The sequence below is a fragment of the Gopherus flavomarginatus genome, chromosome 6 (genome assembly GCF_025201925.1).
Source record: "Gopherus flavomarginatus isolate rGopFla2 chromosome 6, rGopFla2.mat.asm, whole genome shotgun sequence".
Classification (NCBI taxonomy): Eukaryota; Metazoa; Chordata; order Testudines; family Testudinidae; genus Gopherus; species Gopherus flavomarginatus.
In genome coordinates, this window is record NC_066622.1 from 96,886,291 (window position 1) to 98,039,723 (window position 1,153,433).

The following is a 1,153,433-nucleotide window of genomic DNA, read 5'->3' on the forward strand; positions in this document are numbered from 1 at the left end:
CTCCTAACACTGTCATCAATAATCCTACCCCTTCAGGAGTGCAGGTTAAAGTAGCCTCAAGCTTACAGAGTAAATCCCGGCCCATCAAAGGGATCGGACAAGCTGGGGAAAAAAGAAAACGGTGAGGAAAACATTTATCAGCATAAACAACATTCAAAGGCAAAGTGAGTTCCAGAGACTGTGGGTTGCCCTCCACCCCAGTCGCAGTTTTAACCTCAGAGGATAGCCAGGGAGAGGGGGCATGATTTAAAAGAGAGAAAGTAGCCCCAGTATCAATGAGGAAAGAGACAGGCAGTCCCTGGACTGAAAGGGTTAAACGAGGCTCCTTGCTGGGAGGGGAGAAAGTGAGAAAGGAGCCGGCTAAAGACATTAAGGAAATAAGACCATCACATTGTTTGCCTTCGCCCCCGGGGTACCGTCATTGAGGAGGCTGAGTTTGCTGCGGCTGCTGCTGTTTCCCGTAGTTGATCCAGGCCTGGGGAATGGGCTGAGCTGGTGGTGCAGGGGTGTATTCCTCACTTGTATAAGCATCTGCGGATGCAGCCAGACCCTCTGGGCGTCCCCAGGGGCATTCACGTTTAAAGTGACCGGGCTGTCCGCACTGAAAACAATTTCCTGATGGCTGGGGTCGCCAGGACCCTCTTCCCCGAGCACCCTGGAATCCCCTGCCACGGCCACGGCCTTTGCCTCGAACACCGCCGTGAAAAGCTAAAGCCATCAGCTTATATTCTTCCTTTTTCTCTTTCTTTTTACTACTTTCCCTTTCTTTCTCCCAGGCAAAATCAGCTACGTCCAACACTGAAGTGACTGACTCACCTCCCCAACCAGGGCGAAACTTTAAGAAGTAATCCCTTACAGGGGGCACCGACTGATTCACAAAAAATGAAATAAGAGTAGGGTGGTCTGCTTCTCTCTCAGGATCCATCTGAGTGAACATTCGGGCCCCCTCCAATAGCCTCGACCAGAACTTTCTGGGCGGCTCATCAGATTCCTGCCGAATCTGCATGAACTTAGCCTGATTAGGCGAGCGGCGAGCCATTTCCTTGAGTCTCTCTAACAATCGCTCTCGATCTGTTCGCAGCTGAGTCAGCCTTGGCTGAGTCCAGTCTAGGGGATTCCAGCCAGCGGCCAGATCCCGCCTATCCATCCAAGTACGATTAACTGCATTGCTATCTCCCCATGTCCTTTCTGCCATCCACAATCTACTACGTTCCTCTCCGGTCAAAACTCTACTTAACAACTGATCCACATCCGTATAAGTAGGATTATAACTTAAAAACAATCTTTCTAGAAGTTCTATGATCTTTCGGGGATTTTCCCCAAAAGACCCTGACAACTGTCCCCACTCTTTCAAGTCCCATTCTAGCCATCCTTTATATTCCACAATATTAGCATGTTGTAACCGTCCACCATTGCCCATATAAGGTTGATCGTGCACCTGTAAAGGCATCTCTCTAACTATACTTTTATTACTCGCAAGAGATTTGACGGGGACATCCTCTGGGCTATCCTCGGGGGGGGGGCATGCACCCTGCCGTACCTGCTTGGACATTAGCCTAGTAACCACTCCTCCCGAGGTTTGCCCCTCCATTTCCTCCTCATCCTTCTGCAGAAATTCCAATCTGGTATCCTGCAGATTCCCCTCTGCTACAAGGAGAGAGTCCCCCTGCGGAGGAATAGGGGCAGGTGCAGAGGGGACCAGCTGACGAGTCAAAACACGCCGTGGTCTACACCCTTCATCGAAATAACCTGGAGGGGGTTCACTCTCGGGAGAGTACCTGACTGCCATAATTTTTAAAGATTTCCACAGCTCTGCTGCTGTGTCCCAACAAAACCAGTAACATAACTGTCCCGGATGGTCTTTTTCGATCTGGCTCTTTACTCCTCTTAAGGCAGCCTGTTCGAAAGAGCCATACGAAGGCCACCTCATCTCCAGGTCGGCCAATACCGCGGTATACCCAGTCCAATTCCTTACACATAGTGTGTACAACTTCTTCCTAGACATTCCTGTCTGTACTGGGAGTTTCCCTTCGTTCCATAACTTATTTACAATCCCCAACGGACTCTCAAGAGGCACGCTAGTCCCTTGACCCATGGTGTCTGACAGGAGCCCTCCAACTGGCGTTTACCCTGCTGTCCAGTACACGACCCCTCAATATTGAATTGGCTGGGAGAAATCTCCTGTGGCGCCTTGCCAATTCATATATGAGTGGTCTGACCACTGGACAGAGGTACCGCACCAGAAGGAATCCCGGACAAGCCCCCAAATTGTTAGGTAATAAAGCAAGTCCTCACTCACCTCTCCAGCACCCGAGTTCGTGCGGAGTTGGTATGGGGCACACAATTCTGTCAGAGACCAGACACCAATGCGTTGATCAACGGGCTCACACTATCCTTAGCTCTAAAAGCTTTAGATTAAGTGTGGCCCCTTTTTTAGGGGTGAGCATCAATATTTATACACAGAAGTAAACAAAGTGATTAACAAAAGATAATGGTCATGCATAATCAATCAAGATTTTACAGGAAAAGCAAGTTTAACAAGTAAATGCATAGAGATAAAGGCTAATGGCTACTTGAGAAAGGGGGTGTCATGAGTAGTTTGCAGGTCAGTGCTTTGTTCGATAAAGGGTTCAGAAAGGATTATGCAGAGACGGCCAGTCTGGGTGTGTTTTGGCTCCCCAAAGTTCACCAAAAGTTTAGACCCAACAACAGCATAGCCACATTACCTCCCTTTTACCCCACCATGCTTTCTGAGAGTCATGTTGCACTGAATACCCTGTCAGTATCAACTGTGCCAAAACCAACCCAGTGGAACAATCCAGTCAGGTTTTATATGTGAGGTCAGGGCCTTGCCCTTAAATAAATCTTGGGCAACTGGAACTTTATTAACCAATGATCTTACATTTAATAGTGTGAGCCCAAAACTGGGATCTTCTCAGGTAACACCCAAACTCCTGAGTTTACTTTACAGGCCAAAACCCGTGGTTGTGAGATTATGCAGCTCAGTTCTGATGTTATGCTTATAAGAAGCACACGGGATCTTTTTTCAGGGGAAAAGACAATAAGCCACATTTACTGAAGATACAACAATTAGCATATGCATTAAATTACACCACACACGTACACACACTGTCCTGCCAGTCGATGTTTTAGTTACCAGTTCAGAGTCCAGATCAATCTAGTGGCCAGCTAGGTTGATCACAGGTAGGGAGGAGCTGGGTTCCATCGGTCATGACACGATGCTCCGGGGAAGTCTTGGCAGGATGAACCGAAAGTTTCATGGCAAGGCACCCTGTTTATATAGTGATTTTCCTTTATTGGGACCAATGAGTCTTGCACCATTGTGCTGTAATTAATTGTTGTTTGACAAGTGCTTGTTTTCTTAAATTGTCCTTCTCATCCTTTATCTTGTTCTTTTATTAAGTTCCGCAGGGAGTTATCCTGTGCTGGTTTTGATCATAGCTATTTTGTCCCCATTGATAGGTGCCTGTCTCATTTTTAGAGTTGTCAATCTGCCCTCCTCTGACATTTGAATTGTGGAGTGTTGCAGCTTTCTGGCACCCTTGCATCTGTTTTCAGTTCTTCCCTCATACAGCTGGTTCAGCGATGGCCTTCACACTTATCTCTAAACACAAATTCCTCATTCACACACAAAAGAGAATTAATTGACACAGAACATTTTGAACAGGAACATCAAATTGCAATGCAAACAAAACCAATCATGGCATTCTTTTAATGATTTTAAAATGCTAAACCTCCAACAAATTGTTGACCCTCAAAGGTCTGTTACTGCTCTGAAATCAGTCAAGACACAGATTCTGGCTGATGTGTCTCTACCTATTGGCCCATTCCTTTCTGTTATTAAAAAATGGTGGCTGCCAGGATATGATCAAATCATACAAAATACATTTAATACGTGCTACGTTATTATTTTTTATTCTAAATTATATAAAATACAGAAATAAAATCCTACTACTACACTGATTTGTGCCAAACTACTGACTTCCACCCACCTGTCTTCCGTGCCTGTTTCCAGAGGGACCAAGGAACGCAAGTGCTCACAACTCTTCCCCCCACTGGGCCTCCACCATTTTGGGATACAGTGCCCAAAGCTAGGTGCTAGCCTGAGGATCCCCAGGACAAGATGCAAAAGCCTTCCATACAAAATGCCCCACTCCTAATCAGGAAGGGGAGCAGTCCTGGCTGTGTGGGGTGCAGTGGGCCATTCTTGAGCTGCACCAGCATTGTGGCCCCTAGACCGGGCTGCCTTGCTGCTGCTAATAGTCTGCAATGACTGAGAACTGGGGATACTACAGAGAGGATTCAGGCTGCATTTTTTTTTTTTTTTTTTTTTTTTTTTTACTGTAGAGGCTGGAAAACTGTATCAAAAATACAATCTCTTGAGGCAGCCCTTTCTTCCAAGTGAGCTTCCCCTCAGCTGTGTATGTATAGTACTTCATCCAGCCTCATGCAGTCTGGTATAGTCCCATGACCCTTCTACAGCAAGATTCAAGTTCCTACAGTTTGACCTAGTCTAATATAACTTGTTACAGCCTGTATGCAACATGATATGAACTGGATCAGTATATTCAGCCCTGAGTGCTGGGAGTGAGGCTCACACCATTTCCAGTGAACCCTGCTGGTTGATTTAAGGGCTGGTACTGATGGTCTCCCAAAGGATTTCTCTCTGAAGTGTAGTAGAATCTTGTTTTGACTCCTTCTCTCCTCCCAGATGCCCCACAAAATTCACATTTTTCTTGATTCTGAATGTTTCTGTACTCTGACCCCTTCTCTCTTGATGTCACAAAGGTTCCAAGAGAGAAGTTAAAGCACACAGAATTTGCCTTATCTTTTTTCAGTCTTGCTCTTTTTATTTTTAATCCCTAAATCTGAAACCTCCTGGATTCTGGCCATTATTGTCCTTTTGACCATGTCACCACCTACTCTCTCTTGCTTCATTTTTTCCCATATAAAGTTCAGGAGTCCCTTCCTTATTTCCAAAACTGTTGCTAACACTGCCCATGCCTGAACCTTACTGTGGTTGAACCCTTTTGCAGAGCTTACCTGTGATAAGTGCTGTATGAATGCTTATCGATTAATAGAACGAGGTATGTATAATTGTGACTTCAACTCATCCTACAATACCTTTCTCTCTCTCTCTACATTCTGCCCAAGCATCTCCCCCAAGTACCTTCTTAGTTTCTTCTTTCCTCCTCCAGACCACGTGTTCCCTGTTGCGCTCCAGCTGTGACCATATAGCACTCTGCAATCTAATTTAACTGCACGAATTATGTTGTGTTGCACTGTCTGTGCAGGTCTTTTATACCTAAGCCCTCTGAGAGCAAGGACATTGTCTAGCACATTTTAGCTATGGCAAAGCATAGGTGCCTTATCTAGCACAACAAAAATACAGTAATAAAAGTGCCATCTTTGGGTACAAAGGGCTGGACAGGAACTTTCAGTCTGGCAACACTTCCCTGTTTCACTTCCTACTCTTAACTGCAGCAGCCCAGCCAGAAGTTGAAACTAGCAGAAGGATTAATCTCTAGCTGTCTGTAACTTCCTATTGCTGTGTGGTGAATGGCTGCTGTAGGGTAGCTGCTCAGAGCTGCTTCTCTCATCAATCCAGCAGCACCTTCACAAGGAAAGAACATCTGGCTTCTAATTTCTCCATGCAAACTCAGGTTTTTGCTACAGTGTAAGTCCAGAGGGTAGTACTGCACCTGTTGGGTTAGGACCTGATCTAAGGTCAACAGGAGCCTTTCACCATACAGTATATTTAGTGGTAGACTTACCTCAGTAGGGAACAACAATACATTAAAGTTTACATTTTAAAACAAACAGAAATACAAAATGATAAATATGTGCAAAGCAGCTGAATTAATGTGGCAGACACCTTAACTTTTGGAATGACTTCACTTTTAACTGCTTGATATTTCAACTTAATGTTGTATTAATGCTAATGTGTTGCATTTAGTTTCTTTGGTTTTTTGCTTAAAGAAACAAGTGGGAGAGTGGTAGGAAAATCAAAATGGGTGGCCGAGGAGATACCTGGAGCTTGTAAAATTCCTAAGCTAAATAATGGGCCCAGGCCTAGGGTGACCAGATAGCAACTGTGAAAAAATGGGATGGGGGCGGGGGGTAATAGGCGCCTATATAAGAAAAAGTCCCCCAAAAATGGGACTATCCCTATAAAAATGGGACATCTGGTCACCCTATCCAGATCAAAGAATTTACAAGATCCTCCACATTCCACGGTGTGGCTTTTAATTCCTTGATTCTAAGCATCTGCTGAAGGATTCACTGACTTTCCTTCTTCTGGGTTACAAAAAGCCCTTTTTAAATTGTGAATTAAGTGATTCCTGTTTGCATGCACCCATGTTTGGGGTGGAATTCAGTAGCTATTTATAAGTCTGTACAGAAGTTTAAGCCAGGAGAAGGAAAACTGTGTAGATGTGGAAATGTAGAAGGTATTCAGGGAAGAATGTAATTACCTAGTTTGGTCAGGACACCTATTATGAAGGGCATTGAAGGCGTTGAAGTACACCCTGCTGGCAGACATCCTGAGAGCCCAGGGCTACCAGGTCCAGATACACGCCCTGATCGTGGGAGCCCTGGGCTTGTGGGACCCCCACAACGAGCCGGTACTGAGAGCGTGCAAAGTTGGTCAATGCTATGCCCAGCTCACAAGACAGCTATACAGAGACATCTACACGGAGCACATCACGGGACACCGTCAATACAATGTTGAGTAATCAAGACCGCCAACTAGGGAAATAACCCACTTCCTTCCCTGACGAGTCAAGGAACACACCCCACCCATGTACTTATTCGTGACACTGATACTGACTTGGCATACCTGAGCCCACTTATCCACTGATACTTTAAAAATTCCCGCACCCCAATCTGGGTCTATGCTGATTATGTGATATGTATGTATCTCACGATCCTGATAACCAATATGTGTAATCCCTCATAACTCAAGCCTGACCCCAGATATACAGTACCTTCCCTCTTAACTTGTGTATATATAATTTTAAACATTAACTTTAATAAAATTTTATGAATACTGTATGCTCTTCTCTTTGTTTGGTGGCTGTGAAGGGGTTGATTACAAAGGGGTTAATTCCAACAGGAGCACACAGCCCATATAGGAAAGCAGACAAATACCTCTGATAGCCCCCTACTTAACAATACTTAAAAGACAATGTAGAGAACAATGGCTGTGAAGTGTCTCCCCCAACCCCCAGCATTGCATAAACCAGTTTGAGAACGTGATGTGATACAGGGAGATAAAGGAGTTTGGGAGTGGATATTAGGGGACATACTCCCTAGAGGAGATGGTCAGAGAGGGACATGGACTGTGGGCAAGCTGAATAAACCCCAAAAGGGGGAAGATCTAGATAGACCTGCCTAAGCTTTAGGTCAGACAGATGTGTTTAGACCAGGCTTGCCGATTAATCGTAGTTAACTCACACAATTAACTCAAAAAATTTAATTGTGATTAAAAAATTAATTGTGACTAATTGCGCTGTTAAACAACAGAATGCCAATTTAAATTTAATGATCTGGAGGATGGCATGTACTGCACCCTCAGCAAGTTTACAGATGACACTAAACTTGGAGGAGTGGTAGATACACTGGAGGGTAGGGATAGGATACAGAGAGACCTAGACAAATTAAAGGATTGGACCAAAAGAAATCTGATTAGGTTCAACAAGGACAAGTATAGAGTCCTGCACTTAGGAAGGAAGAATTCCATGCACTGCTACAGACTAGGGACCGAGTGGCTAGGCAGCAGTTCTGCAGAAAAGGACCAAAGGGTTACAGTGGAAAAGAAGCTGGATATGAGTTGACACTGTGCCCTTGTTGCCAAGAAGGATAATGGCATTTTGGGCTGTATAAGTAGGGGCATTGCCAGCAGATCGAGGAACATGACCATTCCTCTCTATTCGACATTGGTGAGACCACATCTGGAGTACTGTGTCCAGTTTTGGACCCCACACTACAAGAAGGATATGGAAAAATTGGGAAGAGTCCAGAGGAGGGCAACAAAAATGATTATGGGGCTGGAGCATATGACTTATGAGGAGAGGCTGAGGGAACTGCGATTGTTTAGTTTGCTGAAGAGAAGAATGAGGGCGGAATTTGATAGCTGCTTTCAACTACCTGAAAGGGGGTTCCAAAGAGGATAGATCTAGACTGTTCTTAGTGGTATCAGATGACGGAACAAGGAGTAATGGTCTCAAGTTGCAGTGGGGGAGGTTTAGGTTGGATATTAGCAAAAAACTTTTTCACTAGGAGGATGGTGAAGCACTGGAATGGGTTACCTAGGGAGGTGGTGGAATCTCCTTCCTTAGAAGTTTTTAAGGTCAGGCTTGACGAAGCTCTGGCTGGAATGATTTAGTTGGGGATTGGTCCTGCTTTGAGCAGGGAGTTGGACTAGATGACCTCCTGTGGTCCCTTCCAACCCTGATATTCTATGAAATATTTTTTCTATAATTTTCATATATATTGTATTCTGTGTTCTAATTGAAATCAAAGTGTATGTTTTGATTACAAATATTTGCACTGTGAAAATGAAAAATAGAATTTTTCAATTCACCTCATACAAGTATTGTAGTGCAATCTCTTTGTTGTAAAAGTACAATTTACAAATGTAGATTTTTTTCTGTTACATAACTGCTCTCAGAACCAAAACAATGTACAACTTCAGAGCCTACAAGTCCACTCAGTCTTATTTCTTGTTCAGTCAACAGCTAAGACAAACAAGTTTGTTTACATTTACAGGAGATAATGCTGCTCACTTCTTATTTACAATGTCACCAGAAAGTGAGAACAGGCATGTGATAAATGAAGGGAGAGGGGGATAGCTCCCTTTTAATAACAGCCAGCCAGGCAGTTATAAAGTCCTTCTTGGTGGCTCTCCTCTGCTTGCTTTACCTGTAAAGGGTTAAAAAGTCCCCCAGGTAAAGAAAAGGGAGTCAGCACCTGACCAAAAGAGCCAATGGGAAGGCTAGAACTTCTTAAAATGGGGAAAAAAACTTTCCCTTTGTGGCTGTTGTTGTTCTCTGGAGAAAGGGAACAGAGCAGGACAGGGCTGCAGTTATGCTATAAAAAGCTTTAAAACCAGCAATGAAAAAGCATCAAATCATACCTCAACCCTGCTTATCTGAAACCCCAAATATGCAAGTAATCAGGGAATGTCTAGAAAAATGCAATTAGGGTTATTCCTTTTATTTCTCATTGGCTTGTGGACTCCTCTGTGCTAACCCTAGGTACTTTTGTTTTGCTTGTAACCTTTAAGATGAACCCCCAAGAAAGCTATTTTGGGTGCTTAATTTTTGGAATTGCTCTTTTAAAATCTAGCAGAAGCCTAAGTTCCAGAATGGGGAATCAGCCTTGACAAGGCATTTTCATGGAACTTTTGTAGCCGGCATTGCAAGGTATTTATGTGCCAGATAGGCTAAACATTCGTATGCCCCTTCGTGCTTCGGCCACCATTCCAGAGGACATGCTTCCATGCTGATGACACTTATTAAAAAAAAATAATCATCAATTAAATTTGTGACTGAACTTCTCAGGGAGAATTGTATGTCCCCATCTCTGTTTTACCCGCATTCTGCCATATATTTCATGTTATAGCAGTCTTGGATGATGACCCAGCACAAAGTTGTTAATTTTAAGAATACTTTCACTGCAGATTTGACAAAATGCAAAGAAGGTACCAATGTGAGATTTCTAAAGCTAGCTACAGCACTCAACCCAAAGTTTAAGAGTCTGAATTGCCTTCCAAAATCTGATCATGATAGGGTGTGGAAAGTACTTTCAAAAGTCTTAAAAGAAAAGTCTTAAAAGAGAAACTACAGAACCTGAACCACCAAAAAAGACAATCAACCTTCTGCTGGTGACATCTGACTCATAATGAAAATGAACATGCGTCGGTCTGCACTGCTTTGGATTGTTATTGAGCAGAACCCATCATCAGCATGGACGCACGTTCCCTGGAATTGCGTTTGAAGCATGAATGGACATTGGAATCTTTAGCACATCTGGCACGTAAATATCTTGTGACGCCAGCTACAACAGTGCCATGCCAACGCCTGTTCTCACTTTCAGGTGACATTGTAAACAAGTATCAGAGGGGTATCCCTGTTCGTCTGTATCCACAGAAACAATGAGGAGTCTGGTGGCACCTTAAAGACTAACAGATTTGTTTGGGCATAAGCTTTGTGGGTAAAAAACCCACTTCTTCAGATGCATGGAGTGAAAATTACAGATTCAGGCATAAATATGTATTGACACATGAAGAGATGAGAGTTACCTTACAAGTGGAGAACCAATGTCAAAGGCCAATTTAGTCAGGATGGATATGGTCCACTCCCAATAATTAATGAGGAGGTGTCAATACCAAGAGAGGGAAAATTGCTTTTGTAGTGAGCCAGCCACTCCCAGTCTCTATTCAAGTCCAGATTGATCGTGTTACATCTGCAAATTAATTGTAGTTCAGCAGTTTCTCCTTGAAGTCTGTTTTTGAAGTTTTTTTGGTTGAAGTGTGGCTACTTTTAAATCTGTTATTGAGTGTCTAGCAAGACTGAAGTTCTTCTCCTACTGGCTTTTGTATGTTACCATTCCTGATGTCTGATTTGTGTCCATTTATCCTTTTACAGTGAGACTGTTTAGCCAATGTACATGGCAGAGGGGCATTGCTGGCACATGATGGCATATATCACATTGGTAGATGTGCAAGTGAAAGAGCCTCTGATGGTGTGACTAGTGTGGTTGGGTCCTGTGATGGTGTCACTGAATAGATATGGGGACAGAAAAGGCAATGGGGTTTGTTGCAGGGATTGGTTCCTGGGTTAGTGTTTGTGGTGTGGTGTGTAGCTGCTGGTGAGTATTTGCTTCAGGTTGGGGGGCTGTCTGTAAGTGAGGATTGGCCTGCCTCCCAAGGCTTGTGAGAGTGGGGGATCATTTTCCAGGATAGATTGTAGATCGTTGATGATGCACTGGAGATGTTTTAGCTGGGGGCTGTATGTGATGGCCAGTGGTGTTCTGTTTTTCCTTGATGGGCCTGTCCTATAATAGGTGATTTCTGGATACCCGTCTCGCTGTCAATCTGTTTCCTCACTTCCCCAGGTGGATATTGTAGTTTCAAAAAAGGCTTGATATAGATCTTGTAGGTGTTTGTCTGAGGGATTGGCCCAAATGCAATTGTATCTTAAGCCTTGGCTGTAATCTAGTAGGTCGTGTGATGTGTCCTGGATGGAAGCTGGAGGCATGTAGATAAGTATAGTGGTCAGTAGGTTTCCGGTATAGGGTGGTGTTTATGTGACTATCATTTATTTGCACTGTAGTGTCCAGGAAGTGGATCTCGTATGTGGATTGGTCCAGGCTGAGGTTGATGGTGGGGTGAAAATTGTTGAAATCCAAGTGGAATTCTTCAAGGGACTCCTTCCCGTGGGTCCATATGATGAAGATGTCATCAATGTAGCATAAGTAGAGGAGGGGCATTAGGGTGCAAGAGCTGAGGAAGCGTTGTTCTAAGTCAGCCATAAAAATGTTGGCATACTGTGGGGCCATGCAGGTACCCATAGCAGTGCTGCTGACGTGAAGGTATAGGTTGTCCCCAAATCTGAAATGGTTGTGGGTGAGGACAAAGTCACAAAGCTCAGCCATCAGGTGTGCCGTGGTACACCAGGGATACTGTTCCTGACAGCTTGTAGTCCATCCTTGTGTGGAATATTGGTGTAAAGGGCTTCTACATCTATGGTGGGCAGGATGGTGTTTTTGGGAAGATCACCAATGCATTGTAGCGTATCAGAGGGGTAGCAGTGTTAGTCTGGATCTGCAAAAGCAGCAAAGAGTCCTGTGGCACCTTGTAGACTAACAGACGTATTGGAGCATAAGCTTTCGTGGGTGAATACCCACTTCATCAGACACATGTGAATGCATTGTAGTTTTCTCAGGAAGTTGGTGGTATCCCGAAGATAGCTGGGAGTGCTGATAGCGTATGGTCTGAGGAGAGAGTCCAAATAGCCAGATAATCCTGATGTACGAGTGCCAATGCCTGAGATGATGGGGCGTTCAGGATTTCTAGGTTTATGGATCTTGGGTAGCAGATAGAATACCACTGATCGGGGATCTAGGGGTATGTCTGTGTAGATTTGTTCCTATGCTGCAGCAGGGAGTTTTTTGAGCAGATGGGGTAGTTTCTTTTGGTACCCTTCAGTGGGATCGGAGGATAGTGGCCTGTAGAATATGGTGTTGGAGAGTTGCCTGGCAGCCTCCTGTTCATAATCCGACCTGTTCATTATGACTACAGAACCTCCTTTGTCAGCCCTTTTGATTATAATATCAGAGTTGTTTCTGAGGCTGTGGGTGGTGTTGTGTTCTGTACAGCTGAGGTTATGGGGCAAGTGATGCTGCTTGTTCACAATTTCAGCCTGTGCATGTCTGCAGAAGCACCCTATGTAAAAGTCCAGTCTGTCATTTCGATCATTAGGAGGAGTCCATGCAGAATTCTTCTTTTTGTAGTGTTGGTAGGAGGGTTCCTGTAGGTCAGTGCTCTGTTCAGTGGCGTGTTGAAAATATTCCTTGGTTTGGAGATGGCGAAAGTAGGCTTCCAGATCACTGCAGAACTGTATCATGTGTGTGGGGGTGGTGGGGCAGAAGAAGAGTCCCCGAGATGTGGTTGGATAGATTAACAGTATTGTTGGGTGAGTTAAGGGTACCACGGTTGTATCCTCCTGTGGCACGTAGGAGTTTAGATAGTTTACTGTCCTTTTCCCTCTGTAGAGAAGTAAAGTGTGCATTGTAAATGGCTTGTCTTGTGTTGTAAAGTCCAGCCACATGAAAGTTTGCGTGGAAGATTGAGCTCTCAAAACTGGAGACTCTCATACAAAACCATTCTTGATCTTCTCCTGTTTGCTGTACAGGATGCTGATCAGGTGGTTCCTCGGTTTCTTTGGGAGTGTGTGGTACAGTCTCTCACCATACTCAGTGTAGTATGTCAATTGCAATGGATTTTTTTTTACCTTCAGTCCATTTGGTATGATGTCCATCTGTTTGCACTTGGAGAGGAAGATGATGTCTGTCTTTATCTGTGTGAGTTTTTCCATGAAGTTGATGGATTTCTCTTGGTATTGACACCTCCTCATCAATTATTGGGAGTGGACTTCTGTGACGCTGTACCCCATAATGCTTTATGGGAATATGACATCACTGGAATATGTTTTGTGCTGCCTGTGCCATGTAACATCTCTGTAAAGGTTATGGTTTACTATATCTATTCATCCTATTTGTACACATACATCATTTTGTACTTGAGGTTAAGAATATTGGCTGTATACTTGCTTGATATCTAAGTAAGCTTTGAGAGGCATTTGGTCAGCTTCTTTAGGAAGGTATTCGCAAGGTTAAGTACCCGATCAGGAAGCACTTGGGGAACAATGCATCTTGGAATGCTCCAATCCACATAAGAAGTCCTCCTGGAGACATACAAGATACCATGTGGAAATTGGCTTCTGCCTGTAAAGACTGTGAGTCATGCTGTCATAAACAGATTGTTAAGGGTTAATGTCTCTTTCACCTGTAAAGGGTTAACAAACAGTGACCTGTAACACCTGACCAGAGGACCGATCAGGAGACAAGATACTTTCAAATCTCGTGTGAAGGGAAGCCTTTGTTTTTTGGTTTTGTTCTCTCTGGGTCCTGGACGGGACTAGAGGTGCAACCAGGTTTCTGACAATCTTCCTGCTACAGTCTCTTATCTATTCAGAATTGTGAGTAAGAAAAAAGGCGGTTATAGTCTTTTAATTTGTTTTCTTATTTGCATATGTGTACTTGCTGGAAGTAGCTTAAATTGTGTTTCTGCTGGAGAAAGTTTCTTTCTATTGTTTATAAGTTGAAAGACCCTGTAACTTTTTACCATCTCAAGTGCAGAGATAAGCCTTTTACTGTTTTCTTTCTTTTTTTTTTTATTAAAGGTTTTGCTTTAAGACCTGCCTGATTTTTTTTCTCCAAGTTAAGGCTCAAAGGATCTGAGTCTGTGCCCACCAGGGAATTGGTGGGGAGAAGGGAAAGAGAGCAGGGAGGGAAAGGTAAATTTCCTCTTTGTGTTACATTCATGGAACTTGAATCTGTATTGCCCCTGGGAGAAGAGGGAAGAAAAACCTGCTCTCGGCTTTTATCTGTGTATCTCTCTCCAGGGAAGAAGGGAGGGGAAGTGGTGATTCAAGGATTTGAATCACAGTGGTCTCCTAGTGTAACCAGGGAGGAAGAAAGGAGGGGGGAAGGGAAATGGCTTATTCCCCTTTGTTGTGACACTCAAGGAATCTGGGTTTTGGGGTCCCCAGGGAAGGTTTTGGGGGGACCAGAGGGTATCAGGCCCTAGAAATTCCTGATTGGTGGCAGTGCTACAGAATCTAAGATGGTAATTAAGCTTAGAGGACTTTATGCTAGTACCCATATCCTGGACGCTAAGGTCCAGATTTGGGAATTATACTATGACACATGCATGGACATGTAACTTGCCCAGGTGACTCTAGAACTCCGTCTTGGAACTGGACTTTGCATAGGAGTGAGGAGGGGGTCTCCACCCACAAGAGACAGTCTATTTAAACCCCTGGGAGACCCCTCCATTTTGTCTTCATCTGGCTAAAGAGAGAGCCTCTCAACCCCTCCCCCAACCCCCTCCTCCGCCCCCCCGGATACTGAAAGAAACTGGAACAAAGGACAGAGACTTCAAGGTATGTGAGTGATTGCTGGACCCAGGCTAAAAGGAGATTAGTCTGTAAAAGGGAGCATTCTGGAACTGGTGAGATTATCTGTATTCAGTTTGATTAGACATAGATTTGCGCATTTTATTTTATTTTGCTTGGTGACTTACTTTGTTCTGTCTGTTACTACTTGGAACCACTTAAATCCTACTTTTTGTATTTAATAAAATCACTTTTTACTTATTGATTAACTCAGAGTATGTATTAATACCTGGGGGAGCAAACAACTGTGCATATCTCTCTATCAGTGTTATAGAGGGCGAACAATTTATGAGTTTACCCTGTATAAGCTTTATAGAGGGTAAAATGGATTTATCTGGGTTTAGACCTCATTAGGAGTTGGGCATCTCAGTGTTAAAGATAGGAACACTTCTGTTAGTTGCTTTCAGATAAATCTGCAGCTTTGGGGCAAGTAATTCAGACCCTGGGTCTATGTTGGAGCAGACGGGAGTGTCTGGCTCGGCAAGACAGGGTGCTGGGGCCCCGAGCTGGCAGGGAAGGCAGGGGTAGAAATAGTCTTGGCACATCAGGTGGCAGCTCCCAAGAGGGTTTCTGTGATCCAACCCGTCACAACTACATCTACCCTGACTAAATTGGCCTTCAACATTGGTTGTCCACTTATAAGGTAACTCCCTTCTCTTCATGTGCCAATATATATTTATGCCTGTATCTGTAATTTTCATTCTATGCATCTGAAGAAGTGGGCTTTTGCCCATGAAAGCTTATGCCCAAATACATCTGTTAGTCTTCAAGGTGCCACCAGACTCTTCATTGTAAACAAGAAGTGGGAAGTAGTATCTCCTGCAAATGTAAACAAACCTGTTTGTCTGAGCAATTGGCTGAACAAGAAGTAGGACTGAGTGGATTTGCAGGCTCAAAAATGTTACATTGTTATATTTTTGAATGCAGGTTTTTTTGTATATAATTCCACATATGTAAGTTCAACTTTCATAATAAAGAGATTGCACTACAGTACTTGTATTAGGTGAATTAAAGAAAAAATTTTTACAGTGCAAATACTTGTAATAAAAAATAAAGTGAGCAATGCATACTTCGTATTCTGTATTGTAATTGAAATCAATATTTGAAAAAGTAGAAAACATCCAAAAATATTTAAAAATGGTAATTGACTATTGTTTAATAGTGTGATACATTTTTTTTAATCGCGCTACAGCCCTAGTTTAGTCTGTTTGTATTGAACCCCCTTTTTCTTGTTGTGCATTATTCCTACTTGTAAGACCAAATAATATTTTGTTTGGCTGTTTTTCTGTCATTGGTCATAGCTCCCAAAGACCTGAAGGGCAGCCCAATCTAGTTGGGCCTGCTGAGTAATCATGCTTAATATGGTTAGTACACAGAGTACTCTGGGACACATACTGAAGAGGGGAGAACTAGGGTTGCCAGGCATCTGGTTTGGGATCCTGGTGGCTCTGGTCAGCACCAGCGACTGGGCTGATAAGTCCTGTTGGCGCTCCCTGCCTACTATGGCTCAGTGCAGCTCCTGGAAGTGACCAGCATGTTCCTGCAGCCCCTAGATGGCTGGGAACCATGGCCAATGAGAGCTGCAGAGGTGGCACTTGTGACAGAGCCACCTGGCTGTACCTCCACCTACGGGCCAGACATGCTGGCTGCTTCCAGGAGCAGCACAGAGCCAGGGCAGGCAGAGAGACTGCCTTACCCCCTGTAACCGTGCCTTTAGTGGGTCACACAACTGAGAATGAAATTCAGGACAAACTGCTGAGAAATAGGGCAGACACACCCCAAACTAGTGGTTATTCCTCCATAAGATATACCAAACAAGCAACAAAAATAAACTTCTGTCTCACCACACTGGCTAACAAGTCATAAAAACAGTTTCCTTAGGTATTCCAGTCCTTGTATTACCCCCAAAACCACTGGATTTAAAGGTGAGTGGTTCTTTACAACCAGTCTCATCAAATAAAAGGTTGTTCTGATCCCAAAGAACCAACTACACACCCAGGTCATAACTATATAACTTAGATCATGGGTAGGCAACCTATAGCACATGTGCCAAAGGCGGCACGCAAGCTGATTGTCAGTGGCACTCACACTGCTCGGGTCCTGACCACCGGTCTGGGGGGCTCTGCATTTTAATTTAATTTTAAATGAAGCTTCTTAAAACATTTTAAACCTTATTTACTTTACATACAACAATAGTTTAGTTATATATTATAGACTTATAGAAAGAGCCTTCTAAAAACATTAAAATGTATTACCGGCACACGAAACCTTAAATTAGAGTGAATAAACGAAGACTCGGCACACTGCTTCTGAAAGGTTGCCGACTGACTTAGATCTTACCCAAAAATCATGCTGATGCCAGTCCTTTAGTATCTAAAATCTAAAGGTTTAATTCATAAAAAGAAAGAAAGGTGAGAGACTGCACCCTCAACTAGAGCCCTCACCCCCTCCTGCATCCCAACCCCCTGTCCCAGGCCCGGTGAAAGTCAGTGAGGGTCGGGGAGAGAGTGACGGAGGGAGAGGGGCTGGGGTAAGTGGGGGTGGAAGTCTCAGAGAAGGGGTGGGGCAGGGGCAGGGTAAGGGTGTTCGGTTTTTTTTTTTTTTTAATATACATTCTATGGTAGGATAGGTTCAATATGTGTGATCAACACTAACTGTGTCTCTAATGAACCTTACAAATTGTCTCCTAGCTGTACACACTCACGTGTACGCTCTTGAAATAACTCCAGCAATAGAGTTTCTGTTCCGTTTTCATTTCTGCTTCTTTAAGGCTGCTGCAGGAAAATAAAGAAGTCACTGCACCACTTTTTCTTCTTTCACAATACACATTCCCCAAACCACAGCTGAGAAGAAAAATCTGAGAAGAAAAATCAGAAACTATGCAAGAACAGAAGGGCAAAGTCAGTGCCTCTTACACAATTTGCTTTTTCTCTGTGACCTTTCCAACTGTAGTCTTTTAACACAGAAAATATGAAGAACTGTATTTGTAAAGGTTAGGATAAATCAATCTGGATAAAATGTCCCTCGATGCCATCTGGGTCAGTGGGCAAAGCTAGAAGAACCAAGATATTTTTTCATATACTGACTGCATGTGCCCTCAGTTTGTCAAATACACAAATATCTTTTGATTCGGAAGATCTCCTCAGTGGAGTTGTGTGTGACCAGAGGCCTGCTCCAATTGTCGTTACCAACAGTGGAAGTTTTTCTATTTTCTTTAATGGGAGTTGGGCTGGCTGCCAGGAGCACAGTTCAGCAATACACAGTAAATAAGGATATTCTTTGTTGCTTTTCTGTTATGCTCCATTCCTCATATGGGGCAGAAGGGTGCCTAAAACATGGTGTCTACTTCAGTCATACAACTCATATAGTCCTAATGAGGCACATGGCTACTATCTTCAAGTCAAAGTCATAAACTATGAGTGCAGTTGTCTCTAGCATGTTATGTCCAAAGCCCTGCAGACAGGGAAGCAAGCACTGCAGGACCCAAATGTTGCAGCAAGGTCCTTAGGTTTGCAATACTCCAGTGCTGGAAGGCAGGCACTGGCTTTAGATAACCCAATACTTAAAAGACAATGCCATTAAAGCATTATGTCAGGCAATGCTGGGCCAACGTTCTTGCCTTGGGACAGGGGAGGTGGCCTGCAGGCAAGAAAACTGAAACAAATTTCTCACAGAAAGGAAACTCCCCATTTTTTCATTGTTCCAGTTTGAATCTGCACCCCCCAACCAAAATGGAATGGCTGGCTGTCCCCAACTCCCCAGGGGCAGCTGAAGCAGTCTCTTAGAACTGGGGGCAACCCAGCTCCAATTGGGCCTCCCAGGGTTTCCAGGACTGCCAGGCTTTCTGCTCCCTGGCAAGGAGCTTGGAAGCTCTGGTGTCCAATCCCTGACCTTGCTGTATAAAGAGTCTGGGTTATCCTAGCTAAAAGGTACCAATTCCATCCTTATTGTCATGCACAAGCACCTATTTGGGGCAACCCAGAATTGCAAATTGGGAACAAAGCTGTAATTTGGGAGAACTTGGTCCCTTTTCTAACAGCAAAGCAATGTTATGACCAGCCATCCTGAGCAGAGTAGCTGTACTTAACAACTAACACATTGCTAAGCTAACATATCAGTTTAGTCTGGATTCCCTAGGAATGCCAGAGGTCCCGGAACTATTGGTCACCTTAGAAATAGTTTATAAACTCTGCAGGCCTATGTCCATTATGTATACTTTGCTAATGAAGAAGAGTACCATTAGTTTGGAGTTCATCACTATCCCTAATAGAATCCCAGTGGCAGGGTATATTCTGTAATGTTAAAAAATCTCAGGATCTGCTTGATACACCAAAAGATTGTATTCAAAATGCATTGGATGCCACAGAGGTTGCACAAAAGCTAGGCTTTACCCTCTGAAGTTTGTTGGCCTTGCAACAAAGAAAAAGGTACCCTGATATGTATGCTATGAGACTGGCCAATGGTCAGGCAGTAGTGGAAATAGGTGGGCACAAGAATTAAAAGTGTTCAGCCTCAGCAGCCAAACATCAGCCAGAAATTATATTCTAGGTTATTTACCTCCTAAACTGAGGGCTTGTCTACATCAGAAAGTTGCAGCGCTGGTGAGGGAGTTACAGCGCTGCAACTTAGGAGGTGTACACATCTGCAGGGCACCACCAGCGCTGCAACTCCCTGTTTGCAGCGCTGGCCGTACTCCCGTTTTGTCTCGGGTGTAGAGGATCCAGCGCTGGTGATCCAGCGCTGGTAATCAAGTATAGTCACTTACCAGCGCTTTTCTTGACCTCCGTGGAATAAGCAGGTATCCCAGCATACCTGAGGAAGCCTCTGGTAATCAAGCTGGTCTCCTTCCCCGGTTTGCTCTCGCGTTCCCCGAACCCCGAGCAAGCAGGTCTCCTTCCCTGAGGTTTGCTGGGTGGTTCCGGGAAGGCGAGAGCAAACCGGGGAAGGAGACCAGCTTCGCCGCGGTTTGCTCTCGCGTTCCCCGAACCACCGTGCAAACCGCAGGGAAGGAGACCTGCTTGCTCGGGGGTTCGGCGAACGCGAGAGCAAACCGGGGAAGGAGACCAGCTTCGCCGCGGTTTGCTCTCGCGTTCCCCGAACAAGCAGGTCTCCTTCCCTGCGGTTTGCACGGTGGTTCGCGGAACGCGAGAGCAAACCGCGGCGAAGCTGGTCTCCTTCCCCGGTTTGCTCTCGCCTTCCCCAAAACCCCTTGAAGCCGCCCAACAGCGCTGCAGTGTGGCCACATCTAACACCACTTGCAGCGCTGGTTGCTGTAAGTGTGGCCACTCTGCAGCGCTGGCCCTATACAGCTGTACTAATACAGCTGTAACAACCAGCGCTGCAAAATTTTAGATGTAGACATGGCCTGAGTTTAACTCTGCGGCAAAGACTTTGGTTTTCGAGGGCTGCAATGATCACTAAGTGGTGGTGAGGGAAGCTTTTTTTTTTTTTGCAAAGATCACTAAGTGGTGGGCGGGGGAAGGGTTGGTTTACCCCTGGAATAGAGAAGTGGTATTCAGACCTGTCTGTTGAGTTAGCAGCCAACGAAAGACTAGCTTATTGCCTTAGAGAGCAATTAGGAGAAATTTAGTCCCCATTTCTAGATACACTTGGATACAAAATGTTGAGGTGGCTCAAGGAATACCAGACTTCTATTCCACCTAACCCCTCCTCCTCTCCCTATTGGTTATCCTCACCCTAAAATGTTATGGGTATGTAGTATTGTCTGGTCTTGCAGGTTTGACAAGTTGTAAAACTGTAATTTTATTAGAGATGTATACAAGCTGTAAATTTACTTTTTACTGTCTTTATGAACATTAATCACAAACACAAAATAAATAAAATGGAGTAGGGGGAGGGGAATCTATAAATGTCTGTAGAATCTGATGCATTTAAAACTGGTGAATTATTCCAAGGAACTTTCTGACTGCAATACAGTGTCAGGAGAACCAAATCAGGGAAGAATACACTTGCAGTCTGACGGTGCCCACTAAACAGGAGAGGCTAAGCCCAATAACATTTGTTTCTATGGAAAAGTGTTTCCCTAAATCGCTCATTAACCCACATCTGCAGATTTGGTAATGACGGGGGATCAAGACTCTGCTCACCTTATCTAATCAAGCATATGGAGAGAGAGCGCAAGCATTTGCCCCTGGACAATACAAAGTACAGACTGGGGGGAGATTTACAGAGTGGATTCAGTGCAAGAAACAGAGGTCAATGACGGAGGGTGCTCTGTTTTCCACTTTTTTGGTACCAATCTGAGTTGAAATACTGAGCCATTTTTATCTCGCTATAGTTGCATTAACAGTACCTTTGGCTTGATGCATCTAGATTATCAGATAGAAAAATGTGGTGTTTATTGCTATGATTGATATTTGTGATTCTTCAAGTTGCAACTTCTTGTGTTTATCTGTTTCTGTTTTAGGCCTTTATCATGCAAAAGGCTTTGTTGGGGTGGGAGCATGGTGTCTGTAGCTGGCAGTGTGACTCTCTACACTTCTCTGCCCCTGTATCAGGGATGGACAAATAGAGCTTTCAGGTTTCCTTTCTGATCATCTTTCCTGGTGGTTAATACTCAGTAAATATTAGGTATAAACTAATGGTGAATGATGAGTTTTCTCAGATCTGATTTTTATTTGTATTTATATAACTTAACCATAAATATTCTCTGCACACATTCACTTTTTGGGACAGTTTTTCCATCCTTTATCTCTTCAGAGAACATCTTTTAGGAAAGTTACTACAACTATTGAAAAGAAGATCTTAGGATAGTATTGTCTCATCTCATCAGCCATAACACTTGCATTGCTGGCATGAATCTATACTGAGTCAGTATCAAGTCTGATGGTTTTAATATAAGAAGGTACCAGGTACCTCTCTTGGGTCACTGTCAGACTAAATGAAAAAAGACCCCTTTGAATTCTGCCAGCTGAATACCAGCATTGGTTAAATTGTAAATCTACATACTAAGGACTTGGCTTGCAGGATGTATATGACTTTCCTGCTATTGCACGTTCCGTTGCTGTATTTTTGGACATTCTCATATGAAATGCAAACAGAAGGGTATTGAATTATAACCGTCTGGCTTCCTTATTTGTGGTGCAACCGAGCAACTTTCTTCCTGATTTTAACTTTGTGTTTGTACTGCAGAACTGAAAATTGAAAACCAACCTGATGGGGTGTTTCTGTGTTGCCAATTTAGGGGGAAAACCCCCCAATGTTTTGTGGTGCTACTTGTTTTTAAAATGGATTTCCTTGAAGGTGAAAGCAGATAGACTTATTTGAGCTCTATCCCAATTCCAGAAGAATTTGGGGGTTGAGTTCTCTGGCCTAAAAGGCCAGATTCAGTTGTGACAATCTTGGCTTCTGACAAATCTGTATTTTTAGACTTTCCTACAGAAATGCTGAGCTTGACTCCTCAGATCCTTGAGGCATAGATCATGGCAGTGTGTGTTCTGTCATGTGACACAGTGAAATAATTATCAGCGAGAAAATATGTTAAAGTTTGCGGTGAGTATCTAGACTCATCAGTTCTTCCATTTTACCCACATAGCTTTGCTTCATTCTGACTCATGTCAGAGTTTTGGTCATTAGAAATCAATTTATTCTCATAGGCTCCAGCGGACATTGTTATCTGGATCAAAGTCTTTGATTTACAATGTTTGAGTATGGTTGGATGGCGTGGCTTTGCTTTTCAGAGTAACTCCTGCTTACATCTTTGCTTAACCCTGACCTAATTGACTGCAGATTTCACAACAGTCTAGGAGCCAAAAAGGAATTTGTTTGACCTCCCACTCCTTCATTGGGACCTCTTATTTTTAAAATCTCAGCTCACATGATTAACTTGTCCTATCCCTGAAAACCAGCTCAGTTGTCTATACTTATTTGGTGTTTTTGCTCTTTTGTTTTAGGGATACAGGGGAGTTGTTTAGTATAGACATAGCCTTCAAAATAAAACCAAGAGACTGTACAGCAGCACAGCTGTACCGATGCAGGTGTGTTGCTATAAGGTCTCCCATGTAGGCACTCTACGCAGACGGGAGAGAGCTCTCCTGCGGGCATAATTAAACCACCCCCAATGAGTCACAGTAGCTATGTCGGCAGGAGAACCTCTCCTACTGACATAACACTGTGCCCACTACCACTTATGCTGGCAAAACTATGTCACTCAGGGTTCCCCCCCCCCCCCCCGAGCAGCATAAGTTCTACTAATAAAAGTGTTAGTACAGATGTAGGAATTAGGCTCTGTCAGGTCACCTGGTTTGGATTAGGGTGACCAGATAGCAAGTGTGAAAAATAGGGATGGGGGTGGGGGGTAATAGGCACCGATATAAGAGAGAGCCCCAAATACAGTATCTGGACTGTCCCTGTGAAATCAGGACATCTGGTCACCTTAGGTTTGGATCATCCTTTTCATAGCAGAATTTTTTACCCATGGGGAAGCAGAAAGCAAAGGTTTGTGCTGGGGTGGCAAATCAAATGGATGAAGGGAGAGCAGTGTTAGCTTCTGTCCTTTATACGGTCTTGGTAAAGACAATACTGATCGTAGCTTTTTCCAGCAGTGTTGCCAACTCTTTTTGATTTTTATTGTAAATCTTCCAATATTTGTCATGGTATTTTTTGGTAACGCCTCGGTACCTGGAGTCAGGTGAAAGTCTTTTGTAAATGTAACTTCATTCTCATTATTTTAAAAAGTGAGTTTCTAGCCTAAATTGTCAAGCTTTGAGACACTTGTGACAATGTAACCCCGAAAGACTCACACACCAGAAGGAAAATAAAAACCTAAAATATATTTTTAATTGAGGTAGGAGGCTGTGTCTGACTCTCAATTTTTGAAGGCTGGGGTTAGCAGTACTGATAGTGCAAAACAGTGCTGTGGCAGCTGATACATTGTCAAAAGCTGTAAATGAGGGCAGTGCCAGAGGAGGGCTGTAAGAAGTGACCGCAGCAGTAACAATAAAATAATAATAAAAACCTTGGATGTCTGATGCACTTTTACAAGAAGGAGGAGCAACAAAAGGGTGGAGAATATTGGGCTGGTGATTGTGGTTAATCCTCTGCTCTGTCACACAAAAATCCAAGATTCAGGCCATGTCTAGACTACCTGCCGTATCGGTGGGTTAAAATAGATTGCTCGGGGATCGATATATCGCGTCTCATCTAGACGCGATATATCGATCCCCGAGCGCGCTTATATCTATTCTGGAACTCCACCAACCCCAATGGAGTTGCGGAATCGACAGGGGGAGCTGCGGACATCGATCCCGCGCGGTCAGGATGGGTGAGTAATCCGATCTTTAGATATTTGACTTCAGCTACGTTAGTCACATAGCTGAAGTTGCGTATCTAAGATCGATTTCCCCCTGTAGTGTAGACCAGCCCTCAGTCTCTCATCCACTGGGTAGATAAAGCTGTGCAGATAAAGCAACTTGTTTTTAAAACTGATTTCATTCAAGGTGAAATGCATCATGGGACAAATCCCCTGGAGGTTGGGAGTGCCTCAGATAAATTGCTCAGCACTGATCCAGGAGCATTATTAATTAGCTCTGAAGAGAGACCCTTGCAGCCCTACTCATCCAAAGAATGACAACAAGGCCTTCAGGAAGAATGAAGTTCTCCTGCATAGAGAACTTTCCACTAGGTTTCCACCAAAACAAACACATGCCACAGAAAAGGCTTTTAATTTCTCTTTTCTTTTGTTTCCTGCTGCCTTTCAGCTATGAATTCCCGCCCAGCCCCCCCCCCCCCCCCCAAGATCAGAACAGTGTAGAGAAAGAAGTACATATTCCCCCCCTCCACAACTTGGTCAGATCATGCAGGCTTTACTCTCTTGAAATTCCCATGGGAATTAATAGGAAAGACTGCAGGACTGACTCTCTTTTTAATTTCATTTGTAAAACTTCTTTTTAAATACAAAAGACACATGTTCTGTTAGCCACAGTGTTCTCTGGGGTACATGTTAATACTCCATTAATATCTTTCTGGGGCAGTTACAAGCTCATTCAGTTTTGGCCCTGTGCCTCAAAACACAGCTGTGGTATACATTAAGGGCCCTTTAATGTACACCATGTTCTGAGATATTGATTAAGTAATACAGTACTTCTTGCTATTGTTATCTTGCTATTGAACCCTCAGCAAATAATGATGAAAGGCCAGGCCAAGCAGATATGTAACTAGCAGACAGCTCCTTTTGAAAGTGAAGGAGCCCTGCTACACTGCAAAAACAGCCATTTGAAAAAAATGACCTTTTAAAAAAAAATAGATTTTATATACAGTTTCAGCTGACATGATTGTGGTGCTTCTGTTCTTAGGGCCCATCTTGGTTACAAAAGACACTGAGATAGCTTAAACCAAGGGCTGGTCTATATTTAAAAGTTACATCAGCATAGCAACCTCTCTTAAGGATGTGAAAAAATCCACACCGCTGAAAGATGTAGCTAAACTGACCTGACCCCCCAGTGTAGACAGTGCTAGGTTGATGGAAGAATTCTTCTTTTGACCTAGGTACTGCTTCTCCGAGAGGTGAATTAACTCCAGTGATGAACACCTCATGTCACAAGAGGTAATGCCTACATTTAAAGGAACTGTGCCACTGTGGCATTTTAAGTGTAGACCTAGCCCAAATTACACCGTGTCTACAGAGATAATATGGCTGTAATAGAGGCATGTACTGAAAATCAGCTGTTTGTAGGAGCCTGGAATGCAGCAGTGCTGTTCCATTGTATGTTGGCCACTCCAGAAATTCAGGCTGAGCTTCAATCTAACAGTGTTGACCGCTTTAAAAGTTGCTTGCAATGAGGAAAATTAGGCCCGTGCCATCTTCTGCTTTTTAAATGATCTACTATGAAGGCCTGAAAGCTGTTGGGATTTAAGTTTATTTTTTCTGCTTGTATTTCACCGTAGGAATTTCAAGAATGATAAAGGGGAAGACTTGACAGAGGACTTGGATGACTAAGGGCTTGTCTCCCCTGGCAATTAACAGCACTGCAACTTTCTGGCTCAGAGGTGTGAAAAAACCACCCTCCTGAGCGCAGCGAGTTGCAGCGCTGTAAAGCATCAGTGTAAACAGTGCCGCAGTGCTGGGAGCTAGGCCCCTCGTTGAGGTGGGTTTTTTTAGAACGCTGGGAGAGCTCTTGCCCCGTGCTGCACCGCAACCACACAGGGCACGTTAAAGCACTGCCGCAGCAACGCTTTAGCGTTGCTAGTGTAGCCTAGCACTCAGTATGTACTGGGAGTTACCTTAACTCCTGACTGAAGAGATGGGAGTGCTGACTCCTTCAGGGAAAAGAATTTTTCTTCCAATTGTATGAACAAAACTAAGGATAATCAGTATTAATAAAAATCCCTTCCCTCAATTGCTCAGGCTTCACCTCTTTGGCACTGTGATGTCACAGTACCAGGGTCAGTGCAATCATTTAGGCTACCTAGGCAGTCGCCTAGGGCGCTGGAATTTGGGGGGCACCATTTTCTTCGGCAGCAACCACAGTGGCTGGATCTTCGGCCACCCCGGTTGCCGCCAGCATTTAGGCGGAGGGAGCTGGGCAGGGGAGCTCGGGGAGGGCTGCCTGCAGCAAGTAAGGGGGGGGCAGCACGCAGGGGAACTCTCCGCCCCAGCTCACCCCTGCCCCGCCTCCTCCCCGTGCACGCTGTGGCTGCTTCACTTCTCCCGCCTCCCAGGCTTGCAGCGCCAAGCAGCTTAGGTGCCACAAGCCTGGGAGGCGGGAGAAGTGAAGCAGCCAGGGCATGTTCGTGCGCAGAGCAGGGATGAGCTGGGGCGAGGGGGGCGCCTCAGGGCAGGGGTGCAGGGGGTGGGAGGATGCAAGGTGGAAGTTTCGCCTAGGGTGTGAAACATCCTTGCACCAGCCCTGACAGTACCACCACCTGTCCAGTCATCCATAAGATCTCCCAGGATAAACAAATCTAAACTTGTAATGAAAAAAATGCAGTTGTCTTTATAGATCACAAATAGGCAATGACAAGCAGAAACATTTTTTTTTTCCTTTGCAGATCATCTTTAAGGATTGGTTAAGAGCCACTTATTGAGGCTTGATCTCAAGACTTCTTTTCCTGGCAAACACAATCTGGTTGTTAAAATGCAGGATTCAAAAAAGGGAAAACTTTGTACTACATGCTCCTGAACCTGTCAAGGGTGTATTGGTTCCAGGCTATCTTCCTCTTGCTTATCCAGTAAATGTTTTGAGCTGGAATAGGATTCACCCAGCACTTTGCTTACACTATTATTACCCTCTAGGTAACATGTAAAACTCAACTATTCTGACATCAGTTGTCAAATCTGAGTCACTGGAGATGAAAATGTTGCTAGTTTGGCATCTTTGCTTTGATATTGTTAACTCATGTTTGAAAGTTCAGTACTAGAATGGTTCTGCATTAATGGTGACCTTTCCAGTTGTTAAATCTTTATTTCTTGTTTGTGCATAATGTTAATTGGGAAGCAGTGTGCTCCAGTGGACAGGGCACTTGGCCCGGAGCTGAGGCCTCCATTCTGTTACAGGCTCTCCCATTGACTAGATACATGAGAGTGGGTAAGCCCCTTCACCTTACCTCTGTTTCCCCACCTGTAAAAAGGGGAAATCATACTTTCCTTCTTAGAAAAAGCCTCAAATGCTTCTGAGGCATCAGCTTCTAGTTTTGCAGTTCTTTCATGCTCTTCCCCACTGGCTCAATGCGGTCACCACAGAACACTTAGTTGTTAGCATTAGAGAAGCCAGTCTCCATTGCATTAAGTGAAGGTGCTTTTTAAAGTGCTTACAGCATAGAGCTTGTTCAGGCAGCCTGCAAAATCTAAGGCTGCAAGGGTCCTTGGATGGGTTCCCAGGGTTTCCAAATTGCTGTGTCATGCATGCTGTATATGCAAATATATGAGATCACCAGGAGGAGTTTGAGGAGGCAGCAAAGACAATTTGTGTGCCCTAGGCAGCACATGAAGACTCAGCACAGAGCATACTCTCTTTATTTTCTCATGCCAGCTGGGATCTCTTGTATTGGACCTGTCAGTCTAGGTAGGAAATTATGTTAGAAGCTGTGCTGCTGAATTCATCCCATGAGAATGAGTCGTGTTCCAAACTGGGGACTCCCTTGACACTCATCCAGCAGCCTACAGCTGGAAAAGGAGCTTTGGATCAAAACAAGGGCTCTTCCTGTTTTGCTGCAAGGCTTTTGAGCCTGTGAGGTGTTGCACATGCACCTCCTCTCTAAAAACTAGTTGAGAGTGTTATTTTGCTGCTTATTTGGAAGAGGAAGTGTCCTGTGGACAGCATCCCACCATCTGAAAGTCTGTCCTCAAGTCAGAGAGATCAAAGCATGCCCTTACATTTGAGGGATGTGAAAGAGAGGCCAGGAGGGGGAGAACTCTTTGTGGCTCAAGAGGGTAACTGATGCTTCAGAACTGGGTTGCTGAACTTGTCCCTGCGAGGACAAGGCCTCAGGCTGTCCTTTGCTGTAGCAGTGACACAGGAAATCACTGTATGGCTAGTTTGATAAATTGGTAAGGGCTCATGTACCATACTTCAGTGATGGGTACAGAGTAATTATCTAGATATCTGCTCCAAAACCTGTGTGTGTTGAGTCAAACCATATAGTCACTTTCATGAAGCATCATCTGACCAATCAACATAATTAAAGAAACTAAAGCACAGTAGTTCCAAGTTGGAGAATATCTGAAGAACATACTTTTGATCGGTGTGTGTGTTGTTTGTAAGGCTGGCTGGATACATGTTTGTGATTTTAGGTAACAGATGAAGCAACTTATATCATGGAACCTGATGATTGTTAATATTCCTGTAAGGGTGATAAAGGGACATTGCTAGGCTTTGGAAGACAGTTCTGGTTTTATTTTATTTTAAAATAAATAAAAAATAAAGCAAGTCCAGAATAGCTGCAAGATAAAGAAGGACAACAGCACAGATCTCTCCTGCTGACTTTTTTTTTTTTTTAAAGGAATGCAGGAGGGGAAGAAATTTGCTCAGATTGACACAGTTCAAAGTCATCTTCACTATCATTAGTTATGTCCTTCTTATTGCTGACCTTGGACTATGAAACTGTGGAACAGCACTGGGTAGCTCTGTCCTGATGTACAATGGGGAACAAAATATTCTTAGATTCCAAAAGCAGCAAGTATAGTAAACACCACATAAGCTTACCATACTGTTGGCTTTGTACCATTTCTCAGGTTGCCTCCTAGAATATCCTGCTACTTCCTGTGTTCCAAGCACGGTCTTCCTTCAAATTCTTCCCCCAAACCTCTTTTTCTTCCCTGTTCTGTATTAGCTGGGGAAAATGGCTTTGTAACAAATTGCAAGTTCAAGGTATTTTAATCAGCAACATCTGTATACCACATTGTGTCCACACACATCAGCTGTCTGCCTTTTAGAAGCATTGGCTGCTAGAGGGCTGTAATGCCAAAGTTGAGGTCTTTTGTTTAGTCTGGCTAAACCCATGCAATCTGCAATGGTTTTGCCCCTTTGTAGACAAGAATTTACAAGTATGTGGTTGCACATGTTCAGTGAGATCTAACTAAAGCATCTAAAAGCTCCTGCTCTCAGCAACACCTATTGAATTCCTGGTGTCTGTTTCCAGCAATAGGTGAACACAATGGAAGATAATGTGCTTCTTCATTCTTAACAATTGTAAGAGGAGTTGTATGCGGACACAGCAAAATGTTTTTGTCAAAACCAGAGTTGCTTTGTGGACTTGCTATATCTTGCAAAGACAAGCAAGGCAGCCACCTATTTCTGCAACTGATATCCCTGCAAGGATTTCCTTGACTAGAATAGACACTAGCTGAAGAGAACTTTCACAATGCAAACATATGTAGTGTTGATTTTGTGAGTCTGCTTCAGGGTGGATTGATTTTAAATCAGCGAGTGGAAAGCCTCAATTTAAATTGATTTTGAATCAACTTTTCCATATTAATTTACCCTATTTTCTAAGTAAAGGTGCTTTCTCATTGGTTGATAAAATATTAAAACATGTTGATTAACAAATAGAGCCTTTATATTAGATTTTGTACCTATCTTTTTTATATGTAGGAGGTACACTATAACTATATACATTTATCTAAGCAATTATATAGCTTAATATTTTCAGATTCTTAATTGTACACTTTTAGAAAGTTAGAAAATGGTGAATGATATATTGCTTAAATAGATAACATTTTGCTCATTAATTACTGTCAATCTGCATTAGGATAGTAACTGGAATTTAATTACACACCACCATATAAAATATATTTTTGTTAAACAAAACAACCTTAAATGTTTTGGATACAAACTTCTTATCAAAACATGTTTCACATTTACAATTGTTTTATTAATCCCACAGTTCCTTTAACTGTAATTGTGAATTAAATTGATTATTTCAGGTCATCCTGGGAAAATGTTCAAATATGCCTAAGTGCAGGTGACTGGTGCTTAAGTTCTTACTCACCTTCGTCTCTTGAAAAGATACTCTCCTAAATTACTTAGGCTGATTTATTGTGCCATATTTATAAAGCTTGACCTCAAAAGTTAGAATCATGGGGAAAACATCTTTACATAGAAAAGCCAACTTTAACTCAAAGGTTTTGATAGAGGCTCATGGAGTCAGCATATTTTTTTTTTGTACTTAAATGTTAGAAGTATAAGAAGTTTGGACTTTAACATATTTTGGACTAAATTCAGATTTCATTTCAACAGAAAAATGTAACAATCAAAATAAGATTTAAATAAAAAATGTATTTTTATCCACCCAGGTCTGTACTGTATCCGGACAAATGAAACATAAATGGGAAATTTACCTTTCTGTTTGTCCCAAGGGTTAACTCTTGAAGTGTATTTTAAAATCACAACTTAAATAATATTGTTCACCATTTTTCTGCTTATCCTTGAATCAGGAATATCCAGCTAATAATCTAATGCAATGGTGACAAATATTATAATATTTTATTCATATGAAGGGCAAGTTCTTGAAAATAAGTTCTTGACTACCAGATATTCTTTTGAGTGTTCAACAGAGGTGCTCAACGACATAGTACATACATTTATCTCTGCTCATTAGCTGATAACAGTATATTATTGTAATATGGGCTGGGAGTTTCCATAAATGTGGTTCAGAACCAGAGGTAATTCATCTGAACAAACTGACATATCGTGAAATGATCCTTGTGTCTCCAAATACTATGGAGTTGGGGAGGAAGAGATGGAACAGTTTGGGAGAGTGCAGGATTTTTAGTTTGAGGACATTAGGCATACATGTGTGCTTGTGTTGCTTTTTACTTTATACCTTTAGTTTTAGTTTTGTATACTTAAAACTCACACTGCTTACTCTGAAATTTCAGAGCAAAACACAGCAAAATTCAGCTGATTTGAACAGGAAAATCCCTGCAGATTTTGCCAACATTTACAATTTGCATTGTTCTATAGTATGTGAGCTCAAAAGATAGGCTCTAGCAAAACAAAACCCTTCAAATACATCCATTTAATACTGTGAATCAAAATAAGACTAACCTAGCTCTCCTATTAATCTACAAACCTCCCCATGCAAAAGGCTTCCAAGAGGATCTAAGATGGTATCCATGATGATAAAATGTACATGGCTGATAGTCTAGACAGTAAAGTCTCCCAAGAAAATCAATGCCTTTGCTTCAGCTACCTGAAAGCTTAGCTAATCTTTCCTCCTTTTTAGATTTTTCCTTAGAAGACTCTAGTCCCCCCACTGGGTTCTGGGATTGGACAAAACCCCCAAATTACTCCCTCTCCTACTCAGATCACGAACCATCACCCTGATTCACCCCACACAAATGGATTCAATCAAATTCCCAAATTGTGTGGGAGCAAACTCTATCAAACCAAGTAACCTAGGAGTGGAAGAACTAGTCAAGCAGAACCACCACCCCTTGACCACTTCTAAAATGAATGCAGCAGTGCTTAGGACACCATCCTATGATCCCACTGCCCTTGCAGGTGGTTGTGGCTCTCAGCTGTCCCTAATCTATGTGAAGCCCCTGCATAAGTTGGTTAAATAGGCCAAGTTGTCAGCAATGTGCAGGTAATACACAGCTCTATATCTGATATAAAATATGTAAATAACACCATTTTCTAATTCTAACATACAGAAAAGATCAGTGCCTGGCTGAGGAGCATGTGGTTGAAATCGAACCCAGATAAGAAAGGATTGATACTTGTGGGGAAAGGGAAGCAGTTTGAAAAACTTGCCTCCTCCATAGCTACTCCTTCAGGCATCTACCTATTCATTGTAATTTCATAGCCTCAGGCTCCTGAATGTGGAGGCCTAAACCCACTCATGTCCACTTACACTGGGCCAGAAGACTTAGAGCTAGCAACAATGATCCACAGTTTTGACCTCCATGCCCAATAACTGCAACTCCCATATCTGAGAATGAAGCCAGACAGCCTGACGAAGCATCAGCTGGTACAGCACCTGCTTGCTTGCTCAGCAACACGAACTGCTGTAAACATGTTGACCTTCTGCCTTGCATAATGGCTTCCCCTGGAACTACAGTACTACCACCTTTAGTGATTATTTTGTATTGAAAGTAGTCTTTTTTTTCCTTCTTAACCCTCTCCCCCTCAATGTGTTTAAATCTCAGGTTAGTTTTGTTTTAAAAAGTTGCAGAGTAAAGGTTGAAAACATAGCTCAGGCTCAAGAATGAGAAGACACGTACAACCCATTTTTTTTAAACCTCTATTTTGAAGCCACTGTATTTGGGGATGGGGGTAAAAAAAAGAGGTCTGACATGATTTTGGATTCTGCTATGTTTTTCAAGGGTTCTGTTTAATATTCAGAGCCTCTACAAGGTTGTCTGCCTGCCTATACTCTTATGGCAGTTATATGCTACTAACACAGTGAAACTGATGACTAATAAGCTGAGATTTTTAAGGACAAGAGGGAAGCAGAACTTTCAAAGGAGCCAGCCCCTGAAAGAGGTAAGAATGAGCATGACCTCTGACTGTTCAGAACCAGAATTGATCTCTGATTTACTTTTCTCATAAGTAGCTCACTACTTGGTATTGTGCATATCTGGAACAAAACAATCTCTCTTCTTTGTTTCTTTCTTTCTTCATGGAGTGAAGAGAGAGGCTTATAGTTGTATATTTCTGAAGGAGGAACTTAGATACCAGCAAGGGTGGCCATATTAGTACACATTGAAACCTACAGTCAAGCATGATCAAGTCCAGTGACCCTGACAAAGAAGTCCTGATGGGTAGCAGTAGTCAAAGATAGAAAACTTCCTCTTCTTAACCTTGCAATTAAAACCAGGGCTGGTTTCTGTCAGTTGACTGGGCTTATGGGGCTGTTTAATTGCAGAGTAGATGATGTGACTCTGGGCTTTAGGGAGGGTCCCAGAGTTCAGGCTCAGCTTGAGCCCTGATGTTGACAATAATTAAATAGCCCCTTAGCCGAGTCAGCTGCAGGGCGAGGTGTGGGGTGCTAAGCGCAGCGCAGACATAGGCGGAGAGCCACGCTGGGGATGAACAGCATGTACTGGACCAAGGCCTGTTTTCCAGCTACTCCAGTCCTCCTTCAGGCCTGCTTCCCCGGGCAGGACGGCAGCCCCGGCTTGGCACAAGGGCCGTTGGGTGACGGCCCTGGGCGGCAGAGCAAGCCCGGGTCACGCGGCAGGGCGGCCCGCTCCCCTTAACGCTCCTGCGCGGCTCGCTCCAGCCGGCGGCCGTTGCTGGCTGTAGGGCTAGGCGGCAACGCGCCGCAACCAATCTCCTGCAGGCGCCCCCGGGCACGTCCCTGCACAGCGATAACGGGGCGGTGCGGACTGAGCCAACGCCCCTGCCCGCGGCTTCCCCATCACGTGGTGTCTGATCATCCCCCCCCACCCTTACAATCGCCCCACACCGCTCCCTCCTGCGCATGCGCCTTCTCCGCTAACCCACCCCGTCGCCCTTAGGGCAAGATGATTTAGCGTCAGAAGACCCGGAGGAAAGGAGCATGCGCAATGGTGAAAACGCTGCGGGGGGGGGGTCCGCTGTGGAATGATGAGCGCATGCGTACTGGTGGGCTGGAGGGGGTTTCCGCCCCACCCAGGGTGGGCAGAGCATGCGCAGTGATGGGGGCTCGGGCTGGCCTTATATAGGCTGCGATCAGCTGATCGGCTCCGCATTGCAGAGACGCAGATATGCAGCTGCTGGTTTTGCTGTGTCTGTTGGCTGCTGGTAAGCGGGGCAGGGCCGCGCGCTGCTCACGGGGCGGCAGCAGCTGTGGGTAGACTCCGGGCTGGGGCGAACCCGCGTCCCTTGGTGCCCGGGCTGGCCGGGTCTGTGGGGCTCGACCATGCGGGTGGAGGGAGCGGGGCGGTTGGATCTAGGGTGGAGGCTGGGCAGCGGCTCCAGCAGCGGGAGCTGCCCGGGGGCAGTGGGGCCGGTGTGTGTGTCTGTATGGGGGGCTGGGTAGAGCGCCCAGGCCCGGTGCCTGAAAGCGCTGGGCGGGGTCCTCTCCCCTCCGCTGAGGTGGGCATGGGAGTTAACCTTCCCGCCGCCGGGAGGGGGCTCGGAGGTGGGTGATCCAGGCCAAAGTCTGCGCTGTCTCTTGGCTGCCGTGTGTAGTCGGTGCTACACAGAGAGACTAGGTAAATACCGTGCTCAGAGCTTCGTCAGACTCAGCAAATACGGCCTGGGTCTTGACCGCGTAAACGCCAGAGATGGGCGCTAACTAATCAGACCTTCCGTGGAGTGAGAGCCGCGACTGGCACAGTCAGTATCACCCATCTAACTGTGTGAGTACTGGCCTGAGCTCAGCAGCTCCGGGGGCTAGATGTTGTGTTAAACGACTGATCGCAGCCCTCCCAGTCTGAAGAAAATCGTTATAACTCTTATAATATCTTTGCTCATGTTGTTTACAATCAACTCCTTATTTTGTATAGGTGGCCAGGGCAATAGGTTGGTATATTCTTACTAATTTTGATTTTTCAGATGTCAGTTGAATGCTAACAGTATTGACTCATAAAATAAATACACATTTATGATTTTCAGTAATTCCAGAATAAAACAAGCCTGCCAAATGATTATAACACCTTGAACTCCTTATGTCTAGCGAACACTAGAATCTTTAGCCTTGTATCTTAAATGTTCAAAGGATTTTTTTGTCTACAAAAAATCTTTGTATCAGGGCATATTCTTCGGAAGATAATACTGATTCTTGCTGTAAATGACACAGCATTGTAAAACACCGTTAGCTGCCAAAACCCTGAAGGAAAAGGAAAAAGCCTTCAAGAGAATGTTGTGGGTGGAGAGTCAGCAGAAAATAAATCTTGCCTGGAGCCTTACTATTACTTTACTAATGACACTGCAGTACTCATCATGATGCAATTTAGTTTGATATTCAGTGCTTCCATAGTGCTACTATGGGTTCAGTATTTTACTTAGTAAATAACTAAATGTTTTGTGCCTCTGCACAGTCTGTATTAATAAAACAAAATATTGGGGGAGTTAACAAACAAGGTGATAAATGAAGAAAGGAATACACAAAATATTTAAGGGGGTTTCTTGTGGTGTAGCGTTCATCACATGACTTTGTAAAGGACCTATCTTAAATCTATCCAAAAAACCTAACAGATCTTGAAAAATTAACTTGATACCTAATTCAAAAACAAATTCTCTTAATAGAGGAGCACTGTCTGGGGACAAAGTGCAGATGAGGAGAGGCCAACCTCCACACCAGTTACTGAAAAATGGGATTGTGCTAAGACTTATAGCAGGATACTGTATCTCATCAGGGATTCAATGCTACTGGCTGAAGGCAGATATACTTGAAGTTTGGAAATCCTACCAACTCTTCTTTTACTGTAAAGGCAAAGAATCCTTCTTTGTTCTTCCACTTGCCAACCCAGGTGCCTGCTAATGTCTGTGTCCATTACTCTGTTCCTCTTGTCAGCCTCTTTGCTGCAGATGGTGATGATGAGGTGTTTGTTTCTAGTCTGCCCTGTGGCTTAGTTTTTTTTCTCTCAGTGAATAGCTCTGATGCCTCTGTTTGCTACTGTTCATAGCCTTGCCAAGTGTTGGCAAAGGGCTTGTCTACATCACAAAGTTGCAGCGCTGGTGAGGGGGTTACAGCGCTGCAACTTAGGAGGTGTACACATCTGCAGGGCATCACCAGCGCTGCAACTCCCTGTTTGCAGCGCTGGCCGTACTCCCGTTTTGTCTCAGGTGTAGAGGATCCAGCGCTGGTGATCCAGCGCTGGTAATCAAGTGTAGACACTTACCAGCGCTTTTCTTGACCTCCGTGGAATAAGCAGGTATCCCAGCATACCTGAGGAAGCCTCTGGTAATCAAGCTGGTCTCCTTCCCCGGTTTGCTCTCGCGTTCCCCGAACCCCCCTTGAAGCCGCCCAACAGCGCTGCAGTGTGGCCACATCTAACACCACTTGCAGCGCTGGTTGCTGTAAGTGTGGCCACTCTGCAGCGCTGGCCCTATACAGCTGTACTAATACAGCTGTAACAACCAGCGCTGCAAAATTTTAGATGTAGACATGGCCAAAGTGTAGATCAGCCTCTCATACTTCAACTGGGGTGGGGGAGTGTGTGTGGGGCAGGGCTCTGCCTGGTTCTGCTGCCTCTGCCTGAAACAATTAAGCACAACAGAGGACTTCTGTTAGACTTGTTTGTTCTATAAATACTGTTGGTCTGTGCTTGCTCACATGAGTCTTGCTATGGTCACTATATTTCTTTATGGAAGAATCCTGCAGGTTCAAATCAGTTTCCTTACTGTTGAAAATGTTGCAGCATAGTTTGACTTCATGAGCTATTAAAGTCTAGCTTTGTCTGTCATGTCTCAAAGGAATTGTTTGGAAGCTCACTTTAATAATAGATTATTACAGTTGGACGGGACCTCAGGAGATCATCTAGTCCAACCTCCTGCTCAAAGCAGGACCAATCTCCAAATGGCCCCCTCATGTTCAAACCACTGAGTTATCCCTCCCCCCTCTGGTGGCTGATGAATGTAAGAACTTAAGGCTGTTATTTGTACCCATGCATTCACCACCTTAATTTTAAAGAAGAGACTGTAGAAATAAGCAGGTCTTAAAAATCCTGTTGGATATTACAAAGTAAGTATACTTCTCAGATACAGGTGCCTTTTAAAATATACTTGCTAAAACTGAGTGCCCCACTAATCATTTTGGTCTTTTGTTGTGTAGCTCTGACAGCTGCTGCTTTTCTTCCTCAATCCTTGAGCAATCCCTTTCTGCTCTGTTTTTTGGATGCGGTTGGCAGGTATAATTTGGTGGTATGCAGTAAATGGAGTATGAGGTGGACCTATAGCTGAAAAGAGTCAGAAGACCAAGGCCAAGTCTATATTGGTATAATTATGTCGCTCAGGACTGTGAAAAATGCACCCTCCTGAGCAATGTACAGTAACTCCTCACTTAACGTTGTAGTTATGTTCCTGAAAAATGCAACTTCAAGTGAAACAATGTTAAATGAATCCAATTTTCTCATAAGATTTAATGTAAATGCAGGGGCTAAGGTTCCAAGGAAATTTTTGGGGGCAGACAAAAGGCATTATATACTGTACAGTACTGTACTGTGGTGGGGAGGTGCCCCGGCTTACTCCTGGGGCTCAGGGTGCAGAGGGTTGCTCAGGGTGGGGGTGTGGGAGGAGGCAGGAGGTGCAGAGCACTTACTTGGTGCAGGGGATGTGCATGTGGCTCTGCGCAGTGCAGCACCTCCCCCATGGCTGCAGTTCTGAGAGCTGCCCCCCACCCGGCAGGGCCACCTGGAACGCAGGGGCTTTAGGGGCTGCAGGGCCCTGGTCTGCAGCTCTAATTCCCCTTTCAGAATGTGGCCCTGCAAGCACGGGCTGGAGGACTCAGGAGGAGCAGGGGCAGCCAGTGGTTGGAGAGAGGTGGTGCTTTCCCCGCTAGGGCATCTATGTGCACCCGTGTACTGGCCAGCAGACAAACATCCATCAAAATGCTGCCAAAAAGTGGCATCATCAAGAGGCAATGCTGCCCAAAAGCGGTATTACCAGGAGGCAACGCTGCCGAAATGCTGCTGATTTTTGGTGGCATTTCAGCAGCTATGCCTCTTGAGGTTGCCGCTTCTCGGCGGGATTTCGGCAGATGCTTGTCCACCGGCTATGGTCCTTGGTGACTAGTCATCCAGCGCCTGCCCCTTGGAAAAGGTTGGGGACCACTGTCTTCCCCCAGTGCTTCCCCCACTGCTTAGAGGGGGGAGGAGGTGGGGAAGAGGAACTTGTGCAATGCTCCCTTGTAAAGTCAGCCAAACGACTTATAAGGGAGTATTGCACAACTTTAAAAGAGCATGTTCCCTAATGTAGCAGCAATGTAACTTCGAAACAGTGTTAAGCGGGAGGATGCTAAGTGAGGAGTTACTGTAGTTATACCGACATAACCCCGGTGTAGTCAGCACTATGTTGAGGGAAAGCTTCTCCAGTTGACATGGGCCTGGTCTACGCTGAGGGGAAGCGGGGTCGGGGGGAGAGAACTGATTTTAAGTTACACAACTTCAGCTATGTGAATAACAGCTGAAATCAATGTATTTAGATCTACTCACAGCAGTGTCTTCATTGTGGTAAGTCAATGGCTGATGCTCTCCCATCAACTCCGCCTGTGCCTCTCACTCTGGTGGAGTACTAGAGTCGATGGGAGAGTGCTCAGCAGGCAATTTATTGCATCTAAACTAGATGCCATAAATCAACCGCTGCTGGATCAATTGCTGCCTGTCGATCCAGTGGGTAATGTAGACAAGCCCATAGGTACCATAGGGAGGTGGATTAACTATGTCTGCATAGTACTGTCTTTATTGAAGTCCTACAGTGCAGCTGACAAACCCTGAAGAACTGGGAATCTGGGTGAGGCTTTTATGTTGCTTTACCTATAAAAGACTTAACGAGATAAAATGGCAGGTAATGTGGCGTGAAGAAGCTTTAAGATGTCTAGACCAGATGTCAGCAAACTTTTTGGCCTGAGGGCCATATCTGGGTATGGTAATTGTATGGCAGGCCATGAATGTTCATGAAATTGGGATTGGGGTGCGGGAGGGGGCTTTGGGCTGGTGTGTGTGGGAGGGGAGGATGGCACTGGTTGGAGGTGCAGGCTCTGGGGTGGGGCTGGGGATGAGCGATTTGGGGTGTAGGAGGGTGCTCCAGGCTGGGGCTGAGGGGTATTCGAGGGGGATCAGGGCTGGGGCAGAGGGGATGGCTCCAGCTGGGGGTGCAGGTTCTGGGGTGGGGCTCAGGATGAGAGGTTTGGGGTGTTGGAAGGTGCTGTGGGCTGGGATTGAGGAGTTTGGAGAGCAAGAGGGGGAGCAGGGCTGGAGCAGGGGGCTGGGGCACAGGAGGGGCTCAGAGGTGCAGGTTCCAGGCAGTGCTTATCTCAAGCAGTTCCCTGAAGCAGCAGCATTTCCCCTCTCTGGCTCCTATGCGGAGGTGTGACCAGGCAGCTCTGCGCTGCCCTGCGTGCTTCCCTGTCTGCAGGTGCCACCCCTGCAGCTCCCAGATTGACCAGTGGGAGCACTTGGGGCTGAGGCAGTGTGTGGAGCCCCCTTGCTGCCCCTGCATGTAGGAGCTGCAGGGGGGTCATGCTGCTGCTTCTGGGAGCCATGGCATGCATGTGCAGAGTGGCCACAGACCCAGCTCGAACTTGGGGACCAGATTAAATCAGCTGGTGGGCTGGATGTGGCCTGCAGGCTGTAGTTTGCCTACCCCTGGTCTAGACATACTGTACTTCCTCTAGTTTTGTATATTACATGAAACTATATCAAATGGCACAAGTGAATTCATTTTTGGGAGGAAGGAAAGGGGCAATAGTTGAAGACAACATAATGGGTCTTGAGCATTCTTTCCAATGTAATAATTAGAACCCTACCAAATTCATGGTCCATTTTGGCTAATTTCATGGTCGTGATCATGATTTCAGCTGTCTAAATCTGAAATTTCACATGTTGTAATTGTAGGGGTCCTGACCCCAAAGGGGGCGGGGGAGACAAGGTTATTGTAGGTGGGGCACCTACACCTGAAACTTTTACAATGTAGGAGCCCTTGTAAAGAGAACATCTAAAAGTGGATGACATCAAAAATAAATGAATATATACAAATTAAAAGGATACTATAGATAACTTAAAGGTTAATCTCATTGGGTTTATCCAGCAAGTACTAAAAGCTGTATGATTGTAATGGACAGCACTTTCTCCTCACTTCTCTCCTGGCCTGGCCAGTTCTGGCAACAAACCAAGTGCTATCACAGTGAGGATTCATGTCTCCTGTCATGTGAAAGAGGCTATTATAAAATAGGAACTTGAATAGGGCAACTCTTTTCAGGGCTATAAACTTTAAATTTCTCCCTGCTATCATCCCCAATTAAATAAATCTTAAAAGGAGCAGAAATCTTACTGTTGTGGGTTTCCTTCTTGCATTTTATATACCAGTCAATTACAACACTAGACTTGCATAAAGGGAGAAAAATCCTGAAACTGGTAGCTGTAGAAACAGAAGAACAGTGGGGGAACTTGTAGCTCATAGACTCAGCTTTAGCATTTATATTAGTCAGCAGTAATGCAAGGAACCTACAGGCCTGTATCCTGTAAGACATTGCCTTCAGCAGTTTGCATAAGGCTTGAGGCCTATGAACATTGACACAGCTAAATGGTGTAATGGCCACTCCTGAGTTTTGGGGAATTGGGAATAGAATGTTTAAGTGGGAAGTTTGTCCATAATAACATCGGGCAACCAGTTACCAACATCAGCTTTTGGACATCTTAGGATGGGAACATCCTCAGATGTCTTGACTTTGGAAGAGTGCCATGGCAACAAATTGACATATGATGAATTCAAATTAATATACCAATCTAAAGGAGAAGGGCACCTCAACATTAATAGGGTGAGGAATAAAAATTAAGAAGAGGGGAGAAACCCCCTACTGAATAGGCATTAGACATAGTGATGTCAGCAAAACATATTATAAAAGTTGTATCCCAGCTTATGGGCAGGAGGGGAAGAGAGATGTAGACCTTGGGAGGTGCCAAGATGATGGCCACTAGTTATGAGGAAGGTAATAACCAACATTTCAGGTGGTTCTGTAAGGAGTGGTATGACCATATAGAATGTACAGAAATTCTGCAGATGGCTATTCTGTAGTTTAGAGTTGGGGAACGTGCGTTTGGCTAGATGAAGTAGTCATTGCTACCAACTAAAGCAGGGATCTCAAACTCAGTTTACCTTAGGGCCATTGCCAGTCCTCAGATCCTCCCAGTAGCCCAGGAAGGTGGTAAAGGAGGGAAGCAGAGGAAGGGTCTGGCGTCACACCTTACTCTGAGCCCTTAACCCCTGTCAATCCCTGCGGGTTCTTACCCTCTTCCCCCGTTGGTGGGGTACCTTCAGTCCTTAGATACTAGGGGAGGAAGTCTCCCTCGGCTGCTGGGGCAGGGTTTCCCTTACTTCAGTTCTCTGATCTTTCACGTCTCTCAGTACACCTCCACACTCCAGTCCTCTAGCCTTCCTCCTTCTCCCTGTCTGCCTGAAGCCGGGGGTTTTATTAGGTTCCTGAGAGGGCCTTAATTGACTGCAGGTGCTCCAATTAACTTGTAGCCACCCTCCCTAGTTTACAGGGAACCACACCTTAATTAGCCTTGGGCTTATATATTTACCCTCAAATACTCTACCACTGCTCCCTGGCTCTCCTGTATCTCAAACTTTATACAACTCTGTGCTTGCCAGAGAGTTTTTAGTGTTTCCTGGACACCTGGCAAGGCTTCAGTTTTGTCAGTATGTTGATGTTTGGCCTCAGTGACTGAGCAGTTGAAACCTTCAGGACTGCAGCAAGGTGTGCATCAGTTAGTTGTGTGGTATTTTGCCTTGGTTATATTCACTGGGGTGGGGGAGTGAAGCTGCCTCCATGGCTGACTCTGCCTGGCGACTAGTGATGGTATCTCTGTCCCTCTCCCTCCAGCCAATGGGAGCTGTGGAGGCGGTGTCTGCAGTAGGCAGAGCCACTGCAACCCCTGAGCTAAAGGCGGATTGCTGTGCTAGAGTGAGATTGGAAGAACTATAATAAACCAATGATCTGTGCCCACAAATAACTCATTTGGTTAGTCATCGTCCCTGTAGCCGCTATGGGTGACTGGTTCTTTAGTTCATATCTTCATTATTAATCTCGCCTTCCATCCTGTGCTTTCCTATATCTTTGTTCTTTACAGCTGAAAGGATACTGTTAGTCAGCTGACTGTCCACCTGCCTCTTCCCCACATGAGCATCTTATTCATATTTTAAAGCTTGTGGCTTCTCCTGATACCTAACTGAGGATTGTTTTTCTGCAGGAAAGTTGTGTGTGCCATGATTGACTTGACTGGCACTTGAGTATAGCCCCTCTTGTGTTACATTGCATTACTTTGCTGTTGCATTCAGGAGTGAAGAGCAGATACTAAACCAAGTTCACTTTTTTTTTAAAGCTACTGGTGGAAAGATGTGTGGAGATGCTTTATTGTGACCTAGAGGCTCAATTTGAGTGTTCAGACTATTGGTAAAAGCACTGCAGCAAACTCATAATCTGCGCAACTTCAGATAATGAGCTAAATGTATTTTTGGGTACTTTACCTACCAGTTTTTTACGATCAGATTTCCAAGTTTTGGGGATTTTCCAAGCAAATGGGAACTTGCTAAAAAGGAAGTAGTGCTGTCAAATGCATAGGATACACTGAAAACCATATTTTGTATTATTGTAAATCTTCTGTTTTTATTTGCACCGTAAAATTATTGGATGGTATTCCTTTAAAAATCTTATTCCAGCTGGGTCCTGCTCACTGTAAGAAGTACAAGACTTGCATCACGCTGTTAGTGTTCTCTGTACCAATCTGGTAACCTGAAAAAAGCATATTATTCCCACTCTTTCTAATCAAAAGATGCTCATTACTTGCATGCTTTGCTGCAAAATAGAGCAGTCCACACTGCTCCCATTTTATGAATCTCTGTCCAATATAGAGCCAAGGAGCAGAAATTTATATTAAAGGTATGCAGCTCAAAACTGATAACTATTAAAATGTGTGGTTAACAAATTTTTGTTTTGTCAAGAGTCTAGTGACCACAAACAACATAGGCACAAAAAGAATAGGACTGATGGTTAACCTTCTTGCAGAAAGAAGTTTGTGAAACAGCTCTGGTGGACTTCTTTCTAGATAAGAACTTAAGTACAACTCAAACACAATTATCCTGGTTTAACAAAAGGTGGCTTTTAAAACCAAACAAATCTGTTAAACCTGTGCAAACCCCTCTGACTTAGTTTTGGTTTAAAGCAGGCTCATTTCACTTTAGTTTAAAAAAAAAAATCTAATTGATATAAGCTAAACCATAGCAAGCCTGGTTTTAAATATAAAAGTCTGCACAGAAGTTTGCACTGACATAACACAACAGGTTTAATACTGCCCCTTATCGAGGACTCTTATTCACTGTATTGCCATCATCCCTGTCTAGTTAAACTGATCCACTACTGCATTTGTGCTTTTCAAAAAACTTCTGAATTCATTACTTCAAATGTTGTTTTAGTAGTATGGACTAGTAGACGGCCTTGTTCATCTCCTGGCTTCTGCCTGAACTGAGTTTTTCCTGCCATGAAAGGATTCCCAAATACAAGTTGTACTTCAGTTTCATAGGATATGGGGAGCCTTTTAGCAATGTCTGTGGCTGAGGCTTGGTAAATTCAATAATGGTTAGAGCTAACTAAAGTTTAGGGAATCGGGATTGTGAGGGGGGGAGGGAGGAGAGAGAGAGAGATGAATAAGAACGTAAGAATAGCCGTACTGGGTCAGACCAAAGGTCCATCTTCCGACAGTGGCCAATGCCAGGTGTCCCAGAGGAAATGAACAGAACAGGTAATCTTCGAGTGATCCATTCCCTGTTGCCCATTCCCAGCTTCTGGCAAACAGAGGGTAGGGACACCATTCCTATGCATCCTGGTTGTTAACCATTGATGGACCTATCCTCCATGAATTTATCTAGTAATAAACTTTATAATATCTCATTAAAATGTAATGCCATTAAACTAACATGCCATCTAATAGTTCCTGAAGCTACTCTAAAGGGTGCTAGTCTCCTTCATACTTCCCTCCTCATATTTTCCGCTCAAAACCTACATCCATCATAATGAAGAATTAGTAAAATATCTGTAACCAATATCACTTGTCTTGTCTTGCTCCCTAGCAGCAGTTGCTATGCTTTGTCTTGTGCTAAGACTCTGACTTCCTCAAAAAACATAGGAATAGCACAAGTAAAGAAGAGGGATGTCATAATTAACCATTCTGTTGCAATATATTCACATCAGGAGCTGATGCCTCTACCAAAGCAGCTGCCAAATCAAAGGTTTTGCTAAACAAATGGGAGAAAATCTACAGCGAGGCATTTCTATCATCCTATAAGCCACCTGAGATGGTCTCCCAAGGAAACTTACACCCAGTAGAAGTATACTGAAGTTTAAATGATTTTTTTTTTCAAGTCAGCCAGTAAAGTTCAATCAGAGTTTCATTAGACATGTGAATTAGACACGATATGCTAAACCTGACTCTCATAATAAATGAAGGAAGGAAGGTCAGACTATTCATAAAAACATTACAAGGAAAACTAATCAAGTCTGTGTCAAAGAAAAGGCTGTAGCTTTAGCAGAGGGTTGTATCTATTTGCTCCCATCTGGGCAAATTATACTTTTTCAATCTGGGGCCTGAGTTTTAAGAGCCCATTATGCCAATTTGACTAAAAGGCCAATAGAAATTCAACAGGTAGTATTCTGCGAACAAATATACACAGGGGCTTCAGCAACAGCAACTACAGAGCAAAGTGAGGACAGCTCCCCTAACTAATCAGTGGGCAGAAAAGAACATTCACCTTCTGATATCTCTTCTATAGAAGTCAGTAACTATCCACCAGTGACTCAGAGTAAAGTCCAACCAAAAGCTTAATCCACTCTTATTATTCCCAAATCTCAACAGTATGAATCTCGTGACCAGTGGAGCAAGCAGTTTCACAAGACTTTCTTAGTAAGTCTTCTGAATATCTTATTGGTCTTAAAGATTCTGATCCAAATGGTCTGCTCATAAGCAAGGGCTTGCATAGTGCTATGAACTGCTGCAGAATCATACTCCTGAATATAAGTTTTTGTTTTTCCAAAAACTTGTTTTTTAGATTTTACGGTTGTAAACATAATCTCCCAAACAGTCACTGGTGTAAAGTTATTTAAAATTGTTTTTGAGGCTGTAGACAGCCTCAAACTATAGTTGATAGGTGTGAACTGTTCCCCATTCTACTCAAGGGAATGTCCATTCTGAAACCTAATGTAAACATTGCTTTAAAAAAAAATCACAGTTGCGATAACTACAAATTTGTAACTATAATAGCTGACTGATTATATATTAGGTCATTGAGTAGCTGTTAGCTGGATTGGAAATTTAACTTAAAAAAACAAAAATCCAGCCCACTCCTGTCCTAGTCTCAAGGAGAAGGGAAAGAAGAGTGTCATCCCTTCCTCTTTGCCAAAACCTCAGATGGCCTCTGTGTAGCTATGAAGCCTTCTTGGCCCCAGCCCTGAATGGCTTCTGTACAGTTGTGTGTTTTCAGTGCAAACTGTGATGTGCAGAAAATCTGGAAGAATTAAAAAAAATGAAATCTGTACAAATAAAGGATGATATACAAATTTATTTTTTTTAAAGTTTTTTATTTAGTATAATCTGAAACTGCTACAAGTTTCTGGTCTTTCACCAGGTGCTGCAGAATTTGGGTTGAGATCACTTTGTAGTTCAGGCTGTAGCCAGGGCTATATGTCTCTAGAAGGAGGTGTATGTGAGCACATGCACATAGCTCTGGTCCCTCAAGATGAAAATCCTGCTTCTTCTGGGATTAGAGTTTTGTAATCCAGGGCACATAGGCTAAATGCTTGAATTGCTGTCTACTCTCAAACTGGATGGATTTGGAGAGAGTGGACTTGGTGTGATGTAATGTTGAGAATTGCCATTGCTCTCTACCAGTGTTTACAGCTGGCTTTTCAGTAAGTACCTTTTTAGTATTCTAATCTGTAGAGTAAAATTGATCAGGAAGACTGTCTCTCTGTGGTCTCTCGTAACTTGTCCCATGATGGGCCATTGGTAAAGGCAACAGTGCCATTACATCTGTAATACAGATGTTTAACAGATTCAGGTAAAAGATGTGAGCATTCTCTTTGTATTAGATAGCGGAAGCCCTGAAACCATTCTCAAAGAAGGTGTTGCAATGCAGCTCTACAGGTCTAGAGGTGCTGTAAAGTACATGAGATGGAAGTTAGATGTGGTGTGTGCAAATGACTTGTAGTAGGAGCCTTGGCAAATGTTGGGAAAGCTACAGTTCTCACAAGGGGGCACTGTCAATCCACCCAACCTTTTTGGGTTCATTGCCATCAGGATGCGTATTATGCCTTTAGCCTAGCCTGTCCCCTATCTTTCAGTGTCCTGTGAGGGGAAAACACATCGTGAGGAGATACCTCAACATGTTCTTGGATGTTACAGGTAGGGGTGTCCCTTTAAAATGAATAAGCAGTCCGAAATTCCAGATTCTTGATCAGCAGGCACTCTGCACTTTTGTAAATACTGGATTAATAATTCCTGATGAAGTCTCTCCAGTACTTCACCACTAACCTCTTAAGAGATCTTGCTCATGAATGAATAGCATGTTTAGCTAGCATTGTGTGCTGTGATGGTGGCTGGGGTTTTTTAACTGAAGAGAACCTTGAAGCTAAAGTATGGCTTTTCCTTAATCTGTTTCATTCTGTAAAGACTCTATGTAACTGAGCTAGCGCAAACAAGAGTGTTATGGAGAGGGTGCAGGAGAGAAGGTGGTAGTAACTAGGTGAAAAAGTATTGCAAAATATAATTTACACATCATACTGAAAGTAGCAGGCACAGTGACAGGTTTGAGTGTTAGCCGTGTTAGTCTGTATCAGCAAAAAACCAGGAGTAGTTGTGGCACCTTGCAGACTAACAAATTTATTTGAGCATAAGCTTTCGTGGGCTAAAACCCACTGCATTGGATGCATGGAGTGGAAAATACAGTAGGAAGATATATATACATGCACAGAGAACATGGGGAAAAATGGGTGTTTCCATACCAACTGTAAGGAGAGTAATTAAGGTGGACTGTTTAAAAAACAAAAAAAAAAAACACTTTGTGGTGATAATCAGGATGGCCCATTACCAACAGTTGACAAGCAGGCATGAGTAACAATGGGGGAGGAGGGGGAGCAGGAAGAATTAGCATGGCAGTTTTTACTTTGTATAGTGACCAATCCACTCCCGATCTTTATTCAAGCCTAATTTAATGATGTCTAGTTTGCAAATGAATTCCAGTTCCACAGTTTGTCCTTGGAGTCTGGTTTTGGCATTTGCGGGTGGGGTGGGTTGGATGGTGGTGGGGTCCCAGGGGACCTGTCAGAGGGCAGGGGTTTGGATGGGGTCGAGGCAGTCAGGGCACTGGGCGCAGGGGGGTTGGATAGGGGGTGGGATCCTGGGGGTTGGTTAGGGGCGGTGGTCCTGGAAGGGGGTGGTAAGGGGGGGTGGATGAGTCAGATTCTGAGGGGGGCAGTTGGGGTGGGGGGGGGCAGGCTGTTTTGGGGAAGCACAGCCTGCCCTACCAGCCCCTTCATCCAGTTTTACAACCCCAATGTGGCCCTTGGGCCAAAAAGTTTGCCCACCTCTGCCTTAGTATGAAACTAGCTTGTTTGCATTGGTGTCATGGTCTCCTTATGAGAAGACTATAGATCACACGGGTTAAGTACTGGGGCCGCTTCCCAAATAGTGATACTTCCCCTGACTGGTTCAGTGTTTGAAAGGATCGTTGCTATTCCATACCAGTTTTCCAAGTCTAATTTGCTTTGAGGAAAGGTGGGGGAGTAGGGGAAATAAAGCAGCCCAGTTGGAGCATTGTGATTCTTCAGAAACCCACACTTTAGAAAGCTCGTTAAAGAAGTGCTTAATTGATCTGATGGTGCATTAAATTTTCAGAAATATGTATGCATTAGAACTCAGCATGTTTGGAAGTATGGGTAGGGACTGGTAGTAAGTGGGAATGGGGGGTGATATGTGTATAAACGTGACTACAATTTGCGTAAGTTCCTACCCTAAAATGTAAGGGCATCAATGTCTTAGATCTATTTTAAAAAGCTAATTGAACTTCTCTAGAAGTTCACGTGGAGTAACTGTTTACTTAGGGTATGAGAGACCTTCAGATGTGCAATTTTGAAAATTTACTTCTTCAGCAGCTGTGGCAAGCCCCCTCTTGTGGGAGAGAGACTGCGTGAAGGGTCCTGAGATATGGTGTCAGAATTTGCGGACTGCGTCACAATGTGGAGCTGTGAAACACTGTCAGCAAACTGTCTGGAACAAGCCTTCTGTGGTGAGTGTAATTGAGACTTGTTCCACTCTACCATTCTGCTCATCTGTATTGTCATCTGCTGCTTTACTGTTCCTAAAGTTTGTTTCTGACTTGGAGAAGGAAGGTGCCATTTGAATCCCTCTCTTTTCTAGATGTTCAGGCCATCCAAAAGTTTTGCATCAAAGACCTGGCTACAATGTGTTAATTCAGATCTTAAAAAGAAATAGGATTTTCTTATGCAAGCTATGGAGGGAAAGGAAGAACACTCTGCTAACTTCTGCCTGTGTCAGTCCAATCACCATTTTGTAGGGTGGCAAGAGAGGGAAGAATAACCTAGAGACCATCCTGGACACAGATGGAATGAGCTATGTGAACTTATTCCTCTTATGCTTCCAGGAGTGAATCCTATAAACGTAATGCCTGGTGTCTAACATCCATTATGGCTGCAGAGATCTCACTGAGCCACACTAAATTTGAAGGTGTCACAATGGAAAAATAAATAAAATTGTAATTGTATATATGCCTGCAGTGCTTCCTAAAACTTACCATGTACTGCATTTTCTGTGGAAACTTATATTGTGGCAATGACCTTCATACCCATAATGGTATAATCAGTGTGCCTTCCAAATCTGTGTGCTTGAGAAAACCATATCAAAAATATACCAACATTTGTAATGCATAAATGTATCAGGAAATGCGTTGGATAGTACAAGACTGGCTAGTTCTACTAGGTCATCAGTTTCCACCTCCTACCCCCTTGTTTTACTCCTTTCGCTACAGACTGGACCAAAAATTGATTGAGTACCATGCCCCAAAGGCAATGTTTTAGCTTGATTTAAAAAATTGGTTGTGGGAAGATTTGGCTGTCTGACCCCCCACTCTTGCTAGTTTTGGACTACAGTTTTTGCGTCATTCTGATCTTATTTCTATTCTCCTTCCTCAATGCAAAATCATATGGTGGCATGCTTTCCACCTAATTCCTAAACAGAGCAGTCAAAAACCATCTCGGGAGCCTTAATGTCTTGAAGGGGAAGGTGGAACAGGAAAGTCCCCCTAAGATAGGCATATCAAAAGCAAATTTTTCACACAGTCATGTGTGAAAGAGAACATGTTGTATTTGTGATATTTCTTACTGCAGTAGATGTGCTATTGCTTTGCTTTCTTCCACCCACATATGTTTTTGTATCTGACATCTGTCTATCCTAGACACTGGAACTTGACATATTTGAAATGGCCTTGACTTTGGGATCGAACAGGAAGAGAATTGGCCTGTTTTTGGAAGAGAGGAAATAAAGCACAAAAGGCTAGAAAAATGCAATGCACAAGGAAAGCTTAGTATATTTACTAACTTTTAGGTCCCTCTGAAGTAACTTTTGTTTGTTTTCCTCAGAAAAGCATCCCATGTGACTTATGTAAAGAGGTTGTAACAGTGGCTGGGAATCTCTTGAAGGACAATAGCACAGAGGTAAGCTTAAAGGCACTATGTGACTTCATTGTAATAGTTGTGATTCCCCAGGGAGGGGGAGTGATCTCCAAATGGGGCTTAAGGCTTTTAAAAACTAGTGTTGAAAGAAGTATTAGTGAGGTATTAGTGCAGTGAATATCAACACTGGTGGCTCTGGGAAGATCTGGTACTGGAGAGCAAAGACCTGTATCATCACACCCCACCCTACTTCAGAGTTCAAGTGTTTCCAGATTGCGTATAGTCATTATCTGAGAATGAAGAACTGGCACTTCTCTGTGCGGCTGCATGCATGAACACAGCCAATAACCCTCCTCTCATCTCATAGGGTGAGATCCGTTCTTATATCGAGAAGATATGTGAGTTCCTTCCTGACCAAGGCCTGGTATCTGAATGCAAGGAGACCGTGGATGCTTACCTACCAGTTGTCATGGACCTGATCAAAGAAGAGTTAGTAAGTTGACTGACTGTAAATTTTTGAAAACCTTAAATTGAAAAATTATGCCATGTCTCTGAGTTTTGTTCCTTGTAGGGTAAGTGTGGGTGGGTTTAATCCTTTAAGCAGATATGAATGAGATTACTGACTCCCCTAATGTGCAGACCGTTAAGTCATTACAATGAAAGAAAACAAATCTAAGTAGTGGTGTATATCCAGATCATGTTTTTGTGAAACCTGGTTATCCAAAACTCCCTGTCCTTAAATTTTGTCCTCAATCTCTCATCACTTCACTGCTCCTGATAATATAAATGTTCCCGATGTCCTGAAATGTCTTTGATATAAATTGGGTTAATAAAATAGAAATTACAGCCAGAAAAGTTCTATTCACTTGCCTATACAATGTTGCATTATAAATCCAATGGAAATGTTTCCATTTCACGAAGTGCAGATTAGTTTCTTTGTAATCTCTAAACTGAATTCTAAAACCACTTTCTTGCAGTGAATCTTTGCTCAATTTTTGAGATTGAATATGGCATCAGACTAGTGCTTTGTTTTTTTTAATTTTTTCTCTTATATTCAGGATAATCCTGAAATACTGTGCAGTGCCCTCTGCTTGTGCCAATCCCTTCAGAAGCATCTTGCTGCAATGAAACTTCAGAAACAGCTCCAGTCCAACAAGATGCCTGAACTGGACTTCTCAGAACTGGCATCTCCCTTCATGGCTAATGTGCCTCTTCTCCTTTACCCTCAGGACAAGCCCAAGCAAGAGTCTCAGGTAAGGATGTAGCATGTCTCTGGGCACAGGAGAAGTGAATGTGTGTTCCATTCAAGTTTCACAGTGGCCTTTATAAAAGTTTATTGATTTGTGTTTTCAGGCAACTTTAGAAGTTTGGAAAGCCAACATGCATTTAACTAAGAGAATGTTACGCTACAAATAAATTGTTATATGAGAATGAAATTGCCATTTTGCTGGCTATGCAATATTTGTTGTGCTTTATCTTCTGCATTGTTATAGTCTAAGGTAATGATACTGCTTATCATTAGGATTGTCTGACACTTTCCATTATAAGATCCTGCCTTTTAGTTGCTTATAACTTTGCCAAACTTTAACTCTGGGATGAAACTCATCCAGGCCAGGTGTCAGCCTCTGGAAGAATTGTTCTCTTTGAAAACTTCAACAAAAAAAGTCCAGGTGTTTCAGAGAATGGGATGAGGGAAAATGTTTTCACCACTTTAAAAAAAAAACAAACAAACAAAAAACAAAACAAAAAAAAAAAAAACCTGAAAAACAAAGTTTTGTTTTTCTTTAAGTTTTAGTACCTCTCCAGGCTTTCAAGCAAAGGCTTAAAATTTGTCAGGGAAATGCTTTTTTGCTATTGCAGTAAAACAAAACAACAACAACAAAAACATATCTGGCCAAGTTATAAGATTTTTCAAAGGCTTAAGTTTGCAAGGCTCAATAGAAACTTGTTAGAGTTTAGCAACTACATTCGCTGAAGATTCTGTCTGTATTGAGCATGCTGCAGCCCAGGGCTGCAGGAGCTGAGGAGGACTTTCCCTGCAACTGCTTCTCCTAGTGGCACTAGACCTGAAAGCAAGGAGATTACTGAGACCCCCAAGAAAGAATCTCCCTGCTGATACCTTGTGGAAGAGAAAGTAACCTGAGTCCAATGCTGAGGCAACAAGAACTGCCTTACAGGGAAGGAGCAAGATGATGTGTTGTACAGGGAGTAGACTGGGAGCTGCAGAGGACAGACTGGAAGGGCCTGAGGCAGAATGGCCTGTGACTATCAGAACGTTCCCCTCCAGAGCCAGGAGTCTCAGTATTCCTGAGCTGTCAGCAAATAGCTATGATACCCGCTGACAATGTGTATACCTCATCTCCCCTCAAATGGCTGGGGCACACACGGTGAGGGCAACCGACTATTCCTGTCAGTTACTCCATGAGCTCAAGTGTATTAGAACTTATGATTTTATAAAGTACTCTTTAGAAGAAGTGTTAAAGTTTGTATCACAGAAGTGGTAATTGATACCAGCAACACAAGTCTGGCAGATGTTCCTGCATAACAAGTGTTAAGATAGTATTTTCGCCTTTTCTCCCTTTTCAGGGGGCTGGGGACGTGTGCAAAGACTGTGTTCAGCTAGTCTCTGATGTTCAGGAAGCTGTAAGGACCAACTCATCTTTTGTGACCTCCTTAATTGCTCATGCCAAGGAGGAGTGTGAACGCTTGGGACCTGCCGCAGCTGATGTGGTAACAAAATAACCTTCTGTTGATTGATTAAGGAAATTGTCCATAGTGGAGACATGAAATGACCTCTGTAAATGTTGGTTTTCAATGGGATTTATATTTGGTAGAAACAAGGTAGATAATGTTAGGTGCAGCTCTTGGATTTAATTTGCTGGCCCAGCACTTACAAACCATAAGCTTTCTGATCCAAGAAAGCTTTCTATTTCCTTCCTCTTCCCAAAATTAGCTCATCACTTTAAGGTGAGCGTCTTAATGTTTTTTGAAAAGCCTGGAGGATTGTGGCAAGTAATCTGAGAGCTAATAGCAATTACTGAGTGAGGTAGCGCTGCAATAGTTTTTAATATATTTTTCTTTCATTAAATAACAAAATGGGGTGATGGGGAACACATGATGTGCACAAGTCAAGACATTTTGTTTGACTGTGTCCAAAAGTGTCACGTTCAAGAAACTGTAAGTACACACATAACCGCATAGCATGTGGCAAAATACTACAGGGGGACAAATTAATTGTTGTGGGAAACATTGCTTTGAATTTTCCAAGATGTATATAACTTCACCGTGATGTGGCATTAACCGTTGCATGTATAGGTAAAATGGTTTTGTTTAGTGGTCTGTATTTCTCTCCCACAGTGCAAGGACTACATCTCCCAGTATTCAGACTTGGCTATTCAAATGATGATGCACATGGTAAGATCATGAGACCTCAAATCTCCTCTTGATATAACTTCTCTGTTTTGTGTAGCTTCCTCTAACTTATTCTGGAGAATGGTCATACTCTAAGCCTTCTAAAGGTCATCAGGACTCCTCCAGATTCATTTTGAAGTGTGTAAACTTCATAGCTGAGGTCTTGAGATCCTTAATCAAGTCATATTAGTATACTTGGCGACAAAAGTCTGAATTCATTCTTTAGCTGTTTCCCCTATGTATCTGTCACAGCCATTCTAAAGATACATAGACATCTTTGTTCTTGCAGACCTCGGAGTGCATGTAATAAATGGCTTTTAAATCTTCCATTGTGTATACTCTCTCGAACGTGGCTACTTTTTTCACCTCTGCCAAAAATGCTTCTTGCAGATACAGAGCTGGTCCGTCCCAGGGACCTGACTTGATAACGCAACTTGGTTGATGGAATGGATGTGTCACATCCCCACGGTAGTAAGCATTGTCAGAAGAGTGGGGTTTCAGATAGCTGAAGTTCTAATGTATCTGCGGTTGGGGTGTATGCAGTGGAGAATAAATTTGTTATTCCATTGATATGGGCATTGTGTACAAAAACACATAAATTTTGTTTGCAACCGCTTACAGAGCACTTTTTCGTCCAGGGATTGCAAAGCACTTTACAGAGACTGGTTAGCACTGTTATCTCTGTTTTAAAAATAGAGGAACTGAGATACTGGGATGTGTCCAAAGTGACACATTCACTGGCAAGATAGATCTGTGAATAGAGCCCATGACTGACTTGAACACTTGTTTTAAGCAATAGACATGCTATCTTGCTTTAAATAACCTTACTTAAATTGTGTTCAGCGTGTCTCAAAGGCTTGAACTTGACAGTATATTGTGAGGCTCTTGTTTTGGAATTTGTCAGTTATAAATGACTTTCAGGAGTTAAGGGCACACTTTAATTGGAATGAACATTTAAATTTTCTCTTGCGTAAAGTTGGCTTCAAATTTTCAGTTGTAACTATTGCATCATGTTCCAGTTTTGAAATACTGTCAAGAACACGTTTAAAATTCTGGTTTGCTCCGAGCAGTGTTCACATTTTATCTGGATGTAATCTTTCACAGGGTGCATCATCAATGTGAGAGTTTAAAAAATGTGCTACGAGCTATTCTGGGGTGAGCAATTAACTAAATGAAGGGTTGTCCTTGCACTGCCTACCTCAGGCATAGAGGTTGGGGCACTAGCAAGATTTTTTGTAAAAACCATATGCACAGCTCAACTGCTTGAGGTTTTTTCCTTTAATCAAACTGTTTTTCATTTCTTATTTTTCTTTCTCTGTCTCCAATCTCCTCTATCAACAGCAGGACCAGGTATGTGAGTAAGTTGCCTGTGGTGGTGCCTTACTTTTCAGCTACAGGGCTGTAGTTCACCTCCTTGCTAATTAGTTGTATATGTGGTGTGGCTGCCCTCAGCTTTGACAGATACAAGGGATGTTTGGGAGTGGAGTGAAAAAGAGAGGGGAGAGAGATCTCCAATGAATAGGTCATGGTTCCTGCTCCTGACATCAGCTCTTCATTATGATTTCAACCTAATGGTGGAACCACCAGTGGAGCGGATTGCTTTTCCTGGGTAGAGGTGAAGATGTAGGAAAATTTTGATACTGCCTCTAATCAGTTTCTGGCTTCATTCTTGAGTCCTTGAGCTCTAAGATGAAGTCAGTGCTGTGACTGGTTTTCTTCTAGGGTGACCTTTATAGGTCAGGGCAATAGTTGTAGACAGTCACAGTGTGTGAATTGGGAAGAAGATACAAGGGGCCTTCAAATTTCCACTCTTCCAGTGCCTCTTAGTTTCCTATTTAGGAAAGTCCTGGGGGAGACCTTGTGTCTGTCATGTTTCAATGAAAACATGTTGCATGTATGTGGTGCTGCTGTAGCATTAATACCTTGAAACGCTTATTATAGTGCATGAACTAGGGAACTCGACTAAAGGCAGTGCCTGGCTGACCTGAATCTGTGTAGTCTGAAGTGGTGCTCTCTGTCTGAGATATTGCTTCTACCTGTGCATGGAAGTCTTACAGGCGAGGGGCATGATAAATAAAACTGTGTGGCACTGAAGCAGTAAACCTCCATTGTCTGAAGTGGTTTCCCTTGTTAGAGGATGGAGATGGAAAAACACTTATCTCCCTTTCTATTACTATTTGATGGTCAGACTGTCCATGTAGTGGGGGAAGAGGGCAGTCTGAGTATGACCACATCTAATCTAGACTGCTTTTTCTGCTAGCCTCTGGTGCTGACAAGAATTTGCCAAAAACCTATCTGGAAACACAATCCTCTAACTTTGTACCCTATGCTGTTGTAAGTGCTATCTGTTTTCACTGTGGTGGCATGAGGGGTCCTATCTGAACAATTGTTCCCTGTTTCACATGTCTGGCATTAGTGTGTGTGATTGGTTTTTTTTTGTGTGTTTTTGTTTTTTTTAAGTTAGTACTACCAGTTTCAAAGGACTTAGGACTTCTAGTTACATCTGTGTGTGTCAAACAGGAAATCAGCTTCTAAAAACTTCCCCTTCTGAAGGGGGAAAATATTCTGGACATGTTTCTAACACACTTTTATGGCATCATAAAGTGCACTTACAGCTATGAGTGTTCTAGTACTGCAGGTCATAGGGTCCTGGCTTCTACTAAAATTTAGATAGCACTTCCTCCTGGCCTTTCCCTAATCCTGTATTAACCATACACAGGATGGAGCAAACCGTAGTAAACCTACCTTGGGAGAAGAGTGGGGCAGGAAGTGTCTTAGTTCAGAGAATAAACTAGTCTCTAAGAGTTTCAGCCCAGTTCATTATGGGACATCAGCCTAAGAGGCCCAGCCATCCTTCTTCCCCTCTCATCTCACTGCTTCCTCCCCAAACCCTTCACAAACTCTTCTTTCTGGATTGTAGGTTTGTGGGAAATGTCCATGAAGGGAGTGGGTGGGAGAGAATGCAGTCCCTTTTACACAGTAAGGTCTTCAGTTCTGGTGTCTATTTATAGTGCATTGCTTGTAGTGGGTAGAACTACAGATGCAGTAGCTCCAGTCTTGCTGACTCCTTTCTTCCCCCTCACCCCCCAGGTGGTCTGAAGACAAATGTCACAATCAGCTAAACTGTGTTCAGTCACTTGGTTACTGTCATGTAGGTGCGAGTTCTTAAGGGAGCACCATCACTTTGAAATTTAGTCAGTCTAAAGAAAAATACTATCCTTTTAGTGCTTTGTTGCTTTGTGAAGAATCAACACACATGGGATGTTGGTAAGAGTTGTAAAATGCACAAACATAAACAGAAGAAATAATTTTTTTCATCTAATCTTTGTTATAGCAATAGTAAGTGTCCACTATAATAGTAGTAGGGGAGTGACCTCTCTTTAAATTGTTGGTGTGCCCATTTGAACACCTTTGCTACCCTGTACTGCAGCAAGATTGGAGCAGATAGCTGTAATCCATTCACCATCATTGGGATTGCTGAGCTGAAATAGTTGCATTGTTGCAAAGAACTGTAGAGAATGGCTCTTGTACCGCAGGGCAGGGCTCAATACAAGAACCTACATTTGCAGATCATGTTTGCTGATGATCAAAAGCTTTTGCTTCTATTTGATTTGCTCCTTCCTCTGTATGATTTGATTAGTAACTTGAGTATCTGCAAGATTTATACTATAAAACCCAAAGCCTTGTGTACAAATAACTGGTTTCTTCCTAGCTTTTTTGGTTTTTTTGCATTTCTTGAAAAATTAGGAAAGTATGGGCTAAGTTACTGCTACTGTAGGGATAGTATATTATAATTGCATGAAAGTGATCTTGTTGGAAGCATCGCTTCATGCCAACACTTTATTTACAGAATTAATCACATAACATGGCATCTAATGAAAGTAACAGATGCTTTTACAGAAAATAGTTGATTTTATGGACGTCAGTCAGTCTTGAACTTCCCAGCATTTCTTGGATCTTGCACAGACTCCATAGAGTCCAGATAAAATGTGTTCTTCACTCAAACCTTCATAGATTAAAGGGGGAATAGCAGAATATCCTCTCTACTGTGATCTCATTGGCTACTGAAGAAGATGCATGTCTTTTAAGGGGTTGGTCATTTGCAAATACCTAAGAACTAGCCCTAAATCCCCACTAGTTTCAGATTAAAAATGACTAAACCTGATCAGTTTGTCTTGCCTATAACAGTAATGGCCAAAACTTTTTTGTTTCCTTCCAAAGTAGTTGAATTTGAGAACAATCTTGCACTTTTAGAGCTCCTAGTTGTATTACTGCTTTTTGAATTCTGGGCTATCTTTTCCCCCTTTTTATGAAGCCTGTGAGGTTAAATAGAATCTGTGTAGAATCTCTTAAATTCTGTCTTTAGCTGATGTGTGCGGATCCCTCTCTCTCCAGCAACCAAAGGATATCTGTGCCATGGTTGGATTCTGTCCTTCCATGAAATCTGTCCCCCTCCTGACTCTAGTGCCCGCAAAAGTGATGCATGAAGTGAAGATGGAACCTGTGGAGGAGGTAAGATGGGGCTTTCAACACCATCTGCTGTCCTTTTTTTGTGAAAGGACAAAGGCTACTTGAGCCGGATGATGAAGCAAAGCTATATAGATGTGTGCAGACTTTCAGACTTCCATTTCAGTGCACAGAATAATAGGTCTCCTAGCATATTAAGCTATTGACCATCACTGGTTGGAGTTTTAGTTTACAAAGCTGCTTCCTTTTGGAGAGTTGCATTTTGGGGCAGGCACAGAGCAAAGCTGTGAGGTACCATTTTAACCTTTTAGTCAATTATGAATTGTAGTACAGTACTAGGCTATGGCCAGGATGTCTTTCAATTGCTTATAGCTTGAATTTTGAACAGCATTTTTTTCAAGCATTATTAGAAGCACTAGGCCTTACTGAGGGCTAAGCCTTTGATAAAATTGAAGTTTAGCCTGTGTTTGGTGTTAGATGCTTTTTGATGTTTTTACCTTTTTAAAAAAGGCAGTATTCATACGTGTAACTCAATCAGCTCAATTTATATTTTGTTCAAACTTTCTGAAAATCAATTCCCTGTCACCTTTTGTCCAAAGTGAAGGATGAGAAACTTCAGCCCAAAAGAGAAGTCTTTTTTTCAGATAGTTACAACGCACTGGAAATGAGGACTTTGAAAAGAATGTCTTTGACAGTATTCTGTCTGGTACAGGAAACTGGAGGAGGCTTGTGGCTCAAATTGATTTGGTCCTGAAGATCCAAGTGAGCTCTGTAGCTTTTTAAAAATCAATGCAGATAATAGAAACAAAGTAATTGGATTGGGGAAAAATCACCTGGATCAGTGTTTCTCAGACTGTGGGTCAGGACCCCAGAGTGGGTTGGGACCCTATTGTAATGGGGTCACCTGAACTGGCTTAGACTTGCTGCCCGGGGTTGAAGCTGAAGCCCAAAGTCCTCAGCCCAGGGTGGCAGGGCTCAGGTTACAGCCCCTGTGCTTGGGGCTGTAGTGTGCTGCCTGCTGTTCCCTCCCCTCCTCTCCCTCTGCCCCCGCCTCCCTTGAGCAGTGGGGCTCAGGCTTTGTCGGCCCCCCTCCCCCTCAAGGGCAGCGGGGCTTGGACAGGCCCAGGCTTCTGTCTCTTCTCTTCCCCCCCCCCCCCCCCCCCCCCCCCGTTTGTGTAATTTTTGTTATCAGAAGGGAGTCTTGGTGCAATGAAGTTTGAGAACCCCTGGCCTAGATACACACATTCCCCTCCCTTTGCAGGTTTCAGTCCACTTCACAAACTTTTCATCCAGTATTAAACCGGGCAAGAAGTGACCTTTCTTTTGAAGACCCTTCTGGAACTTACAAATAGACTTTTTTTTTAAATTTCAGTTCACCTGTGGCTTTGTCCATACTGGCTCCATCATATGCAACTCACTTTCAGCAATTTATCAGTGGTAATTAGTGTTTACTTTGTCATCTCATGAAAATCTAATATAGGAAACAAGCTGTCATGCTGCACCTGAACAAATTTCACATTTGGTTGGTGATAGTCTTTTCTGGATCATTTTTAACTTTATAGATTATGGCATTAATATTTTAAATATTACCTTATGCTCAGATGCAGAAAAACCTGGTGCAAACTGAAACCTTCTCTATCTGCGATATATGTGAGACAATGGTGAAAGAGGTGACCAACCTGCTGGAGAACAACAGGACAGAGGTGTGGAGTTGGTGCAAAGGACAATTTTTATACTGTGATATTTTGAAATAGAACTTGTACTAAATACTTGCTGGAATGATGCGGCTCCTTGCTTGGAGCATGTACCACTGCTGTTATAGGGGTGGAGGGAGAGTTGGTATGTGGTAACTTGTGTTGCCCTAATAGTACATTCTGGGTTTCTCATGCTCCTGGAACAGTGAGATCTCTGTCCCTCTCCTCAGTGGGATCAAGGGCATAAATGGGTACTACTGGGATTGATTCCATGGGTTCTTCCTTCTCACCACATCTCCCACACTTTCATTCCAGGAGGAAATAGTGTTTGAAATGGAGAAGCTCTGCTCCGTGTTCCCTCAAAGTATCAAAGACCAGTGTAAGGACTTTGTGGAAATTTATGGCAAAGCTGTCATTGACATGTTGTTGGAGGCAACTAGTGCCGAAACTGTATGCATCATGCTGAAATGTTGCACAAGCCGCAAGCCTTCTCCTGAAGGTAAGCACTGGGTAACCACTACTGAGTATTTAAATATTGAGTGTGATCAGATTCCCCTGTAGGGACTCTCTTTTACTATACTTTTTACCTGGACCTTAATTGTTAGCCTCTTGGCTACTCTCCAGTCTAAGAACTGGACCAGCTTCAAGATAAGAGGTTTTCAATATAATCACTCTAACAAAAAATGCTAATAGTCAGTCTGTCTATTTTTGTTTAGTGAGAATTGCTTCAGAGCCGTTGCAGGCTGGTGACTTCTGTGACGTGTGCAAGATGGTTGTACATTACTTAGAGAAGCAACTGGAGAAGAATGCTACAGGAGCTGAAATTGAGGCTGCACTTGAAAAAGTCTGTCACTTCCTACCAAAATCTATCAGTGAGGAGGTAAAGTACCTTATGTGGGGAGGGTAAATAGACATAAATGTGATAACTTAGCCATTATGAGGCTAGAGGATCTGAGGGCTAAAATCTATGCTCTGTCACCTATCAGAGTGCTTTTTCTCTACTCTGATCCTTTTCCCTTTAATAGATTATCCTTTCTAAAACCCAGCTGGGACCAAATTCTTGTGCACTGTGCCTGGATATTAATGTCCAAGTCTTCACAGTGACTTTTTTTCTGTGCTTGAGATGGCTCACTGCCTCCATCTGTGGCAGGTGATATTTGAAATATTATGGAAGGGCTCATGTGCCACTGACTGCTTTGAAACTAGTCACAGTACAACTGAGACTCTGGAGTGTGTTTTTGGTTTTAAATTGCCCCAAATTGGCAGCCTGATCCCTGTTGGAATTTCTCTGATGCTTGGTATCAAAGGGTATAAGCTTTCTGGCAGATCAGATGGCAGCACCTGCCTCTGGATATGTGGCAGCCTGCTTTACAATCAGAAAAGAGAGCAGTACAAATTGGATAAAGGTATAAAACCAACTAACCTAGCAACACAGTAGAAAGGCAGAATTCACACGTTGACTTGTATGAAAATACTGCCAATTGTCATGCTAAAGCAATTAATGATGATCAGTCAATTGCAGTAAGTAGAATGGTTAGAGTGAAGGACTTTGTCCCTCCTCTGGAGGATAAAGGAGATGGGAGTTGTCTGCTGTCCCGTCTTGTTTAAAAAAACACCTCTTATATTGAGATGCAAGTTGCTGGATTGTTTCTCTGTTAGCTTTCTTGGGAAACTTGTAATGACTACAATTTGTGATGCCCCTTATCTGAGGTGGAGGAGTTGGAACAGATCACCTATTAGACTGCCTCAGCCTTTTGGTACAGTTTAGGGGATTAACAAAGTTGTGTCAGCAGTGTACTGGTCTCATGAGTTAGCAAAAGACAATGTGTTAGTACACAGTTTAAGATATCTGGTAAACTGTGATTGGATGGCTGAAGAGTGTTAATTGGATATAGTCTTTCATATAGACCCTGTAATGGATTTGGACTGGTAGCCTGTGACTAAAAGCAGTTAGAAGTTGGTGGTTGTCCAGTGACTCCTGTAAAGTGAGCTGGTAATCGGCTCATGTCACAATTGGCAACCTTGTTGGAATTCTCAGCAGAAATCCTGGACTTAGTGGTCATGGAGACTGATCATCTTCTCACCTTTGAAGATGGTATCGGTGCAGTGGAGCTTGCCCTGCTGCTACCTGTGTTCAACCTGTTGAGTTTCCATTTCAGATACTGGCATAATCTCATCAATCACACTAAAATTTGCTTTAAAAAGGTTGAGCAGACTTTTCTCTCCATAGTGCTGTGATTGTCCTTGGAATACTTTTGTGCGTACTCTTCCTCTCCTCCACCCTTCTCAGTTCTTTCGTGCTTGTGATTGTATTCTAAGCTACTGCTCTGAGGTTTAGCTTCAGTGGCAGATCCAATTTGGTGCTCCTTCCAGATAACAGACTGATGGTAAAACGTATTGCATCAGTGAACGCTGTTTGGAGGAGGGGAAGGTGTGTGTTGTAAATTTTTTCAGTAAATCCCTTCACATGTCACAATCTTAGACAACAAATGTTAGTGTAAAAAAAAAAAAGGTTGGGGAGGGGGAAGACTTTAAATTAGACCCCCAAAAAAGGCTTGTTAATAGAACGTAAGGACTGTGTTAAAATCACAATTAATAAACAAAAATCAAGCGCAAATCAATACACCAACATTGGTGTGTCGAAAATGAGGCCTGATTGGTGGACTGAATAACAAAAGGATGGGCTAGTCCTTAAACAAAAAGTTTTGGGGAAAAAATTGGCTACAGGTGCAAGCCTCACCATCCTGGTTGCCTCCCCCACCATCTCCTGGACCTCCAGCATTTGTTGTTCCAATCCTGAGAGGTTACTTGACCAGTCATAGTGAGGGACCAGATCACATTGCTGCCTCCACCAACTCTGGCTGAATCATGAACACCACCTGGGATGTGAAACTTTGGCTTTGTCTCAACTACACTGTTTTTTGTCAACAAAAGGCAGCTTTCATAGACAAAACAGTAGCAGTGTACACACTAAATGCCAGTGTAACTCCCCTGCTATGCCAACATGCTAAAACAACCTCAATGTCAGGCGTAGGGCTTGTGTCTGTATAGTTAAGGCAATGCAGTGTCTGTGTAGACACATGTTCCCTACACTGGCTGTTGGTTATCATTTTTGTCAATTTCACAGTGAGCGGTGAAACCTGATAAGAAGGCCGGGCAGCTAGAGTCCAGCAACCCTCTGCTCCCAGTGGGGAGTCCTGGGGTTGCTGGATCCTGCTCCTAGTGGGGAACGTTCATTGTTTTGTTAATTTTGTGGCTCTGGAGGGGCAGCCAAGCTCCTGGTAGGGAGCTGCCAGCAGAGCGGAGACCAGGCTCCCACGCTGCTCCTCTTAGGTCGGTGGAAGCACTCCTGGTGAGGACGCATGCCACTGTCCTATGGAGGGTAGAGTGCACATGGGCCGCTGCAGTAATGCAGTGACTGTAAATTGACCTAAATAGGTCCACTTGCCTGTGTAATGTAGACATATCCTTTGTCTCTTCTCACAGTCCCCACGTATCCTCTTCCTTCCCTGCCTTGTTTCTTCTGTTTCCTCTCTATCTCCTTTTTCCTTCTGTCCAATAAGTCTGGCTTTAGGCCTCTAAACAAAAAAGCTAAAATGCAGTGCCCCAAACAGCCTGATGCCAGTGTGAGTTTGACAGGTCTCAGGGTGACTGATAAGACTGTGCTATATGTGTGTGTCTTTCAGCAGTGAGGTTGAAAGTTAACATCAGAGAGACAAGCTGCATTTTCTATCTGTTGTTTTCTCTTCTCTTGATTCGTCTTAAAGGAAGTGGATTGGACTTCAGCAACAACAGCTCCAGCCAATCCTGAGTAATTTCTTCCCTTTTCCTCAAAAGGACAGTTATTGCCATCTTAGTACTGTCTGAATGACAGTTGAACAAGGAGAGATTTCCTTCTATAAACTCTCTCCAGCTGAAGGGAAAAGGAACAACCAGCAATGTTACAATAAAAGCCTTACTTAATACTTTTGCATTTCAAATGCTTTAACCATTTTTCCTTAACTTTTCTGTAACTTAAAAAGGAATTTACCATGGTACTAAACAGGCTAAAGCAGGGGTTCTCAAACTGGGAGTTGGGACCCCTCAGCATTGTGAAGTTCTTACATGAGGGGCGGTCCTGAGCTGTCAGCCTCGATCCCAAACCCCGCTTTGCCTCCAGCGTTTATAATGGTGTTTAAATATATTAAAAAGTGCTTTTAATTGATAAAGGGTGGTCGCACTCAGAGGCTTCCTGTGTGAAAGGGGTCACCAGTACAAACGTTTAAGAACCACTGAGCTAAATTCTCTCTATATATCAAACCCAGATCTTGTTTAACACAATTGAATGTTACAGTGACAGGGTCTTAACACCTTTAGCTCACATATTCCATCTAAATTAATACAAAATGTCTCAACCATCTACGTCTTGTTACAGTGTGTTCAGTTTGTGGACCAGTATGAGCCACTGCTTGTGACGCTCTTGACAGAGATCATGGACCCAACTTTTGTGTGCAGTGTAAGTAGTGCATGCAGCTAACAATTTCTGTGTAGAATAAGCTCTCCAAGGTAGGCACTGGGCTGGACCTTCCCGTGTGCGTGTAAATATATATATTACACACACGGAATGCCTGACATGCACAGACTCCGCTGTAATACACCTAATAAGTATACCATCAGTAGGGTGCATTGGGCCGTGCAAGACTGTAGTCTTCTGGTCTTAGGCAAGGATGAAGGAGAGCAAGGGGTTTCAGTATCTCCCGTTTGCATAAGTGAAATGATCAGATCTGTGTTTCCAAAATCTAAGTACAAGAATTTTACATTTAGTGAATAACTCACTCACTCATATGAAGTCTCCTGCTTCTGGTAGAATCTTGTGTATTAAGTGGAGACCAGAAAACAGCAAAGAAGCTGAAATTGTCTGTCTGAGACCTGGTGTCCTCTCAAGGGGCGTCTCAGAAGTCTGTTCATTCAGCTACAGACTGAATTGTCAGTAGCAGTCTAGCACTGCGGGTGTGGAAGTTCCCAGCACTGCCTCTGCTTTGGCTAAATGTTCCAGCCCCTGTTGGCAACAGTCACAGCTGTACAGGAGGGACTGAATCATGGGAGAGGAAGTGAGATCGCTGAATGTAAATGGAAAGACACAACTCACCTTTCTCTCCCCTCTTTCACTACACAGAAACTAGGAGTCTGTGTGTCGACTAAACAGCATCTCTTAGGGTCAGAAGAATGTGTTTGGGGCCCAGGCTACTGGTGTAAGAACATGGAGACCGCAGCTCAGTGCAATGTAAGTCATTAGGGATTTCCTATTCCATATCCACTCTGAGAGGGTTCTGGAAAATTAATACGCAGAAAGTTAAAGAGAAATACAGCCGCTTTTGTTAGAATCCCTACAAATACAATGTTCTGGTTTCTGTAACACATCCTTCAAATCCTAAATTCCAGTTTCAGAAAGTAAACAAGTGGGTCCCATTAGACCAGAGTGTCCTGGGTTTAATTATAGGCTCTTTCTTACCTGTTGTTGAATTACAGCAGAAATGTGTCTTATCACCTTCCTTTCCCACCCCCAACCCTTCATATGGTACAAAACGAGCCTTGTATTTAGCCATGTATTCTTTTAGCCAAGGAGGATTTAACATGACTCCTTAATGGATGGATTCAACTGGCAACAAAAACAGGTGGGAGGTATTGCTGTTCATTGGTAGGGATGTTTCCTTTGGTGGGGTGCAATATCTGGGCCCTGATGAGAAAATGACTGAAGAATCAGCAGCTGAAATCTAATTTTAGAGGCCTTTAATGTTTGAGTTCCTGTACCCCCAATCTTTCCTTGTGAAGCCCCCCACAATTAATTTGATTCAATACAAAACAGTCTTTGCCCCTGAAGTCCTGGGTGTTGTGGAGAGGCCCCGAGCTGTTCATGCAAGTTCATGGTGGGGGTGGTTTCATTTAAAGTTAGCAAGCTGTCTTCTGCACTTCTTCTACTACCCCTTTCTCTCTCCTAGGCTGTCGAGCACTGCAAACGTCACGTGTGGAACTAGAAGAAATCTTTAATTCTGAACATGTCTGCGCAGGGTTTTTGTTTTTGTTTTTTAAATTGTGGGGTAAGGTTGGTGGAAGATCTGAATCTCCCTCCACTCCTTGCCTTCTTAACTTCCCAACCCTGAAGCTCCTTTGTCATTCTTTTATAGTAGTGCTGTGGAAGGTTCTGATCTGCAATGTTGACTTAACAGAGGGTATTTCTGATCATACAGTTTAGTTGATTATATGCTAAAAGAATATGCATTACACTGTGGATTTTGACCAGTAGGGTGGAGTATTTACAGTTCTGGGAGGAGTGGCGTACAGTTAAAAGTAAAATGAAGACAAAACCTTGTCAGTTCTAAAAAGGATCAGGATAGTGTCTAAATTTTAAATGTGTTTTTTAGTCACTGGTTGGGAAGACCTCCATATGCTCTCAAGTGCTCTGCATAAACATCTGGCAAGAGTATTAAATTATACACTAATTGTAAATTTCCTTGTGTAATCTTCAGAGGGAACTGTTAAGGTAAATAAGTCCACAAATCCCTTGGGCTGGAATCTTCAAAGCTTTATAGTTATGTAAAGAATATGCACCTAGACAATGTTCAGTAATAAGTGTGTGTAAGGTCTTTGTGTGGGATGGAGCTGCGTTTGTATTGAGTGCATGGCCAAGGTTTAAAGATGTGATCCAGTGTAAACAGATCATTGATTTCTGTAGACTTAGGGCCTGATCCAAACAAGTTGTGGGAGTGGGATGGGCCACCTAAAAGGCTTTATGCAGTGAAAAGTTCAGAAATCCCAGAACATGCCTGGGCAGTGGGTTCTCCTTGGACCTGGCCAGTGCTTCAGAGACTGTCTGTGGGGAATTTCAAATATATCTCATGATCTGTTGTGGGAGGAAGTGAGGGTTAATGTGAGACAACAAAAGCAAAGCTGTGTGCTGTGAAAGTGAGCTCTAGCTAAAAATGTGTGAGGGAAGAAAGAGGAGGGATTGAGGTTAGGTCTCCACGCACACATGCCCTGTGGATGAGCAATGCTCATGTTTGCTTCCCTGGGTCCATGGTGAGGGCCTTGGTGTCTTAAGCTCTCCTCATCTGCTGCCCAGACAGAGGTGTCTGCTCACCTTATGAAGTCTGGAAATGGTAATGATCTGGGGCATTGTGGTGCCATCACTGTCAAGAGGGGGACTTGCTGGACTACTCGGGAGTGTGTGTGTCTGCCTCCTTTGTATATCCTCCAAGCTGCCTGATAGTGAAGTGCTGGACCCTATGTGAGTGAAAGAACCAATCTGCATGAGCTTGGAGCATCCTGGCCATTTCCTCTGGACCTCATTCTAGAGGCTCCAGTCCAGAGTGTTCCATGCCACAGGCAATAGGCGAACGTTTAAGGCATAGGTCATCCCACTCTCAATTGAAAGACTCTAAACTACTTTTTTGTTGTTGCTGCTTTTCACCAGCCGTATAGCACCCATATCTATGTACAAAATGGTCCCAGTAAGCTAAATCAGTGGATCTAGCACATTTTGCTAGAGGTAGTATATGAAAGAAGGATGAGAAAAGAGGGCAGTGATTAATCTAAAGGGCAGAAACAGAATGATAAGGTTTTATTTCAAAAGGGCACTGATCCTTGTTTTGAGGTTCACCCAGACAGCTGGCGTTGAGAGTGTGTTTTTCGGTGGTCCAGGACTCCAGAACAGCCACTAGGCTCCCTGGCTTTGCCCAGAGCTGCCACTCTCACTTTCATCCACCCCTCAATCTGACAGCATCACCAATGCACCAGGAGAAGCCCTGCAGGACATCCATTAATATACAAACGTGCTCTTGCCTGCAGAAGATGCGCTGAAAATAATAGGAGACACTTGTACTATAGATCTGTTTCTGGCAGCTCTGTTAGCCTGTGAGGGGGAAAAAAACTTTTGTATTAATGCTGAGCCTACGCAGCGGACCACATCCCTGCCTGGATTCGTGCAACACAGCCTGGATAATCTGATAGTATCATATTAGAGCAGTGGTTCTTTGTACACCAAAGAAATGGGGCCCTTTCTATAGCCTGAGCATTAGAATAATGGGAAAGACATTTCAAGAATGTCAGGGTACATTAAACCGTAGCAAAATGTGGTCATACATTCCTTTATTGGTAACGTTTCATGAGCAATTTTTCATATTCATTTCTTTAGAGCACATAACAAATCCACGGCATACATTCCCTTAGCATGCAGTAAGGAACAGGCAGGCACAGAACACCTCAGCCTTCTGTTTTTCTAGAGAATAGACAACTGTCATAAACCATTGGAAAAATCCCACATATATGGACATTGACTGGCTCCCCAAACACTTTGGCTTTGGACCACACAACTAATTACCAGATTTGAGTGCATAATTCTGAACAGAATTTGTCAAAAAGAGGCACCTAAAATAAATGTTAAATGTTTCTGGAGAAGAGAAGATGTACAGCTGAGCACACAACTCTCAAAGTAGGCATAACTAGAACTTTGAAAATTCCAATTTCAGCTTATTCAGACAGCTGCCAGTGAGAGTCTGCTTCTCTGTCAGGGCATTCTTTTGGGGTGGGAGTGTGAAGGGGGGGCAGTTCTAGCAGCACACTTCAGGAACAAGCAAACTAATGATTTGAATTAACTAAAAACCACTCAGTTGCAGCTTTCCTGCAGCTTTACTTTCTCTAGTTGTACATCCTAGTTGACTGAGATCAGTGACTTAACGTATTTTTGTTTGAATCTATATAGAACTCCGAAAGTTCTTGTTTATCAAAAAAATGCTGTAAAAATACTAAGCATTTGCAGTTTTTCTCCATGATTGTAGTTTTGTGCAGTGGCTACAGTGGCTTCTGTCTCATCTAGGGTTCCCCCCCTAGAATTGGGGGGAGAGACGTTTTCAGGAAACAGTGGGCTCTCCTTAACAGTAGCATCTCTGCCCTAGAATTATAAGAGGTGTGATACTGCAAACTTGCATCTTTTAAATTACATGGCATCCTTTTTATTGTGGCTGGGGGTAACATGCTAGTTTTCTACAGGTGACAAGGTTTTAATGGTCTTGCTTTTTTTTGGGAAGCAAATGATTAACGTAGTCACACTTGGCACAAGGTGAATTGGGAGCTCTTCTGTGTAGTGTTTCAATTCTGGTGTTAAGAACCTTTAGTTTCTGTTTCTCCTGGAGAATAGTAGCATTGTCTTACTCTAGACTGGAGGAGAAAAACATGCAGTTGCTTTCTGTAGAACATTGTCTTGATTTTTGCACTAAAGCTTCTGTAATTAACAATAAAGACTTCCTGAAAACCTGACATCTTTGTGCTTTTTTGCTTTTCTATAGTATAGTAGTTCCTGAAATCTTTTACTGGCTTTCATCTGTTGATGATCCAAACAATTGTGTATGATCATCTGCTGGAAGTTCCCAGGAGGGCCTGAATTTCAAGACCATATGCCTGTAAGGGTTAGATGTCTTGCTAGAGCTCCCTTTGCATGAAGGGAAGTATATGCTGTAGCTTCACATGCAAACTGCTGGAATATTGAACAGCATTGACACTTTTTGATGGGGTTTCTATCCTTGTCAGAAGAAGGATACATATCAACCTATTTGAGTGGTGTCATGGTTTAGAGATCCAAGTTTTCGTGTGACTTTATCTGGAACACAAGGCCTGTGTCCTGGTCAGAGGGATGCTCTTAGTCTCAAACGTTTGAACTGACTGGGTTTTCATAGGTGCTGGGGGGTGGGAATGTCTTTAGTCATCTGGGAAGTAGCACGTTGGCTGCCTCTAAGCATAACATTTCACCTCTAAGAATCTGCACCAACAACAAAAATAATATGGAGAGTGACCTATCGGTATGGGATGAGGCTGGGGAGGCTTGTGTGCTGCTGCATTCAGTATGAAATACCCAGTTGGTTTTAGCCACCGCTCCTCCACACCCCCACTGATTGCAGGACCCATGACAGGAGTAGGACGGTCTCCTTCCACCTGCAGCGAACAGGCCATTGTGCTGAACAGCATCATGGTTTTTCTTCAGCTCTCCTGGGGACGTGCTCAGTTCTCACTCCTTCCTCCTCAGCATAATTTTGGTAATTATTACAATGATGTGCAGAGGAATGGGTGTGGCGATGATCTTGTGGGTGTCAGCTCACTCCTTGCTGCCTGTCTCAGGTTGCTCAGTGTTGGAGAGGCACAGCAGAGAGTAAAGCCCTGGAGAAGCTTTAGCTCTGATTCCAGCCACTGAAGGATTTTTAACCCAGAAACAGCATGGACGGCATGTGGAAGGGCTGGGTGCTGCTAATCGCTCTCTACTTGGCTTCCTACCAAGGTAAGGTCAGGCTGATTTTTCTCTCCTCAAAAGAGAGCACCAAAAAACCTCCCCTCTCTTTGTATCTGCTATTGTCAGCTCTTAGAAAAAAGATGAGTGTTTGCTTTCTGGCCCCTTCCCCAGCCTTCCATATCATGCCCTGAGATACTGAGGATGTGCAGTATTCTATAGCTTCTATTTGTGGGTTAACCCTGGCCCAGCTAGGAAGTGAGCACAGCACATTTGCTCTGCATTCTATGGGAAGGATGTACTTGGTTTGTTCCCAGTGCAGCAGAGCAGGGAAAGTGGCACCTGAGTTCATAGCAGACTTTCCTTGTGGTCTAGATTGCTGCTCGATTTGTGTCTCATTCTGCAGAGATGCTGTGTACGTAGGAATGTTAGGAGATTCACTTCTGATTGATTCTGTGAGTGGGTAGAACATCATTCAGAGCTGTCTTTGCATTGATCCATGAACGATCTGCTCCTAGTTTTTATTTAAAAAAAAAATGCTGAACCATCAGCTCTGAAGCTTTTCTCCTGGTAAGGTTATGAATACTTGCATATAGGCTAATGCTGGTCATGCTGCCAAACTTCAGCGGCTGTTTGGGTGAGTTCTTAAGGTTACTATCTCATGTGGCATCTCCAGAACTTCACTGACTATAGAGAAGTCTCATAACCATGGCTTTGGATATTGGCTAGTAAAGTCATGGACTGAAAATTAAAGCTGTAACTTACCAGTAAATAGGCTTGGACTATGAGAGAACCCCAAATCCACCATACTCTTTGTAATACTAGGAAACTGATTGTGAGTTATGCTGATCTGAACATGTGATCCCTGTTGCAGCATTAGGAAGATGCAAAGAAACGCCAAATTCCCCAAGGGAATATCACATCCAGTCCCAAAGCTGGCAATCTGCCTTACTCTGTGTAGGCAGAAATACTGGTTTAAAATGGAGATGAAAATCCTTTCCCAGCCCACCTCCAACTTCCTTGGTCCTGCCTGTCAGATTGTCTGTTATCTGGGGTGTGCTGTTTGGGGGGGTGGCAATCTGCCAAAAAACTGACCTTTAGAGCAAGACAAATGCCAATAGCACCTCCTCTGGTCTGAGGAACAGGGAATAAAAATATCAAAAGTTGAGTCAGAAGCAGCTAGCAGGGAAATTCAGGAAAGTTTGTCAGCAGCTAGCGTGTCAGTGCCTGCAAAGCCAACCACCAGAGCTAGAGTGCTTTTCAGCCTCCTGTGCTAGTTTGGCCAGTGAGGTCATACACACCCTGCCGCCTTGCAACACAAATAAGCAGGATACTCTGAGTCAGGAAGTGAGTTAAGCTAAACCAAATTAAGGCCATTCTAATTCTGAATGAGAGGACATACACACATGTTTAATGCAGTTTAACTAAGCCACTTTAAAATCACTCCTTTTTAGTTAATTTGGATTAATTTTTTTGGTTGTCCATGTGTACAGTCCCATAAGTTTGCATAGGAAGCTGTTGCACAATAGCTATTGTGCTTAAGGAGTGAATTCAGTCTTGCTCTAGTGTGTGTGTGTGTGTGTGTGTGTGTGTGTGTGTGTGTGTTCGCATGCATAGACAAGCCTTAGCTGGCACCTTTACAAATGCAGGTAGATTACAAATGCAGGTAGATTAGGTTACCTGCATTTACAGCTCTTTCTGAGTGCCTACATAAAGAAGATTGGGGAGCTAGGCACTTGGTGCAGTGTAAATGCCAGACATGAAACTAAGGAAAGGGGGAGGTGTTTGATCCCCCTAGAACTCCTTGGGGATTTATCTGTGGTCTTGAGATCGCACCTCTATACACTGAGTAAATGCCATACTATGGGGTAGTGGTAGGTCAAACAAGGTATTGGGTATATCTTATGTTCGGGTACCTGGTGTCAGATCCTAAGCATCAGGTTTGTAACCCAAAGAAATCTCTGAGCTCACAGGTTTATTCAGTACTGTAGGGATTTGCACTGATCAGCCACTTAAGGTAATATAGATAAACCTCAAGTTCTCTGTAGCTTGAGATCTGAGAGCCTGATCAGCTGCACCCTCTCCCCTAGCTCTTGTAGTGGGGATTCAGGCTTAACTCTTGTTTAAAAAAATTTTTTTAAACAAATTAATGGAGATATCCTATCTCCTAGAACCGGAAGGGACCTTGAAAGGTCATTGAGTCCAGCCCCCTGCCTTCACTAGCAGGACCAAGTATTGATTTTGCCCCAGATCCTTAAGTGTCCCCCTCAAGGATTGAAATCACAACCCTGGGTTTAGCAGGCCAATGCTCAAACCACTGAGCGTTAAGTGAGAACCTAAATGTCCCATCTCTACCTCCCAACATCACCCTCATATGGGGCTATTTGGGGATCATTTTTACAACCTATAGTTGGGATAACAGGAAGCATGGCTCTGTGTGCATGGATTGAGTTGGGATGGTGGCTGTGTAGGGAGTTTATATAGATCCATCTGTGGGGTGTGTTCTGATTATCCATATTCATAGATTCTAAGGCCAGAAGGAACCGCTGAGATCACTAGTCTGACTTGTGTAACACAGGCCATAGGACTTTTCCCTCCTCCCCCAAATAATTCCTAGAGCAGATCTTTTTAATTCAAGCTTGAGTTAAACGCTTCCTGTGATGGAGAAACCAGCACAACCTGCAGTAAGTTGTTCCAAAGATTAATCACCCTCACTGTCAAAAATGTACACCTCTATTGGGTCTAGCTTCAACTTCCAGCCATTAGATTGTGTTATCTAGTATCCAATATTTGTTCCCAATCTAGTTATGTATAGATAGTAATTAAGCCACCCCTGGAATATCTCTTTGAGAAGCTAAATACATTGAGCTCCTTAGAATCTTCAGCCTTATAGACTCAGAACTGCATAAACCACACCACCACCTACACAAGATTGCATCATACATGCCCACAATGCTTTTGCAAGATGAAGAGATGCGTCCTTGCCTCAAGGAACCTAGTATTATTTAGTCAAAAACAATACCAAACACGGAAGATCAAAAGAGTAGTGTTGAGATCTCCTTAATCAAAACTGCTCTCAAAGCATAATTATATGGATTGATGTAACTGCAGTGGTGTTCCAGGCACCCATGGTGAGTGGAGGAAGCATATACTCAAGTCAGGTCTACACCACAGACTTCTGCCAGCATAGGCATGTGGGTCAGGGGTATGAAGGTGTGATCCCCAACCATCATAGCTGTGTTGGCAGAAGTTCCTAGTGTAGATGCAGCTATCCTAGCAAAACTGCACCTTTCCCAATGTAGCTTGCTCTGCTCGTGAGCTGAGGTTTTACTAGACCAGTACAAAGCATCGCTTTGCTGGTCTAGCTATGCCCACGCTAGGGACACTGTGCTGGTATAGACTACTGGCATTCCTATCCTGATGTAGACAGTGCCTTAATCATGTCTGAATGCTGCTCTGAGCTCCTGTCTTACTCAGGGAGCTGAATTTTGCCCTGTCTGCACTGATGAAAATAGTTTTGCCTTTTGTCATCCCTCTGAAATGCTTTTATTTTGGATCCCTTAGTTTGAGGGTGGTTGTAGGTTGTATTAGTCACCTCAAATCTTTCATAGCAAATACATTTTTTTGGAAAGGCCAGATCCTTGGCTGATTTTAAATTGACTTAGTGTTATTAATTTACTGACAAGAACATGCTGAATCACTGTTAGGACTGATGCAGGATTGTAAAACTGCTTTGGCTACCAAACACTAAGGGCTTGTCTAAGCAACTCTGGAAAGCTAAACTGCTTTAACTACTAATGTGGATGCAGTTATGCCTGCATCAGGAGTGGCGGGAAGCTCCCTAAAAGTGGGGGGTGTCAATGGCACCTGAACTGTGGCCCTGCTCTCACATCACGCTGCCTCTCCCCTACTCCAAGACCCCACTCTCTGCCCCCACCTCCTGTCATTCACCCTTACTGCTGGTAAAATGTTAGGCCATCCTCCCTCTCCCCTTCCTTCCCTCTGCCCCCTGATCCCATTCCGATGCCCCTGGCCAACATAAAGGTTCTAATACCAGTGTAGCTGTTCCCATATGAGAATAAGCTACACTAGCATGTGGACACAGTATGAAGATGACATTAGGACTTGTACCAATATAACTATTTTTGGTTTTAAAAAAAAATTACACCAATAAAACTATTTGTTACAGGGTAAGTCTTCCAAGTGCAGACTAGGCCTAAGTGTCCTAGGTGTAGGGGAAGGGGAGGAAAAAAGTACCAATGAACCCACAGATTGGTGGGCAGGCCATGTGTTGAGGGGCAATACAAATTTCTGGTGGCTGAGCATATTCTCCCTAATAATGTAGCTGATGGATCATGTAGCCTGACAAACTGGGCTATGCTCCGTTCTTGGTGCAAGACCAATTTGTCCATGTTGGCTAATACCAAGGAGGCAGGGTGCTGCTTAAGGTGTCCCACTTAAATGCACAGTAATATCAGAGTAGGGCTGTGCTCAATTTATTTTAACTAGGGTGAGGAGGCTTGGTTTGCTCACCAATCACATGATTAAATCAGTAATAGCACACACCCAGTTGCTATTAACTACAGTTTCCACTGGATAAAATAGGGTGACCAGATAGCAAGGATGAAAAGTCAGGGTGGGGATGGGGAGTAATAGGCACCTATATAAGACAAAATCCTGAATATCAGGACTGTCCCTATAAAATCTGGACATCTGGTCACCCTAGGATAAAATAAATTACCAACTTGTTCATGGTGCTTTGAGGAGACAGAGTGGTTAAGGTTTTGTTGGATAATGCTACAGTGATTTCCTACCTCAACAGGCAAGGAGATATCATGGGCCTGACTTTCATAATTACTGAGTACCTATAACTCCACTGGAAGTGAATGGCAGCTATGGAAGATTGGCAAATCTGAAAGTCAGTGCCCAGAAATCCGGGAATGACTAAGAGGGTCAGCTGTCTTCCTAAATCCTCCTTGGTATGTAGTGTTAAATACCAGGGGGAAATGTTGTGAGGACAATTAGGCAAAGGAACAAACTGCCAGTGAAGACTGAACTCTCCACTATTAGAGGAAAGTTAGACTTCTGCTAGGCACCATGTATTAGGCCTGGCTACGATAGGAACAGTGGATTAGATCTCCCCACAATACAGAGGGAGGAATGCAATGATAGGCTTGGTGTTCCTGGCAACCCAAATGATTCTGAGTGGGGGCATGGGGAAGGAATGACTTCAGAGGAGTTTGGACCAATGGCCTAGTTAGTACTTGCTACTTCCTCTTTTTGACTACGAACTATTGGCTTTATAACAAATCTATAGACAAGGCTTGGAAAATCCATTCAAGAGTGGGAACTTTCCCTGGTGAGTGCAGGCCCTGAACTGTGGAACTGACTCTTTTTTTTTTTTTTTTTTTTTTATTTTTTCTTTTCTTTTTTTTTAAAAGATGTATGTAGGCTTTATGGCTGCAAAAAGAACCTTTCCAATCGTACTTCAGCATTATTTGTACTGGGGCTGCTAAGTGGCAGGGCCTCCTTGTGCTATGCACCTAAATAATGGAAAAGTGGTTCCTGACCCTAAGAGCAGTATCTCTTGTTTGTGTGTAATAAAGTTACATGGAGAGACAACAGGGGGATATGATAAACAGGGAGCATAAGGGAGAGTCCAGTCTTCACTGGCAGTTTGTTCCTTTGCCTAATTGTCCTCACAACATTTCCCCCTGGTATTTAACACTACATGCCAAGGAGGATTTAGGGAGAGCATTATGAGTAGTCTTATAAGCAGTGGACTTGGCGCACTTAGTATAGCCTCAGTTACGCAGCTACCTTCCGTGGCTGCTGCGGGACCTAGTCATAGGGGAGAAAGTCCCAACAAATAGAGGCGAGGGGAGGGATAGAGCACTGGAGATTCCATTTTCACAGCCAGAAGGGGCAGAGTAGCAGAGACCTGTGAACTGTCAGGGGCTCTAGGTAAGGAAGTAAGAGTAAAGAGTGTGTGAGAGACAGATCAGTCCTCCTTTCTCGCAGCTTTGAAAAGGGAAATCAAATGCGTCAGTCACCAACAAAAGGCTGATATGCAAGATGTTAGCTCTTTAGCGGGTGTCAGGATCATCACCCAGGCAGGAGGGTGGATTAATTTGAATCAAAGCAGTTTAAATCAGCAAGCAGGAAACAGGGGTGGCTCTAGGCATTTTGCTGCCCCAAGCACAGCAGACAGGCTGCCTTCGGCGGCTTGCCCACGGAGGGTCCGCTGGTCCCACGGCTTCGGCAGACCTCCCGCAGCCTGGGAGGTCCACCAAAGCTGCGGGACCAGCGGACCCTCCGCAGGAAAGCCTTCAAAGGCAGCCAGCTTGCTGCCCTCAGGGCGACCGGCAGAGCGCCCCCAGTGGCTTGCCGCCCCAAGCACGCACTTGGCAGGAAACCTTGAGTAAAATCAGCAGTTTTAATTGTTTTGCATTCATACTTTCTCATTTTCCTAAAGAAAGGTTGATTCTTGTTGATTTGCCACTAAATATAATCTTTACACAAAATGTGGTGCTGCTTTTTGCTAACCACAAGGATACACCATACCTGTAAGCATTTACTTAAGCAATTATATAGTTTTACATAATTTTTAGTTCTCTATTATATGCGAAAATGGTGAAAGATACACTTATGTACTAGATTATTAATTTTTACTTGTGATTTCTGCCAAGCTCTATTTGGGTAGAAATTCAAATTCAGTTAAAATGCACAAAACCAGCATTTTAATTTAATTAAAACTATCTTAAATGTGCTGGATACATAAGAAAAAAGTTTATCAAATAAAAACGAGTCCTTGTGGCACCTTAGAGACTTGTGGCACCTTAGAGACTAACACATTTATTTGGGCATAAGCTTTCCTAGGCTAGCTTATGCCCAAATAAATTTGTTAGTCTCTAAGGTGCCACAAGGACTCCTCTTGTTTTTGCTGATACAGACTAACTTGGCTACCACTCTGAAACATGTTTATCAAATAGTTCACCAAAACAGGTTCAGCATTTAAAATTAACTTATTTACTAGACAAAAGGAATACTATCTGTAGTTAGTGAATTGAACTGATTATTTCTGGTCACTGTCCTTCAAGATTTTAGAATGAGCAGATCTCATTCTTTTACCTAACTTTTATTCCTAGACTGGAAGAGGAAAACCAAGCTTTGCTGCTTTTTTCAGCTCCCAGTTGGCATCTTACCATTGAATTAAGTAGTCGCTGAACTGAACTAGTTGAATACAATGAAATGAAGGAATTATTCTCTCTGCACCTACAGAAGAGGCTATTGCTGTCCAAAGCTTGGTTAGCACTTCAGCAAACTGATTCCAGGTGCTTAGCCAGTGACTTCCACCAGTTCAGTGGTCTGACTTGTTTGGCACCAAGTTTTAAAGCATGTTCTTCTCAGTATTAGTTTTTGCATTTAGGGGATTTTAACAGATTGTAATAAGTTTAGACTTTAACGTAGGTTGTCATTTTGAATTTAATTTTAAATATTTTTATTTTAAAAAAGTTTAATTTAAATAAATACCCATTTAAATAAAAAATCCACTTGTTTTTTAAATCATAGATTTTTATCCACCCTACCTGGCAGGAATCCCAGCACCTTCGTCCTTCCCAGCAGCTGGAATTGGGTTGAGGGGCAGGTTTCTCATCAGGGAATTTCTATGGCTTGCCATAGGCTAGCATGTGATAGCTTGTTGCCAGGACAAGGCTTTGAAACTAGAACAAAAGCATCTATTTTAGAATGAGACTTGTATAGCTTCCCAAATGTAAGGTGCAATACATCCTGGCCTGTAATGTAGCAACATGAACAATTGCTTCATTGAGATAGTGGGTGTACAGCACAAAATTCAAAGCCAAGGCTTCAAAAAGGGTATGACACCTACACAATTGAGAGGTAACCCCACTGAGACCAAGGTAAAAGATGAGGAAAAGACCCCACTAGTAATGCCCTGGTGCGAATCCCATCTCCACTACTTCCTCCATCTGCTGGAAGGTGAGGATACTGGCATTTCAGCAATGGTGCTGTCCTTATACCCAGACCAGATTCAATCTTTCATATCCGCCTCTGGCTGCTAGATATCTGATCGATGCAAGACTTCACACCGTCTATTGTAAGAGACAAGGGGCTCTTAGTTCAGCAGCTACTCTGATCAACTTTGCTTTAGGGTCCATATGAGGTTGTATTTTTTGTGTGTGGGGATTCTGTATTGCAAGTTCATATACTTTAAGAATCAGCCTAATGACACGTTACCACTGTTGAGCTTGTTGAAATTTCATCACACCTTCGCCACTCCCACCCATAATCAGTAAGAATTTGCATGATTTGGGTCAAACAAAATCAAAGCAGAAGAGTTCTAATACATGAAATGAACATATTGAAGGTTTGCAACATCAATCAATGATTCCTATTTAAATAGGAGTATATGAGGAGGGTGGTTTGGGGTATAGCATGGACCTCAATTTTCATTTGATAGTGATCACTATTTTTAATGTGAAATAATTCAACAAATCATAAATATATGTATTCAACAAAGTTATAGTTATAATTTTTAACCAAATACTTCATTTTGGAATCATTATAAATGATTGCTAATGTTTTTCCCCATTCAAAGTAAGTTGAGTGCCTTAATATATGAGTAATACGGGTTACTACTTGTCATTGCTATTTTCATCTGCAAATGCTAAAGCTGATTTTGTCACATCATTGCAAGACACCGCACCTCAGCATGCATACAATATGGTACATGGCAGTTTGGCACTCTTACATTCACAGCTCATAGATTTACAAGGTACATTGCTACTGTATCCCAGCCTGAGAGTCCAGGGGCAGCTAACAGTCCTGGTACAATGTTCCTGCGCTGCTCTGCAGCAGCGTGATGTCTGTTACAGCTCTCTCAGACTGAGGCTTTCATAAACACTAAAGATATTAGGCCATGTTCCAGATAATGGTGCAAGAGTAAGACGAATGTCAGTGTCATCTGATAATACTGCTACTCCTACTGGTTTCTCTTTTGCAACCATCACCATTTACTGTATAAGGATGTTGGCTTGATCATGCAAGGTGGCCATATTTTTGATCACTACATCTCACAGGTTTATTTCAGCTGGGGTGTTGTCTGTGTGTGTAAAGTGCTTTAGTGTGTGTTGATAGGGAAACTTCTTGCTTGAATGAGTGCTGTACAAATGATGTCAATCAACTGTTTCTTATTTTCGGTAACTGTCAAGACAACTTTATGTGGAGGCAGCTGTGTACATATCTTCAACTGATGCACTCTGCTTGCCATTGTAGCTCTGCTAGATATTGTGGCATTCTTTGTGCTAAAGTCTTTGTACTTGTCTAAAACAAGGAATACATCATGTGCTGCTAACTTGTGTTCAGCACAGACTCTGAAATTGGTCACAAAGTTCTTGATGATCATTTGTTAGCCTACGTGCTACACAAAGACAAGGGCGGCTCTAGACATTTCGCCGCCCCAAGCACGGCGTCATGCCGCGGGGGGCGCTCTGCTGGTCCCGCAGCTCCGGTCAACCTCCCACAGGCGTGCTTGCGGAGGGTCCACTGGTCCCATGGCTTCGGTGGCGCCGCGGGACCAGTGGACCCTCCACAGGCACACCTGTAGGAGGTCCACCGGAGCCACGGGACCAGCGGACCCTCCACAGGCATGCCTGCGGGAGATCCACCGGAGCCACGGGACCAGCGGACCCTCCACAGGCATGCCTGCGGGAGATCCACCAGAGCTGCAGGACCAGCGGAGCACCCCCCGAGGCATGCCACCCCAGGCACGCAATTGGTGTGCTGGGGGCTTGGAGCCACCCCTGCACAAAGAGGAACCATCCATGACTGTGCAGATGACTTTCTGTGAAGTATCTCTAGTTGATAACTCTGCAGCTGTTGCCTTGGCAATCCTCATGTCACCAGAGTCAGTGAACACTGTGGCTGGTACAGGAGCCAATGTGTGACCAAATATTTTTGATGTCAACTTATCAAACTACCAGTATTCTTGATGTCAACCAAAATATTCTTGATGTCAAGATGCAGTGCTGTAGGAAGATGAAGTCAGAGATGACAGAACACCATTGCTTGTTTGGTGGGATGGTGCTCTTTCCTTGTCCCTGTCTTTTGAGGTGCCTCTCTACTTTTCAGGATGATGTGTAAGTAGACACACTTTCTGTGACATTATATTGTGAGAGTGCTCTCTATCGGCATCAAGTCATGCTTGGAGTTGCTCACATATACTATCGCCAAAGTCCTTATGTTTGATGTTTGTCTTTATTTTCACTGCACTTTATTCTGGTTATCTTTATTCTCAGTCATGTTTTGTGGATCAGGCTGGCAGTGGAATATCCATTTGAAAAACCACTCTTCTATGTTTCTGAAAAAATCAATCACAAGATTTGAAAGATGAAAGTGCATCTCAGTACACTCTACCACATTTCTGTAAAAATATATCACAAAAACAGATTCAACATGCCCATATTATTCTAATCAAATTCTTGTCAAAGCCAAACCAAACACACATGCCGAATGAGGAGTAAACAAGTTGTAAACTGCAAGCAGGTAGTGATAGCTGGCGTGGAAAGTAACCAATGAGAAGCATAAAAAGAAAACAAAAGGTAAAAACACTGCTGCCTATGTATTTAGTTTATAATCTGTTACTGTCTATAATTATCCAATATTTGAAAATTAATTCTCATGAGTGAATATGTAAGAATTTGTCATAAGCATGCTATGAGAGTATAAGAAAAGTATCTTGTGTCTTGGTTTGGAAGAGGTGGAGGGGAAGACAAGAGAGGGGTACTAGCAGGGTATACTGCTAATACAGACCTAACATATATACTTCCTAGCTAATTATGTTCCCTAACAAAATATTAGCATGAAGATTTCATTAAAATATAATTGAAATTCAATGAAATTGGTTTCACCGTCATTTCACTTAAAATCTTAAGGGGGTTGGTAACTGGCACATATTTCAAAATATTCAGCAGTGACAAGGTGTCAAAAGGCAGTTTCTTGGAATTTATGGTCTTGACATTCAGAATCTACAAAGAAAATGTGTGAATGCTAAAACAAGATATTATTGAAAAGTTACATTTGGCCACTGGACTGTCTCTCTCTCTCTCTCTCTCTCTTCTCATTGCCACTCCCCACCTCTGAGAGCTGGAGGAGGTTTGTGCTACTCCCCAGCCTCCATATTCTTGGACCCTGCTCTGCCGGGAAGTTGCCCCAATGTCTCTGCTGTGTAGCTCAGAGCCTTCCTGTGGGCGCTAGATTGACAAGGATCATGTCAGTATCAGTTGCTAGCCATCTTTCAGCCTCTTGCAGAATATTAACTATAACTGGTCAAATTTTTTTGCACAAGATTTTTGTAGAAACCTGCCTTTTCCAATATACCTCTTTTTTTGTGCAAAAATTGTCAACACTATTGAAATATTTTTGGGGAATTCTTCTATCATTTTACTGCATTCATTCTCAACTTTTTGTTTACCAACAGGTGCATTTTCTTACCAAAAACTGAGTTTCCAAGTAAAATAGAAATTTTAATTAATTAAATCAATCTCAGAAAATGTCATGGAAAATGGGTCCATTCCATAGCCTGTGAAACAGAAACTTGATGTTTCTAAAACTTTTCAGAAAAGTTCTCCTGTACTTTGACTAGTTCTAACATTAACCAAATTTAAGTGAACAGTCTTGTGTCTTTAACAAACTGAATGGAAGTAACTGCCCCTTCCTGCAGACACTTCCTACTAAGTTTACTCAGGGTTGCCCCTGTGAGTAAGGAATTTCGAGGTCTAGGCCCTCTAACAGGTAGGAAGCACAACAATCAGTGCAGTGTTTACAGCACAAAGCCCTAAACCATTAGAAGTCATAAAACGTACATAGTATGGGTGAAATTATAGCCCCTTTGAAGTCAGTGGGAGTTTTGCCAGTAACCTCAGTGGAACCAGGATATTACCCTACATATCTTAAAAATAACTCACTCCCACAAAGGCAGACATGGATACTCCATTGAAGTGTAACAAAAGCATGATCTAAGGCCAGATTCTGGCTGCTACTTTACTAGTGCAAAGATGGCTGGAAAAGTGCCCTAGAAGGGCAGGTTGAAGATTCCCCTGATGTGAGGGAATCCCAGCTGCTATAAAGCCACCCCTCAGCTTCCTCCTGACCCCAACCCAAAGCCAAGGGGATGTGATGGTAGAGTGTAGTGCTCTGGTGATACTCAGCTGGCTTAAGGGCCTGTAGAGTTGTTCTAAATAACATTGAGGCCGAACTGGCCCTGGTGACCAAGAGAACACAAAGGTGGCTTAAATTGCCCTTTGCTCAAACCTCTTCCCCCAGCTGTGCCAAGAGAGGCTCTGACATGGCTAAAGGTCTGTCCCTCCATCTGTAAAATTAATAGACCCTTGGTACTAATGCAAAGCTAGTTGTATTATCTGTTGTGGAACTGTCAAATGGCACAGGTACTTCCAAACAAAATGCAAGAGGAGATCCAGAGGTTAGGGGTCTATGACAAGAGTGAGTGGGTGAGGTTCTGATGGCCTGTGACATGCAGGAGGTCAGATTAGATGATCATGGTGGTCCATTCTGGCCTTAAAGTCTGCGTCTATGACCACAGGACTAGACCTGGGTTATTGTTCCCATCCTAGCTAGAAACCTTGGCTGTTCTAGGCAAAATGAGCCCTACTAAGAATACAAAGTGGGCAGGTGACTGAGTGCATTTTAAAAACATGGACTGCTTAGGTAAGCTAGGGCAGACTTGTGATTAGGCTTTAAGGAGGACAAGCTGATCATGGGACAGACTGCAGCATTCAGCTTGTAGGACTGGCTGGGTTGAAAACAAATGGGCAACAATGATTAGATACTTTGCCCTTCGCTTGTATAACTGATGGAGAAAGAGATGAAATAGGGTGTCATCCTTGCAGATCAATATTTTTAACCAGACTGAACGGTGGTACGTACTACTACCTCTTCCAGAGTGAGACCTCAATTAAATTTAAAAAACAAACCATGGCTCCTCTTCTCCCCTCTCCTCCCTCCTGCTGTTTACTTTTTCTTTTCTTCCAGGTGTTCTGAAATCATTAACCTTTTCAAGTTCCTGTCTCTTTTTTCCCCCCAGCACCAGGGCCCTGGCAGAAGGCTCAGTTGATTACACTTAAATATGCCACTCATCGGAAAAGTGTGTGGGAGGTCTTCTGTGAGAAACCTGAATTGCTAATTCCAGCCTGGAGCCTTAATTCTACCACTGATGCTCCAGTATGAGCTATGATGCAATTCATTCTGATTTAAAATCTGCCAGACGTTGGAGAATAAAAGTAGTGAAGAAATAACTTCCAACATGGGTGTTAAAGTTAGGTGCTTACAGGCCTGGTAAGTGGCTTGGGTTTTCAAAGGGGCTCACTGACTACAAATCTGACTTTTATAGGTCTTGTGGGCATTCAGCACCTCTTAAAAATCAAGTCATAAATATAGATTCCTAAATATGGATTTAGGGCATCTCACTTTAGGCATCCGAAACCTGAACATTTTGGCTAGAATTTCTAGCTTGTGGTTTGTTAATATTATCAGAACTATTTTAATTGTACTTACAGTAGTGTCTTGAGGCTTCATCTCAGAACCCAGGTCTCATGGTGCTAGGCACTGTTAAAACTGATCCACAGCCAATTTCCACAATGCAGCATTTTGAACATAAACACTGGGAAGGTTTTTAATTGCTATTTGGAAATTTTTCTTTCCCCACTCCACTCTTGACTTTTTCCGTTTTGGGGTTTTGTCTTCTGGTTTGTTTTCGAGACACTGAATAATACATTAAGAGCAGGAGAGAGCTATTTCTAAGGAAACTTTTATATCTTCTTGTGTGTGTGTAAAAATTATAGGTGGCATGAATATTTGAACTGGACTGTTGATGTAAGTTTTGCAAATACATTCATATCTCCCAAAAATACCTCTTAGCTTTTACCGTTTTTAGTAGGTTTTAGACATTGAAATATACAGCTTGCAAATGTACCATAATTTGCCTAATATAAACACGCAATTGAAAAGCAAACAGTAAGTCCCAGAAATTGATTTAAAGCTGCAGCTCTAATGCTTCAGTAGGGGAGTGGATAGCTAAAATCTTGCAAAGACATAGAACTACTCCACCGAGGACTGGAGCAGATGATCTTTAAGAGACAGTTAGGCAATGCTCCTTTAGGAGCCATCCCACCTGATGTGCAACTAAGAGATGGCTGAGGAGTGTAGGGGGAGAGGGAATAATGATGAGGGCTCTTGGCATTGGCGGGGAGTTGGTACTACAAGGAACCGCACATAGCAGCCTTTCTTTACTCTTGCAGACTGGCCCTGGCTAGTCTTATTGGATTTGAAAACTGTTTTTCCAAATCCTTACAACTTTAAATAATGGTCAGAAATTTGTTTTTGAGGGTTTCTGTCACTTTGCAGCCCTCGGGCAATGACCGATAAATCCATATTTGTATGGAGCCTCTCTGTAACTAGATCAGTGGCTGACTCAAAAAGCTCAGGGCGTATGCTCCCATCTAGGACACTAAGGGAGTCTTGTTGCTAAACTGGTTTTGCTCCTGTAATAGCATGTCAGTATCAGTCAGAGCTCTGGGCTAACACATGTGTGTCTTGCTGAAGCCATTAATTGCAATCTGCACCATCCTGCCCTGGATAGATCCATCTGGGTTTAGTTCAGTGTTGTAACAGCTAATAGGTAGTCCCTGCCAGTCTGCCTACTCCTGTGCATGGTGTTGGATGATGGCTTTTAAAAAATGGTGCACCTGCTACTTACTTGGAAGATTATTTAATGGCCCTGGTGGTGGAGTGTAAAGTAATTGGGTGGACTATTTGAACTACACATACGGCAACCCTTGGGTGCATACCAGCTATTTTAAAGAGAACCAAATAAAATTAGAGCAAGGCTTGAAATTCCTATTGCATGTCCCAGGGCGGGTCTGCAATGCAAATATAGGTGCTCTTAAAATATTATTGCTCAGTAGAGTACCTAACTCAGTACATCTGTCCTCTCTCACCTTGTGTACAGAATTACTCTAGCAACCCTGCTGAGATTGTTTCTTCTGCTCTCTCCCACTCCATGTCACTGGTAGGTTTCTCTTTGAAATATCCAAAAAGCAAAACAGATTGAGAGGTGATGGATCGGAGAGACAAGTGGAGGACATGCATGAAAATCGCAAGACTAGAAGGGGAGCCATGGGGGGATCATGGAAGAGAAGAGGGACATTCAGGAGAGAGAAACAAATGGAAGAGGTTGCTGCTCTCTCAGTAAGAGACTGAGGGAGACTTATAGGAGTGAGCAAGAGATGAATTTACAGGCAGTGTCTGTAAATGAAACTCAGGTCCCAAAATGAATCAAACAGGCATTTCTGGCAAATTCCTGGCAACACTGGGGGGAGAGAGGAGGTGATGGCAGAATCTTAATGTCGCTTTACTGTGAAAAGTGACCATATAAAAACATGGCCATCTGACTCAACATATTTGCTATCAGCACACCTAATGCAGAGTGATCTGGACTTTTCTCCTCTTTGTGTGTCATCAACAGAATTATTTACTAAGTTCCAGTTACAGGGCCAACCTGTGCAAACCATATGCAGGCAATAGGTTTGCATACGTGTAACTGAGGGTATTACTTGGTCTGCAGACCTTTTAAGTAATGGTGATAGATAAAATGTGAGAGAGAAAAAGAACCCCGCTTGACCTTCAGAGCCAAGCATGAGTTGGCAAGACTGACAAACAGGGGGAATATATATATATAATATACAGACGCTGCACATATCTTATAAGAAAACTATTGGGAGAGACATGGAGGCCTACGGTACCATTCCTACAGCATTCATTACTTTCAGCATGCTTTAATATTAAGACCTATGGAAGGATATTGTCTTTATTTCACAGCATTTTTGTTTCCAATTCTTGATTGGTCTGAGCCTCGTCTTTCTGAAGGGCTTATGGGGATTGCATCAATAACAGGCAATTCCCCACTTGATACTGAAGTCTCAGGAGAGTAAATGTTTCCCAGGAACAGGCTGATTGCTCTACAGTCACAGAAGAATGTGTTGTGTGCACAGCACAGCTGATTCCCTGAGATCTTTGTGAACAAGCTCACTGGCTTGTGCAGCTTTGGATCGAGTTATAGCCAGTTCACTGCATCTGGTACACAACCGGCGATCTCCATAATGTCTTGGTGGGGAAATGAAGCTGTGAGTTGTATGCTGAGAGCCCCTAAAAGCAAAAGGTCACGGAGCAAATAACTCGTGAACAAAAAGAGCTTGTCACCCTGTGCACTGGCTTGGCCATCTTTTGCTGTTGTCACAATTACTAGGAACTCTACTGGAGCAATGGGAATGGCCCACGGGGGCTCCAGGGAAAAAGTTCATTTCACAGGAGTTTAAGATTTTTTTTCATATTTCAGTCATGAGAACAACATAAATCTTTTTCAAACTACACTGTAAACTGAAACCGCCTCTTGGCTTTGGCACCTTTAGTCAACTACTGCTTCATTAGACTTCACAGTAGTCTGGCATCACAATAGAGCCAGCTGGTGAGATTTGGTTGGGAATGTGACATGACCTTCTTAAAGGTCAGTTTACAGTCATTTGCTCAGTGCCATCTGCCTCTTGCTGTCAGACAGACAGAATTTAGCTCACAGCTATACTTACTATTTACTTACTTGTAATGCGGTAGCACCTAGGAGACCCAGCCAGGGACTGAGGCATCATTGTGTTAGGCAATGCACAAACACAGAGCAAAAAGATAGTTCCTGTCCCAACGAGCTTACCTACTAAGTACGAGACACAAGGCACTGAGTGGATACAGCCAGGCAGATGTGGGGAGCCAAAAGAAACAATGAGACATTACTGATCAGCATGATGGGCAGGGGTCTTGGCACATCAGCTGCCTTAACCACTGTCAAGTCTTTTGTAGAGATCGCAGCAAAGGAGACAGCCTGGACTCGCTCTGACCTGAATTCCTGACTCTCTTTTCCTGGCAAGGTGAAGACCTGGGTTCTGCAAAGAGTATTGGAGGCACTTTCCAAATGCTCTGTTACCTCTCTGCTCTGAGTTATCTTTTCAGTTAGTTGCTCGTGTTGCTGGTGCCAGTGGAATAACTAAGGAGGCAGGTTATATGTTGCAGGCCAGATTTATCCTTAATAGAAGCCCATCAGAGTCGGTAGAATGAAATCAGGGTTGAATTTGGCCTTATGAGGGTTATTTACATGACACACTCTTTCAAAATGGCATATGCAATCCCCCATCAGATCAGCACAAGTAGCAGTTAGCGGAAGCTTCAGCAGGCACTAAAAAGTGAGGCCCAGCCTTGGTTCTAGACTCTGCCAAGTCCATTCCAGAAGACCCAGGAAGCAGTACCAGTTTCACCGAGTCTTCTTCAGGTTAAGATGCGGGCTGGCTGTGTGCCCAGCCTTCACTCCAATTGCTACACAGCAGATTGGAAAACCAAGGTGGGGCAAATGACATAAACGTGTTCAGGCCTGTAATCTCTTTGCCAGCATTGCCATTGTGACAGGAAATGCTTACTATGGAGAATGAGTCACCAAAGAATGCCTCCTGTTGAGCAAAACACAGGATATGGAAAAGAGCCTGGAGGCCGTTACAGTTCCATGCAATAGCACATTGCAAGGGTCCTAACTAGGCTTGTGAGGTGACACCTTATTGAGGCTTTCAAGGTTCCTTCCCCACCTTGAACTGTACGGTACAGATGTAGGGACCTGCATGAGAACCTCTAAGCATAATTACCAGCTTAGATCTGGTTTTACTGCCACCACCCAAATCCTTTAAGAGTTATTTCAGAAACTCTGTCTACCTTCCCCCCAGACTATCTCCCTCCCAGTAGCCTTGAGAGACTTTTCCACCAAGTTTCTAGTGAACACAGATCCAAACCCCTGGATCTTAAAACAAGGAGAAATTAACCATTCTCTCTCCTTTCCCCCCACCAATTCCTGGTGAGTGCAGATCCAACCCCCTTGGATCTTTAAAACAAGGAAAAATCAATCCGGTTCTTAAAAAGAAGGTTTTTAATTAAAGAAAGGTAAAAATCATCTCTGTAAAATCAGGATGGAAAATAACTTTACAGGGTAATAAGATTCATAGAGCCCAGAGGAACTCCCTCTAACCTTAGGTTCAAAGTTACAGCAAACAGAGGTAAATCCTCTTAGCAAACAGGAGTTTACAAGTGGAGAAAACAAAGATAAAACTAACATACCTTGCCTGGCTGTTACTTACAAGCTCGAAATATGAGAGACTGGTTCAGAAAGATTTGGAGAGCCTGGATTGATGCCTAGACCCTCTTAGTCCCAAGAGCCAACAACCCCAAAACAAAGAGCACGAAACAAAAACCTTCCCCCCACCAAGATTTGAAAGAATCTTGTCCCCTTATTGGTCCTTTGGGTCAGCTGTCAGCCAGGTTACTTGAGCTTCTTAACCCTTTACAGGTAAAAGGATTTTGGTGTCTCTGGCCAGGAGGGATTTTACAGTATTGTACACAGGAGGGCTGTTCCCTTCCCTTTATAGTTATGACAGAGGCAAAGGACCTGCTGAATGTAGGGAGTAGAACAGAGGCTTTTCCTTCTGCTCTGAAGATCAATATGGTTTTCTTGTAGGCTATGTTAGCAAGGTAATGGTTTAAACTGGAAAGGTGATCTCTAGAGTATTGGATTTTAATAAATGAGAATAGATTCTGTGGAAAAAAGCAAAAATTACTGCAGGCATTAAAATTGTGGGATTGATTGATTTATTTTTCCTACTACTTGCCTCCTGACTTTCCACTGCCTGTGATACTTATGCACATTGGGTGGATTTAATTAAAGCTAGATGCAGGAAGTATGTTTTCTTCACATGGTACCTTTTTCTACGCTTGTTGGATTGTAAACTCTGAGGGCAGGGTCTTTGTCTCCTTCCCATTCTGTAGAGCACTGAGCACCCGTCAGCGCTTAACACAGTAACTACAAGGGGTGAAATTCTGGCCCCAGTGAAATCAATTCTTGGCCATTATGAAGTCAATGGCAAAATTCTCATTGACTTCAGTGGGGCCAGGACTTCATGCCATGTTTTAAATTTCTGTCTTATGTGAATGTTGGTGGGACACAGAAGAATCCCCTAGGGATGGTGCTTAACTGGCAGCAATTCTAATGGGGTGAACCAGTGACTACTGCCTATTATCTACATTAAACACCACCTGCTTCCCATAGTTCTCTGTACCCAGGACCTGGTTGTGTTGGCTTGTGATATCAATTTGTTTCCTCTTAGTTTTACTCTAAATCTTCCTTCTGTACTTAATTTTTTGTCTTTGTCTCAACTTGCATTTTTAACTTTCTGACTGGGCCTAAATGAATTGGGCTATTTCTAGGCAGCAGTTAACACTCCCTTTGGCTTTTAAAGTAGATTCAGCATCCAGTCTCTAAGATAGAAAGCTAACCGGCAAACAGCACTGGTACTTGGGCAGACAAACTAGTGAGGATGGAGTTGGTACAACTATGACACTTAAATCAGAAGTAACCAGCAGCACATTTTGGTGTGATATTCTAGCCCCATTGAAGTCACTGGGAGTTTTGCCCTTGACTTCAAAGGGGCCAGGATTTTTAACTTGGTTCTCCACAGTCCACTTAATCTTGCTTTAGACAGCAATGCCCTTTGAACAGATTATTCAGTGATGTGCAATGGAGTATCTAGTATGTTTGCCATGCCTGGATTGATCTGGGGAATGGGGACTCGTGCTACAGCCACTGTCACAGTAGGTCAAGAAGACTATCCATTAGATACCTACAAAATCTGATACCTAAGGATTTGGGTCATTATCCTGCACTCCTAAAATAAAAGACTAAAACAATAACTAAACTGTCATTCACTCTAGCCTGGAAGATTTATAGCTCATCATACCCTCCATTTTGGAATAAATTCACAATTCTGTCCCTCCCATTACATCTAATAAAAGCAGGGGTAGTAGTGTTGTTGTAATAATAATACTGAGCTCATCTAGAACTCACCTGTATGAATTACTGCTTGTGTCAGGGCTCAGTAATGTGTCAACAGATCTGACCACCTTCGCTTTCCACAAGGAAGTTGCGACGTGGACCAAACCCCAGTAATTGAGCTCTAGCATATATTTGGGTCAAGTGGAATTTTCTCCTTGACTTGTTGTCACTGTTGTGTTTAACATGGAATTTGCAATGTGCCAGTCCCACTCTGGCTTTAGCAAACCTTTTTGTATATTCTGGACTTACTTCTGTTCTTAGCCAACAGCCTAGGTTGAGTTATAATATTAAAACAGGTCCTAAGTGTTGAGAGAGCCAGGGAAAACAAGATGTGACTAAGAGGAGGATCAAGCTAACTGAGTAGTTTATTTGACAATTATTTATAATACCACCCCAGAAGAACCAAGAGGCAGGATGGGAGGAGTTTTCTGTCCTCCATCACCTCCTCTCCTTGGAGTATGGGAGAGTCTTAAATTTCTCAATTTCCTGTAACTTCTGATTTTCCATTTCCTGTTCTTTGTCTGAGGCAAGAGCCTTCTAGATCAAAGCTTATGCTACCGACTTAGTACAGCTGAACTGAGCACTTACATGGTTCTATGCACATGTTCCATACAAATAAAGTATATTAAAAGAACATTTTTAAGGTTGGAAAGGCAATTACTCAAGTTAGGAATTGCCAGACTTGTAGTTGCCTGCGTAACCTTAGTTCTGGCCCCTTCAGTAATGCATTATAAGAGAGTCTTCATGATCAGATAGTATTTTTATCTACAGGAGCCCTGCCTCATTTAGTGCTCAGAGAATGAGGTAGTTCAATATTTTCTTTTATCCTCATTCAATGAATGGCCCCATGTGTTACTTACTGGACACTATCCAGAGTATACACTGAATATGTAATTACTAATTTCTTCATGGGCTTTTCTGTGATGTTTGATCACCATTGTACAGGAATACTTCACAAACATTAATGAATTTATCTTCACAACACTCCTGCAAGCTAGGAGTTATGATTCTCACTTTACAGACTGGGACCTGAGGCACAGTGAGATTAAGGTACAAATTTGCAAAACTGGATGCAGTGACGTCTTCCTGTGTCAGCAGAAGTCTGAACCAAGAGCTCTGAGAAGGTGATCACCCTGAAGCTTAAAGATGCCTATTTAAATGAATTTTTTTTTACAGTTTCATTGCTCATCACTTATGTGAAACTTCCTGCTAATGTGCTTATCCGCAGTCCTGAACTGCTTCCCCCTGCAAAACTTGATTTCAAGTCACCCTGAGGGAGTGGAAGTCTTATCTGCAGGGCTGGGTCCAGGCACCAGCATAGGAAGGAGGTGCTTGGGGTGGCCAATTCAAAGGGGCGGCACGTCTGGGTCCTCGGCGGGAATTTACCGGCAGGTCCCTCATTCCCTCTCTTCCTCTTTGAGCTGCTGCTGAAATGCCACCGAAGAGGAAGAGAGGGAGGGCCCCCACCGGACTGCCGCAGAAGGAGTGGCGCGATTGAGCTGCTGCCTAAATGCCGCTGCTCGTTTTTGGCCAATTGGGGTGGCAGAAAAGCTGGAGCCAGCCCTGCTTGTCTGGTAGGGTTTGGTTGCTAATGGGCTTTGGATAAACCCTGAAGAGGTTAAAGAGCTGTTTCTGAAGGCAAGAGCTCAAGATTGTATCTTTTACAATGGCTGAGTTTCGCACACTGCTGTTCGGATGCTATCCACATGCAATGTGCACCCTTTGTCCTGAAATGACCTAGTCCGCATTGGTTTCATTCCCTCCTTACGAGAAAATGATTAATTGCACAGGAAAATACCAGGGAAACTTCCCTAAGTTTCTCTAGTAATAGTACTCTAGTTAGCTAGTTCAGTGCTGAAATGCATACCAGCCAGGAATGTTAGCCCTTCAATAATAGCGAAAAGTCATTTAATACTATTCCTTTTCAAGGCATCCTTTGTGTGAAGGAAGGCACTGGCAGGGAGTCCTGGGAGACTGAGATCTAATGGAGGAACTCTGGGGCTTAAGTTTCTGGAATTCTCTTTCTAAAGTTCACCCAATTTATCTCATTGATGACTCCAGATTCTTTTGGGCTGACTCTTACATGGTTTTTAGCATATTAGAACCAGGGGTTTCTTGTGTGCTGGAGGTATAATTGAATCCAGTAATTGGAGACGGAAACAAATCAGTGTTTGGGATTGGGGAGTTAATAGGACCTACAGAGCTACTTGGGGCAGCCTACATAGTATAGGCTGAATTGCCCTACACTTCCAACTCCTGTGGATAAAATGTAATACAGATGTCTTAGAATGGAGACATATGGGCAAGGCCTCCATATGGAACAGTGTGTGGTAACTCTTCTTCAAAGGTTGAATATCTGAATTGTGCAGTTTGAAAATGGACTCTCTCTCTCTCATTGGCAGCTGTGGCGAGCCCCCTCTCCTGGCAGAAAGAGTGCACAGAGGATCCTGAGAACTGGTGTCAGGATGTGCAGACGGCTTTGCGGTGTGGGGCTGTGGAGCACTGCCAGCAGACTGTTTGGAACAAGCTTCCTGTGGTGAGTGTGTAGTCTGAACAGGCTTGTTCTCTTCTGTCAGAGCCCTTGTGTTCTCACGTGCAGCTCTGTAAAGTTCAGGTCCTACTTACAGGAATGAGCTGCCATCTGAATTGCACTTTTCTGTAACTGTTTGTGTCCTCCAAAAATTTTGTATCACATCTTTCTTTGATACCAATAGGACTGCACAGTGTGAATTAACCAAAAGGAGAGAGGGACTGGCTGACTTCTCTCTTTCAGCCCCTTTGCTCTGCACAGTTCATACCCTTTCTACGACAGGCTGCCACCAATCTAACAGACAGCCCTATTTCTTTGATGTTTATAGGAATGAACATGTAACTCTTGCACCTGTTCGAAACAATGCATAATTCCAGAGGTCACATTAGGCCACTGTAAAACTTATGCTGGAGAATTTACAGGCCTTCCAATAAAAATAAAAAGCTTGTGAGTATGTACAGATGCCTATGCATTTTCCCAAGAGTTCCCATGTATGGAACTTTTCTGTAGAAACTGAAGATAATTGTTGGACTAGCCTAGATCTCTCTAACTACACAATTATCGCTGTGTGTACTGGAAAAATTGCAACTTGCTATGGCCAATAACATTTATTGGCTTCTGTGCATATAATGAGTGGGGGTCTGATTCTCAATTGCCCCATCCTTGCACTTGGGGCAGGAACAGGGTGGATTGGTAAGGCGTCTTTTAAGCTACCTGTATGTTCTCTATATTGTGGGGATGTTCAGGGCACTACTCAGTCTCTGGTGTAAGCTGGAATTAGTCTTGGGGCTGCTCTACGTTACACTCTGCTTCCCATGGCTCCTTTTCTCTGCCTCCCAAAGTTCAGATGAAAAGCAGTACACTCCAGTCATGCCCCTGGCCTGCACTGACATGCCCCCAAAGTTCCCCTATACTAGGGGCTGGGAGCAGGGCTGGCAAAAAGTCATTAGACCAGTTCTATGTCAGTGAGGACCCCCGTCTGTCAGTCTCATGGCTCCTTTAACGTCTCTTTCTGCCACTAGACTAATGTCGAGAGGCCTTGGTGTAAGTGGGAATTGGGCCCTGTGTACGTCAGCTGGTTAAAGAGAAGGGGAACACCATCTGGCTAAGCGTGGGACACAGGCAACAAGTGTAAAGGTCACTTTGAACTATAAAAACTGGTTTGCAAAGAGTGATGACCCTCCCACACCAGTTGTTCTCTTCCTTAGCCTGGTGTGGGGAAAATCTGCTTTTCTATAACCTTATGACTCATCCCAACCTTGTGCTTAATTCCCTCCTTCCTTTTTCTATGCTGAATATCACGTTGCACACCAGTCAGTCAGGCCAAGAGACAGTTTCTTTTCCACCTCCTTCCTAAATGGGAAATGCACTAAAACCCCCAAACTCTCCTATAGAAGCAGTTATCACTGGCTGGAGGCCTTACCTGGTCACTGCTAGGCTTGTTAACGGTTGATACCATTTTGGAGGGTTAGCGTGCTTCTTTTGAGTTGCACTTTTGTCCTGTGCTCTTTTTAAATAAAATGAGCATTTTTGATTCAGAGTTTCTCTGTGGGTTATTGCTTTTTTTTTTTTTTTTTTTGTATTAGTGCCAGAAGTGCAAGCTAGGTTGGTGTATAAAGTCTGCAGGCAGGATCCCTGTTCTGACAGTTTTCACAAGGCCCATCAGAGCTGGGCTCCCCCTTGCAGGTGTTAGCTAGTCCAGGGAAGTCATGCGGAGAGGAGTGGTGGTGGTGCAACACCTGGGTGGGGTTTGGCAGTGGTAGAAAGCTGGGGATATGGGGATGGCAGATGAGATGGGGAGTCTGTTATACATTCTGTAAAACTTAAGTGCTTGAAATTTTCTATATCTAAAATGTCTAGGAATTCAAAATGTTTAACAGGATAAGACTCCATCTTTCTGTCTCCTGCAGTCACCTAGGCCCACTCCATGCCACTTGTTTTCTGCCTCTGTTTCATGCTCCCTCTCCTAGCCCCTTCACCAGGTACCTTATATTTCCCCACTTTCAGTCTTCTGTCCCCTTTCCATGAAGCTCCTCTTCCCTGCCCATACCCCATCTGAGACCGAGAAGTATGGCTCCACGTGCCACCCCCTCTATCTCCAGTCCCCAATCTCCCCTTTCTGTGCCTTCACCTCTTTACCCTGCCCAATCTCCTGCCCCTTCTTATTCCTCTCCCCACAACCCACTTCTGCCAGCAGCAGGTCAGCGTGCTGTAAAGGGTTTATATTTATAAATGTTCCATATATAACATTCATCTGTGTATGGAGATAAAAACCAGTCTTGCCATTCCCCCAACTGGATCCCTACTCCAAAGACCCCACTAACAGGCAAAGTAAACATGAGTTTGGAGAGGGGAAGACAAAAAGGTGTTAAGAAAACTTTCTTGGATTAAATAACAGGAATTTTTGGAAGCATGGTAGCTTTAAAACTCCCTTTCTGCCCCCCTCTCCTCAAAAACCTACAAAACAAACCTTCCCAGAAAAATTCTATCCTGGGATGAGCTAGGGCATGTGAGATTTCAGGGGAATGTGTTTTTGGATATTTTTTTTTTAGAATTGGGAGAGCAGAGGTTGGAACTTGGGCTTATGTGAAGCTAGCTTCTTCCTTCGCTATATGATAGAGACAAGATATAACGCTGTCCTTGGGAGCCAAAAAATCTTACCACATTATAGGTGAAACTGTGTTATATCAAACTTGTTTTGATCCACCGGAGCGCATAGCTTTACCGTGTTGTATCCAAATTTGTGTTATATCAGGTCGTGTTATATTGACGTAGAGGTGCACCAACATGCAGGCCCCTCTCAAGTAACTCTTTTCTCTTTTCTATCCCCAGAAAACCATCCCTTGCCATATGTGTAAATTGATGGTATCAATGGTTGGGAAGATCTTGCAGGACAATAGCACAGATGTAAGTAGCCTGAAGAACCCAGCAACCTTTTTGGCTTTGGGCACTAGATGCCTTTACAACTATAGTGGTGACCCAAGGAGGGGCAAGGAAGGGGAAGAATATCATGAATGGCTTTTGTTACTCGAGTTTCACAGAGGGAGGGAAAAGGAAAGCAACTGTAAGATCTTCTGTCCGGTGTTTGATCAGGATGGTCACAAAATCTGAGAATGACTTGGAGGTTGGAAGTAGATTAACCTTATTATTACCTACCATGCTAGTCAGGAATTTCCATGCAGACGTTGGTCAAGAGTATCATGTACGTAAAGTCCCCTTTATGCTGTGCTGTCTCCGGCAGTGCAAATGGTTACACTGCAGAAGAAAGGTGCCTAAAAAGGGAATTGGTGTAAGGTGAGAATCATGGGATACAGGGATGGGGTTTGGGCCTCAGCAACTCTAGTAAAGGGGATCCCTTTCCCTGTATCTCCCGTGGGGAGATTTAGAAGTCCTGCTTACTTCTGATATGCCACTGACTTGCTGTAAAACACTGTCGTTTGAATGTTTTTGCATTCTTCCCTTACACCCTTGGAGCACTCATTTAGCTTTGGGTAGGATGGCGGGTTAGTGCAGTCTCTGAAGAAGCCACAAAGATCTGGTGTGTGATGTGGCAAGGGGATTTTGGAGCAGCTATGTGTCACTCTCTCCTCTTTGCCTTTGATGCAAGTACCATTCCATCTGGTCAGCAGACCATCCATGTAGTCGGGTTTTTTTAGCCTCCTTTCTTATCCCTAGTTGGAATTTGGGTGTCTATGAAACAGAGAGAACAGATAGTGGATCTTCTGGTTTGTATTTTATAAGCTAGAGAGCTTGCTTCATATGAAGCCTTTAAATCTATAGGAATTCCGTCTCACAGTGACAGGTCTTGCAAGAAATCTTCCTCTTACCACAGTGTAGTAGGTGCCAACACCAGCATCCTTTCATCCCCCAGAAGATCTGGGATTGTCTGTTTTTAAATTTGAGACTGGAGAAATAAACATATTTCATCCATCCATGCTCCAGAAAGTCTGTCTTCCCCCAGTGTGGAGCTTAAGAATTTGCCCAGATTTTCCATAGTCTCTCCTAAGAATGTGAAGATTGTACACATCTTTTTGCCATGGTGTATGTGAACACAGCCCATAACATTCCCTTCTTCTCTTGTCTCCTAGGAAAGGATCCGTGCTTTCTTGGATAAGTCATGCCAGTACCTTCCTTTCCAGGACTGGTCAATCAAGTGCAAGAAGATGGTGGACACTGGCATGATAATAATCGTAGAGCTGAGCAAACAAGTATTGGTAATTGGTTGTGGGAAAAACAATGGTACAGATTTATGATGTAAAACTACTAGGTTGACTTTCTGCATTTTTTGTCCCTTTTAGGACAATAATAATAAATAATATGGTAATAGGTTTCTGAAACAGCATATAAGCAGATTCCAGTCCAATACATTAATTTCTGTAATAAAAAACCAAAAACTTCAGATAGCTGATGAACAAATTTTTCACGTACCTGCCAAGATTTGAATTCAGGGTCCTATTTGACCTGCAGCAATTGCTGACACCATTAAAACCTAAATTACTTAAGGACTAGAGCCTTAAACGTGACCTCCAAAGGAAAATAAAACATAGGTTTGCTCCTTTTTTGGCTTCTTAAGATGTATAAAGAGGTTCTGAAAAGGTTTTTACAAAACAAAATAACTTCTGCTTGTTTTTAACACTAGAAATATCAGGAGTGTCAAGGCGTTCTTTGATTTTGCAGTCATGTTGGAGGTCTCAGGAATGTAGATGTAGAACTTTCTTGGACCTTAACTGGAGGGTAAAGGGGGGCGTTGAATTTTCCAAACTTCCTTCTCAAAGTACTTCTCAGTCATTTAAGATTTTTAACAATCTGAAGAAACTCCCCCTCTCAGTTTATCAGGTTTCATGTCCTCGGTACTTGTGGTCACTATGTTCTCCAGCTACCATGGAGACTTCCAGGGTAGACAACACCAGCATTTCTAATATTAAAAAACAAACTTCCCAGGCCTCTTCATACATCACAATGAAGAAAAAAGAGGCACAAATGCCTCCTTTCCCTCATTGCAAGTTCCCTTTATGTGTTAGAGAGGTCACTTACCATTAGAGCAGGTCACAAAGTTTGGTGATGAAAAATGACCTTCTGTAGGAAATGGACATTTGTGATTTCTTCGACATCTTTAGTTTTTTTCCTCCAGTGAAACAAAAATGTTCATTTACTTTAATTTCAATTAGAAAATTTTCTTTTTTTATTTTCCAGCCTGCCCCACCCCCAAAAGCCCCAGACAAAAACCCCTGAAACAAAAAAATTCAATTTTGTTCAGTTAAAAAAAAGCCACCAGAAAATTTAGTAAAATTTCAGATGACATTTTTTTGGTTCAAAAATTTTCATAGAAAATACTTGCTATATTTCTATCAGCCCACTGCAAGAGCAACACAGAGACCAGATGTCCTGACTCAAGTGAAAAGTCTTAAGTTAATTTTCCCTCTTTCTCCAGTGTTTATTTCTGCACAACAATTTGATGCCTGCATCAGCCTTTTCCCATTGTATGGTGTTTAAAAATTCATTTCCGTTCATCTTTAAAGCACTTAGCTTGGCTGGCTATATATCTTCTAGTTGTCACTTTTGATACAGAAGAAAGCCAGGGGGCTATATAGGACTGCCCCAGGACTACAAAGGAATAATGAAACAGGTTCTTCTTCGAGTGATTGCTCATATCCATTCCAGTTAGGTGTACGCGCCGCGCGTGCACATTCGTCGGAAAACTTTTACCCTAGCAACTCAGTGGGCCGGCAGGTCGCCCCCTAGAGTGGCGCCACCATGGCGCTCGATATATACCTCTGCCGGCCCACCCGCTCCTCAGTTCCTTCTTACCGCCCGTGTCGGTCGTTGGAACAGTGGAGCGCGGCTTAGCTGACCTCCACTTCCCTAGCTACTCGTATTTCTCGTATATAGTTACGCAGTTATAACCCTTTTATTTATATATTTGTATAGTTATACGTTTTCTTTGCTAACATGGTTAGTTTAGTTAGCGGGGTTCGGGAAGTAGCCCCTTCCATGAACCCGGTCCCGGAGCCCATGCGGGGCTCACCGGTTTTTTCGAATGGGCCGGCGTGCCAGAAGCCGCGGCCGAAGGGAGATCCACACGACTCCTGTTTCAAGTGCCTCAGGGAATCACACTTGACAGCTAAGTGCCCCATTTGCAAGGCTTTTAAGCCGAGAACAAAACGGTGTGGGATTTTCACTTACCCCTCCACCTGGGGCGCCGAGCGATGATCAAGCGGCGGGCAGTAGCGCCTCCTTGGCACCGGACCCCGCCGATACTACCAAGGCCTTTCGGCACCGGCCGTCGCCGGCACCGATATCGGCTCGGCACCGCTCCCTTCTTCCGAGGTCGAGAGAGCCTACGATTCCTGTTGGTGCCTGATGGCTCCCCGGCACGCGCCGTGGTTGAGACCCCCTGCTCCTGCTGCTTCCGCGCCATCTGCATCGCAGCCAGGGAGCTCGTCTAAGTTGGATTACCTGGCACCGACACCTGCAGAGGCACCGATGACGTCGACACCGTCGTTTCCAGTCCCCCAGGGCCACGGAATCCGGTGCCATGGCAGCTCCCCGGCACGCGCCGTGGTAGAGCTTACTGCTCCTGCTGCTTCCGTGCCACGGCACCGCAGCCAGAGAGCTCATCTAAGACGGATCACCCGGCACCGATGACGTCGGCACCGTCGATCCCGGTTCCACGAGGGCCGTGGAATCCGGTGCCTGACGGCTCCCCGGCACGCGCCGTGGTTGAGCTCCTGCTCCTGCTGCTTCCGTGCCAGCGGCACTGCAGCCAGTGAGCCCGTCTAGGTCGGATCGCCCGGCACCAACACCTGCTGAGGCATCGACGACGTCGGCACCGTCGATCCCGGTCCCGTAAGGGCCGTAGAATCCGGTGCCTGACGGCTCCCCGGCACGCGCCGTGGTTGAGCTACTGCTCCTGCTGCTTCCGTGCCAGCGGCACTGCAGCCAGTGAGCCCGTCTAGGTCGGATCGCCCGGCACCGACACCTGCTGAGGCATCGACGACGTCGGCACCGTCAATCCCGGTCCCGTAAGGGCCGTAGAATCCGGTGCCTGACGGCTCCCCGGCACGCGCCGTGGTTGAGCTACTGCTCCTGCTGCTTCCGTGCCAGCGGCACCGCAGCCAGAGAGCTCGTCTGAGTCAGATCGCCCGGCACCGACGCCCTGCTGCGGCACCGATGACGTCGGCACCCGCCGATCCCGGTCCTACGAGGGCCGTTAGGATCCGGTGCCTGACGGCTCCCCGGCACGCGCCGTGGTTGAGTTACTGCTCATGCTGCTTCCGTGCCAACGGCACCGCAGCCAGAGGGCTCCTCTGAGTCGGATCGCCCGGCACCGACGTCTGCTGCGGCACCGATGACGTCGGCAACCGTCGGTCCCGGTCCCACGAGGGGCCGTTAGGATCCAGGGCCTGAGGGCTCCCCTGCACGCGCCGTGGTTGAGAGCCCTGCTCCTGCTTCCGTGCAACCTGCATCGCAGCCAGAGGGCTAGTCTCGGTCGGATTGCCCAGCACCGACGCCTCTGAGGCACCGACAATGTCGGCACCGTCGATTCCGGTCCCACAAGGGCTATCGAATCCGGTGCCTGACGGCTCCCCGGCACGCGCCGTGGTTGAGCTTATTGCTCCTGCTGCTTCCGTGCCGACGGCACCGCAGCCAGCCAGCTTATCTAACTCGGATCGCCCGGCACCGAACCTCGGTACCGTCAACCCCGGTCCCACAAGGGCCGTCGAATCCGATGCCTGACAGCTCCCCACTATGCGCTGTGGTTGAGCCTGCTGTTCCCTCCACGCCGGAGACGTTACCGACGGCGAGGAATTTCATTGCCATGACAGAGTCGATGCTGCCTGATACAGTCTCTTCAGGTGACCGTCCTCTGTCAGCACAGCAGAGCGGCACCGTTCATGATTACGGTCCCGCAGGCACTCCAGGTTCTGTCGACACGCCCGGCACCATCGGCAGTCCCGATGCTGTTTCCTCATCGGTACTGGTCACACTCGCTGCACCGCCCGGTATTCCGTTCGCCGACCCGCTGTCGGCACCGTTCCGACTCCCGGCGCCGCGGCAGATACCTTGACTCCTGTAGTCTCTCCCCGAGCCTCGAGATCTCGGTTGACCTCCCGGCACCGTTCTGGTTGCGGGTCTGGATCTCGTTCCAGGTACCGGTACGCCTCCCGGTGCCGGTCCCCGGTGCCGAGTTGGGCAAGGTCCGAGTGAGTCAGAGACTCTGCCTGTGCCTTCTTTAGTACCTCCGTGGCAGTCCGCACATGCATCTGTGTCATTCCATATGCGCAGATTCTATGCTCAGGACCATGATCCTGACATGATGGCCAGCGGGCGCCCGCCCCAATGCCGAAAGAGGCTTGGCGCATGGGCTTGCTTGGCCGCCAGGGTACTCTGCAGAGGCCCTACAGTTCTAGGTAGCAAAGCAACAAGCCTTGCTTAGCTGCAATACTTATAGCACCGGGGTGAAGGAGTTTCCTTCAGACCTCCCGCCAGGAGTCCGCTGCCGTCTCGGAGGACAGAGGAAAGGAGGTTCCCGGAGCGTCCCTCCAGGCCTCATTGGACGCAGCAGACACTGCGGCCAGGACTCTGGCCTTGGGCGTCGCCATGAGGTGCATGGCTTCAGGTTTCAAACCTCCGACGGGAGCTGCAGTTTGCCATTCAGGATTTACCCTTTGTTGGTAAAGGCCTCGTCGTGGCAGGGACAGCCCCAGGCTGCGAAGCCTGGTGGTCAATGGGCTCCTAATGCGCTCTCTAAGCATGCATACGCCGGCGATTAAACGCAGGCCTTTCTGGCCCCAGCCGCCATACTCTGTGCCTAGCCAGAGGCAGAACTTTGGCTAATGGCAAGGCCAAGGTGGTCGCGGACGAACGTCAGGCCCCCTAAAGAGCCAAGATCAAGGTCCCTCGTAATTACCACTGGGACCGGAGACGAACCTTCCAAGGTGTACCTGGGGACAGTGTATCACCTTTAATTTGCTTCAGCCCTGTCCCCCTTCGGCGGGCGAAAGGGGCGAGGGGTTTTACTCCCGTTATGCCCTAGTCCCCCACGCGGGCACAGGTCAGACCTTCCTGGTCCTGCACGGACTCAACCGGTTTAGAATGAGGTTGAAGTTCTGCATGGTATCCCTGGGAACCATTATTCCATCCTTACCTCCTGGGGGCTACTATGCCGCCCTGGATATGAGGGACGCGTACTTTCGTGACGCCATCTTCCCTCCGCACAGGAGGTACCTCCGCTTTATAGCCAACGGTCACTCTCCTGGCTTACGGCCATAGTCGCCGCCTACCATCGATTCGCTTATCCGAGGAGACTCTGAGACACAAACCGCTCAGTGCGTGGACATCGTCACGGTCTTATTCACAGGCCAAGGCCTGATGGTTCCTATACAGCAATCCACTCTGGTTCCCACGCAGAGGTTGGGCTTCCAAGGGGCTATCCTGGTCTCCTACCCAGCTGGAGCCTGCTTATCACACCTGCGGTTTTAGGCGATGGCAACAATCATAGGAGGTCGAAGGGCTTTCCCAACGACCTCGACTTGTTCTTGTCTCAGTCTCCTGGGTCCATGGTTGCCCGCAAGTTTGTATCCAAACACGCCACGTTCCGCCTCCGTCCTCGCCAAGTCCGGCCCACCTCGGCGTACCGCCCGGACAGGGAGCCAATGGTCATGGTGGTCACCGTTCCCTCGAACACCATAGACTCCCTAGAGTGGTGGCTACCCTCCCTCCCTGATGTGGGCAGGGATGCGGTTTCATCCGCCCCAGCCCTCACTGCCCGGACGACGGACGCGTCATCTCTCCTGCTCGAGTGCTCATGGTCACCCCCGGGCTTAAGGCCTTTGGTCTTCTTGGGAGCTGGCATTCCACATCAATGCCCCAAAAATGAGAGTAGTCCGCCTGGCGTGCCAGGGGTTCCGGCGGCAGCTGCGAGGCCGTTGTATCTCGGTGTTTACGGCCAACACAACGGCCATGTGCTTCATGAGTATCCGGGGAGGGACATTGCCCCCCCCCCTTTTTTGTCAGGAGGCCATCCATTTCCGGGTCTTTTGCATGGCCCATTCGATGGAGCTGGCGACGTCCTTTCTCCCAGGCGTTCGGAACGTCTTAACGCTTTGCCTCAGCAAGTCTTTCTGGTCTTACGAGCGATCACTCTGCCCCATGTGAGGCGTTCGGCTTTCCGGAAGTTGAGATGTTTCCTCACACAGACCTGTTCGCTCACTGCGAGAGCAGGAAATGTCAGATATTCTGCTCCTTCCGAGGTCTCTCCGCAGGATCGATCTTGGACGCATTCCTGATGCCGTGGAGAGGCCAATTGCATTATGCCTTCCCACTGTTCCCACTGGTCCGCTAGGTCCTGCTCAAACTCCGCAGGGGCAGAGCGTGCATCGTCATGATCACTCCAGAGTGGTCCAGGCAGCACTGATTTACCATGTTGCTCGGCCTGTCAGTAACAGACCTAATTACCCTTCCACCCCACCCAGACCTCATCACTCAGGGCGACAACGGGCTTTGTCGCTCGGTCCTGCAGCTGGTTTACCTCACGGTGTGGCTGCTGCGTACCTGAGTCGGGGTGACGGGCAGCCTTCCACCTGGTCAACGGTCAGGGCCAGGTGGAAGTGTTTCTTCTACGGCTGCAATACGCTCGATCTTGCTCCTGTTGAGGTCTCGATCCCCTCTATTTGGCCTGCCTCTGGCCTTCAGCGGCAGGGCCTGACGGTATCATTGCTGAGGATACACTTAGCAGCCTCTCTACCTCCCAGCAGGCTAAGGTGGCCGTTCCCTGTTCTCACGATCTATGGGTTCGAGGTCCCTCAAGGGCTTGGAGCGCTCGCACCCTCGGGTGCACCGCCCAGCCCCGACCTGGGAGCTCAGCCTCGTTTTAACCAGACTTATGTCTCCCTCAGTCGAGCCGTTCACGACTGGCCCTCTGCTATGCCTGTCCTGCACGACAGCTTTCCTCGTAGCTGTTACGTCTCCTCCCTAAGGGGTTTCGGCCTTTCATGTTACCCACAGCTCAACGCAATGGGCATAACCATTGCACTCCTTGGGCATCTGTGGAGGGCTCGCATTTATATTGTGCTGACAGACCCATCTCCTAAGGTGCCCCGGCTCTGTCGCGGTAGCGGGCCAAAGGAAGGGCTTGCTTGTTTTCCTCTCAGAGGATCTCATCTTGGGTGATGGCGGACATCCCCACTTGTTATGATTTGGCTCATATTTCACCAAGCCACATCACCATGCATTCTACCAGGGCTCAGGCTTCGTCTGCCGCCTTGCTGGCTCGTGTACCTACCCACGAGATCTGTCGCGAAGCTCCATTGGTCCTCGGTCCATACCTTTGCTTCGCAGTATGCCCTGGTTCAACAGTCAAGAGAGGCTGTGGCCTCTGACTCGGCAGTTTTCATTCTGCCGCATTTCACTCCGACCCCACCGCCTACGTAAGGCTTGGGATTCACCTAACTGGAATGGATATGAGCAATCACTCGAAGAAGAAAAGACGGTTACTCACCTTTGTAACTGTTGTTCTTCGAGATGTGTTGCTCATATCCATTCCACACCCGCCCTCCTTCCCCACTGTCGGAGTAGCCGGCAAGAAGGAACTGAGGAGCGGGTGGGCCGGCAGAGGTATATATCGAGCGCCATGGTGGCGCCACTCTAGGGGGCGACCTGCCGGCCCACTGAGTTGCTAGGGTAAAAGTTTTCCGACGAATGTGCACGCGCGGCGCGTACACCTAACTGGAATGGATATGAGCAACACATCTCGAAGAACAACAGTTACAAAGGTGAGTAACCGTCTTTTCCGATGTATGCAAGTGTGTGGGGGGGATTGCTAGGAGAAAATAAACCTTTCCATTCTGTAAACAATTTCCTTGCTGGGTATCTTAGCAACTGTTGCTTTGTTCACTTAGATTTTTGCTGCTCTGACTAAGTAGCAGGGACGGGTGCTACTTTTTATTTGTATCTATCTCCTCCCCCACGGTGCCAGGCTTACTTTGATTAGGACTGTGGATGTCCATGGAGTGATGACTTGGCCTTCCTTTGTTCTTTTTAGTCCAACCCTGACGTAGTATGCCGTGCCATCACCTTGTGCAAATCCATGGAGACTCATGAGGATGCTCTGAAGATTCAGAAGCCACAGCAGTCCACTGAGAAACTTGTGATAGACTTCCCTGAAATGGTGTCTCCCTTCCTTGCTAACGTCCCTCTTCTCCTTTACCCTCAGGACAAAACCCAGCAAGAGACCTTGGTGAGGATGCAATATGGACAGATTAGCCTCCTCAGTTAATCAGCTGCACACAGAGGAAGCATGCTGTGTTCTGTTTCACTGTCACAATGCTTCTCAATAACACATACCAAACTGATTACACTTGGGAGCACAAATAGATGGCTTTAGAATGCAAGAGAGCAGGAAGCCCACTCAGGTTTCAAGTTGCCAATTGGACTTCAGAAACATACTGGGCCAGTTCCTGAGCTGCTGTATATTGGCATAGCCTCACTGAAGGCAGCGGAGCCGCACTTATTGACACTGGCTGAAATACTGTTCCAATTTTGGTTTAGAATGAACAGCAGCGCTTTGAATTAAAGGGATCTCTTCCCTTTCCTTTGCAGTGGCCAGTGGTAGAGTATGAGACTTTCCACAAACAGACTTTAAAATGCACATTAGTGGGTATTTAAAAATAAATAAAATCAACAGCTAAGGTGGTGTCAATAATAGAGAAAATTAGCAACATTGCTGGTCATACAATAATTTGGATTGTTTAAGTAATGTTCTTTTGGGCAGAGATTGTCATTTACTATATGTTTATGCAGGGCCTAGCACAATGGTTGGTTTCTACATGTTGCCACCATACCGATGTTAAACAGTAACAATGTACTGATTAGCAAGTAACAAGTGACAGTTTGATTAGCTATGGGATCATTCTTGGCTTATGCTAATATTTTTTTACTCTTCCTCCTACACTGCTAGAACTTGTACCCTGCTTTCTGTCTCTGACTCTCTTATTCCCTCCCAATGTATAATTACACAGTACCTTTTACTAGCTCTTTTGTGTTGCACATACTTCAGTTTTTTATGATTCTATTCACTCAAGTGTTATGCTCATTTGTGCTATCTAAAAATGATAGTCAGATACTAATTCTCAGTGCTCCCACTGGAATGAGGGGCAATATGCAGACAGCATGTGAAAGGTAAGATTCCACCCTATGCACAGAATGCTAGATGGAAGTCAGCAGTTTGTTAAAATCAGGAATGTCAGGGCTCAGCTGGCATGCCCTGTATGTGCCCAGGCAAGGCAACAGTGGAATTTAAATTGGATAGGAGGGAAGCCTGGGAGAAGAGTCTGTCTTACCTGAGTCTTCTGAGGGGGCTGTTTCTTGGAGAGAAACATGGGTTGAGCAAAGGAGTGGAAGGTAGGAATGCTGAGTTTTAGAGTATGTCTACACTGCCACGTTACAACGTGGCCGTGGCAGTGCTGTGATGTGGGCAGTGTAGTCACGCTTTCCAGTGTAGTCAGAGCTCTCCTGGTGATTTTAAAAAAAATAAAATAAAATAACCACCCCAAACGAGGGATGGTAGCTTTATTGCCGGGAGCATGGCTCCTGACGATAAAGCAGTGTCTATACTGGTGCTTTTCATTTGTCGCTCAGGGGCGTGTTTTTTCACACCCCAAATGACTAAAGTTTTAGTGCTGAAAGTGGCAGTGTAGACACAGCCTTAATGCTCTGACATGGCCTCTCTCTGTTTCCTGGACAAATGACTTAACCTCTCTGCCTTTCTTCACTTGTCAAATGGGATAATACCCACCTCCTTGTAGTGCTGTGAAGATTAGCTATGTTATAAAAAGCGTTGACAACAAAACTGCTGTGAATGCTTCCTCTGTTTGTAGTGAGGACATGGCCATGCACTAGAGGAGCTGCTGTGTGTTTTAATTTTTGGCTCTCTCCTTATCTTTCATCAGGAGGAAGGACATTTGTGTGGAGACTGTGTTCAGCTGGTTGCTGACATTCAGGAAAAAGCAAGAACCGGGCCTTTCTTCACTGAGTCCTTAGTTGCTACTGCCAAGCAACTGTGTGAACACTTGGGACCTAACATGGCTGATGGGGTAACAGAATTTTGATTTCACTAAGATAATGGAACTGACTCCAGTAGTGGCCAGGCTGGTACTGAACAGCTGTTTGCTTGATAGAGGCCATGAGTGCTCTGCTCTGGAGTCTTTCTTCAGTCTGCATCCATTCCCATCCTGCTCTTCCATGTGGACAGAATGTGCGTGGCTGGATTTGTCCTTAATGAAAATGCTGAACAATGTCCCTGATGAAACATCTCTAAGGCCTCTGTCCTCTCCTCCTTCAAATCCTTCCTCCACTCATATCTGCCGAGATCCTGACAAGAAGTTAACCAATTAACATTAGCTAGGTTGAGGTCAAAACTGGGGAGAGCTGAAAATGATAGTTTTAAAAAAACTGTGTATACACTGACTGTGTGTTATCCCTCTCCACCATCCTGCCTGCTTGCTTATGTTCATAGATTGGGGCTCTCTGGGGTAGAGGCTGTGCCTTCATGTGTAAGGACAGTGCCTTGCACAAGGTGCTACTGAAATACAAATAAATAATAATCCTGTTGAGAGTGATACCATGATACCATTTTATTTACTGAGCCAATTTATCAGACACAAGGCTTTGGGTTCTAAATGGTTAAGGCTGGGATCTTTAAAAGCATCTGAGGGAGCTAGTGCCCAACTTCTTTGGTCCTTGGTAAGAGATCAGTCAGTATTGGTGACTTGACTCCCATAGGCTCTGAAAGGTCTTGGATTCCTCTCCTTCTCCCTCCCCACTCCTAAAACATCGTCATTAGAATTATAGACTATCAGGGATGGAAGGGACCTCAGGAGGTCACCTAGTCCAAGCCCCTGCTCAAAACAGGGCCATTCCCCAGACAGGTTTTTACCCCACTTCCCTAAATGGCCCCCTCAAGGATTGAACAATGTTCAAACCACTGAGCTCTCCCTCTCTCCATTTCATTGCTCTCCATGGAAAGCATCCAAAATGCTGGATACATTTTAGAGGGGAGTGGCAATTAATTCCAGAGCCAGATGAGGTAACGCTAGGGATTCTTTCAGAAGCTAGGCCCAAAATTGCAACATTACATGCTGAAGTTGAGCACTTCATTTCTGATCCCTCCTCCTTGTCCCTCTGCCCTGTGACTGTGTCTCTTCCACACTGTGCACTTCTGATAAGGTTTGAAAGGTAACACATAGAATAATCCAAAATACTACTCAAATTCAAAATGTACATTGAGGTCATGCTAGCTTCTGTGGGAACCATTGCTTTGAATTTTCCCACACTGTGTAATCTCCTTCCTAATGTGACATTAACAGTTATGTGTGGCAAGAATGGTTTGTTGGTATTTACTGGGATGTCTGTCTCTCCCACAGTGCAAGAGCTATGTTTCTGAATACTCAGAGTTTGCCATCCAGTTTATGATGCACATGGTAAGCTGAATATTATGTTAAATACATCTTCTTTAGATCTTTTCTATTCTTGGTGCTGGTTCTTCATCAGAGCTTGTTCTGGAAAAAGTTACCTTATTACCTTTAAACCTTCAGAATGAACCTTGGGGAATCCTAAGGCAGTGTGAAAACTACATGGTTAATGTCCTATGGATACTTTTAGGCCATGCAGGAATGCTAGTGGATTTTGGAAAGAATAACAGCTGAAAGTTTTTTATTTAGCAGGCTTAAAAAAAAAAAAAAAAGTCTAGTTTTGCCACGGTCTCAATTCTAGGTAGCTCTGTCATTCTGGGTGCAGAAGGCACCCTCTTGTGTTGTCAGAGTTGCATCTAGTGTGGCTTTTAAATTTCCCCACTCTGTTGACTTCATCTCCTATGTTTTACACACTTTCAGCTCTCTAGGCCAAGGGTAGGCACCCTATGGCACGGGTGCTGAAGGCGGCACGCAAGCTGATTTTCAGTGGTACTCACACTGCCCGGGTCCTGGCCACCGGTCTGAGGGGCTCTGCATTTTAATTTAATTTTAAATGAAGCTTCTTAAACATTTAAAAAACCTTATTTACTTTACATACAACAATAGTTTAGTTAGATATTATAGACTTATAGAAATAGACCTTCTAAAAATGTTAAAATGTATTACTGGCATGCGAAACCTTAAATCAGAGTGAATTAAATGAAGATTTGGCACACCACTTCCGAAAGGTTGCCAACCCCTGCTCTAGGCAAACAGAGTTTCACACATGTACCTGAGTAAGTCCCTCCGAATAGAACAAATGATAAATGCAGCTGCTGTGGCACATCCCCAAAAATACTTCACAGCCTTGGAGGCTTTGAGGCAGCTGAAATCTGAATGTGGGTGATGTGGGTTGGATTGAAAGTTACGGAGAAAAGAAGAGAAACATGTCATGGCAGTGATGGTGAGGCCCTGCCATCAGCTGCGAGATGAAAATTGTTTTTCAAAGTAACACTTTGCACTTGCACAGCATTTTCATCCAAGATCTCAAAGCACTCTAGAAAGGTGGATAAGCATTATTATACCCATTGTAGAATTGGGGAAACTGAGGCATAGTGGGGTTGACTTGCCCAGTGTCACTTTGAGTCAGTGGGGAACAGAACCCTACTTTGACTTTCATTCCAGCTCTAACTGCTAGACAGCAATGCTGCCTTTAAAGTAAAGAATGAATGAATAAATAAATAAATAAATATATAATCCAGATTTTAAGTTTACTTGAACATAACCCTTTTCAAATTCAAAGGGATGTTATGAGGTAATTGGGATTTGTTTTTTCAGTGCCATTTGGGGATGCGGAGACATTATTTTATATAGTAAGAAGAACATTCAAATATTTACATATTTGGTCCAATTAAATGTGGATTGTAACTAGTACTTAGGGGTAATATTTTAAGGTGAGGAAAAGAACACACTGAAAATCTTGGGTTTGCCCTTGGCAGTGCTCAGCTTCTGTCCTGAGTTAGTCTGACTGAGGGATGTCCTGTTTTAATTGCATGAACATTGGCTGTTCGCATGCTGGGAGCTAGTCTGGAATGGACAATGAAACCATTGCTTTACGTTTCTAATAAAGATGACTGGGATACAGGTGGACTGGTGGGGAGAGGTGGCTTCCTTAGCAGGTTCATTTTATTTGTGGAATTTCTATATGGATTTTGACCACTTGATTTATTTCTTCTGCATTTTAATTGTTGTTTCATCTTTTCTTTCAACAACCCTGCTTCTTCACTAGCAGAACAATAACTTATGTGTTAAACTTCCCTGCAGTGGTGCATTTCTTTTCGCTTTTCATCTAAAAGATTCATAGAAATGTAGGGTTGGAAGGGACCTTGAGAGGTCATGAAGTACAGCCTCCTGTGCTGAGATAGGGCCAAATAAACTTAGACCATCCTTGACAGGGGTTTGTCCAACCTATTCTCAAACCCTCCAATGACAGGGATTCCACAACCTCCCTACTCCAGAGCTTAACTCCCTCTTATAGTTGGACAGTTTTTTTCTAATATCTAACCTAAATTGCTCTTGCTGCAAAATAAGCCCGTTACTACTTGTCCTACCTTCAGCAGACGAGGAGAACAATTGATCCCCATTCTGTTTGTAACACCCCTTAACATATCTGAAGACTTATCAGGTCCTCCTCTGTCATCTTTTCTCAAGACTAAACATGCCCAGTTTTTTAACCTTTCCTCACACGTCAGGTTTTCTAAACCTTTTTTCAGTTTTGTTGTTCTCCTCTGGACTCTCACCAACTTGTCCACAGATTTCCGAAAGTGTGGCGCCAAGAATAGGACGCAGTACTCCAGAGGAGGCCTCAGCAGTGCTGAGTAGAAGAGGACAGCTACCTACTGTGTCTTACATAGAACACTCCTGTTAATACACCCCAGAATGATATTAGCCTTTTTCGCAACTGCATCACATTGTTGACTCTCATTCAATTTATGATCCACTATAACCCTGGGATCCGCTCCAGCAGCACGACCACCTAGCCAGTTATTCCCCATTTTGTAGTTGTGCATTTGATTTTTCCTTCCTAAGTGTAGTTCAACTCTTGCTAATTAGTTGTAGGTGTGATGTGACTGCAGTCAGGTTTGACAGGTACAAGGGATGTTTGGAGGATTAGGGAGAGATCTCCTATGAGTAGGTCATGGTTCCTGCTCCTGGCACCTGCTCCCACTCCCAGCCCAGTTGTCAGTTAAGATTTCAGCCTAACGATGAGAAGGCAGCTGGGAAGCAGGTGTGAAGGCCTTCCTATGATAAAGGTGAGGACAGGGTAATCTCCCCGCTGGCTCCAATCAGTTCCTTGCTTTAACTCTGAAGTTAAGAAGGGCCCAGACTATAGCTGATTGAATTTTTCTGACTCTTTATTATTATTATTTTTTGGATGAAAAGCGCTGTTTTCCTGAAACGGAAATGTTTTGCTAAAACAGTTCCACTTTGACTTTTCAGTGAAAAATATTTGAAACGAAACAATTTTTTGTTTGGTTTGGAGTTGACATTTTTGTTTCACTTTTGTGTTTGAAAATGCTGACCAGCTCTCCTCTAGGGTAACTTTTATAGGTCAGAGCAATAATATGGGTAGCATGAGAGTCTGAATTGAGAATTAAAAATGGGGCCTTTCTGTTTCATAACTAGTAATTTCCTGGGAGCCCTTGTGCTTGTTCTGCTCTCACTTACAAAGAGGAAATGAAGAATAACTCCATGGAACTTAATGGGGTTACACTGGGGCAAAACCAGGGTGAGAGTAGCATTATGCATCCGGTGTCTGTCATGGTGCAGCATGGGATCATGTTGCAGGGACATGGTGCTGCTGCTGCAGAATTAATTCTTGAAATGCTTATCCCAGTGTGTGAACCAGGGAAAGACAGTGCTTAGCCATGTAGTCAGAAATTTGGCTACATCTTGGAGGTATTGCTTCTCTCTATGCTCAGTCTATGGAATCTGGGTAACTAGTCTATTATTTATCTGAGATTGCACAAGCTTCTCTATGACAAGGATGTCTTATACTTTGAGAAATAAGGTATTAATTGGGAGGATGCAGCAGGGATTGCACAGCTCTGCTGATGCACTGATGTGGGGTACTGAAAACAGACATTTTGCAAAGCTGCACATAGTATCTAAGAGCTAGCCTTAAATCCAGACTAGCTACAGATCCAGTGTCATCTTGAGGAAAGGAAATCTGATCAGATCGTTGGCCTGGTAACCTACCTTCAACCACCATTTCCTCCAAGAGTGTATAGAAACTACAGTTGCCAGGTGTATTGAAACCTTTATAAGACTGGTTTGGGTTGTCTCCTCCCTCTTTAGGGAATTCTTCATAGAGCCGATATAACCGCATAGAGCTTGTCCTTACTTGATTTGTGTGTCTCTCTCTCCAGCAACCAAAGGATATTTGTGGCAGAGTTCGATTCTGTCCTTCCCTGAAATCTGGCCCCCTCCAGTCTCTGGGACCAGCTAAAGTGATGCATATGTCCAATATGAAGGAGCCTATGGAGGTAAAATGAGTCTTTAGCGCCCTCTACTGTTTTGCTGAAGAAAGAGCAAGGCTTGCGTATTACCCACATGAACTGGAGCAGGGTTCTCAAGCTGGGGGGTCGTGAACCCTCAGGAGGCTGCGAGGTTATTATATGGGGGTCACAATCTGTCAGCCTCCTCCCCTAAACCCTGCTTTAACTCCAGCATTTGTAATAGTGTTAAATATAAAAAAGGTTTGCAGTGTGAAAGGGGTCACCAATACAAAAGGTTGAGAAGCACTAAACTGGAGGAAGGGTCGAAGTCAGGCAATAAATACAGACTTCTATGTGTACTGAATCTGGTATAAAGTACCAATCTCACTGTTCTGGGGTTAGATTGCAAAACAGATTCTCTTTGTAGAGGTGGTATGAAATGCAATACAGAACTAGGGCCTGATCAGGATTAGATCTGATCAAAACTTTCAAATTTTACAAATTTTGATCTTTGATTTGTTTTGCCAAAATGCTTTCACTTAACACCCCCCCCCCCCCACACACACACACACCTCCTTCCCCAGCTCTAGTCAGGACATCCCTTACAGTTGCTTCAAACATTATCTGTGATACACAATTCTACACCATCATCAGAGGAACTAGTCCCTAGTTAGCGCTAATCTCTTGTAAGGTTGAAATTTAGTCTGTCTGCAGTTGTCAGAACCCCAGAAGCACCATTTTTTAAATGTACAATGTTCACATGCACATAAGTCAGTCAGATCAGCTTATATTTTAGAATCATAGAAAAGTAGGACTGGCAGGAACCTTGAGAAGTCATCTGGCCCAGCCCCCTGCACTGAAGCAGGACCAAGTAGCCTAAAACATCCCTGACATCCCAATGACGGACATTCCAGAGCCTCCCTTGGAATTCTTTTCCAGTACTTAACTATCCTTATAGCTAGAAAGTTTTCCCTAATATCTAACCTAAATCTCCTTTGCTGCAGATTAAGACCATTACTACTTGTTCTACCCTCAGTGGACATGGAGAACAATTGATCACAGTCCTCTTTGTAACAGCCCTTAACATAATTAAAGACTGTTATCATGTCTCCTGAGCCTTCTCTTCTCTAGATTAAATGTACTCAGTTTTTTTAACCTTTCCTCATACACCAGGTTTTCTAAAGCTTTTATCATTTTTGTTGCTCTCCTCTGAACTCTCACCTATTTGTCCCCATCTTTCTTAAACTGTGGTGTCCAAAACTGGACACAGAACTCCCCCCGAGACCTCATTAGTGCTGAGCAGAGTGGGACAATTACCTCCCATGTCTTACAGATAACACTTCTGTTAACACACCCCAGTGTGCTATTAGCCTTTTTCACAACTGCATCACGTTGTTGAATCATATTCAGTTTGTGATCAACTATCATCCCCAGATCCATTTAAGCTGTATCGCCTACCCAGTTGTTCCCCATTTGTAGTGGTACATTTGATTTTTCCCCTCCTATGTGTGGTACACCGGACCACCGCTAGAATGCGGGTTTTGGATCCATGCACAGTCCCGCATTAACGCAGGAACTGCATTATAGTGGGGAACGCATTACTATGGATTCCAGTGATGATAATTAAATTTGGGATCTGTGCGCAGTCCCGCCCTATAACCAAATTCATGTTATATGGATTCACGTTCTAGCGAGGGTCCGCTGTACTTTACACTTGTCTGTTTTGAATTTCATCCTGTTGATGCAAGATCAATTCTCCAATTTATGTTTAGAGAGATTTCAGTGCAAAAGCAGTGTCTTTCAGATCACTGGGGAATACACCATATAGAATTTAATAGGGATGAAAGCAATAAGATTCGCTAGAAATGACTGTATCTCCCACCCCATATGATTGTTGTTTTACGTGAACATTCTGTTGTGCTGTAATAAGCAGGAAAACCTGGGACCAGAAAATAAAACTCCCCTGTGCGGGATGTGTGAGATTGCGGTAAAGGCAGCAGAAAGCCTGCTGAACAACAACATGACAGAGGTATGTGGCCTTTTGTTCAGTGATGCAGAGCTTGCATAGGCTATTTATGAGTGCAGCTCCCAGCTTGGAGCATGTCCTGCTGCTGCTAGGGGAGTGCAAATAGGATGACCAGTCAGCAAATGTGAAAAATCGGGACGAGATAAGAAAAAGACCCAAAAATCAGGACTGTCTCTATAAAATCGGGACATATGGTCACCCTAGGTGCAAGAAAGTTGGTATGTAGCCCTGGCAACAGCCCTAATTGTGCCCTGTATTCTCATTTCCATCGTTTAGGGGTTAGGGGGAGAGGGAATTCTGTGAATGGCTAAATGCTGCTTGCAAGCTCCTCCCAAGGCTTGGTGTGGGACAGGCCTTGGCTTAGACACTTTTTAGGATTAGTAGGTGAATCAACACAATAAAACGTTTGTCTGCAGCAGAGGGAAGGATAGCACATAAGATAGATCTCAATCTGCCCCCTACTCAGGTACTATAGAGGATAGATGGCATAGATTTATTTTCTCTTCTCCTGACACCTGCTGCTTTTGTTTTCCAGGAGCAAATAGTCCATGAAATGGAGAAGGTCTGCTACATGCTACCTCATGGTGTCTTAGGGCAGTGTAAGGACTTTGTGGATTCCTATGGCAAGGCTGTCATCGTCATGTTGTTGGAAGCAACTAATCCCGAAGTTGTATGCATCATGCTGAAATGCTGCCCCAAGAATAGCCCTTCACACACTGGTAAGCACTAGGTGACCAGTATCCTGTCCAAAGCATGCTTGTTTCCTTGTGAAGAGTCCAATCTATGGATATATATATGGCACTAGTGCAGTATTCATCTGAGGCCCCTTGCTGGGGTTGGAGGAAAGGAACCTTTCACTGGTTCCTAGGTCTGGGACTAGAGCACACTAAGCAGCTGAGAACTCTCACTAGAAAGCTGGATATCTAACATTCTAATATTCTGTGTGTCTGCTAGAGAGAAGTGCTCTGGAGCCGTTACCGGTAAATGCTGGCGAGTTCTGCAATGTGTGTCAGATTGTTGTAACTTATATTGACAACGAGCTGGAGGAGAACGAGACACAGGCTGAAATTGGGACTCTGCTTGTGAAGGGCTGTCATTTACTGCCAAAACCCTTGACAGACCAGGTAACTGCAAGTAGCTGCTGTGGGGATGGAAGATCTGATGTCCCCTACCCAGCTGGCTAAAACATACGTCTTGTGCCCCAGCGGCTCTCAACCTTTCCAGACAACTGTTCCCCTTTCAGGAGTCTGATTTGTCTTGCGTATCCTCTAGTTTCACCTCATTTAAAAACTACTTGCTTACAAAATCAGGCATAAAAATACAGAAGTGTCACGTCTGTTAGTCTATAAGGTGCCACAGGATTCTTTGCTGCTTTTACAGAACTATTACTGCAAAATTGCTCACTGTCTCATTTTTGCTATATAATTATGAAATAAATCAATTGGAATATAAATATTGTACTTACATTTCAGTGTATAGAATATAGGGCAGTATAAACAAGTCATTGTCTGTATGAAATTTTAGTTTGTACTGACTTTGCTAGTGCCTTTTAGGTAGCCTGTTGTAAAAGTAGGCAAATATCTAGATGAGTTGATGTACCCCCTGGAACACCTCTTCGTGCCACCAGGGGTATTTGTACCGCTGGTTGAGAACCACTGTTGTACCCCATCCATAATGCCTGTCACATATCTGCTGCTTCTCCCCTCCTCCTTGATGCTTTACACCTATATATATTAGATTATATTTTCTAAAATCCAACTGGGAACAAATTCACATGCTCCGAGGCTGGGCATTAATATCTGAGTGTTCGCAGTGGCTTCTGTGCTTGAAATGGCTGACTGTCTCCATCTCCAGCAGATGATGTTTGGAGAATCATGAAAAGGTTCATGGGCTGGTGACTCTGCTTTGAAACTGGCCAGTGCAGCTGAGACTCTGGAATGTGTATTAGTTCTTAGTCCCTGCTGGGATTTCTCTCCTCTTACTCAGCACCAAATAATATAGACTTTCTTTTTGTTCAAAATAAACTGCATGAGTACAGAGCAAGCTGATCTCTGGCAGTTCAGATGGCGGCGCCTGCCCCTGGATATGTGGCAGCCTGTCTCCCAATCAGAATCAGAGCGTAATACAAAATGGACAAATGTATAAAGCCACCTAGTCCAGCATCACAGCAGAACTGTTCTAGAGATAGACTTCTCATATGCTAACTCAGGTGTACGTCATCATGCCCCAGAAATGTATCATATACTGTCCTGTATTGGCATCGCACCATATCTGAGCTGTTCAGTCATTTGCAATAACAGTCAGAGAGATGTGTGGAGCAGTTTCAAACCCTTCTCTTGAGGGTTAAAGGAGTTGGTGCCTGTCCCATCCTGAGCTGTCAGCAGTCTAAAAATCCACCGTTATGTAGCAATTCGAGTTTGTGGATCCTTTGGCTGTCTGCTGTCTGGGTAAAAGCTGTCATGGCTGCAATCTTAGTGCCACACTGTTACCTCTGTGGGGGAAAAGTCATACCGGAACTACAGACTAGCTGCCTAAGAGCATTTGGCTGCCTCAATACTTTGGCACTGCTGCTGAGAGTAACTGACACATTCATAGCATGTGAGTGCAGGGCAGAGCCACTTTTTGGCCAGCTCCTGCATAAGATTGCAAGTCTTTGTGTTTCAGCATAAGGTCATAGGATTTTCCTCCCCTTCTCCTACCTGCCTCACTGCATACAGTGTGTGTGGTGGGGAAGGAGGGGAAGCAATAGCTTGTACATTTCCTGGGCAATTTTCCTGACCTGTAGTAATGCACTGCACATTTCTAAAGGACTGTACTACTCTCCCTAAGCACGTCTTCCTCAATCTCAATGGAAACGTGTTCATCTATAAAGCACAAGACAATCTGAGGTTCCCCTGTTTGAATCAGGGTACTTTGTCTTCATCTTGTGGTGGTCTAGCAGAGCATTCAGCGTCATATTATCTCTTCTTGTTATAGTGTGATGAGATTGTGCTGCAGTATGAACCAGAAGCCCTACGACTCCTGGTACAGATATTGGATCCTTCTTTTGTGTGCACTGTAAGTTGTTCCACTGACACATGTGATGGAGGAAGTATACTATCAGTTTAGCTGTCCAACTGCATGGTCTCATGAAAGGGTAGCTGTTCATAGACTATTGGTTTTTTTGCCAGGAAAGAAGAAATAGATTTACAATATTTACCTTTTGCAAAGATTAAACATGCAAATCAATATTCTCTTCCTTGCCTTGTGATTCAAATGCAGGAAATGTAACTGCCATGTAATGCAGTTTGGGGTGCGTGTCCCTGCTTCAAATGGGATCTTCAATATTAGATCCACAAATGTGTAGCCAGCTTAGAAGCTGAAATTGTCTAGAGTCTGAATTTCAGAGTCCTCTCAAGGGGCTTCTCACAAGTCTGTTCATTCAGCTATAGACCCAACTGTCTACAGCAGTCTAGCATAGTGGTGTTGGAAACTCCCAGCACTGCCTCTGCTTTGTCTACACACTCCAACTCCCACTGGAGATAGTCATTGCTGTGCAGGAGGCACAGAATCATGGGGGGAGGTCAGGTCAGGAAGAAGTGATATCACTGATGTCAATGGTAATCAGGAAAACATAACTGTACCTTTTGTTCTCTCTCTTCTTTCACTGAACAGAAAATAGGAGCTTGTGTAGCATCCAAAGAGGATCTCATGGGTGAAGATCCATGTGTGTGGGGCCCAAGCTACTGGTGTAAGAACATGGAGACTGCAACTCAATGCAATGTAAGTCACCAGAGATTCCTCCGGAGGAGAGAGTCTGAGATGCCATTAAATTAATGGGCAACAAACTAAAGTACTTCAAAAATATTGAACCTGATTCTCCTTTTACTTATGCTGGCCTAAATGAGGAGTTACTCCATTGAATGAAGTGGATTACCATCATTGTAATGTTGGTGTAAATGAGAGGAGAATCAGGCCACATTTGTGAGAAAGAACTACAAATGCCTGGCCTCTGGTTTTTGGGAAAGGGAGGTTTACCTGCAGGGGCAGCTCTAGCTTTTTTTCCGCCCCAAGCACGGCAGGCAGGCTGCCTTCGGGAGGCTTGCCTGCGGGAGGTCCGCCGGTCCCGCTGCTTTGGTGTACCCGCTGCCGAATTGCCACTGAAACCGTGGGACCGGTGGACCTCCCGCAGGCAAGCCACTGAAGGCTGCCTGACTGCCGCCCTCAGAGAGACCAGCAGGGCACCTCCCATGGCTTGCCGCCCCAGGCATGCGCTTGGAGTGCTGGTGCCTGGAGCTGCCACTGTTTGCCTGGTGGGAATAGAAGCTCGTCAGCTCTTGTTACCTCTCAGGTCCATTCAGAAGAAGTGTAACGTGGCCAGCGTAATTGTAAGTGTTCTAGCAGTGGCAAAGAATTAGATATTCTACTGGAGTGACCATCCTGTGCTGGCAGTGAGATTCACCTAATGGGACTCTTCTGTCTCTAAAACCTGAGGCTTCACTGTTAACAATTCACTGGTGCAATTTTGAACAGCTGACTCTGAACTGATAGGCTCAGAAGCTGTAACCAGCCCACTCGAATGCTTTTTAACCCCTTGGATGCCAGGAAACTAAGAGTATTTTGGAGAAATCCACAAATGCTAATGCAGAGGAGTTAGATTAGTTTTGACTATGAGACTAAAAATACATCCTAAAGGAATGAGATCAGCTGGGAAGAAGGTTGGTCACATCCATAGATGAAATAGAAGGAGCTAGATTAGCCCACGTCTGGCTTGGTCATTTCCTCTAAAACTTGAACTCTTACCTGTCTAAAGGACAGTCCATAATATAAAGCATTTTAATGACCTGTGACAATTGTCTGGCTCTGCCCAGAAAAAAGCAAGGGTGGAGGTTTTATGGAGAAGAAAGTTTTTTGCCCTGCCCCAACCAGGGTCGGGAGTACTGGGTGAGGTAGCATGACAAGTTAATGCTGCAGATCCACAAGCCTCTCTTCTTCACTGGCTAGGTAGAAAGTCTCACAGTTACTGAGTACTTGTATGGTCAAGTCTCTACTCTTTTCCCATGGTCCACTCTCATATTGGATGACTGTTTCAGTCACAGAATGGTTGCTGGTGCATACAGATACCTATATAATCTGCTAATTTAATATCAGTTTGCCCTTAAATCCTGAATGGTGCTGGTGCTCCAAGCTGTTTGTGCAAATTGACACCGGCTATGTTCTAATATGACAATACAGGCCTCTTTTTCACTCCCCTCTTCCTCTTTGTCCTAGGCTGTTGAGCACTGCAGACGTCATATATGGTATTAGAAGAAACCTTTCCAGCTGAAAATGTTTGCCATGGTTTTGATTAAGCATCCTGGATTTGTTTGGGTGGGGACGGGTGAGATGTCCAGGTCAGTTCAAGAACTGTCTCTCTCCTCTCCCTTCTGAAGGTCTTGTGCCTTCAGATTTGTTCGCAGTGCTGCTGCCATTTAGGGAACTCCTCTGCAATGCTGACTCAACAAAAGCCTTACAACTGTACCGTTCTTTGTGCATTTGGAGCAGAGGGGTTGTTGGGTGGGGAGTGGTGTAGCGTGGGGTTTGTTGTATTGTGAATTAACCGCCTTGTGTCTAATTGTAAAATAAATAAACCAGAATAGGCTAACTAAACTGAAATTCCATGGTTGGTTGGTTTTGACTTTCCTGCAGTGTTCTTGAGCACTCTGCCCTTACTTCGAGCAAGACAATAAAGGCTCAGATTTTTAAAGCAGTCTGAGAGATTTAGGGATTGCAAGTGAATGTGATCTGGGCCTCTCAATTCCTTGGGTTTATTTAAACATCCCACCCTAAATTTTACTGACTTGTAAGTGAAGAGTAGAACTGCCTTTTTGAAATGTTTCTTGTATAATCCAGAGAAGGAAGGCTTGGTGTTTGACTCCACTCGAAACTAGAAATAAGTTTTTTAAGAGCCAGATCCTCATCTGGTGTAAATTGGTATAGCTCAACTGAAGTCAGTGAACAATGCTGATTTTTACCAGTGGAGGATCTGGTCCTAAGTGCCTTGTCATCATAGCAAAGAAAAGGGCAATATAAAAGCACAGCTTGTGTGGTAAGAGCTGCAGAAGCTGTCTCAATGTGGACATGTTTGTGTTTTGTTGGGGGTGCTTTTGGGTAGACATCTTAGGAAACTAACTTGATTAAATTTAACTGTAATTCTTACCTTTCCATTACTTTCTCTGGTGGTACAGCCTCGATATTGAGGTTTTTTAAAGTTGAATGAGATACAAAACCATGATGTATAGCTTTTCTGTTGGAATTAGTACAGGATCCGAAAGTACTTCGTGTTCAAAAAGCATAGAAAGATACAAAGCAGCTGCAGTTTTTCACTCCGTGTGATGAAAGTTTGTAGTGGTTACCAAAGCATCTGTTTTTCCCTGTGCATCGGGGGGAGAACATCCAGCTCTCCTTAGCTGTCCTCATTATCTTTCCCCTAGCATTACTGGCTGCATGACATTTACCCTGATAGCGTAGCCTCATGTCTATTAAACTAGACCCCAGCCCCAATCCTGGTCTCACTGAAGTCAGTGAGGTTTTAAAATGTTCCTCCTTCTTGTGAGGAATGATTGGGCAAGGATGCTCCTTCAAGTCATTCAGATTCTATTATGGCAAGCTCAGTATAAATACCTATATAGAGCTTATTTGTGAGAGGAGCCATTTTAACTCAGCAGGCAGAACTCTTGATCTTCCCTTCTGCCTGGCTATAGATGTGAGGGGAAAACGTGCAGCTGCTTTCAACAGAACATAGTCTTAATGGTGCACGAAAGCTTCTGTAATTAAAAATAAAGACTTCCTGTAAACCTGACATCTTTGTGCTTTTTCCCTTTGTACATAGTAGTTCTTGAAGTTTGTCACTGGCTTTCATGTGTAGGTGATCCATCCATTATACACCCTTCTGCTGTAAGTCCTCATTATCATCTGAATTTAGATAAAGGTCAGATCATCCCATAAACTCCTAAAGGCTGAATGTGTTTGTTATACAGATGGCTTGAACATGAAGGGTGTATTTTCTGCTGCTTGGCAGCAAATCTGCATGGACATAGGGTAGCACTGACCCCAGGGTGTTGCTCCAAAAAGGGTAGACTGTTGAATACATACAGTTGGCCAACAATCCAGTAAAGAAACATTTCTAACTTGGTTAGAGATCAAAACTAACTTTAACTTAACATGGTACCAGTACTTTTGAGTCAGGCGTTGTTCTCAACTTTCTAGAAAAACTGGTTTCATACCAAAAGCTAACTTGACTAGAAGTGATGGCATCTTGGCAATTAGGAAACAAAAAACTCATAACTAATTGCTATCAATCTTTGCAGACAACTTTCCTAACCAAGAAACATCCATACATGGCACAGTGGAAAAATGTCCTCCTGGATAGACAAATTATCCCAGAGAAATTGGGTTTGATGTGGAAAAGAGGACCAATAACTGTTTCACTGGTGTCTCACAGCAGTCAAATTAAACATACAGTATATAAAGAGAGAGACTGAATGGGAATAAATATTGGAGAAACTGTGGTGAAAAAGGAGATTTTGTGCATATATGGTAGACATGTTCAGTCATTAGAAAACATTGGATGCAATTTGTAACCAAATACCATAAATTGTTGGATAGTTATTACCAAATGACCCTTTGGTAATCCTCCTAGGAGTTCCTTGAGGAAATTGTCACACAAAATGAAATAAAGAATTAGTTCCTCATCTGGTAGTAGCTTCTTGATGGAAAAAGGAAAAATAATCCAGCTGTAGAGGAATGGTTAAACATCTGGGAGGTTATTGCTATGGAAAATAATAGCAAAATGGACAAAGGACAAATAAATACATAAATATTTGGTTACCTTTCAGTCAATACTCAAAATAAATTCACCTGGTCATTTTTTTAAAATATTAACATTTGATTGACATGTCTGGTCTTTTAAATGTGTAATCAGAGATTTCACTCAATTTAATAAGATCACAAGAAGTGACACACAACAGGTGTTGTAATGATGCTAACTCTGTTAAAGGGTTACATCCTGTCAAATAGAGAGATCTAATGACTATATTCCTCTATAATGACTCTTTAAACCAGAGGTCTCAAACACAATTTACCTTAGGGTCAGTGCCAGTCCTCAAATCCTCCCAGTGGGCCAATAATGTCACTCATGGTGCCCAGAACCCACCCCCAAAACTCTATCCCACCCCAAACTCTGCCCCCCCACACCTAAGGCTCTGGGAGGGAGTTTGGATGGGGGAGGAGGTCTGGGGTGGATAATGGGGTGCAGGCTTTGAGAGAGAGTTTGGGATGGGAGGGGGTATGTGGGAAGGGGAGGGGTGAAGGTTCTGTGAGAGTTTGGGGGTGAGAGGGGATGTGTGGGAAGGGGGTGCAGGCTCTGGGAGGGAGTTTGGAGGCTATGGGAGTGTGGGGAGGGAGTGCAGGCTCTGGGAGGGAGTTTGGGGGCAGGAAGTGGTGTGTGTAAAGGGAGAGGGAGGTGCAGGCTCTGGGAGGGAGTTTGGGGTGGGTGGGGGTATGTGGGAAAGAGGAGGGGGTGCAGGCTCTGGGAGGGGGCCAAGGGGTGCGGTGCTTACCTGGGGATCCAAGGCAGGGCAGGCCGGGGGCCTCCATATGCTGCTGCCCCTAGGCACTGCTACTGCAGCTTCCTATTGGCTGCAGGGGCACTCGGGATTGGGGCAGCGCATGGAAGCACAGCCCCAGCCCAGGGCAGCAGGGAGGGGCTGACAGCCACTGGAGCGAGCATGCAGGAAGCTGCTCAGCTCCACTGCGCTGCCTGTCGTGGGTGGGGCCCCAGGTGACACGTAGGTTGGGGGAGCACCCAGAGGCTGCGGTGGAGCCAAGGTAGAAACCCGGCCCCAAAATCACTGAAGCCCCGCAAATCACATTGGGGAGGTTCTCGGGCTGCAGATGGCCCGCGGGCTGGTAGTTTGAGACCTCTGCTCTAAACAGAAACCAAGTGTTGTAATGACTCTTTTTTTCAATTCTGATATTTACTTGACAAGGATTTGTAACCCTGTTACTACTTCGTATTTAAATACATAATTAAACAAGCTAAATAGTAGCCCTAGCCTGTTTGCATGGAATTGCACTGTTCTACTCTAATATGGCAGCTTGGGATTGCCCTAAAAGAAGCCAGATACTCTGTGTTTTCCCATTGTACTGCCTGTATGCCTGAACCATATTTGCTTGGAACTTCTAGTCATAAGTGTGTAGGCGCTAGTGGACTCTCCCTCACCCTTGCCTCCTATAACAGGCACAGATGAGGTTGGCAGATGAAATTCAGTGTTGACAAGTGCAAAGTAATGCATATTGGAAAACATAATCCAGTCTATACATATAGGGTGACCAGACAGCAAGTGTGAAAAATCAGGACGGGGGTGAGGGGTAATAAGAGCCTATATAAGAAAAAGACCCAAAAATCAGGACTGTCCCTATAAAATTGGGACAGCTGGTCACCCTATATACATACCAAATGATGGGATCTAAATTAGCTGTTACCACTGAAGAAAAAAGATCTTGGAGTCATCATCGGGGCGGCTCCAGGCCCCAGCATGCCAAGCGCGTGCTTGGGGCGGCATGCCATGGGGCGGGGGGTGCTCTGCTGGGCGCCGGGAGGGCGGCAGGCAGGCAGGCAGCCTTCGGCGGCATGCCTGCGGAGGGTCCGCTGGTCCCCTGGCTCCGGTGGACTTCATACAGGCATGCCTATGGAGGGGGCCGCTGGTCCCGCAGCTTCGGTGGAGCTGCGGGACCAGTGGACCCTCCTCCGGCACGCCTGTGGGAGGTCCACCTGAGCCACAGGACTGGCAACCGGCAGAGCCCACCCCCCTCCCCCGCGGCATGCTTGGGGCAGCGAAATGTCTAGAGGCGTCCCTGGTCATCGTGAATAGTTTTCTGAAAAGTCAACAATCAGCCTGGGGCTGTTGTGAAGGCCATATGTATAAATGGTTTAAAAAAAAAAGAATTAAATACATTTATGGAGGATAGGTCCATCAATGGCTATTAGCCAAGATGGTCAAGGATGCAATCTGATTCTCTGGGGGTAGGCACGGCCAGTGCAAGGATGTTTCGAGCCCTAGGCGAAACTTCCACCTTGTGCCCTCTCCCCCACCACCCTGAGGCACTCCCCCCCTTGGGGCAGCTCCCCACCCTCCACCATGTGGCCCTCCCCCCGTACTCACCCCTGCCCCGCCTCCTCCCCAAGCACGCCGTGGCCACTTCACTTCTCCTGCCTCGCAGGCTTGCAGCACCAATCAGCTTAGGCGCCGCAAGCCTGGGAAGCGGGAGAAGTGAAGCGGCCCCGGCATGCTCAGGGAGGAGGTGGGGCAGGAGTGAGCTGGGGCGCGACTTTCCCCAGCGTGCTGCCCCCCTTCCCTTACTTGCTGCAGGAGGCCCTTCCAGCACCCGCCTGCCCAGCTCCCTCTGCCTAAATGCCAGCGGTGACCGGGGCAGCCAACAACCCGGCTGCTGCGGTCGCTGCCAAAGAAAATGGCACCCCCCCAAATGCCAGCGCCCTAGGCGACCGCCTAGGTTGCTTAAGTGGTTACACCGGCCTGGAGGTAGGGTATGTGTCCCCCTGCCTGCCAGAATTGCTGACTGCCAGAAGCTGGGAGTGGATAACAGGGAATGGATCACTCGATAATTGCCGTGGTCTGCTCATACCCTATGAGGCATCTAGCACTGGCCACTGTTAGAAGACAGAATATGGGGCTAGATGGCCCATTGATCTGCCCCAGTATGGCCATTCTCAGGTTTAAAGAAACAGTGCAATGAAGAGATGAGGCTCATAGCCACTGCTTTGAAGGCCTCTATTAGGCTTGGGGAGCAGAGACATGGTCTAAGACAATGACTATGCCCATGGGACAGTAAAGCCAACAGGCGAAAGCTTGAAACATGGAGGTGTTCCATGTCTCTTTTCGTGAGCATTATTTTAGAGAAAGAAATAGTCCTCTCAGCCTCATTTTTCTCCATTTTGGAGAATGAGGGTGCATATCACTGGTGAGGAGCATCTTGCCAGTGTCCCTAATGCTAGTGTTCAAGTCCCTGACACTGCAAGACTTTGCAACTTGAAAAGATCTTTTTTTTTTGTTTCATTTCAAGGAGCTTCTGTGGGCCTGTTTGTGATAGGGAAGGGGCTGTCCTGTCTGCCTCATTACAGTGAAAACCTGCTGTTGGCCATTTCCTCTTGCAGCCTTTAGTCTGCTGAAGCAGATTATTCCCCTTGAGTGGTGGCCTCGCTCCCACATAAGGGCGGAGGTCCCAACAGGTTTATAGTCCGGGCTGTTTTTCGATGGAGAATTGAGGTTTCTGATTAATTTAAATTTTTCACAAAAATATCTGCTTTCCACGGAACAATTAATTTTTTTGGCCAAAACCATGGCTACTGCAGTTCCTTGAGAGGTATGGTCAGTTATATAGTAGCCTCGTTTTCCTCTATGGGGTGGGGGGACCCTGGTTGGAGTAGTTCTCCCATAATGCATCGGGGCGAAGGGCTCCCTTGATGAACTGCATCCCCTCACCAACAGAGGCAATCATGTTTTGTCATAGGCGATGACGAGACATAGTCCAGCTAGGGAGCCCTGCCTCCAGAAGAGGCTAGGATCTTGGAAAGGTTGGTGTGGTGGTGCTCCAAATCAAACTAGTTTGCTTTTCAGCCTTAATATTTCTGAATTTGAATTTTTGCTGAAAATTGATCCTTTATGGGGAAGAGGGACTCTCCATTTTTTTTTTTGACGAGTTCTATTTATACTATAAATGACTTCAGGATCTTGGAGGCTGTAACAAGGGTCGGCTGTGGTTCACACATCCATCCACATGGCTGAATCCTTCACCTTGGCACCCATGCCAGAAATGTTTAATAACAGGCCATACCATATGCACCCATCATACATGTTACAAAGAAGCCTCATACATGTGTTTCCTGTGTATAGGGGAGTCAAGGGGTAAGAGAAGGAAGCTCTTTAACCAGAAGAGTGACTAGGCCTCCCAGAGCTCATCTTAAATATGTCATCTCTGGCTTTAGCCAGGACTACCCACTCAAATCACGCTTTATGGAACAATTTTATTCCAATGCTTAACATAGTATTTTCAGCTTCTCACACTCAGCCCTCTGAATAGCTTTTCCTCTCTGACATCCCCACCATCTCTTTTACTGTCTAATGCCCATCTCTGCTTTACCCATGAGGTGTCTGCAGTCTTCACACCCAGCCTTCAGGGGACCATAACTCATGTTTCAGTATTACAGTGTCCATTTTTAAAAGGTCTCTAATAAATATGTCTCAGCTCTACTGGAGGCATGTGCATGCTCATGTCATGCAGGAGGTGGTCAGTGCACCCCTAGAAGGTTGAATCACATTTGAGGATGGGACTATTGTCCTTGCTGACACGCCCAAAGGAGCTCAGCCAGCTGAAGTCCCTAACCTGGAGACAGAGAGATGTGGGTGTCAGGACTGTAAGAGCCTCATCAAGTAATGAGCAGTGCAGGCAACAAGTCTCTGTTTCTGCATTGTCTTCAGTAAAGGAGGAAATGGATGGTGTGGCAAATTCATAGGTTAGCCTTGGTTTACTTTGCTGGTCAAGTAGCAGAGGGTCAGTTGGGTTGCCTCAGAGCTTTGCGATGATCAGTAGCCTTGCTCTTGTGTGGGGAACACTGCTGAAGACATCACTGATGACTCTGGTTCTCTTCCCCAGATGCTGGTGAGGCTATTTATAATGCTGCACTCTGAGCCACTAGTACTAACAGTGAAAGCGCATGTGACCATTTGTGGAGCCTGCCACCACCCCCCCAGAAGGCAGGCTCCACATTATGGAGCGCTACAAAGAGCGGTGGCTCATCACCTCCCAAGGATGCAGAGAGTGAAGGATCAAACTCAGTTGCTCAAACTAATTGCTATTGGGAGTGATACTAAGGCTCGAGCAACACCTGAAGCAAACAAAGGTTCCGAGGCTAAATGTAATAAGAAAAGCCAAAGAGGAGTTTGAAGAATGGCTAGCCAAAAACTCAAAAGGTAATAACAAAATGTTTAGGTACATCAGAAGCAGGAACCTGCTAAACAACCAGTGGGGCCCCTGGACAATTGTGATACAAAAGGAGCACTTAAAGATGATGAAGTCATTATGGAGAAACTAAATGAATTCTTTGCTTCATTCTTCACGGCTGAGGATAGTAGGGAGATTCCCAAACCTGAGCCATCCTTTGTAGGTGACAAATCTGAGGAACTGTCACAGATTGAAGTGTCAATAAAGGAGGTTTTTGCAATTAATTGATAAATTTAACAGTAACAAGTCACCGGGACCAGATGGCATTGACCCAAGAGTTCTGAAAGAACTAAAATGTGAAACTATCAACTATGGTTTGTAACCTGTCCTTTAAATCAGCTTCTGTATCCAACGACTGGAAGATAGTTAATGTAACACCAATATTTAAAAAGGGCTCTAGCGGTGATCCCAGCAATTACAGACTAGTAAGTCTAACATCAGTACCAGGCAAATTAGTTGAAACAATAGTTAAGAATAAAATTATCAGACACATAGAAGAACATAAATTGTTGGGCAAAAGTCACCATGGTTTCTGTAAAGGAAAATCCTGTCTTACTAATCTATGAGAGTTGTTTGAAGGGAGTCAACAAACATGTGGACAAGGGGGATCCACTGGTCATAGTGTACTCAGATTTCCAGAAAGCCTTTGACAAGGTCCCTCACCAAAGGCTCTTACATAAATTAAGTTGTCATGGGGAACACCACTAGTTACCTCTCTCTCCATTCTGAAAATTTACCATGTATTCCTACCCTTTGTTCCCAGTCTTTTAACCAGTTCTCCATGAAAGGCACTTCCCTCTTACCCCAAGGGTCAGTCCTAGCCCCAATCCTATTCAACTTATTCATAAATGATCTGGAGAAAGAGGTAAACAGTGAGGTGGCCAAGTTTGCAGATGATACTAAACTGCTCAAGATAGTTAAGACCAAAGCAGACTGAGAAGAACTTAAAAAAGATCTCACAAAACTAATTAATTGGGCAACAAAATGGCAAATGAAATTTAATGTGGATAAATGTAAAGTAATGTGAAGTCGCCAGGTGTGTGAAACCTGCACAAAAAAGAATGGCCTCTACCTAGTGTCCTTGGGCAAGCAGCCCATACTCTAGGGGCATACATGAAGGTACTGACAAGGTCCACACAGGACACAAAAAAAGCCCAGTACTCTCCTGAGGGGAAATGCAGTCCCTGAGTGGTCACAAGGCTGGCTGGAAAATAGGACAATACCCTGAAGAGTGGGTGGCAAGGCCTCTACGTGTGTACATAGAGAGGAACCCCACTGTGAGGCAAGGAGGAACCCATGAGGCCAGACAGACAGACCTAGTGATAGCTACTTGTCCTACGTGGACAGGAAAGCAAGGCTGATGCCACCTCTGCAACCACGTCCTGAGATGAAGCAGCTAATTGTCCCCATGCTTGCAGACTCCCCAGTCCTTTTCTAAGGGTTTCACTGTGTTCCTGGCCTTACTTCACTTTATGCAGAGAAACAAAGCGCATGCTGTCCCCATGCTTCCCAGGGTGAAAGTTAGTGGACTCAGCCTCAGTCCCTTTAGGGATACCAACTCATCTCCTGCTTCCTGGCAGGAGGCGCTGTATTAGCAGAGAGGCTGGGAAGGAGCACTATATGGCAATGCAGAATCAGTGTAAAAGAAAGAGAGGTTGGGCAGCTGTCACCAATCCATGCCAATGGTCTGTAATATCTAATAGCTTTTTTGTAAGGGCCCCCACAAATGCTAATTCAGGAGCCTTTGGTTAAAAACGTAGCCTAAAAGGATGAGTACCCATGCAATGCAGGCAATTCCAGGGCTTGGGGTATTGTGTGAGGCAGCTTGGCAAGCTAATGCTGCAGATGCTTGAAGTCCACCTGCTCAGTGGCTAGCTAGAAAACTATGTCAGTTATTTAATACTTGATTATGCAAGTTTCTCTTTCATTCTATCAAGTGACAAAGTCAGCCACAAAATGGCTAATGCTGCATAAACTTGGACAGCATGTGACTGAGCCTACTGAAAATGGGGCTTTTTCTGGTAAAGGCCATCAACCTTTGATTGCCCATGTTTGGGTTTTCCATGCCACCCCCACAACTACACCCTTGGCCCTCCCACCCCTAGTTCCGGCACCGCTGTTGGGGGCTCTTACAGTGCGCTGGGCTCCAGCTATTAGTCCTGTCCAGGTTGGGCTAGGACTTCCTCTTCGCCTGTAGGGGCCAGGGCACATTCACCTCCAAGAATCTTCTTGTACAGTGACACCTCTCCCCCATGCCTGGGGAGTAATGCAGACAAGGAGCAGGGGTGTGGAGCTTCCTGTGGCCAGGGGGAGGTTCCCGAGGTGGTGATGACTTGGCCCCAGGAGCAGCTCCTGCAGGAGAAGTCATCCCGTTCCTCCCTGGCATCACAGGGTTGACAGATGGAGCCTGGTGCCTGGTAGGAGTCCTGGGTGGGGTGCCCCCAGCCCTGCCCCTCCCTGGCAGATTTCATGGGCCTGCCCTAACCCCTACATGAAACGAGGAAGTCTGGGTTCATGTGATTTGGCCATGTAAAGCACTGTCCTGAAGTAAGAGAGTCCAACAGCTCAAGACTGAAGGAAAAAGACAGAAAAGGTGGGGGGGGGGGAGGGAGAAGGGGGGGGTCTCATAAAGGAAGACATGTTAGCATGTGGTGTGATAGAGAATCTGGCACTGAACAGAGAGCACTTTGGAGGGAGAGGATTCACAGAGCAAATCCCAGCTGAGGGGATTAATGAAACAAAGATTAGTCAATAATCAATTACATAACTATGCTAATGTATAACATGATACTGTGGGGAGGCCAATTTATCATAATTGCACTTTTGTTAATCAGTCCAAAAGCCAACACGAATCAACCACAGGGCCTTCTTGGTGTCACTAAATGCCATCCATTAATCAGCTGGAGAAAGTACTGTTCCCTCCTAGCCTGCCATGGTGGTGCAATCTTTTGGCAGCACTCCCAATACCAACCAAAATGGAGACTTGGGGTTCAGGATCATAACTCAGACCAAGGTTCCTACATTTATGTGTCCCTCTGTTCCAATATAGTCTTGTGAAGCACCAGCTGATGCTCATTAAAGGCCTCATCCTACCCCATTGATGTCAATGAGAGCTTTGCTATTAACTTCAGTGAGCATGAGATTAGGGCACGAAATTAGACCAAGAGGTATCTCTGGATAATGGTATACTTTGGGCTGATTATCTGACATCCTGACTGCAATTGGCTCTCTCAGAAAGTCACAATGGATGCTATCTGACTTACTATAAAAGTCTCACTTCTACTTTCTCCTAGACTCTTAGCCTCTGGTCAAGTCACACGTGGAACTAGAAGAAAACCTTCTGACTGTGGATTTTATGAATATTCTGGCAATTTCAAGGTAGATTGCCTACATCAAAGAAGGGAATTATCTCTCCCCTGTCGTCTTCTCAAACATTCCTTTAGCTTAATTGCTGTTGCACTGTTGCTGCACTTGGAGGAGCTGGTCTGCAATGGCGACATAACAAAGCTCTTTTTGATTGGCAATTGAATTAAATGGTGGAGTCTGAGCATGAGCACGATATATCATTATGTAGGGGAAGTGGCAGTGAAATTGAAAAGGGCAAAATGTGGACTGTCTCCCTACTCACCTCTTCAATGTGAACAAACAGCCTGGCATCTCATATTTAAAAAAAGGTAATTAAAAAGTTCAAAACTAAGAGGACATTTAAATATTTTCCTTAGGATAACTGGTGATGGTAGAGTGCTTTGCCTTAAACTTGGCAAGATGCTTACACGACAAATACCTTAATTATTAATTGCTTCACATTATAACCAAGATGCAGAGAATCTAAAGACACAGCTAATTCAGAATTAGTTGCTATTGACTGTTGTCTTGTGTATTTGTTTTTCTGGAGAATGTAATTTTCATTTATACAATTTAGCCATATGCAAACTCTTTATTCAGGTTAAGGCACAGCTTTCCTTAGTTTGTTACTTTTTCTAGTGTCTTTGATATTTAGGTGATATTTACATTAGTTTTTATATTGATTGGGACAGAAAATAGTGATTGTGTTCAAAGCAACTGCAGTTTTTTTCTGCACATAATGCAGGATTGGGCAGAGACTGTATTGGCTGCCTCATGAGGGGTTTGCCTTTGCGGCATGGGGGCAAAGGTATAGAAAACATCCAGTTTTCCTTATCTGCCATCCAGTAACTTTAGTGTTGGTGTATGACATTTGTCTAGAAAGTAAATCTTATAGACTATAAGCTGAAACCTGGTGCCTTAAGTGAGTCAGTTTCGCAATTGCCTTCAAAGGGATCAGGCTTTGCTCTTCCCCGCCCCCCATGTCTTTTTTCATTATGATTGGACAGAATCATACTGAGGGGAGGTTTCAATTTTCCTGCCTTCTTGTTACAGTTTGTGCCAGGGATACCGCACCAGTGACACGGATACCACAGTGAGGTGCACCTGTGTAGATAAGGTGGATTCAGAACTTATTTGTGAGCTGGTGCACTTTCAAAAATCAGGGCCCTTAAAGATCAGCCTTTTCCACTAGCTGCTGCCCAGCTTTAGATATGGGGGCCAGGAAGTGGGGAGGGAGATGCAGTTGCTTTCTACAGTCTCTTGATTTTACAAAACAAAACTTCTCTACCAATAAAAACTTCCTGCAAGTGGGACAAGCTTTGTTCTTCCCTCCCCCCAAGTCATATGCAGTAGTAATCAAAGTTCTTTCTGGCTTGCATCTACTGTGATCACCATGTTCTTCTGCTAGATGTCCCCATTATGGCCTGACTTCAGCTAAAGCTGAATCTTACCGTGTCTCTTACAGATTAATGTGTTCAGAGATTTTGAAGGTCAGAAAGGACCATTATGATAATTGAGTCTGACCTCCTGCATAACATAGGCCATAGAAGTTCACCAGGTGATTCCCAACATCAAAGCCAATGCCATGCTACACCGCTGGCTCCAGTATGTACCATGTGCATGCTATTGCTCAGCAGCATGCCTGCAGGACGGTGGAATAACACTGACTTTTTCCAAGAGATTACATTCCTTTGCTAGAAGTCTGTTAGAAAGGTGCCTCTTTGGGTAGTATTTGTAGGGTTCTGTGGGGGTAGAGATTAAAGTATTCTTGCCACTTCACGTAGGGTTGCAGATAGGGCATTTAGACACTACAGAAATGTTGAGCAGAGGAACTGAGTGAGGCCACACACTTGTCTGTATTTAATTCACAACAAAAATTCAGTCACAGTAGTTCTTTGCTGATATATAGCAGTGTATACACAGATGAGTGAGCACTGAGAGCTATGTAAATCCAACACCTTCCCCAGTGAAGTGCCCCTTGGTAGTGAGAAAGAAACAAGAATGGACAGGTTAACCAAATCCATATTGTATTTCTGGTTCATTTAACAGACCATTCCCAAAACTCTCAACAAGTTACTATTAGAAACGGAACAAACAAACAAACAAAAAAAGTTACACACGAACACTCCACATTCAAAACCCAAGTTGATGTCAGTCTGTTTCTGGTTGACGTTGTATATGATTTGGTAAGCCAGCAAAATGGAGAAATGTCTTCGGTTTGTTTTCTCTTCCTGTAAAGGTGATGACACAGATTAATGCCAAACAGATTCAGACTCCCTTTATAGGCTTCCTGGAATGCCACATCAGCCCCAGAACCTTCTTCCCCCACCCTGGTGTGATGTGCTCCTGTCCCATACACAGCAGGAGGATGCACTGATGCAGCCATGGGTGACTTGAGGAAATATGCAAGTCTTGAGTCTTTGTACCCACTTGGTGCAGGTTTTTTGCAACCCTAAACATTAGCAGTTCATGTCTCTATTCCACAGGGCTTCTCTTCTTCTGTTTTGAAATTTTTAATCTTTCATATTTTTAAAAAAAATAAAAAAATATGAATTTAATGATCAAATGATGTGCGCTTCTAGTAAAGCACAGTCCTGAGAGCCCTCCACCAAGGTAAGGCTCCCCAAGGCTGTAGTATCAAAACAAAACAGCTGGCTATCTCTGTAGGATTAGTTTTTGGGGCTGTGATTAGGCCACTAGGTTCTCGTCTACCCTCTTGCCCCGTGTCTGTTTTTTCTTTTTGCAGTGACTATCTGCTTGGCCACGCTTTCTTGGAATGCTAGACGAGTGATGCCACTTCTAGTCATAACTCTGTGATCTCCAGTGGGCTCTCCACAATCACCTCCCTCATCTTGTGCATGGGGGTGGATTTGGCAGACTCAGTGCGAGTGTTGCGGTCATTATAGCCTCCACAGTCTGTGTTCAGTGTCTCCAGGGACCGACCCAGCACTTTTTGGTCATCCTCCGGCAGGCTGTTGATATCAGAAGTTAGCAGAGTGCCTGTGCTGCCATGCACCACATGGATACCATCTGGGCCTTTGAGCTCTACAGGTTGCTTGTGCCGGAACCGAAGGCTCCCCTGGCTCGGGCTCTGCTCCTCCTCTTCATCCAGGTCATTCTGGATCAGCTGCAAGAAGCCCAAGCACAAATCAACAACATGGGTTCCAATACCTGTGTCTCTTTCCCTCCCCTGCCTCCCTTAGCATAATTGCCGGGTTACCAGTTGCCCCCTTGAAGGCCCTAGACAGCTTTTCCTGAAGCAGGGGTCAGCATGAGGGCAGGTTCCACTAGTTATATTTGTAGGCAGCTTCACAGCAGTGTTTTCTTTGTTTCAACTTAAAGCTGAACTGGAATCTGAGGTAGATCCTACACGGTCTATGAGCATTAACACAAAATCTGTAACTATGAACTCCTCTGCTCCTCCTCAGTGGCACCCAGAGGCCTCAGCTGGGACCAGGCTAAGTTGTGCTAGAGGCTGTACAGAAATATAGACTGAGACAGTCCCTGCCCCCAAGGAGCTGCAATGTAAATTATGAAGTAATTATTTTTCATATTACAGTAAGATCATGGAATTGGTTTTTGAGCTGTGTTGGTCTTGGAGCAAAATACTGTGCAGTGGAGAGTGAAAATGGGGTGAGTTCAAGTGGGAGATTTCAACAGTAGATTTTCAGATACTTTTTTCTTCTAACTAGCCTGACAGAGACTCCACTAGTTTTAGAGTATCAGGGCTGGGGGCAGACAAGGGGAGCGAAGGCCAACGAAGGCAGGGGAGGCCAGGAGGAAAGAGCTTTTTGCACAATCCAGGATTGGGTTGAAGAGAGCTGAGGGGACTTTGGGAATGGAGGAGGCTTAAGTGGGAGGGGTGGGTTTGCCAGCATGACTGAGGATAAGCGAGTGGGATTCTGAGGGAACGTAAGTGAAGGGAAATGGTGCTGTGTGTGAATGAGGGTTCAGAGCTGTGGGGAAAGAGATTAAAGGGAGCTAGGAAAGTAAGAACTGGCTCTGAGCTGGGGGTCTGTGAGGAGGAAGAGGAGGAGGCTAACTCCTGTTGTCTCCCACCCTGCCCTGTACTGTAAGGTTTCTCAGATTTTCATTCTGAAAGGGAAAATGTGGTAGAAGACGGGCCTCTTTTTCTCTCACCTCTCCATCAACTCCCATCCCCTAAACCCTTCCCCATAACCATGTCTCAACTTTTCCACTCTGAAAATCTGCTTAACCTACAACGGTGGAGGGGATGGTGAAGAGATAGAAAAAAGATCTGGAGTGGGCTTTGCTACCTGCAGCCCCATCATTAAGCGGAGGCACTAGCTGCCACTGCCAGGATAGAGGACTCTGGAGATCTGTTGTTGGCGGCCCATACCTCGTTTGGGGTGACAGGCATGAGTGAGTGTGGCTAGCTGCCACTGGCCATGGTTTAGCTGTGAGCACAAAGGAGGAAGGATGGATATTTGACAATATTCTACAGAACAAACACCAGGGATGAGTTGAAGTCTGGCCTGAAGGCGGAAAAAGAGGAGCTGAATGAGAGAGGCGGCCAGCCTGGCAGATGGGAGCATAGGGGGCATAGGAAATGAAATGGCCATGCACTGGGAGGATAAACAAAAACCTGTGCTTTGGAGAGACAGTTTGAGATTTTGGCTGGGAGAGTGGGAGGAGATGTGAGATTGGACCCAGAGAGAGGCAGGCCCGGGAATCCTTCACAGAGACAGAGCTAGAAGCTGAGAAAGTGGAAGATGCTGCCACGATAGAAGGGGACACAATTCTGAGTCACACCAACATAAGTGGGGTCAAGAGGAGGAGAGTGACCAAATGAGATGCTGAATGAGCAGGCAGCAATGTCGGAGAATCAGGAGAACAGAGTGCTGCAGAAATGGAGAGGCTGATCAGCTAACTATTATTATTGGAATGATATATTCTAAAGGCTTGTTCCAAAGAGCAAATGGTCCAAGCAAACAGGATAAAGGGGGAACTGGTGAATGGTAGGATGTCACATTAACTGGGGGATGAAAAGAAGAGTCAGTGTGGACATTTAGAGAGTAAAGACAGACACTATCTTGTTGTCAGACCCATCCTGGGGGAGACATACTCTGCTGAGTGGCATGCCATCAACTCCACTGTATTCCAGCACCGTTCCATTCTGCACCCTGGTGATGAGATGGCCAGGAATGTGGCTATGGCTGGAATCTCTCTTTGTGCCAAGTCAGAATGTTTTTTTGAGTATGGCCTCCAGTAAAAGGTGGAGGGAGACCCCTACCCTGTGTCTGGTTAAACCGGCAGCCATGAGCTCACACAGCTTTAGGGGGCAAAAAGGTCACCCAGCAGAGTTTAGAGCAGGTCAAAGGCATGGAAACAGACACCCCATTCCAGAGGGCACAGCAAGCATTTCCTCTCATGTCCATGCACAAGCTTTCTACCTCGGTAACCGAGGACTGGTCCCCCTGACTGGTGGTGGCTTTATGCACCATCCTCTGGGCAAGCAGTTTTTTCAGCCGCATGTAATCGTCCAAGACCACCTTCAAGAGAGAGCCCTGGATGGAGGGGGCAACAGGAGAGATTATACAGGGGCTTCTCCCTGCCAGCCCCAAACTCAAACTATCTCGGTGAGGAATTCCAGGTGTGAACCTAACCCCATCCAAGAGGAACCAGGCAGGCACTTTCCCCTAAACAAAAAATGATCTCAAACAAAACTATGTGCTTTCACGCCAATCCAGTGCCATCACATTTTAAACATGGGATTTGCCATAGTGCATTTGCTACTGCTGTTCCAACAGTTAGATGCCAAGGCTGGTTTTCTGCTCAAAGATTGTGCTGTGTCTAGTTGGGTGAATTTCAGAGCTGTGTTCCTGTTAGGTTCCCAACAGGTTCACACAGCAAAGACTAGTCTGCACTGGCTTGTGTCAGGGAAACATTCTTCTCAGCTGTGGCAAATCTGGAGCTATTTGGAAACCTCACCTTCTCCTGCTCCTTTCATGAAGAAGGACGATGACTAAGATGGCATAGGACCAAAATGTGAACCCTATTGGACAAAAATGGAGGAAGCCAGCTTTACTCACCTTGATGGGCCCTTCCCGCATGATCTGACCTAGTTTGGCAATGTTGTCATATTCCTGGATGGCTGCTCGCAGGTAACGGTCGTCATCGGGTTTGGCAGCAGAGGGCTCTCTTCCAAATGTTCCCTACAACGGACGGGAGTTTCTGAAAACAAAACCTCAGCAAAAATGGGGCAGAACCATGGGTAGCGGATATCAAAGGCTGGGGGAGGCTGTGCCTCTCCAAATAGCCTTGTGTGGTCCACCCATGCTCTGCCCTCAGTCTCCCACCTGTTTCCCACTGGTGCTCTGCGGGGCTGCAGGCCGGCTCTTTCCCCCAGAGCCCTAGACTGTGGCCAGCGAGTCTGGGCGGCTGGAGCTGTGCTTGCGCTGCCCACCCGTCCTCCCTGAGCTCTGGGGCTGGGGTCCAGGCCGTGCACTCAGGGACCGGGGATGCTTGGGAGGCCTAGGGGTGTGTGCGCCCTCTGGGCTCTGGTGGGGGAAGAGGGGCGGGGACGGCAGGAGCTTGGGAAGAGGGGCGGGGCCTGGGGAAGAAAGGGCGGCCTGGGCTGGGGTAGCTCTATTAACTACAATGGAATTACTCCTGATTTTTACTGGAATAAGTGAGATGCTAACTCAGTCCATCTGAATCCTGACTGAACTGTCACTTCCCCCATCGAGGGTAAGAATAAGCTGGCAGTATCTCACGTGAGTCCTGGCTGGGCTGTTCCATAGGTCTGTGATTTCACTCAGGTTCTCAGGTAGGTCATCTTCATGCTCTGCCTGCGCTGCTAGCTCCATATTCCTGCAGAAAGGATCTAGCCACACAGGGTTAGCCCTACACAAACACACAAAGGGCTGAGGTGAATGAAGGGAGACAGTAAGACAGGGCCCGCTATAGCTGCTTCTCTGAAAATAACACCTTATTCTACTCTAGGGCTTTATGCATTGCAACCACTCATCCCAAAAACCAGACTCTGACAAGGTCATATCGCCTCCTTTCATCACAAACAAAATATGAATTTGCTTCAATCCTCCATGTGCCTTCAAGCTGTAGTTAAATTAAGAGGCATTTATGTACGATTAATTCTAAAAGCCTGGATTAGGCATTTAAACAACAACTTCAAGCAAAAACCACCTGGCTCAGACCCCTTTCTGTAAGAATCTATAGGGGATAAACTGTAGAACTGTAACATCTGCCTGCAGGTGATTTTCAAAGTTCTGTTGTGTCTGCAGTTCATCAGTAGGTGCCACTAGTCTGCACTGCTTTGGTGCTGATGGTGCTGGATTAATACGAAGGGTGACTTGCAAGAGAGGTCCAGGTCTAACTAATGTTATGGTGTTTCCTGATACTACCAGGCTGTGGAATCCTAGCTTTCAGTGGCAAGTGGCTACAGAGATGATTTGTGTTGGAAGTGCTAGCAGAACCCAGTGGTGGTGCTAAAACACTTGTTCTGCCCATGGAATATCAGAGATTCCTCCTGCTGTGTCACGTAGAGTGAACTGTGAAAAGCAAAAAAAAAGTATTGTGAACTCACCCATCAAAGGAATATTTATTTGTGTTTGGCATGTCCATGATGTCCATGAAGCCTCGGTTTCCTGTGGAAGGCAGCAGGTGTAGGTTAGACTGACATTTATATAAGCTAAGTAACAGACAACAGCATGGCACAAATCCACACTTCTATTTGGAGGGAGAGATAGGGAACGGACAGCCCAGCACCCTAGATCTTGAAAGAAACAACTGCAATGTCAATGGGGGAGATATTATGGGGCTGATAATGCAAAGCTCTGGCAACTAAAAAAAATTCTCCCAATGTCATATCTATGCATCTATTACCACTAACAAGGCAAACTCATTTCTAATTTATTGCCCACTAGCAGCCCAAAGTCTCTTTCAGCAGATTCCAGGGTTTCTCCTCACTGCCAATATCTATTTCACACTATTTTCCCCATATTTATTAGCCTGCATGTCTTCAAGAAGAATCTCATATTGTTATATCAACAAAAAAAAACCCTAAGGTCTCCCACCTGTTGAGCCGGCCACGATAGCTTTTAATTTCCTTTTGTGTCTGGGGGAAAAAATGAAAAAAAAAAATTAAGTTAATTGAAAGAAAGAGAGAAAAAGAAAGACTTAATGGAGAGATGTGTGAGGAACAATCATGTGAAATGGGACAGCGCTTGCAAATCTCTTCCCACATACAGTCATAGATCACTAGACAGCAAGGAGAAGACCTATGGTTTCAGAACGTTCTCAAAAACAATCTATTAGCTCAGGTGGTGCCGCCTTCTCTTGGCTAGAGCTCTAACATTTGTAGTCTCTTGGTATATTATTTCAGTCACTGAAGAATGATCCTTTATGTCAGGACTACTCAAAGGATTGTGATTCTTGGGCTCTTAAGTAATATTTTCAGCATATGTGAGCTAGGAGCCTGAATTCCATTGAAAGACTAGGTGCATTTAAAATTGCATCATTTCATCCTGCAGTATCCAGGATCTTAGATTAGCCATTCTGGTCTATCGTTCCCAGGTTGCATGGGTTACTCATGATGTTCTGTCATTTCAGGTTATTGTTGTCATTTATTCTGCTCTATAATATCCAAAGAGTTAGGTTTATTCATATACTTGCATTGTCCTGCAGTCCCAGGTGCTAAGGGTTACTCACACTGTTCTGTAGTACCAGTTCATGAGGATGAAGAGCATGGCAGCCAGGAAGAGGAGAATAGCCAAGATGATAATTGCCATCTAGAAAAGATAACAAGTTATTTGTAACAGATGTGAGCAATTTTAAACCTGCAGATGGAGAGCAAACAAGCAGGATAGTAATACAAGAGGAAATGTTTCCAAGTTTTAGGCAAGCCTGGGCCCACAGGAAGAAAGTACATATTGTAGAGAAGGGACAGTCCATCACCTGCTAGTGGATGCAGTAAAGCAACTTTGGCCTGGTCTACATGGGGGAGGAGGGGGAGGAATCGACCTAAATTATGCAACTTCAGCTACGTGAATAACATAGCTGAAGTCGATGTACTTAGACCTACTCACCGCGGTGTCTTCACTGCGGTGAGTCAACTGCTGCTGCTCCCCCACTGACTATGCCCGCGCTTCTCGTGACGGTGGAGTACAGGAGTTGACGGGAGAGCACTCGGGTGTCGATTTATCGCATCTAGACTAGACATGATAAATCGACTCCTGCTTGATCGATCACTGCCCGCCAATCCGGCGGATAGTGTAGACATACCCTTAGCCTCTAGGTTTAACGTGTCCTGCTGTCAACTCACCCCACTCCACTGGGTGACAGTAGATTCCTGGAGAAATAATTCCTTCTGCTACATGTCAGCAGCTGTAAATACCACTTTCCTATTTTAAAAAAAGGCAATTTGGAGGCAATCATGCAAGAGACACTTTCCTTTAGTGTCACCCAGTGGGTAGGCTGGACAGCCATGCCAAGTGATTGTCAGGGAAGTGAAAGGGTTGATGGCACAGGCAGGTAGGGAATCAAAGATACCCCTCTCCTTTACCTGCAGTGCTGAGAGGTCATCTGGGGCCCTGGCAGTAATGGCAGGCTGCACGTCCAACACGTTGTAATTCCTGAAGAGATTCCTCAGCTGCTCCTTATTCTCATCAATCATCTGGATCACTCTAGGAAGAAAGAAAAGAGAGCGGATGTTTGAATAGGGGCTCCTCTCATTTCATGACCACCAAAATACCTTTTAAAAGTTTAGCCCAGGAGATTCTGAACCCTCCTTCAGATAGCGCAGGGCACAATGGTATTGGGAGGCAGAAGTGCACGTTGCTTTGGGCAGTTTGGATGGTACCAGAAGAGACTTTGCAAATGACTTGATCAGCAAGTTCCTGGCTATGTAGCAAGCTAACCAGATTTCAAGGCTAGCAGATGTTTCTTTAAAATTCAGTATTGGAATGTGATAGCCACTTGTTCTGGTGCTGGCAACAAGCTTTGCTGGTGGAGCTAAGGCAGCAGTCATGAAGAACTGGGGCAAAGTGGGGTTTGTGCAGGTGTTATTTCATTGTCCTCACTGCTCTAGAGACGAGGACAGGATGCCTAAGTTGGAAACAATGCCTAATATGACTTCACCTTGTTTACACCGACCAGTCAGTCATGATCAGACTTGGGTCCATTAATGCATGTTTAAACACAGTAAGATTTCCTTGGGAGGACAAGCCTATCCACACAGAAAGATGCATTAGATCCAGTGTTACTGGCATCAACCTTTCAGTGCTTTGAAATGAAGTACACAGATATAAAACTTCCTTATCGATTCCAAAAGCTTGAATGCCCCTCCTCCTGCTTCCTTCCCTCTCCCATCTATGCATACAGAGAGACAGTAGCTTACCGCTCCACATCCAGAATCCTATTGGTTTCTCTATTCACCACGTGGATCAGCAACTCTGTCTGGGCAGAGTTCACACGGCCCTTTTTGTCCACATGGAACTAAGAGAGAGAAAACAGATGCTGATGATACAGCCACAGGGAACATGTCACCTTCAAGGGTAGCCACCCCAGGCTCTAGCACACCATAGGGCTTTGTGCGTACTATCAGGCCATGCCCATATCGGTTCTTTCATGGTACAGTTTGTTAGGAATTCAGAGAGGGCTGAAACCCCAGTTCAGAACACATCCCAGAAAAGATCTCACTAATAGGAGACTGTAAGCCAGGGCTTTCTTGCAATGCTCTATTAGTCTTTTTAAAGTTTTCATTTTGGGCCCATCTCTGCAATTTGCTCGCCTACTGCTTTGGCCATTCACCTCAGTCAGGAGGTCCTACACCATAACTCAGCAAACTAAGGCCACTTTGGGTTTGAAATAGATGGCTGAGGCCCTCTTCCTTTATTCAACTGTTATGCCTCCTTTCCTGCTCCACAAAGACACAAACTGCTGTCCCAGAAAGGGCTGCTATCCTTGCCCATGCATGCAGGGGCAGCACAGACATTTGGGTTGAGTAGGAAGCCAGGAGCTGTTCAGTTCTAATCCCAGATCTTCCACTGACTTCTTGTGTGAGCTTGGACTAGTCACAACCCCTTTCCATATCAGTTTGTCCATGTGTAAAATGGGGACGATATTACTTACTTCCCATACAGCCATGCTAGGAGACTGAATCAGTCTGTAAGGCACTTTGAAGATACCCATACTTTATATAACTGCTAAGAATTATTCATATAATAGACCAGCAGAGAAGGGTGGAGGTGGGGGTGGGGGGCTTGGTACCTCTCACATAAGCACTCTTCTCTTTCCAGAACAATGATAAGCTGATATTTTTGTTAGCTCTATCCTGCAGTGTTCCCACTGAGCTGATACACAAATGATCAAGTGTTTCCAGTCTGGCTATATCCCAACATGCTAACTTTCCATACAGAGACATTAGATGTCAAAAGTGCTGCAGAAGATTGGATCCCTCTCTGCTGCCACTAGAGTTCATGATGGTGGGTGGTGGAAGGAACAGGGCACACATTCTGCTCCTGTTTCACGGGAGACCAGTTAAAAATAAAATAAGGGGGGTTCTTGAACCATCAGTGATAGATCAATCACTTTGTGGCTGGATTTCTGTTGTAAGTCATAAAAATGGCCATACGGCGTCAGACCAATGGTCCATCTAGTCCAGTATCCTGTCTTTCGACAGTGACCGGATTCTTCAGAGTGAATGAACAGAACAGGGTAATTTCAAGTGATCCATCCTCTACATCTAGTCCCAGATTCTAAGCAGTGTGAGCCATGTTATGGCACATCAGGGTATGTGCATGGCCCAGGAGCTGTTATTACCTGCACGTCATCTGTGTTGACAATGGCTCCTGTGATGTTGGACAACAGACTGATGAACTCTTCCTCAAACTGCCGCACCTTGTCTGGGATCTCGTTGATGATGATTTTCACCCGCTGGTCATCACGCAAGATGTAGATTCCGACAATGGCAGTGTCATTATGCCCTGCTAGGTCTGAAGCCATGATGTCCACCACAAAATAGCCAGGGTTGTAGGCTGTGAAAAGGTCAAAGGTTCGCAGGATCCCATCCAAGTTACCTTTGGGGAGAGCCAATCAAGAATTATCCCAATAATTTTAGATGACCATCAGTAAATAAATAGACTCTTTGTGCTGCTTGGGCTGGATGGGGATTTATCCATAGCATATAACCTGGCCCATAACATCATCTCCGGTGTGAACATTATTCCTCTCCTTGTGCCTTGGAGGCTGTTGCCTCCTCACGCAAACCCATGCCTACTTCAAATGGCTCCCCAGCAAGGGACTGTTGAAGCCGTAGAAGAAGAAATGAGAAAAAGAAAAAGGTGCTCCCTATCTGTGTGGTGGACAGCTCTGCGTACCCACTCTGAGCCACAGAAACAGTGCATCAATTTCAGCAACTGCTGTGGGAGGATCACATGTGAAACAAAAGAAATCTGAGATGGGAGGTCTGGCTGTAAACATATGGCACCTTTAAACTTCCCCACTCGGACTAGCTAACTGTCATTTCGGTCCCTGCTTATGTGTGGGAGGGAGAGGAATGAGAACCTTTGGATCTCTGTGCTGTCTAGTGAGAACATCTCTGCTTGAGGCTCCTGTGGTGACAAATGGGTACTTACCAATACTGAAGATGCTGGCCACCTCCTCCGAGTCATTGGAGTGCTGCTTGATGTAACGGATCCCCAGGATGTTGTACAAGACCAGGCTATTGTTCCCCACATCAGAGTCCAGTGCCACTACCCTGATCAGCTCTGAACCCACCTTGGCATCCGTCGCAACCCCTTTTGGGGGTGAGGGACAGGAAAGGAAGAGAAGAAAATGGAGTAGTGTATGTAAATGAATCTTGGGCCACACCCCCCGGAGTAAGGAGGTACTGTAAGGAAGAGGTTCCTCTGAAAATGCCAATTGCCATCATGGCAAAGAGGGATCCCTCAACCCTTCCACCCTCCAAAATAACCTCTTGCCAAGAAGTTTCCTTATCAGTCCTATAGACAATATGCCCATTTGACCCCTGAACCTGTTCAGTTTTCCTGGCTTTGCCAGTAATCTTTCCCAAAGAGGGAAAGAAGCCAGGGCTATAATGGAGCTGCACAGACAGGCTCCTGTGTCAAACAGTCTTCATCAGCAAGTGAACCTCCCTGGGAAGCTTGCAGCTGACAGTATAATCGCCTGCTGCTGTCCAGGGCTTTGCTGGTAGATTGTAATTGGCTGTGCAGTATGGCAGGTTTCGGGAATGGAGCTTAGCTTGGTGGGTTAATCCAGGTCCCCTCCACTATCTCCTTGGAGAAGTTTGGATTTCTCCTCTTGTACAGTTTTCCTTCCAATAGTTCCCATCCCAAGCCACAGTAATCTCAGCCCTCACCAGCCCAGGATGCTCAGGACCTGATCTTGTATCCTTAAATGGCAGCCTCTGTTTTTACCCAGGGAAAACAGTCAACCAACCAGCTGGACATCTTCTCGTAACACCACCCCTTACCTGCTGTGTATTCTGACTTAGAGAATCGGGGAGGCTGATCATTAATATCATCCAGAAAGATCCGGACTTCCTGCAGAGTGGTATCTGTGCTGGGGTCCAAGGCCTGGATTCTGGCTGCCCTGTGACCTCTAGAAGGTGTCCAGTTCCTGTTACTGGAGGCTTTGACAATGATGGAATAATAGGGTTCTGTCTCTCGATCCAGGTCTCGTAGCACCTGCAGCTTCCCCTCCTGGCTTAACTTGAAATTGTTCTCCCTGTTACCAGCTAGGAAGGGTAAATGGAATGCAAGTCAGTCTTACCTGTGCCCTAAAACTTCCCTTTTGGATCTGGTACATAGATGAGGAGCACAGATGGGCACAGAAGTCCAGTTCAGACCATAAACCTGGCCTTTCCCCAGATTGCCCTCCCTTCCCACAGGATTACATTGGGTCCACTCCAGTCAGGCCTAGAAATGGTGTCCAGGTCTCCTTGTCCTCACAGGAAAACATTTCAAAATGTTTCTAGTTCCATACATTTACAGATCTTTTACAAACACCCAGTAAGATACATTCCCTTCCCAGCACAGCTCACTGAGTCTGCTTATGAATCCTGATTCTGGTTCTGCTAACACGAAGGAATCCTGAGGTCTAAAACATCACCAGTTCTTAGGAATTCATATGATATTTTAACACATGGCAGGATATAAATGGAACACTCTGGATCCATTTCTGTATCTCCTAGAATTAGCCCTACTGATGCCATGACAATGGCTCCTCGCGTTCTCCTTACCACGCTACCTCACATCCACTTCCCTCTTTGGATAGCCTCTTATGTATGAATAGTCCTCTGCATAAATACCTCTAAACCTGCTAGGAAAAGGCAGATGGGAGGGGTCAACAAGTCCCCCATGAGATGCACACATGAAAGCCACACAACTGATACCACAGCTCTCACCTGGGATGTTCCTGTGTGGCACGGAGGGTGCTAGGAAAGGTCTCACAAGCTGTGTGTCTGTGTGTGTGTTTGTGTCTACTCCATGAATATCAAGCCTATAAAGTGGACGTCTGTTTGTCTCTTTCTCCCACTCGACTTTCCCTGTCCCTTTCTTCTCCTTCTTCCCAGCTGAGCTGGCCTTTCAGTTTAATTGTTTCATTTTCTTTAATTCAACTCATGCGCTGAGTTTCTCATCTTATGAAAGAGGTTTAAAAACTATCCCCCAAGAAATGTGCTCACCAGAATAGGCTGTCACTGTGTGAAACATCACTGAGTTCACGTAAGGACTCACATCTCCCTGCCAAAGGTTTAAACAGCTGTCAACGTGCACACACATGCCAGTTGCCTTATTATGGCACCCTGCTACAAGCAACTTTCCTGACATCCCCTTTTTTCAGCTCCTAATTAACCCATGAAACAGCAGGATAGTGTTTCTCTGGCTTAGCGATGCAGCTTCATGCCATATGCCTGGTAAGATGTGTTGGGGTCCTTGGTATGGAGTGTCACATTGTCAGATGGAATGTGATACTGTGCCACTAGCAACCTGCTCTGTGTGACAGCTGCATTTTTCACAGGGTAAGGAGAGCAGGCACTGCCACTACTGCATTTACAGCAGCAATGTTGTGTTCGTGCCAGGGCAAAGCAATACCTTATGGATTTTATTTTAGGACCATGGATGCCCTCTGCCTCTGCAATAGCTAAAATAACAGTACAGCACCCCCAGGCAGGAAATGGCATCTGTGGGGCCCATCTGAAGAGATCTACGTAGAAACCTGGACACACATGCTGTAAGTTTCTAAAGGCAGTGAGTTGACATGATTGTCCATCCACCTCGATTTTAAGCCATTTTAAATCACCCTTGGAATAGCAGCAGAGTTGCAAGTTAAGATCAAGGAGTATCTTCAGGGCTGTGTGATGGTCCAAGGGCTAGAATTGCAGCTTTGCTCCCAGCCGAGATTGCGATGCAATGGCAGAGTTTAGGGGTCATAAGGCTGGAATAGCTAGGGGCTGGTGAAGGTCAGGATGTAGGTGCTGGGACAGAGAGGCGTTGATGAAGCTTGGACAGCAGCTGTCATTATGCCTGGCTCTAGGTATTGCGCTCTGTCCTGCACCTTCACCAACACTGAGGCCCGGTCTGCACTAGAAAATTAGGTCAGTTTGTCTATGTCGATCGGGGTGGACAAAATCCACACCCCTGAGCAGCCTTGTTAAACCGACCTAAGTCCCCGTGCAGGCAGTGCTAGGTCAACAGAACAATTCTTCCATTGACCTAGCTATTGCCTCTTGGGGAGATGGATTACCTGCGCCGATGGGAGAACCCCTTCTATCGGCATAAGTAGCATCTACACTGCAGTGGTGCAGCTGCGCCACAATAGCGTTTTAAGTGTAAATAAGCCCTTAACTGATCCAAAATTAAAGCAGCAGCACAACATAAACAACCCGCAGAGAACCTAAGAAGGGAAGCAACTCTACCTGCTATGAAGTAATAGACGATGGCATTGGAGCCCTCATCTGCATCCACAGCACCAGTGACATTCCCCACAATGGTACCAGGGCGGGAATGTTCAGGAACAGACAGAGCTTGATACTGAGGGCTACTTCTCTGCCAGCGTGGGCCCAGGGAGAAGAGAAGGAGTGTTACAGGGGAAGGCAGTAGAGTAGTAAGAATAAACAACGATCACAATGTTATAGAGCTCACTCTGACCTCATGGATTGGAGACTTTCTCTCTCTTTGCCTTAAAATGCTAATAATAGACAAATCAGAACAAACTTAATTCAAGTAGCACCAAAGGCTTCAGTTAATCCCTAGGGACCGCATTACTCATCACATATACTACACACTGCACCCCCCAGGCACCATAGGGAAGGCTCAGGATTGGCAGCTGGATTGAGATGAGAATTTTTGTTTTTGTGGCTAATGTTCATTTTCACTTAGCACATTAACTGTCTGCTGTCTCACTAACTTCAGTGTGTCCTACGTCTACACAGAGATCAAAAACCCATGGCTGCCCTGGACTTGGACTTGCGGGGCTTGGGCTCCGGGAGTGAAAACCACTGTGCAGATGCTCGGGCTTGGGATGGAGCCCAAGCTCTGGGATCCTTGGAGGTGGCGGGTCTTAGAGCTCGGGCTCCAGCCCAATCCTGAATGTCTCTACAACCCAAGCCCAAGTCAGCTGATTCAGGCCAGCCATGGTCTTTTATCCTTGTGTAGACATACTCGGATAGTGCCTTCACCTAGAACTGTCCACTGCAAGGGGACAAGATAGCTCTGCTTACAGGTGGTCTCAGGAAGATGGGCTCATTGTCATCAATGTCATCCAGTGCCACCTGGAGAGGCTGCATGGTCTCATATGCGGGTTGGCCTTGGTCACATGCCACGATGATCAGCTGCAGGAGAAACACACATACAACTTTGGAAACACGCTTGCCTTTTAAGACTGCAAAACACTAGCAAATGAGGGGGCCCTACTGCAAGCCAAAAAGTTAGTGTGATGCTGTATGATTGAATATGAACATTTATCATTGATATTATCACTGTTAGACAATTGCAACAACTCTTGTACAAAGTATGTCATGTAAGGTGTCAATGGAAAAGTTATGGTTCACAAAGTATGATTATCCTGTTTATATGCATGTATCATTTTTGTATCTGAAGTTATGAATATTGGCTATGTAGTGAAATCATACATGTGTGTTGCATTCCTGGGTAACACCCACCAGGTAAAATTTACATTAAGGCCAAAGAGTAATGTACTGATGGCCCATCAAAGACACTTGGCCCTCACAATGGCCACAGAAGAGCCTCATTCTGCCCAGATAGATCTTCCAGTGGATGCCTCAGCAAGAATATGGGCAATGGCTACACCCTGTGAGTCATCAAGCCCTATAAGGACATGTGATATGCTCAGGGGACCCTGGACTCCATCTTGAGACAATAAATTTCCAGGCACGTGGTAGAGGATATAAAAGATCCCTGAGATATCTCCATTTTGCCCCTTCCTGCCCTGATTCTGTGGACTATGGACTACAACTAAACTATGGACCATTTTGAACTACGGACTGAGGACCTTCCAATCTTCTGGAAATTACCAGGGAGACTTACAAGTTAGCAGTTTATTCCATCACTGCTACAAACCTGATGTAAGGACTTTGCAACTATTTGTATGTATATGATCTGTTAGCCATTATGAACTCTCTTGTTTTAAACCTTTAGTTTTAGTTATTAAAAGGATTAGCATTAGCGTGATTACAGACTAAGATCTGAGTTATATATTGATCTGTCTATGTGGCTGATCTCTTGGGATTAGAAGGACCCTCTATGTGATTAAACTGCTTTTCAGTAACCGTCATCATAGAGTCCAGTGTCTGGGTGGTGAGATGAGGGCCGGTGCCTAAGGAGACTGCAGCTTTGGCTTCTTGCTAACCAATGCGGTGAGAGAGAAATTCACTTTTGTTACTGGCTTGGTATAACCTATTGATAGAATAGCCACCACTTTGGGGTGAGTCTACCCTATTTCTCAGCACTTCGTCCTGAATTTGGCTCTCTCAGCTGTCACCCACTGAGGCACGGGGACAGTTAGGGACTGAGAAAAAGGTGAAGGCTGATAGAAGAGGTTTTTTCTGGGCTAGGTATAGCAAATGAAAGATAACAGTGACCCTATATCTTGGAGCAAACGGCATGGAATCGGAGAATGTATTAATATCATGTTTCCCTCAGCTGTCAGGCTGGTAAATCTTTTGATACATTTGATAAACTAGGGAGGTTTGTGCTCAGCAGCCTGGGGTGAGCTGTAGACCTAAAATTACCACAAGCTGAAAAATGTACAGCTCCAACATTTAAACCCCTCTCTAAAGGCCTGAATGCGGCATGCGTAACACCCTAAATGTAGCTGGATTGCCAGATGATTACTTCGGGGGGGAGTTGCAATGGCACACAGCAGCCCAAGGCCACAGTTGGACAGGGACAAGGGTTGGGATGAATACACCAAAGTGTCAGAGAAACAGTTCATCATCAGGACTTGCAGTTTCTAAGTTACTGCTTCCTGCTATTTTTATTATTTGAGAGGTGAGATTTTAATTGTGAAAGTGGGAAATGCACAGAGAGAGAGCCTAACACAGTGAGATCAGCCATTGTGCAGGACTCACCCATACCACTCAGGGGAAGGTTTCCATCCTGACCTGCTAACAACCCCAGCTATTGCAGTCCTGTGTCCACCCACAGATCTGCCAGTGTACCCCTGTCCTTTTCTGCTGCATGACCAGTCCTGAGCCTCCATACAACTCTCCCTCAATGATAATATGGTTCATTCCCTGTGATGCCAGGTCTGAGACAGAGAAGGACAAACTTGGTAACAGTTTTGTGATATGGACAAACAAGCATGTGGACTAAATCCATGTCCCAGCCACCACTCCTTTTCCCAGACTTACATTGTACACTGCTTGCTTCTCTCGGTCGAGCCTCCTTGTTGTCTGGATGAGTCCACTGCTGGAGTCGATGCTGAAGTACTCCCAGTCTTTATTCCCTGCTCCAGTTTTCAATAAATTGTACTGTACAGCTCCATTGAGACCCTCATCCTTGTCTGTGGCATAGACTTCATACACATTGGACCGGAGAGGTATTTCCTATTCACACACATGAGCAGAATATCAATCCATGTACAGGGGGAACACACGCCAATAAATCTCCCAACTCCCCTCTCTACAGACCATGACAAGAAGAGTGGCCTGCAAAGTACTTAATGGGGGCCCTGTCTGTTTCTGTGAACACCCCCAAACATTTCAACAGAGTCCCTGCTATGAACTGTAAGGTGATCCAGGACAAAATGCTGGCTTAAATCACACCAGTACAATTCATGCACACCTCCACTGTACATCTGCACTGCCGACAATATCCCTAGCTTTCTCGTCTGTTTGCAATGCTTCTATCTGGTGGCCAAGGCAGTTGTTACAGCTTCAGACATGCAGGAGTATACAGGACAGCTTCCAAAGGAGTCCGGGAACACCAACAAAGGCATCATTTTCTACACCTGAAAAACAGCCTCATTGTCTATCTGGGTTCTGTATGAGCTAAGCAGAGCTTCACGTAGACAATAAACTATTTAAAATGTCAGTGTTCCAGTCCCCAGATTGAAGACCTCATTTATAAATACACTTGGCACACTCTGATCAGTGGTTTCTTTATTTTGCTTGTCTCCTGAAGTTTCAGTTCCCTAAAGCTCCCCTGACAGTTCCCAGTAATTTGCTCTCCTTGAACCCTTCATGAGACCCTCTGGTAGGGACAGGTTCTACAGGGACAGGTTCTAGCAGGCTACAGTGAGATATCTGATCAAAGAGTCAGTCAAAACTAGGATCACAATAGCTAATGGATTGCTCCTTTGGAAATCTGGCTTGTTACATGACGTTGCTGTCTAAGTTAGTGGGGACACAGTTGCTTCTCCTGGTTTTGCATCTTCCAGTACAAGCCCCTCTGTTGACATCTTAATGACACAGTGCCAGTAATCACCAGTTCAGACATCTACACCACTGCACCATGTTAGCAGAGTTTACCTCTTTAATATGCAGGATGGTGCCATTGGGTGGCCGGACAAACACTGGCCGGTTATCATTAATGTCAATGACCTCCACCTGGATCATGGTGGTTCCCCACAGAGGTGGTCTGCCTTTGTCTGTTGCCACCACTGTCAGATTGAACCTCTCATAAGACTGTAGGTGTCTTTGGGATGTGATGAGCCCGGAGTCTTTATCAATCTTGAAGGCCTCTGGGGACAGAAGAGACAAATCTATCACTCTGGGCTCTCTGCAGGAGTATTATAAATTATTGTATGGTATAAACTAGGAACCGGGCTGGGAGAATGAAGTAGTTTAGCCAGTTAAGGGATTCTGGCAGACAGCTGAATACACCATAGTTCACTGGTTGAAAATCATTGGCTGCAACATCCTCAGTCATATCACCACACTAAATCTGAATCACTGTAGGCTTCAGGACCCTACAACCCTATCCCTGTTCCAGATACATATGCTCTGAAGTGCTGACATCCTAGTGGCATGTTGGCATTTCAGAGAATCCCTTAAAGCCGCAGAGAGGCTGTGGCTGATCTCACTGAAAGATTTAAAGCTCATAGGTGTTCTCCTGTTATTTTCAGTTCCTCCTCTATTCCACTTGCAGCCCTCTTGATACTGCGGCAAATTGGGGATGAACTCACAGGTTTCAGAAAAGTGGGGTTTTCCCTCCCTTTTCTATATACACATGCAGGCTCTGACCTTGTACCTACCACCCCCAAGTGATATTTAATACTCTGGAATCCTCTGTCAGCATCCACCTCAAAAAACAACCTGCCCTCCACCCTTTCCTGGTTTTTATTTATGTAAGAGGATGTACAGCGGGCCCACTCCAAGAGCAGGAACTCGGGAAACAGTTTACATTTGTGTAACTAGGAAGTCTGGGAAGGGGAAGCCTTGGGTGTGGTAGACAAGAGAGAATCGGAGCCTGAGCAGAAGTGGAAAGGTCTGCAGGGCTGCACTGCATGACCTCGAAGGGAACAGAATATTCTGTGGTGCAGCCATTGTGTGTGCATATGGCCCCAATGATAACTTATTAGCATGCGAAATGGGAAAAATGATTTGGTCGTTGTGTTCTCTTAGATCTCTCCAATTTTAATTCTGTGTTTCTGTATTTTCCATCTCTCTCTGGAAACATCCTTTGTGCCTCTCCCACCTCCTAAATGCCTAGTTTTGCTAGTGGGGCCACATACCCACTCCAGGACCCTCGATGCTGTAGGTCACCACTCCATTGTCACCCTCATCGAGGTCCGTGGCTGTCATAGTGATCACAGATGTCCCTGCTGGCTCATTTTCATACATGCTGGTGCTGAACTGTCGCTTGGCAAACTGGGGCCTGAAGTCATTGATGTCCAGAATCGTAATCAACACCTGAAGTGAAAGCAAACTGGTCATGTGGATAAAGGCACATAAAGGGGCAGAGAACCCACAGTGACCTTATCAGACAATAATATCTCCTCTTCCATAATACTTCTATCCTCCTTCTTGCTCTCTATTTAATTTTGTTACACAATATGCTGACTGACTCTAGCAATAACAATGGCCATTGCCATGTCTCCAAGCACCACTAGGAACAATGACTACAGCAGCCCACACCTGGCAGGAAGGGAAATAGTTGCTTCAACAGAAGCTGACTGCTAGTTACCAGACAGCCCAGTCCCCTCATCAGGGGCTTCTCCCCAAGCTGAGCAGCAGCCTCTCTACTCACACTAAGGAAAACTGTGCTTTAACCAGCTGAAACTGCTGCACATATGACTGATTTTCAGACAGATATGTGAGCAGGAGAGGCTAGAGGAGTTATCTCTAGATATTGTGGAAAGTGCTCTGGCACTGGCATGAAAGGGTAGAACTGAGAGCTCAGAGGGTATGTCTACACTATGGGATTATTCTGATTTTACAGAAACCGTTTTTTAAAAACAGATTGTATAAAGTTGAGTGCACACAGCCACACTAAGCACATTAATTCGGCGGTGTGCGTCCATCTACTGAGGCTAGCGTCAATTTCTGGAGCGTTGCACTGTGGGTAGCTATCCCATAGTTCCCGCAGTCTCCCCCACCCATTGGAATTCTGGGTTGAGATCCCAGTGCCTGATGGGGCAAAAAACATTGCCTCTGGTGGTTCTGGGTACAGCCTCATCCCTCCCTCCGTGAAAGCAGCGGCAGACAACCATTTCACCCCTTTTTTCCTGGGTGAACTGTGCAGATGCCATACCACGGCAAGCATGGACCCTGCTCAGCTCAAGACAGCAATCATAGATGTTGTAAACACCTTGCGCATTCTCATGCAGTCTATGCTTAACCAGGACCTGCAAACCAGGCGAGGAGGAGGCAGCTACGGCACAGCGGTGATGAGAGTAATGTGGACATGGACACAGAATTCTCTCAAACTGCGGGCCCCGGCGTGTTGGAGATCCTGCTGGTAATGGGGCAGGTTCTAGCCATGGAACGCCGATTTTGGGCCCGGGAAACAAGCACAGACTGCACAGTGTTGCAGGTGTGGGATGATTCGCAGTGGCTGCGAAACTTTCGCATGCATAAGGGCACTTTCATGGAACTTTGTGACTTGCTTTCCCCTGCCCTGAAATGCCAGAATACCAAGATGAAGGCAGCCCAGGGCCGGCTCCAGGCCCCAGCGCACCAAGCACGTGCTTGGGGCGGCATGCCGCGGGGGGCGCTCTGCCGGTTACCAGGAGGGCGGCAGGCGGCTCCGGTGGACCTCCTGCAGGCATCCCTGTGGAGGGTACGCCGGTCCCAAGGCTCTGGTGGACCTCCCGCAGGCGTCCCTGCGGAAGGTCCGCTGGTCCCGCGGCTCCAGTGGAGCATCCGCAGGCATGCCTGCGGGAGGTCCACCGGAGCTGTGGGACCTGTGGACCCTCCGCAGGGACGCCTGCGGGAGATACACTGGAGCCGCGGGACCGACGAGTGGCAGGGCGCGCCACCGTGCTTGGGGCAGCGAAATGGCTAGAGCCGACCCTGGAGCAGCCCTCACAGTTGAGAAGCAAGTGGCAATAGCCCTCTGGAAGCTTGCAACGCCAGACAGCTACCGGTCAGTCGGGAATCAATTTGGAGTGGGAAAATCTACTGTGACGATGCAAGTAGCCAAAGCAATCACTAAGCTGCTGCTACGACAGGTTGTGACTCTGGGAAAAGTGCAGGTCATAGTGGATGGCTTTGCTGCAATGGGATTCCCTAACTGTGGTGAGGAGATAGATGGAACCCATATCCCTATCTTGGCACCGGAGCACCAGGGCACCCAGTACATAAACCGAAAGGGGAACTTTTCCATGGTGCTGCAAGCACTGGTGGATCACAAGGGACGTTTCACCAACATCCACGTGGGATGGCCGGGAAAGGTTCATGACGCTCGCGTCTTCAGGAACACTATTCTGTTTAAACAGCTGCAGCAAGGGAATTACTTCCCAGACCAGAAAATAACAGTTGGGGATGTTCAAATGCCTGTAGTTATCCTGGGGGACCCAGTCTACCCCTTGATGCCATGGCTCATGAAGCCATACACAGGCAGCCTGGACAGGAGTCAGGAGTTGTTCAACTACAGGCTGAGCAAGTGCAGAATGGTGGCAGAATGTGCATTTGGCTGTTTAAAGGTGCGCTGGCGCACATTACTGACTCACTCAGACCTCAGCCAAACCAATGTCCCCATTGTTATTGCTGCTTGCTGTGTGCTCCACAATCTCTGTGAGAGTAAGGGGGAGACTTTTATGGTGGAGTGGGAGGCTGAGAGAAAACACCAGGCCGCTGATTACACGCAGTCAGACACCAGGGCGATTAGAAGAGCACACCAGGAAGCATGTGCATTAGAGAAGCTTTGAAAACCAGTTTAATCACTGGCCAGGGTACGGTGTGACTGCTGTGTTTGTTTCTCCTTGATGAAACCCCCACCCCTTGATTGACTCATTTCCTGTAAGCCACACACCCTCCCCCTTTGATCACAGCTTGCTTTCTAAGGAAATAAAGCCACTCTTGTTTAAAAATCGTGTATTCTTTATAGTTAATTATAAAAAGAGGGAGAAAACCGATAAGATAGTCCAGGTGGGATTTGGGGAGGAGGATAGGAGGGCAGGAAAAGGCCACTAAAAAAATTTCAAAATAATGACAGCCTTTTGGTTGGGCTGTCCACTGGGGTGGAATGGGCGGGTGCACGGAGCCTCCCCCCACGCGTTCTTAGTCGTCTGGTGGGTGGAGGCGGCTAAGGAACATGGTGAGCGGAGAGGGTGGTTATATAGGGGCTGCAGCAGCACTCTGTGATCCTGCTGCCATTCCTGAAGCTCCACCATACGCCGGAGCATGTCAGTTTGATCACGCAGCAGCCCCAGAGTTGCATCCCGCCACCGCTGATCTTCCTGCCGCCACCTGTCATCATCTTGAACATCTCTCCTCTCTTCACGTTCATCCCTCCTCTCCTCACGGTCACTGGCATCTTTCCTGTACTTTGATACCACATTCTTCCATTCATTCAAATAAGCTCTTTCATTGCAGGTCACTTCCATGATTTCTGAGAACATTTCGTCTCGCGTCTTTCTTTTCCACCGCCTTATCTGAGATAGCCTTCGGGAAGGAGGAAGGAGACTTGAAAAATTTGCAGCTGCAAGAGGGAGGGAAAAAAGGGAGAGAAGCATTTAAAAAGATACATTTTACAGAACAATGGTTATACTCTTTCACTGTGAACAACGCTATTCACCTTACATAGCACATGCTATTTCAGTACAAGGTCGCATTTTGCATCTTAATATTGAGTGCCTGTGGCTTTGGTGTTAGAGATCACACAGACGCAGGTCCGGGCAGCAAAATTCGGCTTGCATGAGGCCATGGTAAGCCATTGTCTTTCGGCTTCTGCAGCCTTCATATATCCAGCGCCCTCCTTTCCCAAATAGCAAGCAAAGCCCGTTGAGTGCTGCTTCTTTCCTGTTAACGTGCAGCACCAGGCCCCTCCCATCCAATTCTCTGGGATGATTGCTTTACCCTTCCCTCCACTGCGTGGCTGGTATCTTGGAAGATCGCTGTTAGCCCACCCCCCCACCACGTGGCTAGTATCATGGAAGATCGCTACTAGCCACTCCCCCACCTACCGCGTGGCTGGGAGCAGGGAAAATCCCTGTTAGCCAAAAGCAAAAAAGCTCAGCGCCAATAATCCCCTCCTCTTCCCCCTGCTTGGCTAACTGCAGGAAAGGATTTCTTTTAAGTCACAGGCAAACAGCCCAGTAGGAATGGTCATCTCTGTCCCCTTAATTAAATTCCTGAATTTCAATCAGATTACCATGAACGATATCACTCTCCTGAGGATAACATAGCGAGATAAAGAATGGATGTTGCTTGAATGCCAGCAAACACCGGGACCATACGCAGCTAGGCTTTGTCATGCAATGATACCAGATTACTTGCTAAATACATGGCGTGGTCAAGTGTCCTACCATGGAGGATGGAATAAGGCTGAGTTGCCCAGAAACCTTCTGCAAAGGCTTTTGGAGTACCTCCAGGAGAGCTTCATGGAGATGTCCCTGGAAGATTTCTGCTCCATCCCCAGACATGTTAACAGACTTTTCCAGTAACTGTACTGACCGCAAATGCATCGCAAGCCCTCAGGGCAAATTAATCATTAAAAAACGCTAGCTTTTAAACCATGTTTTACATTTACAAGGTACACTCACCAGAGGTCCCTTCCACAGCTTCATTGTCTGGGATAGTGGCTTGAGAGGGCTGGGAGCGTACTTCTGACAGGCTGAGAAAAAGCTCCTGGCCATTGCGTAGAACGGAGGGCTGTGGGCTCTCTGCAAGCTCGTCCTCCTCCTCCCTCTCCTCATCTTCCCCGTCCACAGAATCCTCAGGCACAGCTAAGATTACCCCCAACTCTGAATCCATGGACAGGGGTGGGGTACTGGTGGCAGAGCCCCCTAGAATTGCATGCAGCTCAGCGTAGAAGCGGCACGTCTGCGGCCCTGCCCCGGACCTTCTGTTTGCTTCTTTGGTTTTCTGGTAGGCTTGTCTGAGCTCCTTAACTTTCACATGGCACTGCACTGAGTCCCTGGTGTGGCCTTTCTCCATCATAGCCTTGGAAATTTTTTGAAATGCTTTTTCATTTCATCTTTTGGAACGGAGTTCTGTTAGCACGGAATCCTCTCCCAATATAGCGATCAGATCCAGTACCTCCCGTGCGGTCCATGCTGGAGCTCTTTTTTGATTCTCAGACTGCATAATTACCTGTGCTGGTGAGCTCTGCATGGTCACCTGTGCTGATTAGCTTGCCACACTGGGCAAACAGGAAATGAAATTCAAAAGTTCGTGGGGCTTTTCCTTTCTACCTGGCCAGTGCATCCGACTCCAGATTGCTGTCCAGAGCGGTCACAATGGTGCACTGTGGGATAGCTCCCGGAGGCCAATACCGTCGAATTGCGGCCACACTAACCCTAATCCGAAGTGGCAATACCAATGTGAGCGCTACTCCCCTCGCCGGGGAGGAGTACAGATATCGATATTAAGAGCCCTTTATAATGAAATAAAGGGCTTTGTTGTGTGGACAGGTGCAGGGTTAATTTGGTTTAACGCTGCTAAATTCAGTATAAACGCGTTGTGTAGACCAGGCCATAGCCACTAAGTTTCTTTTCCACCATGCCTGACTTCCAAGAAGCTGCAGCCTGTAGCATGGTCAGCAGTCCCTTCCATGATCCAAGGTCAGGACATAGAGAGAGTCTGTGCAATGACTCTAGGCAGCTCTGGCTGTATTCAGTTCTGGGAGCTAGAGATCCCGAGTGAACTACAGGGTCTGTCTGTGTCCAGTAGCCTCAAAAAAAAATCCTTTTTATATTCATTACAGCCGAGATCTGTATCTTACTATACTCACTACATAGCCCAGTGGGATCTGCACTCTGCAGGCTCCTATCTCTTGGCCACACTGTATCTTCTGGGGTTTAAAATAAAAACTGCGGTAAACTTGCAAAGTCATACTACTAGAGATTAGATGTGATATGATCACAGCTGCATCCATTTATCACAACTGCACTGCTGGGCTTGTCTGGACACTGGCATGTAACCACTTCAAATGCTACATTGTCCCCTTGCAGTATAACATACCAATGACTCTGCCCCAAGGTAACACCAAGAGATCCCATCTTGAACTGCTGGCACTTTCTTGTGGGTGCTTCCTCTTTTATACTGTTTTTTCCCCCCCTCGGGCTTCTGTGCTATTTCCCTCATTCACTTGCTCTCTGATTTTTCTTTTGCCACTTCCTTCTTGGACTCATATGCTCTCTCTCTCTCGCTCTCTCCCTTTCTCTCTCTCACACACATACACTTTGCTGCTCTCTTTTCCCATATTCTGTACTCTGCAAAGGCCTTTCTACAGTTCGAAGAATGCACACAAACCCATGGAGTTTTACACCTATGGCATAAAGATGCATCTTAAACCCATCCCAGTGTTGTGGCGTGGTACCTGCACAGAGTTCTCTCGACGGTTACTGGAAATGTCCCCAGGGTTGTCCCTTGCTACAGCAGTCAGCGTGTAGTGATCCTTCTTCTCTCGGTCCAGAGCTGACAGGACATAGATATCACCCTGCAATACACAGACCTTCAGAAAGCAAGTGGCTGTTTGCATGCCATTTCTGTGGTAAGTTGACTGCTGGTTAATACCAGGTGATTAGTTTAACAGAAATAGAAGAAGGACAGAAGGGAAGGGGAGAATTCCCTTCTTCAGGCTTGACTCCTTTTCCCTAAAAGGGGAGGGGGACTTTAAGAGTTCCTCCTCCCCCCAGTTTCCCAGGATATAATGAGATTTTGACCCCAGAGGGCATTCTGTCAGCAGCAGTCCCCTCCCATTTAAAGTGCTCCTGTCCCATATCCCTGTTGTTAGTGCAGTAAAGCTCCATTCTTCACCTCTTACCGTGTTGGGATTTATCCCAAACTTGCCCTCTCCATCTCCCAGGTTGTACTGGATGAGGGCAAAGCGCCCGGAGTCTGCATCAGTGGCCCTGACCCTCAGGATGACCGTACCCAGTGGGACATCCTCAAAGACTGGCTTCTGCAAGTGCAGAAAGAGGAGGAGGAGAGAGAGGACAGATGAGTGTAGGGTGACCAGATGTCCCAATTTTATAGGACAGTCCCTATTTTTGGGTCTTTTTCTTATATAGGCTCCTATTACCCCCCAGCCCCAGCCCAATTTTTCACATTTGCTGTCTGGTCACCCTAGGAGAGTGAGGGTTTGACCCACCCACACATCACTAAAAGCAGCAAAGCACTCAGAAAAATCAGTGTGTTTGGAGGATGAGTGAATGGCCTCTGCTCTTTTTATGCAGGGGAGGTACTGCTCTGGGGCTTGAGGGTGGGGTCTAAAACACTTTCTGAATTTTAACCATCCGATTCTGCAAATTTTAAGCTTTCATTTAAAATTTTAAGCTTTCATTTAAATGCTATGAACATTTCAACACTTCTGCATGGGAACAACCCCCCCAAAACTGAACTCAATTCAGCACCTATTAATCCTGAGTGCAGAGAAAGAGCCTGAAATAATGGCCCTGAGATAGGTGGGAAATAGAATACACACTTCACTAGGTGCTCACTCTGGAACCTACTGATGACAAGGTAAATATCAACATTATTCTCTACCTCACTGCTTACCATTTTAGCAGAAGCATCCAGTTAACATTCTGCCAATTGAATCTTAGCTAAACATTTAGGGCCTGATTGTCATTTGCACAAAGACCCCTGAAGAAGTGTCTAATCAGCAGCTTTGCCCTTGGTTTTATTAGTGTTTTGTTCTCCCTTGTGTATGGTTCTCATGGGATTCTAACTAGCAAGCACTGTGTAGTACACAATATTTTGACCTGCAAACATCCAGCCCGCCACAATGGCCAGGTACGTGCCCCTCCCACTCTGTCGGCCCCCAGCAACACATACACAGTCTGACTGTTAAATCCCATTCACCTGGTAAGACGTTTGGCTGAAGATGGGATTATTGTCATTGATATCCACTATCTGGAGATACACTGGGATCTCAGCTGATCTCCGAGGAGAACCATTGTCTGAGGCCCGGACAGTGAAGTTCAGCCATTGCACCTCTTCATAGTCCACCGTGCTATTTGCAATAACCTTCCCTAGAGAGAGCAGACTCTGAAATGAGAACGCCTCTGAGCCCTTTCACCGCTGGCCTGGCCATACAAGACAGGCCGATAACTGTCATCTCATTTCTATAATGTCCATTATGGAGGGAGGGAGAGGAGGTTCCCATAGTTCTACATATGCATGGATCATGAACACTCTCATAGGATGGGTTCCACTGCTTGAGACAATCACTTCCTCACCACCACTGGGATCAGGCTCAACAAGGCTGACCAAGACTTTCTGAACAGTGCCGCTGTGGGGGCCAGGGGTGGGGGAGAACAGGGAGAGTTGGTCTAAGAACATGCTAGCTGTTCAATGCTGGTGCTGACAGCTGTAAGGAGACAGCCTTGGTGATTAGTGTCATGCCTTCAGTGATCTCTTGGCATGTGAAATAAGGAACCATTCAATGTGAGTAAGGAGGGCTGTGATCTGGTCCTCTGTGAAATGGGCTGTGTCAGAATTGTACAAAGGTCACCAACAGATTAGTCCTCATCTCAGCATCTGCATTCATCCCCTCCCTGCTGTCCCCTTGATAAGATTTAGAGGGTCACAGGTGAGAAGAGGGACTCCTAAATTCCCCCACCTACCTGCTGAGTGGTCTTCAAGTCGGGCATAGCCTTCAGGTGAAAGGTTCAGCAACTCATAGGTGATCTGTCCATTGGCACCTTTGTCTGGGTCCACCGCAGACAAGGAAATCAGGGTGGTCCCCGGTGTGGCCCCTTCCACGATTCTCTCAGTGAAATAGGTGGCCCCAAAAGGACGGAATCGGGGAGTGTTGTCATTGACATCCAGCACGTTCACTGTCAGCTTAGCTGTGAGGGCAAGGGAGGCAGAGATGGGGGGTGAGAGTAGATGGATGGGGACCAGATGAAAAAGAGACAGGATGAAAGAGAAGCAAGTGGAGAATGGGAGAGAGAGAAAGAAAGGAGGGAAGGTAAGTAAGAGGTGTGTCAGATCCTCTGCTGATGGAATTGTGCAGCTCCACTAAAGTCAACGGAGCTCAGTTGATTTGAGGACCTGGCCAGAAAGTTTAAGTTTAATATTCATTCCTTCATGGACAGCTCTGGGCTTTTGCAGGAGCTGCTCTACCCATAGCCTGAAGCCCTTGCTTTGCCTGTTTTTGATGCCTAGCTCATTGCTGGGAAAAGGGAAGCGAAGTTCCACCAGCTGCTTCCAGAAATAAGATGGGCCTGACTTATTCAAAGACCCTACAGCAGACTTGAAAAATTCTAGTTATTCACATGCCCCAGGGCAAGTAATTTTCTCTGATAGGAAAGTAAAAGAGGAGTCGTTTTTCATCATCATGATCCTGGAAAAGGCACTTGGGCCTGGGCTGGTAAACTCTTGTAAGAATTTTGCAAGGCTGCCATCACTTATAGCTTTCTCAAAGAGCTGCTGTTAGATAGAACAATGGAGTCTTCCCAGGCCCACTGACAGCAATTGCAGGCCCCAGGGCAGAACAGTCAATGGGCCCCCCAGCATGCACAAGCCATGACCGCGCGGATGTGGTCCGCCTGATATTTGGGTGGTGCTGCACCTGTGCTGGCTGGTAGCCAGCGAGCTGCTGGCTACACTGCTTTTGCTCAGCTGGTAGAGTTGCCAACTGTCTAATTGTGAAAACCCAAAGACCCTACATGGCCCCTGCCCTGAGGCCACACCCCTGTTCTGCCCCTTCTCCAAGGCCCCGCCTCTGTTCACTCCATCCCTCTCCCTCTGTTCCTAGCTCTCCCCCACCCTCGTTCACTTTCACTAGGCTGGGGCAGGGGGTTGGGGTGTGGGAGAGGATGCAGGTTCAGGAAGGAAGTTTGGGTGTGGGAGGGGGTGAGGGGTCGAACTCTGGGAGGGAGTTTGGGTGCAGGGTATGGGCTCTGGGATGGGGGTTCAGATGCAAGAGGGGGTGCGGAGTGCAGGCTCTAGGCTGGGGTGCAGGAAGGGGTCAGGAGGTTGGCACTTACCTTGGGTGGCTCCCGAAAGCGACTGGCACGCCCCTCTAGTAGCAGCTCCTAGGTGGGGAGGCCAGAGGGTCTCCGCACGCCGCTGCCTGCAGGCATTTCCCCTGCAGGTCCCATTGGCCACAATTTCTGGTCAATGGGAGCCGCAGAGTCGGCGCTTGTAGCAGGTGTAGCATGCAGAGACCCCCCACCAGGGGCTGCAGGGACATGCTGTGCTGGCCGTTTCTGGGAGTGGTGCGGAGTGTGGGTGGGCAGGAAGCCTGCCTTAATGACACTGAGCTGCCAGCAGTGGCCAGGGGCCCCCGGGCCCTTTTAAATTGTCCAGGCCCCTGGGCAATTGACCCCTTTGCCGCTTCCCTGTTGGTGAGCCTGAGTCTTCCTACCCAAGAGGTAGTAGGTCATCAAGGCATCCAAGAACTCAGGACCAGTGACCTCAGGAATGGGTGTTACTAGGTGTGGTACATTTAAACAAAATTAAATACCAGTTCAGTCATACTCAAAATCTAAGAAAGCCATGGTTAGGCGGTGCTAGAATGGAGTGGGATATCCAGCCTGATCAATTATAAGCATGTATCTTACCAATAGCAGACCTCCCAGCAGCCTGTAGAAATAGAGATGCAATGAAGCATACCCTCGGATCACAATATACCCTCCTGGCTAACAGCACTTCGCTCATAGTCACAAAAAACCTATTGCTGTTACAGCACATGTGAGCTTTCTTTCGGCATGTGGCCTGCAATATAGCAGGGGGCTGTTTTGTTAGGGAAAAAAGTAGATTTCAAAAATAAACCCACGGGGATCAGCAGGAGAAATAATGCAGCTATAAAATGGAGGAAGCACCCTCTGCTATTCCAGGTTTTGGTCCCCCAAATCCTGCTCTCCATCAGATCATTTCCCTCATGCAGCATTTATTGCTTTTCTAGTTCTGGGTCTCTGCTTTGCCCTGACCTGCACACCCGCTTTTACTCTATTCCTGGGATCTCCCTTAGCAGAGGCTGCAATCATGCCAAACTGCAGCATGGTTTGATAATGTGGAAATACAGACATTGGGGGCCTTGCCTGAGAATCCATCATTTCCTTCTGGCATAACCACCAACAGGGTTTGAAGCCAGGTCCTTAGCCAAAAATGCCATAGCCTGAATTGATCTGTGGCCCAACCCGACTCTCACACTGGAACGTGAGCTGTCTGCAGCAGGAGTTCTCTTACCATTTGGCACGCTGACGGAACGGTCAAGAACATCACTGGCGTTATCATGGACAGAGATGGTGATTTCATACGTGGCCACAAGCTCTCTGTTTAGGGAGGACTTAACCTTCACAGCTCCTGCAAAGCAGAAAAGGAAAGAAAACAACCACTTACATAGATTGCAAACTCTAGCTGCCCTGCCTGATTCCTCTAGGCAGAGGGGCACAGAGCACCAACCCCAGGAAGACCTCTATTACCCCACAAGCCTCTCTGCACCTGTGTCGTGGCCTCCTGCCTTTCCCTATGTCATTTATAGATTAAAAGGAAAAAAGTCAACAGGCAAAAATCCAGCTCTTTGCTAAAAGCACATCCAAACCACCCTGTCTCAGGATGGTGCTAAGTAGACATCAGTCTGTTTTAGCAACTGGGTGCGTTTGTGCTGGGGTCAGGAAGTCAATTCTGAACTTTGGAGTCAGCTCTTCAGCTGGTGTCAATTGCGTAGCTCCACTGAAGCCAAAAGAGCAACAGTGCTTCACACTGATGGGGATCTAGCCCTTTATTTCACCCAAAGCCCTTGTCATGGCCGCGGGGGAGAGACGTGCAGGTCTCGTCTGCCTTTTTTATGAGTCAGCTTTCCACACCTGAGCTTGCACTACGTCAATCTTGTTGTTCCACAGCATAAGGCCCTGAGTCATGAAGAGACCGGAGGCGTGCGATCTGGGACTGTGGTCTCATCAGCAAGTGAGACGTCCCTTACACCCACCTCTCTATACACCAAAACATGGCAAGCAAGAGATCACTTACCCGAAAGGTTCCCCCCACCCACCAGCGAGCCGCTGCTGAGCGGGTGTCTGCGTTCAGTCTGCGAAGGCTAAACAACAGCCAGCTGCGTATGTCAGGGCTGCTCCCTCACAGCGTGAGGCAGCCAAGCACCCAGCCAGTGATGAGAGTGATCATGGGTATGACCGAGATGGAAGGGAGACAATGGATGAAGCGAACAGAGGACTGACTGAGATTGACACACAAACAGAGAGATCAAACCTGCCAGGCTGGGAGCCATAAAGAAAAGAAAAGGCTTAGTTAGTTAGTTCGTTAGTTGGCAGTGCAGTGCTGTCGAAGTGCAGCTGAGAGAGAGGAAAAGGAGAGTGAGAAAGACTTAAGAGAAAGGAAGAAAAAGACAGAGAAGGGTGGCAAGAGCAATGAAGGGCTAAAGAAAGACAAAGAGAGAGAAAGCATGACAGGGGGGGTGAGCGAGAGAGAGCAGACAGGGATGGGAAGAAGTAGAAGAGGGAAGAGAGAGGCTCAGCCATACAAACAGTTTCTCTTGCTCTTGTACCTGTTTTAAAATCCACAGCAAATGCTCCTTGCTGACCCAGCACTAGAGCATTGGTGTCATCCTTGGCCAGAATCTCAATGATGTAATACTCTAGCCGGGGGTTGAGATCTCTGTCTATTGCTGTGACCTCGGCGATGATGGTGCCAGGCGCTGCTGACTCAAGCACGCTGACCGTCTGGATCGGGTTGATGAACTCCGGCCGATAATCATTGACATCATCAACAAGGATGTTGACGGTGGCGGTGCCAGAGAGAGGAGGCATGCCTGAATCCACAGCCATCACTGTCAGCCTGTAGGTGTCCCTTTCTTCCCTATCTATGGTGATGTTGGCCACTTGGATTACTCCGGAGTTGGCGTTGATCAGGAACTTATCCTGAGCTCCACCCTCAATCCGGTAGCTCAACTGCTGGTTGAGGCCACTGTCTGCATCTGTAGCCATTACCTGAAGGACAGAAAAACCTGGGGGAGAGGAAACCCATACTCTGACATTTGAGACTTTTTCATTCCTCTAGGTCATTTTCAGCAAGTGAACCACCAGGCTGGAACAATCCAGTGGTTCATCTAGTCCACCATCCTCTCGCTGCGAGTGGCCAATGCTGGAGGCTGCAAATGAAGCTCTAGTACCTCTGAAACTAGACTAACTGTGTAACGCTTTACCACACAGGGAAATTTCCTCCTCCCTAAGCTATGCCCTAAGCATGGGGAGTGACAGCCCTTGCAAGCACACAGATAAAAACCAAGGGACAGCTGCAAGTAAAGCAAATAAAGGCACAGATAAAATCAAACTGGTGTCTGGCTTATTCATCAGGTTTCAGAGGAAAGTGCAGAGGGGAAATCATAGAAATCCCAGCTTGCTGGTGTAATACAAACAAGAAAAAACCCGGACAACTTTGTAAAGATGATTGGCAAATTCTCCTTATTGGGTCCGACCCATGACATTGAGAGAAAACTGAGGAACATACAGGTATGTAAAAAGAATAGGAGTACTTGTGGCACCTTGGAGGCTAACAAATTTATTTGAGCATAAGCTTTCTTGGGCTACTGCTCACTGTATCAGATGCACAGAATGGAACATACAGTGAGAAGATATATATACATACAGGAATGTGAAAAGGTGGCCACTTCCACCTTTTCACGTTCTCTGTATGTATAAATAACTTCTTACTGTATGTTCCATTCTATGCATCTGATGAAGTGGGCCGTAGCCCACAAAAGCTTATGCTCAAATAAATTTGTTAGCCTCCAAGGTGCCACAAGGACTCCTGTTCTTTTTGTGGATACAGACTAACACAGCTGCTACTCTGATACATGTATGTAAACATGTGACATGCAGTATCAGAACTATCTGTACAAATCCACATTAGTCAGATGGCAACAGGGACATCATGTTCTCGGTGTCACTGGAAGTATGGAGAAGTGCCCTGCTGTGCACAACCCCATTATGCCAGTGGCGACATCAGTGGTCTGGAGTGTGCAATCAGACTGTGCACCATGCAAACACATCACACCTACATTATGAAAAGAGGAAACATGCAACTCTGCGAAAAAAATGAAACTGAGCTTCACTCTGGGTAGGACAGCTCCTTGATGGAGTTGAAGTCTTGTCTCCCATGATTATTACTATGGACAGAGGAGACTTTCTCCCCTCACCTGTAAGCTGTTATGCTACTGGCAGGACACTGCAAACATAGTCCCCAAGTCCCCAAACTCCCTTTATGCAAAATCCCTTCACCCTCGCAGACTGAAACCCTGAATCCTCCCAGCCCTGATATCTTCTGTCCTTTTGATGTCCCCAAGGCTGGTTTCTCCATCCCAGTCCCCATCTCCATCTCTGTCCCATTTCCTTCCCACACAGTGGTATCAGTCTGACCTGGGGGGCTGTTTTCCTGCAGTTGCACTGTCACCACTGCTGGGTTAAATGATGGCCTGTTGTCATTATCATCCAGTATGGTCACAGTGAGCCTAGCAGTGCTGTTCAGCTTGCCAACATCCTCTGCCACCAGTGTGAGCTCAAGGCGTGGGTTCAGGAAGGCTTCCCTGTCAATCACTCTGCCAGGTTTTACCAAAATGACACCTGGAGGATAGTAAAAGTCAGCCAGAAAAAAACCAACCACCAAGAGGCAACTTCAAGAGAGGGTGCAGACTGGACTCAGGTGCAATCCAACAGCTTTCAAACTCTGGAAACATCTGTGCCTCGGAACTGGCAATGTTACCCAGTAGCTCTATATTTCAGACAGAGCCGGTTTTGCAGGGCACTTTATAACCAGGGTGTCTGTGGCTAGCTTACCTGTTCTGTTGTTGACAATGAAGAGATCCATTGGCATCCCCAGCAGCTGGTATCTCACCAGTGCATTGATGCCCTGATCACTGTCCAAAGCTAGAACTGGACCATTGAGCACTGTGATGGGAGTTCCTGGGTCAAACAAGAAGTGTTAGCAATTGGTGGGGAGCCCTTCATGGACACCTCCTCTCTCCCCCTCTTCCCCCACAGTGACTTGTGACTGATAGCAACAAATGAATGAGGCAGACAGAGTGAGGCGACATGAGACAGTGAAATAATGACTGTTGCAGCCTTGGCAGACTGACTCAAGAAGCCCGTAGGGAGAGGTCTAACACCCTGCTAAAAAACAAACAAACAAAGCCATCAGACCTTTCGAACCGACCACAGTGACTTCAAAGGTACTTCCCAGCATGCTTTGCAGCAGAGTCTTGCTTACTTGATTTGTCCCTGAACTCAGCCTAATATACATGTGTGTGTGTCAGGGCCGGCTCTAGGCACTAGCGCTCCAAGCATGTGCTTGGGGTGGCACTTTCCAAAGGGCAGCACTCCAGCTCCCTTTTTTTTTTTTTTTTTTTTGCTTGAGGCACAAAAAGCCGGGAGTCGGCCCCTGAGCAGAGGTGAGGTGCAGCAGTGGGTGGCATGGGGAGGGCCACAGGAAGTAACCCTGGGTGGGAGGTAGAGGAACTGCTCCCCGCCCCCAGCTCACCTCTGCTCCACTGCCGCCTGCTCCTCTCAGCGCACCACCGCTCCACTTCTACCTCCTCCCTCCCAGGCTTGCTGCACTAATCAGCTGTTTTGCAGCAAGGCTGGGAGGGATGGGGGAGAAGTGGAGCGGCAGTGGCGCACTGAGGGGATCAGGTGGAGCAGAGATGAGCTGTGGTAGTGGGGGGCGTGGGGAGGGCTGCAGGAAGTAACCCTGGAGGGGGCAGAGGAACCGCTCCCACCCCCAGCTCACCTCAGCCTCCTTCTGCAAGTGTGTCACCGCTCTGCTTCTCATGGGGGAAATGCGCTGCGCCCAGGGGAAGAGGCGGGGCTGAGGATTTGGGGAAGGGGTTGGAATGGGGTGAGGAAGAGGTAGAGTGGGGGCAGGGCTGGGGGGGGCACGGGACAATTTTTTTGCTTGGGGCAGCAAAAAACTTGGAGCCAGCCCTGCTGTGTGTGAGCATGTGTGGCAGGGACATGGATTGGGGCTTGTTGGAGTTTGCTAGCTATTTTGGATGCATATTAGTCTCAAAGAGTATTTTTGCAAGTGCACTGGTCAGCCCAGTTACCAGTGTACAAGAGCCTTTAAGGAGTTTATGCTCCAAGCCAAACTTGTGATCTCAGAGTGGGAGTTATTTTAAGGGGGAAAAGGGGGAATATTACTACCGACTGGGGGAGCTGAACAAAGTAGTTATCTGGTATAAACTACAGAAGCCAGACATTTTACTATACTCCCTCTGAAAGCAAACACTGTTCCAGCAGCGAGGGTTACAGAAGGCTGTTCCCTACACTAATGAAACATAAAGCTGCTCAACTGCCTAACCGTCTATTGTCATGCTTTGCTGAAATATGGCAGCATTTTGTTCTTGTTATGTCAGACTAAACGAGTTCTCGTTTAGTCTGAAATAACAAGAACAAAATGCTGCCATATTTCAGCAAAGCATGACAATAGACGGTTAGGTAGTTCAGCTGTACTAGAGCAATTAGCTTCAGTTAAGAACATGGCAGGCTTTGCACCACAGTCTGTGACTTCAGGACATGGAGTTCATCGGCTAGATAACAGAACAGCACATTTGCCTAATGCCACCTAGATGTATGATTTGTAAAGGGACTGTCTTGTTGTGGGACCAGAGTGTTACTTTGGTGGGAAAAATATCCACTTGCATAAAGTGACCCTGACAAAGCCCTGGCTGGGATGATTTAGTTGGTGTTGGTTCTGCTCTGAGCAGAGGGTTGGACTAGATGACCTCATGAGGTCTCTTCCATCCCTAATCTTCTGTGATTCTATGACCCAGCTTTCTCTCCATGTTTATCTTCATTGTCCTGTAACAACATCCTAGCCCACATCAATACTCCCTCTGGCTAATCTAAAACGTTTCTCTGCTCAGAGACATTGTCGGTGTTCAGTTAACAATGTTATATAGGACAGCTCATGAAGGAGGGACTTTTTTCCCTAATGGCTATCCCCTTCATCTAGCTGGAGGTAACTGGGATGGGTTGGGAATCAAAGAAAATTCCTGTAAGTTGAGAATCATGTATTAAAGGGAGTACAAACGCACCTGCTGGAGAGTTCTCCATCACCTCTGCCTCGTAAGAGCTCTGAGTGAAAAGTGGCTGTTTATCATTTTCATCTGCTATTGAAATCACCAGCAGGTCAAAATCCTAAGGGTGTATGAATAAAACAAAGAAGAAAAGGGGACAGTGACTGTGATACCTGTTCCTCAACTCACTTTCTGCATCAGTGTCTGACACGTACCACCTCATCCAATTCAGCACCATGGAGAACCTAAGCCATGTGCAATCATGGAACTGCATCACCAGAACATACCATAGGATCTGTAATGCCTTTACCCAGGTGCCTGGTCTTCATTCCCAATATCATATAGCAATATGAGGTCTGGGACGGCAGGGTAGGGGAATTACACATCCTATGGTATCATTCTGTAAATGCAGTTCCATGGCTGAACATGACCAGTCCAGATTCTGCATTACTATTATACCATGCCATTTGGAATGTAGGCTTAGCACCAGGGAATTTATGCTCTCACCATGAAAGGGTTTAAACCATACACACAGAGTCTGTGGATTTAAAGAAAATATTGTCTCCTATGTCCTATTTTATTTCAGGCAGTTCAAGAGTTAATAATGGGGAAAGCATGACCTCTCAGCAACCGCCTACACACACTCAACTCTGCAGGCAGCAAACGGATGCCATTCGCAATCCTATCATACCACTCCATTTGATCTGACTTCATTACTGCTGCCATACTGCAGTACTGCGTAACGTCGTCTGCAATGCAAAGACATAGCCTTGCTACCTTCAGACAGATACTCTTTTGTAACAATACATTCCTCCACTTAAACAATAAGAGCAGAATTATACATTGTGCCCTTTTAAGGTAGGCTGGGAGATTGTGAGGTCAATCAGGTGGAGGAATGTACTGCTTCCTGAGATGGCAGCAGGCCACTTGCATTTTCCACTCCTTCTATCTAGAAAGGAGAGGGGGCTGGCCCCCCAGAAGCCTCCACCTTAAAGATACCTTCTACAGGAGAACCTGGACACAAAGGCCATACCACGTCTGTTCTGTTATGATACAACGGTGGGTCCAGTAAACCATGTTACTCAGCCACAATTGCAATACCCCCGGTATATTACAGCACAGAATCCTGGAACTACAGAGCTACATGCCAGTTTATCATCTGCACCATGTTCCAGAATGGTGCCCAGGAATTCATAGCACAGAAATGCTGCATCATCTCTTCTAGTAATCTAGCACCTAGTTCTCTCTGGTACTGCCACTCTGCTGTATCTCACTGTATTTCAGAAAGGCCAGGTGAAGTGAGTTGTCGCAGGGACACCATTACTGAAGTAAAGGCTGGGTAAAGGTCTATTAAAAAAATTCTATGCTGCAAGAAAAAATGTTGGCCTGGTTTTCTGACCTAGGTGGGAAATCACAGAGAAATGCGTAGGCTTGGGCCATTTGCCTCTGGAATTCAGAAGTTAATTTGGAGGAGAAGGTTGTCATATAAGTGTTTTCAGTGAATAGTCCACCCATCCCCCAATAACATAAGAAGCCTTTGCCCCTGCTGCTTCAGTGGAGAACCGCAGCATTGTCCATAATTACCCGCCTGGCATTGCGCGTGTTCTCAGGATTGTCCTTCACTGTGACAGTCAGTCTGTACTCAGCCACCTGCTCCCTGTCCAAGGGACGGCTTACATAGACAATGCCAGTCTGGTGACAAGAAAGAAAGGAGAAAGATCAAATAGAGATGGGCCTCCCCATGCCAAACTGATGAGAAGAACCAGCTATGGGTGAGGAGCAGAGAACCTGGAGCTCCACAGGCTCAGTACATGGGCCACATTGAGTCTCTAAGTGACTTGCCACATCGTAAGGCCACAGCAGTCAGTGGGACTCTCTGGAGGAATTCTGGCTGACTCAGCTGAAATTCCACAAGAGGAGTGTACACCAGAGCTGGAGCTGTGTCACCTTTTGAAAAGACAAAATGCACGTTCCCCTTCATATCAGTCCAGCTGTGCTGGCCAGTGTGCACAGAGGTTTGGTGTACCATGGCTTCACCATTGCCCCTCTCAGGAGCAGAAATCTACTGCCAGCAGTGGTGCTAGACAATCACACTGTCCTGCACCCTCTAGTGTGACTGGAACAGCAGCAAGAGATGGGGAAAACTGCTCTTTTCTCTGTCTACTCCCTGTTGCACAAGACTAGCTGGAATCTGGCCCATTGTAAATAATGCATATGCAAAAGTGGAACTGTATGTATGTGAATAATAACAAGGCCAACATTTTCATGAAACACTCGACTTTTGGGTCCCAACAGAGCCTTATTTCCAGAGATACTGAACACTACCACTTGCACTGACTGAAGCTAGAATTGCGGGTGCTCGTTGCCTTGGGAAAACCATGCCTTAAGACCAACAACTGAGGTATCCTGAATGATGCACTGCTTGGAAAATTTGGCCCTAAATAGGGTTGCCAACATTGTATTTCAAAAATAAGGGATTTTCTTCTTAGCACCCCTGATCCACCCGTCCTCTTGATATTATTAATAATGAGCAGTATTCACCTGCATTCGCCAGGGGTATTTCTTGCTGCTTTTTGCAGCACTCAGCAACTCCCAAACTTTTTGTGCAGAGATGAAGAAATAAGGGACTGTTGGCAACCCTAGCCCTAAATGACCATGCCAGGTTTGAATTTTCACGCAGTAAGTTTCTCTGTGGTCAGGCCTGACCCTGATTGTATGTGTTGTTACTGTTAACGTGGTTGGTACATGCTTTTCTCTCCCCCCTTTGGGCATTTTCATACTGATGTTCTTTTGGGGAATTGTTCTGCAGGGAGGGCACGGTGTGGTCTAGAGTAGTGGTCCTCAATCAGGGGGATGTGTACCCCTGGGGCACGCAGAGGTCTTCCAGGGGGTACATCCACTCATCCAGATATTTGCCTAGTTTTACAACAGGCACATAAAAAGCACTAGCGAAGTCAGTACAAATGAAGGCCACGTCTACACTTACAAGCTCACAGCGGCACAACTATACTGACACCGGAGAGAGCTCTCCCGTCAAGATAATAAAACCGGCTCAACAAGCGGTGGTTGCTATGTCAGCTGGAGAGTGTCTCCCACTGATATAGCACTGCATACTAGTGCTTATAGCAGGGGTGTGTTTTTTCACACCCCTGAATGACAGAAGTTTTGCCAACCTAAGTGCTAGCGTAGACATGGCCTTACATTTCATACAGACAATGACCTGTTTATACTGTTCTATATACTATATCAGTGGTTCTCAAACCGTGATTTCGTTTTAATGGGGTCACCAGAGCCAGCTTTGGACTCGCTGGGGTCCAGGGCAGAAATCCATAGCCCGAGCCTTGCTGCACAGGACTGAAGCCAAAGTCTGAGTTTTTAAGCAAGGTGAAAATTGGGGTACACGAGGCAAATCAGACTCCTGAAAGGGGTACAGTAATCTGGAAAGGTTGAGAATCACTGGTCTAGAGCAACAGTCAGTTCCCTATTTTGGAAGGCATTATTATGTGCTATGCCCCTTAAATATTCTTGTTATAAATAATTAAGAGATGGAGGGCTGTGTCAGAGAGTTGTCTCTCTCCAGCCACAGCATGTGATGACTGGCATGCAGTGCACACTATGCCTGCAATCTGTAACTTGTTAATATTTAAAACATGCCAATTCTTGTGCAGTGCAAAGCAGGAAGCACCAGTTTGTTGTGCTCCAGTGCAAAACTGGTGCAGATAACGTGCACAGTCCCCTGCACTGAGTGGAAGTCAGCCTCAAGCCTTTGCTCACCAACTCCCTTACTTTCAAGATGTCAAGGTAAAAAAGAAACGGGTGAGAGTATAACCCACACACCTTCTGGGTGTGGTATTCTGTCCCATCTAGTGGCACCAACACTACTTAAAGAGCAATTAATGTGTCTACTCTACAACCTTAGCTAACAGCCAGTTGGCTTTTAGCTCATGTGGTAGAGGCTTATACACTAAGCTCCAGAGGCCCCAGGTTCAATCCCGACAACCGTGGTCTGTCAGAGTTACATGAGCATTTCTGAGGAGAAACTAGAGCAAGTGCCATCATAGGCATGCAAATGAGTTATTTAGCTATTCTCTCCCCACCTAGGCCTCTCAGCTGCTACTGGGAAGGAGTACCTTCCTTGATGTATGAGTAGTGTCACTCTCAGTAATGTAGGATCTGGGTCTCTTGCATACCCTTCTTGCTAATCACTTTTGCCTTGCACTCATACATGCAACATTCAAACCCCGTACTGTGCACAATCAAGTTCTGAATGAACTGCTGGTGTGTCATGTAGCTAACATGTAGGTCTGCATGATTTGGATTGTTACGTGGTTCTCTAGCCAATGCATGGCAGTATCTGCATGTAGAACATATCTGCATCTCTATTCTGTATGCAGTTATGTTTGCACGGCTGCGTGTAGGGCATATGTCACAGCATGTGAGAACACCTGTCATCGTATGTAGCGAATAAAGCTCTCAGCATACTGCATGTTTGTACCCATACACATAGTGTGGGAAGGCCTATACAGTCACATGAGTCGCTATGTGTAGAAGGAATGAGAACAGGATACTTACAGTGCCATTGATGTAAAAGGAGTTTTCTGCATTGCCGGCTGTTATGTTAAAGGTCAGGAGTCCGTTCCGCCCACTGTCAGCATCATGGGCAAGAATGCGGGTCACAAAGCTGGAGGTGGGGGTGTTTTCGCTGAGTGTGAGATTCATTGGCAGGTTGAGGAGCACAGGATCATTATCGTTAATGTCCAAAACGCACACTCCAACCATGACCTGAAATTTGGAGAAGAGGATTCTGAGTAGCAAGGCAAACACCAACTTCATTTCAATGTCTCCTCATGCTTAGAATTCCTGAATGGACTCTCACTCTTCTTCCATATCACATTCAAGCTTTGTGCTTCCTTCCATGTAGCCTCATATGCCAGGAATTTGCTACATGACCTGCCATGATCTCCTCCCTCACCTGCTTCAAGTCACTCCTTAACACACAAGGACAGTGAGAGAAAATGGAATACACAAATAAATAAAATAGAAATCACTCTCTAAATAAAAATCATGGAATTTACAAGGAATGTGCTAACTCCACCACTCAGTCATTGCAGTAGCATATCCCCTTAGCCCTTTCGCTAGCTGGATTGCAAGCTCTTTGGATCAGCGACTTTGCCTGCATACAGACGCTCCGTGACTTACGCAAGTGTTCTGTTCCGGAACGCTTTGCGTAAGTCGAATTTTGCATAAGTCGGGAACATACACCCGACAATTATGCAAAAAAAAACAAACCTAAAAAACAAAAAAAAAAACCCAAAACACCTTACGGAACTTATGGAACTTTTTCTGTAAGAGCGGATTTTCATAAGTCGGGTTTACGTAACCCGGGGAGCGTCTGTATTTATCTATTTTTGCCTAGTACATGGAGGGCATTCAATAAGTAATGATAAATCTGCTTCTCATCCATTTCAAAGCATCCATAACTCTGCCCCACCAACATCTCTTCTCTTATCTCTTTCAAAACTCTCCTATCCCAGACTCTGTCTAAGTTTCTCTCCTGATAGCTTCCTTCCTCTCCTTCACATACTCCTGGACTGTGGCTGAGGACCCTGGGATTTGGCCTAATGATAAATAATAGAAACAGCAGAGCACCAAAGGCTAAACCTAAATAGGAATAGAGTAATCAAGTGGTGAGCCTAGCTCTATAAATGTGACCTCCTGAGCCCCGCTTGGGACGGGCCATGTTTCCTATGATGTGGGAAGAGGGGTCTCCTGCAATGCAATAACCAGACTGATGCCATAATTATGAAGCTACAGGCATGCCCCGAATCACAAGCCTCAACAACCTCTAGTTCACTAACTAGTGGGCTTCCTGTGCTCAATTTCAGTATATGCCAGCACTTTTTTAGGTGACATAGGTTAGAGAAGGAAGAACCTCTTCAAGCTCCAATTTGAGGCCTAGTGGAGAAAAAGAAAGGGGTGGTGGTTGTCACCTGACAGGAAAAGAATGGAAAAGGTGAGGGGGCAAGGAGGGAGAGGAGAGAGGATCAGGGATTCCTTTTTCTTCTCTGTCCCCTCACTTTTCCCATTTGGTGTACAAAGCATGCTGGGAGTGAGACATGTCAGGGAGGCCGCACTATCCTAGACTCATGATCTGCCAACAGGACTCACTGTGGAGCTGAGAGGAGGTGTCCCCCTATCCTTGGCAGCAATGGTGAGATTATAGAATGCAATGTTTTCTCGATCTAGCTCGGCATCCTTCCGAACTCGCAGCTCCCCCTCCACCGGAGAGATCACAAATTCTCCTATAAGAGGGAGGGAGAAAAAGGAGGTCAAGATATTTTCCAAAGGAGGTTTGCTAGCACCAAGCAGTGAGGAATGAGGAACTCACATCAGGTTAAAAAGGCAAGACCTTGCATTGGCTTCTTAAGTGGGAGTGGGTAGGGCTCTGGGGCATGTTGCTCCCTTGATTGTCACCAGTGAATTTAGGCTCTGGCCATGAAAGTGTTTCAATAACACATGTAAAGTCGAGTTGGGTCTGTGGAATTAAAGAAAATATTGCCTCCCTTGTCCTATTTTATTTCAGTCAACTAAAATGTTAATAAAGAGGAGAGGGTCACTTCCCAGCAACCTCCTATCCACACTGAGCTCTGCAGGCAGCCAGCAGACACCATACTCTTTCCCCAAATGGTCACCTTGGGCAGTGGTTACTGCTGTGACTCCCCAGACAGTGAACCTGATTGTGGGAGTGGCTGGGCACTCTGATGTGCTAGGCACCCCCATCCAGGACTTGTGAATATACTGGGGTGAGCAAGAGGTGTAAATACCAGTCTGCTGAACCTTTCATGAATCAAAGCCATTTCTGTGACAATGGCTTAATTACTGTGTCCTTATGTATAGGACATTTCCAGAGAGATTTCCAGTGGCACAATCATCGCCTCTCAGGGCAAACGTACTGTACCCAGGTTATTTAGGAGACTCTGAAATGCGGGCCAGCTGGCACTTGGGCTGTCCATCCTTCCAGAAACCTGACTTAAGTAACCATGAAAATGATGGTGTAAATCTATTCCCTGATGTTTGTTAGTACATATCGCTGAGCACATAGTCTGCCTTGATTAGGAGTCTGTTCTGAGCAACGGCCCAGGACTGGGATACCAGGGGTTCTGTAGTTCTGGTGTGAGGTGTATTGGCAGAACTGTGTATATCTGTGGGAAGTCTGCACAAAGGCAGAACGCAACAGGCCTGGCCAGAGCCAGGGCTAAGACACATTTTCCATAAGATTTTTGAAATTCAGTCCCTCTAATGACAAATCAGAAACTCTCCTGTCCTTCTTTAACACCCTAGTGGCTGAATGACAAATGAGCCCAAAGACTGAGTGAAATGTTTCTTTCCTCCTTAGATGTGGAGGTATGTGATGTTGGTGCTAGAGACTGAGAGGTGGGGATCTCAGATTGTTGCTCTGCAAAGCACAGCCAGAACTCTTGCATGAGCTCCAGCAGCAAAGTGACTCTCAGACTACTAGAACTGTGTGTTGTACGATGTGGTGAATAGATCCTGCTGTGTGTGTGTACTTCAAAGTGTTATCTTTTTTTTTTCCTTTTAAAACAGCTTCCATGCGCTCCTCTGGGATTTTTCCAAAGCCCCTCCCTAGCTGGTGCCCCTCTTTTTGTTCCCTGGATAAACCCAAGCCCAAGTCCCCGATGAATAGGCAATAACAGGTTGAAATGGTTCCTCACAGAGCGGATGCTTCTCGTAACAGGATTTCCTGATGTAGAAACTCCAATTTCTCAGACAAACAAGTTGAGAAGATAGTTTTTGAAATGCTTCTTGAGCTTTCCTAAACCACTGCAGCATTTTCCACTCTCTCTCCAGCTCTCTGAAAGGTCTGTGTTTTAAAAAAAATTATATATAATGAAATTGCTAGTGTGCGGCTCTCTCTTTCCAGGGCAACAGGGCAATGGGGTCATCTGAACAAGGAGAGGAAAGAAATCATAGATGCTTTCGCCTATTCCACTTGGTCTGGTGTGGCTCTCAAGGAAAAGACATTCTTCTTTACACCCTCCCTCTGCCTGCAGCTGTCCACACAAAGCTGTGATCTGGACCTTCAGCCTGACTCCCTTTATTCAATGATCAGATTGTACAGCTGGACTTTCTATTGGTCTTATACATGGAGTTGGGCCTATATGTGAGCATATAGGTGCAGGTTCAGTGGACGAGAGAGTGTATATGCAGAGAGGTGTTTGTTAGCAAATAGCTGTGTATACACATGGAGCTGTGTGAGCGGACACAGGGATATACACACATGGGCGTGTGCACCAAGAAGTGTGTATATGCATTTCATTTACTTACAGGCATTTCTACAGCACTTATCACTGAAGTAGCTCAGCACTTCACACGTAATTATAATGTCCCCCTCACAACACCCCTGGGACGTAGGGAAATGTTATTCATTTATACACTGAGGAAAAGGACACTTGAAGCGACCTGCCTAAGGAAGTCTGAAGCAGAGCCAGGAATTGAATCCAGACAGTTTCTGAGTACCAGTCCTGCCCCTTACCCACAAGACCATCCTTCCTCATCAACCTGTATTTACCTGTTTGTGCATATGTGGGCAAGACGTAGTGCACAGACATGTGTGTTTGATGGATGTGGGAGCAATCCAAAGGAATCCTAGATATTAGCTTCTGCTTCTCCTCCCCATCCCAACTCACCAAGAGGGTCCCCTCCTATGATGCTGTACTCCACTTGTCCACTAGGCCCTGAGTCCCCATCATGGGCCAGGAAAGTCCACACCCTTGGGCCAGGCTGACCTTCTGTGATGTCAAAGGGTCCCTCATAGGCTCTTGGAAAAGTAGGCTGGTTGTCATTGATATCATTCAGGTTCACCAACACCTGCAGTTAAGACAAGAATGTATACAGTAACGGAGAAACCATGGAGAACAGTGGAAGCAGAGCCCACCTTTTTTCCTCAGTCCCAGCCTGTGGTATCTAATATCTTGGTTAGAAGGTGTGAAGCAGGCACCATGACAGAGGAGTAAGGGAACATTCTTTCCCAGATTGTTTTCTTAGACTAAAGTGATGGCATCTCCTTTGTCATCTCACGTTATTAAAAGGCCTCTGTATGTTTGTTTAAAACATTCCAGGGTGTCTAGGTCATATTCAATCTGAAGCATAAGCAAAATGCTTCCTGATTTGCTGTTTTCAGAACATACTGACTAAGGAGACAGCAAATTATCTTCCTCTTTCTGGTTTACTGAATTCTCCAAAATTCCGTAGAGTCACTAAGTTTAAAATTAACAGGCTGGTTTGACCCTGAGCATGCTGGTCATATTATGGCTGTGTTCTTAGCCAAATTAAATATAGTATGAGGAAAACAAAGTTTGTATGGGTAGGCAAAGAATCTGCGGAGCCCACAGATTTGCGATGTCCCTGAAGCTTTTGCTGTATTAGCAGAGTCCAAGTAAATCACTCCCCTGCTGTCTGATTGGCTCTGCAGCCTGACAGGCTGAGGGAAAAACAGCACCAGCCTCCTTCTGACATATTATTCTGGTACTTTAAAAACAGACACCACCACTCCATTCTAAATGCTGGAGCAAATTAAATAAAAAATCAGATGGTTTTAATGTTTTCTGCAGCACATACAGATACAAAGCTGGACAAACTGACTACCTGAGTTATATTGAAAAATGGATGGGCAATGTGGAATCCTAGGCCTTACACACGGACAGTAACAATATCAAAAACTCCTCTGACCACAGCAATCATCAGCTTGATGTGGAAGACCAGGTCCCCATATGAGTTTGCATGCTGCTGTCTTTTTAGTAGTCCGTTGCTTTACTTCTCCTTTATGTATCATACACTCAAGAGTTGTTTCTAGCATTGTGCAAACCTTAAAACCTCCGGAGTTTGGGTGCTTATCCAAAACAAACCGAAAGGTGAAGCATATCAAACTATATGAATCTCTTGGTGCTGTGTGTTTCTTTTTCCTGACTAGATGAGTTATTTTTATTATTCTTATTTACTAATGTTACAGCAGTGTCTACAGGCCTCAGCCAAGATCAGCCCCCATTGTGATAAGTGATATAGCAAGAGGGAGTTTCTGCCATGAGGAGCTTACAGACAAGGCTTGCAAAGGATTGCAGAAAGGAAGTATTATTATCCTTGTTTGTTTTTTTTTATTTTTTTTTTTTTTAACACAGATGGCCAACGCACAGAGAGATTAGGTGGCTTGTCTATGATCACACAGGGAGCCTGTAGGCAGGGCTGGTAGTTGAGCCCAGATTTCCCTAGTCTCAGCTCACTGCCATCACCACAAGCCTGCCCTTCTTCTTACAATCAGGTTTCTCGTGCAAAAGTTCAGGGTAACAAATTTGAGATTCACTTTCTACAAATATTTAGCAAAGAATACACTTAAAATTCACTGTTGGCACAAACCTTCTTGCCAGTAAATTATTCACCAGAATATTCACAAAAAATGAACGCTACAGGTGAGGGCACACAGCTGAAGACAAGAGATTTACAAACTGGAGAGGAATATTTATACGAAGTTGTTCACAGCAGATACTCAGCTCTTGTTAGATACAAAACCTAACGATGTTCTAGCACGTTAAAACAGTATTAGGGAAATGGAAGTCTGGGACGGGATGGCTGGGTTTTCCCATTGCTATTATTTATTACAGTGATTTATTACTTCTATTGTGGTAGCACTTAGGAGCCATAGTCATGGATCAGGACTGTGCTAGGCACTGTACAAAGACAAAGCAAAAAGATGGCCTCTGGCCGAAACAGCTTATAATTTAACTACCTATTGAAATATAAACAAACAGATATTCCAATTGCACATGGTGAAAACAGTGATGAGGCCAGTTTAAGAATTATGGCTGAAGGTTCGGGGAGATGTGATATCATTCTGGACACAGAGAGATGTTTCCATTTGACTCCTTGAGTTTTACGTTGCAAAAGAATGTTAGATGGACTATTCCAGTGTCCTCAAACTATGTGGCAGGCCTCCCAAGGGAGGAGTAAGAATGTGTTAAGGGAGGCATGAGCTCTGTGCTTTAAAATTTTTTATTGTTTTACAGAACTCTGGCTTCAGCCCCGGGTGGCTGGGGATTGTGCAGAAGGGCTGTGTATATCTGGGAGGCGGGGAACAAGGGGACAGCTGGAGCCCCACCACCCAAGCTTGGGCTTTCCTCTCCCCTCCCAACAATCCTTCACCTGGAGGTGGCGGGGCTCCAGCTGTCAGTCCTCGGGTGGCAGCAGCAGTGTAGAAGTAAGGGTGGCAATGGGGCACTAAGTCTGCTGTGACAAGCTGTCATAAACAGATAGTAGGAGTTAATAGAACAGAAGTACCTTATCTCTCTTTTGCCTGTAGAGGGTTAACAAGATCAGTGAGCCTGGCTGTCACCTGACCAGAGGACCAATCAGGGGACAGGATACATTCAAATCTTGAGGGAGGGAAGTTTGTGTGTGTGCTGTTAGTGTTTGGTTGTTGTTCACTCTGGGGGCTCAGAGGGACCAGACGTGCAACCAGGTTTCTCTCCAATCTCTCCGATACAGGCTCTTATAAGTTCAGACTAGTGAGTACTAGGTAGATAAAGCGAGTTAGGTTTATGGTTGTTTTCTTTATTTGCAAATGTGTATTTGGCTGAAAGGAGTTCAAATTGGTATTTTGCTGAAAAGATTTTAATTTGTACTTGTATACTTAGGCTGGGAGGGTATTCCCAGTGTCTATAGCTGAAAGACCCTGTACCTATTCCATTTTTTAAATTTACAAAGATAATTTTCACTGTTTTTTTCTCTGTTTAATTAAAAGCTTTTCTTGTTTAAGAACCTGATTTTTTTTTATTCTGGTGAGACCCCAGGGGACTGGGTCTGGATCCACCAGGGAATTGGTGGGGAGAAAGGAGGGAAGGGGGAGAGAGAGGTTATTTTCTCTCTGTGTTAGAATTACTTTCTCTCTCAGAGATAGTCTGGGAGGGGGAGAGAAAAGGAGGGGGAAAGGTGAATTTTCCTCTGTTTTAAGATTCAAGGAGTTTGAATCACAGTGATCTTCCAGGGTAACCCAGGGAGGGGAAGCCTGGGAGATGGTTTACTTTCCTTGTGTTAAGATCCAGAGGGTCTGGGTCTTGGGGGTCCCCGGGCAAGGTTTTTTTGGGGGACCAGAGTGTACCAGGCACTGGAATTCCTGGTTGGTGGCAGCGCTACAGGTTCTAAGCTGGTAATTGAGCTTAGAGGAATTCATGCTGGTACCCCATCTTTTGGATGCTAAGGTTCAGAGTGGGGAATTATACCATGACAAAAGCGATATTGACGAATATCAATTTAAACATCCCTACTCTTACTTCTGTGCTGCTGCAGCGCTGCCTTCAGAGCTGGGTGCCCAGCCTGCAACCGCTGCTCTCTAGTCTGCCTTCAGAGCTGGGTGGCAGCATATGTACTTCTGGGGGCGGGGTGTAAATGATTACAGACACAAAGAAGGGGGGCACAAACAAATAAGATCTATTCAATTCCAGTAAAGAAACAGTCTCACCATAAGTTGCCCCTTTAAACGCTCACCTTGACAACCATGTCCAGTTCTGGTCAATAGGGATATAGCACAAATGGAAATGATCCAGAGAAAGGCAACAAGCAGTTGGAGGCCTGGACAGACTTTCACGTGGAGAGATTAGAAGGAATGGGAATGGCAGGTTTAGAAAGGAGATGAATGAAAAGGTGACTCGATAGAGGTACATAAAGGAACAGATGATGTAGAAAAGCTCAGCCAGGCTCTGCTATTTCTCCTCCCCCAAAACAAGAATAAGAGGACACCCAAAGAAAAGAAAAGGGGCAATTTAAAAAGGATCAAAGGAAATAGTTTTTTTTCCTAAACACAATAATACACAAATGATCAGGTTAATTAGACATGTAAAAAACCACTTCCTTTCATCAAGGAAACACAGCAGCTGTTTAACAGGACACAACAATCCTGCACAACAGCTTAGATCAGGAAGTGATGGAGAATGAAGCTGTTAGTTGAAAAGTCAGGGGGAATTTTGATGGATATAACCAGGGGCTACAAAGTAATACGGGTGGAGGATAATATTAGAAAATGTTGGGTGTTCTGATGACGGGTCAGAAATGGCTCATGTCTCAGCCCATTTATTCAGTGTCAATCTGCTGCTCCCTTTGGGGGTAGGGGGGAATCATCACAATGAACTTGCCCCCTTCCTGTTCACGTCCATATTTTGCAACAACATTGTGGATAATAGCATGCAGCTGCCACATATTGTTGAGCAAGGACTACTAGACAAAATGACTTAATCACCCCAGATGTGTAGAACTATTTGCATTTCATAGAAGGGGGATATGAAACTTCTCAAAGGGGCACTACTGCACAGAATGTTGCAAGTCCCACCCCTCCAGCTTCCCCCAACACCCCTCTCTCTAATGGTTTAGAGTATTGTGGAACAGTGCTCCCATAGCAGCTACATACCGTTGTAGTGGTTGTGAGACGGCGTGACGGGATTGGACACTGGTCTGTGGCAGTGACAACCAAGGTGTAGCGTCCATGGCTGATCTCATAGTCCAGCTCCTTCACAGTGCAGATCTGCCCCTGAAAAGACGCACAAGAGTGGTGGTTGTCTAGTGTGAGGGAAACTAAGCAAACAAACCGGAGAAATAGGGTAACAGCATGAAGAGATGAAGTTACTAACTGTGGTGCTGTTAATGTGAAAGGTGCCCACGATATTCCCCTCTGCGATGGCGTATGCAACTGTGCCGTTGGGCCCTTCATCCCGATCCAGTGCCTTGATGGTAATGAGGGTGGCGTTGAGGGTGGCCGGGCCCTCATCCAGTGTGACTTCATACTGCTGTTGCTGGAACACTGGAGCATTATCATTCTCATCCAGGATAGTTACACGCACTGTGGTAGTGGCCTGTGGACAAAGAACTAACGCAGTGAGCGTCACGTGCTAAAAGAAATATATAAGTCCTAGCTGCAGATCAATGATCTGGCTAGAGTGGGGTTGGTGGTGCCATGATCACAGGGTGGAGAATTCTTCTAGAGATAATAATAGTACATGTGAATTATTGCCAACCAAAAACGATGCTTTTCATATCTGTTTTCATCTGAGGATCTCAAAGCACCTTACAAACAATAGATAAGCATTTAACAAATCAGTAAACTGAGGCCCACAGAGGCTAAGTGACGTGCCTGTTGTCGTACGGACCTTGCCTAGTTTTGTTTCTTCAACTGTTTTACTATTGTTGGTAGCAACACTGGGAGTTGTACTGGAGACTCGCTGCTGTCTAACCCTGCTCAGAACAGGCCTACAGGACACAGTGGTTAAAAAGGAGGCATTGTTCTGCACCAGAGCTTCTATTGTTGTTACCAGTGATGGCAGCAACAATAGATAGAAAAAAGAGGTCTAATGTTGGCACTGCCAGAGTGAATCAGGGGAAGAGCTGGAAATAGGATGATGGATTTCCAGTCATATGATTTAACCGCTAAACCACACTCGTCTGCTATTTAAGCAGAGTATTCTTAAGACTCTTCCAACTTTTAATAACAGTGCCCAAGTGTCTGGAAATTTTTATTGCACAGTCTTTGAAGTCAGCAAATCACTGTAAGTTCCCCCAGTCACATCTCAATGGTAGATAATAACTGAAGTGCACAAGGACTGTCAGGATAAGAACTGTAAATCCATCAAAGTCTTCTTAATTAGGCCCTTGCCTCTTTTAACAGGAGAAACATTTGACAAATGGCAAATGCACCGTAAGTCACACAGAGATGAATTTCTCTTCTCCCAGTGGCTGGAGATGGACAAGAACATTTCTCAGGCAGGACACTTGGCAGGGTGGCTGACTTCCCCCTATGTCTCAATGGAATGCTCCTATCCTCACTGGCCCTATCTCTGAGCAAGAGCAGAAGGCTGGAGAAACATTTTTATTCTGTCTTGTCACCTGCCACAGGAAATTTCACTCTGTAAGAAAGGCATGAAAGCAGAACGTGCCAATCTCACCCTGGCACAGGTTGATGATAGGGTGGGTGCAGTGACATTAGCACCCCAGCTGTGCATGGGACACAGGAAAGAGGGTAAATTAAAATGGGACAGTTGTGGGTCCCTCTGACCAGATTTTAGTTGCAAAAAACACTTGACTTTGTGCTAAAATCTCTCCCTAATCAGAAGCCTCTTGTCCCTCAGGGAATAGTTTTCACAACAGCTCTGCAAAAATGTTGCAACAAAACCTCAAACCACACAATAGTCAGGTGGTTTCCTCTTTCCATTACAGACTCAAAATATGGGGCAAGTGAGTTGAAGAGTTTCTCTACAGGGTCGTACACTTCATTGGTTATGCACACCGAGCTGGCAGGCAGCGGGAGGGGCAGGAACACAGTCTCTACCCAATAACCTGTTGCAGTTTTACAGGGCACTGCCACTAAACCTACATTTTATTGTTAAGATACCTCAACCTCTCCTTCTCGTCTCTTTGTTCTTTCATCAGGTTTATAAACAACTTCCCCTTGACGGTGCCTGTCTTGGGCTGCAGGCAGAGGAGCTCTGTGACTAAGGGCTTGTCTACACTTAGTGGAGGATCGATGCTGTGGCGATTGATGCATTGGCGATCGATTTAGCGGGTCTAGTGAAGACCCACTAAATTGACCACTAATCGCTCTCCCTTGGACTCCTGTTCTCCACCTGATCGAGAAGAGTAAGAGGAGTCGACCGCAGAGCATCTCCCATCGATGTCGCATAGTGTGGACCCCGTGGTAAATAGATCTAAGCTACATCAATTTGAGTTACGCTATTCACGTAACTCAAATTGTATAGCTTATATCGACTTTCCCCTGTAGTGTAGACAAAGCCTCAGCCAGTCATTACTCTCTTCCTCCAGTGACCCTAATGCTACACAAACACTAACCTTAACCACCAACCCTACTGCCTGCCTTGGTCACTTCTCCTCTTGATAGTGCCCATTTGGTGCTGTAGCCAGATAGGCACTGTTTAGATTAACCGAACCCGTTTTGACCAGGAATAGGTAAATGATCTTGCCTGAGCCAGCCATCATGTGGAGGAAGTCACAGTGCAAATCTCCAGCCAATATTGCTTCTGATCAGAAGCAGCCCCTGCTATTTCAGTCCTGACCCACTACATATCCCCAACTCTCTCAAAGCACCTTGGTCCTGACCTGCACTGTCATTTGCTGACTCATTTCAACCAAATGGGATCAAAGTATGCAAAGTAACTGGAAGGAGTGAGAGACAAGTAGCTCTGATGCTATAGTATTCCTCTGCCTGGAGCCACAAATGACACTGTGTGGAAAACAGACTTTTCTGCTCTTCCAGTTTTCTGACTTGTCACCAAAATCAAAGAGATTCTTCCCACTGATGCCTAGAGCATTCCCTGGCATTTTCGAGTTGACTCATCCCTGGTCTTTTAAAGTTACTGCATTACAGACAGACAGACAAAGGGAGAAATGCCAAGGAATTAAGTGTTATGCTCCACTTTGCTTGGCCAATTAGCTTCGCTAACCTTGTTTGATCCTTGGGCCCAGTTTCTAGGTAACTCCAGCTGATTAGTTTAGTCACAATTTTGACATGAAACAAGTGGAATTCATCAATTTTGGCTATATTTTACTTTGAGATTTTGAGCTTGTTTGAACCTGCAATTCAAAATGAAACTCAGACAACAGATGGGGAAGTTGCAAACTTAAGTGGATCAAAATCAAATGTTTTCTTGACACACTGTGAAGCAAAAGCAGTGAGTGCAAAACTTTCACTCAGACTGGGAACAAGGTGAAGGCCCTTTTTACTCTACAAAAATGGAAGGATAACTGAGTCAGGGGAAAAACAGCAGGGCCCCTCAGAGACATAACTTTATTTTACTCCAAATACTTAAACAGAAAGAGGACATTAGGTTTAAAAAAAAATAGTGAAAATGTGACTTGCGTATGCAATGATGTGCAAAAAAGGGAGTTGCCCCAATCTCCACCTTCTAGGATGACACGGGAACTGAAGCCACAGCCTGTAATAATATAGCTTTTATATGATGGATAAGTCAACACGTTGAATACAAAAATTCTAATAAAAAGTAAGGATTTAGGATGCTCTGTCCTTTGAAGCAGAGATTTGCTTTGCCTGTGTAAGGCTCTTCACAAGGGCACCTCATGATCAGTTTAAAGAAAAAACAAATAAACAAACATTCCAAACATACCAACCAACCCAGCAGATCAGGATCCCAGGCGGAGCCGGAAAGATGGTGCTTCCTGTTATAAGTATTTTTCTATCACTGGGGGATGGTATATAGAAATAATTATTTGCGGGGAGAATTAGGTTATAAAGTGCTGCGCACTGGCACGCAGTGACTGTTCAGCTACTGTTTTCGACAGCTAAAGAGAAATATTACAGAACACTTGGAGTGGGAAGTGAGAGAAAAGAAATTGAGCCCCTCTGAACCTCACATCTACAGTATATACAATCATAACTCAAGCTATCTACAGCGAAGGGAGGATACTGTATGTGGCTGGACAACTGTATGTGGCTGGATACTGTATGTGGCTGGAAAAGGGGATGTCCAGGGGGTGGGATTTTGTGGGGACTCTGTTCTGAGCAGCGGTGTGGTAAGTGGGCCAGGCCGGGGCCGGGGGCAGTTTGGATATGGGCCAGAGGGTCTTGGGGGCAGTCGGGATGGGGAATGGGGGTGTTGGATAGGGCGTGGGAGTCACAGGGGGCCTGTCAGGGGTAGGGGTGCAGCTAGGGGTTGGAGCAGTCAGGGGATGGAGATTTGGATAGTTGGTGGGGTCCTGGGGGTGATTAGAGGGTGGGGGGGGTCTCTGGAGGGGTTGGTCAAAGGATAAGGAGAAGAGGGGGTAGGATGGGTCAGGGGTTTGGGGAGGCTGTGGGGGGCAGGGGTGTGGAGAGGGGTCAGGGCAGTCAGGGGACAGGGAGCAGGGGGGATTGGATGGGTCAGGGGTTCTGGGGGTCCTGTCAGGGGGTGGGGAGCAGTTGGTTAGGTGTGGGAGTCTGTCTGGAGGCAGGGGTGTGGATAAGGGTCGGGACAGTCTCAGGACAGGTAGGGGGTAGGGTCCTAGGGAGGCAGTTACAGTGTGGGGGGTGTCTCAGGAGAGGGCAGTCAGGGGACAAGGGGGTGGGATCCTGGGGGGCAGCTAGGGGCAGGGTCCCAGGCAGGGGCAGCTCTAGGTATTTTGCCACCCCAAGCATGGCAGGTAGGCTGCCTTCGGAGGCTTGCCTGCGGGAGGTCCCCGGTCCCGCGGATTCAGCAGCATGCCTGCAGGAGGTCCGCAGAAACTGTGGGACCAGCGGACCCTCCGCAGGCATGCTGCCAAAGGCAACCTGCCTGCTGCCCTCGCGGCGACCAGCAGAGTGCCTCCCGTGGCTTGCCACCCCAGGCACGCACATGGCGTGCTGGTGCCTGGAGCCACCCCTGCTCCCAGGAAGGGGCGGTCAGGGGACAAGGAGCCGGGGGGGGGGGGTTGGGGGTTCTGAGGGCGGCAGTCAGGAGGCAGGAAGTGGGAGGGAGTGGATGGGGGCAGGGTGAGGGCAGGACTCCCTGGGTGCACACCCCAATGAAATGTGCTGCGCACGGCTATGAGTGGGACACTGTTACAAGTAGTGAGGTCGGAGGAGGAGGAAGGGGAGGTTGATTAGTCAAGGTTCATTTACTGTTGCATATATTTTCCCATTCCTGCTTGCCATCTCAAACTATGCACGAGTTAGGCCCATTCTCAGTAGGGTACAAGATTTCTCTCCCGGTAAAACACAAGGGACAGGATTCGTTATATGCCTCCCCACTAGTATCTTGGCACAGTTTCATTCCAAATGCATTTAGAAGCTTGCCTGGCATGGGGGAGGGTCTCTCCTTTACCACTCACCAGTTCAGCATGTCACACAGCCCAGTCATAGCTCCTAAACAGAGCAGGGTGACACCTGCATTATAACATCACCCACAATCACCACTATGGGCCTGCCTTCGGAGTAGTGCCATATGATGCATTACAGTGCAATGAGACAACATCAGTATTGCAGTACTGCACTCAGTCTTTGCCCAATGTCTCCTGCCAGCGCCTCCATTGACTTTCATAGTCCAGCTCTCCTGACCCACATTTCAAATTACTCTTTCCTTTTTCTGCCTTCTACCATCCTTTCCTCATGCGTTCTGAGATGCTCTTTCCGAAGAAGGCAAACCATTTTCTCTCATCTTCTGAAGGTTGGTTCTCTTGCAATCTGTACTGAGGTGGAATGGCCTCATTCCAGCGCACAGCAGGCTAACTCACCCTGTTGGGCTCAGCTAAACTTACCTCTTCCTCCTCAAAGGAAGTGCAGGGGTGTAGCAGGGTAGTCACCCGCTCCGGCCCTGAAGGGCTTGAAATCATTCCTGGGAGAGGGCTGAGGCTGCGAAAGGACTGCTGGTAGGAAAAGCAGAAACCTGGGCTGGTTGGGGAACCAGCCACAGATGCGGCCATGCCCCAATCAGGGCCCAGCTGGCCCTTATAAGAGGGCAGTGGGCCAGGAGTAAGGAGACACTTCCTCTCTAGCCTTTTGAGAGGGAGGAACCTGGCTGCTGAGCAGGGTACCTAGACTGGAGACAGGCTGGGGAAAAGCCAGAGGAGCTGGGGAGCTCCAACCTGGAAAACTCCCAGGCTGCAGGCCTTGCTAAAGGCCGAGAAGGTACTGGGGTTGCAGAGGGGCAGCCCAAGGGTAGGCAGAGGCAGCAGGTCCAAACCCCCCTTGCCAGTGATGAGTGGCATTTATCACTGCAGTTTGCTCTAGGGAATGGGGGCTAAGTGATGACTGGCAGTGGCCATAGACTGAGGCGAGGCGGGGATAGAAGGTGGGGGGTTCCTTGGGGAGGGGAGACCCAGATCTGTGAGGGTATGGCCAAGGGGCAGCACCCCGGCCTGAAAGGGGCACCAGGGTCCAGGAGGGACTCAGGCCCAGCGGCAAGTGGGACACTGGCCTGAAGAGGGGGCTCCAGAGGCTGGAAACGCTAATTCCCCGGATGACCAGCAGGAGGCGCCACAGGGGTGAATCCCGCTGTTACAAGGGGACAGTGCAGGAAGTATAAGAGCAGGGTCCTGCAGCTCCATTGGAGCCAGACCAGGTAAAGAGCCAGATGTCCTTCCAAGGGAATTGAACCTCCAGTGGAGCCCATGACTGGCTGTGGCGGGTGACGACTCCCCTGAGCCAGCCTGGAAGGAAGGCCAGCTGCTACCCCAGAAGACAGAGAGAAAGTGGAGAATGAACTACATGGTGCAAAGACGAGGAGCCAGGCTCCCACGGCTGCAAAGCAGCCCCACCAATGGTAGGAAGGATCCCAGGGAAACGAGGCAATGATTCAGCTATGTGGGTGTAAGGCAGCGACTCCATGCTTCCCTGTCTACCCTGTGATGGGATCACCCATCATTTCTAGGGCCCTGGGCTGGGACCTGGTGGAGCAGGGTGGGCCCGGGTCTCCCACCCCTGGCCCCACACTTGGGGCTGAATGAGCACTAACCCCTAGACTCTTAGGCCTGAGCCATTGACTGCTATTTGCTTAGCCCTTTCCCAGGAGGCCTTGGCCATTGACTGATTATTTGTGTAGCCTTCAGTTCCCAAGAGCTAGCAACAGTAACAGGCAGTCCAGCTCCAGCAGCTACAGCAGCTCCTCCAACAGCTGGGCAACCAACAGTAACAGCTGATTCGGGAATTGGGGTCCCAGCATCAGGGCCCACTCCAGGCACCAGCAAAGGAAGCAGGTGCTTGGGGCGGCCAACAGAAAGGGGCAGCAGTCAGTCAGTTGTTGAGGCGGCACATCCTGAAGCAATTAATCACATCCTACCGCCACAAGGAAGGGCATTGATTCTCTGCCTTCAGCTGGAGATCCTGAGCAAAGCGGTTATCTTAATGGAAAACTGTGTGGCCACTGAAAGCCCAGTTTGCCCTTGCTCTCAGAACCCAACCCACAGACTTTGTGGCCAAAAGAGGAACAACCCCCCCAAAAAAGGAGCTTCCCAAGCTGTTGGCCGAGATTGAGTGAGAGTCATACCAACAGGATCCCAGGTATTGGTGGTGGTCACCTGGAGCATCAAGGAGGGCCACAGGGTCCACTGATCTAGTGAGGGAAACCCAGATGTCTGGAAGCCCGACCTTCTTGACAAGTCCCAGAGACTGGCCTAAGCAATCAGAAATGGGCCAATATTTCACCTGCAGCTACCTTGGCCATCTCTGCCAACAGTGCACCGTGATGGACTGTGACTTCGGGCAAGTCTGGACCAGGTTGGCTCGTGCTTGGAAACAGTCCTCCAGCAAACTGATGAGCCCTGTGAAAATTGATGAGGTACGGGTCCCCATGCTCGTGGACTTGGGCTGCAGAGACTCGTCCGACAAGACCTCATCACCACCCCAAATCTGCAGTGGGAAGTCATCTGCTTACAAGGTATCTGCGGGGATGTGAAGCTGTACCCCAGTGCCGGGGCCACCATGACAGTCAACGGTGAGACCAGAACCACGACAGTTGTTCTGGCCTCAAGACTGGCCTACCTGGTCATCCTCGTCGGGGGCTGGACAGGATTTATGAAGATTCTTTGCACTGAGAACCTTGAGCCAGGCAAACTGAAGTCCACATTCAAGTGGGACCTTCTCAAAGAAACAGGAGAGACATCCAGTAATCCAAACACGGACATTGGGGGAGCCTGGGATGGTAAGCTTGACAGCCCTGACAAGAAGGCAGGCCCTGTTCACCAGTATGGGGAGCATCTACCAAACTCAAGCACTGACTTTGGCTGAGATCAGTGAGAAGACCTTATGCTGAGTTGGGAGTATGAGCAACTGGCCAGCATAAATGGGAGGGTCATGGAGCCCCAATGAGCAATGCAGTACCCTTAGACTGTACTAAAAGGGGACTGTCTATACCAAGTGGACCACGACCCGCAGATGCAAGAGGCCCAGACCCAGCTGGTAGTCCCCCGATGCCACAGGCAAACTGTCATGAGCTCACCCTAACGTCCCCGCTGCTGGGCATTTGGGCCACAAAAGGCTGTTGGCCCAAATTTTGGCCTGTTTTTTTTGGCCAGGAATCCATTGGGAAGTCAAAGACTTTTGCAGCTCCTGCCCACAGTGCCAGCTTGTCACTCCACAGGGAGCACCGAAAGCTCTGCTTCTCCCACTACCCATGGTGGGGTTTCCCTTTGAGACGCTCGCCATGGAGGTGGAGGGAATCCTCGAGAGGAGCATGGCCAGTTTCAGGTACATTCTGATGATCCTGGACTATGCTACCTGCTTCCCTGAAGCAATCCCACTCTGTAATACCACAGCCCGAACCATTGCTGTGGAGATATTCAAGGTCTTTGCTTGAGTGGGCCTTCCTTGAGAAATCTTGACAGATCAGGGGATGAACTTCACATGAAAGCTGCTTAAACAAGTCTGCAACCTGTTGGGCATTGAGATGACTTGGATGTCTGTTTATCACCCTCAGATGGACAGCTTAGTCGAATGTTCAAATGAACCCTCAAGGGCATGCTTTGGAGATTCTCCCCAAGAGAGCTCCACTACAGGGACCAGCTCATCCCCACTCTGCTACTTGCAATCCAGGGAGTTCCCCAATTTTGAACCAAGCACTCTTCATTTTAGCTGCTTTATGGGAGGCAGCCGTGGGGAATCCTGAACCTGGCAGGTGAGAACTGGGAGCAGGCACCTTCCCTGTTGCAAGGTCTCCTGCAGTATGTTCTCTGACTGTGGGACTGACTTGAGAAGGTGGGGGCCTTGGCATGCAAGAATCTCCACAATGCACAGAAGTCACAGGAGCAGGCTTACAACCAGGAAGCTTGGGGAAAGGGCCTTTGAGCCCAGAGATAGGGTTCTCCTGTTGCTCCTCTCTGAAAAGTCAAAACTGCTTTCCTGAGAGCAGGGGCCCTACAATGTTATCCTCCAAGTGGGGCCTGTTAACTACGAAATCTGGGAGCCAGACAAAAGAAAAACTACAGATTTATCATTTGAAACATTGATGTGATCAGGAGGGGTTGCTGATTGCCCAATATGGCCCTGAGCCAGAGTTGGGCCTACAGGCCCCAGTCCTGACAGACTTTGAGGAACTCCAAAATTGGTGACACCCTGATTCCCAAACAAAGGAAGCAAGTCAGGAGTCTATTAAAAGCATTCCCTAAGACTTTTATGGCTTGGCCAGGACAAACCACTCTCGACAGCATGTGATCCTGAGAATCCCGGGGGAGATCATCTGAGAGAACACTCAGCCCCTGCTGTGGTGAACGTGACAGATGGTGGAGAAAGAGGTCTGAACAATGGTAGAACTGAGGGTGACTGAGAAGTCCCAGAGTGAGTGGCGTAGCTCCAGTATTCTGGTCCCTCAGGTTCTGTAGAGACTTTAGAAGGGTCAATACCCTATCAAAGTTTGATGCATACCCGATGCCCCAAGTCAATGAATTGCTTGACTGGCTCAGGAAATCTTGCTAGGCCCTCACAAAAGGGTACTGGCACATTCCGCTGGATCCAGCCTCCAAGAAGATGACAGCCTTTGCCATCCCAGTGAGACTATACCAATTTACCAGGATGCCCTTCTGGCTCCATGGGGCTCCCTTCACCTTCCAGTAGTTTATGGACCACATTTTATGGCCCCATGGCACCTATGCCACCATCTACTTGGACAACGTGGTCATGTATAGCAGTAACTGGGAGGACCATCTCAACACGTGGCAGCCATCCATCAAGCCTTACACACAGCTGGACTCATGGTGAATCCCAGCAAATGCAAACTAGGCTGGGAGGAGGCCACCTATCTAGGATACATTCTAGAGCATGGTCAAGTCCACCCCTTGTGGATAAAGTCCAGGCCCTTCATACCTATCCACTGCTGCAACCAGAAAAGTTCCTGGGGTTGGCGGGCTATTACTGCCGCTTTGTTCCCAGCTTCTCATTGATCCTAGCCCCCTTGACAGAACGTCTGAAGGACAGCCCTGACAAGTTCGCTGGACAGAAGACTGTGCTCAAGCCTTCCAGGCACTTAAAGACCTCCTGTGACAACCCATGCTGTTCAGTACTGACTTCTCTCAAGAGTTTGTCCTTCAAACCAATGCCTAAGAAGTGTCTCTGGGAGCAATCCTCTCCTGAGAAGGGAAGGATAGCACTCCATGTTTTACATCAGTTGGAAGATGTTTCCACACCAGTGCAACTAATCAGTGATTGAAAAGGAGGCCCTCAATGTCAAGTGGGCTGCAGAAGCCCTGCAATAGAGCCCCCTTTCCTCTAATGACTGATCACTGCATACTGCAAAGGAGACCAAACCATGGTTAATGAGGTGGCCTCTGATCCTCTTACCATATGCTTTTTCAGTTCAACACTGAACTGGTAAAGGTACACAAACACGGATGGATTAAAGAGGGAGGGAGGGAGGGTGTGTGTGTGTGTCTCAGCGAAACCCTTGCAGGAAGCGTGGGGGCGGGGCCAGAAGTATGAAAGCAGGGCCCTGCAGTTATGTTGGAGCCAGACGTCCCTCTCAGGGAGCCAAACCGCCAGCACAGCCCATGATCAGCTGTGGCGAGTGATGACTCCCTGGAGCCAGCTGCTGCCCAGGAGACGGCGAGACCCAGACAGGAAGTGGAGAGTGAGCTGCTTGGTGCAGAGACAAGGAACAAGGTCCCTGATGCTGCGGAACAGGGCCACCAGATGACAGTAAGAAGTAACCCAGGGAAATGAGGCATTGACTCAGCTGTGGTGCTTGGAGACAAGGCAGGGACCCCACACTTCCGCACGAACCCTGTGATGAGATAATCTGTCACTTCCAGGGCCCTGGGGTGGGACTCAGTGAAGCAGGGTGGTCCTGGGTCTCCGTACCTCTGGCCCTCCACTCAGAGCTGGATGAGCGCTCATCCTAGGCCCATAGGCCTGAGACTTTGACTGCTTGAATACTCAACCCTTAAGCCCGAGGGACTGATCCACTGACTGTCTGCTCTGCATGTCCCCATCTCTCCTCTGTCCAGGGGACCTGAGCTACCACTTGCTCAGTGACTCAGCTGCAAGCCCGGGTGCTCGAAAGACTAACTCGACATGAGTATCAATTCTCCAGAGCTGCCAAAGGGGACCGTCCCTACCCTGAGACACAGGACCCCTACAGGATCCAATAGTATCTCCTGAGGGGGAAAAAACATGATTATGCTAGGAAAGGGTCACTTACCAGGCAAAATGGTGGACTCTGGATTCTGATCCAGAATGAGCCTGTAGCAAGGCAGCCTGGTTCCCAGCTGCCCTGGAGAGAGATGAGCCCCTCCGGACGCCAAAGTGGGCAGAGCCAGTGGAGCTTGCACCCGCCCACAGAGGTCAGGGCACAGGACAAGAAATACAAAAGCCCAACCCCAAAGCTCACTAGAGGCCTGGCCGCTGGAGAAGCCAGATGCCTGTGGCCTAGCTACGGGTGGGGAGACTCCTGCAGTCTGCGAGTGACCCGTGGACTGGCCAGACCAGCCGAGGCCTGATGCCGACCAGACCCCGGAGAAGCTGTTAAGCCTGCCTGTGGCAAGCTACCCAGAGGAGCTGCCAAGCCTGCCGCTTGCCAGGTACCCTGAGGAGCCCATGGTGCTTGATTCTGTGGAGGACACCGTCCAGATGCAGATACCTCTAGAGGGGGAGGTAGGAAGTGGCTGCAGCACATCCAGAGCCGATGTCAGTGTGTTGTGGTCAGGATCCTCACTGATGCAGTAGCAGGTCTTCTACTGCTGCTAGGGCCCTGGTCTGGGACACAGTGGAATGGGTGGGCCTGCGTCCCCACTGCCATCCAATGTGTGGGTGGAAGTCTCCCCCTCTCCCTGGTCCTTCGGAGCTAGGATCTGGGCCTCCTAAACCTATTTATTTGCTCAGCCCCTACTTGAGGGCCTGAGCCCAACTGTTTGCTGCCCTGCCAGCCTAATTCCCTAATTCACCGGACTGAAGTAGTGAGGCGGCCTGGTTCCCAGCCGCCCTGCAGGGGGATGAGCCCTGGCCGAACCCCTCTACAGAGCCCCTCACGCAACTTGTGCTTCAATCAACTCAGCTAGAAATTAGGTTCTTTAAAATGTACAGACTTCACTGAAACCTGGATAGTGTATCTGAGTTGTACTTTCTTGTGAGGAAAAGCATATTTTGAAGTGTCTAACTAGCTACCTCCAAATGTAACAAATCAGCCTCCTGCTACCCTCATCCACTTATTTTAAAACCAGTAACATATAAATGGAAAACAGAATGAAGTGCTGCATTTCACAGAGGCAGAGAGAGAGGGTGAGTGTGTGTGTGGCCACATAATCTCAGTGCATGTGTTTTGTGTGCCATGGAAGTAGACAAGCAGAATTTAGCAGTCCCACCCAGTCACAGTCCCCTGTTGATTTCAGGAAACCTGCACGGATTGGATCATTGTGTTGAGCAGCACAAAGTTTCTATTCTTCCTCTGACCTCCTGGGGGTGCTCTCAGCTCCTCTCTCAAATTACAGTATGCATTATCTCAGTGAAATTTCCTGTGCATGCAACTCTCTTGCTCCTTCTGTCTCAGGGTTGCTCAGAGTGTGCGTGTAAGACACAGGAGAGAAAAATCCTGGAGAAGGGCTAGCTCCAATTTCAGTGAGTGAAGATGGATGTTTACCACAGTCATGCAATGGACGGCGTGTGGAAGGGCTGGGTGCTGCTCATCGCTCTCTACCTGGCTTTCTACCAAGGTAAAGTCAGATTGGTTTTCCTCTCTCCAAAAAGGACAGGAAAGGAAAACCTAATTTTCTATCCACTGTCTGTATCGACCCTCTTTTTGTTTGATCAGAAGTCAAAGGAATTCCAGTGTAGGTAGATGTGTGTTATTTACTTTCTCATCTTCCTCCCTGTGTTAAGGTTCAAGGGAGATTTCTCAGACTCTTGAGGAAGGGGCTCTCTTCTGGCGATGGCTAAAGAGTGCTGTTTATGAGGGGGTAAGAAGCAGAGCTGTTGTGTTTGTTAAATTGTGCTTTCCTGCAACTATCGTCCTCCCTTTTCCTTCACTTCGAACTAATTTGTGCATCAGAACAAAGCCAAGTGATAAACAAAACAACAGCGCTGGTCCCATAAAGGGATATCGAGAATGTGCAGAGATGAAGGGCTAGATTATTTTCTATTTGCTGCTTAATCCCAGCTCTTTTGGAGATGTAAGCACAGCACATTTGTCCTGGGTTCTAGGTGAATAGAGTCTTTCATTATTAACAGAGTGGCAGATAGAGGCAGTTTGTTTGAGTTCAAAGAAGACCATCTTTGTAGTCTATAGAGATGCTCATCTTTGCTGTCATTACAGCGCATGTGTTTGTGTGCGAAGCTGTCACTTCTGCCTGCTTCTCTGGGCATACAGGACACCAACCAGAGTGGACTTTGCATTGATTTATTAACTGTTTGCTCCCCAGTTTTCAGAAACTGAGCCGTTGAGAGATCGCTGTTGGGCTCTGAAGTTTTCCCTACTCCAATAGTCGAGTATTTCCAAGTAAGTTGGATACCAGCCAAGCTGTCAGCCTTCAGCTGCTGCTTTGGTGCCCTCAGCTGGCCTCGAATCAGGGTCACTTATCTCATGCGTGATGTCTCACGGCCTTTGCTGAACACAGAGAAGAGTTTTGTAATTGGGGCTTTTGATGTCTGCAAGTAAAAGTTGCTCAGTGAAAATTAAAGACAGAACAGGTTAACAAATAAAGGGCTACAAGCTGAAAGTGGGGTTCTATAATGATGCCTGAAACTGCAGGGAAATGATTGTGTGGGACATGATGCTCTGATCCTAACACACACTCCCTGCTCTGTTGTTGCCAATGTGACCTAAGGAAAAATCCACCTTGACTCCAAATCTGGCAATCAGCTTAACACTGGACAGCCACAAATGTTTGTTTCATATAAAGAAGAAAAAAACCTCATGTTCTTTCCTCCCCCACCCTGCACACCTCATCACCCATTTACTGGTTACTGGCTGGCAGATTTACTGATGGCTGTGGTGTGTAAAAGGAGAAATCTGACACAAAATAGGTCTTTTTAGTCAGACAATAATTGGTAAGAACCCCTATGATTTGGGGTGATAACTTGTTGTTTCTGCATGCCACACACCAGAGCCTCCTTGCATCCCTCTCATTCCCCTCTGTAAACACTCTGTGCCTCCCTCTCATCCCCCTCTATTTCAAGGGCTCTCTACATTGCGACTCCTTCTCTTATGCTAGGGACTCTGTGCCCCCCAATTCTCCTCTCCCTGCCATACCAGGGTTCCCAATTTTCCTCCCTGTGCCAGGAACTCTGTGTGTATTATTTCCCCCGATACACACACACTCCTATTTCTTTTCTTTCTATCTGGGAAATAAGTCATTCAGAGAGTCAACATTTTTAAACTGTATTGAAAAGAAGGGAAGAGCTGAGATGGCATACTTTTATGCTGGAAGGTGTTAAAAGCTGCCATCAGCTGTTTCTTTGATCTACAGCAGGGATCGGCAACCTTTGGCATGTGGCCCACCACAGGGTAAGCCCCCTGGCTGGTTTGTTTACCTGCCACGCCCACAGGTTTGGCTGATTGTGGCTCCCACTGGCCACACTTCGCCGCTCCAGGCCAATGGAAACGGTGGAAAGGGGCAGCCAGCACACCCGTTAGCCCGCGCCGCTTCCTGCAGCCCCCACTGGCCTGCAGCAGCGAACCCACGGCCAGTGGGAGCCTTGATTGGCCGAACCTGCGGATGTGGTAGGTAAACAAACTGGCTCGGCCACCAGGGTGCTTACCCTGGCGAGCTACATGCCAAAGGTTGCCAATCCCTGATCTACAGACAAACTGAGAAATGACATTGAGTTGAGTGCAAGACTTTGCTTTGCTCAGCCAATAAAGGCAAAAATCCAGAAACTTCATGCAGCTGGCTGGAAATTGATCAGATACTGGCATACATCAGTAAATGCAAGAGTTGCCATACTTTTTAGCTCCAAACTATGCCAGTCAGACCAGTGGAGTGCTGGGATGTGGATAAGAGTGTAACATAGAACATGTAGTAGACTGGATTTCAGGAGTAGAGCTGGCAGGTGTCAGAAAGGGCAGGGACACAATCTCTAGCCTCGAGCCTATAACTATTATACATAAGCCCCTTCGTTTTCAGTTTAAACCGATTTTTACCAATAAAATCCCAGGTTTGACTGAAAACAAAGAGACCTAATTATACAGCATACTTCCACTAGGTTGTCTAAGCCCTAGCTCTTCCTCTCTACCTTGTTTTATCAATCTCAATGCTACTGCTCAGGCTCCTCTGCCTGCAGCACCTTGTTGTTTCATACTAACAACAAGGTGCTGCAGGCAGAGGCGTCTGAGCAGTAGCATTGTGAAATCAGAGGTAACTCAGTCAGTCATCACTGATTCCCTCCAGAAACCTTAACCCCAACGTTAAACCCTAACCCTGCTGCCTTCATGGTCATCTCTCCCCTTGGTGCCCATTTGGTGCTACATAGGGTTGTCAACTTTCTAATTGCACAAAACTGAACAGCCTTGCCCCTCCTCCTGCCCCACCTTTACCATGAGGCCCCACCCACACTCACTCCATCCCCCCTCCCTCCGTCGCTTGCTCCCCGCTACACACACTCACTTTTCACTGGGCTGGGGCAGGGGGGTGTGGTGTGGGAGGAGGTGAGGGCTCCAGTTGAGGGTGCGGGCTCCAGGGTAGGGCCAGAAATTAGGGGTTCAGGAGCGGGCTCCAGGCTAGGGCAAGGGGTTGAAGTATGGGAGGAGGTGCAGGCTCCAGCTGGGAGTGTAGGCTCTGGGGTGGGCTGGGGATGACAGGTTTGGGGTGCAGGAGGGGGCTCCAGGCTGGGGTCAAGGCGTTTACAGTATGGAAGGGGGCTCCGGGTAGGGACAGGGAGTTGGGGTGCAGGAGGAGGTGCAGGGTGTGGGAGGGAGTTTGAGTGTGAGAGGGCGTTCCGACCTGGGGCAGGGGGTTCAGGGTGCTGGCTCCAGCCGGGCAGCACTTACCTCAGGCGACTTCTGGTTAGTGGCACAGTGGGGCTAAGGCAGCTTCCCTGCACGGTATGCGTTGCCTGTGGCCCACCCCTGCAGCTCCCATTGGCTTTGGTTCCTGGCCAATGGGAACTGCGGAGCTGGCGCCAGGGGCAGCACACGGGAGCATCCCTGATCGCTCCTGCGCCTAGTGTCTGGATATGCTGGCTGCTTCTGGGGAGCTGTGCAGAGCCAGGGCAGGCAGGGAGCCGGCCTTAACCCTAACGTGCTGGCAACTGGACTTTAAACGGCCCGGTCAGCACTGCTGACCGGAGCAGCCAGGGTCTCTTTTCGACCAGGTGTTCCGGTCAAAAACTGGATACCCAGCAACCCTAGTGCTGCAGGCAGAGGAATTTCTATAGATGAAATAAAACTGTATTGACTGGGCAAAGATAAAAGAATTTGCCGGAGCCAGCCAGGAGTGGTGTGGAAATCTCCAGCCTCACTCCTACTCAGCCAATATTGCTCCTGATTTGAAGCAGCCGAATACTAGTTCAGTCTTCAGGCCCTGCACTCTCCAACACTCATGTCAAACCACTTCAGTCCTGGCCTGCAGTTTCATTTGCTGACTCATTTCAACCAAAGGGATTGAAGCATGCAAAGAACCTGGAAGGAGTGCTTAATGACAGACTGAGTTACCATTGAGGTCACAATGCAGCACCAAATGGGCACTGTGTGGAAATCAGACTTTTTCCACGTTCCAGTTTCCTCATTGTCACCAAAAATCAATGGAATTCTCCCCCACTGACACCTAGAATGTTCTCTGACATTTTGGAATTAATTGGACTTTGCCTTTAAAAGTTATCTCATTACAGGCAGACAAGCGCCACTGAGTTGAGTGTTAGACCTCACTTTGCTCAGCCAATAAACTGAGCAGTCTGTACAGTGCCCAGCAAGCTAGGGACTTGTTTCTGATTGGGGCCTCTGGGTGTTAATATAGCACCAGTAATAATGTAACCCTGGTGAAAGAGGGATGGTTGTCTGCCCTTGTGGAAATTGCCAATTGTACCTTCCTCTGGACACATTTATGTGGATATTTAAGCAATCAATGAAAGAAAGATTTTCAAACCTCAACAGAAATTAAAACTAGTCCTTGATTCCAACATAACACTTCTTACCTCTACCTCTAAGGCAGAGGTTCTCAACCTAATTACCGTTGTGGGCTGCATATACAGCTCTCCATGTGTTATGTGGGCCACATCCATACAATATATATAATACCTGTATGGCCCTGAGGATGTCACATGGGCTGCAGCTGTGTGCTGATTGGGCCCCAGGTTGAGAACCAAGGTAACTTTTCTGCTGTTCACTTTCTGGGCATGGCCTTTCAGAGCACAGACATCCTGTCTTGGGCTCAGGTTCTTGGGAGGCCCCTGCAAACATTGTTCTTTCAAAGGTGTGTTATGCCAACACTCAGGCCTCCTGCAATTCAGTATTAGTATCACCCTGCCAGGCATTCAGGCATTCTGCACAGAACAGATTAGTGGAAGGGCACGTTGCAGAACATTGGTTAGGACAGGAATGGACCTGGAGTGTCCACCACTCTGTGGGTGAGGATAGGTGGGACAGAGAGACTACCCAGCTGATGGTACCCTTTGGTACTAAAGGGGATGAAGATAGCACTATACAAGGGGCAAAGAATGGAAGGGAATCCAGGGTAGTGAAGCTCTGCTTATAGTGTCTTGTGTAGATTAAAATGCACTTTACTGTGGGCCTGATCCAAAGCTCACTGAAATCAAGGGGAGGGAGTCTTTGCAATGTCTTCAGTGGGTTTTGGATTAGGCTCTAAGTGAGGGATTCACTTATTTTAGCCATCTAGGATATTGGAGCTAAACATAAGGTCACATTTAAAGTAATATGCTAATTCAAGTTTATTATTATTAATCTTCGGTAGTGCTCATGATGGGCTGGATGCTTTTCAGACAGATGAGAAGAGACAGTCCCTGTCCTGAGGGGATGCCAGTCTAAGGGCTTGTTTGCAGAGCCCTGCAAATCTGCAGATATCTGTGGACCATATCTGCAGATTGCATGCGGATGCAAATTTTGTATCCATGCAGGGCTTTACTCGTTCATACAAACAGTGCACAGCAAGCTCAACTGTAAATCTATCCTGATCCAGCCTGCCACACAGTGAGTGAGTGCCCTTGTGGACTCTGCTGCTGCGCACTAAAACTTTCATAGTGCGCTTTATTCAACTTGTGTTTCAAAGTGGGATAGATTAAAGCGCACAACAGGACTTCCAGTGTGTGGGCAGCAGGATTCCCAAAGGTAGTCAGTGCACAGTATGCTAGAACAAGGCAGATTACACCCCAGCTTGCTGTGCCTTAATTTCATACAGACAAGCCATAAGAACAGACAGAGCTTTGAGGAAGGGCCAAGAAAGCCAGGGATGTAACCGTATGCTCCGGGTGTCCCTAAACCTCCAACTGCCAGAAGCTGGGACTGGACAACAAGGGACAGATCACTCGAAATTGGCCTGTTCCATTCCTTCTCTCTGAAGCATCTGGCACTGGCCACTGTCAGAGACAGAATACTAGGGTCAGTGGACCATTGGTCTGATCCAGCCTGGCCGTTCTTATGTTCTATGTTTTTGGCAGTTTAAAAATGTCCAAAAAATTTCAGGGTGGACAGAAAATGAAATGAATTGAAAAGTTTTAAAAATGTAATTCAGATGAAATGGAACATTGTGTTTGCCTGAAATGAAACATTTTGTTTCAGTTTAGAGCATTTTAAAATATCTGACATTTAAAAAAATAAAATTACTGGAAATTTTGAAAGAAAAGCTAGTTTCAAACCAAAAATTAAAAAAGGTTTGTTTCAAAATTTTCAAAACAAGACATTTAGATTTTTGGGGATTTTTTTAGGGTTTTTTACATGGATAATTTGGTAAAGCCAACATGAATTCACAAAACATTTTTGTATAACTGAATCTGCACTTTTTGCTGAAAAAATAGAGTTGGTCACAAAATTTTGCCCATCTCCTTTTCTGTCACAAAGTCAATTAGATTCCTTCTAGAGCTCATGCGATTTTCTTTGTGAAACCCCAAAAGAAGTAGCACTCATGATTTCTAAATATATCACACACTTGAACATGGTCACGTTTGCTATTGCTCATTAACCTTTCAGCAAGCCATGCCTAGGCAGCATTGTGAGTGAAGGTAACATTTCAGGTGGAAACAATGAGAAAGTTAGTGGTTTCACATATAGTTTCAGCAGAATTTCACTTTGAATTTTTTTCTTGGAACCCGAGACAAAGCAAAACTAAAAGACGAGGCCACCAGTGACACAGCCCACGGAAAATTCTATGCTAGGCCACAGAGAGCATCTTGTGGATTTGGTGTATTTCTGCTGATGAATTTACACAGGATTCTAAGTTTTGGTTGCAGGGTTTCTTCTGAAAGTGGATTGATGCAGTGAAGGAATGGATGGGTAAGGTTCTACGGAGTGCTAAGTGAGGTTCTATGGCCTGCAATGTGCAGGAGGTCAGACTAGGTGATCATGTTGGCCCCTTCTGGTCTTAAAGCCTATGAATCAATAGACATATTAAAAGAATAGATCTACAGTGACCATCTGCACTGTGAAAATGACTAATAGTTGACAATGGTGTCAACAATGGTTCTTCCCTGGCCCTTCCAAGCAATTTTGAAAACAGTTTAGCTGCTAGTGTAGATGGGTCAAACCTATCAACACAGTCTCACTTGCTGTAATGATTTGGTCCAATCTACACTGGCAGCTGATCTGTATTCAACACAACTGAGAGGAGGCCAGGAGAGGCACTGTCGAAACAAGATGCTTTTCCTAATGTAGATGCGTCCTAACAGAAGTCTGAACTCCCCACATTTATCTCACTGGGATGAAAACTCAGAAGTCCAGTGATAAATTAAGACAGTCTTGCGACATTCATGAAAATGTACAGCCTGGGAACAAAATGTACCTGCCTATCCTTACTGTCGTGATCAGAAGGCGCATAATAGTTTTCCTTCCCCCACTAACAGCAGAGAGAAAGCACCCCTCTTCTCCCTGGCTAGGCAAAGCACTGCTTCCTCGCAGTTCCTCCTCCTTGGCTGGTGGGCTAAGGGATCTCCATCCTCTTTTTAAAATCTCCTTCAACCACTGGTCATGGAGAAGATGATAATGAAAAAACTGATGATGTTTTACTCAATTGTTACAAAAATAAATAAATAAAATATTGTATTTACCCGCCCTGGGAAAGTGAGTGAGAATGTTGCTTAACTGATGCTGGGAGAGAAGGGAATAGCAAAGAACAAGGGGGATTGAAAAGGGAAAAGCTTTGGAAGATCTCTCAGAGGGCATAGAAATTCTCAGAGAAATGAAAGGAGGAGCTTTCATTTGTTTAAACAAAATTCTAGATGAAATAAAATTAATTTTATTTTAAGAAATTCAACAGTGATACAAAGTTAATTAAGTGACCTTAGGGTTTTCCTCTGCATTTTGCTTATTTCCTTAAAAACATCCTGCAAATTTAGACCTGAATGGTGAGGAGAAATCATGCCTTCCTTGATGTCCCCAGGATGCTTGCATCATTCTCTTTGCATTGGCTCACCACAGATTGCAGGAACACGGAACTAGATTACACAACTAATGACACAAAGCTGTGTGTTGGTTGGGGTGAGGCAAAACTATTCGGACCGAAATGCTGGAGGTGAAGTGGGATTTGGCTTGGCCTACTATGGTGCTAGTTATCTGCTAAGAGAAGGGCTCCCTGCGAGCGGACAAAAGCAAAGGTCATTTTGTGCCCTTACTTCTAAAACTAGGTCTGAGTAGAGGTTAGTGAAAGCCACAGATCCGCCCCTGCTATGTTTGTGTCAGATCTACCACCTGCACTGATTCCAGTGGAAAGTCCTGATTAGGATGGGGCAGCACAGCACTCTATCAGCTAGGCTTTCTGTGCCATCAAAACCTCCTGAAATCTCTGTGACGCCAATGCCATGTCAAGATATTATAACATGATTTGGTACCACATGATACTTTGATTAAGAAAAATTAGAACAATATAAAATTAACATGGCACACATTAGATGGATTAAAAACTGGCTAACTGATAGGTCTCAAAATGTAATTGCAAACAGAGAATTCACATCGACCAGATTTGTTTCCAGAGGGGTTTGCAGGATTGATTCTTGACCCTACCCTATTTAATATTTTTATCAATGACCTGGAAGAAAACATAAAACCATCACTGACAAAGTTTGCAGATGACACAAAAATTGGGAGAGTGGTAATGAAAAGGATAGGTCATTGACCCAGAGCAATCTGGATCGCTTGATAAACTGGGTGCAAGCCAACAATGTGTGTTTTAATATGACTAAATGTAAATGTATACATCTAGTAACAAAGAATGCAGGCCATACTTACAGGATAGGGATTCTATCCTGGAAGCAGTGACTCTGAAAATGATTTGTGTGGGGGAGAATCCGATGAACAAGAGATTCCAGTTTTATTTTGTTCCCCAAAGAACTAATGCAATTCTTGGATTCACAAAAAGGGGAAGGGGTAGAGAGGTTATTTTATCTCTAAATTTGACACTGGTGTAACTGCTGTGGGAATACTGTGTCCAGTTGTGGTGCCCACAGTTAAAGGGGAATGTTGATAAACTGGAGAGGGTTCAAAGAAGAGCCACAAGAATGATTAAATGATTAGAAGACATGCCTCATAGTGATGGACTCAAAAAGCTCAATCTATTTAGTGTAACAAAGAGAAGGTTAAGGGGTAACTTGATTACAGACTATAAGAATCTACATGAGGAATACTATTTAATAATGGGCTCTTCAGTCGAGCAGAAAAAGGTATAATAAGATCCAATGGCTGGAAGTTGAAGCTAGACAAATTCAGACTGGAAATAAGGCATACATTTTTAATGGTGAGAGTAATTATCTTTTGAAACAATTTACCAATGGTTATGGTGGATTCTACATCACTGACAATTTTTAAATCAAGATTGGATGTTTTTCTAAAATATATGTTCTAGGAATTATTTTGGAGAAGTTAAATGGCCTGTGTTATACAGGACATCAGACTAGATGATCAGAATAGTCTTTTCTGGCCTTGGAATCTATTAATCTACGTCAAGACAATTTAGTTCAGAAGGAGGATGTTTGATAAGTGGTAGGCCATGAAGGTGGGACTAGTTTCTATTTGTAGATTGTTTTATTTGTTCAGTCAACAGGAACTGATTGAAAACAGTAAAATGATTTATCAGAAAAAGTTGAAATTTCCAAATTATTTCCATGTTCTAAAATTAAAAATGGACCAACTTTCCATTTTGTGAAAATTGTCCATGATTTATTTTACTGACTTTTAATCAAAATCTTTACAGAATGCTTTGTTTACTAAAAACTGTGTTTTCTCACTGAAAACGGGGGGGTTGATAAACAAAAACATTTTAAAATTATTTTAATTTAAAAAATTGATTTAAAACATTGAGAAAATAGAACATTTTATAACAAACTCTGTCTTTTCTAAAATCAATTTTTCACAAAAAATTTTCAGTAAAAAACCTTTTTGTATGAAAAAATTTGAGCTGTCGCTCCTTTGGTGCCTTTTCATTGTCTAATCTGTTCAGTGTGATGGATATAACTGTGGATGTATATGTACTTTCAGGTGCTAGGCTGCGTCCTTTCTGTTTCCATGGGGCCTTTAACTCCAAATGAGGAGGGAAGGCAGGAGAAAAGTCAGGGCAATGAGATGGATGGAGGCAAGCAAAAATTGTTCCATCAGTCACTTAGGATTGTTTGAAATATTAAGGTACCAGATATACACTTATAGGGGGCTATAATAGAGACAAGGGGAGAGTGATTGGATGTTTGAATATATATGAATCTTTGATGCCACATGGAAGAGAGAATCATGATAAAAGACTGTTTATCTGTACAGTGTGGATGACATTTGTTAATCAGTTGAACTGTAAAGGGAATTACTCTCATTAGTGAGGCCATGCATCATTTTGGGGAAAGAACACCAATTACAATAGTGTTTCCTAAAGACTACGCCTTGTGTTACTGGTACAGAGAGAATGCAAAGAATACCAGTGCTACCAGCTGCCATTTTCCCCTCCCCTAGTCTTATCACACAATCCATTAGATAGCTTTAAAGAACTCCCCTTTGAGCTTAGAAAAGAGAAGGAAAATACATAAAGCCAAACACTGTGAGCGGCGGGTGAACCGCCCCTCGCCTTAGGAGAGGCTAGCCCCACAGCCCCACCCATTCTGCATGAGGCCCCACCCTCCGCGGCAGGAGCCCTGGGCTGGTCCAAGACCCAGGCCAGCCAGCCAGCTGATTCCAGCTGCACCAGCCGGCTGGCCCAAGCAGCCCCAGCCCCAGCCCTAGGCTGGCCGGCCAGAGCAGCAGCCCTAGCCTCTGGCCAGCCTGAGCAGCCCCAGCCCCAGTGGCCTGTGGCAGCAGCTGCAGCCAGGGAAGGCTCTGCCTTCCCTGGCCTATTATACTCACTACCCCATGGCAAACACTTCACATATATGGTAACCTCTGCCCTGCACGACTGCTGGCACGGGATCTCTTACCAAATATGTGGGCTGTGTTTATTTTCCACCACTGTAGATGGGTTCCATGAAATCCTGTGGGTGAAGCAAGAGCTGTTTTAAGATGCAGAGTAGGCAAAAGTATGTACTTTCTTTTCAGTATTTAAAAATATACAAACCAAAAAAACCCACCCACACACAAATACTATGTGGACTTCCCTAGTTCTCCTCATAGACAAGTGTCAGAAAGTGGGTAGGCAGATCCTAGCAGTGCAGTGACTGTATAGGCAAAAATAGCAAGTTAAACGTGCTCAACAATAGCTCAGACCTAGCCTTGGACTTTATAACTTTTCTTAATCAGTAAGGGAGCATTGGGCAGGGCACTGGGGCAAACATTCACTCCTTAAATTAAAATGCCACAAGATCTATAATAAGTGACAAAGATCTGTAACGTCCACCTAGACAGCAGCTACTGAAAGGTAGGTAGACGAGATGTTGCCTCATCTGCAAGATGGCACCTCAAACAGTGCAGCACCCCAGTAGTACTGTAATGCAATGTCCATATGAGATATAAGCCCAGCTGCTGGACTCAGCTTCCCAGTCCATAGGTGAGAGCTTCCCACACCAAAGATTGCACCTGTGATCACTGATTCATAGGAGAGAAGGACAGAAAATCCCTGCTAGAAAATCCCCATCCAGTCCATTCCACGTGCTGGCAATGCAGAGTGCTCTGTCACAGGGCTGACTCTTCTAGGTGGAGTGGCCATCCATTTCTCAGCCTCTAGGAACTGCTGTTCAGTGCAAACCCAATCGTGATATTATGGCTTTATCCACTGTGTGCAAAGAGAGAAAGCCATGGCATGAGTCCCTCTGATGTGGGGCCTCACAGTTTGATGGTCCAGCTTTAAAGGGGGAAAATTGGTGGGGATGAGCGGCACTCCTCTGATTTTCAGGGGACCTTATTAGGGAGGTAAGAAACACAAAGAATCCCATGGGATGCATGTCAAAGGTGTTGCAAGTGCAGTTTCCTCCAATAGACTTCTACTTAGTCCCTGGAGGCCCCTTTTGTACTGAGACCTTATGGAATCAGGATTAAGAACCACTCTTCGATATTTGCACAAAAATATCCAGAGTGCCCTAGGTACTGAGATCAGCACACAGAGACCCACCCAGAAATTTCACTGTATCAGAGCCCCTCTGACTTTATTTCCCTCACTCCCTGCATTGTCTGCTGAAATTTAGAAAAAATAATATGAGAATAAAAGTAAATAATACACTTAAATGATTCAGGTGCACCAGGAAGTTCAGAGTCCAACAATGTTCTAAATACAACAAGTAAAGGACAAAAACTGAAAGACTTTAAGGGTATTTTTCACTTCCATTTGTCCAAGATCAATTCTGCTATTTGAGCTGGAGGTCTGGTATTGGCTGAGAAAGTCACATGGCCCTGCATAGATTAACATTAGTTCTGCATTAGAAATTAAGTTCTTGTGAATGTAGGGACCTAGTCTAGAACGTAATTTTCAAATTCTATTTGAACAAGGTTTGTCTGTTTTTTGGGGGGCTAGGCAGTATGTAAACCAAGTGAACTTGAGCCTGTTTCAATCCTGAAAGACTTCTGTGGTACTTTGGAGCAATGTGTTTCATTGGCTCCTGCGAAGTACATCAAATGAAAAACCTCAAGTCAAATAAAGATGGAGCCAACAGAACAACAGGATGTAACTGCAGTGAGAGAACATTTTGTCCTCACAACACCATCGTAGCTGTAACAAATTAAACCCCAGAGACACCTCACCAAGTGGTCCCCCTTTATCAAAAGTTTCAAAAATACAATAAAGAAATTCTTTGTTCTCTCTCTCCAAAGAAATCCTTTTTTCTCTCTCTCCAGTTTTTGAAGGAGTCCCTGGGGATATAGTGTTTCTGGGACAGTGGGCTGGCTGGAGGCTCAGGCAGAACCTAGGTGGGCACAGTTCCAGTCTTCCTCCACATGTTTGCACGTGCACTGCAGTATTGACCTACAGTACCCAGCCTCGCCATGTCAGTCATGGTACCTCACAGATTTGCCAGTTTACCACTAGCTGACCTGTAGCACCCCAGGTATTTCAGTCCTGGGTCCCCACCCAACTTTGCTCATATACCTTAATTCTGACATTCATCACCTTGCAAGCTCCAAAAAGAGCTCTGCTAATATACCTCAGTTTGGAGCTACAAACATTCCTTGCTGTTCCTTTGCTGGGCCTCTACTGAGCACAATTTTCAGTAAACAATGATGAGGGATTTCCAAACTCTGCAGAGAACAACTTCCCCCATTACGGAATTTGAGTGTCAGACAGTGCCACCTCTGCCTTTAGAGAAAATGGAAAACACAAGCAGTCTTGCATAAACAGGGTGAGGTTAAAAAACAGTCTGATCCTGGGGTGGGGGTGAGGACATGAAAAAAAAAGAAATAGTAACAGTTTAACAGGCATTAACAGAGCCCTGACTGGGGGGAAGAAGGAACTGAATATAATGCCAATGAGGAGGATTTGTAATTGAATCATAGGTATTGTGAAATGTTCTCATTTGAGAACCATGTACTCCCCCTCCCATCATCCTTCCCTCACAAACACAGAGGCGGCTGATCCACTTTGATCTCTCACAGCAAATTTTACAGTACTAAGACATCATAGAACTGCATCCCACAGCCCTAGTTCCAGTAAGTGAGTGACCTGCATAACACTACTGCTACCACACAAATCAGAAAGAGGGCAAAAGCTCCGTGCTACATGACAGGAGTAAAAATAGTAACTTGTTATAGTTCAAGTACATTAAGCCTACTGCCTACTGAAAATAAGTCTTATTTTTAAGGTTAAGGTACACTTCCAACATTATTTACATAACATTACATATTTTTTACATATTTTTAATACTTTGGTGTCCACCAAACCTGTTGCCATTGAATGGGAGTTTTGCTAAATGGAAACAGGACTTAGCCCTAAGATCTAAGAGGTTTCTCCTCCTCTTGCTTACTGGGACCCTCTAAAAAATTTAAACTGGATTAATTTATGGCTCCTGTACATTACAACTGTCCAAATAAAGTGCTGTCTGTTCAACGTACAGTTTCTTTGAGTGCATCTGAACTCCAGAGTGGACAGGTCAGGTGTCACTATTGTGGTTTTTTAAAACATGTATTAAACATGTTGTATTATTACAAGATTTTTGACTCTGCTTGGGTGAAGGAGCAGCAAAATATTTAAGTATCTGACAGGTATTAATTGGATTTTCAGAAAGTCACTTGTCTATGAGAAAGAAACTCGCTGGTGTCTGCTGTCTTTGATTTACAGATCTAAATCCTGTGAAAGTAATTTGACATTTACTGATTTAAGATTTCTTATACAATTCTGCACCACAAGACATACTGCCTTTTTGTATATTATAGCATAAGTTTACCCTGTCCAATTCACTCTCTCTCTACCTCCCCACCCAAATGTATAAAGGAGACATACACACACACAGAGAAGTATCAGAGGGGTAGCCGTGTGAGAGAAGTGGATAAAACATTTTAACTTGCAAGCATTAATCTGGGAAAAAACTATCCTAAACAATCAGGCAGGTAATGGAGTAAATAGAGTAGAGATAGCCAGCATTGGAGATACCTTAAAGTTTTAGCTCCTCTTGGTGAAATCTGTCTTGTGAGGTTTTATTTTATTTTATTTTAAGAACATCTTTAATAGTTTGCTCCAAAGAGCAGTAGTAGCTGCATGGAATGAAGGAGGCTATAATGTGGAATAGTTTGGTCACTCATATGATTACAGCACAGTGAAATGACAAAAGATACACAATGAGACCTCAGGTCTAATTCTTAGGGGAAAGAGGATTTGCAAACATTGGTGATGTCCTGTATAGCGTGTTTGCCTAACCAAAGGCAATGTTTGCCCAATCTAATGTACTTAAACTAGTGGTTAGAGCACAGGACTGAAACAGGACTCCTGGATTCTAATCTCAAATCAGCTGCAATGACACACTGTGTAACCTTGTATGAATTGCTTAACTAACCTCTGTGTGTTTCAGTTTACTCATCTGTAAAATGGTTATAGTGCTTATCTACATCACAGGGCAGTTGCAGGTGTTTGTTTTGCAGGTGTTTGTTAAATTATATCTTCAAAGCAGCGCAAAGAGTTGTTATTCTCAAACACTTTGCCATTTATCTTACATTTTAATTGCCTAGAGTTTCTTTTCTCCATGTAGAACAGATAACAGCTTTCAAGATCACCACTCCTTATTCACTCTATGTCTGCCCAGAAGGACAGAATGTTACCTTGACATGCAAGATCTCTGGGCCACTCTCTGCTCGGCATGACTTACTTTACAAAATTTGGTACTTCAGCAGCAATGGAGACCAAAGCTGCTCTGAGAAGCAACATATCCGCAACGTAACCGAAAGGGATCTGCATCATGAGCCAGGGAAGCATCATGGGACACACAGCAATGTCACAGAAAGGTACTTCCATGGAGAACGAGCAAATCACCATGGGCTGGAGACCACCTCAGACCACCATGGGACATTTCATATCATCATGATGAATCTGACTCTGCAGGACAGTGGCAATTACTGCTGTTACGTGGTAGAGACTAAAAAGGAACATGACAGACACAATTACCAGCAAGTGGCTCATGGCTTCATGGAACTCCGCATACAGAAAGGTAGATGTAACTGGGAAACGTGCAGAATGTGTGTGGGAGAGGCCTTTACAAAGAAAAAATAACAGCTAAATTCCTGTGCAACTTCAACTCACACTGAAATCAGTAGAAAGACTCCCACTGACTTTAGTGGGAACTGCACTGGGCCCAAAGTCAATAGATGAAGATGGTGCTGTAGGTCAGAACTGAGGAGCACAGGCTCAGTTTATTTATCGTTCAGGACTGGATGGTCAGAGGGTGCTGTAATCAGAATCAAAGTGCATTTGCAATACTATGTGCGGGCCAAGCCTGGAAGAGCAACAGATGTCATAGGTCTGAGTTAAAGGAAAAAAAGATCATAACGTTTTAAAAAACATAAGCAGCTGGAAAACACTCCCCGCTGCCACCCCCAGCTTAGAAAAACAAAAATTACATAGTTACATTAATTTTCTTCAATCTCTTTCTGAAAAAAAGTTTACTTTCAGGCCCAAAATGACAGAGAAATATCAAACACTGGTTTTGGATGCAGAAGTTATATTTAGTCCTGGACCAATGACAGTTTGATTGTTCAATATCTTGCAAGCATCAAGAGCTAGAAATTAAAGCTGGATCTTACTGGACAGCTAGAAGGCCTAACATTCCAATGGTAGAAAACCACTATTTTTAGAATTGCAATAATTGATTTATCATTTCTTTTTGGAGTTAAGAAAAAATTAGTTAACGATTTGCTTTAATTACTGTGATTCCTGGCAACTAAGATAATTTGGGTTTATAAGCACTGTAGAAGTGAGAGTGGCGTAGCATCATAAAAGCAAGTCTCAAACTGTGGTTCATGGAATGCTATGCTGTAAGTATGCAGAGAACTGACTGGGCACGTGGTGCTCATTCTCTTTATCACTTGCTTAACTGCTTTTAGAGAAAACTAAATATCAATATTACTTTTCCATGCAAACAATTATTGTCATTGCCACAGGGATGTTACGCAATTGCAAACAGGCAGTTAAGAGATCTGGGTGGTCAAGAATGGGCGCAGGGATCCCAACTGAGAGGAAATCTGGCTGTCACTAGACAATCGCTCCATTAAGATGTGGGCCTCGCGGCAAAATCATTTGAGAATCCCTGGAACAATTATTTTAACTTGCACTTGTACACATTGTACACAATGTGGCAAATGAGACATTGGTAGCTTTACCACTAGCAATTTGTACTGTCATATCCCAAAAGTGTGTCAATAAATCCTATAGACCACATCTTCTCTCTGCACTGTAGGTGGATTAGATGGAAGGCAGATCAGAAATAGCAGCCATAACTAATTGTCATTGCCATTTTTAAACCCTAGCTGATTTTCTCTCTGTCAAAAAGAAAGACAATTGAAGCAAAGTTAAATGAAATTCCTTGTTTAAATTTTAAGTAGGATTTTCTATCTGACTTATTACTGGATGAGAACTGAATCCCGGGAGATTTAACCAATTCTTCTCTTTAATTCCACAGCTAGAGAAGCATTTCCAAACTGCACATTTCATCCTGGTGCCAGCAAAGACAAAGAAAGTAAGTGTTCTCTATAATGCCCTGCTTATTATCCTGTTTTATGTATTTTCCTAGGCACAGGTGTTCATTTTACACATTTGCATTTCAGACAAAACCTGGACAAAATAATCTAGCTGCAAGAAACAAACTCCAGTTAAATCCCTGGGAGGTTTAGTCCTTAGCTTCTACACAGTAATAGCCATTGGGACATTGTGTAATCTGCAGGACAGTTGTGTCCTAGGTTCCTGGAATCTCCTCAAGCCCAGACTCTCCATGCAGACTACAAATAACTGCCACTGAACTCAATGGAAATCACTCATAGCACGTACCGAGAGAATTAGGGTTATGAAACAAAGCATGCTGGGCCAAATTCTCTGCTGTGGTAACTAACTATGGTTCCATTGACTACACCAATCTACATTAGCTGAGCATTTGGCCCTGAGGCTTTATTGTGGTAGTATACAACTGCTGGCTTTCACGGCATGATTTTACACACAGTGCTAACTAACCCTCCAAAGCTATGTCCCAGCATGCACATAAAACCTGGGATAAATTATTTGGCGGCGGTCTTGCTGGTTGTTGCAAAGTCCTGGTGAAGAATTTGGAGAGGGGTCTTCCCAAAACAACAGATAGGACAGCAGTGCTTTCCCCCTTCTCTGTGTTCCTGTCAATATCCCATCATGTCCATTCTATCTCCTGGTCGGCATTCCCTAACCCCACACCTGAAGCCATATCCAGCCATTTATTTTTACACAGAACTCCCTCATTTATTTCATGGAGATTTCAGTCTGTGGATCAATGGCAGGATCAGGCCCCACATGGCTAGTTGAGTCTAATGTGAAAATGCTGTAGCTATCATACTTTGTGGCCCTCCAGCTATTTTCTGTTTTGCCCCTTCCTCCACATCAGTGTATTTTGGAGTGTTTTCTGGATGCTCACTTGTTCACGCATAGTGGTTAGTATTTCTGCAGCACCAGAGATGTGCATGGTGCTTTACAGAGAAATAAAATACAAAGGCCCTTTTCTGAGGAGCTTATGATACAAAAGAGCTGGAACCCGTCTTGGGAGTAACTCATTGTGGTTGACTGGCTGGACTGGTTTACCATCACCCAGTGATCTGTGATTGCTGGTCCAGGTCCCAAACTGCGCAAGCCGTGAAAGTAGGAAGTGAGCCATTAGAAAGAGGAATTCTGCAGCGCACTGTTCTGCGAACTGCCCTATGCAGGGCAACCACACAAAAGGCCTGGATGGAGTAAATACGAGAGTCCAGTTCAGGGAAACACAGAACAGAAGTCTGAGATTTAACTGCTACTGCCACAAGCAGAGAATTGAGCAGCGAATTATTTTAGAGAGCCAAAGTGTCAGAGAGAAACCTTTTCCTGTGTGATACCATGAAAACTCTGTTACTATCCTGAGACTGAGTCATCTCTCTTCTGTCACAGAAACTATTTTAATTTGAAAACATACGTATCTAAAGAGGAAATCCAAATCTCACATGAGTGATCAGACCAATACCTCACATTAGTAAATAACCTATTGTGCACCTAAGTGCCAATTTGAACCCTCAAATGTGGTGTCCTGAAAACGATGTCCACATTCAAAAATGAGGCCTCTGTATTAATACAGATGGCTTCCCCCTCGGGTACAAGTTACTTCTCCTTCCAGTTTTAGCCTCATGCCCTAGAACATTGCAGAACTGGTGCTTATGCTAAAGGACACCATCAGACTTTGCAGCAGTGTTTAACACTGGGCAAATTCCAATATCAAGCACCAAAAGGCTAATGGAAGCCAAGGGACTACTTGTTTGAATCTGACTTTAAATCCCACTGTAAGGTGGAATGCATTCAAGCACAGTCCAGCATCCTGCGGGGGGGCGGAAGCATGAAGTTGGATGCATAGAGCAGTTCCAAAGAAAACTTCACTTACCCCTTGTGCTTTTCAGCCTTTTTTTTTTTTTCATCCTGTCATGTCATTCTGAGGGTTGAACCACCGTGTGCTTTGCAATTACATCAGTTACAGGTCTGATGCCTTCACTTGTCATCCTTTAGATTGGGAGATAGCAAATCAAAGCCTCTGCTACTTGTCTCTAGTTGCTGTGGAAATGAATATGAAATATCCCATGGCACTTTCCAGAAGAGATGGGGAATAATCACCAATGTGCCCTAGCCAACATTCTCTCTCTCAACAGGGATCTAATGTCCTGTGGGTTTGAGCTGTTGCTGGGCACAAAATAGTTCATCTGTTTGTCCCTGCAGTCACTAAACTCCAGGTATCTAACTTTTTTTTTTTAAATATATCTTGAGACTGGAAGATGCTATGTAAAACTAAACTCTATTCTGCAGCACAGCCTCGGCCCCCACCCAGAATTCTTAAATCTGCAAGATGATGCTAATTCTGAACCAAATGCTATAGAAAGAAATCTGGGAAATCATTGTCCTACTGAAAATCTGTTTATATTGAGTTCAAAAGAATCATGCGCTAGTAATACATTTGGCTGCATATTGATTATATCGCCTATCAAAATCCTGTTCTGACCCATTTTAAAATAAACCTGACTTCTCAGGAAGAGGAGTCAGTCAGGGAAGGGTCCCCAGTGACAATATGAGATTCTTTTTTCATTTTTTTAAAGTGAATTAATTTGTAGCCCTCATGATTGTGGAGAAAGGTTTGAAAACATGACCTGTAAAGGCTCAAGAACCAGAATGCTAATAAAAATAACTTCATTTATTATTTTTAAACCACACTCATGATCTTTGAGCCTGACTCATGGTTTTTGAATGCCTGGAGTTGGCAGTACTAAATATATTCTGTGAATTTATAGTACTGCAAACGCCAGGCATTCAAAAACCATGAGTCAAGTCCAAAGATCATGAGCCAAATTCAGACCTAGAGAAAATAGAAAGAAATCTACTGATTTCAGTAAACTTTAACCCTTGCACAAGAGCTGAATATGGTCCATTTAGAATTAAATATATTCTGTACTCTAAATAAGGATAATTTAATCAGAAAGCTCAAAAATATACATCAACTTCATCAAAAATCTCCTTTCTGTCACATTGCCTGAAATCAGTTCTAAATTTGCCAGAACATTCATACCTCTATACTACTCAGGTACATTTAGCCCAGATCCTGATGTTCACTTGCTCAATATGTTCCTCTTTGTTATAAGATGTTCTCAGCAAGAATGGTCTGCACAGCTTGAAAATGCATTGCTTTCTACATCTTGGAATGCATTGCTTTCTGCAGCTAGCCTCCCACACCTTTGATCATTTGGAATATCACCATCAGCATGATCCTCCTCCCTTCTTCTGAATCTCTGGGCATTCTCAGAGAAGATGCATCAAATCTGTTCTCACTTTTCTGCAGGTCCAATGAATGCCACTGACTGATTCTGAATCATATGCAACTTGCTGGGTCACTAGCCAGTCCTGAAAGGAATCTTTTGCTGAATTAACTCCAAACCTACATCCCAATCTAATTACTTAATATTTTTGCACAGTCTCTGCCTATCAATTCTGCAGCTCATATATCTGTCCTGACTTACTCCCATTACATTTGCTGAACTTACAGTAAATTTCATTAAAAAATTACAAAGGCCGGAGATCAAATCTTTAGCTTCCAAAGAAAATCAAGAAAATTCCTTAGCTGGATCTGGGTTATAAAGTTCTTTCCAGTATACAATCAGTTTACTTATTACTGCCCATAACTGTAACTATTGCTAGTGGTCCTGTACCTCTTCTCCATATTAAAAATAGCACCAAGCTATATGACTGAAGAAATTTTTCCACCACAGTATGTTGAAATACAGCTGAATGATGATTTGGCTAGTGAAGACAAAGAGTGATTAATTTTTGTTAGCTGATTGGGGGTCTGATCCCACGCTCATTGAAGTTAATGAGAGTCTTTCCACAGTCTTTCAATGGACTTTGTATCAAGCATCTTATCACTTATTAAATAATTTTCTATTTGTATCTGTAGCACAGCTGGGACTGAACAAAAACTGTATATCTGAGCACCCCTAGAACTTGGAGAAGTTTGGTTTAGGAACCAAATTTCATGGCTTAGACCCAGCTCAATTCTATAGACAGAAGAAATAATGCCACTCGCTACTCCTCCAAAGCAATGTCAAGCCTTCTGTTATAAGTTTGATGGGTTACCCAGGTTTCGTAGGAGTAATGGTAGCATGCTTGCATGAGACTTCTGGGAGCATCAGTATCACAGAATGCTTCTGGGGTATCTTGAGAAAACCAGTACATTCTGGAGGATTTCACAGACAGGAAACGGTAAGTTAAATCTTATTTCAGTGCTAAATTCCCTCATTGGCCTGTTTAGTGGGTATTCAGTACAATGTTTTGCACACTGCTTTTTTTTCATTCTTGCTTTGCACTTTATGTATGATGGGAAGCCTGAACCCACAGAACCTTTTCCTTTTTGCTCTTGAATGCCTCAGCAGATGCGAGGTTCCTGAGAATTAGAACTACGGGTTTTTAATTGTTCATTCAGAAGAGAGCCTGACTTTAGGCCATGCAGTTTGAAATAGCTCTCGCTCGTTCACTTAGTTCACCTCTGGCTTCTTTGTTCTGTTTCAGACATCACAGCAGCTGCGCTGGCAACAGGAGCATGCATTGTGGGCATTCTCTGCTTGCCCCTCATCCTGATCCTCATCTACAAGCAGAGACAAGCAGTCAACACCAGGCGTATGTATCAAAATATTCCCATTCCCTCACTCCTTCCCTTCCTCACTTTTATTTCAATCTCTCACTGAAATGATTAGCATTAACTGATGTTGGGATAATGTCTTTGTGGGTTCTCCGTCTTAGTTGGCTATTGCTAGGACCTTTCATGAAGAGGACACGACACTCAGAAAGCCCTAATATCTGCACCAATGCAGGAATAAGTCAGCTCTGTCATTGAGCCTGTCAGGGGTTGAAGTGACGTTAGCCGAATGATCCCTGTCAATATTAAAGTGTGCTGTGTGGCTAAATGCCCTCCCTGCCCCCCCCAAGTGAAAATGTATCCCATTAGCCACCTGTGTGCATAAACAATCAGGCCCTCTGAAGCCATTTTCATATTGCCCGTAGGAGGCATTCAGGGTTAGAACAGGCAAAGGCTCATTACCAAGTCCACAGTGATGTACTAAGATGCGGACTGTGAGACACAATGACTTGGGCATCAGGAAGATAATTCTGGTCACCACATTATTAGCAATGGATGTCACTCATCCTAGACCCATATTTATCTCTGTTCCACACAAGCTTTTGTATTCTTACTGCTTCTTACTGTAATTATACATCAGAATGTAAGCAGAAGCAAGTTAAAAATGGTGGGAAACCAATAAATCCTGGGGGAGGGGAACACATCCTCACATCTCCCAGTGGTTGCATTTGTGCAAAAGAAATGCTAATTTGCAACTGTGGTTATGGAAAGCTACACATACTGTATGTTAAAGAACTACAGCTCATCAGTTTCAGCTTCCTCTTTTATAGCTCTGTGCTTTGGCCTTCATTATGTAACCCTGTTAAGCATCCTAAAGGCCAGCATTACACATCTGGGTTTTAGCAAGCTATCATATACGAGGAGGAGGCTGTCTAGCCTGGAGAAAACAAGCTAGTTTACATAAATCTCTTGGGGATTAGTGATGGGGTAGGGAACACAGATTGAGGGCAGGGCAGTTTAATAAAACTGTAAATATGCAACAGCATGTTTTAAAGTGCGCCTGGGCGTGGCAGGGTACTTTGATTACATGACACCAATTCTTGGTCACATCAGATCTCTTACACTGTTGCAGCAACATTTGCTGAAATATAATGTTAATTTTTTTAACTCCATAATTTGAGCTTCATTGTGTGACAGAAATAGCTTTTCTATTCTGCTTTTCTTCTACTCAAATGATTGAAAAAATTAGTTACTACTATAACTTTCTTTTAAAAAAAAACAAAACACTCCCTATATTCCACATTCTTATGGCAACAAAATCCCAGAGGAATGTCTCCTCCCTCCCACCCCCTCCAGTCCTAGGAGAACATGTAGCTCCAGGGAGGAGCTAGAACCCAGGCAGGGCCTTGCTCAGACTCTTCTAGGGCTATCACTCATTTTAATGAGCGAACAGAAAGAGACACCACCTTCTGTTGTGGTCTGGGCTTAAATTCAGCCCACAAGGCTGAAGCCCCGAGCCCTGAAAGCTGTGTGAGGGGGATGGGGACTTTGAGAAATAGCTTATGAGAGAATTTAAACCCTGGTTGTGGTGACATTTCATCAGTCCTTGGGAAACTGTATAGTCTCTCTGAGCCAGTGGGTAACTATGCAGCTCTGACTACAATAAAATAGAGAAGTGATTTGTGTTGCACAATCTGGTGAAATATAATTAGTGAAATATAGCAGCGAGTTTCAACATCGATTTCTAGCTGAAAGGAGGGGCCTGTGTTGGTGCTTCTGTACCACTATGTCAATAACCCTGGTGTAGCAGAGTGCTGGTGCAAAGGCACCTAATTAGCCCCTGCTCAGCCAGCCCCAATCAGGGGAAATAGATTGGGGCTGGGAAGAAGTCTGATGCCTGGCCTTTAGAACTGGCTGCACCTGTGGGCCTGAGGGTTCAAGGGCTATAAAGGTTGGCTGGCAGCCAGAAGAAGGGGGATGGCCAGGGGAAGGTCAGTCTCCAGGCTGAGGGCAGATTCTGTGTAGGAGAGGAGATTGTCAGGCCTGCAAGCTCTGTACATAGTACATCACTGGTGGTGGGAGAACTTGTGTAAATAAAGCCATGGGTGCTGCATAACTAGAAGCCTCTCTGAGCTTTATTGAGGCAGCCAGTGGGCCCCAGGAAGAGGGGTAGGCAGAGGACTTGTTACACCTGAGTACAGGAGTTACTGCGTGCCACATGGAATATTGCCCTGCGCACAACTTGAGGTTGTTTTAAAGTGAATGGAAAAGCAAAAAAGAACATTGAGTTAACAGAGACTGATTTGCTGAATGTTGCGGCTAACCAGGCTGTAGGGAGTGTTCGGTACAGAAGTAAGTTTTATGTATTTCAGTATCTTTTCTCCTGTTTCTGAAAGATCCTGATTCACTGGACATATGCCCCAAATATGCTTTGGTAGATCCTGATTCACTGGACATATGCCCCAAAATGTGACATCAACAAATACCAGAAGTCTGACTGAAATCAATGCCAGCCATGCTTGTTATGATGTCACAGAACAATGCATTCTGGAATATATTCATTGAATCAAGAAATATTATTAGGATTTGATAGGGGTGGGATGGAGAAGAAATGAATTTGAAAAGATTAGCTTAAATTTATTTCTTTGCTGAATGCTCTCCCACAACCCTGCTCCATTTGGGACTGAAATCTGAGTTTAACTTGGGTCAGCTTTTGCTTTGCAAGCCACCTTTAAGCAGAGGTCCAGGAGAAACAGTAGGCAGCAATGACAGAACAAACTGACTCGGGGAGGGGTCTTGTGATGAGTATAGCATAAATACTCCTCACAAAAGAAAGCAGTATGAATGCCCATCCACACAGGCCTATGGTTAGCCATGTAGCATACAAAGGCAGAATGCAATGGACATGCACGCATACTGCGGGCTAAAGAGGGGGCACACATTTCATAACTGGGCCATAGACAAGTGTTGCCACCTTTCCTGTATGCATATTGTCCACAGAACACAGTGCAATCTCTCAATTGCTCAACATTAGTCAACAGAATTCTCAGGGCCCGATAGCCCATTGCCCTTGTGTTGGTGCATAACAGGCAGAGGGCACCTGGAGCCTTCCCACTCCCACACTATGACAGTCACTGCCATTGGTGGGAATCAGAAGGACTGCTTCTTCTGTGTGCTCCCAGGGAGATGCAGCATCCCAAAGGGAGAACGGGAAGGCAGAAAGGAGGCAAGGCCAGGAATGTGCACTCACTGAACTGCGAAAACCAACTACTACCATCTTGAGGAAATTTGGGGCTGAAAGAATAGTAGCAAGTTAGAGGTTGTACAAAACAAATTAAATGCTCTGCCTCCCAAACAACATTTCAGTGTCTTACTCAGGGCAGGGGTAGGGGAATGTGAATCAACAACAGCAGCTTCCAAAGTCATGTCTGGAGGAACAGTTCAACAAGATAAATTCTCTAAAGTCCCTCTGTGCACCTGTGAGTCTAGAGTAGAAACATGCCTCTGCAACTGTCCTTTGAGGGACTGTGGCTCTGCACAGTCCTCCATGCATGGCAGTTTTACTCTAAATGGTAAAACTTAGCTCTTGTTCTCTAGTATGTTCAGTGAGAATTTGTTGTTCAAAATCCTTTTTGTTTTGAATTAACACATAAGGGCACAGATACTAGGGTGATAGGCCCTGTGGGATTATATCAGGGTGGGACTATTTACAGTCGGACAGACAATTTTTTTTCAATGGTCTAAAATCCACATGCATATCCAGATTGCTTTGAAATTTGCTATGCTTCATCAGGGTTTAGGGTAGAGTTAGTGTTCAAAGTTTGGGGTCATTTGGGCAAGGGGCTCCAGAAATACAGCTCTTCTTAAAAAAAAAAAAAAAAGGTACCAAGATTTACAGTTGTTACAGCTTGCACACACCTGGAGCTCAAAGTATGGCTCTGATCCTCCCAAAAAGATATCGCCTGTTCAGTTTTGATCTCAGTTAGTGTCCGGTGCCCACTGTCCTGCAATATTTTAAAAGTTATTCAAGGTAAAAGTTGGCTTGACAGTGTGGCTCAAATCAAGTTGAAGAGCCAGAGAAAGTCATTTGAGAATATGCAGCAGGTCTGGTGCTCTGTTGGTGGCTGAAGGTGATGTGCTGTGGCCACTGAACCTGAACTACATTCATGTACTGTGAGGCTGAGTCATGCCTTTGGCAGCATTCTGAGAATATTTTGTTTGGCCCCCAACTTTTCAGTTTGCTAAAAATGTCAAAAAAAATTCATTTTGGGTCAGCCTGAAACTATTTTTCAGTATGGTTGACAAATTAAAAAAAAAAATCACACAGCTCTATACACAGGTGACCCACAATCACACCCCTTCACTAGCACCACTTTCTTAAAAAACCCCAAACCAACAGCAACAAAAATTCACTGCCCAAACACTTAATTAATACAGACTTAAGTTTGACTGGCAATATCTCCTACCCTTGCAGAACGTCAAAGTTAAGGTGCATGCCACGGCTACCACACAACCTCAGTGCTGCCCTCCATTAGCTGGCAATGGTTCAGTAAGGGTGGTACCACAATAAATAGATAGAAGGAATGACTCAGGCAGCTCCTGCTAGTGAGTTTCATTGTGGGAATACTCAGAGAAGAGAGCACAGAGGGGTGTGTACACAGCCAAAGCCAAATGTTCTAAAATCCAAATGAATCATTTGGAATGATCAAGTTTTTTCCACTTCCACCACACTCTTACACAAAACACACTGAACATACATGACTACATGCCTATAGGCATGAAAACATTTGCACACAGACCTTCACACATGTGCAGCATATACGTCTGTACCCATACACAGCCAGTTCACACATGCAGTAACTATGCACATACTTGTATGCACAATACCTACTGGAGTTGTATGAACTTGTGCATATATACAAGTGTATTAACAAAGAGTTTTACTGGATGAGGCTCTCCGGAAACCTTTGTTAAAACTCCTTCCCCCCCCCCATTTAAAGGGAGGAGTGAGATGATTTCACTGTCTGTGAATGAATTCACCATCCCTGCCAGAGGTAACTAATTCCTGAGGCTTATAAAAGTACTTCTGAAGAGTCAGGATTTTGAAATTGGAATACATCAGACTGCACCAAGTATTTTTTTCGTTTTAAATCTCAGAGATTATATCCCCTTGATATCTCATTAGGCCGTTAGTCCCACCTTTATTACCTATATGTTGCTCAGGAGCAGATTACAAATATTTGTAGTATGTGCATTTAATATAAAGTGTGCTTGTCAAGAGGTGTTGCATTTTCAGTGTGGTCATGAGAAAGGATGTGTGTTTTTTTTTTAAATGGGAAAACAAACAGATTTCCCTGTCGTGCACCACTATTTTTCGCACGGCCATGCAACCAGGGGACATGAAGTTTACGACAGGCTAAGGACAAATATTTTAGGGTCCTCTTATTAAAATATTACCAGCATGTGTGCAGATAAATGCATGGCCAACCTTAGGGAAAATGGCACTCTGGAAGAATTTGTATTTTGGTGCTATTTCTTTGAGTTTGAGAACAGCAGTGTGGAGTGCAGGGAACGAGGATCAACTCCTGGCACTGGAGCCTGGCTGAGCTGCACAGGGCAGAGTTTCTGAGCCTGGGGGCTCCCCTGGCCATACCCCCCCAGACCACCTAACAGGAGGAGAGTAAATGCGCAGGCATGGGCAAGGGGACCAGTGTGTGGCCTGCTGGCTCCCCAGGGGCAAGCTCTGCTGCCTGCCCCTTCACGCCAGCCTGGCAACTGTGGGTGGCATTGGCTCCAGCCCCTGGCCTGCCCACACTCACCCCTGCTCTAGCAACCCAAGCCTGCCAGCTTGTGGCACTTGGAAGGCAGCCCCGTGGCCCTGTCACCCAACTGTAAAGTCGGCCCTAGGTAAATACATTGTATAACGCATCGTTTCTCAAACGGGGGTCGACAAGAGTACTCCAGGGTGTCTGTGGCCCCTGCTGAACAATTCCTCCCCCTCCCTCCCAGTGCCTCCTGCACACTGGGGAACAGCTGTTCAGTGGCGTGCAGGAGGTGCTGGGAGAGAGTGGGAGAAGCGGGGACAGGGTGTGCTCAGGGGAGGGGGTGGAAAGACGTGGGAAAGAGGAGGGGCAGAGGTGGAGTGGTGGCAGGAAGAGGTGGGGTTGGGCCTGGGGCTGAGCAGGGGACTTGAGGGTCTGCAAATAATTGTATATAAAAATGGGGGTCCTCGGGTTGCTAAAGTTTGAGAACTGCTGGTATAGAGCATGCACCCAGGCATAAGCGCCGACTCCATGGGTGCTCTGGGGCTGTAGCACCCACGGGAAAAAATTGGTGGGTGCAGCTCCCCGACCCCCCTGCCCCAGCTCATCTCCGCCTCCTCCCCTGAGTGCGCCGCGTGCCTGCTTTTTCCCCCGACTCCTAACGCTTGCGCCGCGAAACAGCTGTTTCACACAGCAAGAGCTGGGAGGGAAGAGGGGGAACGCAGCGTGCTCAGGGATGAGGCACGTCCAGGGCGGGGATTTGGGGAAGGGATCCAATAGGGGCAGGGAGGGGGGCAGAGTTGGGGTGGGGACTTTCAGGAAGAGGTTGTAATAGGAGCAGGGAAAGGGTGGTGTCGGGGTGGGGCCAGGGTGGGTGCGAGCACCCACCAGCACTGGGGAAAGTTGGCACCTGTGCACCCAGGTACAAACAAGCCTGCAGTAGCCCAGCTGCAACCTCGTTTCACAGAGTGCTAACTTCAGAAACGGAAGCTCCTCCTTCCCCTTCTATTAAGTTTCAATCCAGGATGGCCCCACTCTTCAGAACTAACAACACAGTAAGCCACAAACATAAGGGCCTCTCATTTCCTTTGAGTTCAAGAAGTGGCAGCTGAACACTGGAGACTAAGATCTGCAGATATCAATGAACAAAAAAAACAAAACAAAAAACAAACCCACGACTGTCGTATTGCAGAATATTCCTCCTCTTCTCCCCCTTCTAAGCTGGTTTTATATCCTGCGGAGTGAAGGGAGGAAGATCAGGACATGAGTTGCCTTCCTCAGAGGGGAAAAATCTGCAAGCCTGGGCAATGCTCCAAGCAGTTTGTTTATTTGTGCCTAAAGTGTGTGCAAGCCCCATTCTGCACACCTCCAACCCACTCTGTATGCAAAGATTCCCCCTTCGCCGCAGTGCAGAAAATCAGGATATTAAATTGGATCCCAGCAAATGTAATCTACCCTTTCATTCTTGGACCTGCATTTCAACCTGTCCCTTCCCATCACTCTCTTTATTCCAGACTTTCGTTGAGCAGGGTTTCCTTCTAGCCAGATTGATACTTAGCAAAGCATCATGTCTTTCTCAACAAGTGTGGCTCAAATTCTCTTACAAAGCTGGCACTAATCCCAAAGCCAGAAGGGGTCACACGATAGCAATGTGTACACTCCTCTATGCTAGGGCAGGGTAAGGGGGAGTGACAGACGTCTCAGGTCACTCCTGAACATAGATCTTCCCATCAATGGCACTGCTGCAGGGTCATGCTGTTGTGATGGCAGGTGAAAATACGGGCAACAGCTGCACTTTAAATTAACCCACTGGAGTTGGGATTCTTCAGAGATGGTGAAAACAATAGTTAACGCTGATGAATTTTGCATCATGGAATTAGAGCACAAAAAACTTTCAGGGTTAATACTAGGAAATCTGCCTGCCACAGTCCACTCCTACAAGCCTGCAAAACACTCACTGAATGGAAGATCAGGGCCTGGAATGGAATGGGCAGGATGGGGCCCAGGAGTCAGCCCACTTAAACTGAGAGAGGAGAATGGACCGACAGACTGGAGAAAGGGAAGGATAACAGCAATGAGAAATGAACAGGGAAGAGGCACAGAAAGCTAGACAAAAAGGAGACATAGCAAGAGAGAGAAAAGAGGAGGAGAAACTGAGAGAAATACTGATTGCTATTATGACAAGGCAGTATAGTTGTTACACTTGATGTATAATGAAATCCACTCCATTTTCATTGCACTAAGAAATTCCATTCATGAAATAATCTGCAGAACAACCAAACATCACTCCTGCTCTATATTTACTGCGGACATTTAACCACGTGTAAATGTCATGACAGTCAGGGGCGGCTCTATGTATTTTGCCGCCCCAAGCATGGCAGTCAGGCTGCTTTTGGCAGCATGCCTGCTGGAGGTCTGCTGGTAACGTGGATTTGGTGGCATGGCTACGGGAGGTCCACCTGTCCCATGCCTTCGGCATCCCCACCGCTGAAACCACGGGACCAGCAGACCTCCCGCAGGCAAGCTGCCGAAGGCTCCCTTACTGCCACCCTCACAGAGACCAGCAGGCCACCCCCTGTGGCTTGCCGCCCCAGGCACGCGCTTGGTGTGCTGATGCCTGGAGCCACCCCGATACCAGTTTACAACAAAGGAGCTCCTGTACTCACGGCTTTATGGAAACGAGACCTTTTGTTGGGGCTTTGTCGCAGGGATTGAAAACAATGTCAAAAAGCAACAGTACATTTGTGACAAAAACCTTCTGAGGGAGCGAATGCTGCTTCAGAAGGCAGCTGTGTGTCAGCAAAGTGAATGTACCCCTCAGTCCCAAGAGAGCTCTCTGCAGAGTTTGTACAGCTTGCCTTGCACACCTACCTGGCCACAATGCACAGAGCCTATACAGATGTGACATGCAAGGGGCACAGAGCGTGAATTCTCCCATAAAACTGGCACAGTCGGCCAAGCATCTGCTCTGTTGATGTTACTACGATCTGGAAACTAAACAGTCGTAATAGTCATGGTACTAGTCCTAATATTACTACTATTAATAGGGGTGGTGCTGAAATAACTGATGTTGAAGTCAACTTTATTAACACTAATACTGACATTACTAACATTGGGCCAATTCTGTAGTCCAAGCTCAGACAAATCTCCTGTTGATGCCATGAGCCTGTTGAGAGCATGGCCAAATTGTGAGGCTCCCTCACCAATAAGCCTTAATGGAAGAACAAATACTGTAAAATGCAATTGCCTTGGAAAGATGGCTCTAATTGGTGCAGTTGAGCACCAATGCTGCTGAATCAGAATTTTCTTTAATTTAGTTTTCCTAAGGAAATCAGCAGCTGTGCTGTGTTTGCACAGAGCATGAACTGCATACACCCACCCTAAGAAATCTGAGCACACTACAGAAATCAAATCCAAAACAAAATGCCAGAAAGCCCTCCAATGCTTAGAACGTCCATACAAGAATCATCATGGGTCACTCTCCTTATCTGGATGTTTTCCATTAGGATAACCTTGTTACACGGCCCAGAGAAAGTGCTGTGTTCAAAGGTTAACACCAAAGAAACTCAGCGGTTTATACCTGTCTGTGCCTGGATAGCAGAGTTCATGCCTTCTGAAAGGGGCACCAGCAAGCTTTGGAGGAAGGGTTCATGCATTATGAGCCTCTCTTCTCCTCTGGAGTCCTACGTTCAAAACATGATTGAGATCAGAAGCACAATGAGAGCTTGGAGATCTCAGGCTGCTCCATAGCAAGTATCTGTTGCTTTTACAAGTTGACAGGGTTCCTCCTCCTCATGACAATGCAGAGTCGAAATCCAAGAGAGCTCTGCAAGTCATACTCAAGGTCCATTAGTAAAGCTGTAGGAAGATGCAGGAGGAGCTGCAGGTCAGTGTTGTGTCAGTGGGATAAAAAGGCCTGTGCTATGGCTGCTTCCACTTTTATTCATCTTTAAAACATGTTAACGAAGAAGGCAATGAAAGAGGAAAGAGGAGACAGCTCCTGGCAAGCTCCAGAGCATTCAATTTGGTATCCATTTTCCAGATGAATTGGCAGTTTCCGTTCCCCTAGTCCAAACCACCAAATCACAGATTTATGAGAACAGAAAAAGCTGCACAGGAAAACAAAACACAAGCTAATCAGTGAAGAGGAAAGGAAAGGAACTTGAGGACTTAACCGCTTGTGTGCTGCGCTTTGGAGCACCTCATTTCTATTGTATTGCATTGCCTATTGCTTCAGTTTCAGCAATGCATTCTGGTCACCATGGCTAGGGCTGGAATAGGTCCCCACACTTAATCCCTTCACTGCTGATGGAATTTGCCCATGTCCCAGCCTTTTGTGTGTCACATAGAACTCTATATCTGACACCTTACATGAGGACCCTGGGCAACTGTCCCAGTTACAAAGCAGGAAGAGTGCTCACCTTTAGGGGGAAACTATGCAGAGGAATTTCTGAATTTGCAGCATTAATATTTTTGCCATGCAATTTACTGTAAATAGCAACAGTTGTTTTTTATTACTATAATAAAACTTTTTTTTGTCTTTTCGCAGGTGCTCATGAACTTGTAAGAATGGAAAGGTAAGGAAATCTTAAGTCTCCATTTTCCACTAGCCTGTTCATGCTCCCTTCCCTCCTTGTGACCCTGGAAGTGGCCTGCTTTTCCTCTCCTTCCTCTGATAATGACCTAAACTCTAGCTTGGCAGACTGCCAGAGACTCTGGGCTGTACTTACCTCCTTAGCACAGTGGTAGGGCTGATGGAGAATCTACATTTAGATAACTGCCCCACAGTCACAAACTTCTACTTCCTCTTCCCAAATGGAAACTACCTACTTCTTTTTTAACCCTGTCATGTGAGAGTCGGAGTCTCCCTGCACCGTGGAGGCTCCCAAATCCCCACTGCTAAGGCTGCAAGGTATCCATTCTATGCCTGTTGTTCCTACTGGCGTCAGATAAAATATACAGAGAAGGAGATGTCAAGGACATGTGTGAGGCCTCCAGGCTCCAGCACAGTACAGTGGCTTGGCTGCTGGACCAAACGGAAGGGAGAAAAGGAACAGCCATGGGAGTGGTAGGGGGAAAATGATGACAGAGGGGGAGCCGCAGAATGTGAACAGCATTAGCAGTAGTGCTGACTCTCACAATTTCATCACGTCTCTGGTGATTTTGGGTGTTGTTTTTTCTTTTTAACCAAGGCTGCCAACTGCTTGCTCAAAATGACCACCGTCTCCTATTGCTGAAGCCAGCAAGATGGCCACCATTTCCCTACAGTCTATCTGCATGTGGCAGCTAGGCTGCTGCTCATAACATTGGCTTCCACCTCCCACTGTTTCTTCCAGTGAGACTGAACTTAAGCCATGCCCACAGGCAAAACTGCTACCGCTCCGTAGTTAAGGGAGCTGGCCAGGACACAGGGAATATAAGGAGCGGAAGAGACCCTGTGAAAGGTGAATGGGGAAAGTGAGGAGGAGCAGGGCACTGGGGCAGCAGGAAGCAGATTTAGGGGATGCAAGAGGATGCGAGAAGCAGGAGGGAGGCCCTGGAGGTGCAGAGGATAGTGATGGGCATGGGAATGGAGGGGATAGACTCGCAGCTCCCTCAGTCTGGGGGCAGTGGTGGGGAAAGGGAGTCCCATCGAGCAGCCAGGGGAAGGCAATGTTGCCAAGTCTTGCGGACCGATCTGGAGTCACAGGATTTTGGCACCTGCAGGAGGAACTCTTTCAGTGACCCGAGAAGCCCCCCAAGTCCTGCAGATTTCAGGGCTGGGCATGTGAGCAGAGCTCTGCAAGAGCCTCAGGACAGGGGACATGGATCTGCTCCACCACTGGGACCTGCCTTCAGGTATGTCCTTATAGCAGAGTGAGGGACATGGGGCAATGGGAGGCAGGGAAGTGGTGCTGCTAGGATCCAGGCAGAGGAGAAACCTAGAGGCAGGGGAGGAGAGCAGCCAGGTGCTGCTGAGTCCCAGCTGGAGAAGTCCTGGAGCAGCAGGAGTCAGGGAAGCATTGCTGCTGGATAACCAATAGGAATTTGATAGCAGTTCCCCTGTCTTAGGGGTGAGGAGTGAGTGAGTGGAGTATACATCTGAGCAATGGGGATAGGTGTCCATTTGTGTTCATCAAAGGTTGACTTTTCAACCCTGAAATAATAACACACACACTGGCAGAGGAATAGAGACAAATTTAAAAAAAAATAATATAAAATATTATTTGATTTTTTTTTAAAAATCATGGTTTTGGGTGCTCTGACTCAAGATTTTTTCTCTCTTGTGTTTGGCAATACTGCATTAAGCTGTGGGAAGAAAGAATTACAAGGAACTGGGGTCACAGTGACTAATTAGAGGCATTGTTGACAATAGATATCAGTTGTGTCTTCCTCTTGATCTGTTACTAAGCCAGACTATATTCTTGACCTGCAAGAGGAGTAAATACAGTATCCACCCACTCTACCTTTTACTTTAATTCTTGCTTCCTGGCTTTTCATTTTGAACTCTGGTAGTCTGGGGACAGCATTCTCCACCCCCAATCTCCTACATGCAGAACTCTCCAACTACCCTTCATCTGGCCCTGTGCCAGATTTCCGACTTTTTCATTTTAAAAGTCTCATCAACTTAGCCAGACAGGCCTTGACTAAAAGGCTAAACATGTTGCCTGCCCTATTGAACTGTTTCAACAGTAACTGAAACTGGCAGGATAAATCAGAAACTGAAATAAGAATGCAAATTAACCTTGGTTTTGTTTATTGATACTGATGGAACCTCAAAGGACATCTGGCCACTTTGGCCTTAAAATAAACAACACATAGTGGAGGAAACGTCCGGAGGAAACATTTAAATGAAAATTTAACACTTATGTAACCCACATACCTCCTGGGCGTGGTGTTCTGTCCTATCTAGTAACACCAGAGCACTTAGAGAGAGATATAAAATGAGTCTGCTCTACAGCCTTGGCTAATAGTCAGTTGGTTTTTTGCTCATGCGGTAGGGGCTCATGCACTAAGCTCCAAAAGTCCCAGGTTCGATCCCACCCGCTGACAATGGGGTCTGTTGGTATTGCACTTATTTGGCCTGTAATCCTCTGTAGCTGTCTTGATTGCTAATAAGTGCTGAAATTCAGTCAGCTAATCAAAGCACAAGACACCCTAGGGAGCTATATGCTTTCTTTCTTTCTTCCAAAGGGATAGCATCGCATGTGGAAGGAACTGAAAAGCAGCTTAGGGTTGAGGTTGATAGTGGGGGTACTTTTAGCAATCACAAGCGTGATGAAAAGATATTCAAATTGGACCTGATGAAATGTGACATTCCATTTGGTCAGTAATGGCAAGGGAGGGTTAAAATTACTATTTTCCTCCTTTCCTGGTCTGCAAAAGAAAATTAATTTATTTACAAATTTCTCCCCATATTTCAGTGCTTTATTACACTGTATTTGTAGGGGCTGCCCTGCCCCTCTCTTTCAGGTCTTATAAACTGCCCTCATTTATAATACCAGTAATTGCAAGAACTGCTCAGCTGCATTTCCTGGTTGCTGATGGTGTTCAGGTAGCTTGTGTTAGCATTTTATATTGCCAGAAAGAGGCATCAGAGCCCTTATAAATATATTATACCTAATCTAGGGCCCACTAGAGCTTCATGACTGTGATTATGCTGCATACTATGATCATTTGGAACTTTTCGTTATCAGTGGAATTAGAATTCATATCCTCGTGCTCCAAAGACTCAGGCTCCCACAACTTGAGCTAAAGAAAAATCTCCTTTACCTGTTAGCAGTGTTGGGTCCATGACAAACATAAAACAGAGTTTCAATTCCAGCCAGTCAGGGTAGGGTATCTCAGGATGTACCTACACTGTAGCGCTGCCTACTAACTAGTGTGGCGTTGCAGGCACTCCCTGCCTCAGTTTCCCTTCTCTCAAGGACACAACTCCACACAGTCCAAAAAGGGGCAAGACAAAATTTTCTTGCTGGGGTTCTAGTTTAGTAAATACAAATCAACTTGAAATAAAGTCTTTCCCATTGGTCTCAGGGACATGCTCAGCCTTCCTCTTTAGGGCCTGTATCTCTGGAAGATCCTCTCTGTTAGGAGAGTTTCTTTCTCTATGAGCGCCAGCAAACAAGGGGCTAGCAACCCTGTGACATACCTTCCCCCAGCAAAGCCAACCTATACCAAAATGTGGGCTCAACAATGGCTAATGGTTGGTCATGTTCTCCAGCCAGGAGGGTGACCAGATATCCTGATTTTGGGGTCTTTTTCTTATATAGGCTCCTATTACCCTCCACCCCGTCCTGATTTTTTATGAGGCCCAGGTGCTCATTATTCAATTAAATTCCTAAATGGACTAGTTCCCTTTAAATTTGATTATCATGGTAACCTGGGCCCGGACTCCTCTTAAAGGTGCCAGTGACCCCATGACCCCATGACAAGGGTTATACCACTTCTCATTATAATGTTTTTATTGGGATTCTGCCTCCTTCAGAGTCATGGTTTTCCTCCAGCAAGATCCCACGCCTGTGCTTGTATCACATCACAGTTGTTTGCTGTACAAAACAATGGTGGCATTACACGGGAAAAAACAGGTGCTAGGAAGCAAGCCCTAGAAAAACGATAAAGGGAAAACACAAGAGAGACCCACCAGCTTATGTTTAAGTCAGATACATAGGAACTTCCATACTAAGAACAATAAATGCTACTGTTAGAATGGAAGAAAGTCTATAATTCTGGAGTTCTCCATAGGTGAGAGAGAAAGAGGGAAAGCGAGGACTGACACTGTATTTTCTCCTGCAGTAATGCTCAAGGCATTGAAAACCCAGGCTTTGAGGCCGTTCCATCCACAAATACAGAGTCCAGGCCCAAGCCGCAGATGACATACATGGCCAGCCGCCAGCAGTCAGAATCGGGCCGACACCTTCTCTCAGAACCAAACACTCCGCTGTCTCCTCCAGGCACAGGGGATTGTTTCTTCCCAACACTGGGTAAGTGTCCATTTTACAAAACTATTTCCTTGGTTAACCCAAGCTAAAGCTGTCATGACAGAGGCACCGGGCAGCCAGCCATTGAAGAAGGACATGAGAAAGGAGAAGAGGCAGAAAGGGAGGGGAGTGATCCCTTGTTAAATATTCAGTTTGAATCTAACTTCTCACTTAACACAAAATGTACCATCTTGTGACTTTGGGGAGAGGGAAAAACACTGCATCTCTGCTGTAGTGTCTCATTTTATACCTGCTCGGCCTAATTTTGGTCTCAGTTACACAAGCATAGACATGGAGTGAGTCCACTTAATCCAATGAAGTTATTCCAGATTTACGCTGATGTCAATGAAACCTGAATTTGGCCCACTGACCTTTACTCATAGTTATTTGGCGTCTCAAGAGAAATTGCTGATACAAACCAAAAATAATAAATCTTTGGCCTGGGGGTGGACAGGGAACTTCCCTTCGGGTTAGTTGTCCCGTTGCGGTGTTCTGCAGCGGGGGGTGGAGGGGGAAGAGTGTGTGTGTGTGTGTGGTGGTGGTGGTGGGGTCTCAAAGTTACTGCCCCACGAAAGAGGGTCCTTTCTGTAAGGAAAGGAAGGGAGAAAGAAAAAGAAAAAGAACAAGAAAAAGAAAAAAGGAGGGGAGGGATAGCTCAGTGGTTTGTGCATTGGCCTGCTAAACCCAGGGTTGTGAGTTCAATCCCTGAGGGGGCCATTTAGGGATCTGGGGCAAAAATCTGTCTGGGGATTGGCCCTGTTTTGAGCAGGGGGATGGACTAGATGACCTCCTGAGGTCCCCTCCAACCCTAATATTCTATGATCTCAACTTTTGGGGGAAAGAAACACAGCTGTGGCACAATTGGCTCTTTTTGTTCGTCCTGCAGCATGGGGTAATGGTGAGGTTTGCCCTTCATACAGGAATTTTTCTTTCATACAGAGAGTTCTCACCATCCAGTGAGTCTGTAGTGCTCGAGTTCCAGGTGTGGGCTAGCAATATTAAATTGGTGGACACAATTGTCAGTCCATTATCCCTGCCCCTAGAGTATCCTCATATTAATCTCCCAGAGCTGGCCTGACATTTCACTCCCAGTTATTACTAATACAGTAGATGCTGTTACAAGTAGGGAAAGCTAACAACTCAATACCAGCTAGAGAAAAAAATCCTGCCAGTTGCCCTAAGAAATGTTGCCTCCAGGAGATTTAAAATTGTGAGCTACAGAACAGTAGGGACGGATCCAAAGCCCAGTGAAGTCAATGGAAGTCTTTCCATTAACTCCAACAATGTGCTTTGAGTCAGGCCCTTAGTTCCCTTTCCCTGCCACCTTTGCACCTGGTGGCATTTGGCTGAATCATTCTGCTTAAGGTGCCTGCAAACGGCAATGTATACCTCCAGCAGCTCGGATCTTCTAGAGACTTGTCTATAGCGGGGAAGAATTTTCTGTTAAGGACATAAAACCACAGCTACAGAGGTGCCCAGTGAGCTCTACATCCAGAAATAATGTCCAAAAATTAACAGATTTGTCTCTCCTTTTCAGAGCCTGTTCCTGATTCTCCAAGTTCCATGAAAGTATAAAATTACTGAAGAAGAACAACTTTCACTGAATTTGTTGTCAGCAATACGGAAGCAGCTTTGGCTATTGCTGAAGCAAAGGCTTTACAGGCAAGGCCACTTCTGAGTGGAAAAAATGACGGATACTTTCTCTAGCATTCAATGCTTCCCCTGGCACCTCAAATTCATTGCTGCGCTCATCTTCCTTAGAAAGTTTCTCAAGAAAAAAAAACAAGAAAGAAAGAAAAAAGATCACCACAACTGTTGAAACTCTTGCTGGTTTTTCTTTACTGCACAAGGGAGCTTACAATTTAATTACCAAATACATTGCTAAACTCATTGCTGGTGTGCAGTTCCCCACACCATGCTTATTTACAACACTGGCACCTAGAGCAGGCATAAGATGACGACTTATTAAACTGGAGGGAGAGGCTGAACAAAAAAAGAAGCCTTACAAACTGAACTGGAGTGAGAAAACCACTCTCCACATTCCATATGCCCTGCCCCAGTGAAATTTGTGAAGAGGAAAACAAGTTCCTCTTCAATGGGTTTAGATTTTTGCTACCTATTTTCTTAGAGATGTATGTGTGTATATATATATTATTTTGTTGCCTGCACTGTTTGAGATCATTGCATAGAAACTGTATGGTGTGTTTATAACTTGTGTCCCTTTATGAAAAGATGTATGACGGGAAGATTTGTAAGAAAAATGATATCAGCTGCCAGCTACAATATCTAAAGACTAAGAAGTCAGTCAGAAATATAAGTCTGGCGTAAGTCATGGAGTTTGGCTCTGGATTCAAATCGAGATCCAGACTTCTCAAAAATCCATGAGAGTGTGGGGAATCACTGCTCTGATTCAGTCCTATTGTAGAGATGGACCTGAGCTGTGCAATTTGGACCTAGATTCAAATTCCAACTTGCCTGAAGTCCAAATGGGTTGGAATCTGGTTTTCCAGTCTGAGCCCATCTCTGTTAGAAATGTGGCAAACATCTCACAGAGAGTCTGAGTCTGAGTCAGAGAGACACCAGGCACACCAGTGTTTTAATTTATTAGCATAGTTTAATCTGTGTTATGTTCCTCTGTTTTCATAGCCATGTTAGAGAATCCACGCCCCCTGTTTGGGAACAACTTTTGAAATGCTTTATCCACATGCAATCATGGGAGAAAACAGTATCTTCTGCCATCACTCAGATACGTTCATCTGGGACTATCTGAGTGACCACAGCAAATATCCATAAGCAGAGCACCTCAGAAAGTCTGCAAGCATTTAGTATCTCAGAATTGTCTCCTATGGGATTGCCAGGAGAACTAACACACCCTGCTCAGTAATACACTCCAGTTAGAGGTGTGCCCATTAGAACCAACTTGAATTAAAGTAATGTGTGTTCAGCAAAGGTCTCATGGAGCGGGTCAGATGACTATTGGCAGGTCATAAAATGATTTTAAAATCTGCAGTCATGATGCAAAATCTCATGGATTTTCAGATTTGTTACTCTGAGTTCCTTTACATGGTTGAAAAAGGTACAATGTGGAAAGGCTAAGGAGATTTGAGAGAGAGAGAGAGAACACTATGAAAAAAAAAACAGTTTTTGTTCAAGGGTCACCTGCCCTGTTTGGTGTAGATGTACAATAGGAATACATGAGTCTCAATGAAACCATAACATATATAACCTTTCTGTAAATGACCCAGCTTTGTGAGAGTTTCAAGCAAGGTACAGACTGGTCATGGAAAGAATATACATTGCCAAGCATGAATGAAGCCCTGACGGCTGCATAGATAAGGGGCAGTCAGCGCTACCCGGGAACCAATCCTCTCCCATCATCTCGCTCATATTCCCTCAGATGGGATGAGCATGTCAGTTATTCTACCACACTTTAATTATGCCAGTTTGGAACTAAGCAACCGAAGAGTCACCATCAGTAGATTGAGGCAGCCCCTCAGCATGAACAAATCCTAGGTGAAGGGAGAGGGGTGGGCAGAAGGGAATGGAAAAACGTCTTATCCTACTGTGGGAATCACACAAACAATATTTTTTAATGTAGCCAAGAAGAGCTTTTGATGCTTTCATTCTGAGGCTAGTTTTTCAGCTGGTTCAGAACCCATCCATCTGTATTTAAGAGTCACTCCAGCTGGCAGCTTGGGTCTCAGCCTGCGAGCGGAATATTTCATTTTTGTACTTAAAAAAAATCATAGGCATTGATGAAAAATAATCAAGATTTTGATGCTTTAAAAAACAACCTCTCCTCCTCCAGCTGTAACATTTTTTTTTAAATGAACCCTTTCCAGGTGATGGATCTGTGATATGCACTACAGGCCCATGGCAAAGGCTGATGGGAGGTGAGAAGGGGCCCATCTGGTTCTTTGTAAAGTTTAGAAACTTCTTTAAACCATGGAGAAAAGACATGCAGCTTGGAACTGAGCTTCCCCCTATACCTCTAATACTATGAGGAAAGTTGAAAAGTAGAGTGGGAACCATCTGTTTAAAAGCATATTTTACATTTTGTTGCCAAGAGCAGCTTTCCTCAGTGTCCTCCAGTCCAGAGGAATGCCAGGGAGACTCCATCTCCCACCTAGACCCTATCTTCCCTGGCACCTAGAACCTATCCTTTCTGCCACCTAGCACAGAGAAGCAGGTAATAGGAGGGAAACTTCTTAGGAGTGTCTGTTTCCTGACACCCTCAGATGCCATCTATAGGCTGGGGTGAAGATGACCAGAGGGAAAACAGAGTTTCAGTATGATCATAATACATAACTTACACAAACCACCACCAAAATACAGAATACAAATAGTATTCCTGAAATGATTCGAAAATCAGCAACATGACTCCTACAGTATCTGATGTCATGCCCAAATGACTCCCATGTTAGAGTCGCACAGCCATGGCTTACCAGCAGACATTAAAAATAAAAAAATAAAAATCCAAAAAGTCATGTAGAGAAGAGAATATGCTCCTGGGTAGATTTCCAGCCTACTGACAAGTCTGGAAAAGTTTAGGCCTGAAAGCTACTTGTTGTGATGATTGTGTCATTATTGTGACTCATTGGTTGTCATGGTGTGTGGGCTGGCTCCAGGCCATTAGGAATCCAGCTATTGTGCCAGTTGTGTTTTCTCTCACCTTATGTTAGAAAAGCATCATGAGATGACCCTGACTACAACCCGGGTATAGCTGACTACCCTATCTATGCAGCCATCACAGCCCAGCAGTAATCAGAACAACCTGGGATGAGCAAAACGTCTCTTCAACACTCCAAACAGATAACAGGATAATATCTTGCGGCAGAAAATACTACTTAAGGGTTTGATTAATTTCAGAAAAAAATCTCAGATCATTTAAATAGACTGTAACTATAAAGCCTGTTACTAGGACATCATGGTACACCACAGCAAAAAGATGCTCCTGAACCACATTGTCTCTCTGTGCCTATCTGAGAAGCTGCAGCCTTTCAGAACGTCCGCAGTCCTTCTCTTTGTTAACAGGGTGCTACTTGATGGTACATGGCTAGGGGCAAAATCTGCTAATTCCTTTAGCGGTACTGTACCCCATGTAAAGATGTCCATTGAGGAAACCTGAAAATCTGTGTGAAAGCTGAAATCTTCTACTGATTAGCAAAATTCTCTGCATGATCATCACCAGTCTTGTGGATCCCACAGCATGGGGACATCAGCATGACAAGTGTATACGTATCTGATCTGGAGATCTATTTGCTTAATGGGTCCATTCCTGTGTCAGCTGTTAACTGCTTCCCTGCTGAGCAGTGCACTGGATAATTCTGAGAAACAAGACCTTGCATGGCTAGAGATTTAAAAAGGAAGCAAATGAGAAGCCATGGGAGTATGGACGCCTTGCACAAACCAGCTGCCACTCGTCCCAAAAGTTACAAAATAACCTCCTGGGTTGCAGAAGGTACCCAGCTGTGTGCTCCCACCCACTGACTTGCTCCCACTCAAATTTCAGTTCAAAAGATTTCACTAGCTATCTAAATTCCCAACTCGCCTCCTCGCCATCAAAAATAAAAATCAGGTAAAAACTCTCTGGGGGCATAAGTCCCTTTGGTTCATATGGCCACACAAGCTAGCCCTGTTTCTGTGATGTGACTTCATGCTCCATTTAATAAAGAGCTCAGGATGGGATTGAGAGGGCCAATTCCCACCTTCCCTGCGGTTCTGCTACTTATTCCAGAACAAGAGACTAGAAGAGCAGAGCATGTGGGACGCATGCAAAGGCATGATAATGTCTCTGCCTTCAAAAGGAAGACATGAGCCTGACGGGAAGAATGCATGACTAAAGAACTGTGTGTCAGATCTGGAATAGTGGCTCTCGATACTGCTTTTTAATTTTAATGTTATTCTTTATTTAAAAAAAAAAACTCAACCACCTTCTCTTCATGGCCAGCATAAAATGCTCACATTGTCTGTCTCCTGAGCCCACTGACAGCAGGGTGGCATGTTCTGAGATTGAAGGGGAATGAAGGGAGTAAAACTAAGAGGACGGTATAGGGGATAATCAACTGCTTCGGGCTATTTGTACATTCTGATTGCTGTGAAATGTTCTCCAGATGTGTATGCATTTGTTTATAAAAATACTGATTGATGATACAATAAAGTTTTATTGGAAATATTGTTCTCTTATGTAACAGAAAGGGATTCACAAACAATAGCTCAAAATCTAGCCAGCTGCAGGGAAGGAGGGGCCAATGACATCAAATATCAGGGGCTACGAAGAGGACGGCGAGGTTAATAACAGCGCTGTGATGATGCTATGTGAGCTGGGCAAGCAGAAGGAAGAATGGAGTGGGAACCAGGAAGAGACAAGCTCCAAGTTGCCAGGGTACAGTGGCCTGCATGGCAAAACCAAAGTTCTTTTGCTGGAATAGTTTTTCTTTATCATCTTATTCCAGAAATGACAAGTCTTTAGCCAAAACTGTACAAGATTGTCCCCCCTGTTCTGTATGGGGTTCTGTCACACACTTGTAGCCTGATGGAAAACTGTGTTGGGGTGCTACAAACCATGTTACAACTAGGACAGCAGACTAAGTGGAATAATCTCCTCTTAATGGAACCGCCCCTTTCCACACCGCACCACACCTGACATCTATCTTAACTTAAAAATCCACTGCCCTGATTCTGCACCAATCATGCTAAGTGTGTAAGGAGGAGGGCGGAAGAGAAGTGCTGCCATGCTTCCTTTATTCTGTTTCCTCTTTTGTCTTTGAACATGTTTTTGCATTGTGGTTTTCCTGTTTTCAGCCTGCTATGTCTTCTTTGTAGCCCTGACTGGTCTCCAGCCATTTTCCTTTCTGTAATCACTCAGACAAGGAGTGGAGACTTCAGAAAGATGGCACCGACAGTATCCCCTTCTCTCTGTTGCACAGGGACATGGCCTCAGGACTGACCTTATGGGTGGGCAACCGCCCAGGGTGCTGTGGTCAGGGGGATGCCATCCAAATGCCACAAGCCGGCAGGCCTGGGCTGCCAGAGGCGGGGTGAGTGCAGGTGAGCCCAGGGCTGGAGCCCCTGGCCAGCTGGGAAGGGGGCAAGTGATGCTACCTGGAACTGCCAGCCTGTCAGGGAGTCACAGGCAGCATGGTTCATACCTGCAGAGCAAGTGGGCCAGCCCCTGGATCCCCCCTTCCCATGGGCATGGGTGGTGGCTGCATACCCACTCTCCTCCTGCTAGGTGGTCAGGGGGCGTATGATCGGGGGAGCCCCAAGGCTCAAAAACTCCTCCCTGTGGAGCCTGACCAGGTTCTGGAGCCAGGGGCTGGTCCTTGTGCCCTGCACCCCATGTTGCTGTTCTCAAACTCAAAGAAAGGGCACCAAAATACAAGTTTGTCCAGAGCGCCCTTCCCCCCTAAGGCTGGCTCTACAATATCTCAGTGCTCCACTAAGGAAGACTTCAGCACAATGGCAACAGCAATGTGCTCTTCCTGTGACTGGCAAGGACACAGCCCATTTTAGCAGTAAGGGAGACTAATGAAAGTGGCAACAGCTATGAGCCCTTCCCACGACTGTTGCTAGGGCACAGGGACCCTGTACTTCTAGCAAAGGGCATTGCATTAAGATGGCACCAGCACTGTGCCCCTCCATCTGAGTGGCAATGGAGCATAGATACTAACACCTTACTTTTCCAATGTGGGAAATGACATCAAAGAAAGAGCTTCCCTGTTGTCCCGCATGTCTCCCTAACCCTCCCATGGCAGGGCTTGGTATTACCCCTACTCCCTTCTATGGCATGGTATCGGTTTCCCTTTCCCCTCTGCAATTCCCTCTTTCCCAGCTCCACTTTCTCCTGCTGTGGGTCCCTGCTCCCCCCAGTCTCTGTTTTCCTCTGCCCCAACTCCAGGTCCCTGATTCCATGTCCACCAACCCACCCACTCCCCATCCCCTGGTTCCTGCTCCCTCATCACCACCACTGCCCTACACCTCCACCATCACCTTCGTTCCCCATCCACCTACTTCCCCCTCTCTGAGTCCCTGCTTTCTCCTCTGCCCTCAGCTCCACTTCCCCCATACCAGGTTCCTGCTTCCACCAGCCCCAACTATCCCCTAACTCTCTCTAGTCCCCTCTGGATTCCTGCATCCTTTGCCCCAACCCCTTTGGCCTTGTTGATTCCTCCTAATCCCCATTCCGCCTGCTTCCCCCTCCAGATTCCTACTTCCCTCCCCACTCCACTCTGAGTAAGAAAGACACCACAGAAAATTAGCATCTACTGCACTTCTGAAGATATACAAGTGCAAAAAACAAACTTTCTGTAAAGAACTCTGCCAACAGTGGCTGAGCTGCACACGCAGATGGAGCGAATCAGGAGATACGGCATAAAGAAATGCACACGTACACTTTAACCATTGCTTGCACACATTCTACTTTCAGCCCATTAGCAGCATAAGCAATGAGCTGGGAAATCTGTGCAAACAAACACAGGCTGCTTCTCCACACAAATAAAAGGAGCAAGCAGATTTTCGAGAACATGAACGCAGACATTAAGTTATTAATACTAGCGCTAAAGCACTAGATGTGATTTGATATCAAAGGTTGCTTTCAGGGCAATTTTACAAAACTAAGTTGTTACTAGGCAATTTTAGGAAGTGGAAGCATGGAATAGGATAGAAGTTTGACTCACTGAGATCTGCACTCTGTGATTGTAAGGAAAATCCACCCAGAGAGGGGCAGCAGGGAGCTGCTTACACAGACCACCATCCCCATGGGAACAAACAATGTACTTGCAAATAGAAAGGGGGCAAATGAGAAATAAAGAAGGGGAAAAATTGGTTACCTGCAACAGCTCTAGCTATCCACTATGTCTTGCAGCGATGTTTACTATCCCAGTCCTAGGCCTCTACAGGTATGTCTACATTGCATTGTAAACCTGGGCTCAGACTCAGTTTTAGTCCAACCCCCCGACCATCTACACATAAATCATCTAACTCGGAGCCACAAGATACTTTACTTTGTTGCCTGAACATGTTTACTGTGTTCCAAGCCAAGATTCTAAACCAGATTTACTGGAGACTTACTGCAAGTTGGCTTCTGAAATTGAAGCTACCGAAATGAAAAGTGAAAGTAGTACAGCTCCACTCACTATTTTATCTCTGACTTGACTAGGAAAGGGTGTAGGGCAGGGGTGGGCAAACTTTTTGGCCCGAGGGCCACATCGGGGTTGTGAAACTGTATAGAGGGCCAGGTAGGGAAGGCTGTGCCTCCCTAAACAGCCTGCCCCCACCCGCATCCGTCCCCTCCCAATTCCTGCCCCCAGACTGCCCCCCTCAGAATCCCTGCCCCATCCAACCCCACCCCCCCATTCCTTGTCCTCTGACTGGCTCCTCCCAGGACCCCCTACCCCTAACCGCCCCAGGGAATCCACCCCCCGTTCCCTGTCCCCTGACTGCCCCAACCCCGATCCACACCTCTGCCCCCTGACAGGCCCCCCGGGACTCCCATGCCTATCCAACCACCCCCTACTCCTTGTCCCCTGACTGTCCTGACCCCTATCTATACCCCACCCCAACCACTCCCCAGGACCCCACCTCCTACCCAACCCCCCCACTCCCTGTCCCCTGACTGCCCCGACCCCTATCCACACCCCCACCCCCTGACAGACTCCCCCGCAGGACACCCACACCTATCCAAACCCCCCCACTCCCTGTCCCCTGACTGTCCCAACACCTATCCACACCCCCACCCCCTGACAGACTCCCCCCCAGGACACCCACACCTATCCAACCCCTCCGTTCCCTGTCCCTCTGCCCCTTATCCAACCCCCCTGCTCCCTACCCTCTTACCATGCTGCTCAGAGCAGCAGGAGCTTGCAGCCCCACTGCCTGGCAGGAGCGGCCGGCCAGAGCGCTGGCGGTGTGGCAAGCTGAGGCTGCAGGGGATGGGGGACAGCAAGGGACGGGCTGGGGGCTAGCCTCCTTGGCTGGGAGCTCAAGGGCTGGGCAGGAAGTCCTGTGGGCTGGATGTGGCCCGTGGGCCGTAGTTTCCCCACCTCTGGTATAGGGGTTGGGCAGAGAATGAAAACTCAAGCAGGCAGATCCTCAGCCTCACAAGAACTTTTTATTTCTATTTTTTAATGCTTTCAGAGAGGTTAAATTAAGGTCACTGCTGTCCCATGCCCTAGGGTCACTGGTCAAAATCATCATCCAATGCTAAACAAAGAGAGGGATGGCTGCTGCCACTATTCTCCTGGGGTGTGTCCTGGGAAGCCCTTACCGTGTGAAATAATTTGTTGTCTCACTTGTCCTTAGCACATCCCCATAGCAACACTGTTTCTGCCAGAACTGTTTTGTTACCTCCATGCACAGCATTCCTCATTATAAATGCTTGCACCAGTGCATTCTGGGACTCCTGAAGCATCTATCCCACAGGGCTCAACATAGTCACTGTGCTTTGGCATCCAGTGCTTTTGGCATCCTGTCCCCTTTGTGAAGAAAGTGCATATTCAGCTGAACTTAAGCTAACAACCTTCTTCCAGACATTGCAACTACTCGATACAACCCTCATTAGTGACTCAGATATTCTGATAATGGGTTTGATAGACAGACAGACTTGTCAAATGCCTGGGATCGACAGCTGGTGTAAATGCAAGTCACCGTGCAAGTGTTGTTGCAAACTCACAATGTTCACGCTTGTTGCAACATTTCCTCCAAAAGTAGAACAGGCTTCTGCACCTCCAAGAGTTTCACAAATACCTGCCAAAGATGATGTGAGAGAGCAGGAGATGGGGCCACAGAAAGAAAGAAGCAAGTCGGTTTTTCTCTGTGGGTTTGAAGGTGTGATCCTGAAGAATACTTGTTTACTAAAAACGTCTAAGTGAAGGACTTCAGTATAAACATCTAAAAACCAGAGTGGTCAGCCAGAGGAAGAGACACCATGTGACAGAGCCCACTCTTAAGGATCAGGTCCAGGGAAGGAAGGAAAGTGAAAATATTTATAGCAAAATAATATTTTTATTTCCCATTGACAAATATTGGTTTATCAATGTGTCTTACTATGTCCGTTTGATATTGTGGTCTAACAACCTGGGCTCATCTAACATTTCTTCCACAAGGGGGAAGTATCAGATACACACGCGCATACAAATATACAACTTGGCATGCACCACTCAAAAGCTCAGGAGCTGCAAATGGTAAAAGTGGATTTGGGATTTCAGATTTGTCACTGGTAGTATATTTTCTTGATTCCCACAACCTGGCGGCCTCTCTTTTGCTATAAACAAATGGAATTAGTTTTTCTTACAAGCCACCAGTGAGTCCTCTTATGTATGTGCTGGAAATGGACAGGTATGAGAATGACACGCAAACATTCTGCAACAATCTGGACACCGGAATGTAAAAATATGACTTGGCATGTAGAATAACCACAGCTGGTGTGTGTTAATCCTTTAGAGAGTGCCTCCTGGGTAGGAGTTATGGTAGCTTGGGTAACCTAAAGTATATTCATTTGCATCAGGATGATTATTATTCTGCGTGCATTTTAACCACTGTACAAGCACCTGGAGGTAGGGAAATACCCTGTATGTCTAAACTGAAATAAATAAAATAACACAGTTCTTAACTCTCTTCTGCTGTTGATTCTCACGTTGCTGTAAAAATGGGCCAGCAGCTGCAAACTGCTGTTGTTCCATTCTCACGGCGTATGGTGGCCTCCAGACTTGGAAACTTGCTTCCTACTACCAGGCAGAAATGAGACTGATGAACAAAATGGCATCAGGATAGTTCTGCTAATAGACCATGGCTGTCAGCTGCTGGGTTACTGATTCTGAGTTATGTGTTGCAGTCTGTGAGGCAGACAAACTATATGTTTTTTAAGACAGTCCAATGCCCACTCCTGTCCCTAGTGGTTCTGCACAGTGGAGACAAGCAAGACAAACAGCTCTGGGTAGATGGAGCCCTGCATGTCTGACAGGGCACAAAGAGTGCTTTTGGAGCAGGATGACCCCTGTAGTGGCCGGCACACTGGGGACTTCGCTTATATTTTTAGTACTCACAAGGAGGAGGTAAACAATTCAAGGCTTATTCTGGAACCATGCCAGAACAGATTTATAAAAGGTAAAAAGCAGCGACACCAGGGCATGCTGGGAGACTGAATGATGACGCTGCAGCTGTGTGCTGACAGTACTCAGTAGATTTGGTTTTGAAAGCTCCACATGAGGAGTAACGTACATGAAGACCTTGGACACGCACAGAGAACTGCTGCTCTGCCTGAGATGAGCTGAGCTGAAACTCCCCATTGCAAATATAGTGCAGAAAGCATGTACCTTTGTCAAGAGGTTCATCACTGTGCTTCTCCAGAAAGGACACCCAGAGGGCTTTTGGGGTCGCTGAGTCAGATGGCTCACTTGGCAGATCCTGAGCTTGAATACTAATGTCAACTCACTCCCCCCCCCCACACACACTCCACCCCTTCTCTAATAGTCACACATACATACAGGAAGCGAAAGGCTGTTGTGACTCAGGACTGCGTAGGAGGGAGACCTCATTTTCCTCCAGGCTTGAGTTCTAATATGCATATCACTACTAGTGAGGTGAATCTTTACTGGATGCTTTAATTCCCTGTATATTGACTGTGTAAATCACGGAAATGAAAATAACCACCATGAACTGGGTGCGCTGTGGGCTATTAGGGGTAGTTAGCTATTAGAGATGGAGGAACTATTTACACTTAAACTTGTATTTACCCACACGGATCAATATTCACAAAATAAGCTCCTGTTTTCAGCCCTGGATACAGATATGCACCCTCTTACCCATACAGTATCTCAGGAGTAATTTTGTGAACAAACAGCACTTCTCAATCAGTTCCAAGTGCATTTCCATACACAATCGTAAGAGCCCCTCCACCGGCACTTACTGAAAGGGATGGGTTGCCCTCATCTTCCACGGTGACAACCAGCCCGTAGAACCTCTGCTGCTCACGGTCTGGAGGGGACGGGCGGGTGGCGATTTCCCCAGTGACTCGATCCATGCGGAAGATGAGATCTTCATTCCCCTGGGTGATGTAGTAGGAAAGGACGCTGTTGAGCCCAACGTCCCTGTCGGTTGCTCGCACCTGAGCCACAGCGGTGCCTCCACCAACATTCTGGAGATCCATGGGTGGAAAGAGAACGGAAAGAAAGAAAAGTCAGCTTCTGGCATGGACTCATCTGAACAAAAAGGTTCACAGTGAAACAGTTCTCAGCAGTACCCTACAACACAGTGAATGGGGGAAGGCTCCTCCAGCATTTTCATTATAAATCTCCAGGTACCTAAGCTGTACAACTCTATGCTAGGTGAAAACTTGACAGAGAGTCGGCTTGAGGGAAATTGGACAATGTTCTCAATATTTTTACATGGCACCTACCAGGCCTGGAGATCAAAGCTCTCTGGGGAAGATAGAGCATGAATAGGTGAAGTACAGTTCTCCCTACACCACTCTGCCTATGTGCTTCACCCTAAACTTGCAAGGATTATCTCTAGGGCTGAAATATTAGTTCAGTTACCAGATCAATCCAGGAATGCTGTGGAGGCATGCCAGGTAAGGTGATAATTACTTTACTGCCGCTCGTGATTGTGGTTTTTCCAGTGTAGACACCATTATCTTAGGAAGAGAGACCACGACTACCAGCTCATTTCACACAGGCCTGAAGAGCTGTCAGATGGAAACCACGTTTTGCCACTATCTGTTCAGCTGAGCGTTAAACCACTGAGCTGGCAGGGAAAGGCTTAGTACGTTGTTACAAATCCTCACCTTTGTACGACTCTAACTAAAAAATAACTTTTAAAATGAAATTTCACATGGTGTCATTTCATAACTTGAGCCATTGCAAAACAAACCAGCCTGTAAGGACAGTGCCCAGGGGCCTGCCCACGCGCATCCCACTAATACACAGAATGGCTTCAGTTGGCTGGAATAGTGCTGAATGCATTTTGCTCTGGCCCATGCCTGCCCTGAAGCTAGGTGCAGCTGAACAGATGTTGAGCCTGTTGTCAGCAGGGGGTAACTCTTCTAGGGTAGCTCAAGCCAAACAAAAGGCAAAGCCAAGCAGCTGATTTCCCAGGGCCAGTGGCACAAATGATTTCAGATACAAATTCAATAGAGAAGAGTGTTCGGATAAACTATTACGTTTAATTCAAAGCTATAAATCATATACACCATGCAGAAATAACAAGGTGTCACAGGCTACACACACATTATTTGTATGTTATTTTTCATAATCACATTAGGATACCCCAGTTCAGGAAACAAGTTTCCTTTTTCCTGCTTGGTGGTGTTTTATTGCTTAAATTACCAAACTTTCAGAGACTGTTTCCCAATAGCAATTCATATTCTGGGGAGGCGGCAATTCTCTTTAATTACATGTGATTTTCTGGAAGTTTCATCAGCCCATTAGGTCATCCAGTTTTTCCTGGCAGTTGTATGATGCCACTTAATGAGCAGAACAATGGGTTCAAAACATCTTCCAAAGAATTTCGTTCCAAATGAAGTTGTCCACGTCTCTTGTTCAGAGGAATCAGGAATTGGTGTGCTATTTTCTGGAGGAAATTGTTTGAAAATATGGTCCCTCTTGGCAGATCAGCACGGATTTCAGCATACACCGGGACAAGAGTCTGAGAGTCCGATTCCAGGCTAGGGCCAAGCTCAGAATGACACCTGAGAGAGGTGAAGAGGGCTGTGGGCCACCTTTTGCCTCCTGGCTCCTATAGGTGGCATGGGACTGGACAAGCCCCTGTGGTAAGTTAGAGCCACCCCAGAGACTGCTCTATAATTTATGCTGCCCCAACGGCTCCCTGTGGAGCTGTCCATTAGCCAAGAACAAGAAGAGTGCATTGTGCTTGGGCCATGCCTCCTCTGATACGTACCTATGGTGAGGACTGCAAGAGAGATAGCAGAGCCATACAGCTGGCCCTATACTACTGAGGAGTCCTACTGATACTAACAATATTCCACAGTGAGACGATCCACTGGCTTTACAGCCCCTAGGCTGAATTCCCAGGAAATCACCATACAGCAGGTCCTGTGTGCAGGCATGTTTCATTTGGCAGGAAAACGGAGACTCTGTTATGTAAGGCAGCAGAACTGCTTACCTCATTAACACTAACATTGTATCCAAAGGGATTCCCAATGATTGGTGGGTTATCGTTGACATCCAGGATATTAACTCTGAGTGTGTGCTCTTTTCTCCGAGGTGGGACTCCGCTGTCAGATGCCTGGATCTGCAGTGAAGCATAATGGTTACATCTGGGCAGAAGCTGTTTTTTGGTCAAATCTCGTTGAAAAAAAAGACACCTATAGTGCCACAAAACCAAAAGATATTCCATAAATAGGCACTGCCCAATAGGTCAGATCCAAAATTTAAGTTTTCCATTAAAAGAAAAAGTTTTAACAAAATCTAAGAGCAATAAAAACAGCGTAACCAATTAAAAAGAAACTGAATTTTTAAAATTATATGATTTTAAGAACTTTTCTTCCATTGCACCAAACCTTTGCAGCTGTCTCTGTGTAGCATTAAAAAAAAAAAAGCACTGAAACACCATTTCCCCCCCTTTGATTCCCCTTTTACATGATGGTGCTCCTTAAAATACTTGGAGGACCACCTTGTAAGGCTATCAAATGTGTCTATATATTTTTGTTTGTAATGTACAGCCCTCTCTAGCTAGCTCCGGGCAGAGGAACCATGGCTATCACCTGGGGAAAGGATGAGAGAACAAACACGTGACAGATGTCATTTCTTAATGCACTGGAAGGCACTCAGATATTGTGATGATACGTGCATTATAAGAACCCATACAAACTAGAATAGAATGTTAAAATTGCTGCTGTGGTACAATTTTGCACCTCTACCTGGAGCACCAGCTGCTAAAATGCTGAGCTGTAAATAACTACATAATATTACAAACCAGCCAATTTTGTGACAATCAAAATATATGCTGTATCACCATCTATTTAGCAATGCACAGCATTGTGTGATTATGCTTACATACATACCCACACACACAGATGTGCAATACTTTGCATGAAATAAGCAGCACATATAGGGAAGCTATAGTATTTTTTGGCATGGAAAATTTTCCAATGATTAGTACAACCAGCCACAAAAGTACCTGCAGCATCACATGAATGACAGTCAGAAACTACAGTTTCAGGTAGTCAAACTTCATCCACTAAAGGCAACATTTGGACCATCTTGATGGGTAATGAGTTTCTGTATCTTGACTATTTGCCTTGCCCACTGAACGGTGGATATTGCAGAAAATGCAGCTAAGATGGTGGAAAACTCCAGGTTACCTTTAAGGTATAGTGATCCAGCAGCTCTCTATCCAATGGCCTTCCCACAAACACCTCTCCATAGGTATTGTTGGTGGTGCGTATCTCAAAGACGGAACCTATATTTCCTGATGTCAGAGAAAAGGCCACCTGCAAGAAGGAAATAAATAATGGGTAAGTGTGGGGAAGTGAGGGGCAGTGAGGTTAGGGAAGGGCGAAGAAAAAGGAGAGAGAAACAGTCATTACAAAGTGACAAATTCTTATGAAACCTGGCTCCTGCTTGCCCTTGTGCTGAAAATCCAACACAACAGTCTCTCTCAGAGTATTTCGTACATTGCTGCTGGTTTCAGGTGGAACCAGAAAGAATTCAGAAAATTAGCTCATAGAAACATTAACCAAATGTCTAGTGCCAATCCAGGTTCCAGTTCAGATGTTGTGAGTGTTCTCAATTTGAGAAAGTTTTTATTCTATGTGAATTGATTTGCTCATCTCTGCTCTGTTTGACCAGATGTTCCAGGTTTCTGCATAACTGAGGCTGTCACTGAGGCACACAGACACAGGACCAAATTGATATTATTAGATAATGATCATAATAAATACTATATTTATTAGCAGTTTCACCCAGTGTGTGCTACATGCTTTCCAAACACTAAAGAAAGATGGTCACTCCTTGGAAGACCTCAGTCGCAGGAAAGGAACTCTCTGACTTCAGTAGGCTTAGAATGTGGTAAATGTGAAGTAACATCTGAATTCAGCAGAGTTACTCTGGAAATACACTGCTAAGGATTAGGCCAGGGGTACGCAACCTCTGGCATGGGTGCCGAAGGCGGCATGCAAGCTGATTTTCAGCGGCACTCATACTGCCCGGGTCGTGGCCACTAGTCTGGGCAGCTCTGCATTTTAATTTAATTTTAAATGAAGCTTCTTAAACATTTTAAAAACCTTATTTAATTTATATACAACAATAGTTTAGTTATATATTATAGACTTATAGAAAGAGACCTTCTAAAAATGTTAAATGTATTACTGGTGCCTGAAACCTTAAATTAGAGTGAATAAATGAAGACTTGGCACAGCACTTCTGAAAGGTTGCCGACTCCTCGATTAGGCTGATTAATTTTGAGTAAGAAACTCACTGTAATCTCACAGCATCTAATTAACTCTTCCAGCAGATTAAGGAAGTAACAAAGTGGCCAGGGTTTCCTGTTTTAATCTGGACAGAAATCCCCTGCTGTCCATTTTGAGGGTAAAAAAATATATTCCACCCCCTCCCCTGATTTTCAGGCCCACTGTTGCACACGGCAGCTGTCACAGCATCTTGGCTCTGAAGGCAACGCTTAATATGTCCTTCCTCTGACACCCTTCACAGCCACCAAAGCAGCCCTTACTGTTAGTGTTTTTGGCACTATCCATCCCACACTAAAGAGCAGCCCCATTGCCAAAGATTATGGTGTTCGCATTCATAAGGATCAGAGTTCAGTACCCTGATCTTAGAGACCCAGAGCAGGGAGTAGCTGGAAAGGAGCTTGCTGAGGAGGTTCTAGAGAAATCTGGCTTGAGAAACACTAAGGGGGCCTTGTAGGATTGCCATAAAAAGGTTTTGCTCTTTGGGAATATGTGCAAGGTGTGCAGGAAGCAGACCTGCTGAGGTATAAATTAGGAACTCCATCTGCCTCCTTTCTTCATGAAGCTTGTTCCACTGTTGGGCCTGAGTCATTGTCAAAGCATGTATCTGAATTCAGGAGTTCCTATCTGTCAGTCATGTGCTCAGAGCAATAGCTCACAGCTTGAATGGAAATTTTCCCTCATAAATTGGAATAAGCAAAATCTGCCTCCTCCATCCTACTCGCTCACCCATCTTCCTTTCTGTAGGTCCCAGTATAGTTTGTAGCTGCATAAGCATTGGTACCTGCCCGTTGCTTCCTGCATCTGGGTCTCTGGCCAAGACTACAGCAATTCGTCTCCCAATGGCACTGTCCTCTGCTACGCTCACTGCAGAATCAGAGGTGATGTCAAACTGTGGGCTGTTGTCATTCTCATCCAGAACGGTGATTGTTACCTGTTGAACGTGAGTGCAGAGATTAACAAGAGGCTTTATCAGGAGCATGGCTCTTGATAATTTTCCTGAAGGCAAGCGTGCTAGATGGGATAGCCTTTCGGGTGAAACTGAGATATGTGTAGAGTATCTTAAAGATCATAAATTGGCATTCCAGTGTTGCCTTCCAATCCCATTGGATTAAATCTCACCAGGTGTGCTGACAATGTCAGAAGAAACACACAGGCCCTGCTGAGTGGCTGAGGATTCCTTTTTCACAATCTTTGGCATGCAGTTAGCGTTAAGTGCATTTGAGAGCTCCTGGAAGGGAGGGACAGATGCACTGACAGCAGGCCCTAAATCCTGCCTCACTTGGTGCTGCTGATGGATCTCAAGCTTGACTCAGTGAGTGGGCTGGTGCAGTTCAGAGACTCACCCGAGAAGGGATTAACAACTGTGATTGATAACATTACTGTTGTTTAATAACATAATATACAGAGATATACCTATCTCACAGAACTGGAAGGGACCTCGAAAGGTCATCAAGTCCAGTCCCCTGCCTTCACTAGCAGGACCAAGTCCTGTCCCTCACAGTTTTTTTTTGGTGTGTGTGTGTGTGTGTGCACCCCAGATCCCTAAATGGCCCCTTCAAGGATTGAACTCTCAACCCTGGGTTTAACAAGCCAATACTCAAACCACTGAGCTATTCCTCCCATTACGGATAAGGATGGGACCCATGATGCTCATTTTACTTTTTGAGTCCAAAGTTTCAAGTGTTGAAAAGCTCCTGTACTAACTCCTCCAAACTTATTGAAGATGTCTAATTCAAACAGGAATTAACTGAGGGAAGTCCTATGGCCTGTGCTATACTGGAGGTCAAATTAGATGATTATGCTGGTCCCTTCTGGCCTTATAACCTATAATGCATGAATCTTCTGCATATGCATGTAAGGTAGACAAGGGAGGGGTGAAGGCTGGCATGATAGGGGGAAGACCGTGTAGCACTTGAGGGGGTCCCCTCCACTGAGCGCTCTCAGTTTTAACTGGCTAATTAGAAATTGTATAGACCCATCCCAGCAAGGGATGCTCTGCTAGTGCAGGCCCAGGCCTTTGCTGTTAAACTCAAAAGAATTCATAGGCCTTGTCTACACACAAGCTTGCCCTGGTTTATTTTTATTTCATTTACACTGGGAAGGATTTGATATAGACTAAATCGACATAGGCCATTTATAAGCAGGTCTGAGTGTTCACACAGAAGTTTGCATCCATTTAACTAGACTGCTGCAACCTGGGCAAGTTTTGGGTGTGAACAAGCCCAGAGTTTCCTTCCTGGGATGATGGATACATTTCTTCCCAGTTAGAGAGGATGATACTCTGGTCCACACAAGATGGATCCACAACTCTATGGACAGATGGGTTCCATGCCTAAGCTGCAATCTGTGTACCATTCAGCTATGTCAGGTAAACAGCAATGCAGAGAGACAGAAGGGATGGATACAGAGAAACTTAATACACAAAGCTCCATAAATAAGATCAGTTGTGATTCAGCATTCATATTTATAAATGCAGCACTAAGACGCAACAGTAGTAGTAACATCAGCACATTGGCAGGAAAGAGAAGTGTTAGATACAGATGTTGCTCAGCAACTCAAATAGGAGACAAGTATCTACCTCTTCTGTGACTAGTCAGAGGAAACACTGTCATCATGTTCAAAATTAAAAACTTATACGCTACACATAATGGGAGAGAAAGAGAGGAAGAACATTTTTGTTCTTGAGGCTCTATTTATGGGTGCTAACAGTCCCCAGGTGCAGAGCTAGTCAATGTGATCACGTCCTGGAGGAAACCTGTGGGTTTTTTTGAGTTTGGGTGACTGTTATTGTTATAGCTAAAAAGGCAGGAGAGCGGAAAACCCTGTCGGCTCAAGAAGAAAATCTGCAGCTGCTGAAGCAAGCTCCCACTAGATAAGGGAGGGTATGTTTCTTGGAAGCTGGCTTACCTTCTTTCCAGACCCTTTAGTAAACTTAGCCCACCTTCCTTGTACACCTACTTGGATGGCCACAGAGGGGCCAGATGCTCAGCTGGTAGAAATCAGTAGTTCCTGGATTTCAATTCAGCTCTGCTGATTTATGCCAGCTGAGAATCTGGCCCCAGATGTGCTTTTTAAAATACTCCATGAAGACTGTGTTGCTCAGTACTCATGAGTTAGGAGACAGCAAAGTTGAGGCTGCAAGGGTGGCGGGGGGGAAAGAGTAAAGAGGGTTTGAAGAGCCTCTCCCACCCTGTGCACAGAGGCCAGGATTGATCATAGTCCTTGAATTCACAAAGCACAAGGACTGGGGAACCCTAGTATCAGCAGCAGCGCTAGAAACCTCACAGGAGTGGAGACGAAAGGCCAAGGCTCTAACTCCCCTTCACCTCAGCCTTGGCGGGTGGAGCTGAGCAGGGGCATTCGGGAGTACATGCTGAACCTGTTAAAGGATACGGTAGATGCTATTACTCTGGGTGGTGCCCAGTTCTCCTGCAGCTGCCCCCTATTCAGGACCAACACAAGTTTTGTACAGCTACCTATGCAGTGACTATCAGAGAGGAAGGCAGACAGGAGGAAGGAAGGGAGGCATTAAACTAGGAACAAACACTCTTACCTTCTGTTGGAGGGAAGCAGAATGGGAAAGAAAAAGAAAAAAATACAGTTAACAGATCTTTCCCATCCCTTTTAAAAACATGGCATGAGCTAAGTGCTTTAGAAAGGTGAGGGAAGGGGAGGTTGGTGGAACCAGAACAGTGCAGGCAGGTGCTGTGCAAACTTCCCCTCCATAGCTTTGCCAGTGCACTTTAATCCATGCCCAGAGCACCCAATTGCTTTTCCAGCTTGGAGCCTCTCCTGAGCAGGGACTGCCAGGCAGATTGCGCTGTGCAAGGTTCTTTTTGTTGAGCAGCTTTGTGATGTGGAGGCAGGACCCCCAAGGGGAAAGGCAAACACTTCTAACAAAATTCAGATTATTTTATCAGTGTGAACTCCCCCCCACTCAAACACTTTCTGCAAGCCAATCAACATTCTAGGGGCAATTCGCTTCACCCCACCCCTGGCTACTTGCTCCAAAACCTCAATCTTCGGACTACAGAATTAATCCAGAAATTACCACGAGAGAGTCTAGAGAGAAAAGAAGCTGACACCCTGACTGCTGGAGGCCAGTATCAATTGCCTGAGCAGACATCATTTTTAAAGCCAACAAATGTACTAAAATTCAAGCTATTGGAGTCCTTGAAAACACAGCATATGATCCTCAAATGATATTCAATGTCTGATTTAAAACAAAAAAAAGAAAATTAGGAGTTAAAATCTCTAGGTCAGATCCTCATAAATCAGCATAACTCCATTACCTTTACACCAAGGACCTGACCTGTAGATCCAATCCTTAGCTGACCTTTTGTGCAAGGCGTTGTAGGATATATGACCTACAAGTTGCCTGCAGATCATAAATCTTTGCAGCCCCAAGGACAGTGGGGGTATTCAGGAAGGAGTGTTAACTACACAGTTACACTATCAAATATTTTAGACCTCAAATTTTACCTACCTGAAAACTGTTTTAATCCGGTGAGTAATCTCCTCCAAACTCTAAATAGTTCCTTTTTTGAAAAGCCCAGCACTCTGTTATGTAGAAATTAAAACACCACACCCCATGTTTATGTACATGACCCTATACTACGGGGCTCTTGCACTCACTAATTTTCTGGAGGGCTTGGCAAGAGTCCAGTGCTTAGTTTAAGAGTGGGATCAAGACCATATGCCTAGAAACCAACCAAGAGACCTCATGGAGGTTATTCAAGGAAACTTCAGGTTAACAATCACCTCATCATGCAATCCATGAGTTAGCAGTTCAGGAGATAGCACTGCAGAGAGCTGCCAGGGAGAGAGAGAGAGGAAGGCATGTGCAAAGAGAAAAGGGATAAAAAAAGGGGGAAACTCTTGGAAGCGTGGTGAGCACCGTGATGGCATGGTGGAGACCCCAATTATGGCGGTGTGGTGGGCATGATGCTGCCATGGCAGAACCCCAAGTCTTAGCACTGTTAGAAGAGGGGCACAACCACAAAATGATTCATGTTTAGCAGAAAATGAACATCTGAAAGTACCTGGGTTGATGCAGACCAGGCACATTGCAGTGGGGATTCACCTGGCCCTTAGGGAAGGAGAGAGGTGAGATTGTGACTTGCAAAACTATTAGAACACTAGCTCCCTTAGGGAGCTGTAGTTGCAAGCCTCTGAGGAGGCCACTGTAGACTGTTCTCCCAGAAGGGCAGCTGCACCCTGGGGAGCTGGATAAAGATTAAGCGGGTCAGAAGTAAGAAACAAAAAGCAACCCTTCAAAAGGAGAGGTGAGTGATGGTTGTCTGGGGTACTCCTTCCCAAACAAGAGAAATAAAAGAATGTTCTCATCATGCGTCAGCTCTTGTTTGGCTTGTACCAAGTCTAGGATAAAGGACTACTGAGAAAACAGCTAAAATCCACTCACCACAGTAGAGTCAACCTTTGGTCCCCCATCATCTGCCACTACTGTTAAAGTGTAGAAATCTCCCTTCTCTCGATCCACCTGGCCTTTGACTGTGATGACACCCTACAGGGGACAAACAACCAAGATTGTGAATACCCATGTTGTGCTTACTGCTCAAGCACCTAAAGCCTCGGCCGGATTGGCCATTGTTAGCTACGTACAGTGATTCCATTGATCTTGAACAGGGACAGTGCCTGAGCATTGGTGTTGGGATCAAACTTGTAGGTGATCTGGTTCAGGTTGTCAATGGAGCGTGCCAGGACGCGCAGCACCTCTGAGCCTGTGGGGATGTTTTCTGTGATCACTGCCTCATAGGTGAGGTTTGAGAACTGCACAGCCTCATCCAGTTCATTCAACAGGCTGACGTAGACATTGCAGAAACCTTGGTTGTTGGGGGGTGCCTGGTCTGTGGCAGAGACATTAATCAGGTAACTGGTTTTTGTCTCATAGTCCAGGTAGTCAATGGTGGTGATGAGGCCAGTGCTCTCATCAATTTCAAACTTCCCCTCGGAGCCAGACAGGATTTTATAATTCACCAGACCTCCATTCCCTGGGAGAGGAATAAATGATCAGAGTTAGACTGGACTTCACAGAGAAGCAGACAAGACCACAGGACCCCTAACTTTGCCCAGCAGGTCGACTTGCTGAAAGCCTGAGGGGTGCCCCTAATCTATTTAAAATGGAAGAGGTTACAGATATTCTTATATCTAATATTGAGGTGAAGCCCGAGTCCCAGAATGTAATGTTCCATCTTAATTTGAGTTAGCTGAAGCACTTTAAGCCAAGACAGGTTAACCCCACACACAGCACAGCTAGTTTTATCATTTCTTTTACTATTTTAGTGATTTTTCCTCTAAGCTGCCCAAAGGTACTAATGAGATGGTATGACAGACCTCCTCCCTGCCCTGAGAAGGCTTGGGACAAAGCAATGATCAAATGTCCATTTATCAATGGACTGGCCTCTGCTGTCTGGAGTAAAAGAACCTCAAATCAGAGGAACTGGACAGGTCAGCTGCAGGCTTGAGCCTCCCTAAGCGCTCTCTGTTATTTCAGGCACTAATCTGCATCCTTTGCACTCCCATACCAAGAGTGGGCAAGGAGAGGCCAGAATTCACTCACACAACCAGAGACAGATGGTGTGATCCCACAAGAGGCTGGGGAGCAGTGGTGGCAGATTTTTGCAGCTCACCACAACCTCCTTACCTGTGTCTCGATCTGTTGCCCGGACAACTGTGACAGAAGTTCCAATCCCTGCAGTCTCTCGCAGCCCTAGACGGTTATACTGCCGTTGGGTAAACACAGGCACCTCATCGTTTACATCTTCCACATACACTATCACCTGGGGGAATCCCCAAAACAAACTATTAGTGTACTGCACACTGTCTGGAATTTGTCCTGAAGAAAACAATGAGAAAGAGGCTTCCCTGGCAGGAGGAGCTGCTCTCTTGCATTTCAAAGACTGGGAGCCTCTCCACAGACCAGTACTATTAGAACATAGATACTCCTCGCTTCAGTGGACACCACTGGGAGAAGTTACAAATACAAATCATGACATTCCCCCGTGAGTCCATCTCACGTAATTCCAATAAAAAGAAAAAATATACAGCTGGGAAGCTGATAACAGTAATAAAGTGATTGCCCAATTTTGTGGGTTTTTTTGCCAACTTGTCACCACATTTGTGAATTTTGTGAGTTTGCTTTATTTGCTGGGGAGATGGCACCACTAGTTCAAATCCTTAGCGTTTAGGCCAAAATATCCTTTTTCCACGAATGGTGTGCTGCAGACTGGCTATCTGCCAGCTTGTTCCTGGCCTCCTCTTCCACAGCTGAAAGGTGGTGTTTGTATATAGGCGTCAATCCTATAATTGCATCCACATAGGCAGATTCCTGCATCCATACAGAACTCTGCTGAAGTCAGTGGGTCTGCATGCTACAGAGGTTCACCTACATGGATCCGACTGCAGGATTGGGGCCTGGATCATGAAGTTCTTTGAGATTCTTCAAGAAGAAGAATGGAGTTGTACCTATAACAAATATTACTACTACTGACATTTATTTAAATATGTCACTGGCCACACACCTGTATTTTGAGACACATCACAAGTACAGCTGCCTTACAAAGCCACAATGTGAAAATAGCAAAAGGAAGCTAAGTAAGCAAGACTGTATATTCAAAAAGGAGGAGGGAAATTTCCATACCTGGACAAATATTGGGCAAATGTAACCCTACAGTTAACCAGTTTTTCAATATCATGTTGTTTGTACATGTATATTGTGTTCTGAAGTGATTATGTAGCTTCTTTTTTCTAATTTGTAACTAAATAAATTCAGCATAACCCATTTCTAATCCCTTGAAAAAAATTTCCTTTGCTGATGATTCTCTTGCCAATTTTCAGCCTAATTACATTATGAAATAGCACAGAAAAATATCCTCCACCCAAAAGCAGTACCCACAGAATTTCCATCAGTCAGTTCTACAGCACTTTGCTGATATTTCCATCTCTGCTGACTCTGCACTGCAATGCGTGGAAATTACCAACACTTGATGAAACCGCTCTAATATTTTGCACTAAAAAAAGTCTCTCAAAGTTTTGTCTGGTTTTACCATTACTCTCTTGTTACTCCAGGTCCAGTCATGAGTGCTTCATCACTTCTGCTGATCCCTCTCATTCACCCAGTGCCAACCTTACTCTGATGTAGCTCCTCATTGCTTCTGCTGCACCCCTCTACCTCAACCTCAGTGATGTCCTTACCCTAACAGAGCTCCTCATTGATCCTTGTTCACTGTTGTACGCTTCCACCTCCAGAACATGGGAGGAATTGTGCTCTCTGTCCAGGTGTCGTAAGCCCCTCATGACCAGCCCACTGCTGGGATTGATCCGAAAGTGGTTGTAATTGTTTCCTATCAGTAAACAAACAAAACACAACAAAGTACATATCAATCAGTTTTCCAAGTGGAACAAACATCATGGGATCCCCACACACAGCAAAGAAGAATTGAGGAAAAGTGACTCGGAGGTGATACTTGTGTTGTTAAGTATTGGAATGGGCATACATCCCCTTAGCGTTTGTTCATTGCCCTTCATTACCAAGCCTTATCCATACTAAGCACAACTCAGAACTACTTTTAAAGCTGGATTAACTAAGAGTTTAATTCCCATCCACACTACAGAGAAACCATACTAACTAAACCGTTCTCAACAAAACTGTGCTCAGGAGACTTCCTTTCCCTTTTGCAGGGCCCAATCAAGGCTCTAAAATGTGGTTGTGAAAAATTAAAAAAAAATAATGTTGTGTGGATGCACATCACATTAATTCCCTAAAGAGGTAGTAATGTGGAGTAGGCCGTAATGGGTCACTGTAAATGAAGGTTAATTACACTGGAATAGTGCTTTTTGAGACCTAACTACCACTAATTCATATATCTGGAAGTTTTACATCAACATGCAATTACTTATCCTTACTCCTTTGGATTTATATTTAAAACATATGTTGTTAGAATTTAAGTGCATTAACCACATTATTATGCTGTCACCCATCTCAGTGATATAGGTAACAATGTCTATCTGATAGCTATTGAAGGTATCAAAAACCAAAAAATTATGCAACCAGAGTTACCATAGCAGAACCCAAAATTGTCAGGGACTTATCTCTTCTGACCATAAGTATTACAATGAATGGGGGAGAGAATGATGAAATTTAATACATAGGGAAAGGGATGTTTCTGTTAGCTGTAGGGCCCGCCAAAGAAGGCCACAAGGTGATGAAATAGTTACATCATGCAAGTTTGCCAGTGTGCTTATCCGGCCAAAAGATGATAGCAAAACTGCAGTTAACCAAATTATATAGACACACAATTCCCTGTTGCAAAGAGGCACCTAGACTTACCCTTGACAATCCTGTACCACACTCTCCCATTAACACCTTCATCCGCATCTGTGGCTTTCACCTTTGAAAAGAAAAAAAGCCAGTAAAGGCCAGTGATTTTCAGATTGCACCAAAAGCTATCTCCTTCTCCTGCTCTTATGCAAGGCCAAAAGCAACAGTCCGCAGATACACAGGACTGTCTTGTTTCTCCAAATCCTCTGGGTCACAGGGGCACATCTTTAAATATCCCTATTTCCCAATGGGTTCAGAATCAGAGGTGCCTTTCCTATCTGGAAATCTCAGCTCAACTACGGTTTACGTGCATGGATAGAGCTTTCTGTTGCTCTGTACTGTGAGTGAGGAAGTGTTGCTCCTTGGTCTTCTCTGCCAATGGCAGAAAGTAAATATATGAAAGTCAATAAGGACAAATGCAAAGTACTCCACTTAGGAAGGAACAATCAGTTGCACACATACAAAATGGGAAATGACTGCCTAGGAAGGAGTACTGCGGAAAGGGATCTGGGGGTCCTAGTGGACCACAAGCTAAATGAGTCAACAGGGTAACACTGTTGCAAAAAAAGCAACCATTCTGGGATGTATTAGCAGGAGTGTGATGAGCAAGACACAAGAAGTAATTCTTCCTCTTTACTCCACACTGATTAGGCCTCAACTGGAGTATTGTGTCCAGTTCTGGGTGCCACATTTCAGGAAGGGTGTGGACAAACTGGAAAAAGTCCAGAGAAGAGCAAAAAAAACGATTAAAGGTCTAGAGAACATGACCTATGAGGAAAGATTTAAAAAATTGGGTTTGTTTAGTCTGGCAAAGAGAAAACAGAGGGGACATGATAAGTTTTCAAGTACATAAAAGGTTGTTACAAGGAGGAGGGAGAAAAAATGTTCTTCTTAACCTCTGAGGACAGGAAAAGAAGCAATGGACTAAATTGCAGCAAGGGAGGTTTAGGTTGAACATGAAGAAAATCTTCTTAACTGTCAGGGTGGTTAAGCAATGGAATAAATAGTATAGGGAAGCTGTAGAATCTTCATCCATTGGAGATTTTTAAGAGCAGGTTGGACAAACACCTGTCAGAGATGGTCTAGATAATACTTAGTCGTGCCATGAATGCAGGAGCCTGGACTAGATGACCTCTCGAGGTCCCTTCCAGTCCTATGATATACATAATTAGCCTAAGCTAATTGGGTACCCCAAGGTTCCAGATGACTGATGTTCATTAACACATTTGTCAATTATCTGGAAAAGGGGGAACATCTACAGATAACAAAATAATTTAGGTTAGGTAAGACTAGCGAAGATGCCAAAGAACTTCAGAGGGACCTGAAGCATGATGACAGACGAAATTTATCCTTGACACATGCAAGGAAATGCACACTGGAAGAAATAAGTTGAATTCCTCCAACACATTGTTCTAATGATTCAGGAAAAAGACCTGGGTGTCACTACAGACAGCTCAATGAAAACCTCTGCTCAATGTGCAGCAGCTGCTGTCAAGAAACAGACAGACCGTTAGGATACACATACACAATAGGATAGAAGATAACACTGCAAATGTTATAATGACATAATATATGTCTATGTATGTCATCACATGGAGTACTGTGTTCAGTTCTGGTCAACCTATCTCTAAAAAGATACAGCAGAAACAGAGCAGGTGCTCAGGTGGGTGACAAAAATGACTATCAGCATAGAATAACTTCCAGATAAAGAGAGACTGGGAATGCTTAGTTTAGATTGGGGATGAATAAGACAGGGAATGATGGAAGTATACAGTAGTGAATGGTATACAAAAGAGTAAATAGGAGCACTCACCTGACCTTTCCCATAATGCAAAATAAAGGTGACAGTCAATTAACTTAAATGGCAGACAATTTAAAACAGATAGAAAGAAATATTATTTATGTAATAGAGCCAATAACCTATGGACTCAAATCATAGAGCTATCATAAAAGCTTCATGTAGATGCTGAGACTATCCACAGTTACATTAGGTAGGATATAGTATATATATTATACTATATACAGGCAATATAACCCCTTACAATTTAGGGCAAAAACAAACCCTAGCTGAGGGGATTGTGAAGAAATGTCCTTTCTGGTTACTCCAGAATTGTCCATCATGGGTTTTTTTGCATCGTGCTTTGAAGCATCTGGTTCTGGCCAATATCAGAGACAAGTTACTGGATTGGATGTATCATGGGAGGATAATTCCTAAGTCCTAGATATACAGTGTTGAATGAAATGTTGCGAAACACTTGGGGAGACTTTACATAATGGGTCCACCTGGTGTTTCTATGGAACACTGCAGGGTTTCCCCTCCCACGAGCACTTTCCAGGAACCCACCCTCAAACATCCTTCTTGCTCCACCTCTGCTTGACCTTCAGAGCTGTTACTGCAAATCTGCCAACATCACATAGCAGCCTTTAAGCAGGATATTGAGGGGTGGAGGGCATGAGTGTCTAATGCTTCCTACATCAGATGAATCAATTTTTTCTAATTTCCTTTCAAGCAGAGAAACAAATGCCTCTCTTTTCCCAATATGCAGAAGAAAAAAAGTATAAATTGTGGCTATTGCTTTGCAGAATGACTGAGGTGAAAAAAAAGGCATGAATGCACAGGAATTTGGGGAATTTCTCAAACATTTTTCTTGGTCTGTTTTGCCATGTAGGTATAAAAGTTTCATTCTGTCAAGGCTGTATGTTTTGGCTGAAAATGTTACTGAATATCCTGGTTTAACAAAGCAGAAAGGGGATATGCAACAAAATCTCCAAAAATGGCATTACACAAAGGGTTTTATCTTGCCTTGTTGCAAAACAGATGTAAGGCCCAAATGATCAGAAGTAGCCACTGTTATGGGGTGCCGCAATTCATGGGTGTCCAGCTTCAGATGCCTTTGGGCTGGTTTTCAAAGCAGCCTCAATTCTAAATGACATTAATGGGAAACACAGGCTCTCAGAACCTCAAAGTCGGGTCCTAGGGCACCCAAAAAAGTGAAGACAGACCAAATTAGTGGCCGCTTTTGCAAATGTTGATGCCACAACCTCAAAATCGTCCAGCTTTCCTTCCTGTGTCACACTCAGACCCATGTCTCCTCCTCAGTGCCTGTCCAGTCCATATCCCCTGGACACTCACCTTATAGCTCAACTCAAAGCGCTCCCATTCCCTCTCCTCCATGCTGAGAAATACACTATTGTTAGAGACTTCTAACTGCAAGCACAAAGCTAGTTTTTCTGCTGGCAAAGGGCTGGCCAAAGCACTTCGCTGCCTTCTCAGCTACCCTGGCATGGTCTGATTTTCAAAAACAACTTTAGCTTGGTCTAGGCCAATTTTTACTTACCCATGAGCCCATTTTCTCTGAAAAGGGGACCTATTTCCAAGTGAAAAGTGTGTAAAATATAGCATATTTTGGGGTGACCTGAAACTATTTTTAAATTAGTAATGACATGGGGGAAAAGCTCACATTTCAAGCAGCTTTGACTTTCCTGCCAAGCAAACTATTTAACATGCCTGCGCCATCAGGCTTTGAGTCTGTGAGCTCATTTCTGGGACAGGATTGCATTGGCTCTCTGTTACCATGCCCGGATCTGACGAACCAGAGAAAAAGAGGGCAGTGTGAATCCGAGGTCTATTTCCGCTGGCTGATAATTCCTAAGCATGCCCAGAATGTCTAAGTGGAGGTCCCTCCTCAGAAAAGCTGAACGAAGGAGAGGAGTCAGAAGAGGGCAGCGGCGAGGAAAACCAGAGGAAAGGGAAGAAGAGAAAGATTCTTAGCAGAGTTTAAGGCCGCCTTGGGCCGCCATGCAGTGGGTGTGTGTAACGAGAAAAAGATTTCAGTTTTACAGTGAAGACAAAAAGGTGGGATTTTCAAAGCCCATAGAAATTAATAGGAATTGGGCATCCAGATCTCCTAGGCCAAGGTGAAAATCCCACCCAGAAAGATTTCCTCATCTACCTTCTGCACAGGATATGTTTTCACTGCTCATCCCATGTTATTTGATAAAGCAAGGGCAGGTATGCACTGTGGGGAGATGTGCAAAATGGGTCAGCAGGTAAAAAGAGAGAGCTTTGGCTCTAAAGTGATTGGCTTCCATCTGCATTCGTTAAGCTACTTGTTTTCAATACACTTGTTTGGCTGCACTGCGCAGCTTCTCCCTCTGCTGGAACTTCTGGTGAAGTCGCAATCAGGTGCTTGTGATGCCACTAAAACGACTGTGAAGCAACCAATCCAGCATTATGGACTTTAAGCAGAGGAATAAGAAGAATGGAAGGTGCACAGGGGGAAATATTTGATTAAACAAAGACAGTCAGATTCAAATATCCTTATTCATGTGGAGTAGTAATTTACTCCTCAAATAGTCACATTGATTTCAACAAAAGCTACTTGTGCAGTAAGTTACTACTCCTGGGGAATGAAGGTGGAACAATCTGGCTCAAATACATTTGATACTTCTCAAAATGTAGGAAAAGCACAAAACCAAAATCCACTTTCCTAATAAGAGAGATTTAAAAGTTTTCTATAGTACAAAAATCCTGCTTTAAAGCTGCTAAAAGCAATTTGCCCACAACTATTTGTGACTTTTTCTGCTTGTTTTCCACATTAGAAATTTAGATCTAGTTTTCCCTGTTCTCTCCTGAAAGATTCTGTTGCGGACTGGAGAAGCAGCAGGATTAGGACAACACAAGTAACAGCAGACAGAACTGAGCAGCGGAGAGGGGCAGGGCTATTTAGTTAGACTGCTTAAATGTTAAAACCCATTTCATTCAAAAGGGTGGAAACACTTGGGAGAAAAGCTCTCTTTTGAAAGATACAACGTTCCTTCTTTTGCAGTCAGTCCTGTGGTGAGCGCTCCAGAACGAACTGACATGACAAGATGAGATACTCCTGTTATTTCTAAAGGAGAAAGCAGGGAAAAGCCACCTTTAAAATAAAAAATCAGGGTTTCCTTGTCTATCAAAAAGAGTACACAAAGAATTTCCCTTTTGCAGGTTACCTTTAAAAGAGAGACCAATAGATACAGGACAGAAGAGTGAGGCTAAAAACAGGTAGTAAAAGGAGAGAGAGTTAAGCAGGAGAAAGAAAAAGCAAAGAAAGATTAAGGAATTATTTTGAGGAAAGGAAAATAGAAGAATGAAAGGAGTGGAAGAGTGTGTTTGAGAGAGAAGAAGAGTGCACAAAGGAATGAGGCCTGCTTCAACTCCTCCCCCTCCCCCAGCTGCTGATCCCAAATCGGCTCCCAGAGTAACCTAAAGGCTGGCATTCAGTCAATAGCAGCTAGCCATCAGACTGTACCATTCAAACTTTCTGCAGGGGAAGGTAAACGCTGATCAAAGAATTACAATTTAATCCAATATCCCTTCCCTAAAGAGACTACATCCAAACCTCAAACACATTCACAATCCTAACAAATGACCGAACGAGTTTGTTGATTCTAAAGTGCAGGAGCTCTGAAGGTTTGGCTGGTTCGTTTAAGTTGTTTTGGCTTTGTCTGTTCCTGCTATTCCCATCCTAGCTGCCATCTCTCCCCCCATCCTACCTTACCCCTCCTTCCCCTCCCCCAAGAAGTAAGGGACTGGAAGAAACAGAGAGCTATGGAAGGGCACGCAGCAAGAGGGAAAAGACAGGAGAAGGTAGACACCCCTGTGCATCTTGAGTATTAGTCAGAGAGGTACAAAGCCAGGGGACCGGCTGCAGCCTCATGGGATTGTCCTGAAAAGATAACATCAGCTGTAGGAGCACACAAGGGGGGAAATGATCAATCAATGATCTGCGCTAACTCTGAAGAGCTATCCTGCAGCCTGTGTTATGCAGCATTTCTTGACAGCTTCTACGGGAAAGGTCAGTGCTCTCAGGTCCTTCTAATCTGGACAGCCTATCCCCTCTTCCCACCTTTCAAGTTTGATTGTACAAAGATCTGGAGAAAAGCAAAAGGCTTTAAAGCCGCCAGGGCATGAGGGTGTGAGATGGTCTAGAATGCTGCTAAAATAAGGTGGTCAGTGTCAAAGCTGATCATTCACGATCACTGTCTCTATCTGTTTGCTGGGGTATCCCAACAATGGAGGAGGAAAACAGCTCTGTAAACGTATCACTTACTGATCTGCAGGTAGGGTTTTGGGGCAGTGGTCTGAGTCTGAGGAGATTAGTCAAAGGGAAACATATTTTAAGTGATTATTCTGCATTGATTAGGTACTAAGATACTGAGTTTTCTGAAACTTTGTGTTTATTAGTACAAAACTGAGCCACTGAATTTTACATCCTTCCCCAACAGGTGAAAGGTTTTTTTGGTTTTTTTGGACAGGTTTTTTTTTTTTTTTGCATATTAAGCAGAGCCGGGAACACTTTCCTAGCGTTCACCAATTTCAAGATACAATGAGAAGGAAAGAGAAAAGCCCCTTTTCATCAGCGCTGTATCACAAGTGCACAAGCCACTGAAAACGACTTTCTCTCAGCAAATTATCAGAAAAGGTGATGAGAACTTGTGATAACTACTGCAAAAATGCACAAACCCACTCCAGACCTGCTATTTGGTGAGATCGAGGAGAGGAACTTTTTGTTCCGTTTCTTATTATGTTCCAAAACTATGACTTTTTCACTTTTGTTGCGAACACTTTACAACCTTCATCTGTGTGCTATAATCACTTCATACTATATTTAATCAGATGGGGCAATGTTTTGCATGGTTACTGGCAGTAAGGTGACCAGATGTCCCGATTTTGGGGTCTTTTTCTTATATAGGCTCCTATTACCCGCTACCTCCATCCCGATTTTTTAAACTTTCTGTCTTGCAGATTGATTGTTCTTCAACAGGCCTTTTATTAATGAGGCTGGATTTCACTAGCTAATTGTGCTTGCGGTGGGAGCAATCACAGAATGGCAACTTTGATATGCAGGCAGGGCTTGGGGCAAACGAAGTGGCTAGCATGTTTAAAAATAGTGCTGGGAAAATGCTTTGTTAACATATTTACAGAATAACGTATCCAATTAATTTCATGAGATTTAATAAATAAATTAAATTCTAAATTATTTGCCACCTCTAGTTGTGTAGAATTGAATGTGGCTGAATTGAATCCCACTTTCATTTCAAATGGATACATGCCAATTTTATATATATCAGGCACAATTTGCTCAGCAGTAGTATAAAACTAATTTCAAATTGCTCGCTGCAGCACTGGCCTGAATCTGTCTGTTACCCAGAGCAGCCATTTCCCCTGCACTGAACAGTGAACTGATGAAGGCCTTTGACTTTGTGTGGTAGCAAAGTGTCCCGCTTAGTATGTGGTATTTCAGCATGTATGATTCTTTGCTGTGAGTAGTTGGGAAGAATGTTTGTTAAAAGTGGCAATGTATTTTGTATGAATGGTTACTTTAAAAAGTTCCTGCCAAAAATAAATAAATAAATAAGTATGTGGTATATGGGGGAGGTTCCCCTTTCTGCTCTGAAAGCCATTAACAAGGGAAGCCCTTCACTCTAGTGGGTACCACACAGCAGATCCCAGCACTAGTTCGGTTTGAGGTCCAGGCTCTGGCAACACCATCAGAGAGAGAGAGAGAGAAAGGCATGCAACTGGGGAAGGGATAAGAGAGTTGTCAGGTACAAGCAATTAGGGGTGGAAAGGATGAGATATGGAAAGGATCTGCAGAAAGAGAGCAGGAATTTTTCTTCTCAGACCTGAGAGTCTGCTTTAGTTTACCTGTGGATTAGGATGAGCATTCAGCAGGCTTTTGTGGGAGAAGGGAAATCAATACACTGTCTCAGGAAAACAACAGTGGACATTAAATTGGGAGTGGACATTAAAGTGGAGGAAAATGGACATAATGGCAATACAGACTGTGCACAAAGTTGTCTGATTTATCAGAGAGATTCCACTCTTCAGTTCAGAGCTCGGAGGCCAAATGCACTCAGTTACAGCAGTGTAAATTTGGAGTAGCTCCATTCAACTCATTGGAGTGGCAAGGACGCTGGTTGTAACCAAGAGCAGAATATGGCCTACGGCTGCTAGCACAAGTGACTTGTGTTTGCAAATCCCTTAGTGTATTCTCAGCCTGAGGTACTGGATATCAGCCGTGCAGCGCTCTATACTGTCAAGCGCAAGAATTCAAAGCTCTTGAAACAGGTCTCCACAAATGAAATTGGCTTAAAATCTAACACATTTTGGTTTCTTTTTCTTTGCTTTCTGGTTTTTGAACCTCTGTGCTGTACATGGGTTCATGTTTTCAAGCTTGGCTCTGCAACCGTGAAGACTAGGAATTTTTTTTTTGGAAAGCTGAGATTCTCATGTAATGACTTGAATCCAGGGACTGGGTCCTTAAGAAAAAGTACCAAATATTGCAAGATTTGCAACAGAATCACAACAGCTGGCAAAAATAATCTCTAGTAGTGTTCATGTGAGCCAGAATCCTGTGAATCATGCTGAGAATACCCGTCTGGAAATCAAAATGATTCCCAACTGACTCAGTGAGTGGAAGAAGGAAATGACTCAAAACCTCCCTCACTCCCCTGGATGGCTGGGAATGGAATTGCCACTGAGGCCATGTGAAAAGAGTGCTTTGGGTCACTCTCTGGTGAACACTGACAATAATCCTGGTGGTATCCCTAGGGGGCCCTCAGCCCCTTCTCCAATGGAGTTGTGGTAGCACTGCAGTGATGCCAGGGTGAGGGGTGTGAAGTCTGGAAAGTTTGCATTTTTTTTTAAACATGTAAAATCTTTCCACTGAAGGTAGGCAGCTGGAAACCTTCAGAAGTACATCTGAACTTTGTGAAGATGACTTCTGACCCTTCACTTTGCCACGTGTTAAATGAAATAATCTGATCTTGTGTAGGTAATTTGGTTCATGTGGTTTTCTTGAAGCTCTCCAGGTGAAGTTTGAGCTGCTTTGGCAACTACAGGAAATATGGTGGCTTTTCCCTACATGTATTGAGGGAAGTTTCTCCATCTAAAGAATTGTGAATAAACCTCTTTCATGAGAACCACCGCCAGAAGGTGCAGGAAGGGCAGAGTCTGAAACAAAAGCAAACTCATATATTACCAACCTGAAAAAAGGCTTCTACTGGTGGGGGAAAGGACCTTCTCAGAGCTGACATGACATTTAGTAACATAAATGGGCCTAAGAAGTGATCCAGGGGAATGAGATTCTGATACAGTGTCACAGGGGGACTGAATTATAGCTGTGTACATTGAATCTTAAGTCTAGTCACTCACCATAGGTTCTTCATCATACTAAATAGACACCGTCAGACACAAGTATTTTTAGGGACTGGTTGGTTAAGTCACTATTAATGGTGGAATATAATGTGATTGCTTAATGATTGACAGAGAGTGCATGTATGTAAAATGCTGTTGTCTTTTTATTATAATTAATAGATATCCCTTAAAGCTTTATAGACAATTTAAAAAATGGTGGGTTTTTATATTTTCATGTATTTAAAAATGTTATGATTGCATATTGTGCCATTCTAGTACCTAGAGTATTTGCATAGCAAACATTTTGCAGTAGTGATTTAATCTCTGTAGAAATATGCAGCAGAATATTTTTCTAACTCTCAGTGTTAGTGGGGTCAGGATACAGTGCAGTTCACCTGCAGAATGGATTTTCTATTGGATGTAGGGATTAAGCTAAAAGCAAGCATGACTTAGCACACTCACCTTTTCCTGCTTCTCTCACAGAAATAGAGAGTTAGACTGTGAGTTGTATAGCTCCTCTACAGCCATCTTGATAACTGTCCACCATGACTGTTGCAACAGCATAAGCCTCAAGCTTCTATAGAAACAGCCATTTAAATGTTAGCTTCGTATATAAATCATCAAGGATATATGTCGGAAATCTCCTATATCGTTCTGTGCACGTTGCTTGATTCAGTTTTCGTTTGGATAAATTCATTATATAGTTAAGTCCCTCCACTGATTTTTACACCTGGGAGTTGCCTCTTTAACAATGGCTACCAGCAATTCCACTGAAAACCACCAACTGCAGGCTAACTCTTATCTGTGCGTCAGATGTTGGCCTAGCTATGGTTGCTCTGGCAATGCAAAGCAACAATAATGCTGGCTTGTGAAGGATTCCACTAGCATGGGGGATTCCTGAGTGATACCGAGCTGTTGTAGCTGCTCTTCAGCAAACTCTTTTACTGGCCCTCAGTGTAGGGGGCATGGCCGGGGAAATATTTTTATAAGCTGGCTAAGGTGTAAAAATTTTGAAGGAAACTAAGTCATTAGCATGATATGAAAAACAGGGTTCTAAAGACAGAGAGAAAAAGATAGTCTTGTGGCTAAGGCATTGAATGGGATCAGGAGATCTAGGTACAATTCGTTGCTCTGCCACAGATTTCCAGTATGACCTTGGACAAGCCACAGACTCTCTCTGTCCCTCAGTTCCCCATCTGTAAAATGGGGATAACAATACTTCCTTTGTCTGTCTTGCTTATTATAGGCCGGGGGCAGCATTGCCTATTATTAAGTGTGCCAGGCATTTTGCATAAGTCCCTGTCCCTGTTTTCACTTACTTATAACTTTGTCAAACTTCAACCATTTCGGCTGACATTTTCCATGCTGGATGTCTGCCTCAGACTGAATTTGTTAGGAAAATTTCAGCCAAAATGGGTCAGCCATTTCTGGGAACGAGGCTATGGAAAAATACTTTGTTTTGCTCATGTTAAATTCTTGAGACCTTTTCTCTGAAAAGCTCTAGCTCCCCTTTGGAGCAAGGACTTGAAATTTCGCAAGAGATGGCCTTTCTGTCAGAGATTGTGCCTTTGCCATCCCCATGAAAATCTGCCTCAATTTGGCCATGTTATAAGCCTTTCAAAAAATATCACAGTAATATCTATGAAACCCATTGGCAAAAGGAGTCCCATCTCCGTCTTCTGCTCGTCCACATATAGGATGACAAAATACTATTGCTATCAATTACTTCAAGTCCATGTGGTTGATTCCATCCCTGATGACAATGCATGTGGGTGTCATTTTGATGCCACATGATGGAATTTCTGTTTTTTCAGTTTGCGTTTTTTTTTTTAAAAACAAGGCCATTATCCATAAAAACTACATTAAAATAACATTACTACGTTTGCAAAGTCTAGCATTCAAAACCAAGAAAATGCCAGAATTAAGGTTGCCTGTGCATGTGAGAGTCTTAAATGACATGATTACAAACTATTTTTTCCACAGCAACCCTGCCCCATTCAGTGCACAGGCTAGACAGTCCTCACTTGATGAACTGCTGATTCAAGATTTTGTTTTCTCCTCCTTGTTCACTATGTGGCCCCATGTATTATTTACTGTGTTGGGGCTTCTCGGGGCTACTGTAATAAATATAAACCAATTAATAATAATTTAAAAATGTTTACCAGCCCTTATATTTCTTGAAAATCCAAGCAGCTCAGTGATGAAAAGAAATACATCTGAATGTTAAAATGAGTGTTTGAGACTGAGTTCACATAGCTGCATGGTTGTACTAAATGCCTTTAGAATGGTCTTGGTAGCAACATTTTCTGGAGTTTCACTGAAAAAAATCCAATTTTTTTCCCCAGTCCCCCAGTTATAGTTGGTGAAAAATTCTGATAAATCAAAAATGTTTTAAAATGTTTTGATGGAAATGTTTCGACCAGCTCTAGTATTCCCTTCCTTACACTTCATTGCTGAGCTTTACATAATGAAGCACCACTGGAATAGCAGCACTAGAGATGTGACATGCTAATTACCCGGGGCAATGGGGGAGGGGTGCATTTTGCTCCACATACCAGTATGTGGCTATATATTTCTTTGAACAGATATTCCTGTTGGGGGCTCTGTTTTATATCTTGTATTTTAGTTCAGTGCACAGAAACTGCATTTAATAGATCTAAATCCCACAATAGGGTATTTTTTGTTGCTTGTCCCTGCTGGTGTATTGGAACAAATGGTTCCATAACCTCATGTCACAGGCTTGCATTTCTAGAGAGTCCAAACTCTGGACTGTCAGCCAGGGTAATTCAATTTCTTAAAAATAAAAAGCCAGGTGCTTGTTAGAAGATGTCCGAGTTACAAGTGGAATGCAAAGAGGTGCACTTTGCCCATATGATGATGGGCCTCATGGAAACTTCCCCTACCCTCACTTTTACTGGGGCCAGTGGAAGCTTCCTGCATCATGTTTTTAGGTTCATTTTAGTATTGGTGAAAGGTGCTGGGCTGGAAACCTGGCAAACTGAAGTCTTCTCTTTAACCAAGGAACACGTATAAGACATGAATCTCACACACTGGCCCACTGATGTGCCTCAGCCCAGTTCTGGAGGAACCATCCTCTAAGGATAAGAAGGTCATTCCATCTCTAATCCCAAGTAGTCGTTGTCCACCTTGCTGATGGTACCCACATCACAGCTAACTGACACCAGTCATGAGCGTGGTTTTGGTGATGTGCGCATCTCTGTGGACTGAGGCCATCAGTCAATTTTACAACAGCTAGGGAACAGCTTCTAGATGGTAGCCTCTTACAGCTGGTATGGGTACTTCCACCTTTTCATGTTCTCTGTATGTATAAATATCTTCTTACTGTATGTTCCATTCTGTGCATCCAATGAAGTGGGCTGTAGCCCACGAAAGCTTATGCTCAAATAAATTTATTAGTCTCTAAGGTGCCACAAGTACTCCTGTTCTTTTTGCTGATACAGACTAACATGGCTCTACTCTGAAACCTGACCATCTTATTTCTGTTAATCTTCTGCATTGCAGGAAAGATGAACACAGAGGATGTTGGGAATGAGACCTCTCCAACACCTAGTATCCTTGGATTTCTTGTAACCACCACCAAGTTGGTCCCACTAAGTCCTGTGCCCCCAGGGGAGAAGCCAGACCCTTTGCCTATTATCATTGCACTCATCTGCATCTTTGTCCTCCTGGCTACCTGTCTCATCTTCATCACTCTCTGCAAACCAGCAGCACTCGACCAGGCCTGCTATGGGCCACACGAGTGCATGCCCTACCACCCAGAGGATGCCAGTGAACCGCAGTTAAGGTTCTGGAAGCGACTGGGCTCCCTAAGGCGTTCTATAAACAGCTTCAGGCGGACCCAGCCTGTCTCCCAGTGCCATCGGACCTGCTCACGGATGCCACCAGCCACCCAGGATTGGGACTTCATGGAGTCCACTAAAATGTGACAGCTGTTTCTCCACTATTCTGCTGCAAAAACCAACTCACCTCATTGCACAAACACCCCATTCACTGCTGTCAATGAGATCTCAAATCGTCCAATACCACTCTGTGGAGCACAAAGTCAGGACAGAGACCTTGGGAGAGTAGAGTGGCAGCGATTCCCGTACCTACGGAAATCTCTAAAGGAGTCCCACAGCCCACAATGTGAGAGCATGAAGTTTGTAAAGACCGGCTGACGGAACCAGTTTACACCAATGTGGCACTGTTTCTTGGGGCCCTACAATCTGGAACTAACCAGCAATGAGTGACATAAGACCAGCAACATCTGCTAGGGAAACCATTTGACAGAAGGCGCCACTAATTCTAAAGCTCCTTGGAAAGTGTCTCCGTGGGGCTAAGGTTTCTATTTCTCCAAGTTTTGGTAGTTTGAAGTTTTCCTCCATCTCTTTTACTATAAAGACCAAGGGGTGCCCACACTGATATTAAAATAGCTGCCCTCTCTTCACAGACAAAAGCATTAGGGTATGTCTACACATAACCCACAACAGTGGCACTGCTGCACCTCTGCAGCTGCATTCCTATAGGAATTCAGTGAAGACACTACCTAGAACAACAAGAGGGACTCTCCCACTAGCGTAAGTACTATGCCTCCCAGAGTGGCAGTAGGTAGGTCGACGGGAGAATTCTCCCATTGACCCAGTGCTGTCTAGGGTCAGGGGGTACATTGGTTTAACTGTCACTCAGGGGTATGGATTTTTCACACCCCTGAGCAACATAGTTATACCAACCTAATTTCCTAGTGTAGACTAGGCCTTAGCCATTACAGTTCTTAGTTCATGGAGAATAGAAGCTTTCATAGGTTTTGCCAAAGTTAGATAAAAACCCCAAACGCACCTGTAGGACCATGTACTTCTTCATACGTAAAACAGCTCTCTACGTCAGGTGTGGCACCGTGGCTAAGTGGCTATGTTCAGTTCACTATATATACCCTGAGCCAGTATAGATGAAGGGAAGCAGACCCAGTGCAAGGCACTGTATTGAATTCGCAAGGAGGTGATGGGAGGAAGTGCCTTGCAGGTGTTGTGTTCAGACCAGATCTCCCTTCAAACATTCAGCAATGGCTGATTCAGGAGTGGCACTTGGGCTGCTACCATTTTAAAGTTTGTTCTCTGGGACAAACAGGTCATGGCCTGATGCTGAGCCACAGTGTCACATACCCCCACCCCCACCAATGCCACTCTGCAATGCTGTGATACATCACTGCCACCTTGGGTAACAACATAACATGCTGACATTGTGTCAGTCTGCATGTTTTCAAGGAAACAATAATGTGCCTCAATCCTCACTTGCAACATGTGTGCCATTTTAAAAAAAGGACATACAAGCTGGGCTCCAAAGGGTGCTGTTTGATCTCCCTTTGCGGTGGATGGCCCCTGGGCTTTGTGAGGGAGAAGACAAAGAGAGGAAAAAATTAGTGGGGACACTGGATCCCTCTCTAGATCACAGAGAATAGGGAGCTTATTAACCCCCTACTCCCCAAATACACCAAATTAAAACATTTTCTTGAGGGCTCACTTATTTGCACCATCTGCTTTAAGCACTAGCCTTTAATACTAGTAAGAAAAGTGAAATAAATGCTATTCTAAGCATTCCTGCTGGAGGCCTTGAGAATTTCTAACACTGGGGTCTGTGGGATCTTTTGTCTTTTAACCACTAACAATGCCCCTTTCTGGGAAATACTGAGAAATGGAGCTTGAGAATGGATTGAAGAGAATGTGAAATTGTGTTACTTCAGTTTTAATATGTGTTTTGAATATTGCAACTAAAATATTCAGGGTTCCTGTTTCCTGGTCTGAAAGGGACAGGTCCAAAAGACACCCACAGGAAGATTTCACAGATAGCTCAGAAGGTGCTGCTCAGAAGGTGCTGCTTGGCTTCTTTTGAAGAACATTGGGTAAGTCATGTAACATCTGTAACAAATGACTTGGGCAAGACAGCAACAATCTCACTGGCTAACAAACACTGCATCTAAGATGAGTGACCCAGAGTAAAGCTATTACAGAAGTATATTCTCTGAATTGACATGTATTCCTTTTAAGCAGATGTATTCCTTTACGTTTTTTTATTGTATTTTACATTTTCATGCCTTTATAAGCGTATTCTTTTAGCCGGTTTATTCTGGAACTGGGGCCTCATTATAATTCTGTAATGATTTGGAGTTTGTGCATGGAAAATGTCTTCTCTCAACTGGCCTATTCCTAAGCAGGTGTGTGCTAAATAAGCTCGACTGCATTCACTCTCTGTACATCATGTAAGGTCTACGTACTCATCTCAGTGATAAAATCCGTAGGTTGTTATACGTTTCTATATAATCATGGACTCTACAAATCTCTACTGAAAAAAACACTTCAATAAATAAGCAGCAGGATCAGATAAACATGCTTGTGAATGCATTAAAAGGGCCTTTGGAGGGTTTCAACCACAGGCAAGTTGGCTGGGCAAGGATGAGTCCCTCATTTCTGCTGCGAAGGACATATGACTGGCACTTTAATCTGCCTTCCTGTTTACAAAGAGGTTCTCTAAAAATAGTATCTTAGGGCCAGGTTTTCCATAAAACTCCACACCTAACTGCTCCCATTTAGATACTTAAATAAAGTGGCCATTTTTCAAGTGCCCAATGCCTAGCAATGGAGCAGTGCTCTTTCCAGCTAGCATCTTGAGAACAATGAGAACTGTTAGGTTCCCATTTAGCTCTAAGGGGTTCATGAGACACAATTTAAAACACAGGGAAATATTAAGGGAAAGGAAAATGCATCTTCCTTAACTTACTCAGCTATAAACATTTATTTTAAAGTAAACTCACAAAATTATTTGTTTCCTGGATTTGTTTATATCATCACTCTGACATTTAAACCCAGTTTAATGTATTTCATTTCCCTTTGTTTTGTTTCAGGGAAAACAAGCTTTCCTGGAAGGTCATTAAGGCCTGTTTTACAGGCAAATTCTCTGGGTTATCACCTTCTTTTCTTTCCAGACTTTCATGTGCATTTCATTTCAGGGAATATTCTAGAAAACATCATACTGTCTTCTGTAGGAAAGCCGTGATACCAGGTTCAGTTTTGTTTCTTAGTTATTATTGCGTTCCTCCACAATATGTTGTTATCCAAAAGACAGGCAATCAGAACAGTTTCTGCATAAACACAGGGCAATTGTCAAGCATGTATGTTCCTTCTGTTTAAAAACATCTTTTGATTTGCAAACATATTTTTGTTTCAAATTCATCAAAAGGGGAAGTTTGATTAGGAAAAACAAAATATAACACACTTTGAAAGTAAAGCATGATCAGTCTATGCTCATCCAGAGCAAATTCAGCAAATGAATTAAATCAAGGTTAAATTAAGAGATTGTGCAGACTACCTGACTTCCCATAGGGGGTCTGAACAGCATCACTACATTACCCCGAAGGAGAAAGTTAATGCTGTGGCTGCTCCTCCAGAAGGGAGAGGGCTGGTTACAAAGATGGGAGGAAAGTCTTTTGCAACCACCAAGCTTCCTTTGTGCTTCCAGAGTGGCACAAAAGAAGCCTGTAGTCTGGCCTACGTGGAAAACTGAGGATTCCCCTTGTGTGGATGAATGCTCAGCCCTGCAAAACTTGCACAGTGAGCTTTATACCACCTGCTCCTCACTTTCTGGTACAGAGGGTGTGGCTAGTGCAGCAAGGGCAGAGATGGAGAACAATGTACTTCAGCAATCCTGGGCCAGCAGAACAGTTCCCAGTCCCTGGAAGTTAGAGGCTGCTCTAACTTCACCAGGGCTGGTTTGTCCCCTAGCCAACCCTAAGATCAGGAGAGGTGGAAAGAAAATGCATTATGAGAGTGCTTCATGGGTCTTGAGTGCAGCATTATAATTCTTGGCCTTTGCCTGGAAGTGGGAGGTCAAAGAGGAGGGTGCAGGTGTATGTGAACACACACTCGAGAGAGGGACATTTCCACCCTTACCCATAAGAACCTGGGAGTTACAGGTGTCCAAGTACAGACTGCTCACCAGCCCCCATAACTAAGAGTGTTGTCATTATTCCTTCAAGGCAATCAGACATGCTTTGCAATCTCTTCCCTTTTTGTCCGTGGGGGGTAAAGGCTGGAGTCATCCATTTTTTACTGATAATATCTTTTAAAAGCTTGCTTCTGGATGTGGAGCTGAATTGACAGCCTGGAGAGCAGGGTCCCATATGAATTCAGAGATCAGGCACAACACGGGCAGCAACAGAGCCCGGTACTTCTTTCTACACTGCCCTGGCAATGTGACTGGACCCTGATCTAGAGGGATCAGCTCTAGGGTAAAAGAGCAACTTAGTCTCCAGGCCTGTTCAATCCTTGGATTCTCCACCTATGTATTTAGATGTATATGCACAGAATAAAAAGGGAACCTACTGTTATGCTTTGAGCACACTGGCATAATTTAAGAACTACCCATATCAGAAATAACACTGCAGCATAGCTAAGGCACAGCAAAGCCAGTCAGCATAACCCAGAACCAGGCACATAAAAAGCTAAAATTCAGACAACCAAGAGCACCATTTGTGGTGATTTTTTTTCCGGTAGGGTCATATGTCCACTAGGAACTACTCAGACAGAGCTTCTTTCACAAATGGCACCTTTGATAAGGGCCATCAGATGATAGTGAGTTTCAGTTACTACCAACCTGGATGGGATTCAACTCGTGACCAACAGGTGAAAGGCTCCACTATTTTTTCCCCAGCAAATCACTTTGCCAGCTCCTTCTCCCTCCACATGACAGGGACAAAGCCCTGTCACCTCACTGCCCCTTTTCCAGCACTAAGATGCATTCAAGGCATAAGAAGGCCTCACAGAACATACTGCAAAGACTCATTGGTGCCCACTCCAGAAAACATTTGGATTTGAAGTGAGGTTGGAAACCCTCAGAGACTGAGTGAATACATGCATTCATTCCCAGCTCATTCAGGCATTCAACTCTACTGATGGCTAGTTCCAAAGGGGAAACAAAAATAAAAATGAGACTCCAAACTCCTCCCTCTCTTTCTCTCTCTCTGAAGACTTCTATATCCTCTCAGCTTCTTAGCTCACTGGGAGGAGAGAAAAGACACTGCAGCCTCAGCCAGTGTCGCAATGAAAGCGGCTCTGTTCTGGGGTACTAGCTGCCTGCTATTGAGGCCTGTCTTCTTTCCCTCCTCACCATGGAAAATGTTACTTTACCCAAGCAGGCTGGAAACTTGCAGAGTGCAGCTCTGCTGCTGCTGTGTCCTTAGCCACATATACCAGCTGGGCGGGAAAGAGAAGAAAAGCCAAAGAAAGAGAAAGCAAGAGGCTTTCACAAGCAAGAGTTTTTTTCTCAAGAAGTGGGGCGAAGCAGTTTCCTGTTTTTTCTCTTCCCGGGTTCCCTCCCATTCCATGTCTCTGCCCAGCATCCAAAAAATGAATGACTTCACTTGCCCAGCTTCCTCTCGCCCAACCTCTTTCTGGTGTTTTTAGTCCACCAAAGGAGAGGAAGGACTGGCTAGTGAGAGCACAGTATGGAATAATCCTAGACTAGCAGGGAGATGGATCATAGCCAGAGGTGGAAAGACCTGTTAAGTTCTATACATCTGTGTCTTTCCAGTTAACAGTCTGAACGTCGCAAGAGGGAAAGGAGGTGAGATTCCCTTTCACATAGTAACACTCTTCCTTTGGAGCCTGGGGAACAGGAGGGATACATGCCTGAACTATGCTGCTGGAGTCTGGGATGTTCTCAGGTACACTGGCCTCATAACTGCTCTGGAGGAAGATAGGCCGATTGTCATTGACATCTAGTACAGTGATGTGCACGGTGGCTGTCCCAGTCCGCCTGTTCCCTGTGGGGCCATTGTCTGTGAAGAACAGAAAACACAAGGGGGTCCATCTCACAGACACGAAGCACATAGTTCTCTTGTCAGGTGTCGACTATTTGTTGAGGATTACATTTCTACAAGATGAAAAGCCCTTTCCTCTTCTTACGCCAAGAGGTGGGCTCCAATTCTGCCACACCTTCCACAGGGAAACAGACGATGGCATCATAAAAAAATGAACACACACCTATTTTCTACATGGAGTGACCAATTAATCACCCATTAAACAGAAACTGTGAAAAGTAAGAGGCCAACTCTCTTTTCTTCTTCACCTTCTCTGCAATTTCAAAATCCATGCAATTATTTTTCCTTTTTAAGGCAAATGTTCTTTTTTAATTAACCAAAAGAAAAAATAGGAAAACAGTATCAGATGCCCAACTCTGATGCAGCAGCATAAATCAATATGCATGACAATGCAGGAAACAAAAAGATGGCATGAAAATGAGTTTGGTTTCAAGACTCCAAGGGTTACCATGAGCAATGAGAAATAAGAATTTAACATGCTTTAAAAAACATACCTTAACACTTATCAGTTTTAAATACAGCATACTGGGGGCCAGGAGACAACATGGAAAGACGGACACCCTGATAACTGCCTGAGGATCAATGCTTATCCTTTGTTATTTCAGAAATGGTCACTAAATATCCAGCTGACTTGTATTATCAAGTGCCAATGTAACCCTACATGGGGTTCTTTGGAGACGGGAGGAGATAGAGGAGTTCCCTCTGCTTCTGTAGCTAGAAGAGGACCAAAATCCATACGAGGGAGATAATATTATCCACAGCTGCAAACACTGGGAACGGCTGGTCTCATATTGTTCCGCCCCCTCATCTGCTTTTCATGTGCATTCCAACAGTTTTGTGGTCTATAGAAAATTCCTACCTTGTGATTGATCTCCCCTTCCAAAAAATGCCAAGGTTCCTATAAACTAACACAGCACTGTAAGCCCTTGGTGATCCTGGCCAGAAAATAGTTGGCACTGAGTCCCTTTGATCATGCCAGCTGGCTCCACAGTGTCAACTGGCAGTAAGCGAACCAGGTTTTGGCCCGGCACTTCCAGATTGATTTTGTTGCACCATAACTTCATAGTGAATATTTTCATTACAGCAGGATACACAGTAACAAGAGATTGAACTGTTTCCTTACCTGAGGGAGGGCTTTTTTCCCCCCAGATCACAGTAGAGCAGTCCAGGAAAGCCCTGGACTGAATGAACACAAATAAGGAATCCCTCTGCCACCCAGTAAAGGCAGGTCCCTCCACACTGGGGCTGAGATATATTAACAGAAGTGGGATATGAATCATTACTATTAAAACACATCTACTGACATTGATTTACATGGTGCTGGCAGACAGTTCTCTCTCTCTCTCCAATACACCCCAAAGAAGACTTGTATATAACCTAAATTGTTTGCTTGAATAACAGAAACAAAAACTGAGGGAAATCCTTACCTATGGCCTCCAGAACTAGGGTATATGATGCCATAGTTTCTCTGTCGAGATTCACTACTGTTCTGACCACACCATCTCTGAAGCCAACACCGAACTTACCATCCTGATTTCCACCTGCAGAAAGGCAAATGAAAATGTTTCAAAGACAGAGCGAGAAAACAGACACAAGTTAAAAAGTGACTGGAAACCTAACCTAATATTATTGGGAAAACACCACAGTAAAACCAATGAGTGCTTTCTAGTTATGGCTCAAACTAATGGATGACAACATAATTATTACACTGTTTGGCTCTTGAAAGCTGTTGAGAAGACATGTTTTTAAAATCATTATTGCACAACATTGTCTTGTACCTGTTCTGCCAGATCACAAGAAGAAAGCTGTCTCCAGGATACTGGATAAGGTAACGCAACCAAATTATGTCAACTGTATGAAACATAGCACGTTTCCCACAACCCTCATGACTCCCCAATGTAATGCAATTAGTTCAATCCCTCACTACTCAGTGCAACACATTGCTACCTAAGTAACAAACCAAATGTCACAATGCTATGGATTAATCAGTGCCAAACCACCACAGCATGACCTGATCTGTGACTCAGTCAGATATACCAGAATAACTCCGTATCTGCACTCTTTGGAAGAGGATGGGAGTGTCTTATATGGTAAAGAATGAGCAGGCCAGTAACTGCTAAAGTAAATGGCTCCCTTTTCCCCATCCCTCCAACTGCTGGCCGAGGGCCTTTATTAGACAGGTTACAGCTCAGCACAGGTTATAGGGAATGCTGTGCTAAGTTAAAAAAGTCCAAATGGACACTTTCGGCTTCTGAAAATAAGTGGGTCATTTCATACAGTTTTCATAGTGTCCACGGGGAAACACATATGTATTTTTTTCTTGCTGGACCATAAGGGCTGTGGGACAAAACACAGTGCAGCTATAGTAAGAAGAGTGATCATAATGTGATGTTACTGGCAGGGCCGTCCTTAGGATTTATGGTGCCCTAGGCGGGATTATTAAACTGGTGCCCCTGTGCCTGTCTTGCTCTTAGCAACACAAACATAAGCTTACACTACTGGAAAACTTGCCACATGCATTACTAAAAAATTATGTTATTAAAACCAGTTTAATTAAGCACATTGTAATGCTGATGGACTAGCACTAAAGAAGTAGCACTATAGAAAAAATTCTGATTTGACAGAATGATGCAAATAATATAATTTTTTTAGTTTATCAACATTTTATTGGAAATTTCTATGCAGAGGTATTGAAACAAGGATTTGGTTTTAATTAAAACAAACTTCCTGGCTTTTTTGGCTGCAAAATCAGTAGTAATGTCATCGTATGACAAAGACAAAGTGAAAGAATAGCAAGACCAATCAAGTGTTCCTGACTCCTTGTAGAGCGGAGATTGTTTTTAATGAGCTTTAGTTTTGAGAAATTCCGTTCTCCTGATGCTCCTGTTACAGGAATTGTCAGTATAATATGAGTGGCAATGTACACATTAGGATATATGTCAACAAGTTTGCTAGTATGAGTAAACTGTACAACGTCCATCATCGATTTTGCATGTGGCAACACTGATGACAGTGTACTCAATTCTTCATACAGTTCAAGTCCATTTAAATCAAAATGATCGCTGTGCTTCAGGAGGCTCTCCAGATCGGGGTCCCCAACGCGATGCTCGTGGGTGCCATGGCACCCGCAGGGGCCTCTCAGTGCACCCACGTACTGGCTGGCGGACGAGCATCCGCCAAAATACCACCGAAATTCAGCGACGATGCCTCTGGATGACACCGGTTGTCACCGATAAGCATCATCATCCAGAGGCGTCGCTGGAATTTGAATTTCAGCAGCATTTCGGCGGATGCTCATCCACTGCCACAGTGGGGACCACTGCTCTAGGTTCTTGCACTTTGTCATTAGTTGCTCTTGTTTTCCTATTTCATTGAATTTAGTCCTGCTCAGCCCACTACCAACTGAATGAATGGAACCCCAGGCCGACAGCAGGTTGAGTGGCTCAGCCAGGGTTTCAGCCACTGGCCTGCTCAGCCCACTGCCAGCCTGGGGTTCCTTGGGGGTCCCCAGGCCAGCAGTGGGTGCTGAGTGGGGCTGGTGGCCAGGACCCGGGTGGCAATGGGGCAGTAGCCGGAACCCCAGAGCAGTGGCAGGCTGAGCTGCTCAGCCCACTGCCTCATGCCATCAAAAATCAGCTCGTGTGCCACCTTTGGCACATGTGCCGTAGGTTGCTGACCCCTGTTCTATACATTAATAAGGAGAGGAGCATATTACAGTTGTTGGAGGGCTCTATTTAGCAGTAACAGGGCTATAGGAAAGTCAGTCAACGTTTTTTGTTTCTCTGATGAAAACTGGCCCACTCCCTTCCCCATACCAAACTTGTGAAAAATAATTGTCAACAACTTAATTTTCTGATTTTGGCTAAGATATTGATTTAAAAAAATATTGAAATTGAATTCAGGATTGTTAGCAAGCATTTTTGGCAAACAAATTTGTTAAATGACAATCTAAATGGCAATGCAGTACTGCTTTCATGCTTGGCTCACCCCCCAGCCTGCTGGTCCAACAGCTGCAATAGAGATTTGGGGTCCTGCAGTTTTCCACCTAATCCACCTCTTGGGGTGCAGAGTGGCAGCAGCAGCCGCAAACCCTTAGGTCTGATCACATGCCAATAGACGCCACTGCCAGCCCAATGGTGAAGTTAGCACAGTATCTGATCTCAGGGACGGGGCACCCATGGAGCCACAGCAGCTCATCCTGCCCTGTGCAGCTCCCCCCGGATGAGATGGATCACTGCCAGCCTGGGGGAGATATGTGCTCCCCAGCTAGGGTGACCAGATCCAGATGTCCTGATTTTATAGGGCCAGTCCCGATATTTGGGGCTCTGTCTTATATAGGTACCAATTACCCGCACCTAGGGTGACCAGACAGCAAATGTGAAAAATCGGGATGGGGGTGCGGGTGAATAGGAGCCTATATAAGAAAAAGACCCACAAATCAGGACTGTCCCTATAAAATCAGGATATCTGGTGACCCTACAGGTGAGTTCCTTCCCCAACCCCTTCCCAGAGATCCCAGCAGCCAATCCCTTCCCTCAGACTGTGCTGCATTCGGCTCTCTAGGACCCAGCAGCTCTGCTCTTACATGCTCTACAGCTTCCCGTCTGTCCGGGCTCCCGGCAGAGCGGTGCCCCCAGACCTAGTGGTGCCCTAGGCGGCTGCCTGTTCTGCCTATGGCTAAGGATGGCCCTGGTTACTGGTTTCTCTGTGTTTCCCTCTTCATGTCCAAGCCACATGTGCTCACTTTGCAAGTCAAAGTACTGGAAGGGATTTTTTTTTTTAACTGCAGGTGCAGAAAACTCAGCTTGGGATGTGAAGAGCAAGTTTTGGGGTTTATTTTTGCCCTTTTTCTTCACTTTCAGTATTAGAGATTCTGCAACTAGAATTCAACTGACTATTTTGGTGATGGTGCACAAGGCAGATTAGAATCCAGTTTGCTCTCTCATCACTCTGTTGGCTCTGCAGTATTAACAGAAATAAAAGCATGTTTGTTTCAGTAATGGGAGCAGATTTGACCTGGAAGGAGGATATAGTATTTTGTATAAGAAGGTGCTATTTTTACTGACATGCTTCCAACCATAAATGCACTTCAAATGAATTGTGCCTTATGATTTAGTCACATATCTCATGGCTACAGTAAGCCAGTCCTTTTGCTTTTATGATGCTGAGAGGGAAGATGTGGCAGAAGGAGAACTGAAAAGAGTTCTGGTTCTGATTTCAATCAAAACCATATGAGTGAGAATCAGAACGTATAAGAAGAATGCAGAGAAGTAATGCAGGTACAGCACTTCTTTCCCGGCTAAAGGACGAGACTACTCAATAGCTAAAGCTAATATAAAGTTAAACAAATTTGGGGCATCATCATCATTTCTGTACAGAAGAGGGCGATAATGCACAACATTTGGAACCTCTGGAGAAAGCTTTTTGGAAGCATGAACAACAAACTTTTTGTCTTGTATATCAGAACGACACAGCAAACTCTTCAGAGAGCACCATCTCCAATAACACCTACAAACACCACAACAACACTGCCATCGAATAGACAAGCGCCACTTCTGCAAACCAAAACATCCTTCTCCATCTCTCCCATACAGAACACATCAGCATATTCACACTCCCTCTAGCTCCTCTGTCCCCATGCCATTGCCAGCATTCCCACTAGTCCATGGGGGTGGAGCCATCTTAATAAAAAGTAGTCTCAAATGTCTATTTCCCCATCCCTGGGTGTCACTGGAAGTTGTGGCAAGCCACAGCTCATACCTCCCCTCCAGAGGGTTTGGTCTACTCAGTGCCAGGAATAGTTGGAGTTATGACAGGAGTATTCCAGAAAAACGGGAGTGGAAAGGGACCTGAATCTAACAGCTATATCAACGGTGCCCTATGAGATAGCAGGCGGCACATTTTCATGTCATCTTCCATGCCTGCCTGAATACAGCTCCCTTGGCAATGCTTCACCTGACCTTGCAAAGGAGACCAACAATTCCTGCTTCAAGCCCTCATGCTCATGTTGTGCAGACACATACAGCTGATTACGCTTTCAGGTTGATGAAGCATAGATAATTCTTAGCCTCAAACAGTTTTTCAGTCATTTGCAAAGCATCATAGGAAAATGTAAGCAAATCAGCCTTGCAAAGCAACAGCAGGATGAAAAGCCCCTTTGGCTGTCTGATTTGCATATGTTTTACCCACAGTGCTTTGCATCATGACTCTGGAACAGGTCTAAGGATGGATTGATGTTCTCCACTGCATAGAGATTAATGGCACAGTCAAGATATATCAGAGATAAGAAGGCATAGGAATATTTGGTACCAGTGATGAAGTAACTGAGCTCAGCATTCAGACCCACATCAGCGTCAGTGCAGTTCAGACGGATCACTTTGAAGTCCCGGCGTATGTTCTCAGGTAGGGAGATGTTGTGGACAGCTGGGAAGAATGTGGGGTTCTCATCATTCACATCCAGAACTGTAACAGACAGCAGAGGGTCAAGTATGCCCCTTGCCTATGCATCCAGTCTAGTCTGCTGTTCTTAAAAGGCCACTGCCAACTACCAAGCTTTCAAACAGATCCCTTCACTAGTGACTGTTCTGAACTTTCAATTTTTACAATTCCTTTATTGTTATTTATTATTTGTACTGAAGGGTTGCCTAGAGGCACCACTCAGGATCAGAGCCCCATTATGTTAGGTGTTGTACAAACACAGAATGAAAATACCATTCCTGCCCTGAAAGGCATACAAGAGTTTACAGTACTAGTAGATACTCAATCAGCACAGGACAGGAGATGTTCTGAGGGACAGACATACAGAGACAGTTCCCATTGCTTCCCAGGGGAGGAGGGAAGAGAATCTGGAGCCTACAGGTAGATGGCCTAGCCATCTCCTGGTGCATGGCAGAGAGGGTGCTAGGGCTATAGGTGCAGACAAAGACCCTTCCACACACTAGACTGAAGGAATTCTGGGGTTATTTCTTTTCTCATTTCTTAATTATGTTTATCATAGTCTCTAGCGACCACAATGTAATTAAATTTAACATCCCTGTAGGGAGAAAAATGCCAAAGAAATCCACCACCATAGCATTTAACTTTGAAAAGGGGAGCCACACAAAAATGAGGCGGCTAGTTAAATGAAAATTAGAAGGAAGAGTCACAAGGGTGAAATGCCTGCAAGCTACATGCAGATTATTTAAAAACAAGCAAAAATACACCAAACTGTAAGAGGACCAAAAAATTAAAAACTGCCACCGTGGCTAAACAGGAGTGTGAAACAGGCAATTAGAGGTAAAAGGGCATCCTTTAAAAACTGGAAGTGAAGTACTGGTAAGGAAAATAGAAAGGAGCATAAACTCTGGCAAGTCAAGAGTAAAAGTGTAATAAGGCAGGCCAAGAAAGAATTTGAAGAGCAACTATCTAAGGACAACAACAACAACAAACAACAACAAACAGCAAGTTTTATTTTTAAATACATCAGCAGCAAGAAGGCTGCTGAACAGTCAGTGGGGCCACTGGATGCTCGAGGTGCTAAGAGAGCACTCAGAGAAGACAAGGTAGTTGAAGAGAAGCTAAACTAATTCTTTGCATTGGTCTTCATTGCAGAGGATATAGGGGAGATTCCCACAGGTGAGCCATTCTTTTTAGGTGACAAATCTGAGTAATTGTTCCATACTGAGGTGTCAACAGAGGTGCTTTTGGAATAAACTGATAAATTAAACAGTAATAAGTCACCAGGACCAGATGGTACTCACCCAAGAGTTTTCAAGGAACTCAGATATGAAATTGAAGAACTACTAAGTGTTGTATGTATCCTATCACTTACATCAGCCTCTGTATCAGATGAATGGAGGGTAGCTAATGTAACACTTATTTTTAAAAGAGGCTCCACAGGCGATCCTGGCAATTTCAGTCTGCTAAGCCTAACTTTAGTACCAGGCAAGTTGGTTGAAACTATAGTAAAGAACAGAATTATCAGATACACAGACAAACAGAATATCCTGGGGAAGAGTCAACACAGCATTTGTAAAGGGAAATCACGCCTCACCAATCTATTAGAATTCTTTGAAGGAGACCACAAGCACGTGGACAAGAGTTATCCAGTGGATATAGTGTACTTGGACTTTTAGAAAGCCTTTAACAGGGTCTTGCACCAAAGGCTTCTAAGGAAACAAAGCAGTTATGGGATAAGAGGGAAGGTCTTCTCATGGATCAGTAACTAGTTAAGAGATAGGAAACAAAGGATATGAATAAATGGGCAATTTTCACAATGGAGAGAAGTAAATAGCAGGGTTCCCAAGGATTTGTACTGGGATCATAGCTGTTCAACATATTCAAAAATGATCCGAAAAAAGAGGTGGAACAGTGAGGTGACAAAATTTGCAGATGATATAAAATAACTCGAGATTGTTAAGTCCAAAGCAGATTGTGGAAAGTTACAAAGGGATCTCACAAAACTGGGTCACTGGGAGACAAAACGGAAGATGAAATTTAACGGTGACAAGTGGAAAATAATGCACATTGGAAAACATAATCCCAACTATACATACAAAATAATGGGATCTAAATTAGCTGTTATCACTCAAGAAAGAGATCTTGCTGTCATAGTGGATGCTCCCTGCAAACATCCACTCAATGTGCGACAGTCAAAAAAGCTAAAAGAATGTTAGGAACTAGTAGGAAAGGTATAGATAATAAACATCATAATGCCACTATATAAATCCATGGTACATCCACACCGTAAAAACTGCACACAGTTCTGTTCGCCCTATCTCAAAAAGATATATTAGAATTGACGAAGGTACAAAGATGGGCAATGAAAATTACTAGGAGTAGGAACAACTTCCATGTGAGAAGAGATTAAAAATATTGGGACTGTTCATTTTAGAGAAGAGAAGTTTAAGGAGGGATATGATAGAGGTCTATAAAATCATAAATGGTGTGGAGACAGTGAACTGGAAAGTGTTATTTACCACCTCACATAATATAAGAACTAGGGGTCACCCAATGAAATTAATAGGCAGCACGTTTAAAACAAACAAAAGGAAGAAGTTCTTCACATAATGCACAGTCCACCTGTGGAACTCATTGCCATAGGATGTTGTGCAGGCCAAAAAAAAAACTGGGTTAAAAAAAGAATTAGATAAGTTCATGGAGCACATGTCCTGCAATGGCAATTAGCCAGGATGATCAGGGATGCAACCCCATGCTCCGGTTATGTCTAAACCTCCAACTGCCAGAAGCTGGAACTGGATGACAGGGGATGGATCAGTCAATAATTGCCGTTTTGCTCATTCCTGCTGAAGCACCTGGCACTGGCCACTGTCAGAGACAGGATATGGGGCTAGATGGACTGTTGGTCTGATCCAGTATGGCTGTTCTTAGGCTTATGTCTGGCTATTAAGTAAACTCACATGAATTAAAACACTAGGTTAATTAACAAAAGGTCAGCTCTGAGAACGCAAGCCCCAAGCAAAGCAGAAATTCATTCCCCTTCAGGCAAAGAGCCGGGTAAACAGACTGTCCTTGCTGCACACCCTGAAAGGAACAGAAATGCCAGGGTTGTCAGAGCAATGGAAGAAACAAATCCACAAATCTAGGTTCCCCCCACCCCCACTGACAGTGCCATGCCTTCATTGTCTCAGTGCTCATGTCTGGGCACTGCTAGCATGAGCACCCAGATGATCTCACTTATGAGGAAGATATACACCCAAACCATGTCCGGACAGCAGTAAGAGGATAGCCCGCTCCCGATGTATGGCAGTGGGGATTCTGGGACTAAGGGTATGGAAACAACCAGGTCTAGGAAAGAACGCCAAGTGTTGGCATGAGTGTAACGGCCTTGGGATACCCAGCCCTGCAGTCACCTCTGACTGTCAGGGTGCTGGTGGAGCTCTTGGACGGTACTCCCGCATCACTTGCTACCACCCTGAGGTAATACTCGGAGATCCTCTCCCTGTCCAGCACTGCTGTGGAGTTGATGAGCCCACTGCTGCTGTTGATGAGGAAGTCCATTCGGGGCATGCCCACCTGCATGTGGTAGGTCACCTGCCCATTCAGACCCTCATCCAGGTCTATGGCCACCACCTAGTGAGGATGGAGAGGAGAAGCAAGCAGGAGAAACAAACCAACATATTAGAGCCTTTAATGTGTTGCCTTGGTCAAAAAAAATAAAAATACATAAATTTCAGACCCAGAGAGTGAGAGATTCCATTTCCCACAGACTCCGAGTTAAACACAAAGGGTACTTTGACCGTCACATCTGCTAGTGGTTACAGTACATAGAACCCATGCTGTGACAACACAGGGCTGCATGTGAAATGTACTCCCCTTGAGCTAAAGTATCGGTGTCACATCTGTGGGGAGAGGTTTCAGGAGTGGGAGTTCTTCTACTTAGCTCTTACAGAGAGTGCTTGGCAAACATTACCTAACCCCTACACAGCTCCTGGATGGCCAGTACTGATGTTTCCTTTCTGCAGATGGGGACATGGAGATACAGAGACAGCAAGTGACCTGCCCCAAGCCACAGCATGAGTCAGTGACAGAGCCGGGACCTGAGCTGAGAGCACACATCTCTCTCACAGAGAAAGGGGCCAGCGAGAGACAGAGGTTGGGTGAGGAGAAAATAACCCCTTTATCACCATCACAATTGCATGTAAATTAACCTGAGCCAGTCTCCTGGCATTTGGTTAGGTCCCTAACATTGCCTGTCTTATGGCGTCTGGGGCTCAGAAATGAACTATCATTTACTGTATCCCCATTTTATACAATGCTGGCTGTTGACTCTGGCCATATTTATCTGGGGGAGGGTACTGACTTCACAGAAGGCTCTCACCAAAATGCAGCAATGCTAATCATACTTAACCCTTCCATAGCACTGGCACTTCCATAGCACTTTTACAAATGATGGTGGTTAATACAGGTTAACACGGCTATACCACCACTGCAAAATACAGGTTGAAACAGAAATGATGAAAGCAGCAGATTCACCTGGAAGATGGAAGAGCCTGCTGGAAGGCCTTCAGGGACCTCAGCAATGAAAGGCAGGTTCTGGAAGGTGGGATCATTGTCATTGAGATCCAGCAAATTCACAAAAACTGTGGCACTACCAGTAGCCCGTAAAGGTGGTCTCCCACCTGCAGAAAAGGCACAACTTTAATCGACAAGCAAGGCTAACAGCAGAAATCCTCCAGAATGAATGCCACTGACAGTTCTACAGGGTCACCTTTCTTTCAGAAGGAGAGTGATGTAGGATGATTCTCCCCTGGCTGGATCTAGCAGAGATACCACTAGGACTAGAATTGGCAGGCAACACACTTCAGATACTGGGACCTCAGGCTGGAAACTAATCATCAGAGCTAGTTAACAGTTTAAAATAATCCGCTGAGAACAGCAGACAAATGTGTATGTGGTTGCAGAACAAAACATATCTATGTTCTTATATGATCCCCATCATACAGCACAGCTGAAAAATGTGTGCTGGTGTAATTAACACTGGGCAGTAGTAATGTAAACGTGGAAGGAACAGGGTTAAGGCTTACATACAATCTTACTTTGTCATTGCCTGACTTTTGAGTACTTAGCTGTGCAACCAGAATGTTCATTTAACTAAATTTAACAAAACAAACAAACACAAACAGTCCTCATAGGATATTTTCAGAGAAAAAGATTTTTTTTAAAATCACTCAGCAGCCCATTTCCCCTAAATGAAAACATTATTTAGCTAGATATCACTGGAATGTCATGTCCCATGTATCCTACAAGTCTTGCAGGAGGGAGCCCCCTCTTCTGCAGACCTTAAGTGCTGTGACATGCCTGACTTCAGAGCAGTTCCCTGTGCCCCAAGGATCTTACAAGCCTCACAGAAGAGACACCAGCCTGGGGCTGCAGCCCTTGCGATATAGAACACAGAAGCAAGGTTTCCCTCTTGCAAATGACAGCAGCTCCCTTGAATGGCATGCAGCAGCAGAGGTCCCCTCCTGCTGACTTCCTGCAGTCTGCGGAAGAGGAGCTCCTCTCATATCCTTCTCATGGGTACGAGGAGGTTTATAAAAGCCCTGCCGCAAACACATACATAGAATGCTGGGTTGGGGCAAAGGCGTTTAAAATTTCCCTACCTTCTGCTTTGTAGGACCCAGTTAAATTAACCATGTGTGCAAACACCACAGCCTTCGCTAGCTGCACACTCAACACACTGAGTGAGCGAATCCTTTCGAAACATACTGTACATGCACAAGGTACCATCTGGTCAGAACTCAATGAAAGCAAACCCAGTTTTCACCACAGCGCTCAAAAGCACTTTTCCTCAGTAAGGGCTATTTCCAGGCCAAATTTCACCTCTCTCATCTAATTTTTCTGGGCTGTTAAACAAAATCACAAAAATTGTATTTATTTTTTTTTAAATAATTAGGTAAGTGTTTCCTCTCCCTCCCCATTCTTCTCCTCAGAAATGGCTCATCTATTTTGCTCAAAATAAAAAAACAAAAACAAAAAACCCTAAGCTGCTTTCAAGCAGAGAACAGACTTGGAAATTTTAGCTTGATACGTGAAAGTTTCAGAAAAGTACATGCAAGTGAAAACAGAAGGTTAGAAGCAAATGATTATTTAATCTTAGCCACAGTGATTGCTACCAGTCCTGCTATGTCAAAAACAATTACGCAACATGGTAATTTAAGGGAATTCTATCATGCCACTCCAGTAACTTACACTCTGCTTGATAATGGTAGAAAGAGAAAGAGAAAGAAACAGGATGCAAAAATAGATAGATCCTATTTTTGGAGCAACAAGAGAGACAAATGGCAAAGACAGACAGTAAGCAAAGAGAAGCAGCATGGAGCAGAATAACTGAGTTGGAGCTTACGGTCAGTGACGGAGATCATGATCTTCCTCATCAGTTCAGCTTCTTGGGGGTTTGGGTTCTCTCTATCTAACATGACCCCCGTGGTCCGGATCTTCCCTGTGGTGCTGTTGAGGCTGTAGAATTTATTCGGTGGCCTGATGCTGTACACAAGGGAGCCATTCTCAGCCAGGTCAGGGTCAACAGCAACCACCTGGAGAGACCAAGTGCAGATGTCAGTCTGCTAAATCAAGGAAACCCTGTTCAGTACAGTGTATCCAGGCAGCCAACTCTCGGATCTGAGATGAAAAACTGAAAAGGAAATTAAAGCAAACCAAAAAGAAATAAAAAATTAACTGCACTAAAGAGCTTGTGTTGCCCCATGGGAAACTTTGAAAATAACCCTCTTTAGGCATCACTCTCTTCTGTCATACATTTTCTGTTTTATTTTTCTCCCTCAGAGTTTTTAATTCCCAAGAACATTTACATAAAAATAAGAACTTTGTTACTTAGGACTTCACTGCTTCTGTTGCTTGTCACCCACCTGATTTAGTATTTTGTTGGTGATATTATTATTATTTTTCCAGCAACTAATTGTGATGTCAAATGCATGATGACTTTCAGTGGGGAATAAGCAGCAGGAACAGTGGCGTGCTGAAGAAATACAGATTTTGTTTCATACAAGACATCCATACAGATCAAAAATAATGGAAAAGAAATATGGAACCCCTATTTGGCACCTTCCATCACAGCATTTTACTGAGACTAATCAACGTACGCAATATCCCTGTGAAGTAGACAAGGATTATTTGCCCACCACTTAAGTGCAGCTTCTCTTTTGGGTGGAAGGTGGGTGCTGTAACAAAGCACAGCAAACCCATACATCAATTTAGGAGAGTTTGTAGAGAAGAACACGGCATCCAACTCAAACTGCAGGGAGAGTTCAGACAGACAAATTACCCACACAGCAATTTGATATAGACACTGGGGTTAATTTACAAAAAAGTTCCATCAGAGTTAATTGCCACATGGGAGCAGGGTCTTGGTCTTACAGCTCATCTGTGTTGGGATACAGAAGTTGGAGGATTTGCCAACTGGCAACAGTTGATCTTTAGGGGCTAGTCCTGAAACTTCTAAACCCTGAATCTTTCTGCTTAACTCCCCCCATTTTACACAGAAATCATAGCACAAATGGCAGATAACATTGGTATTGCCGTGGCATCTAGTCAATGGCAGAGATTTATTATTTCTACTGTGCCCCAAAACATACCAGGTGCTTTACAATGGTGCACCTAGCACAATAAGGCCCTGTTGGTGCCCCTGAGCACAACTGTAATGCACCAAAATACATACTTGAATAGTAATGAAGTGTACTGTAGCACTGTGCTATACTATACAATGTAGGTATTGTAAATTATGGAATGGATAATGGGTGGAATTATAGGCAGAGAGGAAACTGCAACATCATAGCTTTTACCAGTCCTCAAGCTCCATATAAACTGCCACACCCAAATAGATCAATAGTCAACAAGTCCAGTACCCTGTCCCCGAGGATCACCACTGATGGAAGCTTCATAGTAACAAAGAGCACAAGAATATTTTGAGATGGAAGGAAGCCCAGCCAGCTCCTGCTCAGTTAATGTCTGTCCATGTGATCTAAATGTCTGTTCTAATTCCTTCAGGCATGTACTTACAAGTGCAGAGATACAGCAGAAGAGCAAAGGGTTACAAACCAATATGCCATAGAAACCACCACCTCGGTTTGCCTTTATCAGTCACAATGCTTCATTTTAATTACTCAGGAATAAATTATATTTGCTCAGCAGGGAGGGATAGCTCAGTGGTTTGAGCATTGGCCTACTAAACCCAGGGTTGAGAGTTCAATCCTTGAGGGTGCCATTTAGGGAAGTGGGGATTGGTCCTGCTTTGAGCAGGGGGTTGGACTACATGATCTCCTGAGGTCCCTTCCAACCCTAATAATCTGTGATTAAACCCCTCCGCTTTCCCATATCCTGCTGCTGACAGATTCTTCCCAATAAAAACAGATGCAGAAGGAACCACAGCCACGTGTCCAAGTGAACTGTGCACTCAGAAAGCACAGCTTGCTTCCCCCATGGGGAGGGGGAAGCAGATAGCCAGCTACGGTAATGCAGAGTTAATTTCTGCAAGGTGGGCTTGGAATGGAATCCACTCCTGCTCCAAGATTAATGTTTCACTACAGGATTTTTTCCCCCGTCTTTCCTGTTTGATGATATTGTAGATTCTCTTCACTTTTCCCTCATTTATTTTCTGTTTCACGCCCGTCATTTTTCTCCCAGCATGATGGAAAATAATTCTCTCTCCTCCTCTCTTTTATTTTGCTGAAGAGATTTGAAAGACTTTAAATCAATGCCTTTCAAAGAGGTCCTTGAGGGAGGTCACAGGCGAGGCTAGGAAAGCAGAAGTTAGCCAAAAACATTGTTTTAAAGAAACACACACATGCATGCGCAGTGGAAAGACTGCAACATGCTTGGGGTTGGAAGCATGGCTGCAGTTCAAGGACTGTTCTCCAAATGGACTTTCATGCCTATATAATCATATCAGGGCCCAGATGTACAGTGGAAGACACAAAGTTCATGTCCCATGCTCCACATGGATCAGATTCTCGTCTCATGCTGTAGAGAGCCTGTGCTATCTGTAAGGAAACTGTAGTGATTGCTGTAGTCTCAACACGTTAAGCTCTGATCCTGCAAAGACTTAACTTTCTGAACTGGAACAATAGTCCTATTAGCTTCAATGAGATTACATACAGAACACAAAGCTAAGCACATGTATAAGTCTTGGCAAGATAAGGGCTTTAGATTGCTAAATGAATATTTACTAGAGGAAGCAAGTACGTGGGATAACTCCAGGCTAGATCCTCAGCTGGTGCAGATGGACAAATCCACAAAGAGCAGTGGAGCTACACTGATTTATCCCAGCTAAGGACCTACTCTTCAATTTTCTTTTTTTAAAATGAGAAGTATCTGCCAGGATGCTGAGATCTTCATAATTTTAAACAGTGCTGGGGTCCCTGAATGGGAGCTGCCATTTCACTGGTACTTTCCAGCAGGAAAGCCAATCAGCTGATACAGTCCCTTCTTCTGCAATTGGATCTGCTCATGCAGACCCTCTGACCCACATGGACTCCCACTGACCTCAAGGAGCTTGAGACAAAGCAACTGCTATTTAGTAGCTAGATGAGGGGAATGGCTGGGGACTTCTGTTCTAAGGTCATACTGATATTTATTAGAAAATGGTACAAAACATTATGGAGACATTTAAACCATTGTTAAATTAACAAGAAAATCCTTTAATAGACAGCAGAATTTGCCTTTAATCAGCCACAGAAGCCTCTAGTCTTGTTCCCGTATTCATCTGCTAAACAGCAGTGCAAATGTTCTCAGCAGATATGTAAGGTGGTGGCTGTTTCATTTATTATAGTTTATAACCATTTAAGCTTATTGGTGATTTATCCAACCAGATGATGTGGTTATTGCATTTTTTAAATCAAACTGCAGTTTTCCTTTCAACAAAGGCCTGTTAACTCCATGGCTTTAAGCACGAGGATTTCCTGCCTGTATCCCACTTTCTGGCCATGCAAACACCATTGGATTAAAGGAACAGACTTCTTAGAATAACTATTCTCTTCACTGTGCCAAACACAGTGAATGCGGCAAAAATGAATTTTGCACAGTGTGCCAATTCCTGCCTAGGAGAGTGCCACGGTTGGCATGATGGAGGGAACAGGAGATGGCAGGTCAGGATGGAGAGATACATATACAAAGGTGCTGCAGGACTCAGGGCTGGTATAAGAGGACTGAGGTACCTTGCCAGCACTGCGAGGCAGAAGCATGCACAGATCTTTGTCTCCAGTTAAAGGCATCAGCTCTTCAATATTACATATGCTAAAAGTCAGTCCAGACAGCACAAAGATTAAAACTAGTTTATTTGTGCTTCTGGATTCAGAGGGTGCATTCTGTTGGCTGTCATGGCACATACCGTTGTGACATCGGAGTCTGGGGGGGTCATTTCCACCAGATTAATGAAGTATGGATCATCCTTCCACATGGGATAGTTATCGTTAATGTCCAGCAAAGTGATGTTCACCTGCAAAATGATAAGTGTGAATATGGACTTTCCTATCCTGTAACCAGCATGGTATGACCCTAGAGTAGCTGCAAATCTACCTCAGTACTTCTGCTTATTCATGCCAGACAGGGTTGGGCTTACAACATCTGACCCTGGTCCCTTCACCTTTCCCTCTGAGCCAGTGTCACAAATGATGTCATTTTAGCAAGATGGATGTCCCTGTGGGTAGCTCCGAAACAATGAGTGTAATTAAAAGGATTTCTTCTTAAAGCCAATTCATTGTCTCTACCAGACGAGAAGGCGCTTCTCACCATGCACCGTTTCAGGAGCACTGTGCTGAGTGCTATGAGAGCCACTTTCCTCTCTATGGACACTGCTGTCTAGAGCCAAGTGAAACAGTCACCGCAAATACAGAAATTTGACCAATTCAGCCTTTTCTCCAATTTTTCATCATTTGAAATTATTCGCTGAATAGTCTCAGTCCATATGTTGGGTGACATGTTCCATATCTGAAATACAAAGAAAGTTGGCTCATTTTGTATGGATCTATAGGTTGAATGGTGCTGTTTCCTTTCCTTGACTGGACAAGCATAACACTTCAATTCAGGTTTAGAGTGAATCCTTGCGCTGATGAATTCAGAGTGAGTTTTCTATGAATATTCTTCTGCATTCCCTTGAAAATTGCTGTTTTTACAAACACTCCTATCAGTGAACTCACTGAGTAGGACAATGGTTTGGGCATTTTCCATACTGGGACCCCATGTTACAACAGAAGAACATTTCAGAATTCCTAATGCCTAGTCATAAAGGGAGGGTTCTTGTGATTGCTGAGTTAAGAACAACACACTAGCAGATTCATGGAAAATGGACGCTGAAGGCACAGGGAAAGGGAATTTGTTTGAACATTCAAACAAATATTTGCAGGACATTGTTTACACTCTTCCCCAAACTCTTTGTCTTGCCTGGGCTCTGGTCCACATACTCCCTGCTATGGCCCAGAACCAAACAAATCCTACTCACCTTACATGAACGGCCCCACTAAGTCAATGGCACTACTTCCATGAGTAAGGCTAGCAGGATGGAAACCTAAACTGGACCTCCAGATGTTGCAGTTTGAGGGAAGCCAAGGAGAGCTGCCTGATTTCCCACTGCAGGCAGTGCAAAGCAAGATAGCCAGTGTTGGTAGGGGCTGTAGCTGGGGTGCCACTGTTCATTACAACTGCCCTATTAGAGTTGTATTGTAGCAAAGTTAACCTTTCTCTATTTGAAAAAGTTTTGGCAGGGCTGAGAGCAGCTGCTACCCTCATAAACGCTAATCAGAGACACTACAAGATGCAGTCTGAGCAATTTCCTTGATCTCTCACTACCCTGGTAAATTATTTACAGAGTTTGAAATTCCCATTAATTTAGTGGCCTGGGGCTGCTGCTTATTGAACAGGGCATTTTACTGTATTTCTGAAAAGTTCTCTTCCCAGCAAGGCACCTGACTCGGGCATTGTGGCAGGATGTAGGGATCATAGGGAAAGAATGTTAGGAAAGGGAGGAAAAAGAAAAGAACATGATCAATAAGTGAAAGAAGCAAGAAGGGAATGAGCGAGAGATAGGCAAGGGGTAAGAGAACATGGATGGTGGGTGCAGAGCAGGGAGCAAAAGAGAAACAGAAAAAGGTACAGAATACAAAGCAGGAAGAGAATGGCACTCTGAAGCGTTAACTATTTTTTTTTCCAACGTAAGAAAAGAAGGTGGCCGGGGGTGGGTACACAGGGTCCAGATGGCTCATGAGATTGATGGTGGGATGCAGAGCCTTTCACACACTAGCTCTCCAGTTTAAATCCAGGCCAAGTCAAGAGTGATCAAAATAAAAAGTTTCAGAGGGGAAGAATAAAATAAAACGGGAGGAAGGGTGACAAGAACAGGCCCACCCAGCACTTCGGTTAGTGAAATTACATCTATACATTTATGTGCACATTCTGCTTCCAGCTTCACCTTGGGGCTGTATGGAAAGGTCCCACATCTCTGCTAATCTGTGAGGGAAGGAGGTGATAGCAGAATGTTGCTGCTGAGGAAACCTGAATCAAAGTGTAGTTTAGCTTTGGGAGGGTGACTAGGCTAATTAGCAGGCACACAGCAAAACACTGACAGGTAACCACTTCTATTGAATTTCAAGCCCTGGTTCACAGGGCACATTTTTTTTTAAAAAAAAGCAAATCCTCCTAAAATCTCCAGTACGTTTATCCTTAGTGTCAAATCCCACTCTTGTGGTCCTAACACACACCAGAAAGCAAGCATACATACATACGCTGACTGTAAACAAGCTGTTGACTGTAACAGTTTTAAGAGTTTTAACCAGCTCTTACAAGCTCTCTTTATCATCGTTCATGTGCAAGAGATGGCCTACTAAATGCAGAGTGGGACGTAGGAACCCTATCATGTCTGTCCCAGCATTCAGGGCTCAAATAGCTGTCCCTAGCTGCTGGTTGCTTCTACAATATCGTTTCAAAGCTCCAAGAGAGGCTAAGTCAAGATCAGGGTTTTAATATTACCAAGTATTCACCTAAAACAAACCAAAGCAAACCGTGCATGTGTCTATTTAGCTCAAAAGGAGACTAAGGATCAGATCATGCATTTCAGAGAGGTGCATATTCCTTCAGCCACACACAGGAGGAATACAGGTGCCATCCAGTGGTAGGTCAGGAGAATCTCAAGTTTGTGGTCTCCAGGGCTATCCCAGGCACCGTTTTCTATTTAAGGCACAGAAGAGGTTTGTTAGGTGAAGCTCAGATGTGTATTCCCAATGGATATCTCAGAGGATGTGCACATGGGGCCTGCTGATGGTGTGGGTGAATCTCAAGTACAGGTTCTCTAGGGTGGTTTCATAACATCTGAGAAAGAAAAGACCAAGCAGATCAACTACTCCATTACCTAGGGGCAGATGCAGGATTGTTCCCTACAGTACGTTCTCTCTCTTTCATGTCCTTTCCAGTCCCATTTTAAGGCCCCAAGGTTACACTGCTTCCCTTGGGATATTAATCCACAGCCAAACTATTCCCTTTCTCCCAGGTGCTGTTCTATTTCAAGACACTGGAGTGGCATGTCAGCTTATTCTGGGGTGTGCATGCATTCCCTGTGTGGATTTCTGGGGGTGTGTAAATAGGGTGACCAGACAGCAAGTGAGAAAAATCGGGATGAGGGTGAGGAGTAATAATAGGAGCCTATATGAGAAAGAGACCCCAAAATCGGGATAGTCCCTATAAAATCGAGACATCTAGTTACCCTATGTGTAAAGGTGGTACAGTAGCTGCTAGTTAGCTGGTGTGAATCCCAACATGTGCATTCTCTAGGGATATCACAGGCAATGTTTGCTCTTTAAAGGGCACTAGTGTGGTTTGTTAGAGAACGCCAGGCACGTATGCCCTATGGAGATCCCAGGAGCACTGGGTTTGGGGCTCTTCTTTCCTGTTCAAAAGGTGGTGCAGTGGCTGGTGAATCTTAGGTGCGTATTCCAGCTAAATGCAATAGTCAAACTTTAATCAGACACCAAATTCCCACCAAGTTTTCAGGTTCTCTAATTACAAATATTTTTAGGACGTATGTTAAAAGTAACTTTTTGTCATTCCAGAAACTGTTCTTTGCCTTTTAATGAATTTTTTAGGACACTGGTCCACTCCCATGAAGCCTCAAAGAGGACACAGCAGCAGACATACTAGCCACCGCAGACACAGCAGGACCGTAACTTGCCTGCCCCAGATTCAACAGGAAACATCAAGTTATCAAGGGGCCACTCCAACCCAGCAAAAGCGAGAACTACCTCAGAGAGTTCTCCCCTTTAGCAGTGCAAAGACACTTCCAGTGACTCACAAGCGGATGAATAGATTCAAGAAGGACTGTCATCTTTATATTAGTACCTGCTGCTCATTACATCTCTTGTACTATCAGAGCAAGGAGCAGCTTGGCTGAGACCAAAAGCATTTGAACTCACAGTGGCAATGCCTGTTTTCTGGTTGTGACCCACGCCACCATCCATGGCCCGGACAATGAGTATGTACTCTGATTTGGCCTCCCGGTCCAGCAAAGAGGTTGTGGTAATTTCACCTGCAGAAAGGGGAAATGGAAGAGAAAAGAGATATAGGATAATAGTGATTCCTGGGCACATGGCCAGATGGGATGAGGAGAGTGGCATGAGCATTTGGAAATACTAATGCACAAAGATGTACACAAGCCTGAATGTGTGTCTACAAAGAGAGAGATCATGAGAAGGGGTGAAAAATTCAGATTTGGAAACATGAACAATTTCTTCCACAAATGATCACATGCAGAGAGAGCCGAGAGACATGGACACTGAAAGAGAAGCAATGTCAATTCCATGATTCTGTTTAAAATAGACAACTTTAATTTTCTAGGGCAATCTTTGTAAATCCTCAGAAAGGTCCACTCTATCCCTTCCGCCGGCAATGCCAGGGTACTTAAGGGAACTGGTACCCTCCCAACCCCGATATGTTTAAGTATTCCTAGTAAAGGTCATGTTTTAAGTTTTGTGTGAGGGTATTAGAGTACACGGTCACATCAGTGACACTAGATGAGCCACCAGTCTATATTGGTAATTAGTTATTGGAGCTTGAGATTCCAGCCATGATCTAGGGACAATGTGTCATGGTGACACTAACGATCCTTTTGAAATAGCCGTGGTGAGGACCAGATCAGTGATGCGGTTGTGTAGCAGTGTGTTCTGTGATGAACACTTGTACAAACAGTTCTTCTCTGCAATGCACTTGTCAGTCTTTTCGCTGCGATTGCAGACTCAGGCTGCGCAAAGCTTGTGAATCAGCTTCAGCACAGTTTGGAAATAATCTGGATGAATTCAGGCTCTGCTTTGTTGCTCTCAAAGTTCAGATATATTAACCTAGATGACAGGTAATCTATGACATCACTGTAATGTTACCTGGCTTGAGCTCAGTGACTTCACAGCCTTTTGAGGACATCACTGTCTCTTAATGAACATGTAGAAAAATAACACAAGAATCTAACGTCTGATATTCCCAAGGTAACAGCAGCTCACAGGAAGGAGCCAAGCCTTAGTTTGATTTGGACAAAATTTTCCACACTGTGGCAGACCACAATGACATTATATCTATCAGCTCCTCAGTCATCTGTAATGGCCTTTCAATACCAAGTCACCTTCCAGCCCATCACCTCTTCTTCTCCCCCTACTCCATGTTCCAGTTGTTGAAAGGAGCTCAGCATGGAGGACTGTGCTCTACTATGGAAGAGCTTTTATGTGAGGGGCTGTCTGGGGTAGCAATAGAAGGAAGCAGGAGGAGAGGGAAAATTAATCTAGAGAGAAATTTAAAAAGTTAAAAGGTCTTCTTAAAATATATTTGCTTCCAAAGTTTTGTGGCATCAATTAATTCACAGGCTGAAAAAAGTAATCAGTAAAAAAAGTTTTAAATATGAATGTGTCGCAATGATGGATCACTCCTCCTGTCCACAAAATTGCATCTAATTAAGTGCACCTTTACAGAGCAGGTTCAGCTAATTTGAATCAGGAATGTCTCTAGAAAGTGCATACACCTCGAAAGCACTGAGCAAGCAGACACAGTTCTGCAGTATCTTACTTTTTCATCCTTTCTTTACATGCCCCTATGTACCAATGTATGCTACAATGTGCTGTGATTTGAGGTGAGGATGTGAGTGAAAGGAGTTCTTGGATCGCACTGGATACTCAGATTTTTCCAAGGAGCTTCCTCCCAGCATTGCTAGGTCAGCATCACCTTAGAACAATGTGGTGCGAGCTTCTTCATAATTGTGGCCAGTTATGTCATCTACACTAATCCCCAAGCAGCCCTGGGAAACAACTCCCTTTCCCTTCTCCTAGACTGAATAACAGAGTAGAATGTTGATTAAAGTTCCCCTTGGACCAGGCCCTTTGTTCTCTAGTCACTCTCTCACTTCCTTCTAGAAAATGACTGTGGATTTGGGCACCATATACTATAGTGGCAGGTTGGGTAATTGTGCCTGAAGTCCTGGGACCAGGTGCACTTTATACTCCCTTAAGCTGTGTTTCTCCTACAATAAACACAGTGGGGAACATGAGAGAGAAAGATCGTGGGGAGCGGGAGGAATGGAGGGAGGAAAATGACAAGAATATAAGGATGGAAGGAAGAAAGAAAGATGTGAGAGAGGCAGAAAAGGAGAGAATACGAAAGATGCTGGAAGGAGAAAGAGAGGTGGGGGGAAGAGAAAGATCACGTGGGCAGGCTCACCTGAACGAGCATTGATCCGGAAGTGAGAGGAACCTTCGAGGGAGTAGATAATTGACTCTTGACCATATTCTCTGGACCGGTCCAAATCAGTGGCATTTAAAAATAGCACTGTGGCTCCTTGGAAAATACCGGAAATGAGGACTCAGAGATGCATATTTGTTAGCAAACTGATGGACAAGGGCTAGGTCAGAAAGCACAGCACCCCCAAAATGCTTGACCCGGTGGTCACTCCAAACCAGGAAGCACGTTCATATCTATTCCTGGCCTGTTCTTTTAATAGATCTATCGTTTTCTACCCTGCTAACTGATCCATCCCTCCAAACTGACTGTTGTATTATCAGCAGCTCTAACACCCAATTCAAACTTGTCACTGCGCCTAGGAATCCCAAAGTGAGAGACAATCACTGGCAGCTCCTAAAGACAGTACACAGGCCCTCAGGGATTTTAAGTGCCATGTTAGTGGCATTTTAATGTTAATCCAGGGGAATGAGGTTGCATGAGCCAGCTCTGGTCGGATGTGTAATCACTACCACCACCAGCTCGGTCATGACCAGCAAGCAGTTCATGATGGGTTTGCTACTTACATGCCCCAGAAAAGCTGACAAGGATAAACTCTTTAACAAAAAGGTATTTAATGTTGAAGGGATTTAAGTGCCACAGTGAGTATCTTTGGTTGCATAGCTGGGAGGCTGTTGCTTTCACAAGCAGGGCCGTCCTTAGCCATAGGCAGAACAGGCAGCCGCCTAGGGCACCACTAGGTCTGGGGGCACCGCTCTGCCAGGAGCCCGAACAGACGGGAAGCAGTACAGCATGTAAGAGCAGGGCTGCTGAGTCCTAGAGAGCCGAATGCAGCACAGTCTGAGGGAAGGGATTGGCTGCTGGGATCTCTGGGAAGGGTTTGGGGAAGGAACTCACCTGTAGGGTCACCAGATGTCCTGATTTTATAGGGACAGTCCTGATTTTTGGGTCTTATTCTTATATAGGCTCTATTCACCCCCACCCCCGTCCCGATTTTTCACATTTGCTGTCTGGTCACCCTAGGTGCGGGTAATTGGTACCTATATAAGACAGAGCCCCAAATATCGAGACTGGCTCTATAAAATCAGGACATCTGGATCAGGTCACCCTAGCTGGGGAGCACATCTCTCCCCTCAGGCTGGCAGTGATCCATCTCATCCGGAGGGAGCTGCACAGGGCAGGATGAGCTGCTGTGGCTCCATGGGTGCCCCGTTCCTGAGATCAGATGCTGTGTTAACTTCACCACGGTCCGTTGGGCTGGCAGTGGTGCCTATTGGCATGTGATCAGACCTGAGGGTTTGCTGCTGCTGCTGCCACTCTGCACCCCAAGAGGTGGATTTTGGGGTCCTGCAGTTTTCCACCTATCTCCTCTATTGCAGCTGTTGGACCAGCAGGCTGGGGGGTGAGCCAAGCATGAAAGCAGTACTGCGTTGCCATTTAGATTGTCATTTAACAAATTTGTTTGCCAAAAATGCTTGCTAACAATCCTGAATTCAATTTCAATATTTTTTTTTTTAAATCAAGATCTTAGCCAAAATCAGAAAATTATGTTGTTGACAATTATTTGTCACAAGTTTGGTATGAGGAAGGGAGTGGGCCAGTTTTCATCAGAGAAACAAAAAACGTTGACTGACTTTCCTATAGCCCTGTTACTGCTAAATAGAGACCTCCAACAACTGTAATATGCTCCTCTCCTTACTAATGTATAGAACAGGGGTCAGCAACCTAAGGTACACGTGCCAAAGGTGGCACGCGAGCTGATTTTTGATGGCATGAGGCAGTGGGCTGAGCAGCTCAGCCTGCCACTGCTCTGGGGTTCTGGCTACTGCCCCATTGCCCACCCGGGGTCCGGGCCACCGGCCCCACTCAGCACCCACTGCTGACCTGGGGACCCCCAAGGAACCCCAGGCTGGCAGTGGGCTGAGCAGGACGGTGGCTGAGACCCCAGCTGAGCCACTCAACCTGCTGTCAGCTTGGGGTTCCATTCACTCAGTTAGTAGCAGGCTGAGCAGGACTAAATTCAATGAAATAGGAAAACAAGAGCAACTAATGACAAAGTGCAAGAACCTAGAGCAGTAGTCCCCACCGTGGCGGTGGATGAGCATCCGCCGAAATGCTGCTGAAATTCGGCGGCATTTCAGTGGTGACGTCTCTGGATGACGCTGCTTATCGGTGACAAGCGGTGTCATCCAGAGGCGTCGTCACCGAATTTCCGTGGCATTTTGGCGGATGCTCGTCCACCAGCCAGTTCGCGGGTGAACTGAGAGGCCCCTGCGGGCGCCATGGCATCCACGAGCATCGCGTTGGGGACCCCTGATCTGGAGAGCCTCCTGAAGCACAGCGATCATTTTGATTTAAATGGACTTGAACTGTATGAAGAATTGAGTACACTGTCATCAATGTTGCCACATGCAAAATCGATGATGGACGTTGTACAGTTTACTCATATCAGCAAACTTGTTGACATATATCCTAATGTGTCCATTGCCACTCATATTCTACTGACAATTCCTGTAACAGGAGCATCAGGAGAACGGAATTTCTCAAAACTAAAGCTCATTAAAAACAATCTCCGCTCTACAAGGAGTCAGAAACACTTGATTGGTCTTGCTATTCTTTCACTTTGTCTTTGTCATACGATGACATTACTACTGATTTTGCAGCCAAAAAAGCCAGAAAGTTTGTTTTAATTAAAACCAAATCCTCTGCATAGAAATTTCCAATAAAATGTTGATAAATTAAAAAAATTATATTATTTGCATCATTCTGTCAAATCAGAATTTTTTCTATAGTGCTACTTCTTTAGTGCTAGTCCATCAGCATTACAATGTGCTTAATTAAGTTAAACTGGTTTTAATAACATAATTTTTTAGTAATGCACGTGGCAAGTTTTCCAGCAGTGTAAGCTTATGTTTGTGTTGCTAAGAGCAAGACAGGCACAGGGGCACCAGTTTAATAATCCCGCCTAGGGCACCATAAATCCTAAGGATGGCCCTGTTCACAAGTTGCTTTCTCAGTAAGACGAGGGTGTGAACTGTATGGGAAGGTGGAGAGTGGGGGAGCTTGAGCTCCAATTGGATAGAAAGTCATTTTTGCCTTTTACAGGTTTACTCTAGCTCTTCTGATTTTCACTGCATAAGCACAAATAAAGCACATGCTTTACTTGATATTTACCAGCTTAGCTATGAACTGAGTGATGCGGCTTCCTAATGCAACTGACTGGTGAAAGCAGAACCCCAATTACTCCCTCGGTACAGTATGCATGGACACACTGTGTAGAAAATTAAGTTTGTACAAGCACAGGTGCTTTGGGAGTTTGTCAGCTTCATGCTACCATGCAGGCAGGAGCAATAATTCTGCATCCAGTATTTGCCAATTATAAGGTTGGAGGCCCGCTAGCATGGTTGAGCATCCAAGAGGAAACATATGGATAGACTGCACCTACCCATGCATTGACCAGCCTAGGATGGCACTGGAAGAAATACAAGCAACTCTTTTTTTCCCAACGATGCTGCAATGTATGTCAGTCAATATGTGCCCCCCTACCAGTGTTCCTGAAGGTATTATCACAGATTCTGCTCTAGGCAGGCACAATGCCACCAATTAGCACTTCCTGGATAGCACATCTCCTCTCCCAACCCTTATGCCACCCTACCTATAGGCGCCTTCATTGACTCCTGTATGGATGTAAGTACATAATCTATTTGTGGGTGTAATTTCAAAAGCACTCAGAGTTGGCCTATATCTGCTTCCAGTGAACTCTATGGGAGTTTTACCATTGACTCAAGGTCAATGCAGAGTTAGGCCAACAGGGACTGTCTTTGGACAGTGCTAGCACAATGGGGGGCCTGGTCCTAGACACTACAGCAATACAAATAATAAATAACACCATCACCACAGAGCGCTTGAGACACGTACAGGGTGGAATTTGCAATAGTTTTGTCTGAGTTATATGTAAGGGATGTATTTTAATTTTCAACTTAAAAAAGGGCCCATCACACAAATTCTGGATGGTGAATAATGTTAACAAATATATGTTACCCACTGGTTAGTGTGTGCTGTCTCTCTCCCTTTGTGCCCAATCCAGAGGATGTGAGGATTATAGCTCCAACTGCAGAGGCTGGCTCTTTAGCTCATGCTGTCGAGACCCAGGCTTTCAGCTCTGGAGCTCCCTGGTTCAATCCTCAGTGCCGGCTGAGATGGAGGCTGTCACACATACACTTGGTAATGTGCTCATAAGTGTCAACCCTGAAGGCTGTCATCCATCACTGAGCTACACGCCATCCCAAATCTTACCCACTAGGCAAATGCCAGAGCAAAAAGATACTCTTCATGGCTCAGTGGAAGGTCTAACAGTGTGAATCTGTTGAATCAGCAGGGGAAACAAGACCCAGAACCAATGGCCTTTCCTCAGAATGCCCTTCCTTCAACTCCTCACCATCCCTGCCTGATGCTAAAACACCAGTGCGGGTTAAGCTGCTACAACGGTACATGTGAAGAGAGGCAATGTGCATGACTGCACATATCTTGTGTGTGTGCAATGCATTATCTATGTATTGAAATCCTACCATTAGGCAGCTAATTCTCTCTCTCTCTGCAAACTTGCTTCTCATGGGATGCTGACACCCTCTGCCAGGTAGTTGGGCTCTTTTGGAATCTAGTGCCACCTCCCCATTGGCCGAGTAGGCAGCCATATAAAGTATTACCAGTAAGACACCACAAATGGGAAGCCACATAAAGAGAATGGGAGCACAATTTTCCATACCTGCCATGATGTCCTCCATAACAGTAATGACGTAGGATGGCCGGCTGAATGTGGGTGGATTATCATTTTCATCCTACAGAGAAAATAAGAGACGTTAGAAGACACTGACTTGGAAAAAGACAACAGAATAATGACAAAACTCTGGTGTGACAGGACATGGAAATGTCTACCTCCAACTGACTTGCTGCCTCATTTGGACCAGAACACTGCTGCTTTAACAGTACAGAAAGGGGGAGGATTGTCTTGTGGTTAAGGAACAAGGCTACAACCAGGAAGATCTGTTCACACACTTCCATTGCAACTCTGGTCAAGTTATGATACTTTGTCTTTCTGTGCCTTAGTTTTTTAATCCATAGGATGGGACAACAACATCTCTCTCCTTGGGGTGTTGTGAAGGTTAATTAGCTACAATAGGAAAGTTGTTTGGAGATGAGAGTGCTACGTAAAGGGTAGGCATTGTTATCTGCTAACACTGTCTAGGGGTCATGCATACGCTGGGAAAGGAAAGGCACCTTATTTTGTACATTTCTTTTCTCCTACATTTTTTCTACTGCTCTCATAAGAAGCTTGAAAACAAAGGGTTCATCTCTTCTCTGTTTCCAAACTTTGGTCAGCACAAAAGGAGCAGGCAGGCATAAGGGAGCCACTTACGATGCCCTGGTTCTGTGTTGTTTGGGACCTTACGCCAGTCAAACAGAAAGCATTGACATGGCAAAACATAGCACCAGCAATGCTCCTTCCATCCCCAGGTTCTTCATAGCATGAGTAGGGAGTGCATAGCTGGCAAAGGAGCCAGCTTTCCCAGCTTTATGCCTGCAGACAGCCTACCTCCCCACAAGGGAATTTCTGCTTGCCACTTTGGCCTGAGCTGGCCACTTTGACTCAATGGTTCAAAGTGGCTGGAGTGGAAATGAGACTGTGGCAAAAGGTGTCTTTCCCTACTGATTTTTTTAAATAAACACAAACACCAATTCCCTCCACCCATAGGCACTGACTCCATAGGTGTATGGGGACTGGAACACCCACAGGAAAAAAAAATAGTGGGTCCTCAGCAACCACTGGTGGGCCCCGCAATCAGCTCCTCCCTTTCCCTCCCAGCTGTTCAGCTGTGTGCAGGAGGTGCTGGGGGAAGGGGGTGAGTGAGGGCAGGGTATGCTTGAGGAGGGGGCGGAACAGGGTGGGGACGGGAGGTTGGGGGGAGGGTTGAACGGAGCAGGGATCGAGCACCCCTGGGGAAATGAGAAAGCCAGCGCCTGTGCCTCCACCACTCACATCCTTCATCTATAGACATTTCAAATGGAGCAGAAGCCATAGTGGCTTCCTTTCATTAGCTTCTCTGCATGTGCACAAGTACCAGTACAGATGTTAACAGGACTGTATTAATTATCTGCCTCTGCAGAGAAAAGTGGTGGATTCTCTCGTGTTTCGCTACTGATCGAGCTTACAGTTTCTGGGAGGGATAGAGAGGGAAACTGATGTCCAGAATCCAAAGGAGATTCCTTCTCTGATATAAACATTTTTATTAATTAAGTCTGGTGCTATAAACTGCTTTCTTTCTGTTATTCATTAGAGAATGTCTTGTGAGTGCCTCCTCCTTCTCCAGTACACAGTTTTAGAAGGGAGCAAAACGTTACAAGAGCCAAAAACAAATACAAGCAACATCTCCTCCTTCCTCTTCTTCCTCAGAGCACACAAAGATTTTATCATTCAGGATCACACTGGCCAATGACACATGGTCCTGGAAGTCATGTTATCTTTTTATTTTGCACAAAACAAGAATCATCTGATTCCTGATTACAAGGAGGAGGGAAGGACTCACTTTCTTTTACAAAAGTGAAAGTAGTGCTGATGAAAGATGACATTTCTGGGGACGACAAAACCTCTGTCCACAGGACAACCATGGCACAGACAGTGGTAGTGGAGGAAGAACTGGAAGTGCTAATAAATAAATACAACTATGACATTGCTGGCATTACTGAAACTTGGTGGGATAATACACACGACTGGAATGTTGGTGTGGATGGGTATAGTTTGCTCAGGAAGGATAGACAGGGGAAAAAGGGAGGAGGTGTTGCCTTATATATTAAAAATGTACACACTTGGACTGAGGTGGAGATGGACATAGGAGATGGAAGTGTTGAGAGTCTCTGGGTTAGGCTAAAAGGGGTAAAAAACACAGGTGATATCGTGCTGGGAGTCTACTACAGGCCATCTAATCAGGTGGAAGAGGTGGATGAGGCTTTTTTCAAACAACTAACAAAAACATCCAAAGCCCAAGATTTGGTGGTGATGGGGGACTTCAACTATTCAGATATATGTTGGGAAAATAACACCGCGAGGCACAGACTATCCAATAAGTTCCTGGACTGCATTGCAGACAACTTTTTATTTCAGAAAGTTGAAAAAGCTACTAGGGGGGAAGCTGTTCTAGACTTGATTTTAACAAATAGGGAGGAACTCGTTGAGAATTTGAAAGTAGAAGGAAGCTTGGGTGAAAGTGATCATGAAATCATAGAGTTTGCAATTCTAAGGAAGGGTAGAAGGGAGTACAGCAAAATAGAGACAATGGATTTCAGGAAGGCGGATTTTGGTAAGCTCAGGGAGCTGATAGGTAAGGTCCCATGGGAATCAACACTGAGGGGAAAAACAACTCAGGAGAGTTGGCAGTTTTTCAAAGGGACACTATTAAGGGCCCAAAAGCAAGCTATTCCGATGGTTAGGAAAGATAGAAAATGTGGCAAAAGACCACTTTGGCTTAACCACGAGATCTTGCGTGACCTACAAAATAAAAAGGTGTCATATAGAAAATGGAAACTAGGTCAGATTACAAAGGACGAATATAGGCAAATAACACAGGAATGCAGAGGCAAGATTAGAAAGGCAAAGGCATAAAATGAGCTCAAACCAGCTATGGGAATAAAGGGAAACAAGACGACTTTTTATCAATACATTAGAAGCAAGAGGAAGACCAAGGACAGGATAGGCCCACTGCTCAGTGAGGAGGGGGAAACAGTAACGGGAGACTTGGAAATGGCAGAGATGCTTAATGACTTCTTTGTTTCAGTCTTCACTGAGAAGTCTGAAGGAATGTCTAATATAGTGAATGCTTACGGGAAGAGGGTAGGTTTAGAAGATAAAATAAAAAAAGAGCAAGTAAAAAATCACTTAGAAAAGTTGGATGCCTGCAAGTCACCAGGGCTTGATGAAATGCATCCTAGAATACTCAAGGAGTTAATAGAGGAGGTATCTGAGCCTCTAGCTATTATCTTTGGGAAATCACGGGAGACGGGGGAGATTCCAGAAGACTGGAAAGGGCAAATATAGTGCCCACCTATAAAAAGGGAAATAAAAACAAACCAGGAAACTACAGACCAGTTAGTTTAACTTCTGTGCCAGGGAAGATAATGGAGCAAGTAATTAAAGAAATCATCTGCAAACACTTGGAAGGTGGTAAGGTGATAGGGAATAGCCAGCATGGATTTGTAAAGACCAAATCGTGTCAAACTAATCTGATAGCATTCTTTGATAGGATAACGAGCCTTGTGGATAAGGGAGAAGCGGTGGATGTGATATACCTAGACTTTAGTAAGGCATTTGATACGGTCTTGCGTGATATTCTTATAGATAAACTAGGAAAGTACAATTTAGATGGGGCTATTATAAGGTGGGTGCATAACTGGCTGGATAACCGTACTCAGAGAGTAGTTATTAATGGCTCCCAATCCCGCTGGAAAGGTATAACAAGTGGGGTTCCGCAGGGGTCTGTTTTGGGACCGGCTCTGTTCAATATCTTCATCAATGATTTAGATGTTGGCATAGAAAGTACGCTTATTAAGTTTGTGGACGATACCAAACTGGGAGGGATTGCAACTGCTTTGGAGGACAGGGTCAAAATCAAAATGATCTGAACAAATTGGAGAAATGGTCTGAGGTAAACAGGATGAAGTTCAATAAAGATAAATGCAAAGTGCTCCACTTAGGAAGGAACAATCAGTTTAACACATACAGAATGGGAAGAGACTGTCTAGGAAGGAGTGTGGCAGAAAGAGATCTAGGGGTCATAGTGGACTACAAACTTAATATGAGTCAACAGTGTGATACTGTTGCAAAAAAAGCAAACGTGATTCTGGGATGCATTAACAGGTGTGTTGTAAACAAGACACGAGAAGTCATTCTTCCGCTTTACTCTGCGCTGGTTAGGCCTCAACTGGAGTATTGTGTCCAGTTCTGGGCATCGCATTTCAAGAAAGATGTGGAGAAATTGGAGAGGGTCCAGAGAAGAGCAACAAGAATGATTAAAGGTCTTGAGAACATGACCTATGAAGGAAGGCTGAAGGAACTGGGTTTGTTTAGTTTGGAAAAGAGAAGACTGAGAGGGGACATGATAGCAGTTTTCAGGTATCTAAAAGGGTGTCATCAGGAGGAGGGAGAAAACTTGTTCAGCTTAGCCTCCAATGATAGAACAAGAAGCAATGGGCTTAAACTGCAGCAAGGGAGATTTAGGTTAGACATTAGGAAAAAGTTCCTAACTGTCAGGTTAGTTAAACACTGGAATAGATTGCCTAGGGAAGTTGTGGAATCTCCATCTCTGGAGATATTTAAGAGTAGGTTAGATAAATGTCTTTTAGGGATGGTCTAGACAGTATTTGGTCCTGCCATGAGGGCAGGGGACTAGACTCGATGACCTCTCGAGGTCCCTTCCAGTCCTAGAGTCTATAGCCATGACTGATGCTTTTGCCATTGAACTTGATATATGAGGTCATTTCACATGCCAGTGATGCTCCTTACACTCTAATTAAATTGCCATTCTCTGCTATCTTTGCTGGAAGCAGGTGATCTTTAATCAGCCTTTGCATCACTTCTGTGATGCTCACTTTTGCACACAGTCCTCCTCGCAGCATGATGAACCTTAATGTGGAAATTCCCTCCGTTTTATACTCTCATTCTTGGAGGGCATGGCTATTGGGAAACCCATCCATCAAAACGTATCAAACTTATTACTGTTGCATTTAGTGTTTAATTATAGGAACTCAGTAACAAGCTTGCATATTGTGAAGCGGGGAGGATGTCTGAACATGGATTGTGAAAGCAAGTGAATAAATGAGAGAATATGGAATAAATTCCCGCCAACTCTGGGAAACCTTATTCTGTCATTTTTCACTACTAGGTTTTTTGTACTTTTCTCCAAACTGTCTTGTGCTTGCCATGGTTGGAGACAGCATACTGGCCTAGGCAGCCACTGGTCTGAGCAGTGTGGCAATTCCTACGCTCCTTCAAGAGAAATGATTCACCCAAGCAGGGGAGTAAAAGTCTCACTTTCTGCCCACCACCAACCCTGCTCCCAGGATCATTATATTTGACTCATTGGCTTCAGAGAAACTGATTTAAAATGTTTCCCCATCACTCCACACCCTCCTTGTCAAAGGCTCTATTTTCTTTCTCAAAGCAAACAGCCAGTGCTAGCAACCTCTCTTAAGGGGAGACTTTGTCAATCACCAACACCTCTTTTATTATATACTTATATATAGTTAGAGTTACTGGCTCACTGCGCAAAACTACGTCCAGAATGTCAGTGACGGAGAGTTAGGCAGAAACTTATTAGTGGTGATATTTCCTGGGATCCTGGCATCACACTTGCTATTAGTTCTAATTCAGCGACTCCCTCTACAAAAGCTTATTGTCCCCTAATGGGAAATCTACAAAGCGAGTTTGACTTCTTTATTAAAAACCAACAAGCAAAGGATGAAAAAAAATTACCTCCCTCCACACTCAGTCACTCTCTTGTTCTGTCTTTTTTTGCTTTAAGTGCCATTGTGAGCCACTTCATCATCATCATCATCTTTTTTTTCAGTCAAGAGAAAATCCCTTTGGTTGAAAGTGGAGAAAGTGACAGCTACTTAAAAATCATCAATGTACAAAATCAGCCAGAAGGAGATGACCTTTTCAAGTGTGGTCTTTAGACAGATGTGATTACACTGTCCATAGAACAGCTAGGGGAGGATGTATTTAGCCACTACTAAATTCCCTTATTTCTCCCTCTTCTTCCGCCTCATAATATTATAAAAAGAGTTGTGGAGGAGGGAGAAGAGGGGAGAAGAAATCACTCACTTCTTATAGCAATGAGTTCCTCCATCTTCTGGTCTGTGCATTGATGCCACTTACAAGCAAGATCAGATCAGATCACAATAAGACTGAAGGGTTATCAAGTAAACAGACTCCATTGCTGATACCTTCCTTGAGACTTTGTCAAATCACAATATGTTGCAAATCGACAATCGGATCTAATCCTACAGAGCAACATGTATAAGCTAATTCTGCCATCGGCACACACATACCATCTCTGATAAGAACATCTGCATCAGGATGCAGAAGGCAAAGGAAAGCATCTGGTACAATGCAGCAACCCAAACCTTATCCAGCCAAGACAGCTAGCATTTGAAAAATAAACAACTGACTGTGACTGATTCAGTTACTGATAATTTCAGACACTGGAAGTGCTAATGTGCATTTGATATTCATGTCAGACTCTGTGCCATTTGGTTTGAGGCACCTTTAGCTCTTTAAAATGAGGAAAATGGGGGAAGAAAAAGGAAGAGCCTCTATTATTCCCTTTGAACTTTGCAAAGATGGAAATGAATGAAGACACTCTCCTATCAGGCATCTGCTCTCTTCACCCCATTCTGATCCCCACGTTTCACTGCTTTGCAAGCAACTCAGTGGAGGAATCTCCCAAGGCTTCTTGTCAGGTTAGTTGGCATAAGAAGGAGAAAAGGAAGACATCACTCTTACCAGTCAGCTCCTGGGGTATTACCAATACCATTTCCATATTAGGTGAATCCATCTGTACTACACTCTGCTGAACTTACACCTTTTGTTTCTGTGTAACACCAAGTGCCCACAGCATGAGTAGTTAAAGTTACAGTAAGATCCAAGATGCTGAGCTGATAACACTTTGGGGAGACATAGTAGTTTCCATGAAAAAGATTCCCAAAGCAATCACCATCAGGTGCGGAATACACATTACCTAGAAAGACTACACCAGGAATCTAGTGGGCTGAGAACAGACTCCGAGCAGGAACTATGGTCTAACCCCAAGTGATCACAGACTCTAAGTAAACTTGCCCAAGTCTACAGAAACTTTTAGTTTCTCTTTTTGTAAAATATACATAATAATTCATGTTGTTCAGCTATTTGAAGACAGAAAGCACTTTATAACCGCTAAGTATTATCCTTGCGCTCCTAACCACCACCCCATCATGCTTCTGACCCTGCTGTAAGCTCAAGCCCTTTACAATTAGATTTGCATGCCTGGGTTTCAATGGCTTTCACGCAGTGAAAGCAGAGGAGAATAGGTGAATGGGGTCCTGATGATTGACTTCTGTTTGACTGTTTCCATGAGACCTCAGAGAGCAGGTAGGTCTCTCCACTGCATCACCCTCTGTTGCTCAGACGTAGCAAATGTTAGAGACAGACTGAGTTTATTTAGCCACCAGATTTCAACTCTCTCCTCAAAACTACTATAATGTATTGGGCAGTATCTTATAGGCTCATAAGGCTTGGGTTTGCAAAGCATCTAAGGGAGTTAGGCACTCTACCTTTCAATGAACTGGGTTCCTAACTCCCTTCGGCACTTTGAAAATCCAGCCCGACATTACTAATTTTATTTTTGTAAAGGAACTCTCGGCAAGCATTTTTTCACTCTGCTTGCGGCTCACACCAAAATCAGTTTATGAGCTGCTTCTGCTAGCTCTGCAAGAGAAGATTATGAACAAAAATTATTCCTTAGATGTTCATGTACCTGCTAACATCACTGATGATGCTGGTGCTCATACAGGGCTACTTCTCAATTAGAAACACAAGGGGTGAGGTAAGATGGGTTTTATTTAAAAAAACCCCAAACCCTACATTTGAGAGGGAAAGGAATGCTATTTCTTTAGGTTGCTTTTATGAGGGCATTTCAAATAATGGAGAGAAGAGTGTATGTGCGTGCATATATATTTACATGTTTGCACATATAAATACAATACATGTACTGTATCGTATGCACACGATATATTACATATATACCCACAGGTGCTGGGTAATTTCGCCCTATGATATAAAGGCAACATCTGGTGTTTACAACAGGAAACTACAGGACAGGACCCTGGAGCATTACTCTGGTTCTGCGACTTATGTAGTCCATGGGCTTTGGCAGGTCACTTAACTTCTCTGTGTATTATTTTACATAGCCAAAGCATGAGCAGAATGGTACCTATCTATCCCATAGGGCTTGTAAAGCCCTTTAAGATCCTTGGATGAAAGATGCTATGTAAATGCAAACCAGTATTTACTCCTGGGGGAATTCTGTGCCACTGCACATGTGCGGAATTTATGTCCCCTGCAGATTTCTTTGCTTTCCAACAGAAAAATGACTCTCTTATGGGGAAGCAAAGGGAAGCCAAAAGAGTGGTCATGTGACCCTCCCCAGCAGTATTTTTCATGTGCCCAGGGCAGCTGGCAGAGAGGTAAATTACGGTGGGGCAGGAGATGGGACTGGGGAAGACCCAGCTGGTGGCCCCTATCCTGCACCAGGCTCAGCTGCTAGTCCCAGCTGGCCTGGGGAGGATGGAACTTCCTCTTCCCCCCACACGGCATCCAGAGCCAGGTCAGACCCACCCCCAGTTTTCTCCCCTGGCTGTAGGAAGCTCTGCAAACTCTCCCAGCCTGCACTCTTCCTGCACCCATCATGCCTCAGCTGCAAGGGAAGGGATCACTGTACAGGGAGCAACTCCCCTATCTGCCCAACCCCTGTGCATCCAGATCCTCTCATGCTCAGACATTCCTGCTGAGCCTCACCCCCCTTGCACCCAGAACCGTCCCTGACAAGCCCCACTCACAGCACCTGGCCCACTCCGACGAGCCATCTGCACCTGTATCCACACCCTACTGAGCCCCAAACAGCTGAACCTGGATTCCCACCCCACTGAGCTCAACTCCCCCAGCATCTGGCCCCCCCAATGAGTCCCCCAAACCAAGACCTCCCTGCTAAGCTGTATCCCCCACACACCTCCCCCGCTGAGCCCCATCCACCTTCACCTGCAGAGTCCCATTACCATTGCACCCAGAACCTCCCAAAAAGCCCCTGTGCATCCAGATCCACCCTGCACACAGACCCTCCCACTGAGCTGCCTGCACCCAGATTGCCCCACACAGAACCCTCTCAACCACACCTGGATCTCCCCACACTAAGCCCCTGCACACTTGGATCCTGCCCACACCTGGTGCATCTGGCATGGAGGGACAGGGCCCTGGGGTGTTTCTGGGGCAGGCCATGTCCTAGCTCTGTGTCAGGGTTGGATGCAGCCTCATCGCTGAGTCCGTGTCCTGTGGGGAGCTGCACAGTGATCTCTCACCTCTGTGCAGCCAGTGGCCTGTGCTTCCCAATGCCATGCTGGAGCCTCCACATTTATTTGACAAATAAAATTTGCAGAATTTTTGCAGAATTTTAGAATATTGTACACAGAATTTTTATTTTTTTTGGTGCAGAATGCCCTCAGAAGTACGTATTCTTACTAAAGTAGAAAAACGGCTGGGGCACTGACATCAAGCATGTGGACATACTCATCTGGCAGTGCCCATGCTACTAGCCATTAGTATGCCATGATGAGAATTTCCTGCTTGGGGAGGACTTTGTGGGGAGGGGAAGAGTGCAATGGAAGGCACTGCTGGTACTTACAAACACCTCTATGGTTATGGGAACAGTGCTGTTAAGTGATGGGACACCAGCATCCTTGGCCATCACAGTCAAATAAATAACTCCATTGGAGACTTGCTCATAATCCAGAGGACGAGTCACGCTTATCACTGAAATGGCATAAAGCATTGGAGTAAATGCAGCTGGTACTAGCCCACTTCACAGCTAACACATACACCCGAGCACATGCACGCACACATCAAACAGCAGCAGCAGAAGTCTGTCTGGTACAACTCCTGGAGCAACGCATTTAGATCTTGTCTATTCTAGGAAAATCTGAGTTTTTATTCCTCATCGATATAACTGCACTTATGCTACCACTGGCAGCAGCTGGTCACATTGCTTACAATGCCAGGGCCCACCATGGCTAGCACTGGTGCAGTTGCTCCAGAGCAGATAACCACAAATGTTTCCAGGGTCAATGCACCCTTAGTAATTCACAGAAGCATTTACTCTGAGTCAGCCTCCAGTCACTCAATGACGGTATAGCCAGCCACTCTTCAGAGCGGGCACCAGCTCCCACTCCTCCCAGTAAAGCAATTGCATTTCTTAGCAGAATTGCCCTGATTAAAGCCAAGATTTTCAAAACTAACAAATGTAGGGAGGAGGTCTCAGTTTTGAACTACAAAATTGAGACACTTTAAAGGGGCCTGATTTGCACCTTTTGGGGGAGGCAGGGACCCAAACTTTCCTGAAAATCAGCCTCCAGTAAAGTGGCCTGAGTTGGGAACCCAATACCCAAAGCACTCAAAATGACTAGTCACTTTTGAAAATCTTGGTTGATTCTTCTCCTGATATCAGGAGTCAGAAGAACAGCACTGAATGCCACGTCCACACACTACCTTCCGTATGCAGCCAATGCTGCAGGCTCTGGCCCATGCCCAAGCAGAAGGGTAATGTATATAACCAAGCCACCACTCCCACCTGAGTGCCACTCGGCCCGTTACTCCTCCCCCTCGTGGCGCACCCTACCAGTGTCCCAACAGCACTCACCTCCATAGCCTTCAGAGACACTAATGTCAAACGAACTTCGGAAGGCTGAAGCTTGCACGATGCTGTAAGTGATCTGGTTATTTGGAGAGGAATCTTCATCAGCTGCCTAGGTTGAAGCAGAAAAAAGCCCCAGTGTTATCATATAAACACAGACGCTGTCTCTGAGAAATGCTGCAGCCTAATACGCAGAGAAAAGAAGGCAAACAATTTTGGGGAAAAGATAAATGGAGAAGGGGCTAGGGGAAAATGAACAGTATAGAAGGGAGGCAGCAGTGGTACAGGAATGGAAATCTGTAAATGGATGTTCCTAAGGTTTATATCAGCCTTTGCCCTAGTCTAAATATGGTCATAACTAATTCTAGGTGGTGAGTGTGGGGGTCTGTCACAGATCTGTCTGTGGCAGCGTGCCCCCTTTAGGCTATGTGGAAAGTGCATGCATGTGTCCAATTACTCCATTCTCATCCACACAGCAGGTGCTATGGGGTCTTTTCAGCATGCCAGTGCTCACCTTCAGGCTGGGGCCTCTCATTCCCTCTCTGTATCCCCAGTGATGCCACCAAACAGCCTCTAGTAAGCAAATGGGGTTAAAAGAAAGGCAAAGTAAAACCTGCAGGCAGCTCCCTCCAGACTTCAGAGGGGCCTGGGAGTATCAGCATCCACTTCAGAGTTCTCTGGGATCCAATGCAAGCCTCAATTCTTTCCCCCTTCAACTCAGGGGTTCTGTACCCTCCTCCTATGAGGGCAGGGCTCTGCAGCTGCCAGTACTCTCTCCAGGCCTGCCCGGTCTGAGTGGAGTTCCCTCTTTTTAACTCTTCCTCCAGTCCTGGCATGATTTGCAGGTGTGGTGAGAAGAGGCCCCTCCAGCCCAAAGCAACTTCTTAACCCCTTCCATGCTAGGGCAGAGTTTATATATTGCATCACAGGGTCCCTTACATTGTAACAAGCAGAAAGGCTTGGTTTCCTCTTGCTGTTTTCTTCTGGACTACCCTTTTATCCTCATGTTTATGCCAAATAACCTTCCCTCCTCTCACTTATGTGTGCCTTGGATAAGGTGTCCTCCTTTCTTCTGGACTGCTTGCCAGAGTTTATGAGGGCAAGACAGAAACATTCACTAATGATAGACACCACCTTGCTCTGTGAATTGGTGAGCAGCAAGAGATGACAGAGTTTTGAAATCATCATCTCTCTTCACATCCCACCACAGAGAGAAGAGTCACTGTGTCTTAAATGCATCATCTCCATTCCCTCACACCTATAAAGAATAGACACTTAGATCTAAAATATCTAAGAGATTACCACAATATTCTTACAGTACTCACACAGCCTGAGTTTACTGAAGACAGATACCAGCTTGAAGAAAACTGCAAAAGGCCTAGTTTATTCTTGTCATACTCAAGGAGACAAGTGGATTCCATCATCTCTTGTTTTACACAGAAAAAGCTTACAATTCGATCAGCAACAAACTGCTCAACTCCCACAGGTAAATGCAATTTCATCAGGAAGGGATATGATGATAATGAAGATGAGTTTACATTCTGGAGAAAGCTTTGCTAGTGGGTATGGTACACTCCAGGGGTAACTCTGGCGATGATACAGCTGGGATGGGAAATTCTTGTGACTCTCCTCCTCTTTGCTAAGCATGGCTTGTCTACATTTGTGGAACTTGTCCACCCGTGTACAGCTTGTCATGCCAGTGATGAATTTTGAAGTTGAATAAGCTTGTTTCAAATTTCAAACCTATCAAAATGGAAATTCCACTGCCTTCAGTAATTCTACATTTCCCTTTAACAGTATGTTCCTGTCCTCCTATAGCCCTGCATTTCATAGGAATTCCAGAGCAATGATTATACAGACACTCATAAGGGAAACTCGGCTCTCCCAACCTCTCACACTTTCTTCTCTTTACTTAGCTGAATTCATTAGCATCTTTCCAATCCTGTCACAAAATCCAGAGCGCCTTCAGGGAAGTCCCAATCACTCAGTGTAATAAAGTCTGATACAGTAAATCTTGCACACATCCAAGGAAGTCAGGGTGGGAGGAGGGGAGGAAAGGGACATGGGGAAAGTCTAGGCAGCTAGAGAAGCAGTCAGTTGCATTTCACAATAAGGAGTGATTAAAACATGCAAAGGAGCAGATGGTCTGCAATTCCTTCTCCTTCTTCCTCCCTGCCCCCATATTCCTGACCAGTACCACTCCTGTTTAATTGCATCCATTAAGGGTTTAATTATAGTGGGTGGCTCTCTCCGTGGGGCTTCACCACCCAGGCTTCAGACTGCTTTCAAATGGGAGGGGATGACAGAGAGCAATGATGAGTAAAAGAGAAATTAAAAGAGTGAAGAGGAAAAGATGACTTAAAATGCACCTTAATGCTGTTTCTCTCCTCTTCCTGGCCCATTGAGACTTACCCTAGCTGGAGAAATCCTGGATCACAAGACCCCCTAATAATATTGACCATTGTGTATCTGGAGAAAAGGAAGTATAGTAGAAAGTGAATCGGTGCTTCCATTTCTTACCCTGAGACGGACCACCTGAGTGACTGAAGGCTCATTTTCCCGGAGAGCACCCAAATAGGATTCTTTCTGGAAGGTGGGGACATTATCGTTGACATCCAGAACGTTAATCCTCACTCGCCCTGTAGTCTCTTCCCCACCCCCGTCCCTGGCAATCACAGTCAGCGTGTAGCGCTGCGTCATTTCAAAGTCTAACCGGGCGATCAGTGTGATCACACCTGTGTCTTTATCCAGAGAGAACCTGCCAAGCAAAAAGAGAGGGAGAGCAGAGGAGTTACCAAATCAAACCCTCATTTCAGGCAGACAGGAAACAGCAGCCTGAAACAACACCGTAAGAAAGAGGCATAGATGAGAAATTGGAAAAGGTTTGATGCTGTGCGTATCATCTCATAGGTTCCTTCTGACGGTAACATTTCACAGTACTATAGCCTCTTCCAACTGAAGATCTCATTGTACTTTTCAGATACTGATGCACCCAAAGCCTCTGGGTGGTAGGTGTTATTTACTCCATTTTACAGACAGAGCAAATGAGGCACCAGGAAAGTTAAAGCCAAACTCCTGAAGAAACTGAGGCAAGAAGAGGTCAAAGACAAAATTTTCAAATTCTGGCACCCAAATCCACATTTAAACCCTTAAATAAGCAACCTGATTTTCAAAGGGGCTGAGCAGCTGCAGCTCCCATTGAAGTCAATGGAATCACACCCAGGATGAATTTTGCCCCTTTTACGCCTTAATGTCAATACCATATTCCTTCCATTGTAGCAAAAGATTCCCAATCACTCACTCACGGCACCAGTGAGTCTCATGTGTAGCTCTAATACCATCATACAAATTGTTGTTAAGTGTATGTGTTGGCCTCAAGTTACATATTTGTGCAGCTAGGTCCTGATTTTGCAAAGCAATTAAGTGTGTTTCTCCTTAAGCACAGGCTTAAGTCTTGTTAATTTAGCAAGCCTGTACAGAGCCCAACAACTCTTGGCTGAACAAGATCCTATCTTTTAAAAAACACCCAGCTCAGATTTAAAGACTCAAAGTGATGGACAATCCACCACATCCCTTAGTAACTTGTTCCAAAAGTTAACTATCCTCACTGTTAAAATTTGCACTTTATTTCCCGTTTGAATAGGTCGAGCCATGGATGATGTTACACATTTCTCTGATATACTAAACCTCAATCTAGTACCAGAAAATTTCTCTCTGTGCAGGTACTTATAGACAGCTTGAGTCTTCTCTCTGATAAACTAAATAGACTGAGTTCTGTAAATCTCTCATCTTAAGCTGCACCTGACAAACCTCAAACCACTCTTGTAGCTTTTTTCTAAACCCTCTCCAATTTTCCACTATCCTTTTTCCAAGTATGGACACCAAAACAGATATAGATCTGGACTGATATGAACTGGCAGAGATGACTTGAACAGTATCCACACTTAGTATAGGGCTGATACCATTGGAGTCAATGGAAGTTTTACTGTTCTCAATAGGAGTAGGATTAAGCCCTCTGGTATGATCCAGCCCTGTCTGTCCCTCAATTTATGAGCACCCAAATCACACGAGAAATTTAAATAGAAAACAAGCCATTTAAAAACTGGAATAGGCCTTCTATTAGGGTCAATTCACCCTCCCTGCAACAGTTTATGGTAGCCTCTCTTTCAAGAAAGACTTCACAGATTAAAGCTACCATTTCAATTTTGTAAATTCATGGCAAGACCGAAAGGGAATTTTAAGGAACTGAAACTATCTGAGAGGTTTTGTTGCACTTACCTGTCAGGATCATCACTGAAAAAATAGCTGACTTTCCCATAACTGCCCACATCATTGTCCGTTGCCTAAAAAGTTTAAGTACAAAAGGAATATTAATCACAAAGATGTTTATGAGAATTTCAACTGAAAAAATAAATTCTGATTATGAAAACATATAAAAATCTATAGGAATCTTAATTCAACCTCTCCTTCACATGGCTGCTGCATTGACCATATGGTTCCTTGGACATCCCTCTAGGTTACATATATGCTCCCTGTTCTTTAGGATATCTTGCAGAAAGGGTGCGGGCATGGGGTTGTTACACTCCTCTCTGGAATTCCTCTGAGGGGATAACTATTTAACTCTGCTTTTCTGATCCTCCACCCTGCCATGGTTCCCTATAGCAGGAGCTGCACCCCAAATCCGTTCCAAGTGCATATACAAATCCAGTGTTGCATTCTGCCCCTTCTCCTTACAAGTGAATTAATAGGCTAACACCAGTGCAGATTTTGTTAGCTGACATTTTTCACCTGATAAATCTGAGACTCAGATGTTTTTGCTTTCCTGAAATGTATTCTGTGTATGTCCCTGATTCATAGTCTGCCCTAGATAACAACACTCCATCAAATCCTCTTTACACCATGTCCACAAAACTTTAGCAGTAGGAAACTTTTCATATACTCTATCTTACATACCAAGACAGGCTGGCACAGTAAATAGCACACACAAAAATATATCTGTGAACAATGGGGCATAATAAAAGACATAGAAAACGGAAAAGAAAATTAATACGATTATGAAAGACAAGCTGCTTGAACTGTCCATGATACAATCCTGCAGAAAAAAAGCATTACAAAAATCCACACAATAATGAGGGGCAGTTACACTAACATGGGGTGGGAGTGGGGAATGATTCCAGAGAAAATTGCAAAGCCTGATTTGCCAAGAAAAGGAAATAAGACGCAAAAGTATGGCATTTACAGAAAGGAGTCACTGTCATATAACAGGGGTCAAGCAATCCTCAATTAAAAGTAGGTAACAGGGCATTCCCACATATTGGGTAATTTACTGTCCTCATTTCTCATGTTCAATGGCAACATCCATCGACACCAGTCTCAATCATGTGAAGATGCAGAAGTATCGAAACTGAGATTGAGGCACATTTTTATTATTTACTTAGTGTTGACAACGTGCTTGTGGCTGTACAAAACACAGGACATGAAGACAGATCCTCCCCCAAAGCTCTTACAGTCCAAACTACAGATACTCTAGGCAACTCAGAGAAAGGAACCATTTAAAGCTTTGATTTTTATGCCAACTCACTTTACATGGGCTTACAGGGCCAAAAGTAGAGGGGAAAATACCAACAGGCATGTATCACAGCAGATTTCATCATTTTGCATAATCTTATTTACATTTTCTATTTCCTGTTCAAATAACTCTGGTGTTTAAAAGTCACCTAAATGCTAGCTCAAGCACATGAAAACTGGCTTTCACTCACCCTGGATCTTTACAACAGATCTGGCACTCAATGTCTTTTGGGACAAGTCCATTGTCACATTGTTTTATTTTTCCTTGACAGCAAGTGGACTAACTGTGGTTTATCATTCAATACAAATACCTAGCAGAATGTGCTGCAGTATGAAAGAAAGACGCAAAACCTATTCATGCATCTGAAATATGAAATATCCTGCTTTCCCACGCAGGGGCTCTTCTGATGCCTGCTGGAGGACAGAGAAAGCTCCCATAGTTGTAAACTACATGCTCACCCTCCACACTCCCTTCACAATCAACATCTCTCTCCACCACTGAGGAGGATTAGACAGTCAGTTAGACAAGTCACCACTGGTCAATGCTAGCTACTCACCCCAGCCCACAATTTCCATGGTGGTTTTTTTTAATCAGAGGAGCCAAAATACCAGTTCTCAGACAAGTAGGAACCCAATTCTGAAAAGTATTTTCCTGGAAAAGAAGGATTGCTCCTGTGGTTAGGGCTTGGGACTCTAGACACCCTATACACAGAAATTCTGTGGCAGATCAAGGAACTGCAAGACTTTGGGCAAATCACTTAGTCTCTCACTGCCTCAGTTCCCCTTCTCTGAAACGACCCTATTAGCACTTCTCTACCTCACCGGAGAGTTGTGAGGATGAATACATCAAACGCACCAAGATACCATTATTATGAGAGCCAAATAAGTATCTAAGATGCACAGATAGAATGATAACTGGATACTTAAGGGTCCCTTTTTGTTGTAGCAACAGACATGTAATAAGAAACCTTTGCAAAAATTGTCCTACTTCAATACCCCCATAATCACGTTTTCTGTAGCCTTATGTTTCTGAATTATCCAAACAATAGTAGACACCATTCACTGTCAATATTTCATCATAACAATAAAATACAGACTCTGAAAGGGACAGCTTCATGGTCTAAAGGTCAGGTTGGAAAACTCAATCTTGTTACAACAAAAGATTCAAATCATAGTAGGGTCAACTCAGCTTTTTACCCTTCCAGAGTAGCTAAAGTGAGTGACATGCATTTCTGTGCTTCCCCACCCCAAACGAAACCTTAACAATAAAAAAATAAATTAAAAAGAGTCTCATCTCCTCACCCTGGATATTAAGGATCCCAAAGTACTTTTAGTAACAGCAGGGATATGCCCTGTTGCCCTTATTCCAAAGTCTCCTCTTTTCAACTGATGTGCCGAGTGCTCCAGAGGGACGTGCACTGCAATCATGCTCATGCATATGGTAGCTTATAAATGCATAAGAAAATATATGGGGACAACATGTAAAATGTCACTGTCAAGTGCCTGCACCGACTACCCCCAAAACATTGTTTTTAATTATCTGGGAATGTTGACACATTCTTTGAGAGAGAGAGAGAGAGAGAGGGACAGGATGGCTGTACGAGACACACACCTGGTCACACACATGAACACAACCTCTTTTAGCGCCACACAATGTTCTGAAAGGAAAATTATGCAATGTTGCAAATACCTCTTTGTTTAGAAAGGTAAATTTTCTTTATGTAACAAGAAGTTTGCTTAGCACAGAAGGGGAAAGAGGGGCTGAGCGCTGCTACTGTGCTTTTAGCTCCTGGCATAATCTGAGGCTTTTCACCATCAGCAGCCCATCCATGTAAATAATTTGGAGCTGTGATGGGTTTCGCAGGCTGACCAGGGCTGGTGCTTCCATTTAGGCAACCTAGGCGGTTGCCTGGGGTGCCAGGATTTGGGAGGGTGGCATTTTGCCGACCTCAGCGGCAATTCGGCGGCAGGGGGTCCTTCCGCGCTCTGGGTCGGCGGCAGCAATTCTGCGGCAGGTCCTTCACTCGCTCCGGGACCTGCCGCCAACGTGCCTCGAAGACCGGGAGCACGGAAGGACCCCCCCCACTGCAGAATTGCCGCCAACGACCAGGAGCGTGGAAGGACCCCCACATAGGGCACCAAAAACCCTGCTGCCACTCCTGAGGCTGACCATGGCAAAATAATAACAACCTTCCCAGCAAAATGTGTAAAGCTCAAAATGTCACTCTGGGTGAGCAAGGCGAGATTTGTGGATGTTTTAAAGTCTTTTCTCTAATGAATATATAAAAAATGTATGAATGGCAGCAAAGGAAAAGGACCAGAAAATTTTATTTTAAAATGAGAAAAGTGGAATAAAAATCCCAAACTATCTTTTTTTTTTTTAATGTCTTTTCTAAATTGATCCCTTGTCTGGGTTTCTTTGGTTCCAGTGGAACAGGGAAAGGCAGGGGCAGAAACACATTTCATTTCGTAATGCCATCAAAAGGGCTGTATTTTAGGGCTGGGGTGGAATAGAACACTCTCCTGCAACCTTCATGATTTATATGTCCTTGATTATCCTTGATAGAACAGATGTCCAAGAGTATCACAGAGGGAGGAAACCCCTTTAACTGTGCTTAGCTTGCCTAACAGTAATGGGAGTAGGGAGGAAGAAGAGAGTATGAACAGAGAAAGCATCACAGGCACAGAGAGAGAGAGAGAGAGAGAGAGAGAGAAGGAAGAGGAGGAGAAAATGCGAAAACTAACTGGAGAGAAATCATATATTTCTCAAATGTCTTCCCAACACAGGCAGTGAATTCTCAATGCCTAATGCTAGTTGAGTGACACTCCAGCAGTGCACACCTTTAACACCTGCTAGTACATTTAGCTGAACAGCCTTCTGCCTACTAATGCTGTAATGTTTGATTTATTTATTCTGTACATTACAATTTCATTAAGCAAACCACCCCCTGCCTTCAATTACAGCCAAGTAGCAAGGGAGAATCCCACCAAGAGACCAGTGATTCTGAAAGGGTGTCTCTCTCTCAATCCAGGAGGCTATCATGGGGACGGATAGCTCAGTGGTTTGAGCATTGGCCTGCTAAGCCCAGGGTTGTGAGTTCAATCCCTGAGAGAGCGATTTGGGGATTGGTCCTGCTTTGAGCAGGGGGTTGGACTAGATGATTTTCTGAAGTCCCTTCCAACCCTAATAATCTATTATTCTAGGAGGCCTCTTACTACACACAGAGCCTGCCTCTAGAAAGAAGCGTGAATCTTTCAGTTGCACACAGCAAATACTACCTGGGCAACTGTGCAGTCCTGGCTGCTTTGTTTACAATTGGTGCTGCAGGATGTAGCATTTACACTGAAACTGTGATGGTAAACTCCTCTGAAGTGGGTTCTTCATTGCATTAAGTTCCACTTAGTTGAGACAAGGGAACCAGATCCCTACAGGGGACAGTGTTGCAGTCATTCTCTCCTTCCTTAGTCCAAGCACTTGTCTCACTTCATTTTCCCATCACAGTGGGGAGTAGCTGACACAAAACATTTATTTCTCTTACATGCACAGCTCCTGCCACGATAAGCAAGGAGAGGTTTCTTACCAAACTACTGGCATATTTTCCCTCCTATGAATGAAAGTCTTAGAGGAGGAGTATGAAGCAACAAAAGGGAAAACTTTGCAGGAAATGTCTCTGGTTTTGTTCTAATTCACAGCACTCTTCTTGAAGAGCATATCACAGTGCTGCATCCATATCCCTAATCATTCTGCATTATAGAGGCACCCTGAATGCAGAGGATCAGAGCTTTGTCAGATGGAAAGGAGGACAAACAAAAGTAATTGCTGCTTGACTCTGTTCCTTCTTTCCCTTTTCTTCGTTCAACCTCCTATCCCTCTACAGTATTCAGCAGAACTGCTGTTTGGTCTGGCCAGGACTTCCCTGTAAGAAACCCACATACCTATCAATTTGCAACAGCTCAGCTCCCCCCAGCAAACCTTCCAGGTGTTTATCCTCCCCTGCCAGCTGGAAGCTGAGAGGTTGCAATTTCCGGCTGGGGTAATCGTCCCGCATGCTCTTTCAGCCTCAGGCTTCCGTTTTTCTTGGTTCAGAACTTGGCTTTGAGAAAGGGTTCTCTGAACTTTTGGACCAAATGCATTCCACCCCATTAGGGAGAAGGCTAATGAGCGGTCACACAAGCAGCAGAGTCCTTATTTTTGATCCAACCTAATCTTTGAACAGAGAGCTCTCAGGCTGCCCTGAGTTAATGTGGCCAGTACATCTATCCACAGGTGTCCAGATGGCCCTTCAGCCAAATGGTTCTCAGAGCCCCAGTTGTTCACTGAGAAGGAATGGATTTCTGGCTACACCTTTATACAGCACATCAGTGCCCACTTTAGCAGGCTGTTAACAAACGAAACAGTACAAAGTGACAAATGCGGCACATTCCAGGTTCCCTTTATATACTGTTAGTACTATTGTTTTAGTCAAAGATCCCTTCAGTTCTAACTTTGGTTCTTGTTGCTCCTGTCTCTTGCTCTGTTCAGATTAATTTCCTGTCAGTCTCTGGCCTGGTCCACACTACAGCGTTAAATCGATTTAAACAGCGTTAAATCGATTTAACGCTGTACCCGTCCACACTACAAGGCACTTTAAATCGATTTTAAGGGCTCTTAAAATCGATTTCTGTACTCCTCCCCAACGAGAGGAGTAACCCTAAAATCGATATTACTATATCGATTGAGGGTTAGTGTGGACGGAAATCGAAGTTATTGGTCTCATTCTTTTACTGAGCTACCCAGAGTGCACCACTCCGGAAATCGATGGTAGCCTAGGACCATGGACGCACACCACCGAATTAATGTGCCCTAGTGTGGACGCGTAAAATCGATTTTATAAAACCAGTTTTATAAAACCGGTTTTAATAATTTCGATTTTATGCTGTAGTGTAGAGGTGGCCTCTCTAACAAATCCACCATGATTGCTAGCTATATTACACAAATGTGGCATTGGGAATGAACAGACCCTGGACCTTCTGCTCCAAAAACACAGGCTGCTGTACCTTGAGGGACAAGAGAATCTCCATGAATTATTATGTTGCTTTCAGTCAGCGTTTATTTAGGCCAACCTTGTAAATGCCAGGCACACTTGAGACATTGCTGTTACGAAGTGTCTAATAAATAAATATTTTCAAAACAGAAAACAAGTTAAAAATAAAAGCCAAATTCATGTCTATGGTATCAATTCACGCCACTGAAATCGATGGAGTTTCACCAGCATACCATGTGGCCCAGTAGATCTGTTTTTGCTAAACTGGATTAAATGGGAAGGTGATCCAGCCATATTTGTTGTGGGCCCACAGATGGTGAATTCAGGATGAATCAAAGCAGACCTCAGAAATCTGCATGTTGTATAGTTACTGAAAACATCCTTTGTCATGGTGACTCTAAGCACACAGCAGCCATCCAATTAAAAAAGAGATCATCTTTTATGTTAGGCTGTCAAGATCCCTGTTATCCCAGGCACAGTCCCCAGTTTTGATAAACACTGCAATTCAGTTTGAGGCACCAACTCTAGTTCCTGGGCGAGGAAGAATATCACTTCTGCTGGTGTTAAGAAAAGGAAAGGAATAGCTCTGAAATTGCACACGCTCAGCAGAAATCTTAATTATTTCTCCTCTATTTCTGGGGTTAGGTTGGTGGATTTTTACTGCTGTTGACAGTGAAGAAGTAATAGCACTAGGCATAGCACAGGCAAATGGTGGGCAAGCTTCACACACATTGCTCTGATATTACACCTCAATTTTGACATGCAGTACCCCCTATTATTTCTGTCCTGGGCTTTCACATAGCTCTGCCAATGCACATCACCCTGTAGTACTCTAATAGTCCAGCCCTAGGCCTCTCCTGAGCAGAGACTGCCAATCATATACACTTGTACAGTGGATTCATAGGGCCCAATTCTTATCTTACACTGATGTATATCAGGAGTAACTTCACTGAAGTAAATGGAATTACTCTGGTGAAACTGAGATCAGAATCAGATCCCTTCTGGGGTAAACTACACTTTATAACCCATGCCCACATCTATACATTTTTACCGTGCATGTTCAAGTCTTCATTTTAAGTGGCAGTGATTGCTACAGTTGCATGTTTTTTCCCATTTTAATTGCACCTTCTTCCGTTTGCTTATTACTTTCCCAAACTTCCACATATTACACTGAAATTTTCTAAGAGTGGTCACTGCTCAAAGATAAATCTGCACAAAAACCAGTTACTCTTTATTTAAAAACAAAAAGAGTGAAAAATTATCCTTTACTCATTCTTAACAAAACAATGCCTCTGCTCCCCAGCACATCCAAATCTTGCTGCTAAGTTTTTTGTTTTGTTTTGAAGAGTTCTACAGCTGAAATGACAGGAGTAGAAAGATAAAATTTGGGAAATAAAAGTCAGTGCTAAGCATGAATGCCCTGGAGTGTTTCTGGTGACAACAAGGTTTAAATTCACCACATTAGGATCCAATGAAAACTCACACTTTGCACATATGAAGCAAAATTAGAATGGGATTTTGTCACTCAACTTGTCAGGTGAACCAACCTAGGCCAAAGTGAGTGAGTGTGTGTGTGTGTGTGGTGGTGGGGCTAATTTAGCTGCATAATGAAAAGAGACCTTTTAAACACAGTTATATTAGGTACCAAAATGCTTTAAAGGGTGGGATTTTCAAAAGCACTTAATAGGATGCGTGTTCCTGTTAGTTTCAGATGCCTTAGAAAAATCACACTCTTAAAAACATTTTGGTACCAAACATTTTTTTGTTAGTATCTTTGCACTATGACATCTATAGGACAGATACTATCATTGCTATATTATCTGGTATGGGTATATTTTACTGTGAAAAGATCAGACCATTATTATTAAAAAGTCACCATATACACATAGGTATTACTTGTTGTTTTCAACAGACATGACACCAAAACCTAGGATCTGAACACTCTTTGACCTTACAGGGTCTGAAAACCTGATTCACTCTAGTTTTCCGTGTGCACATCAATAAGCCAGATTTTTACTATGCCTGTCCAGAAAAAGGATTTTCCCTATGTATGCCATGCCAAGGATTTTCAAAGGATATTCACTGTGGGTGCCCATCTTCTTCAAATACTTTTGCTCTCCAGTTGCAATGCTTGGTGTGTTCCCCTCACCCTGCCATGATCTTTAGATGTATTATATTCATTAAGGCCTTGCTTTGTGGGGGACTCTTATCAGATGTGCGAGAGTCATCTTGGCAGCTGTTTAGGTGAGAAAATTACAGAACTAAGCTGAACGGCCCTGACACCCAGCTTGCCAATCAAGTGACACTGAGGTCTGATATGAGGGGGCATGAAAGTTTAGATATTAATTTACAAGGTTTCTATATTTACAACTTGCTATGATAAAATCTTTCAAAAAAAATAAAGTAAAGACAATTTCTTCTCCTCAGAGCTTCCCCTCAGGAGTTAGGATAATGGAACAGTCCAAAAACTCTTAAAATCAATGATGGAGGAGGGGTATTTTTTGCCTGTCAGAGCCCAGTGTTTAACCAGCCAGCACTTTGTTTTCTAAACCCCAAGTGCAGCATAAAAGGACAGTAACAGTCAGATAAGAAGGCTTTTCAGAATGCTTGGGTTGGCCCATGATGAGGTAATGATTTATAACAGGCTTGACAATGCTACCGAGGGCTGGCATTACCAGCAAAACTAATTCCCTCATTTGGCCCTTTATAATTGCATTTGTAAGTGCTTATTTCAGTGATGGACAATGTTGGGGAAGTGTAATTTTCTTCTGCTGATAAAAAACCAACTAGGGGAAAAAAGAAGGTTAAAAGAAGGTTAGTGTAGTACAAGGTAAGCTGCTCCATGGGGCCGCGGCATGTTGCACGTGAACTTTGGCAGCCCCTAGAGGGATCAAAACCACGTTCTGTACAGAGCTTAATTCTGTGATTTTCCAGCATGTAAAACAAAACTACTAACATATCGCACAGAAAAAGTCATTGGCAATTCATGGCTCATTTCCTTCCTTCTGAGAAAAACCCTCCTCCTGCTCCAGCATCTTCCACACTCTTGAGTGGCAGAAATGCAAGGCCAGGTACTAGCTCTGACCCACCCAGCCCGCTGGCTCAGAAACAGCTTATGCTACATGTGTCAGCTACTCCAGGACAGTGCTAGCATGTGTTATTGCCATGCTAAAATACTAGCAAGCTCCTGAAGCAAACAACACTTGGCACTTTCGGTTGTAATTTTTTCTAATGGAAATAATGAGCCCAATTCTCTTTTTCCTTAATCAAGTTTTCCAGAGTAACTTCAGTGGCATTACTTCTGATTTACACCAGTGTAAATGAGAGGAGAATCAAGCTCAGTGGATGTTCTGGTGATGACAGGCCCATGTCATGTGATGTGCACGCTCATACATCACACAAAGGCAACCTGGGAAATAATGCAGGTTCCTGCTGTGTGACAGGAGAAAAGGAAGAACACACACTTTGAACATATTAATTTTTATGGTTGTCATAATATTTACCTTACAGAACCTTTTAGTGTTAAGGATGAAGTTCCTTAGCGGTTCCTAACCCACAGGGAAGGACATAGATTTAGACTCGCCAGTGGTTCTGATTAGCAAAGCTACCCCAAGGACTGAATAAGAAACCCACACACTCACACTGGAGGACATGCAAAACACACACAGAACCACTTACTCGGTTTACATATCCCTACATGATTCCTGGGCTTCAGCTCTGCCCCTCTTCCCTTGCCCCCCAACACCCGCCCCCCAAACACACACGGCCCTAACAATCTGACACCAGACACAAGCCGAAAAAAAAGCAGAAGATTCTAGGGGATCCACATCAAGAATCAAATGTTTTTATGGCTGTTCATTTCCTGCACAAAATATTCAAATAGGGTCTGCCCAGTGTCACCTGCAAAGGTCAAACTGAAAACATGGGTCTATTGCTGTAGTTTTATCAGCTGTCACTGCTGCAGTGCATTTCTAGAGACCATTTATGTACAACCAAATTCCAGAAGAGTGCCAGAAAGACAAGATCTAAAGAAGCCACAAGAGTAATTCCCTGAACCACACTGCAGTGAATTAATATGCTCATGAGACAGCATGCAGCTACACTGTATTACATGTGTGTACCGAGAGTTATATTTGTGGATAGAGACTAGCATATTGTGGGTGCTGCCATAATACAAACAAATTTCACATGTATGTGTGTACAAACACACAGAGGCACATCCCCTTCCCTTCTGCGTAGTTTTATCCTAATACATAAATCTCTCTTATACTCTTCCACAGACCACACACACTGTAATACATATATTCAAAAATACCCCCTCACACATTCACACACCCCAGCCGATGCATAAACATTCCCCTCTCAAACATATCTATTTTGCACACGTGTGTGTTCTCGCAACACCTTACACCGGTCACACATGCACATACTTTCTCCCCTCCATTCCTAGGCACCTATCAGCCATACACACCAGCAGGAAGCTTGTGATGGGAATCAGCATGAGAGCAGCTGCTGCTCTAGACCTGCTACAAGACAAAAGGGGAAGCCAAAGCTGTAGAGGAGTTCTGCTCTTGTGCACAAATCTGCAGAAAAGGGCATGTCGTACAATTTGTTCAGGAAACAATAGCAATGTTTGACATGTCATAAGGATTGATGGAGCAGAAATTTACATGAGAGAATGCATTTTTAAACAGCTCCATGGAGCCCTGGTGCTTTGCCAGTAACGGTTTCAACATTCATCATTCACTGAGCCCCACTGAGTAACTCCTTAAACTACATGAGATTAACTCTACTCACAGCCAGCTCCAGGGAGGCACAAAGAGATGAGGAAGGAAGGAGTTTAAAGATACAGGAGCATTTTCTACAAACAATGGGAGAAGAAGAATGCCTAGACTGCGAGAGCCCTTTAAAATACACTCTCTGAGCTCTGATAGTGCTTCTTGAATGCTCCCTCCACAGCCATGTTCACCGATCATCAATATGGAGGGGCCCTCCCAATTAAAAGGTTAAACTAACACTTAACCCTTATGTGGTCACAATGTGAAGCACTGGATGTTTTCAGAGTACTGCCCAGACATCAGTTCATCTTTGCTGCATCCCTGTGAGGGAGGGAATATCATCTCCATCTTCATTTTATAGCTCAGAGAAGAGGCTCAAGTAATGTGCCCAAGGCCACAGAGTGGGGATTAAAACTCAGGAGTGCCCTATGTTGAATCCACTAGACTATGTGGCCTTCTATTCGCTGCCCCTGACTGACTCTGCTGTGACCAACTCTCCAAAGATATCTACAGGATCTCTTATGGAACGTGTATATTTTAAAAAAAGAACAGGAGTACTTGTGGCACCTTAGAGACTAACAAAGTTATTTGAGCATAAGCTTTCGTGGGCTCCAGCCCACTTCATCGGATGTAGCCCACGAAAGCTTATGCTCAAATAAATTTGTTAGTCTCTAAGGTGCCACAAGTACTCCTGTTCTTTTTACGGATACAGACTAACATGGCTGCTACTCTGAAACCTGTATATTCTGAGGTTCCCCAATGCTCAGAAACATGCTGGCATGGGGGTGGGGTGTGGAACACTGAACATACCTCAGTATAAGACACAAAAATGCAGACAGACGCGTATGCACAATCCTCTGCTGCAACCAGTGTTGTGTGCATCACTATGGCCACGTCCAGACTAGGAATTAAAATCGATTTTAGATACGCAACTTCAGCTACGAGAATAACGTAGCTGAAGTCGAATTTCTAAAATCGAGGTACTCACCAGTCTGGACGGCACGGCATCGATGTCCGCGGCTCTCCGCGTCGATTCCGGAACTCCGTTCGGATTGATGGAGTTCCGGAATCGATGTAAGCGCGCTCGGGGATCGATACACCGCGTCCAGACTAGACGCGATATATCGATCCCCGAGCAATCGATTTTAACCCGCCGATGCCGCGGGTTAGTCTGGACGAGGGCTATGTCTACACTGCAATTAAATACCTGTGGCTGGCTTTTGTCAGCTGACTTGGGCTCACGGGGGTCAGGCTGTGTGAAATTGCAGTGTAGACATTTGGGCTCAGGTTGAAGCCTGGGTTCTGGGACCTACCCACGTAGGGGTTAGAGTCACAGGGGGCACACTGTGCTTGTGAGTACCACTGTGTTTGAGGCATACTGGGCAGACACTTCCTTGCAGCTTTGCTGAAGCTCCTGTGATAATTTCATGGATCTAACAGATGATCTACCTGAACCAATCTGCCACAGGGTGAGAGAATTCAGCCTCATTGCTCATTCGGTCTGGGCTCCCTTTCTGCTCATAGATTTCAGTAGTAACCTAGAAGGAAACCTTCCCCAGCTCACTTTTCCTGGAATGAGATGGGAACTCTTCCCTCCCTCATCCCAAGTTAAACATGGTTTGCAATGGAAATGGATGTTTGAGGTGATTGGCTAGCAAAAGCACAGTGGAAGAATAAATAATTCCCTTCGACTTGGGCCTGGTCCACACTACAGCGTTAAATCGATTTAAACAGCGTTAAATCGATTTAACGCTGTACCCGTCCACACTACAAGGCACTTTAAATCGATTTTAAGGGCTCTTAAAATCGATTTCTGTACTCCTCCCCAACGAGAGGAGTAACCCTAAAATCGATATTACTATATCGATTGAGGGTTAGTGTGGACGGAAATCGAAGTTATTGGTCTCATTCTTTTACTGAGCTATCCAGAGTGCACCGCTCCGGAAATCGATGGTAACCTAGGACCATGGACGCACACCACCGAATTAATGTGCCCTAGTGTGGACGCGTAAAATCGATTTTATAAAATCAGTTTTATAAAACCGGTTTTAATAATTTCGATTTTATGCTGTAGTGTAGACGTGGCCTTGGAGGAACATGCTATGGAGTGGATGTGAACCTGTAGGGTCCTGCTACAAGATGGTTCTCATAATTAGAAATGAAAAAAGCCCTGGAGAGGTGGAAGGAGAAAATTCTATCTAGGGAAATAATGTTCCCATTCCTATTGACTCCCCATTATGGGATTGGGGAGAAGGATTACCACAAGCTGGAAGTATGTGCAGTAGGGTAAGGAGTAGAAGAGTGCAAAGAATGGACTAATGGGAGGAAATGGAAGAGGTGGGAGGAGAGGAAGGAAGAGAAGACAGAGAGGATGGGAAGAGTGAGAGAAGAAAGGGCAGGGGATAGAAATGGAAGGGAGTTGCTGCAGGTTTGCAATTTAATCCTAAAAACCATCTTACCAAATCTGGAGCCATAAATAAAATAATCTCTTGGGGATATCTAATTCAGCAAATCAAATGAAACGTAACCCCTTCCATGCAGTTCCTTGACCAGGTAATTAAAAAAAAAAAAAAAGGAATGCATGTTTTCCTGAGAGAGACGGTGACCAACCCACCCTTTCCCTTTGTGGTGCACACATCCTTGAGGGAAAGGGTCCAGTTTCAGATGTTACTGCTATTAATAATTGCTGTCAAAGTGCTCAGTGCTGTACAAAGACAGATATCAAGTCAGTCTCCATCCTGGAGAGCTTGCAATCTAGCAGAGAGATATGGAGAAGACAGGATGGACTGGGAGACTCAGAGGAATGAATTACTTTCATTCATAGCAGCTCCATCCAATGGAAAAAACCCTGTCCCACCAACTGAATCTCTCGTGTTTGAAAGTATGAGGAGTTTGCTGTCTCTTTCTCTGTCACCCCATGGGGCAGAGTCATTGCTGAGTCTAGCTCAGGGAAATGGGGAAGGCTGAATGACAAAAATCAAACCCTAATACCTCTCCCACACTTCTCCTCCACTGCCTTCTCCCTGAGCATAACTCACACAGGCTTCACCCACCAGATGTAACAATAGCCATCAGACAATGGATATGGATCACGTAACCTAGTAGGGGTATAACCTCTTGTAGCCTGACTCATGCCATGCGACACAAGCCATTGTTATAAAAGAGCATAGGCCTTTGATATGGTGACTTGGTGTCCTTATACCAGCCTTCTGTTCATTTGTCTTTCAGAAACTGCTGGAAGAAAGATGACAGAAAAATACTGAGACTGGAGGATAAAGTTTTGGGCATCTTTTTTGGAGGGTGAAGAGCTCCCAACCTTTCCACTTCTGAAATCATCTTGGAGTCTCCCTTCATGTTGACATTATAGAGTCATACATCTCAGAAAATGGTTTATCCTGTTGCACTCTGAGTGCTACTGGAATACTCAAACCAACCAACCAACCAAAAATAAATGATACATCATGATCATCATCACAATAAGGTTGGGGTGATGATCACAGCTGCTAGGCAGATGGGGAGAAGGGGCAAGATTACCTGGGGAAAAGATGTCCCAAGAGGAATGAGGCGCATAAAGCCTTAGGTCTATCACCCAGAAATGTAAAGGGTAAAATTTTAGAAAGGGCGTGAGTGACTCAGGAGCCTAGGTCCCATTGACAGTCAAAGAAAATCTACTCTTTTGTCACTGCCTTTGGGAAGGCTTGGTTCAAGCTTTGTCCAGGGAGCAAGAGAGACAGAGAATCTGCATGGAGGAGGAAAAGTATGCACTGTAATACCTGGTGCACCCCTGCTGGATATAGGCAACAAATTAATGACACTTGTGGCCTCTCCTGTGCAGCCTGCATTGCAGGAATGACAAATGGCCCTGGCAGGGATGATCTTTACAGAGGTGTGTGTGTATGTCTTTATTCTCCTCCCTGCCTCTCCTCCTAATCAATAGCAATCCTAAGCAATACATATCAACTAAAAATAACCCCACCACACACCCCTGAAAGTCCACAGCTGCTGAGAGTATGGCCATGGTATCTGTTGGAAAAAAGGGGGGATTCGTTTCATGCCACAACTGGAGGCTACAAGGAGTAGAGCTAGCGAGAGAAAGGAATGAGACAGCAGCCACAACAACCCCAGTTGATGAGAGAATGCCATTTAAGATGTCACTCTGCAGGCCAGGCAGGGTTGCCCAGGCAAAAGGAATGAAGCCTGACACTATGGCTGTTAGATGAAGGAGTTCCCAGGTTTGTTTGTTTGTTATTGTTGGGGGGGTTTTATTCTCTTTTTTATTTAAAAACCAGGAAATAAAAATTGATGGGGAGCAAATTGCTTTGGCCAGAAGCTCTCTGCTTAAAAGAGTTGTAGCAAGAAAGCAATTACCTAATGTCAAAAACCTGTCAAAGCATCAGTGTGACCTGCCAGCCTCCTGGTGATGCTCTGTGGGGTGAGCAGCAGCAAAATGGGACCATGAAATGGGAACGAGGTCTGTGTACAATATGCCAAATTGCCTGCCTGGCTGAAAATACTCTAGTCCACCTCTCACAGAGCCTTAATCTTCAACATGGAATGTCGGATCTTAGCCATGAAAAGAAGGCGGCAAAAGGAAAATTTCCCCTTGCCCCTTTTGTAGGCTTTTTTAGGAAGTAAATTGGGCAAAGGTGTTGTCTAATATTAACTCAGATGTACAACACAGTTAGCTGTGCTCTATACCACAGCAACTTTGCTCTGTGCCTCAATACTGATCTGAGGACCATTTCCAGAGATGAAAGAGAAGTTAACTCTCCTCTAAGACTGCCCACAAAGAGGCAATCAGTACCAGTCCCAACAGGAGTTTCATGGTATGGACATTTTTTCCACTAGGAACTAGATTTGAGTTGCACACTGACTAGTGAATGACCCATCATCAGGTAGTAATACCTTGCGCTACTGATCAAAGCCAAATTCATGACAGTGACTTAGAAATGAAAGGTTTTAGAAATGAAAAACTCTGAATTCCCATATGAGCCTGCCAAGCCATCCAATCCCACACCACTGGGCAACTTCAAAGCAATATTCAAAAGGTGAAACATTTTACAGGGCAACTTCCGGTCACAACTGATCAGACTCAAACCAACATCTTAGAGTAAAAATGGCTACCGATGTCACCGTTTGTTCCCCAGCCATCCATTTCCCTGATCTTAGCCACAGGTGAACCAGGATCTACTGATGATTAGTTCTTCTATGTCCTGCTACCAGTGTCCAGCATCACCCAAACTTCATCATTGTTTCTATAATGTTAGCGAACAAATGGCTCTCTCTTCCATAAAATATCTGTCGGAAGTTGGTGTCCTAGCAAAGAGCTCTAGTGATATTTACTGAATATTGTACTCCTTGAAAAGCAGTGTACATACTGGTTGTAACACAACTGGATATTTGGAAAGATAGAGACTGAATAGTTAACCGTAGGAATAATCATTTGGATACAAAAACAGATCAATGCCTGGTAGGAATTCCACTTAAATTATTATAAATTCTGCAAATGAAAACTACATCTTCCCCAGTATCACTTTTAGGAACCTCTCTCTTTCTGTGTCATCTAAAGAGTGGAACCTGGGCAGGAGATTATAATCAGGCACTACCAGAGATGACCTGCTGATCAGAATTAGCCAGCTGGAGCCGTGTAAATGTGATTGGTTGGTGGAAAGGGAGGCGGAGAGGAAAGAAGCAGGGAATCCAGGAGATGGAGGGCTGCTAAGAGCAGGACACTGTGAAAACTTGAGCAGCCTGAGAGTGCCGAGTCTGAAAGGATGGGGGGAGAAGGGAGGGGGTTAAAACTAAACTAACAACCCAAGAGAGCTCTTGCTGAGATTGGCAGGGGGGGAAAAGGCCAATCAACCCCCCTGGGAATTACAAAGTCTCTTCCACCTCCTCTCCCAGCTGTTATAAAACACAATCAAGGGAAGCTGTTTTTTCTAACAGCAGACCCCTCAACATCAACCAGCCACTAGAGCAGTTAGTACCGTTATCCATGCAGCAGCAGCCTCGATTTAGCACTGAGTAATTTACTGCAGTCAGGCTGTTAGTGGTTGGAGATTATGGTCTAAAATTTTATTCAGTAGCTATATTGAAGGCAGCCCTTTAGTAAAGAAGTAGACATTTACTCAGGGGTTCCACATACACTCATTCTCTTCCCCCCCTTTTATTTTATTCCCCAAGGTAACACCAATACAATTTAGACATTCGCCTCACCAGGTTTTATTGGAGCTCTGTGATTGGGCCAGGTACAAGTTCTCTGCTAATGATCCGTATTGATTTCATATTCTCTTGTTGTCCACCTAAATGGCAAGCAGCACATCTGATAGATTAAATAACCACACAAGTGCCTGGCTGACATCTCAATCACTCTGCTGTTAGGTCTCTAATGAATTTTACAGGCCAGGAAAATGAAAGAAATTAAGGTCAAAGTCCGATGCAGGAAATATAAATCACCAACAATCTTTGAAATATTCACAAGCACTCATATGTATAATTCTTTGCGTGCCTCTCTCCTCTTTGCCACCATTAGCAACTCCATCTTATCCAGAGAACAGAGCTGATAAAGCACTAAAAATCAGGAGTTCTGTCTTGGCCTGAGGAGTGGGAGGGGCAGCCCATTTTGGAGCAGGAGTGAAATTACAACAAGATCCCACCCAGAGGAGCAGAGACCTAGAACCAGTCCTACTCTGAAGATGGGTGTGAACAGACCAGATCCTGGTGGGGAGGAATGGAACAGCATGGCCCAATCTTTGTGCACAAGGAATGAAGGTAATTCAGACCAGTATCATCTACAGCTAATAACCCCTCTTTATGTTAAGCAGCATGTAGGTATAATTTTTGTCTACATTAACAAACATTTGCCGCCTGCCGTCGGAGAAGCAGAAAAAGTTATATTATAGCCAGGGCTGCTTCAAACAAAGCTGAGGGTTCCTACAAAGCAATTCAGTTTCCCTGCACAGACATATGGGAAGAAGCTCAAGAGTCAATGGGCAGCCACCCGCCAAGCCAACTGCATAGGGAGTGGAGACAGGGGCAACAGAAAGTATGTTCAGAACTGGAGTGTGCGTTTCTGGAGTGAGTTAGAGACACAGTGGATGGAAGTTTAATGATAAACAGGAAGGGGTGAGGAGGAACTTGTGATTTCACCCAGCTACAGCTAAGGCATTGGGGTGACACCCCCCAATTCCCCCAGAGCCTGAAATTACTACCCACCCAGAGATCTCAGTTGTATATGAGCAGCCTGAACTGCACACCAAGCAGCACTGGAGTATGCACAGTAAGGATCAACTTGACCATAGACATTTCAACCTCTGGGGTGGGGGCACCAGAAGCTGCAGATTTGACAGCACTGTCTGAACTGGCCCTGACTGTGGGTCAGGTGTACGGAGCAGGCAAGGTCGGGCACAGCCCATTGCACTAGCCGACATGGAGAAACTGCAGAAGCAGCAGAGGAGGCAGTATCAAAATATCTGAAAGAAAGAGAAGGGGAGAGAAGGGTCCCACCTCCCAACACATTTCAGCGTCATTCAGGTCTGGGGTCAGTTTCAGATTTGTTCCCATGATTGGGCACCTCCCCAAAAGGCAGTCTGAGCCTAGTTATTGGACATACCAGCCTGGAACTGACTGATTCAAGGACCTATCTCAGAAGTATAAAGTAGTTTAAAGTAGGTGTAACTTCCACATCGAGGAGCTGGAAGAAGGTGCAAGTTAAAGTAGTCCCTCCCCTGCCCACACACTTTAATGTATCCTTCTTCCGAGCTCCTCAGTGTACACTAATTTAGATTCCCTTACACAACCACAGACTGTGTGTAAGCAGGTCTCAGAAAGTAGGTGAGTAAGCATGTGGGGGTTGGGAGTAGTGTCTAAGATCTTGTCTACACTACAGAGTTTTGTCAACAAAAGTTATGTCGACACTCAAAAAGCGCTAATATAAAAAATTGGTATTGCATGTTCACACTGTCAGCAGAGCATGTCCACATTTGGGGCACTAGCATCGATAGTGTGAGCAGTGCACTGTGAGTACCCATGCCACAGTCCAATTCAACACCTTCTGCTGCTAGGTCTTGTGGGAAGGCAGAGCAAATCGTGGCACATCTTGGAACTGGGCTCAATGTCCCATGCTGCATTGCTTTCTGTCCCAGTATTCCACAGGCTTGCTGCATTGTTCAACAGCCGTTCTTTGCTGTGCACACCAGCATCTTTGTGAGAAATGGATCCTGCTCTGCTCTCCTATGCTCTGATAACTGTCATGAAGACATCATGGATGACAGTGCAGTTAATCACAAAGTTCCTAACTGAAGAAGACGCCCAGTTGCCTGACATGCTATGTGATATGGATAGGAGCAACTTTAGATTGCTTTTGGCATTCACAGAACAGCTGCATAGGATAGACAGTTGCTTTTGGGCTTGGGAAACAAGCCCTGAATGGTGGGATCATATTGTCATGCAGGTGTGGGATGATGAGCAGTGGCTGCAGAACTTTTGTATGTGGAAAACCACCTCTCTGGAACTGTGTGCGGCGCAAGAACACCAGAACAAGGCCTTCTCTATCAGTAGAGAACCGTGTAGCAATCACTGTGTGGACGCTGGCAACTCCAGACTGTTACTGGTTGGTAGCAAATCAAGAGTGTAGGGCAATAAATCGCATCCTGCTATGAAGGACTGTGACTCTGGGAAATGTGCATGAAATAGTGGACAGCTTTGCAAATGGATTTCCCTAACTGTGGAGGGGTGATAGATGGCACACATATTCCAATATTGGCACCAGACCACTTTGCGATGGAGTATGTCAATAGGAAGGGGTGCTTCTCCATGATGTTGCAGGTACTTGTGGAACACCGTGGGCATTTCAATGACATCAACGCAGGGTGGTCTGGAAAGGTGCATGACACCTGCATCTTCAGGAACGCTGGCCTGTATAGAAAGCTACAAGTGGGGACTTTCTTTCCAAACCAGAAGATTACAGTGAGGGATGTTGAAATGCCCGCAGTGATCCCTGGAAACATGGCATACCCCATATAGCTGTGGCTCATGAAACCTGGACAGCAGTAAGAAGCGGTTCAACAACAGGCTGAGTAGGTGCCGGATGACAGTTGAATGTGCCTTTAGCAGATTAAAGGCATGCTGGCGATGCCTTTATAGCAGGTGAGACCTCAGTGAGGATAATATTCCCATGGTCATAGCCGTGTGCTGTACGTTGCATAATCTTTGTGAAGCTAAGGGTGAAAGGTTTGCTCCGGGGTGGAGTGTTGAGGCAGACTACTTGGCTGATGATTTTGAGCAGCCAGATACCAGGGCTATCAGAGGGGCCCAGAGCAGGGCAATTTGAATCAGGGAGGCTTTGAGGCAACACTTTGAAAATGAGAACCAGTAATGTATATCTCTGTGATTGGTGTTGCAATGTTACATTATATGTAGTTTTACTAGGAAGCAACGGTGACATTTGGGGCCTTACATTCCAGTAAGCAAATGATTAAACTGCCTGTGTATGTATTGGTAGTGCCTGCTATCTCGATTTGTAGGAAACAAATAAAGATGAGTTACCATTCAAAACCTTTGCTTTTATTACACAAGAAACAAAATACACAAAGATGCTTTGTGAGAAAGGCAGTATCAGGGAAGGGCAGACTTTCACAGCTGTGTGAGGGTCCAGCTATCATTCTAAAAGTTGTCCAAGGGGGTGGTGTGAAGGGAAAACTGAGAAATCCCAGAGAGTGGAAAGAAATGTGTGGGTGGAGTTTTTTGGGGGTGGGAATGGAAAAGAGCTCTGAATATGCTGCAGGGGAGGGCAGGCACAGATCTGCTCAATCTGCAGCATTATTAAGGACTTCAGCATCTGCGTTTGCTCCTCTATGACTTTAATCATCTGCTCAATAGTGTCCTTAGCAAACTCCTGATTTTCTTTTCTGTCCTGCCTGTTGGCTTCCCTCCACTCCTTCCATTCCCTTTTCTCTGCATTGGAGTGCAGTACACCTCCCAGAACATGTATTCTTTGCTCTGACTTGGGCGCTTTCTTATCTGGCAGGGACGCTTGGCCGGGGTGTGTGGGGTGTTCTTGCAGGCCACACCTGCCGAAGCAGAAGGAACCATGCACTGATGCAGGATTGTTAAATTTACGCACAGCATTGAAACATTTCAGTAAAATACACCTTTTGTAACATAATCACTGTCTCACTGACCCTTGGCAAGCACACATCTCTGCGAACACCCAAAGCATGGCTAGTGTTGGGTTGGGGGTATGTTTGTGCTTTACATGAGGAAAAGAGCACTCTGTAAGGGTTGAGGTGCAGCCAACTAAGGAAAACATTCTAAAGTTCTCCCACACTCTTTCACAGGCAGGGGTCATTGTAGCAGGTATCTCACGGCTGAGGATAAGCAGGGAAGTGAGGGTACATCTACTATACACTTGTGAAGTCTGTCCTGGCCACTATGCTGATCACCTGTGTGCCACTTTGGTCCCACACAAGTGATTGACATGGAAAGTTTCCTACAATGGGCAAAAGAATAAAGCAGCTCTGCCACGGTACCTTTGGCAGAGGATTACTGAGTACCTCCAGGAAACCTTCCTAGAGATCTCTCTGGAGGATTCCTGTGAGATCTCACCATGCATATACCAATTAGCTACACAGGGAAATGCTCAGCTCACAGAAACACAGCCACCCTTGTACATTTCTATACCTTGAACCCACCTCTGCACTACACAAACCACACCAACTTACCAGGCATCTCCTCTCCTGCTTCTTACTCGCCGGACAGCAACTGCTGAGACTGGCTAGACACCTCTGGAGTGGTGAACAGTTCCTAGCTGCCTGCCTCACCGGGCGATCCCTCCGGGAGCTCCACGTTGTCATTTAACTCCATCCACTTCTTCATCAATAAAACTTTGTCCTCTGGGTGATGTCCTCTTTCTGCTGCCTCCAGACCCACCAAAGTATCCATGGGGCTCTTGGCAGTGGAGGTGGCAGTATAAGGCATCCAGCTCCTTATACAACTGGCAGGTCTCAGCTTCAACACCAGACTGATGGTTTGTCTCCCTCAACTTATGGTACACCTGCCTTGGCTCCTTTATCTTCGCTCTGCACTGCAGCATGTCCTGATCACAGCCCTTATCACACAAGCCTTGAGAAATCTGCCCTTAAGTATCAAAATTCCTACAGCTCAAGTGCAGCTGGGACTGTACAGCCTCCTCTCCCCATATACGGAGCAGATCCAACAGCTCTGCAGTGGTCCAAGCTGGAGAGCATTGCTGCAATAACCTGCCATGGTCACCTGGGAAGATGCGATGAGACCTCTCCATGCCAAGCAAACAGGAAATGGAATTTCAAAAATTTCTGGGGCTTCTAAGGGGGAAGGGCAGATGGTTGTTTACCTGGCTGCAGGGCAGTGGAGTTCAAACTGCTGAATACAGCAGTCATGATGGGCATTGTGGGATACCTCCTGGAGGCCAATTAAAGTGATAAAATCACATGTAGTGTCTATACCGACACTTTGTTGACAAAAATTTTGCACAAAAAGTCTTTTGTCAGGGTGGTTTTATTTTGTTGCCAAAACAGGGCATTTTTGCCACCAGAAGTCGCATTGCAATGTGTATGCATCTACTGTTTTGTTGACAAAAGCTGCCTTTTGTCTGCCTAAGTTACAGCACCTTTGGCATCACTTCTTGTATCCCTGTATGTGATATATTCCTGGAGATCAGTTTCACAGGCAACTTTTTCACTTGAAGCCAATTAAGTCAGTCTTTCCCTACAAGAGACTAACATCAGGTGCTGTGGAGGAATTCCAGGCTACGTCTTCACTACCCGCCGTATCGGCGGGTAGCAATCGATTTCTCAGGGATCGATATATCGCGTCTCATCTAGATGCGATATATCGATCCCCAAACGAGCTCCTGTCGACTCCGGAACTCCACCAACGCGAATGGCAGTAGCGGAGTCAACAGGGGGAGCTGCGGACGTCGATCCCGCGCTGTGAGGACGGTAGGTAACTCAATCTAAGATACTTCGACTTCAGCTACGTTATTCACGTAGCTGAAGTTGCGTATCTTAGATCGATCCCCTCCCCTAGTGTAGACCAGCCTTCAGATGGGATTTTTGGTCAGGAAAAGGTCTAAATCCCAGGGAAAGAGAGATAGGGTCCCCAAGTACTTTTAATCTTTGGAGGGAAAAACCTTCTTTCCCAAATCCAAGTGTTTATCTGAAGGAACTCGTTTAAAACAAAGATATGATTTGCTTTTCCACCTATGGACAAGAGCAGCATCATCCAGAAACAGACAGACAAAAACTGTGTCTGGGGCTTGGTGGGCCATGGATTAATGACTGAATCTGTTCCCCTCTATGATATTAATGTACTAACTGAACCCGTAGAGATTTGGATTTGGATTCAAGTTATGACTAGATCTCCAATGTAAATGAGTTTGGTGGGATCAGCCTTCTCAACAGTGGGCACCTGTCCACATCACAAATACACAGCACACTTGGCAGACTGCCTATGGGAGGTCTCATAGCAAAGAGTTGTTGCAGGTCAGAACTAAGATACACTGGCAGAGTGAAGGGGAAATCCTGTAAAACACATGCCCTGCATTGTGCCTGCCTCTAAGGAGAGCTGTCTGCCCTTTAAACCAATATAAACACTGCATATGTAATGGCTGTACTGGTATTGTTGTGTTCGTGTGTTGGGGGGGGGTAATCCTACAGTAGGCCTAGTGCAGGGCAATGAGACAGATAAATCTGGATGAAGAAAATCTATTGAAAGATTATTACTGCCATATAGCACTGTTACTTGTATTTGTGAAGCCTGGGTTTTGGTAATTTTTAGCCCACCAACAGCCCAAAACAGAGCAACACCTCTCCTTCAACAAGAACTCCTTTCAACTCTCAGCTGTTCCCAAACTACCAGCACAGCAAAAAATAATAATGGGGAGCAAACTCCAATGAGTGACTCCTGTTCACTTGTTTGTTTTTTAAAGGATATAATTTGGACAAGTGCAAATGTGTGTTTGTTGGTTTGTTTCATTCCTTTTCCCTTCTCATTTTTTTTCTGCCTATGCACTGTGAAAGTGTGTATTTATCCTGACAGCTCCATCAGGACACATGGCGGCTGCGAAGGCTGCAATAAGTGTCTCTCTCTTTAGCGCTTGGGCTGTCATGATTCCTATTCCATCCCATTTCGGTTTTATGGATTGATATTTAGATTAAAGAGATAAACACAACCAAAGAGCACTGGGCCCTGACAGACAGACGAGAACTTCAGATCCGTCAATCATCTTGCTACCTAGTAATTCCTCTTTTTCCCTCTCTCTCTGTCTCCCCCTTCACTTTATTTACCAAGATGAATTGATAAGAATATTTTAAAAGAACAAGGGGCTTGACCAAATAACAATAAAAAAAAAATGCATTTAACTTTCCAGACAATTTGGAATCACTTCTTTGATTACTTAACTATTTACTGTTTCACATGTTTGCCGTTTCTCTCTCCTATCGCAGATAAAGAATTCAATTTTCTTTTAAACGGTGGGGAAATTGGAAGAGATTTTGTTCTGTTTAAGCACAGCTGGAGCCTCAGGACTCAGGGGGATTGAGAACAATGAGAGCAATTAAGATGCCAGTGGAGAAGAGAGCAGGGCAGAAAGGATAGAAGAGGTGGTGGGAGGGGGAAGAACAGGGCTCAGAGGACATCTGAACAGAACAGCCCCTCCCAACCCATTCCCACACCTCAATTTTTCCTGTTTGCAGCAGAGGACTTAGGCTGCCCTATCCAAGAGGTTTCCACGGGTTCACTCTGACAGGAGAAAAACATGTAAAACCAGTTTACATGCCTGAGCTTTTGATGCTACCTGAAAGCTAGTCTATTATATCCATTCCACCCTATCTCCAGTCTGCAAGCACAAATCCTCATCCTTCTCCTCTCTACCCTGTTACAGGTAATCCAGCTACCTTCCATAACACATCAGGATTTTTTTATCATCCCGCATTGGGCTTTAAATTATATGCTATGGTCCTTAACCACACACACCTTCACCCCAGTCCTAGCTACCCCAGGCCTTGCACCTAAAGCACACCCCATCACCCCTGATGGTTAGTCTCCCATGCCCTTACCAATTATGTTCTTCACATCCACACTCCCCAACAATTTCCACTGAATATGAGTAAATTCCTTGTCTACCTATAGTACAAAAAGGAACAAGACAAATTCTGTCTTCCAACTCTTATGCATGATGTTTGGGTCACTATACAGCTGAAGGTGCACTGCCTTATACCTGATCTTTCATCACTCTACGTGCCATCATGGTGTCAGGGAATGTTGTGCTACTAGATATCATTACCTATATGTGTATAGGAGATGTTGTACTACACTTCAGTCCTAAACAATAAGAAAGCCTCCTAGGTGGTAGGGGAGTCAGAGAATAGGTTCTCTCCCATCCAATTTCCATTCTTCCATACAAATGCCAAAAGAGCACTCATTTCCCTAAAGCAGAGACTCATGATTACAAGCCTTTCTGCACTGAATTTCATTTTTCACCCACCCATTTACGGAGTGAAGTTATTTTTCCATCATACTGCTGATTCTCTCTACTTTCTGTAACTTCTAGAGTCGAATATTCATCTGCAAACTCAAGGAAAGGCAAGCTAACTATCCTCCCAGAGAGTGACCCAGTCACTTCAGTATTCCTAGTGCTCAGGCACCCAGAGATTAAGAGTCTTGAAGCTGTGATGCACCCAAGAGGCAGAAAGAACCTAGTTTCAGGCAAAAAAAAAATTTGGTGAACACAAAAAAGGAGTGGAAGTTCCATAGCCTGGAAATAGAGTATGCCAAGCAACTTCCCAAAACATACTCAATGCAGTGATCTTATCAACAGCATGGGATATGGAGGAACCTAGCTCCCTGATAGCAATGAGCAAGAGAGCCAAGTTTCATCTCAAGCTCAGTGCTGAGTCAACAGCAGCAGAGTATCACACAAGTGGAAGTAGCAAGGAACAGCATCCGGCCCCCTGGTGACAAGATGCTGCAGAGGCACAAGCTGCAGTGAAAAAGGCTGAGGCTGCTCCTTGCTGGAGAGTCAAGCAGGTCCAAGAAAACAAAGACCATATCTCCGGGGTTGTCTCCCAAAGATAAATAAGAACTTCCCTGTCAACGTTTTTCTATTCTAGCCCTTTTGAGTTGGCAGGTCTTGCCCTAGTTTGCTGAACAGGTCCTTTCTCCCCAGATAAGAATAATAATACATCAAACTAGCAGATCAAATGAGTGACATCCCCTTCTTCTGGGAGAGACCTCTTAGGTCTCTGCAAGTCTCTCCTTATTCTGAGGGGAGGGAGCTTCTTAAATAACCTGCCCTTTCCCATCTTGCTTTGCCAAACTCTTAATCACAGTCCCAGCAGCCCCAGGAACTACAGCTCCCAGAAGGCCCTCAGGAGTGAAGAGAACTCCAGCCCACCACTCTGTGCATGAGAACTGTTGTCTCAGGCCCTGAAGAGAAACAGCCGTGTGGGATTTCTTCCCAAATTCCAACTGCCCTCCTGAAAACACTTCTCCCTCAGTGGTCACATTCTCCATTTCACAGTAATCTTCCACAAAACCATGGAATGGGGTAGTGCTGGCCCCAGAGGCTTCTCTTAAGATCTCAAAGGACCAATACACCACATTATTGTCCTGTGAGACAGGAGCAAACCTTGCTGAGGGGAAAAAACCTAGGGGGAAACAGCACAGTGGAAAAGATCCAATGAAACCCTAGCGACACTCCAGACCACAGGTTCAGCTCAGAAGCAGACAGACTACGCCTAGCCCATCTGCTAGGACTTTTACCTGCAGAATGGTATTGTTATGTGTAGTACTTAGCATCCTATACTATTTCTACCTGCTATACCTCACAATTTCCTGAGATATAATCGCCAGCTCACACCAACCAGAGATTTTCCTTACATGTGTTTTTGGGAGTGATGTTGAACAAAGACAGTAATGGAGATGCATGTGATATCAGAAAGGGAGGTGTGATATCAGAAAGGGAGGTGTGATTCCCCCTTCCCAAATGAAAGGGAGATTTGAACCACCTTAAGAGTGCTAAACCTGATTACAGAAGGCCTCTGGTTTGGAGTGCAGAGTGGCACTGGCAGCAGCCCTGGAAGTGTATGTTTCTGTGTTTGCTTGAGAACAGATGAAACCTTGGATCAGAATCTGGGACGACAGGAGATGGAGTAGCAGCAAAAACATAACAAGAAAAGTCCATTGAATCAAGCCCACTTGCAGGAATAGCTGACATCCAGCAGACATGTTCCCATTTGCTAAACTGTGCCTTATTTACTTTTCAGTCACCAAGCTGAGATTGCTGGACAGAACAAATCCCTGGGGAAGGTATTTACAGGGGTTTAAGACTGCGCTAGCCCCCTGCAGACCCCAGCACCAAGTCACAAAAGCCCCTTATGCAGCTGTCAGGAAGCAAGAACCGATAGCAGACTGACAGCTGATTGAGAAAGTGATTTGCATTTTAAATATGAGTTTATTGATGTCTGGTGCTCTCTTTCCCAGTGTGGGATGACTACATTATTACTTTTTTGTTGACTGGCTTTTACAGCTGGCTGGAAAGAAAAGAAAAAAATTGGACTGGGATCGATTTCCTTGTCCCTGGTGAGAGGCCAAAGGGAGATTGAAGAGGCAGAAGAAAAGTGATGGCCGAAATGGTAAAAGGGAGAGACTTTGTCAACCGAATTAAAGATGCCATAATGAGGGGAGCAAAGAAAGCTTAATTAGCACATTTACTGCGTTAGGATCATTCTAACAAGGCGTCTCCCAACTATATGCAGATATTGGGAGAGGGTTATGTGGCGGGGGGGGGGGGGATCGGGGGGAAAGAAATTAGAGAATATGGGCAGCTGAGCAGGTGTGTATTTCAAGTATGGGGGAACATACACGTATGAGAGAGCGAATATGAGTGTGAACATGGAGAAAGGTATATATGTAAACATGAGTCCAGGTAGCGTCTGAGTGTGGGTACATTCAGACACTGGTATGAGGGAGGGTGTAGCAGATTACATGCCTGCATGCTGGAAGGATGTGGAGCACATTAAGGGGGGGGGGGTCTACGCAAGGAGTAAAACAAGAAGAGTGAGGTACCCCAAAGCTCTGTACTAGGACCAGACCTGTTTAATGCAGTTATTAATTTAAGCAGTGAGGTAGCAAAAGTTACAGGTAGCACAAAATTATTTAGGTTTCTCCGGATCGGAAGGTGAGGAACTTTCAGAGGAAGCCAGCGTGAACAGATAGCATAAGGGCAGAGGAAGTTCAATGTTGGCAAATTCAAGGCGATGTGAACTTAAGAGAATACTTTGAACTATTCATACACTTCACTGGCTTCTATTAACTGCAACAACTCAAGAAAGGATCTAGGCATCATTGTGGACAGCTCAATAAAATGTGCCACTGCTGAATGTGCAGCAGCTGTCAAAAACCAGTGGAATGTTGGGATGCAGGAGGAATGGGTCAGAAAATAAATACTGAAAATATTAGAATGCCATTATAGGAATCAATACGATACCCTCCCATGGAACACTAATTTTCCATTCTGGCCACTGTGCTTCAAATGAGATATAACTGAAATAGAATGGTGTCAGTGATAAGTGGGAGAATAATTAGATACATGGAAAACTTTTTCATGAAAAGAGTTTTAAAAGCTTGGGACTATTTGGAGACGTATTGAATCTGAAGGGCTATGATGAAGGTATATAAAATAATGAATGGCATAAAGGTGATTTATCTGGCATTTCTGTTTATCCTTTTTTTGTAATACAAGAGCAAAGCAACAGTTAATTATGCTGAAAGACAGTACATTTAAAACTGAAAAAATGAATGCTTTTTACTGTTTAAATATAAAACATTATTCTAGATTCATAGGTTTTAAGACCAGAAGGGACCATCATGATCATTAAGTCTGACTTCCTGCTTAACACAGGCTCTAGAATGTCATTTATACATCAAGTCCAATAACTAAAACATCTTTTAGAATTAGCCTTTGGAATTCTTTGCCACAAGTTATCCTTGAGGCCAAGACCTTAGCAGAATTCAAAAAGTTACCGGACATTTACATGGATAATAAGAACATCCAGAATTACATTAGCAGAGCCTTGTTGTAAAAAATCCCTAAAAGTTTGGAAAGGTGAGCTCTCATGCTTCGGGACATAAACCAACCTTTAAGTGAAAGGACTAAAAATAAACTTCCCCTAAGGACAGATCATTCCTTAAGTATCCTCTGTGAAGTGATTTGCATTTTCCTCTGAAGCATCTGGTTCTGGCCAGTGTCAGACACAACTTAAAGGACCGGATGGATTACTGGTCTGAATGCTGGTATGATCTGGTACGGCAATTCCTATGTTTCTATACATTAGTTTTCTCTATAGGAACAGTCCAAAACACCACAGTGCATCTATTGTAAAATGTACAGTTTGGGGCCATGACTGTAAGATTCCTGCGTATTGTTTCAAAAAGAGCAGTAACAAACTGAAGTGAAAGCAGCAAAGAATCCTGTGGCACCTTATAGACTAACAGACGTTTTGGAACATGAGCTTTCGTGGGTGAATACCCACTTCGTCAGATGCACCCATGAAAGCTCATGCTCCAAAACGTCTGTTAGTCTATAAGGTGCCACAGGATTCTTTGCTGCTTTTACAGATCCAGACTAACACGGCTACCCCTCTGATACCAAACTGAGGTGAAGGAGGAGGGGCACTGAAGCTCCTGCTCTGTCATTGTAACACATCTTCTCACTTTTCCAGAGTAATTTCTCTCAACTTGTCGTTATTTTTTGACTAAGAAGAAAACATAGGCTCAGGGTATGGCTACACTTGCACTTCAAAGTGCTGCCACAGCAGCGCTTTGAAGTGCGAGTGTGGTCGCAGCGCCAGCGCTGGGAGAGAGCTCTCCCAGCGCTGCATGTACTCCACATCCTCTGCGGGTGTAGTTTGCAGCACTGGGAGCTGCGCTCCCAGCGCTGCGGCACTGTTTACATTGAGGCTTTACAGCGCTGTATATTGCAGCGCTGTAAAGCGCCAGTGTAGCCATGGCCTGAGTGGAGAATACACAGCAGAGTTCCTGGAGGCTTAAAGAGCAAGTCAGCTGACTTACTCTGGTACCAGCTGATTCAGGCAGCCTAAAGCAACTGATCTGAGCCTAAACAGCCTAAAAAGCCTAGAGAGAGATCCTGGACTCAATGCTATCATATGAAATAATGCTTTCCTGTGGAATCGTTTCTCTGCAGACTATTTAAGGCTAGGCAAATTGAATGCATGTTGAGTTAAAAACAAACTTCATTGGTTCATCTCAGTTTTAAATATTTCAGTTATCAGCATTTTTCAGATAGAGTCAACTGTGCAGATCTTAAGGAAATGAGAGTCTTAATAACACCTCCCTAGACATTAATTCTCATCTCCTATAGGCTTCCTTACATCCATTCCCCATTCCTGTAGGCTTTGCTAATGCTACTGTCAAATCCTAACAAGATGCAAATTAGGCCATTCTGTACATCCCTAACTTTAGAGAGGAAGAGCCTGATTGGTTCCAGCTCCTGGCAATTCCTGACTGACTGAATAGTGATGTCTTACATGAATGTATCAAAGGCAGGTTTGTTATGTGACTAATTATTTTCTACTCAAAGCTCTTCTCATTCATGAAACAAGAGGCACAGGATGGGAGTAGGGAATCTGCACTTACCAGGACTGGAGTTTTATCTGTGTTTCCACATCCTCTGTTCCATGTATAAGAGCCATGGACCAGAGAGGAATGGCCTAGAGTTCTTGACCATACAAAAGGAACAACTGTGGACTTAACGAGAGGGAAGAATAGGAAATCCATTAAAGTAGAAATAATCACACAGAGGAAGGTTGGTACTCCTATTCACACCAGGGTACTAGTGTTGGGACAGGGTTTGTATACACGAACCCCTTACACCCCACTGTTGCTACCAGTGCAGCTCAAACAGTGTTAGCAACAGAGGGAGCACTAATACAGATTCATGATTGGAACTCTAGCCACTGTCTCATCTAGACAGCTCTGGGACAATACGGTGGTTAAAATGCTAGTGGGTGTGCTACACTAGCACTCCCATCATTGCTCCCACGTGCGGAGCTGAAGCAGTGGTAGCAACAGAGGGAAATTGTCAGGAAAAAAGGCTACTGCAAACAACCTCAGTGACTGAAAGCAGTGGTATAGCAAGGCAATAGTCTAGGCAGCTGAATAGAAGCTTAGCAGTACCAGGGATCAGGATCCCAGCCTCTGAAAGCAGCACTATCCACAGAGCAGGGCACTAGTGGTACGATCCACAGGTTCAGAGCCGAATGGATTAAAACTGCCCAGTTTCTCTTCACACTAAAATTTGGATCTGCAGCTTCAAGGTCAAAAAGATCAGCAATAGGAGTGAAAAAAAAAGAAAAAGAAACTCTGAGGGGCACCATACTCCTGCTATACTGGACAAGTGAGCTGAGCTGGTCTACGTGGAAAACGTATATCAGCATAGCTACATCGCTCCAGGGTGTGAAAAATCCACACCTCTCAGAGATGTAGCTATGCTGACATAAGTCCCGGTGTAGACAGCGCTAGGTCAACGGAAGAATTCTTCTATCGGCCTAGCTACAGCCTCTCAGGGAGGTGGATTAACTACAGCTATGGGAGAACCATTCCCATCGCTGTAGTGTCTACAGTGAAGTGCGACAGTGGGGCTGTTGCAACATATTTTAAGCGTGGACATACACTCAGATCCTCAAACAATGGCAGGAGCGATTTATCAGTGTCCTCCGCTGAGACCTAGACAGCTCTGTGACTTAGCACAACAGTACAGCACTGCAGTCTCATCCGCTTGGCAATGGACTGCTGGCTGCTGTTTGAACTCTTGGACTTGGCATCCAGAAGGGCCAGTCTGACAATCCCACACTGTTACCACCCTCCTCTGCTCTTTCACATATTTTATTTTTGCTTACATGCAAGAGAAAGAAAAGGGTCAATTGCCCTTAAAGCACCAACCACAGATGCATCCACATAGCTTCTATCTCAGAGACAATACTATCGAGAGAAACACTGGTCCTCTTCATTGCATAGGAGCAAAACCAAGGAGAGTACCTAGGTTATTTCATAAGTTCAGATGGACACATTGCTTCTTTTCCCACACTTTCTACTGCATCCATCTGCTAATCTCTCAGGTCAGATGAGAGCCATATACATGTACCACAGAAGAGATAGCCAGGAAAGATGTGGAGACACAGAAAGGGCTCTTGCCACTCCTCCTCTCTCTGAAGGAATTGTCTAGACAGTGTAGGTTAATTGAAGCAGAGATATGTCCTGTTCTTTTATGACTTCCTCATATCATATCCTCATCTTTGCCAGAAGCTCTAGTTCCCCCTTTCACCACTGAAAAGGGCCTCCTTCAGATAATGCCATCTGGTGGCAAAACACTTCTCCTCCCCCGCTTCCCCAAATCTTGGATGGGTCAGAAAGGGATCTGTGCTTTACCATTAGATACCTCCAGACACTTTACTCCATAGCTTATCCTAAACAGCCCCTAGTTTCCACCTGTGAAAACCCCTTCACTGCACCTTCTGGAGGTAGCTTCCACAAAAGGCAGAGGGAGGAGCATCAAGGGGCCAGAGGTCAATTCTCATCCAATGCCCATGTTCACAGTGTCACTTCTCTTCCCATAGGGAGCCCATCAAGGGCTCTGGGATCTTACATTCCACACTACCAAGACTTGTCATTCTGCTCCTCTAAGGGCTGCTGTGCTCCATCATCCACTGATTCTCTCTCTCCTTCCATACACTGAGTGTCCTCTACTATATACAGTACATCAGGTATGGGGAATTTGCCATTTGCGCTATAACTTGTGTTCTGTAAGGCTTGGGCTGATATTTGATGGAGTTTTGGATTTCTGGCCATTCAGTTTTACCTACCCCTCTTTCCTCTATTTATTGAGCTATTCCTCTCTTCAATGGATATATCCTCCTATCTGGTCTATCTACGTGCCTCTCTTTGATGTTACAGCTGCTCATGTCTTGGGAATTTTTTCTAGTCTATCAATTCACCTCCCCACCTCCAGTCTATCCATTCACAGATTCAGAGCTGGGAAGGGCAGGGCTTGGAAGATACTCCCCTGCCCGGCTTCTTGCTATACACACGCAGGAGTAAAGAAGGCTGGGAATTGCTTTGAGAGTGGTCACAATACCATTACTCACACGTGCCCTCTTCTGTATTGATGGTTATGAGCCTTGCTGTTGTTTTGAAGAAATTTCAATGATTTGGTCCTGGGACTATATGTAATACCCTGTTTGCAGCCTGAGGGGCACAGACCCACATGCAACTCTGGTCATTGTACAAGCCTATCATCTGGTATTCTCACAGCCTGCACAGCTGGTTTTCACATGACACAGAGCAAGCAGAGGCCAGTAGTTAAGTCTGTCTTCCCTTGTCCTTACCTGAGAGGAGGGCTACAACTAGAGAGCTCTCTTCACTGCTTCTGCAGAACCCCCTATATGGAGCAAAACTGTTCCCAAGCTGGTGCTGTCTAGTGCCTGTAACCTGGTGCTCTCACTCATACACATAAATACCACCCTATACCAGAAACCTACTGACCGCTATACTTACCTACATGCCTCCAGCTTTCATCCAGACCACATCATACGATCCATTGTCTACAGTCAAGCTCTAAGATACAACCGCATTTGCTCCAATACCTCAGACAGAGACAAACACCGACAAGAACTCTATCAGTCATTCTCAAAACTACAATACCCTCCTGCTGAAGTGAAGAAAAAGATTGACAGAGCCAGAAGAGTATCCAAAAATCACCTACTACAGGACAGTCCCAACAAAGAAAGTAACAGAATGCCACTAGCCATCACCTTCAGCCTCCAATTAAAACCTCTCCAGAGCATTATCAAGGATCTATAATCTATCCTGAAGGATGATCTCTCACTCTCACAGATCTTGGGAGACAGGCCAGTCCTCGCTTACAGATAGGCCTCAAACCTGAAGCAAATATTCACCAGCAACCACACACCACGCAACAAAAAACACTAACCCAGGAACCTATCCTTGCAACAAAGCCCATTGCCAGCCCTGTCCACAGATCTATTCAAGGGACTTCATTGTAGGACCTAACCACATCAGCCATACCATCAGGGGCTCATTCACCTGCACATCTACCAATGTGATATATGACATCATGTGCCAGCAATGCCCCTCTGCCATGTACATTGGCCAAACCGGACAGTCTCTATGCAAAAGAATAAATGGACACAAATCAGACTTTAAGAATTATAACATTCAAAAACCAGTTGGAGAACACTTCAACCTCCCGGACACTCAGTTACAGACTCAAAAGTTGCAATTCTTCAACAAAAAAACCTTCAAAAACAGACTCCAATGAGAAACTACAGAACTGGAATTAATTTGCAAACTGGACATCATCAAATTAGGCTTCAATAAAGACTGGGAGAGGATGGGTTGTTACACAAACTAAAAATTTCCCCATGCTAATTTTCCCCCTATCGTTGCTCATACCTTCTTGTCAACTGTTTGAAATGGGCCATCCTGATTATCACTACAAATGTTTTTTTTTTCTGCTAATAGCCCACCTTAACTGATTAGTCTTGCTAGAGTTGGTACGGCAACTCCCATTTTTCATGTTCTCTGTATCTATCTATCTGCCTACTGTATTTTCCACTGCATGCATCGGATGCCCAAATAAATTTGTTAGTCTCTAAGGTGCCACAAGTACTCCTCGTTCTTTTTGCTCATACACAGCAGACTCACCAGGCTCACTCACAACCCCTATTTTAAAGTGCATGCTTCCATCCATCGTGCTGGGACTGTTTCTGCTCTCTCCCACTGCACGTTCCAGCAAGTCTCTCTACCCAGCATACGGACTTCTTTGTCTGTCTGCCCTTAAACTGTGCTCCTTTGTGAAAAGTTGTACACTGGGACAATGAGTTAGACTGAAATGCAGTGCTACATCCAGTGACAAAGGAGCAAAGCAAAGTGTGTAAGCAGAGTCAGCTGTCCAGTCCCTAAGCTACAAGGATTGGTAGGTTCTGTCCTAGCCACCATTAGATATTGAAGTGGGCTTTTTTTCCCTGAAACAACTGACCATGAAACCTTTTAATAACATAACAGAAAAGGTCAGAGCAGGAATTTCACACTTCTTGAGCAAGGTGGTCTGGTATAACTTCATGCCTCCAAGAAGCAAGAGTGCTGAGAACAAATACAGTTCCCTAAATCAAGGGGGGTCCTTTGACACCCGGGACCAAGTGCTAGGAATTGTTTGGCCAATCTCCCCCTTTGTTTTGTTGCTGGTGTTTGTAAAGTGGTTATTTTCAGGAGTTATGAAGGTGGTAAGGAGGGAAGTTATACAACTAGAAATCATGTGCAAATGATACAGGGCACATCACTATTTCTGCACTGTCGACATTTTCAGCTGTATACTTCTCCCCAGAGGTAGCCTGGAAGGGGAGCCCCCCCAAAAGGGCCACATCTAGTGTAACAAAGGAAGCTAATTTTCTTTTCAAACGAGACCTTTTAAAAAAGATTTTTAAAAAGAATAGAATTTAAAATGGAAAAAGGATGGAGTGGGAAAATGGATGTTGCCGTCTCTCTCTCTCTCTCACACACACACACACACATGTTCATCATGCAGGTATCCTGAGTAACCATGCCAGGGCAGGTCTCTGTAGTCACATTAACCTCTGAAACCCGCCTCCCCCCCACCTCCCCAGCCTTATTTTCAGAAGGGCTGAGCAGTCTACTTGAAGTCAATAAGAGCTCTGGGTGCTCAGAACCTCTAAAGAATACTGGTTTCCAAACTTTTAGTTAGTGAGAAGGATGGATGGGAATAATTGAAGCCCTCAATGGGGGGAGAACAGAACACTTTGGTTTCCAGTCTCATCTCTCACAACATAGCTCATCACTGCAAATTTTGCCCTTTGTTAAATATTTTAATGCAGAAGTGGTACGGAGATTTTGAGTTTCTCTTTCAAACAAAGCCTCAATTTTTGCAAGTGCAATCTGTTGCTTGCAATAAATAGCACTCATAAATTTACAAAAGTATTGAATGGCCAAGAAGATCCATGAACAAATGTGCAGATGCAAAATTACATGCCCAAAGTAAGGTCCAATTCAAAAATACATTATTATTGTAAATGGCTGAGGCTCAGTCTCCCAAGTTTGTAAGAGGCAGCATGGTCCAGGGGATAATTCCCTGATAATTCACTGGGCTCTCTTCCTCGCTCTGCCACGTTGTGGTCTTTGTCAGCTCACTTAACCTTTTGTGCCTCCGTTTCCCCACTTGTATAATGAATACTGCAACATTATCTGATTAAAATATAACCGTATAAATCATTGTTGCAACCACTGTTATAAATTGCAACAAATCTTGTGCAATGGTAGTCATGTGGGGTGTCTATGAAAAGGTTATGATTTGCTGGTTATGATTATGTTATCTCTATGCATGTATCATTTTTGTATTTGAAGTTATGAATAGTGGCTCTGTTCCTGGATTTCAGATGTTTGCTCCTGGGGTAACGCCCATGAAGTAGTTAGCCAGCACATCTTGGAGCAACTATTCAGAGTGGCCTGTCAAAAGGACACTTAACTGACAGTGGACCGTGGGGGAGACCCATCTACACTGAGTGGACTTGTTCTGTACTGTCTGGAATATAGGTAATGGCTTCCTGCAATGACTGAGCAAAATTGGGCATGAATATGCGACTTGCCCATGTGACACCAAACTCCATCTTGTTGCTGTAATTTTCCACAGTAAGAACAATGGGATTGCCTTCCACATAGCAAAAGCTATAAAAGGCCCTGGAAACACCTCCATTTGGTCTTCAGTCCTGCTTCTGACCTCTGGAGGAACTTTGCTACAAACTGAAGCTCTGAACAAAGGATTGAATGACCCATCCAAGCTGTGGATATATTCCAGAGATTTTACTTAAGCCAGCAGTTTATTCCATCACTGCTACAAGCCTGAACCAAGAACTTTGCCATTACTGTATGTAATTGATTCCCTTAACCTATTTTAACTCTCACCTTTCTTTCTTTGAATAAATGTTTAGATTTTAGATACAAAAGGATTAGCATCAGCATGATTTTTGGGTAAGATCTAAGTTATAAATTGACCTGGGTGTGTGGCTGGTCCTTTGGGATCAGAAGAACTGTTTATTTGATGAGACTGGTTGTAAAGAACCACTCATCTTTAAATCCAGTGTTTTTGGTGGTGACATAAGAACTGGAATGCCTGAGAAAACTGCCTTTATGACTTTTTGTTAGCTAGTGTGGTGAAACAGAAGTTTACTTTTGTTGCTGGTTTGGAATATCCTGTGGGGGATTAGCTACCAGTCTTGATGTGTATCTGCCCTATTTCTCAGCAGTTCATCCTGGATTTGGCACTCTTAGTTGTGACCCACACTGAGGCATGTTTACAAATATAAACAATACTTTGGTGTTCTATTACAATAGCATCTAAACCCTCAACTAAAATCAGGGCCCCTTTGTACTGGGACCTGTACAAATACATAGTGAGAGAGAATCCCTGACCCAATGAGTTTACAGTCTAAACTGACAAGACAAAGGGCAACAGGGGAAACTGGCACAGAGGTGGAGTGGCTTGTCCAAGGTCACACAGCAAGTCAGTGGCTGAGTGTGGAATAGAAACCCTCATTCCTGGGTCCCAGTCCAGTGCCCTCTCTTTGGACCATACCACTTCTCCAACTTTTTAAAAGCACCTTTAAATCTTTGGATGAAAATCACTATATATAATTATTATTGTTGCCCTTCAAGCCAGGCACTATTCATAAGATGGGCCAAATTCAGCCCTATTGTAAGAGGAAGCAACTCTCTTGACTTAAATGGGTTACAGCATGCTCCATCAGGGCGGAATTTGGCCCAATATCTCTCCGCGCTTAAATATAGCTCCATAAACAAATGGGTCTCTTGAAGGGAAATTTTTCATGCCCCGAGGGACATGCGTTCCAGCATGTTCCAGGTTCCTGTGCACACTGAGGAGCTGCTTCCAGGAAGCCTGTATTTTCCAGCTGTTCACATGCAGGCAAATCATTCCCTGAATTTATGATACATGTATCATGTGAACAGAATTAAACAGATGGATAGGAGAGGGAAGGGAAGTCAGAGAACGTGAACTAGAAGGAGAGTGCAGCACACACAAACAAAATATTAGACCACCGCACAATGTCACAGGGTGACTGGGGAGGAGGTGAGGGGTCTGCAAAAGCAGCTAGACATTCACCAAGAACCTCAAGTGGAGACGTGTATTTGAACCTGCACATACTCTGTGCAGGGAAGCGATAGCGGAGAGCACAGAGTGGGAGTAAAAGGAGGCTCTGACTCTCTGCTGCTTGCACTTACTGATGATTTATATGGGTACCACGGTGTTACCCTGCTGTCAGTGACATTAGAGGTCAAACACTGCAGAAACAATTGACCATTTGTCATCACAAGTGAAGTCTCTTTTTCCTCTTTCTTTTACATTTTCAGATGTTCAGACCTAGGGAGGAGGTCCAGGGAAAGGGGGAATTGCAGTAGGGAACTTGTGCATGTGCACATTTTGATTGGAAGGCTCCATTTTCTTACTGGCTCACTAAGAACTCCTCTTCCCCGACCCCTACCCCCAAATAGCTAAATAACAGTGATGGGAGGTGTGTCAGGCTGGGGACTTGGGAAAGTGGGCTGAAAGCCCAGAATTTCAGGGCAGTTGGGAGTAAACTCTTCCCCTCCTCTGGAAGTAGAGAAAAGTGGCTTTTAATCACTATTTTATCATGCAGAAGATCAGAGATTTCCTGTTCCCCAGACCTCCCCTATTTTGGAGCCGTCCATGTCTCTGCCTGGAACAAGCTTTAGGCGCTGCAGCGCCAGCTGCCATTCTGCCATCTCCAGAAAAAGGCTGATACGTGCACGCCGGGGTCCTGGAGACTGCCCTCCATTACTCAAGGCAGGGAATATGCACTCATCAAACAATGAATGCTGCTGTGAACAGAGGAAAAGTTACTATGTTCACTCTTAGAAGCCCATAGAGGACACACAGAGCTATTTGAATAAGATGATCACCTCAGAATTTGGGACGACAGGAGGAGACACAAAGAATTCCTGTTCACATTGATTCTGTAACATGTGGCTTGGTTTCTGTATTAGGTTTGTATCCATCTAGATTTCTGTTATTTCCCTGAAATGTATGAATGTTCTGTTCTCTGTTTTGATGGGATTGAGGACTAATTTTGAAACCATCCCTTTCTGCTCCCTCGACACCCTGAACCAAATCTCCACTGAGCAGGGTTAGATGACTCAGTGGTTTAAATTCTGGAGGCTGATCTACACTGGTGTTTCCGCTCTTGCTACCGGCTGCATTAGTGGTAGTGCAAAGATGGAGAACGTGAGGGATAATGCTAGTGTAGATAAGGCCTCTGTGACAAAGGGCCAATCCCTCTGAAACCACTGTCCTGGTGCTAGACTGTCTGTGACAGTGTGATAATGCCAATGGGACTATTACCCTCAGTGCAAGACCATCTATGATTGAAGATTAATCCTCCAGAAACCGCTGCTCAGTGCTGATGTAACTGGGATGGAAGGTAATCCTTTTGGAAACTCAGTCCGAGCATCTGACTATCTCTGCTATAGGGTTAATCTCCTGGAGACCATTTTTTTCTACTCTCCAGAACATTTGTATAAGTGTTTTTCCTCTACCTTTCAAAGTACAGGGGAGTTTAAGTTTAGAGAAGTTACACCTTTAAACTAACTGTTTAAAATGTACCCACAAAATCTGTGCACGCATCCATTGCAAATACAAAATATAGGCTCATTTGTGCAAAAGGGCATTTTTCAAACACAAAATGGGGAATAATAGACATAAGTGGCCTTTTGCATGTGTAATCCATTTTATGTACTTTTGGGGGAGGTGTAAGGAATGTGCACTAAATTTAGATGGTCATTTTTAAAAAATTGTCCTTAATAATCACCCACTTCAGGTATCCAGGAAACTCTTTGAAAAACTGTAGTTTATCATGATGAAAGGCAGCCCTCCATGAATAAAATGAACCATGCGAGGAGCGTGGGACAGTTGGTGGAACAATCATGTTAAGTGAACACTATTTCTGACACATACAGAGCGCTGCATCTCATATAACAAGAAGCAGTAGTATTTTATGAGGGTTGTTAGAAGTTTGGGATCAGCTGGGAGGACAATCTGGATTTCAACGCTAATTGCATACATTCTGATTTATCATAGAAGATTCAACTCCTGGCATTTAGTGTTTGTTCCAAAATGCTGGCATAGCTGGAAGTTGGAAAAAAGACGCTGTAACAATCTCATTGTTTAGTGTCTGATGGCCTGACTAGCTAAACATCTGTTTGAAATATTAATAACTTTCAGATGGGAACTGCTCAGGGGCTCTGTACAGTTTCACACCATCTGTTTGTAGAGTAAACACACTTACACACCCCAAATCATTTTGTCAGAGCTTTCATTCTCTTATCTCTGTGTGTGTGTGTTAGGGGAGTATGTCTGTCCAGAGGTATGGGGGCTGATGGGAGAGAACATGTATTGGGGAATGGAATGAGGAGAACTAAACACATATGAGAGGATGTTTAACTAAAGCAGCACAGGAGCACCCACCAACCAGAAATACTCATGAGTTTCCAGTGATGTTATTCTTCCTAAATGGCAATTAACATCTATTCTAAATAATTTTTAAGACGGAGTTTGTTTTCTGGTTTGTCAGTTTACTCTGTGCCATCAATAATTCCTTCTTATAAGCTAGAAAATGCATTTTCTTGCCTTTCTAATTTTCTTGTTCTCCATTTGGTGAAATGAAGCATAGAACCCAGTTCGCCACCTTTTAGTTACTTTTCTGCTCAGGTACGTCTACCCTTCTGGCTGGGGCTCTGATTTCCAGCTTGAGGAGACATACTTGCACTAGCTCACATCAATCTACTGTGCTAAAAATAGAAGGTAGCTGTGACAGCGCAAGGGAAGGGCTAGCCACCCCGAAGACGTGCCCACCACACATCCTAGGTATATACATGGGGTGGCTAGCCCCACCTACTTCCCACACTGCCATGGCTACACTCTTATTTAGCACACTACATTGGTGGGAGCTAGCACAAAATGTTTCCTCAAGCTGGGAATCTCACCCTCGGCTCAAAGTGTAGATATATCCTTTGTGCACCAGCACAGCACCAGCCAAGAGGTCATTTGGAACGTACTTTGCTCTGGCAATGATATTTGTTAGCTAATTCTGGTCTGAAACCCAACAAGAGGGACATGCATATACTTTTTCTCTCAGTCTCTAGCTCCACCTGTTTTGCCTAGGTATTGCACCACACACTGGGGAGCAGGAGCCAGGCTCATCTCTGCAACGATGGAGGTGTCAGGGTAGGGATAATGGAAGGCATCTTGCAAATCTCCTGATTTAGCACAGGTTAGGATAGCTGATTCTGTGATAGAGGCCCCTACAGAGCTTTGTAGGGCCACACAATTTCAATTCTACCTCAGCCCTCCTTGCTCCCCTTCCAGCCCTTGATATACCCACCAGGCCCACCTACCCCCACTCTTGCTCTACCAATAGCATGCCCTCAAAGAACCCTTGTGCCTAGGGCTTCTATGAAGCTGGCAGGGCTACTCCCTAGGTGGTCCTTGTGCCAGCCAGGCCTACTATGTTTGGACACAGTTTTTCAGACTGCCTTGTTGTGAATGTGGTACCCACAATAGGGATAATCAATCCTCAGGAATACTAGATAAAAGCATCCTGCACTCAGGATGTGACCAGTCCATGACCCATTTGTTCTGATAGCACAATGCACAGAGCTTTCATTTTCATTGGCGGTGCATTCGGTGGGGTCAACGTATCACAGCTTTGAGGACAAGATGTAATAAAATGCATATTGTAACTTAAGAAAATTCAAGGTTGTTTCTACTTACGTGGACCCTCAAGACAGTGATTCCCACTGTGACGTTCTCAAACAGGCTGACGTTGTACAGGACTTGGCTGAAAATGGGGCGGTTGTCATTCTCATTGAGGAGGTTAATCTTCACACGAGCAAAGCCAACGTGGTCTGGCATGCTCTCGTTTGCAAACAGCTGCGCAGAGACAAGAGGCAAGCAACACAGTTGGAGGCTTCATTTGTGTCTCTTCTTTTAAAGCGAGCAAAGCATCAGTTCTTTCGTGATCTCCTCTGATGCTCTGTTACTACAGCAGCATGCCTCTGGTAGGCCATGCACAAGTAGTGCAGCTAACTCAACATTGAACATGATGCTGGAGGGGTTCAAGGCAAATCGCTCCCAATCATTCCAGGCAACCATGTCCATTTACTAGAAGACCTTGGTTATAACTAGTCAGAGTCAAATACCCTCCCTCCATTATTTTGTGCACTCTAACTAGCAATGACACCAAACCTCAGTCTTGCAATCCTGAGAATATGTTAAGCTCCACTGCAGGTGAGACCAATGGTAAGAGTTTAGAATCATCAGTCACGTACCACAGGGTACAGTATTTGTAGGCATAAGTTGTGGCAACCATCTGTTCTATGAGCACGATAGCACTGCTACTGTCTCCTAGTCAACCTCACCCTTTAAAGACATCCTGAGAGTGATATATCTAAGCTTCAAGCCCCAGGGGTCACAGCATTAGGAGCTGCAACTATTTTACCATCTAACCAGCTAGCTGAATGGGATTGGAGCACTGGAGTTTCTGGTTTATACTTTTCACTGCTCAAGGAAGGCAGGTTTTTATTTATGCTTCCTTACTGGTGTATAAAAGCCCCTCTGCCCGGACTAATAGCAACAGGAGCTGCTGGCATGATCAGGAAGCTGCTTTGCCTGCCAGAATTTATAGCTGAACCAGACAGTGGGACGCAGCTCAAGCAGGCGGCTGGAAAGAGTTTTACTGGCTGATAGGTGCATTTAAAACAAAGTTTTACGCTCTATAAAGCTTTTATGGTCCCACAGCGTGAGAGTGGGGTGGGGGAGGAGACACATGTGTTGTTTAAGCTCTAGTAGCTGAGGCTCTAAATTTTGAAAGAGAGAGAAGACTCAGATCAAATACATTTTTTTCTTTCCTGTTTAGGGGGTGGCCAGGTAAATTTAATGCTTTTGTATCCAATAGCTCTGACTAGAGGCAGGAGCAGATTGGTCAGGTACTACTGAAGTATGCATATGCATCTCTACTAAGGCACTCCATCCCTGAGCTCTGGCAGGTCTGACTGTATAGTCCTAAGCTGCCTCCACAGCCCAGCCACTCCATATCTATGCTGCCAAACAGTATGGTAGGTTTGTGAGATCAACCAATGTCCATTGCCAGCCAGAACGACTGACACAATCAAAATTGTATCACTTAAGTCAGGTGTCAGACATGGCTCCCCAGAGGTGACAGGCAAGGAAGGGGTGTCAAATATACAGTCTATAGGCAGGATCTCATTCTCAGGACCTGTTTGGTTGGCCCACAGATTCCTCTACAACATACAGAGTTGGAAGCTGCTGGATAATGCTGCTCAAAGAAGGCAGGAAGGCCCTGGAGACAGAGAGGGAGGCGGGAAATTATGCCTGCCTGGGCACAGGCAATGGAGTTCCTCATTCCACCCTTTCCTCCTCCTCACCCACAGCAACCCTTTGTGGAGCCCCAGTGATCCACACCCTGTGCTCAGAAGAGCTTCCTTCCACACTCCAATGCTGGCCTCACAGGACCAGGTTCAGGGAAGCAGCTCCTTCTCCACTTCCCCGCCTGTTCCAGAGAACAAGACCCCTAGAAAGAATCCCTGCAATGGAGGAGGGGAATCGCCAAAGACGAAGAGAAAACAGAGGTGAGGTAAGAAAAAGAGAAGGGAAAAGGGATAACTCTCCAAGGGTGGAAATAAAAAAAAAGGAGAGCAAGGGACAGTCCTCAAGAGGAGAAAATTCCCAAAGGTGGGAGGGCAGTAGGAGAAGAGAGAGGAAGGGGCTATCCAAACGGGGGGATGCAATGAAAGGGGGTGAAGGTCCAAGCATGTGTGTATGGGTGAGAGAGAGCATGAGTGTGTGAGAAAGAGTGACAGACACACACAAGAGAGATGGGGTGTGTGACTGGTCATGGGAGGATGCTCAGAGGGAGAATTAAAATGTCTTAAATTCTTGTTAAATGCAGTATTTAACTTTGCTGGATGAAGAGGCACATTCTGCAGTTGGACACAACTGCAAAATTACCCTCTTGACAGTGAACTTTTTACTCCGGGCTGACGGTTTCTCACTGAGTGAGTCTGCCACTCGTGGGCTAATACATTATCTTACTGCATAGTGTAGCCTTGGGGCCCTCCCATTTCCAGCCCCTCCTCCCTTTGCCCATTCACCCCATATTTGGGAGAGTTCTTACAGAAAATTCATAGCGAGGAATTGTCTCAAAGTCCAGCGGCACTGCAACTCGAACGCGGATGTCTGCCTTTCCCTGGATCGAGGTTGGGGAGATGATGAAGTGATTGGAGTTGTTTCCCACCAGGTAGACCTCAAAAACACTGTTGAGTCCCTAGGAACAATATTTCAAAATAATAAAGAGAGGAACATTAACAATGACAAATGCAAAATGTACCTGGGTTACCAACGCAATGCAGGGATAAACAGCCCAGGCTAAATGCATGATAGGCTGAAAGATAATCCAGTGGTGGCAAATCCAATAATATGTATGAATAAAAGGTGAAGAGAAATGAAATCAAGAGACAGGTAGAGAGAAGAGACAGACAGACGAATAGGAAGAGAGGCATGGAGAAGCTAGCCAGAAACAAGGGAGGAGAATGGAAAGACAGAGGAGAAGTCACACGGACAGGGATGTCTACCTGGAAGAAACATACTATTTCCTCTCTATTTTCCTGTGCCTTTTTGTTCCGTGTTTGTACAGCAATTTGCACAATGGGGTCCTGGTCCATAACTAGCCCCTTTGGTAATACAAATTAAAAATAATAATATTTCATCAATCCCATTGTATATATGCAGGGTGCAAAATATATGTGGTTGGTATAATCCTAATCTTATTGCACAGTATATAAATGTAAGAAATGAAGCTTGCCATATTTAAAGATACAGGAAGATTCTGTACACATCACACATATTTTACCTACATACGCCATGTTATGGTAAGTACAGCAGATGTGCTTCCCCATATGTTTTACCTGTAGTTGGAGACTTGTGCTCCCTTCCAAGGAATACTACTGTTCTCCACTACTCAGCCTCTGCATGACCCGACCAGCCTTCGCCATCTCAGCCTGGATCTGCATTACCAATTCTACCCTTTACTGCCAAGGTGGCAGGATGCCGGGGAAAATACAAGCCTGATGGCAAATGGACAGCACACACTGAAGAGTGCCACCCATATGCCAAGCCACAGACAGTGCATCTCCAGTATGCTGTGCTCACGCTAAACCCATAGATGGCACATGCCACCTGCGTCTCAGGCCCACAGATACCACATGTCCAACATACTACATGCACGCAGAGACCATAGATATCACATGTCCAGACTGATGTCTACATATATCCAGTGCAGAGCCTGCATGCTGAGCCTGAATGCATCCAAAACACAGCCAGCTACATCACTGAGGGGTTTAGGGTGACCAGATAGCAAGTGTGAAAAATCAGGACAGGGGGTGGGGGGTAATAGGAGCCTATATAAGAAAAAGCCCCAAATATCAGGACTGTCCCTATAAAATCGGGACATCTGGTCACCCTAGAGGGGATCCTTTAACCTCCAGAAATGCAAATATTGATTCTAAACAGTTATTTCTATAGACAAAGCTTCACTTTCCTAAGGCACAGCTGAAACTGGGGACTCAAGGGCTCCCCTCTCCCCAAGCCTTCTTGAGAGGCAAGCAGGAGCCTTTTCCCAAATACTGACAGTGACACTTCAGGACCTTCCAACCAAGCACCAAGCTCCTTCCCTTGGTGCAACCCAGCAGAGCACATTATAACAAAGTTCAGAAACTGCCAGAGCCGAATTTCCAATTTTCCCCCAAATGGTCTCTGGCCTGTTAGAAGGAGGGACCAATTAAATGCACGAAGGGGCACTAATAGCAAAAGCTGTCTGAGCGTGACTGCTGAGAGCAGGTGACATGCCAGAAAGTCCCCTCTCTATTTTCCCCTCCCTATACCGAAAAAAAAAAAAAAAAAAAAAAAAAAAAAAAAGATATTCCCATGCAGAGGTGGGGAGAGATCTGAATATTCCTGATACTTCTACAGTACCAGAGGCATGCGTGGCACTTCACGGACAAATTAAGAAGACAAGATCTCTGCCCCAAAGGAGTCAACAAGCTAAATGAGACTGAAAACTGTTAGACCAGGACAGTTGATGGCAAATGTACACAACAATAAAGAAAACAAGCAGCAGCCTGCTCTTAGAAAAGCTCTGGTTACAGGCTGTAGTACTGCACTTTTGAGTGCTCCTACTTTCACGTACACTAGAGATGCTATCATAAAATTTAAAGGCAAGGGTAACAACCTTTATGTTTGCAGTAACATAAAATACCTCCTGGCCAGAGGTACAGAATCACTTACCTGTAAGGGGTTAATCAATTCAAATTAACCTAGTTGGCACCTGACCAGAAGGACCAATGGGGAAAGAAGATACTTCAAAATCTGGTGGGGGTGGGGGAAGGTTTTGTTGGTGCTTTTTTTGTTTGGTTCCCTGTCAGGGCAAAGAGAGAGACCAAACATGTAAACCAGCTCCTAACAAGATCCTGAAATGATACATCTAAAATTATAGAAATTGTAAGTAATAGCAAGAAAATGCATTAGATTACCTTTTGTTTTAGCATAGGGAAAATTCACAAGTTAAGAGGTAATTTTATTCTTGATTTGTAACTGGGAAGCAGAGTCAGAGGGGAATCCTCTGTGTTTTAAATCTTTTTATTTACCCTGTAAAGTTATCTTCCATCTTGATTTTGCAGGTATGATTCTTTTACCTTTTTTTTTTTTTTAAATAAAATTCTTCTTTTAAGAACCTGATTGATTTTCTGTCCCCTAAAAACCAGGGATTTGGTCTGTGCTCACTTTGTAAACCTATTGGTTGGTATATTATTCTCAAGCCCCCACAGGAAAGGGGGTGAAGGGGCTTGGGGGGTTATTTATGGGGGATAGGGCTCAAAGTGGCCCCTCCCTGAATGTTTGTTTAAATCATTTGATGGTGGCAGCAACACCGCCCAAGGACAGGGAAAGAAATTTGTACCTTGGGGAAATTTTTAACCTAAGCTGGTGAAATACAAGCTGAGGAGGTCTTTCATGAGGGTCCCCACATCTCTATCCCAGAGTTCAGAGTTGGGAGGAACCCTGACAAATGCCTCATTGGAATTTTTTTTTTTTAATACATAGTCAGGGAGAGGAGATGTGATTTGTGCTGGAGTACAGATTAGTGAAGGATGGTGAGCTGGAAGAAGTAAGAGAATGAGGGAGGCTTTTTACTGGTTAGAACAACTGGATGCCACTGGACTTTCTTAGAATGAGGAGGATGAGGTAAAGGCCCCCAAAACTGGGTTTGGCAGAACTGGATTATTTGAAGGAAGTGGGAAGAGTTAGGAGAGTTCATGTATAACCCAAATGGAGGCCAGGCTTTTAGCAAGAACAAAGAAAAGTTATTAACAGCAGACCTCAGACCTCCTTGCTCTGAGGTCTTCTCACTTGAGTTGGAAGCTGCATCCAGAAAAGAGACCAAAGAGTTTTATGATGACTTGCAGACCTCACATCAGGGCCAATTCTACTAATGGGGCTATGCCTACAGTGTCTCTGCCCCTACCTAAGGTGAAGACAACTGTGCAATTACACTGGAGGGGAACAGATACTTCAGAATGAGAAAGACTGCAATGTAACCCAACGGGTAACCACTCCTTTTCTGTTGGTCTACAAATCTGAAAATGTTTTGAAAGCACATGGAGTTGGATCATCGGGAGCTGCCCACTTCTATGGTAGCTATGGTATGTCTACTGTCTGCTGTTAGTTCTCAGTAAAACACATACATCACTAGTCTCATCCGATGGGCTTATTGACTCTATTGAGTCCTAAGGAGAAATCTGCAATACGCCTCCATTAACTATGATGAGCTTTATATTTGCTACACTGGGGAGGTGACAGAGGCAGGAAGGGAGATGAGGACAAGGAAAGGAGACCAAATCAGACACTAACGCTTGCAGCAGGAGCGACTAGCATAAAACAATATTTGCTTGGCTTCTGCAGTTTCCTTTGAGCAGGCAGCTTACGAAGAATGTATGGATGTGTGTAATAACCTTAGTCCCAGATTTGGACCTTAGCGTCCAAAATATGGGGGTTAGCATGAAAACCTCCAAGCTTAGTTACCAGCTTGGACCTGGTACCTGCTGCCACCACCCAAAAAATTAGAGTGTTTTGGGGCACTCTGGTCCCTCTGAAAAACCTTCCCTGGGGACCCCAAGACCCAAATCCCTTGAGTCTCACAACAAAGGGAAATAATCCTTTTTCCCTTCCCCCCTCCAGGTGCCCCTGGAGAGATACACAGACACCAGCTCTGTGAATCCAAACAGAGTGAATCTCCCTCTCTGTTCCCAATCCTGGAAACAAAAAGTACTTTCCTATTCCCCCAGAGGGAATGCAACATCAGGCTAGCAATCCAACACACAGATCTCCCCGATTCCTTCCTCCCACCAATTCCCTGGTGAGTACAGACTCAATTTCCCTGAAGTAAAGAAAAACTCCAACAGGTCTTAAAAGAAAGCTTTATATAAAAAGAAAGAAAAATAAGTACAAATGTTCTCTCTGTATTAGATGATACAACACAGGGTCAATTGCTTAAAAGAATATTGAATAAACAGCCTTATTCCAAAAGAATACAAATCAAAGCACTCCAGCACTTATATTCATGCAAATACCAAAGAAAAGAAACCATATAACTTACTATCTGATCTCTTTGTCCTTACACTTAGAAACAGAAGACTAGAAAGTAGAACTACTTCTCCAAAGCTCAGAGAAAGCAGGCAGCCAGAAAACAAAGACCTTAGACACTCAATTCCCTCCACCCAAAGTTGAAAAAATCCGGTTTCCTGATTGGTCCTCTGGTCAGGTGCTTCAGGTGAAAGAGACATTAACCCTTAGCTATCTGTTTATGACAATGTGTCAATACCTTTCTTTCAGCCTTCTAGATACATCATAAAGCAGCAAAAAGGGCACAAGCCCAACTGAAAAAAAATCATGTGCAGGTTACTTTTAAATAAGAGTACTTATCCTATTTCTATAGCTTCGTGGACAAATGGCGAGGGACTCTTTTTCTGTCCCTCTATTCAATTTTCAATCCTATCTTAATATAGGAATTTAGTGCTTAATATCCTTTGCTTGTTTGCCTTTAACCCCTTCAGCATCCCTGGCGCATAGGGCACATACCAAGAAAACTCATACACCATATGTGACTCCTTGCATACCATTTGTCACATTCTAGCATCTCAATGAATAGACTATGCAGCCTGCCAGGGGCAGACAAGGGATTAATTGACATACTTACTGTGAAACAAACACATTAACAACCACAACTAACTTCTAAATTGTGCTATTTTTAAGAATGCCAGTGCAGGTAAGTGAATGCACTGCCAGATGTTTGAAGGTGCTCATGCAGACGCTCATCCCCACATACTGAATGCTGAGTATACACCTATCAACACAGCTTGGACACTCTAGACACACTGGTTCTGAATCCAACCTTTCAGGACAGCTTTTTAGAGGTGGTGGTCAGGAGAGGTGGATGGTTAGTAATGAAGCAGTAAAAGCGGGCACCTGTTTAAGAAGATATATATGTTACATCAGTTTATATTCTCTGCATTACAGCATATTCAGTCTTAACACAATTGAACAAACGTCCTTCTTTCAGTTCAGAAAGGGATTACTAACTCGGAGCAATAGCAATGATTTGCCTACTCCAGTCTGACTCATAACAGAGAGCTAGATTTTGATCTCTTGCCTTACACTTAGTAGCACCTTATTTCACAGGTGATCCCCTTGCCTTCAGTAGAGCTACATGGGGAGCTGTGTACCACCCAGCATGCACTAGGCTATCCAAATCGGGCTCTCTAATGTTTTTCACAGTAGCCCCTCACTTGCACTGAGCACTTAAATAAAGAGTTTAATTTGTTCTAAATTATTTATTTATTGACAATCCTATAGTGCTTAGCAGCACAGCAGCTGAATGCCTACAAACAAGTCATACCTGAATCTGCAGTGTCCCAAGCTGGAAACTTGGAGAAATCAAGAGGATATAGATCTGCATCCTCCAATTTTCTCTCTAAGCTCTGCAGCTGTCCTTTAAGGTGGAAGCTATGGTAGCCAGGACAGTGTCAAAGAAAGCCCTCTCCCCACACCTAGCTGGAGCCTCTCTCTGGTACCTTGTACCAGCATCGCTGTGTGCCAAGGTGTCTTTCATCACTGTAAGATGCTGTGGATTTTCTTGGAACTGAAGAGGAGTGATTTCGTTGGGATGCGAGATAAAGTTGAACATCAAAAGGAACCCCAGCATGTGTGAAAAGGAGCTGGGTGGATTAATTCCCCTCCAGCTGGGAAAACATATCAGTCTGTTTATATTTGCCATCCCTAATTACCAACCACTCCAATGCCTGAGCCTCCCCACATGAAGTCTTGAGGACTGGAATTCATCTGCCTTTTAGGAAGGTTGCTATAATTTTTCAATTATTTATTTATTTTATTTATTTTTGGTTTCTGCCTCCATGCTGCTTTCCTTGCTCCTAGTTACTGGAGCCTTTGAACCCCCTGCAGATGGCTGAAAGCAAATCCAAATATTTAAATTGTTATCAACTGCCCACCAGAAGGGGTGGGCTTAGACTGGAATACAGCTATCTCCTCCCAACACACACATTACCCTACAGGAAAAGAGGGAGATATGGGAGAAAGATTTTTCTCTATTGTTATTTTTTAAAAAGACATCTTCCCCCTTCTCCACCCCATCCTACATATGAAGCAAAGTGAGGACCTGCGAAACATGGGGAGACAAACAGAAATAAACAGCGTCTCTTTGAACAGTGTAAAGATTCTCTCTCATAAAGGCAGGTTCACAAACGAATCAGCTCTGGCTGACAAAGTTATGTATGCTTTATAAGATCAGTAAAGGATACATGGGCATTAGAAGCATCAATTGTTTGCGACCTGAGTACATGTGGGTTTAGCCCATGTGTCTGGCTTGTAAAGGAATGCTGTTGAAATTGGAGGCTCAACCTTTTTCTGCCGTTTTCCCTTCTTTATACTTGATCTGTTTTCAAAGCCCATATAATGCTTTAGTTTTTTTTTTCACTCCTGCAATGTAAATGCTTTAATGCTCTTTCTTTAAAGAAAAAAAGAAATCGAGGTCGGCTTATAAACAACTGTAAAATAACGAACCAGCATGAATAGCCGAGCACTTGTGTGTAACCTTATAATAAACAAACCAGCCTGTTTACATTCTGTGGAGGAAACAAATCATTCCAGAAAGAAACAGAGCTCAGAAATAAGCTTATTATTAACAAGAAAAAGCTAGAAAATGCAATTAGTATTTATTTTAATAATGCACTCAATCAGTCTAGTATCTGTGGTAGGTTCTAATGCAAAATTAAGAATTACAATTAGTTTAAACAGTGAAGCACTCCACTCACTGTATAGAGCACAGGGTCCTTGGGGTTTCTTGTCCTGATCAAGGAAGACTATGGCTGTGCCCAATGCAAACAAGGAGGCAGGGCCTCAACTTCTGTCCCTGGACCGCTTAATGCAAGACACCAACCATTCATAGAACACAGAGGTCATTCTCAGTGCTCCCTTCCCCCCCAGCAAAGAATGTTAAAAAAAAAAGGCAATAGGATAGGTACAAGTCAGGGAAGTGGCTACAAACAACTGCCCTCATAGACTTTTCCTCTCACAACCTGGTACCTGAACTCGCCACCTCTGATTGAAACTACCCTATGCCAATAACCAATGAAAAATTGCCCTCAGAAAGTCCGCTCCTCAAATTCCAGGGGGCGGGGGCGGAGATGAGCCTTGCTGTGTGTGCAGACAGTGAGAGAACAAGACTCTGATGGACTAATTGGGCAAATGAGTTCCAGTGTCAGACACGCCTTCATGGAGAACATCCATCAGCAACTCCCTCCCTCTTATAGCAAGAGGGCCCAACTTGAACACCTCTTCCAACTGCCTCTCTTGCAGCATGGCATGAAGGCAGACAACTCAAACCACTTAGGGCTCCACTAGCCCAGGGAACAATGAATGGGTCTTGTCACTCTGGAGGCCTTGTACCAAATCCAGAGGCGAGTCTAGCTGGGCTTACTCTTTCTTGTGCTCCCCTCAGTGTGTACATTATGCCAACACAGCCTCCCTTAGACCTGTGCAGTGTGGGTACAAGTAAATCTAGAAGTCTAATTGAACACAAGGGGGTCTAAGCTACATGCTGTCTCTGAACGTGAGCCTTGGGTTCAAAATTCTGGGCATAGTGCACAAGTGATCAAGAATGCAGTGGCCACTTCTAAGGGCTTGTCTACACTGACAATGTTAAGCGCTGCCACTTTTTTTTTCTTTGGTTAGAGCTGTCAGCTCTAAAAAAGCCACCTCCACGAGAGGTGTAGCTACCAGTGCTGGGAGCGTGGCTCCAAGCATTGGTGGACTATCTATACTGACACTTTACAGCGCTGAAACTTGCAGCGCTCAGGGGGGTGTTTTTTTCACACCTCTGAGCGAGAAAGTTGCAGCGCTGTAAAGTGCCAGTGCAGACAAGCCCATAGTGTCTAAAATGTGAGTGTGCTGGGGGGAGGAGGGATGTCTACACGCATCTGTATGGTGCTCATTACTTGCTCAAGAACTTCCTGCCTTCCTAATCTATTGTGCAGAGTGACAGGAAATCAAACTATACATTATTTCTGCTCTTCATCACTCCAATCTCAGCTTCGTTTAATTAAAGCCCAATCAAACACCCAGAGTGACCACACATAGAGTTGAAAAACAAGAAGCCATATTGCCTTGGAAGAGGAGGTGAGAGGGATCTTAGGCAAACAAAGAATGGATTAGAGGACCATTTTAGACCACTTTATTGCATAAGCAGCATTTTATTCTCCAAAACTACTGGCTAGCTATTTTTTTCTTTTGTTCAATAACAAAGCAGAGGTGATTAGCTTATAGAAAGTCCCTGTTGTTCCTAAGAAAGCGAGAAGAAGGAATTCAGATCAGGCACTCAGGCTGTGACACATTGACATGTGCATGTGTGTATACAAGTGTACACAAGTGCTCTGTAGCAGAATAAGAGACTAGTTAATATAACTGTTCCCCCATGAGTCATGGGCAAATTTCTGCTCTAGATAGATCCTGGCTCTAGTATTCCACTCTCTCAGTGTATGGAACTTCCCCTGACAACAGGGTCCGTGCTCAAGAAGGCAGCACAGAAAGTCAGTCGTGCTCCACCATTCCATTTTGATCTGAGAAGAGAATGTTGCTCTGACCTTTTTTGTACAGATTGCCCTTGAACATTGCATGTGTTCAAAATTTGCTTGTAGGAGACAACTCTTGTGCTCCAATTGCTACCTATACCCTGCTTCAGCATCCCAATTCATGCTGAACACATCCTATATGATATCTTGTATTTATCCAGTGCTTTCCCAAAGGATTGAGAAATGATTTACAAACTGATTATTTGCCTGCAAAATGCAGCCACTTCTGGGTAAAATGCAGGAGACTAACAACACATAGGAATTGCTACACAAGAATTTAGCGCAAATAAATAAATAAATAAATAAATAATAAAACAACCATCCTGTGTCCAACTGAAATTACTGGTAAATTTAGGGAAGCAGACTAATCAACCACACAAGAATATGGCCAGGACTCAGGAGTCAGCACCCTGTTCTTAGGGAAAACAGTATGGGATCTTTAATTACCATAATCGGGACTCAAGTTTACATTTCCTTCAAAAGACATACACACACATACTGATTCAGTGTAACTCTCAAGTTCTTTCTACACTAACTAAGCTGTCACTTCAGTTCACAGAAGAAAAATTACCAGACCTCTGAAAAAAATGTTTAAGAAAACAGCTGCCCCTCTGTGTGAGAATATTCCTCCCCCTCCTAATATTCAAATCCTGTGGCACTCCTTCAAGGTATATTTAGACCACAAAGAGTTAACACCAGAAATGTGACTGAATAGCTTAGAGGAATGGCTGCTGGCAACAACCTGGCCTATTCACTCAGTGTTCATCCAGTAGCCGATGCCAGTACAGCTAAACCCCCACCGAAGTGTCTTCTTGAACTAGCCTTCTCCATCAATGATTGCAGTGCATCCACACTGAACTACAGACAGGGCATAGGCGAAGGCACTAAGAGTCCAGGATTGAAAGGAAGAGATGGGGACGAGGGAGGGAGACGGTCTATTGACCTCTGCGTAGCTGGGTGCCAGAGAGAGAGGGGCACAAGCTGGGAAAAGGTGTTAATCTATTTGTCTGATGTCTCTTTCTGGGGAGGCTGGGGGTAAAGGGTAGGGTTGGTGGTGATGCTGTTCCAGAGGTGCTGAATTTTTCAGGGGAGTGTATCATTTAGGTCCCTCTCTTCTTCCCATCACTACCACTCTCTTGCGCTTATGTGGCTTTTTGCGTATACCTACATTTCCCTTGCTCCTCTACCTTCAGCTCTTTTCGCCCTGCATGTGTGTCTTTGCAAAACCCCTTCCCAGTCAGCATCACAGGAGGCAGAGAACGGCCTCTGGAATATCATCACAACCCTTTCCTTTGACAGAAGAGGACATTCCCTCTTCCCCCACAGAAAACGCTCATCCTCCAGAGTAGCACTTCACGGTTTGCTTTTTTAGTTTCCATAGGCATTCCCATGGCTCCCACCATTGTATCACAGTGCATCTCACAACTAAACCAGGAGTGGGTGGCCAGAGCACATTTTGGTGCCTTTTCAATTTCCCGTCATACTGTACTCTCCCACTTTCCCTCCACTCTCCCTCACTCCCTTCTCTGCCACCATGTCTTATTCAATCCAGTATTTCCACACTCCCCCTCATTTCTCCTCACACTCGCTCTCCTATTTCGAGCTCCTCTCCTTCACTGTCCTTGAATTCTCTTCCAGTTTTTCAATAAACATAACAAATGAAGTTCATTCCTTTCCCCTCAGCACCAGAAAGGCATTTGCACATTTTCCCTTCCCAGTCACTGTCCTGACCACAGAGCCCAGTGAGAAGGGAATAGAGGGTACAGTAGGGTAGGGTAGAGGAAGTAGAGACTCTCTCTCCAAAGGCTGGTCAGCCTGAGCCGGAGGTTTGGAAGAAAAACAGTCTGCACTGGCTGATGCCTGTAGTCATCGGGCTGTTGTCAGAGACCAAAAGAATCCACATTTATTTCCAGAGCCCGAAGTTCCCAAAAGGGAATACTCCCCACATCGTGTGTGCATTGGCTTCACCCCGCCTTTCACTTCCTCTCCCCTCACTTTGAGCCCCTTCTAAGCCTTCCAGCTGCTCAACACTCTCACACACACCTTTTTCTGTAGCTTTCTGCCTGCTTCAAGTGCCTCTTTCCACACTCCTGGTCTTTCTCCCCTCCCTGCTTTCCCCCAGTTATCTGCTGAATTCCACACACGCTTGCACAGACAGGATCAATCCGAGGCTGACTCGCCTTCAGCTTATCTCTGCTCCAAATGATTGATTTTCCCTCTTTAAGGGTAATTTGCTGGTGAATTCCATGTATTGCAAAAAACCCTGTGAAATCTAATTCAATCCAATTCGCAACTGGCACTTTTGGGAAAGAATACTGGAGAGCTGTCAATTTTCCTTTATAATTATGCACTATGTATATCCTATTTATAGTGTGTCTGTCTATATGCATACATATAGTATATATAAGATTCATACATTACATGCATATATTCATATCCATATACACATAACACAACGGTGTCTGAGGCTACCTTATGCACCGTATATTTTTAGATTCTTATAGTTTTTTAAAAAACTTTTTATAATGAATATTTAAAAATATTTAAAAATATCAAATCAACATAGATGCAGTGGTTTATGTGCTAGATACATTCTCTCTCTCGCTCTCTCTGCGGTCAACCATGATCAGTAAATAAAATTAAAGCTAGAATAGAAAAAAGTTTCTCTTTATACCCGATTCCACCTTCTGTTTAGGACATCCTCCATTTTACCTAATGTACTTCTGCAGATACTAGGGTGATGATGACTGTTTAAGAATCTGGACACAATATAATTTGATGGGATGAAGGGTTTACAGCTACATGAGGGATGCTGCAAGTGTCAAACATTGCAAGTGGAACACTTTGATGGAACAAAGTTAAGCCAATTTTTGAAAATCCCACCCTATCTGTTTAATAAGAATTTCAGTTACTTCAGTCAGCAAAATCTCCTCAGAAGTCCCCTGAGTTACGACTTCATAAGAAAAACAGTAAGAAAAATGTGTAGTTCAAATAAATGTTGTACAAAATACATGGGGGAAATGGCTAGATATAAAGATTGGGTTATACCTGAAAATTATTATACCCTCAAAGATTACATGCCTGGCTCCTCCTTTCCCTTCTTTCCTCACTTTGGGCTCTGGCCAAATCTTGTTGCTTGTCCCTCTAGCATTTCTAACCCTTATCCTACATCCTCACTGCCAAAGCCATAATTCAGCCCCTCTCATCCACACCACTGAGACTGCCTCATCTCTAGCTTCCCTAATTGTGCATACTCCTTTCTTCAACCTAGCCAGCATTCAGCAGCTAAAATAATCCCCCCTGCCCCCATGGTCTGCCTGGGTCCCTTTCCCATCTCAAGCATTTTTACTTACCTCCCTGTTTCTCCCCACATAAAAGTTTGAGCCCTTTGTCCACACTGTCTCACAGCTCAGCCCTGCCAATCTCTTTGCTCACCCTCTGCACTCTGCCCTTTTGTCTCCTCTGCCCACTCTTTCACACTGCTACCTACACCTGGAACAACATCCCTCTTCCAGTGTGCCAAACATTCTCATTCTTCTTCTTTCAGAGAGGTAGCCATGTTTGTCTGTATCAGCAGCACCAACAAGGAGTCCTTGTGGCACCATAGAGACTAACAAATTTATTTGGGCATAAGATCCCATCTTTTATTTTGGGCAACTCCCATCTTTTCATGTGCTGTATATTGACACCAGCCTATTTTTTTTTTTTAACTCCTTGCATCTGATGAAGTGGGTTATAGCCCACGAAAGCTTATGCCCAAATAAATTAGTCTCTACGGTGCCACAAGGACTCCTCGTTGTTTTTACTCTTCTTCTTGAAACCTTCCTCAAAACCGACTTCATCCTTCTTTCCAAAATTGATTCCCATCCCTTTGCTGTGTACTCATCCCCCTTTCTGTTTCCTTACCTCAGTTTTAAAGTATCAGAACTTTACATGCTACAAGCCTCTCTTTATTCCATGTATTGTAACACTCATCCCTTTTCCCCTAACCCTCTCCTTTTTCTGTTATCATCACATTTTAGGCTTGCCTAGTTTAGACAAAGTTCTTTGGGGCAGTGATTTTACCTTTCTAATCTCTGTAAAGTGTCACACAAAATGATTATATTAAATAGTAACAATACAGTATTAAAAAGTGTCTTCTTCCTTGTCATCTTCACCAGAGACTAGTGCTGGCTGAATGACTCTATAAACTAACTGGAACCCGATCCACACAGAGTGATTCCTGGTCTCAGAACTGAAACAAACCTTTCTGTAATAATAAATAATATTAGGCCTAAATCCCCTCTCACTCATACAGGTTTTGTTCTTTTGGTGAGTCAATCCAGCAGTATGTGAAAGGAGAAGCCAACCAAAGGCATATATTTGGTGTATATATGATTACTCTTCTGTAAAGCACCTGGTACAGTCCTGGTGGGAATGACTTCCATTGTTCTTCAGAAGAGGCTCTCAAATCAGCTTTAGAAAACATCTAAGTCTCTAAGGTGCCAAAAAGACTTCTCATTTTTTTTATATTCAGACAGATCACTCTCCATTTTGCAGATGGAGAAACTGAGTCACAGATGGGAAAATGAGTTAACCTAAATTCACACAGGCCTGACCCAAAGAAAACTGAAGTCAGTGAAAAGACTGGAATTAAATTTAACCGTACTTTGGATCTGGCCCTTAGTGAGCAAGTGAGAAAGTCAAGAATAAAATGCAGGTCTCCTGATGCTTAGGCCCCTGTTCTAACTGCTAGACCACACTGGAGGCTGCATAATGATTTGATGGCTGAACGTGTGCTATCAGTGGAAAAGCAAAAAGGGCCAATTGAATTAAGATAGCGCAGGGGAGTGTTAACACAGGTGGAAACCCCTGGCTAATTACTCCTCCAGAAGAAAAATCAATCATATGGGCAGAGGTTGAGCCATGCTCCTACAGGAATCTCATCAGATGCCAATCTCCTTCCCTCCTTTGCTTTGTACAGTGAAAACAGGCCAACTCAATTAACACCACATGGCTGTACCTGGAATCCATGTCTGAGGTCATTCTTAATTCTCTAACAGATTTTCTTCTCTGATATGCTCTCACACCCAGCTATTTTCCCTTTGCTCCCAAATTTGGTATAATTTCTTCTGATGCAGAAACAACTCTCTCATTTCACCCATTCAGTTCTTTCTGCACTGGAGGGCGGAGAGAGAAGTGTTATGTTCACCAGGAAGTGAAAGTCAGTAAAAACCATTTTACGGCTGAACTTGAAGCAGAATCCATGTAGGTTATTCCTTATATTCGCCCAATTCAGCACTGCCTACACCTGGTGATGCCACTTTTACTGTTCACATTTTCATGCCACCTCAAACCAATATCTGATTAAGCACAAACACACTTGGCGTTATTGCACACACCAAATTTGTGTGTGCAAAACCTCCTAGTTGTATACAAAAATGGGTACTTAAATTTGCCATCACCCAATCTACATTCACTATTTCTTGTTTGCAGGCAAAAATGTGGGTTGTGAGTGCACGGACAGACGTAGAATCATAGGATTGGAAGAGAGATTCAGAGGTCATCTAGTCCAGCTCCCTGTGCTTGTGGCAGGACTAAGTATTATCTAGACCAGAAGTGGGCAATAATTTTCGCAGGGAGGTCACTCCACAAATGTTAGTAAGTCGTCATGGGCCGCACATTTCTAATATATTAATGGAGGGGGGTGCAGGGTCTTGGAGGCAGTTTGGGTGCACGAGGGGGCTCTGGGCTGGGGATTGGGGTGTAGGAGGGAGTGTGGGGTCTAGGAGGTAGTTTGGGTGCAGGAAGAGGTTTTGACCTGGGTCAAGGGGTTGGAGTGTGGGAGGGGGTGCGAGGTGCAGGCTCTGGCTAGGAGGCGCTTACCACGCTGCTCCTGGAAGTGGCCAGCTGCTGCTGGCATGTCTCTGCGCTTACAACACTCCTGTTAATACATCCCAGAAAGTTGTTTGCAACGCTGTTGACTCATTTAGCTTGTGGTCAACTATGACTCCCAGATCTCTTTCCGCAGTACTCCTTCCTAGGCAGTCATTTCCCATTTTGTATGTGTGCAACTGATTGTTCCTTCCTAAATAGAATATATTGCATTTGTCCTTATTGAATTTCATTCTATTTACTTCAGACCATTTTTCCAGTTTGTCCAGATCATTTTGAATTTTAGTCCTATCTCCCATGTGTAGTTGTGCACATGCAAAGAGGCCACTTGTGAAAATTTTGCTAAGGATCAAGCTTTTTTCAAGCTAAACTGTGCTCATTTTTTTGAGTGATAGTAGATGGATTTTCAATATGGCAATGGGCTGATGCTTTAATGGAGGTGGTTTTGGATTGAAAACATCCACATTTTCTCTTTGTTTGTGTTTTTAGTGCTAATTCAGCAAAGCACTTAAGCACATGCTTAACTTTATGCACATGCTTAAGTCTCTAACTTCAGTAGAATTTAAGCACACACATAGGTGTTTTGTTGAATCAGGACCATAATCATTTTATCAACATTATGTGTGCAAAATCAGTTGGGAGGAGTAATACTAGCAAAATTCCACCAATGACAGAAAGATGTCAACAAACTGCAGGGAATTCCAAGACCAGGAACAAAAAAATCACAAAGGGGCTGGAGACGTGAGGAAAGAATGAAAAAAATCCACCTGTCTATAGTTTGTTTAAAACAACTACTAAGAGACCATCCCTGTAATTATAATGTGGGGTGGATGATGAGGCATAAAATAAGGGGTAAAATTGGTCTAAATATGTTAAAAAAAATCTTGCCTTGATTTTGTCTGTCTCTATCTATGCTTATTTATTTAGACACTTTCCCCAGTGAGTTGAAGAATTCTCTTTCCATTTCCCTTTGCCTCTCATATGTCATCTCCATGAAGGCCATGGTGCTGAAATAGCTTCTGTCAGATGCATCCTCATTCACCTCTGTGCCTAAAGATCTCTTCCCCTCATGCTCCCTCCATTCCCACTTGAAATCCCCACTGCTAATGATAACATCGGAGACAAGGGAGAGTGGGGCTCTCCTAGAGCTTGTCAATACAATGAGTTCCTGGCAAGCTGGGGTGTGAATCTACCCCGCACTAAACCACTTTGCATTATTTGTCTGTGTGGACCCTGCTGACACACATTAATGGTTTGTTAATGTACTTTGATCTAGTCCTCTTTGAAATGCCTCTGGATGAAAGCACATTAACAAACTGTTAATGCACATCAGCAGGGTCCATCTGGACAGTTAGCACACAGCAAGCTAGTGTGGAGTGGATTCAAGGCCCTGCTTGCTATGAACTAAATGTTTGTGTTGACAGGCCCTTAGTGGAAACTACTGTCCCTGCCCTTGGCTATGGGATAGGGGGCCTGTAGTTCAGTCATGTCTAGGAGCCATTTGACCAGCTAAAAGAAGAAGGGGACCTCCATTACTCCATCAGAAACCCCCAAAGAGGACCCATGTGGACATATTCAGGCAGTAAGGAGGAAAATAGAGAAGAAAAAGGGAAATAGAATTAACAGGAAAAGAACAAGAAGAGACAGGAGAAAGTCATGATCTGGACCTTAATATTTTGCAAACAATTACATTTAGCTATCTTTATAGCTGTGACAGAATCAACACATGCCAAGAGACTGGGGATAAAATCCTGACCCTGGAAAGTAATGGGAATTTGCTGTTGACTTCAACAGGGCCAGATTTTCACCCTGCAAGACAAAGCTAACGCTCTGAATTCTCAAACTTACGTGTGTTTGTGTATGTGTGGGGGGAATACTCAAAGCCAGCAGGTTCATTGGTACCTTGAAACTACTGTGTTCATGTAAATCAAAACTTTAATATTCTACTTTTAATGCAGAAAAAGGTTTGGGGGTTAGCAGAGTAAACAGACTGTTCATGAAAGATTCTAAAATGAGTCTCATTCCCCCAAGAGGGCTGTTCAGATGAGTAATCTTGCCATTCTGAATGCATGCTCATCATGATAGGCTGTGTAATTTACCCTTTACAGCACTGCAGTTTTGCAGGTTGCAAGCACCTATTTGCGGCCATACTAGAAAGCATGACCTGACCTGACTGTTCCACACAGTCTCCACACCGTTTAAACCCATCTCACTTCCCAGACTGTTGCCCCAATAGATTTTTATAGCACCAACTTCCTGGTTAATCTAGTTGCTGCATACGTGCAGGTAAGCATGTGAGTGACTACATTTGGAAAATGTGATGAGTGCAGAGACATGTCATGCCATTTCTACACACAGTAACTCCACTGGTTTTATTAAAATCAATTATAAGAATCTCAATATCAATGGAAGAAAAGTTAGGTCAGGCCCAAGTGATTTTGACAACTGCAACCAATCTGTTTGGGAGTTACAGAAGCTTAAAGAAACTTCATTGCAAACCACAAAACTAGTTTATTTTTTGCTCTCATTACATAAATGGATGCATGAATTCCCCCCTCCCCCGCCTTTTTAAAATTAGTGAGGCTGAAAGACTGGACTGAATTTGCGGAGATGCATTATACACTCCTATAAACAGAGCTTTGAAGCAGAAACAATGACAGAGCCTTCGCTCTATTGACACAAACAGTCCTACCATAATGTCTGTCAATTAAAGAGCTGCTGACACTTCCTGGAACACCATGACAAATATCAATTTAGAAACAATCCTGACTATCTATCATCTTATTTGTAATTCTGTTCTTTGTTTGCTAAGGACATTTGCAAGAAAACATGATCCTGTTAGCTGTTTAAGTTCTCAACTGCATGTTTCCCAGCTGTAGTCATAACCCTCTGTTTACGATATACGTCACAAGTAGACTGTTCTGATTAGTGCTTTGTCATAACTGTTTCACACATGAAAACAAATAGTTTGGCAAATTCTTACAAGAACTTGGGAATTTCATTGGGGGGAGGGGGAAGAGAGAATCTGTCACTGCCACCAGCAAACACAGTTTTTGTGATAAACAATGGTGGAGCTATATCCTCAGAACAAATTTGAAATCACCATCCTTTTGCCACAAGTGAAAATTTGCTATTTTTACAGAGACATTGTACATTTTAATTAGCCATCTGATTTCCTCCCTCCAATGCTCTAATCTAGTACATTTAATAAATGCGAGGAACAGAATAATTAAAAAAAATAAAGATCCCATTTTCCTGCAAATATTCTTTGTACTGTGACAAAAAAAAAAGGCAAGAGAAATATAGATACCCTATGCCACAGAAGCAGGATTGTTTATAGATATTTTAGAAAGTTCTCCATGTGGTGCCAGCAGGTTTTTTTTTTTTCCCCTTAGGAGGCATTGTAGACTGTGGCATGGTTGTAGGTTAGGATAGTAGAGAAAAAAAGACATGAATTGCAGGAGTCAAATATGAGGAGTAATTGAAGAGTGTAACCCTAGGGCTGGAAAACCTAATGGAATTCCTAAGTGAAATGGTTCAGTGCTATAATAAATAGAAGGTCCATTAGCAGCAAAGAACAGGCCACAGATGCTGCAGGCAAATGTTACGAGGGGTAACTGCAGCCACTGAACATTGGTAAGAAAATGAGTATCCCAATCCCCCTTCCTGTCAGACCATCAAGTAATCATCATTTAAGATTAAAGGTTTAATAGGGTGGAGGATGGGATACATAGATACCCACTTGTAGCTGCTTCTGGAATGTCTGTTCAAGTCTGTGATCTCTCTCCTGGATAAAACTGTTTACACAGGGCAAGTGGGATGCAGGAAATGAAACAAGAGTCAGAAGATCTGCACTGATTTCCTTCTAACACTATTCATTTGTTGAAATACTCTGGTTACTGATGAACTTTCTTTGCGCCATATTTATTTTTACTTCACCTTCTTTACAATGGGAACAGAAAGAGGTTTGATAACGGGGTTGGAAGCTTTTCTGTTCATTATCATTTCTAAAAGAGCCTGTGTATTTTGGCTGAAATTCTAACTCTAAATTTTTAAGTAATTTTCTGAGAATCACTTCCTATCTCCATACATCTCCTACAACAGCACCTAGTGGGACTTCTTTTCCCTTTTTCTTCCAACAGAGACTGTACTACTGTCACAAAACTTGTTCCATATTATGGGGCTTAGTCTCTTCCCTGCACTGACACAAAATAGGCCTTTTACTTTTTTTTTCTTTTTTAATTAAGACCAGATGGACACATGGGGGATGAGTACATATTGCCAAAGGAAACACATCTTCAACTTTCACAATTCTTGTTCATTTAAATGTTCAATGATCAGATTGTATTTGTAGATATTTTATGCATAGATAACTATATGGTGGGGTTCTGGTGACTCAGTTGTGTCTCCTTCCCTCCCTCACAGTCTATGTTACCACCAGAATCCCTCCCTGGAATCTTCTCCATCTATAAGACAGGTTGGAGAAAGGAAGCTATCTGATTACCTGACAGGTGCTCTGAAGTGCACAAGAACTGGTATGTGGTACAACCATATTTGTTGGAACTCATCAGTCACATTATCCTTATTTTACAAAAACAAGAGACTTCATGAAAGTGTTTGCACTTCGGGGACTGACAGGCTAGAGTGATGGCTGTAGAAGATACTGAACAATACCCAAGGTATGCAGCTATCATGGGCATAAGCATGCACATATTAGTGCCCACTTCTCTCTCCACAGTCCGTGTATTAATCTAACTATAATGTGCAATATACAGAAACAAAAGGCATCAGAGGTACAAAACAGAGGATTTGTGAAATCACCCGGGGTGCCTGTAGGATTTATCTGCAGCAAGTGGCTATTGATATTATTCTGATGTCTTACCTCGTCTTTATCCTGCACCTGGATGAAAAGGGGAAGGGCAAAGCCCACCTGGGCCAGCTCTGGGATGCCAACACTGTACTCGGAACTATTGAACTCAGGGGCATTGTCATTTATGTCAATGACAAGGATGTTGAAGGTGGTGATCACTGTAGCATTGGAGGGGGTGCGGTCATCATTCAGCTCTGTACCCTGCAAGGGAAAATATCAGCATGGCCTTTATTTCAAAGAACAAGCATAAGAGAAATGCAGAAGATTGTGGGCCATCATATAGAAATTGCATACAGGCAGTGCAGTTGACTGCTGTCATTGAGACAAAGTCAATGGCACAGTAATAACCTTCCCTTGTCTTTCATGTCATGGATGCAGCATGATTTGACTGAGGCTTTAAATGTGCATTTGTAGTGCAAGTTTATTGTTCAAAGTGGTAGACTGATAACTATGGCTTTAGTCAGGCATAATGTAGTTAGGAGCTGTGCAAGTTCCCTCACCTCCGAGGTCTGCCAAGGATGGGCACGCTGAATTTTTACCTGCACCACCTCTCCTACTCTGGTACCTTTTGTTCTGATTATACTCGTTACTACTGACCTACAAATCTGCCTGTCATCTGGACTGCCACCTTTAGAAATTTGCCTTGTGGGACCAAAACTGTTGTCTCTCATTATGATATTGCACATTGTAATGACACAAACGCATACCAGCATGATGCATATAGGAGATGGTTTTCCTCCACTAGCATTAATGTCAAGATTATTAACATCTTGCAAAATAGCCTGGCAAGACCTGGGTGACACTTCTCAAAACCAGGGTTTTCCCAGGACATCTGAGGCAGGTGGTGACATCAGGTTCATTCCTGGGCCTCTCCTGAACTGAGATTAGCAACAGTGAAAATCGTGCTGCGATATGATGGAGACAAACATCCATTAGAAAAATAGGACAAGACCAAACTCATTTTACTTGTGACTTAAAATGGGTTTGGCTGCAAATTATTAGACATGAAGGGCCAGTGCACTGGCACTCCATGTCATAAGTTCCCACCAGACATCTTAACTTATACAGGGTTTTTGGGTGCAGGTAGGGGGAGGAGAAGAGAAGGGAGGTGGGTGGCTGGAGGATGAACCTTATCGTCACAGAAATGAGAATGGTGAAGGACATTTGAAAATAGAGTTCTTCCTCTTGTATATTGTATAATCTAAAAAAACTGAGACCAGGCCACAGGGGGCATGGGGAGGAAAGAGCCCCCTGCAGCTCCATGGAGCATGGGAGGGCAGGCAGATGGGGCTGCTAAAGATCACCCTGAGGCTATGATTGTGGAGTTGGTAAAATTCAGCATTTCCACAGATTGGCATTTGGGCATATTCTATATATATCCCCCCCACACACACACACACACACACACTAGTTTTTAACCCAAAAATCAACTCCACTCCCTCCCCACCAAGAATCAAGGGAAAGCAGCAGGATTCCAAGGGATGATAACAGTATACTGACCATGTAGAACTCCACAGAAAGACCCTCACCACAGGTCAAGCAGAATAACTACATGTCATTTTCTCTACCTTACAAAGTGCTGCCCCTACCACAGCAAGGAGGTGAGCTGTACTCTTCCAGTGCAGGCTGCCATCCTCCCAATCAATGACCTCTCTAACATGCTGATTTTTTCCCATGGCCTAGTTGAATCCACACTTCTAAATGTGTTTCCAACCCACTGGCTGACTTGGTATTGATTTTGATTAAAGGGCTGAAATCAGAGTTGGAGCAGTTCTCTGGGGGGGCCTCATGGTGTCGGAATGTTATGCTTCAATGCATTTTCATGATGAAGTCTCTTTTAGCCTTTTCTTTTTAATCCTTGTACCATGCAAAACACACACACACACACACACACACACACACACACACACACACACGTAGCTGAAGGATCTGCTGGACACCAAAAATACAGGTGCCCAGTGAGATGAAAAAAAAAAAAGACCCATTTTTGTCATGGCAGCATGTGTCTCTGCCCTTCTAATTCTGTTGCATCTCACAGCCCTGGCTAGCTCCATCAGTACATTCCCCCTTCATTAATCCATAGCACACTGCTCATCCTGCTGCTCAAAGGGGTTGAGGCATGCAGTGTGTATGTGTCTAGCCTCCTCCCACCCCAAGGAGAACCACTGAGCCAGAACAGAGCAGTACATACACTGCAGAAGATGGAAACCACAATAAGAGTACTACCCCAGAGCAGAAGTTCACAGAGCTTTGGAAGGGCTAAATGAGCTAGCAGCAGTCAGGGTGAATCACAGGAAATAGAACATGTTAATTCTACATCCCACTCCCTCAATCTAGGGATAATGGGGTCTGGCCCTGATGCCAGACAGGGAGTGAGAGAGGTCCTGCACTGGGAATAGCAGAGGTCTGCCCTGGTGTCAGATAGGGAAAGAGTTGTTCCAGTGTGCTTCTTTACTTGAAATAAGTCAGTATTAAGCAGCGCAGAGCAGCAACACATTCACAGATGATCCTCTGATTGAAGTGCTTTTCTTCTCCCTTCAGCTATGCTGATCCTTCTTCCCCTACCCCCCAATCTCCTCAAAAGGATATTGCTCTCAGTGTCTCACCTTCACTGTGAGAATAAATCCAGTGCTGTAGAAAGGGTTTTCACGGTCCAGTGGCCCATTTAGGGTTAAAGCTCCACTGATGTAGTCCAGTGCAAAGATGCTGTTGGTGTTACCTGGCAATGAAAAACAGGATGAGCACAAGCAGCCCATATTGCTAAAGACACAGAAACTATGAATTTAACACAGAGGAAAGCCTGATGAGACAAGCCTCTTCTCCCTACATGACTAGATCAGATGCAAAAAGTGATTTTAGAATTCAGAACTGTACTCTGGTTTAAGACCCCCAGCCAGGTAACAGATTATACTAGTATGTGCAGTCTTAAAGCATTATAAATGCATTTTAAAATTAAATGGCTGTAAATCAGTTCCTCCTTAACTTACCTACCCAATATTGAGCTCAGAACTGTGCTTTTCTTGCAAGAGCTGATAGCATCACAAACACTTCAGGCAGTGTAGGAATTTCAAAGAGTTTCTGCTAAAATGTAAATGTACTCATCATTTTTATCTCCACATCTATTCTGTTACTGACTTGGGATCTCAGACAGCATATACAGACCAACACTTTGCAGTTTACCTCTTAGCAAGCATAGAAGTCTGAGCATAAAGAGAGAGAGCAGCTCCAGTGGGGCAGCTACTCCCATCACATGAAGGTGGGAGGGAAATGGTTGGACAGGGCTGGGGGTGAGCAGAGCCTTAGCTCCATCTCCCCTCCACCCCCATGCACCAGCTGCAGAGCTGAGGTGGTGCAGGGTGGGAAGTATGCTGCACTGGTGCCAAGGGGAATTGGGGACCCAACTGGGACCTGGCCTGCTCCTGGAACAGGAACACATTTCACGCTGCCCTTGACTCAGGGCTTGTGATACGGTATCTTCATGGTCTAGCCCCACATGGTTTTAGGACAGAGATAAAGCAGCACAATGAAAAGGCAAAATCCAGTTACTGAACTGAATGGAGTTTGGTTTAGACTCCTCCTTTAGCTGAAGCACTGCATTCTCATTTCCTCCACATCCTCTCGACTGAACTCTGCCACTGCCGCTGTGTCCCCTGGATGGCAGACTGCCCCTTCTTGGTGTCCCCGCTTCCCTCGGGGAGTGGGCTGGACCCTCTCATTTGCTCCCATCTAGTTTGTAGATGCTCTTTGTTTCATGCCTTTAGGTGCTTTTCTATAAGTTTGTAAATCTGGTATCCCTGAAGGTTACATGTGTGACTAGCCACACCTGATGTCATCATCAATGCTTCACTATTTTGCGCTTCATCCAAAAGAGCCTGTCCTGCTCGCATGGCAACCTGAGTCAGTTTTCTCCTTCTTTAGAATAAGACACTGGCAGAAGGTTAACACCATATTGCTGAGAGTCGTACAGCCTACTTGCCAGCAGATATTAATAAACTGAGTCTCACGGGACTGGGGCTACCCTCATTATAATCTTATCCCCTTTACCTTAGTCAACTGAGACAAAGAAACCAGTTGTCACTTGGAGCCTTGGATATCTGATGCTTGCCCTGTGTGATATCCACGAAGGAGGCTATTGAATTAATGATCAGCGGCTTGCACGCACGCACACGCACACACACCACTTTCCCTGTACTCTTACAGTGTGTAAGAATTCCTGATCCCAAACATCAACATAAAGGAGGAGGAGGGGATTGTTAAATTCCATCCAGCTGCAGGGGAGGGAAGAGGAAAAAAAGACACCCAACTTCTCAGTACTTTTCTATGATAAAAACTATTTGCCAATTTTCTGGAAATGCACTTCAAGAAAATTTGCCATTACAAAAGTATCCTTTCCTTAGCTCTTGAACAACTTGCTCTATTCTGATCCTGTACCTCTGCCTGCCTGACCTAGCCACTTTGATATCACTTTCATCATATTAATATTCCCTTACATTGGGTGATTAATGACCCATTTCTTGCTTCTAGTTACAGCTGTCTTCTCATCTGACTTGGTCTCAGTCTAGCTTTCAATCCTGTCAGACATTTTACCCTCCAGGAGCACCATGAGTGAAGAGAAACCAGCGTCGTCTTGTTGTCCTGGACCGAGTCCTAACTCTATAATTGTACATTTCTCCTTTATAGTGGAAGGTTTACATTTTCCCTCAATGAAATGGCCCATTGATTGTTTCAGTGACAGAGTTCACAGCTTAATGAACTGTTAAGGATTTACTTACAAATATTAAATGATGTTCAGTAGCAAATCATAAAAGGTACCAATAGTTTCCACCTTGGACTTTACCTTTATGTGGTGATCACCCAACTTTACAGTCTCTCTTTTTGAGCTTATTCCCAGACCTCTCTAACATCTACTTGTCTATCTTGATTGTCAGTTCCTGGCTACTGCATGGTTGATTAAATCCTCTTTCAGAATTGAGAGAGAGAGAAAACACCCTTGCCCCAGATCATTGATCCTACTTAAACTATGACCTACTTAACCCACTGACCTCCTCTTAAGTCAAGCCAGAACTTTGTTACCTAGGCTAGAAATGTTATAATGTTATAATGTTAGGCAAGAAAGATGTGGGAGAAGAAAAAGTTTAGGATCATGAAATATTACAGCACACATTTCAAAACATTTCTAAATTTGTCCTTAGCACTATTGAAATTCTTCTTCGTGCCTTAAAGCACTTCCTATCTAGAGCTATTGAAGTAACACATCACCTTCCTTACTCGATTTCTCTCTCTCTAATGTTTTGGGAGCCTTGGAAATCTTCAAATTTCTCCCTGCTCACCAGGATCAACCAATCATAATCAGAGATAGAAAAGACCTTGTAGCGAGGCGGTGGGATATCCCACAGACCCGCTGCAGGACAAACCTTTCCCAATCCTGCTGTGGGCAGGGCCACCGGGGCCTGCGCCCGCCCCTCAGAAGTCACGGCACAGACCCGGAAGTACAAAAGCTGACCTGCAGAACTCAGTGGGGCCCCAGCCCCCGCAGCGGCCAGAGGTCTGTGGCCCCTGCTCGCCGACGCTCACACCCAGCCGGCTGAGCCTGCCCCGCTCCAGCTACCCTGAGGAGGACTGGCCGGGACCGGCCCGCTCCAGCTACCCCAAGGAGGAGCCGAGCCTACCTTTCGCCAGCTACCCCAAGGAGGAGCCGAGCCCACCTTTCGCCAGCTACCCTGAGGACCCGCTAAGCCCACCTGTGAACACTTACCCCGAGGAGCTGATGGTGGCTGACCCCTGTGCTGACACGACGATGACTCAGGTACTCAATGAGGGGGAGAGTGGAAGTGGCCCGGGGGTAGCCGACCCCAGTCTGGCTGCAACACTGCCAGAGCCAATGTCAGTGTGTTGTGGCTTGGATCCCCACTGACAGCAGTGACTCCCCGCCGCTGCTAGGGCCCCGGGCTGGGACGCAGTGGTAGTGGGAGGGCCTGTGTCCCCCCTGCCACCCCTCCAGAGGTGGCAGACTCCTCCTTTCCCTGGCCTGAGGAGGCCGACACCTACTGTTACTGCTCAGCCCTGCCTAACGGCCTGAGCCTATTGACTTACTGTGTTTGCTGCCCCGCCCTGACCTCAGGGCCAGGCCTAGAACTGTTACTGCTCAGCCCTGCCTAAGGGCCTGAGCCTATTGACTTACTGTGTTTGCTGCCCCGCCCTGACCTAAGGGCCAGGCCTAGAACTGTTACTGCTCAGCCCTGCCTAAGGGCCTGAGCCTATTGACTTACTGTGCTTGCTGCCCAGCCCTGCCTAAGGGCCCAAGCATAGTGACTCACGTTAGTTGTTGCCCCGCCCTGACTAGGGCCCAGGCTTAAGGCTACCAACAGCGAGGCAGTGGGATATCCCCCAGCCCCGCTGCGGGACAAACCGGCCGCGCCGCGTCACAGACCTACAGTATTAAGTCATCTTGTCCTTGCCAGAGCCCCCCTCATCTTCACTGGATTCCTATTCATCTCCAAATCTAATCCAAAACTGTCGTCCTGATTTTCAGAGTCTTCACATACTTCAAGCTACCTCTCCAATTCCCTATCCACCAATTCCCTGCACTCCCTATGCTTCTCCAGTCCGGGCTTCCTCTCCATTCCTTCTCCAACAGCGGGGTAAGGAGGTGGAGTCAGGCAGGCTCATGTTTTCACTTTGTGCTGCCATCCAAGGAACTCTGTGACCTCCTTCCCCCGGACACAGAATCATTTTCTCTCTTTGAAATTTGATTGTCAGATTTTTTCTCTTTAGCCATGCCTGACTCAAAGTCATTTTGTGATTCCACATTTGAAGAACAGTGTATAAAAATGTATCGTATTATACTCAACAAGTTTAACTCTCCTAAGATGCCAGCCATTTCCTTGGCTGAATATTGCCCTGGTAAATTATATACCGGGGCAGCCTTTGTACATTCCCCTAAAATTACATGCAATAAATATATATTTTTAATTAAAAAAAACCACATTTTCCTGCCACTAAATCTGCCAACTGCTGCTATTGCCAACTTCAACCTCATATCAATATGTTCTAGTGGAAATGGGTCAGTGGGGCTTAGTCTGAATTTGGCCAGAGCATGAAGGCCCTAACAAAGCCCTACAGTTTGAGCATTGGACCCCTCATTCCAAGAGTCTCCATGAATTTGGCTCACAACCAGAATCTGAGCAAACATAAGGTGATTTTAAAGAAGAAAGGGAACTGAAGGATGAAAATGCTCTCCAGCTGTGCACATCAGAGGTTTTCCTTTAGCTCACCCTCCCAAATATTGTTCAAACTAAAGATATGCATCTGATGTATTTTTGGGAGCCTTTTAGCTTACACAGAGTTGGTTGGCTCTAAAAACAGCCTTGGAGTAGGAAAGACATATCTCCAAATTTGTCATTCAAAGTCTTTTCATAATTTTCTCTATAAAGCGTCTTCAACCATCAATTCATTAGTCCTCTGACCAATGGTCCTCCATGAAGTACTGCACCATAGAACAATGCAAATTCCTGCTTGGTGCTTTTCTTTAGAAACTCTCTCATTAGCTTTACATTTTCAATTCCTTCATCTTTTTCATGGGGGGAAAATAGCCATCTTTACATTTCACTCCCCATTTGCTGTCACTCAGTCTTCCACTCTTTCCACCCCTTCTCGCTATAAAATCTCTCCTTCATCCCTTGTCCTCTACGTTATCTGTCAGTCTTTTGACCCAGTAAAAAGTCCCAGCCTGGGTTAACTGCAGTTTAGCGTGTGGCTGACTGTGCATACTGCAACACAGGCTGATGGCTTTCAATTGGTTTGTCTGCTCCACTGCTCTAACAGCAATTACTTTCACTCCTCTTTCTCCTTTCCCTCTGCGTCTGGAAAGACAAAGAAATGATTCCAAACCACTAGGTCTCTGCATCAGCCCACTCGGAGGCAGAGGGATTCCATGGATGCAACAGAGCCACACAATGTGGAGATGCTGAGGAGCATGGATGGCAGTCTGGCATGTTGCTGCCCAGACTCCAATTGCTAGCTGCTGGACATTCACCCACAGATAAGTCTCCAATGGCCTCTGAAGCAGATAATAACTATCCAATGAAATCCTATGAGTTAGCAAGGGTTTGTCTCTCTATTATATAATGTTGGCAAGTGACTCATCCATATACTGCCATATTCAGACACAGTTGCAGATCTGGTGCCAGTGTTCTTTGCACTGCTCTATGCCACTATCTCAATCTATAACGCCTGACAAAGACGTCTGGAGCCTGTTTCATGGCGCTCTGAACTCTGATCCTGTCTGCTGCTCTCAGTGCTGCCTGCCTGTCCAAAGATCCCCCTAGTTCTTTTGGCCCTGCCTTGCTGCTCAGACCAGTGTTACCTGCCCGTATTATACTACCTGCACTGTCATGTCCTTCTGACCCTGGTCTTGTCTGACTGATGCTGCTAGTGCTACTCATCCTATCCTGCCTCCCTGACCCAGTCTAATGGATGTGCCAATACAACAAACTGCTATTCCTCTGATGACTATATTGTTGAAGCAGCACTGTAATACCAGACATGAGAGAGAACACAGTGGATACACAGAATCCTCTCTAGTGTATTTTAAATGGAGCAGATCTACCAAGATAATTCTGTTACTCGGAGGGTGTAAGATGGAGCAGGCTTTTCATTCTGTGTTATTGCTATCTTAGAGTGCAGTACACAAACCCTTTGTGATCCAGACAGAGAACATCAGCACCTGAAACTGAAACTTCACCTGATACGGAATGATCATATGAATATTTGAAAGCAAAGTGTTCAAAGTGGACTTATCTTCAGGGGGAAATTGTACTGTTCAAAGCCTCTCTCCACAGCCCTCTCTCCTATATTACTCTTAATATTTTGTGCCACAACTGTCACACAGCACACTCACTTGTAAACAAAAATTCCAGTACCATTTAATGTACCAGCCAGAGAGCTAGCTTTCCTCTGCTGTATCCCTACTCCCACCAGATAATTAAGTCATCACAATTGGTCTTCAAACGCGCTCTCTGGCTTGTGCTATGCCAGGGGATTGTGCTCTCACATGGCTGCACCTAGGAATGAATCAGGAGTGCTGGTCTAAGTCTAACTCTGGACTACACAGAAACAGGAAGAAACAAAACCTGAGAAGGACCAAAACCCCCAGTACCACTAGCACTTTGAAATGAGCCTGACAGCCACCCAGCTGCTTTCCCTGCAAAGTGCCTGGAGAACTCATGACTGTAATAAGAAACTGCTCATTCTGCCTGTGAGCAGAGCATGTATCATAGGCAGGAGCTCTTCTGGCTCAGTCAGACTGAGCTGGCAAATTTCAGGAACTGATGGGTCCTTCAGCAAAAGACTGAACGGAATTCTTATACTCCTGGTGGGCAACAGAGATCCTTACCCCTCCTGGGAAGGGCATCTCCCTTTCTTCCTCCTCTACACTGAAATACAAATGAAAACCTGCTGACCTGGAAGAGGCCAGGGGTGGAGCAGAGTACAGCCCAGGAGGGCAGACTGAATGACTCGGAGGGGAGAACACAGCAGTGAGAGGAAACCTAGGGGATCAGTTGAGGTAAGAGGCAAAGAGGAATCATAGCAGGAAAAGGTGAAGTGGTCAAAGAGGTTGGAACAAGAATTAAAACGGAGTGTAAGATTTTTAAAAAAAATATTTTGAAAAAGTGATGGTAAAATAGCTCAGGGTGAAAGGAAGACTCTGAAAAACAAAATTGTTACAGAAAATAATATATTGAAATTTGAAAAGTGTAAGATAGGCAAATAGAGACACTGAAAGACAGGGAAGAAAAGATGCATTAAGTTATAGAAGAAAAAGGGAAGTGAATGAACAGAAGAGGCAGACTTCCATAGTAAATAAAACGGTACTAAATCTCTCCATGGGTTCCATGGCAGTCTGTCTGAGGCATGACAAAAAATTTCACAAGAAGGCCTTCAAAACCTAGGGTGAGCCCTGCCCACTTTTCCAAAGCCCAGACCATGTGCTAACTTTGAAACATACACATTTTAACTGCAGTGAGCATCACAGGAACCAAGTTCAGCTCCCTGCTCTGGCACCGGCTTCCCCGTGTGATGTGGAGCAAGTCATTTATTCTCTTTGTGCATCGGTTCCCCATCTGTACAACAAGGAGGATAGTACTTCCCTACCTCACCAGACAGATGTGAGGATAAATACATTAAAAGACTAAAAGGCACACAAATGCAACAGTAATGGGAACCATACAGTACCTTAGAGAGGCAAGGTGGGTGAGGTAATATCTTTTATTGGACCAACTTCTGTTGGTGAAAGAGAAACTCTCAACCTACACAGAACTCTTCTCCAGGTCTGTGTAGCTCAAAGCTTCTCTCTCTCACCAATAGAAGTCGATCCAATAAAAAATATTACTTCACCAACCTTGTCCCTCTAGTATCCTGGGACCAACACAGCTAAAACACTGCAAACACATAATACTGTAGACAGATATATGCAATCAGCACCATTGCTGCTAAATCCTTCATGTATCATTTTGGTTTTCTTGGTCTATAAGAATTTTTTCAGTAGGGTATGGAGATTTAAAAAGACAAGAACAAGGATCAGGTCAATCTGGCTAAAATATAAGTCATCTTTGGGAATTGTCAGTTATAAATCCTATCCGACTCATGAGTTCCTTTCATCAGCTGGGATGAGGAAAAGTGAGATGAAGAGAAAAGAGCAGGAAGGAAGCCAGATCAGGAGCAGCAGGGCTATATCACAATAGCAAAATTTCAGGTCTCTTCTAATCTCATTGTGAAGAATGGGTCTTGGTATAGATGCCATTTTGGAGAAACAATGATATAAAGTGGGATTTTATAAGTAAGGACCATGATTCTTAATACCTTATGCTGACTCTCTCAGTTTAAAGACACTATTTAAAAATACTGGACTGACTCGAGAAAAAGGAGAAAGATATTGAAGTCTCCTCCCCGCCTCCTTTACTATTGGTAGCTCATTACTTTTCAAATTATGCACAAAGAGAAAGATTTGGCTCCTCTCCATCTTCAGTTAAGGACTGCCTCTCAGCCAGCACTGTCCAACCCTCTATGCCTAGGTGAACGCTCCAACAGTCCCCCTGTGAAGGGACTTTTGTGACTAAGAGATGCATTGTCAGAATGGTGGAGACTTGCTGAGCCACTGAACTTGGAGTGAATGACTTTCATGAGATGTGAAAGGGGAAGCCATCACGCTCCTTGTGGTGGATAATTTATTAATCAAAATGTGCTCTGTCAGGACTCCTATGCACTGAAATAGATGCTGTTGGATGTGGTTCATAGAGTCGGCAACAGACACAGTTATCATTATATAAATAGTCCATCAGATGCTTTGACCACCTCACTGCTTTTCACCTTGAGCTTTTGCCCCCATGCAATATGGAGACAAGTGCTTCAGGGCAGCTTCTCTTCTGTCTTCATCAACACATCCATAACCCATCAGTAAGAGCATTCCTCGGTGTCTGCCCCCACTCAGTTTTGAAGGGAAGACGACATTTCCGAAGGGAAGAGGATTATATTGTGTTCTTTATTTCATAAACTACACCCTCAGGAACAGAGATTATAAATTCATCATCTCCAGTTCTAGAAAAAAAGCATGTCTTCTCCTTGATGTAGAATCAGATTACTGTTGTTTCTAGAAACACTGATTCCTGCCATGGCACTCAAATCTAGATTGTGAATTCTGTAGAACACTCCCACACACACACATGCTCGCGCTTCTAGAATCAGCAATTTTGGTACCTTGTCTGAGAGAGAGTTAATTCACCTGTTCTAACACAACAGATCCATAATTTCTAATCTTGTGGTTTCTAAAAAGAATAACCCTTCCTTGCAACAAGCACAGGTAAAATTTACCTTGTGCAGTGTCATAGGTACACACAAGGACCGATTCTATCATCTGATATATGGACACAATTCCCATTAAAGTTAATAGTAGCTGCAGTCATGTATTGGAGAGAAGAATAAAGTCCATAGATTCTAAAGATATTGGATTTCTGAGCTAATCATAGTTGAGGCTATGATTTTGGCATGGAAATTTTTAAGAAAATTTCACAGCAGAGGTGTGGAAGAGAAAACCTATAAGTCACAGAAAGGTCACCAAATAATGTAGTTTTCAGTACCTCAACATATACAAGAGTAGAGTGGGGGTGCTGAAAGGTGAGTCCAGGGGTGCCTAGCACACAAGGTCACAGTACACTCAGGTTTGGCCCTGCCATCACTCCATAGATGGAGACACGCCTGAGTGGCACTGTGACCCCGGTCACAAGGATGCAATTCCACTGACTTTGGAATCCTAATCAAATGCATTTTCCCAGCCATTTCCAAAGCAGTGGGAGCCCAATTTCATGGACTTTATCCAAATTCACGATTTCCATGACCACTATAACCTCTGTGACAAAACTGTAGTCCCAACCCTAGTTTATCATTGTAAGGTGCTGGCTGTTCCCCAGCCCACAAAGGACCTAGGGTCTCTTTCCAGACAGAGTTTTATTTTCCAAATGTAGGAAAAACACAAACAACCCTTCTTAAGCTACAGCTCTCAGGGGATTTTCCCCCTTGCCTCCTGCTTCAGGGCCTGGTGCAGGTTCTTCCTTGTCTTTTTCACTAAACACCACATCCCAGGGCTTTATCCCTGGAGGCCCTTTTTCCTCAGCAGGTTCCCACTGTCTTGCCTCCCAGGGAACTCTCACTAGGAAGCTCCTATTGTTCCGCCCTCCTTATTGACAGTCTGGCTCTTTATAGTTCCATGTGCTTTCACGCTCTCTTAATTGGCTAAACTGAGAGCACCTGTTTTTGCACAGGAGCTACTTCATTTAAACAGACCAGCCACCCTGTGTCAATCATATTCAAGGATTCTGAATCCCAAACCACAATATTCTCTTACAAGCCCATTTTAGGATTCAGAATGTCTAGAACTGAAGGTAAATAACCAGCACGGCTTTGGACCCTGGACCTGCTTTGCAATCTTGGGTATCACATTTACACTCTTCCATGCAAAATCTAGAATGCTGGCATCCAAAGTGGATGAAGAAATCTTGAGACTGTTACATTAATTATAATGTCTCACGAGATTTTTTTGCCTTTCCCTGTAGTCACTTTTGCTTTATCTGGAGATAGGTTTGTGAAATTTGTGGTCAACTCTATATGGAGGTATCCACTCTTCCTCCCCAACACGGGTACACATAACAGCACGATAAGTACAGTACAACCACTCAAAGTTGATACTTCAGGGAGAGATAACAACATAGCAGTCATGGATTGACTACGGCTGTGACATCATTGTTTTGAAACAACACCTTTATGAGTGACATTTCATTAGAGGTATCGTTCAACGTAATAGGCTGACATATCCAAATATGCATCTAAAAGATTTTAAGAATCAAGACCAATAAGTCTTTCTCCTCCTCTATCCTCCATGATTCCATGAACTGAATGCAATGAAAACCTATTGCCGGAAAATTGTACTCATTTGCTCACTCCAGAAGCCTGAAAGTTCCCTGAGAAATTATCATCATGAATGAACTTACAGAATGCATGGACAAATAAAATATTATCTTTTACAATGGGCTGTTTGTGTCCTCTGCTGGTCGCAGTCACCATTATGTGTGCGACGCTAATATAAGGGATTATGCAAGAGTACACCAGCGTAGTATAAGAAAGTATTAACCAGTTCAAATTTATTTCAACCACATTTTAACAGGAAGAAAAAATTTAATGAGAACTATTCACACCATTTCGTTGTGATACAACACAAGATTCCATTCAGTTCTGTTCTGTTTCCCTCTCAGTACAACACAATTTTCTCTCACTCCCAAAGGATGACATAAATGTTCATTTCACCCTTTTATTTAGCCTCCTGTTTAACTTGCAGAGGGCTTCATCCAAGTAAACAGGGAGCAGAAGGCAAATATAGTCCCAAAGAGAGCATGTTCCTTGTACATTTGGACTTTCATGCGTTTATAGCTTGACTAGAGTTTATAGCATGAATTTTCACAACACCGCATACAAAAGAAACACACACATTAAACAGCTGGGGGATTTTTATGCAGATTGTTTCTGCACTGGACTTCTGAGGTTCACAAAATATCCCTCATTCCCCACCTCTGGCAGCAAACATACTCATACAGTTGATGGGTTTCACTTCCACATACCCAACAGCTGCTTCCTGCTGACATCAGAAGCCATACAGGGGGCCATTTTACTCAGCATAACCCCCAGATGGCATTTCTACCTTTGTCATTGCTTCTTTGGATACATTTTTAATAAATAAATCCACTTCCTTGCTACCTTTCTGGAAACTCTTCCACTCAAGGCCTGAGTAAAAACATAAGAACTCTTCTATTTTTCCTAGTCCCCTGAAACACAGACAGACATTGCAATCCCACTATAATTCAGTCTTCAATATTTTAAATGTTTCTTCTACATGAGTATTGTTTTTAAATAAAAATAACAAAAAAGCCAGAATCCAACATCCCAACTCTCTACTGAAGGATCCAACTTTAAAAATATCAGATGGAATGATGATTATTTCTATTTGAGTCACTGTGTAATTATTATAACTTCACGCAATTTAGACTCAAAATTCTTTAGGGAAGGGAAAAAAACCAAACACTTTAACATAGCTCTCTGCCTTGGCTACTGAAAAAGTGCAATCTCTCTCCAGTCCAGATTGTTTGCACACACTCCTCTTTTTTGTCACTCAGTGTGTCTCCTGTTCTAAGTTCTTCAATTCCTGGTAAAGTAGTTCTGATATATTCAATAAAAAAGTGTGGAGTACTGCCTGGTATTATTTCCCATTAAACTTGCAATTAGCTGGCCCTATGCCAACATCGAACCCCTTTCTAGATACAGACTTCAGCCCCACTTTTCCCTCTAAAAAAGCCTGTTAGCCCCTTTCACACTCTTTTCAGTCATTTCCCAAACTAATGCTGACTTATAGTTTTAATTACTGAAGCCCATTTGCTGGGGAAGCACTTCACAATGAAAGCAGCTATTACAGAAGCCGTATTTACTATGATTGTTCCTGGATTGATAGCAGGCCAAAGTAAGATGCCAAAGTAACAACACAGCCCTGTTGGTTCACAGCACCAGAGAAACACCCAAGCCACCTAGTAAACTAGGGCCAGGGCATCAGCGGCCCCCTCACTCTCATGCTCAGTCACATTCCCTTGCTTTGGCAGTGTGGAAAAACAGCCTTCAATCAATAATTTGGTGTGAGGTGTATTTCTACATATCAGCAGGTCTTCCTTCAAAAAGGTTCTGCTCTTATCACACAGGAAGTCCTTTCCTGGCAGGTATAATTTGAGAAGACTTTAACACACTGGTAAGTTGGAGTGATTTGAATATGGGGAAAAAGCCAGCACAATTTAGGCCAACCAACAATGGATATATTAAACTGACCAGTCTTATTTCAGGACATGCTGTCCCTTCTAAAGTCCATTTTAGGAACTGGGGGTGGGGCCGATTTTTAAAGGTATTGAGATACCTAAAGATGCAGATGGGTGCTTAGTGGGATTTACCAAGGGAAGGCTAAACAACCTCCTAATCTGGGGATGTGAGATATTATTTGGCCAAATGACTGAGTTAAAAACCTGCACAACAACTGGAAAATAAGGGGGCTTGAGTTCTATTTGCCTTTGGAGAAAGGTGCTTCATGAGCTACTGCATGATTTTAAAACTATTATTCTTCAATAGTACAAGAAGCAGGGGAAGCACTACTTTCAAGCAATATCCACACTGTTTCTGTATCAATTTAGTTTCTATTTAGTTGGACAAAGACGGCATCATATTTTTTAATTCACGCTTCCCTTGGAGTACAACAGCATTAATTAAAAGGAGGGGAATGTTTTTTCCCCCCACAATTTAGCAAGTTTTATAAAAATCAACTTTTAAAACAATGTTCTAAAGGTTTCACAAAATCTCTAAGCCCCAGCAGCTCCCTACAGCCCTGGGCCTCGTTCTTTTACTGTCTTCTACAAAGGCTCTTCAAGTACAGGGAAAGGCATATTGATTGTCCTTGTGTAATCTCCCTGCTGTCCATCCATCACTGAACCTGAAATTTGTCAATCACATGGAGATTGACACTTTGACATCATTGGTAGCTGCTGCTTTTCCAGAGCCTATGAATCCTTCTGTGTAATTTAACTCTTTGGTGTCCACCCTTACGGTACAAGTCGGTCCTACGTATGTGCATCCAGAGTCCTGCATCTCTATATGATATTAAGATAAAAGTTTTGTGCAGATTTTTTTATTTTAAGATCAACTTGAAAACAAAGTGAAAGGGTTTTTTTCTAGGGAGGAGCAAAAGGGATGGATTAATTAGAAACAGGCAGGGGTGGACTTACTTTCACCTGTGGAGACCTGGGTTCAAAAGTCAAGCCTTGAGTAACCTGCGAAAATGGGTTTGATTTGGGTAATTGGAATCAAGCCCCCCTTACAGACTCTGTTCAAAACCAAGTCTCAACTGGGCAAGTTCAATCTTTTTGGTTCCCAACATACTTTCCTCTGCTCCTAAGGCCACCTCCCTCTGACATCACACCACAGGCCTGGATTTCCTCCATTCCACATAACAATCATCAGAGAGATGGGGCACAGTAGTCTTTATTCTCCTGCAACTCCTTCCACTCTTGGAGGGGGGAGACAGTTGGCTACTCCTTTGATACCTGGAGGGAGACTACCAAACAGGGACACCATTCCAAGCTGTTTTCTGAGTGTATGGTAGGTGTCTTCCCAATAGGCCAGCAGAGATTGGACACAGTCCCAATTCCCATTAATGCTTCCCCACCTCCCCCTTCCCCCATCTCTTCTATAATTTCCTAGCAATCACAGAAGGGAGTCAGATACAGCCAATTCGAGGAGGAGGGGTCAGAAACACCTACAACTCCAGAAGACCTCATGAAGTTCTGGAGCAGTTATGGATATCCCAGATGATCTCAGGAGAAGAGAAAATGTATAAAGAGCTGGTAAATGCGATGATGGGAGGGAGGAACTGAAGCATGTAGAGAAGAGAGGGAAATGTTCTTGTGAGGTTTCCACCAGTTTGGTTCTGATGCTCCAGTCCAGATCCTAAATGGGGCTATGACTCAGGAGGGAACCCAAATCCTGAATATTAACCTTTTGCAAGGAGTGTCTAGATCCAGACATTGTCACCTGGACCCATCTCTGATTTTAGCAAGCCGGGGGGGGGGGGTGGGCGGGGCTGGCTAGCTGAATGGCAGAAGCTGGAGGTTTGAGAGCTGGTTTACTGCATTCTCCGAGTCACTAGGAACATTGGTAGTCTGAATTCTGCATATTTATTTCACATCTCTCTGTCAAGGCTGATTCCCCACTCTGGCACTTCGAGTGTAGAAAGTGGGGGCCCACAAGGATTTTAAAAATTAATACTTGCCACTCCAGGCTTGTATTAAACTCCCAAGGTTACAGCTTCTCTGACCTTGGATGGGTAGATGCTGCCACCACACAAATGCAAAAAAAAAAAGAAAAAAACAACCCCAAAACAAAACCCTTTTGAGAACTCAGAAATGCGCACTTGGGAATTCCTTCCTGTGGGGTACCCTCAAGCTCTTTCAGCCCCTCTCCCCTCCAGGGAAGAGCTGAAAAAGAAAACAAAGGAAATCAGCTGTTACCACCAACATATGCAGCAATTAAACAGCATATGCACAAACCTCTTAGGGACACAAAAATCCAATCCTCTTCTTAAAAAGGATAAATTCCAGAAAATACATCTGGAACTTAGGCTTTTTGCTAGATCCAAAAAAAAAAAAAAAAAAACCTTACAAAAATTAAGCATCAAAATACCTCTCCTGTGGTTCAGCTTAAAGTTTACAAGCAAAAGAAAAGCACCTGGGGTTACCACCAAGGAATCCACAAGCCAATAGGAAATAAAAGAATTAACCCTAATCGTGTCTTCCTAGACCTTCCCTGACTTATTACATATGAGGGGTTTCAGATAAGCAATCTCTAGGTATGATCTCATGGTTCCTCCGTACCTGGCTTAAAGCTTCCTACATCATAGTTCAGCCCGGTTCCTGCTTTGCGTCTCCTCTCTCCCGAGAACAACAAACAGACAAAGGGAACATTTTTTCCCCAATTTTAAAAAGTTCAAGCCCTCTCTTTCATTTATCACACCCTCCATTTTAGAACACAAGCAAAGTTATTCAAAGGGGAAAAGGAGGTTATTAGTTTAGCTTAATAATGTTACAAAGGAGGATGGGGACATTTGGAAAGAATAAAACATACCATGTCACCACAGACCATAGACTGGATCCTCACCTCAACTGTTCTACCAGCACAAAGCTGCCCTAAAGCCCGCTTAACCAGCCAAAGGAAGATCTGATCTGTGTAAAAGGATTCTCAGTGCAGCAAGTGTGTGCCTGGGGCAGGAAGCCAGGCTGAGGGGTGGGGGCGGTAGCGTGCCAGTCGCTGTAAGGGTGGGAGTCAGGGAGCCTTCGGCGGCGTTTCTGTGGGAGGTCCACTGGTCCCGTGGCTTTGGCAGCAATTTGGCGGCAGGTATGCCAAAGGCGCGGGACCGGCAGATCACCTGCAGAACCGCCACCAAATCGGCGTTACTGGCTGACCTCCCGCAGAAATGCCACCGAAGACTCTTTGACTGCCATGCTTAGGGTGGCAAAAAACAGAGCTGCCCCTGGGTAGTACTGAGCTGCCCTTCCCCCTACTGCCAGTACAGGGGATGTGACTGGGGAAAGAGCACCTTGGCCAACTCATCCCTGCACCCTAGGAATCCCAGATTGCTGTAACAACTACTTGGGGTCCCTGGCAACCAGTGTAAGTTAGCAGCCTTTAGACAGCTTTCTCATCTGTGATGGGGGACTGGCCCAGCACAGAACAGCCCCAACACAAGGGGAGCACCCACATCCTCCTCAGTTGCTCCAAGTCACAACTCAGGATGCAGGCCCATAAATGAAACATCAAAACCTGATGTTATGCCATTTGAAAAGGGGAAACATGATTGAGTATTGCATACACCAAACCACAACTGTCCAAGTCCTTCTCCACTGGATATGGATTAGTCCCCAGTGCTGTAGGTTTTTCTCATTACCTGATTTCACAAAATGCTAGTGGTACTTTTATCAGATACACTATTTAGACGTTACCCCCATAATCGCTGGAAGTTATTCTATACGCTTCCCTAATGGAACCAATTTTGTAGTTCTCACCCCTTGTAAATACACATAGCATCACACGGCAGGCCAGGAGATGTGGGGAAAGACCCAATTTGAAACAGATTCCCACTGATGAGTAAGTCACTGGATTTGGGTTTTACCTATTGGGGGGTAGGTGGGGAAGGATATTAAGTTTGCCTATTGGTGTTCTTTGGTGTCTAGTTAATTATGAAAATCCTGCTGTTAAAATGCCATTAAAATCACCATATCTTAGGTGGATTCAGTAGCTGAGACTATGAAAACGTGCTGCTCTCCAATGACCTGATCCTGCAAAATATTAAACAACCTCCATTCCCACTGACTTCAAGAGGAGTTAAAGTAACATGTAGAAGGGTTCGGATGGGTTCATCCTTCTCCGGGGCGGCGGGGAACCAGACGGCCTCACTATGTCCATCGGGTTATTTTGGGGGAACTAGCCTGGCCGCAGGGTTTCCCGCCATGGCAACAGTAGAGACCAACAGCTCTATTCCGCAGACCCAGGCCCTAGTTCAGGGCAGGGCAGTCGAGAGTCTTTGGCTCAGGCCCTTAGGCAGAGGCTGAGCAAACGAATGAGTTCAGGAGGCCTAGGGCCTGGCTTCGAAGGGCCTGGGAAGAGGGGGAGACTGCCACCCACATGTTGGGTGGCAGGGGAGACGCAGGCCCACCCACTCCACTGCGTCCCAGCTCAGGGCCCTAACAGCGGCAGACAGCCTGCTGCTGTGTCAGTGGGGATCCTGGCCGCAACACACTGACATCAGTTCTGATATGCTGCAGCCAGATTTGGGTCGGCTGCTCACGGGCTACTTCCTACCTCCCCCTCTAGAGGTACCTGCATCTGGACGGTGTCCTCCACGGAATCAAGCACCATGGGCTCCTCAGGGTACCTGGCGAGCGGCAGGCTTGGCAGACCCTCTGGGTAGCTTGCCACAGGCAGGCTTACCAGCTTCTCTGGGGTCTGGTCGGCATCAGGCCTCGGCTGGTCTGGCCAGTCCACGGGTCACTCGCAGACTGCAGGAGTCTCCCCACCGGTAGCTAGGCCACAGGCATCTGGCTTCTCCAGCGGCCAGGCCTCTAGTGAGCTTTGGGGTTGGGCTTTTGTACTTCCTGTCCTGCACCCTGACCTCTGTGGGTGGGCGCAAGCTCCACTGGCTCTGCCCACTTTGGCGTCCGGCGGGGCTCGTCCCCCTCCAAGGTGGCAGGGAACCAGACCGCCTTGCTACAGTACTCCATATCTAACAAGCGGTGCTCGGCACCATACAATCGGTTCCCAACTAAGGAACTGGTAGCTGAAGTTCTGTTCTGAAACGCAGCTCCTCTTTCCCTCAGCTTCAGTTCTCAGAGTTCTGTATAAGTCAGAATTACATGAAACCAATTTTTTTCAGAGAAATTTCACTATTTCTACAGCAAAAACAGCTTTCTGAGGCAAGATGATTGTTCTCCACTGGCAAAAACTGCCTTTCCTTTCCCAAAAAGACTGTGGGTGAAAATGAAAGTGTTCAGCTTTTTGTTAGAGTCCCAAACCCCAGGATTATTCTCCAGCTATGTCAGTGCTGAGCATTTTCTTACACAGCTCTGCTAACAGTCCCAGTTTCTTATTAGCAAACCAATAGACATTTTTCATCTCAGTGGTGTCACCTGAGCTACTGTGTCATTCCAGGAGCTGTAGGTTAGGGGGAAAAGATGAGGAAGCTCAGAACTGAATGAACAGAGACTGTCAACCAATCCCCAGGTTGAGGGGTGGGGGGAAGTTCTTTAGGTGAAAGCTGAGTCCGGTTAGCAGGGCAGTGGGAGAGAGAAGCCAATGTGAAACATTAGGGAAGAAGTACTCAGCTCGTGGTAGGTACTGTGGTGAAGATGTAGAACAGCCTGGAGTCAAACACCAAGAATATAGGGCCAGATCCTCAGCTGGCATATCCTGAATCTCTCACCTTGCCCACCACACAATTCAGGTTACCCCAACAATGAAAGCTCTGGTTCTCACACACTAGTAGCATTTCCCCAAACCATTGGTGGTCACTCTGTGCCTGGGCCATGGGGGGCCCCACTTGTGTGGCCTTGCACAGCCATGGACAGCAGCAGTCACAGGGTGCCTTGCAGTCTGGAATACTGGGGCTGCTTGCTCCCAGGGCCGGCTCCAGCAATTTCACTGCACCAAGCACAGCGGCACGCCACAGGGGGCGCTCTGCCACTTGCCGCTCCCGCGGCTCCAGTGGACCTCCCGCAGGCATGCCTGTGGCAGGTCCACTGGAGCCACCTGCCGCCCTCCCGGCAACTGGCAGAGCCCCAAGCACGAGCTTGGCGCACTGTGGCCTGGAGCCAGCCCTGCTTGCCCCCACTTCTCCCCAGGGGGCAGGATGCTGAAAAAGGATGAGGAGGGGAGGAAAAATAGTTAAAATGGTACAATGGGGTTCTGAGAGTTGTAAATGCATCAGCTAATGTCCAGCCAGCTTTAGTTTCTCTCTTTCTAGAGGCTAGTGAGGCTCTGAACACCCAAACACTAGTTTTGCTGCCTTCCCATTACCTGGTGCACCCTGGATGGTTCCAGGAAATCAATCTACCTTAGCCCAGAGAGTTCCCCTAAATGAAAAGTCTTATCTAGAACATGTCATGTTATATAACAAGTCACTTGCTTTGCCTGGAAAATGAAAGATGATGAGGCAGAGTCCTCGGGACAGAGGCTATCTCCATAAATCTGTCACTAAAGGAGTCGTGGATTACTTTGCTGAATTAATGATCTGTCCTTCAAATGGAGCCCTGACCTCAACTGCTGAGCATCACCAACCTGCCAAGGCAGCTAGTGAACTTCGATAAGGGAGAGATTCTGTACAGCAGTGTGAGAAGGCTGGTTGCAGTCTGATTTTTGGATGGCGTTCAGTGTTAACTGGCATGTACCCACACAACCATCATTATTTTCACTACTGCTCCCTACTAAAACCTCTCTCTTGTTCTTTCAGGCTCAGATGTTATTTATTTTCTCTTGGTTTTAGTATTGTTGACCCTGTTTGTGAGGAATCAAGAAAGGTTTTGACTCTGAGTTTGTGCAAGTTAATTGCTTGTTAGGAGATAAATAAGTGGACTTAGATCAAGGACAGTTTTTTTCCTAATTGAATTCCACTTACAGTATGCACAGGGATCCCTATTGCCCTGAACAATGTTGGATATAACCAAAATCATCAGCAAAGCTTACACTGCACAGGTGTAGCGCCACATGCAGAATTCCAAGAAATTCTGCATGTGGGCAAGTCTTCTTGCCCCCTCCAAGATTTTTTTCACGATATTGATTCTACGGCCATGACCTCTCTAGGGAAACATGCAGAAAAATGCCCATCATTGCTATCCATGGTTCTGTCGCACTAATGAAAGCCATAGTGTAGATAAGCCTCTGGTGGCTTCTGATATTGCTAGCTCCATACCAGTTAAGTGTAGAGTTTAGAGAAATTTTTAAAATTTGGATTTTTCCATGAAATTATTCATTAAAATTTGAATTCAAAAAAATTGTCAAAATAGTTATTTTCATGGATAGAAGCATATTAATTGACTCAGGAAAAACAAATTTTAAAAAGGATCTCTCCATTGACGGAAGAAATCTTTAAATTAGTATGTAGCCAAGCCAGCCAGCTAGCTGGAAACAGTGGACTCCTCAGCTATGCCAACCAAGAAAGAAAGGCATACGGATGAGAACATTGGATTCTGTATGATTTCAGACTTCAATATCTTTGTAACCGAACAGTATGTGATTACACCTTAAGACTTATTTTATATGGTTAATCTTGTAGTTTTATTGTTTTCCTGTCATGAGAACCTTGTGCTCGTAGTCACTGCATAAATAAGAGCGTCTGCAGTATATCCTGACTAACAATTTAATGCACATCTAACAGAGGTGGGGGGCTGAAATGGACAATGTCAACTTATGATTCAGAATTTTTTTTCAAAAATGTCCTTCCCAGTGATATTAACACCATAACTTATTAAAATAGAAGGAATGATAAACATCCAGTTTATTTGTTGCTGTACTTTCACAGTATGGACAATAAAAACAGACTAAATTAGTAGATAATAGAGATAGCGTTGCCTAGACACTAGCACTAGCAAATTTAGGAGACCTGGCTTCTATTCCCAGCTCTGCCACTGGTCTTCTTGTTGACCTGGGACAGGTCACTTCCCATCCCTGTGCCTTGGTTTCCCCATCTGTCAAGCGGAGATAGTGAGGTTTATCTTCTTTTGTAAAGCACCTTGAGATCTACTGATGAGATGTGCTGTATAAGAGCTAGCTAGCTATTATTATTCATTCTCACTTTTGCTTACAGTCACTTGTTAATTCAATTAACTTCCTGATACCCATATGTAACACAGCTTTGCAAAATTATCATGAAAATTTACCTGCCTAGGCACAAAATCTACTCATTGACTTTTACTATAATGATTAAGGATAATGACGAATTAATGATGTTTTATTTGACTGCCAGAAAACTATTCGCCTTGTGTGAGTAGAATTTTGCAAGGATGCATTAACAGACTGTTTCAATGTTTGGAATATAAAACACAAGAAGGTAACATATTACTTCAAAAAAAAATTATTGACATGGAAATCTTAAAGAGATTTGATTCAAAAGAAGTCAGAGTCATTTCTATTCATGCTTATTTTTATAAAATTTAAATGTTGAGCCTAAATTGACTTGCCAGCATGAGTTTAATGAATCATGAATTTAATGTATCTTTCTCTTAAGTGGAACAGACAGAGGGCTAGTCATCTACAACTGTGATTTTGTAACTGGCTAGAGGAAGCATCCTCTTAACAAGTTACAAGTAACTGTTCAGGCTGTGGCCACATCATAGCTTTTCTGCCATTAAAAGTAAACTTGTGCACCCAGACGTACCGTACACTTCCTGACTACATTTGTATTAGTGTATTCTGCAGAATTATGGGTAACTATCCCCTAATGCGTCAGCAGGGGATAGAGTGCCCTAGAGACATGAACAAAGGGCACTAACAACACATGGGGCAATGCACTCTGGGGTGTCACAATCTGGCCAATCTCATTCCATAGGCACTGTTAGGAGGTCCACAAATAGAGCATGCTGTGCTAGTAATAGATTCCTGTGAGCTTAGCCTTCGTCTCTGGCATGGATGAAACACTGTTAGCAGATGAGGTTACCAACCAAGCTTCAGTCATGATGTGTTTGTGGACACAAACCACTTCAGTAACTGGTTACAACTCAGTTAAAAGCAGAAGCAGGGAACCTAGAGGTTTTATCCCAGAATACAGTTTTCAGGAAATCTTTGTTTTAAGCCAAAGGCAGAGCGAGGGACTCAGACTGAGGGAGCAACATTCCTTTATCCCATCTCAGGATACAGATTACTGGGATAAAAGACATGCATCTGACGAAGTGGGTATTCACCCACGAAAGCTCATGCTCCAAAACGTCTGTTAGTCTATAAGGTGCCACAGGATTCTTTGCTGCTTTTACAGATTATTGGGAGTCTTCATTGCTTTGTGTTTCAACACAGTACACCTGATACTGCTCTTGTGCTGGGGTAAATGAGGAGCGAAATTAAAGATATGCCACTTGAAACTGGAGTAAATGAGATTAGAATTAGGCCCAACATGCTTCAACTTGCTCTCTGTCCATTCACTTGGTGCTCCATACATACCTTTAAATTCAAATCCTTCTCTTTTACTGGGCACTTAATCTGTCCATGAATGTGCTGCTCCTCAGACCTCAGCAACACTACTGGAAAGTGCTGAGGTTATCAGGAGGGATGACAGATGGACAGTTTCAAAAATATGTTTAAATTCCTGTGTTTTCAGCTTTCCCAAAAAATGCAAAACAGTTTAATCGCTTGTGGCTTTGATGTGTTCTTAATGATTGTCTCCTACAGTAGCTGCCCCCTCCCCCCACAGCTAGATCCATGGGCAGTGATTAAGTTATTGGCATATTCAAGCAAATCCAAGAGTCTTTGCGTGTGTCTGACTGTGACTATCAGTTCACAACACACACACACACACACACACACACACACACACACACACACAGCATTTTTGGTTTCTTCCCACTATATCTTAACTGGATAATGGTTGGACCAGCACAGACAAAGACTGTTACACTAGCCAGGTGACGGGACACATTCCCAAAACAGGTTAATGGCTACTTTGTAAGAAAGGAATAAAACAAAGGTATAAACATAGCATGTGTAAAGCTGAAATTTTGGGATTGTTTGCTTGCTTTTAAAAAAAATCAGCCATGGGATTTTAATAGAGTAGAGAGCCTGATGTGAACATGAGCAAACTTAGCTGACCTGTAAAATGTATACATGCTCATTTGGTTTGCAGATTTGGGCCAGAAGACAGAAAAATATTTCTAATCTAGGCACAGGCTGTTTTGTATAGCAGTTGACAAGCTAAAAGAAAATACCTAAAAGTGAAGTGAAATGAAAAATCACATTTCTTCAAAGCTAAAACTTAGGCTTCCCATATGTCTGTAATACTGTTCTTAGTTCCCTTTCACACCGACTAGAGCAGTGATACTGATACCTCAGTGGTTCAGGAGCCAAACTAGCAATCAACATTATCCAAAAGAGCCACGGTAGTGTGAATGTATTGTTCCATTTACTATAGTACTATAGATTCATATTTAAACAGTATGACAGGGGAAATATTTAGTTTATATACATTATTCTCACAGAAAAATGACTATGTATTATTTTATCAACTGCAATTGGTTAATAACAATGTAAAAGCATCCTGACTGGTTAATAATTAAATCACACAGTGTTTTAATATTATGTGGTATTGTTTTTAAAAGGATCGTCCACTTGAGGGGAAGGAGGAGGATAAGCTATTAAGAATTCTTCTATTACATAAACATCAAGCGAAATTCAAAGTAAAGAATGGATGTGTGAGAAAACCAGGCCACAACAAAGAACTTGAGATCACTTGGGAACCTCTCAGAGCAAAGAGAACAGGCCAAGCAGAGTTCATGGCTAAAATCTTGTCAGCGGCCAGCCTTTTGGCAAGAAGAGTAACCTGTAGGCTGACAGCATTTACAGAATACTCCCCAAAAGTCAGAGAGATGAGAAAGGCCATGTTCACACCACAAATTTCTCTCAACCCTAAACATTTTTCAAGGCCAATCCATGGCTGTGCCTCAGGGAACTTGATTTTAGAAGCACAAGGCAACCTGTGTGGAAAGAGAGAAATGTTGTTGGAAATTCTGTTCACGCATGATGTAGCTGAGCATAACAGGTTGCCAAAAGCAATGAAAACAGGCAGTATCACATAAGGGCTGAGTCTACACTAGATTTATTGGGACGTTTCCCACTGTTCCATTATTACCAGTGCAACTCCTAATGTAGGCAGTAGTACTAACGTAGGCAGGGCATTGCGGATATTACTACTGCATAGTCTAATGCTCCTTAGAGCAGGCCTACAGATCAATGGGTAAAAATGCTTGTGATCACCATTTTTTTTGTTTACACTTGTGTTCCCAGCATTGCCAACACAAGGGGGAAATTTCCCCTAAAAATCTAGTGCATAAAAGGCCGAGGAGGAACCTGCCCCTCTACCCGATATCTCCAGGCCTCACGCTGGCCAATAGGAACAAATTAAAGGGATAGGAGCTGCAAAGCTGTCAATTAGGAGCACAGGCAAAAGCTATAATTTTGCAAATGGGAAAACCAACTGTCATTATTAATGGGAATACACATTTATCCCAAGACAAACTCAACAGCCAAGCCAGCGGAGAAATATAAAGGTGATAGCTATATACCGAGCAGCACTCGGAAAATGACATTCCAGAAGATTAGCCTGCAGAATGGATCTTGGGAGAGGAGTAACTGGATAACAGAGCCTTTCACTTCTAGGTCATGGATTTGAATGCAGCACAGGTCAGCAGTTGCAGAAAGTCTTTGCCATCTGAAGGTTGCCTGGTGGCCTCTGTGAAATGATTTTGTGGTCCCAATCTAGTTCCCAGTGAATCAGTGTCTACATCACAAAAAACCCACCACTGGGTTTGCTCTGACTGATATCCCTGTGTGACAGGTCAGCATCAATCGGTCAGTTAATACTGTATGTATATCAGAAAACAATGTTTAAAAGGAATTATACAAATGTACAATTCCAGTATCTTTAAAAGTAGATTGAGCTGGATTTAGACTAAAACTTCCAGACAGGGACAACAGACATGAAAGCCAGGATCAAGCCACCCTGACCCCTTCAGGCTGATTGAGGTGCAGGCAATATCAAAGACATATTTGAATCACTAGGCTTTGAGAAAGAAAACTCTGAAGTAACTCCAGAGTGAGATGTGGAAGGGAGGGTGGGAATTCTGAGCAGATACAGGGTACAATAGTCATCGCATGGAGGACACAGATTGTTACACTTCAGCAAAGAGGAGACCCCTGCTCAAACACTCCATTGCTGAAATGCTGCTGTAACCTAGCCCTGCACTCTGCATAGTTGATATGCCACTGGATTCTGTCCAAACTGCCATTATTAAAAGGCATCACAAAGTATGAAGGCTGGAATTCCAGAGAACAAGAGAGAGAAAGGGCGACATGGGACACCTGAGATGCAAGGCCATGTCCCTCAAATAGAGGCCTGCAAAAGGGGTCAGTGTCAAGCTGAAGAGAAAGGATGTATGTATGGGAAACAGAAGATAATGCTTATTTCCTTGTAACTACCTGCATGGTATCTATCTAGAGGAGCTGTTGCAGGTATCTTATCTCTATGCATCTTAGCCTTGAGCTAGTGGAATCCATGCAGAAAGGAGAATTGCATTCAGGTTTTTTCTGAAGTCAGATTCTATCTTTATTAATCAAGTTTTACTATAACTCAGGTGGTTTTAGATTGCTTGGGAATTTCATACAGATCATTTCAAAGAAGCAATTAAAAGGGCATAGACTACGCAAACTTCTCTCACAAGGAGTTGTTTTCTGACCCATTGTCCCAGTGGAGCATGGAAAATGCCTACTGAAAAGGATAAATGGACAAATCAGATATCAGGAACGGCAATATACAAAAACCTGTAGGAGAACACTTCAATCTCCCTGGCCACACAATAGCAGATCTTAAGGTGGCCATCCTGCAGCAAAAAAACTTCAGGACCAGACTTCAAAGAGAAACTGCTGAGCTTCAGTTTATCTGCAAATTTGACACCACCAGCTCAGGATTAAACAAAGGCTGTGAATGGCTTGCCAACTACAAAACAGTTTCTCCTCCCTTGGTTTTCACACCTCAGTTGCTAGAAGAGGGCCTCATCCTCCCTGACTGAACTAATCTCATTATCTCTAGCCTGCTTTTTGCTTGCATATATATACACTTGCCCCTGGAAATTTCCACTACATGCATCCGACGAAGGGGGTATTCACCCACGAAAGCTCATGCTGCAGAATGTCTGTTAGTCTATAAGGTGCCACAGGACTCTTTGCTGCTTTTACTGACCAAGGAGAAGAAGAACTGAGGGCATAATATGATGGCAGCCCCAGGAGAAGGAAGAATATGTATGGGGGAGTGAATTACTCTCTCACCCTTTGAGGTGGCACATTCAGGTAGGGTCAAGAGAGACAGGTGTTCGGAGGTGAAAGCCAGCTCTTACACTAGTACTAAATTCATTCAGAAATAGCAAGTAGCCATACCAGCTTGTGCTGTGATCCTACAAAATCCGAAGTTAAGCAGAGTCATACCGGGCCAGGCCAATACTTTAATGGGAGTTAACTAGGGAACATTTAGGTGTTGCAGAAAATGGTCTCAGTAATTCAGCAGGTAAATACATCTCATTATCTCCATAACTATATCAATAGAATGACAACTGTATCAATAACAAAATGCTTATGCCTAGCCATCTGCAGACATCCTCTTTGGTGCAGTATAAAATGGAACTATTCCTTAGTGATGATCATACTTAAACTTTTGTTTTATTCCATCATTCGTAAGTTATGCAGTGATCCTTAACTCATGAAAATAACCATGTACCACACTATCCACCATTACATATATTCTCTCTCTAAAAGCAACACTATCATGGCCAAATGCCTAAGGATTCTCCTAATCCCCTTGCAGACCTGCTGTTTTGTTTAAGGTGATCTGCATACAGCCTTGAGCCAGTGGAAACATGCAGAAGAGTGAACTGCATTTCAATATGAACTAGACGCATCCAAAGGTGCACAAAGCAAGCAGCGCACAGTCGGTGCTAAGGACATGGAAATGCATATAGCAGTTATGCTGTGTGTACCTTGCATGTTACTAAACTCTGAAAGGTCACAACATAAAACATTGTCAAAAAGTAGGTAAAATAACTATTTCCACTCAAGAGAGTTGAGATGTCACTAACAATGGTTCATGATGTCACTGAAGGCAAAAGATGCTCATCAGAAAACAGAGATTTCAGTTATTCCAGTAGGCTTTGGTAATTAGCAATGTTTGGTATTAAAGAACTGACTACAGACCAATAACATCACAATTAAGTAGTTAGTTTAATACAAATAGTTTTTCAAGTTTGGACAGAGTAAGTGGAAGCTCTTTAAAAGGCCAATTCTTCCCTCACCTCCAACGTACGCCAACCATGGGCTCATGATATGGTCTCCACATGAATTACCTGAGACAATGGTGTATCCAATACCCCTGGGCCGTCCTTTGTCCTGGTCAATTGCCGTTATCATACGCACTGTTGTACCCTAGGAAGGAAAGGAAGATGTCAACGTTCCAGGCCATGTAGACTTCCATTGTATCATTTTCCTGTGCTTTATTGTACTGCAGGTTGTGTAAGACTTCTCACATGCACTAAGGGGATGAGAAGAACAGAGTGTATCACAGAACTTCATGACAACGCACATATAACAGTTGAACTACATTGCTAATCTGACAAAGTGGGTATTCACCCATGAAAGCTCATGCTCCAATATGTCTGTTAGTCTACAAGGTGCCACAGGACTCTTTATTAAAAAAATTACATTAGCAATAATGTTCTAAGTATTTGTAAGAATCAGGAGCTTTCTGCATACAGCTCCACCAAAGCAGCTTATTTCTGTCCTGCAACACCCTTTGCTATTCAAGTCCTGTGCCCCCCACAAAACTCTGCCAAGATACCTTGATCTTGACCTGCAATACCTAAGGCAGAACTAGATCTGTAACACACAAGGTTGTCTGAGCAGATTGAGACAAATCATGTGGTAGTTTTGTGAAGTGAGCAAATGTCCACCAGGGACTATGATGACACCAACAAACTCATTTCACTGTCACTTGCCACCTACCTATAGTAGATTAATTTGAAGCTAGGTCACCAAGGTGAATGTTGCAATTAATGCTTGCGTTGAGAGGGTCACTTAACACTGAGAGCTAAAACAGAGAAATCTCAGCAGAGGGTAAAGGAAGCTGTAGCACATTTAAGGCAAAAAGACTAAGACTATAACAGATACACAGACTGGAGTTTTTAGTTTATAAGGAAACCTTTACACTCTTTAAGTTTAGAAAAAGAACTTTCACTGAGCAATAACTTCCTCAGCTTGAGGCTTCAGGACTCATATCCCACAAAGCAATCGTTATTCCACCTTACATCTCCACAATGGTCGACACATGGATTCTACCTGCCCATTTGATATTCAGCTTTGATTTCTTTTGGTTTTTGTCTTCAGTGTTCTTTGAATGAGGCTTTCCTGGCAACCACAGATACTGATCAGGGCTGGCCAGCTACCTGATTGACTGGAAGAACTACAAAGATTTGTTACATATTAATCGAAATCTATAGACAGAACGAGAGTCAGAACAAAGCTCAGAACAGGGGTCAGTCTACGGATGGTTGCCTCTGTCAGACAGCCACTTACACAAGCTCTTTCACATGACCGGCAGTCCCGTGAAAAGCCAAAAGCATGGACAAGCCCAAGAGCCCCAAGTAAACAGTAAATGGACAGAGACTGACCAAGGATTAGTTTTAGTTTTTGAACCAGAAATGTTATTCAGCTACGTGAACTCACTATCTGGCTTCTCAAGCTTTGGCTTCACTTATGAGGCTGCGGAGAGTCCATGCATGGGCACATCGTGCACGCACAACACAGTAATTAATGTAGTGTAAACACATCTATGACTTTAAACTGCTCTGTCTTCATTGGTTTATTGAGAGCGGGAAAAGAGGCATTTATTTCACCCTGAGAGAAAATGTCAACAGTGGCATTTGCATGTCTAATGAGGAAGCGCAACACGCTGGCACTGGCTGCATTCCGCCAATGTCACAATTCATCAGCTGAAGGCCGAAGGTTGGAGCCCTTGAATTTTCACCATTTATTTAACCAACCTTACTGGTTGTTTTTTTCTTTACAACTATAGCCTTTTTTTTATGAACTGCACTGAATTAAAAAAATCATGCCACTGTGCATGCATGACAATGTGTGTATGTAAGTGTGCGTGCAGTGCATATATGTCCATATTTGGGTCCCTATTGGTGTAATGATGTACCCCGATGTGGGGTGACTAGGTGTATGCATACTTGCTCCTGTGTATGTGCTTGCATATATGTGTCTGTGCATGCCTGCCTAAGCATGTGCAAATATTTAAGCATGCAAAGAAGCAATACCTGTTAGTGTCTGTGTGTGTGCACAAATCATACAAAGTACACAAGCCAAATAGAGAGGAACCTCATTGACAGTGCAGGAGATGGAAGTGATCCCATAACATCAAAATATGTCATTTAGAAATTAAAAACAGCCTTGAGCTACCTTGGAGAAACCACTGAGAGAACTTCTCCCACAGAAATTCAGACTTTCAGAGCAGCAATCTGTCTGACTCCATGAAGCACAGAGGGACTAAGTGGAGAATATATGGAACTGGCTATAATAAAAGGGAAGTTCTTTGGGCCATGTATATTTCTCTCCTCAACCTTCCATGGCATTTCAATAAACTCCAAGTAAATCTGCACTTTTATTTGATAGCATTAAGCATAACTCCCAGGTCACTGACCTTTGAGCAGCACTCAGCTGCTGGGATCCAGCAGCTATTAGAGAGAGTCTTTAAATTGCCAGGAGTTATTGTGATTTCCAAATCAGCAAGTACAACTAAAGATGGTATTCACAGGCAGCATGGAAAAGGGAAACTGAGGCAGGTGGGAGCTGAGAGCTGGGATTTAGAGAGGAGAGGGAAGAAAGCAGAAAAGAGGAAGGGAGAGAGAAAGAGAGCAAGACTTAAATGCACACAATTCAGTGCTCACTTCCTAAATGTGGTACACTTCAATTTACTACTCCCACCAGAGAGGAGCCTCCAGTTGCTCAATGGCAAACTAAAGTGCATCTCCATTCCAAAGACATGGGACACTGCACTGGCCTATCTGACAGTTCACTCATCGCCTGTCAAAAGAGAAGGAGCAGCTTAGAATGATAAGTGTCACAAGCTATGCCATATATTTCAAAGGCAAAGCAACAGCTGGGGGAGGAGGGAGCTAGTGATGGCACAGGAATAGTAATGGCCCTGTTTATTTTGGTGCAGGTTTATCCTACAAAAAGCCACCTTCTGTGGCTGCCAAGTGGGATGATCGTGGCCAGAGGCAGAAGCTAAGAGTACTGATGCTGCTGTCAGGGTTTAGGGATTTTCTTTTTAGAAAGAGCCATGGGGTAACCCACAAGACAGATGGTATTTCACCATCTGGTCATGAGGATTAAAGGACTGGCAGCACTGGAAACTAGGACTTTGGCTGGCTCTGCAGAGTCTGACACAGGTTTTCATGGAGTTGTTTTCACTATTGTAGGTCAACCCTCTCTACTTCTCCCTACTCCTGTTTACAAGCCCCTCCTTGTGCCCTGCTGAAAAGAATTCACACTTTATCCATGGCAGTGAAACACACAGTACAGTGTATATGATGCCTCACCTCCACTGCTCAGACATCCATTTCCTGAAAGCACAGAAAAGACAGCAATTGCCACCTGCTACGCTTCCCTTTATGGCCTACCAGACTGTGACTATCTTTCATGCAGTCCTGTTTATATGATTCTCCCCCAACATCAATGTGACGAGTGGAATGAAACTCCCAGGAGTTTGTAGGTCTCCCACTAATAACCTGATCCAAAAGTCATGAAAGTCTTTCCACTGAATTCAACGTATCAGGTCCTAAATGTCCATCTTCAATTAATTGCTTTGTGTGAAATGAAACATGACAATATAGTCATGACTTGCCCTCATAGCTGAGCACCTGGGTAACAGCCTCAAATGCAGAGCACTTATCCACTATCCCAGAGCAACTTGTGATCTGCAGAAAAGCACTTCTAGAGCCAAGCAGCAGAGGGTTGGAAGGGAGCTGGATCAGTATGGCCCTAAGAAAGGCCTCTCTCTACACTCTCTATTTTCTTTAGGCATCCTCATATACCAGGCTTTTATTACATATTCTGATGTCCTGAAAAAGCCAAGAAATCCCTCCCACCCAAAATTTTGCCCTAATCCTCCCATGTTTAGTTGGTGAATTTTAGGAATGATAGACACATCTGAAATCATGAAAGCTAATTTCTGATGCTCCAATAGAAACTTAGCACCTATGTTCTGCTGTGTTTTAGGGTGCACGTAGGGGGAGCAGAAATGCAAATTGATGCAATTTCTCCATTTACTGCAAAGATCAAATGGGAAATCAAAAAATACATCTGGGGCCCCATCCAGAAACATCTTCAGTATGTTAATAAATATAAAGGCAATCCATGGTAGCTGTACAGAGTGAAAGTGAAAGTCCTGACAGCTCCATCCTTGTTAGGTGCTCCCTCATACGAAGAAACTAATAGGTAAGTTTCCTCCTCACTTACTCTGTCTCTCTCAACTCCTCTTGGATTGGCAGCTAGTTTCTTCCCTGGCTCTTCTTACAAGACACCCTAACTTTGTCTGTTGGATCATCACAAGATGAAAGCCTATTGTCCAGGAAACTCCAATGGCAGGCAGGCAGTTACCTCCATCTCTAAATCAGAGGTAATTCTGCCACTGTCACCTGTGAGAAGTCCATGTTATTATATACTATATACTAGTGAGGTTCCTAAGCTGAATCATGAAGTTCATGTCTACTGGTGGTAATCATCCATATATCTGTCAGGTAAACTGGTGGCTGCAGCTGCTTCTGAAAGCTCCCAGTATTCTTACAGGGATTAACAACTCATCTGACTGTCAAGGAGGGGTGAGGCCATAACATAAGGCCCCAAAGTAGAGGGTATAAAATGGGGAGCAGAGTGCTGGAATACAGAATAACCCACTCCCACATGGACGGAAGGGGAAGATTTAAAAAGCAATAATCTGATACAGCCCCATGCTTAAAAACCAGAGAAAGAGAGAATTTTACATTAGCCAAATAAAGTTTGAGGGGCTTGGGGGAGGGTAAATAAATCCTTTTTTAATAAAACCCTGAGATTTTAATAAAGTGTTCACGTCGATGGGCTGGAAATATTCTAAGAAGGAATTAACTGAGAGCTATCGATACTCTGGAGCCAAGAGGGTACCGTTTCTGCATTATTTCTTTAACTTACTGATTTGGGGGTGGAGGGTAGGGAGTCGGGAGGTGACAAAGAATTAAAAGTATTTTAATTCTATTTTAAGGTGGATAAATGCCATGCTGCAATAAGGAACACATTATTCACTCACCCTGGAAAATCCAGTCAGAGACTAAAAATTACTGGGTCTCAGCATCTCTCCCTGTTGCACAGTTTCCTGTCTGGGATGCTAGTGTGGAATGTATTCGAGTGTGCCCCAGCTTACCTCTTGCTGGGTGGATTGTTCCCATGTCCCCTCTGGAAAAGAAGCTGATCTTTTCTTGATTTAAAGTTCTTGGACAAGAGTGAGCTGTGGTCTGAACACAAAACTAGGAGCCTGGAAGTCCTGGGTTATCGGACAGCGAGTCCTCTTTATGACTGGGAGTAAATCCCTTTTCTATGCCTCCATTCACCTGTCTGTAAAATGGCCACATACTTACCAACTGACACAGGTTGTGAGGATTAAAATCTGCAGAGCATTTTGAAGAAGAAAAGAACTCTATACCACACATGCTGAGCATTACTGTAACCGTATGTATTCTGTTTTGGTTTGTCCAAGAGCCAGGGGAAATTTGTACTGTCCTCTTTGAGAATACACACTGCATCCAGAAAGAATATGCAGTGCCTAACGGGAAGACAAATGCTTTCCCTCTCTTTGCCTGCTAATGAATTCTAAATGGAGGTGAGGGGAGGAGGAAATTTCTTTCTTCACAGTCTGAATAAGTATATGCAAAATGCTTTTGAATTCTGACACAGTATTCCGAGTTCAGAAAAATAAGAACCACAGCAGCACTCTTCTCCTTTCTTCCTTCTTCTGTCACAGGATTAAGGACTTGAAAGGTGACCCTTAACCCTGTGTCAAGGCAGGAGGAGCCAGTGTGAGGGGGAGGGGATGTGCTTCAGAAAGCTGCTATGGCAGAATCTGAGGCAAAAAAAAAAATCCTATTTCTCACTCTTTATTTCCAGTCAATTCTAGTCAAAGGGCTGATAGGGATCTGTTTTCAGTAATTTGCTGCAGTTTATCCACTCCTTTCACCTTCTATCAGCTCTTCACTGACAGGCCGGCTGACATGCTGTTACTTGAGTGAGGAAATTAAAATTTGATGCAGTAATCCCAAATAAGAAGATTTTATTCGGTAACATATACACTTTAGATTAGTTACTCTTGCCTGATACGTAGATAGAGAAACACAGTCATGCTGTGCACCATAGATAAACAGAAAAAGAGAGAGAGAGAGAGAGAGAGAGAGAGAGCGCCAGAGAGGCTGGGGAAACTATCAGGAACCTTCTTCAAACCTTTTATGCACCCCTACGTCTACAATAGCAGAAACAGCTTGTGTATATATTAGCCCAGTGGGCCTGAAGAGGGATGCATATATCAGGTCAGAGTGCATGGTACACAGACCACAGTGTCCAGGTCAAGTTAAAGCCCATTTTGTGGCAGAAGTGAAATAAGCCCAGATGTCTCATCAAAATCCCCAGTGGACTTCTTTTTTCACATAACAAAACCACCACACGGTTTGACTGTTTTTATTCGGCACATCCACAACTGAATACCCAGGGTGTTATAGGTCAGGACGGAGGTGCATTTGGGAGGCTTTCACGGTCCATGTACGCATCATAATAGGTTCTGGAGCAGTAATTCTCAACCAATTTACCACTGAGGGCTGCATCCAATACTCCCTCTATTACCCTGAGGATGTCATGTGGGCCACAGCTGTATACTGGTTGGGTCGTAGGTTGAGAACCACTGTTCGAGACACTATATTGGTGCCTGATTTTATGAGGTTCAAAAGTGACTAAGTAGAAGTAAGTGGCAAGCTATTATACTGCTACTTTTTTTAAAAAAAAATTACTTCACTGTTAATCATGATCACTATTCCTGCAAGAGAAAATTCTAGTGGAACCTCTTACTACAGTTTTTCATGATTATATCAGAATTCACTTCACACTAATCTCCTGTTCACATATGCATTGAGACTATTAGGTCACAAAATCTCCAAACCAGACCTACGGGTAGACAGCTTGGAGATCTGAAAGGAAAAGAAAAATAGTCAGGGGTGGTGTAGATAACAACCGCACCAGGCTAGTGCTTTGATGAGCCATTTCTTGCAAAAGTGGCACAGCCAAACTTCAGCATGTGCACAGAGATGTGTTCTTATACTCTTTACAGACTTCAGAAGTTGTTCCCTGAAGGGAAAATACACCTGTCTTCACACTCCATCATTCAGTCAAATACAGATCCCTCTTTGAACTCCCATCTATTGCACACACCCATGTAATGGAGAAAGTGAAAGGGAAAATCACTCAATACAAGCTGTACACTCACATATTTTCTATGGAGGATGAGGACATTTTGATGGATCACAATTGCATTTCATCCAATTTTACTCTTGAATTCTATTATATGCTTTTTCAGATGCAATAAAAGAACAACAGAAATTAAATCTATAAACAAGCTGGAAATCTGATAGATTGTGGCTTAGTAGTTGTGGGTTGATTTCATATTTCACTTTAGACATGGATTTTGTGGTTATTTTATCCAGCCTGAGTACTATACTTTCAGAAAGTAATTGTTATGTACGTTAGTGTAAATAACAACATGAAGGGACCATTTAGCTTCAGTCTTACTATACTGTCATTTAATTTAAGAGAGAGAATCCTTTAATGGATACAAGGTCACTCCGTGAAGATGATCCAGTCTATAATCTTTGATGATAGTGGGGATTTTCATTTCATATCATTCTTTTTTTGCTAACAACACTCTAAGCAGGAACTTTTCTTCTTCACTGTGTATACTGTCTAGTGCTGGGAAAATGCTTAATATAAACAGGACAAGATTTCATGTGAGTGTAATTCATGTATCCTTTTGTATCTATCAGCTACATCTCCCTTCTTGAATAACTTCTCAGCCTTTTGGCTCAGATCAAATATAACAGAGCCCTGGGCACCTGAGACCCCCACAAAGAACAGGTGCTGAGAGCGTGCAGAGTCGGTTGGCACTATGCCCGGCTCATGAGACAGCTCATGGTGTCTGACACCATCAAGTGGTCCAGAGACATCTACACGGAGCACATCATGGGACACCATCAGTACTAGGACAAGCAGGACCGGCTCTAGGTTTTTTGACGCCCCAAGCAAAAAAATTTTGGCTGCCCCCCGTCCCATACCTGGGTTCCTCCCTGCACCCCCCTGTTACCCCAGCCCTGGGCTCCCTCCCACCACAAACCCCCTGCCGCCCCAGTGTTGGGCTTCCCCCTTTCCCCCACACCAGTGCCCTCCCTCAACTCCCCTGCTGCCCCAGCCCTGGGCTCCCCCCTTCCCTCCCATCAGTGCCACCCACACACACCTCCTGCCGCCTTAGCCCTGGGCTCTCCCCCCGCACGTGCTCCCTCCTTCCACCGCAGCCCTGGGTCACTGGTAACTCGCTCCCAGGGCAGGTCATTCAGCAGGAATTTTGGATGTATATTATAAGACTGTCCTCCATAAATGAGGAAAAGTTGAGGTGCCTTTATTATTCTTTTGTTCCACTCTTTCTTTCTATGGGGAATTTGCCAATGCAATATCACGGTCTTCCTTTTAAATAAACAAACAAAAAGGCAATGGCTGTTGAAAATAGCAATTCCAGTCCTAAAAACCACTGGGAAGCATTTCTTTCTCAATTTTATCCTACTTTTTCTACAGTAAGTTACAGTGGATCAGTATATTTGATTTGGGAGAAATGATGTAACAGCTGCCCAAACTGAGCTTGAGCACTCCTGAATTTTGAGGTGTTCAAATCTGGAAGGAAGGTGCTGGGTGTGTGTGTGCGGGGGGGGAGCTGTGGGCTATGTGGGGGAGCACAGCAGCACATATGCAGCAGCATGTCTGGCGCTGCGCGGAGCCAGACACGCTGGTCTGAGTGGCACGGTCAGGGGGCTTGGAGAAGGGGTAGGAGGTTCGGGGGGGGGCAGTCAAGGGACAGGGAACAGGGGGAGTTGGATGGGACGGAGGTTCGGAGGGGGCAGTCAGGGGACAGGCAGCGGTTGGATAGGCATGGGAGTCCCAGGGGTTTGGCAGAGGACAGGTAGGGGGTGGGGTCCTAGAGGGGGAAGTTCGAGGAGGGTCTCAGGAGCGGGTAGTTCAGGACAAGGAGAAGGGAGGCTTAGACAGGGGCTGGGGTCCCAAGGGGCAGTTAGGGGCAGGGGTCCCGGGAGGGGGCAATCAGGGGACAAGGAGCAGCGGCACTTAGATAGGGGGTGGGGTCCTGGGAGGCAGTTAGGGGCAGGGGTCCCAGGAGGGGTGATCAGGCGACAGGGAGCGGCGGGGGGTTGGGTGGGCTGGGGTTTCTGTGGGGGGCAGTTGGAAGGAGTGGACGATGCCGGGTGGGGCTTCCTTCCCCGTGGAGTGTCCTGCTTTTTGAATGTTAAAATATGGTATCCCTACCATTCACAGCACTTACAGCAGGCTGCCGCATGAGGTCCCTCTCCTTCCTTTCCAGTTAGTAGTGGCCAAGGGAATGCTGGGAAATGTAGTTCTTTCCTGCTCCAGGGCTGGCTCTATAGGCAGGGAGCTAACCACGGAACTACAGCTCCCAGAGCCCCCTGTTGGTTCTCAGCTCCCATGCTAGATCCCTGCTGCCCCTGCAAATGGGCTGCCCCAAGCAGATGCTTGCTTTGCTGGTGCCTAGAACTGTCCCTGAGGACGAGTAAACGAGATTGCCAGTCAGGAAAGTGACCCACTTCCTTCCCTGACAAACCAAGGGATGCACCCCATCTACATACCTGTTCACTACAGCAATACCAACTTGGACTCTAAATACATTCTGTGGGTGGCATACCCGAGATCACTTATTCACTGATGCTTTAAAAACTCCCACACCCTAATCTGGATCTATGCTGGTTATGTGCTATGTATGTATCTTGTGCACCTTGTAACCAATACTTGTAATCTCTCATAACTCAAGCCTGACCCCAGATGTACAGTACCTTCCTTCTTAACTTTTGTAAACTTGATTTTAAACATTAGCTCTAATAAAAAAAAAAGTCAAATATCTAAAACATCTTCTACTAGGAAAAACTACATCCTACCCTTGCCCAGGAAGACAATCAATAATTTAACAGAGCTTTGCCATCACTAACATCTATGATCCTAGTAGTAGTATTCTGGCACATCACCCCGTCATATATTACATATGAGTTCCTGCTTTTGATGTGTATATTCAATATTATTTACTGATTGCCTAGATGCTCCCATTTATTGTATGTGTGTGTAGGAGGTTGGTTCTACCATGTACAAACAAGGTCATTTTAGTTCTGAATTAATTGTAATTTCCTATTTTCTTTTTCGGGGGGGGGAGCGGGTTTGGAGGAGGCTATTCCACTGTGTGATTTGTGCATACAGGTCTCAGCCCCACTGATTTTGCAATGGTTTATTATTTAGAGTTGCCACCATATGTCCTAGTATTTCTAGGATTATCCTGTTTTCAAAGGAGTGATTTGAATCTCACAAACACTGCTTCTAAGATCCTCACAACATGGACTACATTCACCCAAACATGTACATTGCATTGCAATGCGCTGACATGACATCATAATGTCATGACATCTGCATTCGTCCAATCAAACACACTCCTAAAAGATTTTCCACCTTTATATATTCATAAATCCCAAGCCCAGAGCAGACCATTGCAATCAGTTAGTCTGATCTCCAATATAACACAGACCATAGACCTTCCCCAAAATAATTCCTACAGCAGATCTTTTAGAAAAACATCCAATCTTGATTTAAAAATTGTTAGTGATGGAGACTCCACCATAACCCTAGTCAAATTGTTCTAATAGTTAATTGCCCACACTGTTAAAAATTTACACCTTATTTCCAGTCTGATTTATAACTTTTTCTCTGTGCTTTTTCTGATGGCATTAGATAATCCCACCATACGCTCGGGGAATGCTAGAAATGTGTCCATCCTACATTTCCTGCCCAGTGTGCAGAACTACAAGGCCCATCCATACAGACTTTGAAATGTTCTAGTCAGTATGTAGTATTTTGGAAATTCCTCAGTATGAGCATACATTGAATGAAGAAGAAATTACTTGGGAGTGGGGGGAGGATTGAAAACATATGTAGATGAATGTAGAACTATGAAAGTGAGGCACATGTGACCCAGGCCTGAGTTGAGGAGAGTGGATCCTGGCACTGGATGAACCTTCTCCAACATCACCAGTCCACCTAAACTTTGATTTGCAGCCCTTGATCCTGTTCCAGTAATGAGCCCTTATACAACTTGGACATTGCACTCCTATCCTGCCCTACATTTATTCTAGTCCTTGGTCGTTCTTGAGCATGTTTATGTTAAATTGTGTAGCTGGATGAGATGAATGAATTAAACTGTGCCCTAATCAGGCATTTGAATGCAGGATTCCAGAAGTGTTATGAGAGTGCATGGAAGTCTAGAACATGAAGATTTTAGGACAGAATGTCTTTTTCTAAAAGTGTAGAGAACACATGCTCTATGGGTAAAATCTTTAAAAGTTATTTTGGAATATAAGTACCATTGACTCTTAATGGTATTTAGGATACAGAGGTTTTTGAAAATGTTACCATATATCAAGTTACCCTTCCACAGAATGAGCAGATGCCTTGCTATTGTCATAACACCTTTACTAAACCTCAGATCAAAGACTATCTGCCAATTCCCCTATTTTGTTCAGAACAAAAACCTATGTGATGGTGTTTGCATTTGGACATCACGAAGCTGCAATGAAAATAGTGTTCCTTCCCAGCCCAGATTCAACACCTGAAAATTGGGACAGAAGAATCAAAGAAACCATCCTGAGAGGAGGAAACCACAGTACTTGACAGGAGAGGATTATCCATCTCCGGCATTATGATGTCTAGTGTTCTTTATCCCCTTAGTCATATCTCCCTTCTCTTCTCGCTGCAAGAAAAAGAGGCCCTTACCGGAGGTGAGTTCTCATAGATGTTTGTGCTGTAAGGCAGGTTGATGAAGACTGGGTCCATGTCTTGCACATCTGTTATGGTGATTGCCAGATTAGCCAAAGTGGACAAGGGCTTACTTTTATCTTGGTCCTTGAAACCCGAAGAGGAAAAAAATCATTTATGACAGGAAGAGAAACACCCAGAACAATAGTTCATCCCACAGAATGGTCAAGTGTTTCAGATTTGCACTTACAGAACTCCTGCTATCTCACCCACCATCAGGTTGGGATCTAATAAATACTCCGGGAAATCGCTTTTTCTTAAAACTATCTTGTCAAGTTACTGTCTGAAGTACGTATCTCTGAGCTGGAAAATAATATGTTTTTCTCCCCAAGATTTGCCCTTAACAATTTAATAGACATGTATTTTTCACTGTGTTTTGAGTCTGCTTTTTGTTTAACAAATATTCCAATTCATAGTTTGTTTTCTTACATTGAAATGTCTTAGTTTTAACTATGGCCATATATTTTGTTAACTGCTGCTGCAATACCAGCCAGTGACTAACAAGGGCTCATAACATGGTCATTTATGTGGACTCCATAAATAGCAACCATCGATTTTAAATTTCTACAATTGGAATAATGGGTTAAAAATAAATACAGAACATTTAGCCATGGGAGAACATACCCTCATGATATTAAAATCACTTGCAAGTAGGTTACATTTTTAGTTTAAAGAAGTCAAAAGTCACCCACTTCTATTATATTTATAAATGAGTTGGGCAAGATTAGTACAACTGCAGCTCTCTTTCTATGTAAGGCAAATTGCTTCCTGTGTTGTAGTGAGGTGAGTGCTTGGAACAAGTATGCAGGAGGTCCTATTATGAAAGCCTTTTAAAGCAACAGCCTTGGAACATTTCAAGCCAGGGGGCCAGAGGGTGATTGGGCTATTGTATGTTTTTCACGGCTGGAAGTCTGGGTTCAAACATGGCTTAGCTTGCAAAAGAAATAACCTCAATGGTCTCAAGATAGTGAAGTAGGCACCCTTACTACTGAGTCCTCTTACTGTCAACCAGGACTGCCGCAGTATGCGCTCTATTACAGCCGCAGTGCCTGAAATGCCACAGATGTGAACTTCCTAACGACAGTGTCTTGTGAGCAATAGTTGGGACTACATCCATTTGAGCTTTCTCACAGCACTGCCCTGCATCAGGTGAAGTCTGCCGTACTGGGAGCGCTCTTGCACCAGTCCCTCCACAACAGGAGCCCCAAGGCCATGCTAGCTCACGAAGCCATTTGCCAGATAAAGTACTAATGCTGTGTTACATATTCTACGAAAGAGAATCAGCATGGATGTCATATGAAGAGAGATAAATAAGTCTCTTGATACCCAACCATCAGGCACAGTGGTGAAAGGCAAACATTAGAGGTTACTGCACACTTCCACAAATGGTTTTGAACAGCAGCAAGGACTGATTGCCCGGAGATTAATGTTAATTTAAACTGCATTCAACAACACAGCTTGCACATTACCCTCAACACACAGGCCTCAGTGTTTATGGCCTTGCTGGATGCTTGTTTCTGACTCACTCTTTTGCTATACTGGCATTATCACTACTGGGCTTGAGGATTTTATTTTCTTCAGATAAAAACTTCTACTTTTTTGGTTTTGGTTTTAAGTCTGGTGAAGTTGGCCTGATAATATGGCCTGGTGGCCTGCACAGTGCAGGCAGGCGTTACCTAGGCTTCTGAATCTGAACAGGCTCTGCCCCTGCAACCACAGTTCTGTCAATTAGAAGCCCAGATCCCCACCTCAATTTTCCTGTCTATCCCAAACCTTGACCTACACACAGCTCTGCCTGTACAGCTCAAAGCTAATCTACAGCATTGCTGAACTGCAGTTCTGGGCCTCTCCTGAGCGCACACAGACAATTCTGTTGTAGCACATGTGGTTTTGTAATATGACAAATAGGCACCCAAATTGAGGATGAGATCACTAACTCACTTCATTTGTGTCTAGATATGGAATGCATGGGCAGTGGCACCTGTCCTTCAGGAGTTGGAAAGTCAAGTCATTAATGAACAGAGTTGTAGGAAGTCACAATGTAATCATAGCATGGCTTTGACATTGAATTGCAATGGTTACTTCATGGCATTGTATCCTCATGACTTGCAGCACCACTGATTGACACATCCCAAGGCAGAGATCACGAGCCAGAATCAGGATGCCTAACTGTAATTATTTACTGTCTCTGCAACTCCATTCCGCTCTCTGCCCTCTTGCCAGCCATGGGTACCTGTGGAGAGGACCCAAGCAGCTCAATCTTCCATACCTGCTAACAGTCCCAGTTTAGCTGAAATGGTCCCAGGTATAGTCCTGGGGAACTGGTCAATGTCTCTTAACATCTTCTCCCTTGGGACAGGGTACCCACAGCCCTGCTCTCTCAGATAGTGCTGCAGTCCTCACTAACATCCCTAGCTCTCCCTCATCAGGGTTCATGTTCTGCTCCAGGAAGCCTTCCCCTTCGCTCCTCTCCAGATTGCAGGCTTCCTGCACTGAGCTCCACACAGTCTCTTTACCTGAGTATTACAGTTATCTGACCAGAACACCTGGTCCCCATTCCCAGCTGCACCACTGATCCTCTCATGGAACACCTTTCTTTAAAGGGTCATGCCTTGAACCAAGGGTTGGCTGGTCTGCTGCCTTTAAAGGGCATGTCTACACTACAATTAAAAAACCATGGCTGGCTTATGCCAGCTAACTCGGGCAAATGGGCTGTTTAATTGCCACGTAGATGTTCGGGCTCAGGCTGGAGCCCAAGCTTGGGAACCCTCCCTCCTCGCAGGGTCCCAGAGCCCGGGCTCCAGCCCACACCTGAACATTCGCACCACAATTAAACAGTCACTTGGCCCAAGTCCCATGACATTGGCCAGCCATGGGCATCTAACTGCACTGTAGACATACCCAAAGGGGACAGACCAACGTGATACAGGGTTTCCTGGATTAAGGGAGTTATCTAAGTGCAGGCAAAAGATTCTGAAAGGCACAATTTGGAGATTCAAGTCCCCACATGAGTTGGAAGCCACTAGTTAATTTGTAAAATAATGAATTTATAAGCATAAAATATTTGAAAGAAATGTATGTTTTTAGTGTCATGTATACACTTAAAATATTGGAGGCACTTGGCAGTCAAGCCCATGCCTATGTGGCCACCTAAAATATTCTAAAATAGAATTTTACTGTTGCAATCCACAAGAACCTAGGATTCCAAAGGGAAAGTAGAATTAAGGGAGATAAAACAAGGCAATAATAGATTCTTTCCATTGCAGCTGAAGAGTCTTAAATGTCAAGCAAAAGAATTAAATGAAGCAGATGGCCTGACTCACCGTTGCATTGACCTGGAGCTGGTAGGCCTGAGTGATTTCATAATCCAGCCCTCGTATTACTGACACAATGCCGCGGCCACTGTCAATGGCAAAGAAGCTGGATGGAGGCTGAAAGGAGTAAAGCACGCTCCCTCCTGCCCCCTGGTCTGGGTCTGTGGCATTCACTATGAAAATTGGAGTTCCCACTGGTGTGTTCTGGAAATAAAGAAGTGAATACAATAAACAAGCTCTCTGTGTTTTTAGGATGCTTATATGGTATACAGTTGCTTACTTTTATTACAGCATTGCCATAGCTATTCTATAATAGTTCAAATATTATAATAATAATATGCAGTTGTGTCGAGAAGACACTTCCATTCTAAACGCCTATTTTCAGACACTTACGACTTTCCAGAAAAATCACTCCTTTAGCTGAAACTTCTCTTGTTTGTTCTCAGCCCCACATTTATTTCAACATTAAATCACTCCCTTTTTCACCTTCGGCTTTTTAAAAAAAAGCAAAAATAATTGCATTAAATGTAACACTATGGTTGGAATTTTACATGAAATTCAGAGTTATAGTTCCCACAGCAACTGAAACCTGGCCAGATTACATACGTATTAAAGTCTAAATTTTTATAAATGAATAACTAATCTGCATATACACAGTTAAGCATACAAAATCAGCAGCTACAAATACAGTTTGGCATTTCCTATTGTTAATTAGCGGTAGGAGCACAATTATCCATTTTGGGCAGAACTACTGCATTTTGTACACATGCAACTTAGACATACATTCTTGAAAGTGGATCTTTAAAGGCAGAAAAGTTATACAATATGCAGCAATAAAAATGCTACACATGTGCAAGAGGGTTAATTTAAAGCTACTTTTGAGACCACAATATCCACCTGAGGTAGGCACGTATACTTATACAGCATTCCTAACTGTGTTAAGAAATGAACAATGGGCAGGATTAATATTGCTCTAACACTTGAAAGGGGACAGCAAAGGTCATAAACAGGCTTATTAGTGGCTGATTATGCCCAGCTTGGATAATATAAATTACTTCTTCAAAACCCTTCTAAAGGCTCCCTATTTTACTGGTTACCTCACTTACGTTTAAATCATTCCTTTTCCATCCAAATGGAGGTACTGCAAAATACAAATGACAGCAGATTCCAGGGTTTAATTCTGAACCCGAGTTGATACTGGTCCTTTGTTCAGGTGCAGACTTGCCAGAGCTTTGTAACAAACCTGCCCATTGCCACTTTCCATGTCAAATCTCCTCCTCCGGCCAGGGTTTATGTTCACAAACTACCCAATGAATCAGAGCCAAGTTTCCAGCGACCCTGGTCAGAGTCATATGTTCAGACTGAAAACTTGAGAAATTTTCACATACCAGATTGCACATACCAGTAATTCTGATTTGCCCTAAATCAGGCATAACTCAGAGGTTCAGCTGAACTTTGCTTTAGTTCTGGGTGGGTTCAAAACAACTCAGAAAAAAGAATTTAGGCACGTGAATTCATACCCATCAAAATCCACAAAGCTTCAAATTGACCTGGTCAGTTGAGAGTGGTAATTTAGGACACTACCTGTAACTTACATTTGGGTCTGTGGGCTCTTGTGACATGAACAAGAAACACAATGTCAGTTAGCAAGGTGCTAACACAAATACACCATATCTGCTTTTTTTGGAGGGTCAGGAGGATAGGCACAAAAGGGTAATACAACATTACAGTAAGTATCTTGACACATTAACTTGCCTTAGGCTCAAACAAAATACTAGACTTTTCTGCTAGTCTCACTTCTCTGAAGTGTGAGGAGTTGCAGATAGATTTTTTTTTTTTTTTTTTTTTTGCTTTCAATTTATTTACTAAATATCAAAATACTGAAGGTCTTATAAGTCATGGCCTGGTTTTCTGGGACCATCCAGGAGTTGTGAAGGGAATCCTGGCTGACTGAATGGTGTTTCATCATAACTGCAATATGAATCAGCCAGATCAACTAGCTTCCTTTGGCCAGAGACCCATCCATCAACGTGAATTTTTGGCTCAGCTATATCTGGAAAGTGCTGTGCCTCTGGAACATATGCTCTGTATCATGGTCCCATGCACTCTGGGATTTGCAGCTTTCCAGACTCCTTTTGGTACCATACTGGGTTGCTATCTTTCTAATGGCTGGGAAGGAGACCCTGGTCTGTCTCTTCTCCACAAGACTCTGCCCCTGCTCCGCCTCTTCATCCCAAGACCCTGCCTCTGTCGCTCGCAGGGTCTTCACCAACACAGCTGAGGCCACTACGAGCTGTGAGAGCAGTCTGGCCCTGGAGGTAGTAGCTACTGCTGCTGCTGCTCTGCCTCCTTCCTTCCTTCCACTTAGGGTTGCCACCTTTTCCATAGATCAAAAAAAACAGACATCAGGACTTGTAAAATGGCACCCATGCACAGAAGCCAAAACCCAAACTGTCTGGGTGAAAACTGTATGGGTGGCAACCCTAGTACCACAGTGTGCAGCAACTCAGTGGAGATCCCATGTCAGCCCCCAACACTGGCACACCTAGACTCCAGATTGATCCCTGAAGGCAAGAATGAGAGTTGCAGAGTAAGAGAAGGAGAAACTGCTGAGTGCAGAGACTGGGAAAAGGGTGGGGAGCAATGATTATTAAGCAGGCACCTTTCATTCACCATCATAACAAGAGCCTCCATTCTAAACCCCACCACCAAAACCCTGCTGAACCATCCCTTCTGACAGGGGGAGTCACAGTGCCCCCAATTTCTATTTTGGGAATCTAGTCCCCTTAAATTAGTACCACGTGGGTGTGACATTATTGATATAATCTGGAACCATATAGAACATGGTTGCAACCAGTGTCCTGTAGTGGCACCAAATCTTATGTAAAGGGGGTCATATAAGGTGTCTAAGACCAGGTTATGGGTTGCTGGTTATGATTATGATGTCTATATGTATGTATCATTTTGTAGTTGAAGTTATAAGTATTGGCTCTGTACTATCTGTATTTCAAATTTGTGCTGTGTTTCTGGTGGTGTTAGCTCTACCTAGCCTGCTTGATGGCCCATTAAGGACCATCAGCTACACAACTGACCCATGGAGAGAAGGCAGATACGCCTTGTAACTTGGCAAAGTATGCAGGGACTTGCCCAGGTGACTCCAGACTCCATTTTGCTGTAAAGCCTATAAAAGGCTGATGCCTCATCTCCATCTTGTCTTCAGTCCTGCTTCTTACCTCTGGAGGAACTTTGCTACAAACTGAAGCTCTGCACAAAGGACTGATGACCCATCCCAGCGGGGAATATTCTCCAGAGACTTAATTTAAACCTGCAGTTTACTCATCACTGCTACAAGCCTGAACTAAGAACTTTGCCATTACTGTATGTAATTGATTCCGTTTAACCAATTCTAGCTCTCATCTCTACCTTTTTCCCTTTATGAATAAACCTTTAGATTTTAGATTCTAAAGGATTGGCAACAGTGTGATTTGTGGTTAAGATCTGATGTGTATATTGACCTGGGTCTGGGGCTTGATTCTTTGGAATCGAGAGAACTGTTTTCTTTTATTGGGGTGTTGGTTTTCATAACCATTCATCCCCAGGACGAGTGAGACTGGTGGTGATACTGGGAGACTGGAGTGTCTAAGGAAATTGCGTGTGTGACTTGTGGATAGACAGTGGGGTGAAACCGAAGTCCTTTTTGTCTGGCTGGTTTGGTTTGCCTTAGAGGTGGAAAAACCCCAGCCTTGGGCTGTAACTGCCCTGCTTAAGCAATTGGTCCTGAATTGGCACTCTCAGTTGGGTTCCACCAGAACCGCATCATCACAGTGGGAGACTAGCAGTGTGAGCTGCCTGTTCAAAAATGCCTGACTGCCGTCACCAGATTCCATCAGTTCAATAGTCACATCTGCATCAGCTAGGACTCTAGTATCATACGCTTCCCGAGAACAGTGTCCTTACCAGTGTCATTTATAATTCTCATATTATGAGCTTCCAAACAGCAGCACTCCAATACACTAACCCACCGCCTGCCCTTCCCCTTAACAGCATCCTTTCAAAGCCAGCTACCCTTACGATGCAGGATGCCACTGTTAGAGAGCGCCTTACAGGCTCCTTCTTTAATTCCTTCTGGTGAGCTGCACAGTATCAGCATTAAGACTCAAACCATTACAAATTAACTATTAATGGGAAGAAAGGAGTCTAAATGCAGGCCTGCTTTAATGAGGTCTGGGGGTATTGTCCCTGGGAATAATAATATTCATAAGGATAAAGCTAGCTTTGATGAATACATTTCCTCTTCTTTTTAAGTGTCTCCAGTCATTCCTTTTAACATGCAAATCTGCTCTGGTCACCAACAATTATTGGGCTGCATGGCTGGCTGTGAAAAAGGAGAGTTTGATTTAGCTGGTATTGTATGTCATACAATAGCCAAAAACAGGCTTTGAAGGGAATTCATTCTCTAGCCCCTAAAGGCAGCACAGTTGCTCCAAAAGAGAAGCTGCACTGAGGATTTGGAGTTACGGGTGTGATAAGTTTTGATTTTGTCAACTAAGGCATCAGCAGACATGAAAAGGAGTTTGGAATCAAGACAGCTATGAAACCTGGATTCTAGCTGGGGATAAAATCAGTTATTCTCCTATCTCAGAAATTCACTGACCATCTCTCCCCCTTGTACTTGGTCTGTATAGAAAGTTACACTTGAACAGGGCTTCAGAGTTTGTATTTTTATTTTGTTACCCACAAGGAAGGGGGCCCTGTGCATCTGTGCTAAAGCTATAAATACCTCAAGGAGACATGCAGCTACAGGTAGGAGGGAGGTAAACTGTGCTGGTGAAGTTTTAAGAAGTGAGATATATGACTAAAAGACAAGCAGAATAGCAGAGCTGCATCCTGAAACAGACCAACAATGCTGCTTATTCAGTTTATCTAACTTGCTTCAAGTTGCATTGACATTTATCATCATCACCACATTACAATGGCGTTGGTGGTGTCAAAATATCCCATTGTACGAACCACCATCACATGATGACTAGAGCTGTGAAAACAACATTTTTCATTCGCTGGCCACTCCAAATTAGGAGGAAATTGTTTCAGGTCAGTCAGAAACAAATTTTTTTATTTTTTCTGATGAACCAAAGAGTGACCCACAATTTTTTTTTGAAACAAAAAAAGCTTCAAATTTAAAAAAAAAAAGAAATTGAAGTAATTTTTGTCCCAAAACGTTGTTTCAGTTTGAAATGTTTTGTTTAAAAAATGTTGAAGCAAAACATCTTGGGCTTGTTTGGGTTTTTTTGAATTTGTGTACCACTGAAAGAATTCTCTGAATTCAACATGAATTTATGAAATGTTTTGATCAACCCAGTGGACCAATTTTGCCCAGCTTTAATCGTGACTTCGCATCACAATGTCATTCATTACTCAGGCTCCCCAAGTTATTTCACGTGCCTTTATTGTTCAAACTAGGCAGCACGAAGGATGCAGGATTGTGAAGCCAAAAGGTTGATAATGTTGCAGAAAGTGTGATGGGCCTCAGACCTCTACAAATCTAACTGTCTTGTTGCTAAGGTACAGCCACTCTCCTTGGTATATGACCTCTGTTAGTTTTACTGTTCAGCATCTGCTTCCTCCATGGGCAGAAAGGAAAGTTACAGTACAAGTGTAGAACCTCGTAATTCACACTATTAACTGTAGAGACAATGCAATTCAATGAATTTTATGAAAGAATAAGAGCAAATCCTTAAAATATCAAGGATGCGGCATCAGAAAATAAGCTAAGCTTGACATTTTTAATGCCATTTTAACCATTGATTACACACCAAAGTGCAGGCTAATAAAAACAAGCTTGCTGCAGCATATTTGGTTAAGCAACAAAGCGTTAGTAGCACGAAACCTGAGTACTAAGGTGCTGGGTGTGCTATTAAATCTTTGCTAAGATGTAGACGGAGACAGTCACATATTTGATGCAAGTGGTAGAGGTGTGCATAGGTTTTATGATATAGGTAAAATCCTGTTTCCTCCTCTGAACACGTTGATTGGCCCAAAGTTCAGCAGAAACATTAAAGTTCTGCTGCAGAGGACAGATTTTGAAAAATTTTCTCTGGGCACTCTGTGCCCCTGCTGACCATAGAACTGTGCACCACACCAACACAGAGAGGTTTATTGGGAGCAAGGCAGGGGCAACAGAATGGCCAACAGATGCATGATCACATGGACCAACTGACCCAAACACCCTATGGAAAGGGGAGCATATGAGCCATCGCTACTACTTCTGTTGAGATTGTAGAGAAATTATGGAGCATCTCCATTAAGACTCCATGGCCATGACTCTCGGGGATAATTCCATCACCCCATGCTTTGCTGAGAACGCCTGCCCTAAGCCTATTTCCTCAGGCTTGCAAGCAGGTCAAGGATTTCGACCTATACCAGCAAATGTTCCTAGAAAAGTCTCTTCATGTTAGAGTGTGTTGAAGTGAGCAGTTCTAGTGAGACCAAAACAGTTACGAGGCATAGACTGAGAACATGACGACACTCCACTAAGAAAGGAGATGTTGTCTGCAGCATTTATGCCTGTGCTAGAATTGATCCAGATCTTAGAGGAATTTCCATTAGTATTTCTTAAAATAAACAAAACATGTTAAAAATCCTCTTCCATTCCCTCCCAAGAGCGACAAAGGAACAGGTCACTGGAATATTCCACAGCAAGAGATGGCACCTTATGTCTACAAAGATGCATCACAATGTTTAAACAATGGTGTGATGCATTTGGGTAAACATTCTGGAGTGATTTAGTATTTTTTCATAGCTAGCTGGCTGAAGGCACAAGCCATGAGTGTGTGTAATTAGTAAATCACACAAGATAAGTCATGTTTCTACATTTGAGTGCCTGCCCCATTACAAAACACATTCATGTTTCCTTTGTAACTTTCTGCCTCCTCAGCACTGATTTAAGAGTTGTTTATCTCAAGTCAAAGTAAATGCTAAAAAGTCAAATGCATTCCAAAAATAATTGGATCACTGACCAAGTCTAGACCCTACAGATGCTCACTGAAAACAGGTGCAATATTTGCCTGCTTCACAAAATTTTAAAAGTGCTGTTCACTCAGTCCATCACTCAGAACAGAACCTTAAAATTATCATCAGATGGAATTGGTGGGAAGCATATGCACCAACATTAAATCCATGTACCATTCCCCCAGATGCAGAATAGAAATAAATATGAAAACCAATTCCTCCAGGCAATTACGAGGTGTAAATGGCAATGTATCCTATGTTTGACCCTCCTCAACAATACCCTAACTTGGGACTTCCACTAAACCACCTGGAGATAAAATGTCTCTTCTATGCTGGAGACCTGGTCATTGCTGAACTGAGTCATTGCAAGGGGTTACTGAGTGCTGTGGTATACCAGTGCCTAGATGTCAGGCACAGGTGTGTGTACTGAACACCTAGAAGTAAGTGCAGTAGGCACATCTAGCATTAGGCTCTAGCCCTCCCATAAACACTCAGTCTGGTGAATAACAAAGGGCTGTTTTATTAGGGCTGTCAGAAAAACACTGCAACCACCGTGAGCACAATGACTAAGTTACAAACAAAAGATGAACCAACAGCTTCGAACTAAGCCCCTCAGGGCAGTCTCTCTGGCCTAATGCGAGGGATGCTCCATCCTGGAGGCAATCTGACACTGGCCTGTCGATTCCTGGCCAGAGTTCAGTTATTTTGTCCATATTGTTTGGAACAGTCTGCACAACCCTCATTTGTTGGCTGTTTCTGAGGATCCACCTGCTATGGCTACAGTTGCCTTCCTTGCCAGGAAAAGATGCCTCCCAGAGCAGCTGTCAGCCTTTAAATCCCAGATCCCAAGCTCCCTGGCCTTCTCTCCACAGCCAGCTCCCAGATCCTTGCCTCAAGGAGCAGCAACTCTTGTTCCCACTCAGCCTCCGGTAACCTCCTGAGCCAGAGCTCCCCTGACCTCTAGTGGTACTTCCCTCTTCTGTGCTCTGGAGGTCATGGAGTCCTTTACTGGCTGGATGTTGCGCTGGAGGTAAATACTGTGTCTAGTAATGAGCCAGCAGGTTCTTTGCAATATTCTCACCTACATAAGATAGTCACCAAAGAAACATTCACCTGCTAGGACCATATCGCAGTACATGGCCCTAAAGGACAGCCTGGAAAGAACAAAAATCATAGTATAGCAGAAAAGGCACCCAAATCACCACCACAAACTCAAAATTTAGTACAAAGCCCAAAGTTGAACACACCTACAGTAAGTCCTCACTTAAAGTCGTCTCAGTTAACATTGTTACATTGCTAATCAATTAGGGAACATGCTCGTTTAAAGTTGTGTAATGCACCCTCCTAACGTCATTTGGCAGCCACCTGCTTTGTCCACTGCTTTCAGGAAGAGCAGCCAGGAGCGGATCTAGACATTTCGCTGCCCCAAGCACAGCGGCATGCTGCAGGGGCACTGTGCCGGTCGCCAGTCCTGTGGCTCCGGAGCCGCGGAACCAGCGGACCCTCTGCAGACATGTCGCCGAAGGCTGCCTGCCTGCTGCCCTCTTGGCGACTGGCAGAGCGCCCCCCGAGGCATGCCGCTCCAAGCACGTGCTTTGCATTCTGGGGCCTGGAGCCGCCCCTGAGAGCAGCCCATTGCAGCTAGCTGGTGGGGGCTTGGAACCAGGGTGGACCGGCAGCCGCCCAGCAGGCTATCAATTGCCGGCAGCTCAGCTGTCCCTCCCGCCACTGCCATGTGCTGCTCCTGCCCTCTGCCTTGGAGCCGCTCCCGGGAGCCTTCTGCTTGCTGTGCAGGGGGATAAGGGAGGGGGCTAATGTCAGGGTGTCTCACTCCCCCCTGCTCCTGCACCCCGTTTACCCCTTCTCCATATAGAGCAGGGAGGGGACCCAGATGGAGAGAGAGACAGAGCTTGGGGCAGCATCTGCTATCTCAACTTCCTGATCCACTTAAAAAAACAATGCACTTAAGAGTGGGTCAGCGTGCATCTCTCTCTCTCCCCCACACACAAGGTTTGTGTGTCTGTCTGCTATGCTGTCTCCCCTCTCTTGTGTTCATGCTGCCTTGTGTGAGATGTTACATTAACAATGTGTTAACCCTTGAGGGCTCAGCCGAGTGCTAGCTCATCATTTAGCAGTAAGGCATTCCCTGGGAAATATCCCTCCCTCTTCTATCCTCTAACTTCACCACCTCAACCAAGCATCACAAACATCATAGCTGCGAACAGTGTTAAATTGTTTGTTTAAAACATATACTGTGTGTATATCTATATAATATATAGTTTTTTGCCTGGTGAAAAAAAATTCCTTGGAACCTAACCCCTCCCCATTTACATTAATTCTTATGAGGAAATTGGATTCGCTTAACATCGTTTTGCTTAAAGTCGCATTTTTCAGGAACACAACAACGTTAAGAGAGGAGTTACTATATATTGAACATGCCTGAGCCTTAGAATAAAAATATCAAGAGCTTCAGAATAGCTAGAAAACCTACCAGAAAGAGCTATGTGGGCCACTAGAAGATAGTCTTCCACTGAACCTATGGCTAGAACTATTCCACTGTATATTTCAAGTGCTTTTACTACATGAGAGTAAAATCTGCGGTCCAATTGTAATGGACAATTACACCAGTTAGGACAAACTCTCAGCAGAAGGCCTATACATATAGTATTCATACAACTGTGTGTATACAGGAACTGCAGCAACAACGGCTGCAGAGCCAAACTGGGTTCATTCCCCATCTTAATCAACACAAATAGAAGGATACTGAACGTCCGGTGTCATCTCAACCAAAGCAGCAAAACACTCCACAGCAGAGCCCTGAAGGATCAAAAACTAAATACAGATCAAAGCATGCTCCATTTGTTTGTCATCAACAACCAACCTCCCAGGCAGCAGAGCACACAATCCACTCCACACTGAAAAATGGTCATGAGACTAGAACCACACCGAAACACATGAATATACGAGTCACTGGGAAGGCCAATCAAAAACTACAAGCTATACTACTACAGATCTCTGAACAGAACTATTACACTAGCATCCTACCTCATTGCAGTGAAATATGCAAAGCAAGGGCAGATTCTTATCAAACACAGCATCAGTGACCATAAACTAGAGCTGGAACTGGGGAGACACACAAACAGTCCAAACCCAGAGAAGAGTGGCGGAGCAATCAATTTGACTCAGGAGAGATTGGGATAGACAGACACTTTCCATTCCAACACAAGAGGGGTACATTGCAAATACAAGGAAAAGATAGTGCTTTAAATGATCAGAAATAAGAGTTTTCAGCAAGAAGCTATAAGGAAAAGCTGTGTCCAGCCGTGAGGGAAAGGGGAGGCCCAGCAGAGATGGCATTACACTATGTAACAGCCTCCCCCTGTACCAGAAATGGACCACAAAGACACATGGACACAGGAGATCAAATCCTAACACAGTGTGAAGCCCCAAGCAGACTGTACCTTCTTCTGGTGGAGCACAGGGTGAGGGGTTTGTCTCTTACACTTCAGAAATACTGATATAGCTTGTGCTGCCAATATTGTTATAATGAACTTAACTGACAGTAGGGAACATGCTCGTTTACAATTGAGGAAACAGACAGAGTTTAGGTGACTTGCTCAAGCTCAGATATATAAAATGAAATCCTGCTGGACCCACTCCCATTGACTTCAGTTGGGGCAGGATTTCACTCCTTACGTACGTCCATATCTTGAATGAGCAAACTGAATTTTGTAAGGCATACAGGCACACAGTTATGTCAATATCTGGGATATGAAAACCCTATACAATATCCTAAACAAAAGGCACCTGCAAACTGACATTCCTTGAAGGTGCTACATATCAAGACCTTTTTAAAATATTTATGATATGCTCAGGAGACACAGCTACAGTGTTTAATATCTTATTATAAAGCCTCCTATAAAATGCATTAGTAATCAATAGTTGACAGAAACTATTCTGATAAGGTGTAACAATATATAGCAGATTATTACATGTACAAAAGGTATCCTTTCGACATGCATGTGCCATAATATCAGATAGATTACATAATTCAGATTTAATAGATTACCAGATAGATATTGTAAAGATTCCCCTGAAAGTTTTATCCATCATTTTTTACTCTAAACATAGCTTGATGATCTCTGAGCTGCCCAGAGAAAATTCAAGTGGTTTACATTTTGAAATATCAGCTACAATGAGCCTGCAGATGAACTGGAGGTGATGGGTATGTGGATAGATCATATAAGGGTTTTCTTGACATTTCTGTGCCTATGCAGTGTAATGCGACACGCCATGACTGGAGTGACCCAAGAATGTTGTGAAATGATGCACACAGAACCACTTAGAAGCACAGAAGTTGAAAATTGACTCAAAGGCTAATCATAGATCCTGTTACAATGCAACAAAAGCTGAGATACGCATTGAGTTAGCAGATATTGAGTTACAATATTCACTGCCTCTGACTGAATGGCTACCACGATTATGGCTTTGCACAATATGCACAGCCTTCAAAATAGGCCTGAAGACGACCTAGACTTCCTGGAATTGATCTTATTTTATATGCACCATCCTATCACCTGTCAGAGCTTTCTTTAGTACACACCTTTGATCCATGTTGTGATTTATTGTATCTGTAAATCATTCCAAGTGGACATCTTTACTGACAGCTAAACTGCACAGTGATCTGGCAAATCTGGAGAAGCCAGTAATGGGACATTTTGATTTATCCAGGACAGCCCTAGCATCATGTGTCTCACAAGAACATGGATCAAGACACAAAAAATTTACTTTTCAGAAAAGGTGGGGAAAAAGTGTGTGGGTGGAATCCAGTTTAGCTCTGCCATGTAAATAATCATAAGGGATTGATTCTACCAACCCAGAAATCAGGCACAACCACCTTCCAAAACAGCAGCCCAGAAAACGGAATACTCTAAAATGGACACCAAAATACACCAATAATTCTTCAAAGAGGAAACTGCAAATACAAGGAAAATTCAAAGGTCAGTTCTCCCAGTGCATCAGTAAATCTGTTGAGCTAATTTCTCACTCAGTTTAAATACAATTAATTTGGGTCTTTTTCAAGGAATAGTTCCATTTACATTTCTCTATGGACTTGTTTCTCTGCTCCACAACAGACTGTGTTTGTGACCTTGGGCAAGTCACATAGCCTCTCTGTGCCTCAGTTCCCCATCTGTAAAATAAGGATAAAACTGAGGATCTACATAATAAGTTTTCAGGATTGGCACTCTGAAGACTGAATGTCTGTAGAGTCAGTGCAAAGCGATGGAAACAGCTACAAGCATGATTGAGAACTTTTGTTGTTCAGTATATCACCAGAATCAGTCATCACTGGGATTCGTAGTCTATCACTGTCTGATTTTAAGTTCTCAGCCATTTTGACTTTACAAATTACACATATGCAACAGCAAATGCCATGAAAAGAATCTTTGACATTGTGATATCAGAGGTAACTCAACCAGTCACTACCCTTACTCTGCAACTAATTGACATGCAATCATTTCATTGGTTGCATAAGGGAGACTGCACCGATCATGGATTACTTGGCCCAACTGCCACAGTTCTTCAAAACCATCCACACAACAACACAGTCAGCACATACAATAACCCCAAACACACACCGCTCCCCTCATTGCAGCACACCCCTCATTCACCACTCATACCTACCAACACAAATCTCCCAGCACAAGGACTCATATGCAAATCAACATAACCACTCCCAACAACAGAACCAGTGCATGCAATAGCCCTAAACATCACTCTGAAGACTATAATGACAGAGTCAGTGTGAAGCAGTGGAAAGATGGTTGAGGTCTCGTTTTTGGGTCAGAATATCACCAGATTCAATCATCACTAGGATTTGCAGTCTGATACTGTCCAATTTTTAAGTTCTCAGCCATTATCAGTCTTTTTTTTATACTCACGTAACTTTAAAAACAGTGCAGGCTTTCAGACTGTGAGGTGCTCAGATGTTCTGGTAATCGGGATACCATTCCTAAGATACCTTGTCACCTTTAGTGCTGAAACTGAATTCTTCTGTTATGAAAACCTAAAACAAACTAACTGAATGAGGAATCAGAATTTCCTTCCTGATATTCCACCACCCCCAGTTCTGAACATTCTCTATGCTATGTATTCTGACAACAGACAGGTACCGGGCTAAATCAAGAGACCCTTTCACAATATAAACCTGGCATCAAGAACAGCAAAGAATCCTGTGGCACCTTATAGACTAACAGACGTCTTGGAGCATGAGCTTTCGTTGTTTGCCTTCCTGATATCTGATTTGTGTCCATTTATCCTTTTCCGTACATCGGCCAAACTGGACAGTCTCTACAGAAAAGGATAAATGGACACAAATCAGATATTAGGAATGGCAATATACAAAAACCTGTAGGAGAACACTTCAACCTCCCTGGCCACACTATAGCAGATCTTAAGGTGGCCATCCTGCAGCAAAAAAACTTCAAGGACCAGACTTCAAAGAGAAACTGCTGAGCTTCAGTCCATCTGCAAATTTGACACTGTCAGCTCAGGATTAAACAAAGACTGTGAATGGTTTGCCAACTACAAAACCAGTTTCTCCTCCCCTGGTTTTCACACCTCAACTGCTAGAACAGGGCCTCATCCTCCCTGACTGAACTAACCTCATTATCTCTAGCTTGCTAGCATATATATACCTGCCCCGGGAAATTTCCACTACATGCATCCGACGAAGTGGGTATTCATCCACGAAAGCTCATGCTCCAAAACGTATGTTAATCTATAAGGTGCCACAGGATTCTTTGCTGCTTTTACAGATCCAGGCTAACACAGCTACCACTCTGATACCTGGCATCAAGAGCCCTTCACAAGGCCCAAGACATTCTCAGGGGCAGAGCTCCAACTCTCTATAAAAACCTAAGGTAGATAGAGAGGTACAAGTAAAGTCCAGCTAAATGAATAAACATATTAAAGGAACAGATTCACACTATGCTTTTAAGAGCTTTCTAACGAATCAAAACCATTTCACGGGCCACAAGCCATGAACACCTATTGTCATCCAACTGGCCTATTGCCAATTGCCCATCTATGTGAAGAGGAGAGAAAGAGAAAAGTTGATTTTTCTATAACAGGATCAGTATTTGATACAAATAAAGGTGGAGGAAGAGGAGGTAGACTTTGAAAAGTAGATTTCCCAGTTGCCTCCTTCATTATATGAATGAGATTTTGCTTTAAATTAATTCTTGCAAATTTTGGCCAGCCACTTGAAAACCCTTTAGGGGCATTCTAGCTCTGGGTAGAGATAGAGCTTTGGAACTACCAAACCCACAACCCTGTGAAACATGCACATTTGTGCACACAAAATAGTTTTTCTATGCAAATAGTGTTCATGAAGATGAGGAACAGGCATTTCTGATTTGAAGTAAGTAGAATGCCAGGAAACTATTCTGCAAATTCTGCCACACAGCTCTGCTAATGTTCCAGAATCCTGATCTCAAAGACCCTGTTGCTGTTTGAGTCATGTGCCCCACACAGCTCTGCCATTGTACCACAATCCTGCACTTCAGCACTCTGTATTGCACAGGGCTTAAATTCTCATGTAGTATTTCCTAGAGCTCCCCGCCTCACCCCATTCGGTGCTCTGGGCTTCAGCTATGGGGGGGGGGGGGGTGTTTCAGGGCTACAGTCCCGCAGGAGGCATCAGGGCTTAGGGCTTCTGCCCCACGGGTTTAAAAATATTTATCAGAGCTCTGGTATTGCGCTATTCCAATCCTGGACATTTCCTGAACAAGAACGTCCCATTGTGCCCCACAGTGTTGGGGTTTTGACATAATGGCAGGTATCTACTTGTGCCTTGTTGACTAAGAAAACCACGTTTGTCTCTGCCAGGTCTGCAAAGACTTAAGGCCAGGTATCAACCCTGCCCCACTGAGCCCGAAAGGCAGACCCATATTCTGAAGAGGCATACTTTTACCTCACCTAGTTCCTAAGTAGTATGAGATGCAGGTTCATATAGCAGCTGAAAGGGAGAAGATATTTAATGCCATGTATACACTGCCTGGGAAGGAGAGGGAATTCTGTTCAGGATCAGTCTCCTACTCAGACATGCCATTCCCTTGTGAAGACGTCTGCAGCTGGGGTCTGGGGTTTCATTGCTAGCACAACTGTGGGTCGTGTCCGTGACTCCTCTGGTGATTGATGAATGGAGTGAGGGCCTGCATGTGTACCGGGTTGAAAAGTAAATGACAAGGTCACTGGCCAACTGCCTGACTGGGTAAGAGAATGGGCATCTTCCTGTGGTAGAGTCACTGCAGGTGTTTTATTCAGCCTACCATGCCAGCAGGAATTGGATCCAGTAAAATGTGCTTGCCTCACCCACCAGCAACCAGAGGAACTCACAGGACCACCACAGGACCACCCAGGGCAAAGTCACCCAACCATGGAGGAACACAAGCTGGCAAAAATGATTAGGATGCGAATGCACACCCACTGTACCAATGCAAATAATATGTAAAAACAGCAGACAATCTGGCCAAACAGCTGCCTGAAGGTCAATGAAATTAGAGAAAGTAATAGAAACAGATTGATGGGTGCACACTGACAGGCATTGGGGTTAGGACAACAGGCAGCTTATGAAGCAGGCCTTGCTTTGCTCTTTCCAAAAGCAGGCTTCTGCCCAGCTGAGGCTTTCAGCCAGACAGGTTCCACCATATACTGGATTCCTCTCCCTTCCCAGAGCAATCCCACATATCAGGTGGATAGCTGATCACTCCTCCGATTAAAAACACTCGCTAGGGTCTGTCTCTCCTATAAAGGATCACAAATTTCACACTTATTAATATTATATTTCTAAAATAAAAGGGAATTTGCTTCTCTTCCCTATGTCTCTCGGTCCTACTATCCCTTTTCACTTCTTCCTTTTTCTTACCACACTCCCATGGAGCAAAGAGGATAGAGGCGACATAGAACATTTTAAAAGACTCTTTAGGCCTCCCAGTGCTCAACTGGTGGGCTTTCTTGTAGACCCTGCCTCATCTCAGGTCACAAGGCAGGAGGGAGCCTTTTAACCACAGGCCATGTTCCTAGCAGGCACAGTATGAGGTGCAATAGATAACCAATTCAAGTGGTCTGTTGTGACCAGGTACTCCACTCCTGCTGCAACATCAACAGAATCCTACCTACCCACCCCCAGTCATGCCAGACAGAAATTTAAGATGACCAGCTGGAGTGGGGAGAGAGAGAGAGAAAGAAAGAGGGGGCAAGGAAAAAAACAAAGGAAGCAAAGGTGGGGGAAACAAAGAGAAAATGAGAGAGGGAGGAAGAGGGATTATTAGTTTATTTCTTAAGAGCTCCATGATGCCAAGCATATGCCCCTGGCTGACTGGTGAGATGTTAGAATCCACCCCAGCTCCCAGATTTGCAGATTTTGTTCATTCTATATCTCCAATTCCCCTGGTCCTGGAGGGCTTAGCAAACAAAAGCAGAGGGAGAGCCTTACTGTGAACTGAATCACCTCTACCCTGAGATCCCTCTCTCTAAACTCCACAGACAGAAAAAATTAGTCCTGATCCAACGATTCATCTCTCTTCCTTGGTTCTGTCATGGAGGTCACCTGCCTGCCACACTGAATCAGCCTCTTGCCTCACGCATTATACAGGTACAGTACACTGAAAATAAGCATGCATGCACACACTCCCCCCACCTTCTCCAAGATTTCCAATCTACTTGTTAAGGATTTTTTTGCATTATTATTATTTCACATGCATTAATAGTAGACCTGGTCAAAGAAATTCAAAATTTCAAAAACAAAATTGATTTAAAAATGGACATATATTTTGGTGACAATTTTGTCCCTTTTTTCACGCCAGCTCTATTTAATATGCATCTCCCATTATCTCTGCTAAGTGACCTCTCTCTTTAAAGAGTGGCACTGGCAAGCAGCCATTACAGAGCAATAATTCAATTGAGGAGCTTCTGAAAACGTAATAAACACAGCTGGAGTATACATGTTAGCAAAAACTCGAGGTTGAATTACAGCCTGGTTAACTGATCTCATCTCAGTGTGCTGTTATTCAAAACACAAACAGTCCAATTCAATGCAAAATGTTAAAGAAACACACACCATAACGAGCAGGCCTTAGCAGGAATTCGACACACTGGAAGCCAGTTTGTTCTGCATCTGGTGTCAGGGAATGCTGCTTATGGTGCACTGGTCAGAGCAATTACTAGAACGCCTGACTGCATGCTGGCAATTAGTCATGGATTACAAGGATATAATGGTCCCCTATGTAGTGAAATATTGTAACATGCACACAACTTCTCACAAGCATTCCGTTGTCGAGGGGGTGGCAAAGAAAAAATTGCTGTAGTATGATAAATGGTCTCCCAAAGCACTTCTCAATACATAAACTGCACATTGCTCTCCCACACACTTCACAGATACCAACAGCAGCAGAATTTAGCAGATAAGCTAGGCAACTAAAGGCAAGATGGGGAGGTTAGTTTGGGTCATAGCTCCAGTATAGTGTGGGCAGAACATCCCTCTTCTTTCAATCCTATGCAGCTGCTTCACATCCTCTCCTGGGGGAAAAGGAAGTTATCTTTGTCCCTGATGGCACAACTTTCAGGTGCTTAGCCTGCTGCGCAGTCCTTCATAAACCAAGTTCAATATAGCAGCAGTAATCTCTGTCAAGCCACACTATTGTACACAAGGCACATGACACCAAGTAGCTGGTGAGTTTCCACTGCTGGCATCTCGCTGGTTTATTTGTGGGAAAGGCAGTTAAATACTACTCCAAACACCATACCCATCTGCTATTTGTTTGTCTGGCATATTGTAGGGGTAGGACAGGGAGAAGAAAGAGGAAAGATGGAAGAGAAAGAAATAAAGAGGTCTCTCTTGTTTATAACTCCTGCTGCTGTCCCTCCTAGGAAGTGACATAATAAGTGGAACCTGTCACTTGCCCACTCTCCACCCTTGGGAGCAACAAAGCTGCATGGAGGTTCACGCACTCCTCTAGAATCTATTTACCTTTTTAAAAGATATCAAGGGCGGGAGGAGCAAAGTAAATCTCTGACAAACAATGCAACTTCAAAGAGGGGCTCTGTTTGACCAAAAATGAAGCAAGTTTGGCAGCCAGGCACAAAACGTGGTGCCTGCCAGTTCCAGCGTTAATGCTTGTGAGGTCAGGGAAAGTAACAGGATCAGTTACAATTCTAAAAGTGAAAAAGAGAGAGTGGGGGAGAGGATGAAGTGAGTTGATGCATTAGCTTTTCAACATCAGAAGGCTTTGGATTCTTCGACCATGGGATGGTGTTCCAAGGAGGAGGAGTGCTAGGCAGAGACGGGCTCCACCTAACGAAGAGAGGGAAGAGCATCTTCGCAAGCAGGCTGGCTAATCTAGTGAGGAGGGCTTTAAACTAAGTTCACTGGGGGAAGGAGACCAAAGCCCTGAGGTAAGTGGGGAAATGAGATACCAGGAGGAAGCACGAGCAGGAGAGTGCAAGAGGGAAGGACTCCTGACTCAGACTGAGAAAGCGGGACAGTGAGTTGTCTTAAGTGCCTATACACAAATGCAAGAAGCCTGGGAAACAAGCAGGGAGAACTGGAAGTCCTGGCACACTCAAGGAACTATGATGTGATTGGAATAGCAGAGACTTGGTGGGATAACTCACATGACGGGAATACTGTCATGGATGGATATAAACTGTTCAGGAAGGACAGACAGGGCAGAAAAGGTGGGGGAGTTGCATTGTATGTAAGAGAGGAGTATGACTGCTCAGAACTCCAGTATGAAACTGCAAAAAAACCTGAGAGTCTCTGGATCAAGTTTAGAAGTGTGAGCAACAAGGGTGATGTCGTGGTGGGAGTCTGCTATAGACCACCAGACCAGGGGGATGAGGCTTTCTTCTGGTAACTAGCAGAAGTTACTAGATTGCAGGCCCTGGTTCTCATGGGAGACTTTAATCACTCTGATATCTGCTGGGAGAGCAATACAGCGATGCACAGACAATCCAGGAAGTTTTTGGAAAGTGTAGGGGACAATTTCCTGGAGCAAGTGCTAGAGGAACCAACTAGGGGCAGAGCTCTTCTTGACCTGCTGCTCACAAACTGTGAAGAATTAGTAGGAGAAGCAAAAGTGGATGGGAACCTGGGAGGCAGTGACCATGAGATGGTCGAGTTCAGGATCCTGACACAAGGAAGAAAGGAGAGCAGCAGAATATGGACCCTGGACTTCAGAAAGCAGACTGTGACTCCCTCAGGCAGCTGATAGGCAGGATCCCCTGGGAGAACAACATGAGGGGGAAAGGAGTCCAGGAGAGCTGGTTGTATTTTAAAGGATCCTTATTGAAGTTGCAGGAACAAACCATCCTGATGTGTAGAAAGAATAGTAAATATGGTAGGCGACCAGCTTGGCTTAACAGTGAAATCCTTGCTGATCTTAAACGCAAAAAAGAAGCTTACAAGAAGTGGAAGATTGGACAAATGACCAGGGAGGAGTATAAAAATATTGCTCAGGCATGCAGGAGTGAAATCAGGAAGGCCAAATCACACTCGAAGTTGCAGCTAGCAAGAGATGTTAAGAGCAACAAGAAGGGTTTCTTCCGGTATGTTAGCAACAAGAAGAAAGTCAAGGAAGGTGTGGGCCCCTTACTGAATGAGGGAGGCAACCTAGGGACAGAGGATGCAGAAAAAGCTAATGTACTCGATACTTTTTTTGCCTCCGTCTTCATGAACAAGGTCAGCTCCCAGACTGCTGCACTGGGCAGCACAATATGGGGAGGAGGTGACCAGCCCTCTGAGGAGAAAGAAGTGGTTCAGGACTTTTAGAAAAACAGGACAAGCACAAGTCCATGGGGCCGGATGCGCTGCATCCGACAGTGCTAAAGGAGTTGGCGGATGTGATTCCAGAGCCATTGGCCATTATCTCTGAAAACTCATGGTGATCGGGGGGGGGAGGGGTTCCTGGATGACTGGAAAAAGGCTAATGTAGTGCCCATCTTTAAAAAAGGGAAGGAGGAGGATCCAGGGAATTACAGGCCAGTCAGCCTCACCTCAGTCTCTGGAAAAATCATGGAGCAGGTCCTCAAGGAATCAGTTCTGAAGCATTTAGAGGAGAGGAAAGTGCTCAGGAACAGTCAGCATGGATTCACCAAGGGCAAGTCATGCCTGACTAATCTAATTGCCTTCTATGAAGAGATAACTGGCTTTGTGGATGAGAAGAAAGCAGCGGATGTATTATTCCTTGACTTTAGCAAAGCTTTTGATACAGTCTCCCACAGTATTCCTGACGGCAAGTTAAAGAAGTATGGACTGGATGAATGGACTATAAGGTGGACAGAAAGCTGGCTAGATCATCGGGCTCAACGGGTAGCGATCAATGGCTCCATGTCTAGTTGGCAGCTGGTTTCAAGCAGAGTGCCCCAAGGGTCGGTCCTGGGGCTGGTTTTGTTCAATATCTTCATTAATGATCTGGAGGATGGAGTGGACTGCACTCTCAGCAAGTTTGCAGATGACACTGAACTGGGAGGAGTGTAGATATACTGGAGGGTAGGGATAGGATACAAACGGACCTAGACAAATTAGAGGATTGGGCCAAAAGAAATATGATGAGGTTCAACAAGGACAAGTTCAGAATCCTGCACTTAGGAAGGAAGAATCCCATTCACTGTTACAGACTTGGGACTGAATGGCTAGGCAGCATTTCTGCAGAAAAGGACCTAGGGATTACAGTGGACGAGAACCTGGATATGAGTCAACAGTGTGCCCCTGTTGCCATGGAGGCTAATGGCATTTTGGGCTGTATAGGTAGGGGCACTGCCAGCAGATCGAGGGACATGATCATTACCCTCTATTTGACATTGGTGAGGCCTCATCTGGAGTACTGTGTCCAGTTTTGGGCCCCATACTACAAGAAAGATGTGGAAAAATTGGAAAGAGTCCAGTGGAGGGCAACAAAAATGATTAGGGGACTGGAGCATATGACTTATGAGGAGAGGCTGAGGGAACTAGGATTGTTTAGTCTGCAGAAGAGAAGAATGAGGGGGGATTTGATAGCTGCTTTCAATTACCTGAAAGGGGGTTCCAAAGAGGATGAATCTAGACTGTTCTCAGGGTAGCAGATGATAGAACAGGGAGTAATGGTCTCAAGTTGCAGTGGGGGAGGTTTAGGTTGGATATTAGGAAAAAAAATTTCACTAGGAGGGTGGTGAAGCACTGGAATGGGTTACCCAGATTCACCCTGTGGGTCAGGAAACAGCCCAGTGACCTTGCCCTCTGGTAGAAGCCACAGTCCAGGTCAATTCCTTCTGTGTTTGATCAGGAGTTGGGAGAGTTGGAGGGAGCCCGGGCTCGCTCTTTACTCCAGGCTCCAGCCCAGGGCCCTGTGGACTTCAGCTGTCTAGAGTGCCTCCTGGTACAGCTACGTGACAGCTATAAATCCATGGGCTACTTCCCCATGGCCTCCTCCCAACACCGCCTTTGTCCTCACCACTGGATCTTCCTCCTGATGTCTGATAACACTTGTACTTCTCAGTCCTCCAACAGTATGCCTACTCACTCTGAGCTTCTTGCATACCTCTTGCTCCCAGTTCCTCACACACACTTCCTCTCCTCTGGCTCCCTGGCTCCCTTTGGCCTGACTGGAGAGAGCCCTTTTATAGCATCAGAGGAGCCTTAGAGTCATGTGCTTAACAGCCTAAGCTGACTCTTAGCAGGTTAATTGGAGTCAGGTCTTCTCATTAGCCTGGAGCAGCCCCTGCTCTGGTCACTCAGGGAACAGAAAACTGCTTATCCAGTGGCCAGTATCTCTCCCTTAGACTACTCTGCTGTTCCCAATTGGCCTGGGTCTATCACACAATATACACTTTAAAAAGTCAATCACAACTAAACGTTTTCATTTTGTCCAAAAGAAATATTTTGATCTATCCCAAAATAATTTTTCCCCAGAATTTTCTGCACTCTGGGCTAGGTGAAAGTCTCCAGAGTCTTTTCATTTGAACCAAAGTCTCCAAAGATTAAAGGAAAGTTCATTAATTCACTGTCTCTCCCAGTGCCCTCATCTTTAGCATATTTGAGGAAGCAAACCCTTTCTGAGATGAAGTCAACAAACAGGTTCCAGCTCCTGAGAAGCTGGAAGGGTGGCTGGGGAAGGACTGTGAGGGTAGCCTGTTCTGAGTTGCTATCATGTCAGCCCTGATTTAGGACATGACAGATGGGAACCCAGGCTGGCCTAATGAGACATTTGAAAGTCAGAAGCAAATGCTGAGAATGTGAAAACCTGTCAGTCACAAAGCTCAGGGCCTCACAGTGGCAATTCATTTGCTCTTTCTTGCCTCTACTATAAGCAAGGCAGTGGATTTTCAGTTTCAGGAAGCTCTACTTGAGAGCTCATTCTGCCTGTCAGAGCAAGCCGCCTGCTCAGATGGGGAAAGGGAAACCTCCTCCCCCCTTCAGCTTCTGCCTCCAGATTTAGGTTTCCAATCATGTCACAACAACTTTATCTCATTCATGCAATCATGCACAAACCAACCCCCCTTCCTAGGTAGAATGCTGTTCTGAGAGAGAAAAAGATTTGAGAGAGCCTGTCTCTGGCTTAGCTTCTGACCTCATAGACAACCTACCTCAGAGTCAGACGTCGTGTGGCCATAAAAAGTCTGACAAAGAACCTCTGAGTAATACCACCAGGTGCCAGAGTCAGCTTTGTGGTAAATTCAGTGGCAAGATGGGCTGGGCTAGCAGCATCACATTCTCTCCCTGTTCACCTGGGGTGAAGAACACCTGAAGCTCCCACTGAAATCGAATCATGCCTGGGAAGCAGGTACTATTAACCCAGGGTTTTGGAGGCAGAAGACTGACAGAGACAGGAATGTGACTCCCCCAATGAATTAGTGGCAGGGCTGGGAATAGAACCCAGGTCCCTTGACTCCCGATACTGTGCTCTAACCACTCAACAACATTGCTGTCTTCCTCTACCAACAGGTGAAATTTCACTATAGTCCTTCCTCTAATATCATAATTCAATACGAAAAGGCAAGTCTTCAGTAAGATTTCCCCCTACAGACAAAATCGCTTTTAGGACAAACTGCTTCACTGATCCCTGCATTAGGGTTGTGTCATGAACAGCTAGATCCTATTGGTTAGGTAATATTTTATATGCAATGGCTGGTTACATTCATCAACACACACACCTTATGAAAATGGGGTAGAGGAAATGGCTATTGGCTGTAGAGTGGGTAACGTCAATGTATCTGACCAGAATGTAAATGTTGATTTAGGTCACCACTGAAACTACTGCTTATCACTTTACTGTTAGCTCAACTCCCTACAGCCCCCTCCCCCACCCTTTTGTCTCTTCCATTCCCCCCATTGCATGTTGTCATATACCTAGACTGTGAATTCTCCGCAGCAGAAACTGTCTTTATTACTCATTTGTACAGCACTTAGCACATGTGGGGCCATGTTTCTTGATTGGAGCCCCAGATGCTACTGCAACACAAATAAAAATTAAAGAATGGACCCATCCCTAGTCACTAGTGGAACAAATCCCAATATTGCCACACAATTCACCAAGAATGGGTGAAGCTCAGGGACGCAAAAAGCAGGGATGTTACAGGTCAGGAATGAAAGACAATTAAAAAACAAACAAACCAGAAGTGGCTTTCTCTAATCACCTGAAATGGACATTTGGCACAGTTCTTGAGAGGGAAGGCAGCCAGAACTGGAATTCTAAGCAGTCTGACATGGACTTGAGGTGAGGCAATAATGAGTATCACTTTTAACAGTGTTCTGTCATTATCAATTCATCTGGGTAACCCTTTCTGGATAAGTCCATTAGCTCGTGTTTAATGCTGGCACTCCCATGGAAGCCTATGGGGTGATACTCTGGATTGCAAATGACTTTCATTAAGCAGAGTGTTAATACAATAACGTACAAATGAATCCCTAATGATAGGACACTAGCAGTATTACCTCTACTTGATATTAATTGGGTGACACTTTATTTTAATGGTACATTAATTAATGCAGAATTTCAGCGGAAGTCCACATGACACCTAACATTAATACAAATGAATTCATTATCATCTGTGTTATTACAATAAATGACAAATAAATCTGAAACAGTGGGACCCTTCAAATAATAATCACGAATCATTAGGTCCTACATTCATTTATGCAACATATTGCAAATATATACATAAAATCTAAGGATGTTTGTCTGTGAACACATTTTCCTTTACACACTAGTTTGGTATCTCATTTGCGTTCCCTGAAAAAGTGCTTCTGTACTCCTCCAACAGCAAAGGATATTCCCTCTTTTCTCCCCTCCCACTCCTAAGGATGCAACCACCATTCTTCCTGACTGAGGAGCATTTGGACTCCCTTTGGCGTTCATCCTCAATAAACCCAGAAGGTACTTCTCCCTCTTCACCAAGGATTGCAGACTAAAAGCTTTGCAGAACTCCTGGCACACTTCTGCCTGGGCGAAGAGAGACTGGGACAAGGAATTGAATCCTGGTCTCCTGCACAGCGTGACTCTCAAAGTAGTAACTAAAAAATAGGACCAGGCAGTACATTTTATTCACAATGCAAATCCACAAGAAAAAGTCTTCTTCCAGGGGAAGTTCCCATGAGGATTCCCTACCTCCAACTCCTATTTCATGGCCCTCTGACTGCCTTTATTACCCCTCAACACCTGCATTTCTTTTTTTCCAAACAAACTGCAAAGGCCAGACCCTGCTGCTCCTTTGACAGGACCCCAGGGTTCCCCTCCCAAAGCCCCAGCAGCCACCCTAGCTTTGCTGATATGTTCCTGTGTGTAAAGGTACAAGAAGAATTGTCAGATCTGAATGATTGCTATATTCAAAGGTCAGGTGACAAAGCAGTACCTTGATTTATGAAGCCAGAAGGATCCTAAAAGAGCTTTCTAAACAGCAGAAGTGACTAAGGAGTGTAACAAGCAACACTGCAGAAGATGAGTTATGATTTCCATCTCTCTTTCACCAAAGTTTCTGCCAGACCCATAAAAAGTGAAAAAATATCTCCCTCAATAAATTTTATGCTCTGGTAATATAGGCTAAAACTGCCTTTCATCTTAGAGAAGAGCTGTGCAAAGATGTTCCACCTTCATGGGCACAAAATATCTGTTCTACCTCTGATCAGAGAGGGAAAATCTATTTGAAGTTTAGGACCTGTACGTTCTGATAAACCAGTCTGAAGAAAAACCTCTTAAATTGAGAAATCTCTGGAAAACTGAACAGGTACAATTCCAAGATGCTCTAACTAAAACAAAAGTCATACATTGGGTAGAGTCAAAAAACTCAGATACCTGGGGATAGCTTTATTAACAAAGAAGTTATCAATAAAGTTCAGCTCAGGCCTTCTCACCAGGCTTAGCTGCCCCTAAGATGCCTGTCTCAGAAAGGGTCAATCCTAGGCTATTCATTCTCTCTGCTCCTATAGACACATTCCTACCTATTCCTTATATCCAAACAGAGTAATGAGCCACCTGCCCCAATAGCTCAGCCACACACACATAACCCTGTCCCAGCAGGATCAACATTCAAAACCTACTGACAGCAGTGGGTATTTCAGGTAAACAATTTCACAAACTCTCACATCCACTCCTTGTCAGATTTGTAAATTCCGGATACCCTGACAGACTAGCAGGTGGGTTCTATAAGTTCCTTCTAGCCAGTGGTCTGCATGAGACAGAGCTGGCACCCAATGCACTCCAACTCAATATACCCACCAGTTTTGCCAAGAGCCTTAGCAACCTTTGTTTAAATAAGTGTTACAAAAATACATGTTTAATTAATTGCACTGTCTCTAGATGATCTGGGGAAAGGAAGATAGGGCACTGATGAGTGGAGAATAAAAATGAGCATATAGCCAGCGCAAAGGCGGAGGACTTTAATATTCAGAATAATGCAAATAGCAGTACAAAGCAAAGAAAGTGTTCATATAAAGGAGGATTATGGCACTATGAATATCAATACACACAGTCTAAAAAGGGGTAACTAAAGCGTGGCTCAGGAAGTTCTACCATGCAGTCCATGGACTTCAGCCTCTCTACTACAACATTACCACCTGTATAGGAGAGTCTCAGTGGACAATCTCCAGATTTATCTGAATAGCGAATATTCAGATCAAAAGAGGGGACTTGAAGATTGATGGGGGCTGCACGTCAGTGCTGAAAATGAACCAGCATGGGAGCAAGGTTTCTTCACAGAGATCCTCAGTGTCCAGCCAAGGTATTTGAGTACAAAATTTCCCCCTTAACATACAGTTCCATACGTGATAATGCACTACATACATCTGTGAAGGCCAGAGTCAAAGACCCAAGTAATACCACTGCCAGGCAAGACTGGGCACGGGCTTGTGACACCAGGGACAATAGCAATGAGCTATCAGTCAAAGAGGAGGGTGGCCAGAGGGACTGTGTGGAAGTGGAGCAAAGGGAACCGAGCTGTCTCAGAAGTAGTGAGAGAAAGAGCAACTGAAGAGAGTAAATACAGCTGAGCAGCTAGTCAGAGGGGAGGGGGAATTCATCATCCTAATTGATGTCAACCACATAAATTATGCCTTGGGAAAAGTGACCAGATGAGCCTCAAACTGGGCCAGATTCTGGCCCAACAGAACAAGCAAAATGCAGAGAAATGCCTCAGGCAACCACAGCAGGAACATCGTTTCCTTTTAAATTTGAGTGAGTGATACAACAGCCTGAAAACAGGTGCAGGTAGGTTTTCTTGTCAGACAGCCTAATCTTAACTGCCTCTGGGCAAGTAATCGAGCTGGGACTTTTCCCCTCAGCCTGGTCAATGCTACTCCCTTCAAGCTGAGACTGACATGTGGAAAGTTCCTTCATGGTAACAAGATTCTTTGAATGATTCAAACTCTGGCTTTTAACTAGTCTAGGATCTTACCATGAAACCAATTATATACCTCAGATACATCAATGATATTTCCATCCTCTGGACAGACAGCCTAAACTCCTGCATAGATTTCCCCAATAACTTCAACAACCATCACCCATCCATTATATTCTCTCTAGAATACTCAAACACAAACATCAGCTTCCTGGACAGCAGGATCAACTTCAAGAATGAAATCTTACCAACTACTACATACACAGATCACCACACCTACCTTCACAGAGCCCGTATCCACCCCAAACACACCAACAAATCTGTTCTCTACAGCCAGGCATTCACATACCACAGAATATGTTCCAAGGAAAAAGTCCAGGATATACACCTTAACATGCTGAAAACCACCTTCACCAAGCAAGGACACTCCACTAGAGATGTAGATCACATCATGGAACAGGCCACCCAAATATTCCAAAAGAACCTGCTTCAACACAGAAATAAAACCCCTACAACCGCACACTCATAGTTGTTATCTATCACTCCATACTGGAACCAATATGGGGTATCATTAAATAATTACAATCCATACTCAATGGGGACCACATTCTGAAAGAAATCTTTCCTGAATCCCCTCTTCTGGCATTCAAACAACCCCCAACCTCCCCAAGTTCATCATTAGAAGCAAGTTCCCCACAGACCAGGATACTAAATGCCCTAACAACTACTAAGGGGATGAAAAGACACAATACTACGCTCTTGAATGAACTCACAGGAAAAAATCATAAAAAACAAAAACCACGTCACTGTGGGTGAACACTTCACAAAATGATCACTGACCTCTCAGTCCTCCTCAAAGAAAATCTGCACAACACCTTCAAAAGATGAGCCTGGAAGCTTAAATTCACAATTTGGCTAGACACTAAAAATCATGGACTGAATAGAGATACTGGATGTATGGCTTATTACACCAATCTATAACCCAGCCACTAACCACCACTCCCAGGTGTTTTTTTTTCTCCTTTCCCCACTCTGACTGGAGATGTGTTAACTAGCCGCCGCTCCTTAACTACTTATTCTAAAAAATCCATTCCACCTTGTATTTTGCTGTGACACTCGATAGATTTCCCAGACCTGAAGAAGAGCTCTGTGTAAGTTAAAAATTTGTCTCTCTCATCAACAGAAGTTGATCCAATAAAAGATACCTACCCACTCTGTCTCCAGTAACTTGGGACCAACAGAGGCACAACAACACTGCATAAATAGGATCTTACATGCCACCTTAGATATTTGTGTTCGCTTGACCTTATTTCTCTAACATGATTCCTGTTTAAAAGGATTTCCCAGAGGATCCAACACATTGATTTATGCCTATACATTATTGGTAAGTATACGATTCTGTCACAGAGATGATGGATTCTGTGATTTTCGGGGACCTCCGTGACTTCTTCTGGGGCAGGTCTGGAGCAGCTGCCAGCCCCAGTGCTGCCGAAACAGCCAACTGGCAGCCAGCCCCAAGGCCACCAGAACAGATGGCCAGCAGCCAGCCCTGGGCCCAGCACAGCAGCAGTCCTGGGCCTACCGGAGCAGTTGCTGGGGTTGGATCAGCCTCCCTGTGGATGGAGCAGCAGCAGTCAGCCCCTGTTGCAGTAGCAACGGCAGTGGGGCTGGAACAGCCGCAAGTCCCGGCAGTGCTGTTTGCCGTCTCCACCCCCCGTGGTATTTTTAGTAAAAGGGACAGGTCACAGGCTTCCGTGAATTTGTGTTTATTGCCCACGACCTGTCCCTGACTTTTATTAAAAATAACTGTGACAGAATTTTAACCTTAATCATTGATTTATGCCTATATGTGAATTTAAGCAGCGATGTTGTGGAATTCTTATATTTCATTTTAAACAATAAAATCCAGACTCAGTAGGATGTCTCTGGCTGTAAATAGGCATTTTTAAGTGTCATCCCTTCTAGCACCTATTTAGGAAATAAGGTGAACACTACTCTTGTTGGATAAGTAATTTAGGTTCTCCTCTTTACCCAGATGTGCTCCTGCTGACACCTGTACGTCAAATGTGCATAGGATTCCTCCAGAGAATAATTCATCATTAGAGATAGGGGGGAAAAGCAAAAAACTAGAGCTGTTGATTGATCGCAGTTAACTCACGTGATTAACTCAAAAAAATTAACTGCAATTAAAAAAATGAATCGCGATTAATCACAATAGAATAACAATTGAAATTTATTACATATTTTGGATTTTTTTTCTGCATTTTCAAATATATTGATTTCTACTACAACATAGAATACAAAGTGTACAGTGCTTAACTTTATATCATTTTTATTACAAATATTTGCACTGTAAAAATGATAAACAAAAGAAATAGTATTTTTCAATTCACCTCATACAAGCACTGTAGTCAAGTATCAGAGGGTAGCCGTGTTAGTCTGGATCTGTAAAAGCAGCAAAGAATCCTGTGGCACCTTATAGACTAACAGATGTTTTGGAGCATGAGCTTTCATGGGTGAATACCCACTTCCTCAGATGCAAGGAAGTGGGTATTCACCCACGAAAGCTCATGCTCCAAAACGTCTGTTAGTCTATAAGATGCCACAGGATTCTTTGCTGCAAGCACTGTAGTGCAATCTGTTTATTGTGAAAGTAGAACTTACAAATGTAGATTTTTTTTGTTACATAACTGCACTCAAAAACAAAACCATGCAAAACTTTAGAGCCTACAAGTCCACTCAGTCCTACTTCTTGTTCAGTCAATTGCTAAGACAAACAAGTTTGTTTACATCTATGGGAGATACTCTTGACTGCTTCTTACTTACAATGTTACCTGAAAGTGAGAACAGGAGTTCACATGGCATTTCTGTAGCCGGCATTGCGAGGTATTTACATGCCAGATATGCTAAACATTCATCTGTCCCTTCATGCTTTGGCCACCATTCCAGAGGACATGCTTCCATGCTGATGACACTTGTTAAAAAAATAATGCGTTAATTAAATTTGTGACTGAACTCCTTGAGGGAGAATTGTATGTCTCCTGCTCTGTTTTACTTACATTCTGCCATATATTTAATGTTGTAGCAGTCTCAGATGATGACCCAGCACATGTTCGTTTTAAGAACACTTTTACAGCAGATTTGACAAAATGCAAAGACGACATCAATGTGAGATTTCTAAGGATAGCTACAGCACTCGACCCAAGGTTTAAGAATCTGAAGTGCCTTCCAAAAACTGAGAGGGCCGAGATGTGGAGAATGTTTTCAGATGTCTTAAAGAAGCAACACTCCGATGTGGGAACTACAGAACCTGAACCACCAAAAAAGAAAATCAACCTTCTGCTGGTGGCATCTGACTCAGATGATGAAAATGAACATGCGTCGGTCTACTCTGCTTTGGATCGTTATAGAGCAGAACCCATCACTGGCATGGATGCATGTCCTCTGGTTGAAGCATGAAGGGATATATGAATCTTTAGCACATCTGACATGTAAATATTTTGTGATGCTGACTACAACAATGCCATGCGAATACCAGGTGACATTGTAAACAAGACATAGGCAGCATTATCTCCTGCAAATTTTAACCAAACTTGTTTGTCTGAGTGATTGGCTGAAGGAGGACTGAGTGGACTTGTAGGTTCTAAAGTTTCACATTGTTTTATTTTTGAACGCTGCTATTTTTTGTACATAATTCTACATTTGTAAGTTCAACTTTCATGATAAAGAGACTGCACTACAGCACTTGTATTAGGTTAATTGAAATATAATATTCCTTTTGTTTTTTACAGTGCAAATACTTGTAATAAAAAAATAAAGTGAGCACTGTACATTTGGTATTCCGTGTTGTAATGGAAATCAATACATTTGAAAATGTAGAAAACATCCAAAAATATTTAAAGAAATGGTATTCTATTATTGTTTAACAGTGCAATTAATCGTGATTCCTTTTTTTAATCACTTCACAGCCCTGCAAAAAGCCCATTGTAGGTTATAAACATAACAAAACATAGAGGCATAACAATTATAAATAAATCACACCTTCCTCCTCTGCCTTCTCTTCCCCCTCCCACCCTCTCCCTTTCTTTCCTATCACTGTCAAAACTTGTTCTTGATGTCTGATGGCAAAGTTGTGTGTGTGGATGCAACAGTAAAGCCAGCCAAAGTTTATAAAAGCTTGTCTTCACCCATTCCTCTCAGTCTTCAAAAGAACACTGCCAAGAGGAGAAAGACAAGATTCCAGACAACCCCCTGTAGTCTGTCCTATGGCTGGCAGCAGGCACAATTAACTAGCATTAACCAAATTAAGCATATTTCTGGGCATTTACGCTCAAAACAATGTTGAACTGAGCATGTGGTACTGCTCATTCCCACCACAGGCTGTTACTGAATGAAATAATGTCTTAAAAATGGGAGATGAATGTTAGGTGCTTAAGTCCATACTCAGGGATTTGTATAAGTGGTTTAATTTTTAAAAAGCCCTGAGGCTCACTCACTTCAATGTGAGTTGCTGGGTGCTCAGCCCATTTGATCCTGAATGCAGGAAGTTCCTGTGCCAACCTGATTTCTGGAGGATCTAAGTTTCACAGCCATATGCTTGCCTCATATACCTGCCCCAACTCGTAGAAATGTAATGCTGTGCAGTGTCGCCTTCACAGACTCTGACTGTCCCTCTCACTGCTGCACTGAGAAACAAGTAACCCATTGATGACTGGTGTTGGATCTACAGGTGAACATAGACAACTGATCTTTATAAATATTATATTTTCCATCAGTACTTCCCCTCAGTTCAAGTAAGTGAGCTTTGCTCTAGTCCCTTCACAGAGCATTGGACCGAGTGCCTGCTGTGAAGGGAATGTTATGGGATGGGATGAGGTGTGGAAGAAAAAATAAGGAATGTCATCTGTACTTGGTTTAATAGAGCTAAGAAATGAAGTTAAGAGGAAGAGGTCTAGCTCTGGGTGGTTACAACAGAACATCTCATTCCACCCTCCCTGCCTCTCAGAGCAGCAGAGGAAAGAAAGGAAAGAGACACTGCTTTATCTTCTACAGCAGGGGTAGGCAACCTGCGGCACACAAACTGATTTTCAGTGGCACTCACACTGCCCAGGTCCTGGCCACTGCTTAGGGGGCGGGGGGGGGGGGGCTCTGCATTTTAATTTAATTTTAAATGAAGCTTCTTAAACATTTTGAAACCTTATTTACTTTACATACAACAATAGTTTAGTTATATATTATAGACTTATAGAAAGAGACCTTTTAAATAAGGTTAAAATGTATTACTGGCACACAAAACTTTAAATCAGAGTGAATAAATGAAGACTCGGCACACCACTTCTGAAAGGCTGCCGACCCCTGTTCTACAGTAACATTAACAGCTATTTTTCATCACTGATCCAAAGTCCCGGGAGCATCACCCATCCAGAAGCTTGGGAGAATTTTTAAACCTTAGGGACATTTAAGGCTAAAATAAAGCGGCTGCAGCCACACCAGGAGTGTGGAAAGAGTGTCCAGAAACATCAGACTCACCATGGTTGGATACTGGGGACTTTCCAAGGCTTGAATTTTGGTTTGTTAAGTACCGTATATACTCGTTCATTAGCCCGTTCGTTTATAAGCCGACCCCCTAAAATGGATAGGTAAAACCAGCAAAAACTGTATGACCCTTTCATAAACCAACCCTATATTTCAGAGGTTGGAAAACTTTGGTTCCTGGCCCACCAGGGTAAGCTGCTGGCGGGTCAGGATGTTTTGTTTACCTGGAGCATCTGTAGGCATGGCATTGGCTGGGAATGGCGACCCGCAGCCACGGGGAGCTGAGGGGCTCATGCCTGCAGACGCTCCAGGTAAACAAAACAACAATGTATTAAATCAGAGATCGGCAACCTTTGGCACGTGGCGGGCTGGGCCGGTTTGTTTACCTGCCGTGTCCACAGGTTCGGCCGATCACGGTTTCCACTGGCCGCGATTCTCTGCTACAGGCCAATGGAGGCGTCAGGAAGCGGCAGCCCGCACATCCCTCGGCCCAACCTGCCTCCCGCCGCCTCCACTGGCTTGGAGCAGCGAACCGCAGCCAGTGGGAGCCACGACTGGCTGAACCTGCACATGCAGCAGGTAAACAAACTGCCTGGCCTGCCAGGGTACTTACCCTGGTGGGCCGCGGGCCAAAGATTGCAGATCCCTGTATTAGGTATTCAATTCAATGATTCCATAGAGCTTAAAATCATCAAATTTTGGTGTAGATCCATTTATAAGCCGACCCCTGCTCTTTGATGCATCACTTTTTTACCAAAAATATTCAGCTTATGAATGAGTATATACAGCAACTATCACAAAACCCTGCCATAGTAGTTAAAATCTTAGTTTATCAGAGGGAAACCTGAAAGATAGCATGTAGTACATGGCTTGCACACACACAGCAGAAAAACGTTTCTTCTTGATTTCATTTCTCAACACCCAGCTAACATACCTTAGTTTCTACCTTCCAACCTCACCATTTCCCTTTCCCTCCCTAGGACTGGCTGAGGTGACTGTGCAGGCTTTCAGTAGTAATGATTCAGGTGAACACGTATTTATTCAGGCTAGCTGTAAGCCAAGACATTGACTAAGATGAGGAAATAAAGATTCTCCTCATCTCTACCCCCATTTATCTCACCTGCCGTTGCCCACTTTTCTGTTCTGAATGCCAGGCACAAGACACTTAGCACCTACTGTTAAGAAAAAATCTATTACATGCGAGAGAGACACTTCTTCATAAAGCCAGTGACAAGCAGGAAGAAGTAGCCAGTTTCTCTTTCATATTATTCTGTTCCAGGCCACAGCCATGGGCACGAGCTCCTAACCAAACAAACAGCTTGAATTATTCATTTCTCTTTCAGTCCCACCTACAAGAGAACTTTCTGTAAAGGCTCATCCCTGACTGAAGATGGTAGACTCTTATAGCTAAAGGCTTTAAACACTCCCCCTTCCCTATACATTACTCTTGGCCTGACAGTTGGACCAGAGTTCAGTAATTGTGAACTCTCACACAGCCAGAAACCCTACACCACTCCCTATTCCAATCCATTGACTCCTGCTAGGAGAGGATGATACTGAAGCAGTCTGTCCCCACTAAACCTATCGCCTTTCATTCATTATCGAGACGTCGACTCCTGCCTCTGATCAGTCCCTGATGCCTGCTTCCATTGCCCATTCATTAAACTTTCAAGCAAGTACCTCTGTTCTTTCTCCCATGCTGCCTCTCATGCTTGGGACGAGCTCCACGCAAAAATCTGCAAAGCTACCTCATTATCCTTCTTCAAAATCTTCCTTAAACTCTCCTTTGCTGTGATACCTCCAGAAACTGGACCACAGTAAGGTTTCTGGAGTGCTGAGACCACTACCTATCACACTGACCAATACTGTCTCCTTGTTTCTTTGCAATCCCCCATCTGTCTGTACCCACCAACTATCTCTTGTCTTATACTCAGATTGTAAGCTCTTTGGGGACAGGGACCTTCTTTTTGTTCTGTGTTTGTACAGTGCCCCTAGCACCATTATGACCTGGTCCTTGACTAGGGCTTGTAGGTGCTACAGCAATACAAATAATAAATCATGAATGCCTGAGCCCGACAGCATTCTTATAAATGTATGCTACAGCGAAAGGCTGAGGCAGTAATACCTAAGATCACTTTTGCAGCCAGAGTTCCTATAGCAACACGCTGCTGCGGTGGACGACTACACACCAAATAAGGACTGTCAGATAGGTACAGGCTGCCATATTCTCTCATTGTTCTTTGATGTCAGCTGATATCGACCCTCCAAAGCCCTGGCAGCAGCATTAGCTGCCCAGGACGGCCCAGAGGATTCCGGGGGCCTGGGGCCATCAGCGGCAGGCGGCTCCGGTGGACCTCCCGCAGGCATGCCTGCGGAGGGTCCGCTGGTCCCGCGGCTCCGGTGGAGCATCCACAGCCATGCCTGTGGGAGGTCCACCGGAGCCGCGAGACCGGCAAGCGGCAGGGCGCCCCCCATGCGGCGAAATTCTAGAGCCAGCCCTGTTCGGCGGCGGGGGGCCCTTCTGTTCTGGGACCCACTGCCGAAGTGCCCCGAAGACCCGTGGTGGGGGCCCTGTGCTGGCGAATTACCACCGAAGCAGGACCCGCCGCCAACGTGCAGCCCGCTCTTTGGCGGTAATTCGGTGGCGAGGGACCCCTGCCGCGGGTCTTCGGGGCACTTCGGCAGCGGGTCCCGGAACGGAAGGGCCCCCCACTGCTGAATTACTGCTGAAGACCGGGTTGCACTTCAGCGGCAGGTCCCGCTTCCGCGGTAATTCGCTAGTGGAGGGTCCTTCCCCCCGGAGCAGAAGGACTCCCCTGCCGGCAAAAACCGGGAGCGGAAGAAGCTCTGAGGCCCGGCCCCGCAAGAGTTTTTCGGGCCCCCTGGAGCAAGTGAAGGACCCCGCTCCAGGGGCCCCGAAAACTCTCGCGGGGGCCCCTGTGGAGCCCGGGGCCTGGGGCAATTGCCCCTCTTGCTCCCCCCTCTCTGGGCAGCCCTGTAGCTGCCACAGAATTTAATGAGTTCTACTTCTCTTGGGCAACTCCATGGTCTTTCTACAGATCTGCACTTACCATTTGGGTTACACACAGTTTGGGGTGACAGGGCCGTGAGATGAGAAGGGAACCTCAGAAACCACATAGCGCCATGCTCCCAGAAACCCACCTTCACATTTCTTCCCCTAGGAAGCACATTTTCCAATAGTCACCACATAATGTCCCCTCTATGCTCTCCCTTGGAAGCACCTATTCCTTTTTCCTCTCCCCACAGCTCCCTGTAGCTATTGTAGCATACTGTATTATCCCACTCTTCCTAAGCTGATGCCTAGTGAGCAATCAGCTCTGGGAGTGAAGGCTGGAGATGACTGAGGCCCTGGCAAATGTATGTTGTTACTTATTACAATATAGTTGGTTTAAAATGGGAGCAGCAGAGTCTTTTTAAAAAAATGAGGGCAGAAGCATTTAGCAAGTTATTAAAGGGATTGTCCTTTAAAAGACCAATCAGCTAATTTTGAACTGATTTTGAAGGTGGGCATCAAGCAGTCAGCTGATGACACAATGAGGCTGGGGTTCTTTTTAAACAGTGCTTAACTTGCAACAGTCACACACCCCCACCTCACCCCACCCCCGTAAAACACATTTGGACACCAGAACATTCCAAGAACTCAGTCTGGACCCTGGGCAAGTATAATTCTGACACCAAGCAGTTAACTGCAGCCAACATCTCAGTCTCCTGAGTTCTAATGTGCGGCCAATAGAATCAGTCTGAAACCTCATCATTTCAACCAGATGTGTAGCTGAGGACCACAATAGAGTTCTGATTCATTTTCCAGCCCGTGAAAAGCAACCTGCCTGCAGAACAGCACTGAAACCCCCTCTCCTCTCCTCCCCTTCACCACTCCCATTATAGTCTCTGTTTCCCACACTGCAGTGATTGCAGACCCTCTTAGTTCTGCTGATTAGAACTGATGTCATAGTTTGTTCCTGCCACTTCAGTCCCTACCCTCTATTATTAAAGGGTTTTTTAAAGTTTGTTTTTAACAGCTCTTTCAGTTCAGTTGGTGAGTTTATTTTTCCACTTTGGCTCTTTCCTCCACTGTCTTGATTTGCTGATGGATTTCAGTGGCTGCCAGAGTTCAGTAAAACCAGGCTTGCAGAATAGTATTAACTTCTAACCCCGGTGTAAAAATAGCTGTAATAAAGCAGGGTGAATAATATAAGGCTTCACCTAATGTAACTTTGATTAAAAAGTGCTGCCTGCTTCATCGCTTCTCTGTGGTAACTCCAGAGAAGCAACAGGAGTTCGTCCTTTCAGAGCTCTGAAAAGGCTTAAAGGTTTTGGAAATGAAGTCTGCTACAAAGAGTGCACATCTTTGGGCTTGTTTTAGGAGGGTTTGAGACCTTGCTTCCAAAGCTTGGTGTACCCTGTACCTCTGTCTGTAGCAACACAGCTGTTAACTTAGTGCAGGGCTGAAATAGGTGTTCACATGCTTTAAGAGCATTCTCTACCCTGTGTTGAAAGGCAAAACAGATCCTGTCACAGGCTAGTGCCTGAGTTAAAGATACTCTGCAGAGGAGCAGTAACACAGGGCAATGCTGCAAAATTAGCAGCAGGTGTCCAAAGCAGAGCCCAAGACAGAAGAACATTTCCCTGGAAGACCTTCCTTCAGAAACAAAATCTCCAACTATTTAAATCTTCTCCTCTTCACTCTCCGTATCGCTCAACTGTGGAAAGAACTGTTTTATTACAGGGAGAAGCGGGAGGGAGAAAAGGTTTTAATTTCATGCCTTGCACCAGGTGTCAACTCCGGACACTGTTTGTTATCTGACTTCTGGCCCTATCTCTGCTCCCTGCTCTCCTGAGGCAGACTCGGCCAGTTGGCGTTTTAATTTATTCTCTGCTAGGATGGGGATTCTGTTCAAGTGAGAGCTCTCACTGGTCAGGCGTACCGTTTTAATAACAAAATGCCTTCAAGTTTGGAAGTGCAACTTTGTGCCATGTTAGGGAAAATTCTTGTCACTTCTGGAAGGCTGCAAGTTATATGGTACAGAGTACAGGAATGGAAATCCAAAGAATAAAGGAAAACCCACTGCCTTATTTCTCCATTTACTTCACTCTCCTCCACTACATTTACCTTGAACTGATGCATCTCAGTGGGAGCAGTATAGTAGTCTTTCCATATTCATTCTCTCTCAAGCTTTCAAGTTTCTCACCTGGATCCTAGTACTGGCTCAAAGGGGACCACCCTCTCCTTGGAAACAAAAGGAAGGATACCTCATGAACTCCATATTTATTCAGTCAGTCTTCTTTTGATACCAATACTAGTTAAGAGTTCAAATCTGCTGTGCAAGGGCCTGATGCTGAACTCTTCCTGGTCAGTACATGTACATCTTTTGATTTGGACTAGAAGTGCATTCATCTCCCTGGGCAAATGACTTCCATCAGAAAAGGCCTCTGAAGCCCATGAAACCTGCAACTGTGGCCACCCCACTCTCATACAGGATTTTAGGGACCTAAAAGTGTCAGTACTAATCTCAGTTTTCATTTATTTTTAAAATTAAGTTTCTAACCCTTTGCCCCTGTAATTGAAGTAAAAACATGAACAGATCACAAAGCTTGAAAGTGTATCAGTATATTTTCCTCATTATCAGAGATTATTCAAATTCCTAACCTCTCTCCAACCCACACCACCACATGCCCACAGCTGGCCTTCCTTTCTGAAAAAGCCAGAGGTCCTTCTCATTTTAGAACTCATTTCAGTTTGCAGCTGTTGAGGGGAGTGTTGCCCAGGCAGCTGCAAGCTCCCTCAGACTGCTTGCAGCTAAGTCGGGACCTCTGAGAGGAGCCAGTATGACTTCAAAACACAAAGCATGGTTACTTAATAGTGTGAGAGTCAGCATGTTTAGTGGCTCAAGCCAGGGCCAGTGCAAAGATGTTTCACGCCCTAAGCAAAACTTCCACCTTGCGCCCCCCCCACGCCCCCGCCCTAGCCCCCTCCCCCCGCAGCAGTTCCCCCCCTCCGCCCTGAGGCACCTCCCTTGCGGCAGCTCCCCACTCCCCACCCTGAGACACCCTCCCCGCCCCAGCTCACCCCTGCTCTGTGCACGAGCACCCCAAACACGCCGTGGCTGCTTCACTTCTCCCGCCTCCCAGGCTTGCGGCACCTAAGCTGATTGGCGCTGCAAGCCTGGGAGGCGGGAGAAGTGAAGCAGCCACAGCGTGCTTGAGGAGGAGACGGGGCAGGGGTGAACTGGAGAGGGGAGTTCCTCTGCGTGCCGCTCCCCCCATTACTTGCTGCAGGCTGCCCTCCCCGCGCTCCCCTGCCCCAGCTCCCTCCGCCTAAATGCCGGCGACAGCTGGGTGGCCGAAGATCCAGCCTCCGCGGTCGCTGCCAAGAAAATGGCGCCCCCCAAATTCCAGTGCCCCAGGCGACCGCATAGGTTGCCTAAATGGTTGCACCGGCCCTGGCTAATCCAAGCTCTGATACAGACTCCCTCTGTGGAGATAGTCAGGTCACAATCTTTCTGCCATTATTTCCCCATCTGTGAAACACAGATAACAATGGTGGGAATGAGATAATTAACACTAGTCCAGCTCCACCAATGCTACCAGAGTGAGAGCTCTATTGTAGAAAAGACACCAGTTAACCCCAGAAGTCCAACCAGCGTGATCTCTGGACTTGCTCTGGGCAAGGTGAGACGACATGATGGTGAAAACACCAGCAGCAGCTTGGAGTCCTTTCTGCACTAGCCTACTGTTGCTATCACAAGTGGAGCTGACCCAGCATGAGCAAGGATGGGATAATGTAGGTCAAAAGCCTAGTGTAGACAGTCACTGAAGGGGTTGATTGATTAACATTTGCAATGTGCTAACATTCTGGAGTGTATCCTCCAAGTGCTCTTCTAGCAACCCACAAAACCACAGCTTGGATTACTGTCCCTGGCGTAACATTTCAAAATGGTGGCAGCAATGCACAGACCACAAGCAGGCAGGTTCCATTCCTTCTGTAGTTGGAGGCTGCTGCTGACCAGTCTCTCTCTATATTTTAATATAAAATAAGTCAATTAAGCTTGGGAATACCCCCAAAGAATCCCAGTCTCAAAGTCTCCAGACAGATCCTGTGCAGAATGGTGTGATCATGGAGGTTAAGAATCTTAAGTTTTCAGTATGAACAGGAAAATGGGGAAAGTTTCAATAATAACCTGATTCACAGACCTCTCCAGGGCTCTGTTCCCCATGCAATTCTCTGTTCCTCTTTTACACAGTGGCAAGAGGAGAAAGTGACATGACTGAACTGCACTGTGACTCCAATTGATGGAATATACATTTTTAAACTTTGATTATTTATTTTACTTCTCAAAGTTTGTTCTTTAAACTTCTTCCCACCTTCCACCTCCTTCTTTTGCTACTGTGATTTGTCAACACAGGATTTAGATTTCGGGCAAAGGACTCAGGATGAAAGAAATCAGAGCAAGTAATTGCTGCATGAAAATAATAGCACAGCAATTTATACAGACAAAAATGGGCCATGGAATACCAAGCGACAGCCAACAGTGGGGAATCAATACCTCCCAAGAGGTGGGATTATTAGGGAGAGAAAGGGGCTTGAGAGATCCATAAGTGTCTGATGACCGACTATTTCCAAAAAGCCATCAGCTGAATGATAAGTGCCTTCAGAGCTGTGCCAGAGCCCTTCCTGGGTAAAAGAGGCAGGACAAGGCAGCTGAACTGTGTCACTCACATCTCTAGAAAAAAGAACAGGAGCCACCATCCCCCTCTCCAACATGCCCTTTCCTAAGGCTTTATATTTAATGACTGCCACCATCATGTTTCTGTAACATACTGGAAAAGCTGAGTGGAAAAGCAGCCAGGCCACTGCCACTATTGAACTCTCAATCTCTCACCCTCTGAAAGGATGCCAAGTAATGTCCCACTGTGGGCCTGTAGTAGGTTAGACCTTTCTGGCACCCCCTTGGGGACAAGGTGAGCAGTCCTGCCATCTTGGTGATCCCTCCCCTCACCACAGCACTGGTGTACAGTTGTCTTGCAGTCTGTGGCACAGCCCTCAAGCTGTACTGCTCAGGGCATCTGCCCCAGTACAGAGGGTAAAGCAGGACAAACAAAAAAAATTCAGGATGCCTCTATGGCCCACAAAAGGCAGAGTCCAGGGCTTTTAGAAAAGTAAAAAGAACGGGCTCATCTCCTTTCTGAAAGGCTGCCAAGTGGTTTCCACAGTCAGCAACCCCTACTTCCAGGGGCTAGGAAGCTCTGGAGCCCTACTCCTCCAGAGTGCCACTCCAAGCTGTGCATGGATCCTCCCTTTTAAGGATTCCAAGTGTGATAAGCCTCACTGGGGTGCTGGATTGGAGCTGATTCCCAGAGGAGCTCTTTAACTCCTTGTTTACTGGGGTAGGCCTCTGCTCCACCACAGGACCTCCAAAGAACAAACTATTTTCCCCAACTTCAAACATCTGCCTATGAGTTCTATTTGTCTTATCCAGCTAGGCTCTCTTTCTGGCATGCATATTCGGAATCATCCCAGATGTGCACAAAGGAGGCCCTATTGTTGATGATGATGTTGACATTTTATATTTTTTATTTTGTCATTATTAACATACTTGAATATTTCACACAAGCATTAACAAATCTTATTCATAATCTGTGTTTGTTATCTTTGAAAGGACCCATTTATGTTTGGTCAACCTCTTAGAATTATCTGGAGACTTAATGTTGTTTATATTCCAAAAGTGGTAACTGTACATGAGGTACTTATTGCAGGGAGTAGGGACTTTCTATATCCCTACAGAAGAATGAGCATCTTTCCGTATCTCCCCACTTTTCCCCTCAGGTCTTAAACCACATACTGCAGCCACCATAATCCTGATTCAGGAAGACAGCATGGGACTCCTTTCCAAAATTATAAAAAGATGTCTCCCTCCTCCCCCCCTTTTTTTTGGCCAAAAAGTGGTCATTGGTGCCCTCACAAGGCACTTCCCCCTGTTCTCCAGGGATTGTAGTGCCTCCAGCTTTTCAGTCTGGCACAAAGATGTTGCAATATACCTTAAAGACAAATAATTACAAGATTGTGCTTTTCCCAATTATCCTGGTGCCACCAGGAACCTAGTATCAAAGAAATAAATGGCCCAGAAGGAGAAGAAAAAGCACCATGAGGAAAAATGTCTTCTTTCAAGGCAGTCCTTCAGTACTGCAGCAGGTGGCATTAAAATATATCTTTAAAAATAAATAGAAAATGTACTGATAATACAGCCTGACTGCTACACCTCTACAGTATTTCTAATGGTCAAAAAGGTTGCCTTGTCTCGTGTCAGGTGCACAGACCTCAAAGGGGGGCTGAGGTTCAGAGCCTCAGTTGATGAAGTCTGCATAGTTCAAACACCGCAAAGTGTTTGAGGCCATGGTCCCAAAGAGCTGGGAAGACTTAGCAAGGTACAACCCTTTTGCATGGATTTAAGCATCTTGCAGTCAGAGTCGTTTGTCTCACAAAAGGTACTTTGGAAAATTTGACCCAAAGAGCTTTTTCTTTGCATTGAAGAAAATCTTTGTTCAACTTAGCATTAAGTATTTTCATCACAGTTTCTCCTGGGAAAGAAAGTGGCAGGGAGGATGGGGGAGTAGAGGACAACATTTTCTAACAGGAAGTTCTCTCCACTCAGAAGATTAAACCTGAGACTCTCATATGCTCAGGGCACATCTGGGAGGAAGAACGGTTAAAAATAAAAATAGCAAAGGTTTAGGTAAATGCTCTGCAACCATGCCAGCGGCTGCACTGCATACACACCTGCTTTTACACCATCTAGTGGAAGTGCAAAACAGATAAAATAGCCCCATATTAGGAGGGAGGGGAAGGAATAGCACAATACGTGAAATGCCACAAAAAGAGGGGGGAGAGAGGTGCACAGAAATTTACAGTGGCTTGCCCCAGAGATGGCAGGGACAAATTGGGTTTTTCAGAGGGAGATATAAGGAGCTGTTATATCTCTGGCTTTGCATCATTTAGTTCATCGGGTCTGACAAGTGTCTAACAAACAAAGCCACAAGCGGTAAGAGCACGTGCGCAAGAGAGAAAACCTTTCGGAGATTTGGAGACACAGCTTCTCCCTCAAGGGGTTTTCCTGTATTTCTGTTGAATTGTTTGGGTTTTTTCCCCCTAAAATATCTACAGAGAAAAAAATCAAACTCTTATAGGAAGAGTCATTTTACAGTTATATGGGTCAAGCAAAGGAAAGGGGAGTGAGCCTTAAATAAGGATTTATTATCCGACCAGACTGAGAGATAATGAGAGACGCATGTGCATGTACGCACCCCCGGGCATTCCTGCAGGTGCGGTTCTTCAAGCACTGGCTGTTGGCAAAACTAGGAAAAAAAAAACTAGTCAACAAACTAATGCTGAGAAGGAAAGCTTTCTGGGGAGTGACAGGTGACAGCCCGTTATCTATTGTACCACTACATGTATAGGGGGAAAGAAGGGATGTTGAAACTACCACAACAATGCAGTATTAATTAAAAATAAAAACCTAGTTGCAAGAGGGAAAGTTAGTACTGGCTTCACTGTCTCCAGCTGCTAAGGCACCAAAAATCTCTTGAAAATTTTTTTTCTTGAATCATCATTTTACATTTGCTTAAAAAACAGCAGTAGCCAGCAAACACTGCACTGACTAAGTAAGATTCAAGTGTTATTCTTCTTCTCCCCATCAGTCAGGCTCTGTGAAGGATTAATGCTGTGTGGGGTTTGTTTTGTTTATTACTTCTAATGACTTTCTCATTATCATTTTGCTCTGAAACAAACGATGGTTATGGGAGAAATCATCTTATTTGGATGACTTTATTAAATTAGAGAGCAAATCTGTGTATATTTCTGGCTCAGGACAAATGTCTGAACTTCTGGGTGCCAAAATCCATTTTCAGACAAAGCAGCTTCAAGAAGTGCTAGAATCAGAGGTTAAAGTGACCTTCAGTCGCTTGGGAGATGTGTGGAATGGGTCTCAGTTTATCCCACTGGTCATTTAGCCAAATCACCAAGACAAAACCCAGTTCTATCCATTTCCGTGCATAGAAAGCCCAAGACTAAAGAACATAATAGGGGGAAACCAGTGACAACAAAGCCCAGAAAAGGAACTGCTGCCTCCACTGCCCCATAACTCTATATGGGAGATTCAACTGAGTTCATGGCAAAGCTGGAAACAAACATTCTTGTGCAGGCAGCATCCTTCTCACTTAACCATATCACACGTAAATCCCTATCAGGATTAAGTAAGCTGGATTTCTTCTGTCTTGGCACAGTTCTACTACTGCACATCTCCCACTGTTTGGAACCCCCTCCAAGTAGTTCCAGAAACATCAGGCAATAGATAACTCTGTGGCAGCACGGCTCCTAGTTCGGCATCCCCATTGCAGCATGCCACCAGATAGGCTCTAACAGAACCCCAGAAGGAAACAAAAGCTGCCTTCCCATGGCACAGCTTCTGAGGGAGAGTGGAAGTCTGAATACTGCTTGTTCTATTGCACGGGCGAATCCCCTCTTAGTGCAGGAAGCTTTATTGGCAATGGGAGAAAAAAATGGTGACGATGTTTTAAATTGTCTGTTTCTGATCCAAAGGTAGGTAACCTAACAAAAGGAAAGCACCAAATGGGAAATTCATATGCGCCATGGTGCATAATTCATGCCCTGCCTAGCTAACTGGATTCTCTCTGCCCTTGTCTACATTAGCAAAATTGGGACCCAAAATTCACTATTAGTTATTATTTATATCACAGTAGCACCTACAGACCCCAATCAAGAATGGGAACCCATCATGCTGGGCACTGTAAAAAACACCTAATAATCACTGCTTGGAGTCCTAGACCCCTGTAAAAGGCATACACATCCAAGCACAATGTGTGCTGTTGGGAACATCTGAGTCAATCATGCCATCACTTGCATGAGACTTGCTTCAAGCAAGGTTAACTCTAGTGTTGTCTACCACCACTGTACATTGCAATGTACATTGCACAATGCCATCCTGGACAGGAATCACTGATCTAATAGCCCCAACAATACAAACAGTCCTCCCACCACCAACCCACAGTGCACTAATCACTACTCAAGTGGTCTGTCTGATCTGCGCTCTGCTGCACTCTACTGCCAGAAGCCACTTACCTGTAACAAAAGCACAGTTTAAGACATGGAGCTCATTTACATAATTTTGAGATTTATCCCCCATTTTTGAGTGTGTGAGCACAAAGCATGATACCTTCAGACGGCTAATAATCAGATCAACCTTAAGTGCAACAGGTTGCCTGTCTGGCTAGGTGTGAAGTTGCTTCACATCTTGCTGCTTCCTCCCTCCACTATGTAAGGACCACCACTAATCCAGCACCCACTGAGTAGGCAAATGAATAAATGTTTCTTCAGGTCTGTGTAATTCTGATTCGTTAATTATGGCAAAAGCACATATGAGAGGTCTCTGGGAATCACAGTGGGAGCTGAGACGCCATTAATGTCAATGTCAGGCAGTGGGAAAAGTCTTCCTCCTACTGCTCTTGAAAAGTCAAGAGTTTTATTTAAATTCTAGTATCAAGTACTTTACCTGGCCACCCTTCATGAACCTGTCAGAAAGCTCCACTAGAGCCTTTGTCACTGTTGGCTAATAACTCTTCCTGTCAATGTCCTCTGGAACTTGTTGAGGAAGAGTAAGGGCACAGAGCTGGACACAGTTTCCATCAATAGCTCCTAGACAATTAAGAGATCCCAGTTATATGAATCCTTCAATTATCTCTTGCCCACCTTGACTGCATGTCCCTGAAACATACTGTATATTATCATTCACACCTGCACGGCACAACCCCTTCCACTGTGGACTTTCCAATCAGTGAGTAACTCAGGATAGCCAGCTTCCACAGAGCAACTGCCACATTACCACAAAAAAAATGTGGAGGAGGAGCAAAGCTCTCATCCTGGTAATGTAGTGCTGCAAAGTCAGGGTTAGCTGACTGGAAAAAAGACTCTTTCCTCATTCTGAAGTTCTGCATTCATTGCTGCTCATCCTCAGTCATCAGAGGAACTCAATGCAACATGTTTGTCATTGTTATCCAAACCCCAAAGTGGCACTCCAGCTAGTGAACTTCACCCTCAGGTACTGCAGATAAAGCAGGCTACTCTTCAGGGGTAGGACATGTGTGACCATTGAAGCACCCACTCAGTGTGCTGAGTAGCAGAACTGAGGTGCACTCCGCAGAACAACCTCTGCCACTTGGTGACTGCTTCTCAGAAGGTCAAACAGCAAGGTGTAGGTAGGTGTTCACCCTGGCCTTCAATTTGAGAAGACAACCTGGAAGTAACACTGGGTTACAGGCACTTAGGGGAGTGTCTGAGAGAACCATGGGAATTTGATTTCTTGTCCCACAGTCCTCTTAGGCTCCTAGAAAGCTGTTTAAAATCTCCCACAAGCCACTGCTTATCATAAACTGTACAATACATACTCAGAGAGCAATGCAACTGCAGCGATGTAATACAGTTTGAATGTGGGACAGAATCATACCCCAAACAGGATGGCTAATGTGAAGATACTGCACCTATGCTTACATTCTCCTTGATAATGACCTTACAATATAAACACCATGTTTAGGTGAAAAGGGTAAATTCTCTCAATGATATTCTGTTTTCGGTCTGCAGATTCAGAAAACATCTGCAAAGCCTTGTCCACTCTAAGTTTCTCTCTACACCAGCGCTTGTTGTGGATAAAACCAGTTCAGCTCCACCCAGTTCAGCTCCTGATACTCTGAAACCACCTGGTCACATAGATCTGCTCTGCACAGAGATGGAGAACACAGTGCTTCAAGTGCAAAGCAGCCATGTGATGCCCTGTCTACATTAGAGTTCCCAGCATTAGTGCCACCAATGGAGCTGAACTGTAGAGATAATGGAAGGAAATTTGGGGCATAAAAGCTCAGTAGAGTCCCCCCTTCCCTCTAAGCCTCTTCCATGCAACCAGAAGGGATAAAAACTTGTTTTATTTAAAAAAAAAATAGATCCTGGGGAATATAAAAGATTCTTAATTCCACACATTAGGTGTTGCTTCTCTATGCCCAAATAAAGGAAATGTATAAAACATATTAGCCATTTATTCGTGCAAAAGACAGGAGGGAAAAAAATTTAAATAGCATTTTCCAGCTTCTCTGGTGATTTTATAACAGTTAAAAAGCTGTCTAAAAGGTATTTAGCAGTGTCTCTTTAAACTCTTTCTCCCACATATGGTGTCACTGCAACTATCCAAACTGAACAAACCCTACTGGTGATTAGGAAGAGAATACTGAGGCTGTCCCTAAAATAAGGTCATCATTGTCTTTCATTGCCGATGTCAGCCGGTTTGTAAAATACACCCCAAGCTGCCTAGTAGCACAATGGAACCCACTTAGATGTACTCTTGTCACAGGAGCAAGCCAGTAACAGAAAAAATTTTCCACACAGAAAATCAAACTGTCCACAGAAACACAGAGAAGTCCTTTAAAATAATACCTGACACAGGAATAAACCTTTTAAACAAATAAATTCCCCCAAGTGTGCCCAAAGGAAAAAAGCAACAGGAAATCAACCCAATAAAAGATCTGTTAAATGAAAGCACTTTCCACATGCCAAACCCAGATATACGACATGAAAGAAGGAAGCCCTCTGAGAGAAACCCCTGCTGGAAAAATGGTTAAGAAAGTATTCTGGGGCAGGAAGGTTATCTGTTTAGTGGGGTTCTTGATGGTAATTACAACATTGCCATTTGTGAGCTCACAAAGCATACACAAATGGTGTAATTTACACAGCGTCTCCATCCTGTTGAGAGGTCAATAAAACATGCCTGCCCTTCTCTCACTACCACGGCTGTCTTTCTTCCAACTCATAAACCCAGATATTCGAGCTGTAAAATTCGTAACAAGCAGTAAAAAGGTGGTGGGGAGCAGAGAGATGCTTTTAAAAGACGACCTGTTGTTCTGTTGCACAAAAACTTCAATTCACAGACTGGCCAATTACAACCCCTCGAGGATCCAACAGACCTGCTCTCATCAGGGCTTTTCCATCACATCTTTATGAGTGTCTTTGCAATGCTTGGATTAAAGGGAAAAAAAAAGTACAAACTCTACTCATTTTACCACAAGGAAACTATTAAAAGTGGCGTACAATTCCCCATGCCTGTTCGTAGAGGGCACTGGTGGGTAACACTCTCTTTTCTCATCAACTGTCTTCTCCTGCCTTGGTCTGTTAGTGAGATCTCACATCATTCTTTGGGACATCTCCATTGATCACTATAGCAGAAAACGTGATATTACAAACAGTGGACCTTGACATGACTGAAGGAATTGGGACAGAGTAAGCAGAAAGAAGAAATCAATATAAATACACCAGTAGCTTAATAATAAATTATGAAGATTCTTCAATAGTTCAATAACTTGGTATTAGAACACAGAGACAGCAAGAACTTCACCTGTTAAGGGGAAATAAACAGCAATGAGGCAAGAAATGCAGAGAGTGTGTGTCAGTACAGGCCACCAAATGAAAGTTAGGTAAAATCTATTCTTTTATATTTGTTGGGGGGGTGTCAGGAGTTTTTAAAAAAGGGAAAGAGAGTGGCCCTGGAATCTTTAAGGGTATGGAGGGGCATGTCAATCTTTTCAGCAAACAACTTGGTGCCTTCAAAGGGAAGGTCTTCTATGGTCATCTGCACCTCCGTAGGGAAGCCAGATAGGTGTGACCACAATGCATAACCACCACCATGGAGCTGGATTTGGCTGCTGTGTTGGCTGCATTGAGGGCTGATTGGAGCACTGTTTTGGCTACTAGTTGTCCCTCCTGAATAATAGCTCAGAACTGGTCATGGTGTGACTCTGGGAGCTGTTCAATAAAGGTGTTAAGCTTTGAATAATTGACAGTCAATCATATTTTGTCATTAATGCTTGATAATTTGCAATTCTAAATTGCAATGTGGCAGAGGAGTAGGCTTTTCTCCTGAAGGGTCCCAGTTGTTTCCAACCCCTATCATAGGGGATGAATTTCATTTGGTACTGGTGACTCCGGGAGTTTACTGTGTCCACAATCGTAGAGTTAGGGTGACAGTGATAAAAAGGGAATTCTCTCTCCCTAGCCGAGACCCAATATTTTTTATCGACCCATTTGCAAGTAGGCATCACCGATACTGGTGTTTGCCACATAGTATTGGCCAGGTCCAGAAGGACCTCATTGATGGAGAGGGCTATTCTGGAGGACGAGGAAGAATGTAATACATCAAGGAGCTTATGATGGATATCTTTTACCTCCTCCAAGGGTATCTGTGGGGTGTCTGCTACACTCTTAGCCAAGTCTTAGAAAAGCCAAAAATTGTCAGCCAAGGAGGGTGGTGGGGACATCCCTGCCTCATTTGGAGAGGAACAGGTGTTGGTTCTAGGTGTCATTTCCTTCTCTAATCCACCCTCCTGTTCCTATGTGAACTTCTCTGGAGGTTTCGGATGCCATAGCCGAGGGAGAATGTCTCAGGGCTCACTGTGAGCCAGGCTGGAAGTCTGGGTGATATGACGCCCAGGGATCCCAGTGATGTTGCCTATGGCTGGCTGTACCATGGTGATGGAGAAGCAGGTTGAGAATATGGCTGATGAGCCCCTTGATAACTGGCACCACAGGGAGCATGGGAGGAGTGGTGTGAAATGACTTCCTTTCACTCACAGTCTAGTCACCACTTGAAAGTGGAGGTGTATGGCAGGATGCTGGAGAAGACACTTGTGTCTGGAGAAGACTCGGTACTGAAGCTCCAGTGCCGAGAAGAGGAGACTCTGGTATTTCAAATATCCTGAGTTCTCTTGAGTGCTGGAACTCCAGTGGTGTCGATTGACCCGGTGCCACAGGTATTATGGAGGGAGTTGGGGATCTCGCCCGTACCAAACACTCCAGTGCTGGATGACTCTCAGTTGACAGTGCCAAAGGTACAGTGTGTAATGGCAGTTTCTTCTTAATGGTATGCTCCCTGCTCCTGTTCTTGTCCACTGGTCCCATTGGCTCGGTATCTGTGCCCCCTCAGGTCTTTAGGTGCATCAATGGTGCCAGTCGCTCCAGACCTTTGTGAACTATGGGTACTGCACTTGTACTGTCTCGGTACCAACAGTACTAACAATTCCAAGCATGTTGGCAATCTTTAGTTCAGGGACTCACAGGTCTCTTTTTAGATGTCTTATGAGAGGGGTCCATGGATGATTTCTTTGACCCATAGGTTCCTGGGTGTTGACGGATGTGGGGAAGATTTGTGCCTCCTGGGTGACTCTGGGTGCAGATACAGAGAAGGCTTAAGGGTTGCCTCCATCAGGATGATTTTCTGTCTCAATTCCCTGTCCTTTAGAGACCTAGGTTTAAGTTGTTAAGAGAGACCACACTTCTGTGGAACATGGCCTTCCCCGAGCCAGCATATGCAGCAAGACTGTTCATCTGTCACAGGGATGGCCTCCTTACAAGAGAGGCACTTTTGGAAGCCCACTGAGCCAGGCACACCCAATGAAAGTGGGGAAAAATTTTTTTTAAGGGAAAATGAACACTAGTCTTTGTTCTTAGCTGTAGCTAGCTTTAAAAATGCTAAAGACAAGAAAAAACTAACTAACTAACTTCCTCTAGCCAGGAAGAGTTGAGAAGGAACCGAGGGGGGTTAGCCCGTACATGCTGGTTAGCCTCGTGGTGGGGCAGAAAGTGGGACTGTGCATGTCTTGGCGTGGATTTGCAGGGACTGTGGCCTGCATTTGCCACTCTTAGAAAGTCAGGCTGGGAGGACCATCCAGTGCAAAAGGTGCCTGCTGGTGGAATCTCTCAGAAAGCAGGTGGGAGAGCTATAGGAGGAGATGGCTAGGCTGAGGAGCATCCATGCCCATGAGGAATTTCTCAAGAGTATTCACTTGGAGACATCCAAGGCTGAGGAAGCTACCAGTTACAGAGGATTGCTCTCACACCACTGGGGGAGGAGGATATGGCTCTGTCACAGGGAGGACACTGGCAGCTGGCTACTTCTGGCAGCAGGCAGTGCTCCACTCCTACTTCTAACCCACCCACCATAGTGATGGAAAACCGGTATGCTGTCCTGGCAACGAGCAATGAGGAATCACCCCGAAAGGAGGAGGAGGAGGAGGAGCCATGTACCCCCAAGGCTGGGAGGAGGAAATGTAGGGTAGTGGTGGTTGGTGACTCTCTTCTGAAGGGGATGGAGGCACCCATCTGTCACCCAGATATGACATCCTGGGATGTATGCTGCCTGCCAGGGGCCAGTATGCGAGATGTTATGAAGGGCCCTCTGACTACTAGCCCTTGCTACTCATTCATGTGGGCACTAATGATACTGCGAGGTATTATCCTCAACAGATCAGAAGTGACTACAGGGCTCTGGGAGTATGGGTGAAAGAGTTCAGAACACAGGTGGTGTTCTCTTCAGTCCTTACAGTCAAGGGTAGGGGCCCAGGCAGAGACAGATGCATCCTGGAGGTGAATGCCTGGCTGCAAAGATGGTGTTACCAGGGCTTTGGCTTCCTCAATCACCGGATGCTGTTCCAGGAGGAAGGATTGCTAAGCAGAGATGGCATCCACCTGTCAAGGAAGGGGAAGAGCATATTTGGATACAAACTGGCTAACCTAGTGAGAAGGGCTTTATGCTAGGTTCTAAGGGGGCAGGTGATCAATGCCCATAGGTAAGTCAAGAACATGGAAACCTGGGAGAAGGTTTAGAATTTGCAGGGAGCATGGGCAGTTATAGCAGGGATAAAGAAGAGACAAGACAGAACTCGAGGGGCGGGGGAGAAATCAAATCAGTATCTTAGATGTCTGTATACTAATGCAAGAAGTATGGGGAATAAACAGGAAGAACTCAAAATGCTAATAAACAAACACAACTACAACATAGTTGGCATCACAGCGACCTGGTGGGATAATACGCATGATTGGAATATTGGTATAGAAGGGTACAGCTTGCTCAGGAAGGACCAGCAGGGAAAGATGGGAGGAGGTGATGCCTTATATATTAAAAATGTACACACTTGGACTGAGATTGAGATGGGAATAGGAGACAGACTTGTTGAAAGTCTCTGGGTAAGGATAAAAGGAATAAAAAACCAAGGGTGACGTCATGGTAGGGGGTCTTCTACCAACTACCTGACCAAGAAGAAGAGGCGGATGAGGCTTTTTTTAAATAACAAAATCATCCAAAGCACAGGACTTGGTGGTGATAGAGGACTTCAACTATCCAGATATCTGTTGGGAAAATAACACAGCAGGGCACAGATTATCCAGTAAATCCTTGGATTGGAGACAATTTTTTATTTCAGAAGGTGGAGAAAGCTACTAGGGGAGACGCTGTTCTAGATTTGATTTTGACAAATAGGGAAGAACTGGTTGAGAATTTGAAAGTGGAAGGCAGGTTGGGTGAAATTGATTAACGAGGAGCTCTTCAATGATCTAAAAATAAATTAAAAAAAAAAGAGTCCTACAAAAAGTGGAAACTAGGTCAAATTACAAAGGATGAATATAAACAAATAACACAAGTATGTAGGGACAAAATTAGAAAGGGCAAAGCAGAAAATGAGATCAAACTAGCTAGAGACATAAAGGGTAACAAGAAAACATTCTACAAATACTTAAGAAGCAAGTATGGACAGGGTAGGCCCATTACCCAATGGGGGGGGAGGGGCGAAGAACAACAACAGAAAACATGGAAATGGCAGAGGTGCTTAATTACTTCTTTGTTTTGGTTTTCACTAGGAAGGTTGATGTTGATTGGACATCTAATGTAGTGAAGGCCAGTGAAAATGAGGTAGGATCACAAGAGGCTAAAATAGGGAAAGAACAAGTTAAAAATTACTTGGACAAATTAGACGTCTTCAAGTCACCAGGGCCTGATTAAAATGCATCATAGAATACTCAAGGAGCTGACTGAGGAGATATCTGAGCCATTAGTGATTATCTTTGAGAAGTCACAGAAGACGGGAGAGATTCCAGAAGACTGGGAAAGGGCAAATATAGTTCCCATCTATTAAAAAGGGAAGTAAGGACAACCCAGGGAATTACAGACCAGCCAGCTTAATTTCTGTACCCGGAAAGATAATGGAGCAAATAATTAAGCAATGAATTTGCAAACATCTAGAAGATAATAAGGTGATAAGTAACAGTCAGAAAGGATTTGTCAAAACCAAATCATGTCAAACCAACCTGATAGCTTCCTTCGACAGGGTAACAAGCCAGTGGATAGGGGAAAGTGGCAGATGTGGTATATCTTGACTTTAGTAAAGCTTTAGATACAGTCTCGCTTGACCTTCTCATAAACTAGGGAAAAGCAAACTAGATGGAGCTACTATAAGGTGAGTGCAAAACTTGTTGGAAAATCGTTCCCAGAGAGTAGTTATCAGGGGTTCACAGTCATGCTGGAAGGGCACAATTAGTGGGGTCCCACAAGGATTAGTTCTGGGTCTGGTTCTGTTCAACATTTTCATCAATGATTTAGATAATGGCATACAGAGTACACTTATAATGTTTGTGGACGATACCAAGCTGGGAGGATTTGCAAGTGCTTTGGAGGATAGGATTAAAATTCAAAATGATCTGGACAAACTGGAGAAATGGTCTGAAATAAATAGTATGAAATTCAATAAGAACAAATGCAAAGTACTACATTTAGGAAGGAACAATCAGTTGCACACATACAAAATGGGAAATGACTACCTAGGAAGGAATCTTAAATTGCAGCAACGGAGGTTTAGGTTGGACATTAGGAAAAACTTCCTAATTGTCAGGGTGGTTAAGCACCGGATTAAATTTCCTAGGGAGGTTGTGGAATCTCCATCATTAGAGATTTTAAAGAGCAGGTTAGACAAACACCTGTTAGGAAAGGTCTAAATAATAAGTTCTGCCATGAGTGCAGGGGACTGGGCTAGATGACCTCTCGAGGTCCCTTCCAGTTCTATGATTTTATGTGTGGGCTGAACAGACACTGCTACCAAAGTTCTCAGATCAGCAGCACAGGGATACAAGTGCACCTACAGCAGAGCACCCATACGGTCACACATTTCAAAGAAGAAACTACCATTATTTCATCTAGTTCCTCTGTTTTGGCAGGCCCAGCTCACCCATCTGCACACATATGTAGAAATATTAAAGGTGCTCAGATAATCATCTGCTTTATATACAGCCCCTGCAATATCAGTCCTGGAGTTCTCCTGAGCAACTCTCAGTGCAACTGGGATGAACTGTATGTTGGTTGTGTAGTACACAGCAGCTACACAGAAAAGTCAAATTATTTGTGGCCAAAGCAATATTTGAACCCTGGCTTATCATAGTGAAAGGCTCACACATAATCTATTATCTTTACCAGCTTGGCCCATCCACAACCAAGTTAATTCCCTTAAAGTGCAACACTCCATTAGCTCTCTTCTCTCGTATATTTGAAAACAGGGCATCAAACAAAACAAAACAAAAAACAAAAAACCAACAGAACCAGATGGATCTGTAGCAAATTGAAGATGTGTGATATCTGTAAAAGAACAGATCAATAAATTAAGACTGTATTTCTCTACCTTTCCAGACTACTGTACCCCTTTCATGAGTCTGATTTCTCTTGTGTACCCCCAAGTTTCACCTCATTTAAAAAACTACTTGCTTACAAAATCAGACATAAAAATACAAAAGTGTCGCACTGTTACAGAAAAATTGCTGACTTTCTCATTTTTACCATATAATTATAAAAAAAATCAATTGGAATATAAATACAGTACTTACATTTCAGTGTATAGAAATATAAAGCAGTATAAACAAGCCATTGTCTGTATGAAATTTTAGTTTGTACTGACTTCGCTAGTGCTTTTTATGTAGTCTGTTGTAAAACTAGGGAAATATCAGATGAGTTGATGTACCCCTTGGAAGACTTCTGCGTACATACCAATTGTGAGAACCACTGAATTAAGGCATCCTTTCTTCAGATCTTTAGGGATCTGCATTCTGAAACCACATGCACTTGTCACCAACACAATTTCCATTCAACAGATTCCCATTGGTGTGTTAGGAAGCCTGATCATATCACATCTCCTCCTCCATTGCAATAACCTTTGTTAGAGTCAGGCAAATTTAAAATAAATATCAACATTTCACTAAACTGCCCTTTCCTTTTTCCTGTATTTTCTTCATCATTCTTGCTAATAGCCAGGGTGTGTGTGTACAGACTAGTTCTCCTCAGTCTCATGCTCAAGCTTGAATCATTCAGTGATGTCACAGTCTAGCATTTGTGAAATCATTTGCAGTAATTGCAATGTCACAATCAAAGCACTGGCCCCTGGCTCAGGAGCAGGCTGACTGTTAGGTGCAATAAAACACTAGTAACAAATATACCTTTGGGTGGAGGGATCTCTCAGTGGTTTGCACATTAGCCTACTAAACCCAGGGTTGTGAGTTCAATCCTTGAGAGGGCCACTTAGGGATCTAGGGCAAAAAGCAGTACTTGGTCCTGCTAGCTAGTGAAGGCAAGGGGCTGGACTCAATGACCTTTTGAGATCCGTTCCAGTTCTAGGAGATAAGATAATAATTGGAGATATACCTATCTTACCTTACCTTGCCAATTAGCACCAATGAAAAAAAATTAAAAAAAGAACAAAGGTTCAATGGAAGTATGGTGAAATGATATCAGTTTGTCCAAGTGGTACACGGGCATTTTAAGTCCAAGATTTTTTTCTTTTTCTGGGTATCTTGCACAGCATGGGGAGCAGGAAGTGAACATTTCCTCTTTCACTAAAATGTAAGCCTGTTATTTGTAAGATGACACTATATCATAACTTCTTATGTATTTGGCAGTTAAAGTGGGAGCCGCTACTTATTTCTCCAAATGGGGGAATGGGAGGGATTGGTAATGAGCTGTTAAAGCATCACTGAAGATTGAGAGGTTGAATTCCCCTCCGATAGGTAGTGATGGAAAGTTGTTATCACCTGCTGGCTATTTGGTGGATGTCAGTGAGGTTCTCAATGGACAAAGGCCCACATAACTAATATCACCATCTAATTGATGCTCTTATAGGCAATCCCATATGGAGAACACTAATCAGATGGGCACTGAGCCTGAACTAGATGTGGTCCCTCCAGATCAAAGCTGGGACCTATTGCCACGGCACCTTCTCTACCTACTGAGTGAATAGACAGAGGGATATAGTCAGCGTCCAGGGCTCTCGGTCAGGCACCTTTCACAATTTGACACAATTTTTTACTTTTATTTTTTTCCTAAATGCATTGAGAACAAAACTCCTGATCTGGAATTTGATGAGTTATTGGAGAAAAGGAACAAACAGCCCCACCAACTCTTGACAAAGTCACTGCATTCACCTTCCTGTAGTTTGTGACAGGCTGCGCCATGCGTCAAAGCTCACAGCTGGCCAGATAGTAATATTTCAACTGCACAGGACATAGCCACAAACACATTTCAGGGGCATTGGTGTGGAGAAAAGGATATACACCACAGCTTCCTAATCTGTGGTGGATTCCTATGGTTAATCAAGGCACAGGTTTAGCTAACCACTGAGGCTGTCATAATATTTCTCACATCGTTTTCATAACACTTCTAGGAATAAAGCAGTGGCATCAGAAATGCAGATTAGGCAAATGACACCATCCAGGAATGATGTCCTATTATTTCTGACGAAGAGGTCTCTCTTGGAGATGGAGTGAGAGTTTGTACACGCATATACCCTTTGAAAAACCTGCAGATACCAATTGGCTAACCAAACCTTTTCCTAAAGGAAGCTGTGGATCCAGATGACCAAACGGTTGCTTAAATTGTTAATGTCTGAGTGGTTTGGATTTCCTTCCCATCCACATTCCTCTCCTTCCCCACTTCCATGTGCTTTTGGAGGAATGTGCTCTCAGGATGAACATAGTGAACATCAATGTTGCCCACAAAATAAATGCCAAATAAGGAAAAGATCCTAGTGGATAGGAAGACAGAGAAGCTGAGAACAGGGATGACTACCTAGGCCAGATCATACCTTTCTAAACCAGGAAGAACTGAGATGAAGTTCGGGGTGTGTGTGGGGGAGGGAAGTAGGGTAAAGAGAGAAACTGAGATTGATGGGAAGTCTTTGAAAGGTTCAATGTATCATGAAAAGTTCTGACTCTACTTAAAGGGTTTTTTTTTGACAGGTCTTCATTTGTAAACTATGAAAAAAAAAAAGCAGTTTTCATGTTCCACAGGTTACATATCGCTTCAAGGCAAATTTGAACCCAAAATACCATTCAAATACCAGAAAAGTAACCACGTTACAACAGCTTTCTTCATAGCTTTTGGACATCTTTGATTTCAGGAACCATTTCTAACGGATGGGGAATGTGTCTGGATAAATACTTTAAACACAGACCCTGTACTTTGCAGCCTGGGAGTGGATGAAGCAAATTTACTGGATAACACTTCAAGGGAAAATAAGATCCTATTGATATACCACCGATGTGTCTAACCTAGCTAGAGAATATCTGAAAATACTTCCCACTCATGACATCAACAACTGTTCCGCACAACAAATTGTTTATGCAGCCCTCTGGTGACTGCTTGGTTACTACAGGCATCTCCAGCTCAACAACAAAACATGGTTATACAAGACATATAAAGAGGTGGACTAGTATCTTGCCTGTTAAAACTGCAGTCAAGGTTTATAGGTTTGGGTTACACAGAAAAGTTACGGTAAAGCAAATTTTTAATATACAACACTGTACTTGCTCTCTCATCAAATGGGAAGAGGGAGACATGGGGTTACCATGTGGTGATGTCTATAACAGCACCTTAGTTTTGCATTTCTCCTATGACACCATGGCAGAGCCACCTTCAAGCAGTACAGCAAAGGTGTCTGCATTGACGATCAGAGGTAGGCATGGAAGGGAAAAATGTAGACTCATTTTTATGTGATAAACCAGCTTCCAAAGAAATAGAATGTGATACAGCAGGTAGAACCATTTCTTTTACTTCTTATTCAGCATCTAAAAGATGCAAACTAAACAAATGGGGTCTTTGAACAAAGATTTCCAACAGTTTAATATATTATGGTGCATTACAATAAGAAACAATTGACACAAATGGTTGCTGACATATTTACATCCTTGACATGCCTATATCCAACTAGCCATGCTCAGGAATTAAAACATGACCCTGTGGAGAGAACTGGGAAACTTCTGATTTATTTTTATTTAAAAAGTGTGACTTGGTATCCCCTCTCACCTTGTATTGTTATCTACCAAGCATGAAGAGTTTAAAACAAGACAAGCCATGTGGTGCCTGGGGGAAAAATCAGGTAACCATAAATGAACTAGAGTATCACAGAATATCCAAAGATCATTGCATCAACTTGATAAAAGTGTTGTGTGTGTCTGTATGGACTAGGGGGATAATTAATGCAAGTCCCTAGGCAGGTAAACAAGTCTGGAGAAGCATCACTTAGCTGGGGGAAATTGCACAGACTAGCTTTACCTGGTTAGAGAAACTTGGCAAAGGACTGAAAAGCTGTAAAAAGTGACTAGACTGACACAGGAGATGGGGTTGCTCTCATCTGATGTAAGAGCTGACACGAGTCTGTGACTTCAGAGTCAGACTCTGCAGAAAAGGCCTGAGGTATTTTGAAACCCATGAGGTTCCTATGTGGTATTGGTAGACAGGTACAACCTGGTGAACATGTGTATCAGCTGTTTCTTGTTTTATGATATATTTACTCTGCAATGTTTTTGTTCTGAATAAATGGCATTCTGCTTTGTGGAGGCTGGCTGGTCACTGGTTAACCCTGTCATTGCCCAGGAGAAAACAGGACTACAGTGACTGAACTCAAGTCAGGCCTGCCAAGGTGAACACAGTGAATTAATGGCCTGGATCCCCCTGGTCCGAAGGGAGAGAAACACAGGTTCCTACCCCAAGAAAGTAGGGTGATCAGACAGCAACTGTGAAAAATCGGGATGGGGTGGGGGGTAATAGGCGTCTGTATAAGACAAAGCCCCAAATATCAGGACTGTCCCTATAAAATTGGGACATCTGGTCACCCTACAAGAAAGTGATGGCCAGAGACCTGAGACTTTGGCAGGTGCCCTAAAGGAGGCCACAAAGGGGCCAGAGGTGCAGTTACCTCAGTAACTATGACAAGGACCTCACCGGAAAGATAGAATGGGAGCTAGCCAGCAGCCTTCAAAGTATGTAAAAAAGTCAGCTGAGACTCCTGCAGATAGATACAGTAGGAGAACAAAAATGAATGAGAACAAACCAAAGGGATATTTTGGAGACTCGAAGTGACAATGGCCTGGCCATGGCACAAGAAAATATAGAAAATGGATGACCATAGGGTTTCAAAATCCTTAATACTATCCCTTAATACTGTCTGCAGGTCTAAAAAGCCAGACCCAAAGATAGTGACTGAGTAATCAGCTATCCCACTATCCAGCTCATGCACCTACATTCAAAAGTTGGCAGGCATGGATCAGCATTCATGTTGCACTCCACATCAGTACCTGGCCTGGGCAAGCTAATGATCCAACCAGAAGATCACATTGGGTGATGGATCCTGATCACGTGACACCTGAGGCACACTGTGCATATGCTAAGAAGATGATGATTCAAAAGTTTACTGCAAGTTAACTGCACATGCAAATTGTCTATTTTGGTAGATTTATTAATCTCACTGAGCAAGGCGATCGATATTTCAGCTGCACATTATTGAACATTGCTTCTAAAAAATAGCCTTAATGGCCTTTCAACTGAATTTCTGTGATTTTGTGTCAGCTTCTCAAGCTCACTCTTCCTTCTGAAATCAGGGAAATGGCCCAACTGTTACAAAGACCGGGTTTGTCACCAGCAAGTGGAATCCTCTAGAAAGAAAACCTGCAAGAGAGAGATAAGAAGCATCTTCTCCACACATCAGAGTTTAGGGAAGGGACCAACACAAATATTAATGAGACACATTTAACTCAGCCTGTTTTGCAATCAATAACACCTAGCAAGGTGCACAGTCATACCAAGTGTTTGCATGTCAGTGGGTGGGCTTGGAGGACAGGAATTTTCTGCTAACCCCCTCCTCTGACGTAGTGCAGGTAGCTGTGCAACCTCATTTGCTGCAGCTGCTCCAAAACGTCTGTTAGTCTATAAGGTGCCATAGGATTCTTTGCTGCTTTTGCTGCAGCATGTTACTCACCTGCATTAAAGGCAGGCAAGGAGACTACCACATTCATTCTCAACCAGTTATACCCAATAACAGCACCTATCCTTGCCAGTCAGAGTCCATCTTTTTTTTCCAGCCCTTCCAGTCATTTAAAATATAATGCATCTGGCTGATCTAGTCAATATTATGCAGCCTTTCACAGAATGTATGTGGCCTAATGGATGTGTGACCAGCACTAGGATGTCGGGGGGGGCCCCCTCTGGAAATGGTGACAGGGTACAACAGGAGGGTTTAATCATTAACCAATGACACCATCACCAAAAAGAAAACAAAGGAAGATGCAGTGAGAGAAGAAGGGACTAATTCAGAGAGTGTTGTGAAGCTTGTGGCTGCAGAAATGGAGATTACGGTCCAGAGAGTCTATTTACCTTTGTGTGCTTATTACACACAAACCTTTCATTTGTCACTAAACCAGCTTCTCCCAAATTCTGTTCCCTTAAAGATCATCTCTTGTGCAACTAAAAGCTTGAGGTATAAGGACTCAGCATGACCTCGGGGGGACAGGAGAGACTGGAAAATAAGACCCTGGGCAGCATTCTGCAGTTATGAACTGGAGACAGTCACTATACAGGAGAGAACTGTGCTTCCCTCTCCCTAGCTCCTACTCCTCCCTTCCCCCTCTTCTCCAGCTGCCACGCACTCTTCCATCAGGATTCCCAGGCTGGCGTTTGAGGGAGCTTCAATCACTCCTATCACGCCGACTGCAGGAAGAGAATGACTTTCAGCTCAATTACCCTTCACATTCCAATTCCATAACGCTCCGATGAGGCTTTTTAACCAAAAACAAAAAAAGCATGTCTGCCGCAGCCCAGTCTGAAGTGCAAACGTGCAGAATGGACGTGACTAATAGACCTCGCTGCTTGTCAAGCCTGCTCCCTGGCCTTGAGATATTTGCTTGCCATCTCTTCTACCCAACTTGCCTCAGTTTCCCTCTTCTCTTCCCCTCCACCCCCTGGTTGTCTTTTCCCATGGGGTGCCCAGAATGCAATCATTTCATTTACACTCCAGCTTTTGCTCCTCCACCTGACCTCAACCCCATCTAGGGAGAACCAGGTTCTAGAAACACGTGTTAAAGTCATGTGATTGGGGCCAGGAGGAAGCATTATCCCCACTGTATTGGTAACGTGTCTGATACCGAACAGGACATATATCCCAGAGAGATTTATATCCCCAGCTGGGATGTTTCAAGAATGCTCCCTCCAGCAGGACCTGGCCACTCATGCTCTACTGTGCAGACCTTGGCAGAAGGGGTTAGCCAGGAAACCCAACACACCATGGACCCTTCACTCCTTGGCAAAGCTTCAGAAAAGTAGGGCACGACTAGGAAATGGATCTGCCGTCTTCTAAATGAATGCTAACCCCCTACCGGCAGCTTCAAGTGTCCTTATGAAAATACAAGCCTGAGTAAGGAACAGTACATGACAAGGATTTGTGCCCAGTGTGACAAGCCTTAGGGATGCAAGCTGGTTGAAAAATGTAGAATCTGCAGGGCAGTTAGAGATAGATTGTATTTTTAGGGCCTGATTCAGAGCCTACTGAAGTCAAGCCAGTAAGGCACAGCCCAGGGAGATCCTAGAGGCATTGCACTGAAGGCAGGCTCTGCATCTCCAGAGGCTGAGGGATCTCCTGCTAAAGACTGCAGTATATACTCCCCAAAGACGGGGCCAACTCCAATCCCTCGCACTGAGAGCTGAAACTCTGTGAGGCGGCTTGCAGTGCTATTGACACTAACCTCCAACAGTCAAGGACTGAGATGGTGTCTGTGCAGGGGCACAAAGGAGGAGGGCAGGTTTCTTCTGCTTCCTCTTTCTCACCTTCCCCCACCCCCCTGCATGCAGACATAATCTGGCCCTGAGCCATCATAATACATTTCTAAATGGTTAGGGGCCACTAAGACCCCGCATAAACTGCAGTGTTTCTGATGTTCTGAGATGCAGCTGCAGCAATTTCCTTAATCTCCTATTGCCTTGGGAATTCATTAATTGGGGTAGCAGCCTATTTCACAAAATCACCCTCATCAAATGCATAAAATACACATAGCAAAAGAATAACCACCTGTCCTCCCAGCCTCCCAGCAAACTGCAAACTTGGGGCAGACACTTCACGGACTATAAACTAGCCACTGCACTGGAACAGCTTTATGCTTTAATATTCTCGCTCTCACTTGACCAATCTTCAGAAATAAGGACTGGCATGCAGCTCTCAGGGTGGGTAACATTGACTCCAGGGAGACATGAGAGCAAATGAGACTCTATAAACTGCACATCTGGCCATGTGTCTTTAGCATATATAATAGTTATTTTATGTGTTGGCTCAGTAGTTCCTGCCCCATGTTGGGGTTGGATCTCACAATTACACAGATCAGAATTTTTGTTAGCCATTCAGTTTGTTCACTTATTCCAAGCCATAATATGAAGCAGAGATAGGCCCAAGCTGCAAACTTCTTCTCTGGAGCCATACTGTTCCAAAGTTCAGAGGGGCTTGGATCCTGGGGTTTCATCCTAGACCCATCCCTAACAGAAAGACACAAGTGTTTTCTACTAACACTTTGTCTACTCTGGCAGAGAAATAGGAACTGGAGTCACTAATCTGATACATTTAACTGAATACATTACCAACCCTTATTCTCTTCCTAAATCTGAAAGTCAGTTTAGTGCTCATGGCAGAAGGGGTTATGCATATCAGACATGCATCTGAGGAAGTGGGTATTCACCCACGAAAGCTCATGCTCCAAAACGTCTGTTAGTCTATAAGGTGCCACAGGATCCTTTGCTGCTTTTAGTGCTCATGGTAACACTGGCTTAAGCTAGACATAGTAAGTTTAGGTTCGAGCACTATCAATATGGAGTTTGCATGCAAGTATGTACAGGTGGCAAAAATCACTCATACACTGACTGAACAGAAGGTGGCCAACTTAATTACACCTCTGCTTCTCCTCCCTAGCTCCCTTGCTTCCCTTACAGTTTGATTTACAACAGCATTTTGAACTATCCTTGCAGTAGGTCCTACAGAGTTCCCACACACTACAATCCCTCTGCTTCTGTTCCACCTCCAGATGCAGAGCCTTCTTTCTACAGACCATGAAGTGCTGCTCAATGCCATCTGAGAGGAAGGAACAGAAGCACCTGACACAGAAAGGACCAAATACCATTCTGTGATCTGATTGTGCAAGTTAGAGCCAAAAACCCATCACCACCTCAACATGGCATAATGGATGTTTCAGTGGCAATAAACTAGGGGCACAGCTCCTCTTCTCGTCTTCTGTTCATGTCACCAGGACAGATTAATCCTGTCTGCAGTTATCTGGATTGTATTAAAACACAAAGCTTGTGTGCAGGTGCACTTGGTTGGTTTCTTGAGTCTCTCTCGCCTATAGCCATTTGTCCAGATTTTTTTTTTTTTTTTGGTGGGAAGCTACCTTTAAAGCCCATTGTGCATTATTACACTAAGATCAAAAAGCCAAAAGGGGGAGAGAGCTGGTGCTGGTGACTGATCCAATAGAATGGGAACCATTGGAGCTGAAAAATAAGAAGACAGAGTCTGACATTTGGAAAGCAAGACAGAGTGGCAGAGACACAGCAGGAGCAAAGAGAAAGGGAAAAAAGAGAACTGAAAAAGCATATTTACAAAGCTCATTTACTGCACATTTGCCCAGTTCTTTTGCTCACAAAGGGGATGGGTCTGAGATCAGCACCACAGCACTGGGGATGATTAAAGAGGTGTGTGCACTGCTGCTCAGCGTCAAATTTTCTTGAAGCCACAGATGGGGTGACGTGAAAACAGGCCTTCTTGTAGGAAACAAAATACTTGAACTTAGATCAAAGCCAGCTTAGGTAAAGTCTGAACAGTCACTTTGGTTTGGTCTGGGCACTAACTGACATTGTCATTTTTATTCAAATTAGTTATAAATACGAAGAACAGATGAGTTGGGATGGATGTAAAAGTGAACCAGGCCAAGAAGTCCATGGTGAGCTAGCTGAGGCATAGGGAATCACAAACTAGAGGAGGCTGCAAGAACTAGGCTGGGGGTGTAGAGCAGATAAGATGAGACTAGGCAGGTGAAATCTAAAGAACTCAGTCTAAAAAATGTTTTCTGCTTCTAAGTCCAGGTTCTGTTTGAGATTTGGTCCAGTGTTCATGTGACACTGAATATCATTACAAGACTACTCATCCTTCAGTGCAGGCAGCAAATTATTCAGCCAAATGAGACGTAAACAAGGCAGGATTGAACTGGGCAGTACATGAAGGACAGAAATGAGTCTTCACGTGCAGCAATAGCTAACAACCAATCGTGTTCCCTGGTGACTGCGAAATTGTGAGAGGGCATTTGTGAACACGATCCCTGAGGACAGTTTCACATTTGTGAGACATGGACATACAAGACTGGCATCTCCAAGGCTAAAGGTCAAACATTTTCAAATGTGACTTCTAATTGTAGGTGCTCAACCAGAAAGATCCACAGCCTGATTTTCACCACAACTCTGGTTAATGTCAATTTAAGTTGTGAGGGCTTAGCCCCACTGAAAGTGAGGAAAATGTCTCAAGTCAGGTACCTAAGAATTATGGCACCCTGAAATTATAGATCCCTTAGAAGCTTTTGGCCTTAACTTCACTGTGTCTCAATTTCCCTGTCTATATAATGGGGATAATATGTACCCACCTCAAAAGACTGTTGTGAAACTCAACTCATTAATATTTGTAAAGAGCTTTGATAGCCTAAGATGGAAGGCACTGTACATATGTGCACAGAATTCATAATTAAAGGGGTAGAACTCTAGATACTGGGAATATTGAAGGGACAAGTAGCAGAAGGTGGAGTGTTTAAAAACAAAATCAATAGTTTAAGTAAAAATGTGTTAAAGAGTGGCAGGCCCAAGCAAATCTAGTTCAAGGTTTGGTTTTCAGGTCAGATCTCCATCTTTTTAGCCAGTCAAATGGGAGCGCCACACAATCATACTTCACCCTGGAAACGATGGGGATCACCTGCTGCTGTGCTGAAACAAATCTCCTTCCCCTTGTAGGTGGGATGTTGATGAAAAGGAGTCATCTTGCTCCTCTTGCCCAAGGAAGATCACCACAACGAAAATCTTAAAAAGGAGATGGGTGCATATTTAAGAGGTGGCGGTGGATCTTCTGTAAAGCATGCCTAATGGGCACTCAAAGCAATCTGGTCCCAAATTTGATCTAACTAATAACAGGTTTCAAGTGTCCTTTACATTCAAAGGTTAAATGTTCAAAACTTGGTACCTAAGTTATGCCTGAAAAATACAGACCCATGACAACCATATATCTGCATGTACACAGACCAGGTACCAATCTCCATACCCAAGTGTCTGTTCAATTCACAGAATCCTGTGTCAGAGTGTATGCACACGCATATTGTGGCAACCAATCTAGGCTCCAAGCCTGAAAAGATATTCCCAAAGTATCTGTTTCTGTTAGAATAAATCATATAACTGGCAAAAGATAATAATTATTTTTTTGTAATGTTCTTTGATGTTCCACACCATGTAGTTACTCCATGCGAGCTCCCCCTACTGCCTGATTTGCAACAAACCATTAACAAGCAAACATATTTCCAGAGGGAGCCACACACCTACAGACATAAATGCTGATGCCAATACACAAAAAGAGAAGTAAACAAAGAGGAACCATGTCATTTCTATTCCATTAGAAACTTCAGTGTAAGGAATCAATGTTTACTGATTAGAAAAAAAGGACAACTGGTAGCAAAAGATATTTCATTTTTCAAGCTACTAGGAGCATTTTATAAACTGTGCACAGCAAAAATGTAAAACCAAAACTAATAGCCAACAGCACTTTTCCATTACTTAGTCACTTCTAGACTAAAGAAGTCCTCCTTGGTGCTGTGTGGTCTGCAATATCATGGGCTTGAACTAGCCTGTATTCACTCATGGAAAGTGTCAATAGCACAGGCTATCACCAGGCTCCAAAACTAAGGTCTTAACAAGAATGCTTTGCTTCCAATTGGGCTGAGGGCTGCTGAGAAGCCACCATTGCTAGAAATAAGTGGTGATGCCAAGCTCACAGGTTTCCCATGAATTCAGGTGGGTCTTGAAAAGACAGGCATTGTTTTCCTGGGAACTAAAAGGAGCTATACTTTGGCTGACTTTTAGTGTTTGTTAACTTCCTATTACTTTCCCCCTGCCTTTGCTTACTGCAACCCCCCCCCCCCCCGCCCAGAACAAAAAAGTGCTCAAAGTCATGAGCAATGTCTCAAGAAGATTATGTGGAGACACAGACATTGTCACAGCTTTGGAAGCCAATCAGAGGGAGGAATTGGGGCTAGCTTTATGTGCCATGATTAATATGGAGTATATATGTATTGGGGATGAGGGGCTTGGGAAGTGTGTTTATCCTCACTATGCTAATGCTAGATGGATGACTGCCTGCTTATCCAGGTTCAGCTCTCACCTTTCCCCTCTCTCTTTCAGGTGTAAATTGTTGGAAGAATTCTTCTGGGTACAGTTTTTCTTATTCTGCTCTGAAATGATTCCTTTGGCTCTAGGAATCTTATTTTCCCAAGGTGACAGCTTCACTGCAGATGCATAGAATTATCTGCTGCCCCACATACTCCTCTCCCTGACATCCGCATCTGCTGTTTTCTCCCCTTTCTACCTTTCTCTGTCCCACTTCGTCCACTCCAGGGGAACCTGTTTGGTTGGAATGGAATCACTTTTTTAATTTTTAGGTTGTTTTTCCCTCCTCTTTTGCTGCAGTATCCCTCCCCACATAGTCAAAGTGTTGTCTCGTGGAAATGACTGTAATCTCCAGCGCACTTTAGACATTACTTCCACGCCATTTGGAGTTTTCCGCCCCAGTAGTTTCTGTTGCATTTCTCATTTCGCTTCTTGGGCACATGTTTTAAAGAGAGTCAGGATCTTGTATATGCCATCGAACTGGGACAAATGGCAAGACTCCCAGAGGTGGAGAATTTTTACCCTCTGATTCTGAGGAAATAGCTCATTCAGGGAGGGGTAAGTTTCCAGAAAGGTTTTGAAGTTTTTGCTATGATTTATTAGAGCATGTACCACCAAGAGAGACAAGGGGCCGGAAATTCTCATGCTTACCAGGCACTCTACTTTGCCAGAGCTTCTTATACAGACATCAGGATTCAAGTGATGGAGCAGGGATATTTGATAACCTCTGAATCTTGTGAAAGATCCTCCTGCCCTCCAGTATCCATCCCCATCACTAAAACTCCCCCATTTATTCTTTTCTCTGTGTGGCACAATTCACCACATTTTTAATAAACTACTTACCCACTTCAAAGTTTTTGACATTTGGATCCTATTGCAAACTGATTGTGTGCACATATGTCTGACAAGAATGGTGCAGAATCCTTTGGGCCAAATTCTGCATTTGTTTACACCTGTGTAACCCCTTTTACTTATGTTCATCTGCCATGGGAGGAGAAATTGAAGGCCAAAGTTAGGATCTGGTCCCAGAACAATAACCTTTCATCTTGGAGCACCTCCATCAACCCGAGGTCAGCAAACCCAAAGCACCTCATGAACTTCTCTTTGCTTATGCTAACAGTGAAATTTGTTTGTTGTGAAAATGGATATTTGCATATATTTAAAATTCAACTCCACAGCCAAATATCACCATTTCAGCCAGCACACACTGCATAACACCTTTCCCAAATAGGGAGGTACGTAGGGGACAAGACAGCAACTGTGAAAAATCAGGACAGAGGATGGGGGGGTAATAGGCACCTATATAAGACAAAACCCCAAATATTGGGACTGTCCCTATAAAATTGGGACACCTGGTCACCCAAGAGGTACGTCAGAGTAAACTCAGCCTGCTGATTTCTGCGTTATTCAGGTTCCGTGCTCCCTATTTACTCTTGCTAGATTCTGTTTGCTCTTTTTTTCAGTGTCTGTGTGTGTGCGCATGTGAGAGCTGGAGAAGTGGGGACAGGATGTGGTCAATACACAGTCTCTCAACAACCTATGAAAGGGACCTTGTCTTGCTTCTACAGGCAGAACTCTGACGTTTACAATTTTTCTAATGTAAAGACAAATTTTAATGTTCAAACAATCAGAGCAGTCAGAAATTGACCAGTCTCCATGGATCCCACACAAGCTGGCAGGGTGAGGGGAGCTATGAATGTCGCTTTTTCTGGGATATTATATTCTATCTAGAGATTACAGATCAAATTAAACCTTCTCTAAGATCTTACCTAGCTGAGAGATGGGGTTTTTTACAGATGGACATTACACTTCCATTTAGGATAACTAAAGGAAAGCACATCCTTCTCACTGCATGCCTCACACTGCCACTTGTTTGCTGTACAAAGTTGGGAAGTAATTAAAGGTTGCTAAGAAATCAAAGAAATTATTATCATTCCACCAGCTAGAAAGGAGCTTGGTGCCCAAAAAACCCCCCCACAAAGTGAGCCCATTGTGACCAGCTCTTCAAGTGTCTGACAGAAAAGATATAGATCTATCTTGTTGTTTTGCCCACAAATTAACCTGTCAGACCTAATAGGAACTGGAATTTAACCCAAGCAAAAATAAATACAAATTATAAACAACACAGCAGCAGTATATAGTATAGAATAAATAAAGCACCAAGGCCTGCACTGATGTAAACAAAATACTCAAATAAATCTAAGCCCCCATGATATGATTAAAGTTTACACGCATTCTGAATGGATGGGACATGGCAGTGGAAATGTCTAACATTCACTTGCTACAGGGGATTGTTACACTTCTGTGAACTGGGGACATGTCACAATGTAGAGTTCTTGTGAGCACAAGTGGAATCCATCACTGTCCTGTCTTCCTACGTGCGTTCCAGGCAACCAAGAGCGGGATACTTCCATTGGTTTCCAGAAATGGCCAGACTGAAGCAGCACTGCTAGAGGAGGATTTCCAAGTGGGGAAGCACAAAAGCCTGAATGGGTCAGGGAGCTTTAGGCAAGATGTGAAAATATTTTATTGAAACAATAATGCTGGACCAGGGCATGTAATTACATTGTCTGTCTGTCTCACACACATGCATGCCCAGCAAGTGTACTCAGCAGTGAACTTCTTGCCTCTCGCACACCCAAAGCATGTCAGTACAGTGCGATATACTTTTAGCCATATTTTGTGTGCTCCACCTCCTTTCACAAAGTATAAGCAGGAGATCCTTTGCATGGGCTGTAGCCCAAGTGCAGCAATCACAAAACTAAAACTAACAAACAGACACTTTACAAACCAATAGCATTTTCTAGAGGGTTTGAGGGCACTAAAATCTAAATAAACTCCTTGTCCTGACACTGTGTGCACACAGCTCCCAGTCTGCACTCTCACATACAGTCCACACACCTCAGACATAGTAAACTATTCCCCTAACACTGTAAGTGCTCATTGTAAATCATCTAAAGACAATGCCTCCTTTAGGCTCACTCTGCCTAACAGAACTTTAAGGCCAGTCTCTGGATGGCTTGGGCAATTGCCTAGAGTGTAAAAACAGCAGTGTTAGGGGAGTCAGACAACATCAAAAAAGGAGTCAACCATGAATATGAACTACAAAGCAGAGGTTATTATGCCTACTAGACTGTCAGGAAAATTTTAGAAACTAAATCTGTGAGTTGGAAGGGAGCAGTAGTTAGGCTGAAGGACTCTCAATTTGGATTCAAACTGCTGTCAGTGGGAGAGAGTTACTCTTCACTTCACTACGTGGGCTTTACTCCAGTGTAAGCACACTGGAATTGTTCACGTTTCACCAGCATAAAACTAGCATAAGAGTTCAGCACTCAAGCCCAGGGACTCTAGGTGTGGTGTATGGGGCAGCACAAACTGTTACCCTTAAGGTCCATGTAAGACACTCATATCTAGAGTGTGCACTGGGGATGGGGAGGTCTAGTGGGCTCCAGCATCTTCCTGGAGGATGTTCTGTTACCTTCATTTCTGGCCCAACAGGGAAGCTCTGCTGACTGCACTCTTAAAGTTCCCACACAGCAGTACAAGTAGCTTCAATGAGCAAGCACCACAGCACTGGCAGCTCACAAATATTTCAGCCCTCATCTGGTCTAGCACCTCCTTCCAATGCTTGCTTGCCCCACGGCCCTCTCACTCTCCAGGACTCGGGGTGCTTTCTGCTTTTGACTCAGCCTTCCAGCCTAGTCAATATATAGTTTTCCCTTCTGGGGTATCAAAGCCCCTCCGGACCAAGTGTCTGCATACCATTCCAAGCAGTCCTCCTTGGCACTTCCTGGTCTGTGCCACTTTCTCAGTGGCTGGTCAAGGAACTCAGGCACACCCGCTACTTTGGGTTCTAGTCCTGGGACCTGATCAGAAGCAACCAAGGTCTAAACAGTCTCAAACCTTGCTGCTTTTTCCTACTCTGCCTTCCACAGGCTTTCTTCCCTGAAAATCCTCTGAGAAAACCATTCCCACAGAGCTAGGATTTCAAGAATTTTGCTCCCCCTTGGGTTTACTCCTATCCTTCTGTCTGTATAAAGAGAGTGACTCTCCTCTCCCAACAGCACCTTTCTGCTGCAAACTTCCTGGCTTTATACAAGCTCAGCCAGCCCTTGCCCATCTGGGCTTCATCATCAATTAACTATCAATGAAGCCTGACTTCCCCCCACCCCTCATAGGCACAGCCTCTAAGGTTAATTGGCCCCTTGTGAACCACCCTAACCTTCAGGGTTGGTGTGGGGTGAACACCTCATCACAAGGAACAAGAGCTATTGGCTGATCTCCCTAGATTTCTGCATGTCCAACTCCCAATGGGGTCTAAACCCCAAATAAATCCATTTTATCCTGTATAAAACTTATTCAGCAGGGGTCAGCAACCTTTCAGAAGTGGTGTGCCAAGTCTTCATTTATTCATTCTAATTTAAGGCTTCGCGTGCCAGTAATACATTTTAACATTTTTAGAAGGTCTCTTTTTATAATTCTATAATATATAACTAAACTATTATTGTATGTAAAATATATCAGGTTTTTAAAATGTTTAAGAAGCTTCATTTAAAATTAAATTAAAATGCAGAGCCCCTCAGACCAGTGGCCAGGACTCGAGCAGTGTCAGTGCCACTGAAAATCAGCTCACGTGCCACCTTTGGCACGCATGCTCTAGGTTGCCTACCCCTGTTATACAGGATAAACTCAAATTATTCACCCTCTGTAACGCTGATAGAAAGATATGCATAGTTGTTTGCCCCCCTCCCAGGTATTAATACATACTCTGGGTTAGTTAATTAATAAATAAAAAGTGATTTTATTAAATACAGAAAGTAGGATTTAAGTGGTTCCAAGTAGTAACAGACAGAACAAAGTGAATTACCAAGTAAAATAAAACAGAACCCGCAAGTCTATGTCTAAGAAAACTGAATATAGATATAACCTCATCAGTTCCAGTAAGTTTCCTTTCACAGACTAGTCTCCTGCTAGCCTGGGTCCAGCAATCACTCACATCCCCTGTAGTTACTGTTCTTTGTTCCAGTTTCTTTCAAGTATCCTTGGGGGTGGAGAGGCTCTCTAGCCAGCTGAAAACCAAATGGAGGAGTCTCCTAGGGGTTTAAGTAGACTGCCTCTTGGGAGTGGAGACCCCCTCCTCTCTCCTATGCAAAGTCCAGCTCCAAGATGGAGTTTTGGAGTCACATGGGCAAGTCATGTCCATGCATGACTGAGTTTCTTACCAGCCAAGCCACATTCCTGGGATATCTCCAATATGGACTGGCATCTCCAAGTTCATTGTTAGTTTAAGTGGTTCTTGATTGGGCACTTAATCTGCTGGCCAAATGCTTTACTGAGGCTATCAAACAAGTAGACAGCCAGTATTCCTAACTTCAAGTACAAAAATGATACATGCATACAAATAGGAGGAATGTATTCAGTAGATCATAACCTTTGCATAGATATCTTGCATATTGCATGTAGCATGAAACATATTCTAGTTATGTCATATATACATTCATAAGCATATTTCATAAAGCCTTATGTGGGGCACATCACAGGTGGATTCTACAAAAACTATTTTCTAATGACTATTCTTTTGAATGTTTAAACTCATTCTCTCAGGCTATGCTTGCATCCTTCTTTGGTGTTCACTTCCCATGGACATTTGTGCCATTGCGTGTTACTGGGATTGGTGTTTGCAGAAAGCGAATTACTAAGTTACAAGAGGAGTAATTGGATAAACCAAAAGTTTACATTCACATAAGGCAGAATTTGTGCTGGAAGTGCTTGCATACCAATCCCAGAAACAGAACCATGTGATTTCTGACCAATCACAATTAACCAACACAGTCTGAATAGTGAATATTCCACGGTACTGTTTGTGATCAATCCAGAAAGTTCTAAAAACCTCCATCAGATAATTTTGCATACTAAGTACATTTAAGGACATCTTAATCTGTTTACAGGTATCCTGTGCGGGGGGCTGGGCCAAGGGGAGGAGGATAGATTTGCCAGATAAATTATTCACGGCCAATTATTCATGCAGCTCTAAAAACCACACAGAAGCAAAAGAGTAGGTAGAGAAGGAGGAGGCAAGCAGGAATAAAAAAAAGAAAAGAGGAAAACGGCCAGCACTGATTACTGACAGTTCTACAAAGTAGCAGGAATCTCTGTCCTATCAGAGCTTTATCATCTCCTTCAATTTAAAGGTTTTTTATTTAAAGAAAAAAATAATCAGAGGTGGCCTGGAGTACGTAAGAGAATTACTAATGTGTCTGAACTAGAAGTTTACGCTCATTCCAACTGCTTCATATCCACAGCATCAGGCCTTGTAGCCATTGCAATAGAATTATATGGTCTCCAAAGACTCCAGGGCAGAATCGGCTGGGAAACGGATGCAATTACTAACATGATTACCATTAAAACAAAATAATCATTTAAATTACATCTCGGGCTTTGGCTTTTTTGCTCCCCACCCTCTCCTACCACTATCACATTCCAGGTAAGGCAGTGTGATGACGACCCTTTCCTGCAGGCCCCACTCTGGGCATCAGCACACCTTTCCACCCAATTTGAAAGAGAGAAAATGCTGCTTCAGCAGCATCAGTGCATTAAAAATGAAAATGGTAACCCCAGGCTTGTGAAGTCTCATTCCCAGAGGCTCTTGCTAGAACAGAAATAACTGCTGTAAATGGCAAGTGATTGCCATTTATTTTATTTGGGAATGTGGTGGCAATACAATCAAAACCACAGTCAGCGGACACAACACTGACAAGATGGACTGTGGCTGCAGAGGCAGGACTCGGCTTTGCAGAAACTTCCTTTGCCTATGTTTCTATCTATAAAAGCAGGCTAGAGTTTTCCTTTTCTTCCAGCGCTGTCTCATACTGGAGTTTGTTCTTATTTATTTGCTTTGAATGAGACAGATACATTAGATGGTTCAAGTCTGCAAAGAGGTCTGTAGAGCAAAGGCTAGAATAAGACTAGCGAGTTGATAGTGGAAAGACTTGCTGCTTACAAAGCAGAGACTTGTGGGGGTGGGGGGAGTTTACTGAAAACCACATATGTATGCAGAGTCACACCACACACACCCTTGCTTATGCCTGATGCTTTTTAATATGCTAAACTGCTGCAGACAAAAGTCACAGGGCTACAAAGCCAAAGGTGGCAGTTTTGTAAATGATGCCACCCATTTGATGTTTAGAGGAGTTTTCTCATTACCTCCTCACCATACTAACAGGAGGGAAAGGTCAAAGAACCTTAGCCCACAAAATGCCCTTTGGAGTAGATGAGAGATATTTAGATTCTGTAGCCCAGAGGCACTGGCAGCTGAATGGCTCAATCCAGCTGCAGAGAAATTTGGAGATGATTTATTGGTCTCTGCTTCTCTCTCTCACAGATCAATAGGCAGAAGGCTATAGGTGTAGTGGAAGCCTCTTGTGGTGTAAACAAAGCCCTAGTATAAATTAGTATGACCTGTCAAATTATAGGTACTTCTTTTGGGGTGTCATCTCATGGGTGGTTGAGGTACTAAGTGGCAGTCTGGCACCCAAAGCATGACCGAGAAGACAGTCTTATGCCAAAAGATGTAACCTAATAATATACATTACTCTATACATTATCAGATGTGTTAAATATAACAGAATATAGCAGACTCAGACTAGTCTTCAGAAAGATAAAATAATCTAAATCTGCCTCAAAGGAATTTAAAATCCTGAAGCAGATGGGGAACTGAAAGATGCCCACAGTCAAATCAAAATGGAACGTTGAGAACTGACTGTTGCAACGCTAGCCCCACTAGTCCCTAGGACAAGGAGGCACCAACCTATAATATGTGATCCAATGAGCAGGAAATTGATCTGGGGATTATCTTTTGTAAAAACCCATTCTCTTTTTTGAAACCTGTGGAAATAGCTGATTCAAGCAATCGTTGACAGATGGTTAGTACATGTCTCTCAGTAGCTCCTTGGTTCATCAGCCCCGTTGTCAACCAAGCAAGTTGGAAGACTGAACACAAGGCAAGAATGCTGCAGAAGAACATTCTTTGCTGTTGTCACACATGACATCATAATAAACTTATGCGCGCGCGCACACACACACACACACACAGAGGCTGGTACCATTAGCAACTTTGAGACCAAAATCTCTAGGAATTTTGATTTGTAGGAGTGGATGGACAAAGGACTGATACCTGCAGAACAACCAGTGGGGCCACTGAACAATTGAGATGCTAAAGGAGCACTCAAGGAAGATAAGGCCATTGTGGAGAAACTAAATGAACTCTTTGCATCAGTCTTCCCCCGGTTGAGGCTATAAGGGATATTCCCAAACCTGAGCCATTCTTTTTAGGTGACAAATCTGAGGAAATATCCCAGATTGAGGTGTCATAAGAGGAGGTTTTGTAACAAATTGATAAACTAAACAGTAATTAGTCACCGGGACCAGATGGTATTCACCCAAGAGTTCTGAAGGAACTCAAATGTGAAATTTCTGGGCTACTAACTGTGGTCTGTAACCTACCATTTAAATCAGCCTTGTACCAAAATGACTGGAGGATAGCTAATGTGACACCAATTTTTAAAAAGGGCTTCAGATGTGACCCTGACAATTACAGGCCAGTAAGCCTGATTTCAGTACTGGGCAAACAACAAAATTGTCAGACACGTAGATGAACATAATTTGTTGGGGAAGAGTCAACATAGTTTTTGTAAAGGGAAATCATGCCTCACCTATCTACTAGAATTCTTTGAGGGGGTCAACACGTATGTGGACAAGGGGGATCCAGTTGATATAATGTATTTAGATTTTCAGAAAGCCTCTGACAAAGTCTCTCACCAAAGACTCTTAAGCAAAGTAAGCAGTCATGGGATAAGACGGAAAGTTCTCTCATAGATTGGTAACTGGTTAAAAGATAGGAAACAAAGGGTCAGTTTTCAGAATGGAGAGAGGTAAATAGTGGTGTCCTCCAAGGGTCTGTACTGGACCCAGTCCTAGTCAACATATTCATAAATGATCTGGAAAAAGGAGTAAAAAGTGAGTGGCAAAATTTGCAGATGATACAAAACTACAAGATAGTTAAGTCCCAGGCAGACTGTGGAAAGCTACAAGAGGATCTCTCAAAACTGGATGACTGAGCAAGAAAATGGCAGATGAAATTCAATGTTAATAAATGCAAAGTAATACACATTGGAAAACATAATCCCAACTATACATATAAAATGATGGGGTCTAAATTAACTGTTACCACTCAAGAAAGAGATCTTGAAGTCATTGTGGATAGTTCTCTGAAAACATCCACTCAATGTGCAGCAGCAGTCAAAAACAAAAGCAAACAGAACGTTGGGAATCAGTAAGAAAGGGATAGGTAATAAGACATACTGCATGCAGATGTGGTCACCCCCATCTCAAAAACGATATATTAGAATTGGAAAAGGTTCAGAAAAGAGCAACAAAAATTATTAGGGTTATGGAACAGCTGCTGTATGAGGAGAGATTAATAGGACTGGGACTTTTCAGTTTGGAAGAAAGACGACTACAGGGGGATATGATAGGGGTCTATAAAATCATGACTGGTGTGGAGAAAGTAAACAAGGAAGTGTTATTTTCTCCTCATAACACGAGAACTAGGGGATCACCAAATGAAATTAATAGGCAGCAGGTTTAAAACAAAGAAAATGAAGTATTTTTTCACACAACACATAGTCAACCTGTGGAACTCTTTGCCAGAGGATATTGTGAAGGTCCATCAATGGCTATTAGCCTGGATGGGCAGCAATGATGTCCCTAGCCTCTATTTGCCAGAAGATGGGAATGGGTGACAAGGAATGGCTCACTCGATGACTACCTGTTCTGTTCATTCCCTCTGGGGCACCTGACCAAGGGTGAAAGTAAAATTTCTCTCTTACCGGTTCAGTGTCCCCCAGCCAGCCTGCTCACGCCACTCAGGGCTCCAGCAGCAATTTAAAGGGCCCAGGGCTCCGGAGCCCGGGCCCTTTTAAATCATCAGCCCCAGAGTAGCTGCTCCATTTGCCCCCCTCCTCCCGTCAGCAGCCGGGGGGGGGAGAGGGAAGGGGCAGGGATGTTAAAGCGCTGACACGGCAGAGCTTTAAAGGACCTTGCTTAAAGCACTTGCAGCAGCAGTACTTTAATAACATTGCTGCAGCTTCTGTGACCCTCCCATTGGCAGCCCTGTTGAGTCTGACAGGGCCACCAATGAGGGGGGCGCAAAAGCAGCAGTGCTTTAAGCAGGGTCCTTTAAAACACTGCCATGGCAGCACTTTAAAGTCAGCGGTACAGGCGGCCACTTTTTACCGGTATGCTGTACCGGCCCGTATCGCCTTACTTTCACCCCTGCACCTGACGTTGGCCACTGTTGGAAGACAGAATACTGGGCTAGATGGACCTTTGTCCTGACCCAGTAGGGCTGTTCTTATGCTGAAGAAGAAGATGGGAAAACTGCTGCTACAGAAGAGAAAATCTCTGTTGGAAATAACCTCATGGAAGGTTCAGCCAGGAAGGAAACAGTCAACTGACATTTCTGTCATCCAATCAGGACTTTCGATTCCCCACTGAACCAGTTAGCTCACCCAGTACTGATGTTATGCATGGAACCCGCAGGACCGGAAACTTAATCCTGTTGATACTGAATACATATGGAGTTAAAAGCCACAAAATCTGGGTGTGCAGAACCACGCTATTTTATAAAGCCAGAGGCTCCCTTCATGAATGTGATACATAACCTGGTGAATAAAGAGGCACCTGCCCCTGAAAGTTGTGTGTATGCAGACTGGACTGGAGAGGCATATTCTGTGTCTAGCCTTGTACCATACCTGGACCAGACTCCAAAAATAAGTGTTGGTTCTGTTCTGTCTTTTTTAGCTGGTTTTACATAGAATCATTATACCATGTCAGGCTGGCAGACCAGACTTATTTTCCTACATGTTATGTACAATGAAGAGATAAATGGCTAGCTTACATTTAACGATACACAAGAGTTTTCTGATCCAGAAACATCCACTATTCCCCATCAGAGTCTGGACAATCCCAAAGCTTGCCTAGATCTCATGCGTGAAACTGGGTTTCTGGCATTTACTGATGTTCCATGTCTATTTCGAGACAACATAGAGAAAGATCTCAGCATTATACATTTTTTATTTAAAATCCAGATTCTGGGGAAAGTGGAAACAGAAATACAAGTGGGAAAGAAGAGATTATGAAATTTCTTTAAAGTGAGCGCACAGCTGGTGGAAAGACCATACTCAAAGAGTAGTTATCAGTGGTGCACTGGGATGACGCATCTAGTGGGATCCCACAGAGGTCAGTCCTGGGGCTGATGGCACTATTCAATATTTTAATTAATGACTTGGATCATGGAGTGGTGAGGACGCTTATAAAATCTGTCCATGACACCAAGTGGGAGGGGTTGCAAGCACTTTGGAGGACAAGGTTAGATTTTGAAATGATCTTGATAAATTGGATAATTGGTCTGAATTCAACAAGATGAAATTCAATAAAAACAAGGGAAAAAGTACTACATTTGGGAAGGAAAACTAATGCACAACTACATAAAGGGAATAACCGATTGGTAGTAGTATTGCTGAAAAGGATCTGGAGATTATACAGGATCACAAACTGAATATGAGTCAATAATGTGACAGTTGCAAAAAAGGCTAATATCATTCCAGGGTGTATTAACAGGAGTGTTGTACATAAAACACAGAAGATAATTGTCCTGCTCTACTTGGCATTAGTGAGATCTCATCAGGAGTACTGTGTCCAATTCTAGGAGTCACAATTTTTGGACAAATTGGAGAGAGTCCAGAGAAGAGCAGCAAACATGATAAAAAGTTTAGAAAACTTGAGCTATGAGGAAAGGTTAAAAAACTGCACATTTATTCTTGAAAAAAAGACGACAGAAGGGGGACCTGATAACAGTCTTCAAATATCGTCAGAGCTGTTAAAAAGACGACAATGATCAGTTGTTCTCCATGTCCACTGAAGGTTGGACAAGAAGTAAGGGGCTTAATCTGCAGCAAGGAAGATTAAGGCTAGATATTAAGACAGACCTTCCAACTATAAAGGTGGCTGAGCTCTGAAATAGGCTTCATGGGGAGGTTGTGGAATCCCCGTCACTGGAGATTTTTATGAACAAGCTGGACAAGCACCTTTCAGGGATAGTCTAGGTTTATTTGGTCCTGCCTCAACACAATGGGCTGGACTTGATGACTTCTAAAGGTCCCTTTCAGCCCTATGTTTTTATGAGTTTATGGTTCTCTGTAGTATGAGCAAGGAAAACAGTGAAAAAATGCATCTTAGAGAACAAACCCTGAAGGTCAGTGTGGCATGCACATGGGTGCCTAACTAACGTACTACCGACGCTCTGCAGGGTCACAGACACAGGCAAACATGTTTTAGCAAATTGGAAAACCATAAAAGTCTATTATAGCAAATCAAACAGCAGTCAGCATGACAGCCATTAGCCTGAAATGAATACACGGGAACTTAATGAGGTCTGTCAAGGCCAGCTTGGTGAATTAAGTTGCCAATTCTAGCTGGATTCCCCTTTCTTTACAGACTTGAAAGCATCCGTGCTGCCTCATTAGGGTTCGACAAGTGAATTGCAGGCCCTTTTGCCCAGATCAAATGGATAATTGCACTGGAACAGCAAAGTGAGGGGTTTGGGGAGAGACCTCCCTCCTTCTACAAACACACACACCTGCTCTGCTATTCCAAACAGGTGACTGTGATGTAAGACAGACATGACAGGCACTGAAGACCACCATGCCACAGGCACTGTACAAAAGCATAAGGCAAAGAGGTGTGATTGCCAGTCCAATAAACAGCCCAACACATGGAGCTTAACGTTAGAGGGTGCATCTGCTTCCCCACTAATCCCACTCACATATTTGCTCACTCACACGCACTTGCAAACTGCACTACACGGCTCATGTCCAAATAATTTACATTCTGGAAACAAATGGGCTTTGTAAGGCACTGGTATACCTATTCAGAAGCAGTACCTTTAAAGGATGTTTTCTCATGTTCATTTATTTACGCATGTTATTTTTGAATTCTCTATTGCCATCCTTCCCCTGTTACTCCATCTCTTAGCTGGGAGACCACTACTATCTCAAAATAAATACGGGAATAGAACCAGGGAAAACCCTCAATATCTACAAAGTGTGCCAACAGCTAATCTAGGGGAAAATCACATTTGCATTACTGTTAGCCCAGTATCCCTCCCCAACTTCACAGTCCCATTTGTTCATTTTGCCTGTTCACGTCTGGTCTTAAACCTGGATCATAAGCTCTTTAGGGCAGGGATCATCTCTGACTATTAGTAACCTCATTGTTTATCAAGAGCAATATCATAGAGGAGTTCCTAATACCCTCCACAGCTGTGTCCCTTAGCAACAATGTGTCTACATTCCTTGGAACTACTGTCGTTCAAGTGGAACGTTGGACACTTCAAAGCAGGGGCGGCTCCAGGCACCAGCACACCAAGTGTGTGCTTGGGGTGGCAAGCCACTGGGGGCGCTCTGCCGGTCGCCGCGAGGGCGGCAGGCAGGCAGCCTTCGGCGGCATGCCTGCGGAGGGTCTGCTGGTCCCGCAGCTTCGGCGGACCCTCCACAGGTATGCCACTGAAGGCAGCCTGCCTGCCGTGCTTGGGGCGGCAAAATGCCTAGAGCCGCCCCTGCTTCAAAGTAACATACCTAGCATGAAGCAAAGCCACCCTTTTGTTCCAGGGGCCTGATTTTCCAAGGTGAAGAGAACTTACACCTCCCTGTGAAGTCAACGGCAGCTATAGGCATTCAGTACCAGGTGACTGTAGCAGCTAAACAGCACACCCAATTGTCAGCTTTAAAAATGAGGCGGTATCATCTCTCTTGCTTGCTTTGTTCTGGCCAGTAGGTGGGCTTGTGACTCCTCTCCCTAGGATTTCCACCTGAACAGGGATGGACTGATAGGCTTTGGAAAATGTAACGTGATACTGTGGTGGGAAGAAGGGCATGTTCTTGCCAACCCAAAGTTCCTACAAAATGAAAATACCCTCCACAAAAACGCATAAGCTTGAAGCCAGACTGTCGTCTCCCAAGGACCTGTAGTATAATAAGGTAGAAGTGACTCCACCAGCAGTGTTACGGAGGAAAAGAGAACAAACAATAGCGATAACTTTTCTAGCATACTGATACCTTTAGAACGTCCTATTGGATTCAAAGAAGCACCCGCTCCCTTTTTCTCAGTACTTTACCACACATTAAAAAGGCACCATGGAAATGTTATCTCCTGGTAGAAGAACAGAAGCGCTTTCAGGATACTGGCTGAATGATGAGTATGTGGCTCATTACCTCTGATCAATGTCCTTGCTTAAAGATCATAGACAGAGATTACAAATTGGCATATGAACAGACTTAATTATATTAGGCCAATTTCCAAAAAAGCATGAGCTCTGAAAACTAAGTTTCAATGCTGGTCCATTATTGGTAACACGATGCTAACTACAGCCAAATCCAGCAAGATGGGCTGAAAGACCCCTCACTGCAAAGCAAGTGACTCTTATCCAGAAGAGGCCAGCAGAGAAAGAGTGTGACAGATTATTTTTTTCTCTCTTCCAGCACTGCTGCCACAATGCCTTTTTCCCAACCGAGTTTAACTTTCACATCCATTCCTGAACCTTGGCCCTCCTTCCTCCCCATACTCGATGCCAGTAAGTTGAATCTCCAGCCTTCCATATATCTGAATTTCTGATCTTAGTTCTCAAGATGGAGGTGACAAGTGAGAGGAGAAATGGCATGGGTGCTCCAGCTATATAAATATGGGAGCTTAATCTAGCGTCAATTCCAGATAGGTACAGAAATGCAGTTTCCATTCATTTCTTCATGACCAGGAGAGAGCCCTCTCTCTAACACACACCATAAAATATTTTAACATGTTTTTATGGGGTGATGTTGGGAGGGGAAGAAGGAGAGAACATTCTCTTCTAGTCTTACCTGTGTTCCAAGGAGGAGTATATTGCTTCTGTAGATAGGAAAAGAGTTTGAAAGGAGGAGAGCAATAGAAAACAAGGGTCTATGTGTTCAAGGATTTAGGTGAAGTCACCTAAAAGCCAATTTCCTCCTCTCCCATATCCTAGAGTGGCCTTGTGGAGACAGGCCATGCAGTTCTAACATGGATTGCTCACTCACTTTGCAGACCAACTAAAATACCCTCCCCTTCAGACATATCACCGTACAAAGGATCTGCCGGATGGAGATCCAGTCACTCCTCATTCATTTCAAGAGGTCTGGGCATACAAAGGGTGCAGGGAATCGGTAATACAAGTATTGCTGACTTTTTTTTTTTAAAGTTTACACTCTAAAAAGGAAAAGAAATGCCCCTGACGCACTGTCATTCTCAAAGGGGTGTTTCAGATTATTTTTTTCACATAGAAGCAGACAAAGCAAATGGGAGACAAACTTCAGGCCGATTTATCACAAGCAGCCTAATGAAGGAAACTGACCTACACAGGAGAGGGAAAGTGAAAGATCCAAGCTCCAGCACAGCAGGGAGCCTGTAGCCAGCATATTAACCAAACATTTGTAATCCAAATTTGTATTTCTCAATTACCAAAGACTGCTCAGTTTCACATACACTGATGCATTCCTTTATCTGCACACAGACACATGCTCCAGGAATAACAAGGGTCTGCCTGGGGTCAGACAGGGAGAGGGCTCCCCTAGTCTGGGAATAGCAGGGCCCAGCATCAGACAGGGAGAAGGCTCCATCAGTTCATTTCTCCATTTCAAAACTGTTAATCATTTGACTAAGACTAGTACCAGCCATGGTGCAGCTTGTTGGTCTCCATCCTCTCCCTCACTAAATACTGGCTGCTAGACTGTATCCAACAATCCTGAAATTAGCCCAAAATCTCCTGAGTGAGAAGCTCCTTGATCATTCTCCTTGACTGATTTTACACAACTTTATACAAAGTTAGCAATGATATAGGAGCTATCTTCTTCCTGGCAGTCAGCATGGCCAAGCCACCCTGGAAGTAGCATGACGGTCTTCTCCTGGGGAGAAGAATCTCATCACTACACAGAGGTCTACAAGGAGACTAAATAGCTGAGAGAGCAGAACCATTGAGGCAGAGCTTTCCCAGAGTTTGTCACTAATCTAAAAAGGCTTGAGGGAATATTTACTTCTACACAAAATTACCTCCATGGAGACACCTCTTCCTTTGTCCCCAAAAGAAAGCAGAAGCAAAAACCAGATTCCTATTTTGGGCTGCTTTCAATCTTCACTCTTTCCCAAAGCTTGCTCCTGAGTTAAAACCCCACACGGAGTGTGTGTTACATTTCTTTGAGCTCACACCTCACTCCTCCACCTCCCTTTTCCCAACAAATATACTCTGCCTCTGGAGTGTTATCACTCCGCTACTACCCATTGGAAACAAATGGCCTAGACTTTCAGGGATTTCATCCTTCACAGAACCCCAACAACAGGACAGGTGGAAGAGGCCAAACACCCCAGGAGGCCATCACCATCATCACACAGCTGGACAGAGAGCTATGCTCCTTTTACAATTAACTGAAACCAATGGGCAAGCTCTGCCCATGAAAAGAAGTGTCCAGGGAAAAGGTCTCTCCAGAGGAAATCCAGGCTCTTACCTCTGCAATGCGAACACTGTAGGGCTGATTGTGAAACCTTGGAGCATTGTCATTCACATCTCCCACTTGGATATTCACTGTCCCCTTGATCACCTGTGGCCAGAAGGATAAAAACATACAGCTGGTATTAGGCTACTGGGTATTTTCTTCATTCTCAAAGGATTTCACAGAACAGACAGATGTAAAATTGAAGATCCAGGCAGGAAGAGACTAAAACTTCAGCAGCTGTCACTCCCCTAGAGCCACAGCTCCTGTACATCTTTCTCTTTAGATCCCCAACAGCCAAGGTCCAATGGGACCTATGATGCTCCCTGCTGGTAGATGCTGGAACTAAAGTACTTCTCCATTCCCCAGTATCCAGTGCAGCCACTCCACTCCTTACAGCTCCCCTTCTAGGAGATGGTAGCATTGTAACTGCAAGATCTCCTAAGCCAGTGCTTCTCCATTACTCCCTGCAGCTCCACAGCTTTTATATAACAGTAAAACAACTTGCATCTGTATTTCTACATCATGGCCTACAGTGCTCTCTTGTTCACTCTCTAATGCCCCTTTCAGGGAGAGGCTGAGATTGAAATGGCTGTGAACTCCTCAACAACCGGTGTTCTCCCGGTCCCACTCCATGCTTCTCTGGTCTCCGATCATGAAATGAAAAAATGTCACACTTACCCCTTGGCTGTCACTGACAGAAAATTCAACTGTGAATTCTGACTTAGTCTGAAATGAAAAGAGAAGAAAAACATATAATTAGAGGTACTGTAGCGTTTATCAGTGGATGGCAGGCTTTGAACTTTAGTCGAGTATTATTACATGCAAAATACTGTCGTGGCCTTGAAGAGAACAGGGAGGGGTCAGAAGCCCACTTACATACATTGTATATGACTGCAATTGCTCAGAAATATTAACCACATGGGGCAGCTCTTCCCCTGTGTCAATAGGTGGCAGGTATTGAAGCAGCCAGCTTGCCAACTAGCAGCCAAGTACTGTAACCAGAGGCAGGTACTTCATGAAAGCCATACAGATCAAATAAATCTGCTGTTTAACCTCCTTGGTTGTGCCCACCCCCTCCAGCATTATTCCAGCATATGTTGTGACCCTGGCAACATAGGCTGTTTGCAATGGCAGTGAGGAGGAGTAAGCGAGGGAGAGACAGACCTCCTCTACGACAGGGGTTCCCAAGCTGTAGCCCTTGGACCATTAGTGGTCTGCAGAGAGCTGTCTGTCCTCTTTGGTTCCAGCACAAATATGAGGCGGAGATGAAAAGAAGAGTAAATGCAAACAATATGAGGAAGTTTTATCAAAAAGGACACCACACTTATCTCACTAAAGTCTGCTAAAATACAGCACTGCTTTCCTAATATTACTCTGACACACTGCAACTGCCGGGATGTTCTGCAACTGGGAATGCCAGGGGAGGTGTCCATGAGACAAGCTCTCTGACAAGATGTGGTCTGCAGTATACAAAGATTTGAGGCCCCCCATAGGGGAAAGGGTTAGAGAAGTCAAATGCCCCATGCCTCTCAGCATCCCAGTTAATTCAACAGCTTAGTCTAACAAAACTAAATAAATGAAAACCCAGAACTGACCCTGTGATCCTGATTTTAATCCAGAAGGACTCTAAAGAGTCAAGGGGAAGCAAAGTCCCCATTTCTCTGCCCTAGTTTACAGATTAGAGACAAGGGACCTGTGAAGTCTCATCAATTTTCCATAAACTTTTGATTTTCCATACCACTTCTCCCTCCCTATGTACCATCCCCACCCCACTGGCTCCTGGATGTGAGTGCATCAACATCTTCTATACAGGAATACAGAATGTTTTCTCTATGCTGGATCAGGTTATTGGTCTGTCAACTCTAGTGTCCTGCCTCCAAACAATGGATGGCATTGGATGCTTAAGAAGAAGGTGGGGAGGAACTTTCCTTCCAGACAACCTCTTTTCCACCAGGGACTGTCCCATTTGAGGGCCATAAAATCTTGACAAAGAAATCATGTGGGGCTGTGGAGTGTGACAATAAAATATTACAACAGAGCTATCTGTCACCTGGGTACATCCAGTTTCATTTAGCCCAAGTCCCAGCCAGCCATGGAACAATTCCTTTCCTTCGCCGAATCCTCTTTTTATAGCTTCATTGCCCCCTAACCACTACTGCTGTGTGAGTGGAGTGACAAGTGTTCTGGAGGCGTTGCATAGGAAGAATCTGAAAGCAAGTTTGGAATGATTCTATGTGCTACAGACTTGGTTGATTTATTCTTAGGCCACGTCCAGACTAGGAATTAAAATCGATTTTAGATACGCAACTTCAGCTACGAGAATAACGTAGCTGAAGTCGAATTTCTAAAATCGAGGTACTCACCAGTCTGGACGGCGCGGCATCGATGTCCGCGGCTCTCCGCGTCGATTCCGGAACTCCGTTCGGATTGATGGAGTTCCGGAATCGATGTAAGCGCGCTCGGGGATCGATACACCGCGTCCAGACTAGACGCGATACATCGATCCCCGAGCAATCGATTTTAACCCGCCGATGCCGCGGGTTAGTCTGGACGAGGGCTTAGTAAGGAAGCTCAGGGATAGCCAGGAGGCTCTGGTTCCTCAAACTGCAACTTAACGTCGCTTACACCAGGATAGCGGTTTACCTTGAAGAGGGTTTCAGGGATGGTTTACCAAAGCATACATTCCCCTCCATGAAGGCTCAGATAATGCAATCTGAGAAGGCCTCAGGGCAATGCCTGCAGCCAGTCTAGCAGCCCAAATGCCAAGGACACAGGAGAGAGGATCAGTTTTCCTTGCTGCAAGACTCTCCTACATCAGCTTTTTCATCACTACTTCTCCCACCCTCTCCACCCACAAGTTCAGCCACAGGGAAAAAAATCTGGGGAATGGGGACTAAGATCAGATTTTGTTGAACATAGAAAAGGATAACCCAGGGAAGAGATGGGACAGACAGACAGACAGGGCTTCCCCCAGCCTAATTTCTGTCCCCACAGCTCATTTCAATCACATCCCTTTTCAGACTTAGTTATTTATTGCATTATTTTGCATCTAATTCTTTCTATTCAGTAAATCTTCTAAAGCTCACTTTGTCTCCCACTCATTTGTTCTTTTCCCTTTCACTGTTCGTTCCCTTTCTACTGCTATTTATTATATTAGCTTCCCTCTGTCTTTTTGCCCCTCCATCTCATTTTCCTACGTTGTGCAAGAATTGATGCATTTCATTTGCACTCCTCTACCTTGCTTTTTTTATGTGGTTTTCTTCCCACTTTGTAATCTCTCCTCCCTTCTCCCTCTAATGCTCTTTTCCTCTCTCATGCTCCCCACTCCCAGGCTCTGTACTCTCTTCCCACCTTCATCTTCTTACACACTCTCTCCTGCTTACCCCACCAGAAACTCTCTCACACACTTCTGCCCTGCCTATAGAAATCACACAGAGTCCTGCTTGCGACCCCAAAATCTCTCTCTCTCTCTCTCACAAACACAAACACACACACACGACTTGCCCTCACAATCAAGCCAATACATAAACATTTGCTGATGCCCCCAGGATCAGGTCATATTTGCAGACTCCTCTCCCCTCAAATCCAGTCACACACATACATACATACAGGCTCTCCCCAACCACAACTCACGTGGGATTTGTTACAAGGCTAATCTCACAAACACTCCAACTCCTTGGCACAAGCAGCCTCCCCTCCTCCCAGTCTCCACCTCCTCTGCATGCCCTCAGTTTCCCTCCTTGCACACTGATTCCCCTTGTCTCTTCAAGACCCTCATGCACCCCACATCTCCCTGAACTTTCTAGGCTCTCCCCTACAACTTCTCAGTGCCCTCCTGCTTCTCACATTCCCTCCTCTCCTCATAACTCCTGGTCAGCCCCTCACTCATAACACGGCAGACATCTTCCCCTGAGGGCACCTTGACTTCAATTTCATTGAAGACAATGGAAGAGGACAATCATCTTCACTAAGGGCAGCCCTGCTTCCATATGCAAAACTGCAGGGAAATAGTGGCCTTGACTAAAGACTGTTTGGTTTCAGGCCTATTGAAAGTAATGGAAGATGGTGACCACTTTAAATACAGGACGATTTGGGAGTTTGATGCCAGCAGTTGTGAGGTCATGGTATCTGAGCAACTCACCAGCATTAGTGGATTTTAGCCTCTCATGCTTCTGTGAGGTAGGGAAGTACTTTCTCGGTTTTATAGATAGGGAACTGAGACACAGGGAAGATTAAGTCCTTTGTTCAAGGTCACACAGAAAACCTGTGTCAGAGCAGGAAGAGGTCCAAAATCTCTTGAGTTCCAATCCAGTGACTTCATCATATGAACCCATCCTCCCTCTCATCAGAAACAGGGGAAATGCAGCAGCCAAGGGACCAGCAAAGCTCAGCTTTCAAAGACGAGCACCTAAATAGGACATGTTCCTTTGCATTTAGGCACTCAAATAGGCATTGACTGTGAGTATGTAAAATGGTCACATATGTATGAGACTATGCCAATTTTAGTATCCAAGTCCCTGATCTTGAGACAAGAAGCCATGTACACACAGTTGAAGTCACTATGAATAGTGATACCCCGTATCTCTTTAAATAAGATCTTAAATGCAGGTTCAGATTTTCTTTAGAAGTGAAAATTGAACCAGAAGTGTAGGCTTAAAAGGGGACAGGCTAAGCATGTAATCTTCTCTGAGCCTCTGAATGCTATGCTCTCTGGCAGTTAGTGTTAATTTAATTGTTTATTAACATTACAGTAGATCACGATTGTGAAATCCAGGGTAGGTAATGAGGCAGCACTGACTAGTGACTTCTGCTCCAGACCTTGCCTTGCTGAGGACCTTATAGTCCAGCTTCTGACCCTAGTTTGTCTCCGACTCTGCTATCTGCCTGCTGTCTGCAACTTGGAACCTGAGCCTGACTTCTTGGTATCCTGACCGGACTCAATCCTGACCCCTCTACTCTTCTCCTGCCTTCAACCTGGTAACTGACCAGTGCACATAGGTCACTCACTGCCTTCTCCTGAACGTTTACTCAGATCAGTGTTGCCCATTCCCAACCCCTTCCAGTCCCTCCAGAGATGACAGAAGTGAAACTCTGGACAACAGGAGCTAACCAGAAGGGACCAGCTCCAAACCAGAACCTCGGGCTCCCCAAGTATCAGAACTACCTGAATGTGTTTGGAAAGAAAAATGTGGATTCATTATTCCCACACAGGGACTATGACAGTCCAATAGACCTATAACTCAGAGGAAAGGTGCCCTGCGGATGGATATACATCATGTTTAAACCACAGCTAGAGGCACCATGTATCTATAACCAGGAAAGTCTTTTCAGGGGCTTCATTCAGAGATCCACCTCTACAGTGGGGATACCAGTCCTCTTTGTGCAAAAAAAATACAAAAAACAAAAAAAAAACAAAAAAACAAAAACCCGCCTAGGTCACTATATCCCTGTGTAGTCTATCGTCCATTGACACAGGCGACTATTTGAAACCAGTACTCCCTGCCCCTCATCCCAGAATTGTTAGACCACCTGAAGACTACCAGGATCTTCACTAAACTAGATATTTGAGGGATATACAATCTACTGTGAATAAGACCTCGGGATGAATGGGAAACCACTTTTCATATCCAATATGGGCACTTTGAATACTTAGAAATGGCATTTGGATTAATCAATACCCCACACTGCAACATTTACTAAGTGATGTATTCAGGGACATCCTGGACCAGTATGTCATCATCTACCTTGATGTTTTCTGGGAACCTTGAGCAGCACTGACATCATGTCTGGTCTGTTCTGGAGAGACTATGGAAGCATCATTTGTAAGTCAAACTACAGAAGTCCGCCTTCGACCAGACCACCATTGAATTTCTATGCAACATCATCTCCCCAGAGGGCATTCAAATGGACTGAAGAAGGTGAAAGCCATCCACAACTGGACAGCAGAGGTGGACCCTCCAAGGATTTCAGTGCTTCCTGGGCTTTAAGAATTTTTCTAGGCAATTCATCACCAACTTCTCTAAACAAATAGCCCCACTGACTTTCCTCCTTCCTAGAGCCATTCAATTCATGTGGCTGCCTAAGCCCAGCTTGCTTTTGGACCAGTTCAAGACCACCTTCACCATAGCTCTTGATTCTGGTACATCCTGACCCAATGTGCCTTTTACAGTGGAAGCAGACACATCCAACGTAGGTCTTGGGGCAGCACTCTCACAGCAATTTGGACCACAGTCAGTTCTGTATTCTTGTGCATTCTACTCTCTAAAACACCCCCACAGAGATGGACTATGAAATACTGGACTAGGAGCAAAACCGTATTTGAAGTATGGAGTCATCACTTTGAGGGAGTTCAGCAGCCAGTACAGGTTTTTACAAAGCACAAGTATCTTGAGTACCTTCACAAGGCCCACGCTTTGAACCAGAGGCAGTTAAAATGAGCCTTGTTGTTCTCTCAGTTCAAGTTTACAACTACCTACTGCCTGGGAAACTGAAATGGGAAAGCTAACATTATTACGAAAGGAGGAATACTACTTGGAAACTGACATTAGCATGATGATCCTCCCATTTTATGTTGAGGATCTTCCAAAGAAAGTGCTGGTGCTGGCATTCCAGCTTTTTCAGGTGTTTTCTGTAAGTCACCTAAGTTCACAGCCGTAGAGGAGAGTTGCAATTACCACCAGTTTATAAACTAAAAGGTCTAGTATGTGTTCTGATGTTGTGATTGTTGAACACCCAGCAAGGTAGTCTGCCAAAGGCAAGGCTGGCACAGTGAATTCTGCGCTGAATCTCAACATCTATGTCTGCCCTCGGTGGGAGATGGCTGCCCAGACTGGCAAAGTATTCTACATTTTCCAGTTCTTCTTTGTCAATGTAGATCTTCCTTGCTGGGTCTGATGATTGACCGGGGACCAGCTGGTGGAGAACTTTTGTTTTGCTGATGTTCAGAGTTAGCCCTAGGCTGTTGTAAGCTTCAGAGAAGCAATTAAGGGCTGATTGAAGATCCTTCTTTGAGTGTGCAACTACAGCACAATCATCTGCGAACTGGAGTTCGGTTAGTGTTGCGAATACTACTTTAGTTCTGGCACGGAGACAAGAAAGGTTGAAGAGGTTGCTGTCAATCCTGTATTGGACACCAATGCCCTGTGGTAGATGGTCTTGGGTTAGTGTTTTCATAGCTGCTAAGAAAATGGAGAAAAGTGTGGGTGCCAGTACACAACCTTGTTTCACACTAGTTTGTATGACAAAGGGCTCAGTGGTAGAGCCATTGCACAGGATGGAAGCAGCCATCTGGTCATGGAGGAGTCTTACAATGGTGATAAATTTGCTTGGGCAGCCAAACTTTGACATGATTTTCCCCAGAGCCTCATGGCTGACAGAATCGAAGGTTTTGGTCAGATCAATAAAGGCCATACATGGCTCCTGGTGTTGTTCTTGACATTTTTCCTGGATGTGCCTGGCTACGAAAATCATATTGGTTGTGCCTCGGGATGGTCTGAAGCCACACTGGGACTCTGGAAGTACTTCCTCTGCAAGAGGGATCAGGCAATGTCTGTGTCCTCACAGAGGCCAAGATCTTCAGTGTTGAGGACCTGATTATACAGCACCAGTGGAGGTGGAGCGGGTACTGTGTGCACATGGCTGATGTACACTTACCAGAACAACTGCTGTATGCCCAACTCACCAAAGGAGAAAGAAAATGGGGAGGCCAAAAGAAACACTTTAAAGACACCCTCAAGATAAACGTCAAGAGATGTGGCATTGACACAACACACTGGGAGACAGCAGACAAGGATAGGAATAACTGGTGAAGACTTGTCAGAGAGGGAACGTCCACTTTTGAGGAAAATCGCCTTGCCCTGGTCGCAGAAAAAATGACAGGAAAGAAAACTGTCATACAACAATCATGGCCCAACCCTGTTTTCCAACACCACCTGCAATGTCTGCCAATGAGCCTGTGGCTCAAGAACTGGACTCCTCAGTCGCCAAAGGACCCATGAAAAAAAAACCTGTGAAAGATCATCCTCGACCTCAAGTGATCTCTGACTATGACTATTTGGAAAACAAGGAACCTAGTTCTCAACCTCCCTACCTCCTCAAACAGAGTAATTTTGTCAAAGTCATAATTCAGCAAGACGTACTCTCCCTCATCTGGTCTGCCTCAAAAGAAGACCCTGCTTGCTCAAGGAACACAGTCAATGCCATTAGGGGCTAAGATGCATTGTTCTGTGTGGGATAGGAGAACATACTTCAACAAGTGCATATATGTCCCCCCCAGGACATCCCTAACTGGAGGTGCTATGGCTGTGCCATGATGCTCCATTGGCAGGTCACTTTGGCTACCTTAATATTTCCCTCATGGTTGCCTGTTTTTAACGATGGCCTCACATGCAGACCAAAGTCCAAGCTTATAACAGACTCCTGTGCAAATACCAAGATGCCCTGGACCAAACCCCTCAGCACCTTGAGACTACTGCCGTACGCAGAGTTTTAAATATAACACTGACCATGCCTCTACAGGTCGGAGCCCCTTGTTGGCCAATTACAGGTTCCACCCCCGTTTTCACCAGGCACTACCAGCAGCTCCCTGAATCCAGTGGCGACCAATGGGTCCAAAAGATCCACGTCATTCAGGAGGAGCTTAGGAACCATCTAGAAGAGGCAAAGAAGGCTTGCAAAAGGCATGCGGACCATCAGTGACAAAAACCTCCAACATTTGAATTAGGCCAGAAGGTATGGCTCCCCACCAAGCAGCTTCACACCAGTTGACCTTTCTGGAAACTGGTCCACCAGTTCCTGGAATCTTTCCTGATATGCCAGCAGATTAACTAAAAAACAACAAGGAGTCTGGTGGCACCTTAAAAACTAACAGATTTATTTGGGCATAAGCATTTGTGGGTAAAAAAAAAAACCTCACTTCTTCAGATGCATGTAGTGAAAGTTACAGATGCAGGCATTATATAATGACACATGAAGAGAAGGGAGTACCTGACAAGTGGAGAACCAGTGTTGACAGGGCCCATTCGATCAGGGTGGATGTAGTCCACTCCCAATAACAGATGAGGAGGTGTCGATTCCAGGAGAGGCAAAGTTGCTTTTGTAATGAGCCAGCCACTCCCAGTCCCTATTCAAGCCCAAATTAATGGTGTTAAATTTGCAAATGAATTTTAGTTCTGCTGTTTCTCTTTGAAGTCTGTTTCTGAAGTTTTTTGTTCAAGAATAGTTACTTTTAAATCTGTTATAGAATGTCCAAGGAGATTGAAGCGTTCACCTACTGGCTTTTGTACGTTACCATTCCTGTCGTCCTATTTGTGTCCATTTATTCTTTTACATAGGGACTGTCCGGTTTGGCCAATGTACATGGCAGAGGGGCATTGCTGGCACATGATGGCATATATAACATCAGTAGACGTGCAGGTGAATGAGCCCTTGATGGTTCGGCTGATGTGGTTGGGTCCTCTGATGGTGTCACTAGAGTAGATATGAGGACAGAGTAGGCAACGAGGTTTGCCACAGGGATTGGTTCTTGGGGTTGGTGTTTCTGTGGTGTGGTGTGTAGTTGCTGGTGAGTATTTGCTTCAGGTTGGGGGGTTGCCTGTAAGCGAGGACTGGCCTGCTTCCCAAGGTCTGTGAGAGTGTGGGATCCATTTTCCAGGATAGGTTGTAGATCATTGATAATGCGCTGGAGAGGTTTTAGTTGGGGGCTGTACGTGATGGCTGGTAGTGTTCTGTTATTTTCCCTGTTGTGCCTGTCCTGTAGTAGATGATTTCTGGGTACCCATCTCGCTCTGTCAATCTGTTTCCTCACCTCCCCAGGTGGGTATTGTAGTTTTAAGAATGCTTGATAAAGATCTTGTAGGTGTTTGTCTCTGTCTGAGGGATTGGAGCAAATTCAGTTGTATCTTAGGGCTTGACTGTAGATAATGGATCATGTGACGTGTCCTGGATGGAAGCTGGAGGCATGCAGCTAAGTATATAGGTCAGTAGGTTTCCTGTATAGGGTGGTGTTTGTGTGCCCATCACTTCGCTCTGTAGTGTCCAGAAAGTCGATCTCTTGTGTGGACTGGTCCAGGTTGAGGTTAATGGTGGCGGTGGAAATTGTTGAAACCTAGGTGGAATTCTTCAAGGGCCTCCTTTCCGTGGGTCCATATGATGAAGATGTCATCAATATAGCACAAGTAGAATAGGAGTGTTAGGGGACAAAAGCTGAGGAAGTGTTGTTTTAAGTCAGCCATAAAAATGTTGGCATACTGTGGGGCCATACGGGTACCCATAGCAGTGCCACTGACTTGAAGGTATAAGTTGTCCCCAAATCTGAAATGGTTGTGGGTGAGGACAAAATCACCAAGCTCAGCCAACAGGCGTGATGTGGCCTCATCAGGGATACTGTTCCAGCCAGCTTGTAGTACATCCTCATGTAGAATATTGGTGTAAAGGGCTTCTACATCCATGGTGGCCAAGATGATGTTTTCAGGAAGATCACCAATGCATTGTAGTTTCCTCAGGAATTCGGTGGTGTCTTGAAGACAGCTAGGAGTGCTGATAGCGTAGGGTCTGAGGAGAGAATCCAAATAGCCAGATAATCCTGCTGTAAGAGTACCAATGCCTGAGATGATGGGGCCTCCAGGGTTTCCAGGTTTATGGCTCTTGGGTAGCAGATAGAATACCCCTGGTCGGGGCTCTAGAGGTGTGTCCGTGTAGATTTGTTCCTGTGCTGTAGCTGGAGGTTTCTTGAGCAGATGATGTAGTTTCTTTTGGTATTCCTCAGTGGGATCAGAGGATAGTGGCCTGTAGAATGTGGTGTTGGAGAGTTGCCTGGCAGCCTCCTGTTCATAATCTGACCTGTTTATTATAACTACAAATATGCCCAAATAAATCTGTTAGTCTTTAAGGTGCCACCAGACTCCTTTTTGTTTTTTTGGATACAGACTAACACGGCTACCCCCTGATACAGATCAACTTAGTTACCTTTAAACTGTAGCTTCCCTAGTCTCTCAAAATACACCCAATTTTTTATGTTTCCTTTCTGAAGGCTTTCTTTAATCAAACCACACACTGCCTCCACCAGTTGAAATCCAGAGTAATAAAGAGTACAAAGTACATGCTGTCTTTGATTCCCAGTGGATGCATGGCCACCTGCACTATCTGGTGGCTATAGCCCCAAGGAGCACACTTGGGAGCCTGCTTCCCATGTCCATGCCCTTGACCTGCTGGAGAAATTCCACAGGATTAATCTGGACAAGCCTGGACCAGTACCACTCCAAAGGGGGACTTGAAGGGGTAGATGTAAGAACCTGCGGGACTAAAACCTGGGGCCATGTGGGTTCTGAGCTGCTGACACTTCTGCATTGCCATTGGAAGCTTAGGCCGTGTTTCTTCTGGAGAGCCCTGTGAAGCTAGGCACTGCAGAAAGTACCAGAATGCAGGGCCTGAGTGGTGGCCCCCCACTGCCCACTGATTGGCTCATTCTGGTATATAAACCACAGCTCAGTCCAGACACACATTTGCAGAACTGGGTATCAACATAGCTCCTAACACTACCATGAGGTCTTGATCAAGGGTTCAGAGTACCAGAAGGGGATGTGTGCCCACCTTGCTATGGAAAGGCTCATTTAGGGCTGGACAAAAACTGTGCATTGAAAGTTTTTCCAACAGAAAATTGTATGTGATGAAAATTCATTTAATTGATAATCCAGTGTCAGCTGTCTCTGGAAAATTTCAATTGAATGTTTTTGGTTTTTTTTTTTAAATGAATACCTAAACCTCATAAAGTTACCACACAGGGAGAGCTCACTCCTCACAGGTAGGGCTTTGAGAAGGCTCCTGATCACCCCATACAAGAGGCAGACAGAAAGATGAGCAATAATTTCCATTCTGATGTTTGGTAAACAAATCAAAGCACTCCAGCACTTATATTCATGCAAATACCAAAGAAAAGAAACCATATAACTTACTATCTGATTTCTTTGTCCTTACACTTAGAAACAGAAGACTAGAAAGTAGAACTACTTCTCCAAAGCTCAGAGAAAGCCGGCAGGCAGACGGAAAACAAAGACAAAAGACACTCAATTCCCTCCACCCAAAGTTGAAAAAATCCGGTTTCCTGATTGGTCCTCTGGTCAGGTGCTTCAGGTGAAAGAGACATTAACCCTTAGCTATCTGTTTATGACACGCCCCCCAAATTGCAGACAGTGGGGAAGCTCACTGGCGGCGATTTCCTTCTAGAACTTGAAAATAAACAGATTAATACAACACATACACCTTTACATATACCACTAAGTATATAACTAACAGACTTCTACATTTTAAGAACACTTTTTAACTACTGAATTCTGGGAAACTCTTACGGGAGAGTGCATTAGCTACTCTGTTAGAAGCTCCTGTGATGTGTTGAATTTTAAAATCAAAATTTTGGAGAGCTAAACTCCAACGAAGAAGTTTCTTGTTGTTTTCCTTGGCAGTATGAAGCCACTGTAGTGCAGCATGGTCAGTTTGTAGTTGGAACCGCCGTTCCCAAACATATGGGCGTAGCTTTTCCAGGGCGTACACAATGGCATAGCATTCCTTTTCACTGACTGACCAGTGACTTTCCCTCTTAGACAGTTTCTTGCTGAGAAACACGACAGGATGGAAGTTGTGATCCGTTGCTTCCTGCATGAGCACCGCTCCTATACCACGCTCAGATGCATCTGTGGTTACTAGGAATGGCTTGTCAAAATCCGGGGCCCTGAGCACAGGGTCAGACATGAGCATCGCCTTAAGCTGGGTAAAGGCCTTTTGACACTCATCAGTCCACTTAACGGCATTTGGCTGGGTTTTTTTTGGTCAGGTCGGTCAATGAGGCAGCGATTTGGCTGTAGTGTGGTACAAATCGCCTGTAGTATCCGGCCAAGCCTAAGAAGGATTGGACCTGCTTTTTTGACTTTGGGACAGGCCACTTTTGGATAGCATCCACCTTGGCCTGTAGGGGGTTTATGGTTCCTCGACCCACCTGGTGCCCCAGGTAAGTTACTCTGTTTTGGCCTATTTGACACTTTTTGGCCTTAACAGTTACTCCGGCCTGCCTGATGCGCTCAAAGACCTTTTCCAGGTGTAGTAGGTGTTCGGGCCAGGAGTCTGAAAAAATGGCCACATCATCGAGGTAGGCAACTGCAAATTCTCCCACTCCAGCTAGTAGACCATCTACCAGCCTTTGGAAGGTGGCGGGTGCATTTTGAAGGCCGAAAGGAAGGACATTGAATTCATACACCCCCGCATGGGTGACGAATGCTGACCTCTCCTTGGCAGGTTCATCTAGCGGTACTTGCCAGTACCCCTTGGTTAAGTCTATTGTAGAGATGAACTGGGCACGTCCCAACTTTTCCAATAGCTCATCGGTACGTGGCATTGGATAGTTGTCCGGACGAGTTACAGCATTTAGCTTACGGTAGTTCACGCAAAAGCGTATTTCCCCATCGGGTTTGGGTACCAGAACCACTGAAGATGCCCATGCACTGGTAGATGAGCGGATTATACCCATTTGTAGCATGTTCTGGATCTTCCGTTCTATAGCAGCTTGGGCATGAGGAGACACTCGGTAGGGTGGGGTTCTGATTGGGTGAGCATTACCTGTATCAATGGAGTGGTATGCCCGTTCAGTCCGTCCTGGGGTGGCTGAGAACAATGGGGCGAAGCTAGTGCACAGCTCCTTGATTTGTTGCCGCTGCAGACGTTCTAGGGTGGTTGAGAGGTTCACCTTTTCCACGCCACCGTCTTTTTTCCCGTCGTAGTAGACACCGTCAGGCCACTCAGCATCATCTCCCTGGACTGTAAACTGACAAACCTGTAAGTCTCTGGAATAGAAAGGCTTGAGAGAATTAACATGGTACACTTTAGGCTTTAGTGAGGAATTGGGAAATGCTATGAGGTAGTTTACAGCTCCCAGGCGCTCTTGGACCGTGAATGGCCCTTCCCATGATGCTTCCATCTTATGGGCCTGTTGCGCCTTCAAGACCATAACCTGGTCTCCTACCTTGAAGGACCGATCTCTGGCATGTCTGTCATACCAGGCCTTTTGCTCTTTTTGAGCATCCTCTAGGTTCTCTCTAGCAAGCGCTAAAGAGTGTCGGAGGGTGCTTTGTAGGTTGCTTACAAAGTCCAGAATGTTAGTTCCTGGAGAAGGCGTAAACCCCTCCCATTGCTGCTTCACCAACTGTAATGGCCCCTTAACCTCGTGACCATACACCAGCTCAAATGGTGAAAACCCTAAACTGGGATGTGGTACAGCCCTGTAGGCAAACAGCAACTGCTGCAACACTAGGTCCCAATTATTGGAGAATTCGTTGATGAATTTTCGTATCATGGCCCCCAAAGTTCCATTGAACCTTTCCACCAGGCCATTGGTTTGATGGTGGTATGGGGTGGCAACCAAGTGATTCACCCCATGAGTTTCCCACAGTTTTTCCATGGTCCCTGCCAGGAAATTAGACCCTGAATCTGTAAGGATGTCGGAGGGCCAACCTACCCTGGCAAAGATGTCTGTTAAGGCCAGGCACACAGTGTTAGCCCGGGTGTTGCCTAGAGCTACTGCTTCCGGCCATCGGGTAGCAAAGTCCACTAAAGTCAGTACGTACTGCTTTCCTCTGGTCGTCTTTTTTGGGAAAGGGCCCAGAATATCCACAGCTACTCGCTGAAATGGGACCTCAATTATGGGGAGTGGCTGGAGAGGGGCCTTGACCTGGTCTTGAGGCTTTCCCACTCTTTGGCATACCTCACAAGACCGGACATACTTGGCAACATCCTTGCCCATCTCCTCCCAGTGGAAGGACTTCCCCAACCGGTCTTTGGTTCTGTTCACCCCAGCATGGCCACTGGGATGATCATGGGCTAAGCTTAAGAGCTTCCCTCGGTACTTAGTTGGAACCACCAACTGTTTTTGCGGCTGCCATTCTTCCCGGTGTCCACCAGAAAGAATTTCCTTGTATAAAAGTCCTTGGTCTATAACAAACCGGGATCGATTAGAAGAGCTGAGAGGCGGTGGGGTGCTCCGTGCCGCCGCCCAAGCTTTTTGAAGGCTGTCATCCGCTTCCTGCTCAGCCTGGAACTGTTCCCTTGAGGCTGGGGTCACCAGTTCTTCCTCAGACTGTGGACTTGGGCTTGGTCCCTCTGGAAGCGATGTAGGTGATGGGGTTGTTTCTGTTGCTGGTGAACCACTCTCCGCTGGTGCACCTGAGGGTATTTCAGGCTCTGGCTGAGCCTTTTGGGTATGGCTGTCTTTTGCTTCTGCCAGTTCTGGCTTGCTGGCGCCCTCTGGCGTTGAGGTTGAAGATGTGGTTGCACTTGCTGGTGCTGGTTGCTGTTCCAGTTCCGGGCCTGGGACTGGAGATGCTGTGGCTGTTTCAGTGGTAGGCATGGAATCCGGGTCCACTACCTCTGTCTGGGTCTCTGGTAACACAGACGGGGCCTCTGTGGACGGTTCAGGAACAGGAATGGGTCTGGAAGCTTGCCTGGTTTGGCTACGTGTAACCATTCCCACTCTCTTGGCCCGCCTCACCTGGTTGGCCAAGTCTTCCCCCAGTAGCATGGGGATAGGATAATTGTCATAGACTGCAAAAGTCCACATTCCTGACCAGCCTTTGTACTGGACAGGCAGTTGAGCTGTAGGCAAGTCTACAGCTTGTGACATGAAGGGGTAAATTGTAACTTTGGCCTTTGGGTTGATGAATTTGGGGTCAACGAAGGATTGGTGGATAGCTGACACTTGTGCCCCCATGTCTCTCCACGCAGTAACCTTCTTTCCGCCCACTCTCAAATTTTCCCTTCGCTCCAAGGGTATTTGAGAGGCATCCGGGCCTGGGGATCTATGGTGTGATGGTGGTGTAATGAATTGCACTCGCATGGTGTTCTTGGGACACTTGGCCTTGATATGTCCCAGTTCATTACACTTAAAGCATCTTCCATCTGATGGGTCACTGGGCCGAGGTGAGTTACTGGAGACTGGTGAGGTTGAAGGGTAGGGTATCTGTGGCTTTACTTGGGTGGTATGTGGGGTCTTTGGCTGTCCTCGGTTGTAGGGTTTATGGTCTGTGTGCCCCCTGGGGTAATTGTTCCCCTTGACAGTAGCTTTCTTGCTTTCTGCCAGTTCCATCCATTTGGCTCCAATCTCCCCCGCCTCAGCGATATCTTTGGGATTTCCATCTTGTATGTACCGTGTGATGTCTTCAGGAACACCATCCAAGAACTGCTCCATTTGTATGAGGAGGTTCAGTTCTTCCAAGGTTTGAATGTTGTTTCCTGTTAGCCAGGCCTCATAGTTTTTTGCAATGTAGTAGGCGTGTTTGGGAAATGACACCTCTGGTTTCCACTTTTGGGTTCTGAAGCGCCGACGGGCATGATCTGGGGTTATCCCCATCCTGTATCTGGCCTTGGTTTGAAAAAGTTTATAGTTATTCATTTGCTGCTTAGGCATTTCAGCTGCCACCTCTGCTAAAGGTCCACTGAGGTGTGGCCTTAATTCTACCATGTACTGGTCTTCGGGGATGCTGTACCCAAGACAGGCTTTTTCAAAATTTTCCAAGAAGGCCTCGGTGTCATCACCTGCCTTGTAGGTGGGAAATTTCCTGTGCTGTGGAGCAATAATGGGCGATGGGTTGTTAGGATTGGCTGGAGTCTGTTGCTTAGCCTTTTCTAATTCCATGGCCTGTTGATGGGCTTCCCTCTGGAGTTCTATCTGTCTTCTGTGGGCTGCCTCTTCTTCTTCGTGCTTTCTTCTGTGGGCCAACTCTTCTTCTTCTAGTTTTCTTTTGTGTGCTGCCTCTTTGATTTGTTCTTCTCTTTCTTTTATCTCCATTTGTCGCCTGTGTTCAGCTTCTTTGAATTGCTCTTCGGCCTTAATTTTTGCCTTAGAAGTCATGATTCCTGTTTTCTTGTGTTGGGGTGCCCTCCGGTGTTTATCCTCTGAACTGCAGGTTCTTTGTTGCCTCCTGAAGTCTGCCTAGCAACAGTGCCTTTAGCTAATCTTCAATGTCAAGTAAACCTGAAAAACCACTTTATTTGCATTCATATAGTGCTGGTATGACTCTCAATGGGAGTGCTATTGTGTGACAAAAGACTGTTAATAGTCCTTAACGACTTCTGCTTAACATGCAAGCCACAAACTGCCAGAGAGAGCAGAAAAAAAAAATTTCTCTCTGGTTCCCTTTAAAAACCAAACTGTTTCTCTCTGCTAAAAAGCCCTTAGCAGAGAAAAGAAAAATATAATATTCCTACTGGCTTCTGGATTCTATCTATATCCCACCGGCTGCCACTCATGTTATAACCTTAGTCCCAGATCTGGACCTTAGCGTCCAAAATATGGGGGTTAGCATGAAAACCTCCAAGCTTAGCTACCAGCTTGGACCTGGTACTTGCTGCCACCACCCAAAAAATTAGAGTGTTTTGGGGCACTCTGGTCCCCCTGAAAAACCTTCACTGGGGACCCCAAGACCCAAATCCCTTGAGTCTCACAACAAAGGGAAATAATCCTTTTTCCCTTCCCCCCTCCAGGTGCTCCTGGAGAGATACACAGACACAAGCTCTGTGAAACTACACAGAGTGATCCCCCTCTCTGTTCCCAATCCTGGAAACAAAAAAGAACTTTCCTATTCCCCCAGAGGGAATGCAAAATCAGGCTAGCAAATCCAACCCACACACAGATCTCCCCTGATTTCTTCCTCCCACCAATTCCCTGTGAGTACAGACTCAATTTCCCTGAAGTAAAGAAAAACTCCAACAGGTCTTAAAAGAAAGCTTTATATAAAAAAGAAAGAAAAAAATACAAATGGTCTCTCTGTATTAAGGTGATACAATACAGGGCTAATTGCTTAAAAGAATATTGAATAAACAGCCTTATTCAACAAGAATACAAATCAAAGCACTCCAGCACTTATATTCATGCAAATACCAAAGAAAAGAAACCATATAACTTACTATCTGATTTCTTTGTCCTTACACTTAGAAACAGAAGACTAGAAAGTAGAACTACTTCTCCAAAGCTCAGAGAAAGCCGGCAGGCAGACGGAAAACAAAGACAAAAGACACTCAATTCCCTCCACCCAAAGTTGAAAAAATCCGGTTTCCTGATTGGTCCTCTGGTCAGGTGCTTCAGGTGAAAGAGACATTAACCCTTAGCTATCTGTTTATGACAGGTCAAGATCCTCTCCATTTACCCCTGCGCTCCAGTTATCAGATGCCTTCCACAGGGAATATTTCTGACAAAAAACACATCAAGGTGTAGCAGCTTGTCTTCTGGCAGCAAATGACATTACCTCTCTGTCCAAGGGCTGCCTGAGCCATACAACTCCAGTCACGCTTTCCACTGCAAAGAACCGGCTGGCCTCCTCCCCGACCACACCAAACACAAGACGGTCGTTGTCTAGGTCCCGGGCAAGCAACTGAGTCACTGATGAACCTAGAACAACATAAGCGAGAAAAAAGCAAGTAGATGAGAGGAAGAAAGGAAGGAAATGTCAGACTCATGGAACTAATTAGCTTCTTATTGCCAAATTGCATTGTTCATTTTTAGAAAGTCTGTGTTGTGGCCCCATCTCTGCTCACTTTAAAAATTTACCCTCCAAAGATATTTAAGTATGCTGCAATGTTTCAAACAAACAATCCATGCTCTAAGTAGCAAGGGTGGAACTGAGGATGGCTTTGCTGCTCTCTTCAGCAGAGCTACCACTGCCATGCTGTGTCCACATTTCCTTAAGCTGCACCCCTTGTAGGGAAGGAATTGTTGCATATGGGAAAGTCGAATTAGTTCAGTAAAAGTGGCAACATCCAGCTGTGCCAATCACTAGAAACAGAGATAATCTGTGCGTCTTTTTGGGTAAAAATCTGCCAACAACATCCATCCTCAGAGCTGTCAGGCACTTTACTTTCATGTTGTTTAAGTTGTTGCTGCTGAGTTTTAGTGCTTATGGAAGTAATAGGAACAACAACAATCACTAGACTCGGACAACTGAACAGCTACTACGCGTGCTTCCTTCACTCAGTTCTGCCAATGCATCCACTCTCATTTCAATCCTAGAGCCCCATTTCACCCATCTGCCAATGTCTCTCTCGGTCTTCACTGGCAACATGCTCTCGCTGCATTTCTGGGCCTTGAGCGGAGACTGCCAACAACACTAAATTGTACTAAATTTCAGGGAGTTTTTTGTGGACAGATACCCACTAGGGATTATGGGGATATCAAACTATTTTTCACTATGCTTGACACAGAATTAGTACCCAAGAAGCTGAACGTGGAGCCCAGGAGGTTAGGCAGCAAAGGTGGCTTTAAACCACTTATGTGTCACTCAGATTCTAGGCTGCCTAAGCACATAGAATGGCCCCCACAACAAATTACAGCAGTCTTGGGGGCAGTTCTAATTTACAATACCCTTACATAGGCTGTCCCACAGCTCAGAGCAGTCCAGTATCTCTAACACTCAATGGTAGGGAGACAATTCCTCCCCCACCCGACACACCTCCTCCTTCCATCCCTCCCTTCCTCCCTGCATGCCACCGGCTGCAAGGAAGGCAGCACAAGAACAGTTAACACATTAACAAGCCCACACTAAGACCACCACCACAAAACAAAGGGAGCACATACAATCACTACTCGGGTACTTCGCTAGTCACTGAGGCATAGCATACAGCACGTTGTTTTTATACAGGAGGCTAGAGAGGGATAAATACAAACATCTGTTGGAATTATCATAATGAGAGCAGATCTTCCTAGAGGATTTAGAGCCCAAATACCTCAGTAATCTGAAGGGAGTTAGGACAGGGCCATCATCAGTTGTCACCAAACCTGCAATTTTTATTACTTTTATCCATTTTTCAGCAATTATCCACTGCCAGAAGCCATCCTTTTCAGCATCTTGAATAGCTTAGCATAGAGTTCAGAGCTTCTGCTCACACCTCTTTGTGCATGTAATGGCAAGTGACCTTTCCTGAGTACATTAATTGAAGATGGACTTTTAATATTATAGTTAAGATTTTAAATGGTCTAACTGCCTGGAGTTGCTGCTGACTTCCTGCTGGTGTTAGGCTCTTCCTGCATTTCTCCTTATCCTACGTATATGTATCCTACGGTGACATCCTATACCTCAAGTTCGCTATTTTTTTATATTATTTTATTATTTATTATTTTATAAGGTTATGACATATTTTGTACAAAGTGTGCCTTGCGAGATATCATTTGAAAACTCATACTCTGCTGAACATCACTGACCTGTTAAGATGTGTATAACAATACTGTGTGTAAAGCTATGAGATTTTACTGTATGATTGTTAGTGAAATATGTTATCATTCTGGGTAATACGCACAAACCAATTTATCAGAGACAAAGACACCCTAACACTCCAGCAAGGTGCTAAAGGGCCATGACCCGTTTAATTGGCCATTCACCCACCGGGGTGGGGGATAAACAAAATATTTACATTTCCTCCCAGAAATGCTTCAACCCTCACATACACCAGAGACTGTTTGTCTGTACCCCAGTGGGGGGTAATCCTCAAAGAGGGGAGTGGGATATAAGAATGAGAGACAGTGACTTCCACCTCACCTCTTCCCCTCCATCTCTACTCGTGGCAGATAGATCACTTAAAAGACAGAAGCAGCATCACTGAACTGGGTAAGTGGTCCTGGCTGGAGGTTTTCCAGCTAATAAAGAAAGCTGTAAGCTTTTGGTGAGAAAAACTCCTTTTTTTGTTTTTAGGGACTAGCTCATGTTTTTATCTTTTTATTTCTTTTATAACCAATTCTGACTTTTATGTCTTATCACCTTGTAATCACTTACATTTATTAACTATGGAAAGATAAAATCTATCTTATTGTTTTATCTTAACCAATGTGTGTTTTGATTAAAGTGTGTGACGAACCTCTACTGGATAAACAGCTGATGCATAATCATTACCAGTGTTCGAATGACAAACTCTCTATGAGCTTGTACTGTCCAGGGGGCAAGTAAGTAGTACAAGACACACATTTCTGGGAAGTAAGGCTGGGACGGGGGATATGTGGTGGGTGCCCTGTATGTAACTCAGGGATGGCTGGGCATAGCATTCATGTATTCATCTGGGAGTGACTTTACATGCTAGTGGCTGTGAATGAGCAGAGCCCAGTGGGATTGCTGTTCACCAGAAAAGCTGTGTAAAAGGCATCACAGGCTTGAGAGTTGAGGGGACATGTTTGCATAAGGGCATGTTTGTTAGCCTGAGATAGAATTTTGGGTTTGATACTCTTATGTCCTTACTAAAATGTGTGAACAAAGACTCTATGTTGCATTTCCCACAACCATATGGGGCTTTTAGTACAATGAAAGGAGATAAAGAAGAGAGTTAAAGTGTTGTTGGGTATAGTGGGAATATAATATACAAGTGTACACTTGAAGACTGCCTTGACTCTTATTTCAAGACAAGGTCAAGCAACCAGTTGGTAAGGACAAGGGTGATGGAGGGGGAAGGTATAAGAAACACTACAAGCCAAAGAAAAGCCTGGCCTTGGCCAGTACACAACCTCCCTCCCTATCCCTCCCATAAGGTATAAAAGAGGTAGTATTGAAGCCCCCAGACCCTCCAAAATGGAATATGACTATAAGTTGTAAGGAGTGGGACCAAAGGCATGCACTATAGGTATAATTATGCCTGCTAAGGAAAGGGAAACTGAGACACTGGGAAAAAGGCTTTACTGGTGTGTGGAGCTATGAATATGCTTGCTTGATTAACCCCAATAAACATTGCAATGCCTGCACTTTGGACTTCTGGTTTTCTGCTTTCTGTCTGCATGATAAGAACCAGGGCAGGGGCAAAGGAAAAGCTCCTAACAGGACACAGCAGTCCACCTTGTACCCTGGGGAATGTCACACCTAATTAACAGCACCACCCACAGGCAGTGCTAGAGTCAGGAACCAGTGCAGACAAACAGGATCAGAAATATCAGCACTGGAACATTTAGGCTCTTTCTTCCTCCTCAGGTACATTGGTAATAACAAAATTGTGTTTGTTAGCGAGTAGCAGAGTAACAGAGGTGTTTTTGTTGAATAGAGGGGAGATTTGGGTGGTTTGAGGGAATTCTAGTGCCCAACGTGAGAGACAATTAGTCGTGGTTAGAGCCATATGTTAGCACTACCTGAGCTTCTGCATTGCATCTCTGTCTCATCCTTCGGTACAGTCTGTTGTTCCAGACTTGGTCACCTTCTGAACTGGGAGTTAGACCAAATCATGCAGCGGTTTTGTGATGTGGACAGGTAAGAATTAGACCAGGACTTTATTTTTTCCCCTACAACACATAACCCAGATCTTGTGCAGTGAAAGGCTCATCATGTTGCTTTAGTGAGGCATTATCCAAAAGTGCTAACAAGCACTCCACATAATGTACAGTTTCATTCACTGGATTCCCTTTATGGCAGTCTCTGTAATCATCAAACAACTCACTTTCTAGGAATAGTTGCCATTAGGCAGCTCAGAACTTTGCCTATCGATATTGTTGATATTGTACAGTACAAACAATATGACCTAAATCCTGCCTTGAGTTCTACTTGTGCAACTCCATACCCTACATTTAAAAACCGATAAAAGAGAATAGGCCTGATTTACCCCTTATTTGCACTAAATGTACACAAGAGTAATTCCACGGAATGCAACGGAGTTCATTTCTCATTTACGCTATTAAATATATATATATCCTACCCTCTGTCCCCCTGCCAAAACCCTACCTCACCTTAAAAACAAAATTGTCCAGCACCTGCTCTATGGTCCAGTAATATTGAAATCTGTGTGTATGCAGGCAACATGGCTGAGAGAGTCATAGATGTTATACATGCACCAGGCATATATGAGTTCACGCTTGCTCCATGAATGTGACATGTATGAAAGTCTGTACATATCTGCCTTTGAGGGCAGAGGTGTGTGATAGAAGGTTGTGTGTGCAATGCACATATAAGTGTGCATGGTTTTACCATCCATAGGAGTTGTGTTCATGTGTGTGGCTGGAGAGTTGCAAACCTTTTTCCTCATGCATTCGAGGCAAGATGCTGAACTAGAAATAAAGAAAAGAAGTTCAGTATGCTTTGTATAAAGCAGTCTTACAAAAAAGAATGGAAGCAAGAGGAAGACAGCTATGACTTTGATTTCATCACTGCAAGAGAGAAAACCTCCGCAGATGCTTGGTAAAGAGAAGGCAAAAACATCAGGAGCAGGAATGAAATGGAATCCAAATGCACAATATGTTTCTGTATCAAAGTCAGGGAAGCCCTGAGGAATTCCAGCCCTCAGTCAGACCATGTGACATACATAAAGCTCCCTATATTGCCAGAGGCCATTTCTCAGCCAAGGGAAAGCAGAGTGGGGGTTGTAAGCGCAAATGGGAGCTTAGATTCCCCCTCACATTCATGGGAAGAAAGGTCAGGAAGGTTACACCTCAATGGAGGCTGACACTCCAAGCACTGCCTCTGCCCAACGTGCTGAGTTTGCTAATTCTTGCCTGCATGGAAAACTCTCTCCCTTGCATAAGGCATTGCAGAAAGAGCTCTGCGTCCTAGTGGGGTTTTAGATGTTGCTTCTCCCCTAAACTGTACCTCTATTTACAACACTGTATAAAGCAGGTACCTGATCCGATATGAGGCTGGTACTCCCTGGCTCATGTCCACTGGCATACTGTACCGCCACTCAGAAGAGCTGGATTTTGTGGCAATGGAGGGGTGAAACTTGGTTTCTAGAGTGGAATTCAGGAAGGCATATGCATAGAGTGACATTAAGGCAAGTAAAGACAAGGAAGGCAGAAAAGGAGAGAACACTGCATTAATATTCTTATGGATCATGACAACCTCAGAGTAGAGTTAATGGGCCTGACTACCCCCTCAGAAGCTTGTTTGCTTGCAATGGCAAGTGAAGCCAATGGCACTAGTGGATGTGTATCTAAGGGGTAAATCAGAGCCAATAGGGGCACCTACAAGAGTTGAACCTATCTTTCAAATATGAAAGAAAGGTAGCACAAGTGACAGCCAGTGTTTAATCATTCTGGTAACAGTGCACAGTGAGAGGGCCAAAAATTCCTTGGTACGACAGCAAGGCCATTCCTACCTATTTCTGGTACAAATCTAGGCACATTGGTAAGTCTTAGGGCCTGTCTACACTACAAAGTTGGTGTAAGGCAGCTTATGCTGGCCTAACTATGGAGGTGTACACACTGCTGTGCTCCTTCAGCTGCTTTAACTCACCTGCTACCCCAACCTAATAAAACCACCTGGATGAAAGGCATAGAGCTTTTTGCGCCGTAGTTAGAGCGATGCAGTGTCAGTGTAGACACTGCATTGCTTACATCGCCCTAAGTGGCTTCCAGGAGGTGTCCCACAATGCCCACCATGACCACTCTGGTCACAGCCAAGTACACAGGTGAACGCCCCTCCCCCTTTAAAGCCCCAGGATGTTTTAAAATTGCTTTTAAATTTGCTCAGTGTGGAGAGCAACTGCCCAGCTGACCATGCCAGTTCCACACAGCAAATATGCTCCTGCCTGGAGCACACGGGAGATGGTGGATCTTCTCAGTCTGTGGGGTGGGGAGGCTGTGCAGTCACAGCTCCACTCCAACTGCAGGAACTTTGAGATCTATGGCCAGATCGCTTGAGGCCTGGTGGGGAAGGGCTATGACAGGGACACCCAGCAGTGCCACATGAAAATGAAGGGGCTGAGGCAGGCGTACCAGAAGGCAAGAGAGGCAAAGAGATGCTCTGGTGCAGAGTGCAGACATGCTGCATCTACAAGGAGCTACATACCATTCTCAGAGACAACCCCACTTCTACTGCCAAGAGCCCCCTGGATATTTTGGAGGGGCTCGAGTAGCTGGCCACCGGAGTGAACCCAGCAGATGCTGTGCTAGATGAGAAAGTGCAGGCAGAGGAGGATAGTAGATAGGCAAAAGGGAGATTGAATAGCAAGGCAAGTCAGGACTTCTTTGTGAGTCGTGAGCAGTCTAGTCAGTCCCAGCAACCCAGCTCTGCAGAGCCTGATGCAGGGAAGGAAATCTCTGGTAATATCTCTGCTTCAATACTACAGGGACACATCTGGTCATGTTCTGCTTTTTTAACTGGGCTACAAGAGGCAGTGAAATAACCAACACAGGAACAGTTTCTATCTGCTTCTCTTTGCCTTGTACAGCTAGGTAGAGGGGGCCCCGCAGAAAAGTTTGTTTATGCAGAATGAGATGTCCCATGACTCCTCCATAGAGATCTCTAGGAAAAATTTTCTGGAGCTAACCTGCAATCCTCTGCCAAAGGTTTCTTGGGAGGGCTGCTTTATTACTTCCCCTCAGAAGGAAACTTTGCTGCATCACTCAGCAATTACTTCAGCAGGGACCATAGCAGCACACAGGGCAGCAGCATACAGTCTCTTTCTGTAGCCACATGCATGCTGGAGCTGGACCTTTGCAGCCTTGGTTAACTTCAGGAGTGAGATATCAGCTGCAAGCAATCACCCCTGCACCACTGGAAGGAGACTGAATGCAATTCCTTCCATAGCTTGTCATTCTGCTTAGTCCTGAAATCCACCAGAGACCCTTGGAGATCAACAGGAGGCACTCCTTGTCCTGCAGGAGTTGAGCATGCTGCCTCCTCAGCATTCGTAGCCCTTGCCACTGAAAGACAAACTCAGATCCCTGCAAAGCATCATGTTTGTGCTAGACTGCCCTCAGGCCTGCATATCTTCAGCAACAGGGAGAGCTTTTTCAGGGGAAATAAAATAGAGAAAAGTTTCAGAGTGGTAGCCTGTCATAGTATCTTTCCCCAATCTGAAACTTAAGAGTCTAAAAAATTGGGGTACCAGCATGAATTCCGCTAAGCTTAATTACCAGCTTAGATCTGATACACTGCCACCACCCAAAAATATATAGTGTTTTGGGGCACTCTGGTCCCCCCAAAAACCTTCCCTGGGGACCCCAAGATCCAAATTCCTTGAGTCTTACAACACAGGGGAATAAACCATTTGCCTCCCCTGCTCTTCCCCTCCAGGTGTTCCTTTCCCTGGGCTCTGGAGAGAGAGACAGATTCAAGCTCCGTGAATCTAAACAAAGGGATTCCCCCTTCTCCCCTCTCTTCCCCTTCCCTGTTAAGTACAGACTCAATTCCCTTGAGCCTCAACCAGGGGAAAAAATCAAACAGGTCTTAAAAACAAAACTTTTAATAAAAAGAAAGAAAAAAGTAAAAGTTACAGGATCTGTCAGCTTATAGAAACTGGAGAAAAAGCCTCCTCCAGCAAAAATACAATTTAAAATACTTCCAGCAAACTACACATTTGCAAATACAGAAAACAATCAAAAGACTATAACCACCTTCTCTACTAAATACTCACTATTCTGAATATAGAAGAGACTGTAGCAGGGAGATTGGCAAGAAACCTGGTTGCACGTCTAGTCCCTTCCAGGACCCAGAGAGAACAAAGCCAAACCCAAAAAACACAAACAAAGGCTTCCCTCCACTGAGATTTGAAAGTATCTTGTTTCCTGATTGGTCCTCTGTTCAGGTGTCCGGTTCACTGTTTGCTAACCCTTTACAGGTAAAAGAGACATTAACCCTTAACTATCTGTTTATGACATAGCCGTGTTAGTTTGTATCAGCAAAAACAACGAGGAGTCCTTGTGGGACCTTGGAAACCATCAAATTTTTTTGAGCATAAGCTTTCGTGGGCTAGAACCCACTTCATCAGATGCATGGAGTGGAAAATACAGAAGCAGGTATAAATACATGAAAAGATGTGAGTTACCTTACCAAGTGTGAGGTCAGTCTAACAAGACAATTCAATCAACAGCAGGATATCAAGGGGGGGAAAAATAACTTGAGGTGGTAATGAGAGTGGCCCATTTCAAACAGTTGACAAGAAGGTGGGAGTAACAGTGGGGGAAATTAGTATTGAGGAAATTAAGTTTAGGTTTTGTAATGACCCAACCACTCCCAGTCTTTATTCAGGCCTAATGTGATGGTGTTCAGTTTGCAAATTAATTCCAGTTCTGCAGTTTCACGTTGGAGTCTGTTTTTTAAGATTTTTTGTTGAACAATTGCCACTTTTAGGTCTGTTATTGAGTGACCAGTGAGATTGAAGTGTTCTCCTACTGTTTTTTGAATATTATGATTCCTGATGTCAGACTTGTGTTCATTTATTCTTTTGTATAGAAACTGTCCAGTTTGGCCAATGTACATGGCAGAGGGGCATTGCTGGCACATATCACATTGGTAGATGTGCAGGTGAAAGAGCCCGTGATGGTGTGGCTGATGTGGTTAGGTCCTATGATGGTGTCCCTTGACACCGGGGTTTGTTGTAGGGTTTGGTTCCTGTGCTGGTATTTTTGTTGTGCGATGTGTAGTTACTGGTGAGTAGTTACTTCAGGTTGAGGGGCTGTCTGTAAGCAAGGACTGGCCTGTTCCCCAAGGTCTGTGAGAGTGAGGGATTGTCCTTCAGGGTAGGTTGTAGATCCTTGATGATGCGCTGGAGAGGTTTTAGTTGGGGGCTGTAGGTGACAGCTAGTGGTGTTCTGTTATTTTCTTTGTTGGACCTGTCTTGTAGTAGGTAACAGAACACCACTAGCCATCACCTACAGCCCTCAACTAAAACCTCTCCAGTGCATCATCAACAACCTACCCTGAAGGACAATCCTTCACTCTCACAGACCTTGGGGAACAGGCCAGTCCTCGCTAACAGACAGCCCCCCACCTGAAGCAACTACTTGAAAGCTTACGCCAAAATAGAGAGAAACATACAGAGAATTCAAAATTCACACCCTCTTTATCCTTCTAAATGCACTAGAAAACAAAGGGCGTCATTAACAAATAGTTAAGGTTCAAAGTATACCTAATACAGAAAATGCATTACAGTGTCAGTTTCCATAGGAGAATTCTACCTCAAAGACAAACCCTCAAAAGGGAGAGCCTGGAAATGAACAGCTAAGAGGCAGAACCATTTCTCCAATGCCAAAGTCCTTCATCAGTCAGCACCATCACACAGCTCACCCAAACTTCACATACTCTCCCAATTATATACACATACATACAGATATACACACACACACACACAAATGCACAAAAGTCAAAACAACAAATGACTAGGAGATTATCAGAAATGGATCCCTTGAATAAAAAAAAATGGGATTTTATAAATTCTTAGGTCATTTGTTATTTTGACCTCTGCATATATTTTTGCAAATATTACTAGCAATATGTGTTAAATTCTGGTATGCTGTATAAATCAGCTGTGGCCAGAATGAGGGATGACAGATTAGAGAGTGATGGTGAACTTCACTGTTTACTGTCAGACCTTCTCACATTTGGCTCTTTTAAAAGTTTTAGAAGTTTTTCTAAGAAAGTGTAATATTAGGCCCTAGGTTTGAGCTAGACACCAGTGAGACTAACTCAACCTTAATTCTTTTTTAATCCAACTTTTTGGAAATTCCCCTTTTCCCTTTTTGAGTGAGTGCAAAGAATTTAAATTATTTTGATGTATAAATGCCCCTTGCCAGCCCCAAGCATATAAAAATCTTGAGCCAGAACCTGCCAAATGATCATTTGTGTTTAAAATGTTTTTAGGGTTCTTTTTATTTGACTTTTTGATTTTGAGCCTCTAGGGATCATGTTTCCAACTCTCTCTGCAACCAGGAGGGCTAGAAACTTACTTTCAAAGCTGAGCTTCTCAAGTAATCCCAAGACTCCAGAAGGTTGGGCTTTAAGAAAAAACACCCAAAGTAGCGAGATTCTGATAAAATTGTGAGAGTTAGCAAGAGGGGAGCCTGGTTCAGGGCTCTGCAAGAGGGGAGCCTGGGTCAGATAGAACTAATGAGGCCCACCAAGTTAGCTTTCCCCTCCTCCCAACTCTACAGCTGTTTGTGATGGTGGAAGTGTGTCATTTGGCTGGCCACCTTCTGCATGCCCCCATACGTCCTGATGTCATGCTACAGGCAGCCTGCCTCCGTTTCCCCATTCAAGTGGCCCCTTAAATAAAATTCACATAGTCGATTTTTGTCCAATAACTTCCCTTCATCCCAGGTCTAATTTATTGACCACAAACAAAACTCAGTCCAGGGGCTTCTCTTCTCCCCGAATCTGCTTGTTGCAGCACTCCCCTGCCTTGACACTCCATCCTTTCCTGGTGGGAGTCTTTTTCTACTCCCATGGAGTCTTCTCTCCCTGGCCCTCAGCCTTCTTCAGCCCTCTGGCTCTAGCTCCCAGGGTCCAAACCCTTTTTCTTGGTCAAGGGTCTCCTGCTCAAGCCTCCTGCTCACTGCAGCTGTTCTGCAATCTCTGCCACAGCTTCCTCCGGTTCTCTCTCTGGGCCCCTGTGACACTAAGCACTCCTGTATTCACACCCCACACACTATTGTAATAATCTTTGTATAAAATATGCCTTGTGAGGTATCATCTGAAACCTCATAACTCACTGGTAAACAATATCATGCTGAAATGTCTGTAGCAACAATGTGTGTAAAGTTACAAAATCCCCGCAGTATAACATGAAAGGCACATGTTCAAACTCCCATAGCACCAATTAAGGCAAAATGGGCCAAGCAGGTCTTAAAGGGATGTGTTCACCTCAAACTTGCATATCAGCTGTAAACAGAGTCCTCAGGCAAGGAAAGGGGGAAGGCCAGAGATAAAGAAAATCTGCATAGCAGCAAACAGGGGAGGGAAAACAGCATGGGACTTCTTTTACTGGGAGACTTCATGCTGCCTTGCTCTCAGCCAGAAAGAATTTTTACCTAGGAGTCACTCTCAAGAGCTTGCATTTCAAAGGGGTGGGTTAAAAAAAAAACTCTTGGGGGTGTTGTTGGGGCCATAGTAGTCCTTATAATACTGTGTTGCTGTATTCAGTGTGTCCCCTCCCTCATAAACTCATGTAAGTCAGTTTATTCTTTTCCCACTTCAGCTAAAAGCCTTACTCTCTTTCGAATTGGCCCAGGCTAAAATTGCCAAGCGGCCCTTGAGATCTCGAAATAGGGTGTAGCTTTTTGTTTATTAATAGTTATCTCAAAGCTACAATGGAGGAATGTTGGGTCTAAACTTTTTGGTGAACTTTGGGGAGCCAAAACACACCCAGACTGGCCGTCTCTGCATAATATCTTTCTGAACCCTTATCAAAAAAGCACTGACCTGCAAACTACTCATGACACCCCCCTTTATTAGTAGCCATTAGCCTTTATCTCTATGCATTTACTTGTTAAACTTGCTTTTCCTGTAAAATCTTGATTAATTATGCATGACCATTATCTTTTGTTAATCACTTTGTTTACTTCTGTGTATAAATATTGATGCTCACCCTTATAAAAGGGGCCACACTTAATCTAAAGCTTTTTAGAGCTAAGGATAGTGTGAGCCCCGTTGATCAACGCATTGGTGTCTGGTCTCTGACAGAATTGTGTGCCCCATACCAACTCCGCACGAACTCGGGTGCTGGAGAGGTGAGTGAGGACTTGCTTTATTACCTAACACCTGCATGCTGGTGGCGGTTTGTCAGTAGCAAGGTGTTACAGGGTAGGTGATGAAACAGCCCCTCACTGGTCTGGATAATATCCTGGATATCACAGCCCCCTTTTTCCAACTTGCTGCTGTTCTTATAGGGGAAATTACCTGATCCCCGCTCACCTGTGACTCCATAGTAACCAAGGTTGGTTAGCCCGAGGCCTCTAGGCCTTCAAGGGGGCAAGGAGCCTGTTACACAGCTATGCTTGTGTTGAAAACATAGGGGGTTAGACAGCAAAGGAGGAAAAAACTTTATCCATATAAAAGCTTTAAACTAACTCCCCTGCTCACTCCCACCAATGCTCCTGAAGATTTCTGCAGTCTCCATCATTCCTTCATACCTCACTACCATCCTGCCCCCATCCATGTGCCCCCTCCCCCTGCATTGCCTAGAGCTCCCTCCCTCCCATTCTGAGCTTGGGAAGAATGGCGCCATGCTATGCCCACCACATAACCTCAGTCTTCTGCCCCCCCCACACGTTTTCTCCTAAGCCTCCCCCCCTGCCATCCCTGGCCTCATTTCCATGCCCCTTCACAAATTATCACTCGACCACAGGTCCCTCAGGTGTCCTCCCTCCCCCACAATTTTATATTATATGTATTATATATTCTGGAGTCAGGAGCTCACTTCAGATTTATCAAAAAATATTGTTCACACTAACCTGAAAAAACAAGTCTTTATATTTTCTTTAATCTCCAATCAGCCTTTCCAAAAAGTACTAAAAGGCTCTTGCTAGCAAGACCTACAAAAGCAGATTTGAAGTTTCTAGGCCAAGCCATTTTAAATATATGATGAGCCACAAAAAAACTTAGAATATGTTTTAAAGTAAAGTAAGCTCCAGGATCACCTGCAAAGCTGCATAACTCAACTCCGTCTTTTTTTTTTTTAATCAAAATTCCTAGGAAAAAAGTTTACTTGAGGATGAGATGTAACAGTGGAGTAATGCACATCTGTTTGAAAGAAAGGGAGAGATATGAAATATTTCTCATTGCTGATGGAACAAGTAGGAAAAAAACCAAACCACAAAAACCCAATCCCAGCAGTTCTGGTTCTTGCCCACAAAAGAGCAAACAAAAGACAATTTTCACTTAGCATCTCATTTTTTAAAGTGTCATCAATGAGTTCAGCACTGAAGAAGGCACAAAGCTAACAACTCCTCCTGCTCCAAGGAGTTTACAGGTCCAAAGACACACACTGAGAAGACAGGACACAACTGCGAAATCCAGAACTAGTGCAGGGTTTTTTCTACCTTTCCAGTTCATAATATCACCCTTGCTATGGGACCTGTGGGCACCCTTTCTTTTCCCTCTCTCACTTCCCTTGTTGTGCTGTTTATCTGCTGCACTAGCTGTGGCTCTCCACCGCTGGTCCCCAACCAGGGTCCATGTTTTAGATACTTCAGCAGGGGTTGGTAGACCCCAACCTTTGCTGGTCTGTCATTCTGAGCCATCCCATGACAGTTCTGGTAACTTTACTGTACTGGGCAGCCTGAGAGTGAACATACCAGCAGGCTAGAGAAGTACCTACCAGGTATAGCAAAAGGGATGAGTTACAATAATTCCATAATTGAGCTGGAAAAATCCCAGGTTCAGCAGCAGCTCAGCAGGCCAAGAGCGGAGCAGGATTAGACATTGGGATGGGTGAGAAGACTACCCAGAGTTGGTACAGAGAACCCAGGGCCCATTGATCCCAAGGTGGGCCACAGAGCCAAGATTAGGGATACTACCCCTCCTGGCAACCAGGGGTGCTCCAGAGGGGGCTGCATTTAAAAACCAAATTACAATACCACCTCTGGGTAGTCTTCCCCTTGTAACTCATCCCTTGCTATATCTGGTAGGTACTTCTCTAGCCTGCTGCTATGTTCACTCTCAGGCTGCCCTGTACAGGAAAGTTACCAGCAATGCAAAGTTTGGGACTTTGTAAACGAGCTCACATGCCAAATAATACACACTGTCCAGACTGAAAAAGTCCTAGTTAACCCTCAAGGCCTGCCAGTTCGGTTACTAGGCATCAGTGCTACTTTTGAGGAGGAAAGATCATCCTGGGAGGCAAGGCAAAGGACAGCCATTCAGGAAACCTAGCTGTTACTGCTGATCGTGCCACAGACTTCCAGTCTGGCTATGGTCAAGAAGCGCAACCCCTCTGTGCCCTCATCTGTAATGCAGGGATATTAATATTTCCTTGCTGGACAGAGGCATTGTGAGGCACAATTCATGAATATTTAAGAAAGGGCTCGAGATCATCAGATGATGGTTCCTATATCATTGGAAAATTTTAACATGGATCCATTACTAGGAGTCGTATTTCCTCTTAGATGGGCTATGCAGGGACTGAACCCAGCTCCACGTGTGCACAGGTGGATACTGTGCAGAGCCCACTTTTCAGGGGCTAGAGAGGAAAAGGAACATGACATCTCACCAGTAATGTGCTGGACATTGAGAAGAACGGAGTAGTCTACATGTGTCAACTGTTTTAGCAGAAGGACAAAGGAAACTAGGACAAATAGTCTTTTTGTAGTGAAAAGTTATAGGCTCCATTTGTTTCCCCTCAGGAATCAGACAGGACAGTTAAGTGTCTTGATTTCTCCAGATAATCACAATTTATCTTGTCTTCTTTTGCTTTCCCTCTTTCAATCATGGCTGCTGCTCTCTCACTTTCTTCTTCTTGGATTCTTGAACTTAGACTGACCTCAGGGTATTTTTTTTTTCAGGGGATTTTTAGTTTTTCAAATAGAAAACTCCTATCTCAACGTCTTGCTTTCATCTCTAAATCTGGGGTTTTCTAGCACAGCAAATACCGATTATCACGGACCACAAACTGCTGAGCTTGATAGAATGACCTTTCAAAGGTTGCCAAGTTTCCCCCACCCTTCCCCCTGGAAACTAAGAACGTGTTTCAGAGAGGCGTTGCTTGGTAACTCAATGCTTGTATAACTTCCCCTCCCTCCACCTGCATCAGAGCTGCAGAGGAGTGAGAAAAAGGTGCTGCTTTGCGTCCAATTGCCTGGAATGGACTTTCAAGCATCACCATTATCCACTTTCCTTTTTTAAAAAATAATGTATTTGAAAGAAGAGACAATGATTCCCTGAGAAGAATAAAGATCCTCAAAATGCAGCAGAGTTTTCAAAAACATTGGACCTCAGAAGCAGGAAAGAACCAGAGGGTACAACATGGAGAATTACACCAGCGAGAGGATCAAGATGCTGGTACAAGAACTGGTACAAGAGCTGGGACAGGGCACTGGGCATTGGTATGGAGACTGAGGAGGATGCTGGGAACTGGTACAAGAGGTGGGACAGGGCACTGGTATTGAAGATTTGGGGGGTGGGGGAGAGGATGCTGGGAACCAATACCAAAGATGGGATTTTTAGTTATTTGTTTTAAAAAACAAACACTCTCAATAAGCCTGTTCCAAAGCTCATTGGAGTCAGTGTAAGACTCTTTACTGACTTCAGTGGGCTTTGGGTCAGGTCTTCTGACTCCAAGTACATTTAATATTTATGTTTCAAAATCTCATTTTAAAAAGGCACTTTGTTTCCCTAGCCTTGGCCCCTTCATTGGTCTCACTCCACCTGGCCTTATGACTGAATGTTTTAGCTCATTCTCTGTACAGTTTCTTTACACCACTGTTTCTTGTCATTTATGCCATAGGCAAGCCACAATCTGGAGATAACTCAGCAAAGTTTCAGCTTATGCAAAAGAAGCTTTACTAAATAGAACTGAATACTCTCAAGTGGAGGGGTGGGAAAGAAGGAATCAGCACTTCATTCCCAAACTGCATAAAGCACACTGAGCAAGGGGACAGAAGGCAGAAGCAGCTCTTTGTACGATGGCCTTTGCCCATATTTGCTTTCCAAGGGGGCTGTCTGAGAGCTCTTTAAGACAACAGCTATTAGAGTACTCTGGATAAGCACAAATGTAAGTTCAAGATACTTCAGATCTTTTTGCAGAGTCTTACACATGACATATATAATAATATCACTGTGTGGCCCTCCCCAGCAAAGGGCAATCCTGAGGAGCACTTAATACATACAGCACCAGGTCTCAGGACTTCATTTTATTACAAAGTATCTTGCTCCAGTAAAAGCTTCCTGTCAAAACAAAGCTAAAAGGGGATGGCATAGTCAGCAAAATTCTCTGCTGGAGATGATCAGCAAGTCAAACAGTGGTGCTGACTTTTCTGCATTTCTTTTTTTAGCACTGGGTAATGAACATCACCACTTAGGGCCTGTGTACTGATGCAGAGCCCCATTGACTTCAGTGGCAATCCAACCTTGGAATGGCGGCCCTCCTCGAGTGCCTCTGGTTGCAGGACTGAGGTGTGAGTTATGCATGCTGTGGTCAGGACAAACATCTCAGGTGTTAGGACATAAGACGATCATTGTAGGGGCGAAGAAGCAATCCCTATTCCACAGGCTGCCCAGTTCATTACAGCATGGAGGCTTCCAATACACCTCCACCCTGGAGAAGAGTGTGCAGGATCTAATCGTTAAAGGCAAATCCTATGTTCCTAATTCTTCACCTGTTCCATTTTCCTTCTATGCTTGCACAATCTATGTAATTCTTCCCCCCCACAAGCACACCTTAAAAAAAATGCTTCCTCCCCTCACCTTTAAAAAAACTGTTTCTTTGATGTTTTCCCTAAAGATAATTTAATGCCAACATTTCTGCATCACCGGGCAATCCTATGACAGCCAACCTGTGTGCCTATGAGGGATGAAGGGGACAACAATTCTCTGAGGGGGGAAAAATCTGGTTTCCAGCTAAAAGACACAGCAAGCAAGAAATGCTCCCACTATTTGTACATTGATTTATTCTGCTTTTGTCAGGCTCACAGAGATGAATGGCACAGTGCTAGAAGATACAGCTACATGGGGAATGGGAGTTGCCCTTCTAGATGCAAAAAATGTATCACGAATATGGGATCGGCACAGCGGGCTCACAAAAAAAAACTATCACCCCAGTATATACACTAGATAGATAGGCAAATGCAGCTGAATAAACCAGGTGGTAAAATCTAAGTAAAGGATATTGATATATTTAATAACAAAACCTGACAGTCCCCCATAACATTCTCATAAGCAAAACTTATGTTAAGCATTTCCAGACTGGATTCCTTATTTACACTATCTCAGTTTAAAAAATATACCACTGAGGAATTATGTATTCTTTCTTATTCATTCCATCTCCTGTTCTGAGTCCAGGCATCTGAGCAAATGGAAAAATCTCTCCCCTTCTCCCTAAAAAATCTTACTAAAGTTGCCATTTTTTTTTAACTGCATGGATTTGTCCTGTCTCCCAGTCAGCTCCCCCTTTCGTAGAATCACAGAAGTTTGTGTTGGAAGGGACCTTGAGAAGTCAGCAAGTCCAGCCCCCAGCTCCGAGGCAGGACAGAGTACACCTAGACCATCCCTGACAGGTGTTTGTCTAACCTGTTTTTAAAAACCTCCAGTGATAGGGATTCCACAACCTCCCTTAGAAAACTATTCCAGAGTTTTGCTACCCTTATATTTAGAAAATATTTCCTAATATCAAATCTAAATCTCCTTTGCTGCAGATTAAGCCCAGGTTCAGTATATATGAAGAACAATGAATCACAGCCCTTTTTATAAAAAACACTTAACATTTTCCTGGTTGTGCAGTAGCAGTTTGTTAATAAACTCTTTTCACAATGTCAGCAATACCCTTCTGCCATATACGTTGGCCAAATCGGACAGTTGCTATGCAAAAGACTAAATGGACACAAATCAGACATCAAGAACTGTAATATTAAAAAACCAGTAGGAGAGCACTTCAATTTCCCTGGACACTCAATAGCAGACTTAAAAGTGGCCATTCTTCAACAAAAAAAACTTCAAAAACAGACTCCAACGTGAAACTGCAGAACTGGAATTAATTTGCAAACTTGACACCATCAGATTAGGCCTGAATAAAGACTGGGAGTGGCTGGATCACTATAAAAAGTAATTTTCCCTCTTGATATTCACCAGTTCTTGTCAACTGTTGGGAATAGGCTACATCTACCTTATTTGAATTGGCCTGGTTAGCATCAACCCCCACTTGGTAAGGCAACTCCCATCTTTTCATGTGCTGTATACACACACACACACACACACACACACCCCCCTACCTGCCTACTGTATTTTTCACTCCATGCATCTGTTGAAGTGGGTTTTAGTCCATGAAAGCTTACACCCAAATAAATGTGTTAGTCTCTAAGGTGCCACAAGAACTTCTCCTTGTTTTTGCTGATACAGACTAACACAGCTACCCCTCTGAAACCATTCCTGCTGAGATTATCAATGATGTGGGTGCACAAATAAGGAAATAATAGGTAACATTATTGATTCCAGTTCCACTAGAAACACCCTGGCATGCTGGAGTGAGATGGAGGAGAATATAAATACTTTGCTAAATTGAAAAAGGTTTAAAAAAATTGAAAGACTTATTAGCTTTAAAGAAGGCATTGTGAAACTACACCCCATATTCATTTCACAGTAATATTATGATGATATGATTATGGCATAATTATGATGCATTTTGTACAAGATGGGTCACGTAATGGGTCATTGGAAAATTATGATTTGCTCAATATGATTATCCTATTTGTATTCATATATCATTTTTGTATCTGAAGTTATAAATATTGACTGTGTATCTGTATTTCAAATGTGGGTACACCTGGGTAACACCCACTAGGCAAAGTGCTTCCAGCCTAGCCAGCTGGTGGGGAAGGGTCTATTCAGCATAATGGTCCATTAGAAAAAATGATAGGCCTTAGGAGAAGCTTATCCCCCACCTGGTGAGCCTCCCTGAGAATGCTCCAGACTGCCTGTAAGTAATGACTGCTATGACTCTGCAAGGGCATGTGACTAGACCACATGACTTTGGACTCCATTTTGGGTAACTGTATTTTTCCACAAACTCTGCTGGGAACTGTTTTTTAAACAAAGAGTTCCTGCCATATGGAAGAGCTATGTAAGGCAGGGCGTGACATCATCTGTTATTCTTCACTCCTGCAAACTCGACACCTGAGAGAAGCTCCAAAAGAAAAGGACTTGGAATGAAGGTGGGGATCCCAAGCTGCAAAGCAAGTGCAATTTGTGCCTTGAGAATCTGCAAGTCTGCTTGTATCATCAGTCAGGGTGAGAGATTGCTAATTCATATCCAATCTTTCTAGTATTTTAGGCTTAGTCTGAGGTTTTGTTTGTTTACCAAGTAATCTGCTTTGATCGGTTTGCTATCACTTATAATCGCTTAAAATCTACTTTTGTAGTTAATAAACTTGTTTTATGCTTTAATCTAAACCAGTGTGCCTTTGAGTGAAGTCTCTGGGGAAAAATCTCAGCTCTGTGAGCAAAGGCTGTTTCATACCCTTCCCATATTGAGGGGAAGGCAAACTATATATTAATGAGCTTACTTTGTACAGATCTCTGTGCAATGTACGGCAGTATAATTCTGGGTTTGTACTCCAGGGGGGTGGGGGTGCGTGCCTGAGGAGCTGGGGATTATCTTAGCTATAGCTTCCACAGGCACTAACTTTCCAAAGTGACATAGAATGTTCGACCCCTGGATCTGCCCCAGGTCCCACCCCCACTCCACTCCTTCCCCCAAGGCTCCGTCCATGCCTCACCTCTTCCTGCCCCTGCTCCACTCCCACTCTGCCTCTTCCCACCCAGTTCTGCCCCCTCCCCTGAGCGTGCTGCATCCCTCACTCCTCTCCCATCCCTGCAAGTCTCCTGCATGCCACAAAACAGCTTACTGTGGTGGGCGGAAGGTGCAGGGAGGGAGGGGGAGGCACTGATTGGCAGGGACCATCAGTGGGCGGGAGGCACTGGGGGGAGGGGAAGGAGCTGATCAGGGGGCTGTTGGTGGGTGCTGAGCACCCACTATTTTTTCCCCATGGGTGCTCCAGCCCCAGAGCACCCACAGAGTCAGCACCTATGATAGCCTCTCTATTGTTGATTCATTCAGTGGCTGGCCAAAACCTGCATGTAACTGCAGCTGGGTGTGTCCCTGCCTGTGTGAATGCTGGTAGGACTGTAGGATTGGGAGTGGTCTACTGCTTGTCACAGCAGCACAGTGTGAGAGGGAGCCCAAGCTGGTGAGTCAGAGTGCTCAGTGGTACCCCAGTTCCACGTAGCACCCTGCAGGGAACCTGTCACAGGCATGACAAACAATAAGATCAAATTACAGAACAATAAAGAGTAGAGAAAATGAATCACTGTATAAGGACAGTGTCAGTGCCTATTTAACCATCCCCAGATTGATAGAAGTTCCTATGCTAAAAGGCCCCTTTAAAAAAAAATCATTTCCTCTCCATACTGCCTGGAAGCCTAATTACCAGCAATGATCACAGAACCATATATTTTACCTTAAAATTAATACATCACATTTGGAATGATATCACACTAATTTATCACAAGATTGATGAAACTTGCACATTTTCTAATGAGATTTATGCAAATATTGCTCAATCCATTGTTTGTGCCATAAAAAGTTCCATCTCAGAAGCTGCACTGTCAAACAATCTCATTCACTTTTATGGATATCCATCCTTGCCCCTTTAGTCTCTTGAAAAGATGATGGATCAAAGGGTGGCTATATTTTAGATCTCTGTATGCACCACAGAATGATCATATAGTTCTAACATTAGCCATCAAAACAAGCATAAAAAATTATATCCTCCTATCAGTGGATGATGGCTCCTCTAGCATAAGGTTGGGATCCCTTAATAAAAATAACATTTCAAGGGTCTTCAGGAGAACATTTTCAACTAATCTGAAGAAAATTAGCTAGCAACCCACTTTTGAGAAGGGCTGGAGAACTATAGAGGTACCAGAGAATTGGAAAAAAACTAATATTTACTTTCTGTAAAGTCTAAAGTCAGTCCCCGGTAAAGTAATAGAATAAATATTATGAGAAAAAGATGTAAACGTTTAAAAGAAACATGGGCAATGAGCATCATGGAGTTATAAAGGAAGAAATCACACCGGATAAACTTGATTTTTATGACAGAACTATAAAGTGAGTGGAGGAAAGGAATGTACAAGATGTACCATCAGTTGTATTGTCTTACAAAATTAATTCATAGTAGCTCAGTTATAAGCACTGTTTCAGGGCATGAAAACTCACTGAAGGACATTGTGAGCAGGTGATAGTCCCACTCTGTTCCAGATAAAATCTGCTCATGTTGTATAAAGTCACATGTACTCCCCAGCCTGGGTTAGCTTTACTGGTAACTCAAACAACAACAGGACACAAGCCTCAGCCTAAGCTTCTCCCCAGCTCTAGCAGTTCCTAAGGTTTCTTAAGGGCAAATGTGATTTTGAAGGGCATAGACAAGGTGCCATGCCACGAAACGGAGGTGATATAATCTCCAATTCAACTGTAGTTGGACTACTGCATTGGTTTCTGGGCATCTCAAATTGGACAGTGTGCAGTGCTTAATTTGTAATGAAAGAGGTGCCGGGGCTCACGTAATTAGGTGCCAGGGTTCAAGCAATTTTTTTCACTTTCACAACTGACGTGGCAAGCCCAGAGGTGCCGGGCTCAGCCCTGGCAAGCCCCCGCACAAATTAAGCGCTGAGAGTGTGCAGAGAAGAGTATCAAAAGAGATTAGAGGACTGGGCAGGAGCTTTTCTCTCTCTTTTTTTAAATCAGTCAGCTACATAGAGCTTGGCTTCAGTGGGGCCATCTGTTGAAATATCATGGCCATATACAACTATTTGCAAGGTGTTTCCACCAAGAATGAAGAGGATTTAGTCTGGGGGGAAGGAGAGTAACTAGAAGTAAAGGAAAAAATGTGGATGGGCTATTAGCAGAAAGTTCCTCACAGTGAGCTCTATTAAGGTGCTGAAGGGTCTCCAGGAAGCAGTGGACAAAGCCCTATTCACTTGGAACTTTTAAAACTAAACGGGGCAGGGGGAGCAACAAAAGAGACAAAACCTAGAGTATACACCATTGGGAAAGATCCTGACCTGGCTCCACATGCATGGATTAGATGCACAGTGTTTTCCATCTCTAATTTCTATTATGCAGTGAACATTGCAGTGAAGAGGGGATGACAGAGAGAGAAATTACAATCCAGGAATGAAAAACTACATGGAGATTGAAATCCCTTTCTCACACTAAGAGAGTGGAGGTCCCCTCCCCTCCATTTTAAGGCCAGGAGCGGGGAGGGGAACAGAGAAGAAACAGTGGGAAAGAAGGGTTTGCCTGAGGACTGAATGAATATGGAGAGTGAAATCCCTCTGACTTTCAACTCTGAAGTAGATTGTGTGTTTTCCAAGATGTGACAGCACCCTCTTTATGAAGTAGGTGTTAGGGTGGTGTTGGTAATCCTAGAGCTGACTTAACATGAAAGCAGAAATCTCTATTTACTGTTGGAAATATCAAATCAGAAAACTTGCCAGGCATGGAGTGTCCACCCTGCATTGCTTTTTGGTGAACCCTCCATACCAGAGACTCCAAAACAAGGGACCTATGGCTGTTTACAGCATGGGTGGGGAGAATCCTGGGACTCTGGATGCTTTTTCGGAGGAAAAGAAATTTAATGAATTTTAGGGCTAATTTGCATTACTTGAGATAGCTTTGGCCAGCTGGCCAAGAGAAGAGGTTCAGAGATCAAATCCTACTCCTGTGAATACAGAAACCCCTCCTCTGTACATGTGTACATACATATATGTACATATATTCCTGCACCTACATAAACAGAACCTTATAAACATCCTGCTCTATATACACACTCACTCACTCCTCTTGGCAAAGCTACTTGAAGTCTTGACTAACATTTCTGATACAAAGTTTGAACCCTAAATCCAGAGAATATCCTTTTTTAAAATTTAATTTTGCAGATAAAAATGTCCCATCTCCATCCGTGGCCATCTCTGAAACTTCAGAGGAGGGAGATTTAAATCATTCCTCCCAGAATATATTGTGTGTGGGGTGCGGGGAATCCCTTCCTGATGCCCTGAAGCATGAGCTCTTCGGAACATGCACTGGAAGTGAGCCCCAGGGCTGTTGAGCCCTGCCCCCTACCATCACAAGCAGCCCCATCATACAACGGAACTCATAAGCTTGTCCATCTCTCTCTTAAAAGTTTTGAAGTCATACTACAGAACACCCTGAAACTCATTTACATAGAATTGTATAATAACGGACCCCAGTCTTGTCTTAGATAGGCCTCATACTGTGCCTAAAAAAAAAAAAAAAAGATGCCCAGCAGTTTTTTAGTGCTGGTAAACATGACAACCCCATCACAATCCTAAAGGGCAAGCATTATGGTTGCTTCTGTTAGTGCTATAGAATCATAGAAGATTGGGGTTGGAAGAGACCTGAGGAGGTCATCTAGTTCAGCCCCCTGCTCAAACCAGAACACCAACACCAACTAAATTATCCCAGCCAAGGCTTTGTCAAACTGGGCCTTAACAACCTCCAAGGATGGAAATTCCACCACCTCCGTAGGAAACCCATTCCAATGCTTTACCACCCTTCTAGTGAAATAGTATTTCCTAATATCCAACCCAGACCTTCCCCACTGCAACTTGAGACCATTACTCCTTGTTCTGTCATCTGCCACCACTGAGAACAGCCGAGCTCCATCCTCTTTGGAACCCACCTTCAGGTAGTTGGAGGCTTCTATCAAATCCCCCCTCACTCTTCCCCTCTGCAGACTAAATAAGCCCAGTTCCCTCAGCCTCTCCTCATAAAACATGTGCTCCAGCCCCCTAATCATTTTTGTTGCCCTTCGCTGGACTCTTTCCAATTTTTCCACATCCTTCTTGTAGTGTGGGGCCCATAACTGGACACAGTACTCCAGATGAGGCCTCACCAAAGCCGAATAGAGGGGAATGATCATGTCCCTGGATCTGCTGGCAATGCTCCTACTTATACAGCCCAAAATGTCGTTAGCCTTCTTGGCAACAAGGGCACACTGCTGACTCATATCCAGCTTCTCATCCACTGTAACCCATAGGTCCTTTTCTGCAGGACTGCTGCTTAGCCAGTCGGTCCCCAGCCAGTAGCGGTGGATGGGATTCTTCCTTCTTAAGTGCAGGACTCTGCACTTGTCCTTGTTGAATCTCATCAGATTTATTTTGGCCCAATCCTCCAATTTGTCTAGGTCATTCTGGATCCTACCCCTACCCTCTGGAGTGGCCGCCCCAAACACCTGCTTGCTAAGCTGGTGCCTGGAGCTGGCCCTGGGACCCAAAGAAAGGCATGAGCACACTCTTGTAGCTACAGCAGAGGATTATAAAGAGGCAGAATAAACTGAGCCCTGAGGCAAGGGCTATCAACTGAACTGGGCATGGCTGACTGTTTGTCCCAAGCTGACAATTGGCGCCTCCAGCATGGTTAGAGAGAATGCAGGGTAGTTCAGTTCAAGGGGTTACACAACAAATTTAAAAACAACAAACGGCTCACAGTGACCATTTGTGGACCAGATCAGTTCTAATCCCTACTGTCCATTCAATGTTGATTGTTAACGCATGCTCCTCCAGGAAAAAAACAAAACACAAACAAACAAAAAACCATGGCTGTTGGTTATGGGTATCCTTCTGAAATCAAGGCTTATCTGTAACAGGCAGATGTCATTCTACCCTTGTCATCCTTACTCTCTGGGCTGTCTCTTCCAGTACTTCCTGCAGGCTAGAACTCTGAAACAACACTTGCGTATGTCCCTGGGCTAAAACTTCCTTCCTCTAGTCCTGAACCCAGCCCTCTAGCTGCCTCTGAACTCTAACTCTAAGATTCTCCAGAGACTTCCAGGAAAAACTGCCTCAGACGGGAGTTCTGCAAGCATCCTTCTTGTGCTTGCCCTACTCTTCAAGAAAGGAAGCTCCTTAAACAGGTTTAACTCAGGTCTTTCCTTGTACATGCTGGATACATACTGGTTCCACCCTCCGAAATAATCTGACTGGGGGCTGCAAGGGAGGGTGTAATAGGATAGTCTGCCCCTTTAAGGACCAGGTGGTTCAGGGCTAGCCATCCCTGTTTAATTAGCCATGTCCTGCATACTTATGTTGTGCATAGGATTTAAAAAAGGAGGAGGCCCATCAGTTAGGGGCTGGTTGTGGACAGGGGCGGCTCTAGGTATTTTGCTGTCCCAAGCATGGCAGGCAGGTTGCCTTCGGTGACATGTCTGTGGGAGGTCTGCCGAAGCCGCGGACCAGCGGACCCTCCACAGGCATGCCCCCGAAGGCAACCTGCCTGACGCCCTCTTGGAGACCAGCAGAGCGCCCCCCGTGGCTTGCCGCCCCAGGCACGTGCTTGGTGTGCTGGTGCCTGGAGCCGCCCCTGGTTGTGGAGGAGAAGAGCTGACCTAGATTGTGGCTGGAAAGCTGAGCTACAGGAGTGGAGCTAACTTTTGAGGGCAGCTCCTTGGACACAGGGTGGGATCCAGAGAAGCAATCCTCAAGCCGGTATGCGACAGACTAGACTAACAACATAACTTAACAATTAAGTTAAACCTTGTTGAATTAGTTTTAATACATTTGGGGTGCATTGTATTAAAAATGTGTAGGTGTTATTGTGGAATTGTATATACTTGCTCTAGGAGATCGACTATTAACATGGGTGGCAAGTTTGTAGAAATTTTGGTAGTGCCCAGAACCCGCCCCCCAACTCCGCCCCCACCTGCCTAAGGCTCTGGGAGGGGACTTGGAGGGGGAGGTCTGGGGTGCAGATCCTGGGCTGGGGACTAGGGTGCAGGAGAGGTGCAGGGTGCAGGCTTTGTGATGGAGTTTGGGTGCTGGATGCAGGCTCCAAGCTGGGACAGGGGATGGGTGTGCAGAAGGGGCTGAGGGGTGCAGGCTTTGGGACAGAGTTTGCGTGCAGGCTCTGGGCTGGGGGCACAGGAAGGGGTGAGGGGTGCAGGCTCTGGGAGGGAGTTTGGGGGTGGGAAGGGGTGTGTGGGAAGGGGGAGGGGGTGCACCCTCTGGGAGGGAGTTGGGATAGGAGGGAGTGCAGGGATGAGGGCTGTGGGGCTGAGTATGAGGGATTCATGATGCAGGAGGGGGCTCAGGGCTAGGGCTGAGGATTAGGGTGCAAGAGGATGAGGGCTCTGGCTGGTGCTGAGGGGTTCATGATGCAGGAGGGGGCTCAGGGCTATGGCAGAGCGTTGGGGTGTGGGGTGAGGGCTGTGGGGCTGAGGATGAGGGGTTCCTGCTGCAGGGGGGCTCAGGGCTGTGGCAGAGAATTAGGGTGCGGGGGGATGAGGGCTCTGGCTGGAGTGAGGGTTTGGGGTGTTGGAGAGGCTCAGGGCTAGGGCAGGGTAAGGGCAGCCTGCCTCGGCATTAGTGGAGGGCAGGTACTAGGACCCTGGGGCAGCAGATAGCAGTTCTGCCCAGAATCGCTCTGCTCTGACAGCACGAGCAGGCAGGGGAGAGGCACGTGCTGCTTTTTGTCAGGCAGGGACGCGGCGCGGCGGGGGGACATGCAGGGGGAGGGGTGGCAGGCGGGGGCTGGGACTTGCTCCAGGCAGGGACGCAGCGGTGGAGGCCTGCAGGGGCCGGGGCCCAATCCAGGCAGGGCTAGGGGAGAGACCCAGCTCCAAATATTGCTGGAGCAGGGCACCTGGCCCTGAATATTCCTGGAGCCCGAGCACTGCAAATGTATATAACCTGCCGCCTATGCTGACTAATGCAATGTTTGCAGGGTATTAGGAGCTTTAAAAGGGCTTTTTGGAACAATACCCGTGAAGAGGATTTCCTACAAAGTACATGGGGGTAAGGAGAATGCAAATGACCCACTTGTACCTTCAAAAGGGTGGATTCAAAGAGTTTTCTCCACAGGGTGTCTGTTACCTACTGCTGGAAACTCCAGATCAGCCCCCTACCCCACTCCACCCCAAACCATATAAGCGTGTTCTTAACATGTCGTGAGGGTACTTGTTCTGAGATGAAGTAGTAACCACAAGGAATCCTCTTGGGTGGAGGTCTGAAGGACTTCTCTGGCAGAATCCATGATAGGGTTGGGGTGATCTCTGGTAAGCTTATTAGCACGCATGTAGGTTCTTGGTTTTAATACCTTTTCTCTGTAGTGCTTTTTACCTTCAGAAATAAATGGGCTTGCATAGTGCAAGTGCTGTGTGGTACTTCTAACTGGTGACAATTACTTGGTCAGCAGTCTCAGAAGAGAAAGCAAGCCAGTATGCTTGGGCAGCCTGTCTCTGTTGGGAATAACACAGTGAAGGCAAGGAATGGTCCAGCCTGGAAATATCCCAGTCACAAGGGAGCGAGACACAGGTTTCTACCTGAGCAAGACAACAGCTGGGGAGCTGGAGGTCTGAAAGTGGGTACCCTTGCTGGACCACTGAGGGGAAATGCAGGTGCGATTGCCCTGAACTGTGACATGGTGTTCTGCAAGAGGAACAGGGAACTGAAGAGAAGCCCAGGAGGGGCAGAAGACCATTGAGATTTATGTTGTACTTGGACTCCCAGTAGGCAAAAGCCCACAGAGCCTATGCTCTGGTAAGAGTGAGAAGAACTGCGAGTTGAAGCCAGGAGGGGTGCAAGACCTATGTTAACGTGGGATTATTGCGGAAAGTGGTGTTTATTTGGGGAATACAAGTATCCCAGAGGGGGACTGAACTTTTAAATGACTTGGCCAGAGGATGAGGCTATGATAGACCCAGATGATGGTGGCCAACAAGAGGCGGAAGCTAAGGGGAAGACCCAACAATGCCACACCCAGCTACAAGGGGGCGATGACTAGTGAATCACCTCTGGCATGTGGGACCTTACTCTGGGATGGGACTCTGATAATGAAGGGATTTAGTGGTCCATCAAAACATCCTGACCAATCCAAGGATAGCAGCTTGATCCCCGGCTGGAAAGACACTAATGTCCCCTTCAGAGTCCATTACAATATTGCTGACAGTGCTGTGGAGAACTGCTGGGCTTTCCTGAACAGTAAGTACAAGCTTTGCTTGAAAGAAAAAAGTGTCCGTCAGACTGACAAGTGGTATTGGATGTTGCTGCCATAACAGAACTAGGCCCCCAGAAGGCAGGACCTGCACCTCTGAGCAGGGGTACACCTTCAAGCACCACACAGGACATCATTCCTCGGAGCTTTATTTTGCATAATATCAAACACAGCATCAACAAAACAGCAGATATAGGCATAGTTATCAAAGCACCAACCCTACTACTGACATACAGGTAAAGCAACAGGAGAGCAAGCCCTACCAATCCTTTGGAACACAAATTTCAACCATCACACTCCTCTTCCATCATTCTGCCAAGTCATTTCTTTAATGAGCAGGAGACAGAGCTCCTCTTACCAACAGTTCTTCAAAGGCAACATAATCAATTATAGATATTTCTCAATAAGGTATTTAGTAGGTGGTGGGTAAGGGAATTGAACAGCTGTCCTCTCCCACTTCAATTAGGAATCCAGGCCAACATAGTTTTTCATCTAATCACCTGTTTTCTTGGCTGGTTCCACATCTAACTTGCCTTTCTACTTACACAGTGAAGTTTCATAAAATGAAATGGGGTAAGGATAAGTGGAGCCCTGAAAGAAGAGGAAGAAAGGGTGGCAGCAGGGACCAACTGCTGGACAGTTCCAGGGACAGAGTGGAAGACCAAGAGAAGAGTTTCAGACCTGCTATTACACTTTCCTTCATACAGATCCTCATTCAAGTTTTCTTCTGTTCCACATGGAGCGTGTGGGGTATGGTGGGGCGGGGGCGGACTTCTAAGTCGAAGTTACAAACAATGGAGGGCAAAACACTGGGACAAGACAACACTTGTATAAAATCTTCATTTCCACACAGTCTCCCTGTGGCAGTTACACAGAGCACCAAGATTCAATTTTATCATTTGCATAAAGCCGTGCCTAGGGTGACTGTAATCTCATTGGGTGAATGATCAGTGAATAGTGCTTGTGAAGAGTACTAGACAGCTCTGGAAACTGACAAAGTCCCGTTTGGTCACAGGACAGGTAGAATGATCTTTCCGACGAACGTGCCCCAACCCTGATCTGAAGTGGGACATGGAAGTGCAGTGTGTGGAACAGCATACCAGCACTTACTGACAGCTCTCCATATTGGCACTGATTAAATCTTGCAGTTCACTCCTGCTCGTACACAACTGAGGGCAGCTCACAACATGCAGCAAATGCACTTCTCACTGTTTCAACTCCAATCCCACTACAGAACCCCTCATACTTCCTTATTTCCTTCCTTGGGGATCTCTGTCCTGGGTCCTAGCATAATGATGTATTAATTGCCAGCCATTTTTCCCTCTCTAAATTAGGTCATGTCATCCATTAAGGATATGCACATCCCATAGTTTCTATATGGTAAACTAATTCTAGAGCTGATGGTGGCTGGCAGAGGTGGGGGTGGCACATATGGAGACAGCACAGGGATATAAGCAGCAGCACCAACAGAAGGAAGGGAAGGTGCAGCAGCAGCAGCAAGAGTAGTGTGAGAAAGTCAGCAGCACTAGCTGGGCCCAGACCCAAAAGTCTAGAGGGGAAGAAAGGCAGAAGGCTGGAGAGTTGAGGAATGGGTAGGAGGAGGAAGTCAATTGAGTTTGATGTCCTTTGGAGAGTAGGTAGGAGAAAGAAACTAAGGAAGAGGGAACATGTGGGGTGGCCAGACAAAGGCAGAAGAAACACACCAATCTATTGAGAACTGGATTGAGTCCACAGACTAACTTTGCACCCCCAAGCACCGGACAGCAAATGACTTTCATTCACAACCCACCTGTGTCAGTCCTCAGCAGAGTTTCCATATTGAACTAGAGGTTCTCTGAGCTATTCAGTCCCCTAAGTGTTTAAAGGCATGGCTTTGCCAACTATGTCAGAAAGTCATCTTGCAGTGACCAAGTTTTGCATTTGAGAAAACTCATATCAAATAGCAACTGCAAAATGATCATTTCTCAGTAGAATTTCCAAACTAGCATGGGTTTTGTAGTGGTTGATGTTATTTTGGATTCATTATGCACCAACTTCCAGAAACAAAGATGATTTGTATAAATTATTCAGATTGCCACAAGGCTAGTTGTACAAGGAATCACAGAGATTATTAATAGGCAGAACTGCAATATTTATGAAGGGTTCCAGCTTGAAAGTACAAGGAGGAAACTGCAGAGGTGAGACACAGGTTTTCTAGATTCAGACTGGGAAGACTGTGCTCATTACGGTAATTGCCAACTAGCAAGCACTCAAGGGAAATAGAGGACCTTGGACCCAAAGGCTTCTGATTACAAGATCCTCAAACAAGACTCAAAGTCAGGATCCTCACAGACTGGAGGTAGCAGCTTTACCAGGTGAACCAATGGAGAATATTAATCATTTGCAGGCTTACACTTTGAAATGCTCAGGTAGAAGATGGTGTATTACAAACAAATGATTTAGTCTCAGTGTTCCTGCAAAGTAACTAAGTGATTATCCCTCCTAGAAACTGAGCACAGAACTTTTCAGGGCAGGGACAAACTTTCTGTTGTTTAGACAACATGTAGCACACTGCAAGCTGCTGTAACACAAACAAGTACTGGGAGTAGAACCCAGGAGACCTAATTCCCAATCCCCCACTCTATCCATTGGCATACTGAACCAGCAGGCATGGCACACCAGTTCTCCCCACTGGAGGTTACCTCTTTCATATCACAATGCTTTGAGTACTGTGCATTCAATGTGAAATGGACTCTGGAAAGAGCAGACTGATCTGGCATCCTCAGGTTCATATAATATTGACCAAGATTTGGCTCTGGTGACCTGAGCTGAAGGAGAAGAAGTGAGCTGACCCCTTCTGGAGATGCTTTGGCTGGAGGCAGGGTACAGCTCTTATTACACATGCTCCAAAGCAATGGCTCTCCCAGAAATCTTATGTTTTGCCTGGCAAGAAGATGAAGTGGCCTTAAGGTTCCTACTTCTGTCAGAAGGAAGAAAGACCACAGTGCTGCAGAGCTTACGTGTAGCCCTGCCTCTCCGCTATGCTACTTTGAACTGCTGAAGAAAAGGGGCATTGGTTTATACACATACACACAAGATTAGTGCACACCCAGCTGGTGTCAAGTATCAGAGGGGTAGCCGTGTCAATCTGGATCTGTAAAAGCAGCAAAGAGTCCTGTGGCACTTTATAGACTAACAGACGTCTTGGAGCATGAGCTTTCGTGGGTGAATTTTGCATGCATTCGATGAAGTGGGTATACACCCACAAAAGCTCATGCTCCAAGACATCTGTTAGTCTATAAGGTGCCACAGGACTCTTTGCCACCTAGCTGGTGGCATTTTCACCCTGCTTGTGTATTCTGTTTATATTGTGATATTCTGCTCCAATACAGGCATGTCCTGGCATTTGTCAGCGTGCCTCAAAAGGGGCTCCATTGGCCAGAAAGCTGTGTGGTGTGTTCCCAACCAGGAGGTTGGTTCTATCCAGTGTGGATGGTGTAGTCTACTATAAGGCATGTGGCATAGTGTTAGAAGTACTGTCGTTTGGACAAGGTCCCTTTTGCCCACCACTGGTGACTGCTGTTCAACTGGCAGCTACAAATCCCTATTTTAGAGCAAAATTAGCAACATCATCATTAGGCTGGCCAGTATGGGGTGGTTTGGTGGCCAGAGTGTACTCTGGTGCAATAGCGAAGTGCACTGGGGGGAAGGAAAAGCTATCTAGAGAAATCAAGATCATGCTGGTTGGCTGAAGTCAAAAAAGGGTATGGAGTCAATGGCCAGAGCTGTCCTATAAGGTTATGAGTCCTTTACCAAAGGGGATTTTACAAGTAGTGACTATTACTGAACCGGTTTCAGTGCCTGAACTTACACTAGATGATTCATTCCACTTATTATGAAGTATATGTATTTCAGATACAATAAAAACCTTACTGCTTTGCATCCTTCCTCCACCCACTGCACAGATGAGAGTCTGCAACCCATGATCCCCAAGCTACAGCTGTAGTATGAGTGGGACCCATGGGAATAGAGCAGGAGCTGGCAGGACTCACCTTTAAAGAGTTAATTCTTGGTTAATCAGCTATATACCCTCCATATCCCCTTCTCCTCCCCACCACAAAAACAAAACAACCAAAAAACCAACAGAAATAACCAGCCACTGGATAGCTAAATTTAACAAATTGCAGTGCAGATGAATACCTAACGAAGACGGTGGTGAGAGGGTCTGAGGGAGATTATAGGACTAGGGAGATGCACGTACACCATCTTTAACAAAAACCACACCTTGCATGTGGATGCTTCTATGCTACTATTGCATGTGGCGTATGGAACTCAGAAACATCTTTAGATATCAATTCTAGCTCTGAAGTGGCCTTGCGCAGAGCAGAAGCTCGTTCCAAGGCTGCTGAGAGGAGATGGCTGCTCACAATGGAAGTCACGTTTCAGGTTTTTTCCAGTGTTTCTCTTTTTCTTCCCCTCTTCAGCACAGAGGTGCCAAAAGACAAGGTGGGGAGAGACTTTGCAGATGGTGCATGGTATCTCAGCCACGACTGCTTATCTGTGTCCCTGCCACCGCTCCACGGTAAATTGCTTGTTGATAAATGAGGCTATTTAGGAGCGAGTGATGCCAACATTTATGGTTATTAATGACACCGATGTGGAGAGACATTTAAAAGTGGCCTGGTGTTCTATTGTCCTTTCACATGTGAATAATGGGGCAGTTCAGTTACAGGACTTTAAAAACCAGCTTGGGGTGTTTAACACCAGAAACAAAATAAACCTGGGGGAAATGAATGGATACACTGGACTGATGATTCACTAATGAACTGATAAATCCTTCCTCCTTTAGAGTGGGCTGGTCAGAGTTCTAGTCTTCAGCTGACCTCAAGTCCAGGACATTCCACCTTTCAATAACTTTATATTCAAGCCTTCCTCCCACATCCCATAAGAAACCACAATTCCACTCATAAATACAATGCATAAGAGCAGGACAAACACAAGCCCTCTCAAAGCTGACAGACTGGGGAGTTCATCATCACTCTCTCCCACAGTTATATCTAGAAAACCCAACCAAATAAAACAAAAGTCAAGACCTAACAGTTGGCCTGCATTAGAGGAGCAAGCCTTCCTGATGTACTAATAACGTGAGGTGTGCCATGGAGAGCTGAATTAGCTAAAGCATTGAAAGCTCACACAGGGCTCTTCCATCAGTTTGCATGTGTGAGATGCCAAATGTGGCCAGAAGAACGATGAGCAGGAAATAAAGAGTTTTTGCTGGAAAAGACTCTTACAATAGAACTTCTCAGGTGCTGGTGAGGTGTGGAAACATACAAGTATGCACCAGAAGTCCGCTTCTGAGTTAATGTACCCAGAAGTATTTTATCCATGAAAGAGTATACTACTGCAGACAAACATCTGGATGTCCTTATTACAGTGAATGATTTAAATTCACTGAGTAAATCAAACAGTCAGAAGGGCTATCTTCAAATAGGCTTGGATTCTTACAAATATATTATTTGAGTATATTCAATGAGTGGTTTATTAAAAACATATTTCAGTCTATGGATTTCTTGCTAACTAGTCATTATGACTATTGGTCTGAGTATTGGCAATTTGCAATTCACATTGCACAATTGGTCACCTAAGGCACATGGGACTGTTTCTGCCCAGGAGTGCCGCCAGCTTTTTTGCCGCCCTAGGTGGAAGAAGGTCCCGCCCCCAAAATGCTGCCCCCGACAGAGACAGCAGAACATCCCACCCCCGAAATGCCGTCGCCCCAAATGTTAGTGCCCTAGGCGACCGCCTAGGTCACCTAATGGGTTGTGCTGGCCCTGTTTCTGCCTCTGGATTGAATGATGTCTAAATCCAGAAACAGCTTCCAAGATGGCCATGTGAACACCTGTGCAAACATGGGGAGTATTAACAACACTGTCTTTCTGTGAATTTCCTTGAAAACAAAATGTCATTTGCATGAATGTGAATACAAAGTGAGTAAGAGGAGCTGTGAAATACCAAAATGAAGTCACATTATTGTATTCAGAAAAACATTCACGAACATCTCACTAAAGCATTCACCCAACTCTAGTTCCATCTGTGGTTCCTTACCCAGCATCCCAGATATACATTTCTGATTTCCCTATCTTGTTCTCTCAGCTCTTTGTCTCAACAATCCAACAAACATTTACTGCACAACAGTGGAATAGGAAAGGAAATCAGGAATGCAAACAATAAAGACTCGTAAGAGAAACCTCAAAAACACCAAGAGATTCTCCATGGAAGAACCCCATCAACTCTACAGTAATCAAATTTCCGTGTAAAATAATCAATATGCCAGCTCCCTCCAGAGAGTTACACTAGTCCCAAACATCAGGTTTGAAATACCCAATTCCATTGAAACCACAGGTTTTAACCCCAGCAGGACTGACTCAACCCTTCAACTCTCTGAAGCAGATAAACTGTAGTAATGTGCAGAGGACTATGTGTCAGCTCTACCTGAATAGTCACTAAACCCATGGCACCTTTTGTACGTTGTTACTCTGTGCCAGCTGCCCAACTGATTGCCAGGCTTCACTTCAGATGCAGTTGCATTTCAGTAGCAGGTGAAGTTATTCCTCTATGGCTTGTAAAGCATTCTAAGTAGATTTTGAAAAATGTTACTATTCTGGAGCAAGCATGTTTTATTTTTAGGACAAACCAGTGAAATCATTTGCTTTTTCATTGTCTTCATCACTGTGGTAAAAGGTGAAGAAAAATTTGTGCATGGACAGGTAAAATTGCATAATATTGCAAACCTGAGGTAGAGATACCTCAGAAATAAAGGGGTTATGCAAGTGAAAGATAGTGGGCAAAATCCTGTCCCATTGACTTCAGTAGGTCCAGAATTTTACTTAATATTTATAGGGAGTGTCCCACATCTGCAGGGAAAATTAACTACTTCTTCAGGCACAGCAGAAGCTACTGTAGGGAATACAGGAGAAGCTCTGACAATAGTGGAGCCCACAGCTTTCTAGTCCAGCCCTTAGAAGTAGAAAATCTGTGCTGTACATCAACAGTTCATTAAAAATAACTGTCGGGGGTAGACAGAGGACTTGAAAAGTAGGACAGTGCCCAGCCCCTAGAGACATTAGTGCAGGAGCTACTATACTTTGCAGTTCCATTCTTTATTCCTACTGGAGGATACAGGTATTACCCAGTCAGGTTCTTCTTCTCACAAAACAGCATGTCTAGGGACATACTCAACATCTCATACTTCACATAAACCTCCATGAACATGTAGGAAAGTGACTCTTATAGAATGAAGAGAAGTAGCCGTTTAAATGTGGGGGGAAATAGGGGCTCTGGAGCAATGGGATTAGTTTAGACCTTTCTCCGCCTGGTTCTCTCTCAGCCCTGTTGAGACAGAGAGGATGGAATAAAGGAGTCACTACACTCTGGTGCCATTTGACTGTAACAATACTGAGGCTTGGTCTACAGTACGAACTCCTGTTGGTATAACTACGTCACTCAGGGGTGTGGATTTTCCAAACCTCTGAACAACATAGTTAGACCAACTGGTGTAGACAGCGCTATGTCAATGGGAGAGCTTCTCCCGTTAACACAGCTACCACCTCTCGGGGAGGTGGTGTACCTACACTGATGGGAAAAGCTCTCCTGTCAGAGTAAGTAGCATCTTCACTAAGCACTGCAGCTACAGCACTGTAAGTGTAGACAAGCCCTAAATATGAAATAAACTAATGCAATGAAATCCTGATCCTGGGAAGAGGTGAGAGACTTCACACCAATGAATGGCCAAGGTGACTTATAAAAGTCAGACTGATAAGAAGCAAGTCATGCAGCTTCTACTGCACTCAGGTTTGCAGCTCCAACATGTGGCTTTGATTCTATGCATGTCTCTCTCCCCTGTGCCCAACCCAGCCATAGCATAAAAACTGCCTCAGTCAAAAATTTAAAAAACCCAAAGTAAAAAAAAACAAACCCCCCACATGAAATCCCAGCTGTCTAGTTGTTTGAAGGAGATGGGGGAAGTCATCACACTGGTATCATGGACTGTTCTAAAAAGAGAAATCTATGGAGGGGGAAATGATCCAATAAATCACCATTTTAGACTTTTCTTTCTTCAATTGCTCAGAGTAAAGCTTTTTTCCCCCCTTGAAGCTCTAATTAATTGCTTGTCATTAAGAAAGAGATGGATATTGCCCACTAAATTCAGCATATGCTTGCCAACCACTACTTGTAAACATCAGAGAGGAGAAAATTGCAACACGCAGCAGCCTGTGTACTGATAGCCAGTGTGTCAAGTATTTTTCCATCTCATTCAATACTATCAGCTTCCATAACACCCCTGACTCATGTATCAAACCAGCTCAGTCCCAGCACCTCATCAGTTTACTGTATCTTGAAACGCCCTTCAGCTAAGCCAATTAGCTCCTAAAGGCCAATTCCTTAACACACTATGAACATTGCGCTACATGTACATTGCCAGCAGAGGTGAGAATCCTGGACTAGGGTCCATATGAACTCCCTGTACTGGCTATGTTCCAGCACTATTCCCAAGAGTAAGAGGTTTAAGATGTGACTTGAATTAATGAGTTCCCTTCCATGACACATGGAGCAGAAAGGAAGGGAAAAATGTATTGAATACAGATTTTAATTCTGAAAACTCATGTATTTGCTGGAAACTGAACCCTTCCTGTGCTATTTAGCCATTCCTGAAGTGAAGAGAAAAATCTAACTAGGTTTGCAGAGTGCAAATCTGTATTTAGTACTTTGTCCTTTCCTACTCAGTGCCCACATTCCTCAAGGAGAACTCCAGCCCTAGCTTCTTTCACAATTGCCTATGATGATTTCCAATGCATGAATACCGGCTGTAGTAGTTCATAGAAGGGGTCACTGAAAGGAATATCAGTCCAATAGGCATTCTGGAATTTTGCTCAAGTAGTTATCAGTGGTGTTAAAAAAGCCCCAACAATTGGAAAATAGAGTTGAGCTCAGAAGCTGAAGTCTGGTATAAAACCCTGATCTGGGTCTGGCTTCGCTCTGACCCTAGATAAAAATCAGCCAGTGATAAGATGAAGGAACCTAGTAACCATTTTAAGGCTAAAGGTGGAGCCCTAGCACTGTGTAGTATGGGGCCATGGCATTGTCCTGAGATAAGCACTGTCATATAGGAAACATCACACCTGATACAGCTCAGAACATGGCTCAATTCCACCTTGACATTTTCTGCCTCACTCAACCGTCAGTTTCCAACTAGAAGCACAGCTACCTAGTGTCATGCCAAGGAACAATTCTCTCAAATGGACACACTTCTTAGGGAAGGTCAGTTGATTTTTATGTTTTTGCCTCTTCATGTCACAATACTCCACTGGACTGAGTCTTTGTTTGCATGAGGTTCATAGAAATACACGGCTGGAAGAGACCTAGAGAAATCATCAAGTCTAGTTCCCTGCGCTGTGGCAGGACCAAGTAAACCTAGACCATTCCTAACAGGTGTTTTTCCAACATGTGCTTACAAGCTTTTGGAAGCCTATTCCAGAGCTTAACTACCCCTTATGACACCTGCATGCCATACTCTGCATCAAATGGCAGGATAAAAGTACCAATAATGAGGTTTTGGAATGTAGTCATGCCACAGGGATTGAAACCAGGCTTATCACATCACAGGTACGCTGGGCCGGTCATGTGTTGAGGTTGGATGATGTAAGAACCTGCAGGACTGGAACCTGGGACCATGGGAGTTCTGTGCTGCTGATACCACCACATCACCATGGGAGGCTTAAACTGGACTTCCATGAGAGGACCCTACGAGGCTGGGCTTGGCAGGAAGTACAACCCAGCAAGACCTGAATGGTTGGCCCTTGCAGGGCTGATACCAGTACTTAGACTGGGAAGCCGTGACGGAAAGCTGTCTGAGCAACACAGACTGCCTGCCTGCATCCACTCCACACCGTGCTCGCAACAGACCCTAGATTCCAACTTCTGACCCTGGTTTGTCCTTGACTTTGCTCTTCAATTTCTGTTTGCAACCTAGTGCCTGACCCTGATCTCCTGGTAATCTGACCTTGCCTGTCTCTCTGTTTGCCCCGTGGACCGTCTTGGACTGTGTCCTCCTGGTATCTGACTCAGCGTTACTCCCAACTCCTGCTCTGGCCACTAGGTCTATCTGAACTCATTCCAGTCATGACAGACAACACCAGATCACCATGGCAGTTGCTGTATGGCCATCTGAAAGTGGACACACTGAAACATAATGTGAAACAGTGCAACATTGATGTTGACAGCTGGGGGGAGTCAGCCACAGATAGATCAGGCTGGTGAGAAGTAGTCAACATTGGGATTACTCAGTTCAAGATTAACTGCCTTATGGATCTTGAGGCACAGTGTCAGACTCAGCAGGCACAGATTTCACTCCCTTCCTCGGCATCGAGCTGCCTACGCACTTCATGTGGGAGGGACCACCACTTGTGCATCAGTCTTTTTAGCCACAACAACCACACTACTCTCCTGGCAGAATACCATCTGCTTCATCTTCAGTCACAAAGGACAACCATCACCCTTATGGTTAGAAAGTTTTTCCTAATATCAAATCTAAATGTCCCTTGCTGCAGACCAAGCCCACTATTTCTTGTCCTACCTCCAGTGGATATAGAGAACAATTGATCACAGTCCTCAACATATTTGAAGACTGCTATCAGGTCCCCTTCAGGATTTTATTGCAGGAGGGCAAAATGCACTGGCAGGAGGCTAAATGGCACAGTAAATTAATGCACTAACTTTTCACCTCTGGAGACCTGGGCTTACGATTGTGACTTAGGATCACAAGTGAAACAAACATGGCAGGCTCAGCCTGTCTATAGCTCCTATTGGACTTTTGTTTATATTACTGCTTCATGGCAGGATTGAGGTATATTGGCCTCACTCAATGTAAAAGAAGCTTGCCCATTGCCTGCCTGTACAATGCCTCATTCTAGCCAGTTATCACTCCCTTTTCATCAACATGGAACACACCCCTTTTCCTCTCCTCCCATTAAAGGATAGTCATTTTAGTATGTGATAACTAAGATATGGAGCACTGCAAAAAGGTGAATGGTGGAAACATCTTGATTCTGGCCCTTGTCCTTGTGAGAATGAAGAGAGCACTGCTGCCTCGGCACCTCCCAAATTTTCTCAGATTTGATGTGAAGCCTGAGATTATAACTATCATTATTAAAGACTAGTAATAATCTCTATTAACCAGCAGTGAATGAGAAGGGAATAAAGAAAGGATTTTCTTAGCAGAAAGAACTGCAAGAGATTCATAACTTTCTTAATGCCTGTACAAATAAAACAGATACCCTCACTGCATCTGTTTTGCAATCAACCTTACTCTTTCCATCTTCAACAGGAAAATGCTTCTATTCCTCTCTTCCTTTTTAGAGAAATTATTCACAAAGGCATTTTTGAAAGAAAAAAAAATAGCTTTCTGGTTCAAATACAATTGAATCTTAACTGAAGGAGCCTGGCAGGCTACTAAGCCCATGACTGCCACTAATGCAACATGGTGACCCTCCCAAGAGGAAATCCATTTAGCATCTTATTGACCACACAACAAAGAAAAAGACAAATGTATGGAAATGACTAGTACCTGCATCAGCATACCTGTGGCTTGGAAGTTTTGAGGACAGATCAAAAGGGAGAGATTGCCACTAGCACTGATTAGAGTGGGGTATAGCGTGAAGTGGTGTACAAAATTCCCTCAGGCAATTATGCATGTCTACCTCAGGACTGCTCTGTCTCAGTCCTGCCACTTCAATTCTGAAAGCCACACAAAGCTCTCCTCCAGTGTTTCAAACCTTAGCCTCTTATTACGGAGGAGCTAGGACTCCAAAGGTGAGTGCATCAAAACCTTGCACAAGTTGGCTTCTCTTATGTTAAGACAGATTTTCTTGCTTTACAATTACAGTTTTCCCAGTGCACAGGTACACGCCATTATTTCTTCTCTTTAGGGTGGCAACTCCAAGGCAGCCTTCTATCTCACATGCACACACAGCTTGCAGTCTTCCTTCAACCTCCTGGTAGCAGCAACAGGATCCAACGTGTCTCAGAAATGACTGATGAATCAGTAAGTTGTTTTCAAGCAACTCGCGTGCCTAACCAGCATGCAGGATGACAGACCTTGGGAACTGGGGCATTAATACTGGAGATTTATAGTCAAATCTGTCACGGATGGGGAAGTTTTTCCAAAGAACTACTCTGCCTGAAGGTCGCTTTTCCTGGGTACTAAGTGCAAAGAAACTTTCTCATGCACCACTCCCTCAAGCAAAGAGAGCATCAGCATGCTGGAAGAAAGGCAAGGGCATGCTGCCAGCTACTCTGCTCTGCCTTCTGTTGGTGTACATTCTCACAAACTCTGTATTTCCAGGGATGAGACACTGATTTCCACAGGGCATTTGATGCATCAACAGGATGCTCACACATGCTACTATTTATGGGAAACTTTTTTAACCCATTGGGTGCTTGTAGTTATTTACCGCCTCTGTAATCTCAGTATTTTTGCATTTGTGACTGGCACTAAGATTCCCAAAACCAAGAGATTCAATAGAAGCTTAGGCGAATCTTAGAAAGATGTCTTCTCACAGTGAACATCATCCTAAGGGATTCACCATGAAAGGAAACCAAAGGCATGTCTACATTGCCCCTCAGGTCAGACTATGAGGGCACCCATAGCAGTACACACTAACATTCTGGGCTGTAACTCCTTCATGTGGACATTGTGGGCACGAACTAAAAGGTTCCTAGTTTGCATTAGTGTGGTCCTCCTCAAACAAGACTACATTAATGCAAAGTCAGTCTCTTTTAGTTTGTGCTTGGTGTCCACACAGGGGAGTTACAGCACCTGCTCTGCACACACCCCATAGTCCAAACTGTGCCCCAAATCACACACAGTGGTCTTTTTTCCATACTTTTCCCATTAGGGGGTGCTCTAGATTAGACAAGATGGCAGCATTTTAATTACTAAATTGTCTAGACCTGCTCTAAGTAAGGTGTATCAACATGGTAGTTAAAACACATGCAGTGACGTGGAGCTCAGTCTATATTAGTATCCTCACTGTTGTTATCACTACTCACTGACTGTAGCGGTGTAAAATTTTAGGGAACAAATCTTGCTGTTGATGCAGCCTGTGGCTGGATTTCTTTTTGCCTTTTTTTTTAAAAAAAGCTGAATAAATCACACTGTCAATAACTGATCTAGATAAAAGTGTTCAGATTTCATACTTGAGAGCTCGAAGCTGATCACCTGCAGAGATCAGTACAATCAGCTAAGTGCATTTTAGTAGGTTTTCTTCTTCTAAAAGAATCAGTGTTGGACTCTGCCAGAGTAGACCCCAGACTTGATGGACCTGTGATTTGCTAAGGTAAGGCAAATCCTCTGCTCCTAGACTATGCACACATCTAACTCAAGTTTGACTCAAAGTATTCTCCAGGCAACGTGGTTACACACTTGCACTCAGGACTGAGACCACAGTATGGCACATCTGCTGGTTTTATTCTGGAAAAGAACCGACCTACGAAATATAAGCTTATAACAAGTCCAGCAGTCAGGGACATGCCTCCATAATTCTAAGCTGCTCTCTGAGCTTCCTAATCATCTCCATAGACCATATCTAGACAAGGAAAAACAGTGTTTTAAAAGGGTCAGTCAACATATTTTAACTAACATTTCTCACGCAGGTGTAGACATGATTGAAAACATTTAAAAACATGTTCTCTGGCTGTGGCCAACCCTAGAGGGAAACCTTAATTTTCATGTGGGTTTAGTGTGTTGCTTTCAAACTATAAATGCCTAAATGGTTTGGAACCTGCCCAGCTGAGAACCTGCCTCTCTCCCTAGACAATATCACATCATTTGTGTTGAACAGTAAAGCAATTAGCCTCATGTTTTCAGAGGCTGTCTTAGGGCAGCAGAGCATAATGTGATAAATCTGCTAAGGGTCAGCCTTAGCTGCTCTTTTCTCCCTGCTGAGGAGAGTTTTAGGTCACCGGGAGAATGATGGCTGGTGAGGAGTAGGTCAAGGTGGTGTCTGGGGGCCTTACAAGGAGTGTGATGGTTGGAGGCAACTGGCAGATTGCTTCTTGGGACCTAGCAACCTACTGCACATTCCAAGGTTAAGTACATGTGACATGCTACCAAGGACCAAGATAGCTGACCACAGCACTCCAGCAAAACCAGCGGGGCCCAAGGGCTAGGATTGCAAAAAGAAAGCTACTTTTGGCACAGCGTTTTCCATGAGGGGCTCTTGCCTTTAAAACTCATTCCCCACTTTGGTCCAAAACGGGCTGATTTGGTGATATTCAGGGTACAGGCACACTGCAAAATCCATCTATTTTCCGGCTTTTGGGGAGGCACAAGTACAAGGACGTCAGTTACAGAAATTCATCAGACAACTCCATGAACAGCTCTTCTAACCTTCTCAAAGTACATTTCAAAATGCAATGGCAATGAACGTATTGCTCACTCCCTGCCCCTAGGACAGCCTCCTTCAGACACAGGAGAATACTGAGAAGCAGTGCGGTGGTTAGAACAAGGTAAATAAACTGTAAAACAATTTACTTGATGCATTTTGACTGTCTCTGTTGGCAAACTGTCTGCAAACAGACTACAAATGTCTCAAACATATTGTCAGAACTATTTGTCAATACTCTCTGAATAATTCTTGACCTGTATCTCTTTGAGGAGCGGTTGATCTCAAAATTTGGTGCCATTCATTCATATGTATGGTCCTGTTCCCTGAGTGGATGAACCGGAGACTGTGATTTCCAATGCAAATAGTTACGACTATCAATTTGAAATGTGCTTTCCATGAATACCACAGAATACTCCTGGACTAGCCCTGCCAGCATCCTCAGCAGAAAGCAAGCACAGATGGGGTGCAGACACTGGCTGAGCTTGTTCACTATAAATTCAAAAGACTATTTGTGGACCTGTGTCTGGATCTACAGAATCTGTACTATTTAACAGCCTGTGCTTCAACGTGCTAGATCTCATGGCTTCAGCACCTCCAAGACAGAGCCTCTGAGATACAGCACTCTTGTTTCTCCCCAGGAGCTTTGCCAGCAAGTCCAACTGAGATAGGCTCCTGTACAGCTTTTTACCCTTTTCAGGGATCAATGCACCTCAGAAACTATTTGCAGCGACTCCATGCAGCCTTTTCAAAACAGGATAGGGTTTAACACAGTCAATTGGAATACATCATCGGGAATTCCTCAGGTTATCACAGAGAAGCAAAGGTTAAGATGGAGCCCTGGAATATGGACTCCCTTGAGTCATGATGCCTGAGGGACCATCTTGGTTTCTTTTCTCTGTCTCCGTCCCCTTGTCTTAGGGCTTGTCTACGCCAGGAACTTAGATGCACCTATGCCAAGGTCTCAAGGGTGTGAAAAATCCACATCCGTGAAAAAATAGTTATATCAAGCCTAACCCCCAGCTGCGCCACTGTAAACTCTGTAGCGTAGACATACCCGGTGTTCATGTGTGCTCCACCCAGATAAGCTGGGAGCCTCACATTGACAGGTGTCAATTATTCAGTCTTTGGTGTTTCCATTAACTCTGTAGGGTCCCAGTCAGCCCTTAACAATCGAACCATATCACCACACACAATTATATGACAAAGCAGTAAACATGAGGTGCTCTTTACACTCAGTGTGCACAACACCACCAAGCACTGAGGGAAAACTTAAGGTGCCTATTGGAATCATAAATATATACCCAAAACTCCCACATCATGTCTGGCCAGTGGCTGCCCTGTTCTTGTCAGAAGATAAAAGCCCAGGCATATGATTTCATGATAGAGATGCCATTGTAAGAAGTTAGAAGGAGAAAAGGAGTCCCTGTAAAAACCACCATCACCTAACATACCCAGGTACAGGCAGGCTCTTTTGTCATCTCCTGTTCTGAACATTTTCCAAACCAGCTTCTCTGCTTTGTTATGGGTCACTAATTTGAGCAGAGGTTGGGGAGGGCAACACAGAATATATAGTGCAGGGTTTCAAAATATTCCTCAAGAACTCCCAGTGAGGAGAAGAATAAATCACTTTGCCAAAACTCCCCTTCAGGGCCATTTCCACCTTTCTCCCTATGCTTTTTGCTGAGAACTCTCCCAATTCTTTCTCCATCCCATATGGTTCTTATTGCAGTCGCAGTTTTGGGGAGAAGCTTCCCTGAACCACTTGCAGAGAGCTAACTTTTTAGCTCTATAGTTACAGTGACATCCAGCAGGCTTGTCTGTCCTCATCCCCTTTGCATTAATTTTGTTTTGTCAGGCACTGTTGATTCACAGCTGGCCAGCTCTGTCTCTTAAATGCATCAACATATGAAGTCCTTTTTACAGCTTCCCCCACCCCTCCCGCCTTCCAGCCGTTCTTGCTTCACCTGATCAACTGCTAAATCACTAATTCTTTTCAGATTGAACCAGGCAACACCTGCAGTCTGTAGCAGTTCAATGAAGTTCCTCCCCACCCTTCCCAAACCTGCCACTGAAGCAAGGTGGAAACGCACGCACACATACACAGAGCAGAGAAAGTTCACACATGGGCACAGAATTGTCTTCATAGAATGAATGGATGCAGAGAGCGGGCAAGTGACAAATGAAAGCATGGCAGTGATGAAGGAAAGGCAGATAAGAGCCAGGGTCTCATTCTCAGATGCTGGGCATGTGATCCGCTCCTTGCCTGAGTTACAGATGAGTTAATTAGCTGTGACATTCATTAGTAGCAGCTCCCAATTACTGAAAATTAATGTTGGTTTTGATAGAGATGTTGGCTAAAGCTCACAGAGGCAAGGCATTATTGACCTTGTCATTCTATTAAACAGCTAGTTAAGTAGCAACACTGGTTTGAGTAGGATGCACACATGCCAACGGCCCTTGCCTGGTCACTCACTGCAAGCCACAGCACAATCGCCTTTCCCTCTATCCAGTCTCTTCTCTAACATTCGCTACTGTGCTGATGTTGCAGTCACTGCTGTTCTATCCATATTTCTGCCAAAGTACCATGTATGAGAGCCATGACTATTCAGCCAGCGCCCTGTCTGTACCACTGGTGACTGTGGAGATCTGCAGCCAGCATCCCATTCAGGTCACCACTGCTGTGATGCCCTGAATCCACTGTTCCACAAGTGTCGCTGTTCTAAAACGATAAGCCAGCTGTAGTGGCAGGGCATGTTAGCAGCTCTCTCGGATGTTTCAGACAACCAGGAGCAATTTAGCGTGACTTCCTTTTCTTAGGCTCAGAAATTCTAGCATTGCTATGCTATAAGCACTGGGGCTCTCTCACCGCCAGCACATGCACCTTTCTGAGGAACAATGGCAGGAGCAATGGAAGCCATGAAATAAAAAAAGGAAAGAAAAAGAAAAAAAGTGTTAGCCAAGCCCAGTTCTATTCTCTGTTGCAGGCTCAGAATCCAGCCTGGGATAACTAAGGAAGTAACTGATATATTGAAACACAGAGAAATTATTTGCCAGCACAGAGTTTATCAAAATACCAACGTGTTATTCACACATTAATAATAATAAAGATGTCAAATTTTCAGATAAGAAGTTAAACTCATTCAGAGCACAATTAAAGGTGCTATTATCCTGCCACCTGGGGCCACTTCTGCTTTTACAACACAGCGGGTTTAATACATAAAAGGGACGAGAACACGATTGGAGAAGCGGATTGCACAGCCGAGCCCCTTGTAACCATCACTTGTAATCATAACTGCTGCTCTCCAGCCAAGTCAGCAAAATATTTATTTTGTTGTTATTTCTCAAAACAATTCCCACACAGAGTCACACTACTAAAGCTATTCAGGAAGAGCATTTAATTACACAGCTAAGAGGATGCTCAGAGAGTTACTTAAGGAAAGCGTCTCTAAGCAGATGCCTGCTTCAGACAGCAAGGAACGCAAGCTTAAATGTGGAATTCCAGCTGATGTAGGGGGAGGGGATCTAGTTGGGCTGAAGGCCATTTATGGCTCTCCGTTTGATTTGGATGACTCAGACTTTATCAGTGATAAGAGGCATTGTGGATAACTATGAAAATCATCAAACCACTTGTGCCATTATTAAATCACTGTCTGTATCTAGAGTCATCATAAGTTTCTGAGAACCAGAAAACATTCTTGTTTTTAGAGACACTCTCAGGTCGACTTTACATCCAGGTGCCCACTGAGAACAGTGGTTTTAGTGCTAATAATAGGTATTTTATAGATAAGACCAGGACACCAAGCTCTCTCCTTGTGATTGCTGATGAAACCAACAGAAGCACTGAGCTGGCAGAGTTTGGTGTTCTCAGTTCAGTCTCTAAGAGAGAGTACATGAAAATGCAAACCACAAGGACTAACTTCTGGATGATTTGATTATCTTAGTATTCCCTGTGAAAAGGGTGCTGCAAAATAGAGAAAGAGTCAGATAAATCTTGGGAAGGAAGAGTCCCTTCTAGATTAGGGTTACTGGGACAGTGCCCTTGTTCACAAATCTGTCAAGCAATGGAGAGGAGGAGGGTTAAAGTTTGAGGAAATGGCAACCCTTAGTGTTTTATTGTGCAGTGTCAAAGAGTCCCTAGAAAATTTAATTGATGACCTATCAAGACAGCAATACCACTGCTGTCCCATCCAACACATGTACAACTGTGGAGAATTCTCAAGGAACTGTGCCTGATTCTATTGCCCCAGTGGCTCTGGACAACTTCTCCTGTGCTGCCAGGGGAAGTGGAACCCAGGAGGAAGGGCTGGAAGATGTGTTCTTGTTCAAGAAACAAACAGTCTCCTCACTTGGCATTGTCCCAGCTAATCTAGGGCGCAAGAGAAAAGTGACCTGGTTAAATTCCCTAGAAAGGGGGACCAATATTATGCTGGGAGTTTATGGAAAGCATCCCCATATTAATATTTAATTACTATTTATACAACAAACAAAGGCAGTGCTTCCTATCTCCGCAAGGATTGGGGGTGTGACGTTGCACTCCATATGCTTTATGGAAATATGCTTATGAATATGACATAACTGGAATATGCTTTATGCTAAATACCCCTTGTATGGTGTCGGGGCCAGTGCAACCATTTAGGAGACCTGGGTGGTCACCTAGGGCACTGGGATTTGGGGGGGGCACCATTTTCTTCGGCAGCAACTGCGGTGGCTGGATGTTAAGCTGATTGGCGCCGCAAACCTGGGAAGCAGGAGAAATGAAGCGGCGACGGTGTGCTCAGGGAGGAGGCGGGGCAGGGGTGAGCTGCTTCACTTCTCCTGCCTCGCAGGCTTGCAGCACCAATCAGCTTAGGCGCCGCAAGCCTGGGAGGCGGGAGAAGTGAAGCAGCGACAGTGTGCTCGGGGTGCTCGTGCGCTTAGCAGGGGTAAGCTGGGGCGGAGGGGTGCCTCAGGGCGGAGGGTGGGGAGCTGCCACAAGGGGGAAGTTTCACCTAGGGTGCGAAACATCCTTGCACCGGCCCTGTATGGTGTCATTAGAAAGCTCGTAATCTACTAAGTGTGTTCATCCTGTTTGGTTGAATGTATTATTTCTATATCTGGAGTTAGGAGAAGAAGATAAACTTGTATCACTGATGTAAACATATTAAGTGGAGCCCATTAAGGGTGCTCCAGAAACAGTCAGTTGTAAATGGCCATAGTTCCTTGAAATCCTTCCTGTGTACGTTTGGGCCAGCCCATGGGGAATGGAGACTAGGGGCCATACAGTGACATGTGACCATGTCTCCTGATAATGGAATCCATCTCAAATCTGGTACTTTTCCATTTAGAAAGAGGGGTGGGGACTCACAGAGAAAAAGATTCCCGCCTTGTGCCAAAGCTATAAAAGGGGTGGATCAGGACAAAGGTGGCTGCCAGTCATGAGAAAACCCCTGATTATCACCTAAGATGTCTACTGGAACTAACAAGGACTGTACCAGGGGAAAGGATTGGGTCCAGACTAAGAAGAGTCTAGTCTGTGAAAGAAGTCTATTAGAACATCTCTGAGGGTGTGTAATGGGGCGACAACTCACCCTGCAGCACCTCCTGCTGGTCGTCCAAGGAATTAGCTCACCAGCCTCCAGAGCACCCTCTGCAGGCCAGTGTCTCACCTTGTCGCTTGCCCTCCTGTCCCTCCCAGATGCCGGTGCCCCTTCTCTCTGGGTTCTGCTCCCTGCAGTACCCCACCATCTCGCTGAGTCTCCTCCCCCGAGAAACCCTCAAACTCCATGTCCCCACCTCAGTCTTTGGCTACTGCCAGTCACCATCTAGCCCCCTCTCACTGGGATGGACTGCAGTATAATTACCACTCATCATTGGCATGGAGGGTTTGGACCTGCTGCCTCTGCCTACACTCTTGGGCTTCCCCGTTGCAACCCCAGTACCTTCTCAGCCTTTAACAAGGCCTGCAGCCTAGGGGTTTTCCAGGCCAAAGCTCCCCAGCTCCTCTGGCCTTTCTCCGGCCCTGCTCCACGTTATGTACCCTGCTAAGCTCCCAGCAGCCAGGCCCAGCCCTCTCTCTCTCTCTCTGGAGGTTGAGAGTCTCTCTTGGTGTCTGGCCCACAGCCCTATTAAGGGCCATCTGAGCCCGCATTAAGCCAGCCACAGCCGTGGTCAGCTACCCACTCAGCTTCCCCAGACATTCTTAATCTCTTACCCTGCTGCAGCCCTCTCCAGGGCTGCTTGCACCATTCCACGGCCGGAGCAGGGTGATCACCTTGCGACAGGATGAGATATTACATGTAATCAGTTTATAAACGTATTAGGCTTAGACTTGCATGTTTTTTGCTTTATTTTGCTTGATGGCTTACTTTGTTCTGTCTGTTATTACTTGAAATCACTTAAATCTTACTTTTTATACTTAATAAAGTAACTTTTGTTTATTAATAAACCCAGAGTATGTGATTAATACCTGGGGGAGCAAATAGCTGTCTCTCTCTCTCTCAGCAATATAGAGGGCAGACAATTTATGAGTTTACCCTGTATAAGCTTTATACAGAGTAAAATGGATTTAGTTGGGGTTCAGGCTCCCAGAAAGGCTGAACTCTGGGTGCTGGGAAAGTCCCTGTTAACTGAGAAGCCCCTGGATTGAACGAATCTCAGTTTCAGTGAACTACAGAGAGGCATGGCCCAACCTCTGGGTCTGTGATGGAGCTGACTGGAGTGTCTAATTCAGCAAGACAGGAATGGAAGGGTGCTTGTTCTGGCAAGAGGGTTGTTCTCAGTGGTATCCCAGCTCACTGAGTGACAGTCTCAAGGGAATTCTCTCTGACCGAACCCATCACATGGTATATTCAGTCTAGTAATCCCATACTCGACACCAAGACAAGATGCAGCATTAAGTATCTTGGCTATCTGAAGTAGTTGTCCCAGTTCAGGGCAACTGCACCTGTATTTCTTCCTTGTGGTCCAACAAAGGCACCCATGCTAGGCTCACAGATTCTCACTAGTCACATACCTTGGGCAGAGTCCTGTGGCTCTCCTGCTCCTGATCAGGGTTTTTCCCAGGCTGTACAGTTCCCTGCCTGTTTTGCAAGTTCCCCCAGCAAGCCAGACTGCAAAAGCAGGCCTGCTTTGCTTGCTTTTCAGAGGCTATAAATAGCAAAATTGGCCAGAGTTATAAGGTACCACACAGCCCTCTCTAAGCAAGCACATTTATTCTTAAAGGTGAAAGTATTACAGAGAAAACATATTAAAAATAATAAAAAGAACCTACACATGCTAATAAGCTCACCAGAGGTCACCCCAATGGCTCTGATAGGAGTCAGTTCTCTCCCACAAAGGAGTTTTTCCTGTGGTTTACAAGTTCATAACAGCATTTAGCTCAGAACGAGCACCTCTATGCATAGATTAACCTTTCCTTTATACAGCCTGGGTCTTTGATCTGCAGAGACCATGAACAGGTAACCAGCCAGACAATGTTTTTTCCCTCAAGCTGTAGTTTCTAAAGGCTGGGGTTTTGTACAACCTTGGGTGGTACATTTCCATTTACCTCCCCCTACAGATTTCCTGGGAAACCCACTTAACTTTGTCCCAGAAGTCCATTCTTGTCTGGCACATTGTTTCAAATAGTCCCTTGAAGCTCATAAAACTTACCTGGGTTTACAGTGGTCAAGTCTCCCCCTTAGAGATCTTACTGACAATTCCACAATAATACATAAAAACTTTGCATTTTTAATACAATGGACTTCCAAGCTACTTAACTTTAATTCAAAAAGGGGTTTCAGGGATTTTGCAGGAAATTGTCATATCTGCCACAATAGTTCCCATGCGGTTTCCCCAAAGTTTTCTCTAATTTGATGGTTTTCTTCTAAAATGCAGCCTGTGCAGATCCCTGTTATTTCAGGCTCATAATGACATTGTTTTATATTGAGCTACCAGTAAAGAGTAAGAAAGATAGAGGACAGTAGCCAGTTATTTTTATTATAGTAGTTTCATGGCTTCAGGGAGGACTGTGCCTTAGACCCCTTTTATTCCCTCTTAAGTACATCACTCATGTGATAGGCCTGGCTGCCTGCACTTCACTCTGGATGAACCTCAGACTGGATCTCTGGGTGGCAGTGCCTTGGTTCCCAACCACGTGAACGACACAGGCCTAACTTGGTTGCAAGAGTTTCCCTTTGGCAGCCTGTGACAGCATATGTTTGTTACAAAGATGCTGTTTCTGTGCCCCTGCAAAGCATTTTTTACTGCTTCCTCAAAGGCTACAAGCATATCGAGCAAAGGGTGGAAACAATAGACAGGCTACTTGCATTGATATTATTTACACCTTTGTAAGTTCCACTCAGCCCAGCCAACTCCATCTCTAACAAGGGAAAACAGACTGCCCCTGCTCACAACATCTGTATCTCTCTCTGTCCACATAAGTTTTGCCAGCCTGTCAGTGTTAACGCACACTGGGCAGCCTCTCCTAGCTCATCAAAAGCCCCTCCCTTTTCCACCACGACATGGCCCTGCAGATCTTGAACCTGGGTCCACAGGGTTCCCAGTTGACTGTTGCCTCCCTGCTCCCACCTAGCAGCTTGTTACTAACAAACTGAGCAGGAGAGACCATGAAACCTGAAGTTAAATCAGGTAGAGCTTCCCTGGGCCTGACTGGAGGAACTCGGATTGGTCAGGACTTCCTATTTAAAGCTAAAGAGGCACAGGAAGTTGTCCACACAACTGGGCTATGCCTGGCTGCTACATTGGTCCCTGCCATTTGCCTTGCCCCCATTTCCTGCTCCTGGCCCCTAGTCCTCAAATATGTTTCTGACCCTTGGCTTGAGTCCCTGACTCAGACTGTTACTCCACCCACTGAAGACAGACACCCATGTCTCAGCCCCGATGCACGGTCTATGAGGTGTAGGTCTCCTTTGATCCCAGGCTTAGGTATGTCTACATTACAAGTACTACAGCAGCACAGCTACGCCACCGTAGCGTAGACACTCACTACAGCAATGGAAGAGTTTTCCATCACATTAGTAAATCCACCACCTCAGGAGGTGGAAGCTAGGTCCATGGAATAATTCTTCTGTCAACACTAGGGCATAGGTCAGCTTAACTATTTTACTCACATCCCTGCCTGATGTATCTAGGTCAACCTACATTTTAGGTGTATATCAGGCCTAAGCCCTGGGAATAGTAAACTATTCTACCCTGGTTGGAGTCTGTCAGGTAGCTTCTTCCCCATTGGTGACTCAGCCATTGTTATACAAGGGTCCCTCCACACTGCAGTTGAAAACTTGCAGCTAGCTCCATGCCATCTGTCTCACGCTGAGGCTCATGATAAGGGTCTGTTTAATTATAGTGTAGACCAGGGGTAGGCAACCTATGGCACGTGTCCCGAAGGCAGCATATGAGCTGATTTTCAGTCGCACTCACACTGCCCAGGTCCTGGCCACCGGTCCGGGAGGCTATGCGTTTTAATTTAATTTTAAATAAAGCTTCTTAAACATTTAAAAAACCTTATTTACTTTACATACAACAATAATTTGTTATATATTATAGACGTATAGAAAGAAACCTAAAAACGTTAAAATGTATTACTGGCACGCAAAACCTTACATTAGAGTGAATAAATGAAGACTCGGCACAGCATTTCTGAAAGGTTGCCGACCCTGGTGTAGACAATCAGGCTCAGGCTGCAGCCTGAGCTCAAGGACCCTCCCATCTCACAAGGTCCTAGCATCCAGACTACAGCCCAAGCCCAAATGTCTACACCTCACTTAAACAGCCCCTTTATCCTGTGACCCGCAAGCCTGAGTCAACTGGCATGGACCAGCTACACGTTTTTAATTGCAGTGTAGACATACCCTTAATTGCTTTGAAGGACTATACTTGAGGTTGAGCATTGGCCTGCTAAACCCAGGGTTGTGAGTTCAATCCTTGAGGGGGCCAATTAGGGACCTGGGGCAAAAATCTGTCTGGGGATTGATCCTGCTTTGAGCAGCAGGTTGGACTAGATGACCTCCTGAGGTCCCTTCCAACCCTGATATTCTATTATTATTATTATTATCTTTGCCATTTCCTGTGATTTCCCCATCTACGATCTCCTTTGATTTAAACTCCATTTCAAGTAACCCATCAAAACCAAACACATAAAGGCCTGCACAGTCGTAAAAAACAACTTCCCAGTTTGTTACAAGTATCACATAGACTCCAGGCAAGATTAGGGCCCACTGCACTAGGCACCATACAACAGACACACGTATTGAAAGACAGTCCCTGTCATGAAGAGTTTTCCAGTCTATGCAGACAGGATAGACAAAGGGTGAGAAGGGAAAGAGAAGCATAGAGAGATGAAGTCACACAGTAGGTTAATGGCAAAGCTATAGGACTCACCACCTTCCTCATACACAGTGGATATCTGCACGAATGAAGATTTTCCTAACAGAAAGAGTGCGAGATTTTTTGAGGCCTGATTGTCACAAAAAGTACCATAAATTCTGGCACCATTTGATTAGACCAGGCCTAGAACACCTGTCCACAGTCCAAAGTTTTTAAGAAACACTGAAATTCATACAATCCACCTGACAGAACAGTGATACCATCTCTTATTTATCAGATCAAGAAACACAAACCAGCAAAAAGTATTTAAGATAAGCCAAATGCTTTTTCTGCAACAGACTAGAATACATTGTCTCTTCTTCCGTTAGGCGTAAAGCAAGCTAACGTGACGGGGGGCAAAAGGGGGAAGGTAAAAATCTTAAATACAAAGCACCTATTAAAAATTAAATTAAAAATTGAGGCAACACCACCACCCTTGCCATCTGCCAGGAGAAACCTCTTCTCTCCATTGCTGTCTGCCAGACTGTTGTGAAGTGGCCCATGCTCTGTAGCTAAGGGTTAATGTCTCTTTCACCTGAAGCACCTGACCAGAGGACCAATCAGGAAACCGGATTTTTTCAACTTTGGGTGGAGGGAATTGTGTGTCTGAGTCTTTGTTTTCTGTCTGCCTGTTTTCTCTGAGCTTTGGAGAAGTAGTTTCTACTTTCTAGTCTTCTGTTTCTAAGTGTAAGGACAAAGAGATCAGATAGTAAGTTATATGGTTTCTTTTCTTTGGTATTTGCATGAATATAAGTGCTGGAGTGCTTTGATTTGTATTCTTTTTGAATAAGGCTGTTTATTCAATATTCTTTTAAGCAATCGACCCTGTGTTTTGTCACCTTAATACAGAGAGACCATTTGTATGTATTTTTCCTTTCTTTTTTATATAAAGCTTTCTTTTAAGACCTGTTGAAGTTTTCTTTACTGGGAAATTTCAGGGAAATTGAGTCTGTACTCACCAGGGAATTGGTGGGAGGAAGAAATCAGGGGGAGATCTGTGTGTTGGATGTGCTAGCCTGATTTTGCATTCCCTCTGGGGGAATAGGAAAGTGCTTTTGGTTTCCAGGACTGGGAACGGAGAGGGGGAGTCACTCTGTTTGGATTCACAGAGCTTGTGTCTGTGTATCTCTCCAGGAGCACCTGGAGGGGGGAAGGGAAAAAGGATTATTTCCCTTTGTTGTGAGACTCAAGGGATTTGGGTCTTGGGGTCCCCAGGGAAGGTTTTTCAGGGGGACCAGAGTGCCCCAAAACACTCTAATTTTTTGGGTGGTGGCAGCAAGTACCAGGTCCAAGCTGGTAACTAAGCTTGGAGGTTTTCATGCTAACCCCCATATTTTGGACGCTAAGGTCCAAATCTGGGACTAAGGTTTGACATGGTGTGCAGTGGTGAGACAGAATCCAGAAGCCAGTAGGAATATTATATTTTTCTTTTCTCTGCTAAGGGCTTTTTAGCAGAGAGAAACAGTTTGGTTTTAAAAGGGAACCAGAGAGAATTTTTTTTTCTCTGCTCTCTCTGGCAGTTTGTGGCTTGCATAATAAGCAAGAAGCCATTAAGGAGCTGTTACAGGTCTTTTGTCATGCAATAGCTCTCCTATTGAGAGTCATTACCAGCACTATATACATGCAAATAAAGTGGTTTTTCAGGTTTACTTAACATTGAAGATTAGCTAAAGGCACTGTTGCTAGGCAGACTTCAGGAGGCAACAGAGAGCCTGCAGTTCAGAAGATAAACAACGGAGGGCACCCCAACACAAGAAAACAGGAACCATGACTTCTAAGGCAAAAATTGAGGCCGAAGAACAAATCAAAGAAGCTGAACACAGGCGAGAGATGGAAAAACACAAACAGGAACTAGAAATAAAACAAAAAGAGATGGAGCTGAAAGAAAAGGAAGAAAGCATCAAACTGGCAGCCTACCAAAGAGAACAGGCAGCCAAAGAGGCAGCACACAAAAGAAAACTAGAAGAAGAAGAGGTGGCCCACCGAAGGAAACAAGCAGAAGAAGAGGCGGCCCACCGCCGAGAAATGGAAAAACAACAAAAAGAAATGGAAAAACAACAAAAAGAGAATGAAGAGAAGGAAAAACAGAGAAAACATGAACTGGAGTTGGCAAAAGCTGGGCTGCCTGTGCCAGCCAACCCTAACAACCCGGTGCCAATTATTGCTCCACAGCACAGGAAATTTCCCACCTACAAGGCAGGTGATGACACCGAGGCCTTCTTGGAAAATTTTGAAAGAGCCTGTCTTGGGTACAGCATCCCCGAAGACCAGTACATGGTAGAATTAAGGTCACAGCTCAGTGGACCTTTAGCAGAGGTGGCAGCTGAAATGCCTAAGCAGCAAATGAATGACTATAAACTTTTTCAAACCAAGGCCAGATACAGAATGGGGATAACCCCAGATCATGCCCGTCGGCGCTTCAGAACCCAAAAGTGGAAACCAGGTGTGTCATTTCCCAAACACGCCTACTACGTTGCAAAAAACTATGAGGCCTGGATAACAGGAAACAACGTTCAAACCTTGGAAGAACTGCACCTCCTCATACAAATGGAGCAGTTCTTGGATGGTGTTCCTGAAGACATCACACGGTACATACAAGATGGAAAACCCAAAGATCTCGCTGAGGCAGGGGAGATTGGAGCCAAATGGATGGAACTGGCAGAAAGCAAGAAAGCTACTGTCAAGGGGAACGATTACCCCAGGGGGCACACAGACCATAAACCCTACAACCGAGGACAGCCAAAGACCCCACATACCACCCAAGTAAAGCCACAGACACCCTACTCTTCCACCTCACCAGTCTACAGTAACTCACCTCGGCCCAGTGACCCATCAGATGGAAGATGCTTTAAGTGTAATGAACTGGGACATATCAAGGCCAACTGTCCAAAGAACACCATGCGAGTGCAATTCATTACACTACCATCACACCAAAGATCCCCAAGCCCGGATGCCTCTCAAATACCCTTGGAGCGAAGGGAAAATTTGAGAGTGGGCGGAAAGAAGGTTACTGCGTGGAGAGACACGGGGGCACAAGTGTCAGCTATCCACCAATCCTTCGTTGACCCCAAATTCATCAACCCAAAGGCCAAAGTTACAATTTACCCCTTCATGTCACAAGCTGTAGACTTGCCTACAGCTCAACTGCCTGTCCAGTACAAAGGCTGGTCAGGAATGTGGACTTTTGCAGTACTATGACAATTATCCTATCCCCATGCTACTGGGGGAAGACTTGGCCAACCAGGTGAGGCGGGCCAAGAGAGTGGGAATGGTTACACGTAGCCAAACCAGGTAAGCTTCCAGACCCATTCCTGTTCCTGAACCGTCCACAGACGCCCCGTCTGGGTTACCAGAGACCCAGACAGAGGTAGTGGATCCAGATTCCATGCCAACCACTGAAACAGCCACAGCACCTCCAGTCCCAGGCCCGGAACTGGAACAGCAACCAGCACCAGCAATTGCAACCCCATCTTCAAACTCAACACCAGAGGGCGCCAGCGAGCCAAAACTGGCAGAAGCAACAGACAGCCATACCCAAAAGGCTCAGCCAGAGCCTGAAATAACCTCAGGTGCACCAGCAGAGAGCGGTTCATCAGCACCGGAAACAACCCCATCACCTACATTGCTTCCAGAGGGACCAAGCCCAAGTCCACAGTCTGAGGAAGAACTGGTGACCCCAGCCTCCAGGGAACAGTTCCAGACTGAGCAGGAAGCAGATGACAGCCTTCAGAAAGCTTGGGAGGCGGCACGGAGCACCCCACCGCCTCTCAGCTCTTCTAATCGAGCCCGGTTTGTTATAGACCAAGGACTTTTATATAAGGAAATTCTTTCTGGTGGACACCGGGAAGAATGGCAGCCGCAAAAACAGTTGGTGGTTCCAACTAAGTACCTGGGGGAAGCTCTTAAGCTTAGCCCATGATCATCCCAGTGGCCATGCTGGGGTGAACAGAACCAAGGACCGGTTGGGGAAGTCCTTCCACTGGGAGGGGATGGGCAAGGACGTTGCCAAGTATGTCCGGTCTTGTGAGGTATGCCAAAGAGTGGGAAAGCCTCAAGACCAGGTCAAGGCCCCTCTCCAGCCACTCCCCATAATTGAGGTCCCATTTCAGCGAGTAGCTGTGGATATTCTGGGTCCTTTCCCAAAAAAGACACCCAGAGGAAAGCAGTACGTACTGACTTTAGTGGACTTTGCTACCCGATGGCCAGAAGCAGTCGCTCTAGGCAACACCAGGGCTAACACTGTGTGCCTGGCCCTAACAGACATCTTTGCCAGGGTAGGTTGGCCCTCTGACATCCTTACAGATTCAGGGTCTAATTTCCTGGCAGGGACCATGGAAAAACTGTGGGAAACTCATGGGGTGAATCACTTGGTTGCCACCCCGTACCACCATCAAACCGATGGCCTGGTGGAAAGGTTCAATGGAACTTTGGGGGCCATGATACGAAAATTCATCAACGAATTCTCCAATAATTGGGACCTAGTGTTGCAGCAGTTGCTGTTTGCCTACAGGGCTGTACCACATCCCAGTTTAGGGTTTTCACCATTTGAACTTGTGTATGGTCACGAGGTTAAGGGGCCATTACAGTTGGTGAAGCAGCAATGGGAGGGGTTTACGCCTTCTCCAGGAACTAACATTCTGGACTTTGTAAGCAATCTACAAAGCACCCTCCGCCACTCTTTAGCCCTTGCTAGAGAGAATCTAAAGGATGCTCAGGAAGAGCAAAAGGCCTGGTATGACAGACATGCCAGAGAACGTTCCTTCAAGGTAGGAGACCAGGTTATGGTCTTGAAGGTGCAACAGGCCCATAAGATGGAAGCATCATGGGAAGGGCCATTCACGGTCCAAGAGCGCCTGGGAACTGTAAATTACCTCATAGCATTTCCCAATTCCTCACTAAAACCTAGAGTTTACCATGTTAATTCTCTCAAGCCTTTCTATTCCAGAGACTTACAGGTTTGTCAGTTTACAGTCCAGGGAGATGATGCTGAGTGGCCTGACGGTGTCTACTACGACGGGAAAAAAGACGGTGGCGTGGAAGAGGTGAACCTCTCAACCACCCTGGAACGTCTGCAGCGGCGACAAATCAAGGAGCTGTGCACTAGCTTCGCCCCATTGTTCTCAGCCACCCCAGGACGGACTGAGCGGGCATACCACTCCATTGATACAGGTAATGCTCACCCAATCAGAACCCCACCCTACCGGGTGTCTCCTCATGCCCAAGCTGCTATAGAACGGGAGATCCAGAACATGCTACAGATGGGTATAATCCGCTCATCTACCAGTGCATGGGCATCTCCAGTGGTTCTGGTACCCAAACCAGATGGGGAAATACGCTTTTGCGTGGACTACCGTAAGCTAAATGCTGTAACTCGTCCGGGCAACTATCCAATGCCACGTACCGATGAGCTATTGGAGAAGTTGGGACGTGCCCAGTTCATCTCTACAATAGACTTAACCAAGGGGTACTGGCAAGTACCGCTAGATGAACCTGCCAAGGAGAGGTCAGCATTCGTCACCCATGCGGGGGTGTATGAATTCAATGTCCTTCCTTTCGGCCTTTGAAATGCACCCGCCACCTTCCAGAGGCTGGTAGATGGTCTACTAGTTGGACTGGGAGAATTTGCAGTTGCCTACCTCGATGATGTGGCCATTTTTTCAGACTCCTGGCCTGAACACCTACTACACCTGGAAAAGGTCTTTGAGCGCATCAGGCAGGCCGGACTAACTGTTAAGGCCAAAAAGTGTCAAATAGGCCAAAACAGAGTGACTTACCTGGGGCACCAGGTGGGTCGAGGAACCATAAACCCCCTACAGGCCAAGGTGGATGCTATCCAAAAGTGGCCTGTCCCACGGTCCAAGAAGCAGGTCCAATCCTTCTTCGGCTTGGCCGGATACTACAGGCGATTTGTACCACACTACAGCCAAATCGCTGCCCCACTGACCGACCTGACCAAAAAGACCCAGCCAAATGCAGTTAAGTGGACTGATGAGTGTCAAAAGGCCTTTACCCAACTTAAGGCAACGCTCATGTCTGACCCTGTGCTCAGGGCCCCGGATTTTGACAAACCATTCCTAGTAACCACGGATGCATCTGAGCGTGGTATAGGAGCAGTGCTCATGCAGGAAGCAACAGATCACAACTTCCATCCTGTCGTGTTTCTCAGCAAGAAACTGTCTGAGAGGGAAAGTCACTGGTCAGTCAGTGAAAAGGAATGCTATGCCATTGTGTACGCCCTGGAAAAGCTACGCCCATATGTTTGGGGACGGCGGTTCCAACTACAAACTGACCATGCTGCACTAAAGTGGCTTCATACTGCCAAGGGGAACAACAAGAAACTTCTTCGTTGGAGTTTAGCTCTCCAAGATTTTGATTTTGAAATTCAACACATCACAGGAGCTTCTAACAAAGTTGCTGATGCTCTCTCCCGTGAGAGTTTCCCAGAATTCAGTAGTTAAAAAGTGTTCTTAAAATGTAGAAGTCTGTTAGTTATATACTTAGTGGTATATGTAAAGGTACATGTGTTGTAGTAATCTGTTTATTTTAAAGTTCTAGACGGAAATCGCCGCCAGTGAGCTTCCCCACTGTCTGCAATTTGGGGGGCGTGTCATAAACAGATAGCTAAGGGTTAATGTCTCTTTCACCTGAAGCACCTGACCAGAGGACCAATCAGGAAACCGGATTTTTTCAACTTTGGGTGGAGGGAATTGTGTGTCTGAGTCTTTGTTTTCTGTCTGCCTGTTTTCTCTGAGCTTTGGAGAAGTAGTTTCTACTTTCTAGTCTTCTGTTTCTAAGTGTAAGGACAAAGAGATCAGATAGTAAGTTATATGGTTTCTTTTCTTTGGTATTTGCATGAATATAAGTGCTGGAGTGCTTTGATTTGTATTCTTTTTGAATAAGGCTGTTTATTCAATATTCTTTTAAGCAATCGACCCTGTGTTTTGTCACCTTAATACAGAGAGACCATTTGTATGTATTTTTCCTTTCTTTTTTATATAAAGCTTTCTTTTAAGACCTGTTGAAGTTTTCTTTACTGGGAAATTTCAGGGAAATTGAGTCTGTACTCACCAGGGAATTGGTGGGAGGAAGAAATCAGGGGGAGATCTGTGTGTTGGATGTGCTAGCCTGATTTTGCATTCCCTCTGGGGGAATAGGAAAGTGCTTTTGGTTTCCAGGACTGGGAACGGAGAGGGGGAGTCACTCTGTTTGGATTCACAGAGCTTGTGTCTGTGTATCTCTCCAGGAGCACCTGGAGGGGGGAAGGGAAAAAGGATTATTTCCCTTTGTTGTGAGACTCAAGGGATTTGGGTCTTGGGGTCCCCAGGGAAGGTTTTTCAGGGGGACCAGAGTGCCCCAAAACACTCTAATTTTTTGGGTGGTGGCAGCAAGTACCAGGTCCAAGCTGGTAACTAAGCTTGGAGGTTTTCATGCTAACCCCCATATTTTGGACGCTAAGGTCCAAATCTGGGACTAAGGTTTGACATGGTGTGCAGTGGTGAGACAGAATCCAGAAGCCAGTAGGAATATTATATTTTTCTTTTCTCTGCTAAGGGCTTTTTAGCAGAGAGAAACAGTTTGGTTTTAAAAGGGAACCAGAGAGAATTTTTTTTTCTCTGCTCTCTCTGGCAGTTTGTGGCTTGCATAATAAGCAAGAAGCCATTAAGGAGCTGTTACAGGTCTTTTGTCATGCAATAGCTCTCCTATTGAGAGTCATTACCAGCACTATATACATGCAAATAAAGTGGTTTTTCAGGTTTACTTAACATTGAAGATTAGCTAAAGGCACTGTTGCTAGGCAGACTTCAGGAGGCAACAGAGAGCCTGCAGTTCAGAAGATAAACAACGGAGGGCACCCCAACACAAGAAAACAGGAACCATGACTTCTAAGGCAAAAATTGAGGCCGAAGAACAAATCAAAGAAGCTGAACACAGGCGAGAGATGGAAAAACACAAACAGGAACTAGAAATAAAACAAAAAGAGATGGAGCTGAAAGAAAAGGAAGAAAGCATCAAACTGGCAGCCTACCAAAGAGAACAGGCAGCCAAAGAGGCAGCACACAAAAGAAAACTAGAAGAAGAAGAGGTGGCCCACCGAAGGAAACAAGCAGAAGAAGAGGCGGCCCACCGCCGAGAAATGGAAAAAACAACAAAAAGAAATGGAAAAACAACAAAAAGAGAATGAAGAGAAGGAAAAACAGAGAAAACATGAACTGGAGTTGGCAAAAGCTGGGCTGCCTGTGCCAGCCAACCCTAACAACCCGGTGCCAATTATTGCTCCACAGCACAGGAAATTTCCCACCTACAAGGCAGGTGATGACACCGAGGCCTTCTTGGAAAATTTTGAAAGAGCCTGTCTTGGGTACAGCATCCCCGAAGACCAGTACATGGTAGAATTAAGGTCACAGCTCAGTGGACCTTTAGCAGAGGTGGCAGCTGAAATGCCTAAGCAGCAAATGAATGACTATAAACTTTTTCAAACCAAGGCCAGATACAGAATGGGGATAACCCCAGATCATGCCCGTCGGCGCTTCAGAACCCAAAAGTGGAAACCAGGTGTGTCATTTCCCAAACACGCCTACTACGTTGCAAAAAACTATGAGGCCTGGATAACAGGAAACAACGTTCAAACCTTGGAAGAACTGCACCTCCTCATACAAATGGAGCAGTTCTTGGATGGTGTTCCTGAAGACATCACACGGTACATACAAGATGGAAAACCCAAAGATCTCGCTGAGGCAGGGGAGATTGGAGCCAAATGGATGGAACTGGCAGAAAGCAAGAAAGCTACTGTCAAGGGGAACGATTACCCCAGGGGGCACACAGACCATAAACCCTACAACCGAGGACAGCCAAAGACCCCACATACCACCCAAGTAAAGCCACAGACACCCTACTCTTCCACCTCACCAGTCTACAGTAACTCACCTCGGCCCAGTGACCCATCAGATGGAAGATGCTTTAAGTGTAATGAACTGGGACATATCAAGGCCAACTGTCCAAAGAACACCATGCGAGTGCAATTCATTACACTACCATCACACCAAAGATCCCCAAGCCCGGATGCCTCTCAAATACCCTTGGAGCGAAGGGAAAATTTGAGAGTGGGCGGAAAGAAGGTTACTGCGTGGAGAGACACGGGGGCACAAGTGTCAGCTATCCACCAATCCTTCGTTGACCCCAAATTCATCAACCCAAAGGCCAAAGTTACAATTTACCCCTTCATGTCACAAGCTGTAGACTTGCCTACAGCTCAACTGCCTGTCCAGTACAAAGGCTGGTCAGGAATGTGGACTTTTGCAGACTATGACAATTATCCTATCCCCATGCTACTGGGGGAAGACTTGGCCAACCAGGTGAGGCGGGCCAAGAGAGTGGGAATGGTTACACGTAGCCAAACCAGGTAAGCTTCCAGACCCATTCCTGTTCCTGAACCGTCCACAGACGCCCCGTCTGGGTTACCAGAGACCCAGACAGAGGTAGTGGATCCAGATTCCATGCCAACCACTGAAACAGCCACAGCACCTCCAGTCCCAGGCCCGGAACTGGAACAGCAACCAGCACCAGCAATTGCAACCCCATCTTCAAACTCAACACCAGAGGGCGCCAGCGAGCCAAAACTGGCAGAAGCAACAGACAGCCATACCCAAAAGGCTCAGCCAGAGCCTGAAATAACCTCAGGTGCACCAGCAGAGAGCGGTTCATCAGCACCGGAAACAACCCCATCACCTACATTGCTTCCAGAGGGACCAAGCCCAAGTCCACAGTCTGAGGAAGAACTGGTGACCCCAGCCTCCAGGGAACAGTTCCAGACTGAGCAGGAAGCAGATGACAGCCTTCAGAAAGCTTGGGAGGCGGCACGGAGCACCCCACCGCCTCTCAGCTCTTCTAATCGAGCCCGGTTTGTTATAGACCAAGGACTTTTATATAAGGAAATTCTTTCTGGTGGACACCGGGAAGAATGGCAGCCGCAAAAACAGTTGGTGGTTCCAACTAAGTACCGGGGGAAGCTCTTAAGCTTAGCCCATGATCATCCCAGTGGCCATGCTGGGGTGAACAGAACCAAGGACCGGTTGGGGAAGTCCTTCCACTGGGAGGGGATGGGCAAGGACGTTGCCAAGTATGTCCGGTCTTGTGAGGTATGCCAAAGAGTGGGAAAGCCTCAAGACCAGGTCAAGGCCCCTCTCCAGCCACTCCCCATAATTGAGGTCCCATTTCAGCGAGTAGCTGTGGATATTCTGGGTCCTTTCCCAAAAAAGACACCCAGAGGAAAGCAGTACGTACTGACTTTAGTGGACTTTGCTACCCGATGGCCAGAAGCAGTCGCTCTAGGCAACACCAGGGCTAACACTGTGTGCCTGGCCCTAACAGACATCTTTGCCAGGGTAGGTTGGCCCTCTGACATCCTTACAGATTCAGGGTCTAATTTCCTGGCAGGGACCATGGAAAAACTGTGGGAAACTCATGGGGTGAATCACTTGGTTGCCACCCCGTACCACCATCAAACCGATGGCCTGGTGGAAAGGTTCAATGGAACTTTGGGGGCCATGATACGAAAATTCATCAACGAATTCTCCAATAATTGGGACCTAGTGTTGCAGCAGTTGCTGTTTGCCTACAGGGCTGTACCACATCCCAGTTTAGGGTTTTCACCATTTGAACTTGTGTATGGTCACGAGGTTAAGGGGCCATTACAGTTGGTGAAGCAGCAATGGGAGGGGTTTACGCCTTCTCCAGGAACTAACATTCTGGACTTTGTAAGCAATCTACAAAGCACCCTCCGCCACTCTTTAGCCCTTGCTAGAGAGAATCTAAAGGATGCTCAGGAAGAGCAAAAGGCCTGGTATGACAGACATGCCAGAGAACGTTCCTTCAAGGTAGGAGACCAGGTTATGGTCTTGAAGGCGCAACAGGCCCATAAGATGGAAGCATCATGGGAAGGGCCATTCACGGTCCAAGAGCGCCTGGGAACTGTAAATTACCTCAAAGCATTTCCCAATTCCTCACTAAAACCTAGAGTTTACCATGTTAATTCTCTCAAGCCTTTCTATTCCAGAGACTTACAGGTTTGTCAGTTTACAGTCCAGGGAGATGATGCTGAGTGGCCTGACGGTGTCTACTACGACGGGAAAAAAGACGGTGGCGTGGAAGAGGTGAACCTCTCAACCACCCTGGAACGTCTGCAGCGGCGACAAATCAAGGAGCTGTGCACTAGCTTCGCCCCATTGTTCTCAGCCACCCCAGGACGGACTGAGCGGGCATACCACTCCATTGATACAGGTAATGCTCACCCAATCAGAACCCCACCCTACCGGGTGTCTCCTCATGCCCAAGCTGCTATAGAACGGGAGATCCAGAACATGCTACAGATGGGTATAATCCGCTCATCTACCAGTGCATGGGCATCTCCAGTGGTTCTGGTACCCAAACCAGATGGGGAAATACGCTTTTGCGTGGACTACCGTAAGCTAAATGCTGTAACTCGTCCGGGCAACTATCCAATGCCACGTACCGATGAGCTATTGGAGAAGTTGGGACGTGCCCAGTTCATCTCTACAATAGACTTAACCAAGGGGTACTGGCAAGTACCGCTAGATGAACCTGCCAAGGAGAGGTCAGCATTCGTCACCCATGCGGGGGTGTATGAATTCAATGTCCTTCCTTTCGGCCTTTGAAATGCACCCGCCACCTTCCAGAGGCTGGTAGATGGTCTACTAGTTGGACTGGGAGAATTTGCAGTTGCCTACCTCGATGATGTGGCCATTTTTTCAGACTCCTGGCCTGAACACCTACTACACCTGGAAAAGGTCTTTGAGCGCATCAGGCAGGCCGGACTAACTGTTAAGGCCAAAAAGTGTCAAATAGGCCAAAACAGAGTGACTTACCTGGGGCACCAGGTGGGTCGAGGAACCATAAACCCCCTACAGGCCAAGGTGGATGCTATCCAAAAGTGGCCTGTCCCACGGTCCAAGAAGCAGGTCCAATCCTTCTTCGGCTTGGCCGGATACTACAGGCGATTTGTACCACACTACAGCCAAATCGCTGCCCCACTGACCGACCTGACCAAAAAGACCCAGCCAAATGCAGTTAAGTGGACTGATGAGTGTCAAAAGGCCTTTACCCAACTTAAGGCAACGCTCATGTCTGACCCTGTGCTCAGGGCCCCGGATTTTGACAAACCATTCCTAGTAACCACGGATGCATCTGAGCGTGGTATAGGAGCAGTGCTCATGCAGGAAGCAACAGATCACAACTTCCATCCTGTCGTGTTTCTCAGCAAGAAACTGTCTGAGAGGGAAAGTCACTGGTCAGTCAGTGAAAAGGAATGCTATGCCATTGTGTACGCCCTGGAAAAGCTACGCCCATATGTTTGGGGACGGCGGTTCCAACTACAAACTGACCATGCTGCACTAAAGTGGCTTCATACTGCCAAGGGGAACAACAAGAAACTTCTTCGTTGGAGTTTAGCTCTCCAAGATTTTGATTTTGAAATTCAACACATCACAGGAGCTTCTAACAAAGTTGCTGATGCTCTCTCCCGTGAGAGTTTCCCAGAATTCAGTAGTTAAAAAGTGTTCTTAAAATGTAGAAGTCTGTTAGTTATATACTTAGTGGTATATGTAAAGGTACATGTGTTGTAGTAATCTGTTTATTTTAAAGTTCTAGACGGAAATCGCCGCCAGTGAGCTTCCCCACTGTCTGCAATTTGGGGGGCGTGTCATAAACAGATAGCTAAGGGTTAATGTCTCTTTCACCTGAAGCACCTGACCAGAGGACCAATCAGGAAACCGGATTTTTTCAACTTTGGGTGGAGGGAATTGTGTGTCTGAGTCTTTGTTTTCTGTCTGCCTGTTTTCTCTGAGCTTTGGAGAAGTAGTTTCTACTTTCTAGTCTTCTGTTTCTAAGTGTAAGGACAAAGAGATCAGATAGTAAGTTATATGGTTTCTTTTCTTTGGTATTTGCATGAATATAAGTGCTGGAGTGCTTTGATTTGTATTCTTTTTGAATAAGGCTGTTTATTCAATATTCTTTTAAGCAATCGACCCTGTGTTTTGTCACCTTAATACAGAGAGACCATTTGTATGTATTTTTCCTTTCTTTTTTATATAAAGCTTTCTTTTAAGACCTGTTGAAGTTTTCTTTACTGGGAAATTTCAGGGAAATTGAGTCTGTACTCACCAGGGAATTGGTGGGAGGAAGAAATCAGGGGGAGATCTGTGTGTTGGATTTGCTAGCCTGATTTTGCATTCCCTCTGGGGGAATAGGAAAGTGCTTTTGGTTTCCAGGACTGGGAACGGAGAGGGGGAGTCACTCTGTTTGGATTCACAGAGCTTGTGTCTGTGTATCTCTCCAGGAGCACCTGGAGGGGGGAAGGGAAAAAGGATTATTTCCCTTTGTTGTGAGACTCAAGGGATTTGGGTCTTGGGGTCCCCAGGGAAGGTTTTTCAGGGGGACCAGAGTGCCCCAAAACACTCTAATTTTTTGGGTGGTGGCAGCAAGTACCAGGTCCAAGCTGGTAACTAAGCTTGGAGGTTTTCATGCTAACCCCCATATTTTGGACGCTAAGGTCCAAATCTGGGACTAAGGTTATGATACCATTGCTGTCTGCCAGACTGTTGTGAAGTGGCCCATGCTCTGTAGGCCCCTCCCCCCACTCTTTTCTACCCGCTCACAGACAGGACTGTATGTAAATTTGGAAGAGGCATCAGATGTTTAAAGCTATTATCAGAACATCCTATTCCTTCACCAAAGAAAACTACGACTTTACCAGTTTGGGAGTGTTATTTTTCTTCTCCTCTTCAGCATAGAACATTAATTTATGACTATTTTTCCAATTCCACAGAAGTAAAAAGGTAATAGCTTTTAGACGATTTGCTTTCTGTAACCTGCCTTTCGCAGCTATGTGCCTGACAGGACTGCAGACAATGTCCCAATCATAGGGACAATTTCTCCAGGAAAGTGAAGAAGAATTCATATCTGGCATGGAGATTTTTTTCCCCCTTTTCATGCTAGCAAAACTGCAAGTAAACAGCTGTAAACATTGATAACCAGAAGGACTGTGCTGTCTGCATGGGGAATCTCTTGCATAGTTGCATCCTTAAGCAGTTCAGCGGAGTCAAACTGAGAAATTATGAAGATTATCAGACCTCAAGTCTGAAATGCTCTATTGCATGAACCATTTGGACAAGCAGAAAATCCAGATGGGTTTCACTGGTGAGTTGAGTTCCCCCAGCTCCTAGGAACTTGCTCTGTATGTTTATGCAACAGCACATCCAAGACTCTGAATTTCATGGTCCTATCAGTTGCAGCTCTGTAAGGGGAATTAAAGAGAGCAACCTTTCTAGTCTAGGCCTATGGGAGCTGTGCACAATCATCTGCCAATAGAAGTGTCTCTTGTAGACAACACAGGCTGCTTTAATGGGACATTGCTGCGGGAAGACAATTCTAAGCTGACCTTGGTCTTTTCACTGATTAGATCCACACATGCTAGCAGTGGCATAAAGGGGGAAGATCTTGGGCAGCATGATAGAAAGGAGTTGGTGGGTCAATCACTTCTGTGTTGCGAGCTTACCGTCAGTGACGCAGAGTGATTAAAGTCTTGAAAGTCCATGGACTTTGCTAGTTGTCTGGATGGGTGACTTCAACGGAACTATGCCTATTTACACCAGCTGAGGAGCTAGGTCTCAGGGATCTTAGCTACATCGAACTGCCCGAGACTTCATTGAATGTCAGGAACTTTGAAAGAAGGTCTAAATTCCATAATGCATCTCACTGTACAACAGGACATTTTGTCCTGGTCTTCTATTTCTTCCTAACTAGTTTATTCTCTGAGGCATATGCACTAACAGCCATTAAAGTGTAGCTAAACACATGCTGTTATTACACTGTTAGGCCTAGACCTCATCAAGGTTCATAAGTACATACTTAGCTTTCAAGTCAATATGACTACCCACATGCTTCAAGTTAAGCATATGCCCATATACCCTGCTGAAATCGGGGTCAGGAACATTTGATACTTTTTATGGCTCGCTGCTTACTTTTTTCAGCTATTTGCCTTAATATCCTGCTGCACTGAATTCCACGTTAAAATTCTGCAAACAGAAGAGCTTATTTGTAACTGTTTAAAATTTGATTAAATTTCATTGCTCTTGTATTATGGTAAAAGGTAAATTCCAGAAAGCAGATTGATTTTCTGTATACCCCTGGTCATTTTATATTTCTCTGCTATACCTATTCCTTCTTCTCTCCTTTCCAAACTCATTAGTCTCTACCTGTATGAAAGCCCCTCCCTTCCAGGGCCTGGATCATTTGTTATCCTCCTCTGGGCCTTTTACATTTCTGCTAGGTCTGTTTTTTTGTTTTGTTTTTTTAAATTACCTGACCAAAATTTAACAACAGTATTCAAGATGAGGCTGTAGCCGATTTATATAATGGCATTATGGCATAATCCATAATATTCTATATCTCCTTGTTCACTCACTACAGGGTGGCTTCACCTGGGACTGCGGATTAGCTCTTTCCCGTCTGGTGCCCCCTTCTTCAGTTTCTCACCTCATGGTGTGTCTTGCTCTCTGAACTCAGGGTGCTCCCTCTTTGTGACTCGGTCCTTTGGCCTGGTCACTGTATGGTTCTCTCCTTCCAGGGAATCAAACTCCCTCCAGCTGTCCGGTTGCCATCTCCAACAATACTGTGCCACTTCCCAGTGGGTGGCAGAGGAACCCATGTCTGCTCTCTACACTGGATTCCAGACCAGGGACCCTATAACAAGCACCCAAGGTCTATGCAGTCCCCTTTCCTTGCTGCTGTTTCCTTTGGCTTCTTCCCACCTTGCCTTCTCAGGCTCTCTTTCCCCACAATTTCTCTGGGGTTAACCCTTCTTCCAGGTTTAGGATTCTAGGGCTTGTTCTCCCTGTCAGGTTTTCATCTCCCCACTTCTCTGCTCCCAGAGAGTGACTTCAGCCTCTCCCCCTGCAGCCTCCTTCTGGTGCCAATTTCCTGGCTTTATACTAACCAGCCTGCTCCTGCCCAGCTTGGCTTCATGCTCAGTTAAGCCTGGTTCCTCCTCCAGGTGCAGCCAGGCACCATAATTGGCCTTTCAGGCCCACATTAAACTTCTTTGGGGCCTGTCTGGGGAGCACATCCCATCATATTCCTTTAGCTGAATATTTATTTTTTTAAAATATATCATATTCAAGTAGTAAACAAACAAGAGAAAAAAAGACTGAATTACCTTCCTAATTGCACACACACAGAAAGACAACCTATACAGTATAATACAGGAAACTCAAAAGAGCAATAATTTGACAGAACAATACAGATGAATGGAATAAAATTGAGTTACTAACCATTAAAGGTCAAGTGTTTGAAATCTTTTCCCCTTGTGTAAAATGCAATATTAATACATCTTTAAGAAATGTATACACAGATTATTCACTTTTTTTTTTTTAAACACACAGCTGCTGCAAACTGAGGAGATGTTTTCACTGCATTGTTCACAATTCTGTCTCAACTTTTTCCCCCAAATGGTTACAGCTAATGCAAAAGCCATCAGTGTGTATGAGTAGTCTGACATGAGGAACCAATTTATTAACTTATACTGCCAATCAAACGTATTCATCTGTTAAATGCAAGAGTATGTTAGTTTTGTGTTAAGGTTGCACAGTTAAAACATTAGGAAATGCTGACTTATGCAGCAATATTAGCTTGGGCACATTGCACCTACTGTATTTCCAGGTCGTACAATAACATTGTGAAATGTTCATATACTGTATTAAAAAAGTTTACATTTCCTTCTTTCTTTAAAACAAGGAAAGGATTAGACTTTATTGTTAGGCTATTTTAAGCACTGAAGGTGGCACAAGCCCTTTAATAGCTATAAGGAATTAAGAATGTAATGTCCACATCTACAGATATGCACTAATCATGTGTGTGGTTTATTTTATGAGTATAAACTCCCAGACAATGAAATTTTGTGGACCTGCTCAGTACAAAACAATTTTAAGTGTTCATAACTGTTCATTTTCACCCAATTATTTTCATACCTGATTATGGCTATTCCCCTCAACAAGGACTAGTAGCATTTTAGTTTTCAAGTTTTAAAGCTCAGCCATCTTTGAGTTGTGTTAAAAGCGGGATCTTCAATTATATATCAAAACAGCAAGAAGCAGTTTAAAAGGCAACTGAAAGGATTTTACTTAAGCTCTTGAAGAAAAAAAACATTTCAATTGAGCACAAACATAAAAAAATTTAATTAAAAGATAAATTTTTAGACGGTTAAGAGTGTGAAAATTGTGTAAAAATTAGTATAATTAAAATTAGTTTGCAGCCTTAATAGTAGTTTTCACTACAGTGCTTGCACTGTAACAAAAAAAAAAACAATGCACATTTTTGCATTATTTCACTGATAAATTTATAATGTGAATTACTGCATGTCAGCACCACTCTGAACCTTCTATTCCTAGCACTTTTCATTTTCCACATCTGTCATTTCACTGAAATTGCAGTTGAAGAGCAGTGAGGGGAAGGAGGAGTACACAGAGAAGGTTACACTTAGGGCTCTGTGTCTGTCACAGAGGTTGCAGAAGTCATGGATTCTGTGACTTTCCGCAACCGCCATGATTTCTGCAGCAGCCAGGGTGGCGGATCCCAGGGCCGCCCAAGCAGCTGGCTCCGGGGCTTGACTGGTGAAGTCAGCAGAGTTTGTAAGGTGTATAAGCCAGTTACTATAAATCAACTGTTTCAATTTTTATTTAAAAAGACAAAATAAATACAAAAATTTCACGGTGTAACATGAGAAGTTGTAAGATCTAGCACTCAGAGATCAGGAATGACAAAGATAAAGGTTACTCCAATCTGATATTTGGTCCAGGTTACATATATAGAATATTTTATTTCACTCTTCCTTGTTACATGTAAACATGAATGTATTATTCTGTTAGTAGACTATGAAATAGACAGCATACGCAAAATTGCTGATTTCACAATTTTAAAGATTAATTTTTAGTTGCCTGACTTTTTGAATATTTGATCACAGCCTTAATATTGTGTACACTATAGGGATTGATTTTTTTTGTATTTAATAAAGAACAAGAAGGTAATGCCATCAAGGAACCCTCTAATGATATCAGAAACCATGAGAAAAGAGCTTGTGTCACAAGAACTGAAATGAAATATCCTTGTATTATGCTGTTTTGTAGTACGTTTAGAATATTCACATTTATCATCATTATAGCACTCAAGTGTGCCTGACACTTCTCAGAACAAATAAGAGAGCACGGTCCCTGCCCCAAGGAGTTTGCAGTGTAGTTTTAGACAGAACATAATGGTTGAGGGCAATACTGCAACCTAACAACAAATACTAAAGTGGGGATTAAGTTCCTTCTAATTCCCTGCTAAACACTAGATTACTGATAACTTTTTTCAGACATACCTAAAATGCATTTTGTGAAACCATCCAAGCAGATTTCATATGCAGTCATACCTCAATCTCTCTCACAGTTAGAGACCAGTCTATTCATCTTGAATTACCCTTTGTAAATGCCAAATCAATTCTGCTAAATGCATACACACACGCTCAGAGAAATGACACACGTGTTTGGGGGGTGATGAATATATATACACTTTCTGGCATAACTGGTATCACTTCTCAGGAATGGGAAAGCCATATCCTTTGAATGGGGCACAGCCTGCTCATTTCTGCCATATGGTTCAGCCCCAAGTAGTACCTCAGAACCTGAGGCAGCCAAACTACTTTGCACAAAGGCCTGATCTACATTAGATACTTTATATTCTATAGCGCTATGTAACCCTTCTCTAGGTACCAGTGGTGGCTGCCAAGGGCCAGGTTCCATCTCTCTATGGTCCTTTCTACAGTAAATAAAAGCATGGTTCAGGTACCACCCAGAGCTGCACTCCTATTTCTGGCCACGGCAATTAAAAGGTAACTTCCCCAGGCACACTTCTAGATGGTTTATTCTTACTTGCAAGCACTCAGGAGGAGTCTAGGAATATTAGGGCTGAGAGAGAGAGAAAAAAAACCCACAGTAACCACCTCTATATTTACATACAACCAAATGAGCACATCCAGGGTTTGGGAGGATCACCGACCCTGTAGTCCAGCTTCACCGTTCAGCTTCTGGAGCTTCAGCTTTCTCAGTCTCACAACAATCCACACTCACCTAAATCCGTGCTCATGAGTCTAGTTACACTCCACAGTATTCAGAGGGGAGCATTGGGGCTGGCCACAGCTGACTTTTCTTTCCCCTTTTCTTGTGTAGAGGGAGCAGAGAGTTCCATCCCCCTCCACCTAACATCTGGAGCTGCTTGCTTTCCTCATGGCTGAAAGTGGCAAAATCACAGCTTTCCTGATCTATAGTTGAAGCTTGCTCTGGTGCAGATATAACAATGGCTAGCCACCAATTGCTGCAACTGGGACAAAATTGTCAGTGCAGCCCCAAGACGCTGGCAAGTGACAACGTTTTAGCCAAACTTGTCATTCTAGACTGGCTGCGGGCAAGGTTAGAGAAGATAGCAGAGATGGCCTACGTTAGGGCTCTCACAATTGTTAGCACGGGTGGAACTGCCCCAGTTACATTGTGTGGAAGTGGAGAAAGAGATAAAGGGAATTTGAACATAGAGATCTTAGTGTCTAGGAATAGAGCAAGGGTCAGGCTAACAAAGTCAGGCTGACACTGACTCTAATAACGCGAGACTTGAAGGCCTAGGCCAGTAGAAAGCAAATGGGAACAGACTGTAAGGGTATGTCTATACTACGAAATTAGGTCAATTTAATACAGTATAAGTCGATCTTTTGAAAATCGATTTGATACAGTCGATTGTGTGTGTCCCCACTTAAGGCCATTAAGTTGGTAGAGTGCGTCCACAGTACCGAGCCTAGCGTCGACTTTCAGAGTGTTGCACTGTGGGTAGCTATCCCACAGTTCCCACAGTCTCCATCACCCACTGGAATTCTGGGTTGAGCTTCCAATGGCTGATGGGGCAAAAACAATGTCACAGGTGGTTCTGGGTAAATGTCGTCATGCCATCATTCCGTGAGAGCAATGGCAAAAAATCGTTTCTTGCCTTTTTTCCTGGGTTACCCATGCAGACAACATACCACGGCAAGCATGGAGCCCGCTCAGCTCACTGTCACCATACGTCTCCTGGGTGCTGCTGGCAGATGCGATACTGCAGTGCTACACAGCAGCAGCTCCTTGCCTTTGCAAGTTAGCAAAGACAGTTACCAGCTGTACTGTACCATCTGCTGCTGTCTCCTGGTTCCTCCTGGCCGGCCAGCCTCGTTGAGGTCGGTTGGGGTCACCTGGGCAGATATGGGTGCTCCTGGCTGGCTTCAGTGAGGTTGGTCAGGGCCACCTGGGCAGACATGGGAGTGACTCCAGGTCAGTTCCTTCTTTAAGTTTAGTCTAATAGAGATTCAGTCCTGCCTGGAATATCAGGCAAGTCTATCAAAGAGGCAAATGGCAGCTCCAGGTCAGAGCCCCAGACATCCTACTTCTATAATGAGCTGCATGCCCTTCTAAAGGGTGCCCCTACAATTACTCCACCTCTCCTGGGCTATCTTGGCGGTTATCCCCCCATTTGTGTGATGAATTAATAAAGAATCCATGAATTTGAAACAATGGCTTTATTGCCTCTGCAAGCAGAGATCAAAAGGGGGAAAGGGGGGGGGAGCGTTTGGCTTACAGGGAAGTAGAGTGAACCACCATTCTGCACTTGCTCAGCCTATAGTTGAACTGCTCCTTACTACTGTCCAGGCTTCATGAGCCATGGGAGCAAGGGGTAGGCTGGGATAGGTGTGTGCCCACGCAGTGCTGATGACTGGGAGAGCAGGCTAGGCAGAAGCCTCCAGCTGGCATGATATTCCAGGCAGGGCTGGCCCTAACTTTTTTGCCGCCCCAAGCAAAAAACAAGAGTGCCGCCCTGCTGTACCCACCCCGTGAGCGCTGTGCTGCCGAAACCCCGCCCCCTTGAGCACCAAGCCCCCGAAGCCCCGCCCCCGAGTGCCATGCTGCATGAAGCCCCGCCCCCTCCAAGCTCCGTGCCCCCGTCCCCCCATCCGAACGCCGCACTGCCCCAAGTCCCGGTACCCCTCCGAGCGCCGCGCCAGCCCTCACCCCCCCGAGCACCACACAGCCCGAAGCCCCGCCCACCGAGTGCCACGCAGCTCAAAGCCATGCCCCTTCCAAGCGCCGCGCTGCGCCCCCACCCCCTCTGAGCGCTGCACCAGCCCTCGGCCCCCCTGCGCCGTGCCAAGCCCCCACCCTCCCGAGCGCCACACTGCCCAAAGCCCAGCCCCCCGAGTGCCACACCCCTCAAGCGCCGCGCTGCCCGAAGCCCCGCCCCCCGAGAGCCACACAGCCAAAACAAAAAAAACCCTCCAGTGCTGCCCCGATGAACCAAAACAAAAAAAACCCAAAAAACAAACCTCGATCGCCACCCTGCCCCAAGGTGCCGCCCCAAGCACGTGCTTGGTCGGCTGGTGCCTGGAGCCGGCTGTGATTCCAGGGCAAGGCAAGGGGATGCTGCTGTGTAGCACTGCAGTACAGCATCTGCCAGCAGCACCCAGGAGACATCCGGTGACAGTGAGCTGAGCGGGCTCCATGCTTGCCGTGGTATGTCTTCTGCACGGGTAATCCAGGAAAAAAGGCAAGAAATGATTTTTTGCCATTGCTTTCATGGGGGGAAAGGAGGAGGCTGATGACGTACCCAGAAACACCTGTGACAATTTTTTTTTCTCCATCAGCCATTGGGAGCACACCCCAGAATTCTAATGGGCAGCGGAGACTGCGGGAACAGTACATAAAACAACTCTGTAAGCCATGTCATCAATCACCCCTCCCTCAGTGAAAGCAAAGGCTGAGAATCATTTTGCGCCCCTTTTTCAGCACAGACACCATACCACAGCAAGCATGGAGCCCACTCAGATCGCCGTGGCAGTTACGAGCACTGTAAACACCACACGCATTATCCTACAGTGTATGCAGCACCAGAACCTGCAAAAGCAGGCGAGGAGGCGACGGCAGCATGGTGACGAGAGTGATGAGGACATGGACACAGACTTCTCTCAAAGCATGGGCTCTGGCAATTTGGCCATCCTCGTGGCAATGGGGCTGGTTCATGCTGTGGAACGGCTATTCTGGGCCAGAGAAACAAGCACAGACTGGTGAGACTGCATAGTGCTGCGTGTCTGAAATGATTCCCAGTGGCTGTGAAACTTTTGCATGCAGAAGGGCCCTTTCATGGAACTTTGAGACTTGCTTTCCCCTGCCCTGAAGCACAAGAATACCAAAATGAGAGCAGCCCTCACAGTTCACAAGTGAATGGCGATAGCCCTCTGGAAATTTGCAAGGCCAAACAGCTACTGGTCAGTCAGGAATCAATTCAGAGTGAGCAAATCTACTGTGGGCTACTGTGGATCCAAGTAGTCAACACGATCACTGAGCTGCTGCTATCAAGGGTAGTGACTCTGAGAAATGTGCACGTCATAGTGGATGGCTTTGCTGCAATGGGATTACCTAACTGTGGTGGGGAGATAGACGGAACCCGTATCGCTATCTTGGCACTGGACCACCAAGGCAGCCAGTACATAAACCGAAAGGGGTACTTTTCAGTGGTGCTGCAAGCACTGGTGGATCACAAGGGATGTTTCACCAACATCAACGTGGGATGGCCAGGAAAGTTACATGACACTCGCATCTTTAGGAACTCTGGTCTGTTTGAACAGCTGGAGAAAGGGACTTACTTTCCAGACCAGAAAATAACCATTGGGGATGTTGAAATACCTATAGTTATCCTTGGGGACCCAGACTACCCCTTGATGCTATGGCTGTCATAACATTTCTTCCCCGATCTGGACCTTAGCGTCCAAAATATGGGTGTTAGCATGAAAACCTCCAAGCTTAGTTACCAGCTTGGACCTGGTAATTGCTGCCACCAGCCAGGAATTATACAGTGCCTAGCTCACTGTGGTCTCCCCAAAACCTTCCCTGGGGGACCCCAAGACTCAGATTCCTTGAGTCTCACAACAAAGGGGAATAAACCATTTCCCTTCCCCCTCCTCCCCTCCAGGTGTTCCCTCCCTGGGTTCCTGGAGAGATATACAGAAGCAAGCTCCATGAATCTAAACAGAGGGATTCCACCCTCCCTGTTTCAAGTCCTTGAAACACAAGCACCAAGAGAGCTAACCTCTCTCACCCCTCACCCAGAGGGTATGCAAAGTCAGGCTTAGTAAATCTAACACAAAGAGATTTTCCCCCTGACTTCTTCCTCCCACCAATTCCCTGGTGAGCTGCAGACTCAATTCCCTGGAGTCCCCACTAAAGAAAAACTCCAACAGGTCTTCAAAAAAAAGCTTTATATAAAAAGAATGAAAAAAGGACATAAAAGGATCTCTGTAATAAGGTGACAATATACAGGGTCAATTGCTTAAAAGAAAAATGAATAAACAGCCTTATTCCAAAAGAATACAATTTAAAACATTCCAGCAACTACACACATGTAAATACAAAAAAAAAATATAAACCTATTGTCTTACTATCCTTGTACTTACAGCTTGGAAACAGAAGATTAGAAAGCCTGGAGATTCCTGTGGTCACTCTCAGAGCCGAGAGAAGAACAGACCCAAGACAAAGGACAAAGAACTCACACCCAAAACTTCCCTCCACCCAGATTTGAAAAAGTCTTGTTTCCTGATTGGTCCTCTGGTCAGGTGTTTCAGGTTACTGTTCTTACCCCTTTACAGGTAAAAGAACATTAACCCTTAGCTATCTGTTTATGACAATGGCTCATGAAGCCATACACAGGCACCCTGGACAGTAGTAAGGAGCAGTTCAACTATAGGCTGAGCAAGTGCAGAATGGTGGTAGAATGTGCATTTGAACACTTAAAAGCAAACTGGCGCAGTTTACTGACTCAGACCTCAGTGAAATCAATATTCCCATTGTTATTACTGCTTGCTGTATGCTCCACAATAATATCTGTGAGAGTAAAGGGGAGACATTTATGGTGGGGTGGGAGGTTGAGGCAAATCACCTGGCCGCTGATTACACACAGCCAGACACCAGGGCAGTTAGAAGAGCGCAGCAGGGTGCACTGTGCATCAGAGAAACTTTGAAAACCAGTTTCATGACCAGTCAGGCTACGGTGTGAAAGTTCTGTTTGTTTCTCCTTGATGAAAACCCACCCCCTTGGTTCACTCTACTTCCCTGTAAGCCAAATGCTCTCCCCTCCCCACTTTGATCACCGCTTGCAGAGGCAATAAAGTCATTGCTGTTTCAAATTCATGCATTCTTTATTAATTCATCACACAAATGGGGGGATAACTGCCAAGGTAGCCCAGGAGGGAGGGAGGGAAGCACCGGATGGGGTGGTGGAGGAGGGGAGGAGTGAAGGAGAAGGCCACACTGCACTTCAAAACTTATGTATTGAATGCCAGCTTTCTGTTGCTTGGGCAGTCCTCTGGGGTGGAGTGGTTGAGTGCCCGGAAGCCCCCCCATCTCATTCTTGGGCATCTGGGTGAGAAGGCTATGGAACTTGGGAAGGAGGGCGGTTGGTTTCATAGGGGCTGCAGCGGTAGCCTGTGCTCCTGCTGCCCATCCTGCACCTCAGCAATATGCCAGAGAATATCAGTTTGATCCTCCAGTAGCATAAGCATTGCTTCCTGCCTCCTTTCATCATGCTGATGCCACCTATCATCTTGATCCCGCCACCTTTCCTCTTGCTCCTTCCACGTGTCCTTGCATTCATTTTGTGCTTTCCTGCACTCTGACATTTTCTGCCTCCATGCATTCTGCTGGGCTCTTTCAGTGTGGGAGGACTGCATGAGCTCAGAGAACATTTCATCGAGAGTGCGTTTTTTTCACCTTCTAATCTTCGCTAGCCTCTGGGATGGAGATGATATTGGGAGCGTTGAAACTTTTACAGCTGCGAGAGGGGAAAAAGAGAGAGTAGTATTTAAAAAGACACATTTTAGAGAACAACGGGTAGACTCTTTCACGGTGAACCAAGCTGTTAACATTACATAGCATGTGTGCTTTCTTTACAAGGTCGCATTTTGCCTCTTATATTGAGGGTCTGCCAGTTTGGTCTGAGAGATCACACACGCAGGGCCAGAGGGCAACAGAATTCGGCTTGCAGGCAGACATGGTAAGCCACAGTCTTTTGGCTTCTTTAATCTTCATAACACGTGGGAATGGTTTCAAACAGCAGCGCCCTCACATCCCATACCAAGCACCCATGGGTTGGCCATTTAAAAGGAGGGGCTGCGGTTTTTGGGTTAACGTGCAGCACAAACTCAACTAAACCCCTCCACCCCACTCTATTGTCTGGGATGATTACTTCACCTCTCCCCCCACCACGTGGCACATAGCAGGGATGATTTCTGTTCAGCCACAGGCAAACAGCCCAGCAGGAATGGCCATCTCTGAATGTCCCCTTAATAAAATTCCCCTATTTCAACCAGGTGACCATGAATGATATCACTCTCCTGAGGATAACAATGAAAGATAAAGAATGGATGCTGTTTGAATGCCAGCAAACACTGGGACCATATGCAGTCATGTTTTGTTATGCAATGATTCCAGACTACGTGCTGCTGGCCTGGTGTGGTAATGGAGAACGGAATAAGGCTTCCCTCACCAGAAACCTTTTGCAAAGGCTTTGGGAGTATATCCAGGAGAGTTTCATTGAGATGTCCCTGGAGGATTTACGCTCTATCCCCATACACATTAACAGGCTTTTCCAGTAGCTGTACTGGCCTCGAGTGCATCCCAAGTCTTCAGAGCAAATTAATCATTAAACACACTTGCTTTTAAACCATGTGTAATAATTTACAAAAGATACACTCACCAGAGTTCCCTTCTCTGCCTTCTAGGTCTAGGAGTCCGCCTTAGGTGGGTTGGGAGGGTACTAGATCCAGGGTGAAAAACAGTTCCTAGCTGTCGGGGAAAATGGTTTCTCTGCTTGCTTGTTTGCTGTGCATTATCTTCAACCTCCTCCTCATCATCATCTTCCTTGTCCCCAAAATCCACATCCCTGTTGCATGAGAATCCATTGACTGAGTCCACGCACAGGGTTGGGGTAGTTGGGGGCACCCCTTAGAATGGCATGCAGCTCACCATAGAAGCGGCATGTCTGGGGCTCTGACCCGGGGCAGCCATTTGCCTCTCTGGTTCTTTGGTAGACTTGCCTCAGCAACTTAAGTTTCATGCAGCACTGCTGTGGGTCCCTGTTATAGCCTCTGTCCTTCATGCCCTTGGAGATTTTTTCAAATGTTTTGGCATTTCATCTTTTGGAACGGAGTTCGGATAGCACGGATTCGTCTCCTCATACAGCGATCAGATCCAGTACCTCCCACTCGGTCCATGCTGGAGCTCTTTTGTGATTCTGGAACTCCATGATCACCTGTGCTGATGAGCTCTGCATGGTCACCTGTGCTGATCAGCTTACCACGCTGGCTAAACAGGAAATTAAATTCAAAAGTTCTCAGGGCTTTTTCTGTCTACCTGGCCAGTGCATCTGAGTTGAGAGTGCTGTCCAGAGAGGTCACAATGGAGCACTCTGGGATAGCTCTCAGAGGCCAATACCCTTGAATTGCGTCCACGCTATCCCAAATTCGACCCAGCAGGGTCGATTTCAGCACTAATCACCTCACTGGGGAGGAGTATAGAAATCAATTTTAAGAGCCCTTTAAGTCAACAAAAATGGCTTCATTGTGTGGACGGGTGCAGGGTTAGATCGATCTAACACTGCTAAATTCGACCTAAACTCGTAGTGTAGACCAGGGCTAAGAGACACTGTTTTGACCTTGTGTTAGATAAGAATGGAATGTAGGTTGTGGCAGAAATTAATGAGAAAAGTGAGATGTCAGGAAGAAATATGTGTAACAAAATGCAGCTGTTGCTCATTATTGTATGTAATGAAAGGTCTAAAAGCTTGCTTAATTGTTTATCTATCTAACAGAGACCTGCCCGTGTGTACTCTCCCGCGCATATTGCAAGTGCTCAAAATAAACCTACCTCTGGCTTGCTGCTCCAAACTCAGAGTGAGGACTTGTTTTTCTCCCACAATTGTAAACAAGTTACAACTCATTTAGGACCTGTCCACACAACACATTTTAACCATATAATAACTGGGTCCTCTGATCTGCTTGTTTTGTAGTGCAGTTGGGTCCCTTACTGGAGAGTATTAAAATGCAGTATGCAGGTATTTAGCCTCATGGAGGAAGTGCCCTTTGATGTACATGGAAGATGTGTGGTACAGACTGGCTAACCTAGTAAGGAGGGCTTTAAACTAGGTTCAACGGGGACAAGTAAGCAAAGCCCACAGGTAAGTGGGGAACAAGACCTGGGAGATGGGTTGGAAACAGGAGGGAGCACGGGCTATAATGGCAGAGAGAAAGGAGGGTCAGGGCAAAGCTGGGAGGCAAGATCAAACCAGTATCTTAGATGCCTATATACAAATGCAAGAAGTATGGGTAATAAGCAGGAAGAACTGGAAGTGCTAATAAATAAATACAACTATGACATTGTTGGCATTACTGAAACTTGGTGGGATAATACACATGACTGGAATGTTGGTGTGGATGGGTATAGTTTACTCAGGAAGGATAGACAGAGGAAAAAGAGAGGAGCTGTTGCCTTATATATTAAAAATGTACACACTTGGACTGAGGTGGAGATGGACATAGGAGATGGGAGTGTTGAGAGTCTCTGGGTTAGGCTAAAAGGGGTAAAAAACACGGGTGATGTCGTGCTGGGAGTCTACTACAGGCCACCTAATCAGGTGGAAGAGGTGGATGAGGCTTTTTTTGAAACAACCAACAAAAACATCCAAAGCCCAAGATTTGGTGGTGATGTGGGACTTCAACTATCCAGATATATGTTGGGAAAATAACACCGCGAGGCACAGACTATCCAATAAGTTCCTGGACTGCATTGCAGACAACTTTTTATTTCTGAAAGTTGAAAAAGCTACTAGGGAGGAAGCTGTTCTAGACTTGATTTTAACAAATAGGGAAGAACTCGTTGAGAATTTGAAAGTAGAAGGAAGCTTGGGTGAAAGTGATCATGAAATAATAGAGTTTGCAATTCTAAGGAAGGGTAGAAGGGAGTACAGCAAAATAGAGACAATGGATTTCAGGAAGGTGGATTTTGGTAAGCTCAGAGAGCTGATAGGTAAGGTCCCATGGGAATCAAGACTGAGGGGAAAAACAACTCAGGAGAGTTGGCAGTTTTTCAAAGGGACGCTATTAAGGGCCCAAAAGCAAGCTATTCCGATGGTTAGGAAAGATAGAAAATGTGGCAAAAGACCACCTTGGCTTAACCACGAGATCTTGCGTGACCTACAAAATAAAAAGGCGTCATATAAAAAATGGAAACTAGGTCAGATTACAAAGGACGAATATAGGCAAATAACACAGGAATGCAGAGGCAAGATTAGAAAGGCAAAGGCACAAAATGAGCTCAAACTAGCTATGGGAATAAAGGGAAACAAGACGACTTTTTATCAATATATTAGAAGCAAGAGGAAGACCAAGGACAGGGTAGGCCCACTGCTCAGTGAGGAGGGGGAAACAGTAACAGGAGACTTGGAAATGGCAGAGATGCTTAATGACTTCTTTGTTTCGGTCTTCACTGAGAAGTCTGAAGGAATGTCTAATATAGTGAATGCTTACGGGAAGAGGGTAGGTTTAGAAGATAAAATAAAAAAAGAGCAAGTAAAAAATCACATAGAAAAGTTAGATGCTTGCAAGTCACCAGGGCCTGATGAAATACCTCCTCTATTAACTCCTTGAGTATTCTAGGATGCATCTGAGCCTCTAGCTATTATCTTTGGGAAATCATGGGAGACGGGGGAGATTCCAGAAGACTGGAAGGGGGCAAATATAGTGCCCATCTATAAAAAGGGAAATAAAAACAACCCAGGAAACTACAGACCAGTTAGTTTAACTTCTGTGCCAGGGAAGATAATGGAGCAGATAATTAAAGAAATCATCTGCAAACACTTGGAAAGTGGTAAGGTGATAGGGAATAGCCAGCATGGATTTGTAAAGAACAAATCGTGTCAAACTAATCTGATAGCATTCTTTGATAGGATAACGAGCCTTGTGGATAAGGGAGAAGCGGTGGATGTGATATACTTAGACTTTAGTAAGGCATTTGATACGGTCTCACATGATATTCTTATAGATAAACTAGGAAAGTACAATTTAGATGGGGCTACTATAAGGTGGGTGCATAACTGGCTGGATAACCGTACTCAGAGAGTAGTTATTAATGGCTCCCAATCCTGCTGGAAAGGTATAACCAGTGGGGTTCCGCAGGGGTCTGTTTTGGGACCGGCTCTGTTCAATATCTTCATCAACGACTTAGATGTTGGCATAGAAAGTATGCTTATTAAGTTTGCGGACGATATCAAACTGGGAGGGATTGCAACTGCTTTGGAGGACAGGGTCAAAATTCAAAACGATCTGGACAAATTGGAGAAATGGTCTGAGGTAAACAGGATGAAGTTCAATAAAGATAAATGTAAAGTGCTCCACTTAGGAAGGAACAATCAGTTTCACACATACAGAATGGGAAGAGACTGTCTGGGAAGGAGTATGGCAGAAAGAGATCTAGGGGTCATAGTGGACCACAAGCTTAATATGAGTCAACAGTGTGATACTGTTGCAAAAAAAGCAAATGTGATTCTGGGATGCATTAAAAGGTGTGTTGTAAACAAGACACGAGAAGTCATTCTTCCGCTTTACTCTGCGCTGGTTAGGCCTCAACTGGAGTATTGTGTCCAGTTCTGGGCACCGCATTTCAAGAAAGATGTGGAGAAACTGGAGAGGGTCCAGAGAAGAGCAACGAGAATGATTAAAGGTCTTGAGAACATGAGCTATGAAGGAAGGCTGAAGGAATTGGGTTTGTTTAGTTTGGAAAAGAGAAGACTGAGAGGGGACATGATAGCAGTTTTCAGGTATCTAAAAGGGTGTCATCAGGAGGAGGGAGAAAACTTGTTCACCTTAGCCTCCAATGATAGAAGAAGCAGCAATGGGCTTAAACTGCAGCAAGGGAGATTTAGGCTGGACGTTAGGAAAAAGTTCCTAACTGTCAGGGTAGTTAAACACTGGAATAAATTGCCTAGGGAAGTTGTGGAATCTCCATCTCTGGAGATATTTAAGAGTAGGTTAGATAAATGTCTATTAGGGATGGTCTAGACAGTATTTGGCCCTGCCATGAGGGCAGGGGACTGGACTCGATGACCTCTCGAGGTCCCTTCCAGTCTATGAGTCTATAATTATTGTCTATATATTTCCTCATACAAACAAGCATATTTTCTAAAGCTTCTCAATTTTTCTTCTAGTTTAAATCAAATTTTGCAAATTCAAAATCATTTTGTGAAATTTTACTAAACATTTCTTTTTAACAAAGCACCCCTTCTCGCACCCCTGCACTCCTCCTAGCAAGTACCAAAGAAACAGTGCAGAGAAGATAGCTTGACTGACCCACAAATGGGTGATCTTGGTGTGCACCATGCCCACAAATACACACAGTAACAAGAACTGCAGCCAACATAAAAGTTCAGCTTGTCTCAACAATGAGTTTACAACGGCTTTGCAACCATCCTCTGTGCTTCATTTAATTCACACCTGATAAGTACCCAATTAGTATCTCATTAACAGTATGGCTGAAGCACTTTCTTTACACTGAGGCTTTTAGCCCCTTTTCACACACTTATTAGGCACCATTAGCAACATGCACACATACATACCTTATTCTAAGACTGTGTGTGGGACTGGCAGAGCACTGTCAACTTCCTGCCACACCAACGGAGCTGAAGGCATCCCATTGCAGGATTAGGTCCAATCATGCAGTTACTACTTATCAGCACTGTACAATTATAAAACAATTTCAGGTCCAACAAGTACCTTCCTTTACTAAACACTCAGCTGTTCCAGGGAATTCTACCCAGTTCAGCAAGTACCTTGGGGGATGCTTTGGCCAGGCCCCTATGTGCATCCTTTGTTCATATTCAAATCCTCTCACTGGCACAGTTCCCATAGCTCTTACAGCCTCATACCCTGCAAGAAGGCCACCCAGTGGAAATGGAAGGGCATGATTTATAGGTGAGAACAGCTAGGTCCTGGAGTACAAGCTATATCTTTGTCACTGAAGAGTTAAACAAATAATCATTTCCCCTGTTATGTCACTATTATTTCTCCTAAAGCATCTAGTGCATTGGGTGACTGGGAATATTATGAACTGATGTATGCAGCAGGGAACCCATTTCACAAATTTCACTTTACTTTTCATCATTTTGTTTTAGGTGGTGTCAGGAACAGGTAGTTTTGCTTTTCTGCTGACTCTCGGGGTATTGGCTGTTTTTCAATATGATACGTGTTAAAACAAAGTAACATAAGAAAATTCAGATAAATGCACCTTTGACTTATAACTTTGTGCTTGTGAAACATCTGGTGGCAGTGGTCAAGTGGCCGCATGCCACGTTACTGGGAAAGCCAGCAATGCTGAACAAGTCCCCACAGAAAGTCTAGTGCCTTGACATCTTCCCAGCAAGCAAGAGGTGCTGAGCCAGAGAGTTCATAGAAGTGTGGGCCTTCACATAATTCCAACAAGCTAGTGTGTCTGTTCCAGTGACCTCACAGACACTCTTACTTGGATACAAGCCCAGCTCTCTGAAACTGTTGAGCCAATAACTTTGTGGAGACTTATGCTTTCCCATCAGATCAGAAATCTAGAGATGCCGAGTCAGTGAGCTCAGAGAGACATGCGCCCTCACATCAGCCCAGCAAGCTATAGATGTTGAAGTAGATACCTCTCAGATATCTGTTCCTCTAAATCTGCCCAGAAAGCTAGAAGTGCTGAACCACTGTCCTCACAGCTGTCTCTCCCTTGAGATCAGCTTAGCACACTCAAGCAGCTTAGCTAGTTTGCTCCTGAAGAGTGCACAGAGGCCTGAGCCTTGATGTGTAAAGCTAGAGGTATTGAGCCAATGTCTCATCATGAATGCAGCAAACTAGGGCTGGGGAACATCAGCTGTGTTCATTTTCCCTGCCCAAAAATATATAATGAACTCAGATATCTAGATAGGAGCTGCCTTTCGCTGATGCCCCAGTGGCAAGCTCTGTCTCTCCACCTGTCTGAAATACCAGCAGAGTGCTATATTCTCCTGGGCAAATCTCCAAGCAACAGACAGGTTTCTCATCCAGAGCCAAACACAACTGAAGAGAGAGCCCCAGTAAGAACAACCAAAATACCATACCCTGGCCTCTTTTCATGTGGAAGTTACCCATGGATAGTCAGACTACACAGTGAAACTCTGGAGTATTCATCTATATTTGCCATTCTAGTATAGCAGTTTCAACCTCAGGTTTTGTTTTTTTTTTAAATTAGGGTTGGAAGGGACCTCAGGAGATCATCTAGTCCAACCCCCTGCTCAAAGCAGGACAATCCCCAAATGGCATCCTCAAGGATTGAACTCACAACCCTGGGCTTAGCAGGCCAATGCTCAAAGCACTGAGCTATCCCTCTCCCCAGGTTTGAACAGGCCCTCCCAACCTGTGAAAGGAGCGTGTAGAACAAGAGCACCTCACAGGTAGCACTGCTTGACCATCCTTCCCATCCTCTGCTCCTATACCAGACCTTGTAGTCACACACACACACACAAAATACCTTCATCATTCTCACCCTGAAAATGGAACAGTCCTAAAGTATGTTGGTGGAGTCCATCCTGACAGCATAATCAAACAGTTGCTACTATTTGAAGATGGCATTATCCCCCCAATTACATTTAAATGCAGCAGCCAAAATGAAGGGAGCTCAGAACCAGACTCAAAAGTATTACCACCTGTCAGGGTTCCTTCCCCACTCTGAAGTCTGGGGTACAGGTGTGGAGACACGCATGAAAGACCTCCTAAACTTATTTATCATCAGCTGAGGTTAAAATTTTCCCAAGGCACAAGTTCCACCTTAAACAGTATGCTGCCACCACCAAGTGATTTAGACAAAGAATCAGGGAAAGAATTACTTGGAGTCCCATTCCCCCAAAATATTCCCCCAAGCCCTGCACCCCCTTTCCTGGGGAAGGCTTAAGAATAATATCCTCACCAGTTGGTACAGGTGAACACAGACCCAAACCCTTGGATCTTAAGAACAATGAAAAATCAATCGGGTTCTTAAAATAATTTTAATTAAAGAAAAAGTAAAAGAATCACCTCTGTAAAATCAGGATGGTAAGTACTTTACAGAATGACAAAAGATTAAAAAACACAGAGGATTTCCCCTCTAGGCAAAACTTTAAAGTTACAAAAACAGGGATAAACCTCCCTCTTAGCACAGGGAAAATTCACAAGCTAAAACAAAAGATAATCTAACACATTTCTTTGCTATAGCTTACTATTTCCGCAATACTAGATGCTTAGTCCAGATATGCTTAAAGAGATGTATTTTCCCTGCCCTGGTTCCTTACTGACTCTAAAAGAACAGAGCACAACGACACAAACAAAAACCTTCCCCCACAGATTTGAAAGTATCTTCTCCCCTTATTGGTCCTTTTGGTCAGGTGCCAACTAGGTTACCTGAGCTTCTTAACCCTTTACAGGTAAAGGAGGAATTAACCCTTTACGGAGTAAAGAGAGATTTTATGTTACCCTTAGCTGTATGTTTAGGACACTACCATATTCCTTTCCTGAGTTACCTCTTCTATTGGGCATTTGCAAGGCTCCAAAGCATGCAACTTTCCCAGAAACATGTGCAAAGGCAATATAGCTAATTACAAGGTTGCTCCCTGTTCTGAAATTTGCTAGGAAATCTCAGTTTTCTCAGGTCTGTCCCACATCCTGTAAATCCATCTTGCAGGGCAATTAGAGAGTCATGACTTGATTCTCAGTGATGACATTGTAACCAAGTGAAGACATCATGCATGCCAGTGTGTGATGATATTCCAGGATGATGTGAAAACACAAATGTCATATAATCAGGCTGCAGCATCACATGGTTATTTTGTCCCACAAATGTCACACCAGGAGGTGATGTTCCCCATTTCTTACAGCAAAGGAAGGTTCGGGGTTGTGCATTTTGTTTTTCATTGTATAGCATGGGAGAACTAGGAGCCAAGAACTGCCAGATCCTAATCCCATCATAACATTGATTCCCTCTGTAGTTCTGAGCAAGACACTTAAGGACCAGGTTTTTTTTTTGTTTGTTTTGGGGGGAGTGGGAGGAGGTTAAAGGCATCTAAAGTTGCAAACCATTACTGAAAAGGTTTTCAAAAGGGTCTACCTGGGGCTTTAGCCACCTAAATACCTTTAATAATCTGGTTTTAACCTCTTGGCCTCATTCCCTTCTGTAAAATGGGGATGACACCACTTACCTACTTCTTGAGAAAATTAATTAGCAAAATGGTTTGGAAGTGATTTTAAGAGTAAAGGCAACTGCTAACTATTGTCACTATATTTGTGGATACCCATAGTATGAAACTCCATTCCACTTTGATGCAGATGCAAACACAGCAGCATCTCCTACCCAATCCTCCCTAATCTCATGCTGAATCTTACACCTAATCAGACAGCTGCACAAATATTTGTCTTGCATCATCATCGAACCAGTTCTCAGTTATACATGCAAAATCAGGGGCCTTGTCCTTCATCAATTCATAGATGGTGATAACCTCATTAGCTACTGACTTTGCATTAAAGGGTATAAGTACGATGAATAAGAAGTTCTGGTTCTCCACAACTTGCCTTCCACAAGGTAAAACCAATGAGACCAGGATTAAACATCTGAGTCCAAATTTATGCCCTATAGTTTTGTCTTCTACTTCGTCTTCCTTGCTTCCCATCACAGGGATTAAGGGGCCTAAGAATCTGCAACCAGTCCCTCCAGCTAGTTCATAGCTCCTGCAACTTCACCCATTTCCAAACAGACCCTCTTCGTCCCCTGTGCTGCCACTACCCACTTCTTGTTTGCAAGTAAGAAGCCTCTGCCATGAATCTAGGCTGCCAGCCCTGTGGCTGGGTGATTTCCCTCCCTCCTCCTCCTTTCCTCTCTTATAAACCAGCCTCTTGTCATGCACATCATAGAGTACCTAATATTCCTTCACTTCACTCATTTCTCTATTGTCCTTCAATTTCTTCTCTGCTGCCTAACAAATTCAATTGCTTTTGTATTCTTCATATTTGTGTTTTATATTCCCCCTCCAATTCACCCCTCCCCAATTCTGCAGTGCATGTGTGTGTTTCTCATTACTTCTGGGTGAAATAACTGACTAGGGGGATCAGTCCACCTGAAAATTGCTCTCTCTGGACTTAAACGAAACAGATGGGCATTGATGGTGTTTTCAGAGAAATTAATCAGCCTGGACTGGCGGCGGTGCCAGGAGCTCCATAGGCCCAATCTAGCCTAATGAATTCCAAGCTCTCTGTCTTAATAGCTCTTGACAAGACTAATTTACTCATGTAAGTGATTAGAGAGGGAATGATCTCTTTAATTGTTGCTTAAAACTCTTTTAGGCTTCACATGAGGGAAGAGGAGGCTGTTAATTTCTAGTTGGGTAAGTGACAATACAGAGGGCTTTTTTGGGAGGGAAGAGGTTAACAAAGAAGGGAATAATGCAGATGCTTTGGTGCTTCCTCCCCGCTCCTTCCCCCATCCAGGGTATTCCAAGTCGGGTGCCGTTTGGAAGGGATTTGTCCTGCCAATGGATGACTGAATTCACTGTCCTGATGACAGAGGGTTACCTTTTGAATCAACTGAACGTCTGAGAAAGTATCCATTCAAAGATGCAGCCTATAGTTCAATTTCTGTTGCACGAGTGTAGTTATTGGAATATTACTGTATTCTTTAGTAAGTCATTCTTCCGTGAGAGTGTCACAAAGTCACAGGTTCAAATCCCCCACACCGTAATTTCATGTCTAGTAGTAACACCTCAACGTGGGAGAAGGGGATACTGCAGCACTGCTATGCTGTCCTTTGCATGCAACATTAAAGCAAGGTCCCTCATGCCCACTGCTGGTAGAATTTAAAGATACCATGACAGTGCTGAGTAAGCAGCTGGGGTAACCATCATCAAAATTCCCACAGGAAATACAGGTTCCAATATCCAAAATGGTGTGTCAACTCTTGCCAAGTATATAATGACAGCTGTGTTTGTCTATAGTCACTACAGACCCTATTCATGTAACTCCTTGCATAGCATTTGGGAGTCCAAGAATATAACGTGCACTTTACCATTCACTACCTGGGGGCTGTGCTTCTGACACCATGGTGAAATATCTGCTGCCAGCTAGCTGTGCCCCAGTCCAAGACATTTATGGTTTCCAGATGACTTTTTTTAATTTAAGAAATGTATGCAGCGGGGGGGGAGGGGGGAGAAAACAACAGCTAGACCAGGGAGGACAAAGAAAATTCTGTTGTGTGAAGGATTTTGATATTTGTCTTCATTCCAGTCAGAAACAAAAAACTTGAAATTTTCAAAAAATTCTCCATAAAAGAAAACAATTTTTTTAAAATTTCTTGTTTTGGAATGATTAAAAAAATGTCCTTTTGATTTTGCTTTGCAAAACCATGCAAAATACACATTTTGAAGTGAAAAATCATTTCAAAATGAAAAAAAAAAGTTAAAATTTTTCATTTCATTGTTGTCAAGATATCCTGTTTTTACATTAAGAGAAAAAAAAGTGAAAAGTTTTGACAAAACTAGGGCAAAAATCTACACAATTTCATAAACTCTTTCAACTTCTGTAGAACCACATTCTCCATCAGAAAATATTCAAAGTTTTTCAAGTTAGCTCCACCTACCAGCTCCATTTACTCCATGTAGCTGCTTTCTTCATCAGAAGTTTCTCTAGGGTAAATTCAGTAGTGATTCATTTGAAGGGGATAACAAAATTAGAGGGGTAGCAAATACACAGGAAGATAGAAATAATCTGTAAAGTGATCTACAGATATTAGTGCGGCAGTAGAGCCTGCAGATAAAGCACATGCAAATAAGCAAAGTCCTACACAAGGAGCGCAAGAAGAACTGCACAGGTACAAAATAGCAGTATATCATCATATTTAGAGGATTTTTTTCTTGTTTCCTTTATACCATCTTCATCTAGCTTTTTCAAAGGGTGTGAAAGGAGGTGCCCATTAAAATCCATATTAAGAGGTTGTCCACCATATGAAGCAGTTTGAGATTCACAGCAGACCAAGAATCGCAAAGACCAAATTCTGTTCTATTGCGCTGCATTACAAACCACTGATAAGCACTGCTACCGACAATGCTAACCATCACAACTAGAGCTCACACTCCACCATGGTATTGACTGGTTCAATGGGAGCAGGCAGCTATTGTTTCAGCTAGACCATGTGATGGAGTAAGGAGTGGGGAGTATTGACCTGGTAATGTTACGTGGGAGTTTTACAGGTTTACTGTCTGCATTGGTGCTGGATGGTAGTGGGATGTCAGGGTGTGACTTCACTTGAGGGATGATATTTGAGCACGTAACCTGAGCCCAGGAGGGGGTTGGGGCCAGGTGACACCTTCTGCCAGGGAAACTGGACAAAGACTGGAGGAGGAGCCGGGGGGTGTGGCTGACGGGAGACTGCTGGAGGGGGTTTCAGTTTGGAGCTGGCTGGGGAAATGAAGAGAGACCCAGCTCCCTACCGCCCCAAGATGGACTTGACTGAGGGGTTCTGTTTTCTGTACCTACATGCTCTGTTGCGGACTGTATTCCTGTCATCTAATAAACCTTCTGTTTTACTGGCTGGCTGAAAGTCACGGTGATTTGCAAGAAGGGGGTGGGCAGGTGCAGGGCCCTGACTTCCCCAAACTCCATGACAGACCACAACACCCACAGGACCCATTGCATGCTTTTGTCCAGACAGTCAACAAGTTAAAACTGGTGCTAAAATAAATAGCAGTGATTGGCTAAAAAAGTCAAGTGACCATCTTTACTTGGCTCCTGTAGTCCTCTGAATTTGGGGATCATCTTAGAGCAGTGGTCTCCAAACTGTGGGGGGCACGAAGGAACTTTGGGGAGGGGAAGTGTGTGGCAGTGCCTAGGCCAGCCTCCCCGGGGGCAAGGATGAAGCATCATGCCTCCAGCCCTGCTATGCTCCCAGACCTGCTATGCACAGACCAGCGTCCATGGGGGGCAGGAAGGGAGCACTCCACCCCTAGACCAGCTCTGACTCCAATCCCCTTCAGTGTCCAGTCACACACTACCCCCAGGGCAGCTCTGTCTTCGGCCCAAACTCATTTGCTGAGGAAACCCTGGGGTGGGTGGGTGTGTGCGCGTGCGCACATACACATACACAAACAGATTCTGTTAATGGTAAGTGGGGGTGCAACTGGAAAAGTTTGCGAACCACTGTCTTAGAGCTTCTCAAGCAAGGATGTCCCAGGTCCATAGGCTCTTTAGGGTCTATCCCAGGAGGGCTTTGTCACTGTCCCAGAAAATTTATAAGTGAAGTGCAACACCATAGGCTGCGGGCAAGACTCTGTTTGAGGGGCCTGTCATGGACCTATGCTATGCCCCATCTTTTAAACAGTCTCTTGAAGCAATCCCTTTAGTGTGGCAGACCTCCCTCTCCTTCCCTCAGCATAGCCCAGGCAGTCTCACTGCCTTGCAGATGAGCATTTGGGCTCCAGCACTCGTTTCACACTGTGATTTCTGTCCAGTGAGTCCAGATGAAATAGACTCTTGATAGAGACTTGTACACTCTTCCATGACTAATGCACCTCTGCAGGTATTTACAGTGACACTCAAGCAGTGTTTTCAAAACAGAGTAGGATTTATTAGACAGCTGGCACACAGCATTGGAAGTCCCTAAGTCAGCCGAGAGAAATAAAGGTTAAAGCATAGTCCACTCTGGCCGAACCAGCACAAACTACCAGCCAGGTTATAGTGGATCACGTCTTCGTCTCTCTCTCTCCCCGACTCCTTTGTGGCCAGCTTCCTCCAGGAGCCAACTCCTTATTCCCTGTCTGTGTCTCAGTCTTTTGTTCTTGAGCTGGAGTCTCTGCTCAGCTTCCCTGTTGAGAGGTGGGGGGCAAACTGCCTTCCTCTTGCTCAGTGGGTTTTAGGTGTCACTGTTTGATCATTGGGACTTTTCCATTGTCTTTTTGGGATTCTGCATCAATATGGGTCGCTTTCAGCATGTTCCTGACAGTCCTTAAACAGCCCTATTCACTGCAGCCCAGACAGCAAGGTGACACCCTCACTGGCCTCATGTACTGCTCTGCCCCCCAGATTAGACCTCATACCAGGGCCAGCTCCAGCTTTTTTGCAACCCCAAGCAGAAAAGGAAAAAGAAATAAAACGATAAAGCCGCGATCAGCAGCACTTCTGTGGCAGCTCTACCATGCGGCTTCATTCTTCAGCAGCAATTCAGCTACCGGTCCTTCCTTGAGAGGGACTGAGGGACCCGCCGCAGAATTGCCGCCGAAGACCTGGATGTGCCGTCTCTTTCCATTGGCCACCCCAAGTACCTGCTTCCTGTGCTGGAGCCTGGAGCCAGCCCTGCCTCACACTCATAACTGTGCAAAGTGCAGAGGTAAACGGAGGCACACAGAATTCATGAAAATATTACAGAAAATTCCTACTTCATGACAGGTCCTCAGAACAACTGAATACAAAACTGAGGTCTCTCCGTGAGGTGGTTGGAAAGACCTGATTCTGATGATTCATGCTGTTTTAATCTCTTAGCAGAAGCATGCTTAACTGGGGTCCCCCATAAATTTTGAAAGCCCTGCTGATGTTTCATTAGCTACTAGGTTCCTGCTGCATGGATCTGCAGTGTGTAAGTGTAAGGAAGGGTGGAACAGGCAGGCGAGGGAGGCCAGTGTAAATGGGGCTCCGATAAGATCACAGCTATTAGCCTGCAGATGGAGGCCCAGACCCACAGTTGTGCACACACTGGGCTTACAATCAATTCTTTCAGCATTAAAAGCCAGCCACCGGCCCTGATTGAAGAGCACAAGTTTAATGGACTGAGAGCCTGGAAAGAGGCCAAGAAAGGCCCAATCAATTTCTACATTTACTAAAACCGATCACTAGCAAAACAAATAAATAAAATAAAAAGCTACATCTGTCAATCAAAAAATTGCCAATTTTCTCCAAGGGCACTATACACAAAATCTCGTCTCTACCCAAACTCTCAGCTCTTTTGTGACTGACTTTGGCAGCAGGATTGAGTGGCTGTGTGCACGCATTTGGGAAGGTGGGGGGGGAGTTACTACTGTCCAACAAAAGCCTATCACAGAGTTTACACTTGTTCTAACCTCCCTGACCTAACTAATGTCTCTCTCTTTCTCACTCCTCCAACTCAATTGCTTGTAACTGCTTCTGTGAAAGCTTCTAGGATTTGTTTACTAGCTACAGTGGGAAGCAGGAGAGGCAAGGGAAGTAGGCAACAAGTTACAAGAAGCCCAGGTGAATAATTATTGTATTACCACAGCACCTAGAATCCTTGTTCATGAACCAGGCCCCCATTGTGCTAGGTGCTGTACAAACACATTTATTTTACTATACTATCTATGGAAAGCCAGCCAAAATAAGAGACTAAGGAAATCTGAGATCACACATGCAGTTTGTATATTACACAATAGTATTTTAGTATAAAGTGCAACTGGGCTACAACCTATTTCCATGTGCAATTTTCCTCCACAGGCACCTTGGGAAGGGATAGCTCAGTGGTTTGAGCATTAGTCTGCTAAACACAAGGTTGTGAGTTCAATCCTTGAGGAGACCATTTAGGGATCTGGGACAAAAATACATCTGGGGAATGGTCCTGCTTTAAGCAGGGGTTTGGACTAGATGATCTCCTGAAGTCCCTTCCAACCCTGACATTCTATGATAACTCATCTAGATATTAGTTATGAGCTACAATTTTATTTAAGAGTCTATTTCCATCCCCTAATACATTTAGGTAACTCCGATTAACACCCAGGACTGATTCTATGTTGCCGTACATCTAAACTGGTGCAAAGTGGGTCTCAGACCCTACCGTTCTAATCTGGTAACAGTTTACACTTTGCAGTGGTGTAAGCGACTAAACATGTTGCTAGGCAATGGAGAACTAGGCCTTCAAGCATCAAGAGATCTCTGCTGAGGCTTGGTCTTGCAAAGTGCTGTGCTGAGCTCTCCCTGGGCAACCATGCTACTTTGAGAGTGGAGGGCATTCAGAACTTTTTCAAGATCAGATCCTTGCTTTGGAAGATTTCAGGGTAGAAAGACATCCCCCTCCTCCCTTGTTTGCATATAAAGCCACTCCAGCTTCCTTACAGGAGAGAAGGCACACAGGATCTGATGGAGGATGAGCCACATAGTTTGGTATCCTGAATCGATATCTTAATCAAAACACACATCACACATTTCCCAGGTGAATGTTGCATATTTTTCCCAGTTGGGCACCTTCAAACACACTTCATTGCCAGAATGGATGCCTGTTAGCCATTCTGTGCTCCTCCTCCTCCCCCCTCCCCCAGTCGCTTTCACACACCCCAAACAGGTCTGGAAACACAATGCAATCTGCTCATTAACATAAGTGAGGCACACTCACCCACGGGGGTATCCTCATTGATCAGCAGGTATGTGTCAAAGAAATAGTTGATGAAGTACGGTAGCCGATTGCTCAGACCTGAAAGGATGAAGAAAAATAAGGTTTTAAATTTATGTTATCCTATTTCATTTGCTTGGAAGGAGGTTGTGGTAGAGGAGTACTCGGAACAAACAGTTGGCAGTGCCCTGGGGTCAGCCCTAACTCTCCATGAGGCCAGCAGCAAGTCACTCAGTCTTCCTGTGCTTTAAATCAACAGACCTTGGGAGACAGGCCAGTCCTCGCTTACAGACAGTCCCCAACCTGAAACAAATACTCACCAGCAACTACACACCACACAGCAAAAACACCAACCCAGGAACCAAACTCTGCAACAAACTCCAGTGCCAACTCACTCTGCATATCTATTCAAGGGACACCATCATAGGACCTAACCCCATCAGCCACACCATCAGAGGCTCATTCACCTGCACATCTACTAATGTGATATATGCCATCATGTGCCAGCAATGCCCCTCTGCCATGTACACTGGCCAAACCAGACTGTCTTTACACAAATGAATAAATGGACACAATCAGACATCAGGAATTATAACATTCAAAAAACGGTAGGAGAGTACTTCAGTCTCCCTGGACACTCAATAACAGACCTAAAAGTAGCAATTCAACAACCACAGAACTTCAAAAACAAACTCCAGCGTGAAACTGCAGAACTGGAATTAATTTGCAAACTGGACACCTGAACATTAAACCTGAATAAAGACTAGGAGTGGTCATTACAAAATCTAATTTCCCCCACACAAATTTCCCCCTACTTTTCCTCACACCTTCTTGTTAACTGTTTTAAATTGGCCACTCTCTTTAACACTACTACACACTTGGTATCGTACTGTTAATTGAATTGTCTCGTTAGACTGACCTACCACTTGATATGGCAACTCCCATCTTTTTCATGTGCTGTGTATTTATACCTGCTACTGTATTTTCCACTCCATGCATCTGATGAACTGGGTTCTAGTCCATGAAAGCTTATGCCCAAATAAATTTGTTAGTCTCTAAGGTGCCACAAGAACTCCTCGTTGTTTTCACAGCTTGAGGGCCACACCTGGTCCCATTCCTCACCCAACTGCCTGTGATAGCAGACAGGGTCACACTGTATGCAGTGTAGCTGTAGCCATGTTGGTCCCAGGATATTAGAGAAGAAAGGTGAGTGAGGTAATATCTTTTACTAAACCAACTTCTGTTGGTGAGAGACAAGCTTTTGAGCTTACACTGAGCTCTTCTTCAGGTCTGGGAAAGGTACCCCCAGAGTCACAGCTAAATGCAAGGGGAAGCAGATTGTTTAGCCCACCCACCACTTGCCCCCCCCTTAAGGCTTAGCCCTCTTACTTCTAAAAATGATTGCTTGCCCCTCTCCCCCACACCAGGCTTTTCTGGCAGTCCTGTTGCCAGGTATCCAGTTTTAGACTGGAAACTCCAGTAGAAAATGGGACCTGAGTGTCCGGTTAGCAGTGCTGACTGGAAACTAAATGTCCAGTTATAGGAGTAACCACATTAGCCTCTGCTCCTCCTACTCCCAACACTCACCCCAGAGATCGGGAAGAGGACCTGTCCTGCTGCTGCGCAAAGAGAGACAAACAGAGTGGACTAGAACCAGGTAGGTACCCGCTCCATGTGAGCAGGAGCGGGGTGGGATCCTGTTTACCCCCTCCCCAGCCCTGCTGTGCTTGCAGTTTACCCCTGACCTTGCTCCAGAGACCAACCCTAGCTCCTGCTCCACTGTGATTTTACCCTTGGTCCCTTTTACAATCATTCCCCAGGGGGGCCCACAAATATGTTAGACGCCAGGCTCACAAAAAGAGTTAATCTGGCCCTGACCTTACCCACCATGTCTCTCTAGGGTTACACGGTCTCATTCCTGAGAAACAAATAGGACCCATTATTGAAATTGGTTTTCATGGTTCCATGATTGAACCAGAAGCTGCTGAACAAAGTGGGAAGCTTCATTTAACACACAGGGTGTTCAGATATCCCAGTGGGGAGAACTGCAGAGATACTTAAGCCTAGTCTACACCTAAAACTTACGTTGACTTAGCTACACTGCTCAGGGCTCCAAAAAATGTCAATGCCCTGTGAGATGTAATTAGGTCAACCTAACTCCCGCTGTAGGTGCAGCTAAGTCAATGGAAGAATTCTTCCTTAGACCTAGTTGCCACCTCTCAGAGAGGTGGATTTACTATAGCCACAGAGAAAGCCCTTCTGTTGCTGTAGTGTCTACAGTACAGCCACATAGCTGCAGCTGTAGTACTGGAGTGTAGACAGACCCTGAGACACCATGCAAAGGAAATTAATGACAGGGGAGGAAGGGTTGGTAGGGACATGAAGTGGGCCAGGAGCCTTTTGATCCAGTTGCATCTCTCCCCTGCCCAAGGGGCTCAGATGAGGATGCAGATTAGATAAAGTACAAAGCAGCCCAGAACAAAACAAAGGGAAGAATACCCTAGCAGCCCAAACCTGTCACTGCGCTGCTGCTGACTCAGACCAGATTGATTTAAGAGGGGCACAGAGATAGAGATTCAGAATGCAGCCAGTGACCAGGGCCTTTTTGCAGGGTGAAGGAGGTGGGAGACAGCAATTGATGGCTGATCTGTACTAGAGACACTCTACAGCTGAAGTATCTGTTGGTCCCTGGTGCTCTTGCAACAAACTGCCTGTTACACCAACAGCCACCACAGTCAGTGAGGACTGAACCCTGGATCATAAGCATCCTCTCCCCCCAAAACCAAACAAAATAAACCACCAGATCATGGGGCTGTACCATGGAGAACTCTGTTAGCTCTGAGTAGCAGCTATAAAGTCACTAGGGCCAGTCACCAGAGAGAGACAGGATCCTCATTACACTGCTCCTACATGCTCCCAAAATACCTGTGAAACCAGTTATAAGGAAACATTTCTCTCTCCCCAACTAGTATCTTGGTTCTCACCTCAGGTGGCTACCCTAGACCAAGTCTTTCCATTGGCTGATCAGTTGTGATGTCAAGGTTTGCGAGCTTACAACAACGTCCATGAAGTGTTGATAGGAGTAGGAGGTATAAACACTGGGTGCTCTGTGCTGCCAGTAGAAGAGGTTGGCTGACTCACACAGATGCTGGCTTTAGCCTGGTGGAGAAGATGGGAAGGAGCAGGGAAGAGTTGCCACTTAACCAGAGAGAAGTACTGGTTTCATTACACAGCAAAAACTAAAAAGGAAAAGAAACCCAGAAATAAAGGTTCTGGGGAGGACCAGTTCAGTGCAGCTTGAACAAGGTGCACTGATTTCAGTTTCTGAGTTTGGGGATGTTTAATAGCAGTGAATGGTGAATTGCTAACATTGGAGATAAAGGGCAAAGGGGCAAGTGGAGTGAGAAAAGCTCACAATCATCTGTCTGCAGGAAAGTGATGTATTGCCAAGCTGCCAAAACCTGTAGGAAGAGAGAACAGGCAGGAAAACAAAAAGCCTCCGCAGCCTTAAGGTGACAAACTTATAACGGGGAAGAAAAATGGGCAAAGAAGAAGATTTAGCACTCGCAGATTGAAGATACAGAGTGGAGAAGGGATTGGGGGCAATAGCTAACATCAACGTCTTACCTCTTTAAATACTGGATTCAAATCCAGGTTGTCACAACACCAGCCAAAACGAGTTTGGTGCTTTCAGTCTATTCCCAAGTGTCTGATATCCCCACACAAGGGAACCTGACAGACAGCTTGGGAGAGGCTCCCAGCCTAGGGCTGCAGTGAAGTGAAGGGGCAGAGATCTCATAGGTGCTGGAACTAGAGTTTCTGGGGGCGCTGCTGCACCCCCTGGCTTGAAGTAGTTTCCATTATCTACAGCATTTACAGTTCAGTTCAATGGCTCTCAGCTTCTCTTTTATAAACATTGTTCCAGCACTTCAGAGATCTGTGTTGAAAGCTTTGATGTGCTGGTTCTAGCTGGTGCTTTTGAATGTACTCTTGCCAAAGTGCTAAAATTCACCTCTAGAAATATGGAAACAAAAGCAACCTAAGCAGCATCAAGCATTTAGCATATAGGAATGGAGCTGGGAAACTACGTACTCACTCATCTGGGCTCCCACAGCCATCTCCTGTGTTACTTAGGGCTGGTCCACACTATGGGGGGGAAATCGATCTTAGATACGCAACTTCAGCTACGTGAATAACGTAGCTGAAGTCGAATATCTAAGATCGGATTACTCACCCGTCCTCACCGCGCGGGATCGATGTTCGCGGCTCTCCGTGTCGATTCTGCAACTCCGTTGGGGTTGATGGAGTTCCGGAATCGACATAAGTGAGCTCGGGGATCGATATATCGCGTCTAGATTAGACGCGATATATCAATCCCCGAGCAATCGATTTTAACCCGCCGATACGGCGGGTAGTCTGGACATAGCCTTACTCTTTCCCTAAAATAGGGATAATGCTTTTCCCACGGCTACCAGACAGGAGCATAGGGAGGGTTACATGATCTGTATTTGTGAAGTGCTTTGAGAACTCCAGTGCTAAGCACCTGGAAAAAACAAACACACACAGACAAAATGGTTCATTCAATGCTAATTCCTTTCCTGAGGGTTAGAAGTCAGTGCATACTGATTGGTGTTCCAGGATGGGAGCTTACTAGATGGAAAATAAAATTCCCAGACCAAAAAGATCTTCTCTGTGGCCATGCAATTTTTTTAAATGGTAGTTGAAAGTGCTTGCGGATAATCGACCACTAAAGTCTCTGCACGCCCTGCTGGGCAGCAGCTTTCTGAGATGATCTGCCACATACAAAGCAGACCTCTGAGTAACAAGCATTTCATTTCAAGCCCCTAGTGGGCAGTTTTTTCTAAAGACGGAGTGGCCTTGGCTTTGTAGAGGAGATTCGTCTTGATTCGCGTGATGCCTTATTTATATTATATAGTATATTAGAAATCATGATTACAGCTTCTAAACCAGCTGTATCAGGATGTTTGATGTATTTGAGCTGCCAGATCACAGACCATCCATGATCCAGCTACAGTGCTTAGATACCCCAGGGATGGATAGAGCTAGGACGGGGCAAGGAGGTGGGGTTTTGAAGCATGACTTCTCTCTTCTGTGTCTCCCAGTGTAAAGAGCGAGTTGTGTCTCTGATGTGATGGCTGTCCCCAAGAAGATGGACTGTCAAAATTCAGACGGGAAGGAAAAAGAAGTGTAAGGGGTGGGGGGGGAAATCTTTGGGATACAAACAAATATAGATCAGAGATACAGGGCCTGAAGAACAGGAGTCATCAAGAAACCATTTGGAATCAATTTAAATATATACATATAGACTTGATTCTCAGCTGCTCACAGTAGGCAAGTGCTCAGGAGAAGGCAGCAAAAATGGCTGTAATGCACCTTCCCACTCCCCTAAATCCTGGGGCCAACCAGGAGATAAATAGCCCCCCAGAGCATGTTAGACCCACCTACGGCAGCAGTTCTCAACCAGGGGCCCGAGACCCCTGTAGGGCTGTGAGCAGGTTTCAGGGGGTCTGCCAAGCAGGGCCAGCATTAGACATGCTGGGGCCCAGGGTGGAAAGTCGAAGCCCTACCACCAGGGGCTGAAGCCGAAGCCTGACCAAACTTAACTTTGTGGGGCCCTCTGTGGCATGGGCTCCCCGACAACTGCCCTGCTTCCTACCCCATAATGCTGGCCCTGACTTTTATATGCAGAAAAACAGTTGCTGTACCATGGGGTAGGCTGTGGAGTTTTTCTAGCATGTTGGGGGGGGGCCTCACAAAGAAAAAGGTTCAGAACCCCGATCTAGAGAACATTCTATGGAGCAGGGATGGCTGGCAGGGACTGCACTCCTGGCCATCCCTTCTCCCTTCCCTGACCATGCCCTTGCCTGTCCCCATTGTGAAAGGAAGCAGGTGTCAGACAGCTATGTAGGCTTTATGCTACTGAGGGAAATCAGGTCTTTCCCTTTAGGTCAGCTTTAAATCCTCATTGGAGTGGCACAAAGAGGACTTAATCTGGGCCAAGTATGTGGCTTATATTTTTGCTACTATGTCTTAGTGGGGAAACAACAATTACTTTAAGTGTTATCAAAGGGAGACATGACTGATGTTGTTTCTCAGAGAGTCACATACAGCCAAATAACCCCCATGCTAAGAGTATCCACTCCACCAATTATTCCTGCACCAATCCCAATTTTCATGGGGTGACGCCGTACACTTTTATAACAGATAATAAGCCACTTGAAACTTATTTATTTGAGTCTGATATGAGCCGGTACCATTTGCAGCAGGCTCATCAGGGCTGTCTCCAGGCACCAGCACAGGAAGCAGGTGCTTGGGACAGCCAATGAGAAGGGGCGGCAAGTCCGGGTCTTTGGTGCCGAAGAATGAAGCGGCGCGGTAGAGCTGCAGCCGAAGTGCCGCCAATCGTGGCTTTCCACCCCACCCCTCCTCTTTGCTGCTTGGGGTAGCAAAAAAAGCTGGAGCCAGCCCTGAGGCTCATGACATCAGAGGTGCTGGGACAATTTGTATAGTGGGGGCACTGAGAGCCATTGAACCAAACTGTAAACCCTGTATATAATGGAAACCACTTCAAGCCAGGGAGTGCAGCAGCACCTTCAGCACCCCTAGTTCCAGCACCTGTGCCTGACATGACGATACAGAGATCACAACAAGCTCATTCTAGGCAGCAACAGTCGAGCCACTGAGCCTCCAGATACAACAATATACCAGGGAGGAACGGGAGCTGCTTCTCCTATATCCCCAGCACTGACGACACATCAGTGTTCCCAAAACGCTGGACACTGCCACTCTGATTTTATGGCTACCCCATGGTTTAAGTACAGACAAAAATAACTTGCTTGAAAAACTAAGCCTTGGTGTGACGCTTGAGAGTCTTCTCAAGTTGCCTGGGATATGCATTGTGTTACATTGTTACCTTGCCACTGGGAGTTTTAGAGGGCTGCTGCTGATCTAGTTAACATTTTGTCACTAACCATTTTTGTTCATGTGAGAAACGAGCCAAACTGCTGCTAACATCATCAGCTTAACAGGAAAGAGAAGGATTTCAGGGGAGTCCACAGCAGAGCAGTCTCCTTTTCTTGCTGTGAGGTTTACATGAACCTGTAAATATCTTGGGATTATAAAGCTATTTCACAGTTAAGGAATGGGTGTTATTGCACAGAATATATTAAACAATTAGTTTAATAATCTTCTTGCTGAAGTCTGCTTAAACAGGGAGGAGGAAGTGCTGCCACATGCTGTGGTAATGGTCTCACTCTTGTGTAGCTACTGTTGGCTTCCACTTTACATATTAGCCTTTTGTCTGCTTGTTTTAATTTCCTTTAAGTTTTATTTACTCACCCTGTAATCTGCTGTACAGACAAACAAACATCATAAGGAAGAAACAGTATTTTCCCTTCCACCCACACTCCGTCAGCACAGTGCTTACCTACCACAAGATCATCAGGGATAGATGAGAACTAAAAGCAGCGAAGAGTCCTGTGGCACCTTATAGACTAACAGACGTATTGGAGCATGAGCTTTTGTGGGTGAACACCCGCTTCGTCGGATGCATGTCAGATGAGAACTAGTGGCCCTGTGCTCTACCCTCTTACTGGAAAAGGCTTTTGACTATCTACCCAAGGAAAATGATCATCTGTTGCTAACAAGTGTTGTTACTGGAGAGTGATTTCCCTCAGTCCCTTCTCCACTGGAGTTGAAGAGGATTTCCTAGTCTATACGGGACACCACCATTTGTTACACCATTAAAGAAAGGCTTCCTGGCTAGAAGCTCTCAGTTTGGACCAGAAGAAAGAAAGCCAATGCCCCCTCCCCCAACCTCTCCCTTTCCTGCCCAGCTAAGGGACAGCTTGCATTTCTAGATGTTAAGCAGGCATGCTAATGTTCACTGGGTCTCACACATTCCCCTCTGGGCCTGCTCCACAGAGGACAGGAGTCTGTTACAGTCCCTGCTCTGGGGCTTAGCACTTTACTTCAGGCTGGAGAGGCTGCTGCTTGTTTCTTTGGAGGTTCCCAGTTATGATTAAGATGATGGTGGTCACAGAAGGAAACCGGCAAAGGGGGCTGAGAATTTTGCTGGGTGGAAACCTGCTTATCGGTCCTTTTAGGAGTGTCTTTTTGTGATGTGAAGGCTTGCCTGCTAGGACAGTTTGTGGGGGCTGAGCATCTCTGGTAATCATGCCACATATTTAAGTCTCCACAAATAGGTGTAAGTGCTTGATTTAGGTACCCACATTTGAAAATTTTGAGCTAACCTTCCAAATTGAGCATGTTAGAGATTTCCACCACCGCTGGCTTCAGCTAGAAGTCTCTCCCCTCACTTAAATCATCCTCCACTCCCACCAACTCCCTGCCAAAAGAGCACGGTGGGGGAGCATTACTGGCCTTGAATTTAATTTGTCGGGGGGAGGTGACGGAAGAATCTCCCATATTGTGCTCGCTCCCTTTTGAGACACGTTTCTTACAGTAGTGTTAACAAACCCTGCGGTGCAGGAGCATACAGGTAGATCATGTGGCTGTTGAGGAAGGTAGAAGGTGTGATATTCAGAGACTATACACTGAAATGAAAGACAATTCGGTTATCAGTGCCAATGGTCTTGCCGCCCCTCCACCCTAGCAATATTGCTTTACTACTAGATATGTACTACATATTCAGTTATATTAATTTTTGAGAGATACAAAGCTAAAGGGATACCTAGCACACTGATAACAGTTCTAGCACAATTGGCTGGTCCTCTCTTTAGTCTCAATACAGAGAAAGCCCAGTTCCCCTAGGTCTAGGTGTGCGTACCACTGCCCTCTAATGGGCAAAATGGGAGGCTTCCAGACATGCACCTCCAGATTCCTCAAACTGGTTGAGGTAGGGGACCAGCTCCTGTATTTCCTAAGCTGCCTCCTCCACATTCCTTGTCTCATTGCTCCTTCAGCTCTCAGCAGCTTTTAGTGGGCACTCTTTTGAGAATGGAGAGCTAGAATTCATGCTGTGTAGCATCTGAAAGTTTCTAATCCCTTTAATCCTAACTCTAGGAAATCGTGAGGAGAGGAGCTACTAAAATCATGCTGGAGTCGAAGTGTGGGAGAAAAACAAGACAGCAGTCAGAGGCATGTGATCTTATAGTCTGGGTACTTAAGGAGGGCAACCCTGCTGGGGGCACCCTATAGAGGCAGGCTGCAGGATGACAGGTGCACTCAGCCTCAGTTTCCCTTTTTGTCTGTCCACAGAAAGAACAGTCTCCCTGTGTTTGACACAAAGCCTGCTTCTGGCCATAATTTATTAATATACACAAGTGCAGTAATTCCCTTACGGTAAACCCACTCTCCAACTCCCACAGTAAGCAGATATAAACATGGCAGGCTTTTCATTCCTCGCTCCAGTGACATGGCCTCCAAATTACCCAGCCAAGAGTCAACAGCAGTATTTTGTTCCCAGGTCCCATACTCCAGGCCTCCCTTTGAGAGTGACCAATCTCATGACTTTTCTACCACTGCCTTCCTGCAATGAGCTCACCGTAATGCTCCACTCCCCAAGCCTCCCTGCCTGAGTCTCCAACCCCTGCTCAGGGAACATCCCTAGGGGACCAAGCCCTTGCGCCTAGGCTCCTCCTTCAGCTACCCACTCAGGTCTTCATCCAGATGGCCCCCCTCCTGCAGTGTTGCATTACCCTGGCCTCCCTGCCTGTCATTTCTGTGCCTGCACCAGGGAGCCATCCTCCAACAACAACCCTCTTGCTTCTGGGCTCGGCTTCCCCTGGCCAAGCTGGATCTTTCTTTTTCACAGGGGGACACTGCCCAAGCCTGCTGCTTGTCAGGTTCCAGCTTTGGTCAGTTCCAAAGAGCAGCTCTTTTCCAGGTCTCATCAGAAATCCTCTCTCTTGGGTCCCTTGGAGCTTTCTCCCAAGCACCTCTTGACAGCTCTCTGCTGCTCTTCTGTCCTGGGTCACGCCTTCCCTACTCCAGCAGCTCTCACCTACTTCTTCCTGATTCTCTAGGTTTGCAGTCAGACACTTCTCTCCCACCTCGGCCTCTGACTCTCCTGGTCTCCTCCGTCAGAACCCAGGTGCACTCTCTTCAGCCTACTTAGGGGGCAGTCAGGAGGAATCACAAGGGCAGTAGGCCCTGCTCCCTCTTAAAAGGGCCGATCACCCTGTGGCAGGGTGTTACTTTGCTTATTTGTCTCAGTACTTTAGTTTGTTGAATGTTAGTGATGTAAAACCGTTTGCAAGTTTGTTTCACAAAAGATGAAGTCTGTGGGCCAGATCCTTAGGTGCTCTGCATCCAGCCTGAGTTCTGCTACCAGCACCCTCAGGCTACCAAACGTGTGTGATGTGTCCAAGGAGAACCACTCCAGAGCCCCTGGGTAAAACAGACTGAAACCTATGGGGGAGCTCTCACTACCCTAGCCAAAGTTCCCTCCTTAAGCATGAATGGCCACGTTCAACAGCTCAGCTGATTGCCTGCCAGCGAGAGGCATGATGCAAGACAATGGGTGTAAAACACTTAACACCCTCCCACATGCCAGATGACCAAGGATTTAACCTACAGTTCTTTCTAGTGCCACTTAGGGATTAAAGCCCCACAGCATGGCCGTGGTTGGCCAGGGCCAGTTGACTCAGGCTCACAGGGCCTAAAAATTGCTGTAGCCTGAGCTCTGGGCCCCTCCACCCTGACAGGATCTCGGAGCTCAGAAGGCCAGCCGCGGGTTTTTTATCCCTGTGTTGATATCTCCTTAGTGGCCCAATGCTGCCCTCTAAGTTTGAAAACTGGTCAGTGGAGGCTGGGACAGACTAGCATGCCATACACTATCTGGGATGGAGTTGGTCCACAGTGCATAAACAGAGAGTAAACACCCACTACCAACATTGGTACAAAAACTGCCCGCAGGAGCAGCCAGCTGGTTTGGCATGTATCTGCAGAGCCCTGCAAATCCGTGGGTATCCACTTTATAGCCACAGACTGTTTTTGTGGATACAAATTTTGTATCTGCTCAGAGCTCTATGCATCTGTAATGTGTGAAAGTCTGCAAGCATTTTGACGCCTCATTCAATACCTTCCAGCAGAACAATATGCAACAAACAAGGTACACACTGCATGTTGTTTCTAAGTAGGTCTTATTTTCATAAGGGAACATATTTCTCTCTCTCAGTCTAACATATCACAGTGTGAAACTGACATAAAACTGCAGGTCCTGATTCTCTTTGAGAACTACAGTGACAGCAAACCCTGTTGGCAGATAAGCATCAACTATCAACAACTGACAGACTCAGTCAGAACTGATCTCCCCCAATATTATAATAATTCTCTTGTGGTAGTGCCTAGGGACCCCAATCATAGAGCCGGGCCCCATCATACTATGCATACAAACACGTAAGACGGTCCCAGCCCCACAGCGCTTACATGTATGTACTGCCCAGCCCCCATTTTCTGGAGTGGTGGCTGGTTTCTTCTGTGACTTTTCTTAAAGGCATCTGTGTAACAATAGGTTCAATCACAGTGTAGCTGGCTAAAGAGATCACATACTCAGTAGAAAGATGAAGTCTTTGTGCCCCCAGAGATAAACCCCCAGACATGCAACTGTTAAGCTTTTTAAGTGCTACCACAAAGCTTGAAATAGAAAGATGGGTCAGGGATAAGGAAAGAAGGATAACTGAACAGAGAGAAACTTTACTTACCCAAACAGACGAGCTCCAAGATCAAGAGGGAGAGCAGAAAGTTGCTGGCAGCAAAGTGACACTTCATGGTTCCTGACAAAGAACAGGAGAGGCAAATTAAATATTTCAAGTCTAGTCAATTTTGTGGATGACATCTTTCCCCCAAAGCACAATTGTGCAGCTAAGATGGGGGGGCAAAATCCCTTCCCAACATGGGTTACAGCAACGACATTGCAAACACAATTACCACACACCCAGGCAGCATGTCCAAAAAGTATTGGCTGAAGGAGATAAACCATGGTCATTCTATTAGGAGATGGGTAATCCCTGAAAGCCTCAGCCTTCACCCCACGCAACAAGTATGGGGAGACAGAGAAATAGTCAGTCCATGAAAAATACCATCTGACAGTTTCTGCTGCCCATCCCGCAGTCATCACCAACCTCACCCAAGAAATTGGTTAAAGCTGGCAGTGCCTGGTGATATGTTGTTTGGGCACAGGAAGCAGAAGGGTGCCTCTTGGTGGGCATTCAGATGACAGTGAACAGAGATATCTACAAGCCACAGTAAGTACTGATCAGATCCATAATGCTAAATTACACAGCTTCATGGAGATACAAGAGACCTACATCCAATTATCTTGTCCATAACTCTGGCTATACAGGATTGGACCTTACAGTTTAATATTGCATTAAAAGCAACTGTATGTGTCCCAAGAGAAGAGACTTTTGCTGTTTCCTTTGGGAGATTTCCCCCCCTACAATTGGAGATCTCATGGTTAGGAAAACCTTTCCTGATGCCCAGACAATTTTCGTTTGCTCATTTTAAATTTCATTCCTCCTATTTATAGCCTTTTGGATTATTCTAAATCACTCCTCTCCCTCTTTGGTTTGAAATTCTTCACTTACAGTCAGTCATCAGGTCTCCCTTCATCATCCCAAACTATATTTGGCTCTTATAACCCTGCTTCATTAGTTATTTCATAATAGTTATTGGAATCTGTCTAGTGTTTACTGAGGTGACAGCAACAAAACTCTGTATTCCAGGGATAGGCTCACTATAGCCAAAGAGAGTGGTTACCACCTTCCTGCTCCAGGTAGTCCAAACCCTGCTTTCTTTACACAATTCCATTGTGATTGACAAGCCATTGCTTTCCAAATTTCTCCTTTCAGTTCACAATCAGCATCTGAATAGCATTAACATTAGGATAAAATACTTTAAATACTGTCTTGATCCAATCAGGGTATGTCTAGAAGTATTAGAGGCAGTAGCCTTATGACTGTATGCCATACAAGTATGTTCTATGGCAGACCTCGTTCCTCCCCCACCTCACACACCAACGTGCAAACCAGGTGTGGGAATCGAAGGGTTAAAAGTATTGGGTCAGAGTCATCCCTGATTTAATTCTATGAAACCAATGGAGTTGCACCAGCGATTAATTTGTCCCATTGTAGCTGGAAACCAGGGTCAAATGACTGCTTATGTCACAAATCAAAAGGAGGGCAATGTTTTATTCTTAGTCTCCAGTGGATGTTTGCTCACATCGTAAGAATCGTTACACAGTTCAGCATGATCAGCAGTGTCTACTCAGGAGACAGCTCTCCAGACTGGCGCAGCAGGGGGGCTGTATGTCTGGGCTGAGATGCACAGGACACGTTGTTAGGAAGGAGAGGGTTGGGGTAGCTGTGAAACGCTGAAGGTCAGGATTAAAGTTGTGTTGCAGTGTGGTATGGGAGCCCAGTACTGGAATAGCAGTGAGTTATCAAGTTGTACTGGCAGAACTGTGTGGGAGACCAGGACTGGAATCACTAAAAATTCACTAGGAATTTAGAAGTACAATGTAGAAAACAGCAGAGAACACATGAGCACACCCAAAGCTCTCAAACACCAGCACTGCTGTGAAATAGTTATGAGCTGGAAGAACAATGAATATATTAGCATGCAAATAAGCACTCTAGCACCCCACTTAGCTTCTAGAATTTCCCAGGCTAGTATTAACAGAGCACATGGCTTCTTACAATGAAACCACAGAATTAAAAATGCAAACAGAAATGCTTAGAATGGTCAGACAATGGGGAGAAAAAAAACTCGAAAACCTCCAAACCACAGAAAATTTGTATTTGAGATCAAAATAAAATTGAATTATATGATTGATAGTAAAATATCTACTGTCCTGGAGACAAGTATACATTATGCAGGTATTATACACACAGAGAGAGTGTGTGTGTATGTATATACATTTAAACAGAAAAAAAAACAAAAAATGTATATGTAACAATCAAGTGTACTCATTTGTAACCATTCTCATCTCCCATCCCACCTTACCACTCCTTCCTTTACTATGATCTCTTTGTTGCGTCTTGTCTAGTATCTTACCTCCTGCAAACAATCTGATCAGGCAGACTCAAGCCACCATGGAATCCCACTGATTCAGCATGGGTAAGGATTCTCCTTTGAGGGGCTGAGGGCCTTAGACTGAGGGGTTGGGGATAGGCCTCATGTCCAACTGATCTATCTGTACATCACTGACCACATTTCTGGATGCTGTAAAATTAAGGCCAAGATCCTCAGTTGTTGTAAATCAATATTCCCCACAGTCTTCAACAGAGCTACATCGGCTTAGGCTAATGGGGATCTGGTCCAGTAACTGGAGCTTGACATAAAAGCATGTCTATAGCTACTAAAATGCACTAAACTTCATTTCATGTAACACCTGTTGTACTCAAGGGATAGATGAAGTGCTTTGATTGTGCTCCTGGATGAAGTGCTTTGATTGGGGAACTCCCACTTGGACTGCAACCACCACAAACAGGCAGACAGGACCTTACTTTAATGAGTTATCATATAGAGGCGCTCTCTCTCTCTCTCCCCCCTCGCTCCAGACCGCATATTCGCATTTGGTTTGCGTCACCTCACCTTATGACAGCTCAATGTATGGGCCAATGAATCTATATTATCACCATCAAGTTATTTGCTGGAGGGGGGGTGGAGGGGAGGTGTCACCATCTTGCCAAAATTGACATAACTTGTGCCTTGAGCTGCGAAGGCCCTGAAAGTCTCTGTCCCATTTGAATTCTGGGAAGATTTCCTACACAACAAGACATTGAAGTCAATCCTGCATGTTACAATAACTCACTTAAGCACAAGCCTCACTTCCCAAGGGCTGCTCATGTGCATAAAAGTTAAGCGGGTGCTTAAGTGCTCCTTTCTCAATTGCCACCAAAGTGCTCAGCGTCTTGCAGGATCAAACCCACTGAGCAACTTCCAGTGCTATTACCCATATATTTAGCCCATCACAGGACAAAACTTCCTCTTCTCCTCAAGCATTCCCTTGCTCTTCCATTCCTAAAGGCCATGCAAGGTGCAAATTGCCCCACTCTCACTAATCCTGTACGCCTGAATCCTTTCCCTCAGTATTGCTGCTTTTTCAAACCTGCTGCTGTGACCAAGCAGGTGGTGAACTCACATGGAATCCAACAAGACTTTTAACTCAGCTAGTAGCTTGCACTGTCAGTGGTGGTGGGGGGGCAGAAAGTGATCACAATGCAATAAGAGGGAGTTCTGTTGTGGTCCTGCTAAGGGTCAGCCAGGGACAGCTCCACTGTCAGCACCTTCAACCCAGGTTGTAAGCAGCCAGAGTTATGAACATACTAGGGGCTCTCTCTCTCTCGATCGTAGATCAACTTTTATGCTCTGCTTCCTCATCTGTGATGAAAGTTTCCAGGATACTATTCACACACCCTCAGCCAAAGAGCATCCTCCCTTCTCCTTCTCTAAAGGAACATCACAACGTAGACCAAAGGAGACTAGAAATAACACAATGAAAATAATCAAGAGATGATGCGCCCAGTAGTAAGAAAGGCTTGGGCACCAACAGTAATTTAAAAATGGAAAGGTACGTTAGCGTTCATTCATTGATTCTCCCATTTCTCATTCACCTGTCCAGCTTGGACTAGAAGCGGAGATTTCCAGCCCACCAGCACAGAACTAAAAGGGTCCAGTTAGTTTGCTAAAGGATTCGTGCTAATCTGAAAAGCCAAAACTTGTGGGGCCCCCTCATTTCTATTAGAAATGGAAGTGCTCCCTGTCAGACAGATGTGTGGAATAGCTCCCCTCCAAGGGAAGTGATGAATACACCATTCTCTGGTTCATAAAACTAGAGCACTCAAGGATATGCTATAGGTAGCAACACTGTGCTTCAGGAAAAAACTGGGATCAATTCTGCCTTTTTTATTTTCTAAAATGTAACCTTTGGAAATCATGTACCTCAGTGGAGGTCTCCAGGGGCGGCTCTAGGGATTTTGCCGCCCCAAGCATGGCAGACAGGCTGCCTCTGGCGGTTTGCCTGTGGAGGGTCCGCTGGTCCCGCGGCTTCCCGCTTGGCGTGCTGGGGCCTGGAGCTGCCCCTGGAGGTCTCAGATGTGAACTGAGAGTTCTCAGTCTTTAACTGAAGGAACAGGCATGTTGAATCTTAAATAAGCTAGTATTTTTCCCAAATGTTTCAGTCATCTGAGTTATAGATATTAACAAAAGTCTGAAGTGTTCAAATATAAATAAATTCTCTCTCTCAATTCATCAGGTTTCACTTTCATGGTATTTCTTACCAGTTCAGTCCTCATGGAGTCAACCAGGAAAAACAGGCTAGACAAGACCTGCAACAAACCATGCCCCACACACCCGTCTTAAGCTGTGTGGCAGGTCCTGCTTGCTAGAGATCTTTTTGCTGGTAAAACACCCCATGCAGTTTGTTTACCGTGTGGATTCCCATAACCCTGGTGCACTATAGAGCTTTACACCTACAGCCCCCAGGAGCCCTCAGCTCCTGAGACACGCAGGGGAAAACAATCTGCTTCTTCCCATTCCACTTCCTTCCCGTGCCTTTTGTACCATCTGCCTGATGGATTAATTAGCCACTTAGTTCTCCTCACCCATCAGTTAGGCGCAGCTCTTCTTAAGTGAGATCTGCTCTGCAGTAATTGATTAGAGCTGCAGTGACCAGAGTGCTGGCTCAGCTGCTATTCCCCAAGCACTCTGTCACAAGCTCCTCTTAGTGCCTTCTACTCCCTCCCTCCTCCCACAACCTACCAGGCTGGACATTACAAGGCTGAGGAAAATCCAAAAAGCCACAAACCCATTTTCTTCCATTGCAGGTCCTCTTCAAAGCATTGCCATTGTGGTGTGACACTTCATAACCAAAGTATGAGTGTCCCTTTCCAGCACGCAGTCAAGTAACCCTAATTCCAGAGCAGCACATGTTTTGCTGGCACCAGAGAGGATGCTGCTGTGGCCCAAATGGAGACATCAACAAAACATCCCATCCTGCTGCTATCTGCTGCATGAGACTCACAAGACGAGAAAACTGCGTTTGTGGTTTTCAACTGGGGCCACCACAAGCCAGAGAGGGTGAAATGTTATTTTCCAGCTTCTCAGAGTGTGTTTCTAAAACAACTGTCAGTGGAAAAACCATTCAAATTATTTAGAAATAAAGACAGTTGACAGCCTCCCTTTTAAATTGAATGATAATCTGAATGTTGTATATTCTAAGTCACTTTTTCATTACATAAGTAATTGCTTGAAATGCCATTTTGATTGTCTTCATTAATATTGCATTTCTCCACACTGGTTTCCAGAGATTGTTTTGTTTTGATATTGTGGATTTAGGAATTTCAAGGGAGAACTTTAAAATTCTGCATTGGAGAGAATAGTTAATTGTGCTTTGTCCCTGAAAGAGATTCTTTGCTAAAAGAATTCACTATAGAAATATAGTTTCTTGTATATACAAATCTAATAAAGGCTCTGGATGGGTCACCTGAGGGAACTGAACCTGCAACCTCTGCATCTAAAAGCAGGAGGCGCTACTGTTTTAAGTTAAATGACAAGCTCCATTAGCTTAGGGGCAGTAGTAGACTCAAGCTGCTAAGCAATCCAGCCACTAGAGGGTGACACAGACACACCTGCTCAGCATGTTACTTGAAACTTCTGCTCAGATTTTGATGCTCTGACCACTCAATTACGGTGTGCTTGGAAGATGTACAACACACTCCCCAGTGACACCCATTTCGCTACACGTGTTCATCTGTGCTCCCACAGAGACTTTTAGTGAGACAATATTGGCCCTTACTCATAGCCTTTTTCCTATCAGTCGTTCCTAGGTCTGCAGTGGTGACTCTGTGCTGCATATTCCAATAGAGAAAATGTGAGCATTTTATTGTGACATATGCCGCACCCTGATTACCTTAGCTAGAAGTGGGGGTAGCATTTTAGATAACAGGCCCCAAGCCTGCAGTCAGATCTGCATTCACACAGTGTAGAGCCTCACTGACTTTCTACCCACATAGGCCAGATTGCAGGATTGGGGCTCCAATTAGTAGTAGTAGTAGATCTTCTGGGTTTATGTTCTTGGCTCAGTGCCTACCTAGAAATCACTATAGCTCATCTCTGCCTTTGGTTCAGAAGCCTGTTGTTATGGGGCAGAGAGTGCAATGATAAAAATGCTCTTTCAAGGGACTCAGTCTTCACTTAGTTATATTGAGTTGCAGTCACCCCAGAAGGCCCATCTCCAGTTCCCCATTCCATGCCCTCACTGTAAATTAATCAAGGTGAAACTGGCAACAAGTGGTGGAGAAGCTGCCAGCGTTTCATCTAGAAGAATTATGGACTTGATGCACCCGCATATGCCACGTCTGGATTTGCTGTTCTGTGTACTGTTATCAGGCTGGGAAGTGGCAGTTTATAGGGCTGTGCACCTGTATTGGTTATTTTAAATGCACTGTTGGGACACTTCTGTGCGAGAGGAGTTGTTATACATACAAAGTACCCTTAATTGCCTTCGTCAGAACAGCAGCAGCTTCTGTATTGCCTGTGCCCTGTTGGCAGCCATGCAGAAACATTTGGGCTGCTGCTGGCATTTTTATAATCCCAAACCTACAATCGCCACCTCCCTTTCCCCCACCTGGTCTTCTCTTTCCCAAACACCACCACAATATTTGTGTCTTTAATTTACAGTGTCAGTCTTTCTGTTTGCTGCATGCTGTTCCAAGAGCATAAAGAAGAAATGAAAGTATAAATCAAAAGTGTCTCCCAAACGGCTTTTGTGTGAGGAACTGCTCAGTAAACAGCCCTCTCAGTCCCCTTCCCCAAACCGCCTCTCTAGACGTACATCAAGCAATTAACGAGCCTCCGCCCCATGCCCCTTCCCCCTCCCCCCATTCACAGAATAATTGCAGCTGGAAAACGACAGCTGGGGCTACCCACTAATGGTATTTGCTTCCTTTAGAAAAGGCAAAAAAAAAGATCACTGGCAACCCAATAGGGATCTGTGTGCACGTGTGCATGTGGCATTCATCCACCTGTCAAGGAGGCTTCTTCTGCGGTGGCATTCTGACTGCCCCCATTGCAGTGATTTTCCCATCACACCTGGCTCTCTCTCTTCCTTCTGTTCCCAATTATTGAGGAATAAAGGGAGTGGAAAACACGTCCCTCTTCCTAAACCATGGAGACTTCAACATGACGATGGTCTTTAAAAATGTAGACAGAAAGACCTCTAAATGGGGAAACACATCAGCAATGACAACAACAAAATATCCACAGTGGAATCATGGTATGAATCAGGGATGTTAAAAAAAACCACACACATACAGAAACATCAGTAGGCTATGAGAGGAGAACTTCCTTTGTAAAGCTCTGTTATTAGATAGCCACATACAGAACCACGGCATAGGACTCACTGACAGACAGACAAAAAACAACTTTAAATTGGGCTTCCTGACACTTTCTACCCCATATTTAAACATTTAGGGCCAAATTCTGATCTTCCGTATGCGCGTACTATTCTCCTGTCTTCAGTTAGAGATGACAAGCCCTCACTCTGGACCCCAAACTTTGGATCTGCCTTGCTACTCAAGCTTCTCTATAATGGGTTTGAGCCAAAACAATTAACCTAAAACATCTTCAGATTTGGTAGAAGTTTGGATTCAAATCAGATTTCAGTTCTGCACTTCAAGCACCTCTTTCAGACATAAATGAAGGATGTTCCTTGACCTCTAGCAACTCTATGGACATTTGTCTTAGTTAATGTTTGTCCAGAGCTTTGATGATCACTGGGAAATCACCAAGTGCATTAAGACAACTATTTAAGATACTGCCAGAATTAACTACTTAAATCGGCACAGAATTAAATTTGGATCCCAAGTGATCCCATGGCACCTCAGGCCATGTCTACACTACAAACTTATGCCAGCATAGCTTTGTTGGCTAGCACACAAAGACACTCAGGCCTAGCTGAATTGCTATTCTAGCAAAACCCCAGCATAAGCACTCCTATGCCAATAGAAGAGTGCTCCTGTCAGCATAGCTAAACATTGCCTAAGGAAGTGGTGCAGCTATGCCAGCACAACTCCTCTTTCTGTTGGCACAGGCTGCATCAAGGGCCTAGTCTATACCTAAAACTTAGGTGACCTCACTACATCGCTGAAGGCTGTGAACAATTTGATGCTGTGTACACAACTTAGTTAGGTCAACCTAACCCCCACTATAAATGCAGCAAGGTTGACAGAAGAATTCTTCTATCGACCTAGCTACCAGCCCTCAGAAGTGGCTTACCTACACTGACAGAGAGAACCCTTCCATTGATGTAGGATGCTACACTGACACAGCTGTGGCTTCATAGCTCTGCTGCTGCAATGTAGACATACCCTATGCCAACATAGTTATGCAGTGTAGACATGGCCTCATACTGAATTTCTATTCAGAGATTTGTGCATAGTAAAGCCATGCAACCATGATCAAGTTCAGTTGGAAATTGTTTTTTTTTTAAATGGTTAGTCTTTCAATTAACCTCATGTTGAATCCTGGTGAGAACATGTGGGACAGAACCTGTCAGCTTTGACAGAACCAAGAAGTGGTTCTACTGAAAGACACCAGTTTCCTCATGTGACCTCTAACTGTGAATGCAAGCTGTGTTCCAAAAGCATCAGCAAATTGCAGCCGGTAAACATTCGCTAATATTTACAGACTGCAAACACATTTGGATTCAACTTGACAAGAAACTTGTACAAAGTCTGTACAAACCATTCTGCTGCATAAATGCGGGTCAAGCTCCAACCAAGGCCAATTCTATGAACGGAATGTTTTTCCCACCTCTACTATGTGCCTGCCACAGCTCCCTGGTCAGATCCCTGCCCCATTGTACTACTGCATCAGAGCCCCAGCTCTTACACATACAGGTCCCCCACCCCACTTCCTCCAATAACTTGTGGATCTTTTGCAACACAAATGGTTCACTTTTTGTCACAATTTGCTAGTAGCGCCTCCTGCTTGGAATCTACCACTAGTTTCTAGCTGGGTGTTTAAAATAAATACATTTTACAGAAAAGTAAACTAAAGTTTTAAGAAAAATTACATTGGCATGAGCAATACACAAGTCATAATTCCTGAAAATAACAAATTGCAGAGCAGGGTAATCAGAAGTAAATTGATATTGATAAATAAGCTTTTCTTCCTCGCAGTAGGTGGTTTATTTTAATCTAATGAGTTTTAGATTTTCTGAGCTTTCAGATTCCATGATGAAGAGCCATCTGCACTGGAATTACAGAGCGCTTTGAAATATTGTAATTTTATGGCTCATTTTGTCAGGACTCTTGAAAATGAGATTTGCTCCCAGTGAAGAATTTTGCCCTCTTTCTCCACCCCCCACCTCCAACCCCATGTGGGGAAAAAAGAAGAAAAAAAAACTTCCCTTGTTAAATAAATACGGGCCAACATATCTGTAGACATTTGGTGGGGGTGCAAGGCACAGGGATGTGAGAGAAGGGAGCATGAATAAGGCCAGTGTGTTTTGGGAGGCAAGAATACAACATTTTTTTTTGTGTACGCCACGGCGGAAGTGGAGGCGGGGGGAGAGATGCTTAATATAGAGAGACTCTAGTCTCCCATCTGTGTACCCTTCACCACCACATCTCTCTCTCTTGGATAGCAAGACAAGGCAAGCAATTTCACAGAAGAATTGGGATCCCCTGGTTACCCCATGGGCTGAATAATCAAGATACACCCACTTCTAAAATTATCACAACATGGCTGAGGGCTAGGGAAGCAAGGAGGGAAAGAATAGCTGGTCCAGAGGGTGATACTGCAACAAGTCCCCTCCTGAACTGTACCTGGCAAAATGGAGCCGTAGCAATCCACCCTTGAATCTTACAACAAAGCACATCCCCCAAGATCTATATCCAAACAGAGACAGCACAAGTAGCTATGACAGACAGTCCCATGCATCATAGGAGAAAAAGCACATTTGAAAACCTTCTATGAAATCAACTCCTTCACCTTCCCTCCTGACTAGGATAACCAGATGTCCCATTTTTAAAGGGACAGTCCCATATTAAAGCCCTCCTGCAGGTATCCCAACTTTTTCTTAATAATGGGTAAATTTTCCCATATTTTCTGTCCCCCAAACCCCATCAGTACAGGTGGGTTCTGCTGCTGGCCATATCCCTGCTCATTAGCAATGAGTGGGGAGGAGGTCCAGTGGCAAACAACGCCAGAGGGTGTGCAAGGCTGGTGGCAGGGCAAATCTGCAATGGGCAGGGCCAGCTACTCCGCCTTCTGGTCTGTCAGCGCAGCCTCCGCTGCATGCCGACTCTTGGCCAGCAGGTCCCTGCCCCCGTCTTGTTTCCGGCCACCCCTGGCTGCCTACTGCAAGCTGCACTGGCTGGAAAGTGCAGGCAGGTGCCAGTGGGTTGTGTGCCACCTCTGCTGCCCACCCATTGACCCTTTATGTGCTCCCTCTCTCACTGTCCTCTCCCTGCTTTGCCCCTTCACCCTACCCCTGCCCCGTGGCTCCTCCACATCCCTCCCGGCACAGCACATCCTGCTCCCAGCACTGAGTGGAGAACCAGCCCCTGGTCGGAGCACTCCGCTCACCAACAGCCCGGCTGGCAGGTCCTTCCTTCCCCCACTGCCTGTGGCTGAGCCAGCGCCCCGGGAAAGCTCAAGACCCTCCAGCCTGGGGCAATGGCCAGGAGGAGCCAAGCATTGTGCAAGGCTTCGGCACACTCAGTGCTGGCACGGGGAACCCTCCCCCCGCCTCAGCTAAGGTCTGGAGTGTGCAGGGGGGGAGGAGGGGAAGTGATTTCCAGCCTGTTCATACCCCCATCCTGCAGGTTCCCACAGCAGCCCCCTTGACAGGAGCATAGCACCCTCTTCACCTACCGCCCACCCTGGTTCCTGCCCCCAGGAAGCATGGGCTGCTCCAACCTCTAGGCACCCTCCTCTGCTGACCCACCTTTCTGGCCGGGTTTGCTGAAGCCCCTGCAGTCAGGTTCCCTGGGCCCTGGTACACAATGCATCCTTAGTGTTTAGGGCTTAGCCCCTTTCTGCCTACACTGTAGCTGGCTGACAAGAGGTGACTGGGTTATGTTGATGGCCAGCAGCAGCCTGAAGGTGTTAGATGCCTTTCCACACTGTGCAGGCAGAAAATGACAAGCTGCTTCGAGCCGCGGGGGGAGGTGGGGGAAGAGGCGAGTTCTGCAAAGACACAGGTCAGGTTATCCCTCCTCCCCCAGCGGCTGTGGCTTGAAGGGACTCCCTTCCCTTCCACACATGGCCAAAAGGCTGCCACTGGCCACATTCTGGTGCGAACCCTGGCAGAAATCTGGGGAGGGGGCATGTGACCTGGTGTGCCACCCGCCCTGCCCCCAGTGGGTTGACTTGGGAAGGTGCGGTGGCAGGTACCAGGAGAGACAGGTTTGTCCCAGGGGCCCAGCCAGGCATGGAGGGGCAGAAAGGGCTCGGGTAGGAGGGTCGGGTCAGTTGGTCACCCCCCACCCCATGTAAGAGAGGTGTGTGTGTGTGTGTCTCCTCCCCATACGATCCCTAAAGCCTTAAAGATAAGAAGATAAAAAGAAATACTGCGTAGTTGGATTATTTTTATTTAACAGGGGCTCAGTCAATTTAACATAGGTGCCAACTCCGTGGGTACTCCAGAGCTGGAGCACCCACAGGGAAAAATTAGTGGTTGCACTCACCGGCAGCCAAGCTCCCCCTCCTAGCCTCCTTCTCCGTCCGCCACCAGTGCACCGTGTCCCTGTTCCTTCCCCTCCCTCCCAGTGCTTCCCGCCGCCAAACAGCTGTTTGGCAGCGCTTAGGACTTTCTGGGAGAGAAGCAGGGATGCAGCATGCTCATGGAAAGAGGCAGGGTAGGGTCAGGGCCCTGGGGGAAGGGGGTGGAATGGGGGCAGGGACTTTGGGGAAGGGGTGGAATGGGGGCTGGTCAAGCACCCACCGAGCAGAGGGGAAGTCAGCACCTATGCAATTTGATGTTAATTTGAACATTTGTACTGCATAGTTCTGACTGATTGCCATTGAACTTACTTGAATTGGAATAATTTTACCCAGTGTCCCATATTCAGCATAGGGAAATATGGTCAGCCTACTCCTGACCAGTGCACTAAAGTGGGCAGGGAGGAAACATACATTTGCACCTTTCCCCTGCCCATCTTGGCAGAAAAGAAAGGGGAAAAGAGGGTGTCCTCAGTATAATCTGCAGTGCATGACCTCCTGCTTCAATGATGGGCATGCAAATTGCTGCAACCCTGTACTAACACTGCGAAGCACAGTGTCTGTTCAGAAAGCCATTTTTCCTGTAACACCGAGTTGCCAAATGTAAGATACATCTCCCTTCCCTCCCCCCCAATTCTGCACTATTTACAATGGGAGACTGAGGGAGGTAAGAAAGATCCACCTCCTTGCTGTTCTAGGTGGCTGCTAATAGGAATTCATTCAGCCATATTCAGTGGTATTACTGCAATTTATTATTTGTACTGTGGTAGTGCCTAGAGACCTCACTCAGGGGTCTGAGCCGCACTGTGTCAGGCTCTGTACATACACACACGGAATGAAAAAAGAGCAACCCTCCTCCAGTATGTGGTGTATTGAGGAGAGTGTTGAAATTGTAAGCTATCACTGTAAGAACGGGGGTGGACAGCGGTCCTGGTCCTGCTTATAGGCTATAGGGCCCCTGCATACTCAGTCTGTAAAGATCCATTCTCATGCAAGGTGGGGTGAGTTGTGCCTCACAGCCTAGGAAGCAGCCAGTTTTCCCTTTCTCTGCTTTCATGTTCTTCTGCGATTTTGAATCCTAAGAAATAAGTGTGTCATGGTACAACCTTCCAGCAAGAGTATTCCTGTTTTTCATCTCTGTCTGTGTGTGTATGCTGTGAATACAACACAGTACACAGAGGGAAGAGAGATCAATTCCTTGGGTAAAGTCCAAAGTTGCCAGCACAGTGTCTCTGCAGTTGATCTGCTAATTACCATCTAATTCTGCTGTCATTAGCAATCACCCTCCACTTGGGAGGTCTCACTCTTTCTGGAAGGCAAACATTTCCTTCAAGCGCTACGGAAGATGAACACACGCACGAAGTCAGCGTGTGCGGTTTGCGTCGGTTTGTGTTTTGAATGGCGGGCGGACTCTACTCAGCAGAGGGGGCTGTGTTTAAAACACACAAACGGGTACTGTGCTGCTGCCATAGAGGGGAAAAGAGCTTCAGGAAAGGCTAGGCACTTGAGGCCTGACCCAAAGGCCGCTGAACTCAATAGGAGACTCTCCAGGCCCTTAGAGCTTAAGCCTGCTCTGATTAAAGTCAATGGGAATTTCACTATTTACCTCACAGAAAGCAGGATCCAACCTGACCTGAACAGCAGTTTGTAAGGAGGTGGATTCCCCCTCCTGCTCTGAACACTTTAACACACTTCATGTAGTCCAAACTCACCCTTTCCTGGGCTTTGACTTCACTACAGTGTCACACACTTGGTTGCATATGTACATGAAGCTTCTTTGAACACACCAGCGGCTTCTTGCATCCCTCCATTCCCTCTCCCCATCCCCATAAGCTCCCTGTGGGTCACCCTCCCACCCCTCTCTATTTCAGGGACTATCTGCAGCCCCTTCCCCCCATCTGTGCCCTCTCATTCACTCCTCTGCCACATCAGAGGCTCTGTCTGCACCATGTCCCTCCCCCATCCATACCACTATCCTTCATGCTCCCCGCCACCCATGCCTGGGCTCTGTGTGCACCCACAATTCCCCACAGCACTTAAAGTATTTTACAAAAGAGGTCAGTATCATCCCCTTTCACAGCTGGGAAAATGGAGGCACAACTGACTCTGATGTCAAGTCCCAGTCCAGTGACCTATCCACTAGGTCACACAGTCTTCAGCCTAAGTTTCCTCCCTATACTTAGCTGTTTCTAGCATTTTCCCTGCAGGTCTTCTCTGTTCCAGACCCTACATCCTTTCCTTTTATATCCTGGTGGGACCTCACAAGATCCACCTGCTAGTATGACTCATCAGTAGTTACATTGCACTGTCATGCTGGTTTCAAGCAGCTATCATCAGAATGACTCAAAAAGGAGCCCTGAATGCTCATATATTGGCCTAGAATCTATCACCCTGTGGCAGTGTATTTGTACATACACATGTCCTGCACGGAAGCTTTCCAGGATGGGAAGTTCTGGCTACTCCACATATGAACAAGAGTCACACAATAATTGATTTTGCAACTTTCAAAGACATCCACAGAGGGGACTTGACTCAGAGGCAGCAGCTTCATTTATTATGTACTGAATAAGAATGTCGTCAGTTTCAAATACACACGAGTCAGATCACTAACCGCTCAGGATTGTAGTCTGTGGGTTACTGGCATGAGGAGCAGCACTGGAAGAGCAGCAGGGAGTTGCAGGCCAGGATTGCTGTGCATTGACAGCACAGTGTGGGGTGAATTTGCCTTGCACTTGCCTGGAGCAGTGTTCCTCAATCTCTTTGACATCAGGGGCCAGTTTACTGCCTTCCTAAACTGTCAGGGAGATCTCAGGGACTGGCACCACTCACTGAGAAACACTAGCCTACAGTACATCTTTCTGTTGTTTCAGTCCATCAAACGCTTAACATTTTCCCTCTCCCAGCAAAAAGAAAAGCCACCTCTATTTTCCTTAAGCTGTGCTTTCCCCTGTAAATAATTCTGGATGCAAAAGCTAAACATGGCAAATTCAGTAAAAAAAAAAAAAAAAAAAAAGCTTACTGATTTAAAAGCTGGAAATTCACAAATACCAGAAATCAAGCTATATTTTAAAGACCTCCCAAATTTCTGTTTCTCCCTGCCCCCAAATGCCCAGACTCGATCTAAAATCCATTTCAGTATCCCTATACAAACCAGACACATGCAGATGATGCAGTGGGATGAACGCCAAGGATTTAATCATTCTTTTCCATCTCTAACTACTCCAGTTCCAGTTTGTGTGTTTGCATTTGGTGTTTGTAACAAACAACTTGTGTGGCATATTGTCCGTTCCTACAGCTGTGGAGCAGGAGGCTGAAAGGGTAAATCTCAAAAAACAGACCCAAAGGGTGCTCCAGAAGCATAGGTCACTCTAGGCAGTCTCCGCTGCAAAAGCTTTCAACTCATTTTTCTCTTCATCCAAATCAAGAGAGAGAGTGTCCTTGCTGAGTTTGCACAAAGCTCACTTAACTCTCAGGGAGAGGCACTTCTCTGCTACAGACCTTTCCAAGGCCCACTAACTGTTCAAGCTAATGAAACTGACACTTTGCCTGATATAGTAACACTGTGGGCACGCTGTGGCTAATCACTTGCTTGTTGAAACCTTTTAAAAATTAGGGGTAGTAAGAGGAAGGAAAGAAGGTGCTACTTAGAACAGTCAGACCAAAACTGCCACCTTGTTCGCTCAAAGAAAGATAGATACAAAGTGAAAAACAAAAATACCTACCATGAAACAAACTATTTTACAACTTATTGGATGTTCAGTAGTTAAACAGCCACAACACACCCACTCATGCAAACATTCCCCATCATTTGCTGAGGTCCCACTAAGCTGTCCAGTCATTTTTTCCCCCATGTTTCCTTCCCCATCATTACAATCTACCAAGATTTATATATAAAATAGTCTCTCTTTCCTCTTCAGCCTCATTCCTTCCTCGATTCTTTCATGTATGACACCGGTGAGATCACAATTCACTTCTCAGAAGCAGTGGTGATGTCAAACCCTCAGACTGGGCTGAGGAATGGGGCAAATCAATGTGGATTAAAGACAGGACACCTGAAACTTCAGCCTTTGTTGAGATTTGAAGGCTGTTGGTTAGCTTTTCACTACATTCCTGGCTCTGTAGTTCCAATCAAAAGAAAAGCTGTTCTTATTTCTGCTCCGTCCTTCAGGCTTAAGAGGAGATTTTGATAGTTTTCATGAACGTCAGAGCCTTTGGGAGCTTGCCCAAGATGAGTCTCAGACACTGTGTTATTTCCATTGCAGCCTTGTCTTATCAGCTTTATTGAAATGTCCATGCTGCATGGACATCCACTAAGTAATGCAAACATTACCCTGTTAAGATAAGTTCCTGTCTGCATCCTAAAAACTTGCCCATACCGGTATTGCCCTGGCCTCTTCTTTTGTCATTCAGCGTTAAACACATTCTAAACTATATGAATTTCCTTACCTTTTGGGGGCGAAGCCAGACTTTTAGGCACCTGCTCCCCTACTTGGCGTAAACTTTGCTTGTACCAATCAGAAACAAACACACACAGTTTTTGGGCCCCGTCCCCTATGACACTTCTATGATGTCATACTGGATACTTTAGGCTGGTCTGTCATGTGCAGGCAGAAGAGGAGAAAGAAAAACGAATCCTGTGTATCTTGTGCACACCCGTAACCGAGCCTGATCACCTTGAAGCCTTTCTCAGCTCACGTGTTTTTGCAGAGTTTCTACGTTTGCCGGTCGTTATCAGTTGGTTTGTATTCGTAAGTATTGGTTATTACTAAATGCTGCATCTGTGTTTATAAATATTGTTTACTGCATCTTTGTTTATAAATATTGTTTGATAGTAAATACTTTAGCCATTGTAAGTTCCATTAACCCTATTAGCTAATCATATGCTGCTCCTCTACCCCTTGTAACTATCCCCAATAAAACTTTAAATTAATTAATTTTAATTGTGTGCGTGCCTGCAGTTTGCATCGTGACCCATACCCTCCTTGCATCCCTACCTATACAGTCTATTGCCACGTGCAGCCTGGTAAATAACAGGTCTGCATTTTTCTTTCGCCCCTAAAAGTATGTGGCAATCTACATACCCAAGTCCTAACCCCATATAAAATGAGTCCAGTATGAAACTTGGGATAATTTGTGTTTTTTTTTAAAAAGAGGGACAGCCTTCTTCACTTCTTCCAGACCCCTGGTCAGGAATTGGGAGAGGATCTGCATCAGATCATCTTACAACACCAGCCTCTTGCTAATTGCTAAGGAAGGGGCGGGGAAAGGAGGGAATAATAGAGAGAAAAAATGAACACTAAGAGAGAAGTGGTGATGTGGGGAGCGGAGAGAATTACCACTTCCTCAATCCTTTGCTTTAGCTGAGTCCCATCTCTTGTCTGCCCACTGTATCTGTACAGTAGGTCCTTAGAGCAGGAATCTTGACCCTGTATTTGAGAAGCCCCTAGCATGTGTTAGATGCTAAACAAATAAAAATGGGAAAATAAATACAGGAAAGGGGCAATAAGGTTTAATGGGGTTTCACTGAAATAGGTTATTTTTAGAAGCTGTCAATGTCTGGCAAAGGCTCTCGTATCTGTGGAAGAAACTCACCTCCAGTCACCTAAAGAGCACACTGCTAGGGCTGGTCTCATGTACCATTGTTTTAATGGGTGGCTTTCAGTACTTCTTTGAGGGTGGTCCCCTTTAACAGTAGCTCTGACTCACCACTGCAACACACGGCAGTTCCAGAAATCTGGTACTTCAGATACACCAAGAGAGACACTCGTCACCTAAGTATGTTTCTGTGACAGTTCAGTGACTCTCAGACCCTTGCTTGTGTCCATTAAATCCAGCAAAGACAGTGTAAAGATTAGCCTGTTGTTCAAAGCTCTCTCTCCACACACATACACTCTTCTCTCCCTGCTCTGGAGGAATTAGCCCGCAGCCTCCAACATACCAGGTCTACGAAAGAGAACAAAATGTCCGAGTGTTCCTGCAGCTCTGTCCACTGGCAAGTTATTAGAAAAAAGAGAGTGGATATAATAGAAGCTCAGTGCAGCTCCTACTAGCTCAACACAGTCAGAGGAGTTTCTCTGCCCAGGGACCACAAAGGCTTCCACTTCAAGTCTCAGCTACTGTGATACAGCCCACACACAAAGCAAGTCCAGACCAGCCCTTGGCAAGGCACCATGTTGTTTGTTTTTCCCCACTTGTGCTAGGCTCTGTACAAATGTGTTTGAAGTTAAGCGTAGGCCTATATGCTTGCAAGCCCAGGGCCTAAACACACAAAGCAGCATTATTACAGTAGTTGCCACTAGTACAGTGAAGGAAATTTTACAGGAGAGAAATTCCAGTGGCTGTTGTGAACAATTGAGGTCAGTTTGCCCAACGAGCATAAAAAGGACATGTAATCAGAGAGCAAGCGCTACATTTAAAATTCTACAGTGATGATGTCAAGACATATGTTGTGCCTGCACATACACACACGGCAACAGCAGCAGCAACAGCTGGGACTCTATGTTCTAAAGAAAAAGGCACAGCCCCAGATCAAGCAAATCTTGCATCCTAAACTATTTAAATTTAAAAGGGATCTGCGTTTAAAGTCATCTGCACAGAGGGCAGCCAATACATTTAAGAAATTTGACAAATTAAATCAATTTTAAGATAGAGTTCTCAGTACTCCTTGGAGGCCATGGGAGGGGGCGCCTTGGGAGTTAAAAAAAAAAATCTCATTGCTTTTATTTTTAAAGCGATATACATGTAGTGTAGTGTTGTGAAGCAATCTTGCCCTTTAATGGGATTCCCTTGAGCAGAAAGATGGCAGAATACAATCGGTGCATTGGGTCCCTTGTTAACCAATTGATCACAGCTCTCCCGCAACTCATTTAGGACTAGTAACATGCAGAGGCAAATCCAGCAAGCCCCACAGTTACTCTCAGAGCTGTGTGGGAACCAGAATTTCTATTTCATGGGAAAGTCCATGTTTTTGAAATTTGTTTTAATTCCAAATAGGAATGAAACATCAAATTTTGACGTTTCCCCACAAAATGATTTGGAGAGAGGAGGAATCATTGAAAACAAACTATTTCATTACAATAAAAACATTTCATTTCAGTGTTGTCTTTATTATAATAGGTAACAACATTTAAAAAAATGAAAGAGTCATTTCAACTCTCCCCATCCCCTTTTAATGGTTCCAAAATGGAATGTTTTGATATTTTTTTCTAAACAAAATTTCTTCTGAACCAACACATTCCCAAGGGCTGCCTCCCACATGCCCTCTTCTGGCCAAAGGTGACACTGCAGCATCTTGCCTCAATTTCTCACTCTCACAATCCAACGGTAATTAAAAATCCCCCCTTCTGGGGTTCAATTTACTTAGTCCTTACACTCTTGCCCTCCAGGCCCCCAGCCCCAGTTTAGTGCATCTCTCATGCACTTGAGTCAGGAGACCCACCAGTCCTCCTTCTCAGAACTGGTTTCATTTCTTTTCCTCCATGCAGGAGCTAGTCCTGCTCCCCACAATATACACCTATAGCTGTTTTCTCAGCCCAGCTACAGCTTCCGTCCTCTGTTGAACAACTGGTCCCACTAGCTAGAGTCTCCTTGGCTCCTACTCTGGCCCCTTTTAAGTCCCAACCCCAACACGTGTAGTGGGCAGGGCTAATTAGATAGGGCTGGCTGATCCAAGGCCTCCTGGCCCTTAAAGGGGCAGGACACACTGTTACACAGCAGAACATTTTGATTAGATGAATCAGCATTTTCTGATGGAAAAACATTCCATGGGAATATTTTCAGCCAGCTGTAGTTACTCATTACACTATGCTGCCTTCACAGCCTCCTTGTTACTGGGCAACATGTCAGGTGGGATCTGTTGGGAAGGAACAGAGCAGGTGACATCCTCTACCAGAATAATTGAGGAAAAGAGCAGATGACAGGGAGCTATGGGCCCTGATGACATTTCACCCCATTTTGCACTTGGAGTGAAATCTAGGCTGCTCTGTGACACATGATCTCTCGAGCTCTACCTGCAGCACTACTAGAGATGGGGTCCTCCAAACCCCCGCACACCCTAATTTTGAGGAACCCAGATCCAGATTTCCCTCTTCCCCTCACACACAGTTATGGTTCCAGATCAGAAACAGCTGATTTATTTGAGCCAGAAAACTCATGAAATCTGCAGCATCACTAAGTAGTGGCAAGGAGTAGCCGCACCACACAAATTGGAGGCAGATGGGAATAAGGGGAGAGACAAGAGGGACATGAGAGAAAGAGAAGGGGATTCTCCCCTCCACTTAACTTGGGACTTCTCTGAAGAGTCTGAATCTGTACCTAACTGTAAACTCTTTAGTTACATAAGGAACCCTGAGTTGTGCCAGAGAACCCAAGAGTTACACAGGGAAGTCTCCAGGCACTGCACGTGGTTTGGAGTTCAACTACATTGCCCCTTCTTTATTGTTCAGCACCAGACTCCCAAGGACTCTAGATAGACCTAATTAATGCAATGGCCTTTACCCCTCTCAGTATCCACAGAGCTAACTTCTATTCTGCTATTCCTCCCCTCTCTGCCTGCAACAGATCTTCTGAGTTGCTGCTTTTCCCTCACATAGCTCAGTTGTTAATCTAACACAGGCAGTACATTGTTTCATGCCTCTTAGTTTGTCTCATCAACCAGGCTACCTCAGCCCATCACCTTCTTTCTTCACACTTATGCAAAATAAAAAAAAAAACTTACACTGTCAAGAATTCTGGTTACTTTATAATTGAATGTTAATAACTAAACTGTTTGTTTCTCCCCAGCCATGTTTAAAATGGCAATGAAGCCTGGGCTACTAATTAGTTGTATTACAGTAGCACCTAGGACCCCTCAAGATGGACCAAACCCCATCGTGCTGGGTGTTGTACAAACACAGAGAAAAGAGACAAAGAGCCCCCATGAGTTTACCATTAAAATTAGTCCTGAACTCCCATGAAGCCAAATGGGAGGCTAACACATTTTGACTGGACAGTATGAACAGGGACCAAGTTGTGTTACAAGAGTTTGTCAAAACAATACTCTTGAGACTAGAGGATGCTCTAACAAAAGCGTCTACTGCGTCCCCATCCCACTAAGAACAAACCAACCAAATAATCAGAGCCACTGCTCTTATATAATTTGGGGCTATCCACACAGGCCAGTCAAATAGAGCTGGTCAGAAAAGGATTGGTTTTCCACTGAAGAACTTCAATGAAAGGTTATTTTTGTTTGGTTTGGTCCATTGGTTTGTTTTTAAATTTAAAAAAAGACAACCTGAAAAACTAATAATTTTTTATTAAAAAAACCCTCATTTGTAAAAAGTTGTGTCAAAAAAGCCATTTTCCATTTCAATATTGTATTTTATTTATTTTAAGATACCCCCAACTCTCATTAGCTAGAAAGCAGTTCTGTCTAGTTATTTTTTTTTTAAAACTGTTCTTAGGAACCACTGCAGATGAGGCCTAATTCAAACCCTTGCTCCTGTGGTACAGACACATTCCTGTATATTATACTTCTTTGGAAGTTAAGTCCTCTTCATAGATTCATAGACTCTAGGACTGGAAAGGACCTCGAGAGGTCATCGAGTCCAGTCCCCTGCCCTCATGGCAGGACCAAATACTGTCTAGACCATCCCTGATAGACATTTATCTAACCTATTCTTAAATATCTCCAGAGATGGAGATTCCACAACCTCCCTAGGCAATTTATTCCAGTGTTTAACTACCCTGACAGTTAGGAACTTTTTCCTAATGTCCAACCTAAATCTCCCTTGCTGCAGTTTAAGCCCATTGCTTCTTGTTCTATCATTAGAGGCTAAGGTGAACAAGTTTTCTCCCTTCTCCTGATGACACCCTTTTAGTTACCTGAAAACTGCTATCATGTCCCCTCTCAGTCTTCTCTTTTCCAAACTAAATAAACCCAATTCTTTCAGCCTTCCTTCATAGCTCATGTTCTCAAGACCTTTAATCATTCTCGTTGCTCTTCTCTGGACCCTCTCCAATTTCTCCAACCTTTCTTGAAATGTGGTGCCCAGAACTGGACACAATACTCCAGTTGAGGCCTAACCAGTGCAGAGTAGAGCGGAAGAATGACTTCTTGTGTCTTGTTTACAACACACCTGTTAATGCATCCCAAAATCACGTTTGCTTTTTTTGCAACAGTATCACACTGTTGACTCATATTTAGCTTGTGGTCCACTATGACCCCTAGATCTCTTTCTGCCATACTCCTTCCTAGGCAGTCTCTTCCCATTCTGTATGTGTGAAACTGATTGTTCCTTCCTAAGTGGAGCACTTTGCATTTGTCTTTATTGAACTTCATCCGGTTTACCTCAGACCGTTTCTCCAATTTGTCCAGATCATTTTGAATTTTGACTCTGTCCTCCAAAGCAGTTGCAATCCCTCCCAGTTTGGTGTCATCTGCAAACTTAATAAGAATACTTTCTATGCCAACATCTAAGTCATTGATGAAGATATTGAACAGAGCCAGTCCCAAAACAGACCCCTGCGGAACCCCACTTGTTATACCTTTCCAGCAGGATTGGGAGCCATTAATAACTACTCTCTGAGTACGGTTATCCAGCCAGTTATGCCCCCACCTTATAGTAGCCCCATCTAAATTGTATTTGCCTTGTTTATCGATAAGGATATCATGCAAGACCGTATCAAATGCCTTACTAAAGTCTAGGTATACCACATCCACCGCTTCTCCCTTATCCACAAGACTCGTTATCCTACAAAGAAAGCTATCAGATTGGTTTGACACAATTTGTTCTTTTTCTACTATCTGCCTTAACAAGATTGGGGCCTTTCCCTGCTTCCTGCCTGGCATCCAAAATCAAAACCAGGAGTCATTTGGCATTTGATTTGCAAAGTCTCGGATGCAAGGAAATTGACATTAATATGACATTTGTCAAAATCAGGACCACTGTGTCATTTCTTCTGTAATCACTATGCATCCTCCCCTTCAGCTTGGTCTCTGTCATCTATTCAAGTGGCAGCCTCTCTCACCTCAATTCTCACTCCAGAAGAAACTTGCACTCCCTACAGCCCGTATCATGGAAGCAAATGTATGTTTAAAAAACACAATGTTAAGTAATAAGAAATGCAAACCTATACTCCAGCAATCAAAGCATCTGATTTCTTGGCATGCAGAGCCATCCTCACACTGATATTTCCACTAAGTTATTCATGTTCTTTTACTTCCTAAACATCCTTCCACTCACCAATATGTGAGGTAGCACAGGCAGCTTGCTGCAGCCTTAGGAGAGGTGTGTTCGTCCTAGTCTCTGTACCTTTCCTGAAGACTTGCACTAGGCAGGTATTACTGCAACTGGGCATATCAATCACTAGACACGCCACATTCTAGACTGTCCTCTTCCTCATGCACATCCCAGATATGAGAAGGCAAACTGAAGTATTCCACAGCTGAATATTACGCCTGATTCACCAGTCTCTCTGCACCCTGTATAGCCATTTATGACTGTGCAAAGTGGGTGTAAGCCACTCCCAAATCAGAATTTGGTTCCCATACCAGCAGTAGTGTTTTATACCCACACGGCACAGGAAGGATTGAGGGTGGCACTTACCCTGTCTCACTAGGACAGACTTCTATACTTGGCCTTTATCATTATAATGAAAATCCCCAGGAAAAGCTCACCAATTAAAATAAATATCTATAGCTATGTCTTTTGGCATCCAACTAGGGATCTTGAGTCATGGGAAAACGCTGGCCTCTACAGGACCTCAGTTTGAGTGAATCAACTTTCTGATATCTTTCTAAAGGAGAAAAGAAGTTGCCTATGCAATAGTAACAACAGATTGATTATTCCATTACTGCCATTGCCTCAGGGAAGTACTCCTTCATGTTTTCTTTTCTACACTGCGATTTAAAACTTCTCCAGGTGCTTTAATGGTTTCATCTTTGTCATCATGATCTCAAAGCCAGAAGAAATACTCTTTGACTTGTGATCATTTTGGTCTCTCTGAATTTTTCATGTGATGGTACAGCTATGCTGGGCGCACCTACAAACAATGATATCTCCACTTCAGTAAGACCCTGTGGCACTAAACAGATCTTTCTGGAAACTCTGCTACTGGCAGATTGCACCACATTAAACAGATGACTACGAGCCCTCAGAACTGGAATACCCTCCAAGAGTCTATATACAATGCAGCTTTCAAACTGGTCTCCGTTCAGATATTCTTTCATGGCTGACCTCTTACCAGACTCTGCTTCTCTCTCAAATATTAATTATTAGTAGTAAGTACTTATGTTATGGCAGTGCCCAAAGATTCAGAGGAGGAGCAAGACCCCATTGTACTGCACAAACAGAGATAATCCCTGTCCTGGAGAATTTACAGTCCAAAGATACAAGCAAGCAAAGGATGGAGGATGTGGATACAATATATAAGCAAAACTAGAATCATAGACATTTTGGACTGAAAGGGATTTTGAGAGGTCAGCTAGTCCAGTCCCCTGCCCTGAGACAGGAGCAAGTACATTTAGATCATCCCTGACAGTTGTTTGTCTAACCTGTTCTGTAAAAGCTCCAAATAATGAGGATTCCACAGCCTCCCTCGGAAGTCTATTCCGGAACTTAATTATCTTTACAGTTAAAAAGTTTTTCCAACTATCTAACATCAATCTACCTCACTGCAGATTAAGCCCATTACTTCTTGTCCTATCTTCAGTGGACACAGAGAACCATCAATCACTGTCTTCTTTATAAACAGCCCTTAACATATTTGAAAATAGTTATCAGGTTTCCACTCCCCCTGTCCACAGCCTTCTTTTTTCAAGACTAAACATGCCCAGTTCTTTTTAAATCTTTCCTCGCAGGTCAGGTTTTCTAAATCTTATATCATTTTTGCTGCTTTCCTCTGGACTCTCTCCACTTTGTCCATATCTTTCTTAAAGTGTGGCTTCCAGACTGGACACAATACTCCAGCCGAGGCTTCACCAGTGCCAAATAGAGCAGGACAGTTCCTGCCTATCTTATAGGTGACACTTGTTAATACACCCCAGAATGATATTAGCCTTTTTCACAACTGCATCATATTGTTGGCTGATATTTAGTGTGTGATCAGCTATACTGCAGGGCTCCTACCTAGCCACTCGTTTCCTGTTTTGTAGTTGTGCATTTGATTTTTTCCTTCTTAGTTACAGTACTTTGTGATTTTCTCTATTGAATTTCATCTCGTTGATTTCAAACCATTTCTCCAATCTGTCAAGCTCATTTTGAATTCTAAGTCTGTCCTCCATAGGACTTGCAACCCTCCCAGTTTGGAGTTATCTGCAAATCTTAAGGATAGTCTATATTCCATTAGCCAAGTCATTAATGAAAATATTGACTAGTAGTGGACACAGGACAGACCCATGGGGACCCCACTAGAAACATCCTCCCAAACTGACAGTGAATCATTGATAAATACTTTGAATGTGCTCTTTCAATCAGTTATGCAACCGGCTTTTGGTAATTTCCCTAGTTTGCCTATGAAAATGTCATATGGGACTGTGTCAAAAGCCTTCCTAAAAAACAAGATATACCACAACTATGGCTTCCTTCCTATGCAGTAGGCTATTAACTCTATCAAATAAGGAAAGTAGGTTGGTTTGGCATGACTTATTCTTAACAAATCCACATTGGCAATTACTGATTACCCTATTAATATTAATTCAAATTCACTTCCCCCACTCAAAAAAGATACTCCAAACGAACAGGAACCATCCAAGGTCCTGATCCTGTCATAAGTTCCATGCAGGCAGAAGGTCACTTCATGGTTCTCATTGCAGAATCAGGACCCAAATGTATACACAATGAGAGTCTCTCTCCTGGTCCTCATCCATCTTCGTTTTAATCTTTGCCCTCCACTGTCTAGCTTAGATTGTCCTCAGGACAGACTTTGCCTTTCAATCATCATGTACCCCGCAGGCACTATAGAAATAATAAATATTAGCCTTTTTGTACAGGAGCAACTGAAACTGCAACTAGTGGTAGGTTAAGCAATAAAACCCACTTATCAAACTATCCTTGCAAAGAACCTTCTCTCCGTATGGCTTACTATTTTTTAAACAGGTATCAGAGGGTAGCCGTGTTAGTCTGGATCTGTAAAAGCAGCAAAGAATCCTGTGGCACCTTATAGACTAACAGAGGTTTTGGAGCATGAGCTTTCGTGGGTGAATACCCACTTCCTCAGATGCATGTAATGGAAATATCCAGGGGCAGGTATATATATGTGTGCTAGCAAGCAAGCTAGAGATAACGAGGTCAGTTCAATCAGGGAGGATGAGGCCCTGTTCTAGCAGTTGAGGTGTGAAAACCAAGAGAGGAGAAACTGGTTCTGTAATTGGCAAGCCATTCACAGTCTTTGTTCAATCCTGAGCTGATGGTGTCAAATTTGCAGATGAACTGAAGCTCAGCAGTTTCTCTTTGAAGTCTGGTCCTGAAGTTTTTTTGCTGCAGGATGGCCACCTTAAGGTCTGCTATAGTGTGGCCAGGGAGGTTGAAGTGCTCTCCTACAGGTTTTTGTATATTGCCATTCCTAATGTCTGATTTGTGTCCATTTATCCTTTTCCGTAGAGACTGTCCAGTTTGGCCGATGTACATAGCAGAGGGGCATTGCTGGCATATGATGGCGTATATTACATTGGTGGATGTGCAGGTGAATGAACCAGTGATGGTGTGGCTGATCTGGTTAGGTCCTGTGATGGTGTCGCTGGTGTAGATATGTGGGCAGAGCTGGCATCGAGGTTTGTTGCATGGATTGGTTCCTGAGCTAGAGTTATTATGGTGTGGTGTGCAGTTACTGGTGAGAATATGTTTCAGGTTGGCAGGTTGTCTGTGGGCAAGGATTGGCCTGCCACCCAAGGCCTGTGAAAGTGTGGGATCATTGTCCAGGATGGGTTGTAGATCCTTGATGATGCGTTGGAGGGGTTTTAGCTGGGGGCTGTATGTGATGGCCAGTGGAGTCCTGTTGGTTTCTCTCTTGGGTTTGTCTTGCAGTAGGAGGCTTCTGGGTACACGTCTGGCTCTGTTGATCTGTGTCCTTATTTCCTCGTGTGGGTATTGTAGTTTTGAGAATGCTTGGTGGAGATTTTGTAGGTGTTGGTCTCTGTCTGAGGGGTCAGAGCAGATGCGGTTGTACCTCAGTGCTTGGCTGTAGACAATGGATCGTGTGATGTGCCCGGGATGGAAGCTGGAGGCATGAAGGTAGGCATAGCGGTCGGTGGGTTTTCGATATAGGGTGGTGTTAATGTGACCATCACTTATTTGCACCGTGGTGTCAAGAAAGTGGACCTCCCGTGTAGATTGATCCAGGCTGAGGTTGATGGTGGGGTGGAAGCTGTTGAAATCATGGTGGAATTTTTCCAGAGTCTCCTTCCCATGGGTCCAGATGATGAAGATGTCATCAATGTAGCGTAGATAGAGAAGGGGTGTGAGTGGACGAGAGCTGAGGAAGCGTTGTTCCAGGTCGGCCATGAAGATATTGGCATATTGTGGGGCCATGCGGGTGCCCATAGCAGTGCCACTGATCTGGAGATATATATTGTCATCAAATTTGAAATAGTTGTGTGTAAGTATAAAGGCACAGAGCTCAGCAGCCAGTTGTGCTGTGGCATCATCAGGGATAGTGTTCCTGACAGCTTGTATTCCATCTGTGTGTGGGATGTTTGTGTAGAGAGCCTCTACATCCATGGTGGCTAGGATGGTGTTTTCTGGGAGGTCACCAATGCATTGTAGTTTCCTCAGGAAATCAGTGGTGTCGCGGAGATAGCTGGGAGTGCTGGTGGCATAGGGTCTGAGTAGAGAGTCCATATATCCAGACAGTCCTTCAGTGAGAGTGCCAATGCCCGAGATGATGGGGCGTCCAGGATTGCCGGGTTTGTGGATCTTGGGTAGTAGATAGAATAACCCTGGTCGGGGCTCTAGGGGTATGTTGATTTCTTCTGGTGTTAGTGTAGGGAGTGTCCTGAGTAGATGCTGTAGTTTCTTAGTGTATTCCTCAGTGGGATCTGAGGGAAGTGGCCTGTAGAATTTGGTATTGGAGAGTTGTCTGGCTGCCTCCTTTTGATAGTCAGACCTGTTCATGATGACAACGGCACCTCCTTTATCAGCCTCTTTGATGATAATGTCAGGGTGGTTTCTGAGGCTGATAAAGGAGGTGCCGTTGTCATCATGAACAGGTCTGACTATCAAAAGGAGGCAGCCAGACAACTCTCCAATACCAAATTCTACAGGCCACTTCCCTCAGATCCCACTGAGGAATACACTAAGAAACTACAGCATCTACTCAGGACACTCCCTACACTAACACCAGAAGAAATCAACATACCCCTAGAGCCCCGACCAGGGTTATTCTATCTACTACCCAAGATCCACAAACCCGGCAATCCTGGACGCCCCATCATCTCGGGCATTGGCACTCTCACTGAAGGACTGTCTGGATATATGGACTCTCTACTCAGACCCTATGCCACCAGCACTCCCAGCTATCTCCGCGACACCACTGATTTCCTGAGGAAACTACAATGCATTGGTGACCTCCCAGAAAACACCATCCTAGCCACCATGGATGTAGAGGCTCTCTACACAAACATCCCACACACAGATGGAATACAAGCTGTCAGGAACACTATCCCTGATGATGCCACAGCACAACTGGCTGCTGAGCTCTGTGCCTTTATACTTACACACAACTATTTCAAATTTGATGACAATATATATCTCCAGATCAGTGGCACTGCTATGGGCACCCGCATGGCCCCACAATATGCCAATATCTTCATGGCCGACCTGGAACAACGCTTCCTCAGCTCTCGTCCACTCACACCCCTTCTCTATCTACGCTACATTGATGACATCTTCATCATCTGGACCCATGGGAAGGAGACTCTGGAAAAATTCCACCATGATTTCAACAGCTTCCACCCCATCAACCTCAGCCTGGATCAATCTACACGGGAGGTCCACTTTCTTGACACCACGGTGCAAATAAGTGATGGTCACATTAACACCACCCTATATCGAAAACCCACCGACCGCTATGCCTACCTTCATGCCTCCAGCTTCCATCCCGGGCACATCACACGATCCATTGTCTACAGCCAAGCACTGAGGTACAACCGCATCTGCTCTGACCCCTCAGACAGAGACCAACACCTACAAAATCTCCACCAAGCATTCTCAAAACTACAATACCCACACGAGGAAATAAGGACACAGATCAACAGAGCCAGACGTGTACCCAGAAGCCTCCTACTGCAAGACAAACCCAAGAGAGAAACCAACAGGACTCCACTGGCCATCACATACAGCCCCCAGCTAAAACCCCTCCAACGCATCATCAAGGATCTACAACCCATCCTGGACAATGATCCCACACTTTCACAGGCCTTGGGTGGCAGGCCAATCCTTGCCCACAGACAACCTGCCAACCTGAAACATATTCTCACCAGTAACTGCACACCACACCATAATAACTCTAGCTCAGGAACCAATCCATGCAACAAACCTCGATGCCAGCTCTGCCCACATATCTACACCAGCGACACCATCACAGGACCTAACCAGATCAGCCACACCATCACTGGTTCATTCACCTGCACATCCACCAATGTAATATACGCCATCATATGCCAGCAATGCCCCTCTGCTATGTACATCGGCCAAACTGGACAGTCTCTACGGAAAAGGATAAATGGACACAAATCAGACATTAGGAATGGCAATATACAAAAACCTGTAGGAGAGCACTTCAACCTCCCTGGCCACACTATAGCAGACCTTAAGGTGGCCATCCTGCAGCAAAAAAACTTCAGGACCAGACTTCAAAGAGAAACTGCTGAGCTTCAGTTCATCTGCAAATTTGACACCATCAGCTCAGGATTGAACAAAGACTGTGAATGGCTTGCCAATTACAGAACCAGTTTCTCCTCTCTTGGTTTTCACACCTCAACTGCTAGAACAGGGCCTCATCCTCCCTGATTGAACTGACCTCGTTATCTCTAGCTTGCTTGCTAGCACACATATATATACCTGCCCCTGGATATTTCCATTACATGCATCTGAGGAAGTGGGTATTCACCCACGAAAGCTCATGCTCCAAAACCTCTGTTAGTCTATAAGGTGCCACAGGATTCTTTGCTATTTTTTAAACAGACCCTCTTGCGCGATCTGGCGGTGTTACCCCTTGCTCGCGCTCGAGGAGGACAGGTCCCAGTTTGATATCGCTCCATTGGCATCCACGAACTGGAGAAAGGGATCCGCACGGCTCCCTACGCGCAACGCACGCATGCCAGACACAGACCAGCTTGCAACAGGTACCCACCCCTACAGCCAGCTCAAGCAGCACAGGGTCCCTGGTCTGTACGGGCCTCCCTGTCTGGTGTCTGGCGGCCGAGCCGCCAGCGGTGCAAGTGAACCCCGCCCGCCCGGGCCCGGGGCGGGGGACACGCCGCTCGGCCAGCTGGCAGCACATGGCTCTCCCCTTCCCCCAGCTGGCCGGTTCAGCCTGCTCGAGCTGGGAGCCCAGAGCAGCGGGCGAAGATTTCCCCTGCTCTGGCATGCCAGGAGGTTCGGCTGGAAACCTAGGCGCTGGCCATAGACACCCCGTGCGTGTACAGACAGGCGGTGCCTGTGCTGTGATCCCTCCCCGGAGAGGGGTGTTACTACGGGCAGCCTCTGCAGCGCCAACCTCGTGAATGAACCAGGCACATCTCTGGCACCATAGCAATAACATGCAACTTGTCCTGGGGGTGGTCGGTGCGAGTTTCTTCTGCCCATTACCGAGGAGGACTGCATGTCTAAGCGGGAGCGGGGGAGGGAGGCCAGGCCCGCTAGCCCCTACCCAAACTCATGCAGCGCCCTGGCATGCCCAGCGCACACCGCGGGATCGATCGTGCCCCTAACGAAAGCTGCGTTTGGAACGTAACTACAAGTTGTCAGAAACTTACAACGAGCGGCCACTGAGGGATGCCCCATCTCGGCATATTGCCAGGGCACCGGGTCACGGGAAGGACCGGGGGTTTAACAGATATTTTTAAATGACCACCGGCACAGAAATTAAATCGGGGCAACCTCGCCGAAAAAGCCCCTTCTCCCTGGGCCATTTGACAGGAAGAATTTAAAAAAAAAGTTTCCTTGCAAAACAGAAAAGAAACGATATGGGGGCGAGGGAGGCAGTGGGGGATAAGTTCGATTTTTGTTTTCACTTTGTATTTAAAATGTTGATCTTCCAGGCTAGGCTGGCTGCCTCCCTCCCACCCCCCACCAAAACACAGCGCAACACAAAGACACGAAATTGTGGGGTGTATCTTCACATAACGGCTGAGGGATGCGATCCAGGGAAACAGGCTGCGAGGTAACAAGTGTTTCTCCCGCCTGCTCCGGACTAGACACGATCACACCGACAGCTAGCGAGCGGAGGATGAGAGAGGCTGTAAAACTTTGCCTTACCTGACGCCCAGGAGCTCACAGCGTCTGGGGACCGCTCGCTCTGTAATGACGCGGGAGGAGGCTCACTCTGCCCCTTCGGAGGCTGCGAGGTTGGAAACTCTTCCCCTCAGTCCCCTCCTCCAGGCTAACGAGTCCCTTGCAAAGGATGGAAAGTTCAGGGCCGGCAGGGAGCGATCCGTCATCAACTCCAGCTCGGAGCCCTTCCCCGCCACTTCTAGCCCGTTTCCATTGCCCACCGACGATAGCGTCTCGGCTGTGCGTACAGAACGTTTACACGGCTCGATTCGGCGCAAGCCAACCTGCGGCAGAGCGATGCCCTCACAGCCCAGCGCACCCTGGAGGAGTCCTGCTGTAGCCCAGCGCCTCGCTGACTGCTCCGTCCGAGGCCATGGCGGCCGCGGGCAACTTTAGCTTCTTTCTCCCCACCTTAGGTCCGTTTACACTGCTCCCCTCTGCGAGAGCCGGGGGACAGAGGAAGGGGGATCTGCGGGGGTAGTGCCATCAGGGACTCTCGGGGATTCGACCGCACCCCGGCTTTGGAAACAATAGGAATAAACTGAGCCCCTCAGCTGCAAACGAGAGAGGAGGCGGGGGGTGAATGAGTGCAGGCAACACAGCTGCTGCGGCTGATCACTTTGCAAGGCAGCAGCGCCTCATTGCCAGGTAATGAATATTTCAGTGCGCGTTAAACTGCCCTCAGCTGATGTCATGGTGGTTGCTGCTTTGGTGACTCTACAAATCCCCCAGAGAGAAGCCGAGCAGAGCGCAGAAACCAGACTCAGGAGCAGCAGCTGATGCTGTTTGCCAGTGAGTTCTCCGCTTCTCTGATCCTCCCATTGCCCGGGACAAAGTCTCCGTTCTCACTCACAGGGCGGCTGCTGCTTTGTACCTACCCAGGGAGCAGGAATGTAGTTATTTAAATAACGCTGCTCGACGTAAAGCGATCGTCCCTTCTTCGAGCCCCTGCCCAGCCTGCTCTGGGACTTTGCTGAACGACACAGGCAGCTGGCAGAGCAAAGCCCTGTGACTAACCCAGGTACCTAAGGGGCAGGTGCGGTTCCCTCCAGAGTCTGGGGTAAAGCCAGAGCATCCCCATCAATGCCACGAGGGCTATTTCGGATTTACAGGGCTGTAAGGGAGAGCAGGCTCTGTCCCAAAGCACCCGGAGATACCTGCCCTTTTTAAAGGGGGCTGAAGAATCCCCCAACACGCTGGGAGAAATCTAGAGACCGAGCTGCCGTTGCCTTTCTGCTGGAGTTCAAAGCTCACATTTTTAGCATGGAGGGGAGTTACATGTATGAAATTCAGTCTTGCCTCGCATCCACCTCTATTCTCAGCAGTATCGGCTTCTCTTCGATGTGACCCCCACCCCCTCCCGCTAGAACAGTTTAGTCACTCTCCTGTCTGAGGAGTACACGCACAATTTCCCGGGCCTTGGGTTATTTTTTAAGACATAGGCAATGATTTAAAAAACATCAGCTTCTAGAGTCATTTCTTGGGCTCCTTCTCCCTCAGTCATCTGTCTCCATTAAACTAGCATGTTTGAATAGAAATTTGGTTTTTCAATTGTGGAGTCTGGCAAATCTAAAGCATTTTTTAAATAATTAAATTGGCCTCTAGCTGATAGCTCAGCTCAGCATTTAAAACAAACACCAGATAGAAAAGCGCTAGGTTTTGTTAGCAGCATAAACTGCACTGGAAAACAATTGTCTCTAACCACCCCTCCACTCTTCTTCCCATAATTCTAAACTAGGCATTGTGCATGTACATAAAGTTCATCTTGGCCTTTATACTAGTATTTATTTATAAGTCTTTCTACAACCATGATATTAAAAAGCAAATGAAAATGAGCCTAGAATGACTTGGATTATTGGAACAGGCTTGAATCAGAGATGAACATGAAATAGCAGATCTTGGCACATATTGGCATCAGTTAGGATACAGGAGCATGCAGCTGGAATAGTGTAATGTTGTAAGAGTACAGTTCACCTTCTCCTTGCTCTCTGGAGCCTGAGGTTCTGGCTTCTACAGGCAATGCCTCCCCTCTTATTGTTATTTCTATCTTGCCTGTTAATGGCAGTTTGATTTTGGCACCTGACTTCCACTAAGGAAGAGGGCAATTAAATCTTCTCTGCACCTGTTTTGCTCCATGAATGCCACAAAGTAAGTTATTTCCAGTAACTCTCAATACAAGTAATGGAGAGAGATTAAATTTTACATTTAATGACAAGTTACTCCCTTAATGATGATAAATTGCATCCACTAAACATGGCTTGTCTGAGGATTAGCCAAGTATACAGTAAAACCATCTCAATCAATGTGTTTTCTTGCATGTTAGCAGAGTGAGGTTACAATGTGATAACAGGATTCAGTCTGCTTGCACATAGGACCAACTTTAATAACATAAGCAAAAGCAACAGGTGACTAAAAGGAATCAAGCTGGAAGGAGCATTTCTGGATGCAATTAGTGGAGCAGTGGACTCATTTGTTTCCCAGGATAAAGTCTCTAATCACTTAGGTGCACTGGGCAACCTTCTCCACTCCACACTGACAATACACCTCCATCCTAATGCACAACACCTAGGCCTGCTAATAACTCTGTATTGCCTCTATTATGCCAGTATTGAATTCACACACATTGCAGCTCTAGTAACACACTTCAGTCCTAACCTTTAATGTCCGCACTGCACTAGCCCAGAGTTTCATTTCAGTAGAGACTGCCAACTCTATCCCTTTGACCCCACACTTGGGCCCCGCTGGATGCCAATAGGACCCCACAGTTGGGCTCATGAGAGGCTCAAGAATCATGGAAGCAAACCTGGAATAGCCTAGCCTTTTAGTTACATTCAGAATAATTCTAACTTTCCTTTCTAAAAATTATGTCCTAATTTTTCAAAAGTCAATGGTGATTCTTGGGAGTCTAGCTTGAAGATGGTGGATTTTCAGAAAGCAATGAGCACCAACCCACTGAAAAGCAGGCCCCTTAAAGGTTACTCAAATTGAGCACCCAATAAACACTAGTAATTTTGGTAAATCTACATCTGTATTCAGCTTTAGACTGTTACAGAATTCTTCCTGGATGCTTTGTTACTCAAACACTCTCTCCTCCTCCTCCAAGAACATCTTTGGATGAGTGACTCATACTGATTATTGAAGTCAGGGTCTGGTAGCATTGATTAATCCTAGGACTCTCCTGAACATCTGTGGACAATTATATCATTATCAAACTGTGGGGTTTATTGATTTGGAGTGGACAAATAGCTACTGTGGTCTAAACTGATGTTAGTAAATCATTTTGCCTGCGAGCAATTTGAACTGAAGGTGAAGGGTTAGACTACTAGAGCCTTCATTTGCTGCACCATGGAGATCCCTTTAATTAAGCATTTTGAATAATTGTGCTTTTCAAAAGCACAAAATAATGGTGCATCTGACTAGATGTAATCAAATATTTACTCTGACATCCACAAGCCAGTTTGATTTTGGTAATCTGCATATCATAAAGCCCCCCAAGAATTGTAAATGAAGTAAGAGTTTGCATGACACCAACAACCCTTCAGACAGGTCTGGTATAAAATATCAGAGGTGATTCACTTAGATAATCTGTAACTGTGCAGTCTACCCTCCACAGTGCATGTGTGAAATACCTGCTCCAGTAGGGAAATCACACAAACCTTTGTTTATAATGGCCTCAGGTTAATCTGTTTCTCTGCTGTGATGCAGCTGTTGGCTCCGCAGGTTCTTGAAGGCTCAGACGCTGTGAGCAGCGTTACTAGTTCAGGGCAAGGAGAAGTGAACGGGAGCCTATATATAACCTTCCTTTCTAGAGCTTCTGAGTCCAGTGTTGTACCTTAGAGCTAGCCACGCTGTAAATCTAAGCATCTCTCTGTTACCAGACCTGTTAGACCTTGAATTATGAAACCAGCGTTATAAAACATCTCCTCAAGAACAGTTGTCTGCAGCAAGAAAGTTCCTCATTACACCAATGGTAAGGAGTGGTGACAGGGTTGGGCAAGACTTCCTGGCTCATCCCATCCAGCTTCTCGCCTTCCTCGTGATCCTCCCCTACAGTGATATCTGTAAAATCATCTAATCTGTTTTAATGGACAAAACAAACACCATTGATCTAGCCCCGATCAGTGGTTTGAGGGTTTAAATACTTTCAGTATCACACTCCGGGAAACTCTTCACCTTGGGGAGATGGATTACCTATGCTGATGGGAGAGTCCCTCCCACTGCTGTAGTGAGTAGCTACAATGAGGCACCACTGCAGTGTTTCAAGTGCAGACTAGCCCTAAGAGTGGCTATAGGAGCACTGGACAAGTTGAATGGGATGGAGATTACCTTTCCCATATCTAAGAGAGGAGGGGACAAAAGGTGTTCTTTGTATTATTCACCACCTCCTCCGTCAACCCCCATTGTGCTTGGCTTGGAGCACAAACGTAGTGTTGAAGGCAGTTGAATAGCAGATTAGAACCATGCACTGCAGGGAGGAGCAGGTGATTTGTCACAGGGAGAACTGCCCATCTTGGATTGGGTAATGTTATGATAGTTAAGCACCATTTAGTGTCGACCAGGTGGAAGACTCCCTTACTCCAGAAGTGACACTGCTGACAAGTGGTCACTCAAAGCCTGCACTAGGATTGAACCAAGAGAGAAGCATCTGCTTGCTCTTTAATGTTGGAAGGTGGAGACTTTGCTTGTGAAAGGGGCCAGGCAGGCACAGAACCAGGGAGGAGTTAATTCACTTGGAATAAAGAGAAATGCCAACTAATAATGAATATAGTGAGGTGCTATTAGGGCTTGCTGAGACTTACTTTAATATACATAAATTGCATGCTGGATTGTGTCTATATCCTGCACCCTTCACATGTTGCTTGTTCTCTTAGGTTAGGAGCTCTTTGGGGCAGGAGTGGTCCAGCCCTTAACATGGGATAAGTGCTGCTGGAATATACAAATAAACTGTACAGCTGGATTTCAGTCACATCCATAGAACACAGACAGATAATTAAAATAGAGAACAGCAAGAGACAAAACAATTAAGAAAAAAAAATCCACACAAAGCTATTTGCAGACCAGGCTCAGGATTGGCCATTTGCAGTCATTCTGACTTCACACAGATGATGGCTCACTTAATGACTCGCCATGATAAATTCAGGCCAATGTTTCTATTTAAAGTGCAGCTCTCTTACACTTAAGAATCATTGTCCTATTCCTCTCGTTCATATTCTACAGCACCACAGAACACCATTCACCATATAACCTTGACTGAGTTGTTTTAGGTCATATACACACCAGTTTGCAGAGCTGTGGTCTGTAAAAAAAAAAAAAAAAAAAAAAAAAAAAAAAAAGACCTGCTGGCTGGCTTAAAGTATCCTCCTAAGTCAATGGTTCCCAGACTTTTTCCTAAGGTGACCCACCACTGCCTTTTGTTGTGAGCCACCCAGGAAACAGATCTAAGCTCCCTCAAGGCTTTCCCTCCACACTGGCCCACAACCCATTTAGAAACTTCCCATGACCCACTGGTGGATTGTGACCCACCGTTTGGGAAACACTATCCTAAGGAACTCCACACTACTATGGTATGACTAAATATTGCATCATATGCACACAAGAGTAGCGCCAGGGTTTTTGGCACCCTAGGCGGGGGTCCTTCTGTGCTCCCGGTCGGGGGCAATTCGGCGGGGAGGTCCTTCCGCGCTCCCGGTCATCAGGGCACTTCAGCGGTGGGTCCCGGAGCGAGTGAAGGACCCGCCGCAGAATTGCTGCCGAAGACCCGAAGCGCGGAAGGACCCCCCGCCACTGAATTGCCCCAAGAGCAGCAAAATGCTGCCCCCCTCAAATCCGGGCACCCTAGACGACCACCTAGGTCACCTAAATGGAAGCGCCGGCCCTGTATGCACAGCTCCTTTACCTTGTTTGTCTGCAACTCTTCTATTCCTAAACAGCCAAACATTGGGACTTTGTTAAAGACTCATTGCTATGTATAAAAGCATATTCAGATCAAATTCATCTCCAGACACCATCACTGCAACCAAGGTGATTGTATGGGCCCAAGTTGAAATAGTTATCCATGGTGCAGATCGCATCATGAACCCTAAATTAAGTCTTCATGCTGTCTGAGTAAAAAGGGAGAGGAATTTTTAGCAGTAGTCTTGCAAATCAGACTGATTTGCTTTGTTGATGTTCATGAGCTCTGGTTTGAAGAAAACAAAGGCATTGTGAATGTTATAATGAAAAAAATGTCCACCAGAATTTTTGTGGAGGATGTGCCATCATGGCCGTTTTGAAAAACTCTATTATTGGCATGAGAGAGAGACTGAAATTATGGAATATTTGTAAAAAAAAATTGCCAAAAAAAAAAAAAGCCATCTGGTCATGTCATTCAAACAGGGAACAGAAACTATACCATGAGACTTAGGTGACCAGTCTTATAGCGCAAACAAGCAAAGCAGCTAGCATGAGCTACAGCCAAGGGCACGGGGGCTATACTGGAACCTTCCAGATGTCTCTAATCTTCTCACCCACACCATTCTGGACCCTGGTAGCAATGGTCCCAGTAGCTTCCCCTCAGTATGGAGAAGAGCAGCAGCTAATAAGAACCTTCACAGCCTCCTGAAATCACTCAATCAACCCTGAAATTTGAACTCAAAATTTTTTTCTCATTTGCTGTCTAGCCATTGAAGTTGGTTCTCGCCCATTTCATATCACCTCTCTCCTACCTTTGCAACCCTTCACCTGTCCAAACTCATTTTCCCTGACCATGATACTTCTCATCCTTCTTCCTGCCATAACATGTGGAATCATAGTCTGTATTTACCAGGAGGAATGTATTAAAGAAAACAGCTACAAGTACAAACATGCTCCCACCCAGCTTGAGTTCCAGCCTGATCTTCCTTGTTTCCAGACATCCTGTCTGGAATCCTGTGCAGCACACAGACACATGTAATTGCTGAATAATCCTGCAACTACATTTTTCCTTTATTCTCCTTACTTCACTTCTGCCCACTCCTTTCTCTTACTCCAACAATCCCTTGCTCACTTCCCCCAAAATGTTTTTGTACAATCAATAAAAACTATGAAACTAAGGACACCTGTCATGCCTTGCCATTTCCCTGATCCTTTTGCTTATATCGTCTTTCCTCTACCTTTCAAAGGTGTTTGTCTTTTTAGACTATAAACATTTCAGGGACTGTCTCCATATGTGTTTTACTGCACCCAGCACAAAGAGAGTCTTGGTCCTGACTGTATTGCAGTAGTGCCTAAAAGCCCCAAACAACAACACTTCATAAGCAACCCGTTAGTAAAGAAAAGCCATAGGTGAAAATGTATATGAATGAACTATTTGAATAGGAGCAGACAAAAGAGCTAACTCGATCAGTTAATTATTTGCTTTCAATAATTCCACCATCTGTAATCATCATAATCCCTCATTTTGGTGACAAAGGGAGGCCATTGCCCTCAGCAACATGGAATTAAGCATCATTTCTTGCTTCTACACAAACGGTCAGTTAACCCATCCAGGTTCATCAGAACTATCATTTGAAGACCACACAGGGCACCAGAAAGCTACATCTTCCAATTTGTCAAGATATGCACAGAACTGGCATTACCCAGTAGAAAAGCCGATAGATCAACATCCATAGAAATTCCCAGCATTAATGCTATTCTTCATTCAACTTTAAAATGGGAATAGCATGTGGGTGATGGTGTCTGTAACTGGGTCTTGACTCACCACCACTGGCACCTCCTGCTAGTTGCTCTTGGAACTGGCTCGTCAGCTGTGGAGTGCCCTCTGCGCGTGGTGTCTCAGCTGTTGTCTGCTCTGCTGATTTGGGAACCATGTTGCTCGCCGCTTGGCGGTGTCCGCTTCAGGACACTGCCCTCTGGCAGTGCCCACTACTCCACTCTCACCCCCCTTCTGGGGGGGAGTAACAACAGTGCTTCGGCTTGCAGCTGCCTCAGTAGCCAACCACAACCCCAGTGTCTAGCCTCTCACCTCAGGGGCAAGTTGCAGTCAGTCTCAGCCATACTCCTCCGTGGCCAGGTGCAGTTCAAGGAGGGAGAGGGGGGGACCCAGGCTCACCCACTACTCTGGGTCCCAACATAGAGACCCTCTAGCAGCAGCCTCCCTTTGCCTTCCTTCTCTCCCCTCTTGTCCGCCGATCTTCTCTGGGACACTCCCCCTTTGGCCCCATGCACCTTCTCGACCCTTTTTAGCAGGGGCTGCAGCCTGGCAGGTAACTGGGCTGGAGCTCTCCTCTGCTCCCCCCAAGCCTGCCCAGCACTGCTCTGTCCAAGGTGCTACCTCTCTCCTGACTAGCAAGGGAGGAAGACAATGGCTCCTGAGGGAAGAGAGTGCCCTCGCCTTTGCTAGGAAGCCTTTATATATAGCCCAGCCTGGCCCTGACTGGTTCTCCACAGGCCTTTGCTGCTTGGCTGCTGCTCTGTGCAGCCTCTCTGGCCTGTTCCAGCCCTTTTTCTTATGGAGTGGGACAGCCACCCCACTACAGTGTCTTTCCCCCACCCCAGCTCCAGCCCCTCACGTCTGGGACAACCCATTTGGTACAGTCAAGTCAGGTTAACTAAATGCTGTGAACGACTTGGCGTTGAACTTGCTTGATTTGATAGTCCATGCAACATATCTGAATGTTATGGTTGACAGTGACCCATTCTTCCTGCGTGAAATGAATTTCTAGGTCAATTTTATGCAGCATTTTAAGACCAGTATTAGAATCATGTTTTTTATTTGGAAAATTATAAATGAATGAGGCAAAGAAGCAGCCTGTGCAAAGTTAAGGGATAGTCCACTCTGGTGATTAAAGGGATGGAATATATATTCCTTATATATAAGCTGATCATTCTGCACTGAAAAAGATCATATTTTTATTCTTTGGGAAAGTAATTATCTTTATAACATTTGAAAGTATCCCTCGTGAAAATCACACATATTTAAACATGATGGAAAGACTAAAGGCTGGGTACACAAAAGACCTTCGTGCTGGGATATCTCTCTATTCTCATGGATCCCATAATTCTTGGCCAGCGATTGGATGGCTTCCATTCTACAGATGGTACAAGCTGCATTGCACTGCTTTAGGGATCCCTCAGAGTGCCTTGCTAACAGGAGCTAGATGTTCTGGAATGTGCTTCATTATCAGTAACAGAGCATGATGTCATGCATCTGGAGGCCTAGAGATGTTAACTGCCTGGGAATAAGCATTTGGACAGGAGCTCTAGGCCCCATGGAATGGGCTTGCAGGTACAGCTCTGAACATTCTGCTGCTGCAGACCCAAAAGCATAACCTTACTCCAAAGACTGAAAAGTGCTTGTCCAAGTAGACAGTGGAGAACATTTGGCTAACTGCAGTTTATCTACATTGAAGAGAAGCTGAAGGAATAATCTTTGTTTACAATCTAATTTAGATTATAATAGCTCTGTTTTAGCAATTTGTCATATTTTTCTGGTTTGCATGGTGCTATTTACATTAGATACATTCATTTCCATAGAGATAAAGAAACTTCCTAGGTTTAAAGGAGTCTATTTCTCATAAACTAACACGAGGAGTTAAATAACATCATGTCCAGCATAATTTTACAACTCTTTTCTCTAGCCTCTGAACTAGCTGTTATAGTAATTTCCTATAAAGGGGAGTGATTCAAAGTCTCAAGTGAGGAAGGAGTTATGGGCAGGGAAAGGCAAGAGTTGGAGTCCAAGTCCCTTTATCTGGATCTGGATGGCAGCAAGCTCGAGCCATTTATTCAGATTAGATTAGATGCCACTTTAGGACAGTCCTAACGTTTCCCTTCTCCCTCTCAGTTTTGAGCCTTACATTGTAAGAGCACAATTTGTTTTTCACCATTTATTTTCAGCATCACCACAGACACAGTAAAAGGTGCCATCTACAGGCTGACTGTAGACACTACAGCCTTTTAGCTCTTCAGTTTCCCAAAAGGAGCTGGTTTCCCCTCTTTTAATAGGCCCTAGTCCTATGAGCTGCCCTGTTAGCTAAAGACACTCACAACCGAAATATCAGAGCATGGGGGCATCTCTTTGTAAGCCATGACTCCATGTGTTTATATAGTGCCTCTCACCATGGAGCTCTAACCCTGACTGGGTTCTCTAAGCACCACAATAATATAAATATTAACTAATAATAAATGTATGTGATGGAATTTGACTAGAAGCATTTCCAGGGGGAGGTTTATTTAGTCTGCTCAGAGATTGCTTATTATTATTATTTGTGTTGTGGTAGCACCAATCCCATTGTGCTAGGCCCTGTACAAACATAGCAAAGAGATGGTCCCTGTCCCAAAGAGCTCACAGTTGAAGTACTTGTCTGTGCAGTCAGGTGCTAAGTGACTGGAGTAAGCAGCTGGGGGGTAGATGGGTTCCAGAGTAGGGCAAAGGACAGCCTAGAATGGAGGGGTGGGTTAGCACACTAGGTTACATACCTTAGGGAACAATCCTGCACTGGCAGAGGCTGCTGCAACAGGACTTCTCTGACTCATTTCTAAAATTGAGGAAGCTGTCCATGAAGCATTCCCTACCACAGAGAGATTAGATTCCACTTCGTATGTTCCTAACATGGGCAATGGAACTGCCCATACTGTACATAGTATGCTGGGCTTTCTGTCATAAACACCAAGAATGTGATTTTTTAGTCCCTAGTTCAGTTTCTCTCTCTGGATGGAAGTGTCGAATCCAAAAAAAGCATCAGATTATAAAGTCATGATCATTTACTCATCTGATGCCCTCCCTCTGTCCTAGATGCATCAGGCAGAGAGAGAGGGGAAGATCTGCAGTTGGAATGAGCAGCACAGAACTAAGCAGAAGCTGGGCCTCTCTCTTGTTCCATAGACACAGGCCCTTGCCTACATTGAGCACTTTCAGATTTCCCACTACAGCCAGTGGTAAGCTCGAGTGTAGGTAACGTGCTGGTGGCCAATGGCATTTTTGTCACTGTCATTTAGACATGTGCTGAGCAGGGTGAGATGACGGGTGGTAAAACAGCCAACACTTTGTCTCCACTAGAACTCCCACTGCACTAGAGGGCCCAACCAAGCACAGGGCACCACGGGGGTAGACTGGGTGCATACACATAATGAACAACTCCTGCCCCAAAGAGTTTACAATCCAAATATACAAGCCAGGCCAAGGGTGGGAGAAAGGAAGTATCATTATTGCCATTTTACATGTGAGGAAGTGATGGGCAGCAACATTAAATAACTTTTCCAACGTCACACAGGGACTTTGGGGTAGAACTGGGAATGGAACCCAGAATCCCAGTCCAGTGTCTTACCTATAAAGCCATTCATGTCTATTTTAGTGGTTCAGCCTTGATGCATGCTCTTGGTATAGGCTGGTTCAATTTTGTTCTTGGCGCCTTGCATTTCCACTTATTTTCACCCTGTCCTAGCTATGTGCACACCTAATTCCCCTTCCTTCTCTTCCTCACAAAACATAAACGGAGCCAGATGCAGCAGAAGTATAGACATTTATAAATTTATAAGACAAGGAAATGCATCTTAAAAATGCCTGCTGTACACAACAGCTGGGTCACGGAGGTCACCTGGCAGCCACAGCATCTATAAAAATGAGGCAGCTCATAAGATGTGGAATTATCTGGTTGGTACCCATGTTTACTTAGCCCATGAAGAGCAGTTGCTGCTGGTAAAGGCAAATATCTACAGATCCAGCTAGTTTATCTCTAAGAGTATGTCTACACAGGGACAAAAGCCCTGCAGCAGGGCCGCAGCAGGGCCAGGTCAGCTGAACTGGGCTCGCAGGGCTTAGGCTTCAGGGCTAAACATCGCTGTGTAGATGTTCAGGCTTGGGCTGGAACCCAAGCTCTGGGATCTGCACCCTCACAGGGCCCCAGAACTTAGGCTCCAACCTGAGCCAGAATGTCTACACAGCAGTTTTTCAGCTCCAGAGCCCAACCCTGACAAGTCTGAGTCAGCTGACCCGAACCAGCTGTGTGTAGACATACCCTTTGTGAGTAACTTAGTACAGGAGTACAGTTCTGGGAGCAAGGTTAAAATGGATTGCACTTACACACACAACTGCTCAACTGCTCATGTGATGAGTTTTTCAGAACCATCTTTGCCAGCCCTTAGTGAGAGATGTTTAAAGCAGGGTTTTCTCCCTTACAGCTCATTGTATTCCTTCTTAATCTTGCAGTGAAAGCCGTAGACTGAGCTTGTGACATTGCTGCAGTTTACAAGGCTGTCCTTGGAAGAAGATTAAATGAACTTTACACCATATCTTCAAACAGAATGAGAAGTTAGGTTTGAATGGGAAAGGCGATGCTGAAAAGCAAAGTGAAAACCATAAACAGGACAGTTGGCCTTTGTATGTGATCTCATGTTTCAAGTTTACTATAATTCTAAAGTCTCTTTTCAAATGAAAACCTTCTGCTTTATATTAAAAACATTTGTCAAAGCAGATATTGTGTCTTATGCTGTTGCATAATAAAAACTATGCTGTGCAGAACAAATCATGCAGTAGCTACTGGGTATCACTCATATTTATGAATTCTGGAATCTATGCTAAGTCTTGGGGGTGAAGACTTCTTGTATTCATATAAATGTGCTAATTAATAAGCATATAAGTGGACTAGTTCAATTTTGTCCAGATAGATATACACATGCTGGAATTCGTAATTAGCCAACCCCTGTTACATAGTTATATCCTCCCTTCCATTATGGTGTAATAAATTAGAAAACTTCCCTAGCTCAGTTAGTTCTTCCAGTGCAATCCAACAGAGCACAAGCCCATCTTACTGGGAGCTACAGTCCTTCACCATCTGTTTAGAACCTAATTACAAATGCAAAAAAATAATGTGCTTTACAATTGCACCAGTAAAAAGCTGTAAATGATTTAAATGCATGCATATGTTCCCTGCAGAATTTAGCATGCATCTGTGGTTTCTTCTCCTCACGTTAGAGACACAAATCAACAGAAAAGTACCCAAATCTGACTAACAGAATGTCCCTATAATGGTGATTTTTATACCTTTATTTTTTTTTGAATGGTAAATAGGGCTTTTTTGAAGCAATTCATTCGACTGCATTTTCTTCAGATACATTTTAAAAACTGTTTATCGTCATTGTGTAAGTATAGTACAAATCACTCCATAAAACTTGCAAAAGAAAGGCAGGAACAGAGAGTCAGAGGGTCAGCCTGCAGCTGGCTGTCTACATTTCAAAGCACGTTTTTTTCCTACAGAGTGAAATGCTACAAGATACAATGATCCTGTCTGGGTGGATATGGGATCAGACCAGCTGCCCTGGAATACTCCATCTTTGGGGGCTGATGCAAAGCCTATTCAAGACACTTGAAGTCTATGGAAAGACTCCAGTGGGCTTTGGATTAGGCCTTAAACTAGTCTAATTTCGGAGTTGGCACTCCACTTCCAGGTATTGGTGCTCCCTCAGCCCATGTAAGAGACCACTAGCGTTTTAGAACATTGGATTATGTGCACTTTTATATATGGATGGCGGAAGCAGGTCGCTAATTTGAGGCGTGGCAGTGGGGAAGTGCAACTGCCAAGCAACTATAGCTTAAAAAAAGTGGAACCAAAAAACTGTAAGGCCAATGTTTTAAATAGTCCAAATCAAGTAAGACTATTCCAGAAGCATGCAATGCCCTTGACTGTAGAGGTCAAGGTAGCAAAGTCTCTAAATGCAGCTACTTATGAGCTGCTGAAGGAAGGTCAGAAAGCAATGACTTGAGAGACCCACCTGTAATAAGGAAATCTCTTAACATTCTGCTGGAATCAGTGTGGTGATGAAAAACACTGATGCTTCCACCCCCGGGCCTCCCTTCCCATATGAATCAAACTGATAGGAGAGTGGTAATTAGGAGTGAAGTCATACTGGCTGGCCTGTGGACCTAGATGGAGAGAAATATGCATATACCTCATTAGGAAGCCTGTGACCTTTGCAGATAGGCTTTATGGTTAGGCTGCACAGACAGAACAAGAATTGCCACAGCATGCATAAACCTGCTTGTTTGCCTTATTCTAAAGTCACAGGAGTAACTCTGACCAATTGCCCTTCTACTCCATTGCAACAGGCTGGCCCAGTCTCATGGATGTGGAGCCCCAGCTCCTGGAGCCATGCAATTACCTGATATCTTTCATGTAAGTTTTAGCTCTCTGGTTGCAGAGAAAATCTTGAACACTATGAGCAGAGTGGAACCTAAGCTACTTCAAAACACAATCTTACTTTTGGGGTGGGGGGAAGGGAGGTGGAACTGATTCGTGACTTGTGAACATTTGAGAGTGGCAGTATGGTGGTAAGGAAATTGTGGGGAGGGGGACAAGGGCATATTATGCTGTAAGTGGGTATGTCTCCTCCACGCCCCACCAGCCCCTCAGCCAACTTTCTTCCCAGTGCAGGTATCCCTCTAGCCTCTTCACTTTTCTGGTAAAAAAGAGTCTTTATTTTTGCCTGGCTGGGCAAAACTGAAAATACAGGCCATTTCCATTTCAGGCTTGTCCTCACCAGAAAAGCTTCAGTTTTATCTTTGTTTTGTCTTGTATCCTCTGGCCACACTATACACAAGTGCTGTGCAAAACTGGACTATATCAACTGGAAGTTTGGAAGGGTTCACTTGAATCTTTTATTTGGTTTCATTTCACATGGGTTCGCACTCATTAATTTTGTAAGAATCATTCGCTGGTCTTACATCCATTAGTGAAAAAAATCAAAACACTGCAGCGCTTCACTGGTTTTGCCTCAAAACTATGTGAAATGACAAGCTTTCTCCAGTTGCAGTGTGAAATCATAAATTGACACAGGGTCATGATTCTGAACCCTCGCAAAGAACCAAGGCTGAGCTCACACATGGCAAAGAAACACAACATCTGAATAACATCATATGATTTGGGAGAGAGCTGGTCAAAAAAAAAATGCGGAAAGTTTTTCATGAAAAAAATTTAATGGAATTTTAGAAATTTGAAAAATTTCAACCATCTCCAATTTTGTGACAAAAGTTTGCGCAAATCCATTATAAGCCTGCCATCAGAAGAGGGCAGTGGACAAAAGATTAACCAATGCATGATAAATTCCCCTATAGGTCTTTATTAAATGACTAATGAAAAGGTATTATTTAGAAAGACATTAGTCTTTGTGGTAGACTTAAATTTACTGGGAATGGCTATGTTAAACATACTGTTGGCTGATGTTTGCAGGGAAAAACAGATAATGGTGGAAAAGACAGTTACCTTTTTCCATAACTAGTGTTCTTCGAGATGTGTTGCTCATGTCCATTCAATTTAGGTGTGTGTGCTCGCCATATGCACTGGTGCTGGAAGTTTTTCCCTCAGCAGTATCCGTAGGGGACTGGCTCTGGATGCCGCCAAGGATGCCTGCGCTCTAGTTGAGTGGGCTATGATGATCAGTGGTGGAGGGATTCCCGCTAACTCATAGCAGGTCTGAATGCAAGAGGTGATGCAGTTAGAAATCCTTTGTGCGGACACTGGGAGACCCTTCATCCTATCAGCTGTAGAGATGAAAAGCTGAGTAGACTTAAGGAAAGGTTTTGTTCTAGGTAGAAAGCCAGAGCCCTTCTTATGTCCAAAGCACGAAGGCACCTCTCTTCACTAATCTCATGGGGCTTAGGGCAGAAGACCGGAAGAAAGATGTCCTGGCTCATATGGAAAGTAGACACCACCTCCAAAGAGGCCCATTCAGCCATGCAACATCCATGCCATGAGATGGAGGGTTGTGAGGTTGGAGTGCAAGCGTCGGCCATGATCCTGTGACAGCAGGTTCAGTCAGTTTGGCAGGGGCCAGAGAGGGATCGCTGACAAGCTTGATAGCATCCCAAACCAGTGCTGGAGAGGCCATGCCAGGGAAATCATGATAACCTGCGTCTTGTCTCTCTTGATTTTCGCTAGGACCTTGCTGATGAGAGGAATTGGAGGGAATGCATACATCAGGCTTCCTGCCAATGGCAGGAGGAAGGTGTCAGAGAGGGAGCCCTTGCGCAGACCCTGTCTGGAGCAAAACCTGTGACACTTCCTGTTCTGCCTGGTGGCAAAAAAAATTCACTTGGGAAGGATTCCATGTTCAACGCAGAAGTCCCAGAGATGGAGTGGATCTTGGCAAAGGACTGAGGATTGCGCTCCACCTTGCCTGTTGATGTAGAACATTGAGGCTGTGTTTCGATGAGGACTCTGACCACTATGCCCAACAGGTGAAGTAGGAAGACCATGCATGCTCTGCACACAGCCCTGAGCTCTTTGACGTTTATGTGTAATGTTGATTCCTCTCAAGACCACATACCTTGGGTCTGGAGGGTGCCAAGGTGCACCCCCTTGCCGAGGTCCGAGGCATCTGAAACCAACTTGACTGAATGAGGAGTGCTGACAAAGAGAACTCCTTCCAGGACTTTCCTGGGGTTGGTCAACCATCACAGCAAGGTAAATACCATCGCAGGGATGGTGACGACCTTCTCCAGGTGGTCCCTGGACTGGGAGTAGACCGTCACCAGCCATTGCTGCAGGGGTCGTATCCGGCATGGAGCACTACATATGTATATGCTGCCATGTGACCTAGTAGGCATAGGCAAACCCTGGCCGTGGTCAGGTGAAATGCGGAGACTTCCGTGATGAGGTCCATCAGTGCCCTGAATCTCTCCAGTGGCAGGAACGCCCAGGTGCAGGTCAAGTTGAGCACCGCTCCGATGAACTCTATCCTCTGTACTAGGGGATTTTTTGTTGTTCACCAACAGGCCAAGGTGATGGCATGTGGCTAGCAGCACTGCGACATCCCCTTGGACCTGGAGTTGCCCTTGACGAGCCAGTTGTAGTACTGGTAGATCTGGATACCCTAATGTCTGAGGTAAGCCGCCATTGCCAACATGCATTTGGGAAATACCTGTGGTGCTGTCACTAGGCCAAATGGAAGGACCACGAACTGATAGTGGTCAGGACCTACCATGAACCGGAGGAAGCGTCTGTGTCCCTTGAAGATGGCGATGTGGAAGTATGCATCTTTCAGATTGAGGATGGCATACCAGTCTCCCAGATCCAGGGAAGGGATGATGGAAGCCAGGGAGACCATGCGGAACTTCAGTTTTGCTAAGTAGTGGTTCAAGCCCCACAGGTGTAGTATGGGCTGCAGACTGCCCTTGGCTTTGGGGTCTAAAAAGTATCGGGAATAGAACCTATTGTTCCTGTACTCCACAGGAACTAGCTCCACCACACTCAACTGTAGTAGGTCCTCTGCCTCTTGTACAAGAAGATTCTTGTAAAAGGAGTCCCTGAAGAGGGATAGGGAAGGGGGGGATATGAAGTAACTGAAGAGTGTAATACTGCACCACTGTATTGAGGACCCATCGGTCCAATGTTATAGATGCCCACACAGGGAGGAAGGAAGAAAGGTGATTGGCAAACAGAGGGAAGGAAGGATCCGGGGAACAATCCAGTAGGTCACCCTCGGGCATACCCTCAAAACGGGTGCTTGCCCATCTGCTTACTGCGGGTTGAGCCTGCCTGGGATGTAGATGGAGATTGGTGGCCATGGAGTTTAATGTCCGTCTGTCCGGTGAACAGGGCGTGCCTGTCAAAAGGGAAGTCTTGCATTGACTGCTGAGCCTCTGAGGAAAAAACAGAGAGGAGCAGCCATGAAGCCCTCCGCAATGAGACAGCCAATGCCATGGCATGGGTGACGGTGTCTGCAGTGTCCAATGCCACCTGGAGAGCTGCTCTGGCTGCAGTCGTGCCCTCATCCAGGATTGCCGGGAACTCCTTCCTAGAAGCCTCAAGAAGGGCGCTCTCAAACTTGGTCATGGCCTGCCACCTATTAAAATCATAGCAGCCTAGTAAGGCCTGATGGTTGGCAACCTGCAACTGTAGATTGGAGAATGAATAAACTTTACGCCCAAACAAGTCTAGTCTCCTTGAGTCTTTATTTTTAGGCATAGCCCCCAGTTGACCCTATCTCTCCTTGTGGTTGACTGCCTGTACCACTAGGGAATTGGGAGCAGGGTAGGTATAAAGTTACTCATGGCCCTTGGATGGCACAAAGTACTTGCGCTCCCCCGTCTTGGAGATCAGAGGCGGGGAGGAGGGGGTTTGCCAAAGGGCATTTGTAATTTTAGCGACCACCTCATGTAGGGACAAATCTACTCTGGTAGGGGCCATGGGGCAGAGAACATAAAAGAGGGAGTCTGTAGGTTCCTCTAACTCCTCAGCCTGGATGCCAAGGTTGGTGGCAACCCTCTTTAACAGCTCCTGATGCACCTTCGCATCATCCTGGGGCACCAGTGGAGGAGGTCCCAATGGGACCTTGTCTGGCAACAAGGAGGAGGAAGCCGGCACCAAGGGGTCCTCCGCAACCCATAGGTGGTCTAGTGGCTTGCTTGCCCACCCATTTCATCCTGCGCCTGCGGACTGCCTGCAGCCAAGGCCTCTTGGGCTGGAGGAGGTGAGACAGGGCGGTAACCAGGCTCTCTGAAGCTCTGGATATTGAGTAGGCAGCCTGAGAGGGCTGAGAGAACCCACATGGTTTCCATGGGTACCACTTTGCTTACCACGGAGTCCAAGACCACAGGCCCACCAACATAGTCTGCACCATAGATGCTAGAGGCTGTCTCACTGCTAGAGAACCTTGCTCTAAACCTGAGCCCAAGCAGTCAATCCCCTGCGACCAAGACAGGGCTGATTGATGGCTCTGTGCCGATCGGTATAGGTTGCCCCTCTCGGAATTGGATCTAGCTGACCTCAACCAGCATCTGGCTCAGGGACTCAGCAACCAGTGGCACTCAGCAGATCCGCGACGACACTGGGTCAGCGATCTATGCCTCACACTTAACATGTGGTACCAAGATGTGGAGCAGGATCGGTAACCAGAGTGGCCTTGACATTGGGAAGATGCAGCTGCAGGTGGTGATGCTGCCCCGGGGGATTGGCGACGGTCTGGGGAATGGTACCATCGGTCCCTCGATCTGTCCCTGGAGCAGTACCAGTGCCACAGAGATTCCAGAAACAGACTCTGAAACACCTGCTGGGAGGTGCGTGCCTCCAGAGGTCTGTGCCCGGTTACCGGCGAGCCACACCTCGAGCCTCTCTGCCATGGTCTGAGGTCCAGAGACTGGATGGGGCTGCGAAGTTTCTGCCTGTCATGGTCAGAAGTGTGTCAGCTGTGAGAGGATGACTGTTGGTGGGGACGTTCTCCATGATGGGGAGCGCTGCCGGAAAGTGGAGACTGTGGTGATCCCAATGCAGGTTTACCCTGGGATTGGGACCCTGCAGTGGGCAGCACTGAGAGGGACATAATGTCTTGCGCGGCTTGCAGTGCCTCCGGTGTGGACAGCACCTGGAGCTGAGGAGGACCTCCACCGCTATCCAGGGTAGCGGACAGGGAGTGGGCTAGACTACACTGCTCAACCTGAGCTGGGGCCCCAGATCCCGAAGGGGGTGAAGAGGTGCCCGAGAAAGGGCCTTGGTCCACCCCGGACTTGTCCTTTCCCTTGTGGGAAGCCAGAGACCTTCCTCATCTCGTCTTCCTGGGCTTCTTGGGTGGAGCCACGGAAGGAGACCAGTGGTGGCTTGTAGATGGTACCGGCGGGGCACTGCACACTGAGATCACGGTGCTCAGCGCCGAATCAGAGCGCTGCTCCAGCATCGGGGTATGGGCAAATGCCATCAGGCATGCCTTCAAATGAATGTCATGCTCCTCCTGCATCCTAGGCTTGAAGGACTTGCAGATTTTGCACTTATCAATAATGTGACCTTTGCCTAAGCACCGTAAACAACTATTATGTGGATTGCTAATGGGCACAGGCCTTTTACAGCGATTGCAGGGTTTAAAGCCTGGGGGCCAGGGCATGCCCCATCCTGAGGCAAAGTCCCTTTTGTCTCTAACTTAACAAATAGGTTGAACTAAACGAGAGGGAAACTATATACAATAATATTTGCAAGACGCAAATGAGTTTGAAAGAATGAGAAGCAACAGCTCTAGCACCAGTTCCATGCACCGTCACTGGAAGGAACTGAGCTTGGAGGGGCATATGCACGCCACCCCAGGGGGCACCAGAGCCAGTCCCATAAGGATACTTCTGAGGGAAATACTTCCAGCACTGGTGCATGTGGCGAGGACACACACCTAAGTTGAATGGACATGAGTAATCACTCGAAGAAGGTGGTAAATTTTCCTCAGTATTTCTGGAGTACTGATCAATCCTAAATTGAAGCAGGATATTTAATTTGCTCACTCGTCTTGATTCTGGTAGATTGCAGTGAGAATTTGTAATTCTTGAATTTTAAACCAGGCTTAACAACTTAATTCCACATCAAACATTCATGTATTTTTGTAAGTGCCAAAAAATTATTGTTTAAACAAAATCAAGAACACAACTGTTATTGTTACAATTATTTCCACCAAGGCATCTGTAAGAATGACTTTGGCATTACAGAACATGATTATTCTATATTTGGAACTTATATGCCCCACCTCTCCCCATATCACAGTGGTATTTGAATACCTCCTAATCTTTAGGATACAACACCCCTGGAAGGTAAGGAACTGCTATTGTCCCCATTTTACAGGTGAAGAACTGAGGCACAGAGCAATTAACTGCCTTGGCTCAAGATCACAAGGGAAGTCTGTGGCAGAACAGTAAACAATACTTGAGTCTCCCAAGTCCCCGGCTGGTGCCCTAACCACTACACCATCCTTCCTCTCTTAAAATACATAGCTTTGGGTTTTTCTTGGATTCTTCAGCAGAGCTTTCCTATCATTCTGTTAAGAGGGCAATCTTCTTTCTGTAATGCTTTTGATGCTCAGTTATTTGCAGTTTGCTCTTAGAAGCTTGAAAACAATCTCTCTACCACTGCTTGACAAGCATGAATTCCTTTTTCCCATCCCACAGTGTCTAAAGGAACTGAAGTTAACTGCAGCCTTTTGGTTTGTGCTGCCAACGCTGGATTCATTTGGATTGGGACGGAACCTCTAGTTGGCTATTGCATACTGCCTCTAGCCCCCTGACTAATTATTCTTTCTGATAGTGGGAGTCAGGCCTAGCCTGGAATATCTTCAACAACAGTGGTGGTATAAACATGCTTGCTAGGTCATTGCATTACTCTGCAAAGCCAACCTTCTTCAAAGGCACTTTTTGCTTAGTATTTCTGTTGCCATCTCTTCAGTTTGATCTCTCCTCTTATACGGCACAGCAGTGCACACAATGCATCACATGGCTTTGCCCATGCTGTATACAGAAAGAATTACATCCCAGTTGTTTTGCAGCAGCATCACAGCACATGCTCAAATTGTCATTGCCTTAAATCTTCTGTGGTGTTGTATTCTGACCAGGATTCTTCCATTTTATATTTTTGTCGGATTCTGTCTCCTACACTGAACCTCTATTGATTTCCCCTCTCCTCTCATTTATCAAACTCCCTTAGATTAATGATGCCAATAAAGGTAAGAGAAATCCCTCATTTGCATCACCTTTAAGTTCAGTAAGCAGTCTCTCTGCATCTTCCTCCAGGTCATATGAAGGTATTGCATTATAATGGCTCCAAAACTCTTTTTAAGCTTACCTCACTACTCTTCCCATAATTACTCTGAGCCTCCAAGAATGTTTTTATCTGAGATGCAGTCTGGTCTAATAATCAGATGAGGATTGACAGAGTCAGAAGTTGTGGATTCCATTACTCCTTATTGTTCTTTTGCTCCATCAGACATTGCCTTCAAATTCTGTGAGCACAATTTTGATCGCAACAGCCAGGCAAGTGATGTCAGTTGCACTACCCATTAATTGCTGGCATAGAATCAGAGGCCAGGTATAAGCTTCTTATTTTTTCCCCTCCATCTCTCTGTGATATATTGTTGGTGTAATACTTAACATGTCTGTAAGGTTAACCATGATTGTAGAACCTCTCTGTCTTAGAGATCTTTCTATACAAAGGTGCTATGGAAATGGGAGGTATAAAGGCATTAAAATAAACAAATGGTAGGGGAGGATAAATTGAGAGTGGATACAGGAGAATCACTGTAAGAGAATGCCAAGACTTTACAGAGGTCAACAGTCATATTTCAAAATCTCTCTCAGGACAAAACAATCACAATACTCGGGTTCAAATCAGAGTTCAGTATACATTTGGGCTGTGTTTATGTATATAAGCCCTCATTCTTGGCTTCTCAACCTCTGGTTCAGTAAAGATATCACCAAATGCGTAACCAGTAATGGCGGAAACCAATCACAAGATGTGGCTGAAAATGCAGTCCGTTGATCAGTCTTGGAAGTGGAAAGCTTTCTTAGACTCTGAATGTGTCAAAGTAAAATTCACGCACCTCAGACTCCAGCATTTACCCAGTACTAAATTAATTTTATTAGTAAGGCTATGAGACAATTAGGATTCCATTTCAAGAGATAACACATGTCCCTTTTTAACTGTGGGCAGAATCAGAGTAAGTGCAAAATAGTCAGTTAATGAGCAATCCCTCTCAAGGATCGTGTTCTTTCTTAATACTATGTACCCTACTCACAATTGGGGAGATTTAAAAGGAGGAACATTGAGCAGGCGGCTTTATATTTTAAAAAACCACTGAAAACACTTTTAGACACCCAGAACAAGTATATTAAAGAACTGCAGAACAAACCTTGAGCTGAAGTCCTTTCAGTCTTAAGCATCTGAAATAAATTTTAGCATTAGGAAGAGCGCCTTGTTACTGTCATGGAGTTACTGGGCCGATGCTCTGGAACTGCTCTCTAAGAGCCAGTCAGGACTCTGGCGAAGCACGCCACTGTTGCCAGGGCAAGAAGTCTACGTGCCTTCAGCTTCCTGTGTCTGAAATTCAGAGCATTCAGAATCTCTGTTCACCATGCACTCTCAGCAGCGAGTCCACCTGAGCGGGGTTCCTGGGGAAACCAAAGGGCCCTGCGCCCCAACTCTGCAGTCAGACATGACTCTCAGCCAGCATTGTAAAATGGAAGGTTTATTAGTTGACAGGTACACAGCAGAGAACAGAACCTGTTAGCACAGAAATCAGTGAGTTTTAGCAAAGTTCATCTTGGGGGATCCCTGAGCCAGACAGCCTGGACTCCCCTTCTTCCAGTTCCCCACAGCAGACTGCCATGGACTCTTCTGCCTGGCCTCCAACACGCCCGTTGCTCTTCCTCCGCTCTTTGTCCTGCTTCCTAGACAAAATGTCATCTGGTTGCACCCCTTCCTGGATCTCAGGTGCGAAAGGCACCAACCATCACCTGCCTCGAGAGCTTTCGCAGAAGTCACACACCCAAATTCCCACCACCTACACACTGGTGCAGTACAAAGGGAAACTGAGATACACACAGTATTAGTACAGGACAGTCAGACTCACATACCACATAACAAGGAAAAAAAAACATTTAGTCCCGCCCAGAGCTATCAACAGGCAATATTTTAATTATGGCTTTACATTTGCAGACACAAGAGATTGTATTTAGGCATCTACCTGATTTGCAGTTGCAATCAGCTAATTAGAAGTGCTAATGCCATTGTTTGTGTCTGTACAACTGACTGAATGTATAAAACTGGATGTTGGGTTTAAGCCTCTTTTTAAAATATCTTACCCCGAATGGAGGTTTTATATATATATATATATATATATATATATATATATATATATATATATATATATCCCAACAGAGTTCTATTCCAGGCTCAGTTTTTTTCTGCAGAGAGAATGAAAATTATCCGATACTGCATACGGCTTATGTGATATAGGCAAAAATGTTAGTGGGAAATAGTTACGACCACAAATGTCATCTTTATGCCTTTATCTGTTGAAGTGAATTTGAGTTCGGCTCTCCAGTGATGAGAGACTAGTGCACTACACAACAAAGGCTCCTAATTCTTCACAACATTGCAGAGGTGACAGGCACCAGTACAAACCAAGTTCTATTTTGGTTTAAAACAATATTACACACCCACCTGCGCCTTGGGCTTCTGCAGAATGGCTGTCAGTGGTAGAGGTGCATTTCAACTGTACCACCTGGTCATTTAGCTACCTTTTAGAATCTAAACAAAAATGGAATTTAACATGTATCAGCCTTGGCCAAGCTGTATTATATTTCCACGCAATGAAGGCCAAAGGATTAGTTCCTAGTGCAATGACAGTATTCCTTTCAGTTTTTTAAAGCCTATGCCACGCAAAGTCACATTCTGTAAAGCTTCTCCTTCTGCATCACATGCCCTGTAAATTTTCCACTCATGTCTGGATTTTATGTTTTAAAATTACCTATAAAGCTGAACTGTATGTGTGTTACCAATGATCCCAGACTAAATACTGAAAAAACACTTAGTTCAGTCTCAATAACTGCTGTCAATCATGATAGGTTATATGCTAGCCATGTATTATTCTGTATATAAAGTAATGAAAGCCAGCAATGGGTAGACACTTTGTGCAACTCTCAGCTATCAAAACTGAACTTCAATTTTTAAAACCTTATCATCTACTGTTATTGCCCACATAGACCACAAAAAAGGAAGACACTCCAGAACACAGGACACTGGCTTCAGCAATTAGGCCAGATTACTTTCCAGTTAATATTCTGTCAAGTGTTAAATAGTATAGTTAAATAGTGAAATATATCTTTCAAGTTTTACTTCTTAACTATCCATACCAAAGCCTGAAAACCTTTAAATAACCATCACAGAAATGGCACTGCATTGGCAGCAGCATGGCATGCAGCCACACCACCTGGACAAAAATCTTATGACTTACCAGCACTAACTCTAGGCAAGTTCTAACTCCCAAGATTATTCATCCCATAGCATCTCTACCATGAGAACTAGTTGTGGTGGCACTTTGACACATGACTGCTGGCACATTAGGAACTCAAAGGAGAGACTAAAATCTAAAAAAGGTTACCAGCTGAGGGTGAGTTTGAAACAGTTATCTAGAAGCAAAAGGCTTGATATTCCTCTTTCAATTCTTTGAGACATCAAATCCCGGGATGGGAAACATTTTCCATGGTTATTTTCCCCAGAGGCATTCAATTGTAATGATAATTTACAAAATTAGGTGGCAGTCAATCTCCTTTTACAGCATATATCCATCCAATTTTAGAGTAAAAATATAATCAGAACTGTATTTAGTTTAGTTTGTGCTTCATCTAAATTTCACAGAGAAATTTAAAAAGCCATCCTATTTGGAGACAATCTTTTTGCTTTATAACATCTCCTTATTCTGATAACAGTATAGGCCAAATTTATCTAATGCCAGATCACCAGTGCAATCTTTCCCTTCCCTCACAGCCAGTCCATTTGAATTAACTGGGGTCTCAATGTTTTTCATACAGTGAATTTAGTAAACATAATAAAGTGCTCCCTCTAATAAATCTTTTTTTTTTTAATAAAATTTCCTCCTCTCAACACACACTGTAGAACTTTAAAAAATATCAGCAAAATTTATTATCATTGGATCCTTTTCAGTTTAAGATTTAATTGGTCACCATTTGGTAGGTTTGGGGGGAAAAAAAAAAACCATTAGTGCCCATTCACTTGAATTTGTGAAAGTTGCCACAACATGAACCAGTTCAAAGATTTAGGTAAAAAGAGCAGCACAGGAAGTTTTTTTTTAAAAAAATAACAATAAAGCTGCTAATCATTCTACTATGCCAGTCACAGAAAAGGGATGTTGTCAAGTCTAGTAAAGCACGAAGTATTACCCAACTCTCCAATAGTATCTGCAGTTAAGAGTGAGGAGATCTAGAACATCCCCCTTTCAATGCTTTGCCCAGTCTAATTTGGTATGACGCAGGCACTGGTGTTTCCACTCCATCCCTAAGGAAACTATTCCACAGTCTGATAGATCTCATTGTTAGGAAGTTATGCCCAATATTCAGAGTTTTTCCTTGTCTCAGAATAAGCGTATACAATCCAAGTATTGTACTTTGCTGTGGTTTCTCCCAAGAATAACACTTCACTGCTCTGTTCCACATTATACACATATAAACAGCATTAAAAGTTATACACTTACCCAATGTCAGCTGTAATAAGCAATCCTAAATAACAAAGCAGTGTTTATGTACATCATATGTGGGAAGTATTCCACAGGGAAACAGATTTCATTTTCAAGGTCCCACAGCATTAATTCAGTAATAAAACAATTATAAATCCTCCAAGAGTGTCCTTTTAAATTGTCCAGCAGAAAATAGTGAGGCCTACTGAAGCATCTGAAAATGTTAGGTCTTGCAATGTTAGGTCCAGCAGAGATATGAAAGAAGGCAGAATTGTGGGTGGAAGTAAAAGAGCAACATTTGGTGTGCATCCACCTGACCTAATGAGTTGTTCCTGGAGATGAAGCTTTCGCACCATCACGATTGGCATTCTGGACTAACCCCTTTTGGCACAGCCTGTGGGAATTTCCCCACAAACCATGGGGGGTGGGGGGAAGCTTGTTTATTTGTTCGGGTTCTTTTACAAAACTCATTATTAGTTCACCTCTACCATTACCAGTCACTTGAACCAGTTTAGTCAGCCTTCATGCTTGGGAAGCCAGCAAATAGTTAATATAAGACCAAAGCGATAACAGACATGGTGACAGCAATGAATAGGGTACATATCAAGCTCCTTTTTGAGCCTAGAGAATCTCTGCAGATGCTTTGTTTCTCCCCATACTAGCTAGGCACTCCTTTTATAAGCTTCTTAAAAGGAGCATTTCACCTAACTTTCAGGTTCAGCAACTAACCCTGCTGCTTTCCCTCAACTTTCCTGCCCACCTGCTTTTCAAGAGCTTGATTTCCGAGTCCCACTACACCTGATCAGGATCAGAGGTTCAGGAATGTAACTTCACAGATTTGAGGAAAGGAGCTGGTTCTTCAGCCAACTGCTGGCGGCCTCAATCTGGTGCTGCCCAAGATGATGGTAACACCCTCACTCTCCCACCTCTCTTCTATATTAGATGGACCAAAAGAATTGAGCAGGCAGATCCCAACGCCAACCCTAATGTCAGGTAAAATGTCATCACCACCCCTGTTGCCTCTGCCAACTCTTTTGGCAAGATCTTGGGGCCATAGATGATAGCTAAGGTACCCAGGTAACCATTGCTGAGTCCTAAGAGTGCAATGAAGACAGCCGGGTAGACATCTTTGTTGAAGATTACCATTTTGATATGAATCCGAGGCTGATAGTTACATAACATGAATAGGGGTAGTGACAAAGTCCTCAGGAGGACCAGAACAGGGAGCAGTTTGCTCTTTGGGCCAGGGGCCTGGATCCAGGCGGTGATTTGCCGTCCACACCAGTCAGCAAAATTGTACAAAAGGAAACTGGTGAAGGGGATGAAGTACTTATTGGTCCATAAGCTCCCCGAGTCCTTATTGACAGATTCTATGCTGGAGGAGATGGAAGGAAATATGATGATAGAGATGAAAAAGACATAGAAAACACAGAAGCCCAGGACAGCAGTCTTCGTCAGGATAGGACGTAGGGGTGGGATATTTTGGACACTGGTCCCTTTGGCTGGAAATGGGCTGTTGGTAATGCCTTGTGACTCATCTGCTCCCTCTAGATAACTGCTAGGCAATACACCAGCTGCGTATGTGCTACCCTTGTGGCTTCTCATGTAGTACCTGAAAGGAGAGAGGAAGGAAAACTATCAACAACCCAATGAAATCAAGAGTGATAGCTGCAATGAGAACAGAAGTTGGCTGTGCAGGAAAATCTGGCATTCAACAAATAAGGAATTCAGTATTTAGCTTATATAGCTTGTACTGCCCACCTCACCAGAAACTGATCCCCTCCCCAGCCCAGAATTCAGAGAGAAACCTTGTCAACAGGGAAACGAAGGACAGAAATTCAGTACAAGCTGTGGCAATCCCCACAGTTTCTGTCAGTGGATTCTATTTTAATAAAGGGTTGCACATACAGACTACTTCAATGACCTCAGGATTTAATAGACACACAAAGATCACATTCCTCTTCCTTGCCAAGATCCCACTCCTCACACAATATGGGCCCATGTCAATCATATCATGGGGGAGTGTACAAAATACTTCAGTTTCCTGTGCTCTTCACTGTACAATAAAAGAAGGCTTGAACAAAACAAAAAACAGTATCTCCTTGTAGTGAGGAGGCCTCACTCCCCGCCGCGCCTGAGAGGTACAAGCCAGAACAGACGCGGCAGTGGGCAGGGTCACCCCCACCTGTCCCCGCCCCCCGGAAGTCAAAGGGGCGGGACAGGAAGTATAAAAGCCCGGCCCCGGCACTCAGTTGGAGGGAGGCTGCCAGAGAGGACAGATGCTGGTGCCCAAGATCCCGCCGGGCCCAGCCTACCCTGTGCTCGGTACCCGGAGGAGCGCTGGCCTGACCTGCCCCGCGCTCGGTACCCCGAGGTGTACTGGCCCGACCTGCCCCGCGCTCGGTACCCGGAGGAGCTGCCTGAACTTCCCAATGCCCAGCACCCAGAGGAGCTGCCTGAGCTTCCCGACACCCAGCATCTAGAGGAGCTGCCTGAGCCACCCCACACCCGGTACACAGAGGAATGGCCTGGAGTTCCCGATGCGCAGTATCCTGAGGAGCCCAGGGTCTGGGACCCACCGGCCGGCGCCGGCGGATGGCAGGTACCCAGTGAGGGGGAGATTGGAAGTGGCCTGGGGGCAGCCGACCCCAGTCAGGCTGCAGATTCACCTGAGCCAATGTCAGTGTGTTTCGGTCGGGATCCCCACTGACCGTCAGCGGTGTTAGCCGCTACTAGGGCCCCGGGCTGTGGAGTGGGAGGGCCTGCGTTCCCCCTGCCACCCTTCCCGGGGTGGCAGACTCCCCCTCTCCCTGGCCTGAGGAGGTCATTCAGACTGGTTGTTTGCTCAGCCCCTCCTGAAGGGCCTGAGCCCTGAGTCGCTTGCTGCCCCACCCTGAGCCAGGGCCTGGGCTTTATACACCTGAACTGCTTATTGCCCCGCCCTCCCCCAGGGCCTGGGCTTCTAGACTGTTTGTTTGTTGCTCAGCCCTGCAGCAGAGGGTCTGAGCCCACACCTAACTGTATATTGTTGCTCAGCCCTGCAGCAGAGGGCCTGAGCTCCCCGCTAACTGTGTATTCTGGCCCAGCCCTGCAGCAGAGGGCCTGAGCTCCCCGCTAACTGTGTATCGTTGCTCAGCCCTGCAGCAGAGGGTCTGAGCCACCAACTAACTGTGTATTGTTGCTCAGCCCTGCAGCAGAGGGCCTGATCCCCGAATTAACTGTGCGTTGTTGCTCAGCCCCGAGACCGGCGGCCAGAGCTCCCAACAGACCGTATATTGCCGCTCAGCCTTGCAGTAGAAGGCCTGAGCTCCTAAGTGACAGTATATTGTTGCTCAGCCCTGAGACAAAGGTCCGGAGCTCCCAACTGACTATATACTGTTGCTCAGCCTTGCAGCAGCAGGCCTGAGCTCCTAATTAACTGTATGTTGTCGCTCTGCCTTGCCGCAGAAGGCCGGAGCCCCCAGGAGACTGTGCATTGTCGCTCAGCCCAGAAGCGAAGGGGTGGGACCCGGGCCGACAGAGTGTGGTGAGCCGGTGTGGCTCCCCTCTGCCCTCAGGGAGGGTTGAGCCCCGGTCTCACCCTTCTACACTCCTGCTCCCACATGAACCTACCTACATCATCACAAATGCACTCTAACTAGTGCTTTTTATAGAATTTACTCAAATCCCCATGGACTATCCAACTCTCTCCTCCCAACCTGAATGTGTCATAACTAAACAAGAAATGCCTCCGATGCACAGAGATGCCCAGCTATTCACAGGAGGGCTCAACAGACATTTCAAAACCAATCAGGCTTGGATAATCCAGAAGTTTAGGAGTCTAAAATACTGGTATGTCCCACTGGTTACTGCATAAACCAGGGACCTGTTTGGCTATCATCTGTATGTTTCAGGGGTTAATCTGAATAAGAGTCATCTTAACTACTTCTGATTAAGCAATTCTAGATCTGCTTATGTGGTTTCAGTCACCCCCTCCCCCTCTTCCCCACAAAGGTAGCTTTTCAGAAACTCAAGACAAGCTGCAAATCCTCCAGTTTCTGTCTGTCTGTGGTTTCTGTCAAATCAGGAAGATCATAAGAAAGAGAACCAGCAAAGGAACTGAACACAAGCAGCAAGACAACAAAGCACAGGGTGTGTTGCATGGCCCTCCGAGCAGGGTAGGAGAGAAGGGGGATTCTTGCAACAATCAGACAAGCATATGAGCAAACAACATAAAAGGCAAGACTGCCGAATGGCAGGAGGCAGGAGAAATGGGCATCACATAAGACTATGATTTTCCTGATCCTTTACGCTACACAATGAAAGAGAAAGTAGGTCCCCAGATACCTCATTTGCACTGCTGTTCTTACTGCTGGCTTTTCACACCTCAACATACTACAATTATGTACTTTGTAGCTCTTATTAAGGAGAAAAATACCTCTCTGCCTGCACCTGAGGCATATTCACCACATCCAAAGTCTATATCAGGTGAACCGTGCTTAGGATATTTGCATAGTCAATGGCCTGGTGGCTTGACAGGCTTTACCTGGAGTATTCCAACTTGGGAAGAATCAGGTATACCACAATGCAGACAATGATGAAGACATCTGCTGTCAGGAAGTAGGCTAAGGCGCTGTCTGTAATATCAGCTGCTGCTGCCAGGTCCACCACCGATGCCACAGCACTGACTGTGCCCCCCATGGCCTGACCTACATGGGGAGAAAAAGCAAAAATTCAGTGTCAAAGAAGCATCTAATAATGCCCAGCTTATACTGGATCAGCCAGGCCCAGACACTTGGGTAGACAGCAGCTTCAAAGTCGAAATAGAGGGTAGGTATTAGAGAGGTGAGGGTAAGAGGCTTGCACCTAGGAATTTCAGAAATGACTTTTAACTGAAATGTATAGGGCAAACTTCAGTGTTCTTGGAACAGAGCCACTGGTAGCATTGGCCAGAGCCATACACAGAGCTGGCAAGTGCTGTGCAAGTGCTCGCACACAGCTTACCCAATGCGCCTCAATCCTAACCTATGAACACAGCTTGAATTCCAGCGCCAGGTCTCTCGACACAAGGCAGCCAATCGCTGCAAGCTGCATGGTAGTTTTGGGATGTAGAAAAAAAACCAAATATTTGACTAGCTGAAAACCACTAAACTCATCTCGTCTGACACAAGCCTCATTGTAGTCTAGGCCTCCAGAGGTGAAAAGTCAGTGCATTAACATGTTGGATCATCTAGTTACCCCAGATACAAGGCTTCAAAGTCAGCAGCCTCGAAAGGGAAAGCCCATCTGCATATTTGGTATTGCCTATACTTCTATGTTGGTCTCAAATCAGCTATTTATTGGATCACAACCCCTGTTCTGTACTAGTTGTGTAGTGAAATGGGAGCCTCGCTTTCCATCCATCCTTCTCCGCCCTCCAGCAAGGATACGCAAATCCACCTGGCCCCCACGATGTGTTTGGTGTGCTGGGCCGCAAGGTGGATCTCCTATGCCTAGTTTCAGAGGGCAGAGAGTTAGTTACCGGATCAGAAACCCACGCTTGGTTTTCTAAAATTGGGAGTTTGATAGTCTCTCTCTTTTACCTCCCAAAATGCAAATCAAGTTGCCAATACCACATACACATTTTTTACAACAGAACAGCCACATCTGAGACAAGCTAATTTCCCTCACCGGGAAAAAAAAAATTATTAAAACATTCCTGCCTTGGCCCAAGGAAGTATTTCTGAAGTCACTGTCTTGATTTCTTCCCCCTCATCTCTCTTAACATTCTAAATGCGTTGCAAGGTAGGTATCAACAACAGCCAAACCTCCAGGGACCTCATCATTCATGGCTCTCAGCGTGTCCCTCATCAGTTATGGAAATGAGCATAAATGTGGAATATAAAAAGAGAGAGAATGCGAAGTTTAAGATTTCTGGAGATATAAACAAACGTGGAACTGAAGAATATTCTTTCCCCCTATAGAAAAATCTACTCTGTGGTCCTTTGTCTCACATTGTTTAGGGGAAATTCACCTACAGGATATGGATACCAAGGATCTGGTATTCTCCTTGTCTCTTCTGAGAGAACAAATACTGTTTTATACAGTGAAGTATGGCAGTCTACAAAACATTTACAGAAACTAGAGAGTCAGCTCACATGACTGGCTGCTTTTCTTCCTTGGGAACTTCCCTTTATCTCAGTCTCCTTTTTTTTTTTTTTTTTAATATAAAGGAAAGGTCATGTTACTTCAGCAAACATGCAGCCCTCATTATCACGTCTAAATGCAAGATGCAGCAAAACCTCCACCAAGATGGATCATGTGCTACAGAACTGAAAGCATGGGTCACAAAACTAAAACCCATGATTCTAAGCAGTTTCTAAGCTCTCTTGTCAGTCTGTTTCTCAGTGAGTGGGTAGTTTTCCATTGAAAAAGTTAATCATTTACTTACTGCCACCGATTCCATTTTGAATATCAGAGAGAGATTAACCTGAAATGAACGCCTGAGAATTCTTCATGGGGAAACAGCTTGTCAGGCCAAAGATGCTGCTGGAGAAGATGGTCGAGGCACTGCTGACTATAACCACGCAAACTATGGTTATGACAAAAAAATGTCGTGTCCATGTGGATGTGTCCATTTTCACCAACACAGTGATCACCACGAAGATAGCCAGCATGACAGCCAAGGAGGACAGAATGCGGATGCTGGCAGATACCCTAGAGAAGAAATGCAATGGTTTGGGTTTTTTTTTTATAATGAAACACTCCCCATGTGCTGGTAGTACTGACTGTCAAAATGCAGTGTACAAGTGTGTGGCTGTCACCCTGTACCACTTTTTAGAGCACACACTCAAGATGCCGCACCACAACACGGGATCTTATAATGGAGTTGTTTTGGAAGCCCAAACAACAGCCTAGAAATGCATACTATGGCTAAGGCAGGCTGCTGATGTGCCAGCCAACTGGGAGATAATACAAGAGCACAAAGGAAGCCAAGTGGCTAGAGAAATAAAGCCAGCGTAGAAGTTGCTATGAACTAATTCCTCTGGGGTGGAAAGGACCAAGAAAAAGGGGGGATATAAAAATAATTATTTTAAAGTGTTTTGATATCAACTTGATGATTTCCAAATCTTTCATCAGCGCCTGTTCAACTCAATAAGTCTATAAACCCAACCAAGCTGTAAATATCCATTTCTAACAGAAACAGGAGATATTGCCCTCAGAAGAGCAACACGCAGCAGCAACAAAGTCTGCTTGGGGAATACTGCAGGCTGGGTGAAAGCAATCACATGCTTGTCACTACAAGATAATTAGTTACCTGAACAGGAAGGTTACTTATTATAGGCACACAAGACTTTATCAGCTCACCTTCAGGGCAGAGGAGGGATGAAGGAAAAACGAAGAAAAAAGGAAAGCTAAGCTAGCAATCAAGATCTAGAGATGAAGTGTTGAAATACATTCCTTTCATCCTCAGATACAAGGTCTCCTGTATTAAACCTTATTCTCCTAGGCAGGTCTCCCAGGGACCACAATATGGTGCATCATGCCTCATAGTTACTCAAACTACAAATATTGTAGTCTGACTGGCCCAGTTTTAGTAGGATGAAGGACTCCTAACAAATGCCTTGTGTGCATGGAACACCTTTTTGAAAAGCAATTAAAACACAAATAATTATATCTGGTCAAACAGGAGCACTGATATGAATACAAGTGTATTCACATACCCACAAGGAATCAGCACTACCTGGTTTTTGTTGTTCTCTCCCAAATGATGTATAAGAAAAAACTTTCATGATCTCATATGTGTTGGTATCCACAGATAATGCCGCGACTTTAAAACAGCAATAATGGTTAGCTTTTAAAGATGCTGTTATACTGAAGGTGGAGCATATGCTAGCCAGACATGCTGCATAATATTTGAACCACAGGGAACCGATTTGCTTAGAATTCTTCATAATGTTAATCTGCCTCATGAGTATTTATGATGTTGAAAATGAAACATAATAAAACACTTATTGATTATAGATGCACCAGTCAGAAGAATCTGTGATATGCAGGAGATAGATGCTACATTTAAATGTAATGCATTAAATACATAATAGTTTAGTGAAATGGCTACATTAGCAGTCTGAATGATATGCAAGAAAAACAAGAGCTATTTTCTGAAGTTATCCTTTGCTTTCTTTCCCTTTCCCCTGTTTGCCAGCAACATGCAAATACAGGTAACAACTGAGCACCTATTTTAGGAATTTATCACTTGGCTAATAATTACTATGGTATTAATGGTAAACATTAAAGTACCTACTCACTATGAAGTATATACTGTACACACCACATACTCACCTCCTGCCATTGTGCACTGATATGGCTCATCTTCAGACTAATTTCCATTCTTTCTTCAGTGATTAGAACTCACAGAATAAGGCAGGTAAAAGGGACTGGCACACAGGCAAACACCGTAGGTACAGAAAATAGAACTGTAGTTGCCAGTCAACAGGGAATCAAGACAAGTACAGCGCTATAGTTCTCTCTAAAAGATTTTCTCCTAGTGGGTGGGGAAACCTTTCCCCTGTGTCTCAGATTCTCTTGGCAGGGGGTAAACTGGTCAATGGGAAAAAGGCAGAGCTTCCTGCAGCAGGGAAAGCTACCCAGAGGTGGGTCTGAATGCAGCACAGAAGTGAGGGTAGCAATCCCACAACCTCTCTACGGGTATGTCTACATCTACAATTTTGCAGTGCTGGTTGTTACAGCTGTATTAGTACAGCTGTATAGGGCCAGCGCTGCAGAGTGGTCACACTTACAGCAACCAGCGCTGCAAGTGGTGTTAGATGTGGCCACACTGCAGCGCTGTTGGGCGGCTTCAAGGGGGGTTAGGGGAATGCGAGAGCAAACCGCGGGGAAGCAGGTCTCCTTCCCGGCGGTTTGCTCCAGTGTTCCCCGAACACCCCCCCCCAAGCAGGTCTCCTTCCCCACGGTTTGTTCTCACGTTTCCCGAACCCCCGTGCAAGCAGGTCTCCTTCCCAGCGGTTTGCTCCAGTGTTCCCCGAACCCCCCTGCAAGCAGGTCTCCTTCCCAGCGGTTTGCTCCGGTGTTTTTTGAACCCCCCTGCAAGAAGGTCTCCTTCCCAGCGGTTTGCTCCGGTGTTTTTTGAACCCCCGTGCAAACAGATCTCCTTCCCCGCGGTGTGCTGTCACGTTCCCCGAACCCCCCTGCAACCCGCGGGGAAGGAGATCTGCTTGCACGGGGGTTAGGGGAATGCGAGAGCAAACCGCAGGGAAGTAGACCTGCTTCCCCGCGGTTTGCTCTCGCGTTCCCCGAACGCCCCTGGAAACCGCGGGGAAGGAGACCTGCTTGATTACCAGAGAGGCTTCCTCTGGTATGCTGGGATACCTGTTTATTCCACGGAGGTCAAGAAAAACGCTGGTGAGTGTTTACACCTGATGACCAGCGCTGGATCATCAGCGCTGAATCCTCTACACTCGAGTTTCAACGGGTGTACGGCCAGCGCTGCGAACAGGGAGTTGCAGCGCTGGTGATGCCCTGCAGATGTGTACACCTCCTAAGTTGCAGCGCTATAACTCCCTCACCAGCGCTGCAACTTTGTGGTGTAGACAAGGCCTGTGTTTTGCAACCTCCCCATAACTTCTTTTCAGTCAAGACCCCCATGGTTACAACACTGTGAAATTTCATCTGTAAACATCTGCAAATGTGAAATTGACTAATTTTCAAATCCTGCGGCTGTGAAATTGACCAGAATGGACTATGAATTTGGTAGTGTCCTGGTTATAAACTATAGTAGCATTCAGAACACAGATTTAGTAAAAACTAAGTGCACGAAAGAACAAGGGCTCTGAGTCAGTCCATGTGGCGGTAAGAAGGATTGGAGAGGCATCAACCCACACAGCCTATTATACTGTTGGGTGCGAGCACAAGTGGATGCACAACACATGTGCGGATCAATGGGCATTGCTAAGAAAACCTTCTGGCTCCGGTGCATGGTGTGCATGCGCACCCCACATTTGGAATACTGTAGTAGGGTGGTCACTTCGCTTCTGCCTGAAGGTGAGGTGAGGCGAGTCACCGGCCTGCAGCGGGTGCTCTGGGCTGGAAAGAGCTAATTCCCGAGACAACCAGCAAGAGATGCCACGCTGGTGAGTCGGCACCTCACCACACGTGGTGAAGAATGTGGGCACACAGTCTTCCCCGATACAAAGGGCAGGGGAGGGATTGTGGGATTACTGCCCAGATCTGAGAGCGAAGAACGTGAAGGTGGTGAAGATGGACTGGTATTGGAGAGCCTGTGTGGCCCGGCTCGCCGAGCAGCAAGCAGAACTGATTCAGCTGCTGTGGGCGAGGGCACATAGATCTCATCGGGGGCCAGGCATCTGGGGCTGGAGGCTGGTGCCAGCCTAAAGATTGTTTCACCTGTGGGCAACTGGGACACTAGCAACAGGAGTGCCCCTATCAGGGACCCCACCTGGACAAGGAAGAAACTGAGGGGAGCACCTCCTGTGAGGGTAACGGGGGGCCTTACGGGGGAACATGTTGGGCCTGTAAAGAGCCCGGGCACACAAGGAGCGAGTGCCCCTCAGGGGACTTGTCAGGCCCAGGCTAGCCCTGAGGGAAGGGTTAAGCCTGAAACAGACAGTGGGAAGGCTGTGGCCAAGGGAAGGCACAAGAGGTGCTTCCAGTGCCACAATGAGGGCCATATAAAAAGGCACTGCCCCCTAAGAGAAAGGGGGAGCGCTGACAAAAGGGCCCAGTCTGAGCCTGACCAGACTGGAGGGACAGGGAAGGCTGGAGGCCCAAACCAGGAACTGTCGGGGGCAGAGAGGCCCCAGACAAACCAGGGAAACCAGACAGGATCCAGGACGGCTACGGTGGGATCTCAAACAGAGAGGGGAACCTACGTGGGAGCTGAGAGGGCTACGGTGGGGACCCAGACTGTTATAGAGGGAAGCAGGTGGCTCCACATAGTGGAGAGCCTGCAGCAGGAGAGGGATTCCCTGTGAGCCCAGCTGCGAGGGGCACTGGGGCAACAGGCACCCTCCACCCCGCACATTCTTACGGAGGGGGAGTATAGCAGGGTGGTCACTCTGCTTCTGCCTGAAGGGGATAAAGCAGCCCTGGAGAAGGCTGCAGCAGGCAAAGCTAGGCTGATTGGGGAAACAGCCACAGCTGGGGTCACACCCCAATCAGGCCACAACTGGCCCTATAAAAGGCTGTGAGCCATGAGCTCAAAAAGGACACTCTCTCTAGCTTCTGACAGAGAAGGACCTGGCTGCTTGGGAACTGAGACGGGTACCTGTGGTGGAGCAGTGCTGGGGAAGAGCAGAGGGAGCTGGGGAGCTCCAGCCTGATAAAACCCCAGGCTGCAGGCCTTGGTGAAGGCCTATGAAAGGGTACTGGGGCTGCAGAGGGGCAGCCCAGGGACAGGTAAAGGCAGCAGGTCCTAGCCCCCCCTTATCCACGAGTGGTTTACAAACTGCAGTCCACCCCAGTAAGCGGGGGCTAGATGATGACTGGCAGTAGCCACTGAGGCAAGGTGGGGATAGAGGCTTGGGGGTTCCCCTGGGAAGGGTGACCCAGAGACAGTGGGTTGCTGCTGGGGGCAGAACCCTGAAGTAGAGAGGTAACAGGATCCAGGAGGGACACGGGGACCAGCGGCGGGCAAGCCACTGGCCTGCAGAGGGCTCTCTGGCCTGGAAAGAGCTAATTCCCAAGACGACCAGCAGGAGGTGCCACGTCGGTAATTCGTCACCCCGCCACAAATACATATAGGGACCATCATTCGAAGAAGAATCACTGATTCCAGGGACCTGTACTACGTTATAAACCACAGTAGCATTCAGAACACAGATTTTACAGGGAAATGTAACAAGGAACTTAATACTGTATTTGACCTTTTTCTGCAGTGGGCTGTTACTTCTCTGAAAAACTATCATCACACAAGAGAACATATACATGAGTTTGCGCACAGAAATGTTTCTGTGCCTGGTCTAATACTTAAGAGGTGTCTTGAGTGGACTTTGCTGTGGAGACAGAACAGCGGAGTGAGTCTCTTTCATAAGCAGTTTAGCTAACATTTTTTTCTGGTTAAATGTAGTTCCCCCTTAGATGTTTCACCTTGACTTCAAGCCCACTGCTGTGCTAGCACTAAAGACTAGAGAAAAGGATGGAGTGATTGGACTGCAGAGGGAGCAGGCAAGCCTGGAAGTGGTGGTGCTTAATGCATCCTGGACTGGAGATGTAACTGCACTTACCTGTTGACTAGCACAAAGTTTCCAATCAGGCAAAGCACCGAAGGCACAGTTGAGGCAATGGAAATGTAACTTTCAAAGTAGTCCTGCAAAAAGCAACAAAGGCATTTAAAACCAAAATCAGAAACAAATCTAGCTACGCACTACCTCAGAAACCTCCTATACAAGTAGTAGTGAGGAAATCAAGACCACCAAGACACAGCTCTCAGCTGCCATACCATCATGTCTGTGGGCCTGCAGACTGAGCTGCAATTTACCAAACTTATTTTTAATGCACTTGTCTTAATCTTCCAACTAGTTACTGTGTTAGCTACCATAAATAGTATGAGCTACTTAAATATTTACTGCATTAATATCTGTCAAGGTTGAGTCCCCATTCTGGCACTTCAAGTGCAGAAGATGGGGGCCCGCAAGGATTCAAAAAATTAATTATGGCCACTCCAGGCTTGTATTAAATTTCCAAGGATACAGCTTCTCTCTGACCTTGGATGGGTAGATGTTGCCACCACCCAAACGCAAACCCCTTCGAACCTAGGAAGGCACATTTGGGAGTTCCTTCCTGTGGGGTACCCTCAAGCCCTTTCTCTCTCTCTCTCTCTCTCTCACACACACACACACACACACACACACACACACACACCCACCCACCCCCCCTTCTGGGGAAGAGCTAAGAAAAGAAAAGAAAAGAAAAGAAAGGAAATTAGCTGTTGATCCTAGCTAATTAAACAGCATATGCACAAACCTCTTAGGACACAAAAATCCAATCCTGTTCTTAAAAAAGGTAAATTTTATTAAAAACAAAAAGAAAGAAAATATATCTGGACTTAGGCTTTTGCTAGATTTTAAAAGAATAATTCCAAAAATTAAGCATCCAAAATAGCTTTCTTGAGGGTTCAGCTTAAAGTTTACAAGCAAACAAAAGCATCTGCTGTTAGCACAGAGGAGTCCACTAGCCATAAGAAATAAACCTAATCGTGCCTTTCTAAACATTTCTGATCTGCTTACATATATGGATTGTTAAAAGTAGTTCTAGATATGATCTGATTATCTTCATATCTGGCTTAAAGCTTCTCATAGCATAACTGCTTCCTGTTCCCCTCTTTCCCTGAGAACAGACAGACAGACAAAGGGAAGTTTTTTCCCAATTTTAAAAAGTCCTAGCCCTCCCATTGGCTCTTTTGGTCAGGTACCCACTCCTTTCCTTTTACCTGTGGGCTTGTTAACCCTTTACAGATAAAGTAAGTAGAGAACAACCACCAAGAGGGACTCCATAGCCAACTGGCTGGCTGGCTGTCCACAAAAGAGAGCTATCCCCCCTCTCATTTATCACACTATCAACCTGGAATGTGTGTAGTATGGTGATTTGTTCAACCCTGGCAGGGTAGAGTAAGTATGTGCATCTGGGGAAGTGAAACAACAGGTCAGGTCCCCCTAATCTAACAAGGGTTTAATCAATGGCTGAAACAGCACAAGCGACTAAATATATCCATATTCTTTAAGACAGTGGCTGATTCCAGAATGGCTCAACTGATCACTGACCTCTAGTGTATTAACCAGGCTAGACTCTGCATTCCAAGCCCTGGTGGGCCAAGCAATGGCTGCTGTGGTGTGTTCCCCCACCCCAACTTTGTCACTATATCCTGCCGAAGAAAGTTCACTCCGAACATAGCTGTCCTCTCTATTACTTACAATATGGCATGACATTTAACCATCAAATACATTTCTCTCTCCATCACAGCACATGCTCCAAAGCATTTGATAAATTAGATGGTGAAGGCAGATTGGAAACTTTCTTTTACCTGGTCTCATAACTCAAGAGCAAGGGGACATTTAATGCAACTGAAAGGTGGCAAATTCAAAACTGAAAAAATAAAATACTTGCTTATATAACATACATACACAGTGACGCTGTGGAACTCATTGCCACACAATGCTACAAAGGCCAAGAGTTTAGTAGGATTCAGAAAAAGATTAGATGTTTATGTGACTAACAATAATATCTAGCATAAAAACAAACATACATTGTGGAAGAGCTATAACCCCTCAAACTTCAAAGCTTAAGCCAACCTCTAACTACAGAGGGTTAGGAGGAAACTAAAAGGTTTTCCTGGGCAATTAATCCCATATCTGCCTACTATACAGTTTCCTATACCCTCCCCCTGCAGCAGGAACAGGACACTGGATTAGATGGACCACTGGTCTGATCCAGTATGGGAAATCCCATATGTTCCTGCACTGCAAATGGAATGACTAATTGACTGAGCGACCAGCAAGGACATCTCATTAAGAGGTCTTAGTGATTTAGAGCATCTCTGTATTTTTGTGGAAAGCTTGTGTATATGCAGACAATCAGGTAGTGATTTGTCAGGCCCTCCAATCCCATGGCCAGCAGCATAAATGGGACTGACGAGGAAAGGGTGGATTGATTTAAATTGAAGTGCTTTAAATCACTAATTTTAATAATGTTTAAAATCACCAAGTAAGAAACCTTGATTTAAAAAATTTATTTTAAATCATATTTTGTACTGGTACTTTCAGTTACTTTCCTATAGCTTACTTCATATTAGTTGGGAACCATTAAAACATGGGGTCAAGTATCAGAAGGGAACTGTGTTAGTCTGGATCTGTAAAAAGTGACAAAGAGTCCTGTGGCACCTTATAGACTAACGGACGTATCGGAGCATAAGCAACAAGTGTGTCTGACGAAGTGGGTATTCACCCACAAAAGCTTATGCTCCAATATGTCTCTAAGTCTATAAGGTGCCACAGGATTAAAACATGTTGATTTGCAAATAAATATAGCCTTTACACCTCATGTGGTGGGGTTTTTTTTGCTAAAACAGGACCATATACTACAGCTATACACATTTACTTAAAAAAAATAGCACTTAACATACATTTATTCAGATACTTAATTTTTACATTTTTATCATGTTAGAAAATGGTGAATGATGCACTTCTTAGTGACTGTGACAAATCACAGTAAAAAAGTAGTCACCTAATCTCTATTTGGATAGAAATTTAAATTCAATTAAACTGCACAAAAACAGTATTTTAATTGTTTTATTAGTTCAATAAAACTACCTTACATGTGGTGGATACATCAGAAAAAAAGTTTATCAGAAAGTTTACTAAAACATGTTGTGCATTTAAAACTAACCGATTTATTAAACAAATAAAGTATTATCTGTAGTTAGCAAAGTGAACTGATTGTTTCTGGTTACCATGTCCTCCAAGATTTTAAAATGAGTAGATCTCATCCTTTCACACCTAGTTTTTAATTCATAGATTTGAAGAGGAAAACGAGCTTTCCTGCTTTTTCAACATCCAATTGGTTTCTTAACTTAAAAAGAATTAGTCACTGCACTGAACTACTTGTATATACTGAAATGAAGAAATCATTCTCTCTGCACTTATAGAAGAGGCTATTGCTGTCCAAAGCTGGTTTACCACTTCAACAAACTCTGGTTCCAGGTGCTTTGCCAGTGACTTCCACCATTTCAGTGCTGTGATTTTCTATAAACTTGATAGCAAATATAACACCACTTAATATTATTTGTTTTTAATATAAATGATTTTAATAGATCACAGGCTTAACATAGGTTTTCATCACTTCAAATAGGTTTATTTTAAAAAATCTGTATTTAATTTAAATTAAAAATCTGTGTTTTTTTTAAATCATTCATTTTATCCAACCCTGGACAAGAAGTACTTTCCTCCCACCCCAATTTCCCTACACTACAAAGCTATGGTATGGAGCAATTTACAGAGCTGTTATTATATGCTGGGCTGCCAGAGGTCACTTTGTGTTTCAGGCCAGCCTTGTCTATAGTCTAGTGTGTTTCCACATCCATGAGAATTAGCAGCTATTAATCTGGGATTGTATTATTTGCCAGAGAGAGACAGACAGGCGACAAGGTGGCTAGGAAAGAAAATGAAGCTTTTAATTGGAGACCTTTGAACTTCCGCTGCAAGAATCCAAGGCGGAACGAAGAGTATGTGGAAACAGACACAAGACCCCAATTAATTTCAACTTTCCATTCCTTCTCCCCCTTCTCCTAACAGCAGTGGATGCCTTTTATTAGGATTCCTTCATTTTTTAAAACCTTGGCTGTTTAAGAAGAGTCTTCACCCAAAACTACGGTGCGTTACAGATGTACCCCTTTGGTTCCATCCCTGGAAGAATGTTGGTTGCCATCTAGCAAAAGACCGTCTCCTTCAACAGCACTGCACCTATTCACATTGGCCTCCATGGAGAGCACATATGCCCAGCTCAGAACTAATCTGATATCTATCTCAGATGCATATGTGGCCCCCATTACCACAGTACCATAGCACCTCACCATCTTTAACGTATTTATCCTCACAACATCCCTGTGAGTAGGGAAGTGCTATTAGCCCCATTTTATAGATAGGGAACTGAGGCAGAGAGAGACTACGTGGGTATCCTTAGTCCTAGACTAACCATTGTCCTACCTTCCTTCCCTTCACGAACACTGATGTAAATGAGGGAATAAATAGGGAACACTAATGCAAATGAGGCTTTTTGTCTGGAGCACATGACTGGTAGCCACAATCTGCAGCGTTTCTAATACTCTGATGTTTATTTTCTCTTTGGCCTTGGGCAAATCCTTTAACCACTTTGCCCCAGTTTCCCCACCTATCAAATGGGAATGACGACGCTTACTTGACTCATGGGTGTGTTGGAGGATTTGTTTATATGGAAGTACTATACAAAAGCATTATTGTTAATTAACTAAACTGAAAGTTTGCACTGATTAATCAAACCTATTTCTTCCCTCTTCATCCACAGTTATTTGGACCCTGCAGAAGACATACCCTGTAATGCTAAGCATCTGCAGCTAGAAAGAAGGCATGTAGAACACACCACACACACACACACACGCACTCTATGTGAAAGGACCAAAGACTCGGACTCAAATGTACCTTTACTGTATTTGCTCATGTATCATCTATGCCCTGGTCTACACTACACAGAGGCAGCCTGGACTCTCGACTCCCCACATTCCCTCTCTTAGGTTAGTGGAAGCGCTCTTAATGAGGACGCTCGCCACCAACCGAAGGAGAGTAGTGTGAACACGAACCACTGCAGTAATTACTGTGATGGCTGTAAATCAACCTAATATAGGTTGACTTAAGTTTGCGATGCAGACATGCCCTGAATAACTTGGCTGACATTTAGGTCAATATTTGCAAGTCTGACATACAAAGGTCACACCAGGCAACAATATCAATGAGAAGAGACACAGAAAGTAATGACTACAATGAAGGCAATGATTTTTGTGCCAACATCACAGATCAGTATTTGTATTTTGAATTCATTTTATGTGTTGTTATGCTGTTAAAACACTCATTACTTTCCCCCTTTTTAGGATGCAGAATTATTGCTTTATTTTGATAGCTTTGCCGTCTCAGCTAATAGAAAGGCTTATGTACAGGTCATCATGTGGAGAAGTATATACAGGAAGTGGAAATGGTTATATAATTCTTTGTTACCAATGTACAGAGATGGTGCCATATTGTGGCCAAGAATTAGAAGGTACTTGGCATATTTTCCCTTTATCTGAAATGTTCCTTATTTCTGAGACTTTGAACCATAGTCTTTTACTCAATTTCTGTGCATGCTCATTTACTTTCTCCCATAAAGAGTTTCACTGTAAGCAGCAAAGAATCTAATAATCACTGCTTACGATTTCACACAGAGAGTGAGATACAGATACATGAATCTACTACAGCTGCAGTATGAATGAACAGACTCCAAACACAAAGATGTGGGAAATGGGATGTGGTACAGGAGAGTACAATTAGAAGAAAAATGTAAATTTAATTGTTAAAATTTAGCCTTGTTTGTGGATTTTGTTTTAAAGGGATGCTGTCACCATAACTATCACTCTCATATTCAGCTTTGTGAAAACAAGTCTTTATTAAACTTTTGACCAGTAGAAATGTTTCCACATTTTAGAAAATCCAATTAAAGTAGCTGGATTTCAACACTGTAGAGAAGTGCTCATCTGTTTTACACACACGGTAAAATTTTCTAAGTGACTTAGGATCTTAAGTACCATTGACTTAGACGTTTTTGAACTTTATTCCACAGCATTAAGGGCCAGATCCTGCTGTTCAAGGCCCTAAAAACCTGATAGTAAAAGAAATTTGATTGCTAGCATCCATGCAATAAAGCAGAGTACAAACACTACCAAGTACTGTGCACTGAATTCTTCAAATTCTTTCACTTTGAATAATGTAAGGGGTTATTAACATAATTGTTGACTGTGTTAATTTAAAACATAATATGTTATAGCATCATAGATGCTAGAGACAGAAATAGATCTACAGCATTACATGCTCCAAGGACAAGGATGGCACCTCACAGAACATTTGCTAGTACCTTGACCAGCCTAGTATTAAATATCTTCAGGGACGGATCTTCCATGACTTTCCATAGAAGACTATTTTCCAGACTATTACATTTTGCTGTCGGGAAATTACCATCTTCTATGCCCCAGAATTCAGCCTAATATTTTCCTTTTCTAAATGTCATAATTGCTTCTACTCATAACCCCTTAGTCCCTCTTAAATAAGCCTTCCCCCAACATTGATGTCTATATTCTTCACGTATCTGTAGATTTTTATTCTGTCCCTCCACTCCTGCCCAGCTTCCTAGTTCAGCTACACTGTATACATTTAGTTCTTACTGTTTCCTGGTTAGGCCCATATACATGTTTCTCTTCTCTGAGCTTCCCTCCGTTTGTCTACATCAGAGCCCAATACAATATTCCAGTCATGGTGTCACCAGAACAGGGGGGTGGGGGGGAGGCTGTCACCTCTCCATTATGTGATGCAATGACTACGTATGCAGCACAAAACAGGCTTTTTCCTCTTCAAAGCAAAATGAGAATGCCAAGCAGCCAGCTGGGCTGATTTCAATCACATTTATAAAAAGAGGGGGGACTTTTCTCCAATCTCCTATACAGTTCACATCAACCCAGAAGGAACTCAATCACCAGCATTCTAAAATCTATGAGAACTGAGGTTTATAATGGAGAGGATGACCAATATTAATTACAGCATCTTCCAACACAATACTGCGATCTCTGCATATGCAGGATGTTATTCAAACAGCATACTGGGTACTTTAAAACAAAACAAGACACCAAAGTAGCAAATTAGTCACTAGCTTCAGCAGACTCTGCTCTGTGCTGCCAAAATGCTTTTGCAAAGTAGTTTTTATTCAGTTACAACCTAAACTTGGCAGCAGAGGCAGCTGGCTCCTGCTGAGCTAGAAAAGCAATTCAGGCCCAGGGTGGTGGCTCAAGGCACTAGAGCGTTACCTGGATCACAGGGCATGAAATTAGCAGCAGCAAGCAGGTTGGAGCCAAGAAGAGTTTGCAGTCGTAAACTCATCTTTTGATAGCAGAGTTGTGCTTCTGATGACTCTGCAGGGGTAGCACACTACTCCTACCCCAAAAGCCTGGGTAGTATCAGCTCCAAAGAGGCAACACTGGAAAACCCTGTAGCAAGGGAGTCAACACCACGCCATTTGCCTGACAGGAGGATTCATGCCCCTAGTGATCAGAACTAGACTCCTTTCAAATATAACATACAGAAATGAGCATCCTAATAAAAAAGCAATGATGGTCCTCAGACTAAAGCACAGGACTGGGAGTCAAGGAAACTTGGGTTCTCCCATCTTTGCCCCCTGACTTCCTGAGCAAATTAGGTAACTTCTCTGTGCTGTAGTCCCTCTACCAGTAAAAAAAAAAAAATACTTCCTTCTCTCTCAGGCATGTTGTAAGGCTTAATTTAGGTTTCCACAGTACTCTGAAATCCTCAGATGGAAGTCAGTGTAATTAATTGTATTTTACACTAAATTCCAAACAGAGCCTTTTATCTCTAGTAACAGGCTTGATTCCAGCCCGTAATCTTGGTGCCTTAAAATTCAATGGCCAAAATTTTCTTACCAATGCCCAAATGACAACTACAGAATTGTTAGGTTCTCGTGCTTTTGAAAATCAGCCCATTTGTTTAGATGCCTACATACAAACTTAGCAGCCTAACTGTAGGCACCCAAGTTTTGAAAATGTTGGCCCAAATATCCAAAAGGGGGATTCCTCCCTGACAGTTGTAAAAAGGCATATCCTTCCTGCAAAACAGGTGGGATTTTAAGGCTTCAGGGCTGTACAATGGTAGTAACCAAAGGTTACCACCATCTGAGGATGGTTGGTGCAAAATACGGTTGTCAGCCCTTGTTGACTATGAAACTAGATTGAGACCACAAAATCTGCCCTACCAAACCACCATTTACAGTCTCAGCAGACACACAAGTACAGAATGGGCACAGAGACTAGACTACCCCTTCCATGCCTAGAGATATCTCCTCCAAGTCATGAGGACAGCACAGGGTGGGATACTGGAAGCCTGCATTCCTGCCGACTATGCTATATTTAGTCTGTAGATAGAGGATTTCATCCTTCAGGTGTGGCAAGCCACCACCTTTCACAGTCAACAAAATTCACTCAGAGTGGGATTTTCAAAAGTGAGTAAGGAGCACAAATCCAGCTGCTTCTCAAGACGGCAAATGATTTAAGTATTTGAATAAAGGGGATCAGTGCTCCAAATTCACTTAGGAGATTTTGAAAATCTCACTAGTGTTCAGAAAGAAAATCTATTTCCTTGTTTGAATTCAACCCTCCTGCAATCTCCTCTGATGTGGTTGAATGCAGCAGAGAGGAAGGCTTTCCGGGCAAAAATCAAACCGTTAGCAACTATATTGTTATTTCTAGTTATTTCTATTTGCTTAAATATCCATAGAAACCTCACCCACATGAATGAGTTAGTAACCCATGAGGTTCTAATAAACCATGACATAGCACTTCACGCTGATCACCAGAGTTTGTTATTTAAGGAGCTTTAGGAACCAAAACAATTACCACACAAGGACTTAAAACCAAAATTAAACTAGTCGAACTGGCAAGAGCTAGATTTCCATGAGAACTAGTTGGAATCTTTTTTGCTATTTTCAAAGCTCAGCTCCACTTCTCAGCACATAGGTTGTAACACCTAAGAGGTTGCTAGCCATCACTGGTGAGTGGCAAACTTGCTCCCATTCCTTATGAACAGGCATCTGCTGAGATGGATTTGCTCAGCCTCTTTGCAACTGGTCCTTCTCAGACACCACATAAATTGCTGCACTATTTCCTGAAGTGCTGCACGGACTAGTGCAAAGTATTCTGGGGTGAATTTGAGGAAAGCCAGTTAAAAATGACTGAACATTAATTTATTTACTTATTGGCATATCTATAGCACTAATCCCACAGTGTCCAAGCACCTATGGGTTCACAATATGAAAGGGAGAAAAATGTTGATATTCTGGCATGAACGTGTTAAGTCATTTCACTATAATAGCTGAATAAAACTAAGAAATGGGTTTGCTTTTCCTGGAAATTAAATTTAGATTATAGACATAAATACTGAAATTAATTTGGATGAAGACATACAAGCTCACTGTCATCACAATTCTCAAAATCAGTGTCATGTTCCACAAGGGCAGAATGTGGAATAAGTCCAAAATTCATTTTTGAATGGACTCAATTTCCATTACATGGTGATGAAGCAGCACAACTTTGTGATGTGAAGGCTTGGAAACCCATCTCTCTACTGCAAAGAAATTATGTAAATTGACTTTTTTTCATGTTCTTGTGAATACCACTGGCATTAAGCATCCCACTGCTTCTGCAGCAAGCTAACTAAAACCTCTGACCCCACAATGTAGGTTATAAATTCCGATATTGGTGCCTTACCAAGGAAGTAAACAAAACCAAACCAGGTTCATTTCTGCACCAGTGAATACACAGGAGCGAGGAAGGAACTCAATATTTCCTATATGCAGAACAAAGTAAGCACAAAACAAAAAACATGATCTCCAAGCTAAAATAGTGGGCGGTGCCCTTCAGTTAGGAATACTCTGGTCCTTAGAAGTGTTGGGTAACAGTTTTCAGGAAGAAGAAAACATGAGGCCATTCCTCATTCTGACTAATTACTTTCTTTACATTTCCAATTAATTGATACCTATAAAGAAGCCAAAGGTGATTTTACTTCCTCTCTCAGCTTCTCCTTCTATCCTTGCTCTCTATGAGAATGCCTTACCACAAGAGATCCTTGCATCAGCATCTTCAGGGGGCAAGAAGGCATCAGCAGAGAACTCTATTGAAGAAGCTGTGAATGGCACTGAGCTGACTGCTGGACAAGCAAGTAGCCTGGATCTTAAAAGCGCTGATACAATTTCCCCTTCCCAAAAACACCTAAGCAAGAATGACCGGACTCCCCTTAGGGATATTTAGAGGCCTAGGTAATAAGTTGGTGATTTCAGTCCATTTCCTAGTGGATAGAGGTCCACTTCAGACAAAATGTAACTGTTCTTTCATTGGCAGAGAAATCAAGGGTCAGATGGACATGGTGACTGAATTACCCTCACATCCCGAGAAGGGTGATCCCTTCAAATCAGGGGTACAGATAAGATCTTCTGGGTGGGGCACAGACTTAGGAAAGCTTCTACTGTTCCTGCCTTTGCTATAGCTGGTGTGTGGATAAATAGAGGCTTCAGGCTTGGCAAGATAGCACTTTTCATGAATATTAAATTATTTATAAAAGAGAGAGAGAGAGGGATCATTCCAAATACGACTAAAAAGACACTAGTTAACCAATAGTGCTCTAAGGATGAACCTTGCCTTAAAAGTAGGGAAGAAAATCAAACAGTTTGAGAGAAATCCTAACCCAGTGGTTCGCAACCTTTCCAGACTAGTGTACCCCTTGCAGGAATCTGAAGTCCAAGCCCTGCCACCTGGCTCTGAACCATGTAATTTATCTTTGCGGGGGGGGGGGGGGGCCCTGTGGCGTGGGATCTCAGGCAGTTGCCCTGTTTTCCACCCTTTAACACCAGTCATGCACCTGTGACCGCCTTCCCACCAAGGTTTGCAACCTCCAGACTGAGAAACTGATCTAGATGAGTTGACGTACCCCCTGGAAGACCTCTGCATACCCCCAGAAGTACACGTATCCCTGGTTGAGAACCACTGTCTAACCCACCCAAAATGAGAAGTTAGGCAGTAAGGAAGGGTGTGTATCCCAAAATGAACTCGCAAATGTCCAACTGAAAAGCTCTGAACCATGCTACAAATACAGAATACATTTTTTCTCCTTTGGCGAAGTCCTATCATCTACTTTCTGAAATACCTCATCTGCTCAATCCATTTCTCCTCTTTCAAAGTGATATGAGTGTGCTAGGGCCTAATGTGGCAGCACAATATTAAACTCCGGAGCAAAGGAGGGAAGGTAGACGAAAAATATAGCAATATTTTTTTACTTGAAAAATTAATTACAATTGGCTTGGATAGGAACTCTCATGTGGAATGAAAACTGGCTAAGTGACCATAATCAAAGATTAATAATAACTGGCAATGTGACAAGCTGGGGAGAGGTGTATAGAGTGCCACCTTGGTGATCACATTAGATCAGATCTTTATTTAACATCTTGATTAATGCACTGAAAGACAAGAGTAAACAGCATGTTAATGAAATTCACAGCTAACACCATGTTGGGAGATGTTGCAAATACTACTGAGGAGACAGATTAGAAAGGAGGCTTTAGATTAGAAACACGGGCAGAAGATAACAAAATGGGATTTAATTTGGGCAAAGGCAGGCTAATATATCTGCCAGTTGGTGCCCCATTGTACTAGGTGCTGTATCACCACATAGAAAGCCCCAGCCCCTGCCTCCGAGTTTACACTCCAAGGCCCTGATCCTACAATCTGATTACATAGACATTCCTCGATCTTCCTATGTATCTTGATACTTCTGTGGCCCTCACAACCACTGTAACCAAATGCCTCTCTTTCCCCACACTCCCCTGCTACTAGGCCCTGGTCACAGTGCGGGGAAGGGGAGAAAAGAGAGGGTGTCAATCTAAGGTACGCAACTTCAGCTACGTTATTCAGCTACGTGAATAATATAGCTGAAGTCAACATACTTAGATCGACTCACTGGGTTGTCTTCACTGCGGTGAGTCGACTGCTGCCGCTCTCCTGTCAACTTTGCTTGCGCCTCTTGCAGCGCTAGAGTACAGGAGTGGACGGGAGAGGGCTTGGGGGTCAATTTATCGCGTCTAGACTAGACATGATAAGTCAATCCCCGCTGGATTGATCGCTGCCCGCCGATCCGGTGGGTAGTGTAGACATACCCTAAGAAGCAGGCTTAGGGTGTTTTAAAATGAACAAATGAATGAATGAGGGTACTATTGTGGGAAAATCATGACAGAGATAGGTCTTTTTTGATTCTGAATGCAGGAAGCTTATTCCTGCATAGAATCCCAACAAAGTCAATGGAGCTGTAGCCATATAGATCAGATTGCAGAATCAGGACCTAATTTAAAATGAAGTGCAACAAACAATAAGAGGAAGGGGCTCAGGTGGGCTCAGTCTTCGGTCCTCCCTCCTGGGGTCGTGTGGTAATTTTTGTTGTCAGAGGTGCAATGGAGTTTGAGAACCGCTGGACTAGAGTTAAAAGCCATTGGAATGTTAACCTCGGTGCCCTGGTCAAATTTCAGGCTCAAAGTTATATTCTACCCAACTAAATTCCTTAGAAAGATAATATACACTTCCTGCTCTGAGCTGTTGCACAGAGTTCCTGTGCATTGTTAAATAATTATGTTTCAAACTAGAGGTTGCTACCTTTGAACAGTTAGTGAGGTGATCCATGTATAATTTTTTATATCTGTTTGCTAAATTTAGGCAGTGGTTTGTGACCCTTTGGGATGGAAGTCATATAAATCATTATGATTAAAAGACATTAGCATGGAAATGCTAATGGGAGTAGACAGAAATGTGTTTTCTACCTGAAGAAACCAAGGAGCAGCAAAATACATCCAGCCTAAGAGTTCCCAAGCCATAACAAGCTGTACTGCTCAGGTGGGTTATGAAGACTTTCAGATTGTCAGGATTGCTCTGTCTCAGGGAAGCTTCTCTTGCCAACATTGACTTTGGAAAGCAACACAGAAACAGAATTGGAATGAATTATTTTTAGTGCAAAGAAATGATCTGACTGCAGGTGCTTGTGATGCCAGGTGTGTTTGTGTACACCCACAGGAGCTTTCAGACAGGAGCATCAGAGTAGCACCTCTTGCAGGGAACTCAAGAATCCAGCAGCAATGAGAAGTGAAGAAACAAGGAATTAAGAAGAAAAATGCAATATAAAACACAAAACCACTTCCTCTAATGGCAAGTTTGCTTTTCAAGGTTTGGACCATGAATCGAAAGGTGACAAGTTTCTCATCTCACATGCCAAAAGCCAGAGGCTTAATGCTGTAGCAGGCACTACATTCACACCTGCCAGCATTTGGAAAAAACCTGTACTGAATCATAAGGTGGCCTACAGAATTGTAAACAACAGGACCTGGAATAGGCTTAGCGTCATAGAAGTTCAGCTATAATTGTCATTTGCAAAGTCCTGCTGTCATGATTCCTTTTGCCTCTAAGGTACATGCTTCATCACTAGGTGCACAGGGGGAAGATGTCGAAAACAGCACAACACCTCTTTAGAGGGCCATGTTAGTACTAATCTTGTCTCCAGCAAAGCAGACAGACACCATGTGCCTTCTGTCTTCCCTATGCATGGTGAAACATCTGATATAACCAAACTGACTATAAAGTGTCTATTCCGAATATGGCCAGAAGCTACATAGTGCAGCAGCAATCCAGCTCCAAACTGCAGCCCAAACAGATGTTAATTTTATCTGATGAAGCTGATATGAGGAAGGCCGTCTGGCCTTGGGTTTCTCAAGGTTCCGTGCTTCCACACAACAAGATTTTGCTACACTGAATAGAAACTGTCCAGTACAAAGGAATCCCTTCCCACCCCCCGTCCCCTAGTCAGCGAATATGAGAGATATACTCCCAACTTTAAGTGCCATTATTTTGTGGTGACATCTTAATCAGGAATGAGATTGTCACTAGCATTCCTAATTCTTGAATTTAAGAAGAGCAAGAAGTTAACTCCATAATCCACCATGTCTCCTCTCACAACTAAGAATTATTTTTACTTCTTTTGTTACAGTCCACCAGCTGCAAGAGTTTTCATTCCACACACACCTTAACAGAGTGGCCAGAAGGTTTCAAAATCTAAAATAGAAGCTATTTATGAAAATTGGTTTTTGGACAGGAGTGGGCTGTGTGTGTGCACACACACATTTCCATAAGGCAACCGTCTACAGACGCAGTAACCATTCAGCAGGACCCAAGTACAGCAATAAATAATGGTAGCTGAACATTGCATTATTAGGTCCTGTCTGATCTATGCACCTAACTTTGAACATGGCTATTGCTAAAGTGGTGTCCTCCCATTCTATATTTAATTGTTTCTGTACTGAACTGTCTTTTGGAAAGCAACATACAGTGAAATTACAGGAGAAGGGAAATGGAAATTCACTTTTAGGGCAAAATAGAGCAATGTAGTGAATAACTCCAGCTCCAACTACAATCACTGCCTATCAGAATTTATGTGAGCTTTTGCACTGAAGCTGAAGCACACAATCAACTCTGTTTAATTAAAACATATTTGTGAATGAAAAGCATAGTGAACAAAGAGCTAAGGCTGAAAGTGTATTTTATTAAATCCAGCTAAAACTCCAAAATAGTATTAGACTCACTTTACAAAAATTCTAACCTTTAAAAAAAAAAAAAAAAAAAAAAGTTAGGTGGTCTGAAAAGGAATAGTTATGAGATCCAGAGTTTTCCAATGTCATATAATCTAACTTCATCTTAAAATTTACAAAAATATATGCAAAAGTCAAAACATATTAAATTTGTAGGCTATAATTGGAGACAGATTCCTTGAATAAGAAATAAGATTTACTTTTAAAGTAGGAGGAGGAATCGTAAGTGAACTTCAGGTAAAAGTTCTAAATATAAAAAGAGGTTTTGAAAGTTGTGTTTATAGCAAATTTTAAAAAAACAAACAAAAAAACCTTCTCTATCCCAAGAGATACAATATATAAAACTTCAGAGGGATTTATTTATTTAATTAATTTATTTATTTACAGAAGTGCCAAAGCGATTGAGGGGAAGAAATCAAGTTTATAACAACAACTAGTTTCAACCTTTAATTATAGAGTAGCTATTGCCACTCCTTAGTTCTGAGTGACTAACAGGCCCATTTTAGAGAACATCACTGCAGTTTAAACAATATGAAAACAGAAGTCACTTGCCTCGACCCCAGTACCTAGTATTCCTGTTAACCATTGCTAAGATTAAAATACAGAGAACCCAGACACCTTGGACTTAGTGGCTGACGCAAGCGCCAGCACACTGACATTAAGTGGGAACCCATCATACTCACACGGAGATCAGAGACTCCATGTCCCTTTGGATCCTGCTGATTGGAGCAGTTCTGAAGTTTATATATCCAATATTGTTTTGCTGTGATAAAAAAGTTCCAAGGCAACAGAGAGCCAACACCCAGGATGAAAAAAATAACATAGGCACCATTTAAGTGATCCTTCGGCTTTTGCAGACTGTATCTGTTTCCCACTGGCTCCTCAATCAGAGGCTCTTCTTCTTGGAAAGAGGTATTCACTGGTTTATATGCAGAGTTAGCACTGTGCTGAAATCGGTCATCTCCATCTCCCAAATCAACAGCCACTTCCAGGGGAAAGCAAAGAAAGAGAGAGATTATTATGTATGATAAAAGTAATCATAAATTATATGCCATCTGGATGAAATATCGCAGGAAGACAAGAAACACAAGACACACATTTCCTGTCAGCTTGTAGAGGAAGATATCCCAGTTTTCTCTCTGAGCCCATAGAGAAAGAGGGGCAGTGTGGTCCAAAAAGAAAGCTGGATGAGACTGGGAATTGGGAACACCTGAGTACTAATCTCAGTTTAGCCAACAATTAATTCACTACTGCCTTGGGCAAAACACTTGATATCTCTGTTCATTCCCCACCCATACAGTGGGGAAATGTACCTCACAGGGACATTGAGAATTAATGGGTTAGTTTGTACGTTGCTTTCAAAGAACAAGGATGTTATTCCAGACTCAGGTACTATGACAAAGAGGAGACATGGTGGTTACCAACCACACACAGTGAACAGGAGCGACAACGAAAGCTGGAAATACCATGACTCTGAAGGGTTTAATGTAGAGCGAGATGATGATGGAAACAATGGGACAAAGAACAAGATGAGACACTGAGGGATATGATGCAGTGCATGAGGGGCTACTGGCATGAAGCTCTGCTCACTGGCACAATAGCAGATGGATCCGTTCTAGGGCTAAAGGAAGTCACAAGAAGCACTGGGCCAACGACAATAATCCCAAACAGAAGTATCTAACGAACTGTCATGCAGACAGACAGGTCTACCTGCTGCAGCATGTGGGGCACGTCTGATTGTACAACATCACTGTGCTTGTTGTAAGGGGGTGGATCCCCAGTAAATAATTAATGGAATGTCAATACTTTAATGCCCGTTGTGTTAATGTAGGAGTGGGCAAACTTTCTGGCCTGATGGCCACATAGGATTTCTGAAATTGTATGGAGGGCCGGTTAGTGGAGGCCTCCCCAAACAGCCAGGCCCCTGCCCGCATCAGACTCCCCCTTCTTCTCGCCCCCGATGGCCCCCCTGGGACTCCTGCCTCATCCACCCCCCCTTCTCCCTGTCCCCTGACAGCCCCTGGAACACCTGCCCCTGACAGTCCCCCACCACTCATCCAAACCCCCTTCTTGACTGCCTCGCTGGGACCTCTGCCCCCAGTGAACCCTCCTGTTTCCCACCCTCTGACCGCCCCAACTCCATCCATACCCCCAGCCCCTGACCACCACCCTGAACGCCCCTGCCCTCTATCCAACCCCCCTGGCTCCCTGCCCCCTTACCGCACTGCCTGGAGCACTGGTGGCACTACAGCTATGCCACCCAGAGCACCAAGACAGGCAGCCACGCTGCCCAGCTGGAGCCAGTCACACCACCATGCAGCACAGAGCACCGGGTCAGGCCACCGCTCTGTAGCTGCGCTGCCCAGCAAGAGTTCGCAGTCCCGCCCCACAGAGCATTGCACCAGCAGCACAGTGAGCTGAGGCTGCGAGGGAGGGAGAACAGCAGGGGAGAGGCTGGAGGCTAGCCTCCCAGGCCAGGAGCTCAGGAGCAGGGCAGGAGGGGCCCGCAGGCTGTGGTTTGCTCACCTCTGCTTTAATGTCAATATTTCCATCATAAACCTTCAGCACACAGAACAGTAACTCAAACATCTTTCATGCCCTACACAAGGCCGCATCAGCCTGTGCCTATCTATCCTTAAACCAAGTTCAAAATGAAATCTGATGGGCCATTTTAAGTGACAGACAACAAAGCAAGTAGCTTAGGGCAAGCCTACACTTAAAATGCTGCATCGGCATTGACACACCGATGGCTGTAGCACTTTAATGAAGACGCTCCTCCCCTCAGCACAGTTAATCCACCTCCCCCAGTGGCTGTAATTATGTAGATGGGAGCCGCTCTCCCACCGACACAGAGCTGTCTACACAGGAGGACAGGCTGGTGCTCAGGAGCATGGCTTATTTACACCCCGAGCGATGTCATTACCCCGATGTAAGGCTGTAGTGCAGACCAGCCCTTAGCATCTCAGTTGCCTGGCTGTGGTGGAGCTTTTAAATCCCAAACCCTTCAACAGACCCTCCTCGCCAGTCGCCACAAGGCAAATAGCCCCTAGGGGTGCCTGGGGTGCCCCCCGCCGAGCTCCAGCAGCCTTGCGTCGGGCAGGGGCCTGCTCAGCTCGCCCTTGGGGCTCCCCCCACAGCAGCTCGACAAACGTTGCGTTCAGCCCCGTCAGCCAAACTTGTGCCCCACACCGAGTTTAGCCCCGCTACTGCCCAGGGCGCCCGGCAGCCGGGGCCAACCGCACCGGCCCGGCTCGGGCCAGGGGCAGCGCGGGGAGAGGCAGCCGGGCCGGCAGGGAGAGCGGAGCGGGGAGGCGGGGCAGGCTCCCCGGCGGCCCCCCAGAAGCGACCGGCAGCAGCCACTCACTGTTGCCGTTGTGAGGCTCCAGCCGCGCTCGGAGCAGCAACGACTCCGAGCCCGGGCTCTGCAGCGGGGCCTAGCCCGACAGGGCTCCACCGCGCCGGCTCTACGCCGCAGAGCCCTCCCCCGCCTTGCTTCCTAGGCCCGGCCTCCAGCACCGCCCCGGCCGGGGGCTGGGGCGCTCGGCCCTGCCCGGGGGCGGGTTCGCGGGCTGGCTGGCTGCGGGCTGGCCGGTCTTCCTCGTTCCGTGCCCGGCCTCGCAGGGTCCCCCCCCGCAGGCAGACAGGACGCAGAGACGAAGTGGGGGCCACCGGCGCCGAACCCGGGGGACCCAGCAGGGGCCATGCCCCCCCACTTTTTAACAGGGGCGTAGTTTGGGGGGGCAGAGGGCAAGGCTTTTTAAAACGGGGGAGGGCATTGCCCACGGTGTCTACCGTTGAAAGACAATTCGGATTAAGGTAGATTGTGAATCGATTCAACACAATGTTTATTCCTGAATAACTCCCTGTGTGGACACACTCATGGCAGACTGAGCTTTCTGCAGTTTAGCTCAATCTACTGGATTAAAAGCCCATAGGAACACGGTGTAACCAGCCTGCAATAAGAGCATCCATATGGAGTTATGCGGGAATAGTTATTCCAGGAAAACTATTCCAGAATAACACCATGTGTAACAAGCCTCAGGTGACAAACATCCCTCAGTCAGCCTCAAATATGGTCTCTACCTGTCCTGTATTTTAATGCTTGTATCTGGTGCCTGACCCCCATAATCCACTGAAGAGCCATTCATAAGCATGGGATCATATTTGTTTGCAGAGATTTTACCATGGCAGACACAGGCTTTTGTGCCATAAAATAAAACACGCTGTGGTGCTGGCCTTTAAAATTAAGTATTGTCCTATGCTATTTAACTCTAATCTTTTATAACCACAAAAAGTAGGTAGATACCTTGGTACTGAACCAATCTTAGGGAATACCCAAAGCATCATCTTGCAGGTGAAATGGGAAACCAGAGTTCTGATTGCTTATGGTCATAAAAAAAGCCTGGGATATTTTGTGCAAAAATAGTGGTGTTCACCTTAATGTCCTGACCAAATTCTAGTGCATGTAATCAGGGCTGGCTCCAGGCACCAGCCGACCAAGCACATTCTTGGAGCAGCACCTTGTAAGGGGTGGCCAATCTTCGGGTGGCGGGGTGGTGCAGTGCTCAGGCGAGAGGAGTTGTTTCAGCGACACGGAGCTCAGGAGAGGTTGTTTTGGTGGCAGCACTGGGGAGGAATTGTTTTGGCAAAGAAGTGCTTATTTTATTTTCCTTGAGGTGGCAAAAAAGTTAGAGCCAGCCCTGCATATAATTACAGTCTGCCTCTCTGAATACCGTGAAATTTCAGTTAGATAGGGTATTAGTCACTTTCTGTCCCAAACAACTGTGCAGAGTTGCTTATTCACAGCTGTTGAAATTCTACATTCCACTGCAGGGTTGTGGACAAACCTAGTGCTAGTTTATACAATGCTCTTCGGAATCGTTCAAGAGGAGAGGCCCTGTAGAAGTGTATAAACATTATTTGTAGAACAAAATTCCCATTTTCTTCTATTACTTTCTTCCCTATTTCCAGTTATTGTTTACTAGTGCTACTTCAGTTTTCTACTTCTTCCTCTTTCAGGGTAAGCATTTTATGCCTTTCAAATTTCACTTGCTATCCACACAGCTGAGAACTACAGAAAGATAATTGTAGACTACAGAACTCTCCCCTGGCTTGTGGAAGAGCATTTTTATTTATTTACTTTAACACCCAGAGGCCTCGTGTGCTAAGCACTATACAGACAGCATGAGACAGTCCCCTATCTCAAAGATATTCCACTCTGCAGAGCTGAGCTTGCAAAAATGTGCATATGTTTGCCTTTACTTATTGTGATTACTCACTCACACACACCCAATGAAGGATAGGAAAGGAAAACACTTGAAGAAGAATCTTTATTTAAGCTTACTCAATGTGAAACTCTTCTCATTTGTTCCCCATTTCCTGTTTTTAAACTCTCTCAGCTAGTCTCTACTTACTCCTGTTGAGCTAGAGCTGGACATCATGAAGATTTGTTAACAAGGATACTTGTGCATATGCAAGAGTAGTCTCTAGCCATTAAACAGAAGAGCAACAATAAATGGCAAAAAGTGGATAAAGTTTCAAGAATCTAACTAGCAATCAATACAGAAACAATATCGTGACTTAAGTGACCCTGCACTATGAAGAATCAAAGTGAAGTTTGCAAATAAACCACAGGCTGATTTTTTTGGTGAATATTTATGGATACATTTGCAGAAAGGAACATTGTCTCACAAACAAATCAAGAATAGGAAAAAAACCCTAACTAAGTGTATCAGCTGTTTTATTTGCTATTAATAAGCTCTAGCAGAAGAATGACTACAAAAACCAGTGTTTTCAAAAAGCCACATTCAGTCTCATTGTCAGACTATGACATACCAAACAATGGTGAGCTGAAAAGGTATTCTCTTCTGTTTTAGGAGTCTGCCCATTATTCACTTCACTTCCTTGAACACATAAGAGTGTTAAATTTTTTGGTAAAGTTACTGATTTACCTCTAAGTTAAATTTAAGCCAGACACTTTTAAAGCAATTCTTTGATTTTTGTCAAGCAAATGAGCTGTGTTCCCCAATTATAGATGTGAATGAAGGCTTTACGGTGCCCCTGAGTCCAATGAGAAGTGGTGCCAGTATGTGAGGGGAGGGACACTGACTGAAGACCAATTCAAATAAAAAGTGCAAAAAAAAAAAGTTATAAAAGCATAATTTATTTTTCTTATTCCTTCTCTCTCCCTCTCCTCTTTTTATAGGGAGCTTTTCACCTTCATCTCTGCAATGCATATTTACCTGAAAAATCAATAAATACATCTAAAATCACAGAACTATAACATTGTAACTTGGTAGCTATAACATACCAGGGGCATAATCCAGACTAGTGAGGAGCTGTATGACCCCTACCCTCTAATATGGAATGCCCTTTACAATGCCTTGCTGCTGTAGCCTCCAACCTGGACAGCTCACAAACAGCCTCCCTCATGCAAATCTTTCCCAGCTATGTGTGTGGGTGTGCTACAGTCAGCCACACCTGGGCTCTTACCAGCTTTTGTTATGTTGCTGGGTGACCTCAATAAACCCCCATCCCAGATCTTCTCACAGAAAGGTATGTCATGTACTGCCAAGCCTGTTTCTGAACAATACAAATATATTACATCCATCATTTCTTAGTTTAAGGGAATAATATGCCAGTGTATTATTTTAAATAGCTATCCAGCCACTTCAAGCTAAACATACTGGATTAGATAATATAGTAAAACAAGTTAACTACAAAGAGAGAGATTTTAAATGAGTATAAGTAATGAGTCATAAAAGTCAGAAATGGTTATAAGAAAAATAAAGATAAAATGCTTACTGGTGCCTACCTTAACAAACTATATTCAATTCAAAGCAACATTTTCTCACTACATGCTTTCAGCTGTCATACTGATCAAACTCTTTAGGTCAGGACCTCTCCCCCCCAGACTCCAACAGCTGTTTCCTTTGTCTTTTCAGGTGCAGAGAATGTGATAGGCAGGAGGAAGGGCAGGCCTAGGGTGTCTCTCCTTTCTTTTAATAGTCCTGTCCCCCTTTTAAGAAGCATTTCTAGCTGAGAGCAAGGCAGCAGGCAGCCTATGTAGAAGGAAACTCCATGCTGTTTCTTGGCTAAGATGGAATTTTTGCCCTGACCCCTTCCCTGTCAGAGAATGGCCACTTAGCTGGTAATGGTCCATTAGAACGTGTTTACACCTGACTGAGGCATTATCTTGCCATTTGTCTGTGAGAAACTAGCTTGGCCACTCCCCAGATTTATACTTTTAGTCCTGGGCTCAGCTTATGGTTATAACTTTACACATAAGCTGCTATGTGTATTTTGCTGTGTTATTATTGATCAGCAAATTATGAATTTTTAAATGATCCCTCACAAGGCATACCTTATATAAACATGATTACAGTAATGTGTAGGGTGTGAACACAGGGGTATATTCTGGTCACTGTAGCATTATCATATTTATTTTTCTCACTTCATCAGAAAAATGGATTGTGATTTTTATGAGATCACCCATAAAAAAAAAGGTTGAAAACATTATTTATTATTATTATTAGCTTTTGTTGTAATGCTCAAAAGCCTCAGTCAGGATTCGTGCCCCATTGTGCAAGGTACTGAAAAAACACACAAGAAAAGGTTCCTGCCTCAAAAAGTTTATCTAGGGGGGCAATTTTGCAAAGACATGAATGACTTTGCCCACATGAAGTCAGTGGGACTACTCAGAGCCCTGATTCTTCAAAACTCTTGCACATATACTTAATTTTATGCATGAGTAGTCCTACTGAAGTTAATGGGACTACACAGGTGAATAATTTTACTAATGTTTGTAAATGTTTGCAATATCGGGCCCAAAGTGATCAGGCACACATCTTATTTGTTCCCTTCTTTTCTGTTTATGTATTAATTTGATCATTTCCTGTATTTTAAGCTCTAAAATAATTGTAATCTTTGATTTTTACTGAATTTTTTTGTGTTAATTTTAGTCCCAGTTTTTCTTATAGTAAACATGACCTTTTTCAGGTTTGGCTTAACCTTTGCCTCATATATATGTGCATAGTTTATAATATATGTTTTAACAGTGGCCTTTTTCTAATTTTTATATCCTAGCCTTTTAAAAATATGAGATTAAAGGCTTGCCCTCCTTTAAAAAAACAAAACAAGACCTATGCCCAAATGCTTCTCTATCTCATTGTTAGCTTCATTTTTTTAAAAAATGAATTAATTTAAATACAGACTACTCCCAACCACCATTCCAGCTGTTCATGCTATCCAAACTATGTTAATTTACTGTTCTATCATCCTGTGCATTCCTACCCCCCTGCTGCTCTCCTTCCTACCAGAACCCTAGACTGAAAGTAAAACTTGCAGCCAATCACATGTAACCTTTACAGTTCTAAAGTGTCTGGTTTTCAGAGGTGCTGGGAACCTACAGCTCTCATTGACTTCACTGTGGGACTTGCAGGTGCTTAGCAGCACTTCTGAAAATCAGATCCATATCCTCCTTGATTTCAATAGAGCTACCTCAATTTGCACCGGCTGAGAATCTGGCTCTATGTCCTCTGGTTCAGGCTTGGGAGGAAAGGAGGGGGAGCAGGGAGAGTTTTTGCTTCCTTTCCCTAGTGGCAGGGAGTGTCTCTGTATGGAAACAGGTAAGGATGGAGAGGAACACAGGAATTATCACATTGGATCAGGCCTATTGTCCATCTTGTTCAGTATCCCGTCTCTGCAGGAGCACAGGAGCCTGCACATGATTGTCTTGTCTCTAGGTCCAAATGGCTCCTGCCACTTCCTACCTGTCTACAGAGTTTGAAAGTCACCATCCACATCAAAACTGGCAAAGAAACAGCAGAGCCCTCCACTGGGACTGCATACTTGCAGAAAGATTTGAGAAATTCTGGTACATTTATTTTTTTCAGAGATAAAACAATTACTGCAAAATAGATATGCAAACACCTCAGCTACCCACAGCAGCACTGTGTGCATACCTAAAACAACCCACAGCCTCCTGGAAACAAGTCTGTTGTCCTTAACAGAACTGCACACCTTCTTCATAGCCTCTTATGGAAATAAATCAGACTGGCTTGGTCATCCAGATGTAAAATTAACCCTGGGCTTTATTTTTTTCCCCAGCAAACAAGAAGGAAACATGGCCACCCCTGAGATACAGTACCAAATGGAGTGTACCTAAGACTGAATGACTCTGTATGAGTGTTGTTCTTTCACTGCCTACTTTTCCTCGGGATTTTCATCTGCATTGACATATCAAACCATGAAAGCACCGGAGGAGCTCTTACAGCCTATCTGGGTCTGTAATCCATCAGCTCAGAAGGATTTGCCTGATATTTCCAAGCTGCTATGGTGTATCATGTCAAAAAATCCACTCTTTAAAAAGTGCCTCTGATCAGATTAGCACAAGAGACCATGACAGCCTACCAGAGTAAACAATATCATTAGTATTGGGAATAAAATCTGTATTTAACTGAAGCTGTCATGGTCTATCAAGTAAATAGTATCCATGAAAGTGTTTAGAAAGCCAAAAGATGGATGTGTTCAATCAGTAACACAGTTACATGTTGGACCAGAACAGATTTTGCATATTCTTGTGACATGTTTTTTCTACTGCTATTCCCCTAGCCCTATCACTTGCCTTCCCCAGGAGTGATAGCCCTATGGAGTAGGGAGTCTTTCTATTTGCTTCAGTGGACTTTGGATCAGGACCTATATGAGGAGGTCCTGTTGGATTTTCTACCAGACTTGCAAAAATCTATTTTCTTCCCCTCCCCTACTGGAGATGGCAAAAGAAATGAAAAGATACTGAAGGCAATGGCAGAATAAACTTTGCTCAGCTCTAAGCAAACAAGAAAAGGGGAGGGCAGTTAAAGGATTCTTGGGACATAAATACTTTTTTTTTGTTCTGTTTGTACAGCATCTGGTACTATGGGGTCCTGGGAATCCCAGGTGCTACCCCAATGCCAATAAAAAGTAAAATAATAATAATAATGAAGAGAAACTACATTTTGCCAGATGCTGGGAATGGGCGACAGGATGGATTACTTGCTGATTCCTGTTCTGTTCATTCCCTCTGAAGCACCTGGCATTGACCACCATCGGAAGACAGGATACTGGGCTAGATGGACCATTGGTCTGACCCAATATGGCCAGACTTGTGTTCTTATGTATATTGCTCTGTGATGTGGTATAAAGATTTTACTGGTATTTTTGTAGGATAACCTCCATAACTGCCATGCCATTTGTAATGCAGCCAGTCCAAACTCATGCTGGTAAAACCTTTGTATCACACATTTGGCTATTCTATATGGGCTATACATTTCACCAAAAAAATGAATAATTTTTGAGAAATTGAAATAAGTTTAGTGAGACTTTTTAAAAATCCCTGCTCTGATGCAGGCAGGCGCCTTAGCACTCTGCATCTAATTGTCCAGGCTTCTGAGGGAGAGGAAAACAATAACTCACGCATTTAAAAACCTATAGACATGACCTAAAACACTTCTAAACATAAGTGTGCCTTGCTCAGAGGCCTACTGTCCCGGGGATCTCCCTGGGCTAGTACAGTTAGCCTATTGGAAGTCTGGGAATCTCCTCTTTCTAGTGCTGCAAAGCTCTTGCTTTTAGCACTTAAGGATCATAAAACGTCCAACTTAAACCTGACAATGTTTGAGTTCTGTGTATTGGCTGTGTAGGGCCTAAGAAGGAAACATTTATTTTGGAGGCTATTTTAGTACCAAGTAAAATGAAATTAATAGCCAGCCATTTGAAGCTGCTCAGAAGTTTGGGATTTTACACTAAGCCCTGAGGAAGATGGATTAGTGGGCAGAGGCACAGAGGCCAACTTTCATGTGGTACATAAGCACCCCGACTTTCACAATAAGCCAAACATCAAGCTAATCCGATTTCAAAACAAGGCCAAAACAAGCCAGTCCCTAAGAATCCCAACACTCTATGTGCCTAGATCACCTTGGCGAACACTCTGGGACTGTGGTGGGCCCGCTGCGCACCTCTGACTCTCCACACACCCCTTGTCCCTGCTGGCTGGGAGCCTATCAAAAAAAATAAATAAAAAAGAATCAACAAGCTATACGTCAAACAAGCAACAAGTCAAAAACTAGCCAACAAGCAACTCACAAGCCAGTGAAGCCAAAATCAAGCCCAATTTCTGAGTTTTTTTTTTTTTTTTTTGCGGTTTGGCATGTCTGGGCTGAAGGCAGGTGAAATGGTCAAAGGTGCCTGATAAAAAAGTTTAGCACATGGATATCACCATCATATATATGGTATTATAGGATTACATGCTCAACTCTGGTGATAATAGCTCTAGCACAGGGTTAAAGTGATTTGGGTTATTAGGACAGAATATTGCAAGGGCAATCTTAACCATTGGGCCTGTGCATACAGCCCCCAGTTTTGGGTCTCATCTTGTAGTCCAGAAGCTGAGCTTTCTTTTCCAAAGGTAAGTCCCTGTCCTTTATTGTTGTGAAGAAAAATAAGCATAAACCACATATAAACTGATGGAGTGATGTCTACCTGATCTACAGATCAACAGAGCCAGACGTGTACCCAGAAGCCTCCTACTGCAAGACAAACCCAAGAAAGAAACCAACAGGACTCCACTGGCCATCACATACAGCCCCCAGCTAAAACCCCTCCAATGCATCATCAAGGATCTACAACCCATCCTGGACAATGATCCCACACTTTCACAGGCCTTTGGTGGCAGGCCAGTCCTTGCCCACAGACAACCCGCCAACCTGAAACATATTCTCACCAGTAACTGCATACCGCACCATAATAACTCTAGCTCAGGAACCAATCCATGCAACAAACCTCGATGCCAACTCTGCCCACATATCTACACCAGCGACACCATCACAGGACCTAACCAGATCAGCCACACCATCCCTGGTTCATTCACCTGCACATCCACCAATGTAATATACGCCATCATATGCCAGCAATGCCCCTCTGCTATGTACATCGGCCAAACTAGACAGTCTCTACGGAAAAGGATAAATGGACACAAATCAGACATTAGGAATGGCAATATACAAAAACCTGTAGGAGAGCACTTCAACCTCCCTGGCCACACTATAGCAGACCTTACGGTGGCCATCCTGCAGCAAAAACACTTCAGGACCAGACTTCAAAGAGAAAGTGCTGAGCTCCAGTTCATCTGCAAATTTGACACCATCAGCTCAGGACTGAACAAAGACTGTGAATGGCTTGCCAACTACAGAACCAGTTTCTCCTCTCTTGGTTTTCACACCTCAACTACTAGAACAGGGCCTCATCCTCCCTGATTGAACTGACCTCGTTATCTCTAGCTTGCTTGCTAGCATATATATACCTGCCCCTGGAAATTTCCACCACATGCATCTGAAGAAGTGGGTATTCACCCACAAAAGCTCATGCTCCAAAACGTTTGTTAGTCTATAAGGTGCCACAGGATTCTTTGCTGCTTTTACAGATCCAGACTAACACGGCTACCCCTCTGATACCTGAGTTTGCAAACATCTTGAAATAATAGCTCTGAGAAGAATGAACAGCCATGTTCATGCCAATGGGATGTAAAATCAGATGTCCAATTATCATATCAGCATGAAATATTTCACTGCTGAACAAAGCATGTAAGGAAGAAAGAGGAGGATCATATTGTGGAGATCTGCATGAACTATTGAATGATTCATTTTGGTGCAAAGACTGGGTGGCATTTGGGAGAATACCACCAATTTTCCCTCCTTTCTGCATTCCCCAAACTGATCCATAGAGCCACGAAACCAGGAAAGAAAAAAGGAGTCCAGTAAGCTTCCAGGTTCCACCGAGGGAGAGCTAAACCCAAATTGCCCATGGGTGTGTTTGACCCTGTTGAAAGGGAGTCAAGTCTGAAAAGGCCATCAGAGTTTGTACACCTGCAATTTTCTATGAGCGGTGTCTCATCTTGTCATCCCCAGCGGATGGAGCTTGGTTTGTGGGTGGTGCTCAGAAGACTACCTCTCCTTTTGTTTATCATTTCAAGCCCTGGCACTGGATTCAGAAATGTCATTTGTGCAGCTGAGGAGCACATGTTGAGAAAACTGCATGCATCATGGGCAGTTGTCCTATGGAGGGAAGCCTCAGCTGAGCAGGTACTCAGTTAAGCTCTTGGGGCTGAAGGAGACTTGCTGGTTGCACTGTAATTCTCCACCTGTGGATGGGGAGAAGGGGGGCCAGGCGCTACCACCTATTATCTGGCAGCTGGAGAGGGTGTCATCAGCCCAACTCCAAGAACAATAGTTCCCAGAAGAGGGCACCCTGATTCCCTGGATCAGGGGTCCACACAGGACTCTCTGTTGGGATGTCAAGATGGAAGCCAGGAGAACCCTCAGCTGGTCTGCTGGGAGGCACCCAATACACAATCCTGCTCGGGAGTGTGGGGGCCGACGTAGCCATTCCCCCCTTTTACCCCTCCCCCAAAAAAAGGCCCACAGCCCATCTGAAGGCAGGGAGTGGTGGATTGAGGAAAATGGAGGCAAGAGGTATGTGTCTGTTGATCCTTCAACACAGTTAACATGACTTTAGGTCATGTACATGGACACTCTGTCACCTCTCCCAGGTCAGGTATCCATCTAAACACCACGCTGTCCCAAAGCCTTACACCGGCAATGTACAGAACTCAAACAGCATCAGATTTAAGCTGGACATTTTATGAGCCTTAAGTGCTAAAAGCAAGAGGTGTACGTTGCTGGAAAGAGGAGATTCCCAGACTTTCAATGGGCAGGCAAACTGCACTAGCCCTGGAAGACCCCAGGACATTAGATCTTTAAATCAAGGCACTCTTGTATTTAGAAAGACTGGTTTAGGTCACCATCTGGAGGTTTTAAAATGTATGAGTTATTGTTTTCCTCTCCCCCAGAAACCTGGACAATTAGACTCATGGTATTAAAGCACCTGCCTGTGTATGAGCAGGTTTCCCGCTCAGCCTTGCGCCATCTGGGGTTGTTTGAGTTGATTTAAAAGAAGAAAAAGGGAGCACTGTTCTCAGCGTTTGCCTTTGAGACGACAATGTGCAGCAACTGCCTGATTAGGTAGTAACTGTGATCAATTCATCGCTTATTAGTCATTTTTGTTGTATTTACAATATTTTTCATAGCCATGTTTTAATTATTACAGTGGCATTTCATCAAGCATATAATAGTGATAGATGCATTTCCCATTCCTCTAACCTAAACATCAGACTTGCTGTTTCAGATGCTGGCTCCAGGATGGAGGAGCAATGTTGCCATCTAATGGAAAATTTATGTCATTGCAAGCAGGGCACCCATGCCTTTCCAGATGCCCATTCTGTTTATTCTCATACAGTCCTTTCTATGAAGCATCATAAGATCCTGAGAAGAAAAAAAAAGAGAGGAAGTTTACAAGATGCAAGTTTGCACTTAAATATTGTTGAAGGCTAGTGACAGTGAGGAGATAGGAGAAGGAGGAAGACCTAGAGAGAGGGAAGGGGGAGTGGGATTTTAAATGAATCACAGGCTAAAGTGAACAGGAAGACTTTGAGGCAAGGCACAAAACAGGTCTCATTACCACAGCATGGAAAGAATAAAATGATGCAAATTGAAAACCGTTTTTAAAAATGCATTGCATTTGGTCGCTGCGAAAGGCTTTGGGATCCAGCCTATCTTTCTTTTAAATACTAATAAAAAAAATAGCATAAGGGCTCCAGGTGGTGGCAGTAGCAGTCACCAGACAAACCTTCCACTGTTCTGTTAACAAAATGGATCCTGGCAAGATAGACATGGTAAAGGTAACAGGGGGTAACTTGTTCCCAATTCTCTCTCTCTCTTTGGTGGTTGGGATCTTTCAAACTGAAAAGTGCACTTTATTTGAGGGGGAAAAACACACTTGCTTATGGCTAGTTCACCCAGCACCATCAGTGTGCCCCCTACACACTACCACCCAGACAGAGCACAAATAACACATACACTATTCTTAGCTCAGGTGGGGAGGAAAGCAGAAAGATCCAGCCTCTGATGTACCTGCTTCTTTAGCCAATTAAGGAATCCTCCTCTTCCCAATAACATCCTGGAGAAACATATTGGCGTATAAGCCATTTGAAATGATGCCCACTGGACTGGGCACACGTTTCAAAGGGCAAGCAGTTCTGTGAGGATATTATGGGGGATGATTTTCCTTGGAGTTTCTGCAGCTCACTGTGTTCTCCCCTGGCAAAATATGCAGAAGAATCACTTTCTTCCCCTTCAGAAATGTGACAAGCTTATAGGGAAAGCACTAATTCTGTGTGGAGAGTCAGCTGCCAGGGATGTTGGCCTTGATGTCCTGGTTGCATTTCAGTTCCATTAAATAACTTCTACCTACCTGCACCTTCTCCTTTACCTTCAATCAGATACAGTATTAATCCAATGAGGAGTACTTACCTTCAATCAGATACAGTATTAATCCAATGAGGCACCTTAGAGACTAACAAATTTACTTGAGTATAAGCTTTTGTGGGTTACAGGCCACTTCATTGGATGCATGCAGTGGAAAATACAGTAGGAAGATATATATATATACACACAGAGGACATGAAAAAATGGGTGTTGCCCTTCTAACTATAATGAGAGTAATCAGTTAAGGTGGCTATTATCAGCAGGAGAAAGAAAACTTACGCTCAAATAAATTTGTTAGTCTCTAAGGTGCCACAAGTACTCCTCGTTCTTTTTCTGATACAGACTAACACGGCTACCATTCTGAAAGTATTAATCCACATTATCATAGAAGTGTAGGGCTGGAACATATCTAAAACGGTCATCTAATCCAGCCGCCATGCCGAGGCAGGTTTAAGTATACTTACACCATTCCTGACTTTCCTGTCTAACGTATTCTTAATCTCCAGTGACAGGAATTTCACAACCTCCCTAGGTAATCCTTCCTTCACTTCCTGCCCAAAATTATTTGTAGTGTTGCTCTGCATTGTTGAACAGCTGCCACTTTCCACCTCGGAGGTGGCTGCATTAAAGTGGTTAGTGAAATAGTGAACCAGCATACTGGCCCATGAGCTGTGTCGACACTAGATTTTTTCCAACGATTCCTAGTTCACCTCCATGCCTCACAGCAAAGTCAGGAGCACTGATGTATTCACTGTTCCTGCATCTGTCTGCATTTTTAAATAAGGTATCATCTAATCCTTCTAAGTGGGGGCTAAATGACCCAGTGGGAAAAGCACTGATGAGCACCAGTGTCTTTACACAAGCACTTCCTCTGATGCCACAATTGGTTGAGCTGAACCTGTGGAAAAATCCCAAGCATCCAAGCCATATAGGCTAATTCTTCCTGAATACAGGCAGCCAAAGCATAAGTTTCAATGTTCTCTACAAATAAATTAGGAATAGTTCTCTCTTTAGGTCAGAACTTGGTGGCAAACAAAGAGACTTCCACTCCAAAGTACAGTTCAGCACACTTCCCATAGTCACCTATTTACTCCTCTATGACAGAAAGGCTATGGATAGCAAGGATAGAGCAATAGCGAATAACCACTAAAGCCTCCCCTTGGATACACAGGTCCCTTATATACCTTGTGTTAGAGGAGAAGTTGAAAAGGCTGTTGCCAAAAGAGACTATATTCCTATAGAAGAAGCTTAGTGGAGTGCTGTGTCTGGGAGTTAGTATGGCATCTTACCTGCTGGTTTGGGATGCAATATTCTCAGGGAGGCACTATCTCCAGCTCAGCTGAAGGCATGTTGTTCACGAGCAAAATATTCTTTTGCTTTGGGCTGAAATGAAGGTTAGGGTGACCAGACAGCAAATGTGAAAAATTGGGACAGTATGTGGTGAGGGGGGTAATAGGAGCCTATATAAGTAAAAGACCCAAAAATTGGGACTGTCCATATAAAATCGGGACATCTGGTCATCCTAATCAAGGTAGATGATGGGTTTTCTTTAACAGAGAGAATTGTGGGTAAGATGACCTGCTTATCAAAGATCAGCCATTCACTCAGTCAAGAGGTGAGAAGCTGCTCAGTTCACAGCTTGTGATGACTAGAGTTGGTTTTCCTGGTTACCAGTTTTCCCTCTTGTAAATATTTGAGAGTTTGAAATATTTTTCCATCCTGATTCAGGACAAAAATTCAAAAGCTCAAAGGTACTCACAAAACAAAACCCTTCCCCCTCCCCTAACCCCCCATTTCTGGACAATCAAAAGGTTTCATGATAATTTTCAAATGTTTTGTTTTGATTTCAAACTTATTAACATTTTCAGTCTAATTAGCAGCTTACATTTCAAGACAAAAATATCTTCAATCCAGAAAATGATTTTTTTTTCATTTTGTCAAAGTGTCAAAATGTCAAAAGAAAATGCTTTAACAATTTGAAAACTCTTCTGACATTTTATCAAATCCGACGCTGTTTCAGGTACAGTTTGTTTCAATGAATTGGCATTTTTGATGAAAAATAAACAAAATCCTGACCAGTTCTAGTGCTAACCCCTGCTTTTTAGGTCTTCCTGGGCCATTTCCCTTTTCAGAGGCACTGCTGTGTCCAGCTAGGTCTCTGCTGGGAACTAGATGCCTTCTATGTTAAATCTGATGTGCAGTACAGCCTGGGCAAGGTTGAGAGTTCAAGGAAACAAAGTGGAAGTGGCTACAGTGAAGCACTGGACCTTGTAAAAGGTACAGGGAGCAGGGATGCACCTGGGTGTTGGATGGTTAGTAAGGTGGCCAGGGTCTGGTTATGGTGTGTGATGGCAAGGGGAACACTAGAACCAGAGTTTAGAGAAGTCAGTTTGCCCATCTGTGACAGTGAGGAGATTGATGAAGCCAGCCTCTCAGAGCTTCAGCCACAAGGGAAGGTCAGTGTGGGAGTTGGACTGGTATTGGAGTGGCAAGCTCTCTCCAGCCCACACTGGCCACCCAAGTTAAGTTCCAGTCCAACTCTTCCTTCCCTCTAATAGCTGGAACACCAGTGAGGTCTTCTCCCAGAAGTGACTGACAAGTGCAGATGGGGATGGATAGGAGTGTTGGAAAGCCATTGCCGAGTAGTGGGCTGGAAAGGGCCTGTAGAGATGGCAGGACAAGAGTGCGGGTGGTGAAACCAAGACTAAATTTTCCTAGAAATAAGACTGGCTGGAGCCAAACCCACCTGGAATTGAAACAGAAATAAGGAACAAACCACATTTCATTTTTTATTAGACTAGGAAATATAATTTATTGCATAAAAATTACTTTGTTACAATAGGAATGCTAAACTTTATTTACAGTTCTTAGTTTACAGAATAAACAGATTTGTGTTTAGAGGATGCTGTGAAACTCATCCCCTGGACATATAAATATGCAAACAGAATGCAGAGCAAGAGAATGGACGCTCTCAACAAGAGAAACAGCTGATTTTTTTCAATGAGACTATGAAATGCCTGCCCAGTACCACAAAGCTGCTGTCCTGCTTTGTGTGATCATAACGTAGTGCATCTCCAAGGGACAGAGATACACACACATATGACCAAAGGAGAAGGCAGCATGTACAGTACTTGGACACTCTGACCCAGTGATCCGAGTGCCACATACACTATAATCCCATGATCCAAGCGAGACGGAGTCAGAGAAGGGGCCACAACACACGCACATTGGAGAGAAGCAAATACCTTCCCTTCCCTTCCCACACACACACACACACACCTCCCTAGATCAGAAAGACTAAGAAACGCATGCACACACACACATACACACAGTGATCTGAGAGAAAGAAAAGCACATACACAGACATTCTGGTTCTGTATTCAGAGAGAAGGGGACACAAACACACATTGATCTCCTGATCTCACCCACACACTGATCTGAGAGTGAGACAAACACACTGTGATCCTTTAATGAGAGAGAGAGAGAGAGAGAGAGAGGGTCAGACACACTGACAATCTACACCTGTCTTCCAAGAGCAGAGCATTTAGGATAAATTTCATGGATACCACTGAATTTCTAAGAAAATAAACAATGACAGGTTATTTACGGTAGCTTTGAAAATGTTAAAATGTCTGTGTATTAGCTGAGTGCTTTATCACTTCCTACATTACTTCCCATATTTGCTTATTTTGTTCAGATTACAAGCAAAATTTCAACAAATCAGATTATGAAATGGAGTCACACAGACTGGTAGAACTCTCTCTATATTACAACCATATTCAACTCCCACCAAAATCAACAGGAGTCTATTCACTGACTTTAAGGGGAACTGGATCAGTCCCTCAGTTTCTAGCCAAGTCTACACAACACATTGAAAATCCTGTTGATGTAATAACACAAAGAAATGTCAGATAAGCTTGGAGCTCTCCTCCCAACGCAGTCCCCAGCATTGGGAAATGGGATTGTGATAGGAGGTTAGGTTTGTCAAACTTCCTGAATACTGTGCAGTCACACTGTTTGCTTTAAGAGGTTTTGTTTGTTTTTCAAAAAACAGCCACATAAAAATATTTTCAGCTACATTGGAGCATTTGATCTATCCAAGTAGTCAGTTCTGAGTCTTAATGAAACTTTTAAATCATCTAAGATATACATCCAAAACTTTGGATACATATCCAGATCTGTATATTACCTACAGATATATACAGGTTTCCAGGTTTTAGCGTCTTTTTGCAATTAAAAAAGGGGAAAGTGAAATTTAATATACTTATTTAATGCACATTTTGAGTGTGAAACAAAAGATGTTTCTGTTTGCAAATTACACTAATGACACTGAAATTCACAGCACAAGTGTACACCTAGGAGAAAATGGCTGAAGTGCTGGCAAAGAAACTCTTTATACAAGGACTTCTGAAGAAAACAGATTGTGTTTTCACCATAAAAATGGTCCCAGTATTTAAAAACGAAAAACCCAGAATTGCTTCCATCTGACTAATCAGGCAAGAAGGTACAGCCGCTCCTACATGTAGGCAAGGCTCCAAGCTCTGAGACTGTCCTTTTCAATCGAGTTTCAAGACTGACTGGAGCTGATTTGTTCTGCCACTGTATGGTACCTCTGTACAATGAATCCATCCATTCCCAATGTGGGTATTTAAGTAGATGAACAAGTATTGCCAGTGTTCTCCCCTGTGGGTCCCTTTTCCTACTGTCTGCTGTCAATTTGGAAGCATTAGAGATGGAAACAGGCTTCCAAGTACTCGTGTGCCAAGGAATTAAACAACTGGAAGTTTAGATCCTGACGAAATACCAAACTACCTCATAAGAGCAATGTCTTCTTTTGTTATGCACTGGCTCCCTGAGTTTGTGTTTACTTTTTCTTTAGCTATGTAACTATACCACAGATGGTGGACTGGAGGGAGCAGAATGGGGAAATGCATGATGGGAAGCTCACTGTATTCGGCAGTTTTAAATTACTGGCCACAAAGACCTTGTGGTGAGTGCATTGGGCGTTTCAGAGCAGATGCAGTAGCACCACAATATAATGCTGTGTTGTTTGTGTCATGACATGTTTATCCTGGAGGACAAACTTTTAAGAGGCAGCAACCAGAGTAAAATATTTCCATTTGTGGCTATTCAAAGTACCCTTCAGAATATTTTTCCTTCATTAAAATACCACATCCTGGAGATGAAACTTATGTTGCGTTCATGGATACCTCTTAACTAAAATCAGCTTTGTTATGCAACCAACCATCACTTCATCAGAGCACTTTTAATTTAGGAAAGAAAGGAACTGCTAAGTTCAAAGAGAGAGAACCACTGAGCTCCATGCCTCACCTTTTCTCAATTTCTCCATTACTCCTACTTATATCTGCTTGTGCCACCCTAAATAGTTCATCTTCCCCTCTCTGGCGATTACACCCCTCAAATATGTGTAGATTTATACACCCTTTAGTCAAGTTTGACATATTATGGGCCAGATCTTCAACTGATGTAGCTCCAAGGGAGACAATTTACACCAGCTTGTCTACACATGGAGTTATTCAGGTATAGTTACTGCACTTTAAATTCACACCCTGGTTTAATCCAAATTCATTTTATTAAGTGTAGACAAGTCCCAAGGGGTCGGTTCTTAGTTCTCAATCTTTTCTCAGTCAGTCCCTCCATCAAACGCCTAATCATTTTTATTGCCCTTCTCCTATCTCCTTACAGTTGGATCAAGGTATTTCTGGTACTGTTGCACTGAAGACTGCATGCAGTATGCCATAGCGGTAGCACTACGACCTCATGACTCAATGCTGACTGCATATGCCGTTGTGTTGCATTGATAATTTTTGCTGCCACACAGTTCTGCAAATGTCTAAGTTGCAGTGTTTTCTTTTTTCCCCCACCTCACAATTTCATTTAGCATTAGTGCCTGCCAGGTTTCTCTTTCCCAATGAGTTTGTGTTTCAGATGATCTTTTTCTGCAGATAAAACAGCTGCATTTTCCAATTTTAATCTCATACTGCTATCTTCAGACAGTGTTTCCAATCTCACTGGGTCCCCTTTGTATTAGTTCTCTTTCTTCACTGGTATTTGCAACACATTCTAGTTTTGTATCACCTATGAATTTCATTAACGTGCTGTATGCTCTCTCTTACAGATCACTGACCACTGCACAACCATGCCAAACTCCTCTCTCACTTGCTGCACTACTGTTTATGGTCTCTCGGCCAGTGTTCAGGACAAGCATATTTCAATTAATTTATCAAAGTAAGATTTTGCAAAACATTGTATCAAAAGATGGATTTGATTATGAGGACTTTAAAATGATGTGGTCTTCAAACTAACCTCGATATCCCAGGCCACTGGACCTTGCTTTGTAAAAATAACCCCTTCTCACTCAACACTCCTCCCAGCAGGAACCACTTGTTTAAAGTGCCAAAATATAGATTTAGGAGCCTAACTGTAGGCTCCCATTTTTTACAGTCTTGGCTTATGGATGGTGGCATGTTGCTGTGTGTTAGTCCACAACTGTATCAGCGAGTGTGTGTATTTACATTGTTGATATGAAGGTCTATTTACCTTAACAAGTCTCTTTCTTTCCCAAATGTCCTAAAAGAATTTCCCCCTAAAATACAGATCTTAAATACTTTGGGCTCCAAAATCTGACCCACCTGAGAATTGTAATAATCTGATGGAGGCTGTCCTATAGATGCTAACTAGCTTTTAATGAATTCACCACTGTGTGAAAGCACTAACCTTCCCTCCTAAATAACCCACATAAGAGAAGAAAAACCAAACAAACCAACCGCTACTGTAGCCTCTTGTCCTTCCCTTGATGGCTGTGCTGGGCGTTTAGTGAGTTTTCTAACAAAGGAAACTCCCAGAGCTGTACTGATTGCATAGGAACTAGGAAAAGGCCCATTACCAGTAATGCTCATCTTTAGTTTTAATCATCTCACATTTGAGGGTGTCTACTGTGTCTTCTGGGAGAGACTTCCACACTCCAACAATGAATACATTTTTCCCTGATATGCAGCTGAAAAAGTGTCCTTTGTTCATTATCATTCCATTGAAATGACGGCACTGGTGCACACAAAAAGAAGCTAATGCTCTGAAGCCACATTCTTCTCTCTGATTCAAACAGAGATGAGATGGGATTGGGAGGGAATGATCCCTGAAAAGAGGGGGGAGAAGGTTGTGAGAGGTTTCAGCTTCTGTAACAATGCTGAGGACTTTAGTTGCCATTTGAAGAAAACCATGAAAAGAGCAACAATGTCCCTTTAACCTTGTTACCAGAAATGGGGTTTGTTCTTCTGTTAGCTGGTTGCTTAAGTGGCCTCTTTGCATTGTGCTACAGCCATAAGGGAGAGGGCTCAGCTTGTCCTTTCTCTGCCACGTGGATCTCTAGGCACTTAACCAATCTGACTTCAGCAAAGGTCCAGAGATATGGAAACAAGTGTTCTTGACTTTTTGTGTGTGTGTTTTCATTACTAATTCTCGCAAGTGTCTTACTTTAAATCTCTCTCTCTCTCTCTCTCTCACATTCTCATGTAACGCAGACTGATGCTCTTGCTCACACACAAAAGACTTAATGTTTTTGTTTTTTTAAAAAGGACTCATCCAAAGATCTGGATAATAAATTATTTGCGTTTCCTAAGAAACTGGTTTTTTTCCTTTTTTTCCCCTTAATAAGCTGTCTGAAGCATTTGACAGAAGTAAGCAGTTTGGCTAGATTGTACTCAAGTCTTCTAAGCATAAATGCCATTAAAGAAGAACAACAAAGGTGGAGAGGGAGAAGAAAGCCCTCCAAAATGAAACAAAAATAAACCTCAACCCTGACTCTAGAAGCCCTATATTCCTGCATGCTATGGCGGAAGCAGCTGCTCACTTCCACCAATGACTGTCATCATGGTCACCAAAGATGCACTGCTCTTGCGCTGCACTCCAGAGAATGGCCAGGAGGAGGAGAGCCTGTTTAACACTTGGATTGCTTGTAAACAGTGTGGTTGGATCTCTAAGGCGGATAGTGACTTGGTGAGGGAGGAGTGGGAGAAGGAGTTTGCCTTCACCCCTTATTGTTAGCTACAGATCAGAAACCCACCAGACACAAAGTAGAAACTGGCCCCGTTCCCACAACCCTTCCCCACCAGTTCAGGAAAGGCTGTTCCCTATTTTCTTCCTCCTCCTTCTCTCCCCCCTCCACTCTGTCTCTCTCATCCATTGCCTGAAGACTATCAGCTACTTGAAAGTAACATCAGCAGTCCCCTTCTGTTGCCATGACAACCAGCATCTCGCTCTTGCCCATCTCTTCCAAGGCACTAGCCAGGGTATTGAGATCACCATCATCTTGGTGCTGGGCTTCCCATAAGTCCAGGATCACCCCAGTTGGGCTGGCTTTGGTGGCAAAGTAGTTCAGATACCTGTGAATGAAGAGAGAGAGAAAGATGTGTCTAACTTTACACATTTACCCTATTGGTATGGTCTGAAGGCAGCAGAAAGGGGTGTTGGGAAAGGAGGTCAGGGTATTAGACTCTGGAGCAAATCTGGGTAATTCTCTCTGATGTGCACTGGGATGGAAATGCCATAATTGAAATTCAGGGCTCCTCGGGGCATCATCTACATTTCTTATACAGCACTGATGCAGAAAACATTCATGGAAAAGCAAGGCATATTTTATTTTATTAAAATTACAAATGCTCTCTCTACCCCTGTCCCCAAAGTGAGATCCTAAAACAGAACAGCCCAAGAGCCATCAAGGTCCCTGGCCGGAGGCACTTGCTTTGCACAATCATGGCAGAATTTTAAGAATGTTCAGCCAGTCCAGGATCTAACTGGATGCACATCACGCCAGGTTCTATAGTATGAATCGAAGGGGGGAAAGCACCATTCAAACCCCACAGGGAATATCAACTTCCCCACCCTCCAGGTCTCAAGGCATTGTGGCTGAGCGGAAGGAGCACAGCATTGGGAATCAGAAACTCGCGAGCTCTAATTCTCTCTCAAGTACTGAATCACTGTGTACCATTGTAGAAATTGTTTAACTCTCTGTGCCTAAGCTCCCCATCTGTAAAGCAGAGATAATAGCACAGCCCTACCTCACACAGGGGTTTCAAAGATAAACTAGTTCCTGAATGTACATCGAGTGCTACACAGTGTTATTTCTGAGTCACCAGTGCTTCATTTTTGTGTCTTCTTTCACATACTATTCCTTCCCTCTCCCTTCCCTCATAAGCCCATTATCATTCTCGATGCTTGCCGGCTTCGTGTCATCAGAGAAACAGCGCTGGATTCCCAAAGTGCTATACTTGGGGGCTGCAAAGCCCTGAGAGGCTTCTGTGTTGTTAGTCAGACACTCTCCTCAAGGCTTGTGCAAGATAATCACTTTCCAAGGTTGCTCTTTGAGACTTAGCAATGCTGTAAGAGCGCCTTCTGGGGGCTGGAGCAAATCCACTCTCTCAGACTGTTTCTGATAAATGTAAAACAATGGGTACTAAACGCCCAGCACATAATCATGCTGGAGGATTCTCTGCACCTTTAAACCATGATTTGAGGACTTCAATAGCTCAGACATAGGTCAGGGGTTTGTTACAGGAGTGGGTGGGTGAGATTCAGTGGCCTGCGTTGTGCAGGAGGTCGGACTAGACGATCATAATGGTCCCTTCTGATCTTAAAGTCTATGATTCTATTATTCTACACCTGGGTCACACCTGCCCCCCACTCTGCCTCAGAGGAGAACGTGTGGAGAGTGCACAGTAACAAGGAAATATAAAACTCTGTTTTCCCAAATGACAGGTGTGAGGCAGGAAGGTGAGAGCCAAGCATCTAGTGCTATACAGTGAACTGAAACCCACCGATCCATGGAAAGTTTCTGAGCAAGAAGTCTCCAGTCATTTCCTCTTGAATTGGGGGCATCAAGGCTGTTGCAGATTTTCTGCCGGATGGATAGCGGGATCTTGAAGGCATAGGGTCCCAGCTGGGTAGTCACAGCACTGCCATGGTGTGAGCAGAAGGCATCAAAGGAGCTGGCATTCTGGGAGAAAAAACATTTCAGAATGCTTTAAGAAAAAAGATTTCAATGGAAAACTCCTCCCTTATCAGCCTGCACTGCATCCCCCCTTGTCACTTTACCCTGCCCACAATTCAGGGTCTGTGCATTCCTGCCCAAGAGCAGGAATGATTGTGTTTCTTTATGTGGAATTTCAGCAGTGCTTTCAAAAACTATCCAGCAGCAAAGATAACTTGGGATCACAGAGAGACTCAAACAGACCACAAAAAAAAAAAAAAAGATTGGGACAGGGAAAGAGAGATACAAGATGGTAACATTCACTAAAATGCATTCGGCATGGATGTCTAAGAACAAAAACAAAAAGAGAGAGGTGGATAACATGCCACAAAAAATAACAGTGAAGCAGCTAGTTCTTAGTGACACCAAGCTCTTCCCCCGAGGGTCCCTTCAGTGAACCCAGTCGGAAGCAGCCTCCAAATATCAGTGCATGTGGCTAAACAATTTGGAGCAGAGCCAGCAGCATCAGAGCACATTTTCAGGGCTGCACAAATATTAAAGCCCTGAAATTCCCAGTGACTCTTCCAAATGCACTGGCTACCAAAGCCCAGCCCTTGGCCTCTTCATTCACTCCCATCTTATTGGTTAGCGCACAGTTTCACCTGGCTGTGAGAGGGGACAGTGCCAACTGGCATTTTAGTGCCATCCCCAAAACAGACTCTGGGAAACAGAACTTGTACACAGCAGAGGTTATGTGCTATTATTTCGTGATCCACAGGTTGACTGTTCTAGGGGTTGCTCATGTACCAAAAATCAATGTCTCATCGATATTTTCAAAAGCAGGGTAACAAATTCTTAGCCCCTTTGCTGTTACTGCCAGAATTTGCTGGTATCTCAGCAATAGCTGTAACTGGATGATCATTCAATTCAGTGGGCTTTTCTCTGTACCTCTCACTTACACCACACATATCAGCACTCACTCTATTGACATCAACAGAATTACACTGGGGGAAAACTCAGAGCAAAATCAGCCCCGGGAGTTCAGATTAATAACCTCAGAAGAGATATCATCAGACCCTGCTCCTTCCTCTGCCCTCCCAGCTATAACTATGAGTGAGCACGGCCTCCCTGCTCTCTTCCCCTTCTCTTTGCTCACCTCTCCGAGTGTAGCATGCAGCTGGAATATCTGCCCTTCCCCTTCCACCTGCCGGACGCAGATCTTGCAGGTGAGCTCTGTGGAAGCCAGGCTGTATCTCTCCAGGGTGAAGGTGCAGTGCAGGGCCCTCTGGCTGCCACTCCAGATGTGATAAAAGGGGATTTCCTGTCCCAGCAGATTAGTTCAGTAGAATGTTACACAAATCTCAACAACTCTTCGTAAATACAGGAAGGGCTTCCTAACTAAAACCCATTGGGTTTTTTCGTATTTGAAATTATTTATTTTTATTATTTAAGTGGTAATTTTTTTAAATGCCTCCCAAAAAGGTTCTAGGTGCCTGACAATTAACTGTACAACAACCATAATAATGACCACACAGCTCTGTAAATACCGTATAGATTTGCTTTTAAGTCATATTCTAGATTTCCCAGCTTCTACTTTGACTGGCAGGAGATAGGGATCATTCTGTGCTGACAACTGGCAGGGTGGGACATGGAAAGCTGATGGCAGCTGGGTCACTGTCTATGCTGGGACCCTGAGTCTAATATGGTAAGTGAAAATTCCCCTGCTGCCTTCTCCTTCCCTTAGAACAGTGGTTCTCAACCTGGAGTAAGTGTACCCCTGGGGGAACACAGAGGTCTTCCAGGGGGTACATCAACTCATCTAAATTTGCCTAGTTTTACAACAGACTATATAAAACCCCCTAGAGAAGTCAGTACAAGCTGTATTTTTATGTCTAATTTTGTAAGCAAGTAGTTTCTAAGTGAGGTGAAACTTGGGGTACACAGGACAAATCAGACTTCTGAAAGGAGTACAGTAGTCTGGAAAGATTGAGAGCCACTGCCTTAGAAGACAGCCTGAGAGAGCAGAGAGCTGTATCACTCTCTTAGCAGACAATCACGGGTAGATGGGGAAGCCCTAAATCTTGACTAGATAAGCAAGTGAGTAGGCAAGGTGCTGGATTTCTAGATCTCAATAGTCTGAACACTACTTACTTATCACAATCGAAGGCATGATCACAGATCTATATCAGGTCACGTAAAGCATAATCTAAACATACTTTAGCACCTGGATTGCTGCTGGCATTCAAATATTGATATTATATATACACACACACACACAAACACACACAGTACATATACACTGTCATTCATGTGTTATTGCTTAATTATGTATGAGTGAGCATGACACATGGGTCCCTGTGTGACTGGGTGTTCTCTTCTACAAACAGATGGATGAATAATTGCTTCATAGCTGTTGTTTCTATAGGGACCATTTTAGTAAAGTTTCCCTTTTGGGGGCACCTTCGGATCATTCTGCCCTGTCCTTCCCCTTCTCCCCAACCTCTGCACTAGCACCTAACGTTCCAGTGTACTGCTACACATGAAAATTCCATGTGACTCATATTACCACTTGGCCACCCACCTGGTATTTAGCCAGCAGCTTGCTCTTCCACAGCGAGTGGGGGATATCATGGATGGAGAGGCGTAGGTTGTGATAACTGTCTTTAAAGAGTAGTGGCTTGGGTTCCTCTATCAGGGAGCCACCCAGAGTCTTTTCCAGTTCGAGCACTTCCTATGGGGCAGACAAAGGATGGGAAGCCATGACATCAAAAGTCACTACTATCAGGTGGAGCACATGAGTTTTTTAAGGCAGCGTTATGTCAATGCAGGGTCCACACTGTTCAATGAACTCTGCCAAAAAACTTAACGAAGTCTCAAAACAACAACATGCAAGTTTAGTATTTTTTGAAGATACTGTATTGACATAATGGATAGTGGTTGGTGCTGCAACGCAAGCCAACCAACCAGAGTTGAAATGACAAGAATGACACCAAGTTTAGCCCCAGTCATCAGCAAAACACAGGGAAATTCAAATCCACGGTGTGACATGTCTCTTAAGAATTACAACTGTTGCACAGGTGCAATGATAAAACAAGAGTGCAGCATCCTGCACTAAAGCGATATTTTAACATATAACAGAGTAGGCAATGCTTACAGCCCTTGCTGTGCTTCCCACAGGGCCTTCTTCAGGGTAAGTTACAGCTCTTCATCAGGGAAGATCATTTGAAAGTTACTCAGACTCTACAAAACACACTCTCTCTAAGCTAGACCCCAATGAATTAACATATTTTTAAATGAATTTTTTGCTGATGAAATGTGCCATATTGACAACCTTGGAGAATAAATTCTTCCACTTATCCAAAGAAGAGCTACAACAGTGCAAGCTTCCAGATACCGTCTGGGCAATATAACTAAATCCTGGCTCAGAGGATCACCTCGAAGTGGGAGATGGGAATTCAGTTTTCTCCCTCATTCCATTCTTGGCCTGTCTGCTAAGGAGCTATGATAGTTCGTTGTGTGATGTTGACACCTGTTCACCAGAAACTGGACTGAGTCCATCAACTCATTCCATAGAGGCCATCAAACAGACATCAGATGGGAACAACTTTCAGCCACTACCATCCTGATTTGGATTTGAGTAACCTAGATGTGAAAGTCTGTGCATCCTCACAAGTCACCGCGTGGATATTTTAGAATCTGAAAACAGAACGATGCTGGTTGTGATACAAAAGTTAATGAGACAGCACACCACACAGCGAGGCCAGAAACATTGTTTCGGCTTTGGACGTTGGAACCTGCCGTATTTTTCAGGTAATCTGAAGGTCTGTATTTCATAAATATGTGCAGGTGGGTAACTTTAACAAGTGTGCGTATGCCACCAGTGTTAATAGCACTGCTCTGCTTCAACAGCAACCCAAATCACAATAGTTATTTTCAGTTCAAGAGACAACTGCTGGTTTCTAGCATGTTCTTTTTTCATCACCACTTTATATTTTATTTTACCAGTGTAAGACAATGTTGTTTTTATAAGAAAAATAAGATCCAATAAGATTGCCAAGCGTGGAACCCCATCTAGAGAGATCACAATAAGGGTAAGAAAGTAACACAGGAAATAAATGGAACAAGCATAAAGGTCCCAAGGCACCCACATTAAGAGTTGATTTATAAGAACTAAGTTTAATATTATTAATTAATTAATTTATTATTATTATTATATACCACAGAGAGACAGACAAGGAATCCTCGAGTAGAAATAGGGAAATGTCTGTAAGCCAGGGACAGTGGGAGCTGTGGTGAACTGAGTATTATCATGGTATTATCAATTTAGGGTTGATTAGCACAGGAAGGAGAGAAAATCTTCCAGCAGTGACAACAACATAAGCCCTTGTGTAATCTCTGCAGAAAGAAGGCACACAATATCAGCTATGAAACACCCTCCCTTCCCCTCGATGTTTCCTCCTAGGACCATGGAAAATGTTATGGCTGATCTCTGGGGAACACAGTAAACATGCTTATTATTTAACTTTGATCATTTTTCACAGGGTTGCATCAGGTTGTTTTCTCCCTGGAGCCAGACCTTTCCGAGAGACACCACACAGCATCTTGCATGCCAGCATGACCACATTTGGAAGCAATGGCAGGAGCAGGCTGAAGCAATTTGTAGCCCAAATACGGAAACTGAGGCAGCTGGAAGAGCAGTATTCGTAAGTAAACTTACATGCACAGCAAGATTGATATTAACCAGTTACTGTGAGTCAGAGTCACAACTGGTGTAAACCACCAGTCAATGGAGCTGTGCTGATTTACACCAGCTGGTGGTCTGGCCCTATATATTTAGAAATTTGCACAAGGACTAACAAACTTGTGGGCTGGTGACCTACTCAAAGCATAGTTCAGGTAACAGATCACTTCATGATTCCAAAGGATTATACCAGCTCTGGATCAAGAACAGCAGATAAACCTACCTGAAAATCTCTGATGAATATATTGTCTAACGTTAGTGCTGGGCTAACGAAAATGGATTTATGTCTGTTGTCCATTGGGACTGCCAGGCTCTAAGCTAGTTTGCTTTCCCCTGTCATGGAGCAGAACATGCTCACAGTTAATCAGTGTTTTTCCCTGCAGTCTTAGGATGAGAAAGAGCTGGAGAGTGACAAGATGTTCAGAGTTCAAAAAAGAAACACTTTTATAGCTTAGTGGTTATTCATTATTTGCTCTATGGTGAAACGATCTTATGAATCCACAGGTACTAAAACGGGGCTGGAGATAGAAAAATGTGACAGTGGAGGGTTGCTTACTCATGACCTCAAACTCTCAGGCAGCATTACCTTCAGTGCATCTGGTGTGTCCTCCAGGCAGTACACTTTGAGGCTGTATTCTAATGAGGTGCATACGGTAGGTGCAAAGATAGCCAGCTGGAGTCTCTTGATGGCTGACCTGGAGTAGGACTCTCCCACAAAAACATAGGTGCCAAGCTGGTCTAGTAAAACATGGCAAGACTTAGGCTCAAGCTGGCAGTAGCAGGGAGTGTTCATGGTCTCCTCATCCAGGGTCACAACTTCCTAAAGGCAGAGATTAAAAACAAAGGTTCCTGGTCAGCCCTTTTGCTCCAAAGTAATTTGTTTGGCATAGGCACTGAAAACTTTCCACTCATCATTCACCATGGCACTTTCTGTAGTGCTGCAGCAAGCTAGCATGAGAACAGTTGTGAGGTTTCCACACAAACAGCACTCCATCCCTGCAGTAAACCTGACAACCAACCCCTTCCCACTCCCACCCCAATCTGAACTCCTATCCTTTCCCTGATAGTAAAGATTCCTCAAAAGGCTATGACTGGAATTGCTGTGACCTGCTCTGCAGCCTGCATTTCCACACATCCTCCAGCGTCTCCTGCTGACTGAGGCGGAGCTCTGTGATGACATTTTGTTTCCATTGTATTATTAAAGTGCACATTACCTCCCAGTTTCCTTGGTGGGATTGTGTTTTCAGCTGGAAAATCCAGTCTGAGGAGTGGATGTCCGCACAATGGGGGATGGTGAGAATGACTGGACGACACAAGAGCAACCCAGTGGGTCCACAGGTCACCATGGGACTCAATACTGTCTGCGTGCCTTCTGAAGGTAAGCTAGAGGGGATGAATAAACACATGCAGAAAATATTTAGCCTATGCCAGCCAAGTCATGCACCTGAAGAAAGAAGGCCAGCCTGCACAGTGCTGACATGTGCTGCTCAAAACTGAGGAGAGGGGCAACTTGGCATCCTCTAAACTTAATGGGCCTGATTCCCACACTGTGGGACCAGCAGAGTTACAACCATATGTCATGGAGTGGAGAATCAGCTCTACTGTGGTTAAAGACACTGGGGTTCCTGTGTAGATGACAATGAGCAATTACTGGCAATCGAACTACTGTGTTTGCTACCAGGAGTTCTGCTGGCCTACGGAAATACTGTAGAAGAGCTAGCCAGAGAGCTGTTTGGCAGAGGACACATACTGAACACTGGCCAGACAAGTGGCCAAAAGACTCCAAGTTTGTAGTGTAGCCATTGCTTCTGGAATCTTCACTGCCTTCATGAGAGGCCCAGGTTCTGCACAGAAATCCCCTGACAGTGGGTCACAAAACAAATACAAGTGGCAAAAGAACTCATTCTGCACCGTATTAGCAAACTGCACAGCAAGACACACTGCTTTCCCTCCTCTTCCCTATGTCGCCAGAAATAGTCTCTGCATCTTTGAGTGCAGAAGTAAAAAACCCTTATCCGTTATTTACTAAGCCCCAGAGAAAATGCTCGATGATCTACAAAGCTCAGAGGAAGACATAGTAGCTGACTCAAAGTGCTCACAATCACACATACACAGCAATCCAATTCAGACACAGAATGCACCAGGTGAAATTTACCACAACGAAGCAATGCTTTTTTATTGTTAACGATGGGAAAAATAAATTCTTCTTTGTTTGGCAGCTAGAATTGAGAAGCTTAGTGGAAGAAATGCTTTAAGGATGGATTTGAATGAAGCAAAGGTAGATGCTCACCCCAGAAAGGAAGGAAAGGTGTTCCAGGTGTAAAAGGCACAGTTGAAGAAGCTGTGAAGAGGAGGATAGGAAAAGAGACAGTGGAGTGTGTCTAGGCATGATGCCTGGTCCAAGTAAGAAGTCAGGGAGAGAGTAGCAGGAAATGAGAGCTGAGATGCAGGAGGGAATTCAGATATGCTATCTCCTTCAGGTGGTAGTTACGGTGATGGCAGACTGCAGCACGCTATACAGTACATTCTACTTACAGTGTGTTTTCTGCCTTGTTGATGATCAGGTACATTTCGTAGAACTTCCCCTGTGGGATTGCTCCATGAGGCACCAGCAGACTCACTCCTAGGGGAAAGAAAAAAAGGGAAATAATGAATGAAACCCCACTGAGAACAGCCAGTTTCCTCATGGGTTAATTTCAAATGGTGGGAACACTGTGCAAACTGAACTGGGGGCCTCCCTTGTGTGCAGACAGTGGTGTGAGAGCTTGAAGCCTCCTGCTGTTCTAACCCAAAGCTTTCCAGAATCTGGGACTGCTACTGCCGCTGGAAGTCCGATACCATCGTGTTGAACTGGCTGTATCAGAAGTGGGTACCTTCAGAGGCAGCTGGGTAAGGCATGTGAGCTGTCCGTTGGCAAGTGCGTGAAATGGTCATGTGTTGGGTTTATTTCAGCTACTGGCACAGATGTTTTCACCAATATGATTTGAAAGCAGCCACCCTTGAATTTGTGGCAGGGCCTAAGAGACTTTCTAGTCTGCCAAGATGGAAATCACGCCAGACTCCGTGCAGTCAGGAAGCATTCAGAGACAGGATTATCCTTAGCACAAGAAGTGCGATGCTTGTTTTCCACCAATGCTCTCCAACAGGTTACAACTGGAGTAGCAAAAATACAAAATGATGGTCACCTCACGATGGTGACTGATTCCCATCCACTCTATCTTAGGGAGATACACAGGCCGGCAGCATAATGGGGATGTCATTATAGAAAGGAATATTTGGATGCATCTTTCATTCCTAATCAGCACCACACTGTCTTCAAACCCAGAGGCCAACATCACCAGGCCTCACTACTCAACCATAAGTAAGCTGACGTCAGAGAGCAACTGGGACAGCAGCAACCACAGCTGCACCTCCCACTCTGGCTCTTACCTGTATCCGGGATAGTGAGCCTTCCTCCCAAGCAGCCAAATGTGCCAGTGGCACTGTTCCCATGCTCCCGGGGCAGGGTGAGGAGATGCTGAGAGCCCATGGCCTTGTTCCTTATGTTCATAAAGTGATTGTCCCTGGCAATGTCCCCTGGGTAGGTGCCCGTGGGCACTGCCCCAAGCAGGTCTGCCCCGTCATTCAGCCTGGGGGAGGAGGATGCTGTGGAGGAGTTGAACACTTTGATCTTTAGGTTTGGGAGTGGGTCAAGCAGGGGGGAGTTGGTCATTGGGATCTTGTCAGAGGAGTCCTGCAGGGCATACATCGGACCACGATATACGCCGGCATTGGCTGTGAGGTCAGGCTGCATGGAAGGGTGCAACAACTGGGGATGGTCTGCAAGATGAACAAAGATGAAAAAGGCAAAAACTTTAGTAACTTGTGAATTTAAACATAAATCAAAGGAGATTTACATGGAAACCTAGCCTCAGTGAAACTATGGGCTCAGGATGTGTAAGACATGTCCCTGGGAGAAGCAGGTTATAAAGCAAGAGACTGGAGCATGGACTTTGAACACATCTATCTCCCTTTTATCAATTACTTGAAAGGAAACTGCCTGGACTGAGAATCAGGATCAAAACTCCCTTAAGAATGAAGGAGAAGCTGCATCATAGTGTATGTACAAAAAGTTGAACAAGAATCTGAAAGTAGTTTGACTCTCCTGCAACTCTCACAAAGGAGTCGGTACTTCATTCTGTGCTGAATAGCTGAAATGCTTTGTGTTCTTTATACTTTCTACCAGTTCTCTTTCCTTATTAGTGGTATTCCTGCTGTGCCTAGAGGCCCAAGTCAAGATCAAGGCCTTACTGTGCTAGGTACTGTATAAACATGAGGTCATTACCTTGCTTGATTTGTTTCCTTATTTTTAGGCTCAAAAATAAAATGACCCTGTGAGCAGAGCTGGGTGAAGATTGGTAATTCCATTTTGCAGAGGATTTCAATACTTTGAAATTTGTTTTTTTTCCCCCAATTCAGAATTAAACCCCCAAATTTCAAAGTCCTCCATGAAAAGGCAAGTGCTGGGGTCCAGACACAGAGACAGAACTGGTGGGGCTGCCCCAGAACCGTGGACCCAGGAAGCCCTGGCATCACCGACTCTGGGGCAGTCCATCTTGCTGGCTGCCCTGGGGCTGCAGGTGGGGCTGGTGAGCTGGCAAGAAATCAGGCAGGTTTCAAAGACTACCTGGTTTCCGGAGGAACTTCATAGAAATTAAGTGTTCCATGGAGATGGTTCTGATTTTGACAAATCAGCACATTCCAATGAAAAACTGTTTTGTCAGAATTTTTGCAACCAGCTCTACCTGTGAACTCGCCTGTTACTTCAGTTCTCAGCCTATGGGAACATGGAGACTTGACCCACCCTCTGTCTCCATTGAGAATTAATAGGCAGGAATCAAATGGAATCTGATCTGCCAGGTCAGTGTGCAAGGCAGACAGAAATCCCTCTCTTATTGGTACTGTTGTATTTATGGCCGAAGAGGTGAATGGAAGAAGAAAATGCTTCCAACAGCTCAGAGCCAATGGACCTACTGCCTATTTAAGATAGAAATTCTGATTTGATTTTTTATTTTAAACAAGTTTTGGGGGCAATTTAATGTCAATGAAAGGTGCTAGATCAGGGGTGGGCAAACTACGGCCACAGGGCCACAACTGGCCCTTCAGATGTATTAATCTGGCCCTTTTGCTCCCACCAGGGAGCAGGGTTCGGGGCTTGCCCCACTCCAGCGTTCCAATTGGGGGCTTGCCCCATTCCGTGATTGCTGTGGCTCTGCACAGCTCCTGGAAGTAGCGGCATGTCCCTCCTCCAGTTCCTACATGTAGGGGCAGCCAGGGGGCTCCACACACTGCCCCCATCCCAAGCACCGCCCCCGCAGCTCCCATTGGAACCATGTCCAATGGGAGCTGCAGGGGCAGCACCTGCAGATGGGGCAGTGCACTGAGCTGCCTGGCTGCTCCTCCGTGCAGGAGCTGGGTGGGGACATGCTGCTGCTTCTGGGAGCTGCTTGAGGTAAGCGCTGCCTGGAGCCTGCACCCCTGACCCCCTCCCGCACCCCAACCCCCTCCCCCAACCCTGATCCCCCTCCAGCTCTCCAAACCCCTTGGTCCCAGACCAGAGCATCCTCCTGCACCCCAAACCGTCATCTCCAGTCCTACCTCAGAGCCCGTACCCCACCCAGAGCTATCACCCCCCTGCATCCCAACCCCCTGCCCCAGCCCAGAACCCCCTTCCACAACCTGAACTCCTCATTTCTGGCGGCACCTCAGAGCCCACACCCCCAGCCAGAGCCCTCACCCCGTCCCGCACTCCAACCCCTCATTTCTTGAGCATTCATGTCCCGACATACAATTTCCAAACCCAGATGTGGCCCTTGGGCCAAAAAGTTTGACCACTCGTGCCAGATTGATAAGCACGAAGTCTGAAGTCCTCTGTTTGCCCACAGAGCTGGTACAGTGCAGGAAGTGTAAATACAAGCTTCCCTGCAGTGCCCTGTGGGGTAATTTGGTCTCTGGAAGTCACTGCAGAGAAAGTGCCAATTCATTTCAGTGGCAGTGGTGGCTTTGGTAAAGCAGGCAGTTGAACCTCTTTTGTTTTCTGAAGAACACACACAAAACAAACTTCTGTATGCAAAGGGTTCTGGCATCATGAATTCTTTAGTAGTGGAGTGCTGACTGTGGTTCTCTCACACAGAAAGGCAATGGAAAGATGAGGAGAACTTCAACTCACCTCTCCCAGTTGGATAAAAAATGAACTCCTCTCAATGTGGCCTATTCTTCCCCTGAGTCTGAGCCCCTTTATTTTGGTTTCAACTTCCTCCCTCAGCCTCCTTCCTCTGGGGGATCAAAGATACTGCTGGACATGATATAAAGGAGCAGACCAGCTGATTTCTTCTTACCGTGCCTGGAGGTCTTGAAGTTGACTGGGTGAAAGCCTCCAGTCAGAGCAGCTGAGGAGTCTGTGATGTCAGTGTCGAAATCCCGGCAGCTGCGCCGGTACACAACCACTCCAATGGCCATCAGGATGACGATGAAAACAAAGATGGCCACAACGAGGCCGGCGTACAGGGCCACATCCCCCGTGGTTTCCAACACTAGGAGAGAGAAACGAGAAAATGGAAACTAAGGAAACAGGCGCTTTGCACTAATCTGCCATCAGAACTATGCCACCCACAGCTGGATCCCTGCATGACCAACCCACTATCTTTGCACAAAAGACGCCACTACTTCTAGGATTAACCTAAGCTTTCGGCAAATGCTGGGCGGGGGAGGCTGGGCTAGCACAAGGTAACAAATGGGTTCAAAGTGCAGCGTGTGTGTGTGTGTGGGGGGGAGTGTATGTGAGAGAGACACAGAGACACACCCACACCCAGTATGACTTTTGATCTTTAGGCTCCCCAGCCCCCCAGTCCAGGGAGAAGGAAGAAATCTGCCTTGAAAGAAGACACGCATGTACATGGAAGAGATGGCAATGAGCTAATAGGATAGTGCATGGAGAGATGCCGTAAAGCAATCACTGGGCATTCTTCTGTGTGCTCCCATCTCAAACCAGTAGATGTGGCAGCTCAGAGAAGGAAAGGACCAACTGCTCCAGAACAGCTGCTCTGGTGATTTGGTGAGCTGCTGCTGCAGGGAGGGACACCTAAGCCAATATGTGTCACGTTAGCCTGGGAATGTCCAATGTTAGGATTGAGGAAGCTTGATCCAGGTCCATGAATCTCTGCCTCTGTCACTGACTGCTGTTAAAATCCCTGCCTCCCGTCCTTTCATTCTTCAATAGCAAACTAACACCTACTTTATCGAGGGTATTTTCTCCTTTGATTTCACATGAGCTCTGATTACGCCACTCTGCCAAGGGAATTCTAACTTCTCAAGGATCCTGCAGCATCAATGTCTTGCCTCCTGCATATTTTAGTGTCAAAGACAGAATCTGCACCCACCATTGACTGGTGTCAAGTGCGTGGAGTCAGGCCATATTAGAGAATCAGATGCTGTTGTTTCTGAGACATACACATGTGTCTTATCTGAACATTGCCTCCAGGAAAATTACTCGAGACACATCAAACTGCTTGGCCTGAACACTCATGCTCTCTATTTTACCCCCTTTTCTTTTCTTTTCTTTTCTTCTCCTAATTTCCAGGTGCTTTCAGATTATGTTTAGTTTAGCTTCATGGTTTCTAACATGTACAGGGCCAGGGCCAGGTATATGGATCAGAACCAAGGCCTGTTTGTTATGATTACTTTTTATTTCTGGGGTGTGTGTGTGTCCGTCCGTCCGTCCTCAGAGGAATTCCTTTTGCAGGGGTAGGAGTATCACAGAAACATTCCAATTTGATGGTAGGGGAATAGCTGGAAACGTACACTCACAAAGAACCTGAAAGGCCCAAAGTGTTTCCCAACTGAAAAATCTTCACGGAACACAAGTATTTCAGAGCTATTATGTACTCCAAAACTCTTCTAAACTGTGGGAAGAATCCAATTTTTAAAGTGTTCTTTTTTACATGTGTTAAATTCACTGTCTTCAAGAAATGTTGTTCCATGTTTTATGTTCTGCACCTTTCGAAGGCAGTGTTGCCAAAGCTCATGATTTCATCATTGGTCTCATTATAATTATTGTTCTCCTTAAAGCCCCAGCTCCTGGAGTCAAGTGGATATGTGATGATTTCATCCTTCATTCTTAAAGAAAAAATAAGTTTCTAGCTCTTGTGGCTGCGGAAAAAGCTTCAAAATGTGACCGACTGCACCCCAAAGGCTCAGAAAGCAGAAAGCAAATAAAAAGAACACCAAATCTATTATTTTTACATGATCTCATGATTTTAAAGCCAGTATCATGATTTTTGAACATTTGTGATTGGCAATACTGAGAAGGAGCACATACCATCAAACCTTATAATGCTGACATGACTGGGCATGTAGTGACACAAAAGGGAAGAAAATAAAACAGCCACATTAGTTTCTGTTCTACTGAAATCCTGGGAGAGAAAAACTATTGGTCATATGGAAAAAGACAAAACTGGCAAAGAAAGAAGTTTGCAGTGTTGTTGTTGTCGTGTTGGCCCCAAGGATACGAGACAGACAAGGTAGGTGAGGGAATATCTTTTACTGGACCAACTTTTGTTGGTGGAGGGTAAAGCTTTTGAGCTACACAGAGCTCTTCCTCGGGAAAGAAGTGTTATTTCCTAAGTTGCTCTGGGTGCATTAACAACAACAGGGCTAGGAAACAAACAAACTGCTAGCACTGGTTTTAATTCAGGGTGGGGGAATAAAAGCACTTGTTCTGAAGCAAACCAAACCAAACCAAAAATTCCAACTTTTTTTTATATGTATATGTATACAAACAAATTCTGTTCTCATTCATTTTGGAATAACTTCATGGACTTTGGTTACTTTGGATATATTCTGTTGTAACTGAGAATAAAGTTTAGCCCATGTAAATAGAGAAACTGATGCGTAGAATATAAGTTAAATTTAGGTCTCTCAAGCATGATGGAGTAACTGTCCCTTTAACATCTGCTAACCCTTTGTGGTGTATTTCAGCTCTCTCCTCACTTGCTCACTGGAGCAATTCCACAGAGAAGCCCTTAGAGATGGAGCTTTCTAGTTCCAGGCTGACACCAGAGGTGCCAATGACCAAACAAAAGAAAAAACAAAGTAATGTATCACAATGAAATAAAGTGGCCATGAAATGAGGACTTACAGTGACTTTTGGGTTCGGTTAGAACTCTTTTATCTGTTAGGAAAAACAAAGTTAAAAACAAAAGGTGAAAATGATGATGGTGATGATGCTAATGGAAGGAAACAAACACAGTCATCAGCCCCAGCACACCAAGGGGAAGGGTCCCATGAGACATAAAAACCAGCGAATGGTTTCGAGAGAACAAGGAGTCTTAGGCTCTTTGGAGCTCTGTGAAGCCATGCAGAAGCCTTGCCTGTGTGGTAGTTTTAGGGAAGCAGGCTTGGGACCACTCTCCCACCCTGCAAGCCTGGCTGGCTTTGCTGCCCATCCAAAGGAGCCAAAGCTGCACAAGCAGAACGGCAAATTTTGATCTACATTTCCAATAAGCTGCAGGAAACTGAGAGCACAATGACCCCTTCCCATTGAATCGTTTACTTCAAAGGGACAAGTGGGGAGACAGCTTCCCAAGCCGCTCCATCCTCTGCTCACCTGAGGTTTTCGGGGAGCAGAATCTGCTTCTCTTCTGCCCAGGTTCCTGGTCTGACAATGAAATTCATTCACCTCCCAAGGGGGTCAACAAAGCCCCAGGCACTTCAGGCTCCAATGACAAAGTGGTGCCCAGTTCTCAGGGCCAGCCTCTGCCTCTTTTAGATGTGGTGGAGAGTGAGAGAGGTTTCCCTAGGCTTAGTCGAGCCCTGAGAAAGCCCCACTGAATTTCAGTGCTATTTTAATGAGTCCAGTGCAACAGGGAGAACCATTGTTCTGTTAAAACCAGTGGTTCCCACCCATTGGTTGTTCTTTCAGCTGGCACTCCCTTTTGATGGACTAAGAAATGTGTGCCCCCGTTCTCTGCCCATCTCCCCACTTACTAACGCAGTTATGCCACCTCTCCTTCTCTTTCCATTCCTCCTCTTCTCTCCCATCTCCGTTCTCTCTCTCTCATCCCACTTTCTTCCTCTGTTTGCTTTCTACTCTAATTCTTCTGCTTGTTCTCTTAGGTTGTTTTTTATTCCCAGTGTACCCCTTTCGCTCATTCATCAGATGCCTACACATTCCTGGCAGCACAGAGGAGCCTCCATGTGAACTTTTAGGGCTTCGTTGAATACTGTGTGTGCAGGAGAGAGAAGCTTGGTTGCCAGGCTACTGTCTGAGCCTGTACACATAAGCTTGTCTCATGGAATCTGCATGAGGGACCACCAAAGGAGCGTATGGGAGGGAGGAGCAAGTTGCAGGACATTTGCAATGGGAAGGATTTGGGTTCTTGAAACCTCTCTCCCCTACACACCCTCCCACTTCGCTTCTGTCCTTCCCTCCTCTCCCACACTGGGCTTGTGCCCACCACCCAGGGCCTCATCAGTGGTTGAAACATAAAAGCATTGTCCTGTTACATGTTAGGCTTTGTCAAAATTATCTTGTGTCTGGTTTGCTGATTATCAAAGCTATTAGCCTTATGTAATAATAGCTTTCTCCCTCCTGGCCCATCCTCCCATTTGACTCCAGCTTGGACTGAAGCCTTGAGATACAAGATGGGCCAGCACAACAGTTTCAATGGCTGTGGACGGCAATGGCCACTATCACGCTTCTCCCCAAAGCAGGAGAAAGGGCTTTGTCCAGATCCAAGGTTGGCAAATAATCAGACAGATTTACATGGTAACCCACTAGATACTTTTCCTTCATTTCTGGACGTCCAAGTCTGATCCAGGATGGAAGCCCCTTTGTAAGGTCACTCCTTTGGTTTTGTTCTAAAGCATGAAGTCCTCAGCACGGGAACAATTATTTGTAGCTGTTGATATAAAACAACCCTCCCCACTCCCTACAGTTTCGCTGCTGCAGGAAGCCCCTGTCTCAATACTCCACTATTTCCTTTTTCTCTGTGAGACGCTTTCTGCCTGCTAAGTGTTAACAGCCAGCACCAGGTTGGCACCACACGTAGCTTGATTCTGCCTGCGAGCTGGACCCAACCTCTGCTGTCAAGATGCCTTAATTTTTCCAACCATGAGCTTCTACCAGGCCCAGAAGGCACTGGCTTGCAAGATGTTTCTTTGAAACCAGTTCTGTGGTTCAACCCGCCCCCTCCCCCCTCCTTGCTCACTGCCAACATGGATCGACATGATGAGTTTATTTAAGATGACATGAAGGCAGCCATACAGCGAGGAAGGGGTTATGATGCACTCCTAACTTATTCTTTAAAGCAGATTACAGCACAGAGGGCATTCAGGGTTATACTAAGCAAACGAGCTGCAAGGCACCAGGGCAGATATTGCTATAGAACAAGCAAGTGGCAGCACTGGCACTATTCCTGGCTGTTAAGCAGCCTAAGAAAGACATTTTTATACTTTCTGAAGCAGGTTCTTCTTGTAGCACCACCCTATGTTTGTAACTGGGATCATTCCATGGCTGCTACTCAGGAATGACACTAAGGAATGAGGTGAGTCCACGGAATTTCAAATTAAGGTTAAGGAATTCCACCTGGATTGCCCCATGAAATGTATCACACTCATTTCCACTCAGACCTAGAATAGGGTTGGTATTTCAGAATATTTACTAGATCTATTTAGATCCCAAATGGGGAATGGGAAACATCCAAGCCCTTCTCCACCCCATCTGCAGAGGAGAAGGTTTAAAGCAGAGATGTTTGAAAGACTTCAGGTTTTTGGCTTTATGCCAGGCTCCGGGACATAGACTTTATAATAACAATTGATTTAAAGAAAAAAAACAAAACAATTAAAATCTTTTCTCGCTGGGGATTTAGGCCATAAATAAAATGAGTTTGCTGGGTCTCATCAGGACACAAACATTGCACAGAGCCTGATCCAGTACTGAGCACATGCAACCTTAATGCAGTCCGAAGAGAGATGCGGATGCTCAGCACTCTGCACTTTGTGGGACTGGATCAGCACTGGGAGTGAGTGACAATTTCTGCTGGAACAAGAGGCAGGTTCAGGATGGGAACACCCTGGAGGTCTGCCACGACTTGTCACGTCAGTGAAGTACAGTGATCAAAGGCGAAATAAGCCTCTCGTCACTGCCGAATGGTCCTCTTTTCTGTGGCACTAAATGGAACTTTCCTCCTGTGGGGAGTCAAGCTGCATATTCAACCCTTCCCAGGCCTGCAGTTGACAGGCAACACTCAGTCTGCTCAGGAGAGGCCAGTGTTTAAACACTTGTACCTCAAGAGGTGGCGTGTGGGCGTGCAGAGTGGAAAAATACACAGAGGAGTCACTAGGGAAATTTAGGACTATAACTACCCCTGAAGAGGCATATTTAAAAGAAGTGGTTGGCCCTCTGTTCCCCTCCCTTCATCCCTCCTACCACAGTTTCCTTTCCTTTGGCAACATACATGGAGCACACATGCTTTTTTAAAGGTTAATGGACTTGGTAGTGATAGAAATTGGTCATGCATGGGCCAGGAACCTGCATGGGCCAGGAACCTGCTGTGCACATTCACTCTCTTTGGTGCAGCCAGTGACCTCCACCCTGCCATAGAAAGGTCACCTGGGCCAGGGATGACAAATGTTTTGCTTTCTTTTAGCAGCTCATTCCTAGATCCTTCCACAGCAGGGAGCACACTGCCAAGTGTTCTGAATGATAATGAGTACCATGAGCTTTAGGGTGTCAACTAGATTTGAAGCCAGGTGCCACAGATAAGAGGCTGGTGCTTCACCCAGTGACCCATGCAGTCAACTTCCATCAACCTTTTGGAGCGGTAATCAATTGCCCACCCTAAAAATGTCTAACCTTCAGGTTTGCAAGTAGATTAGCAAGGCTCCGACTGGGCTAAGAGGGGGCTGTGCCAGAATTCTACGCTAGCATCACTGACAGGTGGGGAGTCCAGTAATGGTGCTTAAGAATATATCCCACATCCACTTAAATGGGCATGAATAACCTTTATTTCCTATAGTTAAAGGGCTTTGTGCATCTTGCTGTCACTGCCTCTCCAAGTCGGCTGTGTGCTGTACATCACTGCAACCAGAATCAGCTTGGATATCCAGTCGGGAATTTCCCTATGGTTGTCCGATGTAAAAAGCTTATGACGTCGACAATACTGTCAGACAGGCTGACAGCAACCCTGGTCTATAATGTCACTTGCAGTAAAAGGAGCTCTAAAGTGGTTTTGGGTTTCTGGAGCCACCTGGAATGAGCTGTGGGGGCAATCCCTGGGAAGAGATGATCTTGAGCTGGAGTTCTGTGCCCATCTGGAATGGGAGACCAGGTATAGTGCCTGCTGCCTATACCAGTGGTTCTCAAACTTTTCTACTGGTGACCCCTTTCAATAGCAGGCCTCTGAGTGCAACCCCCCCACCACTTATAAATTAAAACTACTTTTTTGTATATTTAACACCATTATAAATGCTGGAGGCAAAGTGGATCTTGGGGTGCAGGTTGACAGCTTGAGACCCCCCCCCTCATGTAATAACCTCGCGACCCCCTGAGGGGTCCTGATCCCCAGTTTGAGAACTCCTGGCCTAGACAAAGGCAGAACAAACCCTTCAGCTTGCAATGCCTTCCCTTTTAATAAAACCCTTCTAGCATGTTTTTGTTGTTTTTTTTTCCTGGTTATCCCTTTCCTCCCTCTCCCTCCCTCCTATGCTGTCCCCACACTGGCTCACTCACTTTGCATGCACAGTCCATCGGTGCAGTTTTTGGAGTCCAGCAACACTCCACTGCAGTCCTTGCCTCCGTTTTTTGGGGATGGGGCAGTGCATTCCCGGCTCCTCCAGTGGGTGCACTCCGTGCTGCAGGCTGACCACTTGCTCCACTCTGTCCAGGCTCCATCTACTGCGTTCCAGGAAAAACACAGACACACACAGAGAGAGAGAAAACAATTCATTGAAGGCTTAGAGGAAGGAGCAGAGAGATTAGAATCAGTACTGTATATACAGCAGTCACTTGGCTTCTCTAATCCTAACAGATAACAATCAAAAGAAACCTTAGGATGAGGCAGCTGCTGCACAACCTCTGAACTGGGAGGCTAAGCCATTACAGAAATGCAGATCTGAATTGGCTTTAGCAGTCCAAACAGCTGACAACTGGAAGGTCATCTCACTGGTGGCTTGTTCTCTAGATGATAGGGCAGGCAAAGGGCTTCGGCAGATCATTTGGGAGAAGGGTGATCTAGAAAAAGAGACAGCTCCACCAGCCTAGGTACTTGAGGGAGTCCTTATGGAGGTCATTGTATGTCAAGCCCCATCCTGCAGTGGCCTGGGGAATGTAAGGTGCAAGGCTGCTCTCACGTCTAGGACCTTCAGTTTTCACAGCCCACAACGAGAGTTTTCAACAGGGAAAAGTCACTTCATACTAGTTGGAAGGAGGCTGCTCTGAGACACATGCCCCCTGACCTCCTGCAGATCCCCCTCCACAACACACAACATCTCCACAAGTCCCTGGGCAGCGCTAGAAATAGTGCTGAACTGGACAATCCAAAGAGGGGAGCACACGCCCGTGATTACAGTTGGCCTCAGCCTCTGGCATGAATTGCCCTTACCTGGGCACATTGTGGTACAGGCCATTTTCTGGAAGGGTTGACCCTCACAGAAAGAACCACCATTGAGAGGTGCTGGGTTGGTGCAGGTCCGAGTGCGCTTCTGCCAGCCACGGCCACAGCGGTTGTTGCATTGAGACCATTCTGACCAGGTGGACCAGCCACCATTCACTGTGTACAGAGAAGGAAACAGGAATAAACATGCTGCTTAAAAACTCAGAGCCCAGGAGTAACATCATACTCATGTCCAGCACCAGTCTACCCACTTTTGTCCTCTCCAACCCTGGCAGTCACTACAGCCAACAGGGAAAGCTGCTGGTGGAGTGAATACTACAGTTCCATGGACCCACCTGGAGGGGTCACTAAAAAGGTGAGGGCTGTACCTACTCTTTTCCAGCTCCCTAGACTGATCCACACCAGCTAATCACCAGGCTCCTTTATTCTGACACCCCCACATTCACAACACTCCAACAAATAAAGATGCGCCTTCTAAGTGAGCACCTCCCAACTCCAGCTGCTTGAAAAACCCTGAACATTTTTGAAATGTTCCTGGTTTCTCACCTCACTGGAGCTGCACTGATTTACCCCAGCTCTGCTGGCCTAGGAGTTTTAACTTCACAAATATTTTTGACTTGGAGAGCTTTTCAGTGGGACAGAGCAGGAAACGGCCACTATTTTGCTCCAGAAATTGAATGGAGACAGATTGCTTAGACTTTTATCCTTTCATTTGGGTTCACTGTGGCTCACACCCTCTGAGTTTTGCTTTGGGTTTCTCATATGTGAAACTCAAAGAAAAACTCAGCCAAATCCAGCATTTCATCTGGTTTCCTTGCAAAACTTGTCTAGGTTTGCTCAAATGATGCAGCCCAGCTTCACTTGAAGCACAATGTATATATTTCAGTGAACCAGCCAGGTTTGTCTCAAAACTAGCAACTAGGCAAGGCTTTCCCCCCCACACCCCAGTTTCAGGTTTGCTTTCAAAAGCCTAAGAATAAACTTTAGTACTGGTATAAGCTGATGGAGAGTCTCCTTCAACTCAAGATGTCTGTGTTTCTGACACTGAATGGCATGAGTTCTACGCCTCACATCAGGCATGTGCATTAGCTGATAACTCTGGTACTTCTACAAATTAAGCCACAGACAATCATATTAGGCTCCCCTGGGCTTGTGGACACATACTATGGCTAATCCCTGCTTTCCTAAGAAGAAAGGGTCAGTACCATAAACGATGACAGTGGCTGTGGTGCTCCGGCGCTTAGCCACAATGTTCTTGGCCACGCAGGTATAGTTGGCGGTGTCTGAAAGTCTGGCCTGCTTGATTATGAGGTTATGATCTATGGTTATCAGGAAGTTGGTGTCTCGGGTGGTGTCAATAACATCCTCGTTCCTCAGCCACTCCACCTAGAAAGGCAGAAAAAAAAGAGGAGAAAGAAAGGAAGGAAAGGAAAGACAGAGAAGAATAAAAGAGATGACAGGGTTGGTAAAGTTATTAAAAGAAAACAGAGGAAGGAGAAAAAAAGAGAAAGAGAACCAGAGGCAATTAGACATCATCATGAGAAGGCAAGATTACAGAGTTAAACATCCAGCGCCCATTGTCACTACCAGATATCGCCTTGCTAAATCTCTGAGAACACCACTCAAAATCCATCATTGCACACCCAGGAAAAGAAATGATAAATAGCTAGGTGGGTGAGTGAGAAGGTGGCCTCATTGCACAGGATGAGAGATGGGGAAGGTGTACTAAAGGAGATGTGAAGCCTGCTGGCTCTTTCCTGAGCTACTGTGCTCTCCTAGCACACAATGAATGCTGGTCACTGGGTGCAGGGATGAAAAGATAATTAACATGGGATGTGGCTAATGGGAGTGGGGGTAAGAGCTAGGAAAGAAACTCGAATGCCATATGGTCCCCACCACAATGCCGGCTTACAAATGGTGTAAGCAGGGTGTACACCAGATCAGGGTCCAGTTGCTTTAATTATACAGGAAGAACCCTGCACTGTGGTGGTAAGGAAAACTACAGAGTAGAAGGCAATTTGATTGACACACAGAAGGAGAAGAGCAGGAATAGGACTCAAAGAAGAGGGGGAAATGGGCTCTGAAGTTGAAGCTAGACAAATTCAGACAGGAAATAAGATCTACATTGTTAACAGTGAGGGTAATTAACCACTGGACCCATTTACCAGGGGGCATGGTGATTCTCCATCACTGATCATCTTTACATCAAGATTGGATGTTTGCCTAAAAGATCTAATCTAGGAGTTATTTTGAGGAAGTTCTATGGCCTATGCTATACAGGAGGTCAGACCAGATGATCACAATGGTCCCTTCTGCCCTTGGAATCTATGAATCAGAACTAGGAGTGAGCAAGGTATAGCCCTATGAGGCGTGATGTCATCATGCAGCTCCTCAGTGAGTCCATTGCTGGGACTGTGCGTTCATGGTGGTCACACTCTGAGCATAAGTTGGCACATCTCCCTGTACTCAGATGTCCTGCCAATCAGTAGAAGGGAGGTGCTCTGCGAGATGCAGCAACCAGGTCCTGCTAACCACAGGTGCCTTTGCTTGCTTTGCCCTTAGCTTTGTCTGCTTTAGCATTTGCAGCGCCATGTCTAGGCAGCCGGCCCTCTAGTTGGTTTTTCCCCACACTGTCAGAGTTTGGGGTAATATAGCCTCCTTTGGTGGGGACAACTGAGTGCACACCACATATCCCACTCGAGTTGTAGTGTTGCTGATTTGTTTCTGCTGTGCACTAGTGCAGGCTACTTGGGAGGGGTATGTGCAAATTGTGTGTGACGGAGTGTGTGCACGTGTGTGTGGCTTTCTCTGAGAAAATTAGTATATGTAGAGAGAGCTCAGAGAGTGTTAGTTATTAACTGTTTGTATTACAGTAGCACCTAGAGGCTGCTACAAGAAATTGGAACTCCACTGTGCCAGGCACTGTACAAACACATAGTGAGACTCTGGTCCCTGCCCTGAAGATCTTACAATTTAAGTTGACAAAACAGCACTGGAGGGAAACGGTAGGCACAGAGAGATACAGTGACATGCCCATGGCCATACATCAGGTCACTAGCACAGTGCTGAAGCCAAGAATCAGGAATAGAACCCAAGTCCCCGGCCAGTGCTCTTCCTACTGAAGAACACTGCCTCTCTAACGTGCGTTTGTATTTCTGTGTCAGTCCGTGTGCAGGGGCTTGTTAAAGTACATGCGGGTGGGACAGAGAAAGAAAAAAAATTAAGATTTGAAATAACCTTTGCTGGGGCTTTTAGGTGTTGCTTATTTACACATGATCAAAAAAGTTGCAACGGTCAACAAATTCCATACAAGAGTGAGGCTTGCGCTGCCTGGAGATATGCTGACGGCATGAGGCATGTGAGTTTTGTTTATCAATCAAAACCAAAAACGGGGGGTTTGTTTACCAATTAAGAACTGTTCTCACCTCACCTACAAGCTGGGCTGGCACGAGCCTAGTTTGTCCATCTAATTGTTTTTTCTATGAGAGATGACAGGTCAGAAACTTCTCTCACACAGAGCACACTCACGGTGATGCTAATGGTACTGCACTGAATTATTGGAGCATGGAGGAAAGGTGACTGGCCTTGGGGGAAGGCCCTGCCTTGGTAGGAGAGTTCATGAACTTTTCTTCCAAGGCCTCATGCGCTCATTTTTACCCATAGCGTTTAAACAAATCATTCTGCGCTTTCTTTTCTTCCCGATCACTCCCACAAGAGGTTAATGGCAGATGAGCACGTACAGGAGGGAGGCATGGGCTGAACAGGTGTTACGGTTAAGTGTGTTATTAGATGTCAGAATAACAGATCCACTGCCCAAAATAAACAGTTTTGCTGAATAATGGAAGCTGACGGCCTACATGAGGCCATCCATCATGGCCCCAAACCATCTGCAAAGATGTGCCCAATCTATTTCATATGCTCTCTCCCTTGTTCCTCGCTGGAACTTAACTGGCACACTGCTGAGGTGTTAGCAAGGCATTGCAAGGGACAACGGGGAAGATGCAAGTGCTGTGGGCTGACCAGAGTTTGCAGGAGGCTGCGTCCCCAAAGGTGGCTTGGAAATAGCTTGCGCTGTTTTATTAATAGATCATGATGGTGAATGTAGCAGGCTGGCTAGCAATTATTCACCTTCATGATCAGGCCTCACAGAAGCCACAACTGTGTCCAGCTGAGGGAGGCAGGGAGGGCAGGTGGGAGGGGTTGGTTACCAGTAAATTCCCATAGCCTCTGATTAAAGATAAACAAAAACCACAGCAGTAAAGGGGGCAGGGCAGTAAAGTCTATAACAGAAAGCTGCGTCTGCTAAAACTGGCAAAATACAAGCTATGCCAGGAGCCTTGTAAAAGCTATTCCAGCATCCGCCTCCAGCAGGTGGAAAGATATTTCCAGCAGTTACAGGTGCTCTCAGAAACAAATCAGCAGCTCCCGCAAACCTAAGAGGGTGGAGTCTCTCCAGACTAACACCCACCAGGACAGCCATAAACAGAGACTGCAGGTGGGAGAGGAAATGTGCTTAGCACTCCTTCCTTCCCACTGGACTGCAGGAGTGTTTTCATGAGTCAGCCTATATGGAGGGGAAGGGGGGGTTGGGAGGGGCTGGCAGCTGGGCAGTGAAATGGTGTCACTCCTGCTGGGGCAGGGAAGTCGGCTTTATTGGGCCAGTCTAGCTCATTACATCCCTGGGGGGCTACAGCCAACCGAGGGCAGGCAGCGTTCCCTAGGGTCTTCTGCCAAGGGAGGGCAGCTCTAGTCATCTGTGGATCCCTCTGCTGATCTGAACATACCTCATCTCCTGGCAGTGCTGCCCATTTTGGGGATGCTGCTGCTCGACTGAAGGCCCCCAGTGGACTGGAGATGGTGCAGCCTCCCCTGTCGTAATCCCTTGCTAGGAAGAGGATTTTGCACTGCTGAGGGCTGTCTGCCAGGGTCAGTGTCAATGGAAAATCTGGTCTATTTGGGCAAAGATGCTGGGGGGAGATAACTGTTCTAAAATGTATGAGCACTCAGGTGAGTAGAGTTTTTCCCGTGGAGTTTTTCCCGTGGGAGTAAAGTATGTCCCCAGCATGCTGGCACGTTCTACCTGGTGTAGCCTCTCAGGCCAGCTCTGCTGTTGGGAGGTGTGAGAGAGAGAGCATGGCTTACCTCTGCTGTTGGGACCCCCTCCGGGGGGCGGCACTGCAGTAACACCTCATGTTCCAGTGGAACCTCTTTCCCTAGAGGCTCCTGGTCAAAGTTCTTCCTCAGGTCTGGGAAAGAAAAATGAGCCCCAAGTGTTATCAGCCAGTGATAGGAATGGAGCAACCCACAAAACCTTGGGGTACCGTATATGGACAGAGGAGCCTGCAGCGAGATAAAATCTATCTGGAGTTTACTGTAACATAGCCTGCTGACCAGCCCACTCAGAATTTCCAGGGATTTCCTGTCTACCACCTCCACCCTTCTTTCCTGGTAACACTACTTCCTGCCCCACCCACCCAGCTGGGCCCTTTGCACCCCAGTTTATCCTTGCCAATGTAAGAACTGTTGTTTCCCAGGTGCTTGCTTGTCTTCTGGATGGAATCATATTCTAGCAGAAAGAGGCCAAGTCTGCCAAAGGATGTCTCAGAACAAGAGCTGACATCCACTTGCCCATGGATAAAACATGATTTTGAGTGCTCTCCCATTCCTGAAATGGGATTCACTCTCCTTCCCTTAGATGAACTGTTCAGAGCAGGCAGAAGGGGGGATGTGCTGGTCCGCTATTGCCAGAGTGGCATGTTCCTGCCGAGAAACTTCACATTCTTTCATCAAAATCAATCCAAAATGAAGTCTTGTGTTTCTGAAAGGGGACCACTGAAGTACTGGCTTGCTGCTTTGCTGCCAGGGCCGGCTCCAGGGTTTTTGCCAACCCAAGAGGCAGGAAAAAAAAAAAAAGCCGTGATTACGATTGGCTGCAGCTCCACCACGCCGCTTGCTTCTTCGGCAGCAATTTGGTGGCAGGTCCTTCGCTTCGAGAGGGACCCAACGGACCCACCGCCGAATTGTCACCGCAGAGCCCGACGTGCAGCCCCTTCCCCTTGGCCATCCCAAGCACCTGCTTGCTGAGCTGGTGCCTGGAGCCGGCCCAGTTTGCTGCACTAGTGAAAGAGAGACTGAGCATCTGGCAGTGCATGTTGGAGCAGGTGAATTCACAGGGGTGATGTACCATTCTGAGCTGGAACTCATGCTGTCTATTAGGTAGCACTATGCATTTCAAGGAAATCCATGGGCCAGATTCTCAAAAGAGCTCACTCCCCAAAAGCTCCGTCTGAGCACCTAAATGAGACAACATTTTCAGAAAGGCTCTGCTTCCAGTTAGGTCCCTAAATGAAGTGGTCAGATTTTCAAAAAGGCCCATCTCCCAGTAACTCCCAAGATCTGGGCACTTTTGAAAATTTGGCACTGTGCCTTTGTCAGCCGTAAATTGCATTTATTTTATTCTAAGTGAATTATACATAAATATTGCATGTGTTTACATTTGGAATTACAGAATATGCAATGACATAGTAGGTCAGATAGGATCTAATATGAAAGTGGTCATATATTACAGTGCTGTGTACTGTAAGTAGCATGCTATCCATGGGCCAAATTCTACCATCATTACAGTAAGCAGCACCTTACTTCAGGAACAATCCCACTGAAGCCATGGCACCAGTTGCATAGTAAGGAATCACTCATTGTGAATATAACGACAGCAGAACTGGGCCTTATGTATATAGAACACATATGTCCTTACTCATGATCACATGGGATGTTAAAAGAAAGAGGAGAAGCAGTCCAGTACACCACCACGTGAAGGCATGCTGTACATTCATGGGCTACACTCAGCAGAGGAAAAAGGAGCAACGGATACTAGTCTTACCCTTCCTCACTAGATGGCGCTGCAATCCATAGGAATTGCTTCCAACAAACATTGCTCCAGCTCGAGCTAAGTGTGATTGGTCACCAACTTTTTTTGTGATCCCCACTCCCACTCTTTTATGGGGTGTGTGACATGCAGGGCTGGTGCAACCATTTAGGCAACCTAGGCGGCCGCCTAGGGCACCCAGTGATTGGGGGCGCCTAAAAGTCCCCTCAGGTAAGGAGGTGGAGTGGAGGTGAGCTGGGGGGGGGGGGTGCCCGCAGTAACGGAGGTGGGGCGCACAGGGGAACAGCTCCCCGCCCCAGCTTACCTCCACTCTGCCTCCTCCGCTGAGCACACAGCCCAGCTCTAAGTCTCCTCCAATCAGCGCCGCAAGCCTGGGTGGGGAGGAGAATTAGAGCAGCGCTAGCGTGCTCAGTGGAGGAGGCGAAGCCGAGGTGAGCTGGATGGGGGAAAACCCAGGCAGCGTTAGCTTCCATGGGGGGAGTCTCCCCAGGCAGGGTTAGCCGCCATGGCAGGGGGGAGGTCTCCCCAGGCAGAGTTAGCTGCCACGGGGGGATGGGGGAGAGTATCCCCGGGTGGGGTTAGCTGCCGTGGGGGAACAGGGGGAGTCTCCCCGGGCAGGGTTAGTTGCTGTGGGGGGACGGGGTGGAGAAGGATTAGCTGTCGTGGTGGGGGCTCCCCGGGTGGGAGGCTGAGTTAGCTGCCGTGGGGGGGTGGGGTTAGCTGGGTGGGGGGTGCAAGGTGGAAGTTTCGCCTAGGGCGCGAAACTTCCTTGCACCGGCCCTGGTGACAAGCGCAGGCTGACTGCCACAGGGCTACTTTGGGAAACGCAGAGGTCCATTAGCAAATGTCACCGAGCTGGGAACCATTTTGGAAAGGAGACAAGAGAAGGCTTTTCATGTAGCCTCAAAGCAGGCAAGTTAAAAAAAAAAATGCTGTGTGTTCCTAAGAAACGGACAGCTTTTTTTTTTTTACTAGCTGTGGCCTTACTGTCAACTGAGAGCAGGAAGCATCACTTTGTGTCAAAACTGCCTTGAAGGCTGAGAACATTTCAGTTGCTGCAGCAGGGGAAAAGCAACTGTTACAGATAAAACAGCATAACAGTTTCCACCCTAAATAGCCCTGCTTTCAGTCCTTCCGAGGCGGTGCTGCAGGTGCACACAAAGCTAACGCAGCTGCCTCGTGGAAAGGTACAAAGGGGCTACTGTACCCTTTGTAAGGTATGCAAGAGGGAGGCCCACTAAGACTGGGCTAAACTTAAAACTTAGGTTGACGTCTCTATGGCACTCAGCGGGTGAGATAGCCAAATCCTCGAGTGGAGCAGTTATGCTGACCTAACCCGTAGCATAGCTGCGGCTAGGTCAGTGGAAGAATTCTTCCCTCAACCTAGCTACCAGTGCGCGAAAAGGTGGTGTGCCTACTATAGCGACGGAAAACCCCTTCCATTGGTATAGGCTGTGTCTACATTATGGGGCTATGCTGGCAGATGTACGGTGCTTTCCAGGGCTTTGGAGCGGAGCCCGGAGCTGGAGTGCGGAGCAGCTCTGGAGCAGTGGAGCTGCAGGTTTTCGCCTGGAGCTGGAGTACAGCTCCAAAGTCCTGGCTATAAATATGCCATTATAGTTCTCATAGTGTAGATATGGTCTAAAACGCACCTAGGAGCTCTGCAGAAGGGGAAGGTGCATATTGCCTTGCTCAGCTGTGTAGCTAGTGCATATGGGGAAGGGGGCTCCCTCGTGCAAGCTGTACACAGTGCAACTGTAACATATTCTTAAAGTAGGTTTCCATATGGACTCTCAATATTCAGCATGATGCTTCTATAGGGAAGCATCTTTAATCACAGAACAACTTCTCTATTGGCAGAACTGAAATTTCCACACTGCAATGCACTGTTTCCCCAGCTCTCCCCTTGTCAAGAGAATCACCTTTTACATCCTTTGGGTGGCAGAACAGCCCAGTAGTAGAGTCCTCCCACCCTAAGAAGGTATGAGCTATTCACTTGGTAAAGGAAACAACACAGGAGGACAAGCTGGGATGTAGGATTTAAAGTTGCTGAATCAGGCAAATCACCTCTGTGGCTGAGGTGCTAACTTGTCAGGTTGCTAAAAATAATGAAGCACCATGTAAGTGCTGAGCATGTTGAAAGTGCTATACAACCATTAACTAGTTAATTACCACAACAGCCTAGTGAGACAGGTAAGTTTATCCCTATTTACAGGTGCAAACACTGAGATACAGAGAGGGTACATGACGTACCCAAGGTCACACCTTGAGCCAATGCTAGAGCTGAGAACAGATCTCAGGAGTTCCCAGCCCTAATCCTGTAACCACTAGACAGCACTGACCCTATCCACTAAGTCCAGCAGGGTGGTGTAATGGAGGAATGGGGCTCTGCCACACTAAGTGAACCCCACTGGCTCATTAAATGGGAGCATCTACCTCAGTGGTTATCCTGGGTAAGCCTACTTATGGTGACAGGCAGTGGGAAAGAAGGAGTCATGGAACTATATTGGGAGGAAAATCCCCACTAGGGCAGATGAAAAGGATTTCCCAGGCAGGGTGTGGGGACAGGCTGGCAAGAAGGAGCACGTGACAGAGATAGGGAGAGGGGCTGCGATGAATGATAAGTGTGCATGACACCTACATGCTATCCGGACGTAGGCCCTTCGGCTTTTCGTGGTCCCAGCAGAGCTCCATGCCACACACTGACACCAGTAATCTTCTAAACCAAAGAGCTCCTCCACCTGATGTCGCGATACCTCGATCTGGACTTCCCGCACCAGCATCCCTGGAAAGAGAGACAACAAAAGAGAGGGTTAAGGAGGCCAGAATGCTGAACCCTTATGAAATAAGCTGCATATGGAAGTATACTGTGTGTGTGCATGTGTGTACTCATGACTGACTGAAGGGGAGGAAAATGATGGTCCTGCAGCTCGAAAAAGGAACTTGAGAGAGGGATGGATTTGATGAGAGACACAACCCCTTCTTCATGAGACAGTCATCTCCTTTCTTCCTCTGCAACCACTTCTTCTCTTGCCCCATCTTCTTTTTAAGGGCTTGACCCAGATTCTGATCCACGCCAGGATCCCCTCCACCCACATACAATGTTTTAAAGATGACACCATGTTTCTGGATATGCTGGTGGTTCTGCTGCATTGCCATTTAAGGGGGGGGTTAAAAAAAATCTCATCACAAAAACAAGGAAGCTGAATATCCTGAGTTCTTACCACCACCATACCCTATTAAAACTGAAACATTTAAAAACATCGCATTTGCTTTTTACCACTGATTCTTGCTTGTTTACTTTTTACATTTCGCCCAGGTGGGGCAATGAAAGTAAAGTACTCAATTTCACTTTTGTTTCTAGCCAGGTTCTTGTCAGGTTCCCTTCCTGGGTTTTATGCATTACCACAATGCTGAAAAGTTTGGGTTCCAAAACAAGGCAGGGGAATGTTTAAATCCAAACAAAAAATCTTTTTCCATTGGAATTTGTTTTTTTAAATCTACACACATTTCTGTTGCGTTCACTTTAGGCTCCATTAAATCTTGTTTCTACATAGACTAAATGTTGTGTCAAAATCAGCCTGACAATGTCCTTTTAAAGTGCCTGTCTGCAGCTGACAAGGACGCTTGGACATATTAAAGCTCCGATGATGCACATGGTGCCACTGCACCCAGCAGAGAGGCCCTGAAGGCAAAAAATGGTTTGGAAATAAATCACGTGACTGCTCATATTTGTTAGCGAAGTGAGGTGGCAAGAACAGTATGTCAGCCCCTCACAGTCTGAGAGAGAGAGAAGTGGCCGCTGAGAGGAGATGAAAGAGGGAGGTGAGGGCTCTGTCTCTTAAGCTGAGAAACACAATCTAGCTGAATTGAACAGGGTCATGGCAAGTGGTCAAGTGGGTCAACTTCTGAGACTATTTCTGGTCACAGGAACATGTCTTAGCCAGCTGGACTGTGTTTAGTCATCCCAGGGTGTGATAGCTTATATGAGGAGTCGCTATCAGAACTCGGTCATGTTTAAAATAAATCCCTAGTTACTATCTGTATAGACTAAGGAATCTGTTTTATTGCCCTAACAATACCAGGCACTGATACCTTAGCCTTTCTGGGTTTTTTGTACAAACCTAGTCACATCTACATTACATTAAAAAATAAAGAAAAGGTGTTATTTTAGTAGGTGTCCCACCCATGGAGAAACATATAGAACATTCTCGTCCTCATATCTATTGTTGAATGAATTCCTATTTTTCACAAAATATTCCATTCATGTATCCCTCTCTAAGGCCATGTCTACATTAGCAAGCTTACAGTGGCACAGCTGTACCAATACCAGTACAGGTGTGCCACTGTAAGATCACTCCGGTAGCCACTCTGTGCCGATGGGAGATATTATTGCATTTCTCTCTCCAAGGTAACCACTCACCTTCTGAACTAAAGACTCTGCACATTTCCACTTGAGAAAATGAAGCCCCTTTTTGAACTGCAGAGCACAGAAGAATCACTGGAGACAAACAAACTTCTCTATTTTCTGTGGTATGTAAAGTTACAACTCTGAACAAAGATCCATGATGGAATTATAAACCCCAGAAAGCACTGCCAGCTAGTCACAGATATAAAACACATAGTTACTACATAATTTGCTGCTCTAAATGTTGAGTACAGCTCCATGCACTGTTACCTTTATTAGAAGGTTTAGTTTGTTATCACACCCTGGCTCATATAAGGTGCCCATCTCCCTAGCTTCACTAAACTCCTTTGCATTTCCCCTGGGCTCCACCACCTCTGAATCACACCTGACATTTGGCTCCTATAGCTGGTATGAGGGTCACACAGCTGGGATTACAGCAGTATGCAGCATCTAGCCTCCTGGGAATGTAAAGCTTCCTCCCATCCTGAATTCATTTGATATTCATACTGGTAATTTAGATACTAATTAAATAAATTTACCCATTTCATATGGACTTTTGCAGAAGTTCAACAGTGCAGCACACATTTCTTTAATGGACACTTTAATTATAGTTATATGTTCGTTCTAGACAGAAAAACTGAACATCGCAAACAAGAACAAAAACTAACTACTCAGGAATAAACACTTTTCCTTCCTACAATCACTCATCACTTATGATAGAACAACTCTACTCCATCCCCACACAACTCCTCCTGGTAATCCCCAGCTGGGGGAGATAGCTGCCCTGCATGAATCCAGAAGGAGAGGGGTTAAATGACATGTCTGACTAGTGATGTACCTCCCTTCAAAGCAGCCACCAATGCCAAAATTGGCACAACTATCCTAATTTTTATGGGTCTGACCTGCAACTTGTAAACACGGCATGCAAGATAAGTAAGGAATTTTGAGTGCATTTATTAGGAAATCTAGGCCCAGATTTTTAAAGGTATTTGCGTATTCCTGCACTCAGCATTGTAATGCTTAACTGATTTAGGAGCCTAAATCTCATTTTCAAAAGTGATTTACACCTTTAGGTATCCTAATCCCATTGCTTCTCAATGGAATTTTGGCTCCTAAGTGCCTAAAATCACTTTTGAAAATGAGGTTTAGGCTCCTAAATCAAGTATTAAGAGGGGTAGCCGTGTTAGTCTGGATCTGTAAAAGCAGCAGAGAGTCCTGTGGCACCTTATAGACTAACAGATGTTTTGGAGCATGAGCTTTCGTGGGTGAATACCCACTTCGTCAGATGTTAGTCTATAAGGTGCCACAGGACTCTTTGCTGCTCCTAAATCAGTTAGGCATTACAATGCTGAGTGCAGCACTGCCTCAATATTTTTTAAAATCTGGGACATAGTGAATAAGGTGTGATTGGAAGGCATATTCAAATGCACTAGAATGGAAAGTGACTGGGGAATCCTGTAGGAAGAGTGTAAGTAGGGAATAGCAGACTGCAAATCCTCAGGAAAAGAAAAATGCAAGTAACAGGAAAAGTGGCTTCATGAGGAACTGCTCAAATATCTCAGGTTTCAAAAAACAGTCTTCCCTTTATAGAGCAGTTCTGGAAAGGGAACCAAGCAAGAACTCACAGAATGGAGTGACCTCCCAGTTAAAACTAGATGGTGATGATATGAGGAGAATGGAACAGGAAAACACTGACACAATTAAGAAGTTCTTCATAACAGGCAGGTGAATGAATACTTATAAATGTGAACATGCACAAATCAGCTGACCCAGATGTCATGTACCACTGACATTTGATTTTGAAAACTAATGGAAACTTTGGAGGTACTGATTGCCTGGAGATAAGAAACTATAATGCTGATACTTTAAAAAAGCAAAGAAGAGTGAGCCTGGTAATTCCTGTGCTGTTAGTAAAGTACTGGTAAAAATACTGGGGGCGGGGAAGGGAAATCACTATGTTGGGGCTAGTGGGATCATGAACAATAGACATTATTAATAGATTTTAAGGCCAGAAGGGACCATTGTGGTCATCTAGTCTGATCCCCTGCACAACACAGGCCAAAGAACCCCGAACTATAACTTCTGCATCAACCTCATAACTTCTGTTTGACTAGAGCATATCTTTCAAAGATATTCCATCTTGATTTAAAGACTCTAAGTGACGAACAATTCACCACACCCATCGGCTTATACAGAGCCATAACTTATAAGAGAAATTTGATTGTTGTTGTTTTTTTCAGGACACAGTTACAAAATTAGCGATGAAAAGAGGGGTAGATGTAAAATATTTAAATTTTAGCAAACCATTTCATTACGTCACACCAATGATTCAACCAGTCCATTATCCTGTCTCTGACAGTGACCAGAACCACAAGTGTTTCAGAAGAAAGTGCAAGAATCCTGTAATGGACAATTATGGAATAATATGCCCATAAGATACACTCTTCCTAGTCCAGGCAGCTACTGGTTGATTTATGCTCTGAGCATGAGAGAGTTGATATCACTTATACACATTTTAAGTTCTACCTATGAACATTCTCACTATCCATTAAAGATCTAATGATCTAATTGTTTTTTGAATCTGACTACGCCCTTGGCCTCTGATACCCTTCGCCAATGAGTCCTGCAGATTGATCATGTGTTGTGTATTTTCTTTTTATCAGTTTTAAATGCCCTTCAATTTCATTAAATGTCCTCTCATTCCTGGATTACGAGAAAGATAAATGCCAGTGCCTGACTTACCTTCTTTAGACCCGCCAGTATTTTGTATAATCTCCTTTCTCGTTCGTTTTCTCTCTAAACAAAAATCTTGATCTTTCCAATCTCTCCTCATCCAATTTTTTTTCCTGCTTGAAATCATTTTCATTGCCAGCCTCTGAACCCCTTTGTATTTCTGCTTTACCTTGTTTGATATAGGGTTGGCAAAACTGAACAGAGTATTCCAGGTGAGGCTGATACCAAGGATTTATATAATGGCATTATAAAAGCCTCAATATTCTTTTCTATCCTACTCTCTAAGCATCCTGTTTGCTTTTTTGGTGCCATTGCACACAGAACAAAGCTTTTCAATGAGCTGACCCCTAGCTCTTTTTCCTGTGTGATTCCATTTAATTTAGAACTCAGCAAAATTGTGTGAGTAATTCACGTTGTTGCTTCCAACGAGTCTTTGTCAACAGTGAATTTCATCTGACATTATGCCATCCATTCACCTAGCTTTGTTAGGTATTTCTGAAGTTCCTCAGAGCTCTCTAGATTGACTATCACAAATAAAGTTGTGTCATCTGCAAAGTTTGCCACCTACTTGTTCAGCCTGTTCCAGACCATTAGTGAATATGTTCAATTAGAGAGGAAGGAATGTCTGGTGGTTAGAGCATTAGGCTGGGACTTGGAAGACCAGGGTTCAATTCCCTGCTCTGCCACAGACTTTCTGGGACTTTAGGTAAGTCCCTCAGTATCTCACTTCCCCATCTATCAAATGGGGTTAATAGCACTTCCCTACTTTAGGGGATAAACATATGAAAGACTGTGTGGTGCTCAGTGACCATAGAAATGGGGTGATACAAGTACCCAGGACAGACCTTAAATAGAGCTGGACAAAGAAAGATGAACCATTTGTAACACATTTTTGCTGAGAATTTTGCACCACTTTTCTATCAGAAAAGCATTTTGCCAAAGGCTAAAATTTTCAAAAGAGACTATGGGAGTTAGGCACCTAAATCCCATTGAAACTGAATGGGTATTGCAGGCCTTCCTGAGTCTCCTTGAAAAATCCCAACAAAAATCTTCCAACCTTCTCTGATCAAACAGAACAGGTCCAAGTATGGATCCTTGGGGCATGCCACTGTTCACCTTTTGCCGTGCTAAAAACTGACCATTTATTCCTGCTCTTGGTTTTCTGTCTCAGCCACTTTCTAATCCTTGTCAGTACTTTATGCCTTACCCCGACTATTTAGTTTTCTCAACCACCTCCTGTGAAGTGCTTTCTGAAAGTCCAACTAAATTATATCTAATAGCTCTCCTTTATCAGCACTGTTTTGTAGCTTGGAGAGGAACAATTTTCATCTAAAAAAGCCGTGCTGGTATGATTCCTCCCACAAGGGTATTGAACTTAATTACATTGTGGTCACTATTATTAAGTGGCTCAACTATAGCTACTTCTTGACTGAACTCCTGTGGGTTACATACGACTAAGTTGGGAACATTGTCTCCTTTTGTGTTCTCTAGAACTAGCTGTTCCAAGAAGCAACTGTTTTAACATGTTGATAAATTGCTTCTCAGTGGGGTACCGCAAGGGAGTTTGATAGGTCCAGTCTTATTTAATATCCTTATCGACAAAGTTGGAGGGACAGCTCTTCTACTGAAAGTCATAGATAATACAAAATTGAGAGGAGCTGTGAATAGCAGTGAGGACACAGAAATCACATAAAAGTGACCTAGACAGTTTGGACACGTGGACAGGAGATGATCAAATGAATTGGCAAAATACAAGCTAATATATCTGGGGGGAAATAATCTCAAACACAGATATACAATGAGAGGAAGAAAACTAGAAAGTGTTAAATTCTGAGACAGACTTCTGGGGAATAGTATACAACAAATTAGCCATGAGCTTGCAGGAGGATCTGGCAGCAGAAAAGATCTGTTCGATTTTGGGTGGCACGTGCGGACACTTCACAGCACAGAGAAGAAAGATCAAACTCCTGTTCTCTTTGGCTCTGGTGTGAATGCTTCTCCAATATTGCATTCACACATGGACACTTCAGTCTCAGACTTTACTAAAGCCTAACAAAAATCTTCAGTGGCCTGAAAGAAAATTAGACAAAGTAAAATGCACATAGCTTGACCAAACAAGGCGTACTAGGGAGGCATTATATCAGTCTACAAATGTATGGATGGGGTAGGCAAGAAGAAGGGAAAGGAAATTCATTCTTACGTGGTGGGAAGGTCTTTCTTGAACCTGCAAAATCTGACTGTGGAACAAGAGAAGGGGCTTACAAAACACTTTTAAAAGGGGACCCATCCTGTCAGGGGATGCTGAAAGGCGGCGGTAATACTGTTCCTCATCCAAAGTGGAAAGGGATCCAGTTATTCCTCCTTTTCAAGCATGCCTGCACAGTAATGTGCTTTAAATACCACTGTGTTGCACACTACGGAGCCTTAAAAATGAAGTGGCACAGGAGAGAGAAAGTCAGCAAAGAAAGAGAAGGGGGAGGTGAGGAACGGGGTAAAAAGAGAGTTGGGTCTGCAATGGTTTCTTACCAGTCACCTCATCCAGGCTCTCCTTAGTGAGATGGTCATTCTGATTGACCCACTCGCCATTGCACTTGAAGTAAATCTGAGTGGCTGGGTTGGCTCTGCAGATCAGCTCCACAGGTTTGTTCTTTACAATATATGCATCTTGTGGCTCCAGTAGGAAATGGGGGAGGGTCTCTGCAGGGGCTGACGGGAAGGAATCTGGAAGCACATCACCGTACTCAATTCCTGAAAGGAAAGAAAGAGTCAGGAAAACAGTTACTCCTACAGAGCATGCTCCACAAATGCTTCCACTAGCGTAACCAGAGTCTAAACCAATTTCAGCTCTTTATTTAAGAATTATCAGACACATCCATGCACACAATATGTTGGGGAAGAGTCAACACGCCTTTTGTAAAGGGAAATCATGCCTCACCAATCTAGTTAAACTCTTTAAAGATGTCAACAAGCATGTGGATAAGGCAAGGGTGATCCTGTGGACTTTCGGAAAGTCTTTGATAAGGTTCCACACCAAAGGCTCTTAAGCAAAGTAAGCAGTCATAGGATAAGAGGGACGGTCTTCTCATGGATCAGTAACAAGTTAAAAGATAGGAAACAAAGGGTAGGAATATATTGTCATTTTTCACAATGTGAGGGGCAAATCGTGGGATCCCCCAAGGATCTGTAGTAGGATCAGTGCTATTCAACATATTTATAAATGGTCTGGAAAAATGGGCAAACAGCAAGGTGACAAAGTTTGCAGATGATACAAAATTACTTAAGATAGTTAAGCCCAAAACAGACTGGGAAGAGTTATAAAAGGATCTCACAAAAGTAGGCGACTGGGCAAGAAAATGGCAGATAAAATTCAATGTTGATAAATGCAAAGTAATGCATATTGGAAAACAATCTCAACTATACACACAAAATGATTAGGTCTAAATTAGCTGTTTCCACTCATGAAAGATTTTGGAGTCATTGTGGATAGTTCTCTGAAAACATCCACTCATTGTGCAGCAGCAGTAAAACAAAACAAACAAAAAACACTAACCGAACGATAGGAACCATTAGGACATGGATCGATAATAAGACAGAAAATATCATAATGCCACTATATAAATCCATGGTATGCCCACATCTTGAATACCACATGTAGTTCTCGTCACCCCATCTCAAAAAAGGGTTTATTAGAACTGGAAAATATACAGAGAAGGGCAAAGAAAATGAGTAGGGGTTTGGATCAGCTTCCATATGAGAAGAGATTAAAAAGACTGGGACACTTTGGCTTAGAAAAAAGATGACTAAGGGGGGTTACGATGGAGGTCTATAAAATCCGAATGGTTTGGCACAAGTGAATAAGGAAGTGTTATTTGCCCCTCCACATAACAAAAGAACCAAGGGTCACCCAAGGAAATTAATAGGCAACAGGTTTAAAACAAACAGAAGGAATTACTTCTTCACATAATGCACAGTTAACCTGTGGAATTCATTGCCGGGGGATGTTATGAAGCCAAAACTATAAGTGGTTTTAAAAAAGAGTTAAATAAGTTCATAGTGGCTATTAGCCAAGAGGGTCAGGGATGCAACCCCATGATCTGGGTGCCTCTGACTACCAGAAGTGAAAATGAGAGATGGATCACTTGATAACTGCCCTCTTCTGTTCATTCCCTCTGAAGTATCTGGCACCAATCACTGTCAGAACACAGTGGGCTAGACGGACTATTAGTCTGACCCAGTGTGGCCGTTCTTATGTAAAATATCACAGCCAACTACTTCGCTACCACTACTTCCACTCCACACAAGTTTGCCATATCCTCTTAGAAGCCCGAAAACGATTATTTTCTTCCAGATTTTGTCCTTCCCCTGTTTATCCCTCATGCTTGTCTGCTCTGTGGCAGCCTTTTCCTTTCTTCTCTCTCAGACACCTTCACCTGCAATGATGTGAGTGGGGAAGTGCTCGTTTTCACTGCTGACAACAAGGGCAGCTCTCGGTAATGTCCAGTGTGTCACATGCAAATGGCAGAAACAGAATCCAACAGTGGCCAGCCTACTAGCCTTGAGACAACAAAGGAGACCCAAGTTTGGGTGCCTCACTGCTGGACCAGTTCAAGGCTGTGAGCCCTAAAGAGGGCCAGTGCCTGTAGAGGAAGGAAGCCCTTTTAATCACTCTACAGTGATGTCCTCTGGCTAATAAACAGAGGGGCATTTACAGGCTCAGGAGCAGTTGTATATATTGACCTGAGACCCTGGGAGCAAGGCTGCTACAATGTGGGACCTTAAGGAAAGAGATGGGGAATATCTCTCGGGTTATGAAAGAGACTGGAGGCCCTCAGAGAAGAAAAAACAAATATTAAGAATCCAGAGAACATTCGTCACTAGATTATAAATTAAATGTATTTCTGACATATTCTGTGCTCCAACAGAAGCCTGCTCTTTCACCCTTCACTGGAGCCATGAGCAACATATGACTCAGCCAAGTGCCTCTGACCCATAGCCATGCTATTCTAACCAGACCCAGAGCATCCATAGTGTGTCACTGGCACCCTAGCACTCTAAAGTCACACTAATCCTGCAATTCCCGCTGGGTGGAGGCACTTGCAATAGGGAAAACACACAATAAATCCAGGAGTTGGGGCGGGCACTTCATGTCAGAGCTACTTCATCATTGTCCAAACAGCAAGGTGAACGCACTATCAGGACACGAGGCACCTGAGGCTACTCTGAAGTGGGGTGCTTGGAGGATGTACCTACAAGTCATGGATCAGAACCAAAGGAGTTAAAGAAAATCAAGCCACTTTGAAATGAAAAGGAGGCTGTTCACACTATCTTCCTCCCAGTCTCCTGCTCCATGTCAGCTCTTTTCACAGGTTCCCTTCTGTGAGAATGAGCAGAGGGTCTGGCACTGCCCCAGGGCCTCCGATCCCACAGCCTAAAGGAATGCATTGGTATGATCCAAACAAAACCCCAGCAGGCCTTGCATTGGGAAAGCTGACCATGACCGCAACATAAATCACACAGACCTGTCTTTTCAGGTTTTAGGCACAGCTCTTTTTTGGATTCCAGTGATCCCTACAGCAGCCAACTGTCCCACTTCTTTTGCATAACACTCACATTCCACTACCCCTGCCCATGCCCTGCTCATCCCTCTCAGAAGATTATACACTCCAACACAGAGATCACAATATTTCATGAATGATCAACAACAGAGGTTTTGCAGCAGCTGCAAATATAATCCAAAGTACCAGTGACTTTTTTTTCCATGACTAAAACCATTGAATTGGTAATGGACTTGGACACCACATTCACAATCTCCCTGGCACATAAACGTGACTACTTCCATTCCAGCCAGGCCATTTGCTTTAGGAATTAAGAGCTATAAAGAAAGCAAGATCCTAGAGCACTTGAGAGTGGAGCAAGGATTTAATAATAGTCTCTCTAGAAACCGGAGTTCAGGTATGCCATTTTGGTCACAAGTGTAGTGAGTTTGTCAGGTTTGATCTTAGACAATATTTATACACATATACCAAAAGTTGACACAAAGGGACAATTGGTAGATCATGTTCAGGCAAGGCCAAGTAGTGACACAGAACAGAGGTTGATGTAGGTGAGCACTGAGCTACCACAGCAGAGCGGTATGTGCCCAGGAAACAACACAGGACGGAGTGGGTCGGGCTTGAGATGCTTGAGCAGAGTTGCCTGCATGCCCTACGTCCCGCTCTGACGAATGCTGTCCACTTCATCACCTTCATGAGCCCTAAAATGTAAACTAAGAATCACTAAACCCCTTGCATTCACAAATCACAAAATCAGGCCCTTTAAAAATCATGATTTTTTTAAAATTTGAAGATTGTTTTATTTGACTTTTTGGTTTCAGGGCCTTTAGGTAACTCTCAGGTCAAGTTTTCAGGCTTTTCTCTGCAACCCTGATGGCTATAAGCTTATCCTTTTTCAACTGGGAAGTGGAAATGGAGATTTTCAGCTCCAGGCACTAGGGATTCACAGTAAATGTTGCCAGATTGGTGATAAAATCTTGAGAGCTGGCAATGCTGAAGTGAGCCCACTCCCCAGCCACCCATAGCAAAAAGCTATGGTATAAAAGAGGACCACAGAACATTGGAAGTGTTATATAGGAAGTAAAAACAAAACAAAAGGCAAGCAGACCAAGAAAGCAAAATGACCAAGTTGCCCCCTGAGTGAAAAGCAGTGAGTGAAGAAACACACGAGGTCAGTCATTTAAAATCCATTTAGGAAAATTGACTTTCCATTTCCATTTTAACACAACACTAAGGGAGAACAGTAAGAAATTTGTCATAATCCATTAACTGCTCTTTTGGAAATAATGAATTAAACTCCAGGCTAGCTTCTCTCTCTCTCTTTTGGGCTCTTCCCCTCTCTGCTGCTGCCACCAGCCATTCCCTCTCTGATTTCATTTGCAGGTCTGTAATTTTCTCAGCACCTTACCAATTGCACTGGGACACAGAATAATTAGGATGTACAATGGCCTCCTGAAGAGCTATTGTGAGCTGCTGCCCAACTCAAACACCAGGCTGTCGGCTGGCGCTCCAAGCCATCACAGGGTAGGAGGGGAAGAAATGGGCAAGAGAGCATTATGTTTTTGTGAAGAACTGAACACAGTGCACTGAACATTCAAATACTTGAGGATTGAAGGATTTAATGAATAAGTGTCCTTCAGTGTAGATCCCAAAGATAAACAGTGGGGAGTGGTGACTAAAGAACAAGCATTTTCACAGCTTTCTGTTTTGGCCTTTAAGAAGAAGACATTAGTACAAAGCTCAGCAGGATACCGAGTGGACAACCAGCACAAGGGGTGACATAAACATCCCATCAGTTACAAAGATAAGGAGCAAGGGGGTCGGGAGAGCCTATCAGAACTGGGGGAAACAGGTACAGGAAGACTCACAGTCAAAACTGCTGACCATGATAATGTTGCAGGTGAAGTTCTCAATGGAGTGCCTGGATTTTACTGCTGGACTGGACATTAGACCGAGGCAGGCAACCTATGGCACACATGCTGAAGGCAGCACACAAGCTGATTTTCAGTCGCACCCACGCTGCCTGGGTCCAGGCCACCAGTCCGGAGGGCTCTGCATTTTAATTTAATTTTAAATGAAGCTTCTTAAACATTTTCAAACTTGACTTTACTTGACATATAATAGTTTAGTTATATGTTACAGACTTAAAGAAAGAGACCTTCTAAAAACGTTCAAATGGATTACTGGCACGCAAAACTTTAAATCGGAGTGCATAAATGAAGACTCGGCACAGCACTTCTGAAAGGTTGCCGACCCATGCATTAGACCCCACAGTCTTTTGCGAACAACATCAAACACAATTGATAGGCATAGCAAGGTTCTGGCCAACTATGGAGCACAAAGAATAGGAGCAAGACCAAAATGGCTTCTGCCCTCAGTGAGTAGAGACCAGCTGATACAGATGGACAGAAAAGAGCAGTACAGGAGAAGCCTTCACCTTTCATCAGGAAGACATCATCTTATTCCTCACATCACTGAAATGCTGCTACCTCTGAGCAAAACAACTATTACACAGCAACACAACACAACAGCAGATCCCTTTAGAGTTGAAATTTTAGCCGAGACACCAAGGCTAAAACTGTTCATATTGCAAAAAGTATCAGTCTAATTTTTGAAGTGCATTACAGCAACAGAAACCAGGTGAAATGGAACATACACTTCACCTAAGACACATGCTTCAAGGTAAAAAAATAAAATGACCATGCTACAAACCATTTACTTGACTATAATCACCCTCCCTAGTCACCATATTCAATGCTCTCCAGACCAGGTACTGCTGGAAACACACAGTTACTGGTTTACAGAGAAAAGCAGCTCTGTGAGCCTGGCTTTGAGTATAAAATTCATTAGGCACTGTACATCCTCACAATCTGACCATGAGACTTTGTGGGGTGGAATCCTTAACAGCTGAAGTGGAAGTCAAGACCTCTCTTTTACCTCACATCTGAAAACCACAGCACATCTAGTGCCATGCTGTGATATTGATTCAGCACCATCCCAGAGGGAGGAACATCACTTTCTGGCTGAATCGCCAAACTATCTACTGCAGAACCTGCATGTTTCTTGGAGATCTCCCATCTAGGCACTGGCCTGACAACATTCTGTGTCTCTAACCTGGCCTGATGAGACTCATGGAAAAAGATAATATGGCTATAAGCAACAGGGTGGGTGGATGGATTAGCACAGTGCCAGAGAGGCTTCTACCCTGCATTTGGCTGAGCATTGCTGATTCAGAGAGGAATGGTCAGGTGCAGCACTGCAGAGACCTTTGCAAAGCAGCAGGTAAGAGCAGCTAATACAAAGAGATGGTAAGTGCCAGATTACTCATGACTGAATTCCCAGTAACTCCTGGGTGCTTCCAGTATGTGCCATAAATCAAACATATTCTTAACCACATGCGTAAAAAGCCAATGCATGCTGCAAAAATGCCATTACGTATCACTGTGTCACCACACCTGAATTTAGGTGCCTTTTTCACTGATGAGTTCATACAAGGCTCTCCCAGGCCTAAGTGTTCAGCCTCCATTGCCTCTAGTTATTTCTTCCTCCTATACCTCTGGGGTGGCAGTACATTGGCTGCTGTAGCATTACATCACGTACTTAAACGGACACCTTTCATAGACACTACGAGCTCCTGGATCACAGGGAGTCTCACCTGTCTTACTCATTGTTCAATCACCAGGCTTTTTGGCAAAATAATGTAACCTCTTTGATTCCACAAATCTAGATTTTCTGGCAAAAGAGGCTGAGTAGTAAGGGTATCTCTTTCCAGCATCAGACAATGAAATGTGAAAACCTCTCTTAAAATAATATTTTGCATTCCGATAGCACTTTCCTACTAGGATTCCAAACTGTTTTACTAAAAATTAACGAAGTGTCTATCTCTGCAATGATAACTTCTTATTATCCCCCCTTACACAGATGGGGAAATTGAGGAGCACAATGGGAGAGTGACTTGGCCATGGTGTCAGAGCAGTTGGCTTGTGGACAGGGAGAAATAGAAAACCCAGATCTCCAGATTCCCTGTCTTCTCTCCTAACTCATCTATGCTCAAAGAAGTGGTAGCTCCCAGGATGGATGCACTGACTGTTCACTCATAGCGACCTAACGTGTAATGAATTTGGTATTCTCAATAAAGTCTCTACAGGACAGCTGCTGGTATCTCAATTCATCCCCATTAGCAGGGGCAGCTCCAGGTATTTTGCCGCCCCAAGCACGGCAGGCAGGCTGCCTTCGGCGGCTTGCCTGTGGGAGGTCCCCAGTCCCGCAGATTTGGTGGCACGCCTGTGGGAGGTCCGCCGAAGCCGCAGGACCAGCGGACCCTCCGCAGACATGTCGCTGAAGGCAACCTGCCTGCTGCCCTTGGGGTGACCAGCAGAGCGCCCCCCGTGGCTTGCCATCCCAGGCACGTACTTGGCGTGCTGGTGCCTGGAGCCGCCCCTGCTCACTAGCAGCCACTTCCTAGAAGTAAGAGACTGGAGTGACTGGGTGTGTTACAGGTCAGGAATGAGGTGCACTGGTGGAGCTGGACCAACACTGGACCAGCTAGGGAACAGAAAAGGAGAGTGAAGGTCAAGCGGAGGCGTACTGTAAGAGCATTGTGGGAGAAGCTTGCACAGCACCTGAGTGGTTCTACTCACAGCATTTCCTGTCTCTCATTTTCCTGAGACCCAACATTCATCCAAACTAAAAAAGTAATCCCAGTGCCCCACCATAATGGCTCGCGGCATATATTGTGGATATGCTCCACCTCCTTCCTGTACAGCAGAAATGCAGATACGCACATAAATATTGATTGCGACGTGCTCTGCGACATTCTCTGCTTCCCCCACATCTGCCTGCGGAAAAAGCCATTTATGCTCTTTGCCTGAGCTGCAGGCCGTTTTTATGACTTTGTTTTACAACTCTAATGCCAGGATCATTTATAAAGTAGGTTTGTATATACCGAATGTAAACATTAGAAATCCATTAGTCTCTTAAAGTGCGTCTGGCAGAGTTCTCCCCCACCCTAGCCCTCCCGGTAATCTCCAGTCCTCTCCCAGGCATGGCTGAAGGGAATTTCAAAGGATTACAAGTACTTAAAGATATATTATCCCTGGCCAGAGTTGTAATGCAGGCCTGAAGCTACCGATTAAGTTTCTCTCTGCTGCATGTGCGCCAGTTAGTTTTTTATTTCACTTTTTTTTTTTTCAAGTCAGATTTAAAACCCTATGCCATGGGCTAACAGCACTGCAATTTACAAGCTGTACTAGCACGAACTTCCTCCAAGCAGGGCACTGATTTGCAGAAGGAAAAGGACCTTCGCCTTCTGGTTTACAACATTCTTTCCTCATGACCTTACATATAGCATCACCTCCCACCCAAAATTCATGGGAGTATTCTGATGCTTACCACCTGCCCCATGTCATATAAACCCAGCTCAAACAGTGACCAGAGAGGCATGAATTGACTTCAAGTGCAGTGGGGCTGTGACATCACAACTTGGAGACTTTTCATCTTCACATAGAGACATAGTGTCATGACAGGATGCTGCTACATCACATCACCATATGCCAAGGCAACAACCCAAATGCAAACATCTCTATGTTCTGTTGTGGCACTGCTATGTGATTGCTTTGTCCCAGAACCCAGGCTAGGTATGACGGCAGGCACTCTTCCATACTACAGAATAACATGCAAATCCTTCTGGTATGCGTGAGAGGACTCATCATTAACCAAAACAAAATCCAGACATTTTCCCTACCGCAGTAGACACTTTGCTTCTCTCTTGATTATAATTGGGGCTTTGGGTCAGAGAGGATTTTTGTGTGTGTGTGTGGGGGGGGGGGGGGGGAATTACAGATGAGTCATGGCAAAAGTGGATACAAAAACACGCAGATTTGACTCATCCTTGATTATCTACAAAATGATCTGTACTATCCCTGCCCAGGAGCAGAGCACAGACAGCCCATCAGCCCCCAGCATGGGGTTCAGCAGCAAGAAGAGCCCACAAAACCAGAAAGTCAGAGTCTGTGACTCCTGGGACCTCCTGTGACAAAACCACAGTCCTACTTACAGTCAGAATGCATGTTCCCCTTTCTAATGTACGTACGGAATTCCAATAGGGCCTAATACACAAGTCCACAATATTGAGGTGTAAGAAATATGTCCTTCATGAAGCTCCACCTAGAGGCAGCATTTTCCCAAAGGCTCCTCACCCCAGTTATACAGCACAAGGAGGGAATCTGAGGCCTGGTCCACACTACAGCGTTAAATCGATTTAAACAGCGTTAAATCGATTTAACGCTGTACCCGTCCACATTACAAGGCACTTTAAATCGATTTTAAGAGCTCTTAAAATCGATTTCTGTACTCCTCCCCAACGAGAGAAGTAACCCTAAAATCGATATTACTATATCGATTTAGGATTAGTGTGGACGGAAATCGAAGTTATTGGTCTCATTCTTTTACTGAGCTACCCAGAGTGCACCGCTCCGGAAATCGATGGTAGCCTAGGATCATGGACGCATACCACCGAATTAATGTGCCCTAGTGTGGACGCGTAAATCGATTTTATAAAACCAGTTTTATAAAACCGGTTTTAATAATTTCGATTTTATGCTGTAGTGTAGTGTAGACGTGGCCTGAGTGACGTGCTCAGTCGTAGACAGCTGGCAGCTCAGCTGCGATTAGAACACAGGACCATCTCTATCCTTGTCTTTTGTTCTAATCATTTGATCACATGATTTCCTAAATCCCCTTTCATTTCCGTGAACCAGCCCGTAGCTATATTGCTGAGGTGGCCAGCCTTCCTTTGTTTCTGTGAGGGGAAAAGGAGAGGCTCCTGATGTTGGGGACGTGGACAGCAGCATATTGTCTCACAACCCTCTTTCTTATCCATGCTAGTCTTATATGGAATAACCTGCCCCATGGAAATACCAGTGAATTCCAAGCAACTATTGTCACCAGGCAGCATGGAGAAAGAGGCAAAAGATTCCTGCATGTCCAGCCCCCATCCAGATCCAATCCCGGTATCTGCTGAGGACAGGACAATGGGAAAGCAACCAAATTCTCTACTCCTTATACAAAGCTTGTGCACATCATTCATGTGAAGGGGCAAAGAGCCGTTTCCCCCCAAGTATCACCGGCACCCAAAGTCTGGCAATGCTCACTCTTCAGCTACATTCCCTCACCCCTCCCGGCCTGTTCTCTCATACATTTGGTTCATTTACATAAATACCTGCACAACACTAAACCCAGCAAACTAACTCTTCACCAGAGACCACCCCAGTGGGAGGGACACTAGCAGCCATGACGTCAGCAAAGCACAGCCCTGCTGACATGTCTGTACCTGCTTACACCAGGGCTGAGCTTTGCCCTAAGAGACTGCTCCTCTCTTTCCTCTGAAAATGAAGAAGGTAAGAGAAAATAAACCATCAGCCCAGCTCCCCGGTAGACAGCTCCCTCTCTCTCTCCATTTCAGCTGTTGCTTGCAGCCAGTAGTAAAGAGACAGAATACACAAAGTGGCAGCTCAAGCCAGGCGTCCTGCCCTTGTAATGTGCCTCTTATTTCTCTACGATTTAAAGTGAGCGAGGGAGGGGGCCAGGGAAGAGAAGAAAGAAATAACTACTAGCAATCTTTAATACCATCAGGCAGCGGAATGCTCCAGCCCCTAGTCAGCCCACAATTCAGGGGAAGGAAAAGAGGGTGTTATTAACCTCCACCCTCCTCCTTTCACTGCCACAAATCTAATAGGTTGTCCCTGCCTGAGCAGGGACGTGAGGCTTCCAGTCATTTCACTGCAGCACCAAAAGATGTGAAACAACAAGCCTCAGCTGGGAGTGGATTCTTTGGACCATGCTTTCCCACAGTTAATGGCTGGGCTGTTACCACCAACAGCATGGTCCTGGTTAAAGTTTAATGGTTCTTTCCTCAGGATGGGGTGGCTGTGGTCCTCAGAGCCTCTTCCCTACCTGATCTCCTTTCATTGCCACTCAGGTCATCACCACCATTCAGATCAAGGAAACTCCTTCGTCATTAAGCAGTGGGAGCTTTCCTGACAGAGCTGAGCAAGCTTCTTAGGTAGAATCTGAACTTCTACAGATATGAGGAAGAAGTCAAAGCAAGGCCCCATGCACAGAGGCACAAAGCACTGGACCTCAGGGGCCTCCCTTCTGTTTCATACCTTGCCCTACATGTTCCAGGTTTCTTATCCATGGGGAACACAATTCATTTGGTGGAGGGTTCCAGCTCATGTGTATATTTCCCTGTGGCCATATTGAGAATTAGTCTAGGTTTTAATGGCTTTTAAATCCTGTTTGGTTTTACATTTGAGTTGAAAGAGCTAAAATCCTTTAAAAAAGTGAATATCAAAATGGATAACGTCTGCCACTGGCTCAGATTTCAAACCTGAGCAGGTTTCAAACCTGAGAATTTGCCCCAGTAGTGGGGATGGCTGGGAGAATCCTATGTAGGCCAGGGAGAGCCGTGGGGACTGAGCTCAGAAATGCAGCCCTAATGAGCAGCACAGGATCGGAGTGGCATATTCACATAGGACTGGTCTGCTGAAACCAGTCCTCACAGTGCTCCCTGGCTCCCACCCCTTTCCCCTCCTCTAGCAGTGCACACAGGCCATAAAGCTGCCCTAACGCCACCTCCTTCCAGCAACGGGGTATGGCTGAAAGGGACTGGATTCCAGTGATGCCCAGACTGTGTAACAGCCCCTTGGAAGCCATTGCAGACGGTCAAATTTAGCAGCCCTGATTTACACCAGAGGTCAAAGTGATTCCTATGAGCCCCGCTATTGGGGAAGTACTTTAGGCTATCTTTCCCATCCCTGCCTGCCCAGCTGTGCCAAGCACAGCTCTGCTGCATCTGTGGATGTGGCCCAAACTTTGTGGATGAAAGAGAAGAAAGCCGTAACTAAAGAAAGGACCCCGCAGCTTGACAGAGCACATTTGCTTCTTCAGCCGGTTGCAAAAGTTGGTGTTTCAGTGAGCTATGGCAAGGGGGAGAATGGGAGTTTGGGATGGCGGGGGGATGGGTATTTTGTTGGGAAGAAGGAAGAGTACCATGCTGGGCACATTTATCATAAGCAATCAAAACAGCCTTTCATACCCCCTCCTGACACTTGCTAATTCCAGCCAGCCCTGGCCACCCACTGCATGGGAAATCTCTTACATTCTCTCCACGGGGAAAAAATCCATTTAGTATTGGGGGGGGGGCAGGTGCACACACACAAAACAGCCCCTTTCCTTTTACATCAGCTTCATTGTGGACGAATAGATTGATGATCCTGGCTCTTCTTAATATAAAAAGGGAAACACTAAGAGCATTAATTTAAAAAAAAAAAAAAACACCTGTTAAATGGAAGCTGACTGGTATGGGAAAAGCAGGGTTACTTGCAATAGAGAAGCACCCTCTTCCTGGTACAGGCAGATTCCCCTAGGAGAAGTTTTCTATAGCTCCTTTACATCAGGGTCTCAAACACAAGGCCTGCGGCCTGCAGACTTATTTGCTGTGGTCCACCAAGTTTCCCGCACCCCCCTCCCCCCAAGTTATTTCCTGCGGCTGCCAAGCTCCCTTCACCTGCCGCCTCTCCTTCCCCCCCAGAGCACCGCATCCCCGCTCCTCTGCCTACCTCCAGGCGCTGTTTGGTGGTGCTTAGCGCTTTCCAAGAGGGAGGGGCAGGGGTGGGGAGCCATGCACTCAGAGGAGGAGGCGGAGAAGAGGCGGGGCAGGGACGGGGATTTGGGGAAGGGGTTGGAATGGGGGCGGGGAAGGTATGGGAAGAGGCGGGGCATGGGAAGGGCCTAATGGAAGGGTTGGGGTGGGAGTGGGGACAGCGGGGGTGGGGGCTGTAAGTCATGCGACCTTCGGGCCAATGTACTAGCCCTCATGTGGCCCTCGTGGTCATTTGAGTTTGAGACCCCTGCTTTACCTGATCTGCCACTTCCACCTGACACAGCAGGAAGTCGTCACTTCCCCAGCCTTTCAAGACAGGTCAAATAAAAAGGAGATGTTAGCAGGAAAAGGGAGCGTAAAAGGGCAGGGAGGATTACAGAGGGAACAGACTGCTTGGAACGGGAACAAGGACCCAGCCACAGATGCAGGCAGAGAAGCCACAGAATTATAGAAATGTAGGGCTGGAAGAGACGTCAAAAGTCCAGCCTCCTGTGCTGAAGCAGGGTATAGTAAACAGAAACCTCCAGTGGAGGGGATTCCACAACCTGCCTTGGAAACCAAGATTACTGGGAGCGGAGGGAAAAGGGCAGCTGGAGAATAAGAGTGTCCATTGTTCTCTTTGCCTTTACTTCCCCGCTGGAATCCAGAGCAAAGCTCAGTTTGCTGCTGGGCAGCCAGGGGTCCCAAGAAAGGGTACTTAGCTGAATATGGAAGCAGAGTCAGGGACAGAGCCTTTCCCTCTGCTTGGAGGCAGAAAGGTGGGGGTGAGGGTAGAGGGGGCATTCTTCTAAATGACGGCTGAAGAAGCTGGTGAAGAATGAGAGAGAGTGATGCCTGGGAAAGACTCTCTCTGTCCATATCTGAACTGCTGTGGGTTCCTGACTCCCTCTTTTCCATCTCTAGAGAAGAAATGTTTGCTGTGAACACAGGTCCAAATTCATCCCTGCTGTAATTACACTGAAGTCAAAGGTGTTACACCAGGGATAAATCTAGCCCCCAAAGTCCAGCAATACAAGGCAACGAATGTGGCTATTAGAGAGCCAGTCCAGTCAGCATCACGCCCCACTCACCTGGTGAGCTTACTGAACTCATTCAAAGATACAGCTTAAAAGTCATTATCAAACCATGGCAGACAACACAGAGGGGACAGCTTCCTTCTTAACGATCCCCCTGTGAGCCCTAATTTCTCCTCGGGCTCATCAGGCAAATGTGTTGCTCTCTGCATTGTTAAGAAACAAAACCAAAAACAAAACTGGATTGCAATTTTGATTAAGGTTTAAACCTTTTGCCATTTAATCAGCTTCATATTGCTCCTAGTATTGCACTAATAGCACTGGCAAGATCCAAGCAGAAAAGCCAGCACTGTGCCTCCTCCTTCCCAGTAATGCCAACACACCTCCGTCTGGATATGTAATATCCCTGCTATTCCAACCTTCTGGCCTCCCGAGGCCAGGCTGCCAGTCACATCAATCTACATGCTGGTCTTTTAAATAAACATCTGCCACACAGAGACCAGCAAATTCACATGCTCCTTTTAGCTACACTGAAACCCAGGCCTATGGAACGGAGCAGACTGAAAGTTAACACTGGGTGTCTCCTGCCCCTTGTCAAACTATGGTCCCCCCAGAAGTACTGGGAGTTTTTAAGATCCTATCTATACTGTTTCAAATCTATGGGGGGACCTGGTTACAACACAGTAGCTCCAACCATGATCAAAATATGCATTGGTCTTGCAATATAGAGGGGAAGAACTGTAGTTTAACAGTGTTCCTTAACCCTGCGAAAACTCCACTACAATAGGTCATTTTACAAGCCATTCAGGTCCTAAACATTTGCGGAAGTAAAGAGAGATGGAAAACATGGCAGCACAGGGTAGGCGTGGTTACCCACAAGAAATGTGATGTTTTCTGAATCCAGGCACCTAGGATGTTTTCAAGGTGAAACATACAAGCACCTCTCTCTCTCTTGCTTTCTCCAAGTTTTTTTAATGCTATTAGCAGGTAAAAAATATTTATAATAAACTTGACAAAGGGAGGGAGTTTCAAAAGGGCCTAAGTGACATAGAAACACAAGTCCCATTGATTCTCAATGATAATTTTTCTACCAAGTCATTTAGATATTTAAAAACATAAGATACTCCAAATTCTGCTCTCAGTTACAACTTGTGTATACCTCACTAATTTCCAGTGTTGCAGATGTAACTGAGAACACATTATGGCCCTTAGAATGGAAGGAGAGAGAGACATTCTCTTATGGCACAAACATACACACACACACACACAATCACACACATACACAAGGGAGAGAGATACATATACTTACGTAAGAATGAGAACGATTCTCCTACATATCCATGCAGTAGATTTACTATACCGTTCACACAGGCAACAAAACTTGAACAAACAAACCAATAATATTTGAGAGTATAGTGCACTGACTCTGATCACACTACTTCCTGCACACATTTACAGTGCGGAGGAGAGTTTCCTCTATCTCAGGCTGCGATCTTTAAAGAGGACATCGTTCTTCTGATGTCAGTGACTTTCAGTGGGAACCAGGTGCCTAACTCCCTCAATCCCTTTTAAAATGTCCCAGCCCTAAGAAACAACTGAGATACTCTACACCAGGGATAGGCAACCTATGGCACAGGTGCCGAAGGCGGCACGCGAGCTGATTTTCAGTGGCACTCACGCTGCCTGGGTCCTGGCCACTGGTCCGGAGGGCTCTGCATTTAATTTAATTTTAAATGAATCTTCTTAAATATTTTAAAAACCTTATTTACCTTACATACAACAGTTTAGTTATATATTATAGACTTATAGAAAGAGACCTTCTAAGAACGTTAAAATGTATTACTGGCTCACAAAATCTTAAATTAGAGTGAATGAACGAAGACTTGGCACGCCACTTCTGAAAGGTTGCCGACCCCTGCTCTGTACTATAGTCTTCCACCTATGTATGCAGTTACATTTGTTCCAAATGAGCGCACACCTCTAAGTGAGTATTATAGAGGGTGCAAGTGTTACCCCCTGGTCAGTGTGTGTTACGCATTCTCCTCTGTTCCCGATCTGCAGAGGATGACAGTCAGTTACAGTGCAAGACACAGAGCCTGGCTCTTCAGCTCAAACAGTGGTGACTCATCCTTTCAGGTCTGGAGGTCCCTGGTTCAGTGTGTCAGTGGCCATCACACAAGGCAGCGCAGGATCAAGTCCAAGCCCTTTGCTACTAGCTACCATTGGGACACAGGCATAATGTGAAAGGCTTTCTAAAAGGAAAGAGCCACAGGATTTTAAATGATCCCTCTGACCCTCCCCGCCAAATAATATTTTGTCAGGTTGAATTTTGCACTGGTTCTTCATGTGTACAAAGTGCTTTGGGATCTTGATGAAAGGTACTATATAAATGTCAGTCATTATAAATCAAAGTTATCCAGCATGTAGGAAAAAGGGTGCATTTCAAAACACATACATTTGGTGCTACAACACCTAATTTTTTATTTAGCGAGGCAGGAGCGGGGAAAGGAGTACTTTGAAGGCTGCTTTTTTCAAGCAATGAGCACATGATGTTTCCAGGCATGACACCGACTTGAAGTAGTTACAGAAAGTGCAGCTAGAAAGAAGAAAATGCCCTTCCCTTCCTTGTTTGGACAAAGATTTCCAACTAAATCCTGACTTTAATTACAACAAATCTTTTACCAGCAAAAATCAGTATAAGGAATCAATCAAAAGGCTGCATTCAGCACCTTATGCTGCAAAAAAGTTTCTTCTTGTGTCTGTCCTGAAATAAGGCACCACCGCTAATCATCATAGCTGACAAGACAATAAAGTAAAGGGAGAGTGCTCTCGTCTCATGTCCTCCTTCAAGAGCAAAACAATTATAGTCTCCCTGACCAGGACGTAACAACATATAAGACTTAAGAATGCTCTGCTTTGCAAACACTCCCTACAACTCCAAATGATTTCCTTTCCCCAAGTTTGCAAATAGTGCAATAATTTAACCTCCCTTCCATTTCAGGTTTATTATTTTGTGAAGAGGTAGTAGGTTTAAAAAACAAAAAAAAAGGAAGAGTGTCATCACCTCCTTTTCTGAAAGGAAAACAGAACACACACAAGCTATTGAGCTGGGACTAAAGATTACAAAGGTCCTCTCTGTATTGCCGGCAGTTTTGATTGTTTTGCCCTACACTGTGTTTTTGCTTTGCTAGTACCAGCAGGTCAAGGCCTCCTTTCCCCTTCGCCTGCCATCAGCCTATTCAACCCCATAGGACAATTCCCTCAGCAAGGGGCACTGAGAAAAGGGGAGGGGCCGGGTTTTGTCCTGTCATGGGACATTTTTGAGGAGAGGGGAGGAGAAAGGCCAAAATAAAGGAAAGAAAAGAAGGGGATGGCAGGGAGTGAGGGAAGAAGAAAAGGCTTCAGAACGTGACACATATCAATAGACACCGCTTAGCACTTTCTGCTACATTTGGCAATTTGGGGGCTTTTTCTGAGTGGCAACAAAAGGCCGTCTGGCTTCTGTAAACAAAGTCCTTTTTACCTCGCTGACCTCACTCAAGCAAGCAACCCTCAAGAGCTCTAGATGGGCAGCATGGAAGAGTGTGAGAGCCAAAAAACCCCACATACGCCACCAATTTCCCCTGTATTTCTGCCGCACCCGATGAGCATCATGTCTACTCCGTGAGTCGATTCAGAGACACACCACATGACCTCCAAAGCAGAAGGGAACATTACTGCAAGCCTGCAGTAATGTGCAAGGAGCTCCGGCTGATGGCTTGATAAGCAGCAAGTGGTGATTGAGGCTTTGTCTACACTGGACCTTGTCTTCAGGGGTGTGAAAGAACACCCTCCCCCGCCAAAGATAAATGTTTTACTGGTGTGAACAGCGCTTTGTCGGCGGGAGAGCTTTCCTGCCAAAGCTACTGCCACTTGTTGGGGATGGAAGGCTTTTGCCAGTGGGAGAGCTCTCTCCTGCCTACAAACAGAAGCTACACTGCACACCTTTTAGTGGCACAGCTGTAGTGGCACGGCTGTGTTGCTAAAAGGTGCATAGTGTAGACAGTCTGAGGAATGTTTCACTGCACTGGTTTATACAATTCACTAAACTTCCTTATTTGGTGGTAACCAAAGTGAGAAACTGATTTCACACAGAGCCAGGCGTAGTGTTAGCAGGCTTCTCTGTATTGCTCTGTCCAGGAGCCTTAATGTCGACCAACGGCCCCCAATGCTACACCAGCCCTGGTCCTCCGCACAACTCTGCTAATGCTGCTCAGTCTGTGACAGACAGGCAGTATATGGACAGACATATTTTGGAATACGCATATATAGCTATGGCCAGGCACCTTGCCACCTAGAGGCTAATGAGAAACCAGATCAGGGTAAATGCAAATGCATACTAGCCAACACAGAGCTAATATAGTCGTTCAACATGGGACCTACCTATGGAAGAGCACTATGTCATAGATGGACGGGGACAGCCATAACTAACATACCAGACACAAGATGGGTTATACACAAGCCCCCATCCTGTCCATCCCTGCAATGTCAGAGAGCTGCACAGCAATCATGGTTAGCACATGGCAGCCACAAACAGGCCAATCCAGAATCATTCTGGACAGTGGTGGATTAGCCACTGGGCCAACGGGGCCCATACCCAGGAGCCCCAGCCAACTGGGGGACCCATAAAAATGGGCACCTCGGTGCCTGACCTGCTTCATCTGCCTAGTGCTCCTGCTGGAGAGCAGGTCGGGGCATGGGGGCTTGCCCTACTCTGCCTGCCCAGCACTCCTGCCGGGGAGTGGGAGCTTGCCCTGATCTGCCTGCCCAGAGCTTCTGCTGAGGAATGGGGTTGGAGTACAGGGACTTGCCCTGATCTGCCTGCCTGGCGCTTCTGCCAGGGAGTGGGGAAAGCCCCCACACTGTGACCCTGCTACCCAGCAGGAGTGCTGGGGAGAAGGGTGGAAACTGCAGGCGGAAGGGGTGGGGAGGGACCCCCACTTGCTTCGGCCCAGGGCCCCATAAACCCCTAATCCGCCTCTGATTCTGCTTTTCCTGCACCATGGCTTGCTTACTGCTATCCAAAACCCATGTGCGCAGGAGGTCATAGGCGCCAACTTTTCCTGGTGCTCTCCCCCACCCCCGCCCCCATTCCAACCCCTTCCCCAAAGTCCACGCCTCAACTCTTCCCCCTCCCTGCCCCTATTGGACCCCTTCCCCAAATCCCCACCCCACCTTTTCCCAGAGCATACCCCACTCCCCCTCCTCCCCCCTCCCTCTCAGCCCTTGCCACCACGAAACAGCAAGCGCTGGGAGCCAGGGGAAGAAGCGAGGACGTGGCGCGCTCAGGGAAGGAGGCGGAGCGGAGGTGAGCTGGGGCGCGGCACTGCTGGTGGGTGCAGAGCACTTACCAATTTTTCCCCGTGGGTGCTTCAGCCCCAGAGTACCCACAGCGTCAGCGCCTATGCAGGAGGTATCATTTTCTCTCACCTGCGTATCAGCACCCTGAACATATTCATATGGGAGCTTGCTTATCTACTGTAGGGTGACCAGATGTACCAATTTTACAGGGACAGTCCCGATTTTTGAGTCTTTTTCTTATATAGGCTTCTATTACCCCCCATGCCCTGTCCTGATTTTTCACACTTGCTGTCTGGTCACCCTAATCTACTGATACTGGAGCCTTAGAGTGCGCCAACACTATACCACGCTCTGACTGCTCCTTGTGCAAAACACTGCACTCTTAGCCACACATTCTCTCTCGCTCTTTGCCCAGTTTGCCATGGACATTCTTCCAGTCAGTTTCACACCCACTGCCCTATTTCTCATGGCCATTGCATCCATTAGATTGCTATTACTGGTCAGGGGCATGGTGTGCAATGAGATACTCCACCCTTTACTTGATGTGTGCTGCTTTGCTATATGTGGACCCATAGGAGGCAATCCCAGGCAAGGGACACTACCTCTTTCTCAAGCATTTTGCTGCTGTCTTGTTGCCAGAAATTATTGCATCCAAAAGAATGATTAGGGAGTGGAATTTTGAGACAAAAGTGGCTGCATGCTGACTGTATGAGACAGAAAACCACAGCCTAGAGAATGAGTAAACTGAATCCGAGAGACTGAGGGAGAGAGGCACGGACATCTCCTTTAGCCCGGAAAATGACTTCTCTCTCTCTCTCTCTCTCTCTCTGACAGTAGGTGAAATGTTGGCACACAGCATATTTGATGAGATGCATGTCACACATTTTAATCTGATGGACTTGATCCGGATTACTTGCAACATCTGTTCCTCAGTGACTTATGTGGAGATGTTTGCTGCCAGCTCTCTCAACTTGTAAAAGATCGACAACCTCCAACAATTAGAGTCTTTCGTTGGGGGTGGCATTTGGGGGGAGGGTCTGAAGGGAAATCAGATTAAACAAAGAAAACAATGGACAGATTCAGAAAACAACTTCCCCACCCCTGTGGGCTTGTTGTCCCACAGTTCACTGCAATTGTCTCCCGTCACACACAAACGGGAAAGCGTTAAAATCCTCTCTCCTGCAATTGTTATCCATCAAAACATTTGGGAGATTATGGGAGCATTAGTGAGTGAGAAACCCAGTGTCCATCCCCCAATTCCTCTCTTCCCCTCCCCAACTGCACCACAAGCAGGCATACAGATACACAGTGAGAAAAGGAACATCGTCTAAGGATTAAGCACATGGCCAGGAGTCAGGAAATCTATGGCCAAATCTGCTAAATCTCCTATGTGGCCTTGTAAAAGCAGCAAAGAGTCCTGTGGCACCTTATAGACTAACAGATGTTTTGGAGCATGAGCTTTCATGGGTGAACACCCACTTCGTCGGATGCATGTGGCCTTGGACACTTAACTGTCGTGCCTCAGTTTCCCCAGATGTACCATAACAATATTTCTTACAGTACCCAGTGAGGCAGTGGCTAAAATCATTCATTGTTGTAAAGCACTTTGAGATTCTCACACAGAATTCCCACAGAAATGGTCAGTATTATTATAGCTTATCTCACTTGTGTGTGATCACAGAGACCAGATGCACCTTGCTCTCAAAGCCCTCTGTACCAGTTAACAGGGCTACTATCTCTTTAAAGCCAGACTTCCAGTGCTGTTTCATTGGTTTTATTTTAGGGTATGGCTACATTTGGAATTTCAAAGCGCTGCCCCGGCAGAGCTGCGGGAGCGCTGCCGCGGCAGCGCTTTGAAGTGTGAGTGTAGTCAGAGCAGCAGCGCTGGGAGAGAGCTCTCCCAGCGCTGCACGTAAACCACATCCCTTACGGGTGTAGCGTGCAGCGCTGGGAGCCGTGCTCCCAGCGCTGCTGCCCTGATTACACTGACGCTTTACAGCGATGTATCTTGCAGCGCTCAGGGGGGTGTTTTTTCACACCCCAGTTGCAGCGCTGTAAAGTGTGAGTGTAGCCAAGGCCTTAGAAAGCACCTCAAGGTATGTGTGGAAAGTCTGGACCAGTCTGGCTCTCTGGCTTTCTAGCCCTAATTTATCTTTCCCCACTATCTAGGGTGACCAGATAGCAAGTGTAAAAAATTGGGACAGGGGTTGGGGGTAATTGGTGCCTATATATAAGAAAAAGCCCCCAAAATTGGGACTGTCCCTATAAAATTGGGACATCTGATGACCCTATCACTGTCCTCCTCCTTGCCTCAGGGGAAACAAACACTCATTTAAGGATTAGCACTGCAAAAACAACACATTTTACATTCCCTCTCCCTGTCCAAGCAAGACCATTGTTACCAGAGGAGAGAGGAGAGAGATTCCTCCTCCTCCAAGCCAATGTATCAATTGGTTATGCTGTCTCCATTCTGTGCATGAGATGAATGAACTGTTGGGGGAGAGGAAGCAGCAAAACCCATCGGTTATACCAGGCTAGAATTAACCTTGCAGGACAGAGACCAGTCTCTGGATCTGAGGAACGAGAGACACTGTCCCTTCTTCCTCCCATGACCCCCAGGTACAGTTTAATAGTTGAGATGAGTGATTAAAAATTTGAGTAAGGGGTGAAAAATAATACTCCTGTTTAATGCTATAAGAAGGCCCTGCAACACAAATTTTGGCTTCAGATTTCCCCAAAGCCCGGGTTGCCGTTGGGCTCTTGAGTTTTGATTTGGCCCATATAGGAGCTAGGGCCCAGATCCTAAACTGTTGTTAGGCACCCAACTCATACTGAGAGATAGACACCTAAATGTCTTTGAGGACTGGAGCCTTAGGAGCTAGCTGTTAAGATCAGAGACAGATGTGAACTTCCCCATAGTGGGATGATGTTTACATCTGAGGATCTGGTTCTGGACCATCTCAGCACTCATGTTTTCACCTTTACAGTGCTTTACAAACAGTAATTAATTAATGAAGCACCCCCCATATCACTTACCTAGCTCACAGGGATGTTGTGAGGCTTAATTAGTAAGAACGTGCTTTGAAATCCTCAGATGAAAGGCCTTATAGAATTGCACAGTGTTCTTATTAGATGATACCACTCAGAATGCTCCCTGCCCTGTGATGCCACAGCAGTCTAGTCCCTGGGGGACTGGTTGTTTCATAATTTCCACTACCAAGATTTCCTGGTTTTAGATGGAGAGCTAAAGAGGAGGGAATAGGGAAAGGGTAGCAGCTTTTGGGAGTGTCTCAGCTGTTCTCCCTCCCTGTGCTGGGCTCCAGAACATCCTTGCCCTCCCTTTGCTATTTCTGTACTATATCACATGATGCAACTGATCTAGTTTACCTGCAGGGCTTTGAAAATGAAGTAATCACATAGAACACCCTCATGTCATGCCTCCGTCATCAATATGAGAGAACAACAAAAGGACACTCTCTTGGACCTTGTGACTCAGAGCATCCTCCAGGCATGGGGGTTCTAGCAGACAACAAAGCAAGCACAGTCAGTGGCATAAAGTACGGACAGCAAGTCCCCTGAGTCTGCTACATGAAACCTTATAGAGTCATAGACTCCAAGGCCAGAAAGGATCATTGTGATCATCTAGTCTGACCCCTTGCATAGCACAGGCCAGAGAACTTCTCTCACGCTCTCTCTCTGCCTCACAATCGGGACACGTTCATTTCTTCTGTGAACAAGTGAAATTGCTGGGATTTGAACTACGCTCTTCTCCAGTCTTCAGGATTTTGTGGGGTGAAGGTACATGTGTGGACAGGAAAGAGTCCTTTCACTCCATGGACCAGGGCACTGCCAAATTGTGAGGCACCAAAGGTTGCAGAGCAAGCAGTGACACAGCCCCTCACGGGTCTGGATTGCACCCCGGATACATGCAAACAGGAGAGATGAAACTAGCATGGCACTCAACTACTTCAAGCCATACTTCTCTGTGTGTCAGGTTTCACTATTTCAGGATCCTCAATTACTGAGTTTGGTTTTATGGAACTATTATATTTGTAATTATTCCATTAGTTTCCATTCTTTTAGATCTGGTTGCCCTCAGCTGTCCTCTCCTTGAGATGACTATAAGTGGCAAGGGAAATCTTGCCCCTAACAGGTAGTGTTTTATAACCCACAAGCAGGCAGAGCAGTATATATTCTAGCACTGATTACTTTTCTTTCTGAGGAATCACAAGTCTCTGCTGGCAAATGAGGCAGATGTCCAGGAACTCTCACTTGCAGACACAGAGAAGGAGAAAGAGGATGGAAAGAGGATGCGAGAGAATGGAATTGTAGGTTGTTAAAGTAATTGGTATGGGGAAGTGAGCTAGTTAACATCTTGTATTGCATTGATCCAGTGGGACAAACAGAAAATTTCTGTGCTGTTAAGTCCTTAGCCATACATACCTACAATATCAGCCTGGTAAAATTCTACTCATCCACTTACCAGAACCTTTTTTTTTCTTCATTAACATCAATATCACGTTGTATGGGAAAAAAGGTGGATTTTGTCCCTAGGCTGGCAAATTCTCATGACTATTTAGTAAGGCTGATTTTATACATACAGACACAGAGAGAGAAAATTCATAATGATGTGGCATGGTAAAAAGGTCTTACCAGCAGGAGTTTGGGATGGTCACATTACTCGTACGTGGCAAAGTTACAGGTGAGTTCTGCAGGTCTCCCAAGTACGTATAATTAAAAATTTCATACATATTGCACCACATGAACAATGTATGTCACATGTGCTGTAGTAAAACCTCTTACCAATGAGTTAGAGAGTTATTACACACTACTCGGACTATTTTTGTATCCCTCTGCCTATGAATCCAACTGCTTTGGTTACCAGGAGTCCAACTGTGCATCTCAGAGAGGAATTAAAATTAAAACTAATGCCTATAAAATGTTCCCACAAAGTAGACTAAAAAGAGCTTTTCCATGTATGCTATGACTTGGACAACTGATGCCTCTAGACTTCCGAGGATTTGAAGTGAATGCTGGATCCCATCTCGATATTGGGAGTCTCCCCTTCCCAACAGTATGAAGCAGCTTTTTCTAGCTGTGCAGGACTGTAAGGTATTGGTCCATAAATGAATCATGGTGCAGGAATGAATCCTGATGGTCCTTGGCCTTGATGGTCATTCTAGGGAGAAGGTGGCACATTTGGTGGGGTGGGGCAAAGGACAGGGAGCTGGTCAGGTTTTGGGATGTCAGAGAAGTTCTGGGGGAAGATGGATTAATGGGCAGAAGGCAGGAGAGGTGCTCAAAGAGTGCATGATAAAATCTATTTATTACATGGCTCTCCAGTTTATCACCTGGATATCAGCTCCACTTTGGTGCTGAATATATATTTATATGTAATAATCAGAGACATGTATGCAAGATGCTGGTCTGACAATCTCCACATTATACCACGCTGCCTTAACTAAACAAGCAGGGAGTCAGCAGCAGCCTACGTCTCTCCTTTTGGTTTCTCTGTCTGTGTATGTCTGTATAAGGCATGTCGTTATTTTGGATACCTGCAGTGTCAGCACCTGAGTCAGCTAAACTAATTCCTCCTTCAGTGCCCATTTCCAATTCTACTTCGATGCTCAATTGATTCCTTAAAGTCTCCATAAGGCAAGAATCTTCTATTTGTCCAGAGCAGAATTCTGTGGGGATCTCTCCACTTTATATAGTCTGCATCATAACCCCAGTTCAGGGATTGCCTTTCTAGCTCATTACCCCTTTGTACAGCAAACTGCAGACTCTTCCTCAAGACTGGCTTTGCAATTTGCAGGGCTCCAAGCAAGACCAGAGCTTTAAGATGCCAGGGGAAATAATGGCCTGGAAATTGTCTCCCTCTGTGGTCCCACTACCCTGAGGTTCAGGGAGAGTGTGTGGGGAGTTGCCTCACTCTGGTCTAGTGGCCAGAGTAGTCTGTGAGCTGTGCTGGGCAGGATCATGGTGCCATCCAATAGGGAAGCCTCAGCTGATTGCATTACTTGGCAAAGTTAAGGGTCTGTGACTGCATCAAACTTCCAGGACATGGCTACATGGCTGTTTGTGAGCTTGCCCCTACTCACTGACGACAAGGAGCTGCAAAAGGCTGATGCAAGTTGGAAACAGTCGATGAAATAGAGAGACAGAGGATATAATGGGGCCTTGTCACCACCCTCCCGGGAGAACTGCTGTTACCTTCTCGCCGTTGTTTGCAGTTTGCTGATGTAATTCCTCGTCCTCATTAACTCAGTGCTGAGTACATTAACCTCTGCTTCTAAGTGAGGAGTGGGAGCGCATGGAGGACTGACAGTGCAACAGGGTAAACAAATGTGTCTGTGTGACAAGGAAAAAAAGGAATGTGATTACAAGTGGGGGATGTGAGACTGCATCTGAAGGAAAGAGCTGTGAGGGAGAGAATCTGGGGAGGAGAAACAGATCCCCGGGGATGAGATGTTAGAGAAGGAAGGACAGTTGGGAAATATTTATACCTTACATCTCAGCTACAGACTGAAATTGTGAGTAAGAAACCTAGAGGCATGGTACATAGATGGGTAGACATGCATTTATACAAGGCTCCTATCCCCTTGGCATCTGACATCTCATGCTGGTACATACTATATAAGTGCCAATCAAATTCCCAATGCTCACGAGACCACCATAGTGACAGCTAGGTCACACAGTGGTGGTTCACTGGAGAATGGACCAGGAATGCATTCCCCAGGACAGTTCTCTCTCTCTCAAGGGCACATAGGCTTTGTAATGGGGTTCAGTAGAGAAGGAGAGGAGGAAATAAGTACTGAGAGGAAGGAAATCAGAGAGAGTATGATCTGGATGTATTAGGGAGGTAATAAGATGACTTAGTTATTTCAATTGCAACAAAGAAACGGTCCACTATACATTAAAGGCCAGATTCTGATCTTAGTTACAGTTATGCAAATGCAGACTAATGCTCCCAATTGCAGTACCGTTACTAGGCCTATAGACCCATAACTGAAACCATAATCTGCTCCTAAAATTGAAAAGGTCAGTCATACAATGTATTGCTCTACATAGTTGCACTGTTGCCAAGTCTCAGGGCTTGTCTACATCACAAAGTTGCAGTGCTGGTGAGGGGGTTACAGCGCTGCAACTTAGGAGGTGTACACATCTGCAGGGCATCACCAGCGCTGCAACTCCCTGTTTGCAGCGCTGGCCGTACTCCCGTTTTGTCTCGGGTGTAGAGGATCCAGCGCTGGTGATCCAGCGCTGGTAATCAAGTGTAGACACTTACCAGCGCTTTTCTTGACCTCCGTGGAATAAGCAGGTATCCCAGCATACCTGAGGAAGCCTCTCTGGTAATCAAGCAGGTCTCCTTCCACGCGGTTTGCTCCGGTGTTCTCCGAATCCCCCCCCAAGCGGATCTCCTTCCCCGCAGTTTGCAGGGGGGTTCGGGGAACGCGAGAGCAAACCGCGGGGAAGCAGGTCTCCTTCCCCGGTTTGCTCTCGCGTTCCCCGAACCCCCGTGCAAGCAGGTCTCCTTCCCCGGTTTGCTCTCGCGTTCCCCGAACCCCCGTGCAAGCAGGTCTCCTTCCCCGGTTTGCTCTCACGTTCCCCGAACCCCCGAGCAAGCAGGTCTCCTTCCCCGCGGTTTGCAGGGGGGTTCGGGGAACGCGAGAGCAAACCGCGGGGAAGGAGACCTGCTTGCTCGGGGGTTCGGGGAACACTGGAGCAAACCGGGGAAGGAGACCTGCTTCCCCGCGGTTTGCTCTCGTGTTCCCCGAACCCCCCTTGAAGCCGCCCAACAGCGCTGCAGTGTGGCCACATCTAACACCACTTGCAGCGCTGGTTGCTGTAAGTGTGGCCACTCTGCAGCGCTGGCCCTATACAGCTGTACTAATACAGCTGTAATAACCAGCGCTGCAAAATTGTAGATGTAGACATACCCTCAGTGTATTTGGTGTCAAGTATCAGAGGAGTAGCCATGTTAGTCTGTATCCACAAAAACAAGGAGGAGACTGGTGGCACCTTAAAGACTAACAGATTTATTTGGGCATAAGCTTTCGTGGGTAAAAAACCACTTCTTCAGATGCAAGAAGGACTGAAGAAGTGGTTTTTGACATCTGAAGAAGTGAGTTTTTTACCCATGAAAGCTTATGCCCAAATAAATCTGTTAGTCTTTAATGTATTGGTGTTTTCCCTGATGCACCAACTTCCGCTGTCATCTGATCACATGGGAATCCTCACTGTCACTTAACATCCCTCCCCACACACATAAAACCCCCCACCAAGTTTCTAGCCCTGGCTGAAAGCACCCTAAAGACTCAAAAACCAGCAGGGAAGTAAAGAGAACCCCAACATTTATTATTTTTAAATTCTCATGGATTTCTGGGGACTGACTCATGACTTTTGGCTGCCTGGATGTGGCTAATGCATGTCTTTCTGTAGAAAGGATCAGTCTGTATGGAACCACAGTTTCTGCTGTTTTAATGTTAGCATGTATGAATGTGCACCAAAGGAGAAGAGTGTGTCTCAAGCCACTGAGCTAAGAGCCAATGACCCACTGATCCGGCAAAGGGAGAGGGGGATTCATTTCTCTAGTTCAGCTCACAGCCAAACCTGAATTTTCTAAGGGATTTGCACAGAGCCCTGTGCAGGGCGTGGTGCAGAGCTACCCTGCCCAGGGGGAGCACCAGCAAAATCTTGGATAATCTGTGTCATCCGCACTCGGTTCTGGGAGCAATGATTGGGCAGTCTCTGCTCAGGGACTGCTAGTGTGGTCAGATCTTGCTTAGTCATGCATAGTTGCAGGAAGCTTGTTGTGCAGCCCCCTTTCCTCCTGAGCACCCATGCAAGTGCAGATCACAGCCTAGCCCTAAAACACAACGAAGAAGGAACCCACTACATCAGGGGTGGGCAAACTTTTTGGCCTGAGGGCCACATCGAGGAATAGAAATTGTATGGCAGACCATGAATGCTCACAAAATTGGGGTTGGGGTACAGGAGGGGGTGAGGGCTCTGGTTGGGGGTGTGGACACTGGTGTGGGGCTAGGGATAAGGAGTTTGGGGTGTAGGAGGGTGCTCTGGGCTGGAACCGAGTTAGTCTGGAGGGGAACCAGGGCTGAGGCAGGGGTACAGGAAGGGGTGCAAGTTGCGGCTGGGGGTGCAGGCTCTTGGATGGGGCTGGAGATGAGAGGTTTGGTGTGCAGGATGGCGCTCCATGCTGGCATCGAGGGGTTTGGAGAGCGGGAGGGGGATTGGGTTGGGGCAGGAGGTTGGGACATGGGGAGTGACTCAAGTGGTGCAGGCTCCAAGCGGCACTTCTCTCAAGTGGCTCCCAGAAGCAGTGGCATGTCCCTTCTCCGGCTCCAATGTGTGAAGCAGCCTCCGACCCGCGGAGCGGGGCCATGCTCAGGCTTCTGGGAGCCGTGTGGTGTGGCCCCCGACCTGGCTCCCCAGTGGGAGCTCGCTGGCCAGCTTAAAACTGCTGGCAGGTCGGGATGTAGTTTGCCCACTCCTGCCCTATATCAACATACCACACTGTACCTTTGCTCTCAGACTGCCAGAGACCCAGGGAACATCAGTGGAGTGAGGTCTTATGCCTTGAAGCAGGGCATGACCCTCTTGTGTATCCCTCCAAGCCCCCAAAGGGACAGGTATTTCAAACAAAATTAGGAAGACAGCTAGGCGCCCCCAAGGCTGTGTGACACACCAATTGTACCAGGAAGCCAAACAGATTTAAACCTCTTTATCTGTCTAGATTGATTTGTGGGGGTGAGGGGATCAGGGGGTAAAATTCAGTGCTTAGGAAATAGAAGATTAGTAACACTAGGCAAAGACAGTCCAAATGCAGAAGGTTTAATGCACACAGTGCTGCCAACATATCTCAGCCCTGTCCTGCAGCACTCCTTACCCTGGCAGCTCTTAGTCTGCACAGACCAAAGCATATCTGCAAGGTCGAATTGTCTGTAAAGCCTTGAGAGCTGTAGACGAACAGTGCTATACAAATACAAGACTGCTACAATTATTATTAGTTTAATTGTCACCTGCAGCTCCCCTCTACTCACAGCACTCTGCCAGCACATCTCCCTCTTTGCCAGCAACAGCCCTGGCTAGTCAAGTCTTAGGCCTCCAACCCAGCTCTGGCAGTGCTGGTCTACAGCACTCTCCGTCATAGCACTTGGACCCCCTCAGCATTACCAATGCCCCTCCAGCCTGCCCCAAAATATAATGCAGTTTGCATTGCTACTCCTTTGATTGTGTGCCTACTAAATGTAGTAAGAAGCAGCTGGCGTGTTGTAGAAGGTGATTCTAGCCATAGCATGAATAGTTCTGCATAACACACTTAGTATTGTGGTCTCACCCGCTGTTACACTAAGTGTGCTTTCCAAAAATATCATTTTTCCCTCCCCCCTAAGGTTAGCTCATGCAAATCAATGGACAACATTTTTTATTCTACATAATCTTTTATTTAATAACTAATTTTAGAAAAACACTTAACCTTTTCCCAGAAGGATTTCTGTCTGAGTAACAGGCTCATTTTCCTCCACCAATTGCACTTTTCCTGGAGTTTCATAGTCCCTCTTGCGTCCCTTTCTGTCAAACTTGGAATCACTTGCTAGGGTGAAATCCCTCTGCGTCTGACCTAGTCTTCTATTTTCTTTAAGCAAGGAGGCACACAGTGTGTCTCATGATTATGGGGGGTCTGGGCAGGGAGGGTGCAAGGATGTTTCACGCCCTAGGCGAAACTTCCACCTTGCACCCAACCCCCAAGCCCTATGGCAGCTCCCCGCCCTGAAGCAGCTCCCCCCGGCCCAGGGAGCAGCAGCTCCCCACCCCAGCTCACCTCTGCTCCGCCTCCTCCCCAAGCATGCCGTCACCGCTCCACTCCTCCTGCCTCCCAGGCTTGCAGCACCAATCAGCTGTTTGGCGACGCAAGCCTGGGAGGAAGAGAAGCAGAGCGGGGCGGCGTGCTCAGGGGAGGAGGCGGAGCAGAGGTGAGCTGAGGCGCGGAGCGGTTCCCCTGCCTGCTGCACCCCCCATTACTTACTGCAGGCAGCCCTCCCCACACCTCCATGCCTCAGGTCCCTCCGCCTAAATGCCAATGATGATTGGGGCGGCCAAAGGTCCAGCCGCCGTGGTCGCCGCCGAAGGACCCGAAATGCCGCCCCTCAAATGCTAGTGCCCTAGGCGACTGCCTAGGTCACCTAATGGGTTGCACCGGCCCTGGCCTGGGAGATCCTGTTTCCCAAGGTGTATCACCTTGCAACTTGTTTTGCCGAAACATTTTGGTGATCCTCCTTTCTCTTCCTTTGGCTAGAGCCCATTTAAACTCCTGCATTAAACAGGTGACACCAGCCACCCAGTGGGTTCATCAGCTGGTTCCTGAAGAACCACACTTACATGGGCCTCCTCTTGAGGATGATGTCAGTCACATCTCTCCATTTCCTCATGGTGTCTTGACACGGCCACTGCTGCACTATGAGAAAGCTCCAACCTAAGGATCTCTCTTAAGAAACACCTCCCCTCCCAATTCCTTCAATGTCACAACCTTGCAGCGTCCTCCCCCTGCCAGGTGGGGAATTATGTCACCAGCCCCTCACTGCCAAGAGACCTGGTTTCTATTCCCAGCTCTGTCACTGACTCCCTTTCAGTGACTGCAAGACATTCCACTTCTCCAGTATCACAATTATTATAATGCTTGCTCTCCTTGGCAAAGTGCTTTGAGATCATCAGGTGAAAGCATTATACAAGTGCTAAGTATCAACTGTTGTTGTACTACTTGATTCCAAGGGTGAAATCCTGGCCCCACTGGAGTCAACGGCAAAACTTCCATTGGATTTCAATAGGGCCAGGATTTCACACCAGATTCATGGGCAACAAGGGCCTCCAGCTAACCTGAACCTGTGAAAAACTTCCCGAGGATTAGGCATGGGCTGGCTGAGCCTCTCCCTTTGACTGACTGGCCAAAAACCGAGTGTGCTCTCACACATTTTTCACACATGAATTGTCTCCAGCTTCTGAGACCTGTTAGCAGATCCCCTTCCTCTCCCCTCCCTCCTTCCCTCCCTGCAGTAGATGAATGCTGTAATTACAGAGCATTCCTTCCAGACTCCGGTAATGAGGGGGTGCTTTAAGCCAGCAGTAATTATACAGTTTTAAAATAAGCAGATTCTTCTCCAAGCAAAATTAAAAGTCTGCAGATGAACTCCCTTGCTGTGCACCTTTATTAAATGGGGATTGGACACCGAGAGAAAAGGAGAGGGATGTCTATACAAAGAAAGAGAAAAAAAGTTTGGCAACCAAATAGGGAGGGGCTGGCGCTCAGAAGTGCTAGCTGAATAGCCTCTTGTTTTATTGGGTTGAGTTCTTTCCCCCACTGGTCCCTTTCACTTTAAGAGTTCAGCGCTGAGCTAAGGTGGGGTCTAGCTAACTGTTTGCTGCAATCTCTGTCTCCCCTACTGTCACACTTTACCAGCCCACGTCCTTCCCCTGACCCAGCTTCAGCTGCCCAATGCTCTTTTGCAAAAATAGCCCCTACAGTGGTTCACCCACTTCTTCTTGCCTCCCTGTCTCCTCTTCTCCATCTTCCACATTCAATGTCACAGTTGGACTGGCAGGGCTCAGGATTTCTTCCTAAGTAACTGCCTCCAGCATATGTCACTTTCGCCCTGTTAATGAGAAGAACCAATAACACTGCCCTGACCCCAACATCCTGCTCCTTTGCCTTGGGCCTGCACTTTCCTCTTTATGCTCTCCACCCGCTTCCTCCTGGCCTCCTCACAACTTTGCTGGCTGAACCTCTGCCAGGCACCTCAGGGCACAGTAAGTACAATGCTCTACACTTTGGGAGGAATTCTGCTTCCTCCTGTACTTTCTCCCCAAGGTGCTGCACATCTGGAGGCAGAGGATAGAAGTAAGGATAATAAAGGCATTTGATGGGGCAGGGGAAATTATTTTTCTACAGGAAATCGTCATAGAGTTTAAGACCAGAAAAAACCACAGGATCATCTTGTCTGACCTATGTGTCTCAGGCCACCAGTACCACCCAGCAAGTGCACAGTAAACCTACCAAAGTATTACAACCCACAGGAGAGCGACTTCTTGTGTGTTAGTAAGTATTTCTATAGCACAGTAAATGTACATGATGTTCATCTCCTTGATGCTTCAAAAAAATTAATAAGACAGCCTCTGCCCTGAACAGCTTAAAATCTAACACTGTCAAGATAAAGCACAAAACAAAAACCACTGCACTGCTAGTGCTCTATCTGCAACGGTCAGGCCACACAAAGTCCCCTGCTTCTTTGACTGGCTGAATCAGAGCTTTGTTACTGCTTCTGGAAGGAGAGTTACAGCAGCGATCATTCACCTTTGGATTCCTGGATGCAAATCCTGCCTCAGGACACACATAAAATTGTTTGGTGGTCTTCCAGAAGAGTTAACAAACATCAGCTTCTTAATGAAGTAGGATGGTTTTGTGGTTAAAGCCATGGGAAAGGGACTCAGGAGATCTGGGTTCAATTAATGGCTCTGGTATGGACTTCCTGTGTGATTTTGGGCCTTGTTCCATCTGTGAAAGAGGATTCACTCTTCCTCTTCCCCACCTTTCTCCTGTCATCTATAGAGCGTAAACACTTTGGGAAGGGACTGCCTCTTGCTATGTTTCTACACCACAATCAGAGCCCGCTTTCAGCTGCGACGTAAGCGCCACTGTTATAAGAATTTCTTCACACAGTGCACAGTCAATTTGTGGAACTCCTTGCCTGAGGAGGTTGTGAAGGCTAGGACTATAACAGCATTTAAAAGAGAACTGGATATATTCATGGAGATTAAGTCCATAAATGGCTATTAGCCAGGATGGGTAAGGTGTCCCTAGGATGGTGTCCCTAGCCTCTGTTTGTCCCTAGCCTCTGTTTGTCAGAGGGTGGAGATGGATGGCAGGAGAGAGATCACTTGATCATTGCCTGTTAGCTTCACTCCCTCTGGGGCACCTGGCATTGGCCACTGTCGGTAGACAGGATACTGGGCTAGATGGACTTTTGGTCTGACCCGGCACGGCCGTTCTTATGTTCTTAAGAATATCATAAACCATTGCAAAATTTGACATCAGTGCCATTTTGTGTGGAAGAAACCTGGACCAAGAATAGCCCCAGCGTGATAGGCAACAGTAAAGTGCACAAGCAAAGGTAGGAGTGGGTCCCAGGACTGGACAAACTGAAGATGCTGTGGGGTGGAGAGGCGGGGAGTTGTGTGCATGGGAAGCTGGCAAGGAGTATGCCAGCACTAGCCAATGTTGTTATTCTCTCACTTTTATGAGTCCTACGTTCACTCTAAAATATAAAACTAAAATAAAATAGGTGAACAGTGTCTGCTGAAACTGACCTTGCGTTGCTCTCCTAGGCAGGAAGAATGAGGACAAACAGCCTGAAAGTCTCTGTATTAATGAATGGTGTATATTGATTAGGTATCATCCACCATGCCCTTCCCTCTCACCTTCCCCCTCCCACCTCCAGTCATTAGCTATTAGCCGCTCTAGCAAGGGATCTAACTACTCATCCTGACACCAATGGGGATGCGCCACCGCCACCTACCTGGCAATTTCCATTCGGGCTCCAGTCTGGTCACACCATCCTCTTTAAACAACACTCCATCTCTTCGGGGAGCACTACAGAAGTGGGGCAGTCCAGATTCATTTTATTTTTATATTTTAAAGGTTTGAGCTGGGACTATCCATCATGCTGGAGCTGTGGTTCAATATACACCACTGACAGACTTACAACATGGTACAGTTTGGCTCATTAACCTCTGGCGAGGTCCATAAACTTTCAGCTGCAGCAGGAATGACAAGTTGGCTACCATGAGAAGGGAGCTCACCATTCACCATGTGCACTATATATGCCATGCACTGATCACATGGGTCAGGTATAGCAAGGAGCCTTGGCCAAACAGTTCAGATAAATCTGCTCCAGAACAAAAAGTTTAGCACACATGCACACGCACACACGCGCGCGCACACACACACACGCGCGCGACCAAACCCAGCGAGGTGCTGAGCTCCTGCAATTCTCCTGGAAATCAACTGGAGTTGCAGGTGCCCAGCTCCTCTCAAGGCTTAGCCCAATGGGGATGCTCTAGGGCGTTTTCAGCTGCTCAGGGATTCCGCTGGCACACATTGCAACAGATATGGGACTTGCTAATAGACTTGTCCTAGAAATTCCCTTACTCTCATTGCAAAAAAATGGCATTCAAGCTCCCCAGCATATTCTGGGGCCCTCTTCTAACATGACACTCTGGGTTCTGAGCGGACATAAGCTTTAGCTTTCCAAAAGCATCCATGGCCAGTTCCTTAGGAGGGATCGTGACAAGAATTTGAACCGCATCTCAGGACTCAGACATTTTGAGGGTTCTGATGTATCTAACACTAACTCCTCCTAAGATGAATAGAACCACCTGGAATTTACTTCTGCTTCGAAATCTCTGTGATTGGCTTTATGGCCTTTCAGCACGGCCCAAGTGAGAAGTCACGTTACCTAAAAAAACACTGCCTTTTGGGGTAACCCTTTACCAACATTGGGTCTGCAGCTTCTTGCTCTGGGGCTTCCAAACCACAATGAAGGACAATATCAAGAATATGACTAAAATGATTAATCCACGTGTTCTCCAAAGGGGACATAGGGGGAGGGGGAGAAAGATTCTCAGTGACAACCTTCCAGTTCCATCTTCTGCATATAATCCAAAAGCTTCCAATACACAAGTCAAAACCTCAACCATGAAAAAGGGAACAACTCTAAACAGCCACAAATACAAGTTGTCTCCCAAAAGGATAGAAATCAGGAAAACCAACCCTCAATGAGGACAAAAACGAGATATTGCCAGAGCCTTGCCCCATGCAGAGTCAGAAGACCGCCTGTTTCTTATGTATTAGGTCTTAGTATTTATAAAGCTACTAGTACTATTCTTTGGTTTATCTTTATGATTATGATAATCAAAGGGGAAACCGACAGAGAAGTGTAAACAAATGAGATTTGTCATGGTATGAACCTACTCATTTTTCAGTACATAGATTTATAACGCATTACAAGCAGATAGGTGCAAATTGTTCCCAATTTCTGGTTTTAACAGGGCACATCCATGAGGCTTGTGAATCTCCATAAATACCAAGGGAAGAGAGACTAAAAATAATATGTAGCAAATCCATATTATACTCTGCTACTGTGTTAGATTCTTTTGCACTATTTTATACATTTCCTTTAGGGAGGCAGTTATGTTTGAAAACTATCTCAAAATTTCATCGAGCGCTGGTTCTTATTATGGACAAAGAAACTTCTCTTTGTGCTGTTTTAATTCCATTATCATTTTACTCGTGTATATTTTGTTCTGTTTATTGAACCCCAACATTATTTTAATGGATATAATTATATGGGCTTTACGCCATATACAAAAATCCAGCAGTGACTAATGCAGTAATATTCTGTTTTCTTCACATGCATCACTAGTATTGTGAAATGAATGACAGTTTTAAAACAAAAAAGAGAAGAAGAAAGGGAAGCGACTGCTCCAGTTAATGTCAGAAAGTCCAAAGTATTATTATTAATTATCATCTAACATACAGAAAATTAAGCACAATATGAAATCTCATTGAAATAAGTGATTCAGACAAAAGGAATGGGTTTCTTTTTAAAAGAGTAACACCTTTTAAAAATACTACGTGGGAAATAAAGGAACCATTTTGCACACACAAAGTGGTCTCACATTAATGGAAATCACACACATATTTAAAAATTTAAATCCCCAAACATTCTTTCCTGGGTGCTGGCTGATGAGCCTTGCCCACATTCTCAGGTTTAGCTGATCGCCATATTTGGGGTCGGGAAGGAATTTTCCTCCAGGGCAGATTGGCAGAGGCCTTGGAGGTTTTTCGCCTTCCTCTGCAGCAGGGGGCACAGGTCACTTGATAGAAGATTCTCTGCAGCTTGAGGTCTTCAAACCACAATTTGAGGACTTCAATAATTCAGACATAGGTTAGGGGTTTGTTACAGGAGTGGGTGGGTGAGATTCTGTGGCCTGCATTGTGCAGGAGGTCAGACTAGATGATCATAATGGTCCTTTCTGACCTTAAAGTCTATTGAGTCTATGAGTTGAGTTTATAATTTAAAGCAATTATTTTGCAATGCATTGTCTTAACATGGAAATCAGGCAGCAATCATGTTTTGTTTAAGGCATGTAAGGTGACTTAAAAAGCTGTAATCAATGCTTTTAAACCACCTGAGATAAAAATGGTCCATGTGTAAAGGAGATGGACACCATATTGTAGATCTCGCTACAAGTTGAGGCAGATCTCAACTGAAAAACTAGGGAGACCAAAGTTAGCAACACTTCTCCAGGAACCTCAATGCAGCTTCCTGCCTTGCCCACAGCTTCAAGACTTGGCAGGGTTCTGCATCCCACTGAAAGTGGCTCAGGATCCAAATGGTGAGGGATCAGATTGCAAAAGATGGGCTTTACCCTATCCAATATCAAATAAAGCCAATGACAATAAAGCCAATATCAAATAAAGCTCTCTCCCAGCGCTGGCGCTCCGACCACACTCACACTTCAAAGCGCTGCCACGGCAGCGCTTTGAAATTTCAAGTGTAGCCATACCCTTAAATCTCTTTGTAGGGTAGTGACAAGGTAGATCTTTAGGCTTGGTCAGCCACTGTATATCAGTGTGTGTTAACAGTACAGTGTTAACAGAGCTCTCCCAGCGCTGCACGTAAACCACATCCCTTACGGGTGTAGCTTGCAGCGCTGGGAGCCGCGCTCCCAGCGCTGCGGCACTGATTACACTGAGGCTTTACAGCACAGTATCTTGCAGCGCTCGGGGGGGGGGTGTTTTTTCACACCCCTGAGCGCAAAAGTTGCAGCGCTGTAAAGTGCCAATGCAGCCAAGCCCTAAGCAAGCAAACCCTTCCCCTACTCCCTATGCAGAGCCCTATTGACTACAAGTGTGATTTGGTGCAGGTGTAAGGCTCTGCCTAAACAGATCCCTTTTTCAGTAATGGGGCTCAGTCTCTACCTCTCTTCCTCACTCTGCTCATTTGCATGACATTTAGCATGTACCAATAGCCAGAGAGGACGCTGCTGCTGGACAGTACAATACACAGACACTGAGTAATTGCACTCTTTACCACACAAGCTTTGCAGTTCTATCACCCCCTCTGATACAAGACTACTTGCTCTACCTCAGCTTCCAATCACAGGAATCAGCCCCATTCAAATCACTTTTTTTACAAAACTCTTGCAGAGCTTGTCTGTTAGCTCCCCAGGGACAGCGTTATGCTAAGGAGGAGGAGGAAGATCATTCATATTTAGAAAGTGAGGATCAGACACAATCTGCATTTGAGTGTTCAGAAATCAATACCTCTCAAACAATTTTGAGAGAGACAAGAGGCAGAAAAACTGTGTGCTCCATACCATATACAGCATGGATAACTTTAAAAGTGCGCAGTTTCTCTAGCCCAAGGGTGGGAACACTAAAGAAAGGCAATCATTGCTCTTTGCCATCTGATCAACATCTTACTTACCTCCTTCCTAAGGTGACCAGACAGCAAATGTGAAAAATTGGGACAGGGAATAGGCGGTAAAAGGAGCATATATAAGAAAAAGACCCCAAAATTGGGAATGTCCCTATAAAATCGGGACATCTGATCACCCTACCCCCTGCTGAACAAATAAGGTGCAAGTACTAACTTTGGGGTGAGTGATTTTGTATCGCTTTTTGTGTGTTTCTTTCTCTTTCAGTTATTTTCAGTAACTGGGTCAGCTGATCATCTTTGATCAGCCCTGTGATCAGCCTAGCCCGTGTAAGGCTGACCTCGGAGGGAAGGCCTTAAAAGCTAAAAGCTAAGGGTATGGCTACATTTGGAATTTCAAAGCGCTGCCGCGGCAGCAGCACTTTGAAGTGTGAGTGTAGTCAGAGCGGCAGCGCTGGGAGAGAGCTCTCCCAGCGCTGCATGTAAACCACATCCCTTACGGGTGTAGCGTGCAGCGCTGGGAGCCGTGCTCCCAGCGCTGCTGCCCTGATTACACTGATGCTTTACAGCGCTGTATCTTGCAGCGCTCAGTGGGGTGTTTTTTCACACCCCAGTTGCAGCGCTGTAAAGTGTGAGTGTAGCCAAGCCCTCAGAGACCAAGAGTTTGTAAGAGGCAGTTGTAATATAATCACTATGGTTAGGAAGGGTTGCTTCACTTGTGTGCCAACCCTGCTCCTGTCCCCTCCACTTGCACCTGTACCCAGACAGACAATCTAACCATGTATGCCTCTACCCAGATCCTAGTGTGGATTTGCAGAGACTGTGGCCTGCCTTTCCCGCTGGGGGGACCATCCAGTGTGAAAGGTGCGTGCTGGTGGAATCTCTCAGGAACCAGATGGGAGAGCTACAGGAGGCAGTGGCTAGGCTGAGGAGCATCCGTGCCCACAAGTATTCATATGGAGTCATTCAAGGCTAAGGAAGCTATCCAGCTACAGAGGATTGCTATCACAACACTGGGGGAGGAGGATATGGCTCTGTCACAGGGAGGACACTGGCAGCTGGTCACTTCTGGCAGCAGGCAGTACTCCACCCTAACTCCCAACCCACCACCATGGAGATGGAAAACCAAAATGCTGCCCTGGCAATGAGTGATAAGAAATCACCCCAAAAGGTGGAGGAGGAGAAGCCATGTATCCCCAAGGCTGGGAGGATCATAGCCATGACTCCAAGGAGGAAACGTGGTTGGTGACTCTCTTCTGAGGGGGACAGAGGCACCCATCTGTCGCCCTGACATGGCATCCTGGGAGGTACGCACCTGCCAGGGGCCTGTATCCAAGACGTTATGGAGGGATTGTTGAGGATCATCCGGCCCTCTGACTACTACCCCATGCTACTCATCCACGTGGGCACTAAAGATACTGCAAGGTATGACCTTCTGCAGATCAGAAGTGACGACAGGGCTCTGGGAGCATAGGTGAAGGAGTTGGGGACGCAGATGGTGTTCTCTTCCATCCTTCTGGTCAAGGGTAGGGGCCCAGGCAAAGACTGATGCATCTTGGAGGTGAATGCCTAGCTGTAAAGATGGTGTCACCAGGAGGACTTTGGCTTCCTTGGACTACGGGATGCTGTTCCAGGAGGAAGGACTGCTAAGCAGAGATGGGCCCCACCTACCGAGGAAGGGGAAGAGCTTATTTGGATACAGACTGGCTAACCTAGTGAGGGGGGCTTTAAACTAAATTCGAAGGGGGCAAGAGACAAAATCCCACAGGTAAGTCAAGAACATGGAGACCTGGGAGAAGGTTCAGAATTTGCAGGGAGCATGGGCTGTTATAGCAGGGATAAAGGAGTGACAAGACAGAACTGGGGGTTGGAAATCAAATCAGTATCTTAGATGTCTGTACACTAATGCAAGAAGTAAGGAGAATAAAGCAGAAAGAACTCAAAATACTAGTAAATAAACACAACTACGATACAGTTGGCATCACAGAGATCTGGTGGGACAATATGCATGATTGGAATATTGGTATAGAAGGGTACAGCTTGCTCAGGAAGGACTGACAGGGGAAAAAAGGGAGGAGGTGATGCCTTATATATTAAAAATGTACACACTTGGACTGAGATTGAGATGGAAATAGGAGACAGACTTGTTGAAAGTCTCTGGGTAAAGATAAAAGGGGTAAAAAACAAGGGTAATGTCATGGTAGGGGTCTACTACAAACCACCTAACCAGGAAGAAGAGGTGGATGAGGCTTTTTTTAAACAGCTAACAAAACCATCCAAAGCACAAGACTTGATGGTGATGGGGAACTTCAATGACCTAGACGTCTGTTGGGGGAAAAAACACAGCAGGGCACAGATTACCCAATAAATCAGTGGTGGGCAAACTTTTTGGCCTGAGAGCCACATCTGGGTATAAAAATTATATGGTGGGCCATGAATGCTCACGAAATTGGGGATTTGGGTGTGGGAGGGGGTGAAGTCTCCAGCTGGCCATGTGGGCTCTGGGGTGGGGCCAGAAATGAGGAGTTCAGGGTATGGGAGGAGGCCCCAGGCTAGGGAGGGGGGCAGGGCAGAGCAGGTGCGGATGGGGTGAGGCGGGTGGGTGGGCAATATACAAAAACCTGTAGGAGAACACTTCAATCTCCCTGGACACACAATAGCAGATTTACATGTAGCCATCCTGCAGCAAAAAAACTTCAGGACCAGACTTCAAAGAGAAACTGATGAGCTTCAATTCATTTGCAAATTTGACACCATCAGCTCAGGATTAAACAAAGACTGTGAATGGCTAGCCAACTACAAAAGCAGTTTCTCCTCCTTTGGTGTTCACACCTCAACCGCTAGAAGAGGGCCTCATCCTCCCTGATTGAACTAACCTCATTATCTCTATTCTTGCCTGCATATTTATACCTGCCTCTGGAAATTTCCACTACATGCATCTGATGAAAGCCTATGCTCCAATACGTCTGTTAGTCTATAACAGGGATAGGCAACCTATGGCACATGTGCCGAAGGCGGCACGCGAGCTGATTTTCAGTGGCACTCACACTGCCCGGGTCCTGGCCACCGGTCCGGGAGGCTCTGCGTTTTAATTTAATTTTAAATGAAGCTTCTTAAACATTTTAAAAACCTTATTTACTTTACATACAACAATAGTTTAGTTAGATATTATGGACTTACAGAATGAGACCTAAAAATGTTAAAATGTATTACTGGCACACGAAACCTTAAATGAGAGTGAATAAATGAAGACTCGGCATAGCACTTTTGAAAGGTTGCCAACCCCTGGTCCATAAGGTGCCACAGCACTCTGTCGTTTTTTACAGATCCAGATTAACACAGCTACTCCTCTGATACTTAGCAGGACTAGTGTAAGCAAGACACGAGATCTGCTCTATTCTGCTCTGATTAAACCTGAACTGGAGTATTGTGTCCAGTTCTGGGTGCCACATTTCAAGAAGAATGTGGACAAACTGGAGAGAGTCCAGAGAAGAGCAAAAAAAAAAGAAAAGATTAAAGGTCTAGAAAACATGACCTATGAGGGAAGATTGAAAAAACTGGGTTTGTTTAGTCTGGAAAAGAGAAGACTGAGGGGGGGACATGATAACACTTTTTATCTACATAAAAGGTTGTTACAAGGAGGAGAAAGAAAAATTGTTTTTCTTAACCTCTGAAGATAAGACAAGAAGCAATGGGCTTAAATAGCAGCAATGGAGGTTTAGGTTGGACATTAGGAAAAACTTCTTAACTGTCAGGGTGGTTAGTTACTGGAATAAATTATGTAGGGAGGTTGTGGAATCTCCATCATTGGAGATTTTTAAGAGCAGGTTAGACAAACACCTGCCAGGGATTATCTAGATAATATTTAGTCCTGCCATGAGGCAGGGACTGGACTAGATGACCTCTCAAGGTCCCTTCCAGTCCTATGATTCTAGAACATGTTATCAGTGACCTGGTCCATAAAATCCCTGCATGGCTTCTGATGCCTGCTCCCAGCTCCGATACTTTCTTATCCATGGAGAGTATTCCAGAAATGTAACAAAAAGCATTTTAATTTGATACGCTGGTGATGAAATTCTCTGTCCCAATATACTCAGACCTTCTCAGTCTCCTTTTTCTACATCTTGTGATTTTTGCTGTCACCAGAACTTCTTGATAGAAATATCTTCTTGTAGCTCAGTGCAGCCTGTCCATGATAGCATAAATATACATCTAAATAGCACTAGCGGGGAATAAAAGCTATCAATAAATCACAGCACTTCCACATTTCTACTAGGAACTATATTGATAACATGAACAACTGTACTGATAGCAAAAGCCTTATCCCTGGTGCTGTTCTGCGGCCCATCTCTCTGGTGTGGTATAAACAGAACATGTGGCAATAGGCAGCGTGATACACTTCACTCCACTCCACCATTGCTTGAGATTTATACAGCCACTCCTAAAATGTGGAAATAAAACACACCATACACTAGCCAGCGTCATTCCCTTGCCCGCTACAGAAAACATTACAGCTAGAGATTGGCAAACAACTAGTTTTAATATTGTCCTATAAACAAAACTAGATCTGGTGCCCAAAATTAATCTACCAGCAGATAAGACATCAGCAGAGATAAGTGTACAAGTCCCTTAATCTCTCAAAGAGAAACATCATAGCTAGAGCAGGTTGAAAAAATGCCAATTTTTTTTTGCAGGAAACTTGAAACTTCTTTTTTAAAAAACTGCAATTTTTGTTTATTTTTTGTTAAGAAACTAAAAATTAAAGCTGAAAATATTTAGATTTCCATTGTCAGCTTTCTGTGGTCTGTTTTCTTCCCTCTTCTCTTTTTCCAATGGCAAAATGGAAAGGCAAAAAAAAAAAAAAAAAAAAAAAAAGCGTAAAAATGGAGGTGGTGGAATGGAGGAAAGGGGAGAAGAAAGAGAAAAAGGTTAAAAAAAACCTATAATACCCCCAAAATATTTCAAAATGTTTGTTTTTGAAAACCAAAAGACTTTTCAGTTTCTTTTTCTGCCTACTTCAGTTTTTCATTAAAAAAACATTTAAAAAGAAACAAATATATAGACATATCTACAAATATTTTTGAACAGCTAATTGCAGCGATGTTGCAGTGCATTGAAGGGTAAATTCCATGTATTTGAGAAACAAATTTATTCCAATCTAAGGACCCAATCCTAGAAATATTTACAAATGCCAGTAGTCCCACTGACCTCAATGCCCTAAATAAAGTAGTTGGGGCACATATCTTGGCACTAGCATATCCTTTCAGGTTTCTTAGAAACATCATAAAAATTGTGGAAAAAAAACCCACCCTAAGTAAATATGCTTCTCAACCATCCCAGGGACACCAGGAACTTCTGAACAAAACTAAAATTTCACAGTGACTATAAGGAAACAAATTAAAAATTGCTTACAATTTCCTGTGCATGCATCCAAGATGGCTGCCACTGCTATTGATGAAGGGGAGACAGCAGCCATAGAGTATGAAGGTTCTCGACTATATGGAACACTATTGACTTTGGGGTTGAAAACCCAGCTGCACAATGACATCCTTGGCTTTTGGATATTTTGTATATGCAAGTATTAAAGGTAAAAGGTAATAATTGGAGATATACCAATCTCCTAGAACTGGAAGGGACCTCCAAAGGTCATTGAGTCCAGCCCCCTGCCTTCACTAGCAGGACCAAGTACTGATTTTGCCCCAGATCCTTAAGTGGCCCCCTCAAGGACTGAACTCATAACCCTAGGTTTAGCAGGCCAATGCTCAAACCACTGATCTATCCTTCCCCCCTATTATTATTACTTATATTGCAATTGCTCTTACGAGCCCCAGTCATAGACCAGGGCTCCATTGTGCTAGGTGCTGTACAAACACACAGCAAAAAGATGGTTCCTGCCCCAAAGAGTTTACACGGTATGGATACAGTCACTATGCAACTCTGGGCATTTTGTCCCACTGTCAGTCACTTATTCCACCTGTGCAGGGAACAATTTTCCAAATATAAACCTCACCTCCAGTCAAAATTATATCCACCTTGCTTGTGTACAGAAAAGCAATTTTAGGGCATTTTCAGAAGTATTTATTAGTTTAATTCTTTCCTTCCCCTTTAAGTCCTGCACGTTTGGTACACGGGAACCTCACCTGGCTTTACAGGATATATAAGATATACACAGAGTAGTTTAAGACTTTTGTTCTCAAGGAGTCTTAAGCGATTTGGGTGTCTAATACCCTTTGAAAATCCCAGCCTAAAAACTCTTGAAAACCTTTGTAAAATAGCTCTTCTGTCACATCTGTGGGCCATATGGCATGTGAGGTGCTATGAGAACTGCTTTGGGAGGAACCATAGTGCACTTGTGGCATTTTCAGCTACAAGTAACAGGACCATCTCAAAGTCAGACTATCTGCCACCCCACCATTCCATACGTGCTCGTGTGTTTGTTATAAATGACTCATTATCTCTGTTGCTCTATAACTCTGTCTGGCGATATAAAACATAAGAGTGATGTGCCCTTTAGTTACACTTTGCATTGCACTCTCTGCTTGTGGGCTCTGTGACTTCTCCCCCTCTGAGTGTAGATACTTCATTACAACAGACCCCCTAACTGCACCTGCTGCTGAAAGCTCATTCCTTAAGGTTACTGATGTTATTGTTTTTGGCCAGACAGGGAAGGGGGGGAGGGGGTGAGAAAAAACAAAAAAATATTGAAAGAAAGGAAATCTATACTGAAAACAAAGTCCTTTCCCTCCACTTCCATTCCCATTGATTGAGAGCCAGTCTTAAAGCGGGCTGTTAATTCTCACCATTGGTGGGAAGCCTTTCCATTCACAGTTAGCTCCTCATGCTCTGTGCCTGCAGCCTGTTGGTTTCCTTTGGGAGTTTCCTTGAATTGTTCAGGTTTGTGTCTTGCAGCCAGGCGCAGCTGGCTCCCTCCCTCCCACCCACCCAACCCCGCAGTCGCACTAGGAGCAGCTGGGCGATATGTGGCATCTATGCTTTCACCATGTATTATTAACATTTACAAACAGAAGTTGGCTCCAGGCACTTCTTGTGCCACTGGATTACTTCCTAATCAGAGCTATAAGAGACTCTCTCCCTGCATGCATGCCTGGCCTTTATTGTTTTGGAAACAGGGAGCCGGTAAGTTTTAACTGGTGATTTTCCAAACGATTAGTCCTCCGTTCCCAGCTCTGGAGCACAGATCAAAACCTGCTACCAAAGAAACACTGTTTTAAAAAATATATATTCAAAACACAGATCCAGCGGCCAGACTTAATGCCATTTCTTTCCTAGTTTCACTATTGGGAATTTCCACTTTCTGGTAGGTTTATGTTACTATTTTTTTTTGGCGGGGGGGGGGGGGGGTCTAAAGAAAAAACAATTCCCTCCCATAGTCTCTTTCTCAGTATTCCCTAGGTTCACACAACCTCATTGCAGAAACCTGCTTCCCCTCCCTCCACTCAGTTTTCTCAAACATACATTCCATCATTTTGCAAAATGCACTGTCACTTTTGCAAAATGCTGTAGTTGATTCTGCCAAAAGGTGAAATGGCAAAGAGCACCTCCCTGGGGTGGAATGTGGTGGCAGCACTCCAAGATTCCTGGGAGAAATTAACTGAGTGCTAACAAGGCAGTTAGCATCCCCACAGGAAAGAGAGACGCTGAGTCAAAAGAAACATGCCAATAAGATATGTTAAGAGCAGGGGCACCCTCAGAGCCCAACACCAAGTGAGCAGCATCTCCACACCCTGTAATTCTGAGATTGGGCCAATGACTGCTCAGAGGTATGGGAGGAGAACATAATTCAGTGTGACTGACACTCCCTGCACAGGGTGGATCCAAGCCCAGGACAGCAGCAAGAGGGCTATAAATGAGGACTGCGGTACTTTGGCAGAGCTGTGCATCAGAAGTTTGCACAGCACCTGCCTGTCTCTAACTAGAGCTACTAGTCCCTCCCTATCCATGAGTGCCAAATTCAAGTCCCACAAAACAGAATTGACACGGAAAAGAAAGAAAACAGGTTGCTGATGAAGATCCAGATCATGTGGGTACCTGATATAGCCACAGGGACTTGGACTCCTTAGGCAATGTTCACAATTGCGTATGCTACACCTCAGCATTCAAACTATAACTGAAAATGCTTGGGTTTTGGCCTCCGCTAAAAACAGAGTAAAAGCACGTGAGCCCCTGTTGTAATTGCGTGGCTTTGCCATGCATTAGTGTTGACACTGTTAGCACCACAAGACCCACACAGGCCTTTGAAGACCTGATGGGCAATAGCAGCAAGCTACCTGCACCTCATCTTTAAAAAATCACTCAAGCTTGGTACTGCTTACACCCGATGCCCCTCCCCCACCACGTGCCACTCAAGAATAAATGCCTTTATCAGATGGAACATACTGTACATGAAACTGCAGCGACTATAGGTAATGAAGCTTTTAGCACATAATGCCTGCTGGGCCCAAGCCACTTTGCAGGCAGTCATTATGGAGGATGGCACTCCTGAGAATGAGCGAGAGCCGGAAATACATACTCTGGCTCTTACCCACATCAATACAAAGAGTAAATCTTGTCATGTAACAGCTCCCATTTGTGCACCAAAGCTACCCAGTACCCTCCATTTCCCTGAGAACATCTTTCATTTTCATGACGTTTGGTGGTATCCAGGGCGCTAAAGACATGAACGACTATGACCTGCATGAGTAGTACTGTGCCACCACACAACCGTAGCAGGGAATCCCAATAATGTTAGGGGAGAGCCCATTGAGACAAATTACCTGTACAACTATTGCTGGTTCATATGATACTATGCAGCAGCATGCAAATTCACATCAACCTCCAGAAACTTGTGACATGTATGCATGCGTGCATAAATTGACTAAGAACCATTCTATCATTTCCCCAGGGCTTTGGAGCTGTGCTTCGGCTCCGCTCCAGCTCCAGGCAAAAACCTGCAGCTCCACTGCTCTGGAGCTGCTCCAGCTCCAGCTCCAGGCTCCGCCCCAAAGCCCTGCTCTTAATTGCTCTAGGAACGTTGGAGCCCTTCCTTCTCTTCTCTGTGTGTTAATGAGGAATCTTACCTGCTAGGCAAAAAGAGGAGAAAGTGAAATAAATGTTTGATACAAACAATCCAGAAACTTTAATCACTTTATTATTAGAAATATACAGCATTCACTTAGCACCGTTCAGTTTGTTACTGACAGAGATCATCTCAAGTGAGAACTCTGGATCTAATTACTCTTGATCTCCACTAAAGTATGGATCCACATCTAAGCTTTGGGCCAGATCTGCATCAGCAGCTGAGAGGCGCTCAGCACAGCCGGGCAGGAGGATGCAAAGGTCGCTTTAAGATCTCGCTCGTGCTCCCCCAGGGCCAGTGCAAGGAAGTTTCGCGCCCTAGGCGAAACTTCCACCTTGCACCCCCCACCCAGCTAACTCAGCCCCCCACCCTGGGAGCCTCCCCGCAGCAGATACCCCCCCCCCCACCGCGACAGCTAATCCCTCTCCACCCCGTCCCCCCACGGCAGCTAACCCTGCCTGGGGAGACTCCCCCCACGGAAGCTAACTATGCCTGGGTTTTCCCCCATCCAGCTCACCTCGGCTCCGCCTCCTCCACTGTCGAAGTTGCCCTAATTCTCCTCCTCGCCCAGGCATGCGGCACTGATTGGAGGAGACTTAGAGCTGGGCTGTGTGCTCAGCGCAGGAGGCAGAGCGGAGGTGAGCTGGGGCGGGAAGCTGTTCCCCTGTGTGCCCCCCCCATTACTGCGGGCACCCCTCCCCGCGCGCCCCCCACCCAGCTCACCTCCACTCCACCTCCTCACCTGAGGGGACTTTTAGGCGCCCCCAATCACTAGGCGCCCTAGGCGGCCGCCTAGTTTGTCTAAATGGTTGCACTGGCCCTGTGCTCCCCCATTCTTGGGGCCATTTGGATGTTGGTACAGTCCTCCGTATTAATTACAGCAACCCCCAGGCTGTGGAGTTGTCATCCATAGACCCTGCTTCTCTGCCTCCCACCCACCAGTCGGAAGCTCATTTAAGACTGGTAATATCTTTGAGTGTACCACTTGTCAGGGAGCCCTCATCAGACACACCTATCCCGCTACACACACTGCTTCTGAACATGCCATCTCAACAACACAGTTGAATGTTCACCAGCCCCAGAGTCTGAGTCCAAAGGTGACATGATAACCCTTGCATCTTCCGGGTAGCCTGGGATTAGTAATATTGTCATTTTGCTAGAACTGCTGCCAGCTGAAATAGAGTCAAGCATTTGGCAACAGACTAAAGATAAAGAGGCTAGGGGAAAACATGTGTATGTCTTATAAGCAACAGAGACTGAACCTACTGTAACCAAGACAAAAAGGAAGCAAGGTGCTAGTTACATCAGGTTCTAGCTCCTGACAACTACATCAAAAACCTTACATTACTGGCACAGGTATCCCCATGCAAAGGAAAGAAAGAAAGCTTCCAGGCTGCTTTCTCCCACAGTTACTGTACGTTGCATCAGTATCAGTATCTCCCCAAAGGGACCTTCCTATACTGCCAAAGCCCTGAGGTCTGATCCGGGGAATTTTCCAAGGGTGCTATGTCTACTTTCAAAAAATCAAAGCTGACTCACAGACTGGAGAAGGATGGAGGTGCTGCAGGTCATGACTGTTGTGAACCAGCAGAGATTTGCTAAAACCCTGGGCTGGAATGGTAGGAAACAGCTTTATTCAAAACAGAGGGGCATTAGCGTAGCTGTACTGCCCCCATCATTCCCACACAACTGGAAGAGCAGAGTATGCTGCGAGCCAGTGCGGAGAGATGCAATTTCCAGTGCATCTATGTGGCAGCAGCTTGTGTGGCGCCTAATCTACATATTCCAGCCTCTCCGTGTGCCCTCAGCCCCTAACTTCCAAGTACATTAGAATGCACTCGAAGTATTTCAGGAAAGAGAAAGGACGGAGGACGCACAATTTTGAACCGCAGGGGCTGTCAGCACAGGAAAAGAAGCAGGAGGCAATAGTGAACAGCCTTAAATAAGGCCATGCAACAGGTAACTGGGGTCATGAAATGACCTCTGATCTGGCGGGCACTGAGGCCTGCCAGAGAGTGTTCTTCATGCAGAGCTGCGAGGGAGCAGAGACTACTCATCGGTTTTCCCCCAGAGAGAAGGATGTGCTGCCTCCATGCGAAGGAACAGAGAGGGGCAAGGGGCTTCAGTGACTGTTACACTGGATTAGTTCATTTTTATTTAACTGGGATTTTAAGTAATAATTAGCATGTTTATGTTGCTTTAGAACTTCAAAGCCTGGTGAGAAAGCTAACTAATTTACAGTCAAGGCTGAAAAAAGGCAAGTAATCCACCTCCAGCCAGGCCCAGCCTAGCACTTGCAGTCCAAATGTTCAGCAAGGACCAGTATGACTCTGGTTTCTATTTCCCCCCACCCCCCATCAATTCCAATGAATGTGTCATCACAACAACAGGTCACAGATACTAGACTATGACATCAGTGAAGCAGTCAAGGAGCAAACTAATTAGTAAGGACAGCACTAGTCAGCTGTGGTTGGAAAGGAAGTACTGAACACAGGGCACTTTATATTCCATGTCTGGGTAAAATAGTTTTGCCATTTGAAGTTTTCCAGGGAATTACTCTCCACCACTTTAATCCCTGCATCTGCCCATTTAGCAAATTATGCCTCTCATCTGTCCTCTTTGGTATTTCTTCTCCTCATCTGTCTGTTCAGGTTGCTTAAGAGAGTCAAAAGGAAAACTGGTAAGCATCCCAGAATGAGGAGGAAGAAGGAATCTAATGACAAACTCATGTTGACACATGAGCCATGATTACTGCTCTTACTCCTGACAGTTCATTCTATGTCCTTCCCATCAGCACTTAATAGTAATTTACAAATCAGGATGGGAGGAGGTGCGTTGGTGATGGAGAGTAGAAGGAGATGCTTTGTTTTCCCATAACGCATCATGACAGGTACTTGGCAAAACTCTCCATTGAATGTACAGAAAGAAAGACACACACACACACGAATATAACCACAACTGAACAACCTTATTGGTATTGTTGACTTGCAACCAACGTCTAAGGCAGGGGTAGTCAACAGGTGGACTGTGGGCCAAATCTGGACTGCCGGACAGTTTTGAATGGACCCTGAAATCTTTGTATTTACTTATTTATCTTTATTATTATTTTGACCAAGAAATTTGGTCCTTAACAAAAAATAATTGACTACCCCTGCACTAGGGTATATCTACACTGCAATCAGAGGTGTGGCTGCAGCACCTGTAGACATACCTGAGCTTGCTTTGATCTAGCTAGCCTGAACAATAACAGTGAAGCTGCGCAGCACGGATTACGTAGCAGCAGTGTGATTACATAACAGTGTCCACAGTGGGCTTGTACAGTCCTGCTGCCCCCCATGCTGCCATGGTTTCACTACTATTGTTATTCAAAGCAAGCTCAGGTGACTGCAGCACCCTTAGACAGACAACTCTAACTGCAGTGTAATCATACCCTAGTTACTCTCCTGACTCTTCTGGTGATTTGTCCTGTTGGGTATCTTGGATAAAAGAGTTGGAACTGGTAAACTTCCAGCAATGCCCAACACTAGATTCCCATGCTCAGAACACACACAATCATTTTACCTTTCAGAGTGCAAGTCCCCCGTCATGGGAACATTCAGGACTCAGAGTATGGCTACAATCGAAACTTGTGGTCGCAGCGCCAGCGCTGGGAGAGAGCTCTCCCAGCACTGCGCGTACTCCACCTCCTCATGGGGATTAGCTTGCAGTGCTGGGAGCCACGCTCCCAGCGCTGCGGCACTGTTTACACTTGCGCTTTACAGCGAGCGCTGTATCTTGCAGTGCTCAGGGGGGTGTTTTTTCACACCCCTGAGCAAGAGAGTTGCAGCGCTGTAAAGCACCAGTGTAGCCAAGGCCTCAGCTACTAACATTGTCTATGTCCCAGGCAGCATTGTGATTTTTTGTGGTTATAGTGTATGGCTGTCCTCAGTCAAGGCTCCTGGAGTTTATGTCCTAATAAAATAGATTTGCTTATTTTGTCCACTTCTGTGGATAGCCTGAGAAATGGTAAGAGGCCCAAAGGCGTGAATGAGCCACTAATTACTAATCAATAGATGTAGTCCTCATAAAACCTTTGGTCTGGTGCCTTTTGGACCTGGAGAAGAGGTGCTACCATAATGACTGGGTTAGTGGCAGGAAGACTGTATAAATGGAAATAATTACAACAAACCAGCAAGAGTGCTAACGACCACCTTCTGAGATCTATTGAGGTTCGGTATGTGTATGTCCAAGTTCAGCTGGCTGTCCAGACAACCAGAACAGAACCATAGGTACTGTTCACTCCTACCTAAGGGTTGATTTCTCCCACATTTTGCTCCATCAACGTCTGTCATACTGCTAATCACAGTAGTATTGCTCATCTGGCCCATAAAGGTACTTTCCCCATTCCTCATCCTCCCTTGGTTTACTCTGCTAGTTCCAGAAGCAGATCGAAAATCCATTCCAGGAAGTCATCAAAATTCAGTCCACAATTTCACTTAGGGGTCCCCATTTGAAAAGCAAAACCATAGTTACTGATAGACCATGAAGCCCTCCTTGTCTGATGCAGTTTCTCTGGGAATGGCAAGAACGTGAACTGGATTTCATTAGCCACTACGAGATCGGGATTTCTGTGCCCATCTGAAATGGAACCTGTGTGCCACCTTAAGGAGGAAACCTGCCCTCTCAGAGCGGAGTCTAGATATTGTGCTTGGGACATGCTGAGCTGGATTTCTACGACAGGAGACAAGAGCAATGGCTGTCATTTTCCAGTGGACATTAGCCATTAAGATTTAAATGCAAGGCGATTTGCCAACCTGAATCTGCCTCATCAGAAACAAGCATCTCTGTGACAATGAAATAATGGGTGACTGGCAGTTCATGTAATCTAGTGTTAGTCTGTGACAGGAAGGAGGCCTGACATCTCTGAATTTCATCTCAGAGATTCTGCAGTGGAGAAGCCAGCTGAGAAGGCAAGAAACCCAACAATGCTAAACTGAGTCTGGAAAGTTAACTAATTGCCTGCTGCAGCAGAGAGAGTAAATACATTGGCCTTTCACTTCTAGGGACCAGAGTTGAAATCTGGTTTAGTTCAGAAAGGCTTCGGTCAACACACAGATCTCTGTACCTATTTGTCTACATTATACCACCACCTTACAGAATTTGCACATAACTCAGCTAAGGAAATCTGTGTCAAAGCTGTGTGCTCCCACTAATTGGGACAGGATAGCCAGAAACTATTGAGATGATTGCTCAGGGTAAGTCTATACTGCAATAGAACACCCGTGGCTAGTCTGGGTCAGTTGACTCAGGCTGATGAGGCTCAGGCTGCTTGGCTATAACATTGCAAGATGTTTGGACTCAGGATGGAGCCCAGGCTCTGGGACACCAAATGTCTACACTGCAATTGTATAGCCCCAACCAACAGCCCGTGCCAGCAGACCTGGGCCAGCTGTGAGTATTTTACTGCAGAGTAGACATAGCCTCAGAAATTCTCCAACAGACACAGAGTAACCTCAATTATCTGACTAGAACTGGGGACATGAAGTTTATCTACATAATTAAAGATTTGTCTAAATGGGTTTAGTGGAGCCAAGTGCCTACTGAGTTTAGAAAAACCCGGCAGAAGAAAGGCAGCTGAATTTACATATTCCTCAGGGAAAAGCCTATTTGCTGCGGCGTTCACAAACTGCAGGTTTAAATGCTTACGGACTTTAGTGAACAAAGTTTTCCATAGAATGATATCAAATCTTGGGGGTCAAATGTGACCTTCAGATAACAGACTGTCTAATCAAGGTTCAGATTATCGAGGTTCCATTGTACACAAAGCTTCCAGGTTTCTATGCTTCCTATCACCTTTGTAGTCCAAAACAAATACATACACAAAAAAAGCTAAATGCAGAGGAGCCAGACAGGAAGTGAAAATCTCTGTTACAGAGCACGTGATACACTGAGTGAGCTATGTAAATCATGTAGGAGAGTTCATTCCTAGTACCCTAGAGGGGAAGGAAAACTGAACAATTAAGTTACAAGAGTAGAAGGATTTTTTTATCGCTATATTATCCTCCCCCAACCCCTCTCCACAGTTGTCATGGGGTACTCCATATCCAAGTGGATTCAGATCACCAGCTAATTTGATTGGTTTTAGAACCTGGCTCTGCTATCGGAACCAATGCTAATACCAAGCTTCTGCCTTCAAAACTGGATTGCTCTTTGCTTTGGAGATGGGCAGGGAGTCTCTGGCCACTGCCCTTCTCTATTCAGTACCACAGGTGCACCGGAGGATATTGGCCTGGCCCTACAGCTGTGAATCGTAAGAACTTAGAGAAAGGCATGTCAGGGCAGGCAAACTGCAACCAAGTTACAGCCATACAGTCACTCGGGTGGGGACAGGCAGGTGTCACCCACAACAGCGGGGAGAGCGGAGCAAATGGCAGGAAAGGTGTTGCTCAGGCCATGTCTACATCTAAAGTTTTGCAGCGCTGGTTGTTACAGCTGTATTAGTACAGCTGTATAGGGCCAGCGCTGCAGAGTGGCCACACTTACAGCAACCAGCGCTGCAAGTGGTGTTAGATGTGGCCACACTGCAGCGCTGTTGGGCGGCTTCAAGGGGGGGTTCCGGGAACGCGAGAGCAAACCGGGAAAGGAGACCCGCTTCGCCGCGGTTTGCTCTCTCGTTCCCGGAGCCACCCAGCAAACCGCAGGGAAGGAGTCCTGCTTGCTCTGGGCTCCGGGAACGAGAGAGCAAACCGGGAAAGGAGACCCGCTTCGCCGCGGTTTGCTCTCTCGTTCCCGGAGCCACCCAGCAAACCGCAGGGAAGGAGACCTGCTTGCTCTGGGCTCCGGGAACGAGAGAGCAAACCGGGAAAGGAGACCCGCTTCGCCGCGGTTTGCTCTCTCGTTCCCGGAGCCCCGAGCAAGCAGGTCTCCTTCCCTGCGGTTTGCTGGGTGGCTCCGGGAACGAGAGAGCAAACCGCGGCGAAGCGGGTCTCCTTTCCCGGTTTGCTCTCTCGTTCCCGGAGCCCAGAGCAAGCAGGACTCCTTCCCTGCGGTTTGCTGGGTGGCTCCGGGAACGAGAGAGCAAACCGCGGCGAAGCGGGTCTCCTTTCCCGGTTTGCTCTCTCGTTCCCGGAGCCCAGAGCAAGCAGGACTCCTTCCCTGCGGTTTGCTGGGTGGCTCCGGGAACGAGAGAGCAAACCGCGGCGAAGCGGGTCTCCTTTCCCGGTTTGCTCTCGCGTTCCCGGAGCCACCCAGCAAACCGCAGGGAAGGAGACCTGCTTGCTCTGGGCTCTGGGAACGAGAGAGCAAACCGGGAAAGGAGACCCGCTTCGCCGCGGTTTGCTCTCTCGTTCCCGGAGCCCCGAGCAAGCAGGTCTCCTTCCCTGCGGTTTGCTGGGTGGCTCCGGGAACGAGAGAGCAAACCGCGGCGAAGCGGGTCTCCTTTCCCGGTTTGCTCTCTCGTTCCCGGAGCCCAGAGCAAGCAGGACTCCTTCCCTGCGGTTTGCTGGGTGGCTCCGGGAACGAGAGAGCAAACCGCGGCGAAGCGGGTCTCCTTTCCCGGTTTGCTCTCGCGTTCCCGGAGCCACCCAGCAAACCGCAGGGAAGGAGACCTGCTTGCTCTGGGCTCCGGGAACGAGAGAGCAAACCGGGAAAGGAGACCAGCTTGATTACCAGAGGCTTCCTCCTTCCACGGAGGTCAAGAAAAGCGCTGGTAAGTGTCTACATTGGATTACCAGCGCTGGATCACCAGCGCTGGATCCTCTACACCCGAGACAAAACGGGAGTACGGCCAGCGCTGCAAACAGGGAGTTGCAGCGCTGGTGGTGCCCTGCAGATGTGTACACCTTCAAAGTTGCAGCGCTGTAACTCCCTCACCAGCGCTGCAACTTTCTGATGTAGACAAGCCCTCAGTGAGAAGTCAGGGAAGAACTGAACAGAATGCATGGGTGTCCTTGAAGGCAGCAGTGAAGACAGCACCTGAAAAGGGCTGTAAATCCTAAAGCCAACACTTTCAGACGTGCCTAGTGATTCTGGGCATCTCAGGTTTTGGGAACCCAACCTGATATGTTTTGAGCCTGATTCCCAGAGAGGTTAAGAACTCACAGCTCTCACTAACTTCAGTGGGAGATGGGCATGCTCAGCACTTCTGAGAACTGAAGTATCTCAAGCCCAGCACCCAAATGAGCAGTCTCTTCTTGAAGGTTCGACCAAAAAAATTCAGAGGCAGGAAGTGTCCTGGTGACAGCATGCACAGCCTTAATGAGGGTGGAGGACCAAATCCCGTACACTGCACGACTGCAACCCCCTGGGCTGACAAAGGAATGGCACAAATGGGCTCTTATGTGCTGCCCAGTGTAACCCTCCTTAGCCCACGTCCAGACTAACCCGCTGTATCGGCGGGTTAAAATCGATTGCTCGGGGATCGATATATCGTGTCTAGTCTGGACGTGATGTATCGATCCCCGAGCGCGCTTACATCGATTCCGGAACTCCATCAACCCGAACGGAGTTCCGGAATCGACACGGAGAGCCGCGGACATCGGTCCCGCGCCGTCTGGACGGGTGAGTAACTCGATCTTAGAAATTCGACTTCAGCTACGTTATTCACGTAGCTGAAGTTGCGTATCTAAGATCGATTTTCCTCCCCTAGTCTGGACGTGGCCTTAGTCAAAAGGAGGGCGGTCATGATGTGCGTACTCCCAGGTGCAACTGTAAGAAGCAATGAAAGGAGGGGAGGGAAGGAGAGGGTGTGTGGAATCCTCAGGGCCTTGGCAGAAGCACAGTGGGCCTCTGAAGAATGAAAAATACCCTCCCTCACTATGATTTAGGTCCCCTTTAATATTAAATAGACAATAAATATTCTCTTCTTTGCTATGCTACTGCCAAGAGAGTGATCTCAGGCCTGTGAGATGCTGATTAACAGGACACTGAGGCAAATCTGCACAAATTACACAGGACAGGAAAGCACCAGCTCTCAGGAAAAGACGGGCAGGAATTGCTTAAGAAATGTAGGGAAGGAGGTTCTGTTTTCTAAAACAAGTGGATATGTGTGCATGTTAAAAGTGAATAGGTACAAGTGAGCTACCAGTACACGTGTGTGTGTGTGTGCGCGCGCTTCTGTACGGGGGGGAGCCACCAAAGAGTGGGTGTTCATACCTCCATGTGTGTACATACATACGTCTCTCTCTGTGCAGATGCACACAGTTGTGTGTGTGTCTGTGTGCATGCATGCAATCAAATACATGTGCCCACATGTGTTTAAAATAAAGGCCTAGAGGTGTAAAGAAACAGATCATATTCCAGGAAAATGCATTGCAGTGTGGATTCTGCCAGTCCACTGGGGCCCATTATACTAACAGTGTGTCCATTCAGCCTGATATATAAATTACTAATGTAAATTAATGGATAATTGAAGCCCTTTAGTCCTAAATATTTAAATTATTTAACAGGCAATTAAAGGAGGGAGAGGGAGGGGACAAAAGAGAGAGACTAACTCCATAAAGTAGAAAAGGCTAACGGGCACAAAAACAAGCTGACAATCATTTATTAAAGGGATATTGTCACCTTAATGTTGTTTTCCCCAGTTTCAGCCAGAGCATCTTTTAAGCAACATGTTCTGAATTATATATATGTATATATTTATTAATCGTTAAAAGGCTTTTTCCCTTTTTTGCTGATCTTTATAAGGGTGTTTTCAGCATGGAAAAAAATGACTAATTAGCTAGGTATACAGAGGAACAGTGAAACTGACTAAAAATTATTACAAGTAGCCCCTAAGATTACTATAACTGTAAGCAATTAGACAATATTTATAGTAACCTTAGGGACTACTTGTAATCATTGTAGGTACAATATTTTCAGAAAGAAATATGATTTTTTTTCAAGTTGATGGTGCCTCCTTTAATATATCCATCTCTCTCTCTCTCATTCAGCTTCCTATTTATTCCCATAAACAATAAATCAAAATACTTGGGCCACAGATCCTATTTAAAATGATCTAAAGTGCTATTCTTCTCACTCACTCTCTCTCCAGGGCTGTCTTATTTCTCCGTCTCTCAGTGCTCAATCTAAATATATTGCATACGGTAAGGGTTGCAAGCACAATTAATTATCCTGTTTACCTACCTGTCTTTGATGTCACTGAAGCATTTCAGGTAAAAGGGTTCTGTGCTCAATATCGTATATACTTATTCATAATTGCATAAGCACAAAATATGCTGTATATCAAGAACACCAAAATATGTTCCTAATGCATTTGATAGAGCTTTCCTTACCCACAGGGAAGGAGAATCCTATCCAGAAGTATTATAGGTGTGTGTTTAATAGTCCACAGTTCCTACATGACAGCCAGAATCAGGTTATCTAAGTGTTCAACTTATACAGGAAACGTGCTTCATTCCCAACCACCTCAAGACATTCCCACCATTTCTCTGATGGCTGGAAGAGATAACAGAAAATGCCCAGTGGCTGACTGAGAAAAGGTATCATATGGGAAAAAACCTTTAACAAAAGAAGTGTGTAGGGTGTTGAAGGGTAGGGGAGAGGTGAAATGCCCCAAGACAATAGTGAATAGATTTCAAATTATATCCTGAACTTGTCCCTTGCATGAGAACAGGGTTATAAAAGCCTTTTTTGATTTTGTTTGTAGTCCAAAACAAATACATGCACAAAAAACACTAAATGCGGAGGAGGCAGACAGGAAGTGAAAAACATCTGGGAAACATCTGGCCGTTGTTATGTTGCAAGCCTACAGTGGCTGGATTCTCGGGATACCTGGTGCCATGTCTCAGAAATAACGAAAGACTAAATAGGTCTGTTGCCTCTTGTCCCTTCTTCCCTAAACTCACACCCCTACCCTTTTGATTCTGAAGGGCACTACATGTATGGGGCTCTCGCTGTGGATGGGGTCTGGTTCAATCCATCTCATCGGATACATAATGCAGCAATTCCTAAACATCTCAGGATTAGATCAGGTCTCTCCTTCTCTCTGCAGCCTGCACCCCCTCCCATCCCTCTCTTTGCTTAGTTAAATGGGTAAGTCCATTGTACTATAAATACATATACACCTGGCATAAACATTTACATACACACACCAGGACAGAGAGAGCTGTGTAGCAGTGACATCTCTTTTTGTAGCATCTGTATTGCCAAACCAGTGAGTGACAATAGATCTGAGTCTAAAATAACTTATCATGATTACAGCCCACAGGAGAGTGAGATGAAGGGTTCATGGTATATCTCCGGCAGCCAGACTGACCCTATGGAATAACGGAAGGTGCACAGTGTATTTCAAACAATTGCAACAGCTTTGCTATGGCCCAGCAGAGACAGCAAGGGGACTAATGACACACTGCATTGGCAGCAGCTGTGACAGCCCTGCTATAGCATGGTACTGAGATGGAGGGATCAGGGACACATCACATGCTAACCAGGAAAGCTCTTCTACAGCCTCTGGAGACAGAAGGAGGGGAAAATGGTCCACTCTGGTTTACCAAACCCTACCGCTATGGGCTAATCCTTGATGAGCAACACAGCAGAACCTGCACACTCAGCTCTTTCCACTTTCCCAACACCTCCTGAGGTGAGGCACACAAGGTTCAGAGCTCAAAAGCAAGCGGAGGAGGGTGGGAGAAATCAGTCTCCCTCAGTAGTACAGCACCTCTGAGTCTCTGAGCTTCCTGGAGCTCTCTCCTCCTCCAAGGACATATGCCATCCCCAGCAAAACTGACATTTGGGAGCTCCACACGTTGCCCTGATATTCAAATCACCTTTCACTGCCCCTGCTTCCTTCTATGGAGGATTGAAAGGATCCTGCCCAGAAGGTACGGGGACTGTGGGTATTTTCTTTCTTAATCTTAATGCCCATTTTACGTAACTTTAGACATATGATCAGTGAAGCTGCTTTGGAAGGTGTTTAGAGCAAGTCATGGTTCTCACATTTGCTGTTAGCATCTGTGCTTTCTAAGCAGGGAGAGGAGGTTCCGACTCATCCTGTGAAAAGTCCCAGGATTAGTGGTTTGTATTTTCTAACAGTGAGGATTAAAGACAGCTCCCTGATTTTACAGCCAAAGCTTTGCTGGACCAAACAGGTGTCAAAGTGATAGACACGCTCCCGGAGTGGTGTCCTGTTGTTCGTTTGTTAATGCCGTTCATACGTATGCCGGCAGTGCTAATTTGAGTTTCTGTGTGCAACGCTCAGCACGTCACTATCACATGCAAACTCTCGGGAGCTACAATACAAGTGAGGTCAATCCTATACCATTCAGGACTGAGGCTCCTCAGAGTACTACAGTTGACACCCCATGGAATATGGTGACTGAGTTGCGCACCATCCTCTGGATGATAGATTAAACCAAGGTCCCTTCAGATGAGCTCTCAGATGGTTGCTGTGAGGTGCAGAGCGATAACCCCAGAGTCCCACCCAACATTCCTTCTCTTAATGAACCAGCTTCTAGAGTTCAAGGCTGTACACAAAAACTATTGTCAAGTGCATAATGGCTGCAGCATTGGTCCATCACTGTACTAACCCCCCAGATCTAACTCATTGCTCTGTAAAGCACTTTGGTATCCCACAAGTACAGCAGGTGCTACAAAGAAGGAAACAACATTGTATTTGCTTGAGTCACTACAAGCAGGGCTGACAGCTTGCCTGTACTAGAGTGGCTCTCTCCCATCCATCCTCTGAAACATTCTAGTTTGGAGGGCAAGTAGGACCTAGCCTCTGCCTCAAGAGAACCAGGAGAGAAAGTGAAGGGAAAGATTAGAGCTGAGAGGAGAAGGAGGAAGGAGAGAAAAAACCCTGAAGGTAAAAACAAGGAGGGGAGGGGGAAAAAAAAATCACAAAAAAGAGAAGAGTTGTTTTGGGAGGAAACCGAACGGAAACACTTAAAGGTAAGAATTATGGATTAGTGTTGGGGGGAGGGACCACACCCAGGGGCAATGTAAGTTATTTATTTATTTATTTATTTAACATAGAAAGTTTACTTTACACCAGATTTTGAACCCAGGATTTAAATGGTGATTGGGCTGTGGCTGGGAACCCTCCTCACCAAAAAAAGCTCCCCAAAATAGCCTTTAGCTGTACAGAGGCACAACTCCCTCTCTACTAGTAATATTAAAAGAACAAGAGTATTTGTGGCACCTTAGAGACTAACCTGTATGTATAAATATCTCCTGTCTGTGTGTTCCATTCTGTGCATCTGAAGAAGTGAGCTGTAGCTCACGAAAGCTCATGCTGAAATAAATTTGTTAGTCTCTAAGTACTCTTAGCCACAAGTACTCTTGTTCTTTTTGCGGATACAGACTAACACGGCTGCTATTCTGAAACTAGTAATGTTAAAGTAGCACCTAGAGGTCCCTTCCCAGATTAGAGCTCCATTGTGTCAGGCACTTTCACAGCTCTCTGCCCCCAAAACATTTCAGTCTAAACAGACAAGCCAGACCAAGGGTGGGAAGGAAAAGTATGGCCCAGGGAGGTGAAGTGATTTGCCCAAGGTCACCCAGCAGGTCCAAGAGCAGAGCAGGAAACACAAGGACATAGCTATTGCTGTACTGGATCAGCATCCAATCCCTTTCTGAATCTTTTTGAACTGTGCTACGTTAGTAAATCCAGGCCTTATGGCGTCCAGTATAATGCCCATTCCACTGGGTTATGTGCTTCCCCTCCCCCCACCCCCTTCCCAAACCCAATAACCCTTTCATGCTATTCAATCATATTTTCTTTTTCAGAGAAATCTGACAAGTCAAATTCAACCCTGGCACCAGGAGGTAAAACAGCACTGAATAAGTTACATGTGCTTGACACCACAGCTACATTTGGCTAGACAAGCAGGCAGACTGTCTCTTGAAGACATTTGAACACATACAGCAGGAGGGCAAATAGACTATTTCAATTAAGAAAAAGAGCAAAAAGTCTTGGGATTCTGGCAGGCTGTTTGGAATGGCTCTATTTCAGCAGTAAACAGTTAAGAATCCTTCATCACCCTCAACACGTATGCAATTCATGCATCCCCTGACCAATGCAAAATCCCAGCCCCCACCCCCCTCCGAAATCCACACTGAGGCAAGTACAACATTTAGAAGGGCAGGATCCAGAGTCACTTCAAATGGGGATGAATTCACAGAGCCCCCAACAATCAGGACCAGATGGTGAGATAAACTGACTACCAAGAAACAGCTTATGGTGAGATTTCTTCACACAGCCACTCCTTTACTCAGCAGTGCTGTCCTAGGGAGTCTCTCAAGAACTACCGAGGAGTGCCATGCTAGAGCACCACCTGGGGGAGCAGAAAAGGGGAACAGGGACCCCACACACACACATACTTTCTATCTTCTTTGAAATGCTGCGAGATCACAGAAGAACAGACAGTGTGATGGGAAGCACCTTTCCTACACTGCTCAGCTTAATTCGGAGGCTTGTTTATGACAACTGGAAGTCAGAATATAGTTTGCCAGGATGTGCTCCAGGCCTGTAGCCCAGTAGTGGGAACACAGACTGGCTGCTGCCTTTGGGTTCCACAGCCTGGAGATAATTCTGTACAACCTCACCCAGAAACTTGCCACCTTTGCAAAAACTAGTTTCATTTTCACGTCTAATATGAGCCCCTTGGTGGCCAGACTGGATCCCACATCAATGGCCACCAGACCTCCTGATAACTTAGCATTAAGGCTGCATTTCAGTTAAAAGCACAGATCAGTGGATTAAAGATAGAGGCTTCCCCACAATTAAGCTCCTAGTTAAATAAACCCCCCACCCTACCTATGGGAAGCCACATGCAGTCTGGGGTTCATTGGATTCAGCAGGGAGCATGACTTAAGGCAAGTAACAGCATCTTTATCTGCTGTTCGTGCCTGTCCTTTAGTACAATTTGCAATGCCAGACAAGGCAGTTTTCCTTTTCCTCGCTCCTTCATGGACTCAGTCTTACGTGACAACATAGAAGCCACTAATAAAGTGTTAGTCACAGCTTGAGACAGTGTCTGATGTAATGGAGTCATGTTGATGATAAAGATGTAAAGCTGAGGGTTTCAAAGAGCCTATGGGAGTTAGGTGCCCAGTTCCCACTGAATTTCGATGGGAACAGGACGTCTAACTTCCTCAGCCTCCTTTGAAAATCCCAGCTAAATAGGTTTGAAAAAAGTGAAAAGCAAAGCTGACTACAGAAAACAATGCAATAGTAGTGACACATGCTGTTTCTTTTAACTCTATTGTACAAAGCTTTTAAATTTATCAGGGCTCATGACTCTTTCAATACACAATGAAATAGTCTCCAAGGGAAGTGGTGGAAGCCCATGGGACATTTAAAACAAAAACTGGACAAAACAATAGAAATAATCCTAGAGCAGGGCCTAGATGATCTAATAGGTTTTTTCCATCTCTACTTTCTCACTCCTTTCCTTCTTTTCTTGTTTTAACATGGCTTTGTAATTGCTGATAAGCACAGTCACTTGAGTGAGAGGAGTTTGGTTTTTCAGTATGTGGCCTGTAACCAATCACCAAGGCGTTTGCAACCAGGGAAGAAAATCAGGGGCACAAGTGACAAAAACTACTGCATGGATGGAGTTCTTATTTGTAGTCTAAATTACCCATCTTAATGGACAGGTTGTCTGCCAGACACTTCTGCTCCTAGTTCCAACTGTGTTGATTGTCTCCCCCTCTCATTCATAATTGCATTTCATCCCTGAGCCAAGAGCAACTGCTTACATGGGAAAGTAACATCAGGAAAGTATTTATGTATTTTTAGAGATCGATAAGAATTTTTGGAAAAAAAGAACAAACACAGTAATTTCTTCATATTCCATTTACTCTCTCCCTCCCCTCTCCTTGTTCTGGTTCTCTTTCGCCCTTTGCCCCAGCACATGCTTTCCTGCTGCCTGGTCCCACTTCTCATCTCAACTGCTCCTCTTTCCTCCATCATCATGGCACATCCTTCAAGGTTCAAGGACATCAATCTACAGTATGTCTGTCTATTAATAAAAACAAGCCTTTCTGCCTAAAGCAGCATGCTGGCATAGCAACAGGTGAACGTGTTAACTAGCTTGGACTCAGCTGAACATGAAAACTGCAAGCTTGAGACCAGAGTTAGGGTTGAGAGTCTGGTGGGAATAGGAGCTGGAAGCAGCCTCATAAGCAAAGGCAGTGAAAGTAAAGCCTAATGATTTGTTTTGACTGAGTTAAGGGATGCAACCGTACAAGCTTGAGATGCCTAGCTGAGAGAGAAGGGAGGACAGGTGTCAGTGTTGTATTCTTAGAACCCACAGAGAGACAGCATTAAGAAAAGAAAATGACTGTCCCATTGTGGGAGGGGGAGTTTGCTGAGGTAGCACACTTGAACAAGAGCTACCAGGAAACTGCTTCTTGCATAATAGAGTCCTCTGCAATGTCCCTCCTTTATTTCTCATGCTGCAGGTTTATTGTTTAGACATAAAAGCAGCAAAGAATCCTGTGGCGCCTTATAGACTAACAGACGTTTTGGAGCATGAGCTTTCATGGGTGAATACCCACTTCGTCAGACGAAGTGGGTATTCACCCACGAAAGCTCATGCTCCAAAACGTCTGTTAGTCTATAAGGTGCCACAGGATTCTTTGCTGCTTTTACAGATCCAGACTAACACGGCTACCCCTCTGATACTGTTTAGACATAGGCAGCCAAGGGGGAGAGGGGGAGAGAGGGAAAGGAAGAAGAAAAAGAAATGAGGGGGAAGGTCCTTGAGCCCAGCTCCATAGCCCAAGCCCTGTGAGCCTAAGTCAGCTGACACAGGCCAGCAGGGATGTTTAACTGCAGCGTAGACATACCCTCACACTGTGAGGCAGCAGGCGGCTTCCCATGCAACTAGTGCTGTTGCACAGACTAACTGGCAGGTCAAGCTGCAGCTCTGGCGGGGTCAATACCTGTGCCTGGGGGGCATCTGACCCAGGCCCTGCCCAGTTTGGCAAAAGATGGTGGAAATCTTGCAAGAACAGTTGACTTCATGAGATTTTCTCCATTCAAAATGGAAACAACGTGTGAGACCAACTGATCTCAAAGAGATTTCCGCCATTTGGGGTCAAAAATCTCTTGAGCACAATTCAAACTTGAAGTCTGGTCTAAATCTAGGGCCAGATTCTGCCACTCTTACTAATGCTGGGTAGCAGCTTACTCCATTAGTGGTGTCAGTGGAGATACCTGTAAAGCAAGGTGCCACTCATTATGGCCCCGTTAATAGTAGGGGTGCTGAAAGCCAACCCCCTTAGCCTGTCCGTCCCTCCTCCCCCCAAGCTGAGGCCAGGAGCAGGGCTGTCTCCCCAGGAGAGGGGGACCCAGACAGAGGTAAGGGGGCAGAGGACAGGGTGGCCACAGGATCAGCAGTGGAGTCCTGGGCACAGGGCCAGAAGCACTTGTGTGGGGCCAGGCACAGGACCGGCAGCCAGGACCCCACATGTAGGGCCAGGAGTAGAGCCTCGTGTAAAACCTGAGGGTGCTGCAACACCTCCCGTGCCTAGGCCTCTCCTTTAAGACATGGATTCCACCTGACAGCCCTGGCCTTTTGCTTCACAACTTCCTTGATGCTAGCAACTTCCACCAGTAGGGGGGCACTGGGAGATCCTGAGATGGTACCACATCTTGGCTTTCCCACACATTAGTAAGTGGGCCGCACACACTCTCTCACTCCTACAGTGCCCTCTGTCACAAGCTCTTCTTTCTCATTGGTTTTATCATGTCATATATTTATTTATTTGAATTGTCCCTAATTCCCGCCTCAGCAAGCAATAAGCAGCAGTGTTAAGTTATTTGTAATTAACTTAATGAGGCGGTACAGTGCCAGAATTCTGTGCCCTTGCTTTGCCTCTCTCCACCCCCCACCCCCCCACACACACACACACACAGGAAAGCAAATGAAGGCTGCCTGTTGTAATTACCTGCAAGACTGCAAATGCAAACAGGCTCAGAAATCAGGTTCCCATTAACATTCCATCTTCCTCTCCTCTCCCTTTCTTATCTCTACTCCTCTATGCCTCTCCCCTCCACACACACACTCTCTTCCCAACTCACTATAGTTACAAAAAGCTAATTTAATTTCAGATTTTATTATCCTTAACCTAACACAAGGATTAAAAACTTTATTAAGAAAGCCATCACTGCGCAGTCTGAGGAGATGGCAGCCACAGAAAATTCTGAAGCAGCCCTGAAAAGAGCAGCTGTGGACAGAAGACGCTTTAAAGATGCACGCTCTGTGGATGCATAAGGTACACAGGCAGCCCTTACGTGCAGGGCCCACTACATGTGTTTCTTTAGCAGAAACAAACAGGAGTGAGAACTGTGAGTCCTGAGAGAACATTTATCCCAAAGTGAGACAACTCAGTATTGCTCAGCGCTCTGCCTTGATACTAGCATGGGGAGTGCCTTGCACCGCTCAGCAGCAATTCCTCAGGGCAATAAGGATGCAGCACTGAAGAGAGACCGATCCAGCCACTGAAACCCAGCTTGTAGGCAGATGAAAGAGTTTCACTTTCATTTCAAGTCTCACCCTGCGAGGAGGCAAGTCTTCACTTCATGCTGGTGTCTGCATTTGGAGGGTGCTGTCCCAGTGCCTGAAGATGTGCAAGCCCCAGAGGACAAGCACAAAGAGGGGCCAGTCATACGTGTGGTATGGGGAAGTAAGCTGGGGAAATGACTGAAGCACTCCTTAGAATTCATACCCGGAGATGGGGAGAGGGGGAAGAGGGAGGTAACAGTCCTCTGTCTCCTCAGATAATTGGGGGCTGGAGGTGTGAATTCAGGACCCATGTGAATGGGATCTGAGTCCTCCTCTCTCACTTACTACAGGCTCAAACCAAGCACTTTGCCTTCTTCAGGAGACAAGGGGTACCTAAGCCCTCAGCTGAGAGGAGTGAGAGGCGCTGCTAAAAGAAACATTTACAGCCTTCCAAGAAGGAGCCCGCTGACAGCTTAATGACCTTTTTGTTTTCCAAACAGTGGTTTTATATTTATGACCTGAAAGGGAAAGATGCAAGGAGGCAGACAATCACAAGGCTATCAGGCCTTCTGTTTCTGACCTACTGCCATCTCGTCCTCTTCCAAGCAGCTCCGGGAAGTCATAAAAAATTATTTTATTTCACCTTTTTTTTCCAAAACTTTTTTTTTTTGGTGGCCATTTCTTTTTAATGTTTGCCCCAAGGAAATGCATCAAACATTAATGCTGAGAAGTTTCAAAGAAACCACACTGGAAACGAGAGCATGTGTGCATTCCAGACCCTCCCCAATGCATACTGGAGGAGATCTCCCTTTCATTGTATCTCAGAGTCCTTATTTTATGGTTGATTGGCTAAAAAAACGTGAGTTGGGAGGAGGGTTACTGATGAGTGAGGCTAACATGAAGGCTCTGATGCTGGGTTTGGTGCTACAAAGGAAGATAACCTCTTTTAAAAACTACAAACAAAATCAATAGAGTTATTTTTGGTCTCAAGCATGCAACAAAATTGCATGTGGGTTCTCACAATAGCCACCCACCTCTTTATACTGCCAGACAGGAGACCTTGGAAAAAATGCTCTGACCCTCACTCCAGTCCTCTCACATTTTCAAAAGAACTCAGCCCCCAATTAGGTACCAAATTACTTGATCAGATTTTCCTAAGTGTTCTGCTCTCAACAGGTCACAATGGGAGCTGAGTATCTGGAAATGTGGCCTTTAGCATGGAAGTGTAGGTATATGGGAGTGTATGTGTATCCCAGAATATAGTATTACCCTCAGAGGGTCTTCCCCCAGGGAATAGGTGGGATGCTCCCTCTTATCTTCACTGAAGCACTGTGTTCCCAATACCACATGAATATGGCAAGCAACATGTGTAGGAAGCACTGCTTTGTCATAACAATAGTGTAACTGCAGTGATTTACGTAAAAAATATATCTAGACCAATTTGGTATTTTGTGAAGTACCCAAAGATGTTGTTGAATAAAGCAGTGCAGCAGGTTAAGAGACATCTTCAGATCTTTTCTCATTAAGTGTTGTGGAGATAAATATTTATTGACATAAAATATCTAATATTAACCAGTATTAAAGGATTGCCTATGGAAGACTCGGCGTTGCTCTGTGGCAGAGGAGGGCATATAAATTGTTTCATGGAAGCTGCCATCTCCCATGGGAACAGATTAACTAGGATGAGAGAACCTTCTTTTTAGCTTAGTTTATGCCACAGACAGATGGGTCCAGGAGCTGGAGAGAGACAGTCTGTTCGACACCTATTACCTCCTCAGAGAACCAGTGTTTCTGTAAAGAGCTTCCCTCCTTATCTGTGGACAAACACACTACTGCCAAACCCAAGCATTCAAAAATAAGACTGGCTTACCTGTAATGAATAGGGCCCAACCAAATTCACTGCCATGAGAAATGCGTCACAGACCACGAAATCTGGTCTCTTCCCCTGAAATCTAGTCCTTTGTGTGCTTTTACCCTACACTATACAGATTTCACAGGGGAAACCAGCATTTCTCAAATTGGGACCCAAAAGGGAATTGCAGGGGGGTCACGGTACTACCACCCTTGCTCCTGTGTTGCCTTCAGAGCTGGTGGCCAGGTGCCCAGCTCTGAAGGCAGCACCCCACCAGCACAGATGTAAGGGTGGCGATACCATCCCATGCCACTCTTACTTCTGCATTGCTGCCTTCAGAGCTGGGTGGCTGGAGAGTGGAGGCTGCTGACTGAGGGCACAGTTCTACAGGCAGCAGTGGAGAAGTAGGGGTGGCAGTACCATACCAGGCCATCTTTACTTCTGCACTGCTGCTGGCGGTGGAGCTGCCTTCAGCACTGGGCTCCCAGCCAGCAGCCACTGCTCTCCACCTGCCCAGCTCTGAAGACAACACCACTGCCAGCAACAGCACAGAAGTAAGGATAGCAGTAATACAACCCCCTCACCAATAACCTTGCAACGCCCTGCTCACCACCACACACAACTTCTTTTTGGGTCAGGATCCCTACAATTACAACACTGTGAAATTTCAGACAAATAGCTGAAATCATGAAATTTATGATTTTTTTTAAATTGTATGACCGTAAAATTGACCAAATTGGACCACGAATTTAGTAGGGTTCTACTAATGGGGGTTGTTTTTTTTTGTTTTTGCAAAGAATACATTTTGGGTTCCCTTTATTTGTTTTCTGGCATTTGAGCCTCTAAGGATCACATTTTCAAGCTCTTCTTCACAATGATAAGAGCCTGAAACTTACTTTTCTTAAATGAAAGCTGAGATCACCTGACTCCTGGAGCTAGGGCTTTAAGGAAAACACCACATATTGCAAGACTCATGTTCACAGAGTATCAGGGTTGGAAGGGACCTTGGGAGGTCATCTAGTCCAACCCCCTGCTCAAAGCAGGACCAATCCCCAGACAGATTTTTTGCCCCAGATCCCTAAGTGGCCCCCTCAAGGACTGAACTCACAACCATCGGTTTAGCAGGCTCAAACCATTGAGCTATCCCTCCCCGCAGCATGAATTAATGAGAGTTGTAGACAAGACTCAGACACACATACACAAAGGGATCCAAGGTGAATTTCTTCCTCCTCCCACAGCAGGAATGGGGAGCACTGTTCACTCCCTGAATGGGGGAGCACCTCACCACACTCCAGCAATCTCATGAGGCTGATGTCAGAAAGAGAGTTCAGTTTTCCAGATGGAGCAGCACCCCCCTTGCAGAGAATGTATATAAAGAAGTGAGAGACTTGGAGGTGAGGAGAATTTCTGGGAGTTCAGAGGGGGTATGGAGAATACCACCGAGAGGAAAAAATAATATAAACAAACACTGGAACGTTATACTAGTTACAAATTCTATTAGGGTGGAAGAAAATAACTCTTTGGCTTCTTCCCAGAGCTCAGATCTTACCACAATTGTGAAAGAACTGTGAGCTGAAAAAGTGTTCCAGTTATCAGCATGCAAATGAGCAGAGCAAGCTTCTTCCTTTGCTGCTGAATTCCCTAGTAGAGCAGAGAGAGAGGACACCTGGATTTTAAACAGAGTAGTAGAAATATCAGGTCAGATGCCCAAACGTGATAGGTATTTTTGCCCACCTAAGGGCTCATCCATCTGGTATAGCAATTTGTCCTATAGCTAGTGAAACCCAGACTCTAAGGTCTGGAGCAGAAAACATACAGAATGCTGACAGTCTACAAGACTAAACAGCCATGTGGCAATGCCAGGGAGCTGCATTACAACATACCCATAACTCAGGCCAATGTGTGAGGGTCTTGTGGCTTCATATGGTTAGCATGCAATGGCATTGCATGCTGACCCTAAGATGCAATCTTGTACCACTGCACTTCAGTGTCACCAGGCTCAGAATAAAAACAGGGCACTTTAAACTGTCCTGCCAGGTAGGTGACAGAAATTTATGGTCAGGGTAAAAAGGATAGGAAGCAGGCAAAACAAAACACTAGATAGTTTGCTGTTTTCTTCTGGAGAGGGATGAGAGAAACACTAAAGCTCCAAACGGCTTGCATCTCCCTTGGTTTGGCTTCAAGAAAACATAATTTTGCAAGATGCCAACCCTCAGACTGTAGGTTTCACTGCATCTCCTCTGTTCTTTCTGGATCCAAGTGGTGATGATTAACTAATGCAATGACCACAGACAGACTTTCTCTTCTCTACTTCCCACTACTATGTACGGGCCATCCCATTCCTCCCTTTTTCTTTCCCAAGTTGCATGCCAGGAGGAATACACTCACCCTCCAGCCCTGGGTTTGCCTGCTCTCAACCTGGTAGGTAGGGATCAAACTCCTTTGCCAAATGCGGAGAATTCTAACAGCTGCCTTTCATTAAGGCTTTGGTTTCCTCACTTCCATCTGTGGAAGGAGTTGCTCAGCAGGGAGAGCTGGACAGCATAGTTTTCCTTCACTTTGATTTCATCTCATTATTCATTTGGCTTGGTGGTGATGGCTGTCAGCCTTTTCACTCCCAAAATCACATTTGGCCACCTGGTATCTCATAGCCATCCCTGTCCTTTTGCTAGCAGGAAATAGCTCCAGTCAAGCTCTTCCTCCTGGATTCATTTTATTTTTTGGTTTTCCTCCCATTGCCTCTAACAAAACCAGTCAGCAAAAATACCCTTTTTACCAGGGCTAACAATTTCCTCAGCACAATGGTGGCATTAAGCAATAGCCAAGTGGGGTTTTGTTTTGCTGGAGCGAACAGAGCAGACAGGCTGGGGGACGGAGACTACTGCTGTGGTCTGAAGAATGCCTTCCCTTCTCTCTATCTGTTGCCTGGGGCTCTCATACCAGGGTGTCTGCAGATAATCAGGGAGCAGATTTGAAACCCAGGCGCCAGACAGGATCCTTATCTCCTTGTAAAGAGGAATGTTGGATCAGAGAAACTAGTACAACATTTTCAGAGAGGGGGGAAAACACACACACACACAGAGGAGGGGGGAGGAAGAGAGCTGCCTTTCAGTAGAAGAAGGCAAGAGGCTCCAGGCTTTTATACATGGGAAAGTTTACTGGCATAACTATAGCTGTGTAATTATACCATCATAATATCCCTCCCCCACCCCGTTTCCAATTTAGCTGCGTACTGCTTCTAAAGCTGCATAAGCTAGAAGGAGGCACTCTTGATTCTGGAATAAGGTGTCCATAGAAGGAGTTTTACCAGTATAACAACTATAGAAGTATAATTATACTGGTATAATTATTCTGCTACATTTTCCTATGTAGTCAAGCCCTCAGTCGCTGAAGCTGGCCAGGGCACAAGAGGAAGGAAATGTGGGGATACCAGCCCAGTGCCTAGTGTACCAACATGACGGAAAAGTTTAATTCTTCGGGAAAAGAAGGGGCAACATCTGGCTCCTTTTTTTTTTTTTGTTGGTAGCATTTAGCTAGAGAGCGTGGGGTGACAGTTTAGGGCGCACAGATTTCCAGCTCAGACTTCAGACTAGCGTTTTCCTCAGCTCCTCCCCAAAAAAATGTGCTCTGAGGAAACATGGGGGAGTGGCACTTAGACTTAACAGCATGCTATATTTCTTGCTTACTTTATAAAGGCTTGGCTTAACACTCAGGGAATAAAAAGAGTTCAAAGAGGTTAGGGTTATTGGAGTCATCATGGCAGCAGACACCACTGAACAGAGGTTAACTCCTTCACCACTGGACGGAGGGTGTATTGACCCCATAGAAAGTTTTTAGTAGAAGAACAGCCATTAGCATATCCTGGATGCATCTGGCAGCGCAGAGGGGCTTGTGCTGCACTTGGATCCCAAGCCGGACAATCTGTGTTGCTCCAGTGGCTCAAAGGGGCCATAATATCTGACCACCAAGTTTACCCCTTGGGTAGGGAAAATGTAGGGGTCCAAGCCTGGGGAGACAGGGCATGGGCAAGTGCCACTGTGCTCCAGCTGCTCCTGACTGACAGAACATCCCTAGGAGCTACTGACATCTGGCACAAGCTCGAGCTGCCTCAAAGCTGATCTAATGTATGCTAGGAACTGGACGGACGTAAAGCCCGCCTATACAACACAGTGCATACAGTGCAGTGGTGAAATAAAGCCTGCACCTCTTTGTTCCTTTAATGAGCATAGTTCAGCCAGGGGTCCTGAATATTGAGAAAATCCATCCCTCACTATACAAATGCCTGTGTGTGTGCACACACAGGTTCTGTCCAGGATAGTAACTCTCCTCCTGAAATCCTGTTCGAAACCATTTATCCCTCTTTCTCCCCACACACCCTAAAAATTGAGAGAGTTCAAAAGTGTTCCAGCTAGGGGCTGGCTGCCTCTCAGCCACCTCTGAGCCTCAGCTGAGGTCACCCTCTTACATAATAAATAAACAGAATGAATATTATTTTGAAACAGCATCACTCATATAGACTCCTACAAAATGTCTGTCAGGGCCCAAGAGTGATTTAAAGAGAAAGCAATTGAGTGGGTTGGGTGAGGAAGTTTCCAGCACATGGGACAGACCCCGAGGAGTGGCAGAAGTCAGAGAATAGACTCAGAAGTGGAGCAAGCTGGCAGGGGAGTAGTTGGATATGAGGTCAGACATAGAGCTGAACAAATCCACAGACATTTTTACAAGCCAGTGCAAGTCCAATGACTGTGGAGCAGGAGGCAGAGTGCTTTGGACACACACACAAGACACAGAGACTCAAAACCGGCAAGAGGAACTCCCAAACGTCTGACTGACGATGTAGTTAAAGACTCTGGGGAGAGTGAAGATACAAACAATTTCTTGGAGCCTGACCTCGTCTTAACCTCCATTCTGTCCAATCCTTCTGGTGCAAATACTCTCAGCCACATTTTAACAAACTTGAAAACTCTAAGCGATTACTCTTGTAATTAGAAACCTAGACTATTACCCCTGTTTGCCAGAACTCATCAGTCCAGCACAGACAGTAAATTCATGCCAGTGATAAATTCATTTCCAGCACTGTGCATGGCCGTTTAAATATGCTGCACCCATTAGCAGTATCTGCGCTGTGTCCCAATCTGTAGCAACAACTGGCTGCTTAATCTTTGCAAGGGATTGTATAGAAATGCTGGATGGTTTCATGTGCATTTATCTACAAAGTGCTCTGTTTATGCTAGCAGTCCTCAAGGAATTTGCATCCAATTAAAAGGGGCATTTAAAAAAATAATAGGGGGCTGATGAAGTTTGGAAGCAATAGGCATCAACCATATGCCTCAAATATGCACAGTACAGTTGGTGCCTAGGTAATGCATCTGCAGGTAGGAGCTCGTCTAATTAACCAACAGAAGAAAGAGTCTAATTTAAAACAAAGCTCTGACTTTATTTATGTGCTGACAGTAGCAGTGAATTTCCCTCCAGCAGGATGCGAAAGCAAACGCCAATCCATGTTCTCAAAACAAACTGCCCTGGGCTTCCTTTAGTTTTATACTTCAACAAGGGTTCTCTAGTTCACCTTCAAAAAAATAAGTTAACAGCAGACCTGCAGCTTCCCACTCGCATTACGGAGAGGTGCAAAAGCAGCTTCTGCTTCTCTGCTTTTGCAGCTCAGCCCACTTGAAAGGTCACCCCAATGCCACAGAGATTTGATCACTTTATTAAAAACCCACAGCAAGTAAACTACTTGTAACCTTCTCCCTAACACTGGGGAGGGAGGGGAAAATGCCTTTTATAACCTGTCCTTAAGAAAATCCCCTCGCTGTCATTACTGGGACTGATTAAAAAAGCTCTGCTCTGTCCAGCCCTCTTATCCGACCAGTCACCTGCAAGAAGGGAAAGAAGTGGTTCTCATTAGAGGCCCCAATGGTGGCAGAAGTTGGGGCTGGTTCAGCAGCTTTCAACCATCAGGTCCAGGGGTGGCTGCAGGCATCAGCACACCATGTGTGGCTGGGGCGGCAAGCCGCGGGGGGTGCCCTGCCGGTCGCTGTGAGGGCGGAAAGCAGGCAGCTTTCAGCAGCGCACCTGCGGAAGGTCCGCCGGTGCCACCGAAGATGTGGGACCAGCGGATCTCCCGCAGGCAAGCCGCCGAATCTGCATTACCGGCAGACCTCCCACAGGTGTGCCGCCAAAAGCCACCTGACTGCCGTGCTTGGTATCTGATCAGGTATCTTAGAGTATCTCACCCAAACATAAATTGGTTTTTGATCGTTTCCATTTCTTCCCATTCTTTGTGTTAAGGGGCATCTAAAAGCACATAAAAACCAAGAGCCTGGGGGAGATAACAGGGACACAGTGGTTTTATTTCTGTACCTTTATTTATTAAAGTGCTTTGGATACAGATTGTCTTTCTTTGCTCTGTATTTATTATTGTTTCACCCATATTGAAATGGCAGCTACAGGCACTTTAATTAAGGAAATGAAGTTTGTTTTGTTTCACCGTAGCTGCCTTGGCATCCAATGTTATTTTGTATCTTCTCGTAGGAATACTCAGTAAATCACAACAGATATCCCCTACCCCTCCTATACCGACAGGGCACTCGGTCATGTGGCAGTCTGATATGTGCCATGACTCCCATGAGATACTCTTTTAGTTCTCTTGGGGCATTGTTTCTTATTGTTACAGGCAGTGGCTGTGTTCAGACCTTTTATTAAACACACAGCTAGATATCTTAGGAAATATTTTATTATCTTCTCCCATATTTGGTCTGCCTTGCCCACTTAAAACCCAATCCAAAGCCCACTCAAGTCTATGGTAAGACTCCCTTTAACAGCAGGGGGCTTTGGCCAGCCCTTTACATTGCAAGCTCTTTGTGGCTCTCTCATAATTTGTGTTTTGTTTGTGTGGTGCCTAACATAAAGGGGTCCCTACCTGGGTTGGGGCCTTTAGACGCTACCTTAATATTACTAATAGCTTACATTTTTTATGGTGCCTTCATCTCAAAAGAATCCCCAAGAGCTGGGTGCTAGGGGCAGTATACACAAAAGTGTTGCTGGTGGTGATGGGAGGCAGGTGACATAGCTAGAATTTTGACAGGCTATCAAAGCTAGCCACCCCTTGCTTGTGAAAAGTGACTTGGGATCTTCAAAATGGTCACTATCGATCAGAACTTCAGTTTTACAACTCTGAAAGGGGGACACCTCCAGCAGTACTGAGTGCTCCCATACACCAAACCAGGACAGTAGTTCAACATTTACATGCAAGAATCCCACCTGCTGATTCATCACCTCCAATTCCTGCAGCTTACAGGGGTTCCCTTCAAAGCCTCCTAGCAAAGAACTCAATCCACTGCAACCACTCCCAGCTTGAGAGATCTCATGTGATCACACCAAGATCCTTCTGTCTAACTGCAACCACAGCAAAGACGGTCATATTATGTGTAATTCCAGGCTTACCTGGAGAGATTGTAGGTGTACCGTAGCCAGGATGTGAGTGCGTACAAGTTAGAAACTGCTAGTGATATCCTGGAATTAAGAAGGGCTATTTTCCCACTCCCTCTACACAACAGAAATACAGCAACGATGCAAATGGCTGTGCAGTGAGGATTTTCCTCTCTCTCTACACCAGTACAAGGAAATCTAATAACTGGAAGTACAGTTCAAGAGAAGGAGGGAGGCAAGCCAGGCCTACTATTCCATCACCATAGTGTTCTGCCACGTGAAAAGCCCCGGTTTGGAGGAACTTCAGAACCCTCCTTATCTGAGCCAGATGCTCAAAGTGTGTCAGGGACAATGCTACAGTGGAGAGAATGGGAAGCCTAGGGAGGCATGGCATAGCTGGGATCAGGAGACCTGGAACACATTTGCACAGGGAAATTCTCCCTCCTCTCTTGCTGTACTCTCTCTTTTGTAGTGATATGGCTTCCTTTGAGGTACTGCTATTAGAGCCCTCCATGCAAAGCTGTAAGGGGACAGAGTTCTCAGCTCAACAGCAACACAAGGCCATTCAAATTTGAGGTTTTATAGCCCTAGTCTTGATGTGGAGGAGGGAGGGGGGAAAACAAGCTGTTGGAAATCACTGCTTCCTGTCCACAAAACTACATGGCCCTTACTACAGGTTAACGCCCAGTGCTCCTGCTCAAGAAACTCCCTGCACCCTTTCTAGGCCAACATATTTCAGCTCTGCCAGCTCCAAAACTAAACAATGGAAGAAACATCTACAAAAGTTCTGCCCATTCATTACACTGGTTTCTCAACACCACAACCTTCCGCTTTGCTCACAAAACACAAAGAATTCTCCATGACCCATGCAGGCTTCACCAGCTGCCAGCAAAACCCTTTCCACCTGGCCCAACTTACTTACTCCTGCTCTCCACTTTCCCAGCTGGAGTTTAATGCACATGTATGTAAAACCACAATGTCTCCCAGCACTGCCCTTTTCAATTATCTTCACTAACAGGCACAGTGACGCCTCTGTCCATGAAGGCAAAACTTCCATCCTTATGCTGTGGGTGTTTAATTGTCACAGGCTAACACTGATACATGTTTAGAGGTGTCTACTGTAATAACATCATGCAAGCACACACACATATATCCTAGCTCCCCTCTGCCAAAAAAAGACTATGCAATCAATTTATGAACATTTAAAAACAGAGTAAAACACCATAAACCTTTAAGTAAAGTGTCATCTAGAATGTATATTTACATTTGTGATGCTCCTTATCTGAGGAACAAAAGTATAGTATGTTCAGATAGTTGTAGAGAGAAAAACCTACTAAACTAACTCCACGAAAGGGCTGGATATAGACTCTGTGGCAGAGGACCTATCAGATACTATATTCACAACACACTTCAGCAGAGCCAAAATGTTCAGCGTGTATATAAGATGCATTTATAAGTTCTACTGATTGAATTTATTGAATCTTAAAAAAACAAATCTGAGAAATGTCAACTGAGTGGGCCTGGAGACTAGAGACCCCTCCAGGCTAGTAGTTGGGCTTAATGGTGGGGCAGCTTTCACTGTTACTGTCCATGCAGTGCCTATTTTTAGTGGTAAGATAGAGGATTCAAGGCTCCAAGGCTGTCAACCTCTCATCTTCCACCAATGCAAAGTTCATACAGTTGTTAAAAAGGTAAATAGGTTGTTTTCCTGTTGCACAGAGAGTGGAGGAGAGGAAGATGGCAGACTTGTGCTCCCATTTCACTAATTTCTTCACCTCTGGCTGTCTGGCCCTCTCCCCACATCTGGACTTCAGTAGCCAGCTGTCTGATTTCACTGGTCTCTCTTCCCCTTTGGCACACCCAGCCAGAGAGGCTACCTCATCCACACCAGAGCCATGGTACATTAAGGATCTTCTAAGGCTGTGTCTACACAGGGAAGATTTTTTGGCATAACTTAATGTGTGAATTTAAGCAGATATGATATGAACACACCACCCACCCCATGAAGATAGACATTTTTACACCAGAAAATAAGTGTTTTTCAAGTTAGTTTATGTCTCTTGCGAAGGAGTTCAAGTTAAGCCACAAAAACCCCACTCTTATACAGGAAAATGTCTACACACGGTGAGGGTAATGCCTGTATACAGCATCTGTATAATTGGAAACGTTTTCCCATGTGGACAAGGCCTAAAAGATGTCTGGCTTGCTCACACCCTTACTGCAGTGACACTCTGATCCTGGCTTTTTTTGCTGCTGTTCCACTGGGCTGTTATGTCTCCCAAAAAACAGTCAGCCAGCTATGTCAGCCAGCTACGAGGACTTCGGTTTATTTTCTTACTCTGATTAAGTCAGTTAAGCCAGTGAGAGGGCCCTTGCTTGCAAGCTACATCCCTCCTTGCTGCGTTCTTGGGTCTGGTTTCCAACCAACTCTCACTGCAATTGCTTCCAAACGATGAGACTCTCGTTTTGAACTCTGTATCCAGAACGTTCCAGGTTTTAAAGGTGCAGTAACCACAGTTCTTAGCGCTTCGCATACCACTCTCCTCCCTCATTTTTAAATTATAGGTTTAGACTTTTGGTTGGACGGGCATGTCAGGAAGAGCAGTTGTCACTTGCTTCTCCAGTTCATTCTCTATAGCAACATTTGCATCTTTAGATTCATTTTCTGCATTTATATTGACATTGATACCATCATCAGGCCAATGAAAAGGAGAACAATTTTCTTTCATCGTAATTACATGGTAAGCATCCATTTAAATTCCTCTTCTATTTTCTGAGCCTTCAGTAACAATACACTTCTTCATTATAGCTCCATTTACCTCAGCCAGGCATGTCACTGATCTCAATACCTTTCTTACAACACCTTTCTAACCTCTTCCCCCCACACTTTTCTCCTCCCTTGTAATTAAAAATTAATACCCTTTGTTCTAGATAAAAATCTCTGAGGCTTATGTTGTGGGTTCCTTGCTCTCTGCTGTTTTTCATCTAGTTTTTTTGCTATGTCTGGTCCAAGCAAATTGAATCTGGTTCGTAACTGATGTTTAAGAAATAACTCTGCTGGAGTTTTCTGTGTAGTGGTCTGTAGTGCTGACTTATACAATAAAACACAGTCTGCAATACAGCTTTGGCGGGTTCTACCCTTGTTTTTCCTCTAATGATTCTAAGTGTCTACACAAAGCATTCTGTTAACCCATACGATGCTGAATAAGAAGTAGATGATCTAGTGTGTTTTCCTACATTCTTCTTGAGGAAAATCTGAAATCCCTCTGAAACCATCTGAATTGTTATTCCAAACTATTTCTTCAGACAAATCATGTGCAGCAGACATAGTTGGTACCAGAAGTGTGTGTGATATGAAAACTGCCATACTGGATCAGAGTAGTGGGTCCATCCAGCCCTTGTCCTGTTTCCAAAGGTGGCCAGAAGCAGATGCTCTAGGGGAGATGCAAGAAACTCAGCAGTAGACAGTTATGAAATAATCTGCTCCCAAGAAAAGTTTCCTCCAATCCCCAACAGAGGTTGACACATGTACCACTTCTGGTCACCTTGTTGTAACTACCATTAAACACATTTACTAATTCTTTTCTACCAAAATCAGTACGTACTCTACCAAAATCAGCATGTGTTCTTTGCCGAGGCTTAGTGGCAGACTTACACAGATTACATGGAACGGTTTGTGACACACATCAGTGATGACTAGAGAGTTCACATTACTTAATTTCTCCTTCAATATCTTGATCTAAGTTTCACCACCAAAAATAACTTCTAGCCAACCCTTTTTCTTTCCAGTATGCCTGGGGAATAGTCATATAATTCAAACAGCATCTTATCGTTAAAGCTTTCGGGTATCACCACTCTTGCACCCCATTGTAAACAACTGTTCTCTGAACATTCAATTTTTCCTAGAAGAGCAAAAATAAAATTTCTCATTCATTATATGATTTCACCAGCCACAAAGAGAATATTGCAGTCTTTAAACAGGAAATTCCTTAGTTTCTATTACTTATTCTTTTGCAGTAATGGGAAGATCCTCTAAGAAAGAGATACTACTATATAATGATTCTGTTTCTAGCTGGGTCTCTACTTTTAGTGACAATTGGGTTAATGAATCATTGTTTTCAAGTTGCACTGAACACTTATACTCCACACTGTACCGATATGCTACTGAAATTAAAGCCCTCCTCTGAATCCTGGCTACTACCCGAGACAGAATACTTGCTTTGGGCCTACTATCTTTTCCAAAAGCTTTTGATCAATTAACAGGGTAAATTTCTTTCCTAATAAATGTTCTTTAAATGCAATTACTTCAAAAATAACATCTAGTGCTCCTCTTCATTTGAGTGAATTCTTTCCAGCTTTCATTAATGCAAATGCTATCGGTTTCCTGTTCCACTTTCGCATGTGTTGGAAATTATAGTTCCTATTCTACTGGAAAAGTACTGCATGCTAACAGGCAGGGAAGCTCTGGACTAAAGATTACCAAAAACATCACAAGTACTCTGTTTTGCTGTTGCTTCCCCAAAAGTCTTATTTTACTTGTTGGTTCAAACCCATTTTGCATTGTTCTATAAAAAATAAGATGTTGAGTTTACTAATGCAGACAATTTCAGTATGAAGCCTCCAGAATAGTTTAACATAGCCAAACATGACCTCAACTCTGAAACATTATGAACTACGGTCACATTCTCAGAAGCTTCTGGGTTTTTTTTTGTTTTTCTTTTAAGGGATATAGCCCCTCTACAGCATCTGTGCTATACCCTAAATAACCAACTTGCTTCTGGAAGAAAGCACACTTTATTTCCTTACTTCTAAATGCATATTTTTGTGGCCTTTTTAGAACCTCTTCAAGGTTTCTCAAGTGTTCTTAATGTCATATCAATAAACAACATGGTTCAAAGATTGAGGAACTTGATCCATTGTTCTTTGAAATATGGCTAGGCCCTAGCTACACTGCCTGAAAGACTTTCGCATCTGACTAACCCTTTGGTGTGGGTTCACTATAAGATTTTTTAAGATTCTGGCTCTACTGCCATCTGTCAATATGCTTGAGATAGGTTAAGTTTTATGAACTCGATCTCTTCTGCCAATTTATCATAATTAATTGCTTTGTATGGTAGCAGTAAGGACCAACCAAGATCAAGGACCCACTGCTATAGACACTGTACAAAACAAAATAGTAGACAATCCTGCCCTCAAGAGTTTACCATCTAAACCAAATAAATCATGTGGTTTTGGAACTGGATACTGATCTGCCCCGATCCAGGGATTTAGAATGCCTTTCTAGTACCCACACCTACTTGCACTTCCATCAGTAGTAGAAACACACAATCAGTGTAACCCATTCACTGAATTATACGTGAAATTTTCCCATGGTTCTCTCATCCTAATTGCCTTTTTACATAACCTCACAAACCATAAGGCACAAGATGAGCCTTCCGTAGTTTTGGAATGGCAATGTAATGTGCAGTTTCTTTATTATAGCTTTTACAAGAGATTCACACTTTTCTCTTAATTTCTTTACTAGATCTAAAATGTGTGTATTGGGCGCCAATTCAGATTAATCTTGTGAAGTCAATTTCTGCTAATTAGTGAAGGACCACTTGCCTCTGTAACAATTAATGGTATAAAACAAAAAACAAATATCATTGTATTTTACAGTCACCTGGAAGGCATTCTACACTATTCATCTCACCTTGACTATAGTTTTTAAATATAGCTTCAGTTCTTAGTTTAATATTAGCAAATTTTGGCTTGTGCATTTCTTTAGAAATTACAGCTATTCCAGCACCTGTATCAATATCCATCCTTCTATTTACATTATTTATATTTACATTAACCCAATATGGAACATTAGCATCTCATTGATCCTGTACCACAAACAATTCTCACAAGTGGTATAAATCACAACTTATCTCATTATGCACAGGCACAGTTTTTGCCTTCAGAGTCCCATAGCTGGTGTGATATATTCACAGATGCAAAAATACACAGGAATTCGTTTAATTCTTGTTCCCGTATAAGTTGGATATTCTCTCATCACAGAGCCTGCACTTTAGCTTATTGAAAAATCATTGCTCTGGATGATGATACCCAAAGAATAGAAAAATAGATCCCTCCAGCTTGCTGATGTCTTCCTGGGGGCCTTGCCAATGGGCTTCCTTCCTTTATGTCAGTGATTCTCAAACAGGGGTACACATACACCAGGGGTACATAGAGGTCTTCCCAGGGGTACATCAACTCATTTAGATATTTGCCTAGTTTTACCATAGGCCACATAAAACGCACCAATGAAGGCAGTACAAACTAAAATTTCATACAGACAATGACTTGTTTATATTGTTTTATATGCTATACACTGAAATGTAAGTACAATATTTATATCCCAATTGATTTATTTTATAACTATATGGTAAAAATGAGACAGTAAGCAATTTTTCAGTAATAGTGTGCTGTGGCCCTTTTGTATTTTTATGTCAGATTTTGTAAGCAGGTAGTTTTTAAGTGAGGTGAAACTTGGGGGTGTGCAAGACAAATCAGACTCCTAAAAGGGTACAATAGTCTGGAAAGGTTGAGAGGCACTGCTTTACGGGATGTGTAAGGGCTCTCTTGAACTGCAATACATTTCTCAGGGACTTCACCACCAAAGCAATATTCACCATGGCTTCTAGGTTCAGTTTCTTTCTGTGAACAACACTCAACAGCCTCTCTCTTAGTTCTGGACTCTGGTCCCAGATACAGAACCACTCCTGAAGGCTTCTAGTAGAATTAGGTGGTTACCAAGATGACAGGTATGAACAGCCTTCTAGGACTAGCCAGGAAAATCAGATATTTTCCCTATCCCTTTGTTTTTTTAAATCAAAGATCTCTCGCAGTTAGGAAATTTGCTTGGAGAACTTACTGTTCCTCACTTAGAGAAATCTATACATATTTCAGGGCTGCAATTACCTCTTTTTCAACCAGAGTTGGGATAATGGATGTTTTTATGTGACTATCTCCTCCTATGTTATTGGCATAAAAACCCTACAACAGCTTTTGTGGGGAAAAACCAACTTGCTTTTTCATAAAAGTAGAGACCCTCTATTTCCCACACACACATGTAGTCACTTTTACCATTATTTTACTTTCTTTTTCTTCTTCTTCTTTAATGCTGCATCTCAGATCAGCTTGCTGTTTCCAAAAAGGACTCCGTCTTTGCCATCTATTTTTCTTATGTCTCTCAAAAACCAACCCACCCACCCATGCCCTTAAATTAGCTACAAGGATTTTAACTGGATCAGAACAAGAAAATAAATAAATAAAATAAAGGAACAGCAAAATACTCAAGAAAGGAGCAGCAGTGTCCTTGTTCATAAGCTACTTCCAGCCCCAATACTAGAGTTCAGTCCCCAAACAATTCCAGCTGGAACTGCTTTTTACTGACTACTCTGACTTCTGCCAGCTCAGGAAGCACCAGCACCTAAGGGCCAGTGCCCACACACCCTTAGCACAGGTCTTAGAGCTCCACAGCCTGGAACTGAGTGACCCCACTGCACAGTGTATGATCCCAATCAAGGTCATCCCGTTTAATTTATATGGAAAACTCTCTCTCTCCTTTAAGAAAAAAAACATTTTCCAACTTAATCCTCAGGTACCTCCTTGGAAGTGGGCTCCCACTTAGAAATGGGTTTTCAGTTCCCCACTCAGCTGTGGCACCTGTCACCAGGACTCTTTAAAGGAGATTCTGCAGCCATGCAAAAATCCTGGGACACATTCCAGTCTCTGGACAAGTGACTTAGCAGGTCAATGAAAACCCACTTGAAAAAGGCAGATAAGCATCAGGAATCAGGAAAGAGAAGATAATATAACTTTTAAAAAAATCTTGGAGAAGAGGTAGCAGCCAGGTAACTCAGCATGGAGAGAAGCAAGCAGTCCGAATAGGCAGGCACTAGGGTAAGGGGAGAAACTGGATTACTTTGCTCTTCATCATTTAAAGGAGTGAGGGTCATGGTCCGGCATTCACATAGCACTCCCCTTCGGTACCCAGCCCGGGCCAGGGAAACGAATGATCCAACCAGTGGACCAAATACAGTGATGAATCCTAGTCACGTGCCACTGAGGCATGCTGCACATATGCTAAGAAGATTTAAAGGAGTGCAGTAATGTACAGACAATGGAGATCTTAATATATAGCAAAAAGTCTGATCAATCAAGTTTAAAAAGTAACCACCCAGGGATAATAATGCTTGGATCACTTTGCAACCAGCAGGGCAATTGTTTCTCTCTCTCACTGAACTTCACTCAATTATCACATCACTCAGCAGATTGTACTAGAAGCAGGATAGCAGCCAACATATTATACGTATATTTTTTGTAAAGCCAGAAAACAGCTGTCCTTGCATTTCTGTGAAAAGGCTTCCTGCTGGCCCATTCTAAGTGGATGACAAGGGGACCCCAAAAAGACTATGCCCCTCAATAATGCTGCGAGCTAATGTAAACTCCATTAACAGAATTAGATGTAATAAGGACCTTCTTTCATGGTACAAAAAGTGTTAATATTACCAGCGATATTACAAGAAGATATGATCTATATGACTACACATCCCTTCAAACTTCCCTGATCCTTGTGCACTGTGCCCCAGAATGCCTACAGCCCCCAGACATTCTCCAGGGAAATATGAGATGAACAGCTGGAGACCTGGAGTGAAATTTTGGCCTTTGGGAATATTGCCATTGACTTCAATAGTGCCAGGATTTCATCCCTGGTTTCCATGGCTGCTTCCTAGCATCTCTTGGCCCCTCCAGTCCCTGATTAGCAAGGGATCCACACACACCTTTGCTGCAGTCTCTTTTTGTGTGACTCCACAGAGACTTGTAAATAAATGCTGCTTTAGTAGCTACATTCAGCACACACTCCTTAAATGTACAGCAGGTTGAAACTTTATTGTCAGAACATTGTTTTGAGGAAAAATGGCTTTTTGACCAAAACAATTTTCTTTCTTTTTTTTTTTTTGGGCAGAAAATGTTCATTGTGGTTGAAGTTTTAGTCTTTTTTAAAAGATCTTAAAGTTTTCAGTTTTGGTTTTCAATTGAAAAAACTGAAAATCATTCACAAGAAATTTTGAAAAATCAAACCACCCAAAATGTTTAAAAACAATACCCTGAAATAACCACGCAAAGCACATGTACAAATGGCGAGGTTAAAGGAGTATATATTTCAAAGACATATGAGTAGAGTAAATAGAAGGGATGTACCTGTTCCTCCAGGAAGTCCACTTTAGGATAGTTTATTCATGGTTCCCCACCACCAACTGTTACTCCCTTTTTTTTTTAAGCCTAGGAAGTTAAATACAAGCAATTATGTGCCTGTGATATAAAGGCTACACAGTTAATGTTGTAAAGAATCAGGATAATGCAGAGTTGTTTTTATTTCTGTTTTCCTTAAGGGTCCAATTTTGCAACCTTCACTCACAGTCAGTAGCACTTATTCACACAAGTAGTGCCATTTACATTCAGTGGGACCTTTGCATGGGAAAATGCTACTCGACATATTAAGTTGCATAATTAGGGCCCAATTCTGCAACCTGTATTTCATTGGGGCTGAAGGCATAATTCAATGCACACAAACCATACAGTGTAGCTAAACTGTAGGAACCATAACTATTTCCATTTCCTCCATTTTTTGTTTTAACTCTACAACTTAAGCCTTGTAGGCACATATTTTGCATTCTCTCTCTAAACACACACACACTTGCTCTAAGTGAAAATCATAGACATTTCTAGATCACTTTCTAAAGGAATAAGACAGACATAGGCAGAATGAGATGGACAGGCTGGCAGTAAAACTCTTCAACTGAGTCAGCTAAGTGATCTTTGCTATTGCATGAAAGGGTCATTAACAGTCAGGCTGGAGCTGCTGCATTCCCTTACAGCTAGTACATAAATACTAATGAAAACCCATCCAATAAGTCATGTGTGTATGGAGACAGAGAGAAAGTGAGGCAATAAGTGAGTGCTGAACAGAAAATCTGCTCTGTAAGTAGAACTCCAGCATGCTTTGTTTTTGCAAGTGAATCAAAGGCCACTGAAAATAAGTGCCTGATCCAATACTCACTGAAGTGAAGGCCAGCCTAGCCTGTCCATTGACTTCTGTGGGCTTTAGACTGAGCCCTAAATCACTCCCCTTTAGGGCTGCCAACTTTCTAATAGCAGAAAACTGAACATCCTTGCCCCATCCCTTTTCTGAGGCCCCACCTTGTCCCTCCCCTTTTTCTGAGGTCCCACCCCACTCACTCCATCCCCCCTCCCTCCATCACTCACTCTCCCTCACCTTTGCTCAATCACGCATTTTCACGGGGCTGGGGCAGGGGGTTGGGGGGAGGGCTCTGGCTTGGGGTGCTGGCTCTGGGGTAGGGCTGGGGATGAGGGGTTTGGGGTGCAGAAGGGGGCTCAGGGGTGGGGCTGAGGGATTTGGAGTGTGGGAAAGGGTTCTGGGCTGGGGAAGGATGTTGGGGTGTGGCCGGGGGTGACGGCTCCAGCTTGGGGTGTAGGGCCCGGGGTGAGGCCGGAGATGAGGGGCTTGAGTGCAGGAAGGGGCTCAGGGGTGGGACTGAGGGATTTGGAGTGTGAGAAAGGGCTCTGGGCAGGGTGCTGGGGTGGGGGCAAGGGCTCTGGCTGGGGGTGCAGACTCTGCAGTGGGCCAGGGATGAGCGGTTTGGGGTTCAGGCGGGTGCTCCAGGCTGGGGAGTGGGGCCGAGGGGCTCAGAGTGTGGGAGAGGACACCAGGCTCAGGCAGGGGTTTGGAGCGTGGGAGGGGACTCAGGGCTGGGGCATGGGGGTTGGGGAGTGGGAGAGAATGCAGGAGGGGGTGCAGGATCCAGGAGTGAGTTTGGGTGCAGGAGGAGGTTCCAGGCTGAGGCAGGGGATTAGGGCACAGGATGGGGTTCAGGGTGCAGGCTCCAGGACTATGGGTGTGGAAGGGGGCTCAGAGCTGGGGCACAAGGTTGGCGTGTGGGAGGGAGTTCAGGGTGCGGGTTCTGGGCAGCACCACCTCAGGTGGCTCCAGAAAGTGGCCAGCATGTCCCTCTGATTCCTAGTCGCAGGGGGAGCCAAGGGGCTCCACGTGCTGCTCCCGTCCACAGGCATCACCCCTGCAGCTCCCATTGGCCACAGTTCCTGGCCAATGGGAGCTGCGGAGCCAGTGCTCGGAGTGGCATAGCAGGAGCAGGGGCGGGGCAGTGTGCGGAGCCCCCGCTGGCCACCCCTGCGCCTAGGAGCCAGAGGGATATGCCAGCTGCTTCCAGGAGCTGTGCTGAGCAAGACATTGTACAACCAGACTTTTAGCAGCCTGAGCCACCAGGGTCCCTTTTCGACCAGGAGTTCTGGTTGAAAACTGTACGCCTGGCAACCCTACTCCCCTTCAAGTTAGCAGTCTGAGGACAACTCAGCAAAGTGAGCCTCAGAGTATTCCTTCTGGCTATGGAAGGGGGGTGATCCACTCAAGGTCTGCCAGAGAAGGTGCAGGACACCACTTAAAAATCATGAGTAGCTGCCTGGAAGATTTTATCTAGGCTGAAAATGAAAACTGGGCCACCTGCCTTGGTTTTCTTGCAAACCCACCAGTGAACAGCAAAAGAAACGGATGATTTGTTTACTAGGCCTGCAGTTTTGCTCAAACTCCCCTTTAGCTTGCACTGTTGCAATTGAAGAAGCATGCACATGGCTAAATCCAGGATTCAAAAAAATTGTGACAATCATAATTTTTTGATGGATGACCAAGTCTGAGATCAGCCTCGTCCTTGGATAAATCACCTCAAAATATTTCTCCCAGACTGCTTCACTAGGCATTTGCCACCTGGTCTAACCCAGCTCTAAGTTAAGTACTAGTTCTATGTCTGCTCTGCAGCGTCCACCAGAGGAGCAAAAACGTGTATGCAGTTGTCCTACTGGAGACACACCACTAATGTCCAATGCCAGTATTCTTACTGGGGTTTAACACTACATTAGACACTCCCTCTCCTGATCAGAGACAGTTGAGTGAATTGTCCCAGGGGGCAACGGGAGTAGGAGGGTGAGCTAAATGTTGTGACATCCCTTCAGTAAAATCCCACGTTCTTTAATAATGATAACAGAAGGCTTTGTTTCAAACTGGTGCATGAAAGGAGGAATCTGACTGGCTAATACCACGCAAGTATCCAGGATAGCTACCCAGGATTTCTATGATAGTGTAATAAGAACAATTTTATAAATGCTTCAAGAAAACACACATATTCTCTCTCTCTCTCTCTCTCTCTCACACACACACACACACACACACACACACACACACACACACACACACACACACACACGAAGAGGGGAAAAGGTCTTGAGGGTCAGCATGTTACCTTAGTTTGCTAAGCTGCAATTAAAGGCATCACTTAAGACAGACAAACAAAGCTGGTGCTTATCGAAGTTACACAGTGTGTGGCCTAATGCCGCCAGCTGGTGGCAGTCTCAGCCTAGCCTGTAAACACAAGGATTTTCATCCACAACCTCTGAGAGCTGACACCGGCTCCATGAGTTCTAACTATGGGCTTGTCTACCCTTGCAGCTGTGCCACTGTAACGCTTAGTGAAGACACTATCAATGCCGACAGGAAAGCTTTTCCCTTCGCTGTAGGTCCTCCACCTCCCTGAGAGGCGGTAGCTACGTTGATGGGAGAAGACACTCCCGTCGACATAGTGCTGTCTATGCTGGGAGTTCTGTCGCTGTAACTGCATCGCTCAGGGTTGTGGATATTCTGACAACCTAGCTATACTGACATAAGTTTGTAGTGTAGACCAGTGTCAAGACCCAAATTTTGCACCAGCCATTTCCAAACTCTTATTGACTGCCATTTTCATTTTACTCAGAGACACTTCAGAGATGGGCTTTTAAGAGGGTGGAGACTATTCACACAGGATTCCTCAGCAGAAAAAGGAAACATCCAAAATGGTGGAATTTGAGGAGAGGCTCACTGGGCAGTCACTTATATGCCACACACTGACAAATGCTATATAAAAAACCTAAGATAGATAAAGAACTAGGAATTTCCTTCTAGAGACCAGAGTTCAGACCTGACTTGTGTTAAAAGGTCAGAGAAATCCAATAATGCCTAGTGCCTATTTGCTCTATTAAAATACACTACACAATTCAGCACAGCCTGCGCTCCAAAGAAAACCAAGACTGAAACTGCAAGGCTATAGGACTGGAACGCCATGGGTGTTACAGGCCAGGACTGAGGCACACTGACAGAGAGCGGGAAGCTCACGCGTTGCTTACTTGGGCTATATTTGGTTCCAGGCAGTGCAAATGGTTCCTTGTTTTCATAAACATTGAAACAAAAGCTGGAACACATGAACATACAAAACAGCAACACTTACTATGTGGTCAGTTAATGCTTATCTCTGAACTTAAACTACAGTAAAAACCAACAGGCCAGGGAAGGAGTTCAATGGGGGCTGTAAACCCTGTAACAGTGTGATCACCCAGGGTACGTCTACACCACCTACCGGATCGGCGGGTAGTGATTGATCTATCGGACAGGGCCACCCAGAGGATTCAGCGGGCCTGGGGTCTTCAGTGGTGGGAGGCCCCCGACGCCGAATTGCTGCCGAAGACCCGGCACTTCGGCGGCGGGTCCTGGAGCAGAAGAACCCCCCACTGCCAAATTGCCGCTGAAGACCCAGAGCAGAAGAAGCTCCAGGGGCCCCAGGCCCCGCGAGAGTTTTCTGGGGCCCTCGAAGCGAGTGAAGGACCCCGCTCCAGGGGCCCTGAAAAACTCTCATGGGGGCCCCGCAAGGGCCTGGGGCAAATTGCCCCACTTGCCCCCCCCGGGCGGCCCTGCTATCGGGGATCGATTTATCACATGTAGTGTATCTTAGATCGATCCCCCCTTCCCCCCAGTGTAGACCAGGCCCCAAAGGCATATTGGGAAGAATCTGCCAGCAGAGCAGCCCCACTGTTGTCCCCCGAATCCATCAGAACACTCAATCTACTGTAAGATTATGCAACTTCTGGGGGGAACAGCAGATGGTGGGTTTGTTCTAATGGCCCTAAGCCCATCACTTACACTAACTGTTCTTGACATAATGCTTGGGAGTCAGACTATTCTGACCTTTGGTTCAGAATGGGGAGGCAGGAGGAGGAGCTGTCAGGGATTTTTTGGAAAATAAAAAAACAAACAAAACAAAACGAGAAAAGACAGTTAACTCTAGCTTTGCTTAAATCCCTCCCCATCTCACTCTCATCTTCCCCACCCCCTGCTATCACCATGAACAGTAATTCTGGCAGTATATTAAAAGCTATTTCAATCCCAGTGAAGCAGGGACCAAGAACAGACTCTTTCTCCCAAAACGTATAAAATTCCAGGAAAGAGCTCCATAAAATAATGGCAGGCACAGGCCTTCAGCCTAGAATCTCTCTCACCAGACCTCCAATAAAAGGACAAAGTTCTAACAGAAAACAGCTACAAACACATACTGTCCAGTCATCTCCAAGTTTCTAATGGGATTTCAGCAGCCCTGAAAAGCAAACATCAGGCACAGAACTGAGGGGAACAACAAGGAGTCTGGTGGCACCTTAAAGGCTAACAGATTTATTTGGGCATAAGCTTTTGTGGGTAAAAAACCAAAGAAGTGAGGATTCTTACCCACGAAAGGTTATGCCCAAATAAATCTGTTAGTCTTTAAGATGCCACCAGACTCCTTGTTGCTTTTGTGGATACAGACTAACATGGCTACCCCCATACAGAACTAACGGGGTCTAACTCATATAGTTAGAGACCTTAAAGTCCTCTCTCTGGCTGAAGGCAGGGAAGAAGTGACAATATGCAGCAAGGTCAGAGGCTTAAAGAGAGCCCTTAGTCTCTTCCTAACTAACCTCTCACTGCCCCAGCTCGCTATCTATTTAGTGGCCATTTCAAGTTGTTACTTTGTACTATCTGGTTTCAAGATGTTTTCCCAAGAGGGCCCCTGAAGCAAGATAAAATGTGCAATTCCTGATGCAAGTATCCCAGACACCTCACAGCAGTAACAAGACAGCTTGTTTGTAATGGATTTAAGTTTAGTATTCTTCAGACCAACAGTATAGGACACTGCTCCCTGGCTTAATTTTAAGATTGAAAAGAGAAGTCCTCTAGGTGAGCCCTGCTGAGAATCGGGTGAGGGGACCAAACTCAAGGGAGGAAATACTGAAGGCAGGGCGTATGCAGAATGATTATGCAGCCACATAATTGCTGCATAAATTGTGCTGGGAGAGTCTAAGCGTTCATTGAAAGAGAAGTCTCTAGCCCTCATGTTTGCAGGGGGAAAAAACCTTCAAAATATGACCCAAAATGCAAAACGCTGCAGCACTGTCTGAAGGGAGTTAAAAATAAATCAGCCAAATTAGAAACTATGTTTTGTGTTGTATTCACAGTCCTTACTGTTTATTTAGGGTAAACAGAGGGTGGAGGAAATGACTGAAAGTGGCTTGTATCTGGGCTGGGTAGTGGCCTGTGTGAAAAGACCTGGTGGCCTCAGGCCAGGTCCCAGTGGACAGAATGTCCACATTACAGGAACCACCACCATAATTGGCACTAATTAGCAGCCTAATTGCCAGTCTCTGCAGAGGACTGCCTACCTCCTTGCCCCTAGAGGTTGTCCCTTCAGGTCAGAGTGGGGAAGTTTGCCCTAACATTTGCCTGTGCTGTACCCACTCTGTGGATAAACATAGGGCTTTGCTCTGCAATTTTATGGATAAACCACTCTCTAGTTGGCTGAAGGACAGTCTGTTCTCTAAGCCAATGAAAATATAGCAAATCAATGATGCAGCAAAACATAGCCTGTCAAAAATACAACAGAGTTCACTGTTTTGCTAACAGTTGTCCCACACAATGGGTAAGTCTCCATGGGGTATAAGAAATAAAGTCCTGGGACAGAACAATACCAGAGGTTGTGTGTCTCCTGTGGAGACAATAGAAGTCTCTTGGCACCATCTCAATGTTTTTTTTGATTACCTGTATTTCAAAGCTATTATAATCTATTACACAATCAAACCATGAGAAAAATGACATCTCTTTAACAAGTCTGGGAATTTGGCTCATTTGCTGCTTGGCCAAGACAGTAAGTTAAATGAAAAGAATAGTATCGGAATAGAAATTAACCCAGAGGCGGAAAAAGCAGGAGCAGATTTCTACCCTCTTGGCTCCCACACCTCCAGAGTACCTAATGGAGCGTCTCCAGGAGACATGAGTCCAGCTGGACCAAGAGAAGCTGGTACTGAGAGAAAAGCATGTGTCAGGAAGAGGAAGAGAGAATTCAAGGTGGTCAAGTTGGATGTCAAAAAGATGTTTCCATCCTCTCCCTTTCCTCAGCATCTTCCAAACTCCATGCAGTGTTCCAAGGTCCCCTTCCCAGCCTTTTGCTTGCTTTAAGTCTCCTCCTTATTGAAGTCCCCATCATTTCACCAAAGGATTAGGTAGGACTCCACAAATGCATCTCTGTCTCAGTCAGAGTAGTTGTTCAGTAAAGCAAGGATCCTCCTCGCCAAGGACTGAATGTGCTGCCTTTATAATGTTCCCAACCAATACCAATGCTGACATTTGACAGAGTGGGATATGGCACATACACTCATATATATTAGCTAAGTTAAAAAGTTGTAAGGCTGACCAACTCTCATGGTTTCAGGCATCAGCTGACAGCATCTTGAGTTACAAATGAATTTACCCAGCCCACTCCCCATGGAGTACACTATCTGGCAGTGCTTTATACAGGTTTTTTAAGCTGTACTAAGTAGTATCCAGTCTAACCTATTGCCAGAGGAAAATATACCAAACCAAATGAATCTGTTCCTACGTGGCAAGGCTATTTTAGTGCCTTGGTTGTCAGCCAACAGGATGAGAAGCAAAGCCCAGCTCTAGGTTTTGTGGGGCTCTGGGGAAGTTTTCACGGACAGCCCTATCCAGCAGCCTCCCCATTTATATCCGGGTCCTCTTGCCTTCATGGACTCATGGAACTCTCACTGGCCACCTCCTGCCAGCTGAAACTATCACCTGTTTGAGAGATCCATGTCCTCTGAGGAACCAACCATTAGATGGGTTGGGAAACCAGAAGGTGGAAGTGAAGTTCAGCTTTTGAAGCAGGAGTTGGGGAGGGACAGTTAGGGAGGTCAGTCTCTGCTACTGCCCATTGGTGAAGGAATCAGGTGGGACGACAACCATGTTATCCAGGACAGCACTCTGGCTGGCATGTCCAGGTAAGCACAGTGCCCTTGGAAGACCTGAGAACTCCAAGGCTAGCCACTTGGGTTGCATAGACCAGTGGACAACAAAATGCTAAAATGTGTAATACAAAGTCAGCGGTGGAGGGGAGCCCAGGCAGCAGCAGCTGTTCTCTGCTGCTGGTGGGTTTCTTCCTCTACCAGGGATCTGAAACAATGGCAGCAGCTGCACCTTAAGCAAAGTCACATACCTTTAATGGGAAAAGATACAACTTTAAGAGTAGCCCAATGCCTACAACACACACAAGGAAATACTAGTCAATGGGCCAAATCCTGCAGTTCTCACTTCAGAAGATCCCCCAGAAAACTCTGTGGAAGTTTTGCCTGTGTAACAGCTGCACGATTTGGCCCAATATATTCATGTAACCAACATAAAGTAGCCAAGTCGACCGGGAAAGTGTTAGATGGTGTTTGTTTGGCTAAATCATGTACATGTGTTTATCAACTGGAGCAATTATGTACATTTCCAAATACACACATACCTGTGCAGAAGGCAGAGCTCTCTCCTTCTGATATCTGCATACTAACCCTCTAGCTACCAACATGAATGTCCATTAACAGCTGATGGATGCTGCTAACAGGTTTTGCCCACAGTATTGCTTCCTAAAAAAGAGAAAGCCCTCCCCGTTTCAGCACTCTGCATCTGTCTGTGCATTATGCTAAAGGGTCTCTGGCTCTTCTCTTTTGGTGGCCTCCAAGTGAGAGAAAGGGAGCTCACCCCAGAGGCAGATGGGTGTAATAAGCATTAAACTTCTCAAAATGAGATTTTCCACGCTCTTTCAAAGGAAAACAATCCCTTCGCTTTGGAGCTCAGTGCATGTGTGTGAGGAAGGGGAATTGGGGAAAAGAAAGGTCAGTCAAAGGACCCTTAAAGAAATCACACTAGTGAGACCCCCTGGGAGCATCAGCAATGCTGGAATCTGGTTTTTGTTTCTGGATCGATGAAGATTTTGTAATGATTAGGAAGGCAACCCATCCCTTCTGTGGGCTGCAGTTACAGCCCTCACTTCCAGCTGGGGGAGAGCTCACTCCACTGCAGACAGGTCTCTGTTTTAGAAAATAAATGGGGAACAAAAACGCAGGCAGGGGAATCTCCCTGTGAGTTCTTGCACTGGAGGGTGGGGCTCGCTGGCTGCAGGGAACAGGGGTAATTTCCTTTATATTACATTTTAGCTGAAGATGCCATGATTCTAAAACAGCACCCCCACAACAACTCTCATTCTACTGCATTGAAAAGAAAATGGAAACATGTCTGAGTGGTTAGGGTTCATTAATTATATGTCTCTCTTTTTTGTGAATAACTCATGGGCTACATCAGACCAGACTTAGAGGGAGAGCGACTGAGAAAGAAGCTTTACAATCTGTGGCATTGTTATTCACTAACAAAAGGACCCCTACTTGTCCACAGAGAGGGAGAGTGTAGATGCTCAGTCAAATGGTCTTTCAATGCTTACAGATTCAGATGCATTGGAACCCTTCCAAGTCTACCTACTGTATAACCGGATACACGTTCTTTAGATGGCCTTCCATTCACTCTTCCTCACTTTCCGAGTCCCACCTCCTCATCAGATTTTGCTCTTTTCTGTCTGTACTTTTAACATGCAGCAATAAACTAAGCTGAGGGGGAAAGAGGACAGAACGGAAGGAAGAAGTAGATCCAAAATGTTTGCCTTTGCAATCTCATGGCTATGTGAACTGAGCCCCACATTTCAATGACAATAAATGCTTCCCCGCCAGCTCACTGGAAATATTTCATCTGCAGAAACAGAGCTCCAGGAAGAAGCATGGTCTTGTGGTTAAGGCACAGAACTAGCACTCCGGAAACTTGGGCTCTATTTCTGGCTCCATCACAGGCTTCCTACATGACTCTAAAGAAGCTATTTGACCTCTGTTTTCTCTAGCTGTAAAATGGGAATGATCATATTTACCACAGGGGGTTGTTTCTGAGGTTGGTAAAGTGTTTGGAGAGCCTCAGGTGGAAAGTGCCATCCAAGAACAAAGTATAATCCAGGCCTCCAGGTGTAGCCACAGACATTCACACACATGCACAGGGATGTGGACATGAATCTCACACACACTTCAGGCAGTTTCAAGGATTTCTCACAGGGCCTTTTCTCCCACAAAACCACATTAATATTCAAATGATGGCACTGAGCAAGGTCAGCAATTTATTATCTCCTCTCCCGTTATGTTCCAGGGTCTAAGGGTATGTCTACACTATGAGGCTATTCCGATTTTACAGAAACCGGTTTTTTAAAACAGATTGTATAAAGTCAAGTGCACGCGGCCACACTAAGCACATTAATTCGGCAGTGTGCGTCCATGTACCGAGGCTAGCATCGATTTCCGGAGCATTGCACTGTGGGTAGCTATCCCATAGTTCCCACAGTCTCCCCCGCCCATTGGAATTCTGAGTTGAGATCACAGTGCCTGATGGGGCAAAAAACATTGTCGTGGGTGGTTCTGGGTACAGCCTCACCCCTCCCTCCGTGAAAGCAGCAGCAGACAACCGTTTCGCGCCTTTTTTTCTGGGTGAATTGTGCAGACGCCATACCACGGCAAGCATGGAGCCTGCTCAGCTCAAGACAGCAGTCACACACGTTGTAAACACCTCGCACATTCTCGTGCAGTCTATGCTGAAGCAGGAGCTGCAAAACCAGGCGAGGAGGCGGCGGCTACGGTATAAACGAGTAGTGTAGACCAGGCCTAAAAAGGTGATTATAGGCCTACTGAAGAGTCTTTAGCAAGGAGGCTGTGGAATAACATGGAAGCATTGCCAAAGGAGTTACAGTGACCGACTAGGAGCAAAGAGGGTGGGAGCCCTGCAGGGCAGGCTGGTATGAGGAACAGAGCTCACAGGCCATTTAAGTGACCTAATGAGAGGTTGTAGGTCCCACAGGGCAGGATGGGAGGGGAAACAAAACACACAGCAAATAAAATCTGCCCTTTCCTCACAGGCTCCCTCCAAATGCTGCTCGTCTCTTGCCTTGATCATTGCAGCGGTCTCCTCAAAGTCTATCTAAAATCCCACTGTTAAAGGCACCTTTTTCTTCCTGTTTGAAATTCTCTGTTGAATCTGACGCTGTAGGAGACAGGAAAGCAAACTCCTCATTTTCACCTGCAAGGCTCTGTGTCCTCTTGTCCTCACCTATAGCTCTGCCCCATCCCCTCTCCCTTCACCTACACTCTTCCCAGTCCTCTAGCCATACTCCTCCACTTGTGTCCTCCTCTTACTCTTGGCTGCTTTCCTCCTTAGATGTTGCCCTTGACACTCCCTATGTCCTTACTTGCCAAACACCCCCTTTCTCCTCCTTAAAACACAGCTCGCTCCTCAGTCAGTCAATCTCCCCTCCCTTCTTACCACTGGCAATTCCATCCCCTGAAGAGCTGTCCTCCTTATCTTATTTATACTCTAAGCCCTCCAGAGTAGGGAGCAAATCTTTATACAAGTTTGTAGCGTGTCTTGTATATTTACAGCCTTATCTGTTTTCTCATAAACAACAATAGGGCGCTAAAGAGACCTAATGGAAGAGGTGCAGGGCCTGAAGGACTTTCTGAAACAAGAAACAACATAGGAAGTTTGAGTGACCTCGTGTGAGGAGATGTAGGTCCTAAAGGACAGAATGGAATGAATTACAAGAGCAAATTACAGGGAGCACCTAGAATTAGGGCTGTCAGCTTTGCATGATAGGCTGGAATGGGGAAGGAAGCACACACAGATTAAGTGACCCACTGAAGGGTGTGAGCCATGTGGGACATCCTGAAGCAGGTCCTGCATTAAATACTTAGTTTAGATTCCTTCTCCTTTTTAAGTTGGGCCCTACCAAATTCACGGCCATGAAAAACGCGTCAGATCGTGAAATCTGGTCTTTTGTGTGCTTTTATCCTATACTATACAGATTTCACATGGGAGACCAGCATTTCTTAAACTGGGGGTTCTGACCCAAAAGGGAGTTGCAGGGGGGGTTTCAAGGCTATTTTAAGGGGATCGCAGTATTGCCACCCTTACTTCTGTGCTGCCTTCAGAGCTGGGCAGCCAAATAGCAGCAGTTGTTGGCTGGGCACCCAGCTCTGAAGGCAGCGCCCCGCCAGCATCAGTGCAGAAGTAAGGGTGGCGATACCATCCCATGCCGCCTTTAATTCCGCGCTGCTGCCTTCAGAGCTGGGCAGCCGGAGAGTGGTGGCTGCTGACTAAGGGTCCAACTTTGCAGGCAGCAGCACAGAAGTAAGGGTGGCAATACCATACCAGGCCATCCTTACTTCTACATTGTTGCTGGTGGTGGCTCTGCTTTCAGAACTGGGCTCCCAGGCAGCAGGCACTGCTCCCCAGCTGCCCAGCTCTGAAGGCAGCACTGCCACCAGCAGTAGCACAGAAATAAGGGTAGCAATACCGCTATCCCCCCAATAACCTTGTGACACATCCGCACACACACACACACAAACTCCTTTATGGATCAAGACCCCTACAATTACAACACCGTGACACTTCAGATTTAAAGAACTGACATTGTGAAATTTACAATTTTTAAAATCCTATGACCGTGAAATGGACCAAAATGGACTGTGAATCTTTGCATAGCCTTTCCCAGTTGAATTCTTGTTTGAACTGTGGGGTTTGTGCTGGGTCTTTCCTTTTCTAAATCAGCAGAATCAACAGAGCAGGCAAATCCTCAGTGTCTAAGAGTTCATGCCCTATTTCTCCACCTCCTCCATTCGTACTGACACCGAGGTGTACAGCATAGGGCCAGGGAGAGAGAGTGTCCACGTGCAGCCTGCCATGGCCTATTTCACGGCCAGCCAAGCTTCCCCGTGAGCCAAATGAACTGTACTGCCATGACCAGAGCAGTACAGAAGACCCTATCAAGTGGGCCCCAACTTAGCAGACACACAAAGGGGACAAAGAAGTGGCTTCTGGCAACTGCCACTGTGTGATACACAATAGCTGTGCTGCTTGCACCTAGTCTGGCACTTTAAAGGGGGAATTGGTTTCAGAGCCAGGGAAGGCTGCTTTCCCCTGCCACTGTGTAGGGCACAGTATTGCCAACCACAAGCATTCCAAAGCCATGAGTCAGGCCCCCTCAAAGTCATGAGATTTGAAAAATAATATATTTTGGGTTCTTCTTATTTGCTTTCCATTTTCCGAACCTTTTGGACATCATGTTTTCTAGCTTTTCTCCACAACTATGAGGGCTAGAAACTTACTTCAAAACAAAACAAAACAAACAAATGATGAGATTTTCACGCAATAACAACAGGAGCTAGGGCTTTAAGATAGATACCAAATACCTTCATTTTCATGATATAACATTTCTTATGGCAACAGGCAAGGCTTTTATTCTTCAGCCAGGCATGTACTGACTCTTTTCTAGGTCCAACAGCACCTGCCATGTTAGGGATCATTTTATGTCTACACTGCAAAAATAGATAACAATTGTTCTTTGCTGTGTAGTGTTAAGTGGACTGCAGATACATTTTGGTGCAGCGGCATGCAGATCATGTGGTGCGTATACCAATCCATCTATCTTTATAGCAGCAGTGCTACTATCCAAAGCCCACTGAATCAGTGGAAAGACTCTCACTGGCTTTTATGGACTATGGATAAGGTGATCAAAGAGAAGAGCTCTGGTTCAGGGAGAAGACAGCGCACTGACTTTCCTTCTCTCTGGAGTGCTCATACAGGAATGATGCTTGGTGAGAAGGGGGATCTAGAGCTCTACTGAGAAATATGCCCCACTGGTGAAAAATAAAAATCAAAATCCACTTCAGTCACAGGCCTACACACAGCTGGGGCATAGCAGACCCATTCAAAGGAAATACATAACAGCCTCCTTCATTCAGGAAGAAACCCTATTTTGCGTCCTAGGCTCTCGTTCCTCAAGCTCAAAGGACTAGAAATGCTGTGGAAACAGCAAATAAAATCCTGGACCCACTGACTTCATCAAGGCCAAGATTTCACTCAGCATCAGCAGCTTCTCTGTGGTGTGGAAGGGAGTCCAATAGTTCAGTCAATAGCACCATCTACTCTGGTAAAGTAAACAGCATAATGGAAAGGCGTCCCAGCCAGTCCTTCTTAGCTGGAAAGATAATTGGGCTATGCCATGGGATGAAGAGTTACTGCACTTTATTTGTTTAAAAAAAAAAAGTACTTAATTTCATGTACACCAATTTCTAAAGTAGATGAAATTTTCCAAATTTTGATTTTGCAATGAAAGTTTGATTAAAAATGGGATGAATTTTACAGAAAAAAAGTCATTCTACTTTCTGGTAAGCACAGAACTGGGCAACATTTTCTGAATTTCAAAATTGGGATGAAGTTTGAGATTTTGACAAAAAAGGATGAATTCCGCACAAAATTTTCCCCCATTTTTCAACCTGCTCCAATAATTTCTAGTTGTTCTTTCCCCAAGTCCTTCCCTTTTCTCACACAAACAAAAAGATTATTTCTAAACATAGCTACAATGGGAAAGGAAGGATTAATTTCACTGAACAGCAGTTATCATATTTAAAGAAATAGACATGGTCTTTCCTTAAGCCTTTAGTACTATCTTTAATTATTAGAACCTAAGGGATTTTAGAAGACCAATGCGTGCTGTTTGCCTATATTGAGTGACATGCAGAAAGTAATCACAATGCACTTAGCCAACTTCACTTATTTGCACTGAGCCCCTTTCTAGTTCTCAAGCACTAGCACAACAGAGCTATTGTGTCTGGATTCCCAACACTGCAGCAAAGTGACAAAACTCTACCTTACTCCAGATTGAAAGGAACAAGGCTTTAAAAAGATTACACAAAACCAATGTAAGTGTACCTGAAAGTGTTCACATTTGCATTAGGGGCTATGAAACCCTTTGACACAAATCCTAAATGTTAGACATAAATGGCATCCCTAGAATCCAACCTCTTGCTCACAGCAGATTCCAGGGTGGGAGCTCAAAAGAAGACAGGCATCACCAGGAATAACCATATGAAGGGTTTAAAGTGTGCTGTGGGTGAAAATATAACAGATACTGGGGAAGGCATGGGAACAGAATCTGGTTCCACCACAGGCAAGGCTTCTCGAGGATCAGTAATCCCAGTTGCCATCACTCACTTCCACAGTCTCTCTTTTTCACCCTTGTTTAAATAAGAATACATTTAACACTCAGTTTGGAAAGAAGGAGTTACCCCTGCTTTTTCTCTCTAACAGATACTGTGTGTGCCTACATCTGCCTCTCTTCCCAAGCAGCCAGCAGAGGGGAGTCAGTTCAATCCCAATGGAGCCTAGAAAGGCCCTCAGGGGAAAACAACCTTTTTTGGGATACATAAAACAGGTTTTCATTAACAATCAGATCAGGGAAACAGCTCAGCCTCAAACTGGGAAAACAAACCAAGCTCAAGGTCACCAAGCAGGTCCAGGGCAGTCGTTCTCCAGCTTTCTCTGTAGCAATCCTAAATCCTGGGCAAAGTGACTTTGAAGTGGTGTTCTCCTCTGATGGAATGTCCAATCCCAACACCAGCTACTGCACTTGGACTCCTCTTTACTTCAACCCTCCCCATCCACAGCGGAAAGCTTTACCAGAGTCAAACTCTACTGCTTATTCTTTAACGCACGTGCACATGCACACCCCTCTCTTCATCAGTGGAGAAATAAGTATCTCTGTCATGGAAGAGATAAAGAGTTACAGTGAGATTACTGCAGCGAGATCCCACAAGGTGAGAATTATTTCCAGGCCATGCATCATTATCAACATCACAGCTTCTTGGATAAATCATTTATATAAGACTGGGAGAAGGCAAGCGAGGGGGAGGGGGTCGAGGTCCTTGCATGTGGGCTGGTGATCAGGAGTGTGGTATTGTGTGCGGGATGCATGTGAATGAGTGTCAGCATATTGGGGAGGGAAGGAGGGAGTGTGCAGACAGTAACAGAGTGGTGTTTGCTGAACTGCACTGAATTAAACCCACATTGCTAAAGAGATGCTAATACGCACTCTTTGTTGCAGGGGAGAAATGTGCAAGTTTCCACTGACTCTGCTGCTGTTATGTAGAAGGGAAGGAAAGAGGCAAACAAAAGAGAGAAAGATGAAAAACAAAAGAGGAAAGACAAGACCTGGGGCGGGGGTTGGGGTGAGAAGTGGGAATAGATTTGTAATTTATGCCTCCACTTCAGCAAATGTTTTCACTAACATTAGCATTGCTAAAGCTGAAAGGGCACAAGCGAATAAGAAACAGCAGGAACCTGTGGCTTTACGGCACTAACATCTGCTGTAATGAACTCCTCGCAGACTCCGTTACAGCCCCTTCCATCATCACCTCAGTGCTCTCCACTTCCTGCCTGCTCTCCAGACACACTGCCAGCAAAACCAGGAACCCAAATATTAGCCATGTGGGCGCCCTTTTAGTGACGGCATCGAGACACTCAGCCAGGCCTGTGTGTCTTTTGAAAGAACAGAAGAACGAAAGGAAAAAAAAAAGTCGCTCAGAATGTGGAGCTCCCATTTACCTACAGGGATCACACTGCATGCCGTGTTATGCCTTGACCAGCTCATGTCAAAATACACCGCAAATGGGGAAGTCATGGAACTAGTGACTTTAAAGTGTCATTACAATCACAAAAGAACTAAAAAAAGAGACCTCCTTACTCAGTACAGATCTGCTCCCTGGAGTCATCCAGTCAATGAGCTCTCTTTCCTGACAAACGTTTATTTCTGTTAGCATCACACAGCTAGTGCCGCAAAGGGAAAGAGACCTGGATTCCAGTCTGGTCTGTACAGCATCAGCTGCACGGCCCTTCAGGGTCTAACTGTAGAATCTGTCTCCTGTGTTACCACCAGTCACGCAGGACACAGCTTGACTTTTCAGGCTGTGTTTGCAGGGTTGCTGGTTAGAAAAATCTTTAGATTTGCAAGCAGAGAAAATGGCACCTGAAGACCCAAACACAGAAACCCACGGTGTCATCTTCCCAGATTCACTGTTCTTAATAGAAACATTTAGTATAATGAGACAGCAAGAGGGGACCTGCTTTTTATTTTAGGAAGGGGACCCAGTCCAAGAATAAGGGGGGGGGGGGAAATAGACAACATAGGAGAACTTCAAACACTGCTGATTGTAGCCAAGCGGGTCTCTTTCCTATGCAATGTCTGCCTTCACTGACTGGTCAATCTAATGTCTCTCTCCCTTTGCCATACAGTTGCAATAACATCACTTGGGAGGAATTCCACTGGGATTCACATAAACAGCATGTAGAATTCCATAGGCATCCACTTTCCAATTAGTTTGGGATAATGACGCTAGCTTATTTTGTTACTGCGCTGTCTTCCCAATAGTTTGCCTGGGGCCTACTATGAAAGGGCCAAACTGAAAACCACAGATCCTCAATTAAGGCTTTCTAGCTGAAGGATCCAGAGGTGCCCCTGGCTGTGTATTTGGGGCTATGGTGCCTGAAGAAGCCTACACCTTAGTGTACCCATATCAGCTAGGCAAGGGCCTGCAATCCTGGCTGGGGACAAGAAGTTTCCTTCTCTTTCCTGTTACCTTTTCTGTATATTAATGGGCAAGAGACCCAGGGTAAGACCCCTTCAAGAAGTGATGAAAGTGCAAAACTGACAGCACTGGAGAAAACCTAGCATGGTGCAGGCAGCACTGTGAAACTTTCATCATACAGCTCTGCTCATGCATCTCAATCCTGACCTGACGACACCTCCTACTACTGCTATTTTAATCCTAGGCTCCCAGAGATTCCATCTCTATCAAGCAGGATAAACACCAGTGTATCTATTTTTTTAAAGCCATCTGCGTGTTGGCCCATATCTTAGTCAAACAGAAGCGATGGTGTTACCTTGCAATAAACAATCAGAGGTTCATGCTGTTTCTGATACAGCATGGTAGTCAATGTCACAACATCACACTCCATTTTTTCACAGCCACTACACAACCCACATAGAGTTGGCACTGAAGTGTGGGAGAAGAAAGAGGGAGAGGGAAATGTACCCTAGAGAGCTTGTGATCCTTGTTCCAAGTTGTACATGCCAACTCTAATAAAAATCAAATGCACAACAAAATCAGCTCCATGTCTGAGAATGGCAATGAATTCCCATCACACAAACCTTCTGATAGGGGTGGTAGTAACATTTTCTGGAGCAACAAAGAAAACTCAAAGGAACGAATGCTCCTACCGTTTCTCCACTGAAAGCTCTTGAAAGATAAATAAAACCTTAAACATCACTTTCCTCTTTAACAGAAAATACAGCACAATAAAAACTATTAAAGTTCTCTTCCATTAAAAAGAAGAGAATAAATCTCTCCTGTCAGGCCTCATATTCAGCTTTTCCCCACCGTTTTTCATTCCTTTTCTTCCTTTAATTATACTTTAATTCTGAGTTTAGTGCTCACAAAACTAGAGGATAGACAAAGCAGGACAGGAACTGTACAACCTTCCCATACATATAGATCTAATCCAGTGCTTTTCTTTCTACACCTGCACTCAGCCTGCTATTCCAGTCTTGGGCACCCACACAGTTCTGCCACCCTGTTTCAATCCTGACCTGCAGCACCCCATTCTAATCCCCATCCTGAGCCCTGCAGCTCGCACAATGCACTTAAACCCTGACCTGCAGCACCCTTGCTAATCCAGTTCCCCGGCCTCTGTTCAACTTTGCCAAGGCACTGAAATCCTGACTTGCACCACCACTATTATATTTCAATAGATTGAGTCTCCCTGAAGCACACCGTGCTAACTGTGCCAAAATATTTGTGTGGTTTTTTTCCTTGTCTTTGTATCCCCTAAATGGACAAACATTCCCTATTATGGGTCAAGCTTGCAAACAACCAACTCGTTTTCACTTATGCTGACCCAGGACTGAAATCTAATGTCAGTCTCTAGAAGCAAAGGTGCAGTGCATTAAAACTAGTCCGTCCCCACAACCCTTATTTCTCCTCTCCCCCACCCCATTTTAAACAGTACCTTTGTAAAAGATACATCTTCCTCAGTGAAGCAAGCTGGGGGGTTAAATCTTCTAGTTGAGAAACACGCTCAAAATTCCTACTCATCTTTAATTACCCTTTAAAATGAAGGCTTGGTTCATTTTCCTGTAAGATCACATTGTCAAAAAATGCTTTTAACAAGACGAGGACAAATCTGCACAACATCCAGTTCTGGTGACACACACCTACCACATTCCATAGCCATCCTCTTTCTTCACAATATGGGAGGAAAATGACCAGCTATGTTAGTTAGTTAGGCTTTAAAGTTTCAACAAAGATTACAAGCTGTCTGCCTGTCACAGGCTGACAGACCACTCCAAAGGTCTGACATTTAAAGTTATGGTCTCTTCCAAACTCCACAGCCATCAAACTTTATAGAGCCTCACTTCTGCGATCTAAAACTGAAGACATCTTTTTATATCTGCACTTAAAGGGAAAACACTCACACCTTTATTTTCCTATTGCTGAAGGGTGACAAAGGATAAATGGTGCAGAATCAAGAGATAAAGATAAAGGCATCAAAAGTGAATTCATTCTGGGCAGCATGCAGCTGAATTTTATCATAGGAATCAGGGATGGGGGTAGTGAGCAGGATACATGCTCCTTAGTTATTTGGGGGGAGGGCGGAAATCACAAACACACACAAACAACTTGAAGGGCTGACTTTAAATGACTCATGATCACCAGATTTGTTTGCTCCTAGGAAATTTTGGGAGCTGTTAGACAAGGCTTAGGTAACTTAGTCTGACCATAGCAGCCTGATTTACAAAATTAAGATCAAGTATGAGAAGAACATGATTCAATTCCATGTTTGAATCAATAAGAAATCAGAGTCCATAATTAAAAGGTAATTCTAGAGTTCAGTGGTTGCAATGATTATTACCTTGGCCTTTTTTTACTCCCACAGTAAGAAGCCCCTATGCCCATCTTTCAAACTCCCCCCCTAGTTCTCCGGATTATTGAATAGAATTAAATTGTAAGCAGAGTTGTAATTTCCCCTGCCAACAAAACAAAACATCAGTAAGAATCAAATGAATCACAAAGTTGGAGTTAATAGCAGGGACAGCTTGCAAGTCACTCACTCAGCTGAGCTTCCTTGTCTGCCTTCCTCTCCCTCATCCCTGGCCTCCAAATCATCATTTTCAAAGAAATGCACCTTTGTTATTAATATTAATTCAAAACAGGCCCACTCTCTCCATTCAGTGTCTCTATATTGTGCGGGGGCCCAATCCCATGCTCCTTGCACACCCAAGTTTCCCACTAAGTTCAGTGGGTGTTTTGGGTGCACAAAGAATGCAGAATTGAGGCTTTAATTTGGAATATCTGCTCTATTGCTTTACTTTTCTTTAATTTGTAGTACAGCACATTCGTAAACATACTCTGAATGTTCTTAAGCCAGTGCTCCTATTTCACATTCCTGAAACCCTTTAAACAATGTTCTCCATTCAATACTGAACCTTCCCCCTATCATTAACTGCAACTTCAAAATACATCTTTAAATACCAGACTCTGGACAAATTATAATTAGCCAAGATCAAATTATAAGTGTTGCAACTTTTTAGAACTGTATCAAACACTGCACTAGAAAAGAAAGGCACTCAGCCTATGAGACTAGCAAAACATTAGCTGCTGCACAGTGAAGCAACCATTGCCAATTATAAATATTTAACCAGACATAAATTGTTACCAATATAGTCTTTGCATATCTGCGTCCTTCAGTTTAGCCTTACATTTCAAAATTGTCTGACATACAAAAAATTCCATCTGTTGTTCTAAATCTCTGTCAAAAAGCAGGTCTCAGATAGACAGAACAGCTTAAAGATGGACCAGTGCTCTCACAGTAGATCATGCATGGGCCTGAGAGAGAATCCCTTATTCTCTGGACCAGTAACCTAGAGTCTGTTACACATTTCTACAGCACATGATACACAAGGATTAAGAAGCACAAAAATATGTGGTGTGCCTACCTAATTAGATAGTGTACTGTCTCCTTCCCTTCCACCACAGAAAGGTCTCTTTAAAATACAGAACATAACATACACAGTCATCAGCAATAGGACATGCAAAAATGTCAATGATCCACTGGAAGAGGACTTTGACTCATGCTCCTGACACCAGAGGGTCAAAACTCCTACACTGTTTCTTGCTGCAAAAGTAATCTGACTACCTGAAAGGTCCAAACTCTGGTCCCCTCTTTCCCCTGGAATTTGAGGCCTTCAGCAGTAAATACTGCACCTAACAAGGCAAAACTAATACTGCTCATTCATTCTCCAACTCCTTTCTAGTTTCATCTGAAGATATTTATTTTCTCCCTTGCCTAGATCTCTTAATTCTTCCCACTGTAATTGATTATTTACCATAGACGAAAGCCTTCGAGGTTGTGTAGTTCATAGGAAAGATATTATACAAACAAGGGCCTTTGAGTAAGGTCTTATTCCTGCATTAGACATGGAACTAATCCTGAAGTAAGATGCTACTCAGCAAAAGTAAGGGGTGGCAGAGTCAGCTACTGAAGCTGAACTGTATTTCTGCAAACATGAGCATGCTCCTATTTCCCTTGCATGAGACCCATTTTACAACCTGTGCTCACCGTGGATCGCCTCAAGGGCTTTAGTGAGACTATTGTCAACCGAGGCAAAGGTGGAGGAACAGGGGGTTGGAACTGCACTGGCAGGCCCTATTCCCACTTCTCCACTCACGGTCTTACAAGTAACGAGGGGCTGAGCAAACATTTTTTAAAACCTCTTTTAGAGGTATTTAATGGTGTCATTCTTTCTCTGTGCCACCATTTAACATCCATGTCCAATTTGCCTTCCTCTTCTACTAACAGTTTCCAACTCCATAAAAACAACAATGAAAGAAAAAAACCCACCTCTCAAATGCTACACTCCGAATCCAAAGTAACCTCCTGCCTGGGGCTATCCTGATCCCTTGTGTGAAGCATTTTCACTTGTGCAAAATTAATCAACGAGGTAACCAAAAGCAGGGAAGAGTTAGTGAATAACCCTCTTCCCCTCTCTGGGCGGACTGAAATAGCTGGGTTTCTTCCAGCTCCCCCTAAATCACTAGTTAGGGAGCAGTGGGAAACCAGCCCGGTGCAGATGTGGAATAATTTGCTCCAGTTTCTTCTCCAGATAGAATGGGAACGTTTCTCGGTTTTCAATGACTGAAAAACGGCTCAGCCTCGGAAGCCGCCACGGGGCCAGCAAAGCGGCGATTTTCCTGACGGCGAGCCTCTTATTAAAGCCCAGCTCGCATTCCCGCCGCCGCCGAACAGCGCGGACCCAGCCAGCGGCAGAAGGGAACAAACGTGCGCTCCGAAAACCAGAAGCCGAGAGCGAGGGCAAACTCTGGAGGGCTCCGGGGGTCAGCCTCCCCTGTGGGCGCGGAGCCCAGCCCGACCCCCGCGGAGACAGGAGGCCGGCAGTGGCCGGGCGCAGAGGCGCCGCGGCTCGTTCATACCAACCTCTTGTTGATTCGGTTCCTTACCTGCTCCGCAGCACCCGAAGTTGCAGTGCAGCATCAGAGCCAGTAGCAGCACCCCGGGCGCGGAGACGGCCCGGCTCCGAGCTGAAGGCATCGCTCCCCGGCTCAGCTTCTGTGCCCGTCCCCTCGGGGCTGGATCCCAGGCTCCTTCTCCTCGGCTGCCTGCTTCGCCCCGAGCCCCCCAGCTCCCCGGCACTTCCCCGGCCCGGGATCGCCTCCTCCCGACGCGCTTGGGGGACGCGGGTCTCGGCAAGGCGAGAGAGGCGAGCCCGGGGAAGGGTCCCGCCCCTGCCGCTGGATCCCGCCGGTGCCAGGCTGGGCAGCTCCCCTCCCAAGTTGGGTGCCAAGGAGAGCGTGTCAGAGGAGCGGCCGCTGGGTGCGCATCACTACAGGCTCCTCCTGCCGCCGCCTCCCTGCCCGGGCGCTGCGCCTAGCACGGCCCTTGCATCCTGCCCCCAGCCCGGCTCCTGCCACACTGCCAAGGTGGCCCGCACGCCGGAGCCCAGGCGCAGGGGGGCGGCGGGGGGCCACGAGGGGGAGCCGGCAGCCGCAGGAGCGGCGTGGGCAGGGCGCAGGGGGGCGGCAGGGAGTTCGGAACGGCCCACGCCGCTCGGGCAGCAACGCGCAGCGGAAAACCCGGCTGGCTGGATCCGCAGTGAAAGCCGGAGCTGGAGCCGCTCGGCACTTCCCTCTAGTCTGCTCGGAACCTCTTCGCCCGTCAATTTCTTTTCTGCCTCCCCCTTTGCGCTTTCCTCAGTGGCCTACATCGCCCCCCCGCCCCTTATCCTCAGCTCGCTCTCAGCTTCATACATTATTACATGCAATGAGCTTCCAGCGTGACTCCCGCCCTACATTGTGGCTCTAGCTAGACCAGGGGTTGGCAACCTTTCAGAAGTGCTCTGCAGCGTCTTCATTTATTCACTCTAATGTAAGGTTTCGGGTGCCAGTAATACATTTTAATGTTTTCAGAAGGGCTCTTTCTACAAGTCTATAATAGCTAACTAAACTATTATTGTATGTAAAGTAAATAAGGTTTTTCTAAATGTTTAAGAAGCTTCATTTAAAATTAAATTAAAATGCAGAGCCTCCTAGAACCCTGGCCAGGCCCTGGGCAGTGAGAGTGCCACTGAAAATCAGCTCCCCTGCTGCCTTTGACATGTGTGCCATAGGTTGCCTACCCCTGAACATACCACCTCCCTTGTGCTTGGATTTGGTGGTGGTTACTGGGCTGGGAGGGATAGATGTAAACATATTCCAGTGCTGCTCTTTCCTCTGATGTTCCAGGAGGAGCTGGACAGAACAGCACACCTGGAAAAACCCTTAAGAACACTTCTACTTCTCTCTTCCTTTATCCTCCTATCAGTCACTTAAGGTGTCCCTCGTGCATTCTGTGATGTTTTCCAATGCTTCCTGCCCCCTTCCTTTTCTTTAGTCAATACTTCATTTTCCATTTGATTTTTTTCCTAATTAAAAAATCAGTCCAGCTGTTTCCAAAACAATCCTCAGTTCCCACTGGCCTTTGCCTCCAGCTGCTTTTACATGCACTGTATCTATGGAGTACGGGGGAGAAGGGGGTTGTAATGGGTGAGTACAGCACCCCTACCTGACATAAATTCTTTGTCTAGGGGAGGAGAGGTCCAGCTGAGAGAAGGAGAAACACGGGAGGAAACGTTGGAGGAGGCTGGAGAAGCGAACGTTGTCTGTGAGTTTTAGGTGCCCTTCCTATGGTCCCGAACAAATTTCCCTTGAAATTAAATGTAGGAGCAGAAGGGAGGAGAACCTGAAACGATTGGCCTTCATGGTCTCCCTCTCTTTTCTTGTAGGTCTGATGAGCCCGGGAACAAGCTGCAGGGTGTTTTAGATTTAAAAAAAAAAAAAAAAAAGTGACTGGGTTTTCAAAGTAGTAGGAGGCACTCTTAGCTTGACTGATTTATTTTAATTTTATTTTATTTGGTCTGCAACAGATGAAAGTAAAATAGATTATCAGTGTTAGGGGGGAGAAATCCATTGCAGAGAAATTCTAGCCCTCTTTGCCCCCTCATCCCCCCAAATCTGAAAAGGATAAGAAAAGGAGAGTTAGGGTGAGCTGATGGGCTGCTTGCGCTCTGCTGATCGTGCCCAGAGTGGAATTATTGCCTTTTGTGAAGGGGATTTGGGGGGGAGGGAGGTAGCAGCATTGGCCGGAATAAGCCTCCACACCGTGCTGTTCTGAACCTTCCTTAGAAGCTTCCCAGTTATCTGTCACGTTTAATTCTTCCAGTTCCCTGGGCAGAGAGAGTGTAGCAGGTCTGGTGCTTCTCCTACTGTTTATTGGGGGAAAGGGATCTGGCTCTCTATCCAAGCAAAACCTCTTTTGTTCGATTCAAAGGGGGCGGTGGAGGGGACGCTTCTTTCGTTTGTCTCGCTTTGGCATCTATTTCTCTTTCGTAACTTTCCTGAACTGGAATACAAGGAGACTCGTGAGCAAGTTCCCTTTCCTCCCCTCCCTTACCTACTACCATCTCTCTGAGCGACACGCAAAGTAGGGGGCCGGCGAAAGGACAGGAGTTGGCCTGATTCTTCAATTTCCAGCATTGTCGTACGTGGCAAGAGAATCAGGGCCACTCCCTATACATTTCCCAAACAGCCTGGCCCGCCTCCCGCTCCTCCAGATTAGATAGCCACGTTTCCCTTTGGCTTGGACAATTCTACGGGGCAGGGAAGGTGCCTGAGTTATCAGCGATCTGATGCCTGCCCTTGATGTCGTTCTAGTGCAGAATGAAGTGATTGCGCTGGCGCCACGCAGGGCGGGTGAGGACAGAAAAAGCTCGGCAATTACTTGCAACTTGTACGGTTTCATTCACATCCACCGACCCAGACCAATGGGTTCTTTAGAGCCAGCACAAGTGCCTGCGCCAGATCAGGGACAGGAGGCTGCAGGTTGCTTGAGGGCGAATATCTTTAGTTGCATGTTGGTTCCGGGGAAGTTTAGCAGAAAGGGAGAGTGTAAAAATACAACCCACGCAAGCAATCATTGGGGGAAGAGAAACAATAACTACGTTTATCATCCTAATACCTGACTCTCCTTCCCCAGCTCCTCCCCTCGATGCAATGCCACACTTGCTCGGAACATATTTCCTCCCAAAACTTTCTGAAGAGTTACAACAGAGGGGCACTCCTACGGCAGGCAGCAATTACAGCGAACCGTTCGGGGCGGGGAGGGGGGGGTCCCAGAACAGGTTTCATTCCTTTGTCTGGGTATTGGGAGGGAGGACGCGACGAGCGATGTACCTGGTTCTTTTCCTGTATTCACTTTTGAAAGTACTCCACAGAACCGCGCAGACTGGGCTTGCCAGCCGGAAACTAAAGGGAAAGATCTGACCGGTCAAACTTTCCAGGGAGAAGCGGAGCACTCCGCCGCATGTTGTGGGTGTGCCTTTTTCTCAAATCAGAAACCTTCCCGGTGGTTTAATACAGTCCATGCATTTTTGCCCTGATTTCGAAATAAATAATAATAATTAATAATAATCTCGACATATTTATTGCAGAGACACGTTTTTCCCCGTTGTTTTGAACTTCTCCCCCTATTCATCCCTTCCAAATTGTTAAACCAACTAACTTGGTTCCGTGTGTTTCACTGACTCTGGCGGTATCCTTACAACATGCCATCGGGACTGTGAAGTGGGTCAGGTTTTTAAATGCTGTGTGAGAAGAGGCAGCTATTCCCTCACACACACACAAACACGCAGACAAGTCGTGTGGACCCGCTTCATAATTTGATGCGGTGTGAAAAGCTAATGGGATATTACTGCGGACCTTACTGAAGGGGTGATTTAGCGTCAGCTAACAATAATGACAAGTTTTGTCTTGTAATTTTAAAGCTTTGCGCTGTTGCAAAGTCAAATGAAGAGAAAGCGGCTCTCAGTTTTTTCCTGACACTTATTAATGAAACAGAAAACAATGATGGACCTCGATGATCAGTGGAGCGTTTGGTGCCAGCAGTTCTGTTGTTTCTCTGCGCTGCACCATTTCAGGTTGGGCTGGTCTCAGCTAAAAGACATGGCAGTTGTTTATTTAAGTAAGAACCTCAAAAACAGTAAGAACAGCTTGGTTAAAAACTCCCCTTCCTACCGCTGTCCTGCAATTATAAAAAATCAGCACCAGGGGGAGCTCTGCAACTTTAACCACTTCAGTGTATTCTCCGGCTAGAGGGGAAGTCACTGCTGTAAGGCTCCCATCCAGCCCTAGATATGTTGTGTATGGTTTCTCCGGGAAGAGACAGTAGGTGTCTTTTTTTGGTGTGGCCCTTAGGCATCATTCTACCAAAGAAGATCAAACAGCACAACCAACTTTCGAATAGGCACCTTCGAAAGTGTCAATGTCAGTTTCTCAGGAGATAAATGAAAAAGTCCAGCCAAACTTCAGTCTGAATGCACTCATTTGACTTTAACAATGGTGAATTGTTAACGCAGCACCTTCGCACCTGTCTGTTTGGGACAGGTAAAACTCAAGATTATCTTTGCACCCACAAGATCTTTTAAGATTTACTTCAGCTGGGCCAGAGAGCACCTTGGAGTTGGGAGATGCTTTTCCTGTTGAACATTTATTTATTGTGCCTACAAAAGTGCTTACCAAGGGGGAAAACACTTAGAGAATAACATTTTAACACATTAAGACAATGTGTGGCTCTTGGGGTAAGTTTGTTGCCTGTTTGTTGTGTGCTTGCCCTCCTCCTGCTTGACTGAAGTTTACAGTGTGGTCTTTGTGCTTAGCCTAGCCAAGGTCTGCTCCCTAATCCCTTTAGGATCCTTGACAAGGGGCAGGACTGTCTCAGGGAGAACAGAGATTTAAAAAGCCAGCTCCTCAGCTACCAGAGATAGCAAGCAGGGAGCAGCAACAGGGGAGTTTCGTGAGGGAGCTTGAGAGCCAGATACACCTAATAAACATTCTTTAAACTTAGGCAAATAAAAAAACCCAAACAACAAAAACCCCTTCAAAAGTAAAAATAATGCAGGCAGAAGTCCAGCAGTGGGAGGGAACTGGGGCTATCTAGTTTATTGCACTGACTGCAGCATATGATTGCCAACCTTGTGGGGAGAGGGCGTATGTGTGCATTGAGTGCAAGCAACTCATGGCCATCAGACACCAACTATGGACTTTTGAGACCAGAGTAGCTGAACTTGTAGAGCTAAGGGAGATGGACAGGTACATGGGTGAGACTTTCTGGGACACAGTAGAGTGGTCCCAACCCCAGCCTGCCAGCCACTTTGCTGAGGAGTATGAAAGTCTCAGGGAAGGAGAACATCAAGCTGGAGTGGAGGAAATGATCCCATGGTTCCTCCTAGATGATGTCATGGTATCCTCTCCCGTTAAGGGTACCTCTCTGTGGGAGGGGAACCGAATTATTAGGAATATAGTTTGTGATTATATATATTATTAGGAATATAGTTGTTGATGACAGGCAGAACCACATAGTAAATTGTTTTCTGGGTCTGAAGGTTATGGACCTTTCAAGACATCTAGATAGATATGTGCAGTGCTGGGGAGGAGCCAGAGGAGGTGGTACATGGAGGTACCAATAATATAAGGAAAGGTAGGAGAGAGGTCCTCCCAGAGGCCAAATTTAGGCTGCCAGATAAGAGATTAAAGTCCAGGCCCTTCATGTCTCTGAAATGCTTCCAAATCCAAATGCAGGGACAGTTAGACTGGCAGAAGTGCACAATCTCAATATGTGGATGAGACAATGTTGTTTGGAGGAGGGATTTAGGTTTATTAGGAACTGAAGAACCTTTTGGGAAAGGAGGATCCTGTATAGGAAGCATGGGCTCCACCTAAACTGAAACAGATTCAGATTGCTGGCATGTAAAATTAAAAAGGTCATAGAGTAGTTTTTAAACTAAGGACTGTAGGGAAACCAACAGATATGAAGGAGCACATGGTTTGGACAGAGACATCCCTTAGAAGAGGATTTATGAAAGGTGATTCTTTATATCCTAATAAAAAGGAGAGGATCGAAGATGATAAAGTATGGGTAGGAACTGAAGAGAAACATATCCACTTATCTATTCAAAGGATGCCATCATAGGACCTAACTACATCAGCCACACCATCAGGGGCTCATTCACCTACACATCTACCAATGTGATATATACCATCCTGTGCCAGCAATGCCCCTCTGCCATGTACACTGGAGAAACCGGACAGTTTCTTCGCAAATGAATAAATGGACACAAATCAGACATCAAGAATTGTAACATTCAAAAACCAGTAGGAGAGCACTTCAGTCTCCCTGAACACTCAATAACAGACTTAAAACTGGCCATTCTTCAACAAAAAAAATGTCAAAAACAAACAGACTTCAATGAGAAACTGCAGAACTGGAATTAGTTTGCAAACTTCACACCATCAAATTAGGCCTGGGAGTGGCAGAGTCACTACAAAAAATAATTTTCCCTCTGTTGATGCTCACACCTTCTTGTCAACTGTTGAGAATGGGACACATCTACCATGACTGAATTGGCCTCATTAGCACTACAAAAAGTAATTTTCCCTCTCTTGATATTCACCCCTTCTTGTCAACTATTGGAAATGGGCCACATTCTCCCTAATTGAATTGGCCTCCTTAGCACTGACCCCTAACTTGGTAAGACAACTCCCATCTTTTCATGTGCTGTATTATTTATACCTGCCTACTGTATTTTCCACTCCATACATTTGATGAAGTAGGTTATAACCCACAAAAGCTTATGCCCAAATAAATTTGCTAGTCTCTAAGGTGCCACAAGGACTCCTCATTGTTTTTTACAAGAAACAATAAAACAAAAAAGAATCCCATTCACTTACATCTCATGAAGGCAGACAACTAAATATTGACAAATTTTGTGAGTACTTGTATACGAATGCTAGAAGTCTAAACACTAAGGTGGGTGAACTGGAGTGCCTGGTATTAAATGAGGATATTGATGTAACAGGCATTGCAGAAACTTGGTCAAAAGTTGCTAATCAATGGGACTTGGTAATACCAGGGTACAAAATATATAGGAATGACAGAGTAGGTTGTGTGGTGGGAGAATAGCACTATATATGTGAAAGAAAGCATAGAGTTATATATAGTAAAAATGTGAAATGAATCAAATTGTACCCTAGAATCTCTATTGGTAGAAATTCCATGCTTTAATAACAAGAGTAGATCAGTAGGAATATATTACCATCCACCTGACCAAGATGGTGACAGTGACTGGGAAATGTTCAGAGAGATTAGGGAGGCTACACAAACAGAAAACTCAATAATAATGGGGCATTTCAACTATCCCCATATTGACTGAGTACATGTCACCTCCAGATGTGATACTGAGATAAAATTTCTAGACACCATTAATAACCGATTCTTGGAGCAGCTAGTCCTGGAACCCATAAGGGAAGAGACAATTCTTGATTTAGTCCTAAGTGGAACATAGGATCTGGTCCAAGAGGTGAATATAGCTGAACCACTCAGTAATAGCGACCAGGATGTAATTAAATTTAACATTCTTGTAGGGGAGATAAATACCAAAGAATTGCAGCACAGTAGCATTTAACTTCAAAAAGGAGATGGACACAAAAAATGAGGAAGCTAGTTAAACAGAAATTAAAAGGAATAATCATGAGAATGAAATGTTGGCAAGCTTCATGGAAATGAAAAACAATACTAGAGACAATCTATATGTATATCCCAATTTAAAAAAAAAAAATAAGAGGATCAAAAAATACAACCATGGCTAAACAGCAGAGTAAAAGAGACAGTTAGAGGCAAAAAGGCATCCTTTAAAACCTGGAAGTCATATCCTACAGATAAAATAGAAAGGAGCATAAACTCTGGCAAGTCAGGGGTAAAAGTATAATTAGGCAGGCCAAAAAGAATTTGAAGATCAACTGGCAAAAGACACAAAAATTAACTGTGATGCTGTGTCAAAAAGATGATAACTAGGTACACTAATAGAGTCACCACTGTTACAAAATTGCAATAAGTCTTGTACGAAGTATGTCATGTAAGGTATCAATGGAAACGTCATAATCTGTTAAGTATGGCTATGCCATTTGAATCCATGTATCATCATTGTATCAGAAGTAATGACTATTGGATATGTGCTTGTATCTCAAACATGTTATTTTCTTGGGTGATGCCCCAGGACAGATTTGCATCTAAAGTAGCCGCCTGCTTGATATCAGCTCACTCAGTGAGCCCCTCCTGGAGATGTTTCAGAGAGCACTGAGGCAATGGCTGCCCCATGATTCAGCAAGTCATGTAAGGATATGTGATAAGTACGTGTGATCGAAGACTCCATCTATTGCCAATAACTTTCCATGCACTTAGGCTGAGACGGACTGTGTTTTTAGCTTCTTGTTAACCAGTATGATGATACAGGAGGTCACTTTTGTTACTGGCTTGGTGAACTCCAGTGTTAGAATAACCACCGGTATTGGGGAGTGATTGACTATTTTGTATCACTCTGTCCTGAATTTGGCACTCTCAGCTGTGACTCACATCAGGCAAGGTCAAACTAGTGTAGTCAGGACAGGATCCACAGAACCAGGTCAACTGGGCTTTGATCAGAACCCCAAACATTTCAGAATCTAAATTTGATATTGAGAGTTTTAAAGGTTAAAGATCAGTGACCATGAGTCTGATATGAGAACATAAGGCAACAACAGAAGCTGTCCATCTGCAAATGAAATGAGGCTCGACAATGAAGCAAAGCTGGCTGATATCCAAGTTAAGGAGAAGCAAACTTTGCCCGAACTGGAAAAAGCAGCCAAGGAAAGAGAGAAAGCTACTCACCAAAGACAAATGCAGCAGCTGGAGGCTGAAAAGGAAGCACACCTGTAAGAGTAATAAGTCACTAGACCCAGAAGGTATTCACCCAAGAATTCTGAAGGAACTCAAATATAAAACTGCAGAACTACTAATTGTGGCATGTAACCTATCGCTTAAATCAGCCTCCGTACTGGATGACTGGAGGATAGCTAATATAAGGCTTATTTTAAAAAGAAGGCTCCAGAGTGGATCCTGGCAATTACAGGCCAGTAAGCCTAACTTCAGTACCAGGCAAATTGGTTAAAACTGTAGTAAAGTATAGAATTATCAGACATATAAATGGACACAATATGTTGGGAAAGAGAGTCAACATGGCTTTTGTAAAGGGAAATCAAGCCTCACCAATCTATTAGAATGCTTTGAGAGGGATCAACAAACATCTGGACAAAGGTGATCCAGTGAATACAGTGCAGCTGGCCTTTCAGAAAGCCTTTGATAAGGTCCAACCCCAAAGGTTCTTAGGCCATGTCTATATGTACTGCGCGGTAGTGGTGCAGCTATACCAATACACCGCTGCAGCGCATCTGGTGAAGATGCTCTATGCTGACGGGAGACAACTCTCACGTTGGCATAAAAAAACCACTTCCATGAGCAGCAGAAGCTATGTCAGTGGGAGATGGTCTCCCACTGACATAGCGCTGTACACACAAATGTTTATGTTGGCAAAATGTATGTTGCTTAGGAGGATGGAACATTCACACCTCTCGGTGACATAATTTTTGCTGACATAGGCTATAGTGTAGATATAGCCTTACGTACACAGGTGCTAACTTTTCAAAGTACTGGGGGATATTTGAGCCCAGCTCCACCTCAGGCCTTGCCCTCACTCCACCATACCCCACCTCTTCCCACCCCCACTCCATCCTCATGGCCTCGCTCCCTCCCCCTCTCTGCCAGCCTCCTGCATGCCATGAAACAGCTGATTGCGGTGGGCAGGAGGAGCGGAGGTGGGGGCGGAAAGTGCTGATTTGTAGGGCCTGCCGGCAGGCAGGAAGCACCATGGGGGTGGGAGCGGGCTGCTGGTGGGTTGCTCTGCACCCACCATTTTTTCCCTGTGGGTTCTCCAGCCCTGGAGCATCCATGGAGTCAGTACTTAGGCTTATGCAAAGTAAGCAGTCATGGGATAAGAGGAAAGAGCCTCTCATGGATCAGTAACCGGTTGAAAGACCGGAAACAAAGGGTAGGAATAAATGGTCAGTTTTTACAATAGAAAGAAATGAATAGCAGGATTCCTAAGGATCTGTACTGGGACCAGTGCTGTTCAACATATTCATAAATGATCTGGTGAAAGGGGTAAATGATGAGGTAGCAAAGTTTGCAGCTGATGCAAAATTAGTCAAGATACTTAAGTACAAATTTGACTGCAAAGAGTTACGAAGGAATCTTACAAAACTGGATGGCTGGGCAACAAAATGGCAGATGAAATACAATGTTGACAAGTGCAAAGCAATGCACTTTGGAAAACATAATCCCAACTACACATACAAAATGATGGGGTCTAAATTAATAGCTCCCACTTAAGAAAGAGATCTTGGCGTCATTGTAGATAGTTCGCTGAAAACATCCGCTCAAAGTGCAGCAGCAGTGAAAAAAGCTAACAGAATGTTAGGAACCATTAGGACAGGGATAGATAATAAGACAGACAATATCATAATGCCACTATATAAACCCATGGTATGTCCACACTTTGAATACTGCATACAGTTCTGGTCATCCCATCTCAAAAAAGATATATTAGAATTGGAAAAGATACAGCAAAAAGTGAGAAAATGATTAGGGGTATGGAAGAGCTTCCATCTGAGGAGAGATTAGAAACGACTGTTCAGTTTAGAAAAGAGATGACTAAAGGGGGTATAGGCTGGTTGACTGAGGCTCGTCCCCCTCTGGGGCAGCGGGGAGCCAGACTGCCTTGCTGCGTTGGTCAGGTGTGTTGGGGAATTAGCGTGGTCCTGCAGCAAACAGTCAGTATTAGCAGGCCCAGGCCCTGCGTCAGGGCAGGGCAACAAATAGTCACTAGTGCAGCCCTCAGGCAGAGACTGAGCAAATAGCCAGTATTAGCAGGCCCAGGGCCTGGGTCAGGGCAGAGCAACAACCAGTAGTAGACTCAAGCCTCTAAAGGCCTGGGAAAGGTGGAGACTGCCACCCACAAGTTGGGTGGCAGGAGGGACGCAGGGGCACTCACTCCACTGCGTCGCAGCCCGGGGCCCTAGCAGTGGCAGAAGACCCTCACTGGGAATCTGGCTGCAACACACTGACATGGGCTTGGGCAGTGCTGCAGCCACACTATAGTCGACTGCCTCTGGGCTACTTCCTTCCTCCCCCTCTAGAGGTACCGGAGTCACAGTGGTGTCCTCCGGGGAGTCTAGCACCATGGGCTCCTCAGGATAGCTGGTGAGCGGTAGGTTTGGCAGCTCCTCTGGGTAACTGGCGCACAGTAGGCCTGGCAGTTCCTCGGCGTAATGGGCAAGTGGTAGGCTTGGCAGCATCTCTGGGCTCAGGCCAGCTTCAGATGTTGTCTGGTCTGGCCAGTCCTCAGATTGGCCGCTGATCGCCGTGGTCTCCCCACCTAGAGCTACGCCCCAAGTGTCTGGTTGCTCCAGTGGCTGAGAGCCAAGTGAGCTTGGGGGGCAGGCTTTTATACTTCCTGTCCTGAGCCCTGACCGCTGAAGGGTGGGCGTAGGGTTTGCTGACTCCACCCACTTTGGTGTCCAGAGAGGCTCATCCCCCTCCGGGGCGGCGGGGAGCCAGATTGCCTCACTACAGGGGGATATGATAGAGGTCTGTACAATCATGAATGGTATGGAGCAATTAAATAAAGAAATGTTGTTTATCCCTTCACAAACACACTGGGGTCACTGAATTAATAGGCAGCAGGTTTAACACAAACATAAGGAAGTACTTCTTCACACAAGTCAACCTGTGGAACTCATTGCTAGGGCATGTTGTGAATGTTAAAAGTGTAACTGGGTTCAAACAAGAATAAGGGCTAGTGTACACTGGTGCGGGGGGCGTCGATGTAAGATACGCAACTTCAGCTACAGGAATAGCATAGCTGAAGTTGACGTTTCTTATTTCAACTTACCTCCCTTCCTCACGGCGCGGGATCGATGGCCGCTGCTTGCCCTGGTGGAGTTCTGGAATCAATGGGAGTGTGTTCAGGGATTGATTTTTTGTGTCTAGATGAGACACGATAAATCAATCTCCAATAGATCGATCGCTACCCACCAATCCGGTGGGTAGTGTGGACGTACCCTAAGATAAGCGAATAGAGGATAGGTCCATCAATGACTATTAGCCAAGATGGTCAGGGATGCAACCCCATGTTCTGGGACTTAGGAGGTGATGGCTGCTTAGACTGAGGTGGGACTAGGTAGTGGAACTACGTACCCCAACCCCTGAGTCCCTCTCAGCGCCTCTGACTGCCAGAAGCTGGGACTGGATGACAGGGGATGGAGCATTTGATAATTGCCCTGTTCCATTCATTCCCTCTGAAGCATCTGGCACCAGCCACTGTCAGAAGACAGAATACTGGGCAAGATAGACCATTGGTCTGACTCACTATGGCTGTTCCTATGTGTTCTCTCTCCATACACCATTTACCACTAATGATACAGTACTAGTGGATTAGACACAATGGTCTATTAATTTTCTGTCAAGAATCCAAGTCTGAACATCCAGGCTGCAAAACATTCAGATAAGCAAAAACAGATAAACAAGCACACACATACAACGTGTGAGTGCCACAATGTAAATTCCCAGGTCTAGTATTACCAGTGGGGCTGGAAGCACCTCCTATTATTAAGGCTGCCTGACATTTCCCATTCTAAGACCTTGTTTTCAGTTGTTTATAACTTAACCAAACTTTAACTGTTTGGAGTGAATTTTTTCTATTCTGGGTGTCTGCCACAAGCTATTTTTTTTTTTATTTTTTTAATTTTTAGCTGAAAATGATTCATCCATTTCTAAGCTAAGGACTAGGAACAAATACATTGTTTGCCTATATAAAAAAAATCTTGTCCCTTTTTCTCTGAAACACTCTTATGCTTCGGAGTAGCAACTTGAAATTTGGGAGGGGGTGACTTTTATGTGAGAGATGTGCCTTTTGCTCTTCCCATGATAATCTAGACAACTTTAGCTAAGTTTATAAGACTGAAAAAAAATGCACTTTGCATACACTCAGTAGAGACTTACAAGAGCTCCACAACTGACATCTCCAAAGATTCTGTCATCAATGAGCATGCTAGAACCTCTCACAGATCCTAGCGCTGACCAGACTGTGCATGCAGCATCCCCACAGAGTGATTGAGCTTGCTCCAGATCAGGACTATATACGGGCTTAGAAGGACTTTCAGTGTGATGGCTGCTCAGGCTGAGGTGGGGCTAGGTAGTGGAACTATGTACCCCAACCCCTGAGTCCTGAGTTTAAAGTGTCCTCTGTGATAACCAGTCAGAATATGCACTGGATTGCATAGGGCTCTGTCTGCCAAGAGCTGCAGGACAGGAAGGACTAGTTTAGCAACCTTAGGCATGAATATATTCTGCCAATTCTGTCAAGGGCAACGCAACGGTGGACGAAGAGGACACTCATCCCCATGTGCAACGCGTCTATCCAGAGAAGTAGAATGTGGGGCGGCTGCTGCACAATTGTACTCAGGCCCTCTCTTCCTATGGTGCATTCCTGATCTCTTACCAGTACTATGCTGCTTGAGGCCATACTGGTTGTGGTTCCTGGCCCTTGTCTAGGGGCTAGCTCTATCAATCTGACGACTAGCCTGGCACACACAACATATTACATGAGACTCTTGCCATTAGTGGTAGTTTGTGCAGGAGTCAGCTATCAGCAGAAAACAAGGAAAATCCACGTGATTGATTGTTTCTGCATAGGACACAGTCAGAGGTGGCCACTCCCACTTGAAATAGTCCTCCCCATTGCAGCTTCCACCCCACCCTCACCAACTCCATTTGGGTTGCTTTCTGGGTGCAGAAGAGGCTTATTCTGACTCCAATGCCTAGCTGATGCACTGCACAGCAGAGCTGCTATGGTGACTGAGGCCCAAATCCTCACTCAGAGAATGTTCAAACAGTGAGTATTTTGGGTAAAAGACACAAAGCCCACCTAATTCAAAGCCCATTCCAGGGGAGATGGAAAAGGAGGAAATTATTGGTTACACGTAACATCTAGTTCTGCAAGCATTTTGCAGAAAGGGCCAAATCCTGGTTCCTTTAAAATCACTGACAACACTCCCACTGCCTTCCATGGGACTAGGACTTGGCCCAGAGGATGGTATTAGTAATGGAATGAGAGCCAGTTTCAGGTAGCAGAAATAGCATCGTAGCACAGGAGGAGATACAGCACTGCTTAAAGAAGGAGGCTTTTGAGCAAAGCAATTCGCTGCCCAACAATTTCTTATGGCCTTTACTTTTTCAGAAATGGTATGCTGCATTTCTCTCCTTGGCTGGTAGCAGAGTTGGCCCCAGGCCTTGTAGCAGCAGGTCAGAAGCCAGAATTATATCCTACTGGTTAGTCCATAACCCACTGATAACACAAATATTATCTAAACTGAGAAGCCTTATTCTGCCCTTACTGCATCTGTGACTTCTACAAAGTTATTGAGGACTATGAGCTCAAACAAGGAGAGAACACAAATCCTCCACTTCACTCCCATCACTTGTATCTGGGGCAATGAGGCTCAGTCAGGTGGACTATTGTTAAACATTTTAGTTTAGGAAAGCTGAATGTGGATTAGATGTTAACCCCCCACTAGGCACTGAATGATGGAAAGTGTTGCGACACAGAGGCCCATTGGTGCCAACTGGCAAAGGTTTCACTGCTCTTTACATGCAATTCCTGCCTCAGACCCAACAAACTCACTACACCTAATATGGTGCTTTCATGGTATTTATCCACAAAGGGTAGCATGCGAGGTCTCTACTTAAAGCTTGTAACTTATTGATACTCCTCATAATCATTATGAGATGTGTGTACAGGTGATATTTAAGGCAAGTATAGCTATATTGAAAAGTATGGTCTCGAAATGAGATTGAGTAATCAGGGAATCCTAAATCTTGATGCTGGCCCATTCAAGCAGGAGGGAGTTGTCACCCTTCTCTGACTAGCCAATTACATAATGTATTGCTCAATTGTCTATCTTTGCACTAACCCAGACAAGTCAAGGGAAAACCATAAAAGACAAACTACAATAATCAACACCCCTTGGAAGTGAAAAGGAGCATTATGGTAGACAGGGGATGGCCCTGTCTGTGAATAAAGACAAAAGACTGATTCAGCATGGAGAAAGACAATATGGATTGATTCAGCGTTCACTGAGGAGGTACCTTGATGAGCAGGGGTGCTTCATGAAAGACTGGCAGGGTATGGCTACACTTGCACTTCAAAGCAATGCCGCGGCAGCTCTTTGAAGTTTCGAGTGTGGTTGCAGCGCCCAGGGCCACATGTACTCCACATCCTCTACGGGTGTAGCTTGCAGCGCTCCCAGCGCTGCGGCATTGTTTATACTGAGGCTTTACAGCGCTGTATCTTGCAGCGCTCAGGGGGGTGTTTTTTTCACACTCCTGAGCGCGAAAGTTGCAGCGCTGTAAAGTGCCAGTGTAGCCCTGGGTCCTAGTTCCTTGGGACTAGCAAGTGGCACAAAAGACTGAACTTTGGGGTGAGAATCTATGTTATTAGATAGAAAAGGTAGCTATTAATAAGTGTAGGCCCTAGTTCACATTTTATGATTTTGTTTTATATGTAGCCATTTGTTTCCACTACTCATGTGTTTCTCACTGAACCTCTAGTCTTTTTTAAATCAATCTCCTTTTATTTTACTATAATTGAACTCAAGTGCTTTGTGTGATACAGAAGCAGTGGGCTAAGGAAAAACTTGTAAACTGGGGTACGCTGTTCCTTTGAGAATGAAGGACATGGGATTTCTGAGGGTGTCCAATTATCAGGGCCTGGATATTACATGGGGACATTTTGAAGGGAGTCAGGAGTTGGGATATGCCTATTGCCAACCTGCAGGGCAAAGGCTGGGCTGGCTGTAGCCCAGAAGACAGAGGTTGAATGGTTGAAAGGCTGGTTGTGCTAGGGAGCTAAGGCCTGGTCTACACTAGGGGGCGGGGGGAAATCGATCACAGCGGTGTCTTCACTGTGGTAAGTCGATGGCTGACGCTCTCTCATCAACTCCACCTGCGCTTCTCATTCTGGTGGAGTACTGGAGTCCACAGGAGAGCGCTCGGCAGTTGATTTATTGTATCTAGACTAGACTAGGCCCGTCGATCCAGCGGGTAATGTAGACAAGCCCTAACACTCAGCTGGCACAGGCAAGACCCTCTCACGCTAGATCCAGGTGGCAACAAGGTTACTCACAGCCCTGGGTGCCCCAAGAAGCATTACAGGTGTCTTCCAGGTACCAGCATTTTCCAACTGGATTTTACCAGCATTCATCAGTCAGATTTCTTCACTGAGCACACCCTTCCTATGAGGAAAACATATAACCGCCTTTAAAATATTAGCTTGGCCACCCTGGGGCTTCTCTGCTTTTGCTCACTGCCACATGAGACCTGCTATTCACTCCACATCTTATACTGGGTCTTCCTCTGAGATGGGCTAGTATCAGTTGATTTAATTACCCTCCTTCTCTGCCTCCCCTCTGATCTCTGTCTCCCCACAATTCTATCCAAAACACCACTGCCAAGATTATTTTCTTCCACTGATATTTGAACCTGTCTTGACTCTCTTCACTCACTCCATATCTTATTCCACATAGGGCTCCCTAACTTAATCCCCACATACATCTCCACCCTCATCTTTCCTTGTACTCCTCCTCTCTCCCTATGGTCCAGCCCAACCTTCTCTTCTAGCTGCTTCTTTTTCCCACTTCTGAGTTTATTCCTTCTTTCAAACAAACCAATACACTTGGAACGGTCCTATTTAATGCATCTTATCTTTCCTCTTTCCAAAAATATCCGAAATCCCACCTCTCCTGTGATGCACGCACATTATAAAGACCACATGACACTTTGTGCTGATCCATTATATTGCACTGTGCCTTTAAACTAAGTTATTGGAGTCAGCTATTTTGTTCCTTATTCCACATATTTTAGCTATTGTAAAGGGCTATGTGCACTTACAGTATTATTTTAAAAATCAAAATAATAACATAAATTATAGAAGAAGAAAACTCTGAGGCATAATCTGTAGGTGAAGCAAAGCTTTACTCAGTCTTCCATGAAGGTCATTTTTACCACGAAGGTTCTTTCCCAACTCCAGTTAGGTGATCACACCACAGCATCTCCACAGAAGAAATTAGTTTATCTTCTCCCATCCTAACTGCAAGAGTGATTTGCCATATGTACTTAAGTGCCCAGGGGCATACACACACACACACATCACATCACATCCTGCCTGCTGGGAGAGTAGGATCAGCAATCACTTGGAAATACTTATCAGCTACTAGACTGCAACATTATCACCTCTAACCTTCCCTCCTGGAAACAGTCTGAGCAGCAACAAGTGCCCTGAGACTCCAGGGGAGGTCTGGTAAGTATATTTAGGATACAGATAGGATTTTAATGGAGAGAGAATTTTAAAAAAAGATACTTTTCCATTTCACTTTTAAACCATTGCTTCTTTATGGCAGTCTCCTTGCCTTACCCCAATTTATCAATTCAAGGTAGAGCTGGTTCACAGGCAGATTACAGCATGCTTGTTATTTAGTCTTGGTCAGCTGAAAAGACCCTTTAACAGGTGTGTATTGGGTTAGCTGCAGGCCTTTGTCCATTCTATTTCAGGGCTTCTCAGGACTTCAAGACAATTTGCATACATTATCTGTAACTATACTATCAAGTCTGACAGTCACTCCAACCTAATTAGGCATTTGCAAGGTGAAGGAATATAAAGAAATTAACACAGCATTGAAAGAAATCTGGAGAAATTAACACAGAGACAAAAGGAATGTGAGGCAGAGCTATTGATAATGCTGGATACAGGATATGAAAAAGGATAAACCAAGAAGAACTCCTGTACACAAGCTACGTTGGAGTTTGCCTTGATGAGGAAAATAATTCCACAGCAAATCATTCCCCAGGCTGTGGCTTCCCTCACAGAAATAGCAGGCTTGTTTTTCTCCCTTTTTTCTGAGGATGAATTATAGCACTGGGGAAAAGCCGACAAGAGGAAAGCCCTGGATTCCAAAGTCCTCTATTCATTACAGAACAAATACAGCATGAGCAACACTAGGTCAAATCCATTGCCCTGCCAATGTGACTGATGCCTGACTTGGGGGAGCCACCTTCTGAGGTGAGATGATAGCACAGCTTTTCGTGCCATTCTTTCTTTGGCCTCTGCTGAGGCTGCCACCAGCTAGGGAGCTGGTTGTGATTTGTGACAGTTGTGATATGGAGAGGTATCCATTTGTGGACTGAATCCCACAATTCATTTCACCTAAGCAATTGATCTGCCTAATATCCTGGGACCAACATGGCTACAATGACACTGCATACATTAAATGGCAATGACTTTAGATCAACACCAACCAGACCTAGGCTCACACCAGTCAACTAGAACATGAAAAGCTCCATTATCCTGTTACCATATCCCCAAGTCATCCACTCCCCAAATAGATGCAATGTGAAAGAAGCAACTGTACTTGTGTCAGCTGTGGTGGAGTAAACTCAAGCCAGTGGTTTGAAATGTTAAGGTAGCTGGAAAGGTGTTTGCGTGTCTCACAGCTATGCCTGGACAGTTAATGAGAAAATGTGTTAAAACTGCATGATGAATGTGGGGATGAGGGGAAAGATGAGTGTGAAGCATTCATTGTACTTCCCAGGGCCAAGCCTGACAACAAGTAATTTTCTCTGGTTTGGTAATGTATTATTTTAGCAAGGGGGGATGGTGATTCAGGAAAATGGGAATGAGTGACCAGGCAGTGTTACCAGCTGGTGGTGGTTTGGTGGCCAGTGCAAAATGGTTTTGTGGTCTCATTCTAGGTCTTAATTCCTAGTTGTCCACTTTGCAAAATAATTTGGACCCTTAGCTGTAGTTTTACCAGAAAAGCCCAGGGCTGAACGGGCCTGGGAACTTTGCACCTTTCACACCTAAAAGTGGCCCCTCTAGGATAGATTGAAGGCTCATTGATTGGCCCATGTGAGGAGGCTTACCCTGTGACTGCCTCTCTCTCTCAGTTCAGGAGACAGGGGATTTAAGTCTCCAGGGTTTGATAAGTGCTGAAGTGGCTTTTGTTTTTTGTAGAGATGAGTTATAAAAAGGATGTTTCTGACAAAACCAAACACAGAATAAATGCAAAAATAAATACAATGACATTCAAATATTAATAATGTTTTTTCCCCTGTGTTGCAGTTGGCAGGCACCTGGTGGTAGCAACACCTCCCCCTCCTCTTCTGTTCCATAGCTATGCTGCTCTCAGGGAACTGGCTATAGGAGTGGAATTATACCCCTGGCTGATTGATGGGACAGGAGCTGGAGGCACAGAGTGGTCTCCTGCTTTCAAACCAGACTGAAAAGGGAGCTGATGGAAAGGCAGGACAGCCAGTTTCAGCCAATTTTCTATCCTCACCTCCCCTCTTTTGCCATGTCAGCCATTGACAGACCTGATGAAATGATGCTGTTTACTGTTGTTGAGAAGCCACAGAGCTTGTGTGTGGGATGGACACTTGCTGAGATGACTGGTTATCTTAAGTTTATTACCCTGCCCTTCCTTGAACAGAGAAGATGAGACTGAAGATGAGAGGAATGGGGAAATCAGTGAGACTCATTTTCCTAAGTAAAGCACTAAGGCCTGTGTGACATGAGTTAGCTGGTGTATCAGTCCAGTCTTGGTGGACAAGTGTCTGTGTCACATAAACCAATGCAATAGGGTATCCTTATTAGCAGCCTCAGCAGAGAGGCTGAGCAGTGACTGAGCCTGGTGACTTTACTCTCTCATCCCAAGTACCTGGGTGTAGCTGTCTCCAGAACATGGTTGATTCATCTATCTCCCCAGTTCCCTCATGGAGGCTCCTCTACATGGTAGCCTTACCTGACAGCTAAACCTCACACCAGCAGTGGTGGCAGGCAGAGCACTCTTGTAACAAGATGCAGTCAGCTGACCCATCTAAATCAGCAGGGACACTTTGGGCCAGATTCCCTGCACTAGTTGAGAGGCTCTCAGCACAAGTCCATGGGAAGGAAGCGAAGGGGGCAAAAGTGGCTTATAGCTGACCCCAGGGATGTGCTGCACCCACCTAACCACAGTCCTCAGAGCTGAGTATAGGGATGCCCCATCCAGACCCTCCCTGCCTTACCTAGATACATCCCCTGAACTGGGGGCTTGGAAGGAGAGTGCCATAGGAACTATTACAGCACTTCTTCACCAATGCAGGATTCCACAGTGCTGAAGGAATCTTTTGGAACCATTTAAACTGGGGTTATGATTTCTCTGTATTCCCCAAATAGAGCAAAGGGGCCAGAGGGCACTAGAGAATCAGGCCTTCTGCCATGCAGTATAGAAGTCCCAGTTTGGGTCCTGTTTGGGGACCCATGATCAGTCTGCAGCCGGTGCAGGTGATGTACCACTCCTAGATCCCATTCTATCTGCTTCTCACCTCCAAACTGACTGTTAACAAACCATCTTCATTGGTGGACATGTGGCAGGAGCAAGCTCATCCTGTGCAATGGTTGGAGGTGCCTGGAAATGAGTGGGTGAGCGACAGGAGAAGATGAGAGGAAGCATAGAAGACTGAGATGGAAAAGGCCCATTAGGACAGCAGGTCCATCTTCTTGATCAGGACCTGATCCTGAGAGACACTCAGCACTGCACAGGATTAGGCCGAAGTCCCTGATGGAGCGAGACACCATCACATATTAAACTAGGGGCAGCAGAGCATGATGGATTATCAAAAACACCATTTATATCTCCTGAAAGCTGCAACTCTGTTCACTCCCCAGCATCCCCGGGGCTCAATCTCTCTTATGCTTTACACTGGTGCGTGATCAAACTCAGGCCCACTGCTTCACAGAAAGTGCCTGAAAACAGAAGTAAAGGAGGTGCCCTCTCTCAATAGCAGCAATAGTAAGGGACTGCAACCCAGCCAATGTGGCATTTTCAGCCTCTCCCTTTCCCTCAGCTACGGGTGAGCAAGTGGTGGTGGGGGTAGGCAAGAAGTGGAGGCACAGAGAGTGAGGCAGAGTCTCTAACATGGCATTCCCGCTTCCTGCCCCCCCTCCCCACCCCCCAAAAAAGCTTGCTCATGGCCAAAAAAGAAAGCGAGAGAGGCAAGGAAAATAAAGGAACAATTTGATAAAGGGGAGGGGGTGGCGTTTGCAGTTCAGTGGCTCCAGAGTTCTTTCCGCTTTGCAGCACTTCACAAGTGACACCAGCGTGTGATTCGATTAGGGAAAGCGCTTCACTTTCTACTGATTCCAGAGTCTACTTGATTTCAGTTTGAGAGTATGATGTAAATCCACTTCAACAGCTAGCAGCGGTGGAGGAGGAGGAGGAAGGCCCCAGCAGTTGTTTTCACTCTCTTCCTACATCATTTCCTCCCTCCCCAGCCCCATTCATTTGCTGCAATCACTCCCCCAATACAGCTTGTCCCCAGGTAGGAGGACAAGAGGAAGGGGAACACATGCACTTTGAGAGGCATGTATCAGGGAAAAGATATACACCTCTACCCTGATATAACATGACCCGAGGTCACACAAATTCGGATATAACGTGGTAAAGCAGTGCTCCAGGGAGATGGGCTGTGCACTCTGGCAGATCAAAGCAAGTTCGATATAATGCGGTTTCACCTATAACACGGTAAGATTTTTTTGGCTCCCGAGGATAGCGTTATATTGAGGTAGAGGTGTAGTTAAGAGCAATTGCATGTGATGTAATGCATCACTGCCCGGGGGAGCAATGAGTTAGCAGCCTGCGGGGACAGAATGGTTTGTGTTGTTTAATTTGAATTTTGGTGCTAATGAATGTCAGTCTGGTAATGCTGGTTAGAGCCAAACAGATGCACAGCTCCTGTGCCCTAGATCTGCACATGGAAAGGGCCTGCCACATGCAGGCTTCCTCTGCCCTGTGTGAAAGGGGGAGGGTCAGCCTGCCAGCCCCGCCATGGCACTCACCCCATTTCTGCTATGCCAGGCTGTACTGTCCTTTATCCAGAGTCCTCCACACTGAGCAACCCCCTTTTAATAAAGAGCTCAGGGCAGCTGGATCCTGAGGAAGCCCTGATAGCCACTGGAACCACAGAGGCAGGGGGTGCTGGGAGTCCTACAGCCAGCATAGATGGAGAGGGCCTTCGCAAGGATGGTCCGACACTCCAAGTAGACCTCTGGGCACGGGAGAAGAACCACATTTCATTGCACAATAGTGGAGCAAATCCCATCTCCTCCCACAGAACGACTTAAGTGAAACCTTGCCAGGAGATCCTCACAGACATTTTCTTTCCCGGGGATTCTTCTGTGAGTACTTCCAGAGCGAGAGGTAATCCAGTCCATAGGATGGAACACATACCTTTGCAAGCTTCCCCCATGCAATGCTGCGAATGCATCTCAAAACCTGATCTGCAATATTCCTGCTGCTTAAGTGCTGGCCCCACACTGCAGCTCCACAGATGCACTTCAATCCTTTTGCAGTTCTGGCCTCTACACAGTTCTGCCAATGCAACACAATCCTGACTGGCTCGGGTAACACAGCCCTGTTATTCTTGTAACATCAGACTGCTACAAATGATTCCTATTATCAATTAAATAGGTTACCTAGGTTCTCGTTGCTTAAGTTTAAGCGAGTTCAGAATTCCCTACTCTTCTCCAGTCCCTCACCTCACCCCTTTACATCTCTATCAGCTTGGGTAGTTAAGAGATACCCAGTGGCTCGGGTAGTTTGGAGGTGCCCCAGAATAATGCATGAGAACTACACAGCTGAAACCATGGTGACTGGAAACCCTACTGAGTTATCATAACACTTCTTTGTAAATAACTCCACAGGTGGAGACAGGACTTGAGCAGACACTCAGGGTAGCTGTGCCAGCTTTGGATTGATGGGATGACAAACATCGAACACCCAGAGAGGAGGAAGCTAAGCACGCAAAATGAATTTCACTTGTTACCTAAAACAAGTCCCAGGGATTAGTCTATGCACATGCATGCCTGGGTACAGGCTGGTGTGTAAGCGTGTAGGTGCTGGGGTGTGAAGATCTATAGGTCCAGCAATAGGAGGAAAGGAAGATCAGGTTTTCTGACACTGAGCGGTGATCTTTCCTAACTGATCAAGGCCTTGATGGGCTCCAAAGGGAGCACTTGAACCGTCCACAGCCAGCAGTGCTTGTAGAGTTTCTATCCCCTTACCTATAAACAATGAAGAAGTAGTGAGGAGAATGGAGATAAAGGGAATAATGGAACAAGTCAAAGAATCTTCTGACTCATGCATCCAGTTGATACAGGTCAGGCTTGTAGGAGGAGAGTGGGAAATTGCAAATATGGATAAAAGAAGAAAAGAAAGGCGAAGGTAGAGAAGATCTTACAGTGATAATACAAGTTATTTACAGAGCTGCGTTAGTGCAGGCGTAACTGGGTAATGTAACCATTTACACTATCATGTAATTATCATTGTTTCCCATGGCTTAACTGTATATTTCTTGAGGATTGTTCCATGTGACATGAGTATCTCTCTTAGCAATCTATGGAAAAAACATGTTTTGTTACTAGACTTTGCTTAGTGTATGAGATGAGTTCTATTTTGCTCACATATGGTGATGGTCAAGTAGTTTACTCATGTGTAAAGCTCAGCTTAAGATCTGATACATCCCCATATAAAGGAATTATATTTCACTATGGCAAGGAAATAGATTCTATGATTGAATAGGTATTTTTCATTTCTCACCATAATGATCCTATGATTCTATTCCTAGTCCCTTGCTTAGAAGAGTATATCACCTCTGTCATGTGAATAAACTGCTCCCCAAATCCTCCAAGGAAAGGGGATGGAGATTCTCCAGGCACAAACAGATCCAGGATGATGCTGCAGGCTCAGTAAAGCTGGATGCATGCTGCCAGAGGCAGTACTTTAGCTGCAGAGAGGGCAAAGTGTGTACTGTGGGCTTGGTTCTCCACTGGCTTGTATCTTGAACTGTTAAGAGCACCTGGGTGATGTTGAGTGAAAATGCTACCCAATCAGAATGGAATTATTTTACACTTATTTTGCACAGATGTAAATGACTTCATATGTAGCAAGGCAGCAGAGCATCTCAGAGAGTACATTTATACCAGTGGCATCCCATGCCTCATTCTCCACCTTCTGTACCTGTCCTAGGTCTCCTGAATACTGTGAATGGAGTTAGATTCAGAAAAGAAAGTGATGGTGCTCCTAAGCCTGGCTATTCCTAAAACTGGTGAGGCCAATCTTTAAATGGATGTCAGAGATGATTAATGATAATCTCCGTGGTGTGCCAGATCTCTACCTCAGCCAAGCCTCTCAGCAAGCTGCTGTGGAAAGATATGGCAGGAATGTAGAAACAAGCTCCAGACAAGCCTTGGGTGAGGAAACGGAATGGATGCTCACCGTAGCTCTATCCTTCATGGCTGTATGGAGAGAATACAGAAATCAGGGGCATTTTATGCTGCAATGATTGCATGATTGCAGTAGACCAGAAAGCAGAAATATCATTTATAGGTAGGATATAGACCGAGAAGGAATGTAACCAGCTTTATCAACCCCATATCACAAACACCACCTTGCAGTCGATGAGTGAGGTTGATGATCAGTTTTGCTGGCATAGCCATGTTGGGGTGTGGAAAAAATCAACCCCCTAACCAATGTAGCTATACTGGCAAAAAAACGCAGTGTAGACACAAGCTTAAAACTGCAAAAGATTCTTTGTGTTGAAAATAGCTTGTCGTTTGGGAAGGGGGGGTTAACTGTACTGGCAAACAAACTCATTTTGCTGTCATATGCTGTGTCTCCATTAGGGGGCTTTGCTGGTACAGCTACAATGGCAAAGCCTTTGTAGTGTAGACTAGCCCAAAGAAGCAAGAAGTCTAACAGAAAGCCTCCAAGAAATGCTGCAGAGGCTAAGTCCCTGTGGTTAATTTAAGGTCAGTGTGGAGAACATCACTTCTTTGTCAATCCCAACTTGACCAAGCACAACGAGCGTCCCATCCAAATCCTTCTCCTTGATGTCTGATAAAACTAAAATAATTTATTTTATATATATATATATATATATATATATATATATATATATATATATATATACACATATATATATATATATACACATACACAAGAATATTTAAAATGCACCTTCATATGAGAAGAATTGGTCAGTTTTTATCATTAATACATAGCACAAAGTATTTAAGAATTTTGTATAAGTCTGGCTGCATATAAGACTATGCAAAGGGTGAGATCCTTCCCAGGAGGCGAGAACAACTTCTCACGGTAGAGACAAGGCAGTCAGGACACCAAGGTTCTACTGCCATCTCTGGAACAGGTTCATTGTATGTATGGTGACCAGACAGCAAGTATGAAAAATCAGGAAAGGGGGTGGGGGGCTAATAGGAGCCTATATAAGAAAAAGACCCAAAAATCAGGACTGTCCCTATAAAATCAGGACATCTGGTCACTCTAACTGTATGACTTTAGGAAAGTCACATGAAATTTGAGAGTCTCAGATGAAAGTATTAGCCCATGCTTTCATCAGAACCTGGCACGATGAGGATCCTTGCTGCACATAGCAATGTGATACTGACATGAAAACCTCTCTCTCTCTCTCTCTGTAATATCATCCCCAACACTTGTACAGTCTCCAAACAGCCATCGTTCCCTAAGGCTTAAGCAACAAGGGCTGGGTGGAAAGGATGAGGGTTTAAAACACAGGCAGGAAGTGTTTCTTGTTACCCAGTCAATAAAGTCAAAATACCAATGAAATGAACCTGCAGTGGACACCAAGTTATGACAAACAAACAAACAATCTCAGTCAGCCATCATTAACCCTTTCACTAAAAATGCACATATTTCTGTCTGGGCAACAGTTCTCCTAAGGAATGTCAGCTGCTTTGAAAAAAGATGCTACAGTAACTCCTCACTTAACGTTGTAGTTATGTTCCTGAAAAATGCAACTTTAAGTGAAACGATGTTAAATGAATCCAATTTTCCCATAAGATTTAATGTAAATGCGGGGTGTTAGGTTCCAAGGAAATTTGGGGGGGACAGACAAAAGGCATTATATACGGTAGAGTACTGTGGTGGGGAGGTGCCCCTGGCTTACCCCACACAGGCACAGACCACTGCAGATAATGAGGCAGGCAAGGAAGCCAGGAAGCACCTTGCACAGCAGCAGCTTCCCCCGCCAGAGGAACAGGTGCTGACTTTGCTGGGGGATGCTCCAGGCCTACCTCTTCCCGTCCCTGCTCTACTTCAGGCCCGCCTCTTCCCACCCTCACTCCACCTCCTCCCTGGAGCATGCACACCGCATCCCTGCTCCTCCCCCTTCCTCCCAGCGCTTCCTTGCTGGCAAACAACTGTTTGGCAGCACTTAGGACTTTCTGTGAGGGAGAGGGAGAAGCAGAAATGCAGTGCTTCCCCACTCCTACCCCTCCCACCAGTGGCGGATTTAGAGTTAGTGGGGCTCTGTGCTCAGCTTCATTTTTGCCCCTCCCAGGGGGAGCATTCTTTCTTACCCCTCCACCCTGTTTTTCATTCTGTTTTTCTCCATTCTCCTCCTGGGGCTCAGGGCTGGGGGTGCAAGGTCTGGGAGGGAGTTAGGGTGCAGGAGGGCACTCAAGATGGGGTGCAGGGTCTGGGAGGGAGTTAGGGTGTGGGAGGGCACTCAGGATGGGGTGCAGGGTCGGGGAGGGAGTTAGGGTATGGGAAGGTGCTCAAGATGGGGGTGCGGGAGGAGGCTCAGGGCTGGCACAGGCAGGAAGTGCAGAGCACTTATCAGGGGCAGCTCCTGTTTGGTGCAGGGGGTGTGTAGGTGGCTCTGGGCAGTGTGGCACCACCCCCATGGCTGCGATTCTGGGAACCACAATTCTGAGAGCCGCCCCTCCCCCGGCAGAGGAAACTGCCTCCCTCCCACTCCCTACCCCCGCAGGGCCACCCAGAACACAGAGGCTTTAGGGGCTGCAGGGCCCTGGGCTAAGGGGGCCTCGGGGTCCTGGCCTGCAGTTCTAAAGCCCCTTTTAGAATGGAGCCCTGCGAGCATGGGCCGGAGGACTCAGGAGGAGCAGGGGCATCCGTGCAGCCAGCAGCCGGAGAGAAGTAGTGCTTTCCTCTTGGAAGCACCACTTCTTTCCAGCAGGCTTTCTGGCCCTGCCTGGGAAACTGCCTTCCCGCCTACCCCCCGCCCCCTCCCAGACAGTTTTAAGCGCTGCCAAAACACTGTTCGGTGGCGGGGGAAGCACTGGGAGGGAGGGAGAGGAGGTGGAGAAGAGGAACTTGTGCAATGCTTCCTTGTAAAATCAGCCAAACGACGTTTTAAGGGAGCATTGCACAACTTTAAATCAGCATGTTTCCTAATGGAGCAGCGATGTAGCTTTGAAACAATGTTAAGTGGGAGGATGTTAAGTGAGGAATTACTGTATGTAAGTGCAAAATATCATGTGACTGCAACATCCCCTGGTATGTGCACATTCACCCAAAGATGATAAAAGTATTAGCAGGGCTGACCAGGTCATGTCATTCAGCACAGACAAAGGGAAGAAGCCATTATTAATAGGAGCGTCTCAAATTTCTGTTACATCTCTAACCGCCCCCAGACACAGCATTCTAGACTTTCCACTATGGACTTTAGTTGCTGTGAGCCAAGAGTGCAGCAACTACTGTGAAGATGAGCTGCCGAGATGGGGTGTGGTCAGGGCCGGCACTACCATTTAGGTAGCCTAGGCAATCGCCGAGGGCGCCAGAATAATTGGTGGGTGCCGTTTTGCCGGAGGGGGCGGCAGGTGGCTCCAGTGGAGCTGCCGCAGTGGTGCCTGTGGAGGGTCCGGTGCTCCATGGCTCCAGTGGAGCAGCTGCAGTCGTGCCTGCGGACGGTCAGCTGCTCGCGCGGCTCAGGTGGACCACCCGCAGGCATGACTGCGGCAGCTCCATCGGAGCCACGGAGCACCGGACCCTCCGCAGGCACCACTGAGGCAGCTCCAGCAGAGCCATGGGACCAGCACACAGGGCGGCGAAATTGCCATCCACCTAGGGCGCTCAAACCCCTAGTGCCGGTCCTGGGTGTGGTACCTGCCATTGCACCTCCATCTCTCGACCTTTTGCTCAGACCAACATGCGCTCTGTATTACAGGAGGCCACTTATCAGCTACAGACCACAAGATTCAGGGATCCCCCCAAACCAGGATTCCTCTGGAGACTTCTACATATGAGGGACTGTCTGGCCCAATGACTCTGTCATTCACTGTGGTCAGAGCCTTGGCATTTATCTAACTTCAGTGGGGGACTCTCACTCAGAAGGAAAGGCAAGGAGGAAAAAAACAACCCAGCCCTGCTGTGCTGTAAACAGAACACAAGCTTCTCATTCTCCATTCAGTGTGTAACCTCAATCATTTATTGTCCAGAGGGTACAATAACTATCAATAATTAACAGGCAATAATGTTCTACAAGTTCAAACTGACAATTGTGTTATTGTGAACATATGCAGCCTTCGTGGGTGCCGCTGGAGTCAGGCTTACAGGTCGCTACTGCACTCCAGGCTGCAAAAGGCAGGTGGACAGCTTGGTGTCCTGTGGGAATCAGGAACACCAGAACGCTAATCCCAACTCTGCCACTAACTTTCCAAAGAGTCTGAGGCAAATCACTTAATCTCCCTCTGCCTCCATTTTGCCACCTGTCAGATAATGATAATACTTCACCACTGTACTTCATGTGGGTGCTGTGAGGCTGAATTCCTGGATGCTTGCAACGCTCATTGAAATCCTCGGCTGGAAGATGTTCTCACACTGGCAACTTTGATCTCCCACAAGCAGATGTTTTTATTAAGGAGTGGCTCTAATAAAGCATCAGAAGCAGCCCATTACAGGCAAACATTACAGGAGTCAATTTCTGGGCAATTACAGCATGCCCCATTTGGGGTGTTCCAAGACACAAAGCCAAGTAAGTTTAAATCCTGTGTGAAATATCATAATCACCCTGCAATGCATGTTCCTGGAGTATCTTATTGTTGCTCTGAAATGGAATCCGTAAGTAAAATTAAGCAAGGCAATCAAAACTGTACATTTACTGGCCATTACACAGTACTGAAGCCCCTTCAACCAATCACTGGGTAGCACATATCAACAGTCTCAGCACTTTTTTTCCCCTCCAAAGGAGATGTTACCTTGCATTGTAGATTCTTCATATGCTAGTTGGGTAGAGTGTATCACAACCACAGACACAGCACTGAAAAGAGGCACACAGAGAAAAAGAAAGCACTTACGACATTCTCTTACAGCAGCATTTGTGTTTCTGTGTGTAACCGATTTACAAGGGCTCCCCTGCCTGCCTATTTCAGGAATTACCAAGAGTTCTTGCTTCTTGTTTGAGCAGTTTGAAGAACTGATGAACTGCAGTTCATGGTATTTGCAATCACTCAATCAATGAGCAAGAGCACTTGATCATTTCAGAAAGAGACAAGTAGAGAAGCTTATTTGATATAGGTGTGACATCACTGACAATCAATCAAAGGTTTTCAGTTGCATCTGGTGTTCTAAAGCCATCTCACAGCAGTTAGTTTCAGTATGTCAGTGTAATGTGACTGCAGTTATAGAGTATATTGCACAGTGGGGCGTATGCCAGTATAAGGTGTATGCATTTATGAGATTTATGTTGTAAACCAGAATGTATAGTAATAGCACTATATCAGAGATTGAACAGCCTGTCTAACGAGGAGCCTTATAATGAGGGCAGATAGTATATGATAAAACAGTTTAAGTGAGAGAAGGTAAGTTCTGGAAGGTGTATAAAGGAGGGGAAGGAGAGGGTCTAGGTCTAGGAGTTAGTAGAATGGAATTTCTGTGTCCACGTCTCTTAATACCATCACTTGGAAATATGTGCTAACATTTGAGAAAAGTCCAAAAAGTGAGACATCAATTTTTCAATGCTTGTAAAACGCTATTTTGCTCCACAAACTATATTAGTCAGACTCAAAACATGGAAAAGTCTCTGAGGGCTGTAGCTCCAGAACTCCCAAGGAGGACGCTCATTAGCTCATCAGAACACAGTGGATTTTGTTGTCAGTAATGTCAGCAAGAAGCAATAATAGCAAAAAGGATCATTTGCTTCCCCACGCTTTGCTGCAGGCTGGAAATCCTTCATCTCAGGAGTATATTTAATCCTGGAACTGTGTCATGCAACTCTACAAACCAGTAGGCGACTATAACAATCTCTTCCAGCCAGTGATGAGAAGGGTTTGCTGGGAAGAGGCTGATGCTCACCCAGCAGTACTTGCACGTCGTTTGCAGTAAGTGCTCCTTGATCTTTGCATAATTGGGACATTTGGAGTACCTGGCCTGACATAAATTAGAAGATCTAGAATTCATAAGGTGTTGGCTGGAAATAAGATATTAAATTAATGTTGAAATTATAAGAGGGCAGACTGCTTTAGTCATTGCATTTCAGTGACACTGTTACAAGAGATGGGAAAGAGACAGCAGGTCTGCAGTGATTATTTTAAACATATTTGTTTAAGTGCTTTGTACCACAGATTAACTTTCTTTTTTCAGTATTTTTAATTTTTTCACTCACCTTGAAATGGACATTACAAATGCAGTGCGGAGTGGGCTGGAAGGTTGTCTAGTTTCACCGTGTTTTCCTAAGTGCAGCTGTGCTGTCTTTTCCTGAAATGACATTGTAATTTCTTAAAGCAATACTCTTCTTCAAATCGCACATGTCACAGCTGATATACCTAGTTCTCCTTCAGCACAGGACACCAGCGGTACTAGATTTTCTCTTTTCCCAGCAATGGTACCACTTCATTATCACAAAAGGTTTTGCTATATCACAGCCAAGAGCAAGTCTAAATTGATACCTTTACGCTGTATGATTATGGCCCTGGATCAGCGAACTACTTAAGCATGTGCTTAACTAACTTTTTAATAGAGATTAATTTAAGTATGTGCTTAACTTTAAGCATACACTCAAGTCCTATTTTGGATTGAAACACAAGCTTGAAGTTAAGCAGACACTTAGGTGTTTTTGCTGAATCAGGGTCTATATGCTCAGTGATGGCTTCAGGCACCAGCACTCCGAGCACATGCCTGGGGCGGCAAGCCGTGGGGGGTGCCCTGCCGGTTCCTGCGAGGGCGGCAGTCAGGCAACCTTCAGTGGCTTGCCTGAGGGAGGTCTGCTGGTCCCGCAGATTTGGTGGCAGGTACGCCAAATCCGCAGGACCGGCGGACCTCCTGCAGGCGTGCAGCCGAAGGCAGCCTGCCTGCCGTACTTGGGGCGGCAAAAAATCTAGAGCCACCCCTGTATATGCTCAGACTCACATGTAACCTGAACAAGAAGTTCAGGAGAGTTAAAACAGCCCCATAATGGAGCACTTGTCTTTTGCTAAACATTTGACAGCCAGGTGAGAAATGAAACATCTGTACTCTACTGGAGAACATCATTGCCACAAATTAAGAAGCCCTGCTTCAGTGCGCAGATATGTGATGTCTTTTGAAACGAATGTAGGATCTTCTCAACCACCATGATTAATTTTTGAATCCAGTGCAATCATTAAAAATATTTTTAAAGAGCTGTTGCACCCATGTTTCAAAAATATTTCCTGGTCTATGGCCCCTTTCTATGAAACTGATTCTGTGCAAAACAACCTCTGACATGTGAATGATGCATGCAAAATTCTATTTTTCTAAAAAGAGACATCAGTGAGTTATTGTGGAAATGTGCAAATACCCCAGTCTTCTGTTCCCTCTTTTCACTGGTGGGGAGGAAGCATACACAGAGGTGATTTTTGGAATTGCCTGTTGCTCTTCTTACACTGGAATGACTATTGCATTATGTGGGAGTCTAGCGGTGCTATGGAAAATTCCAAAGGATGCTGCCATAGAAATCTGCATGATATTATCTCTGGGGAGAACCAGATTTAGAAGAATAGAAACGAGACATGAAAAGAACTGTTAGATAATCTAGATGACCAGTGAAGTATAGTTCCCTATAGGGACTCAGAAATAAACAGTGATGGGCATAGTATAGATACACAAACAGACAGAACACATTTGCTAATGTGTTACCTCGTTTTATTAAAAAAAGAGAAAAAAATCAAATGATGGGGCTTCCATTACTTCTCTTAGGAAAGAGCCTAACCACTTAGGAGCTGTACTCTCTTCTACAGATAGTGATCCCAGAAAATTCAACAGAACCTCATGGGGAATGAGAGCAGAGGCTGCTGATAGATTTAAAATAATCAGGATGGATGGACACCTGACTTTTGTCCATCATTTGATCAACAGCCAGTAAGTCTAGCACGTTCTCGGGAACTATACTCTGGCCAAGAGCTAGACTGAAAGGGATTGAGGAATTCCGTATGTATGGGATAGATGGCCTAGCACAATAGGGTCCTTCTCCATGACTGGGTCTCTTAGGCACTACCACAATACAACTAAATAATAGTAATATTAATTGTATGTGTTCATGGAACATCCAAACAATACCAGATAATCTCCTATAGCCCAAAAAAAACCCTCATCTGAGGGGAAAACTTTCTTAAAGGTTTTATTAAAACAAAAAAGTTCAGGCACTGAAAATTTCCAAATAAACAAGCAAACCTATGGAGCAGCAAATACAGAGGGCCCCTTAGGCTCCTTCAAAATGTCACTGAAGAGAATTAGGCCTAATGCCTGCAGGGGCACATTGTACGGTATGTTAGAGCTTCACTTGGGTTCCATGCAAACACTGGTGCATTGTGCATTAGCGTGGCTATTTCTAAAATTAACAAATTCAGCCCAAATGCACCCCAAATGAATAGAACAAACATAGGACCTGCTTCTACTCCTATTGACGTCAGTGGAAATTCTGAATTCAGTAGCATAAAGATCAAGTCTGTGATTATTATTTACTTTCATCCCTAGCAAAAACATTTCAACTGCTTCAGTTTCTGGGACAGCTTTATTGTTTTCCCTGTAACGCTAAATTAATTCTTTACCTCAAAATAGCTACAAACCAGCAAGAATTTCCCACTCAGCAGGGTCTAGGAAGCAGGAGTTGTGTCCATTGCCCCAAATTCCCAGTTTTACTCTTAATTTCTTCACTCATACTTTGTCTGTTTTGAGGGTTGCTGGCAAGTCCTTTCCTAAATCCTCCCCTCAATAACACTCCCCTCAATTCTAACTGAGGCACACTGAAAACCCAGGCCTCCTTCCAGCAACCTCATGGCTTCCTTTCCTTTTCTCTAGTTGGCCCGTCCTTCTGTGATCTAACATCCTCTTCCTGTCTCCAAGCTAAGTTTAAAAGAATTTTAATTCAGTATTAATTCCACACATTAGGAGTGGGAGGTTTGAAAGCACTCAGCATGGGCCTAATTCTGTTCCCACTGATGTCCGTGGGCTTTTTACCATTGGGTTCAATGGGAGCAGAAGGATTTTGACAATAATCCCACCCTAGCCCCATTACAGTTTTCTAGCTGCTAGTACCGTTTATTTCCACGAGGGGGTACATTTATACTTGTATTTTGAGATAAGTCCAACAAAAAAACCATCAGCACTGCCTCTGAGATTTTCAAACCTGCCAAAGGGATTTGAATGCCCAATTTCCATTAAAACTAATGGGAAATGGGCATACAAACCCGTAGGCCATTTTGAACATCTCAGTTTATATCCCCCCTACCGATTTTAATGTTAAATTTTCTACTAGTAAACAGAAAAATAACCAACCAGAACCCCCCACCAAACAATACCCTGAACACACCACAAATATCAGCTATCCTCAGATTACCCTCTCCTTATAACCTAGGCTACAGAGATGGACATTGTAGAATGCCCTGAAAGTCGTCAAGGGGGAAGAGGGTGGATTCTACAGCTGAAGCTCCCCCATGGAGAATGCTTTGCTTCTAGCTCACCCTCTTTTATACCAGGGGGATTGTGCTTTGAGTGCCCCTACTGACCATAGCTGGGACTTGGGAGACAGGCAATTACTTAGATAGGCTGGTCCCAGGCTATTTAGAGCTTTACACGTCAAAATCAACCCCTAAAACTCCACCTGGACACCAGTAAGTACATAGTCAGTGTCTTGCCCACAACACAAGGGATGAATGGAAAGGAGGTGAGACATGGGAGAACCCTGCACAATTCCATATAAGAGAACCCAGAGAGCAGAGAAGCAACTGCCCAAAACATCCTTCTGGGATCTTTTCAATAGTTTTAAACAAACATGAAAGGTTAGTTACTGGACAGTAGATTGTCACCATACAGTCTGTCCCTCACAGTTGCTCTAAAATACTGATGGGGTTGGTCTGTCACCATAAACCCACGAAGTTCGGGGGTGGGGGTATTCAGGCCCATTTTCACATTAGGGCCAAATTATGACGCACCCTGACCATGACTAGCAGAAGAGGAACAGGCAAGGAGCAATCTCTCAGGCAAATAGTTCAAGGGCCTGTCACAGCTGCAATCCCTGCACTTGCATGAGCACAGACACCACTTCCATGGTGTGCTCCAAGGGGTTCATGGCATCTCAAATGGATAAGGAAGAAAGGAGACGGAGATGGGCCCTGACCCCAGCTTTCTGCACCTGCCTGTGGAATAGGCCAGCTGCATTGAAAGGATTTTTGTTGCAATGCTAGCTAATTAGTAGCTCTTTCTGCAAACTGCTACTCTGATCCTAATGGATGATTTCAGGTCTCTTCTTAACCAATAGGACTTCCGCAGTGGGATAACAAGAGTGCCTAAATCCCCCCCGGTTACTATTTCCTAAACACACTCCTGCTTTGCCACAAAATAAGTAAGAACTTATAAATGCATCTCTCAAGGTTATCCAACATTGGCTAAAGATTTACCAAGGGTGCCACACAATGCATATGACCCCTCCTGAAATATTAATCCTCTGTCATCAATGTTTTATCAATTTTCTGTCATGTATCATCCTTGCCACTGACTTCAATCATTTTGGTGCAGACAATGAAAAATAGATATATTTACCAACTCACACGTCTACAATTTCTTCTTTCCCATGTAATTTAATATCAATTATCCTGTTCAAATATAACCTTCCCCACACTCCCTAACCGGATTGCACCACTGCTCCAGAGGGGCACCACGCATTCCTGAAGCAGGCTCAGATTTCGCATGTGATGGAACCAACATCCACTCCATTTTCCCTGGGAGTTTGTACAAGGAGAGCAGGCAGGAGCTGCTGGGATGGAGGTCAGTCCAGACCACTTCCTAAGGGCAATGTGCCCAGAGGAGATTAAAGTGAACTAGAATCTCTCTCCCCTTGTATATGAGTACAGGCTGCTTTCAAATGAGAACAGCTCAATGCATAGCTGTGACTTGCTCAGCTGGAGCAGAGCGTCTAGCAGATGAGCTATGCAGAAGGAGCCCTCTTTTAGCTTATCTGCTAGAGCCACTACCTGCTAGATCAAAATAGTGCCAGTTCAAGGCTTGCCTGCGCGGTCACTGTAATAAGGGTTATTCACATTGCAGTGCTGGCAAACGCAAGGAAGAATATGAAGGCCTGAAACTCGGCCCTGCTATGAGCCATAAAGGCCACTTAACTGGCTTCCTGAGGATTCTCTGGGTGGCAGAGACCGAGCACAGCAGCGCTATGCCAATCGTTCCATGGCACCCAGCTTAGGGGAGTATGGATGGAAAAGGTGACTGGCCAGAGCACCCCTAGACAGTGTCCATCCTTGGATTCTGCCACAGCTCCTCTCTAGTCTTTCAGGAGTCAATTTTATAATCTATAATTAGGATCAATGGGTGCTGCCAGGAGGACCGCAGAAGCACAGGCTGTTCCCAGAGGCTAATACACTTGAAGAAGTTAAAGAGAAAGAAATCCACATGCCATTCTCTTCCTCCTCCTTCTAACATGGTTAACAAGCCTGTACATTCCCAGGGTACTGGTGGAGGCTCCATTAGGTGTCACCTGTCACCTATGGGCAGCCACACAGAATTGCCGGATTGGATCTTTCAGCCCACTTGGGAATGGATTTCAGATATGACCCAATAGCTGAAATGTACACACAGGTCTTCTGGCTCATTTATACCCACAACTACTGTTAACATCAATCAGTTTAACCTATGTAAATTGCCTGATTTCATCTTGCTTGGGGCCATTGAAAGAAGAACAGATTTCCTGAGCCTACAATTTAAATTCATCTACCTATTTACAAGGACAATTGGGAAAGAAGAACTCTCTGACCCCAGATGCCTCCAAACTGTAAAGTATCAACAAGTCTTATGACTAATAAAGTTTGGGAGACATTTCCCCCCTTCAACACAGAAGAATCCAGGACATTTAATAGCCACATCAGATCTTAGCCTTCACACAATCTGATTTTATGTTGTGTGGGGCGGGGGGAAGAAACCCACACACCATAGGCTTTTCATTTTGAATTAAAGCACATAAATGCAAATCTTGTTTCCCTTCTCTGTAAAATTCGCTCTGTTGGTGCAGAGTTTCCTCTTGTTCAGGACAAAAAAATCAACTTCATGTCATAAATGAAGTAATTATTTCCTTCTCTAAATGAATACAGAAATTATTTTCTTTTTTGAGCAACGAGAGCTGGCTAAAAGTAGTTAAAGTGTTGGCTCGGTTTTATTTTAAACTGGTGCTAATCAGCAAAACTGATCCTTACAAGCCGATCTTCTTTAAAACCTTGAGGCTGGGCCTGCAGAAGCTGGAAGCACTGGAGAGGTATAATGCTCCTAAGGGAGAAGCTACTACCACATCTGCCTCTCTAGCTGCTATCAAGGCATCACACTTTTACCCTTAAAAAACTCACTCTGTTTGTAGAAACTAGTTCCTTACTGACTGCTGCATGAAGCACTATATGGCCACCTTGCCGTTGTCTGCTCGACACTGACACACTTGGGGCTCAGGTGCCTTGGACTGAATGGATGGCAAAGTAAAATAGAAAAAAATAGGGTATATTCATGATTACTGACACTTCCCCTCAGGAAATAATTGCTTTTAAAATTGACTGAGCTGTGCCTGCAGTCCTCCATACTGTTCCAGTCCTGGCTCCTGTCCAGTTCTGCCAATGCAACTGTGCCACAATTGTGAAGTATAGCTCCATTCCCCTCCACTCACCCAAGCCTGGACCTCCACCGAACCTAGACAGTATGCCACAACCCTGATCTGTCATAACTCTAATATTCCAGTCCTGAATTTCTGCTGAGCAGAAACTAATAATGGTGCCCCTTTAGTGGTGTTTTACCCTGGGAGCCAACATCCACTAGCAAACAGGCTGAGAAACTGAACTCATTTTCATCAGTAACCTTACAGGACTGAACGCCACGTCTCGAGAGGTGAGAGGCAACCATATTAACCCCTTATGTTTCTGTACCTCCTAATTACTGCTCTTTAACAAAACGGTCTCTCATCTTTCCAAATGCTAGTTTTTCAGGCTTGTTTCTCTCCATCTTTTTTTCCCCTTCAAGCTTTCCTTTATGCATTAAGAGTCCCCTGCAAGGCAGAACAAGGGCTCTTTGCTGAATAAAGAAAGGCATGCACGACTAGGATTACGACAGCTTTTGATCTTGCCCTCAGTTCTGATGTTAGCCTAAAACAATCACCTTAAGCCAAAAGCAACTTTCCCCTCACTGCTATTTTTACTGGGATCAAAACCAAAGGACATTTTATAATGTGCTTGGAGCATGAGCTTTCGTGGGTGAATACCCACTTCCTCAGATGTATTCACCCACGAAAGCTCATGCTCCAAACGTCTGTTAATCTATAAGGTGCCACAGGATTCTTTGCTGCTTTTACAGATCCAGACTAACACGGCTACCCTCTGATACTATAATGTGCTTGTTTCTTGATGATAATGGGGAAGGGAGGATGGTATAATTCTCTAAAATGTGGATGTGCACATGTTTTGAGGACTAAGGGTTGGGTATTTTCTCTGTTCCCCAATGAAATGATGTAGGAACGAACAATCTGTCAGGATGCGGAAAATGACACAGGTATTCACTAATACCCCAAACACTGCATGGGCAATCTGTGACAACTCCAGAAGAAGGAGCCAGCAAATGACTGGAAAGTCAATGTGGAAAAAGTCACCTAAGGTATGTGAAAAGCCTACCCTATGCACAGGTGGAAAGCGTTCCATGCCTAGTGAGGATGGAGTCTGCCACCTGAAAACTTGAAAAGTCCTGCTTTCTGGAGATGGGTTGGTCTTGGGCAGCTAATGCAGCAATACAGTAGAGCCTTGCAACCCCACCCAAACCTGATGTGACCTGATTACAAGTGTCAGGTCTGGGGGGGTTGGCATTGTGGTGGGTCCCTATGTCAAAGCATGACCCCCTTCAGTGTCAACAGTAGTGCAGTTAAATCACCTATGAACCGCTTCAGACATGGATCCCTTGGTATCATTGGCCAGCTGGGTTTCAGATAAAGCACGTCTGTGAATGTACCTCATTAGTGAGCTAGACTAGAGCACTCCCAGCTGTTCCGGTTCTAGAAACGATCTGTTCTGACACATCACTGGCTTTGTGATGTCCTCGAGAGACTGGACTGAGATCACAGTTATGACATAAGACATGAATGAAGTCTTTGAGGTGCCAGGCCAAGGCACTGACTCATTGAGCCATCTAACCACATGACTATTCTCTTTTCTGAGCTCAGCCAGTTTAGAGCAGCCTCCCCTCTGAAGCACCGTTTTCCCAATGGACAAGAGGACAAATGTGGACACCAGTGTGTTTGCTATGTGTCGTGGGTGAGTTTCACACCAGGGCAGAGTGGAGGTGGCATTCAGGTGATGGGCAGGTTGGGAGAGGTGAGCTGTCAGGGCTGCAGTGCCCTCTATCTGTTCTGCAAAGGAACAATTGTGGGACACAAGCAACACTTTCTGGGTATGCTGACATTTCACTGCAGGGCTGTGACTGACCTTGAAGGGAGCCGGACAGCACCCTACAAGCCATTGAGATAGAAATGTGGAAATGGCTTGCAGCCCTTTGGCAGCCTTCAGTTCTCATTTAAACTGTTAATCAGAGAGGAGAAAGAGTAAAGCTGCTTTCCCCTCAAGCTTGCCTGTGAAAACCCAAATGGTACTGAAAGGAGCCTGTAGGACATAGGTTCTCCTTGGTACAGGAGGAAAAATATTGATCCAATAGAGAACTGCTCTGGGGAATGAAAAGTGTCTAGGTCCCTTTTTGTGATTACATACTTCACAGACTGAGTGATATTTGTAGTTGACTTTCCCAAGGGATGTTTAATTGCTTAGGAGTTTATAGTTGTGTTGGGTTGAGCTTACTGGTGGTACTTTCTAGTGGTTAGATACCTGGGTCACAATTGTTCCTCTTCTCTGAAGTCCCCTGCTGGTAGTCACTCTGGCACCATAGCGGTTACCTTTCCAGTAAAGGATGACTCCAGCCAGGTCACCAGTTGAGTCTGCCCCTTTCCAGTGATTAAAAGAGTCCAACTCTGGTTAGGAGGAGAACTTTCTTCTTTCTTGGTGTATTATGAGGCTTTTCCACAACTCCCAGAAGACCTTGAAAAGAGATGCTAACAGGGGTCAGAACTGACCAAGCTCACAGATGATTAGATGCCCCACTTACATGGCTCCCAGAGTGAGGAGTCGGACTATCTGCATGGGATCCCCCAGGAATGGAAAAACAGATACTAGGTATAGGCTTGGTAGACTTATGTCACAGGTCCACTCAAATGCCTCCTTTTGGCTATTCACCAGACTGCTATGAGAAAATCCAGCCACTGGATCACATGTGTTTTAAGCCCCTGGAGCCTGAACAGAACCCAGGCACTGCCCCTATCTTAGAGCCTCTGAGCACACAACTGGGGTGTAGATCTTCTAGCTATCACCCCCCTTTTGAGAGTTGCAACCATGTGGCGCACAGCCCAATCGCCGGAACCAGTGCTTAGACCTCAGACTCAGCTTAAACACACCTTCCCCTAGAAGAATGACAGGTTTCAGAGTAGGAGCCGTGTTAGTCTGTATCCACAAAAAGAACCAGGAGTCTTTGTGTACTTTATTAGTCTCTATAGTGCCACAAGTACTCCTCCTCCCCAGAACTCCACCTAAAGTTTTACCTCTTCAAAGGGCTCACATGCTAAAGTGTAGCACATAGCACATACAGACTTTGCACAGGACTCAAACACAGCGTTTTTCTTTCTGGTGTAGCATGCAGCGGCGGCTCCCGGCACCAGTGCTCCAAGCCATGGGGGGTGCCCTGCCGGTCCCTGCGAGGGCGGCAGTCAGGTTGCCTTCGGCGGCATGGCTGCAGGAGGTCCGCCGGTCCCGCGGAATCGGCGGCGAGTATGCCTAAGCTACAGGACCAGCAGACCTCCCACAGGCATGCCACCGAAGGCAGATTGCCTGCCGTGCTTGGGGTGGCAAAAAAGCTAGAGCCGCCCCTGGTAGCCTGATAAATACACTGATCTATAAATAAAATAATAACCCCTATATGCAGTTCCCTGTCTTGGTTTCCTCACCACTCCTGAACATTCTTTGGGTTGGGGTTAGAGTCCTTTGGGGACACCCAATGTTCTTCTGTTGCAGTGCCTGGCTTGTGTTCTGCAACATGGAGCCTTCTTCCCGTGGCTCACCTCTGCTGGACTTGGTCATTCCATTGCCTTCCTTCCTCCTGCTGCCCAAAACTTCCTGTGTGACTCTGAATCTTTTTATAAACTCCTGCTCTATCACCTCTGTCTCGCTTCAAGAAAAGACATTATCTCAAGGTGTGTCGCAGAATATACAGTAGTTGATGTCTAATGACCCACCATTATCTCTGGTTTTGGAGATACATGCTTAAAAGCTTGTCAGCAATGGAGGATACATATAGAGAGAAGGGCATTCATGATACAGTAGTTTTCACAGTAACAACTTCATATCAGCCAGAATTCATAAGTCATACATAAATCATCACAGCTTAACCTTAGAATTGATCTCACATCACATGTGCATTCCTTATACCACTGTGGGGAAGGAGAAGGACCACAGGCTTGCCACCCAACTCAAAAATCAGAATCCCAGCTTTTGGATTTGGGTCCAGTGCGTTGATCTCTAGATTTGCAGACCATGAGACAGAAAGCGAGAAAGAGCTGAAAAGCCTGAATTTGTTTTAGTGCATTGGTTAGTTTGTAATCAGTGAAGTATGATACATATGCCAGTTTGCAGCGTCTCCACAGGGCTGTGAGATAGAATTTTCTGATAAGTATATTTTATGGGAATCTATGGTTACAAAGGATGTTTTCTCCAATAACTTATTTTCCTGGGCAGGCAAGATATGGCTCTTACTGCATCTAACGTAATGTTAAAGCCTGAAGTTTATGAGAGACTTGATGACTTCCAAACTCTTTTTTCTCTACATTTTTTGTGTAAGCTAGTTGTCCTAATTTCTTCCACAGTATCAAGTGTCACAAGATAAAAAAGACATAATTTATTCCTGGAAGGAATTACTTTCCTTCCTTCTCCTTAATGGAGATGGGGCAGGGATAGGAAGTGCAAGAGATGCCTATGTTCCTAGATGTCTGAAAACAAAGTGATGCTGACAGGTATGGGCCAAAAAGCATCTGAGAGAAACACAAAAAGGAATGCAAGAGAAGTGCCAGCCCCATTTCTCACTAAGCTTTTCCAGCACTGCAAACGTTAAAATGAGTCTATTACTGTTTTCTTGTCACTTTGTCACTGATCTAACGACCATCGATAATAGTTGAATAAGAATTGATGGAGAGATAGATTTAATTAACCCTGGTGTCAGCAGCTAGCATTGCTGCCTGTTTGTGTGTTAATGGAGCGGCTCAGAAAAAAAACTCTCTTGAGCTTTTCGTGGTTCAGCCGGAGGCAAATAAAACAATTCTATTAATCAGATACGCCTTCCAGGTACACCCAGATAGTGCTGCATACAAACTGTCAACCCCCTTCTCCCAAGGTACAAAGCAATCACCTAAGCGGTGCAATCACACTCCATTTTCTGTACTTTCCACAACCCAGCCGCAAGAGAAATCCACGCAGTGTTCTTCACATACACCTCCATCTCCTAGGAGGAAAGCATTAGCAAAACAACAGGAGAGATGGAGGGAACTGCCAGACACATAGAGAGAAGTTGGGAAAGGAAATGTGAGGCTTGTAAAATGTGCCAGAGTCTTGGAGACTAAAACGTTTTATTTATCTGCAGAATGGGAGAGAAACATGGAGAACTTTTTTGGATAGTTAATTGTCTATGCCCATTCAGTCCAAGGCCTTTCTGTCTGTCTACAAGGATGTCAAAGTGGTGATTTGGTGACTTGCCCCCCTGGGGAACTTGACTGACTCATTTCAGGTAGAGGGACAAGCTTTGTGAGGTAATATTTTTTATTGGATCAACTTCTGTTGAGAGAGAGACATTTTTGAGCTTAGGCAGAACTTTTCTTCAGGCCTGAGTAAGCTGGAAAGCTTGTCTCTCTCACCAACAGAAGCTAGTCCAATAAAAGGCATGACCACATCCACCATGTCTCTCTAATATCCTGGGACCCACAGGGCTACAACATCATTTCATATAGGCTACCAAAATATCAATGACGTTTTACTCACCACTAAATTGCTCTGTATTCTTTCTATAACTAGGTACTTCTATGGCCCTCATCTTCACAGTATCTGGGTACCCCAAGAAATGGGATTTTCTTCTCACAACACCTCTGTGAAATAGGGAAGTATTATTCCCATTGTACAGATAGAAACCAAAGCACAAGATAGACTAAGTGACTTGCCCAAGGTCACTTGGGAATGCTGTGTCTAAGAAGAGAATTAAACCTAGGTCTTCTGATCCCCAAGTCAGTGCCCTATTCACTAAACTCCCTTTCCTTCTCCTTCAAGATTTGTGAACTTGAAGTAAAAAGCTGCATGGATAACTCTCAGAGACATCTTGACCCCTTTTGTTTGGTTTTCTTTTCTACTTTTAATTAATCCAGAGGTGTATCTTATGACAGAACATATTAGTCCTAATAGCTGCTGTGCCCGCAGTCTCCCTTCTGATCCTTTTATACACCAGCCTTAAAGGGAATGCATCAGAATAATGTGTATCACCTTATATTTGCACAGATTTTGCAATGGTATGTGCTGTAAGTTAAGCAGTGTAGGTGTAAATAGAATTTCAGAAACCTCAGTCTTTCTAGAAGAATGACTGCTACCTGCTACAGCATGAAGCCCTTCACCAAACCGTGGTGTATAGGAGGAAACACCGCTCTCGAACCAGCACAGGCAGCTGAGCAGCCAAAGTCACATCGCAGCCCAGAGGAGGCTGTTGTTTAACAGAATGCCATATTCAGGGCATATCACACAATAGAATTCAGTCCGCCTGGGAGAGCATGTCTTGCCAGGGTGCTTTTACAGACCCCACATTAATTTAACAGGACAGGTGGCAACAGCCTACATGAGAATGGAAATGCAGCATGCATAATAGATCAGCCTCTCAATCTGCTTGGTTCTAAGTCATTACGGTGCAGCACCTCCTGATCAAGAAAGGAGGTACGGAGACTGAAAGACAGGAATAAGAACTTCTTGTAGTCAGAATCAGTGGGACTAGTCTGACACCTTTGAATCCTTCTTCACACTTTCTCTTCCTTTCATTTGCAGCTGTGATTGGTTTTCTTGTTTTAACACATGCCTCATTCATCTGTCCTTGACCAGCGTGATGACTTCTCTGCCACTCAAGGTAGCTCTGGCTGACATGCAAGCTCAGATCTGTTTGCAGCATCAGCAGCAGAAGGAACAATGGATATTCTCTATGCATTTCTAGCCCTTGCAAGGATGGGCAGTTTTCCCACTCATTATGGATGGATTTGGCTAGAATATGAGAGAGTGAGAGAGAGCAAAAGCTCTCTAAAGGGCTGAGCCACTTGCATCTGGGGCAATAAGCGCTGAATTCTGCAGTGCCAGCCCAGAATCTTTTCATACTGTGCAGTACTGGCAGCCTGTACTAGCCCATCACCACTCAATCTGTCTGCAGTTGAAAGACACTATAATAGATTTCCAGTGGGAATCCTGGGGCTTCGAGTTAAATAGGAAATCAATATATCATGGTAATGAGATCAATGGACCTAACATGCCAAGTGCAGAGAAAAGACAAGGGGAGTTACTTCTTAAAGCTAATGGACTCAGAACCATCAGGCTAGCTCCTGTCTTGGGTACCTTGTTTAGTCTTTTCAGGGCACTTCACTAGAAAATCTTGGAGTGGGATCACCATGCAATGAAAGCAGAGGAACTCTTATGAAATAAAGCTTCTGTTATTAATACAAATGTATCTATGTTTAAAAAGCAATGTAGGGACTGTTGTACTGGACACAGAGGCCTGGTCTTGTCTGCATAGCACAAATTCAGGAAATCTGGATTTTATTTCTGCCAGACATGCTCCATGGCCTTACAGATCACTGGCCTAGCTGCTCTGGGCCATAGTTTCCGCATCTGTAAAATGAGGATACCATCCCCTATCTCAGAAAAGAGTTGTGAGTTTTATTAAGTGATATTTGTAAAGTACTTTGGAATTCTTGGAGTGTCGGTGCTATGGAAGTCCAAAACACTAAAACCAGGGGACTGGAAATACAGAAAGTATATAAGCAGTAAACTGTCTCTGAATTACTGAACCCCCAAAGATTCAGAGCTTCAATTCTGATGAGCAAAATTTCAGATTCTTAAGCAAGTCTCTTGAAGCTACTCTCCTCTCACATCACCCCAAATGTCACCCTGACACCCTGAAAGACCTTCCATTAGGCCCAGAATTCCTTGCTATCTTTGCAGATCCCACAGCGCCGTCTGGCAAGTCTGACAGCCTTTACACTAAGCCTCATGCCATTGCATTCATACACTTTTTCCCCAAGGAAAAAGACATCTCAAATAGCAGACCTGAGATCTGAATATAGTAGTATCTAAGACCAAGCATAAAAGCTGCTGACAGGCTTCTCAAAGGGAAGACAGCCTATATGCATGTTGGAGAGTTGCAGCTATGGCATGACTTACTCTGTTCCCAATGAAGTCAATGGGATTTTTATCATTAACTTCAATTAGAGCACAGTTAGGCCAATGATATGTGTTTCTGAAAATCCTACCCAGAGATATCTATATGAGGTTGTAAAGATTGAGCAACAAGCCTTGTGGGGTAAAAGGTTTCCTGAGATGAGCAGGCCTGAGACTTAGGAAAGATTCTGGCTTGGAGTTGTGTTTGGGAGAAGGATGTTTCCAGCTCATTCATTCCTACTCTAAACAGAATGTTTCTCACCATTTGCCAGGAGGGTCTTTAAATTCCTGTTTATAACCTGCAGCCACCAAATGTGCGAGGCTGGGAAACAAAATAGAATTTTACTTTGAAGAACCAGCTACACTCACAGCTTTTCAAATTCAGGAGCAGGTAAGCCAATAATAAGATAAACCACCCGGAGAGGAAATGAATATTGGGTTTTGTTCCAAATGGATGAGTTCAGCCAGAGTCTGTAATAGAAAAAAAAAGAGCTAGGAATTGTTCTGTGACAAACATATTTTGACAATCCTGCTGAAAGGGTTGACAGAGTTATGAGGGAGGAGGAGGAACGACTGATCAGTGATTGTCATTTCACTTGTTTTCCATGATTCAGACCAATTCTGCTAACAATGTGTGTCACTGCCCAGTGCTGGGAAACATCCTTTGTTTAATGTCACAGGGTGTTCTCCAAGGTAATGTCAAGCTTCCTGCCGCAATATACCTGCCAACAGCGGAGACCAAAAGCAGCTGAGTGTACAGATGGGGCTCGGGGTATCCGCCAGAGATACAATCCTCTGAACCGTAAAGAGAGGGAGGGGAAAGAGTAAGTGCTCAGATTGCCCACCCAAGTGCATTTCTATTTCCAGAGAGCCCCACATTGCATCTTCCTTTCTTCCAGCTGACGATGACTGGTTGACACCATTCAAAGCTCATCGTCGATGTTTTATGATTGGCCATAATGATCCGTCTTGACTGAGATGCCATGATGCACTTCTTCCCTCCAGGGTCTGAACATACTGTCTCCAATGCATTCCCAGCCTTTGCAGGATGAGGGATCCTGACAGCAGAACTGGGAATTTCAGCCTGGCCGTGTAGCTTACTGTAATTTTTGACCTCATGAGAGGCATGATTCAAAGCCTACTTAGGTCAAAGGAAGTCTTTCTTTCAGCTGACTTCAATGAGCTTTGGCTCAGAGCCTTGGCGACTGAGTTTTATGGAGTCAAAGTTACACTTTAGTTATTATTATTGCTTTTTATTATTCACTTGTCCTACAATAGTGCCAAAGGTCCCAATCAAGACCAGCGCCCTATTGTGCTATACAAATGTACAGGAAGACATGGTCTCTGCCCTGAAAAGCTTTCAATCTAATTTGAAACAAGACGCAATGAACAATAGGAGGGAAGAGCAGGGAGCATGGAGGATGGTAGTAATACACTTATGCAATTATAAATAAATAATACAAGGACTCCCTAACTAACCATCATGAACTGACTTACAGAATGTAGGCATCACGGCAAGAGTGGGGCTGAAGGACCGATTTGATGGAGGTGAGGGTAGTGAAGATATGGATTAGTTCAGGGAGCGTGCAGTATGTGTAACGGGCAGTGTGAAGCTGTTTGTGGGTGAAGAGAGGCATTTTAGCCTGGTATGAATGGAGGGGGAGAAGGAGGAAGTGATAAGAGATAATAATGGTTAAAGCAGCAAAGAGTCCTGTGGCACCTTATAGACTAACTGATGTATTGGAGCATGAGCTTTCCCTGGTGAATACCCACTTCGTCGGATGCATCCGACGAAGTGGGTATTCACCCACGAAAGCTCATGCTCCAATATATCTGTTAGTCTATAAGGTGCCACAGGACTCTTTTCTGCTTTTAGAGATCCAGACTAACACGGCTTCCCCCCTGAATAATGGTTAATTAAGGAAGTGTACTGGTGAAAGGTCTGGAAGGTGAGTGTGCTGGTGATGTGGACAAAAATCTACCATACTTGAAACTGCAAGGGGAGTTCTCTCACATCCCTTGATGTGCTGCGTCTAGGGTTGCTGAAGCAGGACATCAAGGACAAGTGATGTGAGTCTATTGGAAGAGTCTACTGCTATAGAATTGGTGGTTCGGCACTTTCTAGGAGACCCAGCGTCAGGTCTCATTTTTAAATTAGTCCTGAATTGCTGTTTGTTCAAATGGGTGAGTGAGATGCTGCATATTTGCATGTTTGTCTTTCCCCCTCCTTGAAAATCAGAATGGAGTATATTTAACAAGGAGTGGTCAGCAAGGAGAAGTGTGCACGAGGGACTGGGGATGGCATTAGAAGGGATGGGGAGATTGCTATTATTGGGGTCTTCGTTGCTGATTTCCTACTTGCACTGACTTAATAGCATCTTAGAATTGGGCTCAGTCCTAAATTCTAATTTGAAACTACTTGAACTTTGGAGATTGGCAGAATCCAAACCCATGTGTGGATCACTGACTTTGGGGAATCTGAAAGCTATTTCCAGATCCAAATCTGGTGGATAAAAAGCTATTTCTAGGATGCATCTGCTGCACTATCCTGTCACCTCCATGGCATAACTGACATCAGAAAACCTAACTGCCATTCTGTGCTGCATACAAGAGAAAAAAAATTAACTCCTGGCCTCCTGCCTGGAGTCAGAACCTGATGGTATTGCGTTGCAACAGGACATGACTTCAGAGTTGAAAATATTTGAGGCTGGGAATGGTTGAGACACCTGCATACGGTCGAAAGGAAGGAGGCAGGATGTGTGGAGATATAAAGATGAGGAAATGAAAGTGGAATGGATTATTCAGCAGATCACACTGGCTCTGAATTTAAACAGAACTTCCCAAAAGGATACTGCGAGAGTGGTGAGAATTAACCAGACTTGAAACAGAGGGAGCGCGGGAGGGAAAGCCAAATGCACTTCAGAAGTGTTTAGATTTTAAAAACTGACCTTTAGTTCAGTGCTAAATTAAATAAGAAAACCATAAAAGCCTAGACTTACTACAGATACCACAAGTGAACACACTGCTGCATCTCCTCTACAGGCACCTGTTTGATTATACCAATGTCAGGGCATAAACGCAACCAGCAGTTTATTTACCAGTCTCAGGGCATATGTCTGGGACTGGCATGTATAGCTTTGTCAGAGTGCATAATCCCCCGTCCCCATTGCGGGGAACATTGGTGAGATTTGATTTATTTACATCAGGGGAATGGGCATGAAGTAGCCTGATTATTCTTCTCAGGGCATATAGGCGGGCACTCTTTTGCTTATATTAGGAACAGTGGAACTTTTTTTGGGGCGAGGGGAAAGGAGTTGTTGGTCATGTTAGCTCTGAAGCAACGGGTGTTTGGTAAAAATAACACATACCTTTCACTGAGACTTACAAATTGGGGCTAATCTCCTGGGAGAGTCATTTTAATTTCTAATAAGCAGTGTTCCTTTAAAGCAGAAATTGACATAGTGGGCCAATGCCATCTCCTGTGTAAGTCCATGAGTTTCAGAGGAGTTCCCAGGGGATGAAGTTGTCTCTCAGGTTAAAATGCACCCTTGGAAAGACTTGGCAGATCAAACTCTCACCAAAACCCTTTTGACAGAATGATTCTCCTTATGTGTCTTATTAGATCACTTTGTAATCCACTGACAAAGGTGCTTTATGTAGGATATCTTACAGAATAGAGCCACCAGGTTAATCATCTGGCCACTAAAATTGTTGCTATCCTAGAAGAGTGACTGTTCACGTTTGTACTGATGGTCAGGGCTGGTCATGGGGCTTTAGGTGTGTTTAGGGCCCCAAAATGTAGGTTAGAAGGTCTGTATGGGTGCCAGAGATTGGAGAGTTTGAGTCATCCTTCCACCTTCCTGATGTTTGTTTCTCTCAAATTGATTTATCCATTATCAATATAAAGCATTTAGCTTCCCTTGGAGTGACATCATGGAGGCCATGTTGTCTAATGATCAGAGAAAAAGGCAGCTTGCTGGAAACCTCCCTGAAAGCCAAATGCTGCTTCTGAGGTAAATAAAATCATTCAGAACAAAACCCACCATTTGAGACAATGTAAGTCTAATATGGATTTTGCTAGTCTGGAGTGAGAACCTCTGTGCTTCTGGTCTGCCTCTAACCGGAAACCAGCTTGGGGCTGGCCCATCTGAATCATGAGATTTGTCACAAAAAATAAATGACACATTGACTACAATAGGAAAAACTCCAGACGCTGATGCTGACATTTCTTAGCATCTGCCCATTGCTGCCACCTGGAAATTTTCACTCATCCAGCTGAGCGTTTATGCTGCTTCTGAGCCCATGGAGAAGGGAAAGCCATGCATCAAATTTATTTTGGCTGACTTAATTAGGAAAATTAACAAAATCAGACATTTTGAGGTGTCCAGGTGTCCTACTTGCAGTCACTCGGTATCTAAGTGTTTCAGCATTTTCTACTTAATTGTTTCTCTTTCTAGTTTTAGAAATCCTGAGCATCTTGGTTACTTTTTCCTTCAGAGAGGGGTGGTGGTTTTTGTTTTGTTTTACATTGAGAAAATAAAATATCATCCTTCCCATTCTTGGAAAGTTCAGTGCAGGGCACAATGCAGAATGAAGTAGTGCCTCCTGCTTTTTCACTCCAGTGCAGGGACAGGTAAGGGTAGATGAATCCCCTCATTCACACTTCTCTCCCCCATGCTGGAGCAGGGGCAGAGAAGTGGAAGATGCCCCACCATGGAGACGCTAATGTCCTATCCAAGCTGGGAGTGAAAGCGAGCTACTACAAAAGCTTTTAATCAAGGCTCATTATCAGTCAGGTTCTAGCATAGTTTCCCTGATCAGTGTAGCCAGGATTTTGTTTCTGCAAATCATGCTATCAAATTATGCTACAGACTATCCACTTGGGCAATCTATAACATTCTTTTAAAACATGGGCATGCTACAGTTGTGAGTATTACTGGTAAGGGAAACTGTGCTCAAATCTTGCTAGAAAGAAGTGTGTTTAAAGTTAAGGCAGCATGACTGCAATAAGAGAGATTTAGGTTGGATAACAGGAAAAACTTTCTAACTATAAGGATAATTAAATACTGGAATAAGTGACTTAGAGAGGTTGTGGAATCCCCATCATTGAAGGCTTTTAAGAACAGGTTAGACAAACTCCTGCCAGGGATGGTCTAGGTATACTTGGTTCTGCCTCAGCACAGAATGTGGGTGGATTAGTTGACCTCTTGAGGTGCCTTCCAGTGCTACATTTCTGGGAGTCCAACTATAGTGTAGACAGGACTTTAGACTGAGATATGAAGACACCTGCCAATTATGAGGTGGAGGTGAGCCTGGACTGGGGGCTGGAATGAGGAACATTAGTATTTTTGTGGCTCATAAATTGCAGCTATGGAAAAGAGGATACCCCCAGTGGGTCAGAACAAGAGTTTGATCCAGCTCCATATATATGTGATGCTAAGAAAGGCATAATACAATAAAGTGTATCTGGGTCTCAGTGAGTGCTGACTGAATGGAGAGGAGCAAACACATGCACTTACAGATGCGTGCAGCTGTGGTGATTCAAACTGCCCTAGCCTAGGGTTCAGATAATGCTTTAATTACCCTGGAGGATAAATAGAAGATGTGTCACCAGTTCTAATAACCCCTCACTCCACACCAACTGCTCCGCAGGATACAGACCCTGTTAACATGCAAAGTAATGTAAAGATGCAGGTGGGGTTCTGGCTGGTTAAACAGGGGATGCTTCAGCGAGAATTATCCAATTAAAACCCCATCTCTTCCTCGCTCTTGCTTTTTCCCCATTGCACCAGGAGTTATCAACAAAGCCAATAAAAGCCAGCTCTAATCAAATGACTACCAAATTAGGCAATCACCAAGAGCATCACGCTTCCCTTCCTGTGCATACAGTGCTGTGCAGTGGTCTCTTGGGTACCCTCTCCAGACTGACAGGAGACGGAAAAAGAGAACTAAATATATATGCTGGCATATACAGTCTATTTGAGGAAGGCTGCATAGAGAATTTAAGGATTTTGCCTTTCTTATACCCTTGTTCTGCGTTTTTGCAATTCTTTCATTCATTCTGCTGCCAGAAACAACAGCTGAAGCTGAAAGAAGAGACCAGCTAAACAAACACACATATATGTAGGCCAATAGCAGCTTTCTATGAAATTTCCCCTCTGTGATACATACAGGTTATAACAGAATTATGACTCTCTAGGGACTCCACATTTGTCACTATATGGTCACTTGGAACTTCTCACTGACCCAGATCCTCCTGCTCTGAAAGAATAGGCTCTTACCATAAGAATCACCCTTAGTCGTTAACCATGTAGAACCGGATCCTATGGCAAACAGTTGCAGACTTCTGATTCCAGTTAGCCAGTTAGTTTAAGAATGCTGTGAAAGAGCTGGCTTGGAAATGGCTTGATTTAGTGTGTCACAATCTTTTCAAGCAACTGCCCCCTTTGGGCAGGGCCCTCTGCATGCTCCATCAGCTGGCATAGCTCCATTACCAATTAGAGTACTTGCAAATGACTGGGAAGCAAACAGCAACAGTGTGTTTGGCCCAGCACAGAGGCTCATCACTGAAGGAGAGAAGGAGGAGCTTTGAGTGCCAGTCACTAAGCCTGAAGTACTTGCTGGGAACCGCTATTGATGGCCCTAATGTGTTCTTTTGCTGAATGTTGGCATAGTGGTGCCTGGGGAGGGTCCTGGTGTCATGAGGATTGACAAGCTGAACATTCATGCAGTGGCTGCCTCAGCTGCCACTCTGCCTTCCCAGCAGCTGCATTTTACTGGACTTCATGCTGCGGTGAGTGGCACTGCATAGGAAGCTGCAGACATCCCATCTCAAAGACAGCATTGGTGCTTCTGCCTGTGGGGCAGGAACCTATAAGCGGGCATAAGCATTGCAGCTACCAATAGACCCAAGTGATGAAGTCAGATCCACACCAAGATCCAAACTTTCCCAATGGATTGGGGTTGTTTGGATTCAGGGAATGAGACTGAGCTGTGAAACTCTGATCTGGACCTAGATCCAAACATGGGAAAGCTCAAGAGGAGTCTGCTTGGGCCCCTTCTCTAATTGCAGGCATTTCAGACTAAACCAGAAGTGACAGGTAATGGGGGAAAGAGGAAGAAAGTTGCAAAAGAAAGTAGGTGAATTTGTTGCAAGTAACTGTAGGTGTGTGACTGTACCCCAGTAAGTGGAGAAGAGTCAAAGAATTCCCCTGAAAAATTGATATAAGCTTTCTCCATCAGTTCCAATGCTTGAATCAGCTTTCATTGCCTCTGGTACATGAATGAAAAGTAGCGATTCATAGATTCTAAAGCAAGTGATGTTTCTGACAGTGTTCATTTCTTCCCTCTTACTCTATACTCTTGTCTCTCCTTCATAGGGCAAGATTCTGATCTCAGTCAGTGGAATTATTCCAGATTTTCATTGCTGTTGAAGACCAGAGAATTTGACCCAGTTATGCCAATTTATCACACTGCAACTTTTATGTCATTTCTTTAAATTTGGCCCCAAATTTTTGTAATAATAACATGCCTGTGCAACTACTTTCCTACAAGCGTTTTCCCCTGTATTTTTTACTGTGGGTTTCTGTTGAAATAAACATGAAAGAAATAAGAGCAAAGCTGCAGATACTGGAACCCCTGCAGCTAAAAAAATATAGCCTTGGAGTACAGTTTAGGTTCATTTTATTAGACATAATATGTGTCTACCAACAAAAATACAGATATCAAATGAAAAGTTTTTAAATTTTATTGAACACTTTAGCTAAAACTCTTTTGTCTCAGATAAAGTAATAAATCTGGGGACTTATACACTGGAATTACATTTAAATAATGGAGCTCAGTGAAACATCATATCTTGTAACGGTTGTAAGATATGACTTCCCATGATACAATGGTGTGTAACAATATACCGCATTGTTTACAGGATATATCCACACAAAATGCACAGATATAGCTGCTCGTATTTTATCATGCTTTGAGTGTCTTCTCTCTGTTTCAAGATAAATGCTCATGGTTTCTTTCTTTCTGTCTTTTTGTTGTTGTTGTTGTTCTCATGAATGCAGTCTAATGCCTTACAATGGCATGGTAATACTGAAGCCAGCAGATGCAGGGCGGCTATGTATGTGTGTATATATGACAAGGTCAGGATACGGCATTTACTGGATATGAAAAGTATGTCATGTTTATGTATGTTCTATATGCACTATAGTTTGTGGGTGTGTGAAGGCAAATGCATATGTGTATATTTGTGAACATGTGACTGGATGTGTGTATATCTAGGCTCTTAGATATCATAAGTACTAGGTACTTTACCAATGCCATAAAGACAGTTTGTAAAGGCATAAGTGAAGTGTTTAGGGTATGAATGTGCACATTTCTCTGTGGGGATGAAACAAAACTACAAGGTCCAGCCTGCTTTTCCTTTTGCCATGTTAAATACTTGGTACTGAGAGTGGTGTTTGCTTTTAAATGCTATTGGATTTCGGTCACTCTTGGACTATCAGGCTGACACTAAGGGGTGAAAAACGAGCATATTGGAGTGTCATTGAATAATAAGTCCAATGGCTTCTCTTCTGGGGCTCCCAAGTAGGAAGCTGGCTCCCTCTGGCCTCTCAAGGAAACCCTACTGTCTGATTACAGTATTCTCCATTTGAAAGGTGAGCCAGCGCCTAGGGTTTTCTTACTTTCTTCTTGTATGTTATTAAGGCAAATCCCTCTTCACAGAAGCCAGGCTGTCTGAGGGAGTAAAACTAAGCTCTCTGAGAGGGCTTCCCTCTATCATCTCGGTTTGCTGTCCCCCAGCATCAACTCTGCATCACTGCCTGGCTCCCTCTGTGCACACAGCGCACTGTTAAAAGATGCAACACGTGAAATCACATTAACCTCACAAGCCAAGGTGATAATTTGTTTCCACAAGGCCATCTGACACCCACAAGAGTCCATTCAGATCCCTCCTGAGTGGCAGGCAGAACCTGTGGGGAAGGCGATTCTCCTTGTTCAGGTTTTTCTTGTTCTTCTTTCCTTTATCCTCCGAGTCTGACTTTCCAAAACAGATTTCCAGGCACTTCTAACTTTGGGATTGCGGGCTGGGGAAAGGCAGGTGATACCTCATGTCAGCCCATGGGCAGGATTAATCTAAAGTAGTGAGATGACATGAAGCAATGTTTTGTTTACAGAAAAGATCCTTAGAAAGAATATGGATGGATGGAGAGAGATGCTGGTTTTGTGAAGTAAATATACTAAGCTGATCTTCTGAAGGTCAGGATTTCATAAGCTACCTATGCCAGGCTTCTTTCTCTAAAATTTCCCATTTTTGCCACCACTGGTCCAGCTCCACTCACAGATGAGAACATTAGTGTAGATTGGGCATCACCAGCAATCAGTGCTTTAAGCACTGTGTGATATAGATCTGCTTTGAACAAGTTAGACAGTGATTCAAATCCTGTTGTTTAGAGTTTCTTCCTTATTGAGCCAGGGAGAAAGGATGATTTTGTGGTTAAGGAATGGACTTAAAGGCACTGGATTAATTCCTCGCTCTACTAGGCTTCCTGTGTGAACATAGGCAAATAATATGTTGTGCATTAATTAATCTGTGTAGATCCTGCTGATGCACACTAAAGGTTCCCTAGTGTGCCCTAACGTCCTGTTTCAAATAGCACTATGTTAAAGCACACCAGCAGGGTCTAAATGAACCAATTAATGCACAAGATGTTTGTGTGCTTTAGAGATCACATCTCCCTCTAGAGCACATTGCCCAATCGTGTAGAAAAACCCGTAGTTTCCCTGTGCCTCCTCTGTAACAGAGAAAATAATACTGCCCTACCTCACAGGGGTATTGCAAGCATAAACTCTTTAATATATGGGAGGAGCTGGGATAGCTCCCTGATGGGGACCATAGAAGCACCTAAGTAGAATGATAAAGGCCCATCTTCACTTGCTGCCCAGTCGTGTTTTGGATCCCTTTTAAACTACCATTCATAAATGTGGTGCTTTCAGAATGGGCAAACTCATGGTCAGCTCATTCAACCACAATGGGTTCTAAAGTTCATCTAGAGCTCCTCCCGGGCAGGACGGGGTTTGCATTCTGATTAAAAAAAGTGAGCAGAGATGGGCCAGAGAAATCCAACATGAAAATAGGATGAAAAGAGCAGAGAAGAAGCAAAGTGAAAAGCAAATACGTGGAGAGTGTGAACAGAGGAACAAGGAGGTGGGGAAGAGGAAGAGAGACAATCCAATGCAAAATACAGTAGACACACTAAGTACTAGGAAAAACAATGAGGAATCCTTGTGGCACCTTACAGACTAACACATTTATTTGGGCATAAGCTTTCATGGGCTAAAACCCACTTCATCAGATGCATGGAGTGAAAAATATAGAAGGCAGATATATTCATGTGCTGTAATATATATACCTGTCTACTGTATTTTTCACTCCATGCATCTGATGAAGTGGGTTTTAGCCCACAAAAGCTTATACCCAAATAAATGTGTTAGCCTCTAAGGTGCCACAAGGACTCCTCGTTGTTTTTGCTGATACAGACTAACCCGGCTACCCCTCTGAAACCTGTTATCAAGTGCTAGGCACTCACTTGTGCCAGTCTAGTTGCGGGGAAGGCAGGCAGAATGCTTTTGGCCCTAATACAGGTCCAAAAGCTAAAATAACAAATTTGTTTTTAAAACTGAATCAACTTTAAAACAGAACCATGGGTTTAAATTACAGGAAAAGATTTGCAGTCTAGTTCTGTGAATTCAGAAGTTCAGAGTAGATGAGACCGATCCCATCTCAAACTCCACATGGTTCATCCGTAATATTTGTGTAGTGTTGAAGATGTGCCAAACGCGATCCAGAATATTGGGGCAGCTCTGTGCTGCTCTGTCTGTGCAAAGCTGCCATAAAGCCGGCGTACCTTGCTGTAGTGGTCTCATCCTGCTGCTGGTGCAGGGGGTATGGCTGGGGGACAGTGGCATGGCCCCTGTACCCCAAACAGTCTCTAGTGACCATAACAGCCCTTTGTGGCCATTGGCAGCCAGAGAACTTGCACCTGGTAAAGGTGGTCCCAGGACTGGGAGACCACAAACATGTCTAATGGCCACCATAGCACTCACTCCCCCCTTCCCCCGCCTTCTCTGCTGCCCAGTGCACTCCTCAACGCCAGCTGAAAATCTGGGTCACTAAGGGCATGTCTGCACTTAAAATGCTGCCATGGCGCTGCTGTAGCGCTTCAGTGAAGACGCTACTATGCTGATGGGAGAGCTTCTCCCATCAGCGTAGTTAATCCACCTCCATGAAAGACATTAGCCATGTCAATGGGAGAAACCCTCTTGGCGACACAGAGCTTTCTACATTGGGGGTTAGTCTGGTATAATTGTGTTGTTCAGGGGTGTGGATTTTTCATGTTTATTATGTATAGTGTATAGTGTAGTCCTGGTTTAAGATGACAAGACCCTTGCCCCAAAGACCTAACAATTAAGCAGACAATGTACAGAAGATAAATGGAATGCAACATAAATTGCTATGAATGAGGTAAAACTTAGCATCATTCTGTGAGTTCTCCTCTATCTGTTAGATTTACAAACACACTGTGTATAACACAGAATGAATGTTCTACACAAGCCTTTTGACTCTCCCAGAACTGGCTGCCTCTCTGTTTTTTCACCCTAGGCAGGTGAGCACAAAAAATGTCACCTTCCTACTCCCGCTATTAAACACTGTGACTTTTGTTCATGTGTGCATGTGTGGGGTTTTTTGTTTTTTTTTTAAACTTCAATTTTGTTCCAAACCGTTGATGTGATTTTGCTTCTTGCATCTGCACGGTTGGTATGGCAACAGAGTTGGTCCCTCTCAAAACAAAACCAAGAAGAAGAAAAAATATTAAAAATAAGCAATTTTAATAATGTTACGAAAAGCAGAGAGGGATCTAAAAATCCATTAAGAGCTGGAGTGATCTTCACCATGGGAAGTGCTCCAACTCTCTTTCCCATTCTGTCGCTTGCTCTGTCTTCAACCCCCTGAAAGGTAACCTTTAAAACACACTCTGCAGTGTGGTACTTAAACCTCTGGCATTTACCTTCATTTCATTCTGGCTTTTATTTCCTGCAGAGGGAGGAGGGCTTTTATGTCAGAAGAGGACGTTGGTATGCTTTTTCCCCTTAGCTTGATTATTTCCCCCTCTTGTGTTCTAGTTTCACACTGCTGCTATCTTGGGTAATGCTCCACAAACATATTAGCCACTGGCACTCTAGCTGGATTTCAGAATGTGTTCCTCCACCCCATTGAGCAAGTGCATCTCCCTCAGGACTTAGAGAAGGCAGCAGGACAATGTCTGATAATATTTTGACCTCGAATAGTTCCTTGTAGCTGAGGTTCCTCCAGTGCTTTAGATTTAATGAATTACACCTCAGTCTACTGCGGTGTGTGGGTGTATGTATGGTGGGGGTGTATTATGAGGCAAAGGGAGGCTAAGTGTCTTGCCCTAGGTCACAAAAGAAGTCTGAGGCAGAGCCAGGGAGCGTAGCCACGGTTTGCTGACTCTCAGTTGTGGGCTTGAATGACAGAGCTAGAGGCTGCCTCCGGCCAATATTTCCTTCCTTTAGTACCCTTTTAATAGGCTTTTAGATGGCCTTCCCTGCCCTGCAGTATAAGTAGCATCAGGGCTGGCTCTACCATTTTTGCTGCCCCGGCCCCCAAGCAAAAAAAAAAAAAAAAAGCCACTGGGACTGTGCCGCCCCAAGAATGGATGCAATGCCTCCCCTTAGCATGTGCCACCCCAGGCATGTGCTTTTTCCACTGGTGCCTGGAGTCGGCCCTGAGTAGCATATAGTCCAGCTGTCGGCAACCTTTGGCACGTGGGCCACCTGGGAAAGCCCCCGGCAGGCTGGGCCGGGCCGATTTGTTTACCTGCCACCTTCGCAGGTTCGGCCGATCATGGCTCCCACTGGCTGGGGTTCACCGCTCCAGGCCAATGGGGACTGTGGGAAGCATTGGCCAGCACATCCCTCGTCCCATGCCGCTTCCCGCAGCACCCATTGGCTTGAAGCAGTGAACCGCGGCCAGTGGGAGCCACTATTGGCCAAACCTGTGGATGCGGCAGGTAAACAAACTGGCCCAGCCATCAAGGGGCTTACCCTGGCGGGCTGCGGTGCCAAAGGTTGCTGATCCCTGATATAGTCTATCTAATGCATTTATCCTCACAACCCCCCTGTGAGGTAGGGCAGTGCTATTATCCCCACTAGACAGATGGGGACCTGAGGTACAGGTGACTAAGTGACTTTTGCAATGCCACTCAAGGAGTCTTTAGCAAAGCAGGGAACTCACTTTCCTGTGTCCCAAGCAAACACCCTAATCACTGAGCCATCTGTTGTGCTATGCTAATTTGTGTGTCATTCCAGCAGATGGCGATTTCTGGGGTATATAAATACCCTGGCCATGGTCCTGTTCTCCTGGACATAACTCCTACACTGGGAGGCTGCAGATGGCATAAGACATATTCCCACCAGTCTGCAGCACCTCAGGGCAAAATCCCCGCAAGCCGGTTAGGTCAACACTACCACTGCCTTGCAAAGTAGCTGTAGTTGGGCCAACGATCAGGTCCACTATTTCCGAGCTCCATCATCATTTGCTGTTGGACAGATTGCCCTCTGTCCCCCAGCAGACTATCTGGGTGCCGAAAAAAGGTGACTCTTCTGAAGGCTGCTGCACTAATTCCAGAGAAGTCTTCAGTTTCGTGAATCCCTTCCTATTTATTAAACCCTATTCATCATCTCAGTCCTCATTAAGTCTTGACATTGGCTTAAATATTTAAATGAGATGAAATGAAAAGATTTCAGAACAGACAGGATCCTCTGGCAGAAACTGAAGAAAAATCACTAAATTAAAAGAATCTCTCTCTCTCACTGGGTAATCACTAGAGAAAGCTTCTTTGGCATTTCCGCCCCGCCCCGCCCCACCCCACCCCATTCACTTGTATAACCTGGGGAAATCTACCGCTCATGAAAGTACAGAACCTATAACACTGGGCTTGTTTCCCAACTGCCCAGCACTTGTGTAACCACCCATGAAGGCCCAAAGTGTAACATGCCACCAGTTGAACACGGCAATGTTTTGCACCCACTTTGCACAAATGTAAAGGACAGCACAAGGTTCAAGACAGTGGAGAATCAGACCCTCATTCTCAAGCAGAGCATGCAAAAAGCACTGGATAAACCTCTCTCTACACTTCTACCAGTGCAACTTATTCTTGTCCTATCCTGTCATCTGCCATGTCAACCCTGAGCTCCCACTCACAGCTTTGCCAATGCACCCTCATCTGGAACTCACAATTCTCTGCTATTCCAAGGCTGAAAGGATAACCTATCTCTCTGTTCTGCAGAGTCCCCAAAAGGAGAAAGTTTGCAGAACTCCACTACTCCAGCACCACTCACCATAAATAATCTTTCCTGACAAAGTACTCGCCAGACACCCATGCTAACCTAGTCTCAAAGAAACATTGCTTCTCTCATTCCTGTTTTCCATTTGTAACAAAATCTTGGTGCTCAGCCAGGGTGTTTAAGTATTTCTATGGTACCTCCTTGCAATCAATTAATCAGACTCGCCTTAGAAGCTCCAACCCACCACAGAGATTGCCACTCTTTTGGCCCATTCTGGGACCTCTTAAGAGCTGGACTAAGGAAGCCTTTTGCAGTGCATAACAAGAATAACTTTACTGCATCTACTAACTTGGGAACAGAGCTACATATTTTAATGTGCCAACATGGTGCTTTTTCTATTAAATATCAACACATACCAGTGCTACCAACTCTCAGAATTTTATCACAAGTCTTGCTATATGTGATGTTTTGTTCTTAAACACTCAGATCCTGGAGTCAAGTGATTAACTGAGAATCTCAGCTTTCATTTAAGAAAAAAAGTTTCTCGCTTTCCTGGCTGGAGAGATAAAATTGAAAACACTACTTGACTGGGCCCCAAAGCCTCAGAAATCTAAAATAAAAAAGAGCCTGAAATATATTATTAAAAAAGTCATGATTTTGTGGCCTGACTGATGCACACGGAATGGTTCTGGATTAACTACTCCTGACTAACATCATGTGTAGACACTAATTTCAAAATGAGAATATCCACACAGTGCTAATCAAGAACAATTAACCAGGAACCACTCCATCTGCAGATAGGGTCCTAAGACATTAAAGAACTCCAAATCAAAGCCCTATCAAACTGTAAGCCTTGGATTTGGAAAGAGGCTGTCAACATTTTATTACTCTGATTCGCCCTCCTGCTGTTTCAAAAGCCTGTTATAGAGGTTCAGTCAAAGAACAGCCCTTTGGTGCTAAGGAGTTTTATTCCCTCCTCCATCTCTCTCTCACTTGGAACTCTAAAACATGAAAAAATATTTCTGAAGCAATCAAAGAGCTAAGCATCTCCACCTGCAGCTCAGAAAAGCTTGACATACTCAGCTTGCTGAGAAATATAAATCAGGTGTGACACTTGAGGAGACAAAAGAAAAGAATAGAACAAGCAGGGATGAAAAGACCTGAGATGTATATAAATAACACTGTCAACACTTATGCTTTGTCCATCTTATCCTCTCTCTTAGAGTTTTTTATCCTATCCCAGATGGCTCTTGACCACACTTAGAGTCAATGGAAGATGCAAGTTTCTCATGTGAGAAAGGAAAAGCTACTCAGACAGCCGGGTTCTCCATTCCACCTGAGCTATATTCAGAGTTGGAATAGAAGAGTGAAACAAAGGTAGCTTTATGACATCTCTGTGCCTCCCCATGCTCTGCACCTGCCCACTTTGCTATGTATATTAGCACAGCCTGGGGATCATGACTGAAGCTAGACTAGGAGAGAACAGTGTCTGGCCACACCTACTTCCCCTGACCATGCCCCTAGCGTGACCCCTACTAGTGACATACCTATGTGGTCAGATCAGCTTGCAGACAAGATTCAAGCCCTGAGGGACTGATTGGGGACTGTGAGGAACCGGGGTAGGTATTTAGCTAAACAATCACAGAAGCCCCAGGAAAAACTCTGCATGACCAAAGTATACATGGATTTTTCTCCAGATAGTGTAGGGAGCTTCTCATGTGAAGTATCAGAATCCTGGCAGGGTATTAAATCAGAGATTTACAAGAAAACAAAGGAAATTTCAAAACAGAATAATTTTGTGAAATGACATTTCAGGCCAGTAATCACAGTTCAAGAGAGCACAAAGCACTAAATATATCTGTAAAACAAAGGCTATTACAAGCTACCATTACAATTCTTCATACCAGCTCATGTGCACAGACTATTAAACAGAAATTCTCACCGGCTAACCATTTGCTAAAGTCAATAAAGCACACCCAGAAGGACCTTCATTCTAGGACCTCTCAAAACACAAACCATGTTTTAAAGTTGGGATCCCAGGAGAGAGAGGGCTGGAGGAAAAGAAAAGATGGGAGACAGAACAGGAGATTTCTCATTCTCACTCTGCCAAATTGCCTCCAAGTAATCAGATGTCACTGGCAGCTTAATGACTCTTTCAAAGGGGGTTCCTGCCTGACAGTTGTGTTGGTGCAAATCGAACAGAGGTAAGTGAAAGGAAAAAAGAGGCCCTTAGGTCAGCATGAGAGGAAGGTGGGAAAAACCATCTCTCCAGCAGTTCTTTAAATGACAGAATCACTGGAAGCTTTATTATTATGCTTCATGTGACTTTCTCCAAGTTAGAAGGATCCAGAGAGACAGTGCTCACATGAGACAAAGAAAAGAATGGGAAGTACTAAAAGGAGCTAATGTGCATAGAGAAAAAATGAAGCCGAAACACACTAGTCAGAAACAGAATGTTTCTGGATAGACAGAACCAAAGGAGCCACCTAATCCAACCCTTTCTACTTGGAGTCTATCCTTTACATCACAATGGGCATGGCCAGTTATAGGGTTGCTATATGTCACCATCACAGCCCTGAAGTTGTGTTTTGCTCTGTGAAATGGCATGGTGGGGCATTATCCAGTCTCCTGCGGATCCCACACTTGCATGTTAAATTTGCTCAGTAAAAAAATCATTTTTTCAGCTGCCAGCCCTGCAGACTGAGGCCTTATCTAAACTACAAAAAGAGCCACGTTTCAGCACAGCTGGGGCCAAATCATGTTACAAGTATACTTCATCCTTGCCTGTTTGAACAGAAAATCCATGCTTGAAAATCCATGTTTTGAATCTGGAAGAAACCTAGGCTGAAATATAGTCTGTTAATGCTTTTTCTGTCCACAAAGGAAAGAATAACACAACCGTGTTTCGCAATCCTATTTAAACAGAGTTATTGTTGTAAGGCTCTCACCTGGATTCTGTAGGCCAAATAAGACTTGCAGTGACACCAGTACTGCCCTGTAGTTATTGAGTTATGCCATTAGTGACACTTGTGAAAACCCATTGACTTCAAATAATGCCCTGGCTTATACCTGTGCCACTCCACTGAAGGTTAATGAGGTGGTACGGGTAACTATGGCCTTCAGACTGTAACGTCCAATAGCATTTTGTGAATATTGAACTACATTCCAATGCACTCGCATTCACTCCCTTTGCTGTTTGTTTTTCCACTAACATTTTTGCGAGCAATGTTTGGATCTCGCAGGGGCTGAACTGCTGCCTGTTCTGCTGAATGCAGTCTGTGCTCTGGCCCACTGTCACACTCCCCTAGATAGTCCTATTCGGGGAGTGCCCCCCATACAGGATCCCCTCCCTCTGGATTTTGCATTGGAGAGTGTGTTCCCCTGTTATAGCCCAATCATAGGTGGCTCTTTGCAGGTGTGCAGGGGAGGAGAAGGGTGCAAAGAGTCTTCCCTGCCCCTCCAACAATAGTCAGTCACAACTAGTCCCTGACTAGTGAGAGTAGAGAGATTGCTCCCTCTGTGCATGCCAGGGGGCAGGAAGGAGCAGGCATGAGGCTGGGCCAAGGCATTCTACAGAGAGCAGGCTGTAGACCAGAGGTCGGCAACCTTTCAGAAGCGGTGTGCCGAGTCTTCATTTATTCACTCTCATTTAAGGTTTCGCGTGCCAGTAATACATTTTAATGTTTTTAGAAGGTCTCTTTCTATCAGTCTGTAACACATAACTAAACTATTGTTGTATGTCAAGTAAATAAGGTTTTTTTAAATGTTTAAGAAGCTTCATTTAAAATTAAATTAAAATGCAGAGCCCCTTGGACCGGTGGCCAGGACCTGGGAAGTGTGAGTGCCACTGAAAATCAGTTCGCGTGCCGCCTGCGGCACACGTGACATAGGTTGCCTACCCCTGCTGTAGACTATGATGTAGCCTGCAGAGTCTCTCTGTACAAGGGATGGTGGGGAGGGACTGTTGTTCTCTGAAGTACAAACACTCCCTCTTCTCTGGGCTGTGGCTAACTGTAACAATTTAGCTCTTAATAGTTGCATGCTCAGTAAAGAGCAGACCCAGAGGCCTAGCTTGATAGAGTGTCTCTTTGTCCCTCTCCATCAATACCTTTTTCTAACCTGGCCAGCACACCAGCTCTAGTTCTGAAGTGTTATAGATTTTTGGAGCTTATATTAGAAATTGCTGATTATCTGGCAAACACTGAAGTGTCCAGGTGGCTAATGTTCCTGTATCTTAAGTGTCTGGCTCTCCAGCTCTTGTAGGCTGGGATTTACCTGTGTCTGTGACGGGTGAAAAAAAAATAGCTGAGATTCTATATTAGTGTTAACTGTCATATAAGTAAAGGATATGTTGTCGGTGAGTGCACTGGGAACAAGAAGAACTGGGACTGGATTAATGCCTGTCTGGAATGGACTCTTGATACAGTTCCTAAGGGAAGACCGTGAAATGGATTTCTGCGTCCACTCAGATGTAGAAGCCTTGCAGAAGGAATACATGAAGTTACAGGTAAATCATTCATTTAGATCCCACTTCCACCATCTTAATACAAGCTTTCCAATTTAACACAGCCATCCTATTCCAAGGTGGAGCTGGGCAAATAACAGAGAACAAGTAATTCTGACAAAATTTGCCTCTTTTTCTGTTCCCACATTTTCTGTGAACAAATTCTCAGATCCATTATCCTGCAGATTGTTCACCAAGTGTGACGATTTAAAGTGTGGGCTTCGATGGTTAGTTACCATAACTTACATGGTATTGTTCCTGTTTCCAGATTTGGAAAACTTACAGTACATAACTAAAACTATCCAACAACACATTGCATTTTGTAATGCATTTTCCAGTGTAAAAACTGCCATTCAGTATTAATAATCCAGTTATTGACTAATTCTGCAATTCAAAATTGGCTTACGGTGAATATTCAAGCATTTGAGCTAGACTCACTTTTTGTGCACTTTCATACTAGTGAGTATCAAGCACCTACTTGTTCATGGCTAGAGAGCATGAGAGCAGTACCAGGTTTACAATGGCACCATGGCACTGGGCCCACACTCTGCTCCGCCCCAAAACCCTGTCACTACTCAACCTCTTCTCCCCACGGCCCTTTCCTGCCTGCCACTCAGTCCTCTACACCCCCTTCCTCTCTCACTCCCTGCTCGCTCCTCTCCTTCCCCTCCCACTCCTGCAAGTGGCAGGCAAGCCCTTGGGTAGGAGGGAAGAGGCCGAGCAGGTGCAGGTCCTCGGATCGGAGCAGGGGTGTAGCCATGATCTGAGTGCTAGGGCCCACAAAAGATTAATCCAGCCCTGCATGAGAGTGTCATGAATATGGTTGAATCAAAAGTCACTTCTGTATCTGAATTAATATTCACAAATAGCCTTTGCACCAGTGCAGCATTCCACTCAGCTTTGTACTCCAGCTGGTTTGCAAAGTGTCATTTTCACTTGCTTGGCACCTAATTTATATGGCAAACAATCAGAAATACAAATACAATACAATCGAAAAGGACACAACTTGCTATTTAATTACAACATAGTTTTAAAAATATAAACAAGTAAAGTACGAGTTATCTAGGACTGCATGCTCACAACAGACAGTTAGTTTTTAACCAGCTCCTCACATATTAGCCCATGCCAAAGGTACAAAAGAGAAGACATGGCTGCAGGTGACCAAGAAAGGATAGGGAGGCATTATGCTAAGGTTTTACAGATAGCTGACTCAGAATAGAGAGGAATGTATTATGTTTAGGGTTTGAGGTGGATTGGAAACCAGTGCAGATCTGAGAGCACAGATGTGCCGTGTTCCCTCTAAGCACATAGGCAATGACATTATGAAGTTTCCAAATGGCCTTCAAGTGCAGCCCAAATAGAATGCACTGCAGTAATTGGACATGAGGTGACAAAGGGATGGATAACTCTAGAGAGGTCCATCTCCAAAGAAAAAGGCCAGGACCTTCTAGCCAAACCATTATTGCTGCTACTGTACCAGCCAGGAGCAGCTTGGAAGCCCAAACAAATAAGGCTTAAGTGGAACTTAAATGGTGCAGCAGCCTTGTTCTGGCTCTGTGCATGGGAGTGAATTTCACTCACAGTGACAAAACCTACTAAGAAAGAACAAATGTAGAAAATTATCCATTGTTTCTATCTCAGGGACAGGGAATTGGGTTCTAGTGACAACTATGCAAATCACAGCTGAAAATCTTGAGTCACCAAAGTCTCTACAGATAAAAATCCAGCCTTATGTCTCATACAGCTTAACTGTATATCACTTATAATTGTTACCAAAACTTGCACCAAAATTACGAAGTCATTGAGTGACCACACACAGACTTCCACTGAAACAAACAACATGAGTGAAAATCAGTGTAGTTATTTTGGTGCAAAACCGTCCTTAGATGCTGGAGCCTGTAGTTTCTTTAGGTTGCATCTCTGTATGAAAGATAAAGGTGGCTGAAATATGCATTTAATGCAAACTAGATGGGCCCTGGCATGCTCGACAAGTACAAATAAAGATCTCACCTACTTGCATTATTCAACCCCCAAAATCACATCCTTCACCTTGGCAAAGTGTCCCAGTGGGGATGGTTTTCCCTTCACTACAAATGATACAAATCTCTCAGTGATAGTTGGATGTGGTTTGGATTCCTTTCATGCCTACCAGCCATTCCATATCCTCAGTTGCTTTACTGGAATTCCTTAGTGGTACACTGTGTTTAGGAGTTTCTTTCTTAGGATGCTTTTGCAGAGAAACTACTGAGTTAAAGCCAGCAGCTGTTTTTCCTCGTCCAGGACTGCATATCACAGATGTAAAGAAGAAACCTAAATAAACAGGAACTCCTTTTTAACTTGAAACAACTGTTATGAGAGTAGGGTATTCACTTCTGCTTATGCCCTAGACAACAACAGATAATGCCAGCTGTTAGAGTAAAACCATGTACTCAGCCATCTAGCATTTGGGTCTACATGCAGTTACGTAAGCCAGGACATGAAGTTTGTGGCACAGGATGGATGGCTCCACCAGAATTTAGGTGCATGTACACGCCCAAGCTCTGGTGGGACACTGTAACATGCCAGGCAGAAGCAGCTTCGCTTAGAGGTTAGCAAATACAGCCACCAGTTTTGGAAACTAAAGCCTTATTAGTTGATTTGAGGTCCATACCCCGGTAGTGACTCTTGCTCATCTCTGCTTCAACAGAAAGGGGCTCACATATTGTCCATCTAATTTATGCTGGATTTTTCTTTCGTTCTTTTTTTTTTAATTTTCTCAAACTCCTAGCACAGTCACGGGCAAGTGGACTCAGCCGCATCAATTTGTGCTTGCTTCATTCCCAAAGATGCCCCAGAGGAAATCCCCTCTGATAAACAGCATCCGACAGCCAGATTAGCCACTTTCATCTTCTTTCTGAAGCAGGCTGGCATTGAGGAGGCAGGTCAGAGGGAGACTAAGCATTGGGTGGGGCTTGGTCAACACCAATTGTTTGTGCTCCTTGGAATGGTTTAAACGGATTACAGCCTAGAGGCCTCTGGGGCAATCTTCAGGGAGTAGGGGCTCAGGAGAAGATGAGATTCCTTTTTTTTCGTTCTGTCAAGCTTGTTCAGAAGGGCTGGGGAGTGCAAGATAGATAGAAAGGATAAGGGGGCATCCAATTAATTCCAATTTAAACCAAATTTCATTTGCTTTATAATTAGAACAGTGGGCATGTTTTAACAACTGATTATCTCTCCTGGACAGTCGTTCATATTCTTCTCGGCTACTTTTTCAGGCTTTCCAAGCGAGGTTAGCTTTAATTTTAACACTTTTTTTTTTTTTAAATAGAGTTGCGGAGAGCTTTCTGCCAGCGATTTGTACTGAAAAATAAAATAAGGCAGAGACATGGTAGTGTCCAGCTGTGCCAGTGTCAGGTCCTGGTGTGGGAAAGTGACCACCTTCAGCATTCAGAACAGAGAACATGCCCTTCAGAGTCAGGCTGACGCATGGAGATTTGTTTGTGTACATTCTCTTCCATGTTAGCAGAACTTGATAATCACCTCTTTTTTACTGGGTTAATATAAGGAAATAAACTCATATAGGTCTTTAGGCAATGGCAGGACAAGCAGAAATTAATTCTCAGTTTGTTTGAAACTTGGTCTCAGTTCCTTCACTGTTCCCTACTTAGCCCCATGACAGGTGGCCTGCCCTCACTAAATAACCTTCCAATGGCTCCCCTTCACACTGAGCCCCAAATGTTAACTTCTCATCCTTGCCTTCAAGGCCTTATGCAACCGTGTCTCTTATCACAGCTCCCCATACCCCACTGCTGTGCCACAGGGGCTGTTCTTGACACCTGGGGCTAGATCTTGATCTGGTTTATATCTGTGTAGCTCCATTAACTCAGCTGAGGAGCTGGGCCACTGTTAATTTCCTTTCCCCACTCCTGTCTCCATGTTGAGCCCCATAATTTCCCCAAACCAATTAGCCAAGACAGTCTCCTCACCTTCTCTAAAAAAATTCTCTTCTTCTCTGACAACAAACTGCAAGTTCATAATAATATTACAACATAAAATAAAGCTTCCTGGGGCAAGGACTATCTTTATGTACAGCACTAAGCACATTGTGATCCTTAAACAAAGAAATGGAGGTTTTTTTACCCACGAAAGCTTATGCCCAAATAAAGCTGTTAGTCTTTAAAATGCCGCTGGGCTCCTCATTGTTCTCAAACAAATAATAAACACTAAACATACGTAAAACCCTGTACAGGTGTTTGCAGTCCTAAACCCCTAGAGTTACACCAGACTAGGACCTCCTGAAAGTGGATCCTCTTTCTCCAATTCCACAAGATCTGATTCTCCTCTGCCTTGCTCTGTGTATAGTCTACACCTGTTCTAAGTGGATGCAAAACACTATCATTTTGATACGATAGCAATTCTTACCTGTTTATCTAGGTATAAGCAGTTACATGAGGTGCATGCCAGTGGAGAATCAGATCCAAAATCTCTGACTGTTGAGGGCAGGGACACCCATGAAGATATGATAAAGGGGTTACACTTTGTAATTTTTTCATATTTAAATCTGGCTCAGTAGTGGTTTTTGCTGTTGCTTTTCTGGGGTCTGTCATGCTTTTATTAAGCTCTCCCTATGAATGTTAATTTTTAACATGCTATCTCTGATGCATTGTAAAGACTTCCTGTTTCGTATATGGGGCAATGCTTGGATGGGCTTACTTTTAAAGGGACACTTGCTAAACACAGCTTTGCATCCATTCTTGCTTTAGTGTGCATGTGTGTGGGGATGGATGTGGGTGTGTACCTCATGACAGTCTCCATGCCTGCTCTGTTTATGTGAGCAGAGAAGATGGGTGAATGAGAAACTTGGTCTCTGAGTGCTTCCTGGTACACGATTCTTGTATATTTCTATACTCTGCCAACACACAAGAACAAAGCTGTTGGGCAGAATGGAGGGCTGGTGCAAGTTGCACTCATGTGTGCAAAATAGTTACAGATGCCCAGAACTTTAGACTTTTTGTTCCTAGGTCAGCCAGCCAAAACCAGGATTTTATATAGAGAGAGGCCAGGAGATGCAAAATGAGTTGACACATTTTTCTTTAAACCTTTTAATTCTCTTTGTTTTGTTTTGAGTGGCAGTGCTAGATTGACTGTTCAGGATCCTCCGTTCACAGACCACAAGCACCACAAATATCAGCAGTACAAGCTTCCCTAGGTGGCCCTGCCAATAGGCCGTCAACTCTGACCTGAAGAGAAAACTTCTATAGGTATGAAGGTAGTTCATTTTCTGTGCTCATTCATTCTTGGTCTGTCCCCTGAGGCTGCCAACAAGTGTGGCATTTAGTACCCATTGTGACAGTGCCTTTTGTAATGCGGATACATTCCCATTAGAAGCTGGAAGGAGTCCAATGACTCTTTTCACATAGATCCAAACTGAGGTAATGACATTCTATTATTAGCAGCCATAATGTAGTAGTGACGTAACATGGTAACAACCACAATGTGGTAATGATATTTGGTAACTAAAAACCTGGGATGAATTTGATTCAGGTGAAAGACTTTTTTAAGGGAAAGGACATGGTATCCATTATTTACCCCTTGAGGCTTCATATACAAGCTTTTCTTTATGGTTTTTGAAAGTACCACATTGTTCTGCCATGATATATCATGACGACACAACGTCTCAGGTTTTATCAAAGTTGTAAACAAATAAGTGACAGACCAGGTGACTTTGCTACTGCAGAAGCAGTGAAGTCTCCCTTTATCAGCAATTAATTCCCAGACAGAAGACTGCTTGTTTTTTCTTCCCCATTACTTCCCTTTACATAAATTGTTTCTCTTTGCTAACCTATCCAGTAATCCTCCCTAGAAGCTCCCTTAAATGCAAGTGTGAGCCACAAACTTGCTCTGCCTTTCACCAGCATAGGCCGTGCGTATCCAGCAGTACAAGTATGCCTGGGTACGGTGAGCTGAATGGGCATTAGGACCCACCTCCCTGCAAAAGTCAATATGTCAATAGTTCACCTGCGGCACTGTGACTTTGTTCAAAACAAGGTAAAAGAAAACGTCTGGGCTGGAAGATGCTCACCCAACTCTTTCCCAGAGGCATGCTAGGCCCCTGAGTAACTTTCTCATGTGAAAGTGGCTGGACACTGTCTCTCTCTCTGCATTGCAGGAAAGGTTTCTGCAGCTGGGTCTACAAGCAAGTTTCTGATTATGAATATTTTTAAATGAAAGACTGAAATAATTAGCATTCCAAGATGAGGATTTTACTTTTAACATGTTTATTTCCCAGGATCACCTGTGGGACCTCCATATTTATGGGGCCACCTAGCCTCTGTCTTTTTCCTATCCCTCAAATGGTCCTATGTGCAGGAAGCTATTTTACATCACTATGGAACCAAACTACAGAAGCATCTGAGTTGTGCTCAGCTGCAGTGCAGACACTGAATTTTGCCCTGAAACCTAAGTAACCTTTTCAGGAGAGAGCTTCTGGTGCAAGGCCTCTGAAATGGGTATGTGTCCAGAGACCTGCCTCTATTGTACAGAACAGTGTGAAAACACTATTCAGGGGCACATGACAAAATCTACCATCAGTTTATGTGTCCTCACCTGTCACCAATGACTTCCACCATTGTATGCCAACTGCAATTCTCACTGTGTGCATGTTAGATTTGAGCCTATAGTTAACAGGACAGATCCGGCCTCTGAGAGCTGATGTTCTTGGCATGCCAGGTACTTGGTAGCTGAGATTTCAGAAGAACCATTCCAGAAAGGACTTCAGTGCTTTGATGTTATCATAATTGATCAGCTTGGCTTAACCCTCAACAGACAATATACAAACAGGCACCTCACAGACATGCACACTCATGCAAACAAGACAAGCAGGATGCACGCAAACAAGCAGGCAAATATACACACAGGCACCTGGCAGCATACAAACATACAAATACACGACTATGCAAATAACCAAAGGGCCAGATCTCCACTGGGGTAAATCATCATCACTCCATTGAAATAAATGAAACTACCCTAATTAACATCAACTGAGGACCTGGGCTGTAATATTCAATAAGCCCTCAGGAATCCCACTTCTGAGAAGAGAAGGCCAAGCACTTTTTTATTAACTCCATGACCAGCCATTTCAAACTAAGGTTGCTCAGGCTTCAGCAAAGCACCAATTTTCAAAAGAGCTCAATATGTTGGATGCGTAGCTCTTTTGAAAATCTGTCGAGGGGTTTCACAATGGGAGCTGTGGGGTGCTGAAGTCCTCTGAAAATCTGGCCTTGAGTGCGCAATAAGAGCAGTTCTCAAATTGTGGGTTGGGACCCCAAAGTGAGTCGCAACTCTGTTTATTGGGGTTGCCAAGGGCTGGCATTAGTCTTGCGGTGCTCAGGGCCAAAGCCTGAGTCCCATTACCTGGGGCCAAAGCCCAAGGGCTTCAGTACTGAGGAGAAGGGCTCAGGTTACAGGACCCCCATCTGGAGCTGAAGCCCTTTTCCCCCACACCCCCAAGAGCGGTGGGGCTCTGGCTTTGGCCCTGGCCCCTCCTCCCCTGCCTGGGGTGACAGGGCTCGGGCAGGCTCAAGGGGGCTCAGGCTTTGGCCCCCCTCCTGGGGCCATGTAGCAATTTTTGTTGTCAGACGGGGTAGTGATGCAATGAAGTTTGAGAACCCCTGGGTTAACATATGCACAGTCAGTGTCATCCTTGTAACATTTTGCTTGTCCATTTTATCGTACCTTTTCTGTCTGGGTGCTCTATGAACATTTTACTACCTGTGACGCAGAAGGTGAACATCTGGTATCCCTGAAAAGAGGTCTTCTTAGAAGGGTCGTGCACAATATTGTTCAATGTCTATGATGTGAAGGTTTGGGGGCTTTTTTTAACATCCTGAAATGCCCAGGAAGCCTGCTGCCAAGATACATCTTTAAATATTACTGTCCTCATGGACACACATAGAGTACATAGGCACTCATACGTGCTGTATAGTACATGCACTCATTCATATGTGATCACACACAATCCTATTCTCCCAGCTACACTCAGGCAACCCATTCAGCTTGCCCCACAAATCCCATGGAAAGAAGTCTTTGTAATTAGGAGATAATTCATTTGTTTTTGACACTTTTCATTACCACTCGCCTGTTCCTTCCAGGCAGCAAAGGCCTGGGCCGTTCGTTACATCTGCCTGAATTTATGATACCAGCAGGTCAGTGACTAATACTTGCTATACACCCCCAAATCACAAGCACAGTAAGGACCTGAGTCTGTTCATATGGTGATTCCAATCACAATAAACACAAATCAAGGCAGAGGGAAGAAAAGAAAAGACTAGAACAATTACAACCAGTCGTAAATACTACAGCTTCCAACAAATACATTTTCCTGAGAGTTTCAGGTCCCTGGTTTGGTTCTTAAATTTCCTGTGCCCAGTAAAAATTTGTTAAATGGTTACAGTGTGATGAGTGGCCATTTTCATGACATTTACAATAAATGGGATGAGACAGTTTATAGTTAACAAGTCCAGAAGGAATATATTTAAAATATATGGCGTCACACTGTATCGTTTAAATATCAGGAGAGCAGGCTGATTTTAAGAGTTTAATGGTCCTACATTTTAAAAATATCTATACTACATTTCATGCCACAGATAATAAATCTATGGAAGCTATGGATTTTCCTGTATGATTACTGTGCTGAACTCAGATTCTGTATCTGCACCCAAGGGAGATTTCACAGGCAGTGCGGAAACATTTTGGTTCCTTTGCATGTGGCCTTTAGTGTTGCATTTTATAGGAAGTCTGTTTGTGAGAGATGAGAGCTCTGGGTTACAGCAGAGGGGGTTGTGTGTCTTTATAAAGGGCTATTTATGATGGATACCAGTGCAAACGGCTGCTACGGCTGTCCCTTGAACAGTGACGGATTTAGAGTTAGTGGGGCCCTGTGCACAGCTTCATTTTCAGCCCCCCCCCCCCGAGACACAGCCAAGAAAAAGAACATGCTTATCTCGCCCAGCCCCCATTTTTCATTTTTTTTCTTCCTCATCCTCCTATCTTATAAGTAATGGGAAATAAATGAAAATAAAGTGAGGTACCTTGATTGGGGCAGGAAGTTGGGGTGCAGGAGGGGGTATGGAAAGCGGGCTCTGGGAGGAAGTTTGGGTGTTGGGTGTGGGCTCTGGGCTGGGGCAGGGGGTTGAGGTGTGGGAGGAGGGGTGCGGGCTCTGGTAGGAAGTTTTGGTGTGGGGTGCAGGCTCTAGAGCAGAGGATTGAGTGTGGGAGGGGGTGTGGGCTCTGGGAGGAAGTTTGGATGTGGGGTGTGGGCTTTGGGCTGGAGTGTGGGAGGAGGGCAGGGGGTGGCTCTTACCTCAGGCAGCACAGCTCTCAAAAGCGACCGGCACGCACACCCCTCTGGCAGCAGCTCGTAGGCAGGGGTAGGCAGAGGGGTCTCCATGCGCCGCTGCCTGCAGGCACTGCCTCCGCAGCTCCCATTGGCCACAGTTCCCAGCCAGTGGGAACTGTGGAGTCGGCCCTGGGGGCGGGGGCAGAGCGCGGACACATCCCTGCCTCCAGGGACCGCTGGGACATGGCAGCTGCTTCCGGCATGGAGGGACGCAGGGAGGGAGAGCGAGCAGGGAGCTGCCTTAGCCCTGCTGCTGGCACGTCTCTGTGTGCCCCTTGGAGAGGTGCCTGCAGAGATGTGCCATCAGCCAGCTGTTTCTGGCCGAGGCCAGGGCCACCCAGAGGATTTAGAGGGCCTGGGATCTTCAGCGGCGGAGGCCCCCTGCTGCCAAAGACCCGGCACTTCAGCGGTGGGTCCCAGGGCAGAAGGACCCCCTGCCGCGGATCTTCAGGGCACTTCGGTGGCAGGTCCCAGAGCAGAAGGACCCCCCGCTTCCGAATTGCCACCGAAGACCCGGAGTGGAAGAAGCTTCGGGGGCCTGGGCCCCGTGAGATTTTTCCAGGGCCCCCAGAGTGAGTGAAGACCCTGCTCCAGGGGCCCCAAAAAACTCCTGAGGGGGCCCCTGCAGTGCCTGGGGCAAATTGCCCCACTTGCCCCCCCCCGGCGGCTCTGGCAGTGGCATGGGGCCACTGGCCACAGCATGCAGGCAGTCTGCCTGCCTGAGCCCTGCTGTGCTGCCAGCCAGGACTCAGGGGCAGGTTGTAAGATATTTGTCCTGCATTTTGGGGGGCCCCTGTCATTGTGGGCCCCATTGCACCACATAGTTTGTTTCATGGTAAATCCACTACTGCCCTTGAAGATCCTCAAGTGAGCCATCAGGTCTTGAAAATATTGTCTGTGGTGACAAGGGGAAGGAGACATTTTGTCAGGCATGTCAGCTGAGAAACTGACTAAAACCATGGGAACCCTGAGAGCCTCAGATCCTCCTGATCCATTTGCAGTGTGGCGCTCTCTCTGGCTTGTCTATGCTTTCAGCTCTCCAAAAGTCTCTCTTGAGCTCTTTGTGTTTGTGTTTTTCCAGGTGGTTAATTTTCAATTTTGACCACTTCTCCCGCTCCCCGATTCCCTTTTGAAAAGCCACAAGAGTTGAAGCACTGGTAAGACTATTGGTATTGCCTGAGCTAGAAGGCAAATATTGACGGTGCTTCAAATCTTAGATCCTCCAGACTCAAGCACCAGGCGGATTCCCAGCAAGCCACTCTGAGGGGATGTCCAAAGGAAAAGGGATCTTACTGAGGGCTGACAGAGATAAAAGTTTGCAAGTGTCCTCCTAGAAATGGTGTTTGTACAAAGAATTTCTATTGCAGTGATCCCAAAAGCATCCCAGTAGAAGGACTGTGCTTTGTGGGAAGGGAGATGAAGGACATAGGCCACATCTACACTACAGCATAAAATCGAAATTTTTAAAACCGATTTTATAAATCTGGTTTTATAAAATCGATTTTACGTGTCCACACTAGGGCACATTAATTCGGTGGTGTGCGTCCATGGTCCTAGACTACCATCGATTTCCGGAGCGGTGCACTCTGGGTAGCTCAGTAAAAGAATGAGACCAATAACTTCGATTTCCGTCCACACTAACCCTAAATCGATATAGTAATATCGATTTTAGGGTTACTCCTCTCGTTGGGGAGGAGTACAGAAATTGATTTTAAGAGCCCTTAAAATCGATTTCAAGTGCCTTGTAGTGTGGACGAGTACAGCGTTAAATCGATTTAATGCTGTTTAAATCGATTTAACGCTGTAGTGTGGACCAGGCCTGAAAGACAAGAGCTTTAGAAGTTCTTAGAAGTTATTTTCATGGTTTTAGGATGAAAAGATTATAAAACTCACAGTCTGAAATTTAAGAGCAGGAAAATCCATGGGTTAAATTTTCAGAAGTGCCTAAGGCACAGATTTTTAAAGGTATTTAGGTGTGCCCTGCATCAAGTTCTTTTGACTCAGAGGTGGTTGAGGCTTGAAGGCCCACAGCATCACCCCTTTGTACTGCTGAATGCCTCTTGCTGTTATTACTTCCTGGCTTGCTAGTGGCATTGGTGGGCCCATAAATCATACTCCATAATCTCCTGAAGCGGCAGTATTTAGGCCTTAGTTCAGCAAAGCTCTTAAGCACAAGGCTCACATTATGCACATGAGTAGTTCCTCCAGGGTGATCTTACTTCAACCCATCCTGATTGCTTCCTCTGTGCCAATGTCAGCTGCAGCGGCTGTCTGGACCCCAATTCTTCTCCTGGACCAAACCTTTGGTGAGTTGGTGGCAGGGGAGGCTTATCTCCTCCTGTCTTGGTCTGCAGGAATAGAGACAAACAGATGTCTCCCAGCTCTAGGTAACCATCCTGCATTTTAATGGAAGCTTCTTATCTGATGCCTAAATGTCCAGCAATCCAGATCCAAGGAAATACTAAGAACAAGTTGACAGATAATAATTCGCTTTCAAACAATATTCAAACACTGTGATCTGAATGTATGATTTTTATGCCACAGAAACAACATTGTAGGGCAATGCCTTTTAAATACCTTTTGCCCCTTTGCTCCCTCTTCTGCCAGTTCTCCTATATCTCCTTGAAATTATTAAAGGCATCGGCACAGCTCTGCTTCCACTTGGCAGGTGGATGGTCTTGCTTCCTTCTCTGATAAGGTGTCCAGTCACAAAGTGTTCCCTGCTTATTTCTTCTCTCACTCTAATGCAGGGACAGGGGCCTTCTGATGTTCCAGTAAAGGGTTAGGGGGTCTACCTGCTGCTCACTCCAATTCAGGCAGGGCCATCCTTATCCATATGCAAAGTATGCAGCTGCGTAGGGCATCAGGAAATTTGGGGCAGTTGGGCCTGCACTCACAGGTAAGTAGAGTGACCTGGCCCCAGCCTGCTCCACTCCCCTGGCTCCCAGCCATGCTGCCGGTGAGTGCTTGGGGGGGCTTCCCTCCTGCCCCCCAAGTCTGGGGAGTGGAGCAGGCTGGGGCTGGGTCACTCCACTTCACGCAGGAAGTGGCCACTCCCTCTCCTCCCACAGAGGCCTGGGGCCCCACACAACGCCCACCATGGGGGAGGGGGAGGGGCAGTATAGGACACCAAAATAGCTAGGGACGGCCCTGAATGCAGGGCCCTACAGGTGTTAGGGAGCAGTTCCCATGGCAAGGTGGCTGTGCTTCTGGAAGTGAGCAAGTCAGGTTTTGGTGGGGTAGAAAATGATGTTCCTATTGGGAATTGAGAAACGAAGCCCTTTGGCCCTCTGGGACAATCTGATAACAAAGGCCTTTCAGCCACAGGGAATTGCATAATGATTTTTGCTGTTGGTTTTGGGTTTTGTTTTTTTTTCACTTTGTGATATTTGCAAGAACTTAAGACACAGCATGAAATCTTAAAGCTGACAAGTGAAATTTAGTTAGCAGAGCTTTTATTATTCTCAATTTATTACTTTGCTCGAGAGTTGTGCCGGATTAAGGGCTGGAGGAAAGGAAAGGAAAAAAACCCAACATCCAGGCTCTTTCTGAATTATGACTTACAATTTATAAACCATTATGTGCAATGGATTTCAACAATATTTATTGCAATATGACTGCTAGCAGTTCAAAAATCAATTTAGTAAATATGAAGGGAAAGGGTGAAATTATTAATGTGTTTTATATTAACGCCTTAGCTTATCTTTTCCCTGTAAATAACTCAGAACCCTCTGTTTGCTCAAGTCTAAGTGTCTATACAAGGAGTTTGCCACTCACAGCTTCTGAAACAAAGGCAGCCCTAGATTTCCCCCAAGATAGTTTTCTTCCAAACAAAACCTTCTGCTCAGCAGAGTAGGATCCTCTGTGTTTTCGTACATCAGCACAAGGCATGGTATAGCCAATGCCCTCAGAGGCAGTAAAATAGCAAGTAAATCAGAGACAAAAAATACATGAAGCAAAAGCTGTGCTTTAAGCAGGGTGTCTGCTGGTCACGATTGAACTCTCCTCCTCTGGGATTTATCATTTAAAACAAATATATGGCAAGGTAACAGAAAGGAAGGTACCACATGGAGACAGCTGAGGGATGCTGTGACTTGGAAAGATGCTGTGTTGAGAAAGACAGGGCTAAGTTTACTGTAGCAGGGGAAGGTTATTAACTAATATGAAAAGAACAGATATGGAAAATCTCAGCACGACAGGGCATACAATACAAGTGGAGAGGGAATCCAAGAGGCATGTCGTATAGGAGGAGGAGGATTATGGAACATGGAATACAGGGGGAAGGGGAATAGGAATAGATGAAACAGAGGAGGAGGATTATTTGGGGTGCATCAGAGGGGAGTAATCAATATGGTTGGGAAAGGATTACTGGGCACTTGGGATATATGGGAGGATGGTGGGAAGTGTTATCTGGTACATGGAATGAAGTGGGAGAGGAAGGGTCTCTGAGCAGTGGGATATGGTAAGGGAACGATTACAGGGGACATGAGAGGGGAGCACACATGTAAAATGTTTACAGAGCAAATGTTGCTGATGAGGGGGTTAGAATTAGAGTGGTGGAAGAAACACCTCAGAAATTACCGCTGCCATGACAAAGTAACATGACCCCCAGATAACAGTGACACCCATCACCCCAAGCAGGGGCGGCTCCAGGCACCAGCACGCCAAGCGTGTGCCTGGGGCGGCAAGCCACGGGGGGAACCCTGCTGGTTGCTGCGAGGGGGGAAGGCAGGCTGCCTTTGGTGTCTTGCCTGCAGGAGGTCCACCGGTCCCACAGTTTCAGTGGCAATTCGACAGTGGGTATGCTGAGCCGTGGAACCGGAAAACCTCCTGCAGGCATGCGCCCAAAGGCAGCCTGCCTGCCGTGCCTGGGGCGGCAAAATACCTAGAGAGGCCCTGGGTTCTTTACACCAATTGATTAGAGCTTAATACACCTAAAATAGCTCACCTTCCAGGTGTTCAATCATCTCCGTGAGGTTCTGCCACGCTGCCTTCACATGAAGATGCTCAGGCAAGGAGGAACCTGGTGTGAACATGACCTGGCACGTTAGCAAGGCAGCGGCCATGCATCCAGCCAGACAGTGTGTTCCAGAACACACTTGACCTGCTGTATTGAATGTGTGAGCAGCTTGCTGCCATGCTAATGCTTGATCAGGGATGGTTCAGACCAAGTTCATTTTTGTTCTGCCTGACCGAAATCTGTGCTAGCACCATGAGCACAGATAGAAACAGCATGTGTTGCTAGGAATGAGTGTGCTGTGATAAGCTAATCATCTGAATAGGACCACAGAACAGGAGAGTGAGAGAGACACTGGGTGAAGAGAGAAGAATGTTTAAGCCCCCTGTATTGTGTGTGAGGGCCTCAATGAAAACAAGCAATGTCTGGAGGTGCTTCTGCAGGAAAATGAACTGTAAATCTGCAGAAGGGGCTTTTCTGGCATTGCAGGGATGAGGCAATTGTGCTTGGCATATTACATAAAATTATAACCACTGAGTTAGAGGAGAGACAAGGCAGTGACTGGAAAAGTGCAATCAGTGAAAGGCATGGATTCAATTTATTTATAGGGGAATGACTGATTAATGAGAACTTCAAACCTCATCTGCATATTTGGTCCATCAAGTGGGGAATAACATGGCACTTTCCATTAAAGGCACTTGTAATTTGAGGCCTAAATCAAGAGACCATTTTGGATAAAGGCTGGAAGTTGGAGCCTTTCAATTGGATCATGTGCCATACACATGATAGAAGATGGTAAATCAGCTCATTGGGTCTTTGTTACTGAATGATCCTACTTCAGGACACAGCGCTGGGACATTTTTAATAAAGATTTGGTGGCACTGGTCTTTCATTTCTGGAGACCTGAATCAGTATTGCCACCCCAAACTTTCAACAATCAAGAATAGGGCCCCCCAAAATCATGAAATTGGCTTTAAAATTATGAGATTTAAAAATTAATAATACATTTTGAATTCTTTTTATTTGTCTTCTGGATGTTGAGTCTTCAGGGTGCACTTAGGTTACATTTCCCCCTGTAACAACAATGGCTAGAAACTTACATTAAAAAAAAATGAAAATAGAGATTCTCATATATTCACATGACTCCAGGAGCTGGGCTTTAAGTAAAACATTACATATTGCGAGGCTACTGATAACTGCAAGCACTGGCAACACCATAAATCCAAATCCTGATTGCAGAAATGAGGAGAACGGTAGTCTGTTGGTAGTCATGCAAATTGAAACATTAATTTGTATAGCTATATTTTCCCCTCCCTTTTGTGTTCACTTTATACAAACAGCTGAGTGACAAAGCAGGGTGTCAGGGTTCCCAAAATGCCTTTTTGGGGCCCTCTCACTAATACACATACGATCATTCCCCTCACAGGTAGGACTACGAATGTACAAGTACTTACCATGTGTGAATGCAATGCAATGTTATTAAGTCTAAATTATATTTATGACTGCAGCCCATTTTCCCTAGGAATGATGCTTTGTGAAAGACCTGGTGGGCCCAGTAAGTAAAGGTTTAAAAAGATTCTAAGATTCTCTAATTCTGTTTATCTTCTACCTCTCCCTGAGAGATTCAAAGCCCCAGAAGCTTCGTCAAGCTTCTTCTCTGGATTACAAATATTTGGGAACAGAACCAATGCCATTTGACTTATGTGACTAATCAGAGCTAAGTAATACAGTTTACATTTTGAATACTATACTATATTACTAATATTAATTCTAATGATTTAGTAACAAATTTTAAAATGTGACTAATTTCCAATAACAAGTAAATATGAGGACATCACAGGTCAGACACAATCTGGTTACAGAAAATCTATGAGCAGAAAGAGACTTTAAATTTACTTAGTAAATTATCATGCTGAAATATTTGCTCAGCTCTAGTCACAAATCAAAGAGGTTTGGTGACCTTACTCTAGTTCTTAATAGATTTTTGTCTACAACCCAAAGTCTCTCCACAGTTTGTCATGATTGTCCTTCCCTACTTAGGAGAGGGCCAAGACAGGGAAAGCAAGGGCTGTTGTAGGTCAGGACTGAGATGCTTAGGCAGAGCTGTGGGTGCCTACAACTAGAATAGAAAGGATGCTGCAGGTAAAGATTGAAGTCTATTGGTAGATGTTTGCTGAGGCTCAGGGTTGGAAAAGAAAAAGTTGCTACAGGTCAAGAATCTAGTGCATTGGCAGATCATCATTTGCACAGACTATATACAATCCTTGAATAGTGTCACCAGTGTCTTGCTTTCAGAAGAGCCAAAAATACCTCAACAAACTTATAAAGGAAAGAAAACTTGTGAAATAATAATCAAATTCCCAGGTGGCATTTTGTTGTTGCCTGTATATATAATGAGATCTCAGCTAGCAGCAGCACAAAGCTACTGTGGTAGAAGTTGAACCATAGTGAAAAAGGAGGGGTGGTGGAATACTACGTCACAGAAACAAAAGTGGTAAGTCTTATAGTTAAAAGCTATGTTCTTGAGAGACCACCTCTCTTCTTGTGCCATACCACCCATGTTGGGATGAGCAGAGGTACTTGAGCTGAAACCCTGGGAGGGGACAGTGGCTGAGAGGGTATTTTCTGAGGGGACTCACAGCTTCAGAATTCATTCCACCTTCCATCTGAAATAACTCAAGTCTGATTACCTGCAGAACATGCTACAAGCTCATGTTTTTATCCTGGAATTTGAAAACAGAGAGGAATGATAAGAGGTGGGGAATTATTGGAGTGGTGAGGAATTTGAGATTCTGATTTGCAGAGAAACTGAATTATCCTGCAACATTGGGTATTAATTTGATTGTTCAAGTTACATCAAGGATACCTGGGAGCGTATGTGTAGGTACGCTTTTTAAGCTTGTGTCTAAGTCTTAATAAATAAATAAGGGGCAAAATGGGGAGAAGTGAGTACATTCCTGTTGTGTGGCAGGCTGTCCCTTACAATATCAGTTTGTCATGCCCCATCCTCATTTTGTTGCACAGAAGACAAAAATAGATAAATAAAAATGAAAACTATAAGCACCTCCCCTTCTTCCTCCTGGCAAGACCTTATGCAAAAGAACTGTCAAATCAAATCAGTGACCGTAACTGATCTGTCACTTTAAACCTCATAACTCAGGATGACCAGGCAGAGTGCTCTGGCAAATTGTTCTCGTAAATTACAGTTATGTCCAGGGTGATGAGGAAGGAAAAAGCTGCAGTAAATGAGAAAGCAATATCTCCTCCTCTGACCTTAATTTGTTCATTCGGAGCCTGGGCCAGCTTGGCAGCTACCTCACTAGTAGGGAGTTGGGACTCAGGAATTTGGGAAGAGGACAGAGTTGTATCTGGAGCTATGGAATGAGGGTAGGGGAGTTTGGATCGTCAGTCAGCCAAAAACGTGTGTGTGTTTAGTAGTGATGGAAGGTGGGAGACAGACAGCCCTGAAAATCAATCTCTTCTATTTATCCACAGAACAGAGGGACCCTGGACAACAGCAGCCTTGCTATCTGCCCCACTCTGCTCCATCATGTGCCTCAGTCCTGATGTGGAGGGACCACTACAAAGTACATTTATTTTCTATTCCCTTTAAGCCCTTAGTTTGCGTGCAGAGACTGCTACCACAGGGACCAATTGTTCTGGTGGTATTTGTGATGTTAATACCTGTTTGCTGGCAATTGGACTGAGTCATCAAAGTCATGTAAGTAGACCACCACCCAGTCATGCAGTGGTGACAACCACAAGTTACTTCTGACCTGGCCAGGACTCAAGGGGGAACCTAGAGGTGAAAGGCATTGCCTTTCTCCCCAACTATCTTGTCATTTCCTGGGCAGGCAGGTTAAGAAACCATGGTACTTTTCTCCCCTATATCACCACACAAAACCTTATTTTCTATTATTTCCATACTGAGATGGAAGATCATGATGTCTATTCAATTCATCCATCTCTAATGAACACTCTTGTGCCAACATACTGCAGAGACCTCTTACCTCCTAAGGTTATTTTGAGTTTTGTTCAGTAGCTGTAGTCTCCTCTCATTTATCCTGGTTCAAACCCATTGATTTTTGTGAATGACATGTTACTTAGAGGAGAATTTAACACCATGCTTATTAGACAAGCTTCCACATCTGTTTACAAACACCCCTGTTATTTGTGAGCTCTGACAGTTCTTCCTTGCAGAACTAGGGAAGATCACAAGTAAGAATAGTCTCAATTATTACAGTGACTCCAGAAGGAGTTGTTCTTGTAAGGCCAGTCCCATAAGCAATAGTGACTCCAGGACAAAAGATGACCTTCCCCCCAGTGCTGGCATTAATTTAAGTGGATTATTCTGAAGTTTCCTGTAAGATTTTCTGCATGTAGGGGAAATAGAGAAACTTCACATTCTAAAATCTGGTAGTGGAGAGTCTATGCAAGGTTCCAAGAATCCCAGGTCTCCAGCTTGAGGCCTCACTGTTGCCTAGAATACAGTACCTTTACCCACTGGTTGAAGCCTGGGAAGGGTGCATATGCAACTAATACTAATCTTGGACACATTAATCTCGCTCTGTGGTTTTCAAGCACTAGCCCAATGTTACTCTCTCTCATATATAAAAGAAACCCAGAAAAATATTTCTATTACTATTTGGTTTCGTAAAACTCTTTGATTTTCCAAGAAATAAATCTTGGTCTTAATGATCTGACAGTTTCTCTTTTATTATAACTTTATAATAAACCTGTTATAAACCTTTTTGACCTTGAAGGCCAAAGTCTGCTCTCAGTTACGCAGACTGGGCAGAACTTCATTTATGACAGTGTCCCTTTGATACTGTAATCAAAACATTAAAGGTGCAAAGCCACTGGCATGACTCAGCAGAAAAGGTGCTGTGATTTCAATGTGCTTTTGATATTTATCATACATTGGGAACGAACAGAGCTGCAAAAAGTGTTTGTTTGAAAGCTCCCGCACATTCACTTTGACGGTATTTGCAACTGTTTTCATTCATTTGCTGCAAACATCTTTTTGATTTTTTGTTCACAAGAATGGTCGCAGAAAGAGTCCTCTGAGTCTATATTCCCACAGAAGAAATATTTGCAGAGCCATGTGGGAATCCTTTTGATTTCATTTTTCCCATTTTTAAATGTTTCAGCCAACCCTAGATCTTCAAATATCATGAACAAAAGTTGGTCCAATAAAAAATATTACCTCACCCACCTTGTGTCTCTAGTATTGTGGGAGCACCATGACTCCAACACTGCATACAAAAAGCATGTGTCAGGTTCCAAAAATCATGAGATTGGCTTATAGATCTTGAGGTTTTAAAATAATACTATTACTAATTTTGGAGTTTGCTGTATGGTTTTTGCACCTTTAGGGTACACTCTGATCATATTTTCAAGCTTTCCTTCACAACCATGAGGACTAAAAACTTGCCTTTTATTTTAAATGAAAGCTGACTTTAGGAAGAACACAAATTATTGTGAAAGCTGGTAACATTTGGGGGTGGGAGGGATGGCTTAGTGGTTTGAGCATTGGCCTGCTGGACCCAGGGTTGTGAGCCCAATCCTGGGGGGGGGGGGGGGGGATTTAGGGAACCAAGGTTTAAAAAAAAAAAAAACTGTCTGGGAATTTGCCCTGCTTTGAGCAAGGGGTTGGACTAGATGATCTCCTGAGGTCTCTTCCAACCCTGATACTCTGTTCTAGGAAACATTGCCACCAAGTATCAGAAATAATATCATATGTGACTTAGGTGACCAATCACTTCTCCATAAATAAAGAACAATGATTCTTCAAAGCATCATCAAAGCAAGCTGTCTGCAAACAAACCCATTAGGCTGAAGTATGTTCATATGAACTGCTCAAAAATTTTGAACAACAAAATAATTCATAAAATCAAAGTCTGGTTGATTTGGCATCGTAAGTAATGGCACCACCCCATTTGCTGATGAAACCTAGTCCCTCAAGTGATACAATTTAGACTATAAAAATCACTTCTCCTAACCCTGGTGAAGAAAACACGGCAACAATAAACAGCAGTTTCAGAGAAAAGGTAAAGAAGACTATCATATCATATTCAGTTGAAACTACAGGGGAATCACTCTGACTAGAATTTGGAGCATAGGTAACACCCTTGTCTGTTGGGGTTAACACCCCTCTCCCCAACCCCATGCACTCCTTGCAGCAGAACTCTGACTGGTACGTTGACATAAATAAGGGCACATATTTTCTTGTCCTATGCAGTGTAAAATGACAGTGAGGTGAAATTAACACATTTTACAATAATTGTTTCTTCGTCATTGAGCTGTTGAAACCAGCAAACTGGGAGGGAAAGTTGATGCCACTTTCCCTCTCCCACTTCTAACCTCCTTCCTCCCTGCAGCACATTGGCCTGTTGCTGCAGGACTGTCCATTAGTTGCTGGTTTTATTTATTTTAGAAAATAGATCACAGATGCATTTGTTCTGCGAATAAGAACCACACGTAAGGGTTCTATGGACTTCGCAAACAAATCATAAGGAAAGACGGTAGGGCCTTTCATCAGCGACAGTGTGCCTTCAGTACATCTGCATGCATTCATATATGTGTATACACTGCAGAGAATTACAAAACTAGGCCAGGTCTGGCTTTGCAGAAATATTCATATGCTGGCTTTTGGTTTTGCAGAGCCAAGAGGTAAATCATGGGTGGGTTGATTCTTTAGGTAACATTGATTGCAACCAAACTTCAGTGGGTAGAAAGATGTTAAGATTCATGCTTTCGTGCTGGCCCATCTCTGTTTCCAAAATAAATGGTAGAATCCATAGATGCTTTAGAGTTTGCAATATCTTGTTTTACAGGGGTTTGTTCAGCAAAGTCAACAGGGGTCAGGAGTTCAGATTTGTGTCCCGTTTTCTCCAGCCTCAAACTTTGGATAGAAGAATCTAGTTTGGGCTCATTTTGATTGTAAAGATATTTTGTGCTTTGTTTTCCCTAGTTGTACACACATTTTTATATCATTGACAGAACAATTCAAAAGACATAAAAAATTTAACAGGATTCAGCACTTTCTCTTTCACCTCTCATATTCCCAGTACTTTTCATTCTCCATCACTTTATCTAAAATGGTTTCAGTTCAGCAACGGAGAGAGAAGAATGTGCATTGTATAAGCCACAATGGCTGATCTTCTATGACATTTATCTTCACCCATGAGGAGAAATGGATACACAACTTGTGACTGGTTTCACTTGGACTGTCAAGTTTTTCAATGTTATGTTTAGCCTCTGGGTGACAATTGCATTTTCGCAGGCCAAGGGAGTGTTGTGCTGCATACCAAGGTCACCTTTATCTGCAGAGAGGATGGATGAGGGTCAAGGGAATCTACTCCTTTGTTTCCCCACTGAAACAGAAATGCTTTTCAAAACTTTAACCAAGGGAGGAGGGAAACCCTTAGCAAACTTACTAAGCTGTGCTTTGCTGGAAATCTGTTGAGAGCAAAGCATAGTATCCCACTCATAATTTGAAGCGATAGGAGAGGAGGGGTAGCTCCTACCCTGGGAAGTTTCTTTAAGTGTATGTGATTTGGTGCAATCTGATCCATTCCAAAATTTAAAGCCTTGCTTTTCCAGATAACTTTGAATGTTCCAAAATATCCAGAGTAGGTCTACCTGGCTTCTAACAGGTCAGCCAGACCTGCTTTCCCCCTTTCAAATTCCAACTCCTCTTCTGCTGCTCCCTGCAGGAATGACATTTCTGGTAGGTGGTATGAGCTGGAGCTGACAGCAGTCCCCAGACCATTATCCCTTTCCTGCACTGGCTCAACTGCTACACCCCAGTAGAGGGAGACTTCAAGAGAATCAGGGAAATCACCTCAAACTTAATTTCAGCATGGTGGTGCCAGAATTTTAGCAAACGGCTCCTAAGAACTCTGTACTATGAGCTGAGGGATGCTAGTTTGGGGAACAGGAGGAGAAAGCTAGACCAACAGTACGGAAGAAAACATACCAGAACCCAGTTTTCTTGACTCCCAGTCCAATGCTCCATCTACTAAACCACACTGCCTTTAATTCCTGTGGGTTTCAAGAGTGCAAATTCCTGAAATTTGTCCTGTGAGAGGACCTCAGCTTTCCTCTTAAAAACATTGCAGACCCAAGGAACTGAGAATGCCTTGCTGAGTCTATAACATGGGATGAGTGCACAGTGTGTGAAACAATGTGTTTAATTTCTGAAAACAATGGAGATTTAAAACCAACCAACCCACCCTACCGTGACTGGTTTCTTTCTTGAAGCTTTCACTTGAATAATTCCATTCTGTCTTTCCATCAGTGACTGTACAGTACCGACAACTACCAGAAGTATTGATCAGGTGCTGAGTCACTTCTGCACTAGTATAGGTATGTGGAAAGAAAGAAAAGGTCTCCAAAGAAAAATCTAAGTACAAGAAAAAGAGGAATGAAAGGACAACAAGCATCCATGTTAGATACAATACAAACAGGCTTTAGATAGCCTTCTTCATAGAGAGTCTCAATGTGCTTTACACAAACGCAAACACTATTAAAGAGCAAACAAAGCCCCACAGAAAATGCAAAGAAGAATTGCTCCTAAATTGAATAACTTTTCCTTTTTCTTATTTATATTACTATAATGCCTAAGAGCCCTAGTCATGGACCACAGACCCCATTGTACTAACACAAAAAGACATGTGACAAGAAGTAGATACAGAAAGACTGGAAAAAATGAGAACTGTGGTCAGTCTGACTAGCAGTGATCTCAGCAAACAGTGGCCAAACGCTCCAGTTTTTTGTAGGCATTAAGGAAAAGGAGAGTTTTAAGCAGGCGTTTGAAGGAGGCTAATGAGATAGCTTTGCAGCTGTGTATGGGGAACTCCTCCCAAGCAGGAGGGGCAGTATGGGAGAAAAAGGATGAAAGTGCTTGTTTGAAAATGTAACAAGTGGACACTGGAGGCTGAGATCATCGGCCAATTGGAAGTGGGAGTTGACATCTCAATAGTGCATTCGATGATAAGTTGGGTGGGGATAGTCCATGAAGGGCCTTGAAAGTGAATACAAGCAGCTTGTGCTTGATGGGACAGAGAAGAGGGAGCCAGGGGAGGCATGCAAAGAGAGACATGTGGAAGTGAATCATTCCATTTAGGAACAATTCTGCTTCTGCCATGTAATTTTTTGTATTTATCTTTCCTTGCTGCTTCTACCTTTAAATGAGAACAGGACTGTAGTTTTCTAAGAATTTGCCTTTTTCTTATTTTTATTGCCCACTGCTGTGTTGCTGTTCCCTCTTTCTTTGTTAGTTAGGAACATGGCTGAATCTTCCAATACTTGTGCACATTCAGCTCCAATTGATGTCAGTGAGAGTTTGGGGCATGCAAGGAATGCAGGATCATGTTCTCTTAATCTTCTCTTTGTAACATCAGAGTAAAGTCTGCACCAAGCAAAAGGTTATGGATTCAGGTGGGGAATAAGCATTCGGAGCAGGTGAACACTTAAAAACTGAAAGTCCATTTGCATATCAATGTTTCTAAGTAACAAAGAACAAGAAAAGAGCAGCACACAAATTACTGCAAATATTAGAGGGAGCACTGTTTCAAAACTGAATGTTTCAGCACAGATTTTTCCATAAGGTGGTAATGAGGCACTGAAAGCAGGACCAGACTGAAAAATAGAGGTGCTTTCTCTGGTATTTCTGGCTTTCCTAACTACTATGCTTCCCCTTCCTGGGGCTCAACAAAGATGTCTATAATAATGGGCCAGATTCACAGAACTTGACACAAGGAGGTGTAATTGCCATCTCCCTTTGTTCTCTGAATCCCCGTGTCCCAGACACAACTCAACCTATGTGTGCATAGTTAGCGTCCTGTGTAGGGGAGATACTTTAAGTTATGGCCTGCCTCCATAGGGACCCTGTCAGCGAAGACTCTGGAGATGTGTTGAATCAGTGCATCATTCTCTTGATATACTGGCAATGACTCCTCTCTGCCCAGTGCCACCCCTTTTTCGAACAGTGCTGGCTGCCAACACTCTCATTTTGCTTCACAACCTTTTCATGTGTTTGTTCCTCTGTCTGTGCTGTAGGCATGGCTGCCCTGAACTGTTCTGAGTATCATTGGCTGACACTCAGCTGGAGGGATGTGCTATTGCTGTTATTCCTTCTACAGCCTCCAGGCCCATTTACTGCCTTTGGATGATATTGCCCCTAGTCAAAGGGCCTGATTCTCACTTACTACATTTCTGTGCTTGGGACAAGAGTGCACAGGTACCAAATATGGAGAGGTGTAAGTATGGTACTCTTATTCTGTACCACATGCAGAAAACCACATGTTAGTAACATCTGAAATCCTTAGGGCAGGTTAGGAGGGGGATCCACTAGGCAGAAGAATTGGAGACACTGTGGACTAAACCATCAACAGTTCCTAGTGATTTTGGTCATCGAACTTCAGACACCTTAAAGGGTTCTGGTTTTCAGAAAGTGCATAGCACCTTCCCTCCAACAATCAGAGCCCTGTAGGATGTCTCAAGGGGGGCACCCAAAATCCAAGGCACCCCAAATTACTGGTCATTTTTCATAATTTTGGCCTGTGGGTAAAGTGTTCAGAAGTGCCTAAGGCCTGGTCTATGCTTAAACTATATGTCAGCATAGGTATGACGCCCAGTGGTGTGAAAAATCTGCATAGCAGGGTTATGCCGGCAGAGCTACTGTGCTGTAGCTATGCCGCTGTAGTCATTGTAGTGTAGACATTGTTTAAGAGACTCAGGAACCAACATCGGTTGACTTTCACTGAGACTTATGCTCCTCAGTCACACATGTGCTTTTGCAGCAAAGAATCCTGTGGCACCTTATAGACTAACAGACGTTTTGGAGCATGAGCTTTCGTGGATGAATACCCACTTCCTCAGATGCATGTCATGCATACTGTCATGCATCTGAGGAAGTGGGTATTCATCCACGAAAGCTCATGCTCCAAAACGTCTGTTAGTCTATAAGGTACCACAGGATTCTTTGCTGCTTTTACAGATCCAGACTAACACGGCTACCCTCTGATACTTGACACATGTGCTTTTGATAATTTTACCTTGTATCTTTACCTTCTCATGTTTCTCCTCTCCTCTCCTCCTCACACTTGGGTATTGTAGTCTCTCCTCCCTGCCACTATCCTGGGTCCATCTTCTGTGAGGACATGCAGGTAGCCAAAAGCTCATTTGGGCAATGAATGTTTGACACAGAAATGTGGAGTGAACCACCTCTCTTCAAAGCTTGGTTCTCCATTGCCTTGTACCTTGTGGTGTTAAGATAAGTTCCTGTCTACATCCTAAAAACTTGCCCATACCAGTATTGCCCTGGCCTCTTCCTTTGTCATTCAGTGTTAAACGCATTCTGAACTATATGCATTTCCTCACCTTTTGGGGGCGAAGCCAGACTTTCAGGCACCTGCTCCCCTACTTGGTGTAAACTTTGCTTGTACCAATCAGAAACGAACACACATAGTTTTTGGGCCCCGTCCCCTATGACACTTCTATGATGTCATAGTGGGTATTTTAGGCTGGTCTGCCATGTGCAGGCAGAAGAGGAGAAAGAAAAACGAATCCTGTGTACCTTGTGCACACCCGTAACCGAGCCTGATCACCTCGAAGCCTCTCTCAGCTCGCGTGTTTTAAGCAGAGTTTCTACGTTTGCCGGTCGTTATGAGTTGGTTTGTATTCGTAAGTATTGGTTATTACTAAATGCTGCATCTGTGTTTATAAATATTGTTTACTGCGTCTTTGTTTATAAATATTGTTTGATAGTAAATACTTTAGCCATTGTATGTTTTAAGTTCCATTAACCCTATTAGCTAATCATACGCTGCTCCCCTACCCCTTGTAACTATCCCCAATAAAATTTTTAATTAATTAATTTTAGTTGTGTGCATGCCTGCAGTTTGCATCGTGACCCATACCCTCCTTGCATCCCTTACCTATACAGTCTATTGCCACGTGCAGCCTGGTATATAACAGGTCTGCATTTTTCTTTCACCCCTAAAAGTACGTGGCAATCTACAGTGGAGTTGTTTACACCTGGGTGGAGTCAGTGCAAAGTGGGCAGAAAACAATATTGAACCAGTGTTGATCAAAACTGTCTAAATAAAGTGAGCAAGTTGATGCAGAAGTGAGAAGTGGAAGCATTTGCTGAACTGAAGGGCTACAGCCCAATATTGTGCTAAAAAAAAAAAAAAAGGTAAGTAAAAGCTATATTTAGTTCAGTGCTAGGAGGCAATGTACCTTGGAAATGAGAACACGATTAGTGAACCATTAAATATTGCAGCTTCATAACGCCGTGTGTGTTTATCTCAGATGTCAACAGTTTTTGTCCTCTCTTAGTGAAAGCTTAATAGTAGGTTTCACATTTTATTACATGATGCATCTGTTGACGCTTTCACTCAAGTCTTCCATACAAATTATTCCCTTAAAATTCAAAGGATGCATCTTTTGAGTCCTTTATTCCTATTTGTTGCCTTTATTTTATTTATTTATTTATTTATTGTGAGTAAATTTGGTTCTAATGAAAGAAAGGGAATAATAAAATGGGCTAGAGCCAGACATCATATGGGTAGGCATTGCACTCCAAGCTGAGCCAATGCATCTTTAATTCTGCCCCATCATCGCACACTGCAGTTCTAGTGCTGGGTCCCACACACCTCACAGCTGATGTTCTTCTGTCTGGATTTACAATAACAACCTCTATTATGTCACGTCTGGGTCTTTCTGCAGTACAGCCTTCTTTCTGCAAAAAAAAAAAAAAAAAAAAAAAAAAAAAAAAAAAAAAAAAAGAGTGGTAGTTTTGCAAGGGGAACAAAATTTATTAGGGGCTCCAGGCTTGATTCAACTCCCAGTTAAGTTAATAGGAGTCTTTCTATTGGCTTCAGGGGGGATGGGATCAGGCCCTAACCCGAGACTAACATACTAATTTCATCTGGACCTAAACCAGGATTTGGATTCAGACTTCCACAGCAGATCTCTCTCCATAGGTGCATTCCTGAGAGCTATACACTGTGAGCTATACACTGCTAGCAGACTTTTCTGAAACTAAGCAACATAAGTGTTTATGAAGGGACCAATCATTGGAGATGAGAAATTGACCACCTCTTGGACCTTCCTTCTCCTTGCTGTCTACATGGTGTCCCTCTCTGTCTTGACCTTTGTGAGTATTTGGAAATCATACTGATCAGAGGATAGGCTGCTACTGACCAGAGATGTGTGTTTAGTAGCTGGAACCCCTCCCCTGTTAAAGTAATTCTGTCTTCTCCCCTCAGCTGCTTCCTCCATAGGGTGTCTGCCTAGGAGCACAGCCAGCTTTCTGGAAGAGATTTTCCACTTCCTGTAACAGAAATATTAATCCAAAAGAACCTTAATCCTCCCCATCCTCCCAAATAAAGCCCTTGTAGTGCTCCCTAGATGGCAGTAAGCAGCAATTGATGGAACTGCATTGCATTATAAATACCCATATGGATTGTGCTATAAACCAGGAAGTCAGTGTGAAACTTCTGTGTGTCCATGCACTGTTTCCAAGGCTGTAGCATGTGCCTGACCATTCAGCCCACGAATTAAGATGTTCTTATGCCACTAAGCATCTGTCATGAGTGCAGATGCTGAGGTAGCTAGTCAGTTCTTTCTAGTAGAGCACATGTTGTCATGATGAACAGGATCATGAGAAGATAATATTGGGGTGCCAGAGAAATCTCCCACATTTGCTTTATCTGCATTCTCTTTAATACCCTTTTGAAATCAACAAGATTTTTATATCTGGCAGCAGGACAAAACCTCTCTTTGCTGTAGAAGAATCTAATTTTCCCTGACACCTTTCACAGGGCTGGGGTGGCACTTTCACCTCTAGGGATGTGGCTTCAGATCCTGATTTAGGTCCGAGGTGAAAAGAGTTTGATGGGATTGATTTCTGTGCATCTTTAACCCTGTCCTGCTGCATTCCCTGCTCTCCTAGTCCTGGGCCTTATACAGCTCAGTTGATGTACCTCTGCCCTGACCTCTAGCAGCCTCTGCAGTTACTGTTCTAATGTCCAGCAAATGTTTATCCATATCACAAAAGCTATCACAGAGTTCAGAACAAGTTACAGTCTCTATGAGGAAAGCTCTAGGACCAGAGTGGCAGAAATTGCAGCAGGTCAGGAACAAGGTTAATTGCCAGAGCTGTGTGGGGAGTCCCTCAACTGGAATGGCAGTTACTGCTGTAGGACAAAATTGAAGAGCCGTGGCAGATCGGTGCGTGCGGTTCCCGGACTCACTCAACGATGATCGTAGGCTGATTAAGAAACAGCACTGGCAGGGAGTCCCATCATTCCGTTTTGTCTTGGAAAGTGGGGACCATTAGGGTGGGCTACGTGGAGCTCGGGGAAATGTTCTTCATTGTCATTCACAAACCCTACTGCCAGTGGTAAGTGATCATTATCAGTATGTAATGGCTATTCAGGGTCCATGAGAAATATGTTTGGTGGTTCGAGGTCCCAGGGGACAGGTATCTACACCACTAAAATCTTCTACTCCATTTTCTTTTTCCCACAATGATCGTGACTACCTCTCCTAGGCCCTATAAAGCTGGTCAGGAAATGATTCTCCTCCCATGGAAATATTTCAGCAACAACTAAACTGAAAAATGTTCTGTTTTTGATGACAAACGCAATTTTTTTTTTTTTTTACAAAAAGGGGAAAAAAGTGGTGAATGTTTCCATTTAGTCAAGAAGACATTTTTCCATCATAAAACATTCTGCAAGTACCCAGGGCTCATGCACACGCTATATTCCTTATCTCTTCTCTTCCCGAAATGGCTGAAAGGTTAACAAATCTAGGCTCTGATGGACCAAGGGGAGTGAATTCCAGTGTTTATGAGCCCTTGTGGGGAACTTCCTGCTGGTGGCCCTGCCATCGTGAGCTGATTGTAAGTGCAGCAGTACTGTCTGCACAAGGACACTGTCTCAAGTAACCAGGTTGCAAGACAGTTAGGCTTCCTAGGTTAAATCCAGCCCCATTCAGAGACTGATGGGCAGTCAGTGCACACAATGGAGCACTGGTGTTATGTGCTCTAGTTGGCACTGTTGTTGGCAGTCTCAGCCGAAAGACTATGGCTACAGAGACTTGATTATCCTCTTAGTTTTAGGAGTGAGGTCTATTGGAGCAGTGGATAGTAGCTTTCTTGCTACATCCCTTGCTATACTTGTTCTGTGGCTAAACCGAGGGCTTCAGTTTCAAGCGCTGTCAATCTGGCATCTCTCATCAGCTCTGAAATGGGGCTAACATACAAAAAGAGTGTAGGACCTTTTCCTTTCAAAATTTGTATGTGTGCATTTAGTGCTCATGAAAATGTCAAATATAAAGCAGAGGGACTTAGACAAAGCCCTGGCTGGGATGATTTAGTTGGGTTTGGTCCTGCTTTGAGCAGAGGCTTGGACTAGATGACCTCCTGAGGTCTCTTCCAAATCTAATCTTCTAGGATTCTATGATTCTATGAAATCATGTGTCAAAACTACAGTAGGCTTTTAGCAGTTTAGCATAACATTATAACAGAACAATCTAGAAAAATAACACCCCCATCCCCATCCCCATCCCCAGCACAGCATGAAAATGACAAAACAAAGTGATCATTAAGATCACATCAGTATTAATTAGGAATAAACACTGACACTAAATGATAAAATACTTTGTAGTTTTATAGAAAAGGCTATATTGTCTCAAAGGATATTTTTGTTATATATGTCATCTCCGGGCTAACTGCGCATTCTCTCCCTCCCTGCCCAGCTCCTGTGAATCCCCCTTCTCATCCTTCCCTTTATCTCCTTCTAAATAATAATCATTAATCCCAGCATAGTGCTTTCCATTCAGAGATCAAAAAGTGCTTCATCAAAGTGGTTAAGCGTCATTATCCCTATCGTACAGGGATGGAAACCCAGGCACAGAAAAGATGAACAATTTGTCCAGGGTGAAAAAGCAATTCCATAGCAGGGTTCGGAATAAAACTCAGGTCTCCTGAGTCTCAGACCTTATCAGGGGACCATGCGGCTTCTTCAGCTCTCGGCTACAAACCTTTTCCAGGCTCTCACTGCTTGGTTGCTGAGCTTATTCTCCTTTCTTGCTCCAGATCTCTCCTCAGAATTCTTCCTACTCTGATCTCTTCACCCATCATGGTCTCCACTCTGCAAATCCTGCCATGACCAAACTGCTCTGAAGATATCTGTGTTTGTAAGCTCCCTGGGGCCTTGCATTCTTACTGTTTGCATGGCAAAGTACTATGCACATTCCCAGTGACATGTTATCAATAATTACCATCACTAAAACATCCCTAAACTCCAGTGGAAGCCAGCAATGTAATGAATTAAACACTCACTGTCAAGCTTGAGTCATACAAGTCACTCTTTTATTTAGCATTTTAACAGGTCAGTACATGCTAGACAGACAGTATTTTTTATTGTCTGTCACTATTTATTCTCAGCACTCCCAAACCATTGCTACAGTCTCACAGGCAAGCCAGGGCCTTGTTCACATGGCGAGAATGGCTGCTATGCAGGGACAATGCTAAAGACTAAGGCATGCTTGGATCACTTTGCCCAGGAAGAAGCTGAGGTTAGCTGGAGGGACAGGAGCAGGAATGAGGAAGCCTTTTGCCCCGCAGTGGGCTGAAAATGGCTGATATGGCTGACTAGACAAGCATAGTACTGATGTGTCATTTGCTCTGTAGAGTTGGGTGATATGGATGGATGGATAGAGGCAGTGCTGAGGGGGCCTTTGCCCCAGCAGTACAGTGAAACAGCTGATGTGGATGGGAGATAGTGACTACATATTGTTTATTCAAACAACTTACATCTTAAATGGAAGAATATGATGTAATTATATGTTGATGTCCACAAGGCTATCTTCGCTGCAGCTCTTCAGCAAACAGGTAAGCAGTAAGCGAGCATTAGCATGGATCTCTGTTCTGCTGAAGGGGAGGTCACTCCAGCTGGCTCTTTATCGCCTTTTCACTTTTTGAAAGTCCTTTGTTTGATTTCTGTTCCTGAAATGGAATGAAAAGCCCAGAGTGAGCACAGGGAATGAGAAATATGTTCCACCCCTGTTTCCTGGGGTTTTGTTTTGTGGCGTGAGGGTGAATGGGTCCTGATGCATGTTTGGCTCTGTCATGCAGAATGAATAAAGTAATATAATAATATCTGCTGAAGCAGGTGATGTTGCTGGATTGTGAATGGGGGAGGGGAAATTAACATCAAAGACAGAGCTGTTTAATGGACCCATTAGAGGGCATTAGCTAATAAAGACAGGACATGGCTGGCATTCTAAAAAAAGAACACACAAATGTCACCTGCACTGCATATTACGGGTATGTATGTGTATCTCCATCTGGTCATTCTGTATTGGTCCAGCTGTATGACCAATCTCCAAGGGAACTCCTAGTTCTCCAAGGGAATCTGAATTTTATGTGGCCTTTACAATCTGGCCTCATGCCGGGGGGGACTGGAGGGCTCAGGGAAGAAATACAGGTCTTTTCATCTCTAGGGTGTCAATTCCAATCCAAGCCACCAGTCCTAGTCCAGGGGACTGGCTGGTTCAGGAGACTGGGATATTGGGTATGGGAGACAGGGCCTTTCACTTCTAGGACACTGGTTCCAATTTGTAGGTGGATTGACTGACTCAGTTTGGCACCTGTAGAAGTAAAGTTGTGGGACAATAGGTTCATGGGTATTTTTGTAGAGTCCCTCAAATACCAATGGTTAAATGCTCTCTCCACTACAATGCCATGCAGTGGTATACATGCTGTGTGACTGTCTGCACTTAGGTTGTAAGGGCTCCTGGCATTAACAATGAGCGAGCAGTAGCAGCAAGATGGCAAGAGAGGAGGGATAGAATGGGGGATTTTCAGCATGAAAGAACAGGTTGAGCTAAAAGAGATAGCCCTTAGCTCAAGCAGTGGAGGTCATAGATTCTCTCTTCTCTTCTATCACACGGTGGGGTTGCTGCACACACCAGAATGTTGACCTGGTAACGGAGGCCGAGACTGACAGAGTGAAATCCAACAAGGCTTAGTTAGCTAGCAGTCATGCAGTTCCAGAAGCAGTGCCAGCAGCAGCTCCCTGGCCCCAACCGTGACACACACCCACACACTTACACGTCCTGGTTCCTGTTAGTTTTTCTAAACCCAGAGACTATAACTTCCAGCATGGAATACTGGATCTAGCAACACCCCAGCCCCTTCTCCCCCTTCACAAACATCATCCTCAGAGGCTCACAGATGAATTTATGCACACATGCTCACACCCATCACAAACACATATGGATGGATGCATTCACTCAAGGACCCATGGACACATACACGGATGTTATATTTTTAAAGATGCCTTCAAACTCTCAGTTTGAATGAGTAATAGTGAGCATTATTCCAACAGCTGCTACTGTTCATACCAGTGAAACCGGCTTTGTAACGTCTCTATACCTTAAACTCTAGTGTGTTCCACAAATCATTGATTTAAGGCAGTGGTTCCCAACCTTTTTGTGGCCAGTAGCACATTCATGTTTTCAGAAGAGTGTGGCAGGCGCCAACAATTACTCACATACGGGGCTGGCTCCAGGCACCAGTGGAGCAAGCACGTGCCTGGGGCAGCACATGCTACAGGGCAACATTCCGTCCATTCTGCAGAGTCGGAGCATTTTTTTTGTTTTGTTTTTTGTTTTGTTTTTGTTTTGGGGGGTTTTTTTGGTGCCAGTTCTGGGCAGTGCAGAGAGAAGCTGGAGAGAAGCTGGGAGGACAGAAAACACTGGTGCCCACAGCCTGCAGCCCTGGAGTACTCTGTCCACAAGAGGCGGGGGGCCCTGGCTTATCTCCTCTGCTAGGCAATAGGAGGGCCCCACGCCTGCCAGGGACAGAGAACACTGGCACCCACAGCCTGCAGCCCCGGAGTTCTCTGTCCCTGGCAGGTGTAGGGCGGCAGCTTCTCTCTGGCTTAAGCCACATCCCTATGCCTGACAGAGATTGAGAACACCAGCGCCCACAGTCTGCAGCCCCGGAGAAGCTGGAGAGAAGCTGCAGCCCCATGCCTGCCAGGGACCGAGAACACCGGCACCCACAGCCCCAGAGTTCGCTGTCCCTGGCATGAGCCAGGCCTCGGCTTCTCTCCCCTGCTGGTCACTAGGTGGGCACAGCGTTGGGGACTACTGTTTAAGGCATCAAATACTTAGCATCAGGAAATTAGTCTCTTCAGTTGAAAGTATCCCACGCAGTGAAGGCTTGTTACAAAGTGGTGGCCTGCATGGTGATTTGAATTCCCGTGGATCCCTGGAGCCTGTGAGAAGCTTTCCCTGCAGGGACTAAGTTTGTTCTGTCTCTATAAATAAATGCTGACAAGGAGAATATGGCCTTCTCCTCCCCATGTGTGCATAGAGCTGAGCGTGTGCGTGCCTTTCTGTGTGTTTGCATACGACTCTGGGTATGAGTCTGCCTTTATCCTTTAATCCCCCTGTTAATTTACACCATCTCTGTGCATGCCGACACATTGTTACTGAAAACAGGCTCACACAAACTCTATGATTTTACCTCTGGACCCTAAATCTAGACAGAAGCTCCCACAGCCAGTGACTAATTAGCCAATCTACTCCATCTTTCCAGAGACCTGATTTGAAGGCTGAGAGATGGGGTTGAGGGTAAGGCTTGCCTTGCACACAGCAGCTCACAATAACCAGCATTGCCTCTGACACAAGGCAGACATTTCTGCAGTGCTGAGAAATGTCAGTGACTCTGGGAATGTCACCCTAATCATACTTTGCTTTCCCAGCTAATTTATCACACACTGTTTCTGACACCTAGATTCATCATCAGATACCAGTGAGGGGCAGAAAGGAAGGGGATAATGGAGCCACTAGGAACTGAGCTCTGCATTTTTCCCTGCTCTGAATATGCCTTGCTCAATCCAGTTAAGGAATATCAACTTTTCAAATCAGTGAGATAAATACACCAAGAAAGGATCCAGATAGGGAAAATGATATTAAAGACCTCAGAATGAAAGAGTGGGAGATGGGGACACAGACAAATCTGCCAGGGTGGGGCTGGAAGGAGGCATGAAAATTTCTGATGAATGCTACAGCCAGTCATGGTTGGTTAGTTGTTCTATTTCTGACGAGGAAGTGGTGGCCCTGTGCTTTCTCCAGTGAGCGCTGCTCTGGGGAGGAACGGAGGACCTGAGTCGTGTTTCACTTGTGTTTTAAGCCAAGGAACGCCAGTATGCTCAATGGAGTGACTCACAGAGATAGCATGAGTGAGATTAGAATCAGGCCTGGTAACTTTATCTTGATTAGAGTCAGAGAAAACACTGTCATGGGATTATGCAGAGGACAAAGAGAGAGAAGGAGCAAGAGGGAGACTCTGCGAGAGCAAATTGGTGAGACAGTCAGGGCCAATGAATGGGAATGAGATGTAGGATGAGGGGTACATTTTCATCTTCCTTCTTGCTCTGTGTAAGGGGCAACAGGGCATTGGCACACCCCCCCTGAGAGCAGTGTAGGGACAGAATGCCTCAGAGAGGAATGAATCCCTGCTCCCCCTTACTCCAGAAGAACAATCATTTGCTACTGCTCCATGTCAGTAACAACTTCCCACCCACAGGCTGATGTGTTGGAGGGTGGAGTCAAGGCTCCATCCACGGGCACAGTCCAAGCCCAGACAAACATCCGAGTGGTGCTGGTTTAGAAGGGGCATCATTCAGTTCATCCTCTCAGCATTTTCCATTTCTAGGACTTCTATGAAGCTCCAGCCATACACTGAAGCTGTTCTCCCAGTGGAAAACCCAGAGGCCCAGCAACAGAAGTGTCACTACCTGCCCTCTCTCTAGGGAATTTCTCCTGGTATGTGGTGGAACAGGCTGGCTTAGGAGATGTATTCTACACTTCCATGTGCTGGCTTTGGGGATTGTTACTGGTTTCTTCCACATCCCTTAAGTCTTCAGCCACATTGGTGTTTCAGACAGGAGAAGATGCTGCTGTGACTGCTGCACAAGTCTGTGCTGGACTTTTATTTTGTTGGAGGTGAGCAGGGTGGTAGAAGGTAAGGAGGAGGCTCTGAAGAGGGATAAAGAAACCTCAGGATGGCCTAACTCCTTGTTTGAGAGACACTCTCATACCCTTATGGGCAGTAGACAGGGACCTTACACAGCAGGCTCCTTTGCTGATTGATGTCCTGTTCAGAGGTTTGTTTCTTTCTTTTACCCTTCTTCTCCCCACTGGGCCTTTTCAATTGGTAATTACAGTTGAAATGGACAATCTGTCTTTTTATTTTTAGGTTTGATGCTCTGCCAGTGGCCTCTGGATAGCAGGCTGCTAAAAAGCTGTGGCAGAGATGGAGTGAAGACCTGCGTGTGTGTGTGTGTGTTCACGTGTCTATGTATCAGTGCCTCTGTGTAGCAGATGTATATGTGTATGTATCTGCATGCATGCCAGAGTGGGTTTTTGTGTGTTTGTAGGAATGATTTACATGCATATAATTGTGTGCAAGCATTTCTTGTGCGTGCATTATAGTTTGAGAGCACAGACTGTAATAGCAATGAGTGTAAGTACAGCTTCTAATTCTTTCCTTGCTACAGAAAAGGAGAATGGAAAATCATTTTCAGATTTTATTTAACTGAGAAGGCAATGAGGCCAAAATCTTAGTGTTGCAGTCTATTCTGTCAGATGCCTATGCAACTGTTTTTTGTCTGTGTCCTTCCCTCATACATACCTCAGGAGTCCATGTAATGACATGTGCTTCATTTGCTGGCACTGAGAGATACAGACTTAAGATCAGGCCCTTTTTGGCTTCTCACACATCAGATGTGCTGCACTCTTGACAGGCAGAGGTCTGTCTTCACCTGAGAACATCTCACTGGGGTGCTCCTTCACAACTCCTCCAGATCAGAATCCCATTTTCATGGAGTCTGGACAAATTAACAACAAAAATTACTACTACTACTACTAATAATAAATATGAAGCACTTATAAGATGCTCTTCATTTCCAAATTACTTAGCACACTTTCCCTGATCAAGGGCTGGGTAATTAAAACTTTGGCCACTTTTGAACTTGAAGAATGAATTTGATCTCATCCATGGGACACTGAGAGCCAAAGATTTTTCAGTAGAGAAATGTAGTCTTCCCATCCATGCTCTTTGTTCCTCTCTCTCTCTCTCTCTCTCATTTTTAAAAAAACAAGGCACACACAACTCCCCCATCTCTACCTTTGCCATCCCAACTCTAAAACAGGGGAAAGAATAGAGTTTATTTCCTTCGCCTCCCTCATGTAAGGATTTTGATTATAAGCAGCCTATCACTGATTGTTCAAATCCAGGGCTAAATTAAGGTCACCATGTGGTGACCTGCTAAAAACTGTGGATTTGACAGATGAAAAGGTGGGATCCTGACCCAACAGTGCTTGGGATCTCCATGGCCTGTGTAGACATAAGATTATGAGGTGTGGGAGTCGCTGCCCAGCTATAATCCAATTTCAACGTTCTTTGTGCCAGGTTCAAAAATAAATGATCTTTCACAAGACCAAAGAACCCCAAAGCACAATAATGTCAAGTTTTAGGAGAGTTAGAAGTGGAAATGGATCCAGAGCAACCACACTGATGGAACAAAGCAGGAGTGGCCAAACACACAGAAATGGAGCAGGGGCAGACTGAATTCATGGAAATCAATAAGCAGCAGCTGGGCTCCTGGGAGTGAGACAGGAGATGCTGAACACACCAAAATGAACTAGGAGGGGGTCTCAGCTCTACAGAGGATGGTTACGTCAGCACCCACACACTTGCATCCCATCATGCATTGCTAGAAAAGGCTGTTTGCAGAGGCCCTGGGTGGCTGTGTGACCGAAGATAAAGCAGAATTATCCTCAATAAGAAATGAGCAAAAGCAGAAAAAGAAAGGAAAAGATAAAATTAAGGTAGGTCTTGCTTGGATACAAGAAATTCAAAGTGTCTCTCTTTCCCTCCTGGGCAGTTTTAATGTTTTAGTTTCTTCCAGCTCAACAAGAAAATCAAAACCAAAAAGCAGGGTGTCCATAGGCACTGCTGAGAGAGGGAAATGAAAAGGGGAGCTTCATAACTGCCCCTTCCCGCAGCTCCTCTGTCTGCAGAGTGCTGCTGCCTGATAGATGTGAGGGAGATGTCTGTTTTACCCCACTCTCAGGCAATTGATTTTATTATTCAGGTTTTTACCTCACTTTGCCCAAGTTGCCCCCCGCACCCCCAGGCTGGAATTAAATCATAGTTCTGGTGTAGCTGGGATCAAACATCCTGGTACTGCAGTCTATTGCTGTGTGACACCTCCCCAAGCCACACCAGAGAGGAGCCACAACTCATGTGACAAAGAGCAGTGTGCAGGAAGGGTCTGGAGGAGAACTCTTACCCTGGGAAGGAACTTCTGCTGGTTTAGTTTGAAATGACTCTATTTTGCTTAAGGAAGGAATAAAAGACGAGAGTGAATTGTTAAAGTTGAGCTCAATGAGGCTGTGTCAGGTGCAGCCTCCTGCACTCACCGACTCCGCCTGCCTGCTGAACCACACAGACATTCACTGTGAGAAACCCTTACAGCAAAGTGAATGAGTGTTTCCATCACTGCCATGCCAGTGTCTGTGGTACCAGTCCCCAGACAGAGTATAACTGGCAGAAGGCCAGGACCACCCTGCAGCACTCCCCAGAGGAATCACTGCATTCACCTACCCTTTTGGGCGGGTAGGGCTCTGTGCACCAACTTGCACACACTGCTTTCCACTGACTGCAACCAAGAGACACCAGCATAAAACCGGTGTAACTTAACAGCAAAGCAGGCCCTTTTTCTATGCTCTCTTATGAGTATCACTTCATCTTTTCTTCCCTGCACACTGGCTTGTGGTGGCCTGGGGATACCTGGTCTTTCAGAAAGCAGGGAGAGCAAAAAGGATTTTTGAAACAAGTTTCTCATTCACTTATTTGCATCAGGATCCACTTTAGCTGTTACTCTACTGCCTACCCCGTTTGGACTGGAGTTGCTTGTTCCCATGTGAATGGATTCTGAGATGAGACACAACTTAGCATGCCTCACACCTGAACTAACCTGACATCTTTGTTTTTGTACATTCTTTAATTGCTTAATGTAATATGTTCAACGGGAGCGGAAATGTAATGGGCAATAATGATGTAAGCTGGTGTGGCTACTGAGCAGAAAGCTTGACAGATAGAATTTGGGATACTACACAGAGCTGGGAAAGGGGCATATTGCTGCTGGTGAGACAGCTGGTTGGAGCATTTTCAACAGACTGTTTTTCCACTGAAATAAGCTGTTTTGCTGCAGTTGAATTCTTTCAGGGAGATGTGTCGATTTTGACTGCATTTTCCGTGGGAAGGTTTCTGATCTCCCGTGACCAGAGAGAGAGCGAGCTGAATCAAAACCCCAACCTTTAGGATCCCCACATGAACATTTTGGCACAATACCATGTTGTTAAAACGTTTGCATGGTTTGGGTTTTTTTCCAACTCAGACGGAAAACGGTGAAATCTCAGAAGTTGTCATGAAATGGAATTGTTCTTCTCCAGCCAATCTCTAGTCAAAGCCACTGGCCTCTCAGAGTGAGAGGGGCCAACATCTTGCTCCGCTATGATGCTCCTCCAAGGGGAATTTCCACCTTGAGACCCTTGTTTTAGAGTAAATCATACCTGAAAGTCCACATGACAAATACATACCACACCTCTCTGGGTAATCTCAATCTAAGTAGCAGGGAGGACTGCAATATTTTAATTAATATTAAAAATTGCATTAGTTCTTTTTAGAACAAGCTCTCAAATAGGAGAGAGATTTCAGGGTGCAGAAAACTTGTCACATCTTAGGAAACAATCAATATTCTCTGAAGCACTCTAACAGCCTCTTTTTTCATAGCAGATGGCATGCGTTCATCTGAGTGTTTTATTGCCCTTATTTCCGGGGCCAATGAGTGTGTTTTGCCTTCTGTGTATCTCACATGTTTTTGTGTTTTTCTGCATGTGGTAGTTGGCCACTAAAGTATGTTCAAGTGTGTGTCTGTGGGTGTCTGTTTCTGTGTTTCACTGCTGGCTATATGGGTGATATGCCAGTTTTTAGGTGTTTATTGCTGCTTTCATTTTGCTTGCTTGCAGGTTGTGCCAAGATGATTAATTCTGAAGAAATCAGGACAGTGCAGATTCTTCTGGGGGTACTTTTTCCTGACATCTCAGGTGCACTGTGAACAGATGCCCTTTACAACCTGCTCTACAAATACTGTCAACAATACATTTAAATAAATTCCAAACTCACCGCCTTCCTGTTTCTACAAAGAAAGCAACACTGAGTTTATCACGATTACAGGATTAGCTGTCCTTCTGTCCCCTTTTCGATTTCTCAGTGCATTCATTTTAGGGCATCTTGTCCATGCCTGTCGCAGGATGGAATCTGACAATTTTTCCACTCTTAGGGTGGGATCAACTGCTTATTGCCTCGCAGGTCTGACTGGTTTCAGGTACCTGCATTTCTTTCCTTTGGGAACTCATGACCAGCGATTTTGACCAACCAACCTTGCTTAACAAAGTATTTTTATTTAGTTGTTGGACCAAAACATTAAAAAAAATAAAGGATTTAAAACAACAAGCAGGCTACATGCATATTTAGTCTCATCTACTGTTATACTTCACTATAAGTTATGTTAGACAAGTTACTGCAAGGAAACAGAACCATTTTACTTTCTCCTAATAAGCCTACATCCTCCTAAGTCTCGATGGCTATGTCTACACTGCATGGCTGGCCCAGGTCATCTGAGTAGTGTGCATGGGGCTCAGGCTGCAGGGCTATAAAACTGCAGTTTAGATGTCTGGGCCCAGGGTGCAGCTCAGGGTTTGAGACCTTCACCATGCGGTGGGTCTCAGGACTCAGATTCCAGCCCAAGCCCAAATTTTATAGCTCAGAAACCTGAGCTAAGCCTCATGAGGCCGAGTCAGCTGACTCAACCTCAGTCTCAGTGCCCTGGGCTTTTTGTTGCAGAGTTAAGTGTGACTCAGTTGGTTCTCCTGAGGGTGACCCGTCCTGTTCAAACTTGTTTTGCTGTTCCCCACACCAAGGAGAGCAGGTAAGCACTATTAAGGCTACTCACTCAAGAATTGTCCCTCAAATGTAAGCTAGTAGACAACTGTGAGAGAGGGCCTCCTCCTTCTTTCCCTAGCTGGTAGGCTCTGCTACCCAGTCAGACCCCAAGGGGGAAATAATCATTCCACTGAATATAATATTAGTCATTATTAAAGAGCACCCCCACATTTGTCACATGAGTAATACAAATATTAGCTTAAATCTACTCTCCCAGAGTTGGCTGCTCCTAGGGTTTCCTCCGTCATGACTGCTCAGGCCACACTCTGATCCTCTCCTGAGAGAAAGACTCCCACACACCTTCTTTATATGCAGGTGGACATAACAATGTCTGTTTCAGGAAGCCGACCTTTTCCCAGCAGGATCAACTCCTGTGAGGCATATTTCAGGCAAACACTCCTCTTGTTACTTGCCGCATCCATTAAAACCATGCCCAGGAGAGACTTTCCCCGGGTTGTGGTTGCCAGAAGACCTGTCATTTGTGGTGTGTCCTTTTCCATCAGCATGAACCTGTCTCACAACTCCAGCATACCTCTGGGACTCCAGCAGAGAATGGAAAGTGTAACCAGTCACATTAACACAAAAGCAATGAGCCAGCCAGCCTCACTTGGAGTTGGCCCCTCTGATTACCCATTTGCTGGGGAATTGCCACCAAAGGGTAGGTCTCTGAGTCTTCTTGGCCACAGGTGTCCTGAACTGGCTCTGTGGCCTGAAGGTACTTAGTTTATATCAAGCCCTTTTGCACCAATATTTGCCACAACTAGACCAGGCACCATTCCTCTTCCATGAACGGAGCACGTTACATCCCTTGGTAATCCCATTCCCTGGGCCTTGTCTAGACTACATCTCCTTATTACCATGCTTGGGAAAGGGGTAAAGGCTTTGACTATGGCTGCATTCCCCCCTCCCCTCCCACACACAACACAGCATCTGGGTGGTCCATTCTTTGTAGTCATGGCCTCAGCCAGCCCACAACTTCCCTCAAAATCACATTTCATCATAGGAAAGAATTTCTGTATATGCTCCCATGTCCCATAAGCAACACACACAATGTGGGGAACTGGTGGCTTAGCCTAGTGCCTAGGCCATCATCATTTTAGCTCCCCCCTTGGAGCCTGAAAGTAATTTGGGTATTCTCTCTTTCGTGGGACTTGGCTTTATTAACAAGAAAAGCAATAAGATAACAAAGATCAGTTCATTTTCTCCCCAGGCTTCACTGGTCCTGTGGTTTCTCTTCTCCTAGGCAGAATTCCCACTGATTCAACCAGGTGAGGATTTCCTGCACCATGTCTCTCACCTTAAGGTCAGTGGGCTGACTCAACCCTATGTAGTGATCAGCTGTGTTAGTTTAGTACTAACTGGGAAGAAAGAATACCATTTAGTGATTCATTTAAACAGCTGCACTTAGGTATTCCTTGGAGGTCTCTCATCCAAGGACTGACCCTAATCTACTGTCCTGTGTGATGGGATCACTGACCAAAGTGAGACGCATTGGTGATCTCAGCTGACTGCCATGGGCTTTGGGTCAAGTCCATGGTCTGTTGTGAGGCTTCATGTCTCAGTTCTCACTCGCTAAAGCTGTGTTTTAAAAGAATAATTTTGCCACTTTCTAGAGACTTTTCATAGAAGAAACCATGGACATTTTCATATGGAGTTATCATAATTCTTGAGGGTCAATATCATGAACTTGTCATGAGCAAAAGCGAATTCCAATTAAGATCTTCAGTCTTCCATGAGTGCATTATTCCACTTTATTACTTTAGAATAATACTGAAAAAAACAATGATTTCTATTTTACAAAATAATAATTTCAAATCAGATTTAATTGCTAAGAAAAGGGACTAGCCATCTTCAATTATCATTATGGGTGATCCATAATTCCAGTATCCCTGTTTTAATTAAAAGTAGATGTGCTATCGACAATGCTCTCTTCCTAGTGTGTGATGGCAACAATAGCATGTTATTAGGAGAAGTAATATCAAGCTAATCTGATTTGATCTGTGTAGTTATTAGGCCTAGATAATTATTGGTATTGATTTTATTACTAATATCCCTGCTATAATAAAAGATCAAATGCAGCATATGTGACTGTGTCATTTATTGCTCTGTCCACTTATTTGGCTTTGGATTAGCTGCATATTGTTTCCACTTGTTTGAAATTCATGTAAATGTTAAAATTACGCAATCATTAGACCTCTGTTTTCCATCTCTTCTCTCGTTTCCATTCTAAACTCTCAATTTTTCTCTCCTCTGCCATCCACTCTATTCTGTTTTACAACAGCCATCACCCTGGTATCTATCATCCTTTGCCTTCTTGCCCCTCTCTGCTTCTTCCCTTTCTTGGAACTCTCACAGCCTTATATGAAACTATATCAGGTGAGACAAAAGGTGAAGCAAATACTTGCATATTGTTCCCTTCCTGAACTCAGCCAAAGGAGCTGGCAGCAATTGTGTAGCCAGTGAAGCAAGGCCAGGCTGCAGGGCACACGGAGAAAAGGGCCAGAGTGACTCTCGCCCACAAACATGAAGCCAAACAAAAGGAATAAAGCCCAGATCTATGTCCTTTCCCCTCTTCACCATGCAGGAGTTTTTGTTTCAGACTTGAGTGAGGAGCATGGCATGAGGGAATTAATTCACCTCTCTGGCATTTTCCCAACTGATCTACTGTCAGGTATATTGGAACAGAATATGATCTCATTGGGTAGGATCTCTCCAAGAAGGCAGCACACAAAGGGTTATGGAGTACTGACCGTAGCAGTGCAGTGCACAGCGCTTGCCTTTGGTTCCTGATGCTCCCAGGGGCTGGGCCTGTTACAGGACAGAGTTAAATTATACCCTGGGTGAGTTCAGTTTACCAGTGAATGTTTTTTCTCTCTCGTCCCTCTATTCTCATCCATGTGCACTCAGGGATGTAACGACTGGGTTGCAGTGCTGCCCCCACCACTCACACAGCTCTATAAAAAATACATCATTGGTCATCTCTGACAGAGGTACATAACCTGACATGCCGCATGCTTTGAGTGCAAGAGGTGGTCTTATCCATGCAGCAGGGTCCCTGGTTCGCAAGGTTTTTATTGATCATTGTTTTTCTAAGGAAAATGTCTGGGCTCATAAAAGTCAGGGTCTGGTAGCACCAGCTTAGCACAGGGTGTGGGCTTTCCTCACTAAACATTGCTACAAAGCCACCTCACTCCTGACCAGTGGTGTCCCCAGTACAAGACCTTTGCCCAGCTCTGCCTAGGCTCCTCCATTATAACCTACAGCATTCCCCTCTAGGCCATTCCTGACCAGAGACTGGCAGTCATACCAGCTTTTTCAGTGCTTTTTGTGATAAGGACAAGGTGAGTCTACCAGGCTTACTTTAGTTGTGATTATAAATCAGGTCTTCCAGGCATGAAAGGTCAGTGCCTTAACCTACTGAGACCAGACTAAATCAATTTTTTTTTAAAAATCCTATATAATGTTTGATCTGTTAAGAAGCCCGCCTCTTAACTCCACCTCCCATACAACCTTCTCCGCACATGTACTGGTCTCTCCTCTCCTCTAGACCTCAGGATGCCCTCATGTCCAACAACTCCTCACGGTACCTCTGACTTGTCCGTGTCATTTAGAGAGATGAATAGGAGATCATGCAATTGGAAGGGAGAGGAAGGTCCCACAGGGCTGTGTGGGAAAGAAGAGAAGCTTTGTGGTCCAGGTGCTTGTGGGAAGGGGAGAAGGTGAAAGTGACCTGGAAAGAGAAGAGCGTGTGGGGTCAAGGTCATACATGACAGAAGGAGAAGGGTCTCTCAGACTTGTAAGGGCAGGAGGTTTGCAAAGATCTGGCTCAGAGATCAGAGCAAGGACTCTCACAGGTTGGAAGTTTGGATAAGCACTGCGATTTTTGGCTTATTAACAAACATCACTACTCCAACCAAGTTCTGTCCCTCCTGTTACAACCCTGGTGAGCTCCCACTGCTGGATGCTCACAAGCCTGTAGTATTGGACCCAAACCCTGGGCTCACATGCTCTTGGCTTGTTGAGGCTGGATGAAGTTTAGGCATAGTCTCTCTGGCTCTGGCCCTGTAAGCACACACTCCAAGCGTAGATGCAGTCTCTGGTGTGTGGTGACCCCACATTCCAATTGCTTAGGCTCTGAAGCTAACACTGGCTCTCCCAAGCCTCTCCAATAGCTGCTGCACATGCCCAGAGTTCCACAGAAGCCAGGGACCCTGTGATTTACTTACCGTTTCCCTCTTCAGAGACTGTCTGACAGCATAAGCAAGTACCACTCAGACTCTGCCAAGGAGTTCTAAAGACACACACACTTTACTCATTGAGAAATTGTATGAGCACAAATAATAAACAACTGTATGCATAGGTGCTGGAACTAAGGGTGCTTCTGCACCCCCTGGCTTAAAGTAGTTTCCATTATACAAAGGATTTACAGTTTGGTTCAATAGCTCTCAGCACTCCCACTATACAAATTTTTCCAGCACCTCTTACTGCATATAAAGCCCTTCCTTCAGTGTCCTCACCACTTTGAGAGACCTTTGAGTTTCAGAGTCCCAAGGACCTCCTCTCTGACTGCTCAGACTTCAGCTTCTGGTCAGTCGGAAAGCTCTCAAGAGCAGCCATTGTCTTTTTATAACTTTCCTGTCCTTTCTGTCATGTGATCATCCTGGTCAGCCGTAAAACCCCCATCAGGTGCTATGTTACTGCGCACATGAAGCCCAGATTGGAAAACGGGTTTCCTGCAGCTTGGCTACCCTCTTTAGCATACCCATTGTATTGCTGGAGCAAAGTCAGTCAGTATTACTGACCTTGAGCACCCTGCTTTGTTTACACTCTGCCAAAAACTCTTGGAATTACAGTCCAAGCTGGAGGCAAAACGACAACAGGGAAGGTACTGGGTAGCCTCACAGCCAAAACGGGACTCACAAAACAAAATGGAGTTTATAGTTTAGCCACCCCCAAACATTCATAAATCATGAGCCAGACTGCCAAAAATCATGAGATTTTAAAAAAATAAATAAATTTTCAGTTCTTATTTGCCTTCTGGTTTCTGAACCATTAGTGTACACTTGGTTCACATTTTCAAGCTTTTGTCTGCAATCATGAGGGTTGGGAAACTTCTGTTTTTTAAAGAAAGCTGAGATTCTCATGCAATCGCGTGATTCCAGTAGCAGGGGCTCTGAAGACATGCACTAAATATCACAGGGCTCACAATGAACTCATGAGAGTTGGCGACAATGCAGATAGACACTACATCTTCACTTCCATGAATGAACGGAAACAGAAGTTGGCAGCACCAGATCTCTGAACTCCTGATCTTAGCTGCTTTCTATGAACTATGGGGAAAGCACACTGTCATCTACCAAGAAAGGATTACCCCTCTTAGAAAATGTGATATTGAGTTGCCTTTAAAATAATCCTCTGCGATCCAGAGCACATTAAAACAAACTATTTCACAGAAATTTCATTTAAACTTCATGGGCTCCTTCTATATCCCTGAGCACACCTTTGTTGATTTACCCAGGGGATGGGGTTCATTTTGCACATCTTGTCCCAATTCCTCAGGAATTATATCTGTCATGGTATTGACACTGATTGTACAGACATAAGGAAAGGGAAGGAAGAGGAGACTGATCAGATGCTATTGAGATTGCCTAGCAGTAGCTCTGTTCATATTAGAGCAGACAAATGCCATATCATCAATTTAGTATCTGATGAACTGGAGATTTATCCCAAAGATCAAAAAATTGTTGAATAATTGTGTCTATTTTGCTGTTCTGCCTCCTGACTTTGCAGTCTGGTTTAGGGTCTGCCACTGGCTATCATTACCATTTCTCTCTTTCAAAAGAGCTATAAATAGCAAGAATGCGAGTCATACATACATATCAATAAATATAAAAGGGTGTAATTTCTGCCATGAATATGAAGATTAAGGATACTGTATCTCATTCCTGTTTGATGCCTGAGGCACTAGGAGCTGACTATCAAAACTGCCCAAGCACCAAAGATATTAGTTAATATTTGTATGTGCTCAGCTTGTTCTTTTGCCAGGATGACAAACAGCTTGATGGAGACATTGCCAGAGGTGCTCAGACTTTCATTCTCTTTTTCACTGACTCTGGTCACATGGAGGGAGCTTATCAAACCAAAAATGCTTTCATTTTTGTTTTTGGTGAAGAGACTTGCTCTATCGGGTGGTGTTATGTTGAAGGAAAGATTTAAGAGCAGAGAAATGGCTGTGATTAAGGAGTTCTGTTATTTCCGGAAACATTCAGAAGTTCAAGGATTCCTTTTAAGTCAATGGGAAGATGAATTTGGCTCCCGACATTTACCTGAATCTCTCTGTACTTACGTGAACCTTTTTGGTATAGGAATCAGGCAACAAACCTCCCAAGACCAAGCTTTCTTATAAGATTTCTGTTTATTTCTGGTTCCAGCCAGGCCTGATGTACCAGAACAGTCATTCTTGTGCTATTTTAGGCAACATCCTGGTGTGATCCTGACCAACACTAGAATATACAAAGTTACATGTAAAGGAAAAAGATAACTAACCCTTTCCTAACCTCCAATTAGGTTCAGTTAAGGTTGCATAAAGATTCAGAACAAGTCTAATGTTATCTGAACTGGTTCCTCATCCTTAACTGCAATGCCACAAATTCTGTATAATTGTTGGCATTATCACAGACTCATCCAGGGTGCAGAGAACACTTATGTGAGAAGATATCTATTTACATTTCTGTCTCTACCTTATAGCCCTCTGATTGATAAAAGCCAGTGATGTTCTTATCTGAGATGTAGACAGCCATTTGACAGCACATGCATATTAAACCTTGTCCCATCTCCTCCAAACTCCTAGCTCTGCTTGGTTGGGACAACATCAACCAAGGCAAATTTACCAGTGATTTCAAGCTACTGTAAGTAAAAATCCATATCTGTTGCAATTATGTGGCTGTAATACCTACCAGCCACATCCAGTCTGGACTCCAGTGATAAACACCCAGTGAATGAGGGCACAGGTAGTGTAAAGTTTTGGATGCAGATATCCTGCTACTAGCAACATGTGTGCAGTGCCTGGGCCCATTTTTGCACTGGAGTGAAGAATTTTAGATGTGCTGCTGCTGCAGCGACTGTGGGGGCAATCCCTGTTTCCTCTTGAATGGCTGGACTTTGTGAGGTGTGGGCCCAGTTCCATTCCACCGAAACACTGAATTCTGATGCTTTATATTTGCCTGTAGATTTCTCGGTTGGATTGTACTTCTATATATGTGATTGAAGATGAGTATTGGAGGATGTCTTTTGTTGGATGGGCACCTTGTGCAAGTTTTTATTATTGCTTTCACAAAATCAATAAAGGCTTATGAAGAACAACCAGCAATAGTAATAATACATCTCTCTTTGTGTTGCAACTTGTAGAACAACTAAGAAAAGAAGCAAACACTCTGTGAAGATAAAATCAAAAATAGCCCCCTCCAATTTTGATCCAGTGAGCAATTCTGTTTGATCAAAATGGTGCCAAGTAGCATAGGGGAAAAGGGGAGGAGGAGAGCAGGGAGAGATATAGTACTTTTGATTATATTACTGGTGTTTTTTATTTTATAAGAAATGTTTCTAGATTTGAAGGAAGAAGTAGATATGTAGAAAACCCCTTCTAAGTCATTGAGACTTTGAAATAAATGTTTTTGAACTTTAAAAAAATGTTCTTTTTTTGTCTAACTCTCAGATAGTTTTATGTCAGGTGTCAGCAGGTGATGCCATTACAGTTATAGTGTTCCAAGTTATTTTTCTTAGTGTGCAAGCAAATGTTTAGACTTGGAAAGACATCCTGAGTTTTTGTTAGTTTTGTTATGATGGTTCCGTGTTGAGTGAGCTGTGTGAGCAGAGGGTTCTGTCTCTGCCTTGTCAAGTTAGAGTCTGTTCTGGAGGCAGAGCTGCTCTGTGGGAAACAGGCATTTGTGATGGGCTGATATTCCTTTAAACATTCCAGTTCTAGGACCCATGTATATGTGTAAATAAAACAAATTACACTTAAAATATAGCCAGAGTCCATGTCCCTATTTGGCTACCATCTCTATGCTAATAACTCACATATCTACCTGTTTTCCAGATCTGCCTCTTTCTGTCCATACTAAAATCTCAGCCTCTCTCTATTTACTTCATGTTGTCTAGCTGTCAGCTGAAGCTAAACATGGCTAAAACAGAGTTCCTAATCTTTTCCTCTCAAGCTCTCCCCTCACTATCTTTCTCATTTATTGTGGATAACACTGTTATCCTGCTAGTCATCCCGGCTGTAACCTGGGTATAATCTTTGACTCAGACTTCTTGCTGAAGTGCTCACTGCTTTTTCCAAGATGCTACTTCTTCTTAGCACTCCTACTAGAGGAAACTGAATCCTCGTGCAGAAAGTAGCATGTGTGTGTGTGGTGGGGCAGGAAGCGTGTTATAGAAGGCTGGGAAAAGCAGTATGGATACAGAACTATTGGATAGAGCACCCAAATGGGAGTCAGGGGGATTCTGTTTTATTCAGTCATACATTGAGATATCCTGGGTGAAGCACCAGCCATTCACTGCCTCAGTTTCCCTACCTGTAAAAAGAAGATAGAAATTCTGACTGATCTTTTAAAAGCACCTTGTGATCCACAGGTGAACTGCAGCTATAGCATGCAAAATGTTATTATTTCATGTTTAATATTAATCTTCTGTGGGCACTTTTGGCTACTAATAAGCTGTCCCAGAAACACATTCCCTCCTCCACTCTCCATGCCATTATGTGGGGAGAGCTGGAGAAGTAGATCTCTCTGTTCTCCATGGACCCTGTTTCAGGTTGCCAACAAGAGACAAGTGAAGTCAGAGGAAGCTGCAGGTGCTCAGGACCTCTGAAATTCATGTCCACGGAACCTACATTTTGCACCCAGTATCAGAGGCCACTTGTGAAATATGGCTGCCTGCCTCTAAGGCCCCTGTTTCTTCCATCCTGATAGGTCATCCTCAAAGACAGCAGGAAGTACCTTCCACTGTGCGGCTGCTCTACAGCAGTGAAATCTTCAACATCATAGTGCAGGGCATGAGCTGGAATCTTCAACTAGTGGTAAAATATTTATATCTTTGTGAGCCCCTGTATCAGAGGGATAACTGTGCCCCCCCCCCTCTCCTAACCCCATATGGCAGTAGCATTCAGCTGAACCCAGTGGGCCTAAAAATAAACAGTCAGAGGTCTCAGTGAAAGAAATGGAAACTCAGAGTTGCTTTTGTGAAGACCACAACAGACTTACTTTGCCACTTCTAAGTATCTAACTGAAAGTGGGTGGGAAGCAGCAACACAGGACTAGGGACAAAAGTTTCTTTTCAGTGGGGTGAGAGGCAGAGTTTTCAGACTCTTTGGCCCTTGGGCAAGGCCTGACCTATCATGTGTAGTGTTGTATAAAACAAGGCCAGATATGCTTAAAAGTAGAACATGGCTGAAATGAACCACAAACTATTTTTAATTAAAGAAAAATCACAAACATTTCCTAGGGGGAGCATTCACCCAGATGAAATCTGGGCTGCACATTTCCCAAGTTTGTAACGCCGAGGTTTAAAAAAACCCAACGTTCTAATACTAGTGTTTTAAAGGTTAATGTATTCTCAGCCATAACTCAGGTTGAACAAAAATTTTAGTCTAGGAAAAATCATGCCATGGCATTAGGGGATTTACTAGATGACCTAGTAGGTCTTTTCCATCTCTAATTTTTATGCCTCTGTGATTCCTTTTCCATTTCTTTCCTGGTTCACCCACCCAAGTTAACATTAAACCAGGGCTAAATCCATCAGGCGTTTTATTTCAATCATAGTTATTACACTGAGGCTACACATACAGAACATGCTAGTGTAGTGACCCCCTTCTGGCTTAACATATTTCTTTTCCGTGCACAGCATTACAGCTTTTCCAGTACCAGTGGCTGAGATGCATCAGCTGGCATATGATACCGAAAATGATAGGCAATTCTAACCACTCAGTTTCCCACACATCTAGTTCAGGAAGAATGGGTGTACTCCAGATGCTAGAAGACAGAAAAATTCAAGAATCACAGATAGGAAAACATTTTGTCATGAAATGCTTTGATGGTTCATCACAGAGTGGCTCCCCAGCTGAGGGAGCAGCTAACGCACAAACTAACCAGGGGTTTGATTCTCCATTGCTCTGCATGCTGTGTAGTGACTGACACCTGCACAGGGTGGGTGTAAAATGCTACCAAAATAGAAGAGTAGTAGGTTCAAAGTCTCTTTCTGTGAAAGGGAATAGTAGAAACTGATCTTCTCTTTCTAAGAGGTAGTAAATATCATCATTCTGCAGAGTTTACCCAGAGTTCTCTCTTACAGGAAGGGGTCACTAAGCCAAAACACCACAGCCTTAACCCTGATCTCTCCCCTACCACACGACAACGACAACAGCTGCTGCTACTAGAGCACTTCTCTATTTATACCCCGTGTCATAACTAGAAAGGGAAGGGTAATAACCCTCCTGTATACAATACTATAAACCCCTCCTGACCAGAAGCACCAAAATCCTTTTACCTGTAAAGGGTTAAGAAGCTTGGGTGACCTGGCTGACACCTGACCCAAAAGACCAATAAGGGGACAAGATACTTTCAAATCTTGGGGAAGTGGGTGCTAGGGGGAAGGGGAAGGCTTTTGTTTGTGCTCTTTGTTTTGGTGGTGTTCACTCTTGGGACTAAGAGGGACCAGACGTCAATCCATGTTCTCCAAATCTTTCTGAACAAGTCTCTCATATTTCAAACTTGTAAGTAACAGCCAAGCAAGGAGTATTAGTTTATCTTTGTTTTCTCAACTTGTGAATTTTACCTTTGCTAGAGGGAGGTTTATCCCTGTTTTGTTGTAACTTTGAAACTAAGACTAGAGGAGGTTCCTCTGGGCTCTTTGAATCTGTTTACCCTGTAAAGTTATTTTCCATCCTGATTTTACAGAGATGATTTTTATCTTTTCTTTTTAATAAAATCTTTCTTTTAAGAACCGGACTGATTTTTCCATTGTCCAAAGACCCAATAGGTTAGGATATTATTCTCAAGCCTCTCCAGGAAAGGGGATGTAAGGGGTTGGAGGGTATTTTGGGGGAAGAGGAACTCCAAGTGGTCCTTTCCCTGTTTCTTGTTAAATCACTTAGTGGTGGCAGTATACCAGGTTTTAATCTAAGCTGGTAGAAATAAGCTTAGGGGGCTTTCATGTGGGTCCCCACATCTGTACCCTAGAGTTCAGAGAGGGGAAGGAACCCTGACACCCCACCCAGCTGTATGTGCTCCATACCCTTTAAGCCTTTCCTGTCTGCTCTCACACTTCTACAGAGCTGACCAGAAGACAGAGGGAGAGAAATGGTGACTCCAATGCTCAATTACTCAGAGATCGCATAGGACTCAGATGGGTAGCACACCCAGTCACATGGTTATATGTTTATAACAGAGAAGAATTTGTTTGAGAGAGAGAGCTATGTAACTATATTACTTTTCTTCTGTATTAGAGAAAATGGTTTAATTAGAGCAAGAACAGCACTCGGGGGTGTATGTAAATATGTGGTGTTTGTTTATCCCAGCAGTTTTTTAATGGCATATATAAGAATGTTATTAGTTTCCATTTTTAATTTGTAGTCAGGGTTCCTGTTTTCCCATCACTCTGCTGATGCTGGGAAATAAAACTGCTCCAAAATCCTATACGTAGAAGGAAACAGGGCAAAAATCCACTGATTTAGAGTGAGCCCTCTGTTTCCTGTATGTATGTAGCCAAAATGATGGCTGTTCTCCAAGGTCTCAGGACTCTGAGCACCACCAAACACCAACCAACTGCTGCTTTGGCACCACAGTGAGACTAGTAGTGTAAAACAACAAGAAACCCAGCAAGCTCCATGGGGATGGTGGATTGGCTTTTAAAGATCATTGATTTGAAAAGCAGTGACCACTCCTTCCTTAAATGTAACCAAAACCAGTCCTCAAGACAAGGAGGTGAGGCTGATTACAGGACATTTTAAAATAGACCAGTGTTATTTTAACCCTCTCTTAATAAGTAGTTGCTTAATACTTGCCTGGCCCTCTCCTCTATATACAGGAGTAGTGGACAAGCCTGATCCACTGTAGTTCCAGTACTGAACTCTCCCCATAACTGGGCTAATGTACCTTAGTTGTGCACATAACACACCCTGCAGTCCACCTTTGGATATCCGCACAATTCTACCAGTGCACCCTATGTACTACTTAGCCTCATCAGGGGACTCTTTGGTAAGAGGTGTCCTAAGAATAACCAGATAATCCTGTCTCATTACCCCCTAGTGGTTCAGCCCTGATTTCCCCACCCCCAGCTCCACCAATGGGTAAAAATCAACTCCTCATATTATTCCAGGCCAGGATCTCTGCTGAACAGAGACTGACAGCTATAATGAATTGATTGTGACCAATTCTGTGGTAGTTTTAAACTGAGGGGAAATATTCACTAGGGACTAGGATTAGCTCATTTCAGTTGTGTCCTAGACAGGATTGAAACCCAAATATGAAATGTTAGTGTACAGTAAGCCCCTCTCTCCGCTGCATCTCTGATTCTCCTCCACTTTACCAGAAAGTTCCCATTGGTATCATAATTATATAATTGCTTTGGATGCAGGCCCACATTAAAGATGGCTGGAAGTAAAGCAAGTTCCCTAGTTGTGAGTCATATAGACAGTGGAGTAGTGTCTCAAAAGAATTGATGGCAAACTGATTGCCTGCATCATGTAACATCAAACAGGATAAAACATTTGGGAACAGACTATAGAGAAGGATCCTGCACTGAATCCTGAGGAATGAAGGAGATGTGATTTAGTAAGCCATCTAATCATTTCTATTATTCTGTATCTGTCCTTCCTTCTTGGAATATCTCAGTGGATAATCTATGTTCACCACTATCCAAATTGCACGTCAGTTGCTTTTAACTCAAAAATTACACCTTATCTCTGTGATTAAGTCTTATGGACCTCAAATTAAAAAAGCAAAGGTTTGAAAGAAGATTCCTAACAACTCAGAGAGAGAAATTGCCATGATTTGAAGGCAAATTTTTTGCAGGCCCAGAGAACAGTGAATCTGAGGGGGGATTCTGAATCAAGCATCATTGGGGAAGTTGTGGATCTTCTGTGAGTTCTGTGAGACTGGGGGAAAACACATAGGCAAAGTTTGGCACCATTCTGTTTTCCTTTTCACTTTCCAGTTCACCATGTTCTGTATAATGTATGAGAAAAAATAAGCTGTTTGACCAGTTCATTAGAATGGAAAAACATACAAGCAGCCAGCATGGGCAGAACTTTATCCAGCAGTTGAGAACATTCCTTTCTCATTTACAGCTCTAAGTGGAGATTGGCTGAGGGTAAAATTCACCCCTCTGAAGTAGCCAACGCAAGGTCTATGCACCACTTAAGCTCTGTTTAGAGGGTTTAGATGGGATTTCTGTGGTGCATGGGCCTGATGCTGGGCCCTCCACACAGAGCTGGGTTTCTCTGTCAGTGAACGATCTGGAAAAAGGGGTAAACAATGAGGTATCAAAATTTGCAGATGATACAAAACTACTCAAGATAGTTAAGTCCCAGGCACACTGTGAAGAACTACAAAAGGATCTCACAAAACTGAGTGACTGGGCAACAAAATGGCAGATGAAATATAATGGTGATAAATGCAAAGTAATACACATTGGAAAACATAATCCTAACAATACATATACAATGATGGGGTCTAAATTAGCCATTACCACTCAAGAAAGATCTTGGAGTCATTGTGGACAGTTCTCTGAAATCATCCACTCAATATGCAGCAGCAGTCAAAAAAGTGAACAGAATGTTGGGAATCATCAAGAAAGGGATAGATAGTAAGATAGAAAATATATTGCCTCTATATAAACCCATGGTACACCCACACCTTGAATACTACGTGCAGTTGTGGTCATGCCATCTCAAAAAAGATATAGTGGATTTGGAAAAGGTTCAGAAAAGGGCAACAAAATGATTAGGGGTATAGAACGGCTTTCGTATGAGGAGAGATTAATAAGACTGGGACTTTTCAGCTTGGAAAAGAGGTGACTAAGGGGGGATATGATCGAGGTCTATAAAATCATGAGTGGTATAGAGAAAGTAAATAAGGAAGTGTTATTCATTCCTTCTCATAATACAAGAACAAGAGGCCACCAAATGAAATTAATAGGTAGCAGGTTTAAAACAAAACACAAGAAAGTATTTTTTCACACAGCATACTGTCAACCTCTGGAACTCCTTGCCAGAGGATGTTGTGAAGGCCAATACTATAATGGGATTCAAAAGGGAGCTAGACAGATTCATGGAAGATTGGTCCATCAATGGCTATTAGCCAGGATGAGCAGGAATGGTGTCCCTAGCCTCTGTTTGCCAGAAGCTGGAATTGGATGACAGGGCATGGATCACTTGATCATAACCTGTCTGTTCATTCCTTTTGGGGCACCTGCCATTGGCCACTGTCAGAGGACAGGATACTGGGCTTGATGGACCTTTGGTCTGACCCAGTATGGCCATTCTTACGTTCTTATGAGAGAAAAGAGAGAAAAGCAGGATAAAACAAAAACAAGTCTGCAGGATGGTAACTGTAATACAGCCCTAATGTGGGCTCAGCACCACTGGGAAACAGTGGATAACCTGATCTGTGCTGAATTCCTGGTCCTACAGTCTCTGTGCTTCTCAGAAAATTCAATGAACTGCAAGCAAATAGAGCTGGTCAAAATGCTGAGTGTGAAATTTTTTTTTAAAAGGCTTTTTAATCAAAATGGACATTTCTGGGAGAAATATGTTTTCAACAAAAAACTTCAGGTTTTTTGTTGAAAAACCAAACCCCACCATTTTCTGAACTTTAAAAAAAAATGTTTGGCAACAGAAAACTGAAAAACTCGACTAATTGGGTCAAATTTTTTAGTAAATGTCCATTTTAAAAAAAATGCTGATTTTTAGTTGGCAGCTATTATTTTTCTTTCAAGTTTTTGGTTTTCAATGAAAATCTAAAAAAAATTTGTAGAAAAATGTTGACCTTGTGGGAGGGAACAACATTTCCCAACCAGCATTAATCCCACTTAAAATCCGCATTAAGTGGTGACTCTTGCTATTTTTTCCTTATATTAATTACATCTGTAAAAAATGTTCTAAAGACAATCTAACAGCAAACAGAATTCTAAAAAAAATGGACCCAACAGAAAAAAGAAAAGAAGAGAATATGACAAAAAAAATCCATTACTCATATATAGTCAGTGACAGAAGAAGCTGCAATCCCTCATTCAGTATTAAACAAGCAGTTGTGTTGTGTTGGGCCTTTCCTCTCTCTCCACTCAGGATCAAAGAAATGGGCAGAGGGATCTGTAGTACAAGTCTAAGATTAAAGGATTATCATTAAATAAAGCTCTGGCTCTGAGAGGGCCCTGCCTGTCCTCCCAGTGATATACTATCTTTTCATCTACAGTAAGGAAAAGAGAGATTTGACTTTCCAAAATTTCTGACCCAAGAAAGAGAGAGAGAGCAGGGTAGAAGATGGAATTTGAAATAGATAGGAAAGTGAGAAACAGAGAAGAGAGAAAAAGATAGATGGGGATGGGTAGCAAGAAAGAGAGAAACCATCTAAAATATCATCTGCCTTTAATTACAGCCCCTGTTAATAAAGAAAAATGAATTACATTGTGCACATATACACACTACTGGATGTTCCAGAAGAACCAGAAAGAGCACTGAGAAAACCAAGACTACCACAGTGAAAAGAAAATTATAATTGCATGTAACAGTGTCAAGGCTCCAGGAAATGCCTTAAAGGAAGCAGTTTGTATGGGGAACTGTAGCTTTAAAAGGCTCCGGCAAGAGCTAGTGGAACTGATTGACATATACCAATGAGTTAGAACTCAGACACTGAATGAAGCAGTCATGTGGCAGGTTCTCATGCTCAGCGTGATTATTGAATACTGTGGTTTGATTAAGATAATTTTATTATTGAAAGGTGAAATGAGTTAGCTGCTCTGTTTGTAGCACGTGGGAGGTGATTGTTTGCTTCATTTAGTGCAGAGGAAAAGTTTAATTCTTTGTGTGTGGAGAATTACAGGGAATCACTTCCTATGTAGGGAGGGAGAGCTTTTCTTCACTAGCTCTTAGGTAGTGCTGTAGGATCCTAAGCCACTTTGGCTATTTTTGGACTATTTTTTGACTGCCAGAAGCTGGGACTGGCTGACAGAAGATGGATTACTCAGTAATTGCCCTATTCTGTTCATTCCCACAGAACCATCTAACATTAGCCACTGTCGGAAGACAGGATGCTGGATTAAGTGGAGCATTGGTCTGATCCAGTATGGCCATTCTTATATTCTTATAGAAAAATCACACCACAAATCCATTGTGTTTATGTTGTGCTTGCCTCCATGTATTATAAATGCTAAACACAGGGGCTCTGTTATCTAATCAATATATGTTTAATATATTCAGTCAATTATGTTATGTGCCTGCTATCATATTTGTGTACTCATGCATAGATGCCATATTTCTCATTTGTACAGCAGCTAGCTGCTAGAGATTGTACTATGTACACTTATTCTACATGTCTCTTCAGTATTGCTGACTTCAGATATTGAAAAATTATGAGTTGGGCCACAAAAATCATGGTATTTGCTTAAAATCAAGACAAATATAATATGGGTTCTTTTTATTTCTCTTTTGATTTGAGCTTTGGTACCTACATCTGATTCACATTTTCAAGTTTTTCTCCACAAGCATATGAGCTAAAAAACCTTATTTTTGTTTTTAAATAAAAGCAAGAGTCTCACATAAACCCAAATTTATGGAGTTATGAACACATCAAATATCATGAGACTTGCAATAAATTCATGAGAATTGGCAACACTGGCTGTAGGTATCAAGACAGCCAGCAGAAGCCTTGGCTAGCGGCAAGCGGTCTATCCTGTAAGAGAACTACTTGAAATGGATAGTTACTGGTAGTTTGTTTTGTGTTTGCCATTTTTACAACTGAGATCATTTAAATATATACCTCACTGAAGCAGCACACTCATAATCACTAGCCAACTTTGAACATGCTGGCATAGAAAGTTATGCTGAACATTGTTCCAGCAAAGGAAACAAACCACATATCTTAAGACAGAATTATTGTCACTAAATAAGTCTCATTCTTGAACAGTTACTATTATCCTTAGGCTACAAAATGACATGCTGCAACAGGTGTCTCTCTGCACCCTATCCTCTTCCCTGCAGAAACTGCACAGACTCCCCTGGGTGCACTCTCAGTAAAACTTTATTTCAACTCCTTTTCACCATTATCACCACAGTCCCCTTCCTATTTACAATATTTTCCAAACTTTAAGCCCCCCCCCTCAGTAGGACCTGAGAGGAACAGAGATCTCCCTACTCTGAGGCCTTTGTAGGACAAGACTAACTTAGCCCTACTTGATGATAGTGTTTTGTGATTCCCCTACAGAGCCTTCCTGTGTCTCTTTTATCAGCCTTGGGAGGATGGGGTCAATTGAATGTTTATCCCCACCCCGCCCACTAGCCTGATTAGATCATTACTACAATCAACTTCTCCTGGGGCACTAATTAGCATCAATGTGATCAGAGTGCTGGCTCACCTGTTCATTCCCTGCACATTGTCACACCTGCCCAGCTGAGAACAGAACAACATTCTAAGTCTTGGAATAGCTCTCAATATTTGGTATCAATCTTTCACTTAGAACTGATATTGAATTAATTATCCTATCATATTTATAGAATAAAAAATACACTTGCTAGGCAGACTGACTGACCAAGAGCAGAATGGCAATATATACATGTCAAACTTAACAAAATGTTACACTTTGGTGTTTCAAACAGAACTTATATTACACTAAGCAGATTAGCTAGTATAACCATAACTTGTTACCATATTGTCAGCACTGTAAAATTAATATGGGTACCCCTCGGTATTTAATAGTTATGTCCAGATCTGAATAACTACTGTCCATTGTATCAAAAGACTTGTTTACTAAATTTTCATTTGATCCAAGCTTTTGTATGTTATGACAGTTCTTACCAAGTAACAATAAAGAGAAAAAAGAGATGAAGGACCAGATCCTCAGCTGGTGTAAATCAGAGTATCTCTGCTTAAGCTACATTGATTTATACCAGCTGAGGATCCAGCCCTGAATTCTCTATATACAAGGTTGTGGATTGCTAAACAGTAGATGACAATATTATGGTAATATAACACAGCACCTATAAAAGTACAGTTACATGATTTATCTAATGTTACCACTATATAAAGGGCAAAGTACAGAGCAAACAATCAGAGTAGTATTTAGCATCCAATCATAGAATATATAAAATCTTTGTCTTCTGCTGAACATAATTCTCTGGATCTTGAATTGGTGAAGTATATACTATAATAATAAAAACAGTGTATCCTTTCTCCCACCTCCATCTGTCTTATCTATGGGCAGGGACCATTTGTTAACTAGCAGAATGGAGCACTAATCTCAGCTGAGTCCCCGAGGCACTACTGCAATACAAATAGTAAATAAAAACAATCAACATATATTTTTGTGTATATTCTCTAACCTGGGTGAACTCTGCAGCCTTACCTCTGCCCATAAGCAGAGATCCCACTTTTAAAGCTGGTCATACCTTATGGACTGGCACAGCAATAGAGCCTGGAGTTTTACAGATCATTTCTTTACATTTGTTTTAACAGATGACAGTCAGAGAGCCCTGGGTGCACAAATGCAGCCAGCTCCTCAGTAGGCGTAAGCTGGTCTGGAGCTATGTACATTGACACCAGCTGAGGCACTGGCCTACAAAACTCAGATACAAAATGGAACCAGTGTGTAAACTATGAATTTCCCTGAAGCCACCTACCACCGAGTGGTGCCCACTCAGCTCCCCCCTCCTCACAGAAAGCGGAGGGGGGGAGCGAGAGAGACAAGATGAATGTTCTGTATGACCTGAAGGTTAACAAAGTTTGGCACTGAGGGCCAATGGGTAATGCAAGTTCCACAGTGGATGGTCCATTATGAAAATCCCCTCCCCTCCAGTCACCATGCCCTGATTAAACGAGAGGACAGGTAGCTTGAGTGTTTTAGTTTCTGTAGGTTTCTGTATGGTAGCTAAGTTAGTCTGTATCAGCAAAAACAACAAGGAATCCTTGTGGCACCTTAGAGATTAACAAATTTATTTGGGCATAAGCTTTCGTGGGCTAAAACCCACTTCATCAGATGCATGTTGTGGAAAAAAACAGTAGGCAGTACCCAGTAAATGAAAAGACGGGAGTTGCATCTGATGAAGTGGGTTTTAGTCCTTAATTTGCTAGTCTCTAAGGTGCCACAATCACTCCTCATTCTTCTCCGGGGCTGCAGGTGCTGGTGTTCTTGGTCCCCGGCAGGCGCAGGGCCCTTCTCTCCAGCTTCGAAGCCAGAGAGAAGACACGGCCCTACCCCTGCCGGGGACAGAGAACTCCAGGACTGTGGGCACCGGTGTTCTCAGTCCCTCTAAAGTGGGGGGCTGTGGCTTAAGCCGGAGAGAAGCCGTGGCTCCGCGCCTGCCAGGGACAGAGAACTCCGGGGCTGCAGGCTTCATTTTATGTTAAAGTAAGAATACTAAATATATTTGGACCAGCAGTTCAACCATGTTTTACTTTTTTAAAATAAATAAGATGAAAACTGTTTATGATATTTATTTTGTAAAAACTCCTTAATTTTTCTTAGAGGTAGATAAAAAAGAGCAAATTCACATGGTAAGGTGATAGAGTAATTGCCGAATAATTTAATTTAATACCTTTTACATGTAAAATTACCCTTTTTATCTTAGCAATTCATATATTATGTAATATTAAATATGAGGTTTTTCATATTATTTAATGTACAAATACAAAATAAGCCTTGAAAAATTGCTGGCGCCTGCCATACTCTTCTGAAAACATGAATGTACTACTGGCCACAAAAAGGTTGGGGACCACTGTCTTAAAGTATAGCACAGTGTAGAATATGTGGAGGTGACAAAGTCATGGATCACTGTAGTGAGCTGTAACGATTTGCAACTTCCTAGCCAGATGTAGCTAATAAAAAGCATTCCTGCCTGCTGCTGCTGTCTAGCTCTCCAAAAGCAGCAAAAGATGAATAAAATCCTTAAGCTGCAAACAAAAGGTGGGCACACCTCCTTAGTTGCAGTAGCCAATCTGACCTCTACCAATTCTCCTGCTTATCCAAGTTGAGTCTCAGCCTGTTTGCCCTCATCTCAGCCCTGATCTCAGCCAGACCCTGGGTAAGTTGGTCAGCTATAGGTCTGATGTAACACATGTAGATCAGGGTCCCCTTTACGTATTGAAAACAACACAGCTCAGATTGCATCAGCCATTCCCCTAAGAACCTCACATTTGTATTGAAAAGCGTGAGTGACAGAATAGAGCATGATTCATGTGCAGTCACCCAATACTGCTCAGCTTCCTCAGCCGGGCACATTGGTTCCTTATAATACAACTGGCCAGGGTCCACTGCTGGGTCAATGCTGCAGCAGTATTAAAGGCCATAGGCCGATCTAACGAAATCTGAAAAGATGCTTGATTTTCTTCCACAATAAGCTGATCATCATTGAATAATGAGAGTGGTGTCATCACCATGCTGTCCATACCCAAGTCCAGCCATGAGCCAGCTCCCACACAACTCAAAATAATGACTTCAGGAATGCAAGTTCATTCAAATGAAAGGAAAGACAAAACCAGACAAAATAAAAAAAAAGAGGGAGCTAGACAAACTCCCCCTCCCCACCAGATAAACAGTGGCAATATCACAAGGGAACAGTCATTATGCAATTGATGTAGGGTGACCAGACAGCAAGTGTGAAAAATCAGGATGGGGGTGAGAGGTAATAGGAGCCTATATAAGAAAAAGACCCCAAAATCGGGAAAGTCCCTATAAAATCAGGACATCTGGTCACCCTAAATTTATGTGGAGGAAAATTTACAGTGCTGGAACTTTCCCTGAAAAAGACCATCACTGTCATCACTATGCAAAATGTAGGAAATGTAGTCACTTTGCAAAGGCAGTTCATATTAATGTAGGAGGCAATGTTTCTGACCACTACGAGTTTTCATTGACAGAGTCAGTGGTAACCATGCCAAAGAAACCAAGAGATCATTCCCAAGCCAAGTATTTCATAGATTCATTTTTACAGATGTCCTCTCGGGCCCAGATTCTCATCTCATTAGATTAAAATTTGACACTGGTACCCAGGTAGGCACTGTCCAGAGAAAAATACACCAAAAATTTTAACTTCAAGTGCCTTGTAACACACTAACAACTAAAGTAACTATTTGGCTATGAAGGTGAGTTTAAATTATTATGGTGCATACAAGCTAGAAGCAGATACAAAAATGTATCACTTAAGTGTGAATGTTATGTTGCGGACACACAGAATTGGGCCTGAAAGCATGTTTAAATCTTGAATTCATCAATTATCTGTACACCAACGTGAGATTACAAAACTTGATATTTTTGCAGAATATGTAGACATTTTCAAGTCCCAGGAGAATGTTCCTATTATCTTACCTAGCAGTAATCTGTTTTGTAAATACACTGAGAAAAAGTACCTTTTGCACTCCATGTCTGACTCAGGAAGCAAATGGATTGTGTTAAAAAGCAGTGATCTTCATTAGCTACAAAACTGCTTATCTCTATACTTCTTTTAGACAAGTCCCCTCAAACATGATTTCAGAGGATCTGATTCTGCACTTCTTTGCACCTGTATAGTCATTTATACTTGTGCAAGATAAATACAAAGTAGTTTTAAAACATTACCTCTGGTGTAAATGAGTGGATAATTCTGCTTTGGTAGTTTTTGTCACCCACTTTTCATAGGTTAAATTGCTACACAAGGTGCAAGGCAGTGGAGAATCAGGCCCAATGTTTTTCAGGACTTTTGAAACCTTAAACAAGTGATACAACATTCACATTTCCCTTGGATGGCTCTATAATGAAACTCAGTCATGCTCAGTATGCTGGGTGCAAAATAAGAGTACTGGACAGGTACATTGAACCATTCCTTCCTTAAAGCACATTCCTGTGTCTGCTGATTGTTGGAAGGGCAGTAACCTTCCTTACATTTCCTGCCAAAAATATTTGGGGGCTTTGTAATGTGTTCTATAGGCAGGCTAAAGATGCTAACCCAAAACCAGGTGAAATTTTGCTTGCACTGCAAAAACATGACTGACGTTATAAGAATGGAACACAACCAGATTTGTCTCAACTCTTATTTTAAATTCTTTACAAGAAACAGTTTTAAAAGCGGCTTGTACTGACAGGGAATGCTTACCAGGCCTCCAGACTGCACTGTAGCATTTCTTGGGTATTGGCTCATGGTAAGGCTTGTTTACTGGACTTTCTGCATTTCTGCTCTCCCATCTAAAGAGTTCTAAAGAAGCAGTCAAGGAACACAAGACCATTGTGGAGAAGCTAAATGAATTCTTTGCCTCAGTCTTTTTGGCCAAGGATGGGAGGGAGATTCCCACTCCTAAGCCATTCTTTTTAGGTGACAAATCTGAGGAACTGTCCCAAACTGAGATGTCAGTAGAGGAGGTTTGGAAACAAATTGATAAATTAAATCGTAATAAGTCACCAGAACCAACATGGCATTCACCCAAGAGTTCTGGAGGAACTCAAATATGATATTGCAGAACTACTAACTGTGGTAAGTAGAATTAGCATCTGTACCCCATGACTGGATGATAGTTAATGCAACACCAATATTTTAAAAGACTCCAGAAGTAATCCTGGCAATTACAGATCCAAAAGCCTAACTTCAGTTCCAGGCAAATTGGTTGAAACTATAGTTAAGAACAGAATTATCAGACACATAGATGGACACAATATGTTGAGAAAGCATCAACATGGCTTTTGTAAAGGGAAATCATGCCTCATCAATCTATTAGAATGCTTTGAGGGGGCCAAGAGTGATCCTAGGGACATAATGTACTTGGATTTTCAGAAAGCCTTTAACGAGGTCCCTCACCAAAGGCTCTTAAGCAAAGGAAGCACTATGAGATAAGAAGGAAGGTCCTCTCATGGATCAGTAACTGGTTAAAAGACAGGAAACAAAAGGTAAGAATAAATGGTCAGTTTTTACAGTGAAGAGAGATGAACAGTGGTGTCCCTCAAGGATCTGTACTAAGATCAGTGCTGATCAACATATTCATAAATGATCAAGCAAAAGGGGTAAACAATGAGGTAGCAAAGTTTACAGATGATACAAAATTACTCAAGATAGTTAAGTCCAAAGCTGACTGTGAAGAGTTACAAAGGGATCTCACAAAACTGGGTGATTGGGCAAGAAAATGGTGGATGAAATTCAGTGTTGCTAAGTGCAAAGTAATGCACATTGGAAACATAATCCTAACTGTGCATACAAAATGATGGGGTCTAAATTAGCTGTTACCACTCAGGAAAGAGATCTTGGAGTCATTGTGGTTAGTTCGCCGAAAACAGCTGCTCAATGTGCAGCAACAGTCAAAAAAGCTAATAGAATGCTAGGAACCATTAGGAAATGGTTAGATAATAAGCCATAAAATATCATAATGCCACTGTATGCATTCATGGTATATTCACACCATGAATACTGTGTGCAGTTTTGGTCACTCCTTCTCAAAAAAGAGATATTAGAACTGGAAAAACTACAGAGGAAGGCAAAAATGTTTAGGGCTATGGAACACTTTCCATATAAGGAGAGATTTAAAAGACTGGAACTGTTCATCTTAGAAAAGAGATGGCTAAGAAAGCATATGATAGAGATCTATAAAATCATGAATGGCGTGGAGCAAGTGAATAAGGAAGTAGTATTTACCCCTATTCATAACATACGAACTGGGAATCACCCAAATAAATAAATATGCAGCAGGTTTAAAAAAACACAAAGGAAGTACTTCTTCACATAATGCACTATCAACCTGTGGAACTCATTGCCAGGGGATGTTTAAGTCCAAAAGTATAACTGGGTTCAAAAAATAACGAGATAAGTTCATGGAGGATAGGTTCATTAAGGGCAATTAGCAAGGATGGTCAGGGACGCAGCTCCATACTAGGGTTGACCCTAAACTTCCAATTACCAGAAGCTGGGACTGGAAAACAGGGGATGGATCATATGATAATTGTTCTTTTCTGTTCATTCCCTCTGAAGTATCTGGCTGTGGCCACTGTCAGAAGACAGGATACTGAGCTAGCTGGATCATTGTTTTGACCCAGAATGACCATTCTTATGTTCTTATTTTCATAGTCCACACAATCACACTTGGGAAAATTTCCAAAATTGTGCCTTTTCTGCAATCTGGCCATCCTGTCCTCACTGACAGAGGTTTTGTAGCCCTGCCATCCTGTGTCAGAGCGGATACCTTAGTGTAGTGGATCTCAACCTGCGGCCCGTGGGCCACTTGTGGCCCAATCAGCACACAGCTGCATCCCATGTGACATCCTCATGTCCATACAGATAGTATATATATTGTGTGCGTAAGCGTCGACTCTGTGGGTGCTCCATGGGTGCTGAGCACCCACTGGCAGCCATCTCCTCCCTTCCTCCGCAACACCTCCTGCCTTCCGGTGGCACTGCCAGTCAGCGCCACCCTCTCATCACAGCGCCACCCACCCACTGTGGAACAGCTGATCTGCGACATGCAGGAGGTGCTGGGGGGGAGGGAGGAGGAGCAAGGGCCAGATGTGCTAGGAGGAGGGGGCGGAAAGAGGCAGGGCAGGGGTGGGGGCTTGGGGGAAGAGGTGGAGAGTGGGGCGGGACCTGGGGCAGAGTCAGGGGGTCAAGCACCATGGGCACATTAGAAAGTCGGCACCTGAGCTGCATATGAGGCCCACAATGGAATATAGGTTGAGAACCACTGCCTTAAACTCAGCTCTCCTCCTTGCTATTTTGTTTCCTAAAAGTAAGTTGGACTAGTGGCTCCTGTTTAACAGCTAATTCTTTTTTTCTTTTAAGTAGATAAGATAAAAACCTTTCTTCCTGATGGTTTCTTCATAACAGACCAACAGATTTTTATTCCTTTCTTCTTTTAAAAGGAACTAATGATCTAATTTATACGATCTTTCAGAGTGAATTTTTCAATTTTGCCCAAACTCTGAATCCTCGTTCCATAGTTTTTTACAAGAGATCCAGTGTTATGGAAAGATGTCTTAGCAAGAACAGTCATGTAGACAAAGCCCAGGCTTAGCCTGGTTGCCTATGAGAGCTATATTCATTCCCTTCCACTCACACTCTCTCTCTTCTTAAAAACAGCTTCCACAACCCAGAACTAAAACGGCTTCTAACAGTTAAAAATTACCCAGTTAGCATTTGTGGGAAAGTATAATCTCCTAATCAGGTTGTTCTTCTTTTCTGAACCTGGGTTATTACAGGTCAGAAAAACATAGTTGTAAAGTGATCATTGCATGGTTTTTACAATAGCATCTTGTAAGGTGAATGGTCTATAACAAAGGAAATACAGTATGCATATTCCTTTACTACAATTTGGCTGAATAAATGCTTCTATTTCAAGCCAGGTGAAGCAATAATAAATATTGGGTGAATTTGTATGCATAGTGTGTTCCATTAAATAAAAATTCACTCCCAAAAAGGTAATACAGAGCTGTTGCATCAGGCCAACTCTTGTTAAAATGATTATTAATGGTAGTGTACTTCTTCATAATAGGAATGAATGACCCTCCCTCCTTTAAGTTACACACATATTACTGACTTATTCTTTCAACCTCATTTCAATTGCAATGTTCTATGCCAGCCCTTTCTACAGACCCTTGAGGATCTGCTTGCAGGTTATTCATCACGTAACTTTTAATGCTTATTTTTGTAAAGAAATAAAAAAAGGCCCTTCACTTTGAATGAAAAATAAGGAATTTAATGCAAAATCCAATGGCGGATCTGAAAAAAAGAAGATTTTTTATGCATGTTATATTTAAAGTAGAGACACTCACAATCCATCTACCTTAACAATCCCTCCCCTTCCAAATAAATAATATTCTCACCATGGCACAGAAGCAAGATGACAAGGCAGAGGCAACTCATAACTCATGAGAAGACAAACCCAAAAGAGGCAAAAAAACCGGACATAATCTATTGAGTTGAGGAAGTTTTATTGCAGGTGAGGATGATGCAGAATATCTTCTGCTACTTTTTTTTTGCCTTTGCTAGATGTCACACTAGCTGTTTTCCCCCATGGGAATCTTTACTGTGAAGTAGGGCATAGTCTATGGGTCTGAGAACACACAGAGCCAGGAACTCCTGTTTTCTAATCCTGACTCTCACACTCACTCCCCTCTTTGGTAAGTCACTTCACCTTCTCTCTCTGCCTCAGCATTCCCATGTGTGAATAATGGATAGTTACTTCACTGGGATACTGTAAGGACTGGTTAATGTAAATAAAATGTTACATAACAGCTAAGCTTGATTATTAATAAAACATGGCAGGACAGTCATTTCTTTCACAAATATACCACGTCAGACCAGCCTGACCAATCTGAGGTGTTTTCAAAGCACAGTACGAGCCATGCGAAGATAGTGTTTGTGGTACTGAAGTAGAGGGTTTGACACCAATAGCTAAGTTGGCAAAGCTGGTGCAGTTCCACTGCCTTCAGAGGACTGTGCCAATTTATGCCAGCAGACAATTTGGCCTCTTTTTTCTTCCTGTAGACCAGGGAATAGAGGGGAGGGAGGAAGAAGTGTGTGAGCATGTGGAGCAAAGGGAGAGTAATTCAGTCTTCCTGCCTGTCTCTCTACAGAGACTGACAGAAAGCAACCAGGGAACCAACTGGTGCCATTGCTGATGGTGTATTTTGGGATGTGGACGTTATTAGAAAATCTACTTTCTAACCCTGTGCAAATAGGGCAGAAATCTTTAAAAGTTGAAGAGGGGTTGTGGGGACTCTGATCACAATATGGGCTTTTCTGCAGCTCTTTAGAGACCATGTCCAGGCTAGGAAAATAGGTTGTGTTTTAAAACGTGTTGGCTAGCACATTTTAACTGATGCAATTTTAAGCAAGGCTTTGCAGTATGTTTGGACAAGGGCAAATGGCATTTCAAAACATGTTAGCTGGGCATGTTCAAAGACTAACAACCTGCTTAACGGTTTTAAATGTGGCCTATTTTTCCATGGTAGATGCGGCCAGAGTGATCACGGAAAGAGCAAAAATAGGAAATAAAGGAGAGAGCGAGCAAAAAGAGGAAGAAGAGGAGAGGCAAAGAAACAAGGATGAGGAATGGGAGCAGCAAACAGTGAAAGATGCTTTGGGAGTTGGCTGCAGCCCGTTCTGTGAGTACCACAGCTGTCAGTGCAAAGGATCCTGGCGTGCATTTCAGAGAACCAAAAAGGCAGGGAATCCCATCTCCACCTATTTTCAATATATCTAGAGCTGTGATTCTCAAACTTTTGTACTGGTGACCACTTTCACATAGAAAGCCTCTGAGTGCGACCCCCCCCTTATAATTAAAAACACTTTTTTACATATTTAACACTATTATAAATGCTGGTGGCAAAGCGAGGTTTGAGGTGGAGGCTGACAGCTTGTGACCCCCCATGTAATAACCTCACGACCCCCTGAGGAGTCTTGACCCCCAGTTTGAGAGCCCCTGAACTAGAGCAAGCCTCTGGTAATTCCATCAAGGAGATTCTGGTAGCATCATAAATCACTAAGGAGAAGTTCAGGTCACCAGAACTCCTTGATAATTCAGTCACCTGTTTTTAGAATGGGTAGATATATTGCCATGAAACCTCCAAACAATGTGCCTATGTGCATTTTAGAGGTATAGTATTGAGTATAAACCACTTATAAAATAATTGATGTCCCTAATTTCTGCTAATTGTCTTTGCTTCTTTCTTTTCCCTTCACACCCTCCTGACCCCAGTCCATCTAGTTCTAGTCCTTCCCCAATCCCACCATCTCTTGAATGGGGCACTTGAAATGAAAAATGATTTACATCTCATAAGGCCCATACTTTTTTGAATGTGCACTGTTTTTATATCACTTTCTATTTGCTATATCAGGTACTGAACAATATTAAGGGTCTGGCTCCAAATCCACTGAAGTCCACGGGAGCCTCCTACTGACTTCCACGGGATTTTGATCAGATTTTATTTGCTGCCCAACTGTGTGTCCCTTTGCCACACCTCTCCCAATGGGAGAGCAAAAGGGAGTGGAATGAGCATGTTTTCACTCTCTGACAGAGAGGACAGGCTGTAAGGGGCCAGTTTAGGCAGTCTGGCCTAGCAGTCATAGCTGGGCTGGGGTCGACACATAAGGGATGGTAGTCAGTGAGCAGTGGTCAGAGCCCGAGTTCAACAAGCAAAAGTTAGCGTCAGGCTGGGGCTGGAGATCAGGAATAGTACCAGGCTGGAGTCAGGAGGCAAGAGTTAGAGTCAGTCAGACGGGGGTCAGAAGACGAGGTGATGTCTGGAGTTACAACAACTTGCCCAGGCAACTTGGGGCATCTGCCAGGGTTCAGTAGTGCACTTGCCGAATCAGAGGGCTGCAGGGTACTGTCATTCTCGGTTCTTTGGGAAGTACTTCCCAGTGCTCCCTGGAGGTGGCTCTGCATGCCCCCTGGTGGCACTGTGGGCATATCAGCTGTGCCAAGCTCTACAGGCCTGGGTTCTAGTCCATGGGTCCTTACAGAGGCTGAGAAGAAGCCACACAGGCATTGTGCAACCTTGCATGCTGCAGAACACCATCAGCTATGAGGCTGCAGTGACCAAACAGCATGTGCAGGGGCTCTGGTCACTGTGACAAACCCTGAGATACAGCACCGGTAATGGTTATATGGTTGCTGAAATTAAAGGGGAGTTAAGGCTGCTCAATACTGTGCAGAATCAGGTCTGTGTGGCTGGGCAGTTGGAGAGGATTCCATCCCCACTGTGGATTCCCTACTCAAGACCCATTTACATGAGCTTTGCCTGGGGATTGGTATGCAATACTAAGGGCATATGCACCTTTTCCACAACCCTATGAGAAGTTTCACTGTACAACAAACAGCATAGCACAGCTTTCTGTGTATCCACATATAATACACATGTGTGTATCAGATAGGGGTGCATGAGTATTTAGAGAGATATATGTATAATTTAAATTATTATGTAAATGAGTGGGGGTGTTATATATACGTAAGCTTAAAAGGATGTGTTTTTGAACAATGTAGTAAAAGGCCTGAGGATAATCTGCTTCTCAGAGACACGTCTTTTTCCTGGAGGGGTTGCAGTCACAAATTAGATAGTCACAATGCATTACTTCCGCTGAGTTAACTCTCAACACATCACCTCTGTCCTCCAGAGGAAAGGGACAGCAGACATGGTTACACATGGTGAAAATTGGAGTGTCCCCAGCAGATGTGTCTTCAATCTCCCAAATCAAAGCTGCTTGAGGGGAAGGGATGGGGGAGACTGGGAAGGAGGAGAATTTTTAATGGCCCAAAGCGGTGGGAATTCATTACTCTGATAAGGCCCTGGAAGCTGTCATATTGAGCTTCAGCCATGGAGGTTCCCTAGAGAAATTTCACCATGTTCAGGATAATCTTCTTATAAACATTGTTATTTATTTATTTTTTATTTTATCCGACATGTGTCAAGCAGGGCTGCTAAGCCTATTACATCTCCAGGGAGGCTGGGTTTTTTTCTTTTAAGACTGCCTGTCTCCTTGTTGGCTGCTCTGGATGTTTCTCCATCATGGAGGACCGACTGGTGCCCTTATAATTATAGTGATGGGCAAACCTTTGTGGATTTGGTGGCTCAGGTCAGATAAACACCCAAAATTCTAGATGCTCGTCCAAACTGTTTGGAATTCTTGGGTCTCATAAATGGGCTGTAAATCTTACCAGAGCACCTTTTCTTGTTTTATTTTGTCACTTCTGTTTCTGGCCTCAGCCAGAACATAGAAATGTAGAACCTACAAAATACTGGAAAAGAAAAAAAGATAATTAAACTTTTTGTGAATCTCAGCTGTGAAGTCAGTTTGAACTCTGCATAAAGAGTCAGCTTAGTTCTTATTATATCCATATTAGTTCACTGAGGACTTTACTTATAACTAGAAATGGGCCAGTAACAGAGTCTGGAATCTTTGAATCTGAGGAGTGGCCTTCAGGGGGTCAAAGCTCTGAATCTGAACCTGCCCCTAGTTTTGATTCTAGGTCACCTCCACAACTGGAGTGGGCTTATTTTGTGACTCTCCTTTATTTGTGTCAGGAAGCTAACATAAATAGTACCCTGGACAGAGCAGTACTGGGCCCCGTCAGGGAAGCGAGAGGGAGCTCCAGCCTGACTGTCTTGAGGACTGAAGCCCTGATACAGGGGCAGAGAATGTGCTAGGGCTAAGGGGAAGTGGCCCGGGGAAATGAATGGTGGGGGTTGAAGGAGATGCAGTGCATGGCTGCTGCCTAGAGGGTCCCTGGGCCGGATCTGGAGTAGTGGGTGGGCCTGGGTCTCCCCCCGCCCTTCCTCCACTTGCCAGGGAGGGGAATGGCCAGTGAAGGGCTGCAGTTTGCCATTGAGGCAAGTGACTAGAACCTTGAGCTGAAGTTGGCCAAAGAGGTGAGTGGCTGCACAGAGGACTGCTGTTCCTCCAGAACAGGGGGAGACTAGAATGGGGCACGGCTGGAGGGCTGCATTCTGAAGAGGAAGCCACGATCCTTGAGGCAATGTGGGTCCAGAGCAGAAGTGATGGTGGTGAGACACCACCGGAGGAGGGTGCTCTGTGAAAAAACTGAGCTAATTCCCAGAACGACCAGCAGGAGGCACCATGGTGGTGAGTCCCACCCTGTTACATGGGGCCTTCACTAAATTATGGAAATTCCTGTTGACTGGGAACAGTTAATAAAGTACTGTGCCTTGTCTCTCATATGAACCTCATTACTCAAGCCTGCAGCACAAATGTGTTAGGCCCATGCCACCCTGACATCTTGTTTAGTGTAATTTTTGTACCAGGTGCCTGTACTGGACATTATCCGAGATTGTATTTTTACAAATTTAGAAGCTCTGAAAGATTTGAAGTTGCTACTGTGAGATCCCAATATGCTTCTGTGCCTTATGATGGTGACAAAAGTTTGAATTCAGAGCTCAGACACCTCCTAACCCATACTTTTACAGATTGATCCTTTGTCAAGGCTGTCCTCATCAGATGTGGAAAGATGGATGGATAGATGTGTGAGTGGCCAACACTATGATTCACTCTCAAGGACCTTTGTTCCCTTATGGGAGTGAAAAGGGTGAGTGTAGGATTTGAGGAAAGAGTTCGTATTAAGAGATAACTTGCTTATTCTGAATGGAATCATTTTGGACAGGGTGAAATCTATCTCTGACCAGAGAAAGGGAAAAGAGGGAGAAAAAATTCCTCTTTAAGTGGCCATTTTGCAGAGGCAATGTCAGGCTCTCACAACTCAATGGGAGATTAGAAATGGAGTAAGTGTAAGACATGCACACATATACATGCTCGTACTCAGGAGACTTTCCTACAAAAAATCAATACGACCTTATCTGACTTCTGCAGTGTCAGGACAATTAAACATTTCCCTCACTGCCTTTTTGGTATTGAATTTAACGTTTGAAGTTCTTCTCATCAGTGGATGGACGGAGAGGAAACGAATCTCGGCAAGCATCCTCTCAGAGAGGGAAGATAATGCGTTATAGCCATGGAAATAATGTTGGCTACTTTGCCCCATTGACCACTGCACTCACTACCCTCCGTTTTTTTGGTTTTTTTTACATTTCCTGGTTATAGATACAGAAGTGATCGGTAGAGTAGAAACAGAAGTGATGTCTGCAAAGGAACCAAATTTTCATCCCTGCCCATAGTGCAAAGTTTCACAGGCCAATGAGACCGCCTTCTCCAAATGTTGAGGTCACTTTTATTGGTTTCTTTTTAGCTTATAGCAAAACCTCACAGAACAGAATCAGCAAAAAATAGAGATGGGCCCAAGCTGCAAGGTCTGGATCTGGTTTTTAACATTTCCAATAGGTTGTGTTTGGATCAGGAGAAGTGGGGAGGCTGGGTTTGGCTCATTAGAATATTAAGGGATAGTCATAAACTTTGGATCTTGGATTGGATCCAGATCCAAATTTTTCCAAAGTTCAGTGGTGTTCAGAACCCAGGCTTTTGTTCAAGCTTGTCTTAAAAAAAAAAAAAGGTTATTTGTTTTCCAAACTTTGCATGGGAAATCAGTGAGGCTGGCTCAGTATTGGAGCTGGCTGAATCATAGAAAAATGTATCCAAGAATCATTATTCAATGATAAAATTGTCAGAGTTTGTAGTGCCTTCATTCTCCAAGAATTATTCAACCAATTATAGTCAAGGGCTGTGTGAGTCTTCCATGAGATCTCTCTGGAAGGCCGTCCACACAGCACGAGCCCAACAACTTTATTGTTAACTTTACATTGTCCTAGTATCTTTCATCCTGCAGGATCCCAAAGTCCTCTACAGACTGTTGGCCAGATTTTTAAAAGTAGCCTCTTTTTATATCTATACACCAAGTGCACAGTTTTAATACTACCGAGGCCAATTCAAAGTCCTCTGAAGGTTAACAAAAAGACTCCTATTGACTTCAGTGGGCATCAGAGTAGACCCTTAGGCCTCCTAGTATCTCATTTGCTGGTACAGCAAGGGAATTATGCGTCTAAATCTTGTAATTTCCAGTCTCAAATAATTGTGCACCCAATATTGAGCTGTTTGAGCTTGTAAAAGTGTAGGTTTTGAAAAGGAGGCACAATTACGACCATGTCAAAATCCCAATGTGAAATCCTGGCCCCATTGAAGTCCATGTCAAAAACTTTCATTGATTTCAATAGGCCTAGGATTTGCATTCCAGCTAATATATGTTAAAGGATCTCTCTTCCATCACTGAGCACAGCTTTCTCTGGGGCTGAATATAACAGCCAACACCAAAAAAGGAGAAGTAAGGTTAAAAAATAACTTCTCCAATACAGACTACCAGGAAATTTTGGACAGGCAAGAATGAGCAGTAAGTTATCTACCTAATCTACTTTACCATTGCTGCTCGACTTCGGTGGGTTGTCACTATTGCTGGATGTTTGATGTGCTTTCAAAACGGTGTTGATGTTGGATTTTTGCTGTTACGTAGTAGAATGAGATTGTTTCACTCAGTGCAGAAAATGGTTTTATCACCAAGTAGTACTGGGTTTTGCCTTTCTGATGTTTTAAAAGGTAATGCAAACAAACGTCTGTTTAGAGCTGGGCATACACAGCAAACCCTGTTTACTAACATTCACTCATAGTGCAAACTGCTGTTTGTGCCAACCAACATGTGTGTGCTCCTTTTTATTCACTAGTAGAAAATATACAAATGTTTTTATTAGTATAAACATTTGTGGAAAGGTGACTTCATACAAATACCCATTTTCATATACAAACACGGGGGTTTTATCCACAAACTTTTATTCTCTGCTCATGTGTCATCATTTATTATTTCCCTGCTTCAAAAGTTTGAGAAATCTAATCAGGGAGCAGAAACAGCACGCTGTAATTTAGGTGATCAGTCAGCCGTCATGAATAATGAATAACAAATAGTTGGAGTGACCAGTTCACAAACAAGCCATAGGCTCAAATTTATGTGTATGAGCTGTTCATTTGGTAATTCTGAATAATGAATATGGTCCCTATTCAGCAAGGCACTTATGGACTTACTTAACTTTCAGCACGTGGGTAATCCCATTGACTTAACTGGGACTGCTCATGTGCTAAATGTTAAGCACATACTTCTGGATCAGGGCCTAAATTCATATCTAGTAGTCTGTTTGCAGATACTTTTTGAACAGAAAAAAGGACTGAATTTATCGGATAAATTATTTACCATGAATCATGCAAGCAGCTTTATTTTGAATTAGCACTTACTACATTCCAAAGATGAATTTGAAAATGATTTGAAAAGTGTTTCTTTGTTTTAAATAAGAAATAGTGCACTCAGTTATGAGAGGAAGATATTTAATTTGGTTTATTTCATTGCCTTTGTCCACTGTATAAAACAACTTCAGCTTAGGTCGGTTTATGACTCAGCGAGTTAAGTGAAAAGTGTAAAGGGGGGAAAAAACCCTCTACAAATGCTAAACCCCACTCACACTTCTGTTTAGCAGCCGTAACTGGAACAGCTAGAGGAAATCTGATCAATGCCGTTCAAAAATGTGTTAAAATTAGAAAAGTTACTTTTCCCCATGGAGAACAAACACTGTCAGCCCATCATCCTCCAGTAATAATATATACAGCTATAAATAAGTGGCACTTAGTTGCACAGTAACAGAAGGGCAAATGGGCCATCTAGATCTATCCACTTACTTTGCTAAGGTTTGTATCTTCTGTAACGTCTCTTTTCTGTAAGTGCTGGTCTGACTCTGTTCTTTCGTGAATATATTCACGGCTGCAGCTTGTATTGCCACCTTTGGTAGAATTCATGACACCAGTGATGCTTAGTTCTGACAGAGTACGTTGGTTTACATGTCAAAACACTGCACAGACATTCAGTCCTCACAACAGTCATGTGAGTCATGTGGGTAGGTAGTAATAGCCCCACCTACAATGGGAAAACTGAAACAGTGAGGTGAATGACTAGCCCAAAGCCACACAATGGGGCAGTAGCCGTCAGGAGTACAGTAAAGGATCTCTAGTCCTCATTGCTGTGGATGTTCCATACCAGCCATCTCGGTCCCACTTTCTTGTTCTGGGGTGTAATCCAGACCAGTTATGGCTTGTGTCACTGACTGCCCTGTAACACTGGGTGGTGTAAAATGATCTGCTGTGGTAGTTTCCTTGTCCAGGTGCTCCCAGCCAGCATACACGCGTGCACTGAGTATCTGTGTGATAAGCCACCCTGGACCAGCCACTTTGATGGCAGCAACCTGCTTCTTACACTCTGGTATCAGCCATCTTTTTGGTTACATCTGGCAAGATGACCCCAACACCCTCAAGTCCTGCATTTTCCCAGAACTCTGTGCTCAGCAATGTCCAGCTCTTGCCTAGCTCAGTCAGAGGAATAATAAGATGTATCTGCCCCTCTAAAGATACAAAATGCAATAGTTTATCATACTAACTACAGTTAACAATCACTTCAGTTCAAACACAGCATTGGGTTGGTTTAGATTAAAAGTAAAACAAGATTATTAACAAAAGAATATAAGATTTTAAGTGAGCTCAAATACAAAGGGTATTGATAGAAATGGTTACAAGCAAATAAATGAGAAAATTGCTTTCTAGAGACTAGGACTTAATAAAGCTACAAGTCTTAGTTCAAATTAATGTGGTAAGAATCCTACCTTCTAGCAAGATGGCTGATCACCCTATAGGCCAGGATCTCCCACAAAGACCAGAATGCTCGGTTCCTTCGTCTTCTTAGGTAAAGATAACTTTGGTTTTCTTGCCCCTCTCTTTTATAGCCCAATGAACCTTTGAAATGGCTTCTTTTGAAGGGTACCCCCCAAAGTAAGGCTCATTCAAGCTGTGAGGAAGCAGACATGGAATCTAGTGGTGAAGGAAGTTCCATGCTGGTCTTTTCTCCTCCTGGTGTATCTTAAAAAGCAAATCTGTCTGCTCCTACAATCTCCTCCCCCTGATGTGATGTTGAGTGGTTACCTCCTCCCGTTGTTGGTTTGGTGGTTTTGTTTACCTTTTATGTAAATGTATTCCCATTGTCTCTTAATGTACCTTGGAAATACCTTCAAGGTGGTGGAACTACATTCCTATGTCTAGGGTGGGGCAACTTCAGTCCTGCTTGGAAGACTCACTTTTGTAACATAATTCCCAGTATGTTGTAATTTTGAATTTGTCCTCCATACGATACCTGCAATAATATTAATGATTGTTATTAACTTTCTATTGATATCTTACACGTTATGACATTAGTGAGCAGGGGTACAGTTAACTGGTCAGGCCAGCTGACCCTTCCTACATCAGCGAGTCCCCTGCCTTCTTGCACTGGGATGCTTTAGGGCCATGCCCACATCTTAATTTCCTCCTGCATTATGACATTTCTCCTCCTTTAATTTGGTGACAGAAGAGACAAACATGTTGGTAGAACTGACTGAAAATTATTTTTCCATGAGAAATGTTCATGAATTTTTTTGGCAGAAATTTGAATACCAAAAAGTTTTATCTGAAAACTGAAACATTTTGACTAAAAACTGAAATATTTCAATTTGGAAATGCTGTCACAGTGCAACCTGGGAGTAGTATTCCTTATGTCCCCACTCTGGTCAGACTATATCTCCAGGTGCACTATGGTCTCCCCTGTTAGAGAGGACATGGTTCATCATAGATGCCCTTCCCCATGGTGCTTTATGGGAAATGTAGTTCAGCCGGGGAGACCAGCCCACAGAGAAGAATAGGGACATTAAGCAAGCAACTAAACTACAGCTCCCATGAGGCCCTACTGCAGTACTTCCAAATCAAAATATTTTAGTGTTTAGTCAAAAATTCAGTTTTCCATTGAAACAGCTTTGATTTTTTATGTAAAAATTTTGACTAGCCCTCTATGTTGACCCTAATGAACATCTGTAGCACCGTGTAAACACTTCAGTCCTGCTTGGATTGTGTGGCATTCAGCATTAATTACAATAAGAATAATGTATTACTGTTGAACTCCTTCTGTGGCAAACTGTGAAACATCCATAGGAGTGGCAATACTTTAACATCACAACTTTATAGTCTAGGGCACCCGCTAGTAGTAACTCTGGAGCTATCTCAGGCATCTGCAGAGACCTCTCTGGCACTATTCTCAGGTGACCACAGTGATACTCCCAGAAGAGTCTTGACTGTCCCGATGATGCCATCAGTCTGGTCTCAGGTGCTACCAGTGCCATCTCGAGGCACCTGGCTGTGTTCTGGCATCTTCTGGTGAAGACCCTGTTGCTGTCTCTAGCACCTCCAGTGATACCCCAGCACCAGCTTAGCACCCATCGTGGTGCCCATTTTAGGTGTAGGACATATGCAGGTGCTGATTTATTGGCATATGGTGGCTTATTCTGCTCTCACTTACACCAATGGAAAACATTGGCTTCATGGAGTTACTTCTGATTAGCACCAGTGTAAGTGAGAGTCCTGGAATCAGGGCACTGTCCATAGGGCACGGTCTAGGGTTAGAATTCACAATATAAGCCTTTGTAGGCCAAAAAATATACACCACCATGACCTTTCCGAGGCTTTCTCCCAACCACTCACAGGCTTGAAGATGTTTCATGTCTGATACAGACCTCCAAAAAAGAGTAGTTAGGTCAGCTTGCACCTTATAATGACATGAGTTCAGAGGTGGCATAGGAATTAATAGAACATATTACAATAGTAATAACCCATGACTAAGGAACTTGCCAATTTGTACCTACTGATTTATGCATCCATCCCATCCCAGGCTGGGAACAAAGGGGAACACGCCAGTGCCTATCAGCTGATTCTGTGGCAGATCTACAGAAGCACTTGTGACATTCACACAAAGACCAAATGAGCTCTTAACGATTCCCTCTGCACTGTGCATGAAGGGGCCTCAGTGTTACAAATTCATGTAATAGCCATCTGCTGTATGTATGTATGCACGCAGTTCTGCTCTTTGGGAATCACACAGTGCCCAACAAAAGGGAGTCTGGGATTACTACTGAAAATGTGATTACGTGGGTGAAATCAAACATCCCAAACAAACCAGCAACACTGTGCCTTGTGGCCTCTGTTTCTTTTTGTGCTCAGGACTCATAGACTCATAGACTCTAGGACTGGAAGGGACCTCGAGAGGTCATCGAGTCCAGTCCCCTGCCCTCATGGCAGGACCAAATACTGTCTAGACCATCCCTAATAGACATTTATCTAACCTATTCTTAAATATCTCCAGAGATGGGGATTCCACAACTTCCCTAGGCAATCTATTCCAGTGTTTAACTACCCTGACAGTTAGGAACTTTTTCCTAATGTCCAACCTAAATCTCCCTTGCTGCAGTTTAAGCCCATTGCTTCTTGTTGTATCATTGGAGGCTAAGGTGAACAAGTTTTCTCCCTCCTCCTGATGACACCCTTTTAGATACCTGAAAACTGCTATCATGTCCCCTCTCAGTCTTCTCTTTTCCAAACTAAACAAACCCAATTCCTTCAGCCTTCCTTCATCGGTCATGTTCTCAAGACCTTTAATCATTCTCGTTGCTCTTCTCTGGACCCTCTCCAGTTTCTCCACATCTTTCTTGAAATGCGGTGCCCAGAACTGGACACAATACTCCAGTTGAGGCCTAACCAGCGCAGAGTAAAGCGGAAGAATGACTTCTCGTGTCTTGTTTACAACACACCTGTTAATGCATCCCAGAATCACATTTGGTTTTTTTTGCAACAGTATCACACTGTTGACTCATATTAAGCTTGTGGTCCACTATGACCCCTAGATCTCTTTCTGCCATACTCCTTCCTAGACAGTCTCCTCCCATTCTGTATGTGTGAAACTGATTGTTCCTTCCTAAGTGGAGCACTTTGCATTTATCTTTATTGAACTTCATCCTGTTTACCTCAGACCATTTCTCCAATTTGTCCAGATCATTTTGAATTTTGACCCTGTCCTCCAAAGCAGTTGCAATCCCTCCCAGTTTGGTATTGTCCGCAAACTTAATAAGCGTACTTTCTATGCCAACATCTAAATCGTTGATGAAGTTATTGAACAGAGCCGGTCCCAAAACAGACCCCTGCGGAACCCCACTCATTATACCTTTCCAGCAGGATTGGGAGCCATTAATAACTACTCTCTGAGTAAGGTTATCCAGCCAGTTATGCACCCACCTTATAGTAGCCCCATCTAAATTGTACTTTCCTAGTTTATCTATAAGAATATCATGTGAGACCGTATCAAATGCCTTACTAAAGTCTAGGTATATCACATCCACTGCTTCTCCCTTATCCACAAGGCTCATTATCCTATCAAAGAATGCTATCAGATTAGTTTGACACGATTTGTTCTTTACAAATCCATGCTGGCTATTCCCTATCACCTTACCACCTTCCAAGTGTTTGCAGATGATTTCTTTAATTATCTGCTCCATTATCTTCCCTGGCACAGAAGTTAAACTAACTGGTCTGTAGTTTCCTGGGTTGTTTTTATTTCCCTTTTTATAGATGGGCACTATATTTGCCCCCTTCCAGTCTTCTGGAATCTCCCCCGTCTCCCATGATTTCCCAAAGATAATAGCTAGAGGCTCAGATACCTCCTCTATTAACTCCTTGAGTATTCTAGGATGCATTTCATCAGGCCCTGGTGACTTGCAGGCATCTAACTTTTCTAAGTGATTTTTTACTTGCTCTTTTTTTATTTTATCTTCTAAACCTACCCTCTTTCCGTAAGCATTCACTATACTAGACATTCCTTCAGACTTCTCAGTGAAGACCGAGACAAAGAAGTCATTAAGCATCTCTGCCATTTCCAAGTGTCCCGTTACTGTTTCCCCCTCCTCACTGAGCAGTGGGCCTATCCTGTCCTTGGTCTTCCTCTTGCTTCTAATGTATTGATAAAAAGTCTTCTTGTTTCCCTTTATTCCCATAGCTAGTTTGAGCTCATTTTGTGCTTTTGCCTTTCTAATCTTGCCTCTGCATTCCTGTGTTATTTGCCTATATTCGTCCTTTGTAATCTGACCTAGTTTCCATTTTTTATATGACGCCTTTTTATTTTGTAGGTCACGTAAGATCTCGTGGTTAAGCCAAAGTGGTCTTTTGCCACATTTTCTATCTTTCCTAACCATCGGAATAGCTTGCTTTTGGGCCCTTAATAGCGTCCCTTTGAAAAACTGCCAACTCTCCTCAGTTGTTTTTCCCCTCAGTCTTGATTCCCATGGGACCTTGCCTATCAGCTCTCTGAGCTTACCAAAATCTGCCTTCCTGAAATCCATTGTCTCTATTTTGCTGTACTCCCTTCTATCCTTCCTTAGAATTGCAAACTCTATTATTTCATGATCACTTTCACCCAAGCTTCCTTCTACTTTCAAATTCTCAACGAGTTCTTCCCTATTTGTTAAAATCAAGTCTAGAACAGCTTCCCCCCTAGTAGCTTTTTCAACTTTCTGAAATAAAAAGTTGTCTGCAATGCAGTCCAGGAACTTATTGGATAGTCTGTGCCTCGCGGTGTTATTTTCCCAACATATATCTGGATAGTTGAAGTCCCCCATCACCACCAAATCTTGGGCTTTGGATGATTTTGTTAGTTGTTTGAAAAAAGCCTCATCCACCTCTTCCACCTGATTAGGTGGCCTGTAGTAGACTCCCAGCACGACTTCACCTGTGTTTTTTACCCCTTTTAGCCTAACCCAGAGACTCTCAACACTCCCATCTCCTATGTCCATCTCTACCTCAGTCCAAGTGTGTACATTTTTAATATATAAGGCAACACCTCCTCCCTTTTTCCCCTGTCTATCCTTCCTGAGCAAACTATACCCATCCACACCAACATTCCAGTCGTGTGTATTATCCCATCAAGTTTCAGTAATGCCTACAATGTCATAGTTGTATTTAATTATTAGCACTTCCAGTTCTTCCTGCTTATTACCCATACTTCTTGCATTTGTATATAGGCATCTAAGATACTGGTTTGATCTTGCCTCCCAGCTTTGCCCTGACCCTCCTTTTTCTCTGCCATTATAGCCCGTGCTCCCTCCTGTTTCCAAACCATCTCCCAGGTCTTGTTCCCCACTTACCTGTGGGCTTTGCTCACCTGTCCCCTGGCTAAAGCTCCACTGGCTAAAGGACACTGGCTAAAGCTCCAGATAATACAATGCAGGGAATATTCAAGGGCAAGCGCATGACGGGAGTACTAGATAATTTAATAGGTCTTTTTTCCTCCAGTTTATATGGGGTCTGGTAAAGAGATGGATTTTTAGGCCCTAACTGGCCAAAGCATGCCAGAAACTAGTTTAATATAGCTAGAACTGTGCATTAGCTGAATAATGTGATTTTGTACCTCAATTTAAGGCATGTGTGGCAGGGGGCTTAAGTCTTTCCTATTGCCTGATTTGAATATCAATTTATAAGGGGAGCAGTCCAGGCTTGGTACTGTGATCCAGGGAAAAGATGCATGATGAAATGTCTGGGCTTATGGGGAATCCCCTGGGATGGGCCCACATAGTTATCACTGTCACCTTGAAGATCCAAGCCAGCTAGTTCAGTCTGCCCTGTCTTCCCCTTCATCCCTGGGCGACTTTATCAGGAGGGGCAGGAATGCCAGCAGATAAAAGTGTGTGCTTAGAGGCCTGATTCCTTTAACTCATTAAAGCCTCAGGCCTCAGAGTACAGCTGGGGGAAGAGTGAAGATGGGAGGCCAACAGGGTGGAGGAAGAGATAACAGAATAGAGGCTTTTTGTTATATAAACAAAGCCCAGCTATCAAGGAGGTAAATGAGAGAGAAAGAAAGGGAGCTGGGAGATGTGTAGGCAGAGGTATTAAAGGAGGCAGATGTAGCATTATCATCAGGAAGCAGTGTAAAAGGAATTATTAGAAAATCATTGGCTGGTTTAACTACGCTTTCTTTACAAGCAATCTCTCAGGATGTGCTATTGTTTGTTGAGGACTGACCTACAACTGGCAACAGAGTCCCTGTCAGGATTTGATAACTGGGGTCTTTCTGGTCAATGAGAACACTCCAGTGCTCTTAAGCTTATTGCCTTTATGGAGAAGAGTGACGTCTTTCCTGAAATGAGGTGGGAGGTCACTGCAATTTAGCACTGACTCAGCTCAGGATGAAAGGACCTTGATTCAGGCATCGATACAGGCCAGGTCAAAGACAAAGTGACAGCTCCATGTCGCAGAAAACTTGATCAGAGCTGACAGCTCATGAGTTCTGGGCTCATGAGCCCTATGCTCCATCTCCCAGAAGAGACTCAGGGCTGACCATATAGAGGTTCTGCAATGTGGTTCTGAGCAGAGATCCTAACAGGTGCAGGTTATGATCCAGATGCTCAAACCTTGAGAGTTACAGGATACTGGAGCCCTTTAATCATCAAGCATTTAAAATAATGGGCAGATCCTCAGCTGGTGTAAAACAACTTAGTTCCATCGACTTCAATAAAAATCTGCTGATTAACACTGGGTGAAGATCGAGTCTAATGTGTTTATTCAATTAGGCAACAGAAAGATCCCATGCCAGTCACCAATACCATCCCCTTCTTGGAGCTACAATTTTGCCATCAAGTATATGTTTAGTATAAACCCCTTTCTGCAATACTATCTGGACATCTTTTCTTCTTATCACTGACTCAACATTAGTGCAAGAGTGATCAGAGACAAAACCAGAGCTTTTTGCTCTTTTCTAACATAGCTATTTCATGCATGGAAGCTCAGGGTCAGATGCAGTGGGCCCTGTGCAGTGAGGTTCCTATTGCTTTTTACCCAGTTTTCAAGCTGATGTGGTTGAAATATAAAGAGGCTGAGTGATTTTCTTGACTCACAGTGAGTGGCTTAAATTAGTGCTCACTGCTAGGCCACAAGGCCTGCCGCCAGCTTCATTTGCCTGCTCAATCTTTCCCAGCTGCCACTGATTCAGCACTAGTGTCTCTCTGCCAATATATCTTAAGGTGATCACAGTCATTGGCCTGTTTCACCAACTGCATTCAGAAGATACCGCACTTCTGCATGCTTTCCAGCACTGACCTCTCTCTGCTACAAATGCCTTTCTCCTCTTCTCCATGGCATGGATGGCAAAGGGCCTTTCTTCCAAGGACAGCACTAGCTGTCAGTCTCGTCTGTCCCGGAGATTCAGGTCAGAGTTGGGAAAACCACTGAAACCTTATGCAGACTCATACCTAGTCCCAATACGGTGCATCTTCTCATTTCTGCCTTGTTGGGCTTTGCTTCGTTTCTTCCTCTTCTGACTCCCACTACCTTATATTTCTTGCAATTCTGGTCATTGCTGCAGTAAATTGGCTTGACAGGCATGAAACTTGCAAGATGTAATGTTTTATACAAAGCCTGTCAGCAGTTCTGCATTTTTAGCATGGGGAGAGAACAAAATGAGCTTACAGGTGCCATACAACATCCCCAACACCCCGAACATGGCAGTACTAACAAATGCTTCTGATCCTCAGAGAGCAATTATGGCACTTTCAATTTGCATTGGGCCAGGGGACAGGAGTTTCTCCTTGACTCAGGGATCTCCCCAAACATTAGCTTGCTGCCCTGCCAGACTGTCAATTAGTCAGCTGTGCAAGAATGTGGGTGCCTGTGTATTTTTAACAAGTGTCACTAGCTGGACATGATGTGATTCAGAGGGAGTGTATTTTTTTCATGTGATTTAACCCACATGTGGTTGTAGGAACAGGGATGATAAATATGTGTCTTTGTTGTGCATTAAGAGACTAGATTATGTACAGAAACTAAAAGCAACATAGAAAGATGAGGAGAGGAGGGGGGAAGGAAGAGGAAGGTGATTTGATAAATAACCCTAACTCACTGACCCATTGCATGCTAGGACAGAAAGAGTTATTGATTGGCTATTATAGTTTGGTCTCCGCCCCCTTTTATTCAAGCTCTTTTAACTGAAAAATATACGAAAGTGCTTTTTGATTTCATGTAACTGATAAGATACCAGCTCATGTTATTTTAATCAGCATCAGGGACATTTGATGAAGGTAGGATGTAGGGAATGGGAGGAGACGTGGGAGTTGTGTGTAATTACCAAACCCACAGAGCCTTCCCTGAAAGGATAAAATTGAGCTTTATCACCACCTCTGTCAATTTCACTCTTGGGACTAGAAGCCCCGAGCGCAGCCTCCTGAGCCCAAGGACAAGGCACAATTCAGGAAAACAAGTGCCCTCTAGAAAACAAGAGGAAACTGCTGTTGCGTGTAACAAATGCCTTGTGAATCTGGGGCCAATCTGTGTGTTTTTAGAACCCAGTCAAGTGGTGCAACCCACCAGAGTCAGAAATGGTGAGTGGGGACAAATGTCATCCAGGCATTTCCCACAGAGCTCTGTCAATGACCCTTAGCCGTAACCTGCAGCAATCCCCATTAGTCCACTCAAGGGTGTCTCTTAGGCAGACACTAACAGTGGCAATGATATCTGATTGTCTTCTTTGCTATTCTGCCTTGCAGGAATAGTATGGACAACCCTGGAAAGGGATAGGGGAGAATTGTCTTGCAAGCTTTAAAATAATTGCTTTGAGCTCTTTAAATCCTACCACTATCTTTAAAGCTTTTCTGGGAAAAAGAGATACAGTAGGTATTTTCATTGTTTGGAATATTTATTGCAGTTACAATTCATATTTAATATTCCTAGGGAAATGATAGCCGTGAACTCAGACTTGCCTGCATGGCCATGAGGTGGACTGTTGGATAGATTATTTCTCTTTCTTTTGGACTCTATGTCTGAAGAGTCACTATACGCACCTGAGGAATGTTATCTTTGCAAACACATAACCAAGTTATAAAGCCTGTGACCTTTGCCAGGCTAGGGATACCACATTGTGTGTCTGAATGAACTAGGCATCAAGGCTAGAGCAGACAGTGCACGTGTGGGCTGACAGGCCCATGGAAAGTTCCAGCTGGGCACAGCACTGGCCTCACACTAGCAATTACAGGATAGGATTCTAATCTGCCTGTTCTTCAAGGGCAGGACTGCGTTTTCCAAATGTATGGAAAGCAGTGTATGGACTTGCAGTGCACTCTGCAGAAGCCTAACCAAACCTTTCTAGTACATGTATATTTTAGGCTTAAGAAAGCAATTTAAATAGCAAATTTAATAGCAGAACATCGGCTGTGTCATACAGGATCAGACTACCAGACCCTCCAGTACTGCCTTTGATGTAGACCAAAACCTGGTGATTTAGAGAAAGAGGTGTGGAAACCCTAATGCACCTATGCAGTTCTGTAATGCTTTCTATGGAAGGGAACAATTCCCTTCCTCCCGCCCAGGCTTGTAGCAATTAGCTTATTCCATGAAGTGTGATGTTTGTTTGTTGCCTTATTCATGCAAAACTAGAAATGTTGCTTTTTGCCATGCTTTTAACAGATCCTTTGAAGCCCATCCACAGCACTGGACCCAATTTTAAATCACAAGGACTGAGTAGAGGAGGAGGAGTAGTGACCAACAAAGGTTTGTTGACCATGTGGGTATGGCAGATAGCTGGGTGATCTCTTGTTTTAACCAGTGTTTTGTCCCCAACAAGAACCTGATTCAATTTGCTGTCGGCACCTGAAGTGGTAAAAAGTTTCAAGATATGGAAGAGATGTTTTGGCATCAGCCAGAATGAAGGACAATGCTTATGCCAATATCATTGCATATGAGGACTGAACAACTGACACTTAGGTGAAACATTGTGGCTTACCCACAAGCTCTGAGTAAGGGGCATTGCATAGCTGTGCTGCCTCAGCAGCAGGGATCATATTGTCACGTGTCATATGTTTTCACTGCAATTAAACATCTGTGGCTGGGCGTGTCAGCAGGCTCCAGCTACAAAGCTGTATAACTGCAGTGTAGATGTTTGGGCATAGGCTGGAGCTTGGGATCTGCGACCCGCCCCCCTCGTGGGATCCCAGGACCTGGGGCTCCAGCCTGAGCCTGAACATCTGCGCTGCAATTAAACAGCCCCATAGCCCGGGCCAGCCCCTGGTGCCTAACTGCAGTGTAAACATACCTCCTCCTTGCACCAAGGGGGAAATAATCTGTGCTGGTGCTGTATTGGATGTAGAACAGATGCTTCTCCTTGCTGGTTCAGTTGAACTGGCTGCTGAGTTGGGGCTGGAGTCAAGGATCCACCCAATCCCCATGCCCATCTCCTGCTCAGGTGGGAGAGTGGCTGTAAGGCTGTTCTCCCCTCCATGCTGTATCCCATGATGTGGGAGCCCACCTAGGAGAGTAAGGGAGCACCTTATGCCCCCTTACTCCCCTTTACAGGTGTGTAATACAGGTAATGATGATGAACATGTCCAGTCAGGCAGTAGGCAGAATTCCATCTCAGAGAATAGTGTTTCTGCAACAAGGTGTTAAAGAGGAAAGTTTTTCCCTAGCTAAATTGGGCAAGAGCTTTACAGGCTTTTTGTGTTCGTGATTAAAGTGTGTGCAAACCTGGTGTAATGCTCCTAGCAGGCTTGTCACTTACCGATCATTGTCAAGGAAATCCTACAGGGTCCAGTTAAGATCCTGGTGAAGTAATGGATGAGATTGAGCACAGAATCCTCAAGTTATCATCATCATAAGAAATGCTGCCTGAGCCCTTGTGAGGTGATCCAGAGGCTAACTAGATATTCCAAATGGCTTTGAATGTCCACAAATGTGTGTTTGCAGGAAATGTTCAATATGGAGCTCAGCCATTTAGTTTCATTCTTTTTTGTAGCATGCTCTCCTGGCATAGCTCTGATGAGCATTGGAGGTGCCAAATAAACTGATGCCAGGCCCAGAGGCAGAATGAACAATAAGCTCCCCACTTTCTTTAGATTCAAAGCTAACCCATTATAGTTTTATAGCAATGAAATTCTTTGGCTGCTTTTCCACATATCGCTGACTGAATGATTTTGCCCTCTGCTTGTCTGACAGGGTGCCTTACTTTGATGGCTAAGCTACTTTAAATACATAACATGACAGGGGTGGAGAATAGTATTCGCTTTAGGAGGCAATATCATGGTTCAATATGCTCTAAGTTTAAGACCCTCTTAAAGCCAATATCCTCTACTATGGAGTATGGCTGCAGAACAAGAACAATCATTTCTATTGCTGTATGCTCTGGTTTACAGATAATATGGTTGGATAAATTTTAGGATAGCTGGCCAGGGAGCTGGCCAGAAAAACCTTATCTAAACTAAGTTGTCTTTTCCAGTCCCTTGGTAAGCTCTTCCCTGGAGGTGGCACACTTGTTGGGTTAGCAGCATTAGTGAGATGACTTGATGTCCGCTACCTCGTGGAAGCAAATGCTGTTGAACTCTGACAGCAGAAGTAGGAGGAATTTTTCCTTCCCAAAACTCGTGTTCTTTTCTTTCAGTATAAGCTGTGCTTTGCTGCCATTCAGAAGTAGGAGCATAAGATCTATCAGACTGCCCAACTCACCCATATTGCATGAGTGAGAACTGTAGTCTCTGCCTTTAGCTCCTGGGGAGCCCTTAATTCCCCACATTTCAAAGGGTGAGCAAGGAGTTGACTTGGGCTGCTTGGACACTACTAAGACTGCAGAAAGAAGTAGGGCTGAAGCATAGTCTGAATAAGGGGGAGATTTTGGGTTTTTTTACTTGGAGTTAGAAAATACGGGGGGTTTTTTTTGTCCCTTTGTCATCCTGTGCCAACGAATGGAAAGTCTTTGAAGCCAAAGCGTAAGTGAGCCAATGGTCTTAATCCAACGGAGCAACCAGCATTTTCCACTCAGCTATAATAAATAATTTTTGAAGTGAAATGAATGGTCAAAGAAGCTAGATTGGAAGACTGAGCAGGGACACTGCAGTCTCCCTTCTGTCCCCCGCCCGCCAATGTACCTCATCCCTCACCGGGATTCCAGTTGAAGCTTTGGCCTCACTGCTGAGCCTGCCAACAAGGATGCCAGCTAGCACCAGGGATCTTGGTGATGGGGTCACCTTTGAGCACCAGGAACACACAGATCCCATTAGTGCATTTCACATGAAGTAGTTTAGTAATCACTGTACTTAGGGAGAAATTGGAACCAATGACCTAGAGGCAAGAGGCTCTATATCCCTTTGCTATACTCCTGAGAGCTCCAGTTTCCCCAAACAACTGTTTTATAAACTTGATGCCTTTTTATTCCTTGGGACCTCTGATGCCTTGGACAGTTGCACATTGAGCCACAGACACTCCATTATCTGTTCCTCAAAGCTAGGTGGTAGCTTTAAAATAGTTTATTAACTGCTAAAGAAAGGCTTTCCTTTATAATGAACCTTTTCCCAGTATTGAAGAACAGCTATATCTGTCTTTCCTTTTCTAATAAATGGCTTCTTTAGGGTTTAATTAACTTCTCTGCACTCTCCCTTTGTGGCAAAGTGTCACCCTGACCACAAGACAAATTCTGTTTGTTCCTTTTCTCAGGAGAGTGCTGGTCTGTCAGATAAACTGCTCTGCCTAATGTGCTGTGGCTTTTCTATTTAAACTTTACCTATTATTCCAGGGAAGGAAAAGGTAATAATAGAAATTAGTGTACTAGGGAGACTAGATAGCTCAAGTGATGGGCTTGGTAATGAGAGAAAATTCTAGGTCATTGGTTTGAAATTGAATATTGTTATACAGGCCAAGTAAATAGCGAATGCATGTCCTCTCCCACGCCTCTGGATATTGTAATGCTGTGCTGGGTGTCAGGGTGACAGAGATGTTCACCAGGATCTTACAACAACTTAGAAAATAAAAATCAAACCTTAAAGAGTCCCTATGACCTGACCTCTCCTCTCCTGATCCTCCTTGTGTCCCAGTGCTGTGCCTTTAGATGTAATATGAAGGAAGCACACAGGCAATGGGGTCCAAATAACCATGTTTACTAACCATCCAGCATGTAAAGCCTCTCTACATAGATACATTGCTGCTCTGGCAGGCTTCTGAAACACAGAAAACAGTGAAAGCCACTAAGGGCTTGTGACCCATTTGCTGGAATATTATCCAGTTCATACACACTGCATCTACTCTTGTTCCTTTAACGTTTGTTAGGCCTCTTGTCCATCAGCCTCACTCAAATGGGGACTCTTCCCATGGACAGCAGTGGGTTTTGGATCAGGCCCAATCTGTGCTTCTAACTTTTTCAACGCTTAAAATCTATCTGGAGCACATATTTTTGTTCTTCCAGGAGCTCATTTTTTGTTTTTTATGCTATTAAAAAAATCAATAAAAGTAAAATTCAGTCATCCTATTATTGAGAAGTACACTCCAGGCAGCAAAAGAAAATAACATACTCCATCTCTGCTGCTGTGATCCAGGAGCTGGTGAGAGGACACACCTTTGCTGCCTGATCATACACTGTGCCCTAGTCAATTCCCTGTGTTTTTCCATTGGAAGACCTGGCGGGTTGCAGGCACTGAGTCCTACTGCAGCTACATGGAGTTTGGGAAAAGATCCTTTCTGAAGATAAGGCTGGGTTTCCTGGAAAGGACCATTAGGTTCTGTAGCAAGGAAAGTTAGCTGACTCCTATAATGGGTTCGGAGCTTGTATTCTAAATGTTACCATTGGCTTCTGAACCTGTAGCTCTAAGACCATAGTAAGTGCTGGCATAGTTGGCCCCTAACTACAATACCCTCTGTGTGCAGATATAGCTAGGGTAGCTAGGTAAATGTTATGTTACTACAGATGACCGTGAACTTGCAAGAAGAGAGTGGCTATAAAGATACTTATCTAGTGACTTCCAGCTGAGAGAAGTTCAGCACAACACTCACTGGCTCGGTCAAGAGAGGATCCCTTTTGCTGTCTTGCAAGAGCTGCCGTCTTTAGGCCACTGGCTTTGGGTAATATGATATACTAGATATATAGAGCTGGAGGGTTGGACACTTCGTTGCTTCTGTCAGCCGAGCGCATTGCACATACCAGGGACTCCTTGAATTCTCTCACCCCCCACAAGCTGCCTCTGTGACACCTTCCCATTCCCCTCCATTCTATGGGCTCTCTGCAACCCCCCACCCCTGCCTGGGCCACTCTGTGCCTCCCAAGCCCCCATGCCAAGGTCAGTTTACACCCTTATTTCTCCCTTCCTTCATATCAGGGGATCCCTAGTCACTCGTTCTAGTGATGCTGTGTGCCCTCCTTCCCCCATACCATGGTCCCCCATTCTCTTCTCTATGCCAGGGGTTCTGTGTTATCCCCTTTCCCTCCCAACCTCTACCCCATGCCACTGGCAGGCCTCTGCGTGTCCCTCCTTCCCCCTGTTCACTCCTTCCCTTTTCTCTCCCAGACAGAAGGACAAAGGTCAGGCAGGGTGTCGACATGTTAAACTCTAAGGGGAACATGAGCAGAGATGAGATAGGATCTTGTCATGCTGGACGGTGTTAATGGTTGTCATCAACCACTTCTTTGGTCTTTAGACAACTGCAGACTTGCTTGAAGCTGTGGCTGTACAAACCAGAGGGCAGGGTCTCTACATGTCCCCCATTTCCTCCAAATCAAGAGGTTGTGGCCGTTGAAGCCTAAACATTACCTGATATTTTAGTATAGATTAAATGTGACATTCAAAGGTTATCACATTGCTTTCAAACAGACAAATAGAAAAATGACATCAAATCTGACTGCAAGACTTCGCAGTAATAGGTAAGAGACAAATGAACACTAGGTCTAGCCCTCAGCTGGGAGGATTTCACTTGCTATTGACATTGTCCATTGTGTCTAGGCACTTGTTTGGCAGAGACAACAGTGCCCATCACTGAGCTCTTCCTTAGTCATCTAGCTAAAGTGATGGCTTCAGTCTGATGGGTTGTATATGATGGGGCCTAATCCCACAATGGCTGGGGCATGGACTAAAAGATCCCAAGTACCCGGTTTTCAAAGGTTTCCAGTATGACACTTGTAACTTTGTCACATGCCTGGTGTGAACCTTATCACTGTATGTGTGTAAGTAGCTGACAGATTCCATCAGGCATGAACCCAGATGACGGATGCTGAACGCCGTTAGCTCTGTAGGGAAAGGAGTTTCACTTTATGGATTCTTAGAGAATGTTACCATCAGTGAGGAACAAGTAGCCATGATCCTGTGCTGCACATCAGCCTGCCCACCTTTATCTCAGAGTCAAACTACTCTTGATGTGGGTTAAGTGAAGCAGCACACTGGGAAGAACCTCCGTCTGCATTAGGCAATATGTTCTCTCTGGCCTGCAGCTTCACTAATGGGGCTGGTTAATTAATTGTGCCAGGCTGAGCAGTGAGGGGCTTTGCCTGCCTGAGCTTCCAGACAACAATGGAATAATGGTCTCTAATGCACAGACATTCTCGGGGGACTTGTCCTTCCTACCAAACAAAACTAATTAACGATGGCAATAAATAAAAGCAATCCAGGCAAATGAGAACATTGAAACCTTTCAGAGGAGCCTGTTGCTGACACATTCAGTTACAGTCACTCTGGCTGCTTTGCCTGGGAGTCGGACTCAACTTCTAAGCTCAGAGAGAACATGAATCATACACATTCCTGTAGCTTAACTTGGTTAGGCGTGGGGTGAGAATTGACCAAAAAGCTACTCTGGGGAAAGGACACTGATAACGCAGTGCTAGATAATCCCTCTCCCTGCAGACACTCTCATGTGGGCCTTCCCTTTCTCCTCCAGGTTCCTCCACAGCACCATCCCCCCACCTCACAGGCCCCTTCCCACATGGTCTGGGATCCACATAGGGGAGAGGAAACAGATTGGGTGGACCAGAGATGCATATTAGCCCTATTGTGCCCCCACAGAGCTTACCTGGAAAAGTAACAAAGCCCCAGGCTATTCTCTTTTCTGCAGAGCCTCTCAGGGGTTTCTAAGGGACTAAGGTGCCTGGGAATTAGGGGAATCCCACCAGGTTTGGGGGCAGGCCTCTTTTGCAGGGGGGGAATCTCCAACCCCTGATGAGTGATATCAGGGAAGGGGAAGGATCAGCACAAAGGGCTCCTCAGGGGCTTTTTTTCTCCCACAGAGCCCCTCCCAGGATGCTTAATGTAGGAAGGTATGATCTGGCACAGACTTAGAGACACTGTTGTAGTGGGCACCATATTTATACCACAGACAGGCAATCTGCTGATCGATCACATGTCAAACACAGTGGGGCATGTATGTGAAATCCACAGGTTTCCTAAGACTTTGGACAGCTTCTTAAAGCGCCACCAGGAAGCTGTATTTTGTGCCCACACCAGCAATCCTAAAAACACACTCTCTGGTGAGGCTCACTCCCTGGGCTTGGCCTGAAGTTTTAGCCACCAACAAGAGTCAGCTTGAGGCAGAGTGCAACCCTCAGCAGTTAGTAAGGCCATGTCTACACTTACAGTTTTGCAGCGCTGGTAGTTACAGCTGTGTTCGTACAGCTGTGTAGGGCCAGCGCTGCAGTGTGGCCACACTGACAGCTACCAGCGCTGCAGTGTGGCCACATTTGCAGCACTTGCAGCGCTGTTGGGAGTGGTGCATTGTGAGCAGCTATCCCAGCACTCAAGTGGCTGCAATGTGCTTTTCAAAAGAGGGGGGTGGGGTGGAATGTGACAGGGAGCGTGGAGGAGACAGACAGAATGGATTTTTGGAGTTGACACTGTTCTCAGCTCTCTGCCTTGCAAGTTCTAAGGACTTGTGCCTACCTTCAATCATTTTAAAAGTTCTAACTCCCTTCCCCCACTCCTCTCTCATTCACTAAATGCAAATTATGTACTTCTAAATACCCGTCAGACCAGATAAGCAACTGCTCAACACGGACTTCCCCCTCCCCCTCTGCCGTGTGAGAGTGCTGTTTCTCTCTTCAAGCAAACAGCTGTGAACATTCCAAAGTAATTCCCCTGCCTCCCTCCGCTCACTCAGCAAACAGGAGCTGTGTTTGTTTTTTAAATAAGCAGTTTGGCTGAACTCCGAGCTCTCCCTTTCTTCCGGTTTGTTGTGGACAGGAATTCTGGGATACCTCCTTATACCCCGGAGGTCAATAAAAGCGCTGGTGGGCGTCCATACTTGCTGACCAGCACTGGATCACCCAGCGCTGGAATCCCTACACCCGAGGCTCGACCGGGTGTACAGCCAGCGCTGCAACCAGGGAGTTGCAGCGCTGGCCGTGCTTTGCAAGTGTGGCCACATCCTAAGTTGCAGCGCTGTAACCCCCTCACCAGCGCTGCAACTCTCTAGTGTAGCCATGGCCTAAGTGTGCTTGTTACTCTGCTGCTTGATGGAGTTATTAACCACACAGTGTCCAATCAATGCTTCCTACGAGTAGCTGGGATTCTTTTCAGCCCCGATGGGCGGTTCTTGTCCCAATATGTGCACCGTAAATTAGAGCTAGAGGAACAGACCCGCTAAAGTAATGCGTTTCTTCATCAACAGACAGAGAATGTAGGAAAGGGAAGCCTTTTTAAATGACTGTCTGACAAAGGAATAAACCTGTTAAATGAACAGAAGGAAGAATGCAATAGATCATTGACAGGGTAGATAAGGTTCTATGGGACTGACACACTATAGCTTAGAATACGCAAGTTTCTGTAGTAAAAATGGGCCCCTCTTTGCAGTATACAGCAGCAGTACTTTGAGATCTATGAATGAAAAAGGAGAGAAAATATAAGGTAATGTTATGATTACTTTATATGGGCCTAATATAGCAGACCCATCTCACAGGAGAATTCCCATGGACTTCAGTGGAACTACACATGTGAGCAGGGGCTGCAGGATCAGAGCTCCAGTTATCTCCCTTTGTAAAGCACTTTGAGATCTGCTGATGAAAGGCACTATTATAAGAGCTAGCTAGTATTATTACTATTATTATATAATGAGATGTCACTGTTTCTCCCTTGTCTTATTTTTACAGAGAGTCAAATGTGCCTCCAAATATTTTCTGCAATGCAGATGTTTTGATGAAAGAATTTGGGTTTGACAGTCCCTCTGTTCAGTGCAAGAGGGAGGGTGGCCATCAGAGAGCCACTTCCCACTTCCCGATTCTGCAGCAGGCCTAGCACCAGTGAGTTAAGGCGGCTTTGGGTCTTCTCTAATTTACCCCACTGGTGTAAAGTCAGTGAAGGATTGGTGGAGTGGAGCATCACCATGCTGCTAGCATGCCCTCCTTCCCTCGGCGTACCCCCTTACACCAGCGATAAGTGAGTGCAGTTGGGGCTGGATCTGGCTATGTGCCAGTGGGGAGTCCTGCACTTCGCCAGACGAAGTCTCTGCTGGCCGTTTATAGCCAGAATCTTTCCCCTTTGTCCCACTTGAGTGGCACAAAGAGCTCAGAGGTCAATGAAGATTCTGGCCCTCAGTCTGTTGCACAAGAACTTCTTCAGCATCTCAGGGCAAGCTGTACTTTCTGAAAGAACTGATTGCTGCATAGTGTTGCTGCGTGCATTTAAATGGCTGCCAAGTCCCCTCTCCTCGCTAAAGGCGGCTGCATTGCAGTGGGGGGGTGCTGTAACACATACTCTACATTCAGCTTGGAGACAAAAGGTGTATGGCTCATCACCCTCCCTACTCATTTGGGAAGGGATGAGAGCCTGTTGTCACCAGAGCACAGCAATGAACTGCCTTTCAACAAACACACTGCCAATGACTTGTTCTGAAGGAGGTAGGAAGAGGGTAGTGGTAGAAAGAAAAGATTTGAGAAGTAACTTTGTCCCTAAATAAAGGTCATAGTTGCAAGACATTTTCTACAGAAGGAAAATATTTATATTCCTCACATTATCTTTCTAAACCTTCCCAGGGTCAACTCGTCCTCAGCCTTCTTCCTCTTCAGAGCTCCAGGGAACCTACAGAAAGTGTCATAATGACACATGTGCAGACGTAACATGAGATTCTTCATCTGCCATGGCTCTCTCCCACTCGCACACTTAGCCCCCAAAGTCTGCTGTCCTCCAGCCCACTCCTCTCCCCTCCCCTGCAAACTGCACATGCACTGTAAACAATGGTACAAATGAAATTGTAGGCAAGTCCCTGCATGCTTATGGGATTGATAAATGAACCTCACACACTAAACCATTGTGCTTTAAAAGTAATGAGAAGCTAAAATTAGCCATCTGGCTTTCTAAAATCATACTTCAAATAGACACTTATTTACTTATTTGAATTTTTATAATACTCACTGAGAGTAAACCAATGTATTGCCTTCGACTTTGTTCTTTAAGGGCTAAAAGTTGCGCAGCCTTACTCAGGCAAAACTCCAATATACTGCTCCAACACTCAGCTCTGTCTCCTTTTCCAGAGACCTAGATAGAGAAATCTCGTTTTTTTTCTGAGGGTGTCATTCTCCTCTGCCTTGCACCTGGCCTGGTAACTTGCACCAGTGCAAAGTGGATCTAAGAGGCTGTCATTCTGACCTAGCAGCCTTTTACATTCCTTCTGCACAGTGCAAATGATGAATACCCTAGGTGCAAGGCAATGGAGAATCAGATTCCCTGTCTGCTAGAGACATGGAACTGGATGAAAGCCAGCTGGCTTCAGTTCAGTCCCAGTAAAACAGAGGTTATGCTGCTTGACAGAGAAAAGCATACTTGAGGAATTGATTAATTTTATGACCGCTCCTTCACCCTCAGGGCACCTGCCCCACCCATTGTCAGAGCAGTTTGTAATCTGAGGGTCTCAGCTCAGGGATCCTCAGATGGCCACAAATACCTTCTTTCATCTTCAGATGGCTAAAAGACTGTGCACACTTTCCTAGCCTATATAGATCTCTCATACAAACCTCACTATGGTCATTTGTGCTGGGGTGGGAGAGTTCTCTAACATTGCTGCCAATTCCAGATGGTATTCAAGATACAGGTTATCATCTACAAAGCTCTAAGTGATTTAGGCCCAGCTACCTCAGAGACCATGTCCCCCTTTCTGATCTACCACGCAACATTCACTTGTCAGGAATGCTTAAATTACTGTAAATGTTCCATGGTTGAGGGGTATTCTCTGCAAATCCATGCCTCTGTATTTGCTTCTAATGAAAATACATTGAATCCTGACCTCAGCCACATTCTGAAAATGCTGCTAGATGAATCTTTTTGTCCAGATGTTTTGCTAACAGTCTTGGTGTTGAGTCACCTTCCAGTCTTTGTTCTAGATCCAGAAGAAGTGCTCCACCCAGTGAACGTCCTAATGCATAGAATTGGTTACTCCAGGGATGGAGAGTCGTGGGGGAGGGACCAGGGAAAGGAGCATAAAACTTGCAGCACAAATCCCATTTATTGCAGGTGTCAGTTTCTGGTTCTGCACAAGTGCAGCTGGTATACTTACTCTCCATTGCCTCATGATTACTTTTCAGGAATTTCAGCAGAAAATTGTCGGGCTAAGTAAATGTCACAAGCTTTGACCATTTCCCCCACAATCCCCTGGGGCTCCCAGAAAGCTTTCCAAAAATCTCCTACAAGCGATCACATCAGGAAATGGAGGACCTGTGTGATGACAGGTGTTAGAGTGCAGTGCAACAACAACTGACTAGGGTAGGCATGAAGCAGCGCTTCAGAGAAACAGGATGGCTCGTGTGGATAGACCACACCTTTGCTACTTCAAATAGGGCGGTGCCATTGGTTCACTGACCAACTGTTCAGTTCTGTGGCGTCAGTGTCACCCTCCTTTCCTCCTTTCCCTCTGATCCTAAGGAGCAGCATGTGCTATACTATCCTAGGAGCATCCCAGGGAAAGGACTGTGACTCTGGGATTCTCTCCCTACTTTGCGCTGGCTCTAGGAAGATAGCAATTTGCTGCTGGCCTATACAAGCAGCAAATTGTTACTATCTGGCACCAGCTCCGTTCTGGTGGCTAGTGCATTGGGCATGGCTAAGCCAAAGTGAGTCCTTGCCCCATCCACCTGCACCTGCTCTGTGAGGAACAACAGACTCACACTTCTGATCTCCTCCCCTGTATCTGGACCCAAAGTCCAGGCAGGATGTATGGGAAGAATGGGTGAGGAAGACTATTACTCCCTCTTTCACCCCTGCCTGGTTGTGTTAGGACCAGCCATGAGTTGACCCAATGAGTTTGCTTGTAGGGTAAGGTATGGGCAGCAGGAGTAGGCCTCCAGCGAAAATGATTACATACTCCAGAAGCCAAAGAGTCTGTCTTTATGTACAGTGTATCAGCTACTGTCTTCCTGCTACGAGACAATCTTATATTTCAATTCTAAGCCTTGAAGGCTGTTAGCACTCTCTAAACAACCATCGTAACACACTCATTATTTCAAATGTTAGGTGCTAGTCTCCCCTCTGGAAGCTTTTTCCTTTGTTCAATGCCCACTGAAGCTTCAGATAAGAAAGAGACTGATCAGAGACCTACTGTGAACCGGAGAGAACTGGCAGAATCATCAGTAGTTTCCGATTGCTTTTTCTGCAGCGGGGAGTTCCTGCCTTCAGAAATTCAACTCAAAGTGGAAAACTGATTCTGATGGAAATCAAAGGTTCCTACCCAACCCAGCCATATTTGAGACCGCTGAACTACACTGCAGATTTGCACTCCTTTGTGAAATAATGTATTGCACTATTACAGTTACAAAGTGCTGCACAAGCATTAATGAGTTACTCTCTTAAAAAAAAAACCCTTTGTTACACAGTTATCCCTATTTTACAGATGAGGAATCTAAGGCACAGAGGTTAAGAGCCTGACTTTCAGAAGTGCAATTGAAGTTGATGGGAGCTGTCGGTGCAACACAAATCTGAAAAGCCAGGCCCTGAGTGACTTGTCTAAGGACCTACTGTGAGGAAGAGGTGGAGTCTGGATTAGATGTGGATCAATGTCCCAGGCTCAAACCATTAGACAGTGCTGCCTTTATATGATGCTCGGTTGCAACACAAACAGAACAAGATGTAGCTAGCCTAAAAGAGACTTCTTTATTTAGACAGTTGCATGAAGAAGGTGCAGCCCCACTTCCTGAGTGATACTTCTGACTTCCCATTTGGGGAAAGGAAATGGGAATTGCATAGAGAAGCAGTTCTGCAACCTAGAAGATTCCCAAGCACCAACCTCTTTAGACTGTAGGAGGGAGATGATAGTGGTTCAGAAGACTCCATTCTCCAGAACTTGCCAGGCAGGGATGGTGTTAGACTTTTTTAGGCTTAGGACAGACACTAAGGAGTGGGCGCCAATCCTGCCTGCCTTATCTGCTGACACATTGAATTTCTGCAACGTTTCTGAAGCCGAAGCCCGAGCCCTGCCATGCAGAGCTGGAGCTAAAGCCCAAACCCAAACCCTGCTGTGTGGAACCCCGCAATTGCCACAGGGCCCTGTGGCAATTGCCCTGCTTGCTATCCTCTAATGCCAGCCCTGATGTAGGGTCACCTAATCCACAGCATAGGTGGAAGGTCAGGTTTGAGTTTGCTCAGCTGTATGGGAAACAGGCAGAGCTAAAACCAAACTTTGCTGCATTTGCTAACCTTCCTTTTTAACCCTGAAAACCCTCCACTGATGGAACCTTCTGGACAAGGCCTATTGTATAGAAGGCCTAAAGGGAATATATTCAAGGGTTAATAGAAGGCATAGTAAAAGGGGAAGTTTGTTATGCACAAGTTTTAAAGCATCTAATGGCTTAAGGGGGGAGGTGAATTTTGCAATAGGTTAAGAAATAGCTTGGCTAATAGGGGAGGGGGTTTTACCAAGAAACAGGTTGCTGACACTCCTGGGGTCACGTCTTGCTGACCATCTGGAAGGGGGAGGGGACGTTCCGAAAAACTGACCCTGTGGCAAGCCCAAATTTGGAAATGGTCTAAACTGCCTGATTCGTGCGTGTTGGAAGTCAGTCAAAAAGGGTATAAAGGATGGCCGAACAGATCCATCGGGGCACTCAGTCGGTGAACTGGCTGTCAAGGGACGAAGGTACTAGTGGACACATCCCCACCATGGGAGATCTGCTGGCACTGGAATCCTAAGACTAGCTGGAGCCACTGTTTGCCCAGTCTGAGCAATTGGACTGTCCCTGAGGGGGGATGAGATTCTGAGCTGCAGTACTCTGCTTGAAAATCCTTACCTGACACATCCCCACCATGGGAGATCAGGAATAGGTGGATCAACAGGGCTGTGATCTCGGGCCTCATCTCGGGCCGACGGGAGAAAAGGGGGTGGGAAATCTGAACCCTCTGAACGACTAGCCATAGGGCAGCGGGAATCAGAGGGATTAAGAGGACTTGCCAAAAAAAGGGCCTGATCAGGTTTTAGAGCTTTCAAGTGGGGCCTTGGAGAAGTCAGACTTGAACAGGTGAAGGAGTGACCGGCCGGAACTCCCCAAACTCACCAGGTAACAGTCGGGGGTATATTCAGGGAGTGGGCTGCTATGCTGCTTGAAACTAAGCTCAAGAAATAAAGGGGGATTTTTCTAGCTATAGAATTACCGTGCCTTAAAATTATAGCATGCTTGTAAGTGTTTATGTATAATTGTCAGTGTTTAATAAAACTATTACCTGATTTAACCATATCAGGACTGGTTTGCTCTTCTATCCGAATCTCCCTAAACTAGGGTAAGGAGGAGGCTGACCCTGCTGGTCCAAGGTTAAAATTCAGTAATATAATCAGGTCAGCCTTAAAAAGAGGTCGACCTTCCTCTACAATAGGTGATGGATGGCTTGTTCTGTTTGACAAATAACCTCCAAGAAATGTATATTGGTACAGAAAAACTTGGTCCTGGTCCATTTCTGCTAGATCTCCTTTGTGAGCCTCCTGGCACTCTGCATTGCTGTGCTAACTTAAAATATGCATGGAGCTTCTGCAAATTTCACATTTGCCAAGCCACCGTAGGAAGGATTCTGAAGCTTCGGCAGCATTCAAGAGCTAAATTGAATCCCCAGGCATTAGGACAAACCTTTGTAAATTGCCATACATGTAATAATTCCATCTTTACTGAATTACATTTGGGGAAATGAGTTAAGAAGACCTGATTCTGGGTTGTGCCCACTGGGTGTGGCTGAGGGTAGGGAGCACAAGGAGCTGGTTCCATCTCTCCAATTCTGAAGTGAGTTTACATAGCCTGGGTGACCACTCTATAATATGATGCCTGGCTTAGGAGCCCCATCTGCATGCAAAGGATAGCTATGATCTGGCCCTCCCCTTCCTGTCTCTGACATGCCCCTATGTCAGGCAGCTCCTGTGCTACCCTTCCTGCAGCCTCTACGTGGTCACTAGGCCAGCTGGGAACTCTGCCACCCCAAAGAAATCCCCAGCTGTGGTCCAGATCAGGGCTGAATCACAGAAGAAAATCTGGCCCCCTCCTTTTAAAAGCGTTTGCTATTTTTCTCAAAGTTCTGTAACTCTTTAAGAAGAGTTTATAGGCAGGGCCCTACTTTCTCTTTACAGCTCTGTATTTATTATATTCACATATTGGGTATGGATTTAGGAAAACCCGGTCTCTGACTGCCCATCACTGTGCTTGCCCTAGGAGTAGGGACTCCCAACTTAGAGGTAGCGCCCAGTTTCCAGCACAATTCCTGCTCTTTCTGGTTTGACAGAGGCTTAAGGAGCTTGAATGACTTGAGGTCAAATAGTGAGGTAAGGACTTGGCTTGGATTAGCAGCCAATATCTCTTGGATCCCAACTCTTAGGTCTAATCCAACCACAAAAAACACATGGCTTCCCATTTTTCTAGTTGATTTTAGGCATCTAATTGGCACTGACAAAGTACCTGTGGCAAGCTAGTCAATATCAATTAACATACTTATTAAATGCAAGTATTTGTTAGCAGTGGTTATCTAATTACCTTATAAGTACAACAGGATGCCTTGCAAATGGTGGGATGTTCTCAGCATTACTGCTAGTGTTCTATATTGAACCATGCAGAAGGAAAGTGATGGAATTGTGGAGTAAGATGTATTTAATCCAAGACTTATTTCTGTTTTATTACATCAGACGGAAGTAAGAGCCATACTGAACTTTAGCTCAATGGTCCACGTTCTGAGCAGAATGTAGGCGCACCACTCAGGGAGCAGCCTAGGGAAGACTGACTAAGACACAGATTGTTCCCTGGTTACCCTCCTTACTCTAAGGGGAAGTTAATTTGTGACAGTGCTTTGCATTGGCCAAGCTCTGCTGGTTGGCAGATTGTGGGGGATGCAGGGCCGACCGGGGGGCAGAAACCAGTACAAATTACAGGACCCTGGCGGTCCAGAAGGGGGCCCGGCTTCATCAGCCCTGTTTAGTCGGTCTGTTTGCTGGGGGGGCCCAAAAATTTTTTTTCACTAGGGCCGGAACCCGCTCTTGGCAGCCCTGGGGGCATGGAGTGAAGCCTTCACCAAGTATCCACCTTTTCCTGGACATTGGCGGCAGGAGTTCCAGACATGCAACCTCTACTCTCTCCCACCCATGTCCAAAGCATAGTAAGGAAGTGTATAGGTGTTTGGGCTCCATGTAGGGGCTTGTGGGGAAGGAGTTACTCCCTCTTATGCCCCCTTGTAGCCATGTAAATATAAGCAACAATCTGGCCCCAGCTGAGCAAGCAGGATCCTTGCTGTCTGTCTGCTGATGAGGAATACTTCCTACGAATTAAATCAAGCGAGTTATTCACAGTGCAGAGATCATCATAAAATACAGGTCATCTAGTCAACTATACTGTCATAGCTCTGTGCTCATACTGCCTGAGATTGCCAGAGCAATAGAATTTGATTATACATTTTCAGAATATGTTATTCAGAGCTAATTACATACCAACTGGAGAGTAAAGGGTAACTAGAGGGGCTGGGAGACTTGAAATTAGATTTACCAGTTTATGAGGTTTTTTGCATCTTACACTTTCTGCTCTGCTCAGCCTGTGGGTTCAGTTCTTATCGGCCAGCAGACAGAGCTGATGGATGATGCAATGTTCATGCCCAGGAACCAAAACAAACCCAGCACCCTGTATTAATTTAATGCTCATGAAAGGTGACAGCCTTGTATCCTGAAACCTTTTATCCTCCAAACAGGTGCAGCCCATCACGGGCGGCAGCTGGGCGAGATTTTCCTCCCTCACTGTGCCAATGTACCTCAGACCTGACCCAGAGGCCTATGCCTAATGGGGAGAAGGGAGCTCATTCTAAGTCCTCCATCAGTCCATTGCTTCTCTGCTGAAGCTATCTTCCCACAGTGCTCTTGGATGCTGGGTGGTGGGTTTCTCCACCTCAGCCCTTAGAGTGTTGCAATTCTTGTTTAGGAGCAGTATCAGGAGGAGCTTTATGGGAACAGGTGTTTTAGGATCTGTGGCCCTTTTAAGGCCATAAAATATTTTTAAAGCAAAACTTATTGTGGGTTGGACTTTGACTCAGGTTGTGTGCCAAATCCCCACAGAAGTATGAGGAGGGGCAAACGCCCGGTCCTTGCATTCCTGCTTGGGCGATCCAAACCTTGCTTCAGATATGCAAGGGTCAGAGGTGCCATACACCTGTTTATCCCCCATCCAGGACTGGTGAATGAGGACTGGGTGAGAGGAATGAGTAGAGCAGAACTGAGTCCGCATGAGGAGGGGAAGGGTAGTAATTAGGTATAGTACAGCAGCAAATTACTATCCTTGAAGCAAGGTGTTGTGCAATTGTGCTCCCATAGGTATTTTTTGAATACTGTGCAATCTAACCCTGGTCAGAGGAGGACTGGACAGTAAGTGGTTAAAATGCTAGTGCTCCTACCACCGGAGGGGCCCAAGTGATAGCAATGGTGAGACAGCTACTGTAGACAAGACTCCCATGAACAGGGAGTGACAGCAGTTCTGGTCACAGCAGGGTGATAAGGGCCAAAGGCCCAGTTCCTCTCCGCTTAAGTCAATAGAAACATGCCCACTGAATCCACAAGGAATTGGACTGGGCCCCTGATGTGTATGTTTTGGAGTGAGGGTGTTGTGCAGAAAGAAGGGGCATCTGGAAAGCACTTCCAGGGTCATAATGCAGAATCTGCCAATACATACACGTTAGTTGCAAACGAGAGTTAATCAATAGCACACTTTAATTAAGAGTGTCTGAAAGTGTGCCAGCAGAAGGTGGTCAGTGTTTCTTTAAAGGAAACACTCAGTATGAAGCTGAGATGCTGTGGATCTGCAGACACACTGACTATTGTGGGGGTAATGAAGTGCCTCTGTGTATTGTGTTTTCAATTCCCACAACAGACAGCACTGTGATAGACAAGGGGAGAAACAGGAGATGCCCAATGGAAATCTCCTGCTTGCTCTACAGAGCCATGGGAGCCTGAACATTAGAAGTGAGGGACTGTACCTAATTATTTTATCATGGGACTTCTGACTACCTGTCCCTTTGCCCCTTCATTTATTATGATGGCACAGTCCCTGTCATCTGGATGGCTGATATCATTATTAACAGTGTTATAAAGTGTGTATGGTGTTTTATAGACAGATACAAGATAAAGCCCGTGTTGCAAAGAGTCTCACTTGTAGTGTTCATGCATCAGACAGCTGCTTTCTGCTGACTTAAGGAACAGGGATCTCAAGATTACCATGTGACAGGACATCTGGCTATGGGCCAATATAATTATTCAACATTTGTATTATGGTAGCACCCGTAACCCCCAGGAGGTAGGGTTGAGACTCCCTTGTTTTAGGTATTGTACAAACACACAGTAAAAAACTCTGAAGAGCTAATACTATCTAGGGCTTTTGGAAACCCAAGCTTCTGGCTCTCATTACCACAGATTAAATAAAGTTTGCCACTTTCTGCTTCTGTTGTCAGCTTTGGCAGTTAGTGTTCATGGATTGATAGATTCCAAGGTCAAAAGAGACCTTTTGTCAGGAGTAAGGCCCTGCAGCTGTGCCTGCTCAGTAATTCTGGCACCCCAGTGATCATCTAGTCTTAGCTCCTACATAACAGACCATAGAACGTCCCCAAAATAATTTTTAGATCATATCTTTTAGAAAAACATCCAAGGCATATTTTCTAATCCTTTAACAATTCTCATGGCTCTTCTCTGAACCCTCTCCAATTTATCAACATCCTTCATGAATCCTTTTGCTTGTGGACAGCAAAACTGAATACAGTATTCCACAGTAGTTGCACCAGTGCCAAATACAGATGTAAAATAACCTCTCTTCTTCTATTTAAGATTCCCCTGTTTATGCAGCCAAGGATCAGATTAGCCCTTTTGGCAACAGCATCACATTGGGAAACTCATTTTCAGCCAATTATCCACCACAACCCCCAAATCTTTTTTAGAATCATGGTTTCCCAGGATAGAATCCTTCATCCTATAAGCCTCGCCTACATTCTTTATTTTTAGATGTATACATTTACATTTAGCTATATTAAAACACATATTGTTTGCTTGCACCCAGTTTACCAAGTGATCCAGATTAATCTGTATTAGTGACCTGTTTTCTTCATTATTTACCACTCTCTAGATTTTGTGTCATCTGCAAACTTTGTCAGTGATGATTTTATGATTTCTTCCAAATCATTAATTAAAATGTTAAATAGTGTAGTGCCAAGAACCATTAGAAACACCTGTTTGATTATGATTCCCTGATTACAAATATATTTTGAGACCTAACAGTTATCCACTTTTTAATCTATTTAATGTGTGCTATGTTAATTTGATATCTTTTCTCCATTATTATGAATTCTTCCAATGCTATTGTTTGGATTCTTTTTGTCCCTAATATACTCAAACTCACTTATTATTGTAATGCTGCTGGCCATAGATTTCTCCTTGTGTCCTCTTGCTTCCCTTATCAATTTTCTACAATTTGTAGCTTCTGATTTATATTACTTACTTATAACTTCCCATTTCTTCCATTTGTTATTTGGCATTTTTATAGCTACCTTCACTTCCCATCTAAACCAGTTCATTTTTTAAACCAATACAGCCTTTTTCCTTGACTGTGGGATTATAGCTTTTTGGGCATCTAGTAAAATGTTCTTAAACAATTCCCAAATATCATTCAGATTTTTGACTACATTTTTCCTCCCAGCTGATCTGGGTCATAATTGTTTTCAGCTTTGTGAAACTGGCCCTTTTCAAGAAGAAAATGTGTGTATGTGTATACACACAACTGGTCTGGACTTCATTCTGTTTACACATTAGAAATATGATCAAATAATGATCACTTGCACTTAAATTAATTTTTAGTTCTGTAATCAATTCTTCTTTCTGTCAAGATGAGGTCTAATATAGAATTTCCTTAAAAAATGGTGGCTCCATCATGCGGTAGGAAATTACCATCTATAATATTTAGAAATTCCCTGGAGGTTTTAGACCGGGCAGCATCCGACCTCCAGCATGTGTCACTCAAATTGAAATCCCTTATGATCATGCAGATTTTTTTCCCCCACTACACAGTATAGATAGGTTCATAAAGAACCGGTCATCCTGTTCCCTATTGTCATTTGGTGGTATGTAGCATACACCAACTAATATTCCATTATGTGCTTTATCTTTTATGACGCTGATCCATAAACATTCAAGATCATTTTCCTCCAAGCAATCAGTGACTCAGAAACATGCAATACCATTTTTGACATAGTGTGCTACTTCCATTCCCTTTTTGCCCACTCAATCCCTCCTAAATAGGTTATAATAATTGATTTTAACATTTCTATCATGGGAACCACCGCACCAGTTTTCACCTAGATGAAATTTATACTTACAAATGAGCAATTCCAATTCCTCTGGTTTGTTACCAGGCTGCTAGCAATTAAAGAATTTCTTCTCTTCATGTCCTTTGGTTTCTTGATTAATTTTCTTCTCAACATCTCCATTTTGTGCTGAGTGCTCAAATCATCCTTATTTTTACCCTCTTTTTATTACACTGCTCTACAGCCAAAATGCTTCTGAAATAAATGTAGTCCAACTTTACTAATTCTGGGTCACTCAGAACGAAAATGATGCTTAAAATTGTTGATTGGCTCTAGTTTTCAAGATATGCTATTGGGTCAGTATAAACGACCCTTGACTGGGAATGGCGGAGGATAAGTGAGTTATAAAGGGAAGGGATCTCAATTTAAACCAGAAATGACTAAAATACATCTTGACTGGATCTATGAATAAATCTATGACTGGGTTTGGACAGCACTTGCTTTTTAGGCAAAACAATGAATGATGCAATCTGAAGCTGGTATTGTGTTATACATGATATGAATTGCATCATGTTATTCCTAGAAGTCATGGATGATGCAATCATAACGAAACTTACATCACTCTGCTGAACAAATTGCCCTATATCAGCTCTAGAAATCATACAGTGTCGTGCTCTCTTATTTGTCAGTGTTTGATTTTGCAAAGAGACACATTTTTGCTTAGCCAAAGTGAGCTGAGATGCCTCGTACTTGTGTGAACAGTGCAGATAACTTCTGCTATGTTTGTGGTGAAGTAACTTTTGCATCACAAAAGTGCAGTATAACCACTATGGTTAAGAAAACCTATCGCCTTTATTTTGGCTGCAAAATTGGAGATCAGAACAAGAGGTGGGCCCCACACATATGCTGCAACACTTGTGCAACAAATCTTCGCCAGTGGTTGAAGAGGAAAAGGAAATCTCTGCCTTTTGCAGTGCCAATGATTTGGAGAGAGCCAACAGATCATACCAGCAATTGTTACTTCTGCATGATGCCTCCAGTTGGGAAAGGTGTGTCAAAGAAGAAAAAGTGGACTGTGCATTATCCAAACATTCCATCAGCTATACGTCCAGTACCCCACGGAGAAGGACTGCCGGTTCCTGATGCACCAGAATCATTCTCACTTGAGTCAGAAGAGGAAAAGGAAGAGGATGAAACTTCTGATCCTGAACCATCAATGTCACAGGACCCACATTTTCTCCCATCCTCCTCCTCTGAACCATACCTCATAACACAAGGTGAACTGAATGACCTTGTCAGGGATTTGGAACTACCCAAGAGTAAGGCAGAGCTGTTGGGCTCCAGATTACAGCAGTGGAATCTCCTGGCAGGCTATCAGGGCAAATGGAGCCCATCAATGCTGCAGACTATTGCTGGACAGTGACAAGAGATGCTCCATTTAATGAATACAAGAGACAAGCCAAGAAGCGCCAAGTAGACATTGAATAGGACTAAACTATGTACATAATAGTTTTTTGCCTTTTGTTTCACAATACATTTTATTTATATAACCCTTTTGCTGATTTTTAAAGTGTTACATAAACAGGACAGGTGAAATATTATCATGTCAAGCAACCATAAACACATGAATAGACCTAGGTTTACAATTTATGATTAAAACTCTACTATCTACACAATACACATAGACATAAAATGTAAACACTTAAATATCTTAGAAACAGTAGCCAATCAGTTGTTTTAATTGTCATATTTGAATTCAGCACATCAAAATACATAATAAATATCACATTTTATCTCTGAAGCAGACGACTTCTCAAAAATTGTAGACCAGGGTTGTTAGTTTAACACCCTCCTGACTACTCTACATTTCCTGTCCCTGAGAAGATTGGTCCTCCTTCTACTGAAATGGAGGCCACCAAAACACTACAGCCCCTTCTCCCCATAAGAGTTAGACCAGAGTTCCACAAAACCAAATACTATATTACTACCCACAAAGTCAGAAAAGGATGTAGTTACCAGCTGAAGATGGAACGTAGGGCACTGGCTGGGTGGTACAATTAACAATACATTGGCTTCTGCCTGATCCATTCCCTGGCAAACACAGTTTAAATGTCAGAGTCCCCAATGAATCCTTAGTGTTTTATGTCCCTTCTTTATGATTTGGCTGTAAGATGAGATGTTAAGTGACTTATTTAAGGCCACACAGGGAATCAGCGACCGATCTTGACTGCTATCCAGCCCTGAATTCAACCATATTGGTACCAAAACTTCATTCTTCTCCATGGTCATTTGGCATTTCCAATATATCCACGGGATCACGCAGCCCTGCATGCAACACACCTGATAGGAGGGGCTATGTCTACAATGGTGCTTATGTCAGTGTAATTTATGTCACTCAGGGGAATGATTTATTCACATTTCTATGATACTATAGATAAAGAAAGACACCTCTACAGTTCTGGGAGGGGTGGAATGCTAAGGAGCATTGCCTACCTGGCTAAGGTTATCTCAGAGAATGCCCTTTTCTGCCACTTGAAATCTATTTACACTTGCTTGGGCTGACTTATTAACCTACTTGTGACTCTATTTAACTTAATAGTCACTGAATCAGGTCAGTGCTAAAGTGTAAATCAGTTATTTTAGGGAAGGTCATGCTTTGTTGGTCTGGTTTTGGAGCTTGGAGACCATGTGCTGCCATGTGGTTAATAGTGATTTGCAGCAGCCCGGTGCATTAGCCTTCAGGGAGATGATGTACTCTAATGCCATTTTCAAGGAGTGCTGCTTTCCTCAAAAAGAAACTTAAAACTTTTCTAAGAAAAAAAAATGATGCCCTTGATTGATCCCTTTCATGTCTGAGCTTCTGGGAGCAACATGCATAATCTGCTAGGTATCGTGCCATCTGTGATTACTGCGGCAGGCCAATCTTGTGCATAGGAAAAGCAAGAATGGCCTATCATATGCTGATTTCTTCAGTTTCCACCTCCCCTCTGCCTATCAAGAGGCTCCACCTGCTCATCTCTGTCACTGTTTCTAGCTCCAGTGTTTTGACTGCATGAGAGACTCCAAAGGCAAAGGAGACACCATGTTCAAGCACAGTGCATGTCCCTAGGCCTGACTCAGTAGTGCACTGTACTATACATTATGATATATGGAATTACAGGTGCAAACAGCAGGAAGAAAACACCTACAGATAGATGGGGTGGGGAGGGTTGAAGACTTCCACACAGCTCAAGTTCCAACTTGATCTGATTTGTTGACCAAAGACCACACCCTGTCAAGTACTCTATACAGCACACAGGGACATATGGTTGCTGAATAACATACTGCAAGTAAACATATCAGAGTGTTTAAGATTTATAGCAGGACCCAAAGTTTCCATGGTAACAGAATGGATGGTGTTTATTTGGCAAATCCACAGAATTGAGGGGCTCCACGCTAGGCAGTTAGAGAGCTCTACAAATCACACCTGCATAGTCCAGACTGTGGCGCTGTGGAGACAAGCTCAAGTAGTCTATCATTAGTATCTCTCTCCATCCCTTTCCATCTCATCTCCCTGTCTTACCCTCTCTACCCCCTCCACTGCTATCTTTTCCTCAGCTCCCACTGAGAGAAGCAGCATAGCAAGTACCTGCTCCAGCTGCTTAGACTGTACAAATTCAGTGGAATTTGTAGGTTCATTGTTTCCCTGAAGGCAGAAGGTACATCTTGCCTTTTTTCTTTGCTGGATTTTGAACTCTGCTGCAGTCAGGCAGTTTAATTTTGTTCCATTCTGGTTAGTTTGTTTCCAAAACCACTTACAGAAGGCTCAGAGAAAGGAGCTACTCTGCATTATCAGAATCTAATGGTCTAAGAACAAAAATCTGATGGTGTCATGCAGGAAATCTCCACTTCTCCCATCAAACTGTGTGACTGACAGAGGGACATTTTCTAGCACTGTAATTTTGGGGGCATAGCATACTATTTTTAGTAGGGGTTGAATTAAGCTGATACTGTTTGGTGGTGCCGTAAGTTTCAACTTAAATAAAGATTTAAAGAACAAAAAATGGAGCCCTTATGTTTGTGAAGATAAGCTTATCTTCTGGGTGTTGAAAGATAACATGAGAACTTATCAAGTTTGAGACAGAAACTGAAAAAATAGCAGTCAGGGAGAGGTGTGTTACCCTCCTTGCAATCAGCTTAATGTTATGTTAATTCTGAACCCTACTAAGGATAATTTACACATCAATATTTTTGGATAGTGAATCATTCTTTAGTACAGTGTCTCCCATGGTCCTGATCCACTAGTGGGTCGTGGGAAGATTCTGGATGACTTACAGAGCCAGCGTGAAGGGGAAGCCCCTGACACTATGTTTGCAGATACCCATGGCTGGCCCATGCTAGCAGGGTGTTAGGGCCCAGGCTCCAGCCCAACTCAGGAAGTCTACACAGCAATGAAACATCCCTGAAGCCCAAACCCTGTGATCCTGAGTAGGCTGGCACAGGTTTTTCTTTGCTGTGTAGACATATCCTGAGAGGGGAGTGGAGAGCGAGTGTGCTTTGCATTCTCCCCCACAGCGACAACTCCTGTCCCGAAGGACTGGGCCCAGGTCCCTGCTCTGGGCATAGTGGCCTGTACAGTGGTGCTGCAGGTTTGGCCTGGCGGCTCACCAGGACATACCCTACGGGTCTTCAGAGTTGTGGTGCTGGGGTGGAGAGTGCTGCTGCAGGTGGTCAGTGTCTCCTCTGTGGGGCAAGGAGGAGACAGTGGTGGAGGAGGAGGAAGACAGTACCTTATGAAATTGCTTCCCCCTCCCCTCAATTTGGCCCCTGAGTGGGTCACAGAAAAAGAAAAAATGCAGTTAATGGGTTGCCTTATTAAAACCATTTAAGGAAAACATTGCTTTAGTAGAAGGCCACCACTTTTTGCCTCTATCCTGATCCCTGAATTTTTTGGTCACCATCGATGACATCACATGCTCAGGCAGCTGTCTTAATTTTATTTGATTTTTGTGATTTTTTTTCATTTTTGTGAATGTGATTCTTGTGAAAATTGATCAGCTGACAGGCCAGAAGAACGAAAACCTCAGTTTAGTCTCATATGATGGTGCTCATGAAATGGGTTTTTTTCCTATGAAAAACCAATGAAAACAAAATAGTTTGGAGGCAAAAATGGGCTGGGAGGTATTGGAAATTTTCATCTGACCAGTTAAAATTTTTCAGTTTTCATGTTTGATTTCTTTTTGGGAATCACCGCCCGGCAGTTAAAAATGGATATTTCCCATGGAAAAGTCCATTTTGACAAAAGTGATGGTTTTTGCTGAGAAAATATTTTGAGCAAAAATTTTAAATTATCTGTATTCACAGCACAGGTGTAGGCCAGGTAACAATAGAACAATCTTCTACATATTACCCCTCCAATGTGCCTGAACCATGGGCTGAAGGGCCTACCTCTATGAATGAGAGGATAGTGTGCCTTCTGTGCCCACATAATCCTAGAGATCTTGGCTGACAATTAAGGTGCTGGCTGTTATCTGACTAGCTGGGGCTCATTTCATAGACAGTAAACCACTGAATAGGAAGCAGGTGGCACTACTGACTCCCATCGTTAGCAGAGGGGTTAGAATGGAAGGTGAGAGGTGGGGATGAAGACATTGTGGAAACTAATTTTTTTTTTATTTTATTTTATTTTTTTCCCCCAGAGTTGTCCAGAGATGCCTTCCTTCTTCTAAGGTCACACTTTAACTCTCACCACCAGCTTCCTTCAAACTGGAAGTCCCCTTTAACAGCACAACAAAGCACTCCTTTCCCCCTTCATGCCACCTACTCTGTATTTGTCAAAGACTTATCCTGTCACTGAATCTCTCATCAGGCCAGACTGATCTAGATGAACAGTTTCCCACAACACAAAGACTGCCTCCAGGAATAGTTGTATATAGGGACTGCAAGCTGTTTGCTTTAGCATTAAAAATCTGTTTACTTGCTTCTGGGCTCTGGCAGGGATGGCCTCCTACTTAGTGAGGGCAATGTCTCAGCATTTCTCATCTCAGTGAAACTGCAAGGAATCAGAGAAATGGCTTCTGTAAATTTGCAGTTAACCTGTAATCTTTGTGAATATTGGTGTACCATTCAATTTTCAGAACTTCCCCCCCATATCATCACAAAGCAGTTGGGCCGGAGGAAGCATTTCCATGGAAGGTGGATAACTGCTCCTTTAAGGCTTGTCTATGGGGTAATTAAAGCTCCTGTTTCTAAGCTGCTTGATATTTTAATTGATTTTCTCCAATGGCTACATACAGTCCCATCACTCACTCAAACATTTATCTCCTAAATGTAGAATGAACTACTGTGTAAAGCAATCAGCCCACCACTCTCCAGTGGGCCTCGTAATGGTGTGATTGCTTTCCACCTGTGAGTTTGTTGTTAAGGTTTAGCAGCTCTTCCTTTATAACTCCCCCAATATTAAGGGTTTAAAATCTAAAAAATAGTAAGTACTTCAGGATGCAACCCCGTGTCCAGATTTTGACAAACTAAATGTTCTCAGCTACCCAGATTTCAGATGAGTGGGATCTTTATTTTATTCTTGTCATACAACTTCTCTGGACAGGGTGGAAGCTGTTTAATAAGAGGGACATTTAAAACTAACAAGTTGGTTTTTTTTGGTAAGCTTTTTAGAGTTGTCTGCAGGTTTAAAGGTGCCAAAATGGTCATTCAAAACGTATCCTCATATGAAATGAACTGTTTTGTCTGAGACTTCATTTACGGATTGATCCAATACCAGTGGAGTGTTTTTGTAGTGTGTCAGGATTTCCTGCATACTTTAACAGAGAGCAGGTCCTTTGTGTTCAACTTCTTACTCTCTTTCAATGCATGATTTTTTAAAAATAACGTACAAGTAATCTCCATACTTCCCAGTTCCCTACTGCCTGCTCCTGTGGGATCCATCAATTAATCACTTAAGAACCACATCAGGTCTGGTCATTGTGCCTGTTCACTTTTGAAATGACAATGTTTCCTTGTCCATTTATTCTATCATCTGAAAATCTGCTGCTTTCAGCAGGAGGCTTGATCAAAATGATCAGTGACTGTGTGATAGTTCCCTTTCCTGCTGTGCATGGAGTGAATCATAGCAACACAAAAACTATGACATTCCAGAGTACGATGTATGGATACTAGAGCAGGACACTCTGTGTATGAACATTCTAGAGTTGGGCCTGACACAAAACCAGGATCTGAACATGTGTTCCACATCAAAATACAGATCTAGGTCTGAATTTTGCAAATTTTTGGTTTGGCCCATTATAAAGGCAGGGACAATTGGGATCGAGGCTGGGATTAAAAAAAAAATAATCCTAGGGATTTAGGAGCTCAGCTCCTATTGAAATTCATTAGGATTTGGGAGTCTAACTCTCTTCAGCTCCTTTAAATTTTCCACTACCAATCAATAATGAATTTTGGGACCTGGAAATCTGGATCCCATTTTTGGGATCTCATCTCCAGCGTGGGTAGATCAATACAATCTATATAAATAACTAAGTTTTAAAGTGGACAATTATTCTTCTGTAGGTTGATAAAATGACTGACAACAGGATATAGTGCCGGAAGCCACAAACCAACTACATGAGGTCATTTCTGAAACACAAAGATAAACAGTTTTCCAATACATTTTCTTTTTTTTTAAATCTAGCCTCAGGTTTAGTCAACCTTTGAAAAGGGTCTTTTTTTGCCTTGCATTTGCTGCAACCTGCATCATCACATGCAGTATTTGGGACACGCCCAAGTCAGTAGCTGATTTCCTCCAACAGAGATGTTGTGATGCATATTGTATATGGGAGCACAGCAGTCAGACTTCAAAATGCCATTGAGTAGAAGTGCCACATAACAATAGGCTCCTTCTTAAAAAAGAACCGATGTAGAATTCTATCTTCCATGCTATCACAGACGAAAGTCTCCACCTCTTTCAGGCCTTTTGGGAGAAACGCATATGTACACACACTCTATATATGCATATGCATTACAGAATGAAGTGCATTTGGGGGCACAGCAGACCACAAGCCACATTCTGTGGGACGTCTCCCGCATGCATGGGAGCTGAAGACATCACCACTTTTCGGGTTGTTGCTCGTAGGGCTGGCTCCAGGGTTTTTCTCACCCCAAACGGTGGGGAAAAAAAAAGCAAAAAGCCTTGATCGTGATCGACGGCACTTCGGCGGCAGCTCCACTGCACTGCTTTCTTCTTTGGCGGCACTTTGGGGGTAGATCCTTCCCTCCGAGGGACCTGCTGCCCCTTCCCGTTGGCCGCCACAAGCACCTGCTGGCTGCGTTGGTGCCTGGGGCCGGCCCTGGCTGCTTGCTGCTCAGTACATTGAAGGATCAAACCCCATCTCCCTCCTGGGATTAAATTCTGCACATTACATTTCACCCCAAAAGGAATGCTGTGGAAAGGGGAACACTGATGACCAGAATGGTGTTGGTCTGCAGAGCCAGCTATCTGAGCTGTCCTTTAAAATCACAACAGTGGGAAAATGAGTTGTCAGAAACCACATTGCTTTAAATAAACACATTGTTGTTCCATGCCATCTAACACCTAGTGTAGGCAATGCCAATCATGCTTAAAAATATGGCATAGTTAGCTGGGCTAAGGTTAACCACAGCCAGTAACACGTTTTTACACACAGCTCTCTTTATACAGTTTAACATTTTCTAGCCCAACTCATTTCCCAGTGCAGACAAAGATTCTCTCTCTTTGGCATGTGGGAATTTGAAAAGCCAATGTTCATCCTTTCAGTGGCAAATAATTTCTCTATTTCAAGCTAATTAGAACCTATTATTCCTTGATTTCAGAGACTTTTCTGGATCTGGGCAAATGTTAATAAGTAGTCCCCTATTTTTCAGACAGAGAAACTGGGACAATTGCTGGGCTGATATTTCCTTCTAGTGCCCAGCGGTGGCTCCGGGCACCAGCGCTCCAAGCAAGTGCCTGGGGAGGGAAGTGGCAGGGGGCACCCTGCCGGTCCCTGTGAGGGCGGCAGTCAGGCTGCCTTTGGTGGCTTGTCTGTGGGAGATCCCACGGATTCGGTGGCAATTCGGCGGCGGCAGTGAATATGCGGGACCAGTGAACCTCCCACAGGCAAGCTGCCGAAGGCAGCCTGCCTGCCGTGCTTGGGGCTGCAAAAAAGCTAGAGCCACCCCTGCTAGTGCCATAGTCTTTTGGCAACACTGAATTAACTCTCTTTGTATTGAATTGATTAATATTAGCAATTAATATAACATTACTGGTAAGTCCCTGATTCATTAAAATCTATGTGTAGGTCATCAGTGGCAGATTAAAGACAGATCAGCTGATCTGTTCCTCCTTTCCCCCCCAGTGGCTCCCACTGCCTGGTTTTAGTGCATTGCAGGGTTTGCTCTGTACACTGAACAGTGTTTCATTGGCTCTACCTGGTCTTTGGGGTTTAGCAGAAAGACCTGGCAGCACTGAACTCATCAAGCTTTCTTCATTCCTTAACCATAAGGCGAGTGAAGGGCAAGAAGTCCTAGAACATCCTTGACTACCTAAGGGTTGGGGCAGAGAAGAGAAAGCATGCATTCCTCACAGCAGCCAGGAGGGAAGGAAATAGGATGACCAGCTTTTCCTGCTCTTCCTCTTGTTCCCTTTTCCCACCAGCCAGGAAAGGAGCGGCAAGCTTCCCTCCCAGAAGTCAGCTGGGGTGAGAGATTTGAGTCTCTGGGGCCAGTCCTCAGCTGAAGTAAAATGTCATAACTCCACAGAGGATCCACCTTGCTGTTTGGATTGATCCAGGAGGCACTTAGCCTCCATCTATTTTTGTGGTTTCCATGTCTCTGAAATTCATGTAAAGTGTGTGTCAAAAGTTGCAGGAGAAATCAAGTCTCCAGTCTTGAGGGTCCCAAAAGAATGTATATATAAAGGCCTATTAATAATCTTTGAGGAGTCCCAGTGCATCAATTAATTTATAATCAGTGGAATATTCTTTATGCAATAGCTTTTCAGTAGCAATGTATTTTAAGGGTAAAAAGCTTTTGTTGTGGTTGTTTAGCTGTTTATTTTTAATAACTCGGCAAACTGGTTTGAATACAATCAAACCGAGCCGAACATTTGCACAATGTGTAAACCAAACTGAAGACTCTTTTTGCAATTTATAACATTCACTGCTAACTTTCTCATCACTGTCACCCCAAATATGTTCAGCATGGACCTGCAATTCTTGTTTCCACTGAGTCAGGAATAGAGGTGCATTAAATATTGGCAACAAAATTAGAAATGCTCAGAATATGCTTTTAGTTTTGTAGCTGTCCTATTTCTGTGAAAGTTTTCACACTAAAATGGACCCATTTTTCCAGAAAAACTTTTTCTCACTGGAAATTTTTCCATTTTTCATATTTTCACAACAGAGTTACGGTTTCTTAAATTCCACAAAAACTGGAGTTGCAGGATTGCATGAGGAAATGGAAAATGAAATATCATGCAACATTTCCTGCAGTTTTGCAGAGCCTGAGTCAGGAAACAGAAACACAAAAAAAACCATTCTTTTGGTATTGCCAACCCCAGTCCCAAACCAGGAAGTACTGGAAATCTCAGAAGAGAGGCACTTTCCAGACCTCTGAAATTTGGATAGTGACTTGAATGTCTGAATGCTAAAATGAAATGCCACATCTTTAGAGATTCTCTTGTCACTAGTGCCCAATTTGTTAGTTTCTAAGGTGCCACAAGGACTCCTTGTTGTTTTTGCTAATACAAACTAACTCGGCTACCACGCTGAAACCTGATTGCTGCTTTGGTTACGCTCAGCTCATATTTGGAAGGTTTTCTTCGCAGCCGTGAGGAATGGGCCACATAAATATGTCAAGAGAGCTAGATCCAGCCAATGGGTTGGGTGTTTGTCACCTCAATTGTAGAGCTTTTAACTGAATTCATCCCTACATGATTAAAAGGCCACTGGAGGCAGCTGGAGTCTTTCTTTACTTATTATAAAGTCTGGTATAAAAATGCATTAGTAATAAATTCCTGACAGGTGCTGCTATGTACAGAGGATCAGGTAACAAGCAGTTGTGAATTATGGGGCTATACATTCCATTGAGGCATTCCAGTTACATCGTATGTGATGCTTGAGCCACTAGAATCCCTCAGGTTGGAACTATAGCTCCCTCATTCAAAATATACCTAGTTTTAAAAATGGTTTATATAGTGGGTGGGATTGAATCTTTGTACAACTCTGAACCCTTGTTATACCACCATTCTTTCTTTCAAATGTCACTAGAATGGTTGTGCCAGAGTGTCTGAGCCCTCCATTCTGGACCAAAATGGTGGAAGATTATGCTAGGGGCCCATCTATTTATATTTGTCTTGAGGCAAAATAATTTCATGGTGATACTGAGATCACACCATCATATACAGTGACACTGCATTGCCATGCCATGACTCAACACACCATCATATGTCGAGGCAACACTGTAGTATGAAGAGGCAATGTAGTTAAATCACAGCGTGTGGAATAGATTTGTAACTCTTTAATTGCCCAGCAAGCGGTGTTTGCAAGACACAAAACAGACCTGGTGAAAGAGTGTCTGTCCCACAAAGTGCAGGAAGGGCATTAGCTATAGTCTGAGCAGCTTTTCTTGATTTAATTTGATTACTCATGTTGACAATGTCTCTCTTTCCTCATGCTCACTGGTTGATTCTGATAACAATGGCAGAATTATCAGTGTTTGGGGGGTTGTTGTTTTTTGTTTGTTTGGTAATGATTAACAATATATTTGAGCTGCTATCCTTGTATTAAAAGGCACATTATAGCATTCTGAACCAATGCGTGTGCCAGTTCAATGTATGACCAAGACATTGTCAGACATTATTTGTAAATAAATGTTCTTCAGTTTCTACCTTCTTTATGAAATCTGATTGGTTTTTGGAGGACAGATTTGAGGATCCTCCCAATCCTCCACTGGGGTTTGCCATTTCCTTCTGGATGAATGTCTGGAGATGGGTCTGATGGATCATGTTGCATTATGCCACATCACATTACCATGCATCCCATCACATTGCCTCGTTAGGTGATGTAACCTAACATGATGTGATGCTTAGTAATCAGCATAATGTGCTGCTGCGTATTAGAAATGTAAAACAACAACAACATAAAAAAGGACTTGATTGGATCCTCCGGATGAACTACAGCTAAAAAGGAGAGCTGTGGAGCAGATAACAAAGAGGGACTGGGCACATTTCCACATCAAAAAGTAGGGATTGTTTTCCAAAGCCTTTCTTACTCTTCAGTTCTAATATATTTCCCTCAATTTTCACCCTCTCTTTCCATAAAAATGTCAGTATGTTCTGAGTTGGCTTTTCTCCTCTTTTGTGCATATAGTAATTCAACAATAGGCTACGGTTTATGGTAGCACCTGGGTGGATGTACACAGGATGCCAAGTTTGATTCTCAAATTCAGCAGATGCTTGGAAATACGAACTGGCATGAACCTCAACATATTGTGGTTTACTCCTTTTTGGGGAAGTCCCAGACCATTTGCTATTTGATTATAAACAGTGTGTTAGGCTCAGCAGGGAGGCTGCTAGGCCTCACAGTGGGATCAGCAAGGCTCCAGGGGAGACAGGGGCAGCAGAGGATTACCGAGAGAGAGGGTGGGTTATAGAGCTTACTTGTATTTGAGAGGGAAAGGAATCATGAGTTGTCTTGCGGAAGTGGGACAAGGAGCTGGGATTAGACAGAAGGGAAGGAGCTATTTGGGAGAATGAAGGTGGTGGTTGGTGCAGGAGGAAACTTTCAAAGGCTGGATTGTTTATATATGCTTCTGATACTCAACTTTGCAACATTTATCCAAAGCACTCTGAAGACTTTGTACTTTTGAGGTTCACGCATCACTACTTGCATCTCAAAGAGGGATCTTTGCCTAGAGCTACATGAGATGCTCAGAGAGGGAATCTCCCCTACACCTCAATGTATTGTTTAGAAAGGCGCTCTCTCCCTAGAATTCAGTGGAATGCTTGGTAGTCAATGAAGAAAGCTCTAGTTTTGCACCTGTAATAGCTATTTCCAAACTATTTAATGGCTTTCAGGGAAGTTGGAGGCCAAATTTGTGGCTCAGATGGACAGAGGGAGGCCATGACAGGCCTTCTTTGGGTGAGAATTTCCCTTTGTATAACCCTTCAGTCAGTAGGGCAACTTAAAGGAGATTACTTTCCACTTCTGGGACCACCAAACACTAAATTTAAAAACATAATCAAGATCTGAGGGTCTGCTCTGGTTTTTGTTTTTAATTAAAAGCTATTGAACAACATGTTCTTGACACAGCTCCACTTAAACTTTGCTCGCATTGCTCGCTATTATTTCACTTTTCCAGGAATGGAAACAGCAAGCATTTTGATAAATGAACCCAAGTTTCTTGTTTAGTTGTACTGTAGTAGCTTCTGTGGGTTTTTTTCTGACTCCTCTTTGGTAAGTTTGGAGAAACACTCTTCCACATGAATCACTAACAATATCCCTACGCTTTTTACAACACCAAATCTCTAGTGGCACTATTTCCCCCCTCTCTTGCTGTGGAAGCAGAGCAATATTGCAAAAGGACTGTTCTATTTCTGGACTGTAATCCTTCCTAAATTGATACCAATTGTTTTTGCACTTAAATGATAATAAAAAGGAAAATAAGAAGGAAAATGACTGCATTGGTAAACACTGTAAAGCATCTCTAGTACTGGCAGAGTAATCCTGCGCTGCCATTACTTTTAGACTCTAGAAATATTAGAGCAGGGTTTGACCTTCTGTACAGAAGCTATAAAAGAAAATCAAAATGTTCTTTCTCCCTTCTCCAGGCCCCACATGGGCTGTAGTCATGGAACCAACTTACAGGAGTCTCAAGTGGATTTGTGGAGAGATGATTATTTTATAGAAATGCCTGTGTTGTAGCTGCCTGATTAGACCAACTGCTGAAATGTCACAATGGACCCACATTAAGGGTGCAGAACCGGTGGAGGGTGGGAGGATTCACAGCATATCAGATTAATCAGAGGCATGTGTCATTGAGTTGGACTGTTATTGAGCCACATGCACACTAGAACAGTGCATATTCCCTACAAAAAAATCACAGGAAGGGCTTGATTTTCAGGAATTTTAAGCCTCGGGTCCAATAAGATCAAATTCAAGGCTGACAGCACTGGGTTGCACTCACCTCGAGTGCCTCCTTGATATTTGGGCGCCACGCTGCCATTCTCTTCAGCTCCTACCACCTCCTTCAACCTCTGCAGGTCTTTTGTGCCTTGGCCTTGTGGCCAGGTTGCAAAGTCCAAACCACCTTCTGGAGTATAACGAACTCAAATTACAAGCAGTTCCTTGGCTTTCTGGGCCAATTATAAGCAAAATAGTTTCTCACCTTGCCCGGCTAAATTTCCTCTCTGGAATTGAATCCGCAGGGTTCCATCTGGACTCCTGTGTGTGGCCAACAATGGGCCCTGGCCCAGCCTGGTTTCTCTGGCTGTTGCCTAGGGAGCATCTCTCCTCATTCCTCTGGCTCCAGCCAGGAACTGACCTGCTGACATCAGGTAGCTCCTTTTGTTTCAGCCTGCTGAGCCTTGACTGGCTGTTGCTCATCCCCAGTCCGTCTGGCCACTGGAAGATCAGATCTCACTGGTTCCCAAAATGGCTGGGTGCTTTTGTCACAGAGAACTATTTCCTGGGATGAGGTACAGGTGCAACAGAGCAGTAGAGCCTCCAGTCGGGGATAACAAAGGCCTGGTACACCCCGTCATGCTGTTGTTTCAGAGATTTAGTAGATTTTAAGGTTGGAAGGGACAATTTTGATGATCTAGTCTGACTTCCTGCATAACACAGGCTCTGGAATGTTCATCTGAAGCACATGAAGTTGCACATACAAACTAGATATTGCACCTGAAAATGAGTCCAAATACCCATCTTTGCATACAAACACCTGATTTGCATGTGCAGCTGCAGAATTTGCATGGGCAAAATAGGCAGGCAATTGCACATGCACAAATGCACATGGACCTTGGAGAAATGGGCCTCAAATACCAAAACAGAGTGTAAACATAACAGCAGTCTTCAGTAACATAACTCTATCATCTCCAAAGATCTCAGAACACTTTACACTTTATATACAAGTGCATACAGCATCAACAATCTGTAGTTTCTTCAGGGTTGAAAGTGGGCAGCTAACCATTGCCCTACACAAAAGTTAGGGGAAATTCTGGCCAAGGGGAATCCCAGATCATATTGGTTTTTTTGATTCATTTATTTCTTATAATGCAAGAGCTTGGTCACATGCTCTGCCAAAGACTTGGGGCGAGAACAGAATAAACGCTGCACAGGCCATTTTTGTAGTCATATTGGTCCAAAGATGAGCGTTGACAAAGTAGAAAGTGATACCTTTTGTTTAGTGGTATGCTCTGCCCTGAAATTAAGACATCCCAATTTATCTTAGGTCTGCTCTCTGTTTTGCAGTCCTAGCATGGGAGTAGTTGGAGAGCCCCACAATAATTCTGAGCACCTTCACGTTGTGATGTTGAGGCATGACATTGCGACACAGCATCATAAAGCGATGCTGCTGCATCATGACCCCGGAAATGTGACATATTCATACATTGATGCAATGCCATGAAAGGCACGTGCTGAGGCTCCATAAGCAGTAGCATGAGTCTATTATTTTGTCCTGTGTTACAAAGAGACGGGACCCTAGCAGCCTTTTTACTGAAGCAGTAAATATGTTGTTGTACAATTCTGGGCTATTCAGCCTTTTAAGTATTATTCTTCAGAGCAAAAGATGGAACCTATTTGAACACAAAGTCTTTGGATTGGATTGTATATTGATCATAGCTACTTTGATCACCATTCAAAACACATGCCCAAAGCCTTTCTCTGTTTCAAATCTGGTTACATTTTCTCCATCTCTTTATTCCGAGGGACCAGCTGGACCATAATTCATAATAGTTCCTTTTAATTCTCCCTTCCTCTCTTCCCCTCCCCTCCATCCCCTGGCTTAGCCTGTCAATAATTCTCAGTGGGACATACCCTTTTTCTTAATCCCCAAGAGCAAGAAGAGCGAGAGAGGATGATCCATCAATTGATCCAGAGCATTGTAGCTACACGTTGGGTTTCGGACAACCGCCACTCTCACTGAGCCTAACATGCTTGGAGCAACTGGATGTCAGGTTAGGTGAGGAAATGAAATAACATTATCAGACAAGCATGTGGGCCCACAGCCAAGGGAAACTGACACATCAGGGAGAAATCCACATTGTATTCTACTCCCTCACCCTTTCTTTTCTGTTGGTTTAGTCATTGCTGCATTTTTAAGGGTTCTGGTTGTTTCTGGAATGGAAAGGCAGACTACCAGCCGCAATGACTTTTTATCCTACTCATCACTGGGACTAGCATGGCAGCTGCTGAATGAAAATGGGAACTTTTTAAAAATTGTGATGGTGTGAACAAGTCCTTGTAGCTATTTTAACCCTTCCCTCCCTCAGGAAAAACGTTTCTCCCACAGTCCTCTTCCCCATACCCCTTCACACACTCCGGTCTGTGTTTATTAGAGCTCTAGCCCTTGTTGTTAGTGACAAATAGGGTGACCAGATGTCCCAATTTTATAGAGACAGTCCCAATTTTGGGGTCTTTTTCTTATATAGGCTCCTATTACCCCCCACTCGCGTCCTGATTTTTCACATTTGCTGTCTGGTCACCCTAGTGACAAAGCAATGCTAAGTGGGAAGATGGGACGTGTGTCTTTGGAATTAGGAATGGATTGTCCTGCAAGACTTGTCATCTATCTGCCTATGGGGAAAGGAGCCTTTTGTTTCTTCCAGTGGGGTATTCTGCAGTCTAACACTCCTAATCCATTTAATCTGGGAGTTACAGAGCACCATGAGCTCCCACCCATTTATAAGAGTCATCAGGTAGTTCCTCTACCTGTCTGAGCTTTGCAAAGGCTGTTGTGTTGTGCTTTGCTGCATTGCAACACAAATGTTGTGATGGTGTAATACAAATATCATATAAAAAGACAGCCACATTTGTGTGGCTCCACTTCCTCTTTGGGGGATTTTAACCCCTGATTTAAAATGTTTTAAAACAAGTTTGGGCCCACAGGAATGTATTTGTAAGTAACCTGTGTGTGGTAAATAATACATTCTCCTCACAAATGATCTGCTACTCTGAACTCAGCTGAATGCATCGTGCTAATTTTAAAACAGTTTGGTTAAAATATTTTAAAAAACAACTCTGGCAGAGATCCCAGCGTCCTCAGTGAGAGACGAGCATTTCCCAAACACTGGCAGTTTGTCAAAATATTGCATATTTATATCCTGGGTAGAACGACTCGGAGCCTGCAGTGCTGCTAATACTATGAATGACTAAATGAGAAACTAACTTAGATTCCTGGCATTGTGGGTACCTTGTTAAGGATTTCACCTTGATAGCAGGATTGGCACCCATAAAAAACATATCCCACACCCCCACCCTGCTGGCAGTTGTGTATTTATGATACATCATCTCACTTGTAGAAGCAGCATTCTTTGCAAGTTTCAGCATAAGATTTTTGTTGTTAAAGATGAAAACATCCTTCTACTAAAAGAACATTCCAGCAAGAGGAAAACTTGCATACCAGCAGCAGCCAGTCACAATATATTTGTATTTTCTGAGAACTTCATCAGAATACACTCAGAGCAAAATAAGAGGATGTCATGATTTATAAGAATAGTAACTTACATTCCTAATGGACATATTATCCCAAAGGATCCCTAAGCTCTTCACCAGAGCCCAAACAAAAAACTTCATTAGAGGCTTGACCTAATACCCATTAAAGTCAATGGAATTCTTTTCATTGATTTGCATGGGGTTGGATAAGGCCCTAAGAGAGAGTTAAGGGTTTAAATATGGTACATGTGCCTTGTACCAAAAGGACTTCATTAGGCCATGGCAGTTTGAAAAACCTAAATGTTTGAAAGTTAAGAAACTCAGAACTAAGGTTCCACAGATGCCATTAACATAAATATAACATTAACATAATTTGGAAGTTAGAAGGGGAGCTGGAATTGAGTTACTATATAATAGAAGCTAGTTGCAACACTAATTACCATGGAGCCAGTACCATAGCTCCATAATTCACTCACCACCGAAATGCAGCCAGCTCTTCATGGAATGAAAGAGTTATTTCATAGCACACAGCATCCTTATATATATACAATGTGAAGGGGAGAACAGTTTTATATCTGGTTGAAAGTATGGAGTGAACTTAGGTTGGCAGAATGTAACTGCCAAAATTGGAATTTGACCACAGCAATCAATTAATATCCCTGCTCTTAGGAGAAGTACCAGGAGATCTGTAGTGACTACAGATGATCAGAAGCAATGAAAATAAATAATGAAAAGTGAGCAGATCTATTTTATTTCTCGAAGCCACTCAGTATCATGATGGAAGTCATGGGTTTGACAATAGTCAGCTATGATCTTAGCAATTACAACTGATTAAGATCATCATGATTAATATAGCAGGATAACATGCAGTGATGATGAAGTTTCCTCCCCAGTCCCAGATGGTTACTCTTTTTAAGACATTTTGATTGAAGACCTGATTTTAAAATAAAAACTAACCCTTAGCTGTGTATAACACAAGGAAAGTGTAAAGTTGCAGGATCCAGAAAATGAGGCAACGTGCCTTTAATTGTCAGAGATCCCAAACAGATGGCTTCCAGCTTTCTAATTTCCTTTCACCTTCTTGAAATCTAACTGGGCAGTAAAACCATATCAGGCAGATTGGTTATTTCTGCTTTACTTCACAGCAGCTTTGCACTCAGCCCTGCCTGACCCTTTCCTCAGAGTAGATAGCACAGCAAGGACACGTCAGTTTAGGTTTGGGCTTTCTTTCTGGAATATATAAAACAATAATAATAGCTGTGTATTTTTTTCCTCTCCTCCCCACCCCTTTGCAAGACAATAAGGGAGCCATGTGAGTGCTCTGCCTGAGGTCACATTATTCTGGCTGGTAGAGTAGATCTGCTGTCTTTAATAGGAGTGGGGAATCACAGGACAGTAAGGCATTCTCAGGGGGAAGGCATTGCTGACTGAAGTTTGTACGTTGGGCTCTGTTTGAGAAATGAAATGGGGAATGCCAGAGTCCCAAGGTTTTCAGCACTACCACCTAGCAAATGACATGGGTGACAGTGATTTCTCAGGAAGTTCTGCTGTGTGACCATGAGCCGGAACAACAGCTCCATGTCACTGGAGTTTATTCACAAAGGGTTACAGCCTCACCTTGAAAAGTGAGGCTTGGAAAGCATGGCAGCAGGAAACTGAGAAGACAGACAGCCTGCCAGACTTGTTTTCATCTCCTTCCTACCCCTGATTGTTTCGCAAGAGACTTTGGTAACCCTCCAATTTCTGAAATTCATAGAACTGTCCTGATATCCACACCTGTCCCATGACTCACCAGTGGCGACAGTCTTAGTCCTATGTGACACATGCAGTCATAGGACCTTGTTCTTCCAGTGTCCTAGCATCACATGCCCATACCCATCCCATTGATGACAGCACCATCCCTGCTTTCCAGTCCATCTGATTGGGCACAGTGACTATAGCATAGCCTGAACTCCCCATATAAGAATATGTTCTTTGGCTCCCTGCTTCTAGCTTCCCAAGTTATGTGGAGGCTTTGGAGCCTCACAAACAGGTGAGAAATGGATTCATGTCATCAAAGCCAAGGGGAGTTTGCAAACAGGCAGAACATGACTCTGTGTACAAGTGTGTGTGAAGGAGAAGGAACCTGGTCAGCAAGAGAACCTCTAGGAGCCCTACAAGACTCACACAGAGATTCATGGACCACGTAAAGTCTGTGACTAGGACTTCTATTGCACAGAAGCTGGTGTTGCCCCTATGCTATACCTTCTCCAGAAAGCAATGCCAGGAACTGTGGCCTGGATATACAGGAGTCCCATGGTACAGAATTGCTTATGGAATTAATTTTGGATGGGCGCAGCCATTGGACAATAACCAGGTTTGCAATGGAGGGATTTGTTGTGAACTAGGAAAAGTGGGTGCATTTACGTCAGACTTAGCTAACATATGGAAGCATGAGCATAGGCTACAATTGACCAACTAAAACACGCTATTGGTGTTATCCCACATCTTGTCCAGTGCCATTGGACCTAAAGTGATCAGCTTGATCTAGATGTGCCACACTTTCCCTTCAGATCTCTGTTGTTGTATCTCAACACCCTGGTATTCTTTGCTATTCAAATCATGTCCTTCTCCTGAATAGTGACTGCCAACCATGTCTCAGGCCAAGAGTGAGAGAGACTAGGGAACTCAGGTCTGCTTCAGAAGGAGGTTGTGCAGGTCAAAACTGAAACCACTGACAGAGCTGTTCGTAATAATGCTCAATACCTTCCTCTCCTATGGGTGGATCTAGCCAGGGATATCAGATTCTCACCTTCATGAGCACAAAATTTTCTTATGGAATTAAAAACAATGTCAACAAGACATTTTTTTCCAAAAGAAAGCAGAAAGGCAGAGAGATATTTTTGCCACTGTCCACATCAGAGGACTCCTGCAGAGAACAAGCCATGCTAAGAATTACCTCATGCATTAACTATTAGCCTAGTGTAGCTTTGATATCAAGCCCAGTCTGCTGAGAGATGCATGAATCTTATTCTGGGTAGCAATGGCCTTTCACCAGGCCTTTAATCATCTTCTTGTGTCACATTGCAGGAAAATTCACAGCAGTCAGTCAGTGTGCATGCTGGAGGGTGTAAAGTGATGCCTTATCCACCGGAGCCAGCTGCAGTTAAAGACAATTTGGAAATGCCTTGCAGGATGATTAGCTGCTACAAAAAGTTTTTGAAAGAGCTGGGGACTCTTACAGTTCCATGTAAATATATTTTTGTGATTCTCTGAAATACCATTGAAGCTGTTCCCTTGCTTCTTTACAACCCTGATATATTATTAATTGGAGTAACTGCCTTTTACAAAATCTCCCATAAACTCCTGCACTCCCAACAATGCATTGCGAACTGGTCTATAGGCTGCTACTTATAACTGATGCTCTGGCAACTACTTGTTTTCAACTGCTCTCTGTAGTGCTCGCTTTGGTTTCTAATTTTTATGTCCTGCAAAACCAGAAATTGGAATGTAGACCTTTGTTCAAAAATGGGCATAGTCTGCAGTTTGGGAGGTATTGGAGGCATTGGCAGTCCTAGCTGCAGTGCTGTTAAAGATGAAATAGTTGAGGAGTGATTCTCCTCATTGTTACACTGATGTGAATAAGGAGTAACTCCAATATACATAAGAGGAAAATCAAACCCAAGATGTCTCCCAAAGGAAAGTGCACCGAAAAATCACTTGTCCAAATTGTTGGGTCCGGCTATGTTGTGCTGGAGATAGAGAGAGGCACACATAGCTGTAAGCCATCTTTTTAGCTACCCAACTCTGGGGTCAGTTTGAAGCCTTAGAGTAAGTTAGAGCAGCTTCAGAGCTGCTCTAACCTACAGTCAGCTCCCAGTGGCTGCAAGGGCCATTCTGGTAGCCAGGAGTAGATAGAATTCAAAGGCACTCCAGCCACATACAGTTTCCCCTGGCCACAACCCTTATACCAGGGTGGGTGATGTCAGAGGGGTTGCACAGAGCTCTATGCCACTCAGTAAGACCTCCACACTAGGAGAATCGAAGGTAGCTGGACAAGCCTGCTTGACTGCCTATTTATGTGCCCAGAGCTGCACAATACACCTTAGCATAGGGGAGAATCAGGCCTGACAACTTGATTGAATTTTTAAAAGCACAGTATGAAGTAATAATGAGAATTTATCTCTCTAATAACTGTAGTGGGATTCATTGCGTCTGATCCTAGTGCCATAGTATGAATAACCTTTTGTATGATTTCTAATGTTTGTTTCTCCTTCCCCTTGCCTCCATTGCGGCTGAGGGGTGCTGCCACTCTATTGTTCTGCATATTCCTCCTTGATCTTTGTGTGAGCCAGCAGAACTGCTCCAAGAGTGATATGTTCAGTTCCATCATCCCTTTCCTCTCCTGGAAAACCATGCTGTACAGTCCCTGTAAAGGCCTCTGCAGGAGATACTTCCCAGAGCTTCCACTCGATGCATATGGAGAATGCAGCTAGAAAAGTTCTATTTGTGGTCTCATTGCATCCTTGCACTCCCTTATCTGTCTGTATCCACCTGTTGTTTCTTGCCTTATACTGAGATTGTAAATTCTTTGGGGCAGGGACTGTCTTTTTCTTGTGTTTGCACAGTGCCTTGCACAGTGAGGTCCTTATCTATGACTAGGACTCCTAGGTGCTACAGTAATACACATAAATAATAAATAAATTATAGTAATAATACTGGAGGGCAGAGGGGAACCTGAGCAAGTTTTCTAGAATAAGCAGATAAAATGTGTCCATAGATGTTTTTGTGTTGCTGTATCCAGGCCTGACGTGTTTCCTTCCTGGATGGCCCAATAGTTTGTACTTCTTAACTTCTGGACTGTATGTGCTTCTCTCCCTGTAGATACCTTTCTGTGGAATCACTATTGAAAGTGATTGGAAGATCAGCAATAGAGCAAAGGTTTGTTTGGAATATTCTCTACAGAGTTTGACAGCAGGTGGAGACTGGAAGCTCTCTGGGGCCAGAGGTTGACTGTTCATTCTATGAGCACACAGTGCCTAGTTCAATGGGGCTCTGATCCCTGGGTGGGGCAATAGTCCTGCTAGTGCTTTAGACCATCTGAAAATGGGAAACGTTGACATGCATCACATTGACAACATGGATCCATTTATTTTTCATTGCATTTCCATCTTTCTCCCTTGCCACATTTGCTAGATACTTGTGATACATTTAGAAAAACCCTTGTTTTAAACAACCTTCACAATTCATCTTCTCAGACCTAGTGGGTCCTGCGGCAAAGTCATTATGGAGACTTTATGAAATCACAGTTATTTCCATGATAACGATGACATAATTCTAGGATTATGACATTACTGAAAGATCGAGCTGAAGTACAGGATGGGTTTGTTTCCCGAGCTGTAAAATAGGGATGTTAATACTTGCCTGCCCCACAATAGTGTTGCGAGGCCTCATTCATTAATTGTTCTAAAGTGTTTTGACATCTTCTAATGCAAGGCCCTTCCTATGTGCAATTTAATATTAAGGAACAAAGCCCTAATTCAAGTATAATAAACAATGATAATGTCAAGAGGAGAACAGAAATGGTAATGGCAGAGTTCAGCAGTCTATGCAAACTGTGTGACAATGCCGACAGGTCACAAAATCCTAATGCATCCTGCAAGATTGCACAATAACAGACTTTTCCTCGGGGACCTGCTGGAATGGGCTCTACACTTTTCAAGGGTGGCTGGTCTAAGATGCTTTCTCTTCAAAATGTTTTAATAATGAAATTGTCTGCCATTGGATCACAGTAAGAGTTGGCTGCCCATGAAATTAGGTTTGAAAATGACATTAAACCCCATCCCTCTCTCCTTAATGGAAATCGAACCAGCCTTTGTATCCAACAAACCTCAAGCCAAGACCAGTTGGCTCCCAAACCTAGATACACTGGAAGAGTCACATTAGAATGTTTTTCACATCTCCCTGGTCTCACATTAAGTGGAAGGAAGCACTCATGGAACATACCTAGGTGGACATGACACAGTAATCCTTGAAGGTCCCGAATATGACAGCTTTATAAACTAGCTGGGGTTTGTGTTGTTTTTCACTGGAAGAAGATATGACTATTTCATGCAGTACATGGTTCAAAAGTTGATTAATGTTTCAGTGCATAGTAAAACCAGACACTGGGAGACTAAGTTTCCATATGAAAGATTCTTGAAGCTGGCAGCTGGACCTGTTTGCACTTCTTTTCAGAGATTATACTTCTTTGAGCCACCTTATTGAAAATAGTGTATCCTGGTGGTGGGAGGGCAGGTGTGCCAGTTCAGTTCTCAACATACACCTGCAGCAGAGCTGGCACCTTCAGATTTGGATCACAAGAGGTTGCAGCAGCCTCTGAATAAAACAGTAGCCCATGTACCCCAGTTTGAAAGTATACTGAGACCAGCACCAGGCCATGGCATGTTCTTTAATGTAATCATTTATATTACCATGTAAATACCAAACCAGGCACTGTTCTGACCTTGTTCTGAATGTCCATAACCATTCTGCTTTATCTGTTTTACCCATTTAGCTAATGAGAGAATATATTGAGACTTTTATGTAACTCTTGTTTATTTTATTTTTTTATTTCTTTCTTTAACAGACATCAAAAAGCCATAACTTCTGGCTCTCTTGCTCTGCTGAGGTTGAACTGGTAAGAAGGTGGGAAGTTCAGAAACTTCCCCTACTCAGAAAGCTCTCTTATTTACATCCACTTTGATTGTTTTTAAAAGCTGTTTACACTTGTTCTGCCCCACCTCCCATCCCTTTAAGCCTTCCCTCATCTCTTCATCGATAAAAAAGAAACACGGGAAGGCCATCCAGACACGCTAATGAAATGTGAATTATTAACTGAAACATGCTGGGGGAGATATGCAAAAATAGAGGGGGCTGTCATTTTATCATTAATATGTAAAATAGCACAAGTTATCCCTCCCTTCCCTGCAGGGAAGAACAGATTCAAGTATGTTTCTCATTCTGGGGCCAGGATCTGTAATGAGATAACCCAACTGCGGGTCTCTTGCCCTCTTTCTTCCTTTCTTTAGTGATAAAGGGACAGACGAGAGTGCAGACAATTAAAAGGAGGATTCCAATCGGCCCTGGAGAGATTCAATGAATAATAATGGACCTCCAGCTGTTAATGTGGTTAAGGACTTCGAAGTCTCAAGTGTCTGGCTTAAGCGCCTGTGCCATAGACTTCATTTCCATGAACACATGTGAAAGGAAGGAAGGAGGGGGGGAATTCCCCCTTCTGACCACAGATGGGCCAGTTTCCCAGTAATTTGCTGGGCTCTTCACAAGGATGTTTGTCTGCAAAGTAGTAATGGCATAAGTTGACTTTCATTGCCAACATAAGGCGTTAGGTTAGGTTGTTGGCACAGTAACCAATTAACATGTGTCATCAATAGCTGGGGCCACCAATAACGAACCTCCTACATTTCAGAGATGGTCAAATACCATGTTGTGGGCATGGTATAAGAACTAACACCTTGTCTTCACTGGCACAATGGTGGGGTTTTTACAGTGAGCTAAGTAATGTGTGATAGTTATTTTGCTGTAAAACCATGGCGAAACAAGGTATTTGTAGTGATTACCATGAGGTAGCTAAGTGAGGTCAGCACTATAACCTCTGCGTGTGGTTAACCTTACCTAGTTTACCTCAGTAAAGGCTTGTTTCCATGGGGAAGTATCCTGAATAGCTATTTGGAATAGCTCCCTCTGTGAACATGCTATTCTGGAATAAAAGTGTTAGGTAAATAAAGCAAGTCCTCACTCACCTCTCCAGCACCCGAGTTCGTGCGGAGTTGGTATGGGGCACACAATTCTGTCAGAGACCAGACACCAATGCGTTGATCAACGGGCTCACACTATCCTTAGCTCTCAAAGCTTTAGATTAAGTGTGGCCCCTTTATTAGGGATGAGCATCAATATTTATACACAGAAGTAAACAAAGTGATTTAACAAAAGATAATGGTCATGCATAATCAATCAAGATTTTACAGGAAAAGCAAGTTAACAAGTAAATGCATAGAGATAAAGGCTAATGGCTACTTGAGAAAGGGGGTGTCATGAGTAGTTTGCAGGTCAGTGCTTTGTTCAAAAGGGTTCAGGAAGGATTATGCAGAGACAGCCAGTCTGGGTGTGTTTTGGCTCCCCAAAGTTCACCAAAAGTTTAGACCCAACATTCCTCCATTTGTAGCTTTGGGATAACTATTAATCAAAAAGCTACACCCTATTTCAAGATCTCAAGGGCCGCTTGGCAATTTCAGCCTGGGCCAATTCGAAGAGAGTAAGGCTTTTAGCTGAAGTGGGAAAAGAATAAACTGACTTACATGAGTTTATGAGGGAGGGGACACACTGAATACAGCAACACAGTATTATAAGGACTACTATGGCCCCAACACCACCCACCAAGAGTTTTTTAACCCACCCAAATCCGGGCAGCCAATTCCATAAGGCTCCCCACCAATCATAAGGTGGCTGGCCAGAGGAGTAGTTTTTAGCCATTTCCCTTAGGTGTTTGGTACGTTGAAAAGTGTCAGAGTAGGTGTCATTTACAAAAACACAGCATTCTTCATAAGCAGAAAATAAACTAAAAAAGCATAAAAAAAACATACAGTTGTCAGAATAAAGGGTCCTCTCATTTTTTTCGAGTCAATTTAAGTCTAATGTCTGAGAGAGGTAAGCTGGTCCACTGGTCGGAGGCAGTGTCCTCAGTGGTGACAAGAGCTGCTGGTCCGTCACTGTGGTCCACTACGGCTGGCTTGACGTGGGAGTGGTGGATCCAAGATTTGCGTCCTTCCAGGAACACTGCAGTCTGGGTTGTCAAAAGAACCTGGTGGGGTCCAGTAAACCTTGGCTGGAGGGTGTCGTCACGAACGAACTTTTTGGCCCAGACGAAGTCCCCTGGTTGGAACGGGTGGATCTGTTCCTCCAGCGGCACGGTCTGGGAAAACTGCGAGGCTTTCCAAAGGGTACGGAGGCGAGCCTGTAGGGAGAGAAACTGACACGCGGTCATATGATCCCCTCCCAATAGTGAAACATCAGTACGTGGTAGCGCCCCGCCTTTGAAAGGGGGGTGTCCATAGAGCAGTTCAAAGGGGGATAAGCCCAATGCGCGGGTTGGGCGAGTACGAAGGTGAAACAGGACCAAAGGAAGTACCTGAGGCCACTTTAATCCTGTTTCCTGACAGTATTTAGCCAATGTAAACTTAAGTTCCCTATTCATACGCTCAACTTTCCCGCTAGACTGGGGGTGGTAGGGTGTATGAAAGGAGTGTGAAATGCCCAGTCCTTGTTCTAAACGGCCAAGGACATGACCAGTAAAGTGAGGTCCGCGATCTGAGTCGAGCACAAGAGGGATGCCAAAACGGGGTACAATGTCTCTAAGGAGAATCTTCGCCACTGTGGCAGCAGTACAATTAGCAGTAGGAAAAGCTTCGACCCAGGAAGTCAGAGGGCAAACCAAAACAAGGAGGTGCTTTTTCCCAAAAGCCTTTGGCATATCTGCAAAGTCAATTTGAAGATGTTGAAATGGAGCAGCAGGCGGAGGTCTTCCACCCTTAATTTTGTTAAGAGGCGGAGCAGGTCCATTACGCTGACATGTGCTGCATGCTTTCACTATTGATAGGCAATAGGGTTGAATGCCTGGAGCATACCAAAAGCGAGCGATGGTGTCCACGAGGGCGTGCGTGCCGTAGTGACCCCCTTTATCATGGCGCCAGCGAACTGCCACGGGGTATGTGGAGCGAGGGAGGCAGGCTCGGCCATCTGGCATAAGCCAGGTCCCTTTGACCAGAGTGGCCCCGAGGCTTTCCCACGATTGTAGTTCAGCAGCGGGTACTGGTACGGGGTGCGGTGGAGTAAAGGAGGAGGCTGCAATAGCCAAGGTGGGCATGGCTAAAGGTAAGGTGGCAGCCTTCTTGGCGGAGGCGTCAGCCAGGGCATTCCCACGGGTAACGGGGCTACTATCTTTAGTATGGGCCCGGCAGTGAACTACAGCCAGGACAGAGGGTTTTTGGAGGGCGTCCAAAAGCTTGTGGATGAGGGGGAGGTGCTGAATGGGTTTACCGGCAGCTGTCTGGAAACCTCGAAACTTCCAGAGGTGGATATGACAATGCACAACCCCAAAAGCATATTTGCTATCAGTAAAAATGGTAACGGTCTTACCAGCGGCCAACTGGCAAGCTTGGGCCAGGGCATAGAGTTCAGCGGCTTGGGCTCCCCAGTTGCCTGGCAGTGAGGCGGCCTCTTGAATGTCCCATTCAGAGGTGACAGCATAACCTGTGAAACGCTTGCCATCAACATAGAAGGAGCTTCCGTCCGAGAAGAGGATGCAATCGGGATTGTCCAGTGGCACGTCAAACAGGTTGTCCCTTATCTGTAAGATGCTGGAAACTACTTCCACACAGTCGTGCTGATCCTGGAGGACTGGCAGGTCAGGAAGCAAGGTAGCTGGATTAAGGGGTCCACACCTTTCAAAAATTAGGTTAGTGTCTTCTAAGAGTTCAGCCTCTAGCTGTTGCTGACGATGGGCCGAAAAGACTTGGGTTGTACCCCTACGCAGAAGGGCTGACAAGGCATGAGAGGTCCAAACCGTGGTAAAATGACCCAGGGTTAGGCTCTTTGCCTTTGTGATCAGCAGGGCAGCTGCTGCCAGAGTCCGGGTGCAGGATGGGGTTCCCTGAGCGACAGGGTCGATTTGCTGAGAGTAAAAAGCAAGCGGGAAATGGTGGGGCCCGCTCAGCTGGGTAAGGACACCACTAGCAATTCCGCCCCTCTCGTGGACAAAAAGGTGAAAGGGTTTGCTGTAATTGGGGGGGCGGAGAGACATGGAGGAGGCCACACTGTCCTTGAGTAACTGAAAGGCTTGAATAGTGTCCGGGGACCACTGCAAAGGGTCAGGAGCAAGGTTAGCAGTGAGTCGGTGGAGCGGTTTGCTTAACTCCCCGCAGGATGGCAACCAGGGGCGACAGAAGCCAATTAATCCTAAGAAACCTCGAAGTTGTTTCTTGGTGTTCGGTAGAGGGCAGTTTTGAATAGTCTTTATGCGGGCTGGGTCCATCTGTCTTCCCTCTGGGGTTAACAGGAAGCCCAGATATCGGACCTTCTGTGAGACCCACTGAATCTTTTTAGGGTCTACCTTGTGGCCTCTGGTGTGTAGGTATAATAAAAGTGCCTTACCATCGATGCGGAGGGCAGCTTCTTTGCGATTACCTAATAGGATGTCATCTACGTATAGGACCAATGTGGATCCCTGCGGACTGGTGAAACCTTCCAAGTCGTGGCGGAGGCACTGGCTGAAAATCGTGGGGCTGTCTCTGTAGCCTTGAGGAAGTCGTTGCCAGACATAACTTTGTCCCTCCCAGGTGAAACCAAAGAGATACTGAGAGTCTGGGTGCACAGGAATGCTGAAAAAAGCTGATTTTAAGTCAATAACAGTGAACCACTCAGCATCCCAGGGGATTTGGCTGATGATAGTAGCTGGGTCAGGAACTACTGCATGAAGAGGGACCACATACTGATTAACAACTCGTAGATCCTGTACAAAGCGCCAACGAACAGGGTCTCCGTCCTTTTTAGGAGGCTTTTTGACAGGCAGTATAGGGGTGTTACAGGGAGTGCGCTGAGGGCGGACTAGCTTTTGTGCAATGAATCCCTCGATAATGGGGCGGATGCCCTCCCGGGCTTCCAGCGACAGGGGGTATTGAGGGACTGACGGGGGGGTTAAGGAAGGCTTCACCTGAATCCTTACGGGCTCTGCCGAAAGGAGCAGGCCAACATCAGTGTCAGAAATTCCCCAGAGGGTTGAAGGCAAGTCAGTGAGGTCAGGGGAGAGAGAGGGGGGTGTTTCCCAATTACCCTGAGTAGGGGCCGAATCTCCTAACACTGTCATCAATAATCCTACCCCTTCAGGAGTGCAGGTTAAAGTAGCCTCAAGCTTACAGAGTAAATCCCGGCCCATCAAAGGGATCGGACAAGCTGGGGAAAAAAGAAAACGGTGAGGAAAACATTTATCAGCATAAACAACATTCAAAGGCAAAGTGAGTTCCAGAGACTGTGGGTTGCCCTCCACCCCAGTCGCAGTTTTAACCTCAGAGGATAGCCAGGGAGAGGGGGCATGATTTAAAAGAGAGAAAGTAGCCCCAGTATCAATGAGGAAAGAGACAGGCAGTCCCTGGACTGAAAGGGTTAAACGAGGCTCTTTGCTGGGAGGGGAGAAAGTGAGAAAGGAGCCGGCTAAAGACATTAAGGAAATAAGACCATCACATTGTTTGCCTTCGCCCCCGGGGTACCGTCATTGAGGAGGCTGAGTTTGCTGCGGCTGCTGCTGTTTCCCGTAGTTGATCCAGGCCTGGGGAATGGGCTGAGCTGGTGGTGCAGGGGTGTATTCCTCACTTGTGTAAGCATCTGCGGATGCAACCAGACCCTCTGGGCGTCCCCAGGGGCATTCACGTTTAAAGTGACCAGGCTGTCCGCACTGAAAACAATTTCCTGATGGCTGGGGTCGCCAGGACCCTCTTCCCCGAGCACCCTGGAGTCCCCTGCCACGGCCACGGCCTTTGCCTCGAACACCGCCGTGAAAAGCTAAAGCCATCAGCTTATATTCTTCCTTTTTCTCTTTCTTTTTACTACTTTCCCTTTCTTTCTCCCAGGCAAAATCAGCTACGTCCAACACTGAAGTGACTGACTCACCTCCCCAACCAGGGCGAAACTTTAAGAAGTAATCCCTTACAGGGGGCACCGACTGATTCACAAAAAACGAATTAATAGTAGGGTGGTCTGCTTCTCTCTCAGGATCCATCTGAGTGAACATTCGGGCCCCCTCCAATAGCCTCGACCAGAACTTTCTGGGCGGCTCATCAGATTCCTGCCGAATCTGCATGAACTTAGCCTGATTAGGCGAGCAGCGAGCCATTTCCTTGAGTCTTTCTAACAATCGCTCTCGATCTGTTCGCAGCTGAGTCAGCCTTGGCTGAGTCCAGTCTAGGGGATTCCAGCCAGCGGCCAGATCCCGCCTATCCATCCAAGTAAGATTAACTGCATTGCTATCTCCCCATGTCCTTTCTGCCATCCACAATCTACTACGTTCCTCTCCGGTCAAAACTCTATTTAACAACTGATCCACACCCGTATAAGTAGGATTATAACTTAAAAACAATCTTTCTAGAAGTTCTATGATCTTTCGGGGATTTTCCCCAAAAGACCCTGACAACCGTCCCCACTCTTTCAAATCCCATTCTAGCCATCCTTTATATTCCACAATATTAGCATGTTGTAACCGTCCATCATTGCCCATATAAGGTTGATCGTGCACCTGTAAAGGCATCTCTCTAACTATACTTTTATTACTCGCAAGAGATTTGACGGGGACATCCTCTGGGCTATCCTCGGGGGGGGGCATGCACCCTGCTGTATCTGCTTGGACATTAGCCTAGTAACTACTCCTCCCGAGGTTTGCCCCTTCATTTCCTCCTCATCCTTCTGCAGAAATTCCAATCTGGGATTCTGCAGATTCCCCTCTGCTACATGGAGAGAGTCCCCCTGTGGAGGAATAGGGGCAGGTGCAGAGGGGACCAGCTGACGAGTCAAAACACGCCGTGGTCTACACCCTTCATCGAAATAACCTGGAGGGGGTTCACTCTCGGGAGAGTACCTGACTGCCATAATTTTTAAAGATTTCCACAGCTCTGCTGCTGTGTCCCAACAAAACCAGTAACATAACTGTCCCGGATGGTCTTTTTCGATCTGGCTCTTTACTCCTCTTAAGGCAGCCTGTTCGAAAGAGCCATACGAAGGCCACCTCATCTCCGGGTCGGCCAATACCGCGGTATACCCAGTCCAATTCCTTACACATAGTGTGTACAACTTCTTCCTAGACATTCCTGTCTGTACTGGGAGTTTCCCTTCGTTCCATAACTTATTTACAATCCCCAACGGACTCTCAAGAGGCACGCTAGTCCCTTGACCCATGGTGTCTGACAGGAGCCCTCCAACTGGCGTTTACCCTGCTGTCCAATACACGACCCCTCAATATTGAATTGGCTGGGAGAAATCTCCTGTGGCACCTTGCCAATTCATATATGAGTGGTCTGACCACTGGACAGAGGTACCGCACCAGAAGGAATCCCGGACGAGCCCCCAAATTGTTAGGTAAATAAAGCAAGTCCTCACTCACCTCTCCAGCACCCGAGTTCGTGCGGAGTTGGTATGGGGCACACAATTCTGTCAGAGACCAGACACCAATGCGTTGATCAACGGGCTCACACTATCCTTAGCTCTCAAAGCTTTAGATTAAGTGTGGCCCCTTTATTAGGGATGAGCATCAATATTTATACACAGAAGTAAACAAAGTGATTTAACAAAAGATAATGGTCATGCATAATCAATCAAGATTTTACAGGAAAAGCAAGTTAACAAGTAAATGCATAGAGATAAAGGCTAATGGCTACTTGAGAAAGGGGGTGTCATGAGTAGTTTGCAGGTCAGTGCTTTGTTCAAAAGGGTTCAGGAAGGATTATGCAGAGACAGCCAGTCTGGGTGTCTTTTGGCTCCCCAAAGTTCACCAAAAGTTTAGACCCAACAAAAGAACAGGTGTACTTGTGGCACCTTAGAGACTAACAAATTTATTTGAGCATAAGCTTTTGTGAGCTTCACCTCACTTCATCGGATACATCACGAAAGCTTATGCTCAAATAAATTTGTTACTCTCTAAGATGCCACAAGTACTCCTGTTCTTTTTGCGGATACAGATTAACATGGCTGCTACTCTGAAATCTGGAATAAAAGTTACTCTATTTCAGAATAATTAGTGCATTTCCAAAGCAGAATAATTACCCTGGAATAAAATCACTTATATCAAGAACAGAGTGTACACACAAGAAGTTAAATAGTCATTCCAATCAATTTCCCTGGGCAGACAAGCCCTAAAACTAAATTTTCTTGTCTCCACTGTGGTGTTGTTTTTTTTTAAACAGTGGGATTGCTAATGCATTTCAGCTATCCAGCAACAACATATACCTTTTGGCAAGTGAAGACAGCCTAGGGAAAAAGGTATGTTCTTATTTTGTGTTAGCTTTATACCTAGTGAAGATATTACCTTGGGGCCTAGATGACTAGCTACTTGGCGTAGACAAATAGATGGATTAGACAGATGATCCATTCAGATAAGTCTGATGCTTCAGTGCATTTCACTGGTGTTGTCATTTTACAACTGTGAAAAGTGGGTATAAAACACCAGACCAGACTGCTAATATTTAAACCCACTTTGCAGAGATGTAAATAACTACACAAGGTTCAAGACAGCAGAGTCACATCCCAAACGCCTATGTGGAGGTTACTGCAAGCATTTTCAGGTTCTCCTCTCCCTCCCCTCTTCTCCCCTATCCAGTCTTCTTTCCCTTTGCCACAACCATATCCCTTTCCGCACAGTAACATCCTTTCCCCAGCCCCCAACAGGCCTTCTGCTCCCCCAGTCCCATTTCTGTAAGTCCAACAGGCCTTGAATCTTTGGTGATAATCAAGGAAGACACAAGGAGGAGACAACTGCAAGATCCAACCCGTTGCTGGGTTCTTGCTGGTGTCCCACCATCTCACTAGTTTCAGGATTCAGCTGGATCATAGACACCGACCCACATTCTGGAGTAATGCGGAACACCTGAAACTCACAGGATTTCTAGACAACCATTATAAGTCTTCTGAAACACTGAGGATGGATTTTAGCTTAATGGGTGGAGACAGCAGCTTCAGTTGTGGAGTGGGGAAGGTTACATAAGTTTTCATTGGAGAATCACATTTCCCTGGCATAGCAGGTAAAGTACATAAAGAGTCTAAGAGAGAAGTTCTGTAAGGTCAGCTGCATGTCAGCTCTACATGGATGAGTCGTGTAAGTTTAAAACGATCAAAGCAGGATAAGATCTCAGATCAGCCATGCATATCTTACTCATTCTTTAAACCGAAGGTTCAGAGAAATGCAAAAAAGAAGCAAGTGCAAGATGGCATTAGAAAGCGGAAATGAGTATGGGGAGTTGAATAATCAGCTAATTTACAGCCTTCTTGTTTACTGAAAGAGAATTTTAGGTGATTTTTGTTTGGAATGTGATGTAACCAACCCAGCAGGCAGAGGTAATGGGAATTGTGCTCAAAGCTGAGAGTGTTCAACAATATAGAAGCAGTTTCTGAAAGCATCCTCTCATGTGATCCAATTTGGTGCAGCTGGAGGGCCAGGCATGCCCCATTTCCATACCTCCAAAACAGTCAGGTGCTTCTGTGGTGTACTATTCCCCTTTCTTAGAGTGACCAATCAGAGAGGGTGTCAGGAGTAGAAACTTTTGTCTGACAAAATCCTAAACTGGCAAACAGATTTACTTCCTTAGGACTCAACAGCTATATTTAACCTTCTCCTAAACAGTACCCAGGCAGCTCAGACAACTCGTCTGGTGAAATGGTATCTTGTGATGAATGCCCAGCGTGGAACAAAGCTGCTGTTTTCCTCCTCTTTTAAAGATCATTCAGTGCAGTGAGGGAAATGTCAATAAAGAGATATTTAACATGAAAAGAGAGGAAGTGTAGAACACGGAATGCCACCTCTGCAGGTAGAACACAGCTCACACAAACCTCTCACACTCCCTCCTTTTCTTTATTCCTTTCCCCTCCGATGCCCTTGCATATCTCCAGCAGCAATATCATGCTGCTGTTATTATGGACAGAATAGATACACGAGCAGCCTTAGATCAATATTTGTGCAAAAAGGAGAGACTGTGCATCACAGAGCTGCAAATTAACCTCTCATCCCATATTCATGCTAGCACACAGGACCTCCAGGAACACTGCACTCCCAAGAGGAAAGTGGGGCATTCACTTATTAGAAGGGAAAAAAAAATATCTCCAGCCCAACCCATGCACCTTTTAGTTTTCTCCCTCAGGTTAGGGGAAAAAATAGCTTTTCTTAATTAGCATCCTAACCTTTTCTAAACAGGTTCAAGGGTGTCTTGGCAGTTTTAGGAAGTGGTGTGAAAGCAGCACTGAATAACAGCAGCAAAATTAGTCAGGTGTAAAAGGATCTGCTTTCTTCCAGGGAGATGATTAGGGTACCGGTAAATGAGAAATAGGAAGAACTTCCAAGGTTACAGATGTCTGCTTATTAAAGGGAAACGTTACCTAGAAATTACATACTCAGGATTGGAAAATATCTTTTACAGCAGGTCCCTTGGTAGGTCCTAGTACAAAGAGGGCATAAGAGGAATCTTTGCTCCATATTTCATGCTAGCTGAGCTAGCCCAGAGGGCAACTCTGACTTCAAGTACAACACAGGCTAAAAGCACCACTCCCACACATTGGGATGAAGAGTTTCTGTTATTAATAAGATACTTAATCTGATACCCTAAAGCAAGGGATTGATAGGAGAATCTTGAGCAACCCACCCTCTCCCGCCTGTCTGCATTTCTCTCTTTTTACTACTTACCTTGCACCCTTTACTTGACCCAAGACAACTAACCAACCCCTTCATCTCCTCCTTCCCCTTTGATTTCTGGGTCTATATTTGGAACTTCCTCCCTGACCTTTTGTTCATATTGTCTATTTAGAGTGTAAGCTCATCAGGGCAGGGACTAGTCCTTATGCCCAGCCCAATGGGGATCTGTTAAGACCCAAGGCACTACTGTAATAAACATGATAAATGCTAACAATTATCTTTGTCTAGTGCATCCCAATGCACCCAGTGTGCACCCAACTCCAGCCTTTCCATTCATTTGAGCAATGTTCCTTTTGAATGATTCTGAAGGTCTCTCCACAGTCTAGTAGCAATGAATAGGTTAATAGCGCACATGTTCCCTGTCAGAGCTCACGCTTTTTCACAGGAGCACCAGGGGGCAGCATGAAGCATTGGGTGAGGTACACCCTAAAGCTCTAACAGGATGCTAATCTGTACTTCCTTGTTTCTTTAGGCTGCTGTTCCAGCTCTAGGTAAGAGGGCTACCATGAACTCGTTTATCTAGCATTACTCCAATGGCTCTGTGAAATGAGTTGTAGGTCTCAAGTCTGTCTTTTCATATCTCCAAAACGAACCCTACTTGACACAGTCTCGCACAGAGACTGAATACACTCAATTACCTTTCTCAGGTTGCCTGACCAGGGTTACGGACAAGAGTAAGATGGTAAGGAAAAGCTTGCATTGCTGCTGCTAGTGCTGTGTAAATAGAGGACAGGCTAAATTCCCTACTGATGGAAAACAGAGCAAATTCCACTCCAGAAAAAGGAGTCAATGCTGCTTCCACAAATAGTGAATTTGGATCTTGCAGTCAAAATCAGTGCTAAGCTGTGTTTTTTTCTAAATTTGTTTGCTTCTTGCATCTCTGCCCTTCCATCATTTGAAAAAAAACCAGGCCCATCTGGGGCAAAAAATGAACGGTGAGGATTTAACAAGGGGGAAGGCTCTCCTCACATATATTAAATGTTCACTTATTTAATATGGGGAATTGTTTTTCCTTCATTTCCCCTATACACCCTCCATCTGACCCTTGCTTCTGGGCCCCAGGAGAGATTCACTCTCCTACAAAGGAAACCATCCAGGGTTTGGCAGAAAATTGAGATCATTTGAAGAAAACTATCCAAGAGATTTCAGGCAGGAAGGTGCCGATTAATCTACATTAAAGTGAAATTAGCCTAATATTAAAACAATAGAAGGGGACAAGGGGGATATCAGCCCATAATGTCCTCATTAGCCAGCACTGTTCCTGCTAAGTATTCCGTCATGTGATGGTAGCTGTCTCGTTTCACTTCATTAGGATAGGGGTTAATTACAGCCAAGGAGGCAGGTAGATTTGCTGTTTTCACAATCCTTGCTGGCCTCCCCCTCCTTTTCTCCCCCCACAACTCATAGATGGGCATTTAAGCTTCCCTTACAAACTCATAGTTCTTAATGCTCCTCTATTTGTAATGGCAAGACAGGTAGAACGGGACAATTTTTCAAAGTGAGGTGGCTGGAGTGTGTCTTACTTTGAGCAGAGGGGATGCAACATGGGTGGTGTTTGCTAGAGTCAGCTGTTGAAGACACTGTGCCAGACATGCTGCTAGTGTATATTGGCCTATCTCCACTGAAGTCAAACCGAGGATCTGTCTGGCCTGGTCCACACTACGCAGTTAAATCGATTTAAACAGCGTTAAATCAATTTAACGCTGTACCCGTCCACACTACAACACACTTTAAATCGATTTTAAGGGCTCTTAAAATCGATTTCTGTACTCCTCCCCAAAGAGAGGAGTAACGCTAAAATCGATATTACTATATCGATTTAGGTTTAGTGTGGACGGAAATCAAAGTCATTGGCCTCATCACTTTACAGTAGCTACCCACCATGCACCGCTCCAGAAATCGACGCTAGCCTCGGACCATGGACGCACACCACCGAATTAATGTGCCCTAGTGTGGACGCATAAAATCGATTTTATAATATAGGTTTTATAAAACCGGTTTTAGTTATTTCGATTTTATGCTGTAGTGTAGACATAGCCTTTCATTCGTCTTCTTCCCTCAGACATCTTTTTTCTAGTTAGTTCCTGCTGAGCCCCTCTGATGTTTTCTCCCAGCTTCCCCATGGGTCTCTCCATGCTCAGTTCCCTCTTTCTCCCAGCTTCCCCAGGAATCCCTTTTAATCTCTTGCCCCAGGCCCATCTGATGTCTCCTCCTTTTCCTTCAGCCTGCTACCCTGCTCACTTTGAGCTACCTGTCTCTGAGCTCCATCCTGCGCTCATCTTGCGCTGTGTCTCACTCGCTCTCCCTCCTGCCCCTCCAATGTTCTCTTTCCTTTCTTTTGCCAAGTCTTGTTTGTTATTTTTTATCTTTATGCTTTTTTTTGGACCTCTTGGTTGTCAGGTCAGATTGCTTTTAACACAAATCCAGCCAAGCCTCAAGATCCTCGCAAACCAGAGACAGGCACATAATCAACGCACAGTGAAGCATGCCAAAGGACCCGCCAAGAAGGTGCCTCTCAGACAGCCTGCAGCCTCACTCAGGGATCTCTCACCATTGTTCACAAAAAAGTGCCTCTGGTCTGAATGGTAGAAAGAATGCAGATATGCTGCCATGCCCCAGGACAGCTTCAGAGATCTAGAGCAAGTAATCGGGGCAGCTCCAGGCACCAGCACACCAAGCATGTGCTTGGGGCGGCAAGCCACTGGGCTGCTCTGCCGGTCGCTGCAAGGGCGGCAGGCAGGCTGCCTTCGACGTTTTGCCTGTGGAGGGTCTACTGGTCCCGCGGCTTCGGTGGACCTCCCGCAGGCTACAGGCTGTGAGAGGTCTGCCGAAGCCGCGGGACCAGCGGACCCTCTGCAGACAAGCCACCGAAGGCAGCCTGCCTTCCGTGCTTGGGGCGGCAAAATGCCTAGAGCCGCCCCTGCAAGTTATTAAAGAAATAGCTGCACACATGCAGTGTGCTAAATTCAGGCACCCAGGTACCCAACATATGAGATGTAAATAACTTTGATATGTACTGTTATAAGGGCCCTAAGGCTCCAGGAATATATTTCCTGATCCATTAGCGGAAGTAGTACCAGGAGGGCTACTTGTACATAAAGGTTATGTCTACACTGCAATTAAACACCTATAGCTGGCCCATCCCGTGACTCAGGCTCCTGGGACTTAGGCTAGATGGCTGTAAGAATGCACTGTAGACATGCGGTTCAGGCTGGAGCCCAAGCTCTGAGACTCTTCTCCCTCGCCCCTCCATAGAGTGCCAGAGCTCAGGCTCCAGCCCGAGCCCAAATGTCTACACTGCAATTTGATAGCCACCCAGCCCAAGCCCTGCGGGCTTGAGTCAGGGGACACTGGCCAGCCACGGGTGCTTAATTACATTGTTAACATACCCAAAGGCTCTTCCAAGGGACTGTGTGGAGCGATGGCATAGCTAGCAATTTTAATTGTTTGCATGCACCTTCTGATTTATTTAGCCCCTGCTGTCACAGACTGGGGTGTGGGCAGTCTGGCCTAGTTGCCAGTGTTGTCCAGCCTAGTGGCTAGAAATGGGGTGGTCTGGCCTAGTAGCTGGAAACGCAGACAAGATCCAGGAGTCAGAGCAGAGGGTCAGGACCAAGGAGTCAGAAACTGAGCAGGGCTGGAGCAAGGCTGGGAACCAGGAGCGGCGCCAGATTGTCTGGCTCCCTAGGCAGAATTCGGGGGGCGGCATTTTGTGCACTCCCCACTGGGCGCGCGGGAGCTTCTGGGTCCACCCCCATTGCACCGCCGAAGAAGGACTCTCTGCCGAACTGCCACAGGCGACAGCGGCAGTCATTGAGCTGCTCAATTGCCTGCCGCTGTTTTCTGCAGCACGTCGGCAGAAGGTCCTTCTTCGGCAGCGCAACAGGAGTGGAACCGGAAGTTCCCATGCTTCCCAAGGGGAGCGCACATAATGCCAGCCCCCGAATCCTGGTGCCCTAGGTGACCACCCAGGGTCACCTAATGGAAGCGCCGGCCCTGCTGGGAACAAGGCAGGCACATGAGCAATAATAGCTGCAGGCATAAGTAGCTGCTGGTCCAGTGCTACTGCTGAGCTTAAGAGCTATCCTGGCATTCCCACTCAGCCAATCAAGAGATCTGGCCAATTAGGGATTTCAGCTGCAGCTAGCTAGCTGATCCCAGGCCAAGCTCATTCCTGATACTTGGCCACAGCATCCCTACAGCCTCCTAAAACAGACCTGCCATTAAAATGCTGTATAGTTTCTACACGTCAGGTACAGGAGTGAAATCGAGCTGTGTGTTAGTGAAAGGAAAGACCAAGTATTTAAAACAAACAAGCCAACCAATAAAATAACACTCCTTTTCTTTCCCCTCATAAATGGTGCCCTCCAGGAAATTAACAATGCTACATGGTGGCATACACGGTGTATGTGCTGCTTCCCTGCACCAGCAATGCGGAGAGGGAATCTGGCTGGAGGCAGTTGGCTCAGCAAGAACTTGACAAACAGACTGAGCAGGTGAACTTACATTGGTTAAAGTGGAAATTAGTCACATTATTGGAAGGCACTGTACTGTGAAGCTGCAGGATGGCTCACAAGTGAAAGCTGCACGGTGAAGTTGCAAATAAAATCCATTTCTATTGAACCTTTAAAAGTCCTTATGGATCATTTAGGTCAGAGGATGAGTTCCAGCATGAGCAGCGGGCAGAGGCAATGCTTGCACAGCAAAAGGAGCAGCCAACTTTCCCAGGCCACATATACATGTACATACATGAATGAGCATATACACATGCTGCCATCCTTTTCAGCCTCTGACACGTATCCTTAGCATCCAAGGTAGAAAAACTCTGGGTTATAAAACGAAGATAATGGGCATAACTGAGTCACAACTCATATGGCTGTATCGTACATGAGCACCATTTTAAATCCTTGCTAGCCAATATGATCCTCCTTTACCCAGTGTGCTTTGCAAATGTACATGTAGCAAGCTGAATAAATGTCATGTCCCCTTCTAGAAACTGCTTCACAAAGAAGTTAAAAACCTGCTATTGGTACCAGTTAGCAGTTAATAATTTGGCTCAAGTGGCAGGGGCCTGTGCTTCTGGAGCTGAAAGTTACATTTTTTTACTGTTCATGAGTATTTGGTCTTCCACTAGGTATTGGCAAGAACGTCCACAACTCCAACCACTTCATGAATATTGGTATGAACTGCTTGCCTGAAGATTTACACTGAAATATGTGTGGTTGGCTATTTGTCCTTTGTTATCCACTCTTCCTTATCACACATCACAACCACTAATAGTTATGAACACTTGAGCCATTTGTGGAAATCAGGGCCAAACAATTCACAGCCAGAAGAAAGGGCTAAATTCGCAACCATCATTCACAACCAATGACTTCACCAGCTCTACTGTGGATGCCATGGAGGGAAAGAATGATCTTAAATGCACTGAAAACAGAAGATAAGGGGGAAATAGGCAGCTTTAACCAGAAAGCTTCATCAGAATTGTTCTGTAAGGGAAATGGCCTTTTCTGATAAAAGCTTCATAGCTGACATGTAGTTAGTGACATTATGTTTATAATATAATATAGAAGATAAAGATCTGGTTTCATTTGCTACTCCCCATGCCTCCCCACCCCAGTGATGCAGCATCCATCTCTCCTGAACTGACACGGCGTCCATCCCCCCGTGCTTTCATGGTGTCAATCCCATACATGCACTGACCCACAATCAATCCATCAGCTGTGCAGATACGCCATCCATCCCTCACTGTCTGGGCTGAAGGGGCGTCTAGCCCTCCAGGGCTTAAGCAGTGTTCATCCTCCCCGCACTGATGTGGCATTCTACGTCTTGTGCTGTGTAGCATCAATCCCTCCTACATTATGCTGTGTCCATCCTCCCTTGCGCTGACACATTAGTCACCTGATTCAAGGGGCACCCATAACTCTCCTTCCATGCTGAGATGCTGCCATCACCTCACACCAGTGCAACATAAACAGCCCTGCATTGATGCAGTGGCCTGGGCCAGGCTGATGCAGTTTTCCTCCCATTTCCCTAGAAGTGTTTTCTCTATGTTGATGCAAAGGGATTTTTCTATCACCAATGCAACATGATTACCACTTCAGTGATACTCCGTGCCCCCTGCACAGCCAGTGTGCCTCTACTTGTGCTGAGGTAGTATCCCCTCTTGCTCTAATGTAAGGATACAGCCCATTCCCCTTAGCTGCTACAAAAGTCCTCCTGCACTGTTGTTGCCTCCCTGCCACTGGCGACCTGCTCTCAGACATGCCATGCACTGACAGGGCACTCCACCGGTGCTGAGGCAGTGTTCCTCCTCCATGATGTAGCATTCCCTCACCGATGCAGTCTCCGTCTTACAGTGACACAGCATACTCATTGCGCACATGCTCTCTCCCCATCATTGCCGTGTCTCTCCTTTGTGCTGACGCAGCATGCCCCCTGGCCAGATAAAACATCCTTGCCCTGCGCTGCAGCGGCCTTCACGCCCACATACTTTTCCTTTGTTCCCTTTAATTAGAAACTTTTTCTTTGTTCCCTTTAATTAGTGGGTTTTTCCCCTGTCAACCCACATGAGTTATTACTACTGCACAGAAGATCAAAGGGCAATAACATTCATACCATATTTAACTTTTGTACTGTCTTTGTGATGGAACATGTCGTTAATGGTTTTGAAACACATGTTGGTTATGGCGCCAGGGAGTATCCTATTTGAAAGAGTATTTTGGATCACAGGAGTCAGGTCCAAAGCAGCACTTTTGTTACTTTCACTGCAAGACAACTTGATGATGAATCTTAGTGTCATGTGGACACTCCCCTGAACTAGAATTTGGTGTGCATGTGGGTCTATAGGATGTCTATCGCCTCACATTATTCATAATGGCTGAGATTTTTCAAAGCCACCTACTATATTTGGATTACCAATTCCTATTAATTTTAATGGAAACTGAGCATTCAGATCTCAGCTACGAAAATCTCAGCCACAATATTTCCATGGTGGGTGCAGTACTTCTAGGAAAATCTACAGGCAAACAAGTAATAATTCCTTATTGCTTGCATTATTTGTCAGAAAGAAGAAAAAAACAAGTAATTTAAGAGAAATGTTTATAAGCAAGTGACATGAACTAAGGACACATTCTCACTTTCTGTTAACAATACTCTGTATATTTTTAGAATGTCCATCTCACAATAGGGGCTCCCCCAGTGGCCAAAATAACACTTGCACATTCTGCCATTTACTAACGAAAGGCAGGATCTGATAACACTTATTGCTGTTGTTATCATAGAATCATAGAATATCAGGGTTGGAAGGCACCTCAGGAGGTCATCTCGTCCAACCCCTGCTCAAAGCAAGACCAATCCCCAACTAAATCATCCCAGCCAGGGTTTTGTCAAGCCTGACCCTAAAAACCTCTTAGAAAGGAGATTCCACCACCTCCCTAGGTAACCCATTCCAGTGCTTCACCACCCTCCTAGTGAAAAAGTTTTTCCTAATATCCAACATAAACCTCCCCCACTGCAACTTGAGACCATTACTCCTTGTTCTGTCTTCTGGTACCACTGAGAACAGTCTAGATCTATCCTCTTTGGAACCTCCTTTCAGGTAGTTGAAAGCAGCTATCAAATCCCCCCTCATTCTTCTCTTCTGCAGACTAAATAATCCCAGTTCCCTCAGCCTTTCCTCATAAGTCATGTGCTCCAGTCCCCTAATCACTTTCATTGCCCTCCTCTGGATTCTTTCCAATTTTTCCACATCCTTCTTGTAATGAGGGGCCCAAAACTGGATACAGTACTCCAGATGAGGCCTCACCAATGTCGAATAGAGGGGAATGATCACGTCCCTCGATCTGCTGGCAATGCCCCTATTTATACAACCCAAAATACCGTTAGCTTTCTTGGCAACAAGGGCACACTGTTGATTCCTATCCAGCTTCTCATTCACTGTAACCTCTAGGTCCTTTTCTGCAGAACTGCTCCCTAGCCATTCAGTCCCTAGTCTGTAGCAGTGCATGGGATTCTTCCGTCCTAAGGCAGGACTCTGCACTTGTCCTTGTTGAATCTCATCAGGTTTCTTTTGGCCCAATCCTCTAATTTGTCTAGGTCCCTCTGTATCCTAGACCTACCCTCCAGCGTATCTAACACTCCTCCCAGTTTAGTGTCATCTGCAACTTGCTGAGAGTGCAGTTCATGCTATCCTTCAGATCATTAATGAAGATATTCAACAGAACCATCCCCAGGACCGACCTTTGGGGCACTCGGCTTGAAACCAGCTGCCAACTAGACATGGCAACAAGTCTAGTCCCAGAAATAAACACTATGCCTGGTAAGAAGAGTTTGGGGATCAGGACCCAAGTCTTCATAGCTTAGTGGTAAAAATGTGAGGTCTTTTACAGTCTGAAACTATTAAGTTCTAATCTTATTAAGGCTTGTATTTTTATTAAAAATGTTTTGTACCCTTTTGCTTTCTGTCTCAAATGTCTGATTACATTTTCTACTCTTATCAGTTTCATTTATCTTTATCATCCTCCCAATATTCTGCCTATAACTTTAAAAAAAATAATACTTCTATGTGAGAAGAGAAAGCACAATGATCTAAACAATATAGTGCTACACTGAAAGAAAGAAAGTTATAATATTACAAATATCAGAATTCATCCGGCACAATCTCTGTGAAAAAACACTTGAGTAAATGCATTTAGGATAGACAATAGTAACAAAAAATTAAAGAAAATAACAAAGCCATAATCTAAGATGAAGGTCTGTGCAATGCTTAAAGTGCTGTTGTGCAAATGCCTATCAGAAAGAAGAGGGCTGTTAATTAACTTTCTGTTGAAGAAACAAAGCATACCGTAGAACCTTGCTAATCTGCATCTCACTAATCAGCACACATTATTAATTTGCCATAAAAAAAAAGGCAGTCTCGTCCCACTTCTCAGCAATGGTTTACTACGGCTACAGTGCGGTCTCACATTACTGAGACTTTATTATTTTGATGAAATACGCTCTAGTGAATTATGAACTATCAACATAGATAATTTAAACTAAACTACATTAGTTAAAATAAATGAACAAAATATATGTTATGAATAATTACTCTTGCTTTAAAAAAAAATTGTTGTCACTTAATCCCCAATTTGGAAAGCACTTAAGCACATGCTCAGTTTTAGGCCTGGGCATAAATCCCATTGAAGTCAGTGGAATTTGAGCACATGCCTAAAATTAAGATTGGACTAAAATGCTTTGCTGAATTGGGGCTTTAGGAGCCAATCCTGATCTCAATTATGTCAGTGGGCATTTTGCTAATGACTTTATTGGGATCAGGGTCAGGCCCTGACTTGTCAGCTAGAAAAATCCGATAACTCATGAAATAGATTGTTCAGCCATTATGCTGAGGAGCACTTACTCAAAAGAGCCCTCCCATTGAAGCCAAGAAGACTGTTCTTTGAGTAACTGCTCCCCTATGTGAGCTAGGATTGCCTAATGAGGTCCATTAATACTCCCAGTCATTTGTGGTAGCTAGCAAGATTCTAAGCCCAGCACGAGGCACTCCACCTGCAGCCCTGCCTGTGTGGAAGTCCTGTTGCCAACTGATGGAGTTCCTTACACTGCACAATCAGCCCTGGAGTCTTTTTACCCTGAACAGCTGCATGAAGGCAGTTTGTGTCTAGAAGTGTATTTCCAAAGGGTTGCGTGCACTTGCAGCTCACACACAACAAGGTTGTTTGAGTTCTATGCACACTTTCATTTTTCTTTCCCTTTGTTTTTATAAATGGCACATCTGAATTCATGGAAATGAATAGGCTCTTGTCTTGTGTCTGATTTTAGCCTTAACATTTCTCAACAATTTTGTCAACAACATATTTTCTTTAAAAAAATCTGTCTGGCCAGCTGTAGATTAAGTGTTACCATTCTCCTAGAACGACACAGTACTACCCCAGTTATGTTTAAAGTCCTGAAGACATCAGAATCATTCAGTTAACTCTGGAGCTTCATCTAACAGTGGATTTATAATGCAAATGATTCATGCTGGGGAACACTGCCAGGTTTCAGAGGAGGACATTTCAGATTGACAAGATTCAGAAAAACGGAAATCTGCTCTGTATGGGTATGTGTTATACCTAGACATGTGTATATATCTTATGTATGTATCTCTGTGGTGCTAATATCTATCATAACTTGCAGAACCATGCGATACATGGTGGAACAGTATATACCTATTATACATGTATATTGACATGCATATGGTCCACTGGAAACCTGGATTCCCAGCTCTCCCATTAACCTGCTCAGTGACCTTGGGCAGATCACTTCCCCTCATGGTGTCTCTGTTTCCTTCCCCACCTTTTGTCTGTTTAGGCTGCGAGGTCTTTGAAACAGGGACACTAACTGTTTATACCATGCCTGGCACAATGGAGCCCTAATCCTAGTTGGGATCTCTCGGCTCTACTGTAATACACATAAGACCAAAAATAAATAAAACACCATCACAGGGTATGGCTACACTTGCAGCTGTACAGCGCTAGGAGTTAAACCTGTCTTCGTACAGCTGAGTAGGGAAAGCACTGTAGTCTGGCCACACTGACAGCTATCAGCACACTGTCATGGCCACATTTGCAGCATCTGCAGTGGCATCGGAAGTGGTGCATTGTGGGCAGCTATCCCAGCGTTCAAGTGGCTGCAACGTGCTCTTCAAACGGAGGGGATGGAGCGTGACAGGGATCGTGGAGGAGACAGAGAGTGGATTTTTGGAGCTGACACTCTGTCAGCAGCTGCCTTGCAAGTTCTGACCCCCTCCCCCACCCCTCTCTCACTCACTGAAAGCAAATAGCCCTCTTTGTTTTTTTCCTCACAAATCAGATAAGCAGCCTCCCCAAAACGGAACCCCCCTCCCCTGCACGCCGTGCTGCTTCTCTCCTCAAGCCCCCTCCCTTCCCCTGCCTGTTTGCTCATTCACAGCAAACAGTAGCTGTGTTTGTTTCTTTGATAAGCAGCTCTGGGAGCCCCGAGTTTACAACAAAACAAACAGAGGCATCACAACAGAACAAAGAGAGTTATCTTTACTTAAAAGCATTATGGGAAGCTTCTGGAGGTCAGTTACAGCGTAGTAAGATTATTCCCTGTTTACACTGGCACCCCAGCACTGCAGCAGCAGCGCTATTTTCTTTATTCATCAAGTCGAGGTGATGTACATGCAGCTCTGTAGCCAGGGTGATACAGTGCTGTATGTGCCTTGCCAGTGTGGACGGGGAATGAGTTACAGCGCTGTAAAGCCACCACCAGCACTGTAACTCTCAAGTGTAGCCAAGACCACAGACACCCTGCAGTACCTAGATAGAGACAAAACATATAAGGGCTCAGTCCTGCAAGGAGCTAAGCACCCTCGCTTCCCACTGATGCCAGTGGGAGACGCAGATGCTCAGTACCTTTCAGGATTGAGCCCTAGGGATATGTCTACCTTGCATTGCAGACTTGGGTCTGTGGGACCCGAGCTTGAGGACTCGGTGCTTTCAAGCCCATGTTTGTGCATCCACACTACATTGTCAAACCTGAGCTTCCAGTCACTGGGCCTGTGTCACACAGCCATGCTAACACGTCCATTCTGTACTGCACAAACCTTCTGACTCAGGTTTGCTGCTTGAGCTGCATTTGCACTGCAAAATGATAGGGCTTAGACCCAAGTTATAGAAGGACTCAGGCTCTGACCCACACCCCTAGGAGGATCCCAGGCCCAGCTCCTGACCCAAGTCAGACTGATTTGTGCGTGGATGGAAGGGGAGCCCAGGCTCAAACCTGAGTCAGAGCTGGGTTTCGTGTGCAGTGTACACATGCCCTATGTGAGCACAAAGACTAGGTCCTATAAAGATAGGAGGTTTAATCCAGCCCCGAGTAACTCCTCTGGGCACAGGGCCATCGAAGATGATGGAAGATTCATCTACAGGGGAGATGTGGCAGTGCACGATTCTAACAAACCATCAGTGCAGCCCCAAATGTGGACAATGCAGGCTATGGAGAGACTGCTGCCAGGACACTTGATTCAGCACATCTCTGGGTGACCCAACAGGATGGTGAGTCACAGCACTGGTACGGGTGTCTGTGGAGCCCGAAAGGCAATTTAAACCTGGTCTTTCCCAGGCAGAACTCCTGTGGAGGGTGGCAGTGAAAGAACTGCCTTCATTCCCCTGCAGGTGAATCTCCTTGGACCACAGCTGCTTCTACTGATACAGGAGAGTGCAATCTGCACATCACTCCACCAGCAGGGGTGAATCAAACCCTTCCCAATGATGTGTGTGTGAGCTATCACATCTTAAAATAGCTGGATGGATAAAAACCTGGCATTAAAAAGCTGCAGATGCTTCGTGGTCAACTCTGGAAAGCACTTCATTTATCAGCTCTTCATTATATACTATTTAAAGCTGGTATAGTCTCTGTATTTCTCTTCCTTTTTTTTATTTTACCACTGGAGATATTTGTGTGCAACAGATTTCTGATCTTAACAGTTTACTTGGTCCCACTGCCTATTCCCCACATGAATTCAGAATCCTGTTTGTCACATCATAATTGGTTGCTATGGAAATGATCATGATGCCACAAACAGAGGATGACAACTTCCAGTGGGGAAGGAGCAGCCAGGATAGACAAACTCTTAAAAACAAGGATCCAGTTGACATGAAAATGAGAGTAATAAAAAATATATGTAAGACTGTAGACAGGAGAATTATTTCTATAGAAAGCTGTATACAGTTTTCTTGTGGAATCATTAGCCCTTTAATAGGAAAAAATGCAAAGGCTTTCAGTTGTCTGCTCTCTCTTTCTCTCTCTCTGGATCCCCACCTTCATAATGGCAGCCCTGTGGTGAAGCTGTTGGTCCATGCTGAAGCAATAGAAGATGGACTGTTGACCCGGGAAGATAGGACAGGACACAGGGGAAATGAATACCAGGACTGTCACAGTACATGCACACATGCTGAAGGGAGAGTGGAAATTCCCATCAGACAAGAGTGAGGTTGATGGATGGCACTCCCACTGCCTATCAGTCGCTTTCACCTCTATCTGTCTCTGCTAACTTATTTTTTCCTCATTTTTGTCTGCAAGTCTCCTTCAGCTATTACTTTGGTGGTTAAAACCATTCCCCTTCCTTCACAGTGCTCTCATTCATTCTGGAAGATGGGCCTTTGACATGGAGCTAGACACAGGAATCCATTCAAAAGAGAGTCTTGTTTAGTCTCCCACCTCCACCTGGAGGCTTCACCCTGAACTGTTCTTCTTCCATTATTATGGAGGTTCAAAAATCTATTTGGGAGGTTTTCATTAAGCACTCTTCCCTCCATTTCAGGGGCTTGGGTGGGGTCCCTCTTAAATCAGTAAACTGCCACACGGAGGCAGGGACTCGTAATTATTTTATACACTATTATCTACATAACACAAACCCTTCAATGTCATTCAGTGTAATCAGTTTTGCTACGCCACAAGGGAGCTCAGACTGGGAATGTTGGAAGGACTGGCAGCAGAGGTCAAATGCGAAACAACTCAAGTGGTGGTATTTTATCAAAGCTGTGTCTACAATCCCATGTGCTGCGCACAATTGTAGAGCAGCGGGCTGTTTGTGCTAAAGTTAAATTGTTATCTCTCTACTGAGGTGAATCAGGGCATTTCACACAATTCACTCTTGGAATTACAGTTTCCATCCTCCAGTTTGCAGACTCAGGATAACAGTGCTTTAGTGGGTCTGATGATTTTCTAAAAATTAGACATTTTTAAAATGAAAGCTTAAATTCTGCAGAAAATAATGTGGGTCTTTAGAAAAATATCGGAACAATGTGCCACTAAGCAACAGCTCTATTTGCGCCCCCCGGCCAATGTGGTTATGCAATAGGGAGTAGAATTTTAGGGGATTAGGATATTACAATAGAGCATCAGACAGTTCAATATAGTTATTTTCTAGAGAACTAGAAGGAGCTTTAGACACTGTGAAAGGGTACGTACCTGGTTACAAACAGAGGTGTGCCTATGCAAATAAGAATAAATAATGGGAGTGACTCTGCTAAGACTTGTGTTAAGCCTCTGAACATGCCCAGCACAAAAGAAATGTTTCTAAAGCCTAAATAGACTCAGACTGAGACAAATGCCTCTTTTCTTAACAATCTAATTCCTGAATGCTATTAAACATTACAGTGGGCAAACCTCTAAAGAGCCTGACATTTAGTTTGAATTGGTACCCAGAAATCTGTATGCTTATCCAATCTATTTGCACCTTATGGACTCTGCAAAGATGGGCTGAAAATGTAGTGAGTGCAAGCTTCCTCAGGTGGAGGATTTCTGGTATTCTCTGTTTATGATTGCATTGCTGATATTCTGAGAGCCACTTTTCGTACAGTATTTGGCATGTCTGCTATCAGACCTACCAGGACTCCCCTCGTGTATCCCCCATTAAGACCACTCATGAAAAAGCAATCAGTCATAAAAGGTACTCCTGCCTGACTCAGCTCACTTTGGGCCTGATTTTTGCCACCCTTACTCACATGTGGTAATATCTTATCTTCAAGCTGAGTAGTAGTATATTGAGTGGCACATTGATTTCAGTGGGACTACTTGTAGAGTAAACTGCTATTCAACAAGAATAGGAGTGGCAGAAATGGAGAAATGATCTGAAGTAAATAGGATGTGACAAATGCAAAGTACTCCACTTAGGAAGGAACAATCAATTGCACACATACAAAATGGGAAATGACTGCCTAGGAAGGAGTACTGCGGAAAGGGATCTGCGGGTTATAGCGTATTGCAAGCTAAATATCAGTCAACAATGTAACACTGTTGGCAAAAAACCCAAATATCATTCTGGGATGTATTAGGAAGAGTGTTGTAAGCAATATATAAGTAGTAATTCTTCTGCTTTATTCTGCACTAATAAGGCTTCAGATAGACTCCTGTGTCCAGTTCTGGCTGCTACATTTCAGGAAAAAATGTGGACAAATTGGAGAAAATCCAGAGGAGAGCAACAAAAATGATTAAAGGTCTAGGAAATGTGACCTATGAGGAAAGATTGAAAAAATTGAGTTTGTTTAGTCTGGAGAAGAGAAGACTGAATGGGGGCATGATAACAATTTTCATGTACACAAAAGGTTGTTACAAGGAGGAGAGAGAAAAATTATTCTCATTAACTTCTGAGGATAGGACAGGAAGCAATGGGCTTAAATTGAAGCAAGAGAATTAGAGGTTGGACATTAGGAAAAACTTCCTAATTGTAGGATAGTTAAGCACTGGAATAAATTATCTAGGGAGGTTGTGGAAGCTCTGTCATTGGAGGTTTTTAAGAGCAGGTTAGATAAACACCTGTCAGGGATGGTCTAGATAATACTTAGTCCTGCCACGAGTGCAGGGGACTGCACTGATGACCACTCGAGGTCCCTTCCTGTCCTACACTGCTATGATTCTATGAATCTGGCCATTAGGCACAGGGACTGAAAGAAGCAACACCAACTGTAGGTGGACTGGCTTACAGGTGCTGCCTTGCTACATTTGGCACTGCAGAAGCTGCTCCAAGCATCTAATTGATGTGCAATTCAAAGTCCTGAAGAACTGATTCATCCTCTTCCTTCTTTTCATGCTTCTCTTTCTTTTCATGTGGGAAGAATTTTGTCATTCAACAGCTGCTGCTGCTAGGTTAAGAAAGGAGCCAGTTGAACTGAAGGGAGCAGAGACTAAGGCAGAGTAAGGCCCAGTGGGTTTGGATTTTGTTATGCTGAAAGTACAGTTTCCAATTCTTAACCTGTAGAAACAGCCACTCTGGGGAGTGATAAATGGCTGTGTGCGTTTATGTGTATGCAAGTTTATGTCAAAAGAGGGAGGCAGGATGAGGCTTTTGTGTTTTTCAAAAAGGAGACCTCTCGTAAACACTAAGTACAGTGTCTCTCTATTCACCAGGCAGGGGTATCCCCAGAATAGTTTCCTTTAATACATTGCTTGAGGGAAAGGAGCCTCCTGGATGTGGCCCCTCTCTTGCTCAGGCAGCACAGAGCTGGCAGCAAATTGAAAGTGTTGGATCTTTATACCATGGTTGGCAGAAGGCTGATAGATTCTGTGGTGTTATTTCTGGGAAAGAGTTCATGGGTTTCTGTGAAACAACAAAGACTCTTTGCTGAGCACTTTGTGGATCTTCCAATGTAAATTCTCACAGTTGGCATAACTTTACTACGCACTTTTCAGCTAGAGTGACCAGATCCTGATTTTATAGGGACAGTCTCAATTTTTGGGTCTTTTTCTTATATAGGCTCCTATTATCTCCCACCCCTGTCCTGATTTTTCACATTTGCTGTCTGGTCACCCTATTTTCAACTGATGACCTGGTATATCGAGGCTCTCACAATTTGTCTCAGCTCTACCAAAGATGTCCACGCTCAGTAGTGCACTGTGTATGCAACAGGCGAGCATGTCAGCTCACAACTGCAGTGGTGACTGGCCCAAATGGGACCTCCACAGTTGGAATTTCAGATGGGTGTTCAGAAAAAGGAGTTTATTTATGTGATCATTCAAAATCTGCAGAAGAAACTTCCCACAGCTAAACTCTTAAACTGCAAGGATAAGGCTTGCTGCAGTCAGAATCCATGCAGATGAACATCTCACAAGTGTTCCTGTCTTTTGTTCCGGAGTGGCTCAGCCCAAAGACCAGTTCCCTGTAACTATCCTTTCTTCTGTAATGGAGGAGGGACCACTGTCACTGGGGTCTTTCACAGTACCATGTAGTTTTGCCAATGCACCTCAGAATTGACCTTCAGTACCCCCCATTGTTAGAGCCATCTCTCCCTTAGCCATAATATCATCTAGTGCCCATGAGAATGTATGTCTGCTGGCTGTAACATTCATACTGATCAACAGTCACTGAGCCACATTCAGCAAGGGTTGCATAGAGAAGTATAAGCTACATCACCCCTCACCAGCAATGCCCTGTTCACCAGATGAAGGATCTGCTCCTGCAGAGAGCAGGCAGCATTAATACCACTACCCTCTGCAGGAGTTCTGCTGGAGGGAGGAGGAGGTATGGACAACCTACTTGCTGGAGCTCTATAACTGCTCTGCAAGTGGGAGCTGCCTCAGTGAGCCACTGAATCAGTTGAGGATCTGACCACAATGGCCACAGATCTTGTTTGTCCAATGCGGCCAATCTTTTTGACAGTTCTGGCCCTATATGCTTTCCACTGTCCCCCAGTGGATGACTTCCGCCAGAGTTTGCACTGGCACTGCCCACAAATGAATATGGCCCAGTCTTGTAGTTGAAAAGAACATGATTTCAAACATAAAAAAAATAATCTATTCACATATTACAGGAAAAGATTAACATGGCTTGTGAGCCTCCCCTTCTGTATAATCTTTCACTGAATGCTCACGGGCATCCTGGCAAATGAACGCAGACTCTTCTGCTTCATCGTTCCAATGCCTACATATGGCTTGACAATTGTCTGGGTGTCGGAGGTGAGGGAAGGTACTTTGATACTAATTCAGTGCTCATCAGAAATTAACTGTTTTATGTTTCAGTGAAATATCTTGTTCACCTGAATTTGATGGGTTAGGTTTTATGGCTCGCCACTGATTGCATCCTACCAGAAGATGTATAGGTTCTTGTCCAATTCAGACAACAGAGTTCAAGAACTCAGAGAGTTCTATATCAAGAGAGGATTCTCAGGGTGCTTGGCAAGAATGCTTACACTGAGGACAATACCAAATTGATAAAATTTTTATTGCCATTAACATAAAAATAAGGAATGCAATGAAATGTATAACTGAAAAACAGTAAAAGAATTCCAAACTCCTGGTGGTAACATTTCTATTATAAGTACCTTAACCTAACATACTCTCACCCTTCCTTGAGAGCCCGGTAATAGGAGGTGAAGGACCAGCCTCACCCCTGGCATGCCCGATTACAAGATGGTGCTGGCTTCCCCAATGATTAGGAATGCTGAGTAGTTATATTTATACTGCACAAGCTGAGCTGATAGCTACATAGACTAGATAGATATATAAAAAGATCCAAGAAGTAGAACTTAGTTTAAGAGCTTTAAGAGCTTAAGACCCCAAGAAGTCTAAGAAGAGGTTAAGAAGAAGAAAACTTAAGAAGCTTCAAGAAAAAGGTTTAAGAAAAGAGCTAATTAACGCAGAGTTCTCTTACAAGGTGTTTTATAGGATCCTGACCTATGTAATTTAGGCCCAACCTACTATAGCCAAATCTTGTTTCCGTACCCTAAGAAATGTATGGGTACCTTCTCCAATAGGTTAGTGGATTATGACATTTACTTTCTTAATATATTCATAAGGATTATCTCACTCCAAAACTGCCAGCCTAGGCTGTCTTGCTGATCTCAAGTTGTGGTGTACTCTGCAGTAACCAACCGGTTGTAGATGCCGGATACACCTGTGATGTGAAGTGGTTAGTTCCTCCCTTTGGTTCCCCAAAGTTCAGGGACCATTCCTATCTGTGCCAAAGGTTGCCAGCTTTTATGCTGACATATTTATAATTAATTCTACTTTTTGCTATAGAGCAGATCTTACAGGCCGGTAGGCTTCTTGCATTTCAGCATTTCAGCAAAACTTATTATTAGGAAACACTTGCCTCAACACATCCTAAATCCCAAGGAATTAATACTAATAAAATATAAGAATAAAATGGCTTAATTTCAGAAAAAAGAAACATATTAATTGATACCGCTAGCTGGATTAGTAGGATGTAATAGGTAGCAAAATAATCCTATGGTTTAAACTGTGATATTTTAATTCTGATTGTAGAACCAGGTTGAAAATAGGTTTACACACTGACACCACTGGGTTCTTACAGAGTTGGTGTCATGATTAGGGCCCTACTAAATTCACAGTCCATTTTAGTCAATTTCATGGTCATAGCATTTTTTTTAATGGTAAATTTCATGATTTCAGCTATTTAAATCTGAAATTTCACAGTGTTGTAATTGTAGGGGTCCTGACCCAAAAAGGAGTTGGGGAGGGGAGGGGGTTGCAAGTTTATTGTAGGGAGATTGCAGTACTGTTACCCTTACTTCTGTGCTTCTGCTGGTGGCGACGCTGCCTTCAGAGCTGAGTAGTTGGAGAGCGGAGGCTGCTGGCCGGAACCCCCAGCTGTGAAGGCAGAGCCTTTGCCAGCAGCACCACAGAAGTAAGGGTAGCATGGTATGGTATGCCACTCAGCTCTTAAATCAGCACAGAAGTAATGGTGGTAATACCACAACACCCAAATATAACCTCGTGACCTCCCTGCAACTCCCTTTTGGATCAGGACCCCCAATTTGACAAATGCCAGTCTCCCTCCCATTAAATCTATATCGTATAGGGTAAAAGCACACAAAAGACCAGATTTTACTGAGGGAAACCAGATTTCATGGTCCATGATGCATTTTTCATGGCCATGAATTTGGTAGGGACCTAGCCAAGATGCTGTCACTTTAGCAGGAGGTTCAGTGCGGCCTGTTTTTAAAATCCATAACATTGAATACAGCCTGAAGTTTGCATGCAGAGATCGGTACATCTCCCCAGGTGACTTTTCAAGGTCCAGCACTGAGCAAGGGGGGATCTTTGCTTCCCAGGCGGACCTATACCGAAGAAAGAAAGAGCTAGAGAGTTCCCAGGCCACAGAGCAGAATATTTCTCAGCCAAAAATTATAGGTTTGATGTAGGAATCACTGGGTGAAATTCCATGGTCTCTATTATGCAGATTAGATGATCATAGATGCCTTAAAAATCTATGAGTCTTTGACAAAAGAGCTCTTTCCTTCACACAGTGGGCTTGATATTATTCCAACCCTCACAATCTCCCCTGGAATCAGAATTGCAAAGCAATATCTTTGGGACTCCCCCTGTTTCCCCTTCCTCTGTCTGACTCAGCTGTCTTTTCTGAACTCCACATCAATACCATGGTTAATTTACAGGGCAATAAAAGTTAATTAATGCCGTAGTTACAAAGCCATTACAATGTAATTATTGTTTAATTGCATTATAACTTATGTAATTTCCGACAAAGTGCTTATTGCTTATGTAATAAAACAGAAGATATTTACAAAGTGATTAATTGTCACATCGCCAAGCAGTCGGCAGTGCTTAGTGGCAGAGATGGGGGATGCCTATCTCTTCCCAGAGAGGAGCCACAAACATTACCTGTATCCTCTGTATCGTTCCATCAAAGGCTCAGTGCTTCCAGCTCCACTCAGAGAGGTTGGCATAGATGCTGGGCTGCTCCCATCACCAGAACAGTGTTTGAACCTGTGCCTGAATTAACCTTGTTTGGGTGATCTCTAGGTTTTTACATTGCCTACAAATAAGTCAGGGGTGCAAAGCCTCAAATGAACGTGTTTAGTTGGTTTTTAAATGATGCTTGTGAAGGTGAAGGGCTGAGAACATTGTCTAGAGCCTGGGATGGGGCAGATAAAGGGACAGATTCACTTTCATTGCAACTTTGTGCAACCATGGGGGCAGCTCCGACTGCTCTCCTCTGAAATTCTTGCCAGGGCTCCTGGAGCCCCTCTGTGACGTTCCCCTTTGGTGTTATCTGGACCAATGAGTCTGCTAGGTCACTTCAATCCTTGACTCTGGGAGCCAGCCTTACCCTGCTCTGCTGTGAGAACCTCCACTCCTGGGCTGTTCACGCACAGCCTCTGGCATGTAAGCTGTTCCTTGGATTGTGCAATTGAATGACACTAGCCAACATCTCCAGTCCCAGATACAACCCTAGGAACCTTAGTCTTGCAGTGTCCAGTTATGCCAGCTGGATGCTATAAGCTTATGTGAGTTCGTCAATTCAACAAAGAAATTGCTATGTACTAGGCTTAAGGGGGGTCTCTGACATGCTTTAAACCAAACACACTGCTTCAGGTAGAATAAACAAACAGATTTATTAACTACAAAGATAGATTTTAAGTGATAAAAGTCAGAGTATAACAAGTCAGATTTAGTCAATTGAAATAAAAGCAAAACGCATTTTAAGCTGATCTTAACACTTCCAGTGCCCTTACAAACTGAGATGCTTCTCACCATAGATTGACTGACTGGTTGCCCTTTAGCCAGGCTCTCCCCTTTGATCAGCACTTCAGTCACTTGGTGGTGGTGATGTCTGTAGATGTAGGTGGAAGAGAGAGGAAGAGCATGGCAAACATCTTTCCCTTTTATCATGTCCTTTCTTCCCTCTTGGCTTTGCCCCCTACCCCCCTTCAGAGTCAGGTGAGCATTACCTCATTGCAGTCCCAAACTGACTAAATAAAGGGGTGGGGGTGACTCACTCGAGCGTCCTACAGATCCTTTGTTGTTGCCAAGGCCAGTATCCTTTGTTCCTGTGAGGCTGGGCTGGGTTTGTCCCATACTTGCCCTGATAAGGTGTGAACTGCCCCTCTGCTTCTGGAGAGTGTTTGCCTGGGCTTGCTTTAAGCGATGAAGACATATTTTCAGCCTCATAACTATATACATGAAATTACAACCTATAACATTACTATGGCATTACTATAACAAAGATTACTATAACATTATCATAACAACAATGCTCAGTACATCATGAGCCTGCCGAAGACACCCAACATGACAAACTTTGCATTAAATATCACACAATCATTTTACAAGGATGAACATGGGGGTGTAGGGTGTTCCCACAAGGTACAGAACATCATACCCTCTAACAGGAGTTTCTTGGAAAAGGCATTGCATCTGCACTTCTCCCAGTTATCCGTCCCCATCCTGCCCAAGCCAGTCCTGCCCACTTTTGGAACTGTGCCTGCACTGATGGAGCAGGATCATGTGAAGCTGGTGTCACACTGCCCCTGCTTTTACCAGACTTTCTGCCATCGGGGCCCTAGGAATGGTTTCATGGGCAGAATTCAATGTGAATCTGAGTCAAGGGCTGAGAGCTTCCAACAAAGCTCTGCCACTGCACCTCGGTCCCGACTTGCAATACCGCCTGCTAGTCCAGTGCCGGGAACCCATGCTGCTCTGCTAATGCAGCTCAATTCTGACCTGCCTCACTTCCTTCTGCACTTCACAACTCTGCCAGTGCAGCTCAGTAACCAGTGGCAGCACTTGCTGCTGCTCTGCTCTTCAGACTATACAACTCTGCCTCTGCACCCCAGTGCCAGTCTAAAGTGCCCTTTTCGGTTTTAGTCCTGGGTTTCCAGAGGTGAAATTGTGGCCATACACAAAACTTTCATTGACTTCAGAGCGGGCAGAATTTCACTCTGAATGTGTGTCTATGTGAACGCTGTAGAGAACCTCCTTCCATTAATCCTAGCTGTAGCTAGTGCCATCAGCCCCTCGCCTTCATGAGCATCCAATATGCTTCACCCTTAAAAAGGCCACAGCCAGTTGCTTATGCTAAGGTGCCAGGCCTTCACTCAGCACTCCCCATTGTGACAATGTTGTGAAAGTAGAATGAATTATATTGTGAAAATAGAAAGGATTAAAGAAATGCTGTCTGTACCTTTAAGCAAATTGTTGGAATGCTGCAATCCAGGTGTCAGGAATACAGACATTAACATAGAACAATTGCACCGTTTAAGGGCAATTAGTGAAGTATTAGCCTTAGATCAGTAAGAGTTAGTAAGGAAGTAGGATATGCATGCTGTGCCCCAGGTGAATTTTACTGTTTTGCTTTCTTTGTCCCTTTGTCTAATTCCCGCTCTTTTATCTGTATAAATAACACTGTTTGGGTCTTGCATGGCCACTCACATTATCTGGGTGTTATTAGCGGAGCGCTGTGCTAATAAAACAGAGTGGACTGACAAATTGTGAGTCCTGATTCTAACTTCGACAATTTGGAGGTTCCACCGAGATGGCAACCGTCTTCACTGGGGCCGTGTGATTCCTGACCGTTTTGTGGGACGACCATGGCAGCCGGCACCTGGGCATTTGGCCCGAGCGGTCCTCCTCCTGAACGGAAAGGTGCATGACCACAGTGAAGTCTACGCCATTGAACCTGTTGGTTCCCACTCTCTTCTGGTAGGGATCCCGGGGTCTGACATCAGGAATCTGGTCAGGTAATTATTTCTGTATTTTGTCCGGACTGAGGACTGTCCTGTCTCTGTGTCTATCCGTCCTCTCTATGGAGTGTTTGAGTCTGGGTGCCGTCTCCATCCAGGGTTCAGCCAACCAAGGGGTTCCTGTCCCCGCAGTCTGAGTGAGTGAAATCTGCACAATCGCAGCCGCACCGCACCTTGGGTAAAACCCTTGGTGTGAAAGCAAGGGCGATTGAGGCAGTAGCCTGTGGGCTCCTTTTGTGGGTTGCACTGGGCATCGCTCTGATGAACCCGAATTTCCTTCTTGTGTGATTGGTGTGTGAAGTCCTCCTGTATGGGTAACCAGGCGTCTAAGTTGGGGCAGTTCCCTAAAGGAACGCTGGCTCATTTTATGTATTTTAGGAAGGGTCCAGACTCCTGTATATTTCTGGAAAAATGGTCTAGGCTAACTTCAGGAGATCCCAAAACTCAGTGGCCACTGTTAGGATCTTAGGACAAGGACAGAGTAGATATCTTAAAAGACAAACTCAGCCAATCTAAAACTAAATTGGCAAAAGGAGAGGTCGATTGTTTCATGCAACGGTGGGAAGAGGCAAATTGTAGATGGACAGAATCTAAACTCGCCTCTCTCAAAGATTCAAATGATAAGTTAAAAGCTTTATTGGAAACCTCCTCTCCCACCACTAGACCGAGTGCTCCCCTTTACCCAGTTCTCCAAGCAGACCCCCCTTCATACTCCTGTCTCGGGGTGGGAAAAGACGAAGAAAACCCCTTGCTAGATTCCGGGGACGAGGATGAAGAAGACTCATTAATTGGCCTGAGAGCCTTGCGTCGAATCAATAGACGGCCACCCACGCCCCCAGTTCAGGAACAACTGTTACCAGATCTCCCAGCTCAGGAACAATTCCCAGACATCTCCAGTTCAGACCCGTCCGGATCATCTGGTACTGCCGAGGCCCATTCCTCTGGACTCGCTCTGCCTTGTAAAAGCTCGCGCTTGGGCCTTAAAAATATCCAGGCTCCCCTCCAAATCCTGCATACTGGGGGCTAGGACAGGGGTCTCACTTGGAGCTATAAACCCTGGACTCGCACTGAACTCCTTTCAATTGTAAAAGGCTTTCCAAAGCCCCGAGAAAATCCTACCAAATTTCCAGAGGAATTTTTGTTAGTGTGTGATACCTATGAACCCTCTGAGGCAGACCTCCTGCAGCTGTGCAAGCTACTAAGTCCTAATGCTGAATACTGAAAAAAGTGTAAGGAATGAGCTAAAAATCTATTTGAAGCCATCCCTCGGGTATGGACTCCTAAAACCAACTGGACGGCCATAAATGGCTGTAAGCAACGACAGAGAGAAAACCCGGGCGACTATCGCACGCGGCTAACTGATATTTTTCTGCAACATTCTGGTATACAGCAACCAGATAGAAATGGACAGGGCGCCCTGGCTAGTGCATTTGTTAATGGCCTCCTGCCTGCTATTGGCAATATGCTAAAACGAATAAGTGTTGGGTGGGAGACCGAAACCATGGACAAATTGCAAACAGTGGCAGAGCACTGCCGAGGTACTTTAAAAGGAAAGGAAGAACAATCAGCTCAACAGTTAATGGCCTTGCAAATATAGCATTATTCAGGACAGGGCAAACAGTACCGGGGACAGGGAAAATACCAGGGAAGGGGACGTGGCTGTGGGAGGGGACAGGGAACTGGATTTTCGGATTATGGGGATGTTTGTAATTACTGTAAACAGCAGGGACACTGGAAGAATGAATGTCCGAGCCGGCCTGGTAACTCTGTGAATAACCAGTTAGACCCCCTGCCAGCGCAGCCAATCAGTCCCCAGTCTTACTTTGCCCCACAGCAATGATGGGACACCGGGGAACCGCAGGAAATTTTAGCTCCTTTACTACCTCTCACTCCCACGGGTGAGTGTGTGTTAACTATCAATGATCTTTCTCTCCCTTTCCTTGTTGATACGGGAGCTTCACTCTCTGCAGTTCGTACTACCGACCTGCCTGCGGTTCCCTGCTCCGGAAAAACCATGTCCGCTGTGGGCATTACGGGAGTCCCAACCCCTTATCCCCTTTCAAAACCTCTACCGGTCCAGGTTGGTCCCCTTTCTGCGGATCATGCCTTCCTTCTCTCTGATTCCACTCTGGTAAACCTTTTGGGTCGGGATCTGTTATGTAAGCTTGGCTGCACCATATACTGTTCCCCAGATGGAGTCTATTTACAAATTCCCCAGTCCTCCCTGAGTGATTCTGTCGCCTCCCTGCTGTCTGAAACGTCCCTTTCCACTCCGGTCCCTTGTTGCCCACTGGTCCCGTCCCCTGAACACCTAATTTCGCAGGTCCCACCCTCTCTGTGGCCAACCCATCCCTCTGAGGTGGGCCGCTTAAATACTGACCCCGTCTGCATTACTATTGACTCTTCCAAACCCCTGCCTCATCTATCTCAGTACCCTTTAAACCCTGAGGCAGAGGCTGGCATTGCTCTGGTCATAACTGCCCTGCGGGAGCAAGGCATTATTGTTCCCTGTTCCAGTTCCTGTAACGCCCCTATCCTCCCAGTTTGAAAAGCTGATGGCAAATCATGGCGATTTGTTCAGGACCTTCAAGCCATTAATGGTATTGTCATACCCGCTTTTCCTGTTGTCCCAAACCCAGCAACGATCCTGGCTTCTATCCCACCAGCTGCAACTCATTTTACTGTTGTTGATTTGTGTTCTGCTTTCTTTTCTGTTCCTGTTCACCCTGACTCCCAGTACCTCTTTGCCTTTTCCTACAAGGGACAGCAATATAGATGGACCACACTCCCTCAGGGGTATACAGAAAGTCCATCTTACTTTTCCCAGGCATTAGCCCGAGACCTAGCTGACCTTGTCTTCTCATCTGAGTCCACTCTAGTTCAATATGTAGATGATTTACTCCTCTGTTCCCCCTCGTTATCTGCCTCAAAAACTGATTCTTTAGTGCTCCTTACTGCCCTAGCAAACAAAGGTCACAAGGCTTCTCGCTCTAAATTACAGCTCTGTCAAGCCTCTGTCACATACCTTGGTTTTCTCCTCTCCCAGGGTTCCTGTACGCTTTCTCCCACCCGCATCCAGGCTATCCTTAGCTTTCCCCGACCCTGCTCCCCACGCCAGGTCCGAAAATTTTTGGGCATGGCTGGATTTTGCAGGCAACGGATTCCCCAATATGCCTCCCTTGCAAAACCTCTCCAGGAACTCACTTGACTCTCTGTGCTTAATCCCATGCCATGGCCACCTGAAGCAGACTCTGCCTTTGTTTCCCTCAAACAAGGTTTGGCTTCTGCCTCTGCTTTAGGGCTGCCAGACTATTCTAAGCCTTTTACCCTTTTCTGCCATGAACAATCTGGATGTGCACTTGGAGTTCTCACTCAGGTGCACAGAGGCAAGAACCGCCCAGTGGCTTATTTCTCTGCCACTTTGGACCCTGTGGCCCAAGGCCTACCCCCCTGCCTGTGTGCTGTGGCTGCCGCAGCACACATAGTCGAAATGTCTGAGTCCCTTGTCCTTCGCTCCCCCCTTACTCTCATGGTCCCTCACTCTGTGGAAACTCTGCTGTTACAACGCAATACAAGCCACCTCTCCTCCGCTCGCCTTACCAGGTATGAACTTCTACTGCTGTCGGCTTTGTATATCACCATAAAGCATTGTTCTCAGTTAAATCCTGCCACTCTCCTTCCCTTGTCTAATGACGGTGATCCTCACGACTGCCTTGCAACTGTCTCTGCTATCACCGTCCCGCGCTCTGACCTTTCTGATGTCCCTCTCCCTAACTCTGACCTTGTTTTGTTTATTGATGGTTCCTGTTTTCGAGACAACCAAGGTCGTCTCCTTGCAGGATACGCTGTAGTGTCACTCTCTGAAACCCTAGAAGCTGCGCCTTTACCTTCTGTAACCTCAGCGCAAGTTGCTGAATTAGTTGCCCTCACCCATGCCTGCTTTTTGGCGGAGGGACGCTCCGCCACCATTTACACTGACTCCCGCTATGCTTTTGGGGTTGTACATGACTTTGGTACCCTCTGGCAAGCTCGGGGTTTCCTTACTTCTGCCGGTACCCCTATTAAAAACAGCCCCTATATCGCTGCTCTCCTGTATGCAGTTTTACTTCCCTCTGCCCTGGCTATTGTTAAGTGCCCTGGCCACTCGATGGCAGACACTGATGTTGCTAAGGGTAACGCATTTGCTGATACCTCTTCTAAACACGCTGCTGCCATAGAACCTTCCCCAGATGCATTTCTAGCTTCCCTCTCTGTTTCTATACCACCGCCGTCCCTCACTAACCTCACCCTGCTCCAAGATTCTGCCCCAGAAACCGAAAAAGACTCCTGGGTTGCCCAGGGTTGCTCTCTACATCCTGATTCCCTTTGGCGTTCACCCACTGGTGCCTTTGTGGCCCCCTTTTCATTCTACCCATCGCTGGCCGCCCTGCTACACAGTGTTTCGCATGTCGGAAAGGAGGGGATGGTCTCTGCTCTAAAGCGGGATGGTGGGCTCCCCATTTCAGCTCTTTTGCAGCCCATCACTGTGCCGCCTGTACCACTTGCCAAAGCCACAATATTGGTAAACCTGTAAAAGTGGCTCAGGGATTCCGGGGCTTGCCCCAAGCACCCTTCTTGCATTGGCAACTTGATTTTGTACGAATGTCTAAGTGTCAACAATTTGAATTTATTTTGGTTATGGTATGTTTATTTTCTGGTTGGATTGAAGCCTTTCCTTGTCGCAAGGCTGACTCACTGTCCGTTGCTAAATGTTTGTTAAATCATATTATGCCTGCCAAGGGAATTCCTGCCACTGTGTCCAGTGACCGGGGTACACATTTTACTGGACAAATTGTCCAACACTTGGATCGTATATTACATGTCACACACTTGCTGTACTGTCCCTACCACCCACAAAGTGCAGGTGCTGTGGAAAGGGGAAATGGTGTACTTAAGAATAAGCTTGCTAAGATTTGTGACTCCACAGGGTTAAGCTGGCCAGCAGCTTTACCACTAGCCCTTATGGAAATGCGATCCACTCCATCCCAAAGGCATAAACTGAGTCCTTTTGAAATCATTATGGGACGCCATATGCGAACTGTGGCTACCATTACTCCAGTCCCAGACTTGAACTTGACTCACAGTACGCTCCTTCAATATTGCAAGGGATTAATGCAAGCTGTAAGTCACTTCCATTCACAGGTTCGAGCTGCCTGGCCAACGGAACCCACCTCTGATGCCTGCCACAACCTTGAGCCAGGTGACTGGGTCTACGTACGGCACCATCATCGAAAATACACCTTGGAACCTCGGTGGAAGGGGCCTCATCAGGTACTGCTTACCACCCAGACAGCTGTTAAGCTATCTGGCATCACAGCGTGGATACATGCTTCACAGTATAAGAAGACACCCTCCCCGGCGAACCAATCAACACCTCAGAACTGCGCAGAGTCAGTTTTGACTCCAGAAGAAGACGTAGAGGAACAGCCTGCAATACCTTACAATCTATGCTCTCGTAAGGGTTGCCAGAAGCAGACGATGACCTAAAGCAAGGCCCAAGAAGCAGCAGTAGTGAGCCTAGCGCCTGCTGCCTGGTGGACATAAAACCGCGACTGCAGTTCCCTCAGTTCAGGTTGTCAGAACCAGAAGGGCCTTGCTTCCAACATGCGCCTCTGGTGGCACCTGTTCCTTGGCTGCTGGTGTCTTAAGGTCTGGGGAGCCCACAATGACAATTCTTTTATCCAGCAGCAAGTGTGGATAGCTCAGACCCTTAATATTTCTAAATGCTGGGTCTGCAGCCACATCCCAGCCCACTCTCAACTGGTGCTCCTGTCCTGGCTATCCCACTCAATTCCCCAGACCTCACTGGAAGACCTCGTCCATTTCACAAAACATGGAACAGCAATGACACTTGGGAAGCAGTGGGAATAAATGTATCTAAATGGATAAGTGTGGTGGAGGGAAAAGGTCATTGGTGTTGGGTGCGTAGTGGGACAGGGCTGAATCTGGGAAAAAGCCGTTGCCTTCAGCATATTATGGCGAATGGTGCATGGGATTATTCAAACAAAACTAAAGAGTGGCGGGCCAGGTATGGGGATATGAATTTTTTCTCAACCTGGGATCAAACAGAAAAATCACTCTCATGTTCCCCCTACAGTAATCTTAGTAAAAATTATACAGTCTTCAAATGCCATACAAACACTACCACTCCTCGTAAGGAGGATTACCTTGTTCCCTTTGGAGGATATTACTCCTCATTTGTAGATACCTATGTAACAAATGGATGCAATCGAGCCTTCCCGGCCTTAATAGGCCATCACTGGGTTTGTGGAACCAAAGCTTATACTGTATTACCAGCTAACTGGTCAGGTATCTGTTATCCCGCCTGACTCTTCCCACAATTCCAAGTACTAGAGTCCCTCCCATGAGAAGGCCTCTGTAATTTCAGGCGAAAAAGAAGGGACTTACCAGATGCCCAATGGTATATAAATAACATAAGCCCCTTAACCTGGGGAGAGGCCATTGGCGGTTCCTTTATCCCACTTGGAGGAGTAATACACCATGCAAAAAGACTCCTGAGGTTACAAGCAGTAGTTGAAATAATGGCAAATGAAACCAGAGAAAGTTTAAAAACCCTGGCCAAAGAAACAGGGGTGATCCGACAGGTGACCCTCCAAAACCGTCAGGCATTGGACATAGTGCTGGCGGCCAAAAGAGGGACCTGCGCTCTCATTGGAAAAGAATGTTATGTGTTTATACCTGACAATACCAATGAGGTAATAGATCGCGCTAGCCACTTAGAACAAATTGCATATCTTTCCCATGAAGAGCTGAGTTCTTTATGGAAGTGGCTAAGTAACCTGTTCAGTTTCTCTGGCATAGGAAACTGGTTTTTTCAGGGAGCCCTAACTATCCTGTTTGGAATCTTAGTGATTTTTGTATGCTTTCAGTTAATCTCCTGTTGTATCCAGAATTGTGTCACTCAGGTGATTGCCCCAAAACAGAGTGCTAATATGATGATTTTGAATATTGCTGATGAACAAAGAGATAAGAAACGGTTAATTTGTGGAACCCAGTAATTGTTGGTCATGGCGTGCGCTTGACCAAAAGGAGGGATTGTGAAAGTAGAATGAATTATATTGTGAAAATAGAAAGGATTAAAGAAATGCTGTCTGTACTTTTAAGCAAATTGTTGGAATGCTGCAATCCAGGTGTCAGGAATACAGACATTAACATAGAACAATTGCACCGTTTAAGGGCAATTAGTGAAGTATTAGCCTTAGATCAGTAAGAGTTAGTAAGGAAGTAGGATATGCATGCTGTGCCCCAGGTGAATTTTACTGTTTTGCTTTCTTTGTCCCTTTGTCTAATTCCCACTCTTTTATCTGTATAAATAACACTGTTTGGGTCTTGCATGGCCACTCAACATTATCTGGGTGTTATTGGCAGAGCGCTGCGCTAATAAAACAGAGTGGACTGACACATTGTGAGTCCTGATTCTAACTTTGACAATGTGAAAGGATCCTTAGCTTTTTAGTGCAGTCCGTGATAGGATTACCTTATTTGACTTGGATGGATAAATAGCAGCAGGGATGCAGCCCCCTAAACAAACTGCTGCCGAACTCCTTGTAGGGGGTCTGTTTTGCTTTCACTAGTCTCGGTATCTAGCAGCTGAACCATGAAGGCTAACAGTGCTAACCTGGGGAAAAAGCAAAGAAGAAAGGGGAGAGAGACTTTGATTCTCTGCATCTGCCATTCAACTTCTTCCCACGCCCTCACCTCCTTCCATATGAACATGGAATAAAAGAAAAAATCCTTCTGAAGCAAGTAGAATATCAAACCAGCAGGCTGATCGCTCAGTTGCCCTTTCATGTTGAATGAGGCTCATCAGCCATTACATGAGTGTCTTGTCTCGTCTCCCTTGCACTGAGCGAAGGGGAAGCTTTGGGAATGAAAAGGGCAGCAGCCACAGATTAGCACCTGGGGCTATGGATGACTTTAGTGCTGAGCCAGAGCCGGAGCTAGAGCCAGTGTGGCACACAGAGAGGAATTAATTCACTCCTGATGGAGCTGCTGGGTCTCAGCATTGCCTTATGTCTGCCGTGGACAGACAGGTTGCATGGACAAACAGCATCAAGAGGCCTTTAATGACCACACAAAGACAGACTGCACAGAGAGATTTCAAGTGGAGACAGAAGCCCTCAGGCTTCAATGTCATATATAGACAGAATGCAATAACAGACAGAAGCTGTTGGAGCCAGACTGATAGACTGTGAGGATTGGACAGGCCAAAGCCTTTAAGGACAGATAAACAGATTGCACAGACTGACAGGAGCTTTCAGAGCCAGACAATATTATGGACTGGACAGGCAGAAATCTTCAGGGTGAGCCAAAGTGTTTGGCTAGATAGAGGCTATCAGGCCAGACAAATGCACTACACCAAAAGAGAGTGGGTCAAATTCTGCTCCCAGACGCATGTGCACAAATCCCACTATCAGGCACCTTGCTGGGAGTTACATGGTTGTATCTCCAAGGCAGCAGAGCTAAAGGCCAGAGACACAACCTGAGAAAGAGAATCCTTGCATGCACGCACTGGTCTTGTGCTGGCCGCTCCACCAAGATGGTGGCCGTAGCATAGTATTCTTGAATCAGTGGTTATTGGTACTTTTACTGTTTGGGCTAGTGGTTTGTCATGATTCCGTGAGGAAAAAGTCATGGTCTGCTTATGGGAAAAAAGGCACAAAATTCTAAAAGCCACTGGTTACCATTGTTCAATCCACATATGCTGTTTGCAAATAAAGCATAAATCTATTTACATAAATCCATCCCACTAGTCATGTAAAATCAACTTCAGGCTGCTGTCCCAAGAGAATCACACACACACACACACACACACACACACACACACACACACACACACACAGCAGCAGCAATGCAGGGGGGCAGCAAGAGACAGCCCCTGACACCTTAAGTTCAGCAAGGAGCAGATGTGGTGCGCAGAGTCCTACAGTAGCAGCCTTGAGAGTGCTGTGACTTTCTCCCCCCAAAGTCACCCTCAAGTGACAGGGAGCAGGAGGAATAGTTGGTCCTGGGGGGGAATGGGTTCAGCATCAGCTCAGCTTCTCCGTCCCACTGAACAGCTGCTCTGGGTAAGGGCTATTAAAGTGGTTGCTTGGAGGAGAAAGCAGGAGTGTGTGTTTGGGAAGGTCAAGCCCAGCACCCAGCGCCACAGGACTGAGTTGAAATCCATGCTGGGGAGTTTTCAGTTTCCTTGATTGCTTGTTAACTTATTTTATTGTGAGAAATGTTATTCACCATGGAAAAGACCTTGCTGGCTGCAACAGTGGGCTTGGGATTTTTCTGCTGAGTCATTCTATCAGCTTCCAGGGCAAGGACATCCCTAGAACCCACCAAGACATCGCTATCCCCTACCTCTGAGAGTCCTTGCATTTTGCTAGCTTCCCATGCAGCCTAGGTTTTAATGTGGCAGCTGTCAAGGTTCTCAGTGAAATGAGCTCATCTCTTCCCGTCACATCCACGCACTCAGACACAGATCTCTTGATGTCAAAAGTCATGGATGATTTTTTTCGTCTGTGTGCTGTGCAAAGCACAATACAGCTCCCAAGGATCTTATAACGAAATAAAAGCTGGTCAAAAAATGTTGACGGAACAGCTTTCCATCAGAAATGCAGTGTCACTGAAATTGAAACATTTCATGAGCATGTGTTGAATTCCTTTTGATAGGAAAAAGTCAAAATGAATCATTTTTACTTACTTGTGTCATTTTGCTAATGTCAAAACATTCCAATTTGATAAAATAAAAACATTTTGTTCTGACTTTGCAATTCATTTTGTTTTGACTTTTATATTATGTATTACATTCATGTATTTAATATATAATCTATATTATATTTAATATTTTATGCTATATTACAACCTTTTGATATTATCAAAATAAAACATTTTGCTGGTTGTGCATCAAAATTTTTGAACATTTTCCTTTCACTGGAAATTGCATAATGTTGGCTTTTCATCCTGATTCACGGCAAAAACAAATTTAGAAACTGCCCCCACAGAACAGAAATTTCAGTTTCCAACCAGCTCTACAATGAAACTTGATGAAGAAGACCTAGAAAACAGAGACCTTAGCAGTGCTACTTGCACTTCTACCGCTTTTCATTGACTTGAATTATCTTCCTGTGACAGTTCCAGAACTTAAAGAGTATTCTGGGGATTGGGTATGCTGCTTTTGTGAATGGGATTGAAAGCTTTTTTTCCTAACCCTGGCCTGGTTCACCCTTTACCATACAAATCAATCTTCCTTTAAATTGTTTAGCTGCTAGTCAAATACAGAAAGTCTTACTGATGTAAATATTATGTTTGCACACCTTATAATCCTGCACATACTGTGACTGCCTTTGCCCCTCTGTAATAGAAACAGCTAACTGAGGGGGATGCCAAAACAGAAGAAATCAAGACGAATATATACAACACCAGTTGGCTGCTCTGTGCCAGTGAATAGCAGGGCTCCGATTAAAATATTGCTGAAACACGGGATGTTGATCAGATGAAAAACTGATTATGTGATCAATTTATATTTGACTGGTTTCAGAGTAGCAGTCGTGTTAGTCTGTATCCGCAAAAAGCTTATGCTCAAATAAATTTGTCAGTCTCTAAGGTGCCACAAGTACTCCGTTATATTTGACTGTGTTTGGGTTACCCTCGGCCAGATTACGTGTCACTGTTGGGCTCATGATATATAATATTTTAATATTGTCATCTGGTGGAGTTCTGCTGGTGTAAAACCAGTGCAAGTGAGAGGAAAATAAAGTGCTTTGTGCATGCATGTTGCTCATCAAGAGTGACCAAATACTACCCGAAATACACATTTTAAAAATACTCAAGTGTGGTGGTTACAGAACTGAAAAGGAGCTGTGCTGTCTGGAAGACAATTCTCCCTTCCTCACTAGACGGGTGGGACAAACATATTCTGGATGCACGCAAGGCATTTCACAGGGTGCAGGCTCATCTGAGATGTATACAGCCCTTTCTGATAATACCTAGTGTTCCTGACACCTTGGAGAATTGCCTTCAGATTGTGGATATCCATGAGGTCATTGGCCACCTGGGCTGAAACAACAGCTGTTGTGTGCAGTAAGTTAATTTTGCTTCAAAGAGAAATTGAGTTTATTGTTCCAAGCCACTTAAATTCTGTTTGTTTTAATAAGATAATGAAAATTGTTGTTTTTCCAGAGCAAACGACCACATTTACTGCCCCCAGCCCATAATCTGTCTGACGTTACTGTGTGTGTCCTAACAACATGGCTGCGCACTCAGTGCCTTTGTCTGTACTGGTGGCCAAATTGTGAGGTCCTTACTGAGGCAAATACCGACTGACCATAGTATTACTGAGTATTACTATTACTATTACTACTGAGTATTACTAGACCACAGCAGTCACATTAATGGGAATTTGCCTTAGTAAAGACCTAAGATTTTTGCTCTTTGCCTTGTAATAAACAGCATTTTGATTTCTATGCCTATATTAGACGTGTACAAACAACAGTTCCCAGTCACCAGTACAATACAACAGAAACAGAAACTGTGGTCAACCCCCAGAATTGCTCACTATATCACTTTGGTATGCTTTTTCTTCATTGCAGGCATGTCAGCTGAAGCAAGGAAGGGTCAGAAAGAAAAGAGGTCCAAGGAAATAGTGCATTAGAGCTCCACCCAAAACCTGACCAATCAGCCGTTAAACTGAGTTTAGTTGTCTTATCCTAATGTCATTTTGTGAATATTCCAAATTACCAAACATAGCCACATCTTCATTAGTCTACACTCAGCAAAAGTCCAGGACTGGAAGAGCAGTATGACACTCCAGGGTGTGGTTCAGACCAGCAAGGGACTGTGTCACCCTTGCCCTGCAACGTGGGGCGCCCCACAATGTTTTGCTGCTGTAGCTCACACCTGGGCCACTCACACACAGCCTGCCAGTGTGTAGGTCACACCCTGAGTGTTTGTGTATGGCCACAGCCCTGGGCCAGCAACTCTGACCCCAGCAACCTGTCAGCAAACACCAGCCACACTCTGGCTTCCAACAGCCTTGGGTACCACTTGCAGGTGACCCCAACACACTCCTAGTCCCGAATTTTCCCCCAGAGCTATGGGTTCTGCACTCTGCAGCCTTGTTCCACAGTGCAGACATATTAGGTTCATTGCCCTTCTAAGGGTGCCTATATGCAACAGTCTTCTACCTTAAATGAAGTTACCCAAACAATTCACAACATTGGATTAGTTTTAATTAAAGAATAAATAAGTTTATTTAACTACAAGGAGATAGGTTTAAGTGAGTACAAGTGTAAGGCAGAAATGGTTACAAGAGAAATGAAGATAAAACGCTTCTTAGTACTAAACTTAGCAAACTAGATTTGGTTCAAGGTGAATCTCTTACAATAGGCTCCCATTAACGTTGCTGACCAAATTCTCAGGCCAGGATCTGCTCTGAAAGTCCAAAGATCATTTCTTTTGTCTTCTTAGGTGAAAAGGCACGAGATGGGCAGGGAAAGATAATTTAGGGTAGCTTTGCCCCTCACTGTTATAGTTCAGTCACCCTTTGAAAAGCATTTTCCTCAGGGTTACCCCTAGTTAAAGTTCATTCCAGGTATGAAGACAGAGATAAAGGGTCTGGTGGTGAAAGAAGCGTCATGCTGTTGATTGCTAAAATGCAGATCTGCCTTGTCTCTCTCTTTCCATCTCCAAGACCTTGTTTAGTACTTGAGGTAAATTGAAGTAAACACATATTCCTTGTTTAAGATAGGCCTGCTTGACCAGCTTTTCCTGATTAGGGCTACATGGGTTTGAAAATGTGCAACCGACATCATTCGGGGGAATTCATAACTTTACATATCATATTGCTATATGCATTTCACCATGATATCATTGATCAGCAAGTTATTAATTTTCAAATGATGCCTCACAACGCATATTTTGTACAAAGATTATTACAATCATGTGCAGGGTGTGAAAACCGGGGTGCATTCAGTGACAAGCTGGTCTTCAGATAAGGACTGAAGTGCTCAGATAGAACTGCGTGTGAATCCAGGCCTTGAACAATGTATTAAAATGCAGTAACAGAACTATATGAAGACCATATAATGTAATTGCCAGGGATATTGCACTTTGAGGTGCTTTAGCAGTTCTGTAGTGGGAATCAGGGGTGGGACAGTTGGGGTGTTACAGGTCAGGACAGACATAGGACATTTAGATAAGACCCTAGGGTTAATATTTCTATTACAGTAGCACCTACAAATTCCAGCTACTATGTTAGGCACAGTACAAACATATAGTATGTGACAGTCCCAGCTTCAAAGAGCTCACAAGCTAAATAAACTGGCCAGAAGGTGGGAGAAAGGAAATACTATTCACATTTTGCAGATGTCTTGCCCAAGGTCACACAGGAAATCATTAGTAGAGCTAGGAACTGAATTTGGATGTCCAAGTCCTCGTCTAGTGACTTAACCACAAGACCATCCTTCCTCTTTGGAGACATGATCCTGCACCACTGAAGGCAATGGGAGTTTTGCCATCAACGGGGGCAGAAGCAGGCCATAGAAGATGATGCAAATCAGGACGGAGGTGTGCTGACAAAGTTACGTGGGAGCCTCTGAATGCAAAAGCAGAGCTGTCAAAGGTCAGAATTCTGGTACGTTGGCAGTGCTGTGTGTGGGAAACTTGAGTAACACCTGTCCACATAGTCCTTGTCTAATGCTATCATAAGCCCCAGTTTCCTCCAGAGGCTTTTTTTTAAAGGGAAAAAACCAGAAACATCTCTTTAAAATATTGGGTACTTTTGGGAAAAAAGTAGATTAGAAATACTGCAGTGTTTCTCTTCATTAAGTTAGAGAGACTGCCAAGATGTAATAGCATTAAAGTTGAAGGCACTATGGGTAATAGAATGCAAATTGCCACGGAAACATTGGAAAGTAAGGCCATTGTCTGAGCAATGTGAAAAGGACACTGTCAAGTATTTTTTTCAACGTAATTTTTGTACTCTGTTCTCAGTGATATTATTGTAGAAATTGGAAGCTAAAATGTCTCACTCTACTGATTCATACTAAAATCTTGTTCCATTTTTTCTCTTTCAAATGGAGCTGAAGTACAGAGGCCTACTTTTTGGTTTTTTCCTTTATTGTGTACCAGCATCCACTCTGATTTCAGCACTGCTCTGGGAACAGGCTACACAGAGGGGGCACACTACATTCCCTCATTCTGTGGGATCATAAATATAGTATGAGAGGAAGGAAGCACAGTCTTGTACATAAGGGATTGGGGCAGGGACTCTGGCTATCAAAGCTGACTTTTCTGCTTACTTCTCCTGTGACTTTAATCCGATTATTAAATGCCTGATCTAAAGTCCACTGTGTGCTTCCCTGAGCTTTGGATCAGGTCCTCAATCTCTCTGTGGCTCAGGTCTTCATTTTTAAAATGCAGGTGATAATGACACTTCCGTTTCCCTTTCCTTTGTCTGTCTCACCTATGAGGAGCTGAATTCTGAAATCTTTACTCATGCTGAGTAGCATTTTGCTCCATAAAAAGTCCCATTGGCTTCAGTAGAACTATGCAGAGTAAGGTGTTCAATGTGAGCAAGGATGTCAGCTTCTGACCTTAGATTGGGAGCTCTTTGGGACAGGGACTGTCACTCTTTTACTTTATAGTTGGCTGCTTTTAACATAGTGGGGCCCCAATCTCTCTCGTCACTGAAGAACAGGCATTACCTTCATCCAGGGAAAACTGGTTTGATTTGACTAATTTATGAGTGATTGAAATAAACTGAGCATGTACAGCAGAACTTTTTAATAAGTTCATTAATGATGAATGATACTCTAGGCATGTGTGCATGGTAACTTAGTTCCCATCATATAATTAAAAGTTGCTTCATAATTAGAGATTAATGAGTTATTTATAGCATCATAATGGTTATTTATTATATGCATTACAGTAGCACTTAAAGGTCTCAACTGAGAGCAATATGCTAGGCATAGTACAAACACATAATAAGAGACATCTCCTGCCCCAAAGAGCTTACAATCTGTTTAGACAAGAAAGACAAAGGGCAGGAGAAAGTAAGTATTACCCCATTCTACGGATGAGGAACAGAAAGAGTAAGTGAAATTGCCCAAGGTCACATAGGATGTCTGTGGCAGAGCTAGGAAATTAACACAGATCTCCAAAGCCCTAGCTTTGTACCATAGCCACATGACCAGCCTTCCATTCTAAGAACTTATTCAATTAATTTAGCCATTATTTCTGTTTTGAATTATCCACAAACAGAATTAGATTTTTACAAATACTTTATTTATTCATTTTTTGATGAACACTTAATACAAATCTATTTCAGCATATGGGTTTCATTAACTACACTTTTCAGCTATATCAGTTTGATATTCGTTGTATAACTGATCAGGTTGCCTAAGTCACAGGGTATTGCTTTCGCTCCCTGATTGGACAACTGAAACTTGTATATACAGGAGAAGGAAACTCAAAGATATATCAGCATGACCAGCTGAGCACTTCAAGTATATTTGCACAGCTATTTATAACACTCCCTTTTCCATGCACTTTTTTGTGAAGGAAATCATTTGTTCAAATGTTTGCAGAAAACTATAATACTGAAGTGACTGTTCAAACAAATGTCAGTGACATCTTTTTTGGCAGTATTTGCTTGGCTCTAAGTGTTACACATACTCTTAAAGAGGGCAGAGTTGATGCTGGGCATTCAACCTTATTTTTTTGTCATTTCCTGATTTTTTTTTAATCCTTAACTGTGCAGCCTTAATGTTGCCTTAATGCAGTTTTATCAGAGATCATGCAGTGCATTTGTTTCATAAATAAAAGTGGTTAGGCTCTTGAGGAGACTCCTCATCAAATTAAAATACTTTTAAGAGAGGAGGCAGTTTGGGACTAATGTACTTGACAGTGCCATTTTAAATAGGATCTTGGACTTTAGAATCTCTGGAGCTCACTTTTAGGCCACGACTGAAAACAAATAGAGAGTGAAGTGTCTTGTATATGTGTTTCAGGCTGAGTCCATTGTATATTAACTTTTAACAGGGAATTAGAGGGATTTGTGAGTACAAAGAGTTCTCGAATATCCACAACATCAGGAGGAAAGGAATGTGGGTGCTGGATGCTCCCAAACCCCAAAATGTAAAGTTATTTATTTTTATTACTATTACAGCAGCACCTAGTGACCCTAGTCAAGGACCAGGGCCCTCCTATGCGAGGTGCTGTGCAGACATGTAAAAAATAAGAGAGAATACTGGGACGAGCTATGATATGTGTGTTTATATCCAGACAGATCTCTGTGTGCCACGCATCCCCCCCTCTCCATTTATTGCAGGAAGGACCCTATGCGAGGGGTAGAGGGGTGAGGGGAGCAGATTAACAGCCTCATAATAATCATGCAGACTGCAAATCAAGAGCCACTACATTGAGAGTTCTGGGTATGTTTGTATTCTCTCAGGTATCAAACAGAGGCAGCTCCAGAATATTCATATTGGTATCAAGTTCTGCCATCAATCCTTGTCACAGAAAAAAAAAGAAAGAAAGAAAAAAGTAAAAAAGAACCATGGTGTGGGAAAGAGATAAGGATCAACTTTCTTCTGCTTTATGCAGAATAATACATACCTCTTTTTCAATAATACATAGGCTCTTCCTCTCCTCCCTTCTGTTATTTTGATAGACAGGGAGCCCTGGTCACTCTCTCTCATGCGCTTTGATTCTGAAGCCCATAGGAGTTGTGGGACTTGTGCAATGGCATGGAATCAGGATTACTGTGTTCTAATATTGCTCTGTGCCTCAATATAGACTCTGAGCTTCAAAGACATCTCTTTAAACTTCATGTAGACTAGAGACTTGTATTTCATTCTGAATGAGATAAAATCCCCACTGTTACCTAATTTACATCTCAATACTGGTAGGTTACAGATGCTTATTTTTTATATATATGTAAAACATCAGTTTTTCATTCTGTAGAATACAGTAAGGGAAAAAAGTACCCGGCTTCTTGGAGTCTCCTTTCTGGTGTTTGTTTATTTTTTAATCTTAGATTTGACAATATCTGAGAATTTGCAAATAAATAAGTGAAAGAACAGCCTCATAAAAGCTTGCTTTTTTCCCCTGCAAAGATTCCCTTTAAAAAGAAGATTAAAAAATCTTTCTGCATGGTGGCAGAGAAAAATAGCCCTCTGAGAGAACAGGCAATGAAGGAGGTTACTACAAACCTCTCCTGGCTGTGTGGACTGCTAATTCACACATCCTTGTCATCCTTACTGTCCATCTTTCCCTCACTTTCTCCCTATTAGCATTAAAGAGAGAGCTGCCTCTTTAATAACCGTTGATAATGTTGTTGGAAATGAGTGTTCAGCCATTTGCTACAATATGTCTCTCAGCCAACAGGAGGTGCCAAATTCAGCTGATTTCATGAGGGTTTATGAAAGAAAAGGTGTATGCTTAAATCTGTGATGTAACATGTGTGTGTATGTAGAGCTGGATTTTCAGAGCCTATGGATTTCTATTTCCCTTAGCTGTAGAAAACCACAATTGTTGGCACAGTAACCTAAGCTATAAATATAGAAAGCACTGAATTCTAAGCACATTCACATTGAGAGGGAATGACTTTCATTTCCTATGTACTGGCAACCAGGAGCAGTAAGTACGACATGTACTGGGTATTGATTGGATCAGATTCTGACACCATGAGCACTATAATCTATGGTTATAGGCACAACACTATGAGGGCACTTAGGCATAGTACTAGATGTGAACTGCGTGCATCCATATAGAACCATGTGGGCACTTAGGTATAGTTACGATGTGTACCTTTCCTGATGTGATTCTGTCAGCTCTCATAAGCTGAGAAGGGCTGCACAGAATCACAGTTCAGACTGAAGACCTTTAAAGAATGCCTAAATCCTGAAGGAAGTAATGGTGATGGTTCAGTGAGTGGCACTCTTCCCTCTGCGTTTGCATGGTGTAGGGAGGCACTTTGCTGCTGGAAGTACCATTTACTGAATGAGATATAAAAACAAGGTCCTGATCACTTCCAATAATTAATGGTACTGTTTGCAAGAGCAGCAGTGTTAATTCCATTCTTCTGGCCAGATTCTGTCTTGGACAATTGCAGTTTGTTCTGATGGTGGGTAAGACAATGGATTCAGCTGGATTTGCTCATAACATGCAAAGCCCTTAATAATCCCAGCCTCCCTCTATGCACAGCAGTAACCATCTTTTTTTCTGAGGCTGTACAAATCAGCTGTGCTGTGCTGGTTAATTCCAGCGTTTCATCTGAATCTGCCCAGTGGCAGCAGACGCTCATGCAGATACTGTGAATTGAATTCTGCCTCTGTAAATTCCTCTTGCAGTTTGAAATGGATATAGTGCTTTGAATTTGAGATCCTAAACTGTCATGCGGTATTGTCATGTGCTATTGAAACAGTAGTTGTGTTCCATCCTATAGATGGGTGCATTTCAGTGGTGGCTCAAATGACCTCTGGATATCCCTACCTTCCTCATGATGGTGTTCTGGGGGTTAATTAGTTAAATGTAGACATGGAAGGATTAGATTTTTATCAGTAAATGTCAATTTCATCATACACACAAATAGTTCCATCAATAATCATCAAAATTGACAGATAGGCCAAGTAATAAAAATGCTACTTGAGAACTTTGTGTCTAATTGTATATTTTGACATGTGATATTTACATTTTGTGTTTTAACGGTTATAAATCTTTAACTTTTGGAACCGTAATGCTACCATCATTAAATAATTATTGTCTGCCCCCTTTGTTTTCCACAATTGTGAACATTTAAATTGATATCAATAAAAATGCTTAAAATAAACATTGATCCTATCTACTGAAATTATAAACAAAATACAAATCAAATTCTGCCAAGCATAGTTAAAAGGGACTGATTCTGATCTCAGTTGCATTGGTGTAAATCCAAGTAAATCAATAAGCTCCTCTGAAGTTACTCCAGCTTTGATCCACCAGTGTAAGAGAAGTCAGAACAAGGCTCTATAGTTGTAAGGCATTTTGAGATCCTTGGATGAAACGTTCTATGGAGGAGCAGAGCAGCATGTGAGTGCCAGGTGTCTACATCACAGTACCCAGGCTGAAGAATCTTTGGCTCAAATTCATCATGTTAAAATGTGATACAGAAAAACTGTGTGTGCTGGAGGTGGGCAAGCTCTTGAGGTTCAAGTGTATCTCTAGCTAAGTTCTGTGTTCATAAAGGAGGTTAAGATGAACAAAGCCAAAGGCATTATTCTGATATTATTCAGAGAAAGTTGCAATTACCGTAAAGATCCCTCAGTCTGTTTTGGTTGTCAGTGAACATTAACTTCAATGACCCACTTTCTTCTGTTGACTTTGCCCTATCTTCAAACTTACTCAGTTAGATCAATTGCAGCAGATACAGACAGGCTATGAATATACATAGACACCTGCAGTCTTACTCTACTGCCTTTGTTCTCCATTACTCTGAAAATCTGTAAACCATTAGATGGACTCTTTCTTCTCTAAACTCTCCTTTACGCTTCCTCTCAGTCAACTAGCTCAATAAATGTCCTTTTCATCCACTGCAATGTCCTGGGGACATCCTATTCTGATTCCTGACCAGGACAGTGGACTGAACAAAGAAATTCCTCTCACAGAGCTGAGCTACTGTATGATGGGAAAGGGAGCTGATGAGTGTGGGCTGTGCAAAAACGTGTACAGTGCAGTTGTGGCCAGTAAAGCTCATAGATGTGCATTTTATATGATTAAAATCTCAGTGATTATATTTAAGTAGCCCCTCAAATAACAACCTGGGACATAACAGCCATGCCCTGAATCATCTAGTTTCATCTGCTCTGGCCTTTGTCTGAACTGCTACAGCAGTTTCTCACAACTCTTGGCTTCTCTCAGGTAGTGTAACAGTACTAAATATTTAATAGGAGTGCTGCTAATGGCATTGTTAAGTGGAGCTGAGGTGAGGGGGCTTGAATGATTTAATTGGTTTGAGAATGACAGTTTTGACCAACAGTCTGTGGCTCTTGTCTCTAGCTCTGCTCCTGGGACATGTGTGCCTGGGACTCCAGCAGGTTTACAAACTCACATCTGTCAGTGAAGGCAGAAGGTGCCAGGCATGCATTACAAATTGGATCATTGTTGAACAAAAGCTTTGGAAGAAATCAAGAAGAGATTAAAAAAGATGATTGTGTTCTTTGGGGAAGGGTTGGTGGTGGTTGGTTGTGGAGTTGGTTTTTGCATAGGCTGGAGCAAAAAGTTTGGTGAAGTGTCCCTGCTATCAAACATTCCTGAGAAATAAGTCTGGGGATGTGAGATATTGTTTGCTAAAGCCAAGACAGCTTAACCTTCAGTAACAATGCCCTGCAGTACACAGGGTCTTGGGATCTGATCAGAGAATTTAACAGAGCAGCACCAAACAATCCATTTCCACTTTGCTGAGATGTCCCTGACAACTTGCAAATTCTGTTGATGGGAGATAACAACCAGCTTTTCAGAGCCAGGTGGTAGTTTATGCTTGCAAAAGCTGCAATTTGTTTTCATGGAAACTAGTGAAAGGATTACAGACAAACCTGCAAAATGTTTTACCCTTTGGAGAAGAGTGTTTGATGAGCTGCTTTTGTTGGCTCTACAGATCTGCTGATGGTGAAACCCCATTAGGATGTTTCATTAAGAATCATGCACAGGACAACTTCACATGGTCAGGGGGACAGCATGATGTAGGTGAGTCATAATGGGATCCAGAGGCCATCCATTTAAATCCAGGTTAACAGCAAAAGGAGACATAAGCACTTCTAATAGCTGTCTGGTGGCCAGATTCCAGTGGAGAGCTGTATTCATTACAAAGCCACCATTACAATGACACCGTTTCTGCTAGATACAGAAGAGGCCAACAAACAAATAGGTCTGGAGACGGAAATACCCTTTTCACTCCTAATGGTGGCCTCTCCAGTGAGGGTTGAGGTATGTTGCAAGAATAGTGTAGAGAAACTTGCACTGCTGTTGTCTATCCTATGGATAAATGCAGGGCTTCCTTTTTAGGACTGTCAGTCAAGTCCCTGTCACCAGCATTACTTTGTATAAAAAGGGAGTGGTGTGGAAGAGGCTTATATACAGCAGTGGATTATAGCAGAGTAAAGTAGATCAGCCAATCACAACCCTGCCTCATGAACAGGCCCTGCCAAGTAACTTTTTCATTCACCAAACTTTCTCCTCCCAATCCCATTCATGGATGATTTTTTTTCCCCAGTGAACCCAATGCAAGGATCTGCTTTGGTGTCCAACAGTATTAGTCAGTTCAGGCCATTTTATTTTTTATCTATGCAAACACACCCCTAGTGTAACTCTGTTGACTTCAGTGGGCCTACACCAGAGATGAGTCCACAGTGGTTACTCATCAATTTTATTTACATTTTCTTCTGTGTTGTTCTCAGGCCTTTGCCTTCAGTGAAACCATAGTGCTCAGCCTCTGATGATATTTGCCACAACAGTATATCATGATATCATAAATTTGGGTTTACTATGACTTTACTGCTAGATCAAACAGTAGCAGAAGGAATTAGGTTATTAAGGAGAAACCAATATTAAAAAAGTAGCAGTGGGTGTTGATTGGAGACGGGCCTAAATCGTGTTCCAACCCTGTTCCAAAATACCCTCAAGAAACTTTAAGTCCATTCAGAAGCAGATCTGGAATCACACTTTCCATCTTAAGCCCATCTCTGGTGTTTCTTGTTCAGACAAAACCTGGCTAGTGACGTTTTTGTTGGCCAGATCTTTGTTCCTGCAAATGGTGTTTATGGCTTTTAATCTCTGAAGTTTTTGTTTTCTGCATTAGAATAATGTGGTATCCGCTATCTGATGGAGCTCCATTTTCCCTGAGACTCTCCAACAGTCTTAAGGGAAAATGGAAATTCTTAAGGGAAAACTGAGTTATTTCACATCATGCCTCATCCATCTAATTGCTTTGGAAATCTTTTCTTTAATATTTGTCTAATTATAGTGTCTATCCCTGAACCAGGTGTTAACTTTATGCTAGCAATCGTTTCTAGCTGTGGTGTGAGCACTTCAAACACACACACACGCAACTGCTTGACACCCACTGCTTTTTCAGGTCCCTGCAGTAACCTCAGCAGCAACCATGAAACAAACCCCATTCTTCTGACAGAGGAAAACATGCAAGGCCCAATTACCACCATTGGCAGAGAGATTGGCCCTGTGGTTTTGAAAGCTTCATGGCAGCATCATTAATTCATTAACCATAAGAACATCCTTGTGTGAAAGTAGATTCTTTCCAACATAGATAGCTTTAATATCAAACTTGAATAGTGTCCATTACTACCCCTCAGACACAATAAGCAGGGCTCCTCTTTGGCCTAGATTAACATGTGTTGGTGTTCGTAGAGTGTGATGATCTAGAGGGACACAGAATGGTGTTAGGGTAGCCTCAGTGTCAGTCCAAAAATACTTAATTTTGTCATGCATTCACCGCCCTTGAGATGTCCCTTTCCCTCATCTAGTTGGTGTAATGGTCCTTCCAGCAGCATAGCTTCTCCAGCCCTTTGCAGATTCTAAAGCCAGACACTCAGTGGTGCCATAATGTCACACAATGAGTCAGCATCCAAACTGGAGCTACAGTACTAGGCAATTGTGACACTTCCTAGGAGTACTCGGGGTTAAGAAACACCTTGCTACCACCTGCCTTTAGTGTAAGGAAGCCTTGTCTGTGCCTGCCAGGGTCAGCGTCTCACTTCCATTTGCCACAGGCAACACAAGCACTCCCTCCAGGCCTTGCAGGCCCTGCTGTCTCTCTACAGGTTAGCAATAGGCCCTCCACTCCAACCCCTGCGAGCTCAGAGCGTCTTCCTGGAGTGTCCAGCCCCTGTTCCACTGGACAGTCACAGTATTCATAAATTCACTGCTTCCAAAGAAACATTCCGCCGCAGCTTACCAGGGTCAACTCACATCACCCTTTGCTGTCCAGACAGCACTTAGCTATGTTTATAGTGAGATCAAGTATAACTTTATTTAACAAAGGCTAGAGTCACATGATAGCAAGGAGTAATAATGGAAATAAATGGTTACATATACAATAAAATCATAGCATGCACTCTAGGACCTAAACTCATGTAACTATACATATTGTAGAGCAGTGCTCCCCCAAAGTCCTTCCAGCCTCTTACAGCCAGGCTTGGCACTGATCGTCTATTCATGAGACACGTCATCACATCAGCTTGCCGCCTTGGTGAAAAATCCAAGGTGTCTGTTTGCACCCCCAGATATATCAGGTCAATTCATTGTCCTTATTCATAAACAGGAAATCCCCCTGCTGGTTGCCTTTTTCCTGTATGCTTCTTTCCTGTAGATTTTGCAATCTTTTCATCAGTATCTGTCATAGCGTGCAAACTGGCATACATTGCGAAGCCCACAGTATACAGTGATCAGACACAGAGAGAAGCATCTGTTACCTTCTGCCTGAAAGGAACCTGTCTGACTTGTCAGCTTCCGGCCACCTTCCCTGAGAACATAATTTTCAACATAGACATATAACTCCTTAAATATTATCCATCTGCACATTTCTTGATGATCAGTGGGTTACTGGCTCTTGGTAGAGACCTCATACGCTACCTGCTAGTGAATCATTATGCATATATTCCATCCAGAGGATCCCTGTAAAATCCTGTACACCCATGTGCCCAATGCCAGTTGGCATCAGATCTCTGGGTCACAGAAATGCTGCAAGAACCTAGGTCCAAGAACAGGGAAAGCCAAAGGACTATATGATTCAGCCCATAATCTCCCAAGAGAAATTGGGCCCCATCTGTATCACAGAGTGCTGTCATAAAACTGCTCTAACTTTCTCTGTTGTCAGATTTCATTTAAAAAAAAATTCTTGTGTCCCATGTTTGTAATTTTTTTCTTTTCGGAAGCAAATTTATCAGACTGTTTAAATTAAATAATGTGGCATTAACAAATAAAGTTTTATATCTCAGCATGCCACAAAAAAAGAAATTGCTGTAATACAAATAGCTATTTAATGCTATAACAGAGGGGGAAAAATTCCATTTTTCATCACCTCTCGACAGCCATTTGTTATCTTCCCCTGGTCCCGCCATCACAAATCATCCTGGAGCCTTGAAGCGAAAAGAGCACAAATGTAAAACAATATAATGTCATCTGTTTCCCACGATATGTAATAATACATTTCACACACAAACAAACCCTAGTGAAGAATTGGCCAGCCCTTCCTCACTGAACTACTCTTAACTTGTCATACTTATTTGAGGGTTATTTTGGGGCCAGAGGTGGTTTTGAAAATGAGACAAAGTGATTTTATGGCTTAGTGTTATTTTGATTTCTGTTAGGCAGGAAGACAGGGCAAGTGCGTGAGCTGTGAAATTCAGGACTTGCTGTACCTCTTCATTACAGGTGCACTTTGGCTGTGTTGTTTCTTTCCAGTTTTTCCCAGCTCTTTCTTTGCTACTTTCTTGGGGGCCGAAGGTAGGGCAGAGAGGAAAAATCTGTGGCTTCCAGCTCTCCCTTCAAAGAAAAAGAAAGGGAGATCCTACACAGGTATCATCACTCCCAACCAGAATCCAGAGGGAGCAGAATTGCCCACTCAGTTCCGTCATCTCCTCCTGGCTATGGGGATGGTTCAGAGAAAAAGGGCTATTTCCCTTCAAAGCTCCACATTGTGTGTGCACAGTGCATATGCGTACACGCACGCACACACACACACACACACACACACTTTTTTTGCTGGCTAGTGCCTGCTTGGGGACATGGAATCCTTCAGATATATTTAATCAATTGTCTTCATTCTTTTTCTGGTGCCACATACCTTCACACAAGATGCAAAGTCAATTCACTACATGGCATCAATCACCATGAGATCACACAACCTCAATGGGTGGGCCCTTTCCTCTATTTTGATCTAATTTAACCACTGGTGCTGACCAAGTAAGTTCAGAAAGTCTAGTGGCATCAGCTCAGCTTTGCAAAAGGGGTGCAGAGCTCAGCAAGGCCTGTATTTTAACATCGGCTCACTTATCGGTAGATGTATATCTTGACTTTAGTAAGGTTTTTGTCTTGCATGGCCTTCTCATAAACAAACTAAGGAAATACAACCCAGACGCAGCTACTATAAGGTGGGTGCATAACTGGTTGGAAAACCATTCCCAGAGAGTAATCATCAGTTGTTCACAGTCATGCTGGAAGCGCATAATGAGAGAGGTTCCGCAGGTTCTGTTCAATATCTTTATCAATGATCTAGATAATGGCATAGAGAGTACACTTATAAAGTTCGTGGACAATACCAAGCTGGGAGGGGTTGCAAGTGCTTTGGAGGATAGAATTAAAATTCAAAATGAGCTGGACAAACTGGAGAAATGGTCTGAAGTAAATAGGATTAAATTTGATAAGGATAAATGCAAAGTACTCCACTTATGAAGGAACAATCAGTTGCACACATACAAAATGGGAAATGACTGCCTAGGTAGGAGTACTGTGGAAATGGATCTGGGGGTCATAGTGGATCACAAGCTAAATATTTGGCCATAGTGTAACGCTGCAGCAAAAAAAGCAAACATCATTCTGGGATGTATTGGCAGGAGTAATGTAAGCAAGACATGAGAAGTAATTCTTCCGCTCTACTCTGCACTGATTAGGCCTCAACTGGAGTATTGTGTCCAGTTCCGGGTGCCACATTTCAGGAAAGATGTGGACAAATTGGAGAAAGTCTAGAGAAGAGCAACAAAAATGATTAAAGGTCTAGAAAACATGATCTATGAGGCAGATTGAAAAAATGGAGTTTGTTTAGAAGAGAAGACAGAGGGGACATAACAGTTTTCAAGTACATAAAAGGTTGTAACAAGGAGGATGGAGAAAAAATGTTCTTCTTAACCTCTGAGGATAGAACAAGAAGCAATGGGCTTAAATTGCAGCTAGGGTGGTTTAGGTTGGACATTAGGAAAAACTTCCTAACTGTCAGAGTGACCAAGCACTGGAATAAATTGCCTAGGGAGATTGTGGAATCTCCATCATTGGGGATTTTTAAGATCAGGTTGGACAAACACCTGTCAGGGATGGTCTAGATAATACTTAGTCCTGCCTTGAGTGTAGGGGACTGGACTAGATGACCTCTTGAGGCCTCTTCCAGTTCTATGATTCTATCAGCAGGTCCTGAATATGAAACATTAGAGTCTTCTGCCTGGACATCAATCCAGTCAACTGGAGGAGTTGATCCAATGATCTTACAAAGGCTGACTTCTAGACATCATTCCACCTGGCAAGAAGGGCTGATCCAGTGACATCAGAGCAGCAAGCTAGAGGCTAGAGAGGCCTCCCATCATCATCAACTCAGCACGGTATGGCTGCTGATCTATCTATCTCACAGAGAGAGAGAGAACACCTTGACATAAGCCCAGAGACATGTGTCTTGGTTTTAGCCAAGCAAGTAGAAGTGCTGACTAAGACAGTCCATAGAGGCCTGGCTTGATTGATATCTCGGTAAGACGGCGTATCTTTGCCTTGGCTTTAGCAACAACCTGGGATGCTAGTGACCTCAAAGAAGCCTGAGCTTTGACATCACTCCAGCACACTAAAGTATCTGGGCTAGCGAGCTCACAAAGGCTCATGCCTCAAAATCAGCCCAGCAAACTAGAGTTAATATGAGCTAGTGATCTGACAGTTGCCTGTACCTTGACATCAGACCAGTCAGCTAAAAGTCCTGAGTCTGCAACCTCAGAGAATGCTCTGCCTTAAGATCAATCCCGTACATTAAAGTTGCTGGGCCAGTGAATTGAACCAAGGTTTACTCTTCACATGAGGAATGGGGAATGCCACAGAGTTGTTTTTGGTGCCCTGATTGTAAAGTTGCCCCAGCTCCAGCATATGTTACAGCAGCCTAAGTTTGCTCTAATTTAGCTGATTATGATCCCTAAGGCACCATACACTAGCTGGAATTGTCAGAGCAGAGCAGCTCTCTACCCCAACCCCTCCTCATCTCTTCCATACACCCTTCCCCAGACATGCCCTCTGCACTAGGATGGGGCATGGCTGGTGCAGGAGCCAGTTCTGCTGACTTATGCAATCTGAGAGTTCCCCTCAACTGTGGGAATTTACAACCAGGTAGCTGCAGCCAACTTCCATCCACTTTCCACTGTTCAGGCAACACATATGGGGCTGGAGCTAGGGGAGAGAATCTGGCCCATGTCATATGACTTTTTTAATGCTTACAGTAAAATAGTCAGACTAACTACAGAAATATTATTTAGCTCAATCCAACAAGTCCTCAACTTTACCTCTGAAATATAACCCAAATCTTAAAAATTCTACTTATTCCTAATCCCACAAATCTTTCTTCCAGATCTGAACACAATTTTGCAACCAGTATGTACACGTTAAACCTACCTTTAAAAGCTGAACCTACAACTGAACAGTATAAACAGTCACTGGTCAGTCATTTTGAAAATTTAAAAAGTAGAGTTTGTCTATTTTTTGCTCTTGAGGAAAATTTGGCATAATTTTAAATCCTCCCTAGTCCTACATTATCTTTAAAAAAATAGCCCTCTTCTTTCTTCCTTCTCTTTCCTAATTTTAATATTGAAAATAAAAAGCAGCAAACTGTCCCCATGTAATTTGTCATCATGATGCAACCATGCTGCATGCAATGTTATTTTGTCACTAATGATGCAGCATATCTAGAAACACAAATTAAATCACAACACCTGCAAAATTTCATGTGAAGTCAATGATGGAAGAGCCTCAGAAGGTTTGGTGTATGGGATCAGTTCATAGAAGCACCCAGATACTCAGTGCTTGGTTGAAACTCGTCTGAGCTTTGGAAGGTACTGCACCAAGACTCATGACCTCTCCTCCTCACAACTATCCCTCCTCACAATGAGTCATAGCACCCTCTAATTGCCAGTATCTTTTTGGGAGATGCTCCCATCTCTGACATCTTTGGGTCATTTCCTTCTCCTTTCTTAGCCATCCCCCTACCTTTTTCTTCTCCCCAGAGGTTCTGACTCCTTTCTTCATTCTCCATGATACTGTCCATCTCTCCAATAGCCCAAGGAGCAAACCAAATCAAAGTACCTTCCTACTCTGAAATCTCCATTGCACTGACACATACTTTGGCTTTCCTCACTTCAACCAGCAGGTCTTGTGTTACTGATTTCAAATATCTTAGTCTGTTAGGTTAGCTGACAGTGTTTTGCAGTTTTGAACCTATATGATGTGACATGGCCCATATAAAGTACCGGTGCAATGATGCTCCATCTCATAAGACGTGTTGGCCTCCATTTAATGAATATCTTATGCTGTCTGGACACATCAAGGACCCCTTGCATTACATGACCTGGGGCATTTAAATGTCACATGGGCTTCCCATCTCAACTGATAGTGGACAATGATAGTGGACAAGTTACCTGTAGAAAAAGTAGGTTATTTTTATTACTCAACTTTTCCTCATCTCCCTTCTCCCCTCCCCTCCCTATCCTCTATAATCACTGCTGGGGGAACAGAACAGAGCCAGGACCAATGATTTTTTTCACTTATGATTAATATCATGGATGGCTCAAACAGCTGCTTTTTACAGAAATTAAATACTTTATCTACCATTAACCAGGCTTGCTAAAAAGCTTCCAGCAGGAGTGTCCGGCATTGGTCTCATTCCTCCTTCTCACCTCCTTCCTTTCTCCCACGTTAAAAGCTCTATACAGATTTTCTTCTGGCTAATGGGAGCCACTATCCCCAGCTGCTAGTGAGGGACGGAGGACAGCAGGATGACTGTTTCTCTCCCCTGCCAACAGCTAGTGAGTGCAGAGCAAACTCTCTACTTGTCTCTTCTCCTGTGCATTTCCTGCCCTACATATCCACACTGCGGCAGTGACTGGGAGGAAGCAAAGCTGGGATGAGAAGGCCTTGCATGTCTGCAAGCCAGAGGAAAGTGGATAATCAGTTGGCCATCAGCAGTAGAGGCAAAAAGCACTTATTACACCTTCTCATGAGGAGGCAAGACATGGGTGGAACCTCGAGCAATGAGTGAGCCCTCGATGTTGGAGAAAAACAGAGTGTGAGGGCTTTAGAGGTGGGAAAGAAGAGAAGGAACACCACTGGATGGATCTTAGAGAGGAGAATAGAAGGAGGTGGAAACTCCAGGGCAGAAGAGGCCCTTTGGTCTTTTTTGCACCTTGCATTTGTGGAGACTATCACAGAGTTAATACCAGGGTGCAAGTTATAAGGCTGTGTCAATAGGAAGTGAGGATGGAGCTCATGGTCTACTAAAAGATATTGTGGTGGCATTTGGGGAGACCTCACTGACTGTACCCCAGTCCTAGATGCAGTGTACTTCCTGTGTGAAAACAAACAGGGTTTAAGAACCGAAGTTAAAAGCAGAGTTGCTCAAATTATGTAAAACTATGTTCATTCAAAATTCTGACATTTCAAAGTTGTTTTTGTTTCAAAGTGTTCAAAACTTACCCATTTTCCTTCAATTTTTTTTCAAAGTTGTTATGTAAAACTTGAGTTTTGTTAACAAAAATATTCAATAAGCATTTCACAAAATAAAATGGCTTTGGGGGAAAAATTATCACAAAAATGGCAACATCATTTTTGATTTTTCATGAAAAATGTGGGTTTCAAAAAAGGCTGTTTGTCAATAACAACAACAAACTGAAAATTTCAACCTTCTCTGTTTAAAAGTGGTGATGTTCCCCTAGAGCTTTCTGTTAACACTCAACCTAGAAGTGACAAATATACTCCTGAGTGATGCTGGTATGCCACTGTAACAAGATGTGGAGAGGTAGATGGGCCAATTGTAAAGGGTCTAGCTTTGGACTTGGGAGACCTGGGCTCAATTCTCTGCTCTGCCACAGAATTTCCATGTTCCCTTGGGCAAGTCACTTAGTTTCCCTGTGCTTCAATTCTCCACCTGTGAAATGGGATTAACAGTAATGTCCTGCCTCACAGAGTTGTGAGAGTAAATACATTAAAGATTGTAAGGTGCCCACATACTATGGCAGTGGGGGGAAAAACAACACCTGCCAGGTTGATAGACTAACACTGAAGTAAGCATACAACTGCAAGTATTGCATATACAAAATTTGAGAGTCTTACACAGTATTTAGCGTTAGCCTACAACTGGACATATTATGAGCTTCAAGCTTAACAGCTGGGAACTATGAACATTCAAATGTAAACATTTTTTGCTTTCTTTTAACACCTCTCCTCCATATCTGACTCGAAATTAGTGCTTACAGAGAATACAATAATAAATTATACATTTTCCAGAATCTCAGGAGTGTGTTCTTAACTTGATTGCACATGTGAATATATATTGTATTGTATCTGAACATCCCTATATCATCTTAACTATAGCAATCTAACAGGCAGCCACAATTACACTCTATCTCATATAAGACAGCACTTTAGCTATAGTGACCTCCTAAACAATGACAGCAAAATTTGAGTTTTACCAGAATGCCTTGAGATACAAATAAAACCCTTACAATAAGCACAAATTGGGTATATTTTATTGTTTTAATACTCAGATGCTAACAACTCACAGCCATCTCAAGTGATTTCAGCTCAGAGGGCTAGATTCTCAGCTGGCATAAATCAGCATAGTTGCATAGAAGTTAGTGGAGCTAGCCTGGTTTGCACCAACTGAGGATCTGCTCTAACATGTTTATGTTCTACTTTACATCACTTAGGGCCAGGAATTGCATTTGCAAGTTTTGCTGACTGCGTGCAGTGATAAAAAGCTGTACTGTTTTCTCCTCTCAGATCTTGGTCTTAGTGCCCACTGGGTTTGTCATGCTGGTCTTGTTTTGTTTTTTCCTCCACCAGGATTGTGAATCAGAACCATCTGCCCAGCCTTTAATTAGATTTGGCCTCTGCAGTGAGTGACAGCCCTTGCTGAAGAATTTCTGTGCACCAGTGGCAGCCACAGCAGCAGTCAACACCAGCCCCGGAGTCCTAATGAAGGAGCCGGCGGACACTGTCTTGCTGGGGGGCCCTCACATCACTCCAGGTCATGCTAGGCCCCTGTCAAAACATGTGACCTGTCAGTATTAGTCATGCTTGGACTCAGGCACCAAAAAAGTGTGATCACAAAACAAAGGGATTTTTCTCTCCCCCTTTGCCCAGCACCCCTTTCTGTCAGCAGATGTGACTACAGAATGTCACAGACAGGGCACGCAGTCAGCACACTCTGTACTAGGGAGAGAGGGGCAGACACTTCTCAGCTCTATGACTCAGAAAACAAGGACTATTAAAATGAAATGAAATGCTTAAAACCCAAACTAACCACCCCTCTCTCAGATGCACAAAGCCACCGGGTCACAAGTGCGGAGTAAACAGCTTATTGGAATAGAAAGCCTCAGCTGCAGCTGTAGCTCTCCAACATATTTTCTGCTTTGTTCACTCCTCCATCAGAACCATTTCTTTGTCAGGAGGTACAAAACTTGCTAAACTGAGAGATGGGAACCGTGGTAACTATGGAAGGAGAAAGTAGAAAGAGTTCTTGGAAAAAATCAGATGCTCTCAAGATTAGTGACTAATGACGAATAATTGTGATAATAATCCATCAGTGTAATAATCCATCAGTCAAACAAACAACCACAACAGGCAAAAGGAAATGGGAAGGAGACAATCAGAAATCCAGTTGGATGTTGAACTTAATGCAGCCGATAGTTAAGTACAGCCATTATGGCCAGAATTTTCAGGAGCTCAGCAACCTTGGGAGCTGCTGGGTGCTGAGCTCTGATGAAAAATTTGCCCTTATTTAGGTGCCTAAATAAGCATAAAGCTCCCCCAGCTCAGGATGCTGAGCATTTATGAAAATCTGGTCCTATGTGTCTGCCCAGCTGTAAGGGAAGAAATGTTTGTGCCCTTTTGGGGTTCCTTTAAGGTACATAAATCTAACCTCCTACCATTTGTTTGTTCTGATTGCAGGTTTTTCTCCCATTACTAACAGCAGGTCTTGATTTGCCCTCTTTTTATCGGAGGACTGGCATTGGTGACACCACAGCTTGAGGTTGAATCCTGAGAGCTCAATACACTCTCTTCCTTATGTCCCTAACATTTCAAATGTAAAAACAGCCAGAAAAATATACCTTTAAAAAAGTCTTGGGAGCTTCTGTATACACTTTAAGGGAGAAGGGTGCATGGAAAAAAATGGTCTCTTGCTTTGGATTTCAGCTTCAAGTAGAGTCTATTGGTCTAAGCATGTGATTAACATACAGTCAGAACAGACACTGTAAAACGTCCCTTTTTATTGCCAATCCCTAATTCCAATGAGTCATATCTGCGTAGTTTAATGACAAAACCAGCTTTTTACTATTAGCCAAGCAGAGCCAATATTGCCAAAGCAGAACAAAAGTATATTCTGTTCTGCTTCACGCATCAGCAACAAAATTGCCAGTTAAATTCTAATTCTAGAATATTTACTGCTGAAGATGATGGAAGCAGAAGGAACATAGCTGATCATGTAGCAGGGGCACTTGGATCATGAAGATCTGAGATGCATGTGCTATGGAAAATTCCAGAAGGAAAGGTCTGCTGAATGCTTAACTTGGTAATCCTTCATTACTCACTAAGGAAAAAAATAACTAACAGCAAACCTAATAACTGTTAACTCTGCCCCACTCTGCCCCCATCCTCCACACTAGTTATGGCCTTCCCCTCATCTTGTGTATTTCTGTATGTAATTTTCTTGGAACACAGTCTAGTTTACTCACCTTGTGCCCCAGCAAGTCATTTCTTCTATTTCATTTTATTAGATGTTCACCTGTAATGTTTTACCTAGTCTTTATTTGCCATGTGTATGTGGTATGGGTGTTTGGCATATCTGAGGGAAGGCAGATTGGTTTAGTGGATAGAGCATGGGCATGGGCATGAGAACCAGGAGACTTGTGTTCTACTTCTGCCTCTGCCCCTGACCTGCTGGGTGACTATGGGCAAGTCACTGCCCCTCTCTGTGCCTCTGTTTTCCCTCCAACCCTTTGTCTGTCTTGTCTCTTTAGACTGCAACCTCTTCAGGGTAGGGGCTATTTCACCTGTGATCTGATCTCAGGTGGGGCCTCTAGGCATTACTGTAATATAAATAAATAAAAAATCCCAACAATAATAATGTCTGTCTCTGCATGAGGAACTGCATTAAAATATTTGCAGATCAAAATGTATATATTTGATGTAAAAAACTTGCTTTGACTTGTAATCTGCGAACATCTGATATGGCAGCAAATAAAGAGTAATAAATGTGGGACATCAGTATGCCATGTTTACAGTCACTTTTCTGATCATAATCCTGTTTTAATGCATGATCACCAGACATTACCCATATCACACTTAGTACAGCCAGCTGGTTTTACCCCTTGTGTAGCATCAACTTCCTATAATTTCTCTTCTGCCACTGATTTATAATAGCCTCTGCAAAGCAGAACAAGGGACCTACTGTAATGACTGCATATGCTGTACACCTGTGTATGAAAATTCACATTCAACTACATCATAGTGCTAAATACCTTCTAGGGCTAAATCCAGAACATCCATCCACTCAAAGAGGACTCCCCTCTCCAATGGCCAAGAGACTGTCTGTGATGCCAGACACTCTGTTAAACACCTTATAATTACTATGTTATATAATCAGCATGTGTCAGTATCAGTCAATTATTAGCACTCACACCTCTTTGCCAATAGGTCATGAGTTCAGCTTTACAGCACTGAGGCTTTGGTGAGAATCTTAAGACATGGTTAGATCCCATCCACAGGGCAAAAAGGAACAGTGCTTCCTCAAAGGGACAACTGTGTTGCAGCCATGTCCCCAAATATGCTGCATTTATAGTATAGATGACAACAGCATCTAATGAGTGTGAGCTATGGAGTGCACATTTATTTACTCAGAGCATGTGAAGTCCTGCTATCAAACTCATTGCTTTGTGAAACATTTTGAGGTACCCTGAGTGTGAATTATATGAAATCATATGAAACCAAATTCTAATCTGTTCTACTCTTACAATGAAAGAGTCATAAATATTAAAGGTAAGAGATAAGTGTGACACTGGCAGGCTTGATGCTGGCTCTTTCCCTGGACGCAGGCATTACGTAAGAACTGAGAACCTCACAGCTGGAGACCAGTCCAGACCAGGTCACTTGTATGTTAGTTTTGCTCACAATAGGTATTAGACATATAATAACGTATTTAGGAAAAAGAATGAGGAGTATTTGTGGCACCTTAGAGACTAACAAATTTATTTGGGCATAAGCTTTCGTGGGCTAAAACCCACTTCATCGGATGAAATTTCATGTTCTCTGTGTATATATATCTTCCTACTGTCTTTTCCACTGCATGCATCCGATGAAGTAGGTTTTAGCCCAGGAAATCTTATGCCAAAATAAATTTGTTAGTCTCTGGGGTGCCACAAGTACTCCTTGTTCTTTTTGCTGATACAGACTGTTGTATCAAACCAGGCAAGTTACTAACAACTTCAACAGGACTTTATTTTTACAGTGGAAACCTCTGTACCAAGCTGCTGCTGCACCCTCTGTAACTCTCACTCAACCTCCTCAACTCCTCCCCCCTCCTTCCTGTTTTCTGTCCTTTCAGATTCCCAACAGCCAGTGCTCCCAGTTCTAATAATTACAAGCAACATCTAAACATCACACAGACTAACACGGCTACCACTCTGAAATGTATTTAAGGTTTTGCCTCAATGAAATGCTGCATGTATTAATCTCACTTATAACATCTATATACCATATTATAAGGTGATATTTAAGTGTTTGCACTGAAACTCTAAACCCCCAGTCAGGAGAGAAACATTACCAAGTGCGAAATAGTAGTTTGCCACAGAAGGTGTTGTTATCTCCCACCCAACATAAGAAGAAGCCCATAGACAGTAGAAAAATCATGGTGGAACATCAGAGGACAAAAGACTTTGTTGATTGCTTCCCCCACCCATGAAGAGGAGAAGTGCAAGTGAACTCATCCCACCATCTTGAACTCTGGGGGGAGGGAATAAAAATCCCTCACAAGAAGGAACTGCATATTTTTGGCTATTTGAATTTGAAAGGCCAAAGACTCTAAACAGAAGCCAAGGGCTACCTTCTAGGTCTGCCCTGAAAGACACTCTGAATAGGCAGATGACTACACCTCAGTCACTCTTATCATTTAGATGGTAACTAATTGGTGCGTATATGTTTGCTTGCTTTAACCTGTAATACTCTCTCATTCCTTTTTCCTAGTTAATAAACCTTTATATAGTTTATTACAGGATTGGCTACAGACATTGTCTTTGGTGTAGGATCTAAAGTACCAACCGATCCAGAGTAAGTGACTGGGCTCTTGGACTGGAATGTGGTGTGATTTTTGGTGTAAGTGATCATTTATTCCGAAGTCCAGTTTGTCTGGGTGGCAAGATAGACTGGAAAGCTAAGTCCTCTGTAAGCTGTGCAGCCATGCAGCTGTGCAGCAGCCTATTTAGCGCCGCACAGGCACCCCGGGAACCTGCTCGGGGACCTGCCATGGCTGGGGGAGGGCTGGATCTTCCCTGGTCCCCACCTAGCCCGGCCCACAACCTGCCGTGGGAGGAGTGCCCCTCCCCCAACCCCAACCGAGCCCAGACCCAGCCATGGAAACATCAGGCCCAGCTGCCAGACCCAGCCCCGGCCAGACTGGGCCTGGGCAGCCCTCCCCTGGCCCAGACCTGCTGGGGCCAGGGGAGGGGCATCTATCCTGCAGCCCCAGCCCCAGAGCTCCTGTGGCAGGGACAGGCGCCTCTTCCTCTAGCCCTGGTGCTGCTGCGGGGAGTCCTCTCTCCCAATCGTAGCTTCACAGCACCCGCCTGCACCCCCAGACGGAGCCCTCACACCCCTGCACCCAACCCTCTGGCCCAGCCCCGAGCCCCTCATCCCCAGCCCCACCCCAGAGCTCACAGCCCCAGCCAGAGGCCTCACACCCTTGCACTCCAATCCTCTGCCCCAGCCCTGAACCCCTCCCACACTCTGAACCTCTCGGCCCCACTCCCACCACATGAATTTAGTTATGTGCACCAATATGAGGATGATGAGTCACATATCACCTCCATATTGGTGCACATAACAAAATTCATTCCGCACATGGGTAGGATAAATTAGAGGGACCACTGCTGGAAAGTCTAAAGGGACTGTCTGTGACTCCATGGTAAGACTGTTACCAGTAATCCAGGAGTTCACATTTGTTACTGGCTTGGTGAAATCTAATTATAGAACACACCACCAGTTTGGGGTGTCTGCCCTGCTTTTGACAGCCTGCTTTGGGGTAGGCACTAACAGTCGTGAGCCACTCCAGACAACGGGACAATAAGAAACTGAAATCTAGGTGATATTTAATCAATATCATGTGAGGAAGAGTGAATTTTGGGAGGCTACTTCACACCTTGCATGGGTTAAGACACAGTGCCAAGTACAAGAGGACTTCAAGGTCCCCTGGAGGTTCAGTACTGCCTTGGGACACTGCTGCTCAAACGGGGAGATAGAAAGCCATTTTAGAAAGGGTAAATAACGAGAAAAAACAGAGCAGACCTGGGTATTTCTAAAGGATTTGCCCTGATATGAGAGTGACCATATTAACAGTCAAAGTGTCATTTGTGCCCAAACTTCTAAAGCCATCTTATAATAAAGGTGATGACCAGATTAGCATCAAGAGACACACACACAAAGAAACTAATTCTTCAAAACTTTTAAATCTGATTGCTCTCCCCTACATCAGACTAAAAAAAAAAACAAGTCTAAACCTTCAAACGTACCAATCTAAGGCTCTTTTCTATTTGATTCCATTATTTTTCAAGCAGTCAGTGACTGGCCAAGCCTGGGAATGCAGTGAACTTTGGTTCATACAGAGGTCAAGAAGAGTCAGCCACAGCCTCAGCAAGGAGGCACCAGCCCTGGCTGCAGTCTGGATCCATACCCAATAAGTGATAGGTCCTACTGGTAGCTGCCAGTGTCTGTGAAGGAATTGGGGGTGGCTGAAGATGGAGTGGGAGGGAGAGCTAAATCACAGGTAGTGCAAGGCACTGGGGATCGGGGATGCAGGAGGGTGGCTGAAGAGCTGAAGAGGGGCGAGCAAGCAAAGGAGTTGGGGGTGAAGGCTGTCCACTGATATAATTGCCTGGTTTACTAATTAAAATTCCTGTCCTTTGAGAAGGCAGCTAATTGGGGCTTGTTTCTGTTTGCTGGATGTCAGCTCAGCAGCTTTGCCCAGAAGGGCAAGGGGAAGAGGGGAGGGAGCTTGAATGGAACATAAGGATAAAAGTTTGAAAGGAACCAGGGGCCCCCCATGGAGGGTGGAGAGCCGCGTCATCTTAATAATAAGTCGCCAAATTACTTTTGACAAGTGAAGGAGATTGGAAATAATGGGGGCCTTTGAAAAGCACAGAGTGCAAACGAGGGAATCCATGAGATAATGAAGAGGAAAAAACTCCACATGAACGAAGGCTAACCCCCTCTTCACCCGCTTCCTACCTCCCTGATGCAGGTGGCTTCCAGCCAAGAGGGCTGAAGTAAAGGGACAAGGGATGAGTGAAAACCACAGAGGAGGTGTTGATTAAAAAGCAAAGGGTATGTGTGCATGTGTACGATTATCAAGTCAAAATTCAGCATGGGCACATTGCTAGAGTAGAAAGAACCCATCTAGAGACCCAACAGAATCACCTAACAGCTTCCACAAGCTCCTTGTGTCTTGTTCAGAGTTTTAAGATCCCTTTTGAAAATTACTCTCCTGCTTCTTATTTCACTTGAGTGCTTTTTCACCCCAGATTATTTTTTCTATTTATTTATAAGTCATACAAGAGTTACCCAAGCAAGCTATAACAGAACTGCCCATCTGACCTAAGTAAATCCTGCTTCAGTTTAAAATCCAGGTGTTCTGGCAGCATTGGACGTGGGAATTCTGAAGCGAAGGAGACATAATTAGTGTACTCATTTACATCCCAATACCCAAAATGCCCAGCTCATAGCTCTTGCATAACTAGGCTTGTATCTAAACTCTCAGAATATTTGCACGTTGCACTCCAATTTTCTTTTTCACAATCTCATCTGGGTTCTCTGTGTAATCTGTTGTGGGGTATCGAACGTGTCCTACACAGCTTGTAAAGAATCCTTGTCTCTTGTGATTTCAACCGAGGAACCTCTACTGATTGATGTAAAGGAAAATCCCGCTGACA

The 1,153,433-nt window shown here is 44.7% G+C and overlaps 8 protein-coding genes across 17 annotated transcripts; 4 read left to right on the top strand and 4 right to left on the bottom strand.

Annotated features, from left to right (window-relative positions):
• Positions 1-212: 212 nt before the first annotated feature.
• Positions 213-19,430, bottom strand: LOC127053958 (uncharacterized). The gene is made up of 2 exons (XM_050959480.1): positions 19,416-19,430; positions 213-2,726 (listed from the first exon to the last, which is right to left on the bottom strand). Exon 2 carries the CDS (start codon positions 2,093-2,095, stop codon positions 419-421), a length of 1,677 nt encoding a protein of 558 aa, XP_050815437.1. The 5' UTR covers positions 2,096-2,726; positions 19,416-19,430; the 3' UTR covers positions 213-418.
• A 14,401-nt stretch (positions 19,431-33,831) lies between these two features.
• Positions 33,832-68,413, top strand: PSAP (prosaposin). 5 transcript variants are annotated; one of them, XM_050959497.1, is made up of 15 exons: positions 33,832-33,949; positions 48,015-48,148; positions 49,518-49,592; positions 49,918-50,043; positions 50,609-50,803; positions 52,137-52,280; positions 52,908-52,964; positions 54,303-54,311; positions 57,357-57,473; positions 59,030-59,131; positions 59,438-59,621; positions 59,839-60,002; positions 63,537-63,617; positions 64,278-64,385; positions 65,101-68,413. In XM_050959497.1, the coding sequence occupies exons 1-15, from the start codon at positions 33,913-33,915 to the stop codon at positions 65,134-65,136; spliced, it is 1,569 nt and encodes a 522-aa protein (XP_050815454.1). In that variant the 5' UTR covers positions 33,832-33,912; the 3' UTR covers positions 65,137-68,413. The 5 variants fall into 5 exon arrangements, with proteins under 5 accessions (XP_050815454.1, XP_050815453.1, XP_050815455.1 ...); XM_050959496.1 differs by having other exon boundaries at positions 33,835-33,949; positions 48,012-48,148; XM_050959499.1 differs by lacking the exon at positions 33,832-33,949 and adding an exon at positions 46,233-46,266 and having other exon boundaries at positions 48,012-48,148.
• A 536-nt stretch (positions 68,414-68,949) lies between these two features.
• LOC127053961 (prosaposin-like) lies at positions 68,950-120,205 on the top strand. Of its 3 annotated transcripts, none has more exons than XM_050959490.1 (14): positions 68,950-69,425; positions 91,785-91,918; positions 94,745-94,819; positions 96,001-96,126; positions 103,956-104,150; positions 105,862-106,005; positions 107,335-107,391; positions 111,291-111,407; positions 113,290-113,388; positions 113,921-114,104; positions 114,340-114,509; positions 116,362-116,442; positions 117,040-117,147; positions 118,636-120,205. In XM_050959490.1, exons 1-14 carry the CDS (start codon positions 69,365-69,367, stop codon positions 118,669-118,671), a joined length of 1,587 nt encoding a protein of 528 aa, XP_050815447.1. In that variant the 5' UTR covers positions 68,950-69,364; the 3' UTR covers positions 118,672-120,205. The 3 variants fall into 3 exon arrangements, with proteins under 3 accessions (XP_050815447.1, XP_050815448.1, XP_050815449.1); XM_050959491.1 differs by having other exon boundaries at positions 113,293-113,388; XM_050959492.1 differs by lacking the exon at positions 111,291-111,407.
• An 11,403-nt stretch (positions 120,206-131,608) lies between these two features.
• Positions 131,609-693,601, bottom strand: CDH23 (cadherin related 23). The gene is made up of 68 exons (XM_050959265.1): positions 693,526-693,601; positions 636,061-636,132; positions 624,377-624,454; positions 529,905-530,047; positions 512,302-512,349; positions 511,636-511,728; positions 428,952-429,146; positions 425,587-425,715; positions 413,757-413,835; positions 386,595-386,707; positions 384,001-384,189; positions 364,166-364,315; positions 361,744-361,902; positions 319,700-319,764; positions 317,942-318,179; positions 315,428-315,533; positions 314,417-314,544; positions 304,699-304,771; positions 299,916-300,032; positions 297,635-297,747; positions 293,566-293,673; positions 289,570-289,759; positions 287,700-287,845; positions 286,577-286,796; positions 283,035-283,187; positions 278,153-278,266; positions 276,535-276,683; positions 257,686-257,746; positions 256,551-256,699; positions 255,001-255,136; positions 253,959-254,347; positions 253,759-253,860; positions 249,118-249,267; positions 247,230-247,358; positions 246,029-246,157; positions 243,816-244,043; positions 181,574-181,795; positions 181,354-181,473; positions 176,591-176,771; positions 174,051-174,184; positions 172,455-172,664; positions 169,467-169,574; positions 167,901-168,003; positions 165,646-165,771; positions 165,229-165,432; positions 163,359-163,817; positions 162,044-162,160; positions 159,472-159,696; positions 158,708-158,877; positions 157,668-157,805; positions 157,221-157,340; positions 150,970-151,147; positions 149,765-149,976; positions 148,646-148,840; positions 146,495-146,605; positions 145,691-145,820; positions 143,246-143,509; positions 142,389-142,550; positions 141,574-141,830; positions 140,150-140,247; positions 139,316-139,436; positions 138,463-138,542; positions 137,829-137,869; positions 137,339-137,399; positions 136,509-136,638; positions 135,825-135,947; positions 135,186-135,299; positions 131,609-132,898 (listed from the first exon to the last, which is right to left on the bottom strand). The coding sequence occupies exons 2-68, from the start codon at positions 636,125-636,127 to the stop codon at positions 132,575-132,577; spliced, it is 10,074 nt and encodes a 3,357-aa protein (XP_050815222.1). The 5' UTR covers positions 636,128-636,132; positions 693,526-693,601; the 3' UTR covers positions 131,609-132,574.
• On the top strand, positions 194,353-237,081 carry VSIR (V-set immunoregulatory receptor). Its single transcript, XM_050959666.1, has 7 exons — positions 194,353-194,552; positions 209,572-210,027; positions 211,495-211,551; positions 216,120-216,227; positions 226,498-226,525; positions 230,724-230,911; positions 232,446-237,081. The coding sequence occupies exons 1-7, from the start codon at positions 194,468-194,470 to the stop codon at positions 232,481-232,483; spliced, it is 960 nt and encodes a 319-aa protein (XP_050815623.1). The 5' UTR covers positions 194,353-194,467; the 3' UTR covers positions 232,484-237,081.
• Positions 263,194-272,349, top strand: C6H10orf105 (chromosome 6 C10orf105 homolog). Its single transcript, XM_050959758.1, has 2 exons — positions 263,194-263,513; positions 270,380-272,349. Exons 1-2 carry the CDS (start codon positions 263,438-263,440, stop codon positions 270,802-270,804), a joined length of 501 nt encoding a protein of 166 aa, XP_050815715.1. The 5' UTR covers positions 263,194-263,437; the 3' UTR covers positions 270,805-272,349.
• SLC29A3 (solute carrier family 29 member 3) lies at positions 692,931-723,940 on the bottom strand. 2 transcript variants are annotated; one of them, XM_050959510.1, is made up of 6 exons: positions 723,818-723,940; positions 721,137-721,438; positions 705,729-705,811; positions 699,956-700,182; positions 698,033-698,195; positions 692,931-695,119 (listed from the first exon to the last, which is right to left on the bottom strand). In XM_050959510.1, coding segments are annotated over exons 1-6 (1,455 nt in total). In that variant the 5' UTR covers positions 723,819-723,940; the 3' UTR covers positions 692,931-694,440. The 2 variants fall into 2 exon arrangements, with proteins under 2 accessions (XP_050815467.1, XP_050815468.1); XM_050959511.1 differs by lacking the exon at positions 723,818-723,940 and having other exon boundaries at positions 721,283-721,365.
• A 14,676-nt stretch (positions 723,941-738,616) lies between these two features.
• Positions 738,617-888,229, bottom strand: UNC5B (unc-5 netrin receptor B). 3 transcript variants are annotated; one of them, XM_050959334.1, is made up of 17 exons: positions 887,786-888,229; positions 781,740-781,961; positions 774,714-774,857; positions 770,329-770,432; positions 766,392-766,572; positions 765,175-765,342; positions 764,304-764,465; positions 759,711-759,743; positions 756,913-757,107; positions 753,965-754,354; positions 753,071-753,158; positions 751,750-751,918; positions 751,122-751,355; positions 748,376-748,525; positions 746,951-747,115; positions 745,643-745,821; positions 738,617-744,211 (listed from the first exon to the last, which is right to left on the bottom strand). In XM_050959334.1, the coding sequence occupies exons 1-17, from the start codon at positions 887,874-887,876 to the stop codon at positions 744,046-744,048; spliced, it is 2,841 nt and encodes a 946-aa protein (XP_050815291.1). In that variant the 5' UTR covers positions 887,877-888,229; the 3' UTR covers positions 738,617-744,045. The 3 variants fall into 3 exon arrangements, with proteins under 3 accessions (XP_050815291.1, XP_050815290.1, XP_050815292.1); XM_050959333.1 differs by having other exon boundaries at positions 764,304-764,468; XM_050959335.1 differs by lacking the exon at positions 759,711-759,743 and having other exon boundaries at positions 764,304-764,468.
• Positions 888,230-1,153,433: the final 265,204 nt, after the last annotated feature.

Bases quoted from the DNA above. Each gene is read 5' to 3' on its own strand.
- UNC5B (XM_050959333.1), bottom strand. From the start codon at position 887,876: ATGCCTTCAGCTCGGAGCCGGGCCGTCTCCGCGCCCGGGGTGCTGCTA. The intron at 754,355-756,912 runs GTAAGAAGAAAT...TTCATCTTGCAG, and splicing joins CTTCAAGACCTCCAGGCACG to ACCATCCCCAGTTGTTGCAC. The intron at 748,526-751,121 runs GTAATGCTGCCT...TCTGCCCCATAG, and splicing joins ACACACCAGATGCACTGAAG to GAAGTGCTCGAACTGGAAAA.
- SLC29A3 (XM_050959510.1), bottom strand. The intron at 698,196-699,955 runs GTTAATCTCTCT...CTCCCCATGTAG, and splicing joins TTCTCAGGCGTTCATTTCAG to GTCAGGCCATGGGGGGCACA. The intron at 695,120-698,032 runs GTAAAGCCTGTC...CTCTCCTTTCAG, and splicing joins CCCAAGTTGGAATACTCCAG to GTACTACATGAGAAGCCACA.
- CDH23 (XM_050959265.1), bottom strand. From the start codon at position 636,127: ATGAAGTGTCACTTTGCTGCCAGCAACTTTCTGCTCTCCCTCTTGATC. The intron at 135,948-136,508 runs GTGAGATACTGC...CGTCCGTTGTAG, and splicing joins ACAGCCCAGCCAGGACTCAC to GGAACATTTGGAAGAGAGCC. The intron at 132,899-135,185 runs GTAGAAAGCTTG...GGCTTCTTGCAG, and splicing joins ACCAGTCCTCGGTTACCGAG to CTGATCCAGAATGACCTGGA.
- LOC127053958 (XM_050959480.1), bottom strand. From the start codon at position 2,095: ATGGGTCAAGGGACTAGCGTGCCTCTTGAGAGTCCGTTGGGGATTGTA.
- VSIR (XM_050959666.1), top strand. From the start codon at position 194,468: ATGGATGTTTACCACAGTCATGCAATGGACGGCGTGTGGAAGGGCTGG. The intron at 194,553-209,571 runs GTAAAGTCAGAT...TTCTCCATGTAG, and splicing joins CTACCTGGCTTTCTACCAAG to AACAGATAACAGCTTTCAAG. The intron at 226,526-230,723 runs GTAAGGAAATCT...TTTCTCCTGCAG, and splicing joins GAACTTGTAAGAATGGAAAG to TAATGCTCAAGGCATTGAAA.
- PSAP (XM_050959496.1), top strand. From the start codon at position 33,913: ATGCAGCTGCTGGTTTTGCTGTGTCTGTTGGCTGCTG. The intron at 33,950-48,011 runs GTAAGCGGGGCA...TTACTTCTTCAG, and splicing joins GCTGTGTCTGTTGGCTGCTG to CAGCTGTGGCAAGCCCCCTC. The intron at 59,132-59,437 runs GTGTGGAGTTGG...CTTTCATTCCAG, and splicing joins TGGAGAACAACAGGACAGAG to GAGGAAATAGTGTTTGAAAT.
- C6H10orf105 (XM_050959758.1), top strand. From the start codon at position 263,438: ATGATCTGCGCTAACTCTGAAGAGCTATCCTGCAGCCTGTGTTATGCA. The intron at 263,514-270,379 runs GTCAGTGCTCTC...TCTGCATTGCAG, and splicing joins TGACAGCTTCTACGGGAAAG to GAAAGATGAACACAGAGGAT.
- LOC127053961 (XM_050959490.1), top strand. From the start codon at position 69,365: ATGGACGGCATGTGGAAGGGCTGGGTGCTGCTAATCGCTCTCTACTTG. The intron at 91,919-94,744 runs GTGAGTGTGTAG...TTCTATCCCCAG, and splicing joins TTTGGAACAAGCTTCCTGTG to AAAACCATCCCTTGCCATAT. The intron at 114,510-116,361 runs GTAACTGCAAGT...TTCTTGTTATAG, and splicing joins CAAAACCCTTGACAGACCAG to TGTGATGAGATTGTGCTGCA.